General features: G+C 43.5%; 7 protein-coding genes across 12 annotated transcripts; 5 read left to right on the top strand and 2 right to left on the bottom strand.

Annotated features, from left to right (window-relative positions):
- The first annotated feature begins 29424 nt into the window (after window positions 1-29424).
- RIN2 (Ras and Rab interactor 2) lies at window positions 29425-185657 on the top strand. 3 transcript variants are annotated; one of them, XM_090052047.1, is made up of 12 exons: window positions 29425-29628; window positions 96861-96953; window positions 123521-123615; window positions 133119-133311; window positions 136343-136454; window positions 140076-140148; window positions 147874-147965; window positions 153724-154854; window positions 170317-170622; window positions 173104-173235; window positions 175580-175743; window positions 183633-185657. In XM_090052047.1, exons 1-12 carry the CDS (start codon window positions 29449-29451, stop codon window positions 183966-183968), a joined length of 2907 nt encoding a protein of 968 aa, XP_089908173.1. In that variant the 5' UTR covers window positions 29425-29448; the 3' UTR covers window positions 183969-185657. The 3 variants fall into 3 exon arrangements, with proteins under 3 accessions (XP_089908173.1, XP_089908163.1, XP_089908181.1); XM_090052037.1 differs by lacking the exon at window positions 29425-29628 and adding an exon at window positions 40617-40635; XM_090052055.1 differs by lacking the exons at window positions 29425-29628; window positions 96861-96953; window positions 123521-123615 and adding an exon at window positions 130367-130506.
- Window positions 185658-191569: 5912 nt separating this feature from the next.
- Window positions 191570-203827, top strand: NAA20 (N-alpha-acetyltransferase 20, NatB catalytic subunit). 2 transcript variants are annotated; one of them, XM_090052023.1, is made up of 6 exons: window positions 191570-191716; window positions 195140-195164; window positions 196795-196885; window positions 200052-200187; window positions 201825-201970; window positions 203325-203827. In XM_090052023.1, exons 1-6 carry the CDS (start codon window positions 191664-191666, stop codon window positions 203408-203410), a joined length of 537 nt encoding a protein of 178 aa, XP_089908149.1. In that variant the 5' UTR covers window positions 191570-191663; the 3' UTR covers window positions 203411-203827. The 2 variants fall into 2 exon arrangements, with proteins under 2 accessions (XP_089908149.1, XP_089908141.1); XM_090052015.1 differs by having other exon boundaries at window positions 191713-191846.
- A 3165-nt stretch (window positions 203828-206992) lies between these two features.
- On the bottom strand, window positions 206993-226829 carry CRNKL1 (crooked neck pre-mRNA splicing factor 1). Of its 2 annotated transcripts, XM_090051996.1 has the most exons (14): window positions 226691-226829; window positions 222858-223010; window positions 221461-221552; window positions 221182-221340; window positions 220543-220709; window positions 219864-220042; window positions 219112-219282; window positions 216774-216965; window positions 215840-215899; window positions 213280-213360; window positions 210047-210286; window positions 208974-209075; window positions 207741-208010; window positions 206993-207255 (listed from the first exon to the last, which is right to left on the bottom strand). In XM_090051996.1, the coding sequence occupies exons 1-14, from the start codon at window positions 226736-226738 to the stop codon at window positions 207088-207090; spliced, it is 2082 nt and encodes a 693-aa protein (XP_089908122.1). In that variant the 5' UTR covers window positions 226739-226829; the 3' UTR covers window positions 206993-207087. The 2 variants fall into 2 exon arrangements, with proteins under 2 accessions (XP_089908122.1, XP_089908130.1); XM_090052004.1 differs by lacking the exons at window positions 208974-209075; window positions 210047-210286.
- A 46-nt stretch (window positions 226830-226875) lies between these two features.
- CFAP61 (cilia and flagella associated protein 61) lies at window positions 226876-439562 on the top strand. The gene is made up of 27 exons (XM_090051987.1): window positions 226876-226997; window positions 235745-235895; window positions 236955-237105; window positions 238175-238251; window positions 241335-241402; window positions 244512-244638; window positions 255598-255730; window positions 259620-259773; window positions 268171-268262; window positions 271407-271499; window positions 274757-274944; window positions 283224-283263; window positions 286545-286684; window positions 294989-295115; window positions 295523-295600; window positions 299327-299533; window positions 305188-305322; window positions 333505-333632; window positions 357302-357400; window positions 362029-362197; window positions 365218-365392; window positions 379498-379790; window positions 395665-395992; window positions 397249-397340; window positions 399706-399911; window positions 435357-435447; window positions 439056-439562. The coding sequence occupies exons 2-27, from the start codon at window positions 235753-235755 to the stop codon at window positions 439254-439256; spliced, it is 3735 nt and encodes a 1244-aa protein (XP_089908113.1). The 5' UTR covers window positions 226876-226997; window positions 235745-235752; the 3' UTR covers window positions 439257-439562.
- Window positions 439563-445293: 5731 nt separating this feature from the next.
- INSM1 (INSM transcriptional repressor 1) lies at window positions 445294-447014 on the top strand. The gene is given in 2 exon segments (XM_090031560.1): window positions 445294-445970; window positions 445972-447014. Coding segments are annotated over 2 exon segments (1353 nt in total). The 5' UTR covers window positions 445294-445524; the 3' UTR covers window positions 446879-447014.
- Window positions 447015-463799: 16785 nt separating this feature from the next.
- On the bottom strand, window positions 463800-823027 carry RALGAPA2 (Ral GTPase activating protein catalytic subunit alpha 2). Of its 2 annotated transcripts, XM_090051969.1 has the most exons (40): window positions 822667-823027; window positions 798691-798801; window positions 796091-796140; window positions 757925-757982; window positions 747188-747231; window positions 745421-745598; window positions 736806-736921; window positions 729231-729369; window positions 727062-727261; window positions 724944-725171; window positions 715107-715280; window positions 713884-714021; window positions 709932-710080; window positions 700797-700908; window positions 698217-698454; window positions 696468-696632; window positions 682079-682219; window positions 673797-673934; window positions 671461-671558; window positions 669140-669227; window positions 668814-668990; window positions 657322-657515; window positions 656511-656609; window positions 656019-656174; window positions 626158-626286; window positions 617029-617157; window positions 615680-615738; window positions 609268-609376; window positions 606013-606123; window positions 604673-604741; window positions 604360-604497; window positions 603649-603832; window positions 590083-590848; window positions 589537-589608; window positions 588346-588469; window positions 584739-584894; window positions 574659-574817; window positions 557338-557465; window positions 496315-496436; window positions 463800-473882 (listed from the first exon to the last, which is right to left on the bottom strand). In XM_090051969.1, exons 1-40 carry the CDS (start codon window positions 822770-822772, stop codon window positions 473728-473730), a joined length of 5907 nt encoding a protein of 1968 aa, XP_089908095.1. In that variant the 5' UTR covers window positions 822773-823027; the 3' UTR covers window positions 463800-473727. The 2 variants fall into 2 exon arrangements, with proteins under 2 accessions (XP_089908095.1, XP_089908103.1); XM_090051977.1 differs by lacking the exon at window positions 682079-682219 and having other exon boundaries at window positions 822667-823025.
- A 150184-nt stretch (window positions 823028-973211) lies between these two features.
- On the top strand, window positions 973212-1033291 carry LOC149873850 (uncharacterized; the record flags this gene model as incomplete). Its single annotated transcript, XM_090031559.1, has 3 exons — window positions 973212-973289; window positions 1027982-1028164; window positions 1032873-1033291. Coding segments are annotated over 3 exons (513 nt in total), but the record flags the coding sequence as incomplete, so codon positions are not given.
- Window positions 1033292-1070977: the final 37686 nt, after the last annotated feature.

Below are 1070977 nucleotides of genomic sequence, written 5' to 3'. Positions count from 1 at the left end.
TATGAAACTCCTTCCTTATCATCTCTCCCCTGAGCCAGCCCACACTTCCCCTTATATCCCCCTCCAGGTGACCCAAGGGGCCAATCAGGACATGGGGGGGGGGGTGAGTCTCTGGGGCCTGATTGGTGCAGAAAGGGAATCCCAAGTCCTCCAATCATCTTTTGCCCTTTCAAAACCCCTGGGCTAGGTCACTGCCAGCTAGTCTATCATACAAACTAGAAAGTAGGTGTTTAAAATGGTAGTGTTTGAGTGCTGTTGTAGTTGTGATAGTCCAAGAATTATGCAAGAGGCAAGAATTTTTGGGGGGATGATATTTTTTAGTAGATCAACTGCATTGCTGGAGTAAAGAGAGACAAGATTTCAAATGCAATGCATTCTTCATCAGATTGTTATCATGTCTGATAAAGAATGCATTGCACTTGAAAGCTTATCTGTCTTTATTCCAACCATGCAGTTGGCCCATGAACTCCCCCCCCCCAAACACACACACATACACAATTCCCCAAACAAAATCTTTCCTTTTGTGTCTAAAATGGGATATAGGCTGGATGTCCAAAGTCCAAATGTATGATTCTGAAAACCCCCATTCATCTGCTGCCTCATTCCAGAGTTGCCTAAACTTTGCAAATAACTTGGGTCTTGTCTTTAAAGATGTTTTAGATACGTGCCTCTGCACATGTTTAGACCTGTCCTGGTTACGGCAGGACAGAGCAGCTTCATCTCTGAGTCACATCAGACCTCAGTTGGGATCCAGCAAACATGCATTTCCCTATAGCCCTGGGCAAAAGTCAAGATTTCACACACACCCTTCTGCTCAGTGCTTCTCGCTACCTACCTCTCACGTCACTTCTTATTGGGTGCTCCAACTTTAAAGAACTTCCTCCTAAGTACGCTGATATTTTTTTGGTCCATGGACTGTATAGAAGCCATACGTACTTTATTCCAGTTCGCGGGCTAGCCCTTAGTTGGCTGGGACATGTGCAGCCCTTTGTAATGTTAGTTCTTAACATTTGTGTGGTGTGGTGAGTGCAATAAGGCCCCTCCTGCAACACTCTTGAAAGCTCCCCCAAAAAATTGCCAACAGGTGGCCACAGCACTAAGGTAGGAACATGAAGAGTCAAGAATCAGGCCAAATTACAAGCATCTTTCTTTTTTGACTGTTGCTTTAGTAATCAACCTACTTCAGAACAATTTAACATCTGCCTCTTTTCCCCTCCAGCTGGTGTAAATGAGGTGGAGCTAGCAATCAATGAAAAGGAAGCACATCTTAAACCTCTTGTCTGTCATGAGCAAACAGTGCTCTGTAATTGGTGCAAACTTTCTGTATGGTTCAAGAAATCACTAGAGATTAGTGTGGAATAAACAAAACCAACTAAATACTACATAGCCTAGGGAGAGCAGGTGCAATGAAAACACTTGAAAACCAAGCAGCTAGCTTAAGCCTCTCCTACAGAGAAGATTTTACAAATGATCCTTTTAAAAAAATGAATGAATGAAAAAAATGGGAGATAATTAAAATATCAGCTGTAGTAGAAATATCTCAAACAAGGAGTTAAAAAGACATTCTGTTATACATTTTGCTTACATCAGAGCTTCACTGTAGCTCATAAATTCTTTTGCTTAGCTTCATATAAAGCTGCTTTTGTATGATAAGGTCTAGTGTTGCAGAGCAATGCCATCTAGGGCACGCACACAAACTGGCCAGAAGATTTTATTCCTCTTAAACTGACCTTTCTTCATGGGTTAATCAACAGAAATTGTTTTACTACCTATGCATGGGAACACCTGAGGTTTCCTCATCTACTTATTTTTTAGTATCTTTCAGTTTTCTAAAAGAGGTTCTTTGTCAGCTAGCAAATAACAGCTTTGTCTCAGAAAAACGAAGTTGAAAGATAATTGAGCTTCTCTATATACAATCCTCAACCCCTGCCTCTCTTCCCTGCAACTTCATTTAACAGCTTTCACCTGTCAGGTGGGGTTGGGTGAACTCCCATTTTCAGGAGTCTTCAGACATCAAAGGACTCTGCTACTAGCCTTGAACAGAGTATGCAAGGAGATGATTCATCTATGTTAATCCCTGAATTGCATATGTGGATGGCACCTAAAAATTGCAAGTATAATAACCAGATCTTGGCACCTTTACTCTGAATGTGTAGCACTTACTTTAATAATCCCACTTACATCAATTAGGCTACTGGTAGAATGGGAAACTGGCCTTGGCTTGGATATCACCACTTAGGCTGTTTCATGCGATGCCTAATTTGTAGAAGATTAAGAGCCAGATGTTTAGGTGGATTCAAATTGATATAATTCTACAGCAGCCAGTAGGGTGGCAGTGATTTACACCCAGTATGGATCTTGCCTTCTCTTGTCTCTATACTCCAGGTACTGCCTGTATATTTACTTCAGCAGCATCCTGCTATTCCACCTCATTAAACACAACTTACATTGTTATTTCCTTTCAGCCTTACTGAAGACTTGAATGTAGCTGGAGTTTAGGACATCTCTTCCCTATGGAGTTTTCTACATATTCTGGCACCTAGGAGCTGCACTGTTCCCCATGGAAAAAGCAGGGAATTAAGTTTCTCAGAGCAGATATTCTGTAATGCACTGGGGCTCCCTAGCTTCATGCTTGTTTCTGGACCTGGTATGACCCTTATGGCACATCCCCATGAGTGGGACCATGCATTTCCCTGGGGACAAATAGCAGTGGCACATTTGTGCTGCTCCTATTTGTCCCTGGGCATGCCCCTGCATATGTGTTCTGGTGTATGGCAAATTGCCCCAGATGAGGTAAAGGAGGTTAGAGCCAGGCCCTGGACTTGCCCCAGCAGCTTTACCTAGAGTCCTGGGAACCTCCTGGGGCTGCAGCAGTTGTGATCTGGGCATACAGAGCCTGGCTGGCAGCCAAAGTGTGGTTCTGGCTGTCCAGGCTCTAGTTTTGGGTGGCATGCAGACACTCCCACTACATGCACCAATTTTTTCTGCTGCTTTTTTAAAATATATATACCTGGACTTCCTGGTATCCAATTTTGCTGTCGCACTGCAAATGTTCAGTGCAGCGAATGGATTAACATGCACCTCATGCGTTTTGCAGCACCTCAGAAGGCTCATGTGGATGCAGCCTTACAGCCTCTGCCAGACCTGCACTGACAGCAGTTCATCCTCAGGCTGATGGTCTCAAATTCCCCTTAAGGAGCCGTTAGCAAGATGGAGAGAAGGAGATTTAGTTCATATGAGATGAGAACAGAGGACCTGACCTAACATCCACTGAAGGCAATGGTGGGAATCCCACTGCTTTGAATGAGTAGTGAACTGGGCTCCAACTCATTAACAGAAGTTCCACAAAGCTGGACTAGTAAAATATGGCCTCTATGCCAACTACCCATGGGTATATTCCAAATGTTGTGTACCCTTCCTGCCTGTGTGTTGAATGGACTGATTGGAGAAGTCTCTTGTAGCAGAAGAGGGGTCATGGCCCTTTGTTATCATAACATTAAACAACACTGGAAACATCAGCAGTTAAATTGATAGAAAAGAAGACAGGAGTTCATTCCCTAGCAGTTGTCGTCTTCATTGTGAATAATGACACGCCTGGCATATGACTCCCCAGGGAATATAGGGCCCAGTCCTGCACGTGATTCATGTAAGGAACTCCCATTGGTTCTTCAGGAATTTGGCCCCTAGACTGGCAAGTGGGTTGTCCTGTCAGCAAGCCATCTCAGCATAAATGGAAATGAGTATGGAGACCCTCACTGTAGGCCTCCATTCCTCAGCATTCTCTTACCATGCCATATTCACACAAGATCTGGAATTAGAAATTAAGGTTACAATACTAGGGGCCATCACCAGGGAGGACTATACTGCGGTTGCTCAGGGATGCAGGGGGGGCAGTCAGGAAGGCCAAGGCGGAGATGGGACTGGGACTAGCTTCCTGGATCAAGGACAACAAGAATTCCTTTTTTAAATACATAGGGGGCAAAAAGAAGGTTCCGGGTACCACTGCAGGACAGGGGCCCAGATTCTGGAAATTTGGTCATCACACCAGACAACAAAGCTAACCTATTTAACGACTTCTTTGCCTCCATTTTCCTGAGCAGGGACTGTATCAGCCCTCCCACCGGGTCTCCCTCAGGCCTCAGGGGAGGCGCACCTAGGTCAAGGGTTGGTGAGGATCTAGTCAGGGAACTTCTGGAGGGACTGGATGTATTTAAATCAGCTGGTCCAGATGATCTCCACCCCAGAGTGCTGAGGGAATTACCTGAGGCCATTGCAGGACCCCTGGCATGGCTTTAGGAGCACTCATGGTGCTCTGGTGTGGTGCTGGAGGACTGGAAGAGGGCCAATGTGGTTTCCATCTTCAAAAAAGGGAGGAAGGAGGACCCAGGAAACTATAGGCCAGTTAGTCTTACCTCAATCCTGGGTAAGCTTTTTGAGAAAATTATTCTGGCACTTGTCCAAAAGGGGCCAGTGGGGGAGGTTATGCTTAGGGGCAACCAACACGGGTTCATTAGAGGCAGGTCAGACCAACCTGGTGGCCTTCTATGACAAGGTCACCAAATCCTTAGATGCAGGTGTCGTGGTGGACATAGTCTTTCTGGACTTTAGGAAGGTCTTCGGCACTGTCTCTCACCCCGTTCTCGTTAAGAAACTGGGGGACTGTGGTGTCGACACCTACACAGTCAAATGGGTCACCAACTGGCTGGAGGGCTGTACCCAGAGATTGGTGGTGGATGGGTCATTTTCGACCTGGACGGATGTGGGCAGCGGGGTTCCCCAGGGCTCGGTCCTCAGGCCTGCACTGTTCAACATAGTTTCATAGTTTGTAGGGTCAGAAGGGACCTGAGCAGATCATCGAGTCCGACCCCCTGCCATGGCAGAAAAGAGTACTAGGGTCAAACAACCCCAGGACGGTGTTCATCCAGCCTCCTCTTAAAGGCCCCCAGGGTACGAGCCAGCACCACTTCTCTTGGAAGTTGGTTCCAGATCCTAGCCACCATGACAGTGAAGTAGCGCCTCCTGATATCTAACCTAAATCTACCCTCTGTCAGCTTGTTACCATTATTCGTAGTCACTCCTGGTAGTGCACAGGGGAACAGGGACTCCCCCAATGCCTGCTGGTCCCCTCTGACTAGTTTGTGACAGGCCACTAGATCCCCCCTCAGCCTGCTTTTGTGGAGGCTGAACAGGTTCAGGTCCCGTAGCCTCTCCTCGTAGGGCCTGCCCTGCTGCCCCCGATCATGCGAGTGGCCCTCCTCTGGACCATCTCCATGGTGTCCACATCCCTCCTGAAGTGCAGTGTCCAAAACTGGACACCGTACTCCAGCTGTGGCCTGACCAGTGCCGCATAGAGGGGGAGTATCACCTCCCTGGACCTGCTTGAGATGCATCTGTGGATGCATAAGAAGGTGCGGTTGGCCTTCCTGACTGCATCTCCACACTGCCAGCCCATGTTCATCTTGACATCAATGATGACTCCAAGATCCTTTTCTGCCTCTGCAGTGACGAGAAGAGAGTTCCCCAACCTGTAGGTATGCTGCTGGTTCTTCCTCCCCAGGTGCATCACCTTGCACTTGTCAGTGTTGAATCCCATCCTATTCTCATCCGCCCACCCCTGTAACCTGTCTAGGTCTGATTGCAGCCTATTCCTCCCTTCTAGCATCCCCACATCTTAGTGTCATCAGCAAATTTGAACAGGGTGCTTTTTACCCCCTCGTCCAAGTCACTGATGAACATGTTGAACAGTGCGGGCCCGAGGACCAAGCCCTGGGGAAACCCACTGCCCACATCCCTCCAGGTTGAAAATGACCCATCCACCACCACTCTCTGGGTGCGGCCCTCCCACCAGTTGGGGAACCATTTGACTGTGTAGGTGTCAACACCTCAGTCCCCCAGTTTCTTGATGAGAACGGGGTGAGAGGCAGTGTCGAAGGCCTTCCAAAAGTCCAGGAAGACGATGTCCACTGCTACCCCTGCATCTAAGGATTTGGTGACCTGGTCATAGAAGGCCACCAGGTTGGTCTGACAGGACCTGCCTCTAATGAACCCGTGTTGGTTGCCCCTAAGCATAATCTCCCCCACTGGTCCCTCGTGGACATGTGCCAGGATAATTATCTCAAAAAGCTTACCCAGGATTGAGGTAAGACTAACTGGCCTATAGTTCCCTGGGTCCTCCTTCCTCCCCTTTTTGAAGATGGAAACCACATTGGCCCCCTTCCAGTCATCTGGCACCACACCAGAGCACCACGAGTGCTCGTACAGCCGTGCCATGGGTCCCACAATGACCTCAGCTAATTCCCTCAGCACTCTGGGGTGGAGATCGTCCGGACCAGCTGATTTGAATACATCCAGTCCCTGCAGAAGTTCCCTGACTAGATCCTCACTAACCCTTGGCCTAGGTGCGCCTCCCCTGGTGTTTAAGGGGGGGCCCAGAGTGGAGGTGGCTGTTCTGGTCCCTGCTCAGGAAAATGGAGGCAAAGAAACTGTTAAATATGTTAGCTTTGTCATCTGGTGTGATGACCAAATTTCGTAGCGTGTCCTGCAGAGGCCCTACGTTACCTGCAACCTTCTTTTTGCCCCCAATGTGTTTTAAAAAAGGACTTCTTGTTGTCCTTGATCCGGGAAGCTAGTCCCAGTTCCATCTCCGCCTTGGCCTTCCTAACTGCCCCCCTGCATCCCCGAGCAACCGCAGTATAATCCTCCCTGGTGATGGCCCCTCCCTTCCATTGGGTATGCGCCTCCCTTTTAGCTAGGAGAATTCCCGGATGCTTTTGGTGAGCCATGGGGGCTTTTGCACCCTCTTGCCTCCTTTGATCCATGTTGGGATTACCTCTCTTTGGGCTTGGAGGATTGTCTCCTTAAGGAGCGACCACTCTTCTTGGACACCTGGCTCCCCTCCCCTCCAGGACCTCAGTGCTTCCCTGACTATTCTCCTTAGCTCATTGAAGTCCTCCCTCCTGAAATCTAGGGCTGCTGCCTTGTTAAAGGACTTTGCCACCTTGCGCTGGATGGTGAATTCCAGCAAGCGATGATCTCTGTTGCCCAGGTGGTCGAGCACCTGTAGCCCCCTCACCAGGTTGTCACCAGTGACCAGCACCAGGTCCAACAAGGCGTCTCCCCTGGTGGGGCTGTGCACCTCCTGGGTTAAATGGAGGTCCTGCATTTGGGCTAGGAACCTACGTGAGCGGTCAGACCTGGCTGACTGCTCTTCTCAGCAGATGTCTGGAAAGTTCAGGTCACCCATGATGACCATGTCCTTTGACCTAACTACCTCCGTGAGCTGACTTAAGAATTCCTGGTCTAGCTCTTCCTATTGGTTGGGTGGTCTGTAGTAGACCCCCACCATTAAGTCTCTTTCCCCTCGACTGCCTTGTATTCTAACCCAGAGCACTCCAGAGTGCCCTTCCTCTGATTCTTTGCTAATTGACGAGGATGTGTATTCCTGCTTAATGTAGAGCGCCACAGCCCCGCCTTTCCTCCCTGTCCTGTCCCTCCTGTACAGCCTATAGCCCTTGATATTCACCGCCCAGTCATGCATTGGGTCCCACCACATTTCAGTGAGCCCCACTATGTCTGGGTTGGTGTCAGCTAGCAGAAGGGTAAGTTCCTCTTGCTTGTTTCCTCATCTCCATCAGCAACTTGGACGAGGGGTTAAAAAGCACCCTGTTCAAATTTGCTGATGACAGTAAGATGTGGGGGTATGTGGGCATGCTAGAAGGAAGGAATAGGCTACAATCAGACCTAGACAGGTTACAGGGGTGGGCAGATGAGAACAGGATGGGATTCAACACTGACAAGTGCAAGGTGATGCACCTGGGGAGGAAGAACCAGCAGCATACCTACAGGTTGGGGAACTCCCTTCTCGTCAGTGCAGAGGCAGAAAAGGATCTTGGAGTCATCATTGATGCCAAGATGAACATGGGCCAGCAGTGTGGGGATGCAGTCATGAAAGCCAACCGCACCTTCTTATGCATCCACAGATGCATCTCAAGCAGGTCCAGGGAGGTGATCCTCCCCCTCTATGCGGCACTTGTCAGGCCACAGCTGGAGTACTGCATCCAGTTCTGTGCGCTGCACTTCAAAAGGGATGTGGACAGCATGGAGAGGGTCCAGAGGAGGGCCACTCACATGATCAGGGGGAAGCAGGGCAGGGCCTACGAGGAGAGGCTATGGGACCTGAACCTGTTCAGCCTCCACAAGAGAAGGCTGAGGGGGGATCTAGTGGCCTGTCACAAATTAGTCAGAGGGGACCAGCAGGCATTGGGGGAGTCACTACCAGGAGTGACTAGGAATAACGGTCACACGCTGGCACAGGGTAGATTCAGACTAGACATCAGGAGGCGCTACTTCACTGTCACAGTGGCTAGGATCTGGAACCAACTTCCAAGCGAAGTGATGCTGGCTCCTACCTTGGGGGTCTTTAAGACAAGGCTAGACAATCACTTTGCTGGGGTCGTTTGACCCCAGTACTCTTTCCTGCAATGGCAAGAGTCAGACTTGATGATCTGCTCAGGTCCTTTCCGACCCTACTAACTATGAACTATACTAGCTGCAGCTTTGATGCTTCTCACTGGCCACATCTACATGAGACACTGACTGCACAGTAGCTCAATGCTACTGCACAGTAGAGTAGTGTGGCACAAACCATGATGTGATACTACTTTGCAGTAGTAATGAGCTACTGTGCAGTCAGCATCCTCAAAAAGCAATTCCAGGAAACTACTGTGCAATAATGCTAGCTCTGTGCAGTCATTTAGTACTTGTCTGCAAGTACTAAAAAACTGTGCAGTAACAACTGTGCAACCAGTGTCTTGTGTAGATGCTACTGCTGAACACATCCTGTACAAGGGTACTAGGAGGCCGGGAGGGGGTGGGGGTGAGGGGTGTTGTCAGGGGCAGTTTTCAGAGAGACTGAGGGCAAAGAGACAAGAGATATGAACTGCCTGAATGAACTGAGCCACAGGCTGCAATGGCCAAGCTGCTGATGACTGAATCAGCAGCACCTAAGCCATGGAAGTAGAGAACTAGATCACATGTGCAGAAGGGTGCTGGACTTGCAGCATATAAACCCAGCCTCCAGCCATGGAAAGGGCAGTCTGACCTTGCCTGCTGTAGGGTAAGGAGCTCCCAATGGACCTGGTTGCAATTTGGAGTCAAGCCAGCCCAAGAGAGGTACCTGGAGGAGTGGAAATAAGTGTGACTAACTAGGAGGTCTCCATGACCAGAGACCTGGAGGGGTTTATTTTGAGTTAGGACTGGTTGGTTTGGTATTTTGTGTTTCAGTTTGACTGGATTATGGCTGTAAGGGTGGATTGGAGACCACGTAATTTAAGAGCGCAAACCAGTTAGTCCTTAACAAACTAGCTGATGCAATATCCTGAGGGATACTGAGTACAGGTTTGTTGCAGGTAGTTCTTGCTTGACAAATCTAATTTTCTTTTACGACCAGGTGACCTATCACCTGGGCAAGGGGGAAGAGATTGATGTCATATATCTTGACTTTTAAAAAGCCTTCAATATGGTATCCCATGATCACCTCTTGGCAAAACTGGCTACCTGTGGCCTCGACCTAACCATGATCCGCTGGCTGGGGAATTGGCTCTGCAGTAGGACCCAGAGGGTGGTGGTTGATGGAAGCCAATCATCTTGGTGCGCTGTGACCAGTGGGGTCTCTCAAGACTCTGTCCTAGGGCCTATACTGTTTAACATCTTCATCAGTGATGTGGACATTGGTGTCAGAAGCAGGCTGGCCAAGTTCGCCTACGACACCAAATTCTGGGGTAAAGCATCCACACCTGAGGACAGGAGGGCAATCCAGGCAGATCTTGACAGGCTCATGAAATGAGCGGATGAGAACCTGATGGTGTTCAACACCAAAAAATGCAAGGTTCTCCACCTTGGGAAGAAAAACCGGCAGCATGTTTATAGGCTCGGCAGTGCTACGCTGGTTAGCACTACAGATGAAAGGGACTTGTGGGTCATGATTGACCACAAGATGAACATGAGCCTTCAATGTGATGCTGCGGCTAGTAAAGCTAGCAAAATGCTGGCTTGCATAAATGCTTCTCAAGCAAATCCCAGGACGTCATTCTCCCATTGTACTCGGCCTTGGTGAGGCCGCAGCTGGAGTACTGCGTCCAGTTTTGCGCTCCACAAATCAAAAAGGATGTGGAGAAGCTTGAGAGAGTCCAGAGAAGAGCCACGCGCATGATCAGAGGTCAGGAGAATAAACCTTATGATGGGAGGCTGAGAGCCATGGGAGTCTTCAGCCTGAAAAAGTGCAGACTCAGGGGTGATCTGGTGGCCACCTATAAGTTTATCAGGGGTGTTCACCAGGATCTGGGGGAACGTCTGTTTACCAGAGCGCCCCAAGGGATGACAAGGTTGAATGGTCACAAACTCCTCCATGACTGTTTCAGGCTGGACATAACAAAGAACTTCTTTACTGTCCAAGCCCCCAAGGTCTGGAATAGCCTGCTGCCGGAGGTGGTTCAAGCACCCACTTTGAACTCCTTCAGGACATTTGGATGTTTATCTTGCTGGGATTCTATGATCACTGCTGAATTCCTGTCCCTGGGGCAGGGTGCTGGACTCAATGATCCTCTGGGGTCCCTTCAACCCGAATGTCTATGAAATCTATAAGAGTGCCTGGGACAAGGGACTATGGGTGTTAAGCCCTGCAAAGTGGCAGGGAGAGTAAGCTGGTCTAGTCTTGAGAAGCTGAAGGCCTAGGCATGAGCTGAGGTCCAAAATAGCAGACCATGGCTGAGGGCTCATCCAGAGAAGATTGGGCCAAGGCTGGAATGGCTGAAGCCCCAACAAGTCTTGGGCAGCACCCCCTCAGGCCTCCATAAAGGGAAGCACTCGGAAGGAAGCACCAAGACCCCTAGAACTGAGTGTGGACCTCATAGCTCAAGGACAGAGTCAAAAGGGAAGATCACCAGAGAAACTACTCCTGGTCTCCAGGGGACTACTTCTTCAGTAAACGAACAAGAACATCAGAAGCATGTCAGGTGAGAGACTGGATGTGAGAGAGAGCTATAGAGTGAGGCAGTTGGGTTGGACCCCATGAGACACCAGATGCTGGATGGGGGTGGACCCATAAGCCTGATACATATCCTTCTTCTAAATTTCAGGTTCTGAGCAATTATGTCTCTGTAGTGGAATCCCACTCTAAATCAAGATCTTGGGCTATTGGTCCAATTGTGACATGCAACAAGCCTTGCCTTCTGGAGCTGTGACTACCAGGTAATACCATAACCTGACAGCCTTAATGAAAAAAAGGAAAACCACTGTTTAAGTTTTAGCAATAGAAACACAGTAAAGCATAAAGAAAAGGGTAACATACCTGTCTACACACATTTTTATATTACTTAAAACTAGGGGTGCATCGATTCAAGATTTTTTGGGGACCAAAACCAATGGCTGATAATTAACAAGCCATATCGTCCAATATGAATCCCAGTAGTTTGGAGAGTAATGTTTGGCTAGTAAGTCTGGGGAGGAAAAGGGACAGGGGGAGGGAAGGAGCATGGGGGGGCAGATTGAGGGCCCCCATGGTGAGGGAGGGAGTAGGGCTTAGGGCTGGGCTTTAGGCAGGGGAGGTGCTGCCCAGCCAGGGCAGGGCGGGGCATGAGACAGAGCCATGAGCAGTTAGTTCAGGGAGTGCTGGGGGGGTGCAGCTCCAGCTGCTGGTGCACCCTAGAGGGGCATGGGACAAGTGCAGTCTGCCGCTGTGGGCTAGGGCTGGGAGCAGCACTGGGCTCTTTCTGGTAGGGGGTTGGGCCAGGGCTGCACTCAAGATGGGCGGTGGCAGCGCTGGGAGTGGAGATTCTGGGGGCCTACAGTCACCCCAGAATTTACTGTAGCCCCACACTCAAACCCCCCCTCCCAGTACCACTGCCACCTGCCCCATGTGCAGCCCCGGCCTAGATCCCTGTCCCCACCCCCTCCACAGAGAATAGCTTGGTGCCGACCCTGAACCCAGCCTGAGCAGCAGCCCTCTCTCGCCCTGCAGAGATCCAGGGGTCATATGCTCCTCCATGCCTCCTCTGGGATGTGCCAGGAGCTGCCCTCCCTCCCTCTCCCTGCCCCCAAAACAAGCTGCTTGCGGCTCCATCCCACATGCCACCCTGCCCCAGCTGGGTACCACTGCCTGTGCCCCAGCCTCACCCCCACTCCTTCCCTCACCACAGGGGCCTCAATCTGCCCCCCCATGTCCCTTCCTCCCCCCCTCACTTCTTTTCCCCCACAGACTTACCAGCCAGATGCTGCTCTCCAAGCTGCCAGGCTGCATGCATGCACACAGCATTTGTTGGCAACATTATCAGCCACGTAAGCCAAAAAACCTGATTGCCAATAATGTCAATTTTGCTTTTATTGGTGCCAATATAATATGAACCAATGTATCAGCGCACCTCTACTTAAAACTTACCATCTCTCTTGCAAGTTAAGGTTGGTATGCTGCTTCAGAACCCCAAATAGATATGGGGCTATTCCTGAGCAACATCCCCATTTGACTGCATCCACCTCTGGACAGTGTTTCTTTTCACTCTTTTTAACTGCTTATGGTTCTTTTGATCCGTCTTTTCCCCACCTTTGGTGAGGGGGGAACAGCTGTGTAACTTTGCCTAAGACTTATAAATTGAACCTTGATAACTCAGGCATGTCCCTTACCTGCCTGACCTATGTACTAGGTAGTATTTCATTTGGATCCATTGTGTTGCCTGCCTTGTTTCCTAACAGCCTCCTTATGAAATGAAATTGTCCTGTGCTGTTTGACATTCTTGTAAACATTCCAAAAAGCCAGTCACACAAAGTATTGACAGTGTATTTTCTCATATACCACACAACCTCAGATAAGGCACACGTCTTATTTTGCGGGGGAAGGCAGAATCAAGGAAAAAATGGTTTTTCCAGAGTTATGGCCACAAAGAGCAGGGATAGAGCCTAATCTTCAGCTAATTCAACCTCCCTTTCCTGCTAAGTCAAGAGCTACCATTTTTGCCATTTCACACTTGAACTGTCAGCAGTTGTTGGCTGCTCAGCCAAAAGCTGAAACTAGCTGCTGCTGAAGACTGGGCTCCATGATGTAGTATTTTGAAAAGAGCTAAAAACTCTTCAGGGCTGTAAAATAGGGGAAATGAGACCAGGAATAGCTAATGGATAGCAAAATTGCTGAAGAAAGGATAGCTTGATTAGTCACACTGGGAATATTAAAAAAGGAGAGGGTTGCTAATCATTAAGAATCAGGTAAATTATAATGAGCCATGAAACCCACCGACTCCCTCAGCACTTCCTGAGTATAAATGCCAGTGCTGCTGGTGATTTTAAACTTTGGGTGAAGCAGGAATCCAAACAGGGCAAGATGAACTGGACCATTGCACTCCCCTGGATCTGCCACTGCTGGACTTCGCTCTTCTCTCCATGCAGTTGCTGGAGGGAAGAAAAGGAAAAGAAGCAGCAGTCATCTTACAGCATCTCCATACTTTTACTGTGGGCAGAAATTCAAGCTCCCTGATTAAGGCAGGCACCCCAGTTTCTGAAGGCTAATTTTTTTAGGAAAAACTGAGTGTGGGAGGGATGAAAGTAAATTTGATAATGTATGAAGGCTGTTCTGCATTAACTTATTACATGTTAACCGCCTCATCCACTCCAGAGTGTTGTTACAGGTTTGCACATAGGCTGTTATTGGCTTTCTGCCAAACTTTCTTTCTTGATCACTGTTCATGTCTATCAGATAGAAGGATTTGTTTAGAATCTCATCAGAGCTGACAGGAATCCCACTGCATACTGATTGCTAAAGACATGACTATTTCATCCTAGCCTGTAGTCACAGGTATGTATAGACTCCAATAGCCTGGTTCCATACAAGAAAAAATACCATATTTAAGATGAGAGTCCCAGCAAAATAATTCAAGCGATCTTTAAATTATTAGCATCTTAAAACTGCTAGCATAGTCCAAAAAAGCAAGCAAACCAAGAGCATGCAATACTGGCCTATCATAACAGGAAATCCTGAAGAGCACTGAAAAGTAATATCATTATTTCTTTTTTTAGTTTCAATTAAACACTCTTATATTAAACTGTTCATGTCAGGGTGATGGGTAATTAGTTGAACAGTGTTTTCCCTAGTGACTTTAGGGTTTTTTCTTTAAATTTCATTCTGCATACTGTTTCACATTTTAACTGGAGGTTTAACTCGCTGTTATTTTTATTTAGCAAAATAGTTTAATAACTATTTCACAGGCATTTTTCTTCTCTTTTTCTTTTCTTGTTCAGTAGAGGTTTTACAATTAGTTCTGTGCAATTTAGGATTATGGCAGATGAGATGGGAAATGCCATAATTTGTTTTGGAAGGGATGCAAAGTGGCCAAGAGAAGCTATACAGATACATATAATGGTATGATGGTGCTACTGCCCTGCTCTATTTAAGGTTGAGAGAGACTAATCAGTGTTTAAATAGTAAGGCAAAGTCAGCAGTTCCCAAACTCTTGACAGATTGCATACCATCAACTTAAAATGATACAGCTTTAAGTACCACCAGCAAACTTTTGTCATATAGAGTAATTATAATAAATCTGTTAATGTGTACCACTGACAGGTTGTCTGCATACCACTGGTGGTACCCATACCACAGATTGGGAACTGCTGGTCAAAATCATTTAAAATGAACTAAAACTTGGATTTTAAAATAGCTGGGCTTCAGAGCAGCCTGTGGTGGAATTAATAGTTCAAATTTCAAATGGTTTAACCAGGGATTCTAAAATACAGAGTTTCTTCGAATAAGAACCAAGTAATGTTATTTATATCAGTATATATATATATATACACATAACTGATGTATATCCTGAAAAAATTGTAGAAAGGCATTTTCTACAACAGTTCATCTGGTCTACACAAACAAAGGGAAAAATTTCAACAATCAAACTTCTGTAGTTCTTTGGAAAAAGGTGTCTACAGGAAATACTGGACACTGGAAAAAATTAACTCATGACTCATTTTATTCATAAAACAGTTGAAGAGAACCTCAGATGACATTCCCCTTCTTCCTCCAAATACTATAGAAAACAGAATAGGCACAACCTTTAAAAATAATATTCTGAACTTAGAGACAGAGTTCTTATAGACCTTCCCCTCCTGCCACAATTAAAACAAAATCTTGGTGTAATCTTATCCAGGGTAATTCCTGCAAAAATGATGCTGAACCACACTGGAGCTGGGCGGTAGAGTTAATTTGAGGTCATTTAGTGAAAGGGTTCCTCACGGTGCATCTCTATCAGGAGAATATCTGAATAACTATTGTGGTTTAACTCTCTGTTTAGACATGAAGGGTGCTTGTACACATGATCATCACCATGTGCACGTGACAAAAAATTCTTGTATGTGGCTTAATAGTGTCACACACTAGGGCTGTGCGAAGCATTGGGTGGTGAGCCAATCTGGAGGAGATTCAGCCTGATTCGGTGGCCAAATCTCCGAATTGAATCAGGGGGTCAATTTAAAGGTCTGAATCGATGCAAGGCTCTCCGAATCTTTGGCAAAGGTTTGCAGAGCTTTGATGATTTGGACAGTCCCCAACCACTGCAGCAGGGAGCTGAAGCTGGACTCCATGCTGGTAAATACTAGGGGCAGGGCAGGGGACCATGGGCGGACGCCTGCCAGCCCCCCCATGGCTGCCCCTGCCCACCCCAGCTTCGTACTTTAAAGGAAAGCCCCGGTGCTCACGGGGTGCTGCCGGGTGGGGGGCGATCCCTGCTGCTCCCCGCTGCCCCATGCTGCATGGGGGGCTCTTCACAAGCCCCCTCAACCTCCCCCAGTACCCCCACGGCTGCCTCGCCTGACGGGGCTCTGGCCCTTTAAGGAAAAAAAGCCGAAAAAGCCCCAGGACTCACCACTCCTGGTGCAGCCTCAGGGCTTTGGGGGCTCATGCAGAGCCCCCTACATGGCGTGGGGCAGCAGGGATTGCCCCCGCCAGCAGGAGTGGTGAGACCCGGGGTCTTCTATGGAGGTTTTTTCTTAAAGGGCCAGAGCTGGCCCGGGGCACCTGTGAGGGGGCTGAGGGAGAAGGGTGGTTTGGGGGCTCATGCAGAGTTCCCCATGAAGTGGGGGGCAGCATGGACCACCCCCCAGCCAGCAGCACCTGCTGACCCGGGACTTTTCCCCCCCAAGTGCGGGGAGCTGGGGCAGGAGCAGCCACTGCTGGGCTGGAGGGGATGGGCTTGGCTGGGCTGATTCAGCTGAATTAAATCAGGACAGTGATTCGAATCACCAGATCAAATTACTGTCCCCCAGATCGGCTGAATCCGAAGCGAAGGCCTGTGTGAAGCAGGTAGTATATCATACATTACACATATGGGAGATCTGGGGATTTAAAATGAGTTTGTAACACTGCAAACTACATTACATCCCCATACAGTTTAGTTTGCAGTGTTGCTACTTGTAATGCTGCGGCCTTTAAACTGACAACTTGCCCCCACCTCGCTGAAAGGGAGGTGGGCAGGCTACACCAAAAAAACAATCGGGCCCCTCACCGCTTTTCCCTTCAGCAGGCACCTGGCAGCTGCAGGGACCTGCTGAAGGCAGAAGCAGTGAGGGACCCAATCCTTTTATTTTATTTTTATTTTTTCACAGAGCCTGCCCGCCTCTCCTGTGGCTAGAGGGTGAGCTACCAGTGGGCCAAGCAGCCCCTGAGCTTCAGGGGGCCCCAGTCCTTCCCTCCATGGTGGCAGTGCCCCCCCTGAGGCCTCCTGGGCAGGCTGCTAGTGGGCTGGGTGCTGCCCAAGCTCAGAGGCAGCACCGCAACTCTTCCTTGAGCCCACCATGACATCTAGCACCCCATGCACTGTCCCTGCCACCTTCCTGCAGCCTGGGACCATCCAGAAATGGGATGGATTGCCCCTGGGGTACTGTGGGGAGGTGGCAGGGGGGCAGCTGGGTGTGCTGGTGGCCAGAGAAGGCAGTGGGACTGGTGCACAGAGCACTGGAAGCCTGGGCGGGCTTGGAGAAGCTCAGAGTCATTGGGATTCTTGCACCCTGTGAACCATCCCTGCCATCTTCTCCAGCCACCAGCACACCTGGCTGCCCTCCTGCTGCCTCCCTGTGCTGCCCCAGGTGCAAGCCAACCCATTCCTGGGTGGTCTCAGGCAGCAGGGACAGTGCACAGGGTGCTGGAAGCCCCACTGGGCTCAAGGAAGAGTTGGATCTGATCGGGTGCCACCTCTAAGCTGGGGCAACACAAGGCCCACTAGCAGCCTGCCCAGGAGATCCCGAGGGCAGGGGATGGGGTGCTGCTGCCAAAGAGGGAAGGACTAGGACCCCCACAGCTCGGGGGCTGCTCAGCCTGCTGGCAGCTTACTCCCCAGCTCCAGTAGAGGCAGGAAGGCTCCATTGGGGGGGGGAGGATCAGACCCCTCGCCATAGCAATGATGGAAGCCCCTAAATTGAAACAATGGGTTTCAATTAAAAACCCACCATTTCAATTTAGGGGACATAGAATAAAATCCTGAGGACTAAACCCCTGTCACATGTATAAGCGCTTTTATTCTAGAATAAGAGTGCCTCTTCCTGTTTAGCTTCTCCATCCATTTTGAAAGGAAGAAGACATTGCTGGTAGCTAAGTTTCACTGAAGTGTTCCCAAGAAGTTTCATTGTGGCCTTTCAGCCAGACACAAACAATCATCCCAGAGTCTCATCCTAGTTCCTCATGAAAACAAAAATCTCCCCCCTCCCCCCGGTCCCCTCACTAAGCAAGTTCTGTAGTTCTTAAGTGTGTAGTATTATCCAGGGTAAAGTGCTTTCAGTTGCCAATTTAAAAAATGAATTACAGTAAATCATCAAACAGGAAAGCATAATTCAAATAATTTTAATCTTTGCAGATGCACTTTTCAGTTATTTCTACATACAAAAATGTATTGCTGTTGGTTTGTAACTATTTCAGCATTAATCTGTGTCAACTAAATATAGTCTTTGTACTGACTTTGTTATTAGTTTTGGCCAATCAGAAGGCTATCCTGTGTCTGTGCAGTGATGGAATAATGTGGTTTAGACTGAGAACCCAAAGTAAGGAACAGAGAGCTGGTTGACTAGGCAAACTGTCAATTCCCCAGAGAGACAAGAGTGGGACTTCCCTGTTCTGCAAAGGATCCTGGACACTAAGGCTTTTATAAAATTCCTTGTTCGGTTCCAGCACAGAAAATGAGTACTAAATAGAACTGGCCTTAGGGGTGGGAAAGTGGGCAACCTCCCACAGATTCACAGAAATTTAGGGCTGGACGGGACCTTGTGAGGTCATTGGGTCCAGACCCCCTGCACTGGGCAGGAAAAATTGCTGGGATTAAATAACCCCAGGAAGGTGTGCATCCAGTCTCTTCTTGAAGATCTCCAGGGTAGGTGCGTGCACCACCCTACTGAAAGTCTATTCCAGAGCCTGCTCACACAAACCATGAAGAAGTTTTTCCTTAGATCCAGTCTGAAACCTTCTTCTAGGAGTTTATGACCATTGCTCCTGGCTTTCCCCTGGGGCACTTTGGTGAACAGTTGTTTGCTTAGCCCCTGATGCTCTCCCCTGATATATTTGTAAGCTGCCACCAAATGCCCCTGAAGACTTCTCTTGTCTAGGCTGAACAGTCCCATATCTGTCAGACTTTCCTCATATGGCTTGCTCTTCAGGCCTCTAATCATACAAGCAGCTCTTCTCTGGACTCTCTCAAGTTTCTCCACATCCTTTTTGAAGTGTGGCACCCAGACCTGGATGCAGTACTCCAGCTGTGGCCTCACCAATGCTAAGTAAAGCAGGAGAATAACTTCCTTAGTTTTGCTCAAGATGCATTGGTTGATGCATCTCAGAGTATTGTTTGCTCTGATAACTGCAGTGTCACACTGGTGGCTCATATTCATTTTATGGTCAATTATGACCCACAGGTCCCTTTTGGACGTGGTGCTAGGTAGCATAGCACCACTGAGCCTGTAAGTTTGTTGTGGATTTTTCCTCCCCAGATGGAGCACTTCACACTTTTCAGTGTTGAACAGCATCTGGTTCTGGTCCGCCTATCTAACTAATCTGTCTAGGTCTGCTTGAATAGTTAGCCTACCCTGATGCATGGCTGCACTTCCCCAGAGCTTAGTGTCATCAGCAAATTTTGCCAGTATGCTTTTCATTCCCACATCTAGATCACTGATGAAGATGTTGAAAAGACCTGGTCCAAGTATCAAACCCTGGGGGACTCCACTGGCTATCTTCTGCCAGGTCGACACAGATCCGTGTATTAGTACTCTGTGTGTCCAACCCTGCAGCCAGTTTCCCACCCATCTGACTGTTGAACTGTTGAGCCCATAGTCCCCTAATTCTACCTTGAGAGCCTCATGGAACACCAAGTCAAAAGTCTTCCTCAAGTCCAAGTAAATGACGTTGACCTCATCTCCTTTTTCCAGGTGGTGAGTAACCTGGTCACAGAAGGAGATGAGATTAGTCAGCCATGACCTACCTGTGACAAAACTGTGCTGGCTGTCATTGAGAATTTTGCCTTTTCTTAACTTATTGTATGTGGATTCCTTGAAGAAATTTTGAGGATTTTTAGTTTCATAGTTTCTAGGGTCGGAAGGGACCCGAGTAGATCATGTAGTCCAACCCCCCCGCCATGGCAGGAAACAATACTGGGGTCAAACAACCCCAGCAAGATGTTCATCTAACCTCCTCTTAAAAACCCCCAGGGTAGGAGCCAGGACCACCTCTCTTGGACACTGGTTCCAGATCCTAGCCACCCTGACCGTGAAGTAGCACCTCCTGATATCTAGCCTAAACCTCCCCTCTGCCAGCTTGTGACCGTTGTTCCTGGTCACTCCTGGTAGTGCTCAGGGGAACAGTGACTCCCCCAATGCCCGCTGATCCCCTCTGACTAGTTTATAACAGGCCACTAGATCCCCCCTCAGCCTTCTCTTTTGGAGGCTGAAGAGGTTCAGGTCCCGTAGCCTCTCCTCATAGGGCCTGACCTGCTGTCCCCTGATCATGCGAGTGGCCCTCCTCTGGACCCTCTCCATGCTGTCCACATCCCTCTTGAAGTGTGGCACCCAGAACTGGACGCAGTACTCCAGTTGCGGCCTGACCAGTGCTGCATACAGGGGGAGGATCACCGCTTTGGACCTGCTTGAGATGCATCTGTGGATGCATGACAAGGTGCGGTTGGCCTTCCTGACTGCCTCCCCACACTGCCGGCCCATGTTCATCTTGGAGTCAATTATAACTCCAAGATCCTTTTCCGCCTCCGTGCTGACAAGAGGGGAGTTCCCTAACCTGTAGGTATGGTGCTGGTTGTTCCTCCCCAGGTGCATCACCTTGCACTTGTCAGTATTGAACCCCATCCTATTCACATCCGCCCACCCTTGTAGCCTGTCTAGGTCTGATTGAAGACTGATGCTACCTTCTAGTGTGCCAACATCCCCCCACATCTTCGTGTCATCAGCAAATTTGAACAGGGTGCTTTTCACCCCCTCATCCAAATCACTGATGAAGATGTTGAACAGTGCGGGCCCGAGGACCGAGCCCTGGGGGGCCCCACTGCCCACGTCCTTCCAGGCTGAGAAGGACCCATCCACCACCACCCTCTGGGTGCGGCCCTCCAGCCAGTTGGCGACCCATTTGCCTGCGTGGGTGTCTACACCACAGCCCCCCAGTTTCTTAATGAGAACGGGGTGAGAGACAGTGTCGAATGCCTTCCGGTACTGCATTTCAAATTGAACTATAAATATACAAAAAGGAAAAAAAAATGACCTCTAGGAAACATAAGGGAGGGATGAAAGTTGGTTTGTAGTGTATTTAATAAACTTACCTGAGTAGACTTTATCACAAATAGGTATCTCACAGCATGGCAAACGTATCCTCCCAACTCCTGTGGAGACCTTCTCCCTGCTGCATATAAGAAAATGGCCTACAGAGCATGAGAGTGTTTCTTCTTTTTAGAAATCAACTTTACTGCCAGGCTTTAACGGTAGCAATTAAACAGTAGTTAGAGGTGATGTAAGGGAGTTCTCAGGCTGGTCTGCCAGCTACATTATGTCTTCATGGGATAAAACCCTTGGAAAAAAGTAATAATGACCATGAAGTAAGGTGCAGCATTAGACAGGTTTCCTGGACGATGCTGCAGTCATTCAAATACAGACTCCATCTGTGCTACCACTTAAAATGTTAGCCAGAAACAAGACTAACTTTGCTTATGCCTGCAGGATGTCAACACATTTCCTCAACAACATTCAAAGGCCCTAATCATGCCAGAACCCTAGCTATGAGCCTATAAGAGGGACCTGTTGCCCTGTTACAAGAAGAAGACTGCGGGGGCAAGCAGTACTGGAGCAAGGTTTTTGTGGCTCAGAGGGATGAGTATTCAAGGGAGGAAGACAGCTGCAAGGGCCATTAGGGAGAAGCCTCTGGTGGCAAGCAGTGAAGGCGGGGGAAGCTGAGGTGCTTGGAGTCACCAGTAGCCCTGCCCCAGGGGGACTGAACTAGGAAGAGAGCTGGCAGGGCTGTAGGAACTAATGAGCACTACTGTGCACGGGCTGGATGATGGGTTCAGCTGGCTGGAAAGGGAAGTGCTTGTGTGAATAAAAGGCTTTCCCTCCAGCCAGAGAAGGCCACAATAACCTTGGCTAGGAAGGAGGCAGAGCTCCCAGGTGGGCCATGGTGGTACCTGGAGGTACAATAAGGGAAGCCCTGGGGTGTAAGGATGGAAAATTTTTGGTGGTTTTTTTTCCCATGAGCAGACCCAGAAAGCAGATTTTTTATAGGCGTTGAGTACCCAGATGGGCCATATTTTCATTGAAGGGGCAGTTGCCAGGGGAGGTTTGGATGCCTTGGTGCAGGTGCCTTAAGGTGCCCTGTGAGTTTTAACACTTTTTAAGGCCTAAGGGTCAGTGAGTGAGAGGTGAGGGCTGAGAAGGCCAAGAGACAGGAGGGAGTTTAATCCCTTTGAGGCCAGAGGGCCAGGGGGTCCATAATCTAGACTCTGGGGTTTAAGCCACAGTTGTGCAGCTGCTGCCTAGAAGCCAAGGCCAGAATGAGGGGGCATAGGGCCAAAGGTAGCAGCCAAAGTAAGCTAAGACCGAGAGGGCTGAGGTCTAGACACCCCTCCCACAGAAGCAGTTATTCCATCAAGGCATGGCAGGTGAGATGTTAGGTGGCAGTACAGAAGAGCAAGAGTTGGGGTCAGGCTGGCTGGCTGCTGGATGCCACTACTTCTGGGCATGTTATTCATGCCACAAGTGCCCTATTCATTTATCAACATGTAAGAAGGTTAATTGAGGTTGCCACTCAATAGCAGCTCAACTCTGTTCTAACAGCAGCAGAGCACAGCCCAACAGTGCGAAAGGAGCTGGGCCATGTCTTGATTTAAAAAGCCAGGCATTAACCCAGAGTAAAATGGTAGGGACAGATCCTTGTCCCCTTTCCCACACACACAACTGTTCAGCTAGCAATGAGCAGCTTAAATAGAAGGCTGTTTAATATCAGGAAGTTATTTTTCACACAGTGGGTGTGTCTACATGTGCTGTCACTGTGCATGATGAACTCTGGAGTTTATTGCTCCAGAATTAATTGCTCTCCAGCATGCTGTTTGAACATGCATCCGGGAACAACTAACTCTGGAGCAATAAGCCCATGGAGCCAGGGTACAGCAGCCCAGCCTGGGGCTGTTCTCCCTGGCTCAGCCTGCTGTGGAACGGCTTGCTGGGGCTTCAGTGGTGGGGGCTAGCCAGCAGGGAGCCTCTGCACTGAAACATCCTTGTGTCCCAGCTACCCCTTCCAGTGTCTACATGTGCAGTCATAGGCAGTAGAGACCGGGGCTAATGGGTCTTACCCCCTCCAAATGTGGGGCAGCAGGTAGGGATTCAGGAAAGCCTTGGCCACGGGCTCTGTGCAGTTGCTGCAGGGGTGAGGAGGGGCATGCACACAGCCAAGAACACAACCCCACGTGTGGATGACTGCCCAGCACTTGCAGGTATATCAGTCTATTCTGTGATGGGGAAGGGGCTTGAGGAATACTTGTGGTGTTGCATGGCTCCAGTGGCAGCAGGGCACAGAGCCCAGCCTGCAGCAGCAGCCTATTACCACCCTGTGCACAGATCTGGGGGTGGGAACACATACCCCCAGGCCTCCTCTGAGGTGCATGCAGTGGCAGGAGCGCCCCCCCCCCCCCCCCGCCCCTGGATATGCTACCTGGGCTCTGACCCTCCCATGACCCGCCCTGGACCCAGGGCCCCATTCACCCAGCCCCAGCCCCTGCCCCACTCCCTGCCCAACTGTGGGGGCCTCAAGCTGCACCCCCATGGCCCTTCCCTCTCGCTTTTCCCCTTCCCCACAGATTTACCTGCTGGGCAGGGGGAGAGGGGGAGTGTGTGCATGCACTTGGCCCCCCAAAATATTTTTTTCTCCCTCCCCCTATGCATGCAGTGCTGCAGAAGCTTTTGTAAGTACCATCCTGGTTGGAAGTAAATTTGTTTACTCCAGCCTTACAGAGGTGCATTATGTAGATGCTGAGACATTTACTGCACAGCTAATTAGTCAACTAAGTAATAAGCATCTCATGTAGACGCTCTCAGTGTGTAATTAACAGGTAACGTTCATTGCAATAACATGCTGTGGAGGCTGCTAATTTAGTCAGATTCAAAAGGGGATTAGAAAATTTAATGGAGGGATAGGTCTTTTGGTGAGTATTAAACATGGTAGGTGTGCAACGGCAAGATCAGGACTTCCAAGCCTCTGAATGCTGAAAGTTATAAGGTGAAGGGGACTGATCAGTCCGGACAGGTCCTGAATTCTTTCCCTAAGTGTCCACTCTTTACTTGATCTTGCCTACTTTGTACAGCCCCGTTCTGATCTCAGACCTCTGTTTCACAAGATGTCAAAATCCCAGTGTTGCTTTTGTGGATCACCTCAGAAATTTGACTCCTAGCTCCAGGTATTGTGCTTTCAAAATGTCACCTGTTTGCAGTGCTGTGTGACAGTTACTATCGTTCAGATTAACATGCACACCCTATGCTAAGCAGAGTCTGAACAAATCCTGCCTAATCCTGGTTCAGCCTTCAGAAGTGATTCAGGACTGAGTACAGAGGTCTGCACTCCCACAGTCCTCCTCTCCACGGTCCAAGGCTACATAGTCATGACTTGCACTGAAGTGTTAAGGTGCCAGCAGGCAGAAGGAAGGGTGGTAGGGTCTAAATATTTCCATTGAATGGGAGAGAGTAACTGCTGTCCAAACAGAGTTCATTTTGAACATAACAAGGTGTTTAAGAGTTGTGGATGGACCTTGGATTGTTTGAGGTCCAGATGCTCAGAGATCACAGGTGTATCTTGCTATTGATGACACAGAAGTCTAGTGTGGAGAACACTCTGTTGATATGCCCACTTTCTCTGCAACAGGCCTAAACATAGATTCCTCCTCTAATTCTATTCTACATTTTGTTACTAGGAGCTTCTCCTCTCTCCGTCCTAAACAGCTCACGGAGATGTGATTAGGCATCTAGAATAGGAACCAGCAAAAAAGGCATGTGGCTTTAGTCAAACAATTTGGCAGCCACATGGAGGGAAGCAAGGTTGAGGCTATAATAGCTATAGTTCTGGCGATAGCTGGGACAAGAGATAAGCCAGCCTGGCCCTACAATATCATGCAGGCCAGAGGGAGCAGTATGCTTTTAACTATAATAAAAGTAAAATAAAAGCCAGATGGGCCTCAACTGTAAAGTATCCAGAGTGCGTGCAAAACAGGATCAAAGCCAAACTGCCTGTGAGAGTTCTAATTTGGACAGGCTATTTGGAAACCTCAAAATGCACAGAACTGAAATAGTTTGTCCAAACTACACAAATCTGTGGGGGATCCCACATAGGCATGTAGCATGCAGGCTTCATGTGGCTTCCTCATAAGGGCAATCTAGTGGTTAGGGTTTTAGCTGAAGTCTTGAGAAAGCAAGGTTCAATCCTCTGCTATGCCACAGACTTACTGTGTGACATTAAGTTGGTCCTTTTAGTATCTGTGATGTCTCTCTCCCGGACAGTAAAATAGGAAGTGGTACTTCTTTACCTCATAGCTGTGTTGCTAGGATAACTAGAAGATTTTGGGGTCACCCAGATACTGTGGTAATGGGAGCTATGTAAGTCCCTTAGGTAGGTGTCTTATTTTCTAGCCCAGTGGTTCTCAAGCTTGTTAGACTTGAAGCACCCCTCAGAAAATACCAGTTCTTATTTTTTCACTTGTTTTCTGACTATAATAAAGCAATTATCTTATTGCAAAGAACGCAAGAAGGCTGCAACAAGCCATAATATTTTAAACCAAGAGATTTCAAATAGGAATGTATAGTTTTATCCTGTGAATTATGTTTGAACACCCAGCAGTGCTAATATTGTATGGCACTCCACAGCACCTTGGAAAGGATCTCAAAGAACATCAGGGTGCCATAGCACCTTACTTGGGAATAACTGTTCTAGTCAACTGAACTCATGATTGGGTCGGTCCTTTCTTGATGACTTCTACTTGGAATCCTCAGTGACATCTAGCTCTTACTGTAGTTAAAAAAAGGCTACCCGTAGGATTGTAGGAACATTTATATCCTCATTTCAGGATTAGAGAGACTGAGATGCTGGGAGGTAACGTACCTTCTCTTAGACCATGAAGCAAGTCAATGGTAACATGAAGTGTTGAACCTTGATCTCTTGTTGAATAACTCTGCTGAATTACGCAGCCCCTTACAGGGAATGTTTGGTGGCTTGCAAATCTCACCTGTAGTGAAAGAACCACTTTTCCTTCTAGTGTGTTTGCTGAAGGGATCGATGGTATTCCAAGAAGGCCTGTGCCACTTCAAAGTTTCATAAGCAGACAATCCCTGTCCTCAACACAGTTAGCTACAAGCCTGAAGCCACTTCTGACATTGTCCTTATTTTAAAATTTACACAAAATTCTGAAAAAATAAGTCAAATTGTCTTTGGCTAAACCTTCTGATCATACAGCCAATCAGGTAAAACAGGACTACTTCTTGTGACTTAAGCAACTAACCACAACCCTCTAACAGAGCAGGGAAAGGATAAATCTATAGATCTGTGCTTACCTGGATGATTAGCTGATATAAGGAGTACCCCCCCCCGCCTTAGCACATAAAGATCTACAACAGCATTGCTCAAAATGCTTGCTAATGTTGTTGTAATGCAATCTGAACATCATTTGGGCTTTTTATCAACTAGTGTCGGGCTTGAGGCTCTGGAAAGTGGAAAGGCATCACGCCCAGAGATCTGGAAGATCAGTGTTCTAAATTATTCTTCCTGATGACTTATGGATGAGCAGAATCAACTTGCAAGCAACAAGCAAGTCTTAAGGAGTTTGCTCAAACTCTGAATTAATAAAGCAATTCACAGGGACTCTTCCCCTGCACCCCAGCTCCTGTTAAGGCACCTGCAGTTGGCTCCACAAAAGGAGAAGAGGTAATATAATTTATAACACAACTTGAAGAAGTAATGCAGGTGTATTTTTGATTGTCAGTGCAGGAGATGGAAAAAGAGAGAACGCTACATTCCATCCCAAAACTTACTGAAAATGTGTGCAATAGAATAATTTTAAGAAGCATCATCCTTAGCAGAAACTTGTTGGGACTCTAGAAATGAATGAATATTTCAGAATTTAAGATGTCTCTAGTCTTGGGGAAGGGGGGATACTTCTTTCCATGTACCATTCTACTCCTCCTTGCCCTTCCCCTGGTCCCTGCTGTAGCAAGAAATCAATGGATATTATGCAACCTGACTCGGTTTTCTTAGTGCCCTTTTTCACTGAAGCAGATGAGATCCATGGTAATTTAAACCTTTGGCTGCAGATGCAGCAGGATAAAAACATATGGCACAATAATACGTGTCATAAATTCTGTGCCTGTTTCTATCACAGGTAGCATGCACACAGTGTATGCTGGTGAGGCAAGATGCGAAGGTTTTATTGGCATTCATTTGGGAAGACCTGTGGAATTTACTCATGGCCTCTCTGTTGATAGACAGTGTAGCTATCTTGAAGTCATGCCAATAAAACTTGCATACCACCAGCTTATATATGTGGATTACAGCAGGCCTACATTGAAGGCCAGTAACAGAGGCTACTCAGATGTATTGACTAGGTTATTGTAAAACACCTCCTCTCCCCTCCCATCCTAGCCCCTGTAGTAGGGAAAGAACTGAAGGTACTTCAGCCCACTATTTCAGAGGTGTGCATGTATCTAATTTGCATTTTGAGGATGTGGACCTATACCATGACCCTACTCCATGTGTACTTTGTACCATCAGGAACATCTGTTTGAATTTGGGGAAAAAACACATCATGGGAGCAGGGCCAGATTAATGCATAGGCAAAGTAGGCACATGCCCAGGGTCCTGAGCTGCAGGGGGGCTCTGGTCCTTCCCTATGCTGCAACAGTACCCCACCTCAGGTGGGCAGCTAGCAGGCCAGGGGCTGCCTCAGTTCAGAGGCAGCACCCAGCTCAATCCGACTCTTCCTGAGCCCGCCCATGTGTGAGTGTGGAGAGAGATATATATAGTAGGGGCCCATGAGTTTGTTTGTCTAGGGGCCACTAAAGGGTTCATCTGGTCCTACTTGGGAGTTGGGAACTTACCTCTTTTACTAGGAAACTCATTTATGAAGAAAGTGACAGCTAACCTGTAGGGAAAATCTTATCCTTGTATAGCAATGATCTCTAACATTTTTAAGTAGGAAATTACCTTTGGCATTTAAAAGCAACCCAACATCTACTGAGTGCCGCTGCCACCCCCACCACCCAGCAGGTAAGTCCATGAGGAGGGAAGAGGGGAGAAAATCAAGGCAGAGGGAGAAAAAATTATTTGGGGGCACACCTTCCCAGCAGGTAAGTCCTACCCGGCTGGGATCCACTCAACTTACCCCTGCTTCTGCCTCTGCGGCACTGTCCCTCACTGTGGGGGCCTTGATCTAGCCCCTGTCCCTTCCCTCCCTCAGAGACTGACCTACTGGGCTGGGGTACACATGTGCATGCACGTGAGTGCTCGGCCCCCCCACCGCAGCCTCGGATTGACTCCAACAGGCTCCGAGATCTACCAGTGACCACTGTTGTATAGCTTTGCTGATGAAACAAAATGCAGTGAAGTAAATTGGATTTGTTTGTTGATCTTGGAATGATCTAAGAAACACATCTTGTCTAAATTACACAACCTATACATTCAAATACATTGTCCACTGTACAAGCTGAAGTCAACAGCACAGTGTGTTTGTGTGAAAAAGAGTCAAAATTTGGCGGACCAAAAAAGGTGGGAGAACAGAAAAACTGTTGCAAAGCAGACTAGTGATCCATCTAGTTTGGTAGCCTGCCTCCCTTAGAAACTCTTAATGATGCTGCTTTAGATGAAGGGACCCGGACAGCTGTAAGATTATTTCCTTCAAGAAAAGTGTTTTCTAAACCAGTTATTAGGAAAGCTGCTGAAGACATAAAACCTTGAGCAATGGCTTGTTGAAGATAGATTTCTTATGAAGCCTGGCTTTGTTGGGTTTTTCTTTCTACTATTATTAACCCTTCTCTCAAGTAGAGAGAAGGTTTAGTGCTTTGGGAATTATGGATGCAACGGGAGTGAAGTACTAAGTATTATGATAAACAGCCCTGTGTGCGCACACACCCAGAGTTTTCAGTTCACAAACCAATAAAAACAAGCACATGTTCTGGGGTGAAAGGTTGTGGTGAGGCTGTGAGAATGCAGCCAGCTTAAATATGTAGTTCTCAAGCCAATCATTCCTGTATTTAGAGCTGTGGTCCCAACCTGTTGCTTCCTTTATGACTTTTGGCTACAGAAAACTGCTTTCTGGGGATATATTTCTTCAAGTTGGCAGGGAAAGTAAAGTTGGTCGCCAGAAACGCATTACTAGCCCAGTATTTTTTCTTTTTTATTTGTAGGCCAGCAAAGATTGGGGACTGCCAGCTTAATGCTATCTGCATTGTCCTCCCTCTCTCTAACCCTTTGGGTGTCTGGATGCCTCCTCTGCCAGCTCCCAGACCTTCCTAGCCTCAGGCAGCTGGAGAGATGCTGGCGTATCTCCCTTGGATAGCCCAGTCCTTTGCACAACAGCTGTGGGCGTCTCAGGGAGTTTTCAAAGGGGGCGTGATTTGACTCAACACACTGGGAGGGGAAGGGGGGTTCCTACTGCTCCTTTTGTGCCCGAGCCCCTCTTTCTCCTATGTGGCTGTGTGTGCTACAGCACAGGACTCTGTGTGTGTGCATGTGATGCAGCACAGGAATGTGTGTATGAGTGTGTGCTACAGTCTGTGTGTGAGTGTGTTACAGCACAGGACTCGCTGCGCTGCAGGACCCCTCTTACCGTTGCACTTGCCCCCTCAGCTTCGCCAGCACCAAACCTCCCCCCGCCGTTACACATCCTTGTGCGTCCCCCCCGCGGCCGCTGCGCCGAGTCCCTCATGCCCCACCCGGCCCCGCGGCTGCAGCCCCGGGCCGGGACGCGGCGCAGGCGCCCTGCCCCGCGGGGGAGCGGCGGCCGGACCGGGCCGGGCAGTGCAGCCCGCGGCGGCGGACACAAAGCCCCGGCGGCTCCTCCCTCCTCGCCGCCTTGTGCCGCGCCGCGCCGCGCCGGGAGGGAGGTAAGGGGCAGCCGGGCTGGGGCGGATGGGAAGGATCCCCGGCGCTGGGGGTTGCTCTGGCCGCTCCCCTAGGGTCCCCCTGAGGCTGCTCCGTGCCGTGGGCGCTGCTCCGGATCGGACCCCGGGGCTTGGGGCTGCGGGCGGGGAGGACAAGGTGAGGGGGTTGGGGAACACGCACACGTACACGCACGCAGCCTTTTGGCTGGCTCCTGCAGCCCCTGTGGCTGGTGCCGGGGCCACGTTCCCGCCCCTTCGTCTGCCTGAATGTGGCACTTGCTGCCTGCCCCCGGCACTGGTGGGCTGTGTGGTAGGTTGTGCTCTGGGGGGGGAGGCGGTTGTCCAGCCTGTGGCCTCATGGGCTGTCAGTCCCACTTGGGGGGAGGGGGTACGTCTTTGCAGGCTGCAGCAGTTCAAATAATAAGCAAAGAACTGTGGGTGGGGGCAGGGTTGTTTGTTTGTTTGTTTTTTATAGGCACAGGCAGTTGACTAGCTGGGGCTGCTCTGCCAGGTTAGCCAGGTGTTACTGTCCACAATCATAGCCGGTTCCCCAAGAAGCAGGGAGGGCAGAGAGGTCCCTGCTTTTAAAGGAAGTGCTACCACAGGGCATAGGTAGATCTGGGATTGTGGAAGGGGAGGGTGCAGAGGGTCCTCTTGCAGAAGACACCACCTATTTTTCTCCAGGGGAAAAAAGAAACTTCAGCTTTATGCATATGCTTGGGGGCCCTGGGTGGGGTGATGCTGTTGGAGATGGAAGCGAAACCAAAGAGAATTTAATTGGAATGACTTACAAACCAGGCTGTAAAGCAGGATATGTGTGCCCAGGAGCAGCCAACAGAACAGCATAGCAGGAGGAAGGGTGGCTTGACTGGTAGAACATCAAGACCATTAAGAACAAGAGAGGGTGGTTAACACCCCTGTGGGATGAAGAGTTAAGGAGGGATGAGGTAGATGAGAATGAGCCATGAAGTCCAGTGACTCCCTCAGCACTGCCTGGCTGGAAATGCTGCTGCCAGGCAGTTGGCTTTAAACTTTGGGTGGAGCAGGGATCAAAGGGGGGTGCAACTGCACCCCTCCCTCCACCCAGTCCACCCCTGCAGACAGTTCAGTAGCTGGGGCTTTTACTGCCAGATTAGCTTGTTACTGTCAGGTTGGCCCAGGAGTGGGCAGTTGGGCTTGTGGGCCGCATCAGGATTTTAGGGAGCTGTCCAGGCTGGATCTGCACCCCCCACTCTGCAACAGCTCACCAAACCTCCCTGTATGGGATGGGGCCATGGGTGGGTGGGGAGCTGGCATAGGTGCAGGCAGGTGACAGCTTCAGCAGGGCTGCCACCAGCACCACCTCTGGGCTACCCTTCTACCCTGAGGAAGGGTTGGAGCTGCTGCCCAGTTTTGGCAGCAGTAGCACAGACATGGAGGTGGCAGTAGTGGCTGGGCAGAAGCTGCTGCTGGGTGGTGGGAAAACGTGGGACCTGGCAATGGCCATGGCCACCTCCCCCTCTCTGCTGCCAGGACCCTCTTGCTGTGGCTGCCAGGAGCCCATGCCAGGGCTCTCCTCCCTGCTACTGCTGTCTCTGTGCTGCCTTAGGTCCCCGTGCCTGGTGGGGAGAAGACTGCAGGGCAGGCCTGGCATGGGCTCTGGGTGGTTGCAACAAGAAGGTCCCAGCAGTGGCAAGGAGGAGGTGGTTGTGCCTTTTACCTGGCCTGCTTTTTCCTGGGGTCCAGGAGCAGCTTCTGCTCAGCTCTGGGTTGTGCATGCAGCCCTGAGCCGGCCTGCCCCATGCTGGGGTTGGTGTCCCTACAGTGCCTGTTCCAGACCTGCCGGCCCTGACCATGATGAGCAGTGACGGTGGTGGCTGGGCAGACCCTGCTGCTGGGCACAGGAAAAAGGTGGGACCTGGCAGTGGGTGCAGTTGCCTCCCCCTTGCCGCTGCTAGACCCTTTTTGCTGCTGCTTCCCGCTACCTTGTGACTTCTCTCTGCCTCTGCCACCACTGGGCCACCCCAGGCCCCTGTACTGGTGGGGAGAAACCGCAGGGCAGCCCTGGTGCAGCTCTGGGACACAGCAGTGAGAAGGGCCCAACAGCAGTGGAATTGCCACCAGAATCCACTTTTTTCCTGCACCCAGCAGCAGCTTTTGCCCAGCCGCTCATTGCGGCTGGTGGATCTGGAGCAGGCGCTTCAGGGACCCGCACCTCTTGTATGGGGAGGCCGGGTTTCTGCACTCAGTCCAGGGCTCAGGCCCTGCCTGCGTGGGCCCTAACTGGTCTCCATGGGGCTGAGGCTGGTGGTGGCAGCAGCCAGAAGAAGCTACTACCACCAGGATCACTGGGGAATAGAGTCCAGTTGTGGAGCCACCCCAGCCTCACTGCGTTCCTGGGGATGGCGGGATACAGCATGGGCCAGAAGGTGTCTGGTCCAGGTGGGACCAGAGGACCTGCTGTGGGCCAGTTGAAGTCCCTCCATGGGCCAGATATATGGCCCACAGGTCGTATTTTACCCACCCCTGGGTTAGCCCCTTTCATTAAAGGGAGTGGGGATTCCTTACTTTCTAAGGAAGTGATACCACAGGCATCACTCCTGTATAGTCGCTCTTAAATTAGTCCTCTGTACCTTGTTACTTTTCTATGATATTTATACCTCCATGCTATCTGGCCTGGGTTAGGTGTGACTTCTGTTTTCCTGTTGAGTTCTGTTTATTTTACTGTTGCTTTATCTTTCCAACTTATACTGGCCCCTTTTGTGTTTCACCCATCTCTTTTCATTGTCTGTTGGGACCCGTTTGAGGCAGAAGATTGTCTTTTTTGTTACCTGTTAGGACAGTGCCTGGAATGGTGAGGACCTGATGCTTTAGTACAGTCACCATAACACAGCTAACATATAACAACAATAATAATAATGATGATAATAGTAACAACAACAACAGTAATAACTGCAGATGAATGAATGTTACACATTTTTGTCAGAACAGCTTTGTTTGTCAGGAATGTGGTGAGGAATGAACTTTGACAGACATAGCTGTGCTAGCCAAGGATCCCAGTGTGGGCGCAGTTAGTCTGGCAAATCAGCACTTCTGCTGTTACAACTTACCTTGTGGGATGGGGAGAAGGTGACAGGGAAAGTACAGGGAGCTAGAACAAGTTATATGGGCACAAGCCCTGTTTTGTCTGTTTAAGTTGCATTTGTACTAGGAAAGTTTTGCTATACCTGTATAGTTATACCTGCCAAGCACTCCAAATGTAGACCTGGCATAAGAAAAAGCCACCAACTTCTGGAGCTTATGAGCTGCTTGAAAGGGGTGGATCTTATATTTTATTCTTTAAAAAGTAGCTTTTAATGAGAGTCATTTGAATGTTCTGTGATTCTATGGGCAGTAAGACCTCTATGAGCTATAGATGTCTGTTCATCACATATCTAAACAAAAAAAATGGGCCGTATTTCTGAAGGTATTGAGGCATTGATGTAGAGTTCATCGCTTTTAATTGGTCAGTATTAAACACTGTGCAATGTGTTTGATATTGCTAACAATGCTTTATCTTGTATATTATTTACCAGGATTACCATACAGTGGGGAAGAAATTAAAATTGGCTTCTCACGTAATGTAGAAAACAACTTCATTAAATACAGCTTTCCAGGAATCTATTCTTCAAATGGGTTGGGGTGCTGTGGGTGCTAAGGCATATCTAATTGGTAGTCCAGAGGTTGCATGTTCAAAGCCAGAGCCAAAGTGTTCACAGTGTGGTTGTGTCAGATTCCAAGGATTCTGCTAAGTGCTTTATCACAAGGACATGAGAAGGAATGAAAGGTTTCTCAAATATTCTGTGTTGATAGCTTGCAGTGCTTTCCTTTGATTTCTGGAATCTGTTGGCCAACTTATTAACATGTAATAAAGATTAATCACGATGTTGTGGATAGAGTTGGTCAAAAAATATTTTTCCTTCAAATATTCCAGGAAAAATTTCTGAAACCCAAAACCAGAAAACTGTTTTATGGTTTAATTTTTTTTTTAAATTAAAAACAAATAAAACAACCATTTCTTTTGAAATCAGGCACTATATATATTTTAGGGGGAAAAAAGAATCAGTTTCAGCTTTTCATTGGCATCCTGGAAAACTTCAGGCAAAATGAAATGTTTCCATGAAAATGTTAGTTTTGCTAGAAAAAACACTTTTTGTTTGAAATGATATTTTCCAGGAAACAAATTGCAGTCAGCTCTTGTGTGATAACTGTGGAAGAAATTAGCTGATTTCTTCAACTAAATATCTACCTTCTTCCTTTGGCTTAGAGGTGTCAGACATACTGTCTGGCCCACAGGGCGGATCCAGTCCGTGGAGCCATATGATCCAGATCCAGGTGGCTGTGGCCGTGTGCACTGCAGCATGCGTAGACTGGACTTGGTGTCATGGGCTGTGCCAGAACTAGCATGCAGGGCAGGTCATCACATGCAGTTTACTCCCCATGCCAGCCTCCTGTGTTGAGTGCAGTGTACATGGCCAGTCCAGCCCCAGGCACTATGTGCAGTGCACACTGGCTTTTGGGCTTGCTCTGGAGATGGCGTGCAGGGCTTGCACAAGGCACATGCTGACTGTGACATACAAGCTGGACCTGGTAATGCAGGTGGCACAATGGAGTTTGGAATTTGGGCTGCATGCAGTGCCCCTGCCCAAACTCCTGTGCAGTATGAGCCCCAGGCCATCCCATGTGCTGTCTGCACAGTGTGTCCCAGGGCCAGTACATGCTTTTTTAACTGGACCTGGTGCTGTGGGTGCTGCACAGAGGGTCAGTCCACAGCCTGGCCTGGCACCCTCATTTGGCATACAGGGCTGGACAAGTTTGACACCTCTGTTTTAAGGTGCTTCTGTATCTCCTGTGTGCACTACAACTTTCTTTAACCAACCATCAGGCCAGGTCATGGCCATGGTCTTTCAGGATGGGAGAGCTGAGCTGCATCACTTCTGGTGTTTGCATTCAACTGACTGGTTCTTCCTTCTCTGGGGTTTAAAAATGATTTTTTGCAGCATTCTTCATGCCTGCTGACCCAGACAGTAAGACTGGAAATGGGACTCCAGTGTGGGTGGAAAATATCACTGACAAGTCTACGGGTCAAAACCCACTTATGGCATGGAGCCAGAAAACTAGCAGTAAAATAACTGTACAAAATAAGGGAAAGTTGTATTGGCAGAGTAGAATAAATGCCAAAATCTCAGCAAAGAACACCAGAAGTTCTATATCGATTCCATCTTTTAATCTGGGTATTGATGAACTGGTTAGAAAACTCCTACTGGAATAAGGCCCCTTAGACACTGTACAAATAAGTAGGGAGGACTTAGTCCTTGTCCTCTGTAATGTAAGATAAAACCCTAAGTTATTATTTAAGTTGGTTGGCTTTGGTTTTTTTTTTTAACTTTTAACTACTTTGACCCCTAATCTAGTAAACAACATGGTGACTGAATGCTTCACAAAGGAGTATGTAGCTTATCACAAAACATGACTGTCACTGTAGCAATTCCAGGAAAACTGTGGAATGTTCTCTCTTAGATATAACATGGCTCTGACGTAGTTGTGATGCATACTGTATTTCATTTCCCTCCTACTATAAGGAATCAGTAGTTCACTATCCAGAATGATTTTGAACTCAGTCCTCTTTTAATTGCACATTATAAAGCAGTTATCAGAATTACCAGTAATTTACACCATTATTAAAACCATTGCAGTAGCAAGGTAAAGGCCTTTTCCAAAGTATGTTAGTCAGTTGGAGCCTTTCTATTGATTTCGAGCAGCTGTGGACTAGGATGTAAATGGGTACTTGGAATGAATTACCATCTTGCCTCCTGGTGTCATTCTTGACTTGGGGAACCTGGCCACTGCGCTCATCTATGCAAGATTTTTCGGTATGCAAAAGCCTTGTGTCAAATCTCAAGGTTTGACCTTTATTTTCATTTATTTAATTTCATTTTTATTTATTTGACCTTTTATTTAAACGCCAACAATGTTTCTAACCTTTAATAAGAAATGCATAAAATATTTTAAGTGGTTGACAAAAAATAGGCATTTGAAAGTCATTTATTATTAATTGGTAGTGCATATTTGGTTGGGGGGAAGGAAATATAAGTATTTGGCACAGTGCAGGCAATTATCATGTGTTAATGAAATGCATATTGATACAAAGTAAACTTATACAAGATTTGATGAATATGGGGTGTTTGATAAGGAGTTACTTACTGTCCAATAGATATCTTTGAGGTTGGTGTACTCAAAATTAGTGCACCTGTATGCTTGCAGGTGGCAGGTGATGAGATGCTTAGCAAGAAATAGTGCACTTACATGTGATTGAGTCCATGCTAAACAAGACTGTTTTTATATCCTGTTCTTACCCTGAGTCTTACTAGCATTTATGAAAGTTTGACTTGTGAATACTCGCTGGCATTTCTGTTTATCAGAGCTTGCTACAGACCTAGAGAGCTGAATCATAGTGTGAATGAATTCTGCCCCTCCTACACAGAAGCCTGAGTAATCAAGTTTCATGCAGGACACTGGGAGGGGCACTGATTTCTCTTCTTGATTCTGCAAGCAGTCTGTGTTTGAGCACGAGTCTAACCTGTAAGTTTAGAACAGTGGCTGCTTGCTCTATGCTCCTTGCCACTATCTGAAATGTTTCAGATGGTGTGACCGTTTTTCAGGCTGACCCCCATACCTCCCATTGCAGCCTGTTTTGGGTTGGTATAGATAAGGATCCCTTTAAGATGAACAGAAGATGCAGATAAACTTCCCCCCGCCCTTCTCCCCTACATAGCTTTTGCATCATTACCACAACAATGAAATGGGGTGGAGGGCCTGGTCCATGTTATGGGTGAGTCTTGCTGTATGTTAGTTTATTCTTAAAAGCTACTTTTGCTCCAAATGTGAGAGTATCAGTATAACACTAGGCACCAAAGGTTGTAATGTGTTCAACCATTGTGAACTCTAAGCCCATTCACAGCAGTTCTAGACAAAACAGTGGTTAAAATACAGGCTACCTGTCTATTCTAAGTCTTCTACCATTTGTCTGTCTTTTGAGCTAAATCAAGGAGAATACGGTAGTAGGAAGGATTTGGGGGGGGGACCCTAGTATAGACAAGGTGCTGGTCACTACCATTTAATCAGTGATCTATCAACCATGGTGTGGTGAGATCATTTTAAGGGTTCTGCAGGGATACTTTAGCATGGTTAGGTAGGCCACTACCTACCTATGATTTATTTGCCACATAAACCCAGAGATTTAAAAATAGACCACAACAGACCAGAATGTTTTTGACACTGAGTTTTTTGCAACAGAAAGACTGTACCAGTGTGTTTCTGTAGTCGAAAAACAGGTGAAAGCTAAGAGCTGGCATCTTCTGAGGGGTGCTTTGAATCTAAAAAGATTAAGAACCACTTCATTAAATGCTGTAGTTCCATAAAGACATGAATCAGGAATGGAAACAAAAGCCAAAAAGAATGCAGAACATCTCAAGATAGTTTTCAGAGCTCATGATATTCAGGCTACCAATCATAGAAAAGAGGACCTTGATTAGCTCAAGAGCCTAGGGGGTTGATTCAGCTGTTGCTTATACCAGTTTTACACCTGCTACTCCTAAAATCAGCGTCAGTTGAAACTGAATCATGTTCAAGTAATTGATCTTATCTCCAAATTGCTCCTTCCTCATTGTACTTTGTTTTGCATACAAGTAAAAAGTATATACGTTATTCAACGTTCTTGCACTGAGCAGATGCTATACTTTTAAATACAATTGAACTTTCATTTCACAAAGAGAGTCCCTGAAACTGTATACTCATTTAACAGGTGATACATTTCAAAAGGGTTTATGTTAAAAAAAAAAAAAAAAAAAAAGACTTAGCAATTAATTCTCTCAGTCTTATTTTTATAAGACTTTTTTATGATATTGCCAGTTATCAAATCATCCTAGGAAAAAGCCAGGGATATTTTTGTATACCGGTTGTTTAAAAATTGCCTAATCAAATACCAGCATATGGGACACATTGCCACATTTCTGATAGCCTGGTCTGCTGGACTTTTAAGTTTGCTTTGATCTTTGTAGCAGAGTGCAGTTTTTCTGGGGGGTTTTAAATGGTGCAGTGTTGTAACATGATCTAGGTGTCCTCATGCTGTTTGAAACCCAGTCCTTGTAACCTTTTACTTTCCATGAGGAATGCTAAACCAAAGCCCGTGGGTCTGGATTTTATCAGCCAGATAAATTTGTTCACTGTAAATTTTTCAAAACAAGCTGGTTCCATACAGGAGAGACGTTCTCTTGTGTTTGCTTTGAGATTGGTAGAGAGAAATATATGTGCATTAAATTTCAAAGATGAAGACTTCTCCATCTTACTGTATTTGCTCTATTCTAAGATAAGGAGTTTTTCCCAATTGAATGTGTTTGTGTGTGTGGGGGGGGGAAGCCCCTCATCTTAGAATCCTGTACAAGGGCAGTGGGGAGGAGAAGGGGAGGCAGGCAGGCAGCTCCTGTGGCTCAAGCTCCAACCCTTTACCTGGGGCACAGCTGCTGCCTGCCCCCTCCTCCCCACCCCCCAATCTCCCTTCTTCAGCCTTGCCCCTCCCATTTCCCCCCTCCTCCATGCAGCCTCTGTTCCTCTGCCTGCTCCTCCGTCGGTCCTTACCTTTGTTCTGCATTGGCAGGCTCCATGCATGCTGCAGCCTGAGGCCCTGAGCATGGTTGTTATAGGGGCTGGGCTGGAGTCATGCTCAGTACCCTGGGCTAGAACAGGGACAGAGCCTGTTAGTCTGCATGGGTATGGTGGGAGGCAAGGGGGAAACAGAGGCTGTGGGGGGAAGGGGAAAAAGGGGATCAGAGGCTGGGAGGGAAGGAAAGGAAGAGGAGCGGGAGGAGGAGGGGGCCAAGGTTGCCAGGGGAGGAAGGCAGGGCACAGAGGTAGCAGGGGAGCAGTGACAAACAGGGGTCAAGCTTGAACTCCCCACCTGCTCCTCCACTTCCTGCTCCCCTGCAGTGGTGGTGGTGGGGACATGAATTAAAGATGGTCTTCCAATAATTAGATTCTATACATGAAAATGTATTTAAAAAAAATTACAATTTTTCCATGTGTAGAATCTAATTATTGGAGGGTCATCTTAAATCTGAGTAAAAATGGTAATTCTGTTTACAATCAGTATTCTCAGAAGCTGGATCAGCAGTGCACCTAAATCCTCTGATAGATGGAGCCTTTACTGAGATTTTGTCCTTAAGCAGAAGGTGAGTTTGGCACACCTGGTCTAAAGGACACATGGGAGCCATGGGGCTCTGTGGGTTGAATCCAGCCTGGGTTATGTCAGCAGCAGCTCTGACTCTGACTTGGGGCAGGCAGTGGCATCTTGAACATGGGGCATGTGACACAGCTTCAGCTCGCACTGTGTGCCCTATGCCAGAGCTGAAGCTGCTGCTGCTGTCTCATGCCCTGAGGTGTGGTCTTGCATGGGGAATGCAGCAGCCCCAGAGTGAAGCAGTGATGGGGCCAGCGGCCAAGGAGCTGGGGCTGCAGCAGTGGCAACAGGCAAAGCAACCAGAGGGCAACTGGGGCTGTATCAGCCCTTGTGTCACTGATTGGCATGTCCACCTGGGCCCCAGGTCCCTAGATTTTGCAGCAGGACATGCAGCCATGCCCCCCACCAACTTCTGTGCCTTGTTGGTAGCCCAGTGGTCCAGATTGAGCAGTTCCATAGCCCACGTTCAGCCTGCAGTCCATATCTTTGATACCCTGATGTAGACTGTAGTAGAACTAGAGGCCTCAACTGTGTTGGGACCTAATTGTTTGGGGTGCTGTACAAACACAATATATACACATCTTTCACTGTCCTATGGCTTCCTAAAAACAAAGCACAACAGGTAGAGGTGATCTCTGGATAAGAGAGAGGACAAGGTAGCAGTAATGGAAGAGGACTTAATCTACTTAATCCTTTATAGTTTGTCCTTCGTGGGCAAAGACAACCGCATCTAGGAGAGGGAGGCGGAAGGGGAGAAGAGAAATAGAAGGAAACAGAAAAGGAGGAAAAAAGAAAAAAGGAGAAGAGTGAGAAAGGAAAGAGAAAGAAGTGCGGTGGAGGCTAGGTCATGTGGGTATGTAGGTGACTTGTAAGCCTGATTTTTGCGTTGAACGATCAGATTGGGTACGAGGGGTTTTAGTTTTCCTGGCCATGCTTTTCTTTGTTGCTTTTGCCATACATTGCTGTCTGAAGGCCAGTGCTCCATTCTGGATTGATGACTTTCAGGATGGATGGTTGCGAGCAATTCACTCCCACAACTCCAGGTTGATGCTGAAACTCTTTAGGGACACCGTAAGAGTGTCCTTGTGCTGCGAGAGTGTACTTTACTTCATTTGACAGTTTGCCGTAAAAGATATTCTTTGGCGGGTGGGTGCTGGCCATTCTTGAAAGCTGCCCGGCTCATCTTAGCTGTGCCAGTTTCAGTAAAGTGTGAATAGTGGGAAGAACTGACCTTTCAAGCACCTATGTGTCTGGAATCTTGTCCTGCCACTTGATCTTTAGTATCTTATAACACAGGAAGTATTTGAAATTCCCTGCAAAAGTAGATTTTAGGAGCTTGTGTACTTGTATTCAGTTTCCAAAATGCAAATGTCCAGTTTTGACCTTGGGAAGTTATCTTCTTCTAGTGTTCTGAAGGTCTGACCTGAACTACTTACATGGCTTTGTAAGTTGTTTAAATGCTGAGGGCAGATCCTTAGCTGTAAATCAGTACAGCTCCACAGATAGTAATGGAGCTGTGTACGTTGACAGCCTCTGAGGATGTTAACAATCCCTACCCAACTTCCATTGCATCCATTTAGAGACTGAGCCTGTTTAATTTTTAGAGCCATTCCTCAAAACAAAGCTGTTGTTGCTCCCCTCTGCACCATCCCCAGAATGTGAATGTCTTTCTTTTGGCTCAGTGCCCAAGACCAAGCGCAGTGCTCTTCATGTGGACGCATGAGTGCCTTGAAAGGAAGAATTATCATTCCAGACTTGTAAGTGATTCTCCTTTTTCTGCAGTGTAAATGATTCCCTTTATTTTTTTCTGAACACAGAAGCCCTACTTTTAAATCATTAACTCTGAGGCTCTTTTGCTCTGTGTTAGAATCAAAACCCGTTTCGACTTGAAAATAACCTGTAGCCTTAATAGTTTTTGCAACACGCATGATTAGCATTCTAGTTGCCGACGTTCCCTTACTTTGCTTAACTCCCAGCAGGACGCTTAAAGTTGTCTTTCTGCTAAACTCTTGCCTAGTTTGTTCTGTTAATAGGTTACTGTTGGTACATATGCCATAAAAGATATTTAAGTATTCAGTTAAGGGAAGTTATCAAAATACTGCAACCACATATTATCTAGGCTTAAAATGGCAGACTTCAGCTGCACACTTATGAGGATGAATATACATAGAAAGGCACAGAATGTTATGTGTAGACACCCTGTTGCTGCTCTGATTTCTACCGGGAGATGAATCGGCCTTTGGCTGTCTCGGAACCACAGAGCCTCAAGGACGGCACGATGCAGAGTACAGTGGGGCAGTTGAGTTGATGCAGCCTTGACCCAGACAGTCAGCTCAGCTGAGTCAGCAAGAGGGTGTGGGGTGTACTGTGTAATTCACTCATTCTTATTGTCCATCTGCATAAAGTAGAAGTTAAATGGACAGGCCCATATGGAATAAAAGACAGTTTTGGCTGAGTGCCAGTTCAGTGTCTTGCCTGCTTCTGGGCCACTTCAATTATATGCTGTCCTTCAGCTCAGGATTCATGACAACTCAATAGTGGTGCTGTGTATTAGTTTTCACTCTCTCATAATTAAGGGCTTGACGTATGTAGTTCTATCAACATTAATGTAACTAATAACATGTCACTGGTGACCGATTTAAGCAAAGGAGGTTACAGTTTGGGCATAATTTATCTGTGGAAAAATAACACCTAATTTACCACCGTGAACACCACCACTGTCCTTGTCTTCTGGCTGTAGCCTTAGCATGTTTCTGAACCTTGGCTTATTTGGACAATAATTTCATGGTAAAATGTTCAGATGTTGGCTACCATGGATGCAGACATCGTAAATTGTTATAATAGACTATTTTAGCAATGGTTGGGGATTAAAAATAAGAACTGTTTTGCAGTGTTCAAAACAGTTGATGCAAGATGGAAAAAACACTATAATTTTAAAGGTTTAAATAGCTACTAAGAAAGAAGCCAACATTCTTAGAATATGTTCACTTAAGGGCCACACCTGCTTGGCTGGGCTGCCTGGGAAACCCCGGGGTCTCTATATTACTTAATATTTGTCTGCCCAAGTGCCAGATCATGTGTGCTACTTTTGTACATGGTTTATGTTAGGGGCTTGAGAAAAATGCAGCTGGTTTTGGAATTTGATCTAAAGCTTACCATTTAAAGTGAGTTTCAGTTTTGGAATGTGTATCTTAGAACCAAAAATTTACATTTCTGTGATTCTGATGAGTGTTTATATACTCATTTTATATTAGTAGTTTACAACAGTCAATCCAGTTGAGAGATTAAGCAGTTTACTACAGCTGTGGGCAAATGTTGTTTAGCATGCTCAGTAGAAACTGGGAGTTGTTGAAGTCTTTGTAGGTTGGTTATAAAAGCTGAAATATCAGACATAGGTTTTAGCATGAAAGAGGCCTGTAAATTCATGAAGGGTATACATACAGTGAATAGGGAACTGTTGATTTAGAAAATCCTGAAATACAAGACCTAAGGGGCATCCACTGAAATTATCAGAAGGCAGGTTTAAAGCAAGTACTTTTCTTTTTTTGTACAGTGCATAGTTAACTTTTGGAACTTAGAAAATTGTAGAAATTTCAAAAGAAAATTAGACTGATTCATGGCAGACATGGAGAGTATTGGCTCTGTGGATGCAGGAAGAGCAGTGACTATGATATACCTTGACTTTAGCAAGGCTTTTGATATAAACTCACAGCATTCTTGCAAGCAAACTAAGGAAGTACGGGTTGGATGAATGGACTGTAAGGTGACTAGAAAACTGGCTGGATTGTTGGGCTCCAAGGGTATTAATCTATGGCTCAGTGCCTAGTTGGAAGCCAGTATCAAGTGGAAGTCCCAGGGGTCAGTCTTGGGGCTGGTTTTATTCAGTATCTTCATCAGTGACCTGGAAGATGGGATGGAGTGCACTCTCACCAGGTTTGTGGATGACATCAAACTGGCTGGAGTAGTAGATACATTGGAAGGTAGGGCTAGGATTCCAAGAGACTTAGACAAATTGGAGGATTGAACAAAAAGAAATTTCATGAAGTTCACTAAGGACAAGTACAAAGTCCTGCACGTAGGACAGAAGAATCCCATGCACTGCTACAGCTTGGAGACTGATTGCTGACTGCTGTGTGATTACTGCTTGGGCCTGACAGAAGCCCTAGTAAAGGGACTGAGTCAGCCCAGGGCCTTAATATAAGAGTAAGAATCAGCGTTCTCTAAAATCTAAATACTTATGCATGAATTAAAGAGTTGCCATTCTGTAGCGTCTGTTGAGACTATGCAAGGATTTAAGGATCAGGTAATAGAGTCTTTCTTACCAATGGCACACTTTCTAGACAGCTTAATATTTTTTAAGTAGAGAGTCCCTTAAAAAAAGTAATTAATGCCTGATTATAAAATTAGAGGACAAACACTGAAAAACCAGGACCCTCTACATTCAGATTAAAAGGATGTTCAAACATCTGCCAAGCTATACTTAAATGTTCTTCAGATGGTCTTGGAGATGACTTTTTATTGTTGCTCATACTTCTATCCAGTACATTTTTCTCTGTGAATTACAGCCATTGGAATTCTTGGGTTAGATGGTAGTACTAAGAATGAAGATGCAGCATCTCTCGAACAGTAAACTTTCCTTAAGCTAATTCAAGTTTTTCCCATAATTATTCCATCAAATTTTGCAGTTTGAATTTCACATGGATGGAAGTGGATAACACATTGAGTTAGGCAGGAATTAGTATCAGTACTGTGTTTCTTTTATTGAGGCTTTTTCCAGGACATACAAACTGCCAAAATAAATATTATTTTATTGGATTTCAGATCCATTGTAATGTCCAAAAGAAAAGCATTATTGCATCCATTTATATTTCAGAAATTGTTCCACACATGTTAGCTATCATTTATAGTGTATTTCCCATATGGTTTACAGTGGTTTTGGAAGCCAGCGAAGTGTCTTGGCTCTACTTCACATGTCTTGTTCATGGCTAAAGGTAGCATAATAATATATATGCACATTCTTTTTCTAGACAGAACAGGCATGTCCTAATTTACCATCTTCCTTTCATTGGCAGTCTTAAAGTTGCCATGTGTTGCAGTGCTGACTTGAGGATGGCAATGGTTAGCATAATGGAGAATGATTAGCATAGTGGAGAAATAAAAACAAAAAACACCCAAAAAACAAAAAAACCCAAACAGCAAGCCCAAATGTTAAGATTTTTCTTAAATTAAAGACTTTATTTTGTTTCAGCTTGCTTTTGAGGTCAGACAAGGCACACAGATATTCTGCCAAGTTCATGGATTTTCCATGTGTGTTTTTTATAACATATTTTGTATTGCCGATCCCTGCTTGTAAGTTATTTTATTGGTGGTTTAAGGAACGATAACACAGTGGCAGTTTGCTTTTTCTCTAACAGCTATAGGCTATAGCTATTAAAACCACAGATTTATTATAAGCGGATGATGCACTTTGCGGAGTTTTATGAGTGGGAGTAGACATGTTTACTGTCTCAAACCATGGAAAAGTTTGGAGTTTTTGAATATGCCATTAACATTTTTAATTGCAGGCTGCCGTGCAGAAGGCTTATATGTACACACTATTTATTTGCCTTCAAGAGATTTCATAACACTTTCATACATCACCTTTTTCTTCCCAAAGAGTAGTAGACCTTTGGACAATTGTTATAACTCCACCTACCAGAAAGCAATGCTTTGATTGGCAGACTTTGTTTTCTTTTTGTTTTTGTTAACCTCTTTGCTTTCTGGTGTAATACTGTGTGTTGAAATGTTTCATTTCCAGGGTGGGGAAAGAGGCAGACTTAGAATGCATTACAAGTAAGTGATTGTTTCTCCTCTGGATACTACCAAAGCTGATCTGTGCTTTTGAATTGTACAGAAGGAAAAACAAAATGCACTTTCAGGTCTTGGTTTGGAGAAATTGGCTGATTGAAATCTGATGGATTTCATTGAACAGGTAAGATGCATTTAAGAAGACATGTGAAAGACTCAAAATAACTTGGGTGCAGGAGAAATTCCGGGCAGTGGGTTGCTTAAGCATAGGTATGCACCTTTAACTACATGAGTTGCTCCAGTGATTTTGGTGGGACTTTGCAGGAGCTCAGTTATGCACACTGTTAAGGAAGCTCTTTCAGGACTTTGGGCCAAGAGGGAATTTCATTTAACCATAACTGTTAAAACTGATCTAAAGGTCTAATATCTGCTGTAAAGGTATATGTTTTGCATGAACATACCCCATAATATTAAATGCATTGTATATGCTGAATACAATGGAGTCTTAAGTGCACATGTTTGAGACCTGAAAAACAGCTGTGCACTTACCAAATTCAGTGTAAACAATGTTCATTACCTGTAGGAACAACTTGAGCTAAGAGTTTCAGAACTCATTAAAACTTACCTGGTTTTGGAGAGTGCCCTATGCTTCTATTAGTAGCTTTGAAATTGATAGGACCTAGCTAACTTCCCTAGTGTTAGAGGGAATACAGTTGCCTTAATAGATTGTGGGGCTGCTTGACCTGGCACTTAAGCAATTTATCCATTGAAGTAATAAGTAACATGTCTTGTTGAAAGGTGAGCAATAGGTAACAAATTGGACCAGCACTGTCATTTAGTTAAGCTGGTGGTTCAGAACCTTTTTACACTGGATGTAGCCTCTATTAGACTTAAGGCATTCCTTGGAAAATGCTAACTCTTAGCTTTTGCTCGTTTATTGACTATGGAAAAGTAATAGAGAAGTTCTTTGCTGCAAATAACTCAGAAAGATCATAACCAGTCAGAATGTTTTTAACACTGTGGATTCCTATGTGAAATCTGTTAGTTTATCAAGTGAATAATCTTTGTAAATCTAACAGTGCTAACATCCACGGCACCCTTGAAAGGCTGTCAAAGCACCACCTCAGGGTGCGACCCCATCCTGGTTGAGAATTGCTGAAATAAGCGGATTATGCACTTTACTTATATGCGTATAAATGGAGTATACTGTATACCAGACGTAGGAAAATATGGCCTGAGGGCTGGATCTGGCCTGCCAGCTGACTGGAAATGGCCCGTGGCTGTCCCACCAGTGGTCTGAATGCAGCCGAGCCCCATCCACTCCTGCTGGGGCAGCCTGTGCTGCGCTCCCACCTGTGCCTGCCAACCCAGGCCCGATCGGCATGCGCAGCTTCTGTTGGGGTTATTCCTGGTGCTGCTCTGCTCCCCTCACCTCCAGTGGGAGCTGCCTGGCTGAAGCTTCCTCACCTAGAGTGGTGCAACACAGGCAGGAGCGGGAGGAGCCACCGCTGGAGGTGAGGGGAGAAAAGCAACACCTGACAGGCTACAGTTCCACTGGGAACTGCCCCACTGGAAGCTGCGTATGCTGGCTGGGGCCCAGGCTGGCAGGGCTGTTCTGCTACCCTTTCCTGCAGTGGCGGTTCCTGCTTCTGCCACGCTGCGTTGCTCTGGGTGGGCGGGTGAGGGAGGATCTTCAGCTTGGTGGTTCCTGCCCCAGCATGTGGGGCTCTGGCTCCAGCTCCAGGCTGCCTTCAGTCTGCTCTGTCTGCCTGCAGGTGGCTGGTCATTGCGCAGGGGGACAGAGCCCTGCTTGCTGAGGCAGGACATACCCAGTTAAAGCTGTGGGGGGCAGGGGAGCTTCAAGTGGCACAGCAGGGGCAGGAACAGGAAGAGAAGCTGCAGCTGGAGGTGAGGGGAGCAGAACAGCCCAGCCAGCCTGGGCCCTGGCCAGCACGTGCAACTTCCAGTGGGGCTGTTCCCAGTGCAGCTGCAGCTGGCTGGGTGCTGCTCTGCTTCCCTCACCTCCAGTGGTGCCTACTCTTCCCGTTCCTGCCCTTGCTGTGCTGCTCCAGATGGGTGGGCAGGGAGGAAGCTTCATCCAGGAGGCTCCCACTGGAGGTGAGGGCAGGCTACAGCTTCACTGGGAACAGCTCTGTTAGAAGTTGCATGCTGGCCAGAGCCAGGGGTAGCGCCAGGCTGGTGGGAGCATGGTGTGGGCTGCCTGGGGCGGGGCTTGGCCCCATTTGAAGGGTTGCAGGAGCAGCCACAGACCATGTGCTGCATGTTCCCCCTGACCCCTCCTCGTTCCCCTCACCCCTAGCTGGCTCCTGGGACCTAGCGTCCAGGCACCTCCCTACCCAGACACACATGCACACCCCCCTATACACCCCCTTTGTCCCCACATAGGGCAGGGTGTGCAGGGAACAGATCAGCCTGGTGACCCAGCCCCATGATTCCGGATTTGCCCACCCATCCTACTCCTACATATTGCTCCGCTCTTACCCAAAACCCCATAGGGATTTTTGGTGAGTTGTTGCGCAAGGGGGGTGGGGGTCCTGATTGGCTTGCAACAGTACATCAGAACTCCCTATTTGGCTCTTGGGCCCAAATAATTGCCCACCTCTGCCATATAGAGTACGCAATGCACAGTGTCTTATATAAAATGTAAAAGTTTCGTTGTGTTTGGTAACTTTGGCAGCCATAAGTTATTGAATTCTATATAATCTCTTGTTTCTACTCAGTCGGGGAAGTCAGAGCTGAATAATCATAAGTTTGAGCATGATAGCTTAATTCTACTTTTGGCAGCACCAGACCTGATTACACAGCAGATGGCCTCTTTAAAATGTGTCAGATACTGTTATTTAATACCTAGCTAATCTACTAACTGGCGCAAGCACATTTAGAAACACTGCATTTTACTAAATTGGGGGGTTAATTTGATGATAACAAATTGAAATGTTTAATACCATGGAACAATACGCAACTGACAAATAAGTCCTTTTAATAGTGTACTTTTAATAGTCTTGCACTCCAATTTGATTTCTCTCCTTGGCTGTAACCCAGCCAGTGTGTGAACTCAGATACTTTTTTTTTTTTTTTTATTCCAAATGGCTGCTACACAGGCTATTAATCAAATCCAAATAATAGGTTTACTGACTTTAACTACTTTGGACAATATTTGGCCCACATTTTCAGTAATAGGTGCCTAGCATTAGGCTTCCAAACCCATATTTAGGCACCTGTCTGGTTTTCAAAAGTGTTGAACACTCAGCAGCTGTCACTGGCATCAGTAGAATCATTTGAACATGTAGCACGCTGGTTACTTAGCAGCAGCCTTTAAAAGGGCCTGACTGACAACATGCTGCTTTTAGGGAGGTCAAAAATTTTAAAGGCATAAAGAGCCATCAGGCACTGCCTCTTAATAAGCAACTCTTAACAAAAGTATGGGCCTAACTGCTTTTTCTGTCTTCTGAAAATTTCTCCCTTTAACTGTGATCTCTAATTTCTCATGTAGATATCTAGCCAAAATTTTGGGCAGAGGACCAGAAGTGCTGAGCCACTGAAGCTCCTGTTGGTTTCAGTGGAAATTGTAGGTTTTCAGGAGCTTTGAAAAGCAGGCCAATTTTAGATGAATGCTTAAAGGGGGGATTAGGTGCCTCATTTTAGGCACCCACATTGAGGAAAAATAATCCCTTTTATCTCTGCTTGTGCATCTGATGAACTAAAATCTCACTAAGATATTCAAATTGTGAAAATGTTTGTGGAGTCACTTATTCAAGAACAGTCTGAATAGTACACTTGATTGAAGGGAAAAAATATTGAAAATAGGATTATTTATTCTCCCCCCAAAAGTGTGTGAGAGAGAAATAATTCTGTTTCAAGAGCTACTTGTTGAGTTCATCGAGGTGAAACATGATCCAGAAGCATTAGTCTGAGATTTAGAAAAATTCAGTTCAGTTCTCTGCTTAGCTACATACTCCCTCTGTGAGACTGATCAAACTACTTGTTTTAGGCCCATAGTTTAAACGGCAAGAAGGTATCTGAGTACAGTAAAAGAGTGTAGTTGTACATTTCAGTTAGCTTGCGCTAACTCTGTGAAATGCTGGGACGTGTTAAAGTTAAAACATGCTATGAGCATTGACACACTGGACGCATCTACATGTGCTGTTAACACAATACAGACTTAACTGCACAGTAAAATAGTGTGCAGTAAGCTTTCCCTGGGAGCGCTTGTACACATTCATCCCTGTTTGGAGTAAATCTATTCCCAACAGGTGCATCCTGGTATAGGGCTGCTCCTGCCCTGCTCTGTCCACCTGCAGCAGCCAGGGGGATCTCCAGGCTTCCTTGAGGTGCTAGCCTGGGGGCTGAACCCAATGCCCACGGATTCAGGAGGGTTGGAAGTTTCTCAAGGGAGTGATCCTTGGGGTATAAAAGGAGTTTATCCCCTTACACAGGGAAGGGGGTAAAGGGATAAAAAAAAAAAAAGCCCCCTTGGCTGAACAGAGAACTTCAGGAAAGACCGGGGGCAAAGAAAGATTTATAGGCAGTGGAAGCAGGGGGCAGCCACCAAGGAGGCATACACCACCATGGCATGCTATTGCAGGGAGTCTGTTAGGCAGGCCAAAGCAGGACTGGAGCTTAGGCTGGCTATAACAATTAAGGACAATAAAAAGTCCTTTTACAGATACACAGTAAGCAAAAGGAAAGCGCAGAACAGTATAGGGCCCCTGCAGGACAAATCAGGTCAGTTGGTGGTTGATGCAGAGAAAAAGGCAGAGCTCTTCAATGAGTTCTTTGCTGCAGTATTCCTTAATACTGACCAAGACAATTCCCCCACCTTGAGCATAGACAGATGTCCAAAAGTCACCAGACTGCCAAAGGTTAGTGCTGACTTAGCTAAGGAGCACTTGGAAGGGCTGGATGGGTACAAGTCAGCCAGCGTGGATGACCTCCATCCATGGGTGCTGAAGAAATTGGCCAGTGTCATTGCTGAGCCACTGGCATGGCTGTTTGAGCTTTCATGGTCCCTGGGACCAAAAAGGCCAACATGATGCTTATTTTTAAGAAGTGGAGAAGGGATGAGCTGGGTAACTTTAGGCTGGTCAGTCTTACCTCTATCCCTGGGAAAATACTAGAAAAAATCATCAAAGAGTGCATTTGTGAAGACCCAGCAGGGGAAATGATGCTGAAACCACATGACAAAACCAGCATGGGTTCATCATAGGTAGATCCTTCCTGACGAACCTTAAAGCCTTTTATGACCAGGTCACACACTGCCTTGACACAGGAGCTGAGCTGATGTCAGCTACTGGATTTTAAGAAGGCCTTTGACACAGTTTTACATCCTAGTCTCATAGGGAAGCTAACGGGCTGTGAAGTGGATGCCTACACAGTCAGGTAGGTGGCTAACTGGCTTATGGACCGTACCCAGAGAGTGGTAGTGGGCGGGTTGTTCTCGGCCTGGAAGGAGGTGGGCAGTGGGGTCCCGCAGGGTTCAGTCCTTGGACCGGTGTTATTCAGTATCTTCATCAGCAACTTGGATGAGGGTGTGGATAGTACCCTCTCCAGGTTCGCAGATGATACCAAGTTATGGGGCAAAGTTAATGCGCTGGAGGGCAGGGAGCAGGTACAGATCAACCTGCACAGGTTGGATCAATGGGCAGAACAAAATAGCATGCAGCTCAGCAAAGATAAAGGTAACGTACTCCACCTAGGAAGGAGGAATCCACAGCACACCTACAGGTTGGGGGATGACCTCCTCAGCAGCTCGGAGGCTGAGAGAGATCTCGGAGTCATAGCTGGCTCCAAGATGAACATGAGCCAGCAGTATAATGAGGCCATCAACAAAGCCAATTGCACCTTATCGTGTATTAGCAGATGCATGACCAACAGATCAAGGGAAGTGATGCTCCCCCTCTATGCGGCATTAGTCAGGCTGCAGTTGGAGTACTGCGTCCAGTTTTGGGAACACCGCAGTTCAAGAGGGACACGGAGATTCTGAAGAAGGTTCAGAGGAGGGCCACGTGCATGATTAGTGGCCTCTGTGAAAGACTCTGTGAGGAGAGGTTGGGAGATCTGGATCTCTTCAGCCTTTACAGAAGATGGCTGAGGGGTGACCTTGTAGCTGCCCACAAGTTTATCAGGGGAGGACAGCAGGGAATTGGGGATGCGCAGTTTACCAGAGCGCCCCAGGGAGTAACTAGGAATAAAGGGTGCAAACTAGTGGAGAGTAGATTTAGGTTAGACATTAGGAAGAAATTTTTCACAGTAAGGGTGGCCAGAGTCTGGAATGGGCTTCCAAGAGAGGTGGTGCTATCACCTAACTTGGAGGTCTTCAAGGGAAGGCTTGACGATCACCTGGCTGGGATCATCTGACCTCGGTCCTCTTTCCTGTCAGGGGCAGGGGGTCAGACACAATGATCCATTGGATCTTTTCTGACTCTATAATCTATGAATCCATGAATTAATTTGTGTAATTTCTGTCCCTAGCCAAGGTGTTTTTCAAGGTATAAGACTTTGAGAAAGGGAGCGTTTGGTTTGGTTTTTTGGGGGTTTTTTAGTGTTCCAAGGTTTCTTAATCATTCAAAACTCAAAAATGATTTAGAGTATGTTTTAAGGTACTGACAGATGTAATAGTGGCACTGCTAGAAAATTATGCTGATTTATGAGCTGCTATGATGTAGCTGTTACATTTGTGTAGTTCTCTAGTCACATAAGTATGATAAATTAACTGGAACTTTAATTCTATTTTGTTTGGGATTTAAGTTACCCTAATTTAGCTAACCTGGGGTGCATCTACATGTGCTATTAATACAAAGCAGTAAACTCTGGTAGTTATCATACTGGAGTTTATTGTTCCAATGCGCGCCGTTTGAACGTGCACCCAGGACCACAGCATATTGAGTCAGGTTGGAGCCTGCAGGTCAGCATGCAATCCTGGGGCTGCTCCTGCCTGACTTAATGTGCTGTGGAAGGGCTGACTGAGGTACAAAGGTGGTCCAGTGTGGGGCTAGCCAGCAGGCGGCCCCCACACTGAACCACCCTCATGCCCCAGCCAGCTACCACAGCATCTATTACATGCACTGCTCCTCAGTATAAAAAATAAACGAACAAAACTTCACAGATACTATCCTGCTGAGGAGTTAATTAGTTTTCTCCAGTCTAATTGCCCTGCATATGTAGATGCAAGACATTTACTGCAGAGTTAATTAGTCTACTCTGCAGTAAATGGCTTATGTAGCCGTGTCCCTGTATACCTACAGGAATGTGCAGAAATAAGTTGTTACATTGCAACAGCTGATGGGTGTTTCCCGCCATGAACTCCCCCTTTCTGTTTTTAAAGCAGTTAAAATTATGATTGTTCATAGGCATAGCTGTTGCAAAGCAGTACCTGAGTTGCTGTGCCCTTACTGGTGCTGCACTCTCTCATGAGGGGGGGCACTCTGAGGTGCTCTGGGTTAGAGTAAAAGGCAGTCCAGGGGATAGAGACTTAACGGTGGGAGTCTACTATAGACCTCCCAACCAGGGAGAAGAGCTTGACCAGGAATTCTTAGGTCAGCTCGCAGAAGCAGTGAGGGCTAAGGATGTGGTCATCATGGGGGACCTGAACTTCCCAGACATCTGCTGGGAAGAGCAGTCAGCCAAGTCTGATCGCTCACGTCGGTTCTTAGCCAGAGTGCAGGACCTCCATCTAACCCAGGAGGTGCACAGCCCCACCAGGGGAGACGCCTTGTTGGACCTGGTGCTGGCCACGGGTGATGACCTGGTGAGGGGGCTGCGGGTGATGGGCCACCTGGGAGACAGTGATCATCGCTTGCTGGAATTCACCATCCAGCGTAAGGTGGCAAAGGGCTGCAGCAAGGCAACAGCCCTAGACTTTAGGAGGGCTGACTTCAACAAGCTAAGGAGGATCGTTGGGGAAGCGCTGAGGACCCAGAGGGGAAGGGAACCAGATGTCGAAGGTGAGTGGTTGCTCCTTAAGGAGACGATCCTCCATGCCCAAAGGGAGGTAATCCCAACAAGGGTCAAAGGGAGCAGGAGGGCACATAAACCCCCGTGGCTCACTAGGAGCATCCGGGAATGTCTCCTTGCTAAAAGGGAGGCATACACCCAATGGAGGGATGGGGTCATCACCAAGAAGGACTATGATACAGTCGCCCGAGGATGTAGGGGGGCAGTCAGGAAGGCCAAGGCAGAGATGGAGATAGGACTAGCTTCCCGGATTAAAGACAATAAGAAGTCCTTCTTCAAATACATAGGGGGTAAAAAGAGGGTCCCGGGTAATGTGGGGCCCCTGCAGGACACGATGGGCAACTTAGTCGTCACGCCAGATGACAAAGCTAACATATTTAACAATTTCTTTGCCTCTGTCTTCCTAAGTAGGGACCAGTTCAGCCACCTCCCTGCTGGGCCTCCCTCGGGCCCCGGGAGAGACACGCCTGGGCCAGGGGTTAACGAGGAGTTAGTTAGGGTACTTCTGGAGAGGCTGGACGTGTTCAAGTCTGCTGGTCCGGACAATCTTCACCCTAGGGTTCTACAGGAACTGGCCGAGGTCATTGTGGGACCCCTGGCGCGGCTCTATGAGCACTCGTGGTGCTCTGGTGAGGTGCCGCAGGACTGGAAGAGGGCCAATGTGGTCCCTATCTTCAAAAAGGGAAAAAAAGAGGACCCGGGAAATTACAGGCCAGTTAGTCTTACCTCAATCCCGGGTAAGCTCTTTGAAAAAATTATCCTGGCACACATCCAGGAGGGCCTTGCGTGGGAATGCATGCTCAGGGGCAACCAACATGGGTTCATCAGTGGCAGGTCTTGTCAGACCAACCTGGTGGCCTTTTACGATCAGGTCACCAAATCATTAGACGCAGGGGTTGCTGTGGATGTAGTCTTTCTGGACTTCCGGAAGGCTTTCAACACTGTTTCTCACCCTGTCCTCATCAAAAAGCTGGGAGACTGTGGTGTCGATGCCCACACGGTCAAATGGGTCGCCAACTGGTTGGAGGGCCGCACCCAGAGGGTGGTAGTGGATGGGTTCTTCTCGACCTGGAAGGACGTGGGCAGTGGGGTTCCGCAGGGCTCGGTCCTCGGGCCCGCACTGTTCAACATCTTCATCAGTGACTTGGATGAGGGGGTAGAAAGCACCCTGTTCAAGTTTGCTGATGACACTAAGATGTGGGGGGATGTGGGTGCACTAGAAGGGTGCAATAGGCTACAAGCTGACCTTGACAGGTTGCAACGGTGGGCGGATGAGAATAGGATGGGGTTTAACACTGATAAGTGCAAGGTGTTGCACATGGGGAGGAAGAACCGGCACCACACTTACAGGTTGGGGAACTCCCCTCTTGCCAGCACGGAGACGGAAAAGGATCTTGGAGTCGTCATTGACTCCACGATGAACATGGGCCGGCAGTGTGGGGAGGCAGTCAAGAAGGCCAACCGTACCCTGTCATGCATCCACAGATGCATCTCGAGCAGGTCCAGGGAGGTGATCCTCCCCCTCTATGCGGCACTGGTCAGGCCGCAGCTGGAGTACTGCGTCCAGTTCTGGGCGCCACACTTCAAGAGGGACGTGGACGATATGGAAAGAGTTCAGAGGAGGGCCACTCGTATGATCAGGGGTCAGCAGGGCAGGCCTTATGAGGAGAGGCTACGGGACCTGAACCTGTTTAGCCTCCACAAGAGAAGGTTAAGGGGGGACCTTGTGGCCTGCTACAAACTGGTCAGGGGGGATCAGCAGGTATTGGGGGAGTCCCTGTTCCCCTGTGCGCTGCCAGGAGTGACCAGGAATAACGGTCGCAAGCTGGCGGAGGGTAAGTTTAGAGTAGATATTAGGAGGCGCTACTTCACAGTCAGGGCGGCTAGGGCCTGGAACCGGCTTCCAGGGGAAGTGGTGCAGGCTCCTAGCCTGGGGATTTTTAAAAGGAAGTTAGATGAGCACCTTGCCGGGGTCATCTGACCCCGGTGCTCTTTCCTGCCAAGGCAGGGGGTCGGACTAGATGATCTACCTAGGTCCCTTCCGACTCTAGCTACTATGAAACTATGAGAGAGTGAGTGTGTGCGCATGCACGTGCATGCACTGCTAGGGTATATCACATGATTCTTTATGTTGTTGTAAAGTGAACTATTTTTTTTTTTTTTTCCCCAGTGAACTGGGGGAGAATTTATCTGTCTTTCTGGGAATTATAGAAAAGCAGCAGTGGACTATCACCACTTCAGTGGTCTAACTTAAATCCTCACTGCAGTAGTGGGCAGGATGCTGTGAAGACATACTACCCAAAAGCCTGATTCTCATTCATCCTGAAGCCTTTTTTTCACCATTGCCCTAGCAATGCAAAGGGCTCTTTAAATGGATGCAAGTATAATTTATTCTTGCTCCAAAATCCCTTTATATGGCCAGAGCTGTGCAAATTTCATTAATATAAATGAGAACCAGGTTTTTAGAGCCTGTACCTATGCCTTTGAGGCTCATTAATTTCTTCAATAGCAGGACTGGGATTTTACTGTAAAAAATATGCCATCAGGTCATGTGTATTAGTCTTTACTGAAGTTGTAAAATGTTTACTCTCTTCTTTTTGTATTGCAATTGATGAAAAATTATTCCCTGGTTATTTTTTTTTTTTTTTTTTACCAAAATTGTTGTCTAGGATCAAAACATCTTGGATAATTAGGATAATTGCATAGATAATTATGGCTGCATGTCATTTTTAAGTTCAGAAGCACCTGAAAGGGCCCACTTAAATCCCTCTTCATATATGATAGCTTTAGTGCAAAATCCTGGCCCTGTTTTTAAGTCCAAGTCAAAAAATCCATCCAGTGGGACCAAGGTTCCACTCTTGATACCTGACCATTATGAAGTTGCCGGTACCCATCTGTCAACAAAGACTCTCAGAATACATGCACAGGTGAAGTGTGTCAAATAGAAATCACTGAGAGTTTAAAATATGGCTCTTGTTACAGTATGAAAAAATGTCTTTTTTGTAGCAGGAAGTCTTGCTCCCATGCTTTTTATTTGGCATTCATGCGATTTGTGGGGGGAGCCAAAAACTAGTATGTGTGACTGTAGCTGTAGATCTTATTTTAAAAGCTATGTTCATGATTTATGTAAAAAATACGGATTAATCCTGCTAGCAAATTACATGCAACTTGTTAACTTTAGTAAATTATAAGTGTGATTGTGTCTCCTAACTCTATTTCCAATACTAAAATACATAGCAATTTAGCTCTGGGAAGGTATTATTTAAGATGATTCAATTCTTAGCAGAATTGTTAACTAACTGCTAAGTTTAGTACTTCACTTAGGTGGGAGGAGATTTCCCATGATATAGGGGCACAGGGCATATGTCAACCAGGATTTTCTCATCAGGTTCTTTTAACAATGGGAAAAGGATAATTTAACATGATGCTTAGCTCCCCCTGCCAAAAATCCTAATCCTTTCCCCCACTCTAAAAAATTTTAGTATATTGCATCAGAATATATTCTGTATGTAAAATGCAACATGACCAATGAAATATAGCCTTAAGTGCCACTATCTCTTGCCTGGTAGTAATCTTGTTCTCATTTTAGATTGTAAATATTTGGGGTAGGAACTGAGCCATCGTGCAGGCCCATGCAGCACCTCGCTAGTTTGGGATGTCACTGTCAGATAGACAAAAAGCACAACATAAGTCCTCTACTTAATAGGAAAACCTTTATGTTTGAGCCCTTTAACATTTTATTATGAGGGTTTTTTCTGTATACCTCTGCCTATAAAGTCAGATACATTATTTACTGGGTGTGGAAGCATATAACAGCATAAGGAAAGAAACAAAGTATATGTATTAAAATACTGGAGATTGCCTACAATAGCCTTTCTGTACATGATTGAAAAATCTTACCATGACCTAAAAATTTGATACCTCTGGCTCTCCTGCTGGCTAGATGCTTTGTGTTATTGGAAAGCTGCAAGGTTCCTCTTTTCAGTGCTGAGCTCCAAATTCTGGCCTTGGCAATCATAAGATAATAGATATTGTACTACTTGCTGTTTCAGGCATGAATTTGGAAGAGTATTACCAACGTAAAATGTATGTGTGAGTTGGGGCAGGGGGTGAAGGTAGGGGCTGGGGGATGCAGAAATGATGTGTGTGTGTGTGAAATTTCACATTTGGGGAGAAGTAAAGGAAACTTTTTTTAATGGCAAGCAGTTTAAAACTATGGCAGCTGTTGGAAGCTGCTCACAGGATTGGAATGCACTCCTGAGAGAGAGAGACTAATGGGCAGAGGCAGTGAAATAAAATTTTGGAATTGAGTTTATCCATTAATGGATATTTTATCAAAATGAAATCATTACTAGCTGTGTATTTACCATTATTTTGGTAATTCTTGAGGTGTTACCAGATTTGCCACAAGCAGTACAATTGCATAGATAAAGCAGGTCCCTGGCCCAGATAGTTGCAGCCTAAACTACCAACACTTCCAAAGAAGGGGAGAGAGGGGAATTTCATAGTTTCATAGTTGGTAGAGTCAGAAGGGACCTGAGCAGATCATCAAGTCCAACCCCCTGCTGTGGCAGGAAAGAGTACTGGGGTCAAATGACCCCAGCAAGGTGATTATCCAGCCTCCTTTTGAAGACCCCCAGGGTAGGAGCGAGCACCACTTCCCTTGGTAAGGGGTGCTCAACCTGTGGCCTGTGGGGCCTTCATACCTAGTCTACAAGACTCCCCATGGGTTGGAAAATTTAGCAGTGAGGGAATGGTGGCCATTAATATGGCCACCCTCCCCCACGCAAAGTTTCAAAACCCCAAGCTCTGTTTGGAGCCAAGTTAGGTCCCTTCTTCCCTGCAAGGCCAAATTGGGGCCAGGCCAAGCCCCCTTCCCTTCCCTCCCCCTCCCCCCCATGGGACCCAGTCATGCCCCCTTTTCCCCTGCAGGTCTGGGTTGTAGCTGCGTCAAGTCTCTTCCTTTTCCCCCCTGCAGAGCTGGGTCACATGCTCCCCACCCGAACCCCCTCTCCATGGGACTAGGTGTAGTCCTCTCCTGCCCACCTCCCTCCATCACCGGGCAGGTTCAGTCTGGGCTACCCACCACCTCCTCCACGTAGCTGGATGATTGCTGCCACCCTGGCTACAGGCACTAGATAGGAACCTCCATCCAGCCCACAATCAGACCAGGTAGTGCTCATTCAGCCCACCAGGAAAAAAGTTTGAGCACCACTGATCCAAGGCAGTGGTTCCCAACCTGTCAGCTTTTATCTCTCACTTTTTTACTATGGAAAAATACAAGAGCAATTCTTTTGTTGAAGAGAACTCAGACCACAACAGGTCAGAATGCTTTTGACACCATGGTTTACTATTTGAAATCTCTGGGTTTATGTGGTAAATCATGGGTGGGTGTTTGCACACCTAGCAGTGCTCATATTTTTGAGCATCCCACACCACCCTTAAAAGGATCTCACAGTTTAGAATCACTGGTCTAAGGATACAATATATGTGGCAGTGCTGGGGATAGGATCCAGGTGGATCCTGAGTCCTGGCCCAGTGGGGCATCGCCTCTGTTTTGCAGTAGTGTCTTTGGGTACTGTCAACTCTTGCAGAACCTAAATTCATATGAAACAGAGAGAAGCTCCAGCCCTTTAAGTTGCAAATGAAAACTTTAAAAACACAAGAGTAGCATAACCACTGCTGCAGCTGCCAAACAGCATGAGAGCAGCTGCTGTCGTTACACTTTCAGGCTCTGGAGCAGGGGTAGGCAACCCCCCTGGCACATGTGCTTGCTTGTCTTGGGGTAGGCAGTGGAAAGGGGGCTGAGGCTGCACTGCCACAACAAGGATTGGGCCCCTTCCGCCTTCCCCACCGCGTGCCAACATCTAATGTTATGGGTGTTTTGGGCACTCTGTCCAAAAGCGTTGTTGACCCCTGCTCTAAAAAAAGCTTGGAAGCTTTGCTCTCACTATTTTATCTTAGAAGCAGGGAAGGTGGAGGGTGAGTTGGGCCTAGGAAGCAGGAAAGGGAAAAGCAGCAGGCCCTTTCTGCTCATCCTCTTCTGAACCAGAACAGTTTTGTTTTCACTAGATGCTAGACCACACCTGCAGTGCTACCCTGAAGGCTTCTTGCTTAGCTGGCCCTTGCCAGCTTCTCCTCCTCTATCAAGCCGAAGCCTGGGGAGAGGAAAGAGAAAATATATGGGTCCTGATCCATCTCGAAGGAAAGGCCAACTATTTTAGCAGGGGGTGGGGTAGGTAGGAGTGGGAAAGAGGATAGAATGAGGGGGTCCTTTCTCTCTCCTTTGTGACCAGGGAAAGGGAGCAGGTAGGAAAGGGCTGCTATCGGAGGAAGACTTGAGACTCAAATACTGCGGGCTGGGCAGGGTGCAGATTTGAAGTGGCTGCTGCAACTGTGGGGTGGTAGTGCTGAAAGGCAAGTTAGGAGAGAAATAGTGAGTGTGGAGGTGAAAGGGTGGGAAAGCGAACTGATTAATAAAGGGGATAGATAGAAGCTTGATAGATGAGGTGACTCAGTAAATGGAGCGGTGAATGATACATGTGTCTGAGTTAAGACATCTGCAGAAGCAAGTCACTTCCAGGGCATGTGGCTGTCAAGGGTAAGAGACCTGGGGGAGGGGTTTTTGTGCAAGAATGAGAGATTGGTACAAAGTTCCTTCATATGTCCGGGAACGTGGGTGTATGTGTATGTGTGCATATGTGGAGTGTGTGGTGACAGAGGTATAAGGAAGTGGAGAGAAAAGTGTGCATGTTGGCAGTTATCAAAAGGGCAAACTAATTAATGTTGGTCTGCATGGGTGAGGTTTTGTGACCTCTTTGTAGGGCTGGCAAGCAGATCTAAAGTTAAGTAAATAATATTGCTATTGTCATTGGTGCCACAAAACAATGTTGCAAGGTATTGAAATCAGAACCTATCAATCATTTTTCTTTTATTTCTTGTGGAAGAAGAATATGAAATCGAATCACTTCTCTCAGATGTTACCTCATTAATCAAACAAGCTAATTTATTCTTCATAAAAGGGTGAATAAAATCCACTTCCCTGAGCATGCTGATTTTTGTTTTCTGGATTTTATCACCATACCTTGACTCAAATCAGATATATAACACAATGGTTCATAATAATAAACATGTTTTTAAATTGTATATGTAATGTCAATCCTTTGGTGATAAAATCACCTACAGTCAATATGGTTAACATCCTGTTTTACTTTTAGCCTCTTCTCTTCTTTAATCAATGTTTATTCTGAGCAGATGGAGCTTGTTTTTATTTCTGTAGAAGCCTTTTTCAAGTCCCTTCAACTCTCAAGAGGGAGGATAGAGAAAATAATACTTACAAGGAAAAAAAAACAGTTAAACTTCCAATTTCCCATCCTCAGGCATTCCAGTTTCACAGATTTCCGTAAACTCACAAATTCAGTAGGAAGGAAATAAGACTTAAAATAGTATTTAACCAGCTTGTGCTTGGAACAATAGGTCGGATAAAGTGGAGGAAAAGTAACGGCAGAAATCAGCAGATGCCCCTGTTAAATGCTTTCTTACTTTTTCTTGGGGTGCAAGCTGTGTGCAGCCTTGGAAAGAAAGTATAGAGTTGTTAGTTTATGATAAAGGCACTTCTGAGACAGCTGCAGCAAAAGAGTTTGCTCCCTCTTTGGTTCAAAATTCAGTTCTTGGGGCAAAGTTGCCTCTTAGGAAATCGATGTTTGGGCTGAGATTTCTGGAAGAAAGTATTGTGCCTGCTTACTATTTTTGATCACCTCTGCTCATGGATTGGTGTACAAGTCATATTAAAATATACAATGATTCTCTGTCATTGGTTTCTCTTTTGGAGGTCAGTTTCCTGTCAAAGCCTTGATGTGCTCAGTGAAGGGGTGACAGTCCTCTTCATCCCTCCTTAAGCTCCCTCTGGGGTTTTTTGGCTGTAGTTAAAGTGATGACTAATAGACAATGTTTAGACAGTGCCTGGGTTACTTTTTGGAGAAGACCATTTGGCCAAGGCCACCTCTATTTGAACAAACAGAAGAGAAAGGAAAAATGAAAAAGTTGACCACAGTAGAGGAGGAGGAAGGTGAAATATACCTGTGCATGGTCCCCCTCTCTCACAGAGGATAAATCTTTGTCCATAATTTAGCCTGAACAATAGGTAGTGGGAAAGGATCTTTTTCTTTGCATTTATTTCCCTCCCCTCTTTCTTTTATCATCATTTATATAAGACACAGTTATGACAGGGTTTTAAACTTATCACATTGTCCTAAATAGCAGTCAGCATCTGTTGCAGTAATCTCTGTATTTCCCTGTCTTAGAAGCTCTCCCCTGGTGGGAAGAATAACCTTTGTAGAATCTTCCAGCAGGAAGAAATACATGGAGTTGTTTGGGTAATGGGAAGCGGGAGGAGGAAAAATAGTTCAGTTTTTGCTGTCTTGAATTTAATGAAGTGGTGGAATATCCATGAGACACTGCAAGATGGGAGAGAGGCAAGCCAGTCAAAGGTGGACAGGTGGATTAGAAAGTTGATAAGGAGGTACCAGTGAGTATGGGTTCAGAAACCCAGGTGAGGAATGGAGAGGGAGGAAGTAAGAGAGCCAAGAAAAAACCCTTGGGGAACTGGCACACCACTCAACAAGGCTAGGAAGAAGGGAAAAGATTCATGGAAATCAACCTGGAAGGAGTGATTTTTCAACACAAGAGAACAACCTGGGAGGAAGAGAGTCGAGGAAGTCCAAAGATGTAAGGGTGAGCCGAGTGATTCAAAAGTAGCAGGGAGACAGAGAAGCAGGTTGGACTGGATAACCCATGAAGGTGCCTTCCAGCCCTACTTCTCTATGATAAAGAGGCCTTTTAAAATTCAGGCAATGTTCAGAGACTGCAGCATTGCAAAGCCAAACTGGATAGGATAGGGGAAGAAATTGGAGAGGAGGAATTCAAGGTACTGGGGACAGATACTGCCTATAGAGCAAGAGGTGAATGAAACAGGAAGTGGAGAAAGAAAAGTGGTCGACTTAGGACATTTTTAGGATAGGGCAACTATTTTATGATGTAGTGCAAATAGCAAAGCAGCATTGCCAACTCCTGCAATTTGTATCATGAGTCACTGGATATTTGGTGGTTTTACTTAATATCCTAGATCGTGAAATTGGTTAGGTGAAATTCTTATATTCTTTTAAAATGCATGTCTACCCTTCATGGTTACAAATAAAAGCATGGAAATATGACCCAAAAGAAACCCTGCAAGATGAAAAGAATCCCAAATGTATTCATTTTTTAAAAATCTCCTGCTTTTGGAGATGATGATTAATGAAGTGTTAATGTTTTGAATTGGCTGTCCTAGAAAGGAGCCAGTGACAGATGATGTGATGATCAGGGGTGAGGGTTCATGGATGGAGGCAGCAAAGGGTATAAAGAATATTCAGATGGGTCCAGTTTGGAAAGTCTTGTAGATCTAAGAGAGAATAACTCTGAAGATCTCTGTGACAGACTCTGGATTAGAGGGGTGAGGGAAAGGGAAAGAAACTGAGCAGTGTGGTGCTCCTGATAAGTTCAGGGGGTAATTATTTCAGATGGAGGGCTGCTTACTGAGTTTTGGTGAGCTGTTGAGGGCCACATGGGTAGCCCACCCCTTGACAGTTGCCCCACCCTCTGGTTGCCATCTTTGGAATGGCAGTCCCTTCTCTTGCCCTTCAGAAATACTCTTTTAGGGAGGGGAGGGTTGCCATCTTAGAACCAGAAAAAACCCAAATCATACACTAAAAGTCAAACACCTACTATAATATATTTTAATTTTATTACAAAGGATATTTTTGCCATGATTTATTCGCGTAGTGTATATTAGAGGTGATTGCATAATAACGCATACATTTTTAGTCTTGTATATTGTTGGGGGGGCGTATAGTGGGGTATAGGGGTGGCTAGGGTATGTTGGGGGGTTGTATAGGTGGGGAGTTGTCTGGGGTATGAGGCGTGGGGGGGTACACCCTGCACTCCCTCTGGCTCAACAGCAGGCAGGGGCTCTCAGAGTGCTTATGCCTGGTACAGGCACCTGGTGGGGCGCAGCCTCTGCCAGGAAGCCTGTATTGCTGGCACTCCCCACACTCTCACAGCACAGGAGGGAACCCTAGGTGCTGGAGCTGGCTGCCTTCCCTGCTGCGGCTGCCAGCAGGAGAAGAAAGCCACAGGTGCCTCCCTTTGGGGGCAGGGAAGGCAGCTAGCGCCAGTGCCTGGGGTTTCCCTCCTGTGCCCAGCAAGTGTGAGGAGCACCAGTGATACAGATGGCCTGGCAGGGGGCTGTGCTCCTCACTGCAGTGTGCAGTGCTGGCTGGAGCTGCTCCCTGCTGTGCATGAGCGCCTTGAGTGCCCCCACCTGCCGCTGCCACTGCCATTGAGTGCCAGGGCTGCATGCCTTGGGGGAGTGTGGGGGGTTCCCCCCCACCCACACGCTGCCCACACCAAGCTCCACGCTGCTACCACCCGCCTGGGTGTGGGCTTCCTGTCTCCACCCAGCTGTAGCCCTGCCCCTGACATTTCCCTGCCTGATGCCCAGAGCAACCTGGAGATGGGAAATGGAGCAGGACCCCGAGGGCTGCAGCAATGGTAGCAGCAGCCCTGCCTGGAAGCTGCATGCTGACTCAGCCAGGCCCTTCCACCCACGAGGGTTGGGGGGAGTGAGGTGCAATAGGGTATGTTGCAGGGGGGTGTACATGTGTGTGCCTCGCTCCCCCCTTTGTGGGCAGAAGGGCTGGGTGGGGCACAATTTGTTGGTGTGCACCGCAGGCTGTATGAAAGTGCTTGGTGGGCTAAATGTGGCCCACGGACTGTTTTTTGCACATCCCTGTGATAGATCCATTCTGTTTTGCCTTTCAAAAGGTAAGCAAGATCTTGAGGAGGGAGTAAGAGTAGAAAAGGAAAAGAGAGTGTAAGCAAAACTGAAAATGGTGAAGATCAGGTGTATATTCAGTATATGTAGAAGAGCAAGGAAGTAAGATCGCTCATCCAGGAACAGAAAAGAACAGAACTGAAGGAAGACTGGATGGTGACAAGATCTTCCCTCAGTCTCTTGAAGCACAAAAGAAAATGCAAGATTGGTGGCACAAAGAGGTCAAGTATAGAAGGCAGGGAAGAACTAATCATTGAGATGACAGACTAGATAGGGAAGGAAATAGTGAAAGCAGCAGAGCTCTTAAAGTGATTGAAAATCCCAGAATGAATGAGAGGTCATGAGTAGAAAACCGTGTGATGTGAAGGTAAGTAGAGAAATGAAGCTGATCCTGAGAAAACAGTGTTTGGTGAGGACCAGGTCAGAAGGAATCATGGTGGTGAGAGGGATAATAGATGTTTACACTACTCTAAAGTTTTAGCACAAACTTAGGCTAGAGTCAGGAAACTCTGAGCCAAGGCAGACTTTAAGTCTATCCCATACTGTCTATATAAAGCAAGAAAGAACAATAGCATTAGCTTAGGGCAGACATATCAGCTATCTCTAGCCCTGACTTCCTTGGGTTATGTTACTGTGTGATATGACTTTAATGCCAGTCGATTCTTGAATTTTCTTTTGTCAAGGAAAAGAGTGGGGAGCAATAAACTCACTATTTATCAGAGACCAGAATATCATATTTGGCATCTTTCTAATTTTGTTGGTAAAATATATTGAGACAGAAGCCTAATTTGGCCTGTTAAGTAAATATTTGGATAAGTGGATAAAAACCAGAACTAGCAAGTGAGAGCTCAGCTGTATGAAAAAATCAGACTGTAGAGCATTAGGCTTGTTACAGGATCTGCAGGCAATTTTCAAAAGTGACTAGGCAAGTAAGGGCACGTCTGTACCAGCAGTGAAAGGCCTGTCCATGCCCTACCCATAAGCATGCCCAAATCTGGAACTATGCCAGTGGCTGCAGTATTAAAAATACCTTTGAGGCTTCCTGTTCAGACGGTTCGAATATCCTGCCAGTGGAGAAGTGAGCACATGTCAAAAGGCATCTAGACAAATGTCTAGTGCGTGCTTGGGAAGAGCCCATTGTTCCTGTGTGTATTGGTATTAATAATGAATTGGAAAGAGGAGCTGGAAATGGCTGTTAGTTTGCTAGGGAAGAGACTTGTATTCAGAGCCTGAATGTTAGATAGCTTCCAGTTCTATGCACAAGGATGGCTGACTACTATGAATTTCAATGTGTGGAGAAGAAAATATAAATGGAATCCTTCCCACTTAATAAGGCAGAGAGAACCTGTTTGTGGGGGAAGGGAGAGCTTTCCCTCATTCGGTGTGCAGCCAGGCTACTGGCAGAGAAAACTGATTAGATTTTGAGCAATTGAGTATTTAAATAAAGAGCTGAAGGAAAGCTGACAGGTGTTTGGGTCAGACAAGGACATGCTAACAGTCTCAATAATAAAAGCATCTTTTCATATCTAGTGGTGGCTGGGAGAACCTGTTGAGGGATAAACTACTGAGATGAGAAAAGGGCATTCCAATAGGAGGGTATTAGAAAAAGGTGTTAAATAAAAATATTTAAAGGCCAATCAAAAATGCTATAAATGTTGAACAGTTTGAAAAGCTTCATGTTAAAACTGTGGGGAGTAAAATGGCTAAAAATAGAAGAGAACCTGGGAGGAGTAGGCATTGCTGAAATATGGAGGAATGACAACTGTCTAGGGGGTGTTGGACTCCCTGCTGTAAACTCTTCCAAGAATGACAGCTGAAGTCAGAAATGAAGGAATAACACGTTATCAAAAAAATTCCCCTGGTTATGGATTAACTTGTTCAAAGTTTTTGGTTGTTCTGGGTTTTTTTTTTCTTTGTACCCTGTCTCTACTTATTAGTTAGGTGTTTTTTTCCACTTTGGTACAGTATATTAACTGAGATATTTTCCATTGCCATGCTCAAAAAAATGTATTACCGAGTTGTATGTAGTTGTACTATAGGCCCAGTTATAGCTGTGTTTCTGTTTCAGTGCAGTTTACATTTGAGTTTGGAGCTCTTAAATTTGCTTTAACTTTGGAATGGAGCAGAACAATAATGTTTTCAGGGAGGTCTGAATACTTCCAGTATGTTGGAACAGATTTGTGTCAGGCAAGAAGTAGCAACCACTAAAACTCTTTTCCATTGCTTTTTTTACATAACGTTGCAAAGTACTTCTGTGCATGTTATCTACTGGGCTATGTAACTGGTCTTACTGAAAGGACAAAAAAAGGTTGTCCTATGAAGATAATCCTGCTTGGTATGTTGGCACACTTGTCTGTGACTCAGTTCAATGCCGTACATGGCTCGGTCCCTGTTTTTCCTTAGTGTAGTCAAGAAAGCGTGATGGAGGAACAGATTACACATTCAGAGCACAACTTTAATTTGCCTTATACCCTATGCAGGTGAGAAAGGGCTTTTAAGGTCTCTTTATTCCTCTTTACCCACATCACCACTTGGTCTTCTTCGCAAGCCAAGGCAAATAATGGTCACTGTTTAATTATGCCATGTTTCATACCAGTACATCATCAATATATCCCAACTCGATTTGAATAGTCACAGCACTCTGTTCTTGGCCCTCTTTTTGGCTCTGTACTTTTTTAACATGTACAAAGTTTACTTTGAAGATTTTTTGTTTTATAGAAAACATTTTCTTTCTTTCCTTCATTCCTTTGTTCAGATATATATATAAGTTTTTCTGTGTGTGATAAGGCAGTAAATAAACAGGTTGGGACATGTACACACATGCTCTCCATTCCTGTGGCTTTTTAATAAAACCTTTTCTTTCTTTCAGTGAGTCAGAAATATATTCTTCCCTGGTACTTAGCTCCATGAATCACAGTATTTATATGGGAAATCTGCAACATAACTTCCCAGCAGCTTTGAGAGCAGGTTGCAGAAGAGAAATGATCTGATTTATGTTTGGTAAAAATGCCTTAAAGGTGAAGGGTTACTGAGTAAAGAAATAAAAATTGGTTGTAAATACTGTCCACTGTGATATCACTGTGATTCTCAAGCTGAATGCTGGAGTACCCTGGGGTGCCATCAAATACTTTGAAGGTTGTCATGAAGTATGAGGAGATAAATAGATAAGCTGACCAGATAGGTGCAGGCTCAGGCTTGTCCCTGCCTGTACAATCCCCTGCCTGCATTGCCTGGCCTCTCTTCAAGGTGGTAAGCACTGTAATGTATAAATAATTTGTTGAAATTGGGTGCACTTAATTGCCAAAAGTTATGTTTGTGGGCCTTGAATCAAAAAAGGTTGGAAGCCACTGATATACCATGTAGAACGTTTGTGCATTAACTTTCTAGGCGGGCGTTGTGGTTAATGATGATGCCAGAAAGTTAATTGATCCTATTGTTGGAGATGTTTCAAGTGTAATTGTTCGCACACAAGAAAACACACCTAAAGGTGTGTAGCTTAAAACGCTAATCACTTGCTGCTGATCCACACTGCAATGAGGCTTCTGACTCCCACACGGACATGATGAAAATTGACTCTTGATCCTTCTGAAATCAAAGGATTTCAGTGGATTTACACCAGCTGGCCCTGAATGCTTTTGAGTTTTTTTTCTTATTCTGGTGGGGTGAAAGTTGAATTCCATTCCATTCCATTCCAGCTTTTCTTTTTTTAAAAAAAAAAAAAAGGAACGTAAATACCATGCTTTACATACCATTCCATGGATGAACTGCCTATTTTTTCCATGTTTTCCTTTTAAAAAATAACTAAATAGCTGAGCTTGCTTAATAAAACCGTTTATTGTAGATCAAACAACTTCAAAAGTTTTTTGTCTCTAATACGTCTCTAAAAGTAGATTAAATTGTTTGACCAGACTATCTTTTTTTATACTGTGTACTCTCAGTGTTGAAATCTTTCATTTATTTACCAAATGGCCAGTGCATTTTACATTTGTGACCTCCTTCTGAACTTCTGGGAAGTGATACTTTTGAATTTTGAATGCTGGGGAATCCCAAAGATTTTATTTCCAGGAGTATGTTAAATGAGTTAGGACAGTATTAAATCAAACACTGTGGTCAGATCTCTCATGGGGATACAATTCCAGCTATATTTAAGACAACAGTGACACTTCCGTGAGGCTAAAGATTTATCGTTGTTTTGATCTGTGTAGGGTAAACTACCAAGAGCATGCTTGCTTCCATAGTTCTGGATGCCCAGTGGAGCACAGTGTGCCTGGTGGATGCATCTGTTCAGACAGGCTGGTTTGCATTATTTCACCTCTGCTTTAATGTACATTAAACATTTTCATTCACCAATGCATTGAAACTACAGATTTATTTTATGAATACTTTAAACTCTGTGATAAACAGGTCATGCCCTCTGTGACTTGTACAAATATTGTGATATATCTGAGACAGTAGTATCATAGCTCAGTTAAAGCTACATATGAAAAATGATGATGAAGTGTAGACAGAGGGTGCATCTACATGTGCAGTTAGCATGTAGCAATAAACTCTGGTGCAGTTTGTGCCAGAGTTTATTGCTCCTGGGTGCACCTTTTACACGTACACCTGGGAGTATAGTATGTTGAGCTGGGGTGGAACAGCCCCAGCTGGTAGGGGGTTCAGGGGGTCAGCCTTCCAACCCTGGGCTGCTCTGCCCTGGTTCAGTATGCTGCAGAAAGGCTGGCTGGGGCATAAGGGTTGCACAGTGTAGAGCTAGCCTGCAGGCAGGCTGTAGCAGCCTCATGCCCCACCCAGTCCTGGTAACCACATGCATTTCAGCCCACGTAACTACTCCATTCTCCATTGTAGGATAATACTTGTCCCAGACAGCACTGTCTTACAGCAGAGTTAATTAATTTACTGTGCCCTAGTACAGGCACATGTATAGATAGCGATGCTTTACTATGGAACTAATTAGTCTACTCTGTAGTGAAGTATACCTGTAGATGCACCTGCAAAGAAACAATAAAAAAGATTTTATTCCAGAGCCCATCATTACTGTTTGTTCAAAGAATCAAGGGCGGGAAACAAGCCAGGATGTATTTTATTCTCTTATCTACTTGTAGAAGTTCAAAATGTATTTTCTGTCTGGTTATGTATACTCTTGATATATAGTCAATGTGAGTTAAATACACACAGGGTTTCATCATTGAAAGTACTAGAATTGCAGAGAGCCAAGGTTACTCAATTATTATGTTAGTAAAAGCAAAGACGATACAAAGACAACATATTTTGGGCTAAGATCAAGTGTAGTAGTATCTTGGAGAGCGGAAACTCAGCAATTACTTCATTTCAGATCTGCCCCAAAATGAACCTTCAAAGGCACATATTTTTGTTACACCTGCTTTCAGCAAACAGACTAGTGAAAAGTTCTATGCCTTTCCTAAACTGGCTTGACCAGTCTTTTTATCATGTTTGGCTACAGCATCCCCAAACAAATAATTTTCCTATGCTAATTACTCTGTGATACAAACTGATTATTTTGAATATGCATAGGGCTGTCTCCTCAGTCTCATACTAAATCTGAGGTATCCTTGCAATCAAAGACTATCTTAATATATGTAAAAGATCTGTTCTTTGTTTCAGTTATATGCTTGGGCTAAGCACAAACATTCTGGGAATATATATATAAGGACCTATTCAATTTGTGATTTCACGGATTTTGTGGAAATCCTGAAATTGGGCATTGTCCATGAAATCCATGGAAAAAAAAATGCTGCCTCCCCAGTAGGAGCCACCACTCCTCATGTCTGCTGTGGTCCGGCTGTGCAGCCCACCATGGGGGAAGGAGGTGCTGTCAGCATGAGTGGCAGGCAAGATGGCTGCTGCCTTGTCCCTTGCCTTTGATCAGTGGTGAGGGGCAAGGCGCTATGACAGTCAGCCCTCTCAACCAATCAGCAGTGTGGGGTGGGGCCATTGGAACTTCTCAGCCAATCAAAGGTGTAGTGGGGCTGTTACGATAAGTCTGCAAAATTGGTTGCCTGCCCGCTCAATTTGGGTAAGTCCCTAAATATATAGCATATCTGCGTGAAGTTTCTGGTAAAGCCTCTTGGAACAAAAAAACTTATTTACATGAAGTTTTGATCACAGAAGAAGCCCTTGCTTGTCGTGCAAAAGAAAATTAATTTACGGGGATATAGAAACCATTTAGTTTGTAAGAGTTCCTTTATTAGTTGTCAGTACTCCTCAGAGAGTATGTATAAGTGTTAAATTTAGAATGACCTAATCAGGGTTATACAAAAAAAGATACCTTTTATTAGACCAACTGGAAAATGGCAAGAAAATTGTTCTTTTCTGCAAGCTTTCGGAATCAAAGTCCCTTTGTCAGGCTCTGGGAAAAGCGTGGATGGTATGAGATGGTAAAAAGTCCCCATTGGTAGGAAATAAACTTTATTTTTGCACAGAGGGAGCTGAAGATGGAAGGTTGTCCCTCTGGGTTGTTAGGCATTTGGAGGGGTTACTTAGTATGTGGGACATATTTTATTTCTGCTCTTAATTTTCTGTCCTTTGGTTGGGGATCAGGCATGTATGTGTGTTGAATATAAACAAATAATTTCAGGTGGGATTCTCAAAAACACTTAGTGTTGGTCTAAGCTGGCTGCCACCAATCTAGTTTCAAGCAAACAAAAGCCAAAGCACAGTCCTAAAATGGTGCTTAGCTATGGTGATGCTGAGTGCTTGGCCACCTAAGTTATAGATGTCTGGCACTTAGGCCTGTTTGTGACCTTTCTTCAGTAATTGTCTAACACAAAATGTATAAGCAAGCTTTGTGCCCCAGCATAGACATACTCTTGTTCTTGTTTTGCTTCTTGGGTTCCTACATCCTGAAGTCCCTTTTGCCCAGTAGCCAAGCTACAATAGGGTGTGGTGGAGGGTGTCCCCATTACCCAGCAGCCTGAAGTCTAGCCTGAGTTTTGCAGCACTGTTCTGGGAAGTGGGATTGAATTCCATCAGCTGAGTAAGGTTTACAACCCAGTTCTTTTACCTCCTACGTGACTGCTATAACCACCATGGTACTTGGCAAATGGTGCCCCCTGCCATGTGTGAAAGGAACTGTGGATACCACATAGAATGCTGTCAGCATGCATCTGAGCACACCTATGTGTCAAGGATTTAGTCTGTGAATACCAAATAACATTAATCACCTAAATCAGCAGGAGTGTACCAATAAAGATTTTATTGGCTGATACCAGTAGCTGGTTTTTTACTAGGCATATTGCTTGATGCTAATCTGATAAGCAGTTTACAGGAGCACAGCCAGGCAGTGTGAGGAGTAGCTCCCTGCAGGTAAATCTGTGGAGGAGAAGGGGCATTGAGGTGAGGGGGCAGATTGAGGCCCCCCACAGTGAGAGAGGGTATGGGGCAGGGGCTGGGGATGCTGTCCAGCCAGGGCAGTGAATGGGACCCGGAGTGGAGGCAAGGAGCAGGACAGAGCCGTGGGTGGCTTCTGCTTTAGTCAAATGAGCTTCAGTTCAAGGACTACCACCACCATTTTTAAGTGCAGGGATGCTTTTAGAAAGAGAGCTGAGTGGGATGAGGGCAGAGACCAGCTGCCCACTGTATGCATCCCGCATTCTCCCCAGGCACAAATTTAGGGGGATGTATGCCCCCCCCCATACCTCCTCCAGGAGTGTGCACAGTGGTGGGTAGCTGCTCCTTCCCACCCCCACACCCTCTGAATGAGCTGCCCACAGCTCTGTCCCATTCCCTGCCCTGGCCCTGAGTTCCATTCACCACCCTGGCTGGGCAGCACCTCTAGCCCCTACCCCTGCCCCTGCCTCACTCTGTCTGCCTCCCCCACTCCCCTTTCCCTCTAGAAACTTACCTGCAGGGTGCTGTTCTCCATTCTGCCTGGTTGTATTCCTGGCCACATGCATGCTGCAGCTGCTTGCTTGCATGCGGCGTCAGGGGGGCCCTGGTCAGAGGGCATATTATATTTATCGGTGACATTATCAGCTACATCAGCCAAAAAAAATTGATAGCCAATAATGTTAATTTTCATTTTATTGGTACTGATCCAATATGGCTCCAATATATAGGTGCACCTCTATAAGTCAAGCAAGTGGTGACAGGTCTGGGCACTTGCAGTAGCAAGATGTATGCCACTAAGTCAGTCTTTTTGCCATACATCCTAGGGGCCCATTGGCTTTCACGTGTCCAAGCAGTTCAGCTAGAGTCTTGTGGAGCCCTTGTTTGGAATTTAGACACCAGAAGACCACCTGACGTGCACCTTAGAATGCCTTGTCATTTTGGAGAGGGATCTGGGCCTAAGCCAGCAGTGTGCACATCTGAAAACCACATTTAACTCTTTTATCTACACTTTGCTCAAGCTAAGAGTGAAATGAAGGGGAAGCACCATTTCCCTTGTTAAAATAAACTGAGTTTAATTGCAGTAGAAAAAAGACCATGTCAACAGGGATTTCCTTCTCAGATTGGCCATTAATCTTTACCCAACACTCCCATTCCTTCAAATAAACATGAAACAAAAAGTCTGGGGTACATTAGTGTTATTTTTTTTTCTTTTTAAATGAATTATGGGCATGTAGAGAGAGGATAATTAAATGAGAGGAGCTATCATTCTGGTATTACATTGTGTAACTAAATGTAATCACTTAATCCTTGATTATGCTATTACCTAAGAGTGCTTCCTTGGTTTGCCAGGAGGTAATCTGTTATCTGTGGAACATACTGTCACTCTCCCTGCTCCGATATGTGCAATAGGAATAACCCATGAATGGGAAGGAAAAAAGGCACCTTAAATTGGTGCCTAAGGCAGCTCAAAGTTGAGTTTATGAGGTATACTTTTATTATCGTTCTCTCAATCTGAATTATCTAGCTAAATATACTACAATTATAAAATCAGAAAAGTATGACTGGAAGAGACCTCCAGAGGTCATCCAGTCTAACCCCTTGCCTGAGGTAGGATCACCCCTTTCCAAACGATCCCAAGCAAATCCATTGTCTCATCTATTAGCAAACTATACAGTCAATCCTGACACAACCACAAGACAACACTTTAAACTGCCACATGTAAAGCTGGGAGAGACCATGGTTTCCAATGTCTCGTTGCTGCATTATAGTATGCTTGAGCAATCTCAGAAAGAGGGCCATACACCTTGCTATAAAGAAAGGCAAAAAGTTCACAGTCCATAGCAATCTGACCATGGGGTAAAATTCCTTCCTGACACTAAATATGGTGATTGGTTTGACCATAAGTTGAAAGGAAGATACTCTAGCCATAAGGTCTAAGTCTCAGCAGGAGCATTGGAACAACCCAGTGAAAATTCCCAGTCTTACCTGCAGCAAACGCCCAGTGTTTCTGAAGAAACAGTTTAAAAAAAAAAATACCACCCCCCTGGAACCTAATATAAAGCACTCCTAACTAGGTTGGCCAGACAACACCCAAAGATGCTCTTTCCAATTCTGGTTAGATGTATTCCGTATTTTGATAACAGTCCTCCTCCTCAGAACATCAAACCATTGTTGAAGAATCCAGAGACTTCACATAAACTAGAGGTGGGCAGTTATTTTGGCTGGAGGGCCACTTAATGAGCTTTGGTGAGCTGTCAAGTGCTGCAAGGGTAGCCCTGCCACTTGACAGGTGGCTCACATGCAGTTCCCGGTACTTGAGTGCCACCAGGAGAAAGCCCCGTATGATGGGGCCAGTGTCCTGGCCTTCCCCTTGCTATCACATTGCAGCTTCCAGGACTCCTCCAGGAAGCAGGGAGTGGGGCTCCCCACCACTTCTGGTGGAGTCCCAGGAGCTGCATGTGGCATCAGGAAGCAGGGAAGGCAGCAGCTCCATCATGTGGGCTTCCCTCCAGTGGTGTGTGAATCCCAGGAGCTGCATATGATCTGGGGGGAGTCCTGTATGATAGAACTTGGTCAACCTGGGATCCACACTCCTGGTCAGCTTCAGCCCTACTCTCTACACTCCCGCCCAACTTCAGCTTCCCTCTGCCACTTCGCTACCCATTGCTACGAGTGACTGCTGCAGCAGGGATACAAGGAGGAGCCACTGGAGACCAGGGAAAATGAGCATGCCCCCCAGCAGCTGCAGCAGTCGCAGCAGTCGCAGCAGCGGCCCTGCCCAGAAGGGCAGGAGCAAAGTGTGCGGGCAGGGCACAATTCAATTAATTGGTGGGCATCCTTGGGCCAAATGAAGTTGCCTGGTGGGCCGGATGCAGGCCGTATTTTGCCTGCCGTGATATAGACACTACCATCTCAGCTACATGTTTACTTCCATAAGAGGATTGCTGCCTGGGCCCTTGCGATCCATGGGAGAACACCACTTGTGGTTCAGCCTCTTTAGCCATCTTGCTAAGAGCCTTCTAGTCTGCTGTGATCTGGTTAGCATTGTTCCTGGTAGTGTTTTAGTGCCTACAAGAACAAGCAAGAAAGAGTAGTGGTCAGAGGGATGGATGAGCTCTGGCAATCTTTCTATGACATCCTGAATTCAGGCTTTAGGCAGGCAACATATCTCCCTGAACCCAAAATCTTGATGACAAACTGGTGCTCCTGCCAACCACCACCATTCTTTTCTTTCTTGGTCGTAGAGCCCCCAACCCTGGGACCCTGCGCTTCCTGTTCTCTATACTGCTGAGTCCTCTGTGTCTTGCCTGCTCATGTCCTCACCTCTGCCTTTTCCTCAGCTGCTCCAGTGCAGTGCTTGAAGGCATTTGATGACTTCTTTTTTTTCTTGAATTCTGGGACCTCTTCTTCTAATAGTCATATGTTGCCATGTCTCCTCTCTTGCCTTTGGCCTTTCCAGTGCCAGCCTGTGAGCAGGTGAGTCCTGGGGATGTCTCGCTCATTTGCTTTCTCCCCCACTTTGGGATCTCCCTTGTTACTCACCTGTCATGCCTTGTTGTTCAAAGAATTAGAAAAGAAAAAAGAAGGGAGGTGAGATGTTTGTCACAATCAGTGGTAGGACTTGAGGGCAAGATTTCTCTTCACAGGGCTTCACCTCCCCTACACCCTGCCCTTTCCACATCTACCCAGGCTTGGGCCCACGATCTTTTCTGATATCTTGTCTTCATGTTAAATACTCTGGGTGGTGCCAGGCTACAGATCAGATGTTTTGGCCACTAGTCCGCGGGAGTTGTCAATTAGATAGCCCACCTACCCCTTTTCTGGCTCATTCAACTAATGAATTGTTTTATAATTCACTGGTTAACAAGTCTCTGGCCACTGGATCACCATATCAGTTGGTCTTTATTTGTACCTCACCAATTACCGAGTTTTGCCATCGCTCCATTAATCCTTATTTATACTTCATCAGTTAACGAGTTTATTGTCATTCAATTAATACTTATTTATACTTAATTAATGAACTGATCATCACTCAGTCCTTATTTACATTTCATCAATTAACGAGCTCTTGAGGCACTGACTTATTTCCCTCATTAGGTTTATCTAGGATGGGTCAGTTCACAAATCACTCCCTTTCCAGCTCCCTGATCAATAAATCAAGTTTATAGTGCCGCTATTGTCAAGCCCCTCATTCTCCAACTCACCAGTTCAGCTAGCCCCCTTTTCACAAAGGTTCCTGGTGCAGCCTCTCTCATGGAGGGGTTTTTCTCTCCCTGCTTGGCTTTGTCCCCGGTTCTGGCTTCCAGTTCTGACTTCCCCCCTCTGTCCCCATGTCTCCACATGGTTTGCACAAGCCCAGCTGGTTTCATGCTTTCCCCTCTCCAGGGGAACTGTGTGGGTTCTGGTAGCTCCCTTGAGCTTCTAGCAGAATTTCCAGCAGCCAGTAATAGCTTGCTCCAACTGCGTGTGGCAGTGCACCACCCAAACTGGTTGCTTCAGGCTCAGCCAGTCTCGAGGTGGCCAGCTGTGTGTCTCTGGACACATTGCCACAGCTGTTGAACCCTGAGGTAAGTCCCTCTGCAGGCTCTGGTCTGACTGGTCAGCATGGATGATAACAAGGCCCAAGATCAATGCTATGTTACACAGCTTCTTGCCAACAAATCTTCATTTCCCTTCTTAGCACACAGTGTGGATACCTGTGCTTTCAACCCTTCAATCTTTTCCTCCAACATAGATACCAGTTTACACCTGGACCTGGTGCACATGAAATGGTCTTGACTTTCTAGGAGGACCTTGAAAATGGCACATGCTATTTAGGTCACAACTGCTGATCCAGTCTCCATTTATGCCTTCTTTGCTCCCCGGAGGACCTAGAGAAAAAATAAATGGATGCACACACACAGAGCCTCCTTCTCCCTAGCTCCCTCCGTACATTCAACTCACAGGCAGACTCCCTCCCTGCTGTTCATCTGTGTCCCTGAAGTGTCTTGAGTACCTACATATAATTTCCAATTATGAATTCTGAACCACTCTGAACTTTGTTACTAAATTGTGGTACAAGTGATTTTTTTTCCACAATTTAAACTAAGTGTTAAATGTTTTCATGAGGTTTGAAAATGCATATCAGTATGTTTGCATTTCATAGCATTTACTGCCTTTGGCAGGCTCTATAAATGGAATGACTGAAATATTGCAAGAAATTCCACTCCCATAAGTTTTCCAGCCAGGGAATTTTGGATGAGCATAAACCTACAGCATGGCTATCCAAACCAAAGCAAATCTTTTTAAAATTTGCTCATCACTGACATGTCTAGAGGCAAAAAGGCATGCAGAGCTCAAAAGACAGTCATTATCCTTTCAAATGCATAACAGTATCTGTTATAATTACATGCCATGCCACAGGAAACTATATTTTCTGAGTAATAACATGGAAGGTATGCCAGTGGGGCAGGCAGCAAGTGGATGCTAAGTTACCAGATATGGAGACAGACTAGTAAGAGGTACTAGTTGTGGAGGCACAGTAGGGGGTGCTGCTACATAGAGCCACCTGCCTTACTGTGCCAGGCCCAAAAACCTCACTTTGGGAGTCTCCCGTGGGGTTCCTACAGCTGCTTCTCCCACTTCCTGGAGAACACCTGCAAGCCTGGGGTAACACTGCCACTACTCGGGCACTGGTCTCTGTTAGGGCTCTGTGCAGCCCAGGGCACACAGAACCTGCAAGCCCTGGGGGGTGCTTTATCCATTGTTAATATTTCTGGGTGTGTCTTTCAGCCTGAAGCATCCCAGGATAACCTCAGGTAGGAATGAGGGCCCCTAAAGGGCCCCTAAAAATTTAGAAAATTAATATTTATCTGCCCCTGGCTGCTTGTCATGTGGCCCTCGATGGCTTGCCAAAACTCAGTAAGCAGCCCTCCACCTGAAATAATGGCCCAACCCAGGCTAGACAGAAATCTTAACTCCTGGCTAGTTTCCAAGTTTTTACTTACAGGAATTCATCCAGGCTGCAGCCTGGAAGCACTTTGCTTGTGGCTTTTCAAAATGCCCACTGGAGGAAGAGAGAGTTTCCCTGCTCCCCTCAGGAATTTATCTAGCCAGGTCACCTGGCTGACTAGCTTGAACCAAAAAGAAAGTGAGAGGGAGAGAGTGGTCCAGCTGGAATGACCCAAGGGAGGGGCAGGGAGAGGGGGATTTTGTCGCATTAGTAACTAGCATCAAATGCAGTGCTTTTGATAGCATATTATATTGAGTGGAGTTTACAGGTGGGATTTTTGGAAATCCTTTGCATTTGTTGAACTCTCTGTCCATGGGAATAAGTGACGACACTTCTATTGATATCAGTAACAGCAGAATCCAGTTAACTTTTCTGAAAGTCCCACCTTAAATTTATTAAGCTACATGTCTCTAAATTTAGCACTGGCAAAAAGTGGTGGGTCAACAGCCCTAGAACCTGATGATACAGATGGAGGTAGAGCAAAGTTAATTGGATCATGCATTTTCTTTGTACTATGTATATGCCTAATACCAGGTGAGAGAGCAGGCGAGTCTGAAAGCTCTGAGTCCACTGTCAGGAGTGTCAAAGCTAATTTGTGTTAATTGCCATTCAAACTGTGTGTGTAAATGACTGTCCTAATGACTGTGAATCAAAGCCCAGGACAATCAAACCCAGGATAAACCTGATATCTTTAGGGGGGTTTTTTGCCCTCTGGTTGTGGCTTGTGCAAAACAAAGCTCCATGTCTTATAGTGTTCTGGGTGAGTGCGCTTTCCAATAAATCATCTTGAGGTAAAATTTGTACTTCAAAAAGAAACAAGTTATAAAACAACTAAAAATGTGTGTAGAAAGTAAAACCTCAATGCAGGTAGTCACTACTGCTCCCAAGGCAGCTAACTGTAATGAGCTTGATTGCAGGGATCCTGGTTTTCTCTGATTTAAAAAAAAAATCCCCAATTTTCAGTTTAAAAATGTAAACCAAACTGCACATTTTTCTGTGATTAAAATGAAACACCACTATGTATACATCTCTATACTAGTGCTATTTCATTTTAATCATGGAAAAATGTAGATTTGGGGTTACTTTTTTTTAATCCAAAAATTGGGGACTTTTTTTTAATTGGAGAAAACCAGGATCCTTATTGATCAGTGAGGCTAAGACAAGTGCACACGGTGAGGAACTGAACCTAACTGTGTAACAAATCTACATGTGGTTGTTGATATCTAAGATTTAAAGGTTACATCATGTTGAAGAAATGCTTTAAAAGATGTCTGATTTTTTTTTTTTAATTTTTTTTTTCTTATTGCAGCTTTGTTATGTGATCATGTTGAAAAGAATGAATTTTTACCCTTTTGTGTCTGTTAAGTTGGCAGAGGATGAAACACGAAAGACACTGCAAGGAAAGGTGACTCGGAACAGAAAAATAGAGGCCTTTTTTAGATGATGGTAGACACGTTGGAAGCTGAAGAATATCTGTTTATCTGCTGTCATGGTGCTGCTTACAAAGAATCAACGAGCTCACTTTTTACAGCTCAATGTTAGATTGTTTCATATAAACAGATGGTTGTTGGAAGTACACCTGTTATTGCCAGGTTGGCCTGCGCAGACATCTTTGGTAAACTTACTTGGTTTCTGTGGACTTAGGTTTCAGAATGAGGAAGAATAGTGAATGAAACAAGGAAGCTATAGATTTGTCTAATAGCACACTTGTGTGGCACAATTGGCAAGGCCCCTGAGGTTCTGAATTTGGTTTTCTTTGTTTTCCATTTAGTACTCAGATTATCTATATAATGGCCACTATTGGGGATTTACATATTTGTAATAAATAGGCAAAGTATTTTCATAGAGGGAGTTGTAAAATGCTGAAAGCTCTGTATCTTGAATTACCTGGGAACTGTGATAATTAGCATTAACTACAGTACATAACCTGGATTATTCTGTTGCTGTTATGAAATTAACTTGAAACATTAAAGTGCTTCAAGTATTGACATATCTCTGTATCAAATCTTTGAAAAAATTTAGCACGTTTAATAATTTCAGTGTACATGTCCTGATTCAGGACATGTGCTTAATAATAAGCTTTCTGCCTAAACAACTTGCATGTGAAATAAAGTAATAATTTACTTGGAACAGTGAGTTTATGAGTTATTTTATTGCAAGCTGTTTTTCTTGCCCCTCTCCTTCAAGGAAAGAGACTAATGCTTTTCCTTAAAAGATCTGGTACAACTTTTGTTAGCTGAACCTTGGACATAAAAATGCAGGTATATTCTGCAGCAGGGGCAGGCAAAATATGGCCCTCAGGCTGAATCCAGCCCACAAGCCAATTTCATCCAGCCCATGGGCACCCACCATTTAAGTATACCCTGCCCAGCCTGTGTGCTTTGCTCCCACCCTCTTTTACAGGAGAGCCCCAGGCCCGGCCAGCATGCACAGCTTCCAGGCAGGGTCGCTACTGGTCTCTAGGGGACCTGCTCAGCTTCCCTGGCCTCCAGTGGCTCTTCCTCATGTCCCTGCTGCAGCCCTTGCTCTGGAAAGCATGTAGGGAAGCTGCAGCAGGGCAGGAGCTGGCAAGAGTGTGGAAGCCAGGGTCCATGCCCTGTGGGGCGGTGGGAGCATTGAGTTCGGGTGCGCAGGGTGTGAGTGTGTGAGGAGAGTTTTGGGGAACCACATGACCACCTGCCTGGTGCATAGCCTCTGCTGCCAGCGGCAGCAGCATGTGGTAGGCCCTTGGGGTGCTCATGGCCCATGCAAGTGCAGCTGCCCAGTGGTACGTGGTTCCAGCTAGTTCCAGGAAGTGCATGTGGCAGGAAGGAGTGGAGCCAGACTGTCTTGCTTATGTCATGCAAGGCTCACGTGCAGCTCCTGGGATTCACGCACCACCCTAGGGAAGCCCCACACAATGGAGCTGGCTGCATTCCCTGCTCCCTGCCACCATGTGCAACTCCCAGGACTCTGCCAGAAGTGGTGAGTAGCCCCTCTCCCTGATTCCTGGCAGAGTCCTGTGAGCTGCATGTGGCAGCAGGGAGTGGGGCCAGACCACTAGCTCCATTGCACGGGGCTTCCTTCTAGTGTCGCACAAGTCCCAGGAGTTGCATGTGAGCCCCATGTGATAGTTGGGCCAGCCTAACTCCACTCCACAATGTTGTGTGGAGCTCCTGGAACTGGTTGGAGCTTCATGCTGCTGAGTGGTTGCACCTGCACGGCCCACAAGCACCCTAAAGGCCTGCTGCTGTTGCCATGGGCAGCAGGGCTGTGCGCCATGGAAGTCGTGGGGAGAAGTGTATAGGGGGATCTCTACTTGCCCCACAACCCTCCCACATATAAATATACCCACACCCCCAACATACCCCACACCCCCCCAGCCACACCCAGTATACAAGAGTAATATTTTATTTTGAGCTGTTATCCAATCACCTCTATATACACTACCCAAACACACACAAAGTAGGACAAAATTATGTTTTGAACTAAAATTAAAATGCAATATAGTAGATGTTTGACTTTTAGTATATGATTTGGGAGGTTTTTGGCTCCAAGATGGCACCCCCCCCACACACCCTGGAGTATATCCTGGGGCAAGGGGAGGGACTTCCAGTGACAAAGGTCAGGGGTTAGGGGCAGTACTTCTGGTCCCAAGATAGCTACTAGGGATGGGGCACCTGTCAAGGGGTAGGCCTAGCCTTGCAACCCTCAACAGCTCACCAAAACTGATTAAATGGCCCTTGAGCCAAAATAGTTGCCCACCCCTGATCTGTAGGATTCTTTATTAAAATTTTGCAAAATTGGCATTTAGTTGATGGGTCACAGGAAAGGTAGGATCCCATCTTTTGGGATCTTCTAAGTTTTTGGGAAAGATAACATGAAATATGCTCGCTCCTTCCTTCTTTCTTCCCTTCATTGCTTCCTTCCATCTTTTTATTTTTATTAAGATCTTTAACTGTGATAAGGGTGGAAATATCACTGTGTGCTGATAATGATCTGGTAGGTGCCATCACCATGATCCTTCCATGAAATAGTTCACACAAAAGCAAATGTACAAGTCCCAGAGGAAAAGGTAAAAACAGTTTTAAAAATGAGTTTGGGTAATAAAAACAAAAATGAATAAAAAACCAAAAAAGGAGCTAGATCAGAGAATGTTTACTTATTTCCAGAAAGCTTTCTTCAGATGTGCTTTAATATAATGGGTGACAAAATATGAAACTTTATAAAGCAATGTAAACACTAGGTTGTTGATGTTTTGCTATTGTTTGCCTCATGTGAGCACAATCTTGCATCATTTGAAAGAGTGAACACAATCACTTTCTGCAGCAAGAAGAATCACGGAAGTTGTAATCCTTTTCATTTTATTCCGTTACTTTTGCTTGTGGATACAGCTGTACCAGCACAATGCGATGTTTGAGTTAAGAAGTCTGTTAAATCCTGGCACTAATGATAGTTTTCATACTGATGACTTTAATTGATAGATTTTCAAAGTGATGCTGTGTTGGTTGCATCAATGTGCTGCTTAAACTAGGCTTTCAGCTGACCTTCAAAAGGAAGTATTTACATTTGCCAAGATCCAGATAAGGGCATGGTGCGAGACAACCCAGGGCTTTGTGGGCAAGATGTAAAATGCAGCCCTTTTGAATGAGCAGTGCAGTTACACAAAGAAAACTGAAAATAAAATGTGCAAGTATCTTATGATGTGATGAAAATCTAGTTATATATTCTGTCTTGAGTTATCTAGAGGTGTGTATTTGAATTTTAGACATGTTCTTTCTCATTAAAAGAGTTTGGAATGTGTCCATCCTACCTTTCTTAAAGTTTAAGATATCCAATTTAACCCACAGAAAAGGTTCACTGAAATTAGGTTCAGCTTCTTTGTTGGGTTCTCTATTACCATTTTGTTAATTTAATAAACATTTTATAGCTCCTCATTACTGCAGTATTATTTTGCTGTGATGGGATATATGATGATACACAGTGGAATATTAAGTGCAATAGCAATCAGGTTATGTTTCTGTGATGGGTTGGTAAAGACTGTAGTTCTGCTTCTATACTATCTCCAATTGCTGGGTAAATGAGGCCAGATACTCAGCTAGTGTAAGGCTAAAAACAGACATTGGATTTCTCCCTGGACAAAGCCTTTTATTCTGGGATCCTACAGATGTACAAGCCCGTTGTCCTACTTTAAGCATGTGTATAGTATCCAAGATCACACTTTTTCCCCAGGATAGTAAGGGTTAATTAAAGTTAATTGCTATTAAAGCTGCATGCCTAAATGACTGTCCCATGTCTGTTTTGCTGTGAGTCAAATCCTGGGACAATCAGACCAGGGATAAACCCAACATCTATTCTTACTCCCATTGATCATTGCTTCAGTGAGCTCTGCCAGTTTCTTCTAGGTGAAGTGGCCCTAGTTTTAACTTGATATAGTTAATATGATCTAGTTGTGGATGGTCCTGCTTTGAGCAGGGGGTTGAACTAAATGATCTCCCAATGTCCCTTCAAACCCTTGTTTTCTGTAATTCTATGAACTTGTCTTCCATGCCTTGGTAATGATAAATATTTGTTGTTTGCATTGTGGTAGCCCCTAGGGCCACAGTCATCAATTGGGGGCCCAAATATGAGGGGTACGGCACAAACACAGAATAAAAATGCTAGTTGCTGCCTGGTTGTTGTGTCAATTTAAGTAATGCAAGTAGGTTTCACTAATTAATCTAGGACACTGACTCATATCTTTGGGTATTGCCAGATCATATGAAGGGTGAACCAAGGTTTGAGGAAATTAAAACCAAGGAACTTAAAAAAAAAAAAGAACAGAGGTCAACACTGGGTTCTTTTAAAAAATCCAGCCCTTGTGAGGTAATGAACGTGGTAGTTGGATTTGTTTATAGTAAAATTCTTATATTGCAGCAGAAACAAGAATTTGTAACAAGTGATGCATTTCACTGAATTTTTCTCTATTACACAACTGCTAAATTCAGATGCACAAGGTTTGTTTGGTAATAGCTTTAATTGTCCAAACTATGGAGGTGGGAGAGGTGTTAGATAAGTTTTCAGGCGGGTTTTTTTTGTGCTTGGAAGCTTGTCTAATGTCTCTCCCAACTGTATAGCTGGTCCAATAGAACAGTGGTCTCCAAACTTTTTTGATCGCGCACCCCTATTAGTAAAAAATTTGAGCATTCACCCCCCAATATATGTATATTTATTTATTTATAAGTTATATACATGTACTACTGTACTAACATATTATGTACATTATAAAACATACACAAAAATAGGAATTAAAAAAGGATGAGATAAAGGTGAAATAAAATAAATATAAATAGAAGTTCTAATATTTTCTTCCCGCACCCCAATGGATTGTCTTGCACACCCCCTAGGGTGTGTGCACCCCACTTTGGAGACCACTGCAGTAGAAGATATTACTGAATAACCAAGGGTTCTCCCATATTCCTCATCAGTGCTGGATGCAGATAACTTGACATAGTTGTGAGCCATATATTATGGATTTAGAAAACCGGAAGTTTCCAACTTTTATGTCAGTAAAGCTTTATACTTTTAAAAATATTTTAACTGTTTCATTGTGGGGTCATTACTGTATATAAGATATGATGGGGGACTGAGTTTGAATAAAGCCTATAAACTTTAGGTTTCCAACATATGGCAGGATTAGTATCTCTTGTAGGTGCAGAGAGCATATTTTCGTCATTTAAATGTTTTCTCCATCTTGATCAGTTCAGTAACTAATTCACTCAAAGGCAAGAAACTAATTGGGAGCCGAAAAATCAGCAAAATTATATGTCCCGTACAGTCCATAAAATGAAAAATAGGTACAAGGAGAAGAGCTCTCTAGTTCTTGAATCTTGAAGAACATGATCAGAAAAAGTCCACTCAGTTTGTTCATCAGTGATGATGCTACCTTTTGATTGAGAAATCAGTTTTAAATAAAAAACATAATTAGATAAACTCTCTTTTTCCAATGCATCTAATTTAAATTTAATCTAATTTAATCTATTTAAAGTAGTGATTTAATAAATTTTGAAGTGATGTTTTTGTGCATTTCATTGGAATACCAGCTTGAGACACATAGAGTGAGTGAAAATTAGTCATCATATAATAAAATGCATTACATCATTCATCCTCCTCTAACATAATAAACGAAGTAACAAGAATCTGTGTAAATGTATGTTGAGATACATGAATGGTTGAAAAAATCTGCATAGTTATAGAGCAGGGGTGCTCAACCCTTGGCCTGTGAGCCATATCCAGCCTGCTGTGTCCTGTTATCTGGCCTGTGGGTTTCCTCAAAGATCTGGAAATTTGGTGATAGGGAGGTGGCGATGCATTAGTTGTCACTTCCCTTCTACCAGATTTATGAATCTGGGGGGAGCCCTGCAGGACAGGTAATGTCGCCCTATGTGCCAGATTGCACCGAAATGCTGTCAGATCCAGGTGGCGCAGGTTTGGGTTGATGCATGGCTAGAGTGGAGCAGCATGGGGTCTGGCTGGCATGTGGCCCCATGTACCGACCCCATGCAGGTTTCAGCCTGCGGACTGACCCTTTAACACTCATATGGCTTGCAGAGCCAAAAGGTTGGGCACCATGCTTATATGGAGCATGTTTCTGATTAGCAAAAAGAAATACCAAGCTTAGTGTAAAGACTGTACTTATAGTTACCAACTACCAAACATCAACCTTTGCTTAAGAGATTAACTACAAATACAAAACAAGAGTTAAAATTAGATGATTGTTTGCATCAAAATTTCCTATTTGCTTATTTAAATCATTATTGAAATCATTATTTAAATTTCTTTGATATTGAAATCAATCCTTCATCTAGCACAGACCCCCTTTACCCACATATAACTCTGACAAATCATTGGGTTTCTGTTTTGATATGGAGTTCCACACTTGTGCATTTGGCAGGGGGATCAGAGTTGGTATCTGATATATATGTAAAACAGAAAAAGTCTAGTTGTTGAAGACTAGGGCTTTCACACAATAAGTGCAATTAACTTAACATACAGATAGTTGGTCAAAAATTTGGGGGATTATTGAAGAAACACTTCTTAGGCAAAATAAATTTTGAGCGGGGGGAGTAAAGTGTGAGAACAAGAGCGAGGGAACTTCTAGGTGTAGGAGATGATTTGGGGAAAAAAAGCACAAAGACAACAATGGGGAAAGAACATAAGAGAAGCAGTCAAATAGGGGGCAATAGGTTAAATGAGAACAGAGAGGTGGGGTAGCATCCTGTTGTGCAGGGCTGTGATGGTAGGGATGACATTCATGAATTTCATGTGGGGGAATCCAGGAGAAATCAGTTAAAGGGATCCAGAGTGTGGAGGAACCTGTGTGGACTTGCAGGAGAACAATGTGACCTTTATTGAAGTGTTTTGAATGGACTGGGTTGTAGAGACAGGAAGACCAGAGAGGAGACTATAGTGTTGCAACGCAGACAGAAGTTGTATTTGTTGCATGATTGGCACCCTGAAAGTGCTCTACAGCTGTGCCATGATGCACATGGATGGCTTCAGAGTGCTTTAAAAGTGGCCAATTATGCAACAAATTAAGCCTTATCAAATGAGGGATCAGATAAGGCACTCCACTTTGGAGCACCTTAGGAAATTTGTGTTCTCTAGGATTAATCTGTGGCATGATTGGGACTGTCTGCAGAAAGGGAGGGGGAAGGGAAGATGGGGAGCAAGCTGTTGGTTGCGGTTTACCTACCCTGAGCTGGAGTGTGACGGGTGGATTGAAGAACCCCCACCTTGCGGCCTCTTCCCGCCCAGCCTCCTCTTCCAGCTCACTCTGGGCAAACCCCAGCTGGCAGCTTGTTCCCCTTTCCCACTTCCCCCTCCCTTTCTGCAGACAGCACTGGAGCGGGAGTGGAGGACTTGGGGAAAAGGGCAGTTCCTCCACTGCAGGCAGGCTCGATTTTCCCCCTGCCTCCACAACCCTCTGACCTAACAGGTGAACTTCTGTGGGGGAAGGGTGGTGCTCTAACTCATGTCATTTTATGTTGAGTGCCATGAGTTAGAGAGGGGGCCTGCATGTCTGTCAGCACCCTTGGTCTCCATTGGAGGGGGGTGGGGGGAATACACATTCTTTATTTAGCTGGATTCTACCATGGTCTTTAACTTGCATGTAAACTACAAACTGCCTTGTTTTCACTGGGATTTTATAGAACACACTGTTTTTCATAGTGGAGACAAGTTCAGAGTGCACAATGACTAACGGATAAACAAGGCTTCAGAAATAGGAGGAAAATATGTCATTTAGATAAATGAATCTGAGGAAGAACTGCTAAGATTTAGTAAGCCTGGTTGAAGGCGGGGGAGAATTGTGAGGAGTCAAAAGAAGGCTGATTAAAACTACCACAGTGCTATGACTAATAATTAAAAAAAATCCCACAAAGACAGGGAAAGTAGGAGAGATCGTGACAGGCAATAACCTGCGGTCTTGATTAGGACCAGGCATCTTAATGCTGTTCTGACACGGTGTAAATAAAAGCAGCAGGAAAAAGGAAGATTAGAAGACCAGTTCATATAATGTACTGCTTGTGTGGGTGTGGGACATCCAGTAAGAGATGTTTATGTTATTGCAATTCAGGGGAGTCAGTGAACCAGCTTTGTCCTAATTTTGGAAAACCATAGAAAAGCGGTAACTGGATAGCGTAGCTATAAGGGAAAGAAGTGTACAGCACTTATAGGAGTTGTATTTGTAGCCAGGAATTGGATAAGATCTCGGTGACAGGAGCAGGCTTTGTTTTTTCAGGACCAAGAGTTCTATAGAGTATGAAGTAGGTAATGTACTGAATGCTTTCATAAACAAAAATATTTAAACCGCTGAAACTCCATTCCAGCTGGCTAGACAAAAGGTCACATTGATTATACAATAGGTTGGCTTTTCTTGCCTGATGACATTTTCAGATGGGTTTCTGAGCACTCATCCAGATGATGTCCAAACAAATCTCTGCAGATTCTTCCTCTCTGTCGTCAAAGCACAAAAAAGAATGTCTGTCTCAAAGAAACTGCAAAGTATGGGCTGCCATTATGCCCCATCCCAACTTGAATATGACAGAAGAGAGAGCTTTTTTTCCATCAGTCTTTTTGCAGAATCAAAACAGAATAATGAAAACTTGAGAGAGAGCTACCATAAAGGAACATTCAGTGAGACGCATACAATTGCTGTTAATATAAGTTGCATACTTAAACTGAGTTCTGTTCTGAAAAATAGCATTGTGGAGTTCTGTGTTTGTTGTAACTTCAGCTCAAATGTATTGTATTTAGAAGTAATATCATATTACTAGCTCAAGGAATGCATGTGAAACATCACTTCAAGGGTCAATTGACTATCATACAGGTGTAATTGAGGACATAATTTATTCTCCAGAATCTCTATTCCATATGACAGTCCATGAAAAGAAAAGTACTTGGCTTTCTTCTCAGATCCTGGGGTGAGATCAGAGAACTGGAATTTAAACAAACAAACAAACAAACAAAAATGTGCTACAAAATGAGCTGTTTGGATCAGGAAATGATTAAGAAACATTGGTGTGAAATCCTGTTAAGCCATGGCAGAAACTAGACCTGAAACACAAAAACCAGACTGAAGCTGTAGAGTAGGGAAAGAGATTAAGAGGTTTTTTTATTTGATATTTTTTAGGCGTTAAAGAAAATAAAGATGTTGTGTGAAAGATCATCTTAAAATACAATTAAATTAAAAAAAAAAAAGATATAAAGACTGAAAATAAAGCCCTGTGTGAGTGACCGTAGTATACGGCCTACCCGGTATGTGTAACTATCACCTTTGCAAGCTTTTTTGTTACATTTAGGTTGGGAATAGAAATGGAATACCTAGGGTTTTCTTCTCTTCATGGCAATGCCCTTCTCCCATGACCACAATGTTACACAGTTGTATCCTTGTCTTTTGTCCCCATTGCTTCTTCCCTCTTGAATGTTCAGTGGTCCAGCTTCAACTTGAATAGGTGAAAGAGGCTCTTGCCATTGCTTTGCTGGTGGTCTGGTTGTTAGGATGCTTTACTGAGATGGTGTTCAGACCCATTCTGGCTGAGGAGGGCTAGAACTCAGGTCTCTCACTTTCTGGGCAAGTACCCTAAATGACTAGACAATGGGGCTAGAACAGGGGAAGACAAAATATGGCCCATGGGCCACATCCAGCCTGCCAGCTGGTTTCATCCAGTCTGTAGGTGGGTGCCTACCAATGCACTGTATCTGGTTAAACCCTGGGCTGCTGCTGCTGTGCTCACATGGGGCCTAACATCACTCACTCCTACGGGGGCAGCTCACACTGCATTCTCACCCTCACCCAGGGGATGGCCCTGACACTGGCCCTGCAGGTAGGGTGGTGGCGGTGGTAGGTGGGTGGAGAGAGGTGAGGGGGGGCAGCGGGTGGGAAGTTAAGAAGTGGCAGGGGAAAGAGCAGCAGCAGACAGGGGTAAGAGTGGTGGTGGTGGCGGCAGGCAGGTGGGGGAGCAGCGGCAATGGTGATGGCAGGCAGGAGCAAATCAGCAGTTGGACAGGAGCACGAGGTCTGCACTGGAGTCCTGGGGCCAATAAGGACCCAGGATAGGGCAGCAGGAGCACGGAGCCTGGGCTGGCAGGGGCGCAGGGTCTGTCTGGCTTCATCATGTGGGGCTTGCATGCAGTTCCTGGGTTCTCCACCTGAGCCATGTGCCTCTGGGAGGAGCCCTGAGTGATGAAGCTGATGGCCCAGCCCCGCTCACTGCTATGCACAGGTCATGACTTCATTTTGAGCTATTATGCAATCACTTATATCTATATCTATATCTATATGATACAAACACACAAATTGGGACAAAAATATTTTTTGACATAAAATTAAAATATGCTATTGTAGATGTTTGATTTTTAGTATACAATCTGTTTTTTTTTTTCTGGTTCCAAGATGACAAACCCCTTTCCCAAAAGGAGTGCTTCTGGGGGAAAGAGGAGGGACTTCCAGTGCCAAAAGTCAGAGGTTAGGGTGAGTGACTTCCAGTCCCAAAATGGCAACCAGGGGGCAGGGTACTTGTCAAGGGACAGGGCAACCCATGTGCCACTTGACAGCTCAGCAGAACTCATTAAGCGGCCTTCCAGCCGAAATAATAATTGCCCACCCCGGGCTAAAAGATGGAGGGGGGTTTCTGCCACTTCTGCGCATGTAAACATTGCCCTCAAAATAAGTTTGTTCTTCATATGATATACATCTGTGAAGGATCTCCAAAACTGATGGTGGCATCCTATATCATATCCTTTTCTTTGCTCATTATCATTGTGAGACTTTTAGTAGTTTAGCTTCAGTAGTTGAATACAGCTTATAATAAAGTGAATCATTAAAATATATGACATTAGGGAGACAGCAGTGGTCTAATATTAAGGGATTGGATTAGGAAGAAGCAGGGCTAGATTTTGTTCTTAGCTTAGCTCTTCATTGGGTGCATGACCATGGATAAGTCACTTTCTGCCTGTTTCCTCTGTTACTCTTTGTGTTTTCCATTTACATTTTAAGCTATTGGAAGTATGGGGCAACTCTTACTGGGTTTGGGTGCATGACAGGGTCCTGATCTCAGTTGTAGCTTTGGTGTTATGGTGATACAAATTATAATAATATTACATAAGTAACAGTAGCCATGGAAAAACTTACAGCCCTAAAATATCCAGCAAGAAACATATGAAGTTATCTGGTTTTTGCAATGTTATTTATAATGGGTCTGACATCTTTACTGCTAGATCCAGTGGTTTGATTGGTCTTTGCACTGCAAATTTTGATATCTAGGTATTCATAACACAGTTAATATTACTCTGTGGGTGTGGGCTTATGAATAAGTGTATGAAATCTTACAATATTACTTTTAAATAATTTTTACTTTCCAAATAAATTTTGGCTCAGTCTTATTTGGTCATCAAAGAAGCTGTTTAAAGATGTAAATCTGGTAAGACCATCAGTTAGATTTCTTGTAAAGGGGCTATTGTTTTGCATATGGAATTATTCACGATGTGTAGAGATTCATGTATAACTAAATTACATAGCTCATAAATGTCAGTGTAACTCTACTGAAGTTTCTGGTGCTGCAAAGAAGGTGAATTTGGTGTTGCTTCTAAGGGGACAGCAATGAGTTAAAAATTACACTTCCATTTTGACTTCACTTTATATATGATTGTTAGATGAAACCCATTCAGATTATTGTAACTGAAGGAAGTTTTTGAGGAAATAGAATATTTCTTTTTCATATTTTGGTTCGTTGACTTTCCACTTTGGATCCCATCTTCAACAGCTATAAATCCATTTAGCTTCATAGGCTTCAGTGCCAGCTGAAACTCTTGACACTGTTTAGTCATTTTTCAGTGTTGGTGCTTATTTGTTCCTTCTGTCTCAGGCACTGTTGCAAGGATGAGTACGGATGTTTTAGGGAAAGCTCACTTAAGATGTGCCCTGTGCACCAATTGTCTAAGCCACCTCACATTATTATGGCCACTTATAAGTGATGAGTTGTTATACGTGGGTAGGAGGCAGTTTACCACGAATACTTGACCTATACTTCCTGTTCACTTGGTAGTGAAGACAAGGACCTGACTTTGTAATCAGAAATTTCTTTTTTGATACCCTGCACGAAGCTTTGGAGCACCAGGACTCAGAGCTTGAAGGATGTGTGGAAGAGCTGAGAATTTCCATATCAGCTCCCCAGAGTTGTGTATGGAAGATCAAAATCTTGGAGCTGCTTTTTCCTCTGAACCTCTAAGTATGCTTGGTTTGAGTCTGTGCTTTGTTATTAGTGCTGTGGTAATGCCTAAAACAATGATTCTCAACCAGGGTGCTGGGGAACCCTGGGCTGCCATGAGATCTTTTGAAGGGTGTTGCGGGAAGCATGAGGAGATGCACAAGGTGTGAGGAAATAAGATGATATGGTCAGGCTCAGGCTTTTCCTGCCTAGCTGCTCCTCCTCCCCTACTGCTGCTCCCCTAAAAGGAGGTAAGCCCTGTAAGAAACTAGTTTTTGAAGTGAGGTACCACTCAATTCACACAATTTATGGAGGGGTGCCTTGTGTCTGAAAAGAGGTGCTTTTGAATCTAAGAAAGGTTTGAGAACCACTGGTCACCACCTTCTTCTCATGTCCCTTTCATATACTAGATGTTTTTCCAGAACTGTGCACAAGCAATGCCTTTTTCCATTGCTTCATACAGGTCTCACGGAGGAGCTGGCAAATGAGCAGGTGCTCTATAGTCTGCACATCACCACACTCAAATACATTCATGTCATTAAAGTAGCTCCATTTGATCATGTTTATTTTTGATCTTCCAGTTTGCGTATGCAGGCCATTCAAGCATTGCCGTGTTGGCCAGTCTAGATCAGCCCCCCTGGGAAGGTTCTCCAGGGGTCCCAGGTCCATTTCAGAGGACCTGGCTGTGCTTAATGTTTCCTTCCATAACCTCAGTTGCACCCTGCCAGCCGTCATGTCCAATGGTGCAACACTGGTCACAAAACTCTTTTGCGCTTTAAGCTGTTTACTTACTTCTCTGTGACCATAGAGTGGATGCCTGGGATCTTTCATCTGACATGATCTTTCTGGCTCACTACCTTTATCCTGATATCAGGTAGTAAATGCCAGTCAGTAAGTACAAGCTATCCTTTGGTGTTGGTTTTAGACATTAGGTGTTATTTCACGACAGCTGTCATTTAGAACTGCGTCCAGTTTCTTGGCATAAACTGATCGTTCTCATACTGGACATACATACTTTTCAGTGAAGCAACACAAAACAATAACAGTGGTTCATAATGTAGCTGGGTTCATTCCCCACTTTGAGGTGACCAACTTTTGAAGTATGTTGTTGTGGGCACTGACTTTCCCTTTTGTCTTCTCCAAGTACACAGAGTTCAGGTAAGATTAGTCAGTGGGTTTCCATCCGAGGTGATGTTAGATTTCCACTTGGCTTCTCTATGGGGTAGGTCAAAAGCTATGACCTGTAACTTGGTGGGATTAGTGCGAAGCTGGTTCTTATTGTAGTAATCTGAGAGGTTGCTCAGTGTACGTCAGTCTGTTCTCAATAGTGGCAAAATCCTTTTCTTGTGACATGGTGCATACAAAGATCATCAGCATATATGAAGCTCCTTGTCATTTACTCTGTATGGGTTCATCATTGGTATATATGTTAAAAAGGATCCATGTTTGCACGTTACTCTGTAGGAGGCTGTTTCATTGTTGTCTCCAGCAGCATCATTTCTTACACAGTTCTATGTAAAAATGTCTTCCAACTGCTATAACGGCCACAACAGAAGTGTTCACATCGTGGCCCCTGTCAGATTCCAGTAAATCTGGAAATTCTGCTAAACACCTTGTCACATCGAACCAATCTCGGTTAACAATGACCTCTTTGTGAATGCACTGTACAAAACCTCCAAGAGGTATATACCTCAAGGATGCAGAACTAAGTATATACCAGGGCTTACTCCCATACTAGCAGCTGACTACAAAAAAAAAAAGATCAGCAATTGTTTCAGAGACCCTTTCTCAGAAAACACTATTTTGGCAAGGACAGCCCTAACTAGCAAGCTTCAAGAAGTGCGGCAGAAATGGAAAAAATTGAGTGACGGAATAGATATGACCCAGACTAGCAGGAAAGCATGGTTATCCATTTGCAAGCTGAGTCATTACCTAAAGAAAATACAGCAATACCACAACATCACAGCAAAACATGTAGCTCACCAACTTTTGCTTAATGGTAAAGCTTCAAACAAACAGCTCAAAATACAGATTAGATGGCAAACTGATCTGGAGAAAAATCATTTTAGCACACCATACAACAATGGATCAACTTGATGCGGGAGTAAGTCAGTTGAAGGATAGCAAAGTAGTTGGACTCAATGACATGTACAAAGAACAGATCAAGCACTTTGATCCTGCAACCAAATTATAGGTATTACACCTTTTTAATAATCGCTTATCAACCCTTAGAATACCCAAACTATGGCAATGAGCCCATGTAATACTCTGTTAAAGCCAGAGAAGGATGCCTGTGGCCCAGGGAACTTTAGGTCAGTGTTACTTCTGTGCCATCTTTATTAGCTTTACTAAAACCTTATTCTCATTTGCCTTTCATCTCATATCAAACAACATCTAACACCAGAACAAGCTGGATTTAGACCAGGCAGGTCCTGCACTAGTCAAGTACTGAACATCGCCCAGCATATAGAATGTGGATTTGAGAAAGGGATGATAACAGCTTTGATGTTTGTAGTCCTCTCAGCAGCATATGACACAGTCAGCCACTGAAACTTGTTTGCCAAAGTCAGTATGATGCACAAGTAGTGCAGCTCATCTGATTCTCTTTTGGAGAATAGACGTTTTTACATATAAATGTGAAAGAAACCACTGGTCTAAAAGCTCCACTGTATTGTGTATTGTAGATATACTACTTAGACACTGTCCTGAAGTCTAAATAGACAACCCAGATAAACTGTAGAAGACAGGTATTGGGGTAATTCATAAAAAGTTCCAATGTAACTTTTTTTTCAGTTGGAATTTGCCAGTTAGTTGAAATCAAAACGTTGTGTTGATATAGTTTGGTTTTGACAAGGTACCGGTTTCCATTGGCAAGAAATCAGGCAGGTTTCCAGCTTGCCTGCCCAGCCTCTTGCATTCCACCTATGACTGTGGGCTGCTGGGGAGGCCAGCTTTCTAAGCTCCCAGATCCTTGGCAGCCCACCTGGGAAGCTGAGAAGGCACTGAAAGCCCTGATGCTTCCTGGCTCCTCCTCAGGCCACACTTCATTCCTATAGCACTGAAAAAAAATGTGGAACTTCTGATCAATATTTTTTTTTCTTTTTCTATTTCTGTTTTGTGGATAATTTTGAGATGTTTTTGTTTTCCTTCTAAATCAGAACAAAGATTTTGAAGTCTCTTAATTCTCCACAAAACAGAATTTGCCATTCCGAGCCTCAGCTATTCCCATTTAACAGATGGGGAAATGAGTCCCACAAAAAAACAAAAATAATATGTCCAAGTACCGTATTCTCTTACATACAATATGCCCCTCTCTTTTCCTCTTCCCCCAAATAAGATGGAGACCTTGTGTTTGTTTTTTCTTCCTGCATTCTGCCTTTCAGAAATCTTTAATGAAAATACTGGTAAGTACAGTATTTTCCCAGGGGACCCAGGGAAAACAAGCAGCTGCAGTAGGGGAAGAGAAAAACCTTGTGGCCGCTCTGTTAATCCACTCATTCAGTCAGCATGTGCATAATCGCTGAGCCGTGCGATAGCGTCCTCAGTGGCCATGTGCAGTGCCTGTAGTCCAGCACTGAACTTAGTCAGTGGGCAGTCATCAACAATATATGACATGGTGTGTGTTTTGCCACTAACTGTTAACCCATTAGCTGCAGGACACTGCAGGTGCTCCTTGCTGAGGCAGACTGCCCACCCTCTCTTCTGTTCTTCAGCTGAGCTAGGCGGGCAGCCAGCAGTGCCTGCAAAGTCAGCTGAGGGCCCAGTCTTAGCCGGCAGCATTTGCAGAGACAGCTGAAGGCCTACCCAGCTGCTTCAGGGGGAGCTCTGCTTTGGCACTTGGAGCTCATCTCCACTTTGGAAATACAGCGGACCCAAGCCTGGGTGCCAAGGGAGAGGCTTCTGCTGAGTCGGCAGCAACTTTTAGCAGCATGAGACTCTGCCTAGGGAAAGAGAAAATGTCCACAGCCAGCAGCTATGGAGCCCTGCATACTCACTGTGCTACTGCCTTGTGTAGCACGTGTTACTTTATCTTTCCTCCTGCAGAGGCTTTTGATGCAGAAGCTATTGTTACCATATTTCCTTACTTAAAATGCACGTCCCAATTTCCAGCAGATCTTTTTTTGGAAAAATGGTGTGTGTTGTATGCAAGGCAATATGGTTATCACTCCTGAACCCATGTTCTTCCTTACCAGAATCACCAATATGAGATTTGGAGAGGAAGCAGAGTGTGCCTTACAGACTTCTAGGTAATAAAATGTAAGCAAAACAAGTCAGGTTTGTTTCAGCTGTCTTTAATTGACTGTCTAAAGATACCACTGATCATTTTAAGGTAGCACTATTTTTTATCTATTGAGTAAACCTGTAGAGCTCAGTCTGGGTAAGCTTGAAGAATTCAAGATCCTTTCTTGAACCTCTGGGCTAGGGACAGAAATTATACATAAACCGGTACAAGTGATCAGAAACCAGTTCAAATCTGTAACACAAAAGAAGTTCAGTGCACATAAACTGCTTTCAAAATAGCCAAAACCGGTTTAAGGTATACGTGAATGGATGTTATATCAGACTTAATTGATTTAGGTAAATTGGTTTATTGAATTTCTGTCCTAGATCCTGCAGTTTGCAAACTCCGGGTGGAAGCTTCTTGAAAGCAGACTTGCTCATCAGCTTCTTAGTACTTCTGCTTTTGGCCAAAACCCATAAGTGAAAAAATGTAACCTTCTCTGTTGTTCTGCTATGTTCAGATTAGCTCTAGAAATGGGCCAAGGTTTAGGGTGGATGAACTGCAAGCTGCCTGCTGTATGCTAGAAGGAAAAGGAAAATACTGCTTTTCATAGTAAGTAATAGGGTCAGAAGGGACCTGAGCAGATCATCAAGTCCAACCCCCTGCCATGGCAGGAAAAAGTACTGGGGTCAAATGACCCTGGCAAGGTGATTGTCTAGCCTTGTCTTAAAGACCCCCAGGGTAGAAACCTGCACCACTTCGCTTGGAAGTTGCTTCCAGATCCTAGCTGCCCTGACCGTGAAGTAGCGCCTCCTGATGTCTAATATCATCCTTTTGTAGCTCGTTCACTCTTTAGCCCTTTCAGTTGCCAGTTTTCCTTGGGTACAACAGAGGAAAGTTGTTGCCTTTCCTTGTTCTTTCTAATACTGCCAGTAAAGGAAAGCAATACTCGCTTTCCCTCCCCTCCTTTCTTAACAGCTCTCTTAGAAATTTTTGGCTTGGATACTACTATCAGTCAGTCAGGTTTAATCTGCAGCTGTGCCACTGTAAACTTTTCGGTTTTAAAGCTATTCAGGGCACTATATTTTTTCACTTACATTTGTATCCCAATGAAAACTTCCAGTTTTTTTGTGGGATGGCATTGATTGTGCATCCAATATGTGCAGTGTGCAACAAGTGGGTGAAACTCCCAATTACATTTTAGCTACTGCAAGGTAATCACTTGGAGGGCAAAATGAGTGGGCTAATTAAATTCAAGTAAAACACCATTAAAAATCCTAATTTACCATGAAATATGGCTAAGGAGGAGCTCTGAAGTTTAGCCCTCACCTAGTTCAGTTTGTGTACTTACCTGAGTTACAATGACCTGTCAGCTTAACTGTATTTACAGATTCACCCATCTGGCATAGTATTTATTGATTCATCATATGGTGTAGGTCTGTTTGTGTAGACATCTCATTTTTCCAGATAATGACTCACATTTTATTCTACTTTTCTGCAGTGGAACATGGAATTTCTTTATAATTGGATCCCTGTATTTTTCTTCAACACCAGTGTCAAAAGAGTTCATGTTTATTTTGTTAACTTCAAACAGAATTTTTTTCCCCTTTTTAGATTTATGGTAACTTGTTCTCTCTCCCTTGCCGGTGATTTTTGTCCTCTTCCTAATCATCCGTATTAAATCTGTAATCTTTGTGAGCAGATTGTGGTGACATCTAACATTTGTTCTATTTGTACTTTAGGCTGAGGTCAAGAAAACAAACAAAGCAATCATTATGTTTTAGCATTCTTTTTTAATGAGCGCATTAAAATCCAGCCTGTTACAGGATCAGTCATAAAGGGAAGGACTAGAACTCCTAGCAGTACTGTCTTTTGAAGCAGTGCACTTTATAGGAAATAATAGACTAAAAGGATATGTAAGGGCTTTGGTGGGAAATAAATGGCACTGTGTTGTTGATGGAAAAAAGATCTTGGCAGAACTGTTGTTGTGACTGTTCCTGTGGCTTAGAAAGGAATTTCCTACAGACTGGGCTAACCATTAACAATGTCTCTACTTTTAGGAGTTCAAGACATTCAGTGGAGTCTTCCTAAGAAAGATGTCGTCTTTGACAACGGAAACCTGTTGTCCAGACAAAAGAGGAAGTTTCTTTAAGGTAAAAGGAAGATTTGATTTATTTCTATAACTAGAAAGATGCATTAGATTTGAAAAGTAAAGCAGCTAATAGCCTGCCTACTAGTTGTGGAGGGACTCTTCATGCTCTAACTAAAAAGCTGCTCTGAGAGAACTTGCCTTAGGATAACCTTCAAGTGTACTGTCTTCAGTACTTCAGCAGTTCAGGGTTTTTGTAAGTTAACAGACCAAAACAAACATCAAGCACGTGGCTTTATGTGAAACTGATGCTGCAGATTATGCTGAATAGCTTGTGATGTAAAATGAGACACAGTTCAGTGCTTACCAATTTACAAGTTTTATCAGAGGTCTTCCTGAAGTCCTGTCATTTTCTTTGGGGGGGGGGGGTGTGTGTGTACATGCCGTATGGAATGGTGCATTTAGTGTAAAAGTAGATCTATTATGTGGTTTTCTCTGCAGCTGGTTGTGACGATATGAACACATTATACACAGTCACCACATTATTATAGTTTGTATAGTTGGATTATTGCAGTTAAAGTTACAAAACAGCTTTATGACTTCCTTTTCAAATCAAGAGTTTCCTTTGTTTATAGTTTTCTGGGAAAAAAAAATCTCTTTTTGAGTTTAAACTTGCCATGTTTAGTTTATTTTATTTTATGAAAACTTGTAGAAAATCTTTTAAATTGTTTCTCAGTTACCTAATCACAAAAATGTTGTTTTTCCACTTTATATAGGTATTTAAAACTATGCCTTCTACACACGTGTGCATGTGCGCACACGCACACACATACACACATGTTTAGGCATGTATATATAAATGTTTTGGCATGAGAAATAAATATATAAATGTATAATTATAATCCATATATAAATGTTTAGGCATGAGAAGTTAACCAGTCGGCAGTTTTGAAAATTCCAGTTAAAAGTTAAAAGTATTGAGTTGTGTTTATAAGAAAAGGTAATGCAAATAACTTGGAGTAGACCTGTTAATACTGTCTGATTTTTGCTTTTAGATGTCAAAGTGTCTTCTCCATTGCCCTCTGGGGAATGTGTTAGGGATTAAGTTACTGAGTTTTCTGACCTAGCTTTTCTCCTTTTTGGGTACAGCTGAACCTTGAAACTGATGTAGTGTTAGGCTCCTTCCAGCCACAGTGTTGTGTTAAGACACTTTTTTGTCTTGGGGGTGCTCTTTGGGGTGCAGTCTTTCTGCTCTCTGAAGAGCAGCTACATTATATCTGTTTCTAGTTTAGAAGAAGGGAGCAGGCATGCCTTGCTTTGCTGTGGCACTCCCTAGCATGGTGTGGAAGCAACATCGCCATGACTGCTGCTTCCCCATGGGTGCTGAATTCACTCGTGTGTTGCTAGGACTTCTGGGGGGAGTGCATTGTGTTGCTAGGACTTGCTTGATACTTTGTGCTGCAGAGATCAGGCTTGCAGATCTCCTCTAGTTGATCGCAGGAGGAGTTTTTGGTCTTCTGGATAGATGGGGGAGAGTGTGGGAAGGCTTTGGAGGACAACTGGCATTTAATTGATGAGCCTGCATCTTCACATCAAGGGGGATATGTTTACCAGCCCAAATGAAAGCCTTATTTGCTTTTAGCCCATAATGTCAGATGGGCTGGCTTGGTTGGTTTGAAAGTGGCACCAAATCTGGATGAGTTAGTTTTATTTGTATATTTGGGGTGGGGAAGGGCTTGGGGAAACACTTGAGTTAACATTGCAGTGAAGATGAATGTTTTCTGTACTGTTGCATGGAAGTACATTATTTGCCCTAATAAAGGTTCACTACCATTGGGTAAATGTAGAATATGGCTATTAGTAAGTTGAACTCCAGCAGGCTAGAATTGGGCAAACCCAGATGAACTATGTCAAGTATCTTGTTTATCAAGTGAGTCTTATTTATTGGCTTGTCTACATTTTTCAGTACTGGTGCTACCAGCAGTGTAAGCTGTCATACAGATTGGTCAGGGAGTAGATTTAAACATGAAAGAAATATCTTTGTCTACTTTACACTGCAGTTTATGCTGTTAGTAGCAGTCAGGTTGGAATTGCACATTTTCTCAGCAGAGATTAACTGTAAGTAGTGACTGAAATATTATGGGTGCTTGTTAGTGCTAAATTTATTTCTGTCTCAGTATGCTGACCTACTGCTATAGATTTGTCTTCTTAATGCTTAAGGGGATTGATATTTCACAGTTTTCTCAGCTTATATCAGAAATCATGGTAATGATTTTCTTCTCCTAACAATGTTATTTACACAAATAAATAGCCAAGACTTCATGGATGACTAACAGCTGCCATCCTGCTGAGTCTTCTCTGCTCCCCTCTCTCCTTCTGTTGTTCTGAACATCCATCCATCTTCCCAGTAAGTTGCATTCCATACATTTCACAGCTGCGGCATCCTTCTAACCCTTCATCCTTCCCACAAAAAGCCTCTCTCTTGGCACCAGGATCTGCATGCTGGAAAACTATACCGTAAGGCTTTTTCAAGAGGAGTGACATTTGGTGTGCTGCCCCCTACTTAGTCCCCGTACCACACCTGTAACTGGTCACATGCACACAAACATCAGTGCTCCCATAAAACTGTAGGACTGGAAGAGACCTCCTGAATCTCACTGAGTTTAGTAGCCTGTCAGTGCAGATGCCATGTCATACAGTCCTTTTTATGAAATTATCCAGCTGTCTTTGTTAGCAGTCAAGCTTTTCTAGTCATCTCTGATATAATAAGCTGTCCATTCTCTCAATCATTGTAGCAGCCCTTCTTTGTACCTACTGCACTTTCAATTATTTTTTCTTGGATGGGGTTTCCAGAGATATGGGCCGTAATCTAGATGTGTCTTGTATAAAGGAACTATTACTTTGAGTCTAGTGGAAATATCTCTGGTGATGCATCCAAAGTTTGTATGTGGATTTCTCATAGTTTCAGCACATCAGCAGTTCATCCTTATCTGTGTTCATCTGGTGTACTCACAGCCTTCTCTTCTTCCTTCTCAGTCATTTTCAAATGATGGACTCTCATGACCAGTTGCTGTCTTCCCTTGAGTCAGCTCCTTACCCACCTTACAGTCCTTCTGCTAACCCCCTTCCTCTCCAGCATCACTGCCTTGTAGAGCACTATATCAAAGGCTTTATTGAAGTCCAGATAGCTGAAAGCTATCACATTTCCTTTGTCTAGAAAATCAATGATCTTATCGCAGAAACTTGCAGATTAAGTTGGCAAAGTTCTTTATAATTTATTGAAAACGGGACCTACAATTTCATGTCTGGTTCTTTCAGAATACTGGATAGAGATTGGATAGTTTGCACAACTTGAATCCATTAGGTCCTTAAGTTTGCTTCCGTTGCCTTCCAGTACCATTTCCACATTCATGCCCTGACTCACATCAGCCACAGGATCATAGGAACGTAGGGCTCTAAGGGATGTCACAAGGACACCTAGTCCAGCCCCCTGCTCAAGGCAGGATCATTCCTAACTAAACGATTCCAGCCAAGTGTCACTCAGACATGTTCTTGAAAACTTCCAAAGAGGGAGATACCACAATTTCTCTACGTAACCTGTTCCCATGTTTGATCACTCTCATGGTTGAAAAGTTCTTCCTAATCTCCAACCTAAATTTCCTCTGTTGCAGCCATCCCCATTTTCAACATCATTGTTCTTACAGAAAATTGAGGTAAAGTAGTCGTTTAGTTTTCACTAAAGTATTCACACAGAGTTCCTAACCACACCTCCCACATACACCCCTTTACCCCCCTGCCACAGTATACAAGAGTAAGACTGTATTTTGAGCAATTATACAATCACCTATAGGTACACTATTCAAACACACATGTATCAGGACAAAAATATTAAAAAAAAAAAATGTAATTTATAGTAGATAGTTGATTTTCTTTTTTTAGTATATGATTTGGTTTTTTTCCAGTTTCAAGATGGCCTCCCCCTCCCCGAGTACTTCCGGGGCAAGGGCAGGAACTTCTGGTGGTAAAGGTCAGGGGTAAGAGGCTGGGACTTCTGGTCCCAAGATGGTGACCAGGGGGCAGGGCACTTGTCAAAGTGCAGCGCTACCCTTGTGGCCCTCCACAGCTCACCAAAACTCATTAAACAGGTCTCCAGCCAAAATAATTGCCCACCCCTGCTCTAGAGTAATTTACGGTGGAGTAAACCCTGCAGCATTTGCACGTGTAGATGTGCCCAGTGATAACCTGATGTTGTTTACACTGGCATTTGCACTGTTAGTAGCTCTGGTGTTGCTGAACCATTGATGGGGAGCAGATCCAACTTGTTTCTACTTTGAACAGATCCTTAGCTTTGACATTTGGGGCTCAACAAGTTGGAGAGAGAATTTTTTTTCACACTTGGGGAGGATGGGCACCAGCTGTGAAACATGGAAAGCATATGGTAGAAACATCGTAATAAAGTATATTTTGAACAGTGTTTAGAAGCATGCCTTCTCAGCCTCTGAAGCAAGCTGTTGCTTACAAAAGCTTATGTATTTCTGATTGACTTAGTCTGTAAGGTGCAAATCTACCCTGCCTTCTGCCTAAGTTCAGGCTAACATAGTTAACTACCACAGATTCTAAAAATATTCTAAGGGGGTTAAATGCCCAACTGTTTCTGAATGTTAGTGGAATATGGGTACTTCAAACTCTCTTGAAAATCTCAACCATTTTCATTTTATGTAGATAAAAATGTGTGTCTATATAGCTTTGGTTCAAAAACCTCAACTGGAGGCTTCCATTCAAGTCCCCTTTTGGACGTAGAGATGCCAAGACTCCTCAGCACAGAGGAATTCCTAATATTTGTTGGCAAAGCACTGCATGTCATTAATTTTCACTAATGGCTTCATAGTACAATTGCAGGAGCACACTGATACACTGAAGTGCTCAATTAATGTAGTGCATATTTTGTTAGATTATTATTTTAAGACAGTCTTATTAGGCCATTCATTAGAAAACAAATGAGGGACGATTTGAATTGCCCTTTTCCTCTGTGGTAACTTACTCAAGCCTCAGGAAATTAAAAATAAACCAGGGTCATCTGGGAAGAGGTTCAGCTTCTATGTTTTTGTGGCACACACTGATTATTATTCAGCTTTGTATAGACAAAGACATTATCTTTACTTCATGACCTTCAGCAGTCTTTTCCTTTCAAGTGAACAATCACACGCCTAACACAACTAATTAACTTTCTTTGAGTTGGTAGTGAAAGTATCTAACCTTATCAGGAATACTTAAGGAGTTATTTTCAGAAAAGCTGGAGGGAAAAGTCTAGTTCCATACGTTTCAACAGCTTTATACCCCAGTTGAGCTGAATTCTTAAGCTCTTACATTATGAGTCAATCTACTGCCCTACTGTCCAGTTCTCAGATACACCCAACGTGGTCTGGAGTATCTTGCCATTCTCAACTTTGACTAGAAAAAAACAAGTAAGAATGAATGGCAGTCTTTAACTTGTTGGCATTTTTCCTATGGTGCTGGAAATAGGGCCCACTGCATACAGTTTTATTACCTTACATTTCTTACCATGTTCGTTCTGCCATCCCCATTCAGGCAGTGAAGTAGTACTGTATTTCCTTGAATAGAAGATGACCTTGATTATAAGATAACCCCCCAACAGTTTACATTCTATATATGGGGAAAATTATAAATTTGTTATTTTCCATGTTTAGAAACTAATTATTGGAGGTTTGCCTTGAATTTGTCCTCCTCCTATTGCTACAGCAGGGAAAATAAATCCAGGGCGGGGGAAGTCATGTAGCCCTTTGCTCTCTGCTTCCTTGCAACTTTTTCCCCTGGTAGCCCCTTCCCACTCTACTATCAGACCCTGTTTTCCTTAAGCACAAAGAAGTGAGGAGCAAATTTGAAAAGAACAACCTTGAAATTAAACATGGCTGTAGCAATTTGCATGTAGTTTCCATGCACTTAGTTTATCTAGAAATGATGCATGTTACCCTTTTTTTGTAAACTGCTGCAAGTTTTAGCGCAGGTACTCCATAAACACACTTTTGAGCAGCAGTTTGACATCTGTTTATCTGTAGTACAGGGGCAGATTCAGGCACGGGGCCCAGGCCCAGCGGCCTCTAGGCACCTGGGTTCCATTGGTAAACAGCCGCACACCTGGTTTTCCTTGAGCAGCCACACACATTCATGTGGTGAGGAATACAGCTGGGTAGTGTGGAGAGCAACTCCCTGCAGGTTAATGTATAGAGAGGAAAGGGTGTGGGGGAGAGTAGATGGAGGCCCCTATGTTGAGGGAGAGAGTGGGGCTGGGGGGCTGCCCATCCAGGGCAGCGCATGGGATCCGGAGACAGGGCGGGGAGTGGAACAGAGCCATGGATGGCTCGTCCAGGGGGCACAAGGCAACAGGGGGGGCACCCCCTAGGGGAGTCATGGGGGAGCATGTGGTCCCCCTGATTTGTGTGCAGGGTGGATGCGGGCTGCTTGCTCTGGATTTGGGGCTCTCTGCTCTGCTGCCTTTCTCCTTGGGAGCCCTGTGCCAGCTGTGCACCCCCTGCCCACCCTGTAGCAATGGAGGTGGCAAGTTGTGCCCACCGCTGCTGGGCGGACAGGGCACAGGGCAAAAGTAGTAGGGCAGAGGGTCCTGAGCCTGCATCATCTACCCTCACTCCACTTGGCTCCACTCTGGCTGTGGTTGTGGGGGTGGGGAGGACAGGGAGCAGGGAGGAGAGCTGAGTATGTGCCCAGGGCCCCAGTAAATTTGCATCTGGCACTGAGTACAAGCTTTTTTCTTTTTTTTTATGTATGATATTAATCCAAAGCCAGAGGCTCATGATTTACCACATAGTTCATTGGGCCGGGCTCCAGAAGAATCAACAGCATTTCAAGCCTAAGTGATCTCACAGTTCAGCATATCCATGTGTGTACATCAGCTACCCCCCCCCACAAAAGTTCCATGTGCTTATTAGTCCCCACTTACGACTGGATCCAGTTGTTCTTGTCATAAGTCCTGGGATGCTCCAATAATTTATTGCAGATGAGGCTCAAGGCAACCCGATCCAGCTTTACCTCATGGAGGATAGACTACACTAATCATACGCACCAGGCTGAAAGATGGGGCAGCAGAGGGATTCTGGGCCTGTTTCTACATGTGGGCCCTACTGCACAGTTGTACTGCTAAACCAAGTACTCAATGACTGTGCAGTAACCAGCAGTACTGCACAATCCCGGTGCTACACAGGTTGTTTCCTACTACACAGTAGCAGCGGTGTCACAGGTCATGCCCACTGATGCTGTGTCGTCATAGCGACGAGCTATGTTGCTGTAGCTTGTTGCTATGGCAATGTAGCATCTTGTGTAGATATGCCCTGGGTGAATTATGTGCAATGTCATAGCTCACCATGGCTTGAAAAAGAGGTGGTAGTGAAGGGGACTACACTTAAGAAGCCCTACTGTATGTCTTATTCATATGGGCTTTCCTAACCTATTCTTGTGGTAGGTTCCTATTAACAAGTTTGCCTATTGTGGGCAGTGTGTTTTATAGTCATGCTCAGTGTTGGTTGTATTCAGTCAGCCTCATAGTTGGTTTCCATTGCTGAGCACATGCTGCTTTCAGGAGCAATGTAATGGTAGTGTATTTAATGAGATTGCCTTATATGAGGTTATAAAATGAGGGGCTTTTTTACCCATGCCAGTTGGGGGGAAAAACTTGTCTTGTATTCAGCTAAATACAACCGCACTATCCCCAGTTTACCAAGGGGCTAAATGATTTGCCCACAGAGTAAGACTTGCAGGGCAAGGAATTGGAGTGGTATCTCCCCAAGTTTCAGGTATGCACTCGCATTCTTGTGTCATCCTTCTTCTCTGTGGTTCCTTTCCTGAATTCTTAATGCATTTCAAACCATGTTGATCCTGGATCTGAGCCACTGCCCTGTTTATATTTTTCAATCCTGAAATTAAATGTTTGCTGTGGCATTTTGTTGCCTCTTGATTAACTAGCTATCGACCCATAACAGAGTGATAGTAGTCTGAGGGAGGGGATATTAGAAATTCCTGGCTCACCAGTGGAATATAACTGCATGCTGCTATAAATACTTCACTTCTCTACAGACACTGGGAAAAGCTTACAAATAGAAACTCCCAATTATGCTTGTATCTTTGACTGTTTGCCAAGCCTTTCCACAGGGTGCCCTTTGAGAATTGCTGCACTCAGCTTATCAAAACAGGAAGGAAAAAGTTAAAATGCCAAAGAGGATGCAAGACTCCAGCAAAATTGAGAAATGAGATGCTGGAGGGGAAAAGAACATGGACAGGGATTTGTTGTCTGCTTAAATATGATATTGACCCTCATTTCTAGGTTAGAAACAGTGATCTTAGTTTTAAGCTCTTAGCTCTTCTAAAGGGCAGATCTTGGCCTTTCTCGGAAAAGTTCTGCAGTGGCTACTACAATTGAAGTGCAGTATAGTGAAGTTGGCGGTTTCACAAATTCTCTGTGAACTTGTAGCTACATCACAATACGAAAGCAGGTAAATCAGCTGCTATGCAAAAATAGGAATCATTTGTATTAAACAGCTAAGATGTACTGCAGCAGTCTTCTAGTCTACTGGCATTTGTTCGGTAAGACGTTTCACCAGTTGAATGGGTGTTAACACTTACCTATAGAAATCCAGGATCTCTCAAAGAGGCCTGTGAGAGAAAGGTTTGCATTCTTTGATGTGGCCAAGCTCACCTCCGTTTGGTGCAGGCCGTGTGTGTGTGTATAAGCAGTGAAGCAGGGCTTCAGAAATATAGATATGGCTCTCTGTTCTGTGTTGCTTGACTCCAGCATCTATCAAAGCAACCTACAGACTGCTCTCACTTATGCAACTGATAGAAGGTCCCTAAGGATCTAAAGCATAGACCTTAACCACTCTTATTTATTTAACTCTATTTGTGGGCACTGTATACGAATGAACATATCCTCTGTGCCACTTTTTTCTAGGCATCTGGGACCGGCTGTATCCAGGCATCGACTGAATGTATCGATTGATAGTGAGCATGATGGGTTGCAGTGTAAAATAAAATGTGGTTTTGAGATTGTTTGTACTTTGCTGTTTTGTTCCTGTATTTTCAGAATGTATGCAGTTAGTACTGAGGTATGTTTTATAATGTTTTTGAAATAGGTTTGGTTGGGAAACATTATACCAAGGAAGAGGTCTGTGTGACTAATTATATATATTGAGATGGTGTGTCACTGTGTGGCTTTGTGGGCTAAAATGATGGTCTAAATCAGTTGGGCCAACCTTTTCAGCAGACCTGCCACAAAGTAGTCCTGCACCCTTCCCTGTTGGCACTCCAGTTCCCTTCTTCTGCCCAATTCGCTGCTCTGTGCTCCCTGCCCTATCTACTGCTCTACTTTCTGCTTCTTGCCCTATCTGCTGCTGTGCTAACTGTCCTCACCCCAATCTGCTGCATGCCAGGGACACAAACTGACTGTGCCACTTGTGGTATGCATGCTGCAGGTTGGCCAGCCCTGAGCTAAATGATGGTATTATAGGTTTTGACTCTTAAAAGAGTTTTTTTCTTGTTTGAATTACTTCTGAGAGAGCAGTTTTGACATTAAACTGGCTACTATTTAGTGCATTTTTTAAAAACTTTCTTCATTTAAACTTTGAATTCCAGAGGATGGCTTTTTACTTCCAGCTAGTAGTTGGTTATCTGTAAGTGTCACCTCTTTCAAGAATGTCATCTTTCTGTGCAGAGATGGTCTCAGTTTGCCTTGAGTACTCTTCCGAAGTTTTCTCCAGATCACGTCCATGGGTGTAAAGCTTATGACTGCTGTTAACTTGCTACATAATTTTTTTTCTGAGGTTTCTGATATTATTTGCCCCTCAGCTGTTGATAAAGTTCTCAGAATCCTAGTTACTATGGACTCATCCAGAACCTGGTGAAGGCAGTGGGAATCTTTTCCTTGAGGTCAATGAAATCTGAATCAGCCCTTTTGTGAATGATGATGTGTTTGGAAAATTAAATTATATTGGATCTTACATTAAAGCATGACCAGGGACATATCCAGTAGGGCTGTGCAAAAGGGCTGTGTTTCATTTTGGATTCAGCATTTCAGAGGGACAGCAATTCGTTTTGGTATTTCAGATCACTGTCCCATTTTGATTCGGCCGAATCTGTTTCAGAGTTTCAACGCTGTTTTGGCCATAGCCTATAATGGAGAATCACTAAAATACCTGTAACTTTGTCATTTCTTGCCTGATTTGGATGCCAAGGAGATAGGTGTAGGGCTTTTTGTGAAACTGTACCTCAAACTGTTCAAGGCAAAACGAGTATCACTTGCCAGCAGTGGCAGCATGCTGTCAGCCCGCACACGGATGTGGGGCTGTGCCCCCTGGGAGAAGTCTGGCACAGCTCTGCAGGAGTCCTCACATCTGCATGCGGGATGACAGTAGGCTGCTGCTGACAGCTGCTCCAGGCAGACTTGGGTGTTGGTGCTGACTACAGCTCGCAGCGGCAGCCTGCTGTCATCTGCATGCTCCACAGCCGATGAATGCAGAGCTTTAAAATTTAAAAAAAAAAAAAAAAAAAGCTCTGCACTCACCAACTCTGGCAATGGTGATAGGGGTCTCTAAATGCTCATGGCAGAGCACCCCCAGTGCAGCAGGGGGAAGCAGGGAATGCCCCCACCCGTGCAGGGCAGCAGGGGACAGTGGAGATCGCCACCCCAGCTCAGCCTGGCAGGATGCTGTGCACTTTCCCGGATCTGGGGAGACCCACCTGCCAGCCAGAACTTCCGGTTCGATTCCCCAGCTCTCTGATGGCTTCCTCCAGCTCTCTGATCATTTTCCAAGCTCTTCCTGGGGGGCATGGCCTCTGGATCTGCATGTGGTGTTTCAGCAGGCTGCTGCTGTCAGCTGGGAAAATAACCCAGAGCTGCCACTATCCCCAGCTGGCAGCAGCAGCCTGCTGTCATCCCACATCATCCAGGGGCTCGTGCCCCCTGGGAAGAGCTGAGGGAAAGATCAGGGAGCTGGGGAATCAAATTGGGAACTGGGGGAATGCTCAGGGACCTGAACAATTCCCCAGCTCTTCTTGGGGAGTGCAGGCCCCTGGATCTGCATGCAGGGTTTCAGCAGGCTGCCCCTGCAGGCTGAGGCCAGCAGCAGCACCACAGTCTTCCCAGTGCTCGGTGTGGGCTGTGCCAAGTGGCTGCCACTGGACCCAGTGTGCAGCAGCAGCCTGTTGAAACCCTGCACACAGATCGGGGGCCTGTGGCTCGCGGGATGAGCTGGGGAATGATCAGAGAGCTGGGGAATTGAACCAAGAGCTAGATGTCAATATCAGAGCAGTCTTTCCCCTCCCTCCTCTTAGTTTTTGTTTCCCTGCAAGCCTGGCTCAGAAGCTCTGAAATTCTCCAAAACATTTATGAAACATTTCAGAGCCTTCTGAATCATTTCGGAGCTGTTTCAGAGCCTTCTGTTTCAATCCAGATTTGGTGTTTTGGGCACTGAAACAGCCCAAAACACCTCCAAAACGAAATGCCTACCAAAATTTCACACAGCCCTAACATGCAGCACTGGTGTAGTGGCGTTGCTGCATCCCGCCATTCTGACCGTGTAGCAGGAACAGCAGCTGGGGACTTTAAGTCCCCAAAGAAGGCAAGAATTCCTACCCCGTTCCCCTCTGTACTCAGAGGTAGGCACCTCCCCCACCTCCCCTGCCCTGCTGGAGCCCCAGTACCATGTGTGCCCTGCCTCCCATTGCCCCAGCCCCAAGCAGCTCCTTGCTAGAGCACGCTGGGAAGTGCCAGAAAAACTTTGATGCTGAGCAGAGGTAGAGAAAAATCCTGGACATCTGTTGGTACTTTTAAAAACTACCCAGACAGAGATGAGAGGACTCAAAAAGAGGACGTGGGGGGAAAATTCAGACGTATGGTTACCCTAGTCCTGGGCTGAGTCCGTTTCTCTGCAGTCCAGCTGGAACTCCTCTTGCCCCCATGTCAGCAGCAGTTGTGCTAGGTGTGGGTGGGAAGGGGAGACATGCCTTTGAGCAGGAAAGAGAAGGGCAGCAGGGATTTATACTTGCTCTGGGGACTTAAAATACCCCTGACTGCTGTTCTTGTAGCATGGGGATGGGGAGAAGAACAGGGATGTGGCCACCCCTCCACTGCTGGTCAGTGCTTCTTCCCACCCATCTTTGTAAAATCCTGGACCTCCTTCTGAGAACAAGTATCTCAACTACCCTACCTCTTGATTTCTCAGGACTGAATCTGTCCTTTTTTACACTCAAAATCCTCACCGGTATTGTCGGGTAGAAAGGTATCTGTTACAAGTTCCAGGCACAGAAGTGCATGTACCAGCTGCCATCTGTGGCACACTGCAAGAAGTTTTACTGGTCCTAAAGGCCCTGGAAACTATGCCGTGTGTTCTTGAGTGACATCTACTGGTGCTTTGTCAAATAGCTGCCTACTTATCAATACATAGGCATCTCTTATAATAGTATCCACCTAAAAACTGCCAAAATATATATAAGAACGTTTTAAAACAGTTTCTTACAGGAATAGTGATAAGGGCAGCAGCAGTTCCTGTTTTGGACAAACAAAACTGTCATGAAATGTATTTGCTTTGTGAAAGAAATTTAGATATTTTGGGTTTAAAAAGAATTATTTTGGTCCTAATGGAAACACTTCCATTCAGATGTGTTGCTGTGATGCTTTCTGGGAGTTAGTTGCATCTTTCCATTGGGGATTTCCATGATGTATAGACCTCCCTGAGCGAGAGAGAAGAGACCACGCTGAGTGATGGAGTTTATTGTCTGACCATGGAACCTGTCCTGAAGAAGAGAATGAAAGCTTCAGACACCTGAACTAGAACTATAGGATTTTCAAACTGAATCATCTTGGTTTCCAGCTGAAATTATCCAGTTTGGGGAGGGGATTTTTTGAACCAAAAAGTAAAAAAATTCCATAGTGGAAAGAAACATTTTTCTGACAAGCTCTTATTAGGCCACGAATATGAAATAAGACAGTTTTAAAATGACTTGCTTTCTTCAAGTCAGAACTCTTATTTTAGCTATCCTTGCTCCATCCAGGTGTCACATTAACTTTAAATTTGCCAAAAAATCATTTTTTTAAAATTGCGTCTTTCCAAATGTTAATATTTAACAAAGAGTGCTTTTCTGCAGTTGTATTACTATTACTGTAATACAATAACAATGGAATATGATGATATAAAAAGGATACACAAACAAGATGACACAGGTACATTAGCGACTCTGCAAACTCTCTGAGAGAAAATAAATATTGAAAAACACCAAAATGAAACTTGATGCAGAGGTCAGCTCTTGGCTATAATTACTCAGCAGGAAAAATCAGCAAATCACAGCTACTCTATGTGAGCAGGTGATGTAGGAGTCCAGTGCAATATTATAATTCTGTCACAGTACAGACCGTTTGCTTCATTTGAAGTCAACTGGGAATAGAAAGCATGGAATCTGTACTGCAGTTACGGAGTGTAAGACTTATTTAAACTCAGGTCTTTTTTTTGACCGTGCCATTTAGTGAAAAATCAGGCTAGAACTCTTTCCTACTGCAGTCCCCCAAGGTGTTTTGCACCCTTGGTAAAATACTGAGTGGTCCAATTAACAATCTAAGAGGCGAGGTCTGAGGTGGTTGCTATGGAGTAAGGTCTGTTGAGGTTTAATAAGCTGCTTGTGTTCTACAATTTCATGAAAGGGAGTAATTTTTAATAAGGCACTGAAGACTGCATTTAACACAGAACCCAATTGCATATGAGTCATGTACAAACAAAAACAATTCTAGCAAGTACCTAATTTATATTTGTCAAAAAGGTATGACCATACATAATTCTAATACTCTAATATTATAAAAGCCTTTGTTTGTGTGTTTGTAATGCTTTTATTTGCACTCTGGTTGTCTTGCCAGCCAGAGTGCTCTGCAGACAGAGACACATGGTGAAGCGCTGCCATGACAGCAGGGACTGACTGGCCAGAGCAGGGATGGCCTAACCCCCTCTGGCCCTGCTCCTTGGAGGCAGTGGGGGACGGCAAGGACCAGAGCGCCACCAAGATGGAGGGGATGGTGCAGGGGGGGTGAGGCCAGCAGCGTTGGCCTTGTCCCCCCAATCCCCCGGCCCTGCTTCTTGGAGGCGGCAGCAGTGCAGGGTGCTGGCAGCACAGTGCTGGCCTCACCCCACCACGTGGCAGAGTACTGCCATGACAGCAGTAACTGAGGGGCTGGAGTGGGGGGGCAAGGCCAGTGGCACTGGCCTGATGAAAGGGAGGGAGGGAGGGGAGCGGTAAGGAGAGGGGGGGTTACCAGTGGCAGCATGCAGCCTCCTGCTGCCATGCCATGGCCGACCACCATGTGCAAGCTCCCCTTCCTCCCCACTGCCCCTGAGAGACAGTGGGGTGCACGGGCCCATACGTTAAGCAGCAGGAGGGAGGAACTGGACCTGAAATGATGTGGGGATGAGGGGAATGAGCCTGGGCCTGAAGCAGCAGATGGAGAAGGGAGGGAGTGGGCCCGGGCCCGAGGTGGCAGGGGGGAAAGGGGGGAAACCAGACCCTGACCCAAGGCGGGGGGGGGGCAATGCAGGCCTCTGCCCCTTCACCCTCCCCCCCTTCCTCCCCCTGTCATGCTTGATGGGTAATTTGCTAGTATAGTAATATTGTCTCTCATAAGACTCTATAAAATTGCATTTATAACGGTTAGACTAAGATGAAAGATTAAGACTATTCTTTGCTGCTGTATGTTGTCCGTATAACAGCTACTCGTGCACAGGTGACTCACGATTCGTAACACAGTGTGTTATGCGTCATTCTTTGCTCATAGCTGGTTCATTAACAGCCTTCTCCTAATACCGCCATACATGGGTAATTCTGTAACTAAGGAGGTCCATGCAGCAGTGCTGAAGGCTTATAATTCAAAAGCTGCTGCTGATAGAAGATGGAGAAATGCTAGTTACACTACCTAACCATTGACTTTTTTGCCTATTTAAAGCAGAAGTATCCAACTAATGTGTTTTTCCTCCAACCCTGAGCTGCCAGGTCTAGCTGCTTTCTACCAATATCCAGCTCCCCTGTCTTTACAGCTGTTATGATGGAGTTGTACATTATCAGTACAAAATCTATACAAGCAAACATGAAGAGCATATAAAGTAAATTGCTTTTAATAGAGGGAAATGTCACAGGGCTGCCACAATGGTTATACAGGCAGTCCTCGACTTAGTGTTTCTAGTTGCAATGTTTCACACATACAGTGTTTCTGAATTAACACCCTGTTTCAACTTTATGACATCGGTTTTGACTTTACAACACTGGATCCAATGTGACGCCACACCAGTGAACAAGTTCGCTGTATCACTTATCTCTCTGGAGAACATCTGTCCAAACTTGCTTGGACACTTGCTTTAAGAAAGCAGACAAGCCTCCAGAAAAACCTGCAGCCAAGACTCCTGAGAAGTCTGCACCCAAGAACCCTTCAAAAAGTCCAGCAAAGTCACCTCAAATAAGTCTTTCAAAATCAGTATGATTGCTGTTAACAATATAAATACATTAATGTAGCTATATTACTTATCTATAATTGATAGAGTACAACATTCTGGAGTATTTTTGTTGAAAATACAGTATCAGGTCTTCGTTCAGGAACCTATCCCCCATTTATAACTTTGTTTCTTATGAGAAAATTGGTTCCGAGTTACAACGCTTCGACTTAAGATGCAGTTTTCAGGAACCGATTGTCGTAAGTCCGAGGACTGCCTGTACTCAGTAAAAACTTTCATTTTTAAAATGGAAGTGAAGCTGCACTTATGTATCCAGTCCACTGCCCCAGGGGAGCATTGTTTCCCAAGAGGTGGCTGGCTGCAGGATTCATGCCCCCCAGTGCTTTAGAGTAACTTGTGTCTTTCTGCAGAAGAGTTGCAGTTGATTGGTAGCTGGATGAGTTCTTGCCTGTGTCACAAGTACTTTATGAGCAAACAGGTGACCAGCAGAACTTTCAGAGGTGCAAGCTGGCCTGTTCTGTTGGCCTCCCCGTTTCTGCTCCACCTTGCTCAAACTGAAGATCTTTTAATTCTCTCTTCTGCTATTCAGTTATTTCCTCAGGCTATTTTTCCTTTTCATTGAGTTAGCTGTCCATCCTCCCACAGGAAGCCGTAACAAATGCTAATAAATCAGTCAAGGCTAAGAGGAAAATATCCTAGTGCTGCCACTGTCTGCCTGGCTTCCTTCTCTGTCTCATGCTAAGACTCTCAGCTGTCTTGCATGGGTAGTCTGAGGTATCTAAAACGTCCAGCAACACCTCTGCAATAGCTACTGATGGGACCAGGCTAGGCTTCTACAACCAAGGAGTATTCAAGCCAGGTAGGTCTCTGGGATACCAAACAGGACAGTTCATTTGGGAAATGACATGTCATTCTTTCTTTCCTGGTAAACTCCAATGTTCATATTGTGATAGTCTTTGTGGAAGCAAGGGGAAGTTGAAGAGTCCTTCCTCTGCTCCTGCCAAGTCGTAAGCAAGCATTTGAAATTAAAAGGGGGATGTGTTGTGAAAGACACTTGAGTTGTTTAACAACACTAAAGTAATTCTTTTGTCTTGATTTGGGTAAAATCTTCATGAAAATTGTGGTTTCCTTTCCTGATGAGCCAATCAAGCACAGGCTGCCTAACTTGGCTATTAAGACTACATCACTTGAAATGCTTGCCAGTTAGCTGTAGATTTTACAGGGCCCTGTGCAAATTAAGAAACTTGATGAGTTCAGTTTTAATTTGCCTCTCTCTCTCATCAGGTAAGGATTGGAGGCAGGTGGATTGGTTAAGTGGGGGGTAGGACTTCATGTGACCATTTCATAGCAGAGCTCTAAGGCTGCATCACTAAATACCTGGAACGTTGCTCTCAGTACTTAGAGATGTCCCTATTTTCGTGCTGCACAGGTCATTCTTAAAATTGGTGTGCACCTAATTGATCAGGCTAATCCTGTAATAATTAATATATTAAAATTCTCTCTTGTGTTTTTCATTGGATGATCTCATATTTTATCATTCCAGATCATTCAGTGAATCAGTGATCTTCTAGAACTAGAAGCTAGGAGTCCTGAGTCCATATTTTATGTTTTAATCAGTAATTGACAGTGACTTCTCCTTAAATGACTTGGAGGGAAGCAAAAACAGGAAACAATAATTTACTTTAATTTAGTAGTTGCTCATCGCTGTGACTTGCCTTAGCATTTCAGCCAGTCACTATGCCCCAGACTTTATAATTCCATTCCCCAGCCATGAAATCTTCTGTGGATGAGTGCTGTTGCTGTCTCTTAAAATCTAGGTTTTCCTTTTTTCTCCCAAACAGTAAGCTTTTAGTTGTCATTGCAAAGAAACCTTTTCAAATGCAAGCTAAGATTAAACCACTGTTACCTCCAGGCAGTTCTGATACCTCTCCTGCTGCTCATTGCTTTCCCAATCAGCAGCCACGTGGAAACAGATAATATAGCTGTGTCAGTTTTCAGATCTTTGGAATGGCTGTGAAACTGATTTTAAAAAAAGGTCAGTGGCATTTAGCTTTGGAAAGTTCTTAGCAGCAGAGGAGAGTTCCTGGAGCTGTGTGCTTCAGAAAAGGATTAAAAATTAAAGGCCATAGGAAGGATAGAATAGAGGAATTGCCTGGATTGCAGTTGTAGTTACCAGAAGCCTAAGAGAAGTAGTAGGATAATGGTGTATACCAGTGATGCCCAACCTTTCTGGGCTGTGGGCTGGACAAGTGGCGTGGGGTCAGTCTGCAGGCCGGATCTGGTGCCTGATTCAGTATGGGGTTGGCATGTGGGTGTAATCTGGCATGTGGCCTAGGCCCCATATAATGAATCAAACGTCAGCTTCTCGCATGCTGGATTGGGCCTGCCAACCATGCCCCACATGTGCTAGGTTGGGCCCGCTGTCCTGGCCCCAGTTCTAAACATGCCAAATAAGGCCCAGCACCCTGGTTCCATGTATGCCAAATTGGGCCTGCTATCCCGACCCCATGTGTCAACCTGATCCATGTCATCTGGCCTCACAGGGTTTGAAAATACTGAGACCTGTGGGAAGCAATGAGAGCTGGATGACACAGCCCATGGGCTGGATTGGGCCCACAGGCTGGAGGTTATGCTCCACTGGTTTGCATTGTACCATTGTAGCAGTCAGGAGACTGGAGAAGGTATAAAATACTAGAAAACTCCAAACTGAGGATGTTTGAGGGAGCAAGAATGCTCCTTCACTTATTCAGTGCCCAGAAGAGCTTTGATGGAAAAGGTGAGTATGAATCGACATTCATCAGCTGCCTGTTGACCAGAGGCTGATAATAGAAGATAGAGTCTTGGCTCCTTTACCTTTTCCTGTAGCAAGACACAGGTGGCAAGGGAAAAGGGGAGGAATGCAGGATGGATGGAAAGTGACTCTGGGACACTGCAGCTGGAACATTTATTCCTTTTACTGTTAGATTGCCAGTAAAATTACCAAGGTTTGTGTTGGTACATGATTGATGTGATGAGCTAGAAAAAGAGAGAGTCTGTGAGCATGCATGGCTTTATCAGTCTATATATATGTGATGTGAGATTCTGTTGTAGGAGAAACAGGGAAAGAATGAAGAGATAGTAAAATAAAGAATGGGCTCATTTTTGGTGAAAAGGGAGGAGGGACATAAAGTGCAGCCTGATGACCAGTTATAAATAGGGACCTACTCAAATTGAGGTGGTGGGTGGTTGATTTTGCAGGCAGACCATGGGGCTGGCTGCCATTTTTACAGGCTTTTTGTAGTGCTGCCCCCTCTCCCCCCATTAGCTGAGGAGCCCTGGTGGCCTTGCCCTTTGCCTCTGATTGGTTGAGAGGGGTGAGGCTGCACAACAAGGAGTCTTCTCAGCCTATCAGCAGTGAGGGGCAGGAGTGGCAGCCATCTTTGCTGTTCACCTTCTTGCCAGCGTCTCCCTGCCACCTTCCCCCCTGCTGGGCTGTGCAGCCAGGCCACAGTGGCCATGAGAACTGCTGGCTCCCATTGGATTTCATGGACATTTGTCCAATTTCGCGCAAAATGGGTCGTTGTCCGATACCCCCAAAATTGCAAATTGAGTTGGTCCCTACACATAAAAATGTATGTCTTGATCCATTACAGGAAAGAGAAAAGAAAAATTGCAGTGGAGCTAAGAGGGCAAGAAGGTTCCAAAATCCAGAGAGATTTACTAAGTGGTGCTGAGTCTTTGCAGTATCATACTTGATTATTTTATTGCTGCTTTCAGAACCAATGTATTTATTTAATACTTTTTAGTAGTTCCCGGACCACTATACTTGTAGTAGTAGGTTAACATTGGGAAAAAAAATATTTTCAGATAAATTTTTCGCCTATTTACACACCCTTCCTAGTAACTTCCAAATGAAATAATTACATAGGAAACTGATTGACAGTGCTGCTAATTTAAATATGCTCAGAGTGGGTTGATTTAAATCAAAGTTATTTAAATAACCAATTTCAATCATGATTTAAATTGGCAGGCAGGAAACCTTGATTGAAATAACTGCAATGTAGTCTTGCTTTTCATTTGTACTTTTTAGTTACTTTGCTAAAGAAACATTGATTCTCATTGCTTAGTAACCATTCAGACAAGTCGTTTTGCAATTAGCTATGGCTGCTGTACTAAAGTTGGTACTACTTTTTACCAACTGGGAAGCTATCCTATAGCTAGGGACCTGCCTAATTTGCGGAGGCTGTTAACTTTTGATTTTACTTGTGGTTAGGAATGAGATTAAGTGATCGATGAGACCATTCTAGTCACAGCTTGAAAGCTTTATTAGGATATGCAATAGCGAAGACTTACTGGTATTAGTAAAGACAGTGCTTACACAACCATGGAATCAGGAAGAACAGGTTTGCTGGCCAGGCGTCTTTGGTTTCCTGGGGACTCTTGCTGAGGTTTTTTGGGGGTTTTGGGGTTTTTTTGCTGAGCTTTGGCAAAGGTCCAATTTGTTGCTTGCCCCCAGACCCAATATTTATTGATGATGGATTTAACATGCTAATAATTGATCTCTGATTGGTTTTATTTACTTGTTTTTGTTTCACTGGAACTTTTGGAACTGGATGGAATGAGATTTTAGCGGTCCTGGGAAAGGGGTCAAGGGATCAACTTAGCTAACTAAGGCTCTTGTTTTTAGGTGTCTGACCCCAGTCTGTTAATCATCTGGTAATCTTTACTTTAATCAAGATCTTGTTTATCAATTGAAATTTATATTTTTGAGATAGCAGAAGGAAAGATACCCTATTTTCTTTATGGCTTGCTTTTTGGCCCATGGTCAGTTAGGCTACTTATAGACATCAAAAAACAAAAAACTTAACTTTAAGCTCAGTGTGCCCCTGCACTGAACACAGTGCATGCCCAGAAGAAGTATCATGTTGGGTTGACCTAACGTACCCCAAATCCTTATAGATTGGGAGCTTCAGCAGGACTTATTGAATCAGCTACAGGTAAAAGCAACAAAAAGCCCTGCTGAAGTGCCTGATCTATTCGGATGCTGGGGAACCAGGCTGAACCAACACATTTTCTCTTTTGGTAAAATGCATTTTTCTTTTTCGTTTGTTTTTTGTTTGTTGTTGTTGTTGGGTTTTTTTGCCCCCGCATTTGTCAGCACCCTTATTTATTAACTGTGGCCTGTGGCCTTACACTCTTTCCATCCTCAAAGCCTTTGTGTCTATAATCATTTGAACGTGTTAGCAAAAATACATTTATTACAGCAAAATAACTATTAATACATTTGGTCACCTTTAGTTAATGTTTTAGGATGCAGTTGTAATACAGAGTGTTTAGGATACAGGCCCTTGGGTTGCTGCTCAGTCATATTTCTGCAACTTTGACTTGGGTTTTCTGAAAATGGCTAAGCCTGACATCCACATTGTCCCTGCAGTTTGGTTGTGCTGTGGATAGCATATATTTAATTCAAGTTATAGCTCTGTTTGTCCCACATAACTCATGCGGAACGGGCCTATGTATGTACACAGGGCTGCCCCCTGATTTTGTGGATAGAATGCAGGCCCTGGCAGCCATTTTGCAGGTGGACTAAAGCACCCCTCCCCACACCTCTGATTGGTTGAGGGGCCCCAATGGCCCCACTCTTTGCCACTGATTTGCTGGGGGGGCTGCCTGTCAACTGGCCTTGCTCTTTGCCACTGATTGGTTGTGAGGGCTGTTGGTGTGCAGCCCTGCCCCTCTCAGCCAATTGGTGGAGAGGGGCAAGGCCACATGACAGGCAGCCCTCTCAGCCAATTAGCAGCAAGGGGTGGGTGTAGCAGCCATCTTTCCAGGTGTCCTTCAAGAGGGTAACCCCTTCCCACCCCGGCAAGCTGCCATGGTGCTCAGAAAGTCGTCTCCCTCCCCCCCCTGGGGATTTTGCAGGGAATGCTGAATTTTGCAGAAATCACAAATTCCATAGGTTGCTACCTATAGTTATATGCATTTATTTAAACAAATAGATGGCTTAATTAATATACTGTGAGTTTTTACATGTTTAGTAGTTTAGAAAATGGCAAAGGATTCTTTTTTTATTGGATGGAAATTAGACTTTCATTAAAATGCACAAAAGCAGCACTTTAAACTTAGTTTTTATTTATACAATTAAACAACTTAAAATGTATATGAGAAAAGTTAATCAAGATGTTTATTTAAAATTGGTTTATTAAACAAGGGGAGTATTAGGTAACTGAATTAATTATATCTAGTCGTCATTTATTTAAAATGTTTAGAACAAGTAGATCTTGTTCTCAGATACTTAGCCCTTTATTCATAGGATGGAGACAGATGAAACAATTATGCAGCTGATTTGCCACCTGTGAGCATATATCAGCTGATTTACAATCATTTTATCTGTCTGTCCCTATCCCAGAGTAAGTGGAAGCTAAATCGTAGTAAATTATCCTTAAATGAAGTGAGTGGTAAATTACTACGACTGCAGGACAGAGTGGACAGACTAGGCAGTTACAGCAAATTGAACTGAACTGTGATAAGTCCCTCCCATCCCCCTCCCCACACAACTTAAAGCAATAAAATTGTTCAGTCCAACTTTTTGTCTAGAGAAAAATAATACAGCCATTTTTCACCTGAAAAGAGTTCAGAAAGAAGAGCATAACAGTCCAAAATGTTTTAAACATTATGGATTCCTATTTGAAATCTCTGGGTTTACCTTGTGGATCTTGTTTGTGCAGCTAACAATGCTAATGTTGCATGACACACCAAGGTACCCTTGAAAGGATCTCAAAGCACCCTAGGGGCCATAGCACCCTATTTGAGAATCACTGGTTTAGTCTGTCCATACCACCTACAAAACAGAAGAAGAAAATAAGCTTTTCTGTTCTTTTTCATGTCAGCTTCTTGTCTCTGAATGAACTAGTCCTTGAAATAGTGAAATATAGAAAATATACTCCACAGCTGAAGGAGAGACCACCGCTATCAAAAGCTGGTCTACCACATCAGCAGGTTCTGGTTTCAGGTGCTTAGCTGGTAACTTCCATCAGTTGCATGGTTTGACTTTCTTTTAAACTTATATTGCCTAATATGGGGGTATCAAACATATGGCCCCTTGGCCAGTTCCAGCCTGTGGAGCTGTATGATTTGGCTTATGGATCTCTGAACTGACCCCATGTGCCACCTGGGGCATGCTACATGCAGCACAGGGGGGACAGTCCTGGGTACACGTTGCCTACAGTGGATCAGGCCATGCTGGAGCCAGCATGCAGGCGTGGTCTCGCAGGATGTAGCATGTGCCTTGTGCTTGCTGCGGAGTAAAAATCTCTTCAGCAGCACACATGTAGACACTGCCTGGCTGGCTGGGACACAAGGGTGCATTGGTGCGGGGGCTGCCTGCCATTACATTGAGTCAGGAGGAGCACACTGGGTACCTATAGATGTGCAGGGGTGCTGCTCTGACACGCTGTAATTACATTGTGGTGGATCAGACTCAATTAATCGAGTCTGTTGGAGCATGTGAATTAGCATGCTGCAGCAGTGTTCACATCTCAGGTATCCCTGCACTTAAATCATTCCCACAGCACATTGCACAAAGCAGCTGACTGCAGGCTTCCACCACCCCAGTAGCGTAAGAGTGAATTTCTCTCTCATATAAGAAATTTTTAGTATAAACAGTGTCATTGCATAAGACTGAATTTGCACATACAGAACCTACATAAAGTGAGGGAAACCTGTACTCTGAATGCAGTGCACAGTGAACAGAACATAGTACATCTGTCCTTTTAAATTGCAGGCCTTTCTGGAAGCCATGTTAACCAGGGCATTTTTTCCAAACCTGGCCAACTGCACTCTTAGGGTAATGGGGATCAGGCAAATATTTCAAGCCTTGAGCACGCTTATTTTTCAGAAGTAGACTATTTGTCTGGAAAACCTCTGCCCCTTTAACTCCTGCCATGTAGCTTTTCCTTCTCAGGCTCCTGAGGCCTAGCAAGAGGGAGGCTATTACCACGGGTAGGGTATTAGCCTGGAACTTTGTATAGGTGTGTTCAGTGCTCAGCTCTGCCACACCACTCTCAGAGTCATCTTGGGCAAATCTCTTGGTCTCTTGTGTGCCGTAGTTCCCCACTCTGTAAAATGGAGAATATGCCATTATTCTGTCTACCAGTGGTGTTGTAAAAATATGTTGTGCTCAGATAATATGGTGTTGGTGCACACAGGCAATAGATTTCATTTCTACTGGGTCATTCACCCTAGTGGTCTAAACCTGTCTAGAACCAAGTTGTTTCTCTCCCACCAATGAGGCTGCCATTGACTGCTAAGAAGCTGCTTCTACCTACTGCTTTATGGTAATTGGCCTTTTGTTTGAAGTCTAACATCAGGAATTTTTAACCGGGCACTGGTATTTGGGTGTAGTTTAGATAACTATAAACTATAAGCACCAAAAGAACAAGTAGCCTTTATTTTAATCATATAAAAAACAACTGTCACCAAATTCAGTCCTACTACAAAAAAAGAATGAAAGTTGCCTCCCTGCTTAAAAGCCAGCTGAACCTACTTCTTGGTGCTTGACAGTAAGGGTGTGTCTACACGTGCATCAATGTACTTTTCCTAATGCACATTAAATTTAGTACCTCCAATGTGAGGTACTAAATAAATGCTCATTGGGCTGTCCTGATGTGCAGTGGTGAAAGCGCATACTTTTTTAGTGACACTTAATGTACAAACCTGTTCTACTGTACATTAGCATATGTGCGCAGGTTTTGATACAGTGCTTTAATAGCATAAAATAGGCTACTGCCCATTAAAATGCATGTGTAGACAAGCCCTAAAGGTGTTGTTTTCACTGTCGCTCTGACCCTCTCTGGAAAGGGTGGCATATAAATATAAACACCATATTTTCACATATATGCCCTAGAGTAAAATATACACCTTGTTTTTGAATGAAGAAAAAATTATCTTTCGTTGTAGAAGGTAATAGAGTGTGTTTACATGCATGCTTTAATGTTCAGTAGTCTATTTTAATGCACATTAAAGTGTCACTTAAAAAAACTGTGCTATTTAGTTAATGTGCATTAAAATAGGCTATTGTGTGCTAAGTGTCACTTGAGAACCGTGTTTTTTTAGTTAATGTGCATTAAGACAGGTTAATGTGCATTTTACTAGTACCTCATAATAGTGGGCATCTATACACGTGCTGCAGGGTGGAGGGGGGGCACTTTAAATAATCAAAGTGGCTCTCGTAGTTGCTCTAAAGTGCCTGCAGTGTCATGTTTATTCGGCATCCCACACTTCAGAATGGTGGCATGGTGCTTGAACTATAGCTTATTCAACAAGCTTTAGTTCAGGCACCCCCACTGCCATTTTGAAGTGTGGGAGCACTGAATAAATGTGACATGGAGGCTGCTGAAGCATATTAATTAACATGGTCTAACAGACTTGATTAATCAGCTGACTTGATCAATCGAGTCTGCCCCGATGCATGCTAATTAGCAAATATTGGCGCAGACGTCTGATATGTGTATCGGTGCCCTCAGTACTAGATTTAATGTGCATTAACTAAAGCACATTAATGCACATGTCGAGACTCCCACTGAGTAGCTGCAGCTAGGGAGCTAAGCCTCCTCATTGTTTTGGTCTCTGTGGATTGTGTGAAGAATCACTTAAGCTTCTGCCAGGTGAAAACTGAAGTGGCAGAAATTGCTGTTACCTTATTTCCTTATCTATAATGTGCACCTCAATTTGCAGCAGTTGGGTTTTGGAAAAAAAAAGTGTGTTGTACGTGAGAAAATGTGGTGTTGGCGATGCATGTGGAGTGGTTGGTGTGCTTTGAAGGGTTATGCGAAACCTCCATCAGGACAATGCTCTCTCCTGATGCAGTGCACAACTCACTGCTGTTGTTTGAGGATATGCTCTGGCATTTCTTTAGGTAACTGAAAGAAAAATTTTTGAGATCCTTATAACAACAGTACAGAAGTGCTGAGGGTTACTTATTAAGGCATCTGATTGCAAAAGGAGAAATGTTTTATGGGAAGATAATGCGCCATAATAATATGTATTTATATTTTTAAAAAACTGTGCTGCTAAACAAGATTGGAGAATTCTAATCAAATGGAGACTGAAACCTTCCTTTGGATGGATCAGAGTGATAGTAAAATAAAGAGAGCATGTATGGCTGAAGTAGATGGAAAGCATATTTAGGATTAATAACACAGGTAAATCTTTTTGTTGTGAGCCATATAAAGCATTGCTCCATTAAGGGAGTTTGATGTTACTCAGACTTTAGGTGAAGTAAAATAGGTTTGATGAAAAGTGGAAAGCTGTTTTTGTTTTTTTTAAAGTTTTGCAGTACTTCTAGAGATTTTGAAACAATGGCTGACTTTTCCTGCTGCCTTAACTCAACTGTTGTGCACCAAACACGTATGTATGCAATTCTTGCAAAAAGTGTCTGGGATTAAAAGACTGTATCTTGTGAACCTAATGATAGAATCAATTTCTGCTGCTTTCGCATCAACATATATGGCAGCCATTTACTTTTTATTTAGGTTATACTTCTGAAAACTCAGATTCCTTTCCTACCATCCACAAGCTTGAATATAGTTCTGACACCCAAATAAAAGTATGAGTACACAGGATCATAATCCTAATACTGGTCTGTTTATCTGTAATCTAGGATTTGCTATGAAAAGTAGCTGCCCGTTTTTAATTTTTGCAAATTTGATTATTTTTGCACCAAAAATTGGTGCTATTCTGTTTGTGTATACCTGTGAAATAGCCTTTGAACTTTTGTAATGACAATTTTGTGGGACATTTTTTTAAAATTGTGTAATGGGATGTCATAATAGCCAAACTGTATAGTTATTTTTTTTAATACTTTCCTGTGTTTGTGCTTTGTTAGGATGCAGAATTAATACAACTAATTAAATAATAATCTAATCTAATTTCCTGGAAAGTTATGTACTTTAGTTAAACATCAGTTATCCTGCCTCCAAGAACAATTACCGTCTGTCCCTCACCCTTATTTTTTCCTTTGAAAGGGGAAGTCCAAATAAGAAAGGATAAAAAAAGGTTTGTAATCTCTAGTGACTAAACTTGCCCAGACTCTTATGTCCACGCCTCTTCACTTGCTTGACGTCATACTCTTTTTGTCCCCGTCCAGCTCATTGACACAATCGCCTCAGAAATCGGAGAATTGAAACAGGAGATGGTACAGACTGATCTCACACTGGAAGATGGATCCACTGATTTGCAAAGGTGATTAAATATATATACTATAATGATTTCTGGAAATGTAAACATGACAAGCCTGTTTTCACTGTGCTGTTTTATTCAGGACGCTGACATTTCATAGTAGTTTTCATCCGAGGAGGACAAAAGTCTGTAGGTGCTCCAGCTCATTAATAATGGAGTTTGCCTGTGGGTAGAGAGAGTGTCTAATGATTAACCTATAGGTATACTTGTTTTAATTTCTTTTAAAAGCAACTGAACTTTACACTCCCACTTCCTTATAGCAAACGTCAACAGCCTAGGACACAGATAAACTTTTTTATCAGGTAACTATTAACATGATTACCAATGTTTGTGGAAATGAATCTTGACTTTACAATGTAAAGCATGAAAAGTACTTTTTGCTTCAGTTGAAATGTTTGTTTGAGAGGAATATAACCAAGGCAAGCATGCTGCTCAGCATGAACGCATTGACTAAATATGTGTTTCTGGCTAATTGATCTTGTTTTGTAAGGCAGTGAAACAAATAGGAAGGATAAAAACAGGCGATTTTTTTTAAAGCTTTTTTTTAAATGCATCAGATTTTTTTAAACTTGAATTGTTTTTGTTTATAAAACATTTTAAAATTAAATTTGTAATTATGACAACACATTTTTAAAGAATACACTTATTATAATCTACTAACAATAAATTAGATAAACATGTTAAACAATACACATTTGTTACCAAAGTTTCAAAGAAAGCAAAAGCATTGGATTGATGAAAGTCACTAGCCAAACACCTAGGGACCAAATTTTAGCTATCGGGAACTTAAGTGGAGTTAGGTGCGTAAGTCCTATCGTACTCCACCCTGCCTGAGTCCCTGAAAAGCAGTTAATTCAAGGGGTAGGTGGGTGCTCCTTTTGCTCATTGTTTTTTTTTGTGGGGGGTGGTGAGGTTTTGTGATTCAGCCTTAAGGGCAAGGTGATGCTGTGTTATGAATGTAAATGCATTAGTGGATTTTCAGGTCTTGAACAGGGTGGAATAGGATTGCACCTAGGTGTAATCCTAAGGTCCACTTAGCCACCCAACAGGCAGAGGAGACTCTTAGTTTGAAAGATATGACAATCATAAATGGGCAAGTTACTTCACTGGCCTCCTTTTTGTAATTATTTGGTTAGTTTTATATGCAAAATATGTTTTGAAAAACTTTGTGTCCATCACTGTTATGGGTGTTTTATTCAACTAATTAAAAACAAACTGGGTGCATCTACACTCGCATTAAGGTGCTTTTCCTAATGCGCATTAGATTTAGTACCTCCAATGTGAGGTACTAAACAAATGCTCATTAGGCCGCTTTGAAATGTAGTTTTTAAATGACACTTAATACCTAGTAGCTTAATTTACTATGCATTAGTGTAATAGCACAGTTTTTTACATGACAGTTTAATGTGCAGTAAAATAAGCTGCTGTACATTAAACCACATGTGTAGATGCGCCCATGGAGTGCTGGTTTGTACATAGTTAATTTAGTTCCAGTTTCCATCCAGATAGTGCTTGACACAAATAATAGGTAAAATAAAAACCTCGTTAGTACAAAAGAAATGAATTATTTATCATTTTCTAAGATAATACATATAAAAATTAAAAATCTGAATAAATGAATTAAATTATAGAATTGTTTAAATAAGTGCATATAGTTATAGTGTATCCCCCTGGTTAAAAAAAAAAAGTAGTACAAATTTAGTGTAAAGGCTTCAGTTAGTTGCAATTCAATATGTTTTCATCTTTCTTTGGAAAAATAACTAAAAAAGTGAATACAATAATATTTAAATTGAATATTTAAATAAAGGTTTCCTTTTTCCTGATTTAAATTGTGATTAAAATAATTGGTTTCAATTGATTTGATTTCAGTTGGTTCTGGGAAAGACTATCTATTGTTATGCCTACTATTATCTCTGCAGGTAGTTCACAGTTCCCATTTTCTTTGCAGACTCTTGTTCTAGGGGCAGGGCCTTGGTGTGAGGTATTGCAATTTGTATCTAGAAAAAGCTTAATATACAAACTGTGAATCAAGAAACATGTGTGTTCATTTACTTGTGAGTGTTTAGTTTTCTTTAAAAGTGGTTTCTTAGGTGTTGGCTGCTTTTTTAAATACATGGGTGAATATGAAGTGGCTCCATGTATTGTACCTTCAATTACGTACCACAACAAATGCTTGAGGTGTGAGGTTTCAGGTGTACAGCTTCAGCAGCATTCAGTTTGTGTATGACTCAGTGATATGAAGATTTATACACCATAACTAAATTTTGGAAATAATTTCCTCAGTTTTTTACTCGCATCTTTAATCCAGTGCACAATAGCTGGCTGAATGAATATTAGGCCTGACTTTTGACAGGGTTGGCCAACCTGCAGCACACATTTCACAATTACTATGGGCAGCCTTTGTGTATGGCACATGGCAGATCAGGGAGGGAGCAGGCGGCCTAGCACCAGATAGGGCAGAAAGCAGAGCAGCAAATTGGGCAAGGGAAGGGGATCAGAGTGGCATTTGCAGAGGATGTGGAGCAAATTTGTGGCATGCCTACCAAAAGGTTGGCTCACTGACTTGCAACACATCTCTATGCATCCCATTTCACTTAAAATCATATAGGTGTATAAGTGTCATATGCTGTACCTAATTAAGAGGTTGAGTCAGAATGCTTTAACATGGCACCTTCTGTATTCATCCTTTCAGTATTATGAGCAGTCAGGCGCTTGATTATCTCCCCAGTGCAGGTACTTATCTGTTAGTAAAGTTAAAGAGAATTATGCACAGGGGTGGGGAGGAGCAGAATGGACCACATGGGCCATGTATAGACGAAACGAGAGGTGTGTGCACACAACTTTTTTAAGTGGGCTAAATTCTTTTGCACCACTCTAATGGTGTTGGTGTCAGCATCCCTTGGTGGCATGTTGTGCATTAATTCCATTCACTGTAGGAAATTCAGCAGTATAATGCGCCTTAAATGACTTGGGGCGCTGCTGCCTCTACAGCTGCGGAATGAAGCACCAGGCTCTGTGCAGCTCCACGGCTCTGTAGGAAGCCTGGCAGCAGCCCGGGAAAGCAGGCTTCGCCCAAGAAAAGCAGGGAGCCTGATTTCTTCCCCTCCCCACCCCCTACCTGAGTCTGCCTGCTTCCCTGAACAGCATGGGGGCCCGGTGCTTCCCTGTGTGGCTGTGGTGCCCCCTGGGACCGCCCAAACCAGGTGCCTGCGGACGACTGCCACCACTGCCACAGAGGGAAGCACCCCTGCAGACCAGGGACCACTCCACCCGCCAGCAGCTCACACTCCCTACCCCACTGGAGAGGCAGGTAAGTCAGTGGGGTGTGTGCAAAACACACGGGGGGGTTTAATCAGCCCTAAATTGAAGTGGTGTTTTTTTAAAACCCACCGCTTCAATTTAGGGCCCCCATTTCATCTACACACACCCATGGATAAACTTCCAGCCTCGTTGTGGTAGTGAATTCAGAAAAAGTGAGTGGAACTCCTTCCCAGCCCTGCAGTGCAGCTGCATAGAACCGGGGTACAACTGCAAGTAGTACTTTGAGGACTAGGCAGGAGCTGAAATAATGACCCCTGTGGCAGAAATAAGCCATAAAGGATCTTGAGAATGTAGTTAGGCCCATTCTACATGTCTGCTGCCAGGAGTAAGGAGAAAGCGCATGCTTTCCTACTGTTCTTTTTCTGCTGTAGCAGTAAGAACTGCAAAGTCCACTACTTTCCAAGCTTCTGACTCAGCCTGCTTTGCTCCTCTATAGTCTCTCACAAAGTTTTGCTTGGCAGCTACTGTCTTATTCTCCATTTAGGGCTCCTACAGATGTGCGGGGAGCCTGTTTCGACATGCTAGAAATCCAGTATCAGTGGACACATTCAATTCCTTTCAGCAAAGTGGCATGGAGAAAACTCTATATGATCTAGCTCTTTTGTTTTGGATGACATGAAAAATGCTGTTTGTAGCACTATAGCTTTCTTGCTCATCTTGTCAAAGCCCCTAAGGCTGGGAGAGGAATTGGTAGAGGAAATGCAAATCACTGCTGCTTAATACAAGCAAGTTCCTTCCATACTGCAGTGGAAAGTTAAGGCAGCTTCATGCCAAGGGGTTTGTGCTGCAAGGCCCACCAGGGAAGTGAAGATCCCTTGAGGTACTGGAGACCAGAGGCCCAGTTGGTTAAGGGAAGAGCTGGTAGACAGGCTTTGCTAAGTTGTACTGTCTGGGAAGTGCTGACGCCTATAGAGCCAGGCCTGAAGCAAAGGGCAACTGCTGATGTCTCTGTGTAGAGACCATAGCCTGAGCATTAGACCTCCTGAAGAGTGAAGCCAAAGTAAATGTGACGTGTAAGTCGCTAGAAGTGTAGGATGGGGGAATAATGGGGTCTTCAAAATGGACAAGTCATCAAAAAGCACAACATGGAGGACATGTCTTCACTGCAGAGTTAACCTGGTAGGGCCAATGTAACAACCCCCCCTCCTCCCCCCCCCCCCCCCCAAATCTACTGCTCCCTCTCCCTCAGCATAAGAGTTAATAAAACTGGTTGATCTTGGTTTCTGCTGTTTTGGAAAAGGTGTTTCGTGGCAGCCTTCTTGACTTTGCTCCTGTGATCCCTAAGTATGATTGCATCCACAAGAGTTACTAGCTACGGTCTTCAAGAAGCACAGTGTATTTATTATTCCCTGTATGATTTTGGTTTCGTTTTTAGGAGCACTTGAATAAAGGATCCAATTATACCCATGTTTACACTAAGCCTAGCACTAAGTTCTGCACTGGCTTCAAAACCTGCTTGAAAAACCATGTAAACAGTCAGATAGTCTGGACCAAAGCTGGTGTTGGACCATAGATGCACTGTTACCAGTCCCCAGGTTAAGTGGCTATGTCTATATGAACTGCAGTGACTCCAGTATAGGTAGACCTAACGAGTAAGTCAGCTGACTTAGAACTGAGTAAGTCACCTGAGCATAATACTGAATTATCTCTACATGACAGAGGGTTTGTGGAGAGAGCCTATATAAAGACTGAATCATGGGTGGAGCTCCCATTTCAAAAAAGTTTCCCTGTCAAAGGAGGGGGAGGTCTTGTGGAGGTGATCAACTGATTTCTGAGTAGCAAAAGTTGGGGCCCAGGTTACAGAGCCAAAACAAGTGAATTAGACAGGATTGAGTCTGATGAAGAAAAATCCCTCAATGCTGATCACTCTTAGACAAAATAGGCACATTTTTCTCTGTGTGTGCATGTGTGTGTGCATGTATGCGCAAGCATGTGTGCGTTGCAGCGTACAGTTTACAAGGCAGCAAATTGTGCTGATTACAAGTTATAACCTGCTCTCTGCTCTTTTTACCATGATTTAACTGTGGATAGGCTATATCTAGGCATTCGTTTCGTACCTTCAGCTGTTTTCCACATACTTAAGGGTTCTCTCAAACAGGAAGAAATGGGGCAGAATCTTTGATCATCTTGAGTTTTATGTTTAAACACGGTGGTATAGGTATGTGCCATTTGTGGTGCCACAGACTGCTTTGTGGTGCCACAAACTGCACACGTTGCACGTTAAACCATATGTGGTGCTGCTAGTTTGCAGCACAGAGGCAAAATTTGTTACCAGGATTTCCTCATAGCAGAAAAAAACCCTGGGAAAAAAAGTGGTGCAAAGCACACGAAAATAGTGTGCACCAGGACAAATGCAGAAATGGAGGAGCAGGTGTCCCAGGGCTACTTGCTCCCTCTTTGACACATGCTGCAGAGACAGGGGAGCACCAGCTCAGGGCTGCCTGTTCCCACGTCTCAAGACACAATGTGCCACCGTCAGCCGCTCGGTAGAGCCCTGGGCTGCCTGCTCCCCTGTCTCCATGTGCCACTTCCCAGCTGGGTGGGGTGCAGTGTACCTCAGCACAGGGGCTGCCTGCCAGTTATCCCTGTGCTAAGGCACCCTGTGCCCCAGCCAGTCCTCTCTCCCTCCCCTGCAGCACATGGAGCCCAGCTGGGAGCTGGGAGGAGTTGGGCAGTACAGATTTGTGCTACTACTATTTCTGCTGCTGCAAGTGCATACCTCTGCTTATCTAGACATGGCCCATAATTGCAGAAATCTGTTAGAAACTGTGATAGCAGTAACTCAAATCTACAGATGTTCCATGCCGATTTTTCTGTTTTGCTTTTTAAATTTTACTTGGTATTAGCTTCATATTTCTCTGGAAGATATAATTATGAAACACCAAGAAAGTTGTTAGTATTTGCTGTCAGTGGACAATGTCTGTTGTCACAGCTTTTTTCTATATGTAGTTGAAGTAATCAGATGGCTGGCTGTGGATTTCTCTTGTTCCATGTCATGTTACTGTTGTTATTGAAGATACTTTATGAGAAAAGCTCCTGTCCCAGGGAGTTCACAGTCCATTCCCAAGAGGTGCTGAGTATCCACAACCTTCACTGTTGCAGATTAGACCTAGTCTTATATTCCTTTCAATTAATGGATGATTTCTTAAAGAAAATGCAAAGGCTCAGGGCTTGGTCCTCAGTTACACGAAAACAGTGTAGAGATGTTGTTACAGCAAGTATAGTGCTGGGCTGTCCGCTAGATCCTGGCTTCCATGAAATCAGCTGACCTGTAGTTGTACATACATTTGCCAACTGATCTTCCATGGTTGAACCATGCATGGTGTCTCTTCACCGTCTTCTGCTGTCTAGGTTTTCTGGAGAAGAAATATTTTATCAAAATGCTGTTTGTTCCCAGTTTATTAGGATGACATTAAGAAGATTTGCCAGCGCTGATCCTGCTCAGAACCATTAACCTTTGAACTGGAGAGAGTCTTTGGTAGATGTTACACTGCTGTATTCATAAGCTCTTATCTTGCTGCGAGAGGCCAGCCCAGAAGCAGCTGCAAGAAGCTATATATATAGGTCATTAAGGTATGGGCACCTGCCCTACATTCTTTCCTGAATCCTGGCATGGAGAACCGTTTGAGTAGCTAGAGCTTCTGACAAGGAGCGCTTTCACCTTGACAACTTCTTATTTAAACTAATGTTTGTACATGTTAGCAGGGTGGGTGTGTGCAACTGTATTTTTGGCAGCTCAGTACTCTGAATTACTTTTGAACCACCTGTAGAGAAGAGGGGAGCTGTGATAGATGTGTGCGGGTGCACACATTCTTGACATTCTTCAGATGTCTTCACTCCAGCAAGCAGACCATTGCTGACCTTATAGTTGATGCCAGGAATGTTCCTTCTTTGGTAGCTGACAATATTTTTACATGAATAAAACTACTTTCTCTCAAATAGATTCCCTCTGCAACTTGTTTGGTCTCCACCAGCTGATTATGGTGTAGCAATAGGGCTTGACATAGTTAAGCCCACAGCCCACTTCTAATACATAGTAAAGCCCTTCTTTAAATAATGGCATTAAAGTTATTAAACTTTTGCTTGGGAAAGTACATTTAGCCTGAACATTGCTATCTGGCTTTGGCTAAACAAGATTGTTTCTGCAGACTGCTTCAGAGTCGCACTTCCTAAAGGTATTATTATCTTGATCGGAGAATTGACTTCTGTACTGTTTACTGTAATTTATCACTTATTTCTGGCAGGACCAATAGTGTCCTCGAGGTGCTTTGCATATCTAAAAGGCACTATCTGTATTTTACAGCTGATAGTTTAATATATACAAACCAGAAGAAGTAAAGGGCAAGGGAAGTATCAAATAATGTAGGTGGTTAGGTGACAACTGGACAGTTCCTGGTAATGGGAAGTTTTAATGATGGTTGTACCTCTTATTTGGCCTTGTAATTTTGGGGTGTATATTTCCCCCTTGCTTTCCTTCTTGGCCCTGCTCAGATTGTGATGGTGATCATAGTGAAGAGAAGAGATCCTGTTGGTCTTGGACTTCTACTGTGATCAATTGGTCAGGGAGTGCAGAAGCGGTGAGGTATGGGAATAGGAGCAGCCATGGTTGAAACAGTTGACTGGGATATATAGGGAAGAGTGAGCTGTTCTATAAAAAGGGCTGAAGCCACCTACTTCCCATTTAGAACAAGTGGAGAGTATGGGGAAATTTCATTTCAATTTGTTTGTTGTTCTGTTTCTGGACTACACACCACTCTTCCTGATTTGTGGTTGAGTAAGTCAAAATCCAGCCCATTATAATTGGCAGTGCAGAGACCCATGCAATTACTAGGGGGGAAAAATACTTCTGTGCCCAATCTCAGGGGCATTCAGCGCACACGTGCCCAGCTTTCCTGTCCCTGTTCTAATTCTGCAGCAGGAGATCAGTTGCCAAAGTAACCGTTGCGTAGCTGGTTCTAACAATGAAAGAATCACAGGATGTGCTTTGAGTTCAGAAACAAGGAAGCCATGCAGAAGTACATGCACAAGCCATACGGTGAGTTCAAGTCTGTGACTGATGGGGACACTTTGTTTAAGGCATTTGGCAGTGGTCAGCACATTTAATTTCCTTGTAGGCTTTTGTTCTGAACATTCAGCTAGCTGTGTAACCCCAGCAACTGGTCTTATTATTGAGTTAAGCAACTATTTCATAACTTACCTCACTGCTGGATACATTTTGAATTTGGGTTGGTTTGCTAGAGTCCTAAGTCACGGCCAGTTTCTGCTTTTGCTCCTTACTTAGGAAGAATGAAATGTCAAGGCCAAATCAATTAGGTTGATCAAGGTTGAACATTCACCTGTTTCTTTAATTCCAGTTGTGAGGGAAGTGTGAGCCAAATAGAGAGAAACTGGCAAAAAGTAGTTTAAAGATGTTGGCTACAAAAAGATTGTAACACTTATTCTTCTGAGGACTTGTCTAGTTGGATAAGTTGGTGTTTTTTGGAAGCATTTCTTTGCATGATGGGTCAGGAAAGGTCAAGATGGAGAAGTATATGAGGAGACGCTGAGGTGATACCAGTGGCAGTGGAAAAGGGTGGCAGTCAAATATTGTGAAAGGTAAATCTGAGTGGCTACTTTTAGGCTGAGCTCATATCATACATAATCTTGAATGCCCAGGGAGAAGAAGCTAGTATATGAAATGGTGGAGAAGGGTATGCCAGTGGAATGGTGCAGAGATGGCCAGTACTACAGTGTACACACTGAGCACACTTCGAATGGGTTTAAGCTTTGCAAAGTTTATGCTGGCTCTAACTTTTGAGCTCTAGATGAGAATAAAAATATAGGAACAGAATTCACTGCAAGTCTCAGAATAAAAACCTCACCATGAACATACCAGAGAAATGGGTATTAAAAAGGAGAGCCTGTTTAATTAATCTATACACTCATGTATGTGTGCTTGTAGTATCTCCCTGCACTAATTGTAGAATCTCAGGCTATTGTCTGCCTGCCAGTAAACTACTCTGTGGTACTCTTTAAGAGAGCTTGTGGACAGAATTAGCATTATGAAGTCTCAATAGAAAAAATAGAGGTAAATGTCCATACTGTTAGCATTAAAAGGAGTCTTTGTTTGTAGAATGCAGTGATTATCTCTTAAGAAATGTGTGCCTACCTTTTCTAAATTTTTGTTTTATTTATCTTCCTTATAGCCTAGTAAAGGACATGGATGATGTCTGTTGTGAGAAAAAGGACTCTAAAAGCTGCCCCCGGGATTCTGGATATGACAGCCTCTCCAACAAACTCAGCATACTAGACAAGCTGCTTCATACCCATCCTGTGTGGCTACAGCTTGGCTTAAATGACAATGAAGCAGTGGAAATTCTGAAGTCCCAGCCTCCTGGGGTAAGAGACAGATCTTCAAAATATGTGAATTCTTTTTGAGCAATTGTAAAAGTCTTGGTAGCAAGTTGGCTAGTTCCTTTGATCAAAGGAAGCTTGTCCCAGGTAGGACCACAGCAGCTGAAATTCCAGGCACACCTTCATTTATATAATGACTGTTATTTAGGGTGATGCTCTGAGCGTGAATGTGGGGGCTGCAGAGATGTACATCTAAGCTGCTAGAGCCTGAGCAATGGAGCCAGGCTTCTCTAGCTGGGCTGGTATCAGACTTCCATCCTCTTTTGATTCTGTTTCACCTGTTGGAACTGAAGTCAACTTAGGCACATAACTATGATGCTGTTCCACCCTGCGTAAGTTTTGGAAATCCATTAATGCTTCTATTTTTGTAATGCACCATCATCTGACCCTTAAGACTGTGTCACAAAAAAGCAGCAAGGAGGAAGAGGACCCATTCACCTTCTCTTGTTTTTCATGGAATTGATCATGGTGGAATAGAATTGCCCATAGATACCCAAGTCAACTTATGTGCCTAACAACTGGAATAGAATCTCCTAACCCCCTGTGTACAGTTGGTTTCCCCTGTACCAGTGATTCACAACTAGGGTGCTGTAGAGCCCTGTGTTGCCTTGAGATCCTTTCAAAGGTGCCATGGGTTTCCATGCAGTGTTAGCACTGGTAGGTGTGCAAGCATGATAAACAAGATAAACCCAGAAATTTTAAATGGGAATCCACAATGTTAAAAATATTCTGACCTGATGTGGTCTGTCTGAGTTCTTTGCTCCAGAAGAATTGCCATAGTATTTTTCTGTAGTCAAAAAATGAGCGAAAGCTAAGAGCTGGCATTTTACAAGGTGTGCCTTGTGTCTAAAAAAGGTTGAGCACCACTGCCCTACACTATTAGGCTTCAATCCCCCATGTGCATAAAGTAGCCTGCAGGACTGGGACAAAACTCAAGATCTCCCTTGCTGGAAAGCCCCTCATAAAAATGGTGATGGGAGAAGAAAAGTTAGGAAGTTTATAAATATAAATCATAGAAAAACAAAATCCTTCCTCTGAAGTGAATTTCTTTGGGCATTTAGACAAATAACTCATCCAGGGTATGTCTACATGACACAATTGAGTGTGTTACCCAACCTTGCTTGTGCTGTATAGGAATACTACTAATCTCCAGTCATCTCATTCTTCTTATCAAATCAAAGCTCATATTTTGTTAAGTACAAGCTGGCCTGAGAAGCAGGGCTGATTAGCTTGGGCATAACACAATGATGGCTTCCAGTACCTGAGCTAGTTCAAGGCACCTATACTTGTGCAGTGAGGCTGCTCTGATGTGCTATAATTACAGCACATCAGAGCAGACTCTATTCATAGTTTTATAGTTTGTAGGGTTGGAAGGGACCTGAGCAGATCATCAAGTCCGCGCCCCCTACCATGGCAGGAAAAAAGTACTGGGGTCAAACGACCCCAGCAAGGGGTTCATCTAACCTCCTCTGAAAGACCCCCAGGGTAGAAGCCAGCACCACTTCTCTTGGAAGTTGGTTGCAGATCCTAGCTGCCCTGACCGTGAAGTAGCGCCTCCTGATGTTTAGTCTGAATCTACCCTCTGCCAGCTTGTGACCCTTATTCCTAGTCACTCCTGGTAGTGCTCGGGGGAGCAGGGACTCCCCCAATGCCTGCTGGTCCCCTCTGACTAGTTTGTAACAGGCCACTAGGTCCCCCCTCAGCCTTCTCTTGTAGCAGCTGAACAGGTTCAGGTCCTGTAGCCTCTCCTCGTAGCGCCTGCCCCGCTGCCCCCTGATCATGTGAGTGGCCCTCCTCTGGACCCTCTCCATGCTGTCCACATCCCTCTTGAAGTGCGGCGCCCAGAACTGGATGCAGTACTCCAGCTGCGGCCTGACCAGTGCTGCATAGAGGGGGAGGATCACCTCCTTGGACCTGCTGGAGATGCATCTGTGGATGCATGACAAGGTGCGGTTGGCCTTCCTGACTGCATCCCCACACTGCCTGCCCATATTCATCTTGGCATCAATGACGACTCCAAGATCCTTTTCTGCCTCTGCACTGATGAGAAGGGAGTTCCCCAGCCTGTAGGTATGGTGCTGGTTCTTCTTCCCCAGGTGCATCAGCTTGCACTTGTCACTGTTGAAACCAATCCTGTCCTCATCCATCCACCCCTGTAACCTGTCTAGGTCCAATTGCAACCTATTCTTCCCATCTAGTGTGCCCACATCCCCCCACATCTTAGTGTCATCAGCAAATTTGAACAAGGTGCTTTTTTACCCTCTTGTTCAAGTCGCTGAAGAAGATGTTGAACGGTGCAGGCCCGAGGACTGAGCCCTGGGGGACCCCACTGCCCACATCCCTCCAGGTCGAAAATGACCCATCCACCACCACTTTCTGGGTGCAGCCCTCCAGCCAGTTGGCGACCCATGTGACTGTGTAGGTGTCGACACCTCAGTCCCCCAGTTTCTTGATGAGAATGGGGTGAGAGACAGTGTCAAAGGCCTTCCGAAAGTCCAGAAAGACTACATGCACTGCTACTGTTTGCGTTTTTAATATGTGTCATTCACCTTTCAAAGATACGTCATCAACTGTACCTACTTGGTTACCATTTGGACCCTGTAGTATACCACCACCCAAAACCATTCTGTCTTTATAGGTACTGATACTGAGGGTTTTGTATTGAAATAGAGGCATAACAAGGATTGATGGCTAGAAGCAGAAGCAAGGAAAATTCAAGCTAGAAATAAAGCATGAGTGAGGATAGTTAACCTTAGGAGCAATTTTTCAAAGGATGTATAAATTTCGCCTTATTTTGCCATCATTAAATGAAGATAGCATGTCTTACTAAAAGAGATGCAACTGTTTCACCATAAATTATTGGGCTTGATAGGAGGATCAGTGAGTGAAGTTCTAAGACGGGTGTTGTGCAGGAGGTCAGATTAGATTTCCATAATCTCCATTTTGGGTTTAAAACTTGTTAAAGGTATGTGTAATAAAAGTCTGTAAACATTTGTGCCCTTTTTTGCCTTAATAGATCTTTCTGGTCAGGAAATCCTCAAGACTTCAGAAAAAAATCATATCACTACGTCTGCCCAGTGAATTTGGGTCCTGCTTGAAGGAATTTGCAATAAAAGAAAGCACATACAGTAAGTTATGTTATGGAGATCTTGGTCCTTCGTCAGACCTTATAAATCTTTGTACTCCTGTGCACCTTGCATAGGAGAATCTTAGTCTGATGGCTGTAAGGAGCAGAAAACCATACAGGATGAGGGGAATAACAGCATGTGCTGTTAAAGGCACCTGTATTGCCATCTGGGTAGATCTCTGAATGAGTTGGACTGGTTTGGAGAGGGTAGAGATACACAGGGTCCTATTCAGCAAGGTCAACACTGTAATTTTTGCAAAATAAAGCTAAGAGTGTACTGGTACATATTAACAGGAGTGTTGCAAGTCATGGGAGGTGCTTCTTGCCCTCAGTGCAGTGTGGGTGAGACCTCACGTAGAGTATTTTGTGTTGGGGCACTGCACTTTAAGAAAGACATGGACACATGGGAAAGAGTCCATATCCCTTCCAGCCCTTTTTCCCTCTAATTTCTAAGCTAGTGAGTAATTCTAATGAAGACAGTTGGCATATTCATGGACTTCAAGGTTAGGAATATATGAAGTACCTTGCTTAATTAAACCTTGTTCTCAGTGGTGACAGGAAACAGAATAAGGAGCAGTGGTCTCAAGTTGCAGCAAGGAAGGTTTAAGTTGTATATTAGGAAAAATGTGACTGGAACAAGTTACCTAGGGAGGTGGTAGAATCTCCATCCTTGGAGGTTTTTAAGGCCCAGCTAGATGAAGCCCTGGCTAAAATGATCTAGTTGGGGCCGGTCCTGCTTTGAGCAGAGGGTTGTACTAGATGACCTCCTGAGGTCCTTCCAACCCTATTTTTCTATGATTCTATGGTTAATTGGAGTGTCTGTGCTTTCAGTCTTCACTGGTGAAGCTTTCTTAGTATCTCAGAGAGAATTTAAATGATCCCTTTCCTAGAAACACCTTTAATTTTCCCACCAGGGTAGGACACCAAGGAGACTCTTTCCTCTGTCAGCTGTCTCCCATAAGTACAAATGAAAGTCTGGGATTATGAATAGTTTTTAGTCCTTAATTTGATTCATAGGGTTAAGAACAGCTTTTCACCAAACAAGGGATCAGACTTTAACCCCTTAATAAAGTTTCTACTGAAAGAATTGTTTTGGATGTGAGGTCAAAATTGCTTAATTTTTGTAATGTTGCAAGCATGTTCCATGTCTTCATTACTAGAAATAAAAAAACAGTGGCAGGATTCCAGTTGATTTCAAAACAAAATTTTAGTGATCTACATAAAGGGAGGATGGTGAAAAAATACTTCTGAGGAAAACTGGGCATGAAAAAAGCAGCTTATGATGATTTATAGCATAATTTGGAAACTTCAGATGGAACAAAGGAGCTTATTTTAACATGCTGTACATTGGAAATGTTTTCAGCTGAGAAGCCTTCTTCAGGAATGATCTGTGGAGGAAGAGCTATTTCCTTTCTCTGGTGATCCCTATGATTTCATTTAGGGTTTTTTTTCTCTCACTCCAAAACTGTAATTGTAGCTATTTATAGATTTTGGTCAAAGTTAGAGATGATGTTTATCCAGTAAAGGATAACATTATTAGTGATAACAGTCACATTTTTCCCACTCTCAAATGAACGTAATATTTATGAAACCTGCTTGATTGACAGCAATAGAAAATGTTTAATCTGTGTTGTCTAAGGTTATGTCCTGATGCCTATTATGGCAATTAAGCCCCCTCTCCAAACTTCTAGTATGTTACTTATCCGTGATCAAAGTTTTGCTTCAGGTGGAGAGTATCAACTGGGATGTGATGGGTTAAATTTGTGGGGTTACGGTTACTCAGCGTTTGTGATCAAGATTTTCAAAGCTGGGTAGGGGATCTGGATGCGAACCATCTGGTAAATCCCCCAGATTCATTTTTTGTTTATTTTGTGCCTTATTTGGATAGAGCTTGTTAGTTGTGGAAGGTTTTTTTTTTTTTGAAAGGAAGAGTTTGCATTTTGCTGTAAAATACAAAAGACGTATCTCATCCCCTAGTAAGGCATGGAGAGCCTGAATTTAATAATGACATCATTTTGATTTAGCTGTTACATGACTCTCAACCCAAGAGCAGACAGATCCTGATGGTGGCTGAAGCTTGTGGCTCCCTAGAGTTTGGAGCCCTATGTTCCAAAAAGAATGGAGAGCGATGACCTTTGGCTTCTGCAGCCATAAAGATTCATCTGGACGAAGCAGCAACAGCTGCGGCGCACAATACGCATTCATTATCATCTGCTATGGAGGCTTTTTTGGGGGCCCTTTTTTGAGGGTCACTGACTTTTTCATGGGCTTGTTCTATGACAGTCGTGGGCTTTCCATCACCCAGGGTCTAACATTCTGGAAAAGTTTCACAGAGAGGGCTCAGCCCTGGCTCATTGGGGATTTTGTTATCAATGGTAGGATTTTATGTAGTCTGGAAAGTTATGGGGGGGTAGCCTAGCACAGGGAGCACCAATGTGATATTGTTTTTGCTGGCCACCAAGAGACATTCCAGAGTATACCTTTAAGCTTACACACTGCTTTCTCATCATGTTCTGGTAGAAGGAATTACCATGATTCAATCTAAATGTTTCTGAGGCATGTATATTCATAAGTAAATAGATTAATATGTAAAGCATGCCTGTATCTACAAAGCACCTACAGTACTTACAGACACTGCATATTTGCTTGCATTAGCCACTATGCCTCTGGGAAGATAATTAGCCACTGGGCCTCTGAACCAGTTGCAAGGTGTTTGGCTTTTGGGAGCTTTCTATAACAACCACCGACCAGTTCTTCTGTTACTCTTCTCAAGCAGATTCATATGAGGCAGCCAGGAGGTAAAAGGTCTCCTCCTGCTTACTGTTATTCTGAGCCCTTATTGCTTGGGATGAATTTTTACCACTGGCAGGAGTGGCTGTAGCTATACTTGATATCAATGGTGCTGCTTCCTGTTCCAATACAGATTAATTTGTGGTTTGTAAAGATGTATATCAGTACAGAACCATGTACAGTAACCGTGTATAATAACAATCTCTGTGCATTTACAGTAACAATATTTGTTTGGCTTTTTAGAAGAGTTCTAATTCAGACTTGTTTAATACATTTTTTCGTAATAATTTTGTAAAAGCCACCACATAGTGTGAGTGAGAAGCAGAACTGACTTTAGAGACCTTTGTTAAAAGGAGAGAAATTCCTGGATTTGTCATTTATTGTGACATGTATTTATTGAAACTCCACACCTGGCAAAAAAAAAACTCAGTGGATGAACAGCGAGAGAAGGAAGGCGAGTTTTAGAATGAATCGCTTAATATAAATACAATGAGTAACACAAAGCCTCCATTATTATTGATTTCCTGGTTGTGCAACTCTAGTTTCTTTTGATCCATTTCCCAGGGACTGGAACATGTGTTTAGAATGAAAAAAAACCCCAACTCCACTGCCCAGACTATTACTATATTTACTAAAATGTCTTTGGCCGAGACGTACACTCCTCCACAGAGTTGTTTTTGATTTAACAAAACAGTAGTTGGCTTGATGTTACAAGCTTACTACCACTAATGCTATGTAAAAACTGGAGGTGTTGTTATGCTTGTTTTCTTGGAATATCATTTAAGGACTGATTTGTTTCTTCCCACCCCCCTCCCTGAATCTATCTTTGCAGCCTTTTCCTTGGAGGGTTCTGGAATAAGTTTTGCTGATTTATTCAGGCTCATTGCTTTCTACTGTATTAGCAGGTAAGATTGCATGCTGTTCTGAGTACTGTTTATTAGATGGTCCTTAAAAGTGAGTCTCAATGATTTTCTTGGTTAAACATGGTTGTAAATATTGCTAGACTGTTTTAGAAGGTAACTGAATAAATAACAGCAGAGTATGATCAGAGCTAAAAAAAACTACTAAGGAAATAAATTGTCTTATGTGGCATTGGCAAACAAAAGTCTCCAAAGATGTGGGCATTCTCTGTTTACCACAGGACCTCACTGATCTGTTTTTCAGTGAACCACAAATCCACAAGTGTGTGCAATTCATTGTGAAATCCTGCTGCTGTGGGAGGGACCAGGCCAGGTGACGACATGTGTCCTGCAAGCCTGTGGGAGATTCCCACATTGTTATCTACCTCTGCCTTTGGCACGGTCCAAGGCAGGAAATGGCTACTTGCCCTCTCTGCATCCTGTGTTTAATGAATGTGGATGTGCTGCTTCTGTGCTGTGATTTGGGGCAGAGCAAGCAGGCTGCCATTGTTCCTGCTGGCCAGAATGAAGAACGGGCCAGCAGAAGACTCACAAAAGTTCTTCCGAGTCAAACAGCACCATAATTTTAGCAACTGAACCCTACTTCTTCTCTTCAGTCACAGTTCTTATGAGAGCTGTTACCTCTTCTAGGTCCCTTGTGGCATGGATCCCAGCAGCCAGGAGACAGCAGACATGGCAATCGCCAGATCTGTGCTCAGAAGCCCTGAGCTCTGTCACTGATTTTTTCCTCTTCCAGTGAAAAGGGGCTGGAGGAAGAGCTGGGAGTCATTCTTTTCCACTCTGCTCAGAACTGGCAATACCATTAGCTTTTCTTCCATCATGGGTCAGGTTGCAATGCTGAGGGTAGTTTCAATTCAACTGCATTTCTCCTCCTCCTTCTCTAGCATTGCCAATGTCCAAACCTGACTGCAGCATTGCTGTCCGTCCTCCAAGTCAGCATGGACTACTGAAGTGTCTTTGTAGTCACAGAGACACTGTACACAGATACTTAACAGGGAGGCAGTGTGACCTGTTCCAGGGAGCACAAGTCTGAGCCTCAACCAATGGCTTCAGTTCTGTTCCACCCTGTCATTGACCTGGGTGACCTAGGGACAGTTACATGCCTCTCCCTTGATTCTCGGTCTCTAAGATAGATATAATTTTATACTTCACTCCTTTAGATGCTCTTGAGGTCTCCTAATGAACACTGCTTTCTAAGAGCAAGGTATTTAAAGAAGGACAGCATATAAACAAAGGAAGGAGTGAGGCAGCAAGGCTGCCTTCTGACTCAGAAATGCTGCTGTATTAAGAATGCAATTTGATTCATCTCTTTGAGTGGTGACTTATTTAACCAGCCCAGTAAGCTCTCAACCATTTGGGAGTGACAGTTACCAGAGGCATTTTATTCAGTAGATTGATAACGATTACTTTATATTGCAGAGCATTACAGCTGACAAAAATCATACATTGCATACATGAAACCGTTGTGACCAGGAGTGCTCAACCCCCGGCCTGCAGGCCAAATCCAGCCCACATAGCCATTTCACTTGGCCTGCAGGGCTCCCCCAGGTTCCAAAAATGTGGTTGCGCAGGACAGGTGGCAGAATGAATTGCCACTCCCCAGCTGCCAAATATTTGAATCTGTGGAGCACCCTGCAGGCTATTGTGGACTTGTGTACCGGGTTAGGCAGCACAAGGCTGGATCCAGGTGGCACAGGGCCCACCTCCACACACTGACCCCAATGACAGTTCGAGCCTGCAGACTGGCCTCACACCCCTCATCTGACCCATGAGGCTGAATGGTTGAACATCTCTGGTTTTGACAGGTTTCAGCCTTATGACTGTCCATAACAGTTGTTTCACTTGTTCTTCATTTAGCATGTGCTGAAAAAGTACCTAATGTTCATCCTCTGAACTTATTTTAGTCTAAATTTGGTTCTTTTGGAAAGTCCCAGACTGGTAGCCTTGGGGACTTGAGCCCTCTACTGACTAGTTAGAAGCAGGATTATTTGGTTTAGTGTGTTGAATCTGGACTGCAGGGCTTCTCACGGGCTGCACAACTTACCTCTGGCAGCAGCATTAACCCCTATATGTTCTCTGTGCTGCCATTGGTTGCCCTGCCACGCAATAGAGATCTCAACCTGGAAATTCTGCAGTGGGGAACCAGCATCCATGGGGTTAATGCCATCACCACAGAAAGGCAGTGGGGTGAGTAGTGGTGGCATTAACGCCCAAGGTGCTGGTCTTGCCAGCACAGTGGCTCTGGCAGCTTACAAGGGTTTATACTACTGCTGCTTGTCCTGCAGTCGAATTTGTAGCCATTGGTACACCCCTGAGGGATTCCCCTCTTGGGGCAAAGGGCAGTTTTGTCTCTGCCTTGGCTGCTTAGGCTATCAGCAAGGCTGGCAGTTAATGCCTGCTGTGATGGTCATTTATGGCGAGATTAGATTAATATATTGTTCACTGGAACTGAATCAAGATCATCAAGCTATTTGTTGTTTGTATTGCCAAAGCATCTAGAAACCCCACCTGAGATTTGACCCCCATTGTATTAGGCTGTATACGTACATGTGGTAGAAGATATGTTCATGTTACATGATCCCTATGAGTTTTTTTTAGGAGTGTAGTGGTTGTTTAGTTTTACCCACATAGTTTCTGTGAGGGTATGTAGTGCACTAGATGAAGTATATCACATTCTGTGACAGACATGTGTAGGATTCTGATGGATTCATTGTGGGGAGTACTGATTGTGGTGGCAGTGGAGATAGGTTTTCCAGATTTGTGTCCCATTTGATGTCTGTTGATTAGCAAGGAGTTTCCTTCTGATGATGAGTTTGGCAAGATTTGGCGGTTGTTTGAAAGCCAGGAGCAGGGGAGTTGGGAATATTTCTCTCAAGGTCTGCCTCTTCAAGTAGAGGCTGTAACTGTTTGATGATCACAGAAACTATGTGGGTGAAACTAAACAATCATTACCCTCCAGAATGAACTTTCACAGAAGAAAGATAAAGTTCAAAGACACCCAGTTACCTATAGGAGAACACTTTTCACAGAACAAACACTCCATTTCTGACCTCACAGTCCTTAGACACAAGGGAAATCTACAAAAAAACCTTCAGAAGACAGGCCTGGGAACAATAATTAATAACTTTATCAGACTCTAAACACCATAGACTAAACATAAATGATGGTTTCATGACTTTTTATAATTTAATTTGTGTCTTCCAACTTCTCAGTACTCCACAAGTAATAATAACCCTTGTCTATTGCTTTGAAACTACTGCTGAGTTCTTTTTGCTCCTAGTTTACACCTCTCCTCCACTCCAATTAGCTCAGCTGGTGGCTGATTAGTTCAGCTGGTTAGAATGTGATACTTATAATGCCAAGGTTGCAGGTTTGTTCCCTATATGGGACACAAGATTGGACCCAAGGGGTGCATCCCCCAGACCAGGAATTTGTGTTCTCCAGAGACAACTAGCAATGGCACATATTTGTGCCACAGCTAGTTGTCCCTGGGGAATGCCCCCGCACATGTGTACTGGCATGTGGCAAACTGCCTCAGGTGAGGATAGGGAAGCTGGGACCAGCACCTGGGCTGGCTCCCGCAGCCTTACCTTGGGTCCTGGGGCCTCCTGGAGTCCCAGCAGTGGCAATCCAGGTGCACAGAGCCTGGCTGGCAACCAGAGTGTGTCTGTGGCAGCTAGGCTCTGGTTCTGGGCAGCACACACTACCACTACGTGCACTACCCTACTTTTTTCTGGAGCAGGTTTTGCTAGGATCTCCCAGTGTCAAAGAAACCTGCTGTGCTGCAAATTAGTAGCACAGTGAATACCTGCATGTGTGGTGTCTGCCGTTTGTAGCACCACAGATGGGTCTGCAGTGCCACAGACTGCATGTACATGCTCTTAGGATGCGCCCTGACTCAGGCAGGCGGTTGGATTAGACCTCTTGAGGTCCCTTTCAGCCCTGCTTCTCTGTGATACTTAGTGCCTGCTTTCTTTGACATAGGGTTGGAGTGTTGTTGTTATGTTGTTCTTGCTGGAGTATTGGTGGTCCAGGAAATACGTGAGAAGCAAATTTTTTTTTGGTGATATCTTTTATTGGATCAACTGGATAACTGTGAGAGATTAGGCAAGCTTTCAGGCACAAATTTGCCCTCCTTTTGATGTGGGGTAAACTTGCTTCTGTTGCATATACATACAAACCAGTGTTTTACCTGGTATTTAGCTTACACTGTACTTGCTTTTTTTCCCAGAGTGGGAAAGAAGCAAGTGTGCCCAGAAGCTTGTCTAACATCTCTCCCAACTATACAGTTGATCCAATAAAAGGTATCACCAATAAAACCTTGCTTCTAAATTAACCCAGCAGTTGGCCATAAGAAAGGCTCTATCTCTTCTTGTCACCTCTTACATTTTGCTAATGATTCCATTTCTATAGAGTGGATTTTAATCTTCCCTGGCAGGCCTTTATAGTCTGTTTTGTTTGGAGGAGACTTGAGTTTGAATCCCCAGTCTAGGTCCAGTTGCAGTGTGACATCTTCCTCCCCAAGTACATTTAGGAATTATGAGGGCAGATGCAAGGCTGCCTAGTCCCTGCACCTATCCACCAGTTTACATTTACAGCCCTGCCTTCTGTCTTGCTCTACCTTCAGAAAATGACAGACAAGCCACAATGAAGAGTGGCAAGAGGATGGTACACCTAGTCATTTAGCAATCACTACCTCCAAATACTCCTTCAGTGTACTTGTAGATACCCTCACCTGCACTCTTCTCCAGGGGTTTTACCAGATATAGCTTACCTTTCATTGTCTGCAAGAACTACTTTGTTGTTTCTCAAGCAGCGGAAGCCAACTCGGTTCCCTTTCCCATTCTTTTCACACTCTCTCTCAGTATTTCCTGGGATGCAAGTGTGACTATGCATAGGACTGGGGGAAGCTGCCATCAGTGACTCTGAAAGAGCAGCAGAGGGAGTGTGTGGTATCTCTTAGAAAACCCAGGAGAGTTTCTTGACAGAAAAGAAGTTAATTTAAAAATCATGGTTGGGGTTTCTGAAAGTGCTTCAAGTCCCACTGAAGCTCAGTAGTATATGGGAGCCTGAAGTGATTCCCTTTGGGTGTTTAAAAAATCCCAAACTATCTGGGTGAAACCTGTACTCCAAAAAATCAGTGAGAATTTTGCCATGCACAGCTTGAGACAGGGGGTTGAAGGGAAAGTAGAATTTCAACCATGTATATTTTAAGCATTGCAAGACAGTCTATTCCAGATTGAACGGAGGTCAGCTATTAAGTTACAGAACTGCTGACATTTTCCTTAGTTATGTTTGTGAGTACATTAACTCTCTGTATGTGTTTTTCAGGGTGTAAAGAGAAATGATAAACAATCCAGTAATCCAAGAGCTGTGTTATCTGGCTATAGTCTTGAAAATAAATCATCTCAAGACAAGTTATATCCCTGATGTGAACAGGGAACTATTGTTCCAGAATATTAGGACTAGGGGGCACCCACTGAAATTAGTAAGTGACAGGTTTAAAACTAACAAGAGAAAGTACTTTTTATGCAGTGCGTAGTTAACTGAATTCACTGGCACAGGAGGTGGTAGAGACTGATACTATAGCCAGGTTCAGAAAGGGACTAGATAGATCCATTGATAGTAGATTGATTAATGGCTATTGAACAGAACTGTTGGAGATGTTTCCTCTGGCATCTCTAAGCCTATAATGGTGGGTGTGAGGGAGAGCATTGAATAGGTGACAGAGATCACTCTAGTTCAGAGGTGCTCAACCTATGGCCTGAAGGCCAAATCCAGCCTGCAGCACCATGCTGCCCAGAGTGCAGGGCTTCCCATGGGTCTGGAAATGTGGCAGTGGGGATGTGATAATACCACTCTCCTGCTGCCAAATTTCCAGACCCATGGGGAGCCCTGTGCCCCGCACAATGGATCAGGCACCCAGTCTCAGCACACAGGGCTGTGTGGAGGTGGTGCTGGACCCAAGGGCCCAATTTAAGTGCACAAGGGCAGCACCAGGCCCCAGAGCCCAATCCTGGTGTGGAGGGCTGAGATGGGGGGGATGCTAGGCCCCTGGGCCTAATCCTGGCACATGGGTGGGAGGGAATGATGCTGAGCATGTGGGATCTAGTCTGGGGGCAGGAGGGGGTGGCACTGGGTCCTTGGGCCCCAATTTCCTGGGACCCGATCCTGGTGCTTAGGGCGGGGTGGGGCAGTGCCAGGCCCATAGTGCCTAATCTCAGCACGTGGAACAGGCAGAAGACAGCATTGGGCTTCTGGGACCCAATCCTGGCACATGGGAATGGAAGGGGTGGTGCTAGACCCCCAGGGCCCAGTTTTGGCACACAGATCTTGAGCCAGCCTGTGGACCAGCCCTGCACTCATCTGACCTGTGGAGTAAAAGGAGGAGCACCCTGGCTTTAGAGATACCTGGTTCAGTGTTCTCCCTGTATAGCATCTACTTTTGCCATTGTTGGAGACAGATGCTGGACTCCATGGGACCATTGGTCTGACTCAATATGTCATTTATGTAAATAGAGGAGCACGTAGGACACTTGTGTTCCATTACTAGTTCTAGTTTATTCTTGGTACATGGGCACCTTTGTTACAAATTTTGCAATTTTTGTAGACTTTGCTGTTGAAGATGTAGTTAATAACGGTGTAGAGACAAGATACAATGTACAGATACAAATGTTTACGCAAAGTAATTGGGCAAAGCTGTTGAGTCCTTAAATTTGTGCCTCAAAGAATTTATATACTAGATGTGGTTTGCAGTTATGCACTATTAATGTAGCCCCATATGTACACATTCATTCTTGATTTTAGTACCCAGCAAGTGGAAAAAGATAACAATGGCATCGCTGTAAATATATTTGTGTTTGTTCAGACTCAATGTATTGTCAAGCTACTGTAAACTGGAACTAATATATCAGAGTTCACACACCTTTCTATACTGCCTGCTAGAAATCCTCATTTGTTTTCTTTTTTTTTTTTTTTTTTGAAAAGTGGAGGTTAAATTTGAACGGAAGTCAACACTTCGGTCATAAAACAGGAACTCTGGGCCAAGTTCCAATTATGGCAGATGAATATTTCAGCCATCCAATAGATAATCGTAAAAGGCCAGTAAAAAAGCTGCTTGCTGGAGAGAAAAAGATCAGTGGGGCTCAAGAAGCGAGTCCAAAAGATTAGTGTTCTGATTTTGGTTTACTCCACAGCCACTTGTCACCATGCCAGCAATGTCAGTGGACTTCAACATGGGTAATGGCTGTATTATACTTCATTAAGTGGCCCGGAGCCAGGGCAGAACCATGACCTGCAGCCTGCGTACTCCAGGCTGGAGTGTGCAGGTAGTAAATCGCAGCTCTTCCCTGGCTCCAGGCCACGCTGTCACTGCTTGAAGATCCCAGCTCAGCCCCGGAGCCACGCACCTTGCTAGTGCTGCTGGGGCCAGTCTCCACAGAAACAGGAGCCCCTTGCTATCACAGCTGGCTGCTGCTGGGGTCTCCAAAGAAACCTGCCCAAGCCACGCAGGTAGGGGCTGCTGGGAAATGGAGTCCAGGCAGATCCACCATTTTGCCCACCCCTGCTTTGTCAGAACAGATCAAAGGGGCCTTAGAGTAAACAAGACTCTGCCTTGGAATCACTGAATATGTTGGAAATGAGCATTTTGTAGCAGAGAACAGTAATTATAAAACTTGCCAATGCTTTTGTTTTTCTTTTTAAACCAAGGGATGTCCTGCCGTTCACCTTGAAATTGCCTTATGCTATAGCAGCAGCCAAAACAGAGGCTGAACTTGAAGATATTGCTCAGCTGGGACTGAGTAAGTATGATTAACTGCATAGGCGTAGTTTCTTGTATCATTCCATCAAGGTCAGGAAAATAAACTTGACAACAGATATTGGTAAACAGTGACCCAGGTTACATTTTAAAAAATTGTTCTTGTTATCAGAAGTGTAAAAATCTGGTTATTCTCAACTGGTAGTATACTGCACTAATTAAACTCTCTGTAATGTGCTTGACTGCACAACTGCTATTTGCTCTCTAACTGTATGCATCCTGACCTACAGAATGTGTGGAGCTGATCCAAACTCAATCCCACCACTAAGAGATGAAGGTTTGGTGCAGCCCATCCTTTGCTGTAGGTTAGAGCAGTGGGGGCCAACCTTTTTGGCAGGCATGCCACAAATTATCCTCACACCCTCCCCAAGTATTGCTTCAATCCTTTTCCCTTACCTGATGTGCTGCTCAGCTTTCTGCTCCTTGCCCAATTTGCTGCTCTGCTTTCAGCTCCACACCTGATCTGCTGCTCCATTTTCTGCTCTCTGCCCTATTTGCTACTGTAATGCCTGTTCTCTCCCCAATCTGCCAGGTGGCACACTCAGAGACTGCTCATACCACTTGTACCACCCATGCTGCAGATTAGCCAATAGCCATTTCTGAGTTAAAGTATATGCAGATGAATTTAAAACAGCAGATGCAGGCTTGTGCAACACAGGTCTTAGTTTTGGTAGCTTGCTGTGATTGTCAGGAGAGTCTGGGAACTGTGGGTCATTTTGAACCAAATTCCATGCTCAGATTGATGCATGCTTATGTTAGGAAAGTTTTCAACACTGTTAAGAGGTGTGTTGACACAAGCACAAGTAGGAGATATACATTGGCATATTGGCATAAGGGGGGTTTCCAAGTAGAAGAAAAATGCCTAGGCATCTCTCTTGAAAATGCCACTTCCTCTAACTAACCAAATACAGGCTTGTTGCAGTATGTACCCAGAGCCCACAGTCTATGCAAAATTCAAATATGGGCCTGTAACCAATGAAATGTTGAGCAACTCCTGCTAAGTGCTGAGTGGCCTCATTTCCTTTGAAAGTCAGTGGGAACTAAGGGACACTCGGTAGCTTCTGAGATATGGTTTCTACACCAGATTAACTAAGGGCAGATTTTTTCCCCCAGACATTTGTCTGTGTAGCAAAATAAGACTCTAAGAGAAGGGCCTGCAAAGCCATAGGTTCATAGATATTAAGGTCAGAAGGGACCTCAGTAGGTCATCAAGTTCGACACCCGGCCCTGGGCAGGAAGGAGTGCTGGGCTCAGATGACCCCAGCTAGGTACTAGTCCAGTCTCCTCTTGAAGACCCTCAGGGTAGGGGAGAGCACCACCTCCCTTCAAAGCCCATTCCAGATTCGGGCAACCCTTGCTGTGAAGAAGTTCTTTCTAATGTCCAACATAAATCTGCTCTCTGTCAATTTGTGGCTGCTGTTTCTAGTTACTCCAGGGGGTGCCCTAGTAAATATAGCATCTCCTATTTCCTGCTGCCCTCTCCTGATGAATTTATAGGCAGCCACAAGATCATCTCTCAGCCTTCTCTTGCGAAGACTGAAGAGATCTAGGTTCCTCAGTCTCTCCTCACAGGGCCGTCCCTGCAGGCCTCTGACCATATAAGTGGCCTCCTCTGGACCCTCTCAAGAATCTGTGGATTGCTCCTGAAGTGCAGTGCCCAAAACTGGATGCAGTATGGCCTGACCATTGCTGCATAGAGGAGAAGCATCACCTCCCTGGACCTGTTCGTCATGCATCTGCTAATGCATGATAAAGTGCAGTTAGCCTTGTAGATCATCAACCATGACTCGAAGATCCCTTTCTGCTGCTGTGTTGTTGAGGTCATCTCCCAGCTTGTAAGTGTGTTAGTGGTTCTTTTTGCCCAAGTGCAACACTTTGCACTTGTCTTTGTTGAACTGCATCCTATTTTGTTCTGCCCATTTTTCCAACCTGTCCAGAACTGCCTGGATCTGGTCCCTACCTTCTGTGTGTTAATCTTGCCCCATAATTTTGTATCATCTGTGAACTTGGACAGGGTGCTCTCCACGCCCTTGTCCAAGACACTGATGAAGACATTGAATAGCACCAGTCCAAGGACGGAGCCTTGCAGGACTCTACTGCCCACATCTTTCCAGGTCGATATCGACCCATCCACCACCACTCTCTGGGTGCGACCCCTAAGCCAATTTGCCACCCACCTGACTGTGGAATCCTAATCCTCTACATCACAGCCTGTCAGTTTATTTATGAGAACAGCATGGGATACTGTATCAAAGGCCCTCTTAAAGTCTAGGTAGATGACATCTACCTCAATTCCTGCATCTAAGCATTTTGTGACCTGATCATAAAAGGAAACTAGGTTAGTCAGGCAGGATCTACCTGCAATGAATTTGTGCTGATTTCTTTTCAGCATTATTTCCCCTGCTGGGCTCCCACAAATGTGATCCTTAATGATTTTTTCCAGAGTTTTCCCAAGGATAAAGGTGAGACTAACTGGCCTATAATTTCCTGGTTCCTCTCTCCTCCTTTTCTTGAGAACAGGGAACACACTGGCCCTTTCCACTCCTCTGGGACCTGACCAGAGCACCATGAGTGCTTGAACAGCCATGCCACTGGCTCTGCTATGACACTGGCCAATTCCTTCAGCATCCTTGGATGAAATTCATCTGGGTCCGCTGATTTGAACACATCCAGCCCCTCCAAGTGCCCTTCACTGAGTCTGCACTAACAATTGGTGGGCTGGTATCCCTCCTGTGTCTATCTATGATCCAATTGGGAGATTTGTTTTGGTCTGTGTTTAGGAATACAGATGCAAAAAACTCATTGAAGAGCTCAACTTTGTCCCCCCTCTCTGTCTCTGCCATACAATATTACTGTATAACAAGTCCTGTAGATCAGGCATTGGCAACCATTTGTCACCATGGCTAATGCTTGTGACCTAGCCTCCTGCTGCAGGATACAATCTCTGCCTCCCCCAACCTGTCTAGGTTTACCTTCACTGCCAACCCTTGGCCCCTCTGCAGTGAGGGTAAGCACAAGCACAAGACAGAGGGAGGTAGGGCTGTGGAAGGGGATGCTGAGGAGGGGATGGGCAGCATGGCACAGCTTCATGTTACCCTAATTCCCCATGCCACCCTGGGTTGGGTTGGACTTTTTCAGGTGGATCCAGCCCATAGGCTGTAGGTTTTCAATTCCTGTTGTAGATGATAATATATTGCATTTACTTTGCTGTAGTAACTCTGATAATCAGGAATTCATGTTAAGGTTTTCACCTTTAAGGTTTGCGGAAGAGAAAAGAATATTGTCTTTTGCCTTGATTATCTTCAAGGTTAAGTAAGTGAATGGAAGTTTAGATCGACATGGGCTGCAGCCTGGCTATGAAATGAGCAGTCTCTTCAGTGCTAGGAAGTTAGTCAGGCCAGCGCACCCCAAGAAAGAGCATGGTCAACTGGAATGGGGTGTGGCTAGCATCAAGCACTAGGGTCTCACTATCCAAAGATGATATTCCACTGCTCAACCAGTCCCCCCATCTTCCCTCTCCAGAGACATTATGCTTGTCTTGGTCCAGTGCAGATGAAGGAGCACCCTTGCTCGGGCTCTGTAAGCCCTTACTGATCCTGGCTGAATTTGGGTCCTGGATTTTTACAACTAATATTTCTCAAACTTGAGGGGACGAAAGGCCTGGTTAGTAGGGTGCGATCATGGGCCTGGGAGAGCCAGGCTTAGTTCCATGTACCTACCACCAAAGCCTTTCTGTGTGATCTTGGTAAGTCATTTAGGGAGAGGTTCACAAACAATGTTGGCAGAATTTAGGCACCTTAGTTCAAAAGAACAATTCACAAAAACACCATCCAATTCAGTTAGGTGCCTGAGACTCCCTATCTGCCTACGTTGTTGCCAGAAACCTACGTAGGTGGCTAAAGTTCAACTACTGCATGTACCCAGAGGTGCTATTATCTTGGCTGAACTAAGTGCTTGAGGACCCATCTCCCACCTAGGGTTAAGGGGAGTTGCACATATCCCTGTGTGGATGTGCCCAGTCCTACTGGGCTGGACTTAATGTCCTGGGAGGATATGGCCCATGACAGGTGAGCTTGGCACTCTGCTATGAAGGAATCAGAATGAGAATAGGACATCATCGTGCCACCATGGTTGGCAGTAGGAGGGAACATAGCCACCAACTTGCCCTGGCACATCTCCCAAACCCTACATGTGGAAATTGATTTCCAGTATCAGCAGTAGTCATACTTGAATACAAGCAACAGCCATTCAGTCATTTCAATCATATATGTAAGTTCTTGGAAGGACCTGACCACATCATTTTGCTCTGAGCATACATAACACTGACTGACAGTCGTGAGTGCAGTACCCATGGCCAGTCTTATTCAATAACACAGTCTGAAGTGGAGGTGGAGATACTGAACCTTTATGTAAGTGCTATTTATTTACTTTGGGCTGAGCGCTTCACTGTTGTGCTAGTCGAGCAGAAGAATGCTAACTACTTGGAGCCTAATTCAGGGCTGTCCAACCATATGAACATCCCCTGGTTCTTCACCATCATGTGGGCTGCCCAGCATCGCACCCACCGCTGCATGCCCAGTGTGGTTTAGCTTGGTCCCTCTCTACTTCAGGCTGTCCAGCCTTCCCCTGGCCCACACCACAGCACAGGCAGTCCAGCTCCCCCCATCCAGCTGTGCAGGCAGACCTCCTCTGCAACACAGGCAACCTCCCCCGCCTCACCTGCTGCATATGTAGCACTCATCCCCACTCTGTACAAGCTACATGCACCACCCACCTGCAGTGAGGGCAGCCTTGTCTCCGTCCTTTGCCATGCGCACAGCTTTGACATTCCAGCCCTTTCCCAGTTGCCAGGGCAGGAACAACATGGGTGTGGGGCAGTGGGAGCCCACAGACCACGTGCTAGCCCTTCAGAAGCTGCATGTACCCCATGGTCTGATTCAGTGGAGTCTGTGAGGTTGCTGTGGGAGCAGTTGTCCGGTTTCCGTAGATGTTTTACTACCAGGTGTTTTACTGAAGATGAGGGGACTTTTGTTAAAACTTGCCAAGTTAGTAAAAGCTTTCCATACCCTTTGTTTTGCACATTTAATTGGTTTATGAGCTGAATAGGATCTAAAACCTCGAGCAAATTGCGTAACTCTTACATACTCAGAACTGCAGCCAGAACGATATTTAAAGGGACCTGAATACTTGAACCAGTGTAACTAAGGACTGCCAAAGGGACAAGACCTGTTTCATTCATCTTGTGCTTAGCTTGCTTACTTGCTTTTTCTCTAAATGTGAAATGCTGTTGTTTATTTCCAAAACGTAAAGCTACAGTAGTAGTTCTGGTGATTTCAGTACAGCTAGCTGAGTGACACCACTGAGAATCTAGCTCGTAGTTATCTAATCAACACATTGGGTATTAGCTTATGTCTATTTCAGTCTCAAAACAGTAATAATGTGTACCCTACAGTGATTGTTCCTTTCTTTATATCCCAGTTTACTTGCAAACTTCACTGTGTAGACTGTTACAGTGATTTGCATTGGCCTAGATATTTATAAATGCAATGGTTGAATAGCTGTAGCCTGACTGTATGTGTGCAGCCATGCCGGGTATTTTTTATGAGGCTCATTAAGAAATCTTAGAAATGAAAGCTGGCCTTGATTTCACCATGCTTCAGGATGAAAATATTGAGTTGAATGTTCTGAAAGCCAACTGCATAATATTTGCATTCTTATGTTAACACAATAATGATTTTCAGATTTTTGGAGCTCTCCGGCTAACAACAAACCCCAAAATCCTTCACCTCCCCATAGGCCTCTGCCCTCAGACAACACTTACAAAGAGTCACGTCAGCTCTGCCTTATAAATGGAGTGCATTCTATAAGAACCAGAACGCCTTCGGAGCTGGAGTGTAGCCAGACCAACGGAGCCTTGTGTTTTATTAATCCTCTCTTCTTAAAAGTGCATAGCCAGGATGTTAGTGGAAGTTTGAAAAGGCAGAGCCCAAGAACTCAAGATGTGAATGGCACAGAGAGGCCTCGCTCTCCCCCACCCAGACCGCCACCACCATCTATTAATAGCCTTCTCACAAGTCCTCAACTTTCCAGGACTATAAAGCAGGCGAGCATGTCAGAAACAGTCAACCATAACAAATATAGGAACTCGGATTTGCTGCAGAAGAAACCAACCCCTATTCCTCCTCCCCGGCTGAAGAAGCAGGCTGTTAGCTCAGAAGTGGAAGGTAATGCAAAGACCTCAGCAGTAATTCGACCTAGTCATAATTCAGTGCATGGGTCAGAAGCTGCTAGCGTTCCAGGTGAAGCCCCGCCTGAGCACAGTTTAGCAGCTTGCAAAAAAACCTTGGCTACAAACTCTGAGTCACAAGTACAGTGGAATGGAGGCAGGCAGAGACTGAGCGACATGAGCATTTCCACCTCCTCATCAGACTCACTGGATTTTGATCGGAGCATGCCGCTTTTTGGCTATGAAGGGGACACGAACAGTAGCCTGGAAGACTTTGAAGGGGAGAGTGACCAGGAGACCATGGCACCCCCTTTGAAGCCAAAAAAGAAAAGGAGCAGTTCCTTTGTTCTCCCCAAGATTGTGAAATCCCAGCTTCGGAAAGTAAGTGGAGTTTTTAGTTCCTTCATGACCCCTGAGAAGAGGATGATCAAGAAAATTGCAGAAATGTCCCAGGACAAACGCACTTATTTTGGGTGCCTGGTTCAGGACTATATCAGCTTTCTCCAGGAAAATAAGGAATGCCATGTTTCCAGTACAGACATGCTGCAGACTGTTCGGCAGTTCATGACACAGGTTAAGAACTATTTGTCCCAGAGCTCTGAACTGGACCCCCCAATTGAATCACTGATTCCTGAGGACCAAATAGGTAAGATAACTTGCTTTCTGTGTTGGTAGGGCACACACAAAATACTTTTAATCTGTGGTCACTGTCTTTGTGCCAATTTGAGGGGACTTGCTTTCCACGGAAAACCTCTAGACACATACCTTTTCTTAAGCACAGAGGCAATGACTCTTAAAACCCATGTTAAAATGAAAGCTGCTATTGAGATATGTGCTTAAAAATAATAATAATGGTGAATCCTGATCTTAATTTGTAAATGAGCAAGTAACTTCTAAAAATGCAGTGCTGAAATGTCACCCACTGACACTATACTGTATTTCTCCATATTACATGGAAATGTTTATTTTTAAATAAAACGGGCTGCACATAAGTTAGTCGCATATTGCAATCATAAAATATGAACGTACTGCAAATGAACAACAGATGAGGGAATAGGGGACATTTCATAACAACTTACTACCAAAGTCTGTCTCATTCACTCTTAATGTGCAACACTGCTTCTACTCGATGTTGTTATCTAAACAAGAGATTCTTATGAAAAAGGAGAGGGAGATGCTAATCTCTGGATTTCTTTGCTTCTCTGTTACATGTCTATAAGTATTTTATCAGTATCTGCAGATGATGGGTATGTCTGAATGCCCATATTTTACTAACAGAAGGGGATTTGTGTATTCACAAAAGTGAAATAGTTGCCACTGTATAAAAATCTCTACTGTTCCTCAGTTTTGATGCATCTCCACAGTATTAGTAGAAGAATTTAGAAGCTACTTTTACGGGATAAACATCCCTGAGGGCAAAATACTTTCTTCATGAGCTCATCTGAGTCTTAATTTACTTGTTTTCCGCCCCCTCCCCCCACCAAGAACCCAGTGTCCCAACAATATGGCTAATGTAAAATTGGCAGATATTTTTTTCATTGAGTATACTTAGTGATTTTTGTGTTGAAATGTTGGCACTTTAAGTAAGAGGAACTTTTCCACTGTAATTCTCTGTTGGTCAACAATAAGGAAATGAGGCTAACCACGGAAATAATGTACTGTGTTTAGTTTAATCACAATTCAGTCTCTTTGAAGACAGATTACTTTAGTTAGTTAAAAATATCATGTGAACATTTCATGTAACATAAGGTGAAACTTGCAGTGTTATTGCTTTTTGGCTTCACTCCATTATTATTTTTGTTGTGCTGCTTTATAATGTTGAAGGTTTGACAGGGAAACATATAAAGCTGGTTTTCTTGGAGTTTGGCTAAAATTCTGGTTTGACTTGCACTGCTTATGTCAAGGGTGTGGTTAATCCAGCTTGTGGGTCTCCAGAGGTTGTTAAAATGATGCTTGCTTTTGAGTGTCACAGTAACTTCAACCAGCTGAGATTATAGAGCATTGTAACTAAATGGCATTGATTTTCTTTAGCAACTGAGAGTCTGATTGTGCAATTACCTGGTTTTAATTTCTACAGTGAGGTAGCTTAAGCAAATGGGTAATTTATTATAGTTGAACTTTAATATATAGTTGAACTGCTGTTTTGTGCCACTTCTGGAGCCTAAAAACAACCATGGCAGAGCAAGAACATCAAATGTTGCTGACCTAAGCAGATAGCTATGTGGCAGACAGAGTTAGTCATCCCACATAGAAAAACCTTTTTACAATAGAACAAAGGCTAACCTCCTCTGTCAGCAAGTGTTTTACTTCACTGCTTCAGTATTGAGTTGCAACCAGAGTTTTCGTTACAGATTAAATGTTAATTAAGCCTTTCTTTTCCATTTATGCCATTAGACAAGGTTTCTTACTCTGGGTACATCTGACTTGCTTATAAGTTGACAATACCTTCTGGCATGTTACAAAAATATTCACATAGTGTCCGTCATAGACAATTCCATGGCTGTGAGGATGGCAAACAAGTAGTAGTATTCAGAAGCTCTGATCTTTACAAAGGTACAGTTATGTGCCAGGCCCTGTACAAACAGAGATCAACATTCTGCCTAGCTCAAGGACTTCACAGATTTAGAGCCACAGGCACAGCTATGTCCACTGGGAGGTCTCGTGAAGAGGGCAAGCAGTGTTTGCACAACTCCACTTTCATGAGGGGAGGGCAGCTTCAAGGTGCAGCTGTGAATGCTGGATATAGAGATGCTCTGAGTCATCACATCTTTAGCCACCTTGGCTTCCTTGGACAATTCTATCCACTAGCCCAGGAGTGGCTCTGCAGGCCAAATGAGTGGCGCTAAGCCAGTTCAGGCCGGTGAGTGGTGCTGGCCAGTTCAAACCTATAGAGTGGCCCTGCATGCCAGATTAAGCATGTGTCCTGGAGTGACTGGAGTGGACACAACATGGTCCTGCTTAGATGACTCTGGAAACATGCTGCATGCTGGAACTGGCATGGAGTAAACCCTCTACGTGGTGTGATCCCAGTGTGGCTGGAATTGGTACTGTGTGCCATGTGCTGAGCCATCCAGCACAGCCTGCATGCTGCTGCTGCTTCTTCATCATCTTCTGTCCTGAGATTGTTGATGACAGGTATTTAACAGAATTTACAGATTCATTAGAATCTGATATGGCCCGATGTGAGTGACCCTGGATGCTGCCTGTAGGTCAACTTTGAGACCCATAGACAACACAAGGGGCTGGATGAATGGGCTGTGTGGGCCGTATCTTTGACACCCCTGCGCTAGCCAATACCTATTCCCCACAAGTGGATCATTTGCTATAGGCAGCTCATTTGTCTGCAGCCAGATTCCCCTTTTTTAAACTGGCTGTGCCACAGTCTGGGTAATCTAGGCTGGTGGTATGAGCCAGGGTTTAGTCAAACCCCAGATATTCAGGTAACTGAGCTCCAGTTTCCAAGAGCTCTATTTAATCACGTGGGTGAGTTGTATTCTGTTGCTTTGTTCACTTTGCAGACTCTTGAAAACAAAAGGCCTTGTAGCGAGTGGATCTTTCTTTCCTAGAAGGGGTCAGATCAAATAGTTTAACTTCTGCCAAATCATCAAAAGAATGTGCCCTAGTCTGCCTAATTGTTCCTGACAGGTGCAGCTTAATCTTGGTGCTGTCAACTGTTAACCGTTCCTGAAACAACAGATTTCCCATGGTAAAGACAGGGGCAGGATTAGGATTCAGGAGACAATGCGTATGTAACTTCTCATCAGCACCAGTGGAGAAATAGAGAAGATTAGTGAAATGCCAAGAGGAATTAGATGCCCAAATTCTGTCAGTTTTCCAGAGGAGGCAAGGGCTTGATTTACTTTTGTTCCATTAAAAAAATCTCCTTCATAAATTAGGGCACTAGTTCTTTCTGGTCTGTTTTGTTGGGCTATTAAAAAGTGGAGAAGTATGTTTTTTATGTTTGTGGGCAGTAAGTTAGCTAAAGTATGTTGGGACCCCCAAGGAAGCTGAAGACTGGGGTAATTAAAACCCCATTTAATTTCATTGGATGTTAAGCATCTAACATGTTTAGGTCCCATTTGAAACTCATAACCTGATTGCCTTGTTTTATTATTTAAACCCCCATAGTAACTATAGTGCAAAGAGTTGTCTGCATCTAGATTTATACACCCAAATACAGATTGGGATTGAATCAGAAAAATCCAGGTCAAGTACAAACTGCATTGATGTGTATGCAGATTGCGTATGTAGAGCTCTTTGTTCATATTTCATAAGTTTTTTGGACCATGGGTAAAAAAGAGTCAGTACTGTTGTTTTGTTGGTGCCACAGAGAGGAATGTGAATACTTGCTGAAGTAAGTTGTGGATAGAGTGGATCCAAACCCTTGACCTCCAGCCTGAGCCTTAAAATGATAAATGCTCCAAGAAGTGTCTAGTTATAATACAAATAGATAATGAAGTTTTAAAGGCACTGAGAAAGGAAAGTGCCTGAATATAAAGTAGACTACTTGTCTGGCATGCTTTGCACGTATATTTTAATCCAGGGCCTATTAATATCATGGAGAATGACCAGTCCCTCCATCCAGGGCATTTTTTGTCACTGGCTTTTAGAATCACATTATGAATCATAGATACTTAGGGCTAGGAGGGACTTCAAGAGGTCATCTAGTCCAAGACCCCTCTACACTGAGGCATGATCAAATATATCTAGCCCATCACTGACAAATGTTTGCCTAACCTGTATTTTAAAAAGCCCGCTGAAGGAAATTCCACAGAGTCCCTAGGCAGCCTTTTCCAGTGTTTAACTGTCTATATAATTAGAAGGCTTTTCCTAATGTCTAAATGCTGCTACTTTTTTTTTTCTGTGAATTAAACCAAACACTAGTTATTCAACCCACAATGACCACAAAGAGCATTCAGTCACTGTCGCCTTTGTGGCAGTGCAGATATCAGAAGATTTATCAAGTCCCTTCCTCAGACTTTTCTTTTTAAGACTAAATAAACTTAATTCCTTCAATGTTCATTTCTAGGCCACATTTTCAAAATCTCTCGTCTTTCCTGTTGTTCCTTTCTATGCTCTCTCCCATTTATCTGTGGGCACATCTGCATGTGCTATTAATACGAGCAATAAACTCTGGTGCATATTGCACTAACATTTATTGCTCCTGGGTGTGGCATTTGAACATGCTTCCAGGACCACAGCACACTGAGCTGGGTTGGACCAGTTCTGGCTGGCAGGGAGCCTGGGGGGTCAGCCTGCCAGCTCAGGGCTGCTCCAACCCAGCCCAACGTACAGCAGAGGGGCTGGCTGGGGCACAAGGGTGCTCCAGTGCGGGGTAGCTGGCAGGAAACTGAAGGATCCTCATGCCCCAGCCAACTGGGTAAGCATCTACACGTACATTGCTGCACACAAAAAACCACTGCAGCAGGGTAGTATTTGTATTAAGTTAATCCTGCTGCAGAGTTTATTCATTTCCTGCCAGGGTAGTATTTGTATTAACAAGTAGCCCTGCTGTGGAGTTTATTCATTTCCTGCTGTGTAATAGGGCCACATGTTTAGACACTGAGATGTTTACTGCAGAGCTAAATGGGCAACTTCGCAGTAAACATCTTGTGTAGATGCACCCTGTATGTCCTTAATTTGATGAGCCCTAGACAATATGTTGTCTGAGACCTCATACCAGCACCAAGTACAGCAAAATAATCACCTCCTATGTCTTGCATATGGAATTCCTATTAATATATCCTCAAAAGAGATTTGCCCTTTTTGTAACAGCAGCATGTCGCTGGCTCATTTTCACAATAAACCCCAACTCCTTTTCTGCAGTGTCACTGCATAGCCAGTTATTCCATTTCCTATTTAAGCATTTTATTTCTCTTTTCAAAGTACAGAATTCTTCATTTGCCTTACTCTATTTACTCAAATATAAAAAAGGGTTTTCCCCCCCAATCAACATTGTGGGGGAGGTGGGGGAAAGCTCTTCGTCTTATATTTGCATACAAAGAAACATGTTGTCTATAGATTGTAAGGGGCTGGAATTTAATTCATAGATTGTTAGGGGTTGCAAGATCATCAGGTCCAGCCCCCTGCACTAGGCAGGAAAGACGACTGCGATCGGGTGACCCCAGTGAGGTGACAGTCCAGTCTCCTTTTGAAGATTTCCAGGGTAGCCAGTTGCACCACCTCTGGAAGTTGCTTATTCCACAGTCTGGACACCCTGACTGTGAAGAAGTTTTTCCTAGTGTTAAGCCTGAAACAGTGTTCCAGGAATTTGTGGCCATTGCTCTTGGCTTTCCCCAAGGGTGCCCTGGTGAATGTTTGTTCACCGAGCCTTTGATGTTTTCCCCTGATGTAGCAGTAAGCAGTTACCAAGTCCCCTTCTCAGCCTTCTCTTTTTTAGGCTGAAGAGGCCCAAGTCCCTCAGCCTTTCCTTGCCTTGCTAGTTTCTGATCATACAGGTGGCTCTTCTCTGGACTTTCTCAAAGTTTTCCACGTCCTTGTTAAAGTGTTTTGCCCAGAATTGGACTCAGTACTCCAGCTGTGGTCTCACCAATGCTGAGTAAAGCAAAAGAATAACTTCCTTGGTTTTGCTTGAGATGCATCGGTTGATGCATGCTAGAGTATTTTTTGCCCTGCTGGCTACAGCATCGCACTGACGGCTCATGTTCATACTATGGTCTGGTATTATCCATAGGTCCCTTTTAGTCATGGTGTCAGTCAGTTTGGTGCCACCAAGCCTGTAAGTATGTTGTGGGTGGTTTGTCCCCAGATGGAGCACTTTACACTTCTCAGTGTTGAACTTCATCTGGTTCCAATTTGCCAGCCTGTCTAGGTCTTCATGTAACTGCAGCCTATCTCCAAGCATGAGCATGCTCCACCATAACTTGCTGTCATCTGCAAACTTGGCCAGTGAGCTCTTCACCCCCACATCCAAATCATTGATAAAGATGTTGAAAAGCACTGGACCAAGCTTGGACCCCTGAGGGACACCGCTGCCCGCTTCTCACCAGGACAACACAGATCAGTTCATTAGAACTCTCTGGGTCCTACCCCGCAGCCAGCTTCCTACCCACCTAACTGTTGAGCAATTAAGTCTGCAATCCTCCAGTTTTCCCATGAGAACATCATGGGATACCAAATCAAAGGCTTTTTGGAAGTCTTGGTATACAATGTTGATCTCCTCTGTCTTATCCAGGTGGTGAGTTACCTGGTCATATAAGGAGATGAGATTGGTAAGACAAGACCTTCCAATGATGAAGCCATGCTGGCTGTCATTCAGAATCCTACCTTCTGCAAGCATATCGCGCATAGACTCCTTGATGATTTTTTCCTGGATTTTCCCTGGGATAGAAGTTAGGCTAATTGGCCTATAATTGCCCAGGTCCTCTCTCCTCCCCTTCGTCATAAATTTAATAGATTTCTGGGGTCGGAAGGGACCTGGCAGATCATCAGGTCCAACCCCCTGCTCCAGACAGGAAAGAGCACTGGGATTAAGTAACCCCAGCCAGATGCCTGTCTAATCTCTTCTTGAACACCTCCAAGGTAGGGGGAAGCACCACCTCCCTTGGAAACCCATTCCATATTTTGGCAGCCCTCACTGTAAAGAATTTCTTTTTTATGTCCAATCTTAATTTATTCTCCTTCAGTCTGTGGCCATTATTTCTGGTAACCCCGAGGGGTCCCCTGGTAAATGGAGTGCCCCTTATTCCCTGCTGACCCTCCCCTCTCCTCCCCCGATGAGTTTGTATCTAGATAGCCACAAGATCGCCTCTCAGCCTTCTGTTGTGGAGGCTGAAGAGATTCAGGTCCCTCAGTCTGTCTTCATAGGGTATTACATGCAGGCCCTCAACCATATGAGCAGCCCTCTTCTGAACCCTCTCAAGGTTGACCACATCCCTCTTCAAGTGTGGTGCCCAAAACGATTCAGTACTCCATCTGCAGCCTCACCAGTGCCGCATAGAGGAGAATTATCACTTCCCTAAACCTGCTCATGATGCACCTACTGATACAAGAGAGAGTGCAGTTAGCCTTGCTTATTACCTTGGCACACTGGCGGCTCATGTACATTTTTGTGTCAACCAGGACTCCGAGATCTCTTTCCACTGTTGTGGTACTCAGAATGGTAACCCCCAGTCTATAGGCGTGTTGGAGATTCTTTCTTCCCAGGTGCAGCACCTTGCATGTATCCTTGTTATACCGCATCCTATTCTGATCTGCCCTCTTCCCCAGTCTGTCCAAATCTGCCTGAATTCACTCCCTGCCCTCCAGTGTGTTAACTGTACCCCATAGTTTAGTGTCATCTGTGAATTTGGACAAGGTGCTTTCAAAACCTTCATCCAAATCACTGATGAAGATATTAAACAGTACTGGTCCAAGGACAGAGCCTTGGGGGACACCGCTGCCCATATCCCTCCAGGTAGAAACCGACCCATACATCACCACTGTCTGGGTGCGTCCTGTGAGCCAGTTTTTCACCCACCTTACTATGAAAAAATCTACATCACAGCTATTCAGTTTGCTCCTAAGAATTGGATGCAACACTGTGTCAAAAGCCTTTTTAAAATCCAGGTAAATATGGGCACAACATTAGCCCACTGACATTCTTGAATATGGGCACAACATTGGCCCTCTTCCAGTCTTCAGAGACCTCCCCTGAGCACCATGAGTTTTGGAAGAGTTTCGCCGGAGGTCCTGTGATGACTTCGGCCAGCTCCTTCAGCACTCTTGGATGAAGTTCATTTGGTCCTGTTGACTTACAAATGTCTAATTTTCCTAACTTATCATGCACCAGCTTAGCATCAGCAGTAGGAAGGTGGTCATTTGTATTCCATTCTGCCCATTCTGAACCTTATCTAGTAGGATTTTCCCCTTAGTCCAGTGAAATACTGAAGCAAAGTAGTCATTCAGGAATTCAGTTTTCTCCTGAGTGTTGGTAACCAGCTGTCCTGAGTTCTTAAGCAATGGCCCCACACTTCCATTTGTTTTCCTCCTGTTCCCTACATATCTAAAGAAGGACTTCTTATTGTCCTTGATTTCCATTGCTAGTTTAAATTCAGTCTTTGCCTTAGCCTTTCTAATCTGCTCCCTAAAAGTGTGGGCCATTGTTGTATAGTCCTATGTATGGGGACAGTTTGTATGCCTCTTTCTTCTTTTTCAAGAAGACCATGATATCCCTTTTAAGCGAAGAGGGCTTTCCAGCCCTTCTGCTACCTTTCCTCTGCATGGGAATTGACTTCTTTTGGGCTTCAAGAATTGTGTCCTTGAGGAATGACCATTCTTCCTGCACTCCTTTTACCTTCAGTCTCTTCTTCTGCAGTTCTTCCCCTACTATTGCCCTGAGCCTGTTGAAATGCACTTTTCTGAAGTCCAAAACTTCAACTCTGCTAGCTGATTTGCCTGCCGTGTGACAGATAGTGAATGTGATGGTTTTGTGGTTGCTGTTGCTCAGACTACCCTCTATATTCAAGTCGTTCACCAGATCATTTCCTTTGGCCAAGACCAAGTCTAAGAGAGCGTTACCTCTGGTACCTCTATAATGTAGCTGCTGCCAGAAACCTCATGAGCTCAATAATGGAAACCAACTATGAAGTTGCTTTACATGTAGCCAACTCTGTACATTATAAAACCAACTTCCCAGGGGAGTGGTCCTCGCCCCTACCTTGGGGTGAAGATCACCTGTCTGGGGTCTTGTGAACCCAGCATTCATTCCTGCCTATGGCAGGGGGTCAGGCTAGATCATCTGTTCAAGTCCCTCCTGACCCTAGCTACTATGAAAACACATGACCCATATTGGGCAAACATACTAATGGGAACCTATCACAAAGATAGATTAGTATAGCCCATCTGAATAAGATATATAGTAGTGCCCATTGAGTTCAGTCCCTCTTGGCACTGATTCTTTTTCAAGTCATGGTAAACCACTACATTGAGTTAGTCCCAAGTCAGTTGACATACACAATGTTAATGTACCTTAGCATGTCTGCACATGCATTAAGGGGCTTAAGATATTTGTGCCTAAATTTGATACCTGCTTTTGCAGGTATCAAATTTAGGTGTGAATAGCCTAAAATTGCCATTTTGAAGGTTCATTAAGGGACTCTACATGTATATCTGTGCTCTTAATGTTCCTTAAAAATGTGTAATGCATCTTAGATTGGCACGTGTAGACGTGTCCATAGTGATGTTTTACTGCGCAGTAGATTAGTTTACTGAGCAGTAAAGCATCTTGTGTAGACATGGCCATTGAGGGGGAAAAGGTACTACTAGGCACTACTAAAAAGGTAGGTTGTCTTGTAGTGAGAAAGCAGGACTGAGGTACAAGATTTCTGTGTTTTTCCTGGCTGTTCCTCTGACTTGCTATATGACTTGAAACAAATCATGTAATTCCTTATTCCTCACTTTCTTCTTCCCTGAGAAGAGACGCCATACCTCCCTCAGCTATATTGTGAGGTTTAGTTAATGCCTTATGGAAGCTTTCTATGATGAAAGGCCTTATAGAGAAGCAAGGTAACCATTTATTATGACTGATGTACCGAGTAGAGGAGGTATAGCCATTCTGAACTAAATTTTACCTCTGCTGTAAATTTACATTGTGTACTATCACCCTGCTGATCATGCAAAGTACTGAGAAAAGTCCAAAGTAGGTGAACATATGGTACAGTTTGCAATAGTCAAATCTTACATATTTATTTCCCTGATATATCTGGATAGCACTTCTGTTTTCAGACTCAAGAAATGCCATTCCAACTGGCTACATGTTATGACAGTTCCTAGACTGGAAGCCTCTCTCCCAGAACATTTTGTCATAAGGTACAGAAGCACTAGGAGTGATTATAGAAAAGAACAGAGCACATGTATGTCTGCAGCCTGAAAGATAATCCCTGTGGAAGGGCAGTAACTAGAAATTGGTTGCAAAGAAAGTTCAAAATTGAGAGCTAAGAGTAGTGAGTCTCAAAGGTGACGTGAGATCCTTTTGAAGGTGCCATGTGGTGCCACACAATGTTGGCACCGTTGGGTTTAGAAACAGGATTCACAAGATAAACCCAGAGATTTCACATACAAATCCATAGTTGTGGTCTGTCTGAGTTCTTTGTAACAGAAAATCTGCTCTATTATTTTTCTGTATTCAAACAAGAATGAAAACGAAGAGCTGGCATTTTCCAAAGGGTGCTTCAACTCTATCCAGGTGTGCCTCAAGTCTAAAAAATATTGAGAACCACTGGCTGAGAGAGGGACAAGGGAAGGTGAAAGTATGGTGTTCAAGGCAATGAAGACTGTAAAGAATTGGCGGAAGGCCATGGAAAGACACTTGCTTTGACAAGTGCATTAAGTTGCCTGGATTCAGGTCTTTGCTTTGTTCTTCTTTGCAGAGTTACAGAACATGTCAACACAGGATACAGATGTATTTCCACAAGCCACAGCGAAACTAACTAGCCATACGATTCATTTATCAAAGCACTTCCAGTTCCCATTTTGAGGCTGTGACTAAAATAGAAGTATTGCGTAAGGAAAGTTGAATAAGACCTCATTAGAATCATGTACAGCCTTTAAAATATGAAGTGTATATTTCAGGGGTTTTGTTTCTTTCTTTTTTTTTCTCAGTAACATGTCCTGAACATTTGGGGCAAGATTTTAGGAACACTTTAAGTTGGGCTTAGCTATTCTCTTCCCAAAGTCAACTGGAGTTCTTTTGCTGAAGGTTTTTGATAGTCCTGCTCTCATTACCTCAGAAAAACATGGATGACTATTTATTTAAGGCAGCCAAAGTTACCTGTGCAATGCCTCCTGCCAAGAACTAATGAAAGTCCACATCTCCAAATTGCAGATTTTCCCCTTTATCACCTATGCAGCCTGGTCAAAACTTAGGAAATGACATGCAGGATCAGAGTCAGGGTCCACCCAAGCCAGTATCCTGTCTCTGACAGAGGCTACCACCAGTCTCGTCAGAAGAAAAAGTAAAAATCCTGTATAGTCTATTTCCATGCTTGGCCTCATCTTGGTTTCTAGTACCATTTCTGCCAGGGCTTTGTCGAGTCGGGCCTTGAAAACCTCCAAGGATGGAGATTTCATCACCTCTCTAGGTAACCTGTTTCAGTGCTTCACTACCCTCCTAGTGAGAGAGGTTTTCCTAATATCCAACCTAAACTTCCCTTGCTGCAACTTGAGGCCATTGTTCCTTGTTCTGTCAGTAGGCTTAACTTTTTCCCATACCAGACTGAGCCATCAATGTCTCTTGGAAAGTACATAAATAATTTCTGTCATATACATTCAGACATCATATAAAGATTTTTTCATTTGAAAAAAGTTCCCCAGCTCCAGCAGGGCAAAGGCACAGCAACAGCATTGGGACAAGAGCATGCGTCTTTTGAGACCATTCTGGGACATTCAGTTTCTATTATAAAGGGGAGATATGACCTCACTTCTTTCTTTTGCTTGGTTGATTTTTTTTTTTTTTTTAGATGCTGGGCATGCATGTCTGCAGCAAAAAAATGAGGTGATATTACCCTTTAGCAGCAGCGAACTGCCAGCTGCTGAATCTGCACTGCTGCCTCTGCTTTTCCCCTCCCCACTGTTGGAGCCGCCAGAGTGGGATGGAGCCAGAGCCTCTGCAAGCAGAGGGGAGAGTGCCCAGTGTGCAGTCCTGGATAATTGGACCTCTGAAGCCAAGTACAGTTATTGTTCATGTACCACAAGCAAGGCAACTATACTGTTGTGGTTGCTGCTGCTGCTGATGCAGCTAGGCTGACGTCCTTAGAACAGTATTGTCTGGCAGCGGAACTCACTCTGTGCAGGCAGGTTGGTTAGGGGTTGCTTAGGATCATGCTTTGGTCACACCACAAGCAACAGCTGGCCTCTCCCTTTGTACATCTGCAAACAAGTCAAGTTCCCTGAACAATTGAGGAACCCGGTTAAGTGCATTTCTGAGGCTCTGAAGGCCTGAGTGACTGTAACTAATGATTGTTAGGAATTGTTTGGAGGGATTGCAGATATGGTGGCAAAGACAAAAAACATCCTTTTCACCTCCTGCACAGCCAAAGCCTGGAGTGAAGAAAACAAAAAAATCTTCCTGATGCCTCATTCTTCCATAAAACCACACGATGTGTGAGACTGAAGCCAGGGAAGAGGGTACCACCCTATTAAAGGCTGAGGGCAAAAGGATTATGAAGTCCTGCTGGCAATGTAGCTTTATCTCCTTAAAGTACTTTGGAAAGGCTCAGGTTCTGTTAGCTTCTGAAGAATGACCTGAAACTATGTCCTTTGTCTCAGTGGACAACAGCTTAACCAGTTTCACACTACTGAAGATTGTGATTTGATACAGGGCATAGATAAGATTATTAACCATAGACCTGGGCCAAGATGTTCCCTCTATATCTGCTTTCTCTAAGATGCTTATTTTAGTCATCCCAGTGTCACTGAAACCAAGAGATATAAGGGACCTAGATTGTACATGTTATAGTACAACAACTGTATATTTAATGATATTATCTATATCACTAAAGATGGCTCTAATAGTTTGTTTAGATTATGGTCTCCATGAAGAACTTAATCCAGCTACCTCTTTATGCAATTGAAGTCGATGGGAATTTTGGATTCATAGCGGATGTAGCGTTCATGTCTTTAAATGTTATGTTCAACAACCCTTTTCAGCCTTTGATTCTAACTTAAACAAAATCAGACATCAGGAATACTAACTGCAGAGAGGTTCCACTTCAAAGCAGAGCTTTTGATGGATATAGTCAGGCAGCCAATAAAGTTGTTGGGTTTTTTAAAGATAAACTGCTGAAAAATTGGGTGTTACTGGTGTTAGCAAGGAGCTGTACGTACTTTCCAGAATTAAGTTTATCCCAATTAATTCACACTCTGGTTGAATGTTTGTATTCTCCTGGATAGGTATGCATCTCTCCTTTTTACCTGCTCTTGAATAAAAGCCCAAACAGGATTCTCACTGCATTCTGGAATCCCTCTTTACATCTCAGAATATTCATTTTCCTCTCCTTTTGGCTGCATGGGCAGTGGGTTCCTACAGGAAGGGTCAGCAGTGATGATTCACTCCCTACCACTGTGGATAAGGCAGAAATAGTTTGAAAGATTATATTGTTACAGTTACAGTTGGCACTATGGCCCAATGGAGATGCATAGGTACTAGCTACATCCATCCTGTGTACTATGCTTCGGTCTGTCAAGGCCAAAGCATACACCAGTGGTGCCCAGACTGGTCTTGTGCACTTACTGGTGTTCTGGAGAGAGCTGACAAGCCCCTTCTTCCTCTGCCCCATCCTCTTTTCCTTCCAGCTGCTTTTATGGGTCTATAGGATAGCACCTGGAAATGAGGAGGAACCAGCTTGGCTACCTTCACAAGGATCTGGTGAGGTAGAACAGAAACAGAAGCAGGAAGACACTAGCAGGACTGATACAGGCTAGAGGAGACAGAAGCAGATGCTTCTATGAGAGAGAGAGAAACAGAACTTGGGCACTTGAGAATTAGGCACATGGGAAGGAAAAGAAGGGACCCAGTAAGTAAGTGAATGGGTGGGCAGTGTAAAAAAGAGGATCATCCCAGGTCTGGGTGCATGGGCTTGTGTACACAAACATGGGATGAGATGAAGAGTGAAAGTAAACTTTGTGATTAGTTCTACCCCTACTCCCAGGATGGGCATTTCCCTCACCCTGTGAAAGGCAAAAAAGGCCTAAATAAAGCAGAGAATATAGAAATAGGCTATGTGTGTTTGGAAAAGAGAGAGAAACTGGAAAAAGACTGAGGTATTAAAAAAAAGTAAAAAGAGAAATAGGCTGTGGTTCAAAGATATACTGATAAACAGGCAGAGGTTTTTATAAAATAAATAATCCTGGGATGAATGTGTGGTTCAAAAAAAACCTCTCTGAAATGATTCATAACCATATGCTCTGCCCAGGCTAGCTGTGTAACCGCACAGCCTTGTATTGCTGCCCTCAGCACCTCTCCACTGTTTTTCTGCAATCGTTTGCAAATAGAGGACCCACTCCTTCAGCATAGTGAGTCAGACTCTGTCAGGATCTGTAGGTTAGGGGCCTGAGGCTGTAAGCTTTTCAGGGTAGGGGAGGCATGTCTGTGGTGGTGCAGTGCCCAGCAGAAAAGATCCCCAGTTCTATTTGGAGCCTTTGGGAGTTTACTATAGTTTGGGATGAAAGCCACAGAGTTTTGCATAGTCAACCTGCAAAACTATTAAGAAAGTATTTGGTTACTGTATTATAAGTAGTAATAATTAATAATAGTTACCAAATACTTTCTTAATGGTTTTGCAGATTGGCTACTACTGTCATTGCCAGAGGAAATCTATGGGAGTGGGCTGAGAAGAGGGGAAAGAAGGCAATGTGGTCTGTGCAGCCATGATTTGGAGCATAGAGCTCCCAAAAGAGCTCTCTGTTGAGATGGGGCCAACAATTTAACATGCCAAGGATCCTTTGAGGAAGATAGTAAAAAGCCAAAGGTGTTGTCACTGTACCACATGATCCTGCAGATAAACAAAGAGCTTAGAGTTGATGACAAAGCTGTACCTAACTACCACAATGAAATCTGCGCCTGTACAAAATGAGCTTGGTTTTCATTTTCATTATAAAACCCAGAACCTGGCCAGGTCTGCAAACATTTTAGCAGAGCTGAGCCAAGTTTTGAGAAACCTGGCCTGATTTATAGCTTCCGATGGAAACTATTCAAAACTGTATGGCTTCCATCCCAAACCAGACAAAAGTTTTGTGTGTTTTGCCTGTATTTTACTTTTGAGGTTTGAGGTCTAGTTGAGTATGAAACTCAAAGGAAAGCTTAGAGTCCTAAGATCCTTGTTCAGCAAATCCAAGAGAAAAGTTTATTGTGAGCTCAAGCCATTCAAGTCTTGTACAGCTGATAGTCTGTTTTTATTTTATGTTTTTCATATCTACCACACTCATGAATTTAAATGAGATACAGATTCTGTGCTGATTTTTGTTTCCTTGTTGGCTGACATCTGGAAACTCAGTTTTATTCATACATAGGCTTTGGTGAATAGCTTTAGCTCCATTTTCTTTGTTGGCACATTCATGCTAATTCTCTTTTGGCCGATGAAATCAAATGAGCTTGTATTTCCTCTTGCAGATGTGGTGCTGGAGAAGGCCATGCACAAGTGTATCCTGAAGCCCTTGAAGGGCCACATTGAAGCAATGCTGAAGGAGTTCCACACCGCGGATGGCTCTTGGAAACAGCTAAAGGAGAACCTGCAGCTGGTGCGGCAAAGAACTCCTCAGGAACTGGGCGTGTTTGTCCCAACACCAGACTTTGTGGACGTTGAAAAAATCAAAGTCAAGTTTATGACGATGCAGAAAATGTATTCACCTGAGAAGAAAGTCATGCTGCTGCTGAGAGTGTGCAAACTAATTTACACTGTCATGGAGAATAACTCAGGTACAATTCACCTTGGGTCTAGGCCTCTTTCTGTTTCAAAGCAGAGGCCCCTTTCGAGAGTAAGTCATTTGTCTCAGTATGGCTTTGAGTCCCCTTTTCTTTTCTTTCATTTGATCTGTTTTAATCTGCCTCTGTTCTTCAGAGCCACAGAGGGACTCTGCCACTCATTCTCTTTCCTAATTTCTGTGCTGCTTCTGGCAGCACAGAGCCAAGATGCAGTAGGAAGATAGACTTACGAACTGCAGGAGCAGCCCTTGGACTGACAACCCTAGTTAACTGTTGGCGTCTGAAGCAGACATTGAGGTTGTTAGAAGGGTTGTCCTGTGGAGCATGAATTTGGCATTCCTAGTCTAAATAAATGTTTCCTGGAAATCCGAGCAGATGGGTTAGATGCATTCTTTGCTTCCCAGCATAGATTAACACCATACATACAATACACACGCTTGAAAAGCACTTGTAATTGGAAGGTGACGAATAGAGCCATGATCCAGTACCTCTGGTTAACAATGTCTGCAAAGGTTCTCGTGTAAACACTTTTTCTTATGCTTTGGAGCAAAAATGACATTCCAACATCTACACTGTAACAAGTGTAAAGAAATACTTCCTGGTGACCTTCAAGACTAGATAGCAGAAAGGGGTTACAGACTGATAAGGGGAATATTTTGAATAGCTACGTAGAGTCTCAAAGTGGCGCATGGTTAAACATGCTATGCCAAATAGTGAGAATGTGTGGGTGCAACTGTATTATCTTAGGCTGTATAGTCTTAACTACCTCATTAAGTCATGAGCAAGTGAAGCTTATGGATGAGAGACTTCCTATGGCAAAGATAAGAAATTAGTGGTATGGGTAGCACTTTTCCCTCTCAGTGAGCAGGGGATCTAGGTTCCAGCATTGCTGTTGGAAGCACCGTCATGTTGATGTTAGCTAAACTGAATGATGAAGACTTGTGGCCAATAAGGATCTGATGTTGCTTTTGCAAGAGTCAGGTCCAGTACCTGCCTAGGCTATATTCTACCTGCTTAAATTCCTCCAGTTTAAATTAGATACAATAATTTTTACTTCCTGTCACAAACCACTGTCTGCTGTTGCTTCATATTGTTTTAAATATGTTACATTAATTTACATTATAGGAGTGAACTCATGTAGAGAGGATGTAAGTTTTTCTGCATAATAAATTTACTGAGCAGAAGGACAGTATCAGTAAATTACTGCAAGAGGGGGCAGAGATGGGATCAGGTGAATGTCACCATGACTATGGCATATGACACCTTGGGGCCTCTAGAGGCTAGTGTTAAATAAATTGTGATAGGGGATCAGCCAAAAGCAGCTAAGTATCCTTGTTTTAGCTTCAGCCAGCTAATAGACAGGATACCAAGAGGGTTGTTTTAGCTGCTGTAACTTAGAACATCCTTACATTGTTCTAAATTATGCTGAAGGCTCATTTGGCCCTTGGTCTTGCTGGTTCTAAGCCACCTTCTCTCTGTTACGTTCCCTCCTAGGTCCTACTTTGAACACAGCTTTTAATGAAAACTTCAAGTGTGGGAAACACAGTGAAGTATAGGTACAACATCCCCTCAGCCATCACAGATAATACTTGCAGGCTTAACTCAGTAATGTTTGTATCCAGGATTCAGGAAAGGAAGGTGCAATATAAGTGCATGAAGTGTTATGATTATTCATGTAATGTTACTTATAAGGTAGCTAATGAGTCTTGTATATTCAATATTCTGGGCTCCTATACACATTTTCTGGAGTGGAGGGGCGTGCACTTTAATTACAGCAGCTCTGAGAGTCTGTTTAATTAAAGCACTTGCAGTGTCACATTTATTCAGTGTCCTGTGCTTCAAAATGGTGGTGAGGGCGCTTGTACTAAAGCTTGTCAAAGCTGAACTTGTATTTAGTCAAACAAGCTTTAGTTAAAGCGCTCCCACTACCATTTTGAAGTGCAGGGATGCAGAATAGACATGACATGGAGGCTGCCGGAGTGCATTAAGTAACATGCTCTAGCAGACTCAGTTAATCAACTCTGCTCTAACACATGCTAATTAGCATCCCTCCAAGCACACGTCCAGCACATGTATAGGTTGAAATACCTAGTTCAAATCCAAGCAATGGTAGTTGCAGTCAGATCTCCAAGAAAGAGTGTTGTCCTTGTTTATAAAAGGGAGAAAATCATCTTAATCTATTACTAAAAATACATGGGGAAATCCTGTTAAACTTAATGGCAAGACTTTAGTAAATCGCATGTGCTGTTAGCTACTGATGCCAGCATAGGCCCTATTTCTAAATTCCTGGCACATTTGAAACTCTTCAGTTTGGGGGGAAATGGGAGTACAGGAGGAGACAGGGAGTTGGCAGATTGCCAACAGTTGCACTGATGAACATTAAGAAACAGCAACCTGTAAAACAACAAAATGCTGAAAAACAACAAAATAAAAAAGGTGACTGTTGCACTACTGTCTGTGTTCCCTTCACCCCAGGGAGGATGTATGGAGCTGATGACTTCTTACCAGTGCTGACCTATGTAGTGGCCCAATGTGACATGCTGGAGCTAGATACTGAAATTGAATATATGATGGAATTGTTGGATCCATCTTTACTACATGGAGAAGGTAAGTGGTTCTTAATTCTAATTAAGAAAAGATGGACTGTGGGGAAGGAGATTTCCCTCAGCAGTAGAGTTGCCATTATATCCTCTGAATAGGCGGCTTGGGAAGGCGTCACAAAGCTAGTGATGTGTTGCCAGTAGTTTAACAAGAAGCTTCCATAATTGTATCTGTCATAGAGTAGATAAGCCCTATGTCCCGGTGGTGCATATGCTTGCAGAGTGTAGGAGTGAGAGACTGGGAGTCTGTTTGTTTGTGTACACTCCCATTTCGCTGAATACACTTTCTCATAACCAAAGAAGGCGGCAGCACGACTTGGCAAACAAACTTGTATTCAGTGGATATGTTTATACCTCAATTCCTGAATATGTTTAGAGAGCAGCAGCATTCAATTAACTTAAGGGTTTTGCAGTGGGGTGAATGCCTTCTGAGGGTTTTATGGGTGAACCTCCCGTAGGAAATGCTTTACAAGATGCCTCCCACTTGATGCACTCTGATCCACTCCAAAGCCAATGTGTTTGCTTTTTGGACTATTTATACAGGCCCCAGAAATCACTTGCTTGTGGGAAGGTTGACAAAGATCTGTCACTGGCAGAGAAATAACTCTAATCATCCCCTGTTTCATAGTTGTATTAAGCAAAGACATCTGCAGTCTTGCTGGCCACCTTTTCTCCCTCCTCCAGCCACCAGTGTTAGGAGAATGAAAAGATTCCAGTGACCAGGGTAAATTTGAATTTAAAGCTGCATACTCTTGTCTTGAAGTAAATTCCGGTTTGTGCTACCATGAGATTTGAACATAACTGCTCTATCTTGTTGGACATGAGTATGTTTAAGAGGGTTATGCCGAGTCTTCTCCCAGTTCACACTTGCCTGTGTCTTCTCTTTTGAGTGTAGAGCTCCCTCTAGTACATTTTTCAAGACTCCCATCATGGAAAATACCTGATATGTGAAGCTGGAGAACATTACCACGCTTTAAAAGTAGAAACATCTGCTAAACTAATAGGCACTTTTGTTTTTAATTCAGCAAAAGAGTTGTTTGGCTCTATATTTAACACCAGATACACTGTAATATGTAGGATGAACTGGGTTTCTGGGCCATGGAATTCAAAAATAATGTGCTGTCCAGTTTGGCTGGTAAAGTTAGTGGCTGTTGCACATGCATTGCAAATAAAACTGGTTCCAAAACTTGAAGGCGGAGAAAATGCTAACCATAACCCTGAAAGCATTGTTGCCAACATGGCATGAATCTTTAAATGGCTTTGTGAATAGACAGAGCTTCAGCTCAGTTGAAAAACTCTCATTTCAGTGACTTATTTAACAAATTAAACCAGTATGTTCCTGTGTCCCCAGTTACAGAGAACTCATTCAGTGTTGGCACAAACTCTGCTGTACTGCCTTGTGCCCTGCTGTTTCCATTGTATCTGTGCAGTTCTTTCTTGGCTTCATTTAAACCCCTAAAATAAAGATGAAGTAAACAGCAAAACAGAATTCCAGACACCGACTCCTGAACTAGATGGAAACATGGGGATGCTGAATAAAGCAATGACAACACAGAGTCTACCTTAAAACAAAAAACCCACAGAGCCAGGCTTCAGGCCAAACAGGCTGGAATTTGCCTCCAAATTGTAGCAAACTCTCTGGAATGTTTCCTGGGTGTAACCTATCACATTCCCAGCTGTTGCCTGAGAGTAATTACAATAATTTGATATGATGGGATTCTGCATGCTATATGTTGGAAATGGTTTGGGTTTTTTAAAAACAGTTTTAAAACACATTTCCACTTAAAATTCAGGAGGAAAATAAATCACTGTGTAGAAATGGGCTGTTCAAAATAATAAGAGGAAAACCAACCTCCAACTTCAAAGAGTGTAGTACAAATGCTTAGGAGTATGTGAGCATCACTTAAATGTGCTTTATTATAAAAGAGATGTAAAATAACTAACTCTCCACAATACTTGGGAGCATATGGCTTATACATGTTCTAACATGCAGTGAGAAACAATGCACAGCGTACAGAGCAATTCCAGTCACGTGAGCAACTTGGTTGCTCCAAACTCCGTATCTAAATATCAGACTGATTCCAAAGATTGGGCTTGTATTTTCCACTATGTATGAATAAAACTGAGTTTCCAGATATCAGCCAACGAGGAAACAAAAGTCTAGAATATTAATATGGGTATTAGGCCTACCATTGTTTTCCTTTAACCAAGATATAATATTTTGAAAATTAACAGTACTGGGAAATTCATGTATATGCTGATGGTGGATTTTCCTTTGATATGTGAGAGAGGCTGACTAATTTCCTGTTTGCAAACATTTTGGAAAGCTCTTCTCCTGCTTCCCGTCACAGGAGGTTACTACTTGACAAGCGCCTATGGAGCACTTTCTTTGATCAAGAATTTCCAAGAGGAACAAGCTGCCCGTTTGCTAAGTTCAGAAGCTAGAGATACCCTCCGGCAGTGGCATAAGAGGAGAACAACTAACAGAACAATACCTTCAGTTGATGACTTTCAGGTATGGCACAGGGCAAAACAGTCAGCTGTGGCTGTGTCTGGTTCAGTGCCACAAAGAAAAGAGCCATAAGAAAAAGGGTTACTGCTTCCTGATTTTCACTGGAGCTCTTTCCTAGCCCTGGTACATCTGAGAGCAGCCTAGAAATTGTTCTAATCTAAACCAGTTGGCCCTCACTCAGTCACCACCATACTGCATACTACAGTGTTCTCAACCTTTTTGGATTCAAGACCCCCTTCACTGGACTCAAGACAGTCCCCCATTACTTTTATGAATTAAGTGGCATCCAATTTCAAAAATTTTCATATGTTACAGTGCTTACCTCCATGTAGAAGTGCTGGGCAATGGGGGTAGGAGATTGGTCATACAAACCTGAGCCTCTGTTTCTGTTTATCTCCTCACACCTCACATCACCCTTCAAAGAATCTGGTGGCACCCTGGTTAAGAATCACTTACTATACATAGGACCTGTTACACCACTGGTAGGCCCTTTGGAGATGACCCCAGGCTGGGCAAATCTCTAGCTAGAAAGATGCAGTTAGTTTGCTCCATTTGAGGTATACAAGGAGTTACTGTATTTCACAGTGTGTAACTCGAGGTTTAGAGCCAAAGTATTTACCTTTAAATTTCTACCTTGACTTATACACTGCATCAATACTTTTGACCCTCGCCCCAGCACCACCCTGGTCCAGTCCTGGCCAAATCCTAGCCTGGCCCTAACCTGACCCAACCTTCTTCACCTACTGACAGTGTCCCTGTTGCTGGAGGCCATGGGACCCAGGCCCAGTTTAAGCGCAGCCTACAGGCCTGGGTGTCACCATGGAGATGCTGCTAGGCTGGGCACTAAGCCCAGCCCCATCCCCTGTGAGTGGCACTGCCTGGGCTGCACCAGTCAAGCACCAGGCCCAGTCCTGTTCTCTGTGAGTGACCCCGGGCTCGGCACTTGGCTGGCATGTCCCCCTCCCCTGCAAGCAGCATTGGGTTTGGCACTCGGCTGGTCTGGCTGAGACAGCACCGCTCACAGGGGATGGGGCCATGTCAGCCAAGCGCCAAACCCGGTCCCATCCCCTGCAAGCAGCACTGCCTGCAAGCAGCTCTGAGCCTGGTCCCATCCTTTTCGAATGGTGCTGCAGCACGTGGCTACCCATCAGGTGCCTGGCCCACAGTGAGGGTGCACCAGGGCCGGTATAAGTTGACCCCATATTTCTGATCCAAAAAGTTAGGTCGACTTACACACCGGATGTATGAAACTCCTAACTTTTTTTGGATCAGAAAAATGGGGTCGACTTATATACCATGTTGACTTGTACACCATGAAATACAGTAAGTAGGACCCAACATATGACCCAAACCACTTTATTCAGTTCAACAGCACTCACATATCACTATACAGTTGAATTACAAGATGGCCTGGAAAAAAAATCAGCTGAAGGGGCTTAATTTTTTCATCCATTTATTTAAGGACTGTGGCTGGCAAGTATGCTTCATCTCCATTTGCTTAAACTTCTCTATTAGCTTTCCTGTAACAAACTGTACGGGCTCAGATTCTCAGCTGGTTTAATTTAGTTCTAGTCCGTGGAACACAGTGTCAGTACACCCAGCTTTATAGCAGCTGGGGAGCTGGCAGAAACTGGTTTAAAGCTTAAGTAATAAGGTGAACTCTGCACTTTGGGCCTTCTTCCCTTCTTTGCTACCTATCCTTTCAGCTTAGAAAGGTGGCTTCCCCTGCAGAATAACTCATTTAAGTGTTTGTCAGGATATTTCTGTGAGTCCTTACAGAAATTGTGATGCACAATAGTACTGTCCAGTCAGATTCTTCTTGCAAAACACACTGGCAGACTATTTGCCTAGGTTCTGTAAAAACTCAAATTTCTTTCTGTGTCAGATATACCTCTTAAGGTTTTCCATTTACATACATAATTGCTTATGTAGTCATTGTCTGAAACATCCTTGTTTTATCCCATCTTGTGAATATTTTAGAGCAACAGCTTGTCTTTGCAGAATAGCCCCAACAGGAAAAGTACATTTTTTTCCTCAGTTCTTTTCTCCCTCTTCATCAGGTTTTTCCTACTTCTGACTATCTTTTGTGGACTGTCTTCTTCTATTCATTTTGTGAGCTACTTATCTGAATTGCTCTAAACTCAAAAACGTTTGTTCTACCATTCTTTCCCACCTCAATTTATTCCTTTAAGACAAACACACAATTATTATTTATTTGGCATCTCCATTTATACATAAAAAGGCTAACTTTGGTAATTTTGTTCAGAGTCAGGAAGCTCTTGAGGGAAGCAGCACATCCACTCTGCATGTTAAATCCCCTTTATAATAAGGCCAAGATTTTAAAAATAATCATCTAAAATGTATATGCTAGGTGAAATGGACCCCAAACTGGGCACAGTATTCCAGGTAAACCTCACCAGTGCTGAATACAGAGGGAGAATCACTTCCCTTGATTTGCAGGAGTCGCTCCTGTTAATACAACCTAGTATGTTGTTGGCTTATATTCAGCCTATGGTTGACTCTACTGCAACACTCAGCTTGTTCTCTTTAGTACTGTAGCCTGGGAAGCCATTTCCCAGTCACTATGGGCATGTCCAGATGAGCGTGGATGTTTGGTTCCCTGAGGACAATTAGTAGCGATGCACCTTGCGCTGCCATTGCTTGTCCCTGGGGAATGCTCATGCCACGTGTACTTTGGCGCACAGCAGGTTACCCTGGTGGTGTAGGGGAAGCGGGGGCCAGCACTGGACTGGCCCCAGCAGCCTTACCTGGAGGCCTCCCAGGGCTGCAGCAATGGCAATTCTGCTGCATGGAGCCTGGCGAGCAGCTGGAGCATGGCTCCGGGTGACCTGGCTCTGCTTTTGAGCAGCGTGTGCTGCCTGTGCGTGCACTGCTCTGCTTTTTTTTTTTTTTCCTGTGGGTTTTTTTGACCCCTGGATATCCAGGGGTCAAAAAAATTGCAGGGAAAAAAGTGGAGCAGTGCATGCATGGGCAGCATGCCCTTGCAGCATGGTGAACATCTAAATATATAGTATGTGGCACCACATATGTGTTTGTGGTGCCACATACTGTGCTGCTGCACGCATCTAGATGCAGCCTATTTGTCCATCCAGTTATTCTGTCCTAAGTACAAGACTTTGCACTTGTCCTTGTTGAATCTCATCAGATTGATTATGGACCATTTTTTTCAGTCTATCCAGGTCATTCTGGATCTTAGTCCTACCTTCCTAAGTCTCTGCAAGTCCACCCAACTTGATGTCATCTGCATATTTGCTAAGCATGCACTTAATGAAAATATTAAATGAAAGTGGAACCAGGATAGACCGCTGGGGAATGCTGCTTGATACCTCCTCCCAGCTAGACATTGAGCCATTCGTAATTGGCTACCCTTTCAATATGATGATCCAACCAGTTATGTATCCATCATATAGTACTTTCATTTAGCCTGTATTTCCTTAGCTTGTTAATGAGAATGTTGTGGGAGACAATGTCAAAAGCCTTGTGAACGTCAAAGTATATCACATCCATTGCTCTCCTCCATCCACAGAACCTGTCACCTTATCTTAGAAGGAAATCATTTTGGTCTAGCCTGACTTGCTCTTGGTGAATCCTTGCTGGCTATTCCTGATCATCACCTTGTTCTTCTATAAGTGCTTCACAACAGATTCCCTGAGGACGTACTCCATTATCTTTTGCTCTTTTACTTTAATGGTCACTGAGCATGTCTACAGAAGACACTTACTGCCTAGTAACACCGCACAGTACCGTGTTGGTCAAAAAACATGCTAATACGCTACTGTCCAATGTTATTGGGCTACTGTGCAGTAAGCATCACAATCTGTGCGCCAGTGCTACTGCACAGTAACCATACTTACTGCGCATTTAGTTAGTACTTCATTAGTACTTTAGTTAGTACTACACCTTGCTTGAATAATTTAACACCTTACTGGGATAGTTTGATCTGAGCTGTGTTCCTGCCCAGAGCAGGGGGGTTGAACTCAGTGATCTTACAAGGTCCCTTCCAGCCCTTAATTTCTATGATTCTATGATTCATTAAGCAAGTACTAAACTAAATGCACAGTAACTGCTGCACATTAATGCACATGTAGATGTGCCCACTGTCATTCAAGTTACCTTCCACCTTCACATCCTCAACCATTTCCTCCCTGTTTCTGAGCAACAAGTTGAAAAGAGCTTCTTCTCCACTTGTTGACCTATCTACCACTCATACAACAAAGTTATCCCCAACCCACTCAGGAATTTGCTGGATTGCTTGTGTGGTGCTGTGTTTCCCACCGAGCAGATGTCCCAGTAATTAAAGTCTTCCATAATAAGTAAGTCCTGCAATTTGGAAGCTTCTGTCAATTGCTTAAAGAAGGCCTCAACCATCTCCTTCTCCTGGTTTGGTGGCCTGTAGCAGATGCCCACCCTGACATCTCCTCAACTGCTTTCCTTTCTGATATTTACCCAAGAGGCTTTCAGTAGGCCTGCCTTCCACTTCCTACTGCCCCTCAGAACATGTGTTCATCTCCTTTTTATTTAAGACAACACTTCCTCCTTTTTTCCCTTGCCTATCCTATCTGGACAAGCTATATCCATCCCATGACAACATATTCTAGTCATGTGAACTATCCTACTGTGTCTTCATAATCCCCAATTACATCATAATTCTGAGATTATACTAGGACTTCCAGTTTTTCCTGGTTGTTCCCCTATTATTTACATTAGTATCTAAACATTTCAGATATCTGATTTTCTTATTTTCTCCCTGAGGACATTACTAAAGCTTCTGCTACTGCTTTCCTTCTCTGAGTTTTTATCTGGATCCCTTGGCTCTTTACTTACCTTTTGGACTTTTATCTCCATCCCCTGGTGTATCTAGTTTAAAGCCCTCCTAAATTAGCTAGCCTAGATGCACAGACACTCTTCCCTTTCTTTCAGGTGGACCCCATCTCTTCCCAAGAGTCCATCTTCTTGGAATACCAACCTATGGTTGAAGCCAAAGCCCTGCAGGCAACACCATCTATGCAACCATGTGTTGATCTCCAGGATGCATCTGCTCCTAGCCAGGCCTTCACCTTTGACTGGAAGAATCAGTGAAATCATGTGGGCCCCTTCACCCTTGTGCCCAGAGCCACGTAGTCACTTTTGATCTACTTAAAGTCACCCCTGGCAGTATCATTAGTGCTTACATGAGTGAGCAGCATGGGGTAGTAGTCAGAGAGCTGGGTGAGTCTTGGCAGTCTTTCCAAGATGTCTGAGAGGCAGGATCCTGGCAGGCAGCAGACCTCTGAAACCACCAGGTCAAGCCAGCAGATAGATGCCTCTGTGCCCCTCAGGAGGGAGTTGCCAACCATTACCACCTGTCATTCATTTACTGTGGCACTGGAAACTGTAGTAGGGAGGTATGAGAAAGTTCATATACCTGGGAGCTGCTGGCCGCACTGATACCTCTTCACACAGCAGCAGCCATTTCCCTCTTGGTTCATGTCACAAACCCTACCAACTACCTCTCTTCTATTCAGGTATATCACCTGCTGGACTGAATTAATGGAAACATGAACAGGAAAGAGAGAGTATCCACTGAAAGGATCCTGTAGTTTTAGATTTTTACAGTTTGCATCATAGCCGCAAAACTCACCAGATGGGTTGAGGTTGATAATCGAAGGAACAGTGCGTAGCCAAGGTCTAAGAAGGGAAAGAGAACAGTGAAAGCATTTCATTGGAGGCAGCTTTGATTTTCTTTCTGCCCTGCACAGTAGCTTTTGCTGCTAAAGATTAAGGTTGAACATGGAGAGGACTGGGAAAGGAAGTGGTCTTAGCCGGTGTGTCTTTTTGTAGAACCATCAGTGAGCTTAGACAGTTCACCAGAACCACTGAACGGATTTATTTTGTTCGTGGGTTTTAATTTCCCCATACTTACATGAAATCTTGGTGTAGCTTTATCTACCTCCCCTTTTAGCAAATTCTTGCACTTTACATTGCAGTCCTTTTTAAGGAACACCTACTAGTTAGTCTTCCTGCATCTTCTGTGAAAAACGTTATCTCATAACAGTGCTGTCAAAAGCTGAACTTTGTGCTGTCTGGTCTTCCTCTGCAGTCAGATCAAGTGGGTCATACAACTGGACATCATGCTGAACGGAGGTCCTGACAAAAAATAAATAAAGATTGGCACTGCATATGAATGACCACTACTTCCCTGTCTGTGTGCTTTCTCCAAACAGTTTTGAACTACTGTGATCACGCCCTGCCAGGCCACAGCTGGGAGAGTTCATGCACTCAGCTGCCTAATAGAGATACCAGAATTCCCCAGCTCCTTTCTCCACACGCCACCTCCATGAAATAAAATACTGCCCCTAGGCCAGACATACAAAGCCATACCAGATGCTTTGAATAGTTACATTACTCCCCCAGTCCAGCTAATCTTCACCAGGTTTGACCATAACACCAGTTTACCACTGTGTTTTTATACTGTATGATAACAGCCTTAATACTAAAGAGAAAAAAAAAACTTCATGGGAAAGACCCTTTGGAGCTTCTCCAAATTCTAGCTGCTTCTTAAAGCAGCCGTGTCAATTTAAAATCACGTTCGTTTAAAGAAGAAATGTCTACTTGTGTTAACAACAATTTAAATTATTCAGACTAAAGAAAAATTAAATCTTCAATTTCCTTTTCCTTAATTGTGCAGCCTGCTTTATGTTTTCACTTAGGTTAGGTAATGGAAATGTTAGGCTAGTTTTCTGTTTGCTCTTATGTTCATGCTCAGTGCAGGAGGCACTAACACAAAGCTTCAGTGCTTGGGCTGCACACACTACTGGAGAATGTTGAAGTAAGTAAAAAATATTCATTGGAATATTTTCCAAAGCCATACAGACATTGCCATTGATCACTGCTTTTAAAAACTTGTATTTGCAAAATGCAAATTTTCATTCATTTACGATTTGTCTCTCTTAATGATTCATTTCACTTAGTCTGCCTTCAGAAGCTGGTCTCAGCTGCAATTCTCACTTAATAACCCATTCTGTCTTGTTACTACCCTCTGATTCTTTTAGTCTTTTCCCTTTCTTTTTCCTTCTCTCCCCAAACCCATCTCCCAGATCCTTTTTTTTTTTCTTGTGGAAGCTCTCTGTTCCAGACTTTTTTCTTTCTTGTGTACAAAATGTGATGTTATCTTTAAGTTTCCTTTTATTTTACTCTCCTGAAGCTGATTGGAAGGCACAGGCATTATAGTTCTTCTGCTGTTAAAGTATTTAGCATTTATATGTATTGTACAGTGTCACTTTTCTCCTCACTTTTCAGAGAAGAGAAAAATATCCAAACCCCTATATCAGAATTGTATAGATTCATTCAACTACCACATTTCCAAGCCTCTTATAGGGGGAAAGAAAAAACCCACGTTATATTTATTAGGTAGCTTTTGATTAAGTCAGTATTTTCCTAAAGCTTCCGCCATGCAGCCTATCATGGCAGCATGTTTTGAATGTACTGCTGTGGTTGTATATTTTGCTTGTCAACATTACACTACATCTTGTTTACCAGCAAAGTCTGTGTGGAGTCCCATTGCAATCACTGGGCTCTGTACTGGGATGGCAGGCTCAGCCAGAGCAGTTCCAATTGCAGAACAAGTCCTCAAGCACTGAATATAAGATTGAAGTTTGCCGAGTTCTTGTCCTGGGCTCCACATGGTTTCAGTCTCATCAGCAGTATCAGTTTCAAGTCATCACTTCAAGAAAGTTGAAGTCGCAGGGTGTTTCACAATTAAAGCATGATGACATTTGCTGCTTGCTTAATGACCTTTCAGGCTGCTGGGGCTAAAATAAAGAATGTTGTTCTTTCTTCAAGTCTGTAATTTGACACTGGGTTTCTAACATCTGTTTTGCCTTGCTTTACAGAATTACCTCCGAGTTGCATTCCAGGAGATTAACAGTGGCTGTACAGGAAAGACCTTATTAGTAAGACCGTACATCACTACAGAAGATGTGTGTCGGCTCTGTGCTGAAAAGTTTAAAGTGGACACCCCAGAAGATTATAGCCTTTTTCTTTTTATTGATGATACTTGGCAGCAGCTAACAGAAGATACTTACCCTCAGAAAATTAAGGCAGAGCTGCACAGCCGTCCCCAACCCCAGGTTTTTCACTTTGTCTATAAACGCATTAAAAGTGATCCTTATGGTGCCATTTTCCAGAACAACAATGGCGATGATGAGGACAACGACTCCACTTCATAGAACAGATGCTTATTGTTCAGCCTTTATTCCTCATTACATTGTTTAAAAACATCTTGGCTGCTGCCTTCTTTAGTAGGTAAAACAGTCTAGAGGGATTTAGAAATAAATGCCTAGTAAGAACATAAGCAGCTGCTTTTAGCACTGCCTATAGCAAATATACATGTAATACTTATGGCCAGTTGTACAGTATATTCAGTCACAGTGTTTGAGTAAACAGCCCATGAAGCTAAGGTTTTTGGAACAAAAATTCTTCTAAAAAATATAACGCTGTGGCCCTCTACAGGTCTCTGTCTGTAGTGTACTGAAATCCAGTTTCATCATACTTCTCCTTTAGCCAAATGTTTTGATTTAAATGTGTATGCTAGACAAACCTTTTAGGGGAACCTAGCTGGTACATTTCATTTCACCAGCACAAGTGTGACAAGACTGTCCGATGCAGGGCATCAATTAACTCTCAACTACGTGGATGGTTGCTGCATCCTTTTCTCTTTTTTTTTTTTTTTTTTTTTTTACAGAAAGGCTCCATGTTTTTATATATTTCATAGAAATTTTATAGCAGTTGCAGGTAAACTGTCAGGGTTGGTTTTTAAAATATTTTTTTAACTATAAAGTATTCTATTATGCATGTGATTTTAACATTTAATATACAAGAATAAATCTCTTGCTGGTCTTAGAGTATTGCATTAAAAGTCTCTGGTTTCTCTTTTGCTGTAACTGGAGGGTTTTATGAAATTTCCTTTGTTTTGAGATTGCTGTGTTTCTGTAAGCAATTTATATCATTGACACTGGCCACTTAAATGCCTTTATATGAACCTGACATACTGTTATCCGAACTATTGTTTCTATGCACCAGTTTTAGACAAACATACAGGCGTTCGGAAAAAAGAGATGAAAGAAATGGATGTAGAGAAAAGGTAGAGAAGGTAGATAACCTATTTTAGGAATAGAATGTGTTAGTCTGCTGGTTCAGGCTTCTTGCAGAAAATGGGGGAAGGAGACTGAGAAGGAACTGTTTCATGTCTCGAATACTAGAGATAAGCAGATGGATTTGAAAATACCTATCCCAGATATTAAGCACAGGATTAAAAACACCAGTAAAGTGAAAGAGAACACTAACCATTTTATAGAGAATGATGATAGCAACATTGAAATACATTTTTGGCAAAAGCAAAAAACTGTTGTAGCTTTTGATAAGTCAGAAATACTGCTGGATGTGGGAGACTATAAAGACACACAAAAGTCAGTGCCTTTATATATAGAAAGCTAAAATGAAATTAAATGTGTACGTTCTGTAAAAATCTGTTTTAAGATGATAAATTCTGTGGTTAAATCCCATGTATGTGGAAGTCAATGGGGGTTTTGCTATCGATTTTAATAGGGCAGGATTTCACCCTAGGTTCTTGTAGCAGTGTAATTTAAGGCAGGTGGTTACAAGAACACAAGTCTTGAACTTGAAAGGATATGTACGTGTATTGCATATGTAAAGGTCTGTACCTTCTTAATGTTGGCTTGCCACATATCTGAAATCCTTGGCACATGTTTGTGCTGTATTTCATTTTGTAAATGATAAACAATGAGTTTTGCACATAATACATTGTAATACTGAATGATAACCAAGGGTAATGAGTGCTTTTTTAAAATAGTTTGCGTGTTGATTTTTGTCTGTCATAATACAAATCTTGTGCCATGCATAGCCCAACCTATCTTGGTTTGTTGGAAAATATGGAGTGGGAAGTATACCCTAGTCTATATAAAATAGTGTTATGAGGAAAAGTTGAACATATGGAGCATTTTCTAGTTCCAGTAAAACTGAAAGACTGCTTTCTTTAGTAAAATCAAAAAGAAATAATCAATTTTGATACTAGCAGCATTAGTGATATGCCTGAGTTAGGGAGCCTGGTTCACCATCCAGTTTCTTCCTCTGAGCAAGTATGAGCAGGACTGAGAGAATGTCACTGTACATTGTGTTAAACCTTAACCCTGTCCTAAGTTCTTAGAATAATGTGCACTTGAAGGTGTCATCTCTGGTTTTTGGTACAGTTGTCTTGAATGAGCTAGCTGTTCTCCACAACATGCAATGACTTAAAACAGTGGGAGAAGGAGGCTGCTAACTTCACTGCTCAACTGTTTTTTGCAAAGTTGCGAGTGACTTCAGCTTCAGAGGAAATTCTGCATTGTCCTTATTGGCTAGCAGCTGTGACATGATACGGAGAGTGTGAGAAAAATTGAGAAATCTCAGAACTTCAAATCTGCAGGAAGGCAAAAAGAGGGGGGGGGGCGCGAAAAGAGGGAAATACATGTCCAGCCCTTCTTGAGATGATTGTGCTGCACAATTTGCGCAACTATAATGTTTTGAAAAATTGGAACACAACTTTGTTTTGTCTCCGTTGTCGTCACAGTGCACAGAGTTCTCACTTCTCATAAGGCCAGGAAACTGATGTGACAGCAAGATTTTGGAGGGAGAGTTAAAACAAGTTGTTTCATTTTTGTGGGAGGAAGAAAGGAATGTGTTATGAAACAGTCACAGGTTAGGAGAGAGGTTTTCCAAGAAGTATCTAGAATATATCTAACATTTTGCGAGAGGCAAAGATTTCTTAGAGTGATATCTTTTACTGGACCAGCTATGTCGTTGGGATAAGGACAAGTTTTGGACGGCAAGGCATTCTTCTTATTAGGTTATGGATTTTCCATTATAAATGGAGGCTTTCAGTCTCTTCCATGGGAGCAGAAAGAATGCCTTGCCTTTGAAAGCTTGTGCAACTTGATTGGACCAACTACATAGTTGAGAATAAAAGCTATCACCCTAAAAAACCCTTGCTTGCTCCTCACATTTATTTCTTGACCATCAGAGCTCCACCATCACTCTTCTATGCTGCTACAACTTTCGTTTTGAATTCTAACGTTCTATCTTTGTTTTCTCTTCTGGTTTGAAGAAGTGGCCAGAGAAGAGCTGGAAATAAAGTGGAACCCTTGGGAGATTTAATTCCTCCCTCTAATAATCCAAAAAACCCAACCCAACCCTATAGAAATGCTATATAACCTATAAAAAGACCATAAACCATAGACTATAAAACAGTCATATATTTAGTGCGCGCACACACTAACTATATTGGACCAACTATATATATAAAGAGGCTGAGTCTGTCTTTCTGTGCATCTATTTGTAATGCTCTTGCGGGGTGTGGCTCCAGCTAGTGCTGCGTCAAGGATGCCCGTCAAGAATGACAGGGGGGTGGGGAGAGTGGGAGGGCAGCACCGTCACCCACCACCCTGCGCTGCTGCTGCCTCCTAGGAGTGGGGGGAGGGGGTGGAGCTTGCATTCAGCAACTGCCGGTACCACCCACTGCCCCATGTCTGGCCATATGCAAGCTTCTACCTGCCCCCCCCCCCACTCCTGGGACGTGGTGCGGGGTGGTGGCGCTTCCTTCCCCCTGCCCCCCGCCATCATTCTTGGTGGTCAATTTGTTAGTGTGTGTACACACACACACACACACACACACACACACACACACACACACTCTCTACATGATATAGTGCAGACTTGTCCAACATACGGCCCGCAGGCTGCCATGTGGCCCGCCCAGCCATTTTCTCTGGCCCAAGTTCCCTTGCTCAGGACAGGCAAGGAGTCCTGGTGCCTGCTCCACAGCGGCAGTGGCGAGGTGAGGCGGGCAGGGCCGGCCTGCGGGCCCTAGCCGGCAGCGAGGGGAGTGGAGCTGCTTACCCCCGTGGGTCTCGGCTCATCACGTGAGCCGGGTCCCGCCACTGCTGCCCCAAAGGCTGTATGGCACGGGGCTGCCCCAGCCACGCCTGACTGGACGAGCTGGGCAGTGTCTGTGACTTCTCTTCTGACTCTGCCCCTTGCCTCTGGCGCGCGGCCGTGGGAGCTGCACCATGGCTTGCACCCTGCCCACGTGTGTGGTGGACGGAGGCACGAGGTAAGGCCCTGCGCGGAGCTGGGGGTGCCTCAGGGTCGGGCCAGGGCTGTGGGGTGTGCGGTTGTTGGAGCCAAGCTGGGCGGGAGACAGGAGGAGCCTGGCCCAGAGGCGCTCTACACAGGGGGTGGCGCAGCGTTGTTGCAGAAATGGCTGCGGTTCATTTCTCGGGAGGCGAAGAACTCTCAGTCTCAGACACACTCCATTAGCCACACAAAAGGTATATATTTGCAAATAGGGTCAGAGCGAAGACAAAAGACCACACTCTGCCCGCGGGGAACACTTCTCAGCAGGCTTTATCCCCTCTCTCCTGAGCACGTGTGCAGAAGCAGGAACTCTTACAACTCATTTCCGGTTCATACAAACATATATGAAATGACGTCACGTCATCCGTCGCATGTGCATTATAATTAACTACTTAAGTATGCGGGGTGGATAGGCTTATATGCATTAGCTAATTGCGCCTGCTCAGAAAGTACTTTAGGTTACCAAAAGTTCAAACCTTCTCTGCCCCAAGGACAGGACCATTAAAAATTGTAATTTACTCTTATCTGCATGAGAACGCTAAGGAGTATATGCTTTACTATAACAAAGAGATCGTAAATTTGCAAAACAGACAGAGAGTGATACCTTAATACAAAGAGCCCTTAGTAGCTTCTCCTCCAACCTCCTCCTCCCACCAGGGAGAGCTAGCAGCTGTGCTGTTCTAACAACACTATTGATAATGCATTTTCAATAATATTTCTAACAGTGTTACCTGGTTCTCGGCTGCAGAAGGGCCGCCCAGCACCAGTGTTGGTATGTGGGGCAGTGGCTGCGGCGCCTGCTGCCATTGCTGAAGAAGAGCTGGAGGGAAGAGCCTGGTGCTGCACAGCCCAGGCAGGACTTGCCGTCACTTCCTCCAGTGGCCTCACCTCAGCCCAGGGCAGGAGCTGGCTGCTGCGGGTGGGGCCGGGGGCCCTGGGACCACCGTGATCCTGCCCTGCCTTGCCCCACCAGCTGCTCCCAGTCCTGGCTGCTCCTTGCAGCCATGAGGCCAAAAGTGCCATGTGCCACTGAAAGGCCCACGTAGTTGGGCTCTGGCTAACAGCCCCCAGCCCCGGAGCCTGCCGGCTGCAACTGGTCAAGGGCCACCTGAGCCAGGCTTGTATCCAGGAAGAGACAACTAAACTTCTCCAGGTGCCCCCGAGCAGACAGCTGTGCCCACACAGGGCCGTGGGTTGCCCTGCACCAACTTGGCTGCCTTGCAGCTGCACCCCTGGCCCAGAGCCACCAAACTCCATGGGTGGAGGCCATCTCTCTCCCAGCCTGTACGGGCACAGCCGAGGGGGCACAGGGGCCCAAAAGGTAAAAAAATAAGAGGAGATTAGAGAACAATGCAGGGAAGCCAGGCGCATCCTTGACCTTTCGCCTCCCCCTCCAAGCCAGTGTCCACAGCCACCACGGCAGCAGAACAGGCACCCTTCTGTCTCGGATGCCTTGTGTGGTACGGGCGAGAGGTCTCAGCCACCTCCACCTTTAAAAAATAATAACAGGATACAAAACTCTGAGGAACTCGGGCCAAGGCTGCCAGAAGGGGGTTAGGTATGGCCTGCTGAGCCTCTGATTCCAGCCTGTTTCTTTCCAAGCAGTGAGCGTCAGGGAGAATGGGTTTGGGCAAAATGTGGCCAGGGCACCAAGCAGCACCCAAGGCCTGCCCCCTTTCCCTACAAAGCTGCCAGGCCAACAAGGGAGGAATGCCAAAATAGCTTGCTGCTGTAACCTAAGTGTTTATCTTAGTGCAGTGTTTGGTATTATTTCATTGTTGCTTTTATATTGTTTTTATTTTGGATTTTGAACCACATTTCCAGACCCATTTCATTGTCACTTCCTGCAAATTCATTGGTGTCAAAGGTCACCTGACATCACTTCCTGATGTGATACCGCTTCCTGTGAGGTCTTTGAATACGGCGCGCTGGCCCACTGGGTGATAAAAAGTTTGTGATCCAGCCCCACATTCAAAAAGGTTGGACACCCCTGATATAGTGCAATGGTTCTCAACCTTTTTTGTACCAAGACCCATTTCTAAATGTCAGGGGCCAGTCCTGACCCAGGGACCCTCATGCCTGACCTGTTGCCCGCCTCCAGCCACAGCCCTCCAAGTGTGTGGGGCAGGGGTGGGGTATGTAGGGCAGGGGGCCCCCTCAAACAGCCCCTTGCAAGCTGGATCTCTGCCAGCCTGCAAGGGAAAAGCCACTGCTTCCCACATTCTTCTCTTTTAAAGGAGAATCCATTTTTAAAGTTTGTTCATGACCCTTTCCTATATTCTTGTGACCCATGGGTTGAGAAATGCTGACATAGTGCATATGTGTGTGTTTATATACACACCATACATATATACACATATACATATATAGCTACATATATTAATTTTGTCCTTCTCAGGCAAAGATTACCACATCCAGTGGGGTGGGGGAGGAAGAAAAGAAGTGAGAAAGAAAAAGGGAGGGAGAAAAGAGAAAGGGGAAGAAAGGAAAAAGGAGAAGAAAGAGAAAGCAGGGGGGTGGGGGCTAGGTTGTGTGGATATGTAGGTGACTTAAAAGCAGGGATCTGGGTTTTCTGTTTCTCATGGAAAAAAAGAAAACCATGGATTTCCCCTTTTAGCAGAGAAACCCACAATCCCTGCTTTTGCAAACAGCTCTGCAGGCTGGCTGAGCTCCAGCCTGCAAAAGCTGTTTGCAAACAGGGCGGGCAACCCCAGCTCTGCCCAAAGAGGTAGGGTGAGGGCGAGGTCTGCTCCGCTCAGCCTCACTCTTCTCCTGGAGCCTGTGAGGTAAGTGGGGTTGCAGAGGGCTGGGGGCCCCTCTGGCAGGGCTGTGGGGAGCTGGCCCCAGCCCCACTGAGCAGGCAGCAGCAGTAGGGGAGCTGGTTCCATGCTGCTTCTGCTGCAGCTGCCTGCTGTCAGGAGCAAGGGGCTGCAGACTTGGGATCCTGGCAGCTGGGAGTCCCTCTGGCAGGGCTGGGGGGCAAGAGGCACGAGTAGGGCAGGGGGGCTGTTGTGGGGGCAGTGAGGGTCACCAGCAGTATTGGTGGGGAGGGAGGTTTGTGGGCAGTGAGTTGCACCAGCACAGCTGGGGGCTTTTAAGTTTAATAATGGATTTGGGGGGCATTTACCAGGTAGTTTGCGATTTCTTGCTAGAGAATTTGTGATTGTTTTTTATCAGGGAAAACCAGGATCCCTGCTTATAAGCTTTACCTTTGCCTTGAAAAGTCTGCTGCAGTATGGGCAGGAGAGTGATGAAGACTGGGTATGAGAGGTTTTTGTTTTCCTGGCCACCCTTTTCTTTATATATATATACACACACACACACACAGAGTGCATATTGAATACACATAAACATATATACAATATAAAAATAAAATAGGATGTGGTTTACATATTTGCATATGTATATGTATGTCTATATATACTGCGTGTGTATAAAATAGTAATAAATAATTAGCATAAATAATGACGTAGGTATTATATAAGAACCCGGGAGTTCTACAGAAGCCCGAGGCACGGGGTCCCCATCGCTGGATTCGATCCGGCAGACAAGCAGGCCCCAGCGGGTCCCCAGGAGCGGGACCGAGGCGCCGCCCCTGTCGCCAGCTCCCGCGAGAGGCCCGTAGCCCCGCGCGCCGCCGCAGTGAGCCTCCCGCCTTGCTCAGCAACCCCGTGGCAGTGGAAGCTGCGGAGCCGGGACAAACACTTCCGGGGCCGCGCGCGGGGCCGGGCGCCATGACGTCGTTGCGGGCCTTCACCTGCGACGACCTCTTCTGCTTCAACAACATGTGAGCGATGGGGCCCCCGCGTCATGACCCGTCTCCCCTCCTCCCGGCCGGGACGTTCCTTCCGGGACCCCGCCGCCGGACCCCCCGGGCTGAGCCCCAGCGCGCGGCAGGGGCGGGGCTCCGTACCCAGGTGACCCCCCTCCACGGTTGGGCTGGGCGGGGCGCGCGGGGGCTGGCCCCGCCCCCCACAACTGACACCCTCGAAACCAGCCCACCCCTGGGCGCTGTTGTGGCCATAGGCTATGCTGAGGGGGAGGGAAAGGCTGGAGCAGAGGGAAGGCTCCAGGGATGGGTGGGGAGACCCTGGGGTGAGCCCTTGGGTGCAAGCCCAGGAGGGACAGGGTATCCTTCCTGGGCTTGCACCTGAGGGCTCACCCCAGGCCCCCTCAGCTGGGTTATGGTGGGGGAAGAGCAGGGTAGGGTGAGTGTTGGGGACGGCACAGGGCTGCCAGATGCATCTGAGCCCTTGCTGAGAATCTTAGGGCGGCTTTATACACCAAACCCTGGTGTATACAAGCAGTGTCTCCTCTACCTGACGAAGGGTGTTTGTACCTGAGAGCTTGCAAAGAAGAATTTTTCTGCGTATTTTAGCTGGTCTAATATAAGAGACCATATTTACCCAAAGAACCTTCTCTGCCTAAAAGCAACCCAATCCTGTGAAGAAAGGTACTGGTAGCCCCTGGAGGACATGGCTGCAGGTCACAGAGGCTCGAGTTGCCCAGCCCTCAGCCAAGGGGTGTGAAGTCAACACACATAATGGGAATCTCCACAGCTGCCCCAGTGTTGCCGGCACAAGGTGCCCGAGGGAGGCAACAATTGGGTTCGTTGCCCGGTGTGCGTCGCGCCAAATAAACACACTGGGGGAGAAGCAGACAGAGTTTATTTGAGCTCAAGTAAAAGGCACAGGGAGACTGTATTGTCTCAAATCCTGAACACCTAACCCTGCAACAGCGAGATCTTTATACCCGGGTCAGTTTCACTGTCAGTGTTTTTCCCCCGCTAGCCCCCCCTCTCCCTCCTCCCTCCTCCCTTCTCCCTCCGAGCGGTGCCCTTGCATTGCACAGATAACAGTTTTAGCTTGCCTGCTTTCCAGAAGGACAGGAGATTTGCAGGCACCAGAGAGAGAGGGTTGCAAAGGTTGGGCAAGGGGGGGCTTTGGCTCATCTGAGCCTGGAGCAGAAGGACTTCATCGACACTCGTGGTCTTCCATCCCTCTGAGTTACCCAGGGTTATGCCCAGTGTCACCAACACCAGGCAGGACCAAGCTCCTCACAAGAAGGGGCACACAGGTCACCTATGCACAAGCAAGAGGCTGCTCTAACACGTTGCAATTCCAGTGTGTTGGAGCAGACTCGATTAATTGAGTCTGCTGGAGCATGGCAGTTGTTGTGCTCCAGCAGCCTTCCGCGTCTCCTGTATCAGCGTCCCTGTGCTTAAAAATGGTAGGGGGTGCTTAAACTAGAGGTTGTCAAATGAGCTTTACTTCAAGCACCTCCACTGTCATTTTTAAGCACAGGGACACTGATACAGGAGAAGCAGCAGCACTTTAATTAGAGCAGCTCTTGGAGCTGCTCTGATTAAAGCACCTCCCCCTCCCACCCCTGAAGCATGTGTAAAAGTACCCAAAAGGTGCTGCTGCACCTGGACAGGAATGAAGTAGGAGCTGGCAGTTTCTACATGGGCAGGTTGTGCCATCACAGCTGTCTGAGGTGTTTCCTCTACCCCTCTTGGTGCGCTTGACATGTGCCATTGACAATGGATAGATTGGTGGGGGGTGGCCATTTTGGCAGGTATGGCACACATTAGCCCCATGCCCTCCCTGAGTACCACTCTGATCCCCTTTCCTGACCAGTCTACTGCTTTGCTTTCTGCTCCCTGCCTGATCTGCTGCATGCCACATAGGCTGCCCATCCATGTCACTTGCAGCACATGTTGGCCACCCCTGGAGTATATGGTGGTAGATCTGATTCAGGCAAACAATGTTTATAGCATCATAACTTTCTAGGGTTGTTATTAACTCATCTACCAGTCTGGGGAGGAACAGCCCACCATTGTGGTTTCTGGTCACTGGCAGTTACTCTTTGAAGTGTGCAAAAGTGCTGAATGAGGACCTGAAGAAATACGAAAAGTAGCGCTTCAGACGTGTTCATGTCTTTCCCTGTTGTATCTCAGAAGCTTTCCTTTCCAGTTGGAAGTTGGAGTGATTTTAAAATACAGCCATCTGTGCTCTGAATTCAGAAAGAGGCTACTGGTGAAAAGTTTTGATGTGGAACAGAGAGGGAGTGATGTTTTCCTGTTATAAGCTGGTATTAAGAGTAATGCTTGTAACCTCTAATGAAACAGATGACTTATTTATTCATTTTATGTCTCCAAAAGGAAAAGTCCACAGAATAAGGGAGTCGCATAGGACAATTTTCTCTGAAAACTGACACTAGTTCTCTCCTAACCAGAAACTAAAGTGTCTGGAGAAAATTAGGAGAACCAAAACAGTACTAAGAAAACAGTATGCTGAGACAGGGGTGTCAAACATACAGCCCACAGGCCAGGTCTGGCCCATGGAACTGTTTTATCTGGCCTGTCACAGCCTGCCACAGAATTTGGGTCCCTAGACCCCGGGGGACATGGTCATGAGTGACAGCCTCCCAGCTCCATCCTGCTGCCCAAATGTAGCTTCCTTCCACCACATGCTATTAGACCTGTGCTGCTGCCAGCCCTGCACCACAGCACACCACATGCTCTGACCTGCTGCACTGCCACACATCCCTGGCTCCATGCTGCTCCCCATCTAGAGCCCCACATGGTCACATGCTCCTGGCCCCATTCTAATGCCTGGCCAGAGCCCTGCGCTACTACCTGCTCCCAGACCCATGCTGCCTCTTGGCCCCAGATCCACTCAGCTGCCTAAACATGGCCCTGCTACAGTCACTGCTGGCCCTGTAGATCTGGCCCAAGAGTAGCCCCTGCAGTTCAGATCTGGCCCAGGCTACATTTGACACTTTTGTTCTAAGAAAACAGGGAATGTGTTGCATAATTAAAGAATTGTCATTCCCTTCAGATGCTATGTCCATGTGGACATAATGGTTCATGTGTGTGATTCCTTCAAGTGACTAGGACTCTGTGGGTGAAAGGACTCTGTGGTTCAGAATGCAGGATGGCATCAATCCGCCTGTAGACTTTTTAATTTTACAACTGGACAGTAGCTCTAAAGTTGTTATTATATAACTGCTGTAGCTTCCATACAGACAGGAAATCATTCAGTACTGCACCTTTGGCACCAATGAGAGATTTGCTTTTTATAGGGTTTTAATATCCTGGAACTCTGTCATCACAAGATGACAGATGTAAAATCTGTTTCCACTTCATTCTTCAAATACAAATAATATGTTTTGGCCTTCTTAAAGTTTAATCTCTCTTATTTTGCAGTAATTTGGATCCACTCACAGAGACTGTATCCTTACAATGTTAGCCTCAACAGCTTTGTTCAGGACTATTTACATTACTTTTGCTGTTTGTTACTGCACTCATTTAATGTATCCATTAGTACTGTATCCACTGAGCCTATTATAACACAGTAATTTAATTAACTTGTAAAGTTTCTTTCCTGAAAATCATCTGCAATCTTCAGTGTCATTGAAAATAATGTTTAAAACCATTTAAATTGTATATTTAATAGGGGTGGGCTGATAAAGATTTTCTTGGCCAATATGGATGGCCAATTATTAACCAGCCATTTTGGCCAATATTGATCCAGTAGCCGATTTACAGGAATGCAGCCCAGCAGCTTGGAGAGTGGCATCCTGCCAGTAAGTTGGGGGTGGGGGGAGGAATGGGCACGGGGGTGGAGGCAGATATCAGGGTCCCCACACTGAGGGAGGGAGTGGGGCTGGGGCTGGGGCAGGGTAGGTGCTACCCAGCCAGGGCGGTGAATATGACCCCAGTGGGAGAGGGAGAGAGCTGCAGGTAGCTTGTTTGGTGAGGTGGAAAGGAGGGGTGGCTCCCCACCACTGCTTGCAGCCCTGAGGAAGGCATGAGGGGGCATGTGCCCCCCACAGATTTGTGAGCAGGGTGAGGGAGGGCTGCCTGCTGTGGGCTTTGGGCCAGGGGCTGTACCAGCCTTTTCCTGGTGGGGGGTTGCCGGGGCTGGACTCAGGGGTGGGGCAGGCAGTGGCAGCGCTGGGAGTTGTGGCTACAGAAAATTTTGGGGTGGCTATAGCCCACCCGCTAGCCACCCCTCCCACCCTGCTGCTGCCCATCCTGCCCCTGCCTTCCCGAGCCCAGCCCTGGCCCAGGCCCCTGTGGGAAGAGGCTGGTGCATCCCCTGGCCCCAAGCCCACACCAGGCAGCCTGCCTTCATCTTAGCCCATGCACAAATCCAGGAGCCACCAGCCCCCCCATGTCTTCCCTGAGGGTGTGTGTCGCGGTGAGGAGCCGCCCACACTCCCCCGCGTCCCCCAGATGAGCCACCTGCAGCTCTGCACTGCTCCTAACAGGGTTGCATTCACCGCCTTGGCTGGGCAACAGCCTCAGCCTCTGCCCCTGCCCCACTCCCTCCCTCCCTTATCATGGGAGCCTCAATCTAGGGCCCTTCCCCCGTGCCTCTTCCCTCTGCCCATCCCCCAGCAGACTTACCAGCTGGATGCTGCTCTCGAAGCTGTCAGGCTGCATGCATGCTGCAGCAGTATTTATCAGTGACATTATCAGCTAAACTGGCTAAAAACAGCCGACTGCCAATAATGTTTATTTTCCCTTTATTGGTGGTGATCTAATATGCAACCAATATATTAGTGCACCTCTAATATTTTATGTTGCTCTCACGAATGGATTATTTGCTGGCTTGCCTCATCTTCTCTAAAATCTTCAAAGAGATGCTGATATGTGATCCTACTTTTGGTGAAAGCTTTCCATCAAGTGTTCCGATAAATGAAAGATGTACTAGGAATGCGGCTAATGGAGCAACAACTCAGCAATTGTAAATAAGTAGGTTGTTTCTGTGGCAAGGCATTTTCAGGTCATCTTTGTATGTTAAAGAAAGCAATATTGTCTCATAAGCTGTTTGTTCCTTAACACAATGTTTATAGTATGGGATACCTTTTTATCTACAATATCTGGCTCACTGGCCAGAGTATTTCATTGTTGCAGAAGCACCTGGTGGAGAGCTAATGGGCTACAGTGAGTAGCATTTTGAAGTGTGTTTGTGGGGGACAAAACTTGTTGTTTTTAAACTGTACAGATTCCGTTGCAATTGAAATTCTTTTGTGCTATAAGTCACATGTTTAGATTCAGCCTCCAGTTATTTTGAATATTTATACTAAGTAGAAAGTTACATTAGAAGCAGAAGCTTACTTAGATCAGGGGTTTTCAAGCAGGGTACCCGTTCTGGTGGGTACCCCTTCTGGACAAAGAGTGGAGGGTAGGGACTAACACAGCCAGATGCAGAGCCGGTGGCATGGGGAGCTTGCATGTGGCCACCACCGCTATCTATACATTCCTTGTTGCGGCTGGGCGCCACTTCCCGTGCCACCAGCTTCACGTGTGGCTGGCTGTCAGCACTCCTCATCCCCCAGTGCGGCAGCAGTGCGGGAAGCTTCCACACAGCGGCTGCCCCTGCCACCATGTATACATTCAGCACTGTCACCGCATACTGATGGGGGTGCTGATGGCTGGCCAGATGCGAAGCCAGTGGTGCAGAGAAGTGGGGATACTTGGGTGCAGGAAAGCAGTGCCCGGCACTGTTGTGGAGTGATGGATGGTGGTGGTGGCGGCCCCGCCCTGCTTTCCTGTGCCTAAGTATCTCTACTTCGCACTGCTGGCTTTGCGCATGGCCAGTCGTCAGCACCCCCTCCACCCATGGTGCATGGCGGTGGCTCTAAGTATATAGATGGCAGTGGGGGTGGCCACCGTGTGCAAGATCCCCGTACTACTGCTGTGCGTCGGTGGGAGAGGGTGTAGTCAGCCAGCTGCATGCAAAGCCAGCAGTACGGGGGAGTGGGGATACTTGGGCGCAGGAAAGCAGCATGCAGTGCTTGGTGGCAGTGGCATGGAGTGATGGATAGCGGCAGTGGCCCCACCTCCTGCACCGCTGCTTCCTAGGTACCCCCGCTTTTCTGCACTGTCGGCTTCACGTCCAGGTGGCCGTCAGCAATGCCCCTTTCTTCCCCCCGGCTGGCCTGGACACTTGGGCATGAGGAAATGGCACACTTCTCTGCGCCACTGTCATGTGCCCCCTGGGTCCTTCCCAAGTATCTCCAGGGGTATGCGTACCCCTGGTTGACAACCCCTGACTTAGACTATTCTCTGTGGCCATTGGGCACGATTAGGAGCAATGGCCTCAAATTGCATTGAAGAAAAGTTGGGTTGGAGATTAGGAAGAACTTTTTCACTGTCTATCCCTGGAAATGTCTAAGAGCAGGTTAGACACTTTACTTGGGTGTTTTAGTCAGGGATGATCCTTCCTTGAGCAGGGGGTTAGACCAGCTGACCTCCTGAAGTCCCTTCCAGTCTTATTTCCTATAGATATATATTCACTCTTGTAACCTTATTTGGTAAAAGATGAAGGTGTTGCTCAAGGAACTTTTAAAAAATAGATGGACATTCAGCTGGGGCTCACAGATGCACGCTTACTTTAAGGTACTGGGTGCCTGTGGAAGTGGAACCTAGGGAGTAAGGAGCTCCAGGCTCCACCACTTGTGTGTACCTGGTGGATACAGATGGGGAGCAGGGACTATTTGATGTCCTCCATTGTAACGCAGCAATGCTGCCAGTCCCTTTGGGCTGCCTGCGGATGGCGGCCAGCGGTGAACGTAGCATCCGCACCCCGATGGGGTGTGGGGGATGGGGAGCAGGGAGCTTCCCGCTCCACAGCTGCATCGTGAAGGGCTCCCCTTCCTGGCAGTCATGCAGTTGGGGTGTAAGGAATATTGTGGCCCCATTCCTAGAATTGTGCAACCTGCCATGCAAGTTGGGCATGGCAGATCATGCAATTTGAGGAACGGGCCATAAAGTTTCTCAAACCCCAGTTTCTTAAATGCCGTAACGTCTGCCAGCAGCCACAAAGCAGCTTCACAGAGAATGGTTTTACTTGTTAATTCCTTAGGTTTGCTGCTTCTCTATTGCGTGTATACAGGCCCTGGTAGGCGGGGGAAGAGGGTTGTGAAAGTTACATTGACATGTTCCAAGCCTACCACTTTTTTCCCCTTCTCCCCATATTCATGGCCACCTGGGCCACGTCCGCAAGAGAGTGGACGTTTGGTTCTCCAGGGACAACTAGCAGCAGCATACCTTTTGCTGCCGCTAGTTGTCCCTGGGGAACACCTGCGCCACACATCTTCTGAGGTTGCAGTAGTGGCAATCCTGCCACTCAGAGCCTGGCTGACTACTGGAGTGTGACTCCAGTTTTGAGTGGCACCTGCTGTCCCTGCTGCTCTGTCCCTGCTGCTCTGCTATTTTTTTTTTTAACCCCTGGATAAACCCCATGCTACTTTCTTGTACTGCAGAGAACAGCTGAATGTGCAGTATTTCTGCAGAGCCACATACTTCATGGCCACACTCATCTGGATACAGCCCTGCTGCCTGTTCAGTTCCTTCTTACACAGTACTCAGTGATGCTGCCATGTTAGTATGTAGGTCTGACAGTGTAAATATATGTAGCAAACCAAAACTGAGTAGCCGCAAAGTGCTATGAATCACAAGAAATAAATGAAAGAGGTATATCCAAATAGAAGTCTACAGCAAGACTAACAAGAGCCCCTCAAATTCTAAGGGTAGCAGCAGTGGCCAGGGATGTGAGCCAGTCCCCAGACCTAGGGATCACATGCTCACTGTCCTTTTTTTGTTTTCAGTCAGTTGCTAAATAAGCAGTAATCAGAGACTGGCCCTAGCATTTTCATTTGAAACCACTTTAATGACAGAAGTAATAAATTTGAGAGTTGGGACTTGAGAATTTTGGAAGAAGGAACCTCCAGAGAAGCAGGATTCCAAGTGATCAGTTTTCCTTTCCTTCCACCAACCTCTCCCTGTTGTAGCACTCTGAAAGCCTGCTCCCTCTCAGCTTTCAAGAGGCTCTGTTCCCTCTCAGCCTTTAGGGAGAGGGCCTTGAGGATCAGCATTACTTTCAGCAGAAGTAAACAAGTTTCAGATGGAGATGTGGTTGTCAAGGTCCCTGTCCCCTTTCATTTTGTCTTTCCGATGTTATTTCACATGTAGATTCCATTACTGCAGCCTTTACAGAATCAATGTTGTTTCCTTTTGCTGGTTTCTTTTGCAAAAATGTACAGCTGGGACAGCATTTGTTAATCCATTCATCCCAGAGTGCTTTTTGCTTGCTTTTTGTCTGCAGTAATGGGGAAAGCAGAAGGCTCTGTAGCCAGGGAGGAGTGGCATGGACATGTTACTGCTCTCTCTGTTGCACCTGAATTTCGCCGGCTGGGTTTGGCTGCTAAATTGATGGAGCTCCTAGAAGAGATTTCAGAAAGGTGAGTCCCATGTGCGTGTTCTGTGTCAGCTTCTCTTCAGCTGCTCTGGCCTTAGCCACTTGAGTATGGTCCAGGCAATTGACTTACCTGTTTAAATAGGTGGAAAATTGAGCAGACATTCACTAAACAAGTGGTATTTTGGTTCATGGAAATACCCTGTGGTTACAGAGGGTAGGTTTAGAAGATAGTTAGCAATTTTAAGATATTTTCTGGCTGCTGTGAATGTTTATTTGTGGGGACCAGAGTGAAGCAACTTATGTTGTAGTTGGAACTTCTCTACATACAAAAGATTTTCTTCACAATACGTCAGTGCTATTTCCTAGAGTGCCTGTAGTACACTACATGCTTTTCAGACAGAAAACTGTCCTGTCTCAAAGAGCTAGCTCTGTGGCAGAAGTGGAGAGCTACTATGAAGTTGTTAGGCCACTGAGTTTACCACCTGTACTTTTTAGTTTTCTGAGTATTTTTAAATTAAATGGATTACAGCTGGGGGGAAAAACTGGTCTTATTTTTATGAGATGATACCACTAGGGATGTGAAAGGTTAAACAATTAATCATTTAACTAGTAAGATCAGTGATAACCAGTTAGTTTATGGGTTATCTTTTAGTGTGGGGCTGGATGACATCCAGCAGGCAAGTGGGGAAGGGAAGCTGTGAAGTGTTCTAGCAGGAATTGGGAGGCAGGAGGGACAAGGGTGGGGATTAGTACTCAGCCTAAGAAGAAAAGGGGCAGCCTAATGACGTATTAATTAAGCAGTTAGCTGCTTGTTCACAAGCTCCCTTCCTTCCAAAGTAGGGCTTCCTTTGAGCTGTGTTGTATGGCAGGACTTTGCCACTGCTTCTCCCACCCCACAAAGGCTCCTGGAATGGTTCCAACAGCCACCCTGTCTGAGCTGCTGTATTATTGATTAACTATTTAACCAATATAATTATAGGAGGTTAAATGGATACTTTGAAAAATGGTATTTCCATCTCTAGATACCATGTGATTTTGCATTTTAATTCTCTACAAAGAAATCAAAAGACCTTATTCAGACTGGGATAAATTTACATGATATGATGGAAGAGCTAAAGCCAATATAATTTCTAAGAACTGGGTCAGCCATAGAAATAGAGAACTCTCCATCATAATTACTTACAGATATGATTAAGGGCTAGTTCTAATGTACAAGGCTTTCTCTTTTCTTGTTAAATGGATAGGAGCTAGTGGCAGAAGATATTCATGTAGATTTTTAAATGGATGTGTAAAATCTATCCTTTCCCCCTTTTCTCTGAACTCTGGGCATGTGGTTAAAATTCAGTCTTGTGTAATAGAAAATAAATGCATTTGGTCATAATATAACATAGATTTCATAGACATTAGGGCTGGAAGGGACCCTGGAAGATCATCGAGTTCAGCCCCCTGCTCAAGGGGCAGGAAGTCAGCTGGGGTCATAGGATCCCAGCAAGAGAAAGTGGTGAAAGAATCATTAAAGTAGTGAAAGAATGCCTTTCTGTCGTTAGAAGTTAGGGGATGTATTAGTTTGCACATCATCTTTTGAGGAAGCTTCTCTAGTTTCACCAATGATTTCTAGAAGTATGTTATGCCTTTCTTCATTCGATTTTGTTTTTCTTTGTTTGTTTTTCCTTTCCAAAGAAAGGGTGGCTTTTTTGTGGATCTCTTTGTGAGAGTCTCAAATCAGGTGGCTGTAAATATGTACAAGCAACTAGGCTACAGTGTGTACCGGACTGTGCTAGAGTACTACTCTGCTAGCAATGGCGAGCCTGATGAAGATGCTTATGGTAAGTACTTTGCTCCTTAGAGCAAATCAGCCTGTAGTTCAGAAGGAAAGCTCCAACTTAGGCTTTTGGAGGGTTTTTGGTTTGTTGGTTTGATTTATTTGTTTTTTAAATATGATGTCACTTCAGTCAACAATTTATAAGTGAAATTAGTATTACTTGAATCACAGATTTTAGTTCTTCAACATCTCATGTATATTTGGTGGCACAGTGGAACCCAGATTCACAGCAGTAGGTTCTCAATTCCCTGTGAAGATGAGGGCTTGTGAACCAACTGAGGATATGTCTAGCTGCAGCAAACAGCTATGTGGGTCCTCTGAGATACTCCAAGTCTTTGAAATAAAAGCCACAGCAGAGGGTTCTGCTTCTCTGATCAGCTGCTTGAGACACTGCTAACCTCTAGCTGAGTAGAGAAGTGGCTTCCTTTAAAGTAAAATCTGTAGCCAGCATTTGCATGGCTTGTCCTTCTTTCGGCAGTGAGCTGCGAATTAACCTGGTTGTGAACCACCCAGTTATGAATGATCCAGGTTCTACTGTGGAAGTCATTTTTAGTAGTTATAGATTTACAGTGCAGTTATACCGACCGACTGCTTTGGAGTGCTTCTCTAGCTAAGGTTCAAGGGCAGGGCCTGCTCTAATCCCTTACCTATGCATCCCTTCCTTTAGCAAATTACTTCTGAACTGAATTTTTTAATTCTTTACTACACCCCAAAAGTGAATTTATTTTATAAACAGCAGGAAAATTGATAGTTGGGAGCTGTGGCATGAGCTTTTGCTTGAGTTGAGGGGAGGAGGGAGCAGGCCTCTGGGTAGCAGATGCTTTGAAACATCCTGATATCAGAGTTATAACTATTTGAAGTCAACAGAGATGAACATGAGTTTTACAACTTATTGCATTCTGCTGCTGGTGCTTACAGGCCCCTTGCACTGTGGAATGATAGACCTTTTATTTTAATTTAGAGGAAATTTAAAAGCTAGCTATATCAGGTACTTGTCTTGAACTTTTGGATATTAAAGGTTGCTTCCGTAATGCTCACTTGGCCATGCACGAGGTATTTTCTGTCCTGCTTTGTTGCATATAAATAAATAACAGCACTGATGTATTAAAGTACACCATATACTCTGTAGGATGTGGCATTAGTATCCTGGAAGCAGGCTTACCAAATGCTTATTTCAATGGTTATGTTGCAATAATGAGATTTTTGCCTTTGCTCCGATTTTATTTGTAGCCAGCTTATACTGAAACTTTTTTGTATGAAAGATTACCTTATTTATAATAATCTACACAGGAAACTTACTTCATATTGGTTTAATATTGTCTTTGCCCTTATAGTAACATTTAGTTGTTTGTCAACAGATATGAGGAAAGCTCTTTCCAGAGATGCAGAGAAGAAATCAATTATACCACTACCTCATCCTGTGAGACCCGAAGATATTGAATAACCATACGCTGTGGTTCTCAGGTAGTTTACCAAAAATAACATGAACAAATTTAAGGATTTTAGGGAGCACTTTTTAAAGATAACTGAAAGCTCTATAGTGAGAAGAAAGAACGGACAAACTGGATAAATAAGGCTCAAAGTTTTATGAACTTCCATGAAGCCCCCAGAGAAACGATAAGTTTGCTTACACTGTTTATATTTCAACTTCCCATTGTTATTTATAAAAAAAGCAAATGGATTTAAACATTCCACGATCATGTTTTATACTAATCAGTCCCACAGATGGGAATTGTCAGTACTTTCACCTCCTGGGCCTGAGAATCACAGCTCCAATGTTTTTGTACTTGTTTGAATAATACCTTTAAAGTAAGATCTGAAAAACATGAAAGGTAAAATAAAATGCAGGTTTATTGTGTGACTCTGGTGTTTAAAATGATTCCATGGGTTTTTCTCACACTATTTATTGTCATGTCAGGTTCCCATTGCTGCCTTTTTATAATTAGTTTTCAAGTTTGAAATTTTGACTGAAACTGATATATTGCACTTCACCAACAGTCATTGCTCTTGCTCTTGGAATCTTGAATAAAGGTAGCAGTACTGGTGAAAGGGATCAAACTGTACCTGTAAACTTGCAGCAGAGGTGCTCAACCTCTGTCCAGTGGGCCAGATCCAGCCCGCGAGGCCATGTCATCTGGCCCACAGATCCGAAAATTTCGTGGCAGGGAAGTAGTGGCAGCGTTAATTCCAGCTGCCAAATTTTCGGACCCATAGGGAGTCCTGGGGGGTGAATGATGTGGCCCTGCATGCTACTTCATGCTCAGACACAGGACTGGGTTGTACCCATGAACTGACCCCATGTGCTGGATCTGGCCTGTGAACTGGTCTCACACCACTCTAGCAGCTCAGTGGGCCAGAAGGTTGAGCACTGTAACTCAACAATGTTCTGAAGTATTCAGTATACGAACACCTGCTGTTTAGGGAAAGGAGGAAACAGGAGCTGAGAAGCAGCAGCTAATCTGTGCTAGAATAATAGGAATGAATGCTTCTGGAAATTAGTCTTACTGCAGTCTTTTATTTTAAGATAGAAAACAGGGATTCTGCTTCCACAGTTGAAAAGTCAGCTTTCCCATGACACAAGCTGTTTGTATAACCTCTTTAATAACCTGCTGCTATTGAGCCAGGGATGAAGGGTTCTTCCAGCTAGAATGAAAAGCACTTAGATGTGTAGCCGAAGGCCTTTTTACTCTAAGAATGCTGAAGAGAGGCAAAGAAAGATCCGTAGCTCTTCTCTCTATTCCAAGCTGCTCCCACAAATGTTACCATGAAATTGTAATGGATAGTAGTCAGTTTGAGGCCACAGTACATGTCTAAGAGGTAATACATCCAAATGTTCAGGGCCATCCCTGGGAGGGTGTGTGGGGGGGGAAATCAGGGCGATTGCCCTGGGCCCCATGCTTTGCAAAGGGTAGGGGGCTAAGAAGAAAACAGACAGCCTAATGACTTATCAGGGTGGGGGGTGCAGACAGTGCTGTACAGGCCCTGCACCTCTGTGCTCCGTCTGCTTACCAGCCCAGCCCTGCACACCCCTAGGGATGGCTCTGCAAATACTACTACTGTTTTCAATTCTAAATAGATTCAAACAGCAGCCTGGTGAGGGCACTGAAGACCTCTGCATATAAACATGAGGGGAACTGAAGTGCTACAATCCCATGTCACATAATAAAGTCTTCCATTGACCAAGTCATGTAGTGTAGTAAAATCTATGTATAGGTTCTTCAGATGCCTGAGAGACTGGTCTTCACTAAGTGAAAAGATGATGCTGAGTGATCTTGAAGCCAGGTTTTGGAGTCTAGCATAGATGCATTTGACTGGAGTGATTCTCATTGATGGTGCTATGACAGCCTTTAAAGTTTTGTAATTTCATAGTAGCTAGGGTCAGGCGGGACCTGAACATTCACAGGCAGGAATGAATGTTGGGTTCACAAGACCTCATACAGGTGATCATCTAACCTCTTTGAATTTGCCCAAGGTAGGGGCGAGGACCACATCCCTGGGAAGTTGGTTCCAGATATTGGCCACCCTAACTGTAAAATATTACCCCCTGATCTCTAACCTAAACCTATTCTCCATCAGCTTATTACCATTGTTCCTTGTCACCCCAGGTGGTGCTGGGGAGAAAAGGGCTCTACCTATTTGCTGTTGATCTCCTCTGATGAGTTTGTAGGCAGTCACCAGGTCCCCCCTCAGCCTTCACTTGCTGAGGCTGAACAGGTTCAGGTCCCTCAGTCTCTCCTCGTAGGGCCTGTCCTGCTGCCCTCTAACCAAGCAGGTGGACCTCCTCTGAACCCTCTCCAGGCTGACCACATCCCTTTTGAAGTGTGGCGACCAGTGCTGAACGCAGTACTCCAACTGCAGCCTGACCAGTCGCATAGAGGAGGAGTATCACCTGTCTGGACCAGCTTGAGATGCACATTTGGACGCGTGACAAGGTATGGCTGCCCTTGCTGGCTGCGGTCTGGCATTGGCAGCTCATGTTCATCTTGGAGTCAATAATGACTCCAAGATCCCTTTCCACCTCTGTGCTTTCAAGAGGGGAACTCCCCAGCTTGTATGTATGCTGTGGATTCCTTCTCCCAAGGTGCAGCACCCTGCATTTGTCTACGTTGAACCCCATCCTATTCTTATCTGTCCACTTTTGTAGTCTGTCTAAATCTATTTGCAGCCTCTCTCCTTTCAAGTGCATCTACCTCGCCCTGCATCTTGGTGTCATCAGCAAACTTGGACAGTGTGCTTTCCACCCCCTTGTCCAAGTTACTGATGAAGACGTTAAAACAGTGTGGGCCTGAGGACCGAGCCCTGGGGTGCTGCCAGAAGAGGTTAACAAATAAGCACAGGCTCAGGCAAAGAGGGAAGAGCCTGACTTACTTTCCAGTCACTCCTTCCCCGCATGCACCGCAGTACTAGTTGCTTCTCCTTCCTAGGCCCTTTGAACAGGTAAGCACTATAACAACTAATTGGGGTACCACTCAAGTTATAGAAGGGTGCCTCATTTCTAAAAAGGTTGAGAACCACTGGGTTAATACAGCAGTTATTTCTACGCTCTTGAAGCGCTTTACAAAGGATGCTGCAGAACCATAACCATATACGCGTATCAGTATGTAATGAAAATATTTAAAAATCTTTGTGGTACTGTGGGCATTCATTCTTCAGCAGATTATTGGGGTTGTAGTGCCGTCTTCTGTAGGATAGGATGTGATCCACCCCTTAGGCTTACTCGGAGTATTTTATTTAACAACTTCTCTGCCATAGCAGCTGCCAAGGCAGGGGGGTGCCCTTATCCTTGCTTCCTATGACCTACTGTAGGATTTTTATTGAGTATCTCTCGTGTATGAAGGGGATCAAAGTAGATGTTCTGGTGGACATTTTTGGACAAATACTTGTCTAGGAACACACAGAACTGGATTTGCTCTCTCAGGAGGAGCATAGGTTTGGAAAGGACCTACTGTGGAAGTGTGGAACTCATTATCACAAACTTAAGGAAGTATACAGGTTAAACTGAATTGGATACATAAACAGCTGTTAAAACGTTTTTCTATTACTTTTATTCAGCCCATCACTGATGAAATAACTGTACAAAAATGCAAAAGGAGTGAGGTGAGGGTTCAAATGGAAGAAGTGTTAGGAATTGCTTTCATCAATGTCTTTGTCTGGATCTACCGCTTCAGCTTCAGTTTCTTGTTGCTGCTTCTTCCAAAGTTTAGCCATAGCAAGCAACTTGAGGTTGGGCTGGTTGGCAGCATCTTCTGGAAAGATGTAATCATAGTACTCTTCCCAGCCAGCATCAGACTAGAAAAAGAAAGCAGAGATTAAGCTTACTCTGAGGATCTGCTTAGTGCCAATGTTTTGGTAGACTGAATATTAGTGCAAGTTCCTATGATGCTAGGAGCTAAATCAGAATCAAGGTTATTCACTGGCAGAGCAGGTGTTGGTAATGTTTTTTGGCAGTGGGCGGGGATGACCCAGCTCTGCCAACTCAAAGCATCCGCTGCCTGGCTGTGGCATGTGTAAAGTCCCCCAACTTTGCAGACTAGATCTGACCCACAAGCTGTAGGTTGCCAGCTCCTGCCTTAGAGAACCATGGACTGCTAAAACTAGGGATTCAGAGGGGCAGGGTCCACTGCCAATTAATAAGCATACCTCAACAGATAACAAAGACTATTCTGAGTGGTTGGAATATGATTTCCCAAACATACAGCTAAGAAATGACCCCACACATACTGTCCAACTAAACCCACATCACTAATGGTCTCTGCCACAGCTTTGATTCTTACCCCATCTTCAGCCTGAATTTTTCTTCTCTTCTTCACTTTTTCTGGCATGAGTTTATCTACTCTCTCCTTAGTGGAATCTGTTCCACACTCCTCTTCAAAGCTTTTCCAGGATTCCAGGAGCATAAGCCTCTCTTCCTTCTCTTCACAGTTCCGCATTGCCTTATTAGCCTCTTCATAGACCTGTCTGCATCTTGACAGGCTATCATCCTTTCCTGCAGACAGCTCATCCTTTCCTGCAGACAGCTCAAACTGGGCAAAACTGATCCATACCTGGGGGAAATGTAAGTTGACATTTCATTCTGAAGTACTAATACAATGCAGAGTACATAGTAAGCAAAAATAAAGTAAGAGTTGTGACTAAATAGAAAGCAAATACAGAAACCACAGTTTTTGTAAATAATCACAAGGAAAAATTCAAGTCATGTTATCAGTGTAAGATCTGGTAAAGTCCATGTTAGTTCCATTGAATATTCTGGTTTTCAAGTATTTAGAAGGAAAGTGCTGATGAAGATAAGTATTCTCAATCATAGGCTGAGTATCTTAATCGCACAGTGTATATGTGGATAGCAAAGTTTTCCTCAAACCCAGTCATGGAATTAGGGAATTGGAAGATGGGTGATCAGCAATTGCTCATTCCATCTAAGGTCTCTTAACTCTAGTTTGAATTATGTGCCAACTTCATCAGCTTAGCCACCAAGAACTAGCTTACCATTGCTGACTCACTCCTTGTAAACCACTGTGGCAGATATTCTTGGTTAGAATAACCCAAGGAGCCTAAAGTGAGTCCTAGTGTTTGCAAACTTTGGGCAGTTAAAAAGAGGCCAAGGCTTTTCAGAAGCAACCCTTGCTCTGGAGATCTCCCTCTCTTTTAAATGCAGAATGGTGGTTGTCAAGGTAACTTTTCAAATGTGGGCATCCCAGGAAGCTTGGTTCCCAAATAAATGCTGTCTCCTTACATCCTAGTAATACCCCATACTTTTGCAAAGTGATCTTTTCTTCACATAAAGGCTTTGCAGCTGTTTGTCATCTTTAAACAAGAGTAATTTAGCAGTGGCTAACAATTTGAACTCTCTCATTCCCAGTCCCCTGAGTCATGAGCGTTTCCTGTACAGTTACATGTTCACAGTTGGCATTTTAAAATGCCACGCCAGTGAAGCAGCTACTATTCTATCCCTTAGCTTAGAGTCTTGACCAGCATATACAACTGCTCATGTTCTGAGTGTATTTACACACCTTGACATGCTGTGTCCGCTGCAGTAATCTTCGATAAAGGTTCCTTGTTTTCTCATACTCTTCCTGCTCTATTTCAAAGTCAATATAAGATTTCCAAAGAACCTGAGGGAAGAAATACATGAGCCTTTAGCTTCAAAAATCATGAAGGTATGCCTTTTACAATAAGTCTTAACAGCAGTTTGTCCCAAAGGGAAATTAGTCATAGCAATAATTTTCAATATATCAGTATTCTAGAGACATGCCACCACTACTGATCTGTGGCAGCTTCAACCTATGACTCTAGGCAAGGGACAACTGTGCAGAGGGAGAAAACCACCACCCCAGCAAGTCAGTAACCTGTTCAGGGGCTGAATGACATGGAGGCTTGCAGGATGACATCAAATTATTGTAAGATAGTAGTAGCCATAGGCTAAATAGGAATTTTCAAACAGAAGACTCAGAAGCATGGGGAAAACCAACAGCAGAGCCTTCGGGCTCTGCTTGCTTATGGGCTGACTGAAGAGAAGATGCTAGAAGGGCAGCCTAGATATTGCAGACATTGAAGTTTCAGATCAGGTGATAGGACAACAGTTAAAGAAACACTCAAGTATGCAAATGGCTTAGATTCAGATGGAGAGACAGCTGCCATTTACGATACAGGAATTATTCCAGAGGTGGCCAATCTGCCACAAGTGGCTTAGCCAGCCTCTGTGCCACATATATGGCAGAACAGGTGGGGAACAAGCAGCACAACAACAAGTAGGATAGGGAGCGTAGGGCAGGGACCAGAAGGGAGAATAGCAGATTGGGCAACAGAAGGGGATTGCAGTGGCACTTGGGGAGAGTGCAGAGCTAAGGTTGGCCTCCACTGCATCATCCACAAATTAATGTCTTTCTCCTTTTCAGTATTCACATCTCTAATGAGAAATGAATACTGAAAAGAGAGAAGGCATTAATTTGCCCTTGCTGCACTTAACCTGCAAGAACCACAACTAGAGACCTGGAATGTGAAGCGTCAAGAGAAGTGGGGATGCATTTACAATGTACAATTTTTTAGGAATCCTTTATGTTAGAGTTCTTCTTTTACCCCTTACCTCTGGCATGTCTAGCCGGGGTTGACCAATAGCCAACTCGTATATTGCTCGGGCTCTGTCAGTGTCACCAAGTATCGTCTCTAACTCAGCAAATTTAATCCATGATGTGCAGTTTTCAGGTGTGAACTCTAGGAATTTTTCATACAGCTTCCGGCAGCGATCAAACTCTCGCAGTTGTAGCTCCAGCTCAATATAACCTTTAAAAAGCTTGTTCTTTGGGCATTTGCCTATGGAAGTTCCCTGTGCAGTGGAAAGACAAAAACTGCTTAAAGTAGCTTCATTTTAGGAGGAAAGAAAGGCTTTTTTGCCTATCAAAACATACTGATCAGTACTACGGTTTAAGAGTCTTTTAACTCCAACTTTGGCTCATGCCAAACCTAACCAGCACTGATCCAGCCAGATCCTTTTAAATCTAATGGTGTGCACACAGTTCCTCTTAAGTGTTCTGAAGATGAAAAGAATGAGGAATTTCTTGTAGTCACTGTTTGTATCTCGAGTATTTCACTGAAACACCATCAGCAAAACTGATGTCTCACCCCAGCTCAAATAAGAGTTCCAGCTTCTAAACGATGGAGTTACCAACACGTGAAGGAAGGATGCCCCCTGTTTCCTCTTCCAGGTAAGAGATTCCTGAAATATTTCCATATACTGTAGTATGAACTGCTGTCCATTTTCCTCTCCACACAGTTGCACAAGTCTACCTTCTCCACACTCTCACACACATGCTCCTAATCCCTTTGGTGACTGCACAAATACTTAACAAGAAAGCAAATATAAAGAACTTTGAATGTTTTGTAGCTCTTTTTACAAATATAATTCAGTAGATGACCATTGCATGATCAGCTGTGATGGCAAGCCACCAGCAGGTCCTCTGCTGTTCCTCAACTTTTCAAAGTGAGAGGAGTTGGGTGGGTCTGCTGAAGAGCAGAAAAGAGATCCAGAAGCCATCTACTTTTCCCATGGCAGGTCTGGTATACCAGGAGAATGATACTTGTTTCTCCTCCAAACCCATGTGAGGGTAGCAGCAATGGCAGAATGTAGTTAAAATGCTCTTGCTGCTGAAGCCTCTGCTCACATGACTCAAATGATTTTATAATCAAGGTCAGGACAATGGCCTCAACAGGGCAATTCATGTGTTGCTTGTTGCTGTATACACCAAAACTCCAGGAAGCCAGCAGTCAAACCAGCACTTGCATCAGTTGTCATTACAAGCCTCCTCAGCTCCACAAACTTCAAGTCCAACAGATTCCCGGTTCCTCTCTGTTCCCCCATCATTACCAGCATCTTACCCACATTAAATATCAGCCAACTTGCTATCTGTAACAGAGCCCATTGGAAGGGAAGGCCCTTTAAAAGAATGAGAACAGGCTGAGACCCCATCCCTTCAAGGAATACAAGGGAAAGGTCTCCACAGGAAGGGGCAGAAGTGCTCTAACAATGGAGGAATGCAGCTCTTACCAGAGAAGCTGACTGTAAGTATACTTGGTGAAACCTGATTAAGCAAGCCAGAAGGATGGCTGGTACTAGCTGAGGCCTATCCAAAAGACAAGAAAAGGAGACTTAGGAAAAGAATATTGCAGAAAGGAAAAGATCACCCTTAGGAGACCTGTTACCAGGAGGCCTCCAGGGTCTCAGCCATGAGAGGTGCTATCAAGGTGTCAGGCAACCAAGGTGGGGAACTGGAAGAGGGGTACCTGCTTTGAAGGGGAACTATGAGTTCTGCACTGTATCCAGAGAAGGGGATTAGCAGTGAGCACTCACAGTCACCCAAGTCAGAGTCTCTGGGAAGCCTCAGACCTCCTGCCATGTGGGCCCAGTGAAAAAGAGACAAGAGCTGGGTGTCCTCTAACAGCTGGTGAAAACTCAACAGGAGCTACATTCTCTCTCCACAGCGTGAGGTGCTTGAATTAGCAGGACCTGCCCAGGAGTGCTCTTCGGGCAGAAACAAGGCCTTTTTTGGATCTCCTTGTCTGGAAAGGATAGAACTGCTCACAAGCAATGTGATTCAGTCCAGACAAGCAACATGGCTGCGTCAACACATCTGGACTGCCAATGCCACACACAATGAGGATCTAGTAAGAAATCAAGTAGCTTCTGTGCCACATCCAAATCCAAAGGATTAAAGAAAGTTATAGGTCTGTTTGCCTAGCTCACAGCAGCAGGGAGAGCTCCAGTGTAGCATGTGTTATATCTGCTCTGTGGGTGTTACCGGTTTTATGGAAGCACTAGTCACATCAGCACAGTGCTAGGTACACATCTGTCACCATTTCCCCTCAGCCACACTAACATGGTATTCCTTCTGCTCTGGAAGGCAGCATGTTTCTGAACAGCACAGGAAGCAGTACGGACATGGCCTTACATTTCTAAATAGGACCACAGCAGCCTCTCCTCACCTACCAAATCCTTTACTAACATTCCCTTTACAGAGTAACTGGTGAAAATGCTAATGGGTAGAGAGGGCATCATGAGCCAAGCCCTAACAGGAAGATGGCACATTATTACACTTCAGGGAGGCAGCACCAGTCTGTTTCCATTTACCAGCCAAGGGCAAGTGCCCAGCTAGAAAAACCTCTAGAAGCACTTCAGTGAGCAGAGCTGGCACCGTCAAAGCCATGAACAGTTGACAATGACTCCCAAGCACTGCAGTGCTGCTGCAAATGCAGCAAGCTGTGTCTGCATCAGCAGTAAAGAAGCCTCAGTTGCTACCATTGCAGGCTTTGATTCTGTCACAAGTGAAATGCTTTGGCCTACTGGTAAACCTGGAGTGAAGAGAGAAGTTTTTCTCTCAAGGTATACTCCACCCCTGCTACTCACATAGCAATTATTCCAGCCCTAAAGTGCAGGTCCAATTACATGGGTATCAATAATGTCCACAGATAAAAGTGTTTTAAAACTTATCAGCAATGCACACGTATCATTAGACAGATGCAGCAGTTAGTACTTGAGGCCACAGAAAGCTGATCTGGGTGCAGTAGCCTCTCAGAGGAGTATTTTGCCAGCTAAAACCAGAAGAGCCTCCTACCTTCTACCATTTCCCCTAACATCTCTGTGCAAAGCTGTTCCCCCTTTTAAAATATGCCCAACAGCACATGCTGGATACAGGCTAGGCTCATATACCCTTTATCATGTTGATTTACTCATCTGAGTTGTGAAGGAAAGAATTTAAGGATCATGTAACTCTGCTACCTGTTAAGGCAACTAAATAATAGCTCCTTTTCTCTTCCTTTACTTACCAAAGCTTTTCTGGCAAATGGAAGATTCTTCTGCCTTATTTCAAACTGTGCATAGAGAAGCCACATTTTGGCAAATGTAAACTGGAAGGAAAAAGAAGGAAATCATAAGGTATATCTATCTATATATAGCTAGACACACGTATCTTATAAGATATGTGATCATAAGATATAAGATAAGGCAATGGACTCTGACAGTTAATACTGATTATGTCATTCCAAAAGAAATTGTTTTCCTGACTTCATATGAAGTGAGATAAAAGTTACTGCAACTGAACTGTCTTATTTGAATTCCTGACATCATCCTGCTAATCAGATAAATTGTCTCCTATAAATTTATTTGAGCACAAGCTGAGCTAACTAGTGTCGGGAGAGCTACATATATGCCCTCTGCCCCCTCATGTGCCTCTACCTGAGTGCATAGAAGGCAAAGTGATCCCAGCTGCCACTTACTTCCTTCAGAACACAGCTCAGCTGGGGTTTGGTGCAAGCATTATGGGTCTCCTCATCTTAAATACTGTTAATAGCAGGCTTAGTGTAGCTCCTGTAAGTTATTAATCTATTATGTTTACTGTGGTAGTTTGATGGCTAAATGCATTTAGATGGTTAGTCATCTTACCAACATGCTGCACCCACAGCAACAGCCCAGAAAGGGTCAATGAAGGCTTATTACCTCCCCAGCTGTAACCACACAGCCAGCTGGAAACAGCTGCTTTGGAAGAATACAGCTCAGGCAGAGGTGGACAAAGTGGATGGAGAGACTATGGGGAGTAGAGATGAAAACAAGCAAATGCTGAAAGTAGGAACTAGCTCAATGAAGTGGTGAGGGTGGAGAGGAAAGGTTCTCTACTGCTACATACCCAGAGAGAGGGTGGGCATGGGTTGCACTACACCCTCCTCTGCCAATTGTAGGAAAGAAACTGATGGTCCTGGGTGAAAAGTCAAAGTGCCAGTGAGTTCCCAGGTCAGGGAAAGGCAGAAGAAGTGTGGAAAATTATCTCACCAATCTTTTCAAGCATCCAGGAAGGGACTTTCACTGCCAGTTTTATGGCTGTCAGTGGCAGGGCATTGGTGGTGTCTTTAACATGTTGTGGGGGCAGGGAAGAAGGTGCTTTGCACCTGCAGTGTGTGCACAGGGCTGGAGTAGATGGTTTTAGGATTCTCTGGATAAATAGCTGCCCATCAGTGCAGTGGACTAGACACCGGCCTGAGGGGCCAGGTAACTCCATCTGGGCCAGAGGGCCCCTTCGTAAGCCCTGGACCTGGGCTGTCCCCTCTGCAAGCCAGCAGGCCTGGTTGCTAAGCAAACCCCTCCCCCCCACCCCCCCACCTGGGCTGACCCACTCCAGTCCTAAGCTATTGGCGTGCTGTATTTTGAGCTTTTGCTGGGGACCCCATGGCTGTTCCAGCCTCCGTGCCTGCGAGTGGGAATTCAGGTATGGTCCCATGGGGCCAGGGCCTCCCACGGGGACGGGGCAGGAGTGTAGGGAGCTGTGTACCATGGGACCAGGCTGGAATGAGCACAGGAGCTACATGCTATGGGCCTGCTTCAAGCCAGCCCTGCATGCTGCCACCATGTGTGGCTGGGGACTGGGGTGGGAGTGCGGGGAGCTGCACGCTATGGGGCCATGCAGGGCCAGCCTTGTTCACTGCCACCACATGCAGATTCAGGGACTGGCACACTTCAGGGACCACCCCCACACACACTCCTGCCCCCCACCATAACCCCAAATACACCCTCCCACACATACTGTCACTCCCACCATTACCCTACAAACACCCACACCCTCCCGCAGCCCCCACCCCAACCACATACCCCACACCCACACCACATCACACATACACCCCAGCCACCCACACACCCACTCCCCAACCACATACCCCCCACATACACCCTTTTAACTCCCACACACATAATATACAAGAGTAAGACTGTATTTTGAGCTATTATGCAATCACCTCTAGATACACTATGCAAACACAAATTGGGACAAAAATATATTTTAAAATAAGTTATAGTAGATGTTTGACTTTTTCTCCAGTTTTAAGATGACGGCACCCTCCCTTCCAAAAGGAGTACTTCTGGGGCAAAGGGAGGGACTTCTGGTGGCAAAGGTCAGGGTCAGAGATGGGACTTCTGGTCCCAAGATGGCAACCAGCAGGCAGGGCACCCATCAAGGGGCGGAGCTACCCCTGTGGCCCTTGACAACTCACCAAAACTTGTTAAGTGGCCCTCCAGCCAAAATAACTGCCTGCCCTGAATTAGCACATTCTGAAATGCACCAATTTAATCCTGGTGCCAGGTGAGAGAAGTGATACAGCAGACAAAATCTGGCTTCTCATTGTCGTTCTTGAAGGGCTCTGTTCCAAGCTGAGTTTCATTAATAGGGATTCCCCCATGTCAATGTGTGTGTTTTCATGGACAAGAAAAAATGCCTTCTTTTGCTTTTAAGGAGGGAAGCACTCAGGCCCAACAGTTCCAATGATCTCTTTGTGGAAACAGGCTGGGGCAGGGAAGGAAAAAATTAATGACTCAGTGCCAGACCCATTAGAAAAGCTGTACCTTTTTATGTGGAATGAGCTCCAGACATGCTTGATATACTTGTCTAGTTCGTTCTGGGTCCTGTAAGAACAAACCCATTGAATTAATTATTCAATACAAAAAACAACTGTGCAGTTCTAACAATGTCCGAATATAAAAGTAATTCTGCGACAAAACTCTTGAGGGTGTGTGTTTAGATGCAGATGTATAGAACTCTGCCCACTTTCTTTTGACAACCTGCTCACCCATCTGCATGCACAAGTGGCCATTCAAGGTTTATTTCAAGTTATAATAAAGAATGCATGTCTACCTCTCCTATCAAAATTTGGAATTAAGAATTGGACATTTTAGCCACCTTAGCAGAAGAAGCAGCTGGACTCCACAATGAAACTAAGCCACTCTGACATGAAAACAGCCTTGAAGCAATTGCAGTGTGACAAACTGACTAATTACATACTCAGAAAAGGAGGCTGTTCCTATTGAAGAATTATACAACTCAGAGCCTCATAAGACCAGAATGAGGATGACCACAGACATTGTCTGAAATAGAGTGAGTTTAAAAATCAGTGTCATTGGGTTTATAACAACTATTGCAAAAATGTAAGATCAAATAGGCCTAAGATGGCTTGGTTTTGCTTTTATATAGCACAAGGTGATCAAGATAAACAGGAGGAAAAGTGGGTGTATGACAGCAACAGCTATACAGAGTAAATCTATAAAAGGACTGTTCGAGTTGCAGACCATAACCAGGACTGATAAGGATATAGTTCAAAGATCTTTTAACAAGTGGACCACTTGATGATCCTGCAAAAAGTGAAAGCTCTGCTGATAAAGTTAAACCCCTATTGATTTTGTAAATAAGACAGCGGGACTTTGCTCCTGGAATTTTCTTATTCAGCGAGCAAAGCCACTTAACCAAATGTAGAGGGAAGAAAGGAGTATTTTTACCCTTTACCTTTGCCTCCAGTTCTTCATACAATGCATAGTTGATCCAGAGATATACATATCTCTTCCAGTGTCTCTTCTCTTGGATTGGTGGAACATTGGCAATGGCTCTCTCGTAAACTTCTCGCACAGTATCAGCATCTGCATCGCTTTCAACCAGCCGCAAGTAATCAAACCATGCATCATAGTTGTGTGGATTAGCCTTGCACAAAACGATAGGAAACCATGTCATTAAGGCAAGTGTAATATAACAATTTGTTCCTTTTCCCAGAGGACAGAACAAGAACAAGCTTTTGCTAAGTTTGTAGATCTAGATTTTTTTTAATTAAAAAAAAGGTACTGAAATATTAAATGTTACCCTCAGTTAGAAGTAGCTAAGTCAAATAGGATGTTGGCTCCTTAAGTGGCTTTGGAAACAGTATCTAAATGAGAGCAAGTACAGAGTGGGAAAGGAACTGCCACTATTTTAGATTATAAACAATGGGATAGTTAAATTAACAGAATGACAATACAGTAGGAGGGCGGGGGAGAACTGTCATCTTAAGATAGAGCAGAGATTTGTAAAAAATAGTCTGTGGGCAACAGCCCCAACAAATGCACTAAAATGTGAAAACTCAATGTCTACTGTCATATACATTACTGTCCTTTCACTGCGCAAATTTGGGTTTCATTTTTATTTGCTTGATGTGTTACTGAGGTTTCAGTCTACAGGTGAGACTGCAGGTGCTAAAGGACATAGAGAAAACAATACGCACTACTTTCATTCCCTGCCTTCACTTTCCTTTCAAGAACCCTCCCTGGTATACCCTAGCATCAGTTTTTGGGCAGGAGCTCGATGCATAAAGAAAAGATTTATAAAGATTTTTTTTTATCCCAGGAACTAATTTTAGAGCACTTCAAATTTGCATCCAAGCACCGGTGTTATGAAACTGTAGATCTCAAATGCTGATAAACACTTAACATGTTTTAAGTCCCTATATGAGAAAGAAGGAGAGAGTCTGGTGTAACTCTTAGAGATATAAATAAATCGAATCTGTGCAGCTCCTTGAAGCCAGCATGCAGCTCTAACCCTTAAAGTACCATCTCTGCCTCTTTCATATTAAACTAGTTTTGTTACATATTCACGCGTACGAGCATTTAATTTATCCCAGTCAACTACTATAAATCCCCATTAAATCCAAACACTAGGCTCTTTAACTGGTGTAAGATAAGTTCCAGAAACTAGTTTACCACATGCAGATAAGTTAGCACTAAACAAGGGATACAGGGATTCTATACGTCCCTGTACATTGCAATATCTCTACTGTCATATGCACAGGCAACTAGGGATGAGTGACGCTTCGGTAGCTGATTTGATTCGGAGGATATTCGGCCCAATTCAGGGACTGAATCTCTGAATCCGAATCGAATCAGGAGACCAAGTAAAAGCTCCAAATTGATTTGGACTGTCTGAATCAATTTGGCAGATTTAGAGATTTGGCCATAGACTAAACAGGCAGCTGACAGCTGCCTCCAGCTGGTAAGTCTGTTGGGGGGGCGGGGGGGGCATGGCAGTGCTGGGGCCAGGAGTTCTGTCCTGCTGCCGCTTGCCCAGCCAGGGTCAGGAGGGTTTGGGATGTGATCGTTCCCCTCCACACCCCCACCCCCTGACTTGGCACCCACACAGCAGCTGCCCCATGGTGCAGATGCAGTGTGCCTTGGCAGGGCGCTATGCGTTGCCTGGGAGCTGGGGCCACTGAGACTGAGCCGTGCTGGGCTCTGGCCAACACGTGGAGCCGCCCCAGCTCCCAGACAGTGTGTGGTGCCCTGCTGAGCCACGCTTGCACCCACTGCTACATGGGTGGCAGGTGGGGGGGGTGATTCCTACTGCCCTGCACTGCACGGGGGGGCTCTGCCATGAGTGCCCAGATGCCCCAATCACCACTTCTGCAGCCAGTGAGTGCAGGCCTTTTTTTTTTTTTTTTAATTGCCAGGACTAGGCTGGGGCTGGGCGGGGGATGGGGCCAAGCAGGGCAGCCATGGGGGCTTCTCTCGCGGCTCCCCCAGCCCTGGGAGAGGCAGGCACAGCTGAAGGAGCTGTGGGAGAACCTGCAGCTACCTGGCTGTGCCTGCCTCTCCCTGGCCGATCCAAATCACCAAACCTGCTCCAAATCAGCACTGAATCTTCCTAAGCCGATTTGGCCAAATTGATTCAGGACACCGATCCAAATTAAATCACTGTCCTCTGAATTGGCTGAATCCAAATCAAATACCTCCCTATTCGTGCAGGCCTACAGGCAACCTCATTCTGCATCTGAGAATGGAATATGAGCTTTAGCCATGTTTACATTGCTGCGAATCCCACCTACCTTTACTTCCTCTTCATACTGGAATCTCCTCTTGCTGACAATTATGTCTTCAATGCCCCTTCTGTCCCCAAACTTCTTCTCAAAGATGGTGTAGTTCTTGAAGAGTTGTTGGGCCTCCTGTTTGGGAATTCTGTCCAGGGCGTATCTGTAGATCACCCTCACTCTCTCAAACTGAAAACACATCAAAACCAAAATGACTTGTACTGCATTCCTAAAGTAGAACCTGCCTTCCCTTCCATCTAATCCACAGCTGATAGTAGATCAGTATGTAAAAGTAAAGGACTCACTCTCTTACTGGGCACACAACCTTTAATATAAATGGCTGCCGTGAAGTCCTTAATTTTAGTAGCAGCAGGCTCAGGCCCAAGGAGAAGAGGAGGAAAGCCTTTATCTAATGTATGTGGACACCAGGGACTTGGGTGTCTCAATACTTGTATTACTATAGACAATGAGAAGAGAAACAGTCCAGAGTATGTTTCAGCTATACTTTCTTCCACAGTAAGTATATAAGCTTAAAAAAAATACCAAGATTGGCTGAGGCCCAAGATTGTTGTTCACTTTGTCTCTTGATGATGGCAAAAAGTTTCTTGCTCAAGTTAAAACAAAATGTCAATCAATGACAGCAAAAGGCTAATGTAAAAATAACTGCCTCCTTGTTACTTCAGACAAAACATGAGCTGTCAAATTACAGTGAGAACATTCAAGAAATCTGCGTGTTCATGCTGGGTTGAAAGATTTTATGAAGTCCTTACTTCCTTCTGGTTCTCCTCAAATTTTGCAAAGGCCACATACAAATGCTCATCCATGTGCTCTTCTCCAAAGAACTCCACTGCTCTCTCATATACTTTTCTTGCATGGCCAAAGTAGCTGTGCTTCTCTTCAAAGCGGGCATACTTGATCCAGTTCTTAACATCGGGATGCACAATGACAAGTATACTAGTGTTAAAGAAATGGTAACAGGCAAATAGGACATTTCAAACTCCATATTCAGGGCTTACAAAACTGGAGGCCAGGCTAGAACAAATGTTAAAGATGAACTATGCAGATGACATATCCAGGAAGTGGGGGGGAAAAAGGGTTAAAATAATTCCACAAACAGACGGCTTTCAGGTTCAGACCCTAGAATTTTTAGGAAGGAAACTGCAGGGAAAAAAAGTTGTAATAACTTCTATCTGTAAAGATGTACAAACACCCAAGAGTGACTGAACTGATCCTGCAGCAATAAATACCAATTCCAAAGCAACTTAATTTGAGAACCAATATATTTCACTGCTTAGCTTTGCATATGCATTCACCAACTACCAGTGTGCATTAATCGTAATACAACAAAAGTAGATAAAGAGAGAAACTGAATATCAACTCAAAGGAGTTTAAAAGGTTGGATAAAAGACGAAGTGCAAAAGGTGGACCCACTATTTTTAGAAAGGATATATTGCTCATAAATGGAGCGCGCCCTGTCCACCTCCTTGTATCTCAGCTCAAAGTTAATATAGGAATGCCAAGCTTGTTCCTCTGGCTGCCACTCCATCCAGCGCTCAAACACCTGACGTGCTCCAGCAATATTTCCCAGCATCTCTTCCATGTACGTATACTTATACCTTTAAAAGAAGTAAACAGGAACGAGTGTTGACAAAATTATTTAGCACATACGTCACATCGGGAGAAGAACTTTACTGAATGCTTGGTGAGATTATTGTAGGAAACTCTGTTATTGGGTATTTGAATCTCATGAATGCTGAGGGATGACAATGCACCAAGCAATGCACAAATATAAGAATACTGCTATCCCAATGAGCTCTAGACATTTTTCTCCACTTTGGGACTAACTTTTACAGGAGTAAAAGGTTGTGTGGTAGAGATGTGTGTACACAGTTTGCTTGGTGTTTTACTACAAGATTGCAGATTTACATAAATAAAGTAAAAGTCTAGAGACAGTGAACACTGTTTTCATGAGGACTCTTCTCCTTCAACTAAGGGAAAACAGGTTTCTTTTCTTAAACTAATGGAAAACATCAGGCACATCTAATACTTGAGGAGAAAAATACCATGCTGTGATATGTGAAAACTTACCAGAACTGGTTGACTCTGGGCAGGGTGGTGATGGCTCGATCCCAGATGTTGCGGGCATGATTAACCTGGCGGTTCTTCATTTCCATTTCTGCATACTTCAGCCACAAAGTGACATTTCTGTAGTCCACGTCCAAAGCACGCTCGTAAATGGAACGAGCTCTGGAAAGCAAGCCAACGTTGTTGAAGTAAGCATAGATAAGATGCAGTTCAAGAATGTGAGATGCATTAGTTCTACATATGCTAGATGGGAGGTAAGGGATGCCCCTCTTTTATACTTACCGTTGTATTTCTTTGAGGCTTTCCTCCCATTGTGCATACTTTATCCAGTTACTGATAACAGTTCTGTTTTTTCTTATGTTATCTTCAAAAGTCTGAGGAAAGAAAAGATTAGTCAAGCTGGAAACAGGTAAAGTTTAAGACAAGTGACAGGTTAATTCTTCACTTTCTTGTGACTCTGGACAGGAGCCAAAGAAGAAGACAGAGCAAGGGCTCCAAGGCTTCACAAGGAGTTCACTTCAGGGTTAAAATTTACTGCACAAACTCAAGTACAAAATGACTAAGTGAAAGGAGAGCTCTCAGAGAGTGCTCAGTGGTAGAACATGCTGCGATACTTTCCCTCTGAGAGAACAACTAACATCTGTCCAAGTACAATCCAGGATTAAAAAGTGAAAGCCTCTTTTTTTTTAATTATAATTTTTATTCCAATTATCTAGACAGAGGCAAATCAGCACTGGCATACAAAGCTGTGATAGAGACCACAAAGAGATACTGACAGAGAAAGTGAGAGATCACACACAACAACTGAAAAAGGGGCAACAGGGCAGTTCTGGTATTGGGGATCCTTGGAGACCAATGCAATCAATACAGGTGATTTCATGGACATCAGGGCCGGAAGGGACCTTGGAAAATCACTGAGTCCAGCCCCCTGTCCAAGAGGCAGGAAGTCAGCAGGGGTCATAGGATCCCAGCAAGATAAGCATCCAAATTTCTCTTGAAGGCATTCAAAGTAAGCACTTGAACCACCTCCGACGGCAGGCTATTCCAGACCTTGGGGGCTTGGACAGTAAAGAAATTCTTCCTAATGTCCAGCCTAAAACAGTCTTGGAGAAGTTTATGACCATTCGACAGTCTTGGAGGAGTTTATGACCATTCGACCTTGTCATCTGTTGGGGCGCTCTGGTGAACAAACGTTCCCCCAAATTCTAGTAAGCACCCCTTATAAACTTATGGGTAGCCATCAGATCACCCCAATTGATCATTGTACGTTTTCTAGATTAACATCATTAATCAGTCAGATTGTTGTATGCACATAACTGCTCTGCTGTCTGTTGATTTTTATTCCTTTTCCTTGGTTCTATGTCAACATCCTTCTGTAAGAGAACGGACTCATTAATATGATATTAGGCATGCAGTTTCTAATGCAACATTAGAGTGATATGAGTCATGCTCTGTTGCTATTTGATCCTGAATCCCAAGTTTTAGAAACAAAACTGTAATTGTTTTTAAAAAAGGTAAACTTTTACACAGTATTTGTCACTACTTAATTGGCATCTCTCTTCTTTCTTTGAACGTTATTTAAAAAAAAAAAAACACACAACATTTTTAAGTTATTTAAACTTAGAAAATAAATTAGTGTCCTGCTCCTGTCCAGAAGCAGCAAATAGCTGTGCACATACCTTCCTTTTCCGAAGTTTGTAATCATTTAGCTCTTCCTCATCAGTGATCTTCTGTTGGGGAGGGGGCGGAAGAAGCTCAAGTTCTCTCTCTTTCGCTTCTCTCAAAAGCTGTTCTGCTGTGATCTGCACTTCTGCTGGGGCTTTATTTTTCACCTTAGGAAAAAAACAGATTCATTTTTATTTGATTTTTTTTCAGTTCCATATAATACTGAAAAAATTGCTGACTTGAGTTAATTCCATTATTTTGCTATGTGAAATTCCCACAGTGGGACCAGTCACAGAAAGAGAGAAGTGGATGGTAAATACAGGCAGTCCTCAACTTACGTTTCAAGTTACAACATTTTGCACGTACAGTGTTTATAAATTGACACCCTGTTTCAACTTTCTCTGGGAAGCAGGGCAGTGGGGAGACCAGGGCAAGGTGTGGGGAGCATGACCCCCTTCCCTCTGTCTCCTGCATCCCTGCCATCATGGCGGTGGGCTGCCACCTTTCCGAATGCTTCTTCATGCTCTGATTGGCTGTTTGTCAGCCAATCACAGCGCGAATAAAGTATTATGGACAGACAGATGGACAGATTTAGGCTTTTATAATACTAGAATATAATTGTAAGTGTAACATCTGTTAGGGGCCTTAACTAGTTAACTGTCTGTAATTGTATGCATGGGCAGGGCTCCCAGCCTCTGGAGCACACTGGAGCCTTTCCAGATTCCCATGTGCTCCAGAGGCTGTGCATGCTCAATCGGAGCTCCCAGCCAGGGGAGAGCAGCATGTACTTCCATGGCTGGGGGCACTGATAACTGATCCGAGCTCTCAGCTGTCGGATCACCTGGTGCTCTCCCATGACTGGGACCTGTGATCAGCTGACTGAGGCTTCCAGCCCAGGAGTGCAGGGAGCCAAGGTTGTGACAAGCTATAATGTTTTAATGGGATAAAATTCACCCATATGCTAAATTTTATATGCACGAGCACAGCAGTAAGGTGTGTACACACCTTTTAAAACTGAGGGTTCTGGTCAGTCTACTGACCATTACAATTTCAAAGGACTGCTTGTTTTAAAAAGTGGAATGCGTCAGTGAGGGTCCTCGTGGGTGCACAAGTCACTTGTGCTGGACTTAGTATCTGATCGTAATATTAGCAATAGACTAGACCAGGAGTTGGCAGCCTGCAAAAAGGTCTGGATCTGGCCTGTGGTGACATGTAGGATCTACAGCATGCAACAGCTTGCCCTGACACATTCCCCTTCTCTGCCCTGCACCATGCTGCTGATCTCCTCCATAATGCCTCTTTCTGCAGCTCTCATGCCTGTTAAGACAGCCAGTGCTTACTCTCGCTGCCAAATTCACCCCTCCTCACTGATGTTTCAGACAGCAAATCTGCAGCACTGGAAGATGCAGGTAAGTGGAGGCAGCTGCAGGGACAATATGGGAAGGAACAGTGCAGCAGGGATTGGCAGCAGCCAGATTGCAAGCACCAGTCCACTGTTAGTAAAAGGTTGCCAACCCTTGGACTAGGTAACTAATTATAATGCTGTGGCAGTAACACTGCCCCTACTGGCAGCCTGGAGGATTCCATTTTCTTATTTCCATTCCACTACATCAGGTGCGTCACTGAGCCCCTGGAGCCTGCTGGACTACTGGAGTGGCCTGCCACAGAATTCAGGGTGGACATGGCAATTGGCAGCAGGAGGGCAAGGAGACTGCTGGTCCCTGCCGCATGTTCTGTGCTGGAGCTACCACCACATGTGGCATGGGACATATGACAACAGCTCTAGCACCAGGCTGGAGCTGCTATTATGTGCTTTAGGTCAGAGCTCAAAACTGTGGCCACTGCATTTTTTTTTTTTTTTTGAAGGAAAATTTTTTGTGTTCCAGGTTAAATTAGCCAGATCAGTTCCAAATCCCTGGAATCATTCAAAAACCTTATGTGTAAGTATCCTCCACCAAGTCTGGGGCTTCAGATACTTCCAAATTCTTAGCAGGCATCCTATGTGCAGGCACAAGCCCAGAAGTTTGGGGTTCAGATGCCCCCACGTTTCACTTGCTTTCAGCCATATGGCCGCAGGAGCAAGCTGGTCAGTGGGAAACTAGTTATGGGCCTCCCATAGGGAGTCCTGTCTGCAAGCACAAAGGTGTAGCCAACACATACTCCAGGAGCTACCACTGTTGCTGAAGTTTCCTCATATCCTGGGATGCATTTGGCCTACAAGGAGCCCTGTGGTCTGGATCTGACTTGGGGGACAAGGTAAGTTTGATACCTCTGTTTATGCTATTTAAAGCAAAAAATAAAATAAAAATCTGCATTTGACTGACTTACGTACAGCCATGCAAAGGCTCCAGTCCTGCACTGAGCTCCACACAGGCAGCTCTCTTGTCTGCACAGGCCCCTGCTTAAGTGCACCGGCCTCTACGCAGGCTATGGTGGAGCATCCATGACATCACTGGCTCCTAAGCAAGTCTGCCCAATTGGGATGCAGGGCAAGAGCCTGGCCCGTGCTTGCCACCTGGTGCCACAGCGAGCGCAGAAGCTGCCAATGGGGCCCGTGCTGCACGTTACATACATTACACAATGAACCAGTCAACTGCACAATAAATTCAGCACAAAGTCATTATTACAGCAAAAAAAGGACTGTCCAGCTTTAAGAAGAGGTAGCCACCTACAATGTGAGTGCTCGAAAATGTGCAACCGCTTGACAGCTGATTTCTACCTGACTTTCATTTGAACCTGTGACAGGGCACTGGAAGCTGGAGCAGCAGCAGCAGAGGCCATGACCCTCATGGGGACCTCTCTGGCCCCAAGGCCAGCCTGACTCTTGCCTTTTAGTGACCAAACCCCAAAGCTGATGTAGAAGAGTTTACTCAGAGGCAACAGCATGATTTATTAGCCCAGAGAAGCCATGGTGGAGAGAGCCAGCCCTGGCCTAGTTGTGACAAGTCTGAGGGTTGAGCCAGCATTGCCAGGTCTTAAATATTAAATTATTGTATTGGAAGCTCAAAATTATTGCGTTTAAAAACCTATTGTACACTGAAAAATATGGAAATAAGTATGCAAATAAGTGTTATTTACTCTATACTGCTCCTGGTAACTCGCCAGGGAGTGAGAGAGAACTGAGTTAGAATCGAAGCATTTCTTTATTTTGAGAGAAGACATCACAAGAAAGTGCTGATAGCTCAATTGATATGATCTGAATCACTTCTTGGCCTCTTGCAAGCTAAGATCAAGCAGCCTTTTCCCTCAGATCAAGGGCAACATCCAAATCGCAAGACCTCTGGGCTTGGGCACAGGACACCTGCCAATGGATTTGGGAGTCTAAGCTGGTATGAAGGATGCCAGCGCCATACATTGTATTTACAACTATTAAGCTCTGACTGCTCAACCCACACGGTTTTGGGCATGACTGAGTTCTGTCCAACTGATATGATACGGAACTGATTTGACCTGGAATGTGAAATATATTAATAAAAAAACAACCACAACCCAAAGGTCAGATAAGTCTCCCCAAGAACGACTTGTGTTTTGCATCAAGGAGCTTCCTCAAAAATGAGCGTGCAGTGCGAGCACGCTGACTGGGACTGATGGTCCACTCTACAAAGGTTGAATGAAGGTACAAATCCCATCATCATGGAACCCCTGACAAGGGGAGGGGGAGCTGAGACGGCCGCTTGCGTCACGGCCCCCCGGTGCTCCAAGCGGCGCCCCCCTCGCGGCCCCCACACATTTGGTAGGTCCCGGCCGCGGGCGCTGCCCAGCCGGGCTGCGCACCCCGCAGGAGCCGGGGGGGGGGCAGGGGCAGGTCGCGGACACTATCCCCCCCCACAGCGCCGCCCGCACGCACCTTCGCCACTTTGGGAATCCGCTGCTTGCCGGCCGCCGTAGACGCCATGTTGCCGCCTCTCCGAGCCCGAGCGGCGTCTGCCCTGACCTTTCACCTCCGCCTCGCGCGCGTGCGCAGTCGCCCGGGTCGTTGCCGCGGTAACGGCGGCGGCGCGTCTCCCGAGGCTGATCCGTTGCTGGGGCTGCGACCGCTCCTGCGTCCTCCCGGTGCCGCCGCTCGCCTCGGCTCCTGCTGGGCGCCCCGCCGCTGCCGGCGACGCCCCAGCAGCCCGAGAGCCGAGCACTCCGATCCGCTCCATCCCGCCGAGGTGAGTGCCGCTGTGGGCCGCGGGGAGCGCAGCAGCTCCCCTGGGCCCACGCCACGAACTGCATCCCCCAGCATGCCGCGCAGGCCAGGACTACCACACCCAGCATGCCGCGCGGCCCCCCCGGCCCCCAACATTTCCTCCCCCTCCCCTTGGTCGTCACTTGTGCGCCCCCTCGCGCCCGCCCGGGGCACTGCAGGGCGGGGTGGTAGGGCGCAGCCCTTCCTGCCTTCCCCCGCCGCAGCGTCCTGCCCTGTTGCAGGTCTGCTTGACCCTGCCTGGCCAGGCGGGTGTTTGCCATGTAGGACTTGGGAGAGGGAGTTTGCCCGCTGAGCCTGAAGTCAGGCAGGGGGAAGTGGACCTTATAGCCCAGCTGAGCTGCCCTCAACAAGAGCTTGCTCTCTCATGTGCTCACTTGAATGAAAGGCATCAAATGACAAGATGTTAGGAAGAATTTTCTCACTAGGAGGGTGGTGAAGCATTGCAACAGGTTACCCAGAGAGGTGGTGGAAGCTCTATCCTTGGAGGTTTTAAAGACCCGGCTAGACAGCTTTGGCTGGGATGAACTAGTTGGGGCTGGTCCTGCTTTGAGAAGGGGGTCGGACTAGATGACCTCCTGAGGTCCCTCCCAACCCTCATTTTCTGTGATTCTACAAAAGCTCTGCATGTAGGCCACCCTACAGATATAGCCCCCACATGTAAAAGTGCAGGGATGCATGGCTAAGGAGAGGGGAATCACAGTTGTGGGGCAGGGAGACCCACAGCATTACTAGAGGCTCTTGCCCCTGATGCTAAGTTAGGAAAGGCACCAGGATTACACACAACCCTTGTGGAATCTGAGCCTCAGCAGCACTGCCTTGCTGGGAACTCTGAAACAGCTTGCCTGCTACTGCTTTAAAAGCAACAGATGAGGCAGGCTGAGCATGTGGTGACAGCAGCAGCTTAGCTGGGACTGTGTAGGAGTCCCAGTATGGGTAAGGCTGCTGCCCCCCAGCTCTCCTCTCAGAACTTTGGCCCTCCTGTCCCCCAACTGTCAGAGCCTATGCACCAACCCCGGCCTTCCTCCATGCTCTCCCGTAGAATTTCCCCCAGCTGCCAAATCTGTCATGCCGCTGAGGCCACCTCTTATGGAATGTAAGAAGTGGGGATTTCCCTTTGCTTATTAGCAAATCTGCCTTTGCCTGCTTGCCTGGAGGCAGATCCAAGGAGGTTGCACCTCTGCCCTCAGGAGCATTGTAACTGCTGACATTTACTTACACGGTCACTTGTTTGCCCAAGTGAGCATAATTGGTTCTGCAGATGCATTCTTGCTAGTCTTCCTGTAATGGGAAACAAGTCCATGTGAACCTGTGTTAGTGAATAAGGGATGTGACATTAGTGGCCTTTAGAGGATGTGTACAGTGAATGAGTGATGGTAGAGGCCTTTATTTGGAGGGTCAAGGTCTCTGACCAGCTGGAAGAGAAGATATGGAGGATAAAAGGCCTGGGAGGAACACCATCTAGTGCAGTGATTCTTGGCCAGAGTACCATGAGAGATCCTTTGAGGGGTGCCACAGCTTGCCACATAATATTAGCACTGTTAAGTGTACAAGCATGATTCACAACATAAACCCAGAGATTTAAAATAGAAATCTTTAATGTTAAGAGCATTCTGGCCTGTTGTGGTCTTTCTGAGTTCTTTGCAACAGAAAAATTAGCCTGTTATTTTTCCATAGTCAGAAAATCAGTGAGAACCAAACGTTGGCATTTTTCAAGTGGCCTTGAGGCTAATGAGGGGTGCTTCAAGTCTAAAAATGAGAACCACTGCCCTAGGTCTCATAGATTTTCAGGGTCAGAGGGGACCTCAGCAGATCATTGAGTCTGACCCCCTGCTCCTGGGCAGGAAAGAGTGCTGGGGTCAGATGGGGTCCTGCCCAGGAAGGTAAACAAGGTAAAAGCTTTTTAGCCTGATATAGGAAGGGTGGAAGGGAACATGTACATGGATTTAGATAAGGGGTGGGCAAAATACAGTTCACAGGCTAGATCTGGTCCACCAAGTGATTATACCTGGCCTGTGGTGGGTCCCTCAGCCCCACCGGTGCAGGCATGGGAGGCAGCGCAGGCTGTGGTACGTGCAACCAGTCTCACCACCCGCATGTGGAGGCACAAAGCGCAGGCCACCCTGTCCCCATGTGTGGCTCTCCAGCATGCTGGGAGCTGTAGTCCATTGGACTGGGTAGGGCAGGATGGCAGGGTGGTATGGTGGCTGGACTGAGCTTCCCAGAAGCCCCTGCAGCAACTCGTTTTGGCTCCGGCTGCTGCTGTCAATGTCTCCATCTCTGCCTCTGCTGCCAGCCCCAGCCTAGGCATCCCAGGATGCCCACCCCACACCCACTGTCAGGGGTGTGCCAGGTAGGCAGCGTCTCCATGGAGACCTGCCAAGGACCCCTGCAGGCGGGGCATGTTATGCTGGGTGGATGGCATGGGGCTGCGGGCAGTGTCTGGGAACGGGATGGTTGGCTGGGGCCAGGGCTGAGATTGTAGGGTGGTAACAGAATGCGCTGGAGCCATGATCCACTTCTTAAGTGGTCCTCCAGCACAAATCATTGCCTACCCCTGATTTAGTTGGTAAGGTCCAGTTCTGCACAATAAAACTCATGACTGTGACTTGGATACTGGGTGGATATAGGGGCCTTCCCACAAGTATGAGCATGTCGGATTGGGATCTACGATGCAATATGGTATTGGGAAGTTGGGATGAGGTAGGGGCTCCTGTCTCTATAAAGTGTATGGAAATTATAAGATGAGATGCTGCCTTTTCTAGTCTGTATTAGTCAGGTGTGCTGATCCAAAATAAAAGGTAGGTAGATGAAACTTTAACCATTTAAAAGGGGAGTGACTCTCAAGCATGCACTGGAGCTGTTCGAATTTAGTTGCTACATTTCTCTCCTCCTATGCTGGTATAAGTGTAGCTAAGCTACTGTAAGGTATGGACACAGGTAACAACTGAACTGTTATGGGTTGTTATGGGTCAGAGGTGGCCACGCGTAATGTGCCCTGGTGTTCCAGCTACAACAGTCACTCAGGAGGCTTGTCGGTCAGGCCCTTAGGGACCATGACCCCAGGGAGATGGGAGTTCAAGAAGAGTGGTTGCTTCTCAAGGAAGCCATCCTCAATGCACAAGCGAAATCTATTCCAACACGGAGGAAAGGCAGCAAGAAGGCACAGCAGCCCTTCTGGCTCTCCAGGGACCTAGCGGACCTCCTGCAGCTAAAAAGGAAAGCCTACAAAGGATGGAGGACGGGATTCACCTCCAAGGAGGATTACTCCGCGCTGGTCCGGTCCTGCAGGGACCAAACCAGGAAAGCCAAGGCTGCAACTGAACTCCAACTAGCTTCAAGCATCAAGTACAACAAAAAGTCCTTTTTCAGATATGTGGGGAACCGGAGGAAAAGCAAGGGTAACGTTGGACCCCTGCTAAACCAGATGGGGCAAATGGCAACTGAAGCCCAGGAAAAAGCCAACCTATTAAATAGGTACTTTGCGTCAGTCTTTCATCAGTCCCATGGGACGCCCATGCCGGCTATGGGACAGGGAGATCCGGGTGATGGGGATCCCCTACCCTCCATAAATGCTGACCTCGTGAAGAAACATCTTGAGAAGCTGGATACCTTCAAGTCAGCTGGCCCTGACAATCTGCACCACAGGGTACTCAAGGAGCTGGCGAGCGTCATAGCCCAGCCCCTGACACGGATCTTTGAAAACTCCTGGCGCTCTGGTGTAGTGCCCGAAGACTGGAAGAAGGCCAATGTAGTGCCGATCTTCAAGAAGGGGAGGAGAGTGGATCCGGCTAACTACAGGCCCATTAGCCTGACTTCTTTCCTGGGGAAGATCTTAGAAAAGTTTATTAAGGAGGCCATCCTTGATGGACTGGCCCAGGCTAACATCCTACGGGATAGTCAGCACGGGTTTGTTGCGGGTAGGTCTTGTTTGACCAATCTCATTTCCTTCTGTGACCAGGTGACCTATCACCTGGACGAGGGAGAAGAGATTGATGTCATCTGTCTTGACTTCAAAAAAGCTTTTGATCTGGTATCCCATGATCACCTCTTGGCCAGCCTGGCCAGTTGTGGCCTTGGCTCCACCACAATCCGCTGGCTGGGAAATTGGCTCTGTGGTCGGACCCAGAGGGTTGTAATTGATGGCAGTCACTCATTGTGGTGCCCTGTGACCAGTGGGGTCCCTCAAGCCTCTGTCCTTGGACCCATACTGTTCAACATCTTCATTAATGATGTGGACATTGGAGTTAGGAGTGGACTGGCCAAGTTCGCCAATGACACCAAACTTTGGGGCAAAGCATCCACGCCCGAAGATAGGCGGGTGATCCAGGCTGACCTGGACAAGCTCAGCAAATGGGCAGATGAGAACCTGATGGTGTTTAACACCAAAAAATGCAAGGTTCTCCACCTTGGGAGGAAAAACCTGTAGCATCCTTATAGGCTCGGCAGCGCTACGTTGCATAGCACTACAGAAGAAAGAGACTTGGGGGTCATCATTGACCACAAGATGAACACAAGCCTGCAATGCGATGCTGCGGCTAATAAAGCGACCAAAACGCTGGCTTGCATCCATAGATGCTTCTCGAGCAAATCCCGGGATGTCGTTCTCCCCTTGTACTCGACCTTGGTGAGGCCGCAGCTGGAGTACTGTGTCCAGTTTTGGGCTCCACAATTCAAAAAGGATGTAGAGAAGCTTGAGAGAGTCCAGAGGAGAGCCATGCGCATGATCAGAGGTCAGGAAAACAGATCTTACGATGATAGGCTGAGTGACATGGGACTCTTTAGCCTGGAAAAGCGTAGGCTCAGGGGTGATCTGATGGCCACTTGTAAGTTTATCAGGGGTGACCACCAGGATCTGGGGGAACGTTTGTTCACGAGAGCGCCCCAAGGGATGACGAGGTCGAACGGTCACAAACTCCTGCAAGACTGTTTCAGGCTGGACATAAGGAAGAATTTCTTTACTGTCCGAGCCCCCAAGGTCTGGAACAGTCTGCCAGCGGAGGTGGTTCAAGCGCCTACATTGAACACCTTCAAGAGTAAATTGGATGCTTATCTTGCTGGGATCCTATGACCCCAGCTGACTTCCTGCCCTTTGGGCAGGGGTCTGGACTCGATGATCTCCCGAGGTCCCTTCCAGCCCTGATATCTATGAAATCTATGAAATTTAGATGTTGAAGTGCTGTAGATTTGAGATACCACTGGTACAAAATATACAGCGGTCAGTACCTGTTTGACAAAAAATAACACAAACAGCCTACACTTGAAGTAACAGATTTTTAGCCCCACTCTTGTAAACCTTCATTCATGTTAAATTTTATAGACATGAACAAGCACAGCAGCATGGTAAGAGAACATGCATGCATGTTTTAGATGTTAAGGGGTAGGACTGAGCATGCAGCTCAGCATGCCTTGCCATGAGCTAGGGAAGAAGGAGAGGAGGCTTGCACCCATATTTTGGAGGGCCAAGAGGGTGGATCACCTGTGGCTAGGGACATTTTTACTTTACTGCACTCTTAAATATGAGTTGAGTAAAGTTTACTAGCCTGCACTTGACTGAACTCTGCAGTTATCAGAGGCTGGTGAGCAAAGGCTGTGTTTAAGTATAGAGTGAAGGCATAGCCAGTTGTTTAAAAGATAGCTTTTATTGAACAAGCAATGCAAAGGAGCTCAACTGGTTAAAAAGTGCCAATGAAAGAAGAAAAAGGAGGCAGTAGATTTCTGGCTACATATCAGTGTGACCAGTTGCAGTAGTGGATTGGGATGAGGAGTAGTACTGCAGTGTAGGATGCCTTGAAGACCTACTAGACTTGTGTCACTGAACACCTGGTGTCTACATGTAATAATATTAACCTGGTTCACAGTGTACTGGTTCACAAGAGTATTTGATTTTGCAGATAAATTTCTGAACCATTCCAGCAACTTTAAGCCAATTTAACAGGCATATATGGTTGTCCGCTTAAGGTTTGGAGGAGTCTAATTGTTATCTGTGGCCATGGTCTCTGATTAATATTGGAAACAGATACAATGTAGGGTGGATGGTTTTAAGGTTATTTTTCCCTAGTCTGCATCTAATCTGCATGCATTTCCCCCCTCCCCCTCTTCTGAATAGAAAATGCTATGTTTTGTTTGTATACAAATATTTGATAGCTTTTGTGAACAGTGATTGTATTTGAATTGCTCATGTCCATACCTTTAAATGATACATTTTTCTTTGGTAGTGTAAGAGTGATGTAGCTGTGAGGGGCCAGAAAAATTATGCAAGAGACAAAGATTTTTAGGGTGATTTCTTTTATTGGACCAATTATGTAGTTAGAATATAGTTAGACAAGCTTTCAAATACAAGGCATTCTTCATCGTGTCTGACCAGAACAAGTCAGACACAGCCTAGTAAAGATCAGCTGTAGGATAGGGTGAGAGAAATTCCCTGGGGTAGCAGACACAATTTGCAGAAGAAAAAAAGGGGTGCCGATATCCTGGCCTGTAAACCAAATCAAGGCCACAGAGCCATGGCATCCAGCTCACAGGGCTCCCCGCAGGTTGAACAGTTTGGCAGTGGGAGAGCAGTGGCAATCAATACTGCCCCGCAGACAAATTCCCAAGCCTCATGCTGCTGGATTGGACCTGGGCCATGCCCCCTTTCCACTGCACTGCTGTGTTGGGGCCTGGCCACACCCTCCACATGGCCTGATCAAGGCCTTCCATGCCCACCTGATTGGGCCCACAAGCTGGATCTGGCATGCAGTTGAACCAGGCACCACCCATCCAGCCTGCAGGGCCAAAAGGTTGAGCACCACTATAGTAGGAGATCAAGGCCTGTCAGAAGGGAGAAGGGTCATTATCGCCTTTCTTGTGTGGAAAAAATTCAGGTAAAATATAGTGTGCCATAAAACCAATGCTAATGTTTAGTTCTTGGTTTTTAGCATCCTGCCAGCTTGATGCATAAAGCGGTTCGTTTCTCTGGAGGCCACCAAAATCACAGACACACACTCATTAGATGGCACAAAAGGTGTATTTGCAAATAGGGTCAGAGCAGAGTCAAAAACTCAGATTACTCTGAACCCACCAAGGAATTTTGCAGGCTGTATTTATCTTTTCCCTCCTGGGCACGTGTGCAGAAACGGGAACTCTTACAGCTCACTTCCGTTTCATACAAGCATACATGTGGTTACATCACTACATACATCGCATATATAGTATAATTAACTACTTAAGTATGCAGGGCAGAGAGGTAAATATGCATCAGCTAATTAAGCATGCTCAGAGACTACTATAGGTCACCAAGAGTTCAAACCCGCCCCCCTTTCAAGGACACAGTCAGTTGAATTCCAGCTTCTGTAATCTGTATGAGAAAGGCTAGGGAGAAGCTGGGGGAGAGTCTGCGATTTAGTATAAGAAAAGCTGTGGCAAGGCTGGGAAAGGAAAAAAGTCCTTGGCAGTGTTTCTTATCAGGTGCAAGATGCAAGCTGTGCATTTCTAACAATACTCCATTTCTAACAAGCTTATGAATTTTTGTTCCCAAGTTCGCCTTTTAAAGGTGTCAGGTAGATTTCCTTTGAGTGTGAGGATAGTGAGGCCAGAGAAAAAGTGCTTGTTCTGTGAGAAATGTACTTCTAATGGGGTGTGTGTGTCTGTCCTTTTATGTTTTTTTTCTGTGCAAGTTCATTCTTACACATAGTAGCTGTTTAGATGCACCCATGTAGTTGCCAGGAGGAAACTTATTTTTTCTTTACAATTTAACTCTACTTAGTATATCTACATTTAACCTTGAGTAGCAACTTGATGGAAAGATGAATCATTCTGTGTTAGTTAATCACAGATGGGCTGATATTAGAGTGGCCATTCATCCGGTTTTGAATCAAGGACATTCCGTTTTTCTGGTGCTCTGTCCTCTATTGATGTGAAACTGGACGCTTTTATGTTCTCTATTTTTCAAAGCTTGGCACCCCCGCCAACACTATCGCAGCTGCCTGTGGGAACTCCCTGCTTGGCCCACCCCTCCTGGTGACACTGCTTTGGCTGTGTATGGGAGCTCCCCACTCACTGTTGACGTGCCCCCGCCACTGACACAGCTGCCACTGCCTGCAGGAGCTCACTGTGCCCCCCAGAGAGGCATACAGTGTTCATGGTGGTGGGGACAGTTGCGCTAAATGCAACTGTCTGTTCTTGAGGTACCTCGATGGCCACCCTAGCTGATATGTAATGTGCATGTCATATTATATATTATGAACTTGTTAGGTGTACTAAGGAACAAGTCAGCCAAGGAGAGACTATACAAACACTTCACATGTGGAATTGCAAATGGACAGTTGGATTAGGGATTACAGCTCTATCTATAAAGTTTTTCCTTTCTGAAGTTCAAATATCTTTATTGATTGAGAAAGCTGGCTTTTGGACGAATAGTTTGAAATAGACACTAGTGATGAGCATTATGCAAACACCAACACATAAATAAATAAAAGCAAGAGTAGACTGTAGTCATTAAAAACATCCCCTGGACATATAATGACATTTTAGATAGTAATCATTTTACAACAGGTAGTTTAAAAGATATTATTAAAGGGGCCTGTGGGAACTAGGTACTCCAATCCTATTGATTTTTCTTCAGTCCCCCATCAATTTGAAAGTCCCATCTCAAGTAACCAAATTTAAGGCTGAAATCACTGCAGACGCCATCCACTTGAGAATAATAGCAATGTTTTCTTTTTGCTACAGTGCATAAAATGGCTGTAATAACTTCTGCAACAGGAACTACAGAAGTGGTTTGTGCCAGAAGAACCGAGTCAAATGACATTCCTGGTATTGTCAGCCTTGTCAACTATTCTACAGAAATTTGTTTTGGAAGGATTAATGTTGTTTATCTTTTGTAAGTAACAATGTTTTAAGAATATAATGCAGTGATTCCTAAAAAGAGATGTCCAGAACCTATGCTCTACCTAAACCTTATCTGGGTTGACAGTGTAGCATAACATCACTGAAGAAAACATATCAAAAAGTGAAAAACATGCTTTCCCCTGTTTTTCATCACTCATGTTCACTTGAGTCACGTGTGGCTCTATTTAAGTTAATGAATATAGTGAGAAGGATTTCTCTCTCTCTCATATTTACATTTATGAGAGAGAGGGACAGACAGACAGACCTTTCTTACCATATTTATTAACTATATAGATATATAGATATATGTAAATATAGCTTCCTTAAGAAATAAGCTTGATGGTTATTCATTAAACCAGATAATCTAACTGCTTCTTGATTTGCATGATTGAGGCCTTTTGTCAATTAGAGAGAGTTTCAGATAGAAATGACAAGATTAGAGGCTTTGACAGAGCCAGAACATGACCCTTCTTTTTTCCTTTCCACTGTCACTCTTGGATAAAACAGAATGCAACTAATCTAGGTATTGTAAAGCACTTTGCAACATAAATGAATTCTGTGTTAGTTGTGCAAGTAAGAACAGCAGTCGTTTTAACATACAGGAACAATTCAGACAATTTTATTGCCAGAATCTGCAGAAACAAGCACAAATGTAGGACATCTCAGTTTCTTTGTCCAACTTGAGATCCCTTGGGTTTGACTTTTTCCAGTGGGTTGAGTACTCATGCAACTCCACTTGAATTCAGTAGGTGATGTACCTCTGGACAATTGGGTCTAGACTGACCAGGGTTCAATATTCAAAACAGAGGCTCCCAAATTACTGGCCACCAATGCAAATGTAATTATTAATCTCTCTGTGAATATATATGGAAGATTAAATGGTTTGTACAGTGAGCAATTACACTGATGGGGTGACTGCTTCATAATGTCAGATGCAACTCTGAAAGTAAAGTGCAAATAACTTGTAACCCTGAAAATAATGTGTCTATAATTACTTCCTGGATCATCTTATGTTTTCTTTAATTTCTGCAAATTAAAATGTGCTCCACAGGGAAAAGGCAAATCTTGCTGTGACGCTCAGTAATGAGAACAATAAAGTTCTCGCCCATGCTGCATTTTTCGACTACCCAAACTGGAATATTGTTGATCAGGCTGATTGGGAACCATTCTTACATCAAAATTACAATAACAGCAAATGCACGGTAAGTAAATGACCCTTTTTTTCCCCTTTTTTCTTTTTTTTAAAGGTAAAACTTAAGGGACTTCAGTTTAACTTTTGTTTTTTCTTTTGAATGTTATGTATCTTCAATTTTAGTACAATTCAAGGGGCAAAGCAATTGGATTACAATTGATATTAAAGAGTTACTGTACTTGTTATATATTACATATTTCCTTTTTCTCTTGGGATTAGGGGAAGAATTCTTATAGAAAATGAACTCCCTGATACTGCAAATTTATTTTATTTTCCAAGTCACTTCTTTGTTTTTTTGACTGCACTAAAAGGTTTTTAATCAAAAAAACAGCTGACACATTGAAAGCAAATCACACAGAGTCCTAAATGTTCTCTACAATGGAAAGTTTTACTACATTTTATAATGCTGTCACTTGTCCTAGAGGTTTCCAAGACATGGTATCATTTCACATTTCACCCATAATTTTAATATGGGTTTGATGATATTTGGTGGTTTTTTTCTGAAGTCTCCCCTCTTGGAGTCAAGTGGTTGTATAAGAATCTCTGCTTTCATGTGTTTCTAATGGTATGTTTCTAGTAATTGCATGGGTTGAAAAAAGCTAAAAATATCAACCCTAAAGCCTCAAAAAGTAAAAGCATACACAGAATCTAAAATTTATTCTTATAAGTATTTTTTTTAGTCTTAAGCCTATGTCCTGGATATTTGAGGTATGATGCTCAGTAGGCTGCCCATTTGAGATGAGGGAAGATACAAAAGCACTCCTTTCCTGAGGCAAAATATGTAGTTCTCGACTAAACAGCCGTGTAGGCAAAGACATCTAGGAGCGGGAATAGGATCTGAGTCAAAGCTGTAGGGACACTGCTGCTGCTGCTGTTGTTTTTAATTTACTGTCAAGACCTGACAGTTAGAGTTTGATCCTGCAACTACTTATGCATGAGTAACTTGACCCCATTAAAATCAAAAGGTTACTCATGTGTGTAGAACAGCTCCCTGTGAGTGTGTGTAAAAAGTACTGGGGACTAAAAGTGTACATTAAGATTTTAATTAATTTAAAAATATGTATCTGTTTGTATTATAGCCTCTGAATACATTGTTTATGCATTTGTTTGTGGCAAAAGAGGAATATGCAGTTGGATGTTGTCAAGAAATTATCAGGTGAGTTGACATGTAACCAAGCATTGTGAAGCATGTGTGATTTCATAGTTTCATAATTGGTAGGGTTGGAAGGGACCTGAGCAGATCATCAAGTCCAACCTCCTGCCTTGGCAGGAAAAAGTACTGGGGTCAAACGACCCCGGCGAGGTGTTCATCTAGCCTCCTCTTAAAGACCCCCAGGGTAGGAGCCAGCACCACTTCTCTTGGAAGTTGGTTCCAGCTCCTAGCCGCCTTGACAGTGAAGTAGCACCTCCTGATGTCTAATCTGAATCTACCATCTGCCAGCTTGTGACCGTTATTTCTAGCACTACCAGGAGTGACTCGGGGGAACAGGGACTCCCCCAATGCCCACTGGTCCCCTCTGACTAGTTTGTAAACAGCCACTAGATCCCCTCTCAGCCTTCTCTTGTGGAGACTGAACAGGTTCAGGTCCCTTAGCCTCTCCTTGTAGGGCCTGCCCTGCTGGCCCCCGATCATGAGAGTGGCCCTCCTCTGGACCCTCTCCATGTTGTCCACAGTCCTCCTGAAGTGCAGTGCCCAGAACTAGACACAGTACTCCAGCTGCGGCCTGACCCGTGTTGCATAGAAGGGGAGGATCACCTCCTTGAACCTGCTTGAGATGCATCTGTGGATGCATGACAAGGTACGGTTGGCCTTCCTAACCGCATCCCCACACTGTCGGCCCATGTTCATTTTGGCATCAATGATGACTCCAAGATCTTTTTCTACCTCTGCACTGACGAGAAGGGAGTTCCCCAACCTGTAGATATGCTGCCGGTTCTTCCTTCCCAGGTGCATCATCTTGCACTTGTCAGTGTTGAAACCCATCCTGTTCTCATCCGCCCACAACTGTAACCTGTCTAGATCTGATTGCAGCCTATTCCTCCCTTCTAGTGTGCCCACTTCCCCCACATCCAGTTTCTGCTAATTTATCTCTTAGCAGAAACTGGAATTAGAAGTGCTGATAGTAAATACTAGGAAAAAATGAACTCAACCTCTGAAGAATGTTGGCTGGAGACATGAGAGCTCTATACTGATGTGGTGCATGTTCTGGATTTCAGAAGCAGACTCTTATGCTGTGTCCACATGAGTGAGTACATGTCTGTTGTGGCATCTCAAAGCAGTTTGAGACACCGCAATTTTAGAATTTATCTTATTACCATGATAGAGGCACTGGTAGGCTTCCAAATTGCTTTAAAATTGTAAATATATCCATTGCCCAGCTGGTCTCTCTCTCATTTTAATCATGGAAAAACACAGGTTTTGGGTATTTTTCTGAGAGAATTTGGAGCCGGAGGGTTATCAGAGAATTTGCAATTTGCAATTTTTAAACAGGGAACACCGGGATCCCTGCTGGTGAGGCAAGTGTTGGGACCTGGGCAGAGGAGCCTGCCTATGGCCAGCACTGGGCGGACAACTGGAGGGCAGATAAGGTGGCTGACCTCCTGGCCATTTGGGGCCAGGAGGATGTGCTTCGACAATTCAAAGTGGGCCACCACAATAAGCACATCTTCTGGGTGATAGCTGCCCACATGGCAGACTGTAGGTACCAGAAGACATGACAGCAGCGCTGCATGAAGGCCAACTGTGCAGTCCTAGCCCATTGGCAGCTAGCGCAGAGGTGCAGGCAGTTCTGGTGTAGTGCCCATACCACAGCCCAGGCAGCCATGCAGTCCTCATCCAGGTCTAGCAGGCATGCAGCCATGGGTCCACAGGTCCACGGGGGTGGATGTTGTTGCAGGTGGCAGCAGGTCACAGCCAGGCAGCAGCCCCCATTGCCAGACTGCTGCAGTGGTTAGAGGGTGCAGGGGCCACTCTAGATTAGGGCTGCTTTGGTGGTCCAGCCAACACAAGGGGCTAGTACTTATAGATACCAGCTGGCCGGGCCTCAGTGTAGCCCCGAGTTGCTCCCCAGAGCAGCATTTTATAATGGTAGGGCCAGCACAGTTGCAGGCCCCAGCCTCTAGCTCCCCTTGGCTGAAGATCCAGGAGAAGCTGGGCAGGGTCAGTTTGCCCCAAGTCACACAATTTGCACCATGCCAAAGTTCATGTTCAGGCATGTGTGCTGAGGCACAAATGTCCAGCACAAATTTGTGCTGCTGCTGCTTGATCTGCTGCAAGTGCACATGCCTGCTTGTGAGGACGCACCCTTAAAGTTCTGAATATATTTCCATAACAGTATAATCTCTTGCTACATCATTTGCTATTCTTCTTCATATAAACTTCTTTAAAACCATAATTGGTATTAATTTTTTCTTTTTGGAGTGGGATTGTTGAGTTGAGCAGAAAGCCTGAAAAGCTGTAGATATTTCTGAAAAATAGTGTCTGCAGGCAACCTTTTGAAATTATTATTAGTTACAGATTATACAGTAGAGGAACTTCAGACTATAATGTACAAATAATGCAGTGCATCAGTGTGCTAGACTGATGCACAAACAAATATTACTCAAGTTATGTGGTTCAGTTCAAGGTGTCCCTGCATACAAAAAATAAATGGCAGCCAGTGCGGTTATTAGTTGTACAGTAGCTTTTATAATGTCAGGCCATCTCATCCAGATGCCAGGTCAGAGATCTGCCAGCAGAGATCTGGCATCTTTAAGTTCTCCATCACTGGGGAACTAATATAAAAAGGAAGCTTTACAAAATAAAAGGATTAGGACAGTGATTTTCAACCTGTGGTCTGTGGACTCCTGGGGGTCTGCAGACTATGCCTAAGGGGTATGCAGAAGATGATTATGATCAATCTAAAGTATGAGAATACACACACCTACAATTCAAAGGGCTCTGCACCTCTATTTGAAATTTCCAAAGGAGTCCACAAATAAAAAAAAGGGTTGAAAACCACCAGATTAAGATATTAAACACAGCAGTTGATGGGGGAGGGGAGGGAAGGCAGCAGTAGAAATTGCCTTAATTCTTGGTATCATCCTATCTGTGACAGACAAAAAGTTTTAACTTTTGAGCCATGTGGATTTATGAAGTAAGATGGAAATACTAGGAAATAACATTTGTATCTCAAGAAACTTGCTGCTGTATTTGACATGTAGTGTCTGAGACTGAATAAAATTATATTGTTTGTTTAGGACAGTGTTTAATGCAGTACCAGAATTGCACTTTATACTCCTCTTCATACCAAGTCAGGAGGAATTGGGTAAGAATTTGTTTTATACTACCTTACTCCTGAAATAACCAATGTAGTCTTAGATATTTAATATTCTGCATTTTCAGTTTTTACTAATTTTCACAGATAATTTTTTAATTGAAATTATTCCGTTTTTACTGATTTACACCCGTTTTTATGTTCACTCAATTTTTCAGGTACAGTAAAATCCCTGTTACCTGGTGTAACAGGGGGCTGTCTCAGAGCTGGTCTGCCATTGGCTCGCCCACCTGTTTCTGGACCAACCACCTGCCTCACTCTCCTGCCATGCCTTGTTGTTTCTTAATTGGTTCTAATTAGGTGGGAGGCTCCCCATTTTTGCCCCAATGCCAGGCGTGCTATCTGTGGCTCCGTTCCTCCCCTATACCGCAGCCCAAGCCTCACAGATGGCACCCAGGTGACAATGCTCCCAGCCTATAGCCAGACCAAGCTTAGCCCGCATTGTCAGGCCTCAGACATATATGCATTCATACCACCCTCCTCTCACTAGGGCCTCTCACACTCTACCCCCTCTCACAGGGTCTCTTTCATGCATCAGCAACTTATACCACCTTTCTCCTTCTTGGAGCAGGCCCCTTCAGCCATAGGCTTTATCTAGCATACACCTTGGGTGGCAGATGTACCATCTTTTGGGCCTCTCCTGCAACCCTCACCAGGTTCGTGGTCAGGTGACCAGGGCCAGCCTTGCCCTGGCCCCTCCCGGGCAACTCTAGACAAACTCCGGTTTCCTCCTCACTGGGGCTCCACATCTTCCGCCTCGTTCACTGGGTCTACAGGGCTTCCCTCCCCAGTCAGGGCTCAGGTGGCTATAGCTATGCCCTAACTGCTATTCACAGTGATGTAGGGACTAGGGCTTATTGAGGCACCCCAGCCCGCCTTCCACTGGGGTAGTAACTGGTCTGATATTTTCCTGGAGGCTCCCATGCCACTGGGCCACCCACTCCCAGCAGGGTAGAGTTTCAGGTCATGCCCAGGACCAAGAGCCTTCTGCTCCTACCTGTCAATGTTTTTATACAGCAGCTCAGCCACACAGTCTTTCATGCCTGGCTGCCAGCAGTAAACTGCTTTGTTTATATAGGCCGCCAGTGTCTCAAAATGGCTGCTGCAATCAAGCACCTGCTGGCTGTTTGGCTCAGCCCTTAAAGTAGCAGGCACCAACAGTACCCTGCCACATCTGGCTTAAGTTGGGAATGGCTGGGGGTGCTGGTAAACTAAAAGTGGTGGTTGCCTGATGCACAGGTTTCCAGCAAGGGGTGGCAGCAACTGTATGGGGACCTTGGAAAGATGGCTGGAGCTGCTACCTGGGGGTGCAGGGCTCCTGGCTCTGACCTCAGGTGGGGCAGGAGGGGCCATGGGAATCGCTTCTGGGGTGGGCAGGTCCCAGCTGCAGCCTGGCGGCTCCAGCTGCAGCCCTGCCCCAGGTGCTGGGACCTGTAAGCCCTACTGGGGAGGGGGGCAGGTGGGAGACTCCAGCCCTGGTCCTTGTGGTGGGCACTACACATGGCTGTTCTGCATGGTCCCACAGGTCTGGAGCCACTGCCCAGGGATGTGGGACTCCCGATTCTGACCCCAGGTGGGGTGGGAGGTGCTGATGCCAGGGTTGGGATTGGGGTTGGTGTCTCCCGCCTCCACATGTGGCCACATGCCACTCCCACCAGCCCCTGGGCTGCCCCATGCTATGGTGCAGGCAGGTGGCGTTGGCTGTTCCTGGGGCTGAAGCAGCAGGGACTGGGGTGAGTGGGAACAAGCAGAGCCCTGGAGGGCATGGGACATGGCGCAGCTTGTCCCCGCTCACCGCAGCCCTTGCTGCAGGAGCCCCAGGAGTGGCCAACGCAAGCTGCCTGCACCACAGCATGGTGCAGCCCAGGGGCTGGGGTGAGTAGGGACAATCGGAACCTCAGGGGGTTTGAGGCCTGGCGCAGCCCACCAGCTGCAGCCAGCTGGTGTCGGCCACTCCCAGGACCACTGCAGCAGGGGCTGGGGTGAGCAGGGACAAGCTGTGCAGTGCCCTGTGTCCCCTGGGACTCTGCTTATTTCCACTAACCCCAGCCCCTGTGGCAGTGGCCCCGGGAACGGCCAACACCAGCTTCGGAGGAAACTGTAAGTGGGTGCAGGGCGTGGGGGACATGACTCTTGCACACTGGGAGGGCAGTGGGCTGGGGGGGCTGCGCCGGACAATTGTCCCAAGCGCAGATCTGGGGCCACGTGCCCCACGGGAAGAGCCTGGCGCAGCTCCCCAGCCTGCCGCCCTCCCAGGGTGTGCGTAACAGCAAGAGCTGCATGCCCCCCACATCCCACACCCACTGACAGTTCCCTCCACTTTGCTCCCTGCTTCAGGCCCAGGAGTGGCCAATGGGCTGCATCCCACCCTTTTCCTAGTCCCAGCCTTCCTCCGTTACCACCGCAGGGACATATAATTATTTTCCCTGATTTAAACCAATTTTTTTTCCTTCCTTTTATCCTGATTTGAACCCAATTTTTATGTTTGGAAGATAAACCCTGAAAAATTCCCAAATTTTTTTTTAAATAAAAACTGAAAATGCGGAATGCTATAGATATTGTAAGACTGATAGGGGTCTGCCCATTCCCTGCTCCTTCCCAGGGCCCTTCCACATCCCATCTCTTACCTGCCATGATTTTTTTTTTAGGAAATATTTTCAGAGCAAGTTAAACAAATGTTTGACTGGGATGGTTTAGTAAGGAATGATCCTGCCTTGAGAAGGAGGTTGGATTAGATAATCTCCTGATATTCTTTTCAGCTCTATTTTTCTATGTTTTGATCGTTATTAATGTACCTTGTGGTATTTATAACAATAGGCATGTAGAAGTACCTATCCTAAGACACCATTTATGTTTTTATTATGACCCTTATCCAATGTAATAGTCTGTCTTCATGGGTCTTGGTGCTGTATGATAAACTTAATCTTGAAACTTCATTTAACTCAATCAGTTCTGCTGGCAGTTTAAGTGGTGTCTTACTGAAATTCCTTAATAGTTTTTCATACATTGTTAACAGCTGGAAGGGACCTCACAAGATCATCAGGTCCAGCCCTCCTGCCCTAGGCAGGAAAAGTTTGTAACAAGAAGTTTTCATTCTTAGGCTCAGGTTTGGCAACCATTTTTGAGGAGATGGTGAGTGTTCCAGATTCAACACTTGACATGGACTTCACTTTGCTTGTATGCCATAGGCACCAGTATGGTCCCCTGCTGTATATTCGCAACGCAAGGTAATAGAACATATTTTCTTGGCTTGTGTGATTGTCTGGATCAATTTAATGAATCCTCATTTATTTATTTATTCAATTTTTATGCTTATATGCCATCCTTATTTTTCAATTCACAGACTTAATAAGTATTCACATGCTTTATGGAAAACTGTTTCAATCCTAAGCCAAATGGCATACTTTTTCTTGATGATAAAAGTCATTGACTTATAACTGTTCTTTTTTATTTTACTTTTTCACACAAAAAGTGGTATATATTTTTTCTATAGTGGTATAGATTTCTTGATAGTATATACATTTTGGTGAGCTCTAACTAGGATTTTTTTATGGCAGTAGTACAAAACCTTTCCAGTTTTTGCTGTTTCTCTTATCACTATATGTGTTTGTCTTAAACACAGTCCTGTATATTTTAGAGTCCATTCCTGTTTAGTTGCTGTTTTCTTTTATAAGACCAAATTCTGACCAGTTGAACAAAACCTGAATGACAGACTTTGCTCTAAAAGAAACGCTTTCTAGAGATGGATAAGGAGGTCTTTGATTTAGCAGTCTTTCAAACTGCTTAGTAAGCCTGCTCCTGCTTTCCTACACATTCTTGTGATATGTGCTCTGAGTCCAAGCCCACTGGTCACCCCCTTAACAAATTAATTCCCTCTGTGCCTGCTTTTTCACTGAGCAGACATTCTCCATGCTGCAGCAAGAATGAAAGAAAAGAAAGGGATGATAATAGCACTATTTTTTCTCCCCTTTGTCTGTCTTATTTATTTGGATAGTAAGCAGTATGATCGGAGACTGTCTCTTACTAAGTTCTTGAAGAATACCCAGTGCAATTAGGCCTCAGGCTTGGTTTTAACTTTCAAGCGCTAGTGGAATAAAAGCAATAATAGGATAATTAGAAAACCAGTGCAGTGTTGAACTGCTTGATGGTCTAAGTCCTCTAGCTCAGAGGTTCTCAAACTGTGGTCCACAGACCACCAGTAGTCCGTGAGCTTCATTCAGGTGGTCCACAGAAAGGTTGCGGAACAATTGAGACGATCTGTACTTGTAAGGTAAGACTACTGATAGTAAAATATGAGTTGTGTGCTTCGATTTGTAGAACAAAAAATAGTTTATTAAGTGATCTGCTGAGACCCTCAGCAATTTTCAAGTGATCTGCAAAAAGAAATGTTTGAGAACCACTGCTCTGGCTCATTGAAAATGCAGAGTTTTGGACACATTTGAATGTTATTCCTTTCTATGTATATTCTTTTACTATATCTGTCACCTAGTATCTGAGCCCTTTCCACTAATGCAGTAATGCTCACAGTTTTGGTCTTGCGGACCATGTAATCCAGCCCATGGACCAGCCAGGCCATTCGAGCCCTGCACCACCCCAACAGGTCCTGTGACCCTGTGCCTCTTCCATCTGCTAGGATCAGGCCCTGGGGACCAGCACTGCTCCTACCTGCCAGGATTGAGAGATGTATCACTGCTGCCTGGATGGGATCAGGTTCTTGGGCTCCATGCTGCTCCAGCCTAGCCCCGGTGCACTGGGATTGGGTCCCATGCTGCCCTGTGTGCCCAGCTTAACACGCAGGGCCATGGTCTGTGGGGCTCCCGACAAATCTGTGGGAAGCCCTGCAGGCTGGATGACACAGCACTGGATCTGGCTCACAGGTCAGGGGTTGAGCCCTCCTGGCATTAGTGCATTAAACGACATAGCTAATATCTGTTACATTTTGTCTTTCATCCCTGCTGGGGGAGGAAGATTCAGTCTGAAGTGTTGTTTTGTTTTTTGGGGTGTTTTCTTGAATATACATGTTGCTGTGTATTAATGTTGGATGCAAAGTGTCAAAAGCACTTGGAGTGGAAGGTGGTAAGGTTGGTAGTGATGCAACTCCCTGGGTAAGTCCTTCCCTCCTGTCAGACTGGCCTCTTCCATCGTCTGCCCAGAGGAGCTTTGTCCATATTGAAAAGGGTTTCATTGTACTAGGGGGGCAAAGTTGCAGACTCTGGTTATCTTTCCAGAGTTTTAGGTAGACCTTTATAAGGCCTGGACTCAGGTTGTTGAGCACTGTGAAGATAAGGCCTAAGGCTTTTAACTTGCCTTGAGGGCTTGGATTTGACTGCCTTGCAGCATCTTGGGTATCTCTACAGGATTATATCCTTGTTCTTTGTCTCAGATTGTATTATTTCCTATAATAATTTGTAAGCATAGTTGTTTTTGTTATTTGTAAACAAAAAGAATGATTTACAAAGTGCCTGCAGGTGTTTCTAATTGCAGAAAAATACCAGGTTTTTCATGCCAATTATTATTTTTAAAGAGGAAAATCAGTATTCTTTTAACTTGCAGATAGGAAAAATACCTTTTAATAATAATTTTATATATTTATGCCCTAGGGAGTGCTGTTCCAGTGTTTCTTTCCTGGGTGACTACAGCAAGCATTTCTCTTCAAGTAACTTCTATTGCAATAAAGACATAATTGATATATGTGGCAAATTCTGATATTATGAAATCACATGAATGTGAAATTAATCTGCACTATCTTTTTTTTTAACTTCCTTTTTACTTCCCACCATCAATCCATGATGCAGGGGGGATATTACCTCGCTCCAGAGCCCTAAAAGGTTTTTTCTGACTACACTGTTTGTCTTTTATTTAACCTGAAGCATGTTCTTCCTATTGGAACCTCTCAAAAATTGCATGTTGGGAAATAACATTTTTTTTATGTGCCTGGAAATGTCAAGAAAGCTGTTTCATTATTACACTGAAGAGATGTCACTTTACCTGAGGGTTTGTTTTTTAAATAATATATATTACGTAATAATGGAATGGCTGATTCTAATGAAAACCAGACCAGAAAGCTAATTAAAAAAAACTGCTTACCCCTTTTAAATAATATAACTTTTCGTTCTTTTAAATTTCTAGTTTAGCATAGACTAGTGATAGATTCTTCAAGTAAGCTGAATTATGTTTACTACAGATGCCTTGCCTTCCCATTTTGTCTGTATTTACCTTTGTATTTTGCTAGCAGCCATAGTAACATTCAGTGGAAACTCTTTAGAGACTTATCTATGAAAGGGTTTTGACGCAGTCCCCAGCCACCTGCCTAGCAACATGTTCTGGGTCAATGATATGAGATTAGAGTAATCTCTGTTCCCTCTTTCCCTTACCCACAGGAAAAAATATATGCTGTAAATTGATCCTTTGCTTAACCCCTATTTATTGAAGTTATTCTTCATCTGACCTTTAAAACGTGAAATAAAGCTGTCGTGTCCCAGAACACAAAGCAGTGAGCTTTCATATTGAAGTCCCTTGCCTGTACCTTGCCACTAGACCTAATCACCCTCATTTGTACTTGTGTTTACTTTACCGCTGTGTACAATACATCACAAATCTGTATTTACTGGAGGTTGTTTATGTTACTGGAATAAGATTTACACACAAAAAAGCCATGGTCCCTTTAAAAAAATTGGTAGTTGTAGAAGTAAACTTGGTGGCAGTTCTGCAGTATGTAGCATGCTGAGAAATGATTATGCTCATGCAAAACCCCAGTGACTGCCAAAAGGCTTTGCACTGGTGCAGCAACCCATCTTAACATAAGTTTGCAGGAATGAGACCCACAACCCAGAGAGTGACTCCACACAACATTATGCTTAAGAGGGAATAATAATGTCATTTCAGCATACTAATAAACATACAATATCAAACTGTAATGAAGTCTTAGTAGAAGCAGACCTCACTAGACAACTCCACCAATACATGCTGCCTCAGAATAAAGGCAAAACCATGTTCTGCTTATGAAGGACTTCAATTTAGTTAGAGCTTACATATGAATCCCTAGCCGTTTGTAGCACATTATATTTATTCAGAGATCCAGTTAATTCCAGTTGAGTTTCTACCTGTCCTAAAAATTGCAGGAAGGGTTGGGAAAATTGAAGCCTGAGAAATGTAGGTCGCTGATAGCAGCTTGTACTTCTGTTCTGGGCAAGTAGCTAAAGAGTCCATCGCTTTTGGGCTCCCAAGCTTGTCATCTAAATTTGACAGCCATCTGAAAGAATCTGGTGATTAGCAACAAGTCAAAATAAAAATAATCTAGTTCTTAGAAACATAATGCAGAATGAAATAGAAGTTCTACAGCATAGGAGCATTTGCCTTTACATCCTGCAGGACCGTGTCTTGCAAGCAGCTACCCCCTCCTCTTATAAAAAGTGATCTGAAGAAGCTTCTATCAGAAATCAAGGCACACAGAACTCATACTCACTCTAAACTGATAGCTATCCCTAACAAAACATTTCCACCTCCAAAAGGCCCCATTTTCCTGACCTAGATGAGGTTATCACAGTAGAGCTTGGTGTAGAAGTGGTTGTGATGGGATACTGAATCTGTAGATCCGGATGGTCGTATTGACCAGTTGTTCATAGAAGAGCAAGAAGGGAGCCTTCAAATTGAGCGTACAGATGATCATGAAAGAATGAGCAAAGTAAAAATGCATATGTAACAAGGAGGGCATGTCTACCTGTGCAATTAATGTGACTGAATAAACTCCGGAGCAATTTGAGCCACAGTGAACTAATCTTGGCATCACCATCTCTACACATGTGTTTAAGCACAGTCATTTATTCCGCTGTTGGATAGTACCTGTGTCTGATGGAACTGTCCTATGCCAGAGTAAATTAATCTGCTGTGCCCTAATTGTGCTGCACAAGTAAATGGTGATGCTTTACTGCACAGTAAATTAGTCTACTGCACAGTAAAGTGCACGTTTAGATGCATCTGGAGATAGGTAATTTTATTCTTGTGCATTGGGCCAGTACAAATCATCTCTTCAGAACTTAAATCCTACTTACAGATTGTGTTCCAGTCTGCCATTATATCAGAATTTATAAATACAGACTATATTTATCATAACATTAATGAATGGAATTTTGAGGCCAGCTTACAATTAATTTAAGGCCCCTTTAAATTCCAAGAATGGAACTGAGGCGCCTTAGTGAAATGGGAATCAGGCCCTATATTCAAATTGGCTGTTATAAGAACTGTAGTTGTAAGGGTTCCATCGTTGAACTGTTTACTGTATATGCATATTCAATAGAAGCATAACAAAGAAGGCTAGTTTCCTTAAAAGTTGGGGAAAAGGTGTTAATGGAAAAATTGTCATTGAGGAATGGTTATGAAAACAAATCTCCTCTAGTATGTACCATTTCAAGAAAAACTGTTTTAAGATATTCAATAGAAACATATTCTAGAAAGGCTTAGAAAAATTATGCAGCAACTGGAGGATAATGGTGGTAAGGAGAGAGTAATATAGGGAGCTTTAGGCACATTTTGTGGGATTGCTCAAAGGCACAAGATTATTGGGATAGGGTTACTAATCACATTGAATGTGTCTGTCTTGAGGAGCCATTAGCAATCCTTTTAGGTCCCTCAATTAATAATGTGACGTTCAGAGAACATACATCTTTAAGATCTTTCATAGCTGGATAGCCCTTATTAGCTGGGAACTGAAAAAGAAGAGAGACTATTCTATTAATATTTGATTCAGTAGAGCTCTGGGGCATAGCGAAAAGGGAAAAATTAATGCATCAAATTAAATCTCAATAAAGGTGACAAAACTAATACATATTTAGATTAATGCCTGCTTTTATTGGATTTTCAGCCAAGGGACAGTCATGAGATGTAAAACCAAAACACTTAAACCCTTTCAGATTAAATGATACAGCGATTGTGAACATTTTCAGCAAAGTGGACCTTCACAATTGCTAGCGTCGCAGAGAAGCATAACTGTCCTTTTTTGGGAAAAGAAGAAAGAAAACAGACTTAAGTATATTCTTACTCTGTGTTTAGTACAGTTCGTAGCACACTTGCCCTGGCTAGACTGAAACCTAAAAAATACGTAACAGGCAGAAGGTATAGGATAGACAAGGCTTAAATTTATAACTTTTGTGAAAAAACATCACCCTGATTGGTTAATATATTTTAGTAAGACAGTGAACCCTTTTTATGTTTATCTTTGTTTTATTTTTGTAAACCACTGTTTTTAAAAATACGCCAATTTTGAATTTTGAGCCTGTTCAACAAAACAGGCTCAATACAGCTCTTAAAGGAAGCTGTTGTTATACTGTATCAGAATATTCTGAAATTCATGAATTATAGAACAATGTCAGAAGCACAACATGTAGTGATATTTTATAGTGGTTTAAAGTGTTGTTTACAAAAATGTTGCCCCCAATTAATGCTTCAGTAACAATCAAGAGGTTTAAGACTTAATTTTATACGGTTCTAAGCTTTTAAAAATTCTCCAAAAAAGCATTTACTGTGTTATGGAATATTTTCAGATGTGCTTCAGCACTACATGAGCCCTTGAAGGAAGTTAAAAGAAATGTGTTAGATACTTGACCACTAGAGGTCATTAAGAGACCTTGCAAGAAAATACCACTTGCTTTGCTTTATGATGGCCATACCTGTCCTGGTTTTGTTTTTTATAAAAGGAAATGTACCGATAAACAGGAGTAATTGTAGCTATGCCAGTCCTTTCTTATTTTATCTCTGTTCCTCCAGAGGTGTGCATGATGGCATCATGGTGACAGATATGTACTTTTTGCAAAAAAAAGTGAATTGTGAGAAACCAATAGACTTATAGCACCTTTGGATTCCTAGATAGCAGCTATGGGCAGCGTTGCCAGGTCTTAAATATGAAATGATTGTATTGGGAGCTCAAAATTATCATATTTGCTGAAAAACTATTGTATACTGGGAAAACATGCACATACAATTGCAAATAAGTATGCAAATACATCTTATTTACTTTATATTTCTTGCTGTACATTTTCAATGAGTGAGTGAGAACTGCGTCATCAAAGTTGAAGTATTTCTTTATTTTGAGGCATGTAGTCATAAAGAAGTGTTGACAGGAAACCCAAAAGTTGGTTAAGACTCCCTGAGTGTGACTTGGGTTTTTGCATGTGCTGCATCAATTAGCTGCCTCAAATTATCGTACATTTTGAACATTTTTACTATTATTGATAATATATTGTAGAAGGGTTGAAATTATTGTACAAATATGATAATTATTGTACACCTGGCAACACTGATTGTTGGTCATTCTACTTTTAATTTTTTGCTGCTGTTTAAATCTATGATTAGTTAAGAAGTTGTTCTTTATAGCTGCATCGCTATATTCTTTAGTATGCAGTCCCCTGATATTTTTAAAGATAACCTGGAAACTTTAGAAGGTGCACAATTTGATAGCTCACTTTTGTTCAGAAGGATGATGTAAGCCAGTGGTTCAGTTCAGCCCTCAGAAAATGCCAGCTATTAGCTTTCATTTGTTTTTTGACTACCCTACAAAGGACTGCAGGGTTCCACAGTACCCTGGTTAAGAATTATTGGTATGAGCTTTTCACCCACCCACTCAGTGAACTTCCTGGATACACTTTTCCTTTTAGGGCAGTCAGTCATGCTGGTTCTAAAGTCTAAAGCTCTATTTACTTAGTTTTTGGCTCTTGCAGGGACCATCTTTCACCCTGTGCACCCTTTGTGATGGCTGAGGTTTTCTTTAGCATATGGCAGGAGCCTGTTGATGGGGATTGGAGGTAGGGTGTTTTCAGTAAGGCAGGGGCGGTCACTAACCTTATTACAACTACTCCTTGCTTAACGTCATAGTTACATTCTTCAAAAATGTGACTTTAAGCAAAACAATGTTAAGCGAATCCAAGTATGTCACAGTAGTTACTTACTGGCAGGCAGCAGCCAAACATAGTTATAACCGAACATTGTGTGACTTTAAATGAGTATGTTCTCTAATAGATGGTGACGTAATAATGAAACAACTTTAACCAGGACAACGTTAAGTGAGGAGTACCTGTACTTGTTCCTTCTCGGGCCATGTACCATAGCCTGACTTTTCTCATTGTTAAGAGATTGTGCAAAATGCACTTTTGGTCATGGATTGTTTGTTGCTGAACCAGGCTGTTTGGATGGTAAAATTTGTCCTGCTTATGAAGGGTAGGGTGATGCTAGAGACACTGTGTCACAAGCCCAAATGTTATGGTGATCAGCATATTTAAAAACAGTAAAACAATAGGTATTTAATCCTCTCATTGCACATTCCAACTATGCTTGGAAGCATTACATTCTCCTTGTGGTGTTGCTTCTGATTAAAAGCTAAGATTTTGTAAAAGCTTAAGTTTGGATTTTAATATTATATACCATGTAAATACTTGTAGCTTTCTTTGTATTTTCATCTTTTAAAATGAGACTCTATGCACCAAATGACCTGTAAACCTCTAAAACAACGGTTGGCTACTGACAACCTGTGATCCAAATTTGGCTTACAGAGCCATTTGATCCAGCCCCCAGAAATGGGATTTTGGCAATATTTGGCAGTGAGGGTCTTGGGCAGCAGTTGCTCTCCCCTTGAGGAAGAGTAGCAGTGGTGGCTAGGTCCTAGTGCCTGACCTTCTCTGACCTGAACTGTGACTGTGTCATTCTGGCCCACAGCCTTAAAAGGCTGCTGACGGCTGCTCTAAAAGCACAGTTAGAGAGAACTTGAGGCAATTGTATACCAACAGGGAGAATGTAGCAGGAACTCTGAAAGTAGGTGCAACTAAGGTTCTGAACCAGCAAGTTGCAGGATGTCCAATGTCCCTTTTGTTCAGGGAGAGTCCCATTTTGGCTTCAGAGAAGTCAGCGTGGACTCAAAGGTCCATCTGTGGACTGAGGCCAAGTCTTTACCAGCCTGTGTTAGATGTTGTCTGTGATTTATGTTGCCAAGTTGACTGACACTTTCTATGATTCTAGAGAAGTGCTCATCTTTCTGTCCTGTCACCCTGCCTCACCTAACCTTCTGTCCACTCTTGCACCTTCTTGTTTAAAACACTGGTACAGGTTACCCAGAGAGGTGGTGGAAGCTGCATCCTTGGGGAATTTCAAAACCTGGCTAGACAAAACTTTGGCTAGGAAGATCTAGTTGGGTATGGTCCTGCTTTGAGCAAGGGGTTGGACTAGATGGTCTCTGAGATCCCTTCCAATTCTAATTGTCTATGATTCTATAATTCAAATATGCAGCATGTTGCTATCCAGTACATTTGATGACCCTGCACAGCACAAAGAGAACCTTGGGTGGGAGATGCCCTGTCTCCTCAGACCCTGTTAGTGCCTAGAGTCTCGTGCAGAATGGTGGGAGAGATGCAGTTTGTATCTTTGGCCCTTTCAGCTTTTTTTTTTTAGTGAAGGGCTCTACCTGGAAATCATGGGCTAGCATTATACCTGCTTGGCCCTATCCTGGCTGTTCCTATGGTGCTGTCTCTTAAGAGTTATGATTTGACTTGGGTTAGCACAGCTTTATCTATACAGGAAGGTAATACTTTACTTACATTTTTTAAAAACCATTAAAAAAACCCTAAGTATCATTGTCCTCTACAGGGAAAACAGTGCTGGCCATGGGCCAAATTATAACTCTTACAGACAGTTCTGTAGGAATAGCCAGGCAGAAACTGTGGTGCATCTCCACTGAGATCTTTGTTGATTTAGACCAGCTCATTAAACATACATTTTTGTGCTCTATGTTCTTTAATCACTAAAGGAGTATTGACCAATCTCAGATGACCAGTCATAGCTAGCAATGTACTAAGGAGGGCAGGTTTCTCTTTTCTCGCTTTGGTAGGTGCCTAACAAAAACATCTTTCAACCTCAACTGTATCCTTTTTTGTATGTATGGGTGTGTGGTGTTTATCTGTGGCTATAGCTATAGCTATAGATTATCGGTGAGTACGTGACAAACCTGGGCTGCAGGTTTGTTGCTGAATTGTCATGCTCTGTAACATTCAAGGGACTAGTATATTCCCCTCTGCATGGACTCATGGGGAGCTTATGGTAAATGCCCCAAATTCACTGTGGGGAAGAAAGTCATTAAGCATATTTATTCCCCAATCTCAAAGCCCTTCTGTAATTACTGCGTACAATTTTAATTCAGTGTCACCAAGGATTTGGATGGTCATCGAGGAACAGGTACTTTACAGAGTGTAAAGGGCACCCAGAAATGTTGCATACATTATTTTTGCTCTGAGCAGCATCAAGATGTTGTCTGGGTTCCTTGACCACTTTCAAAGAGGGTCATGGGCATCTATCCTAGAAAGCAGCACAGCTGAGTTGGCCATAATGTTAATACTGAGATAATGGGACCAGAAAGTTCACTGAGAGGTAGCAACTATGCCCAACTGTTCAAGGACTGGCTTTCCTTGTGACCCTTTTGTTTCTGCCTGTTCTACCTACTGGAGTCCTGTCTCCCAAAAACAGATGGGGTAGAATTATACTTGCAGCTTCTGTTATGTTCCTAAGATTTCCTGTGCTAAGTAATGTAAGGAATGGTTAAACTACGAGGTGATACACTGCTTCATTCTTGTAAGAAACAGCAACTGTCCAAGTTACTCTTTGCAATTACCTCTGGTATACCTGGCATTGTAACTGAACTGTAATAGCACAGGAGGAGGCACTATGGTCTACTACATGGGAGGCCAACCATTTTTGACACTCATACTACAAATGAGCTCTGTACCCTCCTCAGTGCCGTTCTGATACCTTTTCTCTTCCTGACCTGTTGCTCTGCTTCCTGCTCTGTGTTCCTTGCTTGATTAGCTGCTCAGCCTTCCACTCCCAGCCTGATTTCCCATCGTGCTGCCTGCTCCCTCCCTGATTTGCTGTGTGCCACACAGAAAGAGGATGGCTGTGGCACTTGGGGTACCCATGCCACAGGTAGGCCACCCCTGGCCTACTGAATAGATCATTTGACCCTGATTCTGGAGACTTGGCACCTATCGCAAATTCATCCATTGGCTTGCTGGGTGACTCGGGGCACATCACTTCACCTTTCCCTAAACTCTGCTTGCACTCTGAAAAGTAAATTGTGGACAAAAGTATTAGTATCTAAGCATGAGAGCACATTAAGACATAGCTGACTCTAAAAGACATCCTCTCTTTCATAGAGTGGAAGATCATGATGATCTCGTGCCTATCTTCATGCGCCATAGTGAAACTCTGAGAGAAACCTATGGAGAATACTTCCTTGCTGAGATGATAGAAGCTCAAGATGAAGAAAATCATGCTGTGGTCTGTGAGGTCAGTCCTTCACAATCCAGTAGGCATGGCCATACCTAATGTTTGTTATACCATGTTAGTATTGCAGCCGGGGCCGTGTCTCAGTTAATAAAAACAAAGCAAAACTTGCTGCACCTTAGAATACAGAATTCATCACGTTGGTGCTGACTGGACACTCAGAAACATTAGCCATTTTCCTAGTGAGTTTTAAGTCCTGTAAGAAAAAGGATTGCTTCATTGTAATAGGCATCTCCTTTAAGAGTAGGAGCTTGACAGTAATAAATATTGGTATTACTTTTTTTTATGAAGTGCCCTTCTTGTAGAAGATGCCCAGATATTTTGCAAACATCCTTTGTGCCTCAGCAATCACGCAAAACATATGGGGTTCTCATCTGTTTTACATATGAGGAAATTGAGACGTGGCAAATTAAGGGCCCAATACAAGGCGCTGACATCTGTAACCTCAGAATCTTAGAGCCTCATTAGATTTTGAGGATACACAGCATTTCACTGAACATACTCAACACTTTGCAGACAAACGCTAGCTTCCAACAAAATGACTTGTTCATGTCACATGAGCGTGTGAACCTTTTTCCAGAAAAGAATAGAAATATATTATGACAGAAAGATAAAGTGTGGCCACATTTTCCATGGCCGTACAATTTTAGTTGGTGGGACTTAGCAGCATTCCTGTCCCTGTGTGGCCAGACAACGAGCCAGCCAGAATTGCAGGCCCTGTCTCCTGGAGATGATAGGGGCTCTTGCGCAGATCTTCCAGCAAAAACCACTCATTGAAAAGAGCCATCACCCACACAGTGACCAGCAAGGCTGGACACACATGACTTGCAAGCAGTATGTTGCAACCTTTAAAGGGCCACAAAGTTTTCTTTCAGCTCAGCACAACTGGAATGCTCTGGCAGGCATTGCCCAGAGATAACTCCCTTGGGACTGCTCATCTGTTCCTGTTGCCTCGCCTCCAGTAGAGGGCTCTGGCTATATACCACACTGTCCCTGAATGATTTGTTTATGTGTTTTGTTTTTCTTGGTTATGTAAATGAAGCTGTGGCTTAGACAGTTCAGTCAATTTCCTAAAAATAATTGAAAGAGGAAGCCTTAAATCATTCATGTTGCCATTCTGGACATTTTGCATGATAAATAATCAAATTACATTACTGTCCAAATTTATACTGCTTTGTAAAGACTAGTAACCAAGGATACTTGCATAGTCAAAAATATCTTCAAAAAGCAGAATCAGAGAGGCTGAAAATGAACAACATGAATGAATATAGTAAATCTTTTCCATCCCTATCCTGTGCAAGAAATTTGGGTGTGGGGGGAATTAAAAAATAGAGGAGTTAGCCTCTGAGCAAAGAAGAGGGAAATGATAGTGGCCAGCAGGCAAAAGAATTTAAAACAACATTAATATTTTATATGATTTAATTGCTGGCTTTTGTGATTCTGTGAAGTATTGTGTGCTGATAATCTACTTTAATTCCAAAAACCTGCTTCTTACAGCAAAGCATTTTAAAAGATCCTTAAAATGTAATCACCCCAGTTTGAAACCAAATGGCAAACAATAAACCATCAGTGTAACAGCACATTACAAACAGCTATATTATAAATAATACATTTTATCATGCATTTATAGCTCAATATGAAACTAGCAAAAGGTGTTTCAAGCCTTCATAGTATAGACTCGCCAGTGCTGCTGCAGATTGGAAAGACACCTTCATGTGAACCAAGATAGATGCCAATTTTCCCTGCAGAGAATGAAGCTGGCAACCTCTTTTTGCACATACGGTAGATGGATTGGTTAATCAGCCTCTGCTGAGCCTTGGGCCTAAAATTACATAGCAGCCAGACAACTGCAGTGACCCAGCTTTTGTTCACTTATGCAAACACGACAAATAAACAATCACTTGTTGTTCAGGGGAAAATTCAACTTATATATATATAGACGTGTTGATGGTCCTTTAAAACAGCCGTATAAATCCAGCTTTTTATAGTAGGATTTGATGAGTATTAAGGAAAAAATACTTATTTTGGTTATTTGTGTTTTATCAGTAAGTTGCATGTAAAGCTTGCAATTAAGGTACTACCAAGGTTTTTTAGTGCAAAATCAATGTTGATTTTTATATTCAGTGCCTGTTTCTTACTTAATTTTATAACCTGCAGGTAAGTTCCAGTTCTATACCATTAATCCACTGTAACTGCCATTTCACCAATGCAATATCCTTGTCTCCTCGTATTTGGTGTTCATTTGTTAGGGTGTTTGTTTTCTTTATGGCCATACCTTGGAAATATTTAGTGCTTATTACTGCTATGTCCTCTCTTCCTGAGTTAAAAAAAATTCAAAAGGAAATCAAGTATGCGTTTCACTTTGAACGCTCAAAGCAGTTTGTACAATAATGTTTCATCAATGATTGAGTTCAGCTAGATTCAGATTTTACTTAAGCTCTTTTTTCAATAAGTAAGAATTCATTATGCTGAAAAACAGAAAAATTTTCCTGTTTAAAAAAAATCTACTTTTTCTTTAGTTTTTAAATGAATATTTTGTATCTTAATACTTGTTCATAATTTGCGACAGAAAATATAAAAAGCCTACAAAGCAATTGTGCAAGAAAACTGAGAGCAGTTATATGTGACATCATATTATTCTTCCATTTACCTTTTAAAGTCAAAATTCTTATATATTTTTGCATCTTCCTCTGAAATATCTGGTACTGTCCCTGTTAGAAACTGGATATGAAGCTAATTATACAGAAGTTTTGATTCAGTATAGAAATTCTCATATAAATCTTTCAAAATCTTGCTTTGCCTAGTACGCAGTCACTTTAGAAAGATGGGGTTTAAGATTAGATGGATCAAGTATAATGGATTGGATGGCCTTTTCTTGTGCCCAAAAGTAATGACTTCTTAAATTTTTTAGCTTTTAAGTTGGGCTGAAGGATTTTTTTTTCAAGTATGGTTTAATCACAGAAGAAATGCAGTTTTGGCCAGCTTAAAACTGTTCCTAAAGATGACTTGAATGTCTTGAATAATTTTGTCTGAAAAAATGATTCAGCAATATTCACAAAGTCAGCAAGAATGGGGAGGCAGTGAATGCAGGCTTTTACCCAGTTGCCTGGTAGTTAGAGCATTCATTTAGGATGCAGTAGACGTAGGTTCAGTTTCCCTTTGCCTGAAGGGATCTAAACCATTGTTTCCTGCCTCCTATGAGACTGCCCAAGCCACCATGCTGTAAGGCATTGTACATCATGCTCCTTCATTGCTTTCTGTTGGTGCTCTTCCTGTTGTATGTGGAATACTTAAATATTCATTGGAGCAGATAATGGATCCCCAGAGTTCCACCTCCTTGGTGACTACCCAAACCACCAACTTACAGTTATTTTAGAGGGTATTTTATACAGAATGGAGCAGCTTAAGCAGGAGAGCCTGAAAGCAGCCCATCCCAGACAACGAGATAGTGCTCTGATCAACATGCTTTCCTGGAAAAGATAAGAGACTTTGGTCCAAATCCCTGCTATGAATCAAGCAGAGAGCTTGGGTGTCCTATATATTGGGGGTATGCCCTAACCATTCGGAGGGAGGGAGGTGAGCAGCACCACCATCACCACCTCTTTCTCTTTGTTTTGTGACTGATGCCCAAGTCTAGGGCTTCACACCCATTAGTTTTCTCATGACACTTACGTTCTCAGATGGACACAAAGCAGTGTTTCAGGTCAAATGAAAGATTTTAATTTGAAAGATTTTTATTTTTGCTGAAACTTTTTATTTCAGTTTTTCACCTTGGTTTGAAACAGAACAAATGTAATTTGTTTTCTGGTTTGGCCCCTGAACTGAACAATCAATTATTTTCACTGCCCTGATATTTAAGTCTGAGTGCAATGATCATGTTTTGATATTTCAGGACAATGGTGCTGCAGTAGGTTTCATGAGTGTGTGCTCTCAAGTGAATATACAGTTGCTTCACGAGTGTTTTGACCTGGCGACTTTCCATGGACTCTGCAAACCCCATCCTGATGATGTTCTCAAACTACCACAGGAGCCAAATATTGAAACAGGTGAAAACAGTGTAAAAATGTTACACAGTGCAGAGTAAGTCAGGCTACATTTATTATTAATGTCTGAATGTGTCATTACTGAGGGCTGGATTGGGACAGGTTCAGCTGATCTAGTCCATCTCCTTCTTCTTCAAGCAGCAAACACAAATAGGCGTGTCTGCTGTAGAGATGGTTGTATAACTCATTACAGAAAGGTCAGACAGCTGTTGTTTCTTGTGACATGCTTCTTACTGCTGAGGAGATGGCACACAACAGATTGGGAGATTGGAGGATGTTCATGATTAAAGGCGTTGTATAAATATTTAAGCTCAGTTTTTGGAGAGTTAGAGCACCAGATGTCCCCCACTGGTCATCTGTAACTGGTCCGCAAGATGGAGGTTTCACGTTGAAGCTGATTCCAGTGGCTGACACTAGTTAGGCAGCTGGTTAACTGCAACTGGCAGTAGGTTAAATGTTTATCACATAGACAGGCATCACTACCTTTTGCTACCTTCTGGGTTTTTTTCTCCATTGTCTACAGCTGTATGTATGGATTGTAATATTTTTGGGGGCAGGACTATCTATTTCTTATGTGTATAGAGGGCAGAGCAGAGTAGCACCAAAACATTCAGAAAGACATAAGCTTAGAGTCAGTTTCTAAGGGCGTGTGTAGACAAAATGAGGGGCATGTGTGCATGACACTTTAAAGCGGGTTAAATACTTTTGCACCGCTTTAATGCTGTTGGTGTTTGCATGCGTTGGCGGTGTATTGCGCATTAATTTAAGCCACTGTAGCACATTCAACGGCATAATGCTCCTTAAATGATTTTGGAGCGCAGCAAACTAAAACACCTCCAAGGAGTTTTAGTTTGCTGCCCTACAGCCACGGAGCAAAGGACCGGCCTCCGTACAGCTCATGGGCTGTGCAGGCAGCCCATTCAGGCAGCCTGGTAGCAGCCCGGAAAGGCAGGGTCCACCAAAGAAAAAAACAAAATGGTGAGCCTGATCTTCCCCCCACCCCCCAGAGCCTACCTGCCTGCATGAGCTGCACATGTGCTTCCCTCCGTGACTGCAGTGCTCCCCAGGACCACCCAAGCCGGCTGCCTGCAGGCAGGTGCTGCCTGGGGAGAACCGCTGCTGCCACAGAGGAAAGCACCAGCCCCTTGCCTTCCCATCCCGCAGCCCAGGGACCGCTCCACCCGCTGGCAGCTCGCCCTCCCCTCCCCACTGCTGGAGAGGCAGGTAAGACATGGATGTACATGACACGGAGGTTTACTTCATCCTAAGTCGAAGCGGTGTTTTTAAAAACCCACTGCTTCAGATTAGGGCGAAGTAAACCCCCATTTTGTCTACACACGCCCTAAGGTACCACCAGCAGTGAAACTCAGGTGGAGAGCAAGGCACCAGCCCCAAGCACCATCTTAGAGGGGGCACCAGAATCACTGCCTTCCCCTTAATCCCGGGAATCGTTGCCACAGCAGGATAGCACCTGGGCAGTGGAGCCAGGCAGGTACAGCCCTATACCCAGTAATGGATCTGGGGTCCAGGGGAGTGAGCAGAATGGTGTCCTTCTGGTGTGTCTTTACTGCAGCAGGTGCAGCCCCACTCCTCATAGTGTATTTGGGCATGGAAGGGAAATGAACAGAGCATCAGAAGCAGCTCCTGGGGAACCTGCGCTGTTGGGCTGCTGTAGCTGGCATGCAGCAAGCCTGTTTTCCAGCAGCCCAAGCCCATAGTGCTGCAGCAGCAGCCCCAGCAGTAGCAGCTGCAGCTTGAGTGCAGAGAGCAGGCACAGGCAAGACTCTGTCTCTCTCCCCAACCCTCCCAGCTCTCCAGTTGTCTGCATAATCCCCTACCCCCACATCTCCTCAGGGTGGTGAAGGAGATTGCTGCACCTTTGCATGACTTTTCCTTGACCAAGCACTGCATCATCAAGATTCATAGTTTATGACAAACTCTGTGCTGCCAGAGCATTTGAATTAAGATGTTCATGGATATTCCCATGGCATTATGGTAAGGTTTCTTGTTAGCTGAAGTGTCTGAGAGAATTATTTGGAATATAATGTAACACCAGATCTTACCATGAGACAGCTATTCTATTCAGGTTTTTGTACAGTTTTCATCATTGCAGCAGCTGAGCACCTTCCAGAAGGACATTACACAACATAACTTGCATTTGTCACATCTCTCTCTCTCTCTCTTTTTCTCTTCCTGGGGAAAATTATGTAAGTGTTAGTGTTTGCTTTTAGTTTTTGTGCTACCTGTTATCTTGAATTCCTGAAAACTGTGTAAAAAAGAAGTGGCCCTTATGCTTGGAATGGAAAGTGATGATGAGTCAAAGAGTTCTGAGACCCATGGAAGTTAGCCCCAGTCCTTACACATTTCTGAGAAAGGTCTGTTTCCACACACATGAGGGCTGCCATAGTGGTAGACAGCTCCATCATGCCTGAGGAGCAAGTAGAAGTGGTGACCACTGTTCTCATTCCAGACCTACTGATGATCTTACCTGCAGATCACTGGGCACCTCAAAGATAAAGATAGAGATCTTGACTTGAACTTAGTATTTGACTGAAATTTGGAGACTTTCACAGCTGAACTGTGTCAAGAGCTTATTTATACCAGGGGTGTCAAACACACAGCCCTCTGGCCAGATGCAGCCTGCAGAGCTGTTTCCTCTGACCAACAGGATGCCCAGAGGAACCAGGAATTTGGGGTTGGGGCCTGCTACAGAATTCAGGCTCTTGGGTACAGCCTTTGGTGGCAGGGTGTGAGGAATGACTAAGCTGACACAGTGCTGCTTGTGCCACAGCTTGTGCCGTCAGTGCCATTTGCCCTGCTGCCAGCTCTGGATCCAGCCTATAAAGAGCCCCACAGTTCAGAACAGTCCCAGGCCATGGGGTGTGTTTGACGTCCCTGGTTTATACAATTATATATAGCCAAAGTGGCCAATATGAAAAGGGTTGTGGTTTGTTCTTGAATCAGAAATTTCAAAAAAGGCAGTGTATGCCTAAAAGCTAGCTATGCAGTTGGTCTGTCACCAGTAAGTCCTTGTCTCAATAAGAATTTAAAAAACCGGTTTACATTTTTTTAATGTATCATCTAGTACTAAATTAGTTGATGTACAAGCATCCTTATGAATTAATTTATCGTAATCAATTAACATTACTTGATCACCTGGAACAAAACTGTGTGCACCCTCCATTTGTTGTCATTTTGTATATTCTTTTTTTCGAATATGTGTACTTTTATGTGGTGCATTTTCCAAAACTCACACTGGAGCTGAATATTTCATACAAGTTTTTCTTCCTATTGTTTGTTTGTCAGCTATTTGAATAAAAGGACTGTGAACAAAATGCTACATTTCTAAAGAGTTTGAATAAAAATATTTCTCAATTAATCTAGTTTCACATCAGTGGAACACATGATACCATAAAGCTGCTCTTTCCCCACTTATTCATAAGGATTGCAGGAAAACTGAAAAGAAACTTTCTTTTCCCTTTTTTTTTTTAAGTGAGAAAATATGCTTTTTATACAGATGATCTTTCAAGTTTTGTTTTTTTTAAAAGAAGAATGCAGGAAAAATGTTATAAGCCAAATGTTTCCCTTGTTCCTATATGATTATGTTTTCAAAAATGTTCTTTAAAGATCACCCTGTCATAGCTTGTTTATGATAAACAAAGCATCTGTGTATACCAGTTGCATTTTGGTATTCCATAGATAAAACTTTTAATGATGTGGGCTTGCCTGTATTCTTAAACCCAATAGAAATACTCATATGCTTATAGTTAAGATGAGTATATGTTATAGGAACAGCACCTTGTTGTGGATAAAGCCTTTGTGCACTGTATTGAAAATTTGGGGCAAAATTGTTTCCTGATGTGAAATCAGTATAGCTACATTAAGTAATTTGCACCAACAGAAATGTGGTCTGTTATTATATCTTTATGAATTCAAAAGCTGAGCTTTTAAAATATAAGCCACATTCTATTGTAGAAGGAACTCTCTGTGCCTGTATGAATAACCATAATAACGAGAATTTTCAAGCTGTTTAGAATGCTTTAGCTCTTGTAAGTGGAGACCACAGGTTGTTATTATTTTTCCTTTCAAAATGTAATACGGAATAACAATAATGAAAGAGTATTCAAAATCTGTATTTAATGTAACGTTGATATACCACTCAGATTTCATGATAATTACAGTAATTTTGTTATTACTCTATATGGAGTCAGGAATTAGTAGCTAGAAAATATTCTGATTCAGGAGGAATAATTCAAGAGGTTTTTGTCAGGCTTCGTGTTGAACTGGCTTTTTGATCCTGCAGACTTTTTTATATCTGCTATTAACCTGGGAAGCACAGAATTCTTCTAATTTTCTTTTGGTCAAAGTTTCGTACATCGCTTATAATAACTATAGTTTATATTCTTTAGACCACATGTCTATGGTATGGTACACACAGCAGTGATGAAACCAAGTTTGATAGTGGTGGATGGAGAACGCTTAGTGTTCAGTTTTACTATGAAGTCAGAAACAACATATCAATATTTATATGGAAACTGGAGGCTTGTATTAATTAACTTCTGACACCTGCAAGCCTGTTTATAATGAGAGATGTTGTTGGATTAATCAGGACAACATTTGATCATTTCTATGAAGTCGCCCATCTGTGATACCACTGGAGAAACCACATATTATAGTCTGCATATTTTTGTTCAACCTGCACATTGCATAAGCATTTTTTCCTTCTGACGGTGATTATAGATTTGTAGAAATATTCTTGGCTAATTTATTTTAATCCATGGAATACATTTTTAGGTGAGACAGCCCACAACTGTCCCAGGTTTACTGACATAAGAGTATGTAAATGTATTAACTACGTTTCCTGAGACAAAGCATAACAGTCATATTTTTTTGGTCTTGTTTGTTTGGTTTTTGAGGTTCTCCTTCCTCAGGTTTGCTCTTATTCTCCCCAGCACAAACATCATCATGTTCATAATTCATTGTTTTGGATATTTTCTCTAGAAACGATACTTTTCCCTTAGTACAAAGAGTTTTGTTAATTAAATTTTCTTTCCTGAGACTTCATTTTAATATAAAAAAAATCTACAAATGGGTCTGTAGAATTTGAAAGGTGATATTTTAAGGAGTTAGGATCAATAGTGAAAATATATTAAGTCATTTACATAAAGTCATCCTACTTTATTGCTGAGATTTTTGGAGGTTTTGATTAATTGAGGCTGTCGGCATTTAAATGTTTCTCTCCCAGATGAGTTCTAGTAAGTGAATGTTTGTGATCATTTTGCTTCTGTAATTAATATTAAAAGTAATTTTGATCATTGTAGCAGGATTTCATATTATCTGAAGATTAACTCACTTGACATTGCCTCATAAAATAACTGTGTTCTGAATACCCTCTCTATAGACTTTAAGGCAATATAGTTATTGCTTTGGTTGTAAGTTTTGATTCCAGAGTATTGATAACCTTTCAGCAATTGAGTGGGGGCTTGGGGTGGTAAGGCGCATGGTTGACAGCCCAGATGTTGCAAGGTCAAGGCCACAGTACCCTATCAGATTCCAGTGAATCTGTGAATTCTACTAAATACCTTGTTGTGGCGAAATGCCGGGCTAGCGGCTCCGGCACCGCTTAGGGGAGCCGCGGGCTTTGCGGAGTTGTGCGAGCGCGCGGCTTGTGGGGCGGAATTGAGGTAGCTCTTAGCCGCCCTCGAGGTTCGCCGAGTTGGCACAAGCAGACGACTTAGAGTAAGTAGTTAGTGTCTCTTAATCTATAGGGTGTCCGTTGGTTCACGAGGTTCCAGAGCCAGCCCTTGCGTTCCAACAGTGGAGCTAGTCCAAAGCTAGGTGCGGCTGCCGACTCCTTAAGTCCCAGAACTGGTCAACGGCTCATTGAGATGGAATGTTAGTAATAAAAGTTATTACGGAGTAGATATAGAGTAAAATAAAAAGATTTATTCATTCACCTGGCCTCACCCTCTTACGAGTAAAAGGGGAGGCCGGTTGGAATGAAGTTGCAGTAAATACAAGTATAGCGAGCGTAGGTATGCTGTCTAAGCTATGATGAGAGGCAGTCGAGAAGTGGAGTCTCCGATGTTTCTTCAGTTACAGTATGCTGAATACTAAAGGGGTCTGTTGGTTCACGGGGTTCCAGAGCCAGCAGCTGCCGGCTCCGTAGTCCCAAAACTGGTCAACGGCTCATGAATGGGAAATACAAAGCAATACTGTAACACGGTGAATCGTTGTCAGTTGTCGGATTTCTGAGGCCTTTGTTTTCGCTGGAGTACGCCCAGGCGGGGAGGCTGAGAACCGGTCTGTGGGGTGATCAGGCCCACAGAGTTTTCCAGTTGTCGTCTCTGCTGCTTCCTGCTTTTTTGCCTCTTTTATAGATGTTTGTTGGACTGCCTCTATGACACTAACTATCATATATAGAGATAGGATAATTTTCTTTTACATAATTATTGCTAGGCAGACTTTCTACATAAGTTTCATTTCTGCAGAAATGACACTTCTAGATAAGAAATGAAATTTACAGAATGCACATGTGTAGCTTAATGCCAGTGGAGAAAAGTACAAAGCGTTCACTTTGATTAACAGTCGACTTCAAGGTTACATAAATGTGAGAGTGCTGCGCGGCAGTTATACAGAAAAGGAAAAATAATATAAAGTCTTTGCTAAAAACTATAAGATAGTTACACTTGTCACATGAAAAAGGAAAGGAAGCAATTGATTAATGCAAAATCCAATCATTAATATCATTGAGCATAATCAATGCTGTGCAGATCTAAAATTTGATTTCAGCCAATTTGATTGTGTGCTGTACTTTCCTATCTTATCTGTGGAGCCCTTTCTTCCCTGTTTTACATGTTAATGTTTAAAACCTTTTAAAAAAATGTACCTGTGTCCTCTGTCATAATGGATGTTCATTAGCGCCAGTGAGTTTCAATCTTTTTAGTTTAAAACACGGCAAAGATCCTTTATAACTAGCTGACATGGCTAGTTACCTCAGTATTCAATGGAGAAGTTCCCTGGATTGTACTGAAAATCAGAGGTAGCCCAGGCCACGGCTCAGACTAGGATGCTGAAACCCACTGCCCAGCTGGAAGATCCTTTGGGGGTAAGATGTGTCCCAAATCCACATGCAGATCCTGCAGCTCTTCAAAGGAACCGCAGCAGTTGTTTGAAGGATCCTGGGACATATCTGATGAGAACTGCTCCCCTCTCCCCGCAAGGCAGGCACCAACTTCAGTCTCTCAATAGACACCAGTTTTATTGAAGAAGATAGGTAACTGGCAAGGTAGGGGAGGCTTCTTTTAGAATGCCAGCCAAATTGAGACAGCCAGAAATGCAAATTAATTAGCGCCTAGGAGCTCCCATACAATCTGCCCTTTAATGTCCAAACTTAACCGTAATAAAAGTTGTAGGAATGCATGGAAAAGAGACAAAGGAAAGTCTCTTCTGTTTGATATTTTTAGTTCTTGTTCTTCTAGTACTTCTTTTTGTTCTTCTATTTGTTCTGTTTAGTAGCTCATGTAACATAAACTATAGCAAAGGGAGTAACCAGTTTATAGGAAAAACTATTCACCCTTGAATTGCAAGAAAGAATGGATCATTCTGACCATAAAAGGCAGGTGTCCAGGCCTAGGACAGGGTTAGGACTAGATTTATCTCTTGAAGTACCTACTTGCCCATTTTTTTAAGGATTTCATAACTAGTATCCTCATTTAGAATTGTCAGGACTACGTCATATTTGTCAGTCAGTTTTTCAGTCACTGTCCATCCTCTCCCCATTCTAGATACTATACAAATTATATTTTACTCAGAGGATCCTGAAGTGCAAACTTTAATAAAATGTCACAAGAGTACCTGTGAAACAGGAAATTAAGTATTTTCATTTTATAGATAATAATCATAATAATGTATTTTCCTTTAGTACTTACCATCTAGTCTCACAGCCCTCACTGAAGTATGCCTCACACCATCCCCATGAAGTGGAAAAGTATTATTCCCATATTAAAGGTGGAGAAACTGATAGGGGTAGGTAAAGTGACTTTCCTAATGTCATGGAGCATATGAGAAGCAGAGATTGATGCTGTCTATCAAGAGGGTCATATAATATCCAGTCAGTATTCTTACCACATGACCCCTTCAGATGGAGTCAAAATGTTTTAAATCTGAACATGTTAAGAATTCTGTCCAAATTATCCTTCATTCAAATCTACTTTTAAAGTCACTTCTACAAAGGTATCTTCACAGTAAATAATCAGATATGATGAATGTTTAGCCATGGTCATAAGAAACATCTTAATAAAGACGTTCTACTTCAAATTATACTTTAGGTACTGCTGTGATATATATATCTCCAATTCATACCTCCGTTTGATGCATTCATTCTTTTTCATTATTTAGATAAAGATAAAAGCAGCCAAACAAGTCAACGAGCAGAATCTGTTTTCTCTCAAAGCTCTGAATGTATTAGTGTTCATGATATGGATATTCAGGTAAAGACATCGAATATACTTCCCTGGATTTTTAAAGAAATGCCATAACTATTGAATTGTGTTAAATATGCTTTATTATTTTAAGTGTTAAGGAAATAAATTGGGAATTTTTATTGCTTAACTAAAAACTATGTGCTATCCATGCTTGGTCTCATTATATTCTTCCTCTGTCCTCCCATCCAGGGTTTGTTTTAGACTCTAAAAATATGAGATTTAATTAAGATGAAGTGATTAAAATAGGATTCAGTTCTATTAGAGGCAAAGTATGATAGTTATCTCAGAGTTCTTTGATAGCCTTAGAAGGAAGCCTGAATACATGCTTCTTCAATAATACAGCTGTGTAACCCAGTTCTTTTTAGAGTTGGCACAGAAAACCTGAAAATAGTGGGCCAGTTTCTCAGCTGTTGTGAGTAAGCTTAGCTCTGTCAAAATCCATTATATTAATGCTAATTTAAATCAGCCAAGGATCTTGCCTATCGTTATGAAGTCCGTAATAATTCATCTGAGAATTATTATATTATGGTGATACCAAGATTTTACTTTAAGATAAACTGGGAACCTGAATCAAATACTGCAGCATTTTCAGCACTAAGGTACTTGGTAGTGCCCAGCAGAGCTGGTTAAAAATGCTTAATTGCTTCTGCAGACTGCTCTAATGCCCAGTTTCTCCTGTACTTTCAAAGAGGTCAGAATATTAAATTGCCTCTGATTTCCAGTCTTTTCACATTACCTTAAAGGATTACCTACTTACCTGTGCAGGAAGGCAGTGGGAGGTGTTGAATGACTTGCAAGCTTTTACAGGGAAATACAAGCAAGACTATTTGGAAATTCCTGGCTTTGGGTTGTCATAAGACAAGAAAATCTGGGCAATAGATGTTTTTCTTGTTCTGTGAAAGTTATCCCAAGATTTCAAGACTTTTCATGTTCTGCTTCAGAGCAGTTGGAACTCTTCCACTTTGTGTACCAATAAATATTCAATGGAGCAGGGACTTAAACCTTCATCTCCCATGTCCCAGGTGTTAGGACTCTGACAGAGGTGGATCACTACAGTCCAGGCAGTTTTCTATCCACCTTACAGTGCATTCATCTAACCCATGCTTCCTTAGCTTGTTTGCAAGAATGTTATGGGAGACTATATTAAAAGCCTTGCTTTTAAAGTCAAGGTATATCATGTCCGCTGCTCTCCCTACATCCATAGCACCAGTCATCTCATCACAGAAGGCAGTCGTGTTGGTCAGGCATGACTTGCCCTTGGTGAATCCATTCTGACTATTCCTGATCAGCTTCTTCTCCTCCCAGTGCTTAGAAATGGATTTGTTGAGGACCTGTGCCACGATGTTTCTAGGGACTGAGGTGAGGCTGACCAGTCTGTAGTTCCCCAGATCCTCCTTCCCCTTCTTAAAGATGGGCACTATGTTTGCCCTTTTCTAGTCATCCAGGACCTCTCCCAGTCAGAGAGAACCAGACCAAACCAAATACAGCACAGTAAGGAATAGTTGTAGGAGTGGATGAGAGAAATACCCAGGAGTAGCAAAGACTATTAGCAGAAGAAAAGAAGCTGATAACTGGGAGGTCAAGTCCTATCAAAAAAGGACATTCTCACCTCCTGTGTGTGGAAAGAATTCAGGAGTCAGGGAAATTATCATGTGCTGTAAAACTGATATCAGTGTTTAGTACTTGATTCTTGGTGTCCAGCCAGTTTATGAATTTTTGTTCCCATGTTTGCCTTTTAAAGGTGTCAAGTAGATTTCTCTTGAGCACAAAGATAACAAGGTCAGAGAGAGAGTGGCTGTTCTGTGAGAGCTGTGCTCCTAATGTTGTTTGTGTGTCTCTGTCCTTTTATATATATTTTTTTCTGTGAGAATTCATTCTGATCCATAGTTACAGTTTAGTTTAACCACATATTTGCTATGTTGGCATCTCATGCATTTTCCAGGTGTATTGTATGTTAGGAAAGGCATGTGTAAGAACCATGGATTCTGATGGTTTTGTCATGGGGGATGTTGATAGTAGTGGCAGTGGAGAGTTTGCAAGGTTAGGGGTTTGTGTGAAAGCCAGGAATGGAGGGGCTGGATTTTATCTTTGTAGAGTATAAACTGTAGTTGTTTGATGACCCTTCTGATCAGTTCATGTGGGATGGTAGGCAACCATCAGGGCTGTGTGGTTTACAGGGGCATTTCTTTTTGTATTGTAGTAGGGTTTTTTTTCTACGCCAGTAAGTTACTGTGCTTGTTTGGAGAGCTCTTTGAAATGCATGGTCTACTTCTCTTTTGAAGTGTTCTTGTTGTATAAAGGCAGATTTTAGGTTGGCCAGGTGTTCTCTTTGAAGCAGCTGTGGTGGTGTTTGAGGGCCTGACTGTAGATTACAGGGCTTTTTTGGTGTGTTTGGGATGATTGCTGTTCTTGTGGATACAAGTATGGTGGTCTGTTTTCTGCATATAGTAGTTTGTAGGGATCCCATCCAGAATATGGATTTTATGGGATCTAAAAAGGTGATGTTAGTGTAGGGTATATTCCAGCAAAAGTTTGATCAAGTGGTAATAGTTGTTAAACCTGTGGTGGAAGTCAGTAAGTGAGTCCAGATAATGAAAATATCATCTGTGTAGCACAGATGTACTGCCAGGTTGAAGGTGTATTTTTCTAGAAATGTTTTCTCCAGGTGGCTCATGAAAAAGTTGGCATATTGAGGGGCTGTCTTTGTGTCCATGGTTTGGAGGAAATGATGACTCTTGAAAGTGGAGTTATGGGTGAGGATGAAGTGGATGATTCGTGCAACATGTTGTTGCAAATCTGGATGTACTTCATGATCTTTAAGGTAAAACATACTAACAGCTTTTCCTGGGACACTCTGTTGCACCTCTGTTAGGTTATTGCGGCTTATTCCAGAGACAAGTGTCAGGCTGCGTATGCTGTCTGGCCACCTAGTGGTGAAGGAGCAACAGTGCAGCTTTGAAGAAAGAGATGTAAAAATGACTCTGTCACTCCTACTTGACTTGGGTCAGACCCCAATGTAATCAGTCCTAGGTCAAATGAAATGTCTGTTTACAGCCTATTAGTCATTCTTTTAAGATCCAGAGGGGAAAAAAAGCATGACTGTGGGTTCATGAATGTTCATTTGTCTATTACTAATCACACATTCTACAGATTGATGCCAAAACTGAAGATGTGCCTTCCCAAGCCTCAGATACTGTTGCCACACCATCTCCAACTGGAAGTGTTCAAACTAATGTGTCAGAGGTGAGCTCAGTGTGCAGCAGAGTATTTTGCAACATACTTGTGCTTTGTGCATTTCTTAATTATGTTAATCTTGTGGTATGGACGTGCTGAAGACTTTCCCATTTTGGTCAGCTTGCCCAGTATTTGATGGTTTGTTCCTTTTTTCTTTATTTTTTTTTAAGTCTCAACCCCCAGTACCATATTATCACAACAGAATCTCAGAATTAATTTTTAAAAGTAAATTTCAGAGGAAAGATTGAAATGGTGTGCCCTAAATGCAGAAAAAAGGAACCAGAAATCAAATAGGGAGCCAAGGTTGTTGTTAAAATCCCGATGATTTTAAACCAAACTCCTGAATGTTTGAGGCTGGCAATAATGCTTTCCATGCAGATGTGCCCCTGCATCACAGAAAAGTCATCTCTCACTGGCCCAGAATAAGCCAACATGAGGAGAATCATATGGGGCCTGACTGGATCTGGGGCAGCTATAGTCATACAGCTCCTGTAGTCGGCAACCTCTGCATTGCATTCTACTCTCTGCCTGGTGAGCGGTGGATTCTGTGTTTCCTCCTCCCCATTCTCCCAAAGCACCTGTTTCTTTTCCCAACCAGATCCTATTTACTTGGGCTTTTATAGGGGGAGGCATTGTTGCTTTCATTCAGAATGATCAGTGAATTTCAAAGAAACTGAATAATTGGCTGTTTCCCAACACTATCAATGCTGTGAGATTTGCTTTTACTCTTTCATAATGCATGGTTTTTGTATAATTTTATTCAACCTTTTAGTTTGTAAAAGATCAGTTTTCAAAAAGTACATTTTGTTGTTTGCTTTTTAATTATAAATGAAATATAGAATGTCCTAGGACTGTCCTTTCACTGCTAAGTAGAAGTTGAATTTAGTAGACCAGGGTTGTCCAACTGTTAGCCTGCTTGTAGTTCTGGAGGGGTTGAGTTGCAGCCTGCAGGGCTTGTTGGTGCAGCTGCCAGAGCTATTGTGTTGGCACAGCTCTGGAACTCAGTGGGAGGAAATCCAGGTCTTCTGTTGCTGTTAGGAACTAAAATCAGCAGCAGGAGAAAAGGAAGGGCAAGCATGGCAGTGCACCTTTGGGTGCTTGCCACTTTAAGGGCTTGAGCACGCTGTGAGGCAGCCTGCAGGTAGGAGCCAACCCAATCAGGCGGTCACATGACAGCCAGGAGGCCACCTGATTGGAGCAGGGCTGAGTAGCCTCAGTATAAAAGCAGGACCTGAGGAGCCAGGCCTGCAGTTGCAACTGGGGAGCTGAAGGTTGAACATCTCCCAGCTGGATCCTGCTCCCAAAACAACTGGAGGTCAAAGTAGGAATTATGGGGATGGAGGAGGTTCCTGAGGACCCAGTCTGGGGTCCAGCACCTTTAGAAGGGGGCTCAGTGCCTGTGGCCTGCTGAGAGAAGAGCTCAGAATAAGCCCAGAGAGGAGCTGTATGCACAGGGGCTTTGTAAGAGACCAGGAAGGTATGAAAACTGGTCCTGGGGCATGACCTGAAACTACAGCCTGCTGGGGTTGGATGGTGTGGTGGGGCTTCCTGTGACAGGACAGTCCCCAGGAAATACCACACCTGTGTCTCCTCAGTGAAAGGCAAGTATGGGGTGCTGGAAAGCCCCAGCCCCCATTGCCCTGTGGGTGACCCTGTGGAGGGGAAAGGCTAGGAAAGCACACCCCAACAGAACAGCATACAGCCAAGGCCCACAGAGTGAGGGCAGTGTGGGGAGGGGCCCGAGAAGGTGGATCCATATGGGAGAGAGGGCTAGCTGCTCAAGAACCTAGCCAGAAAACCTTTGACTGGCCTGTGCTGGGGCCAGGACCAGGATGGTTGAAAGGCAAAAGCACCCACTGTGAGCAACAGCCAAAGCCAGTTGCCTAGAATCCTAAGTGGCTTAGAGGTGAGGACAGGGCCTGCGAGGCCAAAGGTCCCAGAGGGGGCTACTGCTGAGAGTGAAATGGGTGTAGGGAGTTTGTAGCCCTGAATGATGGCGGAGGTTAGGCTGCCTGAGTAGGAGGGATCTGGGTTGGGGTCTGAATGTCAGCCGGGAATATAGTGTAGGGCTGGAGCTTATAGTGATGCCATCTGCAAGGCATGGGACATGGTAAAGGGGAGGTCAGAGCTGTGTATATCGCTTTTGGTATCAGGACATTAAAAATGGGCAGCTTCCCACCTAGGAACATCAATTCAATTACATCAAAGGCGTGGCAGGAGAGTCAGGTGGGGGGACTGCCCTAGGCAACTGGGCACGCCGATATTGTAAGTGGCCTTGAGACGGTCTCCTGTCACAGCAAGCAACAGTGGTATTAATCCCTGGGTTCTGGAGCCACGTCATTGCAGTGGCTCCAGCATCTACACTGACAAGTCACCACCAGAGGTGGGTCATCCAGTTAGCAAGAAGCTCGGCATCTCAGATCCAATGCACAGGGCCAAATGAGTTGGCTGCCCCTGCACCAGACCGTTGGATTTGCATTGGAACTCAGGGAAAGTACCACTGGGGCAGGAGTTTTGTCTGTCTTTTGTTCCACAGCATTTAATATAGTGTGGTCCTTCTGGTCCATGACTAGGACTTCTAGGCACTATGATGATACAAATTATAAATAGTGAAACTAAAGTTTAACTCCCTGATGGAGGCCGGAAAGGAGAATTTTTCTTTGTCTTTTCTTTTCCTGAAGTGGCAGTGAATATAGTACAAATACTCTTAGATAAAAAAAATCATATTTCTGTTAGTAAAATGGAACTTGTACAAATAGTATACCAAATTTGATTCATGCCCTGATTTGGATGGGGTGTGTGTTAGCAGAGAATTTGTCCCATGGAATTGTGAACATTTATAGTTCTTTTATTCTTCTCTTCAGTATAGTATCAAAGCTGTGCTGTTTTTCTTCAAATATTCTCTTCATTGTTCTACCATTTAAATATAGCAATACAGATTTCTATTTGTTTTTTTAATATGGCTAAGAACAAAATCTTTACATTAAAATATTTTCTAAATCTAAATATGTATTATTGTCTCATATAGGCATTTTAATGAGAACTATTAGTTTCTGAATATATTTGTTTCTTTTAAAAGTGCTTAAAGCCTCTTACAACAGGCATTAACTGTTTTATAAATTTGCATTCCCCCTGCCCTGCTTAAACTTCTTTCTTTGTCAAAAGCCCTTCTTTTCTGTAGAGAATGATGTAATGATGCAACAAGTCTCATTCAACAAAAAGTGAAATCTGATTTTATTTGGGTCCCTTGTCTCTTCTTGCTACAGAAGGATGGAACAAACATTGTTTCCAATGCTGAATTGCCCTTAGGTGATGTCACAGGCACAGATTTTAAAACCACTGGGATACCTACCCTGGAGACTGATGAGGAAGATGCCTTTCATCCTGTGTACAGAGGAGCTGTATCTGCCTTCTGCATTCAGCTGTTTTGTATTGATGAGAAGCATGAAGCAAGGTATGTAGAGACATATAGGAATTTGGTTTCCAGTTTTCAGTAACAACTTACTGTAACACTCTATTAGGTATTAGGTATGACAGGTTCTACTAAAGTTAAGCTTGAATTAGTTTCCACCTAACCTCTTGTATGCATTCACTCATATTTTTAAAAAATCTTTTACCTTCTACCTGAAATTGTCCAAAGGTTCTCTCTGATGGTATGCCCTGAGCAATATAGTGTTTACCAGGCTGCAGTAACAGCAGCTGCACTTCTTGGGAAAACCATGGATTAACATGAAGAGTACCAGATGTTAGGTTTTTGTCACTGTTGCTAGTTAAATAGAAAGTGGGGAGTTGGGCTTTTTTTACTGCCCTGACAATAGATATTCCTGCTTCCATTCTTATTTTCCAGGGTTTTCAAGTATTCTGTCAACTTAGTAGTATCTACCCCAGAGGGCTATCCTGGTTGGATGTGTCTTTAACCTTGAAAGGTAGCACCTGATTATGTTAGACTTTACAGGCCTTAGTGCTGTACAGGAGGGATGCAAATTTGCTTCAAAGAAATTCCTTTGTATTTCTCACAGCTCTTTGGAAATTTACCAATATATCCCCATATTAGAAAAAGCCATGTTAGAAATGATTACTCTGAGTGGAAATGTTATTGAGCCCCCTGCTACCAGGTGAAAGAGGAAAGGTCTGAAATTGTAATTTGTGGACTTCATTGCCATAAGATGCAGAAACTGACAATTTAATCAGTTTCAAAAGAGATTTAGACAGATTTACATAGGATAGGTCCATCACTGGATACTAAACAACACAACAGGTGCAAGTTCCAAATTTGGACTTCTTGGGCCTCTAAATCCTGGAAGCTGTAAAGGAAGAAGGGTGAGAGCAGATCAGTCTGGATGGACCCTGTTTAATTACTCATCTCCTTAGCACCCACTCAGTCTCTGTGAGATACAGGATTCTGAGCTAGATGGAACTCTGGTCTGATCCATTATGGCATCCCTTATGTTCTTATGTGTAAATACTTCTCAGTATTCAGAAAGAGAGAAGGGCACAGGCCTATCCAGGATCTCAGACTCTTTGAATTTCATATAGAAAAATTAAATTCTAAATTGTGTCTGGATACAGTAACACCACCCAAAATAGAAGACTGTGTGCCCAGGACTTTGTCATCATTTACATAGGGATACATCTCAAGCACAGAGTGTATTTCAAATTTCTTATGAGAATAGCAACAGCAATACAACATAGATTCATGGATTGTAAGGCCAGAAGGGACCTTGGAAGATCATCTGGTCCAGCCCCCTGCACCAAGCAGGAAAGAAAGCTGGGGGTCAAGTGACCCCAGCAAGGTGACTGTCTAGTCTCCTCTTGATGATTTCCAGGGTAGGCGATTGCATCACTTCTGGTGGCAGCTTATTCCACAATCTGGACACCCTGATTGTGAAGGAGCTTTTCCTAATGTTGAGCATGAATCAGTCTTCCAGGAGTTAGTGGCCATTACTCCCCGTTTTCCCACTGTGTGCCCTGGTGAACAATTGCTCACCAAGCCCTTGATGTACTCCCCTAGTGTAGCGGTAAGCTGCTACCAGGTCCTCTCTCAGCCTTCTTTTCTTCAGGCTGAAGAGTCCCAAATTGTTCAGTTTTTCCTCATATGGCTTGCTGTGTAAGACCCTGATCATATGGTTGGCTCTTCTTTGGACTCTATCAAGCTTGTCCATGTCCTTGTTAAAGTGTAGTGCCCAGAACTGGATGTGGTACTCCAGCTGCAGTTTTACCAGTGCTGAGACCACATATTACCTATTGGGATGGTGCAGTGACCATTTATTTTAAAGTAGGAGAATGAATGTCCTTTTTTATGTAGATCAAAGGTATCAAACATATAGACTACAGATCCAGCTTGAACAATGCTTCTGTATGGCCACCATGACCCAAAGTATTTAAGGCTGAAATACTGAATCCCTTTTTCAGTTCAGTCTTCACAAATAGGAGCAACAATCAGATGATGAGTGCTGTTGGCAACCAACATAAGGAAGGACAAACAGCACAGAGTAGTAGAACAGGTAAGGAATTATTTCAAGAAGATGTTTTCAAGTCGGTAGGGCCAGATAGGATGCATGCTAGGATGCTGAAGGAATTACCTGATATTAATTTTAGGGCCAGTAGCTGTCCTCTTTGAGAACTCCAATCAGGATCCTCCATGTAGTCCTTAGCTATCCTCCAGGTCAAGTCCCACATGCCTGGAACAAGGCAAATATGACATCCATCTTCATGAAGCATAAGGAGGAGGATCTGAGGAACTACAGATCTGTCAGTCTGACCTCCATACCTGGAAAGATCATGGAGCAGGTCCTCCAGCAATCTATTTTGAAGCATCTAGAGAAGAACAAGGTGACAAGGAACAGCCAGTATGGATTCATCAAGAGCAAGTCATTCTGGACCAAATTGATTTCCTTCTGTGATAAGATGACAGGGTCTGCGGATCGGGGAGAGTAATGGATTGATATACTTTGGCTTTTGACTTTGTCTCTTAAGACAATCTCATTAACAGGCTAAGGAAATACAGTCTAGAGCAGGGGTTCTCAAACTGTGGTATGCGTACCCCTGGAGGTATACAAGACATCTCTGGGGAGTATGTGGAGAAATTGTGTATTGGCGGATTGAATTTTCATTATAATAATAATTGGCATTTAAGGTGTTAAAATACAAAATGTATGCTGGTAGGGGTACATGGGCAGCTGGTAATCTGGAAAAGGGTATGCAATAAGAAAAGGTTTGGGACCCTCTGGTCTAAATGAAAGTAGTGTGCAATGGATACATAACTGGTTGAATCATCATAGCCAATGAGTAATTATCAATAGCTCAATGTTAGTTGGTAGGAGGTATCAAGTGGGGTTCCCCAGGGATCTATCCTTTGTTTCTGTTTAATATCTTCATTAATGACTTAGACAATAGAATTGAGTGCATGCTTAGCAAATTTGTGGATGACACCAAGTTGGGTGGAGTTGCAGATTCTCTAAAGGGTAGGGCTAGGATCGTGACTGACCTAGAAAGACTGGAGAAACGGGCCTCAATCAGTCTGTTGAGATTAAACAAGGACAAGTTCTGCATTTAGGACAGAATAATATCATGCACAAATAATGACTAGGGAATGACTGCCCAGGCTGCAGTACTGTAGAGAAGGACCTGGGAGTTATAGTAGATCGTAATTTGAATATGAGCCAACAGCATGCTCTGTTGAAAAAAAAAAAGCCAACAGCATACTGAGTTGTGTTAACAGTGTCACTTGCACATTGAGAGACACTTGTGTGGCCTCACTTGGAATACTGAGTCCAGTTTGGGGCCCCATACTTCAAGAAGGATGTGGCAAGTTTGTAAAGAGCCCAGCACAGAGCAGCAAAAATGATAAAGGGTCTTGGAAGCAAAACTTACAAGGAGAGACTGAAAGCTCTGGTGTTACTTAGTCTGGAGAACAGATTACTGAGGGAGGATTTGATGTCTTCGATATCTGACAAGCAGTTATAGAAAGGATGGAGACGGTCTTTTCTTTGTAACCAGAATGATTTTGCAGTGGCCAGGGCTACTTGTTTTGCCCCTTTATATACTCTCTGGAAATTAGACTGGGGGAGAGAAAGGTATTTACAGCCGGATCTCAACGATAAATGGTGATCCTCCTTGACTAGACTCAGGACCAAACAGGTGCCTATAGCTGTTTTGGCTGGATGTAGACTTTCCATTCCAAAGGCGAAAAGATGTTGCCCGGCTGGAAGACACTATCCATTATGCTTTAGAATGTTCTTTATATAATGACATAAGGAGAAAGTATTTATCACCAGTCTTACAGAAATTGATATACTTTCTTTGTGACCATAGGGGACAGGACTAGGAGGCATGGCCTCAAGCTTCAGCAGGGGAAGTTTAGGCTGGAGATTAGAAGGAAGTTTCTAACTGTGAATGGGGTCAAGCAATGGAACAGGCTACCTAGATAAACTGTGGAATCTCCCTCTTTGGAAGTTTTCAAGAATAGATTGGACAGACACTTGACTGGGCCAGTTTAGTCAGGAATGATCCTGGTGTGAGCAGAGCCTGGACTAGATGACCTTGTGAGGTCCCTTCCAGTTCTACTTTCCTATGATCCTGTTGAAATCTTCTCAAATCTAAATTTTTATTTAAAAAAAATCTAAAATTTCAGTGGTGACTGTAGATAGGCCTCTTCTAAATGTAAACTGGTCATGCCATTGATGTTTACCTGGGTCTACAGGCAGTTTGATAGTGTAGGCCAGAGGAATAAGTCCCCTCTGTTAATCTGATTGGAGTGTCAGCCTTATTGTCCAGTGACTATCTATCTGTGCCAAAATTATTTGATCGCTGATCATATTAGTGGGTAAATGTAGATAAGGAGTGGAAATAAAGTACACACATATGGAGAAAGAAAATGGAAATTAAGATTTGCTGTAGGGAGAGAAGTACAGGAGACTCTTGAAGTCAGAAAAATGGGGAGGAAAATAGAGTGTGTGACACAAGGGTCAGTGAACCAAAAATGAATGAGGTTTCTTACCGATGAATGAAACTGAGCAGGGAACTAATAATAAAATGTTCAACTACATATAAGCAGTATTCTCCCATAGATTCTTAGCAGGACCTCACACTAATTTCATGGCCATTCCATTGTGCATTGTGGGGAGTATGTAGTTCTAAACTTATTCCCCTGACCATAAGCCATATTTTAAGCACAGAACTTTCCTCTTTCCTTCAAATGAGGCTCCTGATCCTGATGATTTGGTGCTCAAAAAAACACCCTGAGAAGACTTCAAAGATCAATTGCTTATTACAGTACTTTATTCACTGGAGTTTATATATAGAGGATAATTTACTAGTATAATTATCTCATTATAATATCAGTTTAACTTGCTAGGTGGACAGAATAACAAGAGCATACACACAGGGACTTGTATTGATATAACTATCAAGGAATAATTATACCATGATAGTTATGCCAGTACATTTCCTAATGTGGATGAGCCTTGAGGCTTACGGTAAACTATCTAAACACTTTATTCTCCAGAGAAGATTATAGTATACAGAAACTTTCCTAGATGCATTTTCTCCAGAACAAGTTCTCTTTCATAGTGGATCTGACCGAGAATTTGCCAGAGGCAGTAAGAACCAATAGAAGTGAAGTTACAGATTGCAAAGTTTGAAGTACCTGCAGCACATTTCAATAAGACAGCCTCTGTAGGCCCTGGGCAACTGACATTATCTGAGCTTCAGTGACTTCTAGAGAGTCCAGGAACAGACTGTAATTAGGAATAGATTTCAAAATTTCTTCCAGTACCAACTGCACTAACCAATGATGCATCTTGTTTGGAATGAGAAGCCCACCCAGAGAAGTTAGGCACTCAGGGCATTTGGGTCCTGATCCACAAAGGTGTTTAGGTGCCTAATTTCTATTGATTTCCACCTAAATAGATACAGGAGGCCCATATAACTTTGAGCAGCTAAATCATACTCCCTTTGAAGAACAGCAGGTAAAAGTATATTGTCTGGGTAGGGTGGCAATCCTATTTGTTCTGAGAACTATGAGGTACTTTTGGTGTCCCATAAGGTAGCTTTATTTCAAAAGTACTAATGGGCTACCAAATTATATGTAAACCAGAAAGACCAGTGTCATGGCCCCTGAGTCAGGGAGCCTGTATGGACAGAGCTGAGCAGTGCCCACAAGATGCATTCTATAGCCACTTACCTTGAAGAGCAAGAATATTGATGTTTAAACATATTTGAAAAGAGATTTGCTGTATCTGCAAGTATCTATTGTATTCCCAAGCAGAATAGCTATGTAATTTTCTTTGTATATATTAGCCACATTGTCTTCCCTATTTGGATTTACCAAGAAATCTTGCTTAAATTCAATATTAAGAAATCACAGCTTGGGCTTGTCCAAAAGGAGAAATTGATAGCACAGTTATCCTGCTGCAGCTGTTCTGGACTAACTGCCTTCACAGGCATTCTGTTCTGAAATAAAAAATAAAATAGGGGAATTAAGGACAGAGGTGGCTAACATAGTATAAATATAAATATATCCATATAGCAGATGAGGGAGGGGACAGACAGCACAGAGGCAGATAGGGCATGGAGCAAAAAACAGAGTAACATAAGGCAAGGAGCAGAAAGCAAAGCAGCAGATCATCAAGGAGCTCAGCGCAAAGAACAGAAAGCAGGCAACAAATAAAGCACGGGAACGGGATGGCAGTGGCATTTGGAAAGGGTATGATGCTTAATTTGTGTTGTGGTTGCCAAAAAGGGCACACCCCACTGCGACCCCACTGCTCTAAAGTAAAATTACTTTTATTTTGAAATGGCATATCCATGCAGATCAGTTACTCTGGAATAGCTATACCAAAATAGTTATTCTGCTACAGCACTGTTAGGATTTTCTTCTTTATGGGTGAAGCTGATTTCAGAGCTAAGAATGTCCACATCTCTGCCCTCTTGCAGTTTTGTTTTGTTAGGAAATGTAACTTTAATTTGTTTCTTCACCTTTGTATTCTTCCCTTTGACATTTTCCCCTCCATGCATTGTTGTTGTTGTTGTTCAAAGCATGTTCACTTTGCTTATCACTATACACTGCAGATTGCAGTCTCCTCTAATTTTTTTTAGAGACGTCTCTGGAACAATTTAGACTGCAAGATGGGTATCTTTGGAGTCATTCTTTATCTTTTAAAAAGCTTTTATTGTAAGATTATACTTACATATTCTCGTCTCCAGAGTTAAATCTTGAAATTTAAATAATTGTGTGTGTGTATGTTTACTAAATATGTATGTGTGTGTATATCTTTATAGATGTATATATTTTTCATTCACTTAAGTATGTGTTTACTTTCTGCTGTGAAAGAAACTGACCATCATGACAATGGGAATAACATAGGTATGTGAGGGGATGGCAGGAGATAGCCTTGACTGGGATTGGTATCTGAGAATTTTATCCTAAATGAGTTCCTGCTGACCCTGCCTGAAGGTGCATAGATCCAAGAGTGGTAATTTGCTGAAAGGTAACAGTTACAGAGGTGTTATCTCTTAAGCCTTAAGGGGAATTTGATAGTGAAGATTTTGTACTATCCGTTAGAGTCTTCAGATGTTCCACGTCTCCAAATCTAGAAGCAGAATGTGGACTCTTAGTACCCTGGAAGAAAAACATGAATGAGCTAACCCACCAATCCACTTGTAATTAAATTATTTGGTCCTTTCGGACCAAATAACTCTTTAGATTCCTCTGGTTCTGTCTCTATTCTTGAGCTCACTGTTGCCAAGAAGATACTGGGCACTGGAGAACAGGAAATTATACTGTTACAGGCTTACTGTACAACAGTTGCTGCCCATTATCCAAGCCCTACTGTTTGCTGTTGTGTCATTTTTTCTATTTATCCTGACAGTTATTAATGCCTCCACTAAAACTTATGATTCTTTCCATTTTTATTGGTACTGAAAATATAGGAATGATGTCTGCTTTATTGTTGATTCCAACCTTTATAAATATTCTTAAACAGCTGTCTGTACAGGTCATGTTTAGAATAGAAGTTTGTTTTGAGAGAATATTACATAAAATGTCTGCATTATTTTGGTTCATGGATATAGAACTGTCATATTCTTGCACATAAGGAAAAGAGAATAAAATTATTAGGTCTGTGTTGTCCTGTTAAACTTGAACATTGTGTTTCACTGCTCCCATAAAAAGTACAGGGGAATTATTCAAAAAGAGTAGGTAAAAATAAAAAGAGGAGAAATGTTCAGGAACAGTATTCAGATTATTGATGTTCCTGTTATTTTGATAGGGTCTATTGGATATATAGCAATGAAACGATAGTTCTTTTGGTGCATCATGAAGAAAAACTTTATCCATAACAGCAACTGAGGTTTGTAATCTCAGTAATTGGGCTTATTCTAAATAAATGCAATTCTGGCAACATTTCTGAAAGTTTTCTCTGATTTGATTTTATTTTTCCTCCGATCCTCCTCTTAATGAAGAGGGGTGTTTTTTGTTTTCATTTTTGTTCTTTTACAACCTAAAATCTTGGAGTTTACTGTTGTTTCGTGCTGCTTTAGGCTTTAGAAGCTGACAGCTGAAGTAGAGCATACACTTCTGTAATTGATTGATACCATACTAGAAGGAATGTCTTCTTAGTAAGTACGAACGAGTGCCTAGATGAATGGGGAATGATAAAGCTTTTGAAATATGCAGTAGTTCTTAGATATGACCTTGTTTGTTTATGTAACAATGTTTGTTCTTGGTTGCAGGTCAATGGATTTCTTACATTTCATTTTCAACCTTTTCCCAGTATGTATAAGCAAAATCTTTAAGTGAAACAAGTTTTTGTTTTGTTTTATTTTTCATTGAAAGTTAGTGAAAATGGTATGATAAAAAATAAAATCAGTTGTAGATACAGAGCCATTCCCAGTGAAACGTGGTAGGGGGCTGCAGGGAGGATATTTCTGAGAGGTTTTACGAATAGTGTTGAAAACCTAACATCATTTGACAGTTGATACTTCTTAATGCTATGAAGTCCACATGCTTACTATGTGTTGCAAAGTCCCATGGCTCACGAGGATCAAGTGTAGGGCTAGTTATCCAAATCTGGTACAGTTTGAGCAAGACATTCTCAAGATACAGCCTCCCTGGAAAAAAAAAATCATATCACTATTTTTTCAGTTCCTCTTACTTTTCTATATGCCCCTAGAACTAAAGCTGTAACTGCAATATACCCCAAACTGGTGTCACCCTCTGGGAATTAATCTCAGCTGGTGTCTGGTGCTACTATCCTTTTTGAGAAGCAATATGTAAAAAGTTGCTCATAGTAAAAGTTGGATCTACAATGAATTTGAGCCAAGTTGACAAACTAGAAAAATTTATGCATGCACAGCAGGCTTGAAGCTCTGTAAGCCAGAGTGCTGTAGTCAGTCCTTAGTCTTTAATTGGTGGGTGTCTCATGGTACTATGCTGTGGCTATTGAACATGAGCAGTGCTGCTGAAGAAAAAGTTTGTTCTACCTTGGGCAGGTTCTTGAAAGTGTATATAGTGCATGTCAGATGCTTTTTGCCTGCATTCTGCAGGGGCTCTTTTTCTAGAAGTTTTGCCTGGTAGAGAAGCTATCTTGTTTTAAAAGCAGACCAGCTTTGAGGGAAAACAAAGAGAAACAACCTGTAGTTCCTATAAATATCAGTATGTTCCTAACCTCAAGAATTCAGGAAGACCTAATCTAAAGATCAGCATTAAAGGTAATATGCATTAATATGATACCAGAAAATTGTCTCTAGTTAAGCCAGTAACTTGTTTACTGCGAAAAATAAACATAATAGACAGATTGCAGCTTCCAACAATAATTCCTCCTGCCCTATGCAAATCACTGGGTCACACCTACCCATTTCATCCAACAAAGTTCTTTGTTTCTTGTAACACATGGTCTGAAGAAAGTGTCAGGCACTAAAATTCCAGACACACAGCCTTTTAAAACAGTCTTGGGGAAACTCATTATATTTTTCTCTTGACAAAGTGCCTTAGAAAAATCAAGCAATACTCGTACTACAATAAACATTTGAAAAAGCTAATCTAACCTGGAGGCTGCATTTATGTTGTGCTTCTCCACTCCTGTTAAGATGGAAATCCTAGTGCAATCTTAACTGTAGTGACTCTACTCACTAGTATACTGCAGTGCCACATTAGGGTGAGGAAGGAGCAAGTGATACAGATTTGGGGTTCTTTGAACCAGGTGCTCCCAATATGCGAGTGCTCCCATTTATCTGTTAATTTTAATTTTCAAAATGCTCTAAAATCCACATGCAAAGTGAAATTATTTTGAAAAGTAGCATTTCACGGAAAGGGCTGGGTAGACTTTGTAACTAAGTACAGACATTCAAAAAGCCAGAGGTTGAATCAATTCAGTTTTTGTGGGTTAGTGAAAACCAGCAGGCTGAGGGGGAAGGGAGGTTTAACCCCTCCAACCCCCAGCTGCACAGGACCCCGGCTTGCCTACGAGGGGAGGGAGCCCCTGCCAGGCCCCTTCCCCCTCCCTGCTTCGGCAGAGTGTGGGGGGCATGGCCACACCTTAGCATGGGACTTGCATGCTGAGGCAGGGAGGCCGTCCTTGGCCCCAGACCCAGAGTTTGCCTGGGGGAGGGCAACCCCTGCCAGGCTTTTGCGCCCCAACCAGTTGAGCTCCAGCAGCAAGTGGGGGAAAATCCTGGGAGGGGCTGCTTCACCCCCATTAGGCAGACTCTGGCTGTGGTCCAGGGCTGGGTTTCCTACTCCCACACCTTTCTCAGCCAGCTTGAGCAGTAGTAGTGCTCCAGGTAGGGACCGGAGAGGCAGGGCCAACCTTGCTCTGCTGGAGCAGACAGCACAGCACAGCCAAGGGCTGCAAAGCATCCTGGGATGCTGGGGAACTTGAACCAGGAAGGGGTCTGTGACAGAAGTTCCATAAGCTGGTTTGGCCTAAATCAATTAAGTCTGGTACTACATACAACCAGGTTTATCTTAAACCAGTTTCAGCCATTTGAAAGTGGTTTATGTGCACTGAATTTCTGTTGTGTTACTGGGAAAAGGGAAAATTGAGCACCAGTTGGGATAAATGAATCAGTTCACTCTTGTTAAAACTATTGTGTCAGGCTATTTTCGTCTGTTTGAGATGTTCATATCCATTGGAAATCGTTCATAACTCTGTAGTTATAATTTACACTGCTGCAGTCCTCCTGTACTGCAGAAGAATACCTGGGAGTAGAGTACAGAGTTGTATGCTCCCTTCTACTCCCATATGTTGTCTCCAGCTGGTAGATGTGCTCCCCACAATTCATTAGTTACTTCCATCCAGCCTCACTAGTATCCTCAGCTCTAGGAGGAGTTATGGAGACCCAGAAGGAAGGCAGAGCTGACAGCTGAGTGGCAGAGAATGCATTTCAAGAAGCCTTGCATATTTCTCTCCCTGCCACCCCTTCTTCTAGAAAAATCTAGGGAAATTCATTGGTCCAAAATGCTATTGATTCCAAGTAGTACTAACCAGAAGTGCCATGTATCATGGTCCTATACTTTACTTTTCTGAAAGCCAAGAATTAAAGTAAAGCAAAGCAAACTTAAACCTCTAACAACCAGGATGTAAAAAGTGATATATACACCAGTTCTCCCTCACAACCTTACTTCTGCCTGCTTTTCAGCAATGCCCCAACGTAGCCTTAACCGACTGCACAGCATCCTTTCCATTTGGATGATATGAAACAAAGTGAGGAAGTGCTATGTTGGTAAAGCAAGATAAAATGTAAGAGCCTGTCCTCACTAAGGGAAGAGTGGTGTTTTAGAGGCCCGGATGATAAGCTTGAACTGAAAGTCTCTCTTCTGTTATCAAGTTTGTAGTAGCTTATAAAGTTCTATATGTGGCTCACCCATGACTTGAAGAACAGGCACTATACACCAAGTGAGAGCAATATGGGTAATTTTATGTGGTTCCAGCAATATGGGTAAATTTTAAATGTGGCTCTACATACAAAAAAGTCAATCTTAAGCCTAAGTGGAAACCTTTTTTCACAGCTGTTAAAATCACTAATACTTGTATTCTTTATAAATCTTTCCAGGACAAAGATTTTTGCATCATCACTGTGCCTCATCTTGTGCCAGAATTTCTGCTAATCCAGAATTTTGTCCGAGTTGTTCCTTTCAGAAACTCTACACTTGACCAGGAGCTCTATGTGTTTCATCGGGCAGGACTGCTCAAGTTAGTACGATGCTTTTATATGACACAGTATAGCAACTAAAAAGTACCATAGAGGTAAGACAAAGGCGACTTTTAATTTAAAATTCAATCATTTGTAACTTTCTTCAGTGACACTACAAATGAGAAATTGTTACCGTCCCTTGTGCCTACGCCCTCCAGCCTTTGCACCTCGCCTTCCCCCAAGCAGCCTCACCCTTTCACCCCCTGCAGCCTCTGTCCCCCCGCCTCTCCTCCCACCACCTACCCTTGCTCCAATACTGGTGGGCTTCAGCCTGGAGCACAGAACACAGTCGCAGCCCAGCCCTGTAGCAGCAGGGTCGGGGTAGGAGCGAGGGCCAGAGCCAGGGCTATGGCTGCAGCAGATGCCTGCCCCCTTCCCCCACCCCACCTTGTACTCAATTCCAAGACAAGGGGATTTTTTCTCCATGTTAAATGGGGGTAAGAGGAGACTCACCTTGGAATCAGATACCTCTGGTCATTTAGAATCATGGTCACATCTTGAGGCTCTGCTTCATTTAATTTAAGAGAACTCAGGTGTTTAGGAAGCTTACCTGAAAGCAACTATAAAGTATATCTTGTCTGAAAAACTCAGCTCTTTTTCAGTAGGTAAGACCCAAATCTAGTTTGGTTATGTAGGCTTCTACTGCTGGCATAGGGATGCCTAGAACCTAGCTACCTTGCTCCAGGAAGTGATCCAATGGGGCCAGGGCTAGACACTGAGGTTTCTTGTAGTCGGGAGATTTTGGCATTTCTGAAGTGCAATCCAGAAAGCCCATAAGAAATGCTAAGCATACATGTTTGTTTGAACTCCAGCCCCTATCAGGATCTTAAGTATCTGTACATTAGATAGCTTGGTTCACTTGCAGTCTGTAAGATCTACTCCTGCTTTGGAAAACAGATGCCTAAATGACCCATGCTAGTCATGTTCTCAGTAATACCATAGCATGGAAGTGACCAATCTGCAGCACGGGTACCACAAGTGGCATGGGCAGCCTGTGTGAGTGGCACAGGGCAGACTGGGGAGTGGCAGGCAGCACAGGAGCCGATAGAGCAAGGAGCAAAAAGAAGTGCAGCAGATCAGGTAAGAAGCACAGGGCAGGGAGTAGAAAGCAGAGCAGCAGATTGGGTAGATGAAAGGGATCAGAGTGGCACTCAGGAAGGGTGTGGTGCTTATTTTCTGCCATGCCTGCCAAAGAGGTTGACACCCACTGCCTTAAGGATTTGAACACTTACCCTAGGAGTAGAAGATCTGTTTTTCTGCCTCTCCTCAGCCTGTGGGGATTCAAACCCACTTCTGTCAGCTCCCTTTTGAGTGCCCTCACCACCTGGCTACAGAATAATCAGGAGTAGAAGGGGTACTCTACATACCTCCTGTTGAAGATGAGTTCTTTGACCTGTATTATACAAGAGGTCAAATTAAATGACCCTTATGGTCCCTTCTGGCCTTAAATTCCATACATCTCTATGAAAACATCTCTTTAGCTGCTATCCTGCAGCATGCCTCTGCTTCAAGTGCCTTGCTGCACTTCTTTGCTGCCTGCTTACTGCATTATTCATATCTTTCCAATTTTCATCAAAGCCTGCATACCTTTTGAAGTAACATGTTTCTAAAACACACAGCTGTGGACAATGTTAACTTTATTGCTAAGCATCCATTACCTTATTTACCTTGAATTTTGTGTTTTGTAGTGCTCTAAACTTTACTGTTTTCTGAGACACTGGCAAATTTGCAGTGACCTTGAGTCTTGGAATCATGGTTTATTCTGCCTGTCTTGCTGCTTAGCATGATAAGGTTTCCTGATATGATTTTAGCTATGTGATTCATTGTCTTCTGCCACTTCGTTAGTGTAAAAGAGCTGCACTAGGTCTATAGCTTTCCTTAGGGGGCTAGTACATCCTGTTCTTCAGTGGATTTATTAACTTGACTGCATGTTGAATAATTTTCACCATCGCATTTCCATTTTGAACTTGTACTTGGTCACCTCAGGTGATATAGTCATAATTCATGCAGTAACTGGACAGCTACTCTTGGTCAAAGTGGATGTTTCTTTCCACACCATGACATTTAGGCATCTTTGTATTCGTAATGTACCTCTTTCCTATTTATGGCTGGCCACAGGGGAAATAATTGAAGTAAATACCAGTCATCTCCATCACAGCTGATTAGCAATTCAACAGTGAGATTGGTAAGCCACAGGTTCTTTGATATTTTGATGAAAAGTAACATTTTCAAGGTTCTGTATATGTTGTGTGCTGTCCAGGTGGTGTAGATGTTTCCATGAAAGCATGAGAGTTCAGTCATCAGTGATCTTTTCTCAAACTCCTTCCAGGAGCTGAGGAGGCTGAGAGGAATCAGGCTGTCATTGGGTTCTTCTGAAGAGTGTGGAAACCAAATACCTAAATTAGTTTGTGATTAAAGTCCCCAAGATCATAAAAGTTAAAGAAGAAGCCAGTTGAGGATAGTGGGAAGTTTCTGAAGAACATAAAATTTAAAGTGCAACAGCTGACACTCCCTGACGTAAAGGCAAAATATCAAAAGTAAAAGATCAATGTATTCTAGTTGCACCATTAGCTTTTAACAGACATGTGAATGGAGAGGGAGTCATATAAAATGGATTAAAAGAAAAAGCAGGGAATAAATAAAGGGGGAATGTAAAGACATGAAAGGACAAAATCAGAGAGAGAATGGCAAAGGCATAAAATGAGATACTGATTAGCAAAGGTTGTAAAAGGAATAAGAAAAAGTATTAAGCACACAAAAAGCAAAAGTACGGCAAATGGAAGTGTAGGTCTGCTACTTGACAGGGAAGGAGAACAAATAACAGATGACAAGGCAAAGGCTGAAATGCTTAATGGATACTTTCCTTCAATTTTCAGTAAAAAGCATAATAATAATAATAGGGCTTCTGAGCAGTCAAAGGAATTGGGCTTCAGGAGTGGGTTAATTCCTCCCTGGGAAAGAAATGAGCATACATAGACCTAAGATATGCTTTACTAGCCATTCGTACTCACAATAGACCTGATTTTTTGTTAAGCATCCTCCATTTTTTGCAGGTGCTATTTTATTCATGCCAAAAAATTGCTTCCTGTAGTTAATTGTGGATACAAATGCCACCTCTTGTCTATCTAACTGTCTGATTTGCTTAAGCAGATTTATGAATATAAATATGTTATATAGAGGTAAATGAAGCTAAGGAGCTGAGGAGTCAAGATAACATGATTGAGGACTATGGGGCTGGCTTGGTTTGCTGCTTTACTGTCTTGTGTGCTGCTCCATGGCTCCCTATTTGATCCTGTGTTTAATTGAGTATATAGAAATGTGTTAAAAATAGTCTGAGTTGAAGTTTATGTAAAACTCAATACGTGTATAGTTCAGCAGTTAGAAAGACTTAATTACAGTTTTAATTTGAAGTGCATGCTTGCAGTCTAATACAACCTTTAGATGCCTCAAGCTAACAAACAGACATGTTGAAATAGTTCAAAGTTTAGGTCCATGATTTTCCTGGCAAAATTCAGATTGAAGGCAGTAATATTTTTTTAAAAAGGTATTAGCATTATTTTTGGTAACTTGGAAATGTTTCAGTAATATTTTATGAAACATAAATGTAAGAATAATGCACTACAGTTTAAACTGAAAAAATGGGAAACAGGATCGGCTATATCCATGGTATAAAGTAAGAAGCTTAGTTAACTTTGGGCAAGAAATCTTCATTGGGATTTTTTTTATCTCAGTGTAAACTCAGTGAACCAAAGCTACCATCCACCCTTGAGTGTTTGAGCCTCACTTAATCGAAGCACTTGATTTATGAAAGTCAGGCCTAACCCCTTCCTGTCGAGGTCTGAATGAAGCTTACCTAGCAGGGAACAGGGGAAAGAGTCACAGCTGGTGTAAATTATCATGGCTCCACTTAAATGAAGAGATATGACAAATTACACCCACTGAAGATCTGCCCCCAGGTCACTGACTGGAGCTGCATAGGTTTTTAGTCTTACATACCCTTTGTGCCAGCTTATCAGCTCTGGATTATTACAGGCTTCACATTGCACAGCTAACACCTGCTTTTAGGCTCATGGGATTGCACAGGTAACAGCCTCTGTCAGCTTCCCAATGGGCTTTGTCAATTCTTTCATGTAGACTTAATCATCTAGAGTTTCTAAGACATAGAGGTGTTTTGCCCCCTGAGTTTACAGACCCCTGTGCTTCAACAGCATGGTTTGTAAATTCCAGCAATTGAATAGCAATGCTTTTAGCTACTTAGTGGTGCATGCAATACCTCTCCCCTCTTTCCCTCAATTATTAAACTAATACAAAGTCTATGAGCATTATTGAGACCTGTCCTAGGTCCTTGAGAACAGGGAACCAATGACAGCCAGGAATTCTTTAGTCCATTGCCAAATCATAAGACTTAACGCCTCTCTTTTGGACAGAGGCTTGACAACCATGATCCATGTGTTCATCATCATCATCATCATCACCTGCTGGACTGACTACTGGAAATGCCCCGGAGATTATTCTAAGTGCCCTATACCTAGCCTATTAGTCAAGGCTCATCAAACTCCATCTTTCCAACATATAGCAGCTTGCATCTGCTAAGTGGAACTAATTGTAGGGATACCCCTATTGGCTCCCCTTTCATTTTAGTGTTCATTTCATTGTCTAAGTCCTAACTCTTAAAGGTCTTCAAGGACTGGAGCAAGGCTTCTCTAGTATCTGTCTAGCATTCTCCATCTTTAGTAATCTAAATGGGCTGTACCGGTACTCCTCACGTAATGTTGTCCTGGTTAACGTTGGTTCATTATTTCATTGCTGATCTGTTAGAGAACATGTTTGTTTAAAGTCATGCAATGTTCGATTATAACATTGTTTGGCTGCCACCTGCTAGTAGCTAACTACTGTGACGTAATTGGATTCACTTAACATTGTTTCACTTAAAGTCAATTTTTTCAAGAACATAACTATAATGTTAAGCAAAGAGTAGCTGTACTTATCTGGAGCACAGACACTGGAAGAGGCCAAAATGAATCTAATAAGAGCTACAGTCACTTTTGGTGCTGGGAAGTATACAGCATGATACCAAAGGAGAAGAGAATAGCATTTATTCAGGCCATCTTCACCATAGATTGTAAACAACACCTTTTATATCACTGTTTACCAGCTCTAATAGAAGCTATGACAATGATTAAACAAAATAATAATTTCAAGGGATGATACCTAAGGAAGATGAGAAGACCCTACTGTAACACTGAGGATATTGAAATTCACTGTTTACATTAGCAAATTAACAACATGAAAAGCTCATAATTTGGAACCATCATGACTACATCACTCCAACCCTACTAAGAAACTAAGAATAGATGGAAAATGTTCTGCACTCTTACCCATGCTTTCTGCTTTCAGCACTAGTACAACCTAATTTTCTGTTCTGTTTAGAGCACGGGTGGGCAAAATGGTGGATCTGGCCAGTGGCCAGACTCCATTTCCCAGCAGCTCCTGCTTGTATCACTGTAGCTGGTTTCCATGGAGACCCCAGGAACAGTGGTACTGTGACAGCTGGGGGCCAGGGTTTCCATAGAGACTGGCCCCAGCGGCAGTGGCAGGGTGTGCAGCTGGGTGGGTGTGGTAGCAAGTCACCCCCACAGGCTCCTGAAGGGGAGAAGGCAGTCCCTGCGGGCCCCGAACCCCACAAACATCTCCTCTGTGGGGGAAACTTACCTCCAAGGGCTCAGCTGGAGCCAGAGAAGAAATTGTGTCCACAGCCGTGCAAGCCGGCATTATGCCAGCTGTTTAATCAGCTGTTCCCCGGACAGGGAAAAGCCGAGCCAATCGCGGTGGCCGTTCTGGCCACTTCAGGAAGATTTTAAAGCCCCACTGGAACTCAGGGGGTGGAGAGAGCAAGGGAGCTCACTGGCATGGAGCATGTCAGACGTGCTGGGGCTTCTGGAGCAGGCAGGAGCAGTACAGCCGGCTCAATGCCGGCAGGCATAGCAAGGGAAGCAATTGAGTCCCCTGCAGCAGGCTGGGATGAAGGAGGCAACTCCACATCCCTCTCCTCCCCAGCTGTCTATTTTTTCTGACAAACAAGAATAGGAGCAGAACCAGAAGCACCCTACTCGGAGGCACTGAAGCAGGTGCCAGCCGACTCAAGTCCAGCTTGCGGGTCTCTGCAGCGGAAAGGCTACCCATTGGGGCAGCCTGACAGGTCCCCGACAGGACCCACGCTGACACGGGTTCCCCCTAGGCAAGCAGGGGTAGATTGAGTATGACCAAACCACACTGTTGGCACCAATCTGGTTGGCGAGTGGATGGGGTATAGGGGAAGCAGAGCCCCGTGGAACATCACACCTGAACTGTGAGTACTACCGTCCCCAAGGGTCCCCCAGAAAGAAGATCTCCACTGAACCCTCCCTTTATCCAATAACACCAAGTTGTGGCAGGCGAGTTGAGGGGAGGTGCTCTGCGCCAAATGGATAGTACACCACTCTGGGAACCCCCACTCAAGGCACCTTTCATCACAGTGGGGAGCTGCTCTGTGGTCAGGGCTGGGATCTTGCAGTAGTGACAGCATGGTCCAGAGCTGGGGCAGATGCAATGCACTGCCTGCATGTCCCTACCCAGGGTGTGTGGGCAGCCGATTGCAGCTCTGCCCCAGCTCCAGACCGTGCTGTCACTGCTGCAAGATCCCACTACTGGAGTAGCTTCCTGCCCAACACTGCTGGGACTGGTCTCCATAGAAATCCTGACCCCATGCTGTCAGTCTTGCTGCTGGGGTGTCCATGGAAACTGGCTGCAGTGACTTTGGCATGGGGTGCTAAGAAATGAAGTCTGCCACAGGCCTAATCCAGCCTGTGGACTGGACTTTGCCTGCCCCTCGTTTGGACCCTTGTAACAGACCAAAATCCTGGTTACTGTTACTGCATTGTACCCCTGCAAGTATCTCATGCTTCCTGCCTGTTAGGCCCTCCTCTTGTTTGTATATTCACTGTTTGATCTAATGTTCCAAATGAATCTGTTTCTTTTAACTCTTGATTCAGCAGTCATAGGTTAGGTTTAAGGCCTGTTGTTTTAACATTCAATTGAAAAGAAATGTAACCTTCCAACAGTTTTTGTTTGGAATGTAATAAGAATTTTGTTTGAGCAAGTTAGATATGTTCTTCATTTTGGTTATCCATCTGAGGCCCCAATCCAGTAAACACTTACATGTGCGCAGGAAAACCTCATCAGTTCAATATCATATAGTTCAAGGTATTGACTACTTCAAAGCTATTGTCATTCCCCAGCTGAAAAGATAGGTTTCTACATGCTTTATGATATAGACAATATGAAATACAGCTTCTTTGAAATTTGAAGACATTTTCTGGTCCATTGAACCATAACCCCCTGAAAACAGTTTGGCAGATCCAGGGGTTAGTGGGATTGGCAGCATTTTGGTGCAATCAGGGGCCTTAGTGGGTCTGTGGAAGATGGGGGGCATTGGTGGGATCGGGGTCAGTGTTGGAGGGATCAGAAGTGGCTTGGCAGGATTAGAAGTTGGATCGGGGTCATTTGGTGGAGTGGGGGTTGGCGAGATTGGGGGTAGTTTGGCAGAAATGGGTTAGTGGGTCTGCAGACATGGCAAGAGTTTGGCAGGATTAGGGATGGTTTTGTGGGATCAGGGATGGCAGGGCCACAGGGGAGTTAGGTGTGCTTGGGAGGGGTTGGCAGGACAGTTCAACACTTAGATGTACCTAACTCTATCTAGGTGAACTAAGATAGTCTGTGGGTGAACTAAGTCTGTATGTACCCGTAGTAATTTGGATAATTCAAACCCATTTATTTCCAAGTCAGTAGTTTTGGTCCCTTGCATTTCAAATTAACAAGGTTTTCCTGTATTTAACTTTAAATATTTAGTAGTAGCTGTGGTGGGAGTGGAGCTGTGACATAATCATCTAAGAATGTAGATATATAATTAGTTTATCAATACTGCAAATGACCTGGTCAGTAATGTGACACTATTGTGAAGGGGTTCGCTAGATTTTCCTGTATGGATGCATTGCAGGGGGCTGTATGGGGAAAAAACAAACCAGGAAGCAGTACAATAACTCTGGATTAGAATATCCCAACACCAAGTTTTCCGCATGTCCTTATGTGACATTTTATATAAATAATGTAATGTATTTTATGTATTTGAAATAATTTGCATGGATGCACTCATTTTAGCTGTAAAAAAACTGTGTGGATGTAGTGTTCACAGACTGTTAGACTTCATAAATGAAATCTTTTATTTGTCAGCAGAGCAGGCTTTTCATGCCTGTATTCTCTAATAGGTCATTTAATGTAAGAAGAGCGACAACCAGTGATCTACCTGCTGTTGAAATGCTCATTAAAACCCTTGACTTGAATAAAAGTATACTAGATGACTTAAGGATCTTCACTCTGGCTCGCAGAGATCCAGTGAGTACATGCTGCAGGGATTATATGGACATGTAGTTTTCCATTGTATTGTCCAAAATGAAACATACTATTTGCTAAAAAAAAAATCTTTCCCAGGGTTTAAATCTTTACCAGTGGAATCACTGGGGGATATGGAGATGACCCTGACTTCCATGAAAATAATGATCAGTCCCCTAAACTTCAGCATTGGTCTGCCTGTCCACAGTGGCCTGTCTTCATGGAACTCATTGCAGGACTGGGCTCTTGCTTGGAGAGGGGTTATTTAAGTGGGTAGCGTACAGAATGGCTAGCGGGAGTTTGTGTTGATCAGAAGTGTATCATTGAAATGCACAGTTAAGATCAGAATTCTAATATTGTGTTAATCAATGATCAGCATAGGTGTGCACATTTTGTTACTTGTCTTTCAGGATGGGACACCAGTCCAGGCATTTGTAGCAGAAGTTTTGGATCAAATAGTTGGTGTGTCTGTTGTCAGAAATGAAATGGTAACTCTCATCTGAACTTTTTTTTCATTCTCCCATTTGGGATGTGTCCTGAATTACCACAGTGAAATGTTGACTGTTTTATTATTTGTATTACATGAACGTGTCCAGAAACCACATCCAAGGCCATTTTTGCTTGGCACTATACAGAAAAATATTAGTGGAGGTCCCTGCTTCAAAGAGTTCAAAATCTAAGGATTAGTGTCCTCTTTTTGTGAAAGGGAAATTGAGGCACAGAGAACACCAAAAGTCTGCATGGAGCAGAGAATCAAGCCCAAATCTCTTGCAGCTTGGTCTGGTATCCTAACACAAGGCCATTCTTCCTCTAAGAAAGACTTGATTTTTTTTTTTTATCATGTTGCTACAACTGGGTGCATCTACATGTGCATTTAATGCAGGGGCAGGTAAAATATGGCTCATGGGCTGGATCCAGCCCACCAGGCCATTCTAACTGGCCCACAGGGCCCCCCAAAATTTTGAAAATTAATATTTATCTGCCCCTGGCTGTCTGTCAAAGATGACAGGAGCCAAGGTGTTGCAGAGCACTCGGGTGCCCTGCGCCTAAAAGCAGAAATGGCTCAGGAGAGACCCATAGTGGTGAGAAGGGGGAGGCTCAACTGCCAGTCACCAGGGCAGCACAGGTGCTGGTTGCTAGGGGAACCAAGGGAATCAGCTGACAGGAAGGGGCAAGGCTTGGCCCCTTCTGAAGCCCAAGCATGAGGCCAGGAGGGCATTTCCCCTCTGGCGGCCATGGAGTGGGGAGCTCAGCCAGTGCAGAGATAAAGGAGAAGATAGATTGCAGGAGCATCCCCTGGTTTCTGCTATGAGTTGGAGTATTTTCCCGGTAGGGATAGAACGTGGTTTTGACTGGACGGTTTAGAGTTTATGTTGTAGCCCAGGGGCTTGAGTTTTCTGTTTGTAGTTTTATAAGACCGGAGCACCAGGTGAGGCTATAAGGCATCAGAGGAGGCCTCATAGGAGCTCCATGGTAGCATGGAGACCCTGGCACCATAGAGGGTGCAGCATTCGGGGTGCATTTGACCCCAGTCCCAGAGCGAGAGGGGGCAGTGAGGAGCCCCGGAGCCGAGACGGGGTAGTGAGGAGCCCTGGAGCCGAGAGGGGGTAGTGAGGAGCCCCGGAAAAAGGGGGGGCAGAAGTAAAGAAGAGGGCCAAGGCATAGGGCAAACCCTGTCAAGTACCATCTGCAAGTCTTGGGCTGCGGTGTAGGGGAGGAAAAGGAGCCGCAGATAGCGCCCCCTGACACCGGGCATATAAAGTGGGCAGCCTCCCGCTGATTACATCACTCAATCAATTAAGATCAAGCCATGGCAGGCGAGTAAGCAGGCAGTTAGCCCAAGACAGGAAGGTGGAGCCACCAATAGAAAGGCTCCAGTGAGATACTCCTGTCACACAGGGGCAGTAGGGCCCAGGGGGAGCCAATGGCAGGATTAAGCAGCCAGAGTAGCATGGCTGGCCTGGCCCAGCCCCAGCCCCAGTCCCAGCAGGAAGACTCTGCCTACCAGGGGCTTCTGGCCTGGGAACTTGGGGCTGTTCCTGCCTCCCGGCGCTGAGGGAAATACAGATAAGAATGGGGGGAGGGAGGCAGGGGAGGACTGCAGGTGATCGCCCCAGTCCTCAGGGCCAAGTTGGCTGCTGCAATCCCTGGCACTGCAGCCAGGAACCATGTAGTGCTGGAGCAGCTGGCCAGCATGGGGTGGGGAGTGGGAAAATGGCTGTGGCAAGTGGGGGAGGAAGGGGCAGTGAGTTGGTGCGTAGAGTGCAGCAACAACGATGGTAGAAGCATGGGGCATGGGCCAGCAGATGCTCAATGGAGCTGGTCTGGGTCCCCCTTCTCCTTATGCAAGCAGGGAGAGGGAGGAGCTGGGCAAACCCTCCCCCCACACACTCAGAACCCCCCAAAACCCCATACCCCTCCACACATCCATATCCACACCCACATGCTTCCCCATACACACATGCCCCCACACCTATCCACCCCATCACAAACCCCATGCACACACCCACAAACCTATACCCACCCAATCACACTGTCCCACAACATACACAAATAAGGCTTCATTTTAAGCTATTATTCTATCACCTCTGTGTACGCTATGCAAACACATATAAATCAGGACAAGAATACTTTTTAAGTGAAACTAATGAATGTTGTAGTATGTTTGATTTTTAGAATATAATTTGGTATTTTTGTGGTTCCAAGATGGCAAACTCCTTTGCTGAAAGGAATACTTCTGAGGGGTAAGGGGAGGGACTTCTGGTGGCAAAGGTCAGGGATTAGGGGGCGCAAGACGGTGACCAGGGTACAGGGCACCTGTCAAGAGGCAGGACTACCCATGTGGCTCTCGATGGCTTGCCAAAACTCAGTAAGCGGCCCTCTGCTCAAAATAATTGCCCACCCCTGTGTTAATGCAAGGCAATAAACTCCTGAGCAGTTGGAGCTGGAGTAAACTACTCCTGGGCACAGCACCTACATATGTGCCCAGGACAACAGCAATTTGAGCCAGGGCAGAGCAGGCCTGGGTTGGCAGTGGATATGGTGAGGTCAGTCCGGGGCTCTGAGTGGCGGTGTTGGCAGAGGGGCTGGCTGGGGCATAAGGGTGCTGAAAGTGCAGAGCCATGTGGTTAGGTGGCAGGCAGGAGCCTGGCCCCTGGCTGGCTGGGCTGACCAGCACAATTTGCACCTGTGATCAGCATCTACACATGTGTTTAATTGCAGTAAATTACCCCAGTGTAAGATAGTGCTGTCCCCGACAGTGCTATTTTACACTGGTGTAAATTAGTTTACTGGAGTCTAATCCCATCACACAAGTAGATGGTGATGCTTTGCTCCGCAGCTAATTAATCTACTCTGCAGTAAAGTACATGTGTAGACATGGCCACTGTGTACTTTGGTTCCTATTTTTCAAAGTAGAAAAGGAATTTCCCCTTACATACTGAAAATGGTACTTGCACTCATCTAAAATCCACTTTTTAAAAATAGCTTCTCAGTACTGTGTCTCACTTATAAAACAGAAATTCATGTTTGTTTTTGGAGTAGAAAAATAAAATTGCAAGACGGGTAAGGAGAATAAATATTTTCTATTCTGTTTTACGCTGGTTGCAACAGATCAAAAACTTTCTCACCATTTTGCTTACTCTAAAAAGGCAAAAATATGGTTCTTTTTTGCAAGATTTTCAGTTTTTAAAATAAGGAGCAATCACCATTATTTTCAAAGATATCTTTTTATTTTGAATGCCTTGAGATGAGGGGTTGTCACAGCTACTTTAAGGTGCCTAAATTAGATGAATCCAAATATGAGGTTGAACCAGTCATTGCAAGGAATTCCTTGTAGAGCTTTTTTTTTCCTCTTGGCTTTATACATGGAAGAGGACAAGCTGTCACTCTGTGTCTGGAACCTTGTACAATAGAAAACTTTTTTTGCTAAATGTCCATTGAACAATGTCAGCGGCTCATGTAATTTAGAGACAGGGTCAGACACATTCCGTAGTAAATAAAGCCTGGAGAATTACAAAAAATAGCTTTTGATACAGAGGAAAGAATGTCAAGGAACACTTTGTAGCTGGTCATGAAAAGCTCTCGAGGTGGTCTTGCTTCTGTGTTCAAATTTAATCATTTAAAGAAATAGAAAGGCAGCCTCTTGGCACATCTTTTATTGTGAAAGCACAACTTTTCCCACCAGTGCTGATTCCAGACTTCTTATTTTGTAGGATATTGAATATATCCGTTCACATTACAACATTGAAGATTTTATTTACTTTAATCATCACCAGAAGGAAGAACATGGCCATCTTTACCACTTTGCTCTAAATCCCATATTCCATCATTATACCAAATATTTTTTGAAGGAGATCCTCCGCTTAGCCTACAAGTCTTGTCTTTATTACCCTATTTATCCACAGTCAGAAGAAGGCAAGGTAAAACCAAAAGACAATTATTTTATTTTAAAAATATTATGCTGTTGTGCGGTATACCTTTTTCTTCCTCCTCTCTCTCCCTCTTTGCCCTCCTCCTCCCTCTGACTGTGCAAACAACACCTTGTTCATCTCTCATGTAATCTGTATTTGTGTTGAAGGGATAGTGCTCTGACTATGCTGTTCCTGGCTATCACAATATGGGAATCATGCCTCAGTGAAGATAAGTGGGGCTACCTCACTTGCTTCAGGGGAGATGCCATTTACTTTTTGTCTATAAAGGCCTAATATTATTCCCCTCAGCTCCACTGATCAGGGGCTGCAGCCAAGGCTCTGCCATTTCCTATCTACTCCCAGTGTACCTGTTTTAGGAAGAAGTAGCAGGGATAGGAAATGTATTTGTTCCTTGCACACCAGAAGGTGACATCCAAATAACAAACTCAGGTGTGGCTTTTACTCCATCTTTTGATCCATCATGGCTATATAGCTGAAGCACATTTCAAACATTAGCTGGGGAAATCTCCACTTAATGGTTGGAACACCTAAACTTAGCAATTGGAATGCCTAAAGTTTAGGTGCCTGGCTCCATGAACATAATCCAACTAGACTTGGCTTAGGCATCTAGGGTTCATACACAGTCAATAGGGAGACTTAGGCACCTCCCAAGAACAATCCAGTAGACAGGCTTAGGCATTTTATCACTCTAAATAAGGGCTGCTCAACCTCTGGCCTATGGGTCAAATTCAGCCTGCAGAGTCATGGCATCCAGCCCATGGGGCTCCCCATGGGTCAGCAAATTTGGTGGCAGGGAAGCAGTCACATTAATCCCTCACCACTGCCAAATTCCCAAGCCCCACACCCCCAGGTTGGGGCTAAATCATGCCCCACCTCCCATGTGGCTGGATCAGGACTAGGCCATATCCCTTTCCCTGCACAGCTGAGTTAGGGCTGAGCCATTCCCCCTCCTTTCTGCACAGCTGATCAAAACTGGGCCACACTCTCTACTCCCATGTGGCTGGATCAAGGCTAGGCTAGCTTCCCCCCCACTTCCACATGGCTGGATCAGGCCCTGTTGGGTCCGCCCCATTCTGGTCCACTGGCCAGATCCAGCCCATGGATGGATCAGACACTGGCCATCCAGCCTGCAAGGCAAAAAGTGTGTGCACCACTGCTCTATAAAGAAACTGGGGAGAGCTAAGGCTGTCTAAAGGACAATTTAGAGATAATGGAATTCAGAGTCCATAGGAAATGCTAAGCACAGGATTGTGTCTGAACTCCTCTTGCTCTCTGGAGCTAATGTGCCTCCATTAATTTGGAATCCAGAGGACTTAGCTTTCCCTTCTGGAGTAGGTGTCTAACAGGGGATGGTGCTGCTTACCTTCTGCATAGTAGTTTAATTGTTAGATCATTCACCCAGGAAACGCAGAGCTGAAATGGAGGCCCTCTTCAGCCTGAGGGGATTCAAAACCACATCACCCATTTCCCAGGAGAGTGTTCTACTCATCAAGCTACAGCATAGCCTAGGTGAGAGCACTTTTTACAGCTCCCAGGATTTTTTATGCATTTTACAGGGGACAGCCATCAGTTAGAAAAATGAAGCCTCAAAGCCGAGACTGGGCTCTACATCTAACCTCTCTCATCTGGGTGCCCTAACGGCCATGTTGCAGATTCTGTCTTGCTCTTATTTGCTGTCCTTCTGGCCCCATGACTCTTGCAGTTTTGGTTCAAACCCATCTCCTTAGGCTGAGGAAAGCCCAGAACCCCAGTCTTACCACTTCCTGGGTAAGCGCTCTAACCACTAACTTGGTATGCAAAACATGGGCAGCGTCACTGCCTCTTCTACAACCATGTTTTGGAATGAAGGTGCCCATATGTAGCACTCCTTTTACATCTGACAAAGTAGGCTGTTGCTTATGAAAGCTCATGCCTCTCTGAACCAGTCTCTAAGGTGCTACCCAGCCCTATGTTCTGCCTTTGTATTGGATGCAATGCTGCTGTTATAAGTTAGACATGCTCTTGGAATACTTAACACAGTGGGCCCTTCTGGGGACTTCGGGAAAGTTTAAGCATCAGTCCACTTCCATTCTAGCTTGCAAGAGAGCTTAGATGAGAATTAGACACCTATGGTGCTTATACATGAGCAGTGAGGTTGCTCCGAGGCGCTGTAATTACAGTGTGTTGAAGCAGACTTGATTAACCAAGTCTGCTGAAGTGTAGTAATTGCTGTCCTCCAGCAGTCTCCGGCGTCTTGTGTGTCAGTGTCCCCACACTTCAAAATGGAAGCAAGGCACTTTAACTAAAGCTCTTTTGACAAGCTTTAGTTAAAGTGCTCCTGGCGCCATTTTGAAGTGCAGGGACACTGATGCATGAGGTGTTCCAGGTGCTTTAATTAAAGCACATCTCAGAGCTGCTCTAATTAAAGTGCTCCTCTTCTCCCCCCTCCACTCCCAGAACACATGTATAAATGCCTCTGGTTTTCTAAGCATGTGTATAAAGCCCAGCTATAAGCATCTAAGGAACTATAGTTTCATAGTTTCTAGGGTCGGAAGGGACCTGAACAGATCATCTAGTCCAACCCCCTGCCATGGCAGGAAAGAGTACTGGGGTCAAACGACCCCAGCAAGGTGTTCATCTAACCTCCTCTTAAAAACCCCCAGGGTAGGAGCCTGCACCACATCCCTTGGAAGTTGGTTCCAGGCCCTAGTCGCCCTGACTGTGAAATAGCGCCTCCTGATGTCTAACCTAAACCTACCCTCTGCCAGCTTGTGACCGTTATTCCTGGTCACTCCTGGCGGTGCTCGGGAGAACAGTGACTCCCCCAGTGCCTGCTGATCCCCCCCGACTAGTTTATAACAGGCCACAAGATCCCCCCTCAGCCTTCTCTTTTGGAGGCTGAACAGGTTCAGGTCCCATAGCCTCTCCTCATAGGGCCTGCCCTGTTGTCCCCTGGTCATGCGAGTGGCCCTCCTCTGGACCCTCTCCATGTTGTCCACATCCCTCTTGAAGTGCAGCATCCAGAACTGGATGCAGTACTCCAACTGTGGCCTGACCAGTGCCGCATAGAGGGGGAGGATCACCTCTTTTGACCTGCTTGAAATGCATCTGTGGATGCATGACAAGGTATGGTTGGCCTTCCTAACTGCCTCCCCACATTGCCAACCCCTGTTCATCTTGGAGTCAATGACGACTCCAAGATCCTTTTCCGCCTCCGTGCTGACAAGAGCGGAGTTCCTCAACCTGTAGGTATGGTGCCGGTTGTTCCTCCCCAAGTGCATCACCTTGCACTTGTCTGTGTTGAAACCCATCCTATTCTCATCCGCCCACCCTTGTAACCTGTCTAGGTCTGATTGTATCCTGTTGCTCCCTTTTAGCATGCCCACATCCCCCCACATCTTAGTGTCATCAGCAAATTTGAACAGGTGCTTTTTACCCCCTTGTCCAAGTCGCTGATGAAGATGTTGAACAGTGCGGGCCTGAGGACCGAGCCCTGCGGAACCCCACTGCCCACGTCCTTCCAGGCTGAGAAGGACCCATCCACTACCACCCTCTAGGTGCGGCCCTCCAGCCAGTTGGCGACCCATTTGACTGTGTGGGTGTCTACGCCACAGCCCTCCAGTTTCTTAATGAGAACGGGGTGAGAGATAGTGTCGAAAGCCTTCCGGAAGTCCAGGAAGACTATGTCCACTGCTACCCCTGCATCTAATGTTCTGGTGATCTTATTGTAAAAGGCCACCAGGTTGGTCTGACAGGACCTGCCACTGATGAACCCGTGCTGGTTGCCCCTAAGCATGTAGTCCCCTGCTGGCCCCTCCTGGATGTGTGCCAGAATAATTTTCTCGAACAGCTTGCCTAGGATCGAGGTAAGACTAACTGGCCTATAGTTTCCCGGGTCATCCCTCCTCCCTTTTTTGAAGATGGGAACCACGTTGGCCCTCTTCCAGTTCTCCAGTACCTCTCCAGAGCACCACGAGTGCTCGTAAAGCCGTGCCAGGGGACTTGCAATGACCTGGGCCAGTTCCTTTAGAACTCTAGGGTGGAGATCATCCAGACCGGCTGACTTGAAAACGTCCAACCCCTCAAGAAGCTCCCTAACTAAATCCTCGCTAACCCTTGGCCTAGGTGTGCCTCCCCCAGGGCCCAAAGGGGGCCCAGCAGGGAGGTGGCTGTCCTGGTCCCTACTTAGGAAGACGGAGGCAAAGAAATCGTTAAACATGTTAGCTTTGTCATCTGGTGTAACGACCAAATTTTTTTATGTGGTACAAAATACAGGCACTGAATGAATTTCATGATTTCATGGCTCAGTATTTTTCTGGATCACTTTTTTGAACATGAATGGATTTTGAACTTAAATTTGAGGCAAGGATTTCTTAGGCTGATACCTTTTATTGGACCAACTATGTAGTTGGGATAATTAGACAAGCTTTTGAATGCAAGACATGAAGAAGATGACCTGAGAATGACGGTCTTGAATTTGAAAGCTTGTCTAACTTTAACTCAGCTACATAGTTGGTCCAATAAAAAATATCACCCTAAGAAATCCTTGCCTCTCACATTTGGATTGAGCCCTAAGTCACTTAGGGTAAAATTTTCAGAAACATCTAAGTCCCCTTGTATTTTTTAACATATGAGTCTTGACAAGATAGGCATATACATTTTTCAGAAGACATATTTTGCTTTTTTAGCCTGTGTTCTTCTGCACAGATTACCACTCTGTGCAGTTTTAGTAAGTGCCTTGAGAAACTAGTGTCCTTGAGCAGCTGTTGGTTCTCAAGGTTCTCCAGTGGCAAAATTATAGTTCTAGAAAGAAAATGGATGGATGGAAGAGACCATTTTAATTTTGCTAATGTTTTTTGCTTGGTCTATTTGTCAGGTAAAGCAAGTTACCTTTAATTCATCTGTGTTTTCTAGTACATGGCATTATAAATTATAGTATATTCTCTTGTGCAATTTGGATTGTATTAACATTAATCGTGGCGAATTATTTTGGTATTTGTGGGTGTGGTATAGACTTTCAAAGGTACCTCGGTGAAATTTTACACTGCATTAATGCTGACTCTCTATTTCCTCCAAATCACCTATTTTGTCTTGTTGTGTTATGAGTTTTAATTAGTTCTGTCATGCTAGAATAAAGCTGTTTCTACTGACCTGTGCTATTCAAATTAACATGGGGGAGGGTTGTTCATTTCAGGTTTATGCCTGTTTATTAACATTTATCACTTGGATGAAATTGACATTTTAGTCAGTATAGATTTTCTATATAAATTCTTAAACCATGCTTTGCCAAACAAGCAAAGGTTAACAGTAAGCAGATAACACAGCTTAATGAGGTCAAATCAAGCTGATTCATGATCACTGTGGAGAAAAATATCCTCCTGGGGAAAATACTTGTGCTGAAAAATCCCATAAACCAAACCACTTGTTTATCTGTCATTCCCACAGAGATAGTAATGTAATTACTCTCATAATTATCTTCATTAGTGTCAGGAATTATCTGCAATTCATTCCTCTGCTCTGAGTATGTTTGTTTATTTGCTGATTTTTCTCTCAGATTTAGCCAACAGAGTTAAGAATTTTGTATTTGCAGAGCCATACAACAGACATCTGTGATGCACTGTTCTGACATTCTCTCTGCTAAAATATAGATTGCTGTCTTTCAGTTTCAGAATCCCTATGCCCATTCTCTGACATCTGCCCTTCATTACATGGTTCCCGTGCGACCAAGACGACAGATTGTCTATCCTCTGGAAAAGCTTGGCATAAATGCTCCATCAAAGCAGGTCTCCAAGGATCAGGTGGGTAACAGAAGCAGCAGCAGGCAAGGGGCATAGTGCCAGCTAATGCAAGGTTTGGCAGATGGGATGACATTACTATCTTAGTGTTGATAGGCTGCTTCTTAATTACACTGAACATGATGTTCATACCCTTACAGTCTAAGCTGTGCTTTTGCACTACTGTATCTTTTTCTAAATATATATTTCAATCTGAGCTTTACAATCACCTACCATTAAATGCTGTGGTATTTACCGATTAGCAAATGTTCACAGACTTGCAAGATTTCCTATGGAATTGCTAACATTTAGATGCATAGTACACTTAAAAATACTGGTATTCAAATTAAAACATAGACAGCTCTTTGCCATGATGATTTTTTCCTTCATCTTAGTCTAATGCTCTCAAGATCAAGAAGTACAATGATGTGCTTCTGATAGCTCCAGTAGAAATCTGTTTGATATGTTTAAATCAATTTATTTTTCAGTTCCAGGTCCAGGTTTGCATAATGTTGTAATCACTGCAAAATGAAAGGAGTTGTTTAACAGTAAAAAAAAAAAAAAAAAAAAAAAGTAGAACTTCTTATCTACAAAGACCTTGTATATTTATATGATTCCCATGTAATGGCTCTTTGCTATCCTAAGCTGGGAGTTTAGTTTAAGTACATCTGTTCCACTTCTGTATGTTACAGAATCTATTTTTAAATGGCTGTATTCTGCCATAAAGATGGTTCATCTCTGAAGTAACAGGTGAAGCCAAAACATGCAGAAAAATCACATCAGTGCTGGTCTTCTCTAGTGGTGGTTGTACTTTAGTGAAGGAAACACAATGTTAGAACTTTATGTACTGCTTAATTCTAATTGGTTGAGACAGAATCACATGCATTATTTTCTTTAGCATTATCCTGTTTATATGTGGTCAGTGGTTCTTGGCATCCAAAATTCTTAATTAGGCAGCAACTGGCAAACCAGAATCCCAGAACCCATTTCAGCCAATTGGATTGTGTTTTGTTCTATGCAACAGTCATCTCTTCTACATGTACAGCATTCTCTTATCTGCCTGTCTGCTGCATAATTGGCTGCCTAAAACTGCTTTCTATTTACCTTCTTAATACATTGAAGTTGTCTCACTGGCAAAGGCCATCCAACAGAAATGTTCAACGGATTATCTTCCATCTACACTAGAGGTCTGGAGTTACTCATTCCCTAATAGCTCAAAGGTTATTCTAGTCCACTGCTACTGCTCATAGCTTCCTGATGTAGTAGCAGCTTGAAAATAATGAGTAAATTGGCTATTTTACTGAGCAACCAACATGGACTGTGGCTAGCATGAGCTAGGCCATCTTAATTTACAACAAGACAAGCTAACACGAAGGCCTGAACATAGCACTGAAAATGAGAAGCAGGTTCTGCTTTCTGATTGTGGCATTTTCAGTTACTCCGGCTTGGTTAAATTACATTTTCTCTCCACACTGAGATGTTGCAGGAAGGACCCCTGAATAATCATGTTCCTTTCTGCAAAATTCTGCAGCCAAGTCTACAATCCATAGTGAGGAAGAATTGTACCAGAGGCTGCTGCTAGAAATAATAAAGTCAACTGACATCTGAGGAATGTGGTTATTATTGTATATCATACTTGCACTCAGAGATCCCAGTCAGGCACACTACACATAGAAACATGGTTTCTCCTGTAAAAAACATATGATCTAAATAGACCAGACAAAGGCTGGGGGAGTGAGGTGGGGGTAGAAGAGGGGGGAAGCAGCTTTCAAAGTGGTCAGGTTGAAAATTGCATTGAGACCAACTTTTTAAAAAAATCTACAACCTGGTGGATGAGTGGGGGTTAATGCAGGAGAGGAGCTAATAGAAGGTCCAGAGTAAGAAAAAGGAAAGAATGGGAAAGGATATTTTGATGACTGAGCTGAGTAGAAGAGACATCAGGAGAGAAGAGAGGAAGGGTGGCAGAGTAGGCTGTCAAATGCTGGCAATGGTAAGGAGGCGTTTGGAGCAAACTAATCAACAAAGATAAAAAAAACCCAATCCAGCATCCAAATAAAAGAAAGCAGAGCCTGAGGATGATACTACTTGTGTCCAAACAGTTCTAAAGAGGACTGTTTTTTCCTGGCCACACAGATAGGGGAAGAGATTTGCTGGGTTCTCATACTCTACTATTGGTATGGGTCCGAAATAGGTTTGGAAGGAAAGTCCTAGTTCTGTTTGATACTCTGCCCTCTATTCTGGCTTTCCCAGCTTCCAAGGGGTGGGAGTTGTTTTAGTGTCATTGTGAGAAGTATTTCTTCCTGGTCATTCTGGAAATCATCATGTGCTTCCAATTGGAAGGACCAAGTCTCCTTTCAACTTGTATTTAATTATCATAACTGCAAAAGCCAGTCTTTTCAAACACAAAGACCATACTTGTTAAGCAATTATAATTCAGTAAATGTGAAACTTTCATAGGATTGTCAGTTGTGATCAACTACTGCAGAGACACTTGTTGAAATTCTTGCTTTGGTACCCATATGGTGATCTTTAGTGCTCACCTGCCACCACCTGCCTCCTGTTTTCTCCTATTGCAGATTGTGACATGCTTTTTTTTCTCTGTCCGCTTTCAATTCACTCCAATTTCTTGCTCTCCTGCTCATATTTGCAACACACATTCTTTTTCAGTAACAGCTTCAGGCTTAACAGCTGAGCTGTCTAAGCATATCTTCTGGTCTGTGCACACATACCTTCACAGGCCAAAAGACCAGCTTAGTATCTTGTTAATTTTGCACAGTGACTTGCTCAGGTTCCTTAATATGTGCCAGCCCCTGTAGTACCTATTCTGTGCTTTAATATGAAAAAAGGAATATTCACCCCTAAATATTGACTCAGTAGGGATATTGCTGACTAGGCCTGTAAAGTTCCCCTTTCATTGCTCCAAAGCCAGAAGCCACACTAGTTCAGGCCACAGAAAGTCAGAAAAACTTTGTCCTGGTTAGTTCACTTGCAATGTCTTGCCATCACAGATGGAACCCAGCCTTCTTGAGAAGAAGCAGTTTTCCTCCAAGGCTAGAACAGTTCTGTCATAGACGGATGAGCATTAGAAGTTATCTGACCAAGTTCTGTGATGGAGTCTGTCTTCCTTGCCCCTACACTCTCCTTCAATCACTCCACTGTCCTTCAGTGGCTTGGAAGAAACAGACCCTTCTGCAAAAGTTCTACAACCTGCTCAGCATCAAGGCAGTTTGATCTGTGCCACCCTTGAAGAGAGAGAGGTTTTTACTGTGTCTAAGAAATTATGGTTTTGCTTAATATCAATCTGCCCATAAAGAGGAAGATTCTAAGTGGGTGCCGTCATATAATAGCTTGTCTTTAGGAAACTATATAACCTCATATGTACATGCATTCTGCTCTCTACAAGTTTTCTCTCTTCTTTCTCCTCTTCTGCCCGCCAAAAAGAAAGATGGCTCAGCATCTTTGGCCATAAAGCCTGTTTTTCAGTATAGGACTATCAAGTCACCAGGGTATAATGTCTGAGGATAACTGGCTTTTGGAAAGCATTGAACCCTATCATTTATTACCTCTCAGAAGCAGAAAAGGAACACACAAGGCTTCAAATGCTAATATAGTCTGTGGTTAAACGGTACATTGTTAAGAAGATACTTCTGGTTTACTCCCTGGCATCTTACTTCAGAAGGAGAGGAGGACAAGGAAGGTGTTTGTCCCAGGAGCCTTACTTTCGGAGCCTCTCTGGACGTGGGGCTCTGCCCTCCTGCAATGGGCCAACCGCCTGCTTATGCTCGCCTGCCATGCCTTGATCTTACTTGTGATTGATAGATGATCTCACTCAGCAGGAGGCTGCCCATTTATGTACGCCCCGATGACAGGGGACGCTGTCTGCGGCTCCTTTTCCTCCCCTACACCGCAGCCTATGCCTCACAGATGTTGTTGGCATGACCTAACTTGGGCCATGTTCCTAAGTCTTGGCCTTTCTTTCATTCTCAGGGCTCTTTGCTGCCCCTCCTCACTCTTGGGCTCCATGCCATCCCCTACCTTGGGGTTTCTTGCTGCCCCCTGGCTCTGAGGCTCCTCACTGCCCCCTTCAGCTCCAGGGTCTCTCATCATCACCTGACTCCGGGCTCCTCACTGCCCCCTTTTTACTCCAGGGCAGCTTGCTGCCCCCTAGCTTGGGGTTCCTTGCTGCCCCCTCGCTCAGGGTTCCTGGCTGCCCCCTTGCTCAGGGCAGCCTAACTGGGCCAATGTGCCCCTACACAAAGCTGCACCCCCTTCAGCGCCAGGAGATCCCCGCTATAGTGGGGCTCCCATGAGGCCTCCTCCAACCCCTTATAGCCTCACCCGGTCCTCCGGTTAACCATAACTAAACAGAACCATAAGCCAATCGGCTGTAACACAACAATAAGCCCGCCGGCTACAACATACAATCCAGTCCCACCTGTCTCTCCTGCCAAGCCTCCCAGCCAGGGTTCTTTCTACCCTGCAACATGATGCAGCTACTCGATCAGTTGGTCTGCTCGACTCAGCTCGGCTCCGCTGCAGGGCTCCTGCTTCTCCGGCTGCCAGAAGGGAACTGCCTTCCTGGCCTTCTGCCTGGGTTTAAGAAGGGCTAAGCTCCACCCCTTCCTGGCTCTAGGTTTTTCCCGGTTGCAGTCCTGGTGACTGGCAGTTGCACTTCTCCCTTCCCGCCACTAGGGGTCTCTCCTGAGCCATTTCTGCTCTCAGTCACAGGGCAGCTGAGAGCTCTGCGACAGTGTTCCTTTTTAGGCTGTGACCTTTTCATTGTACTGCCTCCTGGAGCTGCAAATGAACAGGAAGTGGTGATCCCTGAATTGCTCACAAAATTCTACTGTGAGTGACTCAAAAGCACATTGGACTTGATAAAGAACACATTAGACTGAACATTCCTTCCAGAGGAAACATTCATGAGCTTTCAGCAATCCCCAGACAATTTAAAGACTTGTCTGGAGCAGTCTACTGAGTTTTTCTTAAGGGTCAGGGGCCTTGTGGTATTTTCTGGAAGGATGACCTCTTGTGTTACACCGTTTACTAAACTTCTTCAACAAAGGGTAATTTGATATCCCAGATGCAGTCTGTTTACAGAGGAGAACTGCTTGATCATTTGACATATCCAGGGAGAGCATTCTCCATAGGGTGTCCTTCACTGGCCTATTTCCATGGTGGTAATCACCAAAATGTTTCTACTCTGGAGATGCATTGACAGTTTCAAGAAATTCACGAACTATCAAATGTATAGGCCTACAGACTCCATATCAGTATGTTGGAGCCCAGAGTAGTATGTTGGGCCTTTTAAGGTGTCCCTGCCCTCTTTCTATTATCAATTAATGCAGGTCAGGTAGACAACAGTATGGTTAAAAATACAGGAAGGAGAATACTCTCTCTCTCTACTCCTTTTCACAGAGGCAAGGAAGTTTTAGCCATAGTGCATTAAAGTATCAGACATATCCTGTAGCTCTTTTTCTAACAGGAGATATGGATATGCAAGCAGAACCAGAGCATGAGGAATCAAAGGCAGTATGAGCAGTCCCTAAAAGCACTTGGGATTTCCCAACTGTTCAATAAGAGTAGGGGTGTCCAAAAGTGGATCTGCTTGCCTCTGAAACCAGCAAGTTCCCACTGTACTGCATGAGAGCAAGTAGGGATAAGTCTTTAATATATTTTTATTCTGGATTGGAGTTCTGACTTACTTTATGCCTTCTTTTCCTTTCCTCTTGTTCCATGGTTATTGAGGAAAATCAAAAAGGGACAGGACAGATATCATTCTGGTGACCACAGCATGTCCAATTCAGCACTGATCTGTGAATCCCTTGTCATAGAACCTCTTCTTCTACTACTAATCTCCATACCTTCTTTCTCAGAGTGATAAACAGTAGGGTTTTGTGCAGCTTTGGTCCCTGATTTGATTTGGCAGAGATTGGGCCCGATTTGGTGGCCAAATCTGTGAATAGAATCAGAGGACTCTTTAATCTCTCTGAATCAAATTGGAACCCTCTGAATCAATTTGGAGAGAGATTCAGAAAGCTTTGGTGATTCCGACATAGACACAGCTTTAAATGTTTTTTCTATATACCTCTAGGTAGCAGGGCAGGTCATGAATACTGTGATGCTGGGGCATACGGAGCATCCCCCAGGGGCTTGCGGGGAGCCAGCATGCTCAGCAGCAGATCCGGAAGTGGACCAGAAGCACTTCCGGATCCATTTCCAGGTCTGCTGGGGAACATGCTGGGGGCCCCCCTGCACCCCTCCTGGCTCAGCGACTGGTGCCTCCTGGGTCTGGGGGGGACACCCAGGGTCCCCCCACAGCCAATTGCCAAAATATTTCTGGACCACTTAAAGGTTTGCCGCCGAGCATGTGGAGGGCACCCCCAACACTCCTGTTGGACACTCCACGTGCCCCAGCATGGCAGCATTCATGAGCCGCACTGCTACCTTCAGGTATGTAGAAAAAACATTTAAAGCTGTGTCTGTGTCCAAATCAATGATTCTCCAAATCAGTGTCGAACCTTCAGATTCAGATTCAGCTGAATCGAATCGGGGACAGCGAGCGATCTGAATCAACAAATCAAATCACTGTCCCTGATTCGGGCCGAATCCAAATTTGAATTGAATAGGGCCTTCTTTGCATACTGTTAATAAACAGGTACACCACCTTAGTCCAGCGCATCTTCTATTGGCAGCACTGAGGATGAACTACTAAGCCATCATGGACTGCTCCTGCTCTGCAAGAATGCAAACCCTAATCCTCTATTCTAAAAAGATCTCTAGTGTGCAATGTTACAGTCCAAAGTGGGCAAAAAATCTCTATTTCAACTGTGAAATAAGTATTGATTCCATCATGTCCTGGATACCATCTGTCATGGACACTTTCCTTACTGGAAATTACAAAGATGCTTTTTCTTTCTTGAAAATGTACCTAGCAACCATCATTGTGCTATGGATTTTCTCTTAGCCTATGGTTGCCAGTTTCCAGAAGGACCGTACTCATGCTCACACTTTGGCCTGGGAATTCTTCCCTCCCCCTTCATGAAGCTTGAATTTATTTTTTTACTAATGATAATGCCTGAAAGGGATATTCCTGCAATTTCTCTCATTAAAAAAAGCCTTTCTTACTTGTTTAACATCGACAAGGATTGGTTTCTAAGCTGCAAGTTCTTACATAATTGGCCTCGGTGACAATGTTGTACTTAAGTCACCCAAGTTTCCCCTCCCCACCTGAACCAGCCTTGTCTGACTTTCATCTTAGCCAGCACATTAGCGAGTTTTCTTTTCCAGACTCCACTCTCTGCAAAGGGTTATACATCTCTCAATGAAAAGTCTTGTGCTTTGATTTGGAAAAGTCAAAACTTAAGTGAAATGCAGGCAGGCTTTCTATAGCTTATGTGAAAAAATGTCCAGAGCAGCCTTTCTCTATATAGGAAATGTATTAGTGGATTAAGGTCTATATAGATCTATATTACAAGGTGTCCACAGTTCCTGTACCTGAAGATCTGAGCTTTCATTCAGCTAGAGGTGCTGTGACTAGTCTGTGGCACAGTCAGTATGTGGAGATCAAAAGAGGAACTATGGATTTCAAGAATATGCTTTGTACTCTTTTGACTTGATGCCACAGTCTCCATTCAAGAGATAATTCTTTGCCCATTATCTCCCTCCTGAAAGACTGAATACTGATCTGCCACAAGTACAAATTCTCTGAGGACCCTGAAGCAAGAAGAGAACTTACATACCAGCAACTGTAGCTCCTCAAGAGTTACCTCTGTGTATTTTTGTTTTCTGCCCTCTTCCCCTTGTACTGCACAGTTTCATATGTCACAGGATACTGTTTCAGGAGAGGTTGGAGAGGTTATGGGCATAGTCTTCCTTATATAGACTCCAGCCTCTGGTATAAGACACTTCAAAAGAGCGCATGTGTAATTCCTGAAAGAAACTTCTTGACAAAAATTGCAAACTCATGAATTTTGTAGGTCCCTAACCATGAAGTTCTATGACATAGTTATCCTTTAACAGATCAAATCCTTTCCAGAACTGTTCCAAATTAAAAGAAAATGTCTATTTTGTATATTCCACAACTTGGCCAGTTGAACAGCCAACTGGCATAAGAGCAAAAAACTCAGAATTTTAACTTGCACAATATCAGAAGACCTGATATATTATTATGCATGTGTTTTTTTGCATGCCTGTCAGTCATTTTAGTCATATTATGTTAAAAAAAACCCCAAACTCCCACACCCCTGAAAATAATTGTTTATGACAAGTTTGTTGTTCTAAAGTGCTGCTAGCTTGTAAGGTGCATATAATTAACTGTGAAGTAGAAAACTATAGATAATTAAATAATTTTATAATGATATCTTCATAAATAAACAGTTTATAAACTTGTTTACTTTCACACCATCTGGGAGCATTCTGTTATCCATCTGCTCCATGTAATTATCAATATAAGGAAAGAATAGGTGATATAATTAACAAGAATAACTGATCCACAATGAAGAATATAAATCTCACACATCTGTTGAATTATTTTCTGTTTCTGCCTTATTATTATTATTATTATTCATTTTTTGTTGTTCCTAGTGGCATTTGAGCTGTCAGGTTTTACTGTACACCTCGGGATTGTTGTTTCTGCTACAGCTCAGAAAAGGAAGGCAGAGCAATTAATAAAGTGTTGTGGAAGCCCACACAGCTTTGTGTTTATTGTGAAAGGGCTTCTTGGTGCTGCTCAGTTAGTTCTGTACTGTTCAGGGTACACCACCTGTAAAAAGTACACAACATTTTTAAATCAGATAGGATAGAATGGGAGGAATTGATAAAACATCAGTAGGGATGCCGAGGTAAATCCTCAATTGGTAACAATCACTGTAGCTTCATTAACATCCTTGGAGCTATCCCATTTTATAGCAGCCAAGGACTTAACTTTGGAAAACATTACTAGATTTAGACACAGGAATACTTTGGGGAAAAAATCCTTCAGAGTACTGATATTTGTTCCTATTTCAGTGGCCATAAACTAATATTTACCTCAGTAACATTAAAATTGTTTTGGTATTCCTTTTTAAATTCAGTAATCAAATATTCTCACAGTCATATCCAAGGAGTCCTCTACTGGACTCTGTTCACTGTGAGATAAGGCATTTTTAACCAGAGGAGGAAACAGTTAGCTTAGCTCATTGAAAGAACAAAGGACCTCATCAAAGTTTGACCCCAATACTCTTTCCTGCCATGGCAGGGGGTCGGACTAGATGATCTACTCAGGTCCCTTCTGACCCTAGAAACTATGAAACTATTAAAGGACCTCAAGAAAAATGATGTTTTGATTTATATATAAGGTTTTATCTTTATCATAGCTATCATAAGACTAAGACTGAAATTTTACTAATGATATGTCCATTAGAAGTGTCTGCTTTCATATTAATCCTAAACAGTAATTTCATAGTAGTTGGGTGGGTGACAATGTTCTCTGCCCTTAAATACATGCTACTTTACAGAGGTTGGGATTTTGATCCCCAGTTGGGGCAGGCTGCTCTCTTCATAAAGTTAGTAAACCCTGTTAAACTTTTCTGTCAGTGTATCTACACGAGGTATTTGCTACAGAGTAGACTAGCTGTGCAGTAAAGTCTCTGTGTCTACACGTGGCCCTATTAGGCCGCAGTAAACTAATTAACTATCCTACCACAGCATTATTAACTTGACAGCAATACACATGTAGACACTGATGGGGCTGGCTGGGGCACAAGGATGCTTCAGTGTGGGGGCTGCCTGCCAGCTAGCCTTGCACTGTAGCACCCTCATGACCCAGCCAGCTCCTCCACATCATGTTGAGCCCCAGGCTGCTCTGTCCCAGCTCAACATGCTGCAGTCTCAGGCACATATGTAAACACTGTGCCCTGAAGCAATAAACTTGCTGTGTGAACTGTTCTGGAGTTTATTGCTGCATGCTAATTGCATCTGTAGATGCACCCACTGTGTAGTAGAGTTAGACAAGCTTTCAAATGCAAGATATTCTTCATTAGATCTGAACCAAAGGAATTTGTGGATTTTCCATTTCTCGATATCTTCAAATCAAGACTGGTTGCTTTATGGGAAGATATGCTTAAGCCAGTACCAGTTACACTTGAGTAAAAAAAAAAAGATTAGCGGTCTAGAAAATGTGACATGAATGAAAAGACTGGTAGACCTGGAGTCACTTGGCCTAGAGAAGAGAAGACTGAAGAGGGATTTGATAACCGGTAACAGCTTTCAAACGTAAAAAAGATTGTTACAAAGAGAATGGCAGTCAATTGTTCTCTGCCTGGGAGGTAGGGCAAGAAATAATAAATTGCAGCAACAGCGATTTAGACCAAACACTAAGAACTTTGAGGGTGATTAAGCACTGAAACAGATTATCCACTGGGGTTGTGGAATCTCCATTATTGGAAGTCTCAAAAGTAGACTAGACAAGCATTTATTTAGGAAATTTAAAAGGAATAATCCTGTCTTGACCAGGAAATTAGACTAGAAGACCTCTTGAAGTTCTCTTTCGAGCGCTAGTTTTCTGTGATTCTGTGAAATGTAAGTACATTGCATTACTATCGTAGTAGTTGCTTTCTATAATAGTATTGAACGGCACATGTATTCAGTTACATGTATTTGATTCCAGGCTGATGCTTATGGTAATATGTGGAGTAAAAAAATATTTTCTAAGAGAAAATTCAAAGAGATATCAAAATTGTGAAATGAGAAAAAAAATACTGTTCCAGACCAATAATTTTCCATGTTTAAAAATATTTATCAATAAATAAATCTTGTACGTTTTGCTTTTCCCCTTATAGTTCCATTCATTCAAAATTGTTTTACCAAATGCCAGGGACTCAGGAAGGATACTGGATGCCCAAAAGCTTGTCCAATAGCTCTCTCAGTTATACAGTTGATCTAGTAAACGATACCACAAACAGCCTTGCTTTTTTTTTTTTTTTTTTTTTTACAAAATACACATACTGTATGGGAGTGCCCACCATGAAAATGTAGTTACCACTAGTTGGGATAGTGCCAGCTGTTTAACAGTGTGCAACATTACTACCTGGGTGTAGTAGACGAAAAGATGAAACTGTCTGTGCATTTCCCATGGTGGATAAACACCAACAGTCATGTTCAGCTAAAAACATCTTGAATATTTTCAAACTGATAAGTGAATATTTCTATTCTATTTCTATGCAACCCCTCCCCCCCGATAATTAACACAGATATTTGGATGAGAAAACTCTGCAAATTAATTAATAAATTACCCCTGCAGAGCAAACCCTTTGAACTCTTAACCTTACCTATTGATTTAAGTTTCTTTAATGGTCAAACTAGCTACCTGAAATTTGTCCCAAGCTGTCTGCTTTTATATTAGCATCCAAGGCAACCTGGGACATACTCACCTGCCCACCAGTTCCTCAATTACAAATTTCCCTGTGGGAGAATATCAGGCATGGATTGTGAATGTTTGGAGCAATGCATGGGCAGCACAGCATTAACATGAGACCTCACATTTGTATTCTAGGAAAGAAAAGTAGAAAGAGCTCTTTGGGGTGATTAAATCAGGAATGTTTATTGCCTGCGGTAGGTATCTTTCATGCCAACCCCTAATCATCATTGACCTATAGGCACTAACCCCATAATAGTAACAGCAAGCCCTATCAGATGACAGTTGGCTGGTCTATTTTAAATCCATCAGTCAGCTGCCCTTCTGTACAATTCTTCCCACTTCCACCCTCGTTTGGTAATAGTGGGAAAAGGCATGGACTTAGTAATACCAGTTAGAGGAAAAGAAGGCTCTAGAATTTATGGTGTGCTTCTGCATGTTTCACGCTCCGGCGCAATCTCACTTAGGTCAAAGAATAGTTTGGAAGATACAGCAGAGGTAGAGGTATCCCTTTCATTTGTGTCCCATCAGCAGATGAGTCATTGTAGAGTGGGCTCATTATGGTTTGAAATGTTAAATGATGTTTACTAACATGCTTCTACTAACATAATACATGCCGCAGAAGGTAAATTTTGTTAATTCATGCCTTGGTCCAATCTGAGTGGATTTGCATGGGGAGAGCAAGACACCTTCCCAGACTCTAGCCCTGGCATGCATCAAGGTTCTTCTGTAAGCCATTTGAGTGGTGGATCACTTTAAAAATGCTTTTAACATTAACTTTAATATAATGACTGTCCTACATAACTATATTGTATGTATGTAGTGTAGTCATTTTAGAGACTGACATCCTTTGGAGTTTGATACTATTCCTTAGTTAAAATATTGTAGTATGTTGTTTTTACTACTGAAAAATACTTGTGGCCTTAGTGATATTAAAGAGATAATTCCCTATTTTATATATCCCTGTTAAAATATATTTAAAATGAAATAAAAGTGAAAAAGGCCCCAATCCCATCTCCTATAATTTGTTAGATCATGTTGAAATTACACAAAGCTCAGATTTCATGGTTTTTATTAAACTAAGGAAGAAGTATGAATTTTTAAAGAAGTAACTGTTGCTTAAGATGCTATTGTGCATGAGTAATAAATTTTTAATGTTTTTGTAGTACATGCATGGATTAAAATCCATTATTTATTGTACCTTCCCTTGCCTAGTAAAGGTGATGATTTTATAGCACCAGCAGTCATGCAAACACATTTATTCTGGGCTGATAGCTGATAATAAATTTCCTTACTGTAAATGTCAGTGGGTTTTGTGTGTTGCTGCCATTACATCTTGTTTGGAAGGCTGAATATTACACAATTATGGGAGGCACCAGATGGCATCATTAACAGGAATGCTCTGAATGTTTACCACTTATGTGCATGTGTGAAATTAAAAGTAAGATGACCTATCTTTACTTTGAAAGCATGATGTCAGTAGTATACAGGTGTTAATGACATTTGCAGTAAGCTCGAATATTCATTCCTGCCTACAAAACAGGGTATTTTTTTAGCTTTTTGAAAACAGCTTGTATATTAGAACCATGAATTAGTGTAAGAGCAGTTTTTGAAGAGGGAATAGTTGTTTTTTCCAAAACAACTTGCTGTTCAATGTTACAAAATGAAGAACTACATCTTCTGTCACTAATATGTAACTCTGATACAATACGCTATAGATAATCTCCCCTTGTTTCCCGTTACAGTTGTTATCTTTGTTGTACTGAAATTTTATCCTAAAAATAATTATGTTGCTAGTTCTATTTATATTAAGAGTGTTTTGGTTACAGGTTTCTGCCTGTCCCCCTTTTGCAGTGAATTTTGTACACAGCTAAGGTGTCACTTATGTTCCCAAGTATTTATCAACAAAAACGGTAATTAGCTTTTATTCTGCCCTTCTACTGCATGGCAGTCATTTTAGATAGCAAAGAGTGACAGGATAGCTGCAATGTGTCTGTAGATCCTGCAATGTGTCTGTAGATCTTCTAATAGTTTGTGCAGGTAGCCATACCCAGCAGCTGTGACTTATTCCAGTCCAATGGGTGCTCCTAGGGGGAGATCTTGCTGAGTCGAACAACATTGTGGAATTCACAGCTCTGTGTGGAAGTGCCTCTTTAGACTGAAGCAGTAAGGTGCTACCAAACCTGGTAAGGCTCAGAGCTATAGGCGACTGGTAGGAGGTGCACGGGGGTGCACATTTCTCCCACCCACCCCTGACGGGGCCAGTGCCCCCCCCCCCCCCCCGACAGCTGATGCTGATGGCAGGTCTGGTGCTCCCCTTGACAGGGTTGCCACCGTCAGCAGCTTCTGCAGGTGCCTCCCCAGATTCAGGAGGTACCAGCCACTCATGCCCAAAGCCCTAAAAAGAACCGGAGTTTCTTTTAGGAAGGGACACATTTATTCTCTAGAAGCTCTGGAGGCAAAAAATGATGGTGTGTTTATAGATGTTTCTGAATTCTGCTTTGTTTAGTTGAAGGATTTAAGTTGCATGGAAGTGATATAATAGAGAATGATCCTCTGTGCACCTTGTTTTGGTTGCACAAAAGCTCTGCAAAATAAACATAAAATGCAAGAGAGAAAGCTGGGGAGGGTTGTTTTGTTTTAAATTTAATCCTGATTATTCATTAGGTTTCTCTCCAGCTGCATGGTCCCTGGCCTACCCACAGTCCCTTGCCTACCCATTCTCATTTAGAGCTTGATCCCAAGCCCATCCCAAGTAAATGGGATTGATTTATTTCAGTGGGGTTTGGAAACAGGCATTTAGATCTTCCCATCATCTCTCCTTAAATTGCAAATAAAGCATAAGCTGTGATTTAAAAAGATGTAATTTCAGTCCACTGTTTAACTAGTGGTTGTAAAAAATTAATAATGCATTGATAATTATATCACTATAGTCAGGATTCTAACAGTTTAGAACTCTTGCTATCTTACCACTCTTGCTGTCTTTTCTGATGTGTTGGAAACATGAACAATCCTCACTTAGACCTTGCTATAGAACCCCCAGTCCATGCAGAGCACCATTGGCATCCTGGGGGGTTCTTCATGGAGAAGAGTGCAGAATAAGAGCTCAGATATTTTTTCCTAGCACATAGTACCTCCATTAACCTTCCCACCTTGTTGACTCAGCTAGAGCTACATCTCCCTACTTTTTAAAAATGAGATGCGAGGTATATTATGCTTGGTATCCAGATTTTGAGGGACGCTAGAATTACTGACTATGAAGATTCAGCCACCCATGACTTTTCCAAGTCCACATAGCAAATCTGTAGTATAGATCATAGAATCACAGAAAATTAGGGCTGGAAGGGACCTCAGGAGGTCATCTAGTTCAACCCCCTGTTCAAAGCAGGACCAGTCCACTATATCATTCCAGCTAGGACTTTGTCAAGCCAGGCCTTAAAATCTCCAAGGATGGAGATTCCACCACCTTTCTAGGTAAGCCATTCCAGTACTTTATCATCCTCCTAGTGACAGAGCTTTTCCTAATATGCAACCTAAACTTCCAGTAGTGCAACTTGAGACCATTGTTCCTTGTTCTGTCATCTGTCACCACTGAGAACAGTCTGGCTCCATCATCTTTGAAAACACCCTTCAGGTAGTTGAAGGGTGCTATCAAATCCCCCTTCAGTCTTCTCTTCTGCAGACTAAATAAACCTGTTCCCTCAGCCTCTCCTCATAAGTCATGTGCCCCAGTGCCCTAACCATTTTCATTGCCCTCCTCTGGACTCTCTCCAACTTGTCCACATCCTTTCTATAGTGGGGGTCCCAAAACTGAACAAAGTACTCCACATGTGGCCTCACTAGTGCAGGATAAAGGGGATTAATCACTTCCTTTTGCCCTGCTGGCAACAATCCTACTGATGCAGCCCAGTATGCAGTTAGCCTTCTTGGCAACAAAAGTGCACTGTTGACTCATATCCAGCTTATTGTCCACTATAACCCCCAAGTCCTTTTCTGCAGAGCTGCTATTTAGCCAGTTGGCCCCAAGCTTGTAGTGGCGCATGGGGTTGTTCCATCCTAAGTGCAGGACTTTGCACTTGTCTTTGTTGAACACCATGAGATCTGTTTAGGCCCAATCCTCTAATTTGTCTAGCCACTCTGAATCCTAGCCTACCGTCCAGCATATCTACTGCTCCCCCCAGCTTGGTGTCATCTCCAAACTTGCTGAGGGTGTACTCCATTCCATTTTCCAGGTCATTAATGAAGATACTGAAAAAAACTGGCCTCAGGATTGACCCCTGGGGCAATCCATATCAAGCCATTGATCACTATCCATTGAGCCCAATGAGCCAGCCAGCTTTCTATCCACCCACAGAGCCAGTTATCACATCGTAGAAGGCAACTGGGTTGGTCAGGCATGTCTTGCCCTTGGTGAATCCATGCTGACTGCTCCTAATCACTTTCTTCTCTAAATGCATAGAAATGGATTCCTTGAGGACCTGCTCCACGATTCTTCTGGGGACTGAGGTGAGTCTGACTGGTCTGTAGTTTCCTTGGATTCTCCTTCCCTTAAAGATGGGTGCTATATTTGCAATCACATCAGCCAACTCCCTTAGCACCCTCAAATGTATTGCATCTGGGCCCATGCACTTGTATACATCCAGCATTTCTAAATAGTCCCTAACCTGTTCTTTCACCACTGCTCACCTTCTCCCAAAATTGTGCTGCCCATTGCAGTAGTCTGGGAGATGATCTTGCTTATGAAGACTGAGGTAAATAACTCATTGAGTCCTTCAGTCTTTTCCTCATCGTCTGTCTCTAGGTTACCTGCACCCCCAATTCAGTAAGTGACCCATGGTTTCCCTAACCTTTCTCTTGTTGCTAACCTACTTGTAGAAACCCTTCTTGTTACCCTTCATGTCCCTTGCTAGCTGCAACTCCAGTTGCACTCTGACCTTCCTGATTTCATCCCTTCATGCCCAAGCAACATTCTTATGCTCCTCCCTAGTCATCTGTCCAAGCTTTCCAAGCTTGTATGCCTCCTTTTTGTGTTTAAGCTCACTGAAGAGTTTTCTGCTAAGCCAAGCTGCTTGTCTGCCATCTTTCCTTCCTACACAGTTGGATGGTTTGTTCCTGCACCCTCAGTAAGATTTCTTTAAAACAGAACCAGTTCTTCTGGACTCCTTTTCCCCTCAGACTGGCCTCCCTGGGGATTCTGCCCATCAGTTTTCTGAGGAGTCAGTCTGCTCTTGTGAAGTCCAGGGTATGATTGGACGAGGAATTAGATTATTTTGCTTTCTGCCTCTTCCTTGCCTTCTTACTACAATATCATCTTGTACTTGGTTAGTATTGTATGTTTCATTCATTAAGATGCCATACGGACTGCCTTTTATTAGGAAGGGTAGCAATTTGATGTTTCTAGTAAGGGTTCAAAACCTGGAATAAATGCCAGGAAAGACCTCATCATCTGAAGTATGATGAAAGAAGACATGTACAGTTTGTTCAATCCAACATGCCTGTATGAGTTGAAGGGTAAGTGTAGCAAGAACTCATCAGAAACTTGCCATTCTTCTGATCAAAAACACATTGGCTGTGTCTACACAAGACACTGACTGCATAGTAGCCCATGACTACTGTGCAATAGTGTCACGTGGCAAGAAGCGTAACGTGATACTACTGCACAATAGTCTTGGGTTACTGAACAGTCAGCATCATGAAAAAGCCATTCAGTGATGCTATTCAGCCTTTTAGTACTTGTTTATATGTCTCATGTAGACGTGACCGTTATATACAAAACCGGCATTTTCTAACAAGATCTGTTCCCTTTTGTAAGTAATATCTGCTTACATCAGTGAGAAAAGCCAGCTTTAAGCCATCTTGCTCTTATTAACACAGGAGAGCCTACATAGCTAGGATGTATTGGCTCCTGCACCATCAGTATAGTTTATAACTGTCAGCTGCAGAATCTTTACAACCAATGCTGTGCAACCTAGAGAAAACCCAGTGTGTCTTTCTGAATCCAATTCATAGCTGCTCAATAATGTAAAAATCATATTCACAAATGGGATTTAATGACTGATACTTACAACTTGGCTGCTTATTCACCTAATGCTATTCAGACAGCTTAAAAAGCTGATTGAATATTGTGAAAAAAAAATTGCCTGCTTATATAACAAATGAAAACTCCCAAAATTAATTGTATAAACCATGTGATAATTGTCTAAACCATCAGACATTTGTGTTCTGTGCTGGTTTTGCAGGAGGCTGTTAAAAAAGGATATCCCTCTTGCTTCCCTCCAGCCTCTTTAAGGTATTTGCTACAATAGATCATCTTCACTCCAGGGTCCATGCTCCTGGAATGTGACTAAGCAGGAAATACCACATACACCATTCTAAGGACTTCTCGTCCTGCCATTGCTACATATGCATGCACAGGAAGACAAATATATTCTGTCCTAGCCAAAGGAACACATCCTATAACAGTTGTGTGACTTCATGGCAGTTTTGTCTTAGGGGGCCACCACACTCAGTTACAGAAGTAATGTAGCTCTGTTACTGTGCTTCTTTGCATAGGTGAGAAGGCAGGAAAACTAATACCGCTGAACTAGAGTCTCTAGAAAAATGGGTGTTTCTCAGAAGAGCTGGTATTACTTGAATTGCTGATTCAAGGAGAATTATCATTGAAGAGTAAATGCAGCACAGTGCAGTTGACACTGATTAAAAGACTGGTCATTAAGCACTTAGGGACTACAGAGAAAAAAAAGGAAGGGTTATTACCATAAATATCCCAGTGCAAAAGAAAGTTATTCATAGGATAGTCACTAATGGTGCCACAAGGTGCAGATGTATATATCAGTACAGTGCTGGTCACCACCACAAATACCCAAAGTAGAGAGGTGCACCAACAAGATGCCCTAGCAGAATGGTCTCTATAGCAACCTTCCAACTCTTTCTCTCTCTGTAGCAAACCAACCTCCTGCTGCTGTTTCAAAGTGCATTGGCAGGAAGCAAAACAGACTCAGAAAGGGTCAGTGCCATACTCTGCCACCTTGGGTGGGCCAGATCTCCAGCTATCCTCTTGGAACTATCCAGCTTCATGTGCCTGTTAACTTCAGTGGAACTACACTCTCCTGCAGCAACTTGGCATAGTGCTGTGCCACCTGAGCAGCCTAGTGCTAGCCAGTAGTACCTCTGAGTGGCCTGAAGCCAGATAATCACAGCAGCAATAACAGTGCCAGAGCACGGCATCCCTGACACACGCCTCTACTAGAGGAATGTGACAGGCTATGCTGCATGGCCATTATGGACAATTACAAGCTGATCAGGATATCATCCAGCTTCTGGATATGTAACATGCAATTTACATTTCTGCTAAGAAGAAAACTGCCAGCTAGAAATGGTGACTTTGGGCCTGCAGTCAGCACCATACACATTTATAAAAGGGTGTTAGCTACATTTCAAGATGGAAGTATCTTTTTCTCTCTTATATGACTGATTAGTCAAAAACACCATCTTGAATGACATCCCAAGGTCAGTCGTGGCCACTGGTGAGCAGTATCTGTGTTGGTTTATTTTGTTCCTGCCATAAAGCTAGGTGTCAACGCCAACTGTTGTTTTCAGAGACCAGCTGAAATTAGAGTCTTTTTTTTTCCTGGTGCAAGCCATGCATCCTGAGTGCACTCTTATAGGATTCAGTGCCCTGCAGAAGTGCAGGGCACATTTTTCCCCACTCTGTACAATTTCAGCTTATTAAAGGCAGCTTCTTGAAAAAATTCATGGAGGGAAGACTTAGAGGCATCAGAAATGTTACTGATGGTAGAGTCCAGACAAGTTTTCCTTACTTTAATACCTGGGGAAAATCACATTGTGAACCAGCATTGTTCCTTCTTGGGTAAAGGTGATCAGATCTAATCAGAAGGTCCTTTCAAGGAGATGGTGGAGGTTTGTTTTTTTTAAGCGGGCCTGCAAAGAGTAGGATAATGAACTAAAAGAAGGAATATGTTGGGCTTAGAGATGCTACAACAAACTTTTGATGTAGAGAAGCTGATATTTAATTATCTGCATGTACCTGAAATCCTCAAGACCAGTGAATATGCAGCTGGCTGCAATGTTGCTCTTTCACTCTCTAGTATGCTATATTCACTGTTTCTGCAAGAATTGTTTTTTATGGCTTACTTCTTGCACTACCTCATATTCCAAAGCTGCTCTTCTCCTCAAGCAAATTAGTTATACACCTGTTTGAGCCATTGTCAGACTATTTCCTCACCACCTCACTGAAGATTGCCGTTCTGGTGTCTTGTATCAACCTAGGAGTCTGAGATTCAGGCAAACATGGTTTACCCTCATCCCAAATATTCAGTTGTAACCTCTGATTTTTATCTAAACCTGTGAATATACCTGTATTTTTTCTAACTAGGTGATGATTTTTCTGTGCATCAGTCTCCTTTCTACTAAAAAGAGATAATGATACTGACCTCCATTGAAAAGCACTTTGAAATTTCTTGCTCAAAGCCATTGTAAAAACTGGGTATTATTAATTATTGTTATTGTCCCTTTTGGCCTAGCTGGCATCAGAATCCCAATGAGCATCAGCATTCAGTGAATGAATAATTGCACCAGATCTAAGGTGGCTACAATTTCTGTCTCATTAAGTGTTGACAGAGCTAAGATATGTCCTAGAGTTCTGTCCACATTTTCACTCGGGTTTAGGACATAGCCTCTTATATTCTGTTTGAGACAAAAGTCTTGCAGTTTTTGTTCCAGCATTATAATAAGATGCTCCTCAGATGCTTTTTTTGTTTCAGAGAAAGCAAGGATGGTTATTTACCAACATTTTTTCCTCAAAGTTATTGGCTATATTGTTCCACAGCTTGACCTCCTTCCTTTATTGTGGAATCTTACAACAAATCCCTGGTTTAGTGAAAGGCAAGGTGTAATAGCTGAAAGGGGAATAGTACCTGAAGACGGAGGCCGGGGGTGTGTGCAGGCCTGGTGAACAATGCTTTCCAAAAATTTCTTGAGGAGCAGTGTTTTTGCTAAAACAAGTATGCCATTTCCCCATCTGTAAGATTAGTATAATGATACTGCCTCATTTATAAAAAGCTTTGAGGTCTATGGATGAAAGCGCTATAGAAGAGGTAGGTATTATTAACAGTACAGGCTACAGTCTCATAGAGCCACAGTTACTATGGTAAATAATTATTGTTTTATAAAGAATAAAACAGTATATTCATGCTGTTTCTGTATATATCCAAATGGTTTTATTTTCAGTTCCTTTCAAGAAACATATGTATAGAACCATGTAGTCCAGGATAGAGCCTTTGAAAGGAACACTTACAGATTCTTCCTAATGTGACTTTTAAGAGAAAAAAAGAGCAAACCTCCACTGACATATTTTTGTTTAAACTTGCATCATACAGAAGTTCTTGTGTATAACTCCTTGGTAAAAATTGGGTGTTTTTTTTTTCATTTTTTATGATTCAAATGGGGCTTGAAATTAAAATAGCTCTGTTTATTCACGTTCTTGTTTGTGTACTATCTTTGTTGACCTCAGCAGGACTCTAGAAGAAGGGATATTAATCATTTTGTGCTCTCTCTCTTGGTTTTGCAATAGCAGGGTTCAAATGATGTATGTCCTGTATAACAGTGGATGTTTTTCATATTTCTGAGGAACACATGGTAAATTAAAACAAAAGCCTTGTGAGACTGTTGAAGAAGCAGATTATTGGATGATCATGCTGGGAAAGTTCTCTTAGGTTTCTTAGCGCAGCCTCCTGCAGCTACGGATTTCATTAAGGTGCGGAGCACCCAGATCAAGGGAAAAGCAGAAAGACCCTGCTTTCTGCACCTTTTTTTACAGCATCTAATGAAGCAAGCTTCAGCTCATGAAAGCTTGTGCTATATGTGTATATGGTTAGTCTATAAGGTGCAAATCTACACTGCCTTCTATAAAAAAGGACTCAAACATATGTTTAATTTGAAGCAAGCACATGAGCAATCCCACTCCAATGAAACTAGTGCACTCTTAAAATTAAACAGATGTTTTCGGTTGGTTGTAAGTGCACAGTGCTTTGCAAGATCAAGCCCTACCTCTAAGTTTTGTTATAGCTAATTTCTTGAAGAATTCTAGTGACTGTGAACCACTAACAACTACCTATTCCAAGGGCTGGCAACCTTTATCAAGCTATGGGCTTCACAACCCAACCCCAGTCTACTGAGGCCCAAGTGGCTTTGGCAGCATATCAGCAGTTGGAGGGGGCTTTTCCTGCACCTACACTGGAGCCATGTAGCTGGGAGCTGCACCTGCACCACTGTTGTTTCTCTCAGCTCCCGCTCCCTGCTGCAGTGTAAGCACAGCTCCCACCTGGAGGGTAGCTGCACCAGGATAGGGGAGCTGAAAGCTGTTTCCATGCTGCTGCTGCTTCTCCCTCCCACATGAACGCCCCATATGACTTAGCCATGGTGCAGCTCCACTCTGGCTGGAAGCCATGCTTGTACCATAGCTTTAGAGAGGGAGAAGGACGGAGGAGGGCAGCAGAGAGAAGTGGCAGTAGCAGCAGTGGAGGCACAGCTTTCAGCTTCCCAGACGCAGCAATACTGTCTACCAGCTGGAAGGTGTACCTGTGCTGCAGCCTTGGGGGAATGGGGAGGAGGGTGGAAAGAAGCAGCAGTAGCATGGGCTCAGTTTCTAGCTCTCAACCACCACTGTAGCTCTTCACTGTTCAAACCCTGTGTCGGCTTGGGCACAGGCAAAGCCCTGTTGCTCCATGAGCTGATCTAGTGGCTCCGTGGGTTGAATGTGGCCCACAGGCTGTTCAGTGACAGCCTCTGTCCTGTTCCATTGTTTTATAAAGCTATAGTATCCAATTTAAAATGGCCTGTGGTTTCTGGTTAGCAACATATTAGAAGAATCCCTCCAAATACTTACAGTTTTTATTTGTGTACAAGCTTAGATCTAAAGTCATTTACAATTTTTAAATATTTTCAGTTGTGGTTTATTTAAATTTAGAGGTAATTTGGTCTCAAATAAATATTCTTAAACTAGAGAAATATTGAGCATTTTAAAAATCTTCTAAATAAATCATAGGTAATTTTTAAAAAATAGGACCAAACCACAGTGCACCTGAAAAAAAAAACCCAACCCTCTCCTCTGAGTCTTTGCTTCCAAAGCCCTCATGTTCTCAAGTGTGCTTTAGGCATTTATCCAATTTGCACAAGTGTGGGATTTTGTCTGTACAGTGGGCAAGTAATGTATTTTCTGGGTCACTCACCTGCTCTAAAAATGTGTTAGCAAGAGTCAGTGTGGCTTTGTTAGGAAAGCTGAAGGCAAATATAAATAATAGAATCAGAAATCTGTTAAAGCTGGAAAGGTAACTCAGGAGGTGACCTAATTTAAATCCCTGCTGAAAGCAGGACCATCCTTTTTTGAACCGCCACAGACAGATTTTTGTCTAACCTGAACTTAAAAACTTTCAGGGATGGAAGTTCCACCACCTTTCTTTATGGATATTTTCATAATCATGATTAGTGTTATCTATGACAGAGGGAAAATGGTCCACATGGTAGAAGTTGACTGCTCTGAGATAACTGAAGTATATTATGCTATAAGTCCCTGTGTGTAAGTCGTGATTTACAGAAAGGATTTGCATTTTCACTCGAGCACTCTGCAAGTTGAGTAAGCATTTTTAATGGAGTTAGTTAAGTATGCAGACCTCTAAGTGGATGGAATTGGCTGTCCACATGCAAAAGCAACTCCTGTGATTCAATCAAGAAAAGCCACCTTTGTCAGCAGTTGCAAGTGCAGCAGCAGACAGGCACTCTGCCCTCCCAGGTGGAAGCAATATGACAGGTGGCACAGTAGTAGAAGCGTTCACAGATAACAGTAGAAGAAGAAATGCAAAAAAGCTATCCTAATAATAAAAAAATACATTTTTTCTGAGCAGCATATTCCTTTCCTAACAATGGCAATATATGTTCTCTGCCCTGTATTAGTTAATGACCAGTATTTAATTTAATAAATGAATATAGAATAAACAAGTTAGCATTTACCATTGACCTATCAATTATGATGTTTTATTACTCCTCTGGGGAACATATGTAGCGATTTGTCTGACATTTTGTTAAAATAAGGTTGTATTATGGGACCAATCCACCTAATTCCTTATTCCCTGGGGCGAGGCAGTGTACTTAGCTGTTAGAAAGGTGATTTCTGAAGCATGACAGCTGTTGGTGTTGGGGCTATTGTGCGGTGAACAAAAACGGTTATATTCTGCTCCTATGTTGCCTTTGTATCATTGATATAGGAGCCATTTCATAAATTAGATACCACTCTTTTCCAGCAAATTGTATTACTGCATTATATTTCATTGTTGGACTACATTTTTTTGAAAATAACAGCACCATAGTGGAAGGAAATAGTTGAACTTAGGCCTTGCTGGAAGGCATATGGAGTTTTGATCCCATTAGCTGCTGACATTCCTGTCTGATTGGTTTGGTTAATTAGATACGTTTGCAGAAGTTTCTTCCATCCTCATAAGCTTTTTACCACCTTATTAGTTTTGTTTAAAAGCCATGTTTCAGTAAATACATTGCTAGTAATTTTCCCCCAGAAGGCATTGCTTTTTTTAGGAAACTGCTACCCATCAAGAATCCTCCCATGCAGAAAATCTTTCTCAGTCCATGTTTGCAAAACACAGAGCATTCATGGTACACCCAGGCACCCCTACTTTGTTCCCTGAATTCTGCTGATAATGTATTAACTCAAGGGAATTGTTTTACTATAACAGAACAAAGCATGGTTTGGAACATTCAGCCTATCCCACTGTTGAATTGAATCATGATCTCACTGAGGCTGATAGCAAACTCTCAATCCTTTCACTGGGGCATGGATTTCATCCTTGCTATCTAGCTGTTCCTAGAAGTCAGAAGGTTCTTAACTGTTGAAAGGTATGGGCTCTGAAACATCCAAATGGTATTAAGGATTTATAATAGAGATGAAACCGTTTGAAAACCAACTCTAATTTCCATTAACATATTTGTGATTATAAAAAATCTTACACTGTAGTGCATGTGTTAATACAAAAATGAAGGGGTGCATCTACATGTGCAAATGCTCTGAGGGAGGTTTACTCTAGAGTAATTTAGTTTAAACTAAGCCCACCCCGGGCAGGCATCTACATGTGCAGAGAAGCAGGAGCAGATTTGCTACTCATGGCAGCAGTCTGCTCCTGCCGCCACTGGCCCTGCACCAGCCCCCTGCACCAACAGAAGAAGCTCTAGTTTCCAGGGGCTAGCAGGGAACATGGGGCCAGGAGACAGCTAGCTCCTGGCAGGGGCTGGGACATTGCTCCCTGCCCCCAGGAACTGCCTGTTGCCAGGGTAGGCTCTGCCACTGGAGCCTAGGTGGGGATACTGTCCCCCTGCCCCAGCACCAGGGACCTTCTAGCCCTCGTTTAGTGATTGTGGAGTGGGGGCTGGGAGATTCTTATCTCGCATCCTCCGCTCTGTGACTGCAGAGCTGGGGCTCAGAGATTCTTATCTCCCATCCTCAGGTCCACAACCGCAGAGCCAGGACTGGGAGAGTCTTATTTCAATACAATTTTCAATAATACAACACTCTAAGTGAGGTAAAGTATGATTACCATGTAAAGTACTTTCAGAGTTGGACCCCAGATTATTCCATTTAGGTGTATAAATGTAACATACTACATAAAGGTATGTTGCAAATTTTACTTTGTAAACTAAGCTCTGATAGTAAGTCCAGCAAATCATTCACATTAACGATCTCTGCAATCTGTCAGACATTCACTTTTTGTCAAATAAACATCTTCAAGCTTCCAAAATGGTAAAACATTATAAATGCATTTACTGGCTAGCATAAATGTCGGTGTACGTTAAATAGTACCATTTCTTTCTTACTTTGTTTATAATTATATACTAAAATTTATAAAATCCCCAGCAAAGCAAAATTTTTGACAGGATTGCCATGTTTTTCTTAAACAACTTTTCCTGATCATGACATGTGGATGTGGAGAGACTGTAGATGTGATATACCTTGCTCAGTGGATGTGGGTTTTCCTGGCTCTGTGGATGCAGGGAGACCAGTGGATGTGATATACCTTGATTTTAGCAAGGTTTTTGATACAGTCTCCCACAACATTCTTGCAGGTAAGCCAAAGAAGTATTGGCTGGGTGAATGGACTGTAAGGTGGATAGAAAACTGGTTGAATCATCAAGTTCAGAAAACAATAATCAATGGCTTGATGTCTAGTTGGCAGCCGGTATCAAGTGAACTGCCCCAGGCGTCGGTCCCGAGGCTGGTTTTGTTCAACGTCTTCAATAATGACTTGGAAGATGACATAGCATGCACCCTTAGCAAGTTTGCAAATGACATCAAGCTGGGGGGAGTAGTAAATACACTCGAGGGTAGGACTAGGGCTATGCATCAGTACAGGCTGGGGGCTGACTGGTTGGGAAGTAGAAAAGGACATGGGGGTTATAGTGGACAATAAGCTGGATATGAGCCAGTAGTGTGCCCTTGTTGTAAGGAAGGTTAATGGCATACTGGGCTGCATCAGTAGGAGTGTTGCCAGCAGGGCAAAGGAAGTGATTATTCCCCTCTGTTCAGCCCAGGTGAGGCCCTACCTGGAGTATTGCGTTCAGTTTTGGGCTCCCCACTACAGAAAAGATGTGGACAAATTGGAGAGAGTCCAGTGGAGGGGAACCAAAATGGTGAAGGGGCTGGGGAACATGATTAATGAGGAAAGACTGAAAGAACTGGGCTTATTTAGTCTGCAGAACAGGAGACAGAGAGAATTTGATAGAAGCCTTCAACTACCTGAAGTGGGGTTTGAAAGGGGATGGAGCTAGACTGTTCTCAGTGGTGGTACATGACAGAACAAGGAGCAATGGTCTCAAGTTGCAGCAAGGAAAGTTTAGGTTAGATATTAGGAAGAACTTTCTCACTAGGAGGGTCATAAAACACTGGTACAGGTTACCCAGAGATGTGGTGGAATCTTCGTACTTGGAGGTTTTGAAGACCCGGGTAGACAAAGCCTTGGCTGGTCTAGTTGGTCTAGTTGATGATCTAGTTGGGGATGGTCCTGCTTTGAGCAGAGGGTAGGACTTCCAAGGTCCCTTCCAACCCTTGTTTTCTATGATTTGATTCTATGTCTCTAAAAACTGGTAGCAGCTGAAGAGTGAGAGATCAAATGAAGATGTGCTAGACTTTTCACATTTGACTCCTAATTAGATTGAACAAATTACTACACAATACAAACTTTCCTAGGATAGCTTCTGGAATGTTCTTGGAGAACTCGCATAATTGAGATTAATCCAGCTGGCCACTGGATGTCCTCATTGCACCGCAAAAAATTACAACTAGAAGAACATTTATCTGGCAGTAAAAAAACCAGAAAAAATTGATGGGCAAATGCACACATTAAACTTTGCCACTTTTTAACATCTTTTGGTATACAGTACTTCAAGGATGTGAATGGTCAACTTCTATTCCTTTCTTTAAGACAGTTGAGGCAGTTATGTTTAATATTTCTGTTCGTCCTAATAGGACATTTAATTGAATTGAGTATCCAGTGTGCTGAAATCTTACCTCTGGGTCTCCAATATTATAAAAGATCCTTGTCTGAGGCAAACTGTTTCTGCAAACTTTTTCTATTCTTTTGCTTTTTGTTATAAGCAGCATCTTTACAGTATCCTTTCTGTCAATATTCTACTTAATTGTTAATATGTTGAGTTACTACTTTGTCAGCTAATATGCTATAATAGATAAAAATGTCCAATTCTTAAAAAAATTCGTAAGAATTAGAAAGAATTATGTTGTTACCTGCTCTGTTTCCTAAGGATGATAGTGGGAAACCTGCTGGAAACTTTAGTTTTGCTTCCTGAGTAAGCAACAGTATAGAAATGTACAGTAAGAAAAGTGCATCTGACAAACAATAAAAGTAGCTCTGTTTTCTATTCTTCCCTTCAGTGCACACATGAATCTACAATTATACAGCCTGTGGCTTGTGTATGGGTACAACAAAAAGGAATAACTAAAATGCGAAGTGTGAAATACTTCAAGTTGAAAACTGATTCTGGGAAATTTGAAAACTATATACAACACACAGCCAAATGTTCTATCTAATGCACTATCATTTCTTGATGTCTCTCTCTCGTCCTTTCTGGCAGCTCTCTGTTGGCTAGTGAAACCTATGTAGTAGTACAGACTGGGTATTTTCAGTAGCAACCTAAACACATACATGCACCCCTTATGGCCATGTAGCATCATTAGACACCTGAACATGGAGTCAGCCACAACCTGTGACATCAGACTTAAGCTGAAGAACAAATGAGGGCTGTGTGTCTTTTGCCCCCACAGCTCAGTGGCTTAGTGCAGTCTTGTGGGAAGGTGAAGGTCCTGAGTTCTGTTCTTCTCTTTACTCGGAGGGGGTTTCAAAGTGACTGTTCTTGACTTCCCCCATGGCACTTTAGCCATCATACTGTGCGTTAGCCTTCATTCACTCCCTTCTCTAGCATGCTTTTCGAAGCTGAGCCACCATTTCAGTCATTTTTTACAAAGACACCATTACCACTTCTGCAAGAAAAACTGAAACATTTAACTCCAACCTATTAAACAAATGATACGGCAGCATTTTTGTGTACCTGTTTGGTTTGTGGTGATTCCAGGAAATTCATACTGTTGGTCATATCAATGAGCCATAACAGAAGTTTTTAATAAATGAAGTAATGCACTGCTAATGTCCTAATAGTTCTTTCAGGCTCTTCCTGGTTTTTTTAAATGTACATATATGTCTCTCTTGTTTATGTTCCAGTTAAGCTACGCTTTGAACCATATAAATCGAAAACTGACATTAGAACCTAAAGTATCTGTCAATGCAAGAATTGTAGTAGTGGGGGCATCCAATGTTGGAATCTCCTTCCTGGAAACCCTGATTTTTTGGTAAGCATGCTAGTTTTTGTTGATTTTTGTATAGCAAGGAGAATGGGCTCCTTTTTTATTTGAAAGGCTTCATTCTTTAATTAGGATTCAACCCAGCATCCGTTTCTTTAGATGCCGTTTTGCACCTACATTTGTTGCCTACATTTGAATTGGGGATTCAAATAATTAGTAGTTAAATCTACCACTGTTAGATCTGTGGGTGTACAGGGATAGGCCTGTCTGTAATAATGAATTGATTCTTCCATTCAAGAAGTGCTAATATAAATGTTTGCAGTTACAAAATTATACCTTGAAAAAGGAAAGCCTTCTCTGCAAGGGTCACTATGGATAGAAGTAAAATACGTACATTTTAGAATGAAAGGACATCCTGTACCTCAGGTGCTAAACACCTCCTTGTAAAGCAGGACTTACAGTATGTCTGTAAAGCCATGTGCTCTCAGAATCTAGGGAATAATGCTATAAGAATTCCAGTGGATTTGAAGTTAGCGTTCTGATATAGTAAATTAAAGCTGAGAGCCTAGACTAGAGCATGGTTTGGGTCCATCAGCATTGGCCAGCCAAACCGTGTTAGAACACTGTTTAGCTGCAGTTGTGTTTTATATCCTCTGTTAACATAATTCTTAAGTTTGGTTGCAAAGACAGCAGAAATGATGTTTATGTTCCTTCTGTTTATATCTATGTTTTATTAACCTTTGGAATTGTCAGTGCACATTGCCATCTTTAGCTAGATAAATAGTAGCAGAAACAAAGATGAAAACTCTTCCTTCCATTTACCTCTATGTGGCTTTAGTTTAGGGGTGACCAACCTGTGGCACAGATGCCACAAGTGGCACAGGCAGCCTTTGTGTGTGACACAGGAGATCAGAGAGTAGACAGACAGCACAGTTGCAAATAGGGCAGAAAACAGCAAATCAGACAGAGCACAGGGAAGGAAGAAGAAACCTGAGCAGCCGATAAAGCAGGAAGCATAGAGCTGAGAGCAGAAAGCAGAGTAGCAGATGGAGCAGGAGAAGGGGAATCAGAGATGCACTTGAGGAGGGTGCAGGGCTAATTTGTGGCACATCTGCCAACAAGATTGACCCCTACTGTTTTTGTTTCCAGAACTAGGTTCAATCCCCAGTCAGTATCTTTAAATGGAGAGATGAGGAAGAAGAGCTACACAAAACATGCTGGGCTGCAGCAATCCCTGCCTGCCAAAGAGTCATTTGGGAGTATAAGCAGCCAGCATAGTTGAGGGTATTTTTCAGGAGTAAAACTGCAACGCTGATGGCTCTAGTTGTATCATAAGTTTTCTGACCCAGAAGTAAACCAACTGTACTTGCAGAGTGGAAGAAAAAAATCAATGCTATTATTTTTAATAGTGTTGTCCAACTTGGACTTAGAAAGCTGAGCTTTTTAGTGCTCATTATCTTGTGACTTTCCAAGACTAAAGGCCATTGCTACTTCAGATCTAGTGAATTTATATTCTCCACTAAAAGAGTTGCTACTCATTTCTAGTTTTCATAGTTCACAATACCTAGAACCATCGTTGCTCCAGGTCTAAATACTGCAGTTTCTGGACCAGTGAGAGGGAATAGCACAGTGGCTTATTTGAGAGAGCCACTACCAGGCCCAGTAAGTTTACCATGTACACATAGCCTGTCAAATGTTGGTAGCAATCCTGATGTAATGGATTGGTGATCAGAATTCAGGTGAAAAGAACAAAGGTATGTAATAAATGAAGTGTATTCAGTAGGCAGAAAAAAGCAGAGCTTATTCTATGATTGTCTTGATATAATGTAAGAAAACAATAATGTTGTCTTATAGTGTACTCTTTTAATATGAAAGAGGTCTAATCTTATACCTACCTTGCTTGATGTCACTGCATTTTGGAGCACTCTTAAAGAACATATTTTTTTTTTATCATTTTACAGTGTTACTTTCTGGAAAGTATCGTTTTCTGCACAAATGCATTTTTTAAATTTCAAAATATCAGGGGATAGAGTTATTACAGCAGAATTCTCATTATAGGAACTACATATTGAAACAAAATAGTTGGAAAACATTGCAGCTTTAATGACTGCCTGATAAAATGAAGTTAAGGGTTTCTTTGTCTGCTATAGCAAATCTGGACATCACAAGCAGAGAAATCAATATGGCATTGGAAAGAAAAAGATAAAGACCTTTATGAATAGTATTGCATTAATACAAGCAAGGGAGAGGACATCTCCCTTTCCCCCTCCCATTCTTTTCTTTTGGCTTCCCTGATACTTTTTTTCTGAAGTTCCATACAATGTCCATTCTCAGTGTCAACTCTTTCTCCCCAACTCCTTTCAGAGTCTCTGTGGCATATCAGATATGTCTTTTAGCTGTCACTCATCTTCCTATCTCTTTTCCAGTGTTGTTAATTACTAACCCCTGTAATTGTATTATTTATAACTCTTACAAATATTATCATTAATTCATATTGTACTAGTGTCTAGCAGCCCTGACTGTTGTCATGCCTACTTGTGATAGCCACTGTGCATAAAAGAAGAGGCAGTTCCTTTTCTGAATAGCTTACAACATAAACAGCCAAAAAAGATGTAGTGTTATCTCCAGTTTACAAGTGAAGAACTGAGGCATATGAGATTGAGGCCCCTTCTACACATTACAATTATTACACAATTAACTGGTTAATTGTGCATTTTACTGAGAGCTACATGTGCGAAGTGCTTGTCACAACATAAAAACCAGCTATAAAGTTAGACCTCTATAAAATGTGTACTAACTTTATAGCTGGTTGCTATCCAGTTGCTATAGTATCCAGCTTTAATTTGCATGTGTAGCAAGGTCTGCCTCTGCTGCTGAGAGCCCCATCAGCTGACTGGGCTCCCAGCCCCAAGGTTGCACCATGCACCTCTGGGGCTGGTAGTCCTGCCGCTGAGCAGACTATCATCCCTGGCAGCTATGGCATGAGACTGCAATCTCCCAGTCCCAGGGATAAGTAGGGCACCCCGCAGCTGGGAGATCACAGCAACTGCAATTATCCAGCCACTGGGGTGCTCCACATACTTTCAGGACTGGGAGATCACAGCTATTGTGATCTCCCAGCTGCAGGGGTACTCCATGCACCCTTGAGGCTGGGAAGATCCCAGTGGAGTGCCCCCATGGCTTGGAAATTACAGCAGCGCAATCCTACAATTGCACCTCCTGCCATGCACATATGGCTTGGCAGGAGGCGCGATTGGGTGGCCTTCACCTGCATGTCTGCATGGGCCCTGAGTGTCTTGTTCATGGTCACACAGGAAGTCTGACAGCTGGGGACTGAACCCACATCTTCTGAGTCTTAGTTTAGCACCTTAAGCATAAACACGCCTTCTTATTCAGAATAGGATTTTAGTGCAAATATGACTGATGATCTCTGTTCTGCAATATTCCCACTGGCAAGGCTTCTGAGCCACAAATTTTATTCCAGTTAGGTTCCAAAAAGGGGCTCTTGCAGGACTTGTTTGTCTTATTTCAGAGACTTCAAACATGGTATAAATGAAACTTTCTGATTTCTGAAAAACTGAGTCTTGTCGCATAAAAGCAATTGAGGCCAAGCATCAAACTTTTACATATTTGTATATTAGTGAGCACACAAGTTGAAAAAAAGACAATTTTTAATTTTCACTTCATCAACTGGTAAAGACAGTCCCTTGATCAATGCAGAGAGACCTTTTAATACAATTTAATCGGCTCACGATTTTCTACTATTCTTTGCAAAGGCTACATGCACTAAAAATAGCTAGGTTGAATCAATTTATAAGACCCTAATCCTTAAAAGAGGAAGTAGTTTTCTCCTCATTATTCTTCCTACTTAATTATTTTACATTAGCAGTCACCATGGAAACACAAATATAATTCACTTACCTGCATAACAATCCCTAGAACTAGATTTTAGAAGTGATTTCAACTTGTTTGAGACCTGAAGAAATATATTTTTCATTAAATACTGGAAGAATAATAAGCATTATGTCTACTTGTTTGTAAGATATAGAGAACTGCATCTCAGTTCTATTGTACTGTAGCATTGAAAGCGGCAGTAGCACTGTAGTTCATGGAAAATCCATTTGAGGCAGAGCACACCAGTTATTTTTCTGGGAAGTTCAGTGCTCTCGATGTTTGAGCCATACAACAGAGCAGATTCTAACATCAGTTCTTATCACCTGAATGCACAACTAATCATTATAATCCGTGCTCCAAAATTATATTTTTAAAATTATTTTATGAAGTGGGTCCCTGGTCCTTTATTCTGACTCATTACCCTTGCCCAGAGTGGATATCAGAAGTTTCAGGAACACAGGGGCTGCTGGACAGAATCCGACAAGTGGCCAAACTCATTCAGAATCCTGTCTCTGAGAATGGGCATTATCAGCTGTTTCAAAAAGAAAAGTGCAAAAAATCCCATAGTGGGCTAGTATGGAAAAACTTGCCCGAAGTGGAAGCAGCTTCCTAACACTGCAATGCCACCCCCACCCCACCTGAGGTTTGTGCTCTGAAGTAGGAAGGTGTTTATCCATGATGCTTTATCCTACTTATTCTAAGTGCAGCTGTTCTCATTTTTCATATTTCCCTATCCAAATAAATGTACCGACTCCTTTTTTTGTTTCCTACAAGTATAAACTTGTAATTTACAATTTAGTTTTTAGTCAGAGGCCATTCTAGCTTGGTATGCACATGAGTAAGGATGTTTTCTTCAGGAAATGGCAAAATGAAAAGCGAGCAGAATTGCCGATTAATTTTCCACAGCCACACAGGCAAAAGTGGGTGAAGGTCTAAATCCTGCCTCCCCCCATTGGCATGGCCTTCCCCACTTGTGTATCCAGATGCAGGTGTGAAAGCAAGCTTCCAGAGGCCATGACTCCTCATCCCTAGACAAGAATATGAGGAGGGGCAAAAGAGGGGCAGGGAGCCAGCCGGCAGAGCTGCACCAGTGTGAGGGGGGAAGTGAATGGCATCATAATTAACTTCCCTGCAGGAGTGCGAGCAAGCAGGGAAGGAATTGTAATTCCCACAATTCCTATGCAGAGCTCCTCCTGGGGAGGGAAATTACATGCTTCCCCTTACACAAAGCCAAGAGTTAGGTCACTATCTAGGACCAAGGCAAAACTACAAAATAACAGGGCAACAGCACACCATTTGTTAAACTTGTGCAAGTCCTGCATGTAGGGCTGCCCTATAGCAGATGAAGCAGGCTAACAAATGCTTCTCTCAGGGAAAGGCAGTTCAGCCCAGCAACACAGAGGCTCAGGCCCTATTGTTCTCCAGCTTCCAAAGTATCATTTCTGATTGGTGCTCTTTCCTACTCTTTGTTGTACAGTGTCAGAAGAAAATCCTTTCACGTTTGGATTGAATCATGTCAAAGAGATACCAGTACCAGTTTTTTTAATGGAAGTTTTTTTTTGCATTGAAATATTTGGGGGGGGGGGTTGGGGGAAAAAAGCAGTTACAGGAAAAAGAGTTTGTTCGATATTTGAGTAAATTCATGAAGAGCTTGTTCTTCCAGTCTCAGGACTATGAATGATAAGTGTGAAAAAAAGGGCACACAAAAAACAAAAAGGCTCAGGACCCAAAATATTATGAATTTCATTTTAAAATAATAAGAAATTTTAACTAGTACGTTCTGGGTCCTTGTTCCTTTTCATTTGTTTTCTTTTATTGAGCTACCAGGGTTTATGTTTTCTAACTTTCACTTGTGTCATGGAGACAGGAAACTTCCTTTTTTTTTTTCTTGAGAGCCTGAGATTGTGATGTGATCACACAATTCCAGGAGCTGTGGCTTTAAAAAAAAAACAATGCTGAGGAGTCAGTGTTGGCAGCACTGCATTTTTGGCAGTTTATGGTATAAAGACTGCAATGAATGGCCCTAAATGAATTTATTTTAATATACTTTCCTTTAAATGAGTCCAGGTATGGGTTTATGTTCACATTGGAAAACTAAGTGACATCAACCCAACACATTGAAATAATCACAGCAACAAATATCAATATACTGGTCAAGCACCTTATAAAAATGTAAGCTGCTTTGAACCTTCAGCATTTCAGAGTTGGGAAATCAGATTCTTCACTGATTTATACATTGGTATAAATGTGCTTAATGCAATAAAAACACACAATTTAATCACTGAACTGCAAAAACTGCATCTGAAAATATTTTTCAAATATGAAATCTGTTTTCATATATGCATAATTTGAATATACTGAATAGCTGGCTCAATTCAGAGTTGGAAAAAAAAAACAACACCTGAAGGCTGAGATCAGCCATGAAAAGTACCAATATCAATACATTTGATTTGAGAGGATTGTAAGCAACAGGAAGCAGGGGTGTGGGATATAATAACTTTCTCATTTAATAACTCTTGCCTTAAGTGCAGCTCTGATGGATGTGGTTCATAGCATTTTGTATTTAGCATCTTCCCAAATATTGACAGTCTCCTCTCCCCACCCCCACCCCCCAAAAAAAATACTCCCCCTCTTGAATTCATAGTTTTATCAGGTTTTTTTGTTTGTTTTTACTAGTTCTTCATAAAGTTTTGAGTCAGGCGGGCTTAAAGAATGGCAGTTACAAGAGCAAAGATAGGCCAAGGAAAGAGATAATTCATGATATGTTGTTTTTAGTTTATTCCACCATATGATTCAGAAAGCAGCATGCTAACTAGCTAGCTCTGATAGCATTTGATTGAGCTTGGCGACAAGATCCCCAAAAGCTTCCTCACAGCAGTATCTTGTCATTGGTTCCAGTGTTGTGAACCAATTAGCTTTTTATCCATCTCTTTGCATATAGGTGGGGGAAGTGCCATTGTCTTCTGATTATGGGGAAAGTCCCTTTTAATCCATGATTTTGAAAATGTCCTTAATCCAACCTCTGGGGTAAACAATGACTTATTCTCTGGGGCCCTGAAAATATACATAAATGTACTATACAAATAACAATAAATGAAAGGTGGCTGAGATCACAAAATTTAACATAATGACCCAGAATAAAACATATTCCTCTTTGCGTTTAAAGACACTGGAATTATTTTTGCACTTTAAAAGGGGTTTAGGCTTAACATGTGCTTTAACTAGGCACTGAATCATGTGCTTAAAATGAAATTAGACAGGCTCATTAATGTGCTAAATCTCTGAGTTTCTGTCCAGAGGTCAGTTTCTCCCTTTTTAAATTTAAAGTATCTAAGAACAGCTTAGAAATAGTAGGGGCTTTTAAAGCCATATTTGTGTCAGAACAACTACAACTCCTGTTATCTGGCAGCACAGTATTACACAATATCCTGCACATCTGTCCTGTTTGGCAATAGCTAGCATAATGCTTGCTGTTTAATTAGGCTTTTTATCTTTACATTTGTCTGAGAACATCTGAAGCCTTCCATGTTGCCTGTCACTAATTAGTTGACTAATTAAATAGTTAGTGCTTACTTGCTGATCACAGAGCTAACATGTAATGAATGGTTTAGTGATCTTTATTGTTTTATACTATCTATCTTTGCCACATGAATTGATATACATGTGCTTCCTTTTGACTGCTTTTTCTTTCATACCAAGGCAAATCCAAAATAATGTTGTAGTCTACCATGTGTTCAGTGTCACCAGGCCTGCATCATTCAGACATTGTTGCCTTCCATCATTTCTAGTGAATAGAGATCAAGTTGTGACAGAGATAAATAGGATAGGTCATATCTTGCCTTGTTGTTAAATCAGTGTCACAATGAATACTGTCAGTGACGGATACTAGGCATAACCTATAGGGGAAGATAGAATCAAGATTATCCATACTAACAATTGTTTTGCATTCTCCTGCGAAAAATAATACTTAATTAGCATAGATATGTTATTACTTTCTAATGATGCAGCTTATTTAGGTTCTCCTTCAGCTTTAAAACCAATTTATATCAATTTTAAGCCTTTGCCATTTTAAGGACAATGTGCAAATATTATATCATGTAGGCGTTCCTATTTATTTTTTTTAAATTTAATTCCGAGCAAAACATATTTTACCACACAAAGGACTTGTCCCAAAACCCAAATAAGTCTGTTAGATCAACACTTGATATTTAAAAAATGTTGAATGATTAAGCACAGTTAGTAGCCTGGACATTTCATTGTAGAGCTTTGTATGTATAGAGAGCCTTAGAATTTTATGGGAATCTACAGACTGCAATTGAGAGTAAATAAACAAGCATCCCAGGTCACCATAATCCATTTATGTTATCCATTTATTTGTTAAAGTGACATTGGAAACTTTGCTTTTCAGCTCTGCTCATCATTATTTTTCCAAATATAAGTTTTCTTAACAAAAGATGATGTAGGAAAAGAGATTTGTTATCCATAGGTTCTGCAGAGCTGTAACTGTTGAGATCTTTCAGGTAAGCTATCAGCTGCCTCCTGGTTGGTTTTGAAGTATACCAGAATTTGAAGAGGAGTTAGCTGCCTAGTTAAGCTGTAGTTCTGCCCCCCTGGGGTTTGATTCCTGTTTACACAGGAAACCCTTGCTATTCGTGGGTTCGGCAGTCACGGTTTCAAATATTTGTAAATGCCAAACCCACATTTTAAATATACTTTATAGTTGTTTCTTATGGACTTTCTGAGATTGAAGTCCCCATCATGACCTAGTTTCAGCTCTGGATCCTCAAGCAGTCCTGTCTCCCATCCTATGCAGCTGCCAGTCTTTTGGCAGGAGAATATGGCACTGTGATGGCACTGTGATGGCACTGCAAAGAATATTCAATTTTGGTGTGGAGTGTTCTTCTTCTGTGTGTTCTTGTCATGCACATATGACCCCAAATCATCAGCAAAAGCCAGCAATCTGAAGCCCATTGAAATCAACGGATGTTCTTCTGTTGACTTCAGTGGGCTTTGGACTGGCCCAGGCTAGTTTTCTCAGTCAAGAGCAATATATGCAGTATTTGTGCCCAGTAATATCTAACAGGCAAACATTTAAAAATATTAATATTAATGTTTGGTGATAACATGTAGAGAAGGATTCAGATAAAACTGGGTTTCTAAAACAGACTTCTGGCATAAGGAAATGGGATACCATATTAAAAATGCCATGTTAACAAGCTAGAATTTCCACTGGATGTTACTCAGTAAGGCTAGGTACAGACAGTCAAAAAGCCTGAGGCTGAATTGATTCAGTCTTTGCGTGTTCGTCTAAGATGCACAGATTAAATTGAAACAGCAGTGAACAGACATTTACCTTTGATTCAGGACATACAACCATATGCCTGTCGTGGCTCAAACTAGAAGCCAGAGGGTGCTAGAGCATGGCTCTCTGGCAGTGTGTTCACTTCCTTTTCCTGCTGCAATGAGGTCTCTGGGATTTGCAGTCCTGAATTACAGCAGCAGGACTCTGCAGAATTGCTTATTACTTCCTCTTTCTGCTTCCAGGTACCTCTGGGATTTGTAGTCCACAGTTCCAACCAGCAGTAAGTTTGAGCAGGAGAAGGGGTGTTTATCCCCCCACCCTGGCCCCAGACCCTAGATCCCAGGTAGGGTTTGCCTGTAGGTGTGGACAGTCCCCATCTCTTCCCATCTTGCCCCGCCCCATCATAGACTGGGCTTCATCCCCAGCCAGGCTTGCTCCCCCTCCCCCATGTCAATCACCCCTCACTACTCCAGCAGGCCAGCCCTGCTCTGTGGAGCAGACAGCACAGCCTAGCCCAGCCCAGGGCTGCAAAGCATGCTGGGATGCTGGGGGACTGTGATTTAACTTGAACCAGGAAGGGGTCTGGGACAGAACTTTCATAAACGAGTGTGACTCAAATCAGTTCAGTCTGATACTACATTCGACCAGGTTCATCTTAAACCAGTTTCAGCCATTTTGAAACTGGTTTATATGCACTGAGCTTCTGTTCTGTCACAGGTTTAAACTAGTGTCTGATCACTTAAACCGGTTTAGGAGCAACTTCTGTTTCTAGCCTAAAAGTTCACGAGCCACTTTCTTGCCAAATTCACACTGCAGAAATGGAGGAGTAGCAAGAACAAAATCTTATACACTCCAGTTGTATTTTTTAAACATGCAGCTACTCTTTGCTTACTAATAGTTTTTTTGGCAAATAAGCAATGTAAGCTTTCCCTTACCAGGGATTTCACCTCTGCCAGCTGATTAGATTTAATCAACTCAGGATACTACTCCCAAGGTCATCTACCACAAGGGTTGAAAGGCCAGGCACAGATAACTCAAGATCAGATAGCATCACTCCTATAACTTGGCACAAACACAGCTCAGTGGGATTTAAAAATAAATAAATAAACCTTGCAATATTTTCAACTGATACTGAAACAGCTGGGAAAACAGAGCTAAAAATCTGGCAAGGAAGTACATCCACAGTAAAGGGAAGTCCTTTATATTTTGGGAAGAAGATGAGCATTGATCAGGTCCTAAACTTTTGAAAAACATGCTGTGCACTGGTGAATTCTTAACCTTGTCAAGCATGCAGCTAAGGAGGTTGCATGGCTATCTGACTGACTGTTCCACTGTGCACATTATAAAGCATGCCTCAGCTAACTCTAGTACTTTCTAAAGGTGTCTTGTTCTGTCTCATGGGCTCCCAGAAGTGTTAACCTCCTTTCAATTGTTATGGATGAAGTCACAAACCCTGAGTAAGAACTGGAAAGGGACTTCTTGGGTCATCAAGTGCTGTCCCCTGCTGTAGTAAGCAGATCATGATGTGTCATAATAACCCCTGCCATAAACTGATCAAGCTCCATCCTAAAACTGGTTAGTTTTTTTTGTATGTTCAGTACCCCTACAGGAAGGCTGTTCTTGAACCTCATGCTTCTGATGATTTGAAGCCTTTGAATTTCTGGTTTAAACTTTATTCATGTCCCATTCATGCTCATTAGTGTTCAGGGCCAGTTTGTAGCTATGCTGTCCTGGGAGACCAGCATCTGAATTGTGGCTGAGTGAGTCATAATGTGGTCCCTACTTTTGCCTTGCTCGCAGGAGCAGTAGGGCATGTTAGCTCTGTAACTGGCATAGCTTATTTCCTCCCTGCTTCACTTCAGCTGTGCTGAAAGTGTCTGGGAGCAGAGGCAAGGCTCCACACACCTCCTACCCATGACGTCCACCTACACAGTAGAGGGACTTGGAACCCCACACCAATTGCACTTCCCCATCCTTCACGTGGAGCAACAATTCAAGAAGCTATGTAAAATAGTAAGGAGCAACTTATGTCCCTTTGCTCCCCTGTCCAGGAGTGTAAGCCAACTCTCAGTTGAACATACAGTGAAATTTCTGTAGAGAGAAAACAGTGGATGAAAAGGTGCTCTCATTCCAGACTTCTTTCTAATTTGGCTGGAGATTTGGCTGGTTTGCCCTTCATTTTTGCTGTCTTTGTGGTTTTTGCTTTTATCTATCCCTAGGCCTTGGGTGTTTTATTGGTATGCAAGAAGAAATAATACAAATACCATTTATGAATATTGGAAGGATAATGAATAAAGGATAACTGTTGAGAGGACAGCTTGAAGAGAGAACCTAAGGGGAGAAGAGTTGAGTATGGAAAGAACAAGAATCAGTCAGGGCTTAGAAGTAAGCATTGCAAACAACAGAGACAAATTGCAAATGGAATTAAATAATTTCCAGGAAAGAGCCAAAGATGATGGTCAGAGCTGCTAGTGGTGTGAAGGAATCAGATATAAAAGAGAAAGAAGAGAAATTTGAGATCATGGAATTAACACAGGTGTGGAGAGGAGAGATGGAACTGATTGCTATAAAGAACTTTGAGGTAGCTCCATGGGTGAGGGTGAAAACAGTTACAGTGTGAATGACAAGTGAAGGTGAGTTGTTCAAGGAGAGCAGGTGATGATGGTAGTAGACAGGTATCTGGTAAAGACTAAGGTAAGAGAGGAACCAAGATAGCCAGGGTGGTCCAGAGCCAGTAAAGAAACAAAGTAAAAGCCTAGACAATTTCACGATCTGCTGGCTGGGGAACTGAGGACCCAGAGAGTGATAGTTGATGGAACCAAATCAGCTTGGTGCACTGTAACCAGTGGCATCCCCTAGGGCTCTGTTCTTGGACCTGTACACTTCAGTGTGTTTATAAATAATCTGGATGTGAGTGTTATAAGCAGACCGACTAAGTTTGCTGATGACACCAAACTGTGGGAAAGTGCAAGCACCCCAGAAGCTAGGCTGGCAATCGAGGCCGACCTCAACAGGCTTACACGGTGGGTGGATCAAAACCTGGTGGCATTCAACAGTGAGAAAAGCAAAGTGCTCCACTTTGGGAGAAAGGACCTATACCACACTTATAGGCTTGGCAGTGTTATGCTAGTTAGTGCTGCATCTGAAAGAGACTTGGGGGTCATGATTGACCACAAGATGAACATGAGCCACCAATGCGATGCTGCAGTCAGCAAAGCAAACAAAACTCTGGCCTGCATCTTCCAATGCATTTCAAACAAGACCCAGGAAGTCATCCTCCCACTTTATTTGGCCTTGGTGAGACCACAGCTAGAGTACTGTGTCCAGTTCTGGGCTCTGCAATTCAGAAAGGATGTGGCAAAGCTCAAGAGAGTCCAGAAGAGAGCCACACAAATGATTAGATAACAAGAGAGCAGGCCTTATGAGGAGAGGCTGAGAGACATGGGACTCTTCAGTCTGGAAAAGCATAGGCTCAGGGGTGACTTGATGGCAGCCTATAAGTATATAAGGGGTGTGCACTGGAAACTGGGAGAACTTCTGTTCACCGGGGCACCCCATGGGAAGACTAGGTCCAATGGTCACAAATTCTTGGAAGACCGTTTTAGCCTGTACATAAGGAAAAACTTCTTTACTGTCTGAGTCCCCAGGGCCTGGAATAGACTCCCAACACAGGTGGTGTAGGCACCTACTCTGGATTCTTTTAAGATACTTATCTTGCTGAGATCATTTGACCCCTGCTGACTGCCTGCCCTTTGGGAAGGGGGCTGGACCCAATGATCTTGGGAGGTCCCTTCCAGCCCTAATGTCTATGAAGTCTATGAAAAGAATGAAAATATGTGAAAAGCAAGAGAGTCGGTACAGTTAGCATTATGGAATTTAAATTTAAATTTAAATTGAGATATGGTTGGAGAGAAGAGAAAAAGCCAAGCATTAAAGTTAGAAGGGAACAGGCCATTTTTACATATGCTTGGAGGGGAGGGGAGGGTCACTTTAATTAGAGTGGGTCTGAGAGCAGCGTCCTGTGGATCAGGGTTCCTGTACTTCAAAATGGCAGCAGGGGCACTTTATATAAAGCTCATCAACTTTAATTAAAGCGCCCTCGCCACCATTTTGAATTGTGGAGACACTGATACACAAGACGTGGAGGCTGGCTGGAGTGTGCTACTTAGCACTCTCCAGCAGACTCGATTAATTGAGTCTGCTCTGACACGCTGTAATTACAGTGTGTTGGAGCAGCCTCCAAGCATGTGTATAGGCTCCTCAGATCAGAGGAACCAAGAGGTAGACAAAATAAAAGAGGAGAAAGGAAGAGAATGTGAGTGGAGAGGGAGAGAACCACCATGGCTTTTGATGATTAGGAGGAGAGACCGTGAGAAAGAAGAAAAGCTACATTAGCTGGCGTCCAAGCAGAAAACCAGAAGTTACTTAGAGGAAGAAGGAAACAGGAAAAAATGTATGGATCAAAATGAATTTGCTGCAAATGCAGTAGGTCCAGGGGCATCAGGAAGAAAGAAGGAGCTACAAATGTTCAGATTAAGCGTAGTGGGAATAAAGCCTGCTACACAAAACAGAGAATTGCTATTTAAGTTAGAGGATGGTGGTGGCACAAGAACCAGTAGGTATAAACTAGCCCTCAATAAATGTAGGCTTGGTAATAGAAGATGCCTAACCCTCCAGGCTGTGAAGTGCTGAACAGTTTTCCAGCAGAAGTTGGGGATGGGGAAAAAATAACTCTTAATTGTTTCAAAGATGAAGCTTGATAAATTTATGAAGGGGATTTATATAATGTGTGGTGCCTGTGATAATAGGATACTGAACTCCAAGACTCAGCAATTCCTCCCAGTTCTATATTCCTGTATACAACCTGAGGAGTGAGAAGAACATTTACAGGGAGAGGTTCATGTTGTCACTTACCTGGCATTCAGCAAAATAAAAGCTTCAGGCCAGAGGGGAAAAAAAAACCTTGCACCATGCTCGAAGGAAGTCAGTTAAAGGTCAGAGTGCAAATCACTTAGCTTTGTGGAAGAATTCCTGGTTAAGATGTTAAAAGAGATGATGGCTGGTTAGGAAGGTTGAGGGTATGTGCTGCTTCACTGCTCCTTTTCTTTGGGCTACAGCCTGTGCCAGAGATATAGGAAAATATCAAAAGCAGAGCTGGCTGGAAATTTGTGATGGCATATTTTTCTGCCAAAAAAATGTTTTACATGAACATGCTGAGGTTGATGAAAATCATATTATGGAAAAACAAAACAAAACAATGCATTTTGTAAAGACCAAATGTCTTTTTTAGGAATGAAAGTTTTCAACTTTCTTGAAAAAATTGTTATGGGCAAAAAAGAACAAAACATTACTCTTTTAATTAAATGCACCAGTCAGTCAACCTGAAATAAATGTTTTGAAAATACATATTCATGTCGTAGGAGATTTTGAATTGTTGGTTCCTTTATTATTTGAACTGGAAATATATTTTGAAATTCTGTGTGGAATAGATATTCTGACTTTTGACCAGAAGGTTTGATTCTGCCTTGAGCTGGGGGTTAGACTTGATGACCTCCTGAAGTCCCTTCCAGTCCTACTTTTCTGTGATTTTGATAATTTATGACCATATTTAGCCACCTGGCCAAAGACGCTATGTTTCGTTGTTCTCGTAGCCCACCTTGGTTTGGTGCTTTTAGACTGAGATGTGGGAAAGAAAAGGAGTAAAGTCTTGGCGCTATAGGAGTCAGTGGGAAAACTGACTGACTTCAGATGAAATCCAGACCTATCTTAAGTGGCATCCATGGAAAAGGCTTATGAAGCAACTGACTACTGGAACCATTTTGATCTCTGCTGTTACTCTTCCTGGTCAACACAGATGGAGAAGGGGTCTTTGGAGGGTGAGCCAAATACTGCCTGCTGAAGGGCTTATAGAGTCTGGTAAAATTTTGGCTATAAATAATTTAGACAAACTCCCTTACATATCTATATGTCAGAGAAAACAAACACCACCTCAGAATAATCCTTGTTGAGGACACTCTGAGATCTGAGAGACCTGGGTTTCAGCTTATGCTCTGCCTGATCCGGGCCAGGGACTTGAACTCACTCTTACACAGCACCAGCAATAGGTATTTCCCTCCCCCGTAAGAAAAGTTTTACTTTTATATAGACAAATATTCATTGGATCAGCAAGAAAGAGACTGACTCAGTAGCCCGGTACTGAGGTGACTTGCCAGGATGGTGGGAGATCTATGTTCACATCCATGCTCTTAAATCAAGTAATGTAGGTCCTACATATCAGCCCAGTTCTCTGACTGCTTGCTTGTGTACTCTCTCTCTTTCTCTCCTTTTTTCATGAAAAACCTAAAGGTCACAGTTTTTTCCCCTGATGCAGAACAGGGTTGGGTTTTTTTGTGTTTTTTTTTTAATTTCCAAGTTTTACATGGTGAGGAAAACAATTTCTTAAATAGCGCAAGTTCTGAATAGCACTCAAAATTGGTATTTGTTACAGTTTTGAGAACTGCTAGAGCTTTCATATTTGGACCCACTTTTCTGTCACAAATTCATTGTACAGTGGAAATGCACCTTTGGCTTTCCACAGTATATAATACCAAATATTAATGTTAAATTATTTAAATATTAGGCTTTATAAGAGATTATCCCACGGGTAATCTTTCTTGTTATTCAGAGAATGTATTGTTCTATTTTGTCATTTGCATTATAAACTACTAGGAAAACTGCAAAAGCGTGCAATATTTAGGTTCAAATTAAATGGATTAATGTTGTCTAACTCACTGCACTTTACTTTTTGGTAAAAGGTTACTTGGCTATTTATTTGCTCAAATGATAGGTTTAATGAAAGCAGTTAATTAAATTACTTGCTCAGACAGTTTCTGCTAAGCCAAAACAAAAAAATCAGCAAAACCTAATAAGGAACAGTCTAGCAGATTTGCAAATAGGTCTTGTTAAGATGCATATAAATAATATACTAAAACCTTTTTTTACTTGTTTCTTTTATTTTGCTCACAGTAAATTGACAATGTGACCCTCTTTTATTTCAAGGACAAGGATGTTTAGACCTCCTTTTGTAGCTGTCCTCCAGAACCGTGCAATGAAACCCAATACCTCTTACTTATTTCCCTAGATACTCTAATCCCTCCCTACTTTATAAGTATCTTTGAGCTGTTCTTCCCTTTTGTATCCACAGCAACATGAATCCCTGCTGGAATTATTTGCTTCTGAAATGCAGGTGCATTTGTTTAATGTTTCATTGGTTCGAGCTCTTAACTTGAAGACTTTTTCCACAAAATGATGACCTCTGCTTTTACAGCACTTCTTCTTGGGCATTGTTTATATACATTAAAACCATATAAGCCATTCCATCTTCTAATAGGTAGAACCTGTTTTCCAGTACCTTTTGTTCTTCTTCTGTTGTTAGGAGCTTGCTTTTAGACAACAGAGAGGAATCCAAAGCCATCATGTATAACCCATTCTTTTGTTAGCTCAGAAATAACGCTGTATGAAGAACAAGTCATATTGGTATGAAGATGGCTAGCAGTGTATTTCAAAGGTGATGCTTATGCATGAATCTCTGTTTAAGAGTCTGCTTTTCATGGATGCTGAGCACCTGCTGTTTCCATTCCTTTTTCAGACTCCTTTATATTTAGAGGTCTATATTTGAAATATTTAAGGTGCTACCTTAAGGCACACCGTGTCTTTTTGTTTTAAGTAGTTTTGAAAATGCAATTTAAGCTCATTAGTCACTTTTAAAAAACATTTAGGTACCTAGGGACATTTTCACAAACACCTATCTACATCCATCTTTGTGCATCTTAATACTCATAAAAATATGACCCTTGGGCACTACATTTCATTTTAAACTCCAGTGGGCTTTATAACTTGGCTGCTAGAGAGAACTTGGGACTATTCACTTTTAAATACATAAAATTAGATAAAAAAAAATAAATAAAAGGTGTTTATGTCTATTATGGAAGTACAAATAATGCAAACGTGTTTAGTGAATTGTCATGCTTTATGCCCCTATAACTTAAAACCAGATTTCTGTTTAAAGTCAAATTGTTCACATTATTAATAGGAGGTGCTATATTGACTCAGTCTAGTCTGATCATTTCTTTGATAATGGGCAGTACCAGACACATCAGAGAAAGGTGCAAGAAACAATTATGGAACAGCCACCCCATGGTGAAAGTTTCTCTTTAGAGCCTTTCACTTAGCTTCTGGCTGATACTAGCAAGATGAGGCTTTATATCCCTGCTAACAAATATTGAGCAGGTTTCTCTTCTTAAGATGCAGAGCAACAATCATTTGCACAAGTGTATATTTGGTCACATTTAAACCACTTTACACCCCTTTTATTCTGGTGCAAATGACTGTATGCACAAGGCAGCACAGAAGCTGACATGTTTTTAAAAACAAACTCTGTCTCTAACAGAAGACAATTTAATTACCCATAAATATGTCAAATACATTTCTAATTCTGTGGTGCTGCATATCTAAGTGTAATAAGTAATGTGGTTCTGTGTCATGTAAAAAGTCTTTTTATATATATATTTTTAGACTGTTGCATTTTTTATTTAATGCCTCCCTGTGATCAAAGCCAAGGCTTAAAGTCCTCCCAGGAATACTGGCTAAGAGGCTAATGTGGTAAAGGCATACCAGTTTCTGGAGTCAGGGGAGTGATGTGTCTAACAGTGTGCAGCTGACTTTGACTCCAGGTCATCTGAAGGGATAATGAAGGTATGAGTCTAGGGCTTGAACTCAAGCCTTCAGAGCTATAGCAAGTCATCTTAACCATTCTGCCACTCAAGGATTTTTTTTGAGTAACTGTGGAATTGTGAAATTACAATCCAATAAGGTGAATGGAGAGTGCATGCCCCCTCTTAAAGGGTTCATTGCATTATATTTGTTAATACTGAATTTAATATGCTATACTGCTGTCATTTAATTTAACTTTGATGTAACCCTGGGAAGTTCCTATTTGCTGTGACTTGTGTTGGCTAACTTAAATGTTTTTTAGTCTTCTGCTAAGCTGGACACTTCACTGTTCACCTCCTTTTTGGGAACAATGGTGCATCTACACTTAGTTAATTCAAAGCAATAACCTCCAAAGAAGTTTGATCTGGAGTAAACTACTCCTGGGCACAGCATCTACATGTGCGCCTGGGACAGCAGCAATTTGAGCTGGGGCAGAGCAGTTTACAACAGGGTTGGAGGCACAGGGGGTCAGTCCCAGGCTCTGAGTGGTGGATTGGATGGCAGAAGGGCTGGCTGGGGCACAAGGGTGCTGAAAGTGTGGAGCCATATGACTAGGTGGCAGGCAGAAGTCTGGCCCCACTGCTGGTTGGGCTGACCAGGTACAATTTATGCCCATGGTCAGCTTTTAAGCGTATATTTAATTGCAGTTAGTTACCCCGCTGTAAAATAGTACTGTCCCAGACAGTACTATCTTATGGCAGCATTATTTAGTTTATTGTGGCCTAATAGTATTGCACGTGTAGATGGTGATGGTTTACTCTGCAGCTAATGTTTTTTCTACATACCTCTCGGTAGCAGGGGCTCATGAGTGCTGCAGTGCTGGGGCGGATGGAGCATCCCACAGAAGCAAGGGGGGCTCCCCAGCATGCTTGGCAGCAGAACCAGAAGTGGACCAGAAGCAGTTCTGGTCCACTTCCGGGTGCGCTGGAGAGCGCGTAGGGCTCCCTCTTGTAACTGTCTTATAGTTTTTAGCAAAGACTTTATATTATTTTCTCTTTTTTTTTGTGTAACTGCCGCGCGGCACTCTCACATTTATGTAACCTTGAAGTAGACTGTTAATCAAAATGAACGCTTTGTACTTCTCTCCACTGGCATTAAGCTACACATGCGCATTCTGTAAATTTCATTTCTTATCTAAAAGTGTCATTTTTGCAGAAATGAAACTTATGTAGAAAATCTGCCTAGCAATAATTATGTAAAAGAAAATTATCCTATCTGTATACTATAGTTAGTGTCATAGAGGCAGTCCAACAAACATTTATAAAAGAGGCAAAAAGCAGGAAGCAGCAGAGACGACAACTGGAAAACTCTGTGGGCCTGATCACCCCGCAGACCGGTTCTCAGCCTCCCCGCCTGGGCGTATCCCAGCGAAGATAAAGGCCTCAGAAATCCGACAACTGACAACGATTCACTGTGTTACAGTATTGCTTTGTGTTTCCCAATTATGAGCCGTTGACCAGTTCTGGGACTTAAGGAGCCGGCAGCTGCACCTAGCTTTGGACTTGTTCCACTGTTGGAACGCAAGGGCTGGCTCTGGAACCTCGTGAACCAACGGACACCCTATAGACTATCCCACTCATGAGCTGTTGACCAGTTCTGGGACTACGGAGTCGGCAGCTGCTGGCTCTGGAACCCCGTGAACCAATAGACCCCTTTAGTATCCAGCATACTGTAACTGAAGAAACATCGGAGACTCCGCTTCTCGACTGCCTCTCATCGTAGCTTAGACAGCATACCTACGCTCGCTATACTTGTATTTACTGCAACTTCGTTCCAACCGGCCTCCCCTCTTACTTGTAAGAGGGTGAGGCCAGGTGAGTGAATAAATCTTTTTATTTTACTCTATATCTACTCCGTAATAACTTTTATGACTAACATTCCATATCAATGAGCCGTTGACCAGTTCTGGGACTTAAGGAGCCGGCAGCCGCACCTAGCTTTGGACTAGCTCCACTGTTGGAACGCAAGGGCTGGCTCTGGAACCTCGTGAACCAACGGACACCCTATAGATTAAGAGACACTAACTACTTACTCTAAGTCGTCTACTTGTGCCAACTCGGCGAACCTCGAGGGCGGCTAAGAGCTACCTCAATCCCGCCCCACAAGCCGCGCGCTCGCACAACTCCGCAAAGCCCGCGGCTCCCCTAAGCGGTGCCGGAGCCGCTAGCCCGGCATTTCGCCACACCTCTTCTCTCCCCTGTGCCCTCCCTGGCTCAGTGACTGGTGCCTCCTGGGTCTGCAGGAGGCGGGGTGGGACCCGAGGTCCCTGTGCGGCCAATTGCTGAGCCAGGGAGAGCGCAGGGGGGGTCTCCCGTGCGCTCCCTGGCAGACCCAGAAGTGAACTGGAAGTACTTCCAGTCCACTTCCGAGTTCACTGCTGAACATGTGGAGGGACCCCCTGCACTCCTGTGGGACACTCCATGCGCCCCAGCATCACAGTGTTCACAAGCCACGCCTGCTACCTCACGGTATATAGAGAAAACTTTTAAAGCCGTGTCTGTGTCTGAATTGTTGATTCTCTGAATTGGCATCGAATCTTCAGATTCAGATTCGGCCAAATTGAATCAGGGACATTGATCTGAATCAATGAATCGAATCACTGTCCCTGATTTGGGCCGAAAACAAATCAAATAAGGCCTACTTTGCACACCCACCCCTAGTCAAAATGCCAACTAAAATAACTTCAGATCATTCTTAGTTATCAGCTTTTTGCTGATTGTAGCAGAAAGCTCAAAGAATTCAAGATTCAAGAGCCAAAAGTTTCCTTGAAAAATCTTAGCTGCTTTACCCCTATCATATCCTGTTCTTCATTGTGTTTTATAGTTAACCTTTCAACCAAATTATCTGATATTGAAGTAAGGGTCACCCTACAATTTCCACCTTTGTATTTAAAAAAAGAATTAAAATGTCAAAGCATATGAAGTTTTAAAAGTGTGTGAATATGTCAACTACTATTTGTAAGTATTTTCCCTGTACAAATATTCTTATTAGAGGTGGGACTGGTAACAGTGTCAATACTTAGGATTGCTCAACAGTTCCCACTATAGGAATCAGGTTTCAGTTTGCTTTTATCTTTGTCAGACTAACTGTTCAATGTGAACTTTTTCTCTGCCAGGTTTTTGCCTAGGGCTGAACTTTTTTGGAAAGTTTCCACAGAAATAGTCCATCACTTTCCTAGAACAAGATTAGGGAGTTATATGTATTATGTAAACGTGTTTTAGCCATTAATTTTTTTAAAGCTGTATCACTTTTATGCTTTGGAGTAAAGGTTTAATATTTGGCAGAGTGGTCATCTTGATGGGGGAATATGATCTTTGCTGCTCCAATGAAAAAACACCCAAATTGTCTCAAGTCATGAGTCTTTGAAAAATCTCACTGTACACATAAGATCAGTAAGACTGTTTTTCCTGTTCGCTCAAGATCTACTCCCTCACTCCCAGCACTCAGGCAACAAGAAGAAAGGTGAAGAATAAGGAGAAAACACAATACTGGAACCAGTTTGGGAGAAAAGCAGATGGGAAGGAACCAAAAAGAAGAATTTAGCAGGGGCCAGGAGTTGGAAGTGCTGGCTGAAAGATGACAGAGCAACTGAGAAGATGTCAAGAGGTTCACAGGCACAGATGTGGGGAGAAGATAAAAGCAGAAAGAAGGGGGTTAGAAGCCAAGCTGTGGTGGGGAGTTTAAGTGGTATGGTGGAAACAGGGCAGGAGCTGGGGATAGAATGGGACAGATTCTGGGAAGGTGATGACCAGGGGGCCCAGGCACCTGTTAAGGGATGGAGCTACCCATGCAGCTTTTGACAGCTTGCCAAAACTCTGTAAGCAGGCCTCTGCCTGAAATAATTGCCTGCCCATGCTCTAGATTGGAAGGAATAAAACTTGCTGGTAACGAAGGGATTTTTTCCCTTTTTTGGGAAATGCGGTGTTTCAGGTGGTTTTAGCTTAAGTTTCTAACACTAAGAAGTTAGGAAACAATGTCTTGTGCATCCATATTATAAAACAACCTTTAATAACATGACCACTTAGTAATTTTTCTACAAAACCCCTGCCTCACTGAGTGTGTAAGATGTTCTGGAAGTGAATCTCAGGTGTGTGTAATAAGTATGACCTCTATATATGTGGCAGTAGTTTAAAGGTATGTAGTGAATGAGTTCAGTATTGAAGGGAAAGAAAAGATGGTCTCATGGTTTAGTGCCTACACATGTCATGCCAACTAGATTTCTCAGTCGGTCACTAATTGTATGCTTCTCATTTGAATAGACAGAGTGACATCTGATATTTCTTAACATTTGAGTGCTTGACTTGGTGTCCTTAAGAGTTTTTCTGAAACATAGTTATTGTTTTTAATGAGATTTAAAATGTATATTACAGCCACACCCAAGTTTGGAGCATGCATTGGGTTTGGCCCTGTACAGCATATAGGAAGACATAGTATGTGCTCTAAAATGCTTCCTATCAAAAGGAAAGTGACCTAGGAAGCAGGACTTAGTTCTACCTGAAAAGATTTGTGTTTATGATATGCTATTACATCTGTTTTCCTGATAATCATATATAAAGTAACTGTGAGGCATCCATCCCCTTTAGTTAATTATATTTATTGACACCACTGCCACAGTAACAGCTGAAAATGAGCTCAGATTATAGATGGTACGTTTTAACATGAAGATGGGCCTGTTTATACCAAGGCCACTGTACATCATTCTGCTCGTGTAAAGGGATCTTAAAGTGAGAGTAAATTCTATTTACACTCACTTTAAGAAGTGCTATGTAAAATTGCATTTGTGTAAATGAGAATCAGACCCATAATCTGTCTAAATATATGCACATTAAGATTATTTATTACATTGTGCCCTGAGTGTGCATGGAGATTTACAGTAGATGATCCATAATCCAGAATTAAACTATTAATATGCATGTATCGAGTGGCAGCCATAACCTTGAAATTCCTAGGTTTAAGTTTGACCTTTAACTTTGTTTGAATATATTTTTTAAAATGTATGAATAACAAATTAACATTAGTAGATAAAAAGCATACAGTTTCCTTGCTAGCACTTGTACCTATCTGTACTGAAGTTACACAAAGCCTTGAAGATTATAAGGCTTAATCATTCATAATATTTATTTGTTTCTAAATGTCAGATCTAGTTTAGTTTAATGTATTATGTAGCCCTCTTTGTTAATCAAACCACAGTGGGTCGAATTCTCCCTTTTATGTAGCCAAGAACACATGCTATTGAGAAAATGGCAGAATCCTTCGTACCTAGATACTGGTCCATTTAAATGAATTACTTTCTAGAACCATGCTGGACATAGTATTGAAAAACTCTGCTGTTCCCTTGACATATCTTCTTGGTTCCAGTGGGTCTCTTGCAAGATGTGACTGGATTAACAGTAGCTACAAGGTTCTCTAAAGCCCCTGATACTTCAGTGGTCAGCTTTCTTCCTTTGGAAACAGAATGACCCGAAGCCCTGGCAAAGGCATATCTTTATTTCTTCCATCCCATCAGTAGGGCTGGGAGTACTCTTGTCACATGTTATTGGATGGTAGTTGGTAGGAGCAAATTATTAATGAAAATACTAGATACATGTATTCAGCCAGTGCTCATCAGTGTGGGACTTCAGTTCTTTGGGAATGGACTGGGAAACTCAGTTGTACTTAAAAAGCTTGATTAAACAGTATATTCAAACAAAATCAAGTTACTATGATACCAAACTGAATTATAATAAATTGATGCTGATTTCCATATTGCATTTTAATTTTCTTTCTTTAGTCCACACCTGAAGTTTAACAATCTGACCTTGATTTCAACTCATGGGCTTCCAGGAAAAAATCTACCAGGCTTGAAGTACAGAAGATTTTTAATTAACAGGTTTGATTTCTAAATATTTTTGCTTGGACAGTATAAAACTTGTGAACGGTTTTGTGACTTCAAAGCACAGTTCTATATAATGTACACAAAGATGTATCAGGTAGCCTGTACTGAGTCTAGAACATTAGTGCTCAAGCTGTTGGTCCTGCATGGCCTCGGCTGGCCTCTGGTCATTGGGATTGGGCCCCATGCTAGTCCCATGTGCCAGGATCAAGCCCTGAACACCAAGATTGGTCCCCATACCACCCAGGTCTCCTCACAGGTCCAGCAGTTTGGCAGCAGGGGAGCTATGCCACTACTCTCCTGCTGCCAAAGTTTTGGACATGTGGCATGACCTGTGGGCTGAATGACACAATGCCAGAGGCTGGATCTGGTCCACAGGCCAGGGATTGAGCATCCCTCATCTAGAATATTATTTTTCAGATCAGCCTTTAATAGATGCTGGCAAAGAGGTAGCTGTAGCTGTTCCCCACTGCAGCGGTATTCATCTCTGAAATAAGTTGAACCTAAATATTTGTGTATTATTGACTAGACAGATGTTGTTAGGTATTATTAAAGTCTCATAGTCAGCACTGCAGCACATTGTAATACTACCAATATCACTAGATTCACTGCTTTCTTTGATTTCTAAAAAGGCAATAGTTTGTGTTTCTTCCAAAAAGATCTCCCATTTAGTTGTTATTTTATATATTCATGAGAGGCATTCCAAAACATGTAAGATTGTTTGTGCATTTAGTAAGTTTGCAGAACTAGCCATAAGATGTATAGTGAATGCCTCGTCACTGAACTCAGTGGGAATTTTACCACTGACTTTACTAAGATTAAGATTGGACTTAGTATGAAGGCAGCAATGGACAAGTTACTTTCTTATGAAGTTTCTGCTTCACAGGGAAGGCTATGACAGCCAAATGTCTCAAACTGATGCAGAATATTGCTGTGCTGTGAGTTATTGTGGGCTTACTTAGAGAAGGGGAAGTCATTATGAGGGACTAAAAATCTGGATAAAATTATAAAATTAAAAATGATACATTTTATTTTTAAAATATTCCAGCCATTTTTTCTAAGTATGCAAGAGGACTGAGCTCAACTTGTAGAGAATTTCAAACTTAATCTAACTTAATATAGAATAATTAAAAAGGTGATTTACTTTATGGGCAGTGTGCTGCCTTCCTCTTGTCACAATTGCTGATTTAAAAGGTACATTTGAATAAAATTTTACCTTTTAACATTTATTTTCTCTCAAGACCATGATACTTTGTGAGATCAAAAGATGCTGTGATGTTGTATATTCAGTGTGATGAGTTGGCTGCAACATAGGAATTGCCAGACAAATGTTCCTCTTCTTGTGTCCCATCTCCAATAGCATCCAAGTGGACAGACTGTGAAAGGGAGAATGTTTGTTCAGGTCAGAGTGATAGATGTGGAAAGGGCTCACAGTTAAAAATATTCATAGAAACTAAATTTTTAAGCATCAGCATTGTCAACTGAAAGGATGAGTCAGAAAAAGAAAAAGAAAGAAATAGGAGAAAGAAAGAGGGAGAGAAAAAGAGAGGAAGGAAGGAAAGAAAGAAAGCTTTTAAGCAAGCAAGCAAGGTACTCAAAAAAATTACAATTTGAAATTCAGCCTGGATTTGGGTATAAACAAGCACACTTCTAAGCTGTCTACTTATAGCTTCACATGACTGTAGACATCAAAATTGTTTATGGAGAGCCGGGTCAAAGAGGTGAATTTTGCATGGAGTTCTGAACACAGTGATGTTATTGATCACGTATACTTCTTGCTGGAATAAATTCCATTGTCTGAATCCAGTTCCTGGCAAAGTGGTAGCTCTTATTCGTGGTTGCAGGGAAATGTATAGTTCTCAGCAAAGTTATGGAAGGGCATTGCATGTGCAAAAGGTGACTCCAAGTATAATTTATTTTGCTCTCTGCAAATATGTTTTTGGACACAATCTCCTTTTTTCTTGCTTTCACCTTCACAGGGAAATCTTAAGTGAAAATGACCCTTTTTGTGGTTTTCTTAGGACCAATATCAAAATAAAAATTCTGGATTCACAATATGTATTTCTCATTGAAAATTATGATGATTAACTATTAATTTGTATTACCATAGTAACCAAAAACCCTTCTAATGAACCAGGATGCCATAGCAGTAGGTACTGTACTAAGAATTAAATTGAACTAAAAAGTGTAAGCCTCAATTTGAATATGTAGAGAACAAATCTGTTATCATTTTTTATAGTATATGCAAAACTTTTGTGCGTCTCCATTTGTTTCCACGGTTTCTTTGGCTCCCAGTATGTAGCCATGCCCTGGAGGGGCCATCTATTTAAATGACACAACAGTTCAGTGTCTGCTCACTGAACCTTGAACAAGAAACCTCATTTAAACCAATGTATGAAAATATTGTGATGTGCACTAATTTAAAACTACCTCAGCTGCTTCAAGTATCCTTGGGTTTTTTCCCTGTCAGAAAGTGACCTGAGTTAATGTAACTGGATAAAGGGTTTTATTTATCAACACAGTTTCAAAAGAAGGGCAGGTGTAAATCAATATTTTCAGTGGCAGTTACAAAATATCTCCTTGTAGAAAGCTTTGGAGGAGGGCGGGGGTGCATTGGCAGAGTGGTTAAGGTCTGTTGCTATGAATTTTAGAGATGCGAGTTAAAACGTTGCTTTGGATTTGTGAATTGTCCCTGCCCCATGCCTCCCATTGACCCAGCTGTGGGTATGTACCTGGTCATTCCATCTCCAAGCCAAAGGCAACTGGAGGTAATGCTGACACTGTATGCCACTGGTTACAGAAACTAGTGAGCCTTAACCACAGTCCCCCAACGGGCTGTTAGATTTGGTTGGACATTGGACTTTGACTTGCTAGAAAACTGTCATTTATAACTATCTAATCATAGCTAGTCAATAACATATGAAAAGAGATTAATAACAAATATAAATAATATAATTAATTAATACTTGAGAATGAAACCTGGCTAGGATTTTTCAGAATCACCTAAAGTAAAAGCACAGGTCTCTGGCTGTCAGTGGAATATGTGCTCCAAAGCACAAATGGGCTTTTGAAAATCCCAGCCTGCCCTTCATATGCCTTTTTTTTATTATTATTATAAGAATTTTCAATGTCCGGGTAATTGCTGTTTTGTAAGGTGCATTTTTCTTCACTATTTCTTGTTTATTATTTCATCCATGTATTTGTGGAAGAGTCCTGTCTCAGTGTCAGATTCAGAGACTGTCATTGAAATCAACAGTAGTATTATACTGTTGTTGTTGTCATGACCCAAGGAATATGCAAGAAGCAAAATTTGTTGGTAATACCTTGGGAGCTGACTGCCTAACCTGCTTAGGTATTTTTAAATGTTGCTTTACATTTTCTGTCTGCATCATGAGGTGTTTAAATACTTTTAATATCCTGGCCCTAAGTATCTGAATCATTTTTTAACATTTTACCTAATCTCTTAGAAATACAAAAGGTTTGAACAAAACTTTCAATATCTACCATATAATTTGGCCATTGCTCTTTATTAAACCCTTGCATAACATTAAAAAAAATCACTTAAAGGGGAGCAGTCAAGAATATACTAGTATCTGAAAAAAACAACTGAATTATTTGCAGCTACTTATTTGCAGCTACTACCATCAAAGATGTGTGAGTCAAAACAGTAATAGGAATAACTGATTAAATTGTTCAGAATTTTATAGAAAAAATAAACTTAGGTGTCTTTGATATGTGTTTGTTGCTTTCAAAATTCCCCCTCTCCCCTTTCTTTGGTTGGAAGTGAATTGCTAATCAGTTATACATATATATTTTTAATAAGGATTATCACATTTCCACTCTTACTGTAGAAACCACTGTTGAGAAAAGGATTACCTGTTAAAATCTTCCTCTTAGATAACACATGTGATAACCTTTACCTCCCTCCCATCAGTGGTGTGCTTTGAGTTGGGCCTTACAGAGTGTTGAAGGTTTCAATATTGTTGTAATATTTTTCATCCTTTATGTTTTGGAAGAAGTCATCCAGAGGGGGATAACAAAAAACCATATATGATGATATCTCTGCCTTTTACTTACAGTTGTGGAAACAGCCTTCATAGCTGTCTCTGTAGCTTTAAACACTTTTATAGCACAGCTATGTGACATGGTTGTTAAAATACCAGTAGCAACTTCACTATATTGGTGTTCTCACAATAGCTATCACTGGTGGGACTGAATACTCATGGTAGCAAAAGTAGGAATTTTTTAACAAAATAGCTTTGCGTAGAGATAGCTGAAGAGAGAAAATTTGCAGATAAGTAAATATTTTCTTCTACAGGTGCAAAGATCTGACCAGCTTATCAGACTGAAAATTAGATGCACAGTAAAATATACATTTCTGACTGGCTTATAAACTCTGTTATAGTATGAGCCAATGCTGTGAGAAATTATTTGGTTTTAGCAGAAAGTTGTCAATTTGTAACTGAGTGTTTTATAATGAATATTCTCCTACTATAGACTCTAGTAAGCTCACAGCAAGGGAACAGACTGGAACCACTAGGGGACTTCAACTAACTCACCAGATGTCTAATTAATGCCTGCTGTCTGCTGCTAAAATGTCACTTATAGATATTCTTTCTTCACAGCCACTGTTTTAATGATAAAGATTATGCACTGATGTCACTTTGTTCCTGGGTTAATGTTGTGGTTGGTAAAATGACTGGCATAGACCGAGCTGCCAAACATGTAGTGGTTTCCAAGGGGAAAAAAGTACCATATGACCACCTTGTTCTCTGTACTGGGCAGCAATATCAGGTAAGATTGTGTGCATAGTGAAAAATGAACGTTTAATGTTTACAGTGATTAAAGATGAACATGTTTAGTGGTTAACGCACGAGCAGACTATTTTGCAGCAAGTCTTTATCCATGCAGTAACAACTACAGTCCTGTCACTCTAAAATAGTCCTTTGAGGATGAAGCTCTTTGAATACTCTGGAAATTTTGCCTGAGTAAGGATTGCAGAATTAGGCACTAAAGGTTCCTATACACATGATGGAGCTCTGCTCCAATGTGTGCTAATTAGCATGCTCCAGCAGCCTCTTCGTCACATGTATTTAGCATCCCCTCATTTCAAGTGGCAGTGGGGGGCACTTTAACTAAAGCTCATTGAATGAGCTTTAGTTACAGCACCCTGCAGCCATTTTGAAGCATGGGATGCTGAATACACATGATGCTTCAGGCACTTTAATTACAGCAGCTCTCAGACCCGCTCTAATTAAAGCACCCCCCACCCTACCCCAGAGCACATGTATAGATGCCCTAAGTCTTTGAACACCGTAGGAAATCTTAGGCCTGATCTACAAACATTTTTAACCACTTCCATATTTAGGTAATTGTTGAACCTGGGGCTTGCAGTTGGATCCCAACTTCGGGCTTGGAAAAGCACCTAAGTCCTTCTTTGGATCTGGCTCTGCCCGTAGAGCTAAATCCTGCTGGCCGTGTTATTTGGCAAGTAATCATATTGATGCCAGCAAGTCTTCTGGCTGAGGAAAATGGTTACATGTTATGAATAAGAGTGGCAGAATATGTTCACATACCTGTGTTTCATGGAGCTAGGTCACACTTTTTTAGAGGGCCAGGTGGCCAGTGAAGACATTCCACTGGTAATTCTTGACCAATGCTATATAATCGTACTGAACAAAAAAGAACTACTGATTATAATCATGGTTTAATTTGTTACTGTAATAGTAATATTATCCAGTTACATTTTTAATATAATGTTTAGTGTTTTGCATCATTACAAATATTTAATTCGTTTCTTGCACAAACTTTCTCCTATTTTAGAATATTTGGTTTTGCTGTAAAATAGAAGAAGCGTTCCTTTTGTATTAGGAATTTTTTTGCAAAACTTTAAGCTATGTAAGAAAGAAATCATTATAGAGATCCTTCATCTATGTATTTAGGTATTTCTGCTATACACTTGTGGTGAAAGCATATATTTCATTATTCATATTTTTTGCTGATCTGCTGCTAATATTGTCATACATTTAGAAGTGAGCTTCTACATATCATTGCTTAAAAGGGTCACTTACTAAGAGTTATGGCCATTGACCAACTGTGGATTTTCCCTGTAGCCAGTTTTTATCAGTGCCTGGTTCTGGATCATCAGATCCCACCTGCCTTGAAGAGGGTAATGCAAAATGCATATTCTGTTTGCTACCATGCCATTTTTGATCAGGCCCTTTTTTTTTTTTTTTTGCCTCCAAGGGCAGTTCAGTTGCCATTTCAGGGCTCACATGGAGCATGTTACTACTTATCTTTCTCACATGATAGAAACTGGCTGTGCTGCTTGGTGTACGGGTTACTGCAGATCATTAAAAAAACTGGTAACCATAAAATTGAACACACTTTTTTATAATTGCCCAAATGTTGCTTTTTTTAGAAGACAATTTCCACAAAAGTTATGATGACAAATAGATTATGTAGTGTGTTTTGGTGAAAACCTTTCAATATTAGATTTTTAAAAATATAATAAACCAAGTTTGTCCAATTGGCAGCCTCTGGCCGCACGTGGTCTGTGAGGGGTTAAATTGCACCCCCAGAGCTCCTGCCCAGTTGCCGTTCCCTGCATCCTTCTGGTTGCAGCCAGATTCTCCAGGCTTCCCCTCCCTTCACTGGCTGCCACTTCATACCCCCACCCCAGGGTGCAGGGCACTGCAGCAGTGTGGGGGAGTTGAGGGTGAGCCTGGAGCATTTGATGTAGCAGGGGTGGGAGTCACAGGCATGCAGTGTGGTGGGAGGGTCATAGGTGTACAGTTTAGCCATAGGAGGGTCTTGGATACACAATGCACCCAAGGGGTTCATGGACACATGATGCAGTGGTGGGAATGCGTCCATGGAATTATGATTTTATTTATCTTTTCAGTTTTTACTTACTACCTTGTAGAAAAGGGGTAAGTATATGGTATGTGCTATGTCTGATGAGTTTTTCAGAATGCATTGTGTATATGCATGTATGTCAAAACCTTGTTCATTCTTACAGGACTCCTAAAGGGCCTGCATGCCTCTTTAATCCTAAAAGGCAGGGCTGTCCAACCTCTGGGCAGCCGGGATCCATATTCAGCATGGGCTGAAGACCCAGGGGCCATACGCTGTGGAGGAACTCTGCCACTCCCCTCCCCTGCCCACCACTCAGCCACATTTGTAGCCTAGTTCTCTTCCCCACCTATACCCATGCCATCCCAGCCACATGCACTGCATAGGCAGCCTGCTTCCCGCTGCATTGCATGCAGCACCCCAACCCACCTCCCAGCCACACATGTTGAGCAGGCAGCTCATCTGCAGTAAACAGCATGGGCAGGTTGGCTCCCTCTTTTGTGGAGCACACAGCATGTACAGCACAGCAGCCTCCCACACCACAGGTGTGACACTGGCACCCTGCTGGGCTACCCCACCCCTGAGAATGGGGGTAGGAACCAAATGCCAGGGGAAGGGGGTAGGGGGGAGCATGGGAACCCTGGCCACTGCTGCAAGTGCAGTGGGTAGAGTGGTGGTTGGGTGGGAGTCTGGCCTGTGGGCTGCCAATTGGACAGCCCTGCTAGAAGCAAACGAAAATAGGGAGCATTCATATACCAGCAGAGGTCTCTCTTCATTCTGACCAATGGATTGTTGATTACTGAACCTTTGTCCAAAAAGACTTGGACTTACGTGTCTAGCCATTCTTCCACTTACGTGTCTAGCCATTCTTCCACAATCACATAGTTTATGCCATTTCTATCTAAAGTATCTCTTTAACACTTTGCAAATTATACGTGCTTTGTATTTATTTATGTCAGGTCCCATGTCCCACTGGAGCAGATATCACTAAACTCTTGACTAACAGGGAGGTCACAAAGAGCTATAAGCAAAGATATACGGGCAAAGTTCCTACCAATCTCTTTATTCTCCATGATGATCAAGACTGCTTAAAGGCCGCACAATGGCTGAAAGAAAACTTTATCAATATGGGAGGTAAGAATTTTAGCAAATATATGCACATTTTCAGAAATGATTATAGGGCTTATTGTTTCTCTATTTCCATTGTATAATTGGTGTCTAATTAATGCTAGCAAAATCTTTCAGCTGCCAAGCTTTGTCTTCCAGAATAATTTACAGTTTGTTGTCATTTTTTGATACCCAGCATATTTTGACAGGAAAACAAGCTTGAGATAATTTAATTACCTGTAATTATTATATAACACAGCATCAATGTCCTAAATGCTAAAGCTGGCTAGAATAATTAATTAACTAATTAAATAATAATTCAATTAGTGAATGTGGTTTTCAATTGCATGGAAAATGTGTAGATCTGAAAAGCATGACAAAGAAAAAATGTCTAAATTAGGGAAGACTTTTAAAAAATCTCCATCCTCTTTTGTATTCAGTTCCTTTGGTTACAGATCTTCACACTGACTCAAACATGCACTGTATTGTCTGAGACTGTAAAAGTTGCACATTTGTGTGAATGTCTCTGTCTGTTACCACATTTGTATTCTCTGAAACTATCTTCAGGATGTCCTCTTATATTTTTTTACCAATGACTATTAGAAATGTGACCAAAATATCTTGAATTTTCATGGAAAGCTTCTGCCATTTCATGTACATGGTTTTATGTTCAGTGGGTGCAGACAGACATAACAACTGAACCATTTCAAAATGTCACCAGTTGAGAACCAGTTCACAATTTTAGCAGGACAGGGTGTGGACAGATATAACTGAACCGTTCTACTATATCACTGATTCAGAACTGGTTCACAATTGTATGATGTACTGTGGCTCTGACACCACAGGATAGAAGTGAGCACCCAGCCTCATTGTGGGGAGGGAGGTATGTTTGTACCCATGCTTTGAGAGTCCCAAGGGTGGGTGATCTTATCACTTTAATATTTTCTTCTGTTTCCTAAATATGAGTTTATTATACTTTAGCAGCCTGTGACTGGCTGAAGTATGCATGGGTTTGGGGGTGGTGAGGAACGTTGCAGTCTGGGATGCCTGTAGGACTGACCAGACACCAGGCATGGAATGCACTGTGCCTGCAAACAGATGTTTACTTTGTGCTGCCATAAAAATTTTGTGGCAGCACAAGAGCTGATTGAATAGACATCATAGACTTTTGTTGGCCCCAAGCGCTTAAATGTTTCAGTGTCAGAAAGGTACTAATGATTTGTGCCTCCCTTAAATGGCTGACGTCTGTTTACTTATGCCAAGAGACTGTGGGCTGCCAGTGGCAGCCCACACTCTTCCACTGCTCCAAACAGAAACGCCTTCAGGCTTCAGGGGCTGGATTCTGCAGGAAATGGGCCCTAGGTACACTGCCCCTGCTTGGGGTGTGAGTCTGGAGTCCCCTACTCCACTTGCACTTGGCTCCTGACCCAGGGACAGCAACATAATATCTGTGCTGGTGCCTGGTGTGCTTTTCATGCTGCTACCCCTGGGTTGGGACAACACATGTAAGCAGAGGAGGAAACCTCTATGGGGAGTTCCCCTGTCTGTGCTTTGCAGACAGGTGCCAGGGGAATCCTCTGCTGGGAGATTCTCCTGTATCTTGCAAGTAGGGGTTTCCCTGCATGTAGGTGCCTGCTCCAAGTTGAGGAAGGGTACTCAGGCCCCTTTTCCCCCCACACTGGGCCCATGAAGCCTTGGGAGGGACAGGGGACCAACCCTGGGGGACAACATCTCTGGCAACATCTGTTAGATGTCTGTAAAGTGGATCAGCTCTGCTGCAATATATTGTGGCACAGGTAATCGTGCTTCATAGAGGACATCTATTTCCAGCCTGTGTCTGCCCATAACATTGAACCAATTCAAGGGGGACTGGCTCAAAATAGTACTTGATTTTTCTGGTGTGTTTCTGAAATATACCAAAAAGTGCAAACTAGTTTCAAGTAGCATTCACACCTAGGCTACATACACACATTCAAAAAACCCAAGGCAGAATCAATATAAGTTATGTGGTTTATTGATATAAGGTAAGTGGCATAATTTAGATCAGTAGAACACACATTCACTCTTTGGTGGAGAGGGCAAATCTTAGGCTGTGTGCCACCATTTTTAAACCAGTCTATGTATGCTGAACTTTTATTTTGGATGTGAACCAGTTTCCAATCATTTATACCAGTAAAAGTGTAATGCCTGTACTTGGCCCTAGTCTCTTGGGACATGTCCCCACAAGCAAGGGTGTGCAGTTACCATGGCAAAAATAGGAGAGGCTCAAATTTGTGCTGCTGCGTTTTGCCACTGTGCATGCCCCTGCATGTGCAGTTGGTGCCGGGCAAATTGTCCCAGATGGGGTAGGGGAGGCTAGGGCTAACACCTATGCTGACCCCAGTAGCTTTACCTGGGATTTTGAGGGCCTCCTGGGGCAGAAGTGGTGTCAATCCAGCTGCTGGGAGGCTGGCTAGTATGGCTCTGGCTGGCCAGGCTCTGTTTCTGGCAGCACATGCTGCTGCCACATGCACCACACTGCTTTTTGTGGCCTTTTTTTTTTTTTTTGATTGTGGTTTTTTGGGTTTTTTTGCCACCGGGATCACCAAATTTTGGCACCATGCTGCAACTCTGCAGTGTGGCCAACAGGTGCACGTGTGCCATGTATGACTTGTGGTGCCTCAAAATGAGTTTGAGTCACTGCAAATTGCTCATGAGCACTTGTTGGGATGCACTTGGAGTTTAAAATATATTTGTAATGTTCTGAGTGTTAGGTCTTTCCACACCTTAAGTGTTGTATGTATCCATTTCCAATGTGTACTGAATGGGCATTGTTAGAATTCCAATATGAACAAAGATAAATTTCTTCCGCTGCCAAAAAAGAAATGAAATACTAAAATGGGTTCACATTATAGGACGTCCAGGTGTCACATCTGAACAAATGTAAAGCTGCATTTCCTACTTCTAGCTCTAGGTACTCCTGATTGGCTGCTACAACTGGTGTCCTAAAAGCACAGCCCTGTCTTCATCTATCTGCTTTCAATTGAAGGCATAATAAAGAAAACTGGCATAGGGTATAACCTACAAAAGTTCATATTTCATTTGATTGACCTTAAAAAAGTTGTCAAACTGCTAGAACATTCAAATTGTCTTCCAAAGCTTTCTGAATTGTCCAAAAAGTGTAAGATGCTGGCTATGACAGTACATCAGTTCATATATTCCCAGAAGTAAATATTTTGCACTTGCAGCAGCTTGGCACCAAAGGTGTAAATAAAACAGCTTTTGCATCTAGATTTCATCAGTACTAAACACTAAATATACATTTTTAGTTGGTTTCCAACTGAGGCATCCAGCTGCATTTGCATGAAAGGACTGCAAATGCAGTTCTTCACCTACTTAGTTTGCAGGCAAATGTATGGAATTTACTCACACCAGTGTGTTCAGTAAGATTGCCTGAGACCAGCTGGAAAACTTCAGAAAAACTGAGTTTAAATATCTTGAAAGTTTATGCTCTTGAAGTCTAAGCTGTTCTATAAGAAGCTAAATCTAAGTCAGCTTCTAATTTTTGTTAGTATCCCTTCTTTTTGATCATGTCAGTGCCATACTGCTGTTTTTTGTCATGACGTCTAGATGGATCTCTTAATTAGACACTGTTCGTATCTTTAATTACATGCTTAATTCACAAGTGCACAATTACAGCAGTTGAAGGTTTTTTCTTACCAGAGCCATAGTGAGTTAGACACACAGCTTTTTCCCCATTGCAGCATCCCATGCCTCCTTGACATCTTTCTATGTCCCTTTTTTGCCTTGTTTGTTTTGGTTCCCTCCTCTTTCTTCTACAAAGACTCTTCCTATGCCTTCCCCTTCTCACAGCTCATGTTCTAATCACCGTGACACTGTCCTCTTTATCATTTATTTTCCATATAGAGAACATGTACATTCCTTTTTAGATCCTGTTCTTTCAGACTTCATGTCATCTATGTACAGGAAACCTGCACTCTGGGGTGGTGGGGAAAAGGGAAAACAAAACTGTTTTTCAGCAGCTAACCTATTCTACAGATAAGTGACTGGGCCAGGGTAGGTCTGGAAACAGGATGTCTACAAAGATCAGTAGTTGATTTGGATGTCTGTCAGCTGTTTGCAGGCCATGCTGTCACTTCCATCTGGCTGACTGCACCTCGTGGCCATCTCTTCTTGTTCTCCTAATTCTAATTCTGCTCTTCAATTTAGTTTTGTTATCTTTGAGCAATGGTAATATACTGGCTCATACATTTCTGTTATTCAGATTTCATTCAGACTTTAATATTTTGTTCATCAGATGCCCAAGCTAAATGAATAACTCATTTTAAAACTTTCACAATTTAGAACTTTTTAGACAATGGGAGAAGTTGAAAATTGGATATGAATACATTTCATATGGGGAAAAGTTCATTGATTATCAATCCCATGCTCTATTGGTTGTCACACTGCCTATGCATTTCATTTTTCCAGTTCAGAAATGTCATTCTGATTTCTCTGGGTTATGCAAATTGTATGGTGCCTTCATCTAATCCCATTTTTTTAATGGTCCTATTTTAGTCACCTATTAACTTAATCTAATGCGGTTCCTTTTATGGTTTCCAACGTACTGTACTAGATAAATGCTTTGTTGCTCATAGATCAGATTCACAGCCTGTGTATATCTATGAAGCTCTATCAAAGTCAATGCTATGCAAATTTACACTGTAAAGATCTGACACTACATGTTGTCTATTCCTTGCACCAAAGCTCAGGGCCCAATCCAACAAGACATAACCGTGAAAACTAGAAGCGTTCAGCACTTGATAGGATTGGCCCCAAATCCTCAATATGTGATTTCACAATAATTTGTCCTGGAAGTAATCATGAATCTCCAGCCAAATATAATTAAGAATATTATTTTCAAGTCTATTTATGTCTTGCTCATTGATAGAGTTGCTATTTATCTTTGGAATGTTTAAACTGCTGGTTTAAGCAAAAGAGACATTTTCTTTTACAAGTGTATCTGCACCTGCTGCTTATTTTTATATGGAGTCGTGAGGCCAAATTTTCAAAAGCAGTTAGGCACCTAAACATTAAGGTTGTGCAAAGTGGGCCCTATTTGATTTGGGTTTGGATTCAGCCCAGATCAGAGACATTGATTCATTGATTTGGATCACTGTCCCTGACTTGATTCAGCCAAATCCAGATCTGAAGATTCAATGCTGATTTGGAGAATCAGAGATTCAGACATAGACACAGCTTTAAAATTTTTTCTACATACCGTGAGGTAGCAGGCACCGCTCCTGATCACTGTAATGCTGGGGCACGTGGAGGATCCCACAGGAGTGTAGGGGGCCCTCCACATGCTTGGCAGCGAACCTGGAAGTGGATCAGAAGTAGTTCTGGTCCACTTCCGGAAATGCCGGGGAGCACACGGGGGGGAAAGGGGCACTCTCCCTCAGCTCAGCAATCGGCCACAGGGAGATGCTGGGTGCCCCACCCCAGACCCAGAAGGCACCAGTTGCCAAAATGGGGGACGTGGGGGGGCCCTCCAGGGCACTCCCTGGCAGACCCTAAGTGAACCGGAAGTGCTTCAGGTCCACTTCCAGGTCTGCTGCCAAGCCTGCTGCCAAGCACACTGTGGAGCCCACCGTGCTCCTGTGGAATACTCCATGCACCCCAGTATCACAGCACTCATGAGTCCCTACTACTTAAAGGTATATAGAAAAAAACATTTAAAGCTGTCCCTATGTCCAAATCTTTCCAAATCTCTCTGAATCGATTCTGATGGTTCTGATTTAATTCGGAGAGACTAAAGGGTCCTCTGATTCAGTTTGGATTCAGAGATGCGGCCACCCAATGAGGCCAAATCTCCGCTGAATCAAATTGGGGACCAAAGCTTCACACAGACCTACTAACATGCAGATAGACATCTAGGGATAGATACACAAAGGTCACTTATGCCCAGTGTTGGCACCTTGCCAACAAGGAGTGTCATGGATCCAGAGGCAGAAACACCCTAGAGCAGCGGTGTCAAAGGTACAGCCTACAGGAAGGATCTGGCCTGCAGAGTCACATCATCTGGCCCCCAAGTGCTGACCCTTGGTCTCACATTGACCCAGACACCTCATGTGCACACACAGGGCCTTGAATGCAGACCACACACAGCATCCACTCTGGGACCTGCACTGCTTATCACTTGCATGGGGCCAGTCTGGTACTCCCTCTCCCCCCATTATGCCAAATCCAGCCCGCAGTCTGGTTGGTCCAGGAGTGTGCTGCACATGGTCCCCACTCTGGCTGGCCTTGGACAGACACTGTGTATAGTGCAAGTTCTGGAGCAGGCACAGTATGTGGTGCAGTTCCAGACTATCCCGAGTGCACCCTGGGGTTTTGTCACAAAGGGAAAGTGCAGCCTTGAGTTTGGGCACCTTAAGCCAGGTCCAAAAAGAAATTGAGTCTCTGAAGTGGGACTTTGGTGGAATTTAGGTGCCAGAGTGAAAAACCAGAATCCTGAATCCCCCATTCCATTGCCATCTAACTGTGGAAGTGTCTAAACTTCACAGATGCCCTTGTTTTGACATGGCTGAGCAACTCATTGTGAAACTGATTCCTTGCTCAGTCCTAAGCCTCATAGGATCCACAGAGCAAGTATTTTTTTGCTTAAGTAACCTGAGGATCTCCATCCAGTCGGCATTCTCAGGGCACCCCTAACACAACTGCCGTGCCTGGGCTTCCTACAAGAAGCAATGGTTTTCTTTAAAGGGTGTAGTGCAGAGGTAGGTAAATACAGCCTATGGGCTGCGTCCAGCCCACTGGACCATTTTATCTGACCCGTGGGACCCCTAAAAATTTTAGAAAATATTTATCTGCTCCTGGCTGCCTGTCAAAGACAATGTAAATCAGGGCAGTAGGACCCAGGGGAAGCCGGCAGTAGGAAGCAGAAGCCCAGCCCCATGACACCCCCAGCCATTTCCCTGCTTCCTGCCCCGGCCCTACTCCAGCACTACGTGGTTCCTGGCTGCATCATTGGACTGGGAGCATGGGGCTGCGCTGGTACCCTGGTGTGTGTGTGTGTGTGTGTGTGTTCATATGGTGAGTCCCACCCCCCCCACCATACACATACACCCATACCCCGTCACACATCCCAGCTAGCCTCCCCTCACATACAGCCCCCCACAAACCCAACACCCACCAACACCCCACATATCCACACACACCCACATGCTCTGTCACCCCACACCCACACCTATCCACCCCCACAGACAAGATGGTGACCAGGGCAGCAGAGCACCTGTCAAGGGGCGGAGCTACAGCTTGCCAAAACTTGGTAAGTGGCCTTCTGCCCGAAATAATTGTCCACCCCGGTGTAATGCTACTGCTGCCTCCCTCATATAATAACCTAGTGCAGTGGTTCCCAATCCGTGGTACAGGTACCACCAGTGGTACTCAGACAACCTGTCAGTGGTATACATTATCAGATTTATTGTAAGTCTTTTATATGACGAAAATATGCTAGTGGTACTTAAGGTTGAACTGAAAAAATTGCTGGTGGTACTTAAGGTTGTAACGTTTTAAATTGGTGGTGCACAATCTGTCAGAGATTGGGAACCACTGACATAGTGTTTGGTGCATTCCCCCAGGAAGCAGAAACAAGCTTGGTGCAGTTTTTTTTTAATAATTGCCCACCCTCTTGCCCAGATGAGTGCCCTAATTACTAGACAACAGTCAGACTGCAAACAGATGTCACATTTATCCCAGGATAATTTTATCCTAGGAGAACGTGCAGCCATACAGACATTCATGTTTGGTGTCCTGCAGTAAATCCTAAAAAAGTTTCCCAGTTAAGAGGTAGTAACAGTTTATCAGGGATATTGTAAAGTATGCTGTACAGTTATCCCAGGACTGCATCATTGAATCAGTGGTAGAAAAGTAGCACTGTATTCAGCTGCTCATTAAAACCTGAATAAAAGGTGATGTGTGTACAAACCAAACCCAGGATATTTTTGTTTTGGGACAAACATAGGCATAACTTATTCAGGGACAAATATAACATCTGTTCCTCATCTCAGGCTCTCTCTTACATGGTCTCTTTCTAGCTCTGTATCATCTAGGCCAGGGGTGAGCAGTTATTTGGGTTGGAGGGCCACTTAGGGAGTTTTGGTGAGCTGTTGTAGGCTGCATCAACACCCCCCCTCCCTGCAACAGCTCACCAAAACACCCTAAGTGGTCCTCTAGCCTAAATTATTGCCCACCCACATATTAGGGGAACCGAACCTTTGTTCTCCCCTTTCTCCCTGTGCCCCTTCCTCTGCCCCAAGTCCCCGGCAGTCAAGCCAAGGCAGTGCCTGTGTTCCCTTGTGCCACCTTGGGCCATGTGGGCATAGCTGGAGTGGCTCCTGCCTGACCTGGCTGTGTGCTGGGGGCTTGGGGTGGGAGAGGGGTACAGGGAGAAGAGGGTAACACAGGACAGTATATTGGCCTGGCTGGGCCCGGATAACCTGCAGCTCCTGGCTCCCTTCTCCCTGTATCCTCTCCCCTTCCATAAGTCCCCAGCACACAGCTGGGTTGGGAAGGAGCTGTGCCAGCTGCATCCACGTCATCCAAGGCAGCACATAGGAACACAGGATGGCACTGGCCTGGCCTGGCCATGTGCCAGGGACTCAGGCAGGCAGGAGCCGCACCAGGGTTGAGCAGGAGCCATGTTAGCCACTTCAGCTGTGTCCACTTGGCATGGCCCGAAGCAGAGCGGGGAATACAGCACAGTACCACGTTAGTACCAGGCAATGCCTGGAAAATGCATGGCTTCTGGCCCTCTTCCCCCTGCATGCTCTCCTCTGCTAGCGAGGAGAACCTTTCCTAAGCTTTGACTTGCTGAGGGCTGGACTGTCTAGTCTGTGAACAGCTGCAGGGTCAGAGCTGCACACAGACAGCCTCACCAGACAGAAGCCTGGCTGGGAGCTCAGTGCCCCTGCCTTGGAGTGTACACTGGGGGCTGCAGGGCAGGACAGGGTGGGCTGGGGAGGGGAGTGTCTGCTGCTTCTGCAGCTGGCTACAGCATCAGGAAGGGAGAAAGGCAAGAGGAACTGAAAGCCAGGGGAGCCACAGGCCGGATACTGTTCTTCAAAGGAGCAGCCGCAGGCTGGATAGAATCATTTGGTGGGCTGAAGCGAGCCCATGGGCCATATTTTTCCCACCCCTGAACTAGGCAATGACTCGTATCTGAGCCTAGCAAGAGCCACAAGGAGGTTCATCATAATCCAGTGGCCAACAGGCTCTAGTTTACAGTCAGAATGAGCTCACTCTTTACTCTGCCTATCATTCAGAAAAGAAGGCTTAAGTTCTACCTAGAAGTTACCCAGGAGCCTCTTTGTTTCCAGGTGGACATGGAGCGGAATACTCCATGAGAGAATTATCTCAGTCCTCTTAACCTGTGTTTAAACCTGTTGATGAGATCATTACAAATTGGGAACATCAGTTATGATTATTATGAATCATGATCATATGCTTACTAATATGTTGGGTTATAAATACATGCCAAATAAAGGGTAAGTGAAATTTTGAATAAGATAATGAAAAATACCCTTTCACCGCCCTCCTCCAAACAAGAAAGTGGCTAATGAGAATTGTTGAGGTATTGATGTGACACTTACAAATTAAATTCCATCTGTATTAAAACATGGGCAATGTTAATCGTTAAGCTGTAGAGATGGTCCTTCTTTGGAATGACTGGAAATCTTCACTTGCTGCCTGAAGTTTGTTTTTAAAGGTGTAACCTATTTGGGCTGGTCTATTTAATGTTATTTGCAACATTGTATTACAAGTTAGGATTAAAGTGCTTTTCTTTTCTCTGCTAAACACCATGCCCAAATGTCTACCAATCAATATCAATAGCCATTTTGTCCCTATTTTAAATAAAGCAGGATTGAGTGTGGTATGTATGTCTTTCGTGTGAAGTGCACTGAGGAAGTGGCCCACCAGGGGATGGGCAAATGATGGCACCACAGTTTCTCTCTGAGTGCTCTTCCCCCCTTCAGGCAATTTTAATCTCTTGCAAGAGACCCAGCAGCAGAACTCCCTGCTGAGCTGGGACCACAGTAAGCCAACACATCTCCTGTCTGATTTAGCCCTGCTCACCCCTTGCCCAGTCCCACCCACTTTGGGAGCTCCAGGGCTAGAAATAAAAGATACACATAAACCAAATGGAGGGAAATTCTCCTGCTCCTGCATAGTTGGTTTTGCTTTAGCTGCCATGAGTCTGAGGCTAGTTGCAGGGGAGTTGAAGAATTTCCCTCTACTCCCTGAGGTTACCTTAGACTTGCAGCAGCTAAGGGGAAGAATTCCCCTCAGCTCCCTGGGGCTGCACAGGGCCCCCATTCTGGGCTGTATCCACAGGCACTGGGCTGGCAGGACTTCTCCTTCCCTCCCTCCTGTGGCGGGGATCAGCAGCCAGGAACGGAGCAGGATTCCCTCAGCTCCCCTGGGCGGTCTGGATTGGGGAACCCAGGCAGGGGGAAACTTCCTGAGGCTCCCCCAAGGTGGACCAGCTCCTGGACCTTGACCCCCTATGGGGAGGACAGCAGGGGTTTGGGGGCATGTACTGGGGAGCCAGTTGGGGACACTGGCAATGGTCAGCAGGCTGGGAGATGTGCTCTAGCACCCCATGCCTACTGGCCTGGGTCAGTGCAGGCCTTCTCCTGCCTTTCCCAATTGAAAACTGAATGTCAGTTCAGTTGGTTATTGGTTAAACTTATGCGTCTTAGAAGAAGCTGCCTAGATTGAATTGGTTCTGCCTTGGCCTTTTTGACTGTCTGTACTAAGCCCAGGGACCAGGTCCAGGGTTGGAGCTGCATACAGCCTGCACCTCTATGCCAAGGCCCCAGAAACACATTCTGCCAATGAACCTCCCCCAGCAGGATTAGAATCAGCTGCAGAGCTGGTGCTAAGGTTCCTCTGATAAAATCCAGCCACCTAATGCACTGTAACATATTATACATCTAATTGAAACTAATTGAAATTCATCTCCTATTACCTCTCTGCTTTCCATGAAAGTAAAAAAAAAACAGAACAAAACAGGATAGGAGTAAAGAACAAAACTGCTTTAATGGCCCAAAATGGATCAATTATTTTTCTCTTTACCTAAACAGAGTTTACTGCTTTATTAAAAGCATGTTTGTAGAAATACTGTAGCATTAAAATTCCGGTGCATGAATTAACAACCAGAGTGACTATTGCTCTACCAAGTACAGGTTTTTTACTTTATTTTTTGCAAGCTGAAAGGATTCAGGTCATGCTAGGGTCATAGGAATCTTGTGTTTCTACTTACAGAAAATGAATGAGAGCATTCTGCTGTGGAACGTGGGCATCAAATATTAAATGATAAAGCTACTGTAATGGTCTTTATTTATGGCTTCTGTTTTTTCCAGTGAATATTATTATGTTTACAGAAATACATTTTCATGCAGTTAAATAATAAAAGCATCTTGAGGAATTGCTGCCTGTCCATCTAATGGGCATAATTTTAATCTATAATGAATATGTGTAGTTTCTACAGTAATATCACTGTAATCTAAACTCTCTAATATTGCAATAAGCATAAACCATAAATTGTTGATTTACACAGGGTCAGTAAAGGAACATTGTTTTTCTTAATCTAATGTATTTGCATTTAATGTTACTATATAAAACAGGATATTAATTTCCCTTGAGAAATACAGGGCTTAATTCTGATTTTACACATGCAGAAATGCCAACATATAATATAGCAGCTGACCTTTCCTCTGAAGAAGATTGTCCTGCCTAATTGCTATACTCTGGATTGCTGAGACTTTCAGGCCTGAAAGTCAGAATGAAAATGTTTGTGTATTATGCCACAATGAGAATTGCTCATTCCCTTTTTCAGCCATCCTCTTTAGTTGTTCATGTTTTTCATCTCACACATTTAAATATTTTCTGAGTGAAATGTAAGCACAGTAACCAGGGCAAAAAGAGAGAACCCCTTGCATGTTGAAATACAAAAAACAAAACACCCCCCCCCCCCAAAACTTACAAAATCAAGATCAGACTAGTTTTATCAGATATAAAGTTGTGGACCCAAACTCTCTTCTTCATTGCTCTGTAAATTCAGTAAAGCCAGCTTCATCTTCACTACAGATTCTAGATGTATATTCCATATTGGAATGCCTGAACTGTTTCAACGCTTTGGTCTGCCTTGAAGTACATTCCTCCCTATACATTTTGTTGGTTATCTGATCACAGGCCGGTTCTGTGTGTGCAGGGAGGGCCTGGAACCTCTGGCCAACTATTCCCACTATTCCATTCCAGGCAGAACCTTCATTATGTTCCCCAGAATCCTTTGCTCTAGGACTGCACAAAGAAGGGACAGACAAGGGTACACACATCCTCCTCCTACCAGCTCTGCAGACTTTACCAGGAAAAGTTACAGCCTCAAGCTGTGTGTGCCCTGCTTTGCATGTTCCCATTCCCATAACCCTACCCCACTTCCAGGATCCTCTGTTGCATGGGAGTCCATCTGTTAAGATAGGTTCAGTGGAGCTGTGCTGCCAAAGAGGTGGCAAGAGATCAAGAGCTGGTTCTGCAAAGAGACTTAGGTGATCCTCAAAACCCCATCTCAGTTGTCACACAACCAGGAGGTACTTAAACTACCTAGAAGCATTCTTGCACATGCTCGGGGCGGGGTGCTAATAAAGTGCCCACAGCATTTCATGTATCAACATCCCCACACTTCAAAATGGCAGTGGGGGTGCTGTAACTAAAGCTTCAGAACTTACAGAAGAGGTGATATCTTTTATTAGACCAGCTAGATATTTGCAAACAAATTATTTATTTGCAGGCTTTCAGGCACACACCCTTCATCAGGCATAGGAGAGAGCAGAGATTGTAAAAGTTCTCCTAGGTAGAAATGAAATGAAGGGTGAATGTGCCCAAAAGCTTGCAAATAAATAATTTGTTTGAAAATATCTAGTAGATCTAATGAAAAGATAGCACCTCTTCCACGAATTTTGATTCCTTTTGCCTCAGGACCAATATGACTACAACCTGGATACCTTAACTAAAGCTTGTTTGATGAGCTTTAGTTAAAGTGCCCCTGCTGCCATTTTGAAGCATGGGGATGCTGATACATGAAACGCAAAGGCTGCTGGAATGCACAAATTAGCATGCTCCAGCAGACTTTATTAACGAAGTCTGCTCTGATATGCTGTAATTACAGCACATTGGTGCAGCCTCTCCATGTGCCTACAGGCACCCTAGATGCCTCACTTTTTTACAGGTAAATTTCCATGATCAGTCTCATAGGTGCCACATAGGTTTCAGCATTCCTAAAAAAAGTCAACCCTTTGCCCCAGGAGGTGTTCCAAACTAGGGTTAAGTACCTACTATCCACTAAGCAGTCAATGGGGAAAGTTATGTACCTACAAAAGGCAATTCACAGTGCCCACGTGTGGGGAAGAAAGGTATCTGTTCTCATTCAAGATCTAGAACACCAAGAGAGGGAGGTACCTAACTGAGGCAAGTCCTAGGTTCTTGTCCTCACTGCAAAGCATTTTTCTGGGTTTTGGATGGGTTTATTTTTTGTGGAGTGGGTGAGATAGACCTTAACACTCACTAATGGATGAAACTGTGAGGAAATCTCTATGAGGGGAGATTCTCTTTTCCAGAATCCTTTCCTGCAGCTCTTAATTCAAGAAGAGGCTCTGGCCTCATTTCTACATGAACTTTATAACTTTTTTTTAATTATGTTTAATTATGTTTTTTTTAAATTATGTTTCTCTTGTAAGCAAATGCCCTACTTCTGATCCTGTTTCCCTAAGAAGGCACCCTAAATAATTCTGGGGCAGAAAGGAACAAAATAAAAGAGGGCTTTATTCTAGAGTTTTTTTATTCAAAATAGTTTCAAATTCTGGGGTCATAATTAATATCATTCTTCTGTGTTAAGTACTTCCCTACTTTGTGGGATGTTTTGTACAGATTCTTTACTAAATTATCTTAGCTACTGTTGCTAGGTAACATTGTTTGCTTCATAGCATCAGAGAAATAAGAGGGTCAAAGAGAGCAATTCTGTATTATTATCTGAGTTACACTAATAAGGTTTTCATTGTGTATCTTAGATTTTTTTTTCTCCTTTTTTTTAGGGAATGTCATTGTCTATGGGAATACAATTGACACTTACACCACAGTAGAAACCCTCTTATCTCTTGGAATTAATGGTTCTCGCATACACCTCATACAACTTCCACTTAGCTCAAATGTTACTTGCCTTAACAACAATGCAATTGAAAGAGCTGTTAAAGAAGCACTGTCAATGGCTGATGTGTCTGTTTATTATGACAGTATACTGGCACAGTGGAATGAAGGCAGCCACCCAGACCCTATAACATGTGCTTCTTTCACTAGTAATACAAAACCATTTAAACTGCAGTGTTCGGTAAGTATACGCTTTCATTGTGTTCCTTCTTTCCATCCTGAGAAGACAATCAGACCTAGCTAGTCTCTAGCTGGTGTATGTAGAATTCAGTGTATTTAGAGGATGTAACATTCACTTACTAATCTAAAGGATTTTATTTTCCTAAATCCAAGCAAAACCATTTTAGATTTCCAAACTGATTTGGATTAAAATATGTTTATATCAACTGACATGCAAATAGCTGTTCACTGCTGAGTAGCAAATCCTATCCAATAATTTTCCCCATAGTAATTCTGAAAATACTTTTATTATTTAAAAGCTACAGTAACACTTATTAGTGTTGATTAGACAGCTGAAATTCTAAATGTGAGACAGAAGTATTAATATTAAGAGGCCTAAAATTTAGTCTACTCTAAAAACTATTTTAAATAGATTTTTCTGTACTAAGAGAAAGTAAATACGAGCTCTTTTAATTAAGGAATGCAACATTGGTATAATATTGTATCAGCATCACTGCTAGGCAGCCTGCCACCATGCACAGCCCAAATGCAAGGTTTTGGCCAGGTCCTTAACCCTTACTTCCATACTTAGTTGGCTTAGTTGCATGTGCAAGGGCTATAGTGTGTAAAACTGTTTAAGGATATGCACTTACAGGCACCAATGCAGTTACCTTACACCTCTCATTTGCCTGCATACTCCATACTCTACTAAGCATTTATAGATTCATAGATGCTAGGGTCAGAAGGGACCTCAACAGATCATCAAATCCAATCCCCTGCCTAGGCAGGAAAGAGTGCTGGGGTTAGATGACCCGACAACCAGATGTCTATACAGCCTTCTCTTAAAGATCCACAAGGTAGGGAGAGCACCACCTTGCTTGGAAGCCCATTCCAAATTTTGGCCACCCTTACCATGAAGAAGTTTTTCCTAGCTTAAATCTGCTCTGTTAGTTTGTGACCATTGCTCCTTGTTAACCCAAGGGGCACCCTGGTGAACAGAGCATCTCTGATTCCTTGCTGCATCCCCCTAATGAATTTGCAGGCGGCCACAAGATCACCTCTCAGCTTTCTCTTGCGAAGGCTGAAGAGGTCCAGGTCCCTCAGTCTCAACTCATAGAGCTTGTCCTGTAAGTCCCTAACCATACGAGTGGCTCTTCTCTGGACCCTCTTAAGTCTATCAATATTCTTCTTGAAGTACAGTGCGCAAAACTGGATGCAGTACTCCAACTGCAGTCTGACCATTGCTGCATAGAGGGGAAGTATCACCTCCTTGGATCTATTTGTCATGCATCTGCATGATAAAATGCGGTTAGCTTTGCTGATGATTTAATCACTCTGATGACTCATGTTTATCTTGGAGTCCACTGTGACTCTGAGATCCCTTTCTGCTTCTGGGCTGCTGAGAGGGTCACTTCCCAGCCAGTAGGTGTGCTGGATATTTTTGTGCAAGGATGGAGGTGAGACTGACTAGCCTATAATTACTCAGATCTTCCTTTCTCCCCTTCCTGAAAATAGGGACTACATTGGCCTTTTTCCAGTCCTCCGGGACCTGACCTGAGCACCACAAGTGCTCGAACAAGCCGTGCCAGCAGTTCTGCTATGACACCAGCCAGTTTCTTCAGTACTCTCAGACGCAGCTCATCCAGGCCTGCCGACCTGAACACATCCATTCCATCCAAGTGACTCTGCATCAAGTCAGCGTCGACAGTTGGTGGGCTGGTGTCCCTCTGCCCATCTAAGAACTCATTAGGAGACTTATCTTGACCCCTGTTCAGGAACACTGAGGCAAAAAACTTATTGAATAGCTCAGCCTTGAACCCCCTATCTGTCATTAATTGCTCCTTCTTGTTCAGTAGGGGTCCTATGCTGCCCTGCACCTTCCTTTTACTCCCCACATACCTAAAAAAAGACTTTTTGTTGCCTTTAATTTCTTTTGCCAGCCTCAGCTCTGTAGTTACTTTGGGTTTTCCAACTGCCTCCCTGCAAGTGCAGGCCAAGTAGGCATACTCCTCCTTGGTAGCTTCCCCCTGCTTCCACCACCTATATGCCTCCTTTTTTTGCCCTTAGGCTTCCCTGGATTTCCCTGTTTAGACAAGGAAGTTTTTTGGCTCCTTTCCCCCTTTTGTCTCATACTAGGATAGTCTCCCTCTGCACCTGAAAGATTGCCTCCTTTAGAAATGACCACCTTTCCTGGACTCCCATCTTGCCAATACTCTGATCCTGCAGTGCATTATTGACTAGACTCCTGAGCACACTGAAGTCAGCCTTCCTAAAGTCAAGCACTTCCACCCTACTAGTTATCTTACCCACCCTACACCATATGGTGAATTTGATTGATTGGTGGTCACTGTCCCCAAGGTGACCAGGAATCTGCAGGTCCCCTACCAAGTCCTCCCTTGTAGCCAACACCAAGTCCAGTAAAGCATTCCCACTAGTGGGACCGTATACCTCCTGCGTTAGGTTAGGTCCTGCACGCAGGTTAAGAACCTATGTGAATGGCTGGATTTGGGTGACTGCTCCTCCCAGCAGATGTCAGGGTAGGTTAGGTCTCGCATGACAACCATGTCCCTAAACTGAACGGCCTCTGAAAGCTGCCTCAAGAATTTCAAGTCCACCTTTTCCACCTGGTGTGGTGGTCTGTAGCAGACCCCCACCACCAAATCCCTTTCCCCTCGACCTCCGTGTATCCCAACACACAATGCCTCAACTTTCTCCTCTTCTGATCCCATTTTGATTAGGGTAGATGTATAATGCTCCTTAACATAGAAAGCAACCTCCACCCCTTTCCTCCCTACTCTGTCCCATCTATACAACCTATAGCCCTCAATGTATACTGCCCAGTCATGGGTAGGGTCCCACCAGGTTTCTGTTAGCCCCACTAAATAAAAGTTATTATCTGCAAGCAGGAGTGTGAGTGCTTCCTGTTTGTTCCCCATGCTCCTAGCATTAGTATAGAGGCACTTGAGCCTGCCAGACAGTGCCTTTGGTGCCCCTCCATTCTGATGCCCAAAGGGCCCCTTGGTACTTACCTGGGGTGTACTGCTGCATGTCTCACAGTTTGTAAGTTCTAGACTCTCTCCATCTCCTGCCTCCCCATCCCCCTTCGTATTTTGTTTAAAGCCCAATGTAGGAGGTCAGCCAACCTGTAAGAAAAGAGACTCTTACGTTTTGTGGAGAGATGAAGCCCATCATGTCCCAGGAGGTCCTTTGCATGGAATTGTGGATCGTGGTCCAGGAAGCCAAAACCTGCACGATGGCACCAACTCCAGAGCCACGGGTTGACTTCTCTGACACAGATGACATGATGCCTACTGCGACCGCTGGCCAGAAGGATTGACAAGAAGACCACCTGTGCCCCTGTCTTCCTAAGCCTGGTCTGCAGAGTTCTGTAGTCACTCATGATACATTCTGGATTACTCCTGGCCACATCATTTGTTCCCACATGGATGAGGACCATGGGATAGTTGTCAGAGACCTGGATGAGGTCAGGAATTCTCGCTGTGACATCCCTGATCCTGGCTCTGGGCAAGCAGCAGACCTCACACACTGTGGGATCCAGATGACAGATGGGTCCCTCTGTTCCTCTCAGCAGGGAGTCACCCACAACGATAATGCAGCCTCTCCTCTTCTGCTCACCTGGCCAGCCCTCAACTTGCTCAGTGATGGTGGCAGGCCCCTCTAGTGCACTTTCCCCCACTGCACATTCCTCCAGTGCAGCCAGGGCCTCATATTTGTTCCCCAACTGCACCAAGGGAGCTATCTCTGCAGTGAGAGGTCTGGCCCCTGAGGTGACCATCCTCCACTCACCAGCACCTGCTTCAGGGCATTCCTTCTCAGTTTCTCCTCCAGGCATCTTGTCCTGCAGAGAATGTAAGTAGCCATCAATCTCATCTTCAATTGCCCTGATCCCCCGCAGCTTGCTGTCCTCTGCCTGGAGTTCCCTCACCTGCCCCTTCCTGGGCCTCAATCCAGGCACATGTGGGACAGGCCTTCATGCTACCCCTGTGCATCAGAGGTCCCTTCAGGCAACCCCCCTGCAGACAGGGGGCCAGGGCACTGCCAACCCATCCAGGGGGCCTGTCTGGGTGGAGGCCTCACACAAGCTCCAGGCTGGAGGCAGCAACAGGGCAGGGACCCTGGCTGTGTTCCGTGTCACTACCCCCACAGTACCCCCCCTCCTCATTCACTTACCTGAAGTCTCTGTCGTTCCCACAAAGCTGGAGGGAATGAACCACAAGCCTTCCCCTCCCTCTCACACATTCCAATCTCTTCCTCCCCACAGGTTCCATAGCAAGTGGCTGCAGTACCACTACCTTCTGCCACCTGAGGACCCCTCTGAACAACCAATCAAGACCTGTTAGGGACTAGAAGAGGAGCTGCTAGTGCACAGCAGCACGAACGCTCCTCTTTACTCTGAGCAGCAGTCTCCTCTTTCTCCACTTTAGTTAGTGAAAGTCTTATAGATATCACCTAAGCTGAAAGTTGTAACGATGGTCCCCTGCTGTTTCCCTCCATAACAATGCCATGCATGTTATCAGGCAGCTTACCAGAAGGTACAATTTCCTTGCCTTTTCTCTGGATAGCATCACAACTTTGGCAAGTCTAATTTTAAACCAAACCACATGGTTGGTATTCCTTTAACAATATACCATTTGTTAAATGTTTTCATGTACAAAAAATTAGACACATCCTGGGACCTCTCATCTCCTGCTACAGGGCTCCCCTTTGCCAGGGGTACCAACCATCATGCCCTCTCTTTTTCCTCTCTCTTTCTCCAAGCTAGGTTGAATGCCTTATTAGATCATTATGATACGTTACCACCCTTTTCTCAATTACATACCTCCAAAAACTCCAAACCGCCCTGCATCCTGTATGACAGGCTCCATAGTACCACCAACATTTGTATCTGCCCTAAATGAGCAACTGCATAAACTCATTGTTGATCACTGGTCATTTTGCCAACCTTTGCCAAATCATCTTTTAAGACTGATTTACTGTGCTCACCCATATTCCATCTGTATTTTTGGCCTAGTCAAAGCCAGTCAAAATCTGCAGGACACTCTACATTGATTTCAGTAGACTGAGGATTCCTTCATGAACAAAAATGGCAGAACTGCCCAAAACGATCATCAGGTGTACATGGCACTCAAGATAATATTTGAAGTGACTCCAATTTCACTGTCCCACATCACACTTCAGTAAGGGAAACTTCTTTTTTATCATTATGCATGTTTAGAGCTTCAAGCAAACATTTTGCAGATTCTACAAATGTTCAGTAGGGCTGCAATAGAAACTGTATTCAAACCCAGAGGGGATTCATGGAGCAGGGGGCCTCACCTTCCTTTCTTTCCTTTACCAACAAAGGAATTTGACTGTCAATGGTTCAAACACTTGAGTTTTTCTGTACTTTCTTCACTGGTTTCTCCCTTTCCTTTGATTGATTTAGATGCTACTTTTAGCTGGCTAGATTTACAATTAGTAGAAGTTTCTTCAGGTTGCAGATGAAAGAAAAAATGGTATTTGTTTGGCCAAGGGTATCAACTGGATGACCAGAAAAAGTAGAACCACTGCCTCACACACTCTTCAGGCCCAGTTGATTAAGTCTGGCAACTTAAAAGTCTAGCACTGACTTCACTGGTTCTGCACTCAGGTTAAACAGCATTCATCTTCTTGTTCTTAGCCTGATACTAATATCCCAGTGCCAGCTGGCACCAAGTTCTTGGGATCCTTTTGAGTCAAGATAACTTAATGCAGAGTTTCTAACACCATCACTGGGTCAGTGAGGCCCCTGGTTGACCGATTTAGCATTAGGGTCCAGGTCTCCAGATCTCATCATGTTGACTGAAGTTAGTTCATGTGTTCTGGCACCATCAGTTTGGTTGATTTAATTTGGTGCCAAAATCTCAAATCATTGCCATTACAGTAATATACTTTACTTTGGCAATCCCTTGCAGTTGAGGTTGATTGCCTTCCATGTTTGTCTTATCTGTGAATCTGAAGATGGCTGAGGAGGCTAATCCACAGGTTGACAGACTCTGCTGAAATTCGGACACGTGTTTCCCTACAGGGTGGGTGGCTCTGGATTCTTGATTCAGTCCATGATATGCTGTTTCTTTCACTCCCACTTTTCTGTCACTTTTTTGTTGTTGTTGTAAGGTTTCAAAGTACTGAGATCCTTATACTAGACTCTTCCTCCATTTGGGGCAATCCTGGGCAATAGTGTCCCGTGAGTTGATGTTGATGTACTTTTTCAAGTTGGCTTTGAGAACATCCTTGAAGTACTTTCTCTGCTCTTCTCTTGAGTATATGCCTTGACTGAGCTGGGAGAATAAGATTTGCTTTGAGAATCTGGAGTCAGGCATCCAAATGATGTGGATACCCCAGCAAAGTTGATGTTGGATGATCATCACCTCAATGCTTGTGGTGTTTGCTTGCAAGAGGACACTAGTGTTAGTGCATCTATCTTCCCACTGTATTCAAAGGATCTTCTGCAGGCAATGTTGATGGTACTTCTCGAACAACTTGAGGTGTTTCCTGTACATTGTCCATGTCTCAGCTCTGTACAGTAAAGCAGGTATCACACCTGCTTGATAAACCCTGAGCTTGGTTTTGGATCTGATGTCACCATCTTTGAACACCCATTTCTTCAGGTGTCTGAAGGCTGCACTTGTACATTTGAAGTAATGTTGGATTTCTTCATTGATGACAGTCTACTGTGAGAGATGGCTTCTGTAGTATGGAAAATACACAACATTCTCCAGAGTTGAAGGCTTTTGTGAGGTCAAAGGCCATGTAGAGAGGTTTATATTGTTCCCAGCATCTTTTCTGCAGCTGGTAAGTTGTGAAGATTGTGTCAGTTGTGCCTCTTGATGTCCTAAACCCACACTGAGATTCTGGGAGGAGCTGTTCAGCAAGTAGAAGGAGACAGTTCAGGAGGGTTCTTGCAGTGATCTTTCCTTTGGTGGACATCAGTGTGATCCCTCTGTCATTTCCACAGTCAGACTTGTCTTCTTTCTTGAAGATTGTCACAATCATGGCATCCCTGATGTCATCTGGAATTTCCTCATCATTCAAATCCTTAAGATGAGGGCATGGCACTATGATATGAGCTCCTCTCCCCCCGCTTGAAGATTTTGAAGGGATTCCATCAGCTCCAGCTGCCTTGTTATTCTTCATCTGTTTGATGGTGTTCCTCACCACATCAAGTGTTGAAGAGATTCCAAGATCATCTCTGACTGGGTGTTGCCAGATGGAGTTAAGAACACTCTCATCAATAACAGAGTCTCCATTGAAAAGATGTTTGAAATACTCCTTCCAATGGGTATTGATGGCTCCCCTTTCTTTGATGAGGTCTCCTCCATCTTTAGGTCTCAAAGGGGTTGGTCCCTTAGTGCTCAGACCACAGATGGCTTTGGTGGCACTGAAGAAACTGCACGTATCATGAATGTCAGCAAGATGGTGAATCTCTTTCACCTTGTCTTCCCAGCATTTGTTCTTCATATCATGGGTCTTCCTTTGGATCTCTGCCTTGGCTTGTAGGAGATTCAGTTTCTTTTGCTTGGAGTTGTTGTCATTCTGCCAAGCCCAAAGACCTTGTGCTTACAGTCAATCAACTCTTGGATCTCACAGTCGTTCCTGTCAAACCAGTGTTGATGTTTCCTGGTAGAGAATCCAAGTGTCTCTTCACAGTCACTGATGATGATGGACTTGAAGACAGACCTGCTGACATTCTCCCACTGTTGTTGATTGAAATCTGCCAGTTTTTCATTGAGGCACTCGTTAAAGAGGTCTCACTTTTGGGTCCTTGAGTCCTTCAACGTTGATCTTCCATTGGGATTGCTTCTGCTGCAGCCATCATTTGGGAGCTCATTTGAGTGACATAACTGAGCAAATGAGTGGTGATCAATCCAGCAGTCATCAGCTCCTAGCATAGCTCGGGTGTTGTAGACATCTTTGCGATCTTGGGCACAAACAATGATGTAGGCAATCAGGTACCAATGCTTAGATTGCAGGTGTTGCCATGATGTCTTGTGCCTGTTTTTCTGGTAGAATAGAGTGTTAGCGATGGTGAGTCCATATTCTGTGCATTTGGTCAAGAGGAGGATGCCACTGATCTTTCCTATTCCTTCCTTGTCGATGGTTCCATTCCAGAGGTTTGAGTTCTTCCCAAATCTGACGTTGAAATCCCTGAGAAGAATAAGTCTGTGTCCCTCTGGAATGTCATAAGAGACTTGGTCAAGGTTGGTGTAAAATTCCTCCTTGACTTCATCGATGGCATCAAGAATTGGGGCATACGCATAGATGACAGTGGCATATGGGCTCCCCATCAGTTTAAGATAGAGGGTCATGTGGCACTCATTAATTCTGATAGGGAACTCATTGAGTTGATTTATAGGTTCATTCCTGATGGGAGAACCAGCTCCACAAAGCTGGTGTTCTCCTTCCTGTTTACCCTTCCAGAAGAAAGTATAGCCACTTTCATGTTCTTCTTGAGCTGCCCATCTCCTGCTCACCAGATCTTTCTCAGTGCAGCAATATCAGTGTTGTGTTGCCTGGGTTCTTGAACCATGATTGCTATGCAGCACTCTTCATGTTCACTGTTAGCCTGGTCCATGAGAGTCCTGATGTTCCAGGTCCTAAAACTGAAAGTTTATCCTCATTGATTTTGACCCCTAGACATGGTCATCCAGTCAGGAAGAAGGTAGACCTCCCCATGTGGGGTGAGCAGAGCGGATCCGGAAATTGGCTGCTGAGTCTCAATTACAGCTGCCAAATTTCACTCCTGTCCTTGTCCAAGTGCTAGACAACCTGCTTGTAACTGCCACCTCATGCCAGTTTATGAATAGGAGCTTCTAGACTTCAGAATTCTGCTCCCATCATCACTAGCTGGTCACCAACGGGCTTGAAAAAATGTGCTGGAGAAGCCATTTTCATGGAAGATGCCTGTGCATGATTTCTTTTATCATGGAGAAGCTGTTGCACATCAGCTTCCACATGAGTCTTGACAGAACGGGACCATAATCTAATGGCAAGGAGGACAAGACAACTGGGGATCTTATTCTGCTGCAACCTTCTTCTGCCTTTGCAGCTGTTGAGATTCTAACATATTTTGCCTGCTGCACTGTAGATGACTTGTAGACCCATGGCTGGGGACTGAGCAGGCTTATTATAGCGGTGACCGGTACTCACCATGTCACAACACCATCAAAAGATCTATGTGGCTTCTCAGGAGGGAAAGCATTGCCATCTGCTGTCCTCACTACATCCTGGTGGTGCTGCCACTGCTTGGTCCATGACTGCTTATTTGTCAGTTACCCCTGCTTATTTCACAGCTAACTTCCTTGAAGGTCATCCCTCTATCCACCACCTGTGGATGTACTGGGTAGCAGTACAGCTCTCCTGCCAGACACTAATATACTCAGACCCAACGGATTGTTCTAGTTTAATGCTAAATTGTCAAAGTTACAGGATTGAGACTCTCCTCTTCAGTGCACCCTTCAGGATCAAACCTGACTTCCTTCATTTTTGTCAAGAGTGGAACACCATAGCTCAGTTATTCTTGGCTTGAATCTGGGGGTGGAACTTCATTTATTTTCCATATTAATGCCACAGACCCAGTGGCACCTGTAACCCCTTTTCCTCCAGAGGCCCATGACTAATGGCTGAATGAAGTGTCTCAAAAATAGCTTTTTCAAATCATAGCATTTTTATTTACCCAAAGGTACATAGGAGGCATAGAAAAGGGCTAAAACAACAAAGTGCATTAGTCCTCATCTAAACATAATTCTTTTCTCAGTTCTGCTGTTTCCTTGCAAGTTTTGGGTTAGCTCCTCTCAGACTTCTCAGACCCCTCTCTTGGCCCCTCAGATAGCCCCTATAGCTCCTCTCAGACTTCTCAGATCCCTCAGATAGCCCCTATAGCATTCCCTCTGTCAAATTGCCACCTCCAGCCACTTCTACATGTTCAACTACCCTTCCTCCTGGAGGCTTAAGTGATTTAATATCCCCTTGATCCTAAGTTTGGTCCTTGGAAGAGTACATCTTATTAGCTTAGTGGAAACAGTTCATGTTCCCCAGTTTACAGTTTTCCCATTGATACCTTGAGGTGTATAATCTCTATCATTGTGTTTCAGTTCTTATTTCCCCTTTAAGAATGTCCTTTGGTTTAACTCTGTGCTGTCAGGTAGGATAATATCAAACAGCTAAACAGAAGTGTCTGTGATATTCATGGACAATAACACCAGCTTCTTCCTCATTCTTCTAAAAAGGTTTGAACACCTGGAACATCTCTGGACCTACACGTATTGACTCAGTCCTGGGCTTATGAGCAGTGTTGTAGGATGTGACAAATTATTTGATGAAGCACAGTGCCCACTATATTGGACATTAATGTTCTCACAACAGCCTGAGTCATCTGAGTCAGATGTCAAGGTTTTGTACAGTAACCACACCAGCTTAGCTGGCATATTACTTGCCTAAAGAAATCCAGCAACTGCAGAAATAGCATTAGACCCACATATCCTTCCAGGTTGCATCAAAGGGCTCTCGGATCTGTTTAGAATTGGACCTTTGGTTCTGCACCTATTGCTTTAGTCCTAGACTATACTCTATTATGGTGCATGGATGACCTTGAACTTTTGTTCTTTGTTTGGGCATAGTAGGCATCTGCTTCAAGCACAGATAAGTTAGAGTGTTCTCATATTTTTTAAACTTACCCTAACCCAAGTACTGAGATAGTGACTGCACCCAAGGAGAAATTCCTTAAACTTGTGTAACTGTGCGATGAGGTTAAGAATACTGATTCCACAGAATTGGCTGTCTGTAGTGCTGCTCCTTGCCCATTGCACGTGAAGATTTCCCCTTACAAGGTGGTGTGAACATAACATCACTCATTATGAAACAAATTCTGTAACAAACTGTCATACAACTTCAAATTGCCATGAGAACCCATGGAAGGCTTTTCTTTTAAATCAGTTTCACAAAAAAGGGAGGGAGAGAAAGCAAACCTTGCTATCTTGGCTTCTTCTGGCAGAGGTCAAAGCATTCATATCAATAGCTAGATTTCAGTCCATAGGTAAATTATTTAAGGATGAAATTGGGTAATAACTTTATTCAGGCCATATCTGTAGCTTTCATGATGCTGCCAATGAAGGGAAGTTTTGTTGATGCTGTTTCATCCTGGGTCACTAATATCTCAGCTCATTCAAAATACAGAATGTAATTGTTACATGTGTTTATCAGGGAATGTCTGTCTCATCTGTTTTATTGTCTATGGTAATATTTCTTGATGGTAAACCAGAACATTCTTCTTCATAGATTTCATAGACATTAGGGGCTGTAAGGAACCTTGAGAGATCTTCGGGTCCAGCCCCCACTTCCCCTCCATAGGCAGGAAGTCAGCTGGGATCAAAGACTCCAGCAAGAAATATATCCACCTGTTCTTGTTCAGTCTTTTTAAAAGTTGTAGGGAAAAGCTACCCTGAAACTGATTTGTCCAGTTTGCAAGACTCTCCTGTTGACCAGAAACAGAGACTCATCTGCCAGAAAAACAAATATCTTGTGTCTGAGCGTGCATTTATGCCAACTTAAATTTGTTGCACAAAGAGTTACTGTGCAGTAAGTGGTATTAGGTCAGCATCTACACATGCAGGCATTAAAGTACATTAATGCTGAGTGTGGACTGACTTGGGACTAAAGTTAGTCCCAAGTCAGTCTGCACACAGTGTTACTGCATAGTAAGGTATCTACATGTGCATTACTGCACAGTAACTAGCCAGGTGTACATTTGCTACCTGCATGATGCAGGTATCAAATTTACACTCAAATTAGCATAAGTCACCATATTTACTGCACAATATGGGTGTTCATGTGTAGACGTGTGCCCATACTGCGCAGCAATTTTGGTTACTGAATAATAAATGTGCACATGTAGATGTGCCTATTATGTATTGTATAAATAGAGCATTCCCAGATGTAATCTGAATCCTTTTCATAAGGTCAGACATTGCTTAGACTAGGGCATGAACCTGAATGGGCTCCTTTATTGCTGAGAATACATCTTGTCTCCAGTTCTGCTAAAGAGATCACTTATGAGTTGAGCAAGACCCAACTTCATTGACACACTCACTTTTCCTTAAAGCGGAATTGGGAATTTCTTTGTGAGTTTATTTTTACTCCAATGGTTTGGTGACCAACCTATGGTAGGGATGCCACAAATGGCATGGGCAGCATAAGTGTGTGGCATGTGGCAGACTGAGGAGAGGACAGGGAACACAGTGACATAAGGCAGGAAGCAGAAAGTGAAGGAGAAAATCAGTCAGAGAGCAAGGAGAAAATCAGTCAGCATGGGGGAGGAAGCAGAAAGCAGAGCAGCAGATTGGGAAGGGGACTGGATCGGAGTGACACTTAGGGGAAGGTGTGGCACTTATTTATGACACACTTGCCAAAAGGTTGACCCTCACTGGTTTAGTATATATGTCTGCAAATTGGTTGAGACTTGGGCAAGATGTTAAAGTAGCAGATCAAGATGTTGAAAATGGCAGTTTTGTTCCAATATCATACATCAGATCTTGCATTGTTTTCCAAATTACACAACCTGTCTCTTCCACTTCCACTTTCTCAGTGTAGTCCTATATTGACTACATTGGCAACCTGACTTCCAGATTGTAGCATAGTTGATGAGATTTTTTTGCTGTATTGAAAAGCAGTAGTTTTTGAACAATTCAGCTCCCTGTTACTTTTGGCATTGTCATCTGTTACACTTCAAACATTCAGAATTAGGTTCTGAATTCATCCAAGTCACATGGGTTGTTATTTCAGCTTGTAACCTCATATGTTCAAGGTAGGAGTCATCATCACTGACCTTGCAATACCCTAGCTGTCAAAATGATGAATCTGTCTACTGTTGGGGTTACCTGAGCTTCTCAGGGTGGTATTTCCTCTCGTGTCTGTACCTCTATAGATTTGGTGTTGGAGTCTTGTTTCTCAAAGCTCTTGAGACCTTTCCTTGTTAGTGGTCAGAACATACCCAATAACATACACCTGAGAAAAGGCCACAAGGCCAATTGTAAATTATTATGGTTTAACTTCCATTTACCACAGCATAGAGAAGACATACAAAACAGTTGCAGCAGGTTCAGCTGAACCTGCAGTAAATTATCCTCCTCCCCTTTTTAATAAGTACACTTGTTTCATCTCTCCACGCTTTAGTCTTCCTTTTGTCCAGTAAAAGAAGGTTAATTGTCCAGTATCTTATTCTCCAAATGTTTTTTTTTTACCTGTGAAAGGTTCCTTTCCCTATTGAATTCCCACCAAAAAGAAATTGAAGGGAGTTTGAGGCTGTTCATCTTTTTGGATCTTTGAAATTTGCTGTGGGAAAGAGCAGCAAGTGGCCCGGTAGACACAGTTTGCTCAAAACACCCTGGTATCAGCATTGCTATCTCTCACAAGGGTGAATATTCAGTGCAGAGGGTATATGTTATACCATCAGTACAGATGGTATATATTCTATACCATCACAGGGCCAGCATGTACCAATAAGTACATGAAACAGAGAGCTTTGGTATATCCCCCATGCTGCTCTGAAGGTGGCTACATTATTTTGAGGTTCAGTGGAGTGGGATGAGGTGTCTCCCTACAGTTTGTTGTCTTTGACAAAATAAACATGCCTGGAGGAACAATCAATAACTTATTTGTAAATTATTGTCTTATTGTTTAAAATTAACAACTTCCCAAACCCAAAAATATATTGAACTGCTGCATCCTTATTGCAGTATGAAAAGAATGCCTGTGGTTTTCCTAAATACATACTGCCACACACTTACATACTAAAAACTTCAGTTATAAGAACATAGGAATTGCCAGCCTGGATCAGACCTGAGATTCCTCTAATCCAGAGACTCACCATGGCCCCAGAGACAGTTTGCTGAAAACAGATGTGGACAGGTGTGAAATAACCTTTCCTATCACATCTCAACCTGTTTTCTAAGAGCATTTGGTTTTCAGCCCAAAAGCTTGATGGTTAATATTCCTTTATAATTTTCATCATCATTCTGGTTCTTCATATACATAACCAATCCCTTTATGACTCTTGCTGAGCTCTTGGCTTCAGCAACTTCCATTGGCATGAGTTCCACAGTCTAATTAGACTTTGAATAAAAAATGTTTCCTTTTATCAATTTTGAATTAGCTACTTTTTAATTTCATTGCATGTTCCTTTGTTCTTGTCCTGCAAAGATATTAAGTTTAGAAAGAGAAGCAAACCTTGTAAAAGAAAGAGCACATGGCATACAATAAAGGAAACTTAATAGAAAGATGGTGTCATTCTATTTCTGTGGAAAAATCTTTTACTTGACCAGTTTATCTTATCATTTAATTGTCTTCCTTTACTAATAAGTGTTTGAAGTCATTCCAAATGTTGGTTCATTGAAAAATAGAAAATTATTAGATTTGTAATGTATAAAAATGAATCTGGCAACTATGGTAGGATAGATTTCTTGTAAATATTAACCACAGCAGTACAAAAATACTTGGAAAATGCAATATTTTTTCTAAGACACAACATTGTGTTACTTTCTCTCAGTACTGTGTTTTTCAGTTTGGTTTATACATTTGAAAAAAGGAATTTGCATTATATGTCATATCTTTATAATGTCATAGGAACAATATGTACATACTTTCAGGATATTTAAGATACTAAATATTAGATCATTAGTATTTAAATAAATGATATCTAGTTAACCAAAATTAATAGAATTCATAATATTCATAGTGAAATAAACCTGGCTCTAGATCCGTTTAAATAATTCTCAATATTGGTTGTTATAATTTAAAAGTGGGCACATCTACACATGGTGACTTAAGGTGCATTAGCCATTTTCAAGACACATTAAGGGCATGTGTGTGCCCTTAATGCGCCTTAAAATGGCAATTTTAGGCTAATCATGCCTAAATTCAATACCTGCAAGTATCAAATTTAGGTGTGATTAGTTAAGGCATTCTAACCCATGTGTAGATGCCATAAGGCGCTTTAACACTATCTGACAGAGCTGGCCAGAGCTGAGCTGACGGGGCCTCACACTGCTGCTGGACGCTGCCAAGAAGACACACCAGGTTCTGTTCTGCAAGGCGCAGATGCTGGAGCTGGAGTGGCAGTTCTGGCAGCACCAGTCCCTGTCGGTATGCAGTAAGTCAGCAGAGGGGGCAGAAGGCATGAGGGTGGGGACTCAGCTCTCTCCTTGGCCCACCTGATCCAGCCCTTGGCCAAGCCCCCACCCAGCCTGGCCCTTGTGCTTTGACAGGAACCCTCATGTCTTCTGTCCCCTCTGCCAACTTAGCACACACAGACAGGAACTGCTGCTGCCAGAACCACTGCTCCAGGTCCAGCATCTACACTTTGCAGAACACCACCCACCATATCTTCTTGGCAGCACCTAGCAGCAGCATGCGGCTCCATGGGTTTGGCTCTAGCCTGCTCTCATCTGACACTGGGGAGGCAAAAACAAAGGGAAGGGGTTAGGGCTGGGGGTGGGGCCAGGGCCAGGCCAACCACATCTGGGAGGACTGGAGGCTCCCACCCCCTTGGCCGTCGCTGGGCTACACTGCCTGGCTACGCTGCCACGGGCTTCTGGGAGCTGTCCAGGGTGCTGACCAGGGCAGGCTGTCCAGCCAACTGCATTAAGGTGCCTCATGGCATCCACGTGTAGACATGCGTCTAAATCACCTTAATGTGCCTTATGCTAAGACACATTAAGTTTAGGTATGTGTAAATTAATGCATAGACATGCTCAGTATGTATAAATAGTGTGTACAAAATAAATTACAGTTCAAAATGAGCCAGAGGACTCATAATAGACAACGAGCAATGTTTATAACCTATACTTACTACATATTTTTAGGCATTCCTTAACTTTTCCCACAAGGGAGTGGATTATGAAACCTTCAAGGCAATTAATGAGGCATGTCTTGTTTATGATGGAAGACTTGTGATTGATACCAATTTCCATACTAATGACATTACTATCAGAGCTGCTGGTCCTTTAACCAAGTTCTCAAATATATATTATGCAAATGAATGGACACATAGCAATTTCAGTTCAAAAGAGATTGGCTTCCAGCTTGCTGCATCTATATTGAATCTCTTTGATCCAACTCTGGAGCCAGTTTCTGAGCCACCAGATGATATGGATAGACTCATCCCAATGTACAAGGGATGTAAAATTCAAGGTAGGTCAAAACAGTATTTGTCAATCACATTTCTATGCTTTCTTCTGCTATATCTTCTACTGTAGGAGAAAATAGCATGGCAGGAATTGTATGAACAATTGTTTTCTGAGTAAGTAAGTGCTGCTTGACAAATTGCTTATCTGTACTAGATTTTATGCTGTATGTGTGAGCTGATGGGTTCTTACAGCATGTTTAATGTAATCCCATTAATAATTAGACATGTGTGGAAAGACTCCTTATCCTCACACTTTATCACAAGCATGAAGCTTGACCTTTATTCATCTCATTTGCTTCTTCATTCTTTACCTCTCTCTGGAGAAGCACTTCTTGATGATAAAGGCTGTGTGACATGTAGTTCAACAAGACCATTTATACTTTGCTTTAATAACGTGCTGCTTTTTTAGCCTATGGCACTCAAAAGCTTCACCTTTCTCAACCTTGTAGTCTACAGCTTTTCTTGATTGGATTTTCTGAGAATTTCATATCAATGATGTAATGGTTAGCACTGAGATAGTTAGCAACTAATAGTTACCAAAAAAGAAAAACTTCACCTGGTTTTGTGTGATATCCAAAATAAAGCTCATCTGAACACAATTGGATGCCTGACATTTTTTGGGGCCAGCTTGTCAAAAGCTTCTTACGATTGATGAACCACCCAAAATAGGTATGTGAAATTCAACCCTGCACAAAGGGTCAGCACCAGAAGGCAAATCTGCATTAAGATGTGTGCAGCCCTTGTGTTAAACCTATGCATGGTGATGATGTCACCCAATGTGTACAGGGTATTGGGCCCATAAAGTACACTGGTATGTGCAGATAGGATAATTGAAATGCACACAGATGCATGCTCAGACACATTGTTCTGCTGGTCCACGAATTGGGCATGCTCTTCAAGATGCTATTGAAAATGTATTTCTAAACATTACCATCCCTATGGTGTTTTTAGCTGTCATCCTCTTCTTAGTAATTACCAAAAGAAATACTAGAAAATAAGGAAAAGTGGACCAGATTGTATTCTCAGCTGCATTATTATAAATACAGATTAATTCCACTGAAATCAAGTGATTTATTCCAGTTTAACATCATTATAACTATGATTAGAATTGGCACTATTTGTACCAAAATGCACAAAAATATAAAAATATGGATATATGGAAGTCCAGCAAAAATTTAACAAGATTTTTATCCATTCTCTAAGGAGTTGTTTAGTAAGCAGCATATGGCTGAATAAATTTTAATTTTTTTATTTATACTAGGAGGTGTTCTTCCAGGAGGTTATAATTATTTGTATATTTCCAAACCAGGAATCCCTACACGTTTGGATGTGCAAATTACACAACCGAATTATGTAAGTACGCTTATTGTTTTCTTATTCAGGATATCATGAAACTACATGTTGACGCACTGTGGATAACATTCTCTTCTTCTCTGACCACTTAAGCGGCCATTTTTTCTTATTTACAAAACATTTTAGGTACTTGAACACCTAAATTCTGTTGCTGGACACATTGTTCTATGTAAATGGATAGCTGTAGTTGTGCAGACTGGCAACAAGTTGAGAGAGATTGAGACCACCTCCCCTCTTTTCCCCTGGGTAACTGAGGTACTCACTTGGGAAACTCAAGGTCCTGGATTCTAAGCCCTACTTGCACAGAGTAGGGTTTGAATTTGGGTCTCTTCTACTTCTCAGCATAGCACCATAACCACCACACCACAGGTCAGCCATTATCCAAGGCCTTCTCCCATGTTCCTTTTGAAGCTGCCCCCTGGGAGGGATGAGAGGGAGGTATGTGGGAGATAGGTCAGACCAGGAGGAAGGCATAGTGATGTGTATGCTCCCTGCCAAGGGAGGGAGCCCTGGGTTGTAGCCTGGGCCTTTGTCCCCTCCTAGGCAGAAGCTTCCCCCTGTATTTTCTCCCACCCCTTTTTTCCCCAGGGACTTTATTAATGGATCAGCTTCAAAAAGAGATATATTGAATTCATGAACTATTTAACAATTATATTTTTGTTTTTACAATCTATAAGAGTAATTATAGTCTCTTTACGCAATTTTACCTAGTGGAGGATTCTGACATACTACATTTTTATTCTGTCCCCCTCATTATGGTACTAAAGCACTTCCTAGATTTACAGACCCAAAGCCTCAGCTTGTATTCACTAGTGTATTTTTTCTGAGGTCAGTGGACTTCCCTTATTCACACCAGTTGAGGATCTGGCCTTTAAAGAGTACATGTAAAGCTATACATACTGATTTCTCTCTCTTCCTTTGGCAGAAGATTCTTGTTTTGTATATTTTAATTTGCTTGATTTTTTTCTGAGAAATGAGCTTGCAGATCAGTCCTTTAAAATGTCAAGAGCAGGCTGGCTGGGTGAATTCAGCACTAGACTTGGACTCAGAACCTGTTTCTGTTCCCGCTCTGCCCCTGACCTCTTACATGTATCCTTCACCTTTCTGTTTCCCCCTGTTTTCTCTTCAGTCTGTTTTATACATGTGGATGCTCTTCAGTATCAGGACTGTTTCTTACTATGCTTGTAGAGATCCTGACAAAATGGGATCCCATCTGTAAGTTATTACTGCAATGCTAACTAGTAACAAAATAATCACTTTGGATGTTGAATGAACAGGCAAAAAATAATACTGCTTTTTAAGCCTCATGTTTCAGTAGGGTGGCCAGATGTTTCACAGGTAGTTTTTAAGTGTTCCAGTTTTTTTAAATGTGTTGCTAAGTTACAGCAGGCTTTGTTATTTCCACAGCCTCAGCTGATACATTTTGCAAACATTACAGCAACATTTCCCCACCAATTTCCCTTAGGCTTATTCTGTACTGAATGCCTGTTCGGTTTTAAAGTTGTCAAAACCAGTCTAGCAGTAATTCCCAACTAAGTTTCATTCACATGTATAAGATTTGAGGCCTTGTTCTTAATTAAATCATAGACAGATGAAAGTTTATTAACTATCTAGCTTTCCCTTATCACAAGTATAAGACTCTACTCTGTGTCCATTGACAATCCACTCTCTTCAGAGCAACCTATGGTATTACAAGAAAACATCTCATTTATAGACAATACCAAATACTTAGTTCCTCCTTGTCTTGTTTTAAGAAGCTTGCCAGCAACCCAGGATCCCAGAGAGCCTAGCATCAGTTTTCTCAGATCTCAGGCTGCAGATGCTCCTGGAACTTGAAAGGCTTAGAAACCTCTTGAGCCTGTCTGGCTCACTGAGATGCTTCCCTAAGGGCAGGGAAGCTATGGAGAGCTTTCTGTTGCCCCCTGTCTGGTGAGCATGCTTTTGTCATGCTTCAGTTAGGGAGTTTGGAATGGGAGGCTGTTCAGAGTGCTTTATTTTTTTGTTATGCTATGAACTTTGTAGCTTGACAAAAATATCTTCCAGAGGCCTTGAACTGATGCTGTGTGTCAGGGGCATGCAACCCCTGGCACAGGTGCCAGAGTATGGCACTCAAAGGCATTTTGCTTGGCATGCATAGCTGGGGCAGATGGTGGGGAAGGCCTGGGTGTTGTGCTGCCACAACAAGGATCAGGCCCCTTGTGACTCCCCAACCATCCGGCCCTGGCACACTAACACCTTACAAGTTGAGGTTGCAGGTGTTTTTGGCACTCTGTCCAAAAATGTTCCAACCATGGCTATATGTATTCCAAGTAGAAAGTTCTCTCCGGCACAGGTTTCTTCATATTTATAGTATATTTTGTTCCAGGGTATGGAAATTATAACCGGAGAAGCAATACGTGGGAATTACTTCAGGATACACATCAACCAATACGGCATGGTAGAAACCATTACCTGCTTTTCGAAGAAGCCCTTCCCTGTCTCCAACTATATATGTTTGTTTGGACAGCATGAGCGTGTTCTTAACAATCTTTGTTCTCGCTGGAAAGAGGGATTGATTTCTGACCTCTACAGGTAGGATGTGTTCAGTTTTGTATTCAGTCTGTTTTTTACTAAAATTTACTGTTTCCTCTAATTAAATTATGTATAATACCTTAAAATGAGGACTATAATGTGTGTGTGTGTATGTGTAGATAGATAGATAGATACATCAGATCTATCTATATCTTTATGAAAGTAAGGAAAGTCACCCATTGTTTTTCAACAGGAAAAATTTGTCACAGGTTGAGCTGTGTTCCCAAGAGTTTATTTTAGAGTAGTGGTAGCTTTTCTGTTATTAAGATTGCAACCAACTTGCATTTAAAATCAGTGTTTTAACAGGGCTGTAACTTGGAAAATTCAGTTAGCCTGAAAAACAGCAGACTTACTCTGTAAAAATACTCTTCTTTCCCTTTGGAGTAAGACTTAAAATCCAGTAGATTTATAAAGTTGCTAAACACTGTAAGCCATGAGTTTTTGGGTTTGGATTCAGTGATGATACTCTTGTGCTAAAGTGGCTACCTGATTAGTGGCTGATGAAATTAATTCATGTGACTTCCCCCTTATACGCGATGACAGGTAAGTAAGTGACAACCACTGGGAATTCTTTTAATTTTGAATTAATGTTCCAGTTGGCAAACAAAGTCAGGACTCTTTTTATATACTTGATGGAAACAACCCAGGCCAGGTCCAGGATTTCCCCTCCCATCCTGGTTCACATGAGTGTTTCCCTATAAAGCTGGTCTTCTTCTACCTGTGGTAAGACATGAGCAAGTCTTCTGCACAGGAGGTTCAAAATAAAGACCAGTTCCAGTGTTCCCTCAAATAATAGGAGACACTAAACCCACTTTTGGGGAAGAAGCATGGTTTTACTGTTTAAGATTTCTTATATGTGATGATGACCTCTCAGAGCAGGGGTGAGCAATTATTTTGGGCAGAGAGCCACTCTTGGCAAGCTGTTGAGGGCTGCGTGGGTAGCCCTGTCCCTTGACAGGTGCCCCGTTTCTTGGTCACCATCTCCAGACTGGAAAGTCCTGCCCCTGACTTTTGCCATCTTAAGTCCCTCCTCTTGCCCCTGGAAGTATTCCTTTGGGGAAGAGGGTTTGCCCTCTTAGGGGGAAAAAAACATTATATACTAAACATCAAACACCCATAATAATATATTTTAATTTAATTAAAAATATATATTTTTGTCCTGATTTGTGTGTGTTTGTGTTGTATATGTAGAAGTGATTGCATAATAGCTCAAAATTCAGTCTTACTCGTATACTGTGTGGGGTGTGCAGTGGTGTTGGGGGGGTCCGAGTGGGTGGGTGTGGGGTTTGTGGGGAGCTGTGGGTGTGTGGGAATGGGGGTTTGTGGGGATGTGTGTGTGGGTATCGGAACCACATGGTGCAAAGCAGCCAGGAAGGTGCGGAAAGCAGCAGTGGAGAGCAAGGGAAGTGGAATTGAGCCGTGTCCCAGGGCCAGCACCAACGAGGCCCATAGCAGGGTAGTTAGAGCATGGGGCATGGGCTGGCAGGGGTCCATGGAGCTGGGCTGGGCTGCCTTCAGGGAAAGAGAAGAGGTGGCTGATGTCTTAGCGGCTCAGGGCTGGTTGCGGTGCACCTTGGCTTCCCATGTGAGGTGGAGCCGCCCTTGCGCACCCCCCTCCCCAGGGACCGCTGGCATAGTTGTGACAGCCACGGGGCTTGGCAGCGGCGGAGGAGGAGGAAGTGGGATCAGCCATCACTGCCTTCTCCTTGTTGGCATGCTCGTGGCAGCAGCCGCCACCACTGTGGTACTCCTGCCATGCGTGACTGCCATGCTTCGCCCCCCACATGACTGCTCCTGCATCCTCACACTTACTACTGCAGCTGCCACTCCTGCAGCCATTGTCACTGCTGTTCCTGGCTGCCACGGGCACCTTGGCCTGCTGGAGGGACAACACTGGGCACAAGCAGCCGTGGGGTAAGTGATGCTCAGGCTCACATCGGGGCGTGGCAGCAACCACCTATCACTGCAGCAGCCGCTGCATGGGGAGATGGAGCATGGCCGCTCCTGAAAGTGGCACCACAAGCACAGCAACAAGCAGAAGGTGGTGGCGGCAGCCAAGTCTGCCTCATCTTCCAGTTCCGCTGTGGCTGCCACAACCACACTGGCAGCCCCAAGGTGCACCGCAAGGGCTGCTCCACCTCGCTGCTGCAGTGGCAGGCTGCTGCCACTGGCCAGTGAAGCCAAGTTGCTCCCACCACTGCCGCTGCTGCTGCCGCACACCTGCTCTGAGCCCGAGCACTGTGGCCACTTGTGCTTGGCGCTGTCCGCACATCAGGCCGAGGCACCTGTGGTAGCCAGGAACAGCAGTGACAGTGGCTGCAAGAGTGGGTGTGGAGCCAGTGGCAACAGCCATGTGGGGAGATGGAGTATGGCAGCCAGGTGTGGTGGGAGCACTGTGGCATCAGTGGCCATCCTACAAGTGGCACCACGAGCACTGCTGCAGACTTGGCGACAAGGAGAAGGTGGCAGTGGTCAAGCAGTGGTCCTCCTCCTCCTCCCCTTCCACTGCAACTGCCAAGCCCCACAACCACCACAACCATGCCGACGGACCCAAGGGGCGCTGCAAGGGTCTGTCTGCCTCATGCAGCAAGAAGAAGCTGGAGGCCAAGGCACACCACAGCCAGCCTAAAGCCACCAAAGCCATCAGCAAACTCCCCTCTCTCCCTGCTGGCAGCCCAGCCCGGCTCCATGGACCCCTGCCAGCTCCTGCCACCCTGCTCTGGGCCCCACCAGCACCGGCCCTGGAGTACTGGCACAGGCCCCACGCTCTGCTCACTTCCACTCCCCCTGCTTCCCATCGCCTCTTTCCCCACTTTCCTGCCTACCTGCTGGCCGCTCTGCACCATGTGGATTCCAGCTTCTTGGCTGGACTGTGGGACTCAGCAGAAGCCGGCCCACCCCTGAGGACTGGGGTATTGTCCCAGTCCTCCCCTGCCTCCCCGCCCCCTACTCTTACCTGAATTTCCCGTGCTGGCACAGGCATGAACAGCCCCATGGTCCCAGGCCAGAAGCCCCTGCTAGGCAGGAGGTTCTGGTTGGTGGGGTCAGGGCCAGATGGGCCTTGTTACAGGAGCCTGCTGTGGCTTCCCGTGGGTCCTACTGCCTCTGCCTTCTGTCATCTTTAACAGGAGTCAGGGGCAGATAAATATTCATTTTCTAAAATGTTTAGGGGCCCTGCAGGCTGAATAGAATGTCCTGGTGGGCCAGATGCGGCCTGTGGGCCATATTTTGCCCACCCCTGTCTCAGAGGGTGTTTTTGTTGTTTTTGAAAATTTGATGTTAACTGAAAAAGACAGCTGGAGAAGAGCTTTTGAAAACAAGTGGCACCATATTTATGAAGTCCTCTGAGTCCTTTTTGAAATATTATAAATTAAAAATGCCTTGGACTAGAAACTCCAGATTTATTTAACAAAAGAATTAGTTTTTCAAGGACATCTCCATTAAAATTCTTGTTTAACTAATTTGTTAAGTCTTTGAAGTTGTCATGAAATAGTGGCTAAAGAAGAACCAGCTGATATAAATTTAGTTGGACTTTCTGAAAACCCTTGATCTAGTGCTTAGGTTGCTTCTCGGGAATCTAAGTCTTCATGGAGGAAGGAAAGCCAAAGTAGTATTTTGGATCTGGACTTATCTAAGAGACAATAAACAAAAAGTAGGAATGGGTGGTAATTTTTTATTATAGGAAAAGGTTAACAGTGGAGTGCCACAGAACTAGGCTTTTTCTTGTTGAATGTATTTATAAATGATTTGCTAAGGGAACAGAGAACAAATGGTGGCAAAATTTTGCAGTTTACTAGATTAAATAAGGCTAAAGAAAATTATGAGAAACCTAGAGTGACCTCTCCAAACTTTGTGAATATACACTGCATGATAGCAAATGAAATTGAGAGTTGACACCTGTAAGATAATTCATTTAGGAATTAATAATTTGAAGTACATCTATAAATCAGTGATTCACAAATAAACTGCAAGAACTCAGGGAAAAGACCTAGATTGCATAAAAAAAAAAATCCAGTGAAAAATCTCTGTTTAATATCTAGTGGCAGTCAATAACGCAAGCACAATATTAGCATCTATAGGGAAAGAGAGAGAGAATTTTACTGTAAGCATTATAAATCCATTATATGAATCACTGATATACCCAGCATCATGACTGCTGTGTTCAGTTCTGTTTGCCCTGTCTCAAATAGTGTATAACAGGAATAGGGGTTCATACATGGATAATGTGAATCGTTAGAGGCTTGGAAAATTTCACATGGAGAGAGATTACAATGATTGGAAATATTTGCTTTAGGAAATAAATGAATCAGAGGAAAATTATAAAGATGTGGCAAACAATGAGTAGTATTTAGGAGGTAGATCAGGAACTTCTGTCCATTTCTTTTCTCATAGCTCAAGAGCAAGGAAACATTCAGTGCAACTGAAAGGTGACGAATTCAAAACTGAAAAAGAAAATGTTTTGTCACATGGCACACAGTTGGCTCCTGGAAATCATTGCCACAAGATAACATTGAGGCTGAAAGCATAAAAACCATTCATAAAAACATCGTAACCACAATATGCCACATCATGATGATAAGGACTAAAAACCAAGAATTTTGGAATTGATAAAGTGAGTGATGCCTTGCCTTGGGGCATAAGGCAGTTTCTAACTGTTGGGGATACTGGACTGAATGGACTGTGGATCTGATTCAGTTTGGTAATCCCTACAGTTGGATTTTCCTATTTTCAGAATTGTTATATGGTTCTTTTAGATAAATTCTGTAAGGCCCAGATCCTTAAAGGTATATTTAGGCATACATCTGCTTGGCACCTAAATCTCATTGATTTCAACGGAGTTAGGTACCTAAATACTTTTGAGAATCTAACCCTAACACCTTTTAGACTCCACTGAAATCTATAAGGTCTCTGTGAAATTTCTGATTTGTCTGAGATTGATTTTGACTTACAGAATAGGTGGATTTTGTTTTATAGAAAAGGTATAGTACAATGGCAAATACAAAGTTCAAGTAAAGAATGGATTGTCAGTAGCAGCTAAAGAATAAGAACTAGAGAATGAGATCACTAGATTAGGGACAGGGCAACTAGGTTACTGCGCTGTCTCCAATCTTGTTCAATTATTATGTTTTGAACCATGAAAATGACTTGGTATTCAAGCTGTAGCTAGGTATCATTAGTCTTTTTCATTGCTTATATTTGTGTTACCATGTGTGCACACAGCTGTGGCCTCATCTTTTCCATGAGCCACAAATGTTGCCAGACACTGATGCCTTTGTTGTTTGCCCAGACACAGTTACAGTGTCAGTTGTTGTTAGACATGGTAGCAAGTTTCACACCAGTGGCAGCAAAAGGAAAGATGAATTGTTCAGCATTTTTGTTTTTTGGCTGCAGTTTGGCTAGCAATTGTATTTGACCTTGGCAGGATCAGGATTTGTTTCCTTTTCCTCTGCTGCTGTCTATAGTGCCTCTACATATCTGCAATTCAGGGTAGAATTACTTCTTACTGTCTGCATTGTTTTAGGTGTGGTTTCAATATAGATGATGAGGGGCTCCTTTTGAACCCTCATCCTCTCCTCATTCTGGTTTTTGGTTCGTTTGGGTTTTTTTGTCATTGCATTACAGATCCAGGGGTAATGCTGGTAGCATCCAAAATGATAGTAGTAACAGGAGACACACAAAGGAGACAGGCAATAAGAGTAGTAGCATTTACAGTGGCTGCTGTGGCAAAGAAGCAACGCATGTAGAACTCAAAATTGCTACTAGTGACCTGTCCTCCCCATTTCCAAGGATTTGTCCTTTTTTCTGGTTCCAAAATGCACAGTCAGATCAGAAATATGTGCAGTGGAATGATGACTCACCACTGATGACATGCTTTGGGAGTTACTGAGTGGGACAATGGAAGAGGAGAGAGAATGCTCCCCATTTTTTCTGTTACAGGCAGTAAGCTGTCTCTATATACAGTATGTGTTCAGTAGTCTGTTGTGTTCAAACTGCTGGTCAAAATAAAATTGCCCCCATAAGTTCCAAAAGCCAACACCAATTGAGTTATTTTTATCTCACAGAAATGAAAGTGTTTCAACATACAATTTATTTCAGCATGATCTCATGCTTAGCAATCTTGGGGGAGTATGCTAAGGGTTTGTGCATCCAATTAAAGGGATCCTTGTGTACCTGGCTGTCTCCACCCCAGAGGCTGGATAATTTAGTGCTGCTATCTGTACATATTTGTAAAGCCATTTAACATCCTTTGAGATAATGAAGGCATTATCTGAATGTAAACCCCAGAATCTTGTGGTTAATTCTTCACGTAGGAAAAAATTGTGATGGGGAATAACAGCAATTGTAGCTGATTTCTCAGAAAGAATTACCAGTATAAGGAAAGAAGAAGGAGAGAGACTGGTTATTCACCATTGCATAGACTTTTACCTGTCATCCTGCCCAATGGCAGCAATGTTTGGTTGGTTTCAGTTTCATAGTAGCTAGGGCCTGGTGGGACCTAAACAGATCATCTAGCCTGACCCCAAATGAATGCTGGGATCACAAGACCCCAGACAGGTGATCATTCAACCTCCTCTTGAATTTGCCCAAGGTAGGGGAAAGGAACACTTCCCTGGGAAGTTAGTTCCAGATTTTGGCCACCCTAACTGGAAAATATTGCCTTCTGATCTCTAACCTAAACCTGTTCTCCATCAGCTTATTACCATTGTTCCTTGTCACCCCAGGTGGTGCTGGGGAGAAAAGGGCTCTACCTATTTGCTGTTGATCTCCTCTGATGAGTTTGCAGGCAGCCACTAGGTCCCTCCTCTTGCTGAGGCTGAACAGGTTCAGGTCCCTCAGTCTCTCCTCATAGGGCCTGTCCTGCTGCCCTCTCACCAAGTGGGTGGCCCTCCTCTGGACCCTCTCCATGTTGTCCACATCCCTCCTGAAGTGTGGCGCCCAGTACTGAACTCAGTACTCCAGCCACGGACTGACCAGTTTCTTGTTGCGTCAGTCACTTCCTCCCTGTGAACATGTCGATAACTTTTCAATATCTGTCTTATGTGATATATGGTCCAAACCTCACCTTCTTGGAGCTTTACTTTATCCCATAGTATGAACAGATCTGACCTTGAATCTTTCCCAGTGCAAAATGGCACAGCAATATGCTTCTCTTCAGTGAGCTGCCTAGCTCACTGAAACACTATTTAAAGTTAATCTTTGTTCCAGAAATTGCTACATTGTCTTGAAATTAGTATTTTTTCAGTAATACTTTTTTTTTTAAAGTTGAAGACCATTATCTTTTATCCAGTCTGATAATGTTTATTTGTTGTGGAAAAGTGAACACAGAGAAAAAATGCATGTTAGCAGTACAGTTTTCTACTCCCTTACATATATCAGTGAATTCATGCTGAGTGATGACACTAGCAGAAAGTCTCCATTTTTTCTTAGTGTATACTTTTAGGGATTTTATGAAAATTACATGGAAAAACCTATGTTGAAAAAAGCATCATTACAGTTACAAAGTCAAGCTCTCAGAAAGTTAGGAAATGATATAATTAAGTTTTTGTGTGCAACTTTTAGCTCCTTTGTATATATGTAGAATCATAGGGCTGGAAGGGACCCTAAAGGATTATCGGGTCCAGCCCCCTGCATGAGCAGGAAAGACATCTGGGGTCAGACAACCCCCACCAGGTGACTGTCCAGTCTTCTTTTGAAGACCTCTAGGGTAGATTGTACCACCTCTGGGGGAACTTGTTCCATAGTCTAGATGCCCTAGTTGTGAAGAAGTTTTTCCTAATGTTCAGCCTGAAACTATCTTCCAGGAGTTTGTGGCTGTTGTTTCTAGTTTTCCCCCAGGGCACCCTGGTGAACAGCTGTTCACTGAGCCCCTGATGTACGCCTCTGATCTAGCAGTCAGCCACAATCAGGTCCCCCCTCAGCCTTCTTTTCTTTAGGCTGAAGAGTCTGAGATCCCTCAGCCTCTCCTTGTATGGCTTGCCATGCAAGTCCCGATCATATGGGTGGGCCTTCTCTGGACCCTCTCAACTTCATCCTTGTTGAAGTGCAGCACCCAGAACTGGATGCAGTACTCCAGCTGCGGCCGCACCAACGTTGAATAATGTGGGAGAATCACTTCTTTGCATCTCCAGTAAAACCATCGATTGATGTATGTCAGAATTTTATTGGCCTTAGTGGCTACTGCGTCGCATTGCCAGCTCATTTTCATGCTGGGGCCTCTTGTTACCCCCAGATCCCTTTCATTTGTAATGCTGGTCAGGTTAATAATGCCCAGCCTGTAGGTGTGCTGGAAGTTCTTCCTTCCCAGATGCAGCACTTGGCATTTCTCTACGTTGAACCTCATCTGGTTCCGTTCTGCCCAACATGCCAGCCTGTCTAGGTCTGCTTGTATCTGCAGCCTATCTGTGGGTGTGGCTGTGCAACCCCATATCTTGGTGTCGTCCACAAACTTGGCCAATGGGCTTTTCACCCCCTCATCCAGGTAGTTGATGAAGATGTTAACTAGCACTGGGAAAAGTACCGACCCCTGGGATACACCGCTGCCCGCATCACCAGGACAACACTGATCCATTCATTTGGATTCTCGGTGTCCTACCCCACAATCAGTTTCACACCCACTTGACAGTCCTACAGTTGAGCCCAATATCTTCCAGTTTTCTGATCAGTACCTTGTGGGATACCAGGTCAAAGGCTTTCTGGAAGTCAAGGTATATGCTGTCAACCACTTTTCTCTCATCCAGGTGACAAGTCACCTGATCATAGAAAGAAATGAGGTTTATCAGACAAGACCTGCCCACGACAAAGCCATGAAATGAAAGCTGGCTGTCATTCGATAGCATGCCTTCTGCAAGTTTGTCACATATAGCATCTTTAATGAATGTTTCTAGGATTTTCTCTGGAATAGAAGTTAAGCTGATTAGCCTGTAGTTTCCCTGAGTCCTCACACTTCCCCTTCTTGAAGATGGGTACAACGTTGGCCCTCTTCCAGTCCTCTGGGATTTCTCCAGAGGCCCAGATTTTTTGAAGACCTTTGCCAGAGGCTATTACAGTATCTATTGGTGTCTTAAAGTACAGTTTTTAATTGTATAATGTTTTCCCCCAGGACTTCTGTGGACTTGCTAAAGGAATGAATAAGGGTTGGGTGGTGAAGGAGGAGGCTGTTATCTGGAAAACTCTGGCATCGGTTGTTTCAGAAGTTGGGAGAGATGCAACAAATGAGGTGGGACTGCAGGTTGTCCTCACAGTCAAGGAGGAGAAGTGGATTCTGTTCCTGCTTTGGCAACAGAAGTCCTATAGCAGGCAATTTAAAAACAAAACAAAAAAAACCTCTTCACAGGTGATCACTAATTTGTGTTCCTCATTTTCTCAGTGTTAGACATGAGATGCTAGATTTTAATATGCAGAAGTGCTGAGCGCTCTGTTTCAGCTGAAGAAAATGGGGGCTGTGCAAACACATGAAGTGCTTCTTATTGCTAAGTACCCCCAAAAATTGAACCCATAGTTGTCCTTCATTGAGCGCCCAAAGTACCAAATAATATTAAATTTTAATATCACTGTCTCAGTTCCTTCTCTGAAAAATGGAGAGAAAACCATTCCATCATCTCAAAGCAGCACTGTTTAAATAAGTCAAGTTTATGGAGTACTCAACTACTGTAATGGTGAGAGAGATTCAAATTCCATATCCAGAGCAGGGTTTGCATAGCGTGCAATATAGCCTGTAGCCACAGTACTGTTCATAAGTGAACCACATCCATGAATGATGCAGAGGTCCCAAGGAAAAAATAGTACTTGATCATGTAATTAAAGTCTCTCTCATAATATGCACGGCAGATGAATTAAGCTTTTGTAGGCAATCTTATTTACCTGAATCCAAGATGACCCTGAGTTTAAGACAAACCTTCAATACTTAGATTCTATACATAGAAGATTTATAATTTATGCTGTTCTATGTACAGAATCTAATTACTAGAAGGTCATTTTAAATTCATCCCCACTACTGCTGCAGCAGGGAAAGCAGCAGTAAGGAAGACAGGCAGTGGAAGAGGCAGTAGGGAGGCAGGCAGTGAGGAGGAGGTATATGAGCAGGCAGCGAGGTGCGGGGGAGGCAGGCGATAGGGAAGGCAGTGGGGAAGCAGGCATTGGGAGGTGTAGCAGGGTGAGTTCCCTAAGGGTGGCTGTGTTACCCGTAGGCTTCTTAACTGTGCCAGTCTTGACGTACAGGCACCCTCTCTCGCCTATCGCATCTTGTTGTTATAACTGATATAGGGAGGCTGCCCTTGATCTTTGTGTTTGGACATGGTCCGGCTAGATGTTACTGAACCCTGTGGTTCATTGACCCCTTGGTATACCATGTTATGGTAGATGGTTCCTGAGTCTCTCAGCCTTATGGGCTATATGCATGGCTCCAACCATCCCTTTACCACACCCCGCTGATGGCATTGACATTGTCCGGTCTAGGCCTTGCTGTGATTTGTCCCCCTTGTCCTCTCTGGGCTGTCCACAGCCCTGTCTCTGCACCTCACTGGCACCTGGGTCTGTGCCCCCCAAATGCCGCACCCTCTCTGGCACTGGGGTCCACACGCTGTAGTGGGCCCCCAGTGAGGCCTCCTCCTTCCCCAAATAGCCTCACCCAAACCACCAGTGTTATCAGACAGCAAACAAACATAAGCCCCTGCGCTATAATGTAACACAAAGTGCAAGGCATGCTCTGCCTCTTTAAAAGAGTAGCACTCCTTCTCTAAAACTGGGTGCCTGTAGGCGAGGGTACCTTATGGGCTCCTGGTGCTCCATTAGCCTAAGGGTAGCATATACGATGGCTGTAGCATCTCTGGGCCCTTCCTTCTTGAAAGCTTCTTCCCCTTCAGCTGCTAGCAGGGAACTGAACTGCTGGGTCCCAGCCCTAGGGTTTATATGGGCCTAGGGCCTTGCCTCTTCTGGCCAGCGAACCAGATGCAGGTGTGACCAATTCCCTCATTAGCCAGTTGTCATGGCAACCTGCACCTGGGCTCTTATCTGGCTCTTTGTGTTCCCTCCCTGGGCAATCGCTGCTCTAAGAGGAGCAGGCACCTTAGTGCCCTGCGACAGGAGGACAATGGGGGACAGACAGTGGGAGGTCAAGCAGCTCGCCCCTTGCCCCCTGCCCCCCAACACTTTGTTCTCCGATGCCTGTCTCCCCCACCACTTGCTCCCCTGTTCCTGCCCCCCTCTGCTTCTGCAGTCCTGCAGCCTCGGGACCCCCTGCTCCTCCTTCCCCCGGCATTTTAGTCTTGTTCCACTCTGGCTCCATTCTAGCCTGGGACACATAGTACAGCCTGGCAGCAGTGGTGGTGGTGTGGGAGCTCTAGCCCTGATTCTGGGGCTCATTTGGAGCTGCCACCGCTGCTACCACGATGGGCTGGGCCCATGCTCTGTGCCCCAGGCTGGAGCAGGGCCAGAGGAGAGCAAGGGTAAGTGATAGGGGGAAAGAGAAGGTGGGGGGACAGGGAAAAGGCAGCAGGGGGCGGAGGTATCTGTGGCTCTAGAGCCAGAGTTGGAGCTACAGCAGCTGCCTGCTCCCCTGCCCCCACAGTCTCATACTCACATGCAAGATGAGGGACTTTTCCCCCCATGTTAAATGTGGGGGGGGGGGAGACCTCATTTTGGACTTGAGTAAATATGGTAAGTCAGGCATTTCCTAATTTTGGAGTGTTTGACTTTACAACTTCAATAAGGTTCTTTCCACATACCATATTTACCCGAATCCAAGACTACTTTGAATTTAAGATGACCTTCCAGGTAATTAGATTCTATAAATAGAAAATTCTAAATTTGTTTTAGTTTTCCATGTATAGAATCTAATTACTGATATGTCATCTTACATTTGTCCTCAACCATAGTGAGGAGGCAGGTAACCTGACCACCACACAAGGCCCAGGTCAGGGCTGGAGCCAGAGCATTGGTACTCAAATTCAGGACAAGGTGCCTTTTTCCCAATGCTGAATGAAGGAAAAAACTCATCTTGGGTTGGAGTAAATGCAGTAGGGTCTTTTTCATGTATAATTATCTAGTTTAAAAAAACAACAACCTGAAAACACCTTGAAATTCTATTATGTAGCATTACATGGACACCTAGATGAGTCATCAGCAGGATTTTGACACTAAAACTGCCTGCCAAGACTAATGCCATTTCAGTTACTAGAGAAACTTATAGTGGTTATCTCCTGCATGAACTGGCACCAGAAGAGGACAAGATACTTTGCTAGAAGTTTCACGGACCACAGAGGAATGGGAGGAGCACAGGGATATTGGGTTCCCTTACTGATTCTGATGAGCAGTTTTCTTTAAGGCAGGCACAGTTCTGCCCATTCCCTCTAAGCTTGCCCAATTCTTCCTCTTTCCCTCCAGCCTGTCTCTGCAAGTCCTGTTTCTTGAAGATTCCTGATGCTTCGTTTTAGTCTCATTCCCATCATCTACCCAGTCTTAGCCTTCATTCCTCTGACTTGTCTACTCAATCCCAGTCTCCTTACCCAGCCAATCTTAGTCTCCCCCTTCAAACTCACCTTGCCAGTTGAAATTTTCTCCATTCCTCATCTAGCCTATCTCTGCCCCACCCAAACCCCAATAATAATGCCACTCACTTTCACTGTCCCAAAGTTCTCTGTAATTACCCCTCATTCAAATTAAGTAATCCTTATCCCAGTCTCTTTACCCAACCCGTCAAGGTTCTGCCTGCTTCTCCACTGTGGCTGGGATCAAACGTAAGATGAACCACCAGTAACTAGATTCTATATATGGAAAGCTATAACAAATTTATAATTTTCTATTTATAAAATCTCATTACTGGGGGGGAGGTCATCTTAAATTCAAAATTGTCTTGTATTTGGGTAAATATGGTATTTTGGGGGAAAAAAAATTTTCTAATATGAGTAAAAAAGTGCCATATTTACTGAAATTTAAGATGACTCTGATTCTAAAATAATCCCCCCCCAATAATTAGATTCTATATATGGAAAATTTATAAATTTGATATAATTTTCCAGGTATAGAGTCTATTTTTGGATGTTTGTCTTGAATTTGTCAGCCTCCCTATACTACTTCAGGGAAAATAAATCTGGGGAGTCAGGTAGCCCCTTTGCCCTCTGCTCCCTCAACTTATTTCCTCTGCAGTCCCTTCCCAGCCCCCTTTACTGTCAGACCCTGCTCTCCCTGAGCACATGGAAAGGAGGAACAAATTTGAAAAATCTGACTTTGGAATAAACATAGCTATAACAATTTGCATATAGTACCCATAGACTTCATTCACCCAAAAATGATACATTTTACCTTTTTTTGAAACTGCTGCAGGTTTTAATGTAGGCACTCCATAAGCATACTTTTAAGTAGCACCTTAGCACCTACTTAGAGTACAAAATATGCATGATATTAGTTCAAAGCCAAAAGACTATTGATTTACCATATAGTTTAGTGGGCTGGACCCCAGCAGAGTCAACTGCTTTTCAAGCCATGATAATCCCACAGCTCAGTACTGCTCAGCATGTGTGTATATCCCAAATACCCAACACAAAGGATACATTTGCTAATTAGCCCCCACTCATGACTGGGTGTTCTTGTCATAAGCCCTGGATCCTCCAAAAATGTATATGCAGATAAGGCAACCTGGTCTGACTTCACTTCATGGTAGTCATGTGCAACAGTCTGAGAGAGGGGCCAACAGAGGGATTCTGAGAGAGCTGTTTGGGACCCTGTTTGGAAGCTGTTTGGTAATGTTTGCTAGACATTTAGGGCTGGTGAAGAAACAGGAATCATTGGAAATGGGAGAGAAAGGCATAGCTCAGCTGTGGGATGGAAGAGGAAGTTTAAATGTACGCAGTATAGTGGCTCACCATAACTTTGAAAAAGAGTCAGTGCTGAGGGGGACTGTGCTCATTAGACACTATTGATGTCTTATACAGATGGGTTGCAGTAACCTATCCTTATGGTAGAGTCTCATCAGCGTCTCAGCCTTTTTGGCTAAGATCAAGCATTTTTGGCACCAAAGGGAGGGTGTCAGGGCTGGCTATGGACCTCTTGGGGTCAGCCTAATATTGCAGTACTTCTAGGCCCTCCCTGTTGGAGGGAACACATGCCCATTTTTTTAAGGGCCAGAAAAAAAGTTGCTCATCAGCACGTTTACCCTATATGGGTCATGTGGTTTATAGTCATGCTCAGTGTTTGCTGCATTTAATCAATTTCATAATTTCCATTACTGAGCATGCACTGCTTTTAGTAGCAGTTCAAAGATAGGCAATGTATTTAATGCAATTTACTTGGATGAGGGACTTCATGTTGACAGGGGGAGGGGAACCTCATCTTATAGTCTAGTAAATATGGTATTTACCTTATCTTGGTTCTTTGATATAGCAGAGACGTTATGGCTGAAATTTTCCAAAAATATTTATTGTGAAGAGACACTTTTCATGAAAAATATCACCCCAAATGGCTAACATTTAGGAAAGTCATAAGCAACTAAAAATAGCATCTTGTAAGGTAAAGTGTCAGGCAACCTTAATAAAAGGTGATAGAACAAGAACCATCTGCAACTGCCCACAGTATGCATGCTATCACTTTTATATCATTCACAAGGAACTTTTCAAACACTCCATAATCTCTATCTTAAAAGAAATCCATGAAAAATGAGAGACATAAAATATAAAGAATTATTTACCAGCATCTCTTGTGAGATCAAGAATCTTCTCTCTCAAAGACTGAGACTTTTGCCCAAAGGAAAAATGCAGTGTTATGTAGTAGACTTCATCTAATGAGATATGAAAATGTATTCAGTGAATTATGTACGTGCATTTGAGAGAGAAAGGTAACAGGAAAAAAGAACCCATTTAGGAATATTGTTCAAATAATTCCCAAAATCAATTTGCTGTAAATAGTGTAAATGATAAATCTGGTGCTAAGCCTCCTGTACCTCACTCTGACCATGGAAAAGGATCTTAAAAATGGATGTAAATTATATTCAAACCCACTAAAAGTACCGTTTACATGGCTAGATTGGTTTAAAGGAACCTTAATGTAATTAGGCTGTGAAAGTGATTGCAGTCAAAGCCACTAAACTTTTCACATTTGCTGTAATTTTGAAATATGCATTCTTCCCTTCTGTTCATTTTTATAGCAACTGTGTCTTGGTAAAGTCTCTTACTATAAGGCAAAAAAGTGCAAACTCTGTTTTAATGCTTTTGTATCTGGATTCAGATTTTCCCAGCATGACATCCACTGCCAGGAATGGACACAGTGAAACAGCTGTCACCTGGGAGTTAATTTGTCTCTGTGTAGCATGCAAATTATCTTTTAAATAATTAGAGACTGCACCTAGCAATGAATTTCCTCACTGCCTTGCATTCAGTACAAAGCCAGAAGGTTAACCCTACGGTACCAGATTTCCGGACCATAATGTGCCAGTGCAGTTTTCAAATTTGCATGAACAACAGGCCATCAGGATCCTGCTAGCTCCAAGAACTAGCCTCTTTCTGATGTGTGTATGAAACTGCTACTAATACTAATGATGGGATAAATCTTTGGGCTTCTAAACCAGGAAAAAAACCTGCAGCTTTCAACGAGAGCTCTGCCTGAGCAAGGACTGCAGTATTTGACTCACAAACAAGTCCAATGTGAAATCCGTGCCCTACATTCACCCATCCACAAGTAAATTTGCTTTGTGCTGAAAACTAAGGGCATATCTGTACTACTCACTCAGTATATCAGGCATCGTCATAACTTTTATGCTACTGCTTGCACACTACCATCCAAACAGAAGAAATGAAAGCATCTTAGTGCAGTGGAGTGGGAGAACAAATTGGCTCTGCCTTTCAGGAAAGTCTACACTGCTTCAAGTTCAGAAGGAGCCGTATAGCACATGTCAGCTGCCTGCATAATAAATGAGCACTCTGAGACATGCCCAGTGTGCAGCTGTGATGGATCTTTTCCTCTGTCCAAGGGTAGATCGTAAGGCACCAAGTGTGACCCCAGGCATGACTCCATTTTAGAGGCTGAAATAGTCGCTGTTCCACCAAACCTCCTTAGGTGTGTTTTGCCAGTCATTAGGAGAAATCAATAACCCAGTTGTCCCAAAATTACACTACCCCCCAGCATTTCCCATCAAAGTGGCATATCAGAGCTAATGTGGAGCCTGTGTCCTCAATGAATCCCTTCCCCACAGACACTACAGTTAATGATCAGCAAGAAGGACTTGCAATGGGTTCTCACTAGTGGATGAATTTCACCTCTGAAGAACATGCTCATCTCTTTCTTCACAACCTAGTAAGAATTCTGATCTTTTCAATAAAAGCTGTGTCATCATGCCCTAGGTTGGGTAAGGGAGGCTGGGGCCAGCATCTGGGCTGGCCCCAATAGCCTTACCTGGAGTCCTACGGGTCTCCCCCGGACTCCAGAAGCAGCGATCAGGATGCAGAGCCTGGTCAGCCACCGGAGCAAGGCAAGCCTCCAGTTTTGGGTGGCACACTCTGCTGCCATGTTCACTGCCCTGCTTTTTTCTGCTGATGGCTTTTTTTGACACTGAGATCTCATGTGTATGGGGCATGTGGTTTGTGAAGCCACAGACAGGTCTGCAGTGCCACAAACCACACTTGCACACTCATCTGGACATGCCCATCATGGTACAATAAGTAAAGTTGGTTAAATCTTGAACCTATCAGCCTCTAGTTCTGTGTTTCCTGAGACACTACTCCTACTGCAAATGAAGTTTTGGGTTAAATCAATAGAAGCATTCAGTGTAAGACATGGGAGAGATACTGCCTCTTTACTGGACACTGGTTAAAGCCTCATCTACGGTAATGTGTGCAATTGTTGCCTCCACATTTTTAAAAGGACATGGAGAAATTAGAGAGGAATGGGGCTGTGGGCAGACGGAGCAGTGTCTGGGAGCGGGATGGATGGGCAGGGCCAGGATCCCCGGGGCAGTGACAGTGTAGGGCCAAGGCCCAGGGCACAGCCACAGTCTGTTCCCCACACATCCCTGCAAGGGGCACTGGTTCTGCAGGCAGGGATGTGTGGGGGGCAAATCACAGCTCTACCCCAGTCCCCAGCCCTGCGTTGTCACTGCCCTGTGATCCCAGTCCCCCCCCCACTTGTCCCACTCCCAGGTACTGCTTCCTGTCCACCTTTGGCCCCATCCCATTTGCCCAATTGAGATGCCTGCATTTCTTCTAGGCTGGTCTCCCACCTACCTGTTCACCCAGCACCCCCAGTGGTGACTGCAGGGCAGACAGGCCAGGATGCCTGGGCAGCAAGGCGAGGTCCCATGGCAGTGATGATGAGACACAGGCAGCAGCAACCAGGCAGAGTGAGCCACCACCACAGTTGCTGCCAGGAAGCTGAGTCCAGCTACTGTGCCACACCCACCCTGCCACATGCTGGGGGGTGGCAGGAATGGCCACCCGCCACAGCCTGGGCTGTCCCCCTGCACCTGGGACAGGCAGGACTGAGGGACCCACTGCCAGCCAGATAGACTCCCTTGGTCAGCTAGACCTGGCCAGTGGGCCATATATTGCCCACCCCAGGTTAAGAGAAACAAGAATATTCAGCTTGTGGAAAAGGTAATCCAAAGGTGACATGAAAGCAGTCTTCAAATATCTGAAGGTCTGTCATATAAAGAAGAGAGCACTGCAGAGAATAGAATGTGTAGCAATGGCTTGAAATCTCAGCAAAGTATGTTTAAAATGGACACCAGGAAAAATGTCTTCACTTCTAGGAGAGAGGAAAGTAGTTAGCCATGTTAGTCTGAAGTCAGGCAGAAGACGGGGTAGAGGTGCACTATATAGACTAACTGAATCAGAGAACCTTAAGTTTTTCTGAAATACAGTTCAGTTCATCAGATGCTACGAAAGGACATGCAGAGAGCAGGCTATCAAACAGAAGAAGTGATAATTCTATTTCTGCCAAAGACCTGCTGGATCCAGCCTGGGGGCTATAGGTTGCCAACCCCCAGCCTAAGGTAATTACAGAATCTTTTTCATTAGACGTTTTTAAGAAGAAGTTGGATAAGCATTGGTCAGGGATGATCTACAAGTAGCAATACCTGGAGTGTGCTGTGAAGAGAAACAGTTGGAAACCCAGAAGACCTCCCTACCCACATGTCACTTGGAGATTATGAGCTCTGTAGCCCAGAGCAAGTGGAAATGAGAGAGCAGCAGGAGAATGAAGCAGAGATCTACGAATGACTTGGGTATGAAAGAAGACTAAAGGATCTGGGATAAGTTCATAGAGGGATAGGATGACGAAAAGGGTAGTTCTGGCTCTCTAGTGAGGGTGTATTATGTGTGGAGTTATATTTGCAGTCCCCAGGTTGCAGTGCAGAATGGAAAGCGTTTGATTTTCCCAGGCTCCTAGGTTTTGCTGGTTGTCATGTGGGGCTGGGAAGAAATTTTTCCCCTCTTGTTGCTTCAGGGATCAGTATTTTTTTCTTGTCTTCCTCAGATGCATTAGGTGTTGGCTGCAGCCAAGGCTGAGGATTTTGACTGTGGCATGTGGATGCTCCTTCTGGGACTAAGAAATGCAGGGGTGTCTGGTTTGAGGGTCTAGTCCCTTCACTCAGGTTCAGACTGATTGCCAGATCTGGGATCAAGAAAGAATTTTACTCCATGGTCAGATTGGCATAGGCTGTGGGGTGGGGTTGCGTTCTTCTGCAGTGGGGAGCATGGTCCTCTTCCTTGTATCTCTCAAATGTATTTTAAGAAACTACTTCCTGTCTTTGCAGCAGTAGGATAGTAACACTACCTTTATGCCCATGTTTTACCTGTTTCAAGTTAGAGTGTTTTGGGGCATTGTGCCTGGTCATTGTACAAATGGATTATTGTGCAGTTCTGAGAGTAGATTTGACAAATATTTGTGTAGGATGGCTTAAATAGGAGTGATCCTGCCTTGAGCAGGGGACTGGACTAGATGACCTCTTGAGGTCCCTTCCAGCCTTAGTTTTCTTGATTCTACATGCTATGCAGCTTCTGTGTGGCTGTCCATATTGGCTTCTTCTCCTGGATGCGATCATAGACTCAGTCCCTCCTGAGCCATTGAGAATGGCATTGGAGAGACCCCTGTTCACATGTATCCAGGTGGTGGAGTTTGTTCTTCTGGCTGATTGACAAGCAGCCTGGGGGACCTTAAAGGCACAAGCTACAGAGTGGGCCTCCTTGACTGACAGCTGTGTTTTAGAGTGCTCAGCCAAGGAGTGAATTTAGCCCCTGGGAATCCTGCATGAGTAGAAAGGAGGTTGATGAGCCATGATACCATGATGAAGTGCTTGAGGGAGAAGCTTTCCCACTTATACACGGCTTTCCACCAGCTTGTCAGTAGGTTCATATCCTTCTCTGGCAGTGTGGTTGGCCAGCCTTTGCACAGCTCCTTCTGCACTAGGGATCTTATCCAAAGCCCATGGAAATGGATGGGAGTCAGGGTTGCTTAGCCCAGTGGATTTACATAGCTAAATGACACAGCAGTAGCTTGCAGCTGCTGTTGCCACATCCTCTGTATGTATTAAAAGACTGTCTTTAAGACTTTAAATTCATAAATTCATGATCTAAGCAGTAATTGAAAAACAGCATAAAATCATCTGACTCCATCTCCACAGTCAGCCGGCTACAAAATGCACTAGCATAGTATAGGTTGAAAGCACAGGAAGCTTTTACTGACTTAAACATACTCTATAGTATAGCACTTACATAGTTCAGTCAAAGCCTCAAATGCCTTTGAACTGAAATGTTTTGAAGAAAGCAATGCTTTAAGTTCTCATGGTTAAGCCGCCCAGCACTGTATCTGCTGGTACTAATCAGTTTTAGAATTTAAGATTTTTTCCTTTCTGTGTTTATTAACAGGCAGTTATTAGGGACATTTTGCAAGGCTGCATGAATGCAAATTTACAGATGCCCTGTTGACGCTACAGCCTTTTTAAAATGGAAAGATGAGCATGTCCATGGTCAGACAGCTGTCTTCTTTATAAGTAGGCACAAGTGGGGAACTTCACTGTCTTCTCCCCATCATATTTTAACATTCTAAAATGTATTGGGGAAACAACATAGGTCTTAGATTTGGAAGAAAAATCTCATACACTTTTGTGTGTTCTCTCCAAGGAGAAAAGTAGCTATTACTATCAAAAATGTGCACTTAATCCACCTGAAGACTTGTAGGCAACAGCTGTCTCAGTTTTCTATGATGTAAAAGAGAAGACAAGCTGTACTAAGTCTAACGGAGATCTAAGATGGGCATGGGTAACAGCAGGACAGCCAAAGGCTGAGATCTTCGGGACACTGAAGCTGAATATTATATACAGACCTTGTGTGCCAGAGGCCCCAGTGCTTTAAGGGCATTGTCTACTAGGCATAAGCAGCCAACAAAAACTTATCTTAGAAATTCATGGGGTTGTTACTTGGATCTTTATTCAGATGCTGTCCCAGGATTAGTCTCAATTCAGGGGCTAGAGCTCACTTCCGTTTCAGGAAGCAGATTTTCTAATTTTCCTTACCTCTCACTCTCACTGGACTGCTCCTTTTGCTTAATCTCCCAACAGTGGGGATCTAGACAGGCATTTCTTGAAGGAGAAAAAGGTGTTTCCTGAACAGCAACTGGAGCCTGAACATCAAGTTTCCCGTGTGCATTCTAGAGGCACTCTTCTTCCCCACATCAGAGTCTTTCCTATGGTTTCTGATGCATGTTTCAGGACCTGAGGATGGTTGCGGCTGCAGTGCTGTATACACTTTTGGTTTTGATTTGATTTCAGTAATTTGTTGCTCACTGGAGCAGAAAAATGGAAAAGAGCATCCAAATATTCCTTTTTTTTAAAAATGTCGTTGACTGTTTACAGTAATTCATGAAAGGATTGTGTTAAGCAAAAAGGTATTGGACAAAATCTTGGGAGAAAAGTGCATCAGTAATTATTGAGCATGGGTGTTAGGGGTACAGCATCTGAATCAGAATTTTTGTAAACCTTAAATGCAAGTGTGAGAGGAACAGTGGAAAAAAAACCTGGTCGTATTCTGTTCACTCTCCCTTTCAGCATCCACTCTCCGCCACTGCGTTACACGGGATACAGACCAAGATGGACCAATGGTCTGACTCAGTAGATGGCAGTTCTTATGTTCTTATGTAAGCTTCGACTGGCAGATTATATCCTTTATCTGTCCTTCTGCAGTAAAAATAGACAGTCATGAAAAATGTCCTTATAGCAGTGAATCTCCCTCTGCTGCATCTTAAGTACAAAATAAATAATTAGTGGGTCTTCCTGACACTTAGAAACTAAATGAATAATCTTTGGTATTGCATCTTTAATATGATATGAAAGTGCTTCGTATCAGCTTCATTTGGAATTAATGAAAATCAAACTTGCTAGAATAATGCATACATTGTCTCCTTACCAGTGAGTTTCTAAAATATTTAAGCAGCTTATTTATCAAATTAGAGGTGAGTGGTTTTAATATCTGAGATTTTTTAAAGCATTGTATTAGTGAATTTGTTTCCAATCAAGCCAAGCAGAAGTTGATCACCATGCTGTGGTGCTCTAATACTGATGCCAAGGCGATATGCTCCTGTGGTCCATCTCCAAAGAACAGGAAGCAGAGTATCTGTGTATCACTACTGGAAAAAATAGGCCAGCGTGCAGCAATGACAAGGAGAACAATTGCCTTTATTCTCCTTATGACATAATGTAAAAACACATTTGGAAAGGCTTTGCTGAAAACACTGTAGTAGGAAGCAGCCCTATGACCTTTCTGTTTTAAAGCATTTTCTGATATGTAATGACAAAAAACATTTTTAGTGACCTTGGGTGTAGTAGTAATAGATGTGTCTAGGTGCTCACATAGCAAGGTGATAAGCAAGATACAAATGGTTAGGTAGACTTCAATAATGTCCTTGGAGCAGAGACTAGAACCAAGGGCTACTCAGGTGAATATCCTAAACCAGTGATTCTCAAGATTTTTTGTACCAGGACCCATTTGTAAATATCCATGTCCAGTCCCGACCCAGTGCCCCTCACTCCCTACCCACTGATCCCAGGCCCCAGCCCCCCAGTGTGCGAGGCAGGAGGTGGGTGTATGGGGCATGGGCATCCCAAGCAGCGCCTTGCAGGCTGGAACTCTGTCAGCCTGCAAGGGAAAAGCCACATTTCCCACAGTTTTCTCCTTTAAAGGAGAATTCATTTTTAAAGTTTGTTTGTGACCCTTTCATATATTCTTGAAACCCACTTTTAAGTTGTGACCCCCAGATTGAGAAATGCTGTCCTAAACTACTAGACAAGAGATCCACATCCACTCATGCTGTCTCCCTGGCCCAGAAAATATATAAATAGTCCATGAAAAAATAGTTTAATCTAGGGTGAATGCTCTCCCCAACTCAGAATAGCCTGTAACCTAATGGTTAGGGCACCTTTTACATGGAGGAAAGAGATTTAGGCTTGAACTGCCTACAGCAGAAGAAGGGATTGAACCAGGGTCTTCCATACTCTGAATGAGTGCTCTAACTCTTTTGAACTGTTATTATGAAGGGGGATACCTCCTCCCCCTGGCTCTGTTTGGATGGAAGGAAGCTGCTGTCACTGTACTTTATGTGTAGTCTGATTTAGTAAACAGTCTCTAGAAATGCTTTTCAGATTCAGCCTTTTAGGTAAAGCAGGTGTAGAAATGCCTCTGAAGATCCTGATAGGGCTTAGGCATGACATAGTGCCAAACTGCTCAGTGAGGTGCTTCTGGGCTTTTAGACATTTAAAGGACATCAGCATCACCAACTTTAAGAGCCTCCAGCTGTGTGGGGACCTGGCACCTAGAGCAAAATCCATATTGATCCCATTGCTCCAGTTTCAGCATGGTTAAAAGTTAAGGCACTGGTTAAGGCACTGGTCACAGGAGAGTGATTCAAGCAAGCAAGTAGGCACCTGCTTTCAATTAATAAGGCATGTTAGAGACCTCTTCTGCCTTCAGTGCTGATTGGAGTGTTGCTTGGAGCTAACCAAGAGGAAACACTAAGTACCAGGATGTGTTTAAAATGCTGCCCTCTTTGGAACTTAGACATCTAGGTCAGAGCTGCACATTAGGCATCTCTGCCACTCAGGATTCAGCGAATAAGTCCTATTCAGAGGGTATATGCCTATCCTAGTGGTTAAGAGAACTGAGGTGGGAGGCCTAGGTTCTATGCCATCCTCATGCTGAGAAGATTCAGAGCCACATCTCCCACTTCCTAGGAGAGGGATTAAACCACCAAGATCCAGGGTTGACTGTGTAAGGGACCTCTGCAATTCTCCTGTAATCTTGCGTATTGTTCAGCCAGGATGGCAAGACTGTAAGAGCCATAGGGCCAGAAGGAGAGCAAGCAAATGAAAGTCTAACTCTGTGGCCTTCTGGTTAGGGTTCTTAGTTGGGAGCGAGATAACCTGAGTTGTGGCACCTACTGACAGAGTTATTTCTGCTTTTCAGCTAACAATGTGTATTACATAAACAGTCCTGATAATAGGGGCTATAACCCAGGACTCCACCCTCTTAAATGAGTGCTATAAACAGAAGCACATTCCCTTCTGTGTGCTTCTGTCTGGCCATGAGACCTTTACTCCTGGCTGCCAGTGATCCCTCTTTAGGTGCCTACAAGGTCCATTTCAAGCTTTCCTTTTGTCCTTAAAACACCTGTATGGTTTCTGAAAATGGGACTTAGCCTCCTGTTCACTAAGATGTTTTTGACAATGTTGCTCTCAGAACATATAAATAGAATATATCATTGGATGTTCCAGTAGTTGTTCTCATCAATCTTTTCCATTTATCCTCACATTAAATGCACATTGTTCTATGTTTCTGTATTATTTAGGCAGGCTAAGTACTTCTAAATATTATAAAACAGTATCAATAATAACAACATTTTAAAAATATGATTATTTGATCCTTTTTTACTTATATCTTGCATCTACATACAGTATTGTTTGCATTAGCCTAAAAGTGATTAAGTAGGTAGTTTGTTTTTATGAGATCCTAAGCAAAATTTCCTGAGTTGTTTAATGAAACAACTCAAATCTCAAAACAACAAAGATCTGAGATAAGAAAAGGAATGTTCAATGTTTATAATTTAATTTTTGAAAGGACTAAGAAAAGATGGGCATAAATAAGATTAATGGACAAGATAATCATTGCAAATCAGGTAATATGTTAAACATGGTACATGTGCTACAAAAAAGATTAACTTCAGACCAGACTTTCAAAAAGTTAAGGCAGGTGTTTATTCTGAGATAGAATAAAATACATTGCTTTCTGGAATTTGCAGGATCCGATAGCATTAGAGTGTCACAGTTACGCTAAATGAATTCCACCTTACTTCTTCGTTCGACACAGACTTACACAAGACATTTTTTTACCTATAGGAAAAAAAAGGAAAGGAAATGGGGAAGGCTGTGAGCTGTGAACATGGCTGAGTAGGACTAATGCTACTCAGTGCACTTTGCAGCCTAATTAGAGGTAAATAGGTGTGCTTTTTATGAAGAGAGAGCCAGAACAGGAGAGGAAGGACACATGAAGGAATACTAAAGCCCTGACAGCTTTTCTTTTCTACTGGAATTAAATGCTAGCCCTGCTTTGCACCATGAAAGCTGCACTTACATAACCAATCAATATAAATAACCAGACATCTTTAGGTGGATTTAGATTTTATATATTTAATTAATTATATTTTTAATGAGCAACTACGCTTCTAATGAATGTCTAGGTTGCTGAGAAAATCCGTGGTAAGAATTAATAGAGAAAGACTAGTCCTTAAATCTGAACATTAACTGCCAGTGGAATCTTACTAATTCAGGTGAATAATTAGGCAAACCATTGTAAGTTGCTGAGTTTTGTGAATCCGTGAACAAATCATTAAAAAAAACAGTAATACTGTATCATAAAGTGCATTGTATTGATTTTCTTGAACAAATTAAATTTCCTTTTAATTATTTTTCATAACAAGCTTAATTCATTATGTTGTATAACAAGGCAGCAAACCTTACTACTGTGTCTGCTGTAATTTTCTTTTCTGAGAAGAGTCAACAGTGCAGCTTTATGGCACAAATTAGTACACGGCATTGTAGGCCAAGCTTCACTGTACAATAATCATTATAACTGTTGAAATGTTTCTACTTTTTACAAACTGTGGTATTAAGATACTGAAGAGTATTTCTAAAGTAGTATATAATAAGAAATAGTCACAGTATTGATACTGATATGAAGTAAGTCTTGTTAAGGGTTTTCTATTTAATGGTGACTGCAGCCCATGATATGATAACATAAGACATTCCCATTACATTAAAAATATGGAAAACTGAGATAAGGAATTGGTGCAAGATTGGCAATATCATTTACAATGTGAAGATGCTGGTGAACAATATAAATAAGAACTGAGGTATCCTACAGTCCCCTTTAAATATCTGAGAAGTATTCCAGGTAACACTTTTTCATTAGACGATTGCAGCAAATTCACTCATTCAAATTAACTGCCATTCAAGTTGCACATGTAAAAGATTGTCTCTAAGTCTATTTTGATGCAAGTCAAAGCGCCAGACAGTCTATCCCAGGAGTGGGCAAAACGCAGTCTGAGGGCCGGATCTGGCCTTCCAGGTGATTTGGTTTAGCCTACGGCTGATCCCTTGGCCCCACCGCCAGGTGGAGGGGACAGCCCAGGCCATGGTATGTGCCGCTGGTCCTGCTACCCTTGGGCACAAAGCTCAGCCCATCCTATCCCCACACGTGGTTCTTGGATACACCAGGAGTTGTAGTCTGCAGGGTTGGGTGGTGCACTGGCAGGGCAGGGGTGGCACGGTGGTCAGACTTAGCTTCCTGGCAGCCCTGGTGGCATTGGCTCTCTTTGCCATCACACCCATGGCCAGTGATTTTGCTGTCACCAACAGACCCAGCCCTGCTGCTTGAGTACCCCAGCCCATCTGGCATGATCTCAGCCCCAGACCTCGCCCCACCTGCCCATCCTGCTCCCAGACACCACTCCCTCCCCACCCACAGCCCCATCCCATGCGCCCAGCCTAGTGTGCCCTGCCTGCAGTGATCTCAGGTAAGTCTTTAGAGACCCCACCTACCTGCTCCATCTGGCACCCCTGGTGGTGGGGGTGGGGAGGAAAGGCCCAGGTCCAGATAGGGTCAGTTGGTATCTTCCCAGCCCTCTGCCCCCCCCCCCCATTGCACTGTGTGGTATAAACAGCTGTGACAGCACCCCCACCCCAGCCCTCAACAGCTCACTAAAACTCCTTAAGTGGTCCTCCAGTTCATATAATTGCCTACCCGTGGTCTATCCTAATAGAAGCTCTTATTCAATGCCTACTGAAGTCACTGGGTCCAGATTTCTCTTTCACTTTGTTCATCTAAATGGCAGCTTTGCATCCATGTAAGTGGCCTTTCTGGTACTTACGCACAGTTTGTGATTCTGTAGTCCTCTCATTATGGATGTGTAAACATTCACACACACTGACCATGTGCAGTAATCCCCCTACTGGCAGGGCAGATATACAGTTATGTGAGCACAACCACTGTGGACACTGAGTCATGAAATTCTAACTGGACAAAAGCCCACACCTTGTAGGTGTTAGAGACCAGAGGAGGAGGAACCCTCCAGTGTATTCCTACATGCTGAATGGTAAAGATACTCACCGAGGAAGCATAGAGCCAGGTTATACACCCCCGCCACACACACACACACCACCACCACCAAAAGGGCATTTGAACTTTTCAGTCTTCCCAGCATAGTGCTCTAATCATCAGGCATTAAGTGTTATGCATGCCCTTTCTCCAGTGCATAGCCTACTATGCAGGCTCAATAATGTGTGTGCTTATGTCTTCATACTGCAGGGATAATAGAATTGAAAACTGCCAGTAAGTGCCAAAAAGGCCTCCACTTACATGGCTTAAAATAAACCATTTAACCATGCAAAAGGAAATAGAACTCTGCCCTGGAAATCTCTTCATTGACTTCAGTGGGTTTTGGATCAGGTCCATTACAGTCATCATTGTAGTCCATAAGCAAAACTTGTATCCAGTTCAGTGGCTGTTTTTTTTCTGAATTGGGATCACAAGATTCCTGTATGAGAGTATATCTGTATGGAGAATTAGTTACGTTCATCTGAAGTCAGGCAGAAGTGCACCTTACAGACCCACTGAATCAGCAATATATAACTTTTTATGAGCAAGAGCTTACTTCTTTAGTATGTTTGTATAATACATATGATAACAGTGTTTTAAAGGCTAGTAACACATGTTGGATTTGAAATCTAGTATGTAACTATTTCAAAGGGGAATTGTTCTCAATTTGATGTTCTTTTTGAAAATGTTATATTCCTGCTGAATAAATGTCAATTTTTTAATTAGTGAATTGTATCATTATTTGGTAATCCTGTATCAGTCAAGTAAGCCTTCAGGTACAAAGTGTCTTCTCCAAGCGAGGGAAAGAAGTAGGTACAGTCTAAGTTAAATACCAGCCGAAACAATGTTTTTTGTTCAATGCCATGGCTAACTACAGACAGTCTGAGGCTAAACTGATTCAACATTTGCAAGTTAGACTAAACTGCATATATTGAACCAATAAGCAAGTGAACAGACATTCACTTTTGATTCTGAAAATGCAGCCACATTCCTGGAGTGGCCCAGGCCAGAAGCTGGGGTGGGGGGCACTACAGCACATCTCCCTGCTCAGCTGGAGCTGGCAGCTTGGGCCAAAGGAAACTAACTTACCTTTGGCCCAAGCAAGGGGTATGTTTGCTGGGGAGGTGCAAAGCATCCTAGGATGCTAAGGGACTTGAACCTGGAGGGTATCTGGTTTCTGATCACTTATACCGGTTTATGTATAATTTCTGTCCCTAGCCCATATGTAAAAGAAAATAGGCAATAAGGAATGAGGGAGGGCTGTAAACTAGGAGCAAAGGAAAGTTATCAAAATTAGCTTCAAAGCAAGAGAAATCTTATTAAATAGATAACCTAATTATATAAAAGAACAAAACCATTCAGAAGGGAAAAGGGTCTTTATTATCTGTGGAGTATTGAGAGGTTAGAAGAGACGGGTTTTAAGACACCAGTTAGATTATAATGAGTCATGAAACTATAGTCTGTATTTACTCCATTGTGCTTAATGTCTAGTAAAGTTATGAATGTTTGTTCCCAGGCCCATCTTCTGAAGGTGTCTTATAGATGTCGTTTGAGTATAAAGACAATGAGGTCAGAAATGGAGTCACTGTTTCGTGAAAACTGTTCTCCCACAGGTGACTGGGTCTCACTGTCTTTTATCTTTTTTCTGTGAACATACATTCTGGAGCTAGCGATTGTGCAACTTCTCCTCTATGTACAGTATGTCTTTTATGCTCACTGGTTAATTGGTGTTGGTGGCAAATTCTGGAGCATAATGGTGACACTGAACAACCACTACACTCCAGAAGCAACTCTCTCACAGAAAAAGAAAAGAAAAAATAAAGCATAGAGAGACAGTGGGTGCATCTACATGAGATGCGTTACTGCACAATAGAGCAGTTTACTGCACACTAAGCATGCATGTCTACATGTGCACATGCTTACTCCCCCTCCCCCGCTCTAAGATCGCAATCAGGGAGGGGGTGCTGAGAGATCCTTATTTCCCAGCCCCCACTTCGCCATTGCTATCAGACAGCAGGGAGCTGGAAGATCCTTATCTCCCCACCCAAGCTCTGCAGTTGTGGGGCTCAGGCTGGGAGATTCTTTTCTCCCAGTGCTGGCTCCATGACTGTGGATCTCTCAGCCTCTACTGGGCAAGGAACAGGCTTTCCAGCCCCTGCCCCATGATCATGGAGTGGGGTGGGAACTGTCCTGGTCAAGGGCAGGTCTCAGCCCCATGCCCCAATTGAGCCATCGAGGGCTGCTCCACCAGCTGATCGAGGCAGGGAGCTGGGACCTGCCCCTCCTTGCAGCTCTTTCCAAGTCCCCTGCCCCTGATCAGGGAGCCAGGGCCAGGAGTTCCAGGATTCTGGGGCAGGGGGACATTGTCCCCAGGGGCTCTAGTGGTGGAGCCTGCTCCAGCAGCAGGCAGCTCCCCAGGGCTAGGGAACAGTGTCCCAGCCCCCGCTGGGCCCTATGCTCTCTGCCAGTCCTTGAGCTAGCACCCAGGGGGAACCTAGAGCTGGTCCTGGCTGCTGCAGGGCCAGCAGGGGGGGAGCAGATTGCTGCCATAAGCAGCTGATCTGCTCCCAAGTCCCTGCATGCGTGGATACCTGCCTGGGAGCATTTGCTCAAATGTAGTTTACTTGTGCATAAACTGCTCCTGCATCAAATGCACATGTAGACACACCTCGTGATTATCTGTGAAGAACACATTTTTAATTTAGGGTGTTTAGTGCTGACCCATGTCAGGGGCAGTAGCCCTGATATCCATTTCCATCAGGGTTGACTTGTTTGAGTGCTGTATAAGTTTCAACCATTTGGTTTTGCTTTGGTCTGGTGTTTATTAGAAAGTCTGGGCACAAAATGGTGACATTCATTGTACAGAGGACCTCTTTTGGCAGGGAATTACGGGATTCTGTCATTATATAAATTACCATAAATACTATTTGACTATAGAATTTTAACCATCCTTTCTTGTCTGTAAAAACTGTTTGTCCCCAGCATACAGGGAATATATTTTTTATTCTTTGTCGTTTTGTCCAGACCAAAACTTTATTGATTGTTTCATCACTGTAAGCTTCCATATACTTTCCATATTCTGTATTTTCCATTCATGTAAGATGCCTCTGAGTCTGTATCTTCATAAAAGTATTTATTTTTAGCCTTTCTTGGTTTTGCCACATTTTGGTGTAAATGTTGATTGATATGTGTTAGTTGCTTAAATGCAATTTTCCAGGATTTTTATGAGATCATTATTTCAAAATCTGTGTGTTTTTGGAGTTATGACAATTAGTTGTTCAAGTGAGGCACACAAGTCTAAACTATGTATAAAACACCTGTCTTTATCTGTGACAGAATGGGGATTTTCCTCTGTTAATTCTCAGATGTCTTTGCCATGGCCAAAAGCCTGTAACTATTTAAATATAGCACTTAATGCCAAACTGAAAATGTGCATAGCTGGAGGACAACATAATGATAGCCTATGGACTGAATAAAATTACTCAGATTAAGTAATGTCATCTGAAAAAATAATAGTGAGTGATGTGTTGTTTAATAGCTGGTCTGCTGTATTCTAAACCAATCAGAAATTTTGAAAGTCAGAAGCTTCGTTCTAAGAAATTACTAAATAATGAAGCCTGGAGGTCACAAATCAGAATCTGATATGATGGAGCACAGCCTCCTGGCTGGCTCCAGATTGGCATTTTTAGCGGCTCTAGCAAGACAAATCTCTAGAAGGAATAAGGAATCCAGAAGGACACTATCGTTATAACTAGGCTGACCATATAGAAATCCCAGAAATCCAGGACATCTGGGAAATCCAAGACACTGCCTGCTTGCAAGGTGCTCCACACCACTCCGACTCCCAGCCAGACTGTCCTAAGCAATAAGCTTGTCCTTCTCTCTACCACCTAACCTGCCTGCCCCTTGGAGTACTTCTGTTCTTCAGTGAGGTGCCAGTGAATCTACAGTAGCATCACTGGTGGGGGTGACTGGTGCAAGAGCCATGAGTACCACCTTTGGAGTGGGGGGTGCAAAAATAACCACTGTCAGCACTACAGTAGCCAATGCTGTCCCGTGCATTGCTGCTCCCCAGGCTGTGGACCTGCCCTTTTTTGTTAAAATCTGTACATAGTACAAGTTGTAAATAATTTCTTGACAAAACTCACAAAAAAATTCCCAAGCAAAAGTCATGAAACTGCTCCTACTGTGTTCATTGCTGTAAGACCCATTGCAATAATAGCAAATACTGGGAGAGGTGGCTACAGTAAAAAAAATGAGGCATGATTTGTTGAAATCTCTCCACAGAGTCAGGCAAATGACTGACTGGACACAATTGGATTTCCCCTTTAATACTTTCAAGTTAATTTACTGTTTCCATGGGCCTTTTCAGCTTTTTTCTCTTGAATAATCACAAATTGAAATCTGAGCCTGTAAATGCTGACCGATCTCCATTAATACTGGCCACATGTGTTCAATCCTGGGCTATGTTGTTTGTGCCAGGACAAGTTTATATCAGAATGATGGCACATGCAAACATTTGTCATCTTCATCATTTTATTTCTCCAGTAGCACCAGTGGGAAGACTCTGGCCTACTTGTTGATATCCAGGTACACCCACTCCATAGATCAAGCATGGGCTTCTACTCGGAAAAGTGATCGTTCCCATAAGTTGGACATAATGAGAATAGATTTAAGGGATCTAAAGTCACAAGGAAAATTGCTTTGATTTTTAGGTGAGAGTAGGATTAGTTTCATTTTCCTGATTTGGGAGTTCAGGTTTCAGAAGTTTGGAATATGTGGCAGTGAGAACTGTTACCAAAATCATAAAAATCTTTGCCTGGCAGAATATGGGCTCTCTCGAGAAATGTATAGATTTATTTGCCTCTTCACCGTGTGCTACCTCTTCCAATTACTCATGTGTCAAAGGACTTTTTTGAATGTGATAAATTCTTCAGGCATTGTGTCCTGGATTCGGAGCTTGGCATTCTTGGGATAAAAAGTAGCTAACGCCTTTCAGAATCTTTAAAATGTGTATAGTCAAGGAAAAATCTGATGTCTTTGTGTAAATGACTTAAGTGGTGGCAAGTGTTGATAAGGGTCAGTGGCATGCCTTCAGTTGCTTTTTCCTAGGAGCACCAATAAGCATCAGAGAACTACTGCAGCTTCATAATTAGCTTTCACACAGAAAAACATTGTTCTCTGAAAGTGCTGTGTAGTAGCAAATTAAATAAAAGCCTGGAAAATAAAAATAGATGGCTTTTGGATTTCAGTCCATCCATGTGAATACTGCAGAGGTAAATACAGGTTTATTTTCCAGGGTGAGCCAACTTTATCTGTCCATTGTTACGTTGTGTCTCTTTAAATGAAAAAGATTCGGCACCTTTTGTGTAGAATGACACTGGATATTTTTCCTTCATCTTTTTTCTTCATAGGCTACACAAGTGAGGCAGAACAGACTTAAAATATTGTTTGTCAATGAAAAGAGAGAACAGCTTCCTAGCAACAAAAAGGATGTCACTTATTGTCTTCAAAAGGAGACCATTTCACCCCATCAAATTTCAAATGCCTTCCAATGATAGCTTCTGTAGATATAAAAGTTGACCAGCAGGGGGTCCCCGTTAGGAAGTGACCAAGTTTTAAAACCCGTTATGCCTTTGGCAAACATTGTCATCTTGTACATATTTAGCTTGATCAGTTTGGCAGGTTATGAAAGACTAAATGGTGCAAACACATGTGGCAGATGCTGTTCTCATGATAGTTGAGGAGCCTCTGAGCCTCTGTTGGTAGCATGCCAGCTTCATCTTGAACACTGAAGAGCATTATACTTTCAAGCCTTCCACAGCTTGCCCTTAGGGACTACTGTTAAAGTGGTAATAAAATTTAGAATGAACCTCAGAAAGTCAACTTGTTGGTTTGTCTTCAAGTGTATTTTTTTCATTATTAAACTTCTGTTTAATGAAATATGCATCACTTCTTGAGAGAGTAAATCTAAATGTGGTTATTAGAAAGATGATTTCTCTCTCAATGAAAAAATAGTGCTCTCAGTGTGGGGAGAGAACTGATTCTACGTTAAAACAATCTGTGGTCATTACATTCCCCTGTTTGAGGTGGAACAAAGGGAATCTTGTATTCAGTGGCTACTTAGAGGTAAATCCTGTCCCCAGCCAGTCTGAAAGTGTAAACAAAAAATTGTCTGCTTCCAGGCGAAAAGGACTTGTATTTAAGCTATATACTGTATGGCCTTAAATTCTCAAGTCTGGGAATGATGAGATCAGTGGTACAGTTATCCAAAGATGTGGTTATCAATTGAACTAGTAATAAAACAATAATATTCAGCATTCTCAAAACATTTTATAAGCATTATTTCATCCTCACAGCCCCTCAAGAAGACAGGTAAATAGTTTACTTGGGCAAGACAGTTACAAGATTTTTCTTGTTCACAAAATCAGCATCAGGTCAGAATTGAAACATGGGAGTGCCTAGATCCCAGGTCTGTGTTTGTATCACTCTAATCCAGCAGAGCTCAACCTCTCAGCCCCATGGGCTGGATGAGTGTTGTGAAGCTGACCCACGGGCTAGATCCTGGGCAGAGTTGGGCTCTGCATGCCTGAATCTGGCCTCCTACCACCCAAATCAGGCCTCAGGCACCCAGATCCCACCTTGGACCACCCAGATCAGGCCCGGCACCACCTTGGCCTCACATGCCTGCTTTAGAGTGCAGGGCCACATGCTATCTGCCTGCAGGGCTTTCCATAGGTCTGGAAATTTGGCAGCTGGTGAGCGGCAATTAATGCTGCCACTGTTCCTCTGTTGCCAATTTTTCAGACCCATGGGGAGCCCTATAGGCTGGCTGACCCATGGGCCACAGCAGGTGAGCACCCCTGCTCTAACACATTTCTCCCTCAAATGATCATAAGGTAAAAAAAATAATTTACCAGTAGCAGTTGCAAATTGAGATACCAGATGTGAAATTTAAGAAATGTATTTGTCCATACAGATTCAGGTCTTGGCAGAGTTCACCAGCAAATATGGGCCTTTTTTAGTGACCCACGCGCTGCTTCTTCCCTGCATGGTTTATCAGTGTCATTAAGTGAATGGCTTTTTATGAAATTAGTTCAAATATTTTGGTAAAATGTCTGGCTCTTTCTATGTGTATTTGACAGGTATACGAAATGTTATTAAAGATAAAGGGCATTGTTAAAAAGGGTTCTTAGGACTGAGCTCATCTGTTGTTAGATTTCCCAGCCAAATAACAAGGGGAAGTCACTGTCGGTAACATGCTGACACTGTCCAGTTAGATGTTCCTTTTGCTATCCAAACAGAAAGGCTGAGATGAGTATACTATACCAAGTACATAGCATAAATAGTGGTGGCAGTAAACATTTATCTCATGGAAAAATCCAAAGGCCCCAGCTGCAGTTGGAGTCCCACTGTGCTGGGTGGTGCACAAATGCAGACCAGATACAGCCCCTATTGCAGAGGGGTTTACCACCCAAAAGAAGAGACAGATGCAAGGACGGTGGCAGGTAGATGAGCATGGGGAAGAATTGGCACAGCTCTGTTAACTGTTTCTGGTGGAGCTAATCAATTGAACTGTGACCCATTATTACAGTTTGAAGTTCAGTGACGTTCTTAGAGAAAAGAAGCTCAGAGAGAGAAAGCAGCACCATTTGACATTTATTAAAAATTTTCTATTCAAAAGAAGTATGGAAATTATTATTAAAATTATTTGCGGCTCTCCATTTTAGTGTTATTACCTGGGAATGTAGTTAAAGGTCATTGACCCAAATCCTTTTACAGTTAGGTGTTGAGTTGTCTTTGCTCATATGAATGCTCCCACTGATGGGATCAGACTGCAAGACTCATGTGGAAGAACTTGGCCCTGATCCTGCATACACTTAACATGACTCCCATCCTTAGTCGCATTGATTTGAGTGAGACTGCTGACATGTGTTGGGCCTTTGCATTACTGTTTCCAGGATCAGGCTCTGTTTATCTGATAGGTAGCTGAATATGTTATGCTGGCTGGGTCTTTTGGTCCTATTGTCTTTTCAGTACATTCTATGCTCATGTTACTGAGAATGACAGTGAAGAGTATACACTGTTTAATTGGTACATTATGGACACCAGGAAAACTGTTTTTCACTATGTAGGAAATAGGAATTACCAGTCTCTTTGTGATCCAGTTGCCTCTACTGACATTTGCAGTATCTAGGGATACATGCTGCTCTTTGCTTAGAGGAAATAGCTATCCACATTTTCCTAAGTTTTTGCAGAAAAGATGTTTTAATTAATGCTTTTGGTCAGTGGCATTAATATTAAAGTTAAGAGAGTTTCCTCATCAAAGAGATTCAATTTAGCTTCAGTGCTGTAGTGCAAAGAACATATTGCAACACTGTGGTGGCCTGTTTTTCTACCCTTTATTAATCCAGAAACCTTAATGATGAACAACATTTGTGTCATTGTCTACACAAATTTAATTTGTTTATGCAGCAGTTCAGTTAATCCTGCAATCTGCTTTTCTCAAATGAGGACAGATAATGCAGACACCGTTCTTTACAGGTCTTCAGGCTTTTAAATTCTGATAAAATCAGGATTCTTCACTGGGTCTTGCCACAGCTCTGAATTAAGCCACTTTAAATGTAATTACTGAAGCTGGCTGTACATCAGGAACATCCATTAAAAGAATTGATTGACCATGCTGTTACGGGAGGCATTTTATGAACAAACGATCATGATGGGTCCAGAACTGTAATTTATAAAAGCAAAAAAGCAGGTAAATACTTTATTAGTGGTTAATGAGAGGTTCACAGGATAACTAAATTTCTTCTTTTTTAACCAGCTACTTCAGCGAACCTTGGTCCCTGGCCATCTATCACGATCGGTTTATTGATCTTAAGAAAGAACTGCGCCAAATCCTAACATCCAAGCAGGTAAGAAAAATGACTAGCAAGTGCATTTTATTATTTGACTAATTTGTTGTTGCTGATCACTTAGGTTTCTGCTCCCCTGTCTTCTTCCTTAAGTTTCTCTGTCTAACAATTTTCTTTGGAAAACCTAAACAGACAAAGAACCTCTGCATTATAAAGTGGTATTAATGCACCGCTAAATTATCTTTACAAATTTCAAAGCCTCTGGTAGAGTTTGTCATAATGTAAGTTGCTTTCTCTTTTCTCTACAGTACTTTTGTACCAGTCAAACAACTTATTACAAACTTGCCACTCAGACTTGAAGTCACTATTTCTTTAGTTAGTATCATTTTTTTAAAATATAGGTGATGTTTTTGTTGACGTATATAAATCATTGTACATACAATCCTAGAATCTGGGATCCTTTAAGATATAAAACTTTACTTGATAAAATAACTTCAACTGGCTTTTTGGCTGATAAATGAATTTTCCAACCTATGGAGCTAGGTGGGAAATGTAAGATATTGCTAATGTAATTTGCATCTGCAGAATTTGCACTATTGACCTGAATATAAATATATAGTAATCTGTTGATTTTATTTCTCAGAACCTGATCCAAAACTCGCTGAAGTCAGTAGGACGACTCCTGTTGACCTCACTTGACATATTGAATAGCCCCCAAATGCAAAAAAATTAAGCACGTTCTTGTCTCCCAGCAGAAGTTTTTTCTCTGGTCTGAAGTTTTCTACTGGCTAGTGAATGTAATGGCTCTCAACTTTTTTTTAGACTCAAAGTACCCCTTGGAAAAGGCCAGCTCTTAGCTTTCACTCATTTTTTGAGTACAGAGAAATAACAGCAGTTCTCCTGTTACAGAGAGCTCAGAAAGACCACAACAGGTCAGAATGTTTTGACACCAGGGATTCTTATTAGAAATCTCTGGGTTTATCATGTGAATTGTGTAGGTGCTTGCACATCTAGGACCTAATATTACATGGTACCTTTAAAATAATCTTATGGTACCCCATAAGAAGTACTGGTGCCCTGGATTGTTTGGTGCTATTTTATCCCACTTCCTCTCACACCTTTTGCTTCCATTTTATATATTTTAAATTCTGTTTGGCTGAAGTACTTTGTATGGGCTTTCTTCACGTGCCATACAGAATTGCCAACTCTCTTTTTAAGTAACATCGCTACAGTCCATAGGGGATACCAGAATCAATAAGGTGGTAGATAGTCTTGTCTCTCTATCACTGTAGGATAGGAAGTGTCTAGGCAGGGTTTTATTTTTAGACTTTCTTGACAGCTATCATCAAAAGAAACACAACCCGATCTGAGCAAAAGGTTCAGCTTGAAGAGGAATGTTTTTCTGCCATGATTCAGCTGTGCTTTACCTCTTAGAATGTGAATGTTTTGGGAGAATAGCAATGGTGTGCTAGAGACCTCAAGATTATGGATTCAACTGTGCAGCCTTTTCTCATGTGAGAAGCCCTGGCACACAAAAAGAATCCTGTTAAAATCATTAGCCCCCTTCTTGATTCAGGGCAGGGTCACAGGACTTGGTCCTGTATCTGAATGCAAATTGATCATTCTCTTTGTGTATCATAATTTTGATTCAGTTTTAATGGATTCTTACACACCAGGCATGTTGTAAATGTGTCCTTTCCATATGTTTATACAGCATCGACTGAGCATGCTGTTAAGTGTGTAATAAATACATGCTGCACCTTTGGTTTAAATCGAAAGGGCAGAATGGTGTGTCACCTAGTGGACAACTAAAGTGCCGCTTGTGACCAATTCTGAGTTACCCAGCTAAAATTTGCTTACTCCTTCTCAGCATGTAAGTGTGCCCCATTATAGGAATAGGGAGCTGTCAATGGAGCTCCAGAGGGAGCTCCTCTTCTTATAAGGGGAGCACATATATGTCCAGAGGGTGTGGTCCTGCTTTTGTAAAGGGGGAACTCCTATGCCCAAAGAGGGTAAGAGAATCGATCCACATTTTAATCAGGTAACTCAAGAGTAGGTTGCAAGCTGCACTTTGGTCATCCACTGAGGAAAATAGAATTCTGCCCAGAGGGTCTCTGGAGAGCTGCTCTATTATTTCGCTGTACTCAAAAACTGAGTGAAAGCTAAGAGCTGGCCTTTTCCAGTTTGGGCTCATGTTCCAGTTGATAAAGTCGTGGAAATGATCATGAAAATAAATGAACAATTAAATGAAAAAATTCAAATAATCCACAGAAGTGTTTCAAAGAGGATTATTTTAGTTGAGAATGGCATTCATAGAAACTGGAGCGTATCTACAACTATTAAGGCACAACGTTTAAGGAGACACTTGGTATACAAACTGATATGTGCACAGAAAACCCAGTTAGCGTGAGGACTGTAACTTCATGTGGTTAAATTCTCAACGCTAACACTGTATTTATTTTATGTGCCTTTTGCACAGGATGTTCTTGTTTGTCTTCAAAACCTGATTGATCAAGCTTTGAATGTTTACCCATTTTGTAGGATCACAAGCATGTGTTTATTTCAACATGCAGAGCTCCAGCTATGCAAACAGGCAGATGGTAGAGCTGGGTTTTTGCACCTCCATCAGCTGTTAAAGTATTAGTAGAAAATCATATAGCACACATGCACAGTAAAAGATTTTCAGGAAAAAGCACTTGTCCTCAAAAAGACCTACTGGTCTGATTTTCAGATGGCAGCTAGTATTGCTCTGAAAAGCAGTCCTAAGTTACTTACAAATTTGAGAGCTCTAGAAACATATCTGGAAATTAGATTTAAATTGGGGGGTTTTTTGCACATGAAGACATTTGTCAGATCTCATATGCACACAACATCTATTTCAGTCTCTACATGTACGCACATGTCCACACAGCCACACACCTCCATTTGTTTTTTCAACTGTAAATAGCTGAGAACTCTTTGGTTTGAAAGATCCTTTTAAAAAAAATTATTCAGATTTGAAATTGCAATTTTATAATGAAAGTGCCATGTAAGGCATAAGGACAGTGTCACCACTGCCCTGTGTGATAATCCTTCCACTGCCTTCCTGATACCCATTGCCACCAAGCCCTCGCAGCCTTCCAAGGAATGTAGCAACCAGCTGCCTTTCTGTTTGTTGCCAGGGCTTCTGCTGGCCAGCCTGTGGGGAGAATGAAAGGGTGAAAGGAGGGCTTAGCCGCCTGCCTCAAGCTAAAGACCTAATATTTCCAAAGCAGCAAACTCTAATTTATCTGGTGCCTGAGATTTGAAGGCTCTTGCTGATGGAGAAGTGTCCAGCTATACAAAAAATTCAGTTATCTTATGTTTACCGGTATTTGTTTCTCTGGCCAATAAAGGATACCTGTGCATCATGCCTACCTATGCCTCCTTTGACATTTATTTCTGTATAAGGCTCTGCTTCTATGTCCCAACTGCATGCTCAGTGTTTTGAATATGTTTTCCCATCCTTAATAAGCCACTTGTGCATTTGCTAAATAAGCCAAATTCTTGGCTGCTTTTTTTAAATGCTGGTGTGTCCTCTGCCTAATGACAGCTTTTGGCCTGCCTGCAAGCTCAGGTGGCTGTATCCACTGACCATGGTTTTATCAAGATGTTTATCTTCAAGGCCCTGTCTCTCTCTTGTCGTACAGGGGGATGGCCTTCCTTCGCTGGAACAGCTAGCTTGTGAGATAGTGGATGGGGAACTTCACCTTTCCGAGAAGCCAAAGAAGTACCTGAAAAGGTTTTTTCAGCAAAGCATCTACAAGAAGCTGGTGGAGGAAAGTATCCTCAGTTATCTGAACTACAACCGTTACCACTTGCCTATGTACGCCTGGCCTGGGATTATTTAGTGAGGTCTTAAGACAGTGGCGCTTTTCGCACTCCGGGTAAGCACGAGACTCTCACGTCAGGGCCCTGTGTTGTAGAGGGGGCCAAGATGGCTTTCCGGGTGTTTCTCCAGGGCAAGGAGCCAAAGGAAATGCCTTTTTTTTTCAGTCCTCCAGTAGATGGAGCATGACTTTGTTTTCCCTCTTCAGGAAGAAATGGGGAGAAAGCACAATGAGTGCCGGGCAGAGCAATGCCGGGAGAAAGATGTGCTGGATGTGCTGGATTTGGAAAGGGCAAAGCCTGCTCTTGTAATAAATGCCTCTCCTGTGTCCCTGCTCTGGGCCTGTCCATGGTCCTTATTTATTCGACCGTCTGTCTCCTTTGATAACATCTCCCTTGCAGGCCCGTGTTTCAACTTGCTCGCCTGGCCTCGCAGCCCTGGCAGCAGCCCCGCGCGCCGGGACTGCCTCCCCGCGCAGGCTGACAGATGGCATGTGAGATTTGAATATTGCATTTTAGCTTTTTAATTGTTCCTCCCAAATGCGAACTTTGTATCTCTCCTTCCTGGACAGAAGGTACATTGTGGCGGGGGGGAGGGGAGGAGGTTAATTCTCTAATGTGCTGACTAGTGACCCAGCAGCTGCGGGGTTAACTCCCTTGCCGCAGGCGCCTCGGCAACCAGCTGACCAATGGCGGCGCGGCCCGCTGACAGCTCCGGGCGGCGCCGCCAGCCAATCAGCGGCGGCCGTCCCGAGGCGGGAACCCCGAAGTGAATGGGGTTGGGGGGGGCCGTGCCGCCACCCCGCCGCGCGCGCTGGAGTCGCCCGCCTGCAGCGCCCGGGGCCCAAGGCGGCGGCCCCTGGTCCGAAGCCGCGCTGCGGAGCGACTTTGCGGCGGGGCAAGGCCTTTGTTCTGGGCGTGAGCCCGAGCGGGGAAGCCCCGGGGGGTTGCGAGCCCGGCTCCGCACAGTCAGGCCGGGGGGAGAGGTGCGAGCGGTCGGCCGCTGCAGCCTCCGCCGCAGGGGAGGGGGGCCGGGGCCGGGCGGGGGGCTGAAAAGTAGCCATGTGTGAGGAGCTGTTGATTGTTTTCTGGTTGAGAGAAGTGATGATAAGGTTTGGATAAAGTGTCCGCGGCTCCGGCGGGGCGGGGGCACCGACAGCTGTATGCTAATGCCGCGCGCGGGGAACAGGCCCGCCGCCTGCCCAGTGCAGCGGGGAGGGGCCGGGTAGCGCGCGCCGGCTCCCCCGCACTCACACACGGTTGGACTCAGTCACACATACACACGGGCACACGTACGTACAGTCTCACAGTTACACTCACAGTCACCCATACAGTCAGTCTCACAGTTACGCTCGGTCACATATATACAGTCACACGCACAGCCTCGTACACACATTCGCACAGTCTCAAAGTTACTCAGTCGCACATACGCTGTCTCACGCACACATAGTCACACAAGCTCCCACAGTTACACTCACAGTCACACATATACGGTCTCACACGCGCCCACATTCACAGTCTTGCATGCACACATATATAGTTGCAGTCTCACAGTTACACTGTCGCATGCAGACACATTCACGCAGTGTCACATGCACACATTCACAGTCTCACATGCACACAGTCACACACAATTACAGTCGCACATACGCACAATCTCACATTCACACAGACATATATAGAGTCACAGTCTCACACACACCCACAGTTACAGTCTCACACGCACAGAGCCTCCTCCTCAGGGCCTTGTGCCAGCAACCCCCCCCCCCCCCGCAACAACTGCCCAGGCGCTGGACCCCCTCGCACTAAAGCGGAGCCCCCCCGTCCCCGCCAAACTCCCCCCCCCCAGCAAGACTGGCTCGGAGCAGAGCTGTCCCCGGGCTGGGGAACAGGGAGGCAGGTTGCCGCGGTGCTGTGCGAAACTTCAGCAGTACGAAATACTTCGGGCCCTTTTTTTCGCCCCCCTCTCAGCCCTCCCCCCCCGCCCTTCTGGAAGCGGGTGAGATGGAACAGCCTCGTGGGCTCCTTTCTTGTTGTCTCTCGCTTTCATGTCGGATTCTTTTGTGTGTAATTATTTAAACGGGAGATCCATAGCAGCTTTATGCTAATGGGCTGTACAAAGGGAGCGGGCGGGGGGTAAGGTGAATAGGAGGAGAAGGGCCGGGGGGGAGGAGGAGGCAGCGGGGCGGGCGGGCGGGATTCGCGTGTCTATCGCGTGTCCCTCAGACAGACACAACAATCGCTAATTCCTGCCAGCACAAAGCGCGCTCTGCCGAGCCCCAGCTCGACCCGGGGCAGCCAGGAGCAGCGCGGCCCATTGTGTGCGCGGCGCGCAACAATGGGGTTTAGAAACCTGATGAACCTCGCGGACTGCGGCCCGGCGGGGACCACCCCGCGGCCTCCCGCCGCTTGGCCCGGCCCGGCCCGGCTTGGCCTGGGCTGAGGGACAGCTCACTCCTTAGCGCGTGTGTGTGCATAGATAGACACACACACATGCGTACACACAGACACGGGCACACGGGGTTCTTTGGGGAAATGTCATATCTTTCATATCATATCAACTCAAATAGTTGGCCTAATAAATGCACACACATACATGTATATGTATGAATATAAATATATACACGCACACACAGTCTCCGTCTATATATATATAGTGTATGTGTGTATAATTCGTTGCTTGCAGCGGGGAAGGGAAAATACGGTATAAAAGTAAATGCCCTCGAAGCAAGGGGGTCTTTGCAAGGCGCCACTTTTGCCCCGTCCTGGGTTTCCCGCTTCCCCGTGACTCGGGCCGGCCGCGGCCATTGCGAGACAGAGGCTGCTTGAAGCACGGAGTGAACTTGGGGGTGGGGGGGCGAAGTGCTTGGCGCGGGACAAGTGAGAGGGTCCACGGGGCTGGGGAGGAGCTGTGTGCGGGCGCGGGCCCGAGACGCACTCCGCTCCCTCCCACTCGGCTCTGGCCGCCAAACCCAGGAGGGCGGCTGCCGTGCCCTTTGCTTGCACCCGCGGGCTCCGGCCTCCCGCTGCTAAATAGCCCTCGGAGCCCCTGTTGTCCAGCAGGAGGGCGACTCTTGCGGGCTCCATCGCGGCTCGCTAATGGCTGTTCCTTCTCCACCTGGGTGCATTGCACCCCTGCGTGGAGCGCGGCCCGGCCCCGCGGGGGCGGCAAGCGGGGAATCTCCCGCCCGGCCCGGCGCATGGCCATGCTCGTGTAGCCCAGCAGCCGCTGCCACCGCCACGCGATGCCCTCACTGGAGATGGCTGCACCTGCTTGTGAAGGGCGGCTTTTTTTTTTTTTTTTTTTGCTTCCCCCCACCCTCTCTCCTCCTCCCTAATATATATTTTTTTCGCTCTGTTGTTGTGAAAATGAGTTTAGAATACTTGTACCTTTCAACTTCCAATTCATCTTTACGCCACTGAAAGCAAAGGGTTTTTTTTTCCTTTCCCCCTCAGCTGGCCGGGGCTGGGGACACAACAAAAAAGAAACGGATCCTTTGAATCGAAGTATCTCAATAGGTTTCAATAGATTCCCTTTGGTTAATTCATAGCGCTGGGTGAACTCGCTGCGTCTAAAGCGAAGGTGGGGGGGGGGTTGTTTGTTTCTTTTGGGGGGGGAGCTTTTTTGCTGCTTGTTTGCATTCTCCCCTCTTTTTCTTTTTTTTGGAAGATCCTGAGATCACTTTTTTTTTCTTTTTTCCCTTGGTGCCTATTGTGTCATATTTTGAAATACTACTACTAACAAATAGTGCCAGTACGAGTCGTGCGGGTGTCTGTGTCCGGCCCCGCGGAACGCTAGTGCAGCCAGATGGAATTTGCAGGACAAGGAGCTGCACACTGGAGCAAGGCGGTGGAGACGGCGGCGGCGGCGGAGGAGGGGGCCAAAAAAAAGACTCTTTCCATCACTGTCGTTAGAGCCGCAGTATAAATCATGGGTTAACACGGTTAGCAAATAACATGAGTTACAGGCGGGGAGCCGGGCATTTGATATATAGGCAGGGCAAAGGCCGGGCTGAGCGTGGCGATGCTGCGTGGGGGGGAAAGGTACAACATGAATGGATGTTGATGCGAGGTGGGGTTTGGGGGAGCTTTTATTTTGGGGCGGGTGAAAGGACAATCCTTTTGGAAGGACGTGTCCCTTCGGTTTTTGTTTTTTTTTTTTTTTGGAAGGATGTGTCTGGTCTGTCACAAGGGCACGTCTAATCACCTGTACGTACCTAAAAGACGCTGGGCACCCAGGGGTCCGGTTGGGTTGCTGCTGGCTGACCCCAAGGAAGGCCCAGATGGCAGGATGGGATGTCAGCCCCCCGGAGGATGGCCATGGTTCCTTCACCTGCTGGCCCCACAGGCCATAGGATGGCGAGGGACACCCCGCCTTTAGGGCGGAAGGGCGGAAACGACCCACTGAACACACTCGCGGACTCAGGGTGCTGCGGGGAGCTTGGAGGAGCTTCTCAATCAAGGAGGTGGGGGACGAAATCATTGCCCCTTCTTTCTCATCCCTCCGTTGCCTCTTTCCTTAGGCCGGATTCAACGATCTCTCGGGAGGTGCGAACCTCCCCGGTGTAACAGGTCCGCCAGAGGGGCCGGGCTCTCCGGGGCAGGGCAGGGCCAGGCCCAAAATGCAGCGGGGCGGGAAGAGCCGAGCTACCGGCTGGGGGCTTCTCTGCCCCCAGCCCCCGCCCGGCCTGGACTCTTCTGCCGGCGGCTGGGGGAAGGAGCAGCCTCTGCCGCGGCTGCCTTGTCTTGGTGGACAGATTTCGTTCCCTCCTCTCCCCCCTGCCCGGCCCCACAGCACGCGTCTCTTTCTCGTCCAGATTGGCCGCGGTTCGCTTTCAATGGAAAGAGGTTAATTTCCTTCACAAAGGTGAAAGGGGCCATGGCTTTGGGAAGCTACTGTGCAGAGGCAGACACACAGACCCGCTCCCCATCATCATCGTCATTATTATTATTATTATTATCATTATTATTATTATTATTATTATTAGCTGCTCGATGACCCCCCCCCTTGCTTTAGCACCTGATGTCAAACAGCAGACAAAAAAATCCCGGGTCGTTGCAAAGTTGCTCAGGGGGCAGAGCCGATGTTCATCATCTATCCCGCGGGCTCCGCGCCACGGGGGGGGGGAGAGGGAATTAGCAAGGAAGGTGCGATCGGATCGGGCACACAAGGGATATTTCGGAGTGTGTGTGTGGGGGCGGTATTTAGGACCACGAACCCTGGCAGCCGCAGCCAACATATTCTGAGCAACTTTTCAGCCGTAGAAAAGTTGTTTTTTTTTAAATCTTGTTTTGGTTTTAATGAAATAACGTGGGGGGGGGAGGGTTCCCCCATGTCTTTCAAATCCGCCCGTTATAGGCAATTCGTCAGACTGATAAACAGTTTGTTACCTGTATACTACTACTACTACTAATAATGATGATGATGATACCCCCAAGCCCGAAAGACTCGGGCATGCGCTGGAGAGGGGTGAAAGGCCGGCTCTGCAAGTCGATGCCTCCACCCCAAATCCGGGCATGCAGGGTGCAGGGGGGCGGCCCTCCCCCGCCGCCCCCTCGTGCCCGGTTTTGTTTGCGGCCCGCTCCTGCGTCCCCGGGGGCAGGGGCTTTTAAACGGATTCAGCGCCGACGCCCCCCCGCCCCCGCTTCGCCTCCTCTCCCCTTCCCCCCGGCCCCGGCGCTCGCCTACTGAACCCTCCTGACATATTTCTGACCATTCTTCTCCTTTGTTGCTATTTCGCTCCAGAACCGCGGGTAATCCCGGCGATTTCTGAGGCCGCTCATTGTCATGCTGATGGATATTTCCATTTGGCAGATCCGTGGCCCCCGAAGGAGGCACACAAAGGCCAGGCACGTGCGCCTTCCTATAGAAAAGCATCAGACCGTGAAAAGAGGAGGGGCCCGGCGTGTGCCTCCATCCAGGAGGGGCCAGAAGTGCCGGGGTGGGGGGGGGAGAGGGGAAGGGCGAGCGGCGGCGCTCGCGGCCCCTCAGGTACATCTGCCGCACCTACCAGCGACCCCTCCGCTCCGCCGCTTTCGGCGAGCCCTCGCCCTCGCCCTCCCACCCTCGGCAAATCCAGCGGAGCAGCGGGAAGCGCTGATTGGCTCCGGGCTGGAGCAGGAGGCTCAGACAATGGCATCCTCCCCCCTTAAAAAGAGTGCAGCGATCCGGGCCGGGGGCAGACGGGACATCCTCGCAGGGCGCCTGCCGGACAACAAGTGCCGGGGGCGGGGGGGGCCCGCAGCCCACAGCCCGCCGGCCCCAAGTGCCTTCCCCACCCGCGCCCAAAGATGCCCCGCGGCTTCCTGGTGAAGAGGAGCAAGAGGCCCACGCCCGTGTCCTACCGGGTGCGCTGCTGCCAGGAGGCCGAGCCCCAGCTGCTGCTGCTCGCGGCCGGCCAGCCGCGCTGCTCCCCGCCCCTAGCCGCCTGTCCCGGGCCGGGCCCCGGCCCCGCGCCGCCTCCCCGCCGCGCCTCCCCGCCGCCCGCCCCGTCGCCGCCGCCGCCGCCGCCCGCCGCGCCGCTGCACTTCGGCACCCCGGACGGCACGTCCCCGGCCCTGCGCAGCCCCACGCGGCCCGTGAGCCGCGAGCACGACAAGAAGTGCTTCGAGCGGAGCTTCAACCTGGGCTCGCCCGTCTCCGCCGAGTCCTTCCCGGCGCCCGCCGTGCCCGGCGCCCTGGATCCGCTGCTCCTCGCCCCCGCCGAGCTCAAGCTGTGGGCCGGCCCCGCGCCCCCCCGCCGCGGCCGCCCGGCCTGCCGCCAAGCGACCCCCCGAGCCCGGCAAGCACAAGCCGGCGGCGGCCAAGAAAGCCAAAGCCATCCGCAAGCTGCACTTCGAGGACGAGGTCACCACGTCCCCCGTGCTGGGGCTGCGCATCAAGGAGGGCCCCGTGGAGCCGCCCAAGCCGCGCGGCGCAGGGCCCGGGCCGGGGCCGGGGGCCGGGGCCGGGGCCGGGCCGGGGGGCGGCGGCGCCAAGCCGCTGGGCGAGTTCATCTGCCAGCTGTGCAAGGAGGAGTACGCCGACCCCTTCGCGCTGGCGCAGCACAAGTGCTCGCGGATCGTGCGCGTGGAGTACCGCTGCCCCGAGTGCGACAAGGTCTTCAGCTGCCCCGCCAACCTGGCCTCCCACCGCCGCTGGCACAAGCCGCGGCCCGCGCCGCCGCCCGCGCCCGAGCCGCCCAAGCCGGCGGAGGAGCAGAAGGAGGGTGGCGGCGGGGGCGGCGGCGGCAGCGGCAGCGAGCGGGACACGCCGAGCCCCGAGGGCGCGTCCGAGTCGGGCTCGGAGGAGGGTCTCTACGAGTGCCCGCGCTGCAGCAAGAAGTTCCGGCGCCAGGCCTACCTCCGCAAGCACCTGCTGGGCCACCCGGCCCGGGACCCGCCCGACGAGCCGGGCCCGCAGCCGCCGCCGCCGCCGCCGCCGCCCGAGTGCCACGCCTGCCCGGTGTGCGGGGAGAGCTTCCCCGGCAAGAGCAGCCAGGAGCGCCACCTGCGCCTGCTGCACTCCTCCCAGGTCTTCCCCTGCAAGTACTGCCCGGCCACCTTCTACAGCTCGCCCGGCCTCACCCGGCACATCAACAAGTGCCACCCGTCGGAGAACAGACAGGTCATCCTGCTCCAGATGCCCGTGCGCCCCGCCTGCTAGAGCCCGGGGCCAGCCCCAGCGCCGTGCCTTCGCCCCCGGGAGACCCCCGCCGCCGCCGCCGCCGCCGCCGCCGCCCGCCACGTGCCGCGCTCTGCCTTTCGCCCGCTTACAGCCGCTGCCCCCGGGTTCCCTTCGCCTGCCCGCCGCCCCGCCTCGCTGCACCCCCGGCCCTGGACAAGCGGGGCGCCCGGCGGGGGGGATGCCAAACTCGTGCCCGTGGTGACTCCCGCCTCTCTGTAGCTCCCGCCGCCCCGGTTGATTGCTAGTGTTGATGGCGTTTTAAGGTCTCTTAGGAAGTCTCTGTCTCTCTGTCTCCCCTCTTCCCATGTCTGTAGCCTACGGGTTGGCCTGCTTTCTGTTTTTTGGAAAGTCCGTCTCGAAGAATCAATGCCTTTCTCTCTCTCTCCTCTCTCTCTCTCTCACAGGCTGTAAATTGAACTCCCTCCCCCTCCCTCAATGATTAGCTTTATTATGGCTTGTGAAATGCTGGAATCTGGCTTTACCTATATCTGAGGTTGGTCTTTTTTTTTTCCTTTCTTTCTTTCTTTCTTCTTCGTACGTGAACAAATCAAACTGCTGAAGGGAAAAGCAAAGCAAAGCCGAGCTAAGAAGCACTGTCTTTGCGCAGCCACGAATGCCTTGACTCTGCTCTCGCTGGTGCCCAGAGACTGCTGTAGAAAACTGCCTTAAACAGCCCCTGCCCCCCCCCGCGCCCCCAGCCCAGCGCCTCTGACTATATGTATATGTTGATTTGAGTAATTATGTTATTTATTCCTTATTTATTTATATTAATGATGAAGATTATTATTTGATGGCGAATATTTTTTATTGCGCTTGCCCCCCACCCCTGCCCTCCCTCTTGCCATTTCACTGTGCGTTTTACCAGGTCTTTCTGGTTTGTTTTGATTCCCGGCCCCCTCTGTTTTTTTTCTAAAGGGATCTGCTCAAAAAAGAAAAAAAGAAAAGAAAAGTAAAAGGTTTTAACTTTTATACCTAAAAAAGAAATCCGTCCCCCAGGGATGAAACCATTGGACTCCGCTTTCCCAGGGCACAGACAGCTCTCGTGCCGCCGCCCGCTCTCACTTTTAGATGCAATCTCTTTTCTACACACATTATTTTCTTAACTGTTAGCTATTTATAGGATGGCTTGGATAGAACTGTTTCGACTGTATAACTATTTACTATTCAAATAAAATATTTTCCAATTCAAAGGCCTCTGAGGTGTCTCGCGCGCCGCCCCGGGGGCCGGTGCCCGTTGCGGGGAGCTGGGCCGGTGCCTTGCTGGTTTTCGTCCCGAAGCCGCCGGGGATGAGGCGGGGCCGCGGCCGGGGGGAGCCCGTGGCTCCTGAGCCTGCCCGACCGGCGGAACCGGAGTGACTCCGGAGCGCGGGGGAGGCGCTCCGCGGCCGGACGCTCCGTGTCATTGGCCGGCCTCAGCCCGCGGGAAGTGACAAGCAGTCGCCCCTCCCCCGCTTCCTTCCCTCAGAGCTGCTCCCTCCAGGGCTCCTGTGCTAGCAGCCCCCCTCAGTGTGAGCACGCATGGGAACAACCTTTCTCTGCACCACAGGCCAAGGCACCCTCAGGGCAGGGAGCTGGGGGCACCCAGCAGCCTGGCATCCTCAGGGGCACGGGCCTTTCCAGGCACTGGGGGGGGGGGGAAGTGGTAAGCCCTGCTCCCCACCAAAACGCAGCCCACTCAGGTGCTGGGGAAGCTGCTGGGACTAGTGAGATGTGCGCCTCATAGCCCCCGGGGTCCCCAAAGCAGCCCCAGTTTTCACTGAGCACAGGGAATAAACTGAACTGAAAGCGGGTAGAGCAGCATTTCTCAACCCATGGGTCAGGACCAAAAGTGGGTTGCAAAAATATTTGAAAGGGTCGTGAACAAACTTCTCTTCTAATGGAGAAAAATGTGGGAAATGGTGGCTTTTCCCTTGCAGACCAGCAGAGGTCCACACGCTGGGGGGGGGCAGCAGGTCAGGAGTGAGGGGCACCAGGGTTGGGACTGGCTATCAGTGTTTACAAATGGGGCCTGGTACAAAAAAGGTTGAGAAACACCAAGGTGGAGAGCTGCTGCAGGCAGTCTGGGGGCAGGTGGGAGTGAGGGGAGGGCAGACACAAGGCCAGATGACCAGCAGGAGATGGCCCTGGGCAGAGCGGCTCAGTGGCAAAGGGAGGCTGAGGAGCAGCAACCTGCCTTCCTTTGCCACGGGGCCATCACTCTAACAGTCACACCCTGCCACAAAAAAGACAGGGCTGGGGGAGCACATTGTCTTGTCTCAGCTCCCTCTGCTGTGTTTGGCTTCTTCAGGATTAAATATGGGGGGAGAGAAATACGATTAAGTGTGGTGGAGGGATGGTGGGAGATTTGGGTCCAACCTCCCATGAGAAGCACGACTCTCCAGGAAGATTCAGCCTATGGGCTAGGATTCCCAAATCCTAAAGTAAGATTTGGTGCCTGTCCCATTACTGGCTGGTTCTAGTCAGACTCTGGCTGGTGGACAATTTCAGGAGCCCCCCCCCAGAGTCAGTGTCACTGGGAAAGAACCTAGTTCCCCGTACCTCAATGCTCCCAATTGACCAATGGCTAAGGTCCCCAAAGCCATGGAGAGCACACCGAGCAGCAGATATCTAGGCCACAAGCAGCAATAGAAGTGTAAGGAATCACACAGCTCTTCGGCCAAACGCCTTGTGCATGGATAGACATGTGTGCCCCTATTCTAGCACTGACACAAGCTATAACCCTGTGCTGTTAGAGGGGCTGCACTTTAAGATTAACAATGCCATGGAACTTGTCTCACCTAGTTGTTGGTCGCTCATGATGTTTGACAGTATACTAGACCAACCCCCAAAATGTCCATAGGCAGGGGTTCCTATGCAATAACCGCACCAGTTTAAGTTGGACACAGTTTTTCTGAATTTACCAAATTTCACCAAACCATTATAAACCTGGTGCAGACCAGGAAAAGAGCATCCTCAACATGGATGCACCTGGTTAACCAAAAATAGTTTAGCCAAAGAATAATGCAAGTGATACAACTGTTGTCTTGCCTTTGCAGAGAAAGAGAGTGAGAGAAAGCGCATTCCAGTTGTGCTAGCTGCATGAACATCAATATCCATGCCTTGTTAAATAGAGGTGTGTTTGGGGTTAAGGTGAGGTTGAAAATTTTCAGTTGTAGTATTTATATAGTTTTTGACTGTCATCTATTATAAAAATATATTTTCAGTCATCTTTGTTCTTGATGAAAGCATAGTACAGGTGTTTGTTAGAGAGAGACAGACTCTCATCCGCAGAGGCGTTCCACCTCATTTTGGTATAAACATGCCTGTTCCATGTGTGGTAATCCCCGTGCAGATTTCTCCTTCAGGCAGTCAGTCGTCTCTAGAACCTGCTTCTGCAAATGGCTTTGATGGCACGTTATACCACGTTATACCCAGAAGAGCCTCCCCAAAAAAAGGTTTTCCCAAACAAAGTTATGTGCCTGCTAAAGCTCCCTGTGGTAAAGCCACCCATTTAAAAAAATCTCTGTCCCAAAGGGGCTTTTCTCTTGGAGAGGCTGCGGGTGATAAATCATTAGAACTGGTTTTATGGGCTGAGGAATTGGATTGTTTGCACAAAATACACAAGAGGTTTCAAGAAGCTGTATAGCAAGAGTAAGAGGTGTTGTGACAAAAACCCTGCTCTTGGCCCCATCCAGACTACACCTACTTTCCTGGAGCCTTGGGATCCAAAGGAACCACAGCTCAGGTGCAGCTTGGAATCATCTGGTCGGTGCATCCTGCCAACTCCCAGGTCCGGAATAGGCTTCTCAGAATGAAGACAAGCATGTTTCTTGCTATTTTTCTACAGTTTTACTTTGAAAGCAGTCTGGTTGTGGGCAAAGGAGCCTCAAGGCTTCAGCTTCAAGTAGTCCCAGAATGTAAATGTTACCCAGATTTTCCTTTGGGGGGGAGAGGCATTGGGACTTCACTTCATCACTTCTCCAATGTGATCTTCAGCAAGGAGTGGTGGCAAGAAAAATGGTTTCCACTGACCTCCTCCACCTGAGAGGAGCTTTTGGTGGGTTTATCTGAAGAGAGAGTCAACGAGGTCATGATTTCAATCAGTGTTCAGCTTTGCTGAAGAAGCTGAGCAATCAACATACAGTTTGTTCCACTTCTGTTCTGGTGACCTGCACAGTGATGCCAAGCTTCCCCTACTGCAACTGGAGACTGGTGGGGCACTGGGGAAAACACCAGGAAGGAGTGAAGCTGTCCTCTTCCTTGTCTTCCTTTTTGCACTGTCTGCCACCATCTCAGCTTACCATTTCACAATCCTGTAAAATTTTATACTTGGTGGCGGGGAGGAGGGTAGAAAAATCGTGTGAGGCCAGCAGGTATTCCATCTACTGGAAGTGTAAGTTGACTTCTTAGGCATCAACATGTGATTCTATCCCACCCTGCTCAAGTCCCTGAAATAGAACAGTTGGTGGGTCCTACTCCATGCTTTTTTTTTTGGTGATTATATCTTTAGGGTTGCATGAGGGTGTACTAAAATAAAGTAGAGGCATTCGTGGGTTTTCAGGACCTGAGCAGGGTGGAATAGAAAAGTGCTTCAGTGCCTAAGACCACTTAAACACCTCATAGAAGGAGCAGAATCTGGTCCCTAATTTTTTGGCAGGAAACTTTAACAGACACCTTGGTAAGCTATACTTGAATTTAAACCAACTCTTGCCAGCACACATGCACACGAGGTAGAAATTCACACGAACATCAGCAGAGCCACAGCTGTTCCAAGCAGAGTACTTCATATTTTCACCTTATTCTAACAGATCTGACTGGTTATGCCAACAAGGTTGTCAGGTACTCCACTGGTAAAGTGCAGCTGTGTAGCCAGGAGTCATGCTGGGGGTGGGGAGGAACAGTCCAATAACCAACATGAAGTCAGCCTGGAGTTTATCCAGGCATTTAGCTAGGTCCCCCCGTCTCAAACTAACTTGTATCAGCTACACCAGCGGTGTTAGCTTACACCTGGGGCTCAAGGCCAGTTCTGGCCTATGGGGCTCCATGAGTGCTGGATAGAGCCCAGGGTATGTGGTGGCAAGGGGGTCTGGCAAGGGGTCCAGGTGCACAGCAATGGTCCAGAGGTTCCAGCAATAGCAAGCTTGGATCTGGCCTGCAGGCTGTAAGTTTGACACCCTTGAATTACAACATCTATCCCAAGGCAATTTTTCTTTTTCAAAACAGGTGAAAGGAGCTCTGGGAATCCCTTGGGCTCTGCCAAATGAATTGCCTTGCTCACTTGTCTTGCCTCTCTCTGACTGTTGGCAGCATGGCACAGAGATTTCTGAGTCAGCTCCCTCTCCATCAGGTCACTTAGCTCACATGAACGCCATCATATTGCAGCCAGGCTAGCTTGCCCTGGAGTACGATTACATTCTGCTTTTGAAAGGCAGCAGAGAAACACGTGGGCATGCCCCCATTCCTCACTCATCCTTGCAAAAGGCTGTCTGGACTACATTGTCATGTCCTCTGAGAGAAAGTAGGACATTCCAGGATGCTGCGGGCAGGGTGGTTGTTGACTGGGAGATTGCTGCAGGGCTCATTTCTCAGGAAGCCTCAAATTGCTTGATGATACTACTGAACTCGGAGCAAGAGAAACAGTGATCCCTTTTTAGAAACCAGAGCCTGCTGGAACCAGCCAGAGCACGTGAATCGACCCATCCCTTCTCTGTTGAGTCTCAGGAAGCCAAACTTTTACGCCAGGTCCCAGAACACCAGACTGGATTATAGTTTTGACTATAAGTGATCAATTAAAAATGGGAAAGAAAGCAGCTGTCCCTGGGGAGGAGGGCTTTTGTTTCTGTTTCCTCTGTGCCACTGACCCTGGGTAGGACAGCCCTAGCCACCAGGTGGTCATGCCCCAGCAGAACTTCTTATGACCCAAGGTGGCTCTTTGGATCTATTTAATCCAGAAGGACAAAAAGCAAGTGTTCCTCAAGAGAAGTCTGAGGGTTTGTTGAGGGCCTCTTAAAATGCATCTAGAACAGCTTGTAGCTTAGTTGCATCTTTTAAAAGAGCCCTTAAGGTGCAGAATTCAGATCTTTTCACCAGTGCAGTAACAGACATTCCTTGCTTTGGGCGTCCAGAGCACAAGACAGGGAGACAAACCCATTTGGCATTAAGAGGCAATGAGGGAATTTGTGATTTTCCCTGTGCTCTACAGCAGGAGTGGCCAACCTATGCTACAAGTGCCCCAAGGGGCCAGGGCAACATCTGTGTGGCACACAGCAGATCAGAGAGGGACAGACCACACAGTTGCAGATAGGGCAGGTAGCAAAAAGCAGAGCAGCAAGTCAGCCAGGGAGCACAGGGCAGGGAGCAGAAAGCAGAGCAACAGCTCAGGGGAAAGGGATCACAGCAGCACTCGGAGAGGGAGTAGAGCTAGTTTATGGCACACTCACCAAAATGTTTAGCCCCCTACTACTGTAGAGAGTGCACCCACACTCCAGTAGGAGGCAGCTGAAATCTCCTCAAGTTAGGAATATTTCCCCTAGTGTGAAGGGATTAAGGCTTCAAACATTGCTGCACCATAAGCTGAAGAAATCAACACACAGGCCCATAGCTGAAAAAGTGATTAGTGAGCTGATAGTTCTGTGCGGTGGGAACAGGAGGGAATACCTGGTTGACTGGTGTTAAAGGACCCAGATTTTGAGGAAGCACTGAGCATGCTTTACATGTCCTTTGAGGGCATCTCAGGCTGAGAAACTAAAATTACTTCAATAGGTTACTCTCTTCCTTTCATGGTTGCAAGGGATCAAGATTATCTGAACTACATTGTTTTCACCTGTGTTTCTTGAGTTGAAGGTGCATTATTACATATCTACTGATTTGGGGATAGTGGGGGGAATTATACACCTAAGACACACAGAGAGGCTGAGGCTGGGGCAGATCCAGAGCAGGTGTGGTGGCACAGCCCCGCCCCGTGCCACACATGAACTCTTAGCATGGTGGGGGTGAAGAGGCAGGGTCTGGCTGTCTCAAGCTCAGGGAGTGAGTGCTACCACCATTGGTACTTTTCCCCTCCTTTTCCTTGCTGCTGAATTTGGCGGGGAGGGGGAAGAGTGAAGAGCAGCAGCACACATCTCCTGGGCTCTGCAGACTTGCAAAGGCAGGGGTTCTGGCCAGACCCAACCCTGATCGGCTGGTGAACAAACTGTGCAGCCCAGCTAAAGTGTGTGTGGGGCGGGGGAGGGCTGGTGTCACAGCCTCCTTGCTGCATTCCTAGATTTGCTACTGCATGGAGCACTGTACAATCATACAAGAGAGGGCTCTGCTCAAAGGAACATTGATTCTAATGGGACAAACAATAAATCAAGCAGTGACAAGGAACGGGGAAACAGAATGCAGGAAAGCACCTCCATCCAGCCTAACTGCTGGTAATTATCAAAGAATGACTAATGGGAGGCTGAGGAATAGAGATGTAATAACCAGGGGCTGCACCCTGGGTGGCAGCAGTGGCAGGGACCAGGCCAGCTGTAGTGGCTGGGCCAGCAGCGACTGTGGCTGCTGCTCTTACTCTCTGGGGTAAGTTGGCACCTGGGGCTGGAGCCCTGGTCACTCACTGATGCTTACATTACAGCTAAGAAACCTTCAAATTCTGCAGATGGAAATCTAGAAAAGCCAACACAGCAATTGGACCATAACAGGGCCAGCAATTTATGTATTTTGTATGGGATTATTGTTTTGCACTGGGGCATGGGTGGTCTGGACTAGGTTAATTACAGGCAAAATACATCCAATACATATATACAAATGCAGGAAGCATGGGGAATAAAGAAGATGACTTGGAAGCTGCAGCCTGTGAAAAGAACTATGATCTGATTGGCATCACTGAGATGTGGTGGGACAGCTCTTATGGCTGGAATGTCAACATGGAGGGTTACGCTCTGTGTTGGAAGGACAGGGCTGGGAGAAAAGGTGGTAGTGTTGCCTTGTATGTCTGAAATACACAAACTTGTTCCCTTGTTCAGGAGAAAGAAAACAGCGAAGTAGAATGCATTTGGGTGAAGAGGAAGGTGAAAGATGTGGCACTGATACAATGGTGGGGATTTATTATAGGCTACCTAATCAGAAGGAGAAGGTAGATGCTGCACTCTTCAAGCAGGTAACAAATCTATTCAAAAGCTACGGGACGGTACTGATGGGAGACTTCAATTTTCCAGACACCTGCTGGAAGAACAATGCAGTCAAACGCAAAATGTCAATCCAGTTCCTAACTTGTGTGGAGGACAACCTTCTTCTCCAGAAAGTGGAGGATACAACTAGGGGATCCTCTATCTTGGATCTTGTCCTGAACCAGCAGGGAAGAGCTGGTGGAGGATGTGAAGGTGATGGGTAACTTGGGAGGAAATGATCACGATATGATAGAATTCTAGATCCTGAGACAGAGAAAGCATGAGATTAGCAAAATTAGGATGCTAGATTTCAAAAAGTTGGATTTCATCTTACTCAAGGAGCTAAAAGGCATGGTGTCATGGGAGGATAGATTGAGCTCCTAAGGGGCACAGTATTGGCAGCCCAACAAGAAACTGTCCTAACACAATGGAAGCACCTGGCCAATGAGTTTAAGGACAACAAGAAGAGGTTCTATAAGTAGTGTCCGCCAGAAAGAAAGGACCAAGAAAGCTGTGAGTCATCTGTTAACAAGCCAGGGGGAACTCCTGACTGAAGATGTAGAGAACAGGGAACTGCGTAACAGCTACTTTGCCTCAGTCCTCACAAATAAATTAAGCTACAGCCAGACACCTAATATGGATTATCTGGTAAGGAAAGGGCAAGCCGAGGGAGGAGATAACAAGAGAGCTTTGGTTGGGTCTGAATGAATTCAAGTCAGCAGGGCTGGATAAGCTTCATCCCAGGATCTTGAAGTAACTGGCAGAGGAGATCTCAAAGCCCTTGGCAGTGATCTTTGTGAAGCTGAGGGAGATGGGCCAGGTACCAAAGGACTGGAAAAGGGCCAATGTAGTGCCCCTTTTTAAAAAGGGCAAGAAGTAGGACCCAGGGAACTACAGACCAGTTAGCTTCACTTCAATATCTGGGAAGTTACTGGAGCATGTCCTAATGAAAGCCATTTGCAAGCATCTGAAGGAAGAAGCGTTGATCACAAGTAGCCAGCTTGGATTTATGAAAAAAAAAGCATGTCAGACAAACTTGATCTTCTTCTTTGTCAAAGTAACTACTTGGATGGATGAAGAAGGAAATACTATGAATATAATGTATTTGGACTTCAGCAAGGCTTTTGACAAGGTCCCACATGACCTTCTCATAAACAAATTGGAGAAATGTGCTAGATAATACTACTACAAGGTGGATAGATAACTGCCTCAATAACTGCAATTAATGGGTCCATGCCAGAATGGCAGGAGGTTTTGAGTCTCTCCTGGGACTGGTGCTGTTCAACATGTTTATTAACCATTTAGATGCTGGCATAGAAAGCTTCTTGAGCAAGTTTGCAGATGACATGAAACAGGAAAGGATTGCAAACACATTGGAGGATGTAAGCACAATTCAGAAAGTTCTCGACAGATTAGAAATCTGAGCTAGAGCTACAGGATGAAGTTCAGTGCAGACAAATGCTAAGTGCTACACCCTGGGAGTAATAATCAAAAACACAGATATAAAATAGGGAGTACTTGGCTGGCTGGCAGCACTATGGAAAAAGACTTGGGAGTCTTGGTAGACCACAGACTCAGTATGTATCTTCAGTATGATGCAGCTGCTCAAAAGGTGAATGTAGTTTTGGGATGCATCAACAGGACCATTAGGTGGAAGACACAGGTGGTGATAGTGCCTCTCTACTTGGCACTGGTCAGGCCTCTTCTGGAGTACTGTGAACAGTTCTGGGCTTCACATTTTAAAAAGGATCAGAAGAAATTAGAGAGGGTCCAGAGGTAGTCAACAAAGATGATAAAGAGCTTGGGAAGCAAGCCATATGAGGCGAGTCTGAAGGAGTTAGGCACGTTCAGCTTGTAGAAAGATGCTTAAGAGAGGATACAGTCTTCAAATACTTGAAGGGCTGCCATAAAGAAGAGGGAAAGCACCTGTCCTCTTTTACTGCAGAATGGAGGATGTAGCCCACTGAGAGGAAGCTGCAGCAAAGTAAGTTTATATTGGCCAGACAGAAAAACTTCTTCACTGTTAGAACAGCAAGGCAATGCAATGGATCAGGTAGGGAAGTTTTGGACTCTCCATCACTGGAGGTGTTCAAGAAGAGGTTGGACAGCCACTGGCTGGGGATGATCTAGGTATAGCTATGCCTAGGTTTTCCTATGGCATTTCCCATGCTTCTGGGCATTGCTGGCTGCCCCAGACCTTTCTCTTACGTGTGTGAGATGTTTTTAAACCTTCTTAGGGGCACTGGGGGCTGACTACAGCCAAGGCTGGGGACTTTGAATGGGGTGTGCCAATGCTCTTGCTGGGATCAGACTCAGAGATTTGTGGCTAGGGGAATCTTGCCCTTCTGTTCAGGGTCAGACCGATCACTATATTTGGTGGCAGGAAGGAATTTTCCCCCTGTGGTCAGGTTGGTATGGACTGTTGTGGTTTATGCCTTCCTCTGTAGATGGGGGCGTGGCCCTCTACCCAGGACCTCTTGAGTGTATATTAACAACATTTTATAGAAGCAGCCTATTGTTTGTTGGAGTTCTCCTGCCTTAACTGTGGTAGGTTAGGGTGTTAGGCTTGTGTTGTGTCAGGGTGGACAGCAGTCGTGTGTAGAATTTAGGTTATTGTTTGCATTGGATGGTTTGGATGGAGACAATCCTGCTTTAGGCAGAGGGTTAGACTAGATGGCCTCTAGAGGTCCCTTCCAGCCCTACTTCTCTATGACTCTACTGCTGGTGTGATCCAGAGTGGCTCCCCAGGGAGCTGGGGGTTTGAATGGGTGTTGCATCAGAATTGGATTGGGAAGGGATAGCCAAAGTCAGAACAAGCTGGGGTCAGAAGCCAAAGCGAGAGACAAAGTAAGCCAAAGGTTAACTGGGATCAGAAGACAAAAGCCAGAGCCAAAGGTCAAACCAGAATCACTAACAGGGAACCAGGATTAAGGAATACCAAGGGTCTTGTCAGAGCCAGGCATCAAACCACAAGACTAACAAGGAAGCGCACAGAAGGTCGGGGCAAGGAGACTGTAAGCTGTGCCTGGCTTTGAAGAGCTGAAGCAGGTGGGGCCTGCTGCTTGTGGCTTCAGAGGATGGGCTGCGCTTATTGCCTCACTCAGCCCAGCTGGGACCAGGGGACTGCTCTGTGTGTGCTGCAGGTGGTGCTTGTTTTGGGGATGACTTGCCTTAATCTCTTGATTGGGACTTGCTGCATCCAGGGTTGTGGCCTGGCCTCATTACAGTTATTCATCTGGAATCCCCATGCTGGTTAACAAGCGCGAGTCTCCCACATTCATATGAAATGCTGTACAACATGTGATTAACTGTGTGTTATTCATTTTTGTAGCAAAATGTAAGAGTGGGGGGAAGGGGCACAGATGTCCTGTACCTTGAGACCAGTGTATACTGCAATTTCAGGGACTCTTCATTTTTGGTGTTGTGTTGTTGCAGCTCATGAATAGGACATATGAAGCAAACAAAGGCTTCTATTATCTACTATCAAATTGCTTTGCTTATGACTTCAGTTTCATCTGATGAAAACAGACTCGGACACCCAAAACGCTGCCCCCACCTGATATGTGAAGTAACACACATTTTTTTCAAGACAGACACAGAGGCTCATACTCTCTCTACTTGGCCACAAATGGTGTGCCTTGGTACTGTAGGAAACTCTGAATCTTCGAAATGCTGAACAAAATTCAGCACAGGAGAAAAACAATCCCCAAACAGGCACATTACTGGGAAAGACCTTCAGACTCTGAAGTTGGACTGTTGCAAACAGAGTTAGTGAGAGGTTGAAAGGTGCGAGCAGAGCTGACACAACATACTCATAGATTTAATGTTCATTTAATGAATGATAACTTAGTTAAGATAAGGTGGATGCTATTGGGGAGTATTTTAAACTCAAAGGCATAATGTGGCTAAGCAGTAGTATATTTTCTTGATTTTTGGTGATATAGAAACATACCAAACTGACCAGCACAAAACACACGCCCATAAACTCCCTTGCACACATGGCTGGAAGGAAAAGCAGAATCCTATTTTTTTTAAAGTTTGAGATTTTGATATTTGGTTCCAGGCTGGTATGTAAGTGGTAGGAAGTTCTCCTCAGATGAGTGCTTACAGGCCTAAGGCCACAGAGTTAGAACAAAAATTGCAGTAGCCAGGAGCGGTGTTATTGACCTTGGCTCAGTGATGTGAATTATGGCAACTGCATTACAATGCTACTCTAGTAAAAGATGTATAATCCTGGTAAGAAAGTGTCTGCAGTGATTGCCTCTGGGAAAGGCTTACAGTGTACAGCAGTAATAGTGTAATGGAAGAAGGGGGTGACTGGGGCAGCAACCCCCGGCACCCTTTTTGTGCATGTGGGAGGGAGGGTGGCACAAAAATAGCCATGACCACCATGGCAGCTGCTTGCATCCCTGTGATTGGCAGTGTGGCAGCTGGTGTACCCCAGGCACTGCACAGTTGCCCTAAGTGCAGAGTCTCTGGTTTACAGAGTATCTAAGTGGGGCTCAGGAGTCCATGCTGGAGTTTTTGTGGCCAGACCCTGTTCACATTTTGGCAGGAAATGGAGGAGAGAAGAGGACAAAGCTCCTTCTAGAGCATGTGAGGGAACATGGATGGGTTGGGTACAACTGGAATGCTCTTCTCATGTCCAGAAGAAATCTTAGCTGGATTATCCTGGGACTGTGAGGCTACTGGGAGTCATGGGAACTCCTAGATGGGCTGGAGGTGGGGTTACTGCACCCAGAGACTGTGGATTGTTAACACCAGCTTTTATTTGGCTTTATGTTCCCGTCACCCCAGTACATTCTCCTTTGGATGGAGCATAAGCCTCGTGTTTGGGAGGCAGGGAAACCAATTTGTGAATCTTTCTGAGAGACATTTGTCATGGAAGAGGCACCATAGCACTGGGGGAAAAACCCTTATCAGGGGGCATTAGCAGCTGTAGCTTACCCCCAGAAGAGAAGTAGAGAAGACGACTCCCCTCTTCCTCAATGCCAGCAGGAGAGCCGCAGATTACCTAGCTGCAAGCTGCTGCCATTGCCATGCAGTACAACAGCTCTAAAGGAGCTGATGGGGGAATTCAAATCTCCCACCCAGTTTCAAGAGCTCTCTTGCAAGCAGACTGATTTTCTTTCTCCCAAATGCTTCTCAAGACCTGTAGTTTGGTCACTAAAACACTGCATAGAATCAGCAGCTGGTCTACACTGCTAGTACTGTACTCACACCCTATGTCAGGGAAAGGCAAGATGCTGCTGACCTACAGGGACACACAGGGGTTACAAGGAATACTCGAAGTGGACACATTTGCGATTTGTCAGCCTCAGAAGGAGACTCAACCACACTCGCCACTTACTGCAGAAGATAATACAGGACACTGAGCTCATAAAGGGTTATATGAAGGGATGATTCCTTGAAACCATCAAATTTTGGAACACACAAACCAGCTCGACTGCAAATTAATTTTCTGAAAGCAAATATTGGAGATGTGCTGCATTGTTACAGTGAAGAGTAGTATAGGAACCAGCCAGGGTTGGAATATTATGTGAAGGCCTTTTATGTTTACCTTGTCACCAGGCAATCCTGATGGAATGGGAACTGATATAGTTTTGATCAAACTGGGATTTTTGCAAATAGATCTCAAGGCTGATGTTTTTGTTTGACATGAAAACTGCTTCGTCTACTTAAATGCAATGGCTGATTGCACAAGAACAAGGAAGAGAGAAACTCTAGGTTGTGTATGTGTGTGTTTCTACACTGATACTTGATGTCATTCTGTTGAGATTCACCTTACAATGTCAAATCAGTTGTGTCAATTCACCCTGTTCTGGCACAAATTTTTTCATGCAACTCCACATACTGGCTTGTTCTAAACTCAACAGATCTCATTCCAAGGAAAGCTTCCAAACTTAACAGAAGAAAACAAAAGCATGCAAAACATTTCCTTATATGATTACAGTCTATACAAACTGTGAATATGGTGAGGATACCTGTTTTATCATAACTGCCTTTCCTAGGTGCCATGCCAACTGCACTAGTATCATCTGCACAGATTAAAAGAAAGGTATTATTATTTTTTTTAAAGGTAGCAAAAGTTACCCAGTTCATTGTGACAAATAAATTGCTTCTGAAAGGAGATGAAGGTATTGTATACTTTGAGGGCTTAGCTCTTATTTTGAACAATTCATCAGGAATTTTCATCAACTAATTAAGTTTACTGTGGGACAAGAGCCAAGATGCAAGAATGCTCTGAAAACCATTTGGAAAAATGGAAAGTTAATTTCTGTTGAGATATGTAATGCACTGAAAAGAAATGCCATGAGAAAATGATTTGAAAAGATTGTATTGAAATATTTGCAAAAATGTCAATATCAAGTTGTCTGCCTGAAATGCACGGGATGTTGTGAATGAAGAAAAAATAACCATTGTGTTATGCTGTGTTGATGGCAAAGCTAATTATCCAGTCAGTCCAACCCAGTGACATCAATGCTGAAGATGTTACCCAAGAAATTTTGAGGACCTACAAGATCTGGATCTTGATCCTTAAAATACTTTATTTTCTCATTTTGATATTGCTAAAGATGTCCCTGGGTGCTTTTAGGAGAGAAATTAAACAGGCAAATATCTAGCACAAGCAGTCTGAATTACCAGATCCATCTGGTGTTTACTTCTGTGCATGAGTAGTCAGTAGTGACAAAAATGTCCTCATATTAGAACTCTCTGTACAAATATTTTCCAAAATGAGTGTGCTGTGCAAAGGCAAGCATCTGCAAAGACTCAAGATAGATAAAAGTTTCTGACTAGGACTGTACTTTCCTCTAAGCACATGAACTTCTGAAATTGAATACAATTACCCCTCTGTTCATGCAGTCTGTGCCCCTGTGTTGATACCCTAGGTACCAGCCTGTCTGGCCCATTCTGATGCAAAATGAAATCAAAACCTTTTCTGCAGTGTCATTCACTAAAATGGTTCTGATGATTTGGCACTTCCCAAAAGAATCCCTTTGTCAAAAAACTCCCCACCAGCACTTCTTGCATGCCTCCATGCTTTCACATGAGCTGCCTCTTGGACCCAGCTTGTAGGTGTGATTTGTTGCTGTTGTAATTATTTTGCACTTGCTGTGTGTTATAATCTTTTGTAATAGGTGGCCATGTTCGCATACGTCAGCTGGAGGTTTGCATAGTGTTTATGTAACAGGTGCTAAGTGAATAAGAGACTCTAGGGTGGCAGTATAGAAGAAACATGCGGTTGGGATTTTCCACATGGGGTTTCTCAAGGGAAAGTCCAGGGTCTGTCAGTAATGTGACAGTCACCGCTCCGAGCCAATGAAGAAGTGCCACACGCGATTAGACCGCCCTGCATCACTGAGGGTATAAAAGACATTGCACTACGAACTTTGGGGCCTTTGCGCGCCCGACGGAACGTACTCACGGATCGGTTCGAACTCGGAGCGACCTTCGGCCTGGCCAGCCGGAGGGGAGGATGCCAGACCCGCCTGATCCCGGCGACCAACCCCGGAAACACCTCGCCAGAACACAACAGCAGTCTCACGTGTCGCTAGGGCGCGTGAGACGTGGTGAGTGTGTGCTCACTGGTGGACACAACAGCATTGATTCTGTTTTGTTTTGCACCTCGTTAATAAAGTTGAGCCTGACCACCTATAACATCGCAGAGCGTGATCTGCTGTAAGCCCGACTATTGAAAGATCCTGTAACAGTTGCATGTGGAAAATTGCATATTGAAGCCATAAATGTTTTCTTGCTTCAGGTATAAATGGTGAGCGGACAGGATTCAGGATGAGGATGCCAACCTCCATCTTTTCATGTTATCATTTGTGCAGGATATTGTTTGACTCTTGGGGTTTCTATGTAGCTTAATAGTAGCTGTCAATACCTTGTTGTTGGTGCACATACTTTTGGTGATGGACCAACCTCTTCACGTGAGAAGAGGCAGTCTGACATTCCCAACATGATTTAGGAGCAGCAGTGGAAATTTGGAGGCCTGGGGCTTTGGCAATAGGGATTGGAAAATTCTTTGAACATGAAACTGACCTCTTACAACCTTTTTATGGAGCCCCTTACAGAACACGTAGCGAGTTGTTTCAGGTGGCTTTTGTAGATCAAGACAGTATGATGCTGTTGTTGCCACTGGCACAGAATGAGCAGTACATATGGACAAAAGGTAGGTAGCAGGCAAGACCCCATCAGCAGGTAGGGATCTCAAAGTACAATACTAAAGGCCAGAACTTAGATCAGAATTCCCTTTCCTTCTTTTCAGGTATGCTGTCATAACTAAGTCGATAGGGAAGTTATGCACCTTTATAGACTAACTAAATAAAGTATAGAGGTAGACAATACAGAGCTAACTGGACTCTCTGCTTACTTTTCTCTGATAAAACACAGGCCTCCATCTTTCAAAGCACCGTCTCGGTCTCCCAGGTAATACACACAGGTATAAAAAAAAAGGTGGGATTTTCACAAAAGTGCTCTGTGCTGGCCTGACTCTGCATCCAGCAAAGTCAGTAGGACCAATACATTGCATTTACATCCACTTTTTTGGCCCTTTGTTCTGCCAAAGGTACTTTAGCGGAACAAAATCCAGGCATCAGTGGTTGGCATTCTTGGGGGTGCCATGCTTTTTAAATTTTAGTTCATGACTGTAGATATTACAGTGTTTTTCTTGTAGCTTGTAAAGAAACATCACACTTGGACTTTCTGCACATTCCATCCAGGCATCACAAAGCTTCACTTACACACAAATGCCTTAATACAGTTTTAAATAACTTTAATGAAACTTAGTTCACTGTACATCTTGGATAACAAAGAGTTCAGATCTGCATCATAAAAACTTGTGATATGTAAACCAGAAAGAAGGGCATTTCAAGCATGGCTTTTCACGTTACAGGTATTCTAATACAGGTAAGTACATTAAAACAGGACATTGTAAGACTGTAAGACCTGTTTTGTTTTGTTTAAAGCAATTCCATTACAGGCAACACGATCAATGTTTTGCTGAACATGTTTAACAGACATTAAGATGCTATCATCCCTCTAGATCCTGATTTTTCCATTATTGTTTAGCAGTGCAGCCACAGTAAGATTAAAACCATATAGGAGAGTGCCACATCTCCCATATGAACGCACTACAGAATACCTTAATCTCACAATCACTGGGCAAAATGCATTGATCAGTCAAGTGAGGTAAACTAGTATTGGAAGAGTTTTCAGCATGTGTCCTTTTGTTATGAAACTTCATGTCAATATTATTATATTTTAAAGTAAGCTCTCAGTCTACTGTTAACACATTTTTGTTTACAATGACTTTAGGAAAGGATTGCTTACTATTACTAAATATGAGAAAACTACTTTGAATCTAGTATAATGCAAACATTCATGCTCCATCTGCTGCACAGAGCCCTTGGAATTTCAGTAGTTCAGTCCAACCTGGTAACTCTGCGTTACCTTTCTCCTCACATTGCAAAGGTGACTTGTTTTTCCTTAACTTAAGCAAAAAGAAAAAAAAAATTAAAACAAAGCAGAAGTTCCCTCCTCTCTCTAAACTGCCAGGTTTTGTGTCATTTTCAAGCTGAACATCAGTGGTGGCTTGGAGCTCTGAGAATTCACTGAGAAGCCAAGACATGGCAGGGCAGGTCAATGGCATAGTGTGGTCTCAGTTCAGGATGGTCTTTCACTGTTGAGGAAAGTCAGCATCTTACTGCTATTTTTCTAGAATTATTCACGCATCAATTACATTCATTTTAATTATAGTTCCAAAAAAAAAAAAAAAAAAGGCAAGGAAATATCTGATATCACTATCTGCTGGTTATTTCTAGTCTCTTAATTCATATTTCTGGTAAACCTAATGGGTCTGGTCTGTCATATTTGGGGACATTCTTCTGGATTTGTTATGGAGGGTCATTTGGGCTCCAAGTCAGGAAATGCTCATGCACATATTGCATCAACCCTTGTTCAGGGAAGGCCAGAATCTGATTAACTTTAAGTATTTACTTAAATCCTATTGTCTACAATGATCAAGTTAAGTCTACTTGACTTAGGTACTTCAGTCCACCCTTGTTCAGTAACCCAGGGGGCTTATAGGGTTACTGTTCATCAAGAACTACAGGTCAGGAAACACTATGGGCCTGATCCAAAACCCAAGCAAGCAAACAACACAGTATCATATTGACTCATGTGAGCCTTGGGTTAGGCCACGTGCCTGGTAATAAATGTTTGCAGGATCAGGCCCAGGTATCGTTATGAGACTCAGTTATCATCTTTGCTATTTGGGTCATCGTTTAAGCAATAAGGATCATGGTGTGGGGGCTTTTCTCTGGGAGTGCTGTAAATCGGAGAAGGTAATGGCCTGAAGCAGAGTTAAGGGACCCAGGGTGGTCGTTAATCCACAGCATCAAACTTACTGCTATTTTTACAAACTGAAAATGAAAAACATAATCCCCTGGGTGTACAGATTTTTCCTGGCTCCAATAACAATGCAGATTTGTCCAGAATGCACAATTAGCACCCTGTAAATTAGCCAGACTGCAGTAGCACGACACTTCACATTACAGTAATCAGTCGTCTTGGAGGTAGAACTGCTGCCCATCCGTGGACAAGCGCACCAGCCAATTTTTCAAGGCGCATGGCATTGTGCTGCAGAGTGTCTGCCATGGGAAGTGAATGGTTTACACCTTTAAATAACATCAACTCAGCAAATGTCAGTATTGATGCTATATTGGAGACAAGGTATGCAAAAGGATGTGAGGCCATAACCTCCTGATGAACAGGATTTTAAAATGGGAATACTGACACAGCTTCTAACCAATGCAACAGTGTTGGGGCGCTTTTTAAAACATGACTGTTGCAATGCATGGCCCTCACTACAAGACAGTTAGCTTGTGAGTAACTGTGTTCAGTGGGACTGTACACTTGTGTAAGTCTTAATTGTGTGTTTGCAAGATTGGGGTTGAAAGGAATGTGCCCCCTCTATTGCTTGGCTAGATCATGGTGTTCCTAGGTGTCAGGTGCATACAAAGGAGGGGGAAAAGAAAGTCATGAGGGGCTAGATCTGCAAAGTGACCTTGGTGCTGTGATGCTCGGGAGTGCAATGCCTGACTTTGAGGGACCTGGCTCCCACCGTGGAATAATCCACAGCCCTAATGGCTCAGAATGGGATTCACAAGAGTTGGCCCTAACTCTGTCTGCTACCTGTGCTGGGGATATGAAATATTGAAGAGAGTGGGGTGTTGGGCATTTCTTTCTGGGCTGCAGCAAGTCCTTTAGATGAGATTGGGACTCACAGCCTGGAATCCTCTCCTAGAGGCAGGTGCCTGTGTCATTCACTTCACAAAGAGCAGGGGTCATGCTCCTTGTCAAAAGTGGGAGATGGTGAAGCCTACCTCTTACAGAAGAAGCCAGTTGTTAGAGCACTCCTTCAGGATATCTAGGTCCTCCTCAGATAAGGTTGTGTAAATCCATTAGGCTAATCCTAAATTTACAGGCTGCTCTGCTATGGAGACACTCTCCTTTCCTCCTGCTGAAACTGGGCCGTGGGACAGCAAAGATTTCTAGATTAATGGGGCCAGAAAAAAAATAAAAGGAGCCTGACTATAACCAGGGGTTACACAACTCTCTGGGGTGATGGGATACCTTTCTTCCAAGGACTGCTCATACATTTTATCCAATGCTCATTTAATGCACATATAGGTGAGTTAAAAGGGGTTCCACATAAACCCTCAGTTTTGGGGTATCTGGTAACCATATTAAACCTTTTCTGAGTGCCCTGATTAACTGAGTTCTGTGGAGCTGCATACTGCTGTATATTTAGCCTTTCAACCCGTGTCTGCAGGATAAGCTCATTCCCAGTTCACAAAATGATCTTCCAAAGGACTATTATTCAAGGCAAAGATTTTTTAAAGATGGGGTCAGAAGTTTACTTCCCAAATACTTATTATGTTGGACCCTGTATCAGCCTGGCTTGGCACCCAGGGGCTTTTACAGACTTCGTTGGGGGTGTCTGGAGGCTCAGCATTTGAAAACCTGGTCACTGATTTCAGAGCTTCCCATTAGTCCCCCACATTCTTGTCAAATTCTCTGCCCAAGACAGCAGGGTGTTTTTTTCAAAACTGAATCAAAGGGTCTTTGCCAACCCCTTAGTTTCACTGTTAATAGAAACAGGCACACAACCTCTTCTTGACACTTCCTACAAATTGCCTCACTCATGCAAATTTTACAAACTAAATAACTGAGGAATTTACTGCATACTGTGTAGGATTAAGCCTCTATTTCCAAATAAAAAAATGATCTAAAGGCAATTTGAGAGACAAACTCTGCTTCCACCTCATTCCCCTACCAAGAGAGACACCACAGGGTTCCCTTTCCTACCAAACAAATGGAACCATATCATTCCCATTAGTATAAAATGGAGTTATCTTATAACTGCTCCTGATACTACAATGGCTGAGAGAACAGACTCCCCTACCTCATTTTCTCAAATAATCTCTCCATAGAGTAGAAAATCACCATTAGAAACATATCACTTTTAATGTGCATGTAAACTGCTCTGCAATAAAGTGTTATGAGGCTTAGAACAGGAGGAACTCTCATCAAGCGTTTCTTGCAATGAATAGCATATAAATAATGCCTTTTGGGGTTTAGCTATGGTCTGTAATTATTATTAGCAAAATGCTGCAAAAACCTCTTCAGAGGAAGCTGGAGATAATACTATTGTTGCACAGACTCTGCTGGTTCAAACTGTGCCAGAGGCTATTGCAGAGCATATTCACCAGGCTGAATGCAGTGGGAGTGCTCTCACAAGGGGCCCTCGTCTGCACTTATCCAAAGGGCCATTTCTTTGAAAATATTGATCAAATGTACTTACTCCTGTCATCTGAGCGCTCCTAAGTATGATCCAGAGAGAGGAGCCTGGCGGCAGTCTTGGCTTTCAGTTCAGCCGTCAAGGGCCTGTTAGAGGAACAAGGTTTATAGACTGGAGAGGGCTAGGAACTAGAAAGGAGAATTTTTGGGGCAGAATTGGCTACAAGTATCCAAGAATGCTGCCAGGCCTATGATAAAAGGATGTAACTTTTCAAGGAAGAATCAGTCTGGCTGCTCTAAGTAACCTCTGTAGCTCAGTTCAGAGCTGTTTCTCAGGCACGTGTGTCCATAACGTCTGTAGCTGGACGTTCTGCAGAAAGGCAATCTATGAGCTAAGAGCAGTGGAGGTGGCGGTGGGGGGTGGAAATGGGCTTTGCTAACCAGGGGAGCAGACTAAATTTGGGACAATTTTAAATTCTCATATAAAACATTATTAGCTGATAATAAGGGGCCTGATTCTATACAATGTTTTTGCTTCTATGAGCAATTCTTGTAAAATCACACAAGCTAAATCCATTCTTCTAGGGGAGTCGGCTGAGCTGCTGGCAGGGCCTAGGAGCAGTGCCTACACTACTGCATAGGAATTCTCGTTCCCTGCCCAGGAGTGGTAGAGAAGGCAGAACTCCTTGCACTCTCACCCCTTGGGCATCAGCACTTTAGTTTGGGCACAACCTCACCCTTAGAAGAGGAAAGCATGAACCAGCATGAGCTTTAGCTCATGACACTAGCCAGATGTCAGTTAAAGATGGAGCAATGTCGTTTCTGAAATTCCAGCATTTCACTTTTGAGAGGATGATGTGATCGGGAAGACTATTTGGTATATGGCATAGCCAAGGCATTTCTGTTTCAGCTCTGCTTGTGGTCAGCTCCACAGACTTTACATGACAGACAAGCTCAACACAAGAACATAGAAACATGTAAGGCTTTTACAGCATTCTTTCAGGAGCTCTGGCTCTATAACAGAAGCAAAACCACTGTAATGAGGAAAGGCCTATGCAGCCTATTAGGAAAACAGGTTGCCTTACTTAAAGACTGGGAATGCTGTTTCATACAGTTCCCAGAGGCATTTACAATGACTTACATTTTTCCTTTTTCACTAGTGCAAAGGGGTAGAAAAACATGAAGAACACAGCATATTTTTTGTCAAAGAGAAAAAATTGACCCTGCCCCTTTTTACCACTGGACAGAATGTGCATATTAAAAAAACATGTAAATAGCAAAATACATTTACACTATCTAACTATACTTTTACTTTGGGAATGGTTTCTGTAAAATATTTATAAGCCCTGTCCTTGTAAATTACCTTATGGACTCCTGAATACGAAAGCACCTTTGCCAAAGGATGCATAAACTTGTAATATAGTAATTATTTACTTGAATAACAGCAGTGAAAACATTTATGGGAGTAATTTTTCTCCATCTGTAAGTACAACAACTAAGGTAAGAATGAAGGCTGATGACAGATGTTTCTTTAAAGGCATGACAGGATCTGATCCATGAGTCCAACAATTGTATCTTCTGCCACGTTACATGGCATGGCAGGAGGCATGATTTTGGGATCAGGGATCAGACACCAAGTGTGCCCTACTTACTAGTACAGGGGGAGCCTGGGATCCTTAACACTGGGGCTCCTTCGGAACTGGCAAATAAGCCTGGCAATCAGCTGATTGTTGGCTGGGTCTCGAGCCCCACTAGGCCAGTTTGAGCCCCCAGAGCTAACTCCTGATCAGCAGATCAGGGGCCAGCAGGGACAGCACCAGGGCCCATCCGACTCCTGGCATTGTCTCCATGCTGACCCTGATCAGGTGGTTAGGGACTGGCTGGGACTGCACATCTGAGCCCTGGTGCAGTCCATCTGGCCACATGTTCACTCTAAGACACAACTGAAACCAGCCACAAAATTACGATACCTTTTTTAGATAATAATTTTGTGACTGGTTTTACTTTTTGTTGTGCAATTAGCTGCTTAAATGTGTGGCCAGGTTACACTTTAAGATATGATAAACTGGTTAATCGCATCTTCAGGGTAACACCTGCTCAGGGGGTAAGCAAGCAAAAGAGAACTGGAATGAGGAGAAGTTTCAAGACAAGAATAGCAGAGTTTGGCCAAAAGACACCAAAAAGTACATCCCATCTCTCTGATTTCATCAAGAAGTCCCTTCTCCGCAGAGCTTTACAAAATATTGTAGATGCTGCTATTATTGTCATTATTGTTCATCCAACAGTCACTGAATGAAAGGCTTAAGTGAAGCACTCCCCATGCCTTCAAGCAGTGAAGATGTGCTGGAGATTTCTTTTCAGTAGTGAAATTAATCTATTTGTAACAATAAAAATTCTAGGAAAGCCTACAGAGTTACAGCTACTGTTACAACAAGCAGCAATTGCCTCAAGATGAAGTCTTATTTTAACTATGCTAAATGGAATCTGCATTGGGCAAGCATGTTGTTGGGTAGCCAACAAGTTTTCAATAGCAAAAGTACAAACCATCTCCCCCCCATCAAAAACAAGCTGCTTCATTAAAGGATAGCATACTCTGGAACAACCAGGGCCTGGTTATCCCATCAGGTGACTTTAATGGGAACTGTGTGCAGGGTGACAGAATAGGATAGGCAAAGGATTTCATATTCCTCAGGAAGGGAGAACCCCTCCTCCCACAGCTTATTGTACACCTACATGTCAGCTGCATTCTCTGTTACACCTAGGTTACATGAACACCAAATCAGCCCAAATTAAGTAGTTTTAGCCAAAGACACCCCAAAACTGCACTTCACCATGAAAGTCTCTACTCATATTTGCCCAGTGATTTCCATGAAATTTACGCTCGCTTACACCAACCCTGAATTTTGCCCAGTATTTTGTTTTTTAGACAGAATATAGCTGCTCAAAAGTGGTGCGAACAACTAACACTGTACAAAATAAATCCTCATCCGATGCAGTTAAGTCTGCATTTATTATTTGGATAACAAGAAATAAAGTCTAGTGAGAGTGTCAGCATCCCTGTTTCACCCTGGCAGTTAAAAGATCAGAGAGAAGCTGTTTGCACCTGAGAGACATTTTCTTTATGTTCTGTATATTTTATAAAAAATTATGCTGTGAATTGGTTAACTGGTTTCTGAGGCATTAAGGAAAAATATGTTTATTGCTTTATGTTACAAAACTCCACTAGGACTTCGACAATTCATTTTTTGATATGTTTAGTGCCAAGGAAATAATTTTGTAGCTGAACTTTCATTCTTTCTATTAGAGATATGCGTATGCTTAGAAGGAAAGTTTCCATATTATTCAGAAAAAATGCCCTTTGAACTATTTCAGCCAGCTTATATTTGACATTTTATTGGATAACTAAGAACAGCCATGTTCTTCTACCCAACAATCATTACTATGAGAACACATTTTAAAATGTAATACACAACTTTTCTAATTGACTTTATAGACACACTATCAGGAAGAAACAAAAACCATAGTTTAAAACAGAAAGTGAAATGAAAACCAGACATTTTAGTGATTTAACAGTGCTCTGTCCCAGCAGGCATTTACTGCATTTATCTGTGAATTGTAAATGCCAGCTCATGTGGACAGCATACTAACATTATGAGTAATAATTTCTACTTTCTAGTTGGGATAATGAATGGGTCCAATTACTAAATTTATCCTTATCCTGATAAATGGGCTACTGCTAGAACCAAATAAACTAATACATAAACCCAATAACAAAATGCCAAACTATAACTTAATAGTACTGTAAATATTTATCAAATAGTATTCCATATTTACAGAGAATTAACGCAGATCACTGTTGACATGAAAGTAGATACACATTCACTTAACCTATACAGAGAAACTGAGTGCAACAAAAAATATCTGCCCAATGGTGCAGTTAGCTTCACTTGAAAGTCCCCTTCAGTTGAGATAAATCACATTAGGTTTAAATGGGCTAAAGAACATCATGAACATAAATTCAACAAATAGAAACAACGTCAACTAGACCTGAGGAGGATTAGGAAGGTTAGAGGTGTGAGATCTGAAACTCCAGCAGCAGAGAGAGGTACCACCAACACTAACATCCAAGATTCAAAGACCAAAGGCTAAGGTGATTTTAGCTGTCTGACAATTGCCTCTTTCTCCCTTAGTGCCCAATCGTCCTGTAAAAGGCTAGGAAATTCACTGCTGGAACTCCACTGCTCCAGACCCTGTTGTTCTCAGGTATTGCAGCATTTACATGGGTGATTGATCTCTGCTTGCAGGCTGCTGCAAGATGAAGACAAAATTCGATGACAGAATCTGTATCATCAATTTTAATTTTCTCACTTGTATTAAGTGTTCGAAGTGGTTACAGTTCTTGCCTTTTACTTCCTTTACTTTTGTGGTAAAGTTACATTTTTTAAAGTATAAAAAGTTTCCCTTAGCCTTTCAACCCCACTACTTACTGAGATCGTAATAAGTCGGTTTTGTGTTTAAAATATTTGCATATCATGCTGATCAGTAAAAGACGACAATGACATGTGCCCTTGAAAGCTTTCAAGTTTATTATATTTAGGTCTGATTAGGGGTACTTCAACTAGCAGATTACTGTCCTGCTGGTGCAACAGGTCAATGTGACTACCTAAGATGTGTACTGGCTCCTAGTTATGCAAGCTAGGGTGACACAAAATTATTACTAATGTGCAATATCTGCTTTTCTAAATGAAATAATTTGGTCATTTTTATTTTTTTACCTAGACTGAAAAAGTGATCACAATCCATGATGCATCAATCACATGCAGCATTCCATATGACAAAATAACTCCAAATCCAAGGATAGTCCTAACAGGATTTCAATCATGAAATAACCAGAGATATAAACTAAGTGGCTGGAGCTGAACTGGACATGTTAACAACTAACCTGCATTACACTGTGTGGCTGTTTGACAACAGATGCTGAGACCATCAGACTGCAGACCTTTAAATATAGCAACACTGGCATGTGGCGATCATAGCAGGAATACTGAGAGAGAAAATGCAAGGGGTCTTAATTCCATTTCGTGGTATGCTGGGTTGAGACACAAGCCTGCGAGACCTGGAGCATCCTTGATTTCAAGCCTTTATAAGATGAATGAGAATATGCCCTCCTGCATAACATGGCAAGATTAAGCAAAGTGATTTTAATCCAGGGCATGGTGTTTTATGCAATTGGCAGTAGCTTTCTAGATTGCAGGTAAATTACTTAGCAACACTCATTTGATACTTATGCATTTTTAGCTACATGCACAAAAACTGCACTGAGTGAGCAGTTCAAAACAGAACAGCAATGGGCACTTGAAGACATTGATAAGCATCCAGGTTGGTTACCCATATTTATAAAAAGAAAAGCATCCATCAGATGGTAAATCAAATGAAACTTGCTTTCCATTTAGACAAAACTTGTTAATATACAAACAAGAGTTAACTGGAATGTTTAAAATCAAGACGTGGAAAGTATATTAACTGGTTCTAACACTTGGTTTGCCTCCTCTCTCTGTGACATTTAAATTTGCACTTACCAAAACTCAGGGAAAATGAGTGAGTTATCTCATACCACTTAAAATGCCACACACACTGAGAGCTCCACATTTGTCTAAGTCATTTTTATGACAGCAAAAATCAAGTGAAATGCATGATGGGTAATTCAAGTGAAAGCTGTCCATCAGTAATTTAAGTTTTGAAACATTAGAGAATTGTAATTTTATAGCAAAAATACTTCATTGTGTGCTTACCCAAAGTTACAAGTTCTATTGATATAGTAAATATTTTAATATATTTCAAGAATTTTGCTTTAAGTTCCCTTGACTGGACTTCCACTTCCAAAGTGCGTTAGTTTGAAGATTTGCTGAGAGCACTAGCGGAGCGACGAAGTTTCCCAGAGACTTTGTTTTTCGTGGCACGTGGTAGCGTTGGAGAGGTCTGCTCTGCTAATTCTATCCCTATGTTTACAGTGAGGTCAGCACTTGCACTTGTGGTGAGACAGCCTGAAAAAGAAAGTAGGTGGAGAAAAAGTGTCTAAGAACAAAAGGAATATCCATGTGTTCACATCAACAGAAACGCTTCATAGGATGCAAAATGGACACCATTCATCCTAGGTGCAGCTACATTGCATTTAACGGAGTTGTACGCAAATGAAGTTGGCCCTCAGCTGTAAGGAGACTGTGCTGCCAGTATGTGGTAAGGAGTCTGGATGCTGCCTGTTTCCACAGAAAGTAAGGAAGGGCTCAGCTGTGCTGTGGACTAAGCACCCACGCAGGGGAGTAAGAAACTTCTTGACAGCCCCATACAGGCTACCCAGATCCTGAGGCCCACTGGACAGGAGTAAGATGATAATGCAGGTACCAGTTACTTCCCCCACCTTAGAAGGGTGGAGGGAATGGAGCTAGTACTGCAGTTATTCCTTACCCCTCCTTGCAGTCATAGCAAGGATGAAAAAGAGGACTTGTGGTTCTCAGAAAGGTGTCTTAGGTCCCTTATCCTTCTGGGCCACTTTTGCATTGGTGTAGCTTATATCACATCCCTTCCGGGCACAGGACTCTGCCTGAAGGCACCATTTAGCACAAAAAAAGCTCTCTCACTCATCTGTTATTAAAAGTTGCCAGATTTTGCATATGTATTTGCAGTACTTACTCTCTGTTGTGGGGGTTGAAAATCAGTTTCCTTAGAGTGAATATTTTTGATGAAATTATAATATCTCTTAGCCCCTGACTAACAAAGGGGGAGGGAGAGAAAGCAGCAATTCCAGTGGGAAGGCAGTACATGAAATCTCTATCATTTCTGTTGTATCTCAAAACACAGTTTAAGAACTTTATGCAAAGTTCGTCAAAATCCCCAGTGGCTACAGTCTAGTCCACATGTATTTACATATTGTTGTTTTACACTAAGTTATACCTCAATTATTCCCCAAAGGGGATTATGACTTGAGGTCAGAATGCAATGGTTTGTCAGGAGAACAGATGAGGAAACAGCTATTAAAATCAAAAGTAAATGAATAAAATTAAAGTGTGTGTGTATGCAACTCTTGTCTTTCCCCAATGCAATTATAATCATGCTCTGAGGAATACAAAAATGCATGCTGCAACACAGCACCGTTGTTGCTACTGTGGTTTCAACTTGTCCCAAGACAGTTCTAAGTGTGAATGCCATTTCATCAGCTCTCTCCTGGTACTGTATTTTTAAACAATGTTACAAGTTCTCCCTGTAAATCCTCAATATAAACATTTTTATTAGACATGGGACTGAAGCTAAGCTTCATATCCAAACACCTCCAAAACTCTTGGGGATGGTGGAGGAAGATTCAGAATGCAAACTCTAGGTCAACATTTTGGAGGCGTCTCTTATGCTTACAAATGTTTGCAGGCAAGGTTCTTTGAGTAGATGTGATATCTTTTATTAGACCAACAGAGTAGTTGGAAAAAAGTTCTTAGCAAGCTTTTGGGTCCAGTCACCCTTCTCCAGGAGCACGAACTCTAAACTGGAGCTCATTTCACAGTGTGAACCTATTTCTGATTTAGTACCCTGCTATATCTTCCAATTGCTCTATTAATGTTTTGTGTGTCAAGATAATATTTTGTATAGTTACACAAGTATACCTCCTGAATGACCCAAAAAGGTTGCAGATACCACAGACAAATGCCATTGTGGAAATGCAGATGTCTCTAGACTGGAGGCTAATAACCAACTAATTATACAACAGTGCAAGGAGGGGAAAATTTGTCTTGGACACAATTGGGTAGCCCTTAGGAAAATTGTTAGGAGATCTTTCATGTCCATAAGGCCCGGATGGGACATCTGCTTGTATGGTCTTCATGGAAAGGCTTGCATGTGGTAACCTGCATGGTAGTCAAATTTACCTTGGAAGGACGAATGACTAAGTCGACTCTGCTGGGATTTCAACACAGCGCTCCAGTGATGTTAGGTATTTTACACCTGATACTTAAGGATAACTAGTTTCCTTCTCCCCTCCCTGCTTGTAATGACCATAAAACTAATGGGCCAAATTCCCTTGTATATTATGGATGCTCTGTAAAACTTGGGAGAGGTAAAGGAGCTGTATGTGCAGCTTACAGGGTGCTCTGCATTGCTGGAACTGTGCAAAGCAGGCACTGCATACTAGTGACTCTAGCCCTATACATTTTTAAAGTTTTTTCATCTGAATCCTTTTGTTCTGAGGTACAACAGAAGGGGCACAGTCTAAAGATTACAGCTGGCATTCTAACCGTGGCCTCATGGCTGCAATTCCTCACTGAAGGCTGTAGGACATTTTACACATAGTAAATTTTTTAAAACTGTAACTTAGAAGTTGTCGTCTCACAAATCAACTCCATAAAAAGAAAAATTAGCAACCAGAAGATTATCTGAGCAGGTTTGAAAATTCAGTACCGCTGCTGTGCGCTAGCAGCCTGAATTTATCTCAGTACTTCTCAGAACCAAAGTCTGGAAATTCAACAGGATCCATGGTCAGCATCTTTGCTTATTTCCTTTCTACAAAGTTTAAAGCACAGGCCTCATGATGGGAGTCAGGCTCGTGATAGCTAAATCCAACTGTTTTAATGAATTCTCAGCTTCATGTTAAAAAAAACCCAACTGAAATGATGGGTCAATTACTATTATTATTAAGCATTTATTGCTCATTTGAAAGCCAGTGAACAAACCTGATATTTGTATGTCAGACGATACCTTCCACTTACCAATTTTACATTTTAGATCAACTGACTAACAAGGGGTGGGGGTGGGGAAGCAGTTCCAAAACATTAAAAAGAAGAAGAAAAAAAAAGTGATTTAATATGCAAAGGCATTTTCTGTGAAAAAAATGTGGAGCTGTTAGTTTGGGATTAAAAGTGGAAAATTGCTGTGTTTTCCCTAGGAAAGAAAGTGGGGGAGGGAGGTGTTGTATTTTACATTCCAGCAGCTAAGCAGAATGGCAGATGGTCAAAATAATACAATTTTCGCCAAATGGGCAAGCTCAAGCAATATTCATGCAAGTACTTAACAATACAGCTCCCACACATATGAAAAGCAGTGCAGTTCAAACAGGCAAGAGTGTGTAAGGAGGCACAGCCACACCTACGCGCTCACAATCACCCACAGCATTCCATTAGCCGCGGAGTTCGTGCATTCCATCAGTCACAACTTTCTTCTGGCAAGTCCTTAACTATGCAATCAACCTTGAAGCTCCCTCTAAACCATCTTGATTGATAGGGAGACAGCAGCTGCAGAGTGAGCAAGTAATAACCACAAAAGATAAAGGCTTTCATACAAATATTATAATTCCACTTGCAAGCTGTCTGGCACGAACTCTAATTACTTGGCCTTCTTCTTGTAATGGAAGCCTGGAACTTTATTCAGATAACATACTCCAGCCCACTTAACTATTCATCACTACAGGGAAAAGAAACGGGAATATACATACACATACATATGTAACCGTAAAATAAACAACCAGTTACCAGAAAGGTTACAATGTTTGGGAGCGATTTCAAGATTTCTGATGGGCACACGCAGAGATTGATCTAAATCCATACGTTATGTGACCTTTTTAGGGAATGAGTTATAACATTTATAAATCATCAAAACAATAAGGAAGAGCTGGGTAATGTTTTACTTGGTAATGAATGTTAGCTGCTGGTGAAAAAAAAATGACTCTTTTGTCACAGGGAGTCTTTTGGCGTTCTAAAATACGCCATTCAAACATAGGCTAATCATTTCCCAGGATGCAAAAGAAGCAAAATAAATAAATAAATAAGGCAACGCAGGGGAGATGAGATGACATGGCTCTCAATAACCAGCCATCAAGCTGCTCAGCTTCTAGTTTGGCAAGTTATTATTTAAAGTCTCTTGCTTTGCATCCATCTGTGAACCGGGCCTCAAGGAGTTAATGTTGTGCTTCAAGTGCTCTGTGCCTAAGCCCAGCCTACCACTGAGTGTATCCAGCCAGCATGCTGCTGTCAGGCTGCTTCCTTCCATTCGATCAGCGCATTGGAAATTGCCCAGACAAACAAGCAGAACCAAGGAGTCTGCAAAGGTCACACCTGGCGTGTGGCCGGCCGGCCTGCTCTCCGGGTCCTAAACCGCACCCCCAGTCTCCAGGTTCAGGGCACTCTGTGTTTCCCCTCCTTTGTTTCCTTTTCCTCCCCCAGCTGTTCCATTCAGAGGCCCAAGCTCAGCAATCTGCCCTCCCTAGAAAGGGAGGCCCTTATTAAGCTGAGCTAACTCAAAGGGCCAGCACAGCACGTGCCGCTCCTTATCGGCCCCATCTCAAGATCCTATTCCATGGTGCTTAGGCAACAAAAAAGTAAATGGACTTAACTCCCATTGGCTCCCCTGCAGCAATGCAGACAAAAGTGCAAGGCAACAAAGACATTTTCCACTATGGCAGGTGTTGGTGTCAGATTCCGCCTGAAGCAAACAGGAGCAGAAGAAAGAACAAGTATGTGCGCTTCTCAGACACGCAGGGGCAGGGAGGCACTAGCAGGGTACAGCAGCAGGGCTCTTAGTGCCACAGCCAAGTCAGGTGGGCACAGGCAAGGCCACTTGCTTCCAGCACAGAGCTTGTAATTCATGTTTGGTAGAGTGAAAGAGGCTGGGGATGAAGGCAACAGGGACAGAAGTGCGAGACAGAGACCCTGAGACCAGGAGCTGTTTCAGTTTGATAGCAGCAACAGAAAAGAGATGGTTAGTAAGCCTAGCAATGATGCCAGCCATGCAGCCTGCAAACTCTTACCTTTCTCAATTACCGTACTGAGAGCTTTACATATTCTAATCTAAAGGGAAAGAACACAAAATCATATCAATACAGGAACAGCGCACCCGCTGCTCTAGTGCGAGGCATATGCATGAGGCTTACACACACTACTCCTGTTCAGGGGAGCAGCAGCTAAACCAACTGTTCAGTAAGTAACTTGAAGGCATCATTTGTCAATGGAAAACACGGATACTGTTTACAGCTTGCCCTGGGACCATTTGGAAGTGAGGGGGATAAGTGTGTAAGCGTAGATCTATGTTTTTCTCCACAGCTGGTTGAAAAGGGTACAAAGGGGAAAATGTTGATGAATAACTAGAAAAAGAAATCATTTCCTTCCAACTTTAGCAACTATAAGGACGTTACTATGAAATTATAGACATTGTGCTATATTTGTTCTAGAATTGCATTCATACATCCAGTGTATGTAGGGGTTGTAGAATTTCCAGCAGCTGTAAACTTTGAACCTTCAGGAAGTCTTACACAGCAATTACCTAGAAGCTAAGAGAAAAATCACGAAGTGGATAATATATAAGTTTATGTTATATGGGTTTTATAATACAGAAACTCTCTTGAGCCAGGGGGAAAAAAACCCATGTACAACTGCGTGCCTCTGTGTTCCCAACATTTCTACAATCTCATGGACAAACAAAGTATTTGCATGAACAAATGATCTTTCAGACATCTCAGGCGTCATTTACATGTGCAAATACTTGGCGTGTGTACGATTATGGAATATATATTGTGCTACCAAACACACTTTTTGTCAATGGAGCTCAGGCTTTAAAGATCTGTTACATGTTGTCTAGAAGGGGATTACAATGTGCAGTTTGTCATTAAAAGGGAACTACATTTCTCAAGAATGGTTTATGATTCATGAAAAGTTAAGGGGACGAAGTCAACTTGAACTTTATAAAAACTATTTAAAAAAAAATCTCTAAGTTTCTGGAAGAGGTCCCTTTAAACAGCATAGAGATTCCCCTTTCTCTCCCACCAATAAAGAATTTTCTTCTCCTCCTGATAACTTTTAAGGCAGTTTCCAGCAGGGGAAGATGAGCAGTCCTGAAAGCAATGCCATTAAATATACTTAGTCCCGTCCCTGTTCATCCCCCCCACCAACTTCCACGTTCTGTGTTTGTGTTACTGGCTGCCTCAGTAGCAGCTTTGCTGCTGCTATTGAAATAGCCACTTGTATTGCTGCAGAAGAACATATAATCAGAGTTGTCCTGGAGCAAGTGCATGAGGCTGATGTCATGCCACCAGCAAATGTGCCTGGAAGTACAACTCTTCACCAAAACTTTAAAACCGACTAGACTGGCAGGCATGCCGAAGGCACCAAGTAAACACCCTGGACAAGATTTTCTTTTAATCTCTCTCCACAACAGTAAATTTTAGGTATTCTTTACAAACACAGAAAGCATGCGATTTTTACTGGGAATGGGGTTTTCCAGATCACAATGCGCTTTTCATAGTATCCAGTTATATTTCACATGAGTGTGGTGTGTATCAGCTTGGAGAACTGGACAAGACATGCACATTCAGGCATTTGGTGTTTTCAATTGTCACAAATGTTCCTGAAAATCCCAGTTTCAAGAATCATGTTATTAGGTGAAAAATTCAACTTTCTGGTTAAAACAAAAAATCAAGCTGTCATTGCTGAGGAAAGCTTAAATGGCTTAAAAGGCTCAACAATTGGAAAATAATACCACTTTTCTATTTTAAGCCTCATGCCTTTTAAGCCAATCTCTAGATTTTTGGGGGCTGGGGTTATCAATACAAGGAATTACTTCATTACTGTTATATCTTAAGAGGAAAGTATCTAGAAAGCATACAAATAAAGCATGCTGATTAAAGTGAGGAAATTCTAATCCGAGCAAAATCTCTGTACTATTAAAGAAAAGGCTGTGGGGTATGTACTGCGCTTGATAAATGGGTGTTATTTTACCCCTTAAAATCCCACAGACAGTAAAATTCATGGCCAACAAAATTTGTAGAATGGCAGGTGAATGTATATAGTGGAGATTCAAGCCTGATCAAGTGCCTAGGCAGCAAGCAACTCTCCATGCTCATTTAAAAAAAAATGGCTTCAAATCTCATGGTTGTGAAGAACATTTTCAAAAGACACACCGTGTAACAGATGCAGCAATATTTGCTTGAGTATGCGGAGAGCCTGAAACAACAGCTTCTTCATGTTAAGCATTGCAAAGGCTGAAACTTGGTGCTCTGGGGTCAGGCATGTCCATCCTACTCCACACAGTGACCTGAGGTGGTGTTGGCCAGGGTCTGCCACAGACTCCTGAATAGGTGAGGCCGAGTCCTCCTCCTCAGCGTGCCTCAACACATGGAGAAGTGATGTGAGGCAGCACTAGTTTTTACCCAAAGGAATGGCAATCGATTCCTCACCAACCAGCTTATTGGATAGCCCCTGCCCTATTACTCCAAGCCTGGCCGGGGACTGGATGCATTGCAATGAAAGATTTATTTAGGGATGATCCTGGGGTCCCTAAATGTCAAAGTTTGTCAACACCCACATTGACTTAACATCTGTAGAAAATGTTTAGTTAGATGCAATTCTCAATTAACACCCGAGTCTTTGTTTGAAACTTGACCATAACTTTTTCTTTTCCTTCTTTTGTGTGATTCCAGGGATAAAAGAATTTATCTTACATCAGTATCACTTGTTCATTTCTGTTAATGTTCCTTTTCCCAAATATTTTTATATGTACATATGCATATATACACTCATACACACACACCTACATGTACATCCATCTCTCTCTCTTACATACACACATATATTGTGTATATATAGGTGTGTGTATGTGTGTGTATAGGTAGAGAGATAGCTATGTAGATATATATGTTTATGTATGGATAGACACACACACACACCAAACACGTGCTTGAACTGAAACATGTTATTCTGTCATTCGAAAGATCAGTACCTAAACCCAAGTACAAACATGGTCACAGAGTAAGGAGTCCTCTAACACAATACACATGGACTTCAACTTTACCTCAAACCTTACTTGCTTGACATTGAAAATCTTAGTTTTAAAACATTAAATGCTACAATAATTGAAAATATATTTCTTTAAAGACAGAGACAGTTTTTCCTGGTAAAGTGCAGTCATTCTCATGTATTTAAGTGTAGAAAGAAGCAAGGTTCATGCCTTACGGCATGGATATTATGTTCTGTACGCTTGTCCTTTGTTGCTGAGGATGGTCAAAGTGAGGCTCTATTTGTGTCCAAGCAAGAAGAAGAAGAACCACTGCATCTCATATTAGCCCCTCTAATCCTCCTGGTCAGCCTCCTCATCTCATATTAGCCCCATCACTTCTCCTGGTCAGCCTCCTTTCCTTATCTGTCCAGTGTGGTATTTATATTGCTTCTTTTACTGTAGCATCCAAGTGCCTCACAATCCAAAGAACCTTGTCTCTCAGTCTTCAGTGCACTTATCTTTTCAACAAGGTGGTGAAGAAGGAGAGGGCTGTTTTATTGGTGGGGCGTACAGACAAGTGACAAAGTGACCTGGATAAGGCCACCCAGAAAATGCATGGGAGAGTGAGAAACTGAAGCTGGGCCAGCATGCAAATGCCTAGGCCAGGCTGCCTTATCTGAGTCCCTGTGAAGGCAGCCATCAGCAGGATGGCACCTCACAGGGGTGTTCCAGGGATTCTCCAGGACAGGCTTTTTACCTCCCCTTCTACACAGTGGGGTTTCCTTGCCATCAGGAACATAATGAAATGGCTTTAACGCTAAACAATTCAAAACTCAGATGATCTAATAAAAAATGGGCAGAGCTTGAAAATCCAGTGTGGCCAAGGAAGTGGCATGCATATCTCAAACTCTGCCAGGAGTCACATAGATGGATACCCAACAAATACAGACTCTTCTTTTTTCCTTTAAGGTGTCTTGTGCCATTGCTTTCCTTTCTACATTATCTAGTTTTGCTGAACTTTCCAGGATCTTTTGACCTACATTACTCATCAGCAAACCAGACACCACCCCTCCCCACAAAGTAATGTCCTCTGGTGTCCCTGGAGGTGTCTCTCTCAGTAGGTTGGCCAAATAGTTCAGTTTTTTGTTTTGAAAAATATACCTTTTAATAGCTCAATATTCCTTCCAAGATGCATCTGGAATGTAGTAGTGTCACATTATGACCCTTCAATTTAATTATCCAAAGAAGTATCCCTTATTCCAAAGGATTTCTGGCTTAATGACCATGTTTTTACATATTAATTGTCCATGCTGTAGATACTAATCGAAAGTTGGCACAGTTTCTACCTTCCATCTTGACTTAAAGGACAAGGCTCACAGAATTATCTGCCCTTTACTGTTACTTTCTAACTTACATCACATACAGATTGTTTACAGGATAATAGTAATTTGTCACAACCAGAAAGTAGTAATTTGTTAAAAAGTTGATATGTGCAGTAATAAATTTACCTAGGTTTAATTTGATGGTAGGACTGGAATAATGCAAAATGTACATATAAAAATAAAGTGTACGTTATAAAAAAATACAGGCTCATCTGATTATAGGGACTTCTGTGACAGTGAATCTGAGATCTGGCCTGGTTACAGCAGAAAGATTAAGGCTAGGCCTACTCTCCAAACTGCTAAGTGTGATAGCTATTTGGATCTCTCTCAATTTAATATTTTTTTTAAGCAAGCCTGTGTTACATTTAAGCTGTCATTTGGAGATATATTTGTTAAAACACCTGAACTGAAACAAGGAAATGAAACAAGGAAATTCATGAAAATGCTGCATGTCAAGGAGTGATTCACCATTCACCACCCAAAACAGACAGCTCTAGTGCAGCATTCTTTTGGCCAGGAAAACATGGAAGCTGCTCCACTGGAAAATATACAGAGGACAAACAAAAAAAATAATAAAAAAAGAGACAACCCTGCCTGCATTGGAGAGTCAAGCACAGTAGGACTCAGCTTCCAGTTTTAAGGTGTTTATACATGTGCTCCATGAGTGGTGGTGGTGGGGTGAGGGACACTTTAATTAGAGTGGCTCTGAGAGCTGCTCTAATTAAAGCACCCAGAACATCTCATGTATCAGCCTCCCTGTGCTTAAAAATGGTGGTGGGGGTGTTTTAACTAAAGCTCATCGAACAAGCTTTAGTTAAAGCACCCCACTCCCATTTTGAACCACGGGGACACTGATACACTGGAGCCTGCTAATTACAGTGCATCGAAGCAGCCTCGCTGCTCATGTATATGCACCCAAAGAGCTTAATGCAAAACTGACTGAAGTCAACTGGAATTTTTCCCTCAAGTTCAACTGGTTTTGAATCAGGCCCTTAATGAGTGGCTAGAGGAAGATTTAAAACGGCTCGAAAATAAGGTTGATGCCACAGTTATTTTGGTTCAGAAAAAGTTAAGCTCTTCAAGAAAACCCAAAACATCAGACACTAAGAGGAACTTGAAAATGTTTGCAGGAAAAGACAGTCAATTAATTTTAGACTTTGTCCTGAGAAAAGCCAGGTACCCCCTCAATTCCACTAAAGGCAAGAGGTGGGTACTCAAAACCCATCAAAACAGGCCCTGACTTCGACATTCCAGAATTTAGCATGAACAGTAATTGAGGCTGTAAACAGATGTTGCCCTTGTCATGCCTGAAAATGTCTTATCGTGGCACAAAATGTGTGCGAACAGACATCCTTTCCCCCAGTTGTGTCCCGAATGCCCCAAAATGTCTGTGTGACAGTTTCTGGTAACTGTCTGACTGCCCTGATGTGCAAGATGTCTGTTCGTGTCTGGTGCAATGACTACATTTCCAGGCTGCCCACGCTTCCCAGCTGCCCTGGGCAGGAGATCCTGGGCATGAGTTCTGTGTTGCAGAGCAAGAGAACTCTGTGGCTCCCTTCCATGGGGCTCCCCAGGTTGGAGCCCCGCACCTGTGACCATTGTCCCACAGGATGAACCACTGAAGCCCTGGGAGCGGTAGGGGCCTGATCCTGTGAGACAACAGCCTCGGGTGATGTCTGTACCTGCCAATCAACTGGATCAGCTGTGCCGGTACATATCCTAGCACAGCTGATCCCACAACAATAACAACGCCTGTTTGCAGTCTGGATGTCATGAAGTTAAAATTAAAACCGTTACAGCTTCAACCAGCCCTCAATTGCTTTAGCAATGGCTTGATAGCAAGCAGAGGTGCCACAAGACAAGGGAACTATATTCTCTCTCCAGCGACATTTCTCCTTTAAATAAAGCTATATAATATAATATTGAATTGAAACTTAAAATGCCTAACAGACCTGCCCACTTCTTGGGGTGGTGTCAGGCATTGGGAATAACACTATTACACAGGGGTGGGGGGGAAGCTCATATGTGCCTGGCTGGCTGACATTTGTGAGCTAGGAAAGAAATTTTAAAGGGGCCATATTGCCTGAAGCCTTCTCACTAGCTGACAGCTCAAGCAGCTGGAGCTGTCAGCCAGGAAGAAGAGGGAGGCCCATCAAGTTAATATTTCTTCCCATACAAACACTGATTGCCAGGGACGAAGCCCTCCCCTGCCATTGTCTCTTCCAGGGATCATGGAAGCGAGAGTTCCCCGTGAGCCAATCATCTACTAGGAAAAAAGAAAGAAAAAGACCAGACTGAAAGTCTGATTCTTGTCCTCATATCCTGTCTGCTGGCGCCACAAACAATAGTTATACCAGTCCAGGTGGGATATTCTCCCTGCATCTAAGCAGCTCTTGTGGGACAAACACAAATTGCAAGTGGGCAGTAAGAACGCTTGCCTTGTCCTCCAAAAAAAGCCCTGTAACTCCCAGCTACTCAATGTTTTATTTTCTTCCCTTTGTGCAGCAGGCTGACCTTTCCACATGATAGGTCAACCCTGCTTCATAGCCACAGTCTGCAGCCTTCTGGGCCTTGCAATTTTGCTGGAACAGATCTGTAAGAGCAAACAGGCCAAATTCTCAACTGGAAATCAGCATCAATATATTAAAATCTGTGAAGCCATGCCAAATTATACTGAGTGACACCATCTGAGAATCTGTCCCTTGTTATTCACAGCAGCTTTCTGACACTTATTTAATGGTAGAACATTTCTATTCCTCACAGGGACCGTTAGAATTTTACTACTTCACGACAGCATTTCTCTTCCCTTAAAAATATGCGAACCATCATACTGCCAACCTATGCAACATTAAACACTTTAAAAGTGTTAAGGGGCTGATTAAAGGCCACAAAATCAGGTGAATGGTGGGTTCAGGGTGGGATCACTTTCTTCCACATTCCATTGTACATACCTATTGGTGGAGTCACAAAGCTCGGGAGGCTATTTTATATATAACAAGAGCATTGAAATAAGGATGGCATAGCTGCCTGAAAGAAAGCCTTCGTTAACGGGATGGAAGTGGAAAAGGAGAAATGACTTTGCCCATGTGACCATGGCAGGTATTCATGTCTGAATGAGATCTCTTCGTTTCTATGCAGCTGATCCTTGGTTCTTCAGTGAGGTTATAATTTTGGTTATGATATCAGTCTTTTGTCATGGAAATGACCCATCTTACAAAGTCACCATTATGAAACTGGAAGATGGATCTGTGTTGCTGTGATATGTTATTTGAACACAGTGATTCCACATTTACTAAAATGGGGTAAATTATTTGGATACAGCAGAGATTTGGAATGGATTTGGATTTGGGTTTATGTTTATGAATTTATTTGAAGGGTTTCCCTAGGTTGAACATGTAAATTTTGCTCTGTTCTGGAAAATGGGTTTTAGAAAGTTGTTTCAATACTCTTTGCTAAATCAGCTTGTTCCACAAATTTAATGAAAGAAAAGTTTGGTACCTCCTCATCCTCAGCTACCAGCCCACTCTGGCTGGCCTGCTGTGAACTTTCAGAGCAGATATTATGAAATACTCCCTGTCTGCTTGGGGCTTACCAAGCACCTGGAAACTAGACAACGTTTAATTGTACTCAGACTCTGAACTAGATGGACTTACTGAGGTAAATGCTACTTCCTTGAGTTACAGCATGAGGCATCATAAGCATGAAAGCTGTATCAAGGGAGCTCTGACATGCAGGAGATAATGGTATGTTGAAGAAATGGCTGGAATGCTATGAGGTCACTTGGCAGATTCTCTCTCTGTCTAGAAGGCAGCTACATTATGATGAGATGAAGTCCAATCCACATAGCAGTAACTACATGGGAAATGGTTTGCTCTTCCCAGAGACCAGGAAACAAAAGAAAGAGGGAACCTATGAAAGAAAGAATGAACCTATAACCCTAAGCAGTTTGTAGGTTAAATTTCAGGACCCTAATAACATCCAGGGAATATGAAACTTTTTCTCTATACAAAGTCAACTGAGGACAAAAATGAATGGAGCTCCGTGGCAAGGTGACTATGGAACTCAGAAATAAAGTCTGGGAAAAAAAAGGTGGAAAAAAATGACAGATGTTAGCATTTTTCTATCTTTATTTTTCTCAGGACCTTTGTACTGGATGGAGGAAGGTATTTAACATGCAGTATCATCAAAGGACTATAACAGAACTGGCAGTAAAGGAGCTAGTTAGCAAACTGTGGTTTTGAAGACGACTCTTAAACCAGGAGCCACAAAGAATGTAGTACCTTAAAGAGTGAGTGTCGGTGACTTTACTAAGAACATAACTAGGGTCTAGATAAAGTGCCATACCCTAAAAGATGAAGAACCTTTTGGGCAGTCTTCAAAAGTTATATTATGTTAGGTAAGACAGTATTGAAATCAGGTTTCTTATAGAACTTGGTGATAAATCTTTAGTATTTAAGAGAAGTTAAATCATAACATCTCTGGGCTTAGAGTTTTTTCTTTGAAGGTGATTGTTTACCACTAAAGGAAATGACTTGGCAAACTGCTGAAGCAGGGGATTCTTGATATTTTTATCTTCCTCAGAAATAAGGGTCCTTCTAGGAATGTATTCTTGTTTTTCTCAGCCAGAAAGAAGAAATGCCCTGCAAATGAAGTCCCAGTATCTATACTGCTGACTGCACAGGGAAAGGAAAGGAGACAGGCTGAGAGCCATGGAGCATTTTAGCCTGGAAAAGCACAAGCTCAGGGGTGATCTGATGGCCACCTATAAGTTTATCAGGGGTGGCCACCCATACTTGGGGGAATGTTTGTTCACCAGAGCGCCCCAAGGGATGACAAGGTCAAATGGTCATAAACTACTACGAGACTGTTTCAGGCTGGACATAAGGAAGAATTTATTTACTGTCCGAGCCCCCAAGGTCTAGAACAGCCTGCCATCGGAGGTGGTTCAAGCACCTACACTGAACATCTTCAAGAGCAAATTGGATGCTTATCTTGCTGGGATCCTATGACCCCAGCTGACTTCCTGCCCTGGCGGTGGGCTGGACTCGATGACCTTCCGAGGTCCCTTCCAGCCCTTATGTTTATAAAATCTATGAAATCTCTACTGGAGATCTGATGAGACCCTGCTCATAGAGAGAGGGGGGTCTGGGCAGAAGGAGAAGCACACAAGGGCTATCAGGATCAGTACCAAGTCTACTCCATGTATGGAACACCTCCTGACCTGCTCTTGCAGAAGTTGCTGCCATCCTGAAACAAGGCACATGATCCTTCTGAAAGGTACTGAAGAAACTGGTTAGGCAGGAAAGTTGCTAGCTCAGGAGCAATAAGTGCTATATAGTAGGGCTGTGTGGAGCTTCAGTCCCTGATTCAATTCAGTGGAGATTTGGCCCAATTCAGTGACCAAATCTGTGAATCCAAATCAAATCAGGAGACCCTTTAATTTCTCCCTTTAATTTCTCCAAACTGAACCAGAACCCTCCAAATTGATTCTGAGAAATTTGGAAAGATTTGATGATTTGGACATAGATACAGCTTTAAATGTTTTTTCTACATACCTCTAGGTACCAGGTGGCTTGTGAACACTGCAATGGTAGGGCGGATGGAGTGTCCCACAGGAGTGCAGGGGGCTCCCCAGCGCATTCAGCAGCAGACCCAGAAGTGGACCAGAAGCATTTCTAGTCCGCTTCTGGGTCCGCCAGGGAGCGTGCAGGGGGGACCCTCACACCCCGCTGGCTTGGTGACTGATGCCTTCTGGGTCTGGGGTGGGGAGGGGGTACCTGGGGTCCCCCTGTGGCTGACTGCCAAGCCGGGGGGTGCGGGAGAGCACACTTTCCGGCGGACCCAGAAGTGGACTGAAAGTACTTCCGGTTTACTTCCAGGTTTGCTGCCAAGCATGCAGGGGGGCCCCTGCACTCCTGTGGGGCACTCCATCCATCCCAGCATTGCAACGTTCACAAGCTGCACCTGGTACCTCGAGGTATGTAGAAAAAACATTTAAAACTGTGTCTATGTCCGAATCACTGATTCTCTGAATCAGCATCAAATCTTCAGATTCAGCCAAATTGAATCAGGGACACTGATCTGAATCAAAGAATCGAATCACTGTCCCCAATTTGGGCTGAATCTGAATAGAACATGGCCCATTTTGCACACCCCTACAATATAGTCTTTTACCCACTGACTGGTAGAATGATTGGAGCAAGTGAAGGAGGAGCTGCAGCAACCCTGTATCCTAACTGTTGGAAGAGCCCTCTTTTTGTTTTGAGGGTGTTGTTTTACTTTGAATAAACCTGTTACTATTAGGAGGTTTTATTGCATTATGCTAATGACATAGTTTTATAATAGCTGATTCAGAAGAGAAGCTGCAAGGAGTTTTAGATAAAATTATTAGTTAAAGTGAGAAGGTTCAAGTATCAACTGTAGAAAAACAGAATGCATGGGAATTACAAAGATGATCATGCCTATATGCAACATCAAAGTGGAAAAGGAACACATAAGGCAGGTCAATACATTTAACTACTTGAGAAGCTGGATAACATCAGATGGTAAATGTGATCCTGAAATAAAATGGACAATAGGGAGGACACAAAAGATGCAAGTAGGAAAATTTCTACGGGGACGAAGTTATGTGTTTTGGGTTGTTAATGTTATACTGGTCCTCATATACGCATCAGAATGCTGGACAACATTGCCAAGTATGGAAAAGAGAATTGAGGCAAGTATGACGTGGTGCTTAAGGTGCATCAAATGAAGACACTTTGTTAAGAGCAGGCTTCAGGAGGAAACTGCTGATTAACATCAGAAGAAAACATTTGGAGTTTCTCAGACATGTTATGAGGAAAAAGGAAATTTAAAATCTGGTTGTAACTGGAAAAACTGAAGGAAGAAGAGATCATGGAAGACAGAGGTTGACTTACATCAAGAGTCTATCTATAAAGGATGAATGTATCAACAGTGGAAATTCTGTAGGCCTCAAAGAAAAGAGAGGTATGGAAGACCATTGTCACCAGTGTCCTGTCTGGATATTGCACCTAGAGAGAGATTTTTATGCTGTCCCTTTTGCTCATTTAATTATAGCAGAAAAGCCTTTGGTGACAAGGTAACAGGTCTACCCCTCAGAAGACAATGTGGGTTGGAAACACTGGAGTTTCTCCTGAATCCCTCCACTAACTTCTCATCTGTGCTCATGACCTTGCCAGCTAAATCCCTTTGTCTTTGTTGTCCCTTCTGGTAGTCCCTCCTCTTCCCTTTAAAACATCTGCTGACATTTTACAAATGTTTCTCTTTACCACTGACCTACAACCTTATATCCAATCATTTTCAGAATTCAAAATCATACTGGGTTCATTCATACTTTGCACCAGACCTTGTACTAATTATGTCATCAGCTGTGTTTCCTCCTACATTCAGAGAATAATTTTTTGCTTTGAAAAGGGGGAATTTCTAGCACCAGAAAGATCCAAGCATAGTTGTGGCAAGTACTACACACTGCTCCACAACTACAGGCTTGACCTGCAACAACCTCCCAGGCAATTCCAGGCTTCCCTTCGTCCTCATCAGGAAACATCAACACTATATGTGAATCTATGAAGTGGGCCTATTAACTTCACACAGAACAGGAAATAATCACCAAATGCATTTCTATTTGCAGGCTCAGTACATGATGTTTACTTATTAAAACCTTATGGAATTTTGTTAACATGGATCAATTACAACTATTTTTCATACTGATGGTAGAACTGTGAACTTGTTCAAGATTAACACCTGATATAGCTCATATCTGTTACAATGCAGTGGGGAATGGCCTCTTGGTTCCAAATATTTATTCGGCAAATTCCACCATGGCTTACTTCAGAAATATATAAATATCAATCTAAATACATTTATATACATATACTGAATTTTGCAGCTCCTCATGGAAGTTGTGCATTGACAAAGACAGGAAAGCAGAAGATAAAAAACCTCAACAAAAATGCCTTGTTATTTTGAAGCAACCTGAAAAAGCTGTGCAAAAGTGTTTACAACAACTGTTAGGAGCAAAAAAACAAATCAAATGATCCTTTAACATAACAGCCACTTAAACGTTTCTTTCCCTTTTAGTATCGACAAGGAAAAAACCCAACAGCTAAGTTTTCAGCAAAAGGCACTTGAAGCATACAGAACATTTGTTTTAGGAACAAAACTATTTTTTTAATGACAAACTCTAGAAATAAAAAAGATTAATGCCTTTATATTGCTTTTTTTTTTTTTTTTTTTTTAACAACAACAACAACAGTAGCAACAAAAACATAGCAACCTGGCTGCCAATTTTCAGTCTTATGCAAATAAACATACAGTAGTTCCAAAACCTTAAAAACCTGGGAAAGCTGGAAATGTCCACCATTCCTTAAGCTGAAGTGCTGCTCCTGGGCAGTGCTATAATATTGACTGAAGGTTCCGTTTATCAATATATATTGGGTGTCACAGTTTTTCAGCACAGTTTTCTTGTTGCTCCAGTGACAATAAGGACGGCTTTAAAAAAGGGAGTGATGTGAGATTTGTCTGTCTTTATTTTCGTTCCACAATAGCTATCCACTACCAAAAAAGTAAAGATTTACACTATTTATAGCCATTCTGATAATGTCAGGCATTATGCTTTATTTTCCAAATCATTAGCATGCACAAGAATGACCTCATGGTGAACAGATGCACTTGGATATGGCAGTGATTAGATCAGTCCTCTCAGCAGTCAAGTGTGCCCATTCCAATTAACCCTTTGAAGCACTAGCTGCAAGTCTACAAATACTAAAAAGCCTGCTTGCAGGTATAATTTCTAGGGTCTCCTGTCAAAACAACTCTACCAATCTAAGCATCAAAATGTCTAATGCGAATCATTTTCTGAAGAAGCTGTTGTTCATAAAGTGAAAAAATGGATTCTCTTTTCTAGAACTTTCTATTACTTCCATCTCCTGGGAGTTAAAACCACCACTGGGTTTCTAGTTTTAAATTGCAACTACATTTTTTTTTCCATGAGCAAGGATAAATAGATTTGAAAACATAGTTTGGTACCTATTAATACAGATTTAATATCCGTTTAGAAGGACATACTTGAAATGATACGCCAACAAACTGTACCTTCTCAAGTATGTGCACAACACCACTTTTTTCTGTAAAAATTAGCTTTGCTACTTTGACAAATGTAGGCGGGAGAACAGAAGGAAAGATGGTAGCTAAAAACCCCTTCCCAAATGGAAAAATCTGCAGAGGAACAGGATAAGAATAATTAAATAGTGTTGGATTACTAAGGATTTCCTGGGTTGACTCTCATACACAGCCTAATTAAAATAAGTCATGTAATGTACCAGTTCAGTAACAAAGGACCTTTTCCTCAGCTTTTGTTCCTAAATCTACACAGACCCTAAATGAGTTCAAGGGTGTTCATTCTGCCTGCTGTTCTGTATTTCCAAGTCTAAGAGACAGGGATGTTTATTGCTAGGTATAAGGAGTTTTAAGGCCTTGCTCCTGAAAACACTTATAGAGGATAATGGAACTACAGCTATGGATAGATTTAAGCACCTGCAGACCAGTCTATGGGATAGGAGGCTGAGACAGTGAATACTTTACCACCCTTATCACATGTGAGCCTGGGGGCAACATCTATTCTGCAGCAACTGACTGTTTGCTAATATTCGGAGTCTGTGTCAGAAAACATAAAGCATGTTTCATTCAGATAAATAGGTCATTATTAATAATATGCCAACTGTCTGTGTTATTAACAGCTACATTTTTTCAGTACAGTGTGTAATGTTATGCTTGGATATGAATCTTACATTGCATGAAGTCTTAAAAAAATCCTAGATATACCAGAAGTGTACTGTAACTTGCTGATCTCTGGGATTGTGTATTTGTGTATATGGTGATCATGGGATTATGATTAGGTGATGGTGAAGATAAGGTTGGGGAAGAATGGATCCTAAATTCACCATGAAAGCTCATGCCAGTTAGGGTCAATATTCCCACTTGGTTTGTTGCTTGGAAGAGGAAACTATAGGTAAACTGCCTGCTTTGCCAGCTCTGCTCCTTTTTACCCGACTCCTTCTGCTGTTTCAGGATGGGAATCCCCTTTAAATTAAAAAAAATATTATTACCAGGCATCAAATTTCTTAAGTAGCAGCATGCTACTTTTACACAAAGTGCGCAGCTACACCTGTGTTACGCATGTATGTGAATTAGGCAGACTTCTAAAATGTACTGCACATAGGGACAGCAGACTACATGCCTAATATTTGCAGGCTGTAATAATCACTGCTTCTATTTGCTTATACTCAAACTGATTGTGTGGGAAGACCTCATTTTAAAACAGACTTCCTTAACTTTTTCTGGACGATGATGTGAATGAATAAATACAAACATAAGTTCATTAGATACATTCTGGATCAGCTTGTTTTTTTCCTACCATTAATGAAAAATTAAACTTTTCTACATCTGCAGAAAAGGATACAAACAGATTGAAGAGTAAATGTTTTCGATCCGAGCCTTCAAGAGGCCGTAGTATGACTCTCTGTTACTACACAATGAATTGATAATGCAAGATCAAATACAAAGCGCCAGCAATCTAAAATGTCAGGAAAATAAAAATGTTTTATACTAATCCAGATGTGCCTGATCTTGCAAGGGGACCTGAGTAAGTAAACTACTGTAGCCATGTGGAGCAGCATTAACTGCCTGAAGAATCAGGGCCTATGATGAAGCACACTAAGACTATCCAGTAACAACTGTAGACTTACATGCTTTATGTCTAATTTCAATATTGACTTAACTCCTGGAATTATTTATGTATAGTATTTGCCAAAAAGCAGGTAACCATGTAATCTAGTAATAGAAAATCATTGCAGTTCTGATATTGAACATTTCAGCAACTAAGTAGTCAAAGGGATAAAAGTGGATAGATGTTCTTTTAATCAACGAAGGGGGAACTTTTTTCAGAGATGTTGATTTCCATGTCTCTGTAAATGCCAATATGACAAGTAATTACCATGAGCTATGGAGTTGTCTAATATGGAAGATTTAATTTAAAAAATATTCAAGAAGTCTTTTCTTCTTGTTCAAAACCTCATCATATTGCATTTTCAAAAGCCCAGGATGAAATTATACCATTTTCTTCATTAATCTTTCAACATATCCTAACAACAGCTCTTTTAAAAGAAGTATATACTTTCTGGTAACACTCTACAGATTTCCTTCTGTCAGAACACCCTGAAACACAGTTCACAGAGAGGGAAATATGGGAGCCTAGCAATGGGATGCTTCTACATTCAAGCCTGAATCTCAGTTTAGTGCCTTTGTAACAGGTCAAACTAAACTCACAGCTCTAGACACCTCACTGCTTTGGGAACTTGTATTTTGGAATCTGATTCAGCCAAAAAAAATCCCGACTGTCCTCTGTTTTTTAAGTCTCTGAACTATTACATGTGCTCCAAACTCTAGAAGGAAGAAAATAAGGATCTGAATTTTGGAGTAGGTTTTGCTGTTTCAGAAAAATTAAAATCACAAAAACACTGAACTCTATCCAAGCACCTAATGACTATTCAGCAACTTTTCTGAATAATTTAAACAGATCTTAACCACATAACATATAATGTATTAGTGCATGCTTGTAGCATACAACATGTATTAGAGAATTTAAAAGTCCTACTATTGTATTTTCATATCAATTTGTCTTTTCTTGCTCTGCTTAGTTTGGTCAGAATAAGATGAACAAATTAGGCAGAAAAAGGTACTGGATTGTAGACTAGAAAAAATGGTAAATACAATAAGTGTGCTTAAAGTAAAATTCAGCCAAGATGCTTGTATTTTTATTTGCTAACATCTGACAGATAAATGATTCAAAATACCTAATAAAACTGGGTATGAAATCTACATTGCTGTGGCAATTGATACTTTTTTTGTCTCAGAGTATTGGCAGAGTGTATAAAAGAATTTAGTGCACAGCTGTTCTACTTTTTAATGTAGAAAACATTAATCAAAGCTTTAAGTTATAAGCTTTTCTAATGTTGTTTAGTATTCCAGTTCAACAAAGATCAATAGAGGCCATCCCTGTGTTTCTTGACGCCTCTCCAGGAAGCAGAGGCACGATTATGTAAATAACACTGGTTCCCCTTTACTTCTGCCAGCTTGCTTATCTCCAAAGCCTTCTGCCTGCTGCTACTGGCGACCAATACAAGTACATGCATACACCTCTTATCTCCTAACAAAGCTCTGAAAGCTCAAGGATTGGAGCCAGTAATGTTAAACAATGATGCATGGCTGATTTTATTTGTAAGTGATTTATTTCAGCAAATTTAAATTTTGTTTTTCAATTTTTCAGTTTAGATGGAAGATATTTGTTAACGAGTCAGAATAAAGAGAAATAAAGCAGATGTCCTGAAACAGTTATAGAAGTTTGGATTAATCTATTAAACAATCCAAAAGAGTCTCATGAAATAATTAGAAAGGGCCAGTGTCACCAAATGCATGTAAAAAAAATGGATTAGGGAATCTTTATATGAAGGATGCCATCAGGCACTGACTACACACTTTTTATAAGAGCAAAAATCTACCTGGAGAGTGCCAGAAGCCTCCATTTCAGAATGAGTTTCCCTTTAAAGCACATTCATTCAAGAATATTTAAATGACAAAATTCATAGTTCATTCACTGTACAAGCTAATTTTAGAGCTTAATACGTCACACGGGACAAATTAACTGAATGGTACAGTAATATCCCATGTTTCAGTAAGTCTCAGAACATGATTATCAAAATAAAGTTTAAAAAACAGGCCTCATCCAGGTGTTATAGGAAGTTTAAAATTAGCCCATGGATACTCTAAAACATTAAAGGAAAATGTTAGTCTACTGCACCGCTGTTATGATTTTCTAACAGAACACTATCCGTACATTTCTTCTGCATTAATCCCTGACCCTGGGATCTCAGCAACATAATCCCCATTTAGCATTAGTAGCAACGGCTTCTACTGTGAGGAACTATTTTTTGATAAGTAAGCACTGATTCAGGCATAGCTTTTGAACAACATATTCCCAGCTCAGCAAGAAACCCACACTCCTGAATGAACCCGAGCACATTACTGAGAGAAAGTTCATTAACCTTGCTAGATTCAGAGGTTAGCAAGATAGCTGAAGAAAGGAACTGAGTGAATAGCTCTGATGCAAAACAAATTAAAATGAATGTCATCATTCCTTTTGATATTCATTAGTTGATTCAGGGGGAGAATGGTCTTCTTAAATTTGCAAGCATTTATCTACAAAAAACAGGTGTACATCTGCTGCTCAAGTGCTTCTTAGTGCTAAAGAGAAGAATAACATACAGAGACTCACCAGTTCCACTGAGGGAGTAGCTAGGAGAGGGAGAAAAGACCTGAGCTGCAAAATCCTCAAATGTCATTACTTCTTTGTGATTCTGGATTATTGCTTCAAGATACAGAGCTCTCTCCTCATAGCTGCAATAACCAGGTTAAGGAAATGCACCCACAACATTAAATGCTACTACAGCATGTCTAAGAATGCTAACAGTTTAATCTGTACCAATACATGCAAAGAGCTGTATCACCGGTATGAAAAAAATGCCTCTCAAAATTTCATAGAAATGATAATTTCTAAGAACAAGCACCAAAACGTATCAACACTGGAATGATCTATCATAACAATATCTTTTTCAGCTGCAGTATCAAGATCTTTACTGAAAAGTTATGGCACGGGATGAATCCAGGGAATCTCTGAAGTTAGTGGGGTTTATAACAAAAACGTTATTGATATAAAGTGAAAGGTATAATTTTAACAGAAATATTGGAGCTTCCTGAGCAGATCCCCAGCTGATAATATTTTTATTCAATGTTTTTTTCCAACCTGTAAAAAACATTATGTTAGGATTTCAAGAAACAGGGAAAGAGAAAATAGATGCAACTGATCACAGCACTTTCTGACATAAGGAAGAATACAACAATAACATTCTTGAACTGTACAAAGTTTACATTTAAGTTGTATGTTAGAAGCTGTAATCTGATGTATCCTAAATGAGTGATACAAATTAAGAAAATAAGAACATGTATACAGCATAATCTGCATAATACAGACAACAAAGCAATCTAAAATCAAGACTATTGCCTTTTAATTAAATCTCGGCAACCTGGAACACGCAGCATTCAAATGTGTAATCAAAAACCAGTCACCAATAAAACTTACAAGCGTAACAAGCTGAAGCAACTTTCCAGCTGTCTTAATAGGACCCCTGCTTGCAGCAGCTTTTCACAGAGGAGAAAGCAAATCTTTTCCTTTTGTGTGCAGCTTCTGTTTTCTCAGAAGGTGAATCACGCACTTCCAATAACAGGATAACGTCTGAAACAAATCTACAATGGATTGAAGAACCTCACATATGACTTTATGAATTAACACTTGAAGAAGCCAGTATGACATCTCATTCCCCATTTCCTGCTCTAAAAAATGAGTTTTCAGATTTTCATTGTGTTTTTGTCACACAGAAATGTATTCCAAATCCACCAAATAGTGTTAAGTAGGGGGAAATTGACAATTTATAATTAGCAAATTACGAGAAGATGGAATTTCACCAGCAACTCAATATAATTTAGGTGATTTTTAAAAAAATTAAACCCCCTTCGTCACTCATTAAAATTATTTCAAGGTGCCATTTGTGGCTTTTGCTACATTACTAATGACACTTTGAAAATGTCTTTGTCCTTTGTAATTCACAGCTAAATAATGCTTTGAAAGACAATACCCAATATCTAGTGCCCTACCTCAGTGGGGATAATCAATGTGCTTATGTCTTAATTATATGCAAGTTCCTGGAGTCACTGTGCTTAAAAGAGACCATTTAAAAAATAAAGGTTTTTATGCTAACAGAGGCAGAAACCTCTGTTGAGAAATCTTTCTATAAACTTCCTTTAGGAAACTAAAGTAAGAAAATGAATACTTAGCATTTTAGTGATTGCACCTGCTGACAATTTTATTTGCTTATTTTCTTTTTAAGCCCAAGAGAACACATTCCTGATAGCACAAGCATTAGGCTGAACATATCTGGGACTGCTTCACTATTATAGGCTGAACTCCTGATGACTCTTGTTAATGAATAGGCTGCCAAACTTCCTAAGAGAGGAGGCACACGCCTAGACCCTATTCTAAAGGGACTGACTGATGCCATTCACATCTCATTATGAACATGCTTATTCTGCACAGCACTTGGCTGTTGCCAAGGCTCTGTATTCCATACTGCCACAGCAAGCCGCTGGTCCTGTTAACAGCAGGATGTTAGGCCTGAGTGGCCGTCTGGCGAACAGGCACTCTGACACTAAGCTGGCACGTGCTGGCGCAGCAGGAGCAGACCAAGGCGTGACAAATTACTGAAAGAGCTAAGCTAAACTTATGGCTGACAACCACCTGAGCCTTAGGACCTCTATGGGCCTGCCATCAACTCTCAATTCATTGCTCACCCTTTTAGTCTGCAGCCTGCTTGTGGGCCCAGTTTAAACAAGGCAGATACACTATAAAGGCTTTTCATGCTATGCCTAATAATATCCTGCTGTTTAATGAAAGGCCTTCCACATCTAACATATAAGCATACAATGCAATGAACAACTGCTAACAAAATAGAAGTTCGTATGCATTTTGCTAAATATTGCATGGAAAGATCGCAAGAGGTGGCACTGGTGACGTGAATTCAAATCAAAATGAAATGACTCATGAAACTCCTATTTATGAGGGAGGAGGGAGATTTCCCTAAGCGTGGAAAAAGATTAAATAACAGTTGGTTAGTTTACAGCAACCGTATTTGAAAAATAATATCTGTATAGGGCTCAAAAAGCATCCAAAGGTCTACAAAGATTTACCAGAAACTTAAAGGGAGGCCGTTTTAGGTAAAAACACCTACTATTTTTATGTATATTTCTTGCACATGAAAATAAAGGAGTAAGTACGCTACCTGTAGCTATAGCCAAGGCCAGCATAGAGAGGGATTGTATCAACTTCCCCCTCACTGCTCTTCTCTGGCTTCTCTTTCCTGAAATCAAGATGCATTTTATTCCAGTCTCTGGCTACCCTTGAGGTCTGACTGCTAATAACACCAAGTCACAGTGACTTTTGTGACAGGGACAGAAATCCAAGAGGGATTCACATGAAAGGATCACTCATTTTCACTTGTGGTGTAAGTCAGGGAGTGTTAAGTGACAAAGAGAAAATTAACCTAATTCACTGTTACCACAATTTTACATGCAAACGTATTTAGAAAGGTATTTTTTGGACAGAAATAGTCTTATGTAGGTCTCTTAAAAATGACAGATGATCTGGGAGGTAAAAAACCCTAACTGTTTGAATGTAGACTGTAAAGGATAATGATAGCCCCATATGAGGAAGAGGCCTTTCGCAGCAGCAGTAATTTTTTAAATAAAAGCCATTCTTACAAAAAAACTGGTCGGTTTTCAGAGAAATTTTCTGCAAAACCGAAAGCCTCATCTTTGCTATAAATCCCCCTTTATCCCTCAGGCCAAACCTACATTAGAAACACTTCGCTGATAATGGCCATACAAAACACTCCTATAGCACATGCAGTTTATACTGACAAAATGGCATCACTGCTGGGATACTTTATTCTGGTCTCTTCCCTCCCTCCCAGCAAAAGCCCTGTTTGCTGGGATAGCTACATTTGCACTCTGGGGTACTGCAGGCTCTGCTGGTCAGTCAGCAATCATTCCTCCTTCTACCACCTCCTAAACTACAATGGCAGAAATCTGCACTGAAAACCCGGGCTTAGACCCACTTAAAAGTGTCAAAAAGAGTACTTATCTGAGGCAAAAAGGAGAATGGGAGGACTTGCAGGGGATGATTTCAAGAACTGCTGTACAGCTAAACCTAAAACTAAAGCTTAACTGTTAATTATGTGAGCTTTGGTCACAGCTCATCGATGGACCCAATTCTGTAAGCCTGCACTCTGTTGTATATGCCAGTGAGCCACCCCATCGTACATCACTGCCCACTGGCAGCATGGAGTCAGTGTTTTTACAGTGCCATGGAAACTAACATTTCTTTCTTTTTTTTTTTTAACATGAAATATGCCACTAACAAAATTTCACCCCCATCAGCACTAGTTCATTGCTGTGCTTGGAGCTGATTAGTGCTGGGGGAAGCTTTGCTGCTGGCTGGCTCCCTCATGGCCAGATTGCTGAGGAGAAGCATGCGAACCATTTCGCCGAGATGGTCCAATGCCATGGAGCGCAGGTTGTGCTCTTGAACCCTGCCCTAGTGAAGAAGCTGGACAGCTGGCTTCCCTGATTAACTAAACCCCCATTTATCTGAAGGTTTTGGGTGTCCCCTGAGAGCTTCAGATGAATGAGGTTATACTGGACGTTCAAAGGAGCTGATCAAAAGCAGCTCTTTTTAATATGTATGCCAATTTGACCACTTCTTAATACCTCTCAGTAATGGAACTGCTCGCTATTCCTACACAGACGCTAGTCATACTGCAATTGGTATTTATTCTTTGTTGTCTCAGTGTTACTGATGAAATTCAAGTTGTTAAATTTATATTGAAATCACTAGGATTATTTCATGTTCTGTTTCTACCACGAAGGCCAAACTCTGGAATAAAATGTTTAGAAAAGCCACGTTTTTATTTGTGTCATGCACTAAATGCATTGTGTGTCATGCACTAAATATGTTTTATATTTAAGGAGTGAGCTATGAAAAGGTATGAATGACTGGGCACAATTATGTACCAAATGTGTGGTATTAGAAATAGGGCTTCAAATCATGGTCCTGTAAATAAATCCCAATATAGATATGTGTGCCCAGTAAGAGAGAGTATGGAGTTTGTATATTGTGATTTTAACATGTTTTTTTATAACATGTTACAAGCTAACACTTGTAGACCTAGACTATTGCAAAAGATATTAACATGCTAAAATTACCATGCTGAAACAAAAAGATCTCAAGTAATCACAAGCACTGGAATGATCTGCGAAATATCCAATTAAGAAAAGATTCAGGAGATTCTTCCACACTGGACATTCAATATGAGGAAAAGGAGAAAGTTGAAGTTCCCCTCTCCAGCTATAAAACCTTTTGCAGATATAAATATAATTTGGTTGCACTGGACATGAAGGGGAGACAGGAACAAGAGCTGTCTATAGGGGAAATGTCAACCAGTTTAATTCAACAGGCCCAGTTCTGTGATGAATATTAAAGGCTAATTTAGGGTGAGATAAAACATCATGGGGAGGGGAAAAAGAAAATGTTTTGGGACTGTACGGGGTGAGGAGAAAGAGACAACCATTAGGTGGACAACTAGAGAGGCAACCTGAGGCCTGAAGACAAAAGGAAAAAATACCTGATATGTGGCAAATAAAGGAGCCAGCTTGAGAGGCATTTGCATCACAAAGAATGTTTTCATTTAATTCTATAGAGTGAAAGGTTTACTGTAAATACCTCATGGCAGAAACGAAGAAAACAAAAGCTTTTGCACTCAACCTTTGAGAAACTGAGTATCTTAAACATTTAGCTATATTTATATATATATATATATATATATATAAAAAATTATATATATACACACACACACATATATACACACACATTACATACATACATATACATATATATATGTAAAGCCTTTCATCCTAAAATATTCCAAAGTGATACACACACTTCAGAAATGTGCAAAATAAGCATGAACTCCAGGCTGAACTTCTACAACAGAGTGAACCAGCATCCCAGATAGAAATTCCTGAAGAGGTTCAGAAACCAGACTGTAATTGTCTCAGTGTTTAGATTCAGTATTTGGATTGTGTCGATTGTAGAAATCTTGTACATATGCATACATTAATGCAAAGCAGAGACACACAAAAACACATTAATACAATATAAATCATAAATGCAATACAATTAGAAATAAAACTGTGGTAGGTTTTAGGCAGATGAAACGTTCATACCCAAAGTAATCTACAAGGGCAAAACCTCTGCCAACTCTCCTACTGGTTTGGTATTTGTGCAATTGGTTAGGATCTCACTTCTAATTCTCATTTTTGAAAAAAAAGTATTTTAGAAAGCATTTCAAGAGTAACACTTATATGTTTTGGGCAACACATGGAATATAATCGACACTGAGCATACTTCCTATTGACACATACTTTTTATACAAGCATAAAGCAAAATCCTATGGGTTTGTGGCTAGGGAGAAGTAGGATTGGCTGCACTCCACAGTATTATTAGTACTAGTAGGAGGAGTATCACAGAACATTAGGAGCCCCAGTCCTGAAATAGACCCCTATTATGCTAGGCTCTGTACAAAACAAAGAAGAAAAATACTGTAGTCTCACCAGCTCCATGGAACTTGCCATACAAGATGATGCTGACTATCAATTTATTCAGGGTTCCTATTTGTGTGGATTCCACTGCAAGAAGGAATTTTGGGAAGGGGGTTGGTTAAGAAGCTGAGAGAGCGTGTGGAGGCATAGGACTCCCCCCAGTCTGCATGGATGGTCTTGACACCTGGGGGATGCCTCTGTCTATTTAGTGTGGGGGGGAAATTTTGCAACTCCTAGGAGTAAGAAAGAGGACACGTCATGTGCGTACACTTAGAATTTCCAGCTCTCCTGTACAGAAATTCCCTTCATAGGCCATTATCTGTTCTATAATCATTATAGACAAGATAAGGGGAGCCATATTTTGTAACTGCAGATGCGTTTCCTTATGCCAGCATGGCAGATTTGAGAATAGGTAAAGAATATAAAAGCGGGGCCATTTTTCATGGATTTTGTTTGCTCCTTTAAGATTTCAGTGCCAAACAAAAAATGACAGGTTATATTTACTACCCATCCATATTAACAATGTTACCTATGGGGCATTATATTTGCTTTCTCAGTTTAACATGTAACTGCCCACAGCACAACTCTTGATATATCACTTTTGCAAAAGCAGCAGTAAAAACAAGAGGGCTAACAAATTCTACAGAGCTGGAAATGGCAAATCCAGGATAAACAGGGCTTGTTACATTTCTGCCACTCATTTTGATATGATCAGGTAATTTGGGGGCACTAAGGTTAAGATCAGGGGTCAGAAATTTTTTTGGGCAAAGTGTCAAAAAGACCCTCAATCTTGCCTTATAAGTTATCAGTGTGCCAAGGGCAGATGGTGGGGAAGCTGTGAGGGGCCCAATTCATGTTGTGGCAGTAAAGTTTGGGTCCCTTCCCTGCTGTCCACCCTGAGGCACACGTGCACCCACTGCTGGCAATGAGCTGAGTGAGGGTACCACGGACCCCAGTGCGGCTCCTTGCAGTCTCCCCACCACCTACTGCAAGCAGCCTGGGCTCCGTGGTCAGCTGCAGGGGCCTACCCAGAGCCCAGACCAGCTGTGGTGTGCTGAGCAAAATGGTTTCACATGCCATGCTCTGGCATGTGTGCCAGGGGTTGCTAACCCCTGGTTTAGATCCTTGTTCTCAAAAAATGTCAATAGAGAAAATTCCCTTGATTCAAGCAATAAAGGACCAAGCCATATGTGCTGATGTTAGCTGTTGCTTTGTTACCAAGTATTTTAATGCATTTACTCACTTTTATCTTGCCAAACGACAAGAAAGACAGTGCTCATATTTACATGTACCTAAATCTAAGATGATGTTGAATTTAAGACAGCCCCCCTCCCCCCTGCCCATTAGATTCTAGATATAGAAAATTATGTGTAATTTTCAAAGTATATAATCTAATTATTGGAGGGTTGTCTTAAACTTCCCCACCACTGCTGTGACAGGGAAAAGCAGCAAGGGAGCAAGCTGGTGGGGCTGGGGGAGGTGGGAGGGGAAGCTGGGGACCTTCTGCCTCTTCTGGTGTTTGCCCCTCTGCCACTTGTCCCCCCACTGTTTACTCCCCCTGCCACTTGCCCCGTCAGTGCCTGCCCCACCCCCAGCCATTTGCCTCAACTCTGCCTGCCATCATCTCACCTGGGCTTACCCAATGCGGTGGCTCTGGCTCCTGTCCAGGTCATGGATCACAGTGACTCCAGCCCCAGCCCTGGCTCTAGTCAGGCAGCAGAGGTAGTGCCAGGCTTGGCCCCAGCCAGTGGCGGCAGAAGCTCCAACTCTGGCTGGCCCTGGCTATGGCGAAGCAGCAGCAGCCCCAGTCAGGCAGTGGTGGCAGTTCTGGCCCCAGCCCTGGCCCCAGCCAGGCAGCAGTGGCAGCTCCAGCCTTGGTCCTGGGCCTGGGCAGGCAGTAGCTACAGCCCTAGGCCAGGACTGAGGCCAAGCCAGTGCTGCAGCCCCTGCCTGCCTAGAGCTGATACTTAAATGCAAGATGAGTCTTCCCCTCTGCCCATGTTGAACGGGGAAAGAAATCTCATCTTGAATTCAAGTAAGACTGGAATATGGAACTATAGTTCCAGCGTTTTTTGTATTGAATACCATAAAGCCGAATCATGCCTGCAACATACAGGAATTCTAAAATAAAAAACAAAATATTAGCAAGTGTGGTAACACCTTAGGAAAACATATGGGCACTGGACTCATGAGCTACCACTGGTACAAAACATGGTGCTTTCAGATTGCTGCATCGGCAAATAGCCACATAAATGGTCTACTCCATGTCTGACAGCACAAGTTAAACTAGGCCCATGCTTTTTGTGAATACCAAATCCACAGAAACACATTTTTAAATAAAAAAGAGGAAAGTGCAGAAAATAAATGTACTTTACAAATTATTCAACCACCTCCTTAATTTTCTGTGCAAACGGCAAAGCTGCTTCTCCCAAGAGGAACTAATCATGAAACCATATTAATGTCTATAAAGTAACATGGATATAAATGTTAGGGGTTTACCAAAAAGGAATAATACAAGGAGCATGAAAATTATTTCAACACAAAGTGTTAGTACATGATCTCTGTACATCCATCAACTATTGGTCCAAGCCCTGCCAAAACATACCACATCATACTCTTAAGTAAAATGTTCCAATGGTTGATTTCAATGCGAAACACAATATGCTTGGTAGACTTCCTATCACTTATGGTCCAGTAACTGCCATTATTGCATAGATCTAATTGAAAATTTTTGGGGGAATTCTGGTGGCATACACCCTTCACAGAACAGATGCAATCAAACCATCTTTGTTAACAGTTGCACATTCTTTTCTTTAAAAAAAACAAACACCTAAAGTAGCTGTTTTAGAATAACAGCAAATATCAGATGCTAGGACTTTTTGAAAAACAAACATGAATTTATTTGCCTTATTTTAAAGAAAATGAAAAATATCAGATGAAATTCATGTTGTTGTGCACCCTTCTATGAGTAACATGGCTTGTGGCATGGGGGACTGTTTAGCAGCTCCGAATGAAATTCACTTTGCAACCCATGATCACATTACTACAGCGGCGCTCAAACTTTTGCTGGTGCGGGCTGGATGAATGGTTTGTAGCTAGTCTGCAGGCTGGATGGGGCTCCATAAACCAGGATCAGGCCCCATGCAACCTCCTGGAACTGCCCCCCTGCCACTGTCTGCTTGAGTCCAGCACCACCTGTCAGGGCTCCACGCTGCTTCCCTCAGCCATGCACTGCCTCCTGGGGCCCTAAGCTACAGGATCAGAGCCCACCCTACCTCTAGTTGGCCCCATATGCCTGTACTGGGTTCTGGGTACATCAATCTAGTGTTACTATTCAGCCTGCTGGGCTCCCCACAGGTCTGGAAATTTGACAGCAGGAGAGCCGCAATTGTTGCCACTGCTCCCCTGCTGCAAATTTTCAGACCCCTGTAGGCAGGATGGCATGGCTCTGCAGACTGGAGGTTGAGCACCCCTGCCTTATCAGAAGGCAACACAACCTATCTGTAGCACTTACTCAATTTATAGGATTTAATAGCAGTTGTTGTCCCCCAGCAGAAGTAGACTGGTTTGACACCAATGCTGCTGTTCCTTCCTGATCTGTCTTTTCTCTCAGTGCAAGAACAGATGGGAGGTGCAGTATGCCATGAAGATGTATATGGGCCTCATACTACAGACCATTCCACTTGCTGTGGGTAAATCCTTTAGGAAACCTACTAAAATCAGTCTTAGGAAGCAATTTTAGAGACACAAAGAGCAGGCAGGCATCCAGCATTCATTAGCTTTCAGTAGTAGCCATGTACCTCAGTCACTTTGAAAATCTCTCCCTTACTATCTTCTAATGTCTGAAAAATTTCTCTGCTATACCTGGATAGTATGTTGGGCTGCATTTTTTGGAACAGGGACTGTATCTTTCTCTGAGCCTGAAAAACGCAGCACACAATGGTGCCCCCATCCTGATCAAGAGCTATCTGAAATACATATACACACATATTCAACTGTTCTGAGTTGTTCTATTACAGCTTAAACCTCTGGAGTATGGTGAGTTTTTCAGAGATGATCGACATCACTGGCTTTAAAAAAAATGAAAAGAATACAATTTTATATAGAAGTCCAATTTTCCTTGAAAAAGGAATACCATAATAAGAGCATGCAGAGGCTGCCCTGAGGCTAAAAGCTAAGGCTTCTGCTCTTATGTGTTGAGCTACTCTGCGACATCTGCTCCCGACTCTGACTTTGTTTTGTTCTGTGGTAGCAAGATGCCCAAGGTGTGCTGAGGGCTGTGTGAGTACAGCAGGGGTGCTTATGTTCTCCTGTAGGATGTCAAGAATATGTGGCAGATTAGTCATGCCAAGTGCTTTAGGGAGAAAGGTTGCATTTATGATGAAAGAGGCAGAAAACCATCTTTCATCTTAATTTGTTTACAACTCTTCTCTCCTTGCAGGAAATCCCCTGCATGCAGGTACCTCGTCATCCCACTCTGGACTATTCACTTAATGACAACAGTGAAAGAGCAATGGCTTACTATCCTGGTATCATACAGCAGTTCCACATTTTATTTGCACCAGTGCACATCCACACCTATAGATTTCTTTTAAGAGTTCTCTGAATTACATTTGCTATTGGTTATTCTTACTGGTACAGCTATTTGCTCTGCAGGGAAAACAGCACAGATGCATTTTATCTTCATTACAAGTTATTACTCTCATTAGAGGTGATTCTTGCTATAAAACTTCCAAATTCTTTGGAAATGACTTTCCACTTCAGCATTCAGAAGGGCTAGCTGGCAGAGGAAGCTTTTGTAAAATGATATACAGGAAGAACAAAAAGAATAAAATGTCTCAAGTAAAAAACTGTAATATCAAATCTAGAGAATAAAAAAAGTATTGGAACCTGAAACGGATTAAAATTACCTGAGGAAAAAAGTTGTGCTCTATCAGATAAAAACAATATTTTTCTTTTTCTTTTTTTTCTTAGTTAGGAAATGGTAGACAGAAATCCAAACTAATAAACTTTAGTCCTTAGTTTCATACTTTAGACAATCTATGCAAGGTAAAAATAAAATAGTGCCATACTAAAAAAAAACAAATACCCCTGATTTAACTTCTCTGCCTAATTGCTTCTATAAAAATTATTTAAACGTTCAACTAACAAAGGCCCTTTAAAATAATGAGTACCAATGAAAATGATAACTAATGAGTCAGTGGAATCCTAGCTAACAACATGCACTTAATATTTTACTTCCATGGAAATGGACAAGCCGAAATACTGGAGTAAGATCTCAGCAGGTGTATATTACCACAGAACCAGTGGCTTTAATTGAGCTATGACAATTTACACCAACTAAGAATCTGTCCCACTGAGTTTTCCTTCCTGTTCTCAAACCGGAGCTTTTTACCTTTTCCCCTCCAAACCTGATCTTGGCTGAATAGAGATGTGCCCATTGCCAAAGCTCTCCTAATGATGACACAGCTTAAAAGCAGCAGAAAAAGGCAACAATAACACTTCCCCAGCTTAAAAGCCAAGGGGCCATTTCAAAACAGGAGCTAGAGATCCTGGTAGCTGTGAATGGGCAAGCACTATTTTTGGCCTCCACTGACAAATTGTTTGGGGCGATCTTCCTAGACGTATATCATTATGGGAGTGAGGTACAAAGCCTTTAGCCCACCTTCATTTCAAGAGAGACCAACACATGTAAATGCAATGCATCATCAACAGAAACGATCATCACTGGGCTGCAGGCAAGGAAGTTCCTCCGTTTCCCACCTACTGTGAAGCTAAAAGAATCAGTCTCACCTATTGGACAGCTGTGTGTCATGGCTAAGCTATCAGCAGTTTAAGTATGGCAGCCCTGTAAACAGAAAGGAAAACTGTAAAGAAACCCCATTCTAAAGAGGCAGAGCGGAAAAGACATGTAGCTGTGTATAAAACTGAGTTTCTTCTTATCTGTGGAATATAAAGTAACACGTTATGAAAATATAATAAAACTTGAGAACTTAGAAGAGCTCATACTTGTGTATAAAGTGTTAGGTGATTGCTCAGCGCATCCCAGGGCTCAAATGCTGTGCCAATAAGGTATATTATACATTGACTGGCTCCTAACTTAATATCCAATCTCTAGAGCTATGTTGAAAAAAATGGAACTATTGTTTCTTAATCTGTAACATATAAATGTGCTAGCACTAGCAAAGAGGGCCAATACACTTCTAATTAAGATATATTATATAAAATTCCAGACCAATTCATTCTAGCCATGGGGACTTTCCATATCCCAGTCTCACATGGCCATAAGATACTTGATAGCTATCCTGAAAAGAAGAGCTTAAGTTAGTAAGCTTGTTGCTATGCATAACAAATTGTTACACCTCCATTAAAGGACATACTTTCTGCACTACATTTTGACAGCTATCAAAGTAAACAAGTTTAAATATCTCATGAGTGACAGTGTTTGCTTAAGAAAAAACCTGAGTGAACATTAGTTAATCTGTTCAAAAAGTCTGACCTTTCCTTTGTAAATAGAATAGGAATCAAAATTACTCACTCATGAGCAAACAAAATTATATCAAAGACACCCACATATTTTGAAAAAAAACCCATGTTCCTGGCTATTGAAACCCTCAAAATGTCTAACTTTGGCCACCTGTAGTTCTAAAAAGTGTTAAAATCAATCTTAATGAGACAGCATATGACAGAACAGCTGATGAAATGGAACTACTGTAATTCAGATTACCTAAGAGAAAGGCTGGCCACTTACTCTACTTCCTAGTGATGTTGTAGGCAGCATGGATCCCTGTGACCGTGCATATGTGGCTTGTATTTGAGCCTAGAATCTGTTCTCAATACCACTACCCATCTGGAATGCACATCTGCCCCATGCCTTCCTATGTGAAGACACAGGACTTGCTCTGACCTATGACTCAGACTCTTTTTGCTATCTGAGCTTGCCATTTTTTCTCATTTCATTTCTGGGGGGAAAAAATCCTCCTAGCTTTCTCCACATTAATTATTTTTGAACATTCCAAAACCAAAACCAGAAACAAGCAAGTTACAGAGGGGCAAAGGTGTTTCATCACTAGCCACAAATACGGTCAACACCACTGGCACACACAAGGTTCAGAAAAGATTATGATCTCCCGAGTGTGCGCACTGGATCCACACCAACACAAGACACAAAGGACTGTTTCATTATAATACTGCATGATAAACTGATCAGGGCTGCTGTAATCTAAAATGGGTCAAACTCAGGAAGGCTTCCTCAGGGAAGGGAAAATACAGTTGCCAACTTGGGCCATTTCAGCTGTGGAAGGAGTCAATATTGCTGCACCTCAAAAACAAGCTTGTATTTTCCTGCACTGCTACCACCTGACCCCTCGTGCTTTCTGCTTCCAGTGCTCTTGGTTACTGTGTACATCACTGAAAACTGGTGAATTTGCCTCTCTGTTTATAAAACATCAAAGCAAATTGTACAGGGTCATTTGAAAAGATATTATACATGAATCAAAACTGGGAAAGGCCACTTAGTTTGTAACTTTACAGCGGTCCCTATGAAGCCGAATATTGGAAGCAAAAAAACAGAGATTGGGTTGTTTTTAAATGTACTTGTTTCCAAAAATGTGGCATGTTACAAATTGGAGTTGTATATTTGAATGGAAAGAAGCACCTCAAAGCATGGAAAAAACATGCACTGATTGATGTTGTAAATTACTATGCATAGAGCAGGGGATTTCCTGTATATTTTTATGAATGTGGATTTCTCAGGGGCTTGAGCCATAGAAAATAATAAAAAAATGCTTTGGAATGGAACACTCTAGACTGTATTACTCTGTACTTGTTCGTGGGGTTGCCTGTGCCTCACACCAACAGAATAGCAACTGCAAGAGCAATGAACCAAATGAAGACCTGTCAGGTAAATAGTCTTACTTTAGAAAGTAAGTCAGATATCCTACATAAATTATGAGTAATGAAGTACCTTGCACCTGGAAAATAACCTTCCATATAGAAAGTCTGAGCTCACAAGTCCTGAATGCCCCAAAGGAGCTTTCACCAGTTTTGTCAGAGTGACATTGGCATTCCATAATACAGAAATATGTGTAAAGGACGTTTTCCAAAACACTGAAGAGTCTCTAGTATAGCTGACACTAGTTCCAAGATAGGTTTACACTTCTGCTAAAAAAATCAAATGGAGTTATAGGATGTATCCAGAAAAGTGTACATGTGTAGGGGGTGTGCGTTTTCCACAGCACAAATAGGAGTGGCACATATTTGTGCCGCTTTGTGCCCCAGAGCACATCCCTGCATGTGTACTCTGGCATTGTGCTGGCCCCAGCAGCCTTACCTGGGGCCCTGGGGGCATCCCAGGGCAGCAGAAGCTTCACGGAGCCCAGCTGGCAGCCAGAGCCTGGCTCTGGATGCGTAGGTGCCGTTTTTGACAGCGCACATTGCTGCATGTGCTGTGCCACTTTTTTTTTTTTTTATGTGGCTCTTTTTGACACTGGGAGCTCCTGTCACGTGTGGCACATGTAGTTTGCGGAGCCTCAAACAGTTTTGATACACTGCAAATTGTATGAGGGCCCTCATCTAGACCCACCCATAATTTTTAACAAGAACTCAAACTGGTAAAGAATGTAAGGCAAAACATGTTAAATGAGGCAAGGATAGAGGTCTTTGTAGAGCTATTTACATTACATTGAAAACTTTTCCCACTTTGGAACTTGAATGTCCATCCTGTAATGGCTTTTAACCTAACAGGAGGTCACACATTTATCTTGCCTGGATACTTATCACTGCAGCTCTTCTCTGTTAGGAACCAAGCTACCTGGGAAAGTTCTGGGTTTGGGTGATGGAGGAACTCTTGTTCTTAGCCTACATTCTCAGCCTGATAGGATTGATTGGCTATATGCCATCATCTGGCATATGCCCTAGGCAATATGGAAGTCCTTGCACAAGTTGCTCCCACTAGAGGGGTTCATATTCAGTGGGAATACAAATTCACGTTTACAATGTCAGGACCCAAGTGTCCAAGTAACCATTAAGGGGATGGAAGAAGTCTAGTCAAGTCAGTCCCGAGGCTGCTATGACTGTTGGGGCATCTTAGATGCTGTGCATCATTGGTGATTCTTTGGCAAAGTGACCTGGTGGTGCCCAACTCCTCTCCAGGTATGGATGGCCATTGGCTCACAGGGAGCTCCTCCATCTTTTGACAGGTCTTGTTTTTAGTCCTGCTGTGTGTTCACATACCCCCTTCACTCCGATTAGCTCAGGTAGGGACACTGGCTTAGTCACCAACAACCTGACCATGAAACAACCTGTACTGGTTTTTATGGTACCAGATACCAGGCCAAAAGAGTCCTGGCCTGACAGGTGAGGAAGAAGGGGTTGCTGCTACTGCTGTCCTTATGGGACAGAAAGAAGAGAATGACATGGACTGCTGGTTTCACCTGTGGAACGTAAGGCCTGGAAGTGAGGTTTCTGATGAGGCAGAATCCTAAGCTGTGCTCATAATTAGGTGGGGCTAAGGCACCCATGACTTTGCCTATGCAAAAGGCAGAGGTTGACTGATCACAGCAAATGTGAAAGGGACCTGCTGTCATACACAGGCTTCATGTAACACTCATTTAATTGCAAAGGCCCAGGATGAAAGAAGCCTGACAACTGCAAAAGACAAATCCCTAGGCCATTTTTCTACAGAGATCATTGGAACAATATAACTGCCCCATTTTATCAGTGTATGTACAGCTGCCGATGCTCATGTTGAATAAATTATCTAGCTTGTTCCACAAACTAGGTGATCATTGAGGGACAAATTACTGGGAGAAAGGTCACATGTTACCAAGCAATGCCTCCCCTGTGTTTGGTTACAGTTTTAATCTTATTCAAATAAAGATATAATATATTTAGTTAAAGAGAAAAAAACAGCCACAATAAGTAGTTTTAGACTTTTTAGAAAGAATAGAAAGTTAAAAAAATAGTATGTCAGTAGGTTCATCTACCTGCCATTTGGATATTTGAGCTGATAGAAGCAGTTCACTATATTTGCTGTGCTGTTGTTATTGCATAAAGCTCCTTATTTAAAAGACAATACATTTCCTAGACATTCACTTTTATTTCTGCCACTGTCCATGCATTCTTTTTTCCTAAGTAATATTCTGACATTTATTTTGAAAAAATTATGAGTGAAATTCTCAAAATTGCTCCAAGTTGCTTAGTTCTGTTCTCATAAAAATGATAGTAAAATTCCCACCAACTTCTGGAGAAGTGGACCAACCCCAGATACTTCTGGAAATCCCGACTCTACAATAAAAAATCCATAGTGATGCTAAGGTGACTTCTTCAGATGTGATATGTGAACATATGTTCTTCCTGAATACATACTTTCTTAGTTGGGACCATTCACATTATGGATGCTTGGAAGATCAGGATCTTAGTTATGGGATCTTAATATAAGGTGAAGCATCATACTAAGCATCTTTACAAAAATTGGTAAACAAAGAAAAGCTAAACATATGTATTAAGTGATACATGCTTAAAATTTTTGTAGCCTTTCATTTATTTAAAATAGTAAACATTATTAAGCATCTGTACTATGTAGGAGACCATTAGGATTATAGGAAAGTAGGACTGGGAGGAACCTCAGGAGGTCATCTAGTCCAGGCCTCTGCTCATGGCATGATCATCCCTCACTAATTCATCCCAGCCAAATGTCTGCCTAATCTGCTCTTGAACATTTTTAAGGATGGAGCTTCCACAACTTCTCTAGGTAGTCTGTTTTAATGTTTGATCACCATCATAGTCAGAAAAATCTTCCTAATCTCTAATCTAAATTACCTGTAATGCATTTAGGGCCATTGCTCCTAGTCCTCTTCCCTACAATGAAAAAGCAAGTCCATCTCCATCCTCTTTATAATTAATTTGCAGGCACTCTGAAGACTAATCAAATCCCACCCCCCTTTCCTCCATCCTAATAATCTTAGTTCTTTCAGCCTTTCTTTATAAATCATGTTTCTGATGCCTCCAATAATTTTTATTTTTCTCTACTGCACTCTTTCCAGTCTGTCCACATCCTGTATGAACAGTGGGGCCCAAAACTAGGCACACTACTTCAGGTGAGCCAAACAGAATGGCAGAATCACTTGATTTGCAAGAGATAATTATGTTAACACAACCCAGAATGCCATTGGCTTTTTTTTTTTTTTTTTTGCAACAAAGGCATACTGCTGACACATTCACAGTCTATAGTCTAACCCCAGGTCCTTCTCTACAATACTGTAGTCAAGCCAATCATTTCCCAGCCTGTATTTTAGCATGCAGTTATTGTGTCCCAAATGCAGATGTCGTTGTTGAATCTTATCTGGTTAGCTGAGGACCATTTCTCCAATCTATCCAGATTATGCATCCATTTAAAAGGTGAAAATATGCCCTTTGATTTCTATAGGAGCAAATCAGTCAAGACAGGCCATTCTACTTGTACATTCACACATTGTTCACATTTCTGTTTTAATGCTTCTTTTCTCAGGATTTTAGCTCCTTGGGTTTTTTGGATTTTCCCAATCTTAGTTTCTTGGGGTTTTTTGAAAAAAGTATGGACTGAATATTGAACTAACCTAAAAAATGACTGCACAAGTATAGAATAGGGTGACCATATGGGACAATGTGAAATCCAGGACACTGCTACCCCAATCCCGCCCTCCCCACTTCCACTGCTGTAGCTCTTGCTGCTCCACTTCGCTGCCCTGCATCTGGAATACTTATTGCAATTTTCCCTGGCACGACACAACTGGTCTCAGGAATCCAGGAGGTATGATCACCCTAAAAATATAGGAAGATCTCCCTTAAAGCTGTTATCAGCATAGATTCACCATGGTTGCACTACTCATGAGAGGTAAGGCCACATAAGTCATGCATGGCATCCCAAACAGGAGCTGTGAATTACTGCATTACAAAAATGCCCAAGTGTGATCAGGGCTCTGTTATATTATGCAATGTATGAACAAACAGTAAGAGACTGTCCCCATCCCAAATATTTTATACATTAAATAAGACAGGGCTGACCAATTTGTGGAAAAGGGGAAGTATTCTCATCCTCAATTTACAGACAGAAATCTAAAGTCCCAGGAGAGTGATTTTGTCTAGGAAATCAGTGGAAGAGAGCTGACTTGTTCTTTCATTACAAGATTCCCATTTCTTCTCAAAACCAAACATTTCTGTTATACAATTCTAGCACATAGCATATGCATTTTACATGGAATCTATTTCAGAAATTCTTTGGAGAATTTTAAAAATGTAACAGATATAATTTTCAGCACTTTTCTCTGTAAAATTATGTCTCCTTCCTTACTAGGAGTCAAAAAGTATAAGCCTCAGAAGAAAAAGAAAACGCAAACCAAAAAAAAAGGCTTAGATTTTAGTTGGCAAGGTTGAAATTAAATAATTTTGTTCCTTTTTTGGTTTAAAAGTTTTAAAGGAATGACATTTTACATATAATGGTCTATTTGAAATATGAATTATTTAGTTTTGATCTAAATATCATTTTATTTCGTTGTTTGAACTGAAAAAAGAATAAAACCACATAAACCAATACAGAACAAAAATGTTCTCAAAACAGGACTATAGTTAATTGAATACAAGATAAGATTGTCCTCTCCCACCCCCACCAGGCCCAGGGCCACAGCTTTCACTGTCACCAGCTTTCAGCCAGGGCTGGGGCCTGGGTGGGACTTGGGTGGCTCATACAGGGGTGGGGGTGGGGAGGTTTAGTGCAAGGGGGAGAAGCATGTGGCCCGGGGGAAGCAGCAGGAAAGCTGCTGCAGTTCTGGCTGTGGCTGCAGCTGCAGCCCTAAACTGTGCCCTGAGCTGCTGTCATTTGGCCATGACTGGAACCATCACGTACTGCATGGCCCGGGCTGAAGCCAGAGCCACTTCAGTAGGATAAGTTGGGGGGATGAGAGAGGAGGGAAGGCAAGGCAGAGGAGTAGAGGCAGCAGGGGGGTGGGACAAGTGGCAGGTGGGGAAGGTAGGAGGAGGGCAGGCACTGGAGGGGGCAACTGGTGGGGGTTAGGCTGCTTGCTGTCTTGGTGCTGCTTCCTCTGCTACAGCAGTGGGGGTGGGACTGTTTTAAGACAACCATCCAACAATTTGATTGTATACATGGAAAATTAGATGAGATTTATAATTTTCCATATACATAATCTAAATATTAGAGGGCTGTCTTAAATTTGAAGTCATCTTGGAGTTGTGTAAATATAGTAATTTGAATAAATAAATTGTCATTATGAATTGGTTTAGGATTACCCATTCAGCATCTTTTGGGTCAAGCTTTCTTACAGGAAAAACATTTTTTTTTGAACAATCTTATTAATACATTTTAGAAACACAAAAAAACTTCTATCAGCTTTTTATTAAATAATAATGTTTCACCTTTAAGGTCTGACATTAATTCCAGGCAAGCACCTTGTCCTTTTCAGAACTTCTGGAAAATACCTCTTTCCAATGATAGAAAGCATCACTTCTAGTCACACAGATGGAGTGCAAATATCCAATTTTAACCATCACAGCAATCTAGGATGAGACCTTTCAGGTTTTGGGCCATATAGCAGTATAAATCAAGACTAAAGCTTAGGGGAAAGGTCATAACCATTTTTCAGGCAGTTTATTATTATTTTACGGTCATTTAAAGCTGCTCACACATGCAAAATGTTGGCTGTAGTCCTGATGGAGGTAAACAAGTAAGTCAATTTAGAAAGATAACAGCAGTTTATCATGCAGCTCTGCCAAATGGTTGCAATATTACCCAGATAAGAGAGATAATATGGATGGGCCACACAAAGCATTCAGAAGAGGTGATGGAACTTATTTTTGGTACTCTAGGTTGAAAAAGCATAGAAATATTGCTCCATACAAATGAAAAATATAAGTTCCCACCTAGTGTCAGTAGCCAAGATCACTTTAGCTTGCTACACATGGGAAAAAGAATATTTTTTCTCTTTGATATGGACCTAATTTCAGTTATGTATATGCCTTTGTCACCTTGCAGTTAGATTTCTGTAATGTACTATATGTATGGCTATGTCCTCAGGCAACTTGTAAAAGAAAGCTGATGCAGAAATCTGTTTATTAGGCAGAGTTGCACATCGGGAACACATTATATCAGTGCATCAGGATCTGTACTGGCTTCCAACAAGTTCTCAGGTGGAATTCAAGCAAGTTTAAGACCTTGTTATCTTAAAGACTTGTCTTCATCCCTGGAATATAGTGTGAGAATTGAAATCAGTGGATGGATCTGGGCTGGAAGTCCCTTGTTATAAAAAACAAAGGAGCTGCTAGCAGGCATTGCCTGAGCATCTAGAACTTGCCTACCTGTTTGGTCTGTCAGAACTCAAACTAGTCTCAACAACCAGACAGGTAATTAAACTCTAATTGCAACTTGCAAAGAAATCAAACTACTGGAACACACTCTTCTGTATGTTATAGAACACTGGAGAACTGCTGCTTAGAAAATTGAAGATGTGGCATCTTCCAAAATGATTTGTTGGAAATTATTAGAACAATTGAGAGGGGAATAATAACTCTGTATACACATTTAAACAAACAGAGCCATCTAACCTCATAATACGCGGGACTTTATGTTTTCAGTACACTGATAATCTCTCAAATCTGTACTCCTGTACTTAAATTTAGATTTGGGAAACAAAAGAAGAATAATACGAGAAGGATATTTTTCCCCTGCTGGGTGCTGAGAACAGTTCCTTGCGCTTTGCCCAGCGAGGAAAATGCCTCAGTGCAGCACTTCTCAACCTTTTTAGACGCAAGACTCTCCTCATTAGATTAAAGGCACCCCTTGGAAAATGCCAGCTCTTAGCACTCTTTTCTTGACTACAAAAAAATAATATATTCTTCTGTTATGAAGAACTCAGAAAGACCACAACAGGTCAGAATATTTTTGACACTATCAACTCCTATTTGAAATATCTGAGTTTATCTTGTGAATTATGTAGGTGTTTGCATGCTTAAAAGGATATGATGGCATCCTGGTTTAGAATCACTGCCTTAATGGATTCAAAGCTTTGTAACTGGTATTGTAATTAAGTAAGAGGGAGATGACAGCTTGAATCTTTTGGGCCAAATCCAGGGGTGATGCTTAGGGGGAGCACGTGCACACCCTGAGAGCACTGGTGCACCCCTTGACAGGCCATGCTCCCTGCTTAGGTGACGGGCAGGCAGGCGCACTGGTGCCACCTCTGCGAACACTGGTTGGGGAGTGGGAGCGCTGGATGAAGCACAGTGGCTACTTCCTGGTCAGTGAGATTGGCTGTGGGGAACCCCCCCACCCTCCGGTTGCTGACTGGTCAATGGGAGAGCATGTGCCCCCCCGACTAAGGTGACACCAGTTGCCCATGGCCAAACTGCTTTTCAAGCATAGGGTAAGTCACGCCATTTTCTATAAATTTATCTAGCTTTTCCTTAAAGGCAGATAAGATTGAGCCAAAATTGCCTTACCTGCCAAGTGTTTTACTAACCAATAAGGCAGGGCTGGGCAATTATTTTGGGCAGAGGGCTGCTCACCCAGTTTTAGCAGGCTGTCAAGGGCTGCACGGGTAGCCTCACCCCTTGAGAGGTGCCCTGCCCCCTGGTCACCATTTTGAGACCAACGTCCCAATGTCTTGGAACCAATGTCCCAGGGCCAGCACCAGTGAGGCCCAAGGCAGGGCACAGGTTGGCAGGGGTCTGTGGAGCCAGGCTGGGCTGCATCAGCAGGGAGAGTGGAGAGCTGGCCCGGCTCCATAGATCCCCTGCCAGCTTGGACCCTGGGCTCCTGCCACCCTCCTCTGGGTCCCACCGGCACTGGCCCTGGGACACCAGTGCGGGCCCTGTGCTTCCACTGGCTCCTGCACCTGCTCACTCCCACTACCCCCCCCAACCCCAACCCCCTGCTCACTGGCAGGGAAGAAGCTGGTGCTGAGCGCAGGGAAAAGCAGCCCCTCGCCCACCTCATGCCCTGCTGCAGGTGCTTGCAGCTCATGCGGGGCTGTCCTGAGCAGGCACAGGCAGCCCCATATGGGCTGCAAGCGGCTACAGCACCAGGTGCCGGGCATGGGGAGAGCAACGGGCTGCTTTTCCCCGTGCTCAGCACCAGCTTGTAACCTGGCCTCTCTGCCAGCCTGGGCTCCAAGCCGGCTCCAGGCTTGCCTGCTGGTGGCAGCAGCTGTGGTCCCCCTGCTTGCTGTGCCAGGCAGTGTTGGCTGCTGCTGGCCGCCCGGAGCTTGCATGTTGGGCAGCCCAGAGGCGGCAGTGACAAACACTGGCTGGTCCGGCAAGGGTGGGGGAGGGCTGTAGCTGCTGTTGCAATGTGCAGCCCTGATGGGCGAGGCTGGAGCTGACATAGGGCCCAGGCTGGCAGTGGTTCAGGTTACAAAGTGGTGCTGAGCTCAGTGGGGGGGGGGAGAAGCGGCCCCTCGCCCGCCCTGTACCTGGTGCCCTGCGCTGCAGCTGCTCACAGCCCACGCAGGGCTGTCTGGAGCAGGCATAGGCAGCCCCACATGGGCTGTGAGTGCCTGCAGCACAGGGTGCCAGGCGTGGAGTGGGGGAGGGGCTGCTTTTCCCCACACCAGGAAAGAGCCTGGGGAAAAGCTGAGCATGGGGTACGGGCGGTGTAGAAGGCGACCCTTCCCCTGCCCTTACATGGGCTGCGAGTGGATGCAATGTGGGGCACCGGCCACTTTCCTCTGTACCTGGAAGGAGCCCGGGGAGAAGCTGAGCTTGGGGAGGGGGGGAAAGCGGCCCCTTGCCTGCCCTGTGGATGGCGCTCCCTGCTGCAGGCACTTGCCACCCGTGCGGGGCTGTCCAGAGCAGGCACAGGTAGCCCCATATGGGCTGTGAGTGACTGCAGTGCAGGGTGGTGGCCACAGGGTAGGGGAGGGGCCACTTTCCCGCCCCCCCGCACCGTGCTCAGCTTTTCCCCAGGCCACTTTTCCCCAGGCTCCTTCACTGCCCAGGGTCCTCCCCTGCCCTTCTCCCTTACAGGTTCTGGCCAGGGCAGCCATATGGTCCTGGGCCAGAAGCCGCTACTGGGGCTTCCGGTTGGGGGGTGAGCCTGGGCAGGCCCCATTGTTGTGGGAGCCCGTCAGGCTTCCCCAGGGTCCTACTGCCCTCGGTTTTTGTCATTTTTGACAGAAACCAAGGGCAGATAAATATTAATTTTCTAAATTTTTTAACGGCCCTGTGGACCGGAAAGAATGGCCTCGTGGGCCAGATCCGACCCGTGGGCCATATTTTGCCCACCCCTGCAATAAGGCATCATTACCAAAGGTCTTTTCCTTATATCCAACCCAAAAGAGCCAAAGCATCTATAAGTGTGTGATCCTATCTTGATAGGCAGATCTAAATTGTTAACTCACCTAAATGACACAGCTGGGAAGACATATAGTTGGAACAGTAGGATGGATGGGGATGAGCTTTCTTACCACTGCAAAGGCCAGATCATGAACTGGTCTTGTGTTTTCAATAGCAGAATAACATACTATCACATAAACATCCATGTTCAGATACTGAATTTTGACTACAAACAGCCTTTCCCTGAGGCTTGCAGAAGAAGCTCCTTGAGTTGGTCTCGAATGACTACACATACTAGCACTCATACTTGCACTGCTCTTGCATTCACCTTCTAGAAAGTCAGAGATGAAGGTAACAGAAGTTTGCCTGAATGTTTTTTCATTCCTCCACAATCCCCCAGAGAAAGGCAGAGATGATAACAGGTGTGATCCTTCAAAGCTCACGCACACACTTAACTTTATATAGTCTTATCAGTCCCATTGGCTTCAAGCCCATGAATATTAAAACAAATCAAAAGTTAAAATAAGGGTGTTTTAAATCAAGTAGATAGAAGCATTGAATGCAGTAAAAAATTGCTTCTGTACCATTTTTACAGTAAACATGCATCTATTTAAGGTTGTGCCACCATTTTCAATATGCCACAAGTTTATGACAAACAGCAGCACTGGGGAAAAGCTGCAACAGAGACACAGAAGTAGGGGCAAAAAGAACTGAGGGCACATGAGAAATGAGGGTGACAGAAAAGGATTGTTGAAAAAATATTATATGGATATTTCTCCTATACTGCTTAAATAAGGGGTGGGGGGGAGAGCTAATAACACTGGAATGCCACATGAATCAAAATATTGAGTTTTGGAGTTGGAGAATGTTGTTTTCCTGTTTTAAAGAACTTCTGACCATCTCAACAAGGTTGTCTATTTCTTTTCTGATACATTAAAGTCAGCTAATTTAATATTGTCATCATTTCTAGCTTGTATGTTGCAGATATCAACCTTCATATAAGAGTGATATCAAGTTAGGGATACAAAAAACCCCCCAAACAATACACCCAAACAGCTGAATGGTACACACACATCTTCATGATTGACTAAAGTATGCCACTATGGAATGCAAAAGGGTCTCAAGGCATTTTGTCCTCAGTCTACTGGAAAAATACACAGCTGCAAAGACAGCAAAATAATTTGGTTCTAGCCATATGCATGCTCCAATCCTTCCTAACTGAGCAGCTCTGTGCCAATCCAGTGGCACAAAGGAACTTTTAAAGCTAGTGTAACTGGTCACTCGAAAATGTTTAGAGTACTCCTACGCCATTTCCACTCCCTGATGGTGTAAAGCAAGGGTGTCAAACATCTGACCCTGCAATTTGGATCTGGTCCATGGTGCTTTGCTCTTGCCAGACAACTTGCCTGGGATCTGGCCCATGGTGCTTTTCACAGAATCAGAGACAAGTATGGCTGGAAGGGACCTCTATAGGTCATGTAGTTCAACCCCTTGTCTGAGGCACAATCATCGTTGTCCAAACCATTTCACATATATCCACAATCTAGCCTTTTTCCTTCCTCTGTAGTGGGAGGCATGGCCCTCTACCTGGGATCTCTTGAATGTGTATTAACAACCTCTTACAGCTGACATCTTGCTACTGTAAAAGGTTGTTCTCCCTTGCCCACTACAGAATTTCTGGGTTTTAATTGCTGCTTGGCATCCAAATTGGCAGCACAGTAGCAATGTTATTGCCCATGTGGTATGTGGCGCCGCAGACAACATTTAGTTGTTGTCCATGCTACAAGGGATCAGCACAGGGTTGTTTTTTTTTTTTGACCTCTAGATATCCAGGGGTCAAAAAAAACCTGTGGAAAAAGAAAGCAGAGCAGCGCACACGAGGGCAGTGTGCTGTTCAAAACTGGAGGCTAGCTGGCCAGAGCCAAGCTCCAGCTGCTGGCCAGACTGAGTGGCAGGATCACCACTGCTGCAGCCCCAGGAGGCCCCCAGGTAAGGCTGGTGGGGCCAGGCTCCCCTACCCCACCTGGGGTAACCTGTCAGGTGCCAGAGGGTGCATGGAACAAGGACTCCCCCGGGACAACTAGTAGTGGCATGAGGTTTGCTGCTGCTAGTTTTCCCCAGGGAGCCAAATAGCTGTGCTCATGTGGATGCAGCTGTGGTGGGCAATGCTGACACAACAGCTCTGGCAGCCGCCAGGACAGGGGTTGAGTGGCAGCATTGTTAACTTGTTGGCACTGACAGTGGCTCCAGCTGCCAGGGCAAGAAGCCCTTGGGCCAGATTGGAGATGGGATCATCCTGCCTGCAGAAAGCATTGCAGTCTGGATCAGGCCTGCCAACTCAAATGAGTTTGGAGACCCTGGTATAGAGGATATGATAGAGAGACTGCAGGCGTGGGCTTTTGGTTTAAAACACATACTAAGTAACCCTCTAGGTCAAAATGCTCGTTCAAAATAACAATTTTCATTTAGTTTTGATTTAATGCTTTGTTTCAGGAGTTTTTAAAATGAACCCTGAAAAGAAAACATATGGCACTTTAAATCTAAATGCCATGAAGACTAGTGCCTTGTTTTGAAAAGTTATTTCAAAAGTGGTTCAAAACTATCTTTTCCTCAAGCCTCAGAGATAGTATACTAGGTATTAAAAGCTTCTTTTGAACATGTTTCTCTGGGCTTGCACCAAGAACTTGAACCAACTAAAGAATTTTTCCCTTACTACAGTCAGGAGTAAAGAAGTATTATAGGGCTGATATGAAGAAATGAATGGACTCATCTGATACATTTAAGAATGCAGTACTCAGTGTATCATTTATATGAATCTTATTTGATTTCTAAATACTCTGTAATGGGACTTCTTGTTCTTTACAACTGCTTCAGGGTTTTGGATTTGAATAATATTTAATTAAACTTTGAGATACTAGTTTAATTTGACTGAGAACAAATGATTGTAAAACTAAGATTTTAAAAGACCTAAAATAGATAGAAATGTTTACATGGATTAAAGATTTCTGTTCAAGCTGAAAGCATTGCAAAAATAAACGAATGTTCCTTTGGTTTTAATTATCTAAGGTTTTATCGCAGAAATATGTTTCTAAAAATATACGGAACTTGATTTCCAAAGGACCTCAAGAGGCTTTCAAACAACTTGCCTGGAGTTTCTGAATGGTTACACACATACATACTGGATTCACAAGATTTGCATGTGCAAATTTTGTCAAGAATCTGCAAAAGTGTTAATGCCTACACATGAAGAAAAGTCATTTGGGTCAAAGCTATGGAAAAGTTATAGCTTGATAATGTCTCTTTAGAAAACTCACTCTTTCTTTGCAGCAATGCCTTTTTCAGATGCCTTTCAAAACCATGTTTTTCCCCATTGAAAATTAACAAACAATTACTGCCCATTTGGTTACAGAGCATGAAGCTCAGGCAGCTATAAATCACAGAACAAAATACAATTACACAAATAATTTCCCCCCTTGTAGTTTATTACAGATCTTTTAATTATTTCTGAGAAAATACTAAATAGCTCAGTTTTAGATCTATTATACCTGTTAATTTCCATTAATTACAAACAGAGATAGGTTACAGTGGGGCTTATTAGTAAGTACAACGTTACCAGTGACACCACCTACAGATGCTAGATACTAAATGTACTTGTTGCTGTGGTGATAAAGCAGAGGGAATTGTTGACTCTAGCATAGCTCTACATCAGAGGATCTGAAGGAAGAACAAAGACAGGCTCAAAATTTTTGCTGCTTTACCTTCAGTTAAAAATGATCATAGATGAAAGATGCAATTAGAGAAATGTTCAGCACCGCTATAGGCATTCAAAACTAGAATGGGCCTGGGCATTTCCAGGTATCAAACCTGTTACCCCTTGAACGGAGAGGTCTATGTAACATCAATACACTTTCATCAATACAGTTTTCCAGTGTCAGTTTTACCCCTTGCACTCCCTGGAAAGTCTCAGCATTGCCTAATATCAAAACAGATATTCCAGTGTTGTTTCCTTTCATCTGGTGCAAAGCAGCCTAATTTTTGCAAACAGATTCAGCATTTGAGGCTCTACCTGAGTTCATTAGGAACATTTGCATGCTCAAGAGTCAAAGGCTGAAAAGAAAGAAGGGTTACTTGCTGGCAACAATCTTCAGATTTTAGTCCCCAGCCATACTGTGCAATCATGCTGTTTATTCCACTGTAACAATCAGGCAGACACAGCAGAACACCTGGTACTCTCAAATCCTGGCCCTTCCTTGGCAGCTGACTGTAAAATCTCCCTACCAGGTGGTTACACTTCAATTACATTAGCTAGGCATTGTAGGGTTAACAAGTATCCAATGGAAATATTTTATTCATATAACATGGTATGTCTTTTGTTGATCTTCTGAACAATATAGTTTAAAATTCATTAAATTAAAATACCCCTTGCAAATATGCAAACTGCAACAGGTATAAACAGAGCAGAAAGTTTCCAGTGACTCCCATTCAAGGATGGACTGCAATGGTTCAAACTAGTAGTTTCATGATGATTTGACCCCCAGTGACTAATGATTAGGTCAAAATCTGAAATAGCAATTTTCCTTGAAGTGGCTTCTCAGTAGGCAGAATGGATTCCCTTTCACTTAATATCTCAACTCAAGCAGGATACATGCTGAGATGTCTCTCGGTTTCCCCAAAGGAGCAAATTAAAATACTAGAGCATGTTAGTGAAAGTTCTGGTTTTCACTTGGAAAGTATGGCAGTGAAACAAATCTAAAAACCCTAGGTAAACCTTCTTACAATAAAAAAAGAACATTAAGGTGGAAGTTTGCTTCTGTTGCTGGTTTTTTTCTAAACTTTGTTCCTATTAAAAAGCATGTTTAAAAGTAAAATTTTAAGAAAGGTAATGACAAAGAGGCAGGTGCTGGCTAGAAGAAAAAGACTTAACAAAACAGGAGAATTTTATGATATATTATTCAAACAATTCTCTCAATGATAAATGAAAATGCTAGTGATGGTAACTAAAGAGGGAGATGACTAGGTGGTTACCAGAACCAGAATTAGTGAGGGTGTAAAAAGGCTACTGGTTGAGAGTATATTTGAAGGGAACAGAACACAGATCAGGTGGTATTTATTTTAAAAGGAACTGGAGTCTAAGGGATCTATAGATAACATGAGTTTGCAGTTCAGAAAATGTAGGCCCTTGGAATAGGTCAAAGGTAGTAGAGAAGAAAGAGCATGCCAGCATATAGGAATAAATGAGATTAAAGAGGTAATGGGGAAGGGATGGTTGTGAAAGGCATGAAGAATGGAGATTGTTACTGCTATGGACAGAGATATGGATGAAAAGCTGGAGCCATGCTGCAGCATAGTGAACAGGCTGTAGTGTACATGAAGCAAAAACCACTCAGATGCTATGAGGAGGTCAAACCAACACCTATGTAGAAAAACAGATGAGCAATTCTGCAGTGAGGTGATAAGGTAGTGACCAAAAGCTTTTATATTGCTGTTCTTCACTGCAGTATCTGGGCTGACAAGGAGTATGCTTGTTGCTGTGGTGATATTAGACTGACTTACAGAACGTTAGCTCTGGCTTGGATGATGCTGCCAGTGTTATTTAGGCTGAAAAGAAGACGAGATTTGAGAAGGAAAATGACCAAGATAGTGAGAGGCCTGAGGCATCTGCAACATGATGCAGAAGTCCTATTTGAAGCAAGAGCTAACTTCAGCTGTTTTCCTGTAAGGCAGTGAGCAAATATACTGGTCAGGGAAGGTAGGTTAATGTTCCCAACAACTGTTCAGTTTAGCTCTTTTTCTTCAGGTCAGATTTATTAGGATGAGTCAAACAGTGCCTAGTGGAGATATGGGATGGGAAAAGACCTGCCCTTTCCCCTCAGTAGCCCTTCCCTGGCTACCCTTAAAGCCTCTTGCCACATCCTTGTGGTGTCAACTTCAAGCCTCACCTTACCTAGATTGGGCCAAGAGAACTCCTTTATACATATGCTCTTCCAAGCAGTCAAATAATGCCTACTTAGCTGGTCCTTCCCAGCATATACAATGAATGGAAACTGAAAATCCCTGCAACCCACAGTCTTAAAGTGCCCTAGCTTACATTTACTTACAGACTAAACAATTTATTACACTTGCCCTCACTCCAGCAGGTGCTTGAGAGAAGGGCTTTAAAAGCGGATGCCTGGGGCAAGCAAAAGGGAGAATACCTTTGAGAAGGTCATGTCCCTGAGCTAGGGTCATATCATGCGATGGAACCCCAAGCTGATCAGGGTTTTCTTTTTATTGTTGATGGTGTTGTTTACTTTCTGCTTTTAATAACGCTCATTGTCTTTTCATTATTGAAGCACTATTTCTTAAGGATAGCATCTTGCACACAACATCTGTGAAAGTCTCTCTGCTTAATCATTCCACATGTAGAAGGAGGTGAGCAAAGGAAGAAGGACAAGATGACACAGCTGGAGATAACCAGCAAAAAAATACTTTGAAAGCATGTGCCAAAAATCAGTGCAACAGAGACGGGAAGGTCAGACAAAATCTGTGGGGAGCTCTCTGGGTGCTTGCCACCACGTCCCAGCATGACTTATTTTAAATGCAGATGTAAACATGATTTTGGTATTGGGGAAAAATGAACAGAATGGTATTTTCATTTGTGTGAAATTATTTCTTTCTGTTGAAGGTTACCCTGATTTCCTTTAAGCTTCCATATTCACCACAATGGACTAGGTGTTTACATCAACCTTCTGGACCATCGGTGGTCTTTTTTACTGATACCACCTAAATTCATAAAAGTCTTTTTTTAATAGGTTGCTGCTTAATTTTCATTGCACTTTCTTTTTAAAATGGAACTATTGTGAATAAGCTCCTTTCATACAACAAAAATATAAAATGTTCTGAATTATGACATATGCTTCAATTCCGCAAGGTATCCCTCCTCAAGAAAGCTCTTGATAAATGCTATTTTTTGTGAAGGCAGGTTTTTAAAGTATTTTTTATGATCAAGTTTTTAGTAAATTATTTTATTTTCCATTGAGCATTATTAGTGTTAATGTTTGTTAGTTAATCCTATGTCCTGCAGAGTTACTCATATGCTGTCTCCCTTACATTTTCAATTTTTATCTATATTTATGGTGAATTCAGCCAACTACTGCTTAGCGCTAAAGAATAAAAAGGAACAAATACCAAAAGAATAAAAAGGAACAAATACCACTGGCTTGGACTAAGGATACACATTATAAAAAATTACACATGCAAATTTGCCACTACTGCTCTATCGTGACCTGCATCAACCTTCTACTATTTAAGTTCTGGGTTGCTCCTGTGCACAGACTGCAAAATTGTGTCTGTTTTCTGGAAAACATCCACTAGGAGCTAAGATGAGGCTGCCCAATTAATTTCACTTGCTAATTAACTTCTGAAATACATTATAATCCTGTTCTCAAGAGTTACTGTAAAAAGCTAGTGTAATCGCCTGCTGCACTATCTAGCCTGCTTTTTATTTTAAAACTGAATTACATTATTTGGTGTAATAGCAGCAATGCTAATGCAACTACACATTGCAACTGGGCCATGATTGGATTCTTTGAAAATAAATGTTTTGGCTTTTCTTCAGCATTTATTTTCAGTAAATGCCTTGGCTTTGCCTTGGTATTTATCTTCTGGGGCAGATTTATCTAGTCTCAATGTATAATGCCATTAACATTATCGCATATTTATATTAGCCTACCTTGAACAAGGTTTGACTACAAAGGTATTAGAATGTGTCTATATGAAACAGACACTCTTCTACAGCTCAAAACAATGACCAGCACTTCTGAATGAAAAGAGAGAAAGTGAACATTAGCACATCAAAGGCCCCTCTCTGTAAAGAAGAAAAATTGCATGATGCACACTTTAATCTTTCTGACAATCTATGCCTGGCTTGAACTGAATTCCATTTTTCACACAAATGTGAATGCTTGGTACAAGGACATCTTTACCAACAGTAGAAAGAAGAACACAAAAAGATATTCTAGTACAGTCTTTGAACTTCTTAAATTTGTATTAATGTGAAATAATATTTAACTATTGAGAGAGTAACATACATTTTTTCTGTTGTTCCAATTAAAAAAATCTGAATAAGATCAAAATAATGATTATGGGCAATAAAAGGGAAACCTTTCAATAGAGACATTTTAACCTTATATAAAATCAACAGATTTCAAAACCTTTGATAAAATAAGGTTTAAAAACCTATTAAAAATAGAATATAAGCAATATACAACAGAGTGAAGTAAAGCTTTTTATTCCTTTGAACCAACTACTTCCCACATATTAGACAGAAATTCTATTGATTTCAGTGTCACTTCTATCTGGATAAGTAACAACAGAACTGGACTCAGGCCAATTATATTTATTCAGAAACACAGTTCTGTAAGACTAATGGCTTATTTCTGCTTCAATCTTTTAACTTTGCATTAGGCTTTCTTCTGAGAACAATACATATTTTGAGAACTAAATCATTGGACCTGGAGAACTTTTTCCTTGACAAGATCTGAAAAGCAGATGCCTTCAGAAAATAAGACTAACAGGCTTAGACTCCCAGTATGATTTTCTACTTCTAGGATGTGTAATGGATGCATTTCCATGCTGAGTCTAGATTAATGAATTATTTCTTGTAGTTTCACACTTACTAGTTCACAGATTTCATAGACGTTAGGGCTGGAAGGGACCTTTAAGATCATCAAGTCCAGCCCCCTGCCCCAGGGGCAGGAAGTCAGCTAAGGTCAAAGGATCCCAGCAAGATAAGCATCCAAACGTTTCTTGAATGAGTCCAGAGTAGGTGCCTGCTTCTGGAGGGAATCTATTCCAGACCTTGGGGGCTCAGACAGTAAAAAAAATTTTCCTTATGTCCAGTCTAAAACGGTCTTGGAGGAGTTTACGACCATTAGTCTTTGTTATTCCTCAGGGCACTCTGGTGAACAGACGTTCCCCCAGATCCTGATGCATGCCCCTTAAGTACTTATAGGCAGCCACCAGGTCACCCCTGAGCCTGCGCTTCTCCAGGCTGAAGAGTCCAGTGGCTCTTAGCCTCTCTTCCTAAGGCCTAATCTCTTGCCCTCTGATCATGAGTGTGGCTCTCCTCTGGACTCTCTCAAGCTTCGACACATCCTTTTTGAATTGTGGAGCCCAGAATTGGATGCAGTACTTCAGCTGCAACCTCACCAAGGCCGAGTACAGTGGGAGTATGACACCCTGACATTTACTTGAGAAGCATCTATAAATGCAAGCCAGAGTTTTGTTTGCTTTATCAGCTGTGACATCGCATTGGTGACTCATGTTCATCTTGTGGTCAATCATGACCCCCCAAGCTGTGGTCCTAGCAAGCATGGCACTCCTGAGAATATAAGCATGCTGCGGTCTCTTCCTCCTTTGCACAATGGGTCCCATGCTTGCAGAAAGGTATGAATTTCAGGACAAAGAACATATTCATGTGCTTTTCCATTTAAACAAATATGTATTTCAATAAATAAAGTTTAGCAGTGAGATGGTATAACTTAGCAAACTAGCCTACATAAAATGCACAAAGGATAGGTTTATGATCTGTTCTTGAAAAACCATTATGCCAGATTCATTTGGGTACACTATTATCATAGTCACTGGGACTGTATCTGAGACAGAGTTGGTCCAGGTTTATGAGTATCTTCTAGTAGACAATGTTTTGAAGATACTGGACAATGCAAACTACACATCCATAAGCAAAATATTTGCTCTTTAGAACTCATCAGTGCTCTGACTGGGATAGATTATTAGACATAGGAAAATCCTCTGAACCCTACCCTTCACTGAGGGGTGAAAGCTAGGTGTCTCCATGTAACTGCAGGAAACACGACAGGCAGGTAAGGATTTAGAGGGCTTTGTGTCCCTAACAGCTCCCTGTCTCTCATTTTGGTCAAAATCTAACATATGGTTTCAGAAGAGGAGGGAAAGTGAGATTCAGCACAGATTTCCAGGGACAATACAGTGCAGGAACTCCAGATGCAAATATATGCCTCTCATTTCTCCTTCATTTGATAAGTTCTGAAGAGCCCAGCTGAAGGAGACTGATCAGGAGTAGCAACCTTCAAAAAGGGGGCTGAGTGATGAATGCCTCTGAAAGGAAGCTTGGGGGAACAAGGTAGAGATGAGGAGTCACTCCAAGAGCTGTGGAGAACTTCTGAAGGATCAGAAATGCAGACTTGCCATGGAACTAATGATTTATTCACCACCAAACCCTGCAAAGCACCCTTTTATACCTGGCTACTCAAGGCTGGTGGACAGAGCAGAGCAGGGAAAGAGCTGACCTTCAGAAAATATGGAAACCTTCAACAGTAATAGTAACTTCAGAAAGATTTATTTTAGGAAATTAAAAATCATTTTTAATTTTAGTGATAGATGGAGAATCTCAGAGAAATGGAATCGATGATGCAAAAGTGTCAAGAGGGGACGTGGAGGCCACAAAACCTCATGGAAAGGAAAACTGAAAGATCTGGGAGATGCAATCAGTGTAGGAGAACTAAAGAGGTCAGACTAAGGTAAAGACAGTAGGGGAAAGAGCCTTAGGTTGGAAGAGACATACTGTATTTACTCAAAGTCAAGACAAGTTCTCCACCGCATTCAACATGGGGAAAAAAAGCCTTGTTGGATTCATGTACTGACCCAGGGCCAAAGCTGGAGCTAGAACTGTTGTTAGTGCTTAGATTCAGCAGCCATCGAGTTAGCAGCAGCGCTAGCTGCAGCTCAGAGATTGGGAAGCAGTATGGACTGGGGATCAGGTGGTGATGTGGGTCAGGGATTGGGTGAAAAGGGAGACAAGCAGCAGGGGGGGGCAGGCACCCAAGAAGGGCAAGTGGCAGGGGGGACTGGTGGCAAGTGTTGGCAGGAAAGTGGCAAAGGAGACAGGCAGGGGAGGGGCAAGGTATAGGGGGAAAAAGGGGTGGGGGTCTGACTGCCTGCCCTCCCCAGCCACTGCTTTCTCTGCCATGGTGATTGGGGATGGGGGGGAAGAGGGAACAATTTTAAGACAACCCTCCAACAAATTAGATTCTATATCTGGAAAAGTATAAATCTGTTATATAGAATCTAATTATTGGAGGGATGTCTTTAATCTGAAGTAATCTGGATTCGGGAAAATGGAGAAGATCAGTAGTGCAAGACCAATCACACCAACCAAAACATGTTCCAATCTAGAAAAGAATACCTGGACCCAGATAGCTATCTTGTCTTTGGGTGATGACTGGGTTGAGTGGAATTATGCATTTTTTTTGTCCAGAATATGTTTGGATTTTTGGAAGAAATATCCAGATGAGGTAAGATAACACTTCATCAAAGCAACATTAGCTCAACACAGGCACATTACTTAAAGATCACAATCCCAAAAAGGATTCTAGGAAAAGGTGGAATTCTCTCCTTATTCTGTCTCTCTAGCCATACATTCAGAACTGAGAAGAATTTGCTATGTGGGTTTGATATAACAATTTGATCCTGTATTTGTGGCACTTAAAAAATTACCAACTGATTCTTGATGGGTACAACATCTGGCTTAATAGTGAGAGGTACGGTTAAGACTATATCTTACTATGGAACTATTTCAGGATCCACATTCAAAAGTCCTGGCTTTGAATTCCTCTTATTTTTTAAACAATTTGCTTTCCCTTTGGTAAAGAACAACAATTTATTTGAAGTAGAAAAGTGAAACTACTTATTCATTCCTAATAAATCAAGTAGTCATAATGTTACTGGACAAGCATTTTTATACCTGTTAACACCCACAGATGCCAGTCAGGATTGGAGTCTCATTGTACTGGGTGTTACAAACAGGTCTGCCCTGGAATTTATATTCTAAGAAGATGAAAGGTATGGGGAAAACTTATAAGTACCATATTTCTGATTGTATTTCCTTCCTTTAGTTATTCACTAAATACAGGCATAGGGAAACATTTTGACTGTTATTCCCCATCTGTCCCCTTCACTAGCACATACAGGAAAAGAGATTAGAAAGATTAAAAAAGTGTTAAAAGCTTTAGACATCAAAAACCCTAATAAAATCCATGTGAGAATTTTATTTGTAGTCCCACTTTATACAAATTATAATTAATCAAATAGTCAGGATGAAAGTCAAATCTCTCCTTCAACTTGCTTCAAGAAATATGGGTATTTTGTGCGTGACTTTTGGGATTCCATAATTAACATTGCTGCAGTATTTAAAAAAAATAATGTGGAAATGCTGGCACGCAAATCCCATTCAACAACTTCAGAATACTAAGAGCTTTTACAAGGCAAAGAACACGTTAAAAGTTCATTAGTTAAACAGTGCTCATGGAACAGATGGAATGGCTATCTGGGTTCTAATTACTGTAAGTTGGTACAGAGGTTTGCAGACCTTAATGAGGTTCAATAAAATGAATGATTACACATCAATCACAATTACTGAAACCTGTAAGATGAGCTGAATTATCATGGCAACAAGTCATAAAACATTGTAGCACAAAGACCAACAGGCACTGCAAAACCTAATAAAGAAAATGCTTTTATATCCAAACAATTCCTCTTCAGCCCCAAACCCAGGGTAAAACCATAAAGATTTTAAATAACTGTAGACTGTCTTTACATATGCTGTAGAATTGCTAAGTTGCAGTAAAATAACTGGGAAAAATAGCACCCAAGGGGTTAACCAAATGAAAGTAAACAAGGCAATGATCTGAAAAATAACTAGCTACAGAAATGAACAGAACAAGAATCTTTTTGTCACACATTAAATACATTATTGAAAATGAGACCCTGAAGTTTCCTTTTATCTTAACAGCAAAATGGAGATGTAAAATGTCAGGTACTGAGGCTGTTTAAACCAGTATGATTAGTAAATGCAGCTATCCAGAAAACTGGGTTAAGGTTATTTAAAATTTGTTTTTTTCCCCCCATAGCTCTAATTAGACCTTTACTAATAATGATGTAAAAAGCCCTTAACCTTATTTACTTCATGACTTGTTTTGTTTCATGTGGTATTGAGGAGGTAGTTGTCAGGCAGAATGATAAATTATATTACATGTTAAAATACAGTAAAATCAATCTGATGAAACCTTTGACTAGGTTCTCACTTTAGTGGAACATTTAAATGTTTTTATGAGCCTAGCCTATATTTCCAGCAATGTAAATTGCTACTGCTTCCCCATTTAGAAAAAGCTGGCATGGCACTGTAGTTACAAGTGCTTATATTAAGTACAGGAAGAACACCTAGAACATACTATAATATAACTCTCACAAATCAGCTATAATTCTGTAAAATACTTTGAACCCATCTGTACTTACCTAATAAAGATAATTTTAGAAATCTGAAATTATAAAGCCTTAAAAAAGGATATTTAAACTACCTGAATTGAGATCCTATAAGGTTCACTCTTTATCATCAGAGGTGTAACAAAGCAGGTGGGCACCTGGGCAGCAAGATGCATTGGGAGCAATGGTGACTTTTGGCTGCTGCTGTATTGCCAGTACAACTGTGTGACTGAAGCAGCTGATATTTTTCGCCTCTCACCCCGCCAGTAGGTGCCTAGGGCTGTTGCTCTAGTAGCCCCACCTTAGTTATGCTATTGGTTGTCATTCATTTTAAAGACATTTACAACATGGATGAAAGATTAATATAGACTCAGGTACAACATAACATACAAAGTCTCCATTCATTGAAAACAACAGAATAAAAATAATGTATTATATTTGTAAGTTCTGTGCTTATCAATGGCAATTTGAAGATATTTTTGCTCAGCCAGGACCATTCTTCGCAGTCTGAATAGGAAACACACTGCTCATCAAACTCACAGATATACAAATCCTGTCTTCTTCCTGGTATTGGGTCTGGAACTCTTCTCCCAAACCTTTGTGTGATATAGGATTGCATTCCATGGAACAGAGTGAGAGTGGGCAATCAGCATGTACAACAGACAGAATCTTCCTGTAAATCGGGGTGGGCAAAATGCGGCCTGCGGGCCAGATGCGGCCTGCCAGGCCATTCTATCCAGCCCATGGGGCCCCCAAAAATTTAGAAAATTAATATTTTTCTGCCCCTAGTTGCCTGTCATGAGGCCCTAGATGGCTTGCCAAAACTCAGTAAGTGGCCCTCTGCCCAAAATAATTGCCCACCCCTGCTCTAGATAAGCACATTCTGCCATCAACGTGATGCATAAAGGCTAGGGACTCTGACAGTAGTAGGTAAGAAAGAGATACCTTACTTCAATGACAGGGAGGGAATAGAAGGCCTCCAAGTCTACTCTAGTCACTCTACTTGTGTAAGTGAGACCTGTCATACCAAAGCCTCAGCTAATATTGATTTATTTTTAAATAAACAGACAAGAAGCTAGTGTCATTCCCCTTCTACTCTGCTACTGGAATCACTTACAGTGATTCACAGTGCTGCTAGTACAGCCTAGAATTATTAGGACTTCAGTAGATTCTACTAGGTCCAGAAGGAGGGATAGAAAAGGGTTAGAGGGAAATGGGAATAGCAGGGCTACTCTTGGAGGGGCTGAGTTCATTTACAGTATGTGGGTTTGCAGTATTCCAGGCAGCTTCAGTGCTTTCCCCCAGGCAATGGGTGCAGTCCCCTTCCTGTACTATGCCAAGCTAACTCCTTTTGAAGGGTACTGGCCTAGTATACAGGCTGCTTAGGTTAAATTAGGTCCTAAAATTGGTGACAATGAGCCAAAACATGGCCATCCAACAAAAGAAAAAAAGTGATATGTGATTCTTCCCACATCAGATTCATGATTCAGAATATCAGGTAAGAGGAGTCTGCAATAATGAGCTAGTGAGCTAACACCATGTTTATGAGATACAATGATGAATTTGGACTTAAAATGGAGTGACGCACTACTAAAGACAGCTGTAAGGTGCATGAAGGAAGGACCCACTTTGTATTACAAGGTTAACGATTTGCAAACTAAGAAGGTTTAAAGACCTCCTTAGAAACTATTACTGCTTAGGTGGCCAATGGATCTGATTTACAACAAAGAGAATAACTATTTTCAGAAGACATCATTCTTGGTTTCTGAGAAAATATTATTTTTGCAAAATCAACATGTAACCAAAGCTGTACTTCCCTGCTATGTTACACTTCTTTAAAACAGCCATTATAGGAAATCAAGTAAACTGAAAAAGGTTGTCACAAAGTGAATATCTATAGAAAATGCTACTTATCCACAGGAATCTTATTTATTATAAGATTTACATAATTGCAGAAGGAACAAACAAACCACACCACAAAACCACCTCAGACAAATGAATGCAGGTGTTGTAGACACCTTCACAATCCCATAGCATAAGATTCAAAGTTGCATTAAAAAGTAAACATTTATGCGGGGAAAAAATAACTCCGCAGCCAGTAAATCAGTGCTAGAAAAGCATATTTTAATTACTTTTGATTCCTGTTGTCCCCAGAAACATGCTCTCAGCCTCCTACAGAAGTCCTACCAAATAAATGGCTGCGGTGAGAATTTTCTCTTTTTAAAGAGTATATAAAGAAAAAAACTATGATTATTTTTCTAAAGACAGATGTAAGCAATCATAATGGTATCTAATTAATATATATTTTAATAAAAATTCCAAATAATTATATACCAGATCCTATATATGCACATATACATTAGGCCCATGGACATTCCAGACTGAAGCGCATTTTGATTGAGGCAAACCATCAAAATTCAAGAAACCTAAAGCTAAGCTTCTTAATCCACCTTTATTTCTTAAAGGTGACACCATTGAAGTACATTGGGTACACAGAGCATATATGAAACTCAGGTTTAGTTGAAATGTTTCAGAAAGGGAAACTGGAGTTTGGTGTAAAAATACACGGGCAATTATACATCTATATTAATGTATACAATTGCTACATTTGTTGATGTAACCTGGACATTTGTTCATGCAAATAGCCATGTGCACAACTAGCCGGTTTTCTGCATCTTCAGTAAATGTAACTAGAGGTGTGCGTGTTTTCAAACAGAGGAATTATCAGATGTGTGATCTGTCTCGGCTCAGGGTCTGATTTCTGGCAATTGCTTGGCCACATACTTTAGAGCAGGGCTGTTCAACTTCTGAGCAACTGCAGGCTACACTGCCCTGTTGCTGCCTGCCCAGTGGGCTGCACTAACTTACCCCAACCTACCCACAGTGGTAGGAAGCAGAAGCTGAAGTAGGTAAGGGGAGACTGGAGACCCCAATGGCCTGATGGGGAAGGTGATGACAGTAGCAGCAGGCAATGTAAAGAGGTGGCAATGTCTGTAGGAGAAGTGCTCAGGTCCAAGGAAGAATGTGTGGGGAGCCACAGATGTAAGGGTGGTGGCGAGAGCCTGCAGGTTGCAAGTGAAGCATTTGCAGACTGTATGCAGTCCGCAAGCCACCAGCTGAATACTCCTGCTTTAGAGAAAGACTCCAGAGGCCCATAATTGGCAAGTGTGAAATAACCTGTCTTCCATAAATGGCTCAGCCTACCTCCTAATAGTTAAAAATTTGCTTAAATATTGAAGCATGGCCTTATATTTCCCTTCTAAAAAGTTCTTAGCATGAATTCTGGATGTGTTTCAATTTTTCCTGAATCCTTGGCCTTAGTGATTCCCTGTGACAAGTTCCACAGTCCAATTATTAAGTCTGTGAAAAAAGTTTTCTTTACAGTACTTTTGAATCAGCAACTGTTTATTTTCACTAGATGTCCTTTTGTTCTTGTTATGAAACAGGGAAGACAGAAGTTCCTGATATATCTTTGCTTCCTTATGTTATATACTCTTCTCATACCCCCTCTTTGTCTTTTTCCTAAAGTAAACAAGCTTTTCAATCCATTTGAGAGGGCTTTTTTCATATCTTTTATCATTTTTCTATCTGTACATAACAATTCCTTTTTAATTCAACCAATCTGCTCTTTCTTTCTCTGATTCTGGCTGTATAATCTAACCACAGCATGCAAAAAAATTAGGTACATTCATTTAATCTAAAGTACTCCAAGGAATTTAAGTTAATTCAGTTAATATGTAGAAAAAATTATAGTGGATTTTGCACAAAGGAATTATACTGGATGTTTGGGAATTGTATCAGAAACATCAGTAGCTCCCTCTAGTTGGAAAAATTGTTATTTTTCCTCATGGAGAAGAGTCCAACATACTAAGGAGGTAACAGATCTTACAGCTGACCTATAATAAATAAGTGGTCCATGAATACCATAAAATTCAAATATGATAGTTGTTTTTCCATTAGTTATATTACTGTCTATTAGTTCTTTTCCTTATGAAATACAATTTAAAATGATCTGTTGTTATACAGACCAACTATACTAGTTTTCCTAATATAGAACTATTAGAAAAATAAAACCTTTTCCAATTTGCGAATATGAACAAGATTTAGAATAGGATTTATAGTTTAACTTGTTAGAAAATAAACCTGGCAATTTTACATTATTTTTATTTAAAATGAAGCTAGAACCTGCATATGTTTTTAATAAATATAAGGTTTCATATATTGATCTAGAAGCCACCTACTTACATTTCCAAAGCTTTGAAACTAAAGAAGAGGCTTTTTAGCCTGAGGGGTTAAAAGTGTGGGTGTGGAAGTAGGCTTTTGTTAGAAAAATTAGCAATGCTATGAGTCATTGTGCATTAGTGGCAGAATAGTTTTGCATCTTGTATGAATCCAGACACCATATGCCATGCGAGGACCTATTACTTTATTCGGTGCCATTGCTGACAGGCAGACACGTGGGTATCCCCAGTGGAAAGGCTGTCTCCTCTCTGTGGTGAGTACAGGAACCCAGTGATCTGAACACATCAGACATTGTAACTAGCAGCAGGAACAGCTGGTAAGCTAGCAAGAAGCAACGGCAATACAGAGCTAGAATGTTAATGAGACTGCGTGAGCTCACAATACAAACCTCAGAAGAGAAAACATCAATTTGAATTTTGTCAGTTCCTGCATCTCAAAATTTGGAAATTTTAATTTACTTTTTGAGATCTTAAGGCTGAAACCTAAGTTCGTTCCCCTTTCAGGTGAATTCCCATTGAAGTAATGGGATTTTTCATGAATAAGGACTGAGTAAAATCTGAATAAGGGTTTTAGGATTTTGCATTTTGTCCTACTCTTTTAAAACGTGATCTTTATTTCTTGCCAATGCTGTATAGTAAGCGGCCAAAATAGCAGCCCTTACTCAGGCAAAACCTACGCTGAAGCCAATGCATGTTGTGTCTGTGTAAGGATTATACAGACTGAATTACATTTAAAGTCATTTCAGACAAACTTGATAGGATTTCTACATTTGAGATACAAAAACAAACACACATAATCCTAGAAAATTTAAAAAGTAAATTTGTATTTGGAGGTAAATTTTCAAAAAGTGTCTACAAGTTTTAGCTATGGGACTTTATTTGAAGTGAATGGAAATTGCACAGCAAACTCATCAAGGACTGCTTTGAAAAATTTTGAGGGGTAAAATCCTTCAATCTGGAACAGGACTTAAGAAGTCACAACCGTTTAGAATGATCAATTTTTTGGCAGTCTGTACATATACAATTGCAGCTTATTTTGTTTTTTCCTTACAAGCTTAAAATTATTTTCTCCGATAGTATCAGAGTTGGAGATTCTTTGTTTCTCCTGATAATAATGCATGATCCCATTAACAGCTAACAGGTGTAATGGTCTGTATTTAACTTCTTCTTGGGGAGGTGGGAAACTTGACCTCAAATCTCAGTAGCTAAGATAGGAAATAAGTATCAATTATTTTTACAAAATACATGGTACAATCTAATTCTCACTTTGCTAATCACTAAATCTGATATTGTAAACAAAACTCTGGCACATCACTGCAGTACCCAGAACTACTTTAGCAATGCTTGAGTTTGAGCTCATATTATATAAATGTTATTAATCTTACAGAATGTATCGTAGCTCAATGTATACTACATGATTTACTTTAAAAAAAGAGTTAAATTTGAAAACTAGTGCACAATTTTCTTGTCACTTACACTGAAGCCAGGTTTAAACAAACTTCTGCCAGCATAACGATGTTAGAGGCATGAAGAGATGTGATCCCTAACCAACAGAATAGGCTTGCTGAGAGCTCCTAGTTTAAAGTATAAGAAAAGTGGAAAACTGTGCTCTCCCTGGAATAGATTGTTTTGCTTGCGTGTGGAATGCCTGTGAGGAAGTGGCTTTACTATGATAAAAAGAAGAGCTCCCTACGCATTAAGAGTGCTTTGCTTCATAACCTGAATAGTAACTACGGCTGCTTGCAGGCGTTAAAAAAGAAAGAAAGAATGCGCTTTACTGGAAGAAGCAGCACATTATTTAAATCCAGTTCTTCGGCATCTGTATAGATCACATGCTTCAGGAGGGCTTTTTGGCACTTTTATCTGAAGCTGAGTCAATCAGCTATTAGATAAAAGCACCAAATCCCCCTCTAAAGTGCCCAATCTATACATATGTCAGGTGAGCTGGGTCCACCTAACACACTGCCTCCTCCAGGCATGTGCTGGGCTGGGTTGGGGGGCAGGTATGTTGAGTTTAAAATAAATCGCTTTTTTTTTTTTAAATGTCCACAAGCAGCCTACTGTATTTACTCAGTTAGAAGATGAGCCCCGTGGCTCCCCAACCAATTTAACATGGGGGGAAAAAGCCTTTTGCCTTGCAATCAAGCACGTGACAATGGGGGCAGAGAGGTAGGGGCCAGGCAGCTCCTGTGGCTCTGGCCCCAAACTGGGGTTGGAGCTGGAGTTGGAGCTAGAGCTGTCTGCCCCCTGCAGCCTCTGCAAGCCCCTTCACTCCTCTCCCACAGCCCCCCCATTTTCCTCCTGCACCAGTCCTTCCTTTCTTCCCCACTCCCCACTACACTCTCCTTTGTCTTTGCACCATATTGGTAGGCTCTGTTCTCAGTGCAACTTGCTTACATATAGCATGTACTGCAGCCTGGCCCCCAGCAGCAGCGCCAGCTCTGTGTTGCTGCTACGGGGCCAGGCTGGAGCGAGCCATCCTCCATGTCCCAGACTGCAGCATGGATGGAACCTGCCAATGCAGCACAAAGGTAATGCGGTGGGTGTAGGTGGGGTGGGGGGATGGGAGGAAGTGGGGTGGAAACCTGAGGTTGCAGGGGGCAGAAGCAGCACAGAGGGGGAAAGAGGGGAAGGGAGGTTCAGGGCAGCCTGAGGCTGGGGGCGGGGGGAAAAGGATGACAGGCAGCAAGGGGCAAGCTGCATGCCTATCTCACTGCCTCCCCACTGCCTATCTCCCACCACCTGTCCCCTGACTGCCCCCACTGCCTGCCCCATTACTGCCCTTAGCGCTCTCCCCACTCTCCACCCCCACCCGAAGTAGTGGGAAGGGGACAAATTTAAGATGATTCTCCAATAGTTGGATTTCATACATGGAAAATTATAATCAAATTATACATTTTCCGTGTGTACAAACAAATTATTGGAGGGTCATCTTGTATTCAAGTAAAAACCTTATGAGTAAGCCTATTGAAACAAATGGAGGTTATGCACAAAAAGAAAAGTTTTATTGAATTAGCGCAGGGTGTCCTTAAATAAGTAAGGGCACTTTCCATTCCGATATTCTTAATAATTTTAACTATTCCTTTCCAATACTTTATATTGTTGTTAAGTATTTCTGAAACTTTACAGACCAGATCTTGCGTACAAGGTGGTGAAAACAGATCACAAAGATGCCCTAGTGACAACTGAGAACTGCTGCATGGTGGGAGCTACCAACTTTCCCTTTAATCAGGTATGCCTGGGAATGGGGTAATGACCAGTTCAAGGCTGTTATAATCAGAGACCCAGGTTTTCTGTTTCCCATGGAAAAATCCCCACAGATTTTCCCTTTTAACCAAGATAAACATGGATTTTTCATTTTAAGGGAGAATCACACAGATTTGCCACTTTTGTGAAGAGCTCTCTGCAGGCTGGCAGAGTTCCAGCCTGCAAGGGGCTGGGAGGAGCGCGGTCAGGCAAGGGTCCTGCACTATGTGCATGTGCACACTCACACATGGATCCTGGAGGTCAGTCCCCATGGGTAAGCCTGGCGGGGGGAAGGGAGAATTGAGGCCCCCATAGGGAGGGAGGGAGTTTGGCAGGGCTGGGGCTGCTGCCCAACTGGGGTGATATGTGGGGCTTGGGTCCATGTGCAGTGGCAGGGCCTGGGTAAGGAGCAAGACAGGACCATGGGCAGTTTGTCTGGGGGCCCGGGAGTGGGGCTGGCTTCCCACCACTGTGCACACTCCCAGGGGAAGGCAGAGGGAGCATGTGCCCCCCGGATCTGTGCACAGGGCAGAAGTGGGCTTCTTGCTGTGGGCTCATGCTCCCTGCCTTGCTGCCTTTCCCATGGGGCCTCTGGGTCCCTGACTCCATCCATGCTGCAATCTGGGGCATGGACTGCCATAGCTTTGGCAGGTGGGCGGGTGGGGAATGGTGGGTCAGAAGTGAGGGGCACCAGCAAAGCCAGTGGGCTGTGGGTGGGGAGTGAGAGACCTGGACATGGGTCCTGGTGAGCAAAGGGGGCAGGGGGAGCTCTGATTTTCCATGATAAAAAACCCAAAATCAAATGCCAAAATGTATAAGTACTTAGAATGTATTTTATTATAGAGATTGCAGCACTGGTAGGCTTCCGGATTGTTTTAAAATTGTAAATATATCAATAAAACATTGTGCTCAGTTGATACTGATATATAGAGAATGGTGTTTCATTTGAATCACAGATTTTTAGTGTTTTTTAATCAGAGAACTTGCGATTTTTAAACTGAGAAAACCAGGATCCCTGATTATAATTGATTCTTTTAGGCCACTTCAAACTGCAGCTTTCATTCTGAGGTAGGTTGTTGGCTATGAGACCTTATGACTCTGAACCAGTGAGTCTCTAAGGTGCCACCCTGCCCTGCCTTCTGCTTGACTGCAGATTAACATAGCTGAACACCTCTCTCTGCAAAATTAGTTATAGTATTGTACAAAGATATTCAGTACCAGTGAGCAAATTTAGTCAGAGAGGCTTCTCCAAACAAAAGACCTTTTCCACAACACAACTAGATTTAGAATTCATGGTTCTCAGTGCCAAACCCTGTGTTCATTGCTACAGGGTATGATGCTGTACCATGAATTTTCTAGAGAATAGCATAAATAAGAAATGTTTAACAGTATTTTGAATAATTCCAGATTTGCCTCAATTTAACATAACCAAAACTGATTTGTATGGTCTTTCTAACTTGGCTTCCACATAATTATTTCTTTTTTCTTTTTTAAAATTGTTTAGGTGTGCCATGCCCCTATTTAAACACAGGGCCTATGTTTTGGAACTATGCTGTTATATTAATTGACTGATTTAAAAAAAACTTTTAAAAAATCTTCATATTAGTTGCTGAAGACACTATGATTCATCATCAAGACAGAATTTATCACAAGGGAAGAGAGGCAAAGAAACGTATTGCTTGAGACACTACCAATGACATCACTTTCAAGAGCCACTGTACTGACTGCATCAGAAGAAAGAGTGAGAAAATAAGGAAAACAGGCATACTGATACTCACTAGAGCCTCTATTATGAAGTTTGGTTGTCTTGTAACACCCTCAGCATTTAACTTGGGTGAAGAGCAATGCGGTTAAAGGTCCCAGTGGAAAAATTAGTTGGATTAGCTTGCATAGGAAGATATGGGGAAAACAATGAAGGTCACTATGCCAGTATCATTTCTTGGGATGATGAAGAACAATCTATCCTACAACCTGGATAGAAAACACGGAGTCTACATTTGGGAACCGAGTACAATGTCTATCATGATGTCAGGGTCACACAGAATCTCCAGATCAGGGAAGAGAACAATGCTTATGTTATGAAGACAAATTTCAAGGAATAAAAGATGAATTGGTAGAACTACATTACTCATTTAGGGAGGCTATCCCAACTAGCACAGTGCTGAGGAAAGCTGACTGGGAAGCATAAACTCATGTTGCTGTAACTATTCTGTGAATGAATAAAAGACTTTGATTTCCAGGACTATCACACTGACTCAAAATAGACTTTACTAAAATTTACTTATGTTGTAGAAAGGAAAAGACAGGAATGACATTTGAAACATTTGCAAGTGCAGATCCATCAGAAGTGAAAAGAAATGTACGTATAAGGTACATAAAGAAGAAATATAGGCAGTGATGAGTATGACTAGGATCAAAAATGTATCTGACATTAAAGTTCAAACTGTTAAACATGTGCACCATTCATAAGCACCTAAAGTATGAATCCGTGGAAGTAATGTACAAAGAACTATACAGTAAACTGGAATGTACCACATTTCCTTGCAAGTCTATGAAGAGCACTATGAATATGAGTTGAAGAGCTGCCTTTGCAATCCCGTGTAATGCCTCCTAAAAGCTTTGCCTCGCATGACTTATTACAGGCTGGAACAGATTAGAGCCATCGATTGCTGCCTGGAGATGGTTCTCACTGTGAGAACGGAAGGTAAGCAGCAGAGACAGACAGCTAAACTATCGATCTATTCCAGCAGGGAAACTGCACTTCAAAATGAAGGTCAGTGCTCCTTTCCACCACCTATTAGAGCTTCTGTAGCATTCATCAGGCTCCTTCAGAAATTGGTGCGACTGGACCAAATACTTCTGTCTGAAATGCCAACCTGTCTTGTGATAGCTGGATACAATAGCTGACAGAGAAGCTAAAGATGGCAAGTTAAATCTGTTGCTTTTCTGTTGGCAAGGTAACAAAGACTGACTAAAGGTACTCCTATGAGTCAGAACTAATCATTTCAGTAGAAAACTACCAGGTGCCATGTCAAATAAACTGCCTGAGCTAATGTGACACATGCTTAAGAATATCACACTAATTTTTAATAGGATCTATACAGATTGAAGGTAGAGCTTCACTGTATGAAGGGAAAAAAAACCTTTTTAAAATAAAAGGATTAAGACCTTATTTTCATATCTCACATTACATCAGAAAGAAATAGGTAAATGTCATCCCTCTAGAATTTAAATTAAAAAAGTGTATTTCAAAAGATTTTTGTATCTGGTGAGGACTGCAATATACAAAAACTGGTTAAATACACCTGACATTCTATCCATCTACAACATATTTCAGACAACTAATTGACCAAATCAAGTGCACTGAATATTTTTTTTATTGGCTTGAGGTCAGCTAAAAAAAAGTATAATGAGAATAAATCGCTGCATGTTAAATTAATATTAAGCACTTGACCTTAACCCAAGAAAAGGAAACACATTCAGAATTACAGCTGAAACTCTTCATTTATATACCTTATTCAGGGTATGGTAAAAGTATTTGTCATATATGAATTGAATACCTGGATACACTATTGTAAACCAGATTCAAAAAATGTTTTCTTCTGTGGTAAGTTTTACAAATTAGAATTCCAGGCTTATCCTAACATAGTTCTTTAATACAGCCAAGTGTGCCTACTGTATTCACAACAGCACATAAATCTTTAAGAACTGTTTATGTAGAAAACTACTTCACTGAAAGAATTATTATCACACTTGTCTACTAGTCTGTAAGATCACAAACCTGGAGTAGAGAAATGGTGGCATCCAGTGCTCAGATATTAGATGAATCACATGTGTGTTTTAATTGTCTTTGTATACACAGACAAGCGCACAAATGTATAATGTTTCAGTGCACTAACAGAAACATTCAGAATACATTTGAGAAACACTCGTGAGCATCTGTTCTCAGGGTTTCACACTGAGCAACAACAAGATTTCTAAGACAACCTTAGGGCAAAATGTACCTTCAGCTGTCATGCTTGTGAGTGAGTTTTGCCCATGTGGTGAACGTTGATTCATCTTTTTTATTTCCATACCAGACAAACGCTTTTCCATCTTGTATACAAGTTCGGAAATATTTTTTAAGGTGACATTCCTCAGGAGACTCTTGGGTACTTGCTTTTTAACAGACTTCAGAAAGAAAGAGGAAGAGGTCCTCTTGAAACAGCCTGGAAAAGGAACCGCATGTTTATACTTTCAGTCAAGAGTGGGATCAGTCCAAGACTGCAGACAAGTAGAGAGGTTATGAAACAGAATGAGGCAGAAATGCACATAAAGGAACCTGAGTTTCAAGGAGTAACGTGGTTCAGATTTAAAAAAAATTAGGACCACAAAGATGCCCACTAAAAATGAGGTTTCTAAAAGTTCTTTTTCTGCCAAACATGTACTTCTCAAATCCTAACTGAAACTAAGGCACCATTTACTCATTTATAAATAAGAGAAATTATAGCTAATCTCTTAAAGAAGTAGCTAGAAGGTGAAAGTAAAATTTACATAATGTTGAAAGACTATAAATGAGTGCGTGTGGGAGGGGAAGGGGAAGGTAGAGGGAGCAAGTCAACATGTTGTAAATTTTGTCTAAAATAGATCCCTCACAATTTTCTAGGAAAACATGAGGCTGCATTTCAGGGGTGTCAAAACCTCTGAACTCCTCTCTCTGTTCTCAGAAACTAGAGATAGTGAAACAGTAAACTGAACAGAAATTTATATGGTCATCCTCAAAGAATATGACACCTGCTCAACAACATCAACAACAACCACCTCAAGGGGAATGGCAGATTATAGCAAAATCCCTGTTAAATTTAGAAAGAACCTTGCTTACCAGAATTATCAGGGGGTAATGACAGAAGCATTTCCACTAGGGAAGCAAATGCTTCAGGTACCAGTGTGGACCTCTTTTTCAGGCTCAGATTCCTGCCACTAAAATCCAATTAATCATGGATCAATACTGCCATTCTTTAAACTACAGGGTGTTCTTCTCTGAAGAAGCCAGGAGAAAAGTGTTACTAGGTGCTAAATCAAAGTAGTACTCCCCATGTGTGTTCTGTAAGTAATTTCATGATGTGATATCACTGAAATCCCAATGTTCTTTCAGCATTGTGAAATAATGCATTATGAAACAACTAATTAGGGACCCAGACCTGCACTTTATTTCCAGAAGCTACTTACATTTCGAAAGAAGATACCTAAAGACATCTTACCTAACATCCTTAGTTTAGAATAGCATGAATAATCTTAAAACACAAAAATTGTTTTGTTTCTTTCTCTTTTATATGTACAGATAAGCCCCATTTTCAAAGATGAATGGTAACTGAATGCAAGATAACTTAGAGAGTGGTAACCATGCAACATACACTGTATGTACTCACATCCCACTCCTCCGCCACCCGCCCCCACATAAAACACACACCTTGTATTGGAAAGACAGAATGACAAAAAAGATATTTTTTCTAGAATTTTAACTGCCACAGAATTGGTGGCTTAGCCAAAAGCTACTGCCAACTCAACAGCAGCTGTGACAGGGTTAAACGTGCAGCTGTGAAGCTGCAAGGAGAGGGTGAGTGATGTTGAGGAGTGGACAAACACTTCCTACATGCAGTTAGGATAGAAACAGGGCCCTGTCACCCATTCTAGTGTTCCCATGTCTCCATTTCAGTGTGGAATGAATTTTTCACATATATTTCAATTACTGCATTTACATACAAAGAGATTGACTTTTAAAATAGATACTAAATATAAACACACACATGTACACACAAACATATAGTAAAAGAAATATTATTAAAAAAAAAAAGCAGGAGCCGCCAACTCAAAGTTCATTGGGGTTTTTACATGGGTGACTGGCCCTGCCTTAGTCAGGAGAGACATGTGCCCCCATCAGCGATCAATCAGCGACTGGAGGCGGGGGAGGGGGGTTCCCCCCCCACAGCCAGTCCTGCTGACCAGGTGGGCCGATCGCTCTGGCTATGGCTCCTTTTGGGAGTGCAACGGTGCTCTACTCACCGGCTGGCACTTGCAGGGGGGGCACTGGTGCTCCCACCTACCCCCCCCGCCCATCGCCTAAGTGGCAAGTGCTGCCAGTCAGCACGGCATGTGCACCCCCTAAGCACTGCCACTGGGTTCTTACAAAAAATCAGTACTTCAGAAGAATCCACTGTGGGCTAACTTTGCTTTTGTATGTGCACACTTCTGTTTCAGGAAATGTGATCTCTCCAAATACTGCACATAATTCCATCAGGCTACATCTTGAAGTCTGAAGTTCCCTTTGGTCTTTTATGCAGACAGTTTGATTGAATTTTTAACTTATTAAATGTACATATGCAAAATTAGTTTAGCTAATAGTGGATTTTTGCAAGATATAGTTTGTAGTTAGCCTGATAGCCCTGATTACTTTTACTTTGAAAACGCCTTTTCTATATCTCCCAAAAGCAAGTTCCTTCAATAATTCAAGGGGCTGGGAAACTTCTGCCTTTTCATGAATCCGCAGCTGTGTGTCAATTATCAGACTAATTTATTATAAGAATCAATGGCTAACCTTGCCATGTGCTCAAAACCAGGTTCTTGAAATTCCCTTGCACATGGTATATTATAATTTACTTTAATTTTTTGCACTTTCGGAAGTAATTTCTCAAAATAATCTATAGCTCTTGTGCAATGATCACACACATTGGATGAATTAAGATCAGGTAGCTCATTAAAATCAATCATGGCTCTCTTGCAAGAAAATCTAGGAGAGCTAGTACAAATAGCAATTTAATCCTTTGAGAGACAAGGATTTTTGTGAGTGTTATCTGTATTGAGTGAACAGCATGGTTAAGACAGGTTTAGACAATTTTGGGGTATCAGACAACCTTCTTGTACCTAAAACAGTTCTTGTTCTTGAAAGTTTATCTAAATCTCTCGAACCACAGAGTTGGCCCAGTAGAAGAAATTACCCACAATAAATCCTTGCCTTCCATATATTTCCCGGATCATCAAACCTACAACATCATTTTTTCTTTACCATTTTTACTCTTTAATATTACAAGTAAGAGCAGGCTAACACATCGGAAAGTACCTAATTATAAAAATCATACTTTATAGTTTCATAGTTGGTAGGGTCGGAAGGGACCTGAGCAGATCATCAAGTCCGACTCCCTGCCATGGGCAGGAAAGAATGCTGGGGTCAAATGATTATCCAGCCTCCTTTTGAAGACCGCCAGGGTAGGAGTGAGCACCACTCCCCTTGGAAGTTGGTTCCAGATCCTAGCCTCCCTGACTGTGAAGTAGTGCCTCCTGATGTCTAGCCTGAATCTACTCTCTGTTAACTTATGGCCATTATTCCTCGTTACTCCCGGTAGTGCTCGGGGGAACAGGGACTCTCCCATTCCCTGCTGGTCCCCCTTGGCCAGTTTGTAGACAGTCACCAGATCCCCTCTCAGCCTTCTCTTGTGGAGGCTGAACAGGTTTAGGTCCTGTAGCTTCTCCTTGTAGGGCCTGCCCTGCTTCCCCTGACCATGCAAGTGGTCCTCCTCTGGACCCTCTTGATGCTGGCCACATCCCTCTTGAAGTGTGGTGCCCGGAACTGGACGCAGTACTCCAACTGCGGCTTGACCGGTGTTGCATAGAGGGGGAGGATCACCTCCTTGGACCTGCTCGTGATACATCTGTGGATGCATGACAAGGTGCGGTTAGCCTTCCTGACCATGTCCCCACATTGGTGACCCATATTCATCTTGGAATCAATAGTGACTCCAAGATCCTTTTCTGTTTCTGTGCTGACGAGAAGGGAGTTCCCCAACCTGTAGGTATGCTGCTCGTTCTTCCTTCCCAGGTGCATCACCTTGCATTTGTCAGTATTGAAACCCATCCTGTTCTCATCTGCCCACCCCTGTAACCTGTCCAGATTTAGTTGTAGCCTGTCCCTCTCCTCTAGCATGCCCACTTCTCCCCACATCTTAGTGTCATCAACGAATTTGAACAAGATGCTTTTCATCCCCTTGTCCAAGTTGCTGATGAAGATGTTGAACAGTACGGCTCGAGGACCAAGCCCTGGGGAACCCCACTGCCCATATCCCTTCAGGTCAAAAGTGACCCGTTGACCACCACTCTCTGGGCACGACCCTCCAGCCAATTTGTGACCCATCTGACTGTGCAGGCATCGACACCACAGTTGCCTAATTTTTTAATGAGAATGGGGTGAGAGACAGTGTTGAAGGCCTTCCTGAAGTCCAGAAAGACTATAGCCACCGCGGCAACTGCGTCCAAGGATTTTGTGACCTGCTCATAGAAGGCCACCAGGTTGGTCTGATAGGACCTGCCTCTAATGAACCCATGTTGATTGCCCCTAAGCATAATCTCCTGCTGGTCCTTCACAGATGTGCTCCTGGATACTTTTCATTATAAATTTAATTAAATCTGACCTTCTTAAAGAAAGATAAATCTAACCAAGAACTCTGATGTCCAAGTTTTTATTATCATGAATTTGTGACAGGCCAATTATTTTCATGCCATGAATGACTTGGACAGGTCTTTAAAAAAAGTGCCTATAGAACTGCAGAAGTTTTCACTTCATCACCCTTTGTTTATGCTATGTCTTTTAGATTCTTCATGCCATTCACTCTCTGTGATGCCACTGGTACTTGGGGTGGAGCCAGGAGAGAAACAGCTACATATCGCGGAGTAATGGAATAACAGAGAACTGGTGGGATGCCATGCACGAATGGGCTGTATGTATAGAGAGGTACAGGCTGCACAGAAGGGACTGGGTAGGAAAGAAGAGAGGAGCTATAGCTCTCTGTGTAAGGCTGAGTATGCCTCCTTGGAGACCCAAAATGGTTCGAGAGAAGGGGAACACTTTTATATTAGTTTTCTAATGCCAGTGCCTCCTTTAAAATTACTCTAAGGCTTGGCTGTACACACTGTTAATTTCTTTTCCCACTACATTTCTAGGCCACGATGCTTATTACATTATGTTCTTTAAAGATTATATAAATAATTACCCATTTTAGATTTACTGGGAGCATCTACACATGCAAGTGCTCCGGGGTAGGTTTACTTTAGAGTAATTTACTCTAGAGTAACCCCACCTTGGGTAGCTGTCTACATGTGCAGGAATGTGGGAGCAGATTTGCTGCTCAAGGCAGCAATCTGCTCCTGTCCCTGCTGGCCCTGTACCAGCCCCCCGAGCTCTAGGCTCCTCCTGGGTGCTAGTCCAGGGGCTGGCAGGGAGCTCAGGGCCAGGAGACAGCTGTCTCTTAGTGGGGGCTGGGATATTGCTCCCTGCCCCCAGGAACTGTCTGTTGCCAGGGCAGCCTCTGCCACTGCAGCCTGGGTAGGGACAATGTTCTCCAGTAGCAGGGAGCTCTGAGCCCCTGGTCTGAAATTGCAAGGCCAAGGACGGGAGATTCTTATCTCCCATCCACTATTCCCCACTTGCAAAGCGGGGGTAGGGGCTGGGTTCTCTCTACTGCTGGGGTAGGGGGACATTGTCCCTGCCCAGGCTCCAGTGGCAGAGTCCACCCTGGCACCAGGCAGCTCCTGGGCGCAGGAGCTAATTTTTTGCCCCCAGCTGCCCGGAAGCACATTTGCTCTTGGTTAGCTGTTTATATGTGCCATACCGTGCAGTAAGTAATTGGGAGTAAATCTGCTACTTGTATTTACAGGTAGTAAATTTATACACAATTAGAGCACACTACTGCACAGTAAGTAGCTGCATGTGTAGATGGTGATGCTTACTGCACAGTAATTAGCTCTAATCTCGAATAAAGTGTCTTGTGTAGTTGCACCCACTGCGACTCATTTAGGATGATCTTTTGTTTCTCCGCAATCAACTGCTTTAGTCTGTGAAGGTATGCAAAAATTACACTTTCTGAAGATTTCTTCTTCCTTCCTCTCTGTCAAGAAAATAGAGGATGGGTTTGAAACTCCCAAACTCTTGTATAATAACCTCTTATATCTGTATTCGATTTCTAGTATTTGTGCGTCTAAATATTCTGTATTCATCTTTGATACTGTCATCTGATTGCTAACAGTTAGTGATAGAAATATAAAATCCGAAGACGTTACCACAAAACAGATGATGGTGGGATGTTTCCTGAAAGCAAATGAGCCACTACTTTTCAACATCTGTTTTAAGTATGTGAAAGCTGACTTCAGTGTGTTTTAAAGTATTTCATCCAGACATTTCTACAAGCTTTAAGGGAAATTTTGTTAGCCATCTAAACATGAAACTATGTAAAGGACCTGGCCTTTCATTTGTTTCTTTGGGATATGACTTATAAAGAGCACCTACATTTTAAGGTTGAAATCCAATCAATGGGTGTTTTATGAATATTTTTTTTGCTCTAACATTGCAGCAACATGAAGTATTTAAGGTCAATGAAAAAATGTATGTGCTCTTTGATATATCTACCTTTCCCACATTCTAAGAGCTTTCAACAGAAAAAATGTATTTGGGTACAACAGTGGAATTTGTGTCATCATGACCAAATGATTGCAGTGCAAACCCTGGATTCTTCTGAGGCTCTGCAGGCTTCTGGTCCCCATGGTAACTAAACCTCAGATATTGTCCTCCACTCAGCTGGAGTACTGAGTGTTGGGAAGCTTTTGTGCCTGATGAGATTTCTTCCACAACCTTCTAGCAACAGACTCTAGTGCTTCCTCCTGACTTGTTTCTAATTGAGATGCAAATTAATCTCTGTGGCTGATTACAGTTCCCTTAAAGCTACTGACAAGTGCAGCTGTAACCAGAGTTTACAGACTTTCCAACAAGTGACTTCAGCTGTCATTATTTGCATGAGGCTGTCAGGACTTTACAGCCCGCCATCTCGGAGATGCAGATCACTTTCCCTCAGGCACTACAACCAATTTATTCACTGCATGCTACTAAAGTTAAAATCTGAACACTTTTATGTGAAGTGTACTACATTTATTCCACTCCCCACAATTATTATATTTTCTGTACCATGTTTTTGAGTGCTACTATCATTTACATTAATGAAGACTGGTTCTTTACTCAGACAGAGAGTTAGTACTGAATGGAGTTTTCCAGGTATACTCTCATTGGAGGTACAGTGGTTTGCACTGCAGTTGCTACCTCCGTAAGGCTAGAAATGGACATCGCCAAATAAGTGCATCAGCTGTGCTGGGACATGTCCCGGCACAGCTGATCTGCTTCACTGAGTGAAACATGTCAGCCATTGTCCCGCTTGTTGAAGCTGCAGGACAATGGGCAACATGTTCTCCTAGGATTGCCACCTTCTTTGATCATGTCATTCACATCATTCTGTTTGCAAACACAAGATTTTGTTCCAGGAACACAGCATTAGTTTTCAATCAAATATCTATTTTCTTCTTGACAGAGACACTCTTGAAACACCACGGAGGTGAAACACCATCAGAGAGCTGGACACCACCAAATACAGTGATGATCCAAAAGTTAGGAAATGGGCTACTAATGTATATGTATTGAACTTTTGACATTGTGATGAGCCACTGTAGGTTTTCTTCTTTTTTTATGATATAGCTATATTATAGGCATTTGGGTGTATTCATCTTACAGATGTCTATGACCTTTTGAAGCTCATCCCATCCATACCTTTTCTAATTTAAAAAAAAAAGCTTGAAAAAATCCTCCCTCCACCCATCAGGCTGAAGTGAAAGAGCTCCCTTCTCATCCCAAACAGGTCCTTAGTTCCTAGAAGGCTATGTTTTTTTTTTTCTGCTCTCTTCACCATCCATCATCTCATTCCTTCCTTCCTAAATTCCCAGAATGGAGTCCCTCTGGTAGGTGTCTCCTGCAACAGGTTCTGTTCCTTTCAGAATGTCACTAATCCTTTACTTGCTCAAAGGATTGCTATACTCATGCTTGTTATTCACAGGTGGTTCATTCACCTACAATAACAGTTACTTATCGCTAGTCTCCCTACCTCATACCCTGCTTCTTCATTTCTGTGATGGGATAGTCCCACTGTTGTGAGGTCCAGCCACTTCTTTGTTAAAGCTTCAGCTTCCCAGGCCCTACTCACATCACATCACGGCAGGCACTGTACAGCTTGATGCCTGCCCACAGCAACAGGAGCTACAGCACAAGCAAGGTAGGTACAGGAGGGATGTCTGGAACCAAGGAATAACCCAGCTTGACCTGCCAAGGTGCCCCCAAAGGTACTATGAGTTGTTTTAGTTCAGTCTTGAGAAGTAATTCTCAACCAGGATGTCATGAGATTCTCTAAATTCTCACTCAATATTAATGCTGTTAAGCATGCAAATACCTACACTTAATTCATAAGATAAAACTCAGAGATTTTAAATAGTAATCTATAGTGTCAAAACATTCTGATCTGTTATGGTCCTTCTGAGTTTTTTGCAACAGAAGAATTGTTCTACAATTGTTAGTTTTACATAATAAAAAAAACCAAGCAAAGACATGGCATTCTAAAATGGGTGTACTGAGTCTAACAAGAGGTGCTCTGAGTTGAAAAAGATTAAGACACATTGGTCTAGCAGCAGAGGCCAGAAGAAGACTGGGTCATAACAAGCTGGTGAAGACCAAATGCTTATGGAACATGGAGAGGCTGGAAAACGCCTTTAGACTTAATGGAAATGATGGTCATGAGAATCCTATTTGGGATTAGGTGGAGGGACAGTCACAAGAAAGGGTTGATGGCCTGGTAGTACTGTTTTACTGGAACCTTTTTTAAACCTTAAAAACTAAGTTTCAGAGAAAGACCTGAAGCATACATGTCATTTTTTTTGCAAAAATCTGTTTATCTATTCCTGGCATCTTTTTAGGAAAATATTTAGTTACACAAAATATAATTTATCTTACTACTGCTATTTTCAAAGGCCATTAAGTATTACACACATGTGCATAAATATACACATTTGTATTTGTTAGGGATAATCAAGTGGTTTTTGTAAGCTAACCTTATCAGACCCAGTTGCTTTCTTTAAAACCAAAACAAACTATAGACGTACACCTATCTAAGTATGCAACCATCATTCTATAGCCCAAAAGTATAAACTGTTGAGATATGTTAATCTTTATCCAGTACTCTGAAATTAGAAAAATGCTACAGTATTTATTTCTTCTGTGTGCTACTGTTGTTTGTGAGGTGGCTTAGCTTTAGAAAAAGTTTTTGGAACCTGATACTCAATAACCATAATTTGATTTTAAAATCATTGGTTAACTTGGGAATTGTAACCATAGCAAGTGGCAAACTTCCAGTTTTCAACACTCTAGACACCAAAATATGCCCAATGATTGCCCACTAGGGAAAAAATAAGCAGATGGTAGTTGAGGTAGCCCTCACCACTGAGAAAGAGCAGTGACCACTAGATGAAGGCTGAACTTGACAGAACCTACTTAGTCTGCTGAGTAAGTTGTTATAGGAAAATATAGGAGGGCAAGGATGAACATTGTGCTGAAACAGATCTATTGTTTTCCAACTGCATTAAAAATCTCTTTTCTCTAAGAGCTAATAGCATCTTTTTCACTCCTGTAAACTCTATTACTTATATTCAGGTTACCAGCAATGCTACACTGATTGTTTTATTGTTATGTACAGCTTAAAACATCTGCTCTTACAGTCAAGGTTACAGACAGAAAGAATTACTTTGATAGGCGTACTTAAGCTGGATTTCCCACTCATGAAACAACAGTGAAAAAGCTAGTAAGCTTGGAGTTTGCTATTATATTCTGCTATAATATTGCGATTAATGTTTTACATGAAACTGCTTTGCAATGCCTATTTGCTTTTTATGTTCTAAACTGAAAAGGAGAATGTAAGGTTAATACAAAAAATATTCAATTTCTTTGATTCCAAAGCTAGCTAGTCTTCATTTTGGAGGCCCTCCACAAAACTCATTCTGCTCTTCTTATGAAAAATATTTCTTACGAAGCCATAATAGCAAGAACCCCGCCCCCCAACAGTCATCTGATAAGCTCTCAAACCATCAAATAGTCTTCCTTTCATCACAAAGATTAAATATTCAATTTTTAACTGCTTATAAAATTCAAGGAGCTTGCCTTATATCATAAAAAAAAATTAAAAGCATTCAAAATAAACGAAATCAAGAAGGACTCTGATCCTGAAATATATGGGACTATATACCATATTTAGTCAAATATAAGATGACCTCCCCCACTCCCCTCCAAGATTAGATTCTATATATGGGAAATTTATAAGGAAATAAGGACATAAGTAAAAACTTCTTTACTGTCTGGTCTCCAGAGTCTGGAACAGACTCCCCCCCGTGAAGTGGTGCAAGCACCTACTCTGGACACGTTCAAGAAGCATTTGGATGAATATCTTCTGGGGTCATTTGGCAAGGATATTGGAGAACTTGTGGTGCTCAGGAGAGGTTCCTGAAGATTGGGAAAGGGCCAATAGGGTGCCTTCAGGAAAGGAAGAAAGGAAGATTTGGACAACTACAGGCCAATCAGTTTGAACTTAATCCCTGGAAAGATCATGGAAAAAATTATCAAAGAATCCATCAACAACAGGCTAACAGAAGGTATCATTCTGAGAGACAGCCAACATGGCTTCATTGCGGGTAGGCTATGGCTGACTAACCTCATCTTCTTCTATGACCAGGTGACATATCACCTGGACAGGGGAGGAGATGATGTCATTTACTTGGATTTCAAAAAACCCTTTGATTTGTTCTTCCATGATGTTCTCACAACAAAATTGGGGAACGGCGGCCTCAACAACCTTACAATCCGATGGCTGGGGAACGTCTCTGTGATCAGACCCAGGGAGTGATACTGGATGGAACCGAGTCAACACGGCGCATAGTAACCAATGGCATCCCTCAGAGTTCAGTACTCAGACCAATACTCTTTAATATATTCAGAAACGACTTTGACTTGGGTGTTAGAAGCAGACTGGCTAAGTTTGCAGATGACTCCAAATTATGGAGAGGTGAGATCACACTAGAGGATAGGCTGGGGATTCAGGGCTACTTACTTGGACAGGCTTGCAAAGTGGGTGGATCAGAACCTGATGAATTTCAATAAAGAGAAATGCAAGGTGCTCCACCTTGGGAGAAAGAACCCACATCATACCAATAGGTTTGGCAGTGTGTGTGTGTATGTATATATACACACACGCCACATACATACACACACACATATATATATAGTGGCATTTTTGTTTTAATCACAGAAAAGAGGTTTTTTTTAAATCAGAAAACGTTGCATGTATCTTTATCAGAGACAACCAGGATCCCTGAACATGAGCCTTTTGGCTTTGGACTAATATCATGCATAGTTTACACTCTATATAAGTGGACAGAGAAGTGCTGCCTAAGTGTGTGTTTATGGAAAACCTGTGCTAAAACCTGCAGCAGTTTCAAGAAACGTATCAATATTGGATGAACCAGATTATTATATATCTATATAGTGGCATTTTGTTTTAATCACAGAAAAATGTAGATTTTGGGGTTTTTTAAATCATAAAATTTGGATTTATTTTTTTTTTTTTTACTGAAGAAACCCAGGATCCCTGCTCTTAATTTATCCTAGAGTTCACTGGGTTGGTCCCCAGTAGAGTCAACAACATTTCAAGCCATGGTGATCCCATATCTCATTATTGTTCAGTATAGGTGCATTCTCCAGATACCCCCAACAAAGGACCATGTGCTAATTAACCCCCTGCTCATGACCAGAACCGGGTGTTCTTGTCATGAATCCTGGGATCCTGCAAAAATGTATATGCAGATAAGGCAATCTGGTCCGGCTCTACTTCATGGAAAGCAGGGCCACACTAATCATGTGTGGCAGGGTGGCAGAGGGGTCCATAGAGGGATTCTGGGTGAACTATTTGGGGCGCCATTTGGTGATGTTTGCCAAACATTTAAGGCTTGTGAAAAAAATAGGAATAAGTAGAAATGGGTAAGAAAGGAATAGCTCAGCTGTGGGAGTGAAGAGAAAATCAAAATGTATTCAATGTAGTGGTTCACCATGACTTAAAAAAGTTGGTGCTGAGGGAGACTGTGCACAATGAGCATGTATCTTATTCAGATGGGCTGCGCTAACCTATCTTTGTAGTAGGCTCCCATCAGTATGTTTGCCCATCATGGGCCATGTGTTTATAGTCATGCTCAGTGTTGACTGCAATTAATCAGCTTCATAGTTGGTTTCCTTTCTGAACACATGCTGCTTTTGGCTGCAGTTTAATGATAGACACTGAATTTAATGCAGTTCCATTGTATGTGAATGTAAGATGCTGACTGGGGGAAAAATACTTCAGCCTATATTTGAGTAACCATGCACACTAACACTGGTGGCATTAAGAAAAAAGTAATGTAGAATGTTGAATGAGTGTTATTATGCCATTAGCCTGCATACCGTGTAAGAATTACAGTCTATCCTACACAATTCTGTAATGTAGAAGCATGTTTTTAGTTACCTATAACTACTGTACTAACATTTTTTTAGACAATGTAAATAAAATGAAAATGGAGATAAGGACTGATGATAAATATCAACCACCATGGGCCTGTGTCTTACTAATATGGAGAGTGCCTATGGGTCCCAATGTATGAATAAGGTACAGGAGTAGAAATAGTCTCCATATTATAAATTGCAGGCCAATGTAAAGAGATTATTTTTTTCATTATGTAAATTTGAAAATAATCATCCCTTGAAGTTCAAAGCACTACTGTATCCAACTTGGCATTTAACAGAAGGCTTCAAAATTTTGAGAACGCTGTTGTAGTGTTAGAGTTAAATTATTTTTCAAAGCTCAGCTAAAATAATTCTTTATATGAAAAAAGTTTTGACTTCTTCCCAATGCACACAGCCCTTAATATAAAGCCAAAGTGAGGAGTTGTCATTATTGCTTACCTCTAACAGAAGATTATTTGTAATCTGGAGCTATACATATGAATAACATCACATCAGTACAGGAAAAGGATACAAGCTCTGGTAGAGTGGTATGAGAGATTTCACAGCTCTGCTGGCATTGATGCATGTGGCACATATAAGGCTTGGCAGTAGTTTTGCAGTCACTATTGCTCCATCAAACAGAGGACCAAAAAACGGCACCTGCCAAATCAAAAAAACAAACTGATTTTATTTTTGGATGCAATCAATTTAGATCATTGCGAGGATGGGGAAAGATCTTCCAACAGCAAAAATGAGAGGTAAGTTCTCACAGACTCTCCATAGAAGTCAGGCACCTAAACTGCTCTTTGTGCCTTTAAAAGTCTCCTCCTAGAATGATATCTTAAGGTACTGGAATACAGTAACAAGGATCAATGAAGCTTTGGAAAAGCAAAAAATATCTTACCTGATATCTCATTATAATGAGCTTTGCCTGTTATTTCTACCAGAAACAAAATGGCAATGCTTATCTATAAAAAACTGTTTTCTCAGAAGTGTCATACCATGAGGCTAAACAGGGCAGAAAGCACTGTTCACCACTTACTGACTGACCCACTGGGCCATCTAGGGAAAAAGATTCATAGGGCATGAAGAGCAAAGAAGGAACTGGAATCTGTAGCCCAGTGAGAAAGGCATTCCCCTAGGAGGGGAGAGCCTGGTTTTGGCCTGAGACTGCAATGCAAGATGCAGAAGCAGTGTTATTGGATAAAATGTATACACAGCATCCCAGCTGATTCAATAAAGTCTGGTTTTAGGTGATTAAACACGGGCAAGGTTTTAGATTATAAACTCTCCATTAACAGAAATGCCTACCTTGGGGCTTCAGGGAGCAACATAAATGCTATCTACTTCCAGGAGAGAAATGAGATGCCAATCTAACACCCCCAATTAGCACTTCTTATCAGTTGGCCTATGCATCTCAACTAAAAGGCACTTGGGGGTCTCCCTTCAAAGTATGAAGATGTAAAACACGCAACTCAGTTTTATAAATTCCACTTAAAGATACACATACCTAAATCTTAGGCAACACAATGCACAGTGTTAAAGCCAGGAGGTATCTTTTTGGATCCAGGCCTAGATTTTTATACTTACAGGGTGGCAAAGCAGGAGAATAGGATACAAAATGATCCCTTTGGATACCATACCCTTTTAAATAAAGAGAGCTATGTTAATCTGAAGTTAGGCAAAAGGTAGGGCAGGGTGGCACTTTTCTGAAGAGTCTGTCTTTAAGGTCCCACCCTGTCTTCATTTTAAATAAAGGGGATTTTTAGGCTATTTCTTCTAAATTACTGCACCACAAAGAATTTTTGGGTGGACTTATGAGTCTGGGATTGAAACAAAGGACTACGTCCTGTCCAGCACCTGAAGAACAGAGTCTCCTCTGGCAAATCCTAATGTAATGAAAGGCAACATGTAGCTAATGTTTTATCAGACCTCATCCTTCCCTCTGAAGTCTTTAAAGGATTTAAGAAAAGAAAATCTCCCAAAATTTATATAAATCTGACGCAGCTGCCAAGTGAACTTGGTGAAAGACTGGATAGAGCTAATAACAATAAATTAAGTAAACCAGGATATGGTTAAAATAATTCTAAAGATATATCTATAATTAGTTCCTTTCAGCATTAAAGAGCTTTGCATTGTGGCTTTAGTCCTCAGGGGTGATGCTATCTTATTTCGGGATGCTAGATATGGATGGAGAATCAGGTTCAGATGGCAATGTACCATCAATTAATGTTGTACATATCTGGTCTTTGTTTAGTCTTTCTCGTTTAACTGACAAATCTTCCAGACAAAAAAGGATGTTACCTACCAGTAACTGAAATTCTTCAAAATGCATTGCCCACACTCACATTTTTTACTAGTGTGTGTCTTGCATCCTGAAACTTTGAACAGAAATCTTTTTGCCATAACAGTATATGTAGAATTTGCCTTGGCTATGCATCTGCTTTTGGCCCAAGTCAAATGGATAAAGTGTGATACTTACTAGGGCTATGCAAAGCTTTGGTAGCTGATTTGATTCAGAGGAGATTCGGCCTGATTCAGGGATTGAATCTCTGAATCAAACTGGGAGACCAATTAAAAGCTCTGAATTGATTTGAAGCATCCAAATCAATTTGGAAAAGCTTCAGGAAAGATTTGTCCGCTTTTGGAGATTCGGCCATTGAGTAAATAGATAGCTGACACAGCTGCCTCCAGCTGGTAAGTCTGTTGGGGTTGAGGGAGGGCACGGGACGTAGGCACGGCAGTGCTGGGAGTGGGTGCTCTGCCCTGCTGCCACTTGCCCAGCTGGGGTGGAGTGGGGTGTGTGGGATGCAGGCGTGGCTCACTCCAGACGGAAGGAGGCAAGCAGCAGCAGGGCATAGCCCCCACTCTCAGTGCTGCCTCGCCTGCATCCCACACTCCCCGTGCCAGCTGGCAAGCAGAGCCCTATTCCTAGTGCTGATGTGGGCGTAGAAGCACTGGGAGTGGGGGCTGTGCCCTGCTGCTGCCCAGAGTGAGCTGTGCCTGCACTGTGACCCTTGCTGTGCCAGCTGGGCAGGCAACAGCAGGGCAGAGCCCCCACAGGCACAGCCGGAGAAGCCACAGGAGAAGCCCCTGTGGCTTCCTTGCTTAGACCCATCCCCTGCCTGGCCGCATCCTCCTGGAACTTAAAGAAAAAAAACAAAAAAGCCCCACACTCACCAGCTCTTGAAGCAGCAATCAGGGCCTCTGTGGGCTTGTGGCAGAACCCTAACACAGTGTGGGGCTGTGGGAGACAGCGGGGATTGCCCCCCCCAACTTGTCACCTGCACAGCAGCTTCCACATGGTGCAGGTACAGTGTGGCTTGGCAGGGCGCCGCACTGTCTGGGAGCTGGGGCGGCTCCATGCATCAGCCAGAGCCCAGCAGCGCTCAGCCCCAGCAGTCCCAGCTCTCAGGCAGAACAAAGCGCCCTGCTAAGCTGCACTGCACCCGCAATCCACACTGTCCCCCCTCTACTCTGTGCAGCGCGGGGGGAGGGTGGGGGGCTCTGCCATGAGTGCCCAGAGGCCCTGATCACTGCTGCTGCAGCCGGTGAGTGTGTTTTTTGTTTTGTTTTTTTTAAAGTGCCAGGACTAGGCTCCCCCAGCCTGGGAAGAAGCAGGCACAGCTGCCCAGCTGTGCCTGCCTCTCCCTGGCCGATCCAAATACCAAACCTCTCTGAATCAGCACCGAATCTTCCAAAGCCAATTCAGCCGAAACGATTCAGGACAGTGATCCAAATCTCCAAATGGAATCACTGTCTGCTGAATTGGCCAAACATGAATCAATTACTTCCCTCCTTGCACAGGCCTAGTACTTACTACTCCTCAGTTCTCTCTCAGTCACAGAGTCCTAACTGTGTCCAACTCTGACAGAAGGGGAAGGAGACCTTGATTCAATTGTGTATGTGAGCAATACATCTTGAAGAACCCAGTTACTGGTAAAGAACTTCTTTTTCTTTTTTGAGTAACTGTCCACACATACATTCCTGACTAGTAAGTGATTCCAATTCAGTGCTCACACACCCAAGCAGTGAGTCCTGATATACAAATAACATGCCAAATGCAACATCAATGTGAGAGGCTTCCATGATGATATGAAATTCAGTAAATGTATTAATAGAACTCCAAGTGGCCATCTTGCAAGTATCACCGATGGAGACATGACAAAGGCAGGTGACAGACATGGCCTGAGTTCTAGGTTAAGAGATGTGAGCTAGTTTCTCTGAAGAAGTGATGATATAATGGTTGCCAGGATCACTTGAGCTTTTGACTGCATATATTCAGCTTTCTGATGTCCAAGATGGGATAGAATCATAGGGCTGGAAGAGATCCCGAAGGATCATCAGGTCCAGCCTTCTGCATAAGCAGGAAAGACATCTGGAGTCAGACGACCCCCACCAGGTGACTGTCCAGTCTTCTCTTGAAGACCTCTAGGGTAGATGATTGCACCATCTCTGGGCTGAGCTTGTTCCACAGTCTGGATAACCTAGTTGTAAAGAAGTTTTTCCTAATGTTCAGCCTGAAACAATCTTCCAGGAGTTTGTGGCTGCTGTTTCTAGTTTTCCCCCAGGGAGGCCTGGTGAACAGTTGCTCACTGAGCCCTTGATGTACGCCTCTGATATAGTGGTAAGCTGCAATCAGGTCCCCTCTCAGCCTCTTCTTTAGGCTGAAGAGTCTGAGATCCCTCAGCCTCTCTTCATATGGCTTGCCATGCAAGTCTCTGATCGTGTGGGTGGGCCTTCTCTGGACCCTCTCAAGCTTTAGCATGTCCCTGTTGAAGTGCGGTGCCCGAAACTGGATGCAATACTCCAGCTGCAGCCGCACCAATGTTAAGTAAAGTGGGAGAATCTTTTCTTTGGATTTACTGGAGATGCATCGATTGATGCATGCCAGAGTTTTATTGGCCCTAGCAGCTACTGTGTCATATTGCGGGCTCATATTCATGCTGGGGTCTATTGCTACCCCCAGATCCCTTTCATTTGTAGTGCTGGTCAGGTTAGCGATGCCCATCCCATAGGTGTGCTGGGAATTCTTCCTTCCCAGATGCAGCACTTGGCATTTCTCTATGTTGAACCTCATCTGGTTCTGTTCTGTTCAATATGACAGCCTATGTCTGCTTGTATCTGCAGCCTATCTGATGGTGTGTCTGCACAACCCCATATACTGGTGTTATCTGAAAACTTGGCCAGTGGGCTTTTCACCTTCACATCCAGGTCATTAATGAAGATATTAAACAGCACTGGGACAAGTGCTGACCCCTGGGGTACGCTGTCTCACCAGGACAACACTGATCCATTCATTTGGATTCTCTGTGTCCTACCTCGCAATCAGTTTCGCACCCACTTGATGGTCTGCAGGAGCCCGAGTCACCTGATCACAGAAAGACATGAGGTTGGTCAGACGAGACCTACTCACAATGAAGCCATGCTGGCTGTCATTCAGTATCATGCCTTCTGCAAGTTTGTCACATATAGCCCCTGACATATAGTTCATATGTCAATGAACTGTGCTACAGCATCTGAGAACAGGATCACCTGGTGGGGCCGAGGAGGAGGGGATTGATGAATGCAAAGGGCAATTTATTATCCTCAAGCCTGCATCAGTGCCTGGTGACTAGAATCCCCAGGGCAAGATGGTTGAAGAGATTGATGTCATATATCTTGACTTCAAAAAAGCTTTTGATCTGGTATCCCATGATCACCTCTTGGCCAAACTGGCCAGTTGTGGCCTTGGCTCCACCACGATCTGCTGGCTGGGAAATTGGCTTCGTGGTCGGACCCAGAGGGTTGTGATTGATGGCAGTCACTCATCATGGTGCCCTGTGACCAGTGGGGTCCCTCAAGGCTCTGTCCTGGGACCCATACTGTTCAACATCTTCATTAACAGTGTGGACATTGGAGTCAGGAGTGGACTGGCCAAGTTCGCCGATGACACCAAACTTTGGGGCAAAGCATCCACGCCAGAAGATAGGCGGGTGATCCAGGCTGACCTGGACAAGCTCAGCAAATGGGCAGACGAGAACCTCATGGTGTTTAACACCGAAAAATGCAAGGTTCTCCACCTTGGGAGGAAAAACCTGCAGCATCTTTATAGGCTCGGCAGTGCTACGTTGGTTAGCACTACAGAAGAAAAAGACTTGGGGGTCATCATTGACCACAAGATGAACATGAGCCTGCAGTGCGATGCTGCGGCTAGTAAAGTGACCAAAATGCTGGCGTGCATCCATAGATGCTTCTCGAGCAAATCCTGGGACGTCATTCTCCCCTTGTACTCGGCCTTGGTGAGGCCGCAGCTGGAGTACTGCGTCCAGTTTTGGGCTCCACAATTCAAAAAGGATGTGGAGAAGCTTGAGAGAGTCCAGAGGAGAGCCACGCGCATGATCAGAGGTCAGGAAAACAGATCTTACGATGACAGGCTGAGAGCCATGGGACTCTTTAGCCTGGAAAAGCGCAGGCTCAGGGGTGATCTGATGGCCACCTATAAGTTTATCAGGGGTGACCACCAGGATCTGGGGGAACATCTGTTCACCAGAGCGCCCCAAGTGATGACGAGGTCGAACGGTCACAAACTCCTGCAAGACCGTTTCAGGCTGGACATAAGGAAGAATTTCTTTACTGTCCAAGCCCCCAAGGTCTGGAACAGTCTGCCAGCAGAGGTGGTTCAAGCACCTACATTGAACACCTTCAAGAGCAAATTGGATGCTTATCTTGCTGGGATCCTATGACCCCAGCTGACTTCCTGCCCTTTGGGCAGGGGGCTGGACTCGATGATCTCCCGAGGTCCCTTCCAGCCCCAATGTCTATGAAATCTATGAAAAGGCATATTAGAGAAGGACTCCCTGAGGCCACTGATAGGGAGGGCTAATCCTGAAATGAACCAGCAGCAACTATACCGTCTCCTCAGGGATTAATATATAAGTGGAGAGAGCCTATTGCCAATAATCAGAATTGGGATCAGATTCAGAGTTAGTGCTGTAACCTGAGCTCACCAGCTGATGAGGCCATCAGTACCAGAAAAGCCCATGTCAGAGTCAGGGGATCCTGAAAATAAAACTTATGTACTGGCTGAATGAGGGGCTCTTTCATTGATTCGGTGGGGGGGGGGGGGGGCAGAGTGTGACTCTGCTGAAGTCTGGTGCAAGTCACTGCTGAATGGGATTATTCCCAGTGCAGAACTCATGGCAAGGTGGGGAATAAAGGAGACTTGTGTCACACTGGTGCTGGTACAGTGTGCTGTCTGATCTTTGGTGCTTGGACCTAGATTTCTAAGCCAGGATGACAGTGAGCCCTCAACTGTAAGTTGAAGGATACAAGTACAATGTAGCAGCCTCTTGTCAGCTTTGTCAGTCTTCATCTCCCCCAGGGCCTTTGGCACCAAATCAATTGGCCCATCCTGAATTCTGACTGCTTGCATAAGCTGGGAGGCTTCAGTGGCAGGCTGAACTGTGATAGGACCATAAAGTCTCACATTTCAGCTAGTGAAGTAAAAACCAGAGCCCTGTGTTCAGGGACAGCCTCTACGGTGGGACTTCTGTCAAGCTGGTGGTGTGGATGGTGCAGGAGGATATGGTGGTACAAGGGGAAATCTCAGTGCACAGTGGAGCCTGAAGGACCACGAGTGAAAAGGTCATTTATTTCTCAAAGAGGAAGAATTTAGTTTGGCTTTTCTTTCCTTTAAGGGGTTTGAAAAAAACTTTCAGATGGTGCACTTATTCTTGATGTGCACCTCATCCAAACAGAACAGGCACTGTGAATACAACAAATAATGAGGAGGTGGAGAGTGACGAGGCATGGGGGGGCAGATAGAGGTCCCCATGGTGAGGGAGAGAGTGGGGCTGGGGCAGGGGCTGCCCAGATAAGGTGGGAGGCAGCGTGGGGCTAAGCCACAAGCAGCTCATTCAAGGGGTGCAGGGAGGGAGGAGGTATGGCTCCTACCACTGCGCACACTCCTGGGCGAGGCATGGGGGGCGTGCCCCCTGATCTGTGCGCAGGGCGGGGGTGGGCTGCTGCTGCAGGCTGGGACCAAGGTCAGCATCAGGCTCTTTCCAGCTGGGAGCTGGGCTGGGGCTTGGGGAAACTATGGCAAATTCTGGGCTGGTTATAGCTCACCCTGTAGCTCTGCCTTCAGCACTGTCACCCGCCCAGAGCGCAGCCCTGCCTCAACCTCACACTGGGAAGATCCTGGCACCGTCCCCAGCCCACAGCAGAAGCCTGCCCTCACTCCGTGCACAGAACTGGGGGGGGGGAGGAGGGGGTACATGTCCCCTCCCCGTGTCTAACTCAGGGGTGTGTGCAGCGGTGCGGGCCACTCTGCCTTCCCACACCCCCCAGATGAGCCACTCGTATCTCCCTCCCATGCCCCACCCACTGCAGCTGGGCAGTGCCTGCCCCCGCCCCTGGCTCATTCATGCCCTCACTGTGGGGGCCTTGATCTGCCCCCCCCAACACTGCCTTCCTCCCCTCCATCCCTCCTCCCCCCACAACAGACTTACCCCAGCTGGACGTTACTCGTCACACTGCCAGGATGGCCACATGCATGCTGCCACATCAGCCAAAAAAAGCTGATTGACAATGATGTAAATTTTCCTTTTATTGGTGCCAATATGATGTGGACCAATGTATTGGTGCACCTCTAGTAACCAAGGTTGGTAACTAGGGCTGTGCGAGGCTTTGGACAGAGCTTCAGATCTGGAGAAGCTTCAGACACTTCCGGGTCAGAAGCAACATATCCGGGTTGAAGTGCTGGCCTCATTAGGCTTCCCGAAGTGGTTTGGAGCTTCCGAAGAGCTTCGAAGCCACCTCGGAGATCCAGCCATAGGGTATAATGGCAAAACAATAAAATATCTATGTTATTTTTTGTCCGAATTGGATGAAATTTTCAGGGGTGGTAGACTCTGCAGAGAGGATGAAGTTTCTCAAGTTTCAAGAAGATTGGTGCAGGGGTTTGGGGGGAACAGCACCCCAAATTCTTGAAAGCAAAACTCCTGTCACATCTATCTGTTACAACACAGGGGGTCGAAGCTACAGGAGTGATAGCTCAGACTGAGGCCAGAAAGCCTGCCAAGTTTCAAGAAGATTGCTGCAGGGGTTTGAGGGGAACTGCCCCTCAAGCTGTGGACAAGCAAAACTCGTGCCATGGGTGCCGTAGGACTGACTGTGTCTGTGTTGGAGCAGCAAGGGGAGACACTGCTGCAGGCCTGGCTGCTAAGCTGCTGTGTTTTCAGTTACCAATCAATCAATCATGATTCATTCAGACCAGGGACTCAGGGACCAGATCAATACACGGGACCTAGCTAATACATAACGACTTAACGAGCATCAATTAGCTCCTACAAAACCAGGCTAAGGAAAGGAAAGAATCAATGCAGACAATCAACTGCCCCAAGACAGACACAGTCTTGGCACGAGTTTTGCTTGTCTGCAGGTTGAGGGGCAGTTCCCCCCAAACCCCTGCACCTTTCTCCTTGAGGCTTTGTGGCCTCAGTAAGAGCTACCATCCCTGCAGTTTTGACCCCCCTGTGTTGTAACACACAGCTGCCATGACATGAGTTTGGCTTTCAAGAATTTGGGGTACAGTTCCCCCCAAACCCCTGCACCAATCTTCTTGAAACTTGACAGGTTTCATGCTCTCAGCAGAGGCTACCATCCCTGAATTTTCATCCAAATCGGACAAAAAACAACGAAGTTATAGTTGTTTCATTGATTTCCCATTATACCCTATGGCTGGATCTCCAAGGCAGCTCTGAAGCTTCAGAGCTGCTTTGGCCAGATCGAGGCGGAAACCCAGTCCAGAGCTCCAGACTGAATTGCGGCCATCCGAAGTGGCCAGATCCAAAGCCGGATCAGATTGCTGCTGACTCACACAGGCCTATTGGTAATCTTTTTAGCACAGGAGGGATATTTCTTGAACCCCAGGTATCAAGAGGAAAGCATGGCAATTCTGCTGAGAGTCCGAAGCAAGAAAAATGTTGTGAGGGACTGAGGAAAAACACCAATGATGATGAGACAAGAGAGTGGCTAACTAATGGTGCTGAAGGATAAAATAGGTGGGGGGAGGAGAGGGGTGTAGTAAGGTACCTGCCCTGACCCAAAGGTCACAAGACCCATCCTCATCACTGAAGAGGATAAGACAAAGAGACAAAATCAGGTAAAAGAAGAAATCCAGACCAAGTAAAAATTAAGTTGCTTAAGGAAAACAAGTACAACTGTCACCAGAGGAAAAATGCTGGTCACATTGCTGTCTGAGCCAGGCAGCTGAGAGGAAATAGAAGAGCAGAAAGTTCATTCTGTCTTTACCCACTTGTTGCAGGGCCAGAAGGGTAGTTGACTACACCAATATAATGCTAACTAAAGATTCATAGATTGTAAGGCTGGAAGAGACCTTGGAAGATCATCAGGTCCAGCCCCCTGCACCAAGCAAGAAAGATAACTGGGGGTCAGGTGACCCCAGCAAGGTGACTGTCTAGTCTCTTCTTGAAGATTTCCAGGATAGGTGATTGCACCACCTCTGGAGAGAGTCTATTCCACAGTCTGGACACCATGACTGTGAAGAACTTTTTCCTAATGTTGAGCGTTTTGCCAGGAGTTTGTGGCCATTACTCCTAGTTTTCCACTGGGGTGCCCTGGTGAACAGTTGCTTATTGAGCCTCTGATGTACTCCCCTAGTGTAGTGGTAAGCTGCTACCAGGTCCCCTCTCACCCATCTTTTCCTCAGGCTGAAGAGTCCCAGATCCCTCAGCCTTTCCTTGTATGGTTTGCCATGTAAGGCTCTGATCATATGGGTGGCTCTTCTTTGGGCTCTCAAGCTTGTCCATGTCTTTGTTGAAGTGCAGCGCCCAGAACTGAATGCAATACTCCAGCTGCGTTCTCACCAGTGCTGAGTAGAGCAGAAGAATTATCTCCTTGGTTTTGCTGGAGATGCACTGATTGATGCATGCCAGAGTAATATCTGCCCTACTGTCTACAGCATCGCGCTGCCGGCTCATATTCATACTGTGGTCTATGATTACCCCCAGGTCCCTTTCACTCATGGTGCTAGTCAGTTTGTTGCTACCAAGCCTGTAGGTCTGTTTGGGGTTGCTCATCCGGAGGTGGAGCACTTTACATTTCTCAACATTGAACTTCATCAGATTCTGATCCGTCCAACTTGCTAGCCTGTCTAGGTCCGCCTGTATCTGCACCCTATCTTCAAGAGTGACCACACTTCCCCATAACTTGGTGTCGGCCGCGAACTTGGCCAGTGAGATCTTTGCCCATCTTCATGATGGGTGGAGCTATTGTAAAAAAAAAGTCTCTGCATTTAGAGACTGGCTCAGGGCGTGGACCACATCCATTACTCAGGAATGTATATGTTGGCAGTTACTCAAAGAAGACCATCTTATTCTGTTTTTGTAAATGACAGCAATTTAGCATACTCTACGAGAGAGACACGGATCTTTTATTGGACCAACCATATAGCTGGGATAGTATACTCTGTGTACATTCCCTTCTTTAGTTAAGGTTAGAGAAAATTTTCTATTATGAACTGGATTTAAATGGAATTACGTTTTAATAAATTTAAGAACTGATCAGATAGTATCCTTGTGTGATCTGATAGGAGGTTTTTTTCTAGAAAGCTGGAGACAAACTGGACAGTGTTAAGAGAGTTTTTGAGAAACAAGAATCTTAAAAATGGTTTATCTAAAACATAACTTTAAGTTTATTCTGTTGGTGTTTTATGCAGGATACCATATATTTCTATATTCTTAATTAGGGCACATTAAGGGACTGAGTTATTGCTTTAAGTTCTTATATACAGTAGCAAAAGCCATGAACTGATTTAAAGGCAGATTGATATTTGTGTTGAATTTCATAAGAGGAAACATGGACCCCGCAAAGAGACAATACCGTGGAAATTTCTGCAAATGGATATTTGCAAAGAATGCACCTATACAGCAGGGGTGGGCAATTATTTTGGCTGGAGGACAGCTTAACAAATTTTGGTGAGCTCTTGAGGACTGTAAAAGTAGCCCCATGCCTTGACAGGTGCCCTGCCCCCTGATTACCATCTTGGGACTGGAAATCACATCCCCTAACCTCTGATGTTTACCACTGGAAGTTCCCTCCCTTGCCCCTGAAAGTACTCCTTTGGGAAGGGTTTGCCATCTTGGAACAGGAAAAAAAAGGCATATACTAAAAAACAAGCATCTACTATAACATACTATAATATCATTTTAAAAAAAGTCTTGATTTACATGAATTTGCATAGTGTATATAGAGGTTATTGCATAATAGCTTTAAAAAAGTCTTCCTCTTGTATATTGTGTGTGGGGGGTATGGGCTGTGGTTGGGTGGGTGTTGGGGTTGTGTGAGATTTGTCGGGGGGGCGTGTGGAGTTTGTGAATGGGTACATGGTGGTGTGAGTGGGTGTGGGGGGCAGGGTCTGTGGGGCATGGGATTGTGTGGATGGTAAGTTAGTGCGGGCCCCTCGCTACTTGCCCCCCCACGGTGTACAGCCTCTGCTGCTGGCAGCAGCAGTGGGTGGCAAGCCTTCATGGCTTGTGGCAGGCAGAGCCCTTCAGTGGTGTGCAGCTCCAGCTGAGTCCCAAGAGCTGCATGTGGTGGTATGGAGCCCTCCCGACCTGCTGCACATGCCTTTGAGCCAGACCAGGCTGGCTTCATCCCGGTATGTGGGGCTCACAGCACTACAGGTGGGAGCCATACACCATTGGTCTGGGCCATCCGTGGCTCCAAGTGGGGCTTCCAACACTCCAGTGAGGCACTGCACGTGGAGGCACAGAGCCAGCCCAGTCCAATAGCACACAACTTCCCGTGGCTCCCAGTCTGCGTGCCATGGGGCCGGGCTGGCTCTAATCTGCCACATGCGATTGCCTCCTGCAGTGTTAGAAGCCCCATGCGGAGGCATGGAGACTGCCTGGTCTGGCCCCATGATGCGCGGCTCCCATCTGCAGTGCCAGGAGCCTCATGTGCTGGCAGGGAGTCAGCCCAGTTTGGTTTGAAGGTGCGCTCCTTGGATTCAGCTGGAGCCATGCACTGCTGGAGGACTATGCCTTGCTGTGGGTCAGGAGTACCCTGAGGGCCTGCCACCTGCTGTTGCTTGTGGCAGAGGCTGTAAGCCATGAGGAGGTGTGTGGCAGGGAGGTCCCACACCCCCATAGCTCCCCAGAAACCTCACCTCTACCTGCCTCCTGCAGACAGAAGCTCCCCTACCCTCACCACTTGGCCAACCATGCGCCATCACACTTTGTGCATCCACATGGGGCTCTCAAGCTGGAGTGTTGGAAAACCCATGGAGGTAGACATACAAAGCCCGTCTGGTCTGATGGTGTGCCACCTCTGAAACCCTGCCTTCTACCGGACTTCAGAGGGGCAGCAACAGATGAGTAATAATTGTTTTTTAGCGGGGCCCTGAGGGCTGGATAGAAAGGCCTGGCAGGCTGGATTTGGCCCGCAGGCCATATTTGGCCCATGCCTGCTGTAGAGCCTTTGCCATGGGTTGGGCTACAGAGAAGAGTGATCTGACCCAAGGTATTTAATTCTTGGTGAACTGGCAATGATAGTAAAAAACCTGCCAAGACCTGAAAAACAGTACCTCACATATACAGAAAAGCCAAATGCTAATAAGATCACCCCAAAATTCCAAACCTTTTATTGATTTAGAATTGCTATCAAGCAAATGCATCTTATACCCTACTTTGATGAATTGTAGTGTTCTCTCCACCAGAAACTTGAAAAGTCAGTGCTATTAGTGGCACAAAATACAAAGGAAGTCCATATCATTTATAAAATGGGAAAGAGTGTGAAATCACACACACACAGATTATCAATGATGAAAAGGAAAAAGTGAAAATATTAATAGTACTGTATTAGAAATCATAACATTCTAATTTTAAGAATGAGTCAATTGGGAGCTCATATCTTCGTCACAAAAATCAAAACAGAAAAACCTAAGAAGGAGCTAGTAACTATTATCAATATTTAAGCTATGGATTTTTTCCGTCTGTACTGAGGCTTACTGCATAAATAAATACCCTCTATTATTCTTCTGCAACCGCTTGTGGGTGACTGTGACAGTCATTCAATAAATGGACAAAAGGAATAATATAAATCCCCTGTATCCAGGGAATTCCTCTAATTAGAAGTGGCAATGAATTACAGACGAAATTTGGTTTTAATATAACATCTGCAAATGACAGCTGTCTTTTCACAGAATACTTATGTCATTCCTTTACTCAAAATAATTATCAAAAAAAAAAAAGAAAAATAATAGATTAGTGTAAAACATTTCCATAATTTATTTGACTAATCCTGGATTCTTTTCAATGCATTCAGCACAACATTTAAAGCTTTGGTCTTTTTTTTTTTTATGCAAAAGTCATTAATTTTTCCCTCCTGGGAATTTATCTGTGCTATGGAAGTTCTGGATCATCAAGTTTTGTGGGTTCATTTTTCAATTAAGAATTACATAAACTTAAGCATTTATAAGAAAGTTAAAATTCTATGAAAAGAAGAATATATATTTAAAATAGTGAAAGAGGATGCAAACATCCAAAACAATTTTGTATGCCAGGTATGGCTGAGGATGGTATTCACTAACACCACCATTTACACACATTTTCACTTTGATATCTGGTGAGTTATATACAGAATAAATGCAGAGGTGAAGTAGCATTATGCAATAGATTGTGTGTGTTAGAAGTTTAAAATTTTAATATTCATATATATATATATATCCAAATTATGATAATATAAATCTCTCTTTAGTATTTCTATCTATTAGTAAAAATAATTTTCAAATATTCTTTTGATCAACCTTTACTTAAAAGGTTGATCACATTCAAGAAAATGATAAGAAATGTGCTTTAAGACCTTTTTTGGTAAAACATGTTGTGAATTAATGTTAAAACAAATTTTAAATTTTATAAATTTTGAAAAATTTATCAGAAACGTTTTCAAGCTCTCAGAGATATTTCCACATACAGAAGCAAATGTTCAATTAACAAAAAAATTCCCACAATGTATATGTAAACAAAGTTGTTTACAGATTATTAAATGTATACCTGGCATTTCCTAAAATGTAAATCAATAATTCAAGAAGCTCTCATTTTTAAAGGTTCAGCCCTCTCAAATGCTGAGACTGCTTAATTCAAGCTGAATTTAGCAGGTGTTGAGGGCTTCCCGTACCCTTTCAGAATCAGAATCTGAAGATCCAATCAGAGACTGATTACATACCCTGATTCAATGGGAGTGTTGGCTGGGAAGGAATATGTGAATAGACCATAAAATTCATAGGTAAAAAAAAAAAAAGTTTAGAATTACTAATTTCCATTTCAACAATCTTGCTGTGGGCCATTAAACTCAAGGGGATACAACATCATAAAGTCTTTCTGACCTAATGAGGTTGAATGCATATTCTATCTTTAGTACTTTTAAAGTTGATATTTTAGTTGCCTTTCAGAGAGTACTTGATTTCACAGGGATGCAAAATAAATGTGCTAAGCTTAAATGAATGGTAGGAAAATAAAACACATTCAGATGTGGACAGAAATGTACATCATTTTATGACCAATACAAATAATAAAGTTAACGGGCTGTGAAAAAAAAAAAATTCAACATGTTGCAAATGCTTCCTTTAGTATAATTACTAAGAAAAAATAATTATTTTTGTTGTAAACACTAAAAGTAGGCAAGGTTACATAAACCTTTTGAGTACAAAGACTTCACTTCTATAGTAAGCAGCACTAGTTAAAAGACTGGGGAATGGGTAAATTATTGTACCAAATGGCTGAGAATTAATCTCTGATGACTAGCTGCAATCTAACGAGGCATCTGTGTCCCAGGGAACCCACAGTATGTCCCTGGCGGTATGTGTAGTGTGTAGAGTCTGCATGGCATTCTTTGTCCTCTTTTGCAGGCAGCTTTTCGTCTCATTGTTTAGAATATCCTCATGCATCTGTGACGCGTGGAATGCATTCATACTAACAGACTTACTATTGTTTTCTCTCAGAAGCTTTGTTGAGCAAAGACTGCATCACGGTTCCTGATAATTATATTGCTTAATTAATCAAGACAAAAAAAATTTGCAAATCATTGCCTGGTTGCCAAGCAAGAAGATAAAAAAATGAAAACAATACAAGCTGAAGCAATATAACAAAAGTAACAGCTATCTGATCAGAAATTCTTATATAATGAAGCTATTAATGCTAAATCGGTTAATGTTAACATTGCTCCAGGTGTCTCTACTTAGATGCAAACAAAAAGGCTAACATTATGTATATAAAAGGCCAAATGTTGCCATGGATTCGGTAACCTGATAGAGAGGACAGCCTTTTCATTTGATTAGGGAATGCAATTTAAATACCAGGGACTGAAGCCAAACAACAGACATTTCTCTCTGCAAGCCTCTTTCATTCACCCTCGGGTCAGTAGCTGGTGAACAAAAGGTCAGCCACACTTGCCCTGGAAATGTCTGGATTAATTTTATTACATTGTAATGGTTTGTACTTTAAATGTAGGGATAACACTAAATTTCCAGTTGTCTATTATTCCTTCTGCCCTTTGGGTGTTTTTTGACTAATATATAAAAAGACATAGCTTTTCTGGGATTGAGTCATATAATTTCATAATGCTAAATTCTAAATTTTTTATTCAGCTATTTCAGGTTAAGATACATTAACAGCTATTTATTTGTGTATTAAGTCAGCATTTTAGGATGTTATTTTCTCTACTTTTAAGTTCCAGAGAAGTGAATTATAAGACTCTTTATATATTTAAATTAAGTGTATATAGCAATAAAAGGTTTTCACATATGAAAAATAGGTGGCAAATTTTCAAGATTTATTTTTAAATGTAGGATGACAAATTTCTAGTTCTTAAAATGTACAGCTGTTGCCATTCTTATACTTCTGAAAGATGTATCTTAAACAACTAGTACATATGTCCTGAGATTTATGCATCCTTTTTGCTGTCGTCTGCACGCTAAGACACATTGTTATTTTTTATGTAAATAGCTAATATCAATAGTAGTGAAGGACTATGGTTATTTCAATAAAATATATTCTATCTTTAGAAGTTAACACGCTGAATGCACTTGTGTATTGAACTACACATTTACATACATTTATCTCTGCATTTAAAATAAGATCCTTCTTTTTGTATACAATTAGACAACGATTGCTTTTGCATTAAGTTCATCTCCTAGAAATCTGAGAAAAAGTTGACAAGAAAATAAATAAGTATAAATACATATTAACACTAAAAAAATGAATTGATATAATGACATAAAGTGAAGGATGAGTTTTAAGACTGCCATGCAATCCTTAAATTATACTGAGTTAGATTATTGCCAGGGTCTCAAAAACCTGTGTGAGGTTACATATATAGCACCATGTGTATCCATAGTACCATCAGAGATTTAACTAGTAGCTAACTATTATGTGTGAATTAATACCAAGGAAAGCCTTAATTCTGTATTCTCTTTCTTTCATTGGCTTAAATTGGATCCCATCCATCATTTTAAGCATTATTCTGTATAAGCCATCTCCAATGGGTTTAAAATTCAGGCAGGCCACCCAAAATGCTAAACATGAATATGCTTTTAATTTCAGATCTACTCATTTAGTTTTTTAATAATGTTCAATTGTTAAAAGAAAACAAATACAAAAAAAAAACAAAACCCCTGTAAAACAACCCTCTCTGAGAGTTCAACGCACCTTTTAAGCTCACATGAGGAGAAAAATGTAATATGTTCTGACAAAAATATTTGATAATGTTGACTTTTCTCAATGTTATACAAGAATTATTTGCCATTTGAGCAATGTGCATGATGGACTCACTGAAGTAGTCAAAACCTACCTCTGGTTTCTTCATTATCTCTATGAAAAACATGTGGTTCTTCATTGGATAAATAATAATTAAAACATCTCCAAAATCTGTTGGTATAATACCCCTGCGGTAGTTCCTGGTGTGTTCAGACCAGACGATGTGAACCTCATCATTTCCCAAGTGACGAAGCTGCAACGGCAAATTGGCTCTTTATTAATCAGAGTGATAACAACAGTTTATGAGGGGTCATGGCTTACAAATTGAATTACAATGCTCAACAGTAGAAATATTTCATTATAGAAAAGGTTAAAATATTGCTTTTTCTCTACCTTCTGTTAATAAAAGCAGCCACAAAACTTGCCTTGTTCAAAAAAAAATTTGATGGTTTAATTACATAATTATCAAATTATCAACTTACATGACACATGGATGCACATTATATACAGTAGTTTTAAACGCTGAACTGAATTACATGAGCAAAATGTTAACTAGCGGGGCATTGTATTTCATTTAAAATATTATAGCTGTCACAGCAGTAGCTATTACTACCATTCAGGTTGCACACACTTTCCATTATAGTCCTCTGTTCCCTATTTTGCTATACAGCTGAAGTACTTCATGCCATATCTCTGCATGAAGATAAATTCTGTTTTGAAAGTGTGTGTGTAATGTGTTTGAACAGTTGCTGAGTTAGGACAAAGTAGGAAAAACTGTAAAGACTTTTTTTTGAACAGGGTTACATAAAGTAAAGCTGAAATTATATGTTGAAACTTAGTACAGAAATAGTCCTTATTAAGTACAGAAGATTTTGTTTTGTTTGGAAAAATAAGTCTGTGACTGAAAAAGGCAAACATATTTGAAAAGGATGTAGTGAAATGCACAACAGATTGTACGTCTTTAACATTTTAAATAGACATCTATTTTACAGGCAACATTTACCCTCTACGGTGGGGAGACAGCACAAGGTTTATGCAATACTTTAGTCCCACTTAAACCCTAAAAAAAGGTAAAACAAGTAATTAAAGTGATACATAAGCGTGTGTGCTGGTCTTCTGTGGAGAAATGAATTTCACCCTGACAGACCAGAAAATGCTTTGAATCAGGAAAGGATTCCTACAACAATTTTACAAAATATTGCCATGTCTTGCCATATTTCTGAAGACAAGAAAGCTAAGAAGTGCATCTTCACTGAAGGTTTATACTTGTGCAAAGTAAAATGAAACCTATTCACAAGGTAAATCAAATTCACAGCTAATTTGATTTTATTTGAATAAAAAGGAAACAGAGAAGGGTTACTGAATGTATTTATCTAATTTATACATACAAGTAAAGACTGCATTTCAACCCTATTTATGATACCAATTATCAACAGACTCTGATTTTTCAATATGAAACTGCAAACACTATAAATAGTTATTTTGGGTTTTCCCAGCTCAGCATGTTAAATTTATCACTATCCTGTGACACTTTATAATGATCTTAAAAAAAATGTAGATAAAAATAATTGTGTGTGAACACTGTGAGAACTATTTAGCAATGTTATGAGGGTGAACTTCAGAAAAAAAGAAGATAAAATACTGGTTCCACTGCAGTCAACAGCAAAACTCACATTGAGTTTAACAGGGATAGCAGTTCATTGTGAGAGAGTAAACAGATTTGACTATAAAAATCACAAAAGTGTTTACAGACAAGTTGTAAAGCAATTTTAAAAAAAAACCTATCCTGCCTGGCCACAATACTATATACAATATGTTATACATATTAGAAATAGTCTCTAATAATCTATGAGGCATCTAAAAGGAACATAGTTGGTAAGACAATTAACAGAACACCCAAACTGATGCATTAACATATTAGTATACAAAGTGAGTAACAGTGAAGGCTCCATTTATGCCACTTGTACACACACTGAGTAGCAGTGACAGTGGTTTATGATAGGGGTTCAATGGGACTATTTTTGTCATTGTTACTCAGTGCAAAAGACAGCATATATATCCCAACTCACAGAGCCCTAATGTTACGACAGACTTCCAACACTACCTCACTGAACTGTAATGACTTCATTAACTTAGCAAATTTCAGCATACAGCATGCATTATTTTGCAGAATGCCATCTCTCTCTGTTATCTAGCCACATAGGAAAATGCACAGGAGAACACAGCACACTGATGTAATTTATGATACAAAAAAGCTGTGAAGAAATGTGTCCAGTACCAATCTGCCTCATATACCTTTGGAAAAATGGATAGGGCATACATATAGAAAACTGATCAAAAGAAAGGGCCAAATCCTTTAAAAAGAATAGTGCTTTTTATTCATACCAAATTCTTCATATAACCATCTCTCCAGACCACTATTATCATGGCAAGCATCCAGCACTGGCAACACTATATTTTGTAGCAGAATTTCAGCACAAGGGAAAAATGTTCAAAACTACAGGGAGAAGACAGGTCAAACACAAGGAATCATGCTAGTTGTCAGCCAGGAAAGAAGGACCAGCATCCTATCTTCTAGCAAACACCACAGTGGAATAGGTCATAGGTTCAAAAATAGTTAGGGGCAGGAAGGGACCTTGTAGATCATTGGGTCCAGTCTCCCTGCACTAGGCAGGACTAGTTCAGGGGTTTGCAGCCTATTGTTCAGACTGAATCCAGCCCTCAGACCCAGGGGGTTTTCAGCAGTGTTCTACTGTGGAAGGCTTTGGCAATATTCAGTTGGGAGCTTTGCCTGCAACACTGCAGCCAGGCAGCCATGAAGCCTGCGCTGTGTGCCAGCTCCCTATGCTGCATGTAGAACATGTGGCCGCTACAGCTTGTCCACGCACTGTGTACAGCAAATGCCAGCCCCAGGCCTAACTGTGTAAGTGGTATGCAGGGCTGACACAAGGTGTTGTGCAAGTTGGACTTGGTGCTGCATGTGGCAAAGAATCTGAGGCATAGGATGAGTATGGGATTCCAGAACAACTGGGTCTAGCTCATGTGCCACAGGCAGCACATGCCCCATGCCGACCCCACATGCTGTGTGTACAGTGAACCCCAGGGCTGGTACATGCTGGACCCAGTGCTGTGGGCACTACACAGAGGGTCTTGCCACAGACTGGCCCAGAGAACCTCATTCTGCCTTGGCCCAGATGAGTTTGACACTGCTGTCTTAGAGAAAAGAGTGAAATCTACTGCATTAAGAAACTTGTTTCTTGTGGCATCTAGGGTTTCCTTGAACATCGCCTTTCTAAGTTGCTGACAAAGTTAAATGCTGCTTTTCTTACAGGATCTAAAAAAAAAATGAACAGACTATACCAGAAATATACATTTGGGTAATCTCTGTTTCTATAGCATGAAATACCACTTATCATACCATTTTTAGCTCAAACACCTATAATTGCTGAATTCATAAAATGCCAATGATCTCTCTCTATCACTGGAATGATCAAATAAAATTGTTTTTTAAAAGACTGATTTTAGAACTTTGCTAAAAAATCATCATATCATCAATTACTGTATTTACCTGAATCTAAGACAAGGCTGCCCCCCATTCAATATGGGGAGAAAAGACTCTCATCTTGGATTTAAATACACAGTTTGGGGGGACTGGCGGCTGTTGCAGCTTTGGTTCTGGCCCTGACCCAGACTTGGGGTCAGAGTTGGAGCCGCAGTTGCTGTTCTCCCACCTCCCCACAGCCTCCCATCCCCACAGTCACTCACCCTCATTGACAACTCCAGCCCAGGGCACAGACAGCACATGGTAGCTCTGGCCCCTGCCTGGCTATGCAACAGCAATGGCAGTAATAGCAACTCTGGTCCCTGCTCTGACCTGGTTTCTGGGCTGGAACTGCTACCACTGTTGCATGGTTAGGCAGGGGCCAGAACTACCATGGGCTCCACTGTTCCACGCTGGAGCTAGTTCGAAGCTGCAATGGAGGGTAAGCAGTAGTAAACAGGGGAGGTGCTGAGGAAGGGGCATGTGGAGAGGGGAGCAGACACCAGAGGCTGGCGACAGCAGCAGGGGCAAGTGTTGTGGGGGTGGGCAGGTGGCAAGGGGACACCTGACTTCCCCACCGCCTGCTCCCCCATTGCCACTGGCTCCCCTGCCACTTCTTGTCCTGCCCCCAGTAGTGGGAGGATGAGGAGAATGAATTTAAAATGACCCTCTGATAATTAGAGTCTATACATGGAAAATTATAACAAATTCATAAATTTTCTATGTATAGAATCTAATTATTGGGGAAGTCATCTTAAATTCCAGTTCATCTTGGATTCCAGTAAATATGGTACTATAACACACCAACCTAAGGTGTTTTACTTCAATGATTCAAAAACCAAGTAAGATTTTAGATCTGCGTGCAATTTTTCTGAAGCCTTTGAGCACCAAATAAGCAACAAAATGAGTAGTTATGGCTACACTCCCAAGTAAAGAAGCATAAGATCAGTCCAGGCTGAAAAGTGGTGTGTCCTTCCACCTTCAATACATACAACATGAAAAAAACCAAAAAAACCCAAAACCCAAGACAACCAGAAAATAATATATGGACAAATAGCTGGCCTGTCCTTTTACGTTTAGCCCTAAAAAAAAAATCAGAACTGGACCTGCAAAAATATTCAGGAAGGGGTGCCTCTGAAATTGTTTGTAATGTCCCCTCCAAAGTCTGAGGGAGCCTTCACAGATTTGCATTAATCTATAGTTGATACACATAGGACTTTAATAACATAAATACGACACATACACTTTTTGAACCACATATTTCTTCTCGTGCTTGGTAAATGGTTTTTTAATGTCTCCTTTAGACTGAACTATGAATACCCATGTAACATAAGTCAACATGGACATTCCGATTTGAATTTTGACATCACTAAGCATGTGTTCACGGCATTTCCTCAACTGCAATCTGTGCTTCAGAACTTAGTTGTCAGTTGTAGAACAAATGCTCATTTCTCAAGCTTTACAAAAACAATTCCATGTTCTGAAACTGGTCGTGCGCCACATCTACTCATTCACTTGAGTAAATAGTTCTAAAGGCACTCTGCTTTAGCTATTCTGCATGCTGCCTGCCAGGCAACACGCCACTGCTGACACTGGTCATGGTACACACCTAATAGTCTGACCTCCTTTTCCTACTAATTGCATTACATAGCCAGCTGGCTCCAGAAAGGAGTCGTCTGTTTGATTGAAGAATTCCTGCTTTTGGGTAAGCATGGCTGCTACTTTTACTAAGTAACAGTCAGGCCTGACATCCCCATTGTTTGTCTGACAGCGTGGCCATCCTAAAATCTAAGTTTTATTTGTAAATTAACCAAGAAACTTCCTGCCAGAACAGCGCTGCCTGGAGACTGATAATGTGTGCCTTTCATTCCCTTTCACTCTTACTGTATCACTGCCAATTTGTTTTTCTGCTGCTGGCCAGCCTTAGGCTATAAAAGCCTTGTAAGACATAAGTGCAATTATAGTCCTGGAGTCAAATGAATTGGACAAATCCAATAGCACAGCTCTGTCCCCACTTTGCAAACCCCTACAGCACTTAGATTAGCTGCTAAAAATCTAATCTAGCTATAGCTAACAAATTTTTGCAGCGAAGGAGCATGAGTTCGGTATGGGGTTGCAACCAGACTTCTGAATTGGAAAAATTCTACTATGACAATGGGAGAAGATGGAATCAATTGTGTTAAAATTTTGCAGCTCATTTTTAAACTGTTAGGTACAATTTAGTTAGAATAAGACAAGGGACTGTGGGATGCTGTTACTGTGATTGATTTTCATTCTTGCTGCAAGACATCCAATAAAAAAAGTTTAACACTAATGACGCTAAAACCTGCAGCTGCAAAAGTTATCAGCTGAATTTTGATTACTTGAGTAGAAAGCCTTTTGTTCAGGGCCAAGTCTTTCAATGTTACTCTGAGCTATGCTATATATATATATTTTAACAAACAATAATGCTTTAAAAGGTGAGCCAGGCAAGAAAACAATGTATTGCTTCTCATCTAAGGGAAACAATTATTTGTAAATTCTTATTGTAGTCTATGGAAATTCCAGGGCCAAAATTCTTCTGTTCAATTTAGTGAATTTACACCAGAAGTGAATGTGTTCCTTTGTGTTTAGAAACAACAAGAACCCATAATAAAATATTTAAGTAAAATTACTGCGTCTGTCTATAGTTCCAAAACTCACAAAATTTATGGTCTGCTGCAAATTGCAGTACTGACAGGCTGCTTCCTTGGCCAGCAGGTGGTAAGACCGTCTGTCAAACTATTGAGTTTACTAGCAAAGCAAACTGATCAGTGCTCTATTTGTTTAGTCTAGAGACAGGCAAAAAGAATAGAGCACAGAATCCCAAAATGAAACCAGACACAGTAGTGTGGGTACTACTAGGTATTATGCAAGTGAAAGGTTCACTGAGAATCTGGTGAAACCAGATGGAAAGGAAGAAGGACAATTGCTGCCCTTTCCACATCCTTGAATGGTTGTGCACTATATTGCCTCTCAAAGACAGCTCTCTGTTTAGAATTGGACAGTTCTTGTAGCAGCATCAAGTCAATGAAGAACTATTTAAAATAAGGAGATTAAAAAAATCTCCCTTTGTCTCTCTCAACCCCTTTTGAAGACAGATGTAATTAGCAGTTAGTTTTTGTCTGAAGTTGGCCAGAGGCAGGGCAGGGTGGGCTGTAAGGACCCTGCCACATGTTCATATTAAAGCTGGACAGCTATGAAGTTGTTAGACATTTCCAAACACTAACTTTGTAGCTGGCTGGTTTTTTTGCAACTGAATGGACATTTTTATGGCATGATAATTAGCTTGCATGTATGGCATGTCTAAATTTATTGCTCAATTGACCAGTTAATTCTGTAATATATGTAATGTGTGAAGTACTGTCACAAAGGGGAAGTTGCGGAAAAAGTAGTACTTTATATTTACACGTCATAACATTTTTATGTCCTGACACAGTGCTCTACAAATTTAAGATGGGAAATTGGATAATTTGTGCATGAACTTTTGCTTGGGTATCCTCAGGCCTACTGTACTAGGTCAGTGCTTTCTGTGATCTTATTAAGAGTCCTCTAGATCATCCATGCATTTTTCACATGGATGAATGACACAGCAGACCCAATTTGGGTATGACTGGCTCTGTGCAGAACAAAGGCAAGGAGGACAACTGACTAAAATGCATAAGATAATCAAACAGATGTGATTATTTACACATGTAGTCCTATCTTGTTCTATTGCTGTATGCACGGCCAAGTTTGGTGTGGGATTTCATAGCTGGCTCTTGTAAACTGCATTGAGTTCTGCTGTTAAGACTCTCTGTGGATTTTCCTCTCCGGGGATTGGAACATTTGTACTGATTTCAGCTCATATGAGTCAGCATATAATATCTGGGAGAAATGGACACCCTGAGAGTGAGGAGAGACCCCACAGGGCTTGCTATATACTCAAACATGTCTTTGGAGCTGATTTGGAAATCACAGATGCCCAGGTCTAAACCATCAGCTCAGCAGTCTCAACCTGAGCTTCATTTCACATCCATTATAGCTGCCAGGGGCTCATAGATTTATGAATCTTACAGATTTCTGTAGTTTCCTCTCTGGCTTTGAGGCACGTCTTGTCTCCACCTCCAGCTGGAGTTCTGAACAGTGACTGACTGTTATTTGATATTTTGTATAGGGAATTTGTTTCAGTGTGAGGAAGAGCCATGGCAAAGGACAAAAATATGTTAATTGTCCTTCTGCACAGACACTACAAAGATTTGTTCAGCTTATTTCTTTGCAGTAGCACACAGTTTGATCACTGCAAGCTCCCCCATTTCAACAGTAGTTCTTTCCAAGGCTCATAGCAATGAGTTTGTGAGGTTTTCTATGGACAACAATGAATCAGCTCTGGCCACATCTCCTACCTCTTTGAATTTTGAACCCCACAGATTGCCAGGTACTGACTGCACTTGATTTTTGTGTCTGATGAAAAAGTCTGTCCTATTCTGGCCCTAGTGTTAACTGCTAAAAAAGGCATTAAGAAGTTCATTTTATTTCAGTTATGTTCAATCTAAATGTGCTGTTTGCAAGTAAAAAGTTGTGTTTTTTTTCTTAACTGCTAAGCTCACATTTTCTGACAATTACACTGAGCCCTCTTCACCCCTTGGATAATCAATCTGTCAAATATGGCTGCAATTCTGAGTCAGCCCTGAATATAAGTTGACCCTGTTTTCAGATTGAATTTTAGAAAAGAACAGCTTTTCCCCCCCCGGATATAAACTGATAACTACAGATAAAGACCTTAAACTGTTAGTGCCCTTAAAAAATCCCACAGGGAAATTAAATAATCAAAGAAAGGACCTAAAGGGTTAAATGAGCTAAAAATACTAAGATAAAAACTGTACTGAACATGACTCTGACTTGGTATCTTTTACTGCATGCAAAAACAAAAGTCAAGATTGTTAGGAGCTTGCTTATAGAGGAATCCCATGGATGGGCAAATTCGGAGGAAGGGGAGTATGACCATTCACCCCTCTGGATGTGTGGCACATGTGCAGTAAAGCTTTCTGAGCTCATTGGCTTGTCAGTGCAACTCCTGGCTGGAGCCACCACTTTGACATGGCTCCAGAACCCAGGAGAGTGACAGCATAACACTGCTGCTGATACCCCTACTTCTTCCCCTACTGCCAAATTCTGTACTGGGCAAGGAGGTGGGAACCGAGCAGTAGAGACATTCAACCCTGAGCCTTGGAGCTACACCAACAAGCCAGAGAGCACAGAGTAGTTCACTGTGCATGCAAAGTACAACTAAAGTGGGGTGCAGCTGCAAACCACACACACTCCCTGGATTTCCCCCCAATCCCATGTATAAATCAAGTACAACTTTCCTGGTTCTTCTGGAAAGAAAGAAGATGGACTTATAATCAGAGCAATACAGTACTACAACAACTTGTAGGGCAAATTATATTCTTAGCTGTACCTGTACAAATCTGTTAATCTTCACCATGCTTTTGTAAGCATACTGAAAATACAATCTGAGGACAATGCAGTGTGCAGATGTGAGTGAAGGCATGGTTTGGGTTGAAGAATTTTTATTACAGATGTTATGGGAAAAAGGAAAGGACACAGCCAAAACCAGGGTGAGTCTGCAGTGTGGGGTAGTTAGAAATTCCACTTAGGCCCCTGCCACATGTTACATACATTATGCAATTAACTGGTTAATTATGCAAGAAATTTAGACTGGCCAGACATACAAAATAGTTATCACACCATAAAAATGTTCATCCAGCTATAAAGAGTCAGCCAGATACAAAGTTAGTGCTTGAAAATGTGTATCAACTTTATAGCTGGTTTCTATCCAGCTTTAATTTGAACACATGACTGTGCCCTTATTTATTCAGTGCTAAAGGAAACATGATATTTGGGGAACATGGAACCTCACAATAATATTTTATAGTAACTTTTCAAAGCAGGCTGCAAGGCAAAAGGAATAGCTGCTATTGACAGATAATAGGCATCTCAGTGTAGGATACGGTGTCATTTGTCCTTAAAATAGGCAGAGATTTGCTACTGCCTCAAAACCTTTCTTGATTCTGAAGCACTTGGCAGTTACTGCTCAAATCTCATAACTCCTCTTGCTCAGGAAGCATTCTAGGCTGTTTTTATATTGGTCCTGGTTATCCATGTGAATAGTCTGATGATAATTTCCATCTCTGGTTGGATTGCTAGGTTTCATGTGCTACTTGTCAGTTTTCTTTTTTAAAATAATCATTCATTAGTTCACATGTATTTATATTTTATCACATTTTATTATAGCGTATTTATTTTTATTTCATTGAAGGAATTCTTGAGAGCTTTGGCAGGGAGGCAACATATAAATGAAATGATTACTATTATTATTACTAATAATGGTATTTGGATGCTGCCATGGAAATGCTGCTCTGCCATAGATTCCAGTATGTTGATGGCCCTTAATTTAGGGCAGTGAGTTGCAGAATTGAATGCCTGTGTGCTGCAGAACGAAAAGCACCCTGCTCGCACCAAAGCAGTACATGATTTTTTTCCCCAGTTCAAATTCTGATTTAAGCCCTTCAAAATCATTTGCAACTAATACCTTACATATTCCTGCCAGTGCAAAAGATAGGCATTAGCTACCTTTTTGGTCAGTGAATCATCTGAATCAGATGGCATTCTTGTGGACACATGAAAAATGACTTCGACAGTAGAGGTAGCATAATATGGTGCTGTTTGTCCTGTGCTGCCATTACGTTGCAGACCGCCCATAAATCCACAGTGCGTTGAAAGATCAACCTTATTGATGCAAGAGAAAAAGAAAACAAGTAAGAAAAAGCCCTGTTCTTATTTAGTTCTATTAGAAGTGATTAGAGCACTGATAATCAAAAGTGAATGTGCTCTTGTTTTGTTTTGTTTTGTTTAAGTGTTAAGGATTTAATTTTGTAGAACCCTCTCTACAAGGGTTGCAGCCAACTTGTATGCAAGAGAGCTGCCTTCCCTATTCAAGACACCTTCCCTTGGTACATGCCTTGTCTACAAAAAACAATCTGCCACACTTTTCCAACTCTGCAATTTGTAATCACTAAAACTAGTGACTAGGCAGTTATCATGGCTATAGTGATTTTCCTACCTATAAACATAATTTGCCTGTGAATACAGGGGACTGGACTTAAAGGGGTCCAGTAGGCCTCTTCCAATCCTATGTCCCTAATATACTTTCTTTAATTTTTATGGGAAGTCCAGACAACTGGTATTATATCTGCTGGCAAATGAAGAAAGAAAATCAAAATAATTCTGTAATATTATTTTAAGGGGTAATTTTGGCTAAGCAAATGTGCTTAGCACATTCTCAAAAACAAACAGATGACAAAAAGCAGGATCTCTGTCCTTCCCAGGCACGCTATCTGCCCTTGTAGCTCAGTCATTGTACCTCTACAACCCGGATGGAGTCCATTGGTTCAGAACTACTCTCTCAATCATGTAGTCTAGGGGCAATTCATCAAAGATTACTGGTAATCTTCAAATGATTCAGGGCATTCTGCCACCATAACCCACCCACTGCAGTAACATGAAACCTCCCAGGTTCCAGGGGGCTTGAGACCTCAGCTTTCACTAGTAGGGAAAGAGGAAAGACATAGTCAACCTGTGGTGACAACAGAGGAAGGAAAGCACCAATCTTAAAAGCATCATCCTCATCCAAAAGTTGGATCTGCCTGAGGTTTAGCCAGTTGCTTTGCAATCCCTTTCTTGATATTATGTGACTTGTACAGAGTGTGGATAGATTTCTCTCTGTCCACAAAGAAAACTGACATGCTTGTTGGTGTTTTCTAGTTTTTTGTGTCATGAGTTACTTATGTAGGTGAGCAGGGTCATCTCTTTCTATCTTCACTACTCTGCATTTTAGATAACAGCTGAAATGAAGGAGTGAAAAACAAACTGCCTGTGGCCTGAGTTTCGGAAGTGCTGAACATGCAGGAACTCCTCTGACACCCACTGAATTGGTGGGCCCTCAGTGCCCTTGAAGATCAGTTCCTTCACTGTCACACATGTGGGAGCATTCTGATCAAAACTGATGGTCTTCTGGCATTTGTGACCAGTATGAGAGGTACATTCCAGAAGGTACAGATGGCCCAAAGTAAATAATACCCTCTCATGGGACTAGGAACAACTTCAGGCCTGGTGGAGGTATCAGGTGACACAAGATGCAAACAATTTTTACATAGTCAGATCCAAAGAGTTTTTGTGGAAGTGAACCTAAAACAGCCCTATCTGTTCACCAAAGTTATTTACTGAATGCCAATCTCTGTAGGTTCTAAGCAAACATCCTACACATTTGAGCTAGACAAATGCAAAAGCAGAGATTGGACCCCTGAGAGATTTTTGATCCAAGGTATATTAAAACATAACTTTCCCTAGTGAGTATGGAGTTGGACCCACGCAGCCAGTTCTTAGATTTGAAAGTAACTTAGCTGTATCTACTGGTAAGCATCAGCCACTATTTGTTGAATGTCTGGTCCCAGAATTTGGTCCAGATGAACTGGTGTTCCAGCTGAAGATGTGATAGAAGCTCTTTTCTCCAAAAAACCATGTCACAGTTACACAGATGAAAGCATATAATTTGAGGGGAAGAGGGGGGCAATGTTTACATCAAACCCTAGGGTTTTATGTTATAATTAACTGCACAAGACAAAAATACAACGGGACAAGTAGGCTGGTCACATAGAATATATAAGTTTACATCCTTGAGATCCAGGACATCGAAAAACTCTTCCAGGTTTGTTGCAGGAACATTGACTTCTCTCATGCCATGAGAAAAGAGAGCCACAAGTTTAAAATGCAACAAGATTTTGGACAGCCAAGAGTGATTACTAAATGGGGAGGCCAGCTATTATCCCAACTGTCAGCAGGTGTTCATCCCGATTCATATATTCAGCAAAAAGTTTATGGACAAAAGTGAGATAAAATGAATCAAAATTTAAATGGTGTAACCATAACTAGTGAAAAATCTATTTCAGGACTCTGGGATCTTGCATGGGGGGATCCACATCTGTGAAGATTTTTGCAGTCTTTCCTGAAAAAATATGAAGTACTTCTGTGTGCTTATGGCTCTTCAGGCAATGGGGATTTTGCTGTGGAATCTCATATCACGTAACCTAAGACTCTACTTCTGGCCTAGGAAGAATAAGGGAACCTAAATAAGGGACCATAAACTTTCCACAAATGGCAAGTTGTTTTTCCACAATTGTTCTGTGGAGGAAAAAAAAGGCAGAACAAGAAAACAATTGGGCACATTTTCCAGTGGAACGGTTTCCCATAGCTAGGTCACATACAAAATGTCACAGAAGTAGTTAAACAGCTAAAAGAAGCATGGATTCAAACAGGGCTCTAGGTAAAAGTGAACAGGTTTTGTTGAGCTCACAGTAAAACTGTTCCAACTTTCTTTTTCTGTCTGACATAGTAGGAGCCTAGAATGTCCCCTGACTAGCCTGGCATCCAGGAAGTAAAAGAAAACTTATTTTATTCTGGAACCTGACAAACCTAAAATGCACTGGTCATTCTGCATTTCATCTAATAAGCTAAAACAGTAACAACCGGTTTCCTTTTTTTAGGCTAATAAAAAGTTGTACTTCTGTTGTTCAATACAGCACGCTGAAATTCTAGATGGTGAAAAACATTTCACATCCAAACATGCTACAAAAAGGTACATGAAAATAATCTTGACACTGGCTGCTTTAGCTTCCTCAGAAAATAAAATGTTTCAAAATTATATTAGTTGGAAAATAGTTATTATACGAAATGTCTGTTCAGGAAACTATTTCTTTTTAAACCAGGAGTGCTCAACCCCAGCCTGCAGGGCAGATCTGGCTTCCAGAGCCATGTCATCCAGCCCGAGGCTCTGGAAATTACCAAGGCTCTGGAAATTTGGTAGCAGGTGAATGGTAGCAGCATGTGGGGTTGGGAAAATGCACGGCCAAATCTGGGCTTCCATAATTGGGCCAATGTGTGTGGCTGGAACCGGGCACGTGGGCTTAGACTGGTGTGTTGGACTGTACCCAAGAACCAACCCCACACAGGGATGGAAGGTTGAGTCATGGTTTTAAACAGTAACATAAAATATAACTTTATTTCTCCTTACGAAATTAAAAAAAAAAATGCACTCAGTGTACATTTGCATAGCTTATAAAACACTGCTGAAACTCCATCCAACATAATCATTTTAAAGCTTGCCTCAATTTGTTACTATTACCTCCCAGCCCAATCCAGCAACAAAATCTTCATATGCTTGGCTTCCTCTTGCATTAGACAGTATTGAACATTTGTCCTCTTGCCCTTCTGCAATGTAAAACACTGCAATCTTGTGAGTTTCACGACTACAATTAGAAGTAATAAGAAATCAAAGTTAATTCAATTTTATTTCAAATTAAGAGAAGTTGTACTTTGAAAAGTGACTTCATAAAAATGATACTATTTTACTCAAGGTACACAGATATATATTGTCATATAACTCCAATTCAGAGGCAGAAATGTATTTTTATCTCTTTCTAGTACTGATTATACCCTAGAGCCAACATGATTCTGAGAATGAACTGGATTCTATTATTTTTGTGCATCAGCAAAATAATTGATTACCAAGTTCCAATTACAGGGTTAATCACTTACATCTGTGCAAACTCACTGAAGACAATAGAGTTGCACAGGTGTTAATGAGGGCACAATTTGGCCTGCAGAATCTTAATTACTGATAATGATGTACAAGAAGGAAAAAAATATTTACTGACTTTTATATCTCAGGTTTAGTTTGCAGGACTGGCAGTTAAACAAATGCTTATATGAGGGTAAACTGAGCATAATTGGGATGAAGATTACTGAGGCACAGTACAAATCTTACAATGTCTCTTAATCTCACTTATCAAAGAAAAATCACACATTAAGGAATGGCAAAGAACACCATAACATTCAGAACTCTATTCTGCCACTATCTTTTCCTAGTGAGGTGGGTTTACATTTGGCTCCTTTCAGACCTGATGTCATGTGGATCATCTCAAAGGAAATTCTTTTTATGGAAAATGTTGATTAAACATTATACGTTTAAAATACCTCCTGGTTCCTTTTACCATGATGGAATACTGTTTATTTCCAATTCCCAATCCCAATCCAGGTAAAGAAAAAAAGATAAGAAAAGAAACCTTTTCATATTTAGCTCAGGGAGAGGGCCTCATCTACATGGACTGTAGAAGGTACAGGGGAAGCAATCACAGACTGATTGATATAATATCTATGAATGTTCTCTCACCCAAATATAAACAAACACCATATATACGAAGAGGAACAAATATCTGCATTGCTAACACATACAATTTGTATGAATGTCTGTTTTGGGGGATTTACTACAAAAATACGGTTTTAGCATTAACCGTGATTAGTACATTTTACCTACCATTGCCGGGAGTCTAGATTTTTCAGCTCTCTCAGTAATTTAGAATTTTTCTTGAGTAGATGAAAGCTTTTTCTACAAAAGTAGTAAAAGATTTTAAAGGAAAATGCTTCTTAGAACATATGAAACAGTTTTTATTATTCAAACAGCTAAGCAAAAGATGAAAGAACCAGTATGATTTAAAATGCATTTATGAACAAACTGCACTAGTCAAATCTTATTAGAATCTGATGAGCAACTCAAATTATATGGTAAAAACTGAAACAACACTCTCTTTTCAACTACTAATCAATCACACAATTCTCTCACTCTTTCCAATGTTCAGAAAAAATATTAATTTTGAAGTCATCCTGAAATTAACTGTATTTGGGCCCTTTCAAACCAAGGAACCCTTTTCATGGAGAATGTCATGCCAGCAGCTCCAGCTTGTGTATCTTTGGAAATCACTATAGTAGCTGCATGGCAGGGGAAGACACAAGAGAGTCTTGCTTTTTTTCAGTTAAATAGCAGCAGTGCCACCACCACTAAACTACAGCCATAAATTCTTACCTTCTATCCCAAGAGTTCATTCCTAAGTCATTTAACAATAACCTGCAGAAATAAAATGGTGCTTGTGGTTCAGCAGGACTTGGTTCTTCTTGATAAGCTACTTTCATATCAAGATTAGAATCACATTTATATTCTTTTTCTTGGGCACTCTGCCTTATTAGGGCTTCTATGATCTCATTCTCTTGGTCACAGTTCATACCAAATGGTGGAGGTGATGGCTCATTCAGTTTTCGCTGAGGATGTAAAAGGCATTCAGGACTAGTGCTACCAATCTTTTCCAGCAATGTGTCAAGAGCATCTTCTCCTTCTTCTACTTGAGCAACATCTGTTGGGGACTTGAATTGCTTCTCACAACTGCTTGAAATCACAAGTGAATTCATTCCATTTTGCCGTGGTAGACAGCCTTCCAAAGGTCCATATAGTATCCTGCCATCCCAAGAATACTTCCCTGAGATATCTCTAACTATTACTCTTACATCAGAGGGAGCTCCTGCTGGCTCAGTCTCCAGTCTCCTTTCTGCAGGAATTTGGAGGTAAGATATAAGAGTGCTGTCATTAAATACAAATAATTGCAAGTTTGGACTTCGGAAGACTTCTGAAGACAGTTCAGAAGATTCCACATACAAGTTCTCATGATTCTCACTTATAAGGCTATGCAGAATGGCAGGACCTCCACTAAGGGGATAGTGACCTAAGTGGTTTACTAGATGTGTCATAACCATCCGTGCAGTTAGAGGTATTAATTCCAAGCTTCTTCTTTTTTTTTCTGAAAGCAATCAATGAAAAAATACTAATGAGAAACAGTAGCAAATTGTAATCAAAATGTTTACCAGCAGATTTAAATCAATAAAAAGACACACTGGAGGCTGTTAGCCTATCTTGATTTTTCGCTCTTTTTCCCCTTTGAAATCATCCCTTTTTTTGGTTATAGAAACTTTTAACAAACAATATACATGGTCTTACATTTATTTCAGAAATAAACTTTATATTTCAAATGTCATTTTCTTCTATTTTACAATTCCAGTCATTTGCCTCATACTGTAGTTTCCTGCATATACACTGATTTCAAAGATACTAAAGAGTGAGAAAACTTAGCAACAAGGATCTTGGTAAAGAGATGCACTTAAAAGAATCTAAAAGATTTTATCTTCCATTCTTTAATAAATCATATTTTCTTTTGAGTGAATTAGTCTTTCTTGCAATCACAAAGTCTCTTGGGACACTGACATGTTAGGATTCTGACTGATGAAAAACATCACTGGCAAATACAGTTTTGTAGGTCATTGAGGTTCTGAAAGAAACTTGAAAAATATTAGACTATTGTAATCACAATGAGATGTGAATTTGAACAGAAGATTTCTTGCTCCTGCTGACACAAGTAATCAGAAAAAAAATCTCCGCAGGAAAATTTAGGGGGAATGGCAAAATAAATTAAATGCATTCAACTTTTTGAATAACAATAAAGAAGACCAAGTAATAACTCTACCACCTCTAAATTGGAAGTTACGGCTGAAGAAGGGAAGAAGGAGCTGGGGTGTGTGCTTCAACTTTCTTTAGACACCTGGTTTAAAAGAACATCTGAACAATTCTCATAACTGAACTTCAAAACCTATCATCCATACACATACCTTGTTTCTTATTCCTGAAACTCAATTTTATTACAAGTCCTTGGTTATACAGCATGTAAAAAGCATCCTCAGTGTAACTGGCACTATCTAGTCTGGCGCATTTATGGACAACAATAAGGTCCATTTAATGATGCTGAAGGTTCAAACTGGAAGCTCTCAGAATCTATCCATTATTTATTTTGGAGAAATTGTATTATAGTGAAATTAGTGAAAACACAAATGAACATGTTCAATTTGTGATTTAAGTTCCTGATCTTACTGCCATATCAAATAAATCTGAACCAGGATTTCAGTGACCATTTAAAAATATTACTACCTTCACACAAGGTAGAAATGTTACTTAGCAGCAGCAGACTCTTCAAAAGTGTCATCTAGGCATGCTTCCACTTCTGGCATGTGTTCTCTTTTTGTGGCTCAGTTTATGAAGCTTTTAGGAAAACAGTTCCCTTTGGCATATATTGTTTTTCATAGTACTGTATGATCAAAGCTGAGATTTTAAGAGGTCATTAAGTCCACAACTACCTCAGTTTCCTCTGCCAACTCATAGCTGCTAAATGAGTAAAAATTAGGGTAAAAAGAGAATGTGGGTATATGTAACCAATGTACAAAGTGAGGAAAACATTCTTGAGTAAGTTACCAGAACATACATCTCATTTTAGAAACAGATCCTTATCATTCTCGCTTGTGACAAGCAAGCAGTGCAAAACAGGAAGATGAGCCAAAGAATTCATATTCAAAAAGGTTTGCTTAATTGTCTTCACATAGGAAGCCCTAGGTCTAGACAACAAAATAATAAACAACTGATCTGGGCAGAAGCTCCAGACATTTACAGTGGAAAGTATGGCAGAATGCCATCTCTGTCTCTTCCCAAACTCTGCTATCAGGCAGATGATGAATCTGACAATTTGGTTACCATGGTCACTGCAGAGGGCAGACACCTCTGGTCCCATCAGCTTCAGGTAGCCCCGAGTTGTAACCTGAGCTCGATACATTCCCAAGGGAGGGGGAAACATGGTCCTTCTGCCTACATGACTGGCCTCACACACCTGGGTGGGGGCTTAAACTCCCTGTTGTTCTAAGCAATATCATGACTGGGAGGGGGCTAGAGACCCTGCCAGTCTACCCAGCAACCAGTGATGCATTTCAAATTGGTTGGCTGGCAGCAAATAGCTGCTGGCCTTCATTGGATCAGGTAAATGAGCTCATAAGGTCTATATAAGTTAAGGACTGCCCAGGAGGAGGGGCAGTAGCCATGATGAGAACTCTCAGAGAAGCTGGACCATCTGAAACTCGCTCTCTCTTGAAACTCATGTTCGGTGAACTGCTTGCTTCCAGAGGGACTCTCCACTTGCCTCTGGATGACACTTGCAAGTAAACTACTTGAAATCTAACTAGATATAAACCTTGAAGTAACTCAGATGAGTGATCAAAGGCTACCATGCCACTGTTTGCTCTAAGGTATTTCTCTGATATTGCTCTACCCTGTACCCTATTCCAAACCTACTCCTTGCAACCAATACAATTCTCCTCTGTATCTACCATGGGAGACTTATTGGGAGAGGGTCTAGATTATAATTTGGGGTCCCCTTGGTTTGGCTGATTATGGGAGACCACCATTTGTGCTTCAGACTGAGGCAAGCACCCCAAGTTCTTGCAGTGGGTCAAATACCCCTCAAGGACTACCAGGCCTCTGTTTCCCAGGGGGCACAGGGCCAAAGTCAGTCCAGACTCTGGGTGGTGGCGGTGTTACCCCTAGGCTTGCAGGTGTGCTCCAGGAAGGGGGTTGGCCGGATGTGAGGTGCCCTCAGGGAGGCACTTGGAGACAGGAAGGTGGTCGGGTGCAGTGAGGCAGGTGGTTCAATGCAGGAGCATGCCCTACTGGGCCACCACAGAAACAACATGGAAGAAGGGCATGAAATGCTGCTTTAGCTCTAGCAGAGCAAACCTCGAAATCTTCAAATACTCATGTCCCAGCTAAAAAACATGCACGGCTAAATCTATTCTAACAAACTGGATTTGCACTGATTCCCCAAAGGCTGCAGAAAATCAGGAGACCTCTTAAACGCCTTAGTTCTACCCAAATAAAGTCAAAACTCTTTAAGGTTAAGGTGCCCTATTTATCCTTTAGTTTTAGAAAGAAAACTTGGAGATTAGTGGCTTAATTTAGCTGAAATTAATTTCAGTAAACACTCTGGATGGGAGCAAAAGGCAACTTTGTTTTTGTGGTACACAGTGAAAGCAGAGTCAGACAATATACAACAACTTCTTCCAGATACAGTTGTGATTTAAAATACTGTTCATTTTTAAAATAAAGAATGCCTCAAGCCTCTTCTTCTATACTGTTTTGTTACTTAAAATCTATTTTTGCTCTGAGCATATCCTTATGAGAAGGGTTTCTCAAAAGAAATGGTGCAGAAGCCTTAGAAGTTGACATGAATTAGAAGTTTGAACCACATCACTGAATGTGGTTCCAAGCCAGGTGGGGGAGTGCCTGAGATGTGAGCGATGCCTCCTAGTAGCATCCCTCAAGAAGCAAGCAAGAGAGATATAGGAGGAGGCAGCATGTCTCTGAAGCATCCTCCACCATAAGGACTTAATTGATTCATTGCTGAAGGAGGCCGCTAAGACTGTGGAGGAAGGACTGCCAGAGGCAGTCCCAGAAAGGTGGAATAGGACTCCCAGAAAGGTGGAAGCTTGTGACCTCTGGCAGCAAGTAGAATCTCCACCTTTGCCTGGAGAACAGATATGGAGCCCTAGCAACAGAGGAGGAGGAACATGTTCCATTAGTACAAGTGCTGGAGAGGCCAGCAAAGGGCTATGTTCTTGACCTGCTCACAAACAGGGAAGAATGTAGCAGGTGGGGAATGTAGCAATGGATAGTAGCTTGGGCAGCAGCTAGCACAAGCCGATTTAATTCACGATCCTGAGGAAAAAATGGAAGGAAAGCAGAAGAGTAAGGATCCTGGACTTCAGAAAAGCAGACTTCAACTCACTCAGGGAACTGATGGCCAGGATCCCTTGGGAGGCCAGTCTGAGGGAGAAAGGAGTCCATGAGAACTGGTTGTATTTTAAAGAAACCTTACCCAGAGTACAGGAATGAATCATCCTGATATGCTAGGAGACTAGCAAGTAGGACAGAAGACCAGTTTAGCAGGAAACTCTTCAGTTAGCTAAAACACAAAAAGGAATCCTATAAGAAGTGGAAACGTGGACAAACAACTAGGGAGAAATATAGGAGTACTGCTCAGGCATACAGGGATGAAATCAGGAAGCTCAAAATGCAACAGGAGCTGTAGCTAGTAAGGGACATGAAGGGTAACAAGGGGTTCTACAAGATTGCCAGCAGCAAGAGGAAGATCAGGGAAAGTGTGGGTCCCTTACTAAATGGGGGAAGCAACCTAGTGGCAGATGGTGTGGAATTAAGTACTCAATACCTTTTTCACCTCAGTCTTCACAGGCAAGATCAGCTCCCACAATACTACACCTGACAGCACAGTCTGGGGAGGAGGTGAGCAGCCAACAGTGGTGAAAGAACAGGTTAAGGACTATTTAGAAAAGCTGGATGTGTGCAAGTCCGTGGGGCTGGACACAATGCACAAGGGTGCTGAGGAAGTTGCCTGATGTGATTGCAGAGCTGCTGGCCATTATTTTTGAAAACTCGTGGTGGTTGGGAGAGGTCCTGGGTGACTGGGAAAGGGCATATATAGTGCCCATCTTTAAGAAGGGGAAGAAGGATCCAGGGAAATACAGACTGGTCAGCCTCACTTCAGTCCCTGGAAAAATCATGGAGCAGGTCCTCAGGGAATTAATTTCTAAGCACCTGGAGGAAAAGAAGGTGATTAGGAATATTTAGCAAAGATTCACCCAGGGCAAGTCATGCCTGACCAACCTGACTGACTTCTGATGAGATGACTGGCTCCAAGGATGCAGGATGAGCAGTGGATGCGATATACCTTGACTTTAGCAAGGCTTTTGAAACAGTCTTCAACAATATTCTTCAAACAAGGTAAGGAAGTATGGGTTGGATGAACAGACTGTAAAGTAGATGGAAAGCTGGCTGGATTGTTGAGCTCAGAGGGTAGTAATCAATGACTTGATGTCTAGCTGGCACCTGGTATCAAGTGGAGTGCCCCAGAGGTTGGTCCTGGAGCTGATTTTGTTCAATATCTTCATCAACAACCTGGATGATGGGATGGGGTGCACCGTCAGCAAGTTTGTAGATGACATCAAGCCTGGGGGGAATAGTAGATATGCTGGAGGACAGGGCTAGGATTTAGAGAGACCTTGACAACTTGGAGAACTGGACCAAAATAAATCTTATGAAGTTCACTAAGGATAAGTGCAAAGTTATACACTTAGGACAGAAGAATCCCATGCAATAGTACAGGTTGGGGACCGACAGGCTAAGCAGAAGCTCTGCAGAAAAGGACCTGGGGTTACAGTAGACAGTAAACTGAATATGAGCCAACAGTGTACCTTTATTGCAAAGAAGACTAACAGCATATTGGGCTGCGTTAGTAGGAGTGTTGCCAGCAGACTGAAGGAAAGTGATTCTTTCCCTTTATTTGGCATTGATGAAACTGCAACTGGAGTACTGTGTCCAGTTTTAGGCCCCCCACTACAGAAAGGATATGGACAAATTGAAGAGAGTCCAGCAGAGGGCAACAAAAATAGCTAGGGGGCTGGGGCACATGACTTATGAGAGGCTGAGGGAACTAGGCTTATTTAGTCTGCAGAAGAGAAGCCGGGGGGGGGGGGAAGGGGGCGCAGATGACAGAACAAGGAGCAATGGTCACAAGTTGAGGCAAAGGAAGTTTAAGTTTGATATTAGGAAAATGTTTCTCACTGGGGGGTAGTAAAGCACTGGAACAGGTTACACAGACAGGATATGGCATCTCTATCTCTGAAGGTTTAAAGACCTGGCTAGACAAACTCTTGGCTGGGATGATCTAATTGGTCATGATCTGCTTTGAGCAGGGAGTAGGACTAGATGACCTCCTGATGTCCCTTCCAATCCTGATTTTTTATAATTCTATGAATGCACTTTCTCCCACATTCAGATATGTAGTTATGTCATGCTATGTTTCAAACAAATTTCAGAAGGACAGGCAATGCAAACCCCCTATATCTGAAGTTGAACAGGAGGTTAGAATGATTATGCAGTGCAAGTAACAAATACGTATTTAAACATCCCATTTTCTTGGTTGCTGAGATAGGTGAGGCTTCTGAAAAGAGTGGAAGTGGCAGGATTAAAGATATTTCTTCTAGAACTGAAGACAACAAACAGGGTATCCTTCTTAGACAAGGCTAGGTCATCCCCAAAGATCTTTCCTATACCGTGTGAGATCTGTTGTTAGACAAGCCCTTGCTAGCAAATGGGAAAATATTCTTGGTTAGTCACAACATACTGGTATATGATGAATAACTTAATTTGGGAATGTTGCCTGTGTATGTTACCTACTTTACCCGATATATCACATGAAGCAGAGAGTCCCTGCTTAAAAGCCATGTAACCATTAACAACAGTATTTTTAGCTGTCTTCTTCCTCAGGGGCATAATCAAAGTAAAGGGAACACCTCAGTCCCAGAGTTGGAACAGATATTGGCCAAGACAGGTTGGTAATTGGTGATATGGAATCCCAGAGTTCCCGAACAGTATGCCCTTCTAATCAGAGAAGCCAGTCTCACTATCATCTGTGGTGGAGCAGAGTAGCCTACACCTTTTTCAAAAGTGGCTCTGCCTGCAGGAAGAACAGGTTCTTACTCTAACAAAACTATGGTTCTTCACAATATTGCCAGTGTGAAGCCAGCTGTAGATGCAAATGTACCTCATGGAGGCAAGATCAACTCTGTCTGAATATCTGTGTCTGCTTGGACTACACATTTTAAAAAGTTACATAGAACTCTTAAAGAGTTCTGGTTAAGTTATCATTCTTTCTTTCAGTATGTCTTATGTGTTGATCCAGGTATCGACTTAGGATAGCAGGAGTGGGGACTTTCAGCTGCATGCTTGAACAAGGACGGGAGTACTGCTTTTCTCAGGCAAACAGCTGATCATGTCTAAGGCAAAGCATCTGATAAACAAAAAGGGGCTACTCTACATTTCTGCCTTATAAATATCTGATACCTGAACATCCCTGAAGCAGGACAATGATGATGCTTGCATTGTGCTAAGTAAGCCTCGATGTTCTATGGGCTAGGTCCACCAAGCAGCTGGTAACTCAGTGAAATACTGCTGTCCTGGTAGAAAATATAAGCATAAAGGTGTTTATTCAATTTATCCTGGAGAGAAACATGGCCCTTCTGGAGCTCCCCTGTGAAAGAAACTCTTGCAAGAATAAACGCACCCCTTCCAGTCCAATCTGGTAGGGGAGTGGAGCAGCAGGGCAAAGTCCCCCACCCATTCCCCAGATCAGTGTAGGAGGGGACTGGAGCTGCCAAAGCTCTCCACTCTGGGGAAAGCATGGAGAGCAGGGCAGAGGGGGCAGCTGCATGCCTATACTGCTCCCTCTCTTAAGACTTCTAGCTTTCCATTATTAGAAATGAACTTGTTTGAATGCTTGTTCAAGGTCACGGTTTTGATAGTCTCCATGAGGCCATGGCTTGATGATGTTTTAAAGAGTTTCATAGACAATTTATTTGGTTTACATGAAATTCTGAGCCCAATTTAGGAATGAATTTTTGGGTGTAGTATTATAGTGCTACCTCATGGATTACTATAGCAGATAGTAATACTACTATAGCATTACCTTTCTGTAATGTCACATGAGGCCATAAGCGTCTATAACTTGCTCACTCTCCCGGCTAATGTGATAGCCTTTAAGAAGACACTCTTCAGAATGAGGCACTGAATGTAGGGAGCAAGTTCTATGTTGGCGATCCAGGACAATGGTAGAAAAGCATATGTAGGAGAACTTGGACTCATGAATAAAACAGCCAGTGGCAACATAAATCTCATGGTTTTAATTCTTTAGGACTTTTGAAGAGAGGAGCTTTTGAGACTACTGAACTTTACTAAATATCTTTCCTCCTCAACGGCACAAAGTAGCTGCCTTCCCTCCAACACAATGGTTTAGACATATTCCACTCATTTGCAAGACATAACAGAAGTGGGTTGTGAGGTATTTCCTCTCCCTCCACCCTCCAGAGGTGAGCTCTAACACCTCTTTTAGTAGATAGCTTTAACATCTATTCCATGATTTACATCTTTAAAAAAGTTGAACAGATAATTGCTTTTAAACATTCTTTGTGGCTCTATGAAGTTTTGTTACATAATATTGAATATTACAGCATATAATTTATTGTCCAGATCAGATTAAAATCTAGAAGAAGAATGCCAGTTATGGATGAGCTGTGCTTTACCTCCTTTTCAGAGCCTTTGAGTACATCTGGCTACCTACCTGGGTAGAAACACATAAAGCTATCACTCTCACTGGATCTCTGGGCTATAGCTCCTGTTTGCTGACCGACTCAACTCTGTTTGGCACCATAAACCCTTTCCCAGCCTGTGACAGAATAAATTTGCATCACAGAGAAACAGCTTCTTCAAAACAAAGCATTATTTATTCTTTTATTTCAAGATAGAGAATATTCAAAGCCAAATGTTTAAGCAATACAAGTCTTTAGAAATATTTCCCCATACTTAAGTCCTAATCTTTCCTTGCAAACTGTTAAACTTGTTTCAGTCCAATTACCTCTCTCTCTGGGTGGGAAGGGACAGCTTGATTGGCTGAAACGTATTTTCTGGCTTAAGTCTCTCAGTTTCAGTCTTTGCTGATGACCCATTCAGCATCCTTATTTACTGATTTATTTCCTAGGGTGACATCTTTCTGATTTAAAATGCCCTTTGGTCCTAGAAAGAATAATCTTTGCCATCCCTAGTGGGCACTATCCTGGAAGGGGGGGGGAGGGGGAGTGTTATTTTCCACTTAATACCTTTTCCATTGTTTCCCTAAAATCCCTTGGTATTCTTTAGGATAATATTTTATACTTCCCATTGTTTCATTTCTGTTAGGCTGCATGCATACATACACCCAAATAATCTGGTGGAATTCTCCTGGGTTTGTTTTCTTGATAGAAAAAACTAACTTAGAGATGTCTGAACAGATATTTGGATGCTGAGCCCATAAGGAGCAGAGAGCTAGCAGCATTGACATTGCACAGCCAGGAGCCCTCTGTTCACACATCTCAGCATGCTCTGTCAGCTCCCTCAGTCTGCCTGAAGACAGATGCCAGAGGCACAGGGCAGCCTGGATTGGTTGACTCAGACTGCCCAGGATCAGCCTGGGTCTCCTTGCAGCACAATATGGGGATGGTGAAAGGGGCATGTTCTGCTCCCTGCTCACCTGGGGCTGTAGGGTCCAGCCCAAGTGATACCGTCTCCTGGGGAGAAAGCAGGGGGTGAAGCACCTTAGTATGTTGAAAGACTGCGTTGTGGCTTCTTTCAGAAAAGGAAGTGTACAGACATTCAGTCTCCCAGGGGAAACTCTCTTGGGAGCAATTTAATATGGTTGTCTCTGGGTTTTCTCCTGGAGTGGCCATTTTTGCTGTGGAAGAAAATCCCAAGTATCTGTATACTTGTGGTTTCTACTGAGAGAGAATCAGCTCTGTAGTTTCTTTTAGGTATTCCAGCAGGATAATAACAAATGGGTAAACTGATAGGATAGTTAGAAGTAATACACATTATTCCTCCATACTCTACAATAACCATGAGTAAAAAAAAATTTGACAGAGTCAAGCATTTAGCTTTTATTTCAGTGCTGTGAAACCTGACAGGCTTCAAGTTCACTCCAACACACAGCCATAAAACGCAGCTGAACCCTATCGTGAAAATGCCTGGGTCCTTGTCCAAGAAGCAAGGATTTTTTATGCAAGAAATATGGGTCCTTGTACATAAGGGGAGAGAGAGAGGTAGATGGAGACAAAGAGAATGAACAAACCTTGCTTCAAGTTTTAGCAAAAGAACTGACCAAAACTAGATATTACCCAACAAGCACCCCTGTAAAAGCTGGTGAATTAACTATGCCATTAAGTTTCTGAAAGAAGGCTAACAATGACAGCTCAGTAATATACCTCTTCTCTATGACATGTCTTCAAAGTGACATACGAATTTGCTTCTCTGTTGTGTGTATTGTGAGGTAGAGACAATTGGCCTGGAAAGTGTGCATCTGGGATGGTTTTGGTAAGGTTTTGGGAAGGAGGGGAAGAGGGCGATACCTTTCTCTAAACAGTAGTGATTCCTGTAGGGAAAACAACGCATTTGTGCAAGGCAGGGGGAGAGGGGAGGGTTGCTCTCATGATATACAACTGAACTGAACATGTCTCATAATTTTAAGAATTGCAAATCTAAAAACAAATTTTTTGCTTCCATTTTCTCTATTTTAATACACTTTGCTTTTCGTAAGATTATTCCTGTATGAGTATTTTCATGCAGCCTGCCCTCAAAAAGAGAAAACCCCCTTAGACTCCATGATAATGCTGAAAGGTAAAGAGCTAATAGAACTTATCCTCCCTCTATGAATCAAGGGAGATAGGCAAAGGTATCCTATACCAGTGCGTATTACTCTGTGTGGGCAATTACAAGGCAGAAAATACAAAAGATCAAAAGATGAGAAATTGAGAGAGTGTGGGTAGTAGGTGGCTTGCTGGCTACATGATAAGTTGGAAAATGGAAGAATTCATCAAAGCTGGGGTGGGGGAGTTAGTTTTCTACATTAACTTTGCTATTAGATGGGTCAAGCCAATTGATGTTTAAGTTTTAATTAATTCAGGAAAGTACCATGTTTACCCCAATCCAATACAACTTATAATTTAAGATCCAAAAATCTAATTTTCTCTGTTGTGTGTATCGTGAAGTAGAGACAATTGGCCTGGAAAGTGTGCATCTGGGATGGTTTTGGTAATCTAATTTTTGGAGGGTCATCTTAAATTGGTCCCACCTTGCAGCACAGCAAACAGCAGCTGGGGGGCAGGAAGGCAGCATGGGAGTCAAGTGGCCTGCCCATACCCCTCACTACTCTCCCTCCTGCATCTCCTGGTGCCTGTCCCCCACATTGTTGCAGTTCTGACTCTGGCTCAGGCCCTGCTCTGGCCAACAACATGGAGCACAGAGCACATGCTCCCTCCAGCCCCCAGCCAGCCACACAGCAGAGGTTGCCGCAGCAGAAACTCTGGACATGGCCTCAAAGCTGGGGCCAGAGCTGCTGCCACTGATGCCACTGTTGCATGGGTAGGTGAGGACCTCATGCCCTGAGCCAGAGTGGGGCGCCAACCAAAACTGGAGCTGCAACATGAAGGTAAGCAGTGGTGGTAGAGGAGCAGAGACAGGGGCAGCAACTGCCACTCCGACTCTGGGTTCAGGGTCAGAGTGGCAGCTGCTGCCCCCTCCCTCTGCCACTTGTACTTACATCCAAGACAAAGATTATTCTTCCCCCAAGTTGAATGGGGAATAAAGACCTTGTCTGGGATTCAAGTGAATATGGTAATATAAAAATAATAGTTCAAGCTGCCATGTTTTCAAATGGTGAGGAAAAAAAAAATCAATAATTTTAATGTTTTAGCTTATTTTAATTATTGCAGCTAGTTACCTTATAAAAATAATACTTTATTTTCAGCCTATCCTAGTATTATAATTTGAACAATATACACTGAGTGCTCCTACAATGCCTATTGCTACTATAACGGCTGTAACAGCAACATTTCTATTTTCCTCTGACTTAAGTCTACTATATTGATATGGCCAGATCTAACAAAGGTGTGTGAGACAATAGGTAATAAGCATGTAACAAATGAAAGGGATATTTCCTGCATTTTTAAACATTAGGTGGAAAGCAGCTGAGGACTGAAAAAAAAAAACAGAAACCTCCACACGGAAGGGCCCTCCATGATATGACCCCTTTTGTAAATTGATTAAGCATTATCTTAAAACTTGCTTGATGTTTGGTCTGTGCTACTCCTGTTGGGAAGCTGTTTCAGATAGTTAAAAACCTTCTAATTTCCAGCCTAAATATATTAATGGCCAATTCATACACATTTGCTGTTGGCCACACTTTTTCCTTCACCTTAAATGGCTCTTTTCCCTCCCTGGTATTTTCCCCTCTCAGGTATTGACAGAAAGCAACCATATACTCTTTTAGCCTTCATTTTGCAAGCCAAACTTCTTATAAGAAAGGCTCTTCAGTCTCCCAATCACCCTTGCAGCCCTTCTCTGTACCCGTTTCATTTTGGACAAGCCAAACAGGATGTGCACAAACATATTCAAGAAGAGAAACATTTTGTTCTACCTAAATGACCAATCTACCTTGTATCTATTTTTATCTTTCTGCTCTTCACAAAATGTACCCACTTAGCAAGAAATGTGCACAGAACAACAGGTTTTAATGTTTATAACATTTTTGTTAAACTAAAAAAACCCCACAGGCACAAGAGGATTAAAAAGAAAACATTACACAGTGATAAAAATGTGTTCCAGTAACTAGCACAGAGTACTGCATGTCAAGATACCACAGGAAGTCTACCATTATCTGGCACATCCTTATACTGAATGTAGCATTATCATGCACATCTTTATAGTGCATCCATGTTTTTAATTCTTATGTTTTTGCATATGTAAGGTAGTAAATGAAAGGTTGCACTGCTCTAAAAATCAATTTAATCTGTATGAATTAATAATATCCACTAAGATGAATAAAGACATATTTACTACTAATGGAGGGCTCCTTTTAGGACTGTAAATGAGTGACTGGCAAGACGCATAAATCTATAATGAATACACCTATATAAATTGATCCTGACTATATATTCAACCTCAATATTTTCTTGTTAGGTACAGGACTGGGCATGTGATAAGTACAAGCTACACAGAATTCTAGTATATCTTTCAGTTGCTAAATAGGGAAATGCTGGCAACTGGCAAGCAGCTGTTTGTGGAGTTCCTTACCCTCTGCAACAGTGAGTAGATTACCCAAATCAGTGGAAGAGAGAGACGGTGCCAGCTCAGAAGTCTTGACATTTCCCAATGGCAAAAATGGATCATAGTCATTAGATAAGAGATCAGCAAGACTCAAAATATAATGGCTTTGTTGTGTATATGTGCTCGAGCCATAAACACAACAGTGCAGAACCTACAAGAATAAAAAAAGAAACAGTACTAGAAATAAACTGTACATAAAGACATCAATTAAGGCAAATGTTGTGAGGAGTTAAACTTACAAAAGATGTTGATTATTTACTACAGCAGCATATGCTATAATCTAGGAAATGCTAATCTCATCATCATCTTGTGCTTTGACAAATGCAAAATGTGCTCTCCTAGCCTTGCTAAATTCACTCACTCTAACTGCAGTAAGTCAAAACATGGCTGCAAAGATCATTTTCCTGGCTCACTCTTCATCCCATCCCAGGGTCTGGCATCTCCATCAAATCAACTTCGAACTACTTTGCCTGCCTTTCAAAACCTTACATAGTTTATCCTTACCCTATGACTTCTTATATGCTACTCAGATATTGTCTCGTCTCTACACTCTGACAATGCTTCCAGCTTTCATTGCCCATGCTTCCACAATTCTAGCTAAATGGTGCTTCTGTGCCTATCAGGATATAAAAGTATTCTAGGTTGAATCATAACGAGTTGTTGATCTTTCATAGTTACCCTGTATATGTAATCCAATAATGGAGCTTTGGATGAATGCTGATCTTCAAGGACTCCAACAGCGGCTGGCTCTAGTAAGGTTTTCAGTGGTAATGCCATACACCAATCCAACAAGCAAAGTAATAATGAAACTATAAACTAAACAGAAATATGCAAAAACAATATGCAAGGAGGACTCATCAAATTCACGAAAACATTAAAGCATTCATTAGCTACACAGTTAAAAACAACAGATTCAGGATTAAAGCATTCCATTCAGTAAGTACCACAAATAACACAAACAAATACAAGGTTGGTGCTTTAAGCCACATACCTTCTTATCCACTTCCACAGAAGAGTATTCAGCACTAGGCAATAAAAATGCAATAGTGGCCACAAGGATCTGTGTAAAAGAAACAAATCCTCAGACATACAAAATTATAAAAAGACATTTTGTTTATTAAATTAAGTACACAGGGCCTGAACCTCTGACTTTGTAAAAGATGCCTGAACTAAACTGAAAGGGCACTTATACACATGCCAGATATCTGCTCCAACGTGTGCTAATTAGCATGTGTCCGAGCAGACTTGATTAATTATCTGATCATTTTAATTAATGTGCTCAAACAGCCACCATGTCATGTCTGTTTAGCATCCTTGAACTTCAAAATGGCAGCAGGGGTGCTTGAACTAAAGCTCGTCACACGAGCTTTAGTTCAAGCACCCCCACTGCCATTTTGAAGCATAGGACGCTGAATACATGTGATGCTGTGGGCACTTTAATCACAGTGGCTCTTGGAGCTGCTCTAATTAAAGTGCCTGCCCCTTTACCCCAGAGCATGTGTACAGATTTCATAGACACTAGGGCTGGAAGGGACCTCGGAAGATCATCGAGTCCAGCCCTCCACCAGAAGGGCAGGAAGTCAACTGAGGTCGTAAGATCCCAGCAAGATAAGCATCCAATTTGCTCTTGAAAGTGTTCAGTGTAGGTGCTTGAACCACCTCCAAAGGCAGGCTGTTCCAGACCTTGGGGACTCGGACAGTAAAGAAATTCTTCCTTATGTCCAGCTTGAAACGGTCTTGCAGTAGTTTATGACCTCTCAACTTCGTCATCCCTTGGGGCGCCCTGGTGAACAAACGATTCCCCAGATACTGGTGGCCATCAGATCACCCCCGAGCCTGCACTTTTCCAGGCTAAAGAGCCCCATGGCTCTCAGCCTGTCGTCATATGGTCTGTTTTCCTGACCTTTGATCATGTGCGTGGCTCTTCTCTGGACTCTCAAGCTTCTCCACATCCTTTTTGAATTGTGGAGCCCAAAACTGGATGCAGTACTCCAGCTGCGGCCTCACCAAGGCTGAGTACAAGGGGAGAATGACATCCCCGGATTGGCTTGAGAGGCATCTATGGATGCAATCCAGCATTTTGCTTGCTTTACTAGCCGCAGCATCACATTGTATATATGTCCAAGGTTCTATTCTCCAATTACTCTATCCTCAGAAGAGATTTGTGCAAGCTAGAAAAAACAATCACGTTCCAGGAACTACCACAGACACCTCTCTTAATAGTGACCAACGGAAGTTAGAGTTAAATTAAATGCAATTAAATTTCTTTATTAAAAAGTAATACAGAACTTCAGTATTGGTCATTCCCAGTATTTTAAGAGATAGACATACTTCAGTAATTTTCCGGGGCAGAGAGGATTCGTACTTCTGAATCTTTTCCCAATATGAAACTAGCAGTTGTAGAACATCACAAGCTATCTGAGCTACCATTTTATTAGAAAACTGTAAGAGAAAAAAAAAGTTAAGTACCACCATATCAGAAGAAAATATTTACATACAGTTTGTGCCACAATCTTTTCTATTTTATAAAGCATGAGATCCATAAAAACTACAGTAAAAGATTGTCAAAGTAGCACAATTCAATACTCAGTGCTAGGGAATAAGAAAATTGAAGGTTATCAGTGTAGCCTTAACTTGGCTTGGTTGTGTATATTCTTCATTATATTACATGGTCATATATTATTGTATGCAGAACCTTGCACAGCCATATTGTAGAGATGGTATATGCAAAAACATGAGGGCGTTGATACACGTGCTGTGGGAGGTAGGGGTTGGGAGGCCGTCTAGAGCCTCTCTAATTAAAGCATCCAGAGAGTCACATGTATTAATATCTCTGTGCTAAAAAATGGTGGCTGGGGCGCTTTAACTAAAGCTCAGTGAGCAAGCTTTAGTTAAAGTGCTCCTGCTGCCATTTTTCAGAATGGGGATGCTGACACATGTGACACTAGAATCTGCTGGAGTGTGGTAATTACCAAGCTCCAGCAGACTTGATTAATCGAGTCTACTCTGACACATTGTTATTACAGCGCGTCAGAGCAGCCTCAATGTATGTGTACAAGCGCCAATAGTTGCCAGGTAAAGTCTCTGAGGGGACAAAGCATGCTCAATGTAGTTGAAATCTTCAGGGAATTAACTGCTAAACTCTAACAAGTCACCACAGAGGATGGGTAGACTAGATCCATTTAAAAACTTAGAATTTAACCACAGCTGAATACATTTTTGCCAAGGTAACAAATGGCACATTCCTGACACCTACTCCTCTGACTAAAAAAGCGAAGTACTCCTGGAACTGGGCTTCTCAGGAAACAATTATATTATTTTTAACACAGATAAAACAACATACATTCCCCTTCTCTTTCTTGGGAACAATTGAATCATTTTAACTGAAATCTTTAAATAAATAAATAAATAAATTAGTCACAAGCAGATATCAGGCATGGGTCAATTTCAGTTTTAATAGTTACGATTTGGCAATCAACTGAAAACACAGGAAAGCATCAGACAAGCTTAACTACAGATGTTATGACCTGTGCCATCTACAATTAGAATAAACACATAATATAGAATCCATTATTATGTGAATAAGTAATACCATCACTAAAAAAGTATAATCCCAAATCTGTTTCTGTGAGAAGTTAATCTTTGTATGAACTTTTTGAATTTAGAATGGTTTCACATAGTAAATTCTTTTAAATCATGCTTCATGCTCTTATGAGGCATTTAGACTTCTTGGTTTGTATTTATCAATACAGACCTGCAAACATTAAATTTCAAGCACGCATATGTAAAGATACATGCTAAGAATAAAGATTATCACTGAGCGATCATTTAAAAATATGTAGGTTGATTTCCATTTCTTCTTTGCTTGCTTATCATATTGACTCAATTCCAAGATAACTGTTTCCCCCCATTTAACATGGGTGAAAAAAAATCTCATCTTAGAACTGAATATGAAATGGGGGGTGGGGGAAGGGGGGAGGCAGTTGCTTTTACTTTGGCTCTGATCCTGACCTGGGATTGGGGCTGGAGCTGCAGTTGTTGCTTGCTGCCCCCTCCCCTGCCTCTGATCCCCTGCAGCCTTGGGCACCCTCCCTTTCTCCCTACCCCCACCACCCTCCCTCCCTACCTTGGGCCCCCCACTGCCTCCACCAGTGTCCTGACTGCCCCCCCCCACTTTCCCCTCTGCAGCAGTGGGGGTTGGGGGACAAATTTAAGAAAACCCTCCAATAATTTACATGGAAAATTATAACTAGGGACCTACCTAAATTGTGGTGAGACAAAGGGTTTGTTATAGCCTGCTTGCAGTGTGCAAAGCCCATTTTGCAGGCATTTCATGGTGGCCCTGCCCCTCAGCACTGATTGGTGGAGAGGCCCCACTGGGGAAAGGAGAGATGAAGGGGCATCTGCCATCTTGTCTGCTGCCCTTCGGGCCAGTGCTTTCCCCTCCTGGCATCAAGGACCTCCCAGCATTTAATTTTAATTTTGTTGTTGTTGATTTCATGGACAATCCTGGCTTTCGTGGTTTCCATGAAACCATGAATTAAGTAGGTCTCTAAATTATAACAAATTTATACATTTAATGTATATAGAATCTAATTAATGGGGGGAAGGGTGTCATCTTAAATTCACAGTTGTCTTGGAGTCAAGTACATATGGTACTTACTGATAACACATTAGTAAAAAGTGTCAGCAGATTTATTAAATAATATTATTTAGCATTTAAAAACACCTGTGAGTTCATTCTATTTACTATAAGCAAACACTTTCTTAATACTTATGCCAAATCTGTTACACTGAGTAAAATCATGCCGCCCCCCCAGTCTACTAATTACCAATTGTTTAGAGTGATACCTGAAGTCATACAACACTATCTCAGAGAATCTCCTTCCTGCCATCAAAACTTATTTTCAGACGAATGCCTCATCTTAGCCAGAGCATTTATAGACTAGCAGGAACGTATTATTCCTTAACAAAGTCCTACTCCTTCATTACACGTCTTTAGCATAGTCAAAGAAGTTGTACCTAGTTAGCAACTGTATTGTGCAAGGATAAAAATGTTTATGATTCATTCACTTCCCTCACTAAAATTTGAAGTAAAACCATTTCATTAATTTCATTTCAATTGTGTACACATGGGCTGTGCTTTAAGGATGATGGGGAAATACTTATTTTTCAGTATGTTCTTTGCATTTAACCTTAAGTATCTCCAGCAACAGAGTGGCCAACTCATCATATCTGTGCATTTTCTTTTCTTTTTTTTATGTCTTTGGTGCAGCTGGAAAACATATAGAGGGGTCTTAAAAAAAACTTCAAGGAAGGAAAAACTGCTGAGCAGTTCCATGCACAGCAAATTCCTCTCATTTTTTAACAAATATTTAAAAGCCAAATATGCAGTCATGGAATATTTTAAACCTACTGAAAAGTATACACACTTTTGCAGAAGAATCAATCATCAGAATGCAAGAATACAACACTCATCTTGATCCTGAGTCAGAAAAGCATTTAAGTACATAACTGGTGAATTTTCCAAGTAATATTTTCATACACCTTCCATCTGTTAATCATAGATATATTCCATTTTAATACCTTTAGTGTCACACCTATAACATTTATTGCATCCTTCACTTGGGCGTGGTTTGTGCATTGTGTTAGTTCTTCACATATCCAAATTCCAAGACAGCAAACAGCTATACACCTTTTTTCAAACAAAAAAACCCAATTTAGTTATGAACTTACAACCATATCCTCTTCCTTAGCATTTTTTACTTTCTGAACTATATTTAGAAGACTTCACAACCATTTTTCAACAAGAAACTACAAGCCAATTCACACTGACAGAAGATTTTATGGCTAATTGAAGAAAGAATCAGAAAGGCAGCTTTAATATAGAACATCAACAGACAATGAAAACATTTTAAACAGGTCATGGAGCCTAAACACCTAGATGGGATTTTAAAGAAATATATAGAACTGGGCTAACTCATTCTATTGAGGAATAGGGGAGTGGATTCAATAGGAGCAGACTTAGGGCAATGCTGATCACTTCAGAAAAACCCATCCCTAAATTTCCCTGTCAGCTAGTAAGGTTGAGAAAAGGCCCACTGAGCCAGAGCACTCTCCCTTCTAACCTCTTGTAATCCCTAAAATACAGCAACTTTGGAAGGAGAAGGGAAAGGAAGAGAGCTCCTCAAATATTTAGAGAGACTCCTTACAAAGCAAAGCAGGTATTATCAAAACCTCTAATGACTGTGGAAAGGCAGGAAAACATACTTTCTGCCAAATATTCCTTGGGAATTTTCTATCCTTTTATAACAAATAGCTGGTAAAATAAAAATGAACTACAGAGAGTGATTATAACCAAGATGTATTTCCTTCTCCTCCCCAGGCACATGACAATGTCAGGGGATCTATCTTCTCTGCAGTGACTGCAGTTTGTGTAGTTTTGCCTGTGCTAGTTTTAACTTAGCTATCTTGGGTTTCAGCAGCAGAATACCTGTGGCAGCCCAGGGCTCAGCAAGAGCTCGAAAGTTCGCTCAAGAAGCTGGGTAAATATTTGGAGAGTTAACCCCTGTTGGACACTATGATACCACAGCTACGCTGTCGGGAGTACCAAAATTACCTAGTTTAAAACAAACTCGGGCATGTCTACATGAGTGGAATGAAGCATAGTTTAGATATACCCAGAAGGCTATACTTCTATCATATGACATGACTCTAATGGCTACAGCTGCATCTTTCTCTTTAAATAACATCATCTAAAACAAAACATAATATCAGCAAAAACATCAACGATAAATTAAGATAGCATTTAAAAAACCAACAGGAAAGTTAAGACAGATATCTGGGCAAACAATCAGGACCTCCAATGGATATCGGAGCAAACAACTGTCAACTACTATCTCAACACATCGTTGGCTTTCTGATCACAGCTGCTTGTTTTTAAACCACTCCTTTTACAATACCTCCTACAACTACTGATGTAGCTCTACATAATGCCTGAGCTTGCTGATTCTGGCTGGTTTTCATTCCCAGTGAAACTGCATAAGCACACAGTGTGACTAGTACCATTTTGGATGTTCCAAAGCAAGCCTTGGATGTTTTTTGAGAAACTTCCTTTTCTTCATGGAAGAACAGGCATTAGGGGTAGTTCATATATAACATAGTTACTGGTACAGATTAGGGCTGTGCAAAGCTTCGGTCCCTGATTCGATTCGGCAGAGATTAGGCCCGATTCAGTGGCTGAATCTCCAAATCGAATCAGAGGACCCTTTAACTTCTCCATATCGAATTGGAACCCTCCGAATTGATTCAGAGAGATTTGGAAAGATTCCATGGTTTGGACATAGACACAGCTTTAAATGTATTTCTACATACCTCTAGGTAGCAGGCAGGTCGTGACTGCTGCGATGCTGGGGTACATGGAGTGTCCCACAGGAGTGTAAGGGGCTCCCCAGCGTGCTCGGCAGCAGACCTAGAAGTGGACCAGAAGCACTTCCAGTCCACTTCCAGGTCTGCCAGGGAGCACATGGGGGGCAACCCTAGCTGTCCTGGCTCAGCAACTGGTGCCTCTTGTGTTTGGGGGGGCACCCGTGGTCCCCCTGCAGCCGATCACTGAGCCAGAAGGGGAACGGGGGGGCCCCCCTGCACGGACCATGGCAGACCCAGAAGTGGACCAGCAGTACTTGGAGGGCCCCCCCGCACTCCTGTGGGATGCTTCATCTGCCCCAGCATTGCAAAATTCACAAGCTGTGCTGGTACCTCGAGATACGCAGAAAAAACTTTTAAAGCTGTGTCTGTGTTTTTTTCCCCCACAATCAGCTTGGGGAGAAAGCCCCTCGTCTTATCTTCAGATTTGGATTCCGTCAAATAGAATCAGGGACAGTGATCCGAATCAACTAATTGGAATCAGCGTCCCCGATTTGGGCCGTATCCGAATAGAGTAGGGCCTACTTCACACACTCCTAGTACGGATGACAGTTTTTCTTTATACTCGAAATCTTGTATTCTCTCTGACTTGTAACTATGATTGCTATTTGGCATTCTTGTCATCAGATCCTTTAATATGAACATGCAGGAATTTAGTTCTACAGCTACTTCAGAATACAAGGTGAGTTTTTTTCCCCCACAGTCACCTTGGGGAAAAAGCCCCTCGTCTTATATTCACATACAAGGATACCTCATTAAATACATGGTGAGCCACTACAATGAAAGTGGTTCAACTTCCTCTTCACTCTGACAGCTCAGCTGTGCCTTTCTTTCCCATTCCCAATGATTTCTATTGCTTCACCAGCCTTAAATGTCTGTCAAACACCACCAAATGGAGCCCCTCCATGAGGTGGAGCCAAATCAGGTTGTCCTGTGCCTCATTTGCATATATATATTTTTGGAGAATTCCAGCACTTGTGACAAGAACACCTGGTTCCAGTCACAAGTGGGGGCTAATTACCACATGGATCCTTTGTAGAGGGGTATCTGAACCATACACACATAGGGCTTCCACATACATGTGGGGAGCCTGCTCTGACATGCTGGAAATCCAATCAACTGAGTCTGCTGGAGCACCAAAATTGATGTGCTCTGGCAGCCCTGCGCATCACGTATATCAGCATCATCGTGTGTCTCCATGCCAACAAAATGGTGGCAGTGCGCTTTGAAATAAAACACGCCCAATGAGCTTAAGTTCAAAGTTCCCTGCTGCCATTTTTTCAGCACAGGTATATATGGTTTTTTGGTTTGTTTTCTTAACTTTGCTCTCTGTTAGTGAACATACACACTATCATTTACATGTATTGTTTAGTGATTCCTTTCATTTAGAATATTTGAAGAAACCTTTCAAAGTGAACAATGGATATACTAGCTGGTAAGATCTGGTAACTTCTGGATCTATGGGCACAGTCACACGAGTGCACACGTGTCTTGCAGCGTTTCAAAGCCCTCTGAGATGCTGCAAGACGCACCTGTGGGAACGAAAAAAAGGTTCCCTGCACTACAAATTTGCAGCACGGGGCCAAAAATACTGCAGGGGAAAAAATGGAACCATGCCCTGAGGCAACCAGAGGCTTGGTTCTCCACAGAGATGCCCCGGTAGTCGGCCAGAGGGTCTCTATGGCTGGCCCTTGCCTCAGTGCTGAACCATGCAGGGCAGGCAGCGTGTCAGCCACAGGGAGCTGGACCTGGGCTCCTGCCAGTAAGTAGGGGGTGGGGGGCCTGAAGGAGTGGGGAGGGGGCCATAGGGGAACCCCTACTGGCCCTGCTCACTCCCCCAGCCCCCCGATAACTGCCCCACCCAGCCTCATCCCCTGCCTGCCCCCCAAGACCCCCTGATGGCTGCCCCACCCAGCCCCATCCCCCACTTGCCCCCTGAGTCTCCCCAATTTCTGCCCCCCGGCCCCATTCCATCTTGCCCCCTGAGCCCGCCCAATAGCTGCCCTGCCTAGCCCAATCCACTACCTTATCCCTGAGCTGCCCCAATCACTGCCCCACCTGGCCCCTGCATCCTGGCAATTAAAAAAAAAAGCCAGCACTCACCCACAGTAGTAGCCGCTGTTGGGGTCACTGGAGCCCCCTGGCAGAGCCCCCTGTGCCGCACAAGGCCTGGGTGACACCTGCAGTATCCCCCAACTGCCTGAGAGTGTGTGGAGCTGCACGGTGCCCTGCTGACTCTGGCTGCACCAGTGTGATGGGGCAGTGGCAGTGTGGATGCCAGGTAGCCAGGGAAGGGTCCCACTGCCCCGTCCTGCATGGGGGAGGCGGGCTCTGCCACAAGGCCCCAGTGACCCCCACAGGAGCTGCTACTGCCAGTGAGTATGGGGCATTTTTTTTTTTTTGAGTCCTGGACTGCTGGGGCCAGGCAGGGGGACAGGTGGGGGGCAAGCAGGGAGCCCCATTGCCCCCCTGCTGAATGGGGGGGGCTCTGACACATGGCCCCAAATCCCCCACAGCCCCTGCTACTGCAAGGTGAGCATGAAGATTTTTGTTTGTTCTGGTTTTTTTTTTAAGTGCTGGGAGGCTGGGGTCAGGTGGGGGACAGCCATCATTGGGGCTGGGGGTGCAAGCAGGGAGTGGGGCTAGCAGGACAACCATTGGGAGATCTGGGGGAAGGGGTAGGGGGTGGGCCGGGTAGGGCAGCCATCGGGGTCTGGGGGTGCAAGCTGGGGTGGGGCAGCCATTGGGCTGGCTGTAGGAGCTGGGGCCAGGCAGGGTAGCAATTCAGGGGGCTGAGGGAGCAAGTGTGGGTGGGGCATGTGGGCCCTGCAGGGGGCCCTGTGGACCCCGTTGGGGGAGATGTAGCCCCTGTGGGGGGCAGCTAAACATATAAGTATTTAGAATTCATTTCATTATGATGATAGAGACACTGGTAGGCTTCCAAATTGCTTTAACACTGTAGAGATATCAATAAAATATTGCCCAACTGACTGCTGTCTCTGTCTCTCACTCTCTCTCTGTAGTGGTCTTTTGTTCTAATTGTGGAGGAATATGGATTTTGGGGTATTTTACAGAGTGACTTTGGGATTTTTTTTATCAGGAATTTTTCAGTTTTCAAATAGGGAACACCAGAATTCCTGCTAGGGAGGCAAGTGGAAGGACCCAGGCAGAGGAGCCTGCTCAGAGCTTGTACCTTGGACCCAGCTGAAGGTGACTGACCTCCTGGCCAGTTGGGGCCAGAAGGACACGCTTTGACAGTTCAAAGCAGGCTACCACGTTCTGGGTGATAGCTACCCAGATGGCCAGGCAGGGGGCACACATGGCAGTAGTGCCACACAAAGGCCAACTCTGTAGCCACAGCCCGCTGGAAGCTGGCTCAGAGGGGCATATGCCTCTACTGGCTGTGCAGTCCCCACCCAGGTTTGGCAGGTGCGCAGCAGGTCACAGCCAGGCAGCAGCCCCCACTGCCAGACTCCTGCAGTGGGTAAAAGGTGCAGGAAACTCTCAGGGCTGCTTCAGCAGTCCAGCTGGCACAAGGGGTAGTGTTCCCAAGTACCAATTGGCTGGGCCCCAGAAGCTCCTGAGAGTGAGCAGACCTGAGCTACTTGACAGGGCAGCTTTTTATACTGCTGGGGACAGCACAGGTGCTGGCCCCAGGCTCTAGCTCCCCCTGGCAGCAGATCCTGGAGGAGCAAGACAGGGTTATTTTGCCCCAAGCGGCACAATTTGCCCCACACCAAAGTGCATGTCCAGGCACGTGTGCGGAGGCAAAAAGGCCCGGCTCAAATTTGCACCTCTTCTATTTGAGCTGCTGCAACCATGCATGCTTGCATGTGTGGACATGCCCTATGAGTACGTACATGCTGACTCTTGATGAAATGGGGCACATAACTAAGTAGCTCCTTAAAAAGTTAGATTTACATACCTAGCAATGCTCCCCTCAGAAATCAGGATAAAATTAAACATATTATATATACTGCAAGACATGTTAAAAATGCCAGCGCAGTAACCTGTATACCTGTCTTACGTGTGTAAGATAATGTACTTGGGCCTAACAAAATAATTAATAAAATGAAAAATATTAAAGCCAACAGTTGAAAAAGATTTTTTTGTTTGAAGTAAAATATATTTTTTCCATTGAACATAATATTATATTAAAAAGGTGCAGGTATGAGGTACCTGTAGCCTAATGGTCCTATGGATGATCTCACATGACTTGTCAATGACAGTATGATTTAGCTGGCTGAATGAATCATGAAACAAAACTTCAAAGCAGAAATCTTCCACTAAATTTTACTTTTTTACATTTAGGGTAACAAGGAATAACAGTAAAAAAACTCCACCAGATTACAGTACTCTTTCTAAAGAAAAGTTTAAGTCCAAACCCTTTTTAAAACTTTGTAACATGCTTGGTTTCAAATATCCCCTCATGTCATCATCACCCAAGTTATTATTTTTAATACTTTTCAAGTTGAATGGTTTCTAAGAATTGTAACTTTCACACTCACTTATTTAAATTTTGATTTGCTATCTTAAGACTTCACAATATTTTCTCTTTTATTCAGTCTTTTACCTTGCAGCTTCACTTGGCTCATCAGTGGCATTCTTCAATAAAATATTTATGAGGTAACACTAAAACAATAAAATTCATGAAAATAAGCACTTTTTCAAAAATACTTTTGTATTAATTCAAGTGTATCAGATATTTCATTCTGACAGGGTCACAAGTGAAATAAATTTGGAAGTGTCAGTGTCTTACCATGGGATGTTTGCTTCTAATATATTTTCCAAGAGAACAACTTATTGGGTGTAAATAAGCCAAAATTTACAAACTTTCATGGCTTAATGGGGAACCTAAAACTACAAACAGGCAAAAAAATCTACTGGTAGCTGATTTTCAGTTGCTAAACACTTGTTATTCCAGTTTGCCAGAAGTGCTCAGTATCTCTTAAAAGTCAAAGTAACTTTAAATGGCTAACGATGGTCTTAAGTGTACATGCTTTGGGTAGCAACATTTGAAAATACTGGTGTACTTTAGTTCAAAAAACAGACAAGCCCAGAATCTGTCTTGTTTTAATGCATTTTTGACAAATCTCTCAGACTGATTCACATGTAGCTGAGGACACTAGATCACAACCATGGAATGAATAGGGTTGTAAGTTCTCATTTCTTCTTTTTCCACTTTCTAACATTCTATGTGGCATTTGAAGGGAATCCTATATCCTTATACAAATTCCACGGTGAATTACTGTGATCTCTCATAATTACCAAAGAGAAAATTGCTATCAGAATCATGATGACCATTAGGGCTGACTTTAATTTCAGCTAACAATAGTTTAATATTTTTTAAAGATGATTATTAAGGCCCATGAATTACAAAGCCCAACATCCACAACCAACACCCCTAAAGCTTTACATCCACATTTAGAGCAATTATTGTTTCATGGAGTCTCAATGAAATTACTGATCTGGGAAAAACATGTTTTGAGCTAAATTCATGCCTCTCTCCCGCATAAAGGCTATTTGTTAAACATTTTAATATTATATAAAAAGGTAAAAATAAGTAAAAATGAATTGCCCTAGTCTCTTGCAAGTATACATTGCCACAGATGTACATGCATACCAGGAATAAATAACGTTATACATAAATGCCATTTCTTAAAGTGAACTGACAGATGCCTGGCAGAAGAGTAGAAAACTAGATTTTAGCCAGCTCTCTCTCTCAAAATAAGAAGTAATATAAAAAGTTAAAAGTATTTGCACCATATGTTTAGTTCATTGTTAATATAGAGTTATAAATTAGCAAGTTAACACTCATCAACTTGCAGGGTTTTTTAGTGCAGGGTAAAAATAATCAAATTATTTAACAATGTAAAACTTCATTGGGTTAGGTAAGGATTTATTAATACAAAGTTACTTTACTTTGACATCTGCAGTTCCTGTGATGAGACCACCAGTTTTCAGGATGGGTTGCAGCAGTGGGATTTCTTGGTAGATATTTGGAAAGCAAACAAGAGAACCAAGAATAGTATGAGCTTCTGAACGAGGGGCCTAGAGAGAAAACAGGTACAAACAAACGTTTTTTCATAAAGCTATAAAAACGACAAATTGTATGATATTGGTATCACGTAATATTATCACATAAGTGATATGCTTAACATTCTTCATGCCCTGTATTGGACTTCTTTTCTGTTCATTTTTCTTGTTGAATTTGTACATAGAATAAAACTACTCCATCAGTACTAACCAGGCACCACCTCTGTGTACACAGCATAGTGATTTGATTACTTTACAATACATATTCTATTTTGTTTGTTCTGTTTCTACATTCCTCGGGGTCCACTGTTTGACAAGAACAACAGGCAGGCACCTGCCTCTTGAGCTGATAAAATATAGCTCTGACTGAAAGCAGTGTCCAGTCTTGGAAAACAGGCCACTACATATTAAGACCAGTGTTAAATTTTCACTTATCCTTGTCTATGTGTTTGTGTGCAATATATTATGACAACTCTCTTAGATAGTTCTGTAGTTTCACAGTTCTGTTGTTATTCATGTTCCTTGAGAACAATTTAAAATACTTACAATAATCAGGAACTACGAACAGAATGCTATATGCTTTCTGAGCTGACATCAGGAGAATTTCAATTTTTGCTAACTTGAATTATTTCTGTCACTGAAAGCCTCAGATCTATATTGTATATTCAACCAAGTGATGCAGAAGGGTCTGAAATACTAGATGTTTTTGTGCAGCATACATCATGCTGTATGTACCACAAATAAAATACTTAGCTTCATTCTATTAATCCCGAAATGTAAGCCTCCTTTTAAAAACAGACACTAACTTATTAATTTAAAATAAAATCCTTAAGATTTGGGGAACTCAGTTTTTATACATGAATGCCTAAATAGGATGTTTGACGCCCACATTTAGATATTAAACTCAAAATTTGGCATTTCTTAATATTTGCATGCACTTAAGTCCTGATTTGGGGATCTAATTCTAGAGATTGAACCATCTATTCAGCTGCCAATGTCTGAAAAAAGGAAATTGCTTACTGGTAACTGAGTTCTCTAACATGTGCTTTCAAACACAGTCATTCTCACATGTTGGTGGGTTTAGCCCCTGAGCCTTTTGTCTGGAAACTACTTTTTGCCACCCTCCTGTACCCAGAGGATAAAGAATGGAAAGCATTTTAGCTTTTCAGTTTCCTTTCAATGGGAGAGTCCTAGAGGGGCAGACTCTGAGGCAGGACAGCTGAATTTTAATGTGCATGCGCACACATGTATATGTGGATAACACATCTCAAAAAACTTCAGTTAGTGGTAATTTCCTTTTCTCCTTTTGAGTCCATGCACACATTCTCACATGTGGGTGGCTCCAGAAGCTGTGCCCATAACATATGGAGAGGGAGATTCAGCATCTCTTCAGGCAGAGATTGACAGGAGCACCATCCTGCCAAAAGTGCTGTCATTCCAGCAGGCCTCCACAATAGCAACCAAAAAAACCTTGCACTTTTTTAGCACAGTGAAAAGAATTATTGAACTAAAAAAAAAGCTTCACTGGGTTAGGTAAAAACTTATTAATACAGTGTTACTTCACTTTGACATCTTCAGTTCCTGTGATGATACCGTCAGCTTTTGCAATAGATTGCAGTACTGGGATTTCTTAGTAGATATCTGGAAACTTTAGCAAAGGTGTGAAGTGAATTGCAGTCACTGGTCTATACAAATGTCTAACATAAGACCCTGAAGGAGGAGGCACTGCAAGGTGCCTGTACTTTGCCGGAGTGTCTGGGGATCACAGACGGTCCTTTGCAAATTCATGAGAGTCTGATATGACTGGAAATCCAACTGGAGAGTCTTTGACACGAAACAGCTGATGCCCTGGACCCTTCCACTTTGACTGAAAACTGCTGTGGGGACCTGCTAAAAGGTTTGCAATCCTGTGCAGGTAGCAGGCCAGAGATCTTTTCACATCCAAAGTGTGAAGGGTTGCCTCCGGCTCTGAATCATGCAGCTTTGGGAAAAAAGGCTGGTAATGAAGTTTACTGGCTAAGCTGAAACTCAGAAACTGGGTGAGTATGAAAAATCACCTTGTCCAACTATAAGATGGTATTATGGGACATCTGCCATTAGAGCTTGGTTCAAAGTAAATTGCTTGGCAGAAATGATTACCACCAAGAGGACTGTCAAACAGACTGCCATTCACTTAAACAGTGATTGCGTATGTATTATAAGGGGCAAATTCATATCCCACTCAGGAACTGGGTCTTTGACACATAAGAAAGAGGCCCTTTGACAATGTTTTTAGAAACTCAGTGTGACAGAGTGGGAGAAACATGTCAGCTTTCCATCATGGGGGTGACGGCGATAAGTTCACCATCCAGGGAACCTTATTGCTGCTTCCAATACCAGCGATAATGTAGCTGGGTGCAAATACTGAAACTTCACTTCCTACAGCAGGACTATATACCTCTTGTCAATATGCTTCTCAAGAGACAGGTATAAGGTAGGAGAGTTCCAAGTGACATGGGCCAGTAGAAGAATGGCTTAAACTGGCAGTATTACTTTCAAAGGGCTGGGTTAGCATAGAATGACAGTCATTGAGTGCATTGAGGTTTCAGTTACTTCTTTTTAAAAGAGTTTGAAGTCTGGGCAAGGGACCTAAGGAGGTTCGGGAAACCTTTGACTTCATCTGCCAAAGGGTCAGATGGAGGCATGGTTTCTGGAGAAGGCAGTAGCTTTCTCACCTTTTCTTGCAAGAATGAGTGTTCCAGATTAACAAGATGGAGGCAAGTAGGATCTGTATATCCCTTGAGGGAGAAGCACACAACCTCAAACAACAGGAACACTGGATTAGTTCCATGGGTAAAGGCTTAATCCAAAGCCACAAGTGCCAGGGGAATACAGAGGCCAGCTCTGAACAGAGAGTGGCAATACGGCACAGGAAACAACTGTTCACACAATGATTAATTCAATAAGACCCTCAGCAACAGGAATGTTGGAATGGGTCAGGGTCAGTGTCAGAACAAGATACTGTACTGAAGGGCAGTGCCAATGAACCTGGAGGATAAGTAGGGTGAATAAAAATCAATGATTTAAAAAAAAAAATCTATTTTTTTAATTTAAATCAGATTGTTTTGATTTTATTTAAATTAGAATTAAGTCTTCCATTTTAAAATCAACCTTCTTAAAATGAAATTTGAATTTAATAAAACATAGTCTAAAGAATAAATTTAGGATAATCTATTAAAATAATTTAAATAAAATAATCTATTGGGTCAATGAGCCTCTACTAAAAACTCTGGAGTTAAGGCTAATTTTCTTCTATAAAAGAATGAGAGGAAAAACCATCTAACTTTTGAGGTCAAGCTTTAAAAATATGGCACAATATTTCACATATCAGAGGCTTGGCCCTGCAAGGATGCAGGGTTTCTACTACTGGATGCAAAGGATCAGCGAAGTCCGCACAGGTATTGGAACCTGGCCTCTGACTCCAGCAGACATCATCATCCATACTCATTGATCAGGATTATCCACTGAACTCACCTGGATGGTATCAAACTCCTGTTTTATTCTCTCTACTTGAGCTCTGATTAGTTCAGATAATAAATTATGAATATTTATGATTCTAAATCCATAATGGAGGCTTATTCTTCAGCCCAGCTCATGGAAAAACAACCATCTGCTCAGTAACTATCAACTCCCTGCTTCTGAATGATTCTGGGTACTTCAGTTCAATGGCCTTTTTTGGTCTTTTTGCATATATACAGATACGTAAACATTAACTTCTCAAGTGCTCTACTCTCTCTCTAAACTACAATTCTGCAGCACACAAGGCAACAGCAGAAATCATGGATTGTCAGGGGGAAGGGTTTTGTTTTTTGGGGGTGAGTTACAGTTACAGTCTTGGTTTGTTGTTAGTTTCTTGTGTGAAGGAGGGAGAGAGAGCAGAGTAAGGAGCAAGGTGCTCAATAGAAAGACCAACACTGGGCTCCCTTCAGTATAGGAAAAGGAACAACTTTCTGTGAAGAAAAGACCAGTCTTGATTTCAAGACCCGGAAACTGGAGGAAAAAACTGCCATAGGTCCAGAAATTTTGAATGTCCATCATTTGTAATGTCTACAACTTCAGAATCGTCTACTGGTACCACCAGTAGTACTGCAACTAAATACACATCAGACAGTGAATTCCCTGTATCCAAAAAGAGACTTCTTCACTATCAAGTAAAACTATGGATGACTTAATAATCAGGACCAGGAAAGTCCAGCAAGACAGCATAGACAAAAAGATTGCGCAGTTCATTTATGCAAGAGATTCTCTCTCTTGCCTTGTTCAGAACAAACTTTTCACTGACATGTTTCAATCATTATGACCAGGTTACACTCCAACCAGCAGAACAGCTATTGCTGGAAGGCTTTTGGATACAGTGCATGAGAAGGAAACTAAACAGTATGCAAACAACATCGATGGGAAAAGTGTTTATTTGCATGTCAATGGATAGAGCAATGTACACAACAATCCAGTAATATGTGTTTGTGTGACAACAGAAGATGGGATTGTTCATCTTACAGAAACAACTGATACATCAGGAAATGCCCATACTGCAGAATGTTTTTTAAAGTAGCAGTAAAAGCAATAACAAACTATGAGCACAAGTTCAAGTATCATGTGCGCAGCTCTGTTACAGATAATGCTGCAAATGTAGCAAAGATGAGAAGAAACTTAAAAGATAATGAAGTAAACCTGAATCTTTTAACATTTGGGTGCAGTGCTCATTTGATGCATCTTTTAGCCAAAGATTTAAGTACTCCAGGAGTAAAGGGAAATGCTGTTGGAATAGAAAAATACTTCTGTAACAACCAGTTTGCTTCAGCTTCACTGAACAGAGCTGGGGAATACAGGCTAATTCTTCCCTAAAACGTATGCTGGAATTCAGTGGTTGACTGCTTTGAGCTATTTATTAAGAACTGGCCTATTCCAATGATCATCTGTGAAGAAAATTGTGATAATATTGATGGAAGTACCATAGCTAGAATAGTCAACATGGGACTAAAAAGTGATATAGAAGATATACTGAGTACATTAAAACCTGTTTCCAGAACCTTGGACAAACTACAGAAAGATTGCTGCCTTATTGTGGCTGCTGTTGAAACTTGGAAAGAACTTCAAGAAACATCAAAGCAAGAAATACCCACCAGCAAAGTTAAATTGCAAGCAGTAAAGAAGTAGATTGATCAAGCATTTACTCTACCTCATTTTCTTGCTGATATTCTTAACAAAAAGGGTAGATGTTTAACTGCTGAAGAGGAAAATGTTGCTATGACATGGACATCTACCAGTGACCCACAAATCATACCAACCATAATGCATTTCAGGGTTAAAGGTGAATCATTCAAGCAGTAAGTTTGCAAAGGATATTTTAAAGAAAGTCACAGCACTGAACTGGTGGAGTCACTACCAAAAAACCTGGAACCAGAGCTTGCTGAAGTCCTAAATCAGCAGTTGACTCTTCTGTTGGTACAGAAAAAATATTTTCTTCATTTGGACTGGTTCATTCAAAGCTGAGAATTGACTGGGAGCTGAAAAAGCAGGAAAGCCTGTTTTTCTCTTCCAGTCTATTACTAAAAAGGGGGAGGAGGATGAGGCTTTTGAGTTCTAAAACTTTGAAAGGAGATAACAATTTTCAAAATGGCCTTGGTAAAAAAAAATAATTGTCTAATTTTAAAGGGAATTAAACAAGTAGGAACTTAAGCTCAAATGATTTTAACTTAGCCATTCCAGACAATTTTCCCCAGGGTGACATGAAACAACGGGTTTAATTCAGTAATCAGAGTTCATACTTCTAATACTATAACAGTTAATACTACTGTTTAATAAATTATTTGTAAATATGCACCATTCCATACTAAAATGAAGTATATCTAACAATCTAAATATGTTAAGCTATATATTTTTAAAATATATACATATATATCTAGTTTGTGTACATAAGGATATGTACCAAATCTACTGCAAAATTGTATTTAGTTGTAAATGAACATATTTTAATTGTTGCATCAGTGAATGAAAACACACCTGTCTTTAAAAAAAACAAACACATACACACACAAGAGGAAAGTTGATAAAAAAAAAAAATCAGTTATTTAAATTGGGCTTTTGGCTTGTTCATTTAGATAATTTGATTTAAATCAATCCACCCTGCACAGAAGTAGGGACAGATGTGGAAAGTGAGAGAGGAGGCAATGCTGATGTCTGGATACACAGTGCTGAACAATGCAATGGTGCAGAAGTGACCCCAACTAGTGCCAAGACCGCAGTAGCACAAGGATCTTCATATACTAATGAGAGGCTCCATGGTATGGTAGAAGCCATTTCTGAAGACGATGAAGGCACCTACTTTGAGGAAGACCTCTTTCCTCTGCTGTTTTATTAGCCCTACTATGGTGCTGAGTGGCTCAGAAGATGATTATGAAGTGAGTGTCACCATACTCATATGTCAAAGGCATAATGGCCAGAAAGCCAGTGATGGGTAGAATGGTCAATGTCAATAAGACTTTGGGCACTCGAAGGTGGGGCATGAGAGTGCTGCATGTGAAAACTGTGAAAGCTCGAACAGTGTCTCTTGAACAAAAGTGCAAGACAATGGCTGCAGCAAAACTGGGTTGTGGTAACAAGACTGCCACAAGAAAAATCAAACTCTGCTAATGGCTTGCAGCAACCCATTAGACGTCAACACAGTGGAGTGCTTGCAGTACCAAATAACAGACCCATGCCATAAGATAACAGTCATCATAACAGTCTATCACAACCTTCTATCATACTTGAGCCTAAAAAATATGTGATGGTTAAGTGTTGGAGAGACCTGACACACTAATCACCTGTGTATTTCCAAGCTAAGAAAGCCAAAGAAAGGCTGAGCCAGTGTAACTAGAGAAGGCAAGGAAACTACATATACAGGTCAATTGAACCTTGCTGGGGTCGTTTGACCCCAGTACTCTTTCCTGCCATGGCAGGGGGCTGGACTAGATGATCTACTCAGGTCCCTTCCGACTCTAGAAACTATGAAACTATGAACTAGCAACTAAAGAAGACAAAAAATTAAATATATATTTCAGCAAAACCTGTAAAAGGTGCATTGAGTATAGGCCAAGCCAAAAGGTGCATCTCTAAGAGAGATGCACCAAAACCTCTTTGGCAGGTTTCTCAAAGTCATAAATTACTTCCGTCTATTACCCTTGCTCTACATTTCTTTCTGCTTCTCATCTCAGGCTCTCTCTACCATCCTCCAATTCCTTCCTACTGTCTTTCAAACTTGGAATGACTCACCTAACAAGTGCTCTCTCTGTCTCCTCCAGATCCCTCCTTAAAATTAATTTCTTCCATAAAAATCCTTCCTGTTTAGTTCAATGCTTCAGTCTCTTCTCAGACACCCTTCCTTATACTGTTGCCCCATTTATTTGTTTTGGCATTTTTTTTATTATATTTCTGGCTGAGGAAAGGGTCTAATGTAATATTTCTCATGGCATTATACCCTTTTAGGACATCATAAGACGATTTTTTTTATTAATGCATCACACCGATGCTTATATTTGTTATGGGTTTTGTTGCTACCTAATCCAAAACCTAAGCTATGGCCTTGATCTTGCAAGGTCAGATGCAGGGACAAACTCTTGCATTTACATGATTCTCCTGGAAAATTAATGGTATCATGAAGTTGCAGATTCTACCTTTATGCATGAATTTTCATGATCAGGTCCTGTTTTTATATCACAATGATGTCACACCCATCATGGCAACAAACAAAAGAAAACCAATCCTCTCAAACTGTTGCCCACAAAGGGTGTTTGAGAGTCTTATATGTAAATTTGACAACAACTATACCGTTTAAAACAGTGTTAAAAGTAAAGCATGTGCACCAGAATTGACTAGAGACCAGCATATAAAAATGTTTACTGTGGTATTTAGCACTATAGATAACCTTTTCTATTATTTTAAATATATAAAACATAATAAGTACGACATGCTTTGTATAATACCTGGTGGGTTTCTTGTGGCAGAGATTTTTTTTACATGTTTATATGAAGCACACTATTAAAACATCTTGCAGTACTACTTGCTGACAAGGTAAGCTTTTGATCCCTAAAAAGCTTTTTGATCTATTTTTGTGACAGCTCTGTACCAAACCAATGCCTGTATATATACTGATGACCATAAAAACATGTCTATGCATAAGGACAAAACAACTCATGACATTCTGCTGTAACTGGAGATGATTTTTCTTCCTCCTCCTTTCATATGGTGTGCCTATTTCTGTTAACATATACCTACACAAAGATCCAAACTTTCTTAACAATGTATGTCTTAAGAACTCATTCATATTTCTCAATCTTATACAAAAGCTTCCTATTTTAGCAAGCTTGTAAGAACTTTAACATTACCTTAAGCACAGTGGTTTTCATCCTGTGGTCTACAGACCCCTGGGGGTCTGCAGACTATGCCTAAGGGGTCTACAAAAGATGACTATGATTAATCAAAAGTATGTGAATACCCAATTACAATTCAAAGTGGGCCACCTCTATTGGAAATTTATAAGGATCTTCAAATGAAAAAAAGTTGCAAACCACTGCCTTAGCATGTTAGTCGTTATTCTGCATTTACATTTTTTAAACTAGATGAAATGGTGTTATTATCCCTTATAAACTATAAGAAATTCTGTGCCATCAAAATGCTTTGTAGTTTCAATATTCATTCACTGTAAAACACTGATGAGAATCTGAAATTCAAGTCCTGCTTTTAGTGTGTAAATGTTCTGCAATATTAGTGAGGATATGATTTCTCACACTTTGGCCTTTTGATGAAACACCTTTGCAATACTAGTATGTCACCTTATCCTACAATTTCACACATCAGCTGCCATGGTATCTGCCCCAAGAGCCCAGTTTCACATGGCACTAATGAGTCAACACCTGTTAGAGTGGAGAAATCTGAACCTTGTTAGCAACTGTGCACTCTCCTGGGAACTTGGATGTTGAGCATTGTCATACTCACCTCCAACATGTCTGTACTAAGAACTCTGGCTGCAGCTGTAATGAAGTCTCCTATCAGCATTGTAAAACCAGGTAAAGCCAAGAAGAAAAACCAGGGTGGACAGTGCTTTATGACAGTATTCAAAATATCCTGAAAAGAAAGAGAAGTGAACCCTTCAATTTTCCAGAAAAAATAATCAAGGCTATTTAACAATGAAATCTTATGATGCTGTTATATGTTACAAAAATTAAGAAATACGGTTTTATAGAAGTACTCAAATCTACATATTATTCAGTTCTCTGAAACACTGATCAGAGTTTCCTATTTCTTCACTAGAAAAACACATTTTCTAGAAAATGTACATTCCCTTTCTCTGTAACAATTCAAACCTTAGCTCTGACGAAGTCATGTTTTCTTATTTATAACCACATTTGAAAGGAAAGTAGCAATTTGTATAATTTGTGTTTTGTTATATGCTTACCAGATGTACCAAAATATTCAAGTAGTTATTAAGTTTGATAAATTGATATAGCATCAGAAATGAAATAAAGCTAAAATAATACATAAGCATTCCCAGGCTACATAACACTAATTAAACCAGACTTCCTAATGCACTGTTTCCAAGTCGTTCAAGATAGCAGCCTACAGCCAGTACCTTATTTCCATGATTAAACATTTGTGTGGAAACTTCACAGGATTTATAAAGATGTAATTGACAAATGAACTAATGTTAAACGCAAAAAGTACCTGTAGACAACTTTTACAAAAATAAAATTGTTGCTAACTTTTATAAAGAATAACTTCCCTCTGCCCCTAGGCGATAATCTGCTAAGCCTAAACAGTTATATTTCAAGTTTCCCCCCCAAGGATAAATAATTTTTTTAAAAAAGAAAACATGTTTTTACCACCAAAAGAGAAGCCTGTGTTATAGTAACAGTGGTGTTGCCACAACTTGACGCCAAACACATGTAGACTTTTGGGGAGTAAGCATTCTAAATCTCCTCCTTTGTGCTTCATTCCCCTCCCAAACCTCTGCTGTCTCTTGTGATCAAGACAAAATTTTGACCTGATCATTCTGAGGTGAAGTTCAGCATTCACAAAACTTGAGTGGGTTTAAAATTCAGCATCAAATTTAAAATCCCTTGCAGCAATTATCACTGTTGCAGAAGAATGAGGGAGTTGATTTCTGTACAAGTTTAAAACCATTTCTGTTCCCACTGCAAGATTAAGAAAAACCTGCCATGCCAAAAGAAAATATTTAAGTGCTTTGCTACCCCACCACCTTACTGAATTTTACAATAAATTAAAAAATCCCATTATTTTAAACAGATTGTTGTTTTCATGCTTGATTTTTAAATTAAAAATTTAAGTTTTGTCTGCCTTGGAATAGTCTGTGGTGGTTGGAAAACTACATGAGCAGTAGCAGAATGAATCAGCCAAATACAACTCATTTAAATAATATTTTTGTCACTTAAGGACTTGAGAGAAATTCTCTCTTTAAGCATTAGATGCTTCCAATCATTCAATTAAGGTGTGAGAAAGGTTTCAGTCTACATTATTTCTGAACCCTCCAGCAAATCCTTACAACCAATGAAGACTACAGGTTGAAGATGACATAACATTTGAAACATTTCTTAGTGTAATGGACTCATTCGTAATTTTGAGATTTCCAAGATTAAAAGTAAGCAAACAGACAAAGGTTAAAAAATGCTTAGAAAAAAAGTCAGGTCTTCTTCACGTACAGCCCATGTTAGCAAAAACAGCATAAATTCAGTCACTTTTTTCATTTCTAGGTATTTTAAAACTACATTAATACTTTTCAAAACACTATCAAAGTCTCCTCTAACACTATGTATTGATCCAGGAAAATACTTATTAACATTAACATAGTGGGAAGTGATCTATGGAATGATAAATAATCTCACATTAAAAATTATAAATATTTTTAAATTTTGGCATTGCAACAGACTGTTTTCACCTCTCTGAATGAGCTATAATGCCACTCAAGTTAATGTTTAAACTAGTTTTAATCACTTCCTTTGATACACTTTAAAGTCAATATCAGTCAATGCAAACATTCTAAAAGAGTGAGCAGATGGATGCTGCAGCTCATAAAGTGGGTGGTAAACTCATGCTCCAAGGGCAGAACAAAAGATCCACCTTTTTTTATAATTAAGGGTCTGATTAATGCACTGCACTCCTCACAACACACCTGTAATTACTTACAGGGGTAGGTATTGTGCTGTGCCCTGTCTCTGAATATCAGGCATCAAGCTATACAGTGGCAGATGGGAACACACTTCTGTTGACATATGCTACAATAAAAAAATTCATGCAAACCTGGCTTAAAAGGTAGCAGAATGTAGCACGTACAAAGATTAATCACAACTGTGTTAACTTTGCCTTGCTTTCATTAATTCCATCTGTTAAAGTTAAGACACTAAACCAATATTCAGGGTTTTTTTTTAATTAAACTTTAAAAAATTGGCAGTAAAATCTAATGGTCAGTGAGCCTGCTATAAGTCTTCAAAGATTCAAAAGGATTCAATCTTGTGTGTGTTTACTTGAGCTACAACTATACCTCAAACTCTACAGAAACTGGCTACTGCTAATATTTACTACCAAAACAGTGATGAGGTTAAGGTGGCACTAGATGCATATTGTAATGCTTTAACTTTGATCTTTTTCACAGTACCCTCTGTAAATAAGCAAAGGAAGAATACAGTTGGAAGAAGAGAGTATAGATGTGAGTATACAGGTCTAATTTAAAACAAGATGTTGCACAGATGAAGCACGATACATGATGATTTCATCTTCTGATGGTGCATTTTTCTAAACAGTATAAGAATTTGGTTGCAGATACTACATTGTTGCTGAAGAGAGAGAGCACAGAACAGCAGTCCTCAACCTTTTTAGAACAAAGGCACCCCCCAGAAAATGACAGCTCTTAGCTTTCGCTTATTTTGTTACAAACAGAAAAATATTAGTGATTTTTTTGTTGCAAAGAACTCAGAAAGACAACAACACATCAGAATGTTTTTAACACTATGGATTCCAGTTTGTAATCTCTGGGTTTATCTTGTAAATCATATTTGTTCACCTAACAGTGCTAACAGCGTGGCACCCCCTAACACCCTTGAAAGGGCCTCTAGGCACCCCAGAAGGCCATGGAACCCTGATTGAGAAGCACTGACATAGGGTATATTTAATAAACAAGAAAATATTTTTTTCCAAGTTTCAAGACAGAGAATTCAACAAAATTATTTTGAAAAAAGTCTGCTGTTACACTACAGCAGTGGTTTTCAACCTTTTAAGACTCAAGGCACCCCATGGAAAATGCCAGCTCTCAGTTTTCATTCATTTTTTGATTATGGAAAAACAATAAAGTGATTTTTCTGTTGCAAAGAACTCATAAAGATCACAACAGGTCAGAATAGTTTTAACACTATGGATTCCTACTTGAAACCTACTACTCGAAACCCCAATTTTTATATTGTGAATCATGTTAGCATACTTAACAGTGTTAATATTATGTGGCACACTCCAACATCCTTGAAAAGATCTCAAGATAGCCCAAGGCATGGCACCCTGGCTGAGAATCACTGCACTACAGTAATCCCTCAGTTTCTCTTTGTCACTATTCACGTTCAAGACAAACAATTTCATAACACCTATCATGCTACTGTGATATAACATTCACAACTATTTGCATCAAAGTTAACTATGTACACGTTGAATAAATAAGTTATCTTGAACTCTGTCTTTGACGTCATAAAAGATTCTAGTCTCCATTTTACCAATGCAAAACCAGAGTAGTTTTATTGGCTTTGTTTAAAATAATCAGTTTAATTTCAGCATAAATAAAACCAAAACCTTGCCTAAAATATGTATGTAATGTAAATAAATCTAAATCTCACAAAGCCTTTAAAACACACGAAGACTAATGATGAAATTTTCTCTTTCATTTCTTGATTGACATACTTTCATGCAGTATGCACATCTACTGGTAAAAGCTAGATTCACATAGTAATGCAGTTGGTTTGCAGCTTATCGAAGGATTCAGGTTTATGAAAAAGCAACCAAGTGAGAACATATGTCCTATCAGTGATCTTGCAAAAAAAATCAGGTAATTCAAATAGAGGCAAGTTGTTTCCTTCCCTTCAAAGCACAGTTCTATAAATATAAACTGTATTCAGCAGCTTACAGCCTAGTAAATGAATCACTTTAATTGAATGCTATGTACACAGTAACTGCAAAAACACAAGCAATAAGAAAAACATATGGTGATGGCAATAGAAATTGGTTTACTCGTTTTTGTACAGTGTTGTTTCTTTACTTCTTTCATAATTGACCTTTAGAACGATAAATGTGTAAAATAACTTTGGTTTATTATGGCTCCAAACCTTTCAACAATTACACAAAATGAAAATTTAAAAGGAAGTATTCATTCTGGAAGCATTTCCATTGTTTACATAATTGCACTGCTATAATTTAGTGTTCATGTTGTTATGGAAAAGTGGGAAAAAAGATCCATTATGGACTGTTTCAATTCAAAATGCTGCACTGTAGTGTCAAAAATAGAGGGGGGGGGGAGGGAGGAAATCCCCTGTTTATGCCAGTGTAAAATGAATTAACTCTATAAATGACAAAATATTTCAGTTCAGGGTATTTTAGCAAGCAAACCAATTTCATAAGGTCACCTTCATCCTGTAAGTGGAAAAATATTTATGTTAGTTCACTGAAAGGTCAATTACAAAAATATTCTTCACCTAATTTTTGCCTAGGCTTTTGCAGATTGTAGGTGTAACAAAATAGCCTGCCATCTGCCTTTATCAGGTTTCCCAATTGTCCCTACTCAGGAACAAGCTCGGTTTCTCACTGAAAGTTCAACTTGTTCTCTATTAGGGACTGGAATTTACGAGAGAAAAATATTATTCAATTATTTTGTTTTCTACCTTATAAAGGAAAAACAATAACTCTACTGGTTTCTGAATTTCCCTAGTCTTCTTTTTTCAGACAACAATTCAGACAATTGTTGAGACAAAACAATTACAGGGTCTGAAAAAAACTGGTTTTGATTGTTTGTTGTTGAACATGAAACCAAAAGTTAAAAAGCTGAAACTTTTGAGAAAATAACCCTTACTATAACAGCTACAGTGGTAATTTAGGTGTCCTGTTAAAAATGAAGTTCCACCAAAAATAATAAAGAAATTTAACTTGAGTAGAAAAAACAGGATTATCTTTGGAGAAAATACATTAAAATTGCCATTTAAATCTACTCTCAAAAATATATATGTATTAAAACATGCATTAAAAAAGCACAGAGTTATAAATCAACCCTGCCATACAAAACAATTTCTTCCTACACCCTAAGTTTTTTCGAAGAAAAGCAAGGGAGAGATTTTTCAAAGGCACAATTGGCAATTAAGCATTCAAGTTAAGGTTGTCATTTATATTCAAACTAGTTGATGCAGTTGTGGCCACATGTAAGCAAGGAATAAGACACAAAATCCATGACAGTTTGGTTCAGTAACCAATTGTTATCCAAAAGGTAGAAATACTTATCCTAAACCAATAGTTCTCAACCTTTTTAGACATAAGGCACCCCTGGATAGATCTGAGAAATCTCCGGATAGACTTGAGGCAACCCTTGGAAAATGTCAGCTCCTAGTTTTCACTGTTTATGCCTACAGAAAAACAACAGAGCAGTTTATCTGTTGCAAAGAATTAAAAAATTACAACTACAGATACCAATTTGAAATCCCTGGGTTTATTTTGTGAATCATATGTGTAAACCTAACAATGCTCATGTGGCATCCTGGTTGAAAATCACTGTCTTACACTGATCCTGAGTCTCTGTTCTTTTGCCTGCAAAGCTGCTAGGAAAGTGACAGTGTCATAAGATTTTCAAGACTTGGTTTCAGAAAAAGTGCAAGCTTTGCTTTACAAGCAGTACTTAGTACTTACGTTTTTCAAAGTAATCAGGAAATTCACACCAGAGAGCTGGGTGAAAAGTACTTTTTTTACTAATGGTTGTGCAAAAAAAAAAAAAAAAAAGACTAAATGCCACAGTAAGTGTGGTTCTTCAGGGACACTGCCTCTGTGGCTAAGTACAGGCAGTCAAAAAGCCAGAGGCTGATTGATTCAGTCTTTGTAGGTTAGTCTAAATTGCAGGGATTGAACAGATAAGCAAATGAACATTCACTTTTGATTCAGGAAATGCAGCCATATGCCTGCAGTGGCTCAAGCCAGAAGCTGGGGAGTGCCAGAGCATGCCTGCCAGCCACTGCCAAATGGGAGGGAAGATAGAAAGCTCTGCTGAAGGAGAGGGAGTGTGGCCAGACCTCAACTCCTGCTCTGCCTGGGTGGGGGAGGTAGTGGCACTGAATTTATAAAAGCTTGAACAAGAATAGTTCTCTCTCTGAAAAACTATAAACTGAAGAGCTATAAAGGCAGCCTGGGCTGTGTGTTCACTTACTCTTTCTGCTGGACCCATGGTCTCCAAGATTTGCAGTCCAGAATCAGAACACCAGGTCTCTCAGGGTTGCTTGTCACTTTCTCTTCCTGCTTTTAGGTGTCTCTGGGATTTGTAGTCTACAGTTGCAGCCAGCACTGAGTTTTTAGCAGGGCAGGGCAGCTTTGTACTCATAGGAAGGTGAGTTTAACCCCCCTCCCTGGCCCCAGACTGCAGCTGGGGTTTGCCTGGGGGCCAGTGAGCCAGCTCTCACTGCTCCAGCTAGGGAGCAGAAGGGCAGGGTCAGCCTTGCTCTCTGGAGCAGGCAGCACAGCGCAGTCCATGTCTGTAAAGCATATTGGGATGCTGGGGGACTGTGATTTAACTTGAACCAGGAAGGGGTCTGGGACAGAAGTTTCATAAACTGGTTTGACCCAAATCAGTTAAGTCTAATACTACATTCAACCAGGTTTATCTTAAATAGTGTCAGCCATTTTGAAACTGGTTTATGTGCACTGAACTTCTATTCTGATACAGGTTTAAACCAGTTTCTGATCATTTAAACCAGTTTATGTGCAACTTCTGTTCCTAGCCTGTATGTTCAAACATCTGACCCACTCTATGCCTTGGAGTTTTGGGAACCATCTTAAAAGCCATATCTATGGATACCATAAATGTACTTTCCTGCACTACTACACGTTTGCAGTTGATGCAAACTGGCATAGCTCTCACATGCTCATATGGTAACACAGGACAGGAAGAGATCTTTTTGTATCAGCAAGTCCAATCCCCTGTTCTCACAGATGACCATGTCTTAAACTTTCAAAAGCTTATCTATGTTTCATTTAAAACTAGGTAGGAGTTTTGCCCCCACTACAAAAACTGGAAGAGTTTTCCAGAACTTCACCCCTTTATTGGTCAGAAATCTTCTAGTTTTCCATCTAAAATCATTCACACACAGTTTATGCCTACTTGTTTTTGTGCCAACACTTTTATATAGCTTATCAAGATTTTTGCTACCAGGTGTTTCACTCCCCTGATTTTTGATTGACAGTAGTCACATCCACCTCTATACCCTCATTTTGTTAAGCTAAAAAGCTGAGCTTTTCTCCTTCCCTCTTGTAGCAAAGGCTCTCCATTCTAGCAGCTATTCTGTGCACTAGCTCCAGTTTGAGCTCAACTTTCATGAATATGGGTGATCAGAATTGTAGATAGTGGTCTAGATGTGGTCCCAATCTCACTTAGGCATATCATTTATTTCCTTGTTTCCATATTTGGAAATACCATGCTTGATAAAATCTAGCCTCCTGGCACACATTACAATTATGGTGCAATTTCATGCCATAAAACGTGTGATTACATGTTCATCTGATTTATAGTGCCATAACACTGCAAACCAGGCAAGAAAGATATTCCACAAAATATGTGGAATATCTTTGCAGTTCATTTGTACGGCACTATAAACTGAACACCTCCATGCCAATGGTGACTGTCAGTATCAGCATGAGGATGCGGGTCAACATCTGGACTGGGACAGCCTAAGTCCCAATGCCAAAAATGCCCCTCCAGGGGAGCAATTTGCAAGGTTCCTTGGTGGGAGGGAGATGAAGGCTCCCCCCTGAAGGGAACCTGGCAACCCCTGAGCCTAGCAACCTTCCCTGCCTCCCCATGCAGCCCCAGTGAATAAGGGGAGCCGAGCTGAATGCATGGTTTTTACACATCTTGGGACATGGAGACCTTGAGATGAGGGAGAGGCTCCCACATCCCATGGTCCCAGGTCCCAAGACTTCTAAGAAAATGCCTACAACTGAGCAGTATTGGGGCTGTCCTGGGATTGGGTTCACAATCAGGTAACTGTTGGCCCTAGCCCAGGACAACCCAGTCTCAAACTGCAGGATCAGGCTGAGGGCAGCTTTGCAGCTGAGCTATTGGGATCACTATAGCTTTTACACCCAATCCCTAACATGCATATCTGGCTTGGCAGAAGCTGCTATGTTTGCAACAGGGCATAAAATAGCTAGCAAAATATTAGAATCTGAAAGTCTGATGAAGTATAAAAAGTTACATTAGATTTTTTTTCAAAACAATCTATTGTTCTCTAGAGACAAACCTAAAACCCACAATGGCTAACAATTTCCAAACTGTCTCAAAACTAAGGGCCCTCGTCTGCAACACTTTATAAAACACATAAATACTTAAAGGAGTTCTTATTCCATGGAGAACAATGTTTAGAAAACAATGCTCTACCCAGCTAATCCATGTTCCAGTAAACAGTACTAATAGCCTGGTAGTCTAAAAGTTCTATGCTACTCTTCATTGTATTTATAAATACAAACTTAATAGAAAAAGATATAACAGCTCACAAATACTTTTTTTTACTTCACATTGATGGCAATATCAAATAGATAAGTAAAATGTTTTCTGCCATAAAAACCCTCAAACGATATGCTTCATATTCTGAATTAGCAAGCCATTTAACTAAGACAACTCTACATCTTTTCATATCCACTGTTTATATATAAGCTCAGCACACAGATACTGCATACTATTTCTACCCACAACTAGTAACAGTATATTCAAAATATGTTAAACCACTTTACACATGTAAATATGTAGAAAAGAGTAACAGATATAGAAGGCATAAAGGAGAGTTATCAATAAAGGATGCTCCCTTTCACTGGCCTGGACACCTTTCATTACTAAAATAAAAGTAAAAATAGAGCAAAATAATATAGTCCTTAACTTTTCAGTCTGCAGCACTCTTGCCTAACATTCTATATGATGAAACAAATCTAATCTGTATGTGCTGAAATGTAATAATTGAATACATCTGTTAACTCAGTAGGATTTTCAAGATTATTTTCAGGTTTTAGTCAGTTCTGTCCTTACCTTCATGAAATTACACATAATGTAACTGCAATATCATTCCACAGATTTTCTGAAATGTTGGTCTTTAAGAACATTCTCTAATATTCCTTATTAAACCAGTAGCTCCAAAATAGGCCACTCAATTAAGTTCTGTGACTGTCTTCAAAAGGATTAATTGTTAGTCTTCCATGTTGCTATAGAAGGAACCCCCAAAACTTAAGTTTATCTAATCAGGTTAGTTACCTCTCAAACAATATCCTCCTTCAATCAATGTCCAATTATTAACAGGCATATGTCAAGAGACTGTGCACACTGATGTTTATAGCTGTGGCAGGTGACTGAGAATCTTTTAAGGACATTTATAGCTGCCAGCCAGATACTCTTTGAAAGGCAATGGAATGAGGTTTTTTTTTAAAAAAAAAACCTTTTCCAGAAGGCTTTAAATAAACCTTCCAGGATCTTAGGACGACACAATGATTATCAGTATAGCTATTCACTAACAGATACACTGATGAAGCCAATAGGTGCACAATGAGATACAGAAGGCAGCTGAGTGACAATAATCCAAAACAAATGATATGAACACAGAATGGAGAGACAGGCTTCTCTGCCGTACTAGAGAAAAAAAACATCCATTTCTCACAGAAACATTTCAGCACTGCTGACTCCGGACTGCAACAGAAACTCCTGTGGAGTTTTCCAAACTACATGTCATTGAGCAGTGGTCCTCCAACTCCAGTCCAGAGGCCAGATACAGCTGGCAGGGCCAGTTGTTATCTAGCCTGTGGGGCTCCCTTCAGGTCTGGAAATTTGACAGCAGGTGAGTGGTGGCAGCATTAATTGCTGCTTGCATGCTGCCAAATTTCTGGACCATGGGGAGCCCCTGTGGACCAGATAATGTGGCCATGCATGCTAGATCATGACAGCATGTGGTTAGGTCAGCATACAAGATTGCTCTGGAGCCAAATTTGGGCCCAGGGGGTTTGGCTGATGCATGGCCAGACCTAGGCATGTGGGATCCCACCTGTGGATCTAGTCTATGGACTGACTGTGAGCCATTCATTCATCTTGGGAGGCTGGGAGGTTGGGTACCACTGTCACAGAGAATTAGGCAATTTCTAATGATTCAACCAATGAACTAGAGAAACCCTGGATTAGACCCACACTCTTTTCTTGTGACAGTAGACTCAATGATACTGGTAGAAGGTATGGAGGCTTCTGTCAGAGACATAAGCAATCCCTATATTGGTGCCGTCAGGCCCATGTTGGAGAAAGCAGTATGACTTGGATTCTGTCTTTGTGTGATCAAAAAGTTTTAACAAGATCAATGGAATTGGAAAACGTCTCAGTTCAAGAAAAAAAGTCTCTGAACATGCTTTGAAATAGGATCGGGATCATTTTCCATTGCTGTTGTCAGAAAGAGGTCAGTCCCAGAAAGATAGTCAGTCCTATTTCTCAAACCATGGGAACTTATGATGGTAGCTGGCTGCTAGTACAAGCATTTTTGAGGAGACAGAAATCAGAATGAGATAATGACCACTGTTTCTTGACAGGATTTTTGGAAGGAGTGTAATATTGTTTATTCAAGCAGTACACAGAGGTTGTGGTATCAAAGTTACTCACCAAGCAAGCATATTATTTTTCAGTCTGTATTTAGTAGCTTTCAAATCCAAAGAAGTTAAATTCAGTTCAGCCTCCTACCTATTCCATGGAGCATGAACTATCAAGCTACCGGGACTGGGCTCCCTAGTTCTGACTGCTGATGGTAACCATCACAAAGGATGGACAATTATAACAGTTTGGGAGCTCCCACAAATGGAATGTCATAAGGCTTTTAGAGCAATGTTAATCAAAATTTCCACGTTGTCTACACTTGAAGGAATTTTTTTGCCAACTACGGTTGTAACTATCTCCTCTGAAGCAAATTAAAAAAGGTATCATATATGTGGATATGGTTATGACCCAGCTAGAATTTCACTGGTCTTCTGGGATTTTCTTGCCAGAAGTGGGTAACTTGGCAAATATTCCTTGACCCAATCTTTTGGAATGAAGGAAATTCCTTGGATGGATCACAAATTATATAGCAGGGTTTGGCAAAATTTTGGGGCAGAGTACCAAAAATACCCAAACCTTGACTTGTAAGATGTTGGCATGCCAGGGGCAGACAGGGGGAAGCTGCAAGTGGTCCAATCCTTGTTGTAACAGTGCAACTCTGGCTCCTTCCCCACTGGTTGTCCTGAGGCACGTCTGCACCTGCTGTCAGCAATAAGCTGGGCCAGGGCTCTGCAGACCCTGTTGTAGCAATCTGCAGCCTTCCTGCTGCCTGATGCGAACAGCCTGGGCTCTCTGACTGGTGGCAGGGGCCTCCCCAGTGGCGGGTGGCAGGAGCTGGCTGTGGTAGGTGCCTGGGAGGCTACAAGCTGTTACACTGAGGTCTGCATACCCCTGACCTTGCTCGTTGGTGGTGGGGGGTGCATGTGTACCTGGGGTGGACAGTGGGGGAAGTGTTAGGGGCCTGATTCTTGTTGTGGTAGCACAGCCCTGGCCCCTTCCCTGTTGTCCACCCCAAGGCAACACGTGTTAAGGAAAATGCCTTTACATGCCATACTGGCATGCATGCCAGGGAGTGCCAACCCCTGTTATACAGTAAGCATACAGATAAAAAGCAAACAGCAAGTCTTGCTGCTGGTAAGGACTTGCTAAAGTTAACTAACTATCCAGGTTTGAGAATACAGGAATACTGTAAGCATGAAAGGGGAGGCAGTTCCTACCAGGCTTTTCGTAAATACCTTTGGTGAATTAGAAATGCCAAAGAACATTCTGCAGTGTGACCCTTTATCATGCAGATGGAAATATTCCTATGACAGAAAAGTGGTATCATTTAACTCAGAAGTCACAACCCAGCTGGGGTTAGACATGGTTAACAAGAACATCTGATAAGGATTAAACAAAATATTAAATAGCTGCTATTTCAGTGAGGGCCACTGCAAGCACAACCTTAACTCATTGCTACTGTGCAGTAGTGTGAGAAAAAAACCATGTGACATCTGGACTGCACAATAATGCCAGTTACTTAAGCAAGTACTAAATAACTGTGCAGTAGCAACTGTTCAGTTCGGCACACATATAGATGTGCCCTCTGTGTCCTAACCAAGATTTAACCCACAGCAAAACTATCTCTCTCACCCAACAATTACTTTATTATTTTAGCTGTTTCTTGTGAGGAACCTTGTCAAAGGCATATAGGAATCTAAATAAGTATTATCTGGCTTTCCATGTCCACTACTTTATTCATATATTCACAAATTAAAAGATTAATGAGTCATAATTTTCCTTTACAGAAATCAAACTAGTTAGGTACTTCATTGTGATTTTCCAGGAATTTTCTTATTTTATTTTTAATAGACACTCTCCTTAGGACTTGGGATATGAATTCTTGTCCATAGTCAAAATATGACTCGTTTTACTACACCTCTCTTCTTGCCTTGCATTTCTGATCTTCCCACCAAGTCCATTATGACTCTCAGAAACTAAACAATCTAAAGTCTTTTTTTCACACACGCATGACAGACTCAGGCTCCTGGTTCTATGCATGAAAGACTGGCAAAACACTGTCATAATGGTTGCTCTCTACACAGTCTCAAAAGATTATCTGTACAGCACAACACAATGTGACCCTGGGTACATCACTAGAAATTCTGTGATAATAAGAAATAACTATAATTTTAGGATGTTTTGAGGCACTTCTAGTTGAGCTCTCTTTTCTGCATTTTCCTGTCTGCATACATATAGAAACTCAAATTAATTCATTGCTTCTCTCTCCTGCTGCTCTCCCTTTATCTGGATTTTCAAAAGAAAAAGATCCATTATAAAATTTGTAGATTACAATGGCATACCGCCCAATAATCTATTTAACTGGCTACCTGCAAATAATGAAGTGAGAGATATTCTATCACTTATACTATGAGTAATTTCTATTGTTCCACTATATAGTGATTTCTCTAGTCTGAAAAAGGTGATGCAACTGTTGCATAGGATTGTTCACATCTTCGTACAGGGATGTTTGTTATTAGACAGCCAGGGACAGACAAATTATAGACACATAGCCAGGGACAGACAAATTATAGACATTATAGACATTTCAGTTGCATCACTATCTCCTTGCTCCCTTTCTGAGGTAATTGCTAAACCTTAAACTCAGATTGCCTTTGGGAGCTTTTCGTAAAATATCCTCTTACATTGCTCTTTTATATACCCCATGAGAAGGTATATACGCCATCACCTGATGGCGGATTACCACGCTCTGGGGGGGTGGTGCTGAAGGAGATCGGTGCACAGGTGGTATTCTCTTCTGTTCTACTAGTGAGCGGACGCGGAAGAAGGCATGAGACGTGCATTGCAGAGAAACTGGCGGCTTCGGGACTGGTGTCTTGAGGCAGGCTTTGGCTTCCTTGACAATGACCCGTACATCACGATGACAGACATGCTCTGGTGGGATGGGCTCCACCTTTCCTCTAAAGGTAAGTGTGTGTTCTCTTCTAGGTTGGCAGATCTCCTCCGGTGGGCTTTAAACTAAGCTTGTTGGGAGAAGGGAAAGGCGAGGGAGGAGGAAGACTTGGACCGCTAAACCAAGCAGCACTCACAAGTACAGCCCAGCCTAGACTGACGAGCGGAACATACACACAGGTAAGCAACAGGGGCCAGGGAAATGCTGTGATTAGGGAGCCAGTGCACAAATCCACAGGAGGCCTCAAATGCCTCTACACAAATGCTATTAGTATGGGAAACAAGTAGGAGGAACTTACCCTCCTGCTAGCTGACACCAACCCAGACATAGTGGGGCTCACTTAAATGTGGTGGGACCCAACACACGACTGGGTGGTGAATATCAAGGGTTATAGGCTTTACAGGAGGGACAGGACAAGGAGGAAAGGCGGGGGTGCAGCGCTCTACATTAAGGAGGAATACATATCCTCACCAGGTAGCAGAGAGTCAGAGGAGGGGAACATGGAAGTGCTCTGGGTTAGAATACAAGGCAGTCAAGGGGAAAGAGACTTAATGGTGGGGGTCTATTACAGACCACCCAACCAACGGGAAGAGCTAGACCAGGAATTCTTAAGTTAGCTCACAGAGGTAGTTAGGTCAAAGGACGTGGTCATCATGGGTGACCTGAACTTTCCAGACATCTGCTGGGAAGAGCAGTCAGCCAGGACTGACCACTCACGTAGGTTCCTAGTCCAAATCCAGGACCTCCATCTAACCCAGGAGGTGCACAGCCCCACTAGGGGAGATGCCTTGTTGGACCTGGTGCTGGTCACCAGTTACGACCTGGTGAGGGGGCTGCAGGCGCTTGACCACCTTGGCAACAGTGATCATTGCCTGCTGGAATTCACCATCCAGCGCGAGGTGGCAAAGGCCTGCTGCAAGGCAGCAGCCCTAGATTTCAGGAGGGTGGACTTCAAGGAGCTAAGGAGAATAGTCAGGGAAGCACTGAGGTCCTGGAGGGGAGGGGAGCCAGGTGTCCAAGAAGAGTGGTCGCTCCTTAAGGAGAAGATCCTCCAAGCTCAAAGGGAGGTAATCCCAACACGGATCAAAGGGGGCAAGAGGGCGCAAAAGCCCACATGGCTCACCAAAAGCATCCGGGAATGTCTCCTAGCTAAAAGGGAGGCGTACACCCAATGGAAGGGAGGGGCCATCACCAGGGTGGATTATACTGCGGTTGCTCGGGGATGCAGGGGGGAGTCAGGAAGGCCAAGGCAGAGAGGGAACTGGGACTAGCTTCCCGGATCAAGGACAACAAGAAGTCCTTTTTTAAATACATAGGGGGCAAAAAGAAGGTTCCAGGTAATGTATGGCCCTGCAGGACATGCTAGAAAATTTGGTCATCAAACCACACGACAAAGCTAACCTATTTAATGACTTCTTTGCCTCCGTTTTCCTGAGCAGGGACCAGATCAGCCCCCCTACCAGGCCCCCCTCAGGCCCCAGGGGAGGCGCACCTAGGCCAGGGGTTAGTGAGTATCTAGTCAGGGAACTTCTGGAGGGGCTGGATGTATTTAAATCACCTGGTCCAGATGATCTCCACCCCAGAGTGCTGAGAGAATTAGCTGAGGTCATTGTGGGACCCCTGGCATGGCTTTATGAGCACTCATGGTGCTCTGGTGTGGTGCCAGAGGACTGGAAGAGGGCCAATGTGGTTCCCATCTTCAAAAAAGGGAGGAAGGAGGACCCGGGGAACTATAGGCCAGATAGTCTTACCTCGATACTGGGTAAGCTTTATGAGAGAATTGTTCTGGCACATGTCCACGAGGGGCCAGCAGGGGAGATAATGCTTAGGGGCAACCAGCACGGGTTCATTAGCGGCAGGTCCTCTCACACCAACTTGGTGGCCTTCTACGACCAGGTCACCAAATCCTTAGATGCAGGGGTAGCAGTGGACATAGTCTTTCTGTACTTTCGGAAGGCCTTCGACACTGTCTCTCACCCCGTTCTCATTAAGAAACTGGGGGACTGTGGTGTCAACACCTACACAGTCAAATGGGTCGCCAACTGGCTGGAGGGCCGCACCCAGAGAGTGGTGGTGGATGGGTCATTTTTGACCTGGAGGGATGTGGGCAGTGGGGTGCCCCAGGGCTCCGTCCTCGGGCCTGCACTGTTCAATATTTTCATCAGTGACTTGGACGAGGGGGTAAAAAGCACCCTGTTCAAATTTGCTGATGACACTAAGATGTTGGGGGATGTGGGCACGCTAGAAGGGAAGAATAGGCTACAATCAGACCTAGACAGATTACAGGAGTGGACCGATGAGAACAGGATGGGATTCAACACTGACAAGTGCAAGGTGATGCACCTGGGGAGGAAGAACCAGCACCATACCTACAGGCTGGGGAACTCCCTTCTTGTCAGTACAGAGGCAGAAAAGGATCTTGGAGTCATCATTGATGCCAACATGAACATGGGCCGGCAGTGTGGGGATGCAGCCAGGAAGGCATCCACAGATGCATCTCAAGCAAGTTCAAGGAGGTGATACTCCCCCTCTATGCGGCACTCGTCAGGCCACAGCTGGAGTACTGTGTCCAGTTCTGGGCTCCATACTTCAGAAGGGATGTGGACAACATGGAGAGGGTCCAGAGGAAGGCCACTCGCATGATCAGGGGGCAGCAGGGGAGCCTCTACAAGGACAGGCTATGGGACCTGAACCTGTTCAGCCTCCACAAGAGAAGGCTGAGGGGGGATCTAGTGGCCTGTTACAAACTAGTCAGAGGGGACCAGCAGGCACTGGGGGAGTCCCTGTTCCCCTGAGCACTCCCAGGAGTGACCAAGAATAACGGTCACAAGCTGGCAGAGGGTAGATTCAGACTAGATATCAGGAGGTGCTACTTCATGGTCAGGGCAGCTAGGATCTGGAACCAACTTCCAAGCGAACTGGTACTAGCTTCTACCCTGGGGGTCTTTAAGACAAGGCTGGACAATCACCTTGCCTTGCTGGGGTTGCTTGACCCCAGTACTCTTTCCTGCCATGGCAGGGGGTCGGACTTGATGATCTGCTTAGGTCCCTTATGACCCTACTAACTATGAAACTATGAGACAGACATTTCTAGCAAGCATGAAATGTTAGGTCATGTTTGCTATGAATGATATTGTAGTGCTGCATGAACATTATTCAAAAATTTTTTTTTAGCTTTACCCCATTTCTAGCAATATAACAAGCAATGAAATAAAGTAAAGTTCAAAACTGGCACACGTATAACACACAATAAAAAGCACTTGCTTTGTTAGCTTAGCAAAAATGATTTGAGAAATAAAGAAAGCAGCAATTAAAAACAATGGGTACTTGAGCACTAAGGTATAATTCTTACTGACTGAAGAGTGCCCTATTTGAAGTTACCTAGATAACTATGCACATACAGCTGGATGTCTTTACAAGGTAATAAATCTAACTGCATGTGTCAGTTAATAGATATGTATTTGCTAATACTTTAAGTAAGTTTTTTCCAAAAGAAAACTTTTCAAGATTTTGTCATAATGAAAACGATTCCTGCAAAGTTATAAGCAATTCAACAACAACACATATATGTATGTAAATATAAAAAAACATTTTTTTAAACTAGTGAAACATTTGGGGGGAAAAGGCAGTACCAGTGCCAGCCTACAAAGGGTGAAAGACCTGCTGAAAGTCCTGTGGCCAGAGTCTTACTAAATCACATACAAAAGAGAGAAATAATCCATACCGATTCCTGGCAATCCTCAGTTTCTGTGTTTCCCCTTTATTGTACATTTAAGGTTCTACAGACCAACCACCTGGAGATGTTATTCTCCTGAGTTGCTCTCTCCTGCAGAGGGAGCTGAGCTTACCCTGGAGGAGATCTTAGTGTCCTTCCTTCCCTGATCCCATCTTCTTTGCATATACTGGATTAATTCTCATAAATCCTGGTACGTTTAACCTCACCAACCCTGAAACCAGAGAAATATCTCCCCCACTGCAATCTGTAAAAATGGGAAAAAAGAAAGGCACCCCAACTCTGACTCTTCAATGATGGGACAAGATCATTTCAAATCATTAAAAAAATATATTAGAGCCCTATTAACTTTATCCTATGAACCAGATACCAGTAGTAGGGAAACTTTTCATGACACTATCTGATCTGGAAGAATACACCATAAATATCTAGGAACAGTACTTTGGAGATGTTTTGATGTATGTTCAAAATCAAATTAATACAATGAAATTGTTTTTAAAATTACATTATTATTCACCATTATGTGCTTACATCCTCAGGGTAGGGACTGTCTTTGTTTTCATATAGAACTGAACACAGTGTGGCCCTGGTCTATGACTGAGGCCCATACATCTGACAGTAAAGATAAACAATTAGAAATGGTGCCATTGCGATGCTATGTAACATTTCATTATGGATTCATCTGAACAATCCATTAGATATCACTAAATTACACGCTTTTCCATCAGTGCATATATTATTAATGATACTGTAATGGGGGGCTACCAGGGCCGATCTCTGCAAGGCCCGCCCACCTGTTCTTGGGCTAACCGCCATGCCTTGGTCTTGATTAATTATAGATGTAATTAGGCGGGAGGCTGCCCATTTAGTGCCCCGCTGCTAGGGGGCGCTATTGGAGGCTCCATTCCTCCCCTACACCACAGCCCAAGCCTTGCTGATGACATCATGGTTTTCTCATACGTGCCAGTCCCCCACCATGGGGCCCAGAATCCTACTGTAGGACCCCACCTGGGTTTCTCCCTTCAGGCGGACCCTGCCGCTGTCATACCAAGCCATATATCACCCTGCCATCGGTTCCCCTTCAGGTGTGGCCCCTTCACTGGGACCTTCGGCTCACACTAGCCCTGGCCCACCTCCAGGCCAGTCGGAACCCCAGGCCCCTGGCTCTTGGGCGTCCCTCTCAGAGGGCCTCCTTGCCCTTCTGACCCTCGTGGTCCTGGTCCTGGCCCCCGCCTGGGCCAGTCAGGGGAAGCTCTGGCAGGCCCTGATGTATGACCCATACTCTTATCCCGGGGTCCCCCTCTCTGGGTCCTCCTTTACAGACGTGGGGAGCTGGGGTATCTCAACCATGACTAGTGCTTCAGGGTCTCACAGGGGACTCTCATTCCCCCTGGGCAGCAGGTCGTGGTGCTATGACCGGTGTTATCTTTGACGTACACTCTACCTCCCAACGGTGGAGGACTTATTGGGGTCAGGGCTCAGCTCTCGCTCTCTCTGGCTGAGCCCCCTCTCCTTTCACAGGGCGCCACATCGCCCTCTCTCTGGGACTTCTGATCACTGCCCCCTTCTTGCTGTGGTTCCACAGCACTGGCCCCCTCTCAACTGGGGCTCAGATGTTATATTTGACCCAAACTCTGCCTCCCAGCATTGGAGGACTTACTGGGGTCAGGACTCAGCTCTCTCGCCCTCTGGCTGAGCCCCCCTCTCCCTTCACAGGGCTCCACATCGCCCTCTCTCCAGGGCTTCTGATCATTCCCCCCCTCACACTGGGGGCTCCACACGCTGCCCCCCTCACATTGGGGGCTCCACACGCTGCCCCCCTCACATTGGGGGCTCCACACTGCTCATAACACCCCCTTTACTCAGGGTCTCGGGGCTTCCCTCCACAGGTGGGCTCAGGTAGCCGTAGCCATGCCTGGCCCCAACTCTCCTCCTTGGGGTCTCAAACCCCCATAGGGCTCAGGCGGCCTTGGCCACACCTGGCCTCCAACTCTCCTCCTTGAGGCTTGCACCCCCACAACTACCTCCAGTGTACGTGACCCACCCAAAGGTGAGGGCTAGGGGTTAAGGTGCCCTGACCCACCTTTCACCGGGGTGATCCCTGGCCTGGCATTTCCTGGGGGCTCCCGCGGCACTGGGAGCCCCACCAGGACACCCACTCCCGGCAGGGTGTAGTGTCTGGTCGTACCCAGGACCAGGAGCCTCCCACCATCCCCTACAGCTCCTCCCTTACTTCCAGAGGAAACTCGGCAGCCCTCAGGCCAGGCAATGTTGTTGACTCTCCTCCAGCAGCCAAACTGCCTTGTTGCCTAAAATGGCTGCCCTCATTAGGCACATGAAGGCTACCAGCTCCAGGGCCTTAAAGTGGCAGGCACACGTAGTGCCCTGCCACAGATACATTACAAGTCTTTAATAGACTGTTCTATTGATGACCAATGATTTGTTTAGGCATTATGGCATTATTTAAAACCCTCATAAACATGACCTAAATTCTGCTCTGAGACCCCTATATTCTGTTACACTCAAGTACAGTCAATTGGGATGTTCTGCAAAAGCTTCCGATAAATATGAGGATTGATATTTTTATTCAATTAAACATTAAAATAATCTCCTCCAGTTTAATCTGATAGTAAATTGCCTTGTACTATGTTGATAAATTTAAAATTTTCAGTGTGCAATAGAATTTTGTACTGAAAATGTTCAGTAGTCTGTCATGGGAAAGCAGAGGTGCTGGCAGCTTGGAAGGAAACACTGAGGAACCCAAAAAGTTCTGGAAGACTGAATTTGTATGATCATCCACCAGCTGGATGACAAGATAGCAGTTAAACAGTTAACAGACAACTGACAAAATTTTCACTCGTAGATTTTAAAGTTCATTGAGCAGAATGGATCATTTCGTATTTCTCAGAACTAGTATGGCAGGGTGTCTGCACACTCAGGCAGATATCACTACATTGTTTTTCATCCATTTCTGGTTTGGAAGCTTTTCTTTATGTGCTTGTGGGCCAAGAAGTCTTCTTTTTTTAAAATGAAAGCTTGAATTCTGGAGCACAGTTGTGCCGCTGGAGTAAATTATGCACAATTATGGTGTATTCAGGTACTGTTATCTATCCTATGTCAAAAGGCAGCACATTCCAAAAATATATCAATAGTAGCACAGCATTAAGAAAGCCTGCAATACTTTCATCAATGGTTTATATGATAACATAATACAGATATGGTAGTGTATCGTATTAGGCTATGTTTGTTTAGAAGCAGGCTCTAAGTATTTTTCCAGCTGAAAAGCAGAAATCTTTGGCAAATCAAATAAATTCAGGTATTTTTGACTAATATATTCTTACATTTGTATTTATAACAGATATTATCTTTGAATTCTAAAATACATCTGATGATTTGCTCTTTAGTTGATCTAGCATCTTGATATTAATCATGTTGGAAGTGATTAAATAAAGATAATTAGAATAAATGCATTTCACTATACCATGTTACACGAGTTTTCAAGCTCAAAAGCAATAAGAGTTAATGCTTTCTCCAAGCAGTTCAGTAGCTAAGTAATAAGTAGACAAAAATAAGACTGTAACAGACTAGAAAACTTGCAGTCAAGTGTGCCACCATGAGGCAAAAATCAGTAAGCCAAGTAAGAACAAAAGAACAATGTCAATGTAATATTGGAAGGGTTTATAACTTAAGATAATTTGGCATCTGCATTAACTATATGGGCCTGAGACCTTGATCAATTTAATTTCTAGACTGTAATTTTTTTCAAGACAGCTGAGCTCTCATTTATGACAAAAACAAGGCATTTTAATCAACAAAACAGTCATGCTTACCAACAGGAGGACAAAGGAATGCAAGCATACAAGGTTACATTTTAAAAGTGCTAATTCCATACAACTGATGCTACATTTTCAAAAAGCTCAGTCCCCAGTTAGGCATCTATATGAAGTGGTCAGACTTCCAAAGAACACCACACCTAGCAGCTGCTCCTGAGAGGAAAGTGAGATGCTGGGTGCTGGGTACTTCTGAAATCTGGTCACCTCATGTAGATTGCTTAATGGGAACTAGGCACTATTGAAAATTTAGCCCTGTGTATCTGCACTCCTTTGTCCTTGTGTTGGTAATAATGGCTGTTAAATTGATTTAAATGGCTTGTAATCTTTGTCTTGTCATAAATGGGAGCTCAGCTGCTTTGAAAAATCTGGCCCACAGCCAAGGTTTCTTGTTGTGTTTTGTTTTTTAAAACTCAGAAAAGGCCAGTCTGAGACTGCCAGGTCAGAGTACACTAGTTATGCTGTTTATGCAGGGATAGTACATATTAGCCATGTTAAAACATTAATACCTATATGCCACACCAAGTTTTTCTCATTCTTTCACCATTAGAGCCTGATACTGGTGTCTGACCATTCTTTTAAACATCCTATATTAGCTCTCCATTGTCCGTGTATTACACATCTTGCTACTAATAGATACATCAGCTTCCATTTGTTAGTATTTCCTGAAAGATTCATTTCTAATTCAGGGAAAAGTTTATCTCCTGTATTCAGGAGAGTGGAAAGAATCTTAGTCATGAACCACTGTGCCAAGTACTGAACAAAACACAGATCAAATAGTCCTTGCTCTAAAGAACTAATCACTATAGACAAGGGATATCAGAAAGATACAGACTGGGAAGACAGCATGAAGAAACAGAGACAATACTGGTCAGCATGACAGGCAGTAGTCACAGCACCTCAGGAACTAAGGTGTCATCAAATGTTTTCTCTAGGCATATTGACAAGGCAGAGTTTTAAGGAAGGGTTTGAAGGAGGGTTATGAGATGGCTTTATACATGCTTCTAGGAGGATCCTACCAAGCATGAGGATCACCATGGGAGACAGTATGAAAATATATATGAGGAACAAAGACACACATTTTTCTCTTGACAGGATTGTCTCCTTCCTGTTGGATAGGATCCTACAAGAATACTTATACAAAAAGGTCTCTCTCTCTCTCTTCTTTTTGAAGAGCTTTGAAGACAGGTATTCATAAAAAAGATTTCCCCCCACCTTCCCCTTTTTTGGTTGAATTTCTTTGGCAGCCATACTTTTCTAGTCATCAGGAGAAACAATTCTGTTCCTAATTTTCTTGCAATGCTTCTTCACAGGTATGTTCTGAAAACTTCTCCTATTCAGTACAAAGCTGAAATTAGGAGAGAGAAAAGGTAGGGTGGCAGCTCAGAACTTGTTCTTTCCTTTCTGAATCTTCTTGGAATCTCTTCTTGATACTTTTAACTGTTTTATTTTTCTTGGTTTATTTTTCCCTCCATCAGGGAATGAGAATTCTTGTGTGAACTGTTAAAAGGAAAGCTATGACTTGAGGAAAGGGAAGGTTTCCCTCTTTCTTCCAACTTCTCGATGGGAAAATTAGGTCTCAGAAAGAGAGCATTTTTTGTATAATAAAATACACTACTTTAACCCTGAAAGAAAAATAATTTGAGCAAGAGGTTTTCTTTTTTTGCTTCAAGACAAAAAATGCGACTTGATTAACTCTGTGGTGTGCTGGGCCCTTTCAAGAATCTGTGCTTGGAGTGGTCATGTTAAAAGACAACCTTAAATTTACTTACAGAGAACCTAAATGTCTTCTATTATGTCTACATCTGTTCTTGTCACTAGAAGAGTCATGGCTTCTTGACGATACAGGATATGAGACCAGGAATTATTTTATTAGCTTAACTCGCAACTCTCTCTTGGCAATGCGTGGGTCCATAGTTCTTGATTATCAAGCAGGAAGGTGGGAGAAAAAGATCCCTACACAAGATGACCTTCAGGAGCCAAATGAATTAATACTTTTCTACTTCCCAAAAGAAAGAAGAAGAATAAAACAGTTTGGGTCTGGTAAAATTACATAAAAACTAAACATGAACAACAATGAGAGAGAATGTGAAGGATGTGAAGATGGAACCTTGGGTGGCAGTGACCATGAAATGACAGTTCAAGATCCTAAGGGAGAAAGGAAGGAGAGCAGCAGAATAAGGTGGGCATGATCCCCCGGGAGGAAAATCTGAAGGGAAAAGGAGAACTGAATGTACAGGAGAGCTGCTGCCTGGGTTGGCTGTGACCACATCCCCTGCTGAGCAAGAGGCCAGTGGGGTGGAAAGCCAGGCATACTGCAGTTGGGGTCCCCATGCCAGTGGGAGAGAGGGAAGACTCCCTCCCTCCTTCCACCTGAGGTGCTGCCTAGGCCAGTGTCTGGCCATGCCTCCCCGCCTCCCTTTGGGGACAAACCCCACAAGGACATCTTCCCCCTCAGGGCACACCCTAGCTGGGGTCCCTGCAGGCCAGGGTTGGGGTTTAAACCCCTCCTCAATCACACTTGGTGGCCTGTCAGGGCCTGACCACCTGTTGCCCCCCCCCCCCCCCCCCCCGCTTCCCTCCAGCCTTGTGGCTGCTGCTGAAGGAAAGGGAGGGCTTACTTTAGTGCTCCACCCACACCCCAGCTTTTAGCCTGAGCCACTACAGGCATGCGGCTGCATTTCAAGAATCAAAAGTAGACGTCTATTCACTTGCAAATAGGTTCAATCTATGCAGGTTATACTAACCTGCAAAGACTGAATCAATTCAGGTTCTGGCTTTTTGAATGTTTGTACTTAGCCCATGAGAAAGTCATCCCTGACCAATCTGATTTCCTTCTCAGACAAGGTGACAGGATCAGTGGATATGATGTACCTTGACTTTAGCAAGGCTTTTGACACTGTCTCTTCCAACATTCTCATTAGCAAGCTAAGGAAATACAGGTCACATGAAAGTAATGCAAGGTGGATTCATAACTGGCTGGATCATACCTCTGCAAGTAATCATCTATGGTTCAATGTCTAGTTGGGAGGAGGTAACAAGTAGGGTTCCCCAGGGGTCTGTACTGTGTCCATTGTTATTTAATATCTTCATTAATGATTTGGATGATGGGATTGAGTGCACACTTAACAAATTTGTGGATGACAGCAAGTTGGGTGGAGTTAGAGATACTCCAGAGTAGGGCTAGGATCCAGAATGACCTAAGTGGGAGAAATGGCCTGCAATCAACTGGATGGGCTTCATCAAGGACAAATGCAAAGTTCTGCACTTGAGATGGAATAATTACATGCATGAATACAGACTGGGAAATGACTGGCCAGACTGCAATACTGCAGAGAAGGGCCTGGGAGCTACAGTGGAACATAAGATGAATATGAACCAAGAGTGTGACCGTGTTGCAAAAAAAAAAACCCAAAAAACCCTAAAAGCATACTGGGTTGCATCAACAGCAGTGTCACTTGCAAAGCAAGGAAAATTATTCTTCATCTCTAATCAACAATGAAGCTATTCAACAGGAGTGCTGTGTCCATTTTTGGGCCCCACTTTTCAAGAAGGATATGGACAATTTGGAAAGAGTCCAGTGCAGACCAACGCAACTAACTAGGGGCCTGGGAAGCAAGACCTATGAGGAAAGGCTGAAAGACCTAATGTTATTTAGTATGGAGAAGAGAAGACTGAGCATGGATTTGCTAACAGTATTCAAATACCTGAAAGGCCTCAACAGAGAGGATGGAAGAGGCTTTTCTCTGTGGCTGTAGGGGACAGGAGTAGGAACAATGGCCTCAAGCTGTAGAAGGTGAAATCTAGGTTGGAGATTAGGAGGCACTTTCTGACTATGAGGGTGGTCAAAAACTGGAACAAGCTACCAAGACAAACTGTACAACCTCCATCTTTGGATGTTTTCAAAAGCAGGTTAGACAGACACTTGGCTAAGAAAGTTTAGTCAAGAATGATCCTGTCTTGCGGGAACCGGGCTGGACTAGATGACCTTGTGAGGTATCCTTCAGCCCTACTTTTCTAAGAGCAAGAAGAGCATAATTGCTGAATGTATGCTGGTAGAGCTATTGCTGAAGACTGGAAGAGATAACTCATCAGTAATGGAATGGAGGAGATATTAAAATGGAGAATATAACAATACCATACTTACCCAAATCCAAGACAACTTTGAATTTAAGATGATCCCCAATAATTAGAATCTATACACAGAATATGTATATATTGGTTATAATTTTCCATATATAGAATGTAATTATTGGAGGCTCATCTTAAATTCATCCCCCCACTGCTACAAGGAAGAAAGCAGTGAAGGGGGGATGGCAGGATGTAGTGGGCACAAGTGGCTTGACACCTGCCCCTTGTCCCCTCCACTTGTTCTTTCTGCTCCCCACCCCTGATACCTGCAAGCCCCATGCCTGCCCTCCCCACAGGGCCAGAACCTCCTGATGCCTTCCCCTGCTGCCTGCCCCCTACTACTTTTGCCCCCTTTGCAGCCTCTGAGACACCTACCCTACTTATCAGTCATGACTCCATTCTAGAACAAAACACATGGTGCCTTTGGCCAGTGGCAGCATCTGGTGTCCTGGGGTCAGAGCTGCTTCTCCTGCAACTGCTACTGGGTCCCTGCACCAAAGCTATTAAGTCCCCATGCCCCCCATGCCAGAATGAAGCCCGAGCAATTACTGATGGTAAGTGAGGGGAGAAGGAGGCAGCAAAGAAGTGGCTGTGGCTCTGACTCAGCCCCTAAGCCTGAGTCAGAGCCCCTCCCCACCGCACCTTGTACAAAAATGCAAGATGAGGGTCTTCCTCCTTTCCAGTGATGAATGGGGAAAACAACCTTGCCTTGGATTTGAGTAAACGTGGTGGCTGCTGACAGACATGAACACCGCCCCCCGCCCCAAACAAAACAAAACAAAAACCTAGAACTTTACCGGAAGAGGAAGCACTTCAGTTTGACCCAGCTCCCCAGCACCTGTATCGATTGTGTACTTCAGCGGAGCTTTTTGGTTCTTTTTTCTAAGGCTGATTCAATAAGCTATTAGATAAAAGCACCAAAAAGTCCTGCTGAAGCATGCAATCTATACAGACATTGAGTGTGCTGGGTCAAACTAACATGTTGTCTCTTCTGGGCGCACATTGCGCTCAGGGGCACACCAAGTTTAAAGTAAAGCGTTGTTTAGTTTTGTGTTTTTCAAGTCTGTAAGCAGCCGGCATGTATGTCTGATAACTACAGTAAGAGAGCTTATTTAAAGCAAGAGGATGGTTTCTTTCCTGCGCCTGCAAGATAAAGGAAACATGAAAGAGGGAAAAGGTAAGCAATGAGAAAGAACCACATTTTCAGATTCACTGGAGATGTAGGTTCAAAGACTTACCTTACTTTCCCAAACCTAAGACAATTCTGAATTTAAGACAACCCCCAAATAATGAGATTCTAATTGAAAAATTATAAATTAGGTGCAATTTTCAACATCTAGACTCTACTGGAGGGTCATCTGATTTTTTTCCTTCACCAATGTGACAGGGCAAGCTGGGGGGGAGGGGGGGCAGGCAGTGAGGGAGCCAACTGGCCTGAGCCCTGCCACCTGTGTCCTGCCCACCACTTGCCTCCCCAGCTGCCTACCTCTTTCAGTGCCTATATGCTCTGCACCTACCCCCCCCCCCAGTGTCTGTACACTCTGGCACTTGCCCCCCCTACCATTTGTGTCCACTGCCATCTGCCCTGCCCACCTCCCCTTGCCTTCCCTGCGGTATCTGGTCTCTGGAGCCTACACCCCCTGACACCTGCCCTTCCCTGTGATACCCCTTCTCTGGCTCCTCTGCCTCTTGCCTGCTTCCCCTCTGTCTACCCCCTGCACTGTCTCTCCATCCCTCCCACTGCTGTTATCCCCACCTCGCCTGCCATTTCCTCCCTACTACTGACCTTCCAGTCACAGCCCTGGCACTTGCTGGGGCCCTGCTCTGGCTGGGGGCAGGTAACAGAGTATATGGGCCCCAGCCCAGCCAAACAGAAGCTGTTTTAGCAGCAGCAGCTCCAGCCCTGCCAGAGCTGCTTCTCCTATTGCATAGCCAGGCAGGGGCCAGAGGCAGCAAACACTCTTTGTTCCCTGCCCCTGGCCAGAGTGGGACCCCAGCCAGAGCCAGGAATGTGACAGGAAGCTAAGGAGTGGGGGGAAATGGCAGGGAGCAAAGGCACTAGAGGGAGCGCAGAGGCTGTGGTGCAGGGGAAGGGGGAAGCAGCAGCCACTGCCCCCTACAAGCTTGTACTAAAATCCCCCCTTCCCACCACTGAATGGGGGGCGGGAAATCCCATCTTGGTTTCAAGTAAATACTGTAAGTCAGGTCATTTGTCAACAGTAATGGTTCTGATGAGAATTTATATTTTTTCTACACAGATTATTGGAAGTCAAAGCACTAATAGAGAAAAAGTGCTTCTCAGAGAATAAGGTAAGGTATGATGAAGAAAAGAGCCAGGAAAAGAACTGATGAAGAGCAGAACAATCAAACAAATGCCTGGTCACACTGGCTTAGTGAGAACATTCAGGAAATAATTTGGTTTAGAGAACTGGAGGGTCTGTGCTTTTTCTACAGGGACCGAGGTTTCCGCTCTGCTGGTTTAGTGCTTAGGAAATACTAAGGAGACAGTTGTAGAAATTAACTAGGTTGCTTAGCAAATCTTATTTCCTGTAGTTCTTACTTTTTTTTTTTTTTTTTTTAAAGTGAAGGAAAAAGAAAACTTTAAGTTAAAAGCAGATTATATCTCCGATACCAGTTTCCTATCTAAAATCATCATCTAACATCACAGTAGTATTAATCTTATCCTTCTCTCTCACTGATTACTGCCCTTACTAAATTATACATGGGGCTTCCTGAGGTCCTGGAGCAACCTAGGTTTAGAAGGGCACAAAGAGGAGCTAAATCCATTGTATCTCACCCTTTCCCCTGGCACAGCATGGAATTTTACCTCTGTATGTTTCAAGATCTTTCCACATCTGTGGAAATAACCTGTAAAATGTGAGATGAGTGTAAATCAATGCAACAATGCTTGCCCAAATCTGTAAAGAATCTAAACAATGGATGGCAGAAGTGGGTTCTATCTTTGGAGATTGCAACTGTCATGCCCTGCTTGTAATGCTAAATGGGATAAATGTCCTTGCTAAGTTTTATGAAAAACCCCATGGAGTGAGTACAGGCTGAGAAGCACTGTTTCAGAGTTTCTAGACAATGTAAAGCAATGTTCATGTGTTTTAGTGGCATATCACAAGCAGCTACAGTTCAACCAATCCTTTCAAACTCAAAAGCTGCCTTGCCTCTGAAAATTCAGACTGCCAAGGAGCATAGCTTATTAAAGCAAACTGTAGACTATAAAACAGTAGAGAACTCTGCAAAAATAATTAGAGATAATACTAAGTTTGATAAGCAGTTGTGTTATGAGCCCCAAACAGAATAAATGGAGCAAAGGGGAGCTTTGTAAAATGTACATGTCAATGATAAATGCTGGTAGATTGGGTCTTCTTCTCCTAGTCTCTCTTATTAATCTAAAACTATGAAAAGACTGTATACAGTGTCACTAGATAATGCAAATGACAAGCAGTCAACTTAAATTAACTAGTGATTTCCTTCTAATTGAAACCATTTTGATCTACAGCATACTAATCAATTTACAACTCAGTGCATGCATCTACATGTGAAATTAAGGTAAAACAATAAACTCCAGAATAAACTGTTTCTGGGCGCAGCACCTACATGCATGCCCAGGACAGCAGCAATCTGACCTAAGGCAGAGCAGGCCCGGGCTGGCAGGGGGAATGGGGATCAGCTCAGGCTCCAGGTAGCAGTGCTAGGCAGCAGAGGGGCTGGCTGGGGCATAACAGTGCTACACCTGCAGAGCTGTGGGGCTAGGCAGCAGCCAGGAGTCTGGCCACTGCTTGGTCACTGTCTACACATGAATTTCAGCACAATAACTCCGCTGTAAGACAGTACTGTCCCCAACAGTATTATCTTACAGAGGAGTTAGTTTACTGTGCCCCAATACCAGCACACATATAGACAGTGATACTCTACTGCAGAGCTAATTAGTCTACTCTGTAATAAAATGCATATGTAGACACATCCAGTTTTACTTTAGCTAAAAGGAAGCTGCTCTGGTTAAAATAAGCTGAATTTCAGAACAATTGCTTTCTGCTGAAATAGGTAAACCAGATGGAGTTTAAAGGTTTATCAGACAGAGAACACAAAATCATTTAGGAGAACAAAGGAGGAGCAAAATATGCAACATATGGAGAGGGGGAAAAACGGTTTAGGCTACAAAACACAGGCATACCTTTAAGTCCACACTTCAGTGTATGTTATCATATAATCATGATCCTCTTCCTCCCAAATGCACCACTTCAAACATGATAGTCCATTTTCTCATCAAAGCAATACAGTAAACAAGATGTAAAATGCAATAATGGAACTTAAACTCTTTTTGAAAGAAAAAAATCAACCCTGTACCTGATCTTCGCTAGTTAAGCCAAGGTGCATCACAAGATAAAAATGCACTAGGAAATCAGAATTTGGCAGGACATCTTGGCGCCTGGTCATCATAGCACAGATCAGCCTGTATGCTTGAAGTTTGCCTTCCTTATATTCATTTGGCAAGGTTGTTGCCTGAAAAGACGAATAATTTATATTACTACAGCCTTTTTACTTGCTAAATAAATAAATGCTGTATTTCCAGCAAGGTATATTTATTTGCTGTATACTGCATTTATATTTACAAAAATAGGGTTTAATTCCATGTTCTTAATACTGCAAATAAAGACTTGTTTTTATAAACTAGACATCAGCATAGGTAAACAATTGACTATGATTATTTTTCTAATATGTTTAGAACCAGGATTGCAGAAATAGTGTAAAAACAATATAACAATATGATAAACATTTATGAATCACTATAGATGTCCAGGAAAATACTACTCCATGTAGAAATTAAAACTACTTTACCTTGAACAACCATGAGGCAAATATTCTGAGCGGTGGAATTAAAAGAGGAGGAGAGGGAGTAGACTGGTTATCCACGCTTATAGCAAGATTGTCCCTTATCTGATTTTTTAAAAAAAGGGTAGAAGATTAATAAAATATCCGCTAATATTTTAACACAGCTATTATTTATAACACAGCCTTTTTTTATCAGAAGTAGCACCTTTACAAATACATACAAATTTCCACTGAAGCTGAATTCAACAGGAAAACTGGAACTATATTAAGCATATATTATCATCTTACAGGTATTTTCTTAGAATCTACACTAATATTCAGTATTAAGACAATGATTTTATACTTTCACTGTATTGCTTCTATTTCACTGAGAATAAATTATCTTAAATCCTTACTGTCATCAAAAAGGAACCTCTCTTCTAAGGTGTGCCTGAACAAAATTCAAGGAAACATTTCTTAAAAGATTTAATAAACCATCCTCCCCCGTAACAGTACACATTATTGCCTTGTTCATGGTTAATATCATAGTACTTCTAAACAAGTAAAGTGAGAGGTCAAAAACCCTTGAAAATTCTAACGAAAAGTAATTTTACTAGTTAATGAACTTTAAAAAAGGAATATATTATAAACAATATCTTTCTACAGTAGTGTTGAAGTAGTAATGATGGTTCAGAAAATGTACAACGGGCAAAGGTTTTTTGTGAAATCTTTTAATGGACCAACTGCATAGCTAGGAGAGCAGCTAGAAAGATCATGACACTTTTAGCAAATACATTACTGTAGTCTTTACATTAAAAGTATGCATTAGAAACAATACCTTTGCTAGTTTGTACCATAATTCATAGAGATACCCAAAAACTCTGGCATGGATTTTAGGTGACTGGATATTGTTGACATCTCCAAGGATTCCCAAGATCCTCCTCCATAATACAGCAGCAGAATCAGGATGCCAACCTATTAGGTTTCCACCAGCAATTATACTGCAGTCATCAGCAAGGAATTCGCTGCTGTCTACAGAATAAAAACATGCAACTGATGTTAGTTAGAAATGGGATGTGTAGTCTCTTTTTTGATCAACAAAATGTATACAGTAATAGAAAATAAGCTAATGTGACAAGTACAAACAAAGAGATTTTCACAAGGACATATGGAGATCAGGATCCCTTAAATCCAAAGGGGCTCCAGAACATCTGCCAAAGCTACATTAAGGTCCCATTAAAGAACAGGTTTCACAATAAAAAATACCCTCACCAAGCCTCAAAGAAATCTGTCATGGTTGGATGCTTAAAAAAAAAAAGTAATATCCTCTAGAAATGGATGGTAAGTACTAATGGCTGCAAAGTTCACCAAACAGAAACAGAGGTAAGTGAAATACTTCGGCCATTGACAGACGCATGGTTGAAGAACTCAGAATTCCACTCCATTCTGGAACACTTCAAATTCAGAGAACATAGGCTATCAACAGATGTGCAGCCACCTGCCATACCTCCTCACTACAGCACTTCAAAATCACTGCAATGGCATGTGGCAGCATGCTTTACAGCAGTGGTCTCCAACCTTTTTAAGTAGGAGATCAACTTTGGCATTTAAAAGCAACCCAACATCTACCGTGGGCCGCTACAACTCCCCTTCCCCCCTGCCCAGCAGGCAAGTCTGCAGGGGGGTGAGGGGGACGCAGATCAAGGCAGAGGGAGAAAAAATGATTTGGGGGCATGCCTCCCCAGCAGGTAAGTCCTACCTGGCTATGGCCCCACTCAACATAGCCCTGTTCCTGCCTCTGTGGCACTGACCTTCACTGCGGGGACCTTGATCTAGTCCCCACCCCTTCCCTCCTCCCTGGACTGATCTGCTGGGTTGGGTTGCACACGTACATGCACATGGGCACTCAGCCCCTCACCCCAGCCTCAGATCAACTCCCAGAGGCTCTGAAATCTACCTGGTTGATGACCACTGCTTTACAGCCAGGAAGGTAAGCAGGGTGTCTTTCAGTCCCGAGGCTCCACAGCCCTACCCCCATATGGGGGTGGTGAGTGGGGCAGGCAGCCAATGCATGCTTTGCTTGCCTGTGTGCTTGACTGCCAGTCTCTCTGGGCTTGTGGAGAAAGGTTCCTTCTATGTTTTCTCAGGCTCCAGGGATTGCCAAGGATGGTCAGGTGCACAGGAGAGAGCTCAGTGGTTGAACAGAGTGGGGAGTAGGGTAGGGAGGAAAAAGGAACAGAACACTGTGGGATGCCAGAGAACTAAGCAACCCCTTGTTGTACTACATTTAAGAATGCACGTGCAACTGGAAGCTCTTCAAAATGAAGCGCTTCAATGAAATTGTAGTCCACCCAGGATCAGTTTTGAAGTAGTTCAGTCATTTTCAGAATGCTTCATAGGGTGTGTACATCTGTCCAGGACCTTAAAGTCTTGACAGAGAAAAGGTAGTTCCAAACTGTCAGGATTTGAAGAGGTACAAGTCGATGATGTTCATACCATGCCACAAATCACCTTCATTTTGCATAACAAACTTTTCTACTATTGAACAATATTCTCTGAACACTAGGCACTGAATATACTTTTATTATTTCTGACATCCATCCAGAGAACAGGAAAGGGTGGATGGTTTGGAAAGAAGAGTCACTTTATTTTGAGTCAGCACATCTGCTGTTGGAGGAAATAATATGTTTGTCAACCTGTCCTCCAATGTAAACTCTAGAAACCAACACTGTCTCACACATATGGCTACCTTATCTCTCTGAGCTCTCTTGGAGGCAAAGGAATTGATGGATAAGCATATAATATAGCATGAGACCAAAGTATAATAAATACATTTCACAAAAATCCTGAACTCACTTCCTTTCTGGAACAGAAAATTTAACTTCAATTATTCCTGTCAGTCACAAGTAAGCACAATGATGGATTTACTTCCCCTTCCTAGAAAACTGAATGAATCATTGAATCATGTATTTCCCATTTGTGCTTTGTTGAAAAGAGCTTGCTAGGATAATACGCCAATGTCTGCTGCAGACCTGCCATGCGAACTGCTGTAAGCATAACACTTTATGCATGAATTCCATAGTTTGTACTGTTTTCTTGCAAAGGAAAAACAAGTGTGCCCATATCTACCTGTTTTATAGGCAACTCAGCCCTTTTATTGTCTGTCATGATATAAATGGAAATTTTATGAATCAGGTAAGACCTATATGCAAGCTTTGTGAACTGATATCATATATATGCTTTTTTTTTTTTTTTTTTTTTTAAAAAGCAACTTTTCTGAAGCCTGTTTTCATTTTACTTGAAGTTGTTTAAAATTATAACATCAAGCAAAATGAATGCTGTTGTGCTATGGATAGACCAAAAAGGGTAAAATTTGTACTGGTAGTGGTTTGGAACTACTGCAAACCATATGAAATATTGGTACACAACATGAATGGCAATGGGAAAGCAAACATCCTGAAGGTCAAGAGTTGTAAAGCCGATCTAATACCTGGAGTTTTAAGTATCATACTGGACTGTATTGAATAAATGAAAGCATTCAGCAGTCTGATATCTAGGGCAAGTTTCTACTTCCTTTATTCTTAGATATGAGGAAATAAAATACATGAACTTCCTTTGTGTTGCAGAGGAACTTTTTCTATAGCTCTGAGAGAAGAGAGTGCAAACCTACTTCTCTGCTCAAAACACATTTTTTAAAAGGGTCCCTAAAAACAGACGGAGAGGAGGGTGGAGCATGTATAGCATGGAAATGAATGTTTTAATGAATTGTAACAGTCTGTCAGTAACAGTGTTTCATGAAGAGGAGGTTTTCAAAGGGTACTGAAAGAAGAAGGGTAAGAGCCAAAGGTGTAATTAGCTTACTGCTCTCATTGACTCCCTTCAAAATAATTGTTTACTAGAAGATTGACAGATGAAGGTAGGAGTTACTGGCAAAATCTTGGGTGAAGATACTCAGAGTTCTCTCTCTTATGTACTTAGGAGTAATTTCTTCTTATTGCAGTCATATACACTGCCAAAGAAAAAGAACAGCATGAGAATCCTTCAAGACCAGAGGGTATTTGTTTTCTAGCAGAATAAACTAGAAACCCGAGTGGAAGATCCTCCATTTTGGGAAGGTTTTCTCCTTGGAAAACCACTTAGGAACCTAATAGCTGGAGTAGGATTTGGCCTAAATGGAATCTACTTGATTGGCAGAGGGGGCGGAGGGTGCAAGGGTTCTGGAACAGGTGCTTGAACCTTTTTTTTTTTTTAATTTATTATGAGATCTGCCTCAAGATTTAGGAGAGAAACAACATGCTTCCTTGGAATGTTCCTGCTGGAGCTTCTGGAAGAGGAAGGCTTGACTGGCAGAGCGCAGAAGCAAACAGAAGCCAAACTTGAAAAGGCATTGTTCAACTCCACGGCTGATGCATAGGCAGGTTACCTACACCCACATTCTAGAACAGCAGTTCTTAACTGGGGTATCATGAAATCCTTTTTATGGTGCTGTAGGGTAAATGGAGGTCAGCCCTATAATAAATTGGTTTTTGAAATGGGGTGCCACTGAATTCAGAAAGGTTATAGAAGGGTGCCTTGAGTCTAAGAAGACTGAGAACATGTCCAAGAAGAACTGCATTGAATAGTGTAGAACAGTGTTTCCCAACCTTTTACATCCCATTGCACATTTATATAAATAAAAAAAAAATCATGGCACTTGCCCCCTCTCCGCAACAGATAATATGGCCGCTGCCACCACTCACTGCCCCACGCTCCAACCACTCTGCGGGAGTGCGGGGGGTGGCGTGAGGCACTGGCTGGAGCTCTGCCCTGCCCTGCCCTGCCAGGAGCCACGTCCCCCGAAGAGCATTACGGACAGAGCATTCATTATTTATTTATCTGTGTGACTTTTCCAAAATTCCACAGCACACCTGTTCATGTCTGACAGCACACTGGTTGGGAAATGCTGGTTTAGGACAGGGGTATCAAGCATATGGACAATGGAGCTGCTTAATCCATCCTAGCAGGTTATCAGCAAGTCACTAGAAGCTGGAGATGTGGCCTGCTGCAGAATCCGGGGGGTCTGGTATATGGAGTGATCAGCAACAAGGGAGCAAGTGAGGACTAATACAGTCCTGGTTGGCCTCTGGCAGATTTGTCAATCACTACTGCTGTGGCCCCGCCTTCTTGACCATTGTGACCTCAAGCACATGCCCCATGCTCTGTGCTCAGTGCCAGAGTTAGAGCTGTTGCTACACCATGGGGCATACAGTAGTAGCTTCAGCTCTGGCATGGGGCATGTGGTGGGAGCCACAGCTGCACCACATGTCACACACCCCATGCTGGAGCTGCCATCATTGCTGTTTGCCCTGGGATGGATTCAGCATGCAAGGAGATCTATGGTCCAGATCCAGCCCAAGGCACAAGGTGAAGTTGACACCCCTGATCTAGGATAAATGCTTTCAGCCTCATCTCCTTATGTTTTCAGTGTCTCTTGAGAAATACACTTCACACTTCATTTACAAGTCCTCTAAATGAAAAGACAACTACCTGTGTGCTGCCGCTAAGTGAAACTGCTACCTTACAAGACAGGCAATATTTACATGCAGGTGATTTAGAGCAAGACAGACACTTCAACAGCCACACAGAAAGAAAAATATTTTTTCCTAAAAGGGAAAAAATACAAGGGGCTAGAAATTCCAGCACTTTCCTCTAGAGAACCATTACTTCAGCCAGTTAATTGCCTTAAAACTAACTGAAACAAGTAGGTGCTTGCCCCCCATCTAGTTTCCCCACTGCAGTAGTGATGGTGGCGGTGGTGGGTAAATAAATGAATTTAAGACGATTCCCCCCAGTTCTATACATGGAAAACTGTAACAAATTTATAATTTGCCATGTATATAATCTAAAACTGGTGACTGGGTCCAAATTTGAAGTTGTTTTGGATTCAGGTAAATATAGTAATATCCCTTATAGTTCAGTACAAGATCTTACAAAGTAGGCAACACCCAAAAGCTTGCCAAGACAGCTTAAGTCTGGTAAAATTCTTTTTTTTTTTCTTCCTTTTGTGGGAGATTTTCATGTACTTGCTATTGATTTCTGCTTCAATTTCTATGATACAACAGAATGCAACAACTTCTTTTTGAAGTGCAAATTTTCAGTTTGAATGGGGGAAATGCTGTCCAGCAGCATATTCTGAATAAAACTTTCAAACAAATATGGAAGGGGAGGGTAAAAATGAATGAGACCTGAAAAGGCTGACTGACATGCTACAATGTCACTACCTTGGATGGGTAGTTAGGCACAAGGATGAAGACCAACTTGCTATAGCTAATTATCAAAATTGTAATATCCCAATTCAATACAAACCCTGAAGTATTTTAATAAAAATACTGAAAGGTCCCTGTTAATTATATACCTAGCCTTTTTATGAAACCAGAACATTGAATACTGAAATCAAATTAAGCTGAATACTCAAATTATAATGTGGAAACTGTAAGAAAAGCTTCAGTTAGTGGTGTCTTTTTATTGCAACTCTGAATATTGTTTGCATGTGACACCAACATCACATTACAGTCCAATCATCCTCTCCCTAACTGTACACAAACTGGGGAGTCAAATCAGGATTCTCCATAGTGGAATGCTTGGAAGGAGAAATAGAAGTCCCCCTTTCATACTTAGTCTCTCAAAAGCTTTCCAGTAAGTAAACTGTGGGGCTAGGATTCTATGATTTGGACAGAGTGAATTTAGGGAAGGATGTTGAAATGTTGCCTACTCCTCCAGACTTGACAAGAGCTGCAAAGCATTATTAGCAGTCAGATTATCCTACATGTCTTGTGCAATGAAGCCCTAACAATAATCTTGGGACAGAGATTAGCAGTGCTGAAGAAAGCTGTGGTCTGATGTGAGAAAGGTACAGCGCAGAGAGCTTGACAGACAATACTGCAAATGTCCTGCCCTGAAATACAGTAAGGATAGGAATGTGAAATCCTCTCCCCTTTCTGCACAAAGGCTGACACTTCACTTCTGACAATACAAATTAAAGGTAGCTGCTTTAATTGGACCTGGTGCTTTCTCAGCTAATCTAAATAGGATTTAAAAGTTAGGTGTCAATATTTAAAGCAAGGCAACACTCTCTAAAAGTCAGAAAGTTAGTTATACACAGCAAATCTGTGGAATAATGACAACCTGATTTCAGTATTTGCCCTTCTAGTCTATGTTATTCATCAGATTATTTTACATAATTAGTTTTCTTCTGCATGTGCAAAGGACAGCTTTCTTGTATTATGTATGAAAGAAAGCTACCAATTTGCCAGCTAATAATCCTTGACACATATTATATTACAATCTTCCTTTTGTACAGATGACAACCTGAACTACTGAACTGGTTGCATTGATTCATTGCATAAGTAGAGTTTAAAAGAAGAACTGAATATATGGAATAGATATCCCTGAAACAATATAGTTTTCCATAGAAATTAGCCTACCAGAAAATCCTATTTTACCAGATTACTATTAACATCAATGACTTATAAATATGAGGTAAAAAGGAACCTTTACAAAGAATGAATAGAATACAATAAATAATCATAAATGATATATCCCAATATGTCAAAATTATAATAATTAAAATGAAAATATAAATTACTTGGACATGGCTTCCTGAAGGTGTTACTTTTATTAAGCACATATTTTAACGCATCTCCAAAAGACATCAGAGACTTCCATAACATTAGAGCACATGCACAATACTCTCAACAAAAATCAACAGATAAGAGGTAAATCTATCCCACTGAAGGCAATACAACTATTCCTACCAACTTTAATGGAGCAAGGATATGAAACATGCATGCATTGTAAAAAAGTATAAATACTAAACTGCAATTAATCATACCCTGCAGCCTGACTTTGTAAATCTCACTTAATAATAGGAGCCTATAATTCCCATTTCTTATTCATCATTAATACAAAATGCTTAGAAATAAAGACTCCAAAGGGTTAAACCTGGGAAAATAATCTTGAGGGGAAAAAACTGCAGAAGGTACATGCAGGGAAAAAAAGAACCATGACAATAAAAAAATATATATAATATCTTTCTAATCTTCAATAACTGTGATCTGGGAAAGTGGTAATGATGTTTCTATTTGAACAAGCACAACAGATGGGAAATAAAAACAATAAGGATGATACTCCTATATTCTCTGACATCTTTGGAAACAGATTTGTACAGTTACTTCCCATACCTTTTCCCTTTTATGTCGTACCAGATGATATACAAATTAACCACTGTTTCATTCATATTTTTATAAAAAAAGACAACTACCGAGATGCTTATAACTTTTTCTAGTAAGCTTTCTAGTTGCAAATCCTTCAGTGCAGAATACCAGGTCTTAGCAGATACAAATCAAAAAGGGACTGTATTATTGCTGCCTTTATAGAGACTGTATTAATGGGAAATTAATATAATAGCCTCTAATAATGTCTACAATACTAGAGATTATGGGTGTGAACAGGTGTTCATTTTTAGCAGTGGAAATTTCCCAGAAATTTAACAGAAATCCTTCCAGGAAAAGGAATAGTACAGGCATTCAGCTTACAACTGCCTCCTTTGCCATTATGGGAAAAAGAACAGTACAGGCATTCAGCCTACCACTGCCTTCTCTGCCCTGCCCCCTGCACATTCCCCAAACAGAAGTGATTCCAGTCTGGGGAAGGCATGGGGAGCAAGGGCTGCATCAGTCCTCCCAGTCCCTAGGGGCTGGAGTTGAGCATCGGGGAAATAATCGGCAGCATTACCCCATTACTCCCTTCCCTCCTGGACCAGATGGAGGAAAGGGAACAGCAGCACAATCCCTCCTGCCTATTCCCCAGACCAGGGTGTCCCATGTACATGTTATGTGCGATTGATTTTTTTAAAATGATATTCTGAGGAAAATAATTTGAAAAGATTGCATAATGTTCCTCTAAATATTTTTCCAATATAAATGTGTTGTTATTCTACATCCCTTCTCGGCTTAAGCTACATATTCAAGAAAAGAACAAGCTAAGACAAAAGCCACACATTTAAATTGAAAGAGAAAAAAACAACTTTTGTTAATATTTTTAATTATGTGCTCCTTATTTGCATATCTATAATTTAAATAGTTGGCAAACTGAAAGAGATAAATCAGCTAGATTTTCTAAAGTGCCTGAGCTTTGGTCTGCAGAGTAAAAATTAGAAAAGTTAAGCTAAATCAAATTAAGGCTATTTATGTCAAGTGTGTTCAAACAGGGATTTAAGGTGGTTTATCCAATCCACTTTCACCTTTAGTTAATTCAAATAATCCACTTGAGTGTCCCTGGCTAGAAAAGCTCCAAGAAATTTGAAATTTTAAAATTTGAAACACAATGCTCTTATCACTCAGGCATTTCTGAAAATCCCTCCCCAGATAATAATGCTATTAATCATTTAACCACTGTCTAAATGCAAGATCAAAATATTATTACCTTATAAACATTTAGTATGGAGAATTCATAGACAGATATTTTTCAACTGTATATTAACATGGACCATCAAAACTCATAGATTATCTATAAACTCAGTTTGCACACCAAGTACAAAATACCCCTTCCAAACAGTATCAAGTTTCACACATGCTAGTGCCAGTTTTAAGTCTAGTAAACAGAGTTTCTTAGCTTTCAAACAATACTTTTTGGGAAATGGCAAGGATTTTTCTGTTATGTTTTACTGGACTACTGTATAGTTGGGTGAGCTGTTACACAAGGTTTTGGGCATCAGGTGCCCTTCCTCAGATCTAAGTTTAGTCCTTAGGTTTAGATTTGAAAACGGGCTCTGGATGCCTGAAACCTTGCCCATTAGCTTTGCTAACTGTACAGTTGATCCCATAACCCACGTCCGGACGACCATGTGCATGTAGTTTGTGGCACTGCACTCCTGATTTACAGCTCAGTGCCAAAATTTGACAATGGGATATCTCTGTGTCAAAACAAACACTGCTAAAAATGTGGCACAGCACACGTGGCACCAGTATGTGTCACCCAAAATGGAGCCTGGCCCAGCAAGAGCAATGCTCTGGCTACAGGCTAGACACCAAGCAGTGAGATCAGTGCAGCTGCTGCCCCAGGAGGCCCCCAGGACCCCAAGTAAGGCTGCTGGGGCCAGTACAAGTGCTGACCTCAACTTCCCCTACCCCACCCCACCTGGGTCAGTATGTGCCGCTGCTATTTGTCCCATGGGAAATGTGTGCCCCTGCACATGCACACTCATCTGGATGCGCTCATAGAGACTGTTACAAAAAATCCTTGTCTGTCATATAGTTCCTGGAACACCACAACTACAACAACACTCCAGACCTACAACGCTGTCTCTCTTCCTCAGTCCTACTCACTCTTCCTTCATGTCTAAATACATATTCAGGCAGAGTAACAAAAAATATAGCATAACTTCTGATAACTCCACCTGATTCACAGAAGCAAACATTTTCTATTCCTGAATTCTCTCTTGATAAATTATCTAGTTAATTGCTACCATAGCTCAAAGTAAAAGATAATCAGGCCCTCTACATGTGCAGACAAAGGCCCAATGGACTCTAATGAGCAATTCACACAATTGCAGCTCCTGCCATGCCACATGTACATGGCAGGAGGTGCAAATGTGTGATTGTACATTAGATCCCATCATACCTTATTGCCAGTGCAGGGGGAGCCCAGGATTGAGCTTCCCCTGCACTACCAAGAAGCAGGCTCCCACAGCTGGGAGTGCCACGCACCCCAGTTAAGGGGTGCCCAGCTACAGAGGTGCCCTACACACTCCTAGGGCTAAAGGATCTCTGTTGCAGTGATCCCATCCCACCCCACCCCTGAGGTATGGGGAACTCCCTGAAGCCAGAGGATAACCACAGGGCCTATGCCCCATCCTTGGCATGTGGGGAAACCCTTGGGGCCAGAGGATTCCTGCAGGATGATGTGCCTACTGTGGGGGTATAGGGAAACCCCCAGGGCCAGAGGATCACTGAGATCCTCCAGCCCCAGGGATTTTCTGCACCCCCAGAGTGCAGATTCCCCCTTCAGTGAACCTCTAGCCTAGGGGATTTTCCGCAACCCAAACTCCTAGGGTTTGCCTTACAGTGATTCTCTGGCCCCAGGGGTTTCCTGCACCCCGGAGCCATAGGGGTCACAACAGTCGCAATCTCCCTGGCCCAGGGGTTTCACATCCCTCTTCCCCACAAGCCCTCAGGATCATGGCAGCCACCATCCCCTAAGTCCAAGGGTTCTGTGCTCTCCTGGACCCTAGGGATCCCAACTGCCACAATCCCTATGGTTTGGGGGTTTCACTCTGGCCACTGTGCACTTGTGTGGCTGGGAGCCCTGTCAGCTGATGGGGCTCCCAGCAGTAGGGGAGACCATGCTACACATGCAAATTAAGGCTCAACCAAAACCAGTTATATAGTACATATTTTCTTTATAGCCGGTTGGAGCTTTTTATTGTGTGACAGATACTTTGCACCGGTCTCCAGTTAATTGTGTAATGTAGCTGGTCTCCAGTTAATTGTGCAATACCTATAGTGTGTAGAGGGGGCCTCAGAGAACCTGGAAAGTAGCTATTCTCTATTATTTATTAGTATTGTCTGAAATTCATAGGCGACGCATAAGGTGGACATGGAGGGGGGCATGTGCCCCCCCCCTAAAATTGGCCCTCGCCAGCCAGGGTGTGGGTAGTGCAAGTCAGTGTACCTCCTGAGAAGTGCCGGCGGCATTTCTGGTTTGCCACTGGCTCTCCTCCTGGTGACTGGCTTTTGGGGGACCCCCCCCCCCGTCAGCAATCAGCAGCTGATGCTCCCCCAGAGCCAGAAGGCACCAGTCGCCCATGCTGATATTTCTTCTATTCTCTCTCTTTTTTTTTTTTTCCCCTTTGACTCCCATTTCATTACCTGCTCTCTATATTTGCTAAGTTAGTGACATTGCTTTTTATTTTTTTTGAAAGGTGTTATGTCTAGTCTTGAGAATCAGATATACTGTGATGAAATGAAAGGCAGCAGTTAACATGCATTCTTTGAGGAGAAGTTAGCATCTTTCCTTATCAGTACTGGTACCGTATACAAGGTACTGTTAATATAATTTCAAGCTTAAGAATGAAACATTATAAATAGGTAATATATTTTAAATTAAAAAAAAAAGAACTTTGACACTAGGCTTAAATTTCATGTCAGACATTGTCATCTACTTTAAAAATAAATACTGTTCTACAGAATAGCGTGCAAGCATATTGAGTAGTAAAATTTCTATCAGATATGTTTCCATTGTAGACATAAAAGTAAATAATCAATTAATTACTTTTTATTGAACATTAAGTACCTGTTAAATTTGCAGCATCTGAAGGACTAAGCTGTAGCCAATGACGTACATCTGGATCAGCACAAACATCTGTGGTTGTATTAACTTCATGGTCTTCTTCACATGTTTGCCAGGGAAGCAGGGTGATGTCTACTTCATTATTGTAGCCAAAGGATGTGTCACTACTAAAACTTTCACCTAAGGTAAACAGGGATTTGTAAGACACATGCACTACAAGAAATATACTGTGAAGTCAGTAAACAATACTGCATCTTTGATTAGTCAAACTACTATGTCATCACAAATTACTAGCCCCCAAGTAAAGTATCTAATTTCCTAAAACTCACTCTTTTCTCTTTCCTTGGGACTTCTGTGAGACTGCAGGTCTGTTTTCAAATCCAATTCAGCTGGACTGCTGCTCCTTCGTACTAAAACCTTCAAAGAACACAGTAGCAAATTGTATTCTTTTTAGCTTATTATTAATTTGAAAACTGCTTTATATTCTATTCGGATTTCATTTATGAAGATGCAAATCATTTTAAACACAAATATTACTGTAGATTAATTACAACTTAGTCAAGATATTTATAGGCAAGTATCGGACTTTGCAATTTCCTCAAAGTGCCAAGGGTAAGAACTCTAGCATGTGTTTTGTTCCTATACTCATTTTCTTATAAACTTTCCCCTACCTTTAAACTTTCCTTACAGTAATGAATAATATAAATAGAGTTGTCTTAAAAAGTCATCCCGTGTTTCTATTATTCAGTGTGTTTGGGGCACCTATTGAAACCTTTGCTTGGCTTTCACACACCTTTTCTGAAAATCAGGAGGGTACTCCTGAAGGGTATGTTTTAACAAAAGTCCCTCCCACCTATGGCAATGAAGTCAATCCAATGGATGGTAACAAGGATCATCATGGATCAATATCTAAAGTCTCATGCACACCCTGAAATAATAATGCCAATGTCTTATATCAGAAACATCATAGTCCATAAGCAGCACTTATTGGTATATAATTTCCAAAAATATTGACATTTTCCAGATTCTGCTTCGATCCAAAGCATTCAAAAGCTAGGCACTGATGCCATCTTCAGGTAATTTTCTGTTCTAATATGATATACCCCTGGCCCTCACCATCGACTTTGGTTTTAAATATTGTGGACCAACTTTAAAATCAACACTTCTTATACTCCCATATAGTCTTTGTGTTTAAAAATAAGGAAAGAAAAAAGAAAAGAAAAAAAGAACTAAATATTGGCAAAATAGTATGTCAGTTTATGGGATAGAAGAAGGATGGAAGACTTAGTTGCCAGGGGAAGCTTAGCTCTAAATTTCCGAGATTATGTAGATGTCAAAATCTAAATTTAAAATGTATCAACGCGGGGTTTTTGATTATTTTTGTTTTATGTTTGCAATGACTTATCTTAATTTTTAAAAAGGAAATAAAACAAATATTAGAACAATGTAACAGTTGATCCATTGGCCAAGCCTTATAAATGCTTTTTTCCCTACACAGGCTTAGGAAGTCAAAGTACATCCACACTCAGGACAGACAAGATTGCATTTGCCTGGACTGTCTTTCAAAAACTTGCGACTAGAACAAGTTTGGGAATGAATGGAATTGAACATAATTTCTGAGTATCATGCAGCTATCTGAACTTTTTTGGAAAACTCTATTCAGTTTTATTTTTCCCATTAAATTGATTCCAGGGTGAGGAATAGTCAGAAAAATCTGGCAAACAAAAAATGTTGAGTTCAGCACTGGTTCATATAATATGCAACAAAAATGGCGAGAAGTTCATTTTCAGTTTACAAAAAAAAAAAAAAGGTGGGGAATATGAAACTGGTAACAGCGTTGTTAATTAATAGTCAGTATTTTGCAACACAAGCTACTCCCTGATCCTCACCCTCCCAATTTGCTGGACAATGTTTCACACAGGTCTGGATCTACCTCCCTGCAAAGTACTTGGGATTTATTCCTGAATGGCTAAAGAAGCCACTGCAAAGTGAAGCCAGGCAACAAGAGGAGAAGAACCAGGGAATTAAACTGAAGCCTTTCATGTTGCACTGTACTAGCCCTTCCCTAAATATCTCCAATATTTGCAATTTGTTATTTGAACTGTTTATTCAAAAGTAGCATTAACATTTAAAATGCCTGTGCATCAGAAAGCTGACACACAAAAAGTTCTAAAATGCAGAGCTGAGTGTGCAAAGTGTAATCATCAGATATTTATTCTGGTACTATGTAACTAATATAAATTATTTATAAAGAGAGTTATGAACTGATTGTTTACATTTTATGCACTCATATGTACAAAAGAAGCTGAAGAGGGTAAATGACAAGGAAGGGTGTGGGTGCAGGAGCTGCTGTGGGTGTGACTCTGGCCCTGACCCAGGCTCCAGACCAGAGTTAGAGCCACAGCAGCCACCAGCCCCAACCCCAGACTTCGTATAAAACTATAAGATGACCTCCCCACCACCAACTGACTGGAGGGTAAAAAACTTGTTTTAGATTCAAGTAAATAAGGTAGTTTATGTATTTAACAGCTAGAAGTTTAATTCCAATTTTTATATTATGAATAGAATCAACAACGCTTGACATTTTTGTTATTCTTTCCAAATGTTTTATGAATCTTGTCAATAACCACTTTCTCTACTTCTGCCTTACATGCTGGGCTTCATGTTCTTTCTTCATATATACTTTATTTTCTTGAACAGATTTAGAGTCTGAAGAACTTAAATTCTGCGTGCTCTCGGTCTTTTTCCCTGTGGAATACATATTGAAATTGTAAAAAGGAACCGTGTCAGAGAAGAAATACATACACTCAAGGAAGTGGAGAAAATGGGAAAATAATTATAAATGCTTTACTTTTGAGTCTTTAGAATCTTTCCAGGATTTACAAAGAAGTGGTCCACTATGACATAGTATACTGCAGTATTGTTATTAATTCATTTATATGGTGCAAGTGCATAGTATATGGAGAATCCCCTCAAAAAATGCAACTCATTGAAGAAATGGGACTACAATAAAATGTTAAATGTGATGTACAAAATGTAAATACAATGCTAGATACTGGAGCATTATGGCTGGCATTCCACTTATCAATCCTTTATATCAGTGGTGCTCAACCTTTTGGGTAAGTACAGATATTCAAAACGCCAAAGAATGAATTGATGCTATCTTTGCAGGTTAGTCTATGCTTGCAGCGGCTCAGGCCGGAAGCTGGGGGGGGTGGGACGGAAATGCTGCTAGAGCGAGCCCTCCCTTCCCTTCCACAGTGGCCAGGCCCGAGGGAAGCTGGGCTGAGGGAGGGGGCATGGCTAGGCCCTGGCAGGCCAGAGTATAATTGGGTAAGGGTTTAAACCCCCTCCCTGGCCTGCAGGGACCCCAGCTGCGATATACCTGGAGGGGGAGTGGGGAAGTAACCCTTGCCAGGCTTTTGAGGGGCTGGAAGAAGGAGCATGGCCAGAACCTGGCCCCCAGTCACATATCGGCCTGGCATGGCTCCCTAAGGTGAAGGGGGCAGGGAAGGGGTTTATTCTCCCCTCTCTCCCGGGGAACCCAGCAGGTCTGCCTTGCTGGGGTGCAGTAGCCCCTGTCAGGATCCCTCTCCCCTTGCCGCTCCAGGGGCGGCAGCACGGGCAGACGCCTGCCTGGCATGGCCCCCTGAGGTGAAGGGGGCAGGAGGGGGTTTGTTTCCCCCTCCATTCCCTTTCCCACCAGGGGACCCCAGCCAGGGTCTGCCTGGACAGGGGTGAACAGCAAAGGCAGCAGCTGGAGCTGGCAGACCCCAGCTGTGGTCCTCTCGTGAAAGAGGGGATGGAAGGGGAAGTAGTGCCCCACCCCGGTTTCCTTCGCCTTAGGGGGCCATGGCGGGCCAGTGTCTGGCCATGCTCCCGCCCCAGTGCTGGAGCAGCAATGGGGGAGAGACCCTGACAGGGGCTGCTTCACCACTGTCAGGTAGACTCCAGTTGGGGTCCCCCAAAGGAGCGGTGGGGGGGACCCCTTCCAGCTCCCTTTACCTCAGGGGGCCATGCTGGGCTGGTGTCTGGCCATGCCCCAACCCTTGCTCCAGCTAGAAAGCAGAGGGGCAGGGCCAGCCCTGCTCTCTGGAGCAGACAGCACAGCCTAGCCCAGGGCTGGAAAGCATTCAGGGATGCGGGGGGACTCAGATTTAACTTAAACCAGGAAGGGGTCTGGGACAGAAATTCCATAAACCGATCTGACTTCAATCAGTTAAGTTGGATACTACATTCAACCAGTTTTTATCTTAAACCAGTTTTGGCCATTTTGAAACTGGTTTATATGCACTGAAGATTTGTTCTGTTACAGGTTTAAGCCAGTTTCTGATCACTTAAACTGGTCTGTGTGCAACTTCTGTCCCTAACCTTTGGCTCTGAGCTGGATGAGTGGTGTGGAGTGGGTCCATGGACTGGATGAGACCCCACACACCAGGGTTGGGCCTGCATGCCTGGGTCAGGCCCCACATGGCCTCAACTAGTTCTACACCACCTCTGCCTGGCCCTGCGTGCTGAGTCCTGGGCTGCCTTCATTTGGCCTCATGGTACAGGATCAGGTCCTGTACACCCACTATAGATAGCATGTGGGGCCAAGCCCCTTGGACCTCCCCATGGGAAGCCCCGCGAGTGCCAGGGGCTGTATCTGGGCCATGGGCCGGAGGTTCAGTATCCCTTGCCTGTGTTACTAAAATATCTCAGAGCAAGTGGTCAGGAATTAGCAGTATTATTACAGAAGCATGTAAGCACTGCGTTGAAATTAGTTAAGAAATAAAATACTATTTCAAAAGCTGAAAAAGATGACTTAGTGGATAACTTAAAATACAGGCCATGTTGTACACAACTGCATATATGAGCAGATATTATGGCAACAATACAGTTTCATATAATAGCAATAAAACTTTTGTCTCACAAATCACAAGTGTAGCTTAATGAGACGCTAAGACAACTTAATCCACTATTTTTCTTATAAATCATGACGGTTACCTTGAAAAAAATCCGAACTAAACTGGTCTGTAATATCTGAAGTGCTACTGCTTCGAGTAATTTGTTGATCTTGGTCTGCAAATGGACCACTTGACTCTGTCCCTGTGACATTTTCTGATGGCTGAGATTCTTCAACTTCTGAAAGTATCAATTAAAAACATGTTACAAATATTTTAACACTATTCACACACATGCTTCCTCCTAATCTAGACAAGCCATACGATAAACCAAATATTAATAAAGCATAAATGTTCCAAGACTAAAATGAAAAACATTGGTTTAAAAAATGTTTTATTGAAATGATATTAAATTTGGACAGATGTCTAGCAGAAATAAAGACTAATCTAGAGAAAGGGAAATGAAATTATTGGAGGTTCAGCATGTGTGATGAGGGTTCAGAGGGGTGGCAGGAAAACAGATTTAAAAGAATAAGCCTATTTATTCTGGAAAGAAAAATGGAAGAAGATATGCAAATAAGTAATATAAAAATGACCAGTTTGGTATTCCCATTTACCTCACCCATAATGAAAAGAAACATCTAAATATGCAAGGTTTTTGTCAAACTATTTGTATGTGATATCTATTCTGAGTTATTCCACTCATTTCAGAGGACTTTAGTCAAACAAATAAGAAATCTCAAGCAGTATTATATGTTCCTATAAACCACAGCATTGAGGAGTAGAGTATTCCCTCCATTCCTCACTTCCTCCTTCACATTGTGTACTCCCAGCTAAGTTTCTCTGAAATGACCAGTACTTGCTACTGGCAGAGAGTAGATATTGAACTAAGCAGGATTCCTTCCTGAGCATTCAAAGATACGCTTAGGTCTGACATCTATCTCCTGCACTCCTTAGGATGGGTTACCAACGTACAACCATTAACTGGGTCTGGCCCACGGAGCTACTGGATCCAGCCTGTGGAGCCAGAAGGCTTTGTCTCTGCTCATGTCCATGTTGGGAGAGGGCATCTAGAAGCTGCGCCCGCATTGCTACTGCTTCTCCTTGTTCCCTGCTCCCCAGCTGCAGTGTAGGCACAAATTCCAGTTGATGAATAACTTCTGGCTGTGTCTGTACTTTAGCCAGGAATTGGGGAAGCAATGAGAATGCAGCTTCAAGTTGCCTGGCCCCAGCACAGCTCCCCAGCAGCTGGAAGCTGCACTGGTTCTGCAGCCAGGGATTGGGATAGGGTGCAGAGAAACAGCAGTGAGAGTGCGCTTCCCAGCTGTCTGGCTACAGTGCTGTAGGGGTGTGAAAAATGGGCCATAACGGTTTAGATTCAGCCCAAATTGGGAACAGTAATTCAATTAGTTGATTTGGATCGCTGGCCTGATTTGATTTGAATCTTCAGATTTGGATTCAGCCCATGCTGATTCGGAGACTCAGTGATTTGGCCACAGACATAGCTTTACATGTTTTTTCTACATCCCTCGAGGTACCAGGCATGGCTTGTGAACACTACAATGGTGGGGCGGATGAAGCATCCCGTAGGAGTGTGGAGGGGGGGGCCCCCACATGGTTGGTGGTACACCCGGAAATGGACTGGAAGTACTTCCAGTCAACTTCTGGGTCCACTGCCAAGTGCACGGGCGACCCCTCCCCGCCATGCCCCTCCAGCTCGGCAATCAGCTGTGGGGGGAACCCGGGTGTGCCCCGCAGAACCAGGAGGCACCACTCTCTGAGCCAGGGGGCAGGAGGTACCCTGTACGCTCCCAGGCAAAGCCAGAAAGCACTACCGGGTTCACTGTTGAGTACGTGGGAGACCCCCCTACACTCCCATGGGATGCTCCATCCGCCCCAGCATCTCAGCATTCACGAGCCACCTGGTACCTTGAGGTGTGTAGAAAAAACATTTAAAGCTGTGACTATGCCCAAATCATCAAATCTTTCTGAATCTCTCCGAATCGATTCAGAGGGTTCCGATTTGATTCGAAGAGATTAAAGGGTCTCTTGATTTGATTTGGAGATTCGGCCTAGAATCAGACCCAATCTCTGCCGAATCAAATCAGCAACCAAAGCTTTGCACAGCCCTACAGCGCAGCCCCTGTTCAGCTGGAAGCTGCACTTGAATCCCTGCTGGGGAGCAGGGCTTGGGATAAGCAGCATTGGAGCTGATGCAGCTCCCAGCTGCCTGGCCCTGGCACAGGTTCAAGCAAACCCTCTTGCTGCTGATGTGCTACTGAAGCCACCCAGCCTGCACTGGACTGGAGCTGAGTTGTTGTGGCTCATGGCTTGAAAAGGTTGCAGGCCCTTGATTCTGGGAAGGGATGAGGTGAGCAACTTAACTGAGAGAGACAGGACAGAAAAGAGGTGGGACTGGAGTATCCCCCCTTTCTTCTATAGGTCTCCTTATACTCAAGTGTAGAATTATATCTACCACTCCTGGGAGATAGACAACAGCAAGGCTCCACCTAGTTTAAGTGTACCAGTCAAGTCCCAGGCTCAATGGCAAGCTCGCTGGCAATCAGACAGATTACTAGGACCCCAGCTTCCCCATGCACGATAGAAGGAATGAGAGGTCCTATTGTTCCGAGACTGCAGACAGAGCTCGAGAACCTTCTACATCCTTTGGGCCATAGGATGATCTTTTGAGCACAAACACCTCTTCCTGCCCTCAGGAAGCTCATTCATTCATCATTTGCAAGAACTGAATCATTCACTTAGAAGCTCTACTAGGCTGAACAGTCTAGACCAGAGGTTCTCAAACTGTGGTTCACGGACAATCACTGGTGGTCCATTCAGGCAGTCCGCAGAAAGGTTGCGGAACAATCAAAAATATCTATACTTGGTCCTGCACTTGTTTTATTTTTTTCTGATGAGGGAGATCAAGGCTGTTTTGGCAAAATGCAAAAAAAAGTTTATTAAGTGGTCCACTGAGACCATCAGCAATTTTCAAGTGGTCCGTGAAAAAAGAAGTTTGAGAACCACTGGTCTAGACAGCTTTATATAGGTGTCATCGCATGCAGAGAGCTGGCTATCAATACCTGTCAAATCTGATGAGACTCCTTGTACCAGGAATATGGCCTAAGAGACCCCAATTAATGTAGGTTTGCGAAGGACAGGAACTCTCATAATAAGCCAACTAAAGTAAGTTACGGCACCCTCTCTAGCACAAAGGTTGTCGAACTTTGCAGCTTCCATGGGCTGGGCCTTGTGACCTGGCTCCCTGCTATGGGCCACAGATCTCTGACTCCTAGGATGCTCAAGCTACCTATGCTTACTCTTGCTCCTGATCCCAAGCCCCTCTGCAGTGAGGGCAATCACAGACAGAGCAGCAGGAATAGCTACGGAGGGGGACAGTGCAGATGGGATAGGCAGCACAGCGCAGCTGAGCACCTCCCAATGCCACCCTTGGGCCACAGGTTGCCAACCCCTGCTCCAGCACATACCCTGAGGCTTTTAGCAGAATTAAAAGTGAGTCACCAAGACAGTATTTCTTCATGTGCACAGGGATTTCTGGATGAAAACATACTTTCTATTATTTTCTTACTTAATTGCTATATAACATTATCAATAAATTGTTCAGTTTTATGATGCCAGATTTTTTTTATTCATAGCACATTACCAGTTTCAGAAAATCTGAACAATAGTGAATAAACGTGAAAAAAAATTGAGAAATTAAAATCTTGTAAAAAAAAAAACAAACCAACCCTTCATTCTGACATTCTCCCTCTCATTACAAGGCTAAACAAAAAACATTACTTGAGAGCCTTTTAGGTGATGTACTTTTGCTGGGAAAAAAATAATAATAACCAGTTATAAGAGACAGAGACAGCTCTTGGGTTTCACTGTTAGGGCCCCTCTAGAGCTTCAGGTAAAGGTATGATAGCATCTGATGCATGATCCATATTATGCCTCCTACCAAGGCCACATATGCATGGCAGGAGGCATGACTGTGGGATCCAGCATCAGACCCAATCATGCCTTATTGCCAGTGTAGGGGGAGCCCAGGTCCCCTGCACTGGCAAGTAACAAGCGTCTGCAGCTGACGGGACTCTCAGCCCGACAGTACCCCACAGCTGCTGCGATGGAGAGTACTGTCAGCTGGCAGGAGAGACAGCTCTGGCAACTGTCAGCCCTGGCAGTGCCCCAGTGCAACAAGGCATGGGGTCCATGCTCTGTGGGAATCCCTTCCATGCATTGTGGTCTGGGACTCCCAGCTGCTAGTAGCACATGATGCATCCATGAGGCTGGGAGCCCTGTCAGATGATGGGGCTCCCAGCCACGGAGGGCACCTTGTTACATGTGCAAATGAAAGCTGGATAGAAACCAGCTATAAAGTTATTACACATTTTTCAGCTCTAACTTTATAGTTGGATGGACCTTTTATGGCATGATAGTTAATTTACATGTGTAATCAGTCTCAATTAATTCTGTAATTAACAAGTTCACTGCATAATACATGTAACGTGTAGAGGGGGCCTTAAATTCTAAACTTGTTTCTTCCTAAGATAGAACAAGACAAAAATACAAAAAAGGAAGAGAATGAAAAAGTCAGTAAATAAGAAAATGCAGCTTCTGTGACTAACTGTAAAAAATCTTAGGAATGGCACAGGACACTAATTAGCCACTCCCAGAATGCACAATGGCATTTCTGTTTGCCTTTCTGGTCACAGGCCCAGATAAATTTAATAACCTTGCATTCAGCAAATAAATACATTACCAGTACACTAGTGTAACTTGTACCTATATGTCGTTCATTCTTACTTTTTAAGGTCACAGCTAAAAAGCCTGCATGATTTGGTTTGTCTGGGTAGGCTAAACAGAACTGTTATAAAACACAAGGCAAAGAGATAAAGAAGAAAGATAGAGTGAACAGAATCTGAGTGAAGAAAATAGAAACTGTCACATAAGAAAGAAAAGGCTGTGGGCCCGGTCCTCAGGCTGGATCAGGCCCAGAATCTCCCCTGACCTCCTCCCTCATGGATCCAGCACACATCGTTCCCACTGTAGGACCCATGCTGCACATGGCACCTGTTCTGGCCTGTTCAGAAGCAGATATCACATGCTGCATGCATCCCAGGACCTGTACACAAGGCCAGTCCAGTGGTGTGCGAGTCGACTCGGACTCAGGGACACCACCAGGGACTGGATGATGGGACTGTGGGCCAAATTTGGCCTGCAGGCTGTATGTTTGATGCTGCTGACCTATTTCATCCTGGGATAGCTGACTGCTTCATGAAAACCAGTTCCATGCTACCTAATGGCCAGGCATTGTAAAAATGCCTGCTGCAAACAGTTAGCTTTACTTCAGTGCAACATCTGGAGCAAGTTACTGAATTTTAAGCACTGTTTCCATAACCTTAATGCATGTGCCCAAGAGTTAGGTGCTTAACTGCAAATTTAAATCTGGTATTTCCTGACTTTTCAATCTTATCTGGTCCTGTTAATGATTTTTAATGTAGCTTTTCAAAAAAACCCCCACAAAAAACCAAAACAAACAAACAAAAAACCCCAAACCTTGTTTATCAGTTAATTTTATTACTCAGGATCAATGTCCACTGACTTTACCTGTTTCCGTATTGCTGCTTTTAAACATTAGGAGCAGTAATAGACATCCACAGTTAAGCTCAATATCTGGCTCAAAAGCAACTGACCATCTACCTTAAACAATCCTGAGATCACTTCCCACAAGTAATCCAGCCCTTTCCTGGAAGCTCTCCTGAGCTTCCAAGTTTGTGCCCTAGCTTGCCACTTCCCTACATGTTCAGTACTCAGCCAAGCTAACCAAGATGGATGGAAGCAGAGAAAGTCTGCATGCAGCCCTTCTGCATCTCACTTCCTATCTCAACTGCCTGTAACAAAAACAAAGCAGAGAAGAGGCAAAGAAAGGATGCGATTCCTGGAAGGCTCTGAGCTTTTGTTCCTCTCCAAAAGTGCTCTTCCAAAAGTCAAACTGTCTCCTCCTAATCTTTGCACATACAGAGCTTTAAAATTATATAGCAGGGTAGGGGAAGCTTATGTTTCTGAGGGCAACTCTTATAGTTGCTTCAGACAGGTAGAAGAACATCAGAGGAAGGCACTGGGGTTAGTCAGCTTATGAGAAAGACCCAAAAACATCAGCTAAGGAGGGACAGCGTGCCAAACTGCTCTTCTGCCTGCAGCAGTCAGGCTAGAGATGGGATACAAGGGACAGACATCTCTTCCCACAAGTGGGATGTGAAAGCAAGTAGATTTTCAAACTTAAAAGATACCTGATTGTTGTAGTTGAAAAATAAAAGTTACTAAGCATGCAAGTGGGGGAAAGCCTAATTTCTGATTCCTGCTCTCAGGGTAATTTCTGTTTTTTAGACAACAGCTTTTTACATTAACTTGCATAAAGCACTCAGGAACAAGAGACTAGAATCCAGGAATCCCCTCTCCCAGCTGAGTGTCTCACAGATACAGATGCACTCTGTATGGTTTGCTTTTCTTCTGGCTTTGCGAATCTTTAATTCTTTGCTGCACAGTAATCTAGCTTCAGCAGGAGGCATGAAGGGTGCCACCTTTGCACTACTGATTAGGACATTCTTCTAGAAAATGGAATATGTGGGTTTGAATCCCTACAGGCTGCTAAAGGAACTGAGGTTGGTCTCCCAAGTGCTCTAACCTTTATGTATTATGAAAAAGCCAGGCATTGCCACCACTTTCTCCTCCTCAGATGATGATGGCTTTAAAACAAGTGATCTCTGTTCAATTCTCTCAAAGAATACTTGTAGTTGTCTGCTTTCAAGAGTGGGTTCCAGGCTTTGGATCTTGAATAGAGGTAGCTATCCTGAAGCCCTGATTTAGGGGCCCAAGTTCCAGGGAGGGATGGGAAATCAAACAAATCCTTGCTTTCCTATTAGGTCATGGGTAGGTAAAGTCTGACGAATGGACTGGATCTGGCCACCAGTGGACATAACGTCCCAGCAGCCCCTGCCTGCAGGGCTGTGGCCGATCTCCATGGACACCCCAGCTGCAGCTACAAAGTCATAGTGAAGTCACAAAGACTGGCCCAGCCGCACTGCCGGACTGCGTGGCAGGGCAGGGCAGGGCAACGCAGGGGCAGGGGCAGGGCAGGGGGCTGCTCTGAGGCCACTGGGATATTGCAGCACTGTAATGTTTAAGTCCTTTCTTTGGATGCTCTATAATCAGTGCTGCTCAACCTTTTTTTCTGCTTCTCCCCACCCCTCTTCAAATGGGCCAAATAATAAACCAGAAATGGGCGGAGGACTGCACAGAGCATTTTGAGGTCACTAGCATGTCAGTATGGCTCCTGCCAGAGCTCAAAATGGTAGTGAACTGTCTGAGCTCGCCAACTGTCTGCACAGGCTCTGGCCACACCCAGGAGGTGACGGCTCACAGGCCATAGGTCGAACACCACCACCCTAAATGTAAACACCTCTGAAAAACTAAACCAAAAAACCCCCAAGTGTTCAGAAATGGTTCTAATAAAGCAAGTTATTGAAACATTTAATAACGGAGGTAAATATTTCTGCATAATGAGAAAACCATTACAATCAGATACATTTTAGTTACTAGGGAAGACACAGCTAAATAAACTGTAGTTCAGTGTAAATCCTTATGATTCAAAGTGAATGAATTAAGAATCGTTTATGGTATTCCACGCATCTCAGCAAAAACAGAAAAAATCCTAAGATTTATTACATGTTTAAATACTTTTTGGCACTAGAAATCAGAGATAGAAGGTTTCTTTTGTTTCCAAAATCAGGATCTCCAAGAATTATTTTTTTTATCACAAAATATCCACAATTTATATTAATCTCTAAGAAGTGACCAATGGATTGAGAGTAAATGAGATTTATTATCACAAAGTTTGACTGGCTGCATTTTTCCAACACAATTCATTCTCTTGCTTTAGGCCCTATCATCCAAGCATTCAGTTAGCTTTAACACTATTTCCCCTGATATTGATCCAGAAAAGTCGTTTTTTAAAAAAACAACACAACACTTTTGTCTTCCTCTTCCCCAAAACAGTAGTCCACTGTGGCAGTGATTACAGTTCCATTGATGAAAAAAGTTACTAAAACTACTTAAATAACATTGCTTTTTAGTCTAGCCAAATGTAAAAGGGAACAGAGACTTTTATTAATCTTGTGAACAAACAAGAAGCATTTTCCAATGATTATCAAATGTTATTTTAACAACATAAGCTGTTATAAGGCCATCAGATAGAAGTCAGTAGAAAAAAAATACCAAATGCATGCTATTGTAGAATAATTAAAAGGACAGAAGGAAGATAGAGACAGCAGTTTATAAAATATTAAGAACATTTAGATACAGGATGACTTTAAAGTACAGTACCTGAAAGCCTGTGAGAGCAAGAAGTGTAAGAGATACCAGGTAAGAGAGAGCTCACAGTGTGAAGCAGAAGAGGTACACTTTTAGTGGTTGGCAAAGCCTCATAAAGATGGACACAGTTGCTGATAGACTGGCTTCGCTTAGCTTCCAGGGAGAAATAAAGTAATAATAATGTCAGAAAACACAGTAAAATATCTGGATTTTTCTTAAGACATTTGCTGTGTCATGGCAAAATGGAATGCAGAATATATCTGAAAAAGCTCTGACAAAAAATACAATATTCAGAAACCACCATGAAATTATTTCTCATGAAGTATACGTTTAATGTTGTTAAAAGTCTACCATTATCATGTTGGAATAAGCTAGCATACGACGTACGCTAATCAGCAAGATTTTGTGATCTACAGGAACATGAACTATTACAATACCATACCTCATCATAAATCCACTTGGTCATTTAAGACATGGGACATCTTACCAGCTCTTCCTCTAACTGTATAATTACTATGTACCACCAGTCCATCCTATCCCAAATCTTTCCGGTTTTTAGTTGTATTAGATAACACAAGGGAATTTTTTTCAGCCAAGTGTTCACCTTAAAATAAAGAATAGGGAACATCATATTCAATAACTTCCTTTCTGTTAGTGTGGTCTCCCATGTTTGAGACATACATGGCTTCCTCTTTCTCTCTGTAATGTTGGAGGTGGTTCAGTGCTGTAACCCAGCCCATCATGGTCATACCTCCTTCTACGCCCACTGGGCAATTCCTTCCAAAGCAGCACACAAAGTCAGAGGATAAATAAACCATAATTTCAATGCTAACCAGTGAACTAGTAGGTAAAATGGCCTGTTATACACATATGCATAAAAATTAAGTTAAGTTTTCTCCCTTGGCTAAGATCAGCAAAGGAAGATGGAGCTATAGATGATGTTTAGAAGCAGAAATGAAATTATCCCATAACAAAATTCCTATTCTGAAGCAATTTATTATTTAGATATGAAAAGTAACAAGAAATCAGAAGAGAGAGAGAGAGAGAGAAAATTTCTTCAAGGAAATGACAACATGGCACTTCTGGATCATCTCATATGAAGCATTTTCCCTCTGAAGGAAGACTACACAAAGAAGAGAAAGTCTAATCTGTTCATGTCTAGTAACAGCATTAGAAAAACAAATTGCTGTCCTAAAGATTTTCTAAGGGGAAGCACAGCTGTTTCTGCATGTTATGTCAACATTCACCAAACAGTATGCCTTGACTGCATCCCAAACAAGTTCACCCGATACCTTGTATGCTTATTTAATTTGGGTGTCCAAAGTCCTTAGTAGCCTCGAGTAAAATGGAGAGAAATGAGGAACCCAACCTCTTTTGTGATTTGATAGGGTTAAGGTAGACTTTAAGGACTATATAAACAACTAAGCTGAACCATAGCTTTTTGGTAGCATGCTGTGGGCTATGACAGGTGATGGCAGAAAAATGTCTTGCAAGTTTTGGAAGAACTGCACTTTCAAGAAGAAAGAAGCTGAAATCTTAACACAGCATGTTTCCTGCACAGCTGAAGCTGCAATTTTCAAGAGTTGCCTATTATTTGATAGCAGCTAAGGAGCAAATTTTAGTCCAGGGGTGGCCAATCTGTGGCACGCATGCTGTCAGTGTCATGGGCAACCTCTGTGGGGTACATGGCAGACCAGGCAGGAAGCAGAAAGCAGAGCCACAGGCTGGGCAGTAAGCACAGCGGACTGACATTTGGAGAGGGTGCAGGGCTAATCTGTAGCGTGCTAATCGAAAGGGTTGGCCCCCAATCTTTTATAGAACTGACAGAAGGGTGTGCCAGTGTAAGTGGTTTAAAAAGCTTGATGGCAAGGATGTTCTTCACCAACTGGAGTCCCACATAGAAAACCTAGTCTGACCAAAGATTTTAGTTAGTTTGACTTGCTCTGAGAAAAGCTGTAGAAAACAGAGGCAGAACTCTCAAAAGCAATCACTGAAGCCCAATACCTCTTTTTCACCTGTCTGTTGTCAAAAGAGCCAACTGATCTGAGAAGGGGCAAATTCTGCCCCAAGATGAAGATCTAGTCAGAGCCATAGCCTGTTGTTGTCAAAGGTAGTTCTTAGCGGTGTTACTGTCACTTCCGGTTTTGCCACCTAATCCACAGTTGTCAAGTTTTTCTCTGAAGTATCCAATAACCTTCCTTTAATACTTTCATGAAAAGGCTGAAAGAGATGCCTCTAATATAAGACCACGGAAGCCACCAATTCCTTTCACAAGGTGGTTTCCACCTTTCTATCTGTTAGATCCTTAGGAAAAAACATGTCTATTATGTGGCATCACCCACTTTGTTAAAGATTCCACCACAGCATAGAACTTTGGTATTTCTATAAAAGCATTTTCTGGCTCCCATAGCTTATAGTGAGTGAGTGTGTGACTCCTCTTGACTTTCCCCTTGTGAGAGTTTCCCATTCCACTATTATCACATGCTCAAAGGAAAAAGGACTATTGTCCCAGAGACTTGGGTAGCAGGTGCTTGACTTCTACTTAACAATAGGCACCTGCTCTAGCTGGATCTGAATGGTATGTGTAACTTTTCTGCACATAGTATCAAATGTTTCTACTATTCTTCCCCCACCAAATCCCTGCTCATCCTGATTTGGAGAGCTCCCTTTCTTCTGTCAACAAGGGGGAGCCTGAGTCAGAGGTTGATCACTCAGATTTCTTATCTTGATTTCCCTCCCTTTTTATTGTTTTCTGGTATTTTGACATTTTCTGCCTGCTTTGTTGTAGTTGCCATCTGGATGTGGCCAGAGCTTTTGCTTTATTTTGGTTCTACAGACATTTTAATTCCTTTCCCTTTAGAAATGTCTACATAACAAATGTATTGTGCCAGACAGAAGTACTCATTAACATAGTGCAGCTCCCTCCCCAGCCAGAAGTAGCAGAGATTGCTCTCATGCAGTGCTGTTCCCAGGCTAACTAGGACTAGACTCAGCAATACTAATTGGTTTGGTCATACCTTAGCACAAATGTGCTTCAGCCCACAGAGGCTGACACGAGTATGTATGAAAATGCTGCTGCCTGTTCTGATGAGTCTGTGATATAGATTCATCCTCTGAGCCCTCACCCTCATAGTCAGTCATACCACCTGTGGGATAGGAGCCTAGTTTTAGATCATCCTAGTTCATGTTCAAGAGAGATACACAGGATCCTTGCATTTTTACCTGGTAGCTTCTTCTGCTCATATCTCTACACATTTGACCATTGTGTTATACACATTTGTGCTTATTTACTGTACTTTGCAAGGTCTTTCATTGTACATGTGCCTTCAAGCAATGGGTGTTGCAGGAGGTGTTGTATAATCTGAGGCTCTGTGCTGTAGTCACAGGTGACTGAACCAATGGTATAGCCCCACTTCTTCATTAGTTCCTTCAAGCGTCCGACTCTGGTACACAGATGGTTAAGACATCACTACCTTTGCTATGGTTCATCAGCCCCTGGTGTTAAGGATTCGGCTGCTGGAACATCCATTCTTCTGCAGATATTTTCTTCAGTGTCTTGTTCCACATCTGTAGTCATGTCTCCTTGGGTGTGGCATCAAGAGGCTGGGTGCTGGTCAGGAAGCTCCTGTGTGACTTCAGACTTGTATGCGCTGCAGGATGGTTGTACAGTGGGTGTCTCACATCTTCAGTTTGTCTTAGTCATTCTATCCTGCTGGCCACTGCTCTTCTGATGTCAGGTGGAGTGATTCTAGACAGCAGGTACATACAGTTTAGGCTGGTAGGCTTCAGACACCCTGTGATGTATTGGCTCTTATTGTTCAGAATGGGATCAAGGTGCTTAGCATGTATGGATCTCTCCCATACAGGGCATGCATACTCAGCAGAGGAGAAGCTGAGAGCCAGAGCAGTAGTTCAGATGGTTGAAGGGCTAACTCCCCATTTCGAGTTGGCGAGCTTATATAGAATGCTGTTCTGAGTGCTCACCTCTGCTTTTGTCTTCATGATGTGTTCTTTGTATGAGTGGGTTCAATCGAGGGTGACTCTACGGTAAACTGAATTTGGACAGTGGGGTCCTGGACCACTTCTCCTAGTGGTTGGCCTCATTGAGCACATCCAGACGAGCCCAGCCATTCGATATGTGGTACCACAAACATCCCTTCAGCTCCATACACCACACAGTCAGGTGTTCTCTGTGCTGCAAAGGCATGCTGTCCATGCATCTGCTGCTCCATTTTTTCCCCACAGGTTTTTTTAGCCCCTGGATATCCAGGGTCAAAAAAACCTGCAGAAAAAAATGGAGCAGTGTACCCACAGGCAGCACATGCCACTGAAAAGCATGGCTGGGCCACCCACAGCCATGCTGTGGCTGCCAGCCAGGCTCTACCTGGTAGCATTGCCTATGCTGCAGCCTCAGGAGGCCCCCAAGAGCCCAGGTAAGCCTTCTGGTGCCAGCACAGTGCTGGCCCCAGCCTACCCTACCACCCCCAGGGTAACCTACTGCATGCCAGAGACAAGTAGCTGCAGGCAAGGTGTACAACTGCTACTTGTCCCCGTAGAACCAAGTGTCCATGCTCATCTGGACATGGCCATGGTTTTTCAGATTGAAGGCACATACTTGTGTTTTCACTGGGTTGGCATGTAATTGGTTTTCAACGTAGTATGAGGTTGGGCCAATTACTTTCTCACTTAGGGATTTTTCAACATGGTCAAAGCCAGTGTTTTGGGCTATTATGCATAGGTTATTGGCATGGGTGAAACATGGTAGCCAAGGACACATTTAACTGTCTGAGGAGAACCAGAGGGTTTCATCACAGGCCTTTCCTGTCATTTGCCCACAGAAGAGTCTGTGAATGATGCTTCATAAATAAAACAGGCTTGGATTTAAGCCTGTTGTTTGAGGGAGAGCTGTGCAATGCCTGGAAAGTAGCAGCACTGTTAGAGCAGACAGGCCACAGCAGCAGAATAGATGGCCAAGACCACACTGCTAAATAACAGACACAAGAGGAAAGAGGGAGGATGACTATATTGCTTGTTAGTGTTCAAAAAACTTAATTGAAAGCAAAGTTAGTAAAGAAAACTGTTGGGAGCAAAGCAACTGAGCTGACTGATCTGTCAGTGTACTAGAGAAGAAGATTTGTCAGCTAATTTACAGTAACCCAACATAAGAACTGCAGAGAGAAGAATAGTACAGCTCTCAGAACTTTGCAAGATGCTCAAATGCAGGAATCAAGTTTTAATACTGTTCACTTTTTTAAGATGGTGGTACAATTTTGGGGGAATTATTATTTAACTCAGAGGCTTACCTGAGCCCCTCAATCTTCTAAATATGCTACAAAAGGCCTGTATTTTGTTTTGTTTTGTTTCTTGTATTAAGGAAATAAAAATCATCACTTTCTGCAAGACAAGTGGAATTTTAAGTCTCCAGGACAGTTTTGATATGACTGCTCTACAAGACATCAATATGAGAATCATGGTTTTCCTATCCATCTGCCTAAGAAATGAACCACATGCTGGTATCAGGAAGGCCAGGTAGCACATTTGCTTATGTTAAATCATTTACAAAGCTTGTCTCCGCTTCGATATTTATTTAGGTTTACATAAAAAGTAAAAAACAGGATTTATTCAAGGCTCCACATGCCCCAGCCACACATAAGACACAATGCCACCTGTAGCTCACCTTTCAGCACTACAATCTCAGGGCACCTATACATGAGCCCAGAGAGGGCTTCGATGTGCTAGAATTCCAGTGCGCCAGAGAAGACTCAATCAAGTCAGCTGAAGTGTGGTAACTGCCATGCTCCACCAGCCTCCTGCATCTTGTGTATCAGCATCCCTGCACTTAAAAATGGCACTAGGGGTGCTTTATCTAATGCTCAAACAAGCTTTAGTTCAAGTGCTGCCCCCCGCCCCGCTCACACACACCATTTTTAAGTGCAGGGACACTGACACATGAGACACAGTGGCTCTTGAATTAAAGCAGTTCTCAGAGCTGCTCTAATTAAACACTGCCCCCATCACCCCCAAAGTAAGTGTACAAGTGCCCTCAGCCTCACAGCAGTCTATCTTTCTGGGCCTGCTAGGGCTGAAAACCTTTCAACTCTGCCAGTGTATTTCCTTAACTCTCAACCCTGGTGAAATTTGAGGTTATCCATCATTTTCCACAACTATTAATGCCAACATGCCACTAAGTTCTGACTGTAAAAAAGTTATAGTTGATTTTGTTTAAAGTTCTGGCACTTGAAAGATCTGACTTCCAACTAACTATAACGATGCAATGCAGTAACAATGAGGCTTTTGCTTCCCTTTTCTCTTTCCAATGGAACCAAGGTGAATGAGCAAGGTAAGCTTGTTGTACCAGTGCTGGCAGTATGCATGCATGAGAAATGAGTGCATGCTGCTCTGAGGCTTGATTTTTCAAGTGCCTGCATAATGACACTATAATTCTAGCACTGGCACCCACCTCAAGAGCTACTGCTACCAGCATGAAAAATATTTACTTGAACAGCATCATACGATTTTTGTATTTGTTTAGAACTTCAGGGCCAAGGTGGGTATCAGTGAGCTTGCATTTTGAGATTCACATGCAATTTTGTTCAATTATTTTATGTATATTAGAAAGAGAAACTATAACTCCATTGCCTTATTTAATCTAACTCCATAAAAAAGAAGGTTTTCTCTACACAAATAGGTATTGTGTGTACGCAACTTATAATGTTGCGTTGGTCTTCAACTTGATAGATTAGTCTTAAGTGAAAAGCCAAAAAGGCCTGGATGGTATTTTGTTTGTTGCCTTTCCTTCATTGCTTGCTTGCTTATGTATGCAATTTATATAATGACCTTCCCAAAAAGTCTCAAGGCAGCTTACAGAAAGAGATATAGAACAACTTAAATGGGCAACTAGACAAAAGAAAACAATGACAAAATGAAAATAAAGCAGAGACATCTCTGTCTAGTTTGGTTTGCTAAATGTCTGTCCAAATAGAAAGGTCTTGTAGTGCTTCCAAAAGATGGTCAGGTTTGGGCTTTGGCAGGCCTCAAGACGGAGGGAGTTCCAGACCTGAGGAGCAGGTGCTGAGAATGACCGAACATATGTTTTGGCTAAGCAGCCTTCAGTTACTGATAGTACTTGCAGAACGTTGCCCTTGGCTGACCTTAGGAATAGCAATAGGACATAGGAGAGAAGACAGTCCCTTAGGTACATCTAGTTCCCAGACTGTGTAGTGCGTTTATAGATCAAAAATGGTGCCTTGAATTGCACATGGAAAATTATTGGGAGCCAGTACAGGCGCTGGCAACCAATGCCCCCATCAGAAGGTGCAATGCCATGTTCTGCGCCAGCTGCAGCCTCTGGATGGTCTCCAAGGACAGCCCTACATAGAATGCATTAAAGTAGTCTAGTTTTGAGAGTGCAGAGGTATGGATGAGGTTGGTCAGGTCTGCAAGAAATGCTGTATGCAGCCTTTTTTTAAAACAAGGAGGTGATTAAATGTCATTAAACTAACAATAAATAAATAATAGAGATCCCAAAGTAAATTTGGAACAAATGAATAAAGGAAGAACATCTATGACACAGTTTAAAAAAACAATTTATTTTCATAATCAGGGTAATTTTTGGATGCTCTAAGGTTATGAATAAACATACAGTTGGAGTAGTTTCAAAAAGAGAAGAAGGAACTACTGCTTTTTATACAGTAACAGTTACATGTGCATGAGCCTAGAGCTATATAAATGCAGCAAAACAACTCCAACGTTAATCCTGCTTCATCCAGAATTAAACTTGGAGGGATTTATCTTACTTGCATTGTTACAGGATCATGCATGCACATTACAGTTAGAGTGTAACAGCTGCTGCGCAGTCCCAAGCAGCAATTCCTCCTCCCCTTTCAAAAATCCCCCAAGTGTTTGCCTGTTCAGGCCCTCAGCTGCCTTTTATTATATGAATATACACATTTAGTACATGATGGAATAAAGTCTATAGCTGCCAACTTAATCATACAAGACGACCTTGAATTGTTCAGCAATTCTTACTGATTGCAAGCAAGAGGATTTAAAAACAGAGATAAGAATGGTTCTGAAATGTGCATAAAAATCACCATGCACTTTTGTCAATGGCAACAAATTTATGGTTCCACAAAGTACTGTTGTCTTTCATTGTGTTGTATTCAGAAACTATTCACAGTGATACAAATAAAAGTGTGATTTGTTTTACGCAAAAGCAGCAGTGACCTGAGAAGAAACTCCTACTACACTTAGAAGTTCAAAGACTCTTCTTTGAGTTTGTTTTTAGAAAACAATTCACAACCAAGGACTAAAAAGAGAGAAAATGATCTCATCCACTGCACATTGTGAGGCTTTCACTGATGAGAGCTCAGAAGTTTGCTAAATGCTAACGGCTGGCAAGTCAGGAACTAAAAGAGATCTCTAACCTGGCAAACTGAGAAATTACTTCTAGGTAATTTTCTGTTAGTATCTTTTTTCTTGTTCATTACAAACCATTAACAGCTCTCACACGAGGAATTCAGAGATGGCCCAATATTGATGTTACTTGAGCATTCAACCTTGTCCATTAAAAACTTAGACCACCATAGAAGAGTTCTTCCATAGCTGCTGAAACACTCCGCTAACTGATTAGTATAATTAAAACTTGAAATTATATTGATTCAATTTAAGGCAATTATATGTTTAAGCCTCACTTCAGAGAAAACACTGAATTTGTTACAAACTCTATTACTAGATTATTAAGGTAAGTTGAAAGAGTCAGGAAACTATTGAGAAAAAGATTATCTTAAAATAAAATAAAAAAATCTTGGTTTTCCTGCATAGCTTATCTCCTTGTTCACAGCAAGTAGAAAGTAGCAAGCAGCAGATCTCGGGTGTAATAAGGGAAAGGATGAAGCAGACATTTAATATTGAGTGGATTAATAGACAAAAACTGAAGTTCATCTCATACAAAGCAGAAGGTTCCCAAATAATTCCTTACATTTTAAAGCAGGCTCAGAGTATCTTTCTACCAAAGGATGCCTTTAAAGAGGAATGGAAAGTTACTTTGCAGGTCTTCAATGGATTTCAGATTTCTTTCCCCACAATGCCACTAAAGACCTTACGGAAACAGCTCTATGAATGGTTTCCTAAATGCCCTGGATGCCAAAATGTTGCAAGATTTAACAACTTGCCTGCATCAGCTTCAAGAACTTTGAGACTATGGCATTTTGAATGGAACAAAATGAACAGAGGATTGTAATATGCAGGCTACATTCTTGAGATATAACTTTGGAGTGGTTCATTTATGCTGCAATCTTTCCAAAATAGTGCTAGTGACTTAAGGAACAAAATAGTAGAAATTATTTCTCCAGAATTACTGAAAGAAGAATTAATCTTGGACATAAAAGGTTTTGCAACTGATGAGACTGTTCCTTTTAGAAGGAAACAATTTGATTCTTATATAGAAGACGAGCTAACTCCAAAACCTGCATTTTGGAGAAGAATGCAACTAGAAGGACTGACCACTGTCATATATAATCTAATCATTCTGATTAATCCTGCCTCTTGATAATATTTAGTTTAGGAGTCTGATGTTCTTACATATGACAACACTTAGAGGAACACTTACTTTTATCTGATGCTTTATTGCATGACTCTGACCACACATTGTAAAGAAATCTGATGCAACTAACATGACCAGAACTTTGTAATTACTGGTATTATTACTTACATGATTTACAATAGCAGCTACAGGCCAGTTCCTATTTTTCTGTGCACTGTACAGAAAGGCAGCCCCTGACAAAAAGAACGTACTGGTTCCTATTACCCCAGAAATTAAGTTTGATCCACAACAAATGACATTTTCTGGTTGAAACTAGAGTCTGGAGACCAAAATAAGACTAATTGAGCATCCCTACTAAACTATGCTGCATATGTTTCAACTTCCTCTTCACATCCACAACTGAGCTGTGCCTTTCTTTCCCATTTCCAATGATTCCTGTTCATTCGCTAGCCTTAAAAGTCTGGGAAACCTCACTAAATGGGGCCACCAACAGTTCACCCAGAATCCCCATCAGCCCCTCTAACTGCCTGTTGTATGAATAGTGTGACTGTGCCCTCCATGAGGTGGAGCTGGACCAGGTTGCCCCACGCCTCATCTGCATATACATTTTTGGAGGATCCAAGGAGTCATGACAAGAACACCTGGTTCCAGGTGTTAGCGGGGGCTAGTTGGCACATGGATCCTTTGTGGCGGGGACAGCTGGAGTACACAAGCATACTGAACAGTGCTGAGCTGTGGGATCATCATGGCATAAAATGCTGTTGACTCTGTTGAGGTCCAGTCCAATGAACTATATAGTAAATCACAAGACTTTTGGCTTTATACTATTATCATGCATAGTTTATATTACCTAAGTAGGTACCAAAGTGCTACTTTAAAGTATGTTTATGGAGTACCTGTGCTAAAACATGCAGCAGTTTCAAAAAAAGACCAAATGCATCAATTTTGGATGAACTAAGTGAATGGCTACTATATGCAAGTTACTAAAGCTATACTTATTTTGAGACTAATTTTTCCTCACATTTTCTTCTCACTTTCATGTTCTCAGGATGAGCAGGGTGTGACAGTAAGGAAGGAGGGGGGGACAGGGGCTGCAGGGGGAAATAAAAGTTTTGGGGGCAGAGGACTAAGGGGGTACCTGACCCCCAGATTTAGCATTTCCCTGGTGTAGCAGTGGGAAGAGGACAAATTCAAGGCAAACCTCCAATAAGTTAGATTTTATACCTGGAAGACTCTATCAAATTATCTCTGCTGACCCCTGCAGAGCAGAGAACAGCTGAATGTGCAGTACATGGACATGGCCATAAAGTACAGAGAAAGCTGGCTGGAGAACTGTGCTAAAGGAATAAAAGGATTAATTTCTCAATGCTCTAGGGATTCCTCAGCTAAGGAGAGAGGAAGTAGAGCTAGAAATTTAAATAAAGTCACTACCATAAAAAGTATAAAAATTAAAAAATATAAACAAAGTCTGTGGGGGACACTGAATAGACAGTTGCTTTCTAGCAACTAAGGCTGAATTTCTGGTAAGATGAAGTCTAATGGGCTTGCTTTGGTCCTGCAGCTTCCAGAAAAAAACAGAGAACCACTTCCAAATTTTAGCAATGAGATAAATTATCCATTTGTTGTGAATGAGAAGGTCATGTAGCAGAATATCATTTACTTAAAAGCAGTAAGAATCTTCTGCTGTTATTGCCTATTGACTGCCAGTAGACTAGGAACCCTTAAGCATATGTCAGATCAGAAGACAGAATCTGCTACCTGAGGAGATGAAACTCATTATGTTGGCATGTTTGAAAATGCTGGCTTTTATCCTGAATCTGAAGATGCAGACACTCCCCTAACAACCTCTCTCTCCCTATTCTTATTTTGTTTCTTCCTATTTTTTCCTCAACATCTTTTTCTTTACAAAAAGTAAGAAACACAAGAGAAAGAAAACTGAAGATGCTACCAAATCTGTATCATCATCCTAACAGACTGGAGGCAAACAGGTGGAGCAAAGGAGGATGAAGCAAGTTATTTCCCAACTATATGGACGTACAGAAACAGAACATAATTTGAATGGTGCTCTGAAAGCTATTATTATAAATTGTGTTGAAAAAGTAACATTTTAAGGATAAATGATATATAATTACAATGAAATTAGGAATGTTAAAATATTTTGGAAAACATAATTTACAGAGGTAATGGAATTATCACAAGACTTTCAGGAACTGATGTCCACATTTAGGCACCTAAATTAATGAATTTATTTTCAAAAGTACAGACTATTTAAGGGCAGTTCCCTCAACTGATGCACTGTTACAACTCAGAGGACACATTTAGGCATTTAAATATGAACTTGGAAGCTTAACTTTATGCAACTATTCTTGCAGACTGGGGATCTACAGAACGTTATGTGTGTTCTTCTTAAAAAAAAAAAAAAGCACAGGCAAGAAAGTTATGTAAATTAAAAAGGCTTTTTACCCTGTCTCAATATCAAGAAAGTGGAAGATGTAACAACATTCACAAGGTGTATGGATACTGGGTAAGAAAAAAATGCAAGAATTCTTACCTTATTTAGATTTATTAGATAAATAGATACTGTTAAACATTTTGAACATATCTGCCTAAATTAAAAATTGACACTGTAAAATAAAGATAAATCTGTCTTCAGCTGAAAAAAGAACAGACTAATAAAATATGTCTATATCAAAACTATTTATTATCTGCTTGATATTTTCATTATTATACAATACCAATACAATACTCTGGGAAAAAGTTTTAAGTTTATAGCTTTTTTTCCCTCTCCTCCCCCCCCCCATTTTTTTTTTTTAAACTAATTTGTAATAAAATACTTCCTAAAGGACAAAAAATAAATTATAAATTAGTATTCAGTAAACAACTCATTACATTAAGTTACTTGTTTAACCATATAAATTATAGGTACTATAACTGTTATGCAAAACTGTTAAATATTTCTATACCTCCACATAGTTATAATTACAAAAGAAAAGTTTACCAACTGTCAAGTCATACAGTACAGGGTTGAACAACTATGAGAAATACTGTCCATAATGAAAGCACTACAATGGTCTGTCACAGACTTCTTCGTTATAGAAAAGTGTTTTACAGTTCAAATTTGGCAAGAACAGCAAGGTGGTACACAAAGATTATTGTGAATACATACTATATTTTCCGGAGTTTGTTGATCTAAAACTAGAATCTTAATACTACACTAATGGACTCGTTTCCACAGAATCAGAAGTACAGGATAAACTTGTATTCATCACAGTACTTAAATGCTTAAGAAAGCCAGGGGCATAGGTTGTAGATGTGTTGGTCTAAGGACATAGGCAGACAAGGTTCTCTGGATAAATCTGGTATCTTTTATTAGACCAACTTAAATAGTTGGAAAAAATTCTTCTTTGCAAGCTTTTGGTCAGAAACACTGGGGCTGTGCAAAGCTTCAGCCACTGATTCGATTCAGTGGAGATTTGGCCCGATTTGGAGTGTCTGCATCTTCAGATTCAATCCAAATCGATCAGGAGACCCTTCAATCTCTCCGAATCTAACTGGAACCTTCCAAATCAATTTGGAGAAATTTGGAAAGAGTCAACAATTTGGACATAGACACAGTTTTAAATGTTTTTTCTACATACCTCAAGGTACCAGGCAGCTCGTGAATGCTGCAATGCTGGGGCAGATGGAGCATCCCACAGCAGCATAGGGGCGGGGAGGGGGTCCCAACGCACTTGGCAGCAGATCCAGAAATGAACCAGAAGCACTTCCAGGTCCACTGGGAAGTGCACAAGGGTACCCCTCCATGGCCGATCGCTGAGCTGGGGGAGCCCCGCCACGTGCTCAGCAGCAGACCCAGAAATGGACTGGAAGTACTTCCTGTCCACTTCTGGGTTCATTGCCGAGCATGCAGAGGGCCCCTCCACGCTCCTGTGGGATGCTCCATCCACCCCCACCATAGCAGCATTCACAAACCACCCCAGTACCTCAAGGCATATAAAAAAAAACATTTAAAGCTGTGTCTATGGCTGAATCACTGATTCTCCAAATCAGCATCAAATCTTCAGATTTGGACTCAGCTGAATTGAACTGGGACAGTGATCCAAATCAACAAATTGAATCACTGCTCCAGATTAGGGCTGAATCAAATACAGCCTGTTTCACACACCCCTAAGAAACATCCTTTGTTAGACTGAGGATGGTTTGTTGCAGTTGGTCTGAACAGATGCTTCCTCAGCCTGATGAAGGGTGTTTATACCCAAAGGCTTGCAAAGAAGATTTTTTTCCAACTGTTTGAGTTGGTCTAATAAAAGATATCAGATTTACCCAAAAAACCTTGAAAGACAGTGAATCTTAATTCACTGGTGAATATTCATTCTTCCTGAAGCTGGTTGTTTGTAGAAAACAGAGTTAGGGCTTTTAGAAATGCAATTAAAAGCTGCTGTCTTAAAGCTTCAGAGATGATCAACATGGCTAAAAAAAAGTCCCAGTTTGTACAGATATACTGGTTACATTATGTCTGCACATGCCAGAACACTTAGCCAATCAATTTGTTTGCTGACCTATTTAAAAAAAGGCGGTACTAAATAATAAATCATTCATTCTTATATAAGGAGTCAATAGATCTTTCCTTATTATAACATTTTTGACTAAAAGGTGTCTTGAAATAAATAAAAATGAGCAATCTTTGAAGAAAAAGAGAGTAAGTTAAGAAAAACATTTAGGGAACATTTATGGGAACACATTTATTTCTAAACAAAACAAATTAAAAGATATAGAAGTCATAATTTTTTTTTTTAAATTCAGGCTTATAATTCAGATGTTTTGATTATAATGAGGTTAAAGCAGTCAGTGCCTAACCTGTTGCTCTTTGACGGACTATATTTCTTGCTTTCTCAACTCCTGGTGCTCCAGAGGTGGTAGCACTCCTGAATCTCATTGGTTCCACAACTTCAGGATGACTTCTCCAGCTTAATGAAAATGATCTTCCCACTGCAGTTACCTTTTGTGGATCTGAGATGCCACCTTTGAGAAAGGCAGCATCAGTTAGAATAGTTATAATCAACACTATATTTCATTTCACAGTACAAAAAAAAAAAGAACTAAAACAATTTGCGCAGGACATGTTTTCAATCTACTATTTCTGGCAAAAAAGATTTTGAAAAAGTGTAAGGGATTCTAACTTTGGAAGTATAGAAGATAGACAACCTTGATCCAAACACATCATGGAAAACTACTATACAACAAAACTGTACTGGAGGGCTGTTAAACATGTGGTACAGCCCCTGGTGCTGGCTCTGGTCCTGAAGTGACCTGGACCTGCCCTGCAGGCAGGGCTCAGTGTAACAGGAGGCTTTCTTGGGGCTGGTTTGGCATTGGCCCGCCCACCTGTTTCTGGGTCAACCACCCACCTCCTCACCTTCCACACCTAGTTGTTTCTCATTTGATTCTAATTTAGGTGAGAGGCTGCCCATTCTTGCCCCGATGCCAGAGGGCGCTATCTGCAGCTCCATTCCTCCCCACACCACAGCCCAAGTCTCACAGATGGCATCTAGGTGACATAGTGCTCCCAGCCTACAGCCGGACCAAGCTTAGCCCTTGTTGTCAGGCCTCCTACACACACACGTTCATACTGCCCTCCTCTCACTAGAGCCTCTCACGCTCCACCCCCTCTCACAGGGTCTCTTTCATGCATCAACAACTTATACTGCCTTGCTCCCTCTCGGAGAGGGCCCCTTAGGCCATAGGCTTTAGCACACACCTTGGGTGGCAGACAGACCATCTTTTGGGCCTTTCCAGTGACCCTCACTATGACAGTGGCCAGCCAATTACCTGACTAGGGCCAAGCTTGCCCTGGCCCCTTCTAGGGCAACTCTATACAAACTCACACACACCAGGCTCCAGCCCTCAGGTTTCTCCCTCCACTGGGTCTCCATATCCCTATCCCTCCACTGGGGGCCTACCCTTGCTGGGGCTCCACATCTTCCATTCCCTCACTGGGGCTATGGAGCTTTCCTCCCCAGTGGGGGCCCAGGTGGCCACAGCCATGCCTGGCACAAGTGCTACCTACAGTGATGTGGGGGGTAGGGGTTTATTGAGGTGCCCCAACCCACCTTCCACCAGGGTGGTAACTGGTCTGGTATTTTCCTGGAGGCTCCCGTGCCACTGGGAGCCCCACCAGGCCACCCACTCCCAGCAGGGCGCAGTTGAGGTCATGACCAGAACCACAAGCCTCCTGCTCCTACCTGTAGATGTTCTCATACAGCAGCTCAGGCAGGCGATGTTTCCTGCCTGGCTACCAGCAGCAAATTGCTCTGTTTATGTAGGTGGCTCTGGTTCTAAAATGGCCACCACAATCAATCACCTGCTGGCTGCTTGACTTGGCCCTTAAAGTGGCAGGCACCAACTGTGCCCTGCCACAATCAGGAAGCGCAGGGTAGGTTTATAATAATACAAACTGCAGGGTGTTGGAAGTAATTTTTTAACCAAATATTTGCAGTGTCAGAAACTAGAATGTCAAATTCAGGTTTCCAATTCTACTCTGATATAATCTAACTTAGAATGTTTTAACTAGTTTAACGTAAAATGCACTAAAGAATAGCAACTTGCCTTTTCCCCTTTGTTTTTTTTCCTTTTGTTCACTCAGTTTATCCAGTGGTAGGTTGGTCATTTCTACTCCATACACTGTTCTTGCTAACACTACTGTCAGAGAATCCATAATTTTGGCCCATTCACTTATCAGTTCCTCCCAGTCAGTGAGGGAAGACAGCACGCTAAGCAATTCATCCCAGAGTTCTCGAGAAACGTAAACACTCAGATTTGCTCGGATCCAAGCCACAATAAGGGTCTGGAAAAGGAAACAAATAACATTGTGTACATTTCTATAAAGCATGGAATTACAAAATATTAGTAACCCATGTTCAAAGATAAACAGAAATTATGCGAAGTTATATACCATATATATGTGTACAAGGGAGACTGGTCAGGATTTTCAGCCATGGAATGGACTAAAGGGAAAAAATATCTCCCTTTGCTTTTCTCTTAGGGTATGAGCCCAAGGTATCAAAAAACATAACACCTTGAAACTAGGGAAACAACAAAAGTTTCATTACTCCAAAGAGTTTCTTAAGGTAATTAGTATCCAGGATACCAGCCAGTTAAAAATACTTCTATTTCTTTAAATATAGAAATCTTCTCTCATGACACATACATAAATACAGCTTTGGTAGCGTGACATTTGTCCATAAAAATAAATACGTCTTACTGTAACTGTGAGTCTGAGATGTGGATATCCAGGGGTCAAAAAAGCCCATGGGAAAAAAAAAATCACAGAGTGAAGAATGCTGCTGAAACCCTGGGAGGCCCCCAGAATGCCGGTAAGGCTGCTGGAGCCAGCCCATCGCTGGCCCCAGCCTCCCCTACCCCACCCAGGGTAACCTGCTGCATGTCAAAGTGTACGTGGCACAAGCACTCCCTGGGGACAACTACTGGAGGCACAAGGTGGGCCACTGCTAGTTGTCCCCCAGGGATCCAAATATCCAAACATGTCTGGATGCAGCCAATGGTGCTAGAGATCCAAATTTTTAAATCTGCTTAAAATGAGAGAAAGATATACATTTGCTCTCATATTTTTTCTTGAAATTATGCTGTTAGACTTTGATTATGAGAACAACACACTTATAAATTAAGAATTAAATCTAATTTATGCAAAATGTTATATAAAAGTGTCTTGCTTTTGTAAGAAAAAAATCTTTTTAATCTCCTCCTAATTTTTCCCCTAGTGATTACTGTATATACATTTCCTGGCATATTGTTTTCCTTCTTTATTGTCTGTATTACATTATTTGTTCTGCATTGAAGTACTTGCTTTGGACAGATGTCATTCAAGTGCTATTCAGGAACTACAGTATCTTAATATTTATTTGATGCTGGTACACCCACAATGTTGTGGTGTGATGAATTCTTATTTAAATTGCTTTATTTTTTAAATGTTATTCTCAGTTCCTTTCACAACTTGCATGAAAAATTGTTTTTGAAAGGAAAAAATGGTGGGGGAGGATGTTATTGTCATACTCCTATACGAGTATTACCAAATAGGAAAGGTAATATAGTACTTTAGGAAGGAACAGGAGACTCAATTCACTTTGTAAATTGGTTATCCAATTAATATATATACAGCAATTTGACATCAATAGCCTGAATATCTTTGTCATAGTACATCTGATGCCAGAGAGTTTAAAAATCTGAAATCTGATGTTCATAATACTCTTACTTTAAGAGCTCTGAAATAATATAAGAGAATTATCATTATAATAAAAAGAGCAGAGTAAAAAATTGAAAACTGTCAACAAACAATGGCACATCATGAAGAAGCTTAATGCTAGATGCCATGAAGCCCTCAATATTGTACCTCAGGGCATAAATACTTACTAATATATCTATGAATATTTTCCTTCATTTAACACAGTCCAACACTTTGACTTGCAAAATGAATTTACCCATTGGAAAACAATTATAGAAAGCTCAGGTAATTAGCAATTTTGACAGAGCCAAGTTGCAAAAATATAGCTAATCCTATAAAAGTAGGATGTACTGATTATGATATACTAGTTATGTTATTTTATTAAACTAACCAAGTTGTTTCCATATGAAAGTAAGTATTTTGCAACTAGAAGAGTGCAAGATGAACAGGAAACAGGAAATTATTATGAACAAACAATAGAAAATCTAGCTGTTGCTTCTAAATGAGGGATCAGTGAGCATAAAGGGAATGCCTATTTTCAACATAAATGTTTCTTTTACAGTAGTAGCGAAAGCATAAATTCCATAACACACATTTACATGTCTTTCTTACCATGACATGTAAATATCCCTCTGATTAGAATGAGAGACCTGCTCCAATGCAGCTGGAACCTCTAGTGGCTACATTTACAAAAACAGACAGTGCTGATACTCCAAAACTACTCTTTTAAAAAATAAGTCAGGATATCATGGGTTGTAAATAGTATTTTAATAAGACAGGGCAATATTGAACTAAAACAATAAATTTTTCAGAGGCAGAAAAATATAATAGAAAAACCACCTCTGATATAACCAAAACTGACATGAAAATTATCTACCGTTCCTCTGAAGATGCTTTGCATTGCAAAAGTAGATTTACATGTTCTTAACAAAAAGAAAGGCACTTACCCGGAAAAGCAATCCTGCCATGCTTTGAGCAAATGTGTCCTTTATTTGGTTATCCTTTGGCCTCTGCATGACTGCTTCTGTAATTCTGAGGAGAATCTGTAACATCTGTTCCCTGGTATCAAAGTAAAATTTCACATTTTAGTTGCACGTTTTATTAATTATACTTGTTCATTTGTCAGTGGGAGAAATGTACCAAGTCTCAAACTGAAAACATGATTATGTTCAAATATACTTTGCAGATGACCTTCAAGACAGAGATGTAGAGATGGAGGTAGAAAGTTGGGGGGAAAGTAAACCTTTGATATTTTACGAGGCAACTCAGAAGGGGAAATATCGACTAAACCCCCAAAGGCACAGGCAAGAAAGACATCTCTAACCAGCCCAATAGTAGGTCCACACATAGACCACTGGGAGTGCCTAAGGAGAACTGAAGGATGCCCTTAGTTACACATCAGGGACACTGTAAGACTTTAGAACTGAGTGTCTATAGAAGTAGTCAAAATTGTGTATTGTTTTCAGATGCAAAATATTTAATTTTATTAAATAATACAAGAAAGCTGCTTACCAGTAACTGGAGTTCTTTGACATGTATTGTCCACATAAGTATTGCCACAGGTAGATATACTCAGCCGTGAGGCTTTGATTAGATACAAGTACTGCTAAGGTGTGAAAATCAAGTATGGTCCAGTCCCAACCCTTCTCCCCTGGGGACTGAGGGGATAAAGGGAAATGAACACTTTTCACTCAGTTTCCTCTCAGTCACAAAACTTCTAGTACCTATGACAGAAGAGAAAAAGGAGGGCAGGGTTTGAATATGTATGTGGATAGTACACGTCAAAGAACTCCAATTACTGATAATTAACAACCTTTTCTTGCCTGAATAATTCATAGATTTCATAGACATTAGGGCTGGAAGGGACCTCAGAAGATCAAGTCCAGTCCCCCGCTCGAAGGGCAGAAAGTCAGCTGGGGTCATAGGATCCCAGCAAGATAAGCATCCAATTTGCTCTTGATGTAGGTGCTTGAACCACCTCCGATGGCAGGCTGTTCCAGACCTTGGGAGCTCGGACAGTAAAGAAATTCTTCCTTATGTCCAGCCTGAAATGTTCTTCCAGAAGTTTATAACCGTTCGACCTCATCATCCCTTGGGGTGCTTTGGTGAACAAATGTTCCCCCAGATACTGGTGGTCACCCCGATAAACTTATAGGTGGCCACCAGATCACCCCTGAGCCTGCGTTTTTCCAGGCTAAAGAGCCCCATGGCTCTCAGCCTGTCATCATAAGGTCTGTTTTCTTGACCTCTGATCAATGAGCATGGCTCTTCTCTAGACTTTCGCAAGCTTCTCCACATCCTTTTTGAATTGCGGAGCCCAAAACTGGATGCAGTACTCCAGCTGCGGCCTCACCAAGGGCAAGTACAAGGGGAGAATGACGTCCCGGGATTTGCTTGAGAAGCATCCATGGATACAAGCCAGCATTTTGGTCTCTTTACTAGCTGAAGCATTGCATTGCAGGCTCATGTTCATCTTGTGGTCAATGATGACCCCCAAGTCTCTTTCTTCTATAGTGCTAGCCAGCGTAGCACTGCCGAGCCTATAAGGTTGCTGCAGATTTTTCCTCCCAAGGTGGAGAACCTTGCATTTTTCGGTGTTAAACATCATCAGGTTCTCACCCGCCCATTTGCTGAGCCTGTCCAGGTCAGCCTGGATCGCCCTCCTGTCTTTGGGTGCGGATGCTTTGCCCCAAAGTTTGGTGTCACCGGCAAATTTGGTCAGTCCGCTTCTGACTCCAATGTCCACATCATTAATGAAGATGTTGAATGATATGGGTCCAAGGACAGAGCCTTGGGGGACCCGAGTGATCACAGGGCACCATGACAATTGACTTCCATTGATTACTACCCTCTAGGGCTGACCACGGAGCCAATTTCCCAGCCAGTGGATCGTGGTGGACCCAAGGCCACAATTGGCCAGTTTCACCAAGAGGTGATCATGGGATACCAGATTGAAGGCTTTTTTAAAGTCAAGATATATGACATCAATCTCCTCTCCCTTGTCCAGGTGATAGGTCACCTGGTCATAAAAGGAAACGAGATTGGTCAAGCAAAACCTACCCGCAACAAACCCGTATTGGCTATCCCTCAGGATGTTGGCATTGGCCAGTCCATTAAGCATGGCCTCTTTAATAAACTTTTCTAAGATCTTCCCTGGGATAGAAGTCAGGCTGATGGGCCTATAGTTTGCTGGATCCACTTTCCTCCCTTTCTTGAAGATGGGCACCACACTGGCCTTCTTCCAGTCTTCGGGCACTACACCAGAGTGCCAGGAGTTCTCAAAGATCCGTGCCAGGGGCTGAGCTATGATGCTCGCCAGCTCCTTGAGTACCCAGGGGTGTAGATTGTCAGGGCCAGCTGACTTGAAGGTATCCAACCTCTCAAGGTGTTCCTTTACGAGGTCACCATTGATGGAGGGCAAGGGATCTCCCTCACCTAGATGACCCCAATGTAGTGCCCACACATACCTAGAAGAGGGTCTGAGTTTCCTAGGAAAACAGCAACTGAAAGACTGTCATAGCAAAAGCAGCACCATTCCTTGAGGCCTCCACAATAGCCTAAAGTTTGTAGTGATGTTCAACATGCTACCTGCCTCCAATTCTCACTGAGGCACCAAGCCTTGCAACAGGCTCAAATACAAGTTGTGCACCCCTGCCCATCAATACAAACTCACATTATCACTGAACCAACTCACATGGATTATAACATCTGAGGTTCACTCACTTGTACCTCTACCAACATCATATATGCCATCACTACTTACAATGCCCCTCTGGCCATGTTTGACAGACAGGGCAATCCTTATGTTAAAGAATGAGGTGACATTGGTCTGACACAGATAAAAAAAAAAAAAAAAACACACAGAAAAGCCTAGTGCAGAACACTTTAACATTCCTAGGCTTTTCATTGATGACCTAACAGTAGCTGTTTTTAAGCAACAGTACTTCAAAAAGCTGACTTGACCAGGAAATAGTAAAACAAGAAATCATCGACAGATTTGGTTTAGTTAATTCTGGTCTAAACAGGGACTACAGATTCTTACCCCATTGGCTGGATTAACTTTTTGGACCCCCTTGTTTATTACCTGTTTTGCCTTTCTCAGCACTGCCTTCCCTCTCCTGTCTTCCTCACCTCCCTCCCTTTTCTGCCTTCTGCATTCAACTCTCTCTCTTTTTGATACCCTTCTCTGTGCATGTCCTTTCATAGTATCTGATGAAGTGAGCTCTTGCACACAAATGCTTATACATCTCCGATTCAGTCCATAAGGTGCACTTCTACTCTGTCTTTGCTCTGACTTTAGACTAACACAGTTAACAATCTGTCTTGAGTGTATTGATACAGGTCTGTATTGAGCTCCAGGTGGCCTTGCTATAGATGCTGCTTATAAATACACTGCAAAGAAAGGCTACAGACATAACCTAGACCAGGGGTTGTCAATTGGGGGTACATCTACCCCATGCTGCTGCCTCCCAGGAGCAGGGCAAAGGCAGTGGCGCCCCTCTGTGGGCTGCACAGGTGCCACCCAGCCAGCCAGACATGGGGGAGGAAGGGGTGCCACTGCCACCCACCACCCTACGTTGCCGCCACTCTGCATCCAGCCGCGTGCCGCCTCCCACGTCCGGCTGCTGGGGGTACACTTATTAAAAAAGGTTGAAAATCCCTGGCCTAGACCAAAACTATCTGACACACCCAGTAATTTAGCTCACAAAGGGTTAATTTGCAGCTTGCAGGATCCTGCCTGGGCATTGCTCTCCCCAGCACTCCGGATACTGCTGTCACCAGGATCTCCAAATTGCTCCTCTCTCCCCCGGCTTTCACTTCCTGCCCCTAGGGGCAGGGCAGGGTGACAGCCCCCCAGAACCCAGGGAGCCTGCAACTCGGCAGTCCTGGAGCCCCATATACTGCATGTGCTGGGGAGAGGAGGCAGGCAAGGAGGGAGGGGTTGGCAGTACAGCAGGGCGCCTATGAGGTCTGTGGCCCTTAGCTACTCCAAAGTTGGACAGCCCTGGCATAGAACTTCGAGGAAGCAGGCTTGACCCCACTGATGATGGCCCTATTTTGCCAGTTTCATAACAGTTTAACAGAGCTTAAAGATTCAACTTGGCAATCACTGAACCGAAACTGTCATGTGGTTAGATTTCTCTACTATTGCTATAAAAAGCTTTGAAAACTCACAAAATGTCTTAGTCATGTGCAAATAATCAGCTAAAGCTTTTCTGGCATTGAAGGACTGTAAAAGATAGTATACAGAGGATCTGCTGGGACAGGTCATATCTTACTCGCTGTCCTTGCTACCAATTGCCACTAGAAATGCCACTTTCATTGACAAACAGTAAACAGCATATTGCACATAACAAGATAATCCACATACAGTCTTAGCACACCTTATGGAATACTCACAGTAACAGCCACACTGGAGTGGGGGAAAGATAGGGGGAGTTGTACAGAAATCATCCTAAACAAACCAGGGTAAGGGAAAGAGAGTAGACTGGAACTGGAGTCTGGGAGAGAGAAATTCTGGTTGTAATTCTAAGGGGAACACTGGATTGCTTGTGTATGAAGGACTGGAGACTTGGATCCAGAAGCTGGCAATGGAAATGGAAGTGCTGAGGAGGTGGAGGGTACAGAGGAAGCAATGGCATTATTTAAGAAGGTGGTAGGAACGGAAAACAAGAACAGCTGAGCAAGGGAAATAGACACTGAGACCAATCACAGAATGCTGAGATATGATCTGAATGGGCAAGGAGCTTGGGACTAGAAAAAGAATGGTGCAGGCAAAGAGAGCTGAACTGGAATTAGGAGGAAGAGTGGAGAAAACAACACACAAGAACAGTTTGGAGGGGCTGGGAGTAAGGAAGATAGAATATAGAAGAGACGGGAGACTTTTTATAACCAGGAGCAGAACCTGTTTCTTAGCATCTCACTATTCCTCCATTGCTAGCAGGTATCTGCTGTCACAGTGAGTGTCTTTCCTCACAGTAATACTATTTTAGGATTTCCTACTCCTTGGAGGAAAATCCAGGGTTGCTTGATTTTGCAGCCCTAATATAATGAGTGATGCAAGATATTTGCACACAATGATGTTTCTATCTGTAACATATCTTCTAATTTTCATATGCAATGAATTCCAAAATTTAAAGGAAACGTGCTACCCTTTAGTGATTAGAACTCTATTAATTTTGGTGGAAGTCAGAAAAAATAAGAAGCAAAAAGAGGGAGCATGGAGAGCCCCAGGCACCTGGTTAGCAGAACCAGCAGCTCCAACCAGCTCTGTAACTGTTTTCAAACTGATCAACTCATTAATGTTTTCCAGCATAACCCAGAGCTCTTGGGTATCCTCATAATCAGGAATCCAGGTTTTCTATTCACCACAGAAAAATGCAGTAAAACCCAGATTTTCTCATTTTAAGGAGAAAAAACCCAGATTTTCTTTAAAGAAGAAAAATGCAGGGGAAAAGCGGGTTTGCCCTTGCAGGCTGGCAGAATTCCAGCCTGCAAGGGGCTGGGGGAAGCAGGAGGGAGGTCAGGCAGGGAGCACTATGTGCATGTGCATATGACCACCAGGCAGCCTGAAGAGCACCTCCCACAGCACCCCACAGGTAAGACTGGGGGGAAGGGGAGTGAATTGAGGCCCCCATACCGAGAGAGTTAGGTGTGCCCAGCAGGTGTGGTAGTGGGGCTTGGGGCCTGGGGCCATGTGCAGCTGCAGGGCCCAGGTGGGAAAAGGGATGGAATTGCAGGAGACTCATTTGGGGGGCAGCAGGGGGGCTGGCTCCCTGTTGCTGTGTGCACTCCCATGGAGGGGCATGGGGGCACATGCCCCCTAGGTTTGTGTGGGATGGGGGCAGGCTGCCTGCCGCAGGCTTGGGGTTCCCCTCTCTGCTGCCCTCCTCCTGGGGCCTCCATGGCCCAGAAGGCAGGACCCAGCATGACAGGGTAGAGGGAAGCTCGGTGCCACTGCAGGCATAGGCAATGTGTAGGGGGGGCACATGCCCCCCCTGAAATTGGCCCTCATCGGCCAGAGTGGGGACCACTGGCCAGTGCCCCCCCGCTCCCTCAAGAAGCACCAGCGGCACTTCTGGTTTTTCTGGCAGTGCTTCTGGTTTCTGGTTTGCTGCTGGCACTTCCAGGATAGGCAATTGTCTGTTGGGGGTCCCCACCTCCCCCCTCTCTGCGATCCAATGCTGGTTGACCCGCCTCTGCCCCCGTCAGCAACTGGTCATTGGGGGACCCCCAGAACAAAGAGGCATCAGTCACCCATGACTGTAAGGAGCCCCATGCTGTCATGGCAAGGTGCCCTGTGCCCACCCAGAAGCAGTGGGGGTGGTGGCAGAGAGTTGTGGTCTTTACTGCTACAGGCGGACGGGGGCACCTCGCATAGCTGCACAGGGGTCTCAGCAGTGGCACAAGCTTCCCCACCCCGCTCTACCCTCCCATGCCTTGCCCACTGGGCTGCAGAGGCCCCAGGGGGAGGGCAGCAGGACAGGGAACATGAGCTTGCAGCAGGCAGCCAGCACCTGTCCCCACCACAGGGCCAACTCTGGTTTTGCCGCCCACCTGTTGGGGAGTGGGAGCCAGGCCTGTGCTCTGTTCCACCACAGCAACCACCACCTTCCATGGGCAGCAGCCGGGGCTCAGTAACTGCTGTGGGGGGGAGAAGGCTGCGGACCCAGGTCCCTGGCTCCATAGCCCTGGCAGCTAGGGGCCTCATTCTGCAGGGCTGGGGTGGTAGGGGGCTGTGGGTGGGGAGTAAGAGGCACTGGCAGGGCCAGAGGACTGTAAGTGGGGAGTGAGGGGCAATGGCATGGGAAAGACACTGGCATATCAAAGCTGCTCAGTGCCACAAAGCTGTTGGGTGGGGGGACAGCCGCAGCTGGACCTGCATCCTGCTGAACAAAGGGGGCAGGGGGAGCTCTGATTTTGCATGTTAAAAATCCCAAAACCAAACACCAACATTTATAGGTAATTAGGATTGTTTTTAGTTATAGCGATTGAAGCAGTGGTAGGTTTTCAAATTGCTTTAAAATTATATATCTATATATAGATAGATATGTCTATGTATCAATAAAACTTTGTGATCAACTGATATCTATATATACACCCCCCACCCTTAGTGTTCTTAATTGGTTTCTGAAAAAACAAGCGTTAAGCAGAATAGTGGTAAGTGAAATCCATTTTTCCATAAGAATTAATGTAAATAAATATTCATAACCAGGGCACCCAGCAGCAGCAACATGAATACCTGGTAGCTCAGGGCCAGCTCAACTGGTGCCGTGCCGCTGCCACCTGCCTGGGCCTGGGTTATGGAGGTGGTGTGTTGGTCACCTCCATGCCAGGCAGCACGTGTGTGTGTGTGTGTGTGGGGTGGCGGCGCTCACGGCCACAGTCACAGTCACTCCAGGCGCCAGGAGTGACGCTCAGGTCTCCCCCAGCAGGAGTCATTGTATGATCATAGCCCTGCTCCACCTGGCTCGGGCACGGGCGGGTTAAACTGCACAACAAGGCTACGCACCACCAATGCGGTGTGGCACTAGTGTACACTCCCGGCTCAATGCCTGTAAGCATTATAATGAAATTCACTGAGCGCTAAGTGGAATCAGGTATCAATGTAAAATGAGCATTATAGCAAAATAGTGATAAGTGAAACAGCATTAAGCAGGGGTTGCCTGTATAGTAGCATTTCATTTTAATTGAGAAAAAGCATGCATTTGGGGGGTTTTAATCAGAGGATTTGTGATTTTTAAACAAAGAAAACCAGAATCCCTGCTCATAATACAGCTTTTAAAATTCTGATGCACAAGCACAAGATAAAACAGAAATCAGAAGGGAAAAGGAAAAGACAAACAGCAGACACGAAGGAACCCAGAGTCCATGGCATGATGGAGATATTAAGTGAGGTTATGTAGAGGTCCTGAAATGGAGGAAAAGGGACAAGTGACACGTGGGGAGCATATGGAGGGGAATGCAGGAGAGCAAGGAGCCCCTAGTGTATGCGAAGTGCACAACTTTCTAGTGCGGTGGTCCTCAACCGTTTTAGACTCAAGATACCCCTCATTAGACTGAAAATGCTAACTCCTAACTTTCATTTGTTATTGACGATGGAAAAATTACAGAGCAATTCTTCCATTGCAAAGATATCAGAAAGACCACCATGGTTGATAAAGTTTTTAAGACTATGAATTCCTATTTGAAATCTCTAGGTTTCTCTTGTGAACCATGTTTGTACACCAAACAGTGCTAACACTGTGCAGTACCTTGGAACGGATATCAAGGCAACCCCTTAGGGTGCCATAGCACTTTGGTTGAGAATTACTGCTTTAGTAACATTCTATCAACATAGATTTTGGTTTAATCTTCTACATATTTCTACTATTAAATAAAATAGTCCATCTTGCATTAGAAAAATAATTTTAGATTAAATGCAACTGATAAATACACAAAAGTGGTGGAAAGTATGCTCAAGCCTACACACCCAGGCAAGCACTTGCTTATATTTGGTGATAAATAGATCAAGGGGTTAGGGAGGTATATTCAAGCCCACACAGATGAGCACAAACAAAAAGGCACCTGCCCGCCCCAGTGACAGAATGAGGAACTGAATGGGTTTGATTTAAAAAAAAAAGCCTTCCCACATTTTCACAGCAATCACAGCAATTTAGCTCCTGAACAACAAGGTCTGCCTTAGAGTAATATATGATCATTTCAAACATCAGAATTGATTCATATAATTCTAGATCAACAAATTAAAAATCAATTTTTAATTTAGCAGCTTTTACCATTTCAAAATTTGAATACATTATTGTAAAATGCTGAAGTTTACCTTGCACAAGAATCAAGTTTTATGACTGAGAATAGTTCACCTAAAGGTTATAGTAGCAAACGTTTTAAAACAAAACTCTCTCAATACTCAACGTTTTATGAGTATTTCTCCCTCTGTGGAATCGTAACTTGTGTTACCAAATGGCAAGTATAATCTTATTATATTTTTTTTTAATAAAGCCTTTTCTCCTGATCAGTTATTCTGCCTTACAGTTCTAATATTAATACAGTGTGAAACATAGGTGAAATAAATTAAACCTTACCATGTTTTTCTGTCCATTGAAAGTTCCATTATCATGCGCCTAAAAATACTCAGAACTGCTTTGCAAGCATCAACTTGCTCCTTTAAGAGTGCAGGGACTTCAGCACATGGTTCCAATAAAAAAACATTTGCAGAATTGGTCAAAAACACCTTGAAAGAAAAGCTTTGTAATTAGAAAAAAATTCAGTGCCAAACAAGACTAACAGCCAAATTCTGCAACAGCCATTTTGTCCTCTTCTAACTGAAACTTACCTTTCTTTAGAGGAAAGTTGTGTTACTTTTTTTTTTTAATCTATCACTATTTTCTTTGCTCTTCTACACAATTTCAAAGAAGAGAGTTAAGTTTCACCCACTATAATAATAAAAACATAATACATTCTGTTTGTTTTGAAAGGGAAAGAACACCCCCTATTTTCTAGCTGAACATATTTAAACACTAGTCCCACTTTTGAAAATTTACAGTCAGCACAGGCAATCCCATAGCTTCAATCAATTCCCATCTTTGTAAGTATGCAAATAGTGTCTAATAAAGTCAGGAGCACAGTTTAATATGCATTTAAAGAAATAAAGCATTACTTAAAAGTTGTCCAAAAGGAAACTCATTAGAAGGTCTAACTGCACTAACAGTTGCTTCAGACAGCAAAAAGAAAAAGGCCTTTATCCATTCTTTACTTAAAAAGCAAATCTTGAATCAGTGCTTACATAACCCGGCAAAACTCCATTTTTAGCACAGCAAAAGAAAGTATAGAGTGCTTTCTGGCATATAGAAGCATTTTGACCACTTTACCTGAATGTCCTCTTAAAGGGCCCAATTGTACAGCTATCACATTAATAGGAGGACTCCTGCTGTCTCTAATGTAAGTTGGAGGGCCCTTAACTAGGATAATTTTCTCAAAAGCCAGCCCATCAAGGACAAAATTTTGAAACTGGAACAGCAGCTTGTTAAGAGAAAAGGTCTTTGCTAACAGACTACTTGAGTAGATGGCTTATCACTAGGTTCACAGAATGAGATAACCCTGGCTAACCCTTAGTACTCAGGATTAGTATATAATTTAGCCCCTTTTTAATGAATTTTAGGATGGGGAAGGGGTAGAGGGAATAATAAAGGTAGAAACCAAATTATGCTGCTCCATGATCCTTAGACTATTTTTAATCCAAATTTTGGATTAAAACTGCAGAGAATTATTTAGTAGCCCTGAGAATCTGTAAAAACTTAAAAACAAGCTCTCAGCTAAAAGCTGCCTTTTCTTTTTAAACCAGATGTGCATTTTACCTTCTCAAACAGGCTGCTGATGTGTGCGGAAAATCATCTCCTGATTGGTGACTGCATGCAGATTTGTCTTTAAAGTTTAGATAGCTAGTTTTGTGAACTTCCTCTGCCATATTTGTTTCTTGAGTGACCATGTTGACTTTAGATATACTAGTAATATATGCCTGACTGAATGTTATGCTTTCCCTATCAAGTATTTCTGCAAAGACATGAGAAAAAAACACTTCATATTTGATCAACAGTTACTTCTTTTCAATGTTAATACAAAGTCCCCAGTTCACATATATTGCTCCTGTTAATCCTGCCCACAGAAGTGACTGACTACTTGGTGTTCATTCAGTTATCCAGTTAGACATGCAGACTGAATAAGGAGAGTTTTGGATCAAATGAGGAGAATAGCCCGAGCTCTTTGGATCCATACAACTCAGGCTATTCAAAGCTGTAGAGACAAAAATAATTGTAATAATAAAAATCCCTTTCTTTCAGCTGCTTCAGCTACTTAGAAGTTACGTCCCATGCTGGCTATCCCACTAAAGACTATCTTAGTCTTAAGACTGCAAGGGATTCTACTGTGGATGTTCTCTGACTAAATGAGCAATGGTATGTGTTTCCTACCTGCTGGCAAGGAACATCTTGTTCAAAATGAGATGCAAATAAATCTGTACCTTTGAATTAAATCTATTTGCTGCTTTTCTTTTTTTACACATAATTTTATCACCAGTCCATCCTATTATAGAATGTCATAGACAGAAAATTGCAACTGCTATAAAAAAGTGTAAGAGCAAATTTTATTTTTGTTCCAATTTAGTAAATGAAAATTTTATATAAATAGCCATTTTAACCTTAATTATAAAATCTATATAATACAAAAGTATAAAAACTTAGGTAAAAAATAATGTAGGTCACCTTCATCTTTTGACAACTCCTTGTTTGGACACTCTTGGCATGTGGCAGCCCACTCTAGGCATGTGACAGCTCACTCTACTTTAGAAAAGGAGGAAGCCCCCTTGAACTTAGTACACAGTGAGAGTGTCCATGCAGGGGCTTATATGGAACGGCTAACGCACTGTCAGTTCACTCCTTAGTTTACTGTACAGTAGTTTCTCCACGTAGAGAAATGCTAAGATAGAGAGCTCAGAAGGAAATATTTACACTTAATTCACAACCATTTTATCTGATTTTTAAGATACAGAAGTAGTGAAGTTTCAGCTGCTGCAATTCGCAAATTTTTGTTGTCAGGTATCATTATAGTTACTTACATAAGCATGCATTTAGGCAGTTTACAGCTGAAGTAATTAAAATAAGGATTGAAATCGCAATGATTTATAACTCTGGTTTTAAAAATACCTTACCCCAAAGCTTTAAGCAGTTACTGTTTATTAAATTCTCTTTAGGTACCATGACTGAAGTGACATTTTGCCTATATTGAGTTACTCACTTGACCAGGGGTTGGGGGAAATGTGGGGGTTTTTTTTGTTTTGAATAGGAGGTGAAGAAACTGTTTTTATCCTATAAAAGCCCAGATGTCTTCAGAGATTTTGTTATAACTTTTCCTTGAGATATCTACCAGAGCAAAGTTATGGGTCTATGAAAACTGACTTTGAATGGAAATTGTCTTGCAGTCTTAGACAAGCAGAAAACCTAAACATGTTTCTGTTTTCTTATATAGGCCCCTTCTGCCAGGGTTACCATATAACTGGGTTTTCCTGGACATGTCCTCTTTCTGGGTCCTCAGATCTCCATCCAGGTATTCTTTTTAAATCTGAACAAATGTGCAGGATTTTGCTCTGCTCCACTGGTGGGAACAGAGGGAGGGCAAGTGGAGGCAGGGGGCACCACGTGAATCTGCATGTGCACACACACATGGTTGGCATGCAGCCTGGCAGAGTCGTAGGAACAGCATTGGCATCTGGATGCAGGTAAGTTTATGGGGAGCAGGGGCTGGAGGGCCAGGGTGTGAGCCCGGCAGGTGCCTGCCTGCACTGGGGGATGGATTCTAGATGCTAGGGCTGTGGCAGGGCACAGGGGCAGGGGGTGGGAGGGCCCTTTGGGGGCTGTGGGAAGCTGTGCGGTCATACTAGTGGCACCAGGAGCCAGGGCACATGGTCGCAGAGGCCGGGCACCTGGGAAACACTGCCTGGGGAGAGGGCGTAGCCAGGCTGCCTGATGCCAAAGGCCTCCCCTCCTCCCTGCAGCCCACACCAGGGCTGGACTCATTCCACTGCCACCCGCATAAGTCAGAGCCATTACAGCCACTGCACTGCAGCATGGTTGGGATGGGGGTAGTTGGATGCGCCCTCCAGCAGGGCTGGGGGGAACAGGGGGCTTTGGGTCAGGAGTGAGGGGCACCAGCAGGACTGAAGAGCCTGTGGCTTGGGAGTGAGGAGCACTGGCAGTGCCAGGGGGCTACAGGTTGAACCTGAGGGACACCAGCATAGCCCTGGGGGGTGAGGGACTGTGGATCAGGAGTGAGGGGTACTGGCAGGGCCAGGGGTTGTGGGTTGGGAGTGAGGGGCGGCAACAGAGACAGAGGCTGCAGTTGGGGAGTGAGGTGTCCGCATAACAGGAGTCCTCTTTTTTGGAACTTGAAATATGATAACCCTTCCTTCTGCTGATTTCCAAACAGCTTAAGGCAACTGTTAAAGTCCTTGTTAATACCACATGCTTTTTCTGAATACCATACCTGTAATGCAGCCTGTGCCCCAGCTTTCACATTCTTGTCTTCATCTTCTAATATACATCCTCTACTAACAGCACTAGTGAAGGAATAAGTTCTTCCCCAGCTGGAAGTTCTTTTATGTCCAGAATGTTCAGTGGCAAACTTTCAAAAACAAAAAAGTCAATTTATTAATAGGGATATATCTTTCATTATCCTTTATGTTTACATATAGAACATGCAAATGCTACGAGGAGGGAAACAGAACAGTGACAAGGGTTCTATGCTTAATTTGGAAATAAATTTGTGCCCATTAATCAATGTGTTCTTTTATTCAAATATTTACATCATATTATGTTTAAAGGCTCATATAACGTTTAAGGGCTGTCCCCCTTAAATTCAGAGTCAATACTTTGGTTCTCTATAAAACAGTATAAAAACTGGCACTGCAATTTTTTTTGTAATATCTGCAATCTTTTTTGCCAGGATGAAGAAATACTCTTAACTAATTTCACACCTCAGAGAAATGGTCAAATACAATTGGGATATATTTCTGGTACAATATATGAAAAAGGTCCAAGGCACAAAGTTCAGATCTGCATCTGAACTTCCTAATATTCAGGATGCCTGGATCTATGTTTTTGCCCTAATTCAGAACACTGACAGAAATTTGAAAATGGAAGTTGGCATTTATCAAGATATTATAATGCATTTATATTTCAAATATATGCAACTTTAATATAGTCACTTTATACCCAAACTGAAATATTACTGCCAGAAGGAAACACCACTCTATACAGTGAGCTCTACTTTAGTAGAATTTCATAGATTTCATAGACATCAGGGCTGGAAGGGACCTCAGAAGATCGAGTCCAGCCCCCTGCCCAAAGGGCAGGAAGTCACCTGGGGTCATAGGATCCCAGCAAGATAAGCATCCAATTTACTCACAATTTAATAGTGTAGAATGTAAATTATTTGTTTAATTAAGCCTATCTTATGGTTTTTACATGGAAACAAAAGGAAGATTAAAAGATCATGTTTTTGAAAAGGGATCAGCATCCAGAATCTCCCATTCCCAGTAGTGGGCATTATGAGACTTGGCACTTTTTTAAAATACAGATTTAGAGAAGGAAAAGGTAAACAGGCAAATATGTATCAGTTTAGTTAAAAAAAAGATTTTACAAAGCAATATTTAATAAAAAATAAACATTATTCTGCCTGTTTGTATTAAATAACAACTGGTACCATACGTGTTTGCTATCTGTCTGTGTTTCTGAATGCTCCAAGGTAGTCAAATCATCTTGACTGTTTTCTTTTTTCTCTGGTTCTTCCATAAACACAGGTTTCTCTTGCAATATCCATTTTCTGTATACCTTCACTACTTTTCGTGTTGCAGATATATCAGAAGAAGGTAATAAAAAAGCCTAAAATGCAAAGTTAACTGAGTTTTTATCTATTTATATTATAAATTAAACAGTCCAAAAGAAAATAGCTTAACTTAGAATCTTTTAACTTTTAAATTGCTACTATAAAGAGTTACAATTATCACCTATATATATGAAAGCAGTTTAAAATGCCATTGCAGGGGTTTATGGTCATTAAAACTGATTTTCATATCACATTTACTCAGACTGAAAGTAAAAAAAATGTTTTTCTTATTGTCAGCTCAACAAATTCACCCTTGATTCTTTTTCCATCCCACACATCATTATCAGTGATCAAAAGCCTGCAGGTTAAATTATGCCCTCAGCTACTCCACCCATGCAACCCTATGGACATCAGATTATGCTCCTAGGGCCATACATAAAAACCTGTTTCAGGCAAGTGCTGTTAAAGGCACACTGGTAAGAGTTAAATGGAAAGAATGGAAGAACAGCAGTTATATGTAAGTTCTATTAAACTTTCTGAAATCCAGTGGAAGAATTTATTTCTGCACACCCCACCCACACACCATTTCAGGGACTGATAGACACCTCATAAAATCTGAGTATACCTGTTGGCCTTTTCCGAGATTTTAAAGCCAGGTCATGGGAAACTGACTTATCCACTAAAATACAAGAGTGACATCCCCCATCACAGGTCAGCGTAAGGCTAAGGGACCAGGCAAGCTTCAAAGCATACATTTTCAAGCAGAAGTCTATTCATAGATGCATAGATTGTTAGGGGCTGGAAGGGACCTTGTAGATCATCAGGTCCAGTCCCCTTGCACTAGGCAGGAAAAGACAACTTGTATCAAGTGACCCCAGGAAGGTAACTGTCCAGTCTCTTTTTGAAGATTTCCAGGGTAGGTGACTGCACCACCACTGGAGGGAGCTTATTTCATAGTATGGACACCCCTACTGTGAAGGAGTTTTTCCTGGAATTGAGCCTGAAACAGCCTTCCAGGAATTGCTCCTGGTCTTCCCCATGGGTGCCCTGGTGAACAGCTGCTCACCAAGTCCTTGATGTGCTCCCTTGATGTAGCGGTAAGCCGCTACCAAGTCCCCTTGTCACTACCAAATCCCCTACCCTATAATTCTTATCCAAGGAAAGGTGTCTCTTATTTTGAATTAAGTCATTTTGTTATAGGTACTGAAAGGGACCTGTAGGTTTAGAGATGTAAAATTACCAGAAATTTTGAAGCCATGGAAAAAAACTGATTTTCTTCTGGTTTTTATTCCCCCGGGAAAAAATGGAAAATTTGGAGAAAATTGAAATATATGCAGTACTTATTTTCTTAGCACCCCTTACCTATCTAAATTCACTTTGCTACTTTAAGAACATAAAATGTATTATGTGTAACTTGGTTTGCTCATATAATTATCATGTCTGATTTTATATATACATATACATATGATGCATCATGTTTGATATATTTATTAAATTTTAAAGTATAGTTTATTCAGACAATACTTAAAAATTTGCTAATTGAATTTAATTTAAAATGTTTTAAAATTTTGTTACAGATTGAGCTACAAGCTGCTGAACTCTAAGGAACCTAGCATCTCTTAGTTTTTGCCAGTTTGTGAGAAGCAGGTAAAAATTAAAGTTGAAAATAGAAGAAACCATCAATGTTATAGTAAAACAAAGGAAGTTATTATGTATTAGGGACTTGGTCTCCTCCACATTGTCAAGCAGATACAGAAAGCACTCATGTTTAGAAACAGCTGAGAAAAAAAGGAAGGCTCCCTTCTCCCCCCCTAGACTCAGTGAATACAAATTCTGCTCTGTGAAACTCTGTCTAATCAGTCTCATTTTCTGAGCTATCACTATCAGCAGTTTCTGTTTCTTCAGATTCTTCATGGACTTCTGAAAACTGAAGAAGGTTTGCCTGGATGGAGACAAGCTTCTCTACTCTTTCACATATTAGTCTATTTCTTGATTTGGTGTGAATATTTCCAAACATAGACCAGTTTCTTCCACATGCTGCAGAAGATGGAGGAATCTGAAGCAGCCAAGAAGCAAGAGGAGTCAGAGGATGTCATGCAAAGACCTTGGCACCATGTTGCAGGAGGGATATGCTTGGCAGTCCCAGACTGCATTCCTGGACCAAATATCTGAAGAAATTCTGTATTCTGCAACATCTGAAAATACCTTTCCAACATCTAGTCCTAGGTATGTTGCTTGTTTCGTAATCCAGTCAAATGTAGTGGCAGTGCTATCATCACTAACATTTCTGCCTTTGAATCTTGGCATATATAAGAGATTTGCAGTAGCCAGAATTGATTGGCAACAAAATTCCTCCTGTCTGTTAATAAAGTCTTTCACTTTTCTTTCTTCTGTACTTGTAAGCAGAGATGCACTTAGATTCTCAAAAACAGTTTTTATCTGGGCCATTTGGTAAGGAATGTCTGACAAAAGTGAATCTGTCTGATTCAGATGCAGTACCTGGTGACGACAATGGCTTTTGAATCTTCAGGGAGTTCTGCAGCTGCACCCAGAAGACATCCTCATCAAGTACAGTGTTCCTTACACTTCTGGGTACTTTAAGATCTTCAGTTATTACTGTTTCTTGAAGAGCTTCTTTGTTTTTTAGTAAACTTTCAAATGAGATCACCACTCCACCCCATCTAGTTTTACTACAGAGTTTGAGTATCACTATTTTATTCTTTGCATTCTTTTCTTCCTTTTTCTTCTTAAAGACTGTAGCCACAATATGAAGTTTTTATATCCTTTATAACTTCTTTTGCTCTTGTATAGCTCTTTTGCAGAGTATCCAACTTCATGATGTCATTACAAAGCAAGTTTAGCCCATGGGATGCACATACTATTGGAAGTAGTATGTGGATATTTATTCATTATGATCTCCCATGCTGCTTTCATGTTACTTGCATTGTCAGTCAGCAAAGCAAATACTTTACCACTCCCAACCTTCTGTAGGACTTCACATATTTTACTCCTGATATACTCTGCAGAATGCCTATTCTCTCCTGTTTCGATGCTTCTGTAAAAAACTGTTTGAGGTGTTGTTACCACAACGTTTATGATTCTTTTCTCCCTGAACATTTGTCCATCCATCTGTAAGTACTGCAAGACAGTGTTTTGTTGATTTTTCCTTGCACAGATTGTATTACACCTTCATATTCTGACTCTAAAAGAGGCTTGCCCAACGACTGTCTGCTGGGAAATAGTATGATGGTCTTAGTAATTTAAAAACTTCCTGCCAGTATGCATTTTCAGTTATTGACAATGGCATCCCAGAATAATATACTGCTCTTGCAAGAGCTTGGTCAATTTTTTCCTGATCTTCTGGTGTCATCTTGTCTACAAATGAAGCTATTGAGTGTATTTTGTATACAGTTGGTTGCAATATTTGGTTACTTGAGGATGTTGACTGGGCAACATTTTGTGATGCCGATGTTATAGAAGCAGCAGGAGGACTTCTGGATCAAGAACGTTGGAAAGAGCTACTTGCACTTCCATGATCATGATCTACCTCGGACACTTCTTACATACAAGGATGTGCTTGGGCATCCTAGTAGCATTTGGAAATGCATATTTCATTTGACAGTATTTGCAAATCACATTTTTCCTTAGAATAACCTGCAGTGTGGAAATGCATCCATATGCTAGAAGTCGGTCATACCCTTTTGCTGAGGGAGAAAAAAGAAAAATGTAATTTAGTGGCTGGCTTCCATATATAAACACTAAGCTACAGCACGTACAAATTTAGTAATGAACGGAGGAGAGGCCACCTCAAAGTTAACTGTGAACAACTTCCCTTGCCTGCAGGCCTCACCTCACTGCTAAGGTTGGGTGGTTTGTCACAAAACATCAGATTAGCAGGAATTCAATTATAGTTTCATAGTTGGTAGGGGTCAGAAGAGACCTAAGCAGATCATCTAGTCCAACCCCCTGCCATAGGCAAGAAAGGATGCTGGGATCAAACGACCCCGCCTAGGTGATTGTCTACCCTCCTTTTGAAGACCCCCAGGGTAGGGGTGAGCTACTTCCCTTGGAAGTTGGTTCCAGCTCCTAGCCACCCTGACAGTGAAGTAGTGCCTCCTGATGTCAATTACAAATTATATAGGTTATGAAAATATACTAATGTAACTAAAATATAGTTTAATATACTGAATTCAGAGAAATTTAAACTCTTACCTTTCATTAAAGAAGTATACTTTCAGCTCCTTTGTGCAGCGTCTGTAATTCTGTGGATCTCAAGGTCACAGGGCCAGGGGGAGGCAGGTTCCTTCCAATTCCAAAACCTTTAGACTTGCTCTGTATCCTCTCCTGAGGCTTTTGAGCAAGCAGGACAATAAGCTCCTTGTTTCTAATTTCTACAGGAATGAATGGATGCTACTGCCAGTGTCCACTCCCAGTCCTTTGAGGCCTAGTCAGGAGGACAGGAGCAGATCCACCAACCTCTCGATCAAAAGTCAACCACAGAGAACGTCCACAAGCAAAGAAGGCACTGAATCCTTTTTCCTTCTCTTGTGAAAATGGCAGCCCTAGGGACAGAAATGCATCTTGCTCTTGCATTTGAGAGTTGGAAATTCGAATCACTGTCCCGATTCAATTCGGCTGATCACATCCAAAGATTTGACACCATTTTGGGGATTCATCTATACACAAAACAGGCAGCAGCAGTCCTCACCACCCTGCACATGGTTGCCTCCAGCTGGTAAATCTGTTGGGGTTAGGGGAGAGAAGGGGTGCAAGGGAGGGAGGGATTGGGGCTGGGACAAGCTGCCCAGCTGGGGTGGAAGGCACAGGATATGGGTGCAGCAGTGGTGGGAATGGGGGCTCTGCCCTGCTGCCACTTGCCCAGCCGGAGAGGGCAAGCGGGACGCAGGCGCAGCACCACTGGGAGTGGGGTCTATGTCCTGCTGCTGCTTGCCCAGCTGGCATGGGGGAGCAGGTGCTGTCACCACTTGCCAGCTGGTGCAGAGGGATGGGCAATGCCACCACTTGCCAGCCAGTGCAGGGAGGCATATGCTGCCACCACCTGTCAGCAGTGACGCAACACAGATGCAGGAGCGCTGGGAGCCGGGGCTATGCCCTGGTACTGTCTGGCCCTTTGGGGCAGGGAGGGGGGTCGGAATGGGGGCACAGCTTACTCCAGACAGAAGGGGACATTCCGATGCCCCTCCCTGCCCCAAATGGCCAAACAGTAGCAGGCATAGCCCCTGCTCTCACTGCTGCTGCACCCACATCCTGCAGCTCCCTGCCCCTCTCCCTGAGTCCTAAACCCCCTGCCCTAGCTGGGCAGCTTGTCCCAGCCCCCTCCCTAATCCTCCAACCCCAACAGACTTACCAGCTGGAGGAAGCTGTGTCCAGCGTGGTGAGGACTGCTTCCTGTTTGGTCTATAGCCAAATCTACAAACTGGCCAAATCTTTTCTGAATCGATTCAGAGGCTGGTCTCCCGATTTGATTTGGAGATTCGGTTCCCCCACCCCCCACCCCCGTTTTTTCCTGAATTTTTTTTCCAGGCTTTCACATCTCTATGTAGGTTACTAAATATGTCAATCTGAAATTCCTAGTTCAATTTGTATTAACTTTAAAAATCTACGCTAAATCAAATAAAACTTTGATTCTTAGCATTTGACCTGGGCTGGATCAATCCAATAATCTATTTTGACTTCCTTCTATTTTGTTATCATATGAGCAATCAACATTAGAAGAATTTTTGGACTCTGATGAACACCTTTTGAATGTTTCATAATATACAAATCCCTTATGCAATTAACTCCAACTTAATAGAATTTTTTGTTGGCAACAACATGTGTCAACTTAGATACTGTAGGGCTGTTGGTTGTAGCTGTGTTGGTTTAAGGACATAGGTAGACAAGGTTCTTTGGGTAGATGTGAAATCTTTTATTAGACCAACTAAATAGTTGAAAAAAATTGACTTCTGTTCTACCCAGGAGAGCACACAAACACCAACAGACACTCCCTACTGCCTGAAGAAGGGTGTTTGTGTCCAAAAGCTTGCAAAGAGTAATTTTTCCTTACTCAAAGAATCCTGTCTGTCAATTTAGATACTGGGAATTCATTGTTTTTTAAATTATAAGGAAGAGGTTGACATCTGGTTTTAACAGGAATACTTGTCTCTAAATATGGAGAAGCTAACTACTGATCCAGAGCTCATCTTTTTCTACTCCAATTACAAGAAGCTGGGAGCACTTCAGTGACAACTTTGTCAAAGTCTGTGCAGAAGATGTTCTTACATGTGTCAGCACAGCTATCTCTGGTGCATATGTGGCCTAGTGTTATCAGGCAAGAACACTGAGGAAGCATTAAGAAACTCTGAGGACTTCTCAGCTAGAAGAAAGGATGCTGCAATAAAATCTTGGGAAGGAACAGTGATGACAGTGAATAAAAAGGAGGGGAATTAATCTGCATGGGCTAAAAAAGACTCTCCTTCACTTAAAGAAAAGCAGAGATAAAAAAAAACAATCTGCTTCAATTTCAGAATAGCTATTTAAATTGAATAAAAGCTAAGTATTTCTGCTGCAACATTTTTCATGTCCATAACATCTGGTAGAGTTTCAGTTCTTTTGAGGGACTGCTGTACTAACCTATCATCATGTCAGAAGAGGGCAGCATAACACAGTTTTCCATAAACTATACAAAAATACTATGTAGGGTTAAACCATGTCCACCTGTTTTTTAATATAGAAAGTATCTGTACACCACACACATTTCTGCTGAAAAATAAGGTGAAAAATATGGAGTGCTACAAGAAAGCACCCACTAATGATTTTTACTCTTCCCCAAATAGAAATTAAATATTGACTTTAATGCTTGTTGCAGAGCCAAAACAAGGATTTTGTAAATTTAACTATGTTTGTACATGTACATACAGTATCATACTTATATGCCTAAAAATTATACTATGTGTTTAACAATTATGTGCACTAGTGTATATCAAAATTAATGCTTATGCCTGTAAAATAAGGTAAGCAACAACTTGAACAAAATTGCTGTATTGGTCTGAAAAACGCATTTGTATTCTGTTTGATGTTATTTTTCTTCGTCAAAACTAGAGGATTTGCATCCAGATAAAGAATAATTATTTTTTAGATTTTCATTGCTGTTAAACGTCAGAACTACTTTCAGCCGTGTCAATCTGGACTGTTTTCATAGATTTCATAGATATTAGGGCTGGAAGGGACCTCGGGAGATCATCGAGTCCAGCCCCCTGCCCAAAGGGCAGGAAGTCAGCTGGGGTCATAGGATCCCAGAAAGATAAGCATCCAATTTACTCTTGAAGGTGTTCAATGTAGGTGCTTGAACCACCTCCGCTGGCAGACGGTTCCAGACCTTGGTGCTTCGGACAATAAAGAAATTCTTCCTTATGTCCAGCCTGAAATGGTCTTGCAGGAGTTTGCGACCATTCGACCTCGTCATCCCTTGGGGCGCTCTGGTGAACAGACGTTCCCCCAGATCCTGGTGGTCACCCCTGATAAACTTATAGGTGGCCATCAGATCACCCCTGAGCCTACGCTTTTCCAGGCTAAAGAGTCCCATGGCTCTCAACCTGTCATCGTAAGATCTGTTTTCCTGACCTCTGATCAGCGCGTGGCTCTCCTCTGGACTCTCTCAAGCTTCTCCACATCCTTTTTGAATTGTGGAACCCAAAACTGGATGCAGTACTCCAGCTGCGGCCTCACCAAGGCCGAGTACAAGGGGAGAATGACGTCCCGGGATTTGCTCAAGAAGCATCTATGGATGCAAGCCAGCGTTTTGGTCGCTTTACTAGCCGCAGCATCGCATTGCAGGCTCATGTTCATCTTGTGGTCAATGATGACCCCCAAGTCTCTTTCTTCTGTAGTGCTATCCAATGTAGCACTGCCGAGCCTATAAGGATGCTGCAGATTTTTCCTCCCAAGGTGGAGAACCTTGCATTTTTCAGTGTTAAACACCATCAGGTTCTCATCCGCCCATTTGCTGAGCTTGTCCAGGTCAGCCTGGATCACCCGCCTATCTTCTGGCGTGGATGTTTTGCCCCAAAGTTTGGTGTCATCGGCAAACTTGGCCAGTCCACTCCTGACTCCAATGTCCACATCATTAATGAAGATGTTGAACAGGATGGGTCCAAGGACAGAGCCTTGAGGGACCCCACTGGTCACAGGGCACCACGATGAGTGACTGCCATCGATTACAACCCTCTGGGTCTGACCACGGAGCCAGTTTCCCAGCCAGCGGATCGTGGTGGAGCCAAGGCCACAACCGGCCAGTTTGGCCAAGAGGTGATCATGGGATACCAGATCAAAGGCTTTTTTGAAGTCAAGATATATGACATCAATCACTTCTCCCTTGTCCAGGTGATAGGTCACCTGGTCACAGAAGGAAATGAGATTGGTCAAACAAGACCTACCCGCAACAAACCCGTGCTGGCTATCCCTTAGGATGTTAGCCTGGGCCAGTCCATCAAGGATGGCCTCCTTAATAAACTTTTCTAAGATCTTCCCCAGGATAGAAGTCAGGATATAATGGGCCTGTAGTTAGCCGGATCCACTCTCCTCCTTTTCTATGTATAAAGAAATAATATTATTTTCTTTGCCTGCTTTCTTAGTAAGTGATCTTATTTCAAAGTGCTATTCTAAATTAATAAGTAGATGTACAAAATCTTACACTTTGTCCAAGTTTGTAATGGTTAAATCACTAGTCAGTCTATAAATCACAAAATGGAAAACTCAATATAAGTGTATAAGAAAGCACCTATCAGATTGTGCTAAGAAATAGCAGAACAGAATATCACATTTCATGTTTTAACTGCAGATACACCCTCTGAACGCAACATGTTTAAAATATATATTTATTTATTTATTGGGAGGGGGAGGGGGAAGAGAGAGAATGTTTCCTTAACAAACAGCATTGCATTTTCCCCTATTTGGAACACTAAAAATCACAATAATCTTGAAACTGGGTCCAGAAAGGACTCGAAAGATAAAAAATTTAAAGACACACTGATGGTCAAGTTCAGTTAATCATTTCACTTTATTGCCTTAACAATGTTCTTTCAATACTTAGTTGCTTAGGCTGCTAACAGACGTTAACACACACACACACACACACACACACACACACTTTACTGGAAGCAGTAGTGTGCGAGTTGGACCCAATTCCACAATGTCTGTGTGGATCAGGTGTTTCAGCAGGGCTTTTTGGCACTCCTATTTAAAGCACATTTAATCAGCTATTAGATAAAAGCGCCAAAAAAGTCCCATTAAAATGCCTGATTTATAGAAATGTTGGGTGACCTGGGTTCAACTAACACAATGCTTCTTCTGAGTATGCAATGTGCTCAGAGCAACTGCCATTTTTTTTTAACTTCCGTAACCAGCCTTAGGTTATAAATAGACATTGCCAAAGGATGCAAATTCCCTTCACTGGGTGAAACACACACCACCCATTGTCCCACAGGGTTAGGCTGCCCGTATTTTCCTGCCCTAAAACAAAAAAAAGTCCACTGCAACACAGAGGTCCAAATTGATGCTACTTTTTTTCATGATCACAAATTTGGGCTTCTGTGGCATGACTCAGGGCATGGATATAGGTTTGCTTTCAGTTTCTGCTATCACAAAAGTTATGGCAGAGTAGCATATACCTCAGCATGTTTTAAATTATATAACAACATACGTGATCATATAATACTTACCTGGCGAAATACTTCATTGACAAAATTGACATAACCTCGAGTGGACAATAAAATCCTCTGCACCATCTCATACACTGACCGATGTTGTTCTTCAATGCTGCAAAGGCTAGAATTACTGAGTCTCCTATCAGACAGGGTGCTACTGTTGGAATGATTTCTTTCTTGCTCCGATTGCGCGATGGCTTCCAGCTCAGGGTTCTTATCTTGAGTTGAACTACCACCAACAGTCTAGACAAGAGAAAATGCCGGCCTAATAAAGCAATCACATCATATTGTACTTAAGCAGGCCAAAAACCTAGCTTAACTTTGAACTTACTAGCAGCTTCCTCCAACCAATGGAACTTCAGGATCCACTGAAATACAACTCTGAATGGACTTACTGAGCCAAGCAAAACATTAGTCTCATTTTTAGTGCTTAATATTCAAACTCTTTTCTCTTATTCTGCTGTTTGTCAGCCATATAAGATAGAAAACTATATGATGAGATGAACTGAACCAGGTTGCTGCTAAAGGAGTTTTAATCACTTTGGCCAGGTACAGACATTACATTTTACTGGTGTAAGTGACTGGAAACCAATCTACCCGTAACAGAACAGAAGTGTGGCACACAAAACCAGTCTATACCCATAACAGAACAGCAGTTTGGCACACACAGCCTGGTTTAAAAATGGCAGAACCCAGTCTAAGATTTGCCCTCCACACCAAAAGATGAGTGTAGGTTCTGTTTGCCTATCCACCATTACAACCTTAGTTTCTCCAAAGTAAAATCCACCTCTAAAGATTCCTGCTTTCTAAAGAATAAAAAGTAAGACTCTGTGGCCCATTATGAACTAAAAGAGAGAGAATTTGGTGGGTATTCTGGATCCCAAGAGAAGGAAAAGAAAAACAAAGAACTAACTACCGTAGGAAAAAAAATAAAAATGAACCCAATATGCGTACAGATTTGAGGCAGTATGGCAGAGTGGTAAAGTATAAATTCATCATAGCTGCAACATTTTGTAATAAAAATACAGTTAGTGATCCATTCCTAAAACAGAAAATGACAGAGGACAGTCTTTGTAAAAAGCTCTTCTGTAAAACTGATTCACCTTAACAGAAGAAATGAAACACGGAATGAAAAATGTGTCTTCCAAAAATCCACTTAAATATTTTTCACTAAAAATTCTGGCTGAATAGAAGAAATGCACCATCAGCCCCTTCCATGCTTATGATTTAAAAAAGGCTTACCATAAGTTTCAAAGGTAGAAGGGAAGCAGAAGTCCACGTTTTGTGATATCTAACTTCATTAAGTTGACATTTACCAACAGTTATCACATTGTTCTTATACATTTCAATTTATAATCAAAGTCTTAAAATCCCTGTGTGGTAACTTACCGACAAATTCAAAAACTATCACTTTACCATACCTTGGCATGTTTAAAACAACTATTTTAACTGGAACTAGTTGCTAATACTTCTCTATGGTTATGCTGGAAGTAGCTTGAGAGAGATTCACTATCAAAACCAAGGAGACAAAAAGCATTGATCCATGGTATTTGGAGTTTTAGAGAAGGTAAAAAAAAAGTATAAACAAAACCCCTTTCCTATTAAAGACTGATAAGACTCAGCTCTGTTTAGACTTTGAATTGCTATAACATGCACTACTTCTAAAGCAACCATCAGTGTATTAAAATGCAAAGCTTTACAAGGGCCATTTTGTTATTTATCATATACTTTCCCAACCAACTAAAATTTAGTATTGATACGCCAACTAGCAGCAAAATATGAGACTTTCTCATTTTTTGTAGTATTTCTTGAAAATTTGCAAAGTAAAAACTTATTTATGTGAACAATATGCTAATATTTGAGCACTTCTGAATTAGAACATAAATGTAATATTATTCAAAAGCAAACTTCTGCTTTTTAAATGAAGGAAAGGACAAACCACAACAGGAAGTTTTCTTACATTACTGAAAGGGATTCCTCCACATACTCAGAAAAATCACTTTAAACTCCATCATTCATTCATTTATTCACCTGAGCACATTATTTTTTGCTTCAGTGGTCAATGTAAATGTATCATGATTACTTGCAACCTTTCAGCAAATATAAGGAAACAAGGTAAGTTCTAAGGCATACCTGGATGATTTTAGGCAGCACTTCACCTCCATTTTTAGTGCTCTGAGCTGCTGCTAAGTACTTTTTCTCCAGAAAGAAAGTGACGAGCCATTTAATAAAAACAACACGGGCAGCCATATAGGGAATTTTCGTGCTGTAAATGTTTTCATTGTTTTGGGTTGCAGTAATGTACACTGGTTTTGGTCTCAAGTCAGGAATATCTATGTGAGATTAAACAAAAAATAATAAATATAATATTTAAAAAAATGTAATGGCTTTCAGGCCTTGGCTAAAGAAAGTGAATATTAAACCTACAACTCTACCTAGTGTGAAATAATAAAAGTTATTTTACCCCATATATATTATGCTTATTAATAATTATGTGTACTGCCATCACTTTGATTGATGCCAAAGAGAAATATGACAAAGCACATACCAGTGCCCTCAGAACTTAATTCATAATGAACAAGTCAGAAAAATGAATGTAGCAAAAAAAAAAAAAAAGAATAGAAAAAGACAAGGACTGGGAGGCAGGGACAAAACTGAAAGAAAAGACACATGTTATAGTATAAATCAAATCTTAGTACTTATTTTTGTCAATTAAGACAGAACAAGGAAGGAGTAAACAAGACAGGAGCCACAAGTAGAAAGAAACCTCTAGTTCCAACACAGCGCATAAATCAGTACCTAGGGAACTGCGCAAAGACAAAAGGATTTCAAACTGAAGGAGGCTTTTAATCATGTAATTGCACTTTTTAGATGGCTGTAGAGTGCTGACTACTCTCCTCAGAACCACACCACCCTGTTGCTGCATGCATACACTCACAGCTGCACTTAGCCTCATCCCACCCTCACAAATGCTGCTCACTCCCCCTCGCCCTTCAGGAAAGAAGAGGTAAAATACAAACTGTACGTGAGCATATATATTTATGACTACATTTGTATCACAACTTCTCCCTGATATCTGGGCAACATACAATTCTTACAACATCTGGTCTGGGTCATTTATTTGGTCATTTTTATGTGATCCAATTATATATTTCTTGTCCACTTAAAAACGTTAAAGCAATGGAAGTTTTTGTTCTTCAAGTAACATAGGATCAAGTCCAACCCACATGTGCTGGTGGGAGGGCAGAGAGTGAAGGGAAGTGTACTAGGCTGCTTGTACATGCCACAGGGGTTTCATTTGATTTAGTTCCCCCTAAACTGAAATAGTAGGTTTTTAAAAATACCACTTCTATTTAGGGAGAATTAAACTGAATTAAACCCTTGTGATGTGTACACAAGGGTAGAGGCCTGATCCTTACCTGCCTCTTTGGGGGCAGAGAACTGGGGTGAGCTGCCAGTGGGCTGAGCGGTCTCTGAGCTGCATGGGGGCCCCCTGAGGCAGCACCTGCCTGCTGGCACCTGACCTGGGCGGTTCCGGAAGGAGGGGAGCATTGGGCCCCAGCACAGCTCAGGCAGGCTCCGGAGACAGGGAAAAAACCCAAACAAAGATCAGGCTTCCCACTTCTTTTTTTTCCTTCAGTGGAGCCTGCCTGCATGGGCTGCTGCTGGGTCCAGAGCCCCTTATAGCACCCCGTAAACAGCTGCACTTTGTTAGGTAGAAACTAAAACACCTCGGAGGTGTTTCACCTTGCTACGTACCAAAATCATTTAAGGTGGAATATGCCACTGAGCGTGCAAACAGCAATGTCATTAAAGCAGAATACGCTGCTGAACGTGCAAACAGTAATGCCACTAAAGTGGTGCAAGAGGGCATATTTAAGTCGCTTTAAAGGCCAATTTTGTGGCATGTACAAAGGCCCCTAGGTTGTGTCAGCTGTCCCCCTGGGACATGAGGAATTGACTTCAGCCACAGAACTATAACAACTTTGTGCTCAAGGCAATAAGTGATCAATGTGTGGGCTTGAAAAACAAAATTTGTTTTTATATAAATGGCACTTCATATTTTATTAAAATGCTGTATGTAATTATGTTAATATAATCTGTTTTATGATTATGGAAATGTAAAAAAAAGGAAGTCTAAAATAGCACTAGGGAAAACCTTTTTTTGATAAGACATTAAAATTATTACAAAAATTATATATGTCATACAATTATTCAACCACAGTCATAATGATCCCATAGGTTCTACAGAAAGTAACCACCATAACTTTTGCTACTTAAAGGTAAAAAATTATTACTTACCAAGCACAGGCTTGTAGAGGTTGGTTAGTTTTGTAAAAGATGGAAACAAGTGTGGAAGATAATACTTTCTAAACAAGGTGAAGAGAAACTTAAAACCAGTGTCTTGGTTTTCCTTATTCTTCCACTCCAAGCTTGCAGCCTTTGCCATGAAGTCAAAAGAGATGTTTCAAGTTAATACTGAGATGCTCTCCAGGCTAGCAATAAAAGTTGTTTTACTGAATGTAAATAATGGAAAACTACACTTCAACAAATATAAAATATTACTACACTATTTCATACCTTTACAAAGTATAACAAAAGTATAAGAAAACTGTGGTATGTACCAAGTCATTTAAAAAGCAAACACAAAGAAAACCAATTAACAGTTGACACATATACTGTATAAGGCAGTAATTCTCATAAATGTCATGAAAAACTAATGTCATTAATAGGTCAGAATATTACCAAAATTAAACAAATCTTCTTACTTATAAGTAGGATTCTATTAAGCTATAGTTTGTCAATTATATTTCCCTCTCTTAATCAGCACATCCAAGTCCTGACATCAATGAAGTTGCATTGGCACATATAAGACACCCTTGGGAAGCCTCACAGGTAATTACCATTGGCACTGAAAAGCTGACTTAAAAGGTTTAAGATGTTTTTGTGCTCAACTATATCAGAATTGGTGAGTCTCAGGTATAGCAAACATATAGATTAGGTAGGCTTTTAACCTCTATTCTGCCACATACTGTGCTGCAATAGCTCTGCCAGTCTGCAACAGCTCTGTCCAGGCAGTATTAAATTGCACTAAATGTAGTAGTCCAGAAGTGATGTGGTAGCTTTGATAGTCCAGGAAATTTGCAAGAGGCAAGGATTTTTGTGAGTGATACCTTTTATTGGACCAACTGCATGGTTGGGAGAGAGTTAAATAAGTTTTCAGGTGCCACAGTACTTTCCTCAGGTCTCTGGGAAAGAAGCAGATACAGCAGTGCTAAATAGCAGATGGAACATGGGTCCAGAAATTTGGCATTCGGGGAGCACTGACAATAAACACTGGCCCTGCCCAGCAGGATCAGGCCCCAGCTGAGCGAGCACCACACCCGAGAATGGGCCCACAGACCAGATCCAGCTCACAGATGCAGCACCACTCATCCAGCCTTCAGGGCCAAAAGGTTAGGCACCACTGCACAAGTCTTATATTTTCCTAACTTTTGATACCTGAGGCACCCTTTTTCAGCATTAAAATCAGTGGCACGCTTAGACACCAGAAAAGGGTATGTGTGCACATGTATGCATGTGCATAAATACCCTTGCGTCTATTTATCTAGCTATAACAGATAAACGCACACAAGTAATGCCATACCTAATGAACTGTCTATATATATCTAGACAGATAGGCACATGCAAGTAAAGTCATCCATACATCCATCCTTTCATCCGTCTTTAGACAGATAGATAGATGTACTTGGATGTGTTTATCTATCTGTCTATATATAGAGATAGATCATTAGATAGGGCATTACTTGGGTGTGTTTATCTGTCGTGCGCGCGCGCGTGTGTGTGTGTGTACACGTGTGTGTGACAGATAAGAACACCCAAGTAATGCCATATCTAATTACCTCACCAATGCTTTTATATTTTCATATTAAAAATAGAGCAGCAATACAAGTTCTTTCTTTACTTTGTTATGATTGGTTTTTATTCATCCATAACCTTATTACATTTTTCTACTTTCATCAATAGTGGGTCTCTCAAATCTCTGAAGGTCTTACATCCTGTGACTAAATTAAATCGCTCCTTCTAGTTACTAATTTAAGCCTGTTGTGTGGTAATCAATTTAAACGTAGAATATTCTGAATGTTTAAAACTAATTATTGTCAGATATTAAAAGCTTGGGTACAGGTGCTTCTCTGTAACGGTAAATTGAGAGAGAGAGAGAGAACAGCCACACTGACCAAAAAGTTGTTTATATATGTGTAAAATTACTCTTTGCCTTCACGCTGCAAAAAATTCATCAAGATCATAAATTCATGGATTGAATCTGAAAATTTACACCTCAAAGCTTGCTCTTTTTTCTCTCCAGCCATCCCCAAATTCAACTGACAGTAAAAATTCAGTAAAATATGTAAAGCTTTTCATGCCATGACTTATTTCTTATTGTGCATCTTTCATCAGGGGTATCACTTGCCCAATAATCCCCATTTTTAGATTACATGCTTGGGATGCTGGGAATTTTTTTGGCCTCAGTTCAACAATGTACTTAAACCAAACAATTTACAAAGCGGCAATTCTATGTTCAATATAAACGAAAACATGAAACAACCAAAAAATGAATTGTGATTTGGAGTTACATGCACAAAGTTCTTTCTCTCCAAAACTATTCTTTAAAATGTTCATAACCCCTTTAGAGTCCTGAAAGATTAGGATTTTTATCTATCCCTTTCCTCCTAAATGCATGGCTTCTCTTTAAGGCTAGAGACACACATTACACATAAACCTATTTAAGTGATGAGAAACTGGTTTAAACCTGTAAACAGATGTTCAATGCACATAAACCAGTTTGAGAATGGCTGAAACCAGTTTGAAATAAACCTGGCTGAATATAGTATCAGATTTAACTGATTTGGCTCAAATGGGTACAGGCAATGTCTGTCCCAGACCCCTTGCTGGTTTAAGTTAAAATCACAGTCCCCCAGCATGCTCTCTGGGCTGGGCGGGGCTCTCTGCTCCACAGCAGGGCAGGCCCTTCTCTTCTACTCCCTGTCTGGAGCTTGGCACAGGCTTGCAGGCACAGCAGGGTCTGCTGGCTTCCCCATGCCACCCTTCTTCCCCCTCTCCCCACTCACTGCTTAAGCAGAGATCTCTTTCTCCTCTCTGCCACAGCACAGACCATAGCCAGCATGTGTGTCTGTCTCCAATTTCACTGGGATAGGCAGACAGAACAGTGACTGCTTAGGGTTTTTGGAGCTAATCAACAGGTCAGCCAGTAAGCTGTTTAAAAAGGTTTGAAGTAATGTGGAGAGAGGTTATTGTTTTACTAATTGGGTAATAAAGCCTGCTATCATCCCCCCAGCTGGCTTGCTCGCCTGTCAGTTTGCCTGAAGAAAGTCTGAATTCATAAAAAGAAAAATTTTGTTCAGTAGAAGGGTGCCATTTTTTGCATGCAAAGTGATAAAAATACTTAAAACTATCTAACTGCTGTCACAACTTTCCTAAAATGTAAAAAATTCTACTGTTTTTAACTTTTGTCATCACCCCCTTTCCTATGGCGATATATTTTATTGGACTAAGAAACCCTTTCCTCTTGCATAATTTCTGGACCATCACAGCTACAATATCATTCTTATATTAACTTTCTTTTTGTACTGGTAGAGTTCTTTACTGTCTAACGCATATATATTTCTTCCTTCTATCAGCATTGCTTTTAAGTATTTCCCTTTTGATTTGACTTACATTTTGTTTTTTCTCACTATTTATATTTTTAATATCCTCATTATTCATTATCCTTCTCTTTCCTGATTGAAAAATTTGCACAACAGTGCTTCTAAGGCTTTGTAACAGGATGTGAAATAGTATTCAAATAAAAAAAAATAGAACTAAGACATTCTCAATTCCTACTTCGTCTCTATTCTATACCTAGATCCACTAGCTAATATTCTATAAGCAAACCCAAGCACATTATATAATCTTGATGAAACCAAGCAGTCCTTTCCTTTTGCTCTCCACATTTATTTTACACATCAGGGATTTAAAATACCCAGCATATAGGCTGTATCCTACTTGGCTGACAGATAAAGGTGCCTATAGAGAGGACTGTTTTTGCATCTTCTGGGCCACCCTGAAATAAGAAAATGTGCTCATCTCACTCAGGTGCTGATTTAGATATGTAATTACCAGTATATGCCAAATCTGCACAGGTAGTTACTTCAACTGTGTGTATAATTATGTAGATATAACAGGTAACTGTATAAGCAAATGGACAAATAAATAGAAGACAAACATAGCAGAGGCTTCATAAGCCATTCATTGAATCTCTCATTGATGCACAACTAAAAGTTTAGATAATCCAAACAGGGCATTTTATACCCTTAATTTTAGCAAAAAGTGTCCCACACTGTGGATTGCTTAAAAAAGAATGCATACAGCCATAATCTTTTTTTAAGGATAATAAAATATTGTTCTCCCCATAAGATCATCTGGCTGCTCCTCACAGATCCCCATGTTGTTTTAAAAATAAATCTTGCCAGATAAGGATACATTCAAATTCAAAAGGGTAGGGATAGTACTTTGAATGTTAAAAGGATTTTAATTAGCCAAGTGGTATATCCCTAGCAAGTATGCAAACATGCAAATAATTCAAGATGGTTCATAAAAGTGGAAGGGGAGTGGTATTCCTAAAGCATCCCAGAGCATAATTCAGTTCGACACAGAGGGTTCTTAAACAATGCATGGAAACAGATAAGCTCCTTAGAATTAGATCTAGAGTCAGCAAGCTGAGCAAAGAGCCACTAAAGTTAGTCAACAGGAAATGATGAGGGCAAGAAAATATCCCAAACACCACCCTTTTCCAGGGCTTGTGTGTATTTCTGCTCTGGAAACTTTCTACCAAAGTAAAATGCCTAAAGACCTTTATATTAAAAATGGTGCTTTGTTTTGAAACCCTGCTAGAAGAGAGATGCTGGTGCTTTCCTATTCAACAGCATAATAAGAACACTTGTCCAGGAAGGAGTGAAACCCAGGTCCAACTCTTTCCTTTCTCTGAAGAAGTGATGCATATTTTATTAAACTAATCACACACTTTCCATGGGAGTACCTAAATAATGGGCTACAATAACAATCACTCTTGTTCTCCCCTACTCTGGCCCAGTGGATTTTAAATTCTTTTTTGCTTGACAGCAAAACTCATTCAGGCAAGGCCTCTACTCTAGATTTGATACAGAGGCCATGGAGAGGACTGAAATTAAGTTTCCCACATACTGGAAGAGTACCCTAACCAGTAGGCTATTTTATTGGGTGAGAATGCCATTTATTCCTTCAAAATCATAGCTAGAGAAAGAAAACAGACACTGCTGTTGCCACTGCTTTTTTTTTTTTTTTTAAGAGGTCGTGGGTGTGGGCAAAGCCCTCTTAGTATGTGATAAGCATGCTCAGAATACCTACTGAACAGGATGCTTCAATGGGCCCACGTAGGGAATGGGCCTATGTAGGGCTTAGGCCTGAAAGAGGTGCTGAACTGTTCTATACCTGTCAAAAAGGAGACACTTACTTACAGGCACAGACCAAAGCAAAACTTCATGGGCTAGATCCTATTCTACCTATGAGACACCCAAGCAGAGTTAGACACCTAACCACAATCTTATTCCAACCTGCTGAAGTCCCTGAAAAATTAACATGCCTACTTTTATAACATGCTGTCACCTCAGCCTCAAGACAAAAAAAAAAAAAAAAAAAAAAAAAATCACAATAGCAGCAAGGTCAAGGAAAACCTACGAACCCTTTTGCATTAACTGTTTTTCAGGGAGTCAAGCAAGGTGAACAGTATCACATTTGGGTACGTCAGTCTATCTGGGCACCTAATAGGTAGAAGAGGTTCTAGGCTAATGTGCCTAAGGAACTTTACTGATGAAAACTTAGAGAATCTATTTTCTCACATTCCAAAGTCCTTTTGTGAATCGCAGCCTTAGAGGGATTAAACAAAAAAGCCACACAAATGCTTTATTATTCATCAATTTAGTTTTTTGAAGGATAATGGAAAATCTCAAGTTTAGCAACCACTGTTATTTCTGCTTTTACTTTCCTTTGCCCTCGTCTTCTTCAAATGGAAAAAGTTTCTTATTTTCTCAAATCTTCATCATCCCAAAAAGCCATTATTCATGAGACAATCGTCAGTCTTGAGGCTCTGGGCTACATGCCATCTTCCCCAAATTCTACTGTCTGATACTGCTCCTGTCACATCCATGCTGCTTCCTTGTCTGAACCTGTGGCTTTAGATATGACAGCACAGGTAGGAAGGATACTGCTGTATGAGCTGATGGCTCGACACTGCCTTCTAGATTAGCAGTATGTCCCTCATCCACAGAGCAAAAAAATCCTCCTGTCTGTCACAATAACTCTTGAGGACACCATGTCATTAGGAAGAAGTCAAGATATGATAACGAAATCTAAAACATAAGAGGTTCATCTGTATACAAAACAGGTTCCAGTTTACAAAAGGTCCACTTAAAAAGGTCCGTGTCAAGGTCAGCTTCACCGTCAAATTCTGATATAGCAGCTATTTAGGAAAAGAAAAAATTCTCAGGAATGGATGCTATTGACAGTTACTGTACCGCATAGGCAAATCCAGGCCTACAACAAAGTATGTAGCTAAACCCCTTAAGGCACGCACAGTGAAGAGAGCTCACTCCTGCAAGCGGCAAGGGTACATGCCCCTCACCATAGTAGTGGATGCCAGTGAGCTCAGAGAGCTCACCAGCTGGTCAGCACAGGATCTAGCCAGAGTACCTACTTTCATCTAACTCAAGAGCCCAGAGGGTGAGTGCCACCACTTGTGTCCCTTCTTTTGCCCTGCTGCTGAATTCAGCCAGCTGAGCAGAGGGGAGGTAGATGAATGGGGCAGAGAGTTGAACAGCAGGAGCACTTTCTCCCAATCTCTGGAGCTACATAAAAGTAGGGATTCCAACCAGGGCATGCACCAATCAGCTGGTGAGCTCAGAGCTCCCAGCAGGAGCTGCCCTTACCTGTGAGCTCAGAGAGCTCACTGAACCTCCAGCACACAGTCAAAAAGGGGGTTGTGACCACGCTGCTGCACTCCTTGCAGATCTGCGTTTGCTATACCATCTACATTTTGTCAAAACAGAAGTGTATGGAATGAAAATGTGGCATACAAACTCAATGATGTGGCTTATTTTCAATGCATTTCAGATACAACATAACTTTATTCTGATTTAAAAATACAGGATGAATTTCCTTACCCAAATGATGCATGTAAAATACATTATCTGCAGAATTCTAAAATATGAAGAAGGCAGAGTAGGTCTGACCTCAGAAAAACACAGATAACTACCTCTTTCTAAGATGTGAAGAGTAATAGACATTTGAAGAGCTCTACTTAAAGCATTTGACTGAAATGGGTGGACCACCTTCTGTTACCATCCTAACAACACTGATAACTGACTGAGGGATTATTTTATTATTGGCTCAAGACATATTGGGTGCATCTACCACAATAAGTCAAAATTAAATCAAGCTCTGACATCAGCTCCTGATGTCAGTTGTTAAAGCCTAGTGAGGAGAGATCTGTGAAAGCTGTTTACTTTGTGAGAGGTATAATATATTGAGGCAATGCAGATTTACACTTTGTTTCTATTATATCACCCCTTATGAGTTTTTCAGGCTTGTAACAGAAAATAAAAACAGCTTCAATGCAAATGAAAAAGCCAAAATGTTTGATGTGTTTTTTAAAAAAAAATGAACAAAGAATGACAACAGCCTCCCCCCATCTGAAGGATACAGTATATGTAGATACAAGGGAAACAAATTCCTACAAGTAACTCCTCCAGCGATATAGAGCTGACAATATGATTCCTTTCATACCTGGATTACCATATACTTTAACAACAGCTGAAGAAAATAGCAAGTCTGATCCTCAGCAATCTTTTCACCAGAGACAGCTGGCAAAAGTGGGGTTATTTCTTCAGGACAAATCTTTGCTAAAATACAAAGAAACAAAGATAAATTACACATAAAAACTTAAAAATAATGGAATAAATATAACACAGCGTCTGATTGGCACTTGGCTTTATACAATAACTGGCCAGATCTTTTTGCTTTACTCCCCCTGCACAGGCTTCTGACAAGCTTTTGCCTCCTTAAAAGCTACATACATATACAAATTATATCTAAACACACAACCATGTGCATACAAAAACTAACTGTAAACAGTTCATGTGAGATAACAACAGGTACTTTGATAAGATAAACCATCAGACAGTAATCCATCTACTCAACCATTCATATGGACTAAATAAATGATATCTTTGGAGGTGGAGCACTGAAGGAATATTCTTATATTTTGAATATCATATCCTCAACAGCACTGCTGAATGGAACCATGAAATGTCAGGTCTTCACCTTTGCTCAATTTTGTATTTCATGAAACTGAACTAAGAAGCCTTAACCTACACCTCCCAGTTCAGCTCTCTAAAGGAAGCTGCCATTTAAAAGTGGATCAATGTCCTCTTCAAACCTCCCCAAATTATTTTTTCTTTGAACTTCTGCCTCCTGCAGTGGTACTTTAGTAGTAGCATTACATAGGGTTACAGTAAAAATGATGAGAATGGCAACTTGTTCAAGATGTGGGCCAAGGCATACCACCTAAGCCTGATCTATGACTCAAGGCTACCTAGGTCTTTGACTATCTCCTGATGGAGGTGAAACTATAATTCAAACCTCATCTTTGTTGACAGCAATATAGAAGTTACATGCAAAAAAGATGTACTGGAACCCATTCCACACACAGCACGGACCACCTGAATTGCTATCAATGTCACAACAGCCATAACTCTAAATATGATATCAGTGCGTAGACGCTTTGGTTTTAAGAAAGCAGACTGAAGAGGCTTTTCTGAAGAACTGAACAAAATGGTCCACATCAAACCAGTCTTGGCTAACTGCCACCTCTTTGTGAATGCACTGTGTAAAACCTCCAACGGGTATATACACCTTGAGGATGCAAAACTGAGTATATAATAGGGATGTGAAAGGATAAATGATTAATCATTGAACCCAAGGGGCTTCAACCTTTTTCAACAGGTGTACCCCTTCTCTCTCAAAGTTTCAGCTCATGTACCCCTTTATATTTTTTTCTTGTTTTTAAGGAGGAGAGGGAAGAGGGCAGATTGAGGCCCCCATCATAAGGGAGGGAGTGGGGCTGGGGCAGGTGCTGCACAGACCCCCACCGGGAAGAGCCCAGCACAGCCCTGGCCCCAGGCCCCAGCAGCAGCCTGTCCTGCCCCTTGCACAGATCTGGGGTCATATGCCCCCCATGCCTTTCCAGGTGTGTGCAGTGACTCAGTCTCACGTCCTGCCCCCTTCCCCACCACAGGGGCCTCAATCTGCGCTGCGCCCCCCCGCCCCAGACCCCTTCCTTCACAGCACACTTACCAGCCAGACCTGGCCGCTCCCTCCTAGGCACCTGCATGCTGTGCTGCAGCTGCATGCAGCATTTATCGGCCATATTAGTTCTGCATACCCCCTACAACCTTTTTAAGCACCCCTAGGGATATGCGTACCCCTGGTTGACAACCGTTGATTTAACCAATAAGCCCAGTGATAGCCAGTTAGCTTACCAGTTATCATTTAGTACAGGATACAGTATGGCAAGGAACAGGGGGAAGGGAAGGGAAATCACACAGTGCCCCAGCAGGAACCAGAAGATAGCAAGGCAGGCAAGGTATGATGGGGACACAGCATGCAGGTGGCTAGGAGGGAGGAAAGGAAGATGAGAGGAAGTGGGGAAGGGCAATAAGGACCAGTAGCCTGAGGCTAAAGAGGAAAACAGCATGTGGCCTTATGACTCCTCAATTAAGCAGTTAGCCGCTCATTCACAGGTGTTCCCTCACTCCCAGGTTGGTGAGGAGGGGGTTTCCCCATGGGCTGTGTTGTCTGGCTGGGCTTGTCACCACCTCCTCCCCACCCACCCCACCAAAGGGCTCTGGGAGGGGCTCCCAGCACCAGCTATGTCCAAGCTGCTATGTTACTGGTTCACTGCTTAACCAATATAATTAGAAGAGGTTAAATGGATTTTTTTTTTTAATATTTACATCCATAGTATATATCAGGGTTTACTTCCATGCTAGCCACCATATACAAAAAATACCAGCAAATGTTTCAAAAGATATTCTTTTCTCAGAAGACAGTACTGTGGCAGGGGGAGTCCAAACTAACAAGTTCCAAGAAGAAAGGAGAGAGAAATGGAAAGAATTGATCAAAGGAATAGATATGAACCATACTAGCAGGAAAGTGTGGTTAACCATTCACAAACTGAGTAATGATCCAAAGAAAGTACAGAAATACAACATCACAGCCAACCAGGTGGCTCATCAGCTTCTAGTTAACGATAAAGTTTTAAACAAACAAGCTAAAATACGGATTCAATGGCAAACCGATCTGAAGGAAAATCAGTTTAGCATGCCATACACAATGGCATATGAATTTGATGCCAAAATAAGACACTTGAAAAAATGGCAAAACAGCTGAATTCTATGACATATGCATGGAGCAGATCAAGCACTTTGGTCCCACAACCAAGTTACAAGACTTACACCTTTTTAACAACTGCTCATCACCCTTAGAATACCTAAACTATGGGGACACGGCCATATAATAGCTCTATTAAAGGCAGGGAAGGATGCCTCTGGCTGAAAGAACTTGAGGCCAGTGTTACCTGTGTGCTATCTTTATCAGCTTTATGAATGCCTTATTCCCAATTACCTTTCACCTCATATTCCATGACATCTAACACCAGAACAAACCAGATTTAGATCAGGCAAATCCTGTACTGGCCAAATTCTAAATATCACCCAGCATGCAAAAGATGGATTTGAGATCGGTGTAAAAAAACAGCACCTGTTATTATATCCCTATCAGAGGCATACAGCACAATCAACCACTGAAACTTGTTTGCCAAAATCTGTGAGATAACACATGACTATCACCTAGTGCAGCTCACCCAATCTCTTTGGAGACTAGATGTTTTTATGTAGAACTGTGCAAGAAACAGTGCTGCTGGAGATGACAGGAAAACAGTATACATACTAGCACCAATCCTTTTTAACATTAACAAAGATCAACCCATACAAACCAATACAAGGAGCTTCACATATGCCGATGATTAGGGATCCTGGTTTTCCATTTGCCATGGAAAAATGAAGAAAAATGCAGATTTTCCCCTTTAAAGGAAAAAAACATAGGAAATGGCAGGTTTCACCTTGCAAGCTCACAGAGTTCCAGCCTGTAAGGTGCTGCAGGGTGGGAGGCCTGAGCAGAAGGTGATCAGCCAGAAGTCATCACTTGCATGTGCGCATTCACACAAACATGGCAGCCAGGCAGCACGGAGAACACCACCTGCAACTCCCCATAGGTATGTCTAGGTGGGCTGGGTGGGGAGTGAGAAGGGATTGAGGCTCCCATAGTGAGGGAGGGAGTTAGGTAGGGCTGAGGCTGGGGGCTCTGTCCAGCTGGGGCAGTGCATGAGGCCTGGGGCCAGGCAGCAGTGCCTGGGCAGGAAGCAGGACAAAGCTGTGGGGAGCTCATCCAGAGGGGAGGTGGCAGTGGGGCCAGCTCCCCACCTCTACACACCCCCCTAGGAGGGCATGGGGGGTATGTGCCCCCCAGATTTGTGCATGGGGCAAAGGCAGACGCAGGCCCCTGCCCTTCCAGAAGCACCCAAGCCCTGGCTGCTGCCTGTGGGAGGTGGTGGGTGTTCCAGCTGAAGCAGAGCACAGAGGCTGGCTGCCCCTTGCCCACAGACAGCATGGATGGAGCAGACCCTGAGCAGGGGTGGATGCAGGCTGACAGCTGCAGGCTCAGGGCTCCCCGCCCTGCTGCCCTCCCCCTGGGGGCTTTCACAGCCCAGCAGGCAGGACCTTGCACAGCAGAGCGGAGCAGGGAAGCTTGCTTCTGCCAGAAGCCACACACCACCACAGTGAGGCGCCCACTGCCCACCTAGCAGCAGCAGAGGGAACAACTCCTTGCCACCACCTCCAGTGCTGCCAGGTGGTGCCTCACCATGTTGGTGCAGGGCTCCAGGCAGCAGCACAGAGCCTTCCCGTCCTGCCCCGCCACGACAGGTCCTGTTTACAGGGCTGCAGAGGCCCCTTGGGGGAGTGCAGCAGGGTGGGGAGCCCCAAGTCCATAACGAGCAGCCCGTATCTGCTAACCCACACAGGCTCCGCTCCAGCTGTGCCACCCAGTAGGGGAGCCAGGGGTGGAGGAGCCAGGCTCTGCATTCTGCTCTGGCCACAGCACCCACCAACAGGCATTAGCTAGGGCTCAGGTGCTGTTGGTGGGGGCAGGGGACTGTGGACCCAAGTCCCTCACCCCACAGCCCTGGCAGCTAGGGGCCTGCTCTGGCAGGGCTGGGGGAGGGGGCTCTGGGTGGGGAGTGAGAAGCAACAAGGCCAGGGAGTTGTGGGTCAGGAATGAGGAGCACCAGCAGGGCTGCGGGGCTGTGGCTTGGGAGCGAGAAGCAATAACATGGGCAAGGCATCAGCATATCAGGGTTCCTCATTGCCACAAAGCAATGGGGGAGGATAGCCGCAGCTGAACCCACGTCTTCGTGGGTGAAGGGGGTGGGGAAGCTCTGATTTTCCAAAACCCAAAATCAAATGCCAAAATTCATAGGCCTTTAGAATTTATTTCATTATAGTGACTGAGGCACTGGTAGGTTTCCAACTTGTTTTAAAACTATAAATATATCAGTAAAACATTGTGTTTAACTGATACCTACATAGTGGTGTTTCATTTTAATTGTGGACAAACAGATTTGGGGGGGTTCACCAGCAAATTTATGATTTTTAAATAAAAAAAAAAACTAGGATTCCCACTGATGATCTATGCATCACCTTGTTAGAGAAGGACTTTGCTGCTGCTGAGAACTGACTAACGTGTGCTGAGCAGCTTCTTACATTACTATAATAAGAGCCAGCTTTGCGCAAACTCAAGACATAGGCCACAGGCTTTCACTTATGCCATAGAGAAATCAAGCAGAAATTAATAACCACCTGGGATGGAATCCCACTGACTAATCACCTGAACCCTGTAAACTTGGGAGTTATATTGGACCAAACACATACCTTCAAAGCACATGTATAGAAAATGAAAGGGAAAGTCAGTGCCTGCAATAACATATGTCAAAGGTTGGCCACCTAAAAGTAGACAGTGAACCCAGCTACATTACAAACCACCACTACTGCCTTGTGTTACTGCACTGCAGAGTATGAATGTCCTGCGTGGGAATGATCAGTTCATGCCACGAAACTAGATTCACTTCTAAATGACATCTGTTATGAAATAACAGGGATCCCTATGAAGCTGCAATCAGCCTCAGATTCCCATCAGCAGGCCAGAATGGCCCAATTTGGGTCTAGGGTGGACCAGTGCTAGGACTGGCTGCTGCCACTACTTCTCTGTGCCATTAGGCTGTGGTGCAGCACAGGAAAGCTCCCTGTGCCCACTGCCTGGGCACAGCAGCATGGTGCTGTCTGCCAAATGTCACCGAAGCCCTAGTTCCACGGGCCAGATCTCATGGTTCTGTAGGTGGGATTTGGCTGGGCCATAGGTTGCTGATCCCTGCTCTGAGGAATTTTTAGATGATAATTTTTGGTGCACCATAAATTTTGACAGCATAAACTGAATTTAATATCAAAATGAGCACCTCAAGGGCTACTGTGCCACAGGCATTATCCACATTCATTTTGAATTTAAATTAAATATTTATTTTAGAAAAAAGTTAACTGAAACTGCCATAGAATTTATAGAATTTCGGTCAGAATGCCACAGAATATGAGGCCCCGCCAAAAGCAGTACCTTTTCAGAGAACAAAATAACTAACATCTGATAAAGGATAAAATTGGAGGAAATAACTAGTAGGTGAATGGAATCATAATCCCTTAATCTATTTTTTGGGCTCAATGTTCTGATCAGAACAAAGATAAGACATGCAAATAGATATATACAAAAAGCATACCTAATTAAATAATTAAGAACACCACAGAGCTTGCCCAGAGCAGCAACACACTCACAGATGCCCCTTTCTCCTACAACATGATATTAAAAAAACCCAAAAAAGAAACAAAAACAAAAAACAAAACAAAACAAAACCTTCCTTTTTCTTCCTCCTCCCTCCCACTGCTTCTCATCTTCTCATTTTTTCCCCTTTGGACTCCTCAGTGTGGAGTGCTCCTGAAGTGAAAGCCTCAGCAAAGTGACAATTCCAGCATTTCCACTTGATCCATTATTAGGATCAATCTAATTGTTCTCAGCAAAATTCTGTGGAACTTACTACCCTCTTTGCAACACAAAAACCCAGATTTGGAGAACTCTGTGCATGTTGCAAGATGTTTTACTATACTTTATCCAGACAGAAAAGAAAAGTCTTGAGAAGAGTCTTGGCAATTAACCATTAAATTATTTTTCTAATAAGGATATTTTAATTTTTGTGCTCGAACTGAGACACCTGTGACTGGTACCTTTTAGAAACCCGAACAAGTTAGTCATTTATACTAACACACATATATACTAACAGTTGAGGCCATATAGCAGGGTGGGCAATTACTTCCGGCAGAGGGCTGTTTACCAAATTTTGGAAAGCCATTGAGGGCAGCATGGGTAGCCCTGTCCCTTGACAGAGCCCCTGGCAGCCTGGCCCCACGCTCCTGCCGGCACTGGCCCTGGTGTACCAGTGCAGGCTCCAAGCTCCCACCCAGCTGTCACTGTGCTCTGCATACCCCCTAGCTGCCCCTTCCTCTACCTGAGGCAGCCATTTCCCTGCTCCTCCCCTTGCCTGCCAGCTGGCTGGCCAGCACCACATGGTTCCCAGCTGCAGCGCAAGATTGCAGGAGCCAGCCTGGCCAGCCCTAAGGACTGAGGCAATCACCTACAGTCCTCCCCTGCCTCCCACCCCTCCTCCTTCTTATCTGTATTTCTCTTGGTGCAGGGAGGCAGAAGCAGTCGCAGGCCAGAAGCCTCCAGAAGCCCCTTGCTAGGCAGAGGCTTTTCACTGGGACTCAGGCTGGGAGGGATTGGGAAGGGTAAGGCCAAGCCAGACTTGCTGCTGAGGCTGTTTAGTTCTGCCCCTGGCTCCTACTGCCCATTTCCTGTCATCTTTGACAGGCAGCCAGGGGCAGATAAATATTGATTTTCTAACATTTTTAGGGGCCCCATGGGCCAGACAGAATGCCCTGATAGGCTGGATCTGGCCTACGGGCCGTATTTTGCCTGCCCCTGCCATACAGAATAGGAGGCAGACACTTGCTGTACTAGAAACTAGAATCCACAACCCTCTTCTGCTTCCTTATTCAGGGGATATACCTTCCCCTAAACCTAAGGCAAATTTATCAGAGACCTGAAATACTAACAAACCAGATCCCTGCTAAGTTGAGAAACTTGAAAGCCTTACAATCTAACCTACCCATACCATCCAGACCAATCTGGTACCAAGATAAAAATTAATTTCTAGACCACTGAGAAACTAGCATGATGCTCACAGCAAGACCAAAACTGACCTCAGAGGTGGGGACAGCTTTTGTTCCTGGGCAAAAAATGACACATTTAGCAGCGGTAAAGGTGTGTAAAAGCCTATCCTCAAGTACACGGCTAACTAACAGAATTCTACTGCATCTTTCAGTTAAGCCAATTAACTAAAACTGTTTACTCCACCAGTCCAATAGGAACACGGATTTGTGTATATTGCATCCCTGTTGAGCACAGAACTGCTGCCAAGCCTAAGAATGATGCTTGCGAGTGTGATCCATGCCACACGCTGCCTAATTGCTGGGTTTTTGCATGTCTGGAGCAGTAGTGAGTAGGTAGAGCTCATTTCATCATCAGCAGTCCTGGACTCAGCTGACAGGCAGTATACAAATGACCTAAATATCCACAAAAAGCACAAGAAAGGGCAATCCTGGAACGAGAACCAAGCATTTTCTTTCCCCCACTGCCACAGGCCAAATATCCTCACCTTTGAATGTACAGAAGTGCTCTTTGTAGATCTTGAAGATGGTGTCTAATGACAATGTATGAAAGAGTTAAGAATGATTTTTCTACCTATAAACACCAACAAGCCTTATTTCCACAATTAGCTGAAGTTCAGCTATTTATACTGAATAGAACTTATTACGACTTATTCTATTCAGCGACAGGTCAAAATTAATCGGAGAAATGATGACCTACGCAATTTATTTCTCTTTCTAACTGTAAGAAAACTAAAATGTATGTGCTGGTATTACAAAAACAGAGGGAATCTGGTGTTACGAAAATAATTTTATTGCGTAATAAACTCAATACAAAATCTCAGATGCAATGAGGTACAAAGATATATCGAATGACCTATTAGATATTTTCCCCATAAGCCATACCTATAACTCTATGATTTAAAGACGAAAAGAGTGCAATACATTAGTCATGTGAATATTCATGATTTTACTTACCATCAAGTAAACTGGGAGGAGGACTAATGAGGGTATCCAGTGTACAAGCACCTCTTGATGACATAATAGGTGGAAAACCAGGCACAAGACATGCAAAAATTAACACTTGCTCTTCTGAGCAATTTGTCTGAAGTCCTTGAAGCCAAAGAAGATACAGTCGGATTCCTTCACATCTTATCTAAAACAAGAACATTTTGTGGAAAGTGATATTAAAATAAACCTGAAAATACAGCGATGATACAATTTTAAGAAATTAGAAAAATTATTTACCAGAAATATGGTGAGTGATTTCGCTTCCACCATCCCCAGACAATCAGAAAATAATAACTGCTAGTTTAACCATGTAAAACAGGCATTACAAACTTAAGGTCTGTAAACCAGAACCAGCCTATGGAGCTAGGTATCTTTAGCAGCATTCTGGTAGCAGGGGGTTTCCCTGTGCTGTGGCTGGGAGGCAGGGTGCTTTGCCTGTGCTGTAGTCGGGTGGCTGGGGAAGTGGCCATGGTGGCTGGGTAGAAGGTGCTGGCCCAACTCAGACCCAAGATGAGTTGTCTTTGGGTTGCCACTCAAAACGTTTACCGACTGCTAGTGTAGAGGGTATGCCGGCACCAGAGATAAGGATAAGGTGCAGTTTCATCTAGCCAAAAAATGCTCCCTAGAGCAGGGGTCAAAAACCTACAGTCCACAGGCCAGATCCAGCCCACTACATGACTTCATCTGGCCTGCAAACCTGGGATATCAGTGGCAATGTGGTGGCACGAGAAATTACAAGCATAGAGCAGCACAGGAAGTGGTGGCTGGATCACAAGCATGGTAGGAGAAGTGACAGCAGTGGGAGTGTTACAACCAGCAGCTCATTTGCAGACCCAGATACATTATGTTGCATCTAAAGTGTGCCTAACCTCTGCCCTATAGGGCTGTCACAAGTTGGATCAACCTTGATGCTGTTTCAGCTTGAACCAGGAGTCAAACAGCTGTGGTAACTCCAGAAAATTATTCCGCATCTGCCAAATGTAGCTCAGTTGCATGCAAGGTTCAAAACCTTAAAGTTGATCCTCCAAGGAAGTAGAGTGGTTGTACTTCCTGCATACAGCAACTGATGATATATCATACCACATCAGGTGTGAAATCCTGACCCTGATAACAATCAATGGGAGTTTTGCCATTGACTTCAATGGGGATAGGATAGTGCCATAGTAGTCCACGTATTTCCTTGAAAAACTCTACTTAATTAAATTACTATTCATGTTATGATTTATTTTGTATAACCCAATGATACAGGACCCTCAGTAAACTTTTAACAAAGAAAGCTAATAAATATGGTAGAATTCTAATTTTTGGTATTTGAATGAGAAAAAGAACAATGGATTAACAACTACTGACAAAAACAAAATTTTGCATTCAAACTAACAGTATAATGTGTCAACTTTCTAGCTAGGGATATCTGAGGATCTGTTAACCCATAGAAACTGATCTTTTCCAGAGGCAGAATTAACAAAATGTATTATAGCTGTAGCAAATCATCACATAAATATTACAATAATGAGGTAAACTTGTAAACCTGAGGAAAAAAATTGCGAACTAAAAACAGAAATACCACTTACAGGAACTTTTGTAATAATCAGTATACAGTCATTTGAAAAATGATTACAGCACATTTGGAATTTAGACTGACAGATACATTAGATTGACAGATAGACATTACTCTGCAGAACCAGTTAAACTGAAGCAGCAAGAAACACTAAATATATCATCTATGAGAAATACCTTTATAGAATTTCCAGTGTGCAAAAGCTTTTTCAAAATGGATCCTGAAATTGAAAAACAAAACAGAAAAATACATTGGTAAAATATCTGAAGGTGCCTGCTTTTGTCAAACATGCATGTTGGCTGCAAAAGACCATCTGTGCTGTGCTGTGCTGTGCTGTGCTGTTCATCATACTACTTCTGCAATGTGCTTATTTAAGAAATATCTTAGGAAAAAAATGTAAAACTAATATTATATATGCTATATGCTGATGCACAAATGTAAAATAAAATTCAGTACAGCTTTGCAGCTGACATGTTTGTTTTACTCAGATGCCTGCTCATTTTTAAAGGAAGTGGAAAATGGTTGCTCTAACCAATGAGATTTCTACTTTTATATTTAAGAAAAATATTTAAAACAACTCAATTAACATTTTCTACATATATTTTACATCATAATTTACCAATGCTGACAAAACCAGAGAGGAAAAGCATGCATGTTCACACTGTGTGTAATGCCAATAAGCTTGCAGATGCATAAACTCATGGAAAAGAAAAGAAAAGCTGTTTTAATATCATTTAATACAGGGGTTTAAAATTTGTGTCAACTGCACACAGTATCTATTTCAACCCATATGTGCCAAAATTAGAAGCAACTGTGAAAATTCTGGTTTAACAACGTAATATAAAAAACATTCCAAATTTGAAAATGTGAAATACTGTTAGCTAAACTCTCAAAATAATATTGTCACTGTTAAACTCAAAGAGAAGTAACAAGTTCATAGCTCAGTATCAATAAACTACTTTAACCAGATACTTAGATTCTAGTGAACAAGAATTAGCCATTCTATAATACTAAATTAATCCTACTGCACTAATAAATTTACATATTTGCTGTATCAGTGCACATGACCATTAGGTAATAGCCAAATCATCTGCATGAAAAAAATGAATGTGTTGGCATACTAAGTGAGACTACCTAAAAATTTGGTTAATGATGACTATATTTCAGAAATCAAAATACGTTAGTTATAAAAAGGCTGAGTTCAGCCTAATTTGCACAATACAAGTTTACAGGAAATTGTCATGAAGCAACCCAAGCAGATGTCTCCTTTTATTTTCATCTGTGTTAACTGGAAATTTGACAACAGCTCTTTCCTTGACCTTTCATTTCCACCCATTATTTCTGCTGCCATCATAAAATCATTGCTCAGCTAGAAAACACAGTAGTTGATTAAACAGCAAAATCAATGTCAGAAACCAGAATGAGAAGCAGTACTTAGAAAAGCACCATGGGTCCAAATTATTTCAATAGGCAGCATAGTACACATTCTCTCCACTTCAGCGGTATTCAGAATTAGAGCTTTTCATTTTCACAGCAGTAATGAATCTAATATACTCTAATTACCAGGAACATTATCAAACTAAATATTTTAAAGTTCCGATTCCATGTTACAAACAACAGATTTTTAAAACTAAAGGAACTCTGAAAATTAATTTAATTTTGTGGCCTCTCTCTACTCTTCTATTTATTTTTCTAAACTGTAAATCAAGATATTTGTACCACTGTTTGTGATTTTTGCACTAAAATACACACTCTTCTTGTTAAATCCCTAAACTGTGACAAGTGAGCCTGTTTCAAAAACTGTGAAGCTTCATAAGGCAAATAAGCCTCTATCTCATTCTATTATTGGCTTCTCAAGTTTCATGTGGGTATAAGACTAGCTTCTTGCACAACTGATATTAAGGCTTTACAGTTATTAAAGAAAGACAAAATTATATTAAAAGAATGTTAATGTTTCAAAATCTAGTGTTCAAAACTTAGGGAATGCCTTCATCCAAGTTGTCAATGAAATCTTGATTCAGCTTTTTATGCATACACTATGATACAATCTTTAACTACATGATGACATTTTTGCTTTAGGATCTCATCCAGTACAGAGAACGGATAGTGCCATGGGAATGAACTCAAGCTGCTGAGGGCACGAGACTTATTTGCAGCATATCTCTCCTAATTTTGGCAGACACTGGAGGCGCTGGAAGGTAGTGAGGTAGGCTATTTGTGGGAAGAAAAAGGAGGGTCTTGCAGTTGGGCTAGCTGAATGATGCCTAAATAACTGGATTCTATTCCTGTTGTCACAAATCCATTAACAGGGAACCCCCAACAGCTCAGTTTCTCCCCACTGCACTGTCACTTGCCTCAAGGAACAGACCTGAGGTTGCCCTGAGATAGTGCCCTAACCCAGCAGATCTTAGCCTCAAGTGGTCTTCACTTGTGGGTTATGGAAGAAATTACAGGTCCCCCTCTCCATGGAGAGAGTCAGCCTGTGTCATGGGATGGGGTCCCCAGGGATGGCCCAGGGATTGGGCCTAGGGCTCCTTGACCATGCCAATCCTACCCAACAAGCACCCACTTTCTCATCCGCCACTTCCTGCTGGTAATTTTGATATGGGGAGGCTGCCCTTGACCTTACTGTCTGGACACGGTCTTGCTGGACCCCACTGAACACTGTGGGTTCTTAGACCCCTTGGCGTCCTGCTTCAAAATGGATGATTCACGGGACACTCTCAGCCTTATGGGCTAGATGCATGGCTCCAAAACCACTCCTTTACCAGACCTCAAGCCTTGCAGATAGTACTGATGTTGTCTCTCCTGGGCCTTGCTATAACTTGGCTCCTTGTCCTCACTGGGATCTCCGCAGCCCTGTCTCTGTGCTGAGGGCTGCTCATCCCCTTATCACTGCGCTCTTCTCTGGCACTGGGGTACCCATACTGTTGTGGGCCCCCAATGAGGCCTTCTCCTTCCCCAATAGCCTCAGCCCAATCCACCGGTCAAACAGCAACTAAAATCTGAGCCCCTGGGCTATAACACAATATAAGCAGTTCAGGGTGTGTTCTGTCCCTTTAAAACATCAAACTTCCCCCAACACTAATTGCCTTATAAGCCAGGGTCTCTGGTGAGCTCCTGGAGCCCCTTAATTCTACCCAGAGTAGAACAGGCAGCCAAGCCTCTCTGGTGAGCTTCTTCCCCTTTGGCTGCTGACAGAGAACTCCCCGTCTAGTCCCAGCCTTGGGGTTTCTATGTGCCTGTTGCCTTAGTAACCTGCACTTGTGGGCTTCTGTCTGGCTCTCAGGGCCCTCTCCCTAGGCAGCTTCTGCTCTTATAGGAGCAGGCACCTTAGTGCCCTGCGACAGCCTGGTATATCACTCACCCAGAAATCACTCTCTCCACCAGCAATCAATTAGAAAAAAAAGCAGTAAAAGGATTTATTACATAGGACAAAAAGAATTATGCAAACAAAACAGACCACAGGTCTGGAGTCACGAAAGTACAGATTCTTATCCTCTCATCTACCTACACCTAACCTTTCACGAGAATCCCTGTCAGAGTCCTTTGAATATATGTCTTTGAATCTCTGGCTATGCAGGGTTTACTAACCCAGTGTTTCCCAACCAGTGTGCCACAGCAGGTGTGGCACGGCATTCTGGGCTGGAGCCATACCCCCACCTGCTGCTACTGCGGACACAGACAAACAGGGAGCATGGCTCCAGCCACGCAGAGGGTGTGGCTCCAGACCAAAATGCCATCCGACTGGTCACGTGCCTCCCCTCCCTGTCAGTGTCCGGCTGACCACGTGCTACCCCCTCTTCCCTGCTCCACGTCCAGTGTGTCGTGGTGCTTTTTAATTTAAGTAAATGTGCTGTGAGACAAAAAAGGCTGGAAAACACTGTACTAACCCCAGTTACTAGGTTAGTAATGACCAAATCAACACAAAGGCTGATTTCTAACAGGACCAGATCTTGAAAAGTTTCCAAAGCTAGCCCCTTAATCAGTATTATTCTAATCTTCCATGAGTCACCAGAATCCTCCACAAGGTTCTGGTTCCTTGGCTACTTGCACTTCCTCAGCCTGTTGGGTCATTACACTCAGATCCTTTCTTATTGTGGAGCTGATTCCTCAACTGCAGCCAGACAATGCCCAGGGCTGCCCACCCTACCAGTGGCCCCTTGTTTCTGCTATTCTGAGAAACAAAGTCCTGGCCCTGGAACACAATGGCAAGGGACAATTAGCAGTTCCGTCCACTCCATGGCTAGGGACAGACATTACACATAAACTAGTTTAAGTGATCAGAACCTGGTTTAAACCTGTAACAGAACAGATGTTCAGTGCACGTAAACCAGTTTGAAAATAGCTGAAACAGGTTTGAGATAAACTTGGTTGAATGTAGTATCAGATTTAACTGATTTGGGTCAAACTGGTTTATGCAATGTTTGTCTCAGACCCTTTGCTAGTTTAAGTTAAACCAGACTCCCCCAGAAAGGAGTAAGGAGTAAAAGGAAGGCCCAGGGAGGAATAGGACCCCTGCTAAATGGGCAGAAACAATTGGTGACGGACAGAGGGGACAAGGCTGAACTCCTCAACGAGTTCTTCGCCTCAGTGTTCCTAAGCGAGAGGCATGACAAGTCTCTCACTGGGAGTGTAGGGAGGCAGCAGCAAGGCACCAGACTTCCATGCGTGGACCCTGAGGTGGTGCAGGGTCACTTGGAGGAACTGGATGCCTTTAAGTCGGCAGGCCTGGATGAGCTCCATCCGAGGGTACTGAAGGCACTGGCTGACATCATTGCAGAGCCACTGGCGGGAATATTTGAATGCTCGTGGCGCACGGGTCAAGTCCCGGAGGACTGGAAAAGGGCCAATGTGGTTCCCATTTTCAAGAAGGGGAGGAAGGAGGACCCGGGTAACTATAGGCCAGTCAGTCTCACCTCCATCCTTGGCAAAATCTTTGAGAAAATCATCAAGGCTCACATTTGTGAGAGCCCGGCAGGACAAATTATGCTGAGGGGAAACCAGCACGGGTTCGTGGCAGGTAGATCGTGCCTGACCAATCTAGTCTCTTTTTATGACCAGGTCACAAAACGCCTCAACGCAGGAGGAGGGGTGGATGTCGTATACTTGGACTTCAGGAAGGCCTTTGATACGGTATCCCACCCCATACTGGTGAACAAGTTAAGGGGCTGTGACTTGGATTACTGCACAGTCCGGTGGGTGGAGAATTGGCTGGAGGGTCGCACCCAGAGAGTTGTGGTGGATGGGTTGGTTTCGACCTGGAAGAGTGTGGGCAGTGGGGTCCCGCAGGGCTCGGTGCTTGGACCGATACTCTTTAATGTCTTCATCAGCGACTTGGACAAGGGGGTGAAATGTACTCTGTCCAAGTTTGCAGATGACACTAAGCTATGGGGCGAAGTGGACACGCCGGAGGGCAGGAAGCAGCTGCAAGCAGACCTGGACAGATTAGACAAGTGGGCAGAAAACAACAGAATGCAGTTCAACAAGGAGAAATGCAAAGTGCTGCATCTAGGGAGGAAAAACGTCCAGCACACCTACAGCCTAGGAAATGACCTGCTGGGTGGCACGGAAGTGGAAAGGGATCTTGGAGTCCTAGTGGACTCCAAGATGAACATGAGTCGGCAGTGTGACGAAACCATCAGAAAAGCCAATGGCACTTTATCGTGCATCAGCAGATGCATGACAAATAGGTCCAAGGAGGTGATACTTCCCCTCTATCGGGCGCTGGTCAGACCGCAGCTGGAGTACTGCGTGCAATTCTGGGCGCCGCACTTCAAGAAGGATGCAGATAATCTGGAGAGGGTCCAGAGAAGGGCCACTCGTATGGTTAAGGGCCTGCAGGCCAGGCCCTACGAGGAGAGATTAGAGAAACTGGACCTTTTCAGCCTCCGTAAGAGAAGGTTGAGAGGCGACCTGGTGGCTGCCTATAAGTTCGTCAGGGGGGCACAGAAGGGAATTGGTGAGTATTTATTCACCAAGGCGCCCCCGGGGGTTACAAGAAATAATGGCCACAAGCTAGAGGAGAGCAGATTTAGATTGGATATTACGAGGAACTTCTTCACAGTTCGAGTGGCCAAGGTCTGGAACGGGCTCCCAAGGGAGGTGGTGCTCTCCCCTACCCTGGGGGTATTCAAGAGAAGGTTGGATGTGTATCTAGCTGGGGTAATGTAGGCCCAGCACTCTTTCCTGCTTATGCAGGGGGTCGGACTCGATGATCTATTGAGGTCCCTTCCAACCCTAGCATCTATGAATCTATGAGAATCCTGGCATGCTCTCAGGGAGGGGTGGGGCTCTCCATTCCACGGCAGGGCTGGCCCTTCCCCTCTGCTCCTGGCTGCAATTCCGGCAAGACTGTGGGCTGCTCCCCCTCACCACTCCCTGCTAAGCAGAAATTCCCCTCTCTCCTCTGCCTTGCCTTGAGGTGTCTGTGTATTAGCTAGCAGACCACATGCTGGCTATGGTCTGTGCTGAATCAACTGGCAGAATCAACAGGTAGCTGGTAATGTCCCTCTGCTGTTTTCTTAATGGGGTGATAAACATTGTTATCAATTCCCTGCTGGGGTAACCAGAGCATCCTGCCCCCTCAGTTCAGTACTGTGGAAGGGATGGGAAGGCTGATCTAGCATCCCCCAGCTTCTAGCCTGAGCTACTGCAGGCATATGCCTGCATTTCTGGGATGTCTGTGCAGTTACAAACCGCTTCAGCCTAGCCAGGTTAGACTAATCAGCAAAGATTGAATCAATTCATGCCCAGGCTTTTTGAATGTCTGTCCCTAGCCCCTAAGTTCCCAGGTGAAGCTATATTCAAAACCACAAAGATATACATAGCCAACATAACATAATCCATATAGTGATAATAGCATAAATGGATACAGCATAACATGGGCTTTCCAACAGAACTGCACATGCCATATCACTACAATAAAATACAAGAAAACAATTATGACATGCCATGAACACCAAAACTAACAGGGTTCATGACACACAGAAAATTAGGGTTGGAAGGGACCCCAGGAGGTCAATTAATCCAGAATTTCTCAACCCATGGGTTGCAACCCAAAAGTGGGTCGCAAGAATGAATGAAAGGGTCGCAAACAAACTTTAAGAATGGATACTGCTTTAATGGAGAAAAATGTGGGAAACTTATTTTTCCCTTGCAGAATGGCAGAGATCTAGCCTGCAAGAGGCTGCTTAGGACCCGCCATATCTCTTCCCGACCCACCCCCTTCCTGCTCCTCAGTGGGGGCTGGGAGTGAGGGGCACTGTGTTGGGAGTGGCCATTGATATTAACAAATCAGTCCTGGTACAAAAAAGGTTGAGAACCACTGATCTAGTTCAACCCCCTGCTCAAAGCAGGATCTGCCCCTACTATATCATCCCAGCCCAGACTTTGTCTAACCAGGTCTTACAAACCTCCAAAGATGGAGAGCCCCAACCTCTCTAAGTAACCTGGTTCCAGCACTTCACTATCTTCCTGGTGAAAAAGTTTATTCCTAATAAACCTAAACTCCCCTTGCATATCATAAATATGTATTAAAGCCTGCATCATAATGCAGATTCAGAAAGGAGCTAAACTAAAATTTAAACACCACCTTCGTATCTCTCAATTTTTGAGTGTTAGGTTTACCAAGTTACATTTTCTGCAATATGTTATTCTTTTAAGGAAATTTCCTGATTTAAAAAAAAAAATCAAAACAAAATTGCACCATAGGAAATTGTTCTGACCACCCCCACTTCAGTCATCAGCAATATTTGGACCTTTTTATCCAGCAGTGACACTTTCATCACTTGATCTAAGAAAGTAACTGCTGGTGATAATAAGCTGCTAACCTCTATAGGGGAAGGAGACATGCATTGTATGTGGGTTTCACAGATGTTTACCTAAAGCAGAAGTACATAAGGAGTTAAGGTTCATGGGATCACTTCCTGGTTCTGGAGTGGAACATTTCAAGTGATTCTATAACACGTTTACTGATCCTTCTGCCATTGTACTTCCAAACTATGTTTGTACCTTTATGCTCCACTCCAGCTCCTGCCTCCGTTACCTGTACCTACTCTCTACTCCTTTCACTCCTATTATTCCTATTCAACCCAGGTTTGACATTCTCTGCTTCTATTCAACCCTAACATTCTCTGCTTCTATCCAATAAAATCAATTTTGCTTTTTTTTCCCTCTCAGTGGTAGCAGGCCATACACCACTATACTACAACACTGTTAGTTTGGAAAACGGGCTCAATACCTAACATTAAAAAAAGTTCTGTGCCACAACATGTAGCAAGACACTCTTGCATTCTACATTCTCTATTTTAATCTTTGCAAGCATCATATTCCTGAAAAGAGAAAAATAGCATTTTCAGGTGTGCTCATCTGTGATGCACAGAGGTTTCAGAGCATATGTCGAAATTAGTTTGCTATTATATTTCTCAGTTTGAAGCTGAAAAGTGCAACTTAACATTTCCAAATTCAAATTACTGGTGTGAAGGAAGTGGACAATTTTCATGGGAAACAAAAAAGAGAAAGACATCAAAATTTTAACCTAAGAGAGATGAAAATTCTCTATTTGTCTTTCATAGAATCATAGAATCAATGAGTCGGAAGGGACCTAGATAGATCACTGAGTTCGACAGCCTGCCATGGGCAGGAAGGAGCACTGGGAGTGGTAGGGGTCATAAGACCCCAGCCAGGCGCCTATCCAGTCTCCTTTTGAAGATTTCCATGGAAGGTGAGAGCACCACCTCTCTGGTAAGCCTATTCCAGGCTCTGATCACTCTTACCGTGAAGCAGTTCTTCCTAATATCTAACCTAAACCTATCCTTCCTCAGCTTGTGGCCATTGTTCCTGGTGACTCCAAGGGGGGCCCTGGTAAACAAAATTTCCCCTAGTCCCTGCTGGTGGCCCCTGATAAGGTTGTAGGCAGCCACAAGATCCCCCCTCAGTCTCCTGTTGCAGAGACTGAAGAGATTCAGGTCCCTCAGCCTCCTCTCATAGGGCTGGCCACGGAGGCCCCCAACCATATGAGTGGCCCTCCTCTGGACCCTTTCCAGGTTTTCCACGTCCCTCTTGAAGTGTGGCATCCAGAACTGGACACAGTACTCCAGCTGCGGCCTGACCAGTGCTGCATAGAGGGGGAGCAAGACCTCTCGGGACCTGTTAGTGATGCCCCTGTTGATATATGACAGGGTGCGGTTGGCTCTGCCTATTGCTTCGTCGCACTGGTGACTCATATTCATCATGGAGTCAATCCTGATTCCAAGATCCCTCTCTGCCTCTGTGCTGCCAAGAGGGTCAGCCCCTAACCTATAACCATAATGCTGGGTCCCTCTCCCCAGGTGCAGCATCCTGCACTTGTCCTTGTTGAACCGCATCCTGTTCAGATCCGCCCACTTCTCTAACCTATCCAAGTCTGCCTGGATGTGGTCCCTGCCTGCTGGTGTATTTACTTTACCCCACAGCTTGGTGTCATCAGCAGACTTGAACAGGGTGCTCTCTACACTCTTGTCCAGTTCACTAATGAAGATATTGAACAGCACCGGCCCAAGGACCAAGCCCTGGGGGACTCCGCTGCCCACACCTTTCCACGTTGACATCGATCCATCCACCACCACTCTCTGGGTGTGCCCCTGGAGCCAGTTTGCCACCCATGTGACTGTGCATTCATCAGTGCCGCAGTCCCTCAGCTTGCCCACCAGAATTGGGTGGGAAACTGTGTCAAAGGCCATCTGGAAGTCTATTTTTAATCCATTCATTCTAACCTGTCCCAGAGTGTCACAAAGACATCTTTTAGGATGCTTTTGTCCTTTCAGTGATTTAAATCTCAGATACCATACAACTTTTCATCTAACAATTACAAAGTACTTTACAAAGCAGCACCTAAATACTATTTCTATTATAGAGATGGGAATACATATGAAAAAAAGGTAAAAATCCAAAGATCCAAAGTTAGCGAAAGTCAGGAGTGGAATTTGGGTCTCCTGAGTAGAAGGTTCTTGCTTTAAATATTCAAGCACACTGCCTTCTATTAGTGCAAATGCTAAAGATGTGAATCTTGCAACCCATCTTTCCTAGGGAACAGAAGTGTATTATCAGATATATCATCATTAGATATGTAATGCTCTTGGCAATCCTTTAAGAAGACATAAAATCCAAATTCTAGAGTTTTATAGGGCAGCATTTTTTTCATAATGTGTTACTTTTCCAAGAGATTATTAAAAATGAAAAAATTAGCTTAATATATGTCAATCCTTTAAAGACTTTTTACAAACTAGAGCACGATATGTAATGTGAAAACATATCCTCCACGTAACTATAAAAATGACCAATAAAACATATTTTTCAGTTTGTTCTGCATCTCCACCACTTAGTATATGAATCTTGGAATATGTAAAATAATGCTTCTTTCTAAGCCTAATTTTTTGGAGGGCTGCAGGAACCCAAAATATAAAACTCTGGAATTAAAAATGTTTAAGAAGAAAATGGCCAACCAAATATTAAAAACCAAATTCAGAAGACATATATAAAGTCTTCTGTGGCAGAAAGAAAAAAAATTCAATTTGGTTCAAGATTTGTAAGCCCTTGGGTTGTACTGAAGAATTTTGTATGCATTTTGCTACTCCTAGACTGTTTTGTGGATCACAGACCTTGGTCTGGGAATGAGCAGAGCTATTTGTGTCAAAGTAACCTACCTGGAATTTTGACGAAGAGAAAGATGTTCTTGAGAATCTTACTGAAAAGGTCATCACTAACCAGTTTATATTTGAATTAACAGAAAAGTTTTAAAATGGTAAATTATCATATTTTAACACTGCTCTCACTAAAGTCTGAGACCAATGGAGAAAAGGCAGGACCAGTAGCGTAAAACAATTATTTTACTTTACGATGTCAGTAAAACATTAGTAAAGAATGCTTCTTACCTATACTGTGAAAATGCCATCGATAATAAATCCTCTCAGGTAGTAGTTGCAATATTTTCTGCAGAAAACAAAACTACCCCAGTTAATTTTTCCATCACAAATTAAGCCTTTCACAGAATATGGTGGAAATAATGTGTCTTCTCAGTCAAACATGAACGATTCAATATAAAAGAGTTATCTATAGCAAAAAGGATTTCGTCTCACTATTCACTTTCTCTATTTATGGAGATATTTAGAGTATATGTTGTTTTCCCAATTTATAGGGTAACACTGTCCAGAAACCTTTTCTTCTTTGTGTTGTCTTACAAAGGGTCCAAATCAGACCCTTATGCTTTAGAGGATATGTTGACTTCTACATGAAGGAAATAAAAAATTAGGAAAGCTTCACTTACAAGCAAGAGTGTTTCATAGTTGCTAACTTCAGGTTTTATAGCTTCTTCTGGAAGCATCTGCTACTGGTTATTGTCAGAAAAAGCCTACTGACCAGATCTAGGTAATCTTTACATACCTACAGTTTAACAAGGAATGTCTTTTAGGTCAACTAATGCTGTCAAATGACTAGCTGATGCTGTCTGACAGGAAGGCTGGTGTGTATTCTTATTTGGAAATGATCTGCCTGTGCTTTCAGCTGCTGAGTACAATTAATCAAAATCACACAAAACCAAACTAATTTATTCCATAGCAGAGACGATGGTAAAGCACTCATGTAGAATAATGGGCAGTGGTCTAATTCTGTAATTTTGGCCTGATCCCATACCAAGAAAGAGCCTGGGGTTGAGATCTTGTTCCCCAACTTCAGTATTCTAGAGAACTAGCAAGCACTTAAATGAGTTCTTATGTGTTTCATTGAATATGGTCTTGTAAATTTGACTGGACAATGCTTGTACCCATGACATCTGGCAATTTGCCAGCTAAGTGGACTCTACTATTACAATGCAATCAGCCTGAAACGTCAAACAATTATATGGTTTGTTTGCCCTTGGCAAATTTTTTTCTTCCCCAATGTCTAAACAGAGAGCAAACCAAAATGGCTAATCTATACCTACAGTTTCTCTTCTGTGTTGGCATTATAAACTAGTACCCACAAGAAAGTCTGTGTACTGTTGGCATACATGAACACCAGGGTCTTTTACTGATGGATTTATAAAAGAAGCAAATTAATATGAAACAACACTTCTTGAGAACAAATAGATATGGATGTCTGTCTTAATTTATTTCAGATACTGGTGTGTGACCATTTTTAAAAGGGATCAACAAAACCCAAATGGAAAATTAGTTTTAACATCTTGTTTCAGAAGTCAAATTATTTTGTCTCTGAAGCAACTGATAGGACTGTTTAAGTTAGAATTCGTTTAAATTATTAAACAAAACAGTAGGAACAAGCTTTCACAAAACTTAAAAGCACTGTCAATTTTTAAGAAAACTTACATGCAGGGTGCAAAATCAGTGACAAATAATTTCAGCAACAGCGACCCACTTGCTGGCCTTTCAAAAGACAAAAGCTTGTAAGAGGAACTAAGGAATCATAGCCAAGTAGACAACACTTAACACTTTAGGCATTCTTTCATATAAGGCCAACAAATGAGTCATCACTGCTGCTACAGAAGAGATGCATTACGACAGAATAAATTTGTTGGAAAACAACGTTTCAGAAATTATGTACAGTACTCAAAATTAATTTATTTGAAAAATGAAACATTCCTTTCTTCATAGCAGAAAGTGACAGTTATGACAAATTCACAGACATTGAGAACTAGACCTTAGGTCACATGAGTTTTGTAAAATCCTTTATATTCACTACCATGATAGATATGCCCTAACCAGTATTAACTCTATTTTTTTTCCTTAGTTAACTAAGAAAATAAAAAAATAAATCAGGGATACCCCTTCGATATTTCTTATTATACTATGCTTCAACATTATTCTTCCAAAGTCCTTCCACACGTTTTCAATTGGGCCTAACCTTCAAAGTCACATGGCCAGATGTCTAGCTCTCTGTCTATAGGCAGGGTGATGTGCTTGAAATGGAAAGATCTGATTGGCTAAAAATGAGGTCATGATTTAAAATTTTGGGGGTTTACCTGTTGGTTAAGGACCACGTTTCTGCCAATCAGATTGAAGGATCCACAGACAAAGAATCATAAATTATCCTTCTAAATATTAAAAACTATCAGCCCAGCACCTTTCAACCATCTTTGACATTTCTCAGCATCTAATTTTAGGGCTTTTTTACATTAAGTTGTGATCTTTTATGGTGCTGCCATTTTAAGTTTTACAGTACCGTTAGCTGAACTTTGCATGCATTCGAATAAGAATTAGAGTATTTTGTGTATGTATAGTACACTATAGGAGTTAAAGATTTTTTTTAGAACCTAATAAAATTGGCAGCAGAAACTGAATGAACTAATGACATTCAGCCAGCATCTGATGCAGAAATCCTTTTTATTTTGTCATGTTTATTAGACAGACTTAATACAGCAAAAAATAATTAACAACACTAAAATACAGAATATTCTATTTCCAGTTTTTTAGTCCAACAAATATACACAATAGATGATTACTGAAAAATCCTTTTCCTTTTGCATTTCAAGCTGTAAAAGTGTCTTTAAGTTTATTCTTGGATACAATTTAATAGCTTAAAAACTACAAAACCAACACCCTTGAAACAAAATTTTGTTTGATCCCACCCCCCTGAAAAGGTGCTGACATTGTCTGTATCAAAGTATTTCAGGACAAATCTGTTGTATGCTTTATATACACGTTTAAACTGCACAATTTTCCATATTGTAAAAATTACCATAACGTTTTACTGCAGGGGTGACCAACCTGTGGCACAGGAAAGCTGTGTGGCATGTAACAAATTTGGGAATGGACAGGCAATATAGCAACAAACAGGGCAGGAAGAAAAAAGCAGAGCAGCTGATTTGGCAAGGGAAGGGTATTAGAGTGACACTAGGGGAAGGTGCAGGGCTATTCTGTGGCATGCCTGCCAAAAAGGCTGGCCCCCATTATTTTATTGTAAAGCAAGACTTAATGTATTTAGATACATAATTAAATATAGTTAAATTGCAAAACATGACTCCTTGGAGTATGTGCTTTTACAGTACATGACAGTGTGCTAGTCAAAATACATAAATGCAGTTCTCCTTATAAATATATTCATAGAAATGGGCTGTGAATATACTCTGATGATCCACAAAATAAGTCATAAAAAAAGATACAACACATACAAGCAAATGAAGAACAAACAAAAGTTGCTTCTAAGGAAATTCTCTCATTCTGTGAAGGGCTGTGGAATAAAAACAAAGCAAATTGCTTCCATAAGTTTTTCGTTTTTTTAAAGGAGGACTGAAAAGTCCAGAATAAGGAAGAAACACTAAATGCGCTCTAAAACTAAGTGCAGAATACCCAAATGCCAGGCAACGGGGATATGCTGAATATAGAAATGCTTCATTTGCTTTTCAGCACCTCCTGGTCTATAAGAAGTCCCTAGGGAGTGACTATGCCAATGAAACCACAAGTCTAGTGAACATGCCTAGGGTAGAGTCCAAGTAAGGTTAATGGGAGAGGGAGTGCCAAAACTGGAAAGGCAATATTTTTTGCACAATTTTTAACCATATTTTACAAATCATGCCTGATGTTGCAAAGTGTGGAACACTTCCAACCCAGCTTAATTCCATTTCGCTAACTCTGCAAAACATTTTGCAAATTTTTGCATACGTGCTCTTAATCTGCTGCAAGGAAGTTCTCAGACTGGAAACCATCATGTTCGAACTAGTGCAGGCAGCAACAAAACAAATAATACAATTATTTAATTCAATTCACTATAAAACATGTTCAAGGAAGTTGAGTTTAACCTAGATCTTTGAAAACTCCTGGCGCTCTGGTGTAGTGCCCAAAGACTGGAAGAAGGCCAATGTGGTGCCGATCTTCAAGAAAGGGAGGAGAATGGATCCGGCTAACTACAGGCCCATTAGCCTGACTTCTATCCTGGGGAAGATCTTAGAAAAGTTTATTAAGGAGGCCATCCTTCATGGACTGGCCCAGGCTAACATCCTAAGGGACAGCCAGCATGGGTTTGTTGCGGGTAGGTCTTGTTTGACCAATCTCATTTCCTTCTATGACCAGGTGACCTATCACCTGGACAAGGGAGAAGAGATTGATGTCATATATCTTGACTTCAAAAAAGCTTTTGATCTGGTATCTCATGATCACCTCTTGGCCAAACTGCCCAGTTGTGGCCTTGGCTCCACCACGATCCGCTGGCTGGGAAATTGGCTTCATGGTCGGACCCAGAGGGTTGTGATTGATGGCAGTCACTCATCATGGTGCCCTGTGACCAGTGGGGTCCCTCAAGGCTCTGTCCTGGGACCCATACTGTTCAACATCTTCATTAACGATGTGGACATTGGAGTTAGGAGTAGACTGACCAAGTTCGCCGATGACACCAAACTTTGGGGCAAAGCATCCACGCCAGAAGATAGGCGGGTGATCCAGGCTGACCTGGACAAGGTCAGCAAATGGGCGGACGAGACCCTCATGGTGTTTAACACTGAAAAATGCAAGGTTCTCCACCTTGGGAGGAAAAACCTGCAGCATCCTTATAGGCTCGGCAGTGCTACGTTGGATAGCACTACAGAAGAAAGAGACTTGGGGGTCATCATTGACCACAAGATGAACATGAGCCTCCAATGCGATGCTGCAGCTAGTAAAGCGACCAAAATGCTGGGTTGCATCCATAGATGCTTCTCGAGCAAATCCTGGGATGTCATTCTCCCCTTGTACTCGGCCTTGATGAGGCCGCAGCTGGAGTACTGTGTCCAGTTTTGGGCTCCACAATTCAAAAAGGATGTGGAGAAGCTTGAGAGAGTCCAGAGGAGAGCCACGCGCATGATCAGAGGTCAGGAAAACAGATCTTACGATGACAGGTTGAGAGCCATGGGACTCTTTAGCCTGGAAAAGCGTAGGCTCAGGGGTGATCTGATGGCCACCTATAGGTTTATCAGGGGTAACCACCAGGATCTGGGGGAACGTTTGTTCACCAGAGCGCCCCAAGGGATGATGAGGTCGAACGGTCACAAACTCCTGCAAGACCGTTTCAGGCTGGACATAAGGAAGAATTTCTTTACTGTCCGAGCCCCCAAGGTCTGGAACAGTCTGCCAGCGGAGGTGGTTCAAGCACCTACACTGAACACCTTCAAGAGTAAATTGGATGCTTATCTTGCTGGGATCCTATGACCCCAGCTGACTTCCTGCCCTTTGGGCAGGGGGCTGGACTCGATGATCTCCCGAGGTCCCTTCCAGCCCTAATGTCTATGAAATCTATGAAATCTATAGATCCTCTCTACCAAGGCCAAAAACCATTACTCTATGGAAACCATGTAAGGCTTTTATGCATCTAAACAGAAGCAAATAAGCAGGGAAACCACATTCCAAGTAAGGTCTTAGGTAGATAAGCAGCTCAAATGTAAGACATATGGCAGACCTCATATACATTCTGGCTCCAGATGTTATGCAGTTTCATCCAAAGCTGAATATAACCCTATGATTTTAAAACAGGAGATTATACTACTTTCAGATTCTTATAAGACCTGGGTATTAGCACAATTTGAAAAACAGGAGTGAGAGACTAAAAGCCACACATACCAGACATATCTATATGCTCTTCAAGAAAGACAACTCAAAATATACATATACACATGCATTCTCCTAACTATATTTTGCACGTTACACTAACCTTGAATTCAAGTTAGTTGGGTTTAACCTAGATCCTCTCTGCCAAGGCCAAAAGCCATTGCTCTAAAGAAACCACGCAAGGAAGCTTACATGAATGTCAAATGCTTTGCAGGGTTAGAGAAAGGGAATGTCAAAGGATATGTAAGATTAGGGTAACGTATCTTAACCTGGAGTCTGACACCCAGCCTTGCACATTACCCTAACCTTTTGAGCACCCACATCTCTAATCTAATTAAAACACAGAATTATAAGGTAATTTGAATATTAAAAGTATAGTCCCTCAGAAACACCTAACCAAAAATATTCTGTGAACTAAGACCTTAATTCAGCAAAGTATTTACAAAGGCATGTTAAGTCCCACTGAACTCAAACCTTGGAAGAAACTCTGAAGCAGTTCTGTGGCATTTCTAATGCATATGGCATACAACTGGCATACAATCCAGTGTGCTTTGTTGAAATTTTAATATGGAAAACAAAACTAGTTGTAGGGCCCTATTGAACTGAATATAAGTTCAATGTATTTCATACTATTCCCATCTTTTCATGGATTTATTTATAGGTCACAGTTTCTATGCAAATAACATTCATGAACAAAATATACAGCTTTCAGGAATAGAAAGTTCAAGGTTTTAATGGAGATATTCATGTACACACAAGAAAAATCCTCAAACATTCTTATCTTCACACCAGAAAACTTAATAAATGTAGAGTAGGAATTAAAAATGTGACAGTTACACAGCAAAATGTGGATTTCATAACTGTAGCATCAAACGGGTCCCTACAAGGCAGGGGTAGGCAAAATACGGCCCGCAGGCTGGATCTGACCAATGAGGCCATTCTATCCAGCCCGCAGGGCCCCTAAAAAATTTAGAAAATTAATATTCATCTGCCCTTGTTCCTGTAAAAAATTATAGGAACCAAGGGCAGTAGGACACAGAGGAAGCCCAGCGGGCTCCCACAACAGCAGGGCCCACCCAGCCCTGCCTCCCCCTCAGCCAGAAGCCCCAGCAGGAGCTTCTGGCCTAGGACCATGCTGAAACCTCAGGTAAGGAGGGGACCCCAGGCAGGGAAGGAGCCCAAGGAAAAACTGAGCACAGGGGGGAAAAAGCAGCCTCTCATCCACCCCGTGGGCAGCGCCCCATGCTGCAGCCACTCGCAGCCCACATGGGGCTACCTGTGCCTGCTCTGGACAGTCCCACACAGGCTGCAAGTGGCTGCAGCAGGGAGTGCTGGCCATGGGCAGGGGGAGCGCTGTTCTCCCCTGCCCCAGCTGCGCTCAGCTTTTCCCCAGGCTTCTTCCCTGCTCCTTCTCAGTGCAGGGAACAGCGGCCCCTTACCTGCCCCGTGGCTGGTGCTCACTGTGAGTGGCTGCAGCACGAGGCACTGGGCACAAGGCAGGGAGAGGCCGCTTTCCCCCCACCCCTGCACTCAGCACCACCTTGGTGCTGGTGCTGAGTGCAGGGAAAAGTGGCCCCTCACTCGCCCCATGGCTGGCGCCCCACACTTTAGCTGCTTGCAGCCCACATGGTGCTGCCTGCTCCAGACAGCCCCACATGGGCTGCAAGTGCCTGCAGCAGGGAGTGCCAGGCATGGGGCGGGCGAGGGGCCACTTTTCCCCATGCTGAGCACCAGCTTCTTCCCTGCCGGCAAGCAGGGGTCAGGGCTGTGTGCTGCCCCCTGCCTGTGCTGTGGGGCTGGTGGGCACTGGGAGTGAGTGGGCGGCAAGCCAGCAGGAACACAGGCCCACACCAGTGTCCAGGAGCCAGTGCCCCACTTTGGGCCCCACCGGTGCTGGCCCTGGGACATTGGTCCCAAGACATTGGGACATTGGTCCCAAGATGGTGACCAGGGGGTAGAACACCTGTGAAGGGGCAGGGTACCTGTCAAGGGCTGGGGCTACCCATGCGGCCCTCAACAGCCTGCCAAAACTGGGTAAGCAGTCCTCTGCCTGAAATACCTGCACACCCCTGCTACAAGGCAACAGAAGATAAACAAGCAAATACATTTGGACCACATCCTACAACATGGAAAGAGATGCCTTCATTTAAAATACAAAGTAGGAATAACTCTCCTACAAGGCAAAAACCTGAGTGCCACTTAATTTCAAACTGCATCTACAGACAACACCAAAAATAAGTAGGAACTACAGAAGAGTCTTTGACACCCAGTGGGAATAATAAGTTCAGGCTCTTGGGTATACGAAGCTGGAAAACAAAGAAAACCCCAGTGCTTCTTCTCCATGGAAAAGGCAGTTTTAGAATGAGATAGAACCTTTGACAGATCATTGTGTTAAAACATGTTTTTCAGTCTCGATCATAAGAAGGCTAGAAATAAAATGAGTGGGAAGGAAGGAAGAAACATGGTCTTTGCTCAAAATAGTCTGTGCATCTGAAATCTTGCTAAAAGAATAAAATAAAGACACTTTCAATTCACTTCACTTTCTATACTTCTCTATCACTCTCAGCAGATCAAAAGCAGAAATAGGAAAAAAGGAAGCATTTCAGAAAACAAAAAACCAGACATGGTATCACTGAATTAGCTGCACTGACAGAGGTTGAAGGGGTTTTCAAATGTATCTTTATAGCACATCAGAGCTCTTCTCTAAGCCATATTAAAGAGAATGGACATAACTAAGCTGACCATGCACACTTTTCTCCTACTACATTGAATTGTCACATGTGAGTTCCTACAGTGCTAAACTGAAATTTGTGAAAAAGGACATGACCTAACTGAGCACTAAGATTAACACAACATAGTTGTTTTAATGCTTCTAGCATATATCGTAAAGGTCCCAAAATCAATTCTTGTGTCACAACGTTGTATAATATTGAAGGGGGGAACCTGCAACAAGTATATATTACTATCTTTAAATATTTTACTAATAATCTATTCCTTGCCCGCGTTCTGACTAGTTATGAGAACTGCAGGCTGCTTTTATTGTAAAGCAAGTGACTCTTCCACTCCAACTTAGATCCTTAGTTATACTGCTGTGAATTCCAAACTGGCTATTGACATCTTGTTTGTAGCTTCACAGTAAAGTAATACAAAATATTTGAAGAAACCTCACAGCATAAAATAATATTATGTTTTCAAAAACACACAGATCTATTTAATGCTTAGTGCTTTGCTGCATCTATATGGTAATCCATTATAGCACACTTGAAATAGAAATTAGGTATTACCGCTGATCAACACATCAGGGTATCTGTCAGTTCTTTTAACTGATTATCCATAGTTCTTTTTCTTCTGGACTTACTGCATGACTAGGAATAATGTGAAGTTTAAACCTTAGTTCACACAGGATGCTGCTTTTTCAAAGAAATGTTTTTTGTTTTAAAAAACTGTTCTCATTTTGTACAAGTAAAAAAAGATGCCTATTTCCAAGACTAAGGTTTGAATATATAATCTCTCAGAAGATTCACCATGCCTCAATTAATTAAGTTCCAATGGCTGAAGGCAGACAATGACACAACCAAAAGAATGCTTTAATTTGCTAGCCTTATTTCACAATACAGGAATGGCATTTTGCATGTACTAATGCCCAATACTCTATGATTTTAAAAGATATAGGGAACACATGTTGTTTCCAATAATATATGAGAAGAAAACTCCTTCCTGGCTTCTGCAGGTCTCTCATCTTATTATACCTCTAAACAAGAGAAATGATAGTCATTATCATCTGAACTTACACACCTATAAATCCATATGTACTGAAACACTCCACCCTGGGGAGTAGCTTATTTAAAAAAGCAAAGTAGTCAATGCTGGCTTATTGAATAGATAGTGATTAGAAGAGTATGTATGTAAAATTATCAGAATCATATGACTTCAAGAGATAAATACCCCAAGGCACTTGTGATGCAAACAGCATCTTATAGAGATTTCCTGTTATTCAGATGACAAACTTCAAGCCACACCAAGAATACAGTCATTACCCTATGTGCAAGTACTGCAAATTTATTGGTATTTCTACAAATATTTGTTCACTTAAGTTTAAAAAGGTTTCAAATTAATAAGGCAAACAGCAAATTAGGAAGCAAGCTACAATTATTCCATTAATTTAGGACCTTCACTGAAGAACCCAAGTTAGGATACTTGCAGTAGTTCAGTTTGAACAGACTTTCTATTTTATTACATCACATGTAACATTAATAACTACTTGCAGAGGAGTGTGTGAACAAGCATATGAAAACTACTACATCTGGTTTCAATGGGGCACCTTAAAATTTAGATTTCTGAAGTAGAAGATAAACAGCATATTGTATAAACACTCCAAGCCCGAGAGACATGGACCAGTCAGAATCATGGAAGACCAGGCCGCTTAAGATTCAGATAGTCAGTTTCTATATATAGCAGGGCATCAGTCACAAACCTAAAAATTCCCTTCAAAATGATGGAGTTACATGGTGATGGTGAGTCCATTACTGGAACCTTTTATTGGGAGGGGGTGGGGGAGAACTGCTTACATTAGGGTCAGCCAACCAAGTCTGAGGATGTAGAAATTCACAGAAATACTCAGACTTACTGAATCAGAAGTACACCAGAGGACAATGAGTTTTATTGGCGCATTTTTCTCCTTTGTGCCAGTATCTGGTGCAATTCTTCAGTTGTGAAACAGAATTAAATTTGGTTCATACAAATAAAATGGGATATAGTGGGATTAGGGGCAATGTTACCTCAGATATACCGCAGAGAATTATTTTCACATGTAATTATCTTAGAGTGTGGATGGAAGTAGCATTTGAAGCCTTTCAAACGCCTTTAAATGCTTTGAAAGGGAAGCTGTACAAACATTCATGCTCCTTGAAACATTCCAAAAGTGGCCAAAGCGCTGCAAAGTAATACTTGTTGAAATGGGGCACTATTTTTAAGTGTTTCTAATTCTTGTTTCATCTTCAAAGAGACAGAGGAACCATAAGTCTTCCAGAATCCCACAGTACTCTTAGCATCACTCCCACAAGATGCTGCTGACCTCTCCTCTTCACTGTTATCTGCTCCAGGAATAGACATTTGCCACACCTCCTTCTATTGCCCCCTAGGGTGGTGGGGAACAGATCAGCATGGACAGTATGCTCTGCTCCCCCATTCAGTAGGAGGAGGGGGGAGAGGAGCCGTAGACCACCGCAGGTTCCTGTAAACACCCCTTACAAGATTTTGTACTGCTCCAGCCCATGGGAATGGCAGGGTCTGTACACATATCCTGTCACTGAAACTATAATTTTCTGACACTTTATCAAGCATATTTTTAGGTTACATTTTTTCAAGAGATTTTAGTGTATTTATACACCTATACAGAACTATTTATGCACTAATTTGGCACCTGTACACACAAGCGAGTAATCTGCGCACAATTACATTAACATATTTAGGATCTATGGCTGTGTGTATACCTGTTCCATTCAGATTCTTATACAGTGTCAATCAAGGTACTCATGCCCCTCAATCTAATGCACAGTACTAAAGAAGGAATAATTACCAAGGATGTGGTATCAGAGCAAAGGACCTGGTGTTACAATGGACCACAAGCTGAATTGGAATCAACAGTGTAATACTGTTGCAAAAAAAACAAAACATACCAGGATGTAGTAACAGAAGTATCATATGTGAGTTATAGGAAGTGATTCTTCCTTTCTGTTCAGCACTAGAGACCGTTTTCCCCCCACTTTTTCTTTCTTTTTTTAGGAGCAGCATGACTAGGGGTACTTAACTGGGAACCCAGACCTGGGCACTGATTTAGAGTGGGTATCAAAATGATGGCCTCCAGGGACCCTGCATTACAAGGCAACGGCTTCCACTACAGCAGCAGTGGCACGAGTCCAAAAAGCCTGTTCAGCATGTGCACCTCTTCCGCCCAGACACCAACACAGCTCTGGCACTGTGTCCAGTTGAGCGCATTATGCTTCAAGAAAAGACGGACAAAGGGTAAATCCAACAAGAGTGATCAGTGCTCTAGAAAACATACAAGGAAATGTAGGAAGAACTGTTAAGTCTTGAAGAAAGAAGACTGGGGGGATTTTAATACCAGCCTTCAAATACAAAAAGGTGCTGTCAAAATGAGTATGGCACATCCATTATTCTCTAGGTTCGCAGGGGACAAAATAAGAAGAAACAACCTTTACCTGTGACAAGGGAAATTTAGGTTAGATATTAGGAAAAACTTTCTAAGTATGAAGCCAGTTAAGAACTGCCACAGATTACTTAGGTTGCAAAAACTCTGTCACTCAAAGTCTTTCAGCAAAGGCTAGAAACACATTTGTGAGGAATAACTTAGGAAGGGATATTTCTGTCTTGAGCAAGGGACTAAGTTGACTTTCTAAGATCCCTTCTAGCCCTATTTTTTTTGTTCCATACCTACATCCTGTCTATCTGAATACATGATTCTTTAACATTTTTTGTCTAGACATATGTCTCATAACAGTGGACTATAGGATCAGTAATTCATGTTAGACTAACACAAACAATATTTCAAAGTACATGTTTTTGTGCAAGGTCAGATATTTTTATTCATTATAATCTTTGAGAAAAGTACCAATCCTCATAAAAAGAACTTGAAATGATATTATATAAACTTTTATTACGCTGAAAGACCTTGTATATTTTGAATAGTGTACAAACAACTAGAACATGTACTTTTCTGCAACTTCGTATTAGGGCAAGTAGCAAAATGCATTTTCTGTACACTTTATACTCAAGGAAAACCTTAACTCAAACATGCTAACCTTTTCCTAAGGTTCTTGTGGAGAAGGATAAAATAAGTTGCTGCCTCTCTTTTCAGTTGATTTCTCTGCTTACAGCTCTGCTCGGTGTGCAATGACAATGAGAGTTAGAGCTACATTTGCCCAACTTCACTTGCCAAGGGACCAGAAATGCGGGCATGCAGAACCAAGGATCACCTACATTAGAAAACTTTCTCAGGCTGTATATTTTTCCCATGGGTCTACAGAGCAACACTTTGAAGAGCAAGAACCATCAGTCCACCTGGGCCTGCATCCATCAATGGGTTGTAGAACTTAAGCTTGCTGGGTATAAGATTCTGAAGAGATTCTTAAAGAACAAGCATTTTCAGAGAGTAAAGAGGTTATGGTAGTTTCCACTGATCCTATGGGGCCTAAGCAATTCTACTAATGAATAAAGTTTGCCAGTTATTCTACTCTGTAGAAACTATGCAGCATGAGAAATGCAGTATGAGTTAAATACATGAGGATATGAGAATTATGATGGTTGTTTACACAAAGTTAATATACACCAGTAAAAACTGTCTATGAAGCCATACTTAGACACAGTTGGAGTACACCCAGAAAAGAGAGTTTGACAGTAATTGTGGACTGGAAAAAAATGGATGTCTGGCTCTAGTATATCAAAAGTGCAATCACGGTACACTGAGCAATAGTACTGTTCAGCAATGGTTTATTCTAAATACTGGTTAATTCCCAGAAGTGACCCAGAAAAGGTCGAAGGAACTTTTACAACTGCAAAAAGACAGAACTTGACCAGCAATTTCATTTATATGAGTCCTTGAAATTGAAATAGCTTTTCAGAACAAAACTATGCCTCATATAGTACCCAAGAAAGAGAATTCACAGACGTAAGAAATTTAGTGAGACACTTTATATCATGATAAATCACTTTATGATTACCAGTATTTATAGGGGTTAAAACTATTACTGCCTTTTACTGATTAAAAATTTAAAAAATGCAAGATTAGAAAGAAAACCATTCTTCAATACATGTCAGTTACAGTATACTAACAGGGGTGGGCAAAATACAGCCCATGGGTCAGATCTGGCCCGTGAGTGAAGCCATTCTATCCAGCCTGTGGGGCCCCAGAAAATTTAGAAAAATCAAATTTTGCCAGCTCTGGGCTTGCCCATCAGGGCTGCACTGCAACAGCAGCAGCCCCTCCACTTGTCATGCCGGACAGTGTTTGCTGCTGCTGGCCCAGAGCTCATGCACTAGGCAGCCCAGAGGCAGTGGTGGCAAACACTGGCTGGCGTGGCAAGTGGGGGGGGGGGGGCCCGCTTTCCTCCACGCTGAGCAGCTGTTGCCACCGGGATGCAGCCCCAACGGGTGAGCCCAAAGCTAGTGTGGGGCCCAGGCTGGCAGCAGGGGTGGGTTACAAGCTAGTGCTGAGCGTGGGGAAAAGCGGCCCCTCGCCTGCCCTGTGACTGGTGCCCCACGCTGCAGCTACTCACAGTCCGCATGGGGCTGCCTGTGCCTGCTCAGGAAAGCCCCACACGGGCTGCAAGCAGCTGCAGCTGGGAACGCCAGCCACAGGGTTTGGGGGGCGGGGGGGAGGCCCGCTTTTCCGCATGATCAGCACCATGCTCCTTGCCTGCCAGCGAGCAGGGGATCAGGGCTGCACACTGCCCCCCACCTCTATTTTGCCACCTACTGCGGGGCTGGGGGGCAATAGGAGTAAGGCAGTGCACGGGGCCCACACTAATGTCCTAGGTCCAGCGCTGGTGGGGCCCAGAGCAGGGTGGCAGGAATACAGGATCCTGGCTGGCAGGGGCTCTATGGAGCCAGACCAGCTCCCTCCTCTCCCTGCTGGTGCAGCCTAACCCAGCTCCACAGACCCTTGCCAACCTGCGCCCCACTCTGAGCCCCACCGGTGCTGGCCCTGAGACATTGGGACGTTGGTCCCAGGATGGTGACTGGGGGCACGGTGAGGTGGGGCGGGGCAGGGTGGGGCACGGCTACCCATGCAGCCCTCAACAGCTTGTCAAAACTGGGTAAGCGGCCCTCCACCCAAAATAATTGCTCACCTCTGGTATATTATAACAATCTAGCTCAGGGGTGGGCAAAATGCAGCCCATGGGCCAGATGTGGCCCACCAAAGCATTCTATCCAGCCCATAGGGCCACTAAAAATTTTAAAAATTAATATACTTCTGCCTCTGGCTGCCTGTTGTCAAAGAAAAATTTTTGATTTCAGATGCCGATGGCAAAAAAGTTAAAAGGTTAACATAACATATTTTATCATTATAGTTCCGTATTCAGCTTTTTTCTAGCTTAAATGTAAAATATATGCGCAGTTAATTTTACATAAAACCTGAGCAGAAGTAAAATTACGCAAAGCCTGCTCACAGTTATAATTAACAGTCCTGTAATTATTCAAGCCTAGTGTGTTGTAATTGGCCACCTGAAAACCTTTAATTTTAAAAAGATTTCCGCCTTCTGCGGAGACCTCCCCGCACACCCAAAAGACATAGTCAGCAGCCTGGCCAGTCGCTGACCCCTCCCCACCTGCGGCGAAAAAAAAATTTACAGGTATTGTATCCGAATTTTTGTCGACTCGTCCGTTCTCCAAGAGCTCACAAACGTCTTTAAACCAAAGTTACCTGTACGCTTTGCTGAAAACCTGCACCAAGCATTTTATGATCCGTGCAACAAAAAAACATCTACAAGCTAAACTGAACTTCCTCTTTTTCACTGTGTAACCACGACTTCCTTCCTACGCCACAACTCTTCTGTGGTGTAAGTAACAATAAATCTTTAACCAAAACGCATTTAAACTCCCTAACTCCTCTCGCTTTTCCACCTGTACGACCACCGTATCGTACTTGTGTCCAGCCGGTCGTGCCGACCCAGGCTCGCAGGTCAAGGGTGCACCGGTCCTCAGACGCAACACCTGTAATGTGGTCCTCAATGGCTTGCCAAAACTCAGTAAGCAGCCCTCCAACTGAAATAATTGCCTGCCCCAGGTCTAGCTCCCTCATGGAAGCATGGGGCCTCCTCTTTCCAGCATTAGATTTTGGTTGTTGTCATATGCAATTTGTCAGCAGTTCCTATATAATTATGGTTATAAAATAATCCAAATTCTCATAATAAAGTTGGTCTGATAGCTTATTCTGGCACTCCAGTCCATAGAACCACCAGATGCTATGCTGGGCTGCATTTATATACATTTGATTAATCTTTCCTAAGCAGTATAATCTACAAGTCAGGTGTCCAAATATTTTGACTGATGCACAGAGAAGTATTGCCATGACAAGCAGAAGCTGCCCACATTTAGGGTTTTCTGCTATCAGATTATTTGTGATGAAGAATGTTACTTTTGTTTGTGGAACATAAACACTAGGTGTCACTCTAAAGCAACCACCACCAAAATATAATGGGAAAACATAGGGGCAGAGGAGAAGGTAGGTAAATGTTTACTGATTTTTAAACTCTGTTAAACTTTAGCACCTGGATTCAAGATATCTTAATCTTAATTGACTAACTTCTTAACTAATTAGAAAACAAATTGGCAGGCTAGGTTCTTTGAATAGATGTGATATTTTTTATTAGACTAAACTGAGTAGTTGGAAAAAAAGAGTCTATCAGTGAAAAAGAAAATAGTTGGAGAAAAACAGGAATGAGAGAAGCTCAAAGTGTGAAAGGATGTAGTGAAAATAGAAACAGGTAAAAAGCAGAAACAAAAGGTAAAGCAGGGGAGGGAGGGTAAAAAAAGCTGGAGGGAAAAAAGCCAAAGCCTCTTTTCTACTTTGTATTCTATCATTATAATATCTGCCTTTAGCCTTTCTCCCCCTGCTTTCTCCCCACTCCCTTCTCTGCTTTACTTTTTGTCTTTCTAATTTCTACCTATTTACATTTTCACTGACATCCTAGCACACTTTTAGCTTCTCTCATTTCTTGGAGTCTCAGAACAGCAGAGACTCCCTATGCATGAAGGTGACTGTGCCTGAAAGCTTCTTAAGAACTTTTTTCCAACTACTCAGTTGATCTAATAAAAGATATCACATCTACTCAAAGAACCTTGCCTACCTATGTCCTTAGACCAACATAGCTACAACAAAAAACGCAGCAAAAAAAAATTGGGAAACTTCTGGTTCCTGCTGAGAAAGGATTAAACACAGCAAGCTAAACAACCAATTGGTATCATCTCCTATGGTTTGCCATATAAAATTTTAATTTAGCTGGCATTTACAGTTTCTTTACTGTATCCTCCTTCCAAACTGAAATGTCCTTTGGTCTATATGTGTTCAAGTCCCTTCCAAAGAGCCATTCTTCTCCATGCTTGACATTACCAATAGTGTTACACACACAGATTCCAATGTAAAACAGAAGCTGCTTGAAGACAAATATTGAAAACAAATGTCTCCGTAAGTCATTTCCACAAACCTCTTCTAATTGTTATTAGCTTTAAAAGTTTCTTGGACTCTTTCAAGCCTTTAAAGTGTTGTTTCAATAAAATACATAGTGTATTTACTTGAATACAAGACAATCCTGAATATAAGATGACCCCCCTAATAATTAATTCTATATATGGAATATTTATAAATTTGTTATAATTTTCCAAGTATAGAATTTAAGTATTGGAGGGCTGTCTTGAATTCCACCCCCCACTGCTACAGCAAGGAAAGCAGTGGATGGGCAGGGGGGAGTGGGCAGTGGCTGTCCACTTCTCCCCCTTCCCCCACCCCAAAGTCTTCCTATATTTAAATTCCATTAAAGCAATGTATTGCAAGCTTCCATTTAAGCTTCTTCTTCCTTTGTTCCATAAAGTAGCCCCCATTATTAAAGATATCAGGACTATAAAGGTATCACCGGGCACATCTACGCATTCATTAATGCATTTTCGCTAATGTGCATATTTAGTATCGCGCCTGCCGCGTTTCCCACTGCTACACCAAGCTGATGCGCTGCCTCATGGTGTCCGACACCATCCGCTGGTCCCGCGACATCTACGTGGAGCACATCACAGGCCACCGCCAGTACATCGACCCCTCCAGACTAGCCGCCGCCAGACCGGACCCGGAGGACACCGCCGCCTGAACCGCCCCCCCACCGCTTCGCTTCGCGTCGAGAGGACTTCGCCGCCACGGATGACCCCGCCCCACCCGAAGAGGACCCCCGCGATTGGACTCTATGGACTGAGATGCTCACTCGGAGCCACTTCCTTCAACATCGCGGACCACTGTAACGGGTACGTGTGTATCTGTCTCCTTTCCCTCTCAGCGTCGCGACCCCCCCTTCCCCCTTCCACATCCCCCCACCCCTGGGCTTAGTTGGCTAACATTGTATGGTATGTAACCTAGTCGCGTTTCCCTCCTCTCCCCCACCCCTCGATTGTTAGTCCCTCGCTCGGGCGCTTTGTATTTCCATCTCAACTTTGTCATCTTTTTCCTGGATTCCCCATCCAAAACATCTACTAATAAAAGTCAATCTCTAATGTGAGGTACTAACTAAATGCACATCAGGCTGACCTACTTGTGCAGTAGTGAAAGCACATGCTTTTTTAGTGATGCTTAATGCACAGCAGCCTATTCATACTCCACATTAGTGTATTAGCATGGTTTTTGACGTGACACTGTAATGAGCAGTAAAATAGGCTACTGCACATTAAAAGTGCACATTTAGACGACCCCACTGAGGTGGTGGTACTCAACTAAAGACAAATTTGCTTTAGTACTATCAACCAAAGAAGAAAAATTTCAGTCCAAACTGATTTTATTTTAAATTGTCATGAAATGAAGTAAAACAATAATAACTTCTGTAGGCTCATCTTTAGTGCAAAATGGGGTCACCTATTTAGGTACTTAATGATGTATTTTAAGCCCCAAAGCTAGGCACTAGGCATCCACAGTAGTTCAGGTTTTAAGGGAAAAACTGGGCACATCATGCATTCTACAACATTTGTAATACTCTACAACAACTTTCTATTTTATTTATGCACTTGCATTTCAGCCTCTCCAACTGTGTCATTTGCTCCAAACATACAGAGCTTTAATCTACTTACAATTATTACAGGAAAAAAGAGTAAACACCACAGTTTTATTCTTCATTAAATTAAAACTACTCTAGTATGGTTAATTAAAGTTGTCTCGTTAAACCCTCTCCTGTATCTAGGGTAAGCACTAACCCAAGTGCTTGCCAAAGGACAGGAACCAGCTACTGGAAGCAGAATAAGATGCCCCACAAAAATCAAAACAGAATTAGGCACACCAATAATAGATCAACCCTGCATTTAATGCAGAAACAAAACATACCACTGGCATTTTCCAGCCTCTTGCATCTTTTTTTAGGGTCCCAAAAAACAGACTACTGCAGTCATAAATGGCCTTCTCAACATAAAATAAGGCTAGACAGCTCTTACTACAAGCAAAGTCAAATTCTTCTTGAAGTTTTGTGTTCACAGGGGGAAGAGGAATCTATCTCCTCTATCTAAACCATACATCCAGTATTATTTTCAGGATGTATGGCTTGGACAGAGAAAAATCGACTCTAGGGGTGTGGCCACACATGCAGGCATATGCGCTTGCAGCAGCTCAAATAGAAGCAGTGCAAATTTGAGCCAGGGCTTTTTGCCTCAGAGCACATGCCTGGACATGCATTTTGGTGTGGCGCAAGTTGTGGTGTGGAGGGCTGTGGGGAGATACGGGTTGGTGTGTTGGTAGGTGTGCGGCAGTTATGGGTGTAAGGGGGAGTTTGTGGAGCTGCTCAGGAGGGCACCCACAGGGTGCAATCCTCCCCACACAGCACATGGACTGTCCCCCCTGCAGGGCCCCAGATCCCCCCTGCAGGGCCCACAACTTACCCCCCCTGCAGTGGGAGTGGGGTGCTCAGACCCCGCTGCTCCCAGCCCCACCCCACCCTGCCCACGGCATAGCCCTGAGTGTTGCAGACCTGGTGCTGCCTGTGCCACTCAGTGGGGAACAACACCACTCATGAGGACTACACGTCATGCTGAGCCGGGTCCTGTCAGCACTGGGGCCACTTGCACCACCTGGCCAGGTCGATTCCAAGGCATCAGGATCTGGTATGCTATGCAGCCTTCATGGAAGCAGCTCCGCCTGGCAGTGCGAGTAGCCCCAGTGCAGGAAGGGCCCGGCTCGGCGCGGCACAGCACATGGTACCTGCGTGCCACACCAGCTCCTGCCTCCAGCAGCAGCACTGCTTACTCCACAGTGCCTGCAGGGAGGAGGGGCGCAGTGGGACCCGGCCCGGTGCAGCTTGCTAGCCCAGCTTTGCACCGGAGTGGGATGTGCAAGTCCAGGAGGCACGGCTCCCATGCAAATGCACGCTAGCTACGCAGCCTGGGCCAGATCGGGTCAGGTCGGGCCATGCAGCTAGCATGCATCTGCACTGAAGCCATGCTTCCCAGAGCCGCACATCCCTCCCCAGTGCAAACATGGGCTAGCGAACCATGCCAGGTTGAGCCGAGCCAGGTCCCACCACATGCTGCCAGCTTGGCGCTCCAGCCACTCGCCATCCCCCAGCTGATATGCGCTAGGCCCCACATACCCTGAGGGATGGCTCTGGGGCTGCCCCATGCCTGCCGCCCCACCCAGCGGCCATGATACTGGTAGCAGCAGGTAATCAGGGCTGTGGCTCTGCTGCAGGCATGGCAGACAGCAACTTGGTGCTGTGCGACTGTAACAGGGCCCTGTCCTGTTACTAAAGGTTTGGGGGAGGCTGAATAACCCCACATCCCAGAAGCACCTCTGCACACCCACCCCAGACTCGGGAGAACTCTGGCTGTCTACAAACTCATAACTGGTGGTCAGCACGGAATAGGGGATATTCTGTTTACCAGGGCACCCCTCGGGGTTACTAGAAATAATGGCTACAAACTGAAGGAGAATAGATTTAGATTGGACATAAGAAAGAAATTCTTTATGGTGAGGGTTGCCAAAATATGAAATGGGCTTCCAAGGGAGGTGGTGCTCTCCCCTACCTTGAAGGTGTTCAAGAAGACACTGGACAAGCACCTGACCAGGGTTACTTAACCCCAGCGCTCTTCCCAGCCTGGGGCAGGAGGTTAGACTCAATCTACAAGCGCCCCTCCAACCCTAGAAATCTATGAAATCTATGAACTCAGTGGAGGCTGTAGAATCAGATCCTGGGATGTGGTAAGCCTTGCAGCAAGGGAGCTGAATAGGTGTAGGGAGTGAGCAACCATGATCCACGTGAGCCCAGACTGGGAAGGATAAAAGACACTGAAAGCAGCCTCAAGGGGCTGCCCCTAGCCCAGGGAGTAGGCTGCCTGGAACATGTGTAGTATGAATTTTTGCATTAGTTATTATGTTTAAATGATAACAGTATTGAATTGATCAACCTCTATGATTGTATGAACAACTAAAACTCCATTTTGTGCTTGTTCCCTGCTTGATATGAGTAGATGAGCTTCATATGCCCCGTGTACCTGAGCATCTGTGAGAGAGGGTGAACGGTGAAAGAACGGAGACTATTTGCACAAAAACAGAAAGATTTAACTGACTGTGTAAGCAACAAGGTGCCAATGTATAAAACAGTAAACTAATTAAGCTAATTAATGGATGGCTGAAGAACTCGTCTGCAATCAAGTTCAAAGAAGATAGTGAGAAGAAGGAATTCTGCATATCCTGCCATTTGAACTACAGAATGCTCCAAGGCAAAAGATACCAACTACACAATGCTTCAAAGACACTGTTTTAAGGCAAAGATGAAGACTGAAATACTAACTCTGAGATAACCAACTTTACTGGAATGACCTCAAGTTGAGACAACCGGAAGAAACCACCTGTAATTAAAAACTGAGCGTGGAAAAACCCCAATGCTGAACAAAGACTTGAAATCCCTACAAAAGTGAGACGCAGATACACCAAGATGGGAAATCCACCCTCTGCACCCTCATGGAACACAGGTGTGCATGCCTGTATACCCCAGCTCATATCCTCAATAAGCCTGGACCTGGCCATCTAGTGCTAATATTGAGTTCTGTCTGTATGTCTGCCTATGTCTGTTTGTAGGACTGATGTGTCCAAGCTCATGTACCTGTTTCATGTAATCAATAAACACAGCATTTTGCCATACCCCACTTTTAAAGGTCTCGCTCTTAATTCAAGCTATTAGCAATTTTAAGTAACACCTGGAGTTGCCACGGGGTTAAGCAGCCACCAGGAGAGCCTGGAGCAGGGCTCTTCTCTGTTTATTTGATTGCTTGCTTGCTTGATCATTTGCTTTGTTGTACAAGCCTGCAGGCTCTGCAAAGCCTCTGAAAGATAAGAGGCAGCCAGGGGGGTGAAGCCTGGAGGAACCACTGGAAGACAGCTAAGTGCTAACTTGTTTAACTTCCTTTGTTTGTTTTGCATCACTAACAAGCCTGGGGTGGCCTCTGGATATTATCCACTAGCCTGGCTGCAGCAGAGGCAAGGGCCCTGAACAGTGAGCAGCCAAAGTAAAACTGGTCAGCTCAACTAGCTTGACCAAACATACCCTGATGTGATCTGTCTAGACTCTGCCCATAGCAGCCTACAGTAACCTGGGCTCTGTACGTACTGAATGGACCCGGACTGGGCCTGCCTGTCCAAGCCCATGCAGAGCCACAACCACGCTATTGTTGCTGGCGCCATGGGGGCCGGGTGAGGGACAGGCATCTGGTAGGCCTCGCCTGAGCCCTTCCATGAACCCACCTACATACAGGACATCCCCCCCACCACCACTCCCCACCCCCCGCAATATCCTGCTCCACTCCCCATCTCCTCCAACAACCCCTGCCACTCATAGCCCCTGACACCCCTCCACTTCTGACATCTCCTGCCACCCCCATAGCCCCCAACAACCCCCTCCACTCTTGACACCCCCGACATCCCCCGCCACTCCTCACACCCACCCCACCCATAAACCACCCCACATCCCTAACTTACCCTTGACAGCACCAGGAGCAGCACAAATGCTCTGGCCAGGAACCAGAGCATCTCCCCTGGAAGACCGACTCCCAGGTTCCCTCCAGACATTGTCTAGGACTATCCCTTGCCCCACTGTTCTGCAGTGCATTTTTTTTGACCCCTGGATATCCAAATATGCAGAGTGGGGAATTTTTTTTGTTCCTACACGTGTGTCTTACAAAGGGGCTTGAGATGCTGCAAGACACACATGAGCGCTCATGTGCATGCACCCCAAGAGCTAGGGATCTAAAAGCCAGGTTTGGTGGTACTGAACCAGCTAACTCCAAAGGATAAAATTTTGAAGGAATGCCTATTTGACTTGAGAGTCCTTAAGTTCTATGATCCTATTGGCTGTCCGTGTAGCTTAGGCACCCCTTGAAAAGTCAGGCTGAGTTAATTCCAGTATTCATCCTCTTGTATGATTAACTAGAGGGAATTATGGACACATTCAGTCTGAGCTCCAAGATTCATCTTCATCTTTCTCTGCTGCCTTCAAGACAGTCTCTACTCTGCCTTTTTTCCCCTCTTTTTCACTTAAGAGTATCTCTAACTTGGCCATTGTTAGCCTCAATTCTTCAGAATCAATTCTGTATCCTTCATGTAGTCTCAGAAAATAAAGTGTGTGTTTCAGGTTTTGTACTATAATGGTCTTGTTACAATTAGCAAAATTGACTTTCACAGGAAAACCCAGTTCAGATTTTGCTCTTACTTTGAACTATTTGAACATTTTTTATGGTTGGAATGTAGATTTAATATCTGTTTTAATAACTTCAGTTCCCAAGGAAATTCTTATGCATTATTTTTGGTTGGTGGAAGTCTGCTGTCTTTTTTTTTTTTTTTTTTTTTTGCTTTACCCCATACTGAAAAACACCAGCAGGGCACTTTACCTAAAGCTCAAATAACTGCTCAAATTACTATGCTCCAGCGTCTTGTGCATAAGTGTCCCTGCGCTGAAAAATGGAGGAGTGCTTTAACTAAACTGAATGAGCTTTAGTTAAAGTACCACACCATTTTTTGGTACGGGGATACCGATATACGAGATACTGGAGTACGGTAATTCCCATGCTCCAGCAGACTTGATTAATCGATTGAGTCTGCACCAACATGCTGTAACTACAATACGTTGGAATAGCCTCGCTACCTCTTTATAGGTGCCTGTAGATTCTCTGGTACATTTTTTTTTAAAGTAGACCATCTTCTGGGAGGTGAGAAATGGGGAGGATATCTATGCAAAAATATTCTCCCTATTTCTAACCTTCCAAAAGATAGTTCTTCTGCTTTAAAAAAAAAACCAAACAAAAAAATGTACCAGAGAATTTATGGGTGCCTATACAGACACAGCAAGGCTGCTCCGATGCACTGTAATTACAGCATGTCAGAGCAGACTCATATACTAAAAATCAAATATCTACTATAACATATTTAAATTTTATTTGAAAAAATAATTTTTGTCCCGATTGTTTTTGAATAGTGTATATAGAGATGATTGCATAATAGCTCAAAATAGTCTTACTCTTGTGTATTGTGGGGGAACCTACAGGCGGGTGGGGGCCTGCCCATGCCCTAGGTCCCCAGAAGCTAACTGGTGTGGGGGGGGGGTAGGGAGAGGGTACGCGCAGCCGAGCTCACCCAGGTAGTACAGTGCACATGAAGTCTGCCTCCCCCATCTGGCACACAACTGCCTCCGAAGCCCTCCACATGGGGCCAAGCCCTGCCCACTTCCACATGGGGCAACCCGTAACACACTACTGCCCTCACCCACTAGACAGCACTGCACTGGCCCTGACCAGCATGCCCAGCTTCCCTCAGCAGGGCTGCTGCCACAGGGAACTCTGGGCCAGAACTGCTTGTCCCAGTGCACGGGGCTCCAGCTCCAGCTGCCTTCCATCCACTCAGTTACCTGGCATGATTAGCAGCCACCTGTGGGAGGCCAAGTATGCAGAAGGCAGCCATGAGCTGGCGCTGAAGCCCTATATGTGCTGAGGCAGGAGCTGGCCAGCCGCAGCTTTCCCCCAACCTGGCTGAGCGTCTGCTGTCCAGCACGCATCCCCATGGCTTCCCCATGTTACCTGATGCCTTTAGCAGTGCAGCAGAGGAGGAGGAGCAGCTGCTGGAGACGGGAAGCCAAGCAGTACCCAGATGGCTACAGCCACACCAGAAGCAGCCCTGCTGGGAAGTCATGCATGCTGGTCGGAGCCAGGGCTGTTGGCAGGTGTGGGAGGAGCATGGCATGAGCTGTCCTAAGTGGGGCTCACCCCATGCAGAGCGCTGCAGGGGCAGCTATAGACTGGATCCACAAAGCCATGGGTGTGGACAGAAGTGAAACATGGGCTGCCCCAAGTGGAAGAGGGCAGGGTTCAGCCCCATGTGCAGCACCGCAGAGGCAGCTATGGGCCAGCATTTTTAATTAGGTATATACAGAAGACAAATTTAATCAAAAAATAAATCCAAGCAAATCTTTTGTGCAAAAAAAAAAAAAAAAAAAAAAAAGCAGGATAGACTTACTTGAGGTGTTTTATTTTCAGAAAAAATTATTAGAACAGGTCTTTCTGTAATACAACCTACATTCAAATGAAGTTAGGGACTTACTTTTTATTTCATTATAGAACCAATATACCTATCCACCTCTAAGGTCATATTTCAGTTTTTATTGTATCATGCATCTCCACCTAAAGACAAACAGGAAGATCTCAGTAACATTATTTGAAGGTGTTTTTCATTCTTACTTGTACAGGATCTTATCTGAATCCCAGTAAGTAGTTTTTCATTTCACAACTCAACTGCCATTTTGCAGGCTGTTTATAGTTAGTAGCCATTAAAATAATCTTCTGACATCACCTCTGAAGTACTTTCCCTCAACCAAGCATCAGAACGTCTTTCTTCCTCACTTGTCTCCGTAGATCTTGATACTAAAGGCAGTTTGTAAGGTGTCTGTACAGTGCTTAGCACAGTGGTTCTAAACCATTATAAACTTGAGGCACCCCTCAGAAAAATGCACGCCCTCAATTTTCACTTGTTTTTTCAATGCAGAAAAATAAGGGAGAAATTCTTTTATTGCAAAGAACTTGGAAAGATCACAATGGGTTAAGATGTTTTGATACTATAGATTCCTATGGACTCCTATTTGGAATATTTAGGATTATCTCATAAATTGTGTGCACACCTAACAGTGCTAACACTGCATGGCACCCTTGAAAGAATCTCAAGGCACCATAGGATCCTGTGGCATCTTAGTGAAAAATCACTGGCTTAGTATATTGGGTACCTAGTTCCTGATGGGGCTCCTAGGTGCTATTATTGGTATTAAAATATATAGATAACCTTAACAAGACTCTTAGAAAACAGAATTTCCTTTCTTCCTTCCCCCAGTACTGACTGGCACTCCCAACCCCCAAGTGGCTTGCACTCCCCCTTCCCTTCGGCAGTAGGATTATCTCCACACAGTACCCTCCCACACATGCTGTCCCTCAGCATTCTCTGTATTTTAATGTTACAATAAAAACATATTACATGGCATGTCAAAATACAGAAGGGTTGTAATATGTGTTCATTAGCCTATTTTAAAGCACATCTTGTTTGCTACTGGTAACAAGATTTTACTCAAGGTTCTTCAGAATAAGCTAGATGTAGCCATTCTTGTAAAGGCACTTTTATCCTTTACTTTCTTTCTGCATTATGCATATTTGACTATTTTGATTATCATTTAATCTTGCTGGCCTCCACTTTTGAGCACAGTACTCACAATACAGGACTTTGTCAGCTTTTCTCTCTGCACAGGGGCATATGCTGCTTTCACTTTTCCTATGCTGTGCCTGGTGACAAAAGTCATTCCCCCCGATATTCCAGGTAGTGCTGCCAAGTCTGACTCTTTCTATTGCAACTTTCACAATATCTGGTATTCTTCTTTAAGTCTCAACTACTGGAATGAAATGCCTACACAAGAAGCTTCAATTTTGGGAGGTGGGAGTGGGTTTGTTTATTTTAAAATAAATCTCTAGTCTTCCCAGTTGCCGAGAGAAACTTGGAAGATGTGGAACAAACATACTTTAAGAACCAAACTCAGGGTTCAAAGACAATCTCATAATTTGGGGGCACTTAATTAATGGTTTTTGAACCTTTGAAGCTGCACTAGAGTATGAGACGTACTGCCACAGGAAGTTAAAACTTTCTTCTTTCAGAGCTCTTTTTTCCTCACACCTACCATAATCTAGTAGGATAAGAGAGGTAAGATAGAGCCATTTCTTGGTTTTGTGCAAAATCTGCAAAGACCACCTCCAGCTGTCCCTCAGTACAAGGATGACAGTCTTCTACGAATAGGGAAGTCATCCATGAGACTGCAGATAATCAAGGAGGCCAATCTGAGATCCACAAGTTTGAGTGCATGTGTGGCAAATAGTTCCAGGCCAAAAAAGCAGATCCTGGTGATGTCAGGTCATAGCTCTTTCCCTTTGTCTCTTTCATCTATCTGCCTCCACAGTGAAGTGAGTTCACTCAGAATGATCAATGTCTTGCTGTACACTATGGCAACACTGGGGATAATTCAGGCCTTGCATTTCACAGATATTGCTGTTAAAATTACATTTCTTCAGATAGGCCTTCAAAGTCTCCTTGACTCTCTTCTTTTACCCAACTCCAGGGCAGTGACCATCAATGAGTTGGGATTGTAAGACCTGTTTTGGAAACTTGCAGTCAGGTATCCTTAGAACATGTCCTGTCCAGCAGAGTTGGTGCCATAAAAACACAGCTTCAGTGCTGGTGGTGCTTGCTTGAGCCAGAAGGCTGCCATTTCATTCTTCTGTCCTTCCAATTAAGATGGAGGATTTTCTGAAGACAACACTGATGGTAATATCCCAAAGCTTTCAAGTGTTTCTGATATGTCACACCCATACAACAGGGAAGGGATGACAACAACCTGTTAGAAGAGAATTTCGGTTTGGATCCTGAGGTTGATGATCCGAGACAATTTTGGAGACACCCAAAGGCAGCACTGGCAAATTTTATCTGGTGTGGAATATCATAAGATGGCTACCCTTCCCAAACAATATTCAGGAGAAATGGTAAAAAGGTAGGAGAAAAACTCAATTTTTCTGAAGACTGCACTCTAATCATAAATCGGGAGAAGAGCCATTTGGTTTGGGGTGGGTTGGTAAAGTATCTTGGTTTTCATGAAGTTGACAGCAAGTCCAAACACTTTGTATCACAGGAGTGATAGCGCTACGTGGAACTCTTTAACTCAGTGGCCACACATAACACAATCATCAGTGTATTGAAGATCAGTAATAGATGTGCTCATTATCTTGGATTTAGAATCTAACTGGTTGAAGTTAGAGAGATTCTGGCCCAAATGGAAGCCTATCAGCAATGAGATGTGGAATGGCAGCAATACAGATGGAAAAGAATGTTGCTGCAATCACGTCTCAACTCCTATTTGAACGAATAGGAAAGAATACATTTCCAAGACATTTCTCAGGATGGTTGCTGCCATCTCATTATCAGGGAACCGGATTTTCCATTTCCCACGGAAAAAAGGCAAAAACCACGGATTCTTTATTTTCAAATTGGAGAAAACGCGGATTTTCTCTTTTTATCAGAGAAATTTGTGGATTCTCCACTTTTGCAAAGAGCGCCAGCCTGCAAGAGCTGATTGCAAAAAAGGGCGGGAAACCCCCAACCCTGGCTGGAGGGGGAGAGAGAGGGGGAAGGGCAGGGCCTGAGCCTCTGAGGCAGCCAATGCGGGGCTGAGGGAATGGCGGTGCTACCGGCCCCAGGCAGCACACTGCAGCTGGGAGCAGGGCCAGGGGGTGAAGGCAGGGGTGCCTCTCTGAGGGGGGCTTTGCAGACAAGTGATGGGGCACAGTGTGGGGATGCCCGCCACGTGCAGGCCATACACATGCCGCCCAGCTGCCTGCCCAGGGGAGGGGAAAATGGAGGCTGGTATGCAGCTGAAGCACAGCTCTGTGGCTGGCTCTGCAGCCATGGTGGGGTGGGGGGGATGAGGACTTCGGCTCGCACACGGTGCTGCCACTTACCTGGAGGCCCCTGATGGCTGCTACCTACAAAACCTCCCACTGCCGCTGCAGAGCCATGCCCAGAGCAGTGCAGCTGGCCGCCAGGCAGCAGCAGCACCATGGTGCTGGCTGGGTAGCATGCAGCCATTCCCACCACCACCCCATGCTGTGCCGCTGCCTGCACAGCTCTGAGCACAGCTCCATGGCAGCAGCAGGAGATTTTAAGCAGCTGCTATCATGGACCTCCAGCTAAGTGACAGCACCGCATGCGAGCCCAACCGCACCCCTGCCCTCCCATCACTCACCGTGTCTTCAGAGCTGGCCACTGAGTTCTGCTCCAGCCACGTGTCAGCCTCCCTCTCCCCTCCCCTGGGCAGGCGGTCATGTGTGCAGCCCGCACATGGTGGGCACCACCACACTGCGCCTCGCATCGCTTGCCCGCAAAGCCCCCCACAGAGGGGCACCCCTGCCTTCACCCCCTGGCCCTGATCCCAGATGCAGTGTGCTGCCTGGGGCTGGCAGGACCCCTCACTCATAGTTTCATAGTTAGCAGGGTCAGAAAGGACCTGAGCAGATTATCAAGTCTGACCCCCTGCTATGGGAGGAAAGAGTACTGGTGTCAAATGACCCCAGCATGTTGATTGTCTAGCCTTGTCCCAAAGACCTCCAGGGTAGGAGAGACCACCACTTCGCTTGGAAGTTGGTTCCAGATCCTAGCCAGCCTGATGGTGAAATAGTACCTCCTGATGTCTAATCTGAATTTACCCTCTGCCAGCTTGTAACCGTTATTTCTAGTCACTCCTGGTAGTGCTCGGGGGAACAGGGACTCCTCCAATGCGTGCTGGTCCCCTCTGACTAGTTTGTAACAGGCCACTAGATCCCCCCTCAGCCTTCTCTTCTGGAGGCTGAACAGGTTCAGGTCCCGTAGCCTCTCCTTGTAGGGTCTGCCCTGCTGCCGCCCAATCATGCGAGTGGCCCTTCTCTGGACCCTCTCCATGTTGTCCACATCCCTTCTGAAGTGTGGCACCCAGAACTGGATGCAGTACTCCAGCTGTGGCCTGACCAGTGCTGCATAGAGGGGGAAGATCACCTCCTTGGACCTGCTTGAGATGCATCTGTGGATGCCTTCCTGACTGCATACCCACACTGCCAGCCCATGTTCATGTTGGCATTAATGATGACTCCAAGATCCTTTTCTGCCTCTGCACTAACGAGAAGGGAGTTCCCCAGCCTGTAAGTATGCTGTTGATTCTTCCTCTCCAGGTGCATTACCTTGCACTTGTCACTGCTGAATCCCATCCTATTCTCATCCACCCACCCCTGTAACCTGTCCAGGTCCAATTGTAGCCTATTCTTCCCTTCTAGTGTGCCCACATCCCCCTGCATCTTAGTGTCATCAGCAAATTTGAACAGGGAGCTTTTTACCCCCTTATCCAAGTCACTGATGAGATGTTGAACAGTGCTGGCCCAAGGACTCAGCCCTGGGGCACCCCACTGCCTACATCCCTCCATGTCGAAAATGACCCATCCACCACCACTCTCTGGGTGCGGCCATCCAGCCAGTTGGCGACCCATTTGACTGTGTAGGTGTCGACACCACAGTCCCCTAGTTTTTTTAATGAGAATGGGGTGAGACAGTGTCAAAGGCCTTCCGAAAGTCCAGGAAGACTATGTCCACTGCTACCCCTGCATCTAAGGATTTGGTGACCTAGTTGTAGAAGGTCACCAGGTTGGTCTGACAGGACCTGCCTGTAATGAACCCGTATTGGTTGCCCCGAAGCATAACCTCTCCCGCTGGCCCCTCATGGATATGTGCCAGGATAATTCTCTCAAAAAGCTTACCCAGGATCAAGGTAAGACTATCTGGCCTATAGTTTCCTGGGTCCTCCTTCCTCCCTTTTTTGAAGATGGGAACCACACTGGCCCTCTTCCAGTCCTCTGGCACCACACCAGAGCACCACGAGTGCTTGTAAAGCCGTGCCAGGGGTCCCGCAATGACCTTACCTAATTCCCTCAGCACTCTGGGGTGGAGACTGTCCGGACCAGCTGATTGAAATACATCCAGTCCTTCCACAAGTTCCCTGACTAGATCCTGACTGACCCTTGGCCTAGGTGCGCCTCCCCTGGGCTCTGAGGGGGGGATGACAGTCCCCGCTCAGGAAAATGGAGGCAAAGAAGTCGTTAAATAGGTTAACTTTGTCATCTGGTGTGAAGACCAAATTTCCTAGCGTGTCTTGCAGGGGGCCCACGTTACCCAGTACCTTCTTTTTGCCCCCTATGTATTTAAAAAAGGACTTCTTCTTGTCCTTGATCTGGGAAGCTAGTCCCAGTTCCATCTCCACCTTGGTCTTCTTGACTGCCTCCCTGCATCCCTGAGCAACTGCAGTATAGTCCTCCCTATTGATGGCCCCTCCCTTTCATTGGGTATACACCTCCCTGTTAGCTAGGAGACATTCCCGGATGCTTCTGGTGAGCCATGGGGGCTTTTGCACCCTCCTGCTCCCTTTGATCCATGCTGGGATTATCTTCCTTTGGGCTTGGAGGATTGTCTCCTTAAGCAGCAACCACCCTTCTTGGACACCTGGCTCCCCTCCCCTCCAGGACCTCAGTGCTTCCCCGACTATTCTTAGCTCATTGAAGTCCACCCTCCTGAAATCTCGGGCTGCTGCCTTGCTGCAGGCCTTTGCCACCTTGCGCTGGATGGTGAATTCCAGCAGGCGATGATCACTGTTGCCCAGGTGGTCAAGCACCCGTAGCCCCCTCAGCAGGTTGTCACCTGTGGCCAGCACCAGGTCCAACAAGGCATCTCCCTCAGCCCCCAGCCATCTTCCCCAGCCCTGCCCCCACTTACCTTTAGGATCCAGGGGCGAAGGGCATGGCTCTGCAGCGGCAGCACTTGCCCGCAAAGCCCTCCCACCCTGCATGCAGCTGCTACCACCCCGCACCGCCGCAGAGCAGTGCAGCCAGTTGCAGGGCATGTCGCTGCATGCAAGTCCCCCATTTCACCCCCCAGCCAGGCAGCACGTATGTGGCATGCACATGATGGTTGCCTCCACACTGCCACTGCCACACCCCTTGCCCACAAAGCCGTGCAGGTGGCTGTGGGAGCGCAGGGTGCAGTGGCAGAGTTGCAGTGGCAGCCTCTGTGTGCGAACCTCCTGTCAGGCCACCTGGCATGTGTATGGCCCACGGAGTGGCACCCCTGCCCTCACCCCCTGGCCCTGCTCCTGGGAGTGGGCACATGTGCACACTCCCCCACTTCTTGATCTACCTCCCCCACAACCTTCACTTTCCCCCGCCCTGCCCCGGCCCTTCCCCCCACATACACTTACCTGCTGTGTGTGTCACTGTCTGTGTCTGCATGTCTGTGGGTCTGGGGAGCTGTTGCGACTGTGGGGCATGGGGCACCAGCAACAGTTGGGGGGGCTGTGAGGGGCCTTTTATTTTTTTCCACGGATTTTGGGTTTTTAAATCAAAGAATTTTCAATTTTTAAAATCGGAGAAAACCAGGATCCCTGGACATCATGAAGAAGTCTGATAACGATAACAAATTTTGGCAGACATTCAAGTTTTATCAGGATCGTCCATACAATCTCTGCTAATGGAATCAAAGGCTTTAATCAGGTCATTGAAGGCCACAAAGATCTGTGTTGCTAACAGCACTTCTGAAGCTGAATACCAGCAAAGATCACACCTATTGTACCTCTGGTTTAAAACCCTATTGAAAGAGCTTTTTTCTACCTTGGTTATAAATTTCAGCTGGCATTCCATCAGGACAGCATGTTTGATTGTTCTCATCTGCTTAATGACTTTTAAAGTCTTTTATAAGTTGGTGGATCTGCAAGGTAGTCCTTAATAGGGTGTTGTGGAATGGCTTTGATGACATTGTCTTCAACATGAGAATCTTGAGTCAGGAGCTCTTGAAAGTGCTCCTTCAACTATGCGTTGATGGTCTTTAAAGAGTGTTTTTTCACCCTTAGACCTCAGAGGGATGGGTTCTTATGTGTTTGGCCCATGCATAGTTTTGGTTACACTGAAGAAACTACGCATGTTTTGGCTGATGTCAAATTTTTGGATCTTTTTTGCTTTGTCCTCTCCACCACTTCTTTTTTCACTCTCAAATTTTCCTCTGGGTCTCAGCTCCAATGTCTCAATAAGCATCTTGCTTCTGTTTGGAGTTTATGTCACCCTGCCTGAAAGCTCTCTCTTTTCTGTCTACAAGAGCTTGAATTTCCCATTCTCTCTGGTTCATTCTCTTTGAACCAGTTCTGGTGTTTCTTTGTGGAGAAGACTGAAGACTGTTTTTGCTTAGGTCATGGATGCCTTTCTTGAGGCTCTCAGTGATCAATGGTGTCCAGATCATCATGGCTGTCAGAGAGTTTCTGACAGAGGTTCCACTAGCTTTTAGCAGAGTCTTTCAAACGCTCTTTGGCTTTTCTTTTGTTTCCATCACTTTGGGGCAATACATTTTGTATGTCCATTCATATCAAACAATGATCCATCCAGCAGTGATGTGCATTGGTCATAGCTCTGATGGTACAGACGTCACGATGGTCCCAGGCAAGCACTATAACAGCTAATCAGGTGCCAGTATATTTAGCGAGGGTTGCACCCATGATGTCTTCCATTTGTTGCTTTGACAAAATACGGAGTTTGTGATTATGAAATCATGTTCCGAACACTTGTTCAGGGAAAGAATTCCATTGGAATACATTCCTCACCCCCAGCCACTTCCTTTCCAAATGTTCCTTTCCATAGCTCAGAGTCCCTGCCCACTCTAATACAGAAATCACCAAGAAAAGAACAGCAGGATAGTACAATTAAGAAAAACTAAAGATCCAAGACACCCACTGTGTGTCCATGCCTCAGAGCACATAACGTACAATGAAAGACCTCACAAAGTACAATAAACAAGCACAAGCTTATGTAACAAAATGGTCAAATGTGATGTAGAGGCATGAGAAGATCACCAAGAATCATCTCATCTTCTGCACGGACCATAATGGCCCTCAAGGAAATAAACAGACCATTTGAGACAATAAAGTTAAACTCTTCAGTGGGCCTCATTTGACCCTGTTTCTCTCTCTATGCTAAGCCAAGTGAACTAGTTCTACACCTTAAATGCAGTTACAGTGAAAAGATAAAACAAATTATTTAAAAAGTTGGGTTGGGGTTTTTTTGCTAAAAGATCTGAACCTTTCTTGAATTGCTATTTATAACTCTGTTATTGCAAGGAGAGTGGAATCAATAAAGCTATGGGTCAAGGTAAGCTGCTCTCTTGACAACAGGACTAGGGGGTGGGTGCATGTGGGACTGGGACTTACATGGTCCCATTTGGGAAACTGTAACCCCCGAAGGTCCCAAGTATTTGGCCCAATCCCTGGTATGCCCTGTAAATGGCATTCTAATGTGCTTGGAAACTTTATGGAGAGGGTGGCCTAATAGTGGCCTAATAGTCCCCCCAACAGCACGTTTTGGGCCTCCTGCACCAGGTGTGCAGAAGCTCAAGATTTCCCAGGGGCATCAGCTACCCTGTATGTTCAAGACCAGGAAGCCACCTTAATGTGGACAAAAACCTAAGTAGAAAGCGTCACCCTTAACCTAAGTCTTCCAAAATCCTGGGTTAAAGTTGTAGACATGCCCCAGCTAAAGGAACAGGGTGAAGTAGCGGCCCACATTAAAGGTTTGTTCAGAGATGCCCAAAAAGGAAAATAATTTGCTCTCATAGCTCAAGGTCAAATTATTAAATGCACTACTAATATTTCCCCGCTGCGTAAGTGGTATGAAATAGCCTGTACTGTGCAAATGTATACCTTTACTAAAGGTGCTCCTTTTCCTTGGTTTGTAGTAGTAATAAGTTTAGTCATAGGATTAATATTATTCAATATAATCTTTAAATGTTGTTGTTATAAAATTAAGTCTAATACCTATGCTGAAGTAAATGTTGCTTATGCCAACCATGTATACGTCACCTGCAGAAATCATATTTGTAGGCCTTATCAAATGCTCCAAAGAAGCAAGGGGTGGATTGTGACGGCCAGAACTACAGGGATTAATAAGCAATACATATGTGCTTCTTGGAGGCATTTGGTATTCTACCTAACAGGTAATATTAGGTAATATAAAGCTTGTAAGTTCATAACTCACAAACGTAACTTGTCTGTCACAAGTTTAACCAAAATGATAAAACTAACTGTTTGTATTAATCGTGGAACTGACTGGGCCCCAAAGGCGAAGCTGTAGTTGCAAGATTAGCTGACCTAATGGTTTTTGCTCAGGGTTCAGCCTTGACTATAAAAACTAGATCCAACCACCTGGCACACCCAACACATTCCAGGAAAGCACGTCCCAAGAAAGCATATTCAGAGAAACCTAAAAGGGTTGGGCTTACACGGAGTAATGTCAATTTCAAACCTAAAGGTGCCGCATTGCAATTCACTTATTGGATAAACCCGAGTCTAGATAGCAACCTTTTATGATCATTTTTAATGCCTTTCAATCCCATAGGGTAACAGCTATAGGGCAAGATTGTCAGTGGCTCTAAAGCCAACAGATCTGCATAAGACTAGGTATAAAGGTATAAAAAGCACATGCATCAGGTGGCCAGCAGGAAGGAGGGAACAGAATGGTCATTGCTGTTCCAAGCCCAGACTCCAGACTCCCGGTGTGAATGAGGATCAGAACCTGATCCCTGGTAATCCCTCCGACAGCATCAATTGGGGACGCCTAACTTCGCTGGAATCACTTGGCGCGCACCTGGTATCGAGGGACTATCGACAAGTTGCCAACCCATGTCTGTCTATCTGTTGTTCTGAACAGCCCAGTGGCTGATCCTCTTGCAGTGCCTAGTTGGCCTGCGACAGAATTGATCCATCTGTTGTTATTATTTACTATTAGCTCTTTAATACTGCATTATCTGCTTATCGCGGTTATCTTTCTGTCAACTGTTGTGTGTGTGTAAGCTATAATAAATTTGCCTTTGCTTCACTCCCAACTTTGCCTTCTCAATCCGAAACTGAACCAAACAGCCCAGTGGCTGATACCCTCACAGCGCCCAGGTGGCCTGTGATAGAATTGATACACTCACAGTGCCCAGCTGGTCTGTGACACAGTGGGGCTTTTCTCTAAAGCTGATTCAATTAGCTATTACATAAAAGTGCAGAAAAAGTCCCACTAAAGCACCTGATCTACACAGACTTCAGGCAAGCTGGGTCCAACTGAGGTGCTGCCTCATCTAGGCATGCATAAAAAGCCTGGTGCCAACCATGACACTGCCATAAAGCATTTCATCATCACAGATAATTGTCAAAGAAACAATTATTTGTTACATCCATGCCAAAATTTCCATGTCTGCAACAACGCCTTTGACAAAAATCCTGACCTTTGCCAAGAGGAAGATGTTATACAAAAGTCCATCAGATTTTGTATCACAGTAGCTAGAGAAGGCAGGCATCTTCCACAGGTCTTAGAGGCAAAAAATGGGAGGCTTAGCTGTCCTGAACATTTCAAGTCTAGACATACTCCTGTGGTAGAAATGACACAAAGGCTCCTATACACATGCAGGGAGCCTGCTCTGACATGCTGGAAAACTAGAGTATCGGGGCAGACTCAATTAATCGACTCTGCTGAAGCACGGAAATTAACGCACTTCAGCAAATTCTAGCATCACGTGCATCAGCATCCCCACAGTAAAAATGGCAGTGAGGCTCTTTGAACTAAAGCTCAAGTGAGCTTTAGTTCAAACCATCCCGCCACCATTTTTTCAGCGCAGGGATGTTAACACATGACAATCAGGTGCTTTTAATTAACACAGCTCAGTAATTAAAGTGCCAGCCCCACGTCTCCTGGAGCTCGTATAAAAATATCCAAAGTTTTACCAACAGTCGCAACAAAATGAATCACTGTTTGTGTGCTGTCTAAAGACATAAGCAGGAGGCATTAATGAAAGCCAGGTGGCATTTCTAAGGGGTAGAAAATGTAGGGTATTTGCAGATTGGGAGAAGTTTGGGTGGGGTCATTACTTTGGGAAAACGTACAATCTTTCTGTCACATTGTTCCCAGTTTATGGATCCAAACCCTATCACTGACCAGGGCTGAGCACTGGCAGAGACAGAGACTACTGGTGGGAAAGAAAAAGTGAGAAAATGTTGAGAGGGGGCAGGGGAGAGAATCTTAGGATGTGGACACAAGATGCACAGGATTATTCCAGTGGAGATTCTAGTTTCCAGTGTTAGGCTTCTTCTGAAGAAACATTCCTTAGAAATAAAGCCCTCACCTGTGGATACAATATACTTTTCAGTTAAATGAGAAGAAACAACTCTTAATGAGTCTGATCAGTTTCTGAGGGGAAGGCCTCTTTACAGTGTCAGAGAATCCCAAACACGGTCATGGCAGGTGCTGTAGAAACAAGTTTCTGTGTTCAGCAATCAAAACTATAAGTGCATGAGTGGAACCATCTTAGTGTAGAAAACCAACTCCAGGCCGAAAGAGGCATTTATCTTTATGTATAAGTTTTAATTTGCCTTTTAAATTTTCATTTTCTTCCATTTGCAAAATCTCATGTTCAGACTGATTCATTCTAACTTCAGTGCAACAGTAACACCAGATACCAGTAAAGGCAAAGACAATGCTGATATCTGAAGTCATGATACGTTCCATTATAACTTCAGTGAAGCAGGAGTTTCAAGGACAACTTTGGGCAGGAAAGAAGAAAGACATTTTAAATTGCAAAGGAAGAGATTTCTGCAGCTGGTGTTGAAGTCTATGCTAACTTTGATTTTCATTTTAGCTTAGCGTTTCAGCAATATGGGCAGAAGAACATTTTTAGGAGGCACAGCAAAATACAAAGTTGCACATAAGAAACTGACTGAAATAAGGAGATAACTTGCAAAATCATTTTGACTCATGACTAGCTATTTGTTCCCAAATTATAAATCTGTTACAAGCAAGCAAGGAAGGGAGGATTTAACATTTTGAAAGTTTTGATTCACTAGTTAAATTAGAAGTGTGCTTTGATTATGACACAGCTCCCATTATACTGAGGATGTTTAACCCAGTGAAAAATTAAGTAGGAAATTAATTCTTATGAACAAAAATTAAATGCTTTAAAATATCTTTAGAAGTGATGTATCATTTTTACACCCTAAGTGTCATCTCATTCAAAACACTGGCAAGAGAAATACAATGAGATACAGTATCCCAGCAGTGCAAATTTCATAAGAAATCTCTCCAGATTATGTGTTCCTAATTTTATTTGTAAAATACTTATGGTCTAATTTAACTAAAAATTAGATCTACATTTTTCTTTTCATCAGCATTAGCCATTTACAGTTTCTGGTAAAAGTCATGAATTTTTACAAAATGTCATGTTCTGACTAGAAGAGACGAACCAATACAACAACAGCACTAAAGGCCAAAGGATGGAATCTAGAACTAGATTCCTTATAGTGGTGCGAAATAAAACACCTTGCCTCTCATTTGTTACCATGCCTTAGCTCTTGACATATATTCAAGGCAAATATTCACATATCATAATACAGGATTTACTATTCTTTTTTATTAAAAAAGAAATATCCAAATATGGGACCCAATTCTTTTCTGCCTTGCACCTTGTGTAGTCACCGACTCCTGTGCAAAGTAAAAAACACTCACAGTGCTTTATATCTACACTAAGACCACTCTGCACAGGATTAAGTCACTATACACAAAAAAAGATGGCAAAGAATTGGTGGAGGGACCGTTGTGGACAAAGAATCTAATTAGAGAACTTACTTCAAAAAGAAAGAGAACAGAGTCCAGCTCCTCCCTTTGTGATTTATTCCCTAGAAAACAAAAAAAAGAATATTGCTTGTTAAAATAATATGGCTTGTTAGTCCAGAAATGGAAGAAGCTGTTTCAAGTGAACTTAAAGGTTCTGAGCTGAATTATATTTCTTTGGCTTCCATGCCAGCACAGAAAATTATAACCCTATACTCCAAAGGCCCTCAGCCAGCAAAATCTTACCATAACTGCTTATTTCTAAACATGTACCTAGTAACACTGAAATGCCATTGTGTTAAAAAATTGTTAACAACATGTAAATATTGGGACTATACAAAATATTTCAGTTAAATACATATACAAATATTTGCAGAAATAGGGCATTTATTCTATAACAAAGTACATACCACATTTACTAGAGGTGTGCAAATTGGGCCCTAATCAATCCGGATTCAGATTCAGCCCAAATCAAGGACAGTGATTCGACTTGTTGATTTGGATCACTCTTCCTGATTTAATTCGGCTGAATCTGAGTTTGAAGATTTGATGCCGATTCAGAGAATCAGTGATTCGGGCATAACTTTAAAAGTTTTTTCTACATACCTTGAGGTAGCAGGCATGGCTTGGGAACACTGCGATGCTGAGGTAGATGGAGTGTCCCACAGGAGCGTGGTGGGGGGGGGCCTCCACGTGCTCGGCGGCAAACCCGGAAGTGGACCAGAAGTACTTCTGGTCCACTTCCGGGGAAGGGGGGTGTGCAGGGAGTCCCCTTTGTGCTACCTGGCAGACCTGGAAGTGCTTTTGGTCCACTTCCGCATCTGCTGCCAAGCATGCTGGGGAGCCACCCATGCTTCTGTGGGATGCTCCATGTGCCCTACCATCGCACACTCATGAGCTCCTGCTACCTAGAGATATGCAGAAAAAACATTTAAAGCTCTATGTCCAAATCTCCGAATCAATTCAGAGGGTCCTGATTTGATTCAGAGAGATTAAAGGGTCCTCTGATTTGATTCAGATTTGGAGATTGAGCCACCAAATGGGGCTGAATCTCTGCTGAATCAAATCAGGAACCGAAGCTTTGCACAACCCTAATGTTTACTTGAATCCAATATAAATTCTTCTCTACTCCAAATCAATAAAGCCTAATCTTAGATTTAAATTCCAGTTTGAGGCAACTCATGCAGCAGATGCAGCAGCTCTTGGTGTGGGGAGGGGGCAATGGAGACTCATGTTGTGTGGCTTAGGGGGTACCCTCCCCCCCCGCCACTTACCTTCAGTTCCAGACTCTCCAGCACTGACCCAGCTGGGCCTGGAGTTGCCACTGCCTGGCCGAAGGCACTGCCATTTACTGTCTCAGAGCTGCAGTCACTGAAGAGAAGCACTACAGGGGTGGGAGGGAGGCTGACACAGGCATGGCAGTGGGGGGACAAGCCAGGCACTGAGACAGGCATCAGGAAGGCAGGCACAGGCATGCAGGGGAGAATCAGGAGGCAGGGGTCTGCCCCTCCACTGCTTTCCCAGCCACAGGAGTAAAGAGTATACATTTAAGAAGATGCCCAGGAATTAGATTCTATACATAGAAAGTTATAACAAATGTATTATTTTCTTTGTACAGAATCTAATTATGGGGGGGTCATCTTAAAATTGAAGTAATGTTGGATTTGGGTAAATATGGTACATCTATATAATGCATGATTTTTACACCAAGACATAATGTGTTACATTTATTGTGAAAGTGTTTTTATTAAGAACTAAAAGGTATTTTAAAGTGTAATTAAAAATTGTAATAAAGTGTTTAAATCAAACAACTGAAAATTAAAACCATTTTTGTGATCAGATCTGAGTTTTGAGTTCTGCTTTTCTTCTTGTAATAATCAACAGTATCACTCCTAACTGAAAAGAGGTTTGTTCCTGCAAGCACTGAACACCAGAACATACCAATTAACAGGCTTGTATACTAGAAATATTTAAGCACTGGTATAGATCTGCCTACAAAAGTGGCAGGATATATCAATTTTAGGAGTGTTTTTAGGGTTTGTTTTTTTGGAGCTATCTAACAGTCTCGACCAAAATTTCCTATAATTTTCTGTCTTTGTCAGATTTTTAAAATTGGCAAAGCTTGCTAATTTTCACTAAGCTAATTTTTTATCACAAACGCATCTGTTTCCCTCAATGCTAATATATTTTTTCCATAGTAACATGCAAAAAAATTTAAATCTGCAATAGCTTCTATCCTGACTAGAAAATATCAACTGATTTTTCTTAACAGTTTTCTTAACAATTTCTTTGTTTAAGACAAGCTGATTCAAACCCTTAGGGGAGAGTTTTTTAATTAATTTATAAAAGGTATTAAGAAAACATCCAAAGGTCATTTTATAAAGTTTACAAAGTAAAGCTTAACTATCTGAAAACTTAAATTTTAAATGCTGTTTATAGTAAAAAATACTATAAAACAAACATGTTAACTATTACAGTTCAAGAAGACTATGAATACAAGGAAGTATGGAACCCACACCAATTAGATTAAAAAAATTCCAGTTATTACCATTAAAATGGCTAAGAAACCCTAAAGGTTCAATAAGAAAAAAAATATTTTTTGAAGGAAAGCTTACCTTTTTGTTTCAAGCTATTTTCCAGTGTTATGAAATTTTCATAGAAGATAAAATAAATTTGAGAATAGTGGATCTCAAAAAATTGTTTCAGGTCACTCCCATCCACATTATCTTTAAAAAAAAAAAATTGAAAATATAAGGTCAAGACAAAATAACTTAAATACAGTGCAGGTCTGAAGGCAGTAGTTTCTCTTTTATAAGTTTATGGCAAAGGACCCAGGATGAAGTAAAATAATAATACAGGACACTAATTCTGGACCACTAATATTTAAAAATGCATATCAAACCTATTTTTCCACTCCTTTCTGAAAAAGAACTAAATAAAAGCTTGAAACACATTTTGCCATAACATTTATAAAAAAATTAACTGAGGCACAGAATCTAAATCTTCAAGATGTATCCACAGTAACTGAACAAACAAAGGGCATGGACACATGTACAATTTGAGCCATTTCACAAGGGGAACATTTCAAAAGGCCAGCAGATGTTATGTTCTACTTATTCACATGCGAACAAACTAGGAATGAACCGAATGTGGTAAAACCACTCCAACTTAAAGCAGTTTTGCTAGGTTTACTTATATATCATGTTATACAGATCAATGACAGTGATTCAGTTATAATTGCGTTCCTATTCCTATTTTTTTCTTCAAAACTAGGTGGCCAGGTTTGAAATTTAATCATGGATGAGTTTTGTCCGCTAATTAAATTCTCTACCATTTTTTGATTCATCCTTATTGAAACATTTTACTCCATAAACCTGGACCAGGGGAATAACTTGAAGAGAGACAGTACAATTGGTACTTTAAAAAAATCAGACTTGAACATACAGTCTTTGGCAGCAAGTTCAAAATGATGAAGGAAATCCTATTAATTTAGTAAACTGACATGAATTCCATAAGCCCAGAGCACCCAGAATTACTCATGTCAAAGTATTCACACCACCTCCAAGTCATAGGACCTAAATAATTTATATATGTTTAAGGCAGCTTTGGTCAAACACTTCTTTGCTTGTTTATCCACCTATTAAATACGGAGAATATGTCCTCTCTTCAAAGAAAGTAAGGTTGTTCAACTTTTTTCTTTATATCATGTATTGTAAAAATGAATATTATTGGGTGCTCCAGTTTGAAGAGACAGGGAGGAAGCATTCTTTCATGCACTCTGCCACCTTCTAAAAATGCCCATTTCATTGCACAGTACTAGTCTCTTGAAGTCTCCGAGAACTATATTTCCATCACTAAAGAAAAGCTCCTTCTGATTGGTTTATATAAACACATGCTGATTGACAGCTAAATATAGTCATTATACTCAACTTGGTACTTTCTGCTAATTAGGAAGATGTACTGATTCATTCAAGCTTGCCAAGAACTTTTTTCCCCCAACTACTCAGTTGGTCTAATATAATATATCACATCTACTCAAAAAACCTTGCCTACTGATTCACAGACATTCATTTAAACAGTTGTATACATCAATGAACAGATACTTAACACAAGAAAAATTAAGAATTAGAAAATGGTAAGCACCACATTCCTTATTTACCAGTTGATAGGTTTTATCTGCAATTTGTGCCAATTTACTTGCTTTAGGATGAAAACTAGAATTAGATTAGACTCAGAAACACAGCATTTTAGAATTATTTATTAATTACATTAAAATGATCTGAGAACATGCTGGAAACACAAGGCTAAATGTTTAACAAAGTATAAATTAAAGAAAGTATTAACTGCAGTTAGTTAGTTAATTGATTGTTTTGGTCACCAGTGTCCACACATTCAAAATGTAGTAGGTGCTTGGTATTCTTCAAGAGTGCCTCTGCAAATCAGGTATATATATGGTACAGAACTTGCTTAAGCACTTTTGATAATCCCTATAGACACCTTCAGGCAGAGAGCTGCTTTAGAAAATCTGGTTATACATACTTCAAATGTTTAGTTTTACTAGATCTTGGTTTCTTCCCAGCTGGAGTTTTAATCTCAGATTAGACTACGGTGTTGTTTCTGTTTTGGCTTTTTTTTTAATTTTTAAAAGGAACCATGCTTCAGGTAATTGAAGGCTACTATTAAATCCCCTCTCAGTCTTCTCTCCTACAAACTAATAAGTCCACTTCCCTCTGCTTCTCCTCAGAAGTCATGTGTGCCAGCCCCCTCGCCATTTCTGTCACACTCCATTGGACTGCAATTTGTCCACAACTCTTCTGTAGTGGGAGGCTCAAAACTGGGCACAGTACTCCAGATGTGGCCTCACAAGTGCCAAATAGAGTGAAGCAATGATTCCCCACTATCTGCTGGCAATGTTTCTACTAATGCAACCAAGCATTCCATTAGCTTTCTTTGCAACGAGGGCAAACTGTGGGCTCATAATCAGCTTATGGTCTACTGCAGGGGTAGGCAACGTTTTATGGCCAGAGTGCCAAAAAACACTATAATGCCTACCTCGAAAGGTGCTGGAGTGCCAGCATGGCAGAAAAAAAAAAAATGAGAGCAAGGGGTACATGGCAGGATGCCCTCCTTGTGCCCCTTGCCCCCCAGCCCTACTGCCCCTAGCCCTGCTGCTCCTTGCCCCCCACCCAAAGTCCCTGCCCCCCAGCCTGGGGACTCTGGGCAGCTGCAGCAACCAGCAGGCTGGCTATAAACAGCTGCACTGGGCTCATCACCTCTGTGCTGGGAACAGGGGAGAGACTGGGGCTGTGCTGCCTCAGGCCCCGCTGCCTCAGGCCCCACCCCCACCAAGGCACACCTGCATGCACCAGTGCAGAACTGGTGCTAGAGCCTGGTGCAGCTGTTTGGAGCCTCCCGACTGCAGCTGCCCCGGCTCTGGGGAGCTGCTGCCAGCCGGGATCCCAGGCAGCTCACAGCAGGCAGCCGGGACGCTGCAAGCCCTGCTGGGAGCAGCCCGGTCTCTGTCGCTGGCAGCAGCTTCCTGGAGCCAGGGCTGGCTGCAGCGTGCCAAACAAAATGGCCTCGCGTGCCACTCGGCACATGAGCCAGGGGTTGCCGACCCCTGGTCTACTATAACCCCAAAGATCCTTTTCTGCAGAGCTGCTGCTTATCCAGTCAGTCCCCAACCTGTGCCAGTGCATGGGATTGTTTTGTCATAAGTGCAGAACTTTGCACTTCTTCTTACTGAACTTCAGATTTGTTGTGGTCCAATACTACAATTTGCTGAAGTCTCTGAATTCTAGCCCTAGCCTCCAGCGTACCTACTATTCCTCCCAGCTTCGTGTCATCTACAAATTTGCTGAGTGTGCAACTCCATCTCATCTCCCAGGTCACTGATGAAGATATTTAACATTCCACTTGATGCCAGTTACCAATTACACATTGAGCCACTGATTACTACTACCCTTTGAGCCCAACAATCCAGGCAGTTTTCTATCCACCTTACAGTCCAGTCCATTCACCCAATCCATACTTCCTTAGCTTGCTTGCAGGAATGCTGTCAGAGACTCATCAAAAGCCTTGCTAAAGTCAAGGTACATCAAGTCCACTGCTTTTCCTGTAACCACAGAGCCAGTTGTCTCATCATAGAAGGCAATCAGGTTGGTCAAGCATGACTTGCCCTTGGTGAATCCATGCTGATTTGTTTTAAGCAATAATACAAAGATTAATCACAGAACTAGTGCCACGTGCTACAGTTCCCTATACTAAAATGAAGAGACTCTTTTCTAGTTGCTATTAGGATGTTTCAAACAGATGAATGCATGTCACTTGGGATTTGTGGGCTTTTTGTTGTTGTTTATGTCCGAGTGTGGGGAGGGGTTCCATTTTTTGTTTTGTTTTTTTTTAAAAAGAAAGGTCTGTGCTATGAAAACAATCTGCCCATGGAAACTATTTTACGTGCCATTTGTTTCCTACAAATGCAGGTCTTGAATCTGGAAACTAAATGTAATTATTCCTCTCTATGAATGCCTTCTATTAAACTCAACAGCTAGCAGAAAACAAGGCTTCCATTTACAAGATTTCACATAAAAGAGATGAGGTCATAATAACTTTCTCTTCTTTCCAAAGGAGGGGAAAAAAAGGAATTGCCTCATCAAAAAAATAAATTATATTTTATAAATAGACAGCAGATAATCACTCTGAGATTTGTGTCATTCTAAGATAAACATGCTGTTTTAAAACTACATCCTTTTCCTTCCAAACTATTTAGTTCCTAAAATTCTTCTGCAGAGAACAGAGAAACAATTTGCAAGTTTAAATAACAAAAGGGCACTCCACAGTAACAGAAGCTTTTACTGCAACAGTGCCAGAAAGTTTCAATATCATTGAGGTTCCTCTGAAATTCTGCGTATGAGCTGTCAATCCCAAAGCAAGAGCTCAACTAATATTTAAAAAAAAAAAAAAATGTTAATTCCCTTTCAAGTCTGTGTGGATGCCCACAGCAATGAAAACAAAGAAAGTCACTGATGATTCATGGTTTCATTCTGCTCTTACCCGAATAGGTGTGATTTCTCTCTCTCAAGTGGAGCTTTCTCCAATGGAGAGAAGAGCAAAAAAATAATTGTATACTACTACAATTGGGAGATTGGGATAAATACATAAGGATGGTTTTGTGATAGCAGTTGTGAACTCATTCTGTCCTACCTGGACCAACACAAGTTAGATACAGGGGTGGGCAAAATGCAGCTCGTGGGGCCTGTAAAAAATTAGAAAATTAATATTTATCTGCCCCTGGCTGCCTGTCACACAGACCTCGATGGCTTAAGAAAACTCAATAAGCAGCCCTCCACATGAAATAATTGCCTGCCTCTGAGTAAGAAGCTCTACAAAAATGTTATTTTCCAATTAAACTTTCCTAACTAAATGAAGTCAATGGTATTTTTCACTCTTGGTTTCTTATTTCATTTGCTTCTCTGTCCACATCACCACTAAATTTGTTTTACCCTCACTGAAAGCCCATTTCTTCTCAGTTGTTACAACTGCTTCAAACTAATCTTTTGCCATCATGTCAATGTCAAAGGAAAAAGATGGAGAGGGAGTTGGAGCAGGAGCAGGAACACACTTCTCAACGAATTACTGATGAAGAGTTGCTAGAATGCCAGGAGCAAAAAACACAAATCACTTTCACAACTAGCTTTTGATGAAAATGAAGCCATGGACTCTACTTATGCAAGATAAAACTCAGGCTTAAGCTCTTTCAAAAAAAAAAAAAAAAAAAAAATCAACAGTGAAAGTTTTATTCATTTTCTTACCTGAGGTTAAAGAATCCAAAAAAACCATTTAGACGGTCTGTATTTTGATATGAACCCCTAGCTTGCAAATTAACTTTGAGAATGTTCATATAAGAAAAATCCATTCAATCCTTTTGTTACCTTCAATTTGAAGAGACTTGTTAATGTGTGCCCTCCCCCCAATGCTCCTGTTCAGTCACCACTCCCCCGATTGGTCTGGCTGCTGCTGACTCCCCCTCCCACCTGCAACTTTTGCTTTCTACTGATGACCCAGGGGGCAGTACATCCCAGTGCTGGGGGAGGGTGAAGTGAGGAGGGGACCTGCAGTGCAGCCACAGGAGCAGAGATGGGAGCCACCCACACACAGGGTATAGAAAAGGAGAGGATGCCTCCTACATGGAGGAGGCATGGGAAGGGAGGGGGAAATGTAGCCCAGGTGCCCATGGCTCGCACTCATGTGGCCCCTGACCACTTTGAAGCTAGACAGCCCTGATTTAAATTATGTTTTACTGATCAGCTGCTCTCATATTTACTAAAAATGGAACATGCAACAGGCATCTAATAAATTCAACAATCTAAGGACTGAAATCAAAGGAAATCTGACAAAAGCATGAGAACCATCCTATCAGATACCTTGACCTTATTCCAAGTATCTCTCTTTGATGCTAAGAGTTCATAATACCAAGCTTTTTCTCTAGTCAATGACCGCTTATTCAATCTACTAGTAGAGTTTGGCCAATAACCCATTACCATTTGGATCCAGTATTGTAAACCACTCTGTAATTTTCTTCTTATTCCCTATATAAAAACATAATGCACTCATTACAGATATTCAAGCTCAGGATCTCTAGTATAAAACCTGATTTTTAAAAAATTACCAGAATTTGGAAATTCGTCTTCATATTTCTTAAACTCAAAGCTTAATAAAGAGAACTGCACTGCTGCAAGTTTACACAATTGTAAATTAAATCCTAAATTCTCATTCTACCTCCTGGAACAAGCAAAACAAAATGATAAAAAGAGAAGCTAGGTTCTTAAATCTTTTAAGAACCAGAATAGACAATACTTTTGTTTTTGTTTCACTTGCTTTCCTTATATTTTTCCACTGCCTACGAATCTGTATATCACTCAGTCTATGTCCACATAGTTAGAAGATAGAGTAATTTAGCCCAAACCTGTAAATTGCTCAAGTTTGTTGGATTTCCTTTTGTGTTAGGCTATTGTTTCATGTTACACTTCACACATGCTAACAGCACTTACAATGCTAGTGCCTGAGGGTTAAAGCAGTAAAGCACCTATTAAATGCTACCGTTGAATAATAAAATTCTGCCTTTTCAGTAAGGAGTATTTCTCAATCATATTACCTAGCATGTTGAGCTAACATTGGACTGCTCCATGGAAGTAATAAGATTAGGAAACTCCACTGGGGCAGTGAGAGGTGGGGGACAACTAACAAATACTTGCTGGGCTTCCACTCACTCTCCCATCCCACCAAAGCCAACCTCTAACACCGTAGGTCCTACAGCACAGTTAAGAGGCTGGGAACTCCAAAAAGTTGTTTGCAGCCCAGGCCCCAGCCAGTTGAAGGCACCTGTGCACTGCAGGGACTGGGACCAGCTCCCATACAATACCACAGTCACTCCCAGCCCCCATGCCACACAAGAGCCTTGAAATGTCCAGCTCCCTGCCCACCTTACCACACCAGAGCCTTGAACTGACAAGACTTCCATAAGGTGGTGAAATGGGAATCCAACAAACAGCTGTTTTTTTAGCTCCCAGCCTCCTTACTGCACCAGAGCCTTCATCCAGTTCTGGTGGGATCCCAGGGCTCAGAATGAGACTCTGGTGCAAACTACAATCTCTATTTAGATCTATATTTAGATGATAGTAAGCATTAAAGTGCGACTGCTCAAACAAACTTTCTAAATCTTATTAACGCTTAGTAAGATCTAAATATAATGTGCTAAGTGTAATATGTAACAATAACCTTTCTCGTAGGTGACCTTATTTGCTTACTTGAAATGCTTAAGTAACTTTAAAAAAAAGAAAAAGAGATGGGCTGTCAGTAGATAAACTAAAGAGAACATTCTAGTCTAATTTAAGTCTCGAGTCACAAACAACTAACCCACAGAGTTTTATTACCAGTTCTGTCCACAAAAAAAGTATATATTATATAATATATATATTTTTTATGGACAGAGCTGGTAATAAAACTGTTGTTTAGTTGTTTGCGATTTTGATGACTTAAGATTAGGTTAGAATGCTACACATATATACTTGCAAATTTCCCATCGAGAATGACAGAGGGGAGGGACAGAGACCCACTGCCCCCTGCCGCTTCGGCCTGGGCCCGCTCCCTGCTTCCCCACCGCTGCTTGGGGCCAGGTCTGCTTCCCCCCTTCCCCCTGCCACTTCAGGGCCGCTTCAGGGTGGGACCAGGGCCCACAATGGTAGTCAAGGCAGAGGTCATGTCTGCAGTGGTGGTCGTGGCAGGGCGCAGCCATCAATCAGCCCCGTCCCCTTCCCGCTCCCCTCCCTCCCTGCCAGCTGTTGTTGTGGAGGAGGCGCTCCATCCCCTGGCTCCAAGAAGCAGGGTGGGGGAAGGGCAGCGCTATTGGCTTCGCCTCCCGCCCCAGTCCCTGCTACTATGGCGGTGCTCTGCCATGTGGGGCAAGGTGAGGCCCATGCTGCGCAGCCAGTACCCCACGCCCCCACCATTCCAGCCCCTCAGAGGAGCGCTGCCATGACAGTGGGGACTGTGTCTCTGTCTGTCCAGAGAACTCTGATTGGCTGCAGAGGCAACAAATCAGAATGCAAATAAAGTGTTACACATAGACAGATTAAGGCTTTTATAAATATTATAACATATACAGCAAAAGCTTTGTTATCCAGCACCCATGGGGGATGGAGGGGGTGCCGGATAACAAAATATGCTGGTTAATTGAGAGGCCCAAACAGGCATCTTTGCCAGCACCTAGTAAGGGCTGTGGGGGCTCAGCAAAACTGGAAGTGCCATAGCAGGCACTTCCAGTTTCACTTTTACTTTACAAGCCAGCATGCTGGTTAATAGAGCATGCCAGCTTGTAAGGTGCCAGTTAAGGCAGCTTTTACTGTATATATGGCATTTGTTTATAACTTTCTCAAATATTATTTTCAAACTGAACCTTAAATGGCAAGTAAAAACTAAAGTTGATCCTTCTGCAAACACCAAAGAAATATTCACTTGAGCAAGCAAATATATTCTTGTAAAAAGTTGTTCTGATAATTGCTGCAGAAAAACTACCAGAAGTTAAAGCCTGAGATGCTAAAGAGACACACATGTGAGGAATAGTCACTTTCCTAAATTAGAATAAATGTTTTAAAATTACTGTATTTACCCAAATCCAAGACAATTCAGAATTTAAGATGAGCCCATGCTCCCTGCCCCTGGCTGGAGTAGAGCCCTAGCTGGAGCTAAAGCTGTAGCTGCAAGAGAAAAGTAAGTGGCGGCAGGGAACAAAGATTGGCGCCAGAGGGGGGAAAGCAGAGGCTATGGAGGGTAGGTGGCTGTGGCTTCAACTCCAACTCTGGGTTCAGGGTTGGAGACAGAGCCACAGTTGCTGCCCCCTCCCCTACCCACCAGCTTGTATTTGGATAGTATCACTATCCAAAATATAGCAGTTATGAGACTGTGATCCATATCAAGTCTCAAGCACACAAAACTACTAATACTACCCAATACAGGAGGAAAAAGTTACCCATCTTAGTTCCCACTCCAGTGGGCTACCCTTTACCAAACAAGATTCTGATATGAGATCATGCATACAAAACCACCAACAACTGTACATAAATCAGTATAAGGCTACCCTACAGTAGACATAACATCCAGTACGAGCACCAGTCAAGGGGAGCTAGTGTTGACATGCAACTTGCCATAGAAACATTCAGTGTAAGACTAGGTTGCTATATTATCCTGAAATTTTTCTGATGTATGCAAAGCCTCTGACAAATATCACTCCCCTGTCAACAGCAGTTGGAACCGATATCAAGGGACCTAGCACAGATGATCAGACCAACGGAGTAGGAAAATTTTCAGCACTGTGCAAATTAGACCTGAACTTTGCACTGGCAGCCAAACAGGTCTTTTATTCAAAAATTTCTCTAGTGCAGATAAAGCTCAGAGAACAGTGACAAACGAACATGTGTCCTGTTTGCACTACAGCTTCCAGCACTGCTAATACCACTACAGCTGCAAGGTACTAATTTTCCTGTTTCAGACGAGACCTTTGCGTCTGCCAGCTGCCACAAAGCAATTATTACTGTCACACAGGTCATAGCATGGTAATTACTCAGGACAGGAAAAAAAAACAAAAGCACAGAAATTCCACAGTCTTACATTTAATTAAATTTCATTGCCAGTCTCTACCATTCAGCTGACTAGAGGTTTATCTAATGGTAGGAACCAGTTTTAGGGGAAAACAACAAGGTTCCTAGTTTGTTCAGATTTTTAGGAAGAATTATCTAAGTATTAATTCTTAGTCTGTGATCCAAGACTCACCAGTAGTCCACAAAGCACTTGATAGTTAAGAGTTAGCCCCACTGTGTTAGTTTTCCTTATTTCCAGTCAGCCATGATGAAGGCATTTTAAAGCACTTTATAATATTCTCCCAATATTACTCTTCAAAGTAGGTAGTTACTACTGAAAATGTATTCATTTGCCAGTGGGAGAAGTCTCCCTATTAAGAAAAAGTTCCAACGCTGATCAAGTTTAATAACTGTTGATTTACACTGAAAAAAGTATCCAACCTTACAGTTTTCAGCCTTAAAGACAGCTAAGCAAACAGAAATGTATGGCTTCAAATATCATGCAAGGCCTGCAATTCATAACCGTGAACAGAAACCACCATTGAAAGAAGTTGGAAAGCCACAAATAGTAAGGCTATCTTCCTCATTTATGAAACTGTATCTGCCATGAGATGCCCTGTGTGACATTTTTGAACATTTACAGTACAAAAGCTAAGTGTAGCCTCTGAATTAATCAGGAGCCATCTGAAGTAGCACATCCAGGAGGCGAAAAGGGGTGCAGAACAAAGGCAAGGAAGGGGCAGAGAAGGGGATTGCAACCACATAACTGCACTCCCCTGAATCTGCTCCTGAATAACTATACTTATTGCTCTGAAATAGTATCATAATATTAAGCCAAGCCAATATTTTTAATTCTTTAAAAGGAAGATAAAAGCTAAATTAAACGCACTCAACGGGTAAACCATTAAACATTTCAACTACAATGGACTGTTCCTGAGGCAATAAAGATTAAGACAGCTGTAAGGAAATGAGCATTTGTGCTCACATGTAACTGCTGAGACAACATGGCAAAGAAGAATGGGACTTTGTGTGTGTACACACACACACACTTAACAGGAGAGCTGATCAAGACTACTTTGAATGACAGTCTGGGACCAGACTATACCTAATAGGAGGCTGCATTATCTAGGGGTAACCACTGTATAGGAACCAGTTCTGCAGACCACCACCACCAGTTGAAACAGTATTGTTTGAGAATCTACCTTGAAAAATTCCAGATCACTGAATCTCCACAATGCTGTGTCTGGAACTACCAGTCACTGTGTACAACATTGACTAATAGTCATTTTTGGTTTATGTCAAAGCAAACTACAGGAAATTGTTTTTGTTATTTACCTACATGTTGCAAATATCATTTATCTTAAAAATAATAAACTTGGCTACAATTTCTAATAGTTTTGGTTAGAATTCTGGATAAAGAGTGTGCAGCAATACATGTTGAAATGGGAACAAACAAGTTTGCTCTTTCTTTTAGATAATAACAATACATTAATCCGATTTCCCGTACCCCTTTCCATCATGTCCTTTTTTTCTCCCCAATGCTACTCTTCACATCCCTTCCGGTCAGCAAGGATCTTCACCCTACTAGATAACTACAATAACTTCAGTTTTCCTAATACAACTAAGGCAAACACAACTGTCTTAGATGATGTAATTGTAGTAGATGGTCAGCATGAAATAGACAAGGAGACAGTGGAATTAAATGATTCAGCAGGCCTTAAGAAAAACAACAACAAACAATTTTTTTTTAATTAAATATTCCCCTGTCACCTGGCTGACAGCTCCGTTTAGTTTGCTTTCTGGTTTTATTTTAAACCCACTGCATGTAAATCTTGTAGCTTTTCTGCTTCAGCTAAAGAGAACGAGAAGCTGAGGATGGATCAATTGCTAGAATGCAGCTTAAACACTGTGGTTAAAGAAAGTCAGCACTGAGAGACAGGTCCAAATATTCACAGCACAGATAGCAACAGAAATTACCACAAAATGACCATGCAAGTCACACGCAAGCAACAGTTAACAGAATTTCGTAACAAGAAAAAAAAAAAACCAGCATAGCCATGCATTGGTAATACTACAATATTCTTGCCCTCTGGCCTGCCGTTCTAATACTATTTACATAAAAATTATACAGTACAACCTCATTATAACAAACCATATTTATAGAACACTCCCCATCCTTTTAACAATCCTAACAGCAGGAACCAATCTCTTCATTATCATGATGTACAAAAATGACTAGCCCTATTATAGAGAACAACCTCTTTTAATGAACTTTCTTTCCATCCCATGGGGGTTCATTATAATGAGGCTGCACTGTACTGAAATACCATCATGCTAATCCTTTGAGATCTTATGTCAATATCTTTATTCTTTTTAATTATGCTGAAAATTCTTTTGGGCCATCTTTCATTTTCTATGGTGCGCAATTAAAAAATAGAGAACGTGTACAGTATATTCCATTTGCATGCAACCCAGATAAGTGCAGGATTTGCTTAACTATATAACCCAATGCCAGCCACAATTTGCTGCCTAATGCTTCCACTATAACAAACTTCCATTCTCTGCATATCAGTTAAATTAACACATTTTCTAAGTGCACAGCATTTTCAGCAACACTATCATCTCTGTAACTTAATTGTGCTTGTAGAGTACCTTTAACTGTATCTGTCTACTTTATAACTAAGTGGATATGTCTACAAGTGCAATTAATGCATCTGGATATACTTTGGATCAAAATAAGCCAAAGTAGACTAATTCTGATGTCACCACCTATACACATGTTTAAGTACAGTAATTTACTGCACTGCTGGATACTTGTATCTGACAGGATTATCCAGCAGCACATTAAATTAGGTTACTGTGCCCTAACTGTCATACACGTGTACATTATGATGCCTTACTGGGCAACAAATCAGTCTGCTTGCACAGTAAAGCATCTTGTGTAGACATGCCCTATGTATGCTATTCAGCTACTCCAGAAAGAGTGAACGGGAAGTACCTGTCAAAGGGCCACTTATGCACAGACCAGCAAGGTACTGTCCTTCTCTACGTAAGAAAGTTTCATTTGAAACAGTAATCAGGAGGCAGTTTTGTGCAAAGTTGGATCATTCTGTCTAAATTAAGTTCAGAGACGCTTTTGATATCTTTCTTAAGAGACTGTTTTTAACTTAATACAAGTTTCCTGCTGAAAAGCAACAGGCTAACACTAACAATGATTAACCCTTCCTTGGGGGTCAGTAGCAATGATTCTCAGTGGTAAGCAAGAAGGGTGGGGGGAGGTTTTTGCGCAGGGTGGGGGTTGCAGGAGGGGTTGGATAATTTCTTTCTTTTTTTTTTTTTTTTTTTTTTTTTTTTACCTACAATGTACTCAAACTTCTATTATTAAGGAAATAAAAATCTAGAGCTGCATGAGAAGGGGAGGAAAAATAAGGCATGTGTAAAATACACAAGTCCTGTCAATAAAAGTCAACTTGCATTTAGTTTAATTCATAGTTTCACAGTTATCAGGGGCTGGAAGCCACCTTTCAGGTCATCGGATCCAGCCTCCCCCTGCACGTGGGCAGGAAAGACTGTTAGGATCAAATGATCCCAGCAAGATGGATGTCAATTGCCTCCCTCATTTTTTTTTTTTTTTTTTTTAAAAGAAACAGGTTTGTTAGCGATCCTTGGCTGCTTTCTGAAGACCTCAGCATGTCAGTGATTTGCAAGCTGAATTCAGTATCAGAAATCATCAGTTAGTTATATCCCATGTCTGCTTTTCCCACATCATATTATATGCTCTGAAAACCAAAACATGAATCTGGTAGAACTCAATAAGTCAATTATAATTCAAATTCTCTCTATTGCAGTTTCCACTGATATAATTTCCAAACAGTATTTTAGGACAGTGGTCTCCAAAGTGGGGTATGCAAGATGATCCACTGGGGTGTGGGAAGAAAATATTAGAACTTCTATTTATATTTATTTTTTATCTAAAAAAATAAGAAAGAAATTAAGCTTTACTAATATTTAATATATGGATCAACACTGGCGCCCTCACTCGGTCCATGTCACACAGTCATGTGTCACATACAGTATGCAAGGTATCCTGAGGGAAGAGTGGGAGTTCCACATACATTAGGGGTGCGCGCTCAAAAATTTTTTTACTGATAAGGGTGCGCGATCAAAAAAGTTTGGAGATCACTGTTTTAGGATATTAAACATTCTACTTCAAGAGACAGGACATTTTAAAGGAATGATATGAAGATTAGAATCTCTATCCCTAGAAATTTTCAAGAGGAGGATATAGACAGATATACTGGGATAGCTTAGTTAGGGATGATCCTGCTTTGTACAGGGCTGGACTGATGACCTCATGAGGTCTCTTCCAGTCCTACTTTCTATGATCCTATAACTTACAAGCCTATCTGTACATTCTGTATCATCTTTGCTTTGGTTCAGAGTCATCAAACTTCTACATGGGCAGGGGCTGTACCCCCTGCAGGCTGCACCAGCGGATGTCACACAAAGGCCACACAAGGGTAAGCCACAGACACCCTGGGCAGCCGGCCCTATGGGCACACACGCCTGCACTATTCACCCACATGGGTGCTCCCTCTCCCCCACACTACACCATGCACCTATGCAGCCTGAGATTCACTGCACTTCCCCCTCAGGCAGGGGTAGGACAAAAGCTGAAGGAGTGAGGGGGATCCCACTGACTGCAGCCATTGCTACAGCCAGAGCGATTGAGGAACAGCAGCTGGGAAGTAGCCTGGGGCCCCTTGCAGGCTGCATGAGGCCCTGGCACCAACAGTTGGTGAGCCCTGCTTGGGTTTGCAGATTTATCATGCTATACAGAGAAGCATATTTTTGTTACCTGCTGTGTTTACCTAAACAACAAAGAAAGCCAGCAATGCTTTAAACGTTACCAAAATCCTTCACCTGGAACATTCACTAACTTTCAGTGCCCTCCTGGCTCACAAAAATGGAAAGTGAAAAAACAGAGCAACATGCGCACAGATAATGTGTGCATACCCACAAACCAAAATCTAATTCATGTGTAAAATTGCCGGGTAGCACAGAATGGCTGCTTAGTTTCCTCTCTCTCTCTCTGGTAGACTAAGAGGGAAATATGAAAAAAAAAAGTTGCGGGATTTTTTAGAAACTTTAACTGTGGGAGAAAAGGAATAATTTAAAGGACTGCAAGACCCGCCCATACTCCTTTAAAATATGTTCCTGCAAGGTATTTTTATATAGCACACACTTAAATCATTAGAACAAAACACAATTCCTAATGTTGCAATTTTTTTGTTATGAGCTTCCCAAAATAATGATTTAACACAAAGCTTGAAATTCCTATTTCATATGTATATTTTATATGAGGCAGATATGATTCTTAAATTTATGTCCAATGGGAAAAACCCATATTTGAAAGTCATGTCTCAGTAACAGGATTGCCTATTCCAATTCACTGCTTGGCTGCGTCCAGACGAGCGCAGCCATGCAATATGTTTAGCTGTTCTCCAGATACCCAGGGGTCAAAAAAAACCCACAGAAAAAAAGCTGAGCGGTGTACATGGTGGCAATGTGCGCCACCCAAAGCCAGAGCCTGACTCCCTAGAGCCACACTCCACTGCCAGCCAGGCTCCATAAGGTAGGATTGTCACTGCTGTAGCCCAGGGAGGCCCCTAGGTAGAGGCTGCTGGGGACCGCCCAGTGCTGGTCACAGCCTTCCCTACCCCGCCCAGGGCAACTTGCCACGTGCCAGAGTGCACGTGCCACAGGCATTCCCCAGGGACAACTAGTGGCGGCACAAGGTGTGCCACCACTACTTGTCCCTGGGGAACCAAACATCCATGCACATCTGGACAGGGCCCTTGAGACGTTTTGTGCAAGTCATGTTTTTAACATGATTTCCTTAAGGCTATGGTGGAGGAGGGGAAAAGAAGGGAGGGCTGTGATTATATACCTCCATCTTATGAAAAATTACAAGACTGACACTGTCCAGGTCACTCTATTTATTGGATTCTTAATGTCTTATTTGAGAATCAGAGAAGCTTACAACGAACAGTGGTATATGGACTCACAGCTAACATGTAAACTACAGGTCCAATCTATTGCATAAAGAAGGCATGTCAGCTCTGAACACCACAGAAATGTAACACACTAGTTATAAATAATGAATAAGGCCTTTTATTTTTCCCACGTGAATCTGGCCATAAAGGTAGTGACTGTTGTCCCAATGCCTGAACAATATGGGGTCCAATTATCTCAGGATACAAACACATAGCACATTACTCTAAAGTTATTTGACTTTGTTCTGAGGTAAAAGTGGATCAGAAATGTGATCTCCAGCCTTACATGGACATGAGTCACTCCATTATCTATATGCTAACATGTATTAATCTGGTGTGTCAGCCATGAGTCTGTTCTCCTGGTTTGTTTCATTCCAGAATGGCCATTTGCTCAATGCAGGTCAGCTCCCCCACTGACATACTGAACTAGCACAGAGAGCAAGCCTGCAAAAGCTTATAGGTCTCCTGGTCATAGGTCTGCTTCATACTACTACAGAGTATCATCCCTAGTAAATTACTCAGGGTAACCATAACGCATGCTTACACCATTAAAGATCACCCCTTCTTCCTTATGTCCCAGTGCAGCACCCAAAGACATTCAATAATATATTGATCTGAAAGGTGCAATTCCAAGGAGCCATAGGTAAGGCATCTTCACAGCCGGAGTCTATTAGCAACTTGGTACATGAGTCCCAATCTGTCCCTTTTCAGTGAATGGTGCAAGACTTTCTACTTACTTCCCTAATATTTCACTAATTACCTTCATTTTCCATTTTAACTTTCCCTAAAGGTTAGCTAATTCAATATTGCAAGCAAGGGTGAGAGTATATACTGCCTAATACAGAGAGACTTTAAAAAGTATGCCCATATTTCAATGGGACAGGGACTCAAATGCCTGTAACAATCTATCACAACTGAGATCCTTACAGTGGTTAGTTTCCATTATCACATGCCAGGGCAGATCCTGGACTTTACAAGAAGTGGGCACAGGAGCAACAACAAGCGCTGCAGGATTGGCTGCACCCAGACTCCCGCCCTCTCCTCAGAGGGTAGACAGACTGTGCCAGAAAAGGAGCGGCATGGACTTTTTTGAATCCTGAAGAAGATAAGAATTCCCCCCTTTCCATACCCTCCCTGCTCAGAGGCACATCTGCCCTCCTCCCCTGCCTGCCGTTGCCAGTGTCCCCACTGTCCCAAGGGTGAGGGGAGCTCAAGCCCTAATTCTGCAGAGCTGGGTGGCAGCTGGGCTCAGCCTGGGACAGTGGCAGCAGTGACAGATGGGTCCCCCTTGCTGCCTAATCCACCCAGGTGTCACCCACCAGTTCAGGAGCAGACATGGGGAGGGGGATGCTGCCTGCCCCCCCCCACAACCACTACTAAGGGCTGAACCCAGCCCCTGCACAGCCCAGCTAGAGCAGAACACAAGCTCCCCTCATCCCCAGCACAGCATACACACCAACAGTGGCAGGTGGGGGACTGGGGAATGGAGTGGATGGGAATGGGCTTTGGAGCACAGAAGGTAAGTGGGGGGGGGGGGGGACACAAGGATTCTTACCTTCTTTGTGACTAAAAAAGTTCCTGGCCTTCCTGGCTGCTGCTTCTGCCATGTAGTCAGAAAGCAGGTTGCAGCCTCTGGATCCATCTCTAAGCCATGCAGACTTTTTCAGACTCTGGATCACATTCTAATAGATATGTCCACTGGATCATTTCCTTTCCTATTCATGATCACCTGGTATCTTTGGGGAAATTAATGCTTACATAGATAAACTTGTAAAAGGAGAACTTATTGTATTAAATATTTTAAAGCAATTTCACAGATTAAAAAAAGGAATAATGAATGCTGTGTGCCCACCCAACCCTTAGACACTACAGCTTAGGATTCCAGCTCTGAAAACACAAATACTTCTGCTTCTTTTGTTATAGGCTAAGCACTAGAAAAATTCCACATGGCTATTCTAACAGATCACATTTTAGCTGTTTAGAAGCACAGATGACTTCTAGATACAATTAATGTTTTTTCCTCCTGTGGCCACGGACATTATATCTGTGCCTTTCTCCCAGCACAAAAAGAGAGCCTACAGCTGTTCCCGGGGTTTCTTGTGGAAGAGAACCAGCTCGTCCACAAGAAGATTCTACCTCTTCCATCCAGGAAGATCTCTCCCCTCCTGTACTAACTTGAATGGCTGTACACTTCTTTCAGGTGTTGATGACCCCTTTATACAAATCCTCTGTTCTCCTTCCCTCCCATCAAAGGAGAGGAAGACAGAGCAAGCACAGGTTCCTTGATAGTTCAACCAAGGGTGGACTGTCAGGAAGCCCAGTAGGATCCCCAACATGGAAAATTCCCCCACCCCTATCCAGCTACTCATCTGACCCATGGGATGGGTGGAGATGGAGGTAGGGAGGGAGGCATTCTCCTGCAGCAGGAATCTTCAAAGGGCTTTGGGAGAGCTCTAGCCCCAGGCATCTGCCTCCCACTCATGCACTTCTCTGGGTTGACCCAGAGGAATATAGGGAGAAGAGAGCAGTTCTCATATAGTGGGAACCCTGGGACTGTAAATCTCAGGGATCTAAAACAGTGTTTTGTAGATTTACAATACAATTCCAAAACTGTAGCCACTCAGATGACAGCTATACTCAAACCCCAGTCCAACCTACTACACAGACAACAAGAAGACTCAGGCCCCACTCTAACCTCGTGACAAGGACAACTGAATCCCTCTGGTCATCACTTACAGCCCCCAGCTTGAATACCTTATACCAGGGATGGTCGACCCCTGGCACACATGCCACAAGTGGCACAGGCAGCTGCTTAGTGTGGCACACAAGCCCTGGGTACTCAGTAAAGGGAGGTGCTGGAAGAGAAGCAGGGGGGCTCAAGACTTTGGTGGCATGGAGCAAAGTGGGGGCAGAACACTATTGGGAGAGGAAGCATCAGATGTCACTGCCAAGAGCCCAGTTAACACTTTCCAGGTCCCACAGCAGCCATCAGAAATCATGGCTTTGGATTCGCACTCACAACATAAAACAGCAATGGTTGAGGGGATAGAGAATGGGTAACCAGGTTCTTGGTGGTGACATCTCTTGCAGTAGCATCCTACCCCTGCTCTGTTCTTTGTGGTGTGGCTGTGGCCAGAGGCTTGAGCCCCCCTGCCTTCATTTGAATACCCCAGGGTGCAAATTATCAAGTATGTTTCAGAAGCAGATATAAGAAGGAAGGAATCAGTGCTGCATTTAGGAAGGGAGTAGGATGTAATGCAGCAGGCCTGCCAAAAACATTGGCCATTGTTGCTTTAGATCCATCATTAATGAACTCTGACCCCTACTGGAAAATTACAACCATCCAAAGATCCTGGCACAAACTAGCTAATTTTAGTTCTCAACAAGCCACCAGGTCTTAATACAGACCCATATGCCATCTGTGCCCCATCCTCAACACAGACCGTATTATCACTAAACCAAGCCACATTAATTAGCATATCTGAGATTATTCATCTGCTCCTCTATCAACATCATGTATGCCATTACCAGTATACAGTGTGCCCTGCTGCAGCCAATATTGAACAGACTTATCTGAAGGAATGAATGGAAGCTGATTTGATATCAATTCCAGAAATAAGCAAAAGCCTGTGGCAGAACACTTTAACTTCCCTGGGTGTTCAATCACTGACCTTTGAGTCAACAGTCTTTAAACAAAGTGAAAAAAAAATGTAAAAGACCAATTTAAATGCAAAATTGCAGAACAAGAAATTATCCACAAACTCAACTGCATTAACCATGGGAGTATGGGTTCTCATCTCACTGCCTGAATTAGCTCTCAACTCCACTGGCCCCCAAGGTGTTAGCTGCCTCATTCATCTCAACTGATCTAATAAACCCACTCTCTCTCAGCAACATCTACTCTGCCCTGTTCCCCTCTATAAAAACTGTTTCTTTTCTGCCAGTCCATTCACAGCATCTAAGTAGGCTGTTGTATTTGAAAGCTTTTGCCTCTCAAAACCAGTGTTTACAGACATGCTCCTGGAAGGAGGGGAGGTGGGTGCTTTAATTAAAGCAGCTCTGAGAGCCACTCTAATTAAAGCACCCAAAGCATCATATGCATCAGCATCCCTGTGCTGAAAAATGGCGGCAGTGCACTTTAACTAAACCTCAATGAATTAGCTTTAGTTAAAGCATCCCTGCTGCCATTTTTCAGTGCAGGGATGCTGATACATGTGACACTGGAGTGTGCTGCTGCCCAATAATTTGTGTATACACACCATAAGATGCCACCTTGCTCTACCTTCTGACTGACTTCAGACCTACCTCTCCAATAGATTTGAGTTAGTAAAATCACTGTAGGACAGTAGGTTATCTTTCTGTCCTTCTTTAAACACTGTTATAAACATGTCAAGCATCAAGTTTCGCAGAAAGAGTGCAGTGTCCTAAGAATCACACACTTTGTGCCTTCCAAAAATAGAAAAAGTCCACATAACATCAAATTATAGGGTCAGTTGTCACTGATAACAAGATCAGATCACTTAAATATAGCTTTTCCTAAAACTGAGTATAACGTGTGGGTTATTTTGTATCATATGAGCTGCCCAGCAAAACCACACAGCGCCACCAAATAGAAAGCCTGGGTCCAAATTTGAAGCCTGGGTATATTTCACCTTGGCTTACACAAGAAGCAGTTTTCAAAACCAGGAACAGCAAAATGCATCCTCCTGAATTCTCTACTACAGTATTTTCTTGCTTAAAGAAAAACTTGCATGGGTTAATTTTCAAAATGGAAAAAAAATTTAAATGATTTGCCAGAGGTTACTCAGAAGCTTCAAACAACACCGAGACCACAAACCTTTAGAGGTGACATAAATCTATCTTACCCACTAAACAACAGCACTTCTCACACAAAAGGGTTCAATTTTCTGAATTTAGATCAGACAGAATTAATAATTCCCAACCATCTTTGTAAAGTGTTGAAGATACACAAATGAAAAAAAGCACTACCTCCTTCTAAAGCATTCCAATTAGCATTTTTCAAATGGTGTAACTAAACATTTGTCTATGCAGCAAACTGAAGCGTGAGGGTAGCATGATTAGGCCTCCCTTGGCTAGCTCAAGTCTCTTTATCATAGGTAAAAATCAGTAACCAAGATGTTGTGGCATGTCTTCAGCAGAATCTAGCAACACCAAGAGATGCCTGTCAGAGACCTCCAAGTGTTAACTCAGGTTTCTGCATCTGCAGTATTACTATTACTAGAGCTTTGTAGTATCACACTTCTGTATTGCTGTGCAGACCTTTGCAAAGGGGCATGGAAGGAAACGGGCTGGCCCAGAAGGCTTGAGCAGCAGGGAAAGAAACCCCTTAGCCCTCAAGTTCTGGGTCCACTAAGAAATTGTGATACTATAATCTAACTAATACTGGATGAGAAAATAATTTAGTTAACAAGACATGCAGTCTATATAAGCAACATATGCATCTTATCAACTGTGCTTTCAAATATATAAGGCTTTGAAGAAACTATTTTAGCTCCCTTATTTAATAGTCATATTATACATATACCATTTATATATTTTTGAAACATTGTTTTCATTCATCCACATATAAAAAATGAAAAATGTTAAACCCATACAATTCCAAAGCATATATACAAAAACACCAATTCTTTAAAATATCAGTTAAATGATAACAACACAGTTTCATATCACACATATAGAATCAAACACTGGAAATAAAGAAAAAAGGTTGTCATAAAGCCTGCATTGCATAAGCCTGCATAAGGATGTATTAAGTATAAAGAAATGCATGTTTTATAGTAAAAAAAATCTTAAGTTTAAGCCACAATAAGAAACTGGTATTCCTTCACTAAAACTCACATGGTAAAATCTTGGGGAGTGGGGGAGGGGGCAGGGAGGTGTTAAGAGAATTTTTATATTTGCCATACTTAACATGCAGTTTTCCAAACAGAGATGATTTTACCATAAATCACTTGAGTTACACACTTCCTGTTAAATCACGTTAATCCTAAAAGGCATTTAGGATTATAAATGCACTACCAAAATGCCAGTGTCAATGAATAAATACTAACTGATAATATTCCCCATTTAACAATAGTCTTTAAAAATGTACTGAACCAAGATAATAACAATTCTTTAAAAAGAGCAATATGCAGCTTGGACCTAGGGCTGTTGCACTGTGATGAGATTTCATTAGATTGATAAGCACACATTTGCAGTACATAGTATATTTTGTTTCATGATTTATTTCTTACTTGGATTTTGTAGATTAGGCAATTAATAAGGTAGTTATTTTTTTTAGCAGCCTTTAACTTTTTTTTTTATTTATACAAGCTTTTATTTGCTATTACATTTTAAATCTAAAAGCAACCTTTTGAAGCTATTTTGGTGCCTATAAAGTGGAACTAGTCCCCCTGTAATATCTGCATATTTTATGAACCCAGATGCCAAAATGTATTCTTAGATTTTCTCGGTTGATTATTTAATCATGTTTTGGTTATATATCAACAAACAAACAGTTTGGGAGAATGTGGTTAATTTGTGTTGCATCTTTAATACTACCAGCCATGTACATAGTGGAACAAAGAAGACGCCTAGAATTTACAGAAAGTCATGAGGCAATGTGTACATTTTGATAAAAATCTTATTTCAGAGAACTGAAGTCGCCAGGAAATAAGGAATGGTCTATAAATGATCTTTTATCAAGAACTTCTTTGTCGTATAGCTTGATTATGTACAAGAGAAGTTTTCTGGCATGCTGTATCCAAAACAAGGGAGGGGGAGGAGTTTGGGAGGTGTTTTTTGGTTCTTTAATTGTCTGGGGAACAGAAATCTTCAGCTCATTCTCTATTAAACTCCATCTGAACTAAATTAATACACTTTTCATACAGTGAAGTAGCATATGAATAACATTTCATTAAAATGCTGCTACCATCATTTAAATAATGGAATTACATTTTACTTCAACCAGATAAAATTTCGTTAAATTTCCTGGAATATCCTGAAAGACCTTACCCTTCCTTTTGCATGCTTTTTAATGCCCGTTTATCATTACAGTTACACATCCTAAACATAGATTTTGCAAAGTGGCCCTGTCCTTTTACCGTAATGGAATTCAAGATATTTTCTTAAATTCATGTAAGAGACATTAATCCTAACAGCTTTAGTCAGACCAGATCTACTCATGTATGAGGTCATTTAACTTGTACAGAAGCATCAACAACTGAACAGGAGGCAGGGCGGTACTAACTCTCCTTAACCTTTGTCCTAAACCTCAGGGCACGCTAGTCAACTGAGTTTCTTTATTTCTGGTTTCTGTTTTTAAAGAAGTTTCTTCTAGTTAATGTCTCAAATTGCAGCAAGGGAAGTTTAGGTTAGATACTGTACTAGAAAAAAACTCTCTCACTAGGAGGATGGTAAAACACTGGAACAGGTTACGAAGGGACATGGTTGAGTCTCTATCCTTGGAGGTTTTTGAGACCCAGCTACAGCAAAGCTTCGGCTGGGATGATCTAGTTGGGGATGGTCCCGATTTGAGCAGGGGGCTGAACTAGATCATTGTTTCTCAACCCATAAGTCACAAGAATATATGAAAGAGTCATGAGCAAACTTTAAAAATGGATCAACAAACTTTAAAAATGGATTCTCCTTTAAAGGAGAAAAATGTGGGAAATTGCCAGCCTGCAAGGGGCTGCTTGGGGCCCACACACGGTGGGGCGGGGGGCAGCAGGTCAGGAGCAAGGGGCACTGGGTTGGGACAAGCCACTGACATTTCCAAATGAGCCCTGGTCCAATAAGGTGGAGAACCACTGGATGACCTCCAACAGTCCCTTCCAACCAGCATTCCCTCTAAGCTGCACGGCCATGCACACGCACCTGGCAGCCTGGTATAAGCATGCCCAACCCCCATTTTCTATGACTATGAATCCCCCACCACAAGAGACTGGATTGCAGACACGCTGGATAACAAAACCAGGCAGGAACTGGTGCACAGGAAACACCCGGTCATTCCAAGCAGGGCCAGACAGGCACAGGCGAACAGGGTGCCCCAGACAGAAAGGAGGCCATAAAATAGTCATTATTATTATTATTATTATCATCATCATTCTGTCTGGTGAAGGGGGGCCTGATACTATATATTCGCCCTAGGCCACCTGGAGTCAAGGGACAGCGCTGATTCCAAGGGTGGCAACTATTGGTTTGAAGAGCCCGTTGTCAGGCAGGTTTTCAAACTCTTCTCCCCCTTCCACTGACAGAGAGATGTCTGTGCCCCGCTCTGCCTGCCCGGGGCCTCTCCCACAAGGCTCAAGCCCAGGGGCACTCAGCACAGCCCACCCGGGACACCCAACCCCGCCAGGCCCGTGCCCTGCGGATGAGGCGGCGGGCAGTGCCCGGGACTCACCCAGCACAGCGCGGAGGTGCTTCAGGCGGGTCAGCACGTCCTTCTTCGGGTCCAGCGCTTTCTGTGTAGATTTCTTGACATCCGCATGGCCCTTGCGGGAGAACATCCCCGGGGCCGGGGCGCCCGGCTGCAGCGGGGGGCGACGGAGGCGGAGTGGGAAGGGCACAGACCCCCCGGCTCTGCAGGGGGGAAGTCCCTACGCGGCAGCTCCGGCTCCTGCTGCCGCCCCCGCTCCGGAGTGGGCGTGTAAACACGGAACTGGCGCCGCCGCGGTTCCCCGACTGCGCAGCCGCCCGCGCCCACTCCCGCCCCTTGCGCGCCTGCCCGCCCGTCCCCCACCGCGCAGGGCATCCGCCGGGACACACGGGGATGGAAACGGGGCCGGAGCCTGCCGCCTCTGTGACCACCACCTTGACACCCCCGGGCAAGGCCCCCCTCAGTGGGCGCCAGGACTACATCCCCCGGCATGCAGCGCGGCGGGACGCGCGCCGCCGAAGCGCGCTGCATGCTGGGAGTTGTAGGCGCCGCGGGACGGGGAGCGCCCGGGTCTTCGTGCCGCGGGGAGTCTTGACCCCCCTCCTAGCACCGTGGGCTGTGGCGTGTCCCATGAGACCCCTGTGACCTCCAGTCCTTCCCCCTCACTCCTAATTACAGGCAGCAAGGGGGTGGGTGTCGTGGCCTGCAGGTGCCGTAACCCACCCGAGGAATAGGGCTCTTGGGGCACATTTACACGTGCTTTAGCCTATTTTAATGGGCATTAAAACCTCGCTAAAAAAAAAATCTGTACTCTTTCGTTAATGTTCATTAGACAGGCTAATGTGCATTTTCCTAGTACCTTACAGTGGAGGTACTGGACTTAATGCTAGGGTGGCCATCATAGAGGACAGTCTAGTTGTCCTCTATTATATGAAACTGGATGCCTTTATGTTCTCTATTTTTCTCTTCCCCCTCCCCTCCACACTTGCTACAGCACTGCTCAAGGGCAGGGCTACATGTGCATTAACGCACATTAGTTAATGCACATTAAGTCTTGTACCTTGAGTGTAGGGAGCCCTGCTCAGGGCTCTTTCCATGGGCAGCTGCTCCATGGGCTGCCACCATGGAGATGGTCTGGTCCCCTTTGGCAGTAGCTGGAGTAGCTCTTTTCTTCAAAAGAAAAACAGAGGACATAAAGGCATCCGGTTTCGTATCAATAGAGGACCGAGTAGCATGGCCACCCTACTTAATCCGCATTAACTAAAGTGTATTACTGCACATGTAGACATGCCCCAACGGTAGTGCTGAAGGAACAAAGTTTGGTGCCCAGAGCCTGTCCTCACCCCGCACACAGATTCAGGCAGCACCCCCTGCCACCCATGCTTGCCTGGAAGTGCACGCAGTGGCAGGAACTACCCTCCCCCCATTTCTATGCCCCCCCACAAATAAGCTGGTCCCTTGCTTAAGCCACAATGCTAGGCCTTTGGCAGAGAGGGAGTAGGAGCTCCTAAACCCCTCTGTACCCCTGCTCCAGCCACAAGAGGAGAGCACAAAAATATATTGCCCTGGCATTGTGACAGAGCCACCAGGCTTTGTGTGTGCTTCCCATGACCTATGGCTCCATGCTTTACTGGAATGTTTCTCAACCATCTCCTTTTGGTAGCAAAGTAAAAAAGAAAATGTTCGTGACTTCCTTATTCTTACTCCAAGAATAAAAAACAGAGCAAAACAATGTCAGGTAACAGCGGTCAAACCAGGTTATGCCTACAAAATTTGTGTGCAGCTAGAGGTTGGCAAAGAACAATTGACCTTGATGGGTTTTGAGGGTTGGAGTTTTTCTTTTGTTTTACACTGGAATAACATTTGTGTTGTTGTTCAGCCCCCTCAGGGTCCTAAGCAGCCAATTGGGAAATGCTGGTCTAATTAATGAAGCCAAGAAGTATTAATAAAGATGAGCATGCCCCAGGGCTACATTGTAGCATTCTGTATGCTGCACCCATGCTACCATTGTCACAGGGACCTCCTCAGAAGGGTGTTTTATCTCCACTCTGCTCCAAAACACACATTTTCTTGCAAAAACTGAGTGTTTGTGCTCATAATTCCCATATGTGCACAAATTACTTTGCAGGTGTGACCTAACTACTCGTCTTTGAAAACCCAGCCTTATGTCAGACCTTTTGGAAACCAACTGGCAAACATTCAAACTAAGCCTAATAAGGCTATAGGGATCATTACATATACATTATATAATAAATTATACTGTATCTGTGACTGGAATTAGGATCACCAGTTGGAATTTACACATAACTCATTGGCTAGAGTAAACTCACTCAAGCTTTCAGTGGCTGCTTCCACTAAAATGCATAAAAAAAATACTATTATGTTGTAGTATTTTACAAAGCAGAATTTGGTCCAAAGTTCCAGCTCAGAATATTTTATGATCTAAGTCTCCTTTAAGAAGACTGCTGAGCAGAGGTGTTAATGTTGATAGACTCCAATGCAAGAACAAGTTTGTTGGTTGTAGCTGTGTTGCTCTGACATAGGCAGACAAGGTTCTTTGGGTAGATGTGATATCTTCTATTAGACCAACTAAATAGTAGGAAAAAATGTTCTTTGCAAGCTTTCGGGCACAAACACCCTTCTTCAGGCATTGGAGAGCATCTGCTGTTGGTTTGGGTGCTCTCCTTGGTAGATTACAAGCCAATGTGCAAAAATGCATTTTCACAGACCTACATTTTTGTATATTGGCTTCTAATTTACCCAGGAGAGCACCCAGACCAACAATAGACTCTCTCTCCAATGCCTGAAGAAGGGTGCTTGCAAAGAACAATTTTTCAACTAGTTAGTTGCTCTAATAAAAGATATCACATCTACCCAATGCAGGAACAAAGCTTTTAAAATATACCACTATGTCCTCCTATACAAGCAAATGCAAGTCAGCACCTTCCTTTTTCATATTACTAAACTATGAATCACAGGACAGAATTGGAGCAATAAAATGTGATTTACTGGGGTCCTAAGCACATAATCCTGAGCTGCTCTAAGGTTCTTCCAAGACAAAGAGCCTGAAACTGGTGCTGGGGCATATAATTCAATATGCTGTAACCCTTACTCATTGCCAAATTGCCAAGATGTGGTACACACCCAATGGTAATCAATGGGCATAGTTTGCTTCTTGGCAGAAGACCAAAGCTCAGCAAGAAGGAAAGGTTGAATTTTAGCCACATTTCTCTGGAAATCCTTCCCTGTCTGACTTCCTATCAGCTTGCTCACTTTTGGTAAGCCAGTGTGTTGGAAGTCATAGCTTCCAAAGTCTGTGGGTCTAAGGCAGCCTACCAACTGGTCTACCATGGAGCCCCACCTCCATTCCCATATGTGCCGAATTTCAACATGCTCAGTTTCCATTCCAAACCAGAATGAAAACCAAAGTTCAAAAAACCAAAGTTCAAACCCTCCAGGAAACAAAGTACTTTTTTCACCTGGCTATATTGCACCAGTTTAATTGAATTGTCTTTAAACCAATTAAACCAGTGCAGCATTCTCATACCCACTCAGTTTGTTCTCTGCCCCAAACTCTGCAGTGCTTCTTTCATTGTGGATGGACATAGAAGCATGGGGATGTTGAGAAAGTCTCTGCTCTTCTCACTTCCCCACAACCACTTTTGTAAAGGGCAGTGGCAGTACCAGAGTGAGTCTCTGCTCATTCTTCCACGCATATCCCACCTCAGTGCCTGTTTTTTTCTCCCTTGGGCTGGGGAAATTGCCTTAGCAATTCTCCTGTTGACTGATGCTTTCTTTTCAGACTTCTTTTGCTGCCTGTCACTGGGGTTCCTTCCTACTTTTCCTCCCCTGTGTAAAAATAGGAGTCCAAAAAGCAGGGGTTGGCAATTATTTGGGCCTCAGAGCCACACAGGGAGTTCTGGTGAGCTGTCGTAGGTCAAGTCAACACACTTATCTCCACTGCCAACGCAACAGCTCACCCAAACTCCTTAAGTGACTCTGCTCCCTGCTTGGCTGCATGGCTGGGATGGGGCCATGGCAGGGCAGGAGTGGGAAAGGCAGGTGGGGCTGGGATCATGGGGAGATGACTGCTCAACAGAACTGGCACTTGTCTCAGGGGCATGCAGGTAGTGGATCGCAGCTCTGCCCCAGCCCTGGCCCCATGCTGTCACTGCCCTACTATCCCAGGATCATCATGGAGACCTTACCCATGCAGCTGGAAACTGCACAAGTAAGGCGCGTGGCTGGGCAGGTGGGATGGGGCTGCAGGCAGGTGGGGAGCTGCGTCCGGGGCCAGAATTTTGGGGCAGTGATTATGAGAGGCCGAAGCAGAGCCCTGATCCACTCCTCGCACACCCTTGCCTGTGGAATCCATGCCTGTCACAGGGGCATATAAGGAGTGGATTGTGGCTCTGCCCTGGGCATCAGCTCCATGCTGTCACTATCCCAAGATCCTGCCCTGGGACCCAGACTCACCTGTCCATCCCACTCCCAAACACTGCTCCCCATCCACCCACCTGCCTGTAGCCCCTTCTCATCTGCCTGGCTGGATGCCCTGCCCACATGGGTCCTGGCCCCAGTGATGGGTGTAGGGTAGACAGGTCAGGGTGCCCATACAGTGGAGCCAGGGCTGGTGGCTCCATAGCCAGAAGGAGCCACCACAAAGGATGCCAGGAAATAGTTTGGCCACTGCACCCCCCCCAGCCCTGCTGCACACCCGGGGGCAGCAGAACTGCCCACACACGACATGACCCAGGCTGCTCTGGTGCATGGGCTGGACAGGACTGAGGGACCAGCTGCAGTCTGGACAAATTCCCTTGGCAGGCTGGATCCATCCTGCAGGCTGAATTTTGCTCACTCCTGCCAGAGGCACAGGCTGGCAGACACAGTGAGCAGGCTGGCTAGGAAGGTGGTCTTGACATCCTGCCTAAAGGGAGGCACCTCATGCTACCTGTTAAAAAAGAGTAGATGTAAGTATGGAGGAAGCCTTATAAAAGATAAAAAGGAACACAGGATAGAAGTCTGCAAGCAAGAACATGCAATCAAAATGCGACTTTTCTTGTTAGCACATCTTTTGTCAGTTCTGGTACATTTGGTCATAGATTTACTCTTTAGCAGAGTTCTCTGAGCTATTACTACAGTTCCAGCCTTTCAAACATTTATATTTGCTCCTTGCTGTACATCTTGACTTCTAACTTTTGCTGTTGCCAAATCTTTTAATTTTGTCACCAGCCTCACAATATTTGCTATTTCCCCTAAAGGACCCAGCTCCTGCAGTTAAGTGACTATGCAAGACTTTCAATTTTCTTCATTTAATAAAAGGGAATTTTTAATTCACATGGTTATGAAGAATAGTTTAAAAACATGACTTGAGGCTTAAAGAAAAGAACCCAACATTCATTACTCTTAAAATCTCATAATTTTAGAGTCTAACCCATAATTTTTGAACATATGAAGTTGCCAGTAGTATATTTCCTTGGTCTTTTAATTCCAGTTTTATATGACATCTTATACTAGAAATATCCTTACATCTTGTGAAATTCTCTGTAGAAATTTGCTGTGTTGCAAATAGAAAGTTCACAGTTTCCTGAGAAGAGCAACTTAGGTCTTTCCAGTTTCTCACCTTTAATTACCACAAGTAAACACAGTTGATTGAGGAAGTCCATGCCTCAAGTTTAGGCATGTTCCTTCCATTTGTATTTAATTAGGAAAACAACATCTTTCACTTCAGTTCTTCTAAGAATTTCTGATCTTTTCTATTTCTTTTTTCCATTGTAAAAACAAGAATGTTTGGGTGTTTTTTTTTTACCTAAAATCTATTGCTATTGAATCAATATGAGTTTGCTCATAAGAGGTCTTAATTCAATAATCCATGTTCTTCCAAGAGTACTTCCTGAATAAAAGCTGCTTCCTCCCTAGATGCATCTACATGAGATGCTTCAAGCTTAGTAGACTAATCCTACTCTGCAATAGTGTGGCGGGCAAAACCTGCGCTAACGCCCTCATGCTCAGTACAATTAGTTTATTGAGTATTAGCGTCACCAAAAAAGCGTGCTCTGGGACTAATGCGGAGTAGTGCCGACTTAGGTCTTTCCAGTTTCTCACCTTTAATTACCACAAGTAAACACAGTTGATTGAGGAAGTCCATGCCTCAAGTTTAGACATGCTCCTTCCCTTTGTATTTAATTAGGAAAACAACATCTTTCACCTTAGTTCTATCTTAGTTTAGGTAGTACCTTAATGCACTGTAATTATGGCGCATTAATGAATGTGTAGATATGCCCACTGAATACATGCTGCCTTCACACTGGAATGTTTCAGGTACAGAAAATGAATGTAATCTGTGAATTTCCCTTACCAAAAAAGACATGAATTGCCTATGAGATCTGAGACTTCGAGTTGCAAATGAATCTACATTATGAATCTATGTTATCACTTATTATACTTCAAAGATAAACTCTTAATGAACAAAAGTAGTAATCAGTACATAATAATAACACTTTGCTATTTTATTATGCTTCCATCTAGGAACTAAAGCACTTTACAGCAATCTTTCTAATAGCCCTAGTTATGCTAACTAAATATTACTCTGTGGTCATGCAATAAACTAGGAATAGAACCCCAAAACCCGAACTTTCAGTCTTCTATAATTTATGGACAAAAACAATAATATAGATACATTTTGCCCACATGATGACTTTCATCCAAGGATCTGAAAACATTTAGAAAAAATAATTTAATATTTTGGCAACCTTAAGAGACAGGTAAATATTATGATTCCCATAGTACAGATGATTAAACTGAGGCTGAAGGCAATTCAGACTACGATTTTCATAATTGTCAACTAGTGTGCATAGTGTTAGATATCTAAATTTGTCTTTAGGCAAAAAAAGTTAACTGTTCCAGTTTTCAAGGAGGCTGAATAGCAGCAACTTTGAAGTCAGTGGCTGCTGCCATTGCTAAACACCTGGGGCAACGATCACATTTACCTTGTTAACTAAACATGGCTCTAGGCACGTAGCTTTAGGCACTCACATTGAAAAGTTTGGCTTAAGTTCAGTTATCCGTCTGTTCTATTTTTTCTCAAAGTTTGCCCAGGAGATGGCCATTCAGGGATTTTAAGACAAGAAGGTTCAAACTGGGTACATCTACACATGCATTTACTCCAGCCCTGCACAGTAAGGGTTTTTGGGTAGGTGTCTATACATGCAGAGAATTAGGGAGCAGATTTGCTCCCAGGTCCCTGCAGCCCTGCAATGCACCCCTGTGGCCATTGGGGGGAGCTTCAGGCTCCCCCTGGGTGCTAGCCCAGAGGCAGGCAGGGAATACCAGGCCAGGAGACAACTATCTCCTGGCCCTGGGGTGGGGGAGAGTAGGGGGGCTGCCTGCTGCTGAGGCACGGACAATATCCCCCTGCCTCAGCAGCAGGGAGCTTCTGGCCCTGGCTCCCTGATCAGGGGCACAGAACTTGAAAAGAACTGCAGGGGAGGGGCAGGTCCCAGCCTCCTGCCCCAATCCACTGGTGGGGCAGCTAGCAAGGAACTGGGACCTGCTCCACTCCTGCAGCTCTTTCTAAGCCCTGTGCCTTGATCAACCAATTCGGGTACAGGACTGGGACCTGCCCCTGACTGCAACAATTCCTGGCCAGCTCCGGGCTGCACGGGGAAGTCTGCATGGGGGGGGGACAGTCTTTGCCCAGGCTTCTGTGGTGGAGCCTGCCCCAGCAGCAGGCAGCTCCCTGGGGCAGGGAGCTATCTGTTTCCCCCTCATAGACAACTGACCAGGAGCAGATTTGGCTCCTGGCCAGGCATCTATAAGAGCTCTACAGCCAAGCAAATTTTCTATTTGCATTTGCAGGTAGCAAATTTACTTGGGAGTAGGGAGATTTACTCTGAAGTAAGCATGTGCACGTGTAGACCCACATGCTTACTTTACAGTAAACTATGCTAATATTCCATTAAGCACCACACATAGACACGCCCACAGTTAACTAAAAGCATTTTCAATATAGAGCTGGAAACTGACAGTGCAAATTTGAAAACCACTTCTCAGTTGTCAGCAGCATGGAAAAACACAGAGCAGGGCACAAGGGCCAAATTTAACCCTGATGCAATTCCACGGAGGCCTGTTAAGTAATATCCACTTATACCTCAGCCAAGTTCAATCATCCTGTATTAAGTTTTGAATCTGAATTGAGAAAAGAGATATTGTGGACTAAATCGTATATTGACATAACTCACTTGGCTTCCACCTACAGAGATTTTGGACCAGAAAACAGCAAGAGCTAATAACATTCTTAAGACTGCCACACTGAGTTACTGTCCATGTAGGCGAAGTACAGACAGTCAAAAAGCCCGAGGTTGAATTGATTCAATCTCCACAGGTTAGTTTAAGTTGCGTATACTGATCCAATAACCAAGGGAACAGACATTCACTTTTGATTCTAGAAATGCAGCCACACTCCTAAAGTGGCCCAGGCCAGAAGCCAAGGGACACCAGAGCAAGCCTCCCTACTCAGCTGGAGCAGACAGGTTGGGCCAAGGCTAACCTGCCCAACCTGTGAGGGAGGGATTACAGGGAAGGTGCAAAGCATCCTGGGATGCTGAGGAACTATGAGTTTACTTGAATCTGGAGAGGATCTGGGACAGAAATTGAAAAAGACAAATTTAACCTAAATCAGTTAAGTATGATACTACATCCATCCAGGTTTATCTTAAATTATTTTTGGCCATTTTGAAAGCAGTTTATGTGCATTGAACTTCTGTTGTGTTACAGATTTGAACCAGTTTCCCATCACTTATACTGGTTTAGTGTGCAGTTTCTGTCTCTAGCCATAGAGCATAGTGAGAGATTGTAGTTGTAATGGCCTAAGATTGTAGAACATTTTACATTCAAAACTCAGAGAAAATGTTCCAAATTTGAAGGAATTTTAAACTGTTTTGGACAACACAGATTTCATTCTTTTTATTTTGCTTTTAGTTGAAATATGTAAATGTTTGACCACTCAGTATTGAACAATGAGCATTAGACTGTCTCATTTTGTATTTCCTTTGGACATTGAGTATTGCATAAAAACAATTAAGAATATTTTGTTCTCTGCACATCTTACACTTATTCTACTTCAGAGTGCACATATTTTGCCATTTATAAAAAGCATAAAGAGACTAAAAGTAAGCGCACTATGGAACTATCAATAAATAAAACCATTTCAGGAAGTTGACATCTGAATTTCTCAGTTCCAGACTATTAGATATATCCCAATTAATATACACCGTTAAGAAATCAAAGCTACAATTTACTTTTAACTTACTGTGTAATTTTTGAATAAGTGAAACATTTTTAAATTTAATTTTTTTAATAATCCATTTGCCACCTGGACCAACATAAAACTTGCCATATAAATTACAATAAATCTGAAGTGATGAAGTCAGCATACACTGTGGAAGAGATAAAGTCCCATTATTTGTATCTTACAGTAGTGCGATATTTTTTATTTCCCAGAAAGTCAGAAGATGCATTTTAGAAAGTTAAAGATTAAGCTAAAACAATTTCCTGAAACAGATCCTGATTGTTCTGCTTTCTGTGTCAGAAATGGCAACCAATTATGCATTCACTTAGGTAAAAAATACCAAGGTACAAGACAAGTTTAGTAATCATAAAGCTAGGTTTTTAAGTTGTGAGAAAAGTCAAAGTTTAGTCTGAGGTACATGCCCTGGAAATGTGTGCAGTATGGTGGGCATTTACACTATAATACATCTCCCACCATTACTAGCACCATCAGAGCACTAATATTAGAAAAACTTCTGGCAGCTCTTTGTACAGACAAGACCTTACAGCCAAAGAAGAACAATCAGAACTAACAACACGTAGTCCCAGGGGTGTATGCTATTTTATTGACCATCTCACCCCAAAGAGGAGTAGATGTTCAGACAAGGAAGTCCTGAGGAAAATTAGCATGTGATCCCATAACTGTAAACTGCACCATAATGCAAATACAGGAAGGGGGTGAGTTAAGGTAGCATGGGGAACATTAATTTTGGCATCTCCAAACTTTTCAGAGCTTGACATTGCAATTTCAGTAATGTTTTTTTTGACTCTGCATAGACAGGGATACAGAATGGACTGTTTTGGGGTGATTATAAATGAAAACTTAATTAGTTAAACCTGCCCCAAGATCAACAAATAAAGAAACATGACAGTGCAAACTTTAAAAGGAATTTAAAAAAGAGTCATGAAGGAACATGCACTGCATTCTGTTGTTGAAGAAAAATACTTGATTGTCCCCCACCTTGCCATCACTTCCAGTTTTGAATGAGGGTATTTTTTGATAGAACTTCAAATTCTGAAAAAATCAGCGTATATAATGGATTAATTCCACCTTGAGATGGATTGATCGATTAATGCTTCTCTCCTTTTTTTATCCTTGCACTTTGTCCCATCAAAGCTATTGTTATTTCTTTATTTCTCTGCATTTTCACTCTCACTTATTTCACAAAGAACTTATGCATCTGGTTTAGTTATTTGCCAACCAGGATTCTGAAGACTTATGTGTTTATGTACTGGTACCTAAATTTCATGAAAGTATAAAAAATATTATTTTAATCATATTTTTATGGGTAAAAGTAAATTGCTTTCCCATACAAAGTGTCCACATTTATTATTCATCAGGTGTTCTTATTCATAAGAAGAATATCCTGCTTGCCTTACCTTACTATGTAGGGATTACTTACCAGAATAAACCAAACAGAATTGGATCTAGATTATAATCTTTAGCTAATGAATTAAATCTTTATAGTCACAGTGCATTGGAATCTGTCCTATTTTCATTAGCTGCAAGAAATAAGGGTGTGTGCATGCTGCAGGGAGAGGGGAGGAGTGAGACAAGGGAAGAGCGAGGGGAATGATTGTTGATCCCCTTTTCACCCTTTATTTAACCATAAAACATGCAGTCTAACCTGTAAACACAGCCTCCCAAATTTCACTTGACCGGCTGAGCAAGTAGGCTCACCTTCCATTTCAGTCTGAAATTTTAATGGCAGAGCTTGAATTACGGAACTTCTCTCCTTACTTTTGTCAATACTGCTCTGTTGCTCTTCCAGAACTGAGACAAGGGAGCAAGGAAATCTTATAAAATAAATTTACCTGCCCAATGAAGGGCAAGTGAGGCAATATTTTTGTTGTCATAAAGGTTGCCATTAATGATTGTTTTTTACTTCCAAATGCCTCAGGCAACAAGTTAAAAATAATATACATTTCCTATAATGTTCCTGGAGTGCTTTAGAATTTCCCCCCCCTTTGTTAATAATTTGATTCCAGGTATTTTCTGTTGAAACTGAATTTTTAAAATTTTTTAAATAAAAAATTAAATGCAAAAATTAAATGAACAATAATTGACGTGTTGAAAGAATACAGAAGGTAACAGACATATTAATGTTCTCATAAATACTTGGGCCTAATTTTCTTTAATATCATGGCTCTTTTATATAGTTCTAATAACATAAAAGGATAGCAGAGTGAATATGATTTTTATTTCTAACCAATGAAAGGCTCCTTTTTACTGCCAAGGCAACATAAATGGACCTTCATGAAGAACAGAATCTTGCTTGTTGCCTTTGCATATCATACAAATATTGAAAGCTCTCAGTGGAGAGACCCCAACTATCTTCAGTGAGTTTTTTTATATTTTTGAGAACCTGGAGGTATGAGACCAAATTCACTTCAATGAAGCTGTATGCAGGATGCCCCACCTTCCAATATTCAATACAAGAAACATCTGAAACATGATAAAGACAAAGAAAAAGAAAAGGGGAAACTTGAGGAAAGAAGGTAGGAGAGAGTACAGATTAAGATGTGTGCTGGGGAATATTGTTCTGTCAACCCGGAGGCTAAGTTTATAAAAACAGAAGTCTAACATCTGCATTTTGTCTTTAGTTATTATTCTGTGCCAAAAAGTGACACATTCAAGCCTTAGGGTGACAGCATTGGGGTTAGGTTTTGTCTTGTGCAATCTGTCTACTTCTCATCCACTGGGTTAGATCTGCTGAGACAGGAGGTTCACAGCTTTATGAAGATAACAAATTGTGTGTCCAAATCAATTCAAATGATGTTCCCTGGCCAATGTACAATGTGTAATTTCTCCACATAGATCTATTATTGTCCAATATGGTGAGCAGTCATATTGTGACCTATTACAAGGTAGAGGGGAAAGAGCACCCAAAGACATTTGGAAATGGGACAGGATTGTCAAATGTCCTTGACAGCCAAAGGCTGACCTTGAGAACAACTGATACTACCAGTTGTACTAATCCATTTTGAAAAACCAGCTATGCAAGCAGAGCCAGCTGGAAAATGTATTTTTTCTACCTTGGCAGGAAATTTCAACATTTTATCAAAGAAAACCCAAAAACTTTCAGACAAAAATTAAGACTTTTTTTCACATGTAAGTTTGAGAAAAGATTGAAATTCAGGGGGAAAAAACAGATATAAAAAACAGAAATAGTTTAATCTGAAATCCAATGTTTAAATGCAAAAAGCAGTTTTGATGGACAATTACCAGCCAGTCCAGCTATGAGGCTGCACAATTCTGATATAATAAAGATAGGAGGCAAGAAAGACAATTAACATAAAAAATACGCTGTTGTCCTGTTGTTTCCCTCTCCCTTTTTCAAGGAATAAAAGATCATTGATTCAAATCCAAATAGAAAGTTAAGAAATTTTTCTTACGTGGCCCATGCCCCACAGTACATTTTGAAAGAAGAAGGCAGTGATATCTGGAAAATTTCAGGGCATGGAAATGTCTTCCCAGCATGAGAAAGATCCTTGTAGAAGGAGACAGGTAAGGCAATAGAACAAGCCAAGAACCTATTGACTAAGCAAAAATTCTTTTCATACATAGATTGTATGTTTTTTCCCCAGACTGAAACAGAGCTGTATATTTTTTTCCCAATCTGTGGTGTGTGTACCACCAGATTTGCTGGTGGTACTTAAAGTTGTATTGTTTTAAATTGGTGGTGCGCAATCTGTCAGAGTTTGGGAACCACTGTCCTACACCTTTAAATCCAAAACATGAACTGCTCTAGACTTCTCTTAGTCATATGCCATAGTTCAGAGATAATATGTTGTTTGTCTCATCTGGACAAAGTTCAAGATAAGCATTCTTTACTCCATCCATGTCTAAAAAAAAAAAGAGCACTCCTGTTTCACCTCAGAGCTTTTTTCTTCTTCCAGTTTATGTCTGTCTGCCCTCAGGGAGTCAGCTGAGGCTAATCAGCAATCCTGCTAAGAGCACATGCTAATCTGTTTTGTCTGTGTGGGGGAGGAGGGGAGCCAGCAGCCCCCAAAACCTCACGATCCAGAGCTAACAAATCTATTTTATGCCCCTTGGGGCAAAATGCTAGGGCGGGGACACTCACCGTCCACTTGTATGCACAGAAGAAAGCCAGTGAGGCTGCCCGGCCCACTATAAAGGAGACGCCGCCGGCGGCTCAGGAGGAGGGACTGGAAGGGAGCGGCGGTGGAGCGGATGCCGGCGGGAGTGCCCAGGCACGGACGCAAGTAGCCTGGCGGCGTGGAAGGACCTTTTGGGGTAAGGGTAATCCCCAATGGGGTTTGGGATCCGGGAAGGAACCGGCCCACCCCAGGCACTGACTGTTTTGAGCCAGTTGGAGCGGCTCGACCTGGCAGGAGACGGAGGACCGTACTTCCTCTAATAGAGGGGCACTTACAGAGGGTAAAATTGCCCCAACTGCGATTGAGAGGGGCCAGTGGACCTCGTAAGCCCCTCGAGCAAGCTGAGGAGTTAAACGGAGGCTCAGAAGAGGGGACTAGCCCCACAGCAGACAGGGAAGGACCAGGGAGGCTCGCGAAAGGCCCAAGTGGCCCCAAGCTCCAGGGAATCCCTGGTTGTCAGGTGGTTCCTTATCTTTCGGTTTATGGACCCCAGGCAGGATACCCTGATAAGGGGGCTGACCAGATTGTTGCTCACGTTATGGAGGTACAGGCGAGGGTGTAAGGGCGGAGGAGCCCTCGACAACGTGGGACCCCTAGGACCCAGGAGTCTTGCCTTTGGACTGACACGCACTGGATTATCAACACTGAACCGGGAGATCATCAAAGTCGTGGCAGGCAGTCTGGAAATGTTCAGCCTACAAAGGAGCGGTTCCTGGTGGATTACCCAGAGGACGGTCCCAATGCGGGGAGGCGGAGGTTACGGCAAGAACCAACGACATCGGATCCATCCCCCGACAGTCTAGTTAGCAACACACAGGGATGTTTGGCTGTCTGGGGTGATGTTTTAACCTCATCTCTGCCAGGAGGGCATGCCAATTAAAATTCCTCTAGACTCAGTTAGGTCAAGATGGAATGACAGGCTCCTGTTACTTCAGGCTAAGCTTGCTGTGGGGAGCTGGATGCATTGCAATAAACAGCCAAGGGCCAGCCCCAGGCAGGGCAGGAGTAAAGACTGCAAGCAGCTGAGACAAGGAGGGCAGGCTGGCTATCAAGTCAAAGCAGAAACCCATGTGTGTTACCAGAGAGCCACCTGACAGGAAGGGGTGGGGTTTTCGGGGCCCATAAGACCAACGTCTGAGATCAAGAAGGAAGTCTGTATGCTGCAGGGAGAAGAGCTCCTTGGGGAAGGTAGCTGCAGGAGACAAACTGGCAGACACTGATGCCACCTGATAGAGCTTTAAGGAGAAAGCTAAGGGAGGAAACACAATTTGTGGCATGGGCGACTGGTGCCTCCCATGTCAGGGGGCACCAGTGGCCAGCTGGCGATCAGAGGTGGGTCCTGCAACAGCCATCTGGCCCTTCTGCATGCAGCATGGTGGTGGTAAAAGTGCTGGCACTTTGGCCACTGACGTGCCTCTGGCAGAAACAATTTCAAGGGGGGCACTAGCGCTCTCTGTGCCCCCCTGCCAGCCAGAGCACTTGCTGTCAAGGGGGCACCAGTGCTCGTGGGGGGGGGGCATGTGCCCCCCCCCACAAGTCACTTATGGTTTGTGGTGTGGCATTGAGCCTAAGGGGGAACTTGAATTAGAAAGTGATTTGCTTGTATTTGAGTTATATTTAAGTTTGATACTGGAGGACCATGTGGTGGCTACAGGGGTGGTATGGAGGCCATCGGGATGCCTAAGAGGCACCTAGCATAGAGCCCTGCAAATGTCAGGGACCTCAGTGGGGCCAGAGCCTGAGAAGGGAAAGACCAGGGTCGCATGAGTAGACCTAGGTTGAGATGGAACAACCTGAGAAAAAGGGCGGAAGCTGGGAAGACTGAAGTCCCAACAAAGGTTTGAGGCCTGAGAGAACCAAGTGTTGCACTGGAGCCAGGAGGCCCCTCCAAAGTGATACCAGGTACCACCTATGAGGCATGGTCATGGTTGCAGGGGAGGATGGAGGTCACGAATATGGTCCAGAAGGTGACTGGTCTCCTGAGATCCTAATAAGCTAGGAGGGCCACAATTTAGTGCCCAAAGGCAAGGCTAAGGTGAACTGGGGACTCACTCTAGGACCCAGGGGCAGCCTCCATAGACTATAAAAATTCCAGCAAGGTGTGGCAAGTCAGGGAAGAAAGGGGCATACCCCGAGGTTCTGGGGTGAGGCAAGGAGTCATGTGCCCACCAGGGGGCCTCATGGGTGCTCTCAGGACCAGACGTGCTACCAGCAAACACACTGTTTAACATTCCATTTCTACGAAAAACTTAATTAATCCAAAGTACATTTTGAGAAACAAATCTTAAAATTTCAGGCAGTTCACAGTGAAGGCCAAGAAGAAACTTAATTTTCCCACCTTTGTATTTAAGTATTAGAGGATGGGCAAACCTGCTTCACCCCTCCATAATCTGCTCCTTCATGGGTCCCTGTACAATAAAGATGATTTTCTCCTGCCAGACATATGCAGAGCATTGTGAATACCCTGATGGAAGATGCTCTTTCCAAACACAAGAGCTGGTCCTGCTACAGACCTATTGGACTGTAAACAGTGTGAGTCCTGGCCTAGTCGTAATATTACACATGCGTAGGATGGCTACAGGTTACAAGTCTCTAGAACATCTAAACTTCTGATTTTGATGATGCTATGACCTACTTAGGAAACTGAGGCATGCGCAGTTGAAACCTTGTTATATAACCACAGAGCGGGAAAATTATGTTAATAAGTTTATGTGGCACTGTTTAACGTGATTGGTAATGTTATTGATTGATTGGAATGAATGAGTTGTGATTGGGCCACTGGCATGATTGATGGGTAGTGTGAGGTGGCCACCATAAAATGGGTCTTGGCTGTTGCCTCAGCACGTGTGTGTCTGTATGCGTGGTGAAGTGTGCGTGTGTGCGTCAAGAAGCTGTGTGAGGTGAATCTGAGAGCCTGAGAGTTGTGCGTGGTGTTGAATCTGCTGGAGAGGCTGGGGAAGACTGGGAGGGCAGGTGCTGAGTGGTGTGTGTGCAGGGACACCTGAATTTCACCTGAGATACTCACCTTCATTTCCCCATAGGACGAGTAAAGTATCACCCTTCCCTTCAGAGGTCTCCAAGTACTTCACTTGTGGAGAAAAGGGTAGAAATCCTCTGCCTGACAGGGATCTGACAGCAGGCTCTGCAGTCTGGGTGTCAGTGCTCTTGGCTGCCACTGCTGGTGACAAGCCGGTGTGGCTTTCTGTACATATTTGTATATAGCGTTCTGTTAAGTGGTTAGTTCATATTGTTATGATTGCTGTTACTTTTGGCTTGTAATACAGGTTGCTTATTAAACCTTACTTTGGTGTTTGTATTCATTAACAGTAGTAGTGGGTCTCAGGGTGGGGCTGGGCCACAGGCTAATACTCAGAGGTATTAACCCTTTCAGGTGCAATCAGATCATAGACCCCTGGCACAGTAGAGGCCTAACAAACCTCTGCCCCTGTAATTACCATAGCCCTTGTGCCAGGCCAGTCTTCAGGAAATCTCTACCAAATTGTTCTGATACCCATGAGTTTACTCAGATCTCTGCTGGATCCTGTTGGGAAAGTGATGGAGGGCTTATCTACCATAGGTCTCCCTGGTTAATGTGCCAGGACTTTGTTAATCAAGAGCCATAGGCAGGTCACCACTATACATTATGACTAAGGACCACTGTAATCTACTTGGGGAAGGAAGGTGGGTGATAGCTACCTATCCTGGGCTATGAGTTGATCCTTGATGGCCAGTGTCACGGAGTGGGGCCTGCGAGCGGCCGTGACCTCGCTAGCGCCCCCGCCATGTCAATTACGGTGATCCAGCACCCTCTACTCGCCCACCACGTCTTTGTTCTTATAAGTTCAGTAAGGGAGGCTGCCTACTCTCACCTTGACACCGCGCTGGTATTACCTCCATTCCACGTGGGGTGCCCCCAACACCCCCAGCCTTATGGGCAAATGCGTGCCTCCTACCTCCCCTTCAGCACGCCCCAAGCCTCACAGCTGTTCTCTGGACATTGTTTGGGTCCCTTGCCCTTCGGTGCCCTCTCTGGCGCCCCTTGGGCTCGTCCTGCCCTGGTGCCCCTCTCTGGCACCCCCGGGCTTGTCACCCACCTGGCACCCCTCTCCTATCTACCTGGGCCTATCCCGCCAACTGGCAGCCCCTTTACCAGTGCCCCTGGGTCGGTCACGTGCCTGTTGCCCCTTTACCGGCGCCCCTGGGCCGGTTAAACAACCTGCACCCTGACCGGCGCCCCTGGGCCGGTTAAGCAACCTGCACCCCGCTACCGGTGCCTCTGGGCTTGCCTTGCCCAGGCCTTGCCCCACTGGGCCTGTCTTGCGGTTCTTCCACCGCTCCTTGCCCTCTCCGGAGCCTCTCGCCCCCTCCAGGGCCTTTGCCACACCTCCTGTGCTTCTCACCCCCTATGGGGCCTATGCCGTGCCTCTCATGCCCATTGCCCCACTCTGGGGCCTATGCCGCACCTCTCACGCCCGTTGCCCCACTCTGGGGCCTATGTTGCGCCTCTCCAGCGCAAACCAGTGTGCCCCACTGGGCACCACTTGCTGTGCCCCACTGGGCACCGGGAACCCCCAAGCTACTGGGGAGCCCCCGTGAGGCCTCCTTGCACCCCTACAGCCTCACCCGGTCCTCCGGTGTAACAATAACAAAACATGAGCCAAGCGGCTGCAACATAAACAAGAAGCCTACCAGCTTATAACCCAAAGCTTGCACTCCCTAGGCTCTTTAGTCATGGCCTCTTCTAGCGTTCTCTCTCCCCTGCATCATTGTGGCTGGTCTGCGTGGTCAGGCTGCGATCATTGACCCGGGCTACTCAGCTCATCCACAGAGCTCCTGCTCCTGCTCCTGCGGCTGCCAAAGGGGAACTGCTACTCAGGCTCCGGCCTAGGCTGTTTATAAAGGCCCGGCCCTGCCCCCTTCTGGCCACCTGACCTGTCTGGTTGCTGCAGCAACCAGCACCTCAGCCGCCCCTAGTGATTGGCAGCTCCTTAACTCCATATTAGTCACAGGACATCTCCTTGATCCTGTGACAGCCAGTTGGGGTCTTCTCCAGTAAGGTGTTGTCCAGAGGGGGCCGGGCCTCTGGCTGGATAGGTGGTGTGGCATAGTGCTGGTCCAGATGGAGAGGGTGTCCCAAGGAGGTCACGCTTTACCCCTTTTCATAGGGTTGTGCTGTGTCTCCTATGGGAGGGATCTGTCCAGGCAAGGACAGTCCTGTTGTACTGAGCATGTGCCCTCTAGGCAAGGATGTGCAATTCCAGGTGTCTGTGTTGCAATAGTGGGTTGGCTGATTCTGTAGGGTCTTTGTCTTTCAATTGCTGGGTCCGTGGTTCCTGGGTTAGTCAATGGAAGGCAATGGTCCAGTCGTTGAGCTGGACCATTATTTATTATTTAGTAGAGGCCTGTCACCATTGTATCTCAAGTACCCTCATTTATCCCCATCTATTCAGGAACGAATTTACATGAGACTGGTTAGGTATGAATCATAGATTACACCTGGGCAGAGGACACAAGATGGAGGCTTGGCATACAAAATGGAAACTTGACATTACTTGACATTACTTTACAGACACAGGCCTAAACCACACAGTATTAATATGAAACGATAAAAATGAATGCAAAAATGATAGGAATACAATATAAAACAATATAAAACAGTAAACATCAATACAAACATAACAGAACACTATTTACAATATAAAAGGGGGCTTATTACAATAATAGCATACAAGAACGTATCTTAGCTTACCTAGTAGTACTTGTAATCACTTGTAAGAGACAGGGCAGAGAGAAAGTCAGAAATGGTTGGGGAAAGGGAGAGAATGAATTTTAAAATAAAACAAAAAAGGAAAAAGAAAAACTGGGGGTTTTGCTACAAGGCTAAAGGACAGAGCAAATGACAACTATGGGCTGCATATTTTATTTGTATGTGGGAGCTGGACAAGCGGTGACCTGCTTGTTTCTCAGACAGAGCCAGTCCACCCCACAGCTGTCAGTTTTTCAACAGTCACACAAGCAGTCATGAAAGCTGTTTTCACCTACAGCTTAGACTTCAACAGATCTTGACCTTCCTCTCTGACAACACTAAGTACATGTGCAAGGCTTTCGCCAATGTGCTCTAGGGCAGTAGTCTCCAAAGTGGGGCGTGCGCACCCCAGGGGGTGTGCAAGACGATCCATTGGGGTGCGGGAAGAAAATATTAGAACTTCTATTCATATTTATATTTATATAAATATACATATATTGGGGGTGCGTGCTCAAAATTTTTTTACTGATGGGGTGCGCGAATATAAATATACATATATTGGGGGTACATGCTCAAAAATTTTTTACTGATAGGGGTGTGCGATCAAAAAAGTTTGGAGACCACTGATCTAGGGAGTGATACCTGACTCTGTACATGTCACTTGCAATGCACACAATAATTGGTGAGTGACATCTGGTGCATGTGTTGAGCTATAAGTGCAGTGTCCCTGGCCTGCTTAGCATAGTTGAGTTGCTAGATGAACTCTTCATCTTTGGTGAGAGATGACCCACTTATGGGTGGGCATGCTTGGCAACGACCTAGCAACAGTGTAGCTGGTGCCAAAAATGTGCCAAGCACCCGTGGATGATGACTGGTTGAGAGTGATGAGCCTCCCTTTCAGCCTCAGGACTAGATGCATAGATTGTAAGGCTGGAAGGGGCCTTGGAAAATCATCGGGTCCAGCCCCCTGCACCAAGCAGGAAAGATAATGGGGGTCAGATGACCCCAGCAAGGTGACTGTCTAGTCTCCTCTTGAAGATTTCCAGGGTGGGTGATTGCACCACCTCTGGAGAGAGCTTATCCACAGTCCAGACACCCTGAGTGTGAAGTTTTTCCTAATGTTGAGCCTGAATTGATCTTCCAGGAATTTGTGGCCACTACTCCTGGTTTTCCCCTTGGGTGCCCTGGTGAACAGTTGGTCACCAAGCCCTTGATGTACCCCCTTAGTAGAGTGGTAAGCTGCTACCAGGTCCCCTTTCAGCCTTATTTTCCTCAGACTGAAGAGTCCAAGATCCCTCAATCTTTCCTTGTATGGTTTGCCTTTTAAGACTCTGATCATATGGGTGGCTCTTCTTTGGACTCTCTCAAGTTTGTCCACATTCTTGTTAAAGTGTGGCACCCAGAACTGAATGCAGTACTCCAGCTGTGGTCTCACCAGTGCTGAGTAGAGTGGAAGAATCACCTCTTTGGCTTTGCTGGAGATGCATCGATTGATGCATGCCAGAGTATTATTTGCCCTACTGTCTACAGCATCGCACTGCTGGCTCATATTCCTACTGTGGTCTATTATTACTCCCAGGTCCCTTTCGTTCATGGTGCTAGTCAGTTTGGTGCTGGCAAGCCTGTAGGTGTATTGGCGGTTTCTTGTCCCAAAATGGAGCACTTTACATTTCTCAAAGTTGAACTTCATCAGGTTTCAATTTGCCCAACTTGCTAGTCTGTCTCGGTCCACCTGTAATTGTAGCCTCTCTTCAAGCATGACCACGCTTCCCCATAACTTGGTGTCATCTGTGAACTTGACCAGTTAGCTCTTCACCTCCACATCCAAATAGTTAATAAAGATGTTGAAAAATACTGGACTGATCACCAAGATCTTATAAAGCAACCGAGCTGTGCTTGATGAGGCTGCTGGGTGTGGGTGCAGAAAGAGTTTCAGGCCTTGCAGACTTACTTATGCTCTGTATTACTATGGCTCCTGACAGGCTCCTGAAGCTAGTTAAGGAGGGACATTATGCCCTCTTACTCTGGGCATGTCCCCTTCACTCTGGACAATTCCCTTACAAATCAGAGAGGAGAAGCTGGACATGTCCTCTATATGATGGTGTAGAAGGACCATGCTGAGTAACCCTGGCAAGGTAAGACCCAGGTGCTGCCTGTTCCGTGGGTGTCTACTTCCCCCTGTTTCTATAGCTCACCTACCACAACTTCATGTTACTAGAAGAAGCTGTCACAAGGTGATACCCGATACCCTAGAGTTCATTGGGATGATGTGGGTCCCAATGTGGTCGTCTGTGGGGCTTTGCCTCCCCTGCACCCCATCCCTTTCCACTCAGGTGTTGTTGATCAGCCTGGATGCCTGGTCTTGTTAGGTGTCTGGCTTCCTTTGTTAGGCACATGTGCCTGCAACAGAAAGAAACAACTACATGACTATAACTTAGGTAATATTGTTTGTGCCTGCTTCAGGCTTTTTGTCAACCCACCAGTGTGCCTTGGTTGCCTTTCCCAAGGCAAGTGGGCTCTTCATGGCTTATCCTCCCCCTTTTATGTCCAAGTGGGATGACCCATTTTGGGCTAAGCCCTTTTGATACTCAGGGCCACCACTACCATTAACCCTCCTGTGGCCCTTATGTGTACCTAGGGGCCCAAGACTATCCCCTATATGCTGGGATCAGATCCAAGCCCTTTATCTTTGTCACCTGCCTCTGGACCCTCTCCAATTTTTTTACACCCTTTTTAAAATGTGGAGCCTAAAACTGCACACAATACTTTAGATGAGGCTTAACTAGTACCAAGTAGAGAAGCGTTATCACCTACTGTGTCTTGTGCCTAATACTTCTACTGATGCATCCCAAAACTGGATTTGCCTTTTGTGCAGGTGCATCACACTGCAGACTCATATTGACTCTGTGGTCTACCAAGACTCCCAAGTCCTTTTCTGTAGTGCTGCCAGCCAGCCAGGTGTTATCCATTTTATACCTGTGTTTTTGATTATTCCTCCTGAGGTGTAGCATCTTGCATTTGTCTGCATTTAATTTTATTTTGTTAGCTCTAGGCCAACTTTCCAATCTGTCAGGACCTTTCTGAATTATGCTGACATGCTCCAATGCATTTGCAAACTTTCCCTATTTCCCATCATCTGCAAACTTGTTTAAGAAGGTTTCTGTGCCAGAATCCAAATAATTAATAAACATGTTGAACAGCACTGGACCCAGGACATACCCCATGTGGGACACCGCTCAAAGCCACCACTCAAAAAATTTGCTGCTGATCTGCATCCATTATATTGAATACTAAATGCAAGGAGCAGAGGCTCAGTTTCAAAAAGAGGGTTGAAAAGCAGAATGGGATAATGACTGAGCTGCGGCCTGGTGACTAGAGCAATGTGGCAAGAAGCTGAAAAAACTTAGTTTAAATCTCTGACTATGTGGGTGGCCTGGAACCTCACTGCTTGCTTTCTGGGCAAGTGATCTGACCATTCAGATACTGGGGCTAAAATATAGGAAAGTCCCTCTTCCCTCTTCCAATGCCCAACACCCACTAGTCATGTTTCCCAGTCCAGCAAAATTTTATGCATGTACAGAGCCATGTACCTCGCTGGCCAGAGCATGCAGCCTACTGAATGTGTTCAGTAACACACTGCTGAAGAAGCAGAATTGTAAAGTGTGCACAGATGCCAGAAAAAGCTCTAACATTTCTGGCAAAGGTCAACTGAGAGTGTAAGGTGATACAGAATTCTGCTCTAATAGCATATACAAGGGCTATTACTGTGGAATAGCTGACACACTGTGGATCCACATGCTAGCCTCCCTCATGATTGCTTCTTGTAGCTGTCCCCTACAGTGAGTCCTGACAGCTCAGGGAAGACCTCAGAAAAGGGAAAAAGAAAGGAAAAGGTGGGTTGTCACAGGCAGTCAGGTATATGCACAAGGCAGGCAGGACTCTAGCTTTTGCAGCAGGATCCTCCATCCTTAGGGACAGCCTAAGGTAGTGGTTCTCAACGAGGGTGCCACAGTACCCTGTAGTGCTTTGAGATCCTTTTGAAAGGTGCTGTGGGGTGCCACACAATGTTAGCACTGTTGGGTGTGCAAATATGACTCACAAGACAAACTCAGAAATTTCAAACAGGGACTCAGTGTAAAAAACATTCTGACATGTTATGGTTTTTCTCAGTTCTTTGTAACTGAAGAATTGCTTAATCCTTTTTCTGTAGTAAAAAATGTGTGAAAACTAAGAGCTGACATTTTCTGAGGGGTGCCTTGAGTCTGTCAAGGGGTGCCTTGAGTCCACAAAGGTTGAGAACCCACTGACTTAAGAGAATGGACCAGGGCTAGGGTATGACCAAAGAGGCCAGGTCAAATGAGCTCTGGCCTGGCATTTTGTGAGGAACACTTGGGGTGGGGGATGGGCTCAGTGTGAGCAGGTTTGCTGTAAATAGCTGCTTTAAATAGTTTCTTAAGTAGGACATCTAGTTGCTCTTTTCACCCCAGGGGAAGATAGCAGGTTAGGCCTGCCAGTGGGCCCCAGAGACAGCTCTCTGGTTAGTTCCCCATAACACTGCATTTCATGGTTCATTGGGTGAGTGTTAGACCAGGGGGTGGACTACTTTAGTTTTGTAACATTTTTGTTGCAAGTGAGACTGTTCCTGAGGAGCAGAGAGAGTCTGGGGGACCTGGGCAGAGAAAGCAGGTGTATGAGGGAAGACAGAGGAACTACAAAGGCACAATAAAGACGTTGTTTGGAACAGAGCTATCTGCTTTGCAGCTTGGGACACTGGTACTCTGGCCTCGCCTTTGAAGAGGAAAATATCTTCTTTCTTCAGAGCTGACCAGAGAAGGAGGTCTCTGACATGGAAGTGCTATGGATAGCCCAAGAAGCCAAAGACAAAGAGCCAGGGACTTGAAGCCAGAGGCTTGCCTTTCAAGAAGTCATGCTGTTACGCAATTTATTACTGTAACTACTGCTTGCTTGCTTGCTATTCCTACCATGATAACATTAGCCATAACACCTTTCCAAACTGTCCTACCTGTTTCTAGGTTTACTGAAGTGTTCTGTCCCTGGGACCAAGGCCAGACCAGTCACGTGGACCTTCATTTCTGTTCCTTTTTAATGTGTGTGTAGCTGGGACTTTCGAATTAGGGTATGTCCTCAGTTAGGGTATATCCCCATCACAGTGCAATTACCCCTTTTCACAGTCTAAATAGTTTCAGGCCTAGTATCACCCTCAACTCCATTTGGGCATCCTATTACAAATTCTGAGGGGTTTTGATAGATTACTTCTCAGGTGTTTAATTAATCACATGGAGTGCAATTGTTGTTACTCCTTGATACTGGGTCTGAAACTATTTAGCCTATTTAAACTAGGGCTCACTTTGCACGTTCTAGCAAAATCCAACTCACACCCAATAATCTTCATACACTAAAAAGACAAATTCTTGCAATTGCAAACATGGAAGCATTCCTTCCTTTCTGCAAACCTGGTCTGTAGTGTTGCACAGTTCATCCTTGTAATCAGTCTAGGTCCTGTTCCACCTTCCTACAAAACACAAACAAAATGGGCCTTCTTGCTCCATTAGTTTCCTTTCCATGGTTTAAACAGTGGGGAGTGGAACCACTTTTGGACTTTTCCTTGGCCACCGTTGATTTCTATTTGATATACTGTGGGGCCAGTTTTATTAACAATATGGGATGGCCCTGTCCACAGCGTGGAAGAAATCAGACTTTGCGTTGTGGTTGAATCAGAACTGACAGAGCCAGCTTTTCTTTATTTAGGGCTATACTGTTATCACAGGGAGAATTCCATACAGCAAGGGGAATCACCCACTTGTCTGTTTTAAAGGATTTCTCAAACTCTATAAGTTTACAAGCATATTTATAGTTAAGACAGAGAAAGAGAAAAAAATACAACCTTGGAGAAACAAAACAATAGTAAATCAAACAAAGACATACAGACAGTTTACTTCAAGAAAACATACATGCACAGGGTAATATATCAAGACAAAACAAGGCATGCAGGATTCCTTATCTCAGAACATATAACTGAAATAAGCAGTATCAGCACTTCTGGTCTCTGGCTGTTTTCCTAGTCAAGCAGACCAGAAGCCCGACCAAATCCACTACTACATTCCCTCCCTTTTTTTTCCCCAACAAGTTAGATATTTATAGCCATTAGCCTTTCAACTTCTAGTTTTTCTTTCTCTTTACTTTCTGCTATTTTAACATACAAATTATATACTTCGTTTCTGGTTGATGGGCTATTCCGCATTTGTTTGGCAGCACAACTTTAGCAACATTGTACTATCATAAACACTAGGCATACTCCAATAAAAACAACAAACAATATCAAAAAACTATGAATGACAGTAGAGCCTAAGGAACTGAAAATAGAGCTAAACCAAGAACCCAAATTTCAACTATCTGATTCATGCGATTTAGCTGCTTCTTTTCGAATGTTTACTTAAATCCTGAATTTCTTCTGAATTATCGGGAATATAAGTACAACATTCTTTACAGCACAGACTCCTCCTTTGCTGGCTAGTATATAATCTAATGGAAGTTGGTTTTTCAATGTAATTTGCCTTATTTCCTTCATTTCTGTATTTATTTTATCAAAACCATCAACAGTAGCATTAGCAATCTTTTCCAGAGATGCTGCAAATTTCTTTATCTCGGACACAGCTAAGCCTGCGCCATAACTGGGAAACATTATACCCCAAAACCTTTGATTTTCTGTAATTTCGCGAACATTGCAAATTCTTCCTTTAGGTAAATGAGATCTAATAGTAAAGGCAGGATACACTGTGGAGACATAACACGTTCCTCTCTAACTCTCTAACTGAAGGGAAGATTTTTATAGGCCTTAACTCCACACACAAAATAGTGACCAGCTAATGCAGTAAATCCACCTATATTACAGCGTGGGGACATCATCCATTGTGAATAATAACCTGAAAATTGACCTGCAGGGGAGTAGTTATATATCCAAGAACCATTAGAAAACCAAGCACCATTTATCTTAAATTCTACCTTGCACTTACTGACTCCTACTGCAACACAAGATCCATTACAGGTCCAACAAAACTTTCCAGGGGTGGCATATGCTAATCTTACATAGTCAGACCAGTTGTAGCTGACATTCCACCAGGTTTCGTTTCCATGAAAATCTGAATAGTAAGGGACTAACATCTGAGTTGCATTCCAGGGTACCGGTATCATGGGTATCCCTCTGGTAGAATAGATAGGGACATGACTACATATCCAACAATGAGAGATATTTAAATCTATTCTAATCTGATTAACTAAAGACAAGAACGCATTTTCATGAAATGATCTTCTTTGTCGGTGTGGAAGTGTAGTTTGGTTTCCAGAGTTTCTCATAACTGATAAGTCAAGTTCATATAAGATGGCCCCAAAAGAAATATTGAGAACTACCCAAATCACGACTAACCAACTTCACCTCGGGAACCAGGAACTAGGTAGAGGCCTTTTTCCTGTCCTGAAGGGCATAGTGGTGTCACTGGGGCACATTCTCTTCGCTCTGTAGTGGCAAATCCTCTTCGCCAGTAGGCACTTGGCTCACTACTGGTCTTGAGCTCTTCTGCTGGCAGGTGCTAGGCTCACTACCAGTTTGTGGAGGCTGATTACAAAATTAATATGAAGGAGACTCTGGGTCTAACAGGGATGATGTTTTCTTACTATGTGAAGCATGAATCCATGTCTGGAGTCCTTGACACTTTATTGCAGTGTTGGTGGTCAGGAGTACCTGGAATGGGCGTTTCCAGTGAAGTTCCAGTGATGACTTTCATTGATGGACTTTTATATGGACCCAGTCACCAGGCAGGATAGAATGGCATGGCTCCTCTGGTTCTTTGGGGAGAGCTGCCTGTACCTGAATGAAGAGCCTTAACACACTTCATTAGTGCCTTACAATAGTCCAGAATGGTATCACCAAGTGAATGTATATTGCAAAAGCAGGAGGCAACAGGTGGTGACGCAGGGAGCCTCATGGGTCTTCCCATTAGAATTTAATGTGGGCTAAGACCAGTCTTTTGGTTGGCAGTAGATCTCATACCCATAAGGGCTATGGGGAGTGCATCTGGCCATTTTAGGTGAGTCTCAGCACAAATTTTGGCCAGTTTATTTTTCAGAATGCCATTTTGGCGTTCCACTCAGCCCAAGGTCTGTGGATGGTATGGGCCAAAGTTCTGTTGGATCTGCAGGACTTTGCAGACTTCTTTCATTATCTGTCCAGTAAAATGAGTTCCTCTATCAGAGTTTTTAGGGATAAAGGAATATCAAACCTTGGAATAAAGTCTCCAAGCAACTTTTTGCTTATGGTGATGGTGTCAGCTTTTGCACATGGGTAGGCTTCTACCCAGCCAGAAAACATACATACAATAACAAGAACATATTCATAAGAACAACATTTCTGCATTTGAGTAAAATTTAATTGTAAATTTACAAACGGTTCCCAAAGTGGGGGATGTGCTGCCTTCTTTGTTTTTACAGGCCTCAAGGGAGGTAGATGCCAAGAGCAAATTATCAACATATTGCATAAGCACAGAATTTTCTTTAAATATTATGTCATCTAGATCTTTCTTCAGACTTTGAGAAAAAAGAGAAGGGGATTCAGTATAGTCCTGGGGCAATCGCGTCCAGGTTTACTGAAGTCCTTGGAAGGTAAATGCAAAGAGAAACTGGCTATCAGGGTGTATAGGAATAGAGAAAAATGCAGAACACAAGTCAACAACAGTAAAATAACAAGCATTAGGAGGAATACAGGACAAGATAGTAGCTGGATTTGGTACAACAGGAAAAGTAGGTAAAACTGCAGAATTTACTGCATGGAGGTCTTGTACAAAGTGATAGGTATTCTTTCCAGGTTTTTTTACAGGAAGAATAGGCGTATTACAAGGGCTCTTTGTCGGGACAATGATACCTTGCTTTAAAAGGGCAGTTATAACAGGGCGTATCCCTTCTTCAGCTTCTGGACATAAAGGGTATTGAGCAACTTTGGGTAAAGGCTTAGCTGGGTTTAATCTAATTTTTACAGGCTGGGCAGTATGGATTTGTCCTACTTCATTAGCATGCTGGGACCGACAGCTTTTATTATTTCTTCTTGCAACACAGAAAGATCAGGGAACTCAGGCTCAGGAGGTGAGCTAGCTAAGGTGGCAAGTACAGCCATTTCGTTGGTACAGGGGAGATCCAAATAAACACCATTAGGAGAGCAATAGATAGTACAGCTGAGTTTACAAAGCAAATCTCTGCCTAACAAATTAACAGGAGAACAAGGACTAAGGAGAAAGGCATGTTGATCAGAAGCAGGACCAAGAGAAACATGTAAAGGTAGGGAAACAGGATGAGGAACTATTTGATTTGAAATTCCTACAGCATTTACAACAGCAGAGGAGAGGGGAGTTGTGGAAAATTTTTCAGCTCAAAGACTGAAACAGCTTGCACCGGTGTCTGCTAAACATTTTGTAGAGATGCCATTTATCACACAGGAAATGAAGGGATCATCTTGATTAAGTGGGAGAAGCAGGACTGTGATGATGTTACTATTCCTCAGGCTGGCCTAACAGGAGTCTCCCTGATTCAGGACAGAGAATTGAGTGGGAGAAGGTGGTGGCAGGTCAAACATCATCCCTGGCTGGCCAGGCCAGCGAGGACATTGAGCTTTCCAGTGTCCTGGTTGGCCACAATAATGACAACTGTCATTATTTTGGGACTGAACAGGTTGTACAATGATTTGCAATGGTGACTAGTTCTGCAAGTGGCTTAGTTTGCCAACCTACAGCAATTGTACACAACTGTTCCTGGACTTTAGAAAGAAATCCATGGGAAAAAGTGGAAGCAACTGCTTCTGGGGACGTTTCAGCTGCTTTTTCAATACCAGAATGTCTTTCAAATACTAGTTTTAAGCAGTCCACGTAGTCTGCTGGGGATTCTCCTTTATTTTGTTTACAGTTATGTATTTTGGCTCAGTCAGTTTTCCTGGGACAAATTTTAAGCAGAGCCTCAAGGAGGCGTCCTCAGGCATCTGCTAAGTGATCTCCTATTCCGGGGTCTTGCGTAGGCCAAGTAGCCTGTGCGATGAGGTGGTTGTGGACCTCAGAGGGCAGAACACTTCTCATCAAATCTGCCCATGTTGGATTATAACAATGGATTACAGTTTCCAATTCATCTCTAAATTTCTGGGGTTTGCCCCTGATGTTGGGAAATTGTTTAACAAGGTTTAGGAGATCTCCTGGGGTTCAGAGGGCATGGACTGTGATTGTAGTTTCCCCATTTAGACCTTGCCCTGGAAGTTGGTGTAAAGGCATAAGCTGAGCCTTCTTAGATTTTAAAGAAGGGGCTCGATCATATTGGGTACCAGACCTTAAATAAGAGGAGGGGGTTGAGATTTCAGGAGACCGACACCCTGCCTCCAGTGGACATGGGCATGCCCCAGGGGCAGGTGATGGTTGTTGAGTGATAGTTTCCTGGTGAGGTGGACTAATCCTGCTGGAAGAGTCTATTTGGTTACTTTGGACTTCTTCAGGTTCAGATGGTGCTTGGGACTGATATGGGGGTGGCCACATTAAGAAAATTAATTATATCTTCTGCAGATTCATTCTCAGTTACTTGTGGATAAAGTTGTTTTGGTGCTGATAGTACTGTCGATGGGGGGCCCCCTTTTGGTGCACATTTCTGTTTTAATTCCTTTATCTGAGATTTCAGTTTCTCTTGGGGGTCCTTAAGACTCCGAACTTGAGCTTCTTGACATCTTTTGAAAGCTTCTTCATACCAATCAAAAAATGTGTCCCACTGAGTCTATGGTATATTACTGTCTCTTGACTCAAGGTCTCTGCGGAGATGAACAATTTTACTTAAATCAAGTGTTCCCTCCAGGGGAAAAGGCCGGCTAAAATCATCTCTGGTATACCAATTCCTTTTGTCTAGAAACTTACAACTTTTATGGCCATAGTGTGTGTACATGTACAATGCTGGAGTCCCTTTTGGCGGAGCCAGTATGTCTTTAGACTCTCCATTCCCCGTATCTTTAAACTCAATTCACACGGGTCTTTCATATAGGAATGGCTTATTCAGGGTGTCCAGTCAGGTTGTGAGATTTGCTAGCGGCATAGAGATGCTGTGGCAAATGTCCAAAAACAAAACTCCATGGCAATAACGGCACACAATGCAGTTACTCACGGTTAGACATAGCGCATTTATGAGCGTGGGGAAAGGGTAAAGCTGTCCATCGGGTCACAAGGTTCCAGTTGGGCACCTTTGCATTTAAAACTGCTGTTCCAGACAGCCTTGGGGCGGCTGAACCCAACCTTAGTCTCAGACCTGGTCAGTGGCTCATATTTCTCAATTCATACTCTCAATTCACACAAGGGAATTTCTGCATTGAGGCAGGAGGTTCAAGAGCATCTCTTTAGTCTCAGCCTTGGTCAACGCTTATCGTGGAAAACATTCACACTCTAAGAGTTTCCATCTTGCACCCTTGCTTTCGAAGAGCACACAGAACAAGTCTGGTGTCCTCGGGGCGGCTGCAAAAGGTTTCCACTCCTGGCCTCAGAGGAGTCACACTAGATGTCATCTACCTAGACTTTAAGAAGGCCTTCAACATCATATCTCTTTCTGTTCTTCTTAATAAACTGACAGGCTGTGATGTAGATGATTACATGGTCAAGTGGGTGGCAAATTAGCTTAGGGGTCACACCCAGAGAGTGGTGGTAGATGGATAAGATGTGGGCAGCAGAGTCCCGCAAGGGTTGGTCCTTGAATCAGTGCTATTCAGCGTCTTCATCAGTGACTTGGACGAGGGCGTGGAGAGCACCCTATCCAAGTTTGCAGACGATACCAAATCATGAGGCAAAGTTAAAACACCAGAGGGCAGGAAACAGATCCAGATGGATCTGGAAAAATGGGAAGAATGAAATAGGATGCAGTTCAACAAAGGCAAGTGCAAAGTGTTGCACCTGGGTAAACAGAACCACCAACACACTTACAGGCTGGGGGATGACTTCAGCAGCACAGCAGCAGAAAAGGATCTTGGAGTCATAGTTGACTCCAAGATGAACATGAGTTGTCAATGTGACTAAGGGATCAACAAGGCTAACTGTACTTTATCATGCATTAGCAGACGCATGATGAACAGGTCCAGGGAGGTGATGCTTCCCCTCTATGCAGCACTGGTCAGGCTGCAGTTGAAGTACAGTTTTGTCAGCAGTTTTGGGCGCTGCACTTCAAGAAGGATGCAGAGAATCTTGAGAGGGCTCACAGGAGGGCCACTCATGTGGTCAGAGGCCTGCAGGCAAGGCCCTATGAGGAGAGACGGAGGGACCTAGATCTCTTCAGCCTTCTCAAGAAAAGGCTAAGAGATGATCTTGTGGCTGCCTATAAATTCATCAGAGGAGGGACCAAACCAGCAAAGCCAAGGCTGCAACTGAACTCCAACTAGCTTCAGGCATCAAGGACAACAAAAAGTTCTTTTTCAGGTATGTGGGGAGCCAGAGGAAAAGCAAGGGCAATGTTGGACCCCTGCTAAACCAGATGGGGCAACTGACAACTGATGCCCAGGAAAAAGCCAATCTATTAAATAGGTACTTTGCGTCAGTCTTTCATCAGTCACACGGGATGCCCACGCCTGCTATGGGACAGGGAAATCTGGGTGAGGGGAATCCCCTACCCTCCATCAATGCTGACCTCGTGAAGGAACACCTTGAGAAGCTGGATACCTTCAAGTCAGCTGGCCCTGAAAACCTGCACCCCAGGGTACTCAAGGAGCTGGCGAGCGTCATAGCCCAGCCCCTGGCACGGATCTTTGAAAACTCCTGGCGCTCTGGTGTAGTGCCCGAACACTGGAAGAAGGCCAATGTGGTGCCAATCTTCAAGAAAGGGAGGAGAGTGGATCCGGCTAACTACAGGCCCATTAGCCTGACTTCTATCCTGGGGAAGATCTTAGAAAAGTTTATTAAGGAGGCCATCCTTGAGGGACTGGCCCAGGCTAACATTCTAAGGGACAGCCAGCACGGGTTTGTTGCGGGTAGGTCTTGTTTGACCAATCTCATTTCCTTCTATGACCAGGTGACCTATCACCTGGACAAGGGAGAAGAGATTGATGTCATATATCTTGACTTCAAAAAAGCTTTTGATCTGGTATCCCATGATCACCTCTTGGCCAAACTGGCCAGTTGTGGCCTTGGCTCCACCACGATCTGCTGGCTGGGAAATTGGCTTCGTGGTCGGACCCAGAGGGTTGTGATTGATGGCAGTCACTCATCATGGTGCCCTGTAACCAGTGGGGTCCCTCAAGGCTCTGTCCTGGGACCCATACTGTTCAACATCTTCATTAATGATGTGAACATTGGAGTCAGGAGTGGACTGGCCAAGTTCGCCGATGACACCAAACTTTGGGGCAAAGCATCCACGCCAGAAGATAGGCGGGTGATCCAGGCTGACCTGGACAAGCTCAGCAAATGAGCAGACGAGAACCTCATGGTGTTTAACACCGAAAAATGCAAGGTTCTCCACCTTGGGAGGAAAAACCTGCAGCACCCTTATAGGCTCGGCAGTGCTACGTTGGTTAGCACTACAGAAGAAAAAGACTTGGGGGTCATCATTGACCACAAGATGAACATGAGCCTGCAATGCGATGCTGCGGCTAGTAAAGTGACCATAGATGCTTCTCGAGGAAATCCCGGGACGTCATTTTCCCCTTGTACTCAGCCTTGGTGAGGCCGCAGCTGGAGTACTGTGTCCAGTTTTGGGCTCCACAATTCAAAAAGGATGTGGAGAAGCTTGAGAGAGTCCAGAGGAGAGCCACGCGCATGATCAGAGGTCAGGAAAACAGATCTTACGATGACAGGCTGAGAGCCATGGGACTCTTTAGCCTGGAAAAGCGCAGGCTCAGGGGTGATCTGATGGCCACCTATAAGTTTATCAGGGGTGACCACCAGGATCTGGGGGAACGTCTGTTCACCAGAGTGCCCCAAGGGATGACGAGGTCGAACGGTCACAAACTCCTGCAAGACCATTTCAGGCTGGACATAAGGAAGAATTTCTTTACTGTCCGAGCCCCCAAGGTCTGGAACAGTCTGCCAGCGGAGGTGGTTCAAGCACCTACATTGAACACCTTCAAGAGTAAATTGGATGCTTATCTTGCTGGGATCCTATGACCCCAGCTGACTTCCTGCCCTTTGGGCAGGGGGCTGGACTCGATGATCTCCCGAGGTCCCTTCCAGCCCTAATGTCTATGAAATCTATGAGGGCAGCAGGGAATAGGAGATGCTCTATTTACTAGGGCAGCCCCTGGAGTAACTAGGAACAATGGCCATAAATTGACAGAGAGCAGATTTATGTTGGACATTAGAAAGAACTTCTTCACAATAAGGGCTGCCAGAATCTGGAATGGGCTTCCAAGTGAGGTGGTGCTCTCCTCTACCCTGGGGGTTTTCAAGAGGACACTGGACAAGCACCTAGCTGGGGTCATCTCACCCCAGTGCTCTTTCTTGCCCAGGGCAGGGGGTCAGACTTGATGACCTACTGAAGTCCCTTCCAACCCTAACATCTATGAATCTGGGATGTCCAACCTAAATCTACTTTCTATCATCTTATGGCTGTTGTTCCTAGTTATTCCAAGGGGTGCTCTGGTAAACAGCACTAGTAAACTATTCCCTCCTGCCCCCCTCCCCCTCCAGTGAATTTGTATACTGCCACAAGATCCCCCTTCAGCCTTCTCTTGCAGAGGCTGAAAAGGTCCAGGTCCCCCAGCCTTTCCTCATAGGGCCTTCCCTGCAGGCCTTTAACCATACAAGTGGGCTTCCTCTGGACCCTCTCAGGGTTGTCCACATCTCTCTTAAATTGCGGCACCCAGAATTGGATGCAGTAGTCCAGCTGCGGCCTGAGCAGTGCCACATAGAGGGGAAGCGTCACCTCCCTGGACCTGTTCATGATGCACCTACTAATGCATGACAAAGTGCAGTTAGCTCTACTAATTACTTTGTCACATTAACAACTCATATTCATCTAAATAAAGGGTTTCCAGATACAGAGATACATCAGTGCTGGAATTTGGGCCAAGTCTTCCTTTAACTGCTTGAACACTGAAACTTGTAGCTCTTCATTCCCCAGGCGTATTTTTCTTTAAAAGTCAATGCAGTGGTGCGTCTTTCAGAGCATTGGCAATGCATAGGGGGTGCATGTGGGTGCACATGCATGTCCTGAGATTGGTGGTGCACCCCTTGAAAGAAGTGCAATGACGCTGCTGGCGGCACCTGTGGGTGGTCACCACTACCACCACTTCCTCTCACCACCAGTACTGCTGGCGGTGCCTGTGGGTGGTCAGCAATCACCGCTGACCGCTGCTGCTGCTGCTGGCAGCATCTGCGGGTGGTCACCGAGTACTGACTGGCGATTGCCACTTCCCCTCTGCCGGCACTGACACTGCTGCGGTCACCTGCGGGAGCTCCCTGCTCACCACTGCCATGCCCCTGCTGCCACTGCTGCCACCACCGGCCACTGCTGCCACCACTGTGCCCCCCTCACCCCCACCAGCCTCTGAGGGCATGTGTTGTTCATGTTTCAAAGCATAATTTTCAAGAAAATCTCAAGAAAACCCAGTGAGTTCAAGGAAGGATTGCAAAGTTGTAATGTCAGCAGGTGTGGGAGCTTCAGAATTAGCTCTACCTTTTGTTTGTCTGGGATCCATCCACACTGTCCTAACTCAACTCCTAAGTACAAAACTTGTTGTCAGTAAATTTGGGCCTTTCTGGGGCTAACCCTAAATCCAATTTCCTGTATACCTTCAGCTAACACAGGTTTTCTGTCTTTGCTGGAATGTAAACCAGTATGTCATTTACATAAGAAACTATGTTTTCTTTATGAGTCACCTGATCCCACATCCTCATTATTTGGGTGTAACGCATGGCTGGGGCATTGTGAAACCCTTTGGAGACTTAGGTAAAAGTATATTGCCTTTCCGTGAAGGTGAACGTAAACTAATACCATGAATCTGCATACAGTGGAATAGCAAAGAAGGACAGAAAATCAGGTACAGCGCTAAGATAGGTGGATAATCATGAACTTTGTTACTCCTAGAGATGTTTAAATACAAAAGAAACAGATTTCTCTTTTTATTCAACACCATACAAATTGTATGCGCAAATAGATATTATCCTATTACCAAGTCATTACTTAACAATATTATATCAGCAAAACAATGTGGAATTGTCTGGTCATACCATGGACCAGTATGGTTACTAATTACAAACTGGGAAAATATACCCAAAATGAAAACTTGACAGTTGAATATCTCACTTCTGTATGACCAGGAAGGAGTCTGAACTATTAGAGAGGAAATCAAACTGTGTTTTACTAAGAACAATGTAAACCAAATTAAAAGGCATATTTTATGTCATGCTTTACAGGAAGTTATCAGAGGCAACCTAATAAGTAGAGTCTCACCTGAGAACAATTAATTTGATGTAATTTAAAAAAAATCTTTCTACCTCACTAGTCAGATTCTGGGGAACATAGTAGAAGCATTCACCCCATAACCTCTGTCAGGTAATATCTGGTAATACCTGTGAATTCTGCTAACACTCCAAACCATGATTTTGACGCTACAAATTGATTAGCTATAACTGACCATAGTAGACACAAGCCCTCCTTAGGGCCAGCATTGACAGAACTGTCCACAAGCCTTGAAAGGTTTTCAACAGATAAAAAACAACTGATTGTAAATCTATGTAAGAAAGTTCAGTGAGATGTCTTGTGCTTACAAGAGATGCACTGAGGGCCTCACAGTAACTGTCTTTCAATACCTGGAATGAGTATAGTGATTGAAAGACCACATAAGCAATCTGGAAGTGCCATATTTGTTAAAACTGGAACAGTCATAATTTCTACAGTAAATACTGAAGAAAACAATATTGAAATCCTGACTGTCAGACTCAATGAAATCACAATCATGTAAGTCTACAAACCACCTCATGAGTTTTGCCTTTACAGATACACCAGGGATCACTCAGAATAAATCACAGGTGATCATTAGCAACTTTTAACAGCCACAGCATGCAATAGGGCTACAATGACACTGATAAAGATGCAAAACATTAGAAGCTTGGTCGGATGCATACCAGTAGAATTTGATCCATGACCCAAAGCTACCTAAATCATTCAATAGTGGCTGCTGGAAATGGGGATACAACCCAGACCTTATATTCACCAGCAACACAGCAACACCATTACTGGGCTAAGTAATGAAATGGTATTAGATCCTATCCCACATTCCCAACATCAATCAATTGGCATTCATATCAAAGCCACAGTAACACCTATAACAGCCTTTCTGCTGACATTTTAAACTTAAAAAGGCAAACTGAAAAGGCTTTTCAGAATACCTTGATGCCACAGCCAAAACCATCAAAGCACTGCCTGAGAACTATGACCAGTTCATAAAAGCTGTACTGAAATCTGCAAGGAAGAACATCCCATGGGGCAGCTGCATGGATTACATCCCAAGCCTCACTCTGCAAACCACTGGCCTATATGAGGATTTTAGGAGACAGTATAAACTAGACCCTTTTTCCACAAACACCATCCCTACAGGTGAGGAGCTCATGTTAGCCATCACAGAAGAATGAAGGAAATTCTGGCAGACTCTGATTAAGTCAACTGATATGATACATAATAGTAAAAAGGCATGGTGACAATATGTTAACTAAGTGACAGCCTATGAAAGGTAGATCAACATTGTAATGGCACTGCTAATCAAATCTCTCACCAGATGCTTCTCAATGAAAAAAAACCCAGAATGGAAAAAAAAAACCCCAAAAGCCCCACCTCAGAGTGGAAAGGTAAAAGTACCCCAAAGACCTGGGTTTTACAAGCCCCTTCTTAATGATGGAGCCAAATGCTGGTATTAACATATTGAAGACTAGGAAAGCAGCTGACCTGACTGGCATACTTACGGGACAAATCAAGCAGTTTCGAACCTGGAGTTGAGCATGGCTCCTCTTGTCTATACAACTCACGCATAGGCAGCCAAAAAATCCTGAAGATATGGCAACATGCTCAGGTAGTGGCACCTTCTAGAGCCAGGAAAAGATCCATCCGACTCAAAGAGCTTCAGACCTATCTCTCTGCTATGCCACATATACAAATTGTACAAATGACTGATACTGATCTCACTTGCCCTATACATGGATAAATACCTAATCCCCAAACAGGGTAGCTTTCACCCTGGAAAAATCAACTACGAGCCAGTTGCTCAATCTAACTCAACATATTGAGGACATATTGAGAACATATTGGTTTTGAAAGAGGCCAAATCACGGGAGTTGTGTTCATTGACTTAACATCCAGCAATTATACAGTTAACCACTGATGACTCCTCCACAAGACCCTGGGCAAAAGAGCTACACCTTACAGAGGTAATATGAACTCTGCTTGAAAGCAGACTTTTTTTGGTCAAAACAGATGGGCAGTGAAGCAGATGGAAGCAACAGATTAAGGGCCTCCCTCAAAGAAGCATCCTTACACTACTATTATATAACATCTATACAAATGATCAGCCAATCAATTTGGAAACAAAATGTTTCATCTGTGCATATGACCTGTGCATAACAGCCCAAAACACTGTCTTTGGCCATGTTGAAAAATCCCTAAGTGAGGCACTAATTGGTCTAACTTCATACTATATTGAAACCCAATTATTTGCCAACCCAGCGAAAACTCAAGGCCAACTGCCAGCTCAACATTACATGAACCAGGACCCCACTATCCCACCATCCAAATCTGGTTTACCTTGGAGTCACCCTTAATCAATCACTCTGATACAAAGAACACATCATGAAGACAGAAGCAAAGGTGCATCTTTCAGAGCACCTTTCAAAAGCACTCAGAACAGCATTCTGTATAAGCTCACCAACTAGAAATGGGGAGCTAAGCCCTCAACCATCTGAACCACTGCTCTGGTTCTCATGTTCTCTTCTGCTGAGTATGCATGCCACGTATGGGAGAGATTCATACATGCTAAGCGCCTTGACCCCATTCTGAACAATAGTTGCCAATATATCACAGGATGTCTGAAGCCTACCAGCCTAAACAATGTGTACCTACTGGCTGGCATTGCTTTGCCTGACATCAGAAGAGCAGTAGCCAGCAGAATAGAATGATCAAGACAAACTGAAGGTGTGAGATACCTGCTGTCCAACCATCCTGCAGCACACAAACATCTGAAGTCACACAGGAGCTTCTTTATCAGCACCCAACCTCTTGAGAGAAGTCAGATTCTGCATTTCCTTCGAATCTATCACAAGAAGTATGTAAAATTAATAGAAACTAAAAACAAGTTAGATTTATTAAAAACTGAAAGGGCAGAAGAAACAGATATACAAAACAGCTATGTTTATGAAGAGGGAAACAAGCGTGATATACTATTAGCAAATAAATTTAAAAATTAAATTACAATAAAATTATACCACCTGTCTAGAGACCCTCAGATGACTTAGCAACTGGCTCAAAAGCCATGTGTGAAACATTTGCAAGTGATTATTAGAATATTTGTTCCTCAGATCCATCAAAATCCTAAACAAATACATGAATATCTAATTAAAGCAAACTTGCCTCGATTAGAACCCAAGGAGCAAGAGCTTTTAGAAAAGAACATTAAAACAGCAGAGATACTAGATGTAATTAATTTTCTAAAAAATGGTAAATCTCTGGGCACAGATGAGTTCCCTCCAGAGTTTTACAAATTATTTACAGCAGAATTAGGCATACATATTATCAAAAGTTTTTAATGAGAAAAAGACGCTTGATACTTGGAGAGAAGCACATATTGTAATAATTCCAAAACCAAATAAGATCTATCTAGTTGTGCCTCATTGTCATGGGGTACCCAATTTTTTTTTTAAATACCCTGTTCTAAAGACAGTTCCACCTGCTCTTTCCTGCCACAGCTTGATGTTAATAGATATATATAATGTGGGAGGCTGCCCTGATCTTATTAGAATGACCACCTGAATTGTGCTTCTGACCTTATGGGCCAGTCACATAGCTCTCTACCTCCATGACATCATTCCCCATGCATCACAGATGGCTTCCTTACTGATATTCACCCAGTTGTTGGAGCAGCCCCTAACTGGTCCTCCAAACGCCTTGGCTTCTCTCAGCCCCATCTGGGTCTCCAAAGCCCTTGTTTTCTCTCTTGGCCCCCCCTCAGGCTACCAGACCCCTTGGTTTCTCCTCTTGGCCCTCTCTGGGCCCTCAGACCCCTCAGTCTCATGCCACCACTCCCTGGGCTACCAGGTCCCTTGGTTTCTCTCTCGGCTCCTCTTCAGACTGCCAGCCCCTCTTCTGCTCCCCCATCCTGGATCCATTCAGTTTTCCCCTTTTCCAGATGTCGTCCAGCCCCTCAGACCTGTCTGGTCCTGCACTCTCTTTCTGGCCTTCGCTGGGCCATTGGGCCCTTCTGGTCTCACTATACTTGTTGGACCTCACTACATAACTCAGGCCCCTTGGATCTCCCCAGCCCACTGGGCCTCTGTACCCACGCAGTCCTGGTCTTGCCTGGCCCCTCCCTGGGCCTCTGGACCCACGTGGCCCCAATTTTCCCTGGCCCCTCACTGGACCTCTGGACCCACACGGTCCCAGTCTTGTCTGACCCCTCACTGGGCATCTGGATCCATGTGGTCCTGGTCTTGCCTGACCCCTCACTGAGCCTCTGTACCTCCCATGGATCTATAACTAAAACTGCTCCCACCTGAGAAGTCAGTTTCCTCACTATTCATACTCCTATTTCTAGCAAGAGTGCTTTTGATTACACATGGCCTCTCAGGCTTTTCTGATATTTTAATTTTTTAATCTTTTTGCAAATCCTGTGATCAGCTTCTAAGTCAACATCTGCTATTTGCCTCTGCAACACTTGCATTGTCACCTGGAATTCTTCTGATTGGGACTTCCAATACTGACAGTCACCACTCAGTAATTTGTATTCTTTCTGTAAAGTGTGAACCTTTTCTTTTAATTCTACAGTTGCCCTAGTATCCTTCCACACAGTCCTTTGGATGGCACTGACCTGATTAGACATGTGGTCCAGCTCCTGCACTTGATCCTTTTTCCTAACCTCAAATCTGGTCTGTTTGTTTCTTTGCGCGATCTGTCCCTTTCTTAGTTTTTTTTAGCTAATTCTTCCATGTAGACAAAAAGACCAATCTAAGAGGCTTTTTTCATCACCTTCTTTGATCACTTTTTCTCTAGGGTCCACTGTACCCATTGGTTGCCAAGACTATCATATGTTACCTCACTATCTTTAAACTCAGTATCTCTCCAGAATTTAATCTATATGAATGGACAGCTCCATAAGTTCTTTTTTACGTACTGGCTCCAGCCACTGCTGCTGATCATTGTGGAAGCACTATCTTGAGCCACGTCTCTATTTACAAACAAAAGAACTAAAACCCTTTTCTAGCTGTAGAGTTAGGAAATTTTCAGTTGCGAGAACCTCTTTACCCCAAACTTCAACAAACTCTACAAAACACAGCAAAACTATTGCATTTCCCTAATACTGTCAAGTCCACACATTATATCAAGTGTCCTGGGTGTTTCAGTATACACAGAACAAATGCATCAACTTAGTTAAATGTTGTCTCACCTAATATCTGAACCACATGGGGACAACAAATGGTTGGCTCTTTCAGTCTATGCAAGACAAAACAAAACCTAATTTAAATCAACTTTATTCCAGCCCGCACAGGAACACGAAACTGTTGGCTGAAGAAGGGCTAATTAACACCAAGTAATTATTCTTATCAGACACCATACTGTTTTGGCCTCAACTAACAGTTAAATGTATAATAGTTCAGACTCTAATATAGTTAATACCCTCCCTCCATCAGGAGGTGGTTTGCTGTATTAGGCTTCCGAAGTTTGGTAGGCTAACCTCGGTGCAAAAAGGAACAAGTCACCAAGGCCAGGTGTCCAGTGGACTTCTATAGACAATTCTCTGACAAGCAAGAAATCCTTACTTGAGCCATATGAAAAAACACAGTGAGTATATTATAAAACCAAGCAACAATTCGTATAGCAACTATATACAAATTCAGGGAAACCCCTATATACAAAGAATACAATGATTCACAAGTACCAATGATGATATATATGACTATCATGAATTCAAAACAAATAACCATATATATGCTCAATAATAGAGAAGCGCAGTAGTAAGCTCTGTACCACAATAAGTGCTGACAAGTAAGCAAACTGTCACACACAAAATAACCGTCTGGTTGGTTAGAAACTCCCATGCTTACTTACAGATCCAGATTCAGGGGAAAAGACGCTCACAGATGCTCTATTCTCTTTAACCCTTTCACAGCCAAAGTTTCTTTCATACAATTCACACACAATTCCTAAACTCCATACTTACTACCACTTCTCACAAGATTACCAGACACACACATAAGACATTAACATATCTCACTCTCTCAACTAGACCTTTCCCAGCTGAGCTTCCCCAGCTAAGGCAGGAGCTAGGTTCCTTTACCTAAAAAGGGAGAGGTGACAAACTTTATCTAACCAGGTAAAGATAAAGAACTTTAGAGCTTCTTCGACTCCTCAGACTCTCTGGCTGTACCCTCCACCCAAGGTCTCTACCCACAGTGAGGGGAGAGCCTTTGAGGAGAGGATTCACAGTCAGAGACTGCTCTTCAGGACTGAAGACTGAATCACAGCCCTCTGAAGTGCTCCACTGCAATTCCCAGTGATGGAGAACTGCCAAGATACACACTGACTAATCCCTGTTAGTCTTCCTTGGTGGGCAAGTGCACACAACGACCAAGTGGAATACAAGACACTGAACTCAGGTCAGCAACTACCTTTTATGGGCTCAAATCACCCCACTAGGACTGCTCAGTCGCATTACTCTTACATCTGTCAATCACATATCAGTCATTTGAACTGATACATTTCCTACAGGCAAACCAATTATGCCTTCAATCACCTTAGGAGTGGAGCTAACACACACCTATCAATCATGCTCATTTTCCTGCCACTCCTGATACCACAACTAGCATGCTAATAGCTGGCATTTTAGGCCATTACCTCATTGGGGTGAATAGTTGAGGTGAATAGTTCACACATACCTGGAATGTTCTTTTACTCCATACATTATGCATGCTCCAACTTATACAAATAACTTAATAAACCAAAGTAAGCAGAGGGGAAACAGAGAGCAAATGATGTACCAACATTTTCCCCAGCTTCCAGTGTTAGCAAGTTATCCTGTGCCAGGACTTTGTGATTTAGTTGCAAAGGCTGGCTCAGAAGTGCAAGTTGTTATTTATGACATCATTGTCCCTCTCAGCCAATGTCAAGCCTTTCCTTCCAGATCACATGCATATTACTGTCTCTTTGGCTGAGAGCCTACAGCCAAAATGTGGAAAAGGATGTCCTCTGGTCATCCAACCATGGTCATTTCATTGGGACCCCTAAGATACAAGAGAGGTGGCCCTTTTTTTGATTCTTCCATGTGAAGGGATTGTGAGAAAGAAGAGAATTTGATCTCAGTTCACCTTTTGCCTGTGAAAGGAAACATCAAACCAACAAGATGACTGTCTCTAGCACAGAGGGTTGTTAGGCCTCTCATTCTGTCATGTCTGTTTTTGATGGTCCAAAAGGATCTCTACTCTGAGTAGGGCCTATGGCCTCAAAGAATCATGTGACACCAGGATAAAGTCAAATAGAAGTGTATATTATAACAAACTGGATAATTAACACCAACAATAACAACAACCCAAGTTACAGAACAGACCAGTAGTTACACTATTTACAGGAGAACACCATACAACACCATGCTGCCACCAGATGGCAGCTGAGAGCATTCAAGCCTAATGTAGTGAATGAGACTACTCCTCCAATATCCACCACACTTGAGGATTTCTGTGCTGTTCCCTTGATAGGTACTGAGCACCTCAAGACCCCAGGAATGGGTGATACATTACCCTTCCAAAGAGTGGCAGATAAACCTGGCAGGCATATCCATGTGAGAATAGAGTTGTTTCCTCAAGTAAGTACTCTCCTCAGTATAATCCAAGAGGAGTTCAACCCCACACATACACCTTACACCACACAGTAAACACTGACCACTCACAATCTTAAACTCAACACACTATACCACACAAATCACTCACAGATCACTCCAGGCACTGGCTCACACAGATACAGATACAGATACAGATACAGCACAGCACACAGATTCGATTCCCAGACACACTCAGGCACAAGCCCAGATAATCTGACACACATTAAGGCACTTACTCACACAGGTTTTATCCCACTCAGATCATGCCACCTGTCAATCATGTCCTCAGACAACCATCAGTTGGATCTCTTTGTCAATCACCTGTCCATCACTAAGCCATTCACAATCATTTGTACCTCAGAAACCATTAGCATAATTTTTGCACCACAACAGTGATGTAAGTAACTGGGTCGTGGCATCATTGAGGGCAAAGGTTATTAATTTCTACTATCTTCAAACCCCCTACCCATATGCACATATAAACTTATGATGTAATTCACAGTAAAGACCAGAGTCTGGGATCTATACCTGGACCTCAGCTTCTGTGACCCTGCCAGAAGATGCAGTGCTGCTTTGTCCTCTCACAAGAGAATCTCCACACCAGTCAGACTTTAGTCTTTCCAACTCAGACAGAAAGGAGAGTAGGGAGACAGGTCTTACAGGGCAATGACTTGAGAGTTCTGGTTTGCAAAGATGGCTTTTGAGACTGTCTGATTTAGTTCTGGCCCCCATCCTGCCACATTCTTAGGGTACTTGATTCTTGTAGGGGTGAGTGCTCTGCTCTTTCTAGAAATTAAGCCCTTGAATATGTTTCAAGATGTCTTCCCACATGTTGAGTTACCCCAAGCACAAATCACATTTTTCTGTATTTTCTCTGAATCAAATATACAGAAAAATACAAGAAACTGGGTAGCAGAGGTAGATTATGCTATGATCAGGGTGACCCTCAGGTCAGGTGCCCAGCAATCCACAGATTCTGGGGTGAATATCTTGATGAAATGACCTGTCTTTTTCCCACTCCCTGCCCCATTCTCCCCTGCTTAAGCCACTTTCCTTAGCTTTGATGAGCCTGCTGAGCACCCAGACCTGACCTGAACTTTATTGGGAGGATGCAGCAGGGGCCCAGGCACCACCAGTGTCTGCTCCATCATGGAGTAGGGGCTCTCACTGTGAGCTTTAGGAGAAGGGATCAGTCAACACAAGCCAAGGGCCCTACAGAGCCAGGACCAACAGATAGCAGGGCCCTGGGAGAGGCCCCATGGTGAAGAGGATGGGGCAATGGAGGAGCCATTTCCCAGGCACTACGCTGTGGCTGAGCAAAAGAAAAAAAAACCATTCTACGTTCATATTACTTGGCTTTAGAGAAGCCCCAAGGAAAAGTGGTTTCTCTTAAGTGCTTTTTTGGGGTCAATGAGAGACTTGGAATAAAAGTGAAGGGACAGCAGATTCCTGGGTCACAGGGCATAGGATGACAACTCTAGCCATTTTCAGGGGTGACTGTGATCCCTATGGATGCCACTGGTGCTGCCTTTCCAGACAGTGCTCCTCTGTCATGATAGCCCCGTGTAGAAAGTTGACACTGTGTGATGGGATCACAGAACAAACCATTTCATGCGGAGTTGAGAAATTTGAAATCACTCAAGTTTCTCCTTTTCTTCACACCTCTTTAGGTATATCAGAACAGAGGAGTGGAAGGGGCCTAGCTGTGTCACTGAGTTCAGTGTGCTGTGTTAAAAGGCAGGCTTTAATTGAAGAAATCCCCCCGGTGCAAATCCTTATACAAAAATGTGGGTGCCATAGTGCCTGAAAAACAAAGAGCATCAAGTAATATATGTAAGGTAAAAGGAACGAGGAAAATACCAGAAGGTCTGTGATGCTTTGGTGGTCCCGCCCAAAAGAGGAAAGGGAAGGGTGTGGTCCCTTTTTTATTTTCCTGCCATGACTTGATTACAGTGAAAAGAATGAGAATAAAGGAGGCTCCAAAATTATGTGCTCTTCCACCTTTCAGACACAGGTCCTTTATGGGAATAGTCCATGAGGTTCCACCTCCCCTACACCTCTTTCATATGCCAACCTTGTTGTTACCTCAGTGTTGTCTTCCAGCTATGACATTTAGATGGCAGCTCACCTATGTATATTACATACACACACACACACACACACACACACACACACATATATATTATATATGTAGGTGAGCTGACATATATGTATTTCATATAAATGCCATATATATATTTCATTTTTTTTGTACTGTCCCTTTAAGAATGCTGTGCATTGAGTATGTGTGGTACTGGGAATGTTCCACAGTACTCATTTGCTCAAGACTCAGGATAATTTGCCAAGTCATTGATAGCCTTAGTCTTAAATATCTAAGTAAACATACAATGACAACAAAAGTAGGAAAATATTTATGTAGCCTAACAGCCCTCTGTGTCTGGCCATCAAGTTTCCACACAGCTGATCACCAATCTTGTGAGTATTTGAAGAATTCTCTCCACCAACTTTCCTGCCACATCTTGATGGTATTGAAAAAAATCAAAGGAGGGGCTCAGCGATGTATTAGAGATGTCCCTGCTGGGGTTACTCATGGTTTGGATGTGGATGACTTGGGGCTCCGCCTCCCCTACACCCCATGCATTCGCCAACCGCAGGCATTGACACTTTATGGCCGGTTGCATCTGCTCTGGTCTTCTAGACTCATTTGTCCACCGCTGACTGATATTCAATTATCTTGTTCTCTGGAAGGCTGCATCTGTGCACATTAGGATATGATGGATGTCCTTCTCTTCACCTGCCTTTGCCATACACTCAGGGCCCACTGCCCTGAGTTTGTCCTCCAAAGTACAAGCATGTTGGCCCAATGGGCTGTACAAAAAAAAAAAAAAAAAGAATAACAAAAGAAAACTGAAACAAGAAAGGGATTGTTAGGATACCTTGTCATATTTTATGCTTCAAAGTTGCACCTGTTTATAGATTGGTGAATTATAGTATTGTTTAAAGTTTTCTTTTATATTAAACCTAAAGTTCTATATAGCCTCACTGTTATCTGAACTTTTCATTTTGCTGGTGTTTGCAATATCAGCTGGCCTTGTTACTTCAGCTTATGGCTGTGAGCTTGTTTACATGATGTTTCTTTCCTTATTCGATCACTGTGAGTTTTTCTAACAGAACATAGTAAAAGTTTTATTACGAGCTCAAATGAACTGAACTTGGTACTAACCAGATGAATCAGAGGAATGAAATGATTGTATATGTTCATGAAAGGTGATAAAGGAAACCAATGGACAATGCTCAAAGTAAGACACCAGAAAAAGGCCAAATTAAGAGATGTGTTCATAATGGGTCTATGAAACAAAGGAATATGCTGACAGGTCTCCCACAAAGTGGGGACCCTGGTCCAATTCAATTACCACTGGCATTTCCCATCTGGTGAATACTTCAGTAATCAGAACTCTTGTAATAGCCAAAACTGTACAGGTTTTCATAGGGAAGGCTTCAACCCATTTTGTGAAGGTATCAACAACCACTAGGCAATATGTGTGACCATGCTGGGTGGTAGGCAGTGAGCCTATGAAATCAATTTGAATTGTATGCCAAGGACCTATGATCTCTCGGTGTCGTAACAGTCCCTTTTTGATCTGCAGATCAGCATTATTTACAGCACATGCCAAGCAATCATTAATGAAAGTTTGTACATTGGTTACAAGATCAGGCCACCAGATAACTCGTGAGTCTTGTCAGTTCCAAAATGACCAATACTGTGTGCTAGATTGATAAAATCAATCCGGAATACTTCTGGGGTGACCTACACCAGCAATAAGTCCGACCATTGAGCCATCACTAGACCTGAAGGTTCTTGTCATACTCGCCACTTTCAGTGTCTGCCAAACTCAATGAATTTGGTGATAGAAGGTTCTTGTTTCTGAAGCTTAATCAAACTGACTGAAACAGGACCAGGCGAGACCTTTGACACATGGTCTAGGAGTGCCCCTTGTTTAGCACACCTGTCAGCCTGTCCATTCAAAATTGCTATGATGCTCTTCTTTTGATGTGACTTCACTTTACCTAACCATACTGGCAAGCTTCTGTTAGCAGCTATCGTGTTGCAATATGCAAGAAGGTCAGCATATTTCACTGCCTTACCATCTGGGGTGCAATAACTTCGACTTTGCCATATGGGTAGCCAATCCAACAAAGCCCGCACAACTCAGTCACTATTGGAAAATTTTTCCACATTAGCATTAACAGGAGTATTTTCAACAGCCATGATAATGGCCACTAACTCAGCTGCCTGTGCAAAGGTAAAGTTACATCTCCCATTGACCACTTGAATGACCTTATGGTCCTGGCCAGAGTTGACTTGTATAGCCACATAACCTGTTTTCTGAACTCTATCCACATAATAGGAACTACTGTCAGTGAGCCATACCATATCTAACTATTAATCCTCAGGGACATATTCAAACCCTGCCATAAAGACCCTGTATGAGTCTTGGTACACTCAAGCGAATATTCATGATTATTAATAAGTTAAAATCTAGGCTTTTTACAATAATACCATATGGCATGAATGGTGATGTATTTATATTCTCAATTTTAACGTTGTGATTTAATAGCGCCAATGTCTATTGGGCAATTCAGGGCAATGACACCACCAAGTCTTTGATTCTTCCACTAACGGCATATTCCAGTGGAGAGTGCTGAGTCCATAGGGTAATTGGAATTAATCCCACCAGGCTCTTCCATTTGGTCAGAGCCCAGACCAAAGCTGGGATTTCTTTCTTAGACAGGCTACACTGCTTTTTACTTTGGTTAGAGCTCAATACCCATAGGTTGCTGGCCTATGACCCATTCCCAGGTCTTGAAAAAACATGGTGCTTATCCCACTGTCTGTGAATGCAAGTTCCAAAACAAAAGGCTTGGTCACTGTAAGGAAAAGCAATGCTGGTGCTTTTGCGATGCTATCTTTTAGCTGGATTACCACTTCGGTTTCTGTTGGGGTCTACACCCATGAAACTCCTTTCCACAGGAGCCGATATAGTGGGGTTGACTTCATGGCAAAACCTTCTACAAATCTCAAAGGAACCCTACTAAACTTGGAAAGCTTCTTAACATTGTCACATCCTGTGGTACTGGGATCTTCTGAATGAGCTCCACTTGTTGGGTGTTGGGACATCTACCTTTCACGCTCAGGTTCAGGCCCAAGCATTTGACTTCAGTCTGGCATAACTGAGCTTTTGCTGGGTTAATTTTGAACCCAGTCTGCTCCACTATACATAGCACAGTTCTTGTGCATTATAGACACACCACTAGTTGGAATTTGGTGTGTAAATCATCCACAAACCACGCTTCTGGCATTCTCGTATTATGCCCTGTCAGAACTTGATGAGGGGTAAAACCATGAGAAGCTATGGTTCCTCTCAATACCATCAGTGCAAATGACAGTTTATTTTCACAGTCCTTGCCAGTACTTTGCACTACTTTTCTAAGCACTGTTTTAAAGTGTGATTGGTCTTCTTGATTAATCCTGAGGACTGCGGATGATGTGCAATATGTAGATGTCATTCAATATTGAACACTCTGCAAAATTCCTTTCATAATATCCCCATTGAAATGTGGACCATGTTCTGAGTCAATAAATTGAGGCGTACCCCATCATGTGAATATCTAGTTCGTCAAAACATGAGTGGTGGTCTGTGCAGTACAATTTTTGGTGGGAAACACCTCCACCCTCTTGGAGAAACTATCAATTATTACCAAACAATACTGATTTCTATGCTGTGTCTGACTGATTTCAGTGCTACGTACCAGTCCCACACAGGTACAACTACATGCATCGGTATTGTAATAGTAAGAGCTTTGCTAAGAGCAAGAGTTTTGCACGCTGTGCTAAGAGCAAGAGTTTTGCATGCTGATTTTATAGTAAGCTGGTGTAGCGGCACGTAGCTTCTTGCTTTGTGAGCGTGACTGAACTACAAATTTAGATAGTAGAATGTTGTAAGACAGTGAAATGTAGTAAACACTAAGTGCATGAGATCACGACTCATCCTCAAATTCCTAGCTTAAGATAACTAAATCCTTAGCTCAAAATAACATTGTTTACTTCAAACTATATAAGCTGTACATTCTTAAGTTACTGAAGGTTCCTCAACTCTGGCAAGAGTTCCAACTTGCGCGGAGCCCCGGCACAGGCTATCGCATCCCCAGGATCGGAACACTCCGGGGCCAGGGGAACCATGCGGGGTCGTGGCTGCTGCCTAAGGCTGATGTAAGGTGACTATTCTCTCTGCTCTGCTCTATCGCCTTCCTCTGTGAGTATTCTTAAATAAAGCTTTGCAAGAGTGAAAACAACTGTGAGTACGCCCTTTGTTCAAGCGCAGGGAATTTACCAATTTTCCAGTTTCCAACATTTAATATTGCCCACTTCCAGTCCAGTAGTGGAACCACGAGGGTATTGTTTACTCACATCCCCAAGGTAACAATAGGGAAAATGAATTTGATTTGTGCACTCACACCAATCCACAGTAGAGATCTTGGTCCCCTGGACCCTCACTCAACACACAACCAATGCTCACGCTTGCAATGCACACAGGTACTACAATCAAACCTGCTCACACAAGTACAAAGATCAAAACTGCTTACAATGCAATCGAATCCTCACCAACTGATCACGACATAAGCATTCCTCAATTCCTCGCTGGATGGCGATGAAAACCACCTCCACTTGAATGCCGACCGATGACAAAAATGCCTCCGACTCCAGGTCCTCCAAGAGAATCTCAGCCTCACTTATTATTGTTTTAATTCCATGGGAAGAATCCCAGCATATCCTTGTCTCAGTATGCCTGTAATTATATTTTGAACTCATGTTTGAGCCTGAATACAGGACAATGCTATAGAGGTATCATTTTGCTGCTTATTGGTGGCATCTAACAATGTAAAATTATCTAACTCGTTAGGTGCATGCCATTTGGGTAACAATTTGGCTGTGAACCTCTCCTGGTAACTGCAGACAAGGCTGATGTTATTGGGGCTTTTATATTTTGCAATTGATGAGTTACTTGTGTAACAGCGTGTCGCAGGGCACTTCCGCGCCCTGCTCCTAAGGAGGCTCAACCCCGGGAGGGGGAAATGTGTAGCAGGGCACTAGGGTGCCTGCTACTGGCATTGGTAATAGGGCTTGGCTGCCAATCAGCAGGGCAGCACAGCTGAAGGTTGCTTAAGCAACAGATTGGGTCAGCTGACTGAGAGGGGGCAGTGCCTGGCCTTTATAAACAGCCAGGCCGAGGCCAGAAGCAGTTCCCCTCTGATGGGCTGAGAGGCAGGAGCTCTGCAGCAGAGCAGAGCAGAGCAGAGCAAGGCAAGGCAAGGCAAGGCAAGGCAGAGCTGAGCTGAGCTGAGCTGCCTGAGCGCCAGTGTGCTGATGAGATGGAGAGGCCTCTGACAGGGAGGCTTGACGGAGAGCCAGGGTGGCGCGGAGTATTATAGCTGGTAGGCTGATTTTGTGTTACAGCCGGTGGGCTCATGGCTTTATGCTTGTTGTTGTGATGTTTTCATATCACCGGAGGACCAGGTGAGGCTGTAGGGGAAAGAGGAGGCCTCAGGGGAGCACCCCAACAGAATGGGGGCGTTCCTGGTGGCGCAGAGGGTGCTGTGTTTTGGGGTGTGCTCAGGGAGGGCACAGCGATTGGTGCCAGAGCAGGCACTGTGGATGAGGCACGGTGTTTTGGGGTGTCCTGACCCCGGCCCCAGTGGAGTGACCTTGGGAGGGATTAGGGGGTCCCGACCCCAGCCTAGTGGGGGCACTATCAGGAGTAAAGCCCAGTGGGGTATATGACCCAGAAGAAGGGTCGGGGCCAGGCATAGCTACGGGTCACCTGAGCCCCAAACGTGGGAAGCGCGAGGCATAGGCCCCAGTAAGGGCGAGCGCGGGAAGCGTGAGGCATAGGCCCCAGTGAGGGCAAGCGTGCGGAAGGTGCGGGGAGCGCGAATAGCGCGAGGCATAGGCCCCAGTGAGGGCGAGGGCGCGAAAGGTGCGAGCGAGGCCCCAGTGAGGGCAGGGGAGTGCAGGAAGTGCGAGGCATAGGCCCCAGTGCGGGCGAGTATATTGGACAAACTCCAGAAGGAAGGGGTGGGCCTATCAAGAACCCTCAGAAGAGGGCGAGTGCGCAAGTAAGCTCTGGAGAAGGGTGGGCACGTGATTAGAAGCCCAGAGAGGGGACAGGCACGAAAAGAAGCCCAGAGGGGGCACGTATATTGGGAAGGCCCTGGAGAGGGGGTGCATACATTGGAGAGGCCCTGGAGAGGGTGCGTATACCGGAGAGGCCCTGGAAAGGGCAAGCAGGCCCCAGACAAGGGCGAGTCGATTGCCCTCGCCCCTTTCAGGGGCTTCCTAAGTCTAAAGAGCCCAGAAGGGCAGAGTGCATGAGCAAGAACCTGGAGAGGGCAGGGCGCGTGGGTATAGGCCCGGAGAGGGCGCGCATATCAGAGAGGTCCCAGAGAGGGTGCGTATACCGGAGAGGCCCCGGGGAGGGCACGTACACAGAGACACGAGAATGTCTGGAACACCAGCGAGGCTTGGGCGTGGTACTGGGGGCGGAAGGAGCCACGCAACGCCCTAGGGTGGGTGCACCAAGAAATATCCATATAGGGCAAGAGCACCGGGTCCGAGAAGCCCAGGAAAGGCAGCCTCCCATTAATATTACATAAACAGCACAGACGTGGCGGGCAAGACGAGGGTGCTGGAAGGGCAACTTGGCATGGTAGGGGCGCAGGAGAGATCACAGCCACTCCTGGGCCCCGCCCCATGACACAAGGGCAAAGGGGGTCTTGCACAGAGATTTCACTGCTCACCCCCTCTCCCTTACCTGTGCACTGGCGAAGATCCCTGGCAGTCCTAGGTGGTGCAGCAAGAGCATCCAACTGTCCAACAGGACTCACCGTTGGTGTGTGGCAGCCCAGAAGCCTGGACAGGAAACCTCTGGCTGCTGGAAGAGGAAGTAGCACCACTCATTCCCTGGAGAGATGGAGTTCCACCCCAACTCACTGCAGGTGCATCCTCCTCTTGCAGGGAGCATGAGCTGAAGCTGGGAGGAAAACCTCAGCTCTGACTAGCTGGATGACTCTTGGGATGGAAGTAAAAGGATGCTGGACCTGAGGAGAGAGGCTCCTGGTGATGGACAGTGGGGCACACTCCAGAGGTGGGTGAGAGGCAGCCAGACTGCCTTCATTTCTTTATTTTAATTACAAATAGACTGTTAGGGATTCCCAGCATGAAGTCAGGTATTCACTTTTAGCAGATGCTCTGAGCTGGTGTGATGCCTGGAGCCCAGTAAATGCTATAGGATCAGGAAAAATTAGAAAACTACATGGAGGTCGGTGGTGGGAGTATAGGGGTGGAGGAGCTCCCAATCCAGATCTCATAAGGGTCATACCAACCAGCATATAAAGACAGGATGAGCCAACCAGGAGGCACACCTAAACTGGGTGAGATATCTCTTCTTGCAGGACAAAAATTCTAATTTATTTCCATCAAGTCATGATTGGTGTATCTCAGTGAGAACCAGGTCCCCAGGGAAGGCACCTGAAGGAGCAGCTGTGCCACTGAGCCAGCCTTGTGACACCTGGGATAACTTATTTGTTAACACTTATTTGTTTGATATCCGTAGTGGTCAAAACACTAATCCCAGTGCCAATGCTTCCGAGAGTTGTGGCAGCATCTCTCTTATGCCAAATACGATGCAACAATCTTTGCATTTTGTGCATCCAATTAGCCCAACCAGTGTTCACAGGCTTAATATAATCACCACATATACTATTGAGCCAATTGACGTTGGCATGATTGAGGTGAAATTAAATTCTCTACAAGGCGTGTATTGGTTCACTGATCGATTTTAAGCTCTTGATTGGTTTTGATGTACATTAAACCTGCCTTAGAAATACTCAAGACCATAACTGACTTAATCATAAATGCATCAGATAAAGAATCCACATTAATGGACCAACATCCTGTCAAATTCTCCTTCATAATAACATCACAAAAAGCATTATACACTAGATTCATATTTCCCAAAGATGCATTATTACACAGTGTAGTAGATTTGTTGTATTGAGCCCCATCCAGTGATAACATCATAGGCGAATTTCTAATAGATCTGGTCATACGTACCGCAGGAGAAGGTGCAATGAAAGTAATCTTTGTTTTTCTGTTTTGTAGGTTACTATGGGGTGTTGGCACTGGATGTATGACCCAGTCCTGATACCTTGTTCAAGGTGAGCACAACTTTATTTAGACCAACCACAACTTCTTTCATTCAATAATAGGCAAATTGTATTCATGACCAGTGATAGAAATTAAGAGTAATGAAGACAAAACAAACAAAATAACTACCCAATACTTATTTACCAGTCCTAGGTGGTTTTTGCTTGAAGGACATCAGCAGTCTTGGAGATTGAGGGCTGATGCCCACCCCCTGCTGAAGTGAGTGGAGGGCATGCTATCGGCGCATTCACCACTTTGCGTTATCAATAACTTGGGACATCTTGATCAACCCACCAATGTTCCAGTAAATGCATTTTATGCCCTGTCACAGTCTTATATCCCATGACCTGCTGTTGTTCCTTGAAGGACCAATAAAATAAGAAGGAATTTTTCATCCCAACTAGTGCCCTGTTGATTTACCACTTTCTGGAGCACTGTTTTCAGAGTATGATTACTTCTTTCAACCAATCCAGAATTTTGGGAATGGCCAGGGATATGCAACTTTTGCTTAATGTTAAAGGCTTTGAATATTTCCTTGGCAATGTTACCCACAAAGTGTTATCTCTAGTCACTGTCTATGCATTTGGAAGTTCCTCAGTGTGCAAAAACCTGATCAATCAAAATAAGGGCTGCAGTGGTGGTGGTACAATTTTTTGTTGGAATGGCCTCAATCCACTTTGTAAAACTGTCTATGATTACAAGACAGTTCTTATTTGCTCAGGGTGTCTTGGGCAGTGGACCAATGAAATCAATTTATAATCTTGCCCAGAGTCTCTCTGTTCTTTGGTGCCTTAGAGATCCCTTATTTACACTTCTATTTGGATTATAAGTGCACAGTAGACTATTATTGATTAAATTTGCCACATTTTTACATATGGAGGGCCACTGTCCTGATGCTTCTACCCGCACTATTGTTGTATTGTTGTGATCACAATTTCAGGATGTCCTCCCTTGTAAGCAAGTGCAATGAGGTCCATCCTAATTGCAGCCAGCACCACCCAGACTGGGGTTTCCTCTCCTCTTCTGGTGAAGATGAGGTCCAATGACTCTTGCCATACACTCCAGTCTTCTTTTGGACCAAATTTTTCAGATTCAAGTCCTGATGCTGGAGCCCCATCACATCAACAGCATCAGGAGGCTTTGGTGTTATTTTGACAGGTCAAAGCTCAACTGTGTTGGGCAACAGCCACACAGGTCCCACCCTAGCCCCTTATTTACCTGCAGAGTCAGTGGGGTTATTGTAAATACCTTCAGGTGCACCTTTACTTTGCCAATGTTAAGAGGAGTCTCTGTCTTCTGTGCAATATTTCACATATAGCTCAATAACTTAATATATTTAACAGGCTTACCATCTGATGTCTCAAATCCTCTGCTTTTCCAGAGGGATAGCCAGTCTAACACAGCCCTCATCACCCACTCAGAATGGTAAACAAAGTGCAGGTGCTGTTACAGGGAGTGCTTTCCAAGTCCACTGCAACCACCAGTATTTCAGTTGCCTGGGCAGAGTGGGGTTGGCAAGTCCCTTTCACCACACATATTGCAGTAAAACCTATATGAGGGATTCTGTCAACACAGAAACAACTGCCATCCACAAAGGACACATTCACTCTCCTCCAGGATCTGTTGTGAAAACTTGATTGCACCTGTGTATGTGTATATATCTAGTCTGAGAATTCATAATTAATATTAGGAAGGGGACAGTCATGATCACTACCCTTGATGCTTAAAGCACATGGTGTTGTTGATGCATTGCCCACAGTCTGTGTTGTCACATTTTGATTTAGCAGTGAAATACTCCATTTAGTCAGGCGTACCAATGAAATACTTGTATCCTTGATATGACACAAGAGGACAAACTTCATAGGTATATAGGCTGTACGAAACATGCTCAGGGATATGCCAATCAAATAGTTCCAGTGTTTCATTGCCAGTGCTGGACCTTTTTTCACATGACTTGAAATTTTTGGGAGATCATGGGGAGATAAAATTCTGAAGGAGATGGATGGATGGATTGGAAGGTCAGTGCCAGGAACAGAGATCTGAGTGAGTGTAGCACATTGGGGCTCTGGGGGTAGCCATGACACCCCCTGGTGGCTCTATGACAATACCCCTCACTGCCCCTAAGGCCCCTTCCTTTCTCATCTTCCACAGCTTGATGGTATAATAATGATAATAGGGAGCTCCCCAAGGGCTTTTGCATGGCCCCAGTTCAAGTGAACCCCTGCTAGGATTCCCCTACACCCTACTGGTCTTCACTGGTCCTCAGGTCCCTTGCTCAGGCTCTATAGTTCACCGTGCCCTGCAGAGCACCCACAGCCTTAAGAGCTAATTGTGTGGCTCGAAATCCACCCCTACACCATGCCTCAAGCCTCACAGGTATTACTGTATCATTGTTCATTTATTGTGCTTTGGCCTCCTTGGCCTCTTTCTTCTCAGCATTGGACCTGGCTTTGAGGCACTTGCTCCACTTTGTCCCTTCTAGTCACTGGGCCCCTGACCCCTGTCTCACTGAGCCTCTGGCCCTGTGGCCTTAATGTAGCACTGTACCCACTCTGGGCTCAACGATCGCTCATGACTGTGCCCCCCTCGGGCATGAGGCTCTTGGCCTTTGTGTGGCTGTGCCCAGCTCAGGTGCTAGCCCCCTGACTCCTGTGTGGCTTTGCAGCCTTGCACTCTGCCCTTCTCTGGGCTCAACAGTAGGGCAGGGCTCAAGACAAGTGTGTGCCCCTTGGGCACTAATGGGAGCTCCGTAAAATGTCTCTGTAGTTCCAACCCAAACTGTTGGTATAACCATAATATAAACACAAGCCCTTAGGATATAACATAAATAACATAGTGAAAGCACCCCTCTGCCCCTTTTAAGAGGCAAATCTTCCTTCACCTCCTAACCTGGGCTCCTTGTGAGCTCCCTGAGCCTCAGTGTTCCTGCAAGCAGCAAAACAGGCAGTCTGTCATCCCTAGGCAGGAGCTCTTAACCATTCAGTTGCCAGGGTTAGACTGCTTTGCCAGCCTAAGCCCTAGGGCCCTTCCTACTTCCAGTCAGCAGGCTGCTTGTAGATGCCTGCTAATTGACTCATTTGCCATGTTGCCCTGGCAACCAATAGCTGCTGCCCCCTGCCCAGCCTGCAGAACTCCCTGGCTGGGCTGTTTTTATCATAAAGAAACAGGGAGTCCCAGGATCTCTGTTAGAGAGGGATGATGGAGTAGATGGAAACAGAGACCTGGTTTGGTGGCTAAAGGTGCTGAGCATTATTAGCCTGCAGTGAAGTGAAGATGGATTGCTATTACCTCTTTGTGACCCATCATGCACCTCTAACCCCATTGAAAGCAATGTGGGGCACCAACTCCAGACTCAGGTTGGTACCTAGCTTTGCAGCTGTAAGCATTTGAGATGTGCTGTTGAACAAAGGAATTACAATATGTGAATGAATGCATGTGAGGGTTGTTAAGCTTCTAAGAATTTTCCTCACACAGTAAAAGGGGAGGGTACCTAAGCTCTCACCAGTTCAGACTAATGAGTCCAGCCAGTGCTAGTGAATTAGCACAATGACCACAGACACTAATCAAGCGCTCAAAGAATGTGGTGTTTTATCAACACAACTAATCAACTATATACAACAAACAAGTAATGCAGCCCGCACCCTTAGCCCCAATATATACCACACATCCAACCAAGGGAGCTCTTGGAGATTTTGTCCTCCCATGCCCCCACCCACTCACACTCGTACAAAGAGGAAATCTTGGCCTCCCAGGTCCTCAATCACATACTCAAGCCTTTTGCTCAAGTGAGACACCTCACACAAACAATCACATGGACACCAGCCAAGCCAATCACAGATCTGTGGGCCCAGGAACCTTGGAGTCAGGACCCTTTTATACATTCAGAACACATCATTCCTGTCAAATCACTGACAGACCAATCACACACCTGTGCACACATTACTACTTCATTGCACACCTCACCTTACCACTGCACATGGCTCTCTACCTGTCAATCACTCAGATATACTCATCTCACCTCACATTCTTTCCCACCAGAATGTGGGCACTACTGAACATGCTCAGCACTGAAAAGTAGTTCATTCATTACCTCCTCAAGGTTCATAAATTCAGCCCTTCCAGACACCTCTGGGCCTGAACTCCACTAAAGCAACTCAAAATAGGGAACAATTCTGGGAAATTGTCCCTTACGTTCCCCTCCTCCATGACTTAAGAGTCATTGTATCCAATTGAGCCCCAGAATTGGAAGCTGTCACCCCATGCTATTCACCAGCTGTGGCTGTTAGCCACAAAGCATAGATGGTATTGGGTGGTGCGATCTCCCAATCTAGGCTACTCAATTAAGTCAAAGAGATCAAAGTTTAACATGATTTAAACTCTTTACCATTTGACTATTCAGCAACATCCATAACCTTCTATACAAATGAATTCCACTCACTAACATAACTGTCAATACAACCTGTACACACAAAACAATCACAACAGGGCACAAAACAAAATTTATCATTGTGTTTGCTGTGTCAGACCATCCAAAAAGAGATTCCCATCAGTGATGATTCCCTACTCTTTTGATCTTATTTAACACAGCAATGATTTTTCAGGCATCATGATGGACTTCAATCATAACTAGGATTTTTCTGATTATTCTCTAAAATCTTATGCAAATCAGGATGCTTTAGTAATTGCCTTACCATGGCTAGGGCTCATGCTCATTGATATTGGAATAATGTTATCATACAGGTTTAGTTTCCCTGTAATATTTTGATAAATAACATCTGGAACTATAAACTCAAAGTCACAGCTGTTTACTTTGGAAACATCACGTATACAAAATGTGCAATTATCAGTCTGAATAGACTACTTAAATATACTATTTACAATAATAGTAGCTATACAAATACAGTGTTGACCAGTATATTTAATTACTGAAGAGTTATAATTTCTCAGTTATAAGAAATCACACCTCTCTGAATCATAGCTTAAACAGATATCCATATGGTCAAGTGCATGATCTTCATAGATTGTGCCCATGGCCTTTTCAAAGATACACCCAGAAGTGGCAATTGCACTCCATCTGTCATTGAACATCATGGCCCATTTTCTATTAAGGATGAGGTATTGTAATGTGTCATTGATCCATAACACCGATGTCCCAAATGGGTATATGTTGTATATGTTTGTGTATGTCATTGTCATTACGTTGATAGTGTTGGTATCCAAGGTCTCAGTGTAAGTGAAATTAGTCAGTTTCCAACCTTAAGAGACTTCTCTTGAGGCTGTGCTCAATCCCAAATCAGCTTCAAAATTTCTGGGGGAATTATATGATTTAATGTCTGTCTAATAATTCCCTCCAGTAAATTTTGGATTCTTATTTGCATTTAGATACATGATAAAGCAGAGAGGTATCCTTTTGCAATTTCTCGGGCACATCAAAATTTAAGTTGTGTTCAGCTTCTTAGATTTCTTCCCGTCTGATTAAAATTTCAGCTGTCTGTTGAATTTATGGATTCACTAATTAGTGTGGAAGATCATTTAGTCGATCAGTAATAGTAGATCATTTGTTCTGGAGCACTTCAAGATCTATTGAATTCAATATACCAACACTAGTTGCTACCCCTCTTAGAACCTCTGCAAATTTCTCTTTTTCCCAAGTGCCTGTGCAGGTGGGTTGAGTTGCAGTAGCCATTGATCCCGACTTTCCTTTAAAGGTTATACAAATAAGGTGCAGTTAGGTTCAAGTGTTGATATACTAAAGTCCTCTAGTTTTAAGGTGACTCTTTTTAATGACCTCTTTGGTTCAAGTATTAACCTCTGCTTTTGGTTCTTTTTCATGCAGACTGAACCTAAAATTAAAAATGTTGGCTATCTGGCAACCTTGCTTAAAAATACATCATTAAGACCATGTGGACCATTAATCACCCACCATCCCTCATGATTTAAAGTAACATTAATCTTAAAGATCTTGAACATTCCAGACATGGCTTCTTCACATGATGAATCATTGTCACAGTGTCCCTACTTCTGATGATACCATGTGCCTATTATGTGATCCAAAACTTAAGTATCCAATAAAGGTCTGGTAGTATGGATCAGTCCTGTAGGGTCCCTTAAACTAATAGGTACTAAATCAAAATAATTAGAAATCAGATTATCAATTACCACATCATTATCACTATTATTCATTACAGGAGTATTTTTTATCAGAGTAATAATTTGCAAAGTGCTATCCAAAAGGCTTACTATGGGTGTGTGTAAAAGTAAGGGGCTGGAGGGGCTGTTGGTACATAAGAAACACCTGTGGGGATGCCAATTCACTAATTAATCCAGAGGGTAGTTAATCCTCTATGACCCACAGGTAGTCAGGTTCAGGGCATTAAAGTAAGTTAATTTCCCTGAGCACTGATCTATTGCCTGATCCCACTCAGAGTTAGGAAGAGTAGCTACACACTACAACACAGGTAGGTTGAGCAATATAAGCTATATTACACAACAAAACCCGTGCAACTTCTACCCAACACAATATTCCTGTAACACCCGAGCTGCAACACAATAAAATACACCTGACAAGACAATAACCCAATGCACATCCCAAACCTAATGTCCCTGGTCTCACAGTCAGCTACACATTACAATGAGCTTTGGTCACTACCCAGTTAACTGCTATGCAACTTCACAGACAACCCAGAAACCACAGATGGCAGCAAGAACACCTTGGGCCTAGTCAGCTGGAGAAACCCTCTGACAGTCCCTGAGGATTTCTAGCTTTTCCCTGCTTAGGTACTCAGCACCTCAAATAGGGAAAGGGTGATACTTCACCCAACTGTAGCTTCTACAGCCGAAGCCCAAAGGACAAAGAGAAAGAAAGCGAGCTCAATCCGAATGATCAGGTCACAGCAAGGAACCTGCACTCGATGAACTCCCACACCCAGAGAGCCTGGAGTCAGAACTATCCAGCGTGAGTGAGAGTGAGGCTGATTCTGAACCTGAGACCCCAGAGCTCCTGCTGGCTGCTTCAGACAGTATTTATATCCTTCCAAATCATCCAAATCATGCCACCTGTCACTCAGCCAATGGTCCAATCATTGCCCTTTGCACAATACCCAATCAAATTTAAACCTGGGCAACACTTAAAAGGACCAATCAATTTGAACTATTTCAAACCAATACAAGCAACATTATCATAACTGCCTTATTGATTAACATATCAACATCAATAAATAGTTGCATTACCATTATACGCTGTGCATGCCCAGACCTTAAAAGTAGGCCATGACTTCATCAAGGTTGAGAGTTCAAACCCTCTAGATACTTCTCACCTCTAGTTATATGACGCATACATGGACTTTCACTGTTCTACAGCACAGGATCAATATCATTAGAAGCAAAAATTATGTGTGAGGCAAAAGTCCCATAATCAGCATTCCAGCAGAAAACAAAAACACACTCAAACTGAAGTGCAAAGTACAATAAGAAGATCAAATGCATTTTTCCTGATGCATGCTTACCTCATTTTTGCAAATGTCATTGCTTACTTCTCCATTCCAGATATCTATATACACTCCAGTGTTGTCTTCTTCATCAATGGATGCTAATGTTGCTCCCTAGTTTTATGTTTGCAACAGAAAATCCTATGTTGTCTTGCTTAGCTCTGTTAGCACTGACCATTGATTTTGAACTGATTTGCCACCATTTAGTTTTAGTGACTGCTGTAAGCTCTTCCATGTCACCCTCATGATCTATCATTATCACAGCAATGTCAACAGACTTTTGAACAGCATTGATGGTGACCTCTTCTGGAGTCATCCTTTTGGCACTCAACCATCTCCAGCCAATTCCGAATCTAGCATCAACTAGATGACATATCGACAGCATAATGATTACAGTCATGATGTGCACCTTTATAATTTCCTGTAATTTGAAAGACAATGAATAAGCAATACCTAACAATTCAAGATGATGACTAAGGGCTATTTTTGCCTTTCTATCCTTTGAGTTGTGACAAATAGAACAATTTCATAGTTTTATAGTTTCATAGCTGTTAGGGACTGGAAGGGACCTTACAGATTATCGGATCCAGTCGGCACCAAGATGGTTTTTGAAGATCGCCAGGGTGGATGACTGTACCACCTCTGGGACATTGGAGACTGAGTAATGTATTATACTTCCTCAGAAAAACAGCAAATTTTTTCAGCTGTTTGGCAGGTACTAGTTAGAATTACAGACAAAGCAAGTCCCAATTCTATTGCACAGAGCTTAGGAAAAATAAAAATAAGATATACAGCTGGAGTTCTGTGTCCAGTTTTGGGTGCTGCACTTCAGGAAGGATGTGAAGAAGCTCAAGAGTCCAAATAAGGGCCACGCGCATGATTAGAGGCCTAAAGACCAGGTCATACAAGGAGAGACTGAAAGACTTGGTACTGTTCTGTCTGGAGAAGAAAAAACTCAGAGGGGCTTGGTGGCAGCCTATAAGTATATCAAGGGCATACATCAGGGCCTGAAGGAGTAACTGTTCACCAAGGCCTCCCAGGGGAGGAAGCAGCCCTCCACCTGAAATAATTGCCCGCCCCTGCTCCAGACAGAGTAATCCCCAGTATGAAGCACACCACTTTGGGTTTGATGTGAATTCAATATAACCAGAAGCCTTGCAGAACCCAGGGAGTGGGGTTGTGCCCCTGAGACTCTGGTCTTGTGATTTTGACCATGCATTTCTTTGCCCATCCTCTTCTGCTTCTCCCTGGGCCCATCTGCACAAGGTCCACCTTGCTAGCTGTGTGCAGGGTGCTAAGAATGCCCTTATGGAAGGTTCTCTTCCAAAGCAAAAGAGATAGTCATGCCATGGGTATGTTGGATCCTTACCCAGCACTGGTTCAATCCCCTAACTTTAAATCCTCTCTTGTTTAAAGAGGGGTTTCCCCCTGGAGGCTTCCTCTGGTTCAGTCCCAAGGACAGTCCTTCCCTTTCAGCTTCCCTGTCCCAGTGTAAACCATCTGGAATGAGCCTGGTGCTGTGTTCAGTCCTTGACTGGTGCCGGCTGAGTCACAAAACTTTCTGGATCCCAACATCTAATTCCTAATTGGGGCCTCCTTTCCTGTGGCCAGTCCTCACCTTTGATGTGGGAGTTTGCAGCAGCACAATAGAGGCTGGTTTATCAATTACTGGCAGCTGAGATTCCTCTAATCAGGATCCCCAAACCAGCAAAAAGCCAGCATAGTTGGTCTATGCAGTAAAAATTTCAGCTCCCAACACAGAGCATCTGGTTAAGTAAATAATACTTTAACTTTAATACTGTTCTTCATTTAGGTATCCCATTTAATTTTTTTTCTTTAACACGCTTACCTCATGTGCACTTTTCTCTGATTCCGTGTGTAGTTTATTTCCTATGCTTGAGGGATTATTTCCCAGCTTTCCGGGAGTAGCTGGGGCCTGAGGAGCTTAATCTGGCTGCCTGGTTCTTCTGTGGGAGAACTAGTTTTGCCAAAATAGTAATAATAATAAGTAAAATAAACCTTTACTCATCCTTAAACCAGACAATCACCACGTTAAATTCACATGCACAACTTGACTGGATTGTTCTGAAGACCCACTGCTCTCAAGTTTCATTTGAGAAAGGATAGTGTCCCCTAAATGACACTCAGCTGAAAGAGCATTAGACTGAAGATACAGGTCCTTGGTTCAATCCTGGGCTTTGGCAGGCTCTTACTCCTCATTTAGTCTTACCAAAGAAGCCTTTGTGTGCCCCTTAGCTTTAAAATATTTGACAGGGGAATTACTAGTACCTCACAGGCATGCTGAGGGCATTCAGCTTTGGGTCCCACTTCATGTGGTTTCTCCATGTACTGTACGCTTCTGCAGAGTGTCTGGTCAAGGTCAATTGAACACTAATGTAGCCCGTCCTGTTTGGGCAGGGAATATGTCAAGACTGTCCATTGCTAGGTCAGTTCTACGCCATCACCCTCAAGCTGTTCCTGTGTCTCCTGCATAAATGGATGGTGGGACTGATGATCTGAGAGCTGGCTATGAGGGTGGTCCTTTCGGTGCACACCACTGATATGCTCCTTGATATCCAGAACCCTGGGTGACTTGGCACAGGTGGAGGTCTGCAAGTCCACCTGCAAATCCAACCTCTTCTGCCCAGGTCAGCTGGGTCAATAGCTCTAGCCTGACAGTGGGTGATGGGTAGCAGGTGGGCTAACTCCCACCCATGCTTCAGGGCATCTGCTAGAGCATGGGCTTTCTGTTCTATCTGGGGATATTCCTATATCCCAGACAGCTCTCCCTGCTGGAGAACTGGTACCAGCTACAGGTGAGGGTGTCTAAGCAGCTGCAAGTGTGGGTGGGCCTGCTGCAGTTCCTCTTCCTCTGCAGGAGGGTGCTGATCATCAAACAGCTGATCATATCCATGCTGTGGCACCACTTCAACACCCTGCCTGTGCCCCTGGAACTCCTCCCCAGGCGCCAGAGATGGCCACTGAGGTACTTCTGGCCAGGATGGCACTGGGTCTCTGCACGAGTCCTAAGTCTCCCTTTGAGGGAGGGCAGGCAGGTCTATATCTTTCATCTGCAGGCCCTGCAGAGGCTTCCTGTATGGTGCTGGTAGCTGCACAGCATGGAGCCACTTGAGGGATGCCTTCCTATACTGCCTTTTGAGGGTTCCAGTATGACTGGAAGCTCTTCCTGTGAGGTCTCACCTGAATTGGCATGAGGCATGACCTGGAGGAACTGCTGGATTTCTACCAGGATCTCCTGGTGTCTGCCTTCAGGTCCCCAGAGACAGTTGTTCAGGGCACTTACCTCCTCACCAACCCCCTGATGAAAAACCCACAGCTGGTGGCTCTGGTGTTGGAGGCACCATGGGTGCACCAAAGGATGGTCCTGGCCAACATCATTTGTTTCAGGGACCTCTTCAACTATGCCAGGTAAGGGTGGGCAGATCCCTCTGCACTGGCCTAGAGCACTGAGCTGCCCACACTGTATGTACCCTGCTGGATTTTCTAGGAGGTGAATGCTACCCTGCCAGATACTGCCCTCACCTACCTTGACCAGGTCCTGCACAAGTTCAGTTCCTGCCTCTCAGTATTCCCTAGCCCCCCCAAATCTCATTAGGGGAGCCTCAGCAAGTCCAGATGCTCTCCCATACACCATCCCAGTAGGCTAGGGGATACCAAGTTAATCCACTTCTATATAGCCCATTGTGACCACACTTGTGGTCTGCACCATCCATCATCCTGTCCCTATGTCCCACGTGGACACCAAGTGGTGGGACACCAGCAAAGATAAAGGTTCCTGAAGGATAAGCCTGATCTCACAAGCCCCTGGTGACCTCAACTGGTGGCTTCTCCATGGAGCTGTCACCACAGGGATGTGCCTGGTTCACTTTATGGACTCCCCTTGATACCTGCCTCTTCTGCAAGCACAGGAAGACACTGGTGCATACTTACCTGAACTACACCAGGCTTCAACACCTTCACCACTTTCTCCAGAATTGCCTGATGAGGTTCTGGCTTACTCCCCACATGATTTCATTTATACTCTACATCTGTAGCCCCACCAAGTCCTGGGACCTCCTGGTCAATCTCCTCCTGGCCCTAGCCAGGTTAGAGATACTTGACCAGGAAGAAGGTTCTGACTGGGCTGGATTCCTGGGGACTGCAGAGCTGTTTTTCTGTCCCTGGTCCACTTGTATCTCTGGGCAGAGTTTCACTGGCAAGTGCCCACTGATTCCTTGGATATATTCCAAGGCCAGTGGGTACTGTCTGGTATACTTTGCTCAGTGTCCCCCCTTGGTGCACCCATTTTGAATCTTTGATCTTCACTTCCATCCCTGTTTTGTCTCTTTTTTGTCCCAAGCAATCAGTGTTGTGCCCTTAGTGGCCCCCCCTCCTCAAAGAGGGCTTAGGCTAAAAGTGACTGAAAGAGACTCCCTAAATATTACTACTAAATATCAGTAGTAATGTGCTGTTAATAAGACTTTTGGAAATAGTTTATTTATAGCTAATGCAAGGTATACTTGAGTTATTCTTTCTTGTACATATTAAGTAGGCTTTTTCCTTCTGTTTTGCATAGGAAGTCGAAGTCTTATGATGCTTTATTTTTTGTGATATTCATTTAGCCTTTAGAGTATTACATAAGATGTACAAATATACTTGTTCTGCATTCTTCCCACACATCTCTTTATCATTCCAAAGAATGATAATTGAGGAGGGAGGGAAGCAAATGAATATGACCACCCTTGAACTAAGCTCATGGAATACCAAGAGCAATTATATGGATAGATTTGACCTTGAACCTGACATAAACAAAATAGCTATTATTTGGGGGCGGTGTAATTCTTAACTTTGGCCTTGATTGTGGAACTTCAGTATAATGATGATTGTGCTGTCATTGCACATAGGGGGTGCATCTACATGAGACATGGTTATGCACATTAGTGTAGTTTACTGTACAGTAAGCATGCATGTTGACATGTGCAAGCTTTTACTGCAAATTTAAGTGGCAAATTTAAGTTGGATTCATTACTGTAGAGTAGCTCATGTGTAGACATGACATGGAAGCAAGCTTGCTTCCAGGTCTGCCCAGCCACTAGGGGGCCATCCTGAGGCCAGCCTCAGGGCTGTGGGCTAGGAGCTTCTTCTACCTACAGGGCTGGGCTGACTATGGCAGCCCCTGGCTGCAGGCTTTCCACACAGACAGCTTGAGGACACTGTAGGCCCCTGTATTCCCCTGGGCAGGCCACAGCCTAGCTGTGTGTGCCTGCCAGCATCCTAGCACTGCTGCCTGACACCGCACTACCGTGTGGCTGCCAGGACAGCGCTATCCAGGCCAGAAGGGTGCTGCAGGCTGTTGTAGCCTCTGGCTAGGCCTGCCAGCCCCAAGGGCCACATGCAGGGAGCCTCTGGCCAGTAGGGCCAGCGCCATCTGCCTGCAGCACACCTCCAGCAGCCTGCCCTGCAGTTACAGGTGCTGTGGGGAATTGCCTTGGCCACAAAGCTGACTGTCCTGTGCCATGGTCCTGCTGTGGGCACTGCTGACAGGTGTCCAGGCCCAGCATCTCAGGCACAGCCACGCAGGGGCCGAGAGAGCCAGCACTGGATCCACAATGGCCTCCTCCTTGTCCATGGATGTGCCCATGCCCGTGCCCTCCACCTAGGGCCCCAGCTGAACCAAGAAGGAGACTGGAAACTGTGGTGCTGTGGGGCACGGCAGAAGCGCAATGCCAGTTTGAGCAGAGCAAGTGCTCAACATATATATTTATGAGGCACTGTCAGGCTGGATGCAGGAGTGAGGGCACAACCTGTTGGTGCAGCAGTGCTTCATAAAGCTCAAAGCCTTGCAGGCACAGTGGGTTGCCATGACTGACCCCAGTTGTCAGTTCTTCCATGCCCCCAAGTCCATGCCCTTTATGAGGCAACTGACAGCCATTCCTGCACCCCAGGACCCAGGCCACAACTGCGCAGTATACACCAGTATGGGTGGCCTGCCTGAGCCCCCACCCTGGCCTGGTACCCCTGGTAACGTGTCACTGGGGAAGGGCCCCTTGGGTGCCCAGTGTCCTGTCCCAGCTAACTCCCTGGCTGCAGTTTACATCAGCAGCTTGGGGAGCTCTGGCCAGCATGTGCCTCACCATCTCCACAACCCCAGGGCCAGCCACAAAACATGGCTGGCCATGGCATGGTCACCAGCTCCTTGCCGGGTGGGGGAGGGGAGGACTCCCAGCTGGGCACCTGCATGTCATGCACCATGGGCCAAGGACACTGGCTGCAGCCTCATGCCATCATCACTGGTAGGGCAGTCTGTGCCAAGCTACGAGCCACACCAGTCCCAGCCCTTGCCCCTGCCTCCCCTCTCCACCCAGCCCACCAACACTGCCCTGCCCACAGAACACAGAGAGGCAGGAGATGGTGCTAAACTTGACTGAGCAGTCTGTGCCCCAGCAGCTAGGCTCTGACATGTCAAAGAACATGTTGATGCTGGCAGCGATGTCATCCTTGGCAGTGGGGGGGCAGGGATGCCTAGCACCACCACAGGTAGCTCTCCAGGTGGTGGCCCAGGTTGCAGGGCTTACCTTCCCATAACAGGAGCACAGGTGAGGATCAGCAACTGCAGGATGTAGTGAGCTGGGCACCCCTTGATTCATGCAAACAACTCATTGTGCACCACCCAGGGCATGCACAGCAGGGGCACACTCTCAGGGTGTGGTGGGGAGCTGGCCCTGGGCTGCCTCCAAAGAGACACCCCCAGCAGGGAAGGTGGGGGTGCACAGAGCTCCTTGTCCCAGTTCCATGTGTCCCCTGAGCCTGGGAGCTGTAGGCTGGGTGGCAGCGCAGTAGAGCTTGCCTCCAGGAGAGGGGGTCAGCAGGGTCTGGAGCCATGACAGCAGGTGCTGTCAGGAGCCTGACTGGTTCCACCCTGGGGACAGGGCAAAGGGAGGCAGGCTGTCTGAGGTCACCACTCAGCTGCCCACTGGCCCCAGGGGAGTGCATAGAGATGGGGGGCTTAGTTGGTACCCACCTGGGCCCAAGCCTGCCTGGCTGACTTATCATGGTCCCTCAGCACTCATGCATGCCCAAGTCTGGATCTGAGGCTGGGCAGTGCATAGGCCGTGGTACAGATCATCTTATCTCTGAAATGTTGCAAACTCACAAAAAGCTTCCGTCGCATGGCTGTCCAGGTACTGTGGGAGCAGAATACTTTCCTGGGCTAGAAAAGGGCAGAGCAGGCCATGGATGACAACCGCGGAGTGTTGGACACTGTTCTAGCCCTGGCGTTTGCCTTTATGCCACCTGCTGCCTAGCCACTAACCCTAACCCTACAGACCTACTGACAGTCAGACAGTGCCCAGCAGCAGGCTCCTGCCTTGGGCCTGGGAGGAGATCCTGTGGTACCTCCAGGAGGCCCTGGCCCGGACCCCCACTTCCATCCATCTCCCCTGCCTGGGCCCAGGCCCACTGCTTGCCCTGGCTCCATACAGCTGCAGACCTGGAGCTGCCAGCAGTGGGGCCAGGACTACATGCTGGCCCTGCTGGTCATGGACAGTGCCTGGTGGAGGGGGAGCTGCCTGTACCTTGGCACTAGTGGCTGCCATTGCCCCTGGGTGAGTCCCCCACCCATTGCACTCATCTCAGCATCTGCACCTGTGGGGAAAAGCTCAAAGGCCCGAGTGCTGGGCATCTGTCCCCAGGCTCTTAGGTATCCCCACCCCATGGCCCCCCATTCTGGGACACTATAAACAACACTTTGTACATAGTTTGCACAGGAAAGAGGGTTTTTTCTTGTTGGTGGGTGGGGAGGGAGGGAGGAGTTTGCTGGGGTGGGAGGGAGCTGCTGGTGGGTGGGTGGCTCTATTGGTGCCTTGGCGGGGGAGGGGGAGCTTGCCACTGCCACACAGGTGGTGCTTCTGCCACCAGATGTCCTCTGGCAAGCACGTCTCCTCCTCCCAGGCCTCATGGGACAGCTCTTACTGGGCCTCACAGATGTTATGTGTGAAAGAGCCAGCGTGAACGTCCCTGCTTACAGCCCCGTCTCCTCTCGCTTCAACGCCCCTCCCTCCGATTGGTAGAGGGGCTGGTCTCCGGGCAGCGTACACCGGAACCACCTGCCACGACTTTGATGATTAATAGGTTCAGTGAATTCCTCCGGTGTTCGCCCGGCTAAGAACGAGACTGCCAATTTTTTTCCACCACCCCTCTGGGGGCGGGGGGGTGGTCCGAGAGGGCTCCTTCCTCCCCTACACCCTCGCCTGAGCCTCCGGGTCAGTTGATACCCAGTCTCTCCATACCCACACTCCTTCAACCGCACAGGGTGTGGGCCAACGTCCGAGCTCCGTGAGCCCCGAAGCCTCCCCGTCTGGGGAAGTCCTCAAGAATGTCCTAGCGAGTACCAGGTCTCGGTGGCCCCTGGTCCACCTGTCCGCTTGAGCCCCTACCAGTCTCTGCCACCGGGCTCTTCCTACGTCTACCCGGGAGGCTTCCTCTCTCCTGTAGGAGGTACCTTCCGAGCCAGGATGTGCGGGGTCTCACCCACCGCCTTAATGGGTCTGCAGGCTGTCACTCTAGCCCGCCGAGTCGGGTCCCCCGAATCCCCCCCCCACAGTCTCTCCGCTACTTGGGGCTAGAGCCCCCATCACCTTGCCCCTTCCGGGGCCTTACCCCTGCCCCAGAACGTTCGGGGCCGTCATGGACCGGACAGCCTCCCTCCTGTTGAATCCCCGCCAGCCGTCCTCTCTGGCACCGGCGCTTCCGGTCTGCCCCTCCTGGAGTGTGGGCCGGTTCTTAAATCCGCCGGCTTTTCTTCCCACCTGCAAGGAGTGAGTGAATGCTCCGCCGGGCAGCTGCCACCACTCCTTCCGCCCCTCGGGTCTCCGCGTTCCCCCGCCGCAGTTCCCGGAGTTGCGGGCACACGGCAGCCGCAGAACCCTCTGCCCCGCAGGTCTCAGGTCTCCCCGGCCGCTTCTTCCGGGGGGGTGAGCGGGCGTTCAGTGCTGAGCTTTCCGATCCCAAGGTCCCGGGGCGTGCCGGCCCCTTGGCACTCGCACATTATGCAGCACACAGGCTGTGACGACGACATGGGAGAGGTTGTCCTGAGCCAACTCGAGGCAGGTGGTGAGGAAGTGCCAGTGGCCCTTGAGGTGGCTGAAGGCACACTACACCAGGGCATGGGTCTGGCCTAGGCACTAGTTAATCTGGGCTTGGAGGTGGACCAAGGAGCTAGTGTAGGGCTGCATCAGTCATGACAGGAGGGGGTAGGCAGGGTCCCTGCTGAGCAGTGCCATGACAGAGTCCAGCTGTAGGTCCAGCACCCCTGGTGTGAAGTGCCACTCTTCATGAGTCCCACCAGTTGCAAAACATGCCAGTGTCATGGGCACTGCCTGCTTGCCTAGGTAGTACTCATATGGGTGAATGTGCCACGGTGATTCATAATGGCCTTCAGGACCATGGAGTGAAAACCCCTGCAGCTGTAATAGGGGCAGTCTGCATAGGGCAGGCAGGTGACAGAGATGTGGGTCTTATCCAGGTCCTCCATACACTGGGGGAATCCCAGTGCACGGAACCCCGCCACCACCCACAGGGGGTCATGGATGCAGGGCACTGTGTGTCTCCTCACATCCTGGAAGGCCCCGCACACCTCCAGGATTGCCTCCCCAGCAGTTACCTTGCCCATGCCAAACAGTAGGAGTGTGGAAAGTGGGCCTATTTGATTTGGATTTGGGCTGAATCAGGAAGAGTAATTCAATTAATTGATTTGGATCACTGTCCCTGATTTGATTTGGCTGAATCCAAATCTGAAGATTTGATGCTGATTCAGAGAATCAGCAATTCGGACACAGACAACTTTAAATGTTTTTTCTACATACCTCAAGGTACCAGCCCAGCTCATGAATGCTGCAATGCTGGGGTGGATGGAGTGTCCCACAGGCAGGGGGGACACTCCATGTGCCTGGCTCAGTGATTGGACATGGGGGGGACCCTGAGTGCCTCCCACCAGACCCAGGAGGCACCAGTCGTGGAGCCAGGGAGGCATGGGGGGACCCCCCAGCATGCTCCCCAGTGGACCTGGAAGTGGACTGGAAGTTCTTCTGGTTCACTTCTGGGTCTGTTGCTGAGCATGCTGGGGAGCCCTCCATGCTTCTGTGGGACACTCCATGCACCGCAGCATTGCAGCATTCATGAGCTGTCTGCTACCTAGAGGTATGTAGAAAAAACATTTAAAGCTGTGTCTATGTCCGAATTGCCAAATCTTTCCGAAGCTCTCCACATCAATTCAGAGGGTTCTGATTCAATTCAGAGAGATTAAAGGGTCCTCTGATTCAATTCAGATTCAGAGATTCAACCACTGAATTGGGCTGAATCTCCGCCAGATTAAATCAGGGACCGAAGCTTTGCACAGCCCTACCAAACAGGTTTGTGATGTAGTGAAGGCTGGCAGGCATGGCCAGCTTGAGCATGGTGAGGGCCAGCTGGGTGTCTGAGGGGAAGGCCGTGCACATGCTGGTGTCCTGCCACTCCAGGTGGGGCAGGAGGCAGTGGAGTGGGTCCTGGAAGGTGGCCTGGGTCATGTGGAAGCCATCCAGGCACTGCTTATTGTCCCAGGTGTGCTAGACGACATGCCATCACCAGTCCTGGGTGGCCCAGTGGGGCTGGAGGCTGAGGAGAGTGACAGTGGTCCTGGTGGTGTTGTCCAGAAACCCCCCATTGATGTCCCTGCTGGTGGCAAGTGCATGGTGGCCGTAGCTACCCTGGGATAGCAAGCTAGAGCCAGGCAGGCGGTCGCTGCACATTGGGGAGCCAGGTGGGGTGAGACGGCTGTGGGTGAAGCAGACATTCATGAGGTGAGACACCAGGGCCAAAATGGTGGCTAGCAGGAGTTCAGAGAACTGGTCATCGCTGCCAGGTGCAGAGGCTGGAGCAGCCATGGCATAGGGAGTCAGAATGGCCAAGAAGAGAGCTGCCACATGCTGCTCCTTTGCTTGGCATGCTGCATCTGGGCAAGGAAGAAGCTGGCCAGTGAGCAGGGCTGGCTTTTAAAGATGGCTGCCAGATGCTGGCAGTTGCAGCCAGAGCCTGCAGCACCCCTGGTGACAGAGGAGCCCACTGCAAGGCTGCAGGAAACTTGGTGCAAAGAGCAGCAAATCTGCTCCCTAATCTCCACATGTGTAGATGCCTGCCTGAAAGGTTTTACCACAGAGTAGCTTACACTAGAGTAAATTTAGTCCGGATCATATGCATGTGTAGATGTGCCTATGGAGGAAGACCTACAAGCATCCCTTCACTGCTTCTCTCAAGCATACTAGTGCCTGGGACTGACCTCCAACATTAGAAAAACAAAGGTGATTCAACAGCCTGCTCTAGGCCAATCAATACCCTGGTAAAGATCCTTACTGATGGACAAGAGTTGGAGAATGTTGAACACTTTGCATACCTCAGCAGCCATTTCTCAAAGAAGGCCAACATTGATGAAGAGATCCAGTATAGGATTTGATGTTCCAGCTCTGCTTTCAGAAGACTGAATCATCATGCTTTCAACAATCACAATATCAGAAGTCAAACAAAGCTCCTACTGTATAAGGCTGTGGCAATCTCAACTCTTCTCTATGGCTATGAAACTTGGGTGACCTATAGGGACCACCTGAAAAGCCTGGAATGCCATCACCAGTACTACATCTGGAAGATCTTCGGCATAAAGTGGGAGGACCGTTGCACAGATGCCAGTGTCCTCACTGATGCTATCACCACTGGTATGGAAGCATTCATTATTCAAAATCAGCTGCAGTGGGCAGAGTGCTGTGCCTGCATGCTTGATGTACGTTTACCAAAACAATTGCTATACTCCCAACTCAGGCAAGGACAAAGGACACATGGGGCCAAAGGAAATGCTTGAAGGGTACTCTCAAGGTGAACATTAAGAATTGTGGCATTGACATCAAAAATTGGGAAAAAACTAGCCTGGGACCGGGCTATGTGGCAATGCCTTGTGAAAGAAGGTACATCTTACTTTGAGGAAAACCATCTTGCACAGAAATGGAGGCAGAAAAATGACAGAAATGGAAGGAAAGGAAACAAGACCTTGAAATCCATGGTCTGACTTTCCTTTTAACCATCACCTGTGGTGTTTGTCAGAGTCTGCAGTTCTAGGATTGGCCTTCTTATCCATCAACAGACTCATTTACAACCATTTACTTGGCCTGTGGGAGCGATCATCCTTGACCGTGAGGGATCATCACTACTGCCGAATTCTGAAAGTAAAACATCAAGTTATCTTTTAGGAAAATAAAAACATAAAGCTCCCCACTGGTCATTGATACTGTAGAGATTCTTTTTTGCAAATGAATTGTGGGAGAATGTAGTGCAATAATTGTAGCCTTCAGGATTTGCTCATCTCCCCTCCCCCTTTTTATAGACAACCATAACAAAAAAGTCATTTTTACTAACACAGCTGGTGTTCAGATGAAATTATGCAGTTAGCTCTGAAAATATATTAAAAGAACATTTTTAATTAACCCATACCACTGAGTCATAGGATAATATCTGATACATATAACAGGCAAAATATGATAAAATAATTATTTGTAATTAGATATGTGCATTACAGACAACATTGTAATTAAAATGTACTTAATGTCATAAGAGGTCCTTCATTATCAAAATAAATTGTTCAAAACTATGGAAACAATATGATTATTATCCAGAGCTGTGAAAATCTCAGAATTTACCAAGAGACCAAAGTATTTCCTGTAACACTTTCTCTTTTTTAAAACAGCCAGAGATGTATACACACAGCTGGACTTCTGTTTTCTTAGTATCTAATCCATTTGTTAGTGAAGTGGTCGTTGGGTCACTTGCTTATTGAAGTTTTCTTTCATACTCCCTGAAATCTGATAGATAAGAGTAAGTACAAAACTTACTGTATTCCAATCAAATAGCTTTTAGTAGGGCATGCCTTTAAGTCATAAGTGGATATTTGTGTAAATTGGGGGAAAATAAAATTACATGCAGTTCTTATCATAAATGTGGATATTTTGTTTTCTAAATTGAAAAGTGGTCTAGTGTCAGTGTGCTAGTCTAGAACATGGGAGGGCTGGATTCAAGTTTCTGCTGTTCCATTGACTACAGGGCACACACTGATTGTCAGCCTGGTATTCTGTGCACCTCCCCCATATAGTAAATGGGGAAAATCAGTACTTTCCTATCTCACAGGGAAGTGAAGTGCATCCAAGACTGAGATGTCTTGGTCTCCTAGATCACAAGGTTTTAAGAGGGTGGTTGACAGTACTGGCATAGATGGATAAACAAGAATGTCTGATGAATCTTCCAACAAATCAGTAGGCATTCTTTTTTTTAGCTCTGCTTTCTTCAGACCAACCTCATCTCCTTCTATGATTGCATTACTCACCACCTGGATGGGAGAAATGAGGTTGATATCATATACCTGACTTCAAAAAAGCCTTTGACCTGGTCTCCCACAAAGTCCTCATGAAAAAATTGGGAAAATGTGGCCTTGACTACTTTATGGTCCAGTGGCTAGGTAACTGTCTCTGTGGTAGGACGCAGAAAGTATTGATTGATGGAACTGAGTCATCATGGCAGAGGGTGACCAGTGGCATCCCTCAGGGTTCAATACTCGGGCCAGTGCTTTTCAACATGTTCATCAACTATTTGGATTTGGGTATTAAAAGCGAACTAACAAACTTCGCTGATGAACCAAACTATGGAGGAGTGTAGTCACACCTGAAGACAGGCTGGCAATACAGGCTGACTTGGATAGGCTTGCAAGGTGGGTGAACCTTAACCAGATGTTGTTTAATACAGAGAACTGTAAAGTGCTCCATCCGGGGAGAAATAACCCACAACACACAGGCTCAGCAGTGTTATGCTTGCCAGCACCACATTCTGAATGAGACCTGGGTGTTGTGATAGCCAACAAAATGAACATAAGCCACCAATGTGATGCTGTAGCTGGCAGAGCTAATCAAATACTGGCATGCATCTATCGAGGCATCTGGAGCAAGGCTAAGGATGTCACCCTCTCTCTCTACTCAGCCTTGGTGAGACCGCAGCTGGAGTTCTGCATCCAGTTCAGGAAAGATGTGGAGAAGCACAAGAGAATCCAAAGGAGGGCCAAGCACATGATTACAGGCCTAGAGACCAAGCCATATGAAAAGAGGCTGACTAATAAGAGAAACTAACAAGGGGCTGTTCAGCCTGGACAGAAGACTCAGGGGGGACTTGGTGGCAGCCTATAAGGATTTCAAGGGTGTACATCAGGCCCTGGGAGAGTATCTGTTCACCAATGCACCCCAAGAGAGGACAAGAAATAACAGGCACAAGCTAATTGAGGATCACTTCAGGCTAGTCATAAGGAAAAACTTCTTTACAAGTTGAGCACCGAGGGTTTGGAACAGGCTTCTCTTAGTCATCCACCCTGGCAATCTTCAAAAAGAATCTTGATGCACATCTTGCAGGGGTCATTTGATCCTGGCAGTCTTTCCTGCCCAAGTGTGTGTGTGGGGGGGGGGGCTGGACCCGATGATCTGTAAGGTCCCTTCCAGTCCCTAACACCTATGAAACTATTAAAGCTAGGATTCATCAATGGTGAAAACAGTTTAAAGGAAATACGGAGATTATGATTTGTACTGGAGTTTATGACCTGTTGATTGTCATAAACAAATACTGTAAGATTTTTTGGGAAGGGCTTTTCCTTATATTTCTGGTCTGCACAGCTCCTGGTCTTTTTGGCTCTCAGTTCTTGATCTGTGCCTCGGAACACTGCTATATTTCAAACAATAAATAATGAGCGTCTCCACTGATACTTTAGCAGTGTCATTTTGGTATAAAATTAGTCAGACCACAGACTGATTCTGACCATGAACTAAAATCTCAGTAGGAAGATTTACATAAGTGTACTTCTTAGCTGGGGTTTTTGAAAGCATCCTCTGCTTTTCCCAACAACATTAGGAATCTTGCCGTTAAGATCAATGGAATCAGCTGGCCAACATGAGAGCTTTCAAAAATCCTTAAAGTCTTCATTTTACAAACAAAACACTGGTTAGAAAAACAAACCAATCCATAAATTGAAGATGGCCTGGCAGAGAATGCCTGACTAGATGACCAGAAGTTTGTTAGGCCTCTCTATGCCTACCAAGTGTCTGTAGATTTGAGGCACACAAACAGTTAATTTCCTCTGAACATTGGCCTGCAGCCTGGCCCCATCCAGAGGTACACCACATCAATAAAAACTTGACACCAAAGTTAGGTTTAACAAGACTATTGTTGGACCGTGACTCCGCATGATGCCTAATGACTAGGGAGACAACAGATCGATGCCATCGTGCATCACCTGCACACGTTGCTCATCAACAGCTTTATTCAAAATGGAGACAGCTTCAGACTAGCTCCAATAAACTGGGGAGCTGCGCCAAATATTAGTTATTTCCACATTTATACACCTTGGTTCATGCTTGTTAACATTTACTCCACCTTTGTCCCTCCTTTGTTCCACTCATACTCTCTCCTATCTCAAGCTCTGCCTCTGTTTACTATTTACTTCATGGAATTACCTATGTATTTTACTTATTTACATGTCTTTTTGCTATGAGCATATGCCTAAAACTATGACCTCAGCTTCTTTCTTGTGATTTCTTGCTGATTTCTTCACCACCTCCAAGGTCTTGTTTCTCCTTATCTCCTAATGATAGCCAGTGGCTGCATCCTGTTCTTCTTACACAATGAGCTATATATCTTACAACACTACTATATTGTTATCAAAATGCTTGCCTAAGCATCTTGCAATGTTACTTTTAATATATTATTCTGCCTGGTGGTTAGCAGCTTTGCTGGGCCACAGGCTATAGCCTTTTATTCAGCTGCAAATTCAATGTCCCCCAAGATCCAAATACTGTCACCCGAACAACTATATTATAAAGGTCAGTATCAAAATACAACAACAATGAATCCACAGTAACAACAGCAAACCAGTCAATAAAGAGTCAACAAAGCACTATATGCAATACATACAAAGAACGATCAACACCTGCCTGTCACCATAGGTGACGGCCAAGAGCACACTAAGGTGAGAGGCAGGAAGGCCTGCTGCAGGGCCCCTAACACTTTGAGGGGCAATGGCAGGTGTTGCTCTGCCAGTGGACCAGCCCAGCAGGGCCCCACATGGTCCTGGCCCTGCTCCGGGGATGCATGGAGTCGGAGTAAGCAGTGGTCCTGGGCCCAGACAGTGGGGTTGGGTGGTGGGGGCCTGAGGGCAGGGGCTCCTGGTTGGTGGAGGCACCACTGCACTTCAGACTAGGCCCACAGTGGGGTCTGTTGCTGCATGGCAAGTGGCTGACAGGGGACAGGTGGGCTGTGGCCAGGGGCAGGGAAGTGGGCAGCATGAAGGCAATAGCTAGGGCCAGGACATCCTGGCCCTTGTTGGCATTCCAGCACCCGGTGGTCCTCCTCCATCACCTGCCACTCCTGGGCTTCTGGGTTCCTCTCCTCCAGGGCCAGGAGCCTGTCCTGGAACTCCTGGTCTGCCTGGTCCTTTCACTGGTCCCTCACCTTCTTGTGGGCGTTCCTCTTCTGCTTGTGGGTGATGTCCTTCTCCTGCCAGGCCTACAAGTCCATCAGGTGTGCCTTGGCCATGGTGACCAGCCAATCCAGCAATCTGATCTGGATTCAGCCTGAGCTGTTTGAATGGACCCGACCTACTACATCCTGATGATGATGATCACCATGGTGCCCCAGGTGCACCTTTGAACCTGGCATGGGACCCTGAGCTTCAACAGTGTAGAGGGCAAGCCCACCCTGCCCTGCAACCTCTGTCACCACCTGGAGGGCTACCTGTAGCTGTGCTATATGCCCTGTCCCCCATAGCTGAGGAGGACATTGCCACCGGCATCAGTGTGTTCCACAGCATGTGAGAGGCCCATGCCCACCTGGCTGCAGGGGCAGAGGCTGCTCAATAAAGTTTTGCACTGTCTCCCACCTCCCTGTGTGCTGTTGGGGGTGGGGTCTCTAAGGCCCGGAGGAGCATGGCCAGGGCGGGTGGGGGGGCAGGAGGTGGGGCAGGGAGGGCCCTCCCCACACTGTGGGGCTTACCAGGTATGTTTCACAGGTGTGCCTGGCAGCCCAAGCCAGTCCCCACTGGTGGTGAGGGTGTGCAACTCCCAGCAGTGTCCTGGGGTGCAGGGGCATGGCATCCAGCTGCCTGGATAGGGGCCACCTCCGGGGAGGAGCTGGAGCTGTTGGCAGGTAGTGGTGTCATTACTGGCCTGGCCTCCTGGGTGGGGCTGAGTATTTGGAGCTGGAGAGGCAGGCACTGGCCCTGGCTTCTTGAGCTGCTGGAGGAGGCTGGGGTGTGGACCATGGGTGGAAGGCCTCCAGGTTGGGCAAGGGGCCCTCCCCCAGGGATGCCTCACCATGGGTGCTAGAGGCAGGGGTTCAGGCAAATTGCCCGTGCTTATAGACAGCACAGCTGAAGCCAGGGTCCCAGGGCATGAAGATGTCATCCAGCTGCTACATAAGGGTACAATGGGCTCGCAGGCAATCCCTGACTGGTGGCTGTAATTGGTGATGGTGACCCATTGTGCCTGCAAGACCTTGACTTTTATATGGCACTGGCACACTGACCAGTCATGCCTGCGCACCCACATGTGGCCTGACAGACCCTTCTAGATGTGTGCATTGGAGCACCTGCTCCGCACAAACTGGCAGAGGACCTCTGCCTCTCTCCACAGTGTGACAAGGTCTGTGATCTCCTCCTGGTCCCCAGGAGGTGGCATGTGCCATCAGGGAGGATGCCACTGTGGCTCCCTCAATGGCTTGTTGGGCCTCCATGTGTCAGTCCCGGTGTTGGTGGGGCTGGGCAGGAGCACGCAGTGCCCAGTGCAGGGCCACAGCATGGGACAGGCAGTTGTGCTGTGGGGGTGTGCCAGGCACTAGTGGCAGGGTCTGAGCAGGCTGCTGTGGGTTACTTAGGGCCAGCTGGAGTGGGACCCAGCTGCCAGTCTGGCTACTGGTGGCCCAGGGTGCTGCCGGGCCTGGAAGGTGCTGCAGCCTCCAGTGCAGTGCGATGGTGTGGGCCAGGTAGTCACATGGTCACAGTGCCAGGGAGTGGTGCTGGGGTGTGGGCAGGCTGCCATAGCTGGCCTGGGGCCTCTGCAGGGACACACAGTGGCCAGAGGATAGCTGCAGGTGTCCCAGGGCCCGGGCATCCCCACAAGCTTTTAAGGGGCTGGGGCTACACCTCTCCTCCCTTCCTCCCACCTCCCGCCTGCCTCTCCATCCCTACAACAACTCACCATAGAGCTGTGGGCAGGAAGAAAACAGTGTTTAGGAGTTGGCAAGGCTAGGATCATGGAGCCAGGTTGCAGGATGATGGCAGCTCTGGGGGTGTGGGTGTGGAGGGGGCACGTGCATGTGTGTATGTCTGAGTGGGGCAGGGGGGCTGCCTAGGCACTAGGCCCTGAGAGCCTGCCATGGGGGTGGGGGGATGCGTGCAGCAGAGCTCACCAGAGCACTGCAGTCCATGCTGCTACCACAGTGCTCTGCATGGAGCTGAACCACACCTGCTTATGCCAATGCATCCTGTGCTGTGCTCCTGCAGGTGCCTGTGGCCTGGGCCAGCTAAGTTCTGTTCTGCTCCTCCCACCTCCAGCAGCAACTGCTCCTGACTTTGCTGCTGCTGACTGCTCTGTGGTGAGTGGGCAAGTGTGTGGGCAAGCTTCAGCTTCAGCTGGGAGGCTCCTGCCCCAGTGCATGGAGCTCCAGTTCCCACTCCTGGGAAGGTAGCTGTGAGCAGAAGTCATAGCTTTGTGTGCTGGGGTAGGAGCCACCTGGGTGAAGCTGCCTGCCCGCCTGCCTACCCACCCACCTGGAGCAGGAGGCAGGGGCAACATCAGCAGCAGCTTCCAGCTGCGGTTTGTGGTGCGGCTGCAGCCAAATGATCCTCTGCTCCCCAGTGGCGGTTCCTGCCCCTGCCCTTGTCACGTCACATAGTGACACTCCACGCTGCACTGCACTGCACCACTCCCAGCAGGTGGGTGGGCAGCTTCAGCCAGGTGATTCCTGCCCCATTGTCTGGGGCTCTGACTTCAGCTCCTGGCCACCTTGTGATGGAAAGTGGTTGGGAGCTGGAGCAGGAGCCCATGCAATGGAGCAGGAGCTGCCTGGCTGAAGCTGTTCACATACATGGAGCGGCATACTATGGCATGGCAGGGACAAGGTCAGGAAGAGGATCCGCCACTGAAGGTGAGGGGAACAGACCAGTATCCAGCTGCAGCTGCGCTATGAACAACCTGTGAAACTGGACACACTGTCTGGGGCTGGGTCTCCAGCAGCAGAAGCCCAGAGCATGCTGCCCTGGTACAAACAGATAGGGCTTGGCCCCATGCAGAGCACTGCAGGGGCAGCTGTAGGCTAGATCCAGTCACCTGGTGGGCCAGATCTAGCCCATGGGCTGTATTTTGCCCACCCCTACATTGGCAGGTTTTGCTATTGTGATGGAAGCTTCTTGGAACAATGCAGAATAACAATTTACTACTATTAAGTTTTCTTAAGCAAATATGTATTTCTTCAAACTGGAAATAATAAGCACAATTGTTCTAAACATATATCAAATTTAAAACTTCCCTTAGGGAGCTGTGAAGTTCCCCGTACTATAATCTGTTTCTTTTCTTTATCCCATAGTCTTCCACTTTATAGGTTTCAAAAGGACAAAGAAAATGTGCTAGGGCTGCATTGGGATTTTAATGAAAAATAATGAGAATTCATTGTTAATTAGGTCTCCAGAAAAAAAAAAAATAATGATCTTTACTGGGGAACTCATAATGAATTCGTAAATTCCAGCTGAAGCCTTGCATCTCTAAACATTACTGTGTTTGTGTGTATTTGTATATGTAAAACAGTAAACAAAGTCTGCTGGCCTACAAGCATGGGAGTGCCATAATCACTTGGCCCTTTTACAGGACTGTGATATTCCCTGCTGTTACTAGCTGTAGTATACATTCTCTGGAAAATCCTCAAACAATTTCAGCCCATACTAGAAAGAGACCCTATTCTTAAAGAGATCTTTCCAGAGCTACCCATCCTAGCCTTCAAACAAGCACCGAACCTCGCTAACCTCATCACCAGAAGCAAACTTCCTCAGGCCCAGAACACACCGAATGGATCCAGCCCATGCCATGACAAGAAATACAAAACCTGCCAACACATCTCCACCACCCCCACAATTACTACACCCCACAATAGAGCCATCAGCATTCCTGGATTTTACAGCTACCCCTCCAGAAATGTAATACATCTCATCCAATGCATCAAATGCCATGCTGGAAAATACGTGGGAGAGACCAAACAACAACTGCACATCAGAATGAACACACCCCGGAAATCTATCAAAGACAGGAATTCCCAATTACCTGTGGGGGCACATTTCTCACAAGAAAACCACTGTTTCTCCAATCTCTCAGTTCTAATCCTCAAAGGGAATTTACAAAACACTTCTCAGAGACGAGCCTTCATCAACCTCCTGGTTACTAAAAATCATGGACTAAATATAGGTATTGGATTTATGGCACATTAGAACCTGCCTGACATCTGACTTCTCAGGTACCTCTCCGCTATTTAACTGCTACGTTCATCCCCCCTCCCTGCCCCCATCCTGTCGCTCACCCACTGACTCCTCAATTGATATCTTCATTGGCTGCCTATCTTGTATGGGTACCAGCCCAGCCTCTGGCTTCTTTACTTTTCATTCCATCCAGGAGGAGCACACACCAACTGCTGACACTTCCTCAGCCTGATGAAGAGTTTTTAAACCTGAAAGTTTGCTTTTAAAAGAATGCTTTTCCAACTGTTTAAGTTGGGCTAATAAAAGATATCAGATTCACCCAAAGAACCTTGTCTGCCTTGGTCACTTTTGACATATGAACAGCATATGAATGATCACAATCGATATTACAAGAGTATATCAAAGAGCTTGGATGTTTTAATAGCTAGTATCTTGGTTGCATGCACTGGGTTTTCTTGTCCACTGGAATGGCAAATGCCCAGGAGCACTGTGATGTTCCCACTCTATGTGGATAACGCCTTCTTTACAATTTATGTCAGGGCACAGACATCATTCCATGTTTGAGAACAGCATTGTACTCGCCTGCAGGGTGAATTCCACACCTACACTCACGCAAATAGGTTCTGCGAAGGTGATCCTTCAGGGTGCATGCAAACTGAGACAATAAACATGCACAGAAAAGGCATTATTGGGAGTGGGGGAGGGGATGTCAGTGTAGGAAGACAAACACACCTCAAGCCATTGTTGGATGTTGTTACTGACTCGGATCCCTGTATACCACTTTTGCACTTTATATCAGAGCTTCTTGGTCCCATTATTTTACAGAAGTTATTCAAACCAACTTTACCCAAACAGCAAGCTGGGGAATTAACTGTGGCATGGACTTTTACATCCCCACAACCCTTCATGGCTTAGCCAGGTCTATCTAAGCTTACAGAACTATCTAACATTACAGCAGGTACTACATTTAATTTGTAACTGGGGAGTGGAGGCAGGTCACAAGTGACCAAGTTCAGTGCCCAATTTGCATGGTTTCCACTGCCTACTTATAGCATGACAAACCCTTTTGGGTAGTAGCATGAACAAGCACATTTTCCCACTGTTACACTGGAGGATCCTTCATCACTGAGATGTTTTTATTAACAAAAACCTACTGGCTTCATATCTACAGAGATAAATGAGAATGATTAATAAAGGGAATTGTATAAGAAGGCTCTTATTAAAACCTACATTGGAGGTTTAAACTGGGTTATTATCCTTATGAAAGCTTAGGTCTTAAAACCTTAATAAACAGCAGATTAAAACTAGGAAGAAGAATGATAATTGACCATAGAATTTAGTCACTCTTGATTTAATTAGGAAACCTTTTCCATTTATTTCTGTAATATGGCCTCTGAAAAGAAGAGTGACAGTTAATCAAGAGTGCTTCAGGGTAATTATGGGTGTGAGAGAGTACAATAGCACGTAACAGGGAAGAGCCAAACTATACAAATCCATATATTTACACACTCTGAAGAGGTATTTAATTAGAGTTAATGGTTACCCCAGCCTCCACCCACTTTGCCTGGACAGTGGTTGTTAATTATACGAATCTTTTGACTTTTTTTCAATCCAAGGGCCAGGGACTTCAGCTGATATATTTTAGCACAAAGAAGTAAAGGAAAAAATAAAAGGATAGGGGAAAGTTTGCCTGTTTTGGTTCAATTGATCATTCAAAAACAAACTGAGCCAAATTTGTCCATCAAATGCAACAGAAGAGATGTGTAAATTGCAGTTAACCTGGATCAGGGGTCAGCAATGTACCATCCACAGAGTCATTGGATCTGAGGCATGGAGCTGGAGCACGGGGTGGGGAAGGACACAGGACTTTGTCCACAGCTTGGTGGTGGAAGCTTTGTGCATGATTTGCTCTGGAGAAGCAGTGATGGCACCGGCAGCTGGGTCCCAGCACAGGCTCACTTCAGACCCAGGCTGAATCTTTCCAGCTTGCTGCTAAAAACATTGTTGACAACTGATCAAGGTGAGCTCTGCTCTGCTCTGCTCTGGTGAGCTCTGCTGCATGCATCCCACCCCCCCCTCCCTCCTCTCACCCATGGCAGGCTCTCAGGACCTAGTGCCTAGACAGCCCCCCTGCCCCACTCACACATACACACATGCACATGCCCCCTCCACACCCACACCCACACCCCCAGAGTTGTGTCACCATCCTGCAACCTGGCTCCATGATCCTAGCCTTGCCAACTCCTGAACACTGTTTTCTGCCTGCCCACAGCTCTATAAATAGTGCATTCCCATACAGAATATTTCTCTTATTTTTTCACTGGTTTTGGAGATTTAAGTTAGCACAAACATAAAAGATTTATTGATGTAGCATACTGATGTTTTCTAAAATAGAAATCTGACTAATCCTGGCATTCAGAAAGAGTAAGGCTGGATAATAAGCTTTAAGCACCCAATCCAGAAATTCAACGTGGCATATGGCTTCAGGATCTTCAAAAACTCCTGGCGCTCTGGTGTAGTGCCTGAAGACTGGAAGAAGGCCAATGTGGTACCGATCTTCAAGAAAGGGAGGAGAGTGGATCTGGCTAACTACAGGCCCATTAGCCTGACTTCTATCCTGGGGAAGATCTTAGAAAAGTTTATTAAGGAGGCCATCCTTGAGGGACTGGCCCAGGCTAACATCCTAAGGGATAGCCAGCACAGGTTTGTTGCGGGTAGGTCTTGTTTGACCAATCCCATTTCCTTCTACAACTAGGTGACCTATCACCTGGACCAGGGAGAAGAGATTGATGTCCTATATCTTGACTTCAAAAAAGCCTTTGATCTGGTATCCCATGATCACCTCTTGGCCAAACTGGCCAGTTGTGGCCTTGGCTCCACCACGATCCGCTGGCTGGGAAATTGGCTCCGTGGTCGAACCCAGAGGGTTGTAATTGATGGCAGTCACTCATTGTGGTGCCCTGTGACCAGTGGGGTCCCTCAAGGCTCTGTCCTTGGACCCGTACTGTTCAACATCTTCATTAATGATGTGGACATTAGAGTCAGGAGTGGACTGGCCAAGTTCGCCGATGACACCAAACTTTGGGGCAAAGCATCCACGCCAGCAGATAGGCGGGTGATTCAGGCTGACCTGGACAAGCTCAGGAAATGGGCAGACAAGAACCTGATGGTGTTTAACACCGAAAAATGCAAGGTTCTCCACCTTGGGAGGAAAAACCTGCAGCATCTTTATAGGCTCGGCAGTGCTACGTTGGATAGCACTACAGAAGAAAGAGACTTGGGGGTCATCATTGACCACAAGATGAACATGAGCCTGCAATGCGATGCTGCGGCTAGTAAAGCGACCAAAATGCTGGCTTGCATCCATAGATGCTTCTCGAGCAAATCCCGGGACATCATTCTCCCCTTGTACTCAGCCTTGGTGAGGCCGCAGTTGGAGTACTGCGTCCAGTTTTGGGCTCCACAATTCAAAAAGGATATGGAGAAGCTTGAGAGAGTCCAGAGGAGAGCCACGCGCATGATCAGAGGTCAGGAAAACAGATCTTACGATGATAGGCTGAGAGACATGGGACTCTTTAGCCTGGAAAAGCGTAGGCTCAGGGGTGATCTGATGGCCACCTATAAGTTTATCAGGGGTGACCACCAGGATCTGGGGGAACGTTTGTTCACCAGAGCGCCCCAAGGGATGACGAGGTCGAACGGTCACAAACTCCTGCAAGACCGTTTCAGGCTGGACATAAGGGAGAATTTCTTTACTGTCCAAGCCCCCAAGGTCTGGAACAGTCTGCCAGCGGAGGTGGTTCAAGCACCTACATTGAACACCTTCAAGAGTAAATTGGATGCTTATCTTGCTGGGATCCTATGACCCCAGCTTACTTCCTGCCCTTTGGGCAGGGGGCTAGACTTGATGATCTCCCAAGGTCCCTTCCATCCCTGATATCTATGTCTATGAAAATCTATGGTGAATTGTTCTAGGGGTGGAGAGGCATGCGGGGGGTTGGAGGAAGGGAGGGGAGGTGTAGCCCCAGCCCCTGCTACATTGGTCTGAGCACTTACAAAAGGGCTTTGTTACACATTGATTTTAGGCAGTGGCAGCTCACAGAACTCTTAATCTCTGGATTATCCAAACATTAAGATGTATAAATTAGTTTTAAGTCCCCTTTAGGAGTCTTAAAGTTATGCCACTCCAGGGCAGGTTTATCTCTGATCTGTATTACCCAGCTCGTATTCCATGAATGTGTGGCCACTCCCAGAGAAAAATTAGCCAAATTTCAGCACTCCAGCCTCCCAGAATACAGTGTCCCCTATCCCTCCCCTCCTGTTTTGTGTGGACAGCTCACAGCTGTAGCTCCTAGTCAGGCTCCTGCTCACCATTCCTCTAGTGGCAAATTACAGCTGTGCAGGCTGGGGACACTAAGAAGGTTTTTAGCCTGAACATGTAATTACTCTAAACTCAAACTAACACTAATACGGGGTATGTCTACACATGCAATTAATGCAACTGAGTCAATCTGAGTCACACTAAACTACTACCGACATTATCGTCTACACAGTGCATTTAAGCTTAGTAATTTACTGCACTGCCAGACACCACTTGCATCTGATGGGACTATCCAGCAGCACAGTAAATGAGCCGCAATTGCTGCACATGTGTAAACGGTGATGCTTAACTGTACAGCAAATTAGTCTGCTGTGCAGTAAAGCAACTCATGTAGATGCGCCCATTGATCAACATTTGAGAAGCTTAAAGTGCAACGTGTAACAAGGTCCTATTACTGGTTTGGATGTGAGTGCTCCCACTCTGAAGCCCTACCTATATTTCCTTGTTTCAGTGGTTTTGCACTGCATGCCTCAAGTGTCTGACGATTCTTTCCCATGATTCTTTGTGTTGAGGTACTTTTGGATTTTCCCTAGCAGAAAAACTTGCCTGTCCTGGGGGAATTGTGGGAAGGCATTGGAAGACTAACAAGCCTAACAGTCATTTAGCTGAGGTAAGCTAACTTGAATTTAAAGCAATTGCAAAATTAGGTCACAGGTTATTCGGTGTGGACAACAGAGAGTTAAGGCTAAAATATGGGTACAAATTTGTGTCAATTGTGTTATTCAAATTCCATTTTCAGCACAAACCAGTTTAACAATGAAGGCAGCATGATGTGATACGTACAACACTGACAAATGACAAGGACTGTCAAGGTGATTGTACTATAGAATTGGAAGGAATATGAAAGAACCATAGATCAATCTTTAGAAAGCATTGACTGTATCTAGTTTTTAACTAAAATATTTTAGTGTTATTAACAAAGCTGTCGTTCTTTTCCAATTAAAATTCCTATGAAATAAGGGCTAAGATGTACTTTGCAATTGCTTCTAAAAATTACAGCTACTTTAATTCTTATAGGTAAATTCTTAAAACATTTCTCACTTGTGTATGAAATTTAGAACAAAATTCAGCTTATTTTTGTGTATATATTGAGATTTATTAAACTCTACTTCTATTGTCTTGAGGAAGGCCATTGGAATTGCTGTAGAGAAGCACCATAAAGAACTATCCTAATAATTGTTAAAATAACCTTATTTTGTCTGGACCACTTGAAAAATAAAGATACATTATTGCAGTGTCCAATTGAAAGTAAATTACTTCACACTTTCAGTGTACTTGGAATTATTTTTATATAGCAAATGTGATTGACAGACAAATATGAAAAAACTTTTTCCCCAAGTTTCATGCCATTTAACTTGGATTGAATTTAGAAAGTGAAGACAAACTAGAGTGAGAGAAGAGGATACACTAGAAGGAAGGTTGCAACAATGAAAGATAAAAGGCCTCTTATCCACACAAATCTTCCTATTTAAAAGCATACTAACAGGATTTGGAATGGATGTATGTGTATAGCAGGGCTGTTCAACTTTGAAGCCCCCAGGGCCCAAATTACCTGGAGGCTGTACTGGTGGGGGCTGCATGCTCCTCACCCACTGCTGCACTGCATGCCTACATAGGCACCTTGCTACACTGCTGCACTGGATTACCTTCCCCCCTGATGTACCATGAGGGTCCATGAGTGCAATTACCCCAACCCTATTCCAGGAGGATGTGTAAGTGCATTCTTCCCTGCTGTAACACATGCCTTCCCCACTGCTGCACCATGTGGATGCAATCCCCACCCCTGGGCATGGCCCCAGGCTCAACCTTTTGTGATGCTGCACTGCCCTACCCCCTGGGGTGAAGACAGGAAGCAATAGCCAGAAGACGGAGAGGGGAGCTTGGAGATCCCAGATGCTATTGTAACTGGAGAAATGAGCATAGCAGTGGCTGGATAGGAGTCTGGGAATTGCATATTAACCCCTTGTGGGGCACACGCAGCCTGTGGCCCACCACTTGGACAGCCCTAGTGTATATAACATATATATTAACGTGCTGCTTAGGGGAAGTGGGTGGCTGCTTGCCTCAGCCTGGGCTGAGGGTCAGAGTCAGAGCCACAGCAGCCACTTACACTCCCCCTCCCCCACTCTGTTGCATATGCAAAGGGGATTTTTCTCACATGCTGATTGGGGAGGGCGTGGCAAACCTCATCACAGAGTCAAGTAAATACTCTAATCTAGCAACCTTTGATTTCTCAGTCCAAATGATCCTAAACCTATTTGCAGCTGTGTTGACTTGGGTAGCAGCCTTGGGAAATGTACTATATTTACTTGAATAGAAGATGACCCTAATTATAAAACAACCCCACAATAATTAGATTCTATATATAGGAAATTTATACATTTGTTACAATTTTCCAAGGTATAGAATCTAATTATTGGAGGTTTGCCTTGAATTTGTCCCCCACACACTGCTACAACAGGGAGAATAAATTTAGGGGGTCAGATAGACCCTTTACTCTCTGCTTCCCCCCATCTTTTTCCTTTGGAAGCCCCTTCCTCCCCTCTTTCCTGTCAGATTCTGCTCTTCCCAAGCACAGGGAAATGAGGAACAAAATTGAAAACAATAACCCTGAAATTAAACTTGTCTACAGCAATTCGCATATAGGATCATGCACTTGATTTATCCAGAATTGATGCATGTTACCCTTTTTTTTTTAACAGCAATTTTTAGCAGAGGTATTCCATTAACACACTTTTGAGCAGCCCCTTGTCACCTACTTATATGCAGTACAAACTATGCATAATATTAAACCAAGGGCTTGTGATTTACCACATGGTTCATTGGGCTGGGTCCCACCAGAGTGAACAGATTTCAAGCCATGATAACCCCACAGCTCAGCACTGCTCAGTACGTGCGTGCACTCCAGATACCCTCCCACCTCCCACAAAGAACCCATGTGCTTATTAACCCCTACTCATGACTAGAACCAGTTGTTCTTGTCAGAAGTCCTAGGATGCTCCAAAAATTTATATGCAGATGAGGTGCAGGGCAACCTGGTCTGACTTCACCTCATAGGTGGAGGGACCACACTAATCATATGCCCCAGGCTGAGAGAGGGGGCAACAGATAGATTCTGGGTGAACTGTGTGGAGCTCCATTTTGTGATGTTTGCCAGAAATTTAAGGCTGGTGGAGAAACAGGAATCATTGGAAATGGAAAAGAAAGGCACATCTCAGCTGTGGGAGTTAAAAGGAAGTAAAAATGATTCACCATGGCTTGAAAGAAAATCAGCAGTGATGGTGATTGCACTTAATTGGTACTACCTTTATCATGTCTTATTCAGATGGGCTACACTAATCTGTCCTTGTGGTAGGTGCTTGTCAGCGGCATAGCTTCTCAGCTGCCTTTGGCTAAGATCAAGTGTTGTGGCCTGGACTGATGCCAGAAGGACTGAGGGGATGCTGACAGAATATCAGGATGGAGGAGGAACTTTTGGAGCCCAGAACAGCTTCAGTGGTGGTGTTGGAGGGGAGGGTGACAGTTATGGAAAGGAAAGTGGGCCAAGAGATGAAAAGTGAATTATAGAGTGATTGCAAAGATCCAGAGTCTGATGGAGGATGGATGAGGGTGGGGAAGAAGAGACAAAAGAAGGTAGGAAAGAGGTTTGTGGTGGGATCAGAGGTTTTGGAGGAGGCTTTATTGAAGAAAGCAATGAGGGAAAAGCCCAGTAGCAGGAAGAACAGGAGGAGAGGAGTTTGGAGGGAGAAATGAGGAATGAAACAGTGATTGAAGGGAAGAGGAAGACTAGTGGGAGGAATAAACCAGCTCTGCAAACAGAAAGAAGATGGGAGGAAGCAAGAGACAGAGGGGCAGGTAATTTATGCCTGAGGATAAGAGCATTAGTAACAGGGGAGGAAAACAGAAGTTGGACAATGAATAGATATGCATTTACAGAAAAAATATTGTTTGAAGTTTTGTATGTTAAAGCAGAACATTTTGAATAGTCTGCTTGCCTTTCCTAACCAAATTTCCTAATTTTGGGAAATTGTGTATTGAAGCTGAGAAGATTATGAAGATTTTTGGAAGATGTATGTGGCAATAGGTGAGAGAGAAAAACTTAAGGGAATAAGTTTTATTGTAGGAGAAAATACAAGAGAGAGGACAATAATTATTCCAATGTACATAGACATGGTTGAGATGGGGAGACAGAGAAAAGTTTGGAGAATTATGTACAAAAAGTTATGTATGTTGAGAAGATACATGATAAATACAGTATATGGAAAGGACTATAGACAGCTTGGGTGGTAACGAAGGTGGATGAGAGGCATTCTGGTGGGATAATTCACTTTCTTCCAGTAATCCAAGTAGAGCTACCCCAAGAGTTTACAATGTATTTTGGGCAGCCTAAACTCTGTAGGAAATATGGACAGGAAGGATGCTTGGCTGTATACTACCACTGTACAAGATGTGAAGGGAAAGGGCATAGGGCAGTGAAGTACCAAGAAATAATGAAGTATTGAAGTATGTTATTTGTAGAGAAGAGGGACACCTACAGCACCGATGCCAGTGGTCCTTCTCAAATAAAGCTAGATCTACAGAGGAGCAGCAGAGACAGGAAAGGGAAAATGGGGAAGAAGATGTTGAGTCAGAATTAATGACAGTGAAGGAGACACCACAAGAAGGAAGAGCAGGGGAGAAAAAGAGTGAAATGTCAGTAGGTGAAGTGGTGCAGCTGGCAATAGAGGAGGGAAAAGAAGGAAAGATAAGTGGAACAAGTGACTTTGAGACAGAGGAGAGAGAAGGGGAAGAGGAGAGAACTTGACGGTGTCAAGCAGTAGCATAGAAGATCCGTGAAGCAGTAGAGATGTGAAATTTAAATAGACAAGCATGGCTTTGTGTATTGCATCTATAAATGTCAGCAGTATGTTATTAAGGAAGAGGTGGGATAAGATTATGCCAATACTGAGTGGGGTAAAAGCAGACATTATATGTTTGCAGGTGTGTGAAATCCCATAGGAGAGGGATTTATGCCTTTTGTAAAGAGATAGGGATGGGGATCGTTGTGTTGGTGGTGGGGGTGGGCTTCATCAAGGCTAGCACATGACCCCAGGGGGCCCTGGTATTGGCTGAGGGGGTGGAGAATCCTCCATTTTAGCTCAGGCTCTCAGAGGCGAAGGCGGCAGTCTGCTGTAAGAGACCAGAGAGACTACACCGGCTGAGTGGATGCTCAGAAACACCTCGGAGGTAAGGGTGAGACTATGGGGATGGAGAGGGCCTCATTGGTCCTGGGCACGATGTGAAACTGCACCCTGCTGGGGAAGGGTGGCTTGGTGCGGCTCCTAGTGGCATGGGAGCCCCCAAGAAATGCCGGGCCAGTTATCTCCCCGGTGAAAGGTGGAGATAACCCACCTGAAAACCCCAGCTCCCAGCTATGGGTGGGTTAACAACCCTGGAGAAGAGTAGGGCCAGGCAAACCCAGCCTGTTAAGGGGGCTGCCTGAGTGTAGGGGGCCAGGCACGGTAGAAGCCACTTGAACCTAATGGGTGAGAGACCCTAGTATAGAGGGCCAGGCATGGGGTAAGCCACCTCGGCCCCAATGGGTGCGAGATCCCAGTGAAGGAGGTCAGGCACAGTGTAAGCCACCTGAGCCCCAATCAATGAGAGAACCCACTGCAGGGGGCCAGGTACAGTGTAAGCCACCTGAGCCCCACAGGGTGCAAGACCCTGAGTGTGGCTCAGTGAGGGGGCTGGAGTGTGTAGAGCAGCCCTATGGGGTGATGAGTGTGTAGAGTGGCCAAGTGAGGTGGCCGGTATATAAACAGTCCACTTGAGGGCAGTAAAATGAGTGGCCCTAGTGAGGGGCAGAATTACTGAAATGGGACTACAGGAATACTGGATGTGACAATGTAGAAATACTGGATATGCTGATGTAGAAATACTGGAGGTAAATGTGAGGGAGTGGGGCCTAGGAGCAGCCGTGTACTCCCTAGCGCCCCCTACCGTCACGTAAGGTGGACTCAGCACCCTCGGATTCTAGCCCGCTACGACTTTGATGATAAATAGGTTTGGATGGGAGGCTGCCTTTATCCCCCCGGTGAACGGTGTGAATGTCTCTGCCCCTACTCTGTATGGGGTACCTCTGTGCACCCCTTCCCTTAAGGGCTATGCGTGCCTCCAAACCTCCCCTTTAGCACACCCCAAGCCTCGCAGTTGTTCCTGGATGTTTATTCTGTCCTGGTCCTCCGACCGGCCCTCACTGGCACCCCTTGGGCTCATCCCACCCTGGTGCCCCTTTCTGGCAACCCCGGGTTTGTCCACTCCCTGGCGCCCCTGGGGCTCACCACGCCCCGACACCAGTCTCCAAACTTCCCGAGGCTATCACGCCGCCTGGGCTGTCTTGCTAAACCTCAGCTAGTCACTCGAATGTCCGAATACTGGTGGATACCGGATTGGGCTCAGGCGGCCGGAGCCTTACCTGGCCTCTCCGACCCTACTGGGTAATGTTCGAATACTGGCGGATACCGGACTGGGCTCAGGCGGCCGGAGCCTTACCTGGCCTCTCCGACCCTACTGGGTTATGTCCAAATACTATAAGTCTGCTTCGGCTCAGGCAGCCTGAGCCTTACCTGGCCTACTTGACCCCTCGGGGTCCTGTCGGTCTTTGGTGTCCACTTGGGCTCAGGCAGCCGAAGTCTTACCTGGCCCTTAAGGCCCTTCAGGGTCCCCAATACTGAGGAACCCCTCTAGGGTCCTTTTTAGTCCCCCTGTTACTGGGTTCCTGATAATCAGAACATGCCCCACTCTGGGGCCTGTGCCGTGCCTCTCGCGCCCGCTGCCCCACTCTGGGGCCTGTGCCGTGCCTCTCGCGCCCGCTGCCCCACTCTGGGGCCTGTGCCGCGCCTCTCGCGGCTGGGGCTACAACCCCCACTCTGCGAGCGCCTTTCCGGCACTCCTTGTGCTGTGCCCGCTGTGGCACTGTGCCCCTACTGGGCACCGGGAACCCCCAAGCTGCTGGGGAGTCCCCCGTGAGGCCTCCTCTCACCCCTACAGCCTCACCCGGTCCTCCGGGGTAACTACAACTGAAACCCAAGCCAACTGGCTACAACACAAACAATACAGAGCCTCCCCGCTCATAAAGTAAACTCCAAGGCCCTTTAGGGCTTGCAACCCTAACTCCCTTTAGGGTGTTCTCCTCCCTAGCATCATCACAGCCAGTCAGCACAGCAACGCTGCAACCACCAACTCAGGCTGCTCAAAAAGAGACAAAAGAGAAATGGTAGCCAGAATGGAGTTATACAAAGCCAGGGAATTAGGAGGTTGGTGAATGCCAAATTTGGCAAGTTTTGTGTATCCTTACTTTTTAAGTATGTCAGTAAACAGACAATGGAGAAGGTAGGGAAGACTACTTGTTTCTGCTGTTACATGGTAGGAGGAACATTAAGAAGATGGGTCAGGTACAGGGGAGAATGGAAAAAGCTGTTGGAGTGGCAGCCACCAGCCCACTATTGAAAGAGGGAGAGTGCCATAAGGGTAAATAAACTTGAGGGAGTGGGATTAGAGTGTTTGAAAGACTGTAAGAAGGTGATTAATGTGATAAGAAAGAAAGGTAAGATAACAACAGCTGGAGATCTGATGGAAAGACATGGCAAATGTGTGGAAAGAAGTGATAGATAACAGAGTGAAAGGAGAACATATGGATATCATGTGGATGATACTATGGAATATTCTTCACTTATTCAGCATAAGTGGAGCTTGGTAAGACTGGCAGCATGCTTGAGAGAGGGATGAGGGATTGAAGAATCTGTATTGCATGTATTTTGGGCTGCCCTTTTGTGCAGGAGGTATGGGAAGGAGTGTGTAATTTTGGAGGTAAATTGATATAAACTATGACTTAACATATGAAATGGTGTTGTATGGATTAATGCACAAAGAACTGGAGACATAGGGTGTTTTTACACATGGTCCAGAGGTGGAGGAGTGCTTTAATTAAAGCAGCTTCAATAGCCACTCTAATTAAACGCCTGCAGCGTCTTGTGGGCTAACAAAAATAGGATGGGTTTCAATACTGACAAGTGCAGGGTGCTGCACTTGGGCAGTAGGAACCAGCAGCACACTTATAAGCTGGGAAACTCCCTTCTCGAGAACACGGTGGCAGAAAGAGATCTTGGAGTCTTTATTGACTCCAAGATGAACATGGGCCGGCAGTGTGGGGAAGCAGTCAGGTAGGCCAACCACACATTGTTGTGCATCCACAGATGTATCTCAAGCAGATCCAAGGAGGTGATCCTCCCCCTCTATGCGGCACTGGTCAGGCCACAGCTGGAGTACTGCGTCCAGTTCTGTGCGCCCCACTTCAGGAGGGATGTGGACAACATTGAGAGGGTCTAGAGGACGGCCACCCGGATGATCCGGGGACTACAGGGCAGACCCTGCCATGAGAGACTCTGGGACCTGAACCTGTTCAGCCTTCGCAAGAGAAGGCTGAGGGGGGACCTGGTGGCCATCTATAAACTCACTAGGGGGGACCAGCAGGGTTTGGGAGAAACCTTGTTCCCCCTGGTGCCCCCGGGGTAACGAGGAGTAACGGCCACAAGTTGTTAGAGAGTCGGTTTAGACTAGACATCAGGAGGCACTGCTTCACAGTCAGGGCAGCTAGGATCTGGAACCAACTTCCAAGGGAAGTGGTAATGGCTTCTACCCTGGGGGTCTTTAAGAGGAGGCTTGACGTCTACCTAGCTAGGGTCATTTGATCCTGGTTTTCTCTCCTGCCCAGGGCAGGGGGTCAGACTTGAAGATCTACAAGGTCCCTTCCAACGCTACTTCTATGAATCTATGTAAATCAGTGTCCCCGCACTTCAAAATGGCAGTGGGGGCACTTAACTAAAGTTCATCAAACAAGCTTTAGTTAAAGCAGCCCTGCTGCCATTCTGAAGTGCAGGACACTGATACACAAGATGTTGAGGCTGCTTGAGCACTTTAATTAGCATGTTCCAGCAGAGTCTGCTCTGACACACTATCATTATAGCATGTCAGAGCAACCTCCCCGCACATCTGTAGGCACCCACATGGACTGAGAACCATACTATTTGTGCAACAGTAGTGATATGGAAGGTGAGAAACTAACTGTTGGTCAAAGGACTGACCTTCACTGGAAGAGAAGGTTTGGAGTTAGCAGTTTATGAATTGAAATACTATGTGGATCAAGATGCAGACAAGATGGGAAAGGAGAAGGCAGAGAAGAGATGGAGGAAGGAAGAATGGTAGTGTATATTTCAAAAGGACAAAGGGATGGGGTGATTCATGGGAGGTTAGTGTGTGAAAAGGGGTACAAGAATAATAAGGTATTGTGTAGGGGGGGTGGTTCTTAAATATTGTGTTAATGTAATTTCTTTTAGTTGTTTTGTAATAATACATAAAAGGTTCCTATTAGTATGTTTGCCCAATGCCAGTCATGTGTTTTATAGTTGTGATCAGTGCTGGCTGAATTTAATAAGCTTCATAGTTGGTTTCTATTGCTGAGCACACGCTGCTTTTGCAGCAGTTTAATGATAGACCATGTATTTACCAGGATTTCCTCTTATACAACCATAAGATGAGGGGCATTTTTCCCCATGACAGTTGAAGGGAAAAAAAAGTATCTTGTATTGGAGTAAAAATGGTACCTTATATGACTAAAACAAAAAACAAAAATGTCAGAGTGCTAGTTTAACAAATCTGCCACAGGTGTCTTGTTTAGTGTCTCCATACTCTTTACTCAGCTTTGAAAGGCTGCTTAGTGTTTATCCAATTGGAGTCTCAAGTATGTTTTTCTATTCCTTTCAGGGCCCTGAAAGACCCTGATGGAAGCACTTAAAGGTTGTTGGGTCAAGTGTAATCAGTGGCACCTAAACAATGTATACTCCAGAACTTGCTCTTGAGCTGCACAGCACTTCTAAAATTTGCCATAACTACTTTGCACTGCTCAGTGCTATTTGGTGCCACATCTGCAGACAGAATTTTAGGAACTGATATATGGTAATACTTGGATTGTTTTCCAGTATGTATTGTGAGAAGAGTAACTAGGGTAGGGAAGAGGGGCACCTGCCCCAGGCACCAAGTTAGAAGGGGTGCCAGAATTGCCTCCCATCCCTGCAAAGTCTGTGTCCCAGCATCAATATCAGCTCCATGGCTTACCCACAGTGTCCCCTCTAAGCTGCGTGGTGTGCTGGCTGTGCAGGTGTGCCTGGCAGCACAGCATGAGCATGCCTGTGCAGCCATGCACACCGCACAGCTTAGTGGGAACACTGCTTACCCATGCTGGGAACTCCAGAACAGTCCCTGGTGGTTGTTGCTGTTATTCTAAGAGCAATAGCCAGAGTGGGCAGCAGCAGCTCAGCTGGGCACTATTTAGGAGTTCCTGGCATGGATAAAACTGTTTTGCCTGTGCCCCCGCCCCTGAACCATGCACCTTGCTCTCAGAACTATATATTAGGCCTTCTCCTCCCTCCCTCTGCAGGGTCTGCCCTTGGTGTCAACTTTGTTTGTTATAGATTTCATAGATTTTGTAGACATTAGGGCTGGAAAAGACCTCGCAAGATCACTGGGTCCAGCCCCCTGCCCAAGGGGCAGGAAGTCAGCTGGGGTTAAATGATCCCAACAAAATAGGCATCCAAGTGTTTCTTGAAAGTGTCCAGAGTAGGTGCTTGCACCCCCTCTGGGGGGGATCCTATTCCTGGCCCTGGGGGCTTGAACAGTAAAGAAGCTTTTCCTCATGTCCATCCTAAAACAATCTTCCAGGAGTTTGTGACTGTTAGACCTTGTCTTCCCTTGGGGTGCCCTGATGAACAGATGTTCTCCCAGTTCCTGATGCACGTCCCTTGTGTACTTCTAGGCTGCCACCAAGTCACCCCTGAGCCTATGCTTCTCTGGGCTGAAGAGTCCCAGGGCTTTCAGCCTCTCTTCATAAGGCCTGCTCTCTTATCCTCTGATCATGCACATGGCTCTCCTCTAGGCTCTATCAAGCTTCTCCACATCCTTTCTGAACTACGGAGCCCAGAATTGAATACAGCATTCCAGCTGTGACCTCACCAAGGCTGAGTAAAGCAGGAGGATGACTTCCTGGGTCTTGCTTGAGCTATATTGGTAGATGCAAACCAGTGTTTTATTTGCTTTGCCAGCTGAGGTATTGCATTGGTGGCTCATATTCATCTTGTGGTCAATATTGCCCCCCAAGTCTCTCTCAGTCGTGGTGCTAGTGAGTGTAGCACTGCTAAGCCTGTAAGTTTTTTCTCCTGAGATGGAGCACTTTGCATTTCTCTGTGTTGAATGCCACTGGTCACTGTGCACCATGTTTCATAGATTTCATAGACATTAGGGCTGGATTTGATTCAGTTCCATCAACTATCACTTTCTCAGTCTGACCTTGGAGCCAGTTTCCCAGCCATTGGGCTGTAAGGTTGTCAAGGCCTCAATTCCCCAATTTTGCCGTGAGGACATCATGGGACGCCAGGTCAAAGGTTTTTTTAAAATCCAAATATATGATATCAACCTCTTCTTCTTTGTCCAAGTGATGTGTCACCTGGTCATAGAAAGAAATGAGATTGGTCAGGCAAGACCTACCTGCAACGAAGCTGTGTTGGCTATCTCTCAGAACATTGCCTTCTGTTAGCCTGTTGTTAATGGTTTCTTAGGTGATCTATTTCCAAGATCCTTCCAGGGATTGAGGTCAAACTGTTGGCCTGTAGTTCCCTGGATCTTCCTTCCTCCCTTTCTTGAAGATAGGCACCACATTGGCCCTCTTCCAATCTTCAGGTACCTTGCCCGAGCACCACAAGTTCTCAAATATCCTTGCCAATAGCTGTGCTATAATGTCAGACAGTTCCATTAGCACTCTTGGGTGCAATCTATCTGGACCAGCTGATTTGTGGGGGTCCAGCATCTCAAGATGCTCCCTCACAAAATCCATGTCAATGGTGGGCATATATTCATCCTTACCCCGGTCATCCTGCATCATGTTAGGCAGGATGGTCCCTTTGGGCTGGGGAAAAACTGACATAATGTAATCATTAAGGAAATTGGCTGTTTCCTGATCAGCTACCCCATTTGGTTTAGCAGGGGTCCAGCGTTGCCCTCGTGTGTGTGTTTTTTTAAATTCCCACGTATCTAAAGAAGGATTTTTTACTGTCCTTGATTTGTGTAGCCAGTTGGAGTTCGGTTACAGCCTTGGCCTTTCTAGTTTGCACCCTACAGGTGTGGACCAGTGCTGAATACTCCTCATTAGTGGTGTTTCCTGTCTTTCATCCTTTGTAAGTTTCTCTTGCTGGATACAGGAGGTCCATGAGTTCCCTATTGAGCCAACGAGGTTGCTGAGCCCTTTTATTACATTTTCTATGGGTTGGAATGGACTTCCCTTGTGCTTCAAGGATTGCTTCCTTAAGGAGCAATCACTCATCATGGACTCCCTTCCCTGTCAGATCATGGCCCCTCAGGGCCTCGACAACTAGCCTCCTCCGCTTGTGAAAGTCGGCTTTCCTAAAGTCAAGGATTTCTGCATTGCTGACTGACTTGCCAGCTTTGTGATGGATAATGAAAGTGATCAACTCATGGTCATTGTCTCCCAGCTTCCCTCTGAATCTTAGGTCACTAACTAGTTCATCCCCTTTGGCCAGTACTAGGTCCAGCAGCACATTAGCTTTTGTCAGCCTGTAAACTTCTTGAGACAAGTAGAGCTCATTCATGCATGTGAGGAAGCTTTGCGACCAATTGGAATTGGCTGAGTGCTCTTCCCACGAGAGGTCAGGGTAGCTGATGTCTCCCACGACAACCATACACCAGGAGTGTGCAGTCTCTGCCAGTTCCCTAGAGAAATTGTGCTCAAGCTCTTGCTCCTGATTTGGAGGTCTGCAGTAGATTCCTACTGTTACATCCCTCCCCTTCACCACGTTCCCCTTGTATTCTAACCCAGAGGGTCTCAGGACTCCTCCTTGGGTGCCAATCTCCACTTCTAGGGAAGTGTACTGGTCCTTCACATATAGAGCTACACTCCCACCCTTTCTTGCAAAGTGATCTCTTCTGTACAAGGTACAGCCATCTATACCTGTAGTCCACAAGATGAATGAGTCACCAATGTCCCGATTGCAACTTTGTGGACTCAGTGCTGCAAATCTTGGGTGGTCATTGGTCCTGTTTTATACTGGACCATTCTATTTTTAAACCCTTTGATCCCTGTACATTTCTGAATTAGGAACGCCACAAAAATCTTGTTTTTCAGTTCATTGGTGGAAATACACGTCAATCATTTGTCCTTGCAATTCTACTGGCTGTGTCTAAAGGTAGGGTGGTACATAGCCAGGAGGAGCAGGGCTCTAAGCCAGCCAGGGTGGGAGGGAGAGGGGTAGGATCTCACAGGGGCTGGTCACTTTGTGCCTGCATGAGGAGCTGTGGCTGATGTGCATATAGAAGCACAGCCAGAGCTGAGGTCCTGCTATGTCCCTGAGTTCCCTGACCCTGGGCTGGCTTTGGGTGTGTGTGGGTGGGCTGGGCCCTGGCAGAAGCTGAGCATCCAACACCCACCAACCCCACTCAGCCCAGCTCTGACCAGAATGTGGCCAAGGCAGATTCCTGGGTGCCATGAATGACTGGTTCCTCCCAAGACTGGTGGGGCACCATGGCGGTGAGCAGGGACCAGTGTCAGCAGTGGGGGGTGGCGAGTAGCAAGTGGTGAGCAGGGACTGCCTGCAGATGCCAATGGCAGTGTCGGCAGTTGGGGGGTGAGGCAGGTGGTGAGCAGCAACCACCTGCAGAAGTCAGTGGCAGCTTTGGTGGAGGCCAGTCTCATGGGGTGCACATGCCCCCTCTACCCCACCATGTGTCACCTGTGCTGGGTGCCCACTCTCTGTGCTGAATGCTGATAGTGTGGGAGGTGGGGGTCCCTGTGCAGTGTGTGCTCCTGGCTCCCAATTGTGGAGCTGGGCTGAGTGAGGGAATAGGGTGCTTAAGCCTAACCTACTATGCCACCGTCTTTCAAGGCTAGACTGTCTGGAGAGAATGGCAGAGCTGTGGGATATGGGAAACCATGATGTAAGGGGAGCGAGGCAAGGCTCCCTGCTGGCTGAACTGCAGAGGCTCACAAACTTGCTGCTGATCCTAGCGCTTGTTCTCCTTTGTTTCACAGGCTGCCAAATGATTATTAATTACTTTTTATTAATTTGGTGCTCATGAACAAAATTGCTACTGTCTTCATTCAATATCATTAAAAGTGAAAAATAAAAAAGAATGAATATTTTGATCATAACAGTCAGCAATAAGTCAAGGCCAGTGCCATTTTCCTGGTTGTTTTGTGGTGGCCCGGCCCTTTGCTTCTAATTGGCCAAGGGACCTGGCTACTCCTCACTGCTGATTGGTCAAAGAGGCAGTGGCCCTGCCCCTCATCACTGATTGGCTGAGGGGGCTAGTGGTCCCACCTCTCACCAAGGGGATGTCCTGTATTCTGGGCGTGCATCAGTGGCCACCCTAGCTGCAACCTCCTCTCATTATTCCTGCCTGCCTCATACCCACCTGCATTTGTTTTTCCACAGCCATGCAATAAAAGTTGCGGTGACCATAGCTCTTGCAATACACCCAGAAGAACTATAAGGCATGTTCTCACCAAGTGAGCCTGAGCTGCAGGATGAAGAGATCCAGACCATAACTAAGAACAACATGCTCTGGGACCATCTCTAAACAGCCAACTGCTGGTCCTGGGTATAAGAAAACAACACAGACTCTTGGGAGAAAGTAGTGCAGCAAATGTCTGATTGCCTATGGTATGAGACCTTTAGGACAATAAAGGCCACCTTCTTCATGATCTGTGCAGAGCTGAGTAGGCAGCCCACAAAGGCAATCCTCCTTGAGCATGAAGATGAAGGTGGCAATAGCAATTTGGACACTGACCAACTGTAGATGTTACCAGTCCATGGCCAACCAGTATAATCTACTGCTGCTACTGGCAAGATATACACAGCCACCAAGAAGGTACTTGTGCCTCTCCATTTCCTCAGGCTCTCCAACCCTCAGGAAGTGTTCATGAATTCACCCAAATGCATTGATTGGACCAGCAAAAAGCACATTTCCAACCTCTCCCCACACCATGGTAGCTCAGAATACATCAACAGGGCAGGCTGTCTCAGCTATACTGCAGCAGTTGTACTGCACCATGTACTGCATCATGGATCACAGAGAGCAATGTACAGCACTTCTGAGTTGTTCGGCAACACACTCCTATGCTACAGTTTTCCACACATTCAGTCTTGTTCCCCTCATGCAGCAGGGAACCCTTTCCTGCAGCACTTCCAATGCTGAGATCAATGTGTGGTTAGCCTCTCACAGTGATGGATGACCCAGGCTATCCACTCTTCTCGAGGCTCACAAACATGTAAATGGGGCAGCTGGACTCTGGAAAGTTGCCATTTGGTGCCTTTTGGCATCCAAAGGACAGAAGTGAAGTGTTCAGTGTTTGCCAGCATGCATCCAAGCCCATCCTTTCCAGGATTGGCATGGCCTGATGCATTCTGCATAATATCTGGAAGACAAAGGGTTAAGTCTGCGATGAAGTCTAAAGTTGGTATTTTGTATCTGTTTGCAGTGGTGTTTAAAGCCTTTGGCCATGACCCAACAACATTGCTGTTGTTGAAGTTGTGGCCTCTGGCAGCCATGTGCTCAGTGATGGTGATATGGCTTGCCTGCAGTTTTTTGTTTTGTTTTCTTTACTTTTTCTTTATAAAGTCTTCTTCTGAAAGTTATCTTCCCCACAGAGGGTGATGAGGTGAAGAAGCTGTTTGTACTCCCAAGTGAGTTGAGTAATGGTTAACACTGGAGAAGATGGTGGGTTGTGGAATGGTAGGCAGACATCTGAAGAAAGATGGTAGCAAAATGGCAGCACTGTGTCTGACTTACAAAGGGCTGGATCACATGTGGTGCCTATAACTACAGACCTTAGTTGAGGTCAAAGGGGAAATCAGAGTGGCTATATCATGTGAAGCTGCAAAGCAGGGTGGGATTTCATTGGTCTGACCCAGGGGTGGGCAATTATTTCAGCTGGAAGGCCACTTAATGAGTTTTGGTGAGCTGTTGAAGGCCACAAGAATAGTCATGCCCCTTGACAGGTGCCCCGCCCCCTGGTCACCATGCTGGGGCTGGAAGTCCTACCCCTAGCCCCTGTCCTTTGCCACCAGAAGTTCCTCCCATTGCCCCAGAAGTACTCCTTTTGAGAGGAGGGGCTTGCCATCTTAGACCCGGGAAAAAATATCTAATACTAAAAATCAAACATTTACTATAACACATTTTAATTTTATTTCAAAAAATATGTTTGTCCTGATTTTGCGTAGCGTATATAGAGGCAATTGCATAAGAGCTAAAAATAAAGTCTTACTTTTGTATATTGTATAGAGGGTTGGGGATGTATGTTGGGCGGGTGGTTTGGGGAGTGTGTGGTTGAGGAGTGGGGGTGGGGTGTGTGTATGGGATGTGGGTATGGTGGCAAGTGGTGTGTTGGTGTGTGTAGGGGTGTGAGGGTGTGGAGGGAGGCTGTGGGTGGATGTGTGGGTGTGGGGTTTATGTGGGGGTGTATGAAGATGCGTGTGGGTATGGTGAGGTATAGGGTGTGTGGGAAGGTCTGGGTGTGTGTGGGTATGGTGCAAAGTGGGGAGTGTAGGGTGTGTGGGTATGTGGGTGTGTGTGGAATCCCTGGAGTTGCACGTGGTATCAGTGTATGGGGCCAGCCCACCTGGGCTGCGTAGCATGCAGCTCTTGCACCCCCACCCAAGTCCCCAGCCCCATGTGGTGGCAGTGTGCAGCGTTAGCCCAGGCCAGCCCCCTAGCATGAAGCTCCTGTGCTCCAACCCAAGTTCCCAGCCCCACATGGTGGCAGCATGCAGGGCCAGCCCTATGTTTCTGCATAGTGTGCAGCTCCTGCGCTCCTTCCCAAGTCCCCAGCCTCATGTGGTAGCAGCATATGGGGCCAGATTGACCCTGCCCCATACAGCATGGCTCCTGTGCTCCCTCCCAAGTCCTCAGCTCCACATGGTGGCAGCATTCCGGGCTGTCCCCATAGTGCATGAATCCCTGCGCTCCTGCAGTTACAGGACCAGCCTAACCTGGCCCTGTAGCATGTGGATCCCCATCTTCCTAGCCCACTTGCCGCCAATGGGGGTCCTTGGCCCCCGGCCTGGTGGGGCTTATACTTGATTTCCATTCTCGCAGGCATGGAGGCTGGAAAACAACCACAAGGTCACCAGGCAAAAGCCTTAAACAGGCAGAAGCGTCTTATCTCCAGGGCCCCTTATCTTGGGGCCAGTGGCTAGGCAGGCCAGGCTGGGGTGGGGGTTGGTTGCTTACCAGAGCCAGAGCTCCTATTGCACCCACCAGATGCCAGCTTTCAGAAGCCAGGGTCAGAGGCAATGGTCTTTTGGCCTTTGGACTGGCCCTGTGGGCTGGATGGAATCATGTGGCAGGCCAGATCCAGCCCACGGATCATATTTTGCCTGCTCCTCGTTTGACCAAAGGCAGGTAAAACCTCCATTTAAATATTGTATACTGATAGGGATTTAATCCTGATTCATCTTGGATTAAATCTATAAAGCCATTTAACATGGTATAAATGTTCCATCTTTCCCCACTCCAAGGTAATTATTCCATTCTACTTGACTCTGGCATTCTAGAACCAATTATGGGGCATCACATGTTAAGAAAGATGCCAACAAACTGGAGAGAATCTAAAGGTGAACGGTGAGAATGATAGAGGTTTAGGAAACATGAGATTTGGAGAGTGGATGAAGGGATTGTGTCTCTTTGATCTGGGATAGAGAAGGTTTAGGGGAGGCATGGTAAGCCTTCCAATATATAACATGCCTACAGAGAAGATGGGGTTCAGCTGTTTTTCATGTCCACGGGGTTAGAATAGGACTTAAGTGCCTTAATTTGAAGCAATACAATCTAGACCCTATCAGAAAATGGGAGAATGTAGTGGGTAGGAGATTTAACCATGACTGACTCCGGGAAAGGCTGCCATATCAAGCTGTCTGCTCAAATGTGGATCTCTTGAATTTCTGGTTAAACTGAAGTGCCTGCTTGTTTGCTTGCATTCGATATGCGCAAAATCTTGGCATGTTAGCCTGTGGGTCATTCAGCAGCTTCGCTTTCTTCTTCTTCTCATTAGCTGTCACAAAATATAACTCTACTGCAGGGCACTTGAGCAGAACGAGATTGATTAGTTTCACTGGTTCTTTCCAATTGCCTACAGATCCGTTTTGTGGCAGTCCATCTTGCCAGAGTTCTCGGCTCTTGCTGTGCTGCCATCGACTCTCATTCGTAATGCTATTGTGACTGTAGAATACTGTTCCATACTCGATTTACAGTTAAAAGGACCTTTCTGCAGCTCTGTGCTATAATATGGACGGCTTGTTTACCCATTGAAACACAGAATGTATTATTTTGTGTGTTAACAATGGACGTCTCCTCCTTAACCTGACCGAATGCAAATAACAGCAGCTGATTGACTGAATCCCATACATTCACTTGCAGCAATAGAAGATGAGGCAAAGGCAACATATTCATGTTGATTTCTCAACATCAGCCCTAGCAATAAAAAGCAGTCACAGACTGACAGAAGCTGTCTCTAGTTTGGCAAGCAGCTTCCACAACAACACATAATTTTTTGCACAATACAAACAAAAAGCAGGTGCTTTCCCATTTTTTTTACACAGGTCACGACCCTGTACAACTTTAACAAGAGAAACTGTACCACAGTATGCACATGCTTTAAATGTATCTAATAGAAGTACCCAAGTGGTGTAACATTATGCAAAGCATTTGCATTGTATAGTGGGGACAAGTGTTAGGCTCAGTCACTGCTATATACTAAAAATAAAATAAAGGAAAGGTTGATTCACAAAGGCAGAGGTTCTCAACATTTTTGGACCTGGACCCATTTGTAAACATCAATGGCCAGCCCTGACCCGATACCCCTCACTTGCGACCCGCTGCCCCCCACCTCCGGTTCCCCAGTGTGTGAAGCAGGGGAACCCCCAAGCAGCCCCTTGCAGGCTAGGAGCCTGCCAGCCTGCAAGGGAAAATCCATGGTTTCCGATGCAATCAGCCTGCAGAAACATTGCATGCCCCTTCACCCCCACATAGGCGAGGCTCCGGTATCAGTCGCAGCAGTATAGATCCAGAGAAATTCTCTTGAATTCCAAGTTCCTCTGCCTTTGTCTGTCCTGCTGCACATGAGGGAGAGATACTGAGGGGAGACCATGGCTGGAGCATGCTGCAATCTGGCTATCTCCAGTTGGTACAAGGCCTGTTGGGGATCATAAGCAGACGCTGCAAGTTACAATTGCAGGTTACTCTACCTGCTGTGGAGCTGGGGCAGACAATAAAGGAGCCATAACTGTGTTTTGCTTCTCAGCTACTTCCCGTCCCACCTCTCTCCCCTTTGTCCTAGGTGTGTGGGGAAAGGCATCTTTTGCTAGGTATGTCCCTGGCCTATAGCCTAGAAGAGCCAGCTAAACTCCTGATCTCCCTGAGGGCCTTGAACAGTAAGCAGGCTCATCCATGCTGTCTAAATTGGAGGAGGGAGTTATTTTTGTGTCTACTTCTTTCAGGTGGAGCTCACCTACCAAAATACTGGATGACCTTCCAAGAACTTGAACAGGTAACTTGAAGATTTGGAGTCAGATGTTTGCATTCTGTTCTGTCTGCTTTCTGTGTAATTTTGCATGGCAGTTCCCTTACCTGTGAACAGAAACAGAGACAGTACCATCCAACGGGGGGTTTGCCAGTTGTTAGTCACGTCAATCACAATTTTGTTTTACAACACACTTTGATCTCCTCGGGTGAAGGGTGCTTCAGAAGCCTAGAATATTTGCATCATACCCTCTCATATCTTCCAAATTACTGTTTCATGCCAATATCTCTCAGTGTGATGGGATGGCATTAGATTCATGACCAAAACCCAAATAATGAACTACTGTTCAATAATAAGCCATGTACAGCATGTCCTAGTTCAAAGACAGTAATGGAAAAAAGAGAAAATTAAGCCTATCACATAAGCAGAACTCTGGCTCAGTTTTCACCGAAAGATGTGAGAAGAGTGCCTCTATTAGAGAACTGTATTCCTTTAAAGCAAAAGAAGCCCATAGGTCTTGACCTTCATGGGAACAGAAACAAGCAAGCACCTGATTAGAGGGCTCAGTGTGCAAATGTACGAGGGGAAATTATTCCATACACAGAGCTGTGATACCTCTACTGTACTGATGTCAGAGTGTTCCAATAACATATACTCTATGTATTATTCTTTGTTGTGACCCCTAGAAAAATATCTGTGAACTCTGCTGTCAGATAGACTTGTGCAGGGGATTAATGTTGCATGGCTGTCAAGCTGTGACAATTTGAATGAGGGAGATTTCTGATGTCTCATTGAAACGCACAGCAGAATCCCTCATTGTAAATCACAGATATACTTTTAAGACTATCTTAACTATAATCCAAATGTGGGAGTTTCCCCCTCTGAGTGTTAGAACTGGAATGTCAGAATACTGCCAAATTATCTGCTTTGTCAGGTGGACAGCTGGTTGGTTGGTATGGCTTTTTTACTGTGCTCAGGTTAAGATTTTCAGACAGGTTCAACATCTACATTTGGGGCTAGACTTTTCAAAATGTTCAGATTTTCAAATGTGCCAAGAACTAGATCCTCTGAACTGTCTAGAAAACATAGCCCCAACTGAGATGGTTGAGCCCTTCAAAACTTGGCACTGTACTTTTTTTGAAAACTTCCTCCGACTGGCTGGAAGGAACACCAGGCCCATACCTACTCAGTTCTAGCCTGTGTGAAGGAACACACACTCTTAGGAGATGCTAAAAATCAGCAGCAGGTCCAGGAACAGGGCAAGAGAGGTGTGGGCCTTCCACTTCAGCTGTGCAATGTACATGTAGTGTGTCCAAGTTCATGAACTAGGGTACAGTCCTGGAGTCTTCATTCATATCAAGTTCAATTGAATTCAAAATGCATTAAGACAGTGAGCTTTCCAGGTCACTGGTGGTGCATAGCTCAGAAGCAGCATCTCTGTTGTTGCTCCTGCCACTTAAGGATGGGGAGGTATCTTCCTCAGCGCATAAGTTGAGACTTGACAGTGGGGGCCCTTGGGTTGATGCCTTTGCTAAGGAATGGGTTGGTTAATATAGATTACTTTCTTCAGCACAGAAGTAGTATTGTGAATGGTGAAGTGCTGTTGGTGGTGTATCAGGGAATTGCTGGCACTGGATTTACCAACCAGTCCTGTTACGTTGCTCTGGGCAAGCACAACCTTTCTGAATGAGATTGACCATGACCCCTTCTGTTCAATAATAGGCACATTTTATTGATGCACACTGATAGCACATAAGACTAATGCAAGCAAAGCAAGCAAAATAACTAAACAGTCTGATTTATCTACCAGTCCTAGTGTTTCACAAGTATGTGTGATGCTCCTGGGGTCTTACCAAAAGGGAGGAAACGAAGTCCCTCTCTATTCGCCCACCACGACTTCATGATACGTAAAAATAAATTATACAAAAAGGGAGGCTCCAATAATGGGAAATGTCAGTCCCTTTAAATACAGGGTTCTCCCTTTTGGTGTGCTTTCTGAGGCTCCACCTCCCCCACACCTCTTCAGCATGCCAACCAGGTTGTAATTCAAGTGGTATTCATCCTAACAGTATTTAGCAATGTGGCCTGCCACCTGCTATATTAGGGCAAAGGCAAGTGTGTCAGTCCAGCTAATTAAATAATAATGACTAGGCAGTCGCCTACTTAGTCCAGAATCAGTACTGACTCAAATAAATGAAATAAAATTATCAGTATATATCCACACCTTGCCCCAGCATTGGGCTTTTCACTACACTCAAGACAAAAAAGGAAAATTACACTAGGGCAATTCAATTCATTGTCTCACGTCACCAGATATTTGGCACTTTTTGAGCTTCTAACTCACATGTCCCACCTTGATGATCTTCCAGCTATTTGTGAATCTCCAGTTGTCCAAATTCCTTCATTGGATGTCTGCTGCATAATTGAGGACTCCTCTGAGCCCTCTTCCAACAAGCCTCTCTAGGCTAAAACCCTGGAGCCTCTATCTTCCGGCTGTGTGAGGCTCAGGACCTTTCCTGCAGCCCCTGCCCAGCTCAGCACTGTAGGCTTGGGTCAGAGCCAGGCATGCAAGGGTTTTTGAAGCAGCTTCTGTGCTGCTCCCCTGCTTGGCAGTCTTCAGCCAGTTTAAATGCCTGGGTTCACTCTGTCTCCAGGTGTGTCTTTACGACGTCAATCCCTGCATGCCCTCCAATGCCCAACGAGCATGTGCTTCTAAAAAGCCGTGCTGGCAGCACAGGCCACTCTTGCTTTGCCAGTTCAGGACCTAGAGGTAAATACTCTCTGTCGGCAGCCCTTCCTGGGCTAATTTACTCCACAGCAGGGGTCAGATTTGGGTACACGCTGCCCTGTACCCTCCGGGCCCTGCATGTGAGTTTCCTCAACTCGTGACAGTACGTTTGGCTGATACGTGAGTGGCACTTCATGGTTCTTGCTTAAATGAGGATATCAGCAGCCTTGGAGGTTGGAAGTCTTTCCTACCTTTTGTATTCTCTTTCTCCTGATGACTTCATTTCCAGGTACTGTTGACTGGTTTTCCTGTGGTTGTCATGCTGCCCATGTTCTGCCGTGTTAGCCTTATTCTTTGTTTCTTAAAACAAACCATGTGTGCACATCCTAATTTGGTCATTTGCCAGTAGCTTAATCTGGTCGTTTCCAGTCTCCTAATTTGTTCATTCCACCAAAACTGGGATCCCAGGGGCTGTCTGTCAAGTTACAGCTGGTTACTGTAACCGGATGCTAATTCTGCATGTTCCTGTCTTGTTATGGGTTCTAAGGGAACACAGGGCTTGCATGTTTTCAGTTTGCCTGCTTGAATGCTAAAATGCAGAGAACATGAATCTTTGCCACAGACTTTAGAAACAAATTAACCCTTGCCATTCCCCTGGATCATCATTCTAATGCAAACCAATTTCTAAAAGCACATTTCTAAATATCATTCTCTAGCCATCACAGGACACTAGTGATGTCCTAGCTCAGGACACTAGTGATGCGTAGCTCAGCTGCAGATGCTGTTGCTCCTGCTACCAAAGGATGGGGAGGTATCCTCCTCCACACACAGGTTAGGGAGGTATCTGCCTCAGTATATAGTAATATAGAGTACTTGCTTCAGCACAGCAGTAGTATTGTGAATGGTGAAGTGCTGTTGGTGGTGTATCGGGGGAAAAAGCACACTAGGTATTTTCATAATGAATTAAAATAATTCTGGTCATACTGAAGTCAATGAGGAACTTGCCATCAAGTTCCAGCTGGCCAAGAGTTCATTCCTGGAACATAGACTATGAGAGCTTTGACTCACAACAGTGCTGCTACCAGCTCAGCATTCATTGAACTTACTGATATCAAGCAAATATTAATACATTAAAATGCAAGTATTAATGCTGTGTAAGTGTCAGCACTTTGCTGCCTTACCATTGTGTAGCTTGATACTTGCATTTTTAGGTTTTTATTTCCAAATGTGGCTGCTTCATTTCTGGAGTTGGTATCCCTGCTGATAACATAAATAATGGGGCCACATAAAAGAGATATTTATACACTTTTTCTATTATAAAATACGTCCAAGAGTTTGAAAGACTGAATACTAGTTTGCCATTAAAATACCTGTCTATAAAGCCTTGGAACTTTTCAATCAGTAGAAAAGCACACATTACATTTAGAATGATCTTAACATTTTTAAAGTAAGAGAGTCTGGATTACATCTAAATTGGCACAAGGCCCTTCAGGATAGTATGCTATGAAATAATATACCATTTCATTTTCACGTAGTCATAGACCAAAATATTGATTCTCTTACACAGTGTAAATTTCGTGTTTTGCTAAGCATTGGTATGCATTTTGGGAGCTATAAGCAAATAATAAAATATAAACAAAGCATATTCCAAGGAAAAAAATCTAATTTCCTTCCACCTGTTATGCTAGGTCTACATTTAAGTTTTCATGTAAGGCTATACTGGGGCTTTTAAATGCTAAGCCAACAGAATGAATGATGTCCAATGCAGATACATTGAACATTATTCTGTTCTTTCTCATGCTGGTGGAAGGTTCATGGTCAATGCGGTTGAGACTCAGGGCCTTCCCTTCTGGTATGAACAGCAGTGCTGGATTCTCCCAGTCCTGGTACTTTCTGGATGACAGGATATGTTGGGCTCATCCAAAGGCAGAGAACACTAGCTCTCATGTAAGTCAATGGGAATTTCACCATTAGCTTTGGTGGATTTAGGACTTCCTCCAAGACTTAAACATGACTAAAGTCATATTTTGACAGTGAATAAAATGGAGTAAGACAAAACTCTGGCAATGGGAGGGTGAAAAATTGGACATACAGGGCTGCTTCTTGCTATAAACAGCTGGTTGCCATAGTAACCCTGGCACTAATTCAGCCAAAGACAATATATGAAAGAGGGCTTAAGGATTTAAGGATATTCTGCTAGTAACTGAACAGCAGGGAAAGGGGCTAATGTTGACCAGAGCAGAGGTATCAGAAAGTTCAGTGAGCATGAACACATTCAGAATGGCTCTGCAGGAAAAGGAGTGTCATGGCATTTAAATGTGCCCATAACACACAGCCTTATGGAGCGGTCCTTCCTTCGATGGAGTGCTGCGTTGACTCTTACTGGTGTTAAGTCAAAAAAGTGAATCTTTCAGCATCAGCCATATTAGAAAAGTCATTTCCCCTCCTTGCTTCATTCTTTGATACCTTGATGTGGTATACAGTAATTTCCTAAGAGAGGAAAGGGAATTTTTGTCTGTCTCCTGACATCAAAGGTCTCTGCCCAAATATTTCTGTGACTTCCTGAGCAGTGTTTTAGGATAAGAGCTCTGACTTGGGGATGGAAAAATGTCTCTTACAGTGATGAAGGAATGGAAATCTCAGGTAGGCAGCCACAGGCCAAGAGGTAGCACAATTGTTCCATGTCGAATAAGGGGATTTTGATGTGCGCATATCTGCTTGACTACATATATTGGTAGGGGCTCTCCCTGTGTGTTGTTAATTCTAACCTCTTACTCTATGCATGTCCCTCAGCCTTTGAGATGGAAGGAATTCAACCAAGTAACACTCTAGTACAGGGGTAGGCAACATTTTTGGCCTGAGTGCCAAAACCCCCCACAATGTCTACCTTGCCGGAGTGCTGGCATGCCAGAAAAACAAAACCAGGGTGAGGGGGCTACATGGCAGGACACACTGCATATTAATATAGTTAATAATAATAAATGTTGATTTTTTTTTTACAGTAAATACCAGGTTCTCTAACCATTCTAAACCTTGTGACAATAAATAAAACTTCATATACTACTTTTGTTCTTTTTTTGTTAGATAAGAGAGAGAATGAAGAAAAAAGATGAGAGCAAAAAATCAGAGCGAGAAAGAGGAAAAGAGAAAGAAAAAGAAAAAAGAAGAAAGAAAAAAAGAGGAGACAAGAGAAAGAGAGGGAAGAGAAAAAGGAGAGAAAGACAAAGAAAGGAGAGAAAAAAGAAGAAAAAAGGAGAGAAGAGAGTGAAGGAGAAAAGAAAGAAAAAGTGGGAAAGGAAGAAGAAAAGAGTAAAAAGAAGGGAAAGAAAAAAGAGACAACAAGGGGAGAGAAAAAGAAAGAGACATGAGAAGAGAGAAAAAAGGGGAGAGAAAAGACAGAAAGAAAAAAGGAGAGAAAAAAGAGAACAAGAGAGAGAGAAAGAAACAGAAGAGAGAAAAAAAGGAAAAAAAGAAAGAGGGTGTGTCCCTCACCACCCACGTCTCCCACTGCTGCCAGCTGTGGTTCAGGCCCGCTGCTCCAGAGTAGTGTCTGGTGGAGGGAGGCAGTGACACCCCAGCAGCAGCTCCCAGGGTGCTCAGGCCTCCCCAGTGCTTCTGGAGCAAGGGGAGCCCAGGCTCAGGGCTGGGGCAGAGGATCTGGCTGGGGCTCAGCCAGACAGATGTCCCATCCCACCTGGGCAGGGGCAGCAGAGGGGCGCTGAGTGCCAGGGCTGGGTGTTCAGGGCAGGGTCCGGGTGGTGCAGGGAGAAGCAGGTGCAGGGAAGTTGCTGTGGCCCAGCCAGACCCTTGGGAAGGCAGCAGCTGGAAGAGAACAGGGGCCAGGCAGGAAGCAGGGGCTACCCTGGAGCTTTGCGGGTTCAGACTGTGGCGGGTGGGCAGAGGTGCCCAGCCCAGCCTGAACAGCTCTGCAGGGATGGGCTGCAGCTGCCCTGCCCACGAGGGAAAGGGTGGGGCAGGACACAGAGCTTGGGGGGGCTCCCAGCTCAGCCTCCCCTCTGGAGACCCCAGAATAGCAACTTAAAAAAACCCGAAACACAATTTCCTTGCACACCACCTGGCATGCTGAAGAAAATGTCTCCATGTGCACTCTTAAAATATCTTGACTCTAAGTATCAACAACATGTGTCTGTAGGGATGACATAGAAGGGTCAAACCCCTTGCAATGTCCAAGTTTGCATAGGGAGTGTTTCACTGGAAATCCTTAAACTTACTTGACCATAATTAGCAAGTACTTCATTAGCAAGCTGCAGCCCCAGCTGGCTTTGTAGGCATGTGTGCTTGGATTTTGCTTAATTTTTCTTCCTTAACTTGTGTCTGCAGCACCCGAGCTTTGGCTCTTGTTTGGGATGTTCAAATTCAGATTGACTTGACTGAAGCCAAGGGCATCAGCGCAAGCTTTCAGAACATCTTTTCACTAGCAGCCTGGAAATATCTTTGCTGCTGAAGGGAATGGAAAAGAGGCGTCATGCTATAATGACTGAACAGATATACTGGGCAGGCAATCAAACAGCCCCATAGATGCACAAACTTCTCATTCCTTTCTGTGTATTCAATCTACGCCCAATGGATGTAATTTTAATTTCAGCCCTAATTACTACAGATCACAGTGAGTTTTATGCAGGAATTACTTCTTAAAAGGCCTGGCAGATCAGAATAAGAAGGAGGCACCTTTGATAATGCCAGCTTTGCTTATAGGAATAACATATTCAGCTCCTCTTGAATCCCTTTAGGGATGTATAGAAGGTTCTCCCATTATCAAGAGCCAGTGGGTTGCTTTTCTGTTTTCCCTACTCTGATGAATTTACAAGCCAGAAACTTAGATTGCTGATACCTTGTGATCTCAGCAGCTCTTTTTCATCAGTGTGTACTCTGCTTTCCAAAGATTTGGGTGGTCCTATCCTTCACATTTAACATGAGAGCTCCACTTGAGGAACACAGAAGAGGACAGCACCCAGCCTGCAAAGCAAGACAGTGCATCCTCTCCCAGGCTGTATATCTGGGATCTGGTTGTTGATCTCCCCTGCTCTGGGCTAGGCACCCAGGGCGTGGAGGCAGCTTCTGTCCAGAAGGGGCTTGTTGCAGGCCATAGGGGTCCTGAGAACCTGATCCAAGGGGTGATTTCCAAGGACCCATGCCCATCCTTGCTTGTAAAAGCCAGCCAGAGGAACATGGGGCCACTGCTGGTAGGAGTTGTCAATGCCTCCCTTTAGGGGGCAGGGCACTGAGCGCTCTTAAGTCTGCAAGTGTCCAGCCCTTGCTCAATAAGCCATCACTTAATATTGACTCCCAATTCAGTTATTGCCCTATTCCAACCTTTTTATGGGGAAGGTCATTGAATGGGTAGTTGCCTGACAGCTGCAGGTACATCTAGATGGCACCAGTTTCCTGGACCCTCAGTCTTGCTTTTGTCCTGGCTTTGCTCAGTGATCTTCACCTGAAGATTGATAGGGAAAATTGTGTCCTACTGAATTTACGCTTCCTGCAGCCTTTGATACAATTGACCATGAGGTGCTGCTAAAGAGCTTATGTGACTTGATGGGTACTTTAAGGGCAGTTCTAAATTGGTTCTGCTCTTTCCTAGCAGGGAGATCCCCAAGGGTGGTAATGGGTGAATTCTCATCATTCCTTTGGGGTCTTTTCCATGGGGTCTCCCAAGGCTCCATCTTGTCTCCCCTCTTGTTCAATATGTATATGAGGCTGCTGGGCAAGACTGTTGAGATCTGGAGTGAGGTGTCATAAATATGCTGATGATACTCAGTTCTACTTCTTCTCTTCTGACCCTGGCCCTGTAGTCTCAGTCCTTTCCCACTGCCTGATTACATCTGGTGGCTGCATGCAGGTGAACCAATTGAAACTGAATGCAGACAAGACCGAGGAGATGGTAGTAGGCAGACCCTGTGACTTGGAGGGACTGGGACACTGGTTACCAATGAGGTTCAGCTTCTTCTTGTCACTCAGGTTCACAGCCTTGAGGTGTGCTGGATCTTCAAGTGGTGGCCATGGTTAGGAGCACCTTTCACTAACTCCATCTGGTGAGAAAGCTGCGACCCTTTCTTTCAGATTCTGATCTGGCCACTGTAACAGGGAGACAGAGGGCTCCTGTTACTTTAAAAGAAAGCATCAGGCCAAGCTGGCTGTGTGAGGCTGCAGCAACAGGAACACCAGGCTGGCCCTCAATTAAAAGAAGGGAAACTCCTGTGCATGGCTGGGGAGCCACATGACAGAAAGGGAGCAGGGCTACCAGGCATGCAGGGACAGGAGCTCCCCAGGGAAGCTGACTGCAAGAAGGAGACTCATGGATACCTGAGCAATGTGTGAAAGTGAACCTAGCACTGGGAAGTATAGCTTGGGTAGGGTATTTACCCAGAGTGGGGAAGGACTTGGTAGAAGCAGTCTGCTAATATTTCTCTTATACTGATGCATGTTTGTTTAGCACTGGAGAACTGGGTTGTGGCTAAAGGGGCATGAAGAGGCCACAGAGGGTCCCTCGTAGAGTACTCAGCATTAGGCCTAGGCTGAGGACTGGAGAAGCAAGCAACCCATCCTGGGGTCGGGGACCACAGGGCTCAAGGTGGAGATGGTGAGGGTGGCCCAGCCTGGGGTCAGAGACCCTGAGGGCTGGCCCAGAGTGAAAGGCAGGGGCTGGGGCCCAAAAGCTAAGGTCCAGGACAGCGTACCTTGGGCTAGGGTCTCAGAGAGAGGAAAGGGACTGAAGTTAGGAAGGTGGAAGCCCCAACAAAGGTTTGAGGCTTTAGGGGCCAAGTGCAAAGTTGAGGCCAAGGTCCCCCACTCTAAACACTGACTAACTTCTGTGAGGCATGGCCTGATTATGGGGTGGCTGGAGAGCAGAATTATTGCTCCTAAGGTGCAACTGGATTTCTCTTAAAAGGGAAGCCCATCTCATACAGTTTGGGGCAGAGAAACCTGGAGAATTGCACACCAAAGACACCTAGGAAAAGGTGGCCCCGGCCTCTGGAGGCAGCCTCCTCAGTTAATAGACCTAAAGATCAAGTTGTGGCAGGTGAGAGATAGGAGGTAAAGGAAGACTGGAGAGCATGGGCAGGCTGAGATGACTGCCAGGGGGTGTCAGACATCAGATGGATGGCCTGTCACAGCCACCATCATCCATGCCTTTATAACCTAAAGGCAGGGCTGGATTAACATGTAGGCAAACTAGGCACATGTCTAGGGCGCTGAGCTGCAGGGAAGGCCCCAGTCCTTCCCTCTGCAGTGGCAGCATGAATAGGCCCACCTGCCTCACTTCCCTTCATTTCCCTTTGCTTTGTTTTGCTTCCCTTAGCTTTGCTTCCGCTGGCCTTGCCACTTTGGTGGCTGCTTCCTAGCAATGGCTCTGAGCCCCGCTCTCTGTGGGCAGCAGCACTAGGGTGGGGAGGGGTCTCAACCATCCCAGGGCTCATGAGTTTGTTTACCTAGGGCGCACTAAAGGGTTAATCCGGCCCTGCCTCAAGGCTATACTACTGCAAAGCTGTCCAGATGCTAGCACCTTCAAAATTGTCCAGAGATTGTAGCTGGTGCAGAATGTGGTAGCCCACTGTTTGACGGGTAAGAATCTACTCACCAGAAGCATATGACACCAACCTTCCAGTGCCTGTATTGGCTTTCAATAGCTTTCTGGGTGCAATGAAGGATGCTAGTTTTGACCAATAAGGCTCTAGACAGTGTGGAAGCTACAAACCTAAGGGACTATCTTCTTCCCTCTGCCCTATCACTCTCCTGTGATGTTAGGGATCACACCCTCAGAGAAGTACCAAGAATACAAATCTGCATGGCAAAAACTGTGGGAGATTGCCCACAGCAATAGCTCCTCAGCTCTGGAACTTTTTCCCGCTTGAGTGCACCAGAGTCTGAGCCTGGACATATTTCAAGTGCAGTGCAAGACTTTTCTGTTTGGGACAGGCATTTAGCAACTAAAACTAATCTGAGATGTTGTTTGGTGGGTCTCTGCTTTATTTTTGTTATTTTGTTTCCTTGATTAAATAAAAAAGGCTAACAGCATGCTGGGCTGCATTAGTAGGAGTTGCCAGGAGACTGAGGGAAGTAATAATTCCCCTCTGTTCTGCTATACCCTGTACAGGAGGGATTGTGAAGATAAAAGGGGCAGGGGTGTAGCTCTCTATGTTAAGGAAAGCTACGCATCCCTGCAAGCTGATATTGGCAACCAGGGTGGATGACTGTAGATCCTCTGGGTTAAAATCCATGGGGAACACGACACAGAGGACACAACGGTGGGAGTCTACTACAGACCTCCCACCCAAAGGCCTGAGCTTGACCAAGAGTTTGCCTGGGAACTGGCTGAGGCCGCATGCTCCAGGACCATGGTTGTCATGAGTGACTTCAATTACCTGGACATCTTGTGGGAGAATCATTCAGCAAAATCCGAGCAGTCGCAAAGCTTCCTGTTGTGCGTGGATGACCTCTACCTGACCCAAGAAGTCTATGGGCCAACGAGAGATAAAGCACTGCTCAACCTGGTACTGGCTACTGGGGATGACCTAATGGGCGACCTAGTGATCGATGGGAAGCTGGGTGACAGCGACTATGAGCTGATCACCTTCACCATCCACCGTAAAGCTGGCAAGTCAGTCAGCAACACGGAAGTCCTTGACTTTAGGAAAGCCAACTTTGACAAGCTCAGGAGGCTTGTCAGTGAGGCCCTAAGGGACCATGACCCCAGGGAGATGGGAGTTCAAGAGGAGTGGTTGCTCTTCAAGGGAGTGATCCTCAATGCATAAGCTAAGTCTATTTCCTCTTGGAGAAAAGGCAGCAAGAAGGCACAGCAGCCTTCCTGGCTCTCTAGGGAAATAGCAGACCTCCTGAGGCTAAAAAGAAAGGCCTACAAAGGATGGAGGATGGGATCCACCTCCAAGGAGAGTTATTCTGCACTGGTCCAGTCCTACAGGGAGCAAACCAGGAAAGCCAAGGCTGCCACTGAACTCCAACTAGCTTTGAGCATCAAGGACAATAAAAAGTCCTTTTTCAGGTATGTGGGAAGCCGGAGGAAAAGCAAGGGCAACATTGGACCCCTGCTAAACCAGATGGGGCAACTGACGCCCAGGAAAAAGCCAATCTATTAAATGGGTACTTTGCGTCAGTCTTTCATGAGTCACATGGGATGCCCATGCCCGCTATGGGACAGGGAGGTCCGGGTGAGGGAGATCCCCTGCCTTCCATTAATGCTGATCTCATGAAGGAACACCTTGAGAGGCTGGATACCTTCAAGTCAGCTGGCCCTGACAAATTACACCCCAGGGTACTCAAGGAGCTCACCTGCATCAAAACCCAGCCTCTGGCATGGATCTTTGAAAACTCCTGGCACTCTGGTGTAGTGCCCAAAGACTAGAAGAAGGCCAATCTTCAAGACTAGAAGTGGTGCCTATCTTCAAGGAAGTGGGGAAAGTGGATTCGGCTAACTATAGGCCCATCAGCCTGACTTCTATCCCGGGGAAGATCTTAGAAAAGTTTATTAAAGAGGCCATCCTTAATGGACTGGCCAACACCAATATCCTAAGGGATAGCCAGCATGGGTTTGTTGCAGGTAGGTCTTGCTTGACCAATCTCATTTCCTTCTACAACCAGGTGACTTACAAGGGAGAGGAGATTGATGTCATATATCTTGACTTTAAAAAAGCCTTCAATCTGGTATCCCATGATCACCTCTTGGCGAAACTGGCCAATTGTGGCCTTGGGACCACCATGATCTGCTGCCTGGGAAATTGGCTCCGTGGTCCAGAGGGTGGTAATTGATGGAAGTCACTCATCATGGTGTCCTGTGACCAGTGGGGCTCCTTAACCTGGAAAAGCACAAGCTCAGGGGTGATCTGATCGCCACCTATAAGTTTATCAGGGGTGACCACCAGTATCTGGGGGATGTTTGTTCACCAAAGCGCCCCAAGGGATGACTAGGTCGAACGGTCACAAACTCCTGCAAGATCGTTCCAGACTGGACATAAGGAAGAATTTCTTTACTGTCCGAGCCCCCAACGTCTGGAACAGCCTGCCATCGGAGGTGGTTCAAGCACCTACATTGAACACCTTCAAGAGCAAATTGGATGCTTATCTTGCTGGGATCCTATGACCCCAGCTGACTTCCTGCCCTTTGGGCAGGGGGCTGGACTCGATTTTCCGAGGTCCCTTCAAGCCCTAATGTCTATGAAATCTAGTCTGGAGAAGAGAAAACTGTGGCGGGGGGGGGGGCTTTGATAGCAGCCTTAAACTACCTGATGGGATGAAGCTGGACTGTTCTCAGTGGTGGCAGATGATAGAACAAGGAGCAGTGGTCTCAAGTTCCAGCAAGGGAAGTTTAGGTTGCATATTAGGAAAAAATCTCTCACTAGGAGGGTGGTGAAGCACTGGAACAGGTTACGTAGAGAGGTATCTCTATCCTTGGAGGTTTTTAAGTCCCAGCTCGACAAATCCCTGGCTGGAATGATCTATTTGGGGGTGGTCCTGCTTTGAGCAGGGGGTTGCGCTAGATGACCTCTGAGATCCCTTCCAACCCTCATTTTCTATGATGCTATGATTTTGGGTCCCCTTTTAAGAAATTCTCCTTCTCTTCCTGTAAGCCTCTCTGAGCCTCTGTTGGGAAAAGAGCCATTTAAATTACATGAATCAGGGGCATATACTGGGTTCTGCTACATCAGCCTCCTTTAGGGAGGACACTTGACATGCGTGGGAAACAAGACCATGACTTAGACCCTTATACATCTCAAATATGGAACTTGGCAAAGTGCACTGCCAGCCACACTCAGTATTTATTCACTCTTGCTGCTTTGCACCAGAGGGTTTGAGGAGGGAAAGCAAATCGGGGATTATTCTAGGTTCGATGTAGAACCCTACTGAGGGCTGCATGTAGTACAGTAACACCATTTTTTCTTTTGGAAAGTGGATAACATTCACTCCTTTTTCTTCTGGCTGTCAGAATGCAATGAAGTAGATTCTTCCTTCTTGTGGCTGCTGCTCAGGCAATGGAAGACCCTGAACAACAGGACAGATAAAAATTCCACTGAATTCTGTTTCAAAGTCAACTGAATCTTATGGGATCAGAAGGATTCTCACAGGGGAAAAACTCCATAGAAGAGGCAAAGGGTCTACCACTTTAAATCATCTGAAACTGTATGCAAGTCTCTCAAGTCCCCTGCTCCCCAACAAGCTTCCACTGTGAGTCTCAGGGAGAGAGTGACTTTGTCTCTTTGTGCCACACAGTTCCCCCTCTGTTAAGCAGGGAGACTTCCCTGCCCAACAGGAAAAACATAATGTGACTATGATACCTTGTGGTAAGAGCAGGACTACTTGAGCAGAAGTCAAGGGTATTCTTGGAAAGAGCCAGGCTTCTGAAATAGAGTCTCTTCCTAACCTAGTTTGTTTGATCTTTTCCATTCTGGATCTATCTGACTGTTGAAGAGAAAAAGGTCTTGAGCAAGAGATCCTTGAAGATTAGAGAAAAGAGGCATCCTTCCCACCCAGACTGGGTGAAATTACTAAAGGATTTTAGGAATGCTTGGATAGCAGATCTGCTTTCCTTACTGCCATGGCTTTATGGGCTTTCTAAGGGCCAACTTGAATATTGGAGCTCCCTGTTTTATCTGATGCATCATCATCATCTACATAGGGATATCTGTTCCCTGAATGGAGCACTTCTCTCAAGATGTAAACAGAATATTGTGAGAGGAGGTTTTCTGCATAAGTATTTAAAGTGCATCAGCTTCTGCACCAAAAATATCAAGTGAATAACAGGAAAGAAGGTAACTCCAAGCCAAGTGCACTGATCTATTGAGCAGTCAGAGCACAGATGCACCGCATACTTTACAATTACAACCATTAGTGAAAAAAATTAACAGCACAAGAATCCAAGTTTTCATGACAACCAAAGAGCAACAAAAATGATCTAAAATAACTAACATGGACTAGGAAACCAAATCCAGGGAACAGCAAGTTTCCTTGGCAAACCATGGGAAAAGCAATATTAATAGCAGTCACAGATTCTGATTGCTATGTGAGAGGGCAAAACAAACAAACAAAAAATGGTACCCTCCACCTTTTTTTTTTTTTTTTTTTTTTGGTACTAAGGCAAGTAGAAACATTGTTAAACTTCTAGAATGCTGCAGTTCCTCCACTTTAGGATAGTTTGTGGATATAATTATAATAAGAGAACTAAGTGCCACTAGAGGCTTGGTGCATATCCTAAAAATTGGATGATGTGTCTATGGTCAAAGTGAATTGATTTATTTAAACCTTCATTCGGAGTTGCTAGAAAGGATAGAAATGTGTAATCGTTTTTTTTAATCACAAGAATTAAATGGCTGCATCCATTTCTGTAAGAATATAGCATATCATTGTAGGCAAATTTGATCCAAAAGAAAATCTTTTAGCTAGATTCTTGGCTGATGTAAGAAGCCACAGCTTCATTAATGTCTCTTTACATTAAGTATTTTGGGCCTGATTCACTAACAATTGAAGTCAATAGGAGCCTTTTTCCAGTAGTATAAACAGATGTTGGAACTGACTTTTATAGAACACCAAGCAGGGGCAGATCCAGAGTGGGTGTGTGGTGGGAGCAGAAGCCCAGGACTTCTGTTTTCACTTTCAGACCACACTGTGGGAGCAGAAGCCCAGGATTTGAGTAAGAATCTTTCCCTTCCCAATTCTTGACACTCCCTCCCTTCCCCTCTAGAAGCACCTCCCCTCCCCTCCCCTTCCCTTTTATTCTCTCCCTGCCTCCCCCCACTCCACCTGCAGCTGCCACTGACCTGGGGGTCAAAGAAGCTCCATAGCTGCTCCTGCCCTTCTCCAGCCAGGCTGTGAGGGGAGCAGGGCTCAGCTGAGAACAGCAGTAGCAGTGGTACATGGGTTCTCCCTCTCTGCCCAGTCCTCTCCAGATATTTCCAAAGAGCTGCAGAACAGGTGCAAGGAATGGGAAGCTGCTCGCTGCCACTGCTGTCCCCAGCTGAGCCTGGGACCCCACACAGCTACTCTTTGCTGGTGACACCTTTCTTTGCCCAGAGATGTAAGTAGAGAGAGCAAAGGGAAGGAGTGGAGGGAAGGGGAGGTGTTTCTGAGAATGGAGGGGAAGGCAGAAGGACCAAGAGCTAGCGGAGAGTCTTACCTGATTCAGGGACTTAAAAAAAGTTCCCAGGTGCTGTTCCCCCAGCATGTTTTTTGCACACCCCGGTGGAGCCTTGTAGATCCTCAAGGAATCCATTTCTAAGCACTTGGAGGAGAAGGTGGTGATCAGGAACAGTCGTCATGGATGCACCACAGGCAAGTCATGCCTGACCAACCCGACTGCCTTCTATGATGAGATGACTGGCTCTGTGGATGCTGGGAGATGGGTGGATGTTGTGTACTTTGATTTTGCCAAGGCTTTTGATATCGTCTCCCATAGCATTCCTGCAGGCAAGCTAAGGAAGTATGGGCTGGATGAATGGATATAAAGTGGAAAAAAAACTGGCTGGAGCATTGGGCTCAGAGACTAGTAAACAATGGGGGGTTTTGGGTTTTTTTTTTTTAAGTGCCAGGAGGCTGGGGCCAGGTGGGGCTGGAGCTGGGCGGGGGATGGGGCCAGGCAGGGCAGCCGTGGAGGCTTCTCCTGTGGCTCCCCCCACCCAGGGAGAGGCAGTCATAGCTGAAGGAGAACCTGCAGCCACCCAGCCATGCCTGCCTCTCCCCGGCCGATCCGGATCTCCAAATCAGCACCAGATCAGCTGAATCAAATGGGGACAGTGATTTGAATCACCGAATCGAATCACTGTCCTCCAAATCAGCTGAATCTGAATCGAATACTTCCCTATTCGCAAAGGCCTATCCAACAGTTCCTAAGAGTATCATGAGGGAGTCAGTACTTATCCTCCATTAATGTAATTGTAGTTTGTCTTCTATATTGTACCTTCCTCTGAAACAAACTATCTGTCTTATTATTCCAGCTATGGAAACAGATCTCCCAAGATCAGGCAAATCCAAAGCCTGACAGTTTTTTGAGGCGTTGCATAGTCTTCATTTGTGAAAATGTCTCTTCACCACAAGAATCATTCCTGACACTGATTCTCCCTTCTACCCTAAAATAATTCCCCAAACTATTAAATTGTCTTGTCCAGTGCAAAATTTTACCCTACCAGGGAGAAGCGTAAGTGACAGCAGGAAGCCAACGAGAGACTTATTACTGCTATCAATCTGACGTGAATGGTACACACCTTGCTATGATGGTAAGCAGCATAAAGCCCTAAGATTGAAAATGTTGTTGTTACACCCTTCTAAGCATGTAGCCAAACCCAATGAAAATGTCTGCTACTGAATTTTTGGTTAGTACACTTAGCATATCTCTGACAATTAGACTAAGTTTGTCCAGCACAGCTGAGTCAAGCTCCCACTTTTCCCAATGTTCAATGCTTCAGAGGATAGTAAAGAACGCCGCCCCCCCCAATAACTGAAATCAAATAAAGCATTCACAAGGTTAAAAAAATGACATTTGTTTTCTGGATCCTACAGATGATCAGCAGAATCCCGTAGTCACGGGGTTACCATATACCTCCCATGTGGAGATGGGAGTTTCCAGGAGTGGGTGCTAGATGCTGAAAAAGGGGGTGCAGCAGCAGAGAGCTCATTATGAATGTGTCCAGCAGCCAAAACTGGAGCTCTTGGTGGGGAAGGGGATGGGGGGAAGTGTGACCACTACCCCCTGAATCTGCTGTGAGTATTTTCTTTCAGCCTCATTATCTGAATACAGAAGTGGACAGCAGTGTTAGTCTGAAGGCAGGCAGACGGTAGGGCTGGGTTGCACCTTGGTGACTGACTAGTTTAGAGAGGCATGGGGTTTCATAGGCAACAACATACTTTTTCATATCTCTGACCAAATAGGTTGTTGCCTATGAATGCCTATGCCTGTCTGAACCAGTTACTTTCTACAGTGCCATCCTGCTCTACGTCATCAGGATACCAGATACTTTAATCCAAAGGATATTGCTCCAGAATATCCTTCTCCTATTATAGTATTCCTTCTATAGACTTGTCACACTCCATCTGGATGCACTTCAGGTTTCTTGCCTCTATAACTTGGGAACTGGCAGCCTCTGTATGTGGCATGTGGGAGATCAGGGAAGGAGCAGGGAGCACAGGGAAGGAAGCAGAGAAGCAGATCAGGCAGGGATAACAAGGCTTGAGGGAGAAAGGAGAGCAGCAGATTGGGCATTTGCTTGTCTACTGGGATTCTTAGCTGATCCTCTCGGGAGCAGGCCTAGGATAAGAGTGTTTGATACTCTATGAACAGTAAGACATGCAGTTCTGTAACGGAATCAGTGCCACCCATTGGTGGGGCAGCTGCGTGAATATATGAGCTGTGGAGGACCAGGCCCTTTACAGTAGTAGGGGTAGGGTATCTAGAAAGCCACCACTGCTGACTAGGGGCAGCACAAAGCCAAGAAACTTCATTTTTCCTGAATATGTTTAAAGACTGAATGTATTTAAATCACTCCTAGGCTACAAGGTAAATGCAGGCATCTCACCTTTTTTTAATTATTTATATTTTGGAAAATTATTCTTGTTCCAGATCAAATTAGCCAGATCAGTTCTGAATCCTTTGAATCGTTGAAAAACCATGTATGACCCTAATACCAGCAAGTATCCTCAGTTTCAGATACTTCCAAATCCATTGGCAGGCATCCTACATGCAGGCCCAAGCCCAGAGGCTTGGGGTTCGGATGCCCCCAGGTTTCACTTGCCTTCAGCTATATGGCCACAGAAGCAAGCTAGGGAGGATTCCCCAATTTCCATGAAGTCAGCATGTAACCAAGATCCTCCCACTGGAAGCTGGCCAGTGGGAAGCTAACTATGAGGCTGTCATAGGGAGCCCTGTCTACATTTGGACCAGGGTACACCCTCCAATACATGGTGCCATTTTACATTTATCTCAGCTCCGGTATCAGACTACACTTGATCTTAGCCCACAAGAGGCTAAGAGCTCAGACTTTAGATGGCATGACCTTTTCCAGGGAGGAAGGGAAGCAGAAAGGCCCACCATGGTGAACAAGGGGGTACCTTTGATTCTTAAAAGCTTACTTTGCCTCTGACTAAAGAGGTTCCTCCCTAATCATAAGTACAGTACAAACCCATTCACATGGAAATTAACCCATTTCCCTTTTCCTTAACAGCTAGCATTTGCCAAGATAAAGCAAAAATAACTTGATTTGAGCCAGGTGGCTGTCTTTGCTAGGGAAACTGTCAGATGAGCCACAGGGATGGAAAGTCAAATGAATGCATATCCTACCAGCTGGAAAGCATGCTGCAATTTTGGAATTGTGCAGTAGCTAAACCCCAAGTCTTGTCTTAGCATTAATGCTACCTTGAGATGAGAGCTTTAATGCCAGTAAGTATTGCCACTGCAGAAAGATGACTTAGGATCCTTTGGATGGCAAAATCTTTGCTGAGGAACAGAATAAATGAGGAAGACCTTGGTGGCCTCAGTGCATTTCACAAAAACTCCCATCAATAAATTGAGGGAAGTGGAGAAGAACCCATGAAAGCTCAGCCTCCCTGTGATAATTAACATCCCACTGCTGGTCAGGATTATTCAGCTTTACATGATACTGTTGCTTTCCAAGACTTCAAGCCTGTGCCTGAAAAACACAATATGAAACTCAGAGGAGTTTATTTTCAAAGGGTCAGAGTCCAGGTTTATGGCGCTCCCAGTTGTTTATTTTAAGTCCACAGGCACAGGGTGTGTGGGAATTGTTTGGGATTATATTTCTATGTATATGTGGGCTGCGGAATTGTACTGATACATTTGTTTAGACGAGGATCTTGTATTAAGGGGCTGGGGACCTTTAGATCCAGTGAAGTCGGTAGCAACTAGGGGTCCTGAGCCCCTTTGAAAATTATAGCTGTAGATAGTTATGACCTGCAAGTGAAGCTGTAAGCAGTGTTTTATGTAGGACAAATAAAAGTATCAGTCAGTGCTTTCTCCAGCCCTTCTAAACTTTTCCCAGAAACAAAGACTAACACAGGTGTCACTGGTTACCCAACATTCAGCTCTGCCCCTTATGTTTACACCTTGCATCTCAGTGTTTCTGCTTAGAGAAAAGCTCCACTTCTGATGGATTTTCATGCATTCATTTTAAAAGCAATATAGGTGCTGAGGCTCATGGTTATTGAACAGCTGTTGTTATTTTGTCAGTGTAGACTGAAACCGCAGTAGAAGATCAAGGGAAGAAAGAAGTGTCAGGATACAGTGTTTACTTCCCTCATGGTGTTTACTGCAAGTACGTGCCTTTTGTGCGAGACAGCTGATTTAATTTGCTTTGCAAGAAACTGAAGTCAGAAAAAAACTGCTCCTCACAGTCAAGTTTAGACAGTGGATATTTATAGTGGACTTGGGCCTATTTTTATAATTCCCTATCAGCTAAACAGCAGCAGTGAGTTTGCATGAAGTTTTGCCTCTTTCACTAGCTGTTGAACTACTATGACTTGTCTTGTAATTTCAACAATTGGGTAGGCTCCCATCCAGGTATTAGCCACTAGCCAGTCATACGACTGCTCAGCTTTCAAAACTGGGTACATGCAGGTCAGCCTGGTAATTGGAAAACAGATTAAGCCGTGGTCTAGAAATCTGTGGGGCGGCAGAAATTTAGCCAAAGATTCCAGAATTCCAGGCCAGTATCCTAAGGACCCGACCATGCTTCATTCCCTTACTGTAACTCCACCTGAGAGCATAATAAAAAGATATCAGGATACAGATTAAAATACACTGCTTCGGGAAGTTTGCTATAAAGAGTTTTAAAAAATAATTAAACTTATTGTATATTGGAAATATCATGTAAAATTTCAAGAAGGTCTTGATATAGGAAGTATCCCTATTAAACTCATGTGTTTATGCTGGCTGGAAGTCTCACTGAATTATATACTCACGTGCTGTTGTGAAGAAGAGTGGACTTTATTATGTACCCAAATATTTTCTGGACCTTGAGAGCATAAATATTTTATGGGTATAGGTTGTAGCTGTGTTGGTCTAAGGACATAGGCAGACAAGGTTCTTTGGGTGAATCTGGTATCTTTTATTAGATCAACTTAAACAATTGGAAAATAATTATTAAGCAATAATAGTCACTGACTATCTGTCTTGTATACATACCAGCCCAGCCTCTGGCTTCTTTGCTTTTCATTCCACACAGGAAGAGCACACACCAACTGCTGACACTTCCTTAGCCTGACGAAGGGTTTTTGAACCTGAAAGCTTGCTTAATAATTGTTTTCCAACTATTTAAGTTGGTCTAATAAAAGAGATCAGGTTCACCCAAAAAACCTTGTCTGAATATGTTATGAACATTTTACTAGTTTATAAGATTAGTACATTTATATGCTAAGTTCATGGGGCTCAGTTATAGAACTAATCCTGTCCAGGGCTTCACAGCTTATCATACTTGTGTTGCTCTCATAGTATCAATAAGACTATGCATTAAAAAGACAACAGGCCTTGGCCTTGCTTTTTTTAATATTCAAAAGGGAGAATATGCCTACAGCAATGCAGTGCTATACTGTTAAATACCAGTAAGAGTAATGGAAATAAAAGGAAAAATATTTTAGGATAAAATATAATCAGTTTATGAAAGGGACTGTATGACATGACTGTCTGAAAAAGCAAAACCCCAGAGACCAGGAGGTCACTGTCAGTCCTGTATTACTAAATTAACATGTGTATTAGCTTTCTAGTATGTCAAATGTCGAGCTTTGTGGGAAGCAGGGCTTTGATGCAAACATGTTTAACATTTCATCAAAACCACCAATATTTTTATTTTTGGCAAGCGGTGACTGGAAGTTACTTAAAACCAAAGAATTTTCAGCTGAAAATGCCAAACCCTGAAATATTTTCTCTTCTTCTTCTCCTTCTCCTCCTTCCAGTAGGGGGAAAAAAAGAAAATCAAAGCAGATGCTTTTTGTGAAAAATGTTTGTTTAGTTGAACACCTAGGTAGCACTCCAGCAAAAAAGATTCTGATGAAATAAATGGAGCCAATTCTAGTAAATGCAACAAAAAAATCATCTGCTAGAAGAGACCTATTAAATATATACATTTTCAGTGGGTTCAAGCAAAATATGAAATGATCCTAAAATTTCTGAACTTAACCTTAGGATGTTAAAGGAAAAGAGAAACATTAGGCTACAACAAAGTGACCCTTTGATCTATTTCTATCATGTTACCAATTGGATTTTAAGATCAGAAGAACTATGAGGTTCTTTCTATATTAACCTGCCTTGTGTCATGAAATCAAAAAAGGAGATGCATAGATATCCAGGGCAAACATATCTGCAGGATAGTAACAAGTTTGTAAAATGCTGAAAGTGACAGAAGTCTAAGTGGGTCCAAATAGTTTTGGCCTATAAAAGATGTAAGTCTTGAGGCCCTCCTTTGGCTAAAAGTGATCTGAGTACTAGATGGGTGTATTCCTACAAGAAAATATTGCAGAGCAGTTTTTATTGTTTTTTTACAGTGCCCTCTGCTGGATATTACTTAGCATAAGATTTATAGTATTTCAAAGAAGACAGCTCTATTAAATAAACATAGATTTCATTGTGGTTACAGTTCAGACCTTTTATAGAGGGACTATTTATGGAAATGCAAAAGTATAACTTCAGCTGAACACTCTTAACAGTATTCATTGAAAAAATGATTTATTAATAGATTTGTTGAAATACAAGGTTTCTAGGAAGTTAGGGTAGGATTTTCAAAGGAGCCTAGGGGAATTAGCTCCCAATCCCATGGAAAGACAATAGAACTTAAATGCCTGCCACTGATTTATATTTTAGTAAATCTTACCCCTTTTAAGACCCCATACACACCTTACTAGCCTTACCCCTGAATTCCTCCAAAACATTATTCTGACAAAGGTGTTACTACAGGTTTGCTGAGAACAGAGTAGCCCCAGGTCCACCATTTTCTAGCTAATTAAATAATTCCCACTCTTTCCTTTACCTTCCTCCCTCCACACAATTCCCAGTATAGGAGAGAGGCTACATCATGTTCCTTTTACCAAGTCTTCCCAAAAGACATTTCTTGAGTCTCATGCCCACCATGGACTTCTTGCATTAACTGTAGTTCCAACCACTATCAGTGGAATAAAGGCTGTTTTTTTGCATGGGATGCAGTATATGGAAAGGAAGGAAATTCTAACCATTAAAATACTAACCTATGTTTCAGGAGACCCAAATTTGGTTTCCTGTTCTGGCACAAACCCTCTTTGTGGCTTTGAGCAAGTCACTTAGCACTAGAACCACTAAGGGACTAAATGCTTAAGTCTTGTCTAGCTTCCACTTCAGGCACAGAAGTTTAAAACGTTAATCCTCAAAATTCACACTCAGCTGATTCTGAACTCCCAAGATGCCTCAATTTTCAATATTAAGGTTCCCAAAGTTCTGCTTTTAGGCCTGCCCATAAGCACCTTAATTTTTTCTAAGATCAGTTAGAAACCCCATCAGGACCCACAGACTAGACATTCCAACCCAAGAGGCTTGATTCGGTCTGAGCACAGCAATATGATCTGGCTCTTCACAGAGTAAGAGGAAAAGGTACTCCCTCCCTGTCCCTTTGTCCAATAGCTCAGTGGTTAGCACATTCCCTCAGGATCATGGAAAACCTGGCTTTCAGTTCCCTCCTCATCCTGATGGGATTCAAACCCACATCATTTGCCTCCTAAGAAAGGGCCCAAACCACATGGGTTAGATGTTTTTTGAAAGTGTCTCAGTCATTCCTATAGAAGATGCATGGAAATTTCTAAAATGCATTAGGCCAGAGAAAAGATGTGAGGGTGAGCATAATTTTCTAACCTAGCGGCTAGAGCACTCATTGGGGAGGAGACAGGCTTAGGTGTCAGCCCTACTCCATTGACATTTTATTCTAAACAGTTAGTCACAGGGCAGAAATACATAAGTAGCCCAACCCCTACACTAGCATGAAGGTCTTAGTATTGGTCTTAGTCCAATGAATATTAATTATGCCATGCAAACTTGAACAGTTTCAACAGAAGTGTTACCTGTCAGCTCTGTTCCTGAGAAATGCTGGTGCAATAACCAGCCTGTCTGACCCTCCTCTCCCCGCCTGAACCATGTGTAGCTGGTGAACTCAGACTAGTGGGGCAGAGCAGCTCACACGAACAGGGGGATGGGATTGCAGCCGGCCACGGATGAGCGGGTTGCCACCCACAGCCAGGAGCGATCAGTTCCTATTATCCAGCATATGAGCCATTGTTTACCCATAAACAAACCTAGCGCTCTCTCTTGAGCCATTACAAAAACCCTTATCCAAGCTCAAGTTTCTGTTCTGGTGCTTGTAGCCAAACACTGCACCAGTTCCACTTCCCTGCCTGGAACACCTCCACTGATCGTGCTGAGGGATCTGACTGTCTGCAAACTCCAACAAACACCTGGGAACCTTGACTGGTTCAAGCTTTGCTGAGTGGTGAGATCCCAACTCTCTTCCCCCCCCCCCAGCTTTTTAAACCTGACTTTTGCTGATCAAACTTGAGCTAGACTTCCCCAAATACCCAATTGAAACTGTGTAATATTGTAACTGCCTGGTTTGTTTGTCTCTCTTTGTATGGCTACTACTACTAGTGTCATTATAAGTTTCATATACCTGGCAATAAAATGACTTTTATGGTCAAGCTGGTTGCTATACTCTCTCTCTCAACCTCATTTACTCTTCCTTCTCCTCAACTTCCCCATTTGCTCTGCAGCAACGCTTCTTTTACCTAAGCCAAAGATCCCTGTAAAGCCCAAAGATCCTGTGGGGTCTGCTCATCAAGGGAGTTATTACCAGGACACCTGTGACAAGAGATTGGGATGTGCTAAGTCTGAAGTACATAAGGGTATCAGCTAAAAGTGCTGATTGGACCCAGCCTGCCCAGATGTACCCTGTTAATCTGCGTGCTTGTGTTTGACTGTATTTTATTGTTGCCCTGCTGAACTGAGTCCATGCCTTATGAAGTTGTCAGCTGGAAGTGCTGAGAAACCTGGCCTGACTCAGACATGCTCTGTTAACCTATGTGTATGTGTATGTGTTCACCTGACTCTGTGGCTGGAGGAACCCAGCCCTATTGAAGCTAAGCCCTGCAAGTTAGCTCCTTTGGGACTGAGAACTTGCAGAAGGGAGAGAGAGAGCTCGGTATAGAAACACAAGTAGCACATTGACAGAATTACAGAGACCCTAGAAATGTAACTCTAATAAATGAATGCACCCCAAAGTGATGGGCAAGTCTGGTAACAAGAGACAGCTCTCATCCCCCAGACAGCCTATAATCTGGATATGAGGGCACTCTTCTGGGAGATATTGGTTTGAATGCTCTCACCCAGGTCTTCTGTTTCCCAGGCAAGTCTTCCAGTCTGTAAGCTACTGGATAAAGAGCAGAGCAGAATGTCCCCATTGCCTCCAGAAGCTATGTTTTAAAGGGAAGTAATAACCTTTCTGTTTTAGAAAGAAAGGCTTTTAGAGACCTAATCTAGAAGAAGTCTTAGGTCTGTAAAACCTAAGCCATAGGCAATGCAAAGGAGGGGAACAAGGGGGTAGGTACCCCCCCCCCCCAACAGTGAGCACTCCGGCTGCTAGAGGGACACAGAGAGTGCTAGTGCCCCCCTCCCCCTAAAATTGGCTTTGCCACTGGGGCACCTTTCCCTGGTAACCAGTTGGCCACTGGGGAATCACCCCCCATTGTGCTCCATTGGTGCCCCTCTAGACTCGGGAGGCACCAGTCACACATGATCTAAGCAAAGAGAGATTCTTTCCTGCAGCCCCGAGGAAAACATCTAAGCTCACAGAGGGACTGGGTTTAAGACAGGCCCCTGTTCAGTTCACCAGTGTTTAAGAGTCCTATCCTGAAGCACATAATTCCCCTCAGGCATTGTGGAGGAGCCTTGATAGCTACCTCAGGACTGTGAATTCTGCTGTGGTGGCTGGGTGGTGCAACACTCAGTGTTTTCACGCGTAGGTTTTATTCTTGATTTAACCCTGAGTGTCTAAGCCTCAAAGTATATTTCATTACTTTACAGGGGTGTTGTAAGGTACTTACATATGATAGTGATGTAGGTGATACAACTATAGAGATTTTGGGCTATATTAAATTTAGTTTCACACCTACAGCAGAGGTGTTGACAATACTTTGCATTCCTCTCCTTATTTTACTCCCAGTTACTGCAAGACATCTGTTTTCTGTTAAGCTCTCAGTCCACGCAAATTCCATTTCACTGAGTAGTATAAAAATCTATAGCATCTTGTGGATAAAAAGAAAAAATATATATGTCTTTTCACTTGAAGACACAAACCTGGTACTTGAAATTCAGAAACACATAAGAGATTCTCCAGGAATGGACATCACAAAGATGCAGAAGCCAAGTCTACTTTAATGTGCCATGGCCTATCTTGTTTTACTTCACAGTATTCCCAACTAAACAAAACACCTTGCTTCTTTTATATAATTTTTCCCCAGTCAAAAAGAATTCTTTTTTACCGGGATATCTTTAGCAGTAATGAAGCAGATTATAGCAGTGCCTGCCTACCAGAAATTGTCTCACATCAAATCGATCTCATAGCAGGGCATCTCTGCCAGTGTCTGTACCATGTCAAAGAATTCATCTGGTGAAGTCTACCCAGTATCAGAGCTGTTCCCATAGCCTGAAACCTGTAATCTTTTGTGTTGCTCCTTCTTGTCTGCAACAATTTAGGGTTAATGAAATATACCAGTTAACTTTTGCTCCAGAGATGATACTCCACAGGTTTCCTGAATCACATAGCTGCAAAAGTTTTTCTTGAAAAAAAAATCCCAGAAGTTTTAATAGTCAGAAATAAGCCAGAAGCCTTTTCCCTGCAGCTTTGGAATGACCAGTTCTGGCCTCCTTTTCCATAGGTTGCAGTCTTGTGGATAGATCTCAGCTGGTGCACATCTTTATAGCTCTACTGAAATCAGGATAGCAACAGCACTGTAACTCTCCTGCCAGTTGCTACTTGGAACAAACAACTGACAGGATTCAACTACCCAGGGCTTCCTTCTAGAGAATTAACCAACACCAGCTTGAGCCTCGACCCAGAAACCTGGGGAACTAAATTATGTCACCTGGAGCCCTTGATGATTAAGACTTCCCCATGTGCAAGCACTAAGTCCAATATCTGAAACAATGATAACTTCACTGGAGGGACAACAAGGGATGCAGAAGATCAGAGAAGGCAAATGCATTTCTTGTTTCCTTCCATCACCTGACAGGAATAATAGGGTGTTTTTTTTTTAAATCCCTACATTCAACATTTAATGGAATATTGAGCAACATACCAAAAGCTGGAATTAGACTGTTGTCAGTGGTGGCAGATGATAGATCAAGGAGCAATGGCCTCAAGTTGCAGCAAGGGAAGTTTAAGTTAGATATTAGGGGAAACTTTCTCATTAGGAGGGTAGTAAAACACTAGAAGAGGTTACCCACAGAAGTTGTGGAAGCTCCATCCTCAGAGGTTTTTTAAGATCTGGCTAGACAAAGCCTTGGCTGGGATGATCTAGTTGGGGATGGTCCTGTTCTGAGCAGGGGGTTGGATTAGATGTATTCCTGAGGTCCCTTCCAATCCTAATTTTGTATGATAACTGAACAGTGAGTGAGGCCCAGCTCATTCAGTCATTTCCTTTTTCTGCAGGAAACTCTTTCCTGTAAGGCCTCTTTATAACTGCAGACCCTAGGCTGCTTTGGGCAGCAAGTCTGCTAGGTTTCTTGAACAGTGCATGGAAAGGGACAGAAACCAGAGAACAGGGATCTGAAACAACCCACAGGGTCAGCAGGGAGCTGCTAGCTAATAGACAGCACTGAATAGAGGGGTAGATTTTTCATCTTGCTCCCCAGGTGCTTCCTTAAGGCCTTTGCAGAGCCTTCTCCATCTATATGAGGCCCACAACTTGGAAACCTCTGGTGAAGATAGGGGCCGATGCCCCAATTTTTTTCGCTCCAAAGAAACACTTTGGATCTGGTTCCTGGACTACAGGACTTAAATCAGTTTTACAAAAGCCAAATATTTGGCTCAGTAATTTTGTTATGCATGGCACGTAAGCTAATGGGAATGAGAGTAGGGGAAGGCTGTGGTGAAGAACAGGTTCCAGCCCTGGTTTGGAATAGAAGGGCCTTTGTACATGGCACATTTCTTGCCCTTTCTTGCATTGCAACAGCGTGACTGTTTGCAGGAGTGGATTTTCTGGATGCTTTAAAAGTGTTTCTGGTGCATTAAAGTAAAACTCCTTGGATGTAGTTCCATTTGATTTGCCACGAATGAAAGCATTGTATCCATAGATTTGTTGCATGCAAACACAAAAGCAGTCAAAGACATGTAATGAGTCTCTTTGACCACCAGATGACACAGTAACTTTTTTGTGGTTCACCCTGTCAAATTACTTCTCCTTTTTTTTTCTTGTGCCATTTGCCAGCACCATGCTCCCACTGCTGCATGGTAGGGCATGGGGTGGGGAGCCTTCCTGCTCTCCTGCGGTGCCAGTCGGGGACCAGGCTTAATTCTTTCAAAAACCAAGTGCATGGAAACACAGATGTGACACTCCAAAGCTTAATTAGTTAAAAAACCTAGTGTGTGCAAACACTGATATGATGCTCCAAAATAAACAAGTTTAAATTTTATAAACCTATTTAATTTAATGAGGATTAAACCCTGTGGTGTGTATAGGCACCCTTAGGCTTCTACTGGCAGACAGCTTGTTTTTGGATATGAGTTTATGTGGAGGTGAGCTGAAAGAAAAAAGGCCATGTATTGACAATTATCTTCCTTCCCTGCCCCTCAGTAGTGGAGGAGGAAGTCTGTTGACTCAAGGTTGAGTTTGGGGAGGTTGGAAGAAGTGTACACTAATGTAGTGTTTTTGTGACTGAGGTAAATGTCCAAGGCACTTCTCTTTAGCATAAAGTTTCCTTAATGCTCATTATTTAATATGATGTCCATAAAGAGAAGTGGCTTCTCCCAGACAGTTTAGCTTTGGGGTGTTCTCTAAAGGTGTCTGTCTCCTGACTTGAGCAGCAAACTCTTTCATGTGTTTTGCCAGGCTTGAGAAGAGAGACATGTGCCATTAATGTTTGGAGATGCAGCAGGCAGAACAAGTTAAAGGATAGAAATATTTATCAGAAGGAAGGCTGGCATCACATACTTAGAGGCCTGTGCTTGTCTGACAAATTACATTTTTAGGTTTGCATGGCTTACCCTGCTACCCCCTGCCTTGTGCCTCACCGGACTGGGACCATTCTAAAACTTAACTTTCTTTCTTTAGATCCACCCATCATGTTACAAGATGGACATAAGACATTTTTGAGCATGGTTGTGAGCAGTAGGACCAATTGGATTCCCATGTAAGCCGGTGGCAAAACCCCCATTCACTTCAGCAGAAAAAGTATTAAACCAATGCAAAGTGCTTCTGAGCCCTTCTCCAATATCCTTAGGCTTTCATGATGTGAAAGGTGCTATAACACAACAGGATTAGGACCAACTTGTTGGTTGGAATCCTTTACTTCACCCATTGCTAAATAAAGCCCTTATGTAACCCAGTATACTGTCAGCAAATACCTTCCTAAATTTAAGCATATAAATAATCCTAATTAAGTCACCAGGACTACTCCGGTGTGTATAATTAAGATTACAGCCATAATTTGTGAAGACAGAAGGGTTTTCATTATTAGATGGAGCACTTAGTAACAATCAGTTTAAATCGCTACAATCAAAGTGACATAGAGAGTGTAAGAGAGCTTCTTGAATAAAATTGCAAACCCAGACTATCTTGCCTTCCCTCCATTACAAGCCAGAAATGAAAGTTTAATGCACAAAACAATAATTTAGCATGTGGCATCTGCAACTTAATTAGGCTCCATTCATGGCATTTACTAACAATTCAAATTCTGAGATAGCAAAATCATTGCTTAGGCTTCTTTCAAACAGCAGCTACTCTTCACAAGGGAGGGGGGGGTTGGAATAATTAAAAAATCAAGTCAAAAGCCCAGCCATATATATGCCTAACTGTAACCCTGATTGTTCCAGTGTATTTTCATATCAACTCTTAATAGAGGTCAGAGTAGTAAAAGTGATCACACTCATTATTAAGTGCACCCTGTTCCCAGTTGTGAGAAGAGTAGAGTAAGGGGGAATTTTATAATTGCTTTCAACTATCTGAAGGATGATTACAAAGAGGATGCAGCTTGACAGTTCTCAGTGGTGGCAGATGACAGAACAAGGAGCAATGATCTCAAGTTGCAGCAGGTGAAGTTTAGGTTAGGTATTAGGAAAAGCTTTCTCATTAGTAGGGTAGTAAAGCACTGGAACCCAAAGAGGTTGTGGAATCTCCATGTTCGGAGGTTTTGAAGACCCGGCTAGACAAAGCTTTGGCTGGGGTGATCTAGTTGGGGCTGGTTCTGCTTTGAGCAGGAGGTTGAACTAGATGACCTCCTGAGGTCCCTTCTAGCCCTAATTTTCAATGTTTCTATGATTCAGACCAAACAAATATAATGTCTTGTAGTTATAAAACTGGGATGTAAAATAAGACTGAACCTTGTAACTATTGTGTGGTGTGCTAGATTTACTTCTGTACCGGATATTTGGGATAGTACAGCAGTAGTTGCTACTTCTGGTCTCTTCTTATCTATTTTTGCTGATGCCACTTCCCCCTTTTTTTTGAGCAACAAGGTAATTAGCACTGGCTATACCATACATGCAGACCCACTGGTTGACTTATCATTCACTTTGGATGCATCCTGCATTTAATTACTTGGGGAAGGAGAAATTCCCAGAAAGTCTCATCTCTGGCCCACTATTAGTAAATTACTGGTATTTGCACTGTGGTGATGCATAGGCCAAGACCCCCATAGGGATAGATAGTGTACAGACACAAAACAAGCAGACAGTCCCTCCCCAAAGAGGTCACATACTAATTAACTGTGGTCTAATCTGATCCCAGTTTAAACCTTCCTTTCATTTTAGGAATCCCTAAAGTAAGTTTTCCTATTGATTAGTGAGTATGGTCAAGGTTATGAGGAGCAGCTAGTGGTTTGTGTTGCCTTAAGTCTGAGCTATCTGACTTGAGATACCAGGGTTTATCTTTAAGAAAATGCTGAGCTGTTATAAATTGGGATCTAACAAGGTGCATCTACATGTGCAATTAATGTGATGCACTAAACTCTGGAGTTGTTTGAGCTGGAGTACTGTTCCCAGGTTCAGCGTCTACACATGTGCTTGGGACAGCAGTGATTTGAGCCAAGATCATGGAGCCCTCTGCTGGAAGGGGACATGGGCAGGGGATCATCCTTGGACTCTAGGTGGTGGCATCAGGTGATTCACTTTCTGGGTTGGTGGTTGGCCTGCTGAAGTGCCTTTGTGCAAACTCTTTGTGCTTCAGTTTCTCTGGCTGTAGGATAAGGAGAGGAGTTTTTGAGGTCCTTTTGCAAAGCATTTTGAGAGCTACTGGCAAGAGTCCTCTATAAGTACTAAAGATGAATATGACTAGGATATAAAATATGGTTACTTCCATATTTTTGAATAGGAAGGGGGAGTAATTAGTAAAAATAATTAATCCACTTAAGCATTTGCAAAATGAGATCTATATCCAAGCATCAGCCCAGACACTTACCCAGCTTCGGAAATTATGTTTATAATGCAAAAGATGATAGACTCTTAACTACCTGTTTTAGCTGGTACCACTATAATACTCTATAATTTTAATTACTATCTGGTTTTCTATTCTACACTTGTTGGCAGCTGCTATGCAGCATCCTTGCTTTAATGTTTATTTGAATGTTTAATTACTCTATAATAGCACAATAATTAGCATGTAGCTACAGAGGAATTACACGGTTGCCTGTACTTTGTAAACTGCAGTGTTAACCCCATCTGCAAACAAATAATTATGCAGCAAACATACCTGCTTAACATAAACAATAATTACCAAACAATTAATACAAATATAAGAAGTGTAAGTGCTTCCTCTATACACGGTATTTTGAATGTAATTTCTTGGTAGTTCTTACATTATTTGCACCCTTTCCATCAAAATGTTGTATTGTATAATAGTACTGAGGAAGATATTGTTACTGCACTTTAGTCACAGAACTGTATTTTTAAACTCATCCCATAAATGATGTGATATATTATGCAAGTTCTTATGTTTCTATAGAAACAGATTAGAATCAAGTGAATGGAAATATTTCTAAATAAATCAAATATGCTTTAGATGCATTTGTAGGTTTTCAAGTCTATTTGAGAAAATTAGCAATAGAACAGCCAGGAGGTGGCAGTGTCTACAAGGAAATAAAAATTCATTATTTCAAATTCTATTCCCTGAAAGGCACAGTCCCTTAAACTGCTGAATTAAAACTCAATCAGCGTGGACAGTTGTATTATAGGGATTTAACTTAAAGATTTCAGTAGGGTGTCCCTTTCCCTCCAAACTCTTGATAATTTCAGCAACATAGTTGAAAGCAGTCACCCCATTCTGCTATGTAGTTTCATACTCCAGAAAAGGGGTGGCTTACCTATGGCACTGGTGCCACAAGTGGCACAGGTGGCCTCTTGTGTGTGGCACATGACAGTTTGGGGAGGGGACAGGCAATACAGCAGCAGATAGGCCAGGAAGCAGAAAGCACAGCACCAGACAGAACAGGCAAGGAAAAGGGCCTGGAGTAGTAGTGGGAGAGTGTGCAGGACTAATTTATGACACTCCTGCTAAAGAGGTTGACCCCAAAGTGCTCTAAAGTATCTTTATTAAATCAGCTTTTTAATTCTGAAAGCTCAGTGATGACCCATGGTATATTTTAAGAAATTTCCCACTTAAAAATAGGTTTTCCCCCAGGTCATGTTTCCTATCTGAATATCAAATATAACAAACTGTATTTGTGTTTCCCTTAATGCAACCATCACTCTGGCTGGGCATCATTTACAAAATGAAGAAGAGCATCATTTAGTCTACAAAGGACTGTTTTCTCCACCTCTCCATTACCTTAAAGATGATGTACTTAATGGGGTGTTGTGTTTTAATGAGGAGTGTTGCTGGATCATTCTTCCACTACAATTCAATGAAGATGAATTTACAAAAAGATGGGTCTATCTAAAATAAAAAGGCCCTGTCACATCCTGCCCTTTCGTACTAAAAAATTCATGGCCAAGAACACCCTAATGTGCCTGTTAGCTGCACTCTTGTTGACTGAAGAGAGGGCTTGTAAGACTGATGTTTGAAGGATTTAAAAATTAGGATTAGATGGAAAGTGAATAAAGTGCACAAAAAAATATGTATGCTATGCCTTCATGAGCCATTCTTGAAAGGTAGGCTCCTCTCGCGTTTTTTAACAACTGTGGTTATTTGTATAAAACCAAAGTTTGTTTGTTCCTATTGCTTACCTGAACTAAGAATTACTCTGTCTGGGCAATACGTTTGGTTGCTGTGGAGATGACTGTGACCTCACAAAAAAAAAAAAAAGCTGGCACCCTGAGTTGTGGAATAAACATGATTAGATCAACCTTAACGGCTAATTAGTCTTTTTGTTGGGTGAATCTTAGGTTACTGTTTTCATGTAAACATTACTGGTAATAAAAGAAGAGAGAAATAACATGGATTATCAGTATGAGATCCAAGACAGGGTGATCATGATCAGGAACAGAATAATTTTTATCGATGAGGAAACTGGCCACAGTACTGTGAAGTGGACTGTACTGGTTTTGCCCTAGGAAAGTAAGAACAGTGTAATCCCACTTTTAGATAACTTCTCTGTCTATTCCACCAAGTCAACAGAACTATTTCCAAATAAAACATTTGCAAGTTTCCCGAGACTTTGAGAGATTAAGCAATATGTGATAAGACAAGGCTCCTCTGAGTGAACTCCTCAAGCCATGCACTCAGTTTGTCTTAGGGATATTCAGGGTAACGTGTCCATTGCTAAAACATGCTCAATGCCAGTACTATTTGTCTTCGGTGGGATGGGTGTATTTGTGTTGCCCCTCTTAAAGAAGGGCCTGAATTAAAACCTTGAATCTGGACTGCTGGGGTACAGAGCCCAACATTTTACGGATCCAGTGGTTTTCAATTACTGAATGAAGAGTGGTTATAGCTCTCATATACCAGCTTGTACAGGTGTTGGCAGTTTGTGTCTGCAAGTAGCCACAACACCTGTTCTCTGTGTTGATGATTGGGCTTGTGCCATAATTTAACAGATACAGGATCTGACATTTTGTAGCCTTTGTGTCTGGGCTGCTCCAAAATCTGAGGTTTTAAGGAGCAACAGGAGCTGCTAAACACATTTTTTATTTAAGTAGTGGCATAAATAAAAGTGATTGGGATGAAACACTGGTTCTGTGCAGCTGGATTTAGGTGCCAGGATCAGGTGCTAATGATGGTGATGTGTATTGTCTCCCATATTATTTTTTCCCCCTGAAAATGAACAGTAGGTTTATTCTTTTAAAAAAAAAAATCATTGCAGCTTGTGGAGTGAAAGCCAAAAAAATGGCTGGATTCAGCAGAATCTGAGAACCAGATTCAGGATTCTGAGGTGCCGTCATGCTGAGATATGGATTGGTATGAAAGCAGCATTTGTAGTTGTTCATTATTTGGGAGTTAGGATTTGAGGACTGGGGATTAAAAACTGTGTGGATCCAGGAGAATGCAGGGGCCTGATTTGTATCCTAGTACACAGCGGCACTGCGATACGTTGGCATCTGGGTATATTAGAGGTATAATGAGTCTTGTTTTGTACTATTTTGCTAGTACACTTTGGGGGCTCATGTACAAAAAGCAGTGGGATACAGGTAGATCTCTGTGTTAGCTATTTCCTACTGTTGCCACTGTGCAGTTGCTTCAGTCTCTCTCCCTTTCCTGGCCTCTTGCCAGGAGCAAAGCACGTGCTTTGCCTGTGACTTTTGCACAGAGAGATTTAAGCCCGGAAGGCCAGCACAAAGTTCCAGCTCCCGGTGGGAGTGCAGGGAACAGACCGGCATTGGTGGGGGGCTCAAGAAAGTTCACCATGGTGAGTTAAACTGCCTCGCCTGCTCTGAAGCCACCTTTATTGCCTCCAGTAGGAATTTTATTAGCTTGGATAATGAGGAAGCTAGCTCTCATTTGCATTTCACACTGCTCATGTAAATGCATTGTACACTCATTTTTTTTTCTTGTCCTGGTCAAAGCAGTGTAACAGGGCCAGAGAGTACATGAGTGTTTGGCTCAATATTTCTCCCTTTTTTGTGAGTGTCTCTGGACAAGACTGGGGCTCCCTAGCTACCTTTGCCTCAGTCCTTAAAGGGCCTCTGCTTTGGTCCCTGTGGGGACTCGGGGCAGGGGTTTGCCTACACAGATCCTGTTGCAAAAGCTAGCACTAGTAACGCACCCATCCTTTTCTTTCTGTTCTGTTCTATTACACTTTTCTTTCATGGTAGTAATGTGTAGGATTTATGGCCTTTAAAGTTGCTATGCTACTGAGAGTTCTGAGGATTTTGTGGCTGGTCTGAGAGATTGGCCAGTACTGAGCCCTAAGCTGAGTAGCAAGTACTTTTCTCTCTTTATAGCTGAGCTTGTTAGGCTGGACACCTGCTTTCTGACAACCTAGTTTTCAACCCAATGCTTAGGCTTTTAAATGATGAAGAAGTATCCCCTGTATCATTTGACCAGTAGATGAGCAAGGTTCTGGAACAAGTTTCCTTTTAGAGGAGTGGGTGAAGGATGAGAAATGTAACTGGTCTCAAGTCTGAGTTTGATAAATGTATACTGGACCTATATGACAGGGCTGCCTGCTGTGGCAGGGCCTGGAGCTGGTGACCCAGAAGGCCTCTTCCAGTTCCTATTTCTTTTGTGCCTACCTGGATGAAAGAGTGCAATCAGCTTCTCAGTCTTTTCACAAATTAGCTCTCTGCATAGAGATAAGGCAAAGCACTCCCTTTACAGCACTTTTAGATATTATTTGGACATCAGTGACAGGTACCATATCACTAAAATATGACCTACTGGGCAATGGTGAGATGCTATCCCATTTGCTAGGAAGTGGGAACTTAAGTGTTGTATTCTGATGTCAGAACACAGTGTTGGATGTCACAATGCCAGATCTAGATACTGTAACGAGCACAGTCCAAAGATGTTTATGTCTGGGTTTAGAGCCAAACCTTGGTTCTGATGAAGTCCTGAATAACATTTCCAATATTTGTCCCTCAAAGCCCAGTTCTCCTTTCAAGGAGTAGCATTTGGTAATACAGCTCTTAATGTTTATTAACTTGACTGGGTACAAACTGGTCTGACATGAGTGCCAATCTTTAGTCAATACAGCTGCCATATATTCAGTGTCTCAATAGCTCCCAAAGCTACTGCTGCTTAGAATGAAGCAGAATTTACTGTGCTATGGAGGAAATTACACAATGATTCCACATACATTGTCACACTTATTAATCTGCATAGGCAGAATACCATGTTATAGTATTCTGTTTCTCATCAAAGCTATATTAGTATCGTGTGCTTAGAGGTGTTAATATATGGCTCCTTCACTGCTCATGTGTCTGTTTTCAAAGGAAAATAATCTCAGACCTACCTTGTGCTGCACCAAGAAACTCTACCCTATAAGAGAACCCCAGTCCCATCAGGAAGCTCATGATTGTTAGGGGTTCATCCATGGGGATTGTGTTGCAAGAACAGTGAAGGCCTTCATTATCTTGCAAGGACCATGTATGATCATAGAGAAACAGGGCTGGAGGGGGCCTCAAGAGGTCACCTAATCCCCTTACCCAAGGGGAGGACCTTCCAGGTCTAAACCATTCCAGACAAATATTGGGCACTTTGCTGTTTCTTTTCTGCCCAAATCATTGCAGCGCCCAAACTATCTAAATTATGGCAAGCATCAGCTCCAGTCAAAATGAGACAGCTGTGTGTATAAATGAACAGAGTCATATTGTCAGATTTATTAATCTTTTTTGGCCTCAGGGCATGCCCCTGGGCAGGGAGCACTAGCTCTCAAAGCAGTTTACCCATGTTAGTGTGATGCTGTGGACAGGTGAATGAGCTCTTCTTTGCAGCATAACTAACTGGCCTGTGTGCAGCAGTGCCCCAGACTGGGCTATGCAGCTGCTGGCTTGGGCTGTTATCTATTTGTAGTGCTAGTGTTCTTGTATCCTTTGTGGCTGCCCTTTCTCACCACTCACTGTATGGCTCTATGAGATTCACAAGGTAAGGCCAGGTCTTCAACAGTTACCCATGTGAATGTTATCACTCTTGGACTTAAAGTAAAGCATGTGCATGAGTCATAGAGTCATAGATGTAGGGTCGGAAGAGCCCCTGTAGATCTTCTAGTCCAACTCCCTGCCCTGGGCAGGAGAGAAAACCGAGTTCAAATGACCCTAGCCAGGTAGATGTCAAACCTCCTCTTAAAGACCCCCAGGGAAGGAGCCATCACCACTTCCCTTGGAAGTTGCCTCTAGATCCTAGCTACCCTGACTGTGAAGTAGTGCCTTTGGATGTCTAGTCTAAACCTATTCTTCAACAACTTGTGGCCATTATTCCTTATTACCCCATGGGGCACTAGGGGGAACAAGGTCTCTCCCAAACCTTGCTGTTCCCCCTAGTGAGTTTACAGATGGCCACAAGGTCTCCCCTCAGCCTTCTCTTGCAAAGGCTGAACAGGTTAAGGTCCCATAGCCTCTCTTTGTAGGGCCTGCCCTGCTGTTCCCGGATCATGTGGGTGGCCCTCCTCTGGACCAGGGATGTGCAGCGCATCCCTCCTGAAGTGCGGCACCCAGAACTGGACACAGTACTCTAGCTGTGGCCTGACCAGTGTCGCGTAGAGGGGGAGGATCACATCCTTGGCCCTGTTTGTAATGCATCTGTGGATGCACGAGAAAGTACGGTTAGCCCTACTGACCGTGACCTCACATTGTCGGCCCATGTTCATCTCAGGGTCTTTGCAGAGTTGGGTCCCAACAGGTTTTATACAAGTTCTGTCATATTTCTCAAACCAGGAAATAGTGACCCACACAAATAATTGAGAAAATAATTATTTATATAGTAAACAGGAGTGTTCCTATGCTCCATTCTCGTGCCATTGCTGCCAAAATATACATCATGGCTTACCACCACAATTCTTTATATTCCTGGTCTACTTGCCTCCTGACACAGGGTTGAAGAAAGTCAGATGTCTTTCTGCATTGTGACCACCAGGTGTCTCCTGTTAGGGGAGACAAAGCCTCTGAACTAAAAAACTGCTCTGCTTGGTTGAGTTTCTGGGAAGGGTTCCAAACACTTAATATCGTTTTTTCCCACCAGTCGTGTTACTGATCTAAACTTTAGTCCCTTGAGGTGAGGGGAAGGGAGAACCATTTACAAAATAAGGAACAAATTCTATTTCAATTGGGTATGCTATTTTGGGGGTTGCTGGTTTGTGATACGAGGCCCCAGTTCTTCAGTTGAATGTATCAAGAGACCCCTGTGCCTGTGAAAAGTCTCACTGAGGTCAGTACGTTTCTGGGCTGAACAGGCAGCTTTTTACACAGAATTGTAGGAACATGACTTAAATCACTCTAGTGCAATGCTGACAGACTGCACTAAAGGCAAAACAATCTGCCTCTGGAACTGCATATTGTGAAAGATGAGCCTTGCTAATGTGCAGAGTGCTTTTATCAATTCAGCAGAACCCGGGCTAAGATTTTCAGAAAGAGCCAATGACACCTGGGTTCCCTAAATGGGCTGAGTCAGAACATGTTCAGCACCAGTCACCTGAAAATCTTTTTCAGATAGCTCTTTTTGGGCACCAGAAAATTGCAGCTAAAATCCCTGGTCACTATTGAAAGTGTTGATTTTTGATGCCTCTGTTGCTAAATGGGTCCCATCATGTTTTTTTCCTCTCCTGCAAGAAAGCTGTTACCCTCTCCCTTTAGACCAGTGCAAGCTGCTGCTGGCAGAATACCTCTCCCATCTCCCCTGTCCCTTCAGTGTATGAGACTGACTTTGCAGACTGCATGCATTATAGTACACATAGGATCTGTTACAGCTTTCATTACCAAAACCTTCACTCTTGATTTTTGTAGAACAGATGCTTTCTGGAAAACAGGCCTTGGATCAGAAGTAAATATGTTTAGCATTCTCTGAAAATTGTATATTTATTTTAAAAGCTTATTCCATGCCAGGTGGCTAAATTCACCACCACCCTGGGCAGCCCAAACAGCATGGAGATCTGCGGAGTCATGCTTGCTACACCCAGGGGTGAGATTCTTTACCAGGCTTAATCATATTTGGACAGAAGGGCCTGTCCCAGTCCCATACTCGTTGGCTCCCTTTTGCAGAATTTAGACAGCTATGGGGCCTAAATGATGGCACGCCCTACGGCTGCAGCCCTGCCCCAAATACAGCCCTGCTTCTCTCAACCCTGGTTCTGGCAATGCTGTCTTTGCCCTATTTTTGGGAAAGGGTCCTTGGACAGCAGCATTATTTTTGGCTTCTACTGTGTCTGCTCCACTGGAATCTTCCCATGATTGGGTGTGGAGCTTATATGGTACCTTGATGGTGCTCTAGACCTTTTATCTGGCATCAAAAAACAAGAGCTGGAGTGAGCATCTTGCTATAATTGCTTCACTATTAATGTATATGCAGGGCCTTTCTGGTATGGAGTTTCTCTCTGTTTTAGTGACTGTTTTACAAAGTTATTAAAAAGCACATAGGGCTGAAGGGGCGTGGATCCCAGATTCCTGTTCTTCACTGTTGCAGGTGCTGTATGACATGATCCCAGTCTTTCAAACCTGAAGGGTAAAAGGCTTGTGGATCTTCAAGAGAAACTAATACTCCCATGCGTATCATACAAAGGTCATTAGGAGTCTTCCTTGCTTGCATCTATTGATTTTTTTTTTCTTTTTCCAAACATTTCCCCATGAATTCTAATACTTGCTAAGGGGTTGAGTTTGAGTCACCTTGTAGTAGCAGTGAAGGAAACAGAGGTAGCATGGTCTTTTGTGCTACAGGCAAGTTTTGGCCACCAACCACAGAGGGCAATATTGAGGAATGGAGGAGGTGCATGTAAAACTCCATACCTATCAGTAAAGCGCTCAAATGTTTTCTTAAAAGGCACTCCCTGAATCTGGGACCAGAGAGAGCAATGTACCATTGCCTAATGAGCCATTGGTATAGTAGAGCAGCAACATTTCGCAGTGGCAGGCGGGAATGGTCCAGCTTGGGTCTTGGCTGGACCAATACTAGGACACAGCCACTGCCACCGCTTCTCCCTGCTGCCAAGTTATGTAGTGGGTTGGATTTTGGACTGGATCTTCCACTCAACTAGCAAATCACCACAGATACCTGAGAATACATTCACCAAATTTGAAAAGTAGGTATGCCAAGCAGTTCCTGAAAGACTTAGTTCCAGCCAATAATGAGTTTTAGTGAAACAAGAACAAGAGGAAAAAAGGGACTGCTGTCTCCCAAATGCCTCCATGACAAACACAGGCATTGTAGGCATGCCATTTTTCTACACATGCACACAAAATCCTTCCATTTTTCTCAAACCAGTTAATTCTATGTTTTACAGTTGTCTATATTATATATATGCATGGATGAATTTTTTTGTTGTTGTTTTTCACCCAACTTCCTGAATAGCTGAATTGTTTTTTATCATTTAAGATTTTGGCAAAAGAATCACATTAACATTGTTTGTGTGTGTGTGGGGGGGGACAGGACCCTACCTTTTTCCTGCAACTGTATTAATAATGTTGATAAACAAAGCCCCCTTTTCATCAGCAGTGATACCCAATAGCGACAGGTACACAAGAGGAAAAGGCTTTCTGTGTTAGCTAAGACACCTGAGTACTTGATTTCAAACAACTGGGTATATTTTTGCTGTGGATATATAATAGTCCAGTGCAGCAGAGAGACAAATAGCAAAGATGATGCTTGCTTATATTCCGTGCTTCACTCCATAGGCCCATTCAGCTCTAAGGGAGGAAACCAGGCTTCAACAGCCCAGATGATTTTGAAATGAATTGCTGGGCTGGGTGTGGAAGTCAGTAGCTCTTTGCAGAAGAATAGAGCCTTTAGTGTCTGAGCTGCAGTACTATTTTCTTTTTGTTTTTTCTCTCTTTAGCTCTTTGTTATGTCAACATCTGTAGTCTTGAGTAAATAGCATAAAGGGAGAATGCATATTGTATTTCTATTAAAGAGGCAAAATTGGGTAGGGGCCAGATTACTGTATAAACTATGCAGTCTCTGTGTGAAGTGAGGAGGTTTGGAGGAAAGGCACTCCTTTCTTTGTGACATCCTCAGCCCCACCATGAATAACATTGCTTAGTGTTTATATGGTACCTTATGGACCAGATCCTCAGCATGTACAAATCAGCCCCACTGCTTGTAATAGGACTATGGTGATTTATACCCCCCTGTCAAGCTGATCTATATGTTTGGAACAGCATGCAGACATTAACCAATTCATCTAGGCAGGACTGATGTTTTCTTCCCGTTAACTCCCGACAAATACTTCTCAGACGTTGTGTAATTAGGAAGTTTTAAATGTGCAATTATAGTGTTATGATAAAAATCTTACAAAGAGAAGCAAGAATTCTTGTGGATATTATCTTTTATTGGACCAACTGCCTGATTGGGATAGATGAAGACAAGCTTTTGGGTATCATAGTACCCAGCCTAAAGTCTCTTGGGTTAGGGACAGACATCCAAAAAGCCTGAGACTGAATTGAATCAATCTTTGCAGGTTAGTCTAATCTAGCTAGGTTAAATCACTTTGTACAGACATCCTAAACATGCAGCCACATATCTGCAGTGGCTCAGGCTAGAAGCCAGGGGCACTAGAGCAGCCCTCCCTTCCCTTCCACAGGGCTGAGCTGAGGGGTGTCATTGCCAGGCCCCAGTAGGATGTTTTGATTAGGGACGGGTTCCCTGCCCTTCTGACCAGCATGGGGTGGGGGGTGGAAATTGATAACAGTGTTTATCACCCCTTCCTCAGTGTTTATCATCCTATTAAAAAAACAACAGAGGGACATTAAATGTTTTTAAACGGTACCAAAGTGCCTAGCAGAAGATAACTAAAGTTGAGGACCTCAGCTTAGTTCTCAGCCATCAATGGAAAACAATGTAGATAAACCTGTTATCAAGCTACATGAGATTGTACTGCCCAAGGTCTGATTAATCACTATGTGGTCTTCCCATTACCCTTGGTGGGGCTTTGGATCATGCCCTTAGTGAAGAAATTTGAACAATTAGTGGGTCTAAAAAAAGGAATTCTTCACAAGTAGAAACTTCATATTTAGATTTCCAAAAGAGCCAGCTGGGTTCACCTTGCAGAAAGTAAAAAGGTAGGAAAGAATCTTGAAGCGGCATGTATTGCTACAGGCAGAGACACTGTATTGGGTGAAGATACATGCCATTTAGACCATACTAAGAGCATTTAAAACATAAGCATCCACATGTTAAAGCTCATTAATATATGCTAAGTGCCTTCTGAGTGTCTCAAAGTTATGCCTCTTCAGGCAAGGGTTAACTCTGAGGCATGCTACCTACCTCATATTAGGGTAACTTCCCAAGAGAGAGCAATTTGAAGTCCTCCAGCATCCCAAGATACATCATTCCCAGCCCCTCCTCCCCCACCAGAGATGGAGTCCAGGCATCCTGGTTTCTAGCCACCCATGTCCCCACCAGCCCTGCAGTGCAAGTCAAAGTTGTGTAAGCAAAAAACAATAGTAACCCTTACTATGTGAATACTCACAGCACATTCTAACTTTAGTACTCCTTAATATTCCACAGATTTAGTATGGTCTAAGTGTAAAGTATAACTTCACTTCAGCTGGGACCTTAGTGGCTGGAAACTCTTGGTTTATTTATGATGGCTTCAGGAAACAGGCAGCTTATAAAGGTGAAGAAATGGGCTACTTGTTCTGGAACAACAAGAATAACTGGTACTGTACTAGTTATGTACAGAACTCAGAATCTGTAGCAAACAAAAAAGGGCAACTCACAGGATAGGCGTTAATATGTTGGCTATTTTCACATGCCTGCTCCAGAGCTAAAGAACAAACTTTTTTTTCTTTTAAAACTACTTCCAACACAATTTTAATCTGTTTTACAGTGTATGTTTTCATTGTGTCATGTTGAAATTTAGCCATTCCAGTTGTATGTGTGTTAAAATGATGTGAGTCTTTAATATATGAGTGCCTCTTGGAGAACAGATCACATTTGCTGGAATTGTAGAAATCTAGAGGCCTGAATGGCAGCCTGGGCCCAGTTCCAAGCCCTGTATGAACATGTAGACAGCCTGTTGCGAAGAGTGTAAAGACTCTATGCCACCCAGGGTGAAGCAGAGAAACAGATGTACCTACGAATGTCTACAGGGTTAGTAGCAAAGCTGGGGAGAAAAATCAAGTTCTCTGATCCGTCGTTAGTCCTGTAGTTATCAGACTACAGTAGGACCTTGGAGCTAGGCTAGAGTATTACAGGAAGTTTTCTCTAGTCACACGTTGTTTAGAAGTATGATCCAAATGTCTCCTTTTGTAAGCCTCTGACAGAAATGACATGAAGTTTATAATTCATCGGTGTTGTATGGAGAGTTCAGATAGGAGCCACTTGGTGTTTTTAAACTCTAAATAAATCAACACATCAGCTCAAGATCACAAAAAAGTAAAACGCCCTATTTCACACAAGACAGGTGCATAGAGTCCTCCTCAAAAGGATATGAAGCAAAGTAAGAATCTATTAAAAATAAAGTTCTATCTAAATATCCCTTGACTGAAGGAGTTTAACTGTATCTCTGTCTTCCAAAAGAAGCAAGGTAACAGCAGGTAATCCAAATCTGTGAATTAGTTTGCCAACCTGGTTGAGCAGCCTGGGTTATGTACAGTCTAGAAAACCCTTAGGAAGCAGATAAAACTAACACCACAATTTTCTATTTAGTTATTTGCATTCAACAGGTCCTGGAGTTAGCAATGCATTTATGTGTGTATTAGTATCCATTTGAAATCATTTGGACTTAAGAACCCTGTTTAAAAGTGAAGGCCTTATTTAAGTGCTCTGCTGACTTAAGCACATTTTTATACTTAAGCAATTTAGTAATACAGCATGTAATAGGAATAAATCCTGAGAGGTACAATTTTCCATACAGCTGACTATCAAGAAAGCTGGGGATGCTCAACACCAAACATGTTTGCAGTCAGACCTCTTCATTGATTTTATTCCATAAAGACGTGTTTCACAATGTGAATTTACAGTGTGAGACTTCCATCTTTCCTGGTCTCTTCCTCTGAATAAAGGTTCTCATATTTTCCTTTTTTGCGTTGTGAACCATTTCTGTACCTCTGTATATTTTGGTTACATATTTTCCACCCGATACTCAGTATTTGGCCTACTGACTTTCACACTTGGTTTTGTGTATGAATGTACTGCAATAAATTGTCATGGACTATAGAGAAAGTAAATTTAGTCAGAAAACTCTTCAACTTATGGGCTCTTCATCCTTAGACATCTCTGTTTTTCACCCCATGAAGTTGACAAACTCACAATTCCAGTTTCATGGTTTCTGTCTTACTAAATTCCAAATACTTTTTAAGGCAAGACAAATGTACCACATTGAACTGAATTTTTCCCTTCCTCCAAATTGAGGGGATTATTAGCATAATCAACCTCACTTACCTTGACATTAGAAGGACTCTGAAATGAAGAGAGTTGAGCAAGGACAGAAAAGGAGCTGTAAAGTTAGAACATAGATTCCAACCCTTCTATCTAGTCATTTATCTCGCTTCTGGACTCAATTTGCCTTAATGTGATGTGGACACAAGTGTTCAGTTTCTGCTTTTGGAAAGTTGTCAAGAAAAAGAAACAGCTGAAGAGTTCTCATTCCACAATTTGGCTTTGCAAGTGGAGATAAAATCTTCCCAAAGCAGGTGAGATACAGCTTGTCAGGGGTTCCATTACCCTATAAGCTTTGTGTAGAGTAGTGGTAGGAACATGGGCAATTGATACATGTAACAAGGGACTCAAACCTGGTTACTCCCAGTAGAATGGAAGGAGAGAAGAGGGGACTGAAATATGGAGCCAGGGGGCTCATGTCCCTTTACGAGGATGCAGAACGCTTTGCTAGCTGTGTGGGGCTGAAACTGCAAGAATGCAGGCTGGCCCTTAATTAACAGGAAAAACCTGTGTGCAGAGTTGGGGATGGCACATGCTAGAACGGAGGTGTGGCTTCCAGGCTTCTAAATCTAAGGCCTGAGCCAGCATAAGCAGTCTGACCCTGCATCCTAAGGGGAGAGGTGCTCCTGAAAGGGGTGTGTGCAGCAGATGGACTAGAGGGACCTGTCAAGAGGGAGGTAAGGGGAGCTGATGGCCTGAGTGAAACAACAACCTAGAGTTGGGTAGGTTTTTAGCTGGGAAACAGTGGCTTTTGTTTGCACTGTGGTTTAAATTTTATCTCAGTAGACTAGTGTGGCTATAAGGGGTGAGGTGGAGGCCACAGGGGTCCCTGAGAGGCATGTGACTGAACCCTATGCAGGGTAGAAGTGTGAGCCACAGGGCTGCTGTAAGGGCACCAGCATAGCCTTGCCCTGGATCAGGGATGCCAGGGGTCTGAGGTGAACTGGGAGTAGCCTTTCCCTGGGCCACAGGTGCCTGGGAGGGGCTAGGCAGAGGTGAAGCAGCCTTGCCTTGGGCCAGGGACAACAGGACGGGATAGGCAGAGCCAAAAACAGCCTTAGCCTGGGTCATGGGTGCCAGGGGGGCTGGGCAGAACAGAGAGAAGGACAGGGCAAAGCCAAGGGCAGCCTCACCCTGGATCAGGGACATGGGGGAGGGGGCTGGGACAAGGTGCAAGATAGGGACAAGGGGCCCAGAGATCAGAAATACAGAAAAGGCTGGGAACGGGGTCCAAGTTAGCGGGCCAAGACTGGAAGCATGCAGCCAGAGTAAAAGGGGCTAAAGCCAAGACGGCTGAGGCCTCTACAGAAGTAACACCTGTGAAGCATGGGCATGGCTGTAGGGATGGAAGGAGCCCACAAGTTTAGCTCTTTAGGCATGTTGGGCTGGAGAGGGCAAATACTGAGACAGAGAGAAAATGAGTACCTACAGCCACCAGCCTCTGAGAGCAGCTTCCCCTCATTACTTTTAATAAGGTATGGCAGGTAAGGAAGCAGTGTGGGACCCTGGGAGGAAAGGGCAGGACCCAGGCAGCCACTAGGGGGCATCATGGCAGCCCTCAGGCTTTGTCCTTGTTATAATACAGATACCATGGTGACATTTGATAGCAAACTGTTTTCATTGAGATGCTGGTGTTCTTAATACTACCCCACAGTGGAATTGCATATTTGTAGCATTTTAGAAAAACGTTGCTTAATAGTCTTCAAGGTCAAAACTGTCCATTAGCCTGACTTTTTGCATGACACAGCTAAAAGCTATGACCCCATTTCTCCTCTGTTTAATGCCAACAACTTGTATGTAAATAAAGCATTTCTTTCAGAAAGTTTCCCGAGAGCCAGATCCAAAAAAAGTTGGCTGGATTTTGCGAACCCGAGTCCAAGATTGTGATCCAAAAAACCCCTCTCAGTGACAGTAGTTGTCATCAGGCTTAATAAACATAGGCATACATGAACGACAAGAGTTAAACAACCAACTTTAATTGAGGAGCAGTAGGCTAACCTCTACAGACCCTTTGCCTCTTTTTAACTAAATGTCTACTCCCTATCTCCCAGTTACCAACTCTTCTAAATTAGGGAGCACGTCTACATTGTAACTTCTATCACTACAGTGATCATCTAGCCCTGGAGACACCTACATCTATTAAGCACCTGCAGTTTCAGGTTCTATGTACCCTTAGGCCTGTCCTCATCTGAGCGGCTTGGCACCTTGGCTCCCTTTGGTTCCAGAAACTAGGCAGAGCAATGTCTGTAGCTCTTGAGGGCTTGTCTACACCTGCAGCAGCAGCAAGTCCCAGCACTGAGAAACTGTATTATACACCCACCTATGTCCACAGAAATGCTCCCAATCCAGGAGTACAACAGTGAGGAGACTAGGGCTGTCTCAGGCAGTAGTGTAGCTAAGAGGGAGTGACTGGGGCACCAGTCCCAGGTGTTGAATTAGGGGGAAGTAACAATAGCAGCTACTATGCTGCCAGCCCAGCTGTTGCTACACCCTTGTCCATAGCTCAGTCACTGACACTATTGCATGGACAGCCACCGTTGCCCAGGGCACTGAAGTGCCCAGGGCTGCCTCTGATCCCAGGAGGCTTCTCTAAGACCTGTTGGAAACTGGGGTCTCTAGAATAGGCACAGCAGCATGAGTGGGAACAACTTTACACATACAGGTTGGGGAGAACATGCTTGAGCTCCTCAGTGCTGTAACTCACCAGCACTGCAGTATACTTAGGCTCTAAGGGACTCTGGGTTGATACTGAATTGTTTTCTTCAATGTGCATAGCAAAGTTCACAATCAAACACCTGTGGTGGGTGTGTAGCAGTCTGACTGCAGTCTGCACAGCTCTGTTCTCAGTACTATCGACGGCCGGCGGAGCTCACCCCTCGGGGGTGATGACTTTTGGTCCTTGTCCGCACCCCGTCGGGGGTGCGGACGCCACGTACACCATCGGCCGCCCTCCTCAGGCGGCCCCAAGGACTGGCAGCGCTGCCGCATGCTTCGAAGGCATCAATAGTCTGTTCTCAGTGCTAACAGAATTAATAGCCAAGTCAGCAGGAGGCTCACAAGAGCTCAAGACATCAACATTGTCTGCATAGTGCACAGGGCAGGGTATTGGTTCAGTAGCATCTCATCTATGGCTTCATAGATCTCCTGACAGTTGTGAATGGGGGGGTTAGTTTTTGTTTTTTGCTTCTTTTAAAGAATGGTTGCTTAGAATGTGAAGTCGTCTGTTGTCTTATTGGAAGAAAAACAAAGTGTGCTACATCAGGTGTAAACAGAATAGCACTGAAGTGCTGTCAGAATGCCAACTGATGCCCAGCAGTGGATCCATGAGAAAGGCAAATCCATGAACTGCAAATATGACCGTGATGGTGTTTATGCCAGCTTGCTTTCAGCCACAGGATTAGGTCTTAATATCTGAGGTGCAAATGCCTTTGGCCAGGCACACAGCTATGATTTTCAGCACATCCCGGGAGGTCCTCAGCCCCTTATAGGATCTGGCCCTCAAAAACCATGCTGGTAAGGAACATTGTCAGACAAAAGAAACAATAGACATCCTGTTCTGTTTCTTTATGGGACCTCCCACATAGTAGCGCCTCTGAGAGAAAAGGAAAATGACTGAGGGCAAGGGAGAGAGACAGGGTAGCAATAAATGCCACCTAACTGAATTCCAAACACTTTGCTTTTACTGCTGTCATTGGATTCGGTCCTTCAAAGTGCTGAGTACTCTCTCTCTCAGCCGCCAAAATGATGTGTACTTTGCCATCCATAGGAGTATGCTTTTGCTCCAAGTTTAAACATGGACTCTGGTGGACTAGGGGCAAACTACTGAGAAACCTTCAGGATCGAGTCCAGAGATCATAAAGAGGTGTGAAGCACCATGCAAAAACAGATTGTGCCACTGAACACCTAAAGAAGCCATATCATGAAGTGACATGTCTGCATTGTAACTTTTATGTTGGGGCAAGAAATTCTTAGGGTGATATCTTTTATTGGATCAACTATGTCATTGGGGTAAAGTTAAATGAGCTTTTGAATGCAGGGCATTCTTCATCAAGGTCTCACAACGTAGTTGGTCCAATAAAAGATATCACCTAAGAAATCTTTGCCTCTCACATAATTGCCAAACCATAATGGTACAACATCAATCTTACATTACTGTAACTTTCAGGAATTGCATGCCTGCATCAGACTTGAGCACCATTTAACCCAGTGCCCTATAGAGGCAGCCCTAGATGCTTCAGAGGAAGGTGTGAGGAACCCTCCCCTCCACAGTAGGTGGATATGATATAATCTGTCTCCTAGGGAAGTGTCCTGCACCACAGTAGAGTGAGGAGCATGAGATATTATATTCTGTTTAGCCCACCTCTTTTTCAATTTGTTATTATCACTCTAGAGACAGTTATAACTGCTCCCTCTCTCTTTAAATCTTGGCTTTAAAGACATCTAGTCACAATGAGTTCTGAGGTCTTGTGCACAGGTGAGGCTGAAACCACCTAATACCATGGCTGGTTCTAACTATGTGATATGGAGGCACAAAATGTAGTTGATGTGGTTAATGTTCAGTGACTGTAGACATGAAAGGTTTGTCTACACCCTGGTAGTATGTTTCTAAAGGACCTGGGCACACCTAACCCTCCCATGCCTGCTGATGCACTTTAAGCTTGGAAGAGCATGTATTAGATTGCTCCATCATGCTCATTTATCTTTGCCTGCTCTTGAGCCCCTGGTCTCTAATAGGCCTGAGAAGAGCCCCTGGGAATGAGCCAAAACCAGCCTCACTGGTAAACTTCAAGACCTGGAGCATGTTGGCAGCTATGGGGGCTAGGGAGTGGGTGCCATATGCTTGCTCCCCTCAGTCCTGGGGCTCACCACTGCCATGGTGTAGACTAGCTGTAAGAGTGACATCCCTCAGGTGCATGCAGAATGCTACACTTCTGGCTAAGCAGATATCACATCTTGAAGACAGTTATCGGTGGGCACATCTACATGAGACACTGACTACGCAGTAGCTGAATAATGCTGCTTAGTAGTGTGTCACAGAATGGACAGTGCTACTATACTACTGCACAGTCTTATTAGGCTACTGCACGGTAGCATGACTTAAAAGACGTTTGCTGGCTGTACTGTGCATTAACTCCATTTACTGTGCATTTATTTAGTACTTGCTAATACGAGTACTAAATAAATGTGCAGTAACGACTGCACAGTAGCATCTCATGCAGATGTGCCTAATATGTCTTTTTTTGGGTAGAATTGGGCTTACAAAGTAAAGTTAATGATCTGGATATTCAGGTTGTAATCTGTTGGTTTACAACACATATCAACACTCTGAAGAAAAGTTTTTTAGCTCTGGCCATTCTAGAACTGTCTTCTCTTTCCCCCTTCCCATTCTGTAAGGCAAAATATGCCTGTAAGATGAAAAGATGGCTTTCTGGTAGTTTTTCATTTTGTATTTGCTTATAATTCATCATCGTTTGTGGCAGGCCTTTTATCCACTGTACCCTTACATCTTTTATCTTTCTCCTTTTTAATGTTGAATTCCAATATTTAAATGTGTCTTGTCATTGAATTAAAAAATGACCATCATTTGAGAAGAAGACCTATCATATGCTGTGTGCTTTGCTTTTTTAATGTTTGGAGTCTAAAGATTATTTTAAAATAATATTTAAAGAAACATATACTGTAGTGCAACAAGAAAAATGCAATTATCACTTTTCTTCCACCTTTTTGCTAACCAAATTTCTCTTTGCTTTCTGCTGTAACAGCGGGAGACAAAATGGGCAAAAAGAAGATATATTTTTAATTTATGGGAGTTTTTAGAAAAGATGCTTTAGGTTCAGATTAAACCCTACTACAGGTTCAAGGGGAAAAAATTAGAAAATCAATTTTCCCAGACTGAAGAAAAGGAGAGAAAAACACTGCAGTTTATATAGTGTTCTTTGTTATTTCAATCAATAGCTCTGTTCCCATGAATAGCTGAATAATCACTTTTTTTGTATAGTGTTGGTATACATACAGACTTATCTGCTTCAGACTTTGTTGTTGAACCTGCAGTAGCACATTTTTGATCATTAACAGTTTCTTGCTCTTATCCTGGTTAATTTTTTCTACATCTGTGATTCTTACTCTGAGCCTGAAACACAGTGGTTATTTCCTGCTGTGCAACCGGCATGCAGTATAAAAATATGTTTTTCAAGTAAATTAACATTTTCACAGGAAATCACAAGAAGTGTCAAGCATACCAGTAGCTAAATGTAATGTATTTTTTGGTGGGAAAACCTGCAAATGGACTGAACCTTATAGAATTGTACTGGTGAGAAGGAATATACTTAGCTTCGTAAATAACAGTGCTTCAAAAGAAAACATTTCAGTAGAATTTGCATATAGAAATGTTGATTGCCTATTACTAAAAATCTGTAGTGCATCATAGTTGTGTAAAATGTTGATGTCTGGAATGGTCATAGGCCCCTACAGCAGCTGTGAAAGCAACAGTTCTCAGTAGTTTCACAATGGAAGAGAACTGAAAGTGTTTTCAGTTTCTCCAGTGCAAAAGGTCTTTGGGCCTAGATCCACAAAAGGACTAAGGAAATCTCTACATTGGTTCTTCAGAGTTCCTGCAAGTGTCACTGAGAAACCACCTTCTTCCCTGCTGCCAACCTCCCTAGTTCTGCTTTGTGCACCAAAACTGGGAATGAGGCAGTGAAGCAGCCCTCCCAGCAGCCCCTATTGTCACTGACATGCTTGGGAGCAGCAGTGGGGGAGCACCCCAAGGCAGTTTCACTGCTTCATTTCAGGATATGGAGTGGGAGCAGGTGGGTGGGGTATGCTTCTCAGCTTGAGTCCCACAAATGCTATGGAAGCATCACACACATGCTTCTGGACACTTTTGTCCTGTTGAAACCATTGCCCCACGGTGGATGTCTCAGCTTTTGTGAACACTGCATGGGGAGGGGCAGATGTTGGAATAAAGGACTCACTGAAACCAGTTCAGTAGGTGAGGAGCTGCTGAACTGGCTGGTAGTAAATGCTGGGAGAGGGGTATGGCCTAAGTCCTACCCCTCTCACCATCTCTCAGCAGTTGGAGATATCCAGGCAGGAGCCATTTCCTATAGTTAGGGCTGACAAGGTTTAGGCTCCTTTCTTGCAAACTACAGCCAGTAGAAGGAGATGATGGTTTCTAAGAAATAACTCGTAGTTCACAGAAGAGTGCTCAAAATACCAAGCTCCTGGATATTTTGGGGCAAGGCTCCCTCAAATTCTCCAAGCTGTTCCACTAACATATGCATTGAGGTAGAACTACAATCCAGGTCTCCCCTCTACCAGGTGAGTGCCCGAATCGCTAGGTTAGAGTTATTCCCTCTTCCATACACTCCCGGTGAATATTTATTTAGCCATGATTCCAAGCAGAGTGGGACAGCTGTAGGCTCCTCCAAGATTAGCAGCTGAGTACAGGTTTGGATTGACTGATTTTTCTAATGGTCTGGATCTGCAAAGCACCCGGTTATTTATCATTTGCAGGGAGGTGCTTCTGACTTCCAGCCAAGCCAAGTGGGATTTTGAATTTTAATGTTATACAAAAGTAATGTAGTTGATCCTGCAGCCTTTATTTATATTATTGTGGTCCATGGAGGCCTTTATTGAGATCCCTGCCAGGTCAACAGCCATGATGTGTGTGGTTTCTTCAGTGAAACCAAAGCTATCTGTAGGCCAAGAACAGAAGGAGTCACCCCTTTGAGGTGTAAGGATGAAACAACACTCTTTAAATTGAGCTCCACCATCAGTGTATGGTAGAAGGAGCACTTTCAAAAGCTTCTGAACTGAATTCTATTGTTGAAGACAATACTACAGAAGCCATTCCACAACATACCATTAAGGACTACTTTGCAGATGCATCCACTTATCAGGAGGCCTTGAAAGCCATTAAGCTGGTGAAAAACAACAAAGCACGTGGGCTTGATGGAATACCAACTGAAATTTATAAGCAAAGTGGAAAAAAGCTCCCTTGCCATACACCATTATTCTGAAAATTTGGAAACATGAACAAATTCCAAGTGACTTAGATGCCAGGATTCTTAGTATTTTCAAGAATGAAGATAGATCAGATTGCAGCAGTTACTATGGTATTGCATTCCATAGCTGGAAAGAACTTCACCCACATTGTCCCCAGTAGACTCACTCTCCTTGCCAATCTACCCAAGACCCAGTATGGTTTCAGACCACGCAGTGGTACAATAGACATGTTCTTTGTTGCTGGACAGTGACAGGAGAAGTGCTGCAAACAACACTAAGATCTTTCCATAGCGTTCGCTGACCTGCCTAAGGCCTCTCATTCAATCAACAGAGAGGCGTATGAAAGACCATGACATTATCTGGCTGCCTGCCAAAACTTGTTACCAGCCTCAGACTTCTTCATATGGACATGACAGCAACTGTCTTAAGCAATGGCTCAGAAACAAAACCTTTCATTACTAGAACTGGCATGAAGGAAGGATGTATGATAGTCCCATCAATCTTTTCCAACTATATCACAGCACCTTTCCCAGAAAGTAAACAGATGATGATATTCAACAACAGATATAATCTGCCAATGCTACCTTTGGAGGTCTCTGACATTGTGTCTTCAGTGATGATGGCATCAGGACCCAAACCAAACATCTTGTCTACCAGGCTGTTGTCATCCCTGTGCTATTGTATGGGTGTGAAACTTGGACAACTTATTGGAAACCATGAAAACCTTGGAATGTTACCATCAGTGATGTCTTTGGAAAATCCTCTATATTATTTGGAAGGACAGAGGAACAAATGCCAGCATTCTGGCTCAAGCAAACATCACCAGCCTCAAAGCCATGACTATATGTCACCACCTCCCTTGGACAGGTCACGTCATAAGGATGTCTGACAACTGGCCCCCGAAATAGGTCCCATACTCCCATCTAACCTATAGTCACTACTCTAGAGGTGGGCAAAAGAAGAGATTCAAGGATATCGTGAAAGCCAACCTGAAGAAGTACGATGATAACATCAATATCTGGGAGACTTGAGCACTGAATCATTCCCACTGGCACCACAATGTATAATAAGGCATTGGTCATTTTGAGCAAACTTGCTTCACTATGGAGGTAGATAGACAAGAGAGAAAAAGGAAAAGATCTGTGTCTCAGCATCACCAGGATCCACTTCTTCCTCCCTATTTGGCGTGTCTGCAGTCAAAAAAGCAGATCTCAGATTGGCCTTTTCAGTCATCTGTATGTTCAGCAATGGTTCCCTATTTCCTGGAAAACTGTCATGCTAGTGTTGAGGGACTGCTGTCACTGCTGCCACCACTGAGTTCATAGAAGCCCCTATAGAGATTACTACCATGCTAGGTATTGTACAAACAAATAGGTTATGTCTATAGTAGACAGTTAGCTCAGGCTTTTACATGGATTTTAGCCTTACCCCACATCTGTCCTTGCAGAATATCCCCTTACCTTGTTTTTGGAGTGCTTTTAAGCATGGACTAGTTCATTTGCCTGTGAATCCAAGTTAAAGAACAGGTTCTGATTTAACTTGGGCTGGAATGGTCCCACATAATTTTTCAGGCTAAATCCTGAATGTTCATAGTCCTCCAATACCTCCCCTTCATTTTAACAAGGAACAACCCCTGCCCTCATAGAGGTTGTGATCCTTAAACAGACAAAGGAGACTATTTTACATATGGGGAGCTGAGGCAGAAGAATATTAAGATTTGTCTGAAGTCACACAGCGCATGTCTGCACCACATCAGACAGTGCTGGTTTGAAAACATGCGTTGTGCACTGCATGCCAAAAATATGTCATATAGACCCTTTCTGGCACACCTAATCCCACTCTTAGCCGCTGGTGCACTCATGAGAAAAGCAGCTCTGGGACTTTTTTTGCCTGTGGTACCCATGCAGCAGGAACAGGCATGTGCAGGACTCCCTAGCACTGTTTGATGCAGAACAGACATGCTCTCATGGAGTCTGAGGCAGAGCTGGGAAGTAAATTGAGGCCACCTGATTCTCACTGGCACAGGACAGGCCTTTCTCTCAGTAGCGATAGTTTATAAGCAGTAATACCATATTTTCTCACAGGCAATATGCACCTTTCCCCAAAAAGTCAGCCCTCCGAAATTGGGGCGAGTGTTTTAAGTGGGGAAGTCACTTCTTTTGCTGGAAAAGGAGCCCTTCTGGAGACACTGTGCATGCCATGAAGAGGCCAAGATGTCTGCGATTTGGGTCTGTTTAACTAACTGAAAGCGCAGAGTCTTGTGTTAACCCTCCCACAGCCAGAGCTGTTGGCTGAGCACTATAGCTTGTGCTGAAGCAGCAAGTGAGCTGCTGGTAGTACCTTGATGAGGCTTGTGACATAGAAACACTTTATTTACAGGACCTTATTTAAAGCACTAGTTATAGTAAAGAATTAACTATCTTGAAGCTGCCCTCATAAAGGTCTGGGACCTAATTTTGTGTCACAGAAGGCAAGTCCTCTTGATAACATTGAGTGTCTAGAAAGTGTGGCATTGCAGGAGACCGTTTGCCATACCAAGAAGTTCCTGATGCTACATTTCCTGGGCCATCTATGTGTCTGGGAGTTCTTACTCTGTCACACAGCTGGCCATGACCGGAAAAATCCTTTTCTTTACATTCTGCCTTACAAAAGAAGGTGCGTGTTTTATTTGGGGGCGTATTAAATGCGAGAAAGTACAGGATGTCCTTGAATGTGACTTCTTGAAAAAGAAAATGCATGTGCCATACATCTGTAATGGAACTGGACTCTTAATACTGATAGGTTAAAAGGGATTGGAGACCTCCGGTGGGAAGAAGCTTTTTATTTTCTTTTACAGTTCTGCAATTTTAATTGCATTATTGCAAATGACCTTTTCAGGCCATGGCTACTTTGGAGACCCACCAGGACAGCAGCACAAAGGGAAGCTGAAAACAAAAGTTCTTCTGTTTTTTGTCTCAGTGATTCACACTTATTATCACTTTGTATTTTGAACATCACCTTTCCCACTTGCAAACAGTTATATTATTAAAAAGATATCTCCAGCAGATAGTAACCTTGGCAGTAGTTGTCAAGGCTAATAGTTTGACATTTCAGATCACCCACAACTAATCAACTGAACATGGCAACACATTTGAAAAACCCATTATAGATGTATGGCTCAGGCGTAATATGTCAAAGCTAGCACTAACAGCTGTTATGTAAACTGGCTGATTTTCCTCTGCTGAATAGTCACATGGCAAAAGAAAAAGTGCTTTTAAAGGACTCAAGAGCATCTAACCATGAGGGCCTGCACACAGAAAACTGTACTTTTGAATGCCATATATTTATAGAAAGTTCTCTTCAGTGATGGCAAGTACTCAGTCTTCTCTTTCAGCTGCTTTAAGAGATTTTTTTTTTCTTCCTTCTCCACCTAAACTGCTGTGGTTCCAAAAAAGATGTTCTACACGATCTGCCATGTGACAGGTGTCTGCGCTGTCATTTGAACATAATCTGTGGCACTAATGATTTCCATAGCTGTTGTCTATACTTTCCTGGAAGATCAGGAAAGCTCAAAGAACCCAGGAGTTGTATTCAAATCCGTTTGAAGTCCCCAAATATCCAAATCCCAGAGGCCAAAAAAGAGTGAGTAGGAGAGTTGTTTTGCTTTGTAAATCTTCTAAAATGCTACTGGCTCGGGATGATATCCTTAAAGCATTTGAGCTTTCTAACTGCTGAGGAAATAACATTTCTCTTTAGATGCTGGCTAGGTTTCTAGAGGAAAAGAACTTGGTGCTCTTTGAAAACACCAGCTGAGCAATCTTTTTATAGGGGAGGTAAGATCCTTTCAGAATATTACCAGTCACATAAAGTGATTCTAGGTAAAGACAGGCAGCTTTATTTAACAATAATTTTTAATTGGGACAGGACTGCACACAAAAGGATGGTTCAGAGTAGCTTATTGTTTCTTAAGGAAAAGTGATAAATTAATACAGAAGGACACTACACCAAATGGTTGTGGTAGAAATTTTTCCTTTGTGTTAGGAGGTCACAGGTTTTAGTGACAGAGTTGATTGGAGGGGATAAGCCACAGTATGGAAAGATCGGGCCTTTCCATGAACTAATTAAACTTCTATTGATACTGAAAAGAATAATGCACGTACCCTAAGTTGGGTGGGAAGCAGAATTTGCCTCCCATAGCAGGGAGATGATCAGGTTGAGGTTTGTTCTGGCTTGTATATTTGTCTGAGATGGGGCTGAGGAGACATGGGTTGTATGCATGACTCTGCCACCAACCTACTAAGTAACTTTGGCCAGGCCACTTCCCTCTGTACGCATCTCTAGGCAGCTTTCCTATCTGTGAAATGAGAGCTATGATAACTACTTTCTTCTGTAAAGCAGTTTTGAGTTGTATGCATGAAATGTATTGTGCAAGAGTCAGGGATTGTTTCTTTTGTCATTCAGTCTCATAACACCCACGGTGTTAGTATCTCTGCCTGAACATGGAATTATGCTACAAAAAATGGCAGCCATGTTCTAGTCATTGCCTGAATGTTGCTTAAAAAAAATTGTAAAATAAGTATTTGGTATTGCTGTGTGTACAATACTGAAAAGCAAAGTAAAAATGCAGGCTGTCAGCTTGTCATCTGCTTATTCATAAATACTGAAGTACAAGTAGAAGATCATAAAAAATCAAGTTAATTTGAATTGTATGCAATGTAGCAGTTTACAGTGTACCAGAATACAGGACACATGGATTCCAGACTCATACAAGGACTGTAGCTTTTCTACTTATTATGCATGGGGCCAGGGGGACTGGTTTCAGCCTTAGACTGAAGCAGGGAAAAGACATGGGAAATTTTCCCTGTATCACCTGGCCGCTATCTACAGTGCGGGTGCTAGATTGAAAGAGCCAGCATATGTTGTCTTAGCTAGAGAGAGAAGGCATCCCAGTGACAGCTTTCTTCTCAGAAGAGGATTTCTAGCAAAAGAATGAGTCATCCCAAAATAAAAGTGGTTGGGCAACACCTGAAGACAGAAATGAACTATCATGTCAAATTCTGCCTCTCTTGTCGGGGTCTCTCCTGCTTTGCAAGGCTCTGGGGCTGGGATGATGACATATCCTTGCTTGACCCTAGTTCAGAAGACAAATGGATCTGTCTGGTATGGTTACAGGCGTCTGGATATAGAGAAGCCTCAAGACCTTGATGTATTTTTCAGAGCGTCCAGATCTGGCCGGTACTTACCCCAAAGCTTCGTGATTGGCAGAGTCAAAAGCCTTAGGTCAATGACAGCCATATATAGGTCCTGATGTTGTTCCTGACACTTTTGTTGGACCCGGTAGGCAACACAGATCAAGTCAGTTGCTCCACAGGATGGTCTGAAACTACACTAAGACTCTGGCAGGATTTCCTCAGCAAGGGATAGTTTAGGAGGATGCGGGTGAGGATTTTCCCTGCTGTAGAAAGAAGGAAAATATCTCAATAGTTCTTGCACACAGACTTATCTCCTTTCTTGAAGATGTCACAACATTGGCATTCTCAGGTCCCCAGGGATCTACTCATTGTTCTAAATTCAAAGAATAAATTTGTAGAGTCTCAGTACCAGTTCCTTACTGCTAGGCTTGAAGATTTCAGCAGGTATGCCATCTGGTCCAGTAGCTTTGTTGTTCTTGGTTTCCTTCATGGCATGTCAGACTTCTTCTAAGATAGGAGGGTTGGTGAGGGATCCCCTTTTGGGGTGTTGGGGGATGGATTTGATGGAGGCATCTGTCACAATTGATTTACATTTTAGGAGCTTGTCAAAGTGCTCTTTCCATGTAGCATGGATAAATTGGTCATCTCTGAGGAGTGTTGAACCATCCTGCAAATACAGACAAATAGGGCCATGGGAAGTTGGACCATAGATGGCTTTTGTTGCCTGAAAGAAACTATGCCTGTTTGTCAGTGTATACCTGAATCTCCTTGAGTTTATCTTGCCATCACTGCTTTTTGATTTCCCAAATCCTCCTTTGAACTTTGGCTTTGAGGTGTTGACACAAGTTGATATGACAAGTAGAATGAACCCTTCTCTTTCAGTAGAGAAGGGCTTGCATCTTGGTATCACTCTCATCAAACCAGTCCTGGTGTTGATAGGTGGCATAGCCAATGAATTCAGCACAGGCCCTATGGGCAGTGGTTTTAAATCCCTTCCAGAGTTCCTTGACATTGCCTTCAGTTGTGGGCAGGACAGAGAGTTTTTCATGAAGACGGTATTGGAGCTCCTTGCAGACTTTTGGGTCTTGAAGAGATTTGATGTTGAAAAACCTTCCCCTTGCTTTTGGCTGTTTTCAGTGTTTTGGAGCAAGCTGGATGTTCATAATGGATCTGTCCAACAGTCATTGGTTCCTTGCATGGCTTGTGTGATATGAACATCCATTAAGTCATGGGTTCTAAGAATAACATAGTCAAGGAGGTGCCAGTGCTTAGAGTCAGGGTGTCTCCAGTTAGTCCTGTATTTGTCATTCTGTCTTATGAGTGGTTCTACAAATACAGAGAAAGATTCTCAGCCCCAAAGAGCTTACAATCTAATTATGGGACAAGAGACAACAGGCGATGACAAATGAGGGGCACCAGGGAACTTATTGATGAGTGTGACTGGCAGGATTCCCAGTTCACAGCTACAGTAGCCACAGACAGACTTTTTATAGTGTTGTGAGAAAGGGAGTTTCAAGGCAGGGTCTGAAGGAGATGGTTTCACAGGTGGACAAGTAGTATAGGGCCCTGAAAACAAAATCACATATTCGAACTCTGATATGATGGTGAACATGGAAGTCTTGAATGGATGCAAGATAGTAATGTGGTCAAACCAATGATCTATGTAAAATGATCTTTTGTAACTTTATAGCCCCAGAAATCCAAAGAAATTGCATCTGTAACTCCTTAATGGTTTTCTTGTAGCAGCTCCTCTCCCACAGACTTTCACTTTCCTAGCACGGTATTTTAAACAGTCATCCAATAACTTTCTCTTTATTTCCTGGTTTTACGTGGGCAGTCTTGTTTTTGGGGGGTTGCTGAGAAAGGATTTAAATGGCTTCTTTGGTGTAATAGAGGACACAAGGAATTTTATATCCTTGTTCTAATTTTAACGTGGCAAAAATGTAAGGAAGTAGTCTCACATTTCCACTTTGTGTCTCTGTCTTTGTTAGCAAATTCTATGCTTATGAAAGCATGTTTAAAATGCACAGAGCTGGCACGGCAATAGAGATGGAGGTTTAGGCAGTGCTAATTTCTTTGATTAATTCTTAAAATGGTTTAACTGTACAGTCTTAGCAATGCCATGAAGAAGTCACCTGTGTTGCATTGGGTTCCTACTGTGCACATTCAAAAAAGAAATCTCTTCTCCACTGAGGCATTTCAGCATGTAAAAAAGCCATGTTTCCATCTTGTTACATTATCTTAGAGTATTTGATTGATGAGAAACCTTTTTCTTTTTGTGTATCTACTAAGAAGTTTAACAGCTGCCAAAAACAAATGTCCAAACTGGCTGACAGCTTTCCGGTTGGAAGTTATCAACACTGAAAAGGATGTCTAGTGAAACAAAAGATCTTTAAAGCTAAGATACAAAATATTTGCCTGGAAGGCCCAACTGTAAACTCAGGAGTCTTCACACATGTGAACTATTGCCACAAGCAAGGGGGCTGCTATTTCTTTTCTTTCTTTTCCTCACCTTTTTTCTAAAAGCTGTAAGAAATTCACTGCCTGTATATTTTCCCTGAGATAATCAAAAATACAGTACTATAGTTTTTCTGTTAAGTTTGTTATTGAATCATAGAAAATTAGGGTTGGGAGGGAACTCAGGAGGTCATCTAGTCCAACCTGCTGCTCAAAGCAGGACCATCTCCAATTATATCAACCCAGGCAAGGTTTTAGCTACCCAGGTTGTAAAAACCTCCAAGGATGGAGATTCCACCGCCTCTCTGGGTAAATTGTTCCAGGGCTTAACTACCTTCCTTGTGAGAGAGTTTTATCCTAATATCTAACCTAACTTCCCTTGCTGCAACTTGAGACCATTGCTCCTTGTTCTGTCATCTGCCACCACTGAGAACAGTCTATGTGAGCTCCATCCTTTTTAGAACCACCCTTCAGTTAGCTGAAGGCTGCTATTAAATCCCTCTCAGTCTTCTCCTCTTCAGACTAGATAAGCTCAGTTCCTCCTCAGAAATCATGTGCCCCACCTCCTAACCATTTTCATTGCCCTCTGCTGGACTCTCTCCAATTTATCTACATCCTTTCTGTAGATGGGGGGCCCAAAACTGGACACAGTACTCCAGATGTGGCCTCACCACTGCCAAATAGAGAATAATCACTTCCCTCGATCTGCTGGCAATGCTCCTACTAATGCAGCCCAACGTGCGTTAGCCTTCTTCACAACAGAAGCATGCTGTTGGCTCCTATTCAGCTTATGGTCCACTGTAACCCCCAGGTCCTCTTCTGCAGAGCTGCTGCTTAGCCAGTCAGCCCCCAGCCTGTACTGGTACATGGGACTGTTCTGTCCTAAGTGCAGGACTTTGCACTTATCCTTACTGAACCTCATGACATTTCTTTTGGTCCAATCCTCCAATTTGTTGAGGTCTCTCTGAATTCTTTCCCTACCCTCCAGCATAGCTACTACTCCCCCCAGCCTGGTGTCATCTGAAAACTTGCTGGGGGTGCACTCCATCCCATCTTCCTGGTCGTTGGTGAAGATAGTGAACAAAACCATCCCCAGGACTGGGAGCACTCCACTTGATACCAGCTGCCAACTAGACATTGAGCCATTGATTACTACCCTCTGAACCTAGTGACCCAGCCAGTTGTCTACCCACCTTACAATCTATTCATCCAACCCATACTTCTTTAGCTTGCTTGCAAGGATGCTGTGGGAGAACATATCAAAAGCCTTGCTGAAGTCAAGGTATATCACATCTACTGCTCTCCCCACATTCACAGAGCCAGTCATCTTATCCTAGAAGTCAGTCAGGTTGGCCAGGCATGACTTGCCCTTGGTGAATCCATGTTGACTGTTCCTAATCACCTTCTTCTCCTCCAGGTTCTTAGAAATGGATCCCTTGAGGACCTGTTCCATGATTTTTCCAGTGACCTGAGCTGAGGCTGACTGGTCTGTAGTTGCCTGGATTCTCCTCCTTCCCTTTCTTAAAGATGGGCACTATATTTACCCTTTCCCAGTCATTTAGGACCTCTTCCAATCACCATGATGGGATGGGGAGTCAGGGCTAAATCATATTACTCAGTTTTCATATCTTATATATAGGATATTTATTTAGGCTAATCTGACATAATCTATCTGTGTCTGAAAACTAGAGCAAAAAATGATGCTCTGCATTTGCATAGCACTTTTACATCCGCAGTAAACAAATTTATATTGTTAGTTATTCCTGTTACTGTAATACCTAGAAGCCCCAGTCATATACCATTGGACTGAATGCTGTACAGACATAGAACAAAAGTAAAGGTGGATATATGTTAGCAGCCTTTATGTTTTGTTCTGATTTGTGGAACAACTGGTGCGAGAAGCAGTTCTAGTGAACTAGATACACTTGCATCTAAGAGACTATGGTTTATGTCCTTAGTCCTGTCAAAAGCTTCCTTTTTGTTTTTTACCACCTATGGTTCAGGTTTCAAGAACTATCCTCCTTCAGTAATCCCATGCAGAAAATGGAATTATTGATTGTGAAACTTCTGTAGGTCAGTGGTATGACTGCTCATTAAATCAGTCTGGAGGAGTGTAGAGATGTGTTAAGGCTCTTGAGTAGAAAAGAGCACAGAAATTGTGCATGAGCTCCTAAAACAAAGAAATCTTGGAAGCAAGTGTAGATTGGACTGATTGCTTTGACTTTTGACAAACAGCCTAAATCAGGGGTGGCCTATCTGGCACAGATGCCACAAGTAGCATGAATAGCTTCTGTGTGTGTCATGCAGCAGATCTGTGAGGGGACATGGAGCAAAGCAGCAGGTAGGACAGGGTGCAGAAAGTAGAACAGCAGATCAGAAAGGAGAAGGGGATTGAAGTGGCGCTTGGGGATGATGTGGGGCTAATATGTGGCATGCCTGCCAAAAGATTGGCCCCCACTGGCCTACGGTATTTAAGATCTAGTGATGAAACATGCTTCATTTGTGGAAGTATTCATAGAAGAAATGAAAGCCACGTTCTGTGGCTTACAGAACAAATCTAATCTAACTGAATATGTTAGAATGGTGGTTCTCAGCCTCTTTAGACTCCAAGCACCCTTCATTAGGCTCAAGATACCTCTTGGAAAATCCCAGTTCTTAGCTGTGTTAGACCAACAAACACTGGTAAAAGGAAAGGTAAAGCTTATAATAATATGAGCATGCTAATTTTTAAGTGTATGCGTCTATCTGGAAACACTAATGCATGATATTTAAAATTAAGATTGTATATTTATTTAATACAATGCCAGAGCAAAAAGACAAAGAAAATTGCATGAAAATGTTAGAATATTTTAGAAAAAATCACATAAAAATGTTGAATTACTGGAAAATTTCAGCTATAATTAAATTGCAAAAAAAGCAAATATTTGTGGAAGACTAATGCAACAGTCAGATTTCATGAAAAATTTTCAACCTGTTCTAGTGTAAATGTTGATTGTTAATAACCTTAGCTTTTCCTCTTAAGCATATTTAATTTATGTCAATTCCCAGTGCTTCCCTTCTTCTTTTATGTTACATTTAGGAGAACTTACTTTGCTTAGATACTATGGTAATGGGTAGAAATATGAAAGTGTGAAATAAAAGATGTTTGACTGATGGGGATTTGGTTGGCAGTTGTGATAGAAGTAAAGAATCTTGAGGTAGTGTTTGTGTAAGAAGAAATTTGGTTTTAAGGTTTTAAGCCAGTGCCCAATGAAGTCAGTGGAGTGATTCCCATCGACTTTGAGTTGAATAAAGTCCTTGATGGATTGGAAATGGAAAGTTGTTTCAAGCGTATGGGCAGCATGGAAGAAGCCCTGAAGACAGGAGTGGGAGGGAAACATAAAGAGGGCATTCAAGCTTGAATGGTTGGTGTAGTGAAGAGCATGAAGGGGGATGTGATAATGGACTATCTTGGAGAGGCAGGCTGGGGAGCATTGTGTGGAGGCGGTGATGGTACATGGACTATAGTTGCCTGCCTTCTTTCATCAGCTGCCAGGATTTCTGGCTATTTAAGGCCTTTTCAGCCATATTTTAATATTCAGATCATGTCTGTCCTCATTCATGCATGCCCTCTACAAATAACTTGTTTGCTTTGGTTTAAAATTCCCAAGAAGCTAACATGTCAACTATGTTGTTGTTTTGGTTCTCAGTTCTTGTTATTTTCAGGCATATTGTACTAATGTAAATTCATTTTTCTTTTCTACCGTTTGATGACCCTGTCATTCTTTTGGGAAAAAATAAGGAAAAAAACCCCCATGAACTAAACATCTTTGTATTTTGTGGGGCTTTTTTTTCTCATTGGCTTAATTGCAATAACATTTATATCGCATAATATAGTGCACTAAGGTTGTAATTTTCCTATCATCTAAATTGCAGGCTGAAAATTGTGTTAAGAAAGGACTATAGAGAATGAATTGCTGCTTTCAAAATGACTACTGTTAACTGACAATGTGACTGGCAAATGATTACCAAAGACAGGATGATGTTTTTGTGTATAATGTTAGTCAACTCTAGCATGGTGTTTTTGAGCGTAGCCTAGCATACACTGTGTGAATAATACATTTTTATGTAAGAATCACTGTCTCTTTTTAAATATATATCTATATTGCTTCTATATATATTTAAAAAAAATAGGACGCATCCAGCATGCCCTGTTAAAAATCTTTCCATTATTAAAAGCAACTCAGGTACTTAAAAGTGAAAAAGTTCTTCAAAACCAAAATTTCCTAGACTGATTTGTTTTTTATATTTTGCATTCTTCTTAGCTGGAACAGTGAAATGGAACTGGTTAGTTTCCCAGTCTTACTTTCTGGGTCTCATGTTGTTATTACTATTTAGGATCTGACGGTGTGCTTCCCCAGTGATCAGTATCAGATGGATGAACAGTTATGTACGCGTACATGAAAAGGATATTTATATATCCAACTAAGGAAGGAGTGACTCCAATGAATGGGAGACTTCTCATGATCAGGCAGAAATGTGGAAAAAGACCTGGAGAGAAGAGGGCAGAAAAAGAAGGGGGAGGCAAATCTGGTGTCACTGAAACAAAATAGGGTCATGGTGGGAATACAATAAAACATGAGATACAAAGCAATGCACGCTGAGGAGTAGAGCAAAGAGGGTGAAACCCTGGCCTTACTGAGGGCTCGTCTACACTGCTTCTGTGCTGAGTCAGAGCATGCTGCCAAAGACCATTAGCCACCTACTCCCAGTAGCATAGCTGGTGGAGATGACTGGGACAGTTGCTCTGGCTGCTGATTTAGCAGGGGCATGGAAAAATATCAGCAGCCATCACAGCCACCAAATTGGGCCAGCAGTACAGCAGCAGCCACGAGTTGCCACTGCCCCCATGAGCCCCATTGCCCTGGGCACCTGGCAGCTTTGTTATGCCTCTGCCCCCTTCTCTTTCTCCACATATGCCAAATGCAGTAAATGTTGATGCTTTAGCCTGGCACTGAGCACATACCCTGGCACCACTCTATAGCTCTCTGCATTGGGCAGGTTTAATGGTCAGATCTATGCACTTGTGCCGGGAGCAGCTGAAGTCAGCAGAGTACTGCTTGTGTTCTGAGGTCTGCTGGTATGAAATGAACTGCAGGACAGAGGCCTCATTAGAAGTGAGCTCAAGGTGAAAACCCTATATTTATTTCCAGCAGCCTCCCAGTTTTGGCCTGGGGTGTGGTTTTCCCCTTGACAGATCTGAGAGTCAGTCACAACAACTACAGCCAGACTGGGAGCTTGGTTTAGCTTCTAGCCCACTCACAGAGTCTGCTGGTGTTTTGGTTCAGGCTCATATCTAGTGGTGATGGGGAGGGATTTCATTTGTGGATGAATGCAAGTACTGTATTTTAAAATGGAGAACAAAACACCCACTGTTTCATTACTGTACGCCCTGTTTTGCTTCCTAGCCTTTCTGTCTCAGTCAATGCCAGGGCATTTTTAGATACGTTAAAGTGCAGCAAGGTGCTTGGCACATCGAACCTCCTTGAAATCTGGTAGAATGGATTTTTTAAATGCGGTCCAAGCTCCTTCAGAGCTACTGCCTTGTGACCTGTCAGGAAGTGATTTGAATAGTAGCACAGATGTATGGGTTAATAATAAACAGGAGGTAGGTTGTTGATTAACACCCTGTAGCCAGGTTAAAAATATTAAATGCTATGATTGCTTATATGTATTTTTTTAAAATACCAAAGTGGCTAGGTACTGAATGTATGTGAATAGACTGTAAAATGAACAATTTAAAAAAGCAACAAAACCCTTGGATAATAAGTGCTTAACCAAAAGATACCAAAACCAAATTAAACACTAAATTCATTTCCTCTTTCTTATTAAACTTCCAACCTATTTAAAATACTGGTAAAGTTGTTCCTGAGCAAAGAATTTTAATGGGATGTTTCTTACATGAGCAAATCCTTATGTAATAAAGCCCTAATTTGTTTTAAAGAAAATGCTGTCTCATTCCGTAGCTTATTCCATCCTTGCGTTTGCATTCAAAGTTATCAGACAAAGACTAATGTGAGTGTCTCAGAGTATAGGCTGGGGGGGGGGGGTTACCTTGTTTTGACTGTTCTGTAAATAACATTTATACCAAGTATAAGGCTCTTTTACATTACTAGAACATTGTCAGAGATGTGACATGAGTATGAGTGAGGTTTCCATATCTGTCACATTGTTTCTGTTACACAAAGCGTTTGATTTATTCAAATCTCTCTCTCATTCTTTGTTTAATTTTGCTTGTATGACATTCTGCCGGTAGGATTTCCTGTAGCAGAGGCCTTGAAGTTCTGAAGCACTAGGTGAAGAAAGCAATTTCATGGTCCATGCCATCATTAATGCTTTGTTGTAATCTTTGGAGAGCAAGACCTTTTTGTTTAAGTTTGGGATAATGAAGGGTTTAAGTTTTCGGTTCTGTCAAATTAGTCATCAGAGTGAAAACAGAGGCCTATTTTGCTTTTGGTTTTGTGTAGATTGCCTGTACAGATAAATAAGTGAGCATTACAGGTGACTCTTTCTTTGAGCTGAGGTAGAGAGGTTCTATTTATTGCCATCAAATGCATTAAGCTGGAAGTCAAAGCCCTTAGCTTTTTGCTTGCTGCTAGTCTGGACCAGAAGACAATCAAACCATAAGGGTCATTTTCTGCATGAGCTAACCTTTTCCTCTCTTATGGTTTGAAGCCTTTGTTGACAATGAGATGCTCAGTGGGAACATTAAATTAACACTTCATATTCGTGGCTGTAAATTTACTGGCCAGCTGAGGAAAAGTCAGGGAAAACAAACACTCCATCATTTCTGCTTCATTTAGCTTGTGAATGGGGACACTCTCACCTGCAGAGAAAAGAGGTCAGGGCAAACAGGGATAATTTTAATCTGACTCTCAGCCTAGTCTTTAGTTGTTGTGGATTGTATTGCATTCTGTACTGAAAGTAAAGGTGAGAGTGAGGTGAGAGCAAGAAAATAGATAAGTACTATATGAAATGCTTAGACCTTGTCACTGGAATTCAGGAATGGGTGGATTGTTGTATCAGTTACTAAGGAAACTAACAGGCTAAATACTGTTAATTTTTGTGAACTACATAATCAGCTCACTTTCAGATAATAGTTGTATTAGAGTTTGATGTTTTGTGTACAAGGTAGCACTGAACACAGTAGATGGTTTTAATGTAAAATGCTTTTCTTTCTCTCTAGGAAAACGATGTTTGATTTGTGAGGCTACACATTGCCAGGTCCCATGTTTAAATCTGTTTTGTTTTGATCTCAGGTGAAAATAATTTTTAGGAATCATTTTTCAGGGTCTGCTGAGCAATTAATGCATCCACCAGTTTCACTGCTAAATAATGTGACACACATTTATTTGTTTCTATGGGTATATGTGACATACATATTCACACATGCTGTGGATTAAACAGAGTCAAATTATTGACAAAAATCAAGCGTATCTGAGAATTGATGTATTCAAAGAAGCTTTTCCTCATTTCATCAATATAAGTGTATTGTATAGATTTTAACAATAAGAGAAGGGAAAATTATGAAGAGGTGTTTACAGCTAAGATGAGAGACAATTGAAACTCTGTCTATGCATTATCCATTTTGATCTGGTAAACCAGAGCCTTGTGCTCTGCATGCCATTCCCCCCCCCCAGAAATAGTGTATGTAAAAACTCATTTGATATATCAAACTTATTTTTGAACTGGTCTTCTTTATTTTTGGCAGAATGCTAGCCCAGACTTAAGGTATAAAACACTCTACCTAATTGGTTTAGAATGGCGAGGTGAAGGAAACACAATAGATTTAAACAGTACCTCTGGCAAATCAAGCTTTTTCATGGGCAGTATAAATTTTTGCAAGTAGTAACTTGTTCTGATTTGGTGTGGGGTTAATTTCTTTCAGCTTTGAAATTTCTTTTATTCTACGTACAACACCAACCCCCATACTAGAAATAAGGAGGAAATCAGTAATTCTTACAATGTTATTTGTGTTGCACAACTTTAATATTCACGATAAGGCTTTTTATTTCCTTTTTCCTTTTAAAAAAAAATGGTTTTTTTCCTTTGAAAACATGGAAAGACTGACAGTGACAAGAGACAAATACATTGCTCAGACTGTTTACCCTTTAATAACTGGGCCAGAAAAGTCTGATTTGTCACGCTGCTCTGAGTAAAATCATCAAGCTTGGACCAAGGCTAGATTACGTGATTACTGTGAATGGACAGCAGCCATGAAAAGTTGCTCAAATTGTGCCAGAAGGGATAATTATTTTTGGCCAGGGTTTCTCATCACAGGTGCCACCCGACAAGAGTAAAATCATGTAATCTTTTACTATATAAGCCATGTCATGTAGTTTTTAACTGGGGAAGTTTCAGTGGACTAGTGGATTAAGAGGAATTCCATTTTGTATTTAGGCTGTGTGGGAGAATTGAGGACTAAGTGGGAGTGCTGAACTGGTGTCATGTTAAAATTAGCCTACCAGGTGGTCCCAGAAAGTAGACACAGTGTGTCAAATAAACTGAAAAGCTGGGGCTCTTTGCAATTCTCTGGCTGCTGGAGCGCCTGGCAAAGGGTACAGGCTATCGGGGTGGCACTGATGTAGCTATTGAGGCCTCAGGGAACTCTGTGTCAGACTTGGTTTACTACAATCAGAGCAGTGATTAGAGTTCTTTTGATCACAAGTTTAGTTTTCAGCCTATCAAGGGAGTAGGGGGTGGGATACATATTAATGTCTTGCACTGGGCCCACATAATTTCCCAGAGGGTCATGAGGTCAGGTTTGTATTTAGTTAGCAGTAATGATCTCGTTAGGGATCTGAATGGACCACCGTCCAAGCTCTTTCAGGGATATGAGCAGGCCTTCCCCTCACCCTTCTTTCCCTTCCTTGTGTGGGCTTACACAGGACATGAACTGTGATTAATGGACTTCCAGTGCTTAATAATTTGCAAAACAGTATTAAACAAGGAAAGTTGAGGACAATTGGAATTGGATACAGGAGGAGCAGGAGGTGGTTGTAAACAGAACCAGTACAATCCAAGTGCATGGAATTAACTAAGATGGATGCATACAATGTCACAGCTGGCAACTGGCAGGGAGCCAAGCCTCCATGGCTATGTCCAGGTGGTCAGGCTGAGCTGGCCTTTTAACTTTGTAAGTACTGAAAAAGGGAAGAGAAAAAAAAAAGAAACTCCTTTTGCAGTGGGAAAGAAAGTAAGAGGAGACCATGGAGCAACAGAAAGAAAGAGATTAAGAAGCTGAGAAAGTGACAAGCTGATAATAGAAAACACTTTCAATAGTAGTAATCCTTGACATACAAGGACAAATATGAATACTTTTGTTCTTGAATTTAGATTAACTTTCAGTTCAGGAGTAAAACTTTAAGCAACTTCATATGTTTGCGTCTCCTGGAATACCAGGCAAAATGGAAGTTTGTAGTTCATTGCCACTGACCCTGTAAGAGCGCTTCTTCAAAGTGCATTTAAAGAAAACTGTGTGGGTCTTGGTAGCAGGCAGATAAAAAGCCGAGAATGAAATACGAAGTAGAGAACAAATAAAAATACCTGTGCTGCTTTTCTCTTTTCTCTTTTATATTGGCATATCCTTGCTGTGTGCATTTACTATAGGTAATGTCCCCAGCCTCTTTAACCCAATAAAAGTGTTTGTATCTGAATACATTTCTCAGTGCATTTCTAAGAAGACAGGTTTCCAAAAGAGGGCATTCAAAATCAGGCAGTTAGTAGGAACACATTGTTCCTAAGATCAGAGGCAACAGGAAACAAAAAGGGGGTAAAGCAGTGATATTTTGATGGTGTTTGGGACACATTATCATGAGGTCCAGAAAAACAGGAATGGTATGAACACTGTTTGAAATGTAATAAACAGCATATCTTATAAACAGAATTTATTTTCAGTCAAGCATAAAGTCTTTCTAATCCACCTGAAAATGATTGCAATACCATAATGAAGTGTTCTTGGGTTGTTTTTGTTTTGTTTTTCTGCAAAGGGGCAGATAAGAATAAATGCTCATTTACCTCTTTCCTGGTTTCTTACAGCCAGTGTGAGCAAATGTCTCAAAAACTGGTAGATAGAATAAAAAGAGAAATGGGTGAAACTCTGAGATTCCCCAAGGCAGTTTATTTCTTTAGTTAAGTAAAGTAAAAACCACCCTAGCGTAATAAAAGCTAGCCAGCCCTCCAGTGTCATTTCCCCACCGCCACAGAAAAAGCGGCTGTGAAATAAACAGCAAGAGAAATGAGCTACATTAGCAAGAGTAATGAATACACAAAGTGTTAGGAGACTAAGGGGACCTGACATCCTTTCTGAGGAGGGCAAAGGCATCAAGAAAGTCCCCCCCCTCTCTCCCTCCCTTGAATTCTTGCTTGTGGCCAAGGAGATGAGCTGAGGGTCCCTCAGGAGGCTGGAGCTGAGGTAGGAGGAGAAGCATTCAGCCTCGAGGGGCTGCCGCTGCCAAACGTGGCAGGCCAAGTCATGCAACATCAGACTGAGCTACAATAGCATTTCACTGATGCAGCACTTTTTGCCCCACGTTTTATCCAGTAAGGATGACTGACAGCTTTACTTTATGATTTCCTAGCTTCTGAGGGTATTTCTTTGATAGATGTCCTTACAAGTCCCTTTCAGGAAATGGCAGGCTGTGAAGGAAAATACAGGCTGGGGAGGTTATTTCCCCACCCCCTCTCTCTAGGCATCAGGCCTATGAATTTATCCTAGACTAGTGTTTCTCAGTCTGTGGGTCCCAACCCAAAAGTGGGCCATAAGAATCTATGAAAGGGTCATGAACAAACTTTAAAAATGGATTCTCTTTTAAAGGAGAAAAATGTGGGAAACTGTAGCTTTTCAACTGCAGGCTGGCAGAGCTCCAGCTTGCAAGGGGCTGCTTGGGACATTCCCCACACACCCACTGCCTGCCCAACACACTGGGGGGCTGGGGCCTGAGGGCAGGAGAAGTGGGTCGGGAGTGAGGGGCACTGAGTTGGGACTGGTCACTGATGTTTACAAATGGGTCCTGGTACAGCAACGGTTGAGAAGCACTGCCCTAGACCACACTGGATTCTGAGAGGTGTTTGCCACTCCTACACTTGGGGCTTATAGATGACCTAGCACAGTGGCCCCCTGGTCTAGGTGTGGCTCCTCTAGAGCAGTAGTCTCCAAACTTTTTTGATTGCGCACCCCTATCAGTAAAAAATGTTTGAGCACGCACCCCCAATATATGTATATTTATTTATTTATATACTATATATATGTACTACTGTACTAATTTCTTATGTACATTATAAAACATACACAAAAATAGAAATTAAAAAAGGATGAGATAAAAATTAATATAAATAGAAGTTCTAATATTTTCTTCCCGCACCCCAGTGGATCGTCTTGCGCACCCCACTTTGGAGACCACTGCTCTAGAGCCTACTGGAGTGTGTATGGGGGCTTGGTGGGGAGGAGTGATTGGATTGGTCATGTCACCCTGTCCTATTCACTTGCATTTCCCTACCTGCTGGATTTTTTTCCCCTTCTGTGCTAGGGCATCTTGAGGGCAAACACTTAGATGCTGTAACTAAGCCACCCATGTAATGTACTCTTGTTTTTGAACTTCCCATTACTGTGTCAAAAAAAATTACTAAAAGTTGAAATTCCCTGGGCCTAGTCTTGGCTCCAAGGTGAAAGTTATTCTGCAAAGTTTGAAGAGAGTTGGCCTTGGGTTTTTGAGCACCAAACATCAACAGTTTGCATTTTTCTTCTGAAGCATTTCTGATTAACGTTGGGATTCTCAGAAAACTCAAACAGAGCTCTGTTCTGAAGTTTTAAACTTCCCAGGTAAGTGGTCCTCAAACAGAAGAGGCCACTATACCTGTGAAGAAATCTACTTTGTTTTGTGACTGGATTGTATGATTAGAATAGAGCTCTCAGAACATTTCTTTTCTTTCTTTTTTTGTAAATACCTACTTGTATGAAAACTGAATTCAGTTTGTGTCAGGGTTTGCTTTTCACTACTAAGAACTTATTGGCAGGAATGTATATAGAAACAACGAATTGTAATTATTTGGAATGGGAGGGAATTTTGAAGTCAGAAATAAGATTCGCACAGAAAACTTGATTTAAAAAAAAAGCTGCCATTTTCCATGCAGGAATAGAAGTTTATACGTTTTGGCCCATGCATCCAGTGCTGAGGCAAGACCCAGCAAAGCACCAATGCACCCGCATAACTTAAATCACATAGGTGATCTTAGCCATGTCAGTGGAGCTGATTTGCAACAGCCGAGGGACTCAATCACTGTACATCCGTGAAAATATTACCATTTATTTTACAGATCTCTTAAAAGATAAGGTTGAAGCATCAAGTCCAGTGGTTGAAAAGAGAAAATAAAGAGGATCAGAGATATAACCACCATGTACATATGATAATTTGCCTCATCTTATCTTGTATGAATTATTAGATACTGAATAGGAAATAAATCATAATGTCAGGGCCATGTGCCATTTTCCTTTTCTGTATGATTTTCAGTATCCCAGTCAGATAGATTTCTTCCCTCTCACAGGACCCTTCCCTTTAATTGAATTATGCTGCTGACTAGCAAACAGAATTCACTCTTGGGTGAGATGCAGCAAAATTACCATTTGATGAAACAATACGTTACACTTTCTTCACCTGAACAAACATCCTTCAGGAAAACTATTATGTAGATTTCCTTGATTACAGACTATTGTCCCTTTCGATCTCAAACTTCATTTGCCCTAATCAGTCATGGAACATATAACTGCATGAATATTGTATATTGAATGCACAGATACACTTGAACTATCCTTGACAATTGTTTGCCAGATATGTTGTTTGGAACTTCAAAAGAGCTTCCCAATGCTATTTAATTATGACACTGCCTGCTGAAGACAGTCAGTTTAGAAGACAATATTATGACAGTGAATAATTTGGTAATTATTCAGCACTTCTTGGAATCTCCAGATATCTAAATTGAGTTCCCCTTCTCAAGGGCGAAGGCATTTAAGAATGATTAAGACAAAATACCCTCCACCTTAATTTTTCTTATGATTGTTGAAGTTTCACCTTATCACTTCTCATTTACACTGATAATTTGACATTGAAAGTTTTGGATCATTGCTACAATAAAAGTAGGTTCATATCTATGATATGTCAAGATTCATGACTACCAATTCTTGTGATCTTTATTACAAACCTCTCAATATAATTTTTTTAATCCTTACCTCCTGGAGCCATGTGATTATATTAAAATTTTAGCTTTCCTTTAAAACATTTCTAATCCTTAAGACTGTAGAGAAAGATCTTTCTGGGAATCAAGCCAAATGTTCAAAAATGAGAAGAGCAAGTAAAAATGACTAGTATAGAGAATAATTTAAATATCTCAAGTTTTAAACCAATCTCATGGCTTTTTAGGGAAGGGAGGTAGAGGGGGAGACCTGATATGACTTTTAATGCTTGCAGCTGGCAGGGCTAAGATGTATCTCTGTAGGGAGCACTTTATTGTCCGTTGATTTGCAAAGAAGATATGGAAGGCACAGAGAATGAATGTTGGGTTATGAGACCAAGCAATATATACGCGTTGTTAGGGAAATAATCAGTCTAGTGAATAACAAAATCAGGAGCTCCAGCTCAGAGTGCAAGAGCTCCGAGTATTGTATCATAATGAATCCGGAGTGATGGTTTTACAAATATTGACATTTAACCTGCCGCAGCAGCAGGTTTGATCATATAAATGACATATGCCAGCAGAAGTTGTGGAGTGGGGGAAAAAAAGCACCATAATTGTGTCATGGCCTTGGACATGAACATGAACAGGGTAGAATCCTGCTACCACACAAGTCATAGCTGCCAGTAATTTCAGTGGGGCCAATATTTCATAATAGTAACCCTAATTATATTCCTGAAATTGTGCGTGTTTCTTCAAACACTTTAACTTCCTAAAGTATCTGAGTGTGTTTCTAATGATGGCTTAAAAACACACATTCCCAAATGTGACAAATAGAGTAAGGAAATCCTAACTGATATGAGATGGAGGGACAGCGGCTAATCTGATTACAGTAATGACATTTCTAATTAATTTACTTGGGGCAGTGATTGCTGAACTGCACAGTTATTAGCAAGCTTGTCCTGTTTACAGGAGGGGTAATAAGTATTCAGAAATGTGCCTGCACTATGTGGGCAGGATGTTGTGTCAAAGAGGAGAGTTTTGTTCCTCCCTTTATGTATAATCTGATCCATCTGCTTTGTCAAAAGCCTGCTCCTACATTCTGTTGTTTTTGTAACCCTCCAAGTGCCCTGCACTTTCATCCCTCCCTCCCCACCCTTTTAATATGAAATAATTTCCTATAGACTTGTGGCATAAATACCTTTAGGTGAGTGCAAGTTGGCTGTGAGCTTTATATGACTACCTTTACTAAAATATTGTATGTACTGGTTGCTTCATATGCCTGATTAATTGGTTCACCAACCTTATAATTATTGCATTTGTAATTTGTAACAAGGATTAGTTAAAGGCTTTCAGTCAGCTAAGTGCAAAAATATTATCAGGAGCTTTGAACCTATAAGCTTAAGTTCCTTCCAAGGCTGGGCTATTCATCAAGTGTAAATTCTACAGAGTTATGTATCCTGACTACTAGAGATGCTTCCCAAAATGTCCTCTTTTACTTTGCATGAACTTTTTCAGGCTTCCACTGCACATGCCCACATTTAAGAGAGGCAAGTGCACACTGTTCCATTTCAAGCATAAAATCAGTACTAACTCCAGCAATATCAGGAATGAAAGGAAGAAAGCATAACAATAATCATTTACCAAGTCAGCTGCTAGTTTCATTTATTAGTGTTTTAGATCTCTCACTGAGCTAATTATGGTGAATCTCATTAACTTGATGGAGTGGATTGGGAAGTGAGGGTTTCCTGAGGCTGGCTGCTGATGCAAACTGTTAGTGTATCTGCACTGGAGGTTAGTGTCAAGAAATTCAGATTGCCCTGGTGTGAAACTGTTAACTCCAGTTGGCTGGTTCATTTTTAGTTTAGTCTGACATGCAGCAATGATAACTTAAAATTACACCACTGCTGCAGGGTGAATTCCATGGGCTCCTGTAACAATGTTTCTCCCTTCCTGAAGAACAAATATAATTTAAAGACTCCGGGGGCCATATTCTTCCCACTGGTGTCATTGTTACTTTGACTCCATAACTGTACTTTTAACTCATGGATATTTGTTAAAAGAGCTCATGCTTATGGCTGATTTTGCTCTGTTTCCCATGGAATGGACTAGATTCCTTCTTGAAGCCTAAATGTGCAACTTACCACTTACCCTATATGGCGCAACCTTTTACATATGTGGCCCTGTACTGTATTGCTTTTAAGAAAAGCAATGATGATTATGGTAATGAACTGTTGTGAAATCAATGCTTGTCTCCAAATGCTAGTCTTCATCAGTTAAGCAAAGTTAAGCTATTTTACTTTAAATGTTCACTTGCTTTTGTTAAAGGGAGTGCAGTTGATAAGACATTCTTTGTATTTCACTTTTTCTTGAAAAGAGCACATATTAGGTTCCCTGTTTCTCTTGGATAAACTGAGAAATCGCTTTGCAGACAGCTTCTAAGCAAACCAATATCACCAAACACAAGCATGAAAAAATCATGTCAGTCTTCCAAAATCATGAGATTTGGTTTAACAATCATGAGATTTATTTTTTTTTGGAACCATTAATTTTCATGTTTTCTCATCTTTTTCTGGAATTGTGAAGGCCATAATTTTATAAATTATGGTGATGAGGGGGATGATATTGATAATGAGATTCTTGTGTCATTGCATGAGTCAAGGAATTGAGAATTTAGGAAAAACAGCAAATTTTGTGAGTCTGGCCGTAAAAGCACAAAAGCATTAGAATAGACTAGAACACTTCTATTGATTGTTTGTCTATCTGTTTTATATTGAAATGTGCTAAGAAAACTGCAGGACTTAAATTAATTGAAGGATGAAGCTACTGCTCTGAAAGTCTGAGGTGGCCTTAAGCAGAGGTCTAGTGGGTATTTGTGTGTTGTGAACTAGAGTTCTAACAAAAGCGGTAGTGCTCCTAGGTGAAAGACCTCCTGAATGATATTTTTGCAATAGTGAAAACTGAGACAAGCCTATTTGCTATATTCCATCATCTCTTTGATGGTGTTAATTGTATAGGAAAGGGAGCTGTGAAAATGGAATGGCTGCAGTGTACAATAGTTACCCAATGGTACCAATTTTTAAAGTGTCTCCTGAATGCACAGAACGTTTACCACCTGCTCCAGAGTGGGGCCTCTGGCCAAATTAAAAATCCTAGTATTTGAATATCATGAGCCAGCTCCCCAAGAATATGAGAGGAAATCATGAAATAAAAAAAACCCTCACATAACCCTCCCCTTCTTTCCTTCCCCCAAAAGAGTCCCCCCCCCTCCATACACACAAGTCTAAAATTTTTTAAAATGTTTGTCTTTTAGCTTTATATATTTTATAGTCCATTTGGGTCATGTTGTCAAGTTTTTCTTTGCAGTCACAAGGGCTAGAAGCTTTCTTTCTAATGAGAGCTGAAATTCTCAGTTAATCACATGACTCCAGAGGCTGGAGATTTAAGTGACAAAAAATACCAACTACTGCAAACTTGTGCTAACATTACAAGAGTTGCCAGCAATTGTTGTCCTGCTGAACAGATACTTTTGCACCCTTTCTTGTTGATGTTGCCAGGGGGTTGGGATAGGGAGGAAGGTCATTAAAAATAATCTATAAGGCACAGTAGGTTCAGTACTGGGACTCTAGTGTAGTTGGGGAAACTATCAGACCTCTAAGCTCACATGTGTTTGATTCAAACAAATTTTATAGCTGTGTCCTTTTAAATCTTGTGTGGCTCATGTGAGATATCGCAAAGCCATAGGAAAGCTTTGATTGTGGCAACTTTTAGCACCTGCCTATAATTCCATTTGATTTGCCACAATAAAAATAATGTTTTGACTTCCAGTCTAGAAGCTGCCTTTCACTAAAGATCTGGCATAGGGGAACGAGTTGGAAAGGGAGGGGAGGGTTACAACATGAATAGCAGCTCTAACCAACCTTCCAAGTGAGAAAATTACATGTTTAGGTTGGATGGGATTATAGCAACAGCCTCTTTGCAGCCTGTATTTTCTGAGAAGTCAAGCAAACTTTTTCATTTATGCTCCTTGGGCTGACTAAAGCTTAAGGGCTTGTAGCTGCTTACAGCTCTAGTGCCTTTCTATGCTGATGGTGAAATAAGGCCAAATCAGAACTTTTTTTTTTCTTTTTGGCTACATGATGGCTAAATAATTTAAAATGGAGAGTTTAAAATTTGATATTTAGACCTGAGTTATGAATACCAAATAATCCCTGGCTAGGAACATATGTCCTGCAATTAATCTGTCAAACCTTCCCCTTCCCTACTTTATCTGACATGAATAAGAGCTCAACAGAGCTAAAAATACAACCACTTATTTCAGTTATTGGGTCCTTGGGTCCCATCAGTGGAAAGAAACAAATAAGTATTAGGGTCCTAAATACCTTTTGAGGATTTGGGCCGAAGGGGCTAGCAGGAAAACTAACTCTATTTTTAACTGGTCTGTAATAAAATGCATTTTTACTGTTATTGTCCAGTTCTTTGTCAGTAGTTTATGGTGGGCTTTGGGCTATACAGAATGTGGTGATGCCAGTGGCTCGGTTTGTTCAACAAGTCTACTTGGAAGCTGGCATAATGCCCATTCATCTTTTCAGGTGCTAAGTGTCAGGTGGCTTACTAATTAGAAACTGGTAGATTTCAACTGGATATGATTTTCCTTCTCAGCAAGTCTTCACATTTTAATTCTTGACCATAACGAATTGACTGACTGACTGGTAAATTAGCATCTAAGACTGCGTGTAGATTAAATGGGGGTGTGTGTGTGCACAACACTTTAAAGCAGGCTAAATGCTTTTGCACTGCTTTAATGGTGTCGGTGTTTACATGCCTCGGCGGTGTATTGCGCATTAATTCCAACCACTGTAGGAAATTTGATGGTGTAATGCACTTTAAAAGACTCTGAGGAGTTTTAGTTTGCTGCCCATACAGCTGCAGAGCAAAGCACTGGGCTTTGTGCAGCTCTGCGGCTTGGCAGCATCCTGGGAAGACAGGCTCTGCCCAAGAAAAACGGTGAGCCTGATTTCCCCTCTCCCGCCCTGGAGCCTGCCTGCCTGGCTAAGCTGCGTGGGAGCCTGTTGCTTCCCTCCGCGGTTGCAATGCCCACCAGGACCACCCGAGCCGGGTACCTGCAGGTGGGTGCTGCCTGGGGGTGGGGGCCGCCACTGCCATGGAGGGAAGCACCAGCCCCCACTGCAGCCCAGGGACTGCCTCACCCATCGGCAGCTTGCCCTCCCCTCCCCACCACTGAAGAGGTAGGTAAGTGGGTGTGTGCACAACACAGGGGTTTAATCGGCCCTAAATTGAAGCAGTGTTTTTCAAAACCCACCACTTCAATTTAGGGCCCCCATTTCATCTACACATGCCCTAAATTGTCCCCTGCTGTCTTGACTGCTCCTGACTGTTCCTTGCCCATTTCTTGCCTCTACAATCTGTGGCAAACCCCACTGCTGAAGTGGTTTTCCTCTACTTCCCCATGAATCCCTCTACTGGCTCCCTTGTACCTTACTGCATCAGGCTTCACCTCCTTATCTCCCCTGCTCCATGTCTGTCAAATATTCCCAGGCACATTTCTTATTACCCTGTATAGAACCAGCAGTCCCTTACTGCCATTTAGTTCTCTAACCCAATCCCACTATCATTCTCCGTTCTCCACAGTTGTCTTTGCCCCTTGCAGTCTGGTCCTTTTCCTTCTAGCACCAAGCATCCACCCTTTCATGCTCTCTGTCTTCTTTCCAGTTAATTTCTCAAGTAATCCCCACTGCTTTCCCTCTCTACTGCTGAGCCCCATTCTAGTGTCTTATTTAGGCCAAGAATAGACATTCAAAAAGCCGAAGGAGGAATCTGGCTAACCTATGAGGGTTTCCATAAGCGGCCTAGTTAGATTGGTAGTGAACAAAACACATTTTCATCCATTGGTGCAGGGAGGAGGGCAGAAGAGTTGTGCAGGCTGCCTACATTGGCTGAGGCTAGCGGGTTGGGGGCACTTCTGTATGCTGCCCAGTAGACCTCATAGGCCAGAGACTGCCAAGTGCAGCCAAGCACCCAGGCCTCCCCTGATTGGCATGGGCGAGCACATCCCCAACCCCCTGCTCCCCACAACCACTGTAGTACTCTGGAGCCCTGTAGCTGCAGGCCAAAAAATAGTCTTGCAGCATCCCAGATGCCCATGGCCCAGGTACCTGCAAGCAGTGGCCAAGCCACGGAGGTCGCAGGGTTGCATCCATACAGGCCCAGTCCCAATGTTCTGCCCCATGCTACTGCAACCCACTAGAGGTGAGCTGTCCCCACTGGCTTCTGCTTGTAGAGGGTCCATACGGGGGTCTGGATGGCAGGATGCCTGGCTACTGAGATATGGTTTTCAGGGGCCAGGGTGAGGCTCTGTGGGGCTGTGCCCAAGTGTGGGGAATTTCCCAGGCTCAATGTTAGGTGTGTGTGTACATCATGGGGTGCTTCATGATGGGGTGCAGGCCCAGAGATGTGGGTGTCCAGGTTCTAGGGCTCATGCAGGGGACACAGATCCCCCACCTCCTTTCCACCTGCCTGTGGCTTACAGATGTCTTGAGGTAGGACGCAGGGCTAGGGACGGGGTCTGTGCTGGCTTGGCTCTGGGAGAGCTCCAGGGTGGGGCCCACTGGGCACTTGGCCAGAGCAGCCAAGTGCAGGTTGCGTGCTAGTGTACCTCCTTGTGAGGGGAAGGTAGCAGGGGGGTGCAGAGGAAGCTGGGATGCTGGTGGACAGTGACTTGAATCAATAGGGGATCTGGTACATAAATTTGATTCATTGGTCTAACCTAAATCAATTATATTTGAGTGCACATTGAACCAAATCTATCTTGGACCAGATTCCATTTTTAAACCAAGTCTGCGTGCACCAAACTTCTGTAAAGTTACAGGTTTAGATCAATTTCTGACCACATACACCAGTTTATGTTTGTACCTGGCCTGAGCCTGTAGACTCTTTGGGGCACCTCTTATCTTTCTATGGGGCAAGTTGTTGGTGATCCCTCTCTCTCTGTCTTTCTCTCTCTAGCTGTTTATGAAATAGGGTGATAGGGGTATGAGCCAGGTGAGTGGGATTTTCAAAAGTGCTCAGTGTTGGCCTGACTGCTCCACTGAAGTCGGAGGTAAAACTCCCATCAAAGTCAATGGGTACAAAATGAGTTCTTCCAAATCTCCACCATACATGCCTCAAGTGGCCCATGACTAGCTTTCCCCCATGGCTCTTTCTGGGTCATGCAGTTCTGCATGATTCCTTGGGCAGACTGAGGAGCTGATGTTAATCGGAGCCCATGTGACTCTCTAGGTCATAAGTCAGTTCAGCCTCCCTCCATGCCTGTTTGTTCCTGAGCTCCACCGAGAGTACGAGCAAGGATGGTAGCAGCTACTAATTAGGAACCAGGTTTGTCTGTACAAGGTACTTCTAGGGCCTTCATTACCATGGGATCTCAAAGCACTTCTGAGTTTTTAATACTTAACTTTCCTGTGAGGAAGGAAAATGCTGCTGTTCCCATTGTATAGGTAAGGAGCTGAGGTAGGTAGATATTAGACAATTTGCCAAGATTACAGAGGACATTTACAGAAAAGCTAGGGATGGATCCCATTCCCCCAGGTCTCCCATGTCTAGGCTAGGGGTTACCTATCTATGGCCTGTGGGCCATATATGGCCCACTGAGCCATTCTGTCCAGCCTGCAAAGCCAGGACTTCTGTGACTTTTCAGCAATGGGGAGAAGCAGCACCAGTGGCCAGGTCAGAAAGGCTAGCCCATCTCAGGCTCAAGTGGGTGATTTTAGCCCAGCACTCCTGAAGAGCTGTAGACCCCTGTCCGACACTTACACCCTAAACACAGGGCTATCTTTCTTCTCTTGGGCATTCATCAGTTCACTATTTGGATATAAAAGGACATAAATGCTTCTCCCAATTCAGATGACATCACAGACCTCGCAGGCTTTGCTCTCATGGTTTATTACAACGTAAGCAAAATCCTTCATCATCCTTAATTCACGGGTACCTATTATTTATTCTCTCCATATGCGTTGTGTGTGTTTGTGGGCTGCATGTACAGTTAGATAAACTCTTATTTATCAGCTTCATAAAATATCCCTTATGAGAGGGGCTGTGTGAGGATGACCCAGATGCACAAGAGGAAATGTTTCATATCTCAAGGAGTGCCTTATGGGCACCCTAGACAGCCCTTCCCCCCACCCCCTTGTGCATCATGCATAGAACATAATGGTTTTAAAAATTAGAGCATCTGCTTAACTAAGAATTATGGACCTACTGTGCATAACAAGTGGAATTTAGAATACAACAGCCTGAGCTGCTTCTTGTCAATATTAAGGAACTTGGACATTGTCTGCTATTGTGGTGAACCCTATATTTACAATCAGTCAGTTAAAACCTTGAGGCCTTCTTTGATATATCCATTGCTGGGTTTTCATGTCTCCAGTTAAATAAATGGAAAGACTCTGTCCACTACTTCTGTACAGTGATAGCACCTCCACTGAGATCTCCATGAACAAGGGTACACAGCCAGTGTTGTACCCACAATTTCTACAAAAAACAGGAGGTTTAGTAAGCTGTGTAAGTAAGTGGTTTTAAATGTATTCCATCTCAGTGGAGACATGTAGTCCAGTCTCAGGGACTGAGACCCAGTTCAACAAATTACTTAATACTTTGCGCTTGACTTTTTTTTAAGTCAGTGGGTCTAAGTATGCACTCTCACCTTTAAGGACATGCATAAGTACTTTTGTGCGTCAGAGCTGCAAAATCTGCAAACGAAGTCACAGAGGTCTGTGTAGAAAGGTGGTAAGTGAAACCCTGAAATGCATACTGAGATGAGTAGCACTCTACTGCCCAGCACTGCTCTGCAGTTGTACTGCAGGGATGAGCGTGGTGGAAGAGCCTGGAGAGAACTGAATAGTTCATCTTTCTGTCCATTAGTTTGCCAAGATGACACTGGTGATATGATTCATGCATTTATAATGTGCCCTATACTTGCATAATAATTTATAAGTATTAATAAAGGCAGGGTACGTGCCCCAAAGAGCTTCTATCAGAATTAGACAAGCAAAAAATATGAACATGGTAGACAAAAGAAGGGTGTAGGTAAAAATGGGATACAAGTTAAATCTGGTACAAATAATACAAAGATCGTATCTGAAGACAAGGGGCTATGACAGAGGCCCTGGACACACAACACATTTAAGCTGGTTTAAATAAAGAGCAGTATATCATATACAAACCTATCCTAGGGTAACTCACTGAAATCCAGTGTAGAATGACCCCAAGAAAAATGAAGGGTAAAACTTCCCTGGTATAAATTACACCAGTGGAAGTGCCATGGGCCCACAGCATATCCCAGGTTAGGCACTTGCTCAGGACGTACAGGCCATTACCTGCTCTCCTGCTATGTAGTGGTGAAGTACTGTAATCAAACCTATGGTATGCGGCTTCTCTGGGAGAGCTGGTTGTCTACCCACTCTGGATTCTGGTGGAATTTGCATTGGTTTTCAAAAAGGATTTAAAGTATACCATTGTACATGTTTGAATATCCAAGTCCTGAGGATAGGATTTAGCCTGTAGAATCTTTATTACTCGTGATGACTTATGAGCCAGAAAGGGAAGATCTAGACTGACTCCTTGATGCCGCATTGAGTTTGCAGGGCTGGCAGCTAAAAAAACAAAAAACACATTATTATTAATTGAACTTATTGAATGTGGGAATAAAATAAGAGGCAGCACATAAGGAATCCCATGAGGTAATTCCTACAAATCAGTTTTCAGGGCAGGTCTGTGCTCCAGAGTAGAAAAAAGTCAATTTGTTCATACTTATGCCTGTCTTCTGAGGTAACCTGTATTAGACCCCAGTTTATGCTTTCTCAGCAGCACTTTCTTTGGCTTTGCACCTCCTGGGACAACATTTTCAGTTAAAACATACAAAGATTGTTTGCCATATTAAAAGAGTGGGGAGGGGTATATGGGAGAAAGAGAAAATGTTACTGAATCAATTCAACTCTGGTGCTGCACAGGAGAACCAGAGGAGCAGGGTATAGCTAAGGCAACTGAAACGCTTTCTTTCAGATACAGTTATCTCATTACCTTTTTCTCCTTAAGAAATCCCACCTATGCTTTTGATCTTCCTCTATCTGTTGTCATCTGGTGTGTGTGAAAAGAGACAACAACATGATACTATGGCAAGAAGGTCTGGGGCCAAAATGCCCCTTCAAACATGGGGCAACATGGAGCTGTATTCTGCGGTAAGCACCGGGGCAGTGCTTGCCAGACATTTTAGATCAGTGAACCACTGTTGATTCCCCCAGATTTCCTCCTGGATCACCGTGCGCCCATATAATAAAGCTTTTAATTGAAATGGAGGGAGGAGTGATATAATCCATAGACCGGTTGGTATGGACCACCAGTCATCTATAGACCACACCTGGGGACTCACTACACTAGACACCATTCCCTCTTAAGCCCTGTTATATGGGAATGAGTCTGGAATTACTTATTTGGATTCTAAAAATAATTGGTTTTAAAGAGTGGGTTAGGGGAAATTTCCAGGTGATATCTGGGGTGGAAAGCTATGCTGCCCCCTAACATGGTATGGTGTTCTGAGACAAAAGACACTTGTCTAAGTAATTTCAATGCCTGATGATATCAGCAAGCTCCTATCTAAAGAGGATTCAACACACAAAGAGAGGATCAGTTAAATAGAACTGACCATGACATCCACCCTCTACTGCAGTGTTTGGTGTAATGCAGAAAGATTCTTCCAACTGCTTGTTTGCATAATGCCAAGAAATTTCCCAAATGAAAAAGTATAGGTTAGGCCAGAATCATCAGATGCGGGATGGTTCTTCATCAGCCAGAAAGGAAAAAGGGAAAAAAAGAGGACCCGGGAAATTACAGGCCAGTTAGTCTTACCTCAATCCCGGGTAAGCTCTTTGAAAAAATTATCCTGGCACACATCCAGGAGGGCCTTGCGGGGGAATGTATGCTCAGGGGCAACCAACATGGGTTCATCAGTGGCAGGTCTTGTCAGACCAACCTGGTGGCCTTTTACGATCAGGTCACCAAATCATTAGACGCAGGGGTTGCTGTGGATGTAGTCTTTCTGGACTTCCGGAAGGCTTTCGACACTGTCTCTCACCCTGTCCTCATCAAAAAGCTGGGAGACTGTGGTGTCGATGCCCACACGGTCAAATGGGTCGCCAACTGGTTGGAGGGCCGCACCCAGAGGGTGGTAGTGGATGGGTTCTTCTCGACCTGGAAGGACGTGGGCAGTGGGGTTCCGCAGGGCTTGGTCCTCGGGCCCGCACTGTTCAACATCTTCATCAGTGACTTGGATGAGGGGGTAGAAAGCACCCTGTTCAAGTTTGCTGATGACACTAAGATGTGGGGGGATGTGGGTGCACTAGAAGGGTGCAATAGGCTACAAGCTGACCTTGACAGGTTGCAACGGTGGGCGGATCAGAATAGGATGGGGTTTAACACTGATAAGTGCAAGGTGTTGCACATGGGGAGGAAGAACCGGCACCACACTTACAGGTTAGGGAACTCCCCTCTTGCCAGCACGGAGACGGAAAAGGATCTTGGAGTCGTCATTGACTCCACGATGAACATGGGCCGGCAGTGTGGGGAGGCAGTCAAGAAGGCCAACCGTACCCTGTCATGCATCCACAGATGCATCTCGAGCAGGTCCAGGGAGGTGATCCTCCCCCTCTATGCGGCACTGGTCAGGCCGCAGCTGGAGTACTGCGTCCAGTTCTGGGCGCCACACTTCAAGAGGGACGTGGACGATATGGAAAGAGTTCAGAGGAGGGCCACTCGTATGATCAAGGGTCAGCAGGGCAAGCCTTATGAGGATAGGCTACGGGACCTGAACCTGTTTAGCCTCCACAAGAGAAGGTTAAGGGGGGACCTTGTGGCCTGCTACAAACTGGTCAGGGGGGATCAGCAGGTATTGGGGGAGTCCCTGTTCCCCCGTGCGCTGCCAGAAGTGACCAGGAATAACGGTCACAAGCTGGCGGAGGGTAAGTTTAGATTAGATATTAGGAGGCGCTACTTCACAGTCAGGGCGGCTAGGGCCTGGAACCAGCTTCCAGGGGAAGTGGTGCAGGCTCCTAGCCTGGGGATTTTTAAAAGGAAGTTAGATGAGCACCTTGCCGGGGTCATCTGACCCCGGTGCTCTTTCCTGCCAAGGCAGGGGGTCGGACTAGATGATCTACCTAGGTCCCTTCCGACTCTAGCTACTATGAAACTACTATGAAACTATGAAATAGTCGTCTCAAGAGTTCAGATGCCTTGATGCGTGCATCATATGAGAAACTGAATATAATAGCTTTATTATCAGAGTAAGGTAAGTTGTCCCAAAGTGGTTTGGACATGGCTAATGGTGGTGATATTGCCTGCATAGAGTGTACCCTGTGGAAATGCCTTTTTGGGCACAGGCTTGTGCCCTGAGGTTTGATGAGCTGTTACAACCAACAAGGATTAGAGGGGGAAATACTTTTCCTCTTGTATCTCCTCTAGGAGAAACTGAAGGGGCACTGAAATAGCCTCACTTGAGGGCACACCTCATTACTACATTAAGTCAACAACCACTTGAGTGTCCAAGGATTTTGATAGAAGCTGGATGTTGAAAGGATGAAGAAAGAGTGGCAAACTTATCTGATTTCCACTTACCTCCAGAGTCTGCTGAACACAGCTCTCCTCACTGCATGAAGTGTGATCCCAGATGGAATAGTACTGCCCTCCGCCACCATAATGACTGGTCATGGTCAGGAGCTTGTAGACAGAGGGGCCTTATGAAATGCCAGTTTGGCATGTCAGGGCTATAGCATGCTGGCCTGAGAATCTGAGAAGGAAATTAACCAAGTCCTTCTGAGACACTCAGCCCTGACATGTAGCAAAAGGGGCATCATCTGCATTAAATTCTGCTACACTTAAATCCTTGCAAAGAGATCTTGCACAACGGCCTGTTTGGCATGATAATATTGCTGGAAACTGTAAGCAGCTATTGGGACTGTAATAGGGGGGCCTGCTCAGGGCCAATCTCAGTGTGGCCCACCCACCTGTTCTTGGGCTAACTGGCTGCATTCTCACCCACCACGCCTTGTTGGTATAATTAATTAATAGATGTTAATTAAATGGGAGACTGCCCATTTCCTGCCCCAATGCCAAGGGGCCCTATCTGCATCTCCTTTCCCCGCCTACACCACAGCCCAAGCCTCGCTGATGGCATCTATAGTTCTTAACATCACCGGCCCCCACAGTGGGACCCAGAATCCTACTGTTGAACCCCTACCTGGGTTCCTCTCATCAGGCGGTCTCTTCCTCCTTCATACCAGGCAACATAGCTCCCTGAGCTGCTTCCCCTTCGGGTGTGATCCCCCCACCAGGACCTTCGGCTCACTGGCCCTGGCTCACCTCCAGGCCAGTCAGAACCCCAGGTCTTCAGCTCTTGGGCATTCCTCACGGTGGGCCCCTGGCAGGGCCTGATGAGGGCAGCCTCAGATTCAAAATGGCTGCCCTCATCAGGCACCTGGCAGCTGCCAGCTCCAGGCCCTTAAAGTGGCAGGCACAAACAGTGCCCTGCCACAGGGACTCTAGGGAGAAGTGCTACAAAGTTTTTCCCATGAATTCAGGTGAAACCCCCTCCATGTATAGCTGGAACAGGGAGGAGGAAGCAATAGAAGTTACAGACTGCAGCTTGAAAAAAAATCTTTTTTATTCACCATTCTTTTTTTTTGTTAGGAATAAACAAACATGGAACAGTCATGGTTCTTCATGGCTACTTACAAGTCATTCTTTTTTTTCAGTAAGAACGGTAATAGTGATTAGCTGTTATTTAATGATCAGTTTCCCAGTTGACCACTGGGACTGGGATCAGTTCCCACCCTGTTGCCAACTTCTCGTGTGAACTTTGATCTCAATGGGAGTTTGAGGATTTGGGCCTTTGTATCTTTGTGCCACAGTTCCCTCTGTGCAAAATGGGGCTCATAATGCTTTTTTTCTATTATCTTTTGTCAGTTTTGGCTATTTAAATGGTGAGTGAATTAAAGCAAGAACAGTCTCTTATCCTGTGATCCGGTATGATGAAGTCCCAAACACAATCTTTGTTTTTGCTGCAAAAAATAGTTATTTTTTTACACTGTGATGGCTATCTTAATGTAATGTCCTAATGGAGAAAAGACAAGCAGGGGGTCTCAGCTCAGTATAGTGAGTTGAGATCAATAGGCTATCCTCTGTTTGTGCCTTATCTTAACTAGCTACACTGAAGTAAAAACAACAGTGTCTTGTCCCAGCTAGGATTTTACATCAAGATTACTATCTCAGTGTTGAAACCATACCTTTTTACAGGCAAAATATAGCCTCTGCTTAAGTCTACCATGTATTGGAGCAGGGTAGTATTGCTTTAAATGGTTTTGAGACCTCTGGTTGCATTTACTGTGTTTTAGAACCTGTTAAGGTCAGTTAGGGCCTTGTTACACGTTACAGTGTGAGCCACACAAATGTTGATTGGCTTAGTGCTAGTTTGCAGTGACACCTTCAGCTTGAGGAGCACATCTGTGGGGAGTGGCCAAACCTTAATGGAACAGAAGTTGGGTTATGTGGTTCAAGAGCTAATCCTGCTGTGGAGTGGTTTAACTTTGAGCCGCATAACAAGTGTTGCTAAAGTATGGTCAATCCAGGGCTTAAGAGCTCCAGGAGCCACCCAAAATTAATGTTGAACAAGGATCTTAGAAAAGCAATGTATGTATATGTATATGCCTAAACCTTTAATGTTTGTGCATAGTTTAATAAATATGATGAGTGGTGTTGGTTTTTCATGTTATTTAACTTTAACATAGGAAGTCACAGTGAAGAAGAGCAGCATGGGAATTTAAGAGCATGAGGAGAGAGAATGGGAGACTGGGGAGAAGAAAAGCTCTGGGAGGTGGCAAGGATTCATTAAATATAGGTAATAAAAGATGCAGTACAAGGTTCTGGTGACAAACCAATGAAGCTTCCCCCTACCCCCCTTCCTTCATTGTTTATATTGTCACCGGATCCTCACAATAGAGTGATAGTTTAGCCTTGTACTTCATGGTTCATTATCTATTATTCTATTTATTAATGCATTCTTGGGTCTTACTGATGTGACAAACCATCCATGCTTTTCTCTTATGGTTTAATAGGATTTTTTCTAAAACCCCTCAATGTTTACATAACCTTGCAATTCACAGTTATCTGTCATTTATTCCCTACTTTACAGGCACTCGATAGAGCTATTACCGTTAAGGTTCTTTCAGCCGGCACATTATAACAGTAGTATATTGCAGATTAATATTCTTCAGTTCTTATAATGAGTGTTTCAGTGAAATCAAATTCAGTGAGCCTTTGGAGGGGCACGTGCACCTAAGTGAATGGGAGCCGTGGTGTATACTGTGTGAATCCTGAGTCAAGAGGGAAGAATTCTTTCTCTTCTCCTTGGTTAAAAAAATTAGATGATCAGGTCCTTAGCTGATGTAAATTGGCACATCTCCATTGCCTTCAGTGGAGGGAATGGGCTACTTTGTTTGATCCTAATGGAGGAGCCAGCTCAAGGTGTCTGAGATCACTATGTAGTCAGAGTATAAGAGAAGTTTTGTATGTGATCAATCATGCAGGCTGGACTGTCAGAGGCACCTGGAGGTGATGTCGGACTCATCACTCCCTCATGCGCCACTGGCTACAGAAACAGATGTCCCATTAGCTCAGTAATGACCAACCTTTTTGGCAAGCATGCCACAAGTTAAGTTGCACCCCAGAAACAGGGAAGAGGTAACTTGGCTCTTGGCAATGCCACCTAACATCTCCTCTCACAGCAACACCCTGCCCCCACTCTGCTCCATGCATTCAGGGGCTGAAGCTCTTTCTCCTCATTGCAATGCCTCTCTTTTCTGAGCAGCTGGGGCTCACATGCCACACACAGCAGCTGCCTGCACCACTTGTGGCACATGTACTGTGGATTGGCCAACCCTGCTTTGGCCACACTAGCCTGTTCCCTGCACTCTTGCCTGAAAATATTGCAGAGAAGGTTGCCAACACAGTACAGAGTCCCATGTAACATGTCTTTCTGCCCAATTGCACCATTAGAAATTTGCTATTGAAGGAGAACCAATGCAAGCAAATGCAATAGAGATAGAAGGCACTCAAGTGACATCACTAGGAACTGGGGGGCTCTTTTCCAGCTATGAAATGTGGCTACTAAAGACCCTAGCAATAAAAGCAACTCCAGTAAGGGGCCTAAATCTTGAGCTCGGCAAATCAAATGGTGAAGAAAAGAAATTAGTTTATTTTCCCTATTCAACTGTCTGTCTTCCCAGTCAACCTGATTGCCAGAAGCACTGATGATGTTGAATTGCAAAAATTTGCCCATAAAAGCCTACACTGTGATAAAATCTTATTCTGTGAAGGCCTCTACACCCAGCTATCAGGTAGCAAGAACATGCTGTCTTTATGGAAGTAGGTTCATCTTCTAGTGGAAGTCTCCATCTTCTCTTAAGAAACAACTAAGTCACACAGCCCCCCAAAAAGTAACATTTGGAATAGTGTTGCCCTTCTGCCATGTGAGAACAGATGATAGGAACTCACAGGTCAACTTCCCAATGGAGGAAAAATTCATGAACTGGAGCTTTTGTAATTTCTTTGTGTGACTTTTTTGACACATATATACACACACATGCATGAACAATGTCCCTGAACAGAGATGATTTCAAATACCATGCAGGCAATCCTCTCTTGCAGAAATCTCATCTGAAACACTAATTCTGGGTTACCTGGTAGCTTCTCTGTTCCCAGAATTGTCTCTGCATAAAGATTTAAACAACAGCTCTCCTGTTGTTTGCCACACTGCCACCAGAGAACTGGAGTTGCAACCAAATAAAAATCTTTGTGGAACCAGGAGTGAAACTGTGCAAGTATATGGCCAGTGGATGTGCTGTCTAATTCTCCCTCAATAGCAGCCATGGAGGTTACTTCATCCTATTGGGAAGCAATATGGGGTTATGTCCTCAGAAATTCCCTTTGTTATTGTTCTCCGTGTATACCATGGCAATGCTTGCTGGCCCACCTGAAATGAATGTTCAGTGTACACTGCTAACAATCTGAATAGATTAGAGGGGAATGCCCAGATATTTGGGTGCTTGCCTTCAATAGAAATTAAGCACCTAAAGAAATATGTTAGAGGAGCTGAGCTAAAGTGTTTTGTCTTGAATCATGTCACAGGCAGGTAAGCAATAAAGAAACAGAAGCCTGGTTCCCTGGGACCACGCTGCCTTGTCACTCATTTTTGCTTTATACAAGGACAGAGCTCTCAACTCAGTCAGGATTTAGCCTTGATAAATTTGTTTAAACACCTTTTATAGAACAAATGACCAAAATTGCCATAGAACTACTTGCTTACATATAAAGGAGTCAGAAGATTGTCATGCTGTGACGTCACATGTTTATTAGCAACGCTCATGAATTAAACTGGAGACCTCATTTATGATTTCATTCATAATCCCTTCAAAATGAGTTAGTACTAGTATGTGATAAGTGGATTATGTGTTAGGCCCAAGTAAAGCCAGCCACAATTAGTGCTTTAATAAACTGGTTGTATGCATTACTAAGAACTCAGTCATGAGGGAATTAACATATTTACAAACCCTAATTAGTAGTTTGTTACTGTGATACCAAATTTAAACAAATCTGTAGCATCACTGACCATCTGGGTTAGAAATCTCAGTTTTGAATTTAATTAGGAAATAGTTGTGACAGATAATTGGTCCTTATTAGTTAGCTAATGATCAGCTTTCCCTTAATTGAAATGAAGATCCCTATCCTGCAGTTTTGTGCAATATATTAGATGCAATGGGGAACAATCAAAAGATGCTCTATCATTTGGGGCTTAGGAAACCACAACAATTGATTAAATGCAAAAATACAGTCTAATGAATAAAATGCAAATGACATAGCTTTAAAAGTATATGACATCTCTGGCAATTAGGGAGTGATTTGTTCACTTTTGTTTCTATTTTTTAACTATAAAAACTACTTCAATCCTGTGTAAAACAAACTAGGCAAGCTCTAGTCTGCAAATGCAATTTTGCTTCCAGCTTCTGCCTCTGGCTAACCTAAAGAGTCAGGCTCTGCTGTGAGCTGTGTACTAAACCCATGACTGATGTAGGTCAGAGTAGTAGAAGTCTAGCTGACTGTCACTCTGTTCTTGTAACTCCTTCTGTCTTTGGTCTTATTGGATATGTTAGGGCTGGTCAAAGACTTTCCTAAATTGTGCTGATTATAGTGAGGCTCATCAGTGAGAAGGAGCAAGATTTTTGTCATTTCATTCATACTCCACTCTCCCAGGGCACACTCCCGACATTTCAAGCATATGGTCACTGATAGATATAAATAATATGGAAGCCCTTGAACAAAGGATGAATGGCAATTCTCTGTAACTAATATGGCCACTCCACTGTCCCTTATTGATTTTAGATACTTGTTACCCCACATTTTTTTATTGTAGGAATATAAATGCATTTGGAATATAAATGCAATAATTATTTGGAAATTCACAAACTGCTTGCCTTATTCCCAGCATTTCTTTAGGATATCCCTGGAGGATCTTTTGGGTTTTTTTAAATTCAGGTTTCATAGTTTTGCAGACTTACCAGTATAGTTTACAGATGCAGCTGTCTGGTTTAGGTACTTAAATGACCCCATCATCCCAGTCACCCCAGTGCAGTGTGAGGTAAAGAAATGCTGTTATTTCCTTTTTACAGATAGAAACCTAAGGAACAAAAGCCATGTCTACCCAGTAAATTTCACATATTCGGCAGCAACAACTTGAAGCATGCTGTGCTGCTCCAGGCAGACGTCACCTAAATTGGAAGTAGTGCAAACAGCAAGCAGGCTAGTTAGCATGGGAAAGCTAATTAGCCGGTCACTGCAGTGCTAATTAGCTTACCCAAAGTACTGGGTGAATGTGGGCTCTGGTTTAGGAGGCAGCCTGCCTGGAGCACCATGTAGACCTGGTCCAAAACACCAAGTCCAAAGTTATACAGAAAGTCTCTGACAGAGCAGCCCAGCTCAGGCCTAGGCTAGCATTGTAACTCTTGGACCATTGCCTGTTGGACAACATAAGGTGCAAAGTTTCTAACCTCGTGGTTTGTGGTACTGACCTTTACGCAGAGCACAACCTGTCAACATTCCTCATATTCATTTTTAAAGACTTTTAACCCCCCCCAATTTTAAAAACATTTCTGATCATATCCCTCTTGAACAGATGCATATAAAAGCAGATTGACTGTAAATTAATGTTTTTCCCCAAAGGTGGAACATAAACCATGATGGTATAAAAAGAACCTGATCTTGTACACTTTGAAAACACTCATTGATTTCAGTGGGTGTTGGGCACATCCATATATAGCAAGTTCTTCGAAGCAAGGACTCCTTTTTTGTGCCTCCTCCAGCAGTGAGCCAATTGCTGGCTCATCCTAATGGGGAAGAAGATAAGTATCATTTCCTGCAAACCTTCTTACAGTACAAGTGAGCGTCTCAAGCTTACAACTGAAGTTTAGATAGTTCTTTAAAAACACAGGCTGCAATTCTTAATTAATTTTCACTTTGTCTCTTTATAGCTCTCTGCAGGACTCTAGATATTAGAATTCCTGGTAAGCCTCTCAGATGAAAGCAAAACATATACACTGAAAATAATAAACAAGCAAATTGCTGCTGTTTTAACATTACTTGATATTGAGAAACTCTTTATATATTATAATGGACAATGAAGTTTCTGTAGGGGCTGTAAATCACTTAATGTTGAAAGGAAATCCCAGATGGCTTTATCAGTCACTGTGTAAAATTGTTAGAGATCTCCACCAGCTAATAAATTTGATTTGGGGTTTGTTTTGCTGGCATTTGCTCAAACCCTCTGAGAACTATAGTTACTGTATTCTTATACAGTATTTGAATTCAAAATTGCAATGCCTGTTTTGCTATCCTCTGGGAGTGAAAATAAAACTCTCAGCTAGAATATGAATGTTAGTTGTTTTTCTTAGTAAACTGGTACATTATTATTTGAGGAGATATAGTGTTTGACAAAACCATTTATTTTGTTTCAAATATTTTATTGAGTAATAAAACTAGTTTACATTGCTGCCACATATGGGGATTTGTGCCTGTTAATATGGAAGGGAGGCAAGGAAAGAAAGCAGTGTCCCTGCTCCACTGTTTTTCACTTTATAATCCTAGTCTCCCCACCCTTTGTCTTTAATACCATGCAAAATGCAACAGATAAAAAGGCTAGATACAGCCCAGAACAAGAATTGATGGAAGATCTGCACTGTTCCTGGATTAGTGGCAAGTATCACTGTGACAAGAAACTGGGGCTGATTAGGAATTTTATTTTCCTACTTGTGAAGAATATCAGTGAAAACAGAAAAAGATTTTATTTCTGTAAACATGTTTTTCTTCCAAACATTTTAGATTTTTGTTGAAAGAAGGAATACTTGAAAATGTGAGGGGTTTCAGTATCTGAATAGTGACAAATATTTAGGTTTTAGCAGAAATGTTTCTACACGGTTTAGCCAAAATTGTACCTTTTTTCATGGAAATTTTTGTTATCATTTAAAACAAAATGATAATAGTTTCATAGTTTCATAGTAGCTAGAGTCGGAAGGGACCTAGGTAGATCATCTAGTCCGACCCCCTGCCTTAGCAGGAAAGAGCACCGGGGTCAGATGACCCCGGCAAGGTGCTCATCTAACTTCCTTTTAAAAATCCCCAGGCTAGGAGCCTGCACCACTTCCCCTGGAAGCTGGTTCCAGGCCCTAGCCGCCCTGACTGTGAAGTAGCGCCTCCTAATATCTAATCTAAACTTACCCTCCGCCAGTTTGTGACCGTTATTCCTGGTCACTCCTGGCAGCGCACGGGGGAACAGGGACTCCCCCAATACTTGCTGATCCCCCCTGACCAGTTTGTAGCAGGCCACAAGGTCCCCCCTTAACCTTCTCTTGTGGAGGCTAAACAGGTTCAGGTCCCGTAGCCTATCCTCATAAGGCCTGCCCTGCTGACCCCTGATCATACGAGTGGCCCTCCTCTGAACTCTTTCCATATTGTCCACGTCCCTCTTGAAGTGTGGCGCCCAGAACTGGACGCAGTACTCCAGCTGCGGCCTGACCAGTGCCGCATAGAGGGGGAGGATCACCTCCCTGGACCTGCTCGAGATGCATCTGTGGATGCATGACAGGGTACGGTTGGCCTTCTTGACTGCCTCCCCACACTGCCGGCCCATGTTCATCGTGGAGTCAATGACGACTCCAAGATCCTTTTCCGTCTCTGTGCTGGCAAGAGGGGAGTTCCCCAACCTGTAAGTGTGGTGCCGGTTCTTCCTCCCCATGTGCAACACCTTGCACTTATCAGTGTTAAACCCCATCCTATTCTGATCCGCCCACCGTTGCAACCTGTCAAGGTCAGTTTGTAGCCTATTGCACCCTTCTAGTGCACCCACATCCCCCCACATCTTAGTGTCATCAGCAAACTTGAACAGGGTGCTTTCTACCCCCTCATCCAAGTCACTGATGAAGATGTTGAACAGTGCGGGCCCGAGGACCGAGCCCTGCGGAACCCCACTGCCCACGTCCTTCCAGGTCGAGAAGAACCCATCCACTACCACCCTCTGGGTGCGGCCCTCCAACCAGTTGGCGACCCATTTGACCGTGTGGGCATCGACACCACAGTCTCCCAGCTTTTTGATGAGGACAGGGTGAGAGACAGTGTCGAAAGCCTTCCGGAAGTCCAAAAAGACTACATCCACAGCAACCCCTGCGTCTAATGATTTGGTGACCTGATCGTAAAAGGCCACCAGGTTGGTCTGACAAGACCTGCCACTGATGAACCCATGTTGGTTGCCCCTGAGCATGCATTCCCACGCAAGGCCCTCCTGGATGTGTGCCAGGATAATTTTTTCAAAGAGCTTACCCGGGATTGAGGTAAGACTAACTGGCCTGTAATTTCCCGGGTCCTCTTTTTTTCCCTTTTTGAAGATAGGGACCACATTGGCCCTCTTCCAGTCCTCCGGCACCTCGCCAGAGCACCACGAGTGCTCATAGAGCCGTGCCAGGGGTCCCGCAATGACCTCAGCCAGTTCCTGTAGAACCCTAGGGTGAAGATCGTCCGGACCAGCGGACTTGAACACGTCCAGCCTCTCCAGAAGTACCCTAACTAACTCCTCGCTAACCCTTGGCCCAGGCGTGTCTCTCTCGGGGCCCGAGGGGGGCCCAGCAGGGAGGTGGCTGAACTGGTCCCTACTTAGGAAGACAGAGGCAAAGAAATCGTTAAATATGTTAGCTTTGTCATCTGGCGTGATGACTAAGTTGCCCATCGTGTCCTGCAGGGGCCCCACATTACCCGGGACCCTCTTTTTACCCCCTATGTATTTGAAGAAGGACTTCTTATTGTCCTTAATCCGGGAAGCTAGTCCTATCTCCAACTCTGCCTTGGCCCTCCTGACTGCCCCCCTACATCCTCGGGCGACTATAACATAGTCCTTCTTGGCGATGACCCCATCTCTCCATTGGGTATATGCCTCCCTTTTAGCAAGGAGACATTCCCGGATGCTCTTAGTGAGCCATGGGGGTTTATGTGCCCTCCTGCTCCCTTTGACCCTTGTTGGGATTACCTCCCTTTGGGCATGGAGGATCGTCTCCTTAAGGAGCAACCACTCACCTTCGACATCCGATTCCCTTCCCCTCTGGGTCCTCAGCGCTTCCCCAACGATCCTCCTTAGCTTGTTGAAGTCAGCCCTCCTAAAGTCTAGGGCTGTTGCCTTGCTGCAGCTCTTTGCCACCTTACGCTGGATGGTGAATTCCAGCAAGCGATGATCACTGTCTCCCAGGTGGCCCATCACCCGCAGCCCCCTCACCAGGTCATCACCCATGGCCAGCACCAGGTCCAACAAGGCATCTCCCCTGGTGGGACTGTGCACCTCCTGGGTTAGATGGAGGTCCTGCACTCTGGCTAAGAACCGACGTGAGCGATCAGACTTGGCTGACTGCTCCTCCCAGCAGATGTCTGGGAAGTTCAGGTCCCCCATGATGACCACATCCTTAGCTCTCACTGCCTCTGTAAGCTGACCTAAGAATTCCTGGTCGAGCTCTTCTCCCTGGTTGGGAGGTCTATAGTAGACTCCCACCGTTAAGTCTCTCTCCCCTGGACTGCCTTTTACTCTAACCCAGAGCACCTCAGAGTGCCCCCCCTCTACCCCCTTGCTAATTAACGAGGAAGTATATTCCTCCTTGATGTAGAGTGCTACTCCTCCACCTTTCCTTCCTATCCTGTCCTTCCTGTATAGCCTATAGCCCTTGACACTCACCGCCCAGTCATGCGATGAGTCCCACCACGTTTCTGTGATCCCTACTATGTCAGGGCTGGTGACAGCTAGGAGGAGGGCGAGTTCCTCCTGCTTCTTCCCCATACTTCGAGCATTCGTGCAGAGGCATTTGAGGCCTTCAACGGTTGTGCCCACTGACCCCCTAGTCTCAGCAATGCCCCGTCCCCCATCGCTTACCTGTTTCTCCCTTTTGACCATTGGTCTGGGCTCGCTGGCTGTTGCTGGGCCTGGTAGTTCATCGTCTCCTCCGCCCTCATCTTCCCCCTCCCCCGACGAGCCTAGTTTAAAGCCCGCCGAAGGAGGTTCACCAACCTGGAAGAGAACACACGCTTACCTTTAGGGGAAAGGTGGAGCCCATCCCATCCCAGCATGTCTCTCATCACGATGTGCCGGTCATGGCTGAGGAAGCCAAAGCCCGCCTCGAAGCACCATTCCTGTAGCCTCCAGTTGGTCTCCGCAATGCACATCTCGTGACGTCTGCCGCGTCCGCTCACTGGCAGGATGGAAGAGAAGACCGCCTGTGCGCCCATCTCCCTCAGCACGCCTCCCAGAGCATGGTAGTCCTCCATCAGGCGATCAGGGGCTCTCCTGGCCGCATCGTTAGTACCCACATGGACAAGGACCATGGGGTAATAATCGGTGGGCTGGATGATGGACTGGAGCATCCCCATAATATTTCCAATTAAATATTTCCAATTAAAACATTATATCAGACTATTTTCTTCTTAGTTCCTCCTTTCTTTGGGCAGGTAGTACTTTGCCTCTGTCGTTCAGCAGTAAAATATGGCACTTCTTTCTGCTGCTCTACAAGTACTAGCCAGCTAGTGCAGGGCAGGGAGCCAGTGTTCTGTCCCCTGAACTCACCTGGTATAGAGGAAGCAGGACTCCTTCCTGATCTGAACTAAAGTCTAGGGGCTTAAGTTTTGCTCCTTCATGTGGGTGTCTAGCAAATTGCAAGCATAAGCCAAAGGTAAAGTGAACTAAATAATCCCAAGTAAATGAAAGCCCAAGGGTGGGCTTTTCAAGGGAGTTGAGCCATGCAGTATACACCTATTTCAATGGCAGTGGGATGGCTAAATCCTCTAGGTCAGCTCTGAACAGTACAGTACCTCTAAGGATACATAATTTCACTATGAGACTTCCTCCCTAGGGAGAACACATGTCCATGGGCCAGATCCCATGCACCACAGGCCTCATGCAGTGCAGAATCAGTATGAGGGGTCAGTCTGTGGGTGAAATCCTGTGCGCCAGCACAGGCCTTGTCCTGGATCCAGCTGCAGAGTGACCCTGCCTGCCAGTGACACATAGGTCGGGTGACCATATGGGACATTGTGAAATTCAGGACACTGCAGTGTCAAGGCAGCAGTGGCAGCATTAATTGTTGCAGCTCTGGACTCTGACAGTGATTAACACTGCTGGCACTCTCCTACTGCCAAATTTTCAGACCTGGGGCAGCTCAGTGAGCTGGATGACATGGGGCCCATCATGGCCTGGATCTGGCCCACAGGGCATTGCTTGAGCACCAGGGGTGTGCAAAATGGGCCCTATTCAATTCAGATTCAGCCTGAATCGGTGACAGTGATATGATTCATTGATTCGGATCACTGTCCCTGATTTGATTCAGCTGAATCCAAATCTGAAGATTCGATGCTGATTCGGAGAATCAGCGATTTGGACATAGGCAGAGTTTTTTAAATGATTTTTTTTTACATACCTTGAGGTACCAGGCATGGCTTATGAATGCTGCAATGCTGGGGCTCCTGGAGCATCCCACAGGAGTGCAGGAGGGGTCTCACACATGCTCTGTGGCGAACCCAGAAGTGGACCAGAAGTACTTCCAGTCCACTTCTGGGTCTGCCAATGAGCACTCGGGGGGGCCCCTCCGTGCCCACCCAGCTCAACGATTGGCTGCAGGGTGCTCCAATCCCCCCCCAAACCCAGGAGGCATCAGTTGCCAAGCAAGGGGGGGCATGGGGAGGAGCGGGGAGCCCTGTGTGCTCCCTGGTGGACCAGGAATTGGACTGGAAGTGCTTCTGGTCCACTTCTGGGTCTGCTGGCTGAGTGCTCTGGGGACCCCCCTGCACTTCTGTGGGAAGCTCAATGCGCCCCAGCATTGCAGCTTTCACAAGCCACCTGGTACCTTGAGGTATGTAGAAAAATGATTTAAAGCTGTGTCTATGTCTGAATTGCCAGAACTTTCTGAATCGATTCAGAGGGTTCCAATTTGATTTGGAGAGATTAAAGGGTCCTCTGATTCGATTTGGATTTGGACATTTGGCCACTGAATTGGCTCAGATCTCTGCCAAATTGAATCAGGGACCAAAGCTTCACGCAGCCTTTTAAGCACCATTCTAGTTCACTTCCCCTGTGGGTCTGATTATTATTTCCCACTGAAATATCTTCCTCTAGCCTTCTAGGCTTTTTCCTTAAGCCCTTTCATTCTAAGCAACAGCCAGAGCTGGAGAGGTAAGTTTGCCATGGGCAACAGATACAGAGGTCACATAGTGTTTCTGACTGTATTTTGATGCTGTACCCATGTGCTCGAGGCAATCCTGACCTAATCCATTGCACCTGAGAGCAGGGTCATGAGACTGCCCAAGCTGCAGACCCAGTACCAGGCAGGAGCAGCTCTAGAAGTACTGAGCACCAAAGTAGGTGTGTGTATGAAAGGAAGGTTGTTTTTCACTTAAGAAACTGGGCTGGCACTCAAGGCCTTATGTCAAGTCTTGGCTTTTTCCAGGGACTCCCTCTATTGCACTGGTAAGTCACTTACTGTCTCCATGCCTCAGTTTCTTAGCTGTAATATGGGAGTGATAGTAATTCCTTCCTTCCACCCTTTGGCTGTCTTGTTTATTGCCATTTCCATCTCTTGGGCAGTGTCTGAAAAGTGCATAACACAAATGTGTTTGGAAAGTGTATAACATATTGGGGCCTGCAGGTGATATACATAACATGTCTTTCATAATGCAGGATTAGCTTTCTCTCATTTTTGCTCTAAAAACATGTAGTAACAATGGATTTAGTAACATATTAAGATCTGTTCTCAAGCCCCCTGAAATTAGATCATAAGGGGCAGATTTATTAAACAAGTCAAGTACTAGCTGTTACCACTGTAAACTTCTCTTTTACACAGGCTGGACCTAGTGAACTTTCAGTTTATGCCCTGCGTTTGGGACCAGGAGAGGAAATCATCACCTCTTTGTTAAAATTTGTGGAGGATAAGCAGCTAAAAGCTCCATTTGTCATGACTTGTGTGGGCAGCATCACCAAAGCAACGCTGAGACTGGCAAATGCCACTGCTTCGAATACTAATCAGGTACCTGATATGTCTAGTGATGTTGCAGCCATGCATATAGATAAAATGGTGCATATACAGAGTGTTCTGGGGATGTGTTCTGGCTTCCTAATTATCTCATGATAAAGTAGAAGGGATAAATGCACAGCAGGATGGAGCTGGCAGAGATCTCTTCAGTGGTTTATACCAGCTGAGGAAGTGGCCTAAAGTGAAGAAATGAGAGCAGATAACCTGATCTGTTCGAAATTTAGCCACAGGAACACATACGCTATAATTTCACTATACCTGTTTTATTGTCTTCAATTAAACCGGGCACATCTACATGAGACATTTATTGTGCATTAGACTAATTAGCTGCTCAGTAAACATCTCAGTGTCTACATGTGTGCCCCTATTAAGCTGGAGTAAACTAATTTACTCTGCAGTCCTGCTGCAGAGTAAAAAATTCTACAGCAGCGCACGTGTAGATGCCACCCTGGGTGCTTAAGGGCATGGGCTTCCTGCCAGTTAGTCCTATACTGAAGCACTTTCATGCCCCATCCAGCCCCTCTGCAGCACTTTATGCTAGGGGGACCAGACCCAGACTGGCAGTCTGACCCCCCAGGCCCCTGCCACCTGGGGCTGCTCCGACCCGGCTCAATTTGCTGTGATCCCAGGCACGTGCAAATAGCAATAAACTCCAGAATTAATTGTTCCAGAGTTTATTGCTTTGCATTAATTGTACATGTATATGAACCCACTGGTAGTTAAATTTAATGGTACTAACACTGTATTTGGGGATATTGTGACCCTAGGTATGGGTGTCCCTTAACAGGCTTGCATAAACAGTAAGATGGATTCCTGTTAATGGGTAGAGAAGTTGACTGTCTTGGTGTCTGAAACTTGCCTTTCTCAAGTTCCTGCTCTACCTCTATTCAGAAGTACCCATCAGCCACAAGGGCTGCAGAATGTAGACTCTTTCTCTGCCAGTTCTGGCGACCCAAAGGTGAAGGAAATGCAACCAGTGGGAGATTCCTGAGACTGGGCCTAGAGGATTACAGTCATATAATGTATGCTGCTTCACTTAGGGGTGATCTGCAGTCAATTGAAGTCAATGGGAAACTGAAATTGTTGTTCTTTTTATTGTTATTACAGCAGTGTGTAGAGGCCCCAGTTGAGATCTGGGCCATATTGGGCTAGGTGTTGTACAGACACTTCACAGAAATAGGTTCTGCCCTGGAGAGTTTACAGCCTAATAGGAAAATACCTGGAGGGAAAACTGAGGCATGGAAAAAAAGAAGTGATTTGCCCAGGGCCTCTCAGTGTTTTATTTGTAGAGAGAAGACAGCCCAAATGATCTATTCTTTTTTTTTTTAGATATGTTGCTTTTACTAGGTTTTTATATCCTGGGTTTTTGGTTTGGGGTTTTTTGGAGGGAAGAGTGATCTGCTAGGGGAAGGTTCTTTTTTACCAAAAAAAGAATTTTAAACCATGCTGTTGAGTCAGATTATTATTATTTTTAATTGATAATAATTTCCCGTCTCTTGAATCCACATACACAAGATGTGGATTCACAACAGCTGTGAATTATTTCTAAGACATGTAGCTATGTCTGCATAATATCACCTTCTTCTTAGTGATATGAAAACACTGCAAAGCCTATGTTCTCAACTGAAACAAGTGATTTGGGGTCCCAGGGGACCGACTTGGTAGTTGTTAAAGGGGGCTTGTTTTTCAGAAGGTGCTGGGTACCTACCTTTGATAAGCAATCCCCTTTCAGGGGTCTCAGGCTGAGCACCCAGAAACCAGATCCCTCCAAGTCATTGTTTGGTTTTGAAAATGTAACCACTGTGTATGCATTCATGTGTGTATGTAGGCAGGGGTGTGTGTGCATACATGTGCGTGTGTTTAAGGGATGTATATGCATGCTTGCTTGTGTATGAGTGTACATGCTGTCATGGGCACATAATGTCACTGGGTAGCAACAAACTATCCCAAGACAATGAGTTTTCCCTGGGAGTTCACATTTACCGCACAGGATCTTTTGCATTTGGCTGAAATATTCCTTGGCTGCCAGACAAATTAAAAGGAGTCCTGTGAGTCATGAAGGATGAAAAACTCAGTCTTTGAGCTGGCTGTCAGAGTGCTCCCTTGTCACCATCTGAGTCACAGTTGCAATAGAAGCTGTTTACAAAGACATTAAAAACTGACAGGTTGGTATTTTACTGGTAGTTCTCTGTATCGCCACTCTGGCTATGGCCTGGTCAAGACTGTCTAGCAGTGCTACAGAGGCTGTGAGGGCAGGAAGGGAGTCCTCTAGTCCTAAACTGTTATTCTTTTGATGATTACATGGTGACATTGGTCCTCAAAGGGAATCCAATTCATCCCACCACAGCACATGACTGCTGCAATGATGCTTCTTGACAAATGATGGATTAATGCTTGGAAAAACTGGGGTTCTTTGGGAGGATTAATGAGAAGTTACAAAGGAGAACATTGCAAATGACTTTGGCACTAATTTCCATCCAACAAAGTCCCCAGAAATTGAGATCAGAGTGGAGAGGGCTACACCACTGAGGAAATATAACCTTATTGCAATAGGCAGATGAGAGCTGGACACATTTGTTCATGCCTTCACAGTGCCTGTGTGACCTTGATTAAGCCACATCTTGATGCCTCTCTTTCTCTGCGTGTGAACTGCAATCTTTCCCTGCCACAAAGAGGTGTTATGAGACTTCCAGGAGCTCAGTGACATTTGCGAGGCACTCTTGAATTCTGTCACTGGGCAGCATTTTGTGATTGTGAATTCTGAAGTCGAGAGTAGGCTGGAATTATGCCAGGTATAGTTTTCAGTCTTTTGAGGAGGAGTCCCAGTTAAGATAGCAGGTCAGAGCGAAGCATAGTCCTGTCCTGTCCCAAGTCGCCCATGCTCTGAGGGTTGAATTTGAATGCTCAGTAAATATTTTCTGTTATGATGAATACAGCTAATTGGACTGCTTGCTAGCATTAGCATCCTGCACATTCACTCAGACCTTTAGCTTTCCCAGTTGTGACCTGCCCAATTGTTACTGTAGCTTAAACAGTATGAGCTATGTTCTCAAAGCCAGCAGCTGTGCCTACTAAAATGCTTACACACTTGTTGGATCCACAAACCCTTCCAGTCATGCCTCACCACCGCCCGCCCCAGCAATATAGTTAGTAGGCTGCTTACCTAGACCCTTCCTTTCACCCCATCCCTGTGCTCTGAGATCTGGGCCTAAGTGCTTTTTCTTGGACAAGTATTTCACGTGCTTCGAATATATAAAAGTAGAGCTTCTTGCAGAAGCATTGAAGAGCTTTTCCAAAAAGGGAATGGCAAATTTGGGTACCTCCATTTTTGGATGCCCAGCTTGAGGCTTCTTAAGTTCTTTGAGTTAAAATTTTCCAAAGTAGCCACTTGATTCAGGAATCAGTTGGAATCTGTGGGAGTTAGACACTGAAGGCCTTTGAGAGTTTAGCCCTTAGGCTACATTTGCTTGAAAATTATTGGCTCTTAAGGACAAGGGGTTTGAAGTAACTAGCCATACAAATAGGTGCCTGGTGAGATTTTCAGAAGTGCATAGGTACCTTACTCTCAGTATACTATTGGCTATAATGGAGTGTGTAGTGTGTGTGATTTTTTTTTTTTTTTTTTCATGAGATGAGGTTAACCTGACTTAGGCACTGGAACAGGGGCTCCTAGTCCTTGTTACCCAGAGGAGTACAGGTTGCAGGCTGTGGGCTGCAGAGTGGCAGATTGCAGAGCTGAAATCCAGATAAACAGCAGTTTGAAACCCCTGCACCCTATCAGGAGGGGGAAAGGAACAATGAACCGCAAGCTGCAGACATCAAGGTAGCCTTGAGGAGCCAGCCTGGGGTAGCCAGCTAGCACGGGGTTTGGTTGTGTTATACATACACTCTGGGTGGGGGCAGCGGCTAGACATTTTATTTTTATTAAATTAATAGCTTTGTTTGTGTTAGTCATGAGGCCTGGTGTGGCTTTAATGAGGAGTAGAGAGACCACTACTGGCACCTGGGGAAATCACTGCCCATTTGGTTTAGTTGATTTAAGGCAGAGACTGTGGACCCAAGAGGGGGGGCGAATATGAGGACAGAGAGCCCAGCTAAGGCAAGATACCCTGCAAGGGTTCAGCACGTTACAGACATGGCCAGAGGTGGCCCAACAATGAGCAGGGCTGAATGATGCACCTAAGGTGTCACTCTGGTAGGTTGGGGGCTGCATCCTAAATGTATATTAATCAACAACAAGGCGTGGCCAGTGAGGATGTGGCAGCACTGTGATGAGCCAGAGTAGGAAATAGGTCACTAGAAAATGCCCAGACCTCTGGGGAGGCATCAGTTCCATTATAAGCACCTTATTCCAGGAGAGGGCTCACAGCTGAGAATCCCAAGTGGAGAGAGATGTCCTCTCCAGCCCACAGTTAGGCATCTTTCATGAGCACTACTTATGCACCTGAAAGTTATGAGAGATATCCTGAGCCTGAAATGTCAACACCCTTTTTGAAAATGTTTTTAGGCATCTAAGCTAAGTAGGCACTTTTGATAATCTCACACTTCCTTTCATGTTATTCCAGAGAGATTGGTTGTCAGCCATGTTGCATTGCCTTTAGAAAAAATGGGGTTAGGTACTGGAATGTGAATTCACTCATGTATCTGTTCCTAGCAGCCAACTTTCATTTCTACTGATTTCAATTGTGGTTTTGTTTTCAAGATTATTCATCTAAACAAGAGGTTTGAAATTGTTTCCTTGGTCGGTACCCTGAACAAAGTGCCTCACCTCCATATATGCCTGTCAGATGAGGATGGTCACACTGTCGGAGGGCATGTTCTCAGTGACTTGGAAGTCTTCACTACAGCTGAAATAGTGATCGGCGAATGCAAAAGCCTGCATTTCACCCGGGAGATGGATGGTCGCACAGGTTTCCCAGAACTTATCATTAGCGCTCGCTCTGAAAAAGCTTAGTGAGTCCAAGCCTGTAAATTATGTGCCATTCCTCAAAACCAGTGGATTAAATAAATGGGGTTGGAGCATGCCTTTCTTGCTCTTAGCTTTAGCTTATTGATTCAGACATATTTCCACACAGAGAATAATCAATTCGTCAGCGGATGGACAGAATAAAATAATTTCAGGCAAACTCTTCAAATGACTTGTCATTAATTTGCCTTTTTCCAGTACTTGTTCACTCCAAACAAGATGCATTTAGCTCCCTCCAAGTATTAACTGAGTTGTGCTCTAGGGATTTTCTGGGACTGATTGACCAGGAAGGACGGGGGGTGGAGGGGGCTGGGGAGGGCTAATGAATGCACTATGTTTGCTCATCTTTACAGAGTCACTTATTACCACTAATTGGGAGGGACAGTTCAAACAAGCACAGAGAAGCAGTTGTCACATAAGCGTGACATGGTTTTAAAGAGGCAGTCAGGGGCGACTGCACTGACTGGTCCTGGCCCCTGAACTCCTGCTGTATCCTGGCTGGAAGCCTAACACATATCCTACTCAGAGTGGAGCCTTTGTCAGGAAGCCCTATTAGAAGTCAGCGGTCTTAAGAAATCTGGGCAAGACAAGTCATTTCAGGGAGCTATAGACAGACATGCAGCTGTCTGGGACACTTAGAAAGTCAACAGCTGACGGAAGGGGTGGACTGCTGGCTTGGCTGTAAATGGGTTTAAAGATGTGATCAGAATTAATTTGTGCTGCATAGTTTGGAGCTGTTTTCTTAAAAGAGTTCCTTTGACTTAGGATACTTGGTGGCGCGAGGAACCAGATATGATTATTAGGACACATTTTGCACGTGGTTTGACAATGGTGTGGTGACACCTTTTGATTATTTCCTATGCTTCCCGCTTTGCTGAATGCAAAAATGTTAATTTCTCTCTCTCTCTGTTTTGTGGGGACAATATCTCCTTCCACACACACATATATTTCATGTTTCCAAGTTATTTTTACTTTAAAGTGTTCATTTCTGATACTCTCTGTCATTCAGTGTTGCTTTCCCTAATTAAAACCACTTGGATTATCCTGAAATTTTTTTTCCAGCCTCATATGAAATTGACTTCAGTTCCAGGATCAGTATGTTATGCTGGTTGTTCCATGGATTTTTATTGTGGAAAGTAATCTGAAAAAGATATACTGGGGAATAACAACACAGTATGGTCTACCTGCTACATTTGCGTTCAAGACAAGTTGTTAAACGGGAAAATATAGTAGATGTGATTATAAGGCTCTTGTGATGTCATATGGGCACGTGAATGTATGTAAGGGAAGAAGCCTTGTGAAAGAGTAAGGTATTATATTAGGTTATAACTATGCAAACACTATGAAGGGGCTATTCATAAAGCAATAGGCAGGCTAGAATGAAAAGGCTAAGTTCTCCTTCTCCTGGCCATCCAGTCCTGTGCCCTCATTTTCCACCATTCTGCATCATTCTGACCATACAAATTATTATTAGCTGCATTGTGATGGGTGTTGTACAGTCATGCAGTTTAAAGCCCATTTTTACTGCAAGTGTAGTGTAAAAGGAACTCAGGGTAGATGAGAACTGGACCCTAATGCCCAGATCCATTAACTACCCGAGGCCAGATTCTGTTCTACCTATTAGACGTCTGAGAGGTCTTCAGTGCCTAAATATGATTCTTTCTCACTCTGCTTGGGTCCCTGAAAATCTAGGAATACAAAAGGTGGGTGGGTCCTCCTCCTTCTCACTGCTTTTTTGTGATTCAGTCTTAAGGCTAGGTAGATGAGGCATTATAAACATACACACGCTAATGCCGTGGTTTTCAAGCTGTGGTCTACAGAACCCTGGGGTTCCACACTAGATCATCAGGGGTTCCACAAAGATATTGGGGGTTGTAGTATAGCAGGCTGGGAGGTAGTGTGTGGCAATTTCCAGGTCGGGTCACCTGGCTCTGCATCAGTTTAAACAATCCACAGAGCCAGGGATAGGGGCTCTGCAGTGGAAGCAATATAAAAGGGTTCTGTGACTTTTAGGAAGCTTGAAAATCCTAAGTCAGGGCTTAAGCAATAGGTGAAATCAGATCTGGCCCCAACTGCCTATTGATTTCTATGGGAATTAGACTCCTAGATATCCTTATGGATCCATCACTAAGTGTTTGCAGGATCAGGCCAAAATAAATGGCAATGCTGGGCCCATGTGTAGTAAGACTGTGTTTACCCATATCTGTTTCTGGAGACATAAGTATAAGGCCTGACTACAGTGAGTGTTGCTGGTTTATAGCACCATCCTGGATCAGGCCCTACCTGTGTCAAGCAGAAGGCAGGATAGGAAGACACATTGTAGACTAATTAAATCAGTGATGCATAATCTTTCATGAGAGCTGTGGCCTCCCTGATTTATTTAAGGATAGTCTGAATCTTGTTCAATTATTAGTCTTCTTGTCCTCCATTGACAGTTCTCCCAGGCCCTATGGAGAGGTCTTTGCTGGACTTTGAGTGGCTTGGGGATGAGAGGGACTGGGTTAAGGGGCAAATATTTCAACCCCCCTCTCCCCGCTTTCCAAATAACACCTACCTACAGCAGAGACTGCTCAGGGAAGGTAATTCGGCCTTGGGCTTTTCTGCACAATGAGAAGGAGTCCCTGGAACACAGTTACCAGGAATATTCCATGATAGTTCAACTTCACTGGATCCCCTTTACCAGGCAGGGAGAAAAAGGAAGGGCATCTTGGACACAGTGTTGACCTGTATACCATGGGCAGTCATTGCTTCCTTCAGGGTCTCCATTGCTATTGGGGAGGTCTGCAGCTTCATCCAAGGGCTGTCCTACAGGAAAGTAAACCCCACTCCCCAACCAAACAATGTTTTGGATCCACACACATTCCCCCTACCCTTTTCAGTCCATGGGGTTGCTTTTGCCATTGGGAGGTCCTGTCCTATTCCATGAGTACTTGTTTATTACGTGACAGAACATTAATTCTGATTAGATTTTAGTCAGTGGTTCCAGATTGGTATTTTAGTTTACTAAAAAAAATCCTCAGAAAGAAAAACAACGTGAAAATGGCGGGTTGTATTTTCCTTTAAACAGTTATCCGTTTCCTTTTACAAAGATCGTAACATTTTCTGTTCATAAGGCAGGAAGGCGGAGATTATATGCATCTGGAGTCTGATTTAAAATATATTCTAAAGCTGCATTGTATACACATTGTTTCCTTAGGTTTATCCTCTTCAGTAACAATCTTAATCTTAGAAGTTAGCATAAACCGTTAAAGCACCAGCAAAAATTCTTTGTGTGTGGTTTGAATTTTAAACGATGGCAAGAGAAGCATTAAAGCCAAAATGGGAATTCAAACAATTATATAATCGGAGGCGTTAATAAGAAATTAGAACATTTTTCTGAGGAGTGAGAAGAGAAAATGAATTTGTTTTTGCAGTCTCTCTGTTTTAGATTTCCTGTGTCATAATAGAATGAATTTGTTGTGCATTGATATCTTAATATATAGGGTTTAAAAAAAATCAGGGAAAACAATGCCCCCTTCACTTTTGCATGAATGAATTCATTTATTTTTCTTAACATCCGGAAGTCATTTATTTTGCCTTGAGACATCTGCAGGGTCTGTTTACGTATGATGGTTTCAGGGTACTTGGCAGGAATGGATAGACCATGGGTCTTAATTGTTCATGGTAAAGTCTGGCATTGCGGTGGACTGTGCATAAATATGGGTATAACAAGTATAGGCTGATTGACTGAGAGATTATTGAACTTGTAAGAAACACATTTTAAATATTGCCTAGACAAGAAATGCCTTTTGAAGATCTAAAGCAAATTTGCCACTGTCTTTTCTGGGCCTTTATTTCCAGGCAGCCAAGCATATTTCTTTCTTTCTTTCTCCCTCCACTATTTTTTTTAACAATTTATTTTAATTGTTCTTTTCATATCATGAATCACTGAGGGGTTCGAGCAAATAGCCACTGCAATTAATTGAATGTTTTCGGGGATGTTACATTGTTACCATCCTAATTTAGCATTAGTTAATGGATGTATGAATTGTAACTTAGACATTGCCTCTTTATTAAGGAAGAGGTGAAATTACCACCTGCTGGGGGTGAAAACTGGGCCCATTAGAGCTGATGGCAAAGGTCCTATAGACTTGATTGGGGCCAGGGTTTCACCTTCAGAGTCCACATTCTACCATGGAAAATTCTCAAGGTGGAAAAACTGCTTTTAAAACCTGATTTTTCTTTTCTTTATTTTTGCCCATCACCTTTGTGTTTTCTGTGCTAGCCTCCACAAACTTGTTCTGCTGCCAGTTTCTCAATTTTTCCTCAGTAACTAGATATTTTATGTATCATAGGAAGGAATACTTTTTCAATGTTGTTGGCTGTGGGTTTTGTTTTGTTTTATGTTTTTCTGTATCTCTTGCAACTGCCTGTTTTGAAGCTGTTGTGCCTTCAAAAAAGTGCTAGCCTTCTGACTGAAGCATGTAACCTGAGGAGAAAAATCTTATACATTAGATTTCTTGTCTTTAAAATGTAGGCCCATAATCCACTAAAAGCTTCAACCTAGGCCTATTTTTATGTGAATACCTACAGCCCACCCTGATCAGCAACACCCTTCAGCACACGCTTAAGTCCTGTTAAGTCAATGGTGAAGTAAAGCGTGTGTTTGGCTGAATTGGAACCTTTGTCATCTCTAACAAAAAAGATCGCAAACCACCCAGGCTCTAACAAAGAAATGCATTTCCAACACTATTCCCTTCCCCTAAGAGTCCCCCAAAATAAAGGAGTGGTTTGAGGTATTGGTTTGCATAGTATCAAAAAAAAAAAAAAGCAGAAGGAAAAGGGAAAAAAAAAAAGTAAATGTGCATCTTGTATTTTTCTCTATCTGTGATGCGTCTTGGACCATGCAACTAGAATGGTAAGTACTACTAAAAGATGACACCTGGGGCTTTGTTGGGATGCTGTGTTTCGGTGCCAACACAAAGGTATTCCCCGCTGTGAATAAGCCTTCTGTTCTGTTCTGTTTAGGATCTAACCTTGCACCCATTTCCCTGATACTCTGGAGCCTGAAGCACTTTTTATTTCCACAATCTTGAGCTCTACTTTCTGCAAGTTGATCCAGGTGGGCAAGCCTTGGCATCTGCACAGTGTTCCAGGTTTCAGGCCTTGGGAGAGGTTCGGGGGGTTTGAATCCTAAATTCAACCCAGTAAAACCCATTGTCTCGCTCAGCAGTGTTTCATCGCTGCTGGAAAGCCACAGATGTAGTGGAACAATTAGCAACAGAGGTGGAAAAGACCCATTAGTCCTTAATATCCATCCCTTTTGTACAACATGGGACTGAATCCTACAGGTGTTAAGCACTTCCAGGTCCCATTCTCTCAAAAAGGCACTTAGTCCCTTCCTGGAGAAACTTGGCACCTTGAAGGATTGGGCCTAGAATCCCTTATTCCCTCTGCAGATGTCTACAACACCCTGTCTCACCTGCCAGGCAAGAAGCAGCTTCTGCAGATGGAAGCTGCCCAGGGAAAGATGATCCAGTGTTTCTTATCCAAACCAGAGTCTCATCTCATCAATCACAAGAACATGAAGAAGCCCCAGTGACCTGTGTCAGAGGAAGGTGCTGTTCACCAGCAGAAAGGGGGGGCAGATTCGAGCCATGAATGAAACTTGCTTCTGCTTTTCCCATGGATTCTTTGTCACTCCTATTTTCTTTCACAGTCTTCCCCCCCACCCCTCGCAGTCCCTCTGATGGCACTTACAGTGTGGAGCTTTGGCAACTAGCTTCTCTTGCCTGTTTCCCTCCCAACTCCTGCCCTGTGCTCTGAGAATGGTCACAGAGTGATACAGCCTGTTTTCTACCGCCCCTTGAGATCAAGGGCTCTGTGTCTCTACTCTATCCAGCAGTAGCATATTTTAAAATACTCTAGTGGCTTTAGCCAGTGGTGATGTCGAGTTCCCTTTTGGCAGAGTTCACTTTTGTTTCTGATGATGGTGTAGTACTGTGTTTAATTTTGACATATGTATAAAGCGCCTTGTATAAGGCAGAGTTTATTCCTGCATCTCTGAATAAGGGATCTCTGGATTAGATTGTTGCTTTTATCATACAAGTTGTAAATCCAACAGCACTTACTAGGTGTGCTAATCAGGAACAATGTGCTTCTTAATATAACTTCTCTATGAAAGGGTTTTGGAAATAATATATTAAATTAATGGTTTACAAGACTAGTTTTAATCACTTGAAGGAAACCCCCCACCCCAGCTAACCCACAGACCTTCTGTGAACCATGAATAAATTTGCTCTCTACCTAAAACTGAAGTCTAAAATTGGTTTTGATTTTTATTTAAAATTCAAATGTCTGATGTTCTTAAATTGAACAAATGATATTTTTTTAAAAAAAATACATATATCAGGCACCAACATCTGCAGATTATGATTTGCATTTTGAAATTGGTTGCTTGAATTGAACAAGGATGAATACTGTCAGTCTTCTTTTATTCACTCAGTTTATTTAATGAAATGCTAGAGGTCAACCCTTTGTCCTTAAATTAGTTACTATAAAAATCTTTCTGTACTTTTCTGCTTGTTATGATGTCTTCTAAGCAGAAGAAAAGGTTGCCATTAATTATGTCTTTGTTGAATATGGATATCTATTCATAGTTAGTTAAAGAGTTTCAAACAAAATTAGCATTGAGCAACTCTCAGGCCAGCTTTAGGTTGGTTATCAAGAATTTTTTGCTAAGAGAATGCTCTTCTGCTAGTGTGCATTATCTAATATATTCAGCTTTCAGTTGCTAATTTTTTTTCCAGATGAAGATGGGCTTAATTGAGGTTGTGCTTTTAAGTTTGTAGAGCTCTTCAGCATCTCATACAAAAGCATCTAGAGGCTTTTCATTTGTCTTGAGTATGTTTTAGATGTACAAATATTATTTACTTTAAACTCTAAATCAAAAGCCACACTTAACTATTTTAAATAAAACATTATTCTCTGCTGAAATATATATAAATTCAAAGCAGGAATTTTTTTCATTATCACCTTATAATTTATTTGAAAGAGCTGCTATTAACAAACTTTAGGATAATATTGAAATGGCAGTTGGCAACTGGTCTCAAATAGGCATTTATTAATGTAATTTGCTGTCAGCACTTCGAAGATAGAGGAGATATATTAAAATTAAGATATAGCTACAGTTTCATGTCTAACTCTCAGCTAAGTGTCATTTTGAATTGGACTTTAAAGATTAATCTGCCTTAGTTTTTAGAGAGATCTAAATATAATGATAAAGTCTAATTCTTCAGTAAAAGTGATATATTCTGTATTCATTTTTAGTGATTTTTTTTTTAATTCCAGCCAATAGTGCTTTTTTCATCATTTACCAGAAAATTCAAGCTCAGTGATAAGTTAAAAAAAAGGCTAGTGGAGAACTAAGATCAGTCTTTTGGACAGTAAGAAGAACACCAATATTTAATCTTTTTTTCTTTTCTTTTTCTAACAAATGTCTGAGGCACTGCTCATTAATGGCTAGCTGTTTTGCTTTAAAATCAGACAATGAAGTGTTTCATATATAAGCAAAAGAAGAAATCTGCTGACAAATTGCAAGATAATTAGGAAAAATAAGAAGAAAATATAAATATGATACCAGAGGATTAGTCCTAGTTATTGTAAATGCAAATGAAACATAATGTTCAGTTAACAAAATAAAATGCGTATTTCAGAAAACATTTTTCTTCCATTTCCCCTGTAGCTTCTCTTCAATATACCAGGTGCCTTGCCACCTATATTAAATATTCTTGTAGCCCAGATTGGAACCTTGTAATGCTTTTAGGTATAATGTACTCTTTTTTTTTTCATTTGGAACGCTAGCTCATAATGACATTGTAAAGTAGAGATCCCAAGTAACCCTTATTATCATGGTGTCTCCTTGAGCAGAACCTCTGAGAAATGTGAAGGGGAGACCTTTTGGAATGAACAAATCCTTTAGCTGCCTATAATTATTTATTAAAATAGGCTAGCAAGATAAAGAATGAGAAGGGGAAGTGAGAGTGGGAAATAGCATTGCATATACATACATGGATACATATATACACATACACGGGGGGGTATGTGCACACATCTCCAGTTGCTAAATTAAATTATTGTGATATTCATTCCTATAGAGTGTGTGTGTGTGTGCGTGCGCGCACGCATGTGTGTGTGTGATTTATATAAAATTTTGAACTCTCAGAAAGAAAAGGATAGATACCATGAGAACATAAGGATATGTTAGGTACAAACATTCGGAAAATGCTATATTTCTTTGAAGAACATCTCAATCATTTTATTTAGCAGTTGACTAACTGTTAATGAAAATACTCATTACTAAGGTAGGTTGAACACATTTACATATTTGTGCAAAAAAATTAAAAATATGGAAGAAAAGATAACTACTGTTGGGGAAAAAAATTCATGTTGAGTGCAAAGGTAGATAAATGGAAAAATGTCCTACTTTATGTTGTGGTGCAGCATGGTGAGGGAGATAGATCCAGTAATGTTATTTACTGAATTGTATTCATTGTTGCAGGCTTGTTTAAATTGGTTACTCAGCCAAAATAACCCGTGTGTTGACATCATGTTTCTCTGGAGCATGGAAGGTAATGAAATCTTCCTTCTACATCTTGGAATTTTATAAACTTAGCAGACTATTAAAAAAAAACTCTTTGGGGTCAACTTTCCACTTGTGCCTTTAGCTCTTGAACAAGCACTTTTATGGTTTCTTCTAATATATAGGAGTTATCTTCAGTTCTGTGAAGAGCTTTTAAATTTAATCCAGCACTGGAGTAGTAATTTGTTGCCACTGCTTTAAACTGGGCTTTTCTTTTAACTTGCTCAGGATGCAGGCACTTTGTTTGAGCTAAACTGTAATACACAATGTCAATCTGTGTTCCTTGTGTCTCAATTTTAGGCCTCAGATGTCTTTTTAAAATATGAGGAAGGAAGGTTGGTAGGAGTGTTAAGATTAGACTGACAAAATCAAAATTGTCCTAAAGAGATACTCTAAATAAGTTTTAATAGCCTAGGTTGTGGCAGCTTTATAACAATAGTCAGTATTGTTAACTTTGCATCAACTTTGAAAAACCACTGCAGTAAAATGACTGATATGATGTTAATAATCCCATCATGATTTTAACCCTTTATAATTTGTAAATCTTTTTTTTTTAAAAAGGGGAATCTAATAAAGGTTTATTTGCAATTATAGTGAGTTTTGTTGTTGTTGCAGTGCATGTTAACTGATAATCATTTAACATAGCTTTGTTCTCTGACTTGCTGAAATTGGTATCTCTCCAGTACTAAAATATGTTTTTGCTTGAGGAGACAGTACTATATAATACTATCAATACATTTGTTGGAAAAGAGGGCGGGGAAAAGTTACAATAGTGGAAAAGGATGTTTTAAATAGCTGTATTTGTTATTTAGGCCTAAATAAATCCAAAACCAAGAACTTTATAAAGAGAAGAAGTCATATTTTGGCATAATCCTGCTTTAAAGAAGCATTATTTTCTTTACCATAATAAAAAAGAAGCTTGATCTCATATGCATTATTAATAAATGTTTGATTGCCTATCCAAAAACATATTTTGGAATATTGTAAAAATATTAAAATATACAACCCAAATATAAAATAGCATCTCACAAATAAAGATATTGAAATCACAGTAGTAAAAATAAAAGAATAACCCTGCCCTTTTGTTTTATCAAGAACATTTCTCAACTCAGCTGTTGTTATTTCAAACTTTTTGGCAGCCTTTACCTTGATAAAAAATGTTGATGTACTGACACGAGTTGCACTGTGTACTGTACATTTTTGTGTCTGAAGAAAAGAGAAGATTTTTATACATCTTTCATATTTGTTTTCATGGCACAATAAATATCATTACATGCGGCTTTAATTTACAATACTAGTAAACATGTGCAGTTGGAATTTCTCTGGTACCAGGGTTATTTCCCCCTAATTTATAGCAAAACTATTTTGTGAACAATTTTTGTCAACTTTAATCAGCTTTGCACTTGCTTTCCTCTGCTAACTACCATCTTAGAGAAGCAAATCATTACAATATTAAATATATATTTATTTTAAAAAGCCCAACAAATAACCCAACAACATTTGTTAAACCACAAATCAGCAAGCATTCAGTTAGAAGTATAATAGCATATACTGAATTTTCATAGGAATGATTTAGTGAATATTAGAACACATTTTTTACTCTATTGTTTAGGCTCAAGAAGGCATAAAATCTTTAACATCTATTTATCATGTAGTTATTTTAATGTAAACATTTGTCCATTTAGATGAAGTGTTTTCATTATTAAGCTAATTTCAACATGTTTCAGATAGACTGATGAGTTAGAAGCAAAGCACTTGCTGATGAGAAACGAAATTCTGTCTCAGCTCAGCCTGCTGTCAGATACATCTTCATTAGTTTTTGTCATTCACCGATGGCAAATGCTGTATAAATGAGATGACGATCAGGTCCGCCTTGATAACTTGCCTTATCTCATTAGTTTTCACATCAAAGTTAATCAGCAATGTGAATTGTAATTGCTGGAAGAGACAATGCAATAGATCACTAGGCCTTTTTTTCTGTATGGCATCTTGAAACATCAGCAGGCTGGTGTGAGTAGATAGGCTCAGAAAGAAAATGATGTGGAAAGCATAATAAGCAAGCTGCTCAGAATTAATGAGCTTACCCAATAAGAAAAGAATAACCAATCAATGTGAGTTGGGCAAATATAATTTAGGAATAATTGCTTGATTGGTTGTCTATAGTAGACTGATTTGACCACACACAAGGATTAAGAATTAAGATGTCAAGGCAAAAAATAATTTGGCAAGGGAGGGCATGTAATTTTTTGTTTCCTTTCCTTTATGACTGAAAGAGATTGCTGTTTGATATGTTATTCCCCAAGAATGAAAACATTAGATAGACACACACTGGCTTTTTCCTTTATGCTCCCCTTATAATACAAGCTCTTTCAAAGCCCAGTGGTAATATTTCAGGATGAGACATTAAAATTGAATAGTGTTTAAAAAATTCCAAGTCTCTTAATTTCTCAGCATTACACTAAAGAGATAGTAAGTTAGAAGGTATGCAACACAAAACATTTGTATCCAGATAAATTGTGTGCCTGGGTGTTTGCAAAATTTAGCAATTATTTGCTTTAAATCTGAAAAGCAATTCTTGTGGTATACATGCTTTTAATACAATTTTCCCTACAGCCATTCACCAATTAGTAAAGAACCCTTATATTCTTCTATCTAAACTATTGGGAAGGTTCAGCCAGAAGGTAAATTTGCTTTGATCTACATTACACCTAATTGAGTCACCACCAATGTCTCTATCCCAACATCAAGAAATGTGAAAATGTTAGATTATTTCACTGGGGATTAAACCTAATTTTCGCGTGTTCTGCATTAACCTATTAGGCTGACTCATCTGCATTGCTAATGTGGCTCAGGCAGCTGTCACTGCTAAAGAAAAACATGATCATGCAATCCTTGAATGAATGATTCCAGCTCTGATTAGTGTTAGTGAAGTTAGCTGAGCCCTAGTGATAAGGAAGGAAAATTCCCAGGTTGCCAATAGCTTTGAAAATTATCAGACTGTAGGCAAAAATGTACCTCATGACTCATAGGCTTCAGTCCAAATGTAGTGCTGAGTGACATTATTTAAGACTGTCTATTTAGACTAACTAAAATTGTCACTTGCATAAATGTGTTTGTTTTTTTTAAGAGGCTAATGCAATGGATACATATTAAAATGCTAAAAGAAAACAACCTGGACTAGAAGACAGAACAATTTTGTTTTCTCATTCATTAACAATTTTTTAAATGATATTTCTACAAATTGTCACGGAGGAAGGCATATGATGATGGGTGCTAAACTGACTTCTACGTTGCTTTTTAAAGATGCTTCAGTATTTACATATTCACTCACTGTCTTTTTTTCCCTCCTTAATGTGCTGTTGCCGCTAACAAATTCCAGTCATGAAAACGGGATTCAGATGCACTGTACAAAACCCATGTCTGTCCCTCCAGTGTGTGTAACTGCAGTGTGCTGTTTGTACATTTGTGCTCATCCCTACTCTTTGTTCATTGTAGCAGACATTGCTGTAATCCCGAGCCTTTGCTTATTTCTTTCTCTCCATCAGATTTAAATAGTGAAAAAAGCAACAATGACACATCCCCTTGAGATGTGAAAAATTTTGGAATGAGTTAGCCTCCTAGCAATAGAGCTAGGAGCCAATTTAATCCGATTAGTGGCTTCCTACAATAGATGTTCCTAACCCATTGTGGACAGAAGCCTTTACTTTATTTGTTTCTATTAGCCAAGAATCTGAGATATCAGAAAAGTGGAATTTTGCCCCATCAGATTGCTCAGACAATCAACAAAAACAAATTGAGAAAATAGTCTAATGTGTCAATATTTATCTTTTGGCCCTAATTGTCTGCAAAGAGGACTTGTTGAGTGTGCAAAGTTTACAGCATTGGTTTATCTATGTGCTCTTGAGTCTTCCTATTGTATGGATATAGTGGCAGCTACTCACAATGTAATGATGTTTAAGAAGGGCAGTAACTGCAGAGACATAATAGAGTCATTTTAATGGAAAAAGACACGGATTTGTAGACCAAATATATAATACTTGATAGAAAATATAAAAAGGCTTGTAAATTGTAGATATGTTTCAGTTTAAAGTTATTTGTGAATGCGCTTACTGGAGGTTTAAGATGCAGGAATATTCCAGTAGCATCTAATACTGAGGAAATGTCCATACTTTTGAATGATTTATACTGTTTTCAGTTCTGTGCAGTTCTCCTTCTTTATTTATGTTTTGGACTAAGGTTCACAGTGACGTTGATATCATTTAATATTATCAGCAAAAATTACTATCACTAGCGGCTTTCCTCCTCATAATTTTTGTGGCATTACTTTTAGAAGGAAGCAACTCATCTGAACTCTGTGAGATTACTGTTAAAATTCTCTCTTTCTCTCTCTGTTGAGATCAAAGGAAGACCTTTGAGGCTTGGATACACAAAATGTTCACACTGGTGTACCTTGTATTAGTTTTGTACATATTAGTCCAGGATGTGGAACAGACAGATGTGCAGTTCACCTGGGGCAGCGGCCTTGAATAGGTGGCTATTACAGTCCCTCACCACTAAGTGGGGTGGGAGCAATAATAACTTACCAGTATTTGCCATGCACAAAAGGCTACCCCAGAATACATTGTGGACACACAATGTGTGCACCACTGTAATGTGCGCAAATGTAGATTTACTGCTGATTTTTCCTGGGATAAATTTTATACTAATTTACACTTGTGTAATTCTGTGTCATCTCTCTGTTCCTTTTCTACACTGGTCTAAAGGCTGATTATGCTGATCAGGGCTTCATGTTGTAGGCCTTGGCCTGGAGTGTTCTTTGCAAAGATCAATAGGAGGTCTGAGCCCAACTGGAGAAATAAAGCAATTGAATGACTGTCCAGTATAGCATTATACCAAGTGATGTGAAAGCAGGAAACACTTCAGTGTTCAAAGTTAATGTGACTTTGAACCAGCATACCTGGTTATTAAATATATTCAGCAGAGCAATGTTTGAGCAGTTATACCTGTATTAATCCAAAATAGCTATACTCAGTGGAGTTTCTCCAGCCTTGCACTGGTGTAATTAACACAAACATTTGGCCAGGTATTCTATGCTAAAGAAGATACATATTAAGAAATAAATGGAGCAGGTAGGCAATGATGTAAGGCTGGGGGGAAAAAAAGAATCTTACATGTGTAGTCGGCTTTTGGCTGCCACTTGTTAACAGACACTAGACCTGGGCATAGAGCTTTAGGTCACCATGAATGAGGCGGAGTCCTAGCTGCTGTGCTTTAATTCCACACATGCCTTGTTTTCCTGCACAGCTTACCACCACCCTCCTTGGGGACAGATGCTCCTCAGGCTGCAAGTCTCCTATGCCACAGGGGAGCTGAGCGTTCTGATGGGGTGAGCATTAATAAGCTAAGCTTCCCATTAACACAGTTGTATCCTCAGTGAAGTCACCAACACCCCTCAAGCCCACCACAGTTTATCCAAAGCAATGGAAAAAGGTTTTTAACTGCCAAGGATGTTGTTAATAGACCTGTGACAAACCCCTGCAACTCCACTGGACTTCTGGTAGGTATTAAAAATGAAAAATCTCTGGACTGGAAGGTCTGAAGAGGCCATTGCAATCACCTGGTCTGATCTCCTACAGAAACCAGGCTGAAGAATTTCACCCAGCAATTTCTGCAGTGGTCAAACTAGAACACGTCTCTGAGAGAGGCATTTCAGCTCAATGTAATACTTCCAGGCACTGAAGTCTTCATCACATCCCCAGGTAGGTTGTTTAAATGGTTAATCACCTTTCATGTTTAAAACGTGTGGTGTTTCCCTGTGTACTGTACCTCAGTATGCCACACATGACACCCAGCGATTGCACATGGGGTGTGTACAGAGGATGGCAAAAGGCAAAATTTTGACTTGGCTTGTCTGCCATAGGTGAGAAATATATTTCTGCCCCCTAATACTATAGTCAGTCCTGTGTGACTCAGCTGGGACTGGATCAATAATAGCCAGTGCTTCCCTTATCTTCTCAAGTGAGCTGTTGCTTGCAAAACCTTCTGCATTTCTGAATTAGGTAGTCTAAGGGTAAGGATTTCTTAGAGTGATATCTTTTATTGTGATATATAGATATAGATATATCACATGCGCACACACTTTGGTTAGTGTATAAGGTGCAAATATAGCCTGTCTTTCACTTGACTTCAGACTAAGATGGCTAACTATGTCTGTCTTTTATTGGACCAACTCCATAGTTGGGATATAGTTAGGCAAGCTTTTGAATGCAAGACATTCTTCATCAGGTTTGAGGGGCAACTCTGCACTGCCTTCTGCCTGACTTCAGACAAACAGCGCTAACTACCTTCCTCTTGATAGACCATGATTTTGCCTCAGTCAACAGGATTGAAGGGGCACCTAAAAAATAAGCAGACATGATTAGATATAGAAAAAAAATCTTTCTGAAATCACTTCGCACTGCCTTCAGCCTCTAGACCCAGTACTTAGAAATTGGGACTTGGATCACTCTGTAAGGTATGAACTTGGTCTAGGCAGAGTAAATTCAATCCTGATGGGAATAGTCAGCCCAAAGACCCAGCAATGTGGGAGGGGAGAGGCCCCTTACAAAACCCCTTTCAGAGCCCTTTTCCTCCAGCCAGTAAAGGAGTGCATGCGCGCGACCTCCAAACTCACTTCTGGTGTTTCTTCCTAGACTATCAGGGTAGCCATATAGCCAGTCAGGTAGTGTTCAAACCTACTAGCCAGGTCCACTGAAGGGATGGTAGTCCACCTCCCATGCTGAAGGGATAGGATCTGTCAGATTTGGGCTGGGGTCTAACTGAGGATCAGTACCTCCTAGGTATTATCATCCATGCAATACAAGTAGATATACAGCAGCCAAACTCTGGATCAGAGACCTACACAGACAATTTACACAAACTTAACCTGGGAATCTGGTAGCAGTTCCTTGGCTGACAAAAATGCTTGTACATCCCCTTTAATAGTATGGTGTTTGCATTCCTATGGGCATCTTCATGGGTAGCCCATACAACACATCAAGTTTCAACATGGGTAGCCCATACAACACCTCAGGCCTCCTGGCCTGTCATCTTGCAATTATGGGGTGATTATAATGGGATGCAATATCAAAACTGAAGGCAAGGTATCCAGGGCTGCTGCCCTAGGTGTGTGTGGGGTGGGGGTGGCAGGGGAAGTGCAAAAGCAGCCATGGCCACAGAGGCAGCTGGCACTACAGTCAGTACAGCAGGAGCTGGTACTGCTCTGGGTGCCACGCAGCCATCCCAGGCATGGAGCTGTCAGCTTTGGTGGGGTGGGCCTTCTCTTTCTTTTATTTGCCTAGCCCAAATAGAAGCATGACTGGTACCAGGGCAGCCCACCTTCACTCCAAGAATTGAGCCACATAGTTGAGAAACTGCCCAGGAAATTGTCTCACAGAAACCTCAGCAGTTAACCCTAATGCTCATGATTGGCTTCATATAAAAAAAAAAAAAAACCCAAAAAACATGCTACAGTAGCCTGTAGTAACAACCCCAAATGCCACATTACCATCTTTTAGTGACACCTCTGCAGTTTCCTACAGCTGAAAAACTGGATCAGAATTTCTGCTGCAGTAAACTGGAGATGCTGAATCAAGCGATATTGTTTAAAACAGCCAAGTATCTAATGTTATATTTTTGTAAATTCTAGGTACCCAAAAAACTCATTTAACCAATACAAAGGCTTCCAGTAAAGATGTCTGAAAGATTATTCCCATCCCCGCCACCACCCCCATCCTATCCCTCTTTGAAAAGTGCTATGTGCTTTTCCAGACCTGCTGGCCAATGCAGGAAAGAAGTCCACCACGGTCACATTTACTATCTTCCTGCAGTGGCTAGCTGCTATGCTGCCGAGTCCCTTTGGACTGGTCCAGTACAATGTCTGTCCAGGACCCATAACCAATCTCTATCCAAGCTCTCAGGAAGTTCTCCTACCTGATGAAATGCTGAATACCAATGTTCCCTGGCTGTTGATAAGGTCTTTCATGAATCCTTAGGTTCCTGATCTCTTTTAGGCATGCACGGCCCTCCAGGGCTATCTTGGTCTGTGCTCATAATTTTAGCCACTGTGACAACTTGCATTGGTAGGGCACACAGCTTGGGTTGGATGCTGCTAGAGCAACGACCTGTTGACTACTTCTAGGACTTGGACATTAAACTGTTTAACTTTTAAAGTGCTCCGAGTAGGGGAATGTCTCTTTTGAGAATCGTGTTTCAAGACCCTGATGATAGTGTGTCCAGCTGACCATTACTCTGGGTGGGCTTCAGTGCACAGGCAGGTGTCTGTCTGGTGACAAACATTTTTATTGCTGTGGGTGGGGAGACAGCTGAGCAGCAGGTCTGAAGGGATCTGTGTCACCTGAATGCTGAGCTTAGGTACCTGAAGAAACAGAAGGGCACCAAAGCACCTTTCAAGGAACAGGACCTAGTCTGTTTCTAACTCTGTGGATGACCTGTTCCTTCTGCAGTTGTTTCCCTCCCACCCGCTCCCTTTTTTGCCTGGTCCATTTGGACTATAAGCTCACTGGGCCAGAGATGGTTTCTCACCATGTATACCACAGCACAGGACACTGTGAAGCCATCTAGCACTAGCCATCACTAGTGCTTTTCATCTTAGAACCATCAGAGGTGTTTGACCTGCTCATTCTGCAGTGATTCCCCTCCAACGTACCCTCTCTTTCACCCATAGGTGCAACAGGGTCCGGCCCTAAGTTTCAAACTGGTTCATTCTTTCTATGAGTTGTCCCCTTCAGAAAAAGCCTAGCTGCTACCACTGTAAAGCAGCATAACTAGTATATGTGGAATGGAAGGTGGAGACTGGGACAACTTACAGAGTGTTTAAAGAGCAGATGTTAAGTATATAATGAATGCAGTCAGTTTTTATTTTCAAGTATATCCAAAGTGAAGCCTGCAAGAGAACGGCTAGGATATGTAGGAAAGCCACGAAGTAAAATCCATTATGGAAAATAAAGAGAGAGTTACTTGCATTAGGTCTTTAGAGGGGAAGCTGGGGAGGTGCTACCTCACACCTAATGACTCCAGGTAATAAAAACAAATAATTCGGCTGTATTAAAAACCATTTGCTTGAACTTATCCAGCTGATCAAGAAGTCCTGCACTGCCCTTATTTACTCCTCTGCTGAGCTGTGTGTCAGATGCTATGAAAGGCAGTTTTATATTCATTTGTAGATCATTGATAAAAAGGTTGAATAGCAGCAGACCTAGTACTGATCTCTGCAGACGCCCCATAGAAATGTCACCAGTTCATGATGATTCCTTGCTGGTAACTGTTAAGAACTGGCTAAGCAACAGATCTCAAAGTCTGTTTAATATATACTTTATTGATCTTGTATTATGTAAATATTTTATATAATATCATGAAATGCCCCTACAAGAGTTTTTTTTTACACTTTCACAGTTATGATTATTAACCAAATCTATCTTCAAAGAAGGAAATTAATCCCTCCCTCCCTTGTCCCTCTTCCCCACCCCCTGACCTTGTTTCCTTAAAGTCATGTTGACCGGTATTAATTACATTCCCATCCCTGAGTTCTTTTTTTAAAAAAATCTTCTGTATCATCCTATTATTTTGCTTGGAATTGACCACCGTTTTGTTACTTGGATCACTGCGTTTTCCACTCCAAATTCAGGCACAACATAAACACTCTTCCACCCTTTCTGGAATTGCCCTGGTGTTCCACGATTTATGAACAATTAGCATGCTAGACATTTTTTTTAGCCAACTGTTTTTGGACTCTTGGATAATTTGTCTGAGGCTGTTGAACAGAACTGGAAAGCACATCCTCATTTTCATGTGATAGCAAAATAGATTAAGGCATTTCTACAAATGGAAAATAGATATAGTCAATGTTTCTGCCTTTTTTTAATTAACCTCTGCATCATATCTATTTAGTAATGGGCTTATGGCATTACTAGGTTGTCCTTTATTCCTAATATAGTTAAAAGCTTCCTTCTAATTGTCCTTTTCCCAGCTAGCCATAGACTTTTCCATTATATCTTTAGCTTCCCTTATCAATTTTCTATCCTTTATAATTTCTAAATTTAACATTTCTTGCCATATTTTCCATTTTTCTCATTTATTACTGTTCTATTTACATATTTTTTCTAATTGCTACCTTCAGTTAGCCTCTGAACAAGGATGATATTCTTAAATAAGCTGGTCCTTTTTCGTGATTTAAAGAATCATGGTTTAATGACCATCTCATGAATTCTCAACTCTCAATTTTCATTTACTTTTTTTGTCTATTTTTTCCTCCATTCTAGTTCATTTTGGCCTTTATTGTCCTTAGCTTTGGAAAATTTAGCCCTTGAGGTACCAAGTATATCTATTTTCCATTTCTCTTGCTTGTTATGTATATTAGTGGGTGGGACTGGCTTTGTTTGTCCTTACTGAAGGAAATCGGGTCCTGATCTCTAGTCCCTAGGAAACGATCATCTTCCAGTCCAGTGAGAATTTCCTCTTTATCTATCACAGTGAGGCCAAAAACTAGACTTACCTCAAATTGCTTACATTACCGTTTGTGTTAGAGGATCATCATGTGTCGTATTTAGAAATCATAATGTTGTTTTGCTATTTTCTCTATAGACCCTCCAGTATATTTCCTTCAAATTGAAGGCTCTGGTAACAGTGCCATTTTTTCTTTTCACATTTAAGGAATAATCACACCCTGCTCTCTCTAGATTAACTACCTCAAACAGACTACCCCACTCTCGGCTTTCTTAGTTATCATCACAACGAGCTATTAATTATTAGCTAGCAACAACAGCAATAAAGTTGCACAGCACCAACTTGTAAACTTATAAAGAAAGTAACTTTCTACAGAAGGGATGTATAAACAGGTTGCTTGTCCTATGGCAGACTTTTGCTCCCTGAGGACCCTCTCAACCAGTCCATACAAATGAAATACAGTCTTTAAACAAAGAAAACAAGCAAACAAAATCCTGTCATCCTGCCCCACACACTGGGAGGGGACCCCTATGGCTCTAGCTCTAACACAGCAGTCTGGTCTCTTTACGAAGCCAACACTTCAGCTCATCACTTGTCTCTGGCTCACAACTATTCCCTCACAGTTTGCTGCCCTGTCGTTTTTCTCCCTGCAATTTTTAAGTTCCCAGTGAGCCACCCCTTTATCAGCAGCCTCCCCACCGCTGCTGCATCTACTCAGCAAGGCTGCCCCTTCTTAAGGGTACAGGCCACCCTGTTATAGGATGATTAACTAGTGGAATTCCTTGCCAGGACATTATCCCTGAAGCCAAGAGCTTTCTATATTTAGCAGGCGGGCTTGCATTTTCTGTTTGTGTACATGGGACAAACTCAAATCAAAGTCAGGGGAGCTTTACTGAGCCACACCAGTGAAGTTGGGACGATAAGTATATACCCACAGCTACATGATATGAAGTTACATTTTTTAAAGGGATCTAAAATCTCCTGCTTTTAAGTGTAAAACATAGGTTGAGTTTGGGGGACTAAGAAAAAAACTCCTTTCGATAGGTTATTATTACATCAGTGTTCACCACTGAGTTCTCACACCTTTTTTTTTTTGACGTACTTTGGGCTGGCCACTTTCAGAGATCCTGGACTAGCTAGACTAGTTGTTTGATCCAGTACAATTTCCTATATTCCAAGACATAATTCTACCTCTAACCTATTCAGGGTGCTAATCTATGACAACTGGTGTGCCAGGGTCTCCACTTTTATAGCAAGTCTTGTGGTGAGAATGCTAGCAGCTAAATTAATCATAGTATTCAACAAGATAGCCACTAGAGCAGGAGCAGGCAATTATTTTGGGTGGAGGGCCGCTTATTGAGTTTTAGCAAATCCATCAAGGGCTGCATGACAGGCAGCCAGGGGCAGATAACTATTAATTTTCTAAATTTTTAGGGGCCCTGCAGGCTGCATAGAATGGCCTGGTGGGCCACATCTGGCCCATGGGCTGCATTTTGCCCACCCCTGCATTAGAGGCTTTAGGAACAGTGGGACAGGAAGTAGGGTAAAGTAGTAGTGTGCTGGATCTTCCTGTGGGCCTGTTCCAAAGAACTTGGAAAGCAATAAGTGACTTCCATTCACTTTCCTCTGCTCTGGATCATACCATCCACGACCCTGGTATAACTGATACACTGCATTCAGCCATGAGTTGGCTAGCACATAACTGTTATCCACTCTCTGTTCCTGTAGCACAACTATACAGAAAGTGATGGTTTGAGAGGCAGTCTGATCATTTGGAGGTGGCATTAACTTGTAATTCAGGACATGCAGGATCAGTGCCTGGCTCTAACACAAACATTCTGGGTAATTTTGGACAAATCAAGTCATCTCTCCAGCCTAGGTCCCTTGAGGCAAGGATTGGCAACTTTTTGCTTGTACAGGCTGTTTTCTGTGATTTGGACTCTGCCACAGGCTACAAGTCTCTGCGCAACCCTCCCCACCCCCCACTCCCGGCCCCCTGCCCGAGCAGCTAGCTGCCTGTGCATGCTTACCCTTGCCACTGATCTCATACCCACTGCAGCAAGGCTAAGCACAGACATGGGAGAGCAGCAGCCTCTGCATCAGAGGAAGCACAGTGGAAGGGATGGACAGCACAGTGAAGCTCTGTGCCATCAATCCCCCATGTCAGACTGGATCTTTGCAGACTGGATTGGATTTAGTTGCTTGAAAACAAAGACATTGTATCATTGATTACAGTGGGAATTAAGTACTTTTAAGGCTCTGGGCCTCTGAGTCTTAATTTACCTGCTGTGAGATGGGGTTAGTACAACTTCCTGTCATCTGCCCTTTGTCTTTATTTTTCCTGTAGGCTGTAACTACTTTGGGTGGGAGTTATCTTGCATCATGTTGATGCGCAGTACCAAGCAGAAAAGGGTTTGGTTCTGAAGGTTGTCAACATGGGGAAATCGACCAGAATAAAATATTCCAATAGCTAGAATCACTCCCTGTGTGGACACCCCTATTCTGATTTAGCCTAATCGAATATGGAAATGAATCACCCTAACTAGCTAGGAGAAGATTTTTATTGTGGAATAAATATGTACATAGGGAGCTGTTTTGGAATAAGTCTTATATACAGGCTCTACTTTATTCTGGAATAACTTTTCCATGTAGAGACTTTAGCAGGGGACTGTAGTTGCAACTGTAACAATGATAGGGTGGATTGGCTCATCTAAAGGTCTTTTCAGTCTCTGAATTTGAAAGCTAAGGTTGTGAAATTAATTCAGACAGGTTCAGAAAGGTCAAAACAGAGCAAGGATACATAGTTGTTGTGTGATGGATCTTAGTTCTTAAACCCATTCATTAAAGTAAAGGCTATTTATCCAGCATCCTGTAAAAAATGAGCCAAAGAGAGGGAATACAAAAATGTATAGATTCCCTGACCTGCTTGCACTCTTCAGTTAATGAAAATACTGGGGAAGGGGTACTGTGAGAGCTGGCTGTGCCATGGAAAGGTGACCCCCACAGCCTAGCGGACACTATATTCTATCAGGCTGCGGAATATTTCTTTGTTCATAGTCGGTAAAAAAAAAAAAAATTAAAAGCACTTGAGCAACCTAGGAGAAGCCCTTCCTCTCTTTCCCACCCCGCTCCTTTTTCATAAAATACTCTGAGCACATACCTTAAGCCAGCTCACCAGCCAGTATGTGGAGTGTGAGATTTTAATAGTGATACCAATGCACAGTTTGCCCATTAATCTTTGCACTCCTTCTCTGCCAAACTTGTATATAAAATCTGTGCTGTATGTTGCACTTTTAGCCCATAAACGACTGCTTTACAGGCTAGTTTTCACAAATGCTGACTAGATCCCAGCCATCCTTTCAGTAGGGGAAGGAAATGTGTTAAAGTCTCCCAGTGGCTGTGGTGCTTACGTTGAAACTGTTGTGATGGTGTTCAGAGTGGCTGATGCTTGAGATGAAGAAAAGACCATTAGATGGTGACTGCAGCCTGTGGTAAGACACCTTTGACTCTCTGATTGGGAAAAAGAAGTACTTTATTGTTTGCCTCCTTAGGGCATGTCTGTGATGCTGTGGTGCTGTGCTCTGGTTGAGACAGCCCCTTGCACCTTCCATCCCTGGAGATTCTTTGGGGTGCCCCTCTGTCCCTGCACTTGGGCCTTTGGTTTCTAGTGTGCCTGAGAGTAGCTGCTGGGGATGACTGGAGTGGCTTCACTGGCATATCTCTGGATGTGGAGCAGGTGGACAGGCTACGGTTGGAATTGTCCTGGCTGGGGCATTCTGCAGGTGTGTGATTTAGACATAGCTGTGCAGCCTTGGCTAAAGTAATATTAAGAACACTGTCTCAAATGTCCAATTCTGAAGTAAAAAAAATGAGATACCAACAGCAACCATTGACAAATAGGATGACCACCCGTCCCTAATTGGGCAGGACAGTCCCAGAATGGGAATATCAAGTCCTGGTCCCAGGCTGCATGACTCCAGGACAGCATGTGTCCTGGATCTGCAGTATTGTGCAGGGATCCGGGTTTTCCCTTCACCACAGAAAACTGCAGGAAATGGCAAGTTTTCCTTTGCAAGCTGGCAGCATTCTAGCCACAAAAGACATAGGGGGCACCATGTGCATGTGCGTCCCAGCACACACATGCATGTGGCCAGAGATACGGCCAAGCAGTGTGGAGAGCAGCTCCCTGCAGATAAGTATGTGGGGGTGCAGATTGAGGCCCCCCACAGTAAGGGAGGTTGTGAGGCTGGGCCCCACTGCTGTACCCACTCCTGGGAGGGGCATGGAGGGATGCGTGCTGGCCAGATTTGTGCATGGGGCAGGTGTGGACTACCCACTGCAGCCTTGGGGCTGCTATTCTCCCCCAGAAGGCCCGCCCTGGCTGCACTGCCATGGTGAGGTGCCCTCAGCTTCACTGGCAGGCAGGGGGGCCTGCAGCTGGTGCAGGGCTCCCGAGGGAAAAGGAGCAAGGTGGAGAGCCCCAAGGCCACAGCAGGAAGCTCTCATCTGCCCCTGCTTCAGCTGTGCTGCTGGCAGCAGCAGGTGTGAGGGGAGAGGCAGGTGGGCATGTGTCCTGACTTTCCAGTTTGAAAAGGTGGTCACCCTACTGACAAATGTGAATGAAACATGGAATATTTTTCCTTCAGTAGCTAAAAAAGCATGAGGTAAAACTGGATGACTCACAAATTCATAGATTCATAGATTGTAAGGCTGGAAGGGTCCTCAGAAGATCACCAGGTCCAGCCCTCCTGCATCAAGCAGGAAAGACAACTGGGGTCAGGTGACCCCAGCAAGGTTACTGTCTAGTCTTCTCTTGAAGATTTCCGGGGTAGGCGATTGCTCTGGAGGAGCTTATTCCACAGTCTGGACACTAACAGTGAAGAAGTTTTTCCTAGTATTGAGCCAGAAACGGTCTTTCAGGAGTTTGTGACCATTACTCCTAGTCTTCCCCAAGGGTGCCCTGGTGAAGAGTTGTTCACCGAACCCTTGATGTACTCCCCTGATGTAGCAGTAAGTTGCTACCAGGTCCCCGCTCAGCCTTCTCTTTTTCAGGCTGAAGAGTCCCAGGTCCCTCAGCCTTTCCTTGTATGGTTTGCTGTGCAAGTGTTTGATCATATGGGTGACCCTTCTCTGGACTCTCAAGCTTTCCCAAGTCCTTGTTAAAGTGTGGCTCCCAGAACTGAATGCAGTACTCCAGCTGTGTTCTCACCAGTGCTGAGTAGAGCGGAAGAATAATTTCCTTGGTTTTGCTGGAAATGCATCAATTGATGCATGCCAGAGTACTTTTTACCCTGCTGGCTACAGTGTCGCACTGCCAGCTCATATTCATACTGTGGTCTATTATTACTTCCCGGTCCCTTTCGTTTGTGGTGCTGGTCTGTATGGTGCCATCAAGCCTGTAGATGTATAGGGGGTTGCTTGTCCCCAGGTGAATCACTTTACATTCCTCAGTGTTGAACTTCATCCGGTTCTAACCCGCCCAACTTGCTAGCCTGTCTAGATCTGCCTGTATCTGTAGCCTATGTTCAAGCATGACTAAGCTTCCCCATAACTTGGTGTCATTCATGAACTTGACCAGTGAGCTCTTCACTCCCACATCCAAAACATTGATAAAGATGTTGAACAGTACTGGACCAAGCACTGAATCCTGTGGAGACCGCTGGACACTTCTCGCCAGGGCAACTCAGATCCATTCATTAGGACTCTCTGGGTCCTACCCCGCAGCCAGCTTCATACCCACCTAACTGTTTCACAGTTAAGTCCACAATGCTCCAATTTTGTTGTGGGAACACTGTGGGATATCAGATTGAAGGCTTTATGGAAGTCAGGTGTCAACCTCTTCTCTTATCCAGGTGGTGAGTTACCAGATCGTAAAAGGAGATGAGGTTGGTAAGGCACGACCTGCCCGTGATGAAGCCATGCTGGTTGTTGCTCAGAATCCTACCTTCTGCAAGCGTATCGCATATAGACTCCTTAATGAATTTTTCCATAATTTTCCCAGGGATAGAAGTTAGGCTAATTGGCCTATAGTTACCTGGGTCCTCCCTCTTTCCCTTCATGAAGATGGGCACAACTTTGGTCCTCTTCTAGTCCTCAGGGGCCTCTCTGGAGCACCACAAGTTTTGGAAGAGTTTCGCCAAGGGTTCCATGATAATTTTGGCCAGCTCCTTAGCACTCTTGCATGGCGTTCATTCAGTCCTGCTGACTTATATATGTCTAATTTCTTTAATTGATCACACACCAGTTCTACAGCAATAGTAGTAAGGCAGTCATTCCTGCCCTGTTCATTCCATACCCTATCTGGCATGATTTTTCTCTTGGCCCAGTGAAATACCAAAGCAAAGTAGTCATTCAGGAGTTCAGTTTTCTCCTGAGTGCCGGTAACTAGCTATCCTGAATTGCTGAGCAATGGCCCCACACTCCCATTTGTTTTCCTCCTCTTCCCTACGTCCCTAAAGAACCCAGATCGGTTTCCCACTTCAATCCGGCTGAAGTGGCTCTGAAGCACTATCTTCTTGAAACTTGGCAGGCTTTGTGGCCTTACCAGGGCCTGCCACCCCTGCAGTTTTCACCCCCCTGTGCTATAATACATAGACATGACATGAGTTTTGCTTTCAAGAATTTGGAATGCAGTTCCTCCCGAACCCCTGCACCAATCGTCTTGAATCTTTGCAGGATTCACACTCACAGCAGAGACTCCCCCCCTGCCCCCCCCCGGCAAGTTATAGCTATTTCATTGATTCTCCATTATACCCTATGGCCGGATCTCCGAGGCAGCTCTGAACCACTTTGAAAAGCCTAATGAAGCCAGCACTTCAATCCAGACATGCTGCTTCAAGTGCTGAAGTGTCCGAAGCTTCTCCGGATCTGAATCACGATCTGAAGCCTCGCACGGCCCTACTGTCTCAATGTTTAGTCCTTAGGCTATAATGGGGAAGAAGAAAAATGCCTATAACTTTGTCATTTCTGGCCCGATTTGGATGAAACTTGCAAGGATGGTAGCTCCTTCTGAGGCCATGAAGCCTGCCAAGTTTCAAGGAGATGGGGCAGGGGTTTCTGGGAAACTGCACCTAAAGCTGCTAACAAGCAAAACTTGTGACGTGCGACTGTGTGTGTGTGTTAAGGCACAGCTGTTTTTCCCTCCATCCCCCAGAGCACTGGGATTGGAAGGGACCTCAGGGAAGGATCTCAGTCACTGGCCAGCTACACATGTCAATATCAGAGCAGTCCTTCCCCACTCTTTCTGCTCCCTCTCCTTACTTTCTGTTTCCCTGCAAGCAAGCCCATTTTCGAAACTCAAAACGTTTCAAAACTTTTTCAAAATGTTTCTAGTGCCCTTGTTTTGTTTCAAAGCTGTTTCGAAGCCTTTCATTTCATTTCAATTTTGCTGTTTCAAGCTTGAAATGTGTCAAAACAGTGTTGAAATGAAACATGCAGTGAAATTTTGCACAGCCCTAGTAGACACCGGGCATGTCTAAATGAAACATTTACAATGGAGCTCACTAACTAGCTCTGCAGTAAACTTCTTGGCATCTACATGTGCACCCCTATTAGGCTACAGGAAACTAATAAATTCCACAGCAAGGTAGTACTTGTAAATACAAGTTATAGATATAAACTTGCTGTAGGTTGTTTATATGTAGCTGTGCACATGTAGACGTTGTCCTGGCTGGCTAGGGCATGAGGGTGCTTCATTGTGGGGGTTGCCTGTTAGCTAGCCCTGCACTGAAGCGCCCTCAGGCCCCAGCCAGCTCATCTGCAGCAGGTTGAGCCCTGTCAGAGCAGCCCCAGGCTGGCAGGCAGAACCCCAAGACCCTCTGCCAGCCAGGGATTCTCTGACCTGGCTCCACATGCTGTGCATGAATAAACTTTAGAGCTGATTGCTCTGGAGTTAATTGGTCCCAGGTGCATATTCAAGCAGTACACCTGGGAGCAAAAAACTCCAGAGCAATAACCTCCAGAGTTTATTCATGTGCACTCATTGCATGTGTAGATGTGCCCTCTTCCACATACTCAGGGGGTGCATCTACACATGCATTTTACTACTGAGTAAAACATCACAGTTTACACATGCACCAGTAATAGGGCACAGTAAATTAATTAACTCTGCTGTAGGATAGTATTGTCCCCAACAATCCTGTCCTATGGTGGAGTTAATTAATTTACTGTTGGGGACAGTACTATCCTACAACAGAGTAATTACATGTGCTCAAACAAATGTGTAAACTGTGACAGGGGCTGGTTGGGGCTTGAAGATGCTACAGTGTGCGGGCTGCCTGCTGCCTAGTCCTGCACTCTTATGCCCCACCCAGCCCCTCTGCCGCCTGACACCGCCACCTGGACTGACCCCCTGGGGCTGCTCTGTCCTGGGTCAAAGTGCTGCAGTCCCAGGTGCACATCAGGGTTTGAATTACACTTCAACTCTTGGGGCCTCTGCAAAAAAAATTGGCCAGGTTTAGGGTTGTGTGCACGGGCCCCCACCAGTAATATGGGGCTGGAGCCAGTGGTGGTGGCAGCCAGAAGGTGCCACTGCCTGGGCTGCTTAGAATGGCATGGGGTGGGCTGGGAGCTTTGCATGGTGGCGCATGGGCTCTGGGCTGTTGGGGGTCAGGGGAAGGGAAGGGGTGCTGACCAGCCTATGGGGGGCAATCATATCTTATGGGAGAGGCTCAGCAGCTGACTCCTGTGTGAATTGGGCAAGAGTTTCTTGCATTAAATTAATTTCATATGTAGATTTCATAGATTTCATAGACATTAGGGCTGGAAGGGACCTCGGGAGATCATCGAGTCCAGCCCCCTACCCAAAGGGCAGGAAGTCAGCTGGGGTCATAGGATCCCAGCAAGATAAGCATCCAATTTACTCTTGAAGGTGTTCAATGTAGGTGCTTGAACCACCTCCACTGGCAGACTGTTCCAGACCTTGGGGGCTCGGACAGTAAAGAAATTCTTCCTTATGTCCAGCCTGAAACGGTCTTGCAGGAGTTTGTGACCGTTCGACCTCGTCATCCCTTGGGGCGCTCTGGTGAACAGACGTTCCCCCAGATCCTGGTGGTCACCCCTGATAAACTTATAGGTGGCCATCAGATCACCCCTGAGCCTGCGCTTTTCCAGGCTAAAGAGTCCCATGGCTCTCAGCCTGTCATCGTAAGATCTGTTTTCCTGACCTCTGATCATGCGTGTGGCTCTCCTCTGGACTCTCTCAAGCTTCTCCAAATCCTTTTCGAATTGTGGAGCCCAAAACTGGACGCAGTACTCCAGCTGCGGCCTCACCAAGGCCGAGTACAAGGGGAGAACGACGTCCCGGGATTTGCTCGAGAAGCATCTATGGATGCAAGCCAGCGTTTTGGTCACTTTACTAGCTGCAGCATCGCATTGCAGGCTCATGTTCATCTTGTGGTCAATGATGACCCCCAAGTCTCTTTCTTCTGTAGTGATATCCAACGTAGCACTGCCGAGCCTATAAGGATGCTGCAGGTTTTTCCTCCCAAGGTGGAGAACCTTGCATTTTTCAGTGTTAAACACCATCAGGTTCTCGTCCGCCCATTTGCTGAGCTTGTCCAGGTCAGCCTGGATCACCCGCCTATCTTCTGGCGTGGATGCTTTGCCCCAAAGTTTGGTGTCATCGGTGAACTTGGCCAGTCTACTCCTGACTCCAATGTCCACATCATTAATGAAGATGTTGAACAGGATGGGTCCCAGGACAGAGCCTTGAGGGACCCCACTGGTCACAGGACACCACGATGAGTGACTGCCATCGATTACAACCCTCTGGGTCCGATCACGGAGCCAGTTTCCCAGCCAGCGGATCGTGGTGGAGCCAAGGGCACAACTGGCCAGTTTGGCCAAGAGGTGATCGGGGAAAGCAAGGTCTGGTAATGAAAAGCTGTTCACTGTTATTATCCATACTAGGAGACCGACTGTGCCAGAAGTCCTACTCTCGGAGCCCTTCTGGACGTGTGGCTCCGCCCTCCTGCAATGGGCCAACCACCTGCTTACTCGCCTGCCACACCTTGATCTTACTTTTGATTAATAGATGATTGGAATCAGTGGGAGGCTGCCCATTTTTATGCACCCTGATGACAGAGGGCTCTGCCTGCGGCTCCTTTTCCTCCCCTACACCGCAGCCCAAGCCTTACAGATGGTGCTGGTATGATCTGACTTGGGCCTTGTTATTATGTCTCAGCCCTTCGTTTGCTCTCAGGGCTCCTCGCTGCCCCTCCTCACTTTCGGGGCTCCTCGCCATCCCCTAACTCAGGGTTCCTCACTGCCCCTCCTCTCACTCCAGGGCTTCCCGCTGCCCCCTCTCGCTCCGGGGCTTCCTGCTGCCCCCCTAGCTCCGGGCTGGGCCAATGCACCCCAAACAAAGCTGCGCCCTCTCTGGTGCCAGGACACCCCATGCTATCGTGGAGCTCCTATGAGGCCTCTGCCAGCCCCTTATAGCCTCACCCGGTCCTCCAGTTGGATAGTAAACATGAAACACAAAACACAAAGCCCCTGGGCTACAACATAAAAGCTAGACCTTTCTGGTCAAAATACAAATCTCTCCCTACCAGAGAGAGAGAGAGAGAGAGAGAGATCACATCAACCCCCAGCAGGGACCAGGGGATGTTCCGACCATCAGAGTTCTCCCCTTTGTTCTGGCTGAGTTTCTCCTCCCTCGGTCGCCGGAGGGGAACTGCCCTCCTGGCTTTCTGCCTGGGCTTAAGAAGGGCTAATCTCCACCCCTTCCTGGCTCTAGGTTTCCCTGGTTGCTAGGACAACCAGCACCTGTGCAGCCCTGGTGACTGGCAGCTGTGCTTCCCCCTTCCCACCACTAGGGGTCTCTCCCAGCCGTTTCTGCTCTCAATCACAAAGCACGTGAGAGCTCTGCAACACCGACCAAAAAACCTGAAGATAGTGTAGAATGCCTATTAGGAATGTGAAAAATTTTGAACACTACCTACCTTCCTACTTTTCAGTAGAGTTGGTTTTTTGTTCTAGAAAGGCCTAAAAAGCTTGCAGCCTGCATATTTAAATACCTGCCTCCATCACTACAATTCCTATCAGTAGAGGGACTCAAGCTGCAGTTTTTTCAGGATATTTGTGGGAGCTGCTGATGGGGTGTTCTCCTTGAAGGGCTTGAGTTGAGAATTTGGTCTCCAAACATGCTGTACAATGTCCTAACTGTAATCCATGCAGTTGGTCCAATAAAAGGTATCTTCTGCAAATATCCTCACCTCTAGCATAATTACTGAACCATCTTGGCTACATCACTCCAACACTACTAAATCTAGTACCTTCAGAGTATGCTCTACAGATGTGTTGGGTATAACAGGGTGTGAAAAGGGAGTTCTTTGGATTATTATCGCTGGCTGACTATTTTCCAGTTCTGGGAAAGCTGTTGTGTTTTATTTTGTCATATGTACTTAGCAATTCACTGTTTGTAAGATTAAAATTCAGCCAGTCAAGGAATTCAGGATTCTAATATCCACTTCATTCCAAGTGTACCGGGGTACTCCATGTCTCATTTATCATTGGACCCACTGGTTTTGCTTGTTAAGGCAACAGTCTCCTAGAAAAGACATTGGGAAGGAGAAAAACAAAAATATACTAATAATGCTTGGTAACCTGTCTATATCATACACCACTCTTGGACCTAATCATTTAAATCTTGATAGGTCTGTTGATCATGTTAACTGAAAAAAGGCAATCTGCTGTATCCAAAGCACCGGACCTCACCTAGTATTGTTTTGTTACTCTTTCATTATGGACAGATTTTACCATAGGGGATAAGTAATGTGCTAACTCATAGGCCTGTGCGAGTCAGCAGCAATCTGATCTGGCTTTGGATCTGGCTGCTTCAGATGGCTGTGATTCGATCCGGAAGTCCAGACTGGGTTTCCACCTCGATCTGGCCGAAGTGACCTGCCTCGGAGATCTGGCCATAGGGTATAATGGGGAATCAATGAAATAACTATAATTTTGTTATTTCTTGTCTGAGTTCGATGAAACTAGCAGATATGGTAGCCTCTGCTGAGAGCATGAAGCCTGCCAAACTTCAAGAAGATCGGTGCAGCAGTTTGGGGGGAACTGTACCCCAAATTCTTGAAAGCCAAACTCACGTCAGGGCTGTGTTACAACACGGGGGCGGGGGGCGGGGACTGCAGGGCTGGTAGATCTTACTGATGCTACAAAGCCTGCCAAGTTTCAAGAAGATCGGTGCAGGGGTTTGGGGGGAACTGCCCCTCAAGCTGTGGACAAGCAAAACTTGTGACATGGGTAACACTGCGTGTGTTAAGGCACAGCGGGGTGACAGCTGCAGGGATGGTGGCCCCTGCTATGACACCTGCCAGCTGTCGAGGAGATTGGTGTAGAGGGGTTCTGGGGCCCTGCACCCCTAGCTGCTGATGGAAAAAACTGTTGCCAAGCCTGTGTCTGTCTTGGGGCAGTTGATTGTCTATATTGAATCTTTCCTCTCCTTAGCCTGGTTTTGTAGGTGCTAATTGATTGCTAATTGATGCCCCTGTGTATTGAGCTGGGCCCTGGAGTCCCTGGTCCCTGAGTGAATCATGATTGATTGGTAACTGGAAACACAGCAGCTTAGCAACCAGGCCTGCAGCAGTGTCTTCCCTTGCTGCCCCAACACCCTCTCAGTCTTATGGCACCCATGGTATGAGTTTTGCTTGTCCGCAGCTTAAGGGGCAGTTCCCCCCAAACTCCTGTACCAATCTTTTTGAAACTTGGCAGGCTTTGTGGCCCCAGTAAGAGCTACCACCCCTGAAGTTTTCACCCTGCTATGTTGTAATGGCTAGATGTGACATGAGTTTTGCTTTCAAGAATTTGGGGTGCCGTTCCCCCCAAACTCCTATACTGATCTTCTTGAAACATGGTAAGCTGTATCCTCTCTGCAGAATCTACCACCCCTGAAAATTTCATCCAAATTGGACACAAACCTTTAAAGTTATAGATATTTAATTGTTTCCCCATTATACCCTATGGCTGGATCTCCAAGGCAGCTCTGAAGCCCTTCGAGAAGCCAAACGAGGCAGCGCTTTGACCCAGACATGCTGCTTCCAACCCCGAAGCGTCCAAAGCTTCTCCGGATCCAAAGCTCTCTCCAAAGCGTCACACAGGCCTACTAACTCATCTCATGTGTTCTTTATCTTCAAAGGTATAGTCAATTTTGGAGATGAGGAGAAGAAATTATAAGTGGATCACGGGTGAAATATGGAACAGGTTTTTTTGATCATCCACATGAACCCAGTGGTAAAACAGTTTGTTCAGCATATATCGTCAGAGATCAGCTTATGGAAAATGATTTAGCACCTCCATTTGGTGCTCTGCAGTCATTCCCATATTTTGTACTCTTACCATTGCCCTTGAGAAGGAAGCACATTGACTATCAAAGCATATTAAAATTATTTAATGCAATCCTCACCAACTCAGATTTATCAAATTCAGTTTTCAGCCCCACGGAGGACAATTCCAAACTTAAGGTCACTACACAGACAAATATTAAAAACATATGGACACAGAACCGGAGGTATATAGTAATGTGTTTAATATATATTACTATGCTTAAACGAACGTGTAGATTGTCACGTCAGGATTAGTTTACTCTGGCTTAAAATAAGCTGGAGTATATTCAGTCATATTAATTGCATGTGTAGACATGCCCAGTATATACAAATGGCTTTATGCTGTGACACACTTGATGACATTGGAGATAAGGTAGCTGAGAAAATGGATTATGTACTTCATTGTGAAAAAGATGGAAAGAAAAATGGCAGCTAAAATGGAAAGTTAATGCATCCAGATTATTAATGCAGTATTTTTCCCTCCAGAATAAAATAGCAGAGCCAAAGATGCCAGAGTATTTTACCATAGTCTAAAGTTTACCAGAATAAGTGCTAGACTGCTTCTAGCTGTCAGCCAACTTTTCCAATACAGTGTCTTGCCATAAATTATAGAAATGTTGGAGCAATACACAGATCTTTTCTGCAGCTCCCTACACATGTACTACTCCAGAAGAATAATGCTAGAAATAAGAGATTAATTTAAGTTTCTAGAGAACTATAGAAAATGGAAACAAAAATCTCTGTAAGCTGTAAATTGTTTAATAATCTAGTGTTTCATATTCAGAACATTTAAAGACTTGTCAAATGGCTTTTATGTAGGAAAGGTTACATATGCAACAAAATAAGCACACAAAAAGTTGGTGTCTCATGGATGCATTAATGAAGCTGTGATATAACATGGATCAGACTTCGTATGACTACTTAAAAAAACAAGAAAAAACCCAAAGAAAAAAGCCCTTTATGGAGAATGGCCCTAATCTTGAAAAGACTTGTATAAATACAAAATATGTCCCTTAGCTCATGAGGTGCTACAAGTCCTATGTTTGATCACTGCTGACAAGTCTACATGTGTATGTGCAGTTCAGCACATCTTTAGAAACTCAGTTGTGAAAACTGATTCATGTATTGTTTCTAGGCATGGGGCAGCTGACAGAGAGATCCATTCCCTTCCAGCCAGCTGCAGTTTGCATTGTCACAATATCCTCACAGAACCTTTTGCAAAGGGCTAATTTTGATCCTTCTTGAGTGGTTTAAGAGACGCTTGTCAGCCAAAAAGAAGCGAATACATAACAACACTCACAGAAAAACAAAATTCTTTCCTTGTAAACAAGAGTGCAGCTGCTGTGTCAAAACCCAAGGCCTAATGGGATTGTTGCCATTTTGGCCAATACACTTGGGGATAATATTAAGGCACCCAGATCTAAAAATCATGTAATACAGCTTGAGCTTAAAATCAAGGCCTCTTTAACTGGGCCTGTAATGCACTTGTATACTCCCATGATCTGGAACAGGCAGGGACCTAGAACAGATGCTTGTTAGCTGGTTACAGAAACAGAACCTGCTGGGTTGTAGTGTATGGATGCTTCACCTGTGTGCCTCAAAGCTTTAATACATTTTGTTTTTTCTGACGGGTAATCTTTTAGCTCTCCATTTTGTGAATACATAGTCCTTGGCTTGGGCTTATTATGACCATAAATTCCTGAATTATTCTATAAATTCTATAATTATTGCCTTGAAAATTCCATTTGTGTGGGGCTTATACACGAACACTAAAGAACCACGGAGATAATGTTGCCATGTGGTTTTGCCCATGAGTTGAAGGAATTTTTATACCAGCCTTCAGCTGTTTGGGTAAGCAAAAAACACCTTTAAAGAGCAGGATAACACTGGTCAAGTCTAGTACTGATGAGAACTTTTGTCACATCTCCAGTTTCTCTTGCATGTTTTAGTCATGTGCATGCAGCAGGTTTTTTTGCTTGCACTTAGTTATAAAAGGAAGGTGGTGATTGGTGGGAACCCCCTGTTGTCTGACCTGTTGACCTAACCCTGCCTCTAGGCTATACAGTCCTAATAAGATGACTAAGTGTAATGAGATACAATAATAATTAATACATTTGTTTAATTACAACATGATTGCATACTTAGAATATAATTTATCTGGTTATACTTCATCCACAAGATTTCAATGAATTTTAACTCAGAGCTGAAACATCTGTCAATCTATTCAAAATGATCATAATAACGGGAAACCACTGAGACACTGAACTTTTTAAAGATCCCAGTTTTTTATTACTTTTTAACTGATAATTAATGGTTTACTTATAAAGCATAAAAAAACACAATTTATAATGAGAGTAAATGCTGGAAGTTGGAAACACTGTGGATTTTTTTTCCTTGTACAAAACCAAGAGGTTGGTTCCATGCTTTGTGAGTCGAGCAGAACTTTTTTTTTTTTAAGCAATGAAGTTATAACCAGCAATATCATAAGTGGTCTGGCTCTCTGTTTTTCAATTGTACTCCATCTTTACTCATAGAAAAAATATTTCTAGGCTGAAACCGGAATGATGCTAGCATATCTTGGGATTTCATTCAATTGCTCTGGCTGGAATTTGGCCTGAGCAATGATTTTGTTCATCTGTTTGACTGAAATTTTTTTTGTACGAAAAGAACTTTGTGGTTTGGCATTTACTGAATAAACAACGCTTGCCCAAATATAATAATTTTGCACCAAAATACTCATGTGTTTATCTGTGAATGAATAGGGCTGTTTGAACTCTTCAGAGCAATTGTTTCAGACGGTCTGAAGACTCTGGCAGACGTGACCTGTTAGACTGCATCATTCTCAAGGTTAGTTAAAGACCGAAGGCATTGTTTGTAAATGAAAGCTACCAGTCCAGCATCAGAAGCTGCGGCACCAGGTATGTGTGTATCATTCTAGAGTTAGTTCAGGCCCTGCCTGAGTCTGCAAAGTGTACAGCGCTCCAGCACAGTGGATACAAGGACTCTCCAATGACATGCCTTCTTAATTCTGGGGAAGGAAGAGTTGTAGCCATTTTCCTAGATGAAAAGAACAAAGTCAAGAACTACATAGCCACGCTCCCCCCGCAATTTCTCTCTCTCAACAGTTCCCAGTTATATAGTTTTCCAAGTAGATGTAGACATGGAGATCTGAGGGAACAGGTTGGTGGGAAATGGCCATTCATTCTGGGCTTTCCTCACTCTGCCTCCTTGAGCTCTCAGCAAAGCACCACTGAGAACTATCCACAATACAGAACATAGCTGCAAAATCTGAGGAAGGATGTCATGACTGTAGGTCTGGTGCCCTTTTTCCACAGGGACCAGAAGTGATTGTGGAGCATACCTTCTGTATATGTACGTGGAGGGGACACTTCAGTTCCTAGCACTTCAGACAAACACCCCTTTCACTGAGTTTGCTGCTCCATTCTATAGGACTCCTTTTAATGGTGCAAGAATGGCAGTCTGCACCTCAAGACAGAGGCTTCAGCTTAAGGTTTGGAAGCATTTCTTTTGAGACTTGCTAAGCTTTTCACATGTGAGCTGTAAGTGCATCTCACCTTCAATGACCTGTATCTCAAGAAACCCACTTCATTTGTCTTTTTCTCAGTATGGACTGATTGGAATCAAGTGATGGAAAGAAATGGTACTTGTCGCCTTTTGTCTGTAACATACACAAATGCTGCTGTATGTCCATGTATTTCTTCACTTATATTTTGGGTCTCTCCTGTCATGGAAGAAATGCCATGGGCCAAAAGAGTGGCATGGGGTCAGTCCATGGGGATAATTCTGGAAACTGGCCTAACTCTTAAACATGACCCGATCCCATCATGTACTGGCCCAAATCTGTGCACCCAGATTTGGCTTGCACCCTAACCCCATGAGCCAGATGCAGTGGTGTGTGGCCTGATTTCCACCCCCAACACACACACACCAGCCAGATGCTGCATGGTAATGTGATCTCATATGTGGGTTCATGTTGTGTAGCTCACAGAGCTCCCCGTGAATCCAGAAATTTGGCAGCAGGAGATCAATAATTAACACTGCCATTGCTCTCCTGCTGCCAAGTTTCTAGACCCAGAGGGAGCTCTGCAGGCTCAAGGTTGAATGCCACTGTATTGTAATACCATCTCAAGGTCCAAAAAGCGATCAGAATTCCATTATGTCGGCTGGCTGTTTAATGTAAAATACAGGAACTGTTTTTGGAGCAGGGATCAGAACCCAGGTCTCAGCTCTACTAGGCTCTTACTGTGGCACCATGAATCTTGAATTCACCCTGTTGAATCTGTCACTGCACAACATTGTGAAAAGGCTACCCTTTCCCCTGGGTAAAACTGCTGCACCTCCCCTGCCTACTCCCAGAACCTGTGTGCCCCTTCTTGAAACCCGCATATCCCCCCTTCCCTCTCCATTCTTGGAACCACGCACCCTCCCCTCCTGCTCTTGCACCTGTTTTGCCCTGCTTATTAACTCTACTTGTTACCCAGGTCTCCTACTTCTGGCAAGAGCTCTAGCTCTTAGACTGTCCTATAAATGGTGGGGCCCTGCACATAAAGCTCTGCATTCTGTGCCTCGGCCTTAGACTAAGGATTGAGGCAGAGGACAGCTAGCTTTCAGCTGTGAAGCTGCTCAGATTGGGGCAGTTCTGTGCATGCCCAGAAGCAGAACCATAGGCACCTAGAGAACTTTAGGGTAAAAAAAATATGGTGAGTATAGGCACAACCTGAGTTGGGGTGAGGAACAGGTCAGGATCACAGTTTTGGACTGGGGCAGATACCCCTCCCCCCCAAGCCTTTAATTTGCTCCAGACTGAAGGGACTCATTGAAGATCAGAACAGGAATCTACCAGACCCAGGAATGGAACTTGCCTCTCCTGAGTTTCAACCTGTTCCACATCTGGATCACTCGGCCACCGTTCCTGCCTCGGTCATTCATTGTTAATACTAATAATTCATTGCTAAAAAGGGGTAGACAAACTACTTAGTATTTAAAATGAAAAAAAAATATATTCAGAAAATCCTTTCCCTCCCGTGTGGAAGAAATGCCCAAACCCTGCTACTCTTCAGAAAATCCTTTCCCTCCCATGTGGAAGAAATGCCCAAACCCTGCTACTCCTTTGTCTCTGTTGTTCTCATGAAGTTTGACTGCAGACCACCCCTTTCTTAACACTGACATATGTGCTGCAGAGAATGCACCCTTTCCACCTCTCACTAAGGTAATGTAAGATATTAATTGGCTTCTGTCAGATTTTATTCAGCCTGGAGACAAGCACAGCAGTAGATTCTGTAGTGTCCAAAATGCTGGAGATTCCCTGCTTCACTTCAAGGCTCCAGAGTCTAGGTACCATCCCTAAAGTGCTGTGTTTT

Source organism: Crocodylus siamensis, chromosome 1, assembly GCF_052110815.1.
Source record: "Crocodylus siamensis isolate JL-2025a chromosome 1, ASM5211081v1, whole genome shotgun sequence".
NCBI classification, from domain to species: domain Eukaryota; kingdom Metazoa; phylum Chordata; order Crocodylia; family Crocodylidae; genus Crocodylus; species Crocodylus siamensis.
Note: the sequence above shows the minus strand (reverse complement) of the source record. Positions and strands in the feature narration are given on the sequence as shown.

Excerpts from the sequence above, each read along its gene's own strand:
- RIN2 (XM_090052047.1), top strand. The coding sequence starts at position 29,449 with ATGCCCCACCCGGCCCCGCGGCTGCAGCCCCGGGCCGGGACGCGGCGC. Across the intron at positions 96,954-123,520 it reads AAAGAGGAAGTTTCTTTAAG|CTCATTGACACAATCGCCTC; the intron begins GTAAAAGGAAGA and ends GTCCCCGTCCAG. Across the intron at positions 123,616-133,118 it reads GGATCCACTGATTTGCAAAG|CCTAGTAAAGGACATGGATG; the intron begins GTGATTAAATAT and ends TCTTCCTTATAG.
- NAA20 (XM_090052015.1), top strand. The coding sequence starts at position 191,740 with ATGACCCGTCTCCCCTCCTCCCGGCCGGGACGTTCCTTCCGGGACCCC. Across the intron at positions 191,847-195,139 it reads GGGCGGGGCTCCGTACCCAG|TAATTTGGATCCACTCACAG; the intron begins GTGACCCCCCTC and ends CTTATTTTGCAG. Across the intron at positions 200,188-201,824 it reads CTAGAAGAGATTTCAGAAAG|AAAGGGTGGCTTTTTTGTGG; the intron begins GTGAGTCCCATG and ends TCCTTTCCAAAG.
- CRNKL1 (XM_090051996.1), bottom strand. The coding sequence starts at position 226,738 with ATGGCGTCTACGGCGGCCGGCAAGCAGCGGATTCCCAAAGTGGCGAAG. Across the intron at positions 219,283-219,863 it reads TTGAGGAGAACCAGAAGGAA|TTTGAGAGAGTGAGGGTGAT; the intron begins GTAAGGACTTCA and ends ATGTGTTTTCAG. Across the intron at positions 209,076-210,046 it reads CCCGGCTAGACATGCCAGAG|GTTCTTTGGAAATCTTATAT; the intron begins GTAAGGGGTAAA and ends TTCTTCCCTCAG.
- CFAP61 (XM_090051987.1), top strand. The coding sequence starts at position 235,753 with ATGGCTGTAATAACTTCTGCAACAGGAACTACAGAAGTGGTTTGTGCC. Across the intron at positions 235,896-236,954 it reads ATTAATGTTGTTTATCTTTT|GGAAAAGGCAAATCTTGCTG; the intron begins GTAAGTAACAAT and ends TGTGCTCCACAG. Across the intron at positions 274,945-283,223 it reads GATGAGAAGCATGAAGCAAG|GTCAATGGATTTCTTACATT; the intron begins GTATGTAGAGAC and ends TCTTGGTTGCAG.
- RALGAPA2 (XM_090051969.1), bottom strand. The coding sequence starts at position 822,772 with ATGTTCTCCCGCAAGGGCCATGCGGATGTCAAGAAATCTACACAGAAA. Across the intron at positions 714,022-715,106 it reads CACAGACAGATAGCAAACAC|TTTGCCACTGAACATTCTGG; the intron begins GTATGGTACCAG and ends TGTTTTTGAAAG. Across the intron at positions 609,377-615,679 it reads GAGCCAAGTGAAGCTGCAAG|GTGTATAGCTGTTTGCTGTC; the intron begins GTAAAAGACTGA and ends GTTTGAAAAAAG.